Below are 1089217 nucleotides of genomic sequence, written 5' to 3'. Positions count from 1 at the left end.
ACGCTACAATCAATAGGAGCAGAGTAGTGAAGGGAAATCCTTTTGTATGAAAAATCTAAACCACTCAAGTTAGACGTTTGAAATTTGGCATGCAGATACCTTAGGTACCGTAGAGGTGCACTAAGAAAGGACTTCCCGAAATTCCCACGAGAACGGGAATTAGCGGGAAAATCCTTTTGTATGAAAAATCTAAACCACTCAAGTTAGACGTTTGAAATTTGGCATGCAGGTACCTTAGATACCGTAGAGGTACACTAAGAAAGGAATTCCCGAAATTCCCACGGGACTGGAATTAGCGGGAAAATCCTTTTGTATGAAAAATCTAAACCACTCAAGTTAGACGTTTGAAATTTGGCATGCAGATACCTTAGGTACCGTAGAGGTGCACTAAGAAAGGACTTCCCGAAATTCCCACGAGAACGGGAATTAGCGGGAAAATCCTTTTGTATGAAAAATCTAAACCACTCAAGTTAGACGTTTGAAATTTGTCATGCAGGTACCTTAGGTACCGTAGAGGTGCATTAAGAAAGGAATTCCCGAAATTCCCACGAGAACGGGAATTAGCGGGAAAATCCTTTTGTATGAAAAATCTAAACCATTCAAATTAGATATTTGAAATTTGTTATGCAGGTACCTTAGATACTGTAGAGGCGTACTAAGAAAGGAATTTCCGAAATTCCCACGGGAACGGGAATTAGCGGGAAAATCCTTTTGTATGAAAAATCTAAACCACTCAAGTTAGACGTTTGAAATTTGTCATGCAGGTACCCTAGGTACCGTGGAGGTGCACTAAGAAAGGAATTCCCGAAATTCCCACGGGAACGGGAATTAACGGGAAAATCCTTTTGTATGAAAAATCTAAACCACTCAAGTTAGACGTTTGAAATTTGGCATGCAGGTACTTTAGTAAACTTAAAGCTTAGTTGCAACAGGATATTACAAAATTCCCACGGGAATGGTAGTTAGCGGGAAAAAACATTTGTATGAAAAAATCAAATCTAAATAAAAGGAGAAACTGACTGACTCAGTGACTGACATATCAACGCATAGCCTGAACGGCTAAACGTAGGCATTTGAAATTTTGAAGGGACATAGCTTAGGTACCGTAGAGGTGCACTAAGAAAGAAATTCCCGGAATTCCCACGGGAACGGAAATTAGCGGGAAAATCCTTTTGTGTGAAAAATCTAAACCGCTTAAGTTAGACGCTTGAAATTTGGCATGCAGGTACCTTAGTTAACTGAAAGCTTAGTTGCAACAGAATATTGCAAAATTCCCACGGAAACGGCAGTTTGCGGGAAAAAAACATTTGTATGAAAAAATCGAAACCGCGTAAGATAGATGTTTTCAATTCAATTCAATTAAATTATTTATTGCATTCCATGTAGTACAATGGGGTGTTACATAGGCATAGGAACTAAAACATGGACCCTGTAGGGCACAGCAACGTTGAAGGGAAGAGAGGAAGTGTGTATTAAAATTAAAACTCAATGAACAATCAATTTAAAAAAAAATCAATTCAATCAATTGATTCAATCTAGCATGCATGCATACCTTAGTAAATATAAAGTTTATTTTTGGCTGTATTTTGAAAAATGGGAGTTATTGGGAAAAAAATTGTATGAAAAAATCTAAACTGCATAAGTATGCACTCCCACACACACAAAGATCTCTCTCTTATATAAGACGCCACGCGGACGAAGTCGCGGGCAAAAGCTAGTCTAAATTAAAATTGTATATTTTCAATACCTATCGGGTCATCAGAGAAATCTTAATTATGATGATGATGGATGATAAGTAAAGTCAAGATTTTATTTTAGTTATATAAAATAAGTACATACATCTTGACTGATACTAATGATTCTCTACGATATCGAACCATGTCTATTTTTTTTATGAGAACCTCACAAATCTTCCTGTTTGTCTAGTAGTAATCACCAGAAGCAATTCTTCTCTAAATCAATAAAAAGAATGACGTTTAGGCAGTAGATCAAGTGTGATGTTAAAAATAATTTGAGATAAGTAAGTAATTAATTGAGGAGCTCGGTGGCGCAGCGGTAAACGCGCTCGGTCCGCGATTGTTGAAGTAAAGCAACTTTCGCAGAGGCCGGTCATAGGATGGGTGACCACAAAAAAAAAGTTTTCATCTCGAGCTCCTCCGTGCTTCGGAAGGCACGTTAAGCCGTTGGTCCCGGCTGCATTAGCAGTCGTTAATAACCACCAATCCGCACTGGGCCCGCGTGGTGGTTTAAGGCCCGATCTCCCTATCCATCCATAGGGAAGGCCCGTGCCCCAGCAGTGGGGACGTTAATGGGCTGATGATGATGATGATGAAGTAATTAATTAATTAATAATGCATGTAAAATTTTGTGATTGTCGAGTATACAGCTGGTAAATAATATTTTTCTATGAAAGTACTTAAATAAAAGGTAAATACACAATAACATTAAAGATGGAAATTGACTGTAACTTATTTAATAAAACAAAATTTATAAAATGTAAATTAAAGTAATATTAATAATAAGTTGAGTTTATTTCTTGTCGCTGTTTTCCTATTAGAATCAGTCGACCATTCATAACAAATATTTGACGCTTTCTCCCTTTGTTAGGTATTGTTATTGTTTAGCTAAAAGTCATAACATTTTCTCAAAGGCAGTCGGGTGAAAATAACGCGTAATTATGATGTGATCCAGTCAGTTTCGGTGACACCGACTGCTTTAACTTTGCATGCATGTGCTGGTATGTGGCTTATATAACCAATATGTTTAGGATAGAACCTCGCAATAATAAGTGCAATTAATTTGTGTAAAATGTTTTTACATGTAAACTAAATTAATAACTAATGATACAAGTGTATAAAAAAAAATGTACAAGAAAAGATACATTTACCGTGTCGTTGGTCAGAGAAATAACCCTTATATTATCTACATTATCTTACAATTCCAAAATACATCTATACAATTTAAAAAGTTTTAAAGCTGTAGTAAAATAGCGTGGATAGATATACCTCTATACTCTACACCAAGGGTGGCCAACTTGATTGGACCCAAGATCTCTTGTTCAATAACGAGACCCTGCGCGATCTACCAATTACATACCTACTTCTAGAATCTTAAATGAAACAGCATACACGATCATGTAGCATTTTTTATTTTATTAAGAGAAAAAAACATAATGAGTGTAATTTTAAATACCGTGACGGTTGAAAAATTATACAAGATGATGCGTGCAGCAGTAGGTGATTACGTGGGACAGTCTGGTTTACGTATTTATATTTTTTACCTTGCCACGATCGACTGGTCTAACAGTCGCGATCGACCGGTCGATCGCGGTCGACCTGTTGGCCACCCCTGCTCTACACTATACCCTCCCCCTGTGCCCAGCAATATGTTTAACCTATGTTATTTTTGACAAAACTTATTCCTAAGAAAGGAGTGGTAATAAAGACAGAAGTAGCTGTAGCTGTATTCATGTGTTATGTCTGATTGTTGAAATTTTAGTTTTGTGCAATAAAGGATATTTGATTTGATTTGATTTTGAAGTAGGTATAACAACTTAACATAACATAACCAGTCTATACGTACACTTTGCACGTATTAAATAAATAAAAAAATGTAATTGGGCACCTATGGTTGATAAGATACTAATACAGTAAGATTGCCTAATTATATGATAACGTTGATTTTATAAATCTTTTCGTCACGTCCGCTGTATAATCCACTGTGGCCAGACAAATATGATTGTGGATAATTAAGATAACGAGCATAATATTATTACTGAACAGGAAAAAAAAAACAAATAAATTATACTTACCTTCACTACTCTTAATCAACAGTGAACCGGGTAAGTATGCATCTTCCAAGACAATCAAATGATACGAAACCTTTTGTGATGATGAGTAACGACTGTGAACTTGAAATCAAATTCTAATGTCAATAATTAATTAATTACTTAGGTAAGTGCCTACTTATGTAGTGATCATAAACCGATATTATACTGAAAACTCAAATTACTTACACATTTAAGAACCCCCGCGCTATCATAATCAAACGGTTTGTTAATTAATTTCCCAATGTACAATTTTAATCCTACCTTGCAATATCGATGCCTTTCCCGACAGTGATGTGCCCTCCCCGGGAATGTTCCCAAATTGGGAGTTTCTCAAATTTGTGTAAAAAGTCTTTAATAGCCGTTTATTTGGCCGCGAATTTGAATGCGATCAAGGCCATTGTACGATGACCCACGCAATATATACTTGTCGTAGTTAGATATGAATTAATAAGAGAAATTGATCAAATCGGAAAATAAAATAAAGTTACAACACTTCCGTCATGAAGTTGCAACGCTCCGACGACAGGTGGCGTACGGCCAGAGCTGGGTAAAGTCGAGGCAGTCACTACAGAGTCATCGTGTCGAGCGGACGTGTAGGTACTGCCGTTCTAGTCGGTCAGTCTACTGCGAACCTTCGTTATGAACGGACGTGTCGAATAATTATGGTCCGAGAGTGGGGTGCTATATTCGCTCACCTATAACTTGTAGGCACGTCAAGAAAGTGTAATCCGAAAAGAGCACCTAGCAAGTCCACATGTCCCAATGATTCGGTTCGAATATAGGAACCGTGGGTGGTGGAGGGTCCCTTCTCGCTAACGTCCTTAGGCGCGCTAGATTACGAGAGACTGTGTAACCGTTACAAATACCGTGCTGTTCTCGCGAGTGTAGACCTGATGCTGTAACTTTATCTAATAGTGATACAAAAACTATGTGGATGTAAATAATATGATTGTGATACTAATGATGGCCATTATTGTCTTCTAACGTCCACACCGAAGATGGAAAATCATATGATAATGAATAGAGTTTAGTTAGGCCATCTTGCTAAGTATAAAATCCCTTTTACCTCCCTCATGATGATTCAACATACATATTGTTATTGGTAAGAGTAAGAGGCAAATGAATCAATGACAATTAAATTCATCGCTTACTAAATACCTATAGATACAAACGTACTAATGTAATTCGGGCTAATAAATAGCATAAAAGTACGATGCAGTTCTTGAACTTTAAAGACACTCATCCATACTAATATTACAGATGGGAAAGTTTATGTGTGTGTCTGTCTGTTTGTTTGTCCGTCACGGCATTTTTTAAGTGGAGATAGTTGAAGGGATGGAGAGTGACATAGGCTACCTTCTGTCTCTTTTTAACCGCCGAGTTCCCTAAAATGGGGGTGGGGGTTTGTATGGAGCATTTCAAAATTTCCAAGGTAGAAAACTAAAAATTGGTATGCGGACTATTTGTGATTCACAAAAAAACTTGCATATTTTTTAAAATCTGCCCCAAATTTTAATGGGACTTTTCGCAGTTTTCAAGGTAGGAAGCTAAAAACTTTATATTCTATCGCCAAATGGAAATACATATAATATCGTCTACAGTAACGTATTAAAATATTATTCTAATCCGAGTTCTCTTCTGTGTTGTAAATCAGGAAAGGGGAACCGTGTTACCCTGAATTTAATGCGAGCGATGCCGCGGGAAAGAACTAGTATATACATAAACTCACGTCATTTTACACCGAGGTTAGTAGAGAGTAAGAAAGTCTATTTCCTTATTTATTTTGAATTTATTTGATTTACTTTGTGGCAAATCTACAATAAGTCACGTCAAAAAAAAAAACAAAAAAAATATTTACTTGTCACGCCTGTTCCTTGACTGCCCGCTTAGAGTGGGCTGTGGAGAGCCGCTTTGCGACTCTAAAGACAATTGCTTACCATAGGAGACGTGAACTCCGCACTAAACTATTATAACCTGTAACACCTAGACTCCAAAGTCACAAGTACAAACTAAGAAATCTAGAACTTAATAAAAATTGTTTCCTTACTCTTAAACAATTTTCTTTTTCCTAGAACATTTTTTATTGAATTCATTTAAAACTTCTGAAGCTTTTGCAAAGCAGACGTTTGCAAGGAAATGCGTAATTTTATCAAACGTTGTTGTTGTCACGTTTTTGTATTTGTAAGTAGATAATATAAACACTGTCTTACAAAAATTACATAATATATTTGGAATTAATATTCTTTTAGGTTTTAAAAGGAAAAAAGATTGCAAGATAGGTGCATCATGAGCTATTTGAAAGAGTAATAGGACGAAGTAGAAAATGGGCGTGATGGAGCGCCGATGAACTGGTTTGGACAAAACAAGCAGAATCAGAGATTAAACACATCAATGCTATGAGTCATACAACAGGGAGGATATCGAGAAAGCACAGCATTGCAGAAAAGAACTGTTTTGATTTAAAAAATAAGTACGTATGGTGAAATATTGGAAGAGCTCCTAGTGACATCGGAACGAAAATTTTGAAGCATAATTCAGATCATGATTCTGAATTGATATCAAGAGAAATTTTCCGTCGCAAAAGTATGGAACGAAAAGTAATAAAAAAGAACATTAAAATGTTCATGAATTTTCCGGCAGAAAATTCCACCTGATGTCAACTCAGAATCATGGTCTGAATCATCTCCCTCAGTATTTGTTACGGTGTCACTGACACCCATACGTACTCGTATGGCTGCCTGTACGTACTTGTACGAGGTGTAAATAACATCATAACGTATATTCAGGGGGATGATTCAGCTCATTATTCTGAGTTAATATCAAGAGAAATTTTCCATTGCAAAAGTATCATCATTGGCCTTATACGTCTAATACGTCTATTTCTGACGATTTATGACGTTATTAGTATAGATTAGTAAAGAATAATAATAATTTTGAAAAGTCATGAATTTTGCGACGGAAAATTCCACTTGATATTAACTCAGAATACCGAGCTGAATCATCCCACTCAGTATAGCTTCCCTTATCGGATATTTCAGCAGTACCTACTAGGTTCTGGTGTAACATTACCGATTCACAGCTATTGCTATTGAACAGTGCATTGCAAAACTTAAAAGTGCTATTTACTTTAGTTACATTTTACAATAGCCCTAATTTTAACTGTCAATGGAGCGCAGCACTAAAAAGCTAATATTCTATTGTAGTTACTTACGACTTTGTAACGTAGGTAAATAGAAACACAAGACAATAGCACAAAGGAAGGTCGCTATCCGATGTAAAGTTTTATTATGCGATGTCATTGTTTCTATAACTTTGTTCCTAAGTCAAGTCTTTGTACACTACCCTATTAATCATTCTGGTATACTCCGCTAGCTCATTATAAAAACACTTAACTTTCCCATCATTTTGTTCGTGAACATGCATAATGCTCAAGAAAAATTCAAAAAAATCTCCTAATAATTAAAAGAGTCCTCTATACATTTTTTTATTTACATTTCACAACTTTACGCCAATGCGCATGCGAATAATGAGCTGAATCATCCCCCTGAATATTCGTTATGATGTTACTTACACCTCGTACAAGTACGTACAGGTAGCCATACGAGTACGTATGGGTGTTAGTGACACCGTAACAAATACTGAGGGATCCCATCCTCACGACGCAATCGGATACCTCGTGAATGTGCGATTTTACGGTTAGGATACCAGTTTACAATTGCTTGATGTTCACTCACATTACTTATATAATAGTTCCATAGAAAAATAATGGTGCGTCATCGAGTATTTGTCACTTTTCAAGAATGCTAACGTGAAAGTTAACCGAAATTCTCCAAGTATACTCACACCAGAATACTCAGCTACGATAATAAACTGAAAATATTGCGCATTGTACAAAATCTATCCGTGACGTTAAGTAACAGACAAGTAAATTCCCTGACGTTCAGTGCTTCGGAAGGTAAGTAAGTAGTCGTTTCATGAGCCATGTCAGGGGCCTTTGGCGGCTCAATAGTAACCCTGATACCAGTGTTGATGACGTTGGTACTCCACCTCACAACCCACACGATCGAAGAAGTAAACTCCCTTATAGACTAAAAACTAGTAAATTTTACAAATAAATTCAAATATTTTTTTATAAATTCAGGTGAAAAAATAGATTCATAGTCGTCATTTTGTCCTAGACTTGACTCTTTTGTCTATTTTACGTCATGCCGAAGTAGAAACATCAACATATATTCTAAGTAAGCATAAGTTTAATGTTAAACAGCCTCCGTGGTCTAGTGGTTAGAGCGTTAGGCTCACGGTCTGGAGGACCAGGTTTGATTCCCAATGGGGACATTGTCGAAATCATGAGACTGTCCTTTGTTTGGTAAAGACTTTTCAGGCTTGAATCACCTGATTGTCCGAAAAAGTGAGATGATTCCGTGCTTCGGAGGGCACGTTAAGCCGTTGGTCCCGGCTATTAGCCGTAAAAACACCTCCACCAACCCGCATTGGAGCAGCGTGATGGAGTATGCTCCATACCCCCTCCGGTTGATTGAGGGGACGCCTGTGCCCAGCAGTGGCACGTATATAGGCTGTTTATATGTGTATGTATGTATGTAGAATATAATATTAAGATTTATTATTTAGTACATTAGAACACAGGCTTGCCAACATTACAGTGATTATAATACTGTATACGAAATATGAAATTCACAATAATATCGACAAAGGCCCTCCTAGTTGTACGAGTATATTAATTTAGTAAATCATCTTTCCTTAGTAACTACTATTGAATGGAATATTTCGGGATACTATAGTAGATTATGCTTACCTTCAATAGCAGGCGTAATTTAGAAACGAATATTATCATCGTTAATGAGGAATTTTCTAATCTACGTTCCCCAATAACAATATAATGTAGATGGCGTTGTACAGATTTAACGTGACCTATTTTCTAATTGCTCGGTACAAAAACACGTAATCGCAAAGGCATATTTGATATAAAATGATTGTTGATTGATATTTGGATCAGATATGGCATAGAATTATGTTGATACCTAAATTGCTTCTCTTTATTTTGATCGGAATAATAATGGGTGCATGATTTGTTGTGGGTGACAATTTGTATCCAAAAATAAAGACAAAGATGCATATGCCTGTTATCCATGAAATTGGAAGGTTAATAGAAGGCAACTCTGTACAGCACCGACTATTTTTTTTTTTTTTTTGGGAACGTAGCCTGGAGAATCCCCCATCGACAAAGGAGATAATTCACCTAATGTAAATATTATTATTCATATCCACGTAACACAGCAAAATGAATAATGGCCTCTGGTAATAAAGTTTGTTACGTAATAAGAAAGTTGGTTATACTAAATAATGGACTGCCCGAGTCACCTCACGGACGAAAGTTGCCTTTACTTTACAATTCAGGGTTACAATGTGAACTTTGTACGTGTACTCCTGTTGGAATAGAATTTTGGCAGAAAGCAAATTACTTTTGAGAGTGTTATTGAGCGCTATTTAAACGTTTGCGAAGTACGTTATAAACTCTGACATTCCTGGAAACTAGACAAAGCCTATATCTTAATTCGTTGATGTAATCCAAGCACGAATTTCTGTGAGGCAGAGAGTGTCCCTAAGATACGAGTACCTATGTAGTTTTATTGAACTCTACGTTACGGCTTCAACGTTATGTCACCACACCCCATATAGTGGCTGATTTTACAATCTGACGTACCTGCAATATTTTTCTAAAATAATAATAATTTGTTTCTTATTAACAATAGAAGAAGGTGCAAATCAGACACTTTAAAAATTTCAGATACGTCAGTTAGCATCATGAGCAACGATATAATGTAAGGAATACTTTGATATTTGATTAAGTGATTGCTAGGTACTACCATAGAATAAAGAATAATACTAATAATACTATACGTATAGAACGGCAACTCTCCGCTGCCCACCAGCCGTCTGAGCTAGTTTTACCTCACCCCCTCTCGAACACAGTTTAGATTTGAATGTTATGGCGTCAGACGTCACACACACAGATGCGCGAGTAGGTACGGTAACGCCAATGTGAGGTGTCTATGTAAAATGAGGTTGTTTGTATGAAGTGTCCAGAGTTTGGTACTACTAATGAGTAGGACTTCTAACAGGTGAGCGGGCAAAAAGGAAAGCCATTCCAGCCCAACGTGATAAATGGAATCTACATCAATTTCTGCGGGCAGCAGACAACTTCAATGAGTCGCAGTATCACCTCTTACTTGAAGGACCAAGGTATATCGTGTACCCAGCACTGTAACCCATACACGACAAGTTTAGTTTACGTTACTACTTCAAAATTTATGCTCAAGTACCTACTACGTAACTTCGATCTTGCTTAAACATGTATGAGCCAGCCTGGGCTACTTCATATACTTCAGTTTGGTTAATAGTTTCCCGGGGTAAATAGTCAATTTTCTTCACGAGAGGTTTTTAAAAGTTTTGATTTCGTGACCGTTTTAGTTGATGTTTTATATCCTCGGAAGATTAGGATTTTTAGGTAGCTATTCGATTTTTAAAAGATATTGGGGTTTTACGCAGTTACGACTGCTCTTGAGGAATTACGACTTCACTACCGTATTGGAAATAAAATGTAGCATCGGAATAAAAAATCAACGTCTATTTCAGTGAGATGTGAAAGTACAAGTGAAAGGGGTTGCGGGGGAAGGAACATTGTGAAATTACCGCCTACTAAATAAAGTAAACAATCCGTCTTCAACCTAGCGAGATTAATAAATATGAACAGGCGTCGAAATTAATTATTACTTTTAAGTGCGTTTGAATAATTATAATATAGGTTGTCGTATTTTATGAGGAGCTCGGTGGAGCAGCGGTAAACGCGCTCGGTCTACGATTGTTGAAGTTAAGCAACTTACGCAAAGGCCGGTCATAGGATGGGTGACCACAAAAAAAAAGTTTTCATCTCGAGCTCCTCCGTGCTTCGGAAGGCACGTTAAGCCGTTGGTCCCGGCTGCATTAGCAGTCGTTAATAACCACCAATCCGCACTGGGCCCGCGTGGTGGTTTAAGGCCCGGTCTCCCTATCCATCCATAGGGGAGGCCCGTGCCCCAGCAGTAGGGACCTTAATCGGCTGGCGATGATGATGATGATTTTTATGGTATAAACGAATTATAATACGTACCATTCACAGTTAAGCATAATTCGTGGAACATTTTCATGTTGCTTATCATACTGAGATGTTGTACAGAAGTGAGAAAAATAGTGTCCTGTTGAAAGTAAGGCGAAACTGTTGAAGGTAAGGACCATAACTAACGCGAAACGCCAAGGGCACATCGCCGGCAATCTCGCCAAACAATTTATATTGAAATGTATTTGTTGCGTCGTGTCGCTAAGTGACTTACTTACCTGTCATATGTCGCCGGCGACGTGGCCATGGCGTTTCGGTAAGTTATGGCTCAGAAATGCAAGAAACCAGATCGGAAATACGTTCACATAATATAAAGTAGGGTAAGTGCTACTACTTCGTTGTAAGGACAACGCTTAATAAACAAGTAGATACATCATAATTTTATACAAATTTTAGTGGTCCAGAAACTGTGCACTTAAATTTCGAAATTAATAGGTACTTCAAGTTATCGGAACGGAATTCTACTTTAAAATTACTTCTCCCAATCCAATTTAATATTACACACCAAGATTCAATATTGTAGGTAGGTTAACAACTAGTTTAAAGATCGCGCGAAGGGTCGCCCCTATTAAATCGAGGTAAAAATATTTTCGTGATTCAATAAATTTAAAGAACACTTTTCGTCTCGAATCTCTAAAAAGCGTCTTTCTGAAATCTCAAAGAGACATTGAAAACAATTTCATTTTCATAAATATAGATGAGGCGGCTCTATTCGTACAGACATCAAAAAGTCTAAAGTGAAAGATTTTATTTCGACAAAAGTTCAATCTTGGCGCCTTCGCACTCATTCCAAGTTTTATTGAAGCGTGCATAATAGTGTTTTCAACAAAGTACTATTATTTTCGTCGACGCCTCAAGAAATCAGGCGTGAAGTTATCCTGACTTATTCGTTTGCGCTCCGATTCATTCAGTGAGGCACAATCAGTTCATATTATTTATATGCGAGAGACAAAATAAAATAATATTGTGTATCCTACAAGGCTTCTGACATAACATTCCTCGTGCCAAAAGAAACATAAAGACTAAGCAAAAAATCTACTGTTCTCATTGTAACATTGTGTAATTTATAATAAGATGCCTACATGCCTACATAGATGGTTATGTTTTTATAATTTTTTTTTTCTGTATATGTACACACATAAACTCACGCTCGTAATCCCTAATGGGGTGGGTAGAGCACAGTGGGAACTTGTAATCTTCTTACTGGATGAGCGAAGTCGTCAAAGACAATTTGCAACCACTCTGATATTAGCAACCGTCAGGCACGTGATCGACTTTCCCACCTAACTTATGCCCAGAATGGTAACTAACATGGACCTTGCTTTTATTTCCTACTTTAAAAAGTTGTAATTGTAACGAATTTGTGATTTATTTTATTGTTTATTTTGATCTAATAAAACGCCTTTCTGAAACAAATAAGCAATGAAGTCGGAAACAAGTAAATTGATATTTATTACAATTGTTTCAGGCGCAATGCCAGATTTGAAACAGACTCACGGAGTTTTCTTCATGCTCTACCAGAACTGACTCAAGAAATATTTGACGACGAATTTATTGCATGACGGCCAAAATTGGTGGTTATGGCTATCTGCATCATTCCCAACTGGGAGCTACACGAGGCAATAAGTAAATTCTAGTTTGATTGATTTAAACACATCTCCATCATAACAGCCTCCGTGGTCTAGTGGTTAGAGCGTTACGCTCACGATCTGGAGTTCCGTGTTCGATTCCCGATGGGGACATTGTCGAAATCACTTTGTGAGACTGTCCTTTGTTTGGTAAGGACTTTTCAGGCTTGAATCACCTGACTGTCCGAAAAAGTAAAATGATTCCGTGCTTCGGAGGGCACGCTAAGCCGTAGTTCCCGGCTATTAGCCATAAAAATACCTCCACCAACCCGCATTGGAGCAGCGTGGTGGAGTATGCTCCATACCTCCTCCGGTTGATTGAGGGGAGGCCTGTGCCCAGCAGTGGGACGTATATAGGCTGTTTGTATGTATGTTATGTAAACACATCTCCGGATGATCGAAAGGAAGCATGTGTCTAGTAGTGGACCGTATAAGTATAAGCTGTATTTCCACTCTCTTCTTCATCGTTCCCTCATTACTGTGGATCGCGACCTCGAATGATTTCCATCCATTCCCAGCGTTTATCAGCTCCATATTTATACATTTATTTATTTATGCAGATAATGCTACTTATGTATTTTTATCATTTTTGCCTTCCAAACTAAGACCCCGAAACCGACCCCACCGGCGTTGTCGACGATTTCCCTCAATCAGCGCTTATCGCTATCGACCCACTAGGGTCGATTAATTCTTTCAAATATCTTTCCTCTCAGACGACGCCCTGAGCCGAAGTACGCGCCCAACTGGGCACCCTCAGGCCTGTTGCCTTAAACGTTGTACCGAGTCCTTAGGGCTCCCCATTTATCCGCCCAAGTAGTTAATGCCATCTGCGGCAAATCTACAATAAGTCACGTCAAAAAAGTAAATAAGCCTTTCAAAATTATAAATAAATTTAAAAAGGAATCAAAAATTCTTAGACCACGTATATTTTTCAAATCACAGCATATTATATACTGTACAGCTCTCCACTTCATAAATGGCCAGTGATTAAATCCTGTCACAACTCCAGTCAGGTTGTCTTGTCATCCAACAAATTCCTTGTCCGTCTTGCAGTTTTCTATTTGTTGCAAGCTAGATCTAACAGAGCAGCGGCTAATGGCAGCGTGGTTATATTGTTAGAATAACTAACTTGGCGGTATTGCTCCTCTGGATGTGCCTTGAAATTTAAAAAGAAATAAATTGTTATTTTCCAAGACGCGACTGTATTCTACGCGTGAACGGTAAATACGGGGTGTTAGTGACATCGTAACGAATACTGAGGGGGATGATTCAGACCATGATTCTGAGTTGATATCAAGTGGAATTTTCAGTCGGAAAATTCATGAAAATTTTTGTTTTCTTTTAAATTATTTTCTGTTCCATACTTTTGCGACGAAAAATTCCACTTGATATCATCTCAGAATCATGGTCTCAATCATCCCTCAAAGTTTTCGTTACGATGTTACTAACACCCTGTATAGAAAAATGCTCAAAGTAACATTGTATTATTTAGTACAATAGTTACCCACGTTCCGTTAATGCAGTAGTAAAACTATTTTTCGCAGTAAATAAAAAGCTTATAGCTGCTTATCAGGCTGGGAACTGGGAATATTGGAGACTAAGAAGTCACGTCCTATCTAACATGATAATCTAATCTTATAACAGGCGGTAAGATATTATAGAATAAGAATAAAATAAATGTATTGCCAGTAACAGTTTACATTTTTCTATAAGAGCTAGGTAAGTAATTATAAATATTATGAATACGGGCAAAAGGGATAGGCTCAGCTTGTGCTGTCATGGACCCATGCATATTATATTATCTATCTTACAGGATGTCAATACAGAGTCATGTCAGGTGCTTTGGTGGCTCAATAATAAACCTGACACCAGGGTTGATGAGGTTGGTAATCCACCTCACAATCCACACGATGGAAGTATACCGAGAGTAGCTTCTTTTTCTCTTGTGTGGATTGTGGTCAATGATAAGCCTCATAACCCTGATGTCAGGGTTATTAGTGGCCACAACCAAAGGCCATTGACCCGTATTGGTCGTGGTACGCCTCGCCAGTTCACCTAGGTAGACCACAAACATTTTTTTTTTGTTAGCCACGACCAACACGGGGCCATTGAGAGTAGCTGCAAGATAACGTACCGAAATAGAAACAGTCCGGATAGGGCCAGTTCCAGTAAGAAATAAGTCAATGTTACAAGCGCAGTGGTGAGGGCATTTTTCTGCTCACGCCGCAAACGTTGATTTGTGTGCCTCGCCGCTGCACACCAGACCGACGGTAAACAATTACATCAGCTTTGTAATAACTCTTCCCCTACTTCCTTTATTTTATTTTACTTCGCCCCCGGGTATATAAAACGTTATTCCATTACTTTCCTGTTCCGCGAAGTTGGTCAAAGCCGCAATGTATAAAGCTGTTGCAAAAATGACACGCTAAAGCTCTTAAGCATGAAAGTCAGATTTCAAGAATCATAAAAGACATAAATTCCCTTTATTGTTCATGAGATCCGTGAGGCGTGGGTACCTACTTAGTTCATCTTGCGAAGGATGTACCTCTGACTACCCCATCGGAATAGAGTCGTGAGCTTATGTTATTGATCTCATAAGTGTTAATCCGTGTTAATAAATAAATAAATAATGAACAGCGGACACTTGGCTTTGGAAGAAGATAGATACTTATACAGTTAAATTCAATTCATCTTTTCGGGGTTATGTATACGTTTTTACAATAAAATACCAGATAATATATTGAATTTGTCAGTAAATTTTAAATCTCATGTAGAGCTAAATTTACGTAAAAAGCTTATTATAACATTAATGAAAAAAAAGGAATGCTATTATATAAATGTGTTCCTATAATTATTAAATAACTTGTATTTAAAAGATGTGTTGCTGTTGCAGTTTCTTGTCAAGACCTTGCGAAATGACGTACTTATATTCAAATGTTACATTGACCTACAACAACTTTATCCATGATAATTATGTTAAATAAATGATTTTGATTCTGATACACAATCATAGAAACAAGGGTGACATCAGCACTGAGTTACACGAGTCCGCACGGCGGCGCCTGTAAACTCACATCGCGATGTGAAGCGGCCTCGCATCGGGGCGGTGTCTCTTTAGTTCGGTCAACAAATGGCTAAAAAGTGGGTGCAAAGTGCGTGAGAGGGATCTTAAGATTTTTCTTCAGCAATGTGTTAAGGGTATTTAGGGAGTCAATATTGAGGAGCTCGGTGGCACAGCGGTAAACGCGCTCGGTCTGCGATTGTTCAAGTTAAGCAACTTTCGCAAAGGCCGGTCATAGAATGGGTTACCACAAAAAAAAGTTTTTATCTCGAGCTCCTCCGTGCTTCGGAAGGCACGTTAAGCCGTTGGTCCCGGCTGCATTAGCAGTCGTTAATAACTATCCATCCGCACTGGGCGCGCGTGATGGTATAAGGCCCGATCGACCTATCCATCCATAGGGAAGGCCGGTGCTCCAGCAGTGGGGACGTTAATGGGTTGATGATGATGGATGATGATGAGGGGGTCAATATACTAAAAGTCCTCAAAAATAGGAAGCGAGCCGGATGATGAATGATAATGGATGGATGATGACGGCCGGATCCCTCTCACACACCCTTCAACCCCTTTATTGACCGGAATACATCTATACCTAGAAGTAGTATAGTACTACTACTACACTACTAGTTATTACTTTTATAATTAGTAGACAGTAGTTTATTTTTTTACTTACTTCTTGCCCGTGTATAAACACGTGAACATCCCCACTAACTATTACGCCCACATCATATTATCATTATTATAATTTCCTAATCTTTCGTTAAAAACAACTTTTTTGATTTATTACATGCGCAAATCTTTCCTTTATCGCATTGTATTTATCACCCATACGCAAATCGCAATTGAATAACATCGCAATCTGTTTACTAACTAGCCTTTGATTATTTATATACTCTTGATAAAATTTGATTAACAGTGAATACCCTAAGGTACAATAAACAGGTGCAATAATAATTTTCCAAATAGTGATGTAGAGTAGAATAGAATAATAATTTTCCAAATAGTGATGTCAATGAAGGGTTTCACTTCTAACTTGCCAGGGACAGGTCCGATATTGATGTTTCGTTCTTTTGTAGGGGTAGTTTTGTATATCATTTAAAATCAGAAACCTCTTGTACTACCTATATAATGGTGATAGTTCCTGTAACATCATCATCACTAATTTAAGAGCCACGCTCTTGTCGGTGTAGCATTCTCCATGCCACTTTTTTAGGGTAAAATAGGGCAGTGGGTTCCCTCTTGCTCTCTTGCCTCGTGAGTTCTTGTAAACACCATCTAATTTTATTTTGAGTTATATCTGTCATTTTCTTATCCGCCGAAAAGGAAAGAGACGAGTAATCGACAAGCATAAAAAAATTACATTGGCCAATAACCCGACAGAATTATGTTGACAGCACACGTCAAACGGTTAGCATACCAGCGAGATACCTTTTTGATTAGCCCCATTCATTCATTTACGCATTCTTCCTAATATTAAAGGCTGTCAATCATCCGTCCCTTTCTTTTTCGACGGATAAGAAAATGACAGGTATAACTTAAAGTAAAATTAGGAGGTGTCTGCAGCAATCGGGGCCAATATATTGAATGTACACATAACACACACACACATAAACTTGGTTTAATTGAAAACTATAAGGTAAAATAACAACTAATAAAAAATTACCTAAACGACCTAAAATTACCTGAAATAATAGAAAACGACCTCCGTGACCTAGTGGTTGAGCGTTGGGCTCACGATCCGGAGGTCCCGTATTCGATTCCCGGTGGGGACATATCACAAAAAAATACTTTCTGGTCTCTAGTTTGGTTAGGACATTACAGGTTGGTCACCTGATTGTCCGACAATAAGATAATCCGTGCTTCGGGAGGCACGTTAAGCCGTTGGTCCCGGTCACTACTTACTGATGTAAGTAAGTAGTCGTTACATGAGCCATGTCAGCCCTTGGCGGCTCAATAGTGACCCTGACACCAGAATTGATGAGGTTGGTACTCCACCTCACAACCCACACGATAGAAGAAATAAAAAATAAAAAAGTTCTCAAATTACGAAGGCACGTTCACAATATTCTTACTTAGATGTTGAAATTACAAAGAAAAAGTAGCTCATTTCGAATAATAATAGTTATTTATACTATTTTCATAGAATAATTATCTACTTAACTAATATAGCTCCTTCTAACTCTGTGCATACTAGTCTCAAGCCCAATAACCTACCGTTGAGCTAACAAGGCATTATTAACTAGTGGCGAATTTAAACATTGGTTCCAAAGCTCTCAAGCAGACGTAGTCGTAGCCATAGTAAAGGAATGGTAGGTATATGATTCCGGTTTTGTGTTAGCAAGATTGTTTACATAACTTTAACTAAATCTAACCGTATGTGACGATTACAACTTTTTAAATAGTTATATCTCAGAAATGGTGGCTCTTAGTAAAAAAGTATTGCTACTTTTTTATAGACAATTTTATGATCTAAAATTTTTGCCTGAGCTAATTTTACGATAAAACTTACCGTTTTAGTGAAAATCGCGAAAAAAGCATTTGTGTCAACTTTGACCTCGATTTTTTTCTCCACGGACCGGAACATTTCGGAATTTTTAAATGTTGTCCTTAATCATGTTTTGAGCTATTTCGAGGATTTTCAGAGGGATGGCACTTTATGTATCTTTGCAAGTCTAGGTTGACCGGACTAATCGGCATTACGCATTACCGCGTGAGAGCTTTCAGCGCTCCCCATTTGTCCGGCCAAGTAGTTAATGCCATCTGCGGCAAATGTACAATAAGTCACGTCAAAGAAACACGGTGCGTTCTATACTGCAATATGTTTTTTAGACTGTGATTGACCTTTTACGCTTTGATTGTAACTAACTACTAGTCTCGTCGATCGGTTGCTACACTAAGGTGCACAAAATTTAACAGGGAACTTGCGGTTGATTCGATATAGAAATTTCAAGCGAGTATATTCATTGTAAACACATTTAAAATAATTTTAAATAAGTACACAAATTATTGGTAAATACGATGTCAAAATTAAATTGAGGCGTTATGAAAAAGCATATTTATTTCAATATTTTACCATTCATTTTCCTCTCTGAGCACATAAAAAAGATAAACAGTTTCCTCATGAAGTCCAGTGATTAAAATCTTGAAAGCACCCGAAACAGTATTTAAACAGACTTAAACTTCCGTGCATAAACTTCGTCGAATGGGAAGAATAGTTTAAAACGAAGTTACAAATCTTGCCTTGAGAATTTGAAATACTTTCTGTTTAACTTAGCCGCTTTCAACGTCGGCTTGGTGAAAAAAATCTATCAAAATATTTATTAAGTACCTTTTAAAATATTAACAAGCGCTAGACGTGTGTATAAGTATTCAGCCAAGCAAAGTTCAGTCTAGTTAATATTTAATTTAATTTTGCTTAACTGTCAAATGCTAAACACATGTTTACCGCTTATTTTTTTTATAAGTACTTAAGGCAATTATTACTACTATCCCTATTCTTCATACTATTTTTTTTTTGTTTTTCTATTCTTTCTACTATTCTATACTATCTGTTTTCTTTGTATGTTCCTTGTGTCTGTTTTATTGTGTACAAATAAATAAATAATTATTGATTTGCTGTGCTATTTTTTTTGCTTGTTGTTACTTTATGCGGGTATAGATATGTGGTTCTCTGAAGACAGTTTCGCCAATGTGTAAGTTGGTCGACAAACCGTCAAATAAATTCGAACTTGCGCTTGCGGCGGCGCGCCGGCGCAATTTGAACCTACTAGTAGTTTGATAGTTTTCGTAGAAGACAAGACTCCACCGTTGACGATTCGTGGAGAAATAAATGCTGTACACATCCATAATTAGGAAACTATATACCCATAGGATCAGCCATCTGATCTCCGGCATGACATAGAGGTTGACTACATATCATGAAAACCACGTAAGCGCGTTTCTGAAAAATCACATTGGTAATAAGGTGGTAAATATTATAATCTGCGCCAATAATTTCTATGTGAACATGTCCTACATACGCCAATAACATAATATTCTACGTGCATTGGATCGAAGTATTGCCAAAGGACTGTATTTGAATAGTTGAGCTATTCTCGAGTCAGTGAACATTTGCACATTGAAGTTTCCTACTTCGGAGCCTCCTTGGTTTGTTATGGCTAACTGCGAACTAGTGTAAGTAAATAAGAGATTCATTAACGACGCCAAAGTAAATATGCAACGCAAAAATGAAGAAAATATTCAGAAAGTATAAACACGATTAGGAGCTAAGTATTACGAGCGAGCTGGCAACGCGAAAATTCTTCTTGCTACTTGTAATTGTGTAGAAATCTCTATTAAACCAGTGAAAAATATTTATTTACCAAACGAATCATGTGTATAGGAAACTCGGGTAAATTCGGGACTAGGCTATGCCTGTTACTCTCTGAAAGATTAGAAAAATACATCACCATTTATCTGTGCAACTGAAATACAGTTTGTTAAAACATCTCCTTTTAGTAGTTATATCTACAGATAGGTATACAGGCTCCTTTATATATATAAAACCTTTATATATATATAGAGGAGCCTGGCAGGTCAATCGGTCTTACCGGCCAGGTTAATTTAGAAAATGAACTTGTCTACAAACCCGCAGTGGAGCAGTGTACTGGTAAGATTGGTTTGGTACCTCCTTAGACGAGAGAAAGCCTTTACATCGTATTAAGTACATCGTATTTCGTATCAAGTATTGTATTCTACCTTGAGCTAACATCAATCTCGTTCACTCGAACGATTCAGCAAACTTTATGGCCAATCTATTTGTCATTGAGAGTATTTAGGACCGCTGAGATCGTCCTAGACGAAGGACGCATGACGTAGGTAAACGGATCGTTAAACTTAAATGCTAGTGGACGCGATATACTTACAGTTAAACATCAGAACACATCACAATGCACGCCGGTCATCCCTGTCAGGTGATTCTCTAGTTTTACTAGAAAGGCGCAAAAAGCAACTTTATCAATAAAAATATAACTTTAAATCATCATCATCATTAATTTAAGAGCCACGCTCTTGTCGGTGCAGAATTTTCACCATGCTACTTTTTAGGGAAAAATAGGGCAGTGGTTTCCCTCTTGCCTTCCACCCCGCAGTACTCTGTCTGACGCAAGTGGGATGGCGGCCAGAGTAGTCTATTACAAAGCGATACTAGGACTCCTGTCCTCCGCCTCTGTATAGTACTGACAGTTACTGCCCTCTATCAGGTTCCAGGTTACAGTCCCTATGACTTGCCCCTTCCGTCCGTACTTCGTTTCGTCTTTAAATCAAACCACTAAAAAGTTATATTTTATACACACTAGTGCTTGTTTATACAATGTACTCGTATTTAGGACGTTAGGAATAAAAAACAGTTATTGGGGTTGGTTCCGTCACAACACCTAGAATAGATAGGTTAATTACAGATGATCAGCTCATAACTGTCTATTTTTAAGTTTGTTTGTAATTAATAGGTACTTTATATTTGCCCAACATATGTATACAAACAAATAGATTTTCTGTTCTTTGTTTACTTGTCAATCTCTATGACCCTTTTCACTCCGATTTCCCTTAGGATGCAGATTGAAGTAGGTATTATGTTCACGAAATTGAAATCGTTGATGGATGACGGATGGTAATAGAGATTAAATATCATAGAGAGAAAAATATTTACCTATCTTTTTTTGCTTTTTGCGATTATGTCGCTATCTATCAAGATAATATTGAATGTACTCGCGTAATTAACACCTATAACAGGAAATTCCACTTGATATCAACTCAGAATCATGGTCTGAATCATCCTCCTCAGTATTCGTTACGGTGTCATTAACATTCATTTATGTTCATACTTGTACGGGGTGTAAGTGACATCGTACGAAAACTGATTTTCCATCGTAAAAGTATAGAATAGAAAATAATTTAAAAAAACATGAATGTTACGACAGAAATCGTGAATCGTCCCCCTCAGTATTCGTAAAGTTGTCACTAACACCCTGTATGTAATACATACATACATACATAAACTCACGCCCGTAATCCCTAATGGGGTGGGCAGAGCCACAAGTAATCAAAGACAACTTGCAGCCACTGTTGCAAAAAAATACACTACACACACACACACACGCGCGCGCTAAAATAAAAAAAACACTAAATAGGTACACTTTATTATAAAAAACTAAAACAGTAACAAACTAATCTTGTTACATCGATGCCCGGCTATGCCGAGAGACTGAATGTATGAATGTTAAATAGCGACAACCAATCAAAAACTTTTTGAAACTCAATTTCTGTCAACTTCACGCGTCAATTGTTCTCACGACTCACGACATCATGTTTATATCATGCCCTTGTGGTTGCAGCCGCTAAAAAACTAAAACCTCGGTCCATATTTGATGGATGACCCGAATTTTTAGGTTCGATACCGTATTTATTGGGTTAACTCCTAGCAGCCGCCGAAAGCAACACGCTACAGTACAGATGATGTGGGTGACAAATATGAGAAGATCAGGGGGTTAAGCAATATTGCTCTTTGGCTTTTATTGACGTTGCGGAGTTGCTTTTAAATGCACAAATGTGTAAAAGCAATAAATATTGCTTTTTAAAATTAATTGCTTCAATGTGGCCTTTTTAACCTTAATTTTTTTATATATTTTTTTTAAAGAACGTCACTCGGCCCTGTGCCAAGGTTTTTCTTGCAGCTTCTTGTCCCCGCCTATACAGGTTGTGTGAATATGTAAAAAACGACGATTCAAACTGTAACTATGTACTTGAAAAAAGATATTTTTTTTTATTATTTTGATTGCTTGATTTGACAATACGTTAGCTAAATATCTTGATAATCACTTTGATGACGCAAAAGTAACAACTTAATTTTTGCTTTCATTGACAGTTTGATGAAAGTCACACGTGAGTTAATTATGTTTTCTTGATCACTTTCGCAAATTAAATCCTGATCTAATAGCGAGATGAAACTTCCCTAAACTTCCAAAGCTAATCTAAATTGCCGTTTCATACACATACTGATAACAGTAGGCATCTACGCATTACTCGCTATAAATTCGACCCTTCCGATAAACATAATATCTACCTAACACCTACCTACACGTATACATTCGTAGATGGGACCATATTTTACTACAAGCCTGACATTTTATTTTGATCAATGGGTGTTTCGTAACGTGTATCGCTTGTGCATTTTCACTCCAGCTTTGAGCAAAAAAGATTTATATGTTTATTGTTGTATTCATAAACATAAATACTTATAATTAAAGCACATAATAACGGGTTCTTACCGCGTTTAAATGGAGATATGAGACTCCCGATATTTCGACACTGTTGCAAGTGCCATGATCACGGGATGACTGATGAGATTTGAGTGGAGTAGGTAGATCCATAATTGTCTGCCCGCTGGCACTTGCAACAGTGTCGAAATATCGGGAGTCTCATATCTTCATTTAAACGCGGGAAGAACCCGTTATTGTGTGCTTTATTTATGATAATAACCGCGTAAACTTAAAACAATGTATACCTATATAAGTATTTTTTTAAGTATTTGAGTATCTATATACTCTAGAAGAACACCTCGTAACAGTCGTATGTCTATGTTGCCAAAATTATCATTTTTTTTTGTATTCGAAATCTCAATCCAATCGGATCATTTTCGGAAACAAAACAGCCTGACTTTTTGGTTTACAGCATGAGTGAACTTCTTGTAAGAGTGACGAGTGAGTTGCTTCTTGTGAGTGTTGGTTCGAATCGACTGGAAAACCGGACTCAGAAAATGATATTTTAGACGAGAAGTAGATATAATTCTATTCTAGCTGCGGCAGGCCGATAATTAGTATTATACCTACTAATATTAGGCTCTCGACCACTGGGTATTTTTTTACCCTATAGTCTTCATGGAAAATGCAGGTTATAAAATGACAGTGAAAATCGCATGCACAATCAGTGGTTCTCGAGATTAGCCCGAATAATACAGGAAACTGACCTTCTGTTTTATGTATGTGTGTATGCACGTCTGTTCCCACCTATCTTCTAAACCACCTGTCAAAATTTAACAAATGAGGTGTCACTAAGCGTCTTAATTGTCCGGTGGATATAGGCTGTGTGGCGTTAGGGTAAATGTGGCGCCCTCTAGAGGATATTAACTCAGGACGAAATCATTTTTTTTTACCAATGGTTTTGTGTGTAAAGGGCTTAATTTGCACATTTCGAATATATATAACCAAGTTAAACTCGATGATTTGCGTATTTACTCGATTGAATTGATAACTTCTGCTCGGATATTGTCCGGACAGGTTTTATCTGCAAATCTTGCATAAAACACATAATAAAAACACGTTAACTTAATAAATAAGACCCCAAAATAATAAATAATAATAATAGTAAAAATAAAATAATAATATAAGTTTAGGTAATAATAATATAAGTAGACTACGAAAAACAAGAAAGTATTTCTAAAGCGCGATTTTTCCGCAGTCGGATTTTAGTTTAGCAACTTACATTTTAACTAGGTATTGTAATTGATTATGATCAGAATGTCGCTAAGCTCCGGAAATCTCTATCAACGTGCCCGATCAATCGCGTTATTACGCCATTTTAATTAGGTATATTAAGTGTATGGAAACCGTGGAAGCTGTGGTAGCCCAGTTGGTACAACGTTTGCCTCGCACTTTCAAATCGCAGGTTCGAATCCAGTACAAGCCAAAACCAATGATTGTCGAATTTGTTTTCGAAATAATATTTGGATCGTAAATGTTATGAGTGCTCATATGCTCAGCGGTGAAGGAAAACATCATGAGGAAACCCACATTCCCGAGAAATGCATTTTCGGAGGTATTGGCTGGTTTTCCCTTCGCGGGTTGGAAGCCCAGACAGGCAGTCGCTTCGGTAAAAAACAGGACCTGTCAAATGTTTAGGTTAAGTAAGCAGACCCTGTAAACGTCGTGCATCGTCCCCGGACGTCGTGCCCGACGAATCGTATAATGTAATATGGCCTGAAGTCAATATCAGTCCTGTCTCCGCAAAAAATCCTAAAATCTCTTTGCAAATATCCCGTAAGAGTATCCAGTTACGTAAGTTGTTCCAACCGAATATTTGCAAAAAGGCAAATGATTTTCAAGGATAATGTTTGCGGTGACAGCAATGATATCGATTTCCAACAATAACACATAACATTGATTCACGTATTGCCTTCGAGGATACAAGACACATGGTACCTACATGGAGGTGTGTGTTTAGTGTGAGTTTCCGGTGCTATGAAATTAACTTATAACAGTGGCAGAAAAGATAAAGATTTTATGACGTCAATACATTATCTATGACGCCAGTGAGATAATGATAAGTCAATTTTATTATTGAATGTTTAATGCATATACTTAGTGATACAAATCTGGGAATTATGTTTTTGTCCTAATCCTTAATTTCTTATCACTTATACTCATAATTTAATACCATATTAGCGTATTCATATGACGTGCTGTCATAACTTGTATAACACAAACATAAACAACCTATGCCACACTGCTGGGCACAGGCCTCCCCTCAAACAACCGGAGGGGGTATATGGAGTATACTCCACCACGCTACTCCACTGCTGGTCGGTGGAGGCGATTTTTACGCTAATAGCCGAGGCCAACGGCTTAACTTGCCGTCATCATCTTACTTTTACGGACAATCAGGTGATACAAGCCTGCAATTTACAGATACAGATATTTCTGTATCTAGTTTAGGCACCAGTCTCACAAAATAATATTTTTATTGTCCTTTTTATTCAATTCAGTCATAAGAACTTTATTTTTCTGTACTTTAATTATGTTTTGTGAGATTTTTTTTAATGTCCTTTTGAAACAAAGAACACTCTCACAAAGGATTTCGACAAGTCTTGGTCGAGCCAACTGTGCTAGTTAAAATTGCACTTAAGATAACTTAAGAACTCATTGGTACAAATCCGGTACCGGTGATTGAACCGGCGCTCCCCGTTATAGAAGCAAGCAGGTGACACACAGAACCACAGTGACTCATTTCCAAACACGAGTGTAAGAAAAAACTAACTTTATTTCTGAAAACCCTTAATTACTTAGAAACTGAAGCTCTACTCAAGTACGTCACTTAATAAAACACACACACACACACACGCGCCACATACACCCACTTACACTCACTCAAATGTGTAATTGTAACACAACTCAACAATCCCATACTCTATACCAATAAATCTAAGGTTGAAGTATTATAAGGTTCCGTTATAAGTTTTCATATAAATATGTTATTTAAATATACAAATATTCAAGTTATCTCGATTCGTCGATATGTATATTCAAACACTGTGTGTTTCTTACTATTTACTTCAGATATATATAGATTTTATAGCTAGAAAATATATTTTTGCAACTAGTAACTTTTGTAACAAAATTCATCATCACTACATAATCTCACTGTTATGTTTATTTAATTTTGTTCTGTTGTATTTTTTTGTTTATAGGATAAAAAGAACAATATTTATTTTATTCGATAAAACCCTTAATCTTTATCGTGGCCCTAAAACATTTAATCCCATTTCCATTCATCTAAGCCAATAGCTTAGTGTAATCCGACCACGTTTCTATCTCCACTTTAAACTTTCTATTGTATCGTACTTTCACCGGCTAGTTACCTACAATGTTACAGAATGTTCAACTTTTCTCATATTTATTTATTTTAAAATATACAACATTTTCATCATACAGGTACTAAGCCCTAAGCAACAATGTTAGGAAATAAAGTTGAAAAGAACAAATGCAATGTTGCCGTCAATATCAATGTGCAATTCCGTGCTCTCTGCCTACCTCAGCGAGAAATAAGCGTGATCTTACATATGTATGTACTGCATTAAGCCATGCATCCTTATTGGACTGGGCTGAGCCACGGGTCATCAATAAAATTATGAGTCATGTCAGGGGCCTTTGGCGGCTCAATTGTAACCCTGACACCAGGATTGATGAGGTTGGTAACCCACCTCACAACCCACACGATAGAAGAAGATCAATAAGATAAACCGCAGCGAATTCTGACATTTGTCCCAAGACAGATACTTATGATGAACCGCAACATGACAGGTTTATATACAGGATGCTATTGAACGCTATTGGATGTTAATGGATGCTATTGGATGCTAACGAAAACTTTGAGGGATGATTCAGATCATGATTTTGAGTTGATATCTAGTGGAATTTTCCGTCGCAAAAGTATGGAACTGAAAATCTCCGACAGGAAATTATAAAAACTCAGAATCATGGTCTGAATCAGAGTCATTAACACCCATACGTACTTGTAAGTGATATTGGAACGAATACTGAGGGAGATGATTCAGCTCATTATTCTGAGTTAATATCAAGTGAAAATTTCCATCGCAAAATCATAGAATTGAAAATAATTTTAAAAAGCCCCAAAGAATTATGAAGTTTGCGATGGAAAATTCCACTTGATATTAAGTCAGTATCAAAGTCTGAATCATCTCCCTCAGTAATCGTTACGATGTCACTGACACCCTGTATGTTACACCACACCCATAATCCATTGGGCTATAAAAATACCCAGTTGTCATAAGACTGTCTACGTAGCAATTTTTTTGCCGTAAAGACCGAAGCCCGGAGAAATATAGGACAGATATACTTACAAAAAATATTGAGTGAGGATAGGCCCGAACCCAACATTGGGATGTATAACAAAGCCAAACTATTGCCTACAAATATGTACGGTCAGTACTAATATGTATACACATTGATACCATGTCACTTTAACTTTTTTGACAAATTAAAACGTTAGTCTCATTAAATGTCAAATTTAATATGATAGTACGACAGGGCTCTAAATTGGGTACATGATATTACTCATGACTGTATATGCTCATCAGTTATAACAAACAGAATACATGTATATTGATATACACGTAGTTAGCCAAACCCTCTATCTTCTGCCTAAAAACGCTTTCGTATAAAAATAGATGTTGTCTATCCAAAACGACTTCAAAAAAATTCAAAATACCATAGAAAAAAGAGATACAAATATCGCCCCATACTGCGCAAATAATCCAGGAAAATGAGAGTCGTTGCGACCAAAATTTGAAAACATTATAACAGCCTCCGTAGTCTAGTGGTTAGAGCCACGCTCTGGAGGTCCAGGTTCGATTCCCGATGGGGACATTGTCGAAACCATTGTGAGAGACCACCCTTTGTTTGGTAAGGATATTGCAGGCCGATGGTCCCAGCTGTTAGCCGTAAAAAAAACAGTAACCCGCAGTGGAGCAGCGTGGTGGAGTATGTTCCATACCCCCCTCCGGTTGGTTGAGGGAAGACCTGTGCCCAGTAGTGAGACGCAGGTATATAGGCTGTTATGTTGCTATATTTCATCACGTTAAAAGTAAATATATGTAAATAGCTATGACAATTTCTTTGCCAAACGGGGAGAATATAAAATGTGCTCTGGTTACTTGGCTCTGCCTACCCCATTAATTAAGGGCGTGAGTTTATCAATATTTATAGATAGAGCCTACAGCTGCTAACATGGATAGAGCCTATCAGTGGGAATGTAAACGAACCGTCCTTTGACACCCAATCGAACGACCGATCGAGCGGTATATTTATTATATTTACTTATATACCACGTATTTAGTTTTGGGACCATTAACGCTTAGCAATTTGGGTAAACCAATTTGTCTGATGTACTGTAATTAAAGGTAGGTCTAGGTATAAGTATATACCTATAGTATATTATTATAGCTCTCCCTCTAATGAATGTAATATATAGTCAAAGTAGAGTGAATTAGTCTAATTAACTGCAAAGTACTTACTGATAATACGATGTTGGTTTGAAATACCATTTAAAAAGAAGAAACAATATGGCTTCACGCCTGTATCCCCGAAGGAGTAGGCGGCATATATGGTCAGTCCTCGCCAGCGGTGTTTAACCGGGCAGATAGCCCGACAACCACGTGAAATAATGAAGTAAAAATTATATAAGTCAAAACCAGAAGGAACATGGTGAAAATGATATTCTAACATTTTTAGTTAGCGACATATATAAAAATGTAAACAATTATGTTATTTACTTACTTAGAAATCTTCAGCGGACAACAAAATTCAGAAAGTAAAAATCGACTACTTCTAAAACATAATAAATACTGACAACCCTTCCAAGAAAATATGATTATTGTTGATACATAAAAATATATGAGAAGTGCCTACAATGTACGTTACTTTATAGAGTTTCCACGTCGCTGAACGTAAATAAAGTCATGACAACGGGTTGACAGAGGTCAATAAAGGGTCAAAACATTTTTCATTCAAAATAATCATGAAACGGCTAGTCCCACATATAATCTATTCACTCGTAACATTATATTGTATATCAAACTATTTATCAATATTGGAATATAATGCGACCCGAATTTTTATCCTAGTACCTTATTTATTGTTACTTTGTACGTATTTCTGGCAGCATAAATTTATAACTCCCGAATGAACGCAAGAAAATTACAACCAATACAGGGAAATTCAACGTGGAACTCTCTATACAAGCAATTAGGTGTATAAATAAGGGAAAGAATATAGAATATTAAAGAGAAAAACATGTTTACCTGCATCCTTTTAGTGTAAAATTAAAAACAGAAAAGTAAAACCTGAGTTACCGATGAACCGATGTGCTTACACAAAAAATATTTTCAAACAAAACAGGCGTTGTAAAATACGTTAATTAACATTGAAATTACTAAGAGGTTTACTTTTAATATGGAGAAAAAGTATTTTATTCAAAACAAAACTGACATATTTTTATAAACAGAATTTTAGTAACTAAGTAAGAACTATTTAATTATATTTACCTCATTGTTTTCTGATATTTGTATATTTTTCACATTCATCACAAACTTTGAAGCACGTCTTCGTTTTACACTTTTGAGTATAAAAAAAGAAAAATGAACTTTATTTCGCCGAAAGAATACAATTCACTTAACTAGAGAAATACAAAATACCATAAATTAAAATTATCTTAGTGAGTAACGGATGGACGCGTAAACGCTATTAGTGGTAAATAATTAATAAGGTTACTTACAATAACTCTGAAAATCACTATGAGTCAAACAAAATGTGCTATATAATAAACCCAACATTCTAATATTTTATTTTATAATAAAGTTAACAATTTCTAATGTCGGTAGTTCCTAAACTAGCCGGTCACTATAAATTATCTACTGGCTGGGCTACATAACAACACGTTGAATTAGATATTGACTTTGACGATAGCAAACGACAGCAATCACTATCGCCATCGAAATTGATCTAAGTAAATTCAGTTAAATCGCTCTCAAAATGTGGTGTTTTAGAAGTCCTTTAAATAAATACAAGGATTTTGTTTGTTTTATTTCATTAGCAAGTTTGTTATAAAGCTGAGTCCCTCGTACGTTAGATTTTTCAAGCCGTAATTTGTTCGTGGCGGCCGTAAAAGGATATTGTTAGCCCGTCTTGTTAGGCGTTATTTGCGTATGTATTATTTTATCGAGGATTTTTCTAATAAGTAAACATGCGTTACATTTTTATAAAGTTGCAATGTAAGACGAGTTTCTTTATATATTGTGATTGTTGTAGTTAAGTAATTATAGTGAAAAAGAAGTTTTATTATTTTACTTTGGGCATTTTTTGTAAGTATGTTTTAAATTACTTTTTGCAGCAGTTCCCCACACTTCAATCAGATAGTCAAGATGGGATTTTACTAAGGAGTTGTATATTGTAAAATGGACGGACTTAGGGAAGCAACGAACTGTGCCACCAATAACTCCAATGAGAAATGACAATTTTGACTGAACCCTCTCAATGTGTGGCCTCCAAGTCAAATAGCTATCCAAAGTTAGACCGTCTACAATCGTCCACAATAATATTCTCATTTCTATCATGTCACTAATAAGTGCCTAGTATTATCAGATGTAGATTAATTACAGACAGTATATAAATGTTATTCCTTCATATAACCTCGATAATAACATTAGAAATATTATAGAGAACAGTGTTAGAACTTAATTGTATCCTAAGACATAAAGAGTCAGTGTAAAAATGCCGGAAGAGATTACTCAACGCTTAAGTAAATTGAGAATAAAAGCAGCTTATAGATATAACATAACACCGGAAAAATGTCACATTGGACATCTTGTGTTAGAAGGCATGCTGGAGCAACCTACTGTAGTGTGCCAAGTAAGTACTTACAAAAAAGAATAAAAAAAATTGGACAGGATGGAAACCCGGTGGTGTAAAGGTTAAACACGGTCGTCCCAGCGTGACAAGAGCTGCGGTTTCAAATCCGCGACAAACACGTTTACTATATTTCATATTTTTGAATTAAATTCAAATTTGATTGTGACAAAGCTTTTTAATCCTCATTTTAAAAAGGAATTACAATATAATAATAACTAATACCAGAAGTCTAACTGGGGTGTTAAAAAGCCACATCAAAGCAATTCTTCTAAGAAAGCAATTTTGCTATTTGACATTTGTCATTGCGCACTTACTTTTATATGCGCAAATGTTAATTTTCATAATTGCTTTTTAAATAAATTGTTTTAATGTGACCTGTTTAATCTCCCTAATTATACATTTATGTACACAAATACGGGATTCTCTTAAAATGCATAAATGGTTTTGTCATAATTTTAATTATCATAATCCTTTTTGCATAACATTTTTTAGCATAATAGTACTTTCCCATAATAACATCTAAGAATACTCGTTTGTTAGGTATAACTTATTTTTGAACTAATATTTATTGGCATTTTGATTCGTATATAAATAGGTATCCATAATTCTTTTTTAGAATAATAATATTTTGTCATAATTTTTACAAGGCATAACAGTAGGTTAGGGTGTTTATGTGTCCAGCATGTTTATCTTACACACGACAAGTATACTGAATGATGACCAACAGCATGAAATAGAATTAAAAAATATAAAAAGTCACAATCATGAATCAAATGCAGCCAAGGAAAAAGTAAGTTTCGGAAATGTTCAAAGTTGTGCCAAAACTTTTCTTATTCGAAGTATAGTCTTTATGCTTATAATAATTATGCTTATATATCATTATTGTCATTAATTATTATGCTTATAGTAGTTATGGTTTTCAAAATTATGCTTAAAAAGTTATGACAAATTAATACTATGCGTAACTAATAATAGGACAAGTAACATTATGCCATGGTAATTATTGCATAAAATTTTATGAGTAAAAATAGAGAACCCACAAATACTTCTACATTTAAATACTATGTATACAGATTGATGCGGCAACAAACGCCCAAGAAAGTAATTTATCAGTGGCAACGAGAAGCATGCGGCTAGCGAGTGCTATGAGGAAGTTTGGTCTAAGTCCAGGAGACCCCGTTGTCATCTCCGGACCCAACCACCTGGACCTCACCATCCCCTTTTACTCCTGCCACCTTATGGGTTACTCATCGTGCACCATTGACCCAAGTGTTATTTTATGTGAGTTTTATTATTTTTATTTTTTAATATATTATTCGTAATTTTAAAAGAGTTTCGCAACCACGGAAAGTAGAAGAAGTAAGGGGAGGCTTTTATATTTATTTATTACCTAGTAGTTACATTTTGCAGTCATAAAATGTCTAACTAAACTGCAAAGACAGTGTGTTAGCAAATATACACTCGTTATCAGGTACTAATATACACAACATAGAGCAACACGGACCTCCGCGGCACAATCGCGAGATTAAATATGCAAAAAAAGATTTATTACAACTGTCATTTTACTGGATAATTGATGCAGAAGTAGTTTTTAATAAAAATGTGCTAAAAAAGATTAATTACAACTGTCACATTTTAGATAATTGATGCAGAAGTAGTTTTTTTATGAAAAATATGCTAAATAAGATTTATTACAACTGACATTTTACTGGACATTTTACTGTTTTTAATGCAGAAACAGTTTTTTATTAAAAACATGCTAAAAAGATTTACAACTTTAATTTTACTGGATTATTGATGCAGAAGTAGTTTTTTTTATTAAAAATGTAATTTTATTTTCAGCTGATCTGAAATATTTATTCACGATCATAAAGCCTAAGTTAATAGTATGCCAAAAGGACTGTGTTGATAAGTACAGAGAAGCTCTAGAGGTCAATTCACTTCAATCACGCATTATCACTTTTGACGACAAAAGTAATGATATGGAGACCTTTATTCGCGAATATAATGGCACTGAATTTCGTTTTGAGTAAGTATTACGAACCCGATAATGAAAATATCACATCACTAATTTAAGAGCCACACTCTTGTCAGTCTTGAAACATTCTCCGTTCTTGTCTATCAAAGACCAATTCCAAAAAACACAAAACAACAACACAAACACAATACATATACCAAATACAAAAACATGATAAATAACAAACCCTTAATCGTTAAACATACCTTGCGTTTAGCGATTAACTTAGTGTACCTAACACCAAGTTATTTCAAATTTACGATATCATAAAGCTTAAGGCACTGCTAAAAACCTGAGAATATTTGTAGAAAGTAGTGATGATGAAAGACGCAGAGCTGCAATAATAAATAAGTAATTTACGCCTAAAATTCTTAGACTAAAGCTAAAAAGTCTGTCTTCAGTAAAATACCAAAAGTATACGAACTAAACTGAAGGCATCGACCCGTTTAAATTTATACGAATACATCTGATTCACATGATAGACGGCATTAGTTAGATACTATTATAATAGAATTTACATCCGAGAATCTGTGGAATTCATAATAACCCTAAATGATTACTAAAGACGGCAATACATCCGTGCATTACGGCGCCACAACGCAGCTACTTATCTCCTATTAAATGAACAATGCGGTGTAACTTTTGCGCTGCGGCGCCGCATCGCGTGTGTCTGTTACTTACCGCAATGAAACACAAATTATATCAAAATACATGTTATGTAAGAGATAAGTACAAAGATATCTTGCATGACTATTATTATAATGTACTGAGTATTGTATTAGTATGATGTGATTGTCATATCTTTGTGGCAACATGGAGGTATTTTATCTCGCAAGAGTTGATGGATATTTATGAATAGTACCTACCTAAATAATTAATTCTGCTTGTTTATTTATTTGAATGCAAATTGGAGGAGTTAATTTACTAGGCTTGGATGTACCCTCATCAATCAAAATTCAGCTGGTGTCATGCTGATGTACACTGAACTCAACCACAGTAAAAGTTTTACCGTGAATTATTGAGGACACATTTTCACATGGCCCAAAAGTCTTTGTCCAAAGTTTTGATGTAACGACTGACCTCAAATATCCAGAAAGGAGAATATAACTGTTGTCCTATATTATTTTTTTATTGCTGTATTATTAGCCCAACCAACCAACCGGAGAGGGTATGGAGCAAACTCCGCCACGCTGGAGGTGTTTTGGGCTAGTAACCCGAGACCAACGGCTTCATGCGCCTAATTAGAGTTCATTCAATTCAAATGATTCAAATAGTGTGTTTGAAAGATTACATTAGATTAATATAAATAAGTATAAACTATAGCACCACCATCACCTATCACGTTTGTGTAACAGGAACTACGCACACAGACGCGCGCTCACTTTCACACACACACGCACTCAAACGCACACAGAATCTTTACATTTACTTTACATACTTCTTTTGTGTACCACTCAATTTTTATAATTTTATGTTTTGTTTTGGCTTCACTTTTCTATAGTTCTAAGGTTATAAATTAGGAGTTCCGTAAGAGGTTGGGAGCCTGATGATCTGTCACACAGGGTCACACCTAGTATCGACACCAGTCTCTCACAAAGGCACTATAGTGTGTATCATTACCTTAGTTAAGTTTACATAATTTGTATTACCTTTGTGAAGGGAAAATAAAGATTATTTTTATTTTTTTTTATTTTAACTTCGGTGAGGTGTGGGTTAGTTCATCTTGCGATGGATGTACCTCTGACTACCCCAGTTGGGATTAGTCGTGAACTTATGTTTGTCTGGGGCCAAGAGCAAACCTGTGTGGGTTGTCAGACAAATGTCCAACCCCATCAACCCTGGTGTCAGGATTACTGCGTGGTGTCTGGTGGTAGCCATTGGTCCCGGTTACTACTTACTGATGTAAGTACGTAGTCGTTACTTGAGTCATGTCAGGGACCTATGGCGGCTATTGAGCTAAGATAAAAAAAATTGTTAAGTATAAATTACTTAATTAATTTCAGGCCTGCTACAGATTTCAATCCGTCAAAAACTATAGCATGGATGATGCTGACCAGTGGTACTACAGGGTTACCAAAAGTCGCGCTTATACCATACGACACATTATTAAATGGAATCCAAGAGTGGTGGTACGTAAAAATAAGTCACAATTATGAAAGTATCGATTCATTCTCCTTTCATTTTAATAGTCTTTCTGGCCCAGAGTAAGTAACTACTTACAGGCAACTTTCAGACACCTTTGATACAAGATGTACAAAAATATAAAATTCAGAGATACTTGTAATAATAGATCGTGGATGGGCCCCTGATAATGATACAGGTTATATTCTTTACTCGTATTGTACACATAACAAGGAAAAACAAAACAATGAAAATAGAGGTATAAAATAAAAGGTGGGCTATCTCTAAAAAAGAAGAAGAGTTGGCCAACCTGAGACGAAGTGTGACATCTCTTAAACTAGTGCCGTCCTTCACTTAAAATAAGTGCAAGAAAGAGATAAAGCTAGTTTCAGTGCTGCCAATTTAAGTTAAAATTAAGTTGGTGGTTGCCCGGATTGGTACCATTATCTATGTTTGTTAACGTTTTTACTACAAAAACGTGTGGAGCCCCTGCTTAATTTTCTACATTTACTTTTTATTTGCAGGCTTTTATCAGGATCAGACGTGATCGCCATGACTATGGTGTTGACGTCGACGCAGTGGGTGTCCTCACTCATCTTCTTCATATCGACTGCCATCAGACCCTATACCAGGCTCCAGTGCTCACAGCCAGTCACTCCGCAACTTATGGTGCACATGATCAATACTTACAAGGTAAGTTATTCATAAAAACATGCATTCATACATAAACTCACATTCAAACCCGCGCAATAATTATGATTCATAAATTCGCCAGTTTTACAGTTGGCTCGACCATTACAGACGGCGATACGGCTACTGTCTATGACGTTAGTCTAACAGAAAGCTCGTGAAGTGTGGGTACTTAGTTCATATTGCGATGGATGTACCGCTGAAAGCTTATGCCATCAAATGCCATGTCAGTTTTTTATATATTTTGCCTTATCTGTACAATTAAAATATTCAGTAAGAACGCACCGGAAATTCATTCCGTATCAGTATTATCAAGACACGCAAAAACAGTTATCTTTATTTTGAATACTAATCTCACGAGTTTATAGAGTCCAGTTTTGTTTCAAAACATACATAAATATACATACGTACATAAAAGCACACCCGTGATCGCTAAGGACGTGGAGAGCCACAAGTAACTACAGGCAACTTTCAGACACCTTTGATACATGATGTACAAAAATATAAAATACAGAGATACTTATAATAATAGATCCTGGATGGATCCTTGATGGATGATGATACAGGATGTGAGAAGCTGCAGTAGTTTTAAGCGGATGAGACGTTTTTTATGTCAAAATTGACGATTTAAAGTGTAACCATGTTACTTACTGAATAAAGATATTTTAGAAATTGAATTTGAACAGCTGATCAATGAAATGAACTTTACTACTTTACTTTACATACATTTGGTTATTTAATCTTGAGATATTAAAGCTCGTTGTGGTTATGCTCCATCGAACATAATAATAAGTATATTACGTTTCCATGCAATCGAAGTAGAATTTCTGCAAATAATAAGTATGCTACCGAGAAACCCTTTGCAAAGAATATTCAAAGAAAGTGTAGCTGAACCAGTATTATGTAAATCGTATCTTCTGCGCCTTAGACGCTTACAAAACTATACAGACGGATTTTATGAAAACTTACAGCGGCTTGAATAAAGAATATAATATATTTTACATTTCAGTAGCTATTCATATAAATTGATTTATTTAAATATTATTTGAAATTGACAATCAGTCCACAATGTAACAGAGTGGAGCAGAGTATGTACAGCTCTTGTTATTTTTTACATCAAAGCACATTTTCGATACCTAGATAAAACGATACTACTGTGACGTTATATTTTCAAATAAATCCGCTGCGTTCATATCTCATTATCTTCAGATTATAATTGTTACAGAGATAGGTGTTACGAAGGTTTATACAACATTAATCAAAGCATTATAATAATTGTAATATCTGATAGCAGCACAACTGCATAAATATCGGTTGTGACGAAGATTTTAATCCTTTCGATAATAATAATATTAATATTGTGATAATGGGCATTCTTGCCAAAACCAATGACAACTATCACCTGTATCAGATGGAAACAAATATTTTTCATAAATGAGTCATCGTTTATAAATCGCGATATGCATTACACCCGTCATGAAGTGAGTGAACCTGCACTTATAATTAACATTGCATTGATTATCAACCCAACACACTCGATAAGTCGCAACCAAAACTTCTAAGAAAATCACACAAATATTGAACGAATCATTAACGAATCAAATTCAAATATACTTTATTGAACCAAAATAAAAAGAAAAGAGTCACAAAAATCCTTCAACTTCAAAATGGATCCATGTATTCAAACTTGTATTTCTACCTTTTTATTAATAGTCCGACGAATATAGTTTGTTCTATTTAAGGCATGTTGTATGCAACGGAAGAGGGATTGTATTCTTTCTGATACGGTGGACTATTATAACTAACTATACAGACCATGAAATCAATTTTAAGAATTCGTATCAAAAGTGGCTACAAGTTATCTTTGAATTGCTTGTAGCACTGGTCGGTGAAGGAAAACTTCGCCAGGAAACCCACATTCTCGAAATACGTTTCAGACATATGTGATCTAACCTGTATTGGGCTGATTATCCCTTGGCGAGTTGGAAGGTAAGACAGGCAGTAGCTTCTGTGAAAAAACCGACCTGTTAAATCTTCAGGTTAGCTAAGCAGACATTATTAAATCAGTACATCGCTAGGAAGATGATGAATGTTACCAATAAAAGTTTAACAAGTTAAGTATGTATATATTTCAGCCACATGCGACTGGGTGGACTCCATATATAATGTGGCGTTTTATTCAGGCTGGTTCTAAGGTTGTCGACTTATCGTGTTTCAAGCATATTCTCGTCAGTGGAGCCCCTGTGGAGAAACACATCATAGAGCAATTTCAAGTAAGTATTACAATGATCTCTCCCTTTGTTTAAAAGTTCAAATTTACCGACAATAAGGTGACGTTCACCGACAGGTACTCCACCATTCATTCCAACCTACCATGGTGGAGTATGCTCTATATCCCCTCCGGTTGATAGAGAGGAGACCTGGTCCCAGCAGTGGGACGTATACAGACTGTTTATGTATGTTGTAAAGCGATTATGTTATTTCAACTTGTCATCGGAAATTTGCCGTTAAAACACTAAATTACATGTCTACACTACTTACACAGATCCAATACAATACACAGTACAAAAAAAAATGTCACGGGTTTTTCCCACTACGGGACGTCGTAATTGTATTTACGACACATATCACAATTATCTTAAACATTTGTTTATACTTAGATAGTAAGCATTTAATGAGAAATAGAATAGAATAGGATTTAAGGAGATGGATAACACAATAATAATGGGCTGATGATATTCATTATACTTAATCATAAAATGTATATGAAAAAAATTAATACACCATATTTACTCCGTTCTCGAATTAAATATACTTGTATGATATAAAATATTTTATAAGTAGATTATTTTATAAGTCTTTTTTTAGACATTTATGTACCTAATAATGTTAATTTTCTTTACAGAAAGTTTGTAACGCTCGTTTGCACTTATGTTACGGAATGACGGAGCTTCTGGTGGTAATATTTAAATATGATATGGATACGACCCCGTTCGGATCAGCAGGCAAAACTATGAGTCAATATAAATACAGAGTAAGTACTACAAAATAAATGATTACATTAGTAATGTCATCACTAATTTAAGAGTCTCGCTCTTGTCGGTGTAGCATTCTCCATTCTTGTCTGTCAAAGGTAAATTCCGTCACTTCCTTATAAGACACAACCTTCACCTTCTCTCTGATCATAAATAATGTATTAAGTATATAATACTTTAAACCTCAGAAGCTTCTGAACGACTTAATACGAGTATACGATCCTGAACGACTCGATTACTCTAGCCACAGAGGCGAATCAGCTCGTGATAACAAACACTTCAGAACCTCGATACCGACCCCTTCGTCTTGGTTGACGTTTTCCCTCTTTCAGCACTTATTGCTATCGGCCCTCCAGGGGGCGATTCTCTCAAATATAATGCTCTCAGACAACTCTATTTTGTTAATTATTTTTAGCTCATCGATGACCAGGGTGATGATGTAACAGAGCCCAACAAAAGCGGTGAATTGTGGGTCAAAGGAGACGCGTTCTTCCAGGTAATCATTACGCGTAGAATTGTCACATAAAGAAGAATAACTGCCCGTATAGGCATCGGCCATCAGTAGACTTGCAAAATCTAAAATCGGTCGATGGTGATTATGATTCCATACAAAACTAAAAGTTCTAACAGCTCGTCAGATGGAAGAATGCAGTATCTGAATAGACCATCATCCATATAGATAGTTCCTCATGTTAGAGAAAGAACACAATCTTTACGTTGAAATTCTTGGGATGATAATCACTTGAATTAATTTATATTGCTTTGTTCCCAGTCCATCGTATGAATAATTTAAGAGCCACACTCTTGTCGGTGTAGCATTCTCTATGCTACTTTTTAGGGAAAAATAGGGCAGTGGTTTCCCTCTTGCCTTCTGCCCCGTAGTACTCTGTCTGACGCGAGTGGGATGACGCCAAAAGCCGTCAAAGCCGTACTAGGACTTACTGCTGCCCTCTGTCAGGTACATACGATAAAAAGATTATAGTAAAGTAAAATGAATATTTATTTATTTATTTCAGGGATATCTAAACAATAAGGAAGAGACGAAGACAATGCTGACTGACGACGGGTGGCTCAAGACTGGAGACATCTTCTACAGAGACGAGAATGACTACTACTACTTCGTAGAGAGGAAACGACTTCTGATCAGATACCTCACATACTGGGTTGATAATATTTTCTACTACATCATACTAATACAATCTGTGGTTAAAAAAATATATCTTAAAATTCGCGACTTCGCGATTTGATAAAATGTGATATATTATGCGTGTTAAAATTTACTCATTTACTTCGAAGTACTAATATGGCGATTTTTTTTCTACAATCTAGTAATAAATAATTGTCTTTTAAAAGGTCTCACCTTTGCAACTGGAGCAAGTAATCAAGCAACATCCGTGTGTGTCGGACGCATGTGTCGTGGGTCTGCCAAACCCACAAACAATAGAGTATCCAGTCGCCGCCATATTGAAGAAAAATGGAAATACTGTCGACCCACAGGCAATCTTCGACTTAGTCAAACGTAAGTACAGTCATTTTCAGAAACAAATTGTTCCCATGAATTAAGATTTTTCCAGAAAAAAATAAGGTATCAGCAATATTCCTTGTTAGATAAAATAATAAAATTACTTACCGAGAAATTAACATTAGGATGTATGCTGTCTACTATAATGTTAATCGTAGCAGTTGCTACGCCGCGTAGGAACTTGCTACGATTACATGCGTAAAAAATTGCATTGCAAATTTTATGGTTTGGAAAACAATTATAATAGTAAAATTTATTGCACAGGTGAATTGCCAGAAGTTAAGCATCTACACGGAGGGTTGTTCTTCGTAGAGGGATTCCCGATGACGCCATCAGGGAAGGTGCACCGGACTAAAATTAAGGAGATGGCGCAAGCAGCAGAAAGAGTGTTTTCTAAGTGATGTTCATAGCTTTTTAATATTTATGCTTAACTATTTTGTATAAAAGTATCAGCTTTAACCTTGCACGAGTCGTAACTTGCGTATTTGACACTGCATTTGAAATGAAATGCAATGTAAAGACCTGGAATCAACAAAAAAATCTGCTTCTATCAAATTATAAATTCTGAATTATTAATGGTTTAATTAATTATAAGTGTATACATCGTACTAGTTTATCTATATTTTCACCACTTTTTAAATTAATGTAAGTACGTAAAGATTATTGTAATTATTTCTTTTGCCTTATCTTTATCCATATCATTTGCAGTGGGCCTGAGGTCGGATTTATTAATCGCCATAAACAATTACATTTGTTTTTTGGGTAGTATCCTAGGTCAAAGATAAATTATGCAAAAGCAATTATTTAATTCAGATAAGCCTTAACTTAGTACTTATCATTTCCTTTTTTATTTACGAATTTAAATTAACATTATTATTATTTAAATTTAAAATTATTACTCTGAACCGGTGTGCGTGTGTGAAACGATTAATGAATGTGGAAGAAGCAAGAGTGTGTCAGAATCGAGCAAATGGAATTCCATAGTCTCTGCTTACCCAGGTGGGAAATAGGCGTGTATGTGTAATATATTATTATGTTAAATTAAAATACGCAACAGAAAGTTTCATGTTATCACGTTTTCTATAACGCGTTTCTTAGCTCGCGTTTTTGTACCCTTGCATTTTCTTGTTTTTACTTTTAGTAAACAGTAACTGATTTGACTAACTATTATAATTATGTAAATATACATCAATTACTTAGTGAATATTTGAAGTTAGAATAAAATGTGTATTGTAAATATATTAAGCACAACCAGGCCTGTTTATGTTTAAAACTGCAAATGAGGAAATAAAACACTATCAATTAATAAAACATGTTTATTTTTTTATTACCTTTAGTTCCATATACATATTAGGTATACAGTTCACTTAGGTGTTCGCAAAGCTTCCACACACGGCTTCGCGGTATAACTCCGTCACCGTCACTTAACTTTATTTTGACACATCACGAAACACGACACTAGCACTGCACTAACACTGTGCTTAACACTTCACTTGACACTGTACTTAACACTGTCCTTCACTTCCACTTTTTCTTTACTTTCACTTTTCACTTCTTCTTTTTGCTCCGATCGCTTTAGAAACTGAATACGAAAGCGCTACGTAAGTATTCTATACAGACTTATTAGGGTACTGTTGGGCAAGAGCCTTAGTCTAGTTGTAAAAACAATAGTGACAATAACAAAAATATATGGCATTGACATATCACCTTGTGTCACTTTGTCTCAATCTCATATATTTTTATCACTGTCGATTTCGAAATCATTTGCAACTTGGCTATCCCTTCTGTTTATGTAGGGACAATCACGTAACAGGGACAGGCCATTTTCAGATAGGTTTGTTTTCAAGTTCCGAGAGAAAGCGTCGCGAGACGAGCATAGAAATCGAATTTGATGTGGCACTACATCTGATGAGGTGTACCTCGACCCTGTAGGGTTTAAGTGTGTAAGCTTGAATATACAAGGTGTTAGTGACATGGTAAAAAATACTGAGGGGGATGATTCAGACCATGATTGAAGTGGAATTTTAATTTAATTTAGTTCCATACTTTTGCGACGAGAAATTCTACTTGCTATCAACTCAGAATCATGGTCTGAATCATGCCTCAAAGTTTTCGTTACTATGTCACAAACACCCTGTATAGATACACCGTCATAGAGCAGGAAATCTTAACACAAAATATGTTACTATGACGTATTATTAGTGTCGTATTGTGAGATACTGAAGCCGAGTAGTGTTACATCGTAAAGTTTTACAGGTGTGTTTTTTTTACGTAACTTATTGTAGATTTTCCGAAAATGGCATTAAACTTGGCCAGTAAGAAATGTGTGAAAATGTAAGTATGAAGGAAAAAAATCATGGACAATTCATGTGACTTTTTATAGTGATTTTTTAATGTGACTTATATGATTTTTCTTTAGCACTTACCTGTGGTTAGGGAAACTCACAAAGACAAAATTTAAATTGAAAAAATTTCGACGTCGGCTTATTGACGATATGAATGATGTATGATACATAAATCGATAGAATTTCGCATGGACAAGAGAAGGACCTGGTGGTGTAATGGTTAACACGCTCGTCCCGGCTTGACAACAGCTGCGGATTCAAGTCCGGTTAAGTCAATTTTTGTTTTCAATTTAAATTTTCTCTTTATATAGATTTGCCATTATCTACTTGGCATGTATAATAATTTAATTTAAAAAAGAAAGACATACACTGTCCGTTACATAAAAACAAACCTATAGCCAAAGCCAACATCCACCCGTAGAAGGCTATAAAAGTGAGTCTTTAATGGGTCTTAATGGTGATACATAAACAACATAAACGAAGACATACGTAGTATGTTCTAATATGGTTTATAGCGTTGTTTTAAGGTTATTTTCTTCATATAAAATAGTATTCTGTTTTCGTGGCCCCTTCTTGAAGTGTTCATTATTATATTCAAACCCGAATACTATACATATATATATGCACTATACTTAAACTTTTATTAATAAGGATAAGAAACGATTCCACCAGACTGACGTACCTCTGCATCATAACATAATATAAGCTCACGGCTATATCCCAATTGGGGGTAATCAGAAGTACATCCATCGCGAGATGAATTGAGCACCCACGCCTCACCGCGCTTTCTGCTAGACCAACGTGATAGGCATCATAATCTTATGAAAACTTAAGTATGCTGAACTAAATACCAATATCAATGCTTAATTAGAAATACAGATGTCCACAAGTATAAAAAGTAACTAAAACACACATACCTACACCTATATGTTATACCTATATGTTATTAATACCTAATGGGGTCAGAGCCACAAGTAATCATAGACAACTAAAATAACGACAAACAGCATAACACATAGACACAACACTTGTTTTAGACAACTAAAATGTTAGAGTTAGACACAGAACATGTTAGACACAGAAATAACATGAGTATTTTTTGAATACCTGTAGACATTATACTTTTGATAATAATAACACTAGCTAGATAAAATATAATTTAAGATTGATTGACATAATATTTGATTATTAATAAATTAATTATTTGATTATCCACCCACTGTGTGCCGCACTAATATGATAACAATAGTGTGTGTCAATATGTATGTGGGATATAGAAATAAAACGGGATATTTTAAATATTTTTACTCCTTCTATTTTAATTAATTTTAACAAAACAAAAAATACTTCTTCCCTTATCCTCTAACCCTGACGGAGATCCCCCATCGACTCGCCTTTCTTACTTTTTTAAACTGCCTTACGTCCCATTCATTAACCATTCTCCATTCATACCATAAACCATCAAATTCCCATTCATTATCCTTCCATAATATTCTCACTTTCCTACATGTAATATAACTTTTTTTAAAGTTGCTATTTAATTTTTACTGTTTCTTGCCTCATACCATTTTTATTTATTTCATACGGTTGAATGACATGTCGACTGAAAATCAACCTCCGCCAAGCTTCGACAAGTTTATCCGTGATTGAGTATATTTTTTTAAATTGTGAAAGTATATATTTCTTTTTACAAGTACATGACAAAACATACCTTACGGCTAAAATAATATTTTTTTCCATTATTATTAATTTTACAAATAATAATAGTGGAAAAGAAACAGCACAACAATAATAAAGGGAAGAAACATTATACAAAAAATTATTAGGTACTAGTACGAGTATGTTAGCCAACATTAGACAGTATATTCTAATAAAAACTTCATCTATCTTTCTACCTAATGAAGGAATTTCAAGGCAGTATGTTTTTCACGAAGTTTTTACTAAAACCTTTTTAGGTTTACACCAGACAAATGGGAAAACACTGAACCAAATTACATCCATTCCGAATACGTGTAAATTCAAAAATGTATGTGAATATTGTGTAGTATTGCATCAGGGTTTGCCATACATACGTAGTATTAATTACTCTGAGCTAACACTAAAAGAAGACGTTAGAAGTGTCAAGAACTAGATCGTTGATTCTCCCATAAGTCAATAAAATACAAGTACTTACGCTTAATATCATGTTCTATCCCGTCTTAATTATGAACGGCAGGATAATATGAAAATGCCGCGTTCAGTATAATATATTTTCTCCAAATCACGCATAGACCGTTATATATATACTTCAGACCAATAAAATAACGTAATCATTGCATCAGACACATTTTTATTTCGAAAATATTTCTAAAACTTAGTAGGTAAGAATAACGTTTTCCAGCAAGATTTCATAGCGTGCTTTTTAGCTTATTTTCTCCATATAAAATGATACCCTTTTCTCGACGCTCCGTCGAGGAGCATACATTCAAAGTCATATTATATATCTTTGCGTTCTTTGCTTTAAGCGGATGATATAGTTGAAGTTGCATTTTGAACATTATCTCGAATAAGTTACTGCATACTTGCCAACTAGTTAAAAAACTACTTGCAGTCACTCATGGTACGCAAAAATAGATAAGTAGGAAAATTTTGTGGACAGTATAGTATCATTGTAATCATTTCATCACTGTAATCATCATCATAATAAATGTATTAATGGGTAAGATTATAGTACATATAGACTTTTTTAGTTCATTCCGTTATAACATTATTGTGACCGGCAACACGGCACTTTGTGAGTCTAAAAACATAAGTGAATTTTCATCTTAGCTTTTAGCGTAAGTATTTAAAAATAATAACAACGCAACCTGTTTAAGCTCATAAAATCATCGAGTGTTTTTCGTTTAACAATTTTTATGTGCGCTTTACCAAGCTGTCCAAAAAAAGTCAAGCATATCCAAATGTAATTACTATAATCAATGACCTGTCAATGATAGATAACAATGTAGAGCAAGTATATATACACGATACGATTAACGATAGGCATATTATTTGTTTAATAGTGTTTCTTCATCGGTTGTGTGGAAAATTAAACAAATCCATAAAAAGTGCTAATAAAAAATCTGTGAAAAATGCCTGAAAATATAGAGCAGCGTGTTAACAAATTAAGAATAAAAGCGGCCCAAAGGTACAATATTGCGCCGGAAAGATGTCACGTTGGACACCTTGCACTTGAAGGTATGCTGGAGCGACCTTCAGCTATATGTCAGGTAAGGTCATACAGGTGTTCGAGAATTTGAATTTTGTAGTAGCTGTATCTACATGTTGCCTTCAAGAAGTTGCAATGAATACCAACTCTAACGAATTAAGTACGCGAGTTGTACCTAAGGTCAAAAGGCCGTGGGAATGAAAAGGGTTGACAAAGACTGTTTTGTTACAACAAGTAACAAGAAGCACGATTCTTACTGTATTTAAAGTAATAGCTGTTATCAATTTGGATTAAATAGAGGGACCCCAACGATTCCGGGACCCTGGGGACTTGCCCGAGGTGCCCATGCCGGTATACACAAAATAATAACTGGATGATAGGTATTTACCTACGTCTCTATTTATTTTATTGCTCACTTGTCTAACGCAAGAAAATCTAAGACCTGTAAAATTTAAAAAATCGTGTTATGGTTTCGTAATATCTAGTGTAACGACTCTGTCAACTTTGTAATTCGTATTTTTTACGATTCAATAAACTTCTTTATTTAAATTACTATTTTATTTAAAGATAAATAACGAACTAACATATTTAAAACCTATGTTCAACGAATCAAAGTTCATCTTTCCCAAAATTTTAAGTCCATCCATTCTTATTTATGTTTTGAGAATTCTATGACTTTGCAGTCGTGAAACAGAATACAAAACAATTGAAATTTAAATGGACTCCAGAAGAACTTAGTTTTTCCTTCTAGAAACCGTCCCTAAAAAGTCAAATTACTCTTTAAAAAATCTCTGCAGAAACATGATTAGCAACAATACATACTTGAGGTTTTAATTATGCTATGGATTTTTTGTTTTATTAATAGATTGACGGCGCAACAAATGCACAAGAGACTAACATCTCGGTGGCGACGCGATCCATGCGGCTAGCTAGCGCAATGAAGAACGCCGGTTTCAAACCAGGGGACCCTATCATCATCTCCGGACCCAACCACCTGGACCTCGCAATCCCCTACTACGCCTGCCACTTCATGGGGTACTCTATGTGCAGTATTGACCCGAGTGCAGAGATTTGTAAGTTACAAGTTCTCATTTATTAAGTATACTATTTTGGGTGAATTTTTGAAAACGTCTATTATGTGATTTGTGGTGATGGTGGTGCAGTTTTTATCTATGAAACGACAATAATTGGTGACGTTTTTGTTGATCGAATCGAGTGACGTGTATGCTGGTCAATATTTGTAAATTGTAGAGAGACTTTAACAAAATCACCCATTTGAATTAGTTATCTTACAAAAATGACAAATTATACGACACAATTTTTTTTTTACATAATTGATCATATGGGAAAGGAATACATAGAAAAAATGTCGTATACTTACATCGAATCGAGCAATTAATTAAAATCATAAGTCAAGGACTTGTGATTGATGACCGTCAATCCCTCGAGTGATACCTATCTTTAGGGATACACCGAGCCAAAAACTGTCTCTTTTTTCATCCCTAAACATTGTACCTATGAAATAATAGTTAATACATAAAGGTACATTTTGGCTATTGATTTATCAAAAGACAAAGGCAAAGTTATAATTAAACAAGATTTTGTAATAAGATAACAAATTATAAGCAATCCAATACAATACTTCATTGTTAGAAGTTGATAACAGCCTGACGTAATTTAATCAAAGAGTTAGATCCGCAATTTCAGAGAGATAGCCAGTAATTATTTTGAGATCTGACATACTCCCGACGTATCCTGAAAATTGATAGTCAAAATGTAGTTTGCACGTGTCTAAAAACAACAGCCCTTAAAATGCATTCTATTTAATTGCATTATTTATTTTATATTTCAATCAGACAACAAGGATAATTCTATAGGTACTTAGAGGCCTTACATACGGGCAGCACTTTACTGTCGACAATGATCGACCGAGTCAGCAACAAACATTGGCGCCTCGTCGACAGCAAAATTCTGCACCCATTTTCCTTTCCTCATGTTGAACTATCCATTTTATCCATATGGAATTAGGAAGTACTTAACAGAAAAGGTTAGATTTACTCTTGTTGAGTCGTTGATTCTATCACATTTTAATTATTGTGATACAGTATACGGACCAAGGCTTCCAGAATATACTAAAAAAGCAATTCAGAGAGTACAAAATGCTTGTATGCGTTTTTGCTGCGTAATCCCGAAACGAGCGCATATCACACCTTATTTAAATAATAAGAATATTCTTAATATGCAGTCGAGAAGACAATTACATTTGGCTCTTTCAGTACGGAAACTTATCGAGTTCGAAATTCCAAAATATCTATATGAAAAGCTGAAATGGGTACGGGATGTTCAAACGCGAAGCCTGAGACGCCACCGAGAGACTAGTCTGGTAGTCCCAAAGAATAGAACGGTTAACTTCAGAGGAGGTTTCAAATTCGCCGCTACAAAAATATGGAATGACCTACCGCCTCCGCTACGGGAACCTATGTCTCTACCCTTATTTAAAAAACGTGCGCGGGAGCACTTTCTGTCTAAACAAAAAGTAAATAATTAAAAACCTCGACCTCCAGGTTATGTGCCTACCTACTTACTGATGGCTATGTCTCCTTAAAAATGTATGATTAGATTTTTTTTTTCTCCTTATTTTAATTCTAGTGTATGTATTTTGTCACAACGATAATTATTCCATGTTTTGATGTTACAAACCTAATAATAAGACAGCAGAGTGCCCTTAATGATGTTTGTACTTACTTTCCGCATGTATTGGTATTATTATTGGTGTTTTGGTTGCTTTTTATTATTTTGTCGTCGTTTATTGTACTTTATCAGTATCCTATAGATTATCGGCCTTCACCAACACAGGTGCAGGCTGAAAACCAGCGTCGAGATATTTCATCTCGGCATATGCTGAGCTTGTTACCTTTTGTGATGGAAAACTTTATTTTATAATTGTGTTATGTAAACCTGTGTATCACAATAAACATTATTTTATTTTTATTTATTTATTTTATTTTAACAAAGTCCAACCTCCTCCATTTCAAAACATACTCTCGAGCAGTTTTTCAAACCTTATAAGAAAAAGGTAGAATCACAATCCAGTTCTTTACATATTTTTGCTTTTTTCAGCGGATCTCAAATCGTTATACGGAAATATTCAACCGAAAATTGTGTTTTGTCAAAAAGAAAATTTAGAAAAAAATAAGGAAGCTCTGGAAGCCAATAGATTAGACAATGTGGAAATCGTTGCCTTTGACGATATGGAGAATTTCATACAGAAACATCGAGGCACAGAAGTCAATTTCAAGTAAGTATCAAACTGTTTAAACAATGTTTTCCTGGACATTTCTCGTCTTATTGCCATATAACTAGGTATTGCATACTCACATGTTATTAATTTAAAACATCAATTCCAGGCCATCTTCAGATTTCGACCAATCAAAGACAGCGGCATGGTATATATTGACCAGCGGTTCCACAGGATTACCAAAAGTAGCAATAATAACCTTTGACACCTTGTTGAATGGCGTCATTGAGTGGTGGTAAGTGCACTGTACAGTAATTGTTTTATTTTATTACAGTAAAAAATAGTCATTGTTAGAAAAAGAAGTTACTTACGTTTAAGTTACTTATTACCCATGCATGTTACCCAAGGTACCATTCTTGGGCCCATTTTATTCCTTCTGGAATCAAATTTGAATATAATTATGATTATAATATATTTCATTAAATTTATTGTTTATTTATATAATATTATTTATTTATTTATTTGTACACAATAAAACATACAAAGAAAACAGATAGTACAGGTAAGCTCGAAATCTCTAAACAAAGAGATTTCTTCCAGCTGACCTACGTGACGAGAAAGAGATATTCAACGTATAATATTATATAAATAGACATACCTACGCGTACAAATTATTTAGAAATTATTTATTTTAATATAAAACAAAATATAAACCTAAATCTACAAACCAAATTTAAATAAAATTTTAATTAAGTAAGTAAATAATTATATATTTATTTTTCAGGCTTCCTACAAGACAGGACGTAATACATATGAACATGCTGATGACATCGACACAATGGTTATCCTCACTCATCTATTTCATATCGTCTTCAATTAAACCATTCGTAAGGCTTCAATCCTCCCAACCAGTTTCTCCACCACTATTGGTGCACATGATTAATACTTACAAGGTAAGTTATTAAACACTATGTTAATATGTTTGCCGCTTCAAGTTTTGACACATGACAAAAAATAATATAAAAAGTGAACTTTTACAAGGTTTATACAGTTCATAATATTTGTTTACTTTGTATATTGACGTGAAGTATTTATTATTAGGTTGCTTAAATAGTTTTGTAATACACACATCAGTAAGATTTTCGGGTGCGTGCTAAGTTCGGTTCCTGATCATGATATTTTTCGGTTTTCAATTAACAATTTGACCTTAAAGAATCAACTGTCTATGATTCTCGTCATTCCTTCCTCCTTTTCCTTCTCGTTAACGAAAAAGAATTGAGTTGAGTACTTATCGCGAATATTATAATCAATCTTTAATTGCCAAAATAAAATTATAATTCGCTTTTATTATCAACGCACCTGCATTATAATAATCACAATAATAACTATAACACTTATACAATTGTATAATTATCATATTATCACGTTTACTTTTCGGAATATTTATCTATAATTATGATTACTTTTAAATTTTATCAGTTTAATTATTTCCGCAATAGACTTTTATTTAATTACTAGGTGCATAATTTACTTCATCGAGTTATAATACACTTAAGGATTAACGGCTTGAACTAACTTAGTAACATGGTTGTAGCATGATAGTTATATGATAATAATAATGTAGAACTAGTAAGGTGTGATAAGATATGACCTGTAACTATCCCCAAACAAGGTGGTTGACTTGCTTTGAGAATCTTGCAACCTATAAGACGATATAAACCCATATATTATGTTTATGTACTTACAGTCAGAAGCAAATAGTGACAATTAAGTTACACATAGTTAGCAACATCCAGAATGTCTAATAATTAGGGACGTTCAAGGTGGCCGTATAGATAGTAACACGTCTAAGTGACCAAAAACATCGGCACAAAAAGTTGGCAACAACCTAATCAATAAAAGCGTGTCATGTTGGACAGTAAATTTATTAAAAAACATCATTGATGGGAACGTGGCTCTTAAATTGGCTACTTGACAGTTGTAACAATAAAATATGAAATTTATCATTGAACGATAATAATTATCCAATAGTTCTTTTTTATTAAGATAATTTTTAAATATTACATTTTTACAAAATAAAAATGCATTTTTATCTGTGTATTACAGAACACGCCGCACGGGCGGCCATGATTGAGCTTCGTGTGACGTCACATTTCACAAAATAATCAATAACTATCTGTCAGGTTTCAAGTGATACTGTTTAACAGATTCTTTGTTTGTTGACTGTGACGTCACTGGGCAAAATGTCATGTGACCAATCGTTTTCGCGCGAAATTTAAAATAATTGAAGAAAAATTTTTTAAAGCTTTTTTTAATTATATAAAGCTTTTTCGAGAAAATTAAAATATATTAAGAGGTATAATATAAGCAACGGTATTTTTTAAAAATCACACCATCACAAATTTAAGAGCCACGCTTTTGTCGGTTTAGCATTCTCCATTCTTGTCTATCAAAAACTAATACCTTCACTTCCTTATAAGACACAACGTTCGCCTTCTCTTTAATCTGTTCCATGTAAGCTCTTCTTGGTCTTCCCCTTCCTCTCTTTCCTTGTATCTTCCCTTCTATGACGTTTTTAATAAATTCCTCGTGTCTTAATTTATAATACTTATCCGAAAACTGTCATGTAGCCAATATAGGGAAAGAGCAATTGAAAGCCTGGAGTCCGAATCAATACTGATTTATTAATGAATAACCAAGAGTATATATGGAACAATAAGATACACAATAACATATAAGTAGTAGGTACACTATATCAACGGGGAGAGGGAGAAAATAAAATGAATTAAATTAATAATTCATTTTATTTTAAAAATTAACGAGAATGGTATAATTTAGTTCTGTTTTTATGAACAATATCCTCTTTCCCGTTCTTTAAAATAATAACATTTGGATCCTTATCTTCTAATACAGGATAAGGACCTAAATAGATACTTTCTTTCTTATCACTAGATGGGTTTCTTATCAATATTAAATTACCTTTATCATAATATACAGGGTAAATAGTTTTATCATATTTTTGTTTGCGAATCACTTTACTTTTCAATAAATTGTCCCTTGCGTCTTTCTGTGACATCTGCAAGCGATACTTAAATTCTAAAGGGTAATTATCGATGTTATACAGTGGATCAACTTCTTCTTTAGTGAAATTACTTGGAACGTTACATGTTTTTCCGAAAACCAATTCATGAGGGGTATACTTTGTTTCAGTATGAACTGTATTATTGTAGGAAAAACACCAGTACGGCAACCAGCTGCTCCACGACGTTTGATGGTTGTTAGTAACTATTCTTAAATACGCACCCAGAGCCTTATGTGAGTTCTCGAGCGCACCGATGCTCTCATGATGGTAGGCGGTGGAGGATATCTGAGTAATGTTCAAAAGCTTACATACCTCAGACATGGTGCTGCTTATAAACTCACTTCCGCGATCTGTCGCTATCTCCTTCGGTATCCCGTATCTAAGAATAAAATTATCAACAAAACATCTTGCCACCGATACTGTGTCCTTCGTTTGCAATGGATAGGCTTCTGTAAATTTTGTCAACTCGCACTGTAATGTTAAAATGTAATTGTAATTACTATAATCTTTAGCTATTGGGCCTACAATGTCCAAGTATATTTTCTCAAACGACGAAGTGGCTGTTGAAGTAATTACCATTGGTTGTTTAGTTTTTACCATATGCTTTTGCGTTTGACACTTGTCACAGCTTTTGACAAAATTTTCGACATCCTTATGCATGGATGGCCAAAAGTAATATCTTTTTATATTGTTCAACATTCGTCTAATACCCGCGTGGCCACTCGTGGGTAATAGATGAAAGTCGTTCAAAATTACTCGAATATCGTCTACATTGTCAACCTTTTGCACTCCTCTAACAATACATAACCGGGGCCCCTTCCAGTTAGGAGTGTTCCTAATTTCTTGAGTTAACTCTTCTATAAATTTATAATTATTTTTATCTTTACTAATGTAGACTTCTGCGATACCAATTTGGGTACAAATGTAACTCAACTCCCTCACTAGCTCGGCTCGCGTGACTAATGCTCGAGACGTTGGGTTCACATAAAGTACTGACCTACTAGGCACGTATGACAATGATTTTGTTTCTATCTGCATTTTCCCACTTTTTCTTAATTTTTCTAATTCCACTTTTGATTCTACAGTTAACTCCACACAGTTATTTGGTTTTTTAAGCATATCGACGATTTTTGGGTGATCAGTCCAATCATCGGTCAATTGCATATCATCCAAAGAACTGGTGTCCCTTCGCTCTCTCTCTTTCTTCCTCAGACTTCGAGTCATCACACATGCTATATGTCTATTCATATCTTTCAAATCCTCTGACGTCAATACGATGCGAGATAATGCGTCTGCAGCCACATTACTCGCCCCTTTCACATATTCTATACTGTAATCGTATTCTTCTAAACTCAAACGAAATTTCATTAGTCGGCTGGACGGATTTGCCATATTAAACAAATAAACTAGTGGCCGATGATCCGTCTTTATTCTGAATTTCCGACCATATAAATATGGCCTGAAATACTTTATTGACCATACGATAGCCAGAAGCTCTTTTTCGATGGTGGGGTAATTTAATTCTGCCTTATTTAGAGCTCGGCTTGCGTATGCGATAGGCATGTCATCACTGTTACACAACATGGAACCGATCGCTACCCCAGAGGCGTCAGTGTGTAAAATAAAAGTATTTTCAGAGTCCAAATTAGGGTATTGCAATATTGGTGGTTTAACTAACATCTCTTTCAGTTTTTCAAAAGCTCGCTCACATTCTTCCGTCCATTCGAATAAAGTTCCTTTACGCAATAATTTGTTTAATGGTATACAAATTTCCGCAAATTTAGGCATAAATTTTCTATAATAGTTCGCAAACGCTACAAAGCGACGAACTTCATCCGAATTTGTAGGTTTAGGATAATTTGTCAAGGCTTTTATCTTGTTCGGGTCTGGCAAAACTCCTTTTTCAGATATTACGTGTCCCAAATACAGCAGCTCTTTTTTTAGAAACTGACATTTGGCCGGGTTTAATTTTAAATTGACTTTTCGCAATCTATTTAAAATATCAATTAAGTTTTTGTTATGTTGATCTAAATTTCGACCGAAGCAAATCAAATCATCAAGATAAACAAAACACTTCTCATAATTCAATCCAGATAAGGCAACGGTCATGATTCTACTAAACGCATTCGGACTAATTTTTAAACCCATTGGTAATCTTTTTAATTGGTATTGTTTGTTGGTAGTAAAAGCTGTGTATTTTCTGCTTTCGGGATCTAATTGAACTTGATAATAGCCTTGATTCATATCTAAATGCGTAAAATACATCGAACCAGATAATGAATCCAAAATTTCCGTAATATTGGGTAAAGGAAATTTATCATCTTTTATTCGTTCATTCGCCTTCCTATAATCAATCACCACGCGCCATTTCTTTGTTTCCTCATCATCCGACTTTTTAGGCACTAGCAGAAGTGGACTATTCCATTCACTCTCCGCTTCTTCTATTATATCGTCTTCCAGCATCTTTTTTATCTGTCTGTCTATTTCAGCTTTTTGCGAGTGTGGTAACCTATATGGTTTGGAATAAACAGGAGTTGCATTTTCTTTCAGATGTATTTTTTGTACACCTACATTAGTAAAGCCTAACTTATCGCCCGGAATATAAAATACATCTGGAAATTTTGCGCAAATTTTCTCAATTTCGCTTCTTTCATAATCCTGCAAATGACCTAGTTCCAGTAACGAAAACAACTTTTTCACTCTTTCCGCATTCACGATATCTTTTTTAAAAGTACACAACTCATACTTATCCAAACATTCCAAATCAATATTAAAATAACTTAATTTCACTTCTTCTTCCCGTGTGTTTAGAATTTTAATAGGTATCAATCCATCTCGCACTGATACTACCATTCCAGCTAGAAACACACCCTCACATAACTCTCTGCTTTCCATCACACAATCTCCCTCTTCTAAAGTTTTTACGTAATATATCTTTTCGCATCTTGGCGGTACTGATAAATAATTATTATAACCAACTCGACCCATTCGCAAAGGTATTACTATTGGCTGTCCATGATTCAAAGTTAGTGTATTTAATTCAAAATCTAATAAGCATTTATATTTGCTCAAAAAATCCTGACCTATAATACCGTTTCCGTTACAACTCAAATTTTTGAACACATAAAATTTGTGCAAAAATTCTCTGCCATTGTAATTTAGTTTTAAATAAACGTAGCCTTCCGATGTCAAGTTGCCACCTATTCCTTTTATGTCTATACGCTCTTCGTAATACGATTGACTCATTTGTTGCAATGTTTCATACTTAACAACTGAGAGCGTTGCACCCGTGTCAATTAGCCAATTAAATGTAACATTAGATATGCTGAACTGAACTGAGTTGATGTTGTTGCAATAACATAATTGGTCATGCTCGAAAAAACTGATTCAGGTTTCTATCTTCGACGTCTACTGTGAATGATTCACGTTGCTCATCTATGACGTTGACCTGATTTGACCTGCGATTCATATAAGGCTGTCCTCTGCCACGAGCATGGCTTCCACGAAACGAATTCCCTCGGGACGAATTATAATTATTATGATGTTGATAATTACCTGGTTTATGTTGGTAACCACGTCCACGTTGGTAATTCCCACGGCAGGGTCGCGCGCCGCGGCCTCGTCCTTGTGACCTACCTCTCCGGTAGTGCATCACGGCTGGCGCCGGAGAAGACATCTCCTCGTCCTGCGCCGTGCGGATGGCATCCTTCAAGGACGTGAAGTTGCGGGCCGCTATAATGGTGCTTAACCTTTGATCGCGTAGCCCGTCTGAAAACCTTTTTATAGCATTCCTCTCATTAATTGGTTTTAGGACTTTGTAGTTCTCCGAGTTGCCATCTGCCTGAGAAATCGTTAAATCGGCGAATAATCGCTCTACCTCCGCTCCGAAATCGGTAATTGAGCGATTATTCTGCCTGACACTTTGAAGACGTGTTTGCAAAGCTGTATCGGACTTTTTAGTCAAAAGATGTCTCCGCATGTCACACAGTAACGATTCTACAGACGTGTAATTTCCATTTAATCTCAACTTAGCACCATAAGATAACCTTGTTTTTAATACAAAATTGATTAAATGGGTTTTATCCTCGTTCTTTAACATAGTATCATATAATTCAATGGCATCTAATAATTGTAATGTGACGAGTTCGTCATCATTCATTACTGGCAGCAAGTTTGCCGCTGTTTTTAAATCAAATGACGCCATATTTGCAGTTCCTTCACTTCCTGACTCGTTATCCGAAGTATCACTAGTGCTAGGTTTCACACACAAATTCCTTATTTCATTATATAATGCTTTTATCTTATCTATAAGAGCCTGACCCTTAGATATATCTTCGTTACTTAATTTACCTTCAGTTATGAAACTAGAGAATATTTCCACTGATTTACTTAATTTTTCTATAATTAAATTTGCTTCATTTAACTTAGCCTCAGCTTTTCCTTTAATGTATCTACGTTTTCCTTCTTTTATTAAATATTCTCTAATTCCTTTTAACTCCTTATATATTGTACGCAATTCTATCGCCATTAATAACTAAGATGCATATTAATAATAACGGTATGATATATAGATAGCTATCTTCTTACTTATTTTGATATAAACTATATATAGGCATTAACTTTGTTTATTTTCTCCTAGCACTGGTTATACTTTTAAACTGTAATTTTATCATGATCTTAATATACCTCTAATATCCGCTCATCGTTTTAACGCATCGATGTCCCCGCGCAACGTGTCCAACTCTGCTCAATGGATACGGCACTTCACTTCTATAATTTACGCGCACTTGTCCTTTATTATTTTTATTTACCACACTTATATTTCGCACATTTATAGTTCCGCATAATGTCTCTCCTTGTGGACATCGACACCTCCTGGACTCCAACTGGACTCTCCCCTGCTGTTGTAACATCCAACTCCGCTTACACGTTTTCTGCCTCGATGTTCCTCCGTCTGAAAGTGATTGCTTGCGCTCTCTGCTCTATACGCTTATTCAGACAAGCGTTGAGGTACCGGATGAAGACGAGTAGTAATGCTATTCCAATGATTGTTACGAAGATCATGACTGAGATGTTGATTTGGCCGAGATGTCCCAAGACTAAAGTGCTGTTGACCTCCATCTTGTTCTCGTAGCCCACCTGGGTCGCGAACGTGTTGCTCCTGCTATCAGAATTGCTCTGCACCGGTTTTGACTGTTCTTTTCCCATTATGATGTTATATCCTTGATCCACAGCAGGTAAAAGTTCTAAAATATTATTGCGCTATATTTCAATAAACGATTCTATCCGTCGCGAGTTCGCGTAACATGACACTCCCCGCAACGGCGAGGCAGGGTCGCCATATAGGGAAAGAGCAATTGAAAGCCTGGAGTCCGAATCAATACTGATTTATTAATGAATAACCAAGAGTATATATGGAACAATAAGATACACAATAACATATAAGTAGTAGGTACACTATACAATTAATGAGGTGATATTGGACAGTAGGGTACGGTACACTTGGTACCTATAATTAAGACTATATAGCGATAGGTTTGTTGTGACGTTGAAGACGCATTATAGGTTTATTGTAATATACAGGGTGTTAGTGACATCGTAACGAATACTCAGAGGGATGATTCAGACCATGATTCTGAGTTAATATCAAGTGGAATTTTCCGTCGCAAAATTCATGTTATTTTTTTAGTTTTTTTAAATTATTTTCAATTCTATACTTTTGCGATGGAAAATTCCACTTGATATTAACTCAGAATAATCAGCTGAATCATCCCTCTCAGTATTCGTTACGATGTCACTTACACCCCATACAAGTACATACAGTAGCCATACAAGTAGGTATGGGTGTATGTGACACTGTAACGAATACTGAAGGGGATGATTCAGACCATGATTCTGAGACGATATCAAGTGGAATTTCCTGTCGGAGAAGTCATGAAAATTTTAGACCTTTTTTATATTATTTTCCGTTCCATACTTTTGCGACGGAAAATTCCACTTGATATCAACTCAGAATCATGGCCTGAATCATCCCTCAAAGTTTTCGTTACGATGTCACTAACACCCTGTATTTCAATGATCAACAATAACAAATCTTACCCAAAACGTTGAAAAGTGTCTGTAAATTGGCTGTCCACTCCATTAAAAAACACAGTCTTAACTTTATGCGTCTATATAATAAATTTAATTATTTGTTCCAGCCGACTTCGACAGCGTGGACGCCATATCTGCTGGCTCGCTTTGTCCAGGCGCCAGCGAAGGTGGTAGACCTGTCCTGCTTCAAGCACATTCTTGTCGGTGGAGCTCCTTCGGAGAAACACATCATAGAAGAGTTCAAAGTACGTTATCTCTTTATTATAAGCAGCCTAAATAGCCCTATTAGGTGTTACTGGCATGCGTTCATGTATGCATGTATGTATCATCATCTTAAATACTTCCAACTACTAAACACAGAACTCCTCTCAACCTGTATTGAGCATAATTATGCCGTTTCTCTGCATTCGCAAGAGTTTTAAGCCACCCGATATATTCGATAAAAGCTACAAAGTTATTTGTCTTAACACAGATTATTATTTTTGAGACTATTTATAGTAATGTAATCAATGGCCATCCCGAATAAGAAATTCCAAGTTTCATTTGTCCAAACTCTCAGTAACTGGTTGAGCTATGTCTTAAGCCTGTACCAACCATTAACGTTCAAATTCAAAATCTTATGTCACTAACAACATTGGTCTATACGAGCTAGATTTGATAAGATATACTTCTAAGTACTTAAACATATTTATATTGACTTCAAATTCCGGAAAGGGCTTGTTGAAGTATTTCTTAGGCCTACTTACTTACTTACTAAATCGTCGAAGGCTAAACCAACACATCGTCACATTAAAGTAAACATCTGTCTGTGAACAAATATTTACTCAGCCGATAAAAGATAAGCTTGGATTTTTTTTATATACCAAACCAGCAAAATTCTTACAAATAAATTAGAGAACTCAAGTAAATTAGAGAATTATTATTCCTAAATAAAAATGAATCGCGCATTACTATTTACTTATCTTTAATTTTAATCAAGAGGCGAGAGCTGTGCTTGCTGAGAGCTGGTGCGATCATCAAAAAAGCGCAAATACTTAAAAATAAAATAACTACGCAACTCAAATATAACGGCTTAATTTCAGAGTACCAGAACTCAATATCATAAGTATCACCTCAAAAATATCCTACAATCTTTGTCTTATCCTGCTAGAAATTACGGAACTTAGGAACATAAGTTCCAAACAGATATTTGCCAAAAAGACAAAGATTTTGCGGTCACACTAATGATATTGACTTCCGGTGTCGTGCTCTGAAACCTAGTCTGAAACTCGCCCAAGACTCATCAAGTTGGCAAATCCTGCTCTAGCGTGTATTTTTTGTGAACACATAAAAACCATTAATCAAGAATAGAATAGAACCTCCAGTTGGCATGATCAAGCTACAATACCGTTGAGAATATATTTTTTACTACTGCGATAAAGTATATTAAGTGCAAAATCGTTCACCATATACACCCAAATTGACTTCATTCATCGACAATCAACAAATCAATAACATGTTGGAAGTTGGCAGTATCTATTAACTGCATATCAAATGGCTACGTTAATAATGTGGTTGGGGTTGTTTGTGCCGAATCTCTACATTATTGTAGCCCTATTATGTTACTCAAACCACAAGAGTCACACAGGGTAATGTGTTCAGATAGTAAGTAGACTATCATAGAGTACAAAAACTATATAAAATATTGAATGTATTCAAATACTTACTTACATTTTTAAATTTGATTAATCGTCAAATCGGTATTAGAACGTCATTTAGTCTATTAATCTAGATAAGACAAGAAATATTGAATTTATTCAAATACTTACATTTTTAAATTTGATTAATCGTCAACCGGTATTAGAACGTCTTATAATGTATTAATCTAGATAAGACAAGTAGGATTTATTAAAGCTTTTATAAGACGTAGATATACTTTTACTTTCGAAAATATGCCCACCGATTTTATACCTACATACCTATATATTATGATTTTTCTTATCCAAATCGTGATTTCCATTCCGATATTTATTTAATTGATACACCAATAACAGTAACTTTTATTTTCAGAAACTATGCGATGCGGAATTGCACTTATGTTATGGAATGACTGAACTTTTGGTGGGATGTTTTGATTACAACGAAAAAACAACTCCATTCGGATCTTCAGGAAAGCCCTTTAGCAAATATCGGTACAGAGTAAGTAAATATATACACATCATGATATTATTCTGCGAAATGGGAAGTTAGATGTTTGCCTGCGGTTTCCTAGTGTTCTCACTACAATACCTCTAGTACCTACGAGCAAAATTCTCCACGAAAATAAACAGCACGAAAGATCAATTTAGCTCATGTTAAATTTTGAAATGTAAGACGAATTATGTTTTTATACATGAAACCAAGAGAAAATATTGGATTGAATTTGCTACAAGTTAAAATACTGCTCTTAAATTGTACATACATAAACTGCCTATATACGTCCCACTGCTGGGCACTGGCCTCCCCTCAATAAACCGGAGGGGGTATGGAGCATACTCCACCACGCTGCTCCACTGTGGGTTGGTGGAGGTGTTTTTACGGCTAATAGCCGGGACCAACGGCTTAACGTGCCCTCCGAAGCACGGAATCATCTTACTTTTTCGGACAATCAGGTGATTCAAGCCTGAAAAGTCCTTACCATACAAAGGACAGTCTCACAAAGTGATTTCGACAATGTCTCCATCGGGAATCGAACCCGCACCTCCAGATCGTGAGCCTAACGCTCTAACCACTAGACCACGGAGGCTGTTTCTTAAATTGTACTTGAATCTAATAGAGGTAAAAAAATGCAATGAAACAGCAGAATCATTAATATTTTTATATTTTTCAGCTCGTTGACGATGAAGGTCAGGAGGTTACAGAACCCCATAAAAACGGCGAACTTTGGGTAAAAGGAGACGCGTTCTTTAAGGTAAGGTTACATATAATTTTAGTGATTTCTTTTTGGGTTACATTATCAATTCAAAACAAGGTTTGCCGGGTAGGACTTGCGGCTCTCTGTTTGGGCAATTTTTACCATGATTATCTTTTCTGGTGTACTTAAAAGGTAAAATAAACGACAAGTATAAAATTTTACAATAATTTATGCATCTGTATGTTGTCGCGTTATATTTCAGTAATTCCGTTACGCTATCAAAAATTCTTTTTCGAAACATGCTTTTTTTCGCATGCCTAGTTTCTACAATATTTATATAATATAAATAAGACAATTATATATGAGATATAATACCTTATGAAATTATCTTCAGGGTTACCTAAACAATGAGAAGGAAACCAAGGAAATGCTGACTGACGACGGGTGGCTCAAGACCGGTGACATCTTCTACAGAGATGAGAATGACAACTATTTCTTTGTGGAGAGGAAACGACTTCTGATCAGATACCTCACCACCTGGGTAAGTTTCAGAATTATTGTACTATTCGATGAATCACGTGACATCGTTTCTTGTACCTGATTAGTGGGTTTCCACTGAAACGGAGCTGAGATGTGCAGGATTCGACCAATCACCGCGAGAAAGAGAGCGGCAGAGCGTCTTCTCTTTCGCTCTTACAGACGCTGTGATTGGTTCATTTTGAACGTCTTTGCTCATCTCCTCTCTTCTCCGATGTACCGATTTTTTAGTTTGCGACTCTTTAGGAATTTATTTATGTAGATTCTTACTTTTGATTTTAGACTCTTACATTCAAGTTAGAAGTACATATTTACAAATCATTTAAATTAGGATTGCATAGAGCTAATTAAATAAAGTACCTATTCCATTTTTATTTTTCCCACCACACAAAGCTTGAACAAGTTTTTATTACCTCTACCTCTTACTCAGTTTCGGAATAATATTCGTAGTTTTATTACCACCTCTGGAAAGACCAATCACTTTCTACCGGTAATTAAAGGAAAATATAGAAGCCCAGCTGTATCTACTGCTATTGCAGGATTTTCTCGTGGTTTATGTTATAGTTAAAAAAAATCTTAAGATTTATATTAATTTTACGATTACATTTTTGAGGACGTTAATTTTTTCAGTGGGGATAAATCCCCACTGTTTTACATAAAAGCTTCCAAAATCGTTATTTCAAAGGGGATCGAATCTCTCCGAAATAACTTGCGAATGTAAAACAGAGAACTGTCAGCTAACCTATTGATTATTGTCCACAGGTATCTCCTGTTCAACTGGAGCAAATAATCAGGCAGCATCCAAGTGTGTCGGAAGTGTGTGTGGTGGGTCTGTCCAACCCGCAAACGATGGAGTATCCAGTCGCCGCAATCTTGAAGAAAAATGGAAATGTTGTCGAACCACAGGAAATCTTCGACTTGGTTAAAAGTAAGCTATTCCACTTAATTTTTGAGTGTATTTTTGAAAGTGCCTCCTTACCTACGTAATTTCGCGAACGCAGTGTTCCATATTTTGCTAAAGTTTTGGGTGCACATAAGAGCCTCATAGACCGATCTACATAAACTCGGTAGGTACTGCTGCTTTAAGTATCGTTAAAACATAATTGCTCCACAGATTTTTTTTTACTTTTTCATACTTCTAAAATTATAAGAATAGCAATATCAAGTAAGAATTGTAGTTTAAATTTAAAAAATCTGATATCGTTTAAGCGAGAATTGCATTTCTTCGTAGCTAAGTACTGGCGGACCGGATCATTTCCTTGAAATGTCTACTTTCTCGTCTAATGACATTTCCGTACATTTTAGGACTAAGATAAACAAGATACTTTGATAAAGAATACGTATTTCTTGCCTAATCCTTTGTGTTTTATCTCAGACCTTCATTTATTTTATATATTACATAGCATAATATTACAGCCAATATTTATTACTTACAGAGGAAATGCCAGAAGCCAAACACCTGCACGGAGGGCTGTTCTTCGTGGAAGGATTCCCGATGACGCCGTCAGGGAAGGTGCATCGGAGTAAGGTCGCAGAGATGGCCAGACAGAGCGAAAGAGTTTTCTCTTTGAACTAAACTCATTCGAAAAAAGTCTTTTAGACAAACGAGACAAAGTGCAAGCGCTTTGGTCTGCATTGCGCATGTTTTAAGTCTCCTTCCAAGGTGCGGTCAGCGCTCTAACTGAAGCAAACTCTTGTATTAATAGTTCCTTGAAACCTGTTTACTTATGGTACTGCGATGACTGTACCTTACGTCCAGTTTATTCCTTCCTAACTCTGATTCCTGAGGTAAGAATTGTATATTACCTACCAAAATGAATACATAAAATTCCGTATAATATTTCCTTAAAAATATAAGTACCACTACTCGAGTAGGTAGTCAAAGTTACGGGATATTTGTTTCATCATAATCGTGATCTTTATGTAAAGTACTTAATTATCTAATGTGGAAAATGTTATACAATGTCTTAACCAAACATTTTATTTGTAAGTAGTTATAAGGTGTTAGGGATTAATTTTACATAAAGTTATTTTATAAATAACGTTATTGAGGTGGGAAGCATACTTTATCACATAATAATTAAGTTATATAATTGTATAGATTTAGTTTTATTAGGAACATTGTATATAATTACACCGGGGGAAACATTATAAATGGTGTCTCAATTTGTATATAAAATACATAATAAGATGACTTGTGAAAATAGGTCTTTCATTATTTTCCTTAACGCGTTTTTCTTTCCCTTTTCACAAAGTGAAAGTGTTGTTGAAAATTCAGGGGTAATATGTGTGTGCTCTATAAAGTGAAGTGGATTGATTCTGTCGACCCATGCACTCACGTGGGGCGGTTGAATATCGAGAGCGATGTGCCATCAAACATTAAATTCGCGTTGATGGAATGTGTTCCACGACTCGCATCGAATAAACGATGCATTACTTTCCCGCAACAAGGATATCAAGCTAACAACTACACTTCAAACACGAAGTTTATGTGCCTTTATGTATACTTACAAATAAAAAGCATATTTTAGAAATTGTTTTGTGTCATCTACGTTATGAAACTTTTATGTGTTTATGAACAAAACACTCACCCCACGCAAGCTATGTTTATGAAACTAGTCGATTATATGTATTATAGATGAAGACGAAGAAATAGAGTGGTTCAATTACTTCTTGATGTGTGCGAAGAGAAGAATCAAAATAAAAGATTCGCACTGCAAACAAAACATACAATCAACAAAATAAACTTTGTGAAATCTTATTTACTTACCAACTGTTCAAAGCACGTGTTGACTAAGTACTTTAGCTACATTTGTACCGTAACAAGCAAAAACTTGGCAAAAGCTGAAAAAAGTCTCGTTTCTTTGTGAAAAACTTAATCCAGTTAATCAGTCCCGGAGCAAAAAGTGGAATTGAAGTTGTCTGATGCGTCCAATTAATTACCCGCCGGTTCTAATCAATCCTGACGCTGACTCACTGCTGCAATCAATCTGTATCTGGTTTATTTGTTTATTCTTCGCTACACGACGGCTTCTTATCCCGGTGTATCTAACTCTTTTTTTATTTTAAAGATTTTGTTACCTGTGCCCGCGCGTATATGGAACGATTAATGAATGTGAAAGAAGCACGATCACTTATCACTATGGTCCTGTGGGTCACCGACTTGCTTCTCAATCGGGAAGCGCCGGTTCGGATCCCGGTACCGAACTTGCAATGAGTGATTAAATTCACTTTTATTTTAAGTGCAGTTTTCACTAATACATTTGGCTCGACCATTATAGACGGCGATACGGCTCACCACCTACCACGTTAGTCTAACAGAAAGCTCGGTGAGATGTGGGTACTTAATTCGTCTTGCATTGGATGTTTCTCTGACTAACGCAATTGGGATATAGTTGTGAGCTTATGTTACGTTATGAAACAAGACAGGAACGTCAAAATTGAAGCAAATGATAATGGATAGTCCCTGCGTACCTCGGTGGGAAATACATATACCCTTATATTTTATAACTCCGAATCGATAGAATAAACAACAATACGTAAGTCAATAATCCATCACTCTTATAAATATGGTTTATGGACGTGGTTTTGTTACTTATATTAAAATTTATATTGTATAATTGGATGAAAATGTACTCCACAAACTAAATTACATCTGTACGAGGAAAAATAAACCTTTTCAAGTGAAACGCTTTTATAAACGTGAAAATTAGATAAAGAATTAATTTAGTATAGAAGGCACTTTTTCCTTTTCTTATAAGGAAAGATGGAGAAAGATATTATTAACTTTCTAGCACAGTCAATTGAAATACACAAAATGAGACTAAGGAATTGAAATCAATTACACCTACAATGTTGGCACTGGGAAAATAAAGTGTCTTTATGAGGTGCCAACACCTACAATACCTACACAAAACTAGGACTGCCATCCGTGGGGGTGTTCCCGGATTTGTCCTAGTTTGGAAGGCGTCCGGAGAACGTCCGGCGGGGTTTTATACTCCGTTCGGTTTCCGAAATAAGCTGTACGGCGCGAGCTCGTCATCACCATAGTACGTAGAAAATTACAGTTACATCCGATTACGGCCCCATTTCGTATTGCGGAGAACAGTATTGATACGATGTATAAGTAACTTCGTAAGGAAAACCACATACCTACTACAGAAATATGCTTTCGAATGCTGGTACCTAACCTGTAATTAGGCTGGGACACTCTCCGCTCTGCAACAATACGAGCTTGGAGCGAGCTTGATTTTTACGTTTAAAAACATAAAATATAAACAGCCTATATACGTCCCACTGCTGGGCACAGGCCTCGCCTCAATCAACCGGAGGGGATATGGAGCATACACCACCACGCTGGTCCAATGCGGTTAGGTGGAGATGTTTTTACGGCTAATAGCCGGGACCAACGGCTTAATTTGCCCTCCGAAGCACGGAATCATCTTACTTTTTCGGACAATCAGGTGATTCAAGCCTGAAAAGTCCTTACCAAACAAAGGATAGTCTCACAATGTGATTTCTACAATGTGCCCATCGGGAATCGAACCCGGACCTCCAGATCGTGAGCCTAACGTTCTAACCACTAGACCACAGAGGCTGTTATGTATGATTTATACATTTAAGATATAAAAAACACACAGGCACTACTCACAGTCGTAATCCGTATCGGGGTGAGCAGAACCACAAACATTAAAACTTGAGTGATCGTGAACACCACACACTTTAGGTAAATTAAAATGCGCTGAGCAAAATTCAATGGTAATATAATGTAGACGCCAACTCCTTTCACGAGCAGACAAAAGCAAGAATAGAGAACAATACAAACGCCGTTTTCCACCGTTTTCCGAAAGGGTACGGGATTATGAACTACGTTTAGATACATTGTTAATGTTTTTGTGCAAGATCATGATCGTATTGAGTGCGTATCATTTTAAACCACTGCTGGACACTTTCCTCTACATCCTCACAGGCGCAACTAATTGTTTTATTCCATAAGCATGCAATGTAACAGGTTAAGTGGGCGTAATACCTAAATCCATGCAGAATTATAAATTCGAAAATATATAACTATTATGTCTGTCTGTTACCAGTGACGTGCTGTTGCAATAAAATGTATACAAAAGAGCCTTTTTAAATAAGATGAGAATATAAGAAAGAACAAATTGAAAAAGAGAAGCAGTCATTGTCCTTACTATTATAGAATTCCCATTTTGGGAACTTTCCCGGAAATGGCACATCCTTTCACCACTTTGGTTTCAAATTGGCACAGAGATAAAATCCCAGGGATATATATACATCGAGTGATGATAGATAGACGTATTTAGTACACATGCTGCAGTAACTGAAGTCCACGCACAAAGGCGCGAGCGAAAAGTGAATATTTTTATGCATTCATTGAAAAATTTGATTACAATCAACACAATTTTACATACGCAAAACAATTTACTCATCTTTAATGCGATTTATTTGCAAAGTACCGCGCCATAAATCATTTAATAATGAAAAAGGACATCAATCATTACATGTTTTCATATTATACATACAGTTAAAGATAATCAGATTACGTAATTATCTAAATCTCTGTTAATAATGTTAAATTAGTCCACGATAAGCACTAATCGGAAATATTACGAATGAAATCGATTGGAAAATACTTGATTACGTAAACGACGTGATAAAATATGATAAGGGAAACTACGTACATAAGTATGTGGTTAAGAATAGACAAGGACAATTTGTTCAGGTGGGGTTTCTCGGATTACTCGGACTTAAAGTGCAAGTGCGGCACTGTTCCCCAAACGATGGAACATCTTACAGCGTGTCCTGCGTGCCCGAACACCTGCACGCAGGAGGATCTAATGAGCGCTGCAGATAGCGCCATACTTGTAGCCAAGTTTTGAGCCGACATTATTTAGTTTGCCATCGACGCGATAAGAGAGAGAAGAATAGACAAAAATATAGTGAAGTTGTGAACACAATGAGGGATTTCCCAAACACACAATAGATGGCGTTGTTCACTTTTAACGTGATAATCACCTATTTTCTCATTGCTGGGTTACATAATTATTAAAAAAATGTAAGGGCAGAAGCATATATAAAACTAATTTTTGCTTGATATATACATAGTGTGATTCAAAAATCTCACTATGTATATAATAATAATAATATAATCATAATTTATTTATTTTTCATAAACTGCCACAATATAATTGTATAGAATGTATAGAATAATGTTGCTACCTATATTGCTTCTCTTTATTTTGATCAGAATAATAATAGGTGGAAGTTGTAATTGTACCTTTGTATAATGAAAGGGGTCTTTATTTATACCCAAAACCAAAGATAAAAGATGCATGTCTGTTATCCATGAAATTAGAAGTTTAAACGAAGAAAAAACTTAAGAACGCCATCTATCGGGTTTTTGGGGATCACCGATTGGAAAGTCCCTCTTTGCTGACAATCAGTAATTAATAATTCGGTATCCCGTTTACTTACAAAGATAATTTTGTAAAAAAGTTACCACGGGCCACATACACCAAAAGCAAAAACTGTATCTTGATTGCTAATTATCTAAATAGATAAGTTTTATTGTAACTATTTCCTTCTTTGGTGCAATAAAGTAAGCTTTTCCTTTTAATAAGTAGGTATACTTAAATAAGTGATTTTTAAACTAAAAGCTCATAACGATTCTTTCGATTCGTCCCGCAGTCAAAAAGTTCAGTGTACTATTATAAAATCGATTTCTGTTTTATTTAAAAAGATCTAATTATAATTTAGCGGGTCAATTTAAAACACCGGACACCCGGTGAAATCATTATTTTTTTAAATAAACAAATGAAAGTCGAGCTTATCTGTTCTGTGACACTGTATATATGAAAATGGTGACAGGCCGTACGATTCGGAAGAATCTGTATCTGCTTTCAGCACAACGGAAAGAACGCGGGCCGCATTATAGCACTGCACACATTTGGAATCTAGGGCACTACAACGAATACTTCACGAGAGAAAGTATTCTCCTTAAAACCTCTTCGCTTTTGACGGTCATAACTAGCCTCCAGTCAGTAAAGTCTACCTATTATTAATATTAAGATGTAGAATCGCAGTGGAACACCTGAGTTTTCTAGGTCAGAATATATCTAACAAGAATTTATATCAAAACATTAGCTGACTTCATGTCGGCACTGTATTTCAGAAACAGTGGTTTCTTCGGAATATGGGGCCTTATTTGATTACAGATTCGTTTTTTCGTAAACGTTTGCAACTTGGCTAAGGCCCCAAAATAGAAGCACATTTGGTTACACGTGTAAACTAAATACCCTTTGACGGTAGGTAGGCATTCTAACTAATATGAAAATATGGTTTTCCCTATTGCTTTTTAAATGTCGTCAACAGCTGGAGCCAAGCGTAGCTTTCCCGTCACATCATTATTTAGTCGTCTTGTTACACGTCAGTCCCATCTGGCACTGTAATCCATACCCACTCTGAACCGATTTAGCTTGCCGAAAAATAAACTGCAAAGTCCAACGACAAAGTTGCCCATAAAGTGCGATCGTAGCGCATTTATGATTTCGTAGCGTTTTGCTACGGGCGTAGCTCTTCTAAACAAGCTCGTAGCAATTTAAGGTTCATTATTAAATTACTTTAAAATTTGAGCGCAAGAGCATACTTACGTATAACATGAGACAAAACTTGGTGTACTAAGTGGCCCTCTCAATGGAATCACGCTTAAAAAAAATCTATAAATTAAATTGTTCATATTTGGGTGGCATGGCAGCGTCGTAGTATATAGTCCCTCCTTGTCGTATCCAACATCGGCGACCTCAGTCTCTTCTCTCGTGCGCTTGAATGTGACTGGCAAAGTCGAACTTTGTTTTGAACATCCGGTCACATTCCAGGCAGTATAGCTGTCCATAAAGATAAAGATTTTTATTGTGCATTTTAGGTACAGTTATAGATAATAGTTGCAGTTATAGTTTCAAATTACGTCTCACTAAATTCATTCGAGTTGAAGGTGTAGTTACAGATGAGTTGGGAACGATCCTTGCTTGTTTGGCGTTTTTCGTCGAGCTCTTTCAGTATATACTAGGAAAACCTTGGCCTACATTAGCTGGCAGCTCTCGTGAAAGATTTCAGCGTTATCACGGCGCCTTTATACCGCAGGTTTAAAGTGGCCGTTTGGACCGAGGCCGCCGGCATTACTACCGGTTAGTTTATCTAACTGTCCCCGCCTTGCACACTTATGAAAATAACGGCCATTCCGAAAATTACCAACTGTACAGCGAAAACGCAATGCATGTTCTTATTTTCTAATAAAAAAAGAAATGTAGGAAAAAAGTTACAAGGTATGTAATGTAAAAACTAGGTAGGTAGGTATACAAAAACACAATCACACTATATACAATAATAATAATATGTATTTACTAGTAATCGGTATTTCTGATCAGGGAGTTGAAATACGATTTACTTACTTACTTGTGGAAAAAAAAACGGAAAACGGAGATCGATATGATTGAATAAAATTAACCATCTATCAAAGTCAAATCTGAACAATTGATTAATGCTGACATTGTCCTAAACAAACATCGGGATTAACCCATCCATTATACGTAGAAAACCTGCGTACTTGTTTTCATATAAATGTAACTGAAATTTCGCTAAACCGCTCGGCAACTATTTACAACTTGCATCGTTTCCTCCGGCTTCGAATTAGCCATAATTTCAGGTGCCGACGTTTTCCTACCCTAACTAAACTAATCCCGTATTAATTTCAAACTAATGGCTTTTATGAGCGCTTTAGCCGGTCGTAGATATTGTTTTACAGTATTTTAGTTTCTTCTGCAAACTTTAATATTCTATTACCTACGATAATAAAGGCAAAGGTCTAACCGCTAACACCTAGAAATATTTTACCACCTACTCGAAAGTAAATATCGTTTGTAATAAAAATAACAATTTATCTTTATACTTGTCACGTTAAAATATAACGCAACATAACACTTGTGAAATTGTTTACATAAGCAATTTCTTTAAGTACCGAACTTGTATTAGAGCGATAGCTCTAGTGTACAATCCCTATTAAATATATTACCTACTGTCTTATTTACATTTACATATATAAAACACAACTGCCTATGTGCGTCTCAGTGCTGGACACAGGGGGGTTAAAAAGGCCACATCGAAACAATTCATCTAAAAAAGCAATATTGCAATTTGTCATTTGCGCGTATAAAAGTAAGTGCGCAATGCAAAATAATGTCAAATAGCAATAATGCTTTAGATGAATTGCTTCAATGTGGTATTTTTAACTCCCAAGTCTTTCCTTAATCAAACGGGACATGGAGCATACTCCACCACACTGATCCACAGCGAGTAGATGGAAATGTTCAAGCTAGCCTAGGTTATTAATAGACCTCATTACTACATTAACAGGCCATAAAATTTCCCAACAAAAACATGTAAGTACCCACTTTAATGGGATAGGTACACTTTTAATTGCCAACAAAAGGCTAATTGTACGGGTACTAAGCTCATGTTCAAAGCCGTAAGTAATGAAACGAAATATGAACCGTTGTTTATTAATGAAGCCTTCAAGATTAAGGTGATTAGTGAGCATAATCTTTAGGCAATCATCTGGTCTCCGAGCATGATAAATTACGAATATATTCATTAAAGACTCAATACACAATATTATACGACTAAGTAAATTTAATAAGATTTTCCTGTAAATATGATTCCATATATTTCTGTGTACAAAAAAGGGTTTTTATTATTATTATAGCAACTTTACTCGTATTATTCGCAGAAAATATTTGCGTGTTCAAAATATTATCCTTTCGGGGTAGGTAGAGCAGCAAAGTAAGTACAGGTCGATGGAGACAATGTATCAGGTAAAACTAATAATAAAATACAGTTATTTAGTGACATCGTAATGAAAACTTTGAGAGATGATTCAGATCATGTTTCTGAGTTTATATCAAGGTCTGAATCATCCCCCTGAGATTTCGTTACGTTGTCACTAACACCCTGTATATGAGCACATTGCTGTAATCTAAATTATTTTCTATCACATATCGATAATAGATTTAAGTCTACGTATATTATACCTATATGATATATATATGAGAAAACAAACAAATACGTGATAAGACGACATACCAATTTGTTTAATAAAATACTTGTCTAGCTAGGATTTCACCGAGACACAATCGAAGGCAAACATTTTGTTGGAGAAAATGTTTACGTAGGTACCTATTTCTACAGGTACTTACTTACCTAAGTACTAAAAATAAAGTCGTATCCCTACTAACCGTCTTTATTTAAAAACCCTAAAAACAGAGTTACAAAGCCGAATACAATTTTATTGGTCGATCAATTTATTTTTTTAAGCACTGTCAGTTGAAACTCAAACACATTTTTGTGACGTATCAATATTTCAATTTTAATTGCTTTGCGTGGTCAGTCGCATATTTTTTTTATTTATATCTATATTTTGATATATCGCACAGGCACAGAGAAATATTTTTTTGACTTCACGTCACTTCGTTAATGACCATTCAGGACGGAGCAATAGTCAAAATGAAAATCGACTTAAAATTACTGATAAATATAAAAATCATTATTCGATACTAATCAAACTAAAAGTACTTACATATAAGTTTTATATCTCACAACTGAACGCTGTCATTCAGTAATACAACCGAAATACTATAGACTTGTATATTCATTTCAAGATCACAATTCCAGTATCGCTTTGAAGAAAATACTTAGACCTGTTTATTATCAAATGGCGGGAAATGCAATGACATTTATACTTTTTTTATAAAGGTTATGGCCTGGAATCAAGTCCTTTGGGCACAGTGTTGCCCCATTATAGACATAAAACCAAAGGTATTACGGATTCAAATGATAACTCTGGAAGTCATGCAAGAAAAAGTGTAGAACAGAACAATATTCCATACAGGGAGTTGATGCTAGTTTTTGGACGGACGTCTAGTCCAAAGGCCAGTTTTTAAGCCGACATCTGTCCATTGGCATCGACGGTTCTACTAATCCCTCAGTAGTTCCCAATATTGCCTATGCAAGCAAAAAAGTAGTGTCAATCGGTAAAGGAGTTTTCTGTGAGAGCATATTTAAGGAGCGCTGGTCAGGTTAAAAACGAAGTTCGCCTTTAGTAAAAATATTGTAATAAAAAGACACACAAATGACGAGACAAGACAAAATATAGATAGGCCACTTTCTTACAAAACCATAGCTAACCCTATATTTCGTAACACTTTCATGATTTAAGGGTCCAATTGAGGGTCCATGCATCGGCTACTACAACTAGACTGTGTAACTTAATTTATTTAGACACTGGCCTCCTTCCCTCATATGTAGAAAGTGATAAAAAGATGACGAGTTTAGTAATTTATATACAACGAAAATAACCATCGAGAATGTACAAACAATAGTCTCAGTGAAAGCACCGAATCAAGGGCGGGAACTTGAAGTAGGGTAATAAATTAGCAGTCGCATTAGACGCTGCGGGGTGGAACCGAACTCTCGACTCAACAATGTCGCCACAGGAACGCATTCAGCTTGTGATTACCAAAACGCAACTTCAACACCGCTCTTGTCGCGAACTTGATGTGTGTCAGCTAAGAGCAGTGTTGCCAGATTTTTTTATGCCAAGTCGGGATTTTGGAACTTTTTGAGTGAAAAAAGCGGGATTCTTTCGTCGAAAGCGAGACATAGTAAAAAACAAAAACGTATATAATAAAAAAATGAATATTTATCTTTTAATTTGATTTCAAATTACGTTTCCGTGACAATAGATAGCAAAAATATCCATAGAAAATGTATTTTAATAAAGATTGTTATTGTCTATTTTATATAATGTGTATTTTTGTTTTGACTGTAATGTTTATTACGAATAAATGATTGTTTTAATAAAAATATGATATTTTTAATCAGACTCCCTATCGTTAAATAGTTGAGTCTTATTCGTCTTCTGAAAAAAAAAACGGCAATCAAAATTTCCAGTCCACACTTGTCTGTGCCATCCGCCCGCGCTTTCTCAGTACGTTGCACGCACGGTCGACTTATTCCCGAAAAGCGGGACTGAACTTGTCCAGCGCGGGACATTAAATTTTGATTTAAAAATCGGGACGTCAGGCAACGGTGCTGGCTAAGACCTACAAAAGGCGCTGTGACGTCCGCTTATGGACGACCACATGCCGTCTGTACCGAATGAACTACCATTTCAAAGCTAATTAACTATTAATAGTAGTGATGTAGGTATCAGTTTCCGCCTCCGGCTGAACTCAGCGTACTTATTCATACTTTATAATACTAATTGTGCATGTTACTTCCATCCTGTTTCTAAAGTGATATTATATATTTAAATCGCATGTATCAAACTTGCCTTGTTTTCCGAACACTATCTTATTGTTCCACCTCCAGTCACATCCCTTCTACTATAAGGTACCAGCCCTCCGTGGTCTAGTGGTTGAGCGTTCTGCTTACGATCCGGAGGCCCCGAGTTCGAATCCCGGTGGGGACATATCACAAAAATCACTTTGTGATCCTTAGTTTGGTTAGGATATTACAGGCTGATCACCTGATTGTCCGAAAGTAAGATGATCCGTGCTTCGGAAGACACGTTAAGCCGTTGGTTCCGGTTACTACTTACTGATGAAAATATGTATGTAGTCGTTACCAACCTCAGCATCCCTGGTGTCAGGGATTATTGAGCCGCCAAAGGCCTCTGACATGACTCATGTAACGACAACGTCAGTAACCGGGACCAACGGCTTCACGTGCCTTTCGAAGTACGGATCATTTTATTTTTGGACAATCAGGTGATGAACCTGTAATGTCCTAACCAAACAAGAGATCACAAAGTGATTTTTCTGATATGTCCCCACCGGAATTCGAACCCGGGGCCTTCAGACCGTGAGCACATCGCTCAACCACTGGGCCACAGAAGCCGTTAAAATAAGCAGATTATAAATAATTATTGATATCGGATATATCAGATGCATTATTATTGAAAAGCACTTGGGATTTAACTCCGCCGAACTCTGATAGTAAATGCCGCCAGAGGCAAATCTACAATAAGTAAAAAAATGCTCCGCGTAATGTAAGTAAGTACCACGATAGTACAATTTTATTAACTATGGGAGATTGGCAACGGGCAGCTATCTACAATACACGAATCCTTCTAACCACCGCATTAAGTAGAGTTAAAGTTCTCGTAGTAAGGTCTGTTACTTATTACACAAATGTTTTCAGTTTACTTCCGCAGACTAGAGGTTTAACGAATGAATAGCCTGAAAATTAAATACCTCTCAGAATTTAATTCCATCAACACTAATCTTATATTCAAAGTGCGCTTTAAATATTTTAACGAGACTGGTTAGTAGGAGCACTTCAGTTACAGACACCTGAAATAGACTTTAGGTACGCCTTAATAGAGTAAAAATATATATCGCAGCCGCAGCCTACTGAATGACACAACAAAGAGCGTTTATAAAGACAGTTATTTTCTTTATTATTTTACGTGTGTCAGGTTAGTATCTGAGTGGGATCAGAGACCTGACTGTTAACAGGTAATTTTTGGGTAAATTTTATACAAAATGGCAACACTAAATGACAATAAGATAAGGTCTTGTAATCTAACTTCTAAATAACTTATCCAAGTAAGATGTAATCGGACAGCTCGCATCGTTATTTCATTCAAGGAAAATAACCAAACTAAAGAAGCGAATGATGGCGAATGAATCCCCCGCCTGAGGAGACCTCTCCAGATCCTCCCATACGTATTAAGACATCTCCTTGAATGTCTCTATTTTGTTCTCTAAGCTCTGAGTAATAAAAAATGTAAGTATTCTTCGTTTTCTCCAAACCAAAGATCAAAATGACCTCTTTAATATTAAGCAAGAAGCCCTGTACGGACGACAAAGTTAATTACAAAGACTTTACTAGGGTCTCCGCTAAAAGGCGTCACGAAAGCCAAGAGGCTCCGACTGTCTCAACTGTAGCAAATAATTTGGTAACGTGCACTTAGAAAGACTTAAGTCATTTAAATAATTTAATTAACAAAGAATTTTGAAGCTTCACGGCACTCTTATTATTATCGAAGTCAAAACTTTGACGCACACCTAAACATTATTCCAATTAGGTTTAACTGTTAAAATTTGTAATTAATTCGGAAGGAAACATTAAATTCTTTCTGTGTAGTTACCTACGTATCTAAACAACAAGCAGCATATATTACTACTATATGTCACTGTAAAAGCCTGATAAGTCCTACGAAATATTGTACCAAATGATAATGGTAAATGTCCGAATACACCACCAAAAAGCAGAGTAAAGAAATAGACTTAATCAAACAAAATAAAGACAATCAAAAATAAAATGAAATAAAACTAAAATAATTACATAACATAAACATACAACATAAACAGCCTATATACGTCCCACTGCTGGGCACAGGCCTCCCCTCAAAAAAAAATAAAAAAATAATTACACAAAATTAAAAATAAAACAACACAACAATTAACAATTAAACTAAACCTAACTTGAAAAGCCCGCCTCCAAACCTGGAGCAAATGTACTTACGCATAATGCTTTCCGAAAACCCAAATTGTTTTTCAATAATCATTCATTTCAGACTTTTACCGGCGTACGCCTGGTTAATCTTAGGATTTACCGCTGAGCCATGGTATGGCGTACGATGACCTACGTAATCCAGTAGTTGAGCAATGGGCTCATTATCTGGAAGTGCTGGGTCCGATTCTCGGTAATTTTTATTACACGTGTTCCGTGTAATAAAAATCACTTTGTGGGTGTCTCCAAAGGCTTCGGACATGGCTTATGCAACGATGCCTTTAGGGGCTCAATAGTAACCCTTACATATATCTCTCACCTATCGGTAAGTAAGTATATAGCCTAACCTACGAACACGCTTATCAAGCACTCTAGCCTTAAAGACTTCAAAATTATTATAATATTTTGGAAAGACCGTTATGTGACCTTCATATATCCCCTTTACCATCCAGGCTGAACTTGGAAGCATCTGTGTACCGGATACTCCCAGATCGTTTCGACCTAATGCAACATTGAATGTGCATTTGGTAAACGGCGGGAGCCATTTTTCTCCAACCTAGTGATCGAAACCCCGAGTTTTACCTACAAGACTGCAATATGGCTAAGCTATTTCTAAAGTACATTGAAAGCGGTTCAGCTCTTTATAAAATTCCATTCGTCAGAGATAAGAAAGCTTAAAATATTTGATATTGCTGATCGTTCCGGGGATAAGTATAGCAATCGTGATCAATTGTGAGCAATCGTCAAAGTCACATACTTGCCCCGAAAATGCGTTTCGGAGGTATGTGACCAAACCTGTGTTAGGCTGGTCTCCTCTTCGCGGGTTAGAAAGTCGGACAGGCGGTCGCTTCGGTAAAAACCGGACCTTTTATTCTTCAGTTTATGTAAGGTAAGAACCTTATGTGAAAATGGGATAACGCTAGGAATATAACGATCCCGGATATATTGCAATTTGACATTTTCGCATTTTAAAAGTAAGTGCGCAATACAACCAAATATATTGTCACATAACAATATTTCTTTTTAGATGAATTGCTTCGATGTGGCCTTCATAACCCCCCAGTTAATGTTTTGTGACTATCGTTGGAGGTCAACAAATCAGTTTTATAAGTCTTACTCAATCCCCAAACTTGACCTGCAACAAGTTTATCCATGATAATGACGTTGAATAAATGATTCTGATTCTGATTTCTGATTAACTCAATCAGACAAATAGCTGTTTCTTTCACACTTCTGCGATTTCATCATCATTTCCTAAATTATCAATGAGACTGAGATTATAATGTCCAGAAGTCGGTCCCGGGACTCCAACAAATCTTAATACTGGAGTTTTAGTGTCTCTGCCCATGAGCATGGGCAGTAAAAGTTGGCGTACAGTAAATCACTCTGATCTTGCGATGGTAGTTAACAAACCACTAGAGTGCCGTAACCGACCGCCTAGCTACTGATAATAATGAATGTGCTACGAATTTGCACCTTTACTATGTACTCTGACCCCTGAGAACACACCCGACCCTTTTATCCAACTTGCAGCTCTTAACACTGTGTATATAGTAAAGATACAAAAGATAATATACAAGCAAAACAAAACTCTACAAAGCGTTTTACAATAACTACGTTAGTACTTTAAATACCTATCTTAATTAATACAAGGAAAATATTGTTCATTTACTTGTAAGTCAGTGTTCCCATCACGTGTTTTCTTCCAACCAAAATATGTTAAAAATACATTAGTTATTATTCTTAGTACTCTATCAGAAAGACAAAAGAATATTGTGGCCGTCTATGATAATGTAAGGCGCAAAATTATGTAACAGCAGCTGCCGTTTATATTATGAAATATTCTCAATCTATGCCGCTTTATGTGGTGTATATGGAAAAAAGGCTTGCTATCTGTTTTTGATTGGGTCGTAGAGTTGTCGTTTACCCAAATATTCTCGATAAATACATGCATCAAGACATTTTCTGGTCGTATCAACCGAGGCGAGGCCCGACAAACGACATAGCAAAATGTTAAGAAAATATTTCTTCGGGGAATAAGCGCAAATGTTATTTCTTCAATATTCCTCCATATTGTTTTATCATATATATACTTAGTCATTACTTGTTCTTTTTATCTGTGATTAACATCAACGGAATAGCAATTTTTATTTTTTTTGTAATTTTTGTTATAACTGATATTTGCGTTTACTATTGAAACTTTTGCAACACACATGGATTCTTAGAATGTTTATAAATCTTAACCACCACGAAACTGATGTTACGTAACTACATATATAATATCAATCACCCTTTACGACCAAAACTTTATAAAGTATTTCTTCACTGTGATTCAGACGGAAGTAAACAAAACAATACATTACTTACTTATACAATAATTTACCGTCTACTTATCACACTTACATGTATCTCCTATTTCGTTCACGCGCTACTTAGCGTTAATAATATAATATATATGCTGGTGTCAGGGCGCAGAAATCGCCAGCGAAATCCCCGCGAAGATATTTTGTTCTCCCCACTCGATGTGACAATACCCTCATTCTCCACACAATGTAACGCCATTGTCAGTAATGTGGGGATTATCGACGGAAAATACACTTGGCTTGGATATCGAACGATAAGTAAGCCGCGTAATTAAATGAATGAGAATGTAATAATAAAATATAATAATACATGCGTACGTCACGACAAGCATTATTTGTTCGTAAATAAAAATATTGAGATAAAGAAAATCCATGACATGAAAATAACATTTCAATATATTAAATATGAAACGTAAAATCTTCCGGTATTGCTTCAGGGTATAATAATATTATATGCCTACCTACTAACTACATGGGCCTCGTAGAATTCGTTCAGCTGTCAGTCAACTGCCGAACATAATATCTTCCTCAACTCACCGAGGAAAATAAACGATTATAGAAATTTAACAATTTCTTCAATAAAACTACTAGAACTAAGCATAATTTGTCTTGCGAAGCTTCCCAACTTAGACTCTATGTGAAGTTGGCAGGCCTTGACAGATATGAGTTTCAACTTGACGTAGGCAATAACTTGTATAAAGAACTTAGATTCTCTCTAGAGAAGGGATGTTGAAGCGAGTGATTTTTTATTTTTATTGAGACTTTGATAGACGTAGTTATTCAGTAGACTTCGAGTCTACTTGAGTACTTCTTAATAAAATGTTGCCGAGCATACGAGTGCTCGTACAGAGCATTATAACGTCAAAACAAATTGTAAGTAATGAGGAGGAAAATACATAGAAGTTGCAGAGTCGGCTCTGCTCGGCTAAATCGAGAACTCATTAGCAAGTCGAACAACAACGTCGCAAGTCATTGCGTGAACGGCGTCGGGAGCGGGGCCATGTATAGTAAATAAATTTCAGCTGTATACAGGGCGCACGCTGCGAGTTGACGCGTCTCCTGCGCTATAATCAGATTTAAGTATAATATATTTGCCAGTATGCCTCCGATCTATTTTCTTGCATTCTGTAGTACTTACCTACAAACTGATAGTGTGTGTCCAAGCAGATCCTGAATGACTAACTACGTTGCAAGAAAGACAGTTGTGTTGTGTTAGGTTAGGTTATATATGCACGACGCCTACGAAAAAAAAATCAGTAGCAGTGTCCACGATTTTTTATATAAACTTCACGATGCATCCGCTAATATGTGTGCACCCACCCTAAGTGAACACATAATAATTCTTCTCAGCAATATAAATAATACTTAACTGTAAGTAAATAGGATAGAGAAACACTTTAATAAGGCTATTAATGCAATTCCCGGGAATCGAAACTGATGTATTCCGGTTTGGCGACAGCCTAGTACAATTATAATCCAACAGCCCGTTAGAGAAACAATACAGGACTTTTATAGCCTCTAAAAACAAAATACACCGCTTCACCCTTCTTAAGCAAACCGGGTGCAAGTTTAATAGAATGCTTCTGCTTAGAAATTATATAAACATGGAAAAACTGTCGTGAGACGTCTTCAATAAAAGCGGGGGTCAAACATCGTACTTATTGTAACTGAATTACTACAATTACAATACAACGACACAACAACAACAAATAATAACAATTAATAATAATTACAATTATTTTATAGGCTACTTGACAACCTAATCAAATGAGGTACTTTTTAAAAAACGTCAAAACGAAAGTTTTCTTTGGAGTTTGTATGGAAATACTGTCCTGTGACGTCATCAATAAAAGCGGTCAAACGTCGTACTCGTTGGTAATTCATTCATAAATAAAATTCGATAATAAGTCGAAAAGTACAATGTGATTGTATTCTGATCATCTTAGACTGGTTTCTATTTGTAGATTAGCATTTTATAATTTATCTTTGACCCATACAAATAACCTATTACATAGCTGACGTCAATTTTAAGTCTGTGAATATGATATTGAAGATTTTGTTATTTAGGGGATTTTTGTTAGGAAGTCGTGTTAGCTTAGTAGAACAAAAAAAATAAAAGAGAATGAATCGTTTCCATATGAGATCCGCTCTGCTCTACTGAAAGATAAAGTGCGATCAAGAAAATTCTGATTTCATAGGATTTTCAATAAATGTTACCCATTACCCAGTCAAATACCCAATTAAGTATTTACTTACCTAATTCGTAAATAAATCAAAAAGAAAAATTACATTGTTTTTTATCACCTTAGACCGGCTTTTATATCAATATTGTCATTTTATAATGTATCTATTACACCATGAACCTTGTAGTCTCATCATCATCAGCCCATTAACGTCCCCACTGCTGGGGCACGGGCCTTATGGATGGATAGGGAGATCGGGCCTTAAACCATCACGCGGGCCCAGTGCGGATTGATGGTTATTAATGACTGCTAATGCAGTCGGGACCAACGGCTTAACGTGCTTTCCGAAGCACGGAGGAGCTCGAGATGAAAACTTTTTTTTTGCGCGTTAACCACTGCGCCACCGAGCTCCTCCTCCTTGTAGTCTAAGAATAATAAATGTTTAAATAGTAAACAACTACACCCTGTATGTTTATAGTAGGTATCCCTTATCCTAATGTAAGGGAAAAGGGACTCATTATGCATCTTTGTGCCTTTGATGCTTCTCGTTCATTAAGTAATCTATGTATGCAATGTTAATGGGTTGCTCCACAATAGCTAACTTATTATTGTATTACACGCTGTAACTCAACCACGTGTCTTAACCCCACTGTAGTCCTTTGTCCCTGTAATTAGGAATACCAGAGGCGCGGCTTAGTTGTTTCGTGGAAGAGAAAACTTAGCAAAATACAAATCAGATACGTGGGTAGCGCATAATTCCCAGTAGGTCTACAGAACTTAATCACGGACAAGTTACTTTGTACTTTAAATATTTTAAATGTAAATTCTCTTTAAATAATATCGCTAACGAAATACATTAAGTAATAAATAGCCTTATGAAATGATTTTGAATTTTCATTTCATCATCATCAATTTAAGAGCCACGCTCTTGTCGGGTTTTTCCCTAAAAAAGTAGCATGGAGAGTATTTTACAGAATTTTCATTTAAGTACGATAATTAACTTGTTCAATCAATCAATAATACTTTATTGCACAACATATACAAAGGATATAAACATACGTAGAAACATACGAATAAAAATAAGCACAAGGCCTTATTGCTAAACAGCAATTGTTATTATTACAATGAACGTATTACGACTACATACAAAACATACATACATACATAACATAAACAGCCTATATACGTCCCACTGCTGGGCACAGGCCTCCCCTCAATCAACCAGAGGGGGTATGGAGCATACTCCACCACGCTGCTCCAATGCGGGTTGGTGGAGATGTTACGACTACAGATTTATTATAAGAATAATACAGATAAAATCTAGGTCGACGCTAATTATATACGTACAAATTATTGAACAGATATAGTAACATCACCTTTGCGGTCAATAGGAGACATGAAGTGGGGACATTGAGCGTAATAGAATGTCTGATCGCCTAGATTGTATCCCTATGAAACACAATATACGTCCACAACAACGACCCGGGATAGATATTTAGGAGTCGCAGTCGCCGGATACGGTTTGGACGACGTGATGATGACGTCCTATTACTCAGATAAATCTCGTCTTACAAACCAAAGGTCTTCTATCTTCTATCATGTGGGTTGTGAGGTGGATTACCAACTCCATCAACCCTGGTGTCAGGGTTACTATTGAGCCGCCAAAGGCCCCTGACATGGCCCATGTAACGACCACTTACATCAGTAAGTAGTAACCGGGACGAATGGCTTAACGTGCCTTCCGAAGCACGGATTATCTTACTTTCGGACAATCAGGTGATCAGCCTGAAATGTCCTAACCAAACTAGGGATTACAAAGTGATTTTTGTGATATGTCCCCACCGGGATTTGAACCCGGGACCTCCGGATCGTGAGCCCAACGCTCAAACCACTGGACCGCGGAGGCCGTCCGCACCAAAGATGTGGATATAATATTACCACAATATTATACAGCAATACCCCCATACCCCCTCCGGTTGATTGAGGGGAGGCCTGTGCCCAGCAGTGGGACGTATATAGGCTGTTTATGTATGTTATGTTATATATACAGCAAATAGTCCTCTAAGCTACTCCCGAGAGGCACGATGACAGCTATACGTAGAGGCGACCAATCAGCTCGCAAGTGTTTGCGAGATCTCTAAAACTTATCCCACCGGTGAAGTTGATGTTTTGTTTTTTTTTTTACTTGTACACAATAAGACAGACAAAATAATAACATACAAATAAAACAGACAGTAGGTACAGATGTTTTGACTCTTTATTACCAGGTAAGAGTCTGTGGCCTAGGCTTGTTGATTGACACCGATAAATATAGTTTTTTAAGCAATAACGGACGCGGTATACCACTGGACGGGTGACCGTTTAGCTTTAACTCCTGAAGCGCACGTAATTTCGTCAATTTCTCAAAAACGAATAAATGTAATGATTTTAGTCCAAAACTGCAATGATATTTTTCTTATGAGACAAATATATTATGTTCATTATGCAATTTTCACTCTGCTGAAACGTAAGTAGGCTACGAGCCCCTCCTAAAAGCACTGGCTTGCAAATAAACTGGCAATAAGTACCCATAGAGCATTAACGTTTGTTGTAAATAGCTTCCCGTACGATTGTTATCAACGACTATTGAACCAAATTCGTTGCCAACAAATGCAGGATAACACATATTTTCTCGTAGACTTTCCGCACCATTCGAGCCCTCCATTCACTTCGATCGTTGTAGGCGTGAATGTCGGGAAAAACACGAATTACCTAACTGTACTTATGAAAGCAAAGTGTTGTATGTAAACATAATTATACCTTTATTGAAAGTGTGGGTACAATTTAACGCATAGTGTTGTAAAATTTTGCTCTTACGTATATTTTATAATTTAGCTCTAAATCCTATGAAATCAGAATTTTCTTGATCGCACTTTATCTTTAAGCAGAGCAGAGCGGATGTCATATGGGAACGACTCATTCTTTCTTCAATTTTTGGTTCTAAGCAATCACGGCTTCCTATCAAAAAATCCCCTAGATAGCAAAATCTCCAATATCATATTTACAGACTTAAAATTGACGTCAGCCATGTAGCCAATAGGTTATTTGTATGGGTCAAAGATAAACTATAAAATGCTTATCTAGAAATAAAAGCTAGTCTAACATGATCAAAAATCCATCTCATTTTACTTTCCGACTTATTTTGGATTTTTATTTATGAATTTAGTAACAATGAGTACGAAGTTTGACAACTTTTATTGATGACGTCACAGAACAGTATTGCAATACAAGCTCCAAAGGAAACATTCTTTTTGACTTTTCGTAAAAAGTATCTCATTTGACTAGGTTATCAAGTAGCCTATTCTAATTACATAATATGACATTCACGCATTTACATTCGAGCATATAAAAGTTAATGAGCAATGCAAACAAATGTCAAATGGCATTATTGCTTCTTTAGAAGAATTGCTTCGATGACGTGATCTTTTTAACTCCCCTGTTATGTACTTGGTTTACATAACCCCCACCTACATAGATGTTATATAAATGGTATACTATGGGTAGTATTCAGTGACTGGGCTACCGTAGGCATTCGCAAAAGTAGAAATACTCTTTATTCTTTATATGAGGAAAAAACGTATACACACACTGATAGTTTTAAAAGCTACGTCAAAAATTATTCTAAAATATTTCGAAAAGTGTGTTATACAGCCAAACAGATGCATATTAGTAGTAAAATAAAGACCGCGGATAATAAAATAAAGGCAGTTTGGCAAGTAATAAATAGCGAAACAAAGGCTTCGAAACCGCGTGAATTAGAATATAATATAGAATCGAGCACTGGGTTAGTTAAACAAGATAAAGATGTAGCTGAAGTTTTTGATAAATTCTTTACGAACATCCCTGTAAAAACTACAGAATCTCTCAGGTCCTCTCCTGTTCAAGCTGATATATTGTTGAAAAGTAATGTTACTGCTTGCACTGAATTATTTGATTTTAAGGTGATGTGTTTCAGTCAGCTAGGTAACGCTGCGTCAGTAGATGGCGTTACTTCTGCAGTTTTCGTATTTTTTTCCATTTATTCGTTTAGTGTTGAGTTCTGACCCAGTGAAATGTTAGGTGGCGAAATCTTACATACATTATCTTTAAGTTAAGCTACAATTTTGAAGTATTTACTGAAGATATCATATTGAAACATTGCATCAAAAGTTGGTGTCATTTCAATTTGTGTACAAACACGAAGCTGTCACACACACATGCGAACTAGGTTAGCTATTAAAAGAGATGCATAATTTGAAGTCTACTTCTAACTTCTAAATGGCGCATTTGGTAAAGCAGTAGCCGCCATTCTTAGGGTTCACGGTTCAAACCCAACATGCATGTTTTAATTGTTTTTACTTTTTGTATTTTTTTTTACAATTGAATTTGGCGAACCCGTCTATTTGTTACGGAATTTTCAAAAAGTATCACTTTTACCAATAATATTATAATTAAGTATACAATAATTTACTTTGCACTAAAGTACCTTCCGTAATTTCCGTATTTTTTATTTTGTAAAATTCTAATAGGCATTAATCGCATCAGTGAACATGCGGCTAACTAAAAAACTACTGAACGGATTTTCATACGGTTTTCACCAATGAGTAGAGTGATTCATGGGCGTGCTTTAGGGTTTATAATTTATACAAGTATTTTTTTTGTATAAAATGGTTCAAAAATGATGATGAATGTCAAACATAATTATCGTTACAAATATAGCTGACTTGGAGCTTTCGGCGAAAACGCTGCCTGAGCCCATTGAGATATAACAAAACAACGTATGGTTGAATTGTTCCTTTTTTGTAGGTCTACCGAAAACTCCACAATATGTCATAATAATTATATTGTGTATAAAGAATTGTGTATATGTATTGTATGATTTTACAAATAACGATCACAGTACAGTAATAATAAGGTAGATTTTTCCTAAATTGCGTAGGTTCAAACTTTGTCGCATCGCGTTTGAAAGATGTAATAGCGCTTCAGGACGTCCCGCAAGCACGGCGCTGATGTCGCAGTATCCGCATATAATTATTATGACTTGTCATTTAGTTCCAATAAAATCCGCGGGACTTCATACGTATGTCAGTGACAGCTGGTGATAGCATGCGGGACACTTAGCACCTAATCGAATTCTATGTTGTTTTCGCGCCCAGTCCAGACGACTCACAGCGCATTTCTGGACATATATTTACGCGTGGTGTTTATTGTTAGGTTAGTTAGTTCAGGTTAGGACGTCTTTTTATAACGAGGACGTTAAAAAAAGACGAGGCTGGGACGTATTGAAGTAGTATTTCCATATATACGCGGCCTGAAATGGGCTGTTTCGGGGACCTGAACTGGTTGCTGTCGAACTTATTATCACGTTTTCTTGATTAAAATTCATAAATAAGTCAAATAGAAAAAAGAAAAAAGATTTTATTTAGTTTTAGATCTGTCATGATGTCTGTGATGTTTGTTTATTATACATAAGAATTTCAAAATTTATCTTATTTTTTTTCCCAAAGGGCAAGGCAAAGGGAACTATGAACATACAGCCATGTCTTGTGTTTTTTTTCTTGATGATGATTAATGAAATGATGAAACCTAAGCCCCCACCCTCGGAGCAGACTCCTACTCCGAACCCCAAATGAAGTAAGCGGCTTGTTGGCGCAAAGCGAAAATAGATAGGTACACTTTGTTTATTGAATATTTCGATTTAATAATACTATCGGGAATGTTTTCCGACTAATGTGATCATTAACCACAAAACACCACTTCGTATTGATTATTTAGATTATTCAATGAAGAAAGCAACCTTCCCGTTCCCGTTTCCACCAAAAAGTCCGCGGCAAAGAGAATATAAATAAATCTGTATGTTGGATGGAAAAACAATTAATTATAAATGACTACTATTTAGGCCGGCAAATGCAACAACTTCTTTTTTGATTTGGTTTTCCCCGAAGGGTAAGGCAAAGGGAACTATGCCCATACAGCCATTTCATTTTATGTATTGATTTTTTATTATAATATATGTCCTCTTTTAAAACACGGTATTTACCCATTATTTAAAAATGTTTAAATAAGATACGTTATTACAAAAATATTTTTCCAATATTCCTTTTCTCAGATTGTAGTATTTTTAGTTTTTTATTTATATTTATTCTCTTCATACAAAATCTCTTTATAAATTGTCACTGACATTCTATTACACTTGTCAAGTAGTCAAAGCCTTTAGAAAAAAAAAACTATCACGCACACAAACTAACATTGACACCTCTACACGCTCAGCAAATACACTGTAATCTGCACCACTACAAATGTAGAATTGATCAAAATTGAGGGTCTGAAATATGGTACTTCTCGTATTCGGACCCTAAATTTTTGTTAGTTTGCGAAAATAATACACCAAAATATTACTATTTATCGGTTTTATAACAATATTCCTCTATCCGTTTTCCTGTAGCACTGCATCAACTTTTGTATGGAAAACGAATCACCTTAAACGCGTTGATCCGAGTAGTATTGTTAAAGTATTCAAACAGCTGAAACTTAAAACCTCGAAAGATTTATGGGGATTGTCTGTAAAATTGATGAGCTCTGTTATTGATATCTTAGCACCATATCTAGCTTACATTTTTAATATGAGTGTTGAAAATAGCACTTTTCCAAATTTAATGAAAATCAGTAAAGTTATACCTCTTTTTAAATCGGGCACAAAATCAGACCCCACGAATTATAGACCGGTTTCTATTCTACCAGTACTTAGTAAAATTTTCGAGAAAATTATTCTCGACCAACTGCTATGTCATTTTAATTTAAATAACTTACTTCACAGCCAGCAGTTTGGTTTTACTAAGGGTCGGTCTACAACAGACGCGAGTGTCACATTTGTTCGACACATTTTCGATGCTTGGGAGAAGTCGCAGAATGCCGTAGGAGTATTCTGTGACTTGTCTAAGGCATTCGACTGCGTGGATCACGAGACCTTGCTTTTGAAATTGAGGCACTATGGATTAAATAATGGAGCTCTCAGTTTGTTAAATTCATATCTAGGTGATAGGATACAAAAGGTACAAATCAATAGTACGACTTCTTCGGGCTCTCATGTTCAAATGGGAGTTCCTCAAGGATCCATTTTGGGGCCGTTCCTTTTTTTAGTGTACATAAATGATTTACCTTATGTAGTACAGAACCAAGCTGACATTGTACTGTTCGCGGATGATACTTCTCTTATATTTAAAATCGATAGAAAGTTAGAGGAACTTGACGAAGCAAACAGCGCTGTGTCGCAGGTTCTAAGCTGGTTTACAGTAAATAACCTAGTTCTAAATGCTAAGAAAACGAAGTGTATTAAATTTGTTCTACCAAACGTAAAGAAAGTAAATAATAACATTAAAATTAACGACGAGAAACTAGATTTTGTTGAACACACCGTTTTCTTAGGAATTACTGTAGATTCAAAACTTCAATGGGGCCCACATATTGTATCACTAGCGGGCAAGCTAAGTTCAGCAGCATATGCCGTCAGAAGAATCCGACAACTCACAGATGTACCCACTGCTAGACTTGTCTACTTCAGCTACTTCCACAGCATAATGTCTTACGGTATTTTATTGTGGGGTCGAGCCGCTGATGTAGAAACTATTTTCATTATTCAAAAAAGGGCAGTTCGCGCTATTTATAATCTGCGTTGTCGGGACTCTTTAAGGGAGCTGTTTAAAGAAATAAATATACTGACGGTCGCAAGTCAATATATTTATGAAAACATTATGTATGTGCGTAAAAATGTATCTCTCCTTCCGAGAAACTGTGAAAGGCATACTTACAATACAAGGAATAAAAATAAAATTGTTGTTCAAAATTCTAGATTAAGTAAATTAAATTCATCTTTTTTGGGGTTATGTATACGTTTTTACAATAAAATACCAGATAATATTTTAAATTTGTCAGAGAACAAATTTAAAGCTCACGTGAAGCTTACTTTATGTAAAAAAGCCTATTATAAGATTAATGATTACCTAAATGATAAAAATGTCTGGTATTGAATGTGTTCCTCTAGTTATTAAATAACTTGTAATGTACCCTCATTGATTTAAAAGATGTGTTGCTGTTGCAGTTTCTTGTCATTTCTTCTCCTCAGCCATAACACCTTGCGAAATGACGTAAATTCAAAAATGTTACATTGACCTTCAACAAGTTTATCCATGATAATTACGTTGAATAAATGATTCTGATTCTGATTCTGATTCTGGTAGCTGTATGTGGCGAAGCAATCAGGTGCAGAGACGCCTCGTCGTCGCTCTGTTTAACAATCTAAGTTCGACCGTCACTGTAAAGAACGTTTGTTCCCACAAAGCTAGTTCAACACTCAAGGAACGTCCAGGTACATCGTAATTTAAAACCTTGTTTGAGTTTCTCATTCTGCAAAGGTCAAAGCAAATTAAAATAACACTTCTAATAAGACAATGCAATGGTGCTAATTCCTGTAAATACCATCTAATTTTATTTTAAGTTATATCTGTCATTTTCTTATCCGCCGAAAAGGAAAGGGACGGGTAATCGACAAGCATAAAATTTATGGAACACACGTCAATTTTAAGCACAAATCTAAACCAACCGTCTAAAAATTTTACATCAGTCAATAACCCGACACAGTTAAGTAGACAGCACGTCAAACGGATTGCATACCAGGGACGTACCTTTTGATTCGCCCGGGTTATTCATTCATTCACTCATTCTTCCTAAAATTAAGAGCTGTGAATCATCCGTCCCTTTCCTTTTCGACGGATATGAAAATGACGGATATAACTTTAAATAAAATTAGGCGGTGTCTGCAGGAATCGGGGCCAATACGTATAATACTATTATGAAGTTCTTTTATTTAAATGGGATGATTCAGCACCCTCTGAAACTTAGTCAAAACTTAAATTTACTTATACTTATTTGCCATAAAATAGTATTTTCTAGACATTTTCACCAACTGTAAGCCAGAATGGACAGACGGACAAATTCGTACCATAAACGTTTTATTTTACAATTTAAAAATGGAACCTAAAGAAGTGCAATTCCTCATAATGCGTGCGCCATTTTATGACGTTCCTTAAAAAACTTGAATCAAGAATTGCGTTTTGTTTTTTTAATTAAGTGCTCACGTAAACAACATATATACCTACGTCCCACTGCTGGGCATAGGCCTCCCCTCAATTAACTGGAAGGGGTATGGAACATTCTCCACCTCGCTACACCAATTCGTGTTGGTGGTGTTTTTGCGGTTATTAGCCAGGGCAAAAGGCTTAACGTCCCCTCCGAAGCACGGATCATCTTACTTTCGAACAATCGGGTGATCGGCCTCCAATGCCCTACAAATCCAACCCGACAAGGAACAGCGTCAAAGGGATTTAAACAATGTCCACGGGAATCGAACCAGGACCTCCAGATCGTAAGCCCCACTAGACATCAGAGACTGTTACGAAGTAGTCACTGTTTTTATATCTGCAGATGTACGACATAGCACCAATATGCGATGATGCAACCGCTCGTAGCCGCAGGTGTGGGTGCGGCGTCGCGTCGCGTCGCCGCTCTATTTAACAATCTAAGTTCCACCGCCAGCTGGAGAGAACGTTTGTTCCGCAGACGCAAACAACTCTTTATGTGACGTCACGTCCTGAGCATCAGCTGAACAAAATCGATTCCCGACTTTCCCCTTCACAGCGGATTAGATTAAATTTTGCAGGAGAAATATGTATTCTCAGCAACCCACAAGAGTTACTAAACCGGTGGACTATTCAAATAACTCTTGCGTTTTATGAGAGCTCTGTATCTGGTTGCAATTATCAATGCGTTATTGCAAACCTTTTGCAAACGATACAAGTAGGTACAACTCAAATATAATTGCGAGCCAATTTCTAGTCAGAGCCAATTTCTACCTACTTACTTCAAAACTCGTTCTAGATTCGAAGTCTGCTAGATTGACTAAAAGAAACCTAAACAAATACAAGGGAACCTTAACTGGGAACTACAGAATTCGAAGCCAAAACCTCTAACACAGTAGACCGATAAACAAATAGACCCGAATAACGTCATTGGTAATAATGCTCACAGTGTTTATTTTCCTCTACTGTCAATCAAGTCAATAATAATAACAAAAATACGTTGCTTTATTTATCGAAGACAAGGAATTACGAGACTTTATTTCATACCATTACTGTTCCATAAAATAGGGATTCAAACTTGTTTCCCCCAAGAAGTTTTCTACCTCCGCCCCCTCACACAATAGCCATACTTCCATTCAACGTATTTTTATGTATAGAAAAGTCATATTAAACATGCCCCTCATGTTCTTCTTCTCGTTTATGGCCAGAGATTATCCATCTGAATTCCGTCTTATTACGTAATAAAAATGCCACAATGAATGAAGCTATGTTGCTTGCCTGTACTTTTATGTGACGTGTTTTGAGAATTTTAATTTGGTAGATTCCTTTTGGGAGATACGAAGCGAATTCATTTGGTTATATTCATTGTCATTTTTCACTGACGCGTATAAAGCTTAATTTGTTTCATACAATATATTTTTCCATGATGATTATGCCACATTGCTTGTCGTCCCGGACAGGGATTAAGCTGTCTCACACAATGGGCGTAATATAGATGACAGCGCGCAGCGGACTGGTGAATGTATCACTCTAAAATTTACTACTAGAAGTGGCTACAAGTCGATTTTTTACTCTTAGTTGCACTAGTTATTTACCCCAATATAAAATATAAGCCTGTGTTATATAAATTATAATTCAGTTGAATTTTAACACAGTATAATGAAACAAATATTAATGCAGTAACCTGCCCAGTTACCTACAAAGTGAAAATAAAGTGTATCCACTCAAAACTTGAGATGCAATACAAAATACTTAAAAGTGGAGGCGAGAGCGGCGAAATTTAGCTTCTTTCCCTGCATTTATAATATTAGCAAACTCCCACCAACTTCCTTAATTAGAGTCGCGTTAACCTAAAGTTAATGTAAAATATAGTCGACTTCTGCCTTCTAAAGTCACGTAGGTCACGGTTCCATAACTTAACTCTTTCTGAACCACTAGAGTGTGGAACTTTGATATCAGTTTCGACGCAGATAAGAGAATAATTACATTGTACTTACCTAAGTTCGGTACTTATTTTACGGGTCACTCGGTTTATGACTACTGCAATTCAAGTTAGGAAAACTCATAAAATCAAAGTTAAAAACTCGAAGACGAACTTGATAATGCACAATGAACGTGATTAATGTACGTAGCTTTTCACTTTCAACTTGTTATACATAGGTAATTAGTAGGTACTGCGCTTTTCCGGCGGGGGACTCAAACCAGGCATGTTGAAACTTGACATTCATTATTAATTACCGTGCTGACTTCACAAAGATGAAAGCCACCATAAATGAGCGTCGTTGTAGTAGCTGTTTGCATGCTTGCAACGTCGGCGCTACACGCCAGCACAAACATGATTTATACGTCTATATGCTCGCACATAGCGGCCACCCAAACATAAGTCCGAGTCAAATAACTTTCTTGTTCTATTTAAATGGACTTCGGCAGCTCTGTAGTGAACAGGCGAAATTCTAGTTTCAAGGACACAACACTTTTTTGTGCCCACGTCCCATTTCGACCGACGTCCCAATTACATCGAATAACTTCCAAACTACAACTCTGTGGGGACACAACTCACACAAGCGTAGAGGAAAACGATTTAGTTGATTAAGACATAAGTTTCAAATTAGCACAGTTTTGTGCTCGTTTAAAATAAGCTGAACAGGTTAATTAAGGGAGGCAGCGGCGTGTGAAATTGTAAAGCGTATGGGAAAACATTCGGTGGTCTCTGGAAGAGTTACGCTTGCTTACCTGGACAGGCTTTGGACGGAAATTAATACGGCAGATTAAGTACCCAGCTCTACACCATGTATCAGAATCGCCTTTGTGAACTATCACGTATATATCTTGTCTGTAGGCTCATGATTCAAGAGCTTCAAGTGTTACGCGCAGGAATGTAATACATGAGCTGATTTATTACACATTCCCTCATCGTGGAAACCACGCAGAAACTAATAAGATTCGGGTAAATATTATCGTTCTACTCGTGTATACGAATATGGAAATCAAGATTATTAGTGTTAAGCCACTGAAAGCTGCTCCGCGGGTTTCAGCACAAATTCTGAGTACCGAAATAATTTACAAGATTTGGGCTTTTTTCTTTGATAACGTATTTCAGATTCTCATTAGTTAATCTGCCCGTTGGGTATGATTAAATACAGGGTACAAGATGTGCCCTTTTAAAGCTCTTGCAAAAAGAAAAGTGGGAACTGAATTGTTGAAAAGTGAATGAATTCCATTAGCGGAAGTGGAATTAAAGCTCACTTAGAGCCGCGCACTCTGTATATTTTTTCCTAACTGTCATTCTGATCTCTTTCTCTCACTCTTTGTTAAGGTGACGGTAAATTAGGCCATGACGCAACAGAAGCAATTAATTGTTGCAGCTAAAAGTAAAAATAAACAAAAATGGACGCACGTTTGCCCAGCATCGATATCATATAATAATTATCAGTATTTATTATGACAACAGCCTCTGTGGTCAAATGGTTAGAGCGTTAGACTCACGATCTGGAGGTACGGGTTCGATTCCCGACGGGGACATTGTCGAAATACTGACTACTGAGACTGTCCTTAGTTTGGTAAGGACTTTGCAGGCTTGAATCACCTGATTGTCGGAAAAAAGTAAGATGATTCCATGCTTCGGAGGGCACATTAAGCCGTTGGTCCCAGTTAATAGCCGTAAAAACACCTCTTCCAACCCGCAGTAGAGCAGCGTGCTGGAGTATGCTCCTTATCCCCTCCGGTTGACTGACGGGAGGCCTATGCCCGGCAGTGGGACGTATATAAGCTGTTATGTTTTATTTATGAAAACAAGAGGTCCGGTTGATTGAGGGAGTAAGTAAGAGTTCAATGAGAACCTTCTAATTCGAAAATGAATAGCCTGATAATAAATTCAAAGCGGAAGAGCGACCCTAATCAGTGTCTTAGTCGAAACCAGTATAAAGGTACGTAAATTGGTTCTCTTATTTTTCGAGAACTACCTTTTAGCCCGAAAATTGATGTAACAGAAGCGACTTTTGTATTTTTGAATAAAAAAGCAATTGTGCGCCGGGCGGGCAGAGGGTGGGGCACGAATTAATCATTCCGGCAAGACTAATAGCATGCGAAACAACATCTATATTTCAATTCTTTGGGTGTCTGATACGTCTAATTACCCTGCCCTCGTGGGCTCACTTGGGTACGGTTGGATATGACTTAATTATATTTCGTGTAAATTGTGCCTACGCGAATTTAATACCTTTCACTACAAATGTGTAGAATAAGCAATTAATGCAACATATTATAATTTATGTCCATTACAACATTGGTCTATAAATTCTAATAATCTCTCGGAACTATGTCAAATGTTTAATAAGAACATAATATAGAGCAGTACAAAAAAGCTTTCCGGAAATTTAATATTAATATTCTATTAACAGCAGGAAAATGGAGTTTCTGAAATAGGTAAGTCGCTACTTGATTTAATACTTTTCTTTTAGTTAAATGCCCAGCCCACAGCGGTACCTGCCAGCAGCGTTGCAGGGAACATGAGTTTGTATTAAACCGCGTCGCATTTCTATGTGAACGGGAGCTTAATTACGTACAAAACGAAACACTACATAAAAACCCGGTACCGCCACCTCCGTGTAACTTTAAGCTCGAAAACATTCTGAGCGTGGAACTATCTTATTTATTATTTACTTATTCAAAAAACCTGCAAACCATTTTGGTAATAGAAAACCTAAGTAGAGAAAGCAACTCATGTGATAATAATTTAACATAGGGTATTTCATCATTCGGTAAGGAGCGGGCCCCAGGAAACCAGGTGTCCCAAACCCACGGCTTTATCCTCCGATGCAAAGGTATTCTTCCTCTATGGTCACCTTCTTTAGAGGTAGTCACCTCTATTCTGTTTCGAATATCTTCAACGGTTTCTATATTTGTTTCTACCCTCTACTTTAAAACTGTTCTTAAAGTTTTACCTGCCAAACATAGCCAACTTATACTTATCTCACTTACCTTACCGCCTACCTTACTTACCTTACTTTCTTATTTAATTATTAGTCCCGGACTCGATCCATAGTCTCGAGATATGAAAATGACATACTAATAAAAAGAACAACAATACAAAACAGCACAAAACACACACAACACAAAAACAAATACACCTTGTTGAATACAGTCGGTAGTATAGTACTTACTAAGAAAGTAGGACAAGTTTAATTAGAGATCTTTTTAAGCGGTTTGGTTAATATATATATACTATATATAAATATAACAAAAGACCTTAAATTAAACTTGTCCTACTTTCTTAGTAAGTATTATACTACCCACTGTGAAGTACATTGGAATACACCTCTCTCTCACCTCTCAGTCACCTCTCCCAAACCAAAATCCGGCCACAGCGTACGGTCACGAGCATTAATATGTATACACTTTGGTACCATGTCACATTAACTTTTTTGACAAATTGAACTGTACGTCTCACTAAATGTCAAATATGTTAGTGCGACAGAGTCCTAAAGTGGGTACATTATATTGCTCATGACTGTACAACGCGACGGTAAATTTACTCGCTGAAATTACATAATTCGAGTGACGAACGCCCCTCGCTTATTTATCTCCGCGTGAGAGCTGCAAATTATTGTTTTATTTTTGTATTATCGAACTTCGTTTCCTTTTCAATCAGCACAGACATTAATTGATGTTATCCCTAAGGATCTGACTGAAAATCGGTGCTGTAGCACACGCTTGCTATATTTATAGGCGTCTCTTTAACAATAGGTATAACGACTTCGGTATTCATATTTCGGTTTCTATACTCTTTATGACTTTATAATACAAAGAAAATTTTCACATAATATTAATTTATCCTTACATAAAGCATAGGCGAACTTATCCCTAATTGGGATTTCTTCCAGCCAACCATGGACTACCTGAAAGAAACTCATAACTAATTTTACTATACACATACATATATTACTTATTATGTACCTATAAGGTTGCTATACATATCAAAATACTCACACAAAAGTACATGACAACAGAAACCTATTTATCATAATTCGCTTATATTTACTGGGCAACAGTCCCAAAGTACTGGGTACATCCGGGATAAGTACAGATTTGTTCATCCGATCCCCTTGCTAACCCCAGCAGCATACTAAAACGTTCATGTTATCAGCTCTGTCAGGTCGCCTATCAGTGAAATCAGCTATACACCGCTGTGAGATTCCCTAATAGAAATATAAATCTCCAACTCGAGGCCAGGATTTATAGAGCTACCCGCCACACCCTTTTTATTAGTCACGTTTGCGACATGAAAATTCTTTGCCCTCTTCCACACTGTATCTCTGTAAGCATCCAATACATTTTACATCTAGACAATACCTGTCCGTTCCCATTAGAAGGCAAAACTTATTGCTGTCATAAAAGAAACGTAATTTTAGAACCGGCATTAAAATTTACTTTTTCTCTTTGAACTTTGATATAATGATATAACACACTAGTATTACTTATTTTATTTTTCATATAAAAGGCCAAATAGAAAATGAGATGGATATAAAAAAAGAAAAGTTGGAATCTGATTGATAAAAACGTGGTGTCACAACAATTGATTGATTCGTCCCCGTTTAATTGGTCGCAAAAAGGGACGGTTATTGTATCATTCACACACACCATTACACGTGGAATTTATTGGCAATCAGACGGTGACGGCTGCCTCTGTACAAATTAATAACCCTTCGTTCCCAGAACTCGAAACAATGGAATGTGCTGTGAATACTACCTAACGGACGTTTTAATACACCAATCAGGACGAATCAAACATAACGCAAAATTGAAGTCATATTCTACGAAAAACGGACCCTGTGAAAAACGGGATAATACTAGGGGGATAATAATATTCTGCGTAAATCAACTCCGGCCTAGATATTAACTAGCTAAATAATAAGAGTCAGATGGAGACAAACTTGAAAATATGGTTAGAGTCGCAGCAACTACAGATTCAATTAATGTTGTTAGAAAACAGGAAACAACTGTGATTCTTTACAACTAAGGCGCATTTTCTCAGGGGACACTACTACTGTAATGGCTGGTTGAAATGTTTATAGCTACGAGATCACGTCGTGCGAGGAAAACAAATCTCGCGAGACCGATTTTACAATCGCTCGAATACCTATGCAGATACCTACCTACGGGGCCTGATTTAACGGTCCAATCCAGGTAAATGCGAAGACATATTCGAGGTAAATTGTTTGCCATTTGGAAAATTATGTAAGTACCTATCATTTCCGCGTTATCCAGTTCTATACATACCCTAAGAAGACTTGCCTGATCCAGTACTTTTACAGAAGCAACTTCCAATCAGACCTTCCAACCCGCAAAAAGGAAATCCAGCCCAATACATGTTAGGTAGGTTACACGTATACTTTAAAATGCATTTCGAAAATGATAATTTCTTATAAGTAAATAAAATGATAATACGTAAGTACTTAGCTACTTATATTATAAATATAAAATAATTACTTACAATAGAGCAATATTTTTCTCTTAAACCTCATTTATTTGTATCATGTTTTATTTTTTTGCAGTATGTAGTTCAAAAGTTAGGGGAGTAAGGGGAGAACGGAAAGAACACCTATATCCGGCCCAACTGCTAACCTCACCTGCGCGCGTCGGTGCTTCGTTATGAGTCGCTGGCAGCGTGTCCACTGGGCGCCGCGGTGCTCCCTGCTAGATAACGGACGAGGCTCTGGCGACCGAGCAATGGCGGTATAACCCTACCACCGGTCGGACAACCGACCGTAGAGGCAACAGCGGCCTTGCAGTTTAAATAACTTCAAAAATGTCTGGGGCAGAAGGCAACGGGAAACCACTGCCTCTATTTTCCCAAAAGAGTCAGCATAAAGGGTCCAAGAAGCAACCCTGATGCTGACCACGATTCTCAGATATGAGAGCCAAGAGAGAGAGTTCAGAAGTTAAGGGGACTTTGACGATGGAGCTACAAGAATACAATACTGGACATAGATATTTTTCTTGTTTGTAGTCAATAGGTACCTATCCGAAGTATAAAATTCAATCTAATCTAAACTGAAATAACCAGTACCCAGATTATAAACAGTTAAGGAAGTAAGTACCTACGTAAAACTCTAGTAAAAGCTATCTAGGTAGGTAAACGGACAGATGTTAGTCAGCGAAGGCCAGCGTGTTTTCCCTGGCCGCCAACCGCCAATGTTTGCATTTAATCAGCTAGCAGCTATTATTACGTTCGATTTTCAGGAAGCTGCATCGGTCGCGTTCTTTAAAACAATAATTATTTATAAGTACCAAATATTGATACCTACCTATCTAATGAAGAACTTTCTACTACGTTCCATAAAAATACTATAGATGGTGATTTCCAAATTTAACGTGATAATTATCTATTTTCTCATTGCTCGGGTACATAATTATTCAAAAATATGGCAGAGACAACGGCCTCCGTGATCCAGTGGTTGAGCGTTCTGCTTACGATCCTGAGGTCCCGGGCTCGCATCCCGGTGGAGACAAATAACAAAAATCACTTTGTGATCCCTAGTTTGCTTAGGACATTGCAGGCTGATCAGGTGATTGTCCAGAAGTAAGATGATCCGTGCTTCGGAAGGTACTACTCCTTTTCTTCCATAGTATATGTAGTAGTTTAAGTAGTGATATTTATTTATTATAACAATTATAATTATGTGTATTATTATTATTATGTAGTTTATGTAGTCAAAAGTGTATTTATTTTTATATGCACAAGTATTCCCATGCTGCACTATCCCGCTATATTACCTAATATTCAATATCTCCTATACTTAAAGGTTGCCTGGAAGAGATTGCTACTTAGCAATAAGGCCGCCTATTGTACTAATTCTGTTTCTCTTTTGTTTTGTATTTTGTTTTTTCCTGTTTGTGCAATAAAGTATTTGTTATGTTTATGTTATGTACGTTAAGCCGTTGGTCTCGGTAATAACCCTGACACCAGGGTAGATGAGGTTGGTCATCCACCTCACAACCCACATGATAGAAGAAGATGGCAGAGGCTTATATAATAACTATATATAGTAAATAATTGTTGCTTGATGTTTGGGTCAGATATGGTATAGAATTATGTTGCTACCTATATTGCGCTTCTCTTTGTTTTAATCAGAATATATGTAATAAAAAGGGTCATCATTTATACCCAAAAAACAAACATAAAAGATGCATATGTCTGTTACCCATGAAACTAAAAAGGTTAAACGAAGGCAATTTTTTGCAGTGCTATCTATATTTTTTTGGGGTAACTTAGCCTGGAAATTTTCTTGTAAGTAGATACTTTGTTAAGCCCGCTAAAAAACTGTCTGGAAAAATATTAAGTAAATACTTTTTGTACTAATCGCCTTAAAATATTTATTTTTTAATTTCTTTTTATTACATACAATTTGTAATGCCAATTCTCGCCAGTTGTAATGCCTCGATTCAATCCAATTAACATATTCTTGGTATTTTTTTATTCACAAATTATAATAAAAAATACAAACAAGGTATTTTATATTGCTTACGAACCAAGTCGTGAAAATCGACAAGAAATCCCTTAAGGTGAACGCTTACCTAGACGCGCCGCACTACCTGCCGCATTTTGCCGCAAAATTCGATGGTTTTTGTTTCAGCGAATGTGGCTCCTACGACGCGTTCACCTTTAGCGAAAGAGGTTCTGAAAAAGCGGTTCTAATGTTATCGTATCCTATCATGCTACTGTAGGTACCAAGAGTGGCCTAAGCAGCGTGCTCTTATGTTCTCAACCTGATCCAAATGCAAGTTATCGTTTCGTCTAAGAATCTGCCCAGCCCAGTACAATCTTGTGAGAGTAACTAATGTAAGCATGATTCTTCAAACTCAATATGCGTGGGGCTAGACATAAGCACCTTTTCATTTAAAATAGCAAAGTTGAATAACAATAACATTGCGTATAATAAAATAATTTTAAATAAGACTCTTCATGTTTTGTTATTGCATTTTTTTTGTATTTCTTCCATTCTGCTAGAAAAAAAACACAACCCAAACCAAAAAAAGAAGTCGGATGTCTGACCGCTCTATTGATTTGTGTGGATTATTCTATCGAGGCTGTATGGCTATGTTCTTTTGTGTTTTGCATGTTGACACAATGTTGACATTATGGTTGACTGACATTGACACTTGACTTCACAAACTTCAAAGAAACTCAAAAGTTATCGTTATCGTATTTTTTTTTATCATTAGTTACTATTATCTTGTATTATATCATACTCGTGTTTTGTTTAATTCTTATCGGCCCTCCCAGTGAACTTCCCGATTAAAAGTGAATACTTTTAGTTTCTAACATTCAAATATGGTACGAGCCCATCCCGCAAGTTTTGGTAAGTTTTTAATTTGTTACAACTTTTATTACATGTTAATGCTACTAATATCGTGAATATAGGCAGCAATGGTCATTTTATGAACATGATAGCGAAAACAACCTCAAGACGCAGACGGAACTAAAAAGCTTTCATGTTAAAATTATAATTTTAGGTGGTGGGGGACTGAAAGTAAAAAAAAGTCGAATCTCAACATGATGTACCTACTTACCTTATTTATCTATATAAGAGACCTATCTATATAGGTAACTTGGGTAAGGTATTCATTATCATAAGATTATCTTTTGACAAAGATATCTAAAGAAGAAATTAATAAGTAAAAACAATTGTGTTATTTTATTAGATCCTGCTGTGTTGAAAAATGTCTACATAAACAAGCACAATGTAGACGAACAGGTGAAGAACATACTAATCAATAACCAGGTATGGAGCAAGGAAAATAGTTTTCCTTGGCTCGTGAAAGCTGTTACTGTTATTGACTTGACCACACTAGCCGGTGATGATACTAAATCTAATGTTACTCGGTTATGTTTAAAGGTTAGTATTCTATAATAGGTAATTGTAGATATTACATAAAATACTCATTATAATCTAGTAATTTTTATTTGCTAATTTTTTAAGAATATGTTTAAATATTCCTTATTTATACTTAAATTATTTAAAATGTCGAGTTCTTTTTATATTTTTAGGCAGCAAGTCCCTTGGCCCCAGAATTGGTAAAAAGACTAGGGTTGCCAGAAGGGAAGGTCAAAACAGCAGCAGTTTGTGTGTATCCGAGTAGAGTCCCTGATGCATACAATGCTCTGAAACGCTTGGGGTTAGTGGATGAAATCCAAATTGCTTCTGGTTAGTACCTTTACTGTTTTTTTCTAGATGTATGTTATGTAGGTACATACTTAATATTATTTATATTTATGCCATAATTATAGACTAATGTATGATGAGATTGTTGTGAGTACAGTTTTTCTTTAATACTTTTAAGTTATGGATGACAATTAAAACTAATCATTATCTCCTGACCCAAAGATTTGGCTTTTAACAGAAGCAACTCATTGTCTGACCTTTCAACTCAAAAGGAAACAAGTAAATTAATCCAAAGGGGGAAAAAAACTAATGAACATTTTCTATTCAGTTGCAACAGGTTTCCCATCAGGCCTTTATCCACTAAAAACAAGAATACACGAAATAGAATATTGCGTAAAGAATGGAGCTAATGAAATTGACGTGGTGTTGGACCGGAGCCTGGTTTTAACGGGACAATGGAATGTTTTGTTCGATGAAGTGCTTCAGATGCGTAAAGCTTGTGGAGACGCTCACCTTAAAGTCATATTGGGAGTTGGTGAACTTGGTACTTATGAAAATGTAAGTATATTATATATTTAATATTTTATTGATGATAATTCTGACAGCCTCAAACTTAATTTTATAATTTAGAACTGTCTGATTGATTATCTTTCGATGTGTACAAAAAACAGATAGGGTTAGTTTTAGAAAAGTCAGTCAAATAGAAAAATGAGATAAATTTTTAATCATCTTAGACTGGCTTTTATTTCTCGATCAACATTTTATATTTACCTTTGACCCAGTTATCTAGCTTATTTTCGCAATCTACCACCACTATTTGCGTCACCCTTAGAGCGTCAGGTATTTGAAATGTTTTAATATGTGAATGTTGGTAATTGATGAATGGTAACCCTAACACCGGGGTTGGTGAGGTTGGTAATCCACCTCACAATACACTATGGAAAGATTGAGCGAATGTTGTCGTTACAGTACTAAACTTTGCTATTATTTTATCACACGTCGTCGTAGAATATCCGCTCTAGGCAACATTACATGACGTCGCGTCTGTCGCGTCGTTTGCATAATTATTGCGAGCCTGTCACTGTCAGCCTTGCTGGAACTAGAATTATAGAGTAATATGTCTGCTAGCTTTTTACATGAGAATTCTGCGATGATTTAACTAAAACAGCTTTTTCAACTTACGAAATAATAGCATACTGTATAATACTATAAATGTGAAAGTGACTACTTACCTATCTGTTATCTTTAGACGCTTAAACCGCAAAAGTGATTTAAATAAATTTTGGAGGCCATAGGGTAGTTGTTATTCCGGAAATCAAAAAAGAAATTGATGCGCGTGCTGTAACCGAAATCCACACGGATCCGCAGGCGGAAAGTTTTTAAATGTGTTCCACACAGAAATCCGCCGCTAGTTAGTGTATAGTGTAGTAAAGTGCTGTTTGATACACATTAGCACTTCCGATAGTACACACACACACACACACACACACACACACAGCACAGCTTCTGTATTGGCACTTACAGATGGCGGCCAACCACAAACTATAATAAAATAAATATATTTCGCACGTAGGTGTACAAGGCTTCAATGGTATCGATGCTGGCCGGGGCAGACTTCATCAAGACGTCTACAGGCAAGGAGGCAGTCAACGCCACCCTGCCTATCGGACTCGTCATGTGCAGGGCCATCCGCAACTTCTACCAGATGACTGGTATCAAGGTAACTAAGAAATTACCAAGGAATTTGTATGTAAAAACTATGACGTAATAGAAAAACTTGATGAAATGTCGGACACATTATTACATTTTTCTTGATTAAAATTTTCATAAATAAGTTAAATTAGAAAAAGAAAATGATTTCGTCAGCTTTAGATCTGTCTTTATTTAGTAATCAAAATTTCATAATTTATCTTTGGCCTAGGCTACTACCTAATTAAGTATCTTACGAAATCCCAACAGATTGGGTTGAAGCCAGCGGGCGGCATAAAATCAGCCCAGGACGCGATCAACTGGCTAGTCCTGGTCCGCAGCGAGCTGGGTCCTGAGTGGTTGTCGCCGACTCTCTTCCGCATCGGGGCTTCAAGCTTGCTGGACGTCCTTGAGCAGGAGTTGGACAAAACTGCTCCTCCGATTAAGCAGTAACAGGAACAGGTGATTTTATTTATTTTTTCAAGACCTTTTTGATACAAATTTAGTGATAGCACCGCAAGCGACGATGTTAAATACCTACGTAGTTGATATTTTATAAAGTTTATTAAGAAAATAAAATGTTATTGTAATATAATTAAGTAAAAGTTGAACTGAACTGAAAAAGGTACTAAATGAACGAAACAAAACCACTGCCTATCTTAGGAGTTACTAAGTATAAATATAAAAAAACATGCTTTTATATAAAATAAGGCTTAATTTGTGCTATTAGCTAACCTAACTAACGTAAATTCCTTGCCATTTTTACACCAAAGGCCCAAAAATGATTAGTTTTATTAGTACCTATCGAATTTCTAATTAAGTGTACCTACCTTTAAATATGTATATTTTTGATATTATTATATTTTTGTAAGAAAATTATGCCAAAGTTAAAAGAAAATAAATCATAGGTACTATTGAAAAATAAATACACGTATAATATGAAGTATAATAAAAATAAATTGTTACTTTACCATATTTCTTTTATTTAATACTGTTAACAAATTATAAATACTTCTCTTTTCCGTGATAACTGGTTATATATCACAATAAAATAACACATTCCGACTTAATAATAATATCAAATAATTAACAGTAATACATGACTTAATTAATTACACATTAAATATGACACTGTTATAATATAACAAATATATGTATCTAATGTTATATATAAATGTTGAATACATCTAATTTCCAAGTTTGCCTCTACTTGGCAAGTTTGTATGCAGTACGACTGCGAAACGAGACAGCCTGATATTCTGATCATAACTATTCCATTAAAGTCTCTTCAACAATCTATTTCATATTTAATGTTTAAATATACGCTCAAATTACAACATCAGCTGTATACGATCAATTCAAATGGAATACTCACATTGTAGACTTAATAATTACCTACTCATATTTACAAACTAAAACATACCTGCTATTTAGTATCTATTTACACACGCGTCAATGCGATTAGTGCAACGCCACATACCAACGCTTGGTTTTCTCGCACATAAACACTCCTTATTTTTTTAATTCTTAGGCAATAGTACCGCAAACAAATCGAGGACGCACGTATTGAAGGTCAATAGTAAGTAGGTACTATAACTTCTTGTTAAAGAAAATCTAAACTTTTCCAAATTTTGGTTCCACGACACACGAGTTAAATAGGCTGCTTGAAACTCAAAAAGTTTTCTTCGAAGTTTGCATGGAAATACTGTCCTGGGACATCATCAATAAAAGATGTCAAACGTCGTACTCATTGTTACTTAATTCATAAATAAAATTCGAAAATAAGTCGGAAAGTAAAATGAGATTAATTTTTTTGGCCATCTTAGAATGGCTTCTATTTCTAGATTGCCATTGTCCAATTTACGCAGTCAAATAAAAAAAACTTAAATATAAATTTAGAACATTATTGTTAAGAATTAAAAGCAGTACCTACTTTTAATAAATGCTCTCTGTAAAATAACATGTATTTTTTATTCTTAATATTTGTATTTAATATTTTTCTGATGATCTTTAAAAATAAATAATAAAATAATATTTTGATAAAAATCAACTTTTGCGTATAAAAAAAATTAAACAATAAATATTTGATTTATTTATAAGCAAATGATTTATATTGAACAATTACTATAAGAATTACTTAATGATTATTTTGTTTGAAAATAAAGAAGCTGACTGATTACAATTATTTTTTTTTTATTTCCTGATATTTCCTTGTAAATATCATTTTGAGAAAAGGACATTCTGAGAAAAGGACATTTCGAGAAAGGGACATTTCGAGAAAAGAACATTTCGAGAAAAGGACATTTCGAGAAAAGGACATTTTGAGAAAGGACATTCTAAGAAAGGACATTTTGAGAATAGGACATTCTGAGAAAGGACATTTTGAGAATAGGACATTCTGCGCCCAGACGACACAAACTTAGGAGGTGTTTTGACTTTTTTGAAAACTTCACGAAGTGAAAGAAGTACGTACCAAGATTGTAAGTTAGTGGAAATCCGTGGTAAGTTATGCATGAAAACGTTGGCTCCATAAATTGACAATGTTTACGGCTATCCTCGCAATCCTGTGTGCGACCATATTGGTAAGTTGCACAACTTCCCATGCACATAATTATATCCATTAAGTTGTTCCGGTAGATATAACATTATAACCTACCCGTGATACAACTAGGTAACTATGTTGTAGTTGGTGGTGATACAATTTACGCTACAGCGAACGAACATAGCAATTTATGTGCTGCGATGTGGTGTTGATGCGGTTTTTCGGTACACGGCTCTAACCGAGGTTTAGATTATGACGCGTGTGGGTATCAACTAATTAAGTAAATTTTAAATTGGGTCATTTCAGTCTGTATTGACATATAGGTAAACTTTTTCATATATATGTCAGTTATCTGCTTTATGTACTTAATACGGCAACCAACTTTTCTTCATGCAGCCTTCGTAAAGTCGTCAGTACTAATTAGCAAGGAGCATTTGCCTTATAATCTATTGTGATGTCCCGCATTTCAAACTTTAAATAAACTGTTTTCATACTAAGCAAAAAAATAACAAAGTAGGATGCATTCGTTTTTCACACGTTGATGACTTTGGTATCTTCATTGTAGAAGTACCAACCACATAGTGTTAATAGTCTAAAACTAGTGTAACGTTGCACTATAAACTCGTATTTAGTGGCTACTGACGGTCAATACTGAAAAAATCTGTGATATAAATATATTGCAAATGAAATATTGTTGCTAATCCGTTATACGCAATAGTTCGTCTGTGTATGTACCTACCTATTTCTGGAACAATGGTTACGTCAACGATATGTCAATGACGTGTTTTAGAATTAGGCTATTTTGGTGAATTATCTGCAACTATCAATACTCGCCCGTCACCCTACCGTCGTCTAGGAACCCGTCAGTAGTTGAATGAATACGTCCTCTATGTGTGGCAAGGAAGCGTAATCCTTGTACTAATATTGTCTATCATTGAGCATCTGTGGGCGCTTCGGCGTGGAAGCCGTGCTCCGGATCAGCGTCATAGTTCACCACACGAAGCTTCCCGTTCTTATCCATATAGCCGTAATGTCCCTTCACTCGCCCGTCGTTGTCTCTCTCTTCGTAACGGAACTGGCGATTCTTTCTGCAATCAACCAAAAACACTTAGCTTAAATTGACCTTCAACAAGTTTATCCGTTATAATTACGCTGCATAAATGTACCCGTGGTAGCCCAGTTGGTAGAACGCTTGATTCTCTATTGCCAATGATTTTGATGTTTTTTTCAAATTCATGTTTTGATAATAAAATAAATGATTATCACGTGATCAGCGGTGAAGGAAAGCATCGTGAGGAAACCCACATTCCCGAGAAATATATTTCGGAGTTGAACTATGGGTAATTTACTTCTCCGTAGTACAACCAGTTGGACGTCGCAGTTGTACCACGGGTCGGGAGGGGGTATGTGACCTAGCCTATATTGAGAAGGTATATCTACTATATAGGGTATATCGGTAATATTACATCCTACCATGATTCTAAGTTCATATCAAGTGGAATTTTGCGTCGCAATATTCATGTTTATTTTTAGTATTTTTAATTATTTTCAATTCTGCGCTTTTGCGATGGAAAATTCACTTGATATTGATGTCACCAACACCCTGTATAGTAGTCAAATATGTAATCGGGCGTGATGAAACACGACGTAATCCCTTAATGGGTTTTCAGTACAAGCCCTGTATAATAAGCCGAATGGCATTGTACTGGACTTGTACCTATATTTTATCCACATACAATACCTAGTTATCATTTACCAACTTGACCGCCTCAATGAGCGCCCTCGTGCGGGAAAATCAAACTCTACTACTATTCAAAATGATGACGGGTGAGGCCGAAGGACTCAGTTGTGCACACTCGTCCTGGCTTGACATCGAGTCACTAGTTCGAATTCCGTCCGAGTCCAGAATTCGATTACGCTGTCTTCGTGAGTTACCAAAGGTAAGTGCTATTAAAATAATCAACAGTGTATATCTTAAAAAGCTGTGACATACGGCCGGACAGACAGACATGACAAATCCATAAGGGTTCCTTTTTTGCCATTTGGCTACGGGACCCTAAAAATCATTTATACTAACCCTTTTCCTGTGTCGTATCCGAACTGGTAACTATGGGGTCCCTTCATGCCATGCATACGGAATTCCGTGCGGTCGCCGGGCGGCGGCGTGGGCGCATTGGCTGCCCTCTGAGGCGAGGCGGGCGCTCGCGGGGGAGGAAGCCGCAGGGGAGCGGGGTACACGTTACCTGAACAAGGTACAAAACACTTAAAAAGACTCGGGCAAGATTCGAACCCGCAGCTCTTCCCGGAGTGGCACACTCATCCCGGCTTGACAAGAGTCAGAAGTTCAAAACCTTTTAAGAGTTTAATTAATCAATATGAATTCATACATTTTTTGTATGGTCATTTAAATACACAAGTCACAAAATTTAATAAATATTTGTGTAAATTTCTTAGAATTTACTCGTAACTATTTCTGCCCGGCAAACTGACTAAAGAACGATGCAGATATTATCTGTATTATTTCAACAAAGTTAATATACAACACTACATACGTCCAGGATGCCTGTAGTTTGTTTCAGAAGTTTCTTGCTCTGTGGGAACATTAACGCCATATGTGTCCTCTGCCGCAGCGACCGGCTGCTGTAACTGAAAAACAAATTATGCGTACTTTCAGTGGCGAAAAAATATATCCATCTTTTTCGGTAAATGAGAAAATATCAACTAACCTGGGCTTCATGCTCAGCCTTCAATTTCCGTTTCTCTTCAGCTTGTTTGTACAGGAAGACATTTTTCTCATCAGGTGTATAATATTCACTTTCGTCGCTCGATACAGGCTTAAACGGCTTTACCGGCTTAGCCCGCGGTACCTCAGTTGTGTCTTCTGCGAACTCAGCTAACGGAATCGGTATGGGCTGGAATCCCTTGGTGACCTTTTTCGGGTATAGTTTTGTGGGATTTTTATACTTCTGTGACAGAGGTTTCGGTGGAGTGAGATGCACAGATAGAGTAGGTTCAGCGGGTTTGAAGTGAGAGCTAATAATTTTCTTCGGGTTCTTTCGATGAGGTTTGACAGGCACTTGATGTTCAGGCGCAGGGATATTAAACGGCTGATTTATTTCTGTCGAAGGCAGCTCTTGTTCGTTAGACGGTCCAGTGAAAATGTAATCGTTTGGAGCATTTTCTAGTGGAGGCTCAAGTTGTCTAGACGGCACTGGAATAGCGATATGATCGCCGTAATACGCTTTACCTCCTCGCGGATTACCCAGTATCTCTAACGTCTGGTTGTTAGTTAGGAAAATTGGTATTACATCAGGTTGTCGCTGAGGTAGCAACAGATTTACTGGTGTGCTCTCATGTGGAACTTGAGCTATCGGATACCAATCAGTCTGGTCGCCGGCTTCCGTAGGCGCGTAGTAATCTATTTGTTTTTCCGGCGACGGTGGCAAGAGGTAGGTAGCAGGTGTCACGATAATATCCGGTAACACTTCTATGGGTCTGTGCGGGTCTGGAGGTATGAGGTAACTGTCCACACTCGCTTCGTCAGGTATATAGAATGTGTCCTGTTTATTATCGGCAGTGGCCGGCTCAGTTGCATTTTCTTCTTTTCCGTCAACTGGTACCCTTATCGCCAATGTAGAGAGTGCTAGCGGCAACACCTGGAATAAATTAATACTATTAACAAAAATGCACAATTCATTACGAAAAAAAATGTCGCGTTAATCAAAACGATACACATGACTAATTTTCTCAGTCTGCCTACAAACTAAAATGGTTCGTTAAAGCGCAATTGCTTAACTGCCGGTTAAATGAAACATCGATAAAAAATAGAAGAGGTTTTTCTGTTACATCAAGTCACGTAATCTCCAATTAAAGAAAACTGTGTCACAATGATAGAAAAAAGTATATTAGAAGAAAAAAGGTATTAAGGTTAGAACAGACTATAGACGAGCGCAATGAATCGCGAGACACGATTCTATCTCGCGTCGTTTTATTTGAGTTACGTGCTTACGTTCAGCTGCCTAGCTGGGAGCACCAGACCATGTGCACTTGTCTCGTTCCATGCACCGTGCAAGTTGCATGAAAAGTTAACAAATAATGCTTCTATATAAAGGCGTTCAGCTGGCTATCTTCTCCGGCATATCGTTAAAACCGACAGAAAAATTGTCTTCTCTGCACCGTGGTCCATGATAACATAGACGATGGGCTGATCACCTATCACCATACGGTTCATAATGGCGGTACATCATATTCATCACATAACATAAGCTCACAATTATATCACAATTGGGGTAGTCAGAGTTACATCCATCGCAAGGTGAACTAAGTACCTTACCGAACTGTCAATTAGAATAACGTCATCGTATTAAAAGTGGATGCAATTGATCTTTCTTATTATTTGTGCCTCTGCCAGCCCCAGTAAGTTTATGTATAAATGTTGTTAGCAAATATTACCTGGCCATGCGAATTATACATAACTTAGAAGTATACAGTTTTAGTTACGTGTCCAAACTTTTTGTGGCGCCCACTTATAGTGTGTAATATCCACTGGCTATTACGTGCGCCTCTGTCTACATAATGTTTATTACGCGAGTCAATCAAGTACGAGCACCTAATAAAACAATTATACTGCATTTTATTACATATTTAATTAGGTGCTTAATATCGTTACTTCCGCTATTTACATCAAGTCGATAGTCGATACATATTATAACATACCTACGCTTCGTAGTACAAATTGTATTGTTACATCACGGTTTGAAAGATAAATAGAGACTTTGTTAATCAAAGCGCAGTATTGAAAGTAGTTCTCTAGTACGGTCATTGCGAACATTTCGATCGAGAGTTTGCTCTCTTTGTGGTGAACAGTACCAACTAAAACTTGTATCTGCTGGTTCAAGCCCCATTTAGATGTCAAGCAGAGGACTTAACATACAATTTATTGAATAATAAAGAGTATCGTTAAATGTTAAATATTTCGCTACAAAGTAAAGTGAAATATTAATAATAAAGCTCAGGTAGGTATCTACCATATTTATTGAAATAGCAAGGATCTTCTATATTATGAACGACGAAGTAAGATCCGAAAAATTATGAGTTTCAAGAAACAATATTCAATAGCTGTAGCCGATATCTTTTTATTGCTTTCTATTTTTTGAATTATTGTCAAACATAGGTAAACATTTCTCAAACTACAATATCAACTATTAGCTGATTGCAAACACGATTAAAGTATTTTTATTGAATTGTGAAGTAGACGAGTGAACACGCAACGCCGCGGACAATAACAAGTCAACTTGTCACGGCTGCGATTTCGTTACAGGTGTCATAACTCAAGAAATATAATAGTCACGCTGCTCACGGGAAATTACATTTACTTTTCTGTAATATATCTCGTATTCGAGTCACCTTCACGCCGAAAATTGGCAAACACAAGCAAAAGTTCGTCTGTAAGTAGGTAACTTCCGCGACATAATCCTATTACAGTGTTCCAGAGTTACGGATCGCGGCTTAGCGATGATATAATCTTATCAAAAAACAGAATCTAGGTTCTAAATATAGACTACCTGTTTTCTAGCTCTTCTGGTGCGGTAAACGATATGCTTACGAGTTCACTTTCGTTTTTCTTAGATAACGGGAAGTGCAAGTAGGGTACCTACAAGTCTAGTTAATACTAGCCATACCTAAAATAATTTTGTTATATTTCTATTTTTATTTAATTAGTTTTCTATAATTTTTATTGACTTTTATTAATTTGAATTTGGTTTATGTGAATTAATTTAATGACATTTATTTAAATCTGTACAACAACTAATTTCATAATAGGACCTTTGTATTGACACTTTTATATTTTAAATTTTATAAATTTTGCATGATTTATGTAATCTAAATGCACGGTAAACTATATTTTTTTGTAACATCTGTCACACTGCATTTATGGCAAATAAATAATCTTATCTACCTAGTGACTTGATAAACGTAAAAGCTCTATTACTGGCTGTCGTTTCAGCGCAATAAAAGTTGATATATACGATTACATTCGCTGCATGACGACGTTATGTAAATTTACTATATAGTGGCGTCGTCGCCTTGGTAGCCGGGTAGCGCCGACAACATATTGAAAAACAATGAGAAACTTGATATCTCGAAAACAACAAGAATGCCGCGTTTTCCGTTTACAGCTAAACTAAACGCATGCATACATACCTGAAGAAAAGCCATTTATTAAGACAGAAAGTAGGCCTATAGTTCACACAGTTACGCAAAAACTGACCAGAACTGCCGAGAAGTCGCACAGTAAAAAAAGGTTCTGGTGATCCAAGCGTGATGAAGCGTATATATTACGGAAACAAATCTTTGTTTTTCTCCTTTTCTTCCTGTAGCTAGATGGTGCAAGACAAGTAAACAAACTTGACCTATCTTTGAAAACTTACTACTTACAACACTTTACTGCCGTTTTTAGGGTGCCGTATCTACCGTAACCCTACGCTAACTACAAATCCTACGCTCTCTGTCCGTCCGTCTGTCGTAACTTTAAGGGACTGTATCTATTAAACCATATTTGGTAGCCAGTTGAAATTTTCAGATTATTATTAATTGTAGTGGATTTACCAAGAAATAATAAAATTAACGACAAGTAAAGTATAAAGGCCGCTTTATACGAAAATGTATTTTTTTTCAAGGTGATTATAGTTTTTGTTCTACACAGCCTCCGTGGTCTAGTGGTTAGAGCGTTAGGCTTACGATCTGGAGGACCGGGTTCGATTCCCGATGGGGACATTGTCGAAATCACTTTGTGAGTGAGACTGTCCTTTGTTTGGTAAGGACTTTTCAGGCTTGAATCACCTGATTGTCCGAAAAAGTAAGATGATTCCGTGTTTCGGAGGGCACGTTAAGCCGTTGGTCCCGGCTATTAGCCGTAAAACACCTCTATCAACCCGCATTGGAGCAGCGTGGTGGAGTATGCTCCATACCCCCTCCGGTTGATTGAGGGGAGGCCTGTGCCCAGCAGTGGGACGTATATAGGCTGTTTAATTTATGTATGAATATTTTTGGTTCTATACAATTAAAGTGCAGTGTAATTAGGCAAGTTTACTCTGCGTTATTTACTCCATCGATTGAGTTCTCCTTTGTACGCTGGTACTGCACTGCCCCCTCGAATACTCTGGAATATTCTCGGGTGTGTCCTCTCGATGTGTGAGTCCAATTCTCTTTTTACAAAATTTATTATTATAAATGGATAAACGCCAAGTGAACAATACTTTATTACTTGCGCATAATTAATCCAGAAGATTTATCTACGTAAAACTCGGCCGACATTAATGGTTATTGGCGAAGAAGGGTGCGGGTAGGTATATATTTTTTTAACCCTTCATTTTCCTAAGTTAACTATATTAGAATAACGATGTTATTAGAGGTTTGTGTTACTTATTAATTTTCTTCTGTTGTTTATATAGTTTCTAGTCTTGCAACTGCTGTTGACTCAAAGTGTGTCTGAAGTAGGCCTAGCTAATAAACGTCTACTAACAAAAGCTCTTATGTTACAGTTTCATAGTTCATACTATATTTTTCTGTCAGTTTGAATGACAAAACCATTACTGGACGTTTCTGTAGGTACCACCGTAGCGCGTGATCCATAAACAGAATAAAGTTATTTTTTTATTATTATAATTTCTAATTAAAGTTTTTTTTTGTAATTTTTATTCAACTTATCTGTCAACTTCCTTGCCTTGTCCATTTCGCTAGACTTTCATAACTGAAGCCACGAGTAGGCAAGAGTGATAAATTATTAGTTACACGTGGCAGTTGCTGCGTGTCGCCAGGCGATCTTTATTGGATAGGCTTTTAAAAATACTGTTAGTCGAACGGATTTTAACCTGCCGTTGATATCGCAGAATTTTAAGATAGATTACTTATATCTAGTATATATTGATAGGTTATTTCATCGTTATCATAATCTAGAAAAACTCCCTTTACTATCGTATTCGTTATTTGTAAATAAGCGAATAGACCTGGCATTAGCAATTACTGTTTATGATAGTATTCTATATAGATTCTTTGTGCTTCGGAACGAAAGACACGTTAACCCGTTGGTCCCGATTACTACTTATCCGGTTACTGATTATAAGTACTTAGTCGTTACGTGAATCATGTAAAGGGCCTTTGGCGGCTCAATAATAATCCTGACACCAGGGTTGAGGGGTCCACACGATAGAAGAGAAGTACTACTCGTTAGATTAATCTAATCTGATCATTAGGTATCTTTGATATTGTTGAGTTTCGCCAGCTGCGGATTCCCTTATTGATTACTGGTGACTGCACCCACTCCAAAGGGATACAGAAGTGGTTTTATGTATATGATACACGTTAAGTCTTTGTGAAGAGAAGTGAAGCGTGAACAGCAATGTTTGTCTAGCTAGATAGGTACAGTCATGAGCAATATCATGTACCCACTTAAGAACCCTGTCGCACTATCATATTTGACATTTAATGAGACTTACGGTTTAATTTGTCAAAAAAGTTAATGTGACATGGTTTCTAAGTGTATACATATTAGTAGTCGTGACCGTACCTAACCGGTATCGGTATACCACCCGCCTACTGAATCTTTCACAGTAAATCGCAAATGATAATTGATATTCGCAACTTGGTTTAAATCTCCGGAATGTAGGCTAACAGTATTGTGTAGGTAGTCTTTGTGGTCAGGCCTTAATGGAGCAGGATATTTGTTATTGACTTTCTACATCTGCCCTAGAAAGCCTAGCTTTCAATAGCGCGATCGTAAGCGATACCTTTGTAACGTAGTGCTAAGATAAATCTGCGGTAGATATTAATATTCACCATCCGATACCTATAAATGTAATCAAATCTGTTAACTTTATAAAGTGCGTAGGTGACACAAATAGAAAGGTTGTTCAATTTAATAAAAGTTATAATTATATTAGTTTTCAATACTTGGCAAAGTTGGAATCTTATAGGACAGCATTATTATTATTATTATCGTCTTTCTTTGATAACTTTTCCAAGTTTTGATTAAGTTGGCAGATAGCTCATAAGATGCCTAAATAATGACAAATATATTTATGTGTCACACCCAGGATCATAAGCAGTTCGGGGCGTTATTGAGTTTGTCTTTGCTACCCCGACCATATATGTAACGTACTTAAATAATTATATAGGCGATGGTCTTCTTATCGTGTGGGTTGTGAGTGGAATACCAACCTCATCAACCCTGGTGTCAGGGTTATTACTGAGCCGAAGCCAAAGGCCCCTGACATGATTCATGTAACGACTACATACTTACATCAGTAAGTAGTAACTGGGGTCAACGGCTTAACGTCCCTTCCGAAGCACGGATCATCTTACTTTCGGACAATCAGGTGATCAGCGTGTAATGTCCTAACCAAACTAGGAATCACAGTGATTTTTGTGATATGTCCCCACCGGATTCGAACCCGGGGCCTCCGGATCGTGAGGATCGCTCTGGACCACGGAGGCGTTGAAATGGCGTTTTTTTTGTTTTTTTTTGACGTGACTTATTGTAGATTTGCCGCAGATGGCATTAACTATGGCCGGACAAGTGGGGAGCGCTGAAGGCTCTCACCCGGTAGTTGAAATAGCGATGGTAACCAGTTACTATTGAATTCCATATTTACCTAATTTTACAACAACGATAATTAAAAGTGATTGCAGACTGGAGCTAAATATATAATTTTATTTCATTTATTTAGGTGACTAACAGCTTATTACAATTACAGGTTACCCTACCATACTCAAATATAGACCAAAGAAAGCAGGATACCAGGTTTGAGTATACACATAGCTATATTAGAAAAAGAAAAGAAAAAATAATTATAACTGTCAATAGAAATAATTATAACTGTCAATAGATAGCACGTAAATTAAGTAGGTTTTTTTTAAACGTATAGATAATTTAGGTGGAGTACGCTTTTTTTTAGATACCTAAGTATATTTGTAATTAGTTGTAAGTACCTTATCTAATTATTATTGTATGTCTAAATATACTGAATGCTAAAATCATTACTGCCATCTATATACCTACCACATTTATTACAATAAATTTTCATTTCATTTCTCCATACCCCCTCCTGTCCTCCTGAGGCCTGTGCCCACCAGTGAACCTTTTTTTCTGACGTGACTTATTGTAGATTTGCCGCAGATGGCATTAACTACTTCGCCGGACAAAGACCAGTGAACCGTATGTAAGTAATTTGTTTGGAATTGATTACAAATAGTAAGAGAGTCTATCTACGCGATGCACAAATTGTGATCGATGAAATAGAAAATTACCTGGATCTAATTACATGACAAATGTAATCGCCGTATCGTGTGACCAATTCTAGTTCAATGAAATGATCGCCGGCTTTCCACCTTAGATTGATCGCAATCGAGTGACATCTACCTGTTACCTTCAGTTTGACGTAAAATAAACAATAATAGATAGTAATCGATTCTAACTAACTTTAGATCAAGAGGTCATACCTACCAATCCCAAATCGTTGGTTATATACAGGGTGTTAGTGACATCGTAACGAAAACTTTGGGGGATGATTCAGACCATGTTTCTGAGTTGGTAATAGTGGTATATCCTGTCGGAAAAATCATGAAAATTTTTGTGTTTTCTTTTTTATTATTTTCAATTCCATAATTTTGTGACGGGGAATTCCACTTGATATCAACTCAGAATCATGGTCTGAATCATCCCCCAAAATTTTCGTTACGATGTCACTAACACTTTTTTAATCAATTTTGATAATGTAATGTGTCAAATTAATCGCTTATTTGCCAGAATATGTTATTATATTATATACAGATGTTATTTCTGTTTGAGGTCAACATAAGCTGCAGTTATGTCGGCTTGCAAATGTTTTACTTGTACATTACAAACATTAACTGAGCATTAACTTTACTCTTTACATTTTACAGTCTTCTAGACGTTATTTTTGTTAGTAGGGCTTGGGTGGAGGTCATTCGCCTTGGCTAAAAAAAAAACTAAGCTCCAGCTACAAATAATAAACGACGGAATAGTAGTTTTATGTTGTCGTCTTTCGAATCTGTAGTTTCTAACAAAATATGGACTAGTTTCCGAAATAAATAATTTGAATATGAGTACCAACCTAGCTAATGTTGTGGGCTGGGTAAATACCGGAGCGGGTATATTCGTAATATATCTTAATACCTTCTCGTAACAACTAAATGCTAACAGCCTATCTGCCTATTTTCCTATAGAGGTAACTTACTTACCGAAAATAGGTAAAGGCCTACTGCGGCTAAATAAATAAGCAGAGGTGTTACCGAAGGTACACATTAGGACGGACACCTGTGTACGTTTAAATCCCTTTCAACGGTAAATATCAGTTAATTTACAGTAAGTATGTTATCGACGGGTCTCTATCTCAATAGTGTAATTTTCAAACCAGATAATTCGCAGCTACCACTATCACTTTTGAGTCTATTTTACGGACTTCTGTAATCTAATAAGGTGTAGAAATTCGAGCGATAGCAGAGACAGTGAATAGATGTTTAAATGAAAGTGAAACTAATAAGGTTTGTCTAAGAAACCGATCGCAAATGGCAACGCCCTTCAATAAGCGAAACTTTTTACCTTACTTATAATGTAAATACTACTTCAAACTTTAGTTCAAATACTGATCAGTGTTACTAAATAATGAGCCATGTAATAGAAAGCATTTTTTTGGAAAGTCTAATTTCACGCAACCGACAAATCGATCTCAGTTTCCTATTATAAATATCATTGTATTATGTTAATACTGGTGATTGAACTACATAAAACTAAAATAAATTTTAAAGCTTTTGAAATAATAAGTAGGAAGGTACCTAAATCCGTTAAAATTCGGTGAAAGAAAGTTGAACTAATGCATTAAGTAATTTTTATGTTGTCAAAGATTACTTAATAAAATAAAAGTTTGATATTACCACAATCAACGAAAATTTTCTTTCTAGGTAATTAAAAGTAGGCTTAATAGGTATTTTAAATGATAACTTACGTAAAACAATGGCTGCCACATCATAGATTTTTTTCAAATAATTTACACTGTTACATCAACGTTCAGTCTTCCGGGTTTCCGTTAAATGGGGCACAACACTAATTATTATTTTTTATTGTAAAGTGTAGTCGCTATAGATTCCGACAGCACCGCGCCTGCGCTCTACCGTTCATAATAATGGCCGCGACGCGGGCGCGCTCGCATTTTATATAAGATCGCCAATTCGCCGCAAAGGTCTCCTCCGGCACATTATTCCACCGACAACGTTGTTTTATTTTAACGTTAGATAAGTATTATTAGGCACCCTGAACATTATTTGCAGCATTGGTGATGCGTGAAACTATCTGCCTATTGCCACAAACGTAATTAAACAAACAAGAAACGAAAAAGAACAATAGACGCAGCGAAGCAAAAAGTATAGTGATAAACTATTAGTAAATAAGCAATATCTTTATTGGACTAAGAACTCAATCTCCGAAGTTTGAAGCTGTAATCAAGAAATGTGTGCCACAGTGCGACTGTATTCAAACGACCATAATACCTACTTACTTGTGTCGAGCTTGTGTCATAATTTTATTACTGGTATACCATAACATTACCAGAACGAAATTTCAATTAAAAGTTACTTAAGCAAAATCGAATATAATTGTACTCGCATGTAGAAAGTTTAACTTACGTATTTGAATGTTTTACCATAACAATGGCCCCGATTCCTGCAGACACCGCCTAATTTTATTTTAAGTTATATCCGTCAGTTTCATATCCGTCGAAAAGGAAAGGGACGGATGATTCACAGCTCTTAATTTTAGGAAGAATGAGTAAATGAATGAATAACCCGATCGAATCAAAAAGGTACGTCACTGGTATTCAATCCGTTTGACATGCTGTCTACTAACTGTGTCGGGTTATTGACTGATGTAAAATTTTTAGACGGTTGTTTTAGATTTGTGCTTAAAATTGACGTGTGTTCCATAAATTTTATGCTTGTCGATTACCCGTCCCTTTTCTTTTCGGCGGATAAGAAAATGACAGATATAACTTAAAATAAAATTAGATGGTATTTACAGGAATTAGCACCATTACCAATTTAAATACTTTTGTATGTATTGTGTATGTAGTAGCTTATAGTATCAATGTAAGAAATCAATTCTTTCTCGATTAACTCGGTTTTATTTATTTCATAATGACCCCATAGGAGAACAGCATGATCTCCATCATAAGCTGGGCACAGGCCTCCGTCTGTTCCTAGCTGTTGTGGGACGTACTTGATCTTCTTCTTATCGTGTGGGTTGTGAGGTGAATTACCAACCTGGTGACACTACATTGCAATCTGTAGGTAAGTATATTTGCGGGTAGTTGGTTTCCTGCACCAAGTGTTGTCCAGAAGAGTAGTCACTATTTTTAAACATAACATAGCTTTACTCCTGTATCCCCGAGAAGGAATACATGTAAGAGGGGGTGTACACTCCTCGCCAGCTCTGTTAAGTCCCATGTAATAGGGGGAGAGCCTATTGCCATTAACCGGTCACAAATCCTGGGACATAACATCATCTCAACTGTGAATTCGATTTAGGAGTTTGAATTCATTCATAAAAGCCCGGGATCGAACCCATGATACAATAATGTAAGTCACTTGTTCTGCAAACAGGGCTATCACGGATTTATTGACTTATCTTTAAGTTTCCTCATTTACCACATACTTATTCGCACGTCCTGTCCCATTAGCACTAGACAGGTCCGTCCTATAATTTTATCCTGTAATTATTATAATAATAAGCAATAAAGTATTAAGAAATACATCTATATATAAACGGAAGTCCGACAATTTGTACACGTTTAGGCACGGATACATAACAATTAGCTAATTACTTCCCTACAAACCCGTGGAGATTGTTATCTGACGGCGCGCATTCATGCGACCGTATGTATGATGTAAAGCGACCCTCAGTGGTCACTGGCCCCAACTAGACGTGGGTTTCAGTACATTATCTTCAGATTTAGTTCCCACAACGCCAAAGGGTAGGATGAGAATAATGCTCGGAAGTACCTAAATATCTGATAAGTAAAAATATGACCCTCGAAGTTTACCTACCTATTCATAAACGAAATGTTTGTCTGAATACCCAGGTAGATATAACACATAACATAGCTGACGACTATATTCACAACTGGAGTAGTCAGAGGTACCTATCGATCTATCTATATCAGCCTAAATTGATATCCAATTTTGGACGTAGGCCTCTTCCATGTTTTTCCACTTCCGACGATCTTGGGTACATTCATCGCATAATGAACTAAGTACCCATGGCTCACCGGGCTTTCTGTGAGAACATCGTGATAACTGTGAACTGTATCCCCGTCTATATTGTCAAGCCAACTGCGTTAGTGAAAATATAGGTATATATTTTAAAACGTTTTGTGCTCAGGTAGTATTACGTTATCAGTCGGCGATAAAATGGAGTTTATGTGTTCCCGTCTGATCTGGGACTAAAAGAGAAACTCAAATAGATAGTTATGAATTTTATAATTGTTAAGAAACGGAATTATAACCGAGTTATATTAGGCATCTACTTCACGAAAAGACACGATGGCGGGTTTACCTTCCTTACACAGCAAATTTTTGGTAAAGTAACGAAATAAACCATTTCTTAACTTGTGACTTTGTTTTTTATGTTTTAATAGAATGGAGGAAACTGAAACGTGTTTTTCGCGGAAAAAAGAAATCTAGACTTTGAAATGTCTTAATTCTATTTCAAAATACTAACCGGTTTATGATATTTGATAGGCGTTATAATTCTATTATGTACTTGCCAACCTACTAGAGGCGTGACTGTGCAACGTTGGTTAATTTACGATAAAAGCGTTTGAAATGTAAGACAGCTCCCAGCCCGCGACTTCACCCACATGGATTTCGGTTATCTATACCATAGAATAAGGAATAATACTACGTATAGAACGGAAACTCCCCGCTCCCCACCAGCGATTGAGCTAAGTTCCTCGCCCCCGCTCGGTCCCACTTTAGTCTTCAATCGTATGGGCGTCAGACGTCACACACACAGATGCGCGTGTACAATAGCGTCAATGTGTAGTGTCTGTGTAAAACGAGGTTTTTTTGTTCCTATGAGGTGTCCGGATGTGTTATCTCACTACCCACTGCATGTCCCTAGAAAACACCCTATCGTTGGTTTTCGATCTTCTTCGGCCAAGTAAGTCATGTCAAAAAAGTTTTCGTTCTCTGCCAATTTTTATCCAATAGTTTATGCATGAAGAGGTAGACAGACAGAGTTACTTTTGCATTGTTAATTTCTAAATAGATATATCTAAATATTGCGAGTTAGATGACAGCAATAGATAATTGCTAAATCTGACATTCTCGATTGCGGGTTAGGCGCTAGCAATAGACAATTAGTAAATCTGTCGTTCTCGATGCCTTTGGACTGTTAAGTTCGTTAATTAAAGAAAAGTAATTGAAAAAAATTAAGCCGTCTTCAAAATCTGTCTAATAAAACGTAAGATATTGTGTTGAATACAATGTAACGCAACCAACTACATTCTATGAGGTTATTTTATCTATGACAGCGAGTGGAACATGCAGTTCGACAGTCTTTCAATTTGCACCGACTTCCGAAATTAGATTCCAACATTTTTTTCAACAAAATAATGTTATTTGTTTTTTATTATTACTTTTTTTATGACACGTAATTCAAAAATACATACTTTAAATGACCTTCAACGACTTTATGTTGCTCACTAACAATGATAGGAGTTTCCTTCATACAAAAGACATCAACGAGATCATTGTCATTGTTCCATAATAATGTTTTTGACCATAACTTTAAAACTTCTAAACCGATTTTGATGGAACTGCACAATTTCCTAAGTTTCGGGATACTTAATCTATCTTTTATGATTTATTTAATTTATCTTTGACTCAGTCAAATACTCTAATGGTAGTCAATTGATTTTCTGGTCGACTTGAGTGAATTTCAAGGCGAAAATATTCAACTTTACCAGAGTATTATTAAACCGTTAATTGACTTACAATTCGTCACCCGAATAGTTATAATAATGGATCCATGGTCAATGCCCTCGCTTAAAGTAAGTACGGATGATTCAAGACTACAAACCATTTATATCCATTTATCTTTTCTTCTTCTCTAACTTTTGTTCTCGTGAATGGAGTCTATACGTCAACATTAGGTATGTGTGCGGGTAATTTATGTACGGACACAACGAAGAGTTTTGAGGAGATCGCAGATTTACAAAACTATGGGTATACGGTACTTGAGCTAGGTATATCTGGCGCCTAAGCCAAATACATAACAAATACTTTGTAGCACACACGAGAAAACAAAAAAACACAACAAAAGAGACCCAAGAGAAGAGGCCGCCTATTGTAGGTACATAGAAAGAGTACCCTTAACCTAACCTTTGAGAACAGGAGATATTTTAGCACACCGAACATCGTATTTAGAAATGCCAGTTCAATACGTCCCCGCCGGCCGAGACGAACTAGATTAGGATTTCTAAGCAAAAACGGCCGGAATCCCTACTCCAATATTTCCCAGACAGTGGTCTGGAGTGGTATTAATTAGACGTAATAACTTAAAAGAAAATGCGTCTGGGACGTATTGAATCCTACTCCAGTTCGTCGTATTGAAGCACTTCTAAATACGCCACCGGGCACACCACATACTGCCACATTTCTAGATATTTATTTTTTCAGAACATTCCAATTTCGAACCCCAAGATTTTCTTCATTTTTATAACGCAACATGTTTTATGGTACCTAAGTACTACCAACGCTTACAAACATACAACATAACGTAACGCAACAACGCGAGCCATAGAATACATTGTAGCATTCAACAGACATGACAACCTACTTACATCACAAAAGTAATTAAACATCTCACGGGTAACGCCGCACGTCCAGCTATTTTCTCAGGTTTATAATATCCACGTAATCTGCTAGTAATAACAAAGCAAATTCCAATAACAAGGAAAACAAGTTTAATTAGACTTTAGTTCGTGACTGATTGTCCTTTTTGCGTTGTAGTCCTTAAGCAGTAATAACGTTAGGTTAACATTAATGATATATCATCATCACACTTGGAAACAACAGCTAGCACCAATCAATCAAGAGATGCGCCTCATATCACAAATCGCATAATTGCGCCTATGTTAATAAACGCATAAATCGTTGAATCAACATAATAAATATTTCAACAGATTCACGACCGTACAACGGATTTAGTACGATCAGGAAATTACTCACATGGTTAAATAACATTGGGTCGACAAAAAATTATCGAAATTGTCTTCGAAGAATCGTAGAAAACGTCGAAGCATTTTAAATTAGCATAATAAAAATAGTCGAGGATAATATTTTTTATCCCTATTTTACAGACACAAATAGTAAACCATTCAACGAAGAAACAAACTCTTTGACAAAGTAATGAATACGAACGTTTGTAAACTTGTATAGAACTATCTTCAATTGTAAAGTTTAGCGGTCAAGCAATACCGTTTTTTTTTTTCACAACATCACGACAAGAATTTAGTAATATTTTTCTCTATTCAAATTCGAGGCAAGGTCATCTGTTTTTTATGAGATTCATTTGAACTCAATAGTTGATAGAAAATGTTACATAAACGCGTAAAGGCAAAAATATAAACGAATTTTAAGATTATTGACATCTTGGGAAGTAATTTAAATAGTGAGCCTACCTATTGTGAAATATAATTTACATATTTATTTCAACTATGAAATTAAATGCAATAAATATTGCAGGTTGGTGAGGACAGGTCTTATTAATGCGTAGTTTAACATGTATCTAAAAATAAACTACCCTTACATTCAAGGGCGGATCTAGAGAGGGGGTCATGGGGGTCAAGACGCCCCCCCCCCCCCCCCCCCCCCAGGCGGCAGGTTGGGTCTTGAGTGGCCACTGTAAATTTTATCTAATTACACACTGATGATGATGATGACACACTGTCATGTCTAGTAATAACACCTATCTGAACTAGTCTACGGAGATAAGCTGTCTACGACCTGGAGAGCTCCCCTGACATAAAAGCTGGATGCGCCCTTGCTTACATTGCAGACAGATTAACCCTTACACGTCTACAAATGTTTCTTAGACGAGTTCAACATTAAAGGAAACTGGACCTAATATAATGATATTTAAAATAAAATACGGTAATACTGCTTATTGTTTTCTTTATTAGATATCGTCAGTGAGTACTATTTGACCAATTAAAAATGCAATGTTTATGTATCACTTCGAACGATAAGTCGAATGCTATTTTGTACACAGGACAACATACAAAACTGAAATAATACACAAAATAATTTCTACTTTTCATCTGGTGTGCAAAGGGTATTATTACAATTATTTCTATATCATACAAAATAAATCAAGCTATTATAAAATTATACACAGTAAAAACACTTTTCAAATTCCTAACACATTTTTCAGTTTGTAACTAATGCAACTTATAAACTATAGATTATAATCTCTACAATAGGGCTAACTCCGTATACACAAGCAAAGTAATACTGGCAAAGAAATATTCGATTGTGACGTGCACAAAACCATATTTTAAAGTAGTTACTTATACCGTTTTTTACTAAAACTTTATGCAAGAAAAGTCACATTACTATTGATTGACGTTAAATCACATTGCGCAGAATAAATTACTACGGTATATTGCGATACAAGATTTCTCTTAATTTTTGTAGGCCACGGACTTCGTGCGACTTCAACTCAAATAAATCAAATGTAAATAGTAGTAACGCAAAAACTGCTTAAACTAAACTGTGAAAATCGGTGTTCAGAGAGTAATTAGTACAAGACTTTGTCAAGCTATACTTTTAAAGCAACCTAACTAACTAGACGCAAAGTTACACAATGCAAATGAAAATTATACAGGGTGTAACGGAACGGGGGTATCAACCCGAAGTGTGCCTACTCTGTCACTATCTACAAATCACATGCGAGAGTATTGGCCGCCTAAATTCATATTTGCATTAGTTATGAGCAATTGAATTCCAGGTCTTCATGTAATAAATTCAAATTTGCACAACACTACGTAGCAATCAGCTGTTCAAGGTATTTAACTTTTGAGTGAACAGCTACCACCTCTTTTATTTATGCCTGCCCTAGTAAAGGGTAAACGTGCCAGTGATGGCCATATTAATCAATATTTTTTAAATTGTTTTGTTTCATCCTTGTGAGGCCAAGATTTCCAGACACAATAGTTAAAAAAACAATGGGCATTGGTCCCGGTTACTGCTTACTGATGTAATAAGTAGTCGTTACATGAGCCATGTCAGGGGCATTTGGCGGCTCAATAATAACCCTCGCACCAGGATTGACGAGGTTGGTTATCCACCTCACAACCAATAGGATAGAACAAGATGTGAACATACATAAATCACGGCTTTATCCCTAATGGACCAGACAGAGCTACAAGTAATTACACATATCTAATATCACACTTACTGCGCTACTGAGATGGGCAGAGTCACTTTGTTGTACAAGTTTTGTCCAAAAATGTAGTCGATTACCTACATTAATAGTTGATAAAGAAATGTACTTTACAATGCATCTCGTCTCCTTGTGTAGTATGCTTTATTTTATGATTACGTAATATCAGGCTCCCTTAACACCGTCATCCAGGTCAAATGGGCATCACACTAGCGGCGAATGCGTTCATGGCTAGCTAGGTACGGGACAGTTTCATTAGAATACTTTCAGAGTTTTGCAGGCCCTAAACAACTACTACTACTCATACACAGTTACCACCAATCACTGACTAAGGTGTGCAAATACTAACACCTCACTTTACAATGGATCAAAGGACACAGTGATTCAAGAGGTAACGACGCGGCGGACGAGTTGGCCAGAAGGGGAACGGGAGGTAACAGCCATCGGTCCGGAACCGATATTGCCGATCTCATTCGGACAGGTCCGCTCGCTGCTACGAACGAGAGCAGCCAACAAACACACCTTTTTTTGACGTGACTTATCGAAGTTTTGCCGCAAATGACATTAACTACTTGGCCGGACAAATGGGGAGCGCTGAAGGCTCTCACCCGGTACAACGTTTAAGACAACAGGCCTGAGGGTGCCCAGTTGGGCGCGAACCTCGGCTCAGGGCGTCGTCTGAGAGGAAAAATATTTGAAAGAATTAAACGACCCTAGTAAGTCGATAGCGATAAGCGCTGATTGAGGGAAGTCGTCGACCACGCCGGCGGTGTCGGTATCGGGGTCCTGAAATGTTTGTTGTCGCGAGCTGATTGGCTGATTCTATGGCTAGAGTAATCGGGTCGTCGGGATCGTATTACATACTTCGGACGCCGATGGTATTCAGTACCGTTCCTAAGCGGGATGTATTCGGAAGCCGCAACTACCAGGGGATTTGGTTGGTGCGGAGCAGAATCAAAAAAACTAATTTGAGCCATTGGGCAATGGTTGGCAGACTTAGGTCAATGTGCAGATTTTCATTGCGATGGAACCACGAACGATTTTGTATTTCCTGTAGACGGTGGATTTGAGAGAGACTCGCGTGAGCGAAAACTACCCCTGCATAGGTCATGATCGGACGGATGCAAGTCGTGTAGATTCCAAAGGGATAATTTACTACGCTTGTTAAGGAGACAATGAACACGGCCCATTACAAACGTGGCGCGATCGCGCACACGTTTGATATGGGCCTTGAAAGTAAGACGTCTATCTAAGACTACGCCGAGATATTTGACTTGCTCCTCCCAAGGGATCGGCTTGCCAGACATCTTGATGACTTAAGTTGACAGCGTGACCGTGACGTATTATAATAGCCCTTTGAAAAGTACACCGCTGCACTTTTCTCCGGGTTTACCTTGATTCTCCATTTGCGAAACTACTTGCCCAAGGCATTGGCGCGTTGGAGAATTCCGGTCATCATAACTCGACCACGGCACGAAGAATAGATGGCTGTATCATCCGCAAATAAAGCTAGTTCGGTATTAGGGTATTTGGGAATGAACAAACACACCAGGCTATGAACCACCGTAAATAAATGCAGGCAGGCTAAGTTGGCACTACCCAACATCAATAGTTGTCTCTCCAAAAGAATTCTAAATGTGAAGAGGTCTCCACTAATACAGGTAACAGCTGCAGGTAGCAGGTGTAGCTGTGTGGTCACGGTGATATCAACAAACATCTGTTTACACTAGGTGTCACCGACAAGCCCCTGTGCAGAACCTGCATGGACGAGACAGCGGCCCATGTGCTACTGGAGTGTGAAGGAGCCGCCAACTACCGGGTCCGGCACCTTGGCCAGACGGGGTGCCTCCCTGAGGCGACCGGCAACGTCAGAGGCTTCTTAGAATTCCTTGGGGATTTACAACATAGTAAAAGCAAAATAAATTTCTCAAGTACAGTTGTGACTGCCTACCCCTTAGTGATACGGGCGTGATATTATGTTAGTATGTTCTGATTACTTATGGCTCTGCCCACCCCATTAGGGATACGAGCAGCTGCAAGTGATTGTGTATCTTATTAACGAGACATTAATGTTACGTTTACAACATAGTAAAGACAAAATCAATTTCTCAAGTAAAGTACCTACCTAACATAACTTTACTTTTACTATGACATGGTAAAAGTAATCTTAAAATAAGTACTTTCGTACAATACAATAATACTTTATTGCGTACAAGGAATTAAAAACACATAACAGTATTTTTTTAAATCTTTCTATCGTGTGGGTTGTGAGGTGGATTACCAACCTCATCAACCCTGGTGTCAGGGTAACTATTGAGCCGCCAGAGGCCCCTGACATGACTCATGTAATAACTACTTTCTTACATGAGTAAGTAGTCACCGGGACCAACCGTGCCTTCCGAAGCACGGAATTGCAAATTGCATTGGGACAGTTAATGGGATTTATACCCTGTACCAGGATGCCAGGGCTCGCGAATAGAAAAAGGCACGCTAGTGTTTCAAACTATCGATAGTTCAGTATCGATTATCGATCATAATCATTTTCAACTACGATTTTGATTGGTAGAAATAAAAAAATAGCTTTTCAAAAAATCTAAATCCATGGACTTTTGAGTTATTGAAATTCAGTTTAGACAATCAGCCCACTCAAAATAACCATACTATCGGAGTGTAGCAATACTACTGACTGAGGGCAAAATTATCGATAGTTTGTTATTAATCCGCAACGATACTATCGATTGTATTGCACTTAGGTAATAAAATCGAAAATGTTCCCACTTTCCGAGTTATCAATAGTCTTGCTATCGATCGACTCTCGGTCGGGATAGATTATCGATAGACATTTTTTGATCGGCAAGCCCTAGTGCACCCGAAATTCAAAATGGCGGTGCTGTTAAGGGGAAGTTATCATTAACCATGATAAAAAATATTTTTTTTTTTTTGTATTTTTTTTCCTTCCTAAATTGTAGTCGTGTATTATCCAACAGTGAACAATAACATCACGCCTTTTTCCCATTGGAGTAGGCAGAGACTGCGGAATTTCACTTACCACTACACGCTCGTATCGCTACATGCCCGTACCAAACATACATACATAATATCACGCCTTTATCTCTTATGGGGCAGACAGAGCCACAAGTAATCATAACATAGGTACATAAATAATTATCATGCTCGTACCGCTAATGGGATGTTCTTGTGACTCTGCCCACCCCATTAGGGATACGGGCAGAGTGATAGTATGTCTTATTATTGACAGATTAATTTCGCCTTCTGCTATTGCGCGGGATATTTGCGAAGAAACGTGGCAATTCTGTGTTAGTGCCAGAGTGTGAGCGCGGGTGATCCTTATTAGATAAACGACTTTTTTACTTTTCTAGGTTCAAAGTAAAATACGTACCTACTTTCATAAAATACAATACATTCATTCATTCATTCAAACAATACCATAAAAATATTTTATTGCGCACAAAGAAATAACACACCCTTAAGTACCAGGATACTAGCATTCCAAAAGAGATAGAAACATGCACACGAAAGTAAACTGTCAAATTATTTGTCAGTGCTTGTTTACTATCTGTGGAGTGAAGTTCGAAATTTGGATTTGTTGTGATAACTGTGATCAGTGATAGTTCGAGGTGTCTTTGAGTAATGTAGGTTATTATGAAATGATGATGTGTGTGGGTGCCGGCGATGGCAACTTAAGTGAAGCACGGAACTTGTATCAGCGATTCATAGAAGGTAGACCAGCTGATGAAGCCAGGCAACTGCCTTCACTGCATTGCTTCAGGAAAATGGTCAATCGCCTACTGCATTTAACGGGCTCTTTCCACGCGTCATCCGAGACTGGCCGCTCGGCGACCCGTGATCCGGAGTTTGAAGAAGCCGTACTAGCCGTGCAGCCAACCCAAGGACTACCACGCGAACCTTACCACATGCAACGTACGCCCGAGCTAATTCCTGCTGATTATTTACCTCGTGTGGCATTCTGAGAATGGTACCGAGTTCAAGTGGAAAGCTCACCAGACTTTGCTTCGAAAGTGTTGTGGACAGATGAAGCGGCAGGTCTGTGCATCGAACGGGGATGACGACATTTCGAACCTTTCTTGTAAAACGTAAGTCTAATTATTAATTACCTACCTACTTACCCACACTTTCACACTTTTTTTCCTATTTACTATTAAATTAAATACCTTACCTAAACAAGTAGGTAATTTTAACTTATTTTACACGTCATAAAATAATGTGAGAATAGTTGTCAAAGCAAAATGACTCCAATTATTAGATGCTTTAGTGTCATTCTTGTTTGTTACAGTCGCCGACGTGCCGCCGACTCGGATTGTTCCAATCGGCCGCCGACTCCTTTTGACGTTGCCGCCAAAGCCGCCGCCCGCTCGAATTTCGTACCTATCGCGGCCGTGCGAGCGCCGCGAGTACCAGGCGACCAGGACGCGCTAGGAGATTTGTGTAGTGCCAATATTTGAGTGGATTAAGAACAGTGACCTCAATAGTGCTGTGCCGTGTTTTTTACATGCTGGAAATATTAAAATATTTTTTTAACTGAAATTGAAAAAAATATCAAAAGTGTTTTTTTTTAATTGAAATTTTGCAGATAAGATCTACATAAGGTATAGTTTTGTCCCCTTTCGGCTTGATACCCCCCTTCCGTTACACCCTGTATAAAGTTACTTATCCGAAAACACACCAAAGAAAAAATAGAAATCCAGTTAAATACATACTTATATGTAAACTTTCGCACTCAGATCATATTATGTTAAAACACATATCTAGGATTAGATAAATATTTCTCTATGCGTTATGTATACATAGCTACAAAAAGGTCATAAATCGAAAAGTTAGCAGCAAACCTCATGCCAATAATGAGCAGGAAATATTATCCATGGCCAAACTTAGTAAAGTATAATTCAATAGTATATGCGTAGAATTTTATACATTTAAGTTTCGATACTTCATGAATCGATAAATACATTGGGCGATGTTTTCGACAGCGTCTCCGCTAACTAATCGACCTATAACATATATCACGGGCTTGTTGAACGATTAAATGAGACCTAAATTCCTAAAACCTATTATAGGCGCCTATCTAAGCTAAAGTACACTGATAAATACTCCATACACGCAATACTCATCTTAAGACTAATTTTTCAACGTATCACATCCATCGACCGGTCCATAGCCATTGTCATCGAGTGACTGCAAACGATTAACGACACATATTACCGTCGGTGTAACTGACGACCACCACGTCACGCTTATCTAATGGTTTAAGAACACTATGAGAACTCTTCAAATAGGAAACCTTCATTTATTTGATAGGTTCGCAGATTAGAAGAGTATGTACTTATTATTTTTCTACATTCACTGGGTATTTATTGATATTACATCCTAAAACTAACAGCCATACCAAAGAATCATATTCGCGAAAATGTAATTTGTTCAAAGAATTTTTGTGATATAGTATTATTAAAAGTCAATACTAATTAAGTAAGTACTAAGAATATAGCTGCGCTAAAAATGTATAATAATGCATTTTAAGCCAGTAGTATTTGATTGATTTGTACACTTCGTACATTTAAATTAATTGTCCATAAAATACTATAGTAAAAAACATTTGACTTTCAAATTCCAATAAATAATTAAAAAATAGGTATCTACACTTTTAGAAGAATTCTCGAAAATTATAATTCAAAAAAGGAATAGAATCACTGTAAACTGTAAATACAATACACACTGAAGGTAAAAACAAGGAAATCACAACTAAAATTTAAAGCCACTGTCGTTTCTACTTACTCAAAAAAACGTTTGAATCGTTAAATCTTAAGTAAAACGACACACATTCACTTCGCACGTAATCTCCCAAAAATAATATCTAAAAAATTATTCACTTTATAATTGAAGTCGGAAGGTGGACACTAGTCTTGTTACCACTGCGGGTTAGGATAACCTTCTGGTGCCGGCGCGGGCATGTTGCCGGGAGCGGGCGCCACGGGGGCGAACGGTGTTAACGGCGCAGCCCCGCCGTACGGAGGATAATACGGCGCACCACCATAACCTCCATAATATGGCGCATTAGGATAACCCCCATAACCCATTCCATAACCTATAACAACAAAAAAACATAAATCACTCACTCTTCTTCAATGATGTCTTTTTTTTTTTTTCAAAGAAAAAATATAAATTGAGTTTCTTACCTGGATATTGCCCATAAGGTCCTTCTGGCGGTGGGTGGCCGGCGGGATACCCAGGACTGGACCCTATAGGATTCATGGGCATCGCACCGGGAACAGTAGGCGGAAGAGATTTGGTCACGTCGGGGATCGCTGGTGAACTTGGACCCATCATGTGAGCTAGTGGTTTAGCAGGCACCATGTGCCCGTGTGGATGTTGCATAGCACTCATATCGTGAGACATTCCAGGCACCATTCTTGGAGCAGGCGTCTGACCTATCGGCGCCACAGGAGCTGTATTTAGTGCAGTCTTTTCATGTATCCGAGGCTTAGAACTGCTGCTCCCCAATAAACTTGACACACTGTGCGACATCCCCGAACTGGACGCTTGTTTATCATTTGTTTGAGATTCACATACATCAGTTTTGTTCGGGGATCGTTTCTTCTTTGACTTTCCACTGGATTTTTCATCGGAGCCCGGCGAATACGACTGCGTAATGTCGTCAAGATTTTTACGGAAGTCTGGCATTCCTTCTTTATTAAGCACACTGGCAGTTCTTTCCAGTTGACTAAGGCTAGATTCGTTTGGCGTTCGACCGGTGGGCCTTTGATGTCTGTAATTTTTCAACAAATTGATTTTCTTTTCAGTCGCTTCTCTTTCACAGTCAGGCATCTGCGCTTTTAAAGTCTCTTGTGACATTTGCGGTCCAGCTGAGTGTTCTTCAGCGTTTGTACTATCTAAAGCCTCATCGGAGGGCAACTTTTCATCAGTTGTTAATACTATAGGTTCAGTTTCTCGCTTTGGCTGTTCCTCAACGTCCATTCTGTTTTCTTCTGTATTAGTAGAAGATTGAGGGTTTTCGGCATTATTTCCAGTTTTATCTTCCGGTTTTTTATCCGATTCTTTTTCCGTGTTAGAATTTTTATTTGTGTCTTCATCATCACTGTCTAAAACCTGAGTTTCAGTTTCCGAATCTAAATCTACTTTAGGTTTTGCATCGGCACTATTGTCATTGTCAGTTTTCTTTGGATCTTTCGTTATCTTAGTTATGCTAACGGAACCCGGTAAGTTTGGCCTTAATAATCTACCTTGTTGGCCGGATAATTTAGGACGCAAACCATACGATCTCATTTCGCCTAATCTATTTCTAATTTCAGCCATCTTTTGGCCAGGTAGCATAGGGCGGGTTATTTTGTTATGACCCATTAGGTTAGGCCGAGTCATTATTCTGTGATATCCTGGCCTAGGAGCAGTTTTGGAGGTGATTGTTATTGCGGAATTATTTTTAAGTGATCCGGGTATATTCGCTGAAGTCGGACGGCTCCCTAAAACTGAAAGAAAACCATAAGTTAATAATATTCATATTAATCGATGATTATCAATAATTTATCAGTTACGAACATTTTACTGGACTTACCTTTTTTGCCAACAGGGCTGTCTTTGTTGTCCCCCTTCTGTCCAGCTAAGCCCTTGAAAGACGTTTTGATAGCGATGATCTTGCCAGACTCCAACTGCATGTAGATTCCTTTCGGCGACTTCAGCACCATGACTCGTTGGCCCGCCTTCAGAACTATGTTAGTTTTCTCCGCGGAATTCGTTGGGATAACAACATCTGTAAAGGATACGAATTATTTAAGTTGAATTTCCATCGTAAAAATCATATTTTTTATTTTAAATATATTTTCTATTATATACTTTTGCGATGAAAACTGCTACTTGATATCAACTCAAAATTATGGAATTATTCCTCATAGTTTTCGGTACGATCTCACTAACACCCTGAATATTTACTTTGTATACAGTTAAGATTTTATCTCGAAAGTAAGTAATAAAGACAATATAAACAAATTGGTGAATTGTGATTACGTACGACATCGAAAAAGCTCTTTTCTACAGACTGTTTACTAGTAAGGAGCTATTTGAACATAACAATAATAGATCCTCTAAGGACACGATAGCGTCTCGTAATTGATGCAGTTTTCCTCACCATTGTTTTATATTTTGTAAGTGTATTTATCTACACCTATTTAGATTGACATTCATGCCGTAATTACATCTATCATCGTTTTAATTATACGACTCACGCCGAGGTGTAACAGAGTATAATGAGTCAACCATCTTGACGGCAACTGTGACGATGAAAAAGTTTGAATGTCGTGTTATCCTCAGATTTGTGTTACAGTTATCTATCGTAGACGATTCTTGTGGCAAAAGCCTTCCGCACATGCGGTATTTGGTATGCATATCCTGTGCGCAACTTGTGAGTCGCCGCCATACAATTCCACACACCACACACACTGACAGTGGGCACCCATCACACCGTGTGCAGACTCACGACTGACACTGCGTAACATTGAAGATGTTTACTTCAGCGAATCTAACTCAAAATCAACTAAGCCTGAACAATGTATGATAGCAAACACGCTGACATAATCCTGCTCTATTAGTCGCTGCCGCCACCACCCCGCTGCCTAATGTCATCTAGTTAGCAGCCTAAGCACCTCAACATAACATATCATAGCATCACGCCTGTATTCATGAAGGGGTAGGCAGAGGTGTATAATATAGGCACCCACTCGCCATCTATGTTTAAACCCCATATAATAGGGGCGAGCAAGTGATATCAATTATCAATGCATCCACAAATGAATTCAAACATCATAAAGTCGACATCAGTGGTTTAAAGCCCGAGCCGGGATTCGAACCAGTGACACTACGATGTAAGCCACGCATTCTCCGAATAAGGATATCACACATCACCTCGCTTGTACACAACCCTTAACGCGAGGCCTTTCATAGTAGAAGCTGTATCTCGCGACATTAGCAACAATCAGCGTGGTAAAAACAAGAGATTTTTTGTCATTTCTTCTCCTCGTTCGTAAATCGTTGCGAAATGACGTAGGTACAAAAAATGTTAAAGTGACCTTCAAGAAGTTTAGCCATGATAATTACGTGGAATAAATGATTCTGATTTCTGGGTGTAATCGATACATACCTAGCGGCAAGGTCATCTCCTGCGCCGTCATGCCCTGCCGCCGCCACACGTCGGCGGGGATCCACCGGGCGCCGTGCTGCATGGGCCGCACGGAGGCCACAGGCCGCTGCACCAAGCTGCCGTCGGCCGCGCGCACCGTGCGGTACGCCGTCGTCGGCTTCGGCGCTAGTGCTGCTTTCTTCTCCAACTCATAGCTGATGGTAGATTTTATCATATGAATAGCTGTAACCCTTATCCACAACCATAGAATAAGAAATAATACTACGTATAGAACAGCAACTCTTCGCTCCCCACCAGCGGTTGAGCTAGGTTTACCCTCCCCTCGGTCTTACTTTAGTCTTCAATCGTATGGGCGTCAGACGTCTCACATACACACAGATGCGCGTGTACGATAACGTCAATGTGTAATGTCGACCTCTTTTTGCCCCCTTAGGGTTTGAATTTCATAAAACGCCGTCTTAGTGAGCACCTACGTCCTAAGTTTACGTCCTAGTAGTCCTGTAGTTTCTGAGATTTGGCGATGTAAGTGTTTTAGACATGATGTAATAAAAAGAAAAAAAATACCAAGTAAATAAGCAATCCACTTATTACTCACCCTCTTTGCGCAAGTCTTTTCTCAGCGCTAGACAATTTCTTCTCCTTCCTATCAACGAGCAAGGATTCGTGTTGGAATGGTTCTTTGCTTAGCTTCTGGCCGTAGTGCGTCAAAATACCTTGCATCAACACGTCTATGTACTTGTCCTTGTGTTCTGAGAGATCTTTGGCTTCTGATTCCTGTGAAGAATAATTTACATTATAGGTTTCGACGAAGCTGTGAATGACATTTGCGCAGGACGAGGAAGGATGGTGTAAAATGGAAGCCTATACCTGACAGTGGGAGTAAACGGATAAGTAATAAAACAATCAACTTATTTTTGGGAGGATTTTACATATATGGGTCTATTTGTAAGAGAATTTCTCTTAAACGAAGTCCTATCGTTATGTAAAGTTGCCAGCTACTCTTTATAGCTCACAACACAAGAAACTATTATTCAAGAAAGATTACATTGGCTGCAAATTGTCCACACTCACCTTTTCATCGTTATCAAAACAGAGGTTAGTGATCTCTTTCATGGAGAGAACAGCGTCGGGGTTGCATTCGTCGACGACACGGTCCGCCATGCCTTGCTTGTTGATCTGTCGGTCGTAGATCTTCTTCTCAAGGCACCAGTCCATCACGAAACGGTACACAAAACACGGCTTCCTTTGACCGTATCTGTGATAAGTTTGAGAATTTCAAAGACTGTAAGAAATGCTGCCAGACGTCACGGTATTATGGTTGACTAGACGTAGATTTAATTGCTCGATATTGTCTTTACGTACTTCGAATGAGTGTATGTAGTAGTAATTTCAGATTTCTGGTATTAGGTACATAATAATAAGGAAAAGTATAATTCATTTTCAATTATTACAATCATAGGTAGGTAGTTTTAAAAGGTCAGTCAGAATTTGGTTATTTAAAAAGAGAAAACATCGAATAAATTTTCAATGTGTGTTACTTTATCGACTTTACCTGTAAACCCTGCATACAGCCTGCGTGTCGTGACAAGGGTTCCAGCTAGCATCGAAGACGATCACTCTGTTAGCCCCGACCAAGTTGATGCCGAGCGAACCAGCGCGAGTCGACACCAGAAACAGGTAAATTTGCGGATTTGCGTTGAACTCGTTTATCAGTTTTTCGCGTTCCAAAGCGTGAGTCGATCCATCCAGACCTAGAAAAAAAAATACTATGAGCATAAATGTCGTAAAGAAAAATAACCGTATTAATTGAGATATACATACGGTAATAGTTGGTGTTCCTCTCCCAAAGACAATTTGTTCCCGGAATGTAATTCCTCTCTAAAAAGTCTTCAATAAGATTCAAAGTAAATAAACTCTGGCTGAAAAGCAACAGCCTATCGCCCATTTTGATACTTTCGTTTAGAATGTAGAAAAACAATTCCATTTTCGCAGAATTTTCTATAATTCCTGGTATGTAGTCCTTCAGTAACTCTGTGGCCCAGTCGTAAGTCATTTCTTCCGCTTTTTTCGTCAACGCTATTTCTTCCTCTCTCGATAACTTCTCCTCTTTCTCACTTTCTTCGGATTCCGAATCCTTATCATCTTTATCTTTATTCTTATCTTTAGAAGTTTTCCTATCTTTCCGTCCTCGAGGCTTTGCTTTAGTCTTACCCTTAGATTTATCGTCTTTTTTGCTATCTTTGGGTCTACCTCTGGGTCGCCCTCGTCTAGGAACCTCGTCCTCAGTTTCCGATCCATCACTTTTAGTAGGTTCTTTATCCTTAGATTCGTTATCCTTTTTAAACGTAGAATCTTTCTTGTTAGGATCAGTTTTTATGTCATTTGCTGCTTCTGCTTTAAGTTCTTTTTTGGTTTCATCTTTGACGATCTTCTTTGTGTCCAAGTCTTCAATTTTAACTTCGCCATCTGATTCGGACTTGATTTCCTTTTCCTCTGCCTTTAACTTGCTAACTTCTGTTTTTAAAGTTTCTGTGATGGGCCATGATGTTACAGGGCTGCCAGAACCGGCGCTGTCCAAAGGCGGCTTAGTTTCAAGGTGCGGTGGGAATGGATATTGGCAAGAATAGTTGCCGTTTGTACTGTTGGGCTGTACTGGTTGATCTGGATAGGCAGACGTATTAGGCTGATTGTAATTGTAACCGGGTGCACTGTAAGGTGTCACTGCTGTTTCCTGAGGTGTATTTATATTGGGTTTAACATCATTCGATTGATAATTAGGAGGAATATTTGGTTCTGCTTTAATTTGCGGTTGAGTTGGCATATTATTAACAGGCGGTTGAGAAGGCGGCATATTGTTCGAATAGCCAGGATAGTTAGGAGTCTGATTTTCGTATTGATTGTAAGATGTTGGTTGATTGACGGGCCCATACGATGTGCTACCTACGTATGATGATGAAGGATAATTTTGGTTTGGATATTCCGAAGGTGGTTGGTTGTTAGAGAAGGGTGGCACGGGTGCATTTGCGTTGTATTCTGGATACGTCGACGGATTGTGATAAGAGCCTTGTTGGTAAGGCGGTCTTTGTTGATTGGGGTATCCATCTTGATTAGCCGGATAAGGTTGCATAGCGTTTCCAGGATACGCTTGTTCGCCAGATGGTGTGTTGTAGTTTGGGGGATATTGCTGAGGATGGTTGAAGTCTGCTGGAGGATTGCCCCTGAAGTCCTGCGGGGGCTGGCCATTAGGGTACTGTGGATTATTGTAGTAACCACTACTGTTGCCATAGTAATTACCATTTCCCCAGTTGTTTTGGCTGTACCCTGCCTGATTCCATTCAGGTTGGTTTTGTGGGTACTGGTTAGGATAGTTGTTGCCATAAGACTGTTGCTGTTGGTAGTAGTTTTGATCAAAGTTTTGGTTAGGATAACCTTGGTTAGGTGGGTAGTATCCCGGTGGTTGCTGATAGTTAGGATAGGAATATGGGGCTCCGGGTTGATCTGGTCTTTGATACGAATTTGATGAATGTCCGTAAGGGCCGTTCGGTGGAAATGGTGCACTTCCATACGAAGGTTCTTGGCGCGGCATTCCTGAGCCCATGGTTGTATTAGGAGGAATAGTGGCCGCTGGCTTCTTAGCCGCGCGCGGCTTAGGCCCTCTTTTAGCAGGCGTCTTGCCGTTCCTTGCACGTCCAGCTTTAGTTACTCCTCTTAGCTCTTCCAAATCCAAATCCTCCTCAATAGCCGCGTTTGCTTCGCTTCTTTTTCTTAAGAAATTGTATAAGACATCAGGATGATTCCATATCTGAAAAGGATAAAATAGATTAAAGGACTGGCTATTTCAATACTACCTACGGAATCGGCATTCCATTTTTGTCCTCTGCTGGCAGCTGTGGGCATGAGTCTCTCCATGAACGCCCCGAGTATAATCTTCTTTGCGGGTCATCAATTTAACCACAGGATGCTTTTCACCGCTTTTTGCACGTCCTCATTCGAAAACGACTTTACTTCAACAGTTATTTTTACTACGATGGATGTAACTACCTTATACCTTGCTAATAAAAATGCCAGTTACAAATATAAGCAAATATCTCTTACCTTACAACAAATAGCGAACGCCTTCAATGGATTAGGTACCGAAGTAGATCTAACGACTTCATTCATGAAACGATCATACAGTTTTCGTTGTAATGGTGTCATACGTACTAACAGCACATATTCTTCTTTCTGAGGCAGTGTTGTTTGTAGCACAGCGTGGGAGCGTCTGAGTAGCAGAAGAAACTTCGTTAGAAATATAATTCAATTCATACTCACATAAGATTACGCCAACTTCATTCATTATGATAGACAGAGATCACGGAATTCCACTTGCTCCATTGTTGGCACACCACATTCGCGTCTTCTCGCCGGTTTAGAGTACCCTCAAAAGTAAGGGAGAGGAGGTAAGAGTAAGGGACCACGTCAACCAAAGTGAATAAACTTTACCTCTGCACAAAACCAACGAGCAAAGAATGCAGCACATGTGCTCTGTATCTCATAAGCCGTATGTCCTGCGGCGTAGAGTCGATACACTGGCCGTTCTGAATCGGCCGCTCGAACATATTGCAGAATTCTGTCTTACTACCTAGGTAGTTAGGTCGCACGAAATCCACCATACACCAGTATTCTAGCAAATTGTTCTGGAGGGGATAACCTGGAACAAATATAATAAATAGTACAGTTGGCTTCTTGTAACATAATGCATCGAGACTCTTACACAATCAATGCTTCTATTCTGGATTGGGAGTGAATAAAAAACAGGACTCGTTCAGCTGCTTATCGCTCTTATCCAAGCTTGTCATAAAAACGGACAGGTATTTTAACCATTGCAACAAGACGGCCAATATATGGATATGGTTCATATTATGATCCGTCTTAGGATTTCTTATCAAGAGATTTTTTTTTGTCTTCGTCTTACACAGGTGTAAGTTTATGTATGAGCGTCCCTATGTATCTTACCAGTAAGTACTATACGGCGTTTAGTCCTCATCTGCTTCAAGGCATAAGATATGTTCGAATGTGAGTTCTTAATGCGGTGGCCCTCATCGCAAATGACTAGATCTGGTCCCGGCTTCACCAGTGCTTCGTACATTTCTGAAAAAAAGTCATATTATTTAGTGTAAACTCTGTACAAATAAAAAAAAAAACATTGTATTCTACAGGAGAGTAAACTAGTCTTCTAAAGTCAAAGGCTGGAGAAAGGCGACTTACTTTAACATTACAATGCAATTCGAAATTTTATAGAGTCATCTTGAATTATTCTACCTAGCATTGTCATATGATGAATTTGTCTTATTAGTAATAACGAATATAGCGTCCAAAAAATATTATATTATTGCAATGCTGCACCCAACAGATATTGTAATTAGTTGCTGAAGTGAACGCGAACTAAAATTTGTAACCCACCATCTAAGAGTCTCTTCTCTTCGTCGACAGGAGTTTCTTCTTTTTTCTCCTCTTTCTTTTCGTCTTTCCCGTCACCATCAGTCTTCTGCGCTGACGGCGACCCGTCTTCTTTGTCAGCTTTCGACAACTCTGACAGTTCTGACACTTTTGACATCATTGTGTTGTCGGATCCCTGCAATAAAGTGTGGTTTTACGCGCAATTATCAAACCTCTCTTAAATTAATTATATTTTTAAGCCAATACTTACTCAAATCGATCAAATTTGGTGTGAAAAAGTAACTCTTAGAAAGTTCTTTTCTTTCACATTTTCCAATATTGTTATGGATGTCTGTCCACCAGACAATCAATCAATTAATCAACCAATTGTGTTTACCAACCTGAGTGTCCTCATTCCCAGTCTCTGGTTTATCCAGCTTTTTCTCCTTTTCTTCCTTCTCCTTCTCCTTCTCAACTTCCTGCTTCGCGTCTTTCCTTTTCTTACGAGGTTTCTTATCTTTTTTCATACTGAGAAGTCGATACAATTCGTAACCTATCATTAAAACGCCTCCCGTAGTATTCCAATCCTGTAATATGTAAATTATGAGATAACAAAATTACATTTTAAATTATCAAAAAGACTGTATTTTCGGGCTTTGGCATGACAACCTGAATGGATTTGCCTGCGGTTTTTTTATGATCAGCATTTCTTACAAAGACTATAGAATTGTACCCAGACGAAGCCGAGAGAAATAATTAAAAAATAGTATACCTTGACAACTTTGGCGCGCATTTGAAGCGTTTTGTGACTGTCGTTGAGCACGTAAATAGGAAACTGCCTGGGCCGCACTTCTCCGTGAGCCGCGAGGGGGCTGGTGGACGCGTCCAGTGGCAACCACATGTTGAATTCTGCCACCTGAAATTAATATTTTATTGAACCAATGTAGAGTATACATTAGTTAGGGAATGCAATCCCGACTTGACGTCGTAAATTCGAGATCCCGCAGCATTGGAAATATCAATCCCGCGAGATCCCGATATTATCGAGATCTCGTCTAGTTCATAAAAAAATGTCTGAAAACGATGAAATCTGCTTGTTTGTGATAGTGAGGTTTCGAAAGAAAACAAAATCTTTTATTCTTCATAATCAAATTTCAAGATTCGCCCAATATCGAATTGATCTGGGATTGATCCCGAAAAATTAGACGAGATCTCGCGAAATCCCTAACATTAGTATTACATTTTAGAGTATATAAAATACGCATAGCTTACAATCCTGTTAATATAGAAGTAAAGTGAGTTTATAAATTAATTGAAATGTATAGGGCTTTTGCAAATTTATATGTCCCGTATTTGGTTCCTTCACCATAAGGCATAAAATAATTAGAAATATGGTTTAGAAATTACATTTGTTAGCTTTAATAAGTACTTTTGTCTGGTATGGTAGATGCTTGTTTCAACTTTTAATCGGTTTCTTGATCATTTAAAACACACTTACCCAGTTCTGCAAAGTATTTATAGGCATAATACAGAGCACAGTCTTCGAGGTGGTGTGTCGTAAGAAAATGTCTGTAAAGCAGACAATCTGCAACGTCTTCCCGAGGCCCATAGAATGTGCCAGGATGCAGCCGAAGCCTGTCGATGTCGAGAATCGCTCCACGGATTCTATTATATTGTCGAACAGGAATCTTACACCGCCAATCTAAAAAGGAAAAGAAAACGTGTTTAAGTGAGTGTTTATTGAATTCAATACATAATACATAACATATTTAGCTATTTCTTAACATAACAAATGAATCATAGTCTTTATTTAGTTGTATTGTGTATGACACACTTAATGGTTTGATGCTTTTGTTATATTTTATTACTTTTAAAGAGAGAACAGCAGCAGGATTATGTTCGAGTGGCGCTATTTGAACTACACAAGCGTAGATATTTCCGGGCATCTTAAAAAGGCTGACAATACGAATTAATTTTAAAGCATATTGCAGACCTCAAAAATGGTATAAAATACAGATTATTAGTATTACCTGGTGAGGTTTGATGATTCTGGCTATTTGTGGGGCCAAGAAAATGTCCTCCTCATTCTCGGGATGACCAATGTTTATTTGAACACGACCTTGCTCATCAGGCACATTGTACGTGTCGTTCACATGAAGCCCTGGAAATAAGATACAAAGTTAAATAACATAATACCATCCTGATTTGAAATGAAATTTCTGGATTGCAATTATTCAATAGTACAAGACAGGTTTAAAATGATGAAACATTGGTGCTAATTCCTGTAAATACCATCTAATTTTATTTTAAGTTATATCTGTCATTTTCTTATCCGCCGAAAAGGAAAGGGACGGGTAATCGACAAGCATAAAATTTATGGAACACACGTCAATTTTAAGCACAAATCTAAACCAACCGTCTAAAAATTTTACATCCGTCAATAACCCGACACAGTTAAGTAGATAGCACGTCAAACGGATTGCATACCAGCGACGTACCTTTTGATTCGCCCGGGTTATTCATTCATTTACTTATTCTTCCTAAAATTAAGAACTGTGAATCATCCGTCCCTTTCCTTTTCGACGGATATGAAAATGACGGATATAACTTAAAATAAAATTAGGCGGTGTCTGCAGGAATCGGGGCCAGTGCCAAACTAACTAAATTAACGGTAAATGACTAGTATCATATTACTGTTTATCATCCATATTTGTTGAGCGGATAGAAATAAGTATTCTGTAATCTGTGGCATTACAAATGGCAACATTGTTCGGCCATTTTTAATTTTGTTTTTGACAGCTTCCTTCTTCCGGTTTTTGTACGCTCGATGTATGGCAGGTCTTTTTACTAACTAAACCATTTATTCAGTATTTTCCGTCTTTTCATCGTTAGCTACCCGTACACCTTAACAATATTATTAAGGATGCAAATGGGTGGATCTTGTACACCGGCAAATCAACATCAATAACCGTGAACGCAAAAATATGCTACAACATTTTGTGATTTTGGAAATAACCAACTAGAACTTACTTATCGTAAGTTGACGACATAAGATAATAAGATTCCTGATGTTTTTGGAGGTCTTAAAAGAAGAGGAAAGTACAAACAGGAACCTTGTAAGGGCACTAAAATGGCAAACTTAAAATTATACACAATGAAAATAGAAAACCAGGAATAAAAATAATAAAGATTAAGTTAAAAAGAATTACGTACATTTACAATAATCAGTACCTAACAGATTCGGTTCTATTCAGATAAGTTCTAACTGGATAAATAAAAAAAAGTTGCTTTCAATATGGACATTGACTTCCGGTGTAAGAAGAATCCACCCAAATACTAAGAATGGACGCAAGTCGATTCTGCAACTTATGGTTTCACCCAACCTAACATAGTTACTGGGTTCAGGAGCGGATCCAGCTTTTATGTCAGGGGGACCCCCCTCCAGATTGCAAACAACCTATGGGTTTTGATATATCTTTATGCCAATTTTCATCAAAATCAGTTGTGTGACTAATTATCATCATCTCCCTAGCATTATCCCGTTTTTTCACGGGGTCCGCTTACCTAACCTGAAGATTTCACAGGTCCGGTTTTTTTCAGAAGCGACCTTCCAACCCACGTAGGGAAAACAAGCCCAATACAGGTTAGGTCACATACCTCCAAAACGCATTTCTCGGGAATGTGGATTTCCTCACGATGTTTTCTTTCACTGCTGAGCACATAATAATCATCCAAACATGAATTCGAAAACAAAATTCCACAATCATTGGTGCAAAGAGCCTGTGCTGGCTTCGAACATGCGCCTCAAAGTGAGAGGCAAGCATTTTACCAACTGGGCTACAACAGCTCCATGAAATTTAAGTTCAGTGACTGATGATATACACGTGAAAGGGTAAAAGACATACAGTTACTTTCGCATTTATAAGATCATTAGTAGAGTAGTTTGGATGCTTGTTACCTGAGTTTCCAGGGTCCTCTTCGGCTTCAGGGCTGGGCGGGACTTCCGAGTCAGAGAGCATGATGCAATCATCAGAATCTGACGACGACGAGGAAGACTCGTCGCCACTGCTGCTATCTACTATCTCTACAACCTGCAACCATGTAATTTGAGAAGTGAGTATTTTGTAATGTAAAAAATACAGTTCCACAATAACACAGTTACAGGTTATTATTTACAGAACTAAAATAGTTAAATCCCTGGTAAATCTGAAGAAAATAAAGCTTTGAATATCTACAATCAACTTTGGGATAGAGGTTTGACTATAAAAACAAACAATATTAAAAATGAACCAGAAAAAAATTTACATGACTATTCGAAGTACATTAAAATCAACAACAACATGTATACTTGGCAATTTTTATGATTTAATCCAACCCCTTATATGAATGTATGTCACATTTGTAACATAGGTTTTACATTTAACACATACGTGGAGTAGGAGTAGCTAAGTCAGTAAAGTCATGGTGTCTAGACCTTTATTATGCATAAAATGAGATAAAACTTAAACTCACTTCTTTTTTGTCAGTCTTTTGGTCAGGTTTAGTAAGTTTCTGTGCAGCCGAGCCGGAGGTGGTGGGTTTGGGTATCTTTGTGACCTCCACTTGCCCTTGCTTCACTGTAGTTTTCTTCATCTCACCTGATGGCAGCTTCACTAGCACTGTGTTTGGCAAACTGAAATTGAAGGCATATTTTTAACAATGTTAGTTCATGGTTTTAGTTCAGTGGTAACTCAGTTCACCAACATATAATGCAATGAAATACTCACTTCAGTTTGCTAGAGGACTGTTTTAAAATAGAAGAACCACCTTGTAGTAAAGATAATGTTTTTTGATGTATCTTGTTTTGTCTATTTAGTGCTATTTGTCTTTGTACCTGAAAATTGCACAAATTTTGATTCAAAACTAATAAGAAATAGTCTAATTTATGATATAAACCTTACTTTGAAAGAAAATTATAATGTCGAAATGTAAAATATACTTATAAAACAACATTGTTAACTTTCAACTGAACCAAATAAAATGCTTATCTAAATACTAGGAATTATCATTAGTATATAGTAAATAAATAATATGTGGTACATACCTCCCTAATAATTCTTTGTTGCTCCTGAACTCTAGCTAAACGCTCAGATTCCTGTCTTTGGGCAGCCAATGTTGATGCATCCAGATTCTTCTCATCCATTACCTCTCTGATGTTACGACGCACATTTATTGCACTTGTATTTAATGCTTTTTTCTGAAAATGTAAGCATGTAAGTATTCATACAACTAGAATGAGTAATTTTAGAATAGCTTAGCATAGAACATATTTTCCCAATCCATAAAAATTAATCTAACAATTACCTCATCTTCATTTTCTGGTTTCTTTTCTTCTTCATCCTTGGATGTTTCATCATCTTCATCTTCTTTCTTTAAAGGTTTAACGCTAATCTCTCCCATCTCTTTCAATTTCTCAGTTATGTCAAAGTCTTGACTACCATCCTCTCCCTCTTCCCCAATTTCACTTCCCTCTTGCTTGATGTTGAGCAGTTCTTCTGCAGATTTTTCTGTACATAACTCTCCTTCATCTAATTCGGCTATCTCCACATTCTTACTTAAGTCCAACTCACCATCATTTATAATATCACTGATAGAAAGTGTTTTTGGCTCTTCGGGTGGTTCCAAAAGTTGAGGTTCAGGCTCGGGATCAGGTTCAGATGTTGTCGGTGGGGGTGTTGGATACCGCACTTTCTGTGCCTCCTTCTTAGCTTCCACTATATCACCTGTCTCAGGATCAATGTAGCTCTCATTTTCTTCATTCAATTCCTGTACTGCACTCGGATTGACCACAAATTCCTCCTCTGACAAACCATCACTATCTGTTTTACTCTCTTCATCTGAGAAATCGCTTAATTCTAATATGTTATTACCAACTAAACTGCGGATGGTTATACCTGTGTCTTTTTTTAGTTTCTTAGTAAAGTCATGAAAGCTTTTGACAGCTTCCATTTTTCGTTTCGCGCTCATGGGTCGGGATCGAGGTGCTGAGCGGCGACGGGAGCTCATCGCAGCTGCCTGAGCGAAGTGTGCGCGCTGAATCCGGGCGATGGTTTCGTCATCATCGTCGCTGTCTAACATTTCCTCGTCAGACACCTCCTCCTCATCCGCGACCCCCTTCACATTGCTCTTCGCGGTGCCGCCGGTATCACTCATTTTCACAATGTATTCTGCTCCGTTCCGAAAACCTCACCACCTCACCTCTGGTACATATCCGTAGATCTATAACAAGCCATCACATTTCCACTGCCACTTACAACAAAAAACACAACTAAGTAGTTTTAGATAATTATTGTAAGACGTAACGACATTATCTGGTTACAGAAGTCCTAATTTCAGACACAAATAAAACCTTTTATTGGATATTTCTTTGTGGAAAATTCACAGGACGCGGCATCAAATATGCAAAGAAAGACGCCGGATGACACGAATATTCACCTATTGAATTTGTTAAAACCTTATATCATCACATGGATATCTTTTTCTATTTATTAATTAACGTTGACACAATAATATCTGCAATTAAATTTTAGGAAGCCATTACTTCCGCAATAAATAGCTTTTATTCGACTATTCTATAGAATTTGTGTATTCGACAAGCGTGTTTACAAAAATTGTAGAAGACGTCACAAGAAACACAACGTGAGGACTTTATGCACAACAAACAATAAGACATTTAATTGTTTGTCAGTTTTTGTGCATAAATACGAGGTTGTCAATATATCAAATAATGTTTGTCATAGAAAAGTAATCCTTATTGCAGGTTAACAAAATGATAAAATATACGTGAGCTAAAGACTTTTCCCTGGCAACATTGTGGTTCAGGGTTGTCATTTCAACATTTACTCTATGGGTAGATATCGAGTGATGAGATGAAATCTGAAAGAAATTGTACATACAAATCGATTTGAATCTGTATTTTGAAGCAATTGAAGACATAATAATCATCTCAGAAAAAATATTGAATACATATCAATGAAGTATTTCTACTGTTCAGGCTATGGTTACCACTCTTCAACTTGCCTGCACAAACATTTAAAGAAGTTTGTTGAACAGAAGAGACGGATCGTAAAAAATACACACATTTCCCTGTAGGTAGTTTATCATAGCATGCTCACCAAAGACCAAGTGGTCTTAATGCTGACCCTCTGGAGGTCGGTATTGCTCTATGCTATGTTGCAGATAAATACCTGGGAAAGGGGCGCCGTGATCAATCACAGTTGTATCTTTCTTTTAAGTTCTCAGTGTGCCACTGTCTTTGGTCTTTGCACTGTCTTTATAACACTTCGAAGTGCCTCGAACTCGCAATAGTCCGCAATGCTCGTAGGTAGATCAACGAAAGCGTGCTCCTAGCTCAGTGCTAAGTTTGTACCTATCTCTGAGCCCGGTCTAGGGTCGGCGGCGTTAAATAAAAATACATTAATAATTTTATTCCTCACTTTATTTACCTACTTTGAAATGGATAAATCCATTAAAAACAAAGGCTTTATTTACGTAGTGTTTTCAGTTTTTAACACAGGTACCTAATATATAGATGCAGACACTGGATAAAAGCGAGTTGTCGAGCAGATTTATTATCAATTAAAAAGACTGGAATTACTCCAGAAGTCGTTCGGAATAAGTACAAACCTATGATGTTTAGACACGTCTAAGTCTACCCAGACTACAGGAGATTGCAGTTTAGACAAATCATTGCTATGAAGCTGAAGTTTAAAAGCGAAAGGTTTTAGAAAACGAAGACAATTATAACAACAGGCTCAGTATCGTGTGCGTCAAGCTAGCGGCCTCAAAAAAAAATGGGCACGAAAAAATAATTTGACCATACCAAAAAATAGTACTCTTATTGAAAAAAATAGTACCTGTTGTAAAAAAATTAGTACCTTCACGGTTCTGGATTTATAGCCATGTTTTATTGCACTTGCTAGCTTGACGGTGAGCGAAATTTGGCGAGAGTTAACGACAAGGTCTTTCGCTTTGATTTAAACGCCAAAAAATAGTACCGAAATAGTACTTACCCCCTGCAAAATACCGAAATGAGTACTTCAACGGTTCCAAAGTTATAAAGGCAGTTCTTTGATCCCGCTGGCTTGACGTTTTGAAAATACCTATTATCTAGGGAACGCTTGCATACTTCAGTTTGTAACTAATGTCAATAAACTCGTATGAAATAGTACTCCCTACCATCATAATTTGGACCTGATTCTCTTTGTAGAAATATGTCAAAAAGTCATTATAACCTATGTCATACATTTATCAAGACAGGTACAGTCGCGAACAAAATTATTACACATGCTCAAGAAGAATGTTGTCAGATTTTAGTTATTTTTCCCCATTTTTGGGTAAAAATTGGTGAAGTGCCAGGGTTGTCAGATGAAAGTAATATCATTGTTGAAACTCTTTGAGTTATTCTACAAATACTGCAAATTGTTTATTAACAAACACTTCGATCCGTAACAAATTGAACATGAAGGTATAAATTATAAAATAAAACAGCAGATTAAAAATGTATTATGATGTATTAAAATCACAGATTGTTTTCAATAAGAACTAGACCCATGCAGCCATTTTCTATTAAAATTATTGCATATGGGTGTATGCAATAGCAATTTTTTGTAATAGCAACACTCTGAAGTGCAAAGAAATGGTAGGGTAGACCTCCAAAATGGCAATACTGGCGATGGCAATACTTACGAATAAATTGTGAGGTTATGTAATTGTCTACGTGACTGTATCAACAACAAATGTATGGCATAGGTTATGATGATTTTTTAACTTATTTCTAGAAAGAGAATCGGATCAAAATTATGATGGTAGGAAGTACTATTTCATACGAGTTTATTGAAATTAGTTACATACTGAAGTATGCAAGCGTTCCCTAGATAATAGGTATTTTCAAAACGTCAAGCCAGCGGGATCAAAGAACTGCCTTTATAACTTTGGAACCGTTGAAGTACTCATTTCGGTATTTTGCAGGGGGTAAGTACTATTTCGGTACTATTTTTTGGCGTTTAAATCAAAGCGAAAGACCTTGTCGTTAACTCTCGCCAAATTTCGCTCACCGTCAAGCTAGCAAGTGCAATAAAACATGGCTATAAATCCAGAACCGTGATGGTACAAATTTTTTTACAACAGGTACTATTTTTTTCAATAAGAGTACTATTTTTTGGTATGGTCAAATTATTTTTTCGTGCCCATTTTTTTTTTGAGGCCGCTAGCTTGACGCACACCTCAGTATCTACAACTTTATCAGAATTAATTTGGTAAAAAGGGTGCAAGATTGCCACTGATGATGAGATTAACTACTTGGCACTGAACCTGAATTTGTAAAATAGCGTGACACTTATAAATGTAGAATAATATTTTTTAATCTTTATTTTCTATTTACATTTACATAAATTATGTAGAAACAAATCAGTTCCTATTAGGTATTTAATTCAATTTATTTATGCAGCAGTTCCAACAAGACGATTTTCTCGAATTCTGAGGCGACGTTCACGCTCAAACTCCTTCATACGCAGAACATAACTGGAAAAAAGAATTAATAAGAATCACTTAAAATCTCCTTGTTAATTGATGGCTTGTCTAATTCCTGGTTGACATAAAAAAAGCAAGATAAAGCAATTTCAGAATATAGGTGAATAATATTTAACTACACGTTTCTTATAATTTAAGAGGTAAATATTAACATTATTAAATTGGGGATATTCTTAAATTGTTACACAAGTTGGTATCTGGTAGAGATAATCAACATTAGCATCTCTGCCTGTTATAAATCTATGTTATTTCATACCTTTGTTGCTTAGGCAGCCTATAGGTACATAGGTATACATTATAGAATAGCATAGAAATAATTTATTTTAGATATACGTAGGTGTAGGTACACAGTAGGAGTAAACATAATAATTAAACCTTATCTCTAAAAAGGGACAACAGCTCAGCAAAATGTGTGACACTCCGACATTGAGGGAGTCCCGTAATGCTGACTTGTAGCTGTGCTCCAAATATATAAAAACTTAATGTTAGCATTAGCAGCCTCCACCAACCCGCAACATTGGAGCAGCGTGGTGGAGTATGCTCCATACCCCCTCCGGTTGATTGAGGGGAGGCCTGTGCCCAGCAGTGGGACGTATATAGGCTGTTTATGTTATGTTATGTTATGTGTAGCATTAGCAATATATCATAAAATTAATAGTAAATCAGTACTGACTCTTGGTGTTCGCAGTTCAAATAATTGTGTCTCTCATGGGCACACTTGTACAACATGGGCATGTTCTTGTACCGACAGACTTGATAGTCCAATAAGTAATGTGCGCAGTAGTCCCTCTTCTCTGGTGGAATACGAGCCGATACCAAGTCATCGTCCTTAGCTATCATCACTGTAAGAATAAATGGTAGGCAAAATAATAATAAAAGGCTAAACTTTATTGAAGAATTTTGGCTTGACAGAATGGAAAATATTTAAATAAATTAGATAAAAGATGCAGAGTTTGTAATTTTGACTATGTTTTGAATGTTTCCTAACCTTAACCTAATCAAAATATTATGTAACAACAACATAATGATAATAGGTTCCAGTGTTAGATATGTTAGGTACTTAATGTTTTCTATATACATTATATAAGGTCATACATTGAAAGAATATCTAGGAAATTAACGGAATACCTCTTTGTTTTCGTTCGAAATCAAATCCAACTTGTGGGTCAAAAGTGGGTTTGTCATCTTGATGGAGATCCAAGTGACGGGTGGTGAGAGTTCCCGCAATTTGACCCATATTTGATACAAGTTTCTCTACGTTGGCCCCGAACAGTAGAGGGTTAAAAAATTAATGCACAACAATTATTAAAAATTTTCAGGAATCTACTGTGCTGCTATTTTTTGTTACGAATTTGGCGCTAATAAAATTAGAAAAGAAGATGAAACAACGACGTATTCGTTGCGTGTTCGCTCAGAACAATAACTAAAGCATAGAAGGAAGGCTAAAATAAGAATTCAGAAACTATAAACCGGCTCTCTTCTAGCTTACGACACAAACTATGAGTGAGAAAAGGACAAATGATTCGCTCTTTGCTTCATTTTTTCCGAGGTTGTCACAACATGAAATGTCATTTGGACCTATTGGACTCATTTTAACTCGGCCAAATACATAGTAACATACATAAGAAGATTTTACTTATATTTACCGAACTATTTGACACGGTCGCGTCAACTGTGTTTACGAGTGTCTTGTGTTCAGATTGTTTTAAGTGATAATTTAACAATATTTTTCCAAATAAATGGAAAGAAACTTTTATTTATATCAAATAATTGAGTGTCTCGACTGTGTGACATTATGTCTTGTGTGGTATGGGGCTGCAGCTCACATTCAGGAAGAAAAGAAAATAGCCAACAACTTCTGTCGTTTCATCGGTAAGTTTTTTGTAATTTTCTAGTGAAATGTGAACTGCTGAACAATTTTAGGAAAGTAATATGTTTTGCTGAATAGATTTGTAGCATAAAATATTTGAGATATCCATTATATTATACGTTTCATCGATGAATACGGAATTGATTTGAGGTTATGTTGATTGTCCATAGTGATGTACTAAAATTATCGATACTTTTAATTTTTAGATTTCCTGTAGACGATAACAAAGAGAAAGAATGGATAATTCTATTTAGTTAAAATAAGTATAAGTTAATTAAAATAAGTACAGCCGTATTTGCTCGAAACATTTTACTGCGGATTCATTTATGTGTGTTCCTAATTCAAAGTGGAGGCGTCTTCGAGACGATGCTATTCCTACATTGAACATTATAGATCAGACAGATGAAATGGTGTTTAAATTTAAATTTCAGCCTAGCCTGCATCATCTCACTGCTGGATAGATAGATAAGATATTTGTATCATGTTATCACAACACGTTTATACTATCTATCATTCAACTACATATTATTATGTACTTAATAAACTTAGTATATATACTAAGTCTGTAGTTGTTTTATGTCTAAACAATTATGAATTGTACACGTTTTATATAAGTAAATTATTATTATCTTTGATTTCAGATATTAAATCCAAAAGTGTCGACTGGATTTACATGAAAAGGTATATCAAATAATTTTCTTTTTTTATATTTTTAACATGATATACATATATAGAGTGTATAATTCAACCAGCTGCACAATGCACTTAAATCAGATATATTTTACTTTTATTTTTATAGATTATTTTGTACATATACTATTTTAACATTATTATTAAACTTTATTTCAGTCAGTTCAAGAAGACGAGATGAAAAATTTAAAAGAAAAGCTGAACAAGTCCCGCCTCAAGATCAAACGACTTAATGAAAAAAAAAAACAATGTGACAGGGTGTCACAAAGACAGTTTCTAAGCAAATTGACACTGTTTAGAAATTAATAAATTTGTATTTATTGTAAATATAATGTACATAATTAATAACGTGTGAAATAAATACTTGCTAATGAACAGATTTACGATCTAATTTATATTTCATTTTACCTCCTTTTCTTATTTACTCCTACTCCAACACTCCAGGTTGATACGAACTGCGCCCAATAAAGAATGTAATGAATGTTATAGATTTGTGTAAGCGACTTAGATAAATCTTGACTAAACCTTCCTTTACAAATACAAATATACTTTATTGCACACAACATACAATACTTACAAGTTTTGCACGAAAGATACAGTACACCACCTACCTACCTTTTACTTTCCCTTTCTGTTCTCTTATGAATACTTGTATGCCGTATTTTTTTAAGTATAATGCTATATCTAGTAGGTACGAGTATGGTAATCCTAGTATTGAAACAGCTTGTAGCCCTAGTAAAGACCGCCATTTTATGTTTACAGAGTGGCACGTTTTTTCTGTAGGTATTTCCAGTCCATACTCTTTTCTATGTCTATGGCGTGACCCCATCGGGTCTCTTACCGTCTGTGCGGCTTAGACCCGGCGGCGGCGGTTCCAATTTGCACGGCACGTCGATCGACACCAGTGCACGGCGGATGACATCATAAATAAATTCGAATATTACAAAATACTTACCGATGAAACGATAACAGTTGGCTATTTTCTTTCCTTCCTGAATGTGAGATGCAGCTCCAAACTAATATAAACCAGACAATATAATCCAAAAATGGTTAGATACTTACCTATCAGAGACAGAGTCTCCTTTCATCAAGAAGAAGATAATTGCATCCTACAAAAAGAAATCTTGTAAAAAAAAATTATCGACATTAATTGTAAGTAAATTTAATTTTATCGACATATTACTAAAGTGAAACCCAACACTAGGCAATGAAAAACTTGTGACAACCTACGAAATTACGAAACAATTTTTGTATATGCGTCTTTGTCTAACATTACGCCGGTCCCGTAAGATAAAGTAGAGCAGAATTATAGAGTTCTGTTGCTATTTTAGCCTTCCTTCTATGCTTTAGTTATTGTTCTGAGCGTGTTCGCGTATAGCGCTAGTTCGCTTATACACACTTTCGAACGCTTTTAGTTCAAAATAATATTGTTAGAGCGAGATAGTTTAGCGTCAATTTTTGTAAGAGTGACAAGTACAGTATGAGGTCTTGCATATTTCGCTTTCTAAATCAAAGTGGAAAACTGGAACAAGCTTTCTTAAAAATAATTTATAAAACTACCCCCATTTAATTAAGACCGAATCCAATATCAATTAATCCAAAATTGTGATAAACTAACTTGATTCATTAATATTTTCGTGCGTGATGGATGTGGCTAAAAGATTTACCAACTATAATTTAACTCTTTTAAAAATAATTGGAAAAGGCACATACGGGTAAGAAGATAATAGGTATCTAATGAATAGCTAGTAATATTTCTTTGAATTAATGTAATATGCATTATATTTACTACGTACCCGAAGTTAATAAAAATATTGTCCGCATACACGGAATACATACGAAACTCTACATCGTGCCTACGTAGAATCATGCCCGTATAGATTATAGTCACATAATCAGAAGTTAACTTATAGCAGCTTTCATAGGGAATCAAATGCCAATATGGATATGATGAACTGCATGGTGACTAGTGATCGATCTATCCATCCACTACATGCCCGGAATGATAAGAACTCTGTTTTTCTTTTGTTTCTTCTCACCTTCAGTTCAGCGGTGCGGTGTAATGTCAAAAAATAAAATTGGAAGTAATTTTTGTTTCAGGAATGTATATTTATGCGAGAAACCCAAAAATGACAATCAACTAACAATAGTGAAAGACATACAGCTCAACATAAAAATTCAAGATCATAAGCTGGTAAGTACTTAGTAGTTTCTTCGATTTTTTTATAATTATTATAATCAGATAGTGACCACCTTTGTTTGGCATCTGAAAGTGTAACTACCCACAAGTGTTTACAAGCGTCAACACGAACCAACATCTAAAAAACAGCATGTCCTGCTTAGTTATGCACCATTTCAATTCGTATTATTTGTCTTTTTTCAGGATATTGCAAATGAAGTTAAAATCTTGTCTTCAATGAACCATCCAAATATTATAAAATTTTACGATTGCTACTATACCGACAATAATGTAATGATATCTATGGAATACGCCACAAGCGGCAATTTGGCTGAGTACATGTATCAAAAATATCCTAAACTAATAAAGCAAGAGGTACCTTGTCCGATTTTGTTTTACTTAACTATATCTTGTAGGGCCTGCTGTTATGATTGTTGAAACGTCAGCAAGCATGAAATCCCACAAGGATTGATTAAAGATAGTTATTTAAGTAATTCTAGCTTGGTAATGTTTCTAATATTGGAATTAATTTTTAATATAGATTTAGTATGACCTACTAGTATTTAAAATTTCCTCACTTTGTTACTTACCTAAACACTTTTGACTAGTTTATAGAGAATGTGAATACATATCGACTTTTTATTTCAGGAAGTTCTATTCTACTTTTGTCAGGTTTTGCTGGGAGTTAATTACATGCATACTATGAATATTATTCATAGAGATTTAAAAGCAGAAAATATCCTATTGACTGGTAAACACGGCCTTATAGTCAAGATAGGTGATTTTGGGATCTCTAAAATGTTGGCCAGGTAAGAATTATTTTGTTCAGTCTGCATTTTTAATTACATGGACTGAAGGTATACTTAATAATATTGTGGATTTCAGCGCAAAGAAAACCTGTACAGTCATTGGCACTCCATATTATTTGGCTCCAGAACTTTGCGAAGGTCAACCATATGATAGTAAAAGTGATATATGGGCTCTGGGTTGCTTGTTATACGAAATGTGTACACATAAGAGGGCTTTTGATTCCGAGGTAAGTTAAAAATACAGGGTATTAGTGACATCGTAACGAATACTATACTAAGAGGAATTCGCTATGATGTCACTTACACCCCGTGCAAGTACATACTGATAGCCATACAAGTAGGTATGGGTGTTAGTGACACCGTAACGAATACTGAGGGGGATGATTTTATTCTGAGTTGATATGAAGTGGAATTTTTCTCGAAAAATTTTTGCTTTTTTAAATTATTTTCAGTTCCATACTCTGGCCACGGAAAATTCCACGTCTAGGTCATCCCTAAGTTTTCGTTACGATGTCACTAACACCCTATATGTGTGCTGCTAGTGGTGCCACATAAAATACGAAAATTGACAGAATTGGAGGTAGACTGCAAGTGAACATTGCGCTTAACTTTATTTGTATTTTCAGACACTAGTTGGGCTGGTAAAAGCAATAACGAGCGGAAGTGTGCATCCCATAGATCTAAACGTTTATGACAGAGGCATACAGGAACTTATAGACGCCATGTTGTCCATTCTTCCTGACAAAAGACCAACAATAAAGGATTTAATGGGTCGAATGGTTGTGCTGCCTGTTATTTATACTGTTTTTTTAGATGCTGGAAATGATGAGCTGCTGCTCTTAAAAGCCAATGAGTTTCTGAACGTAAAAAGTATTGTATAAGTGTATAAGAAAATAAAAAATGACATGTTGGATAATACCTGAATGATTAATTTGATATAGGATTTAATAAATGAAATAATTGACTTAAGGAATATAGTTTTATTGCAAGAAAGAAATGTAACATTCATGATTTTGTAGTATGTGTTCTTCCCATGTAATACTCTGAAGTTAAATTACTTCTCTATAATTGAGTAAGATCCTGTTCAATCTGTCTTTTCAGTTAATAAACTAAGTGTAGTATCCACCTTACAAGCAAAATACCAATATGTACCATTCTGTTCTTACCAGCTCAAAACAATGAGATATTGTAATCATTTCTTATGATATCTGTTCTTTCCTTACATTTTTAAAATAAAAAGAAAATCTTATTCTTCTAATCGATCAAAGATCGCATTCACTGGCCGTTTGCATCGGTTTCCATCTCCTCCTCTTCTTCTTCTGAAATCATACAAAATGCAAATTTTGTTAGTGTTTAGGAAATGGGAAATAATGGTCTTGAAAATGTTGAAGTCTCCATGTCACAGCCATCTGAAAAATATTTTTGTAAGTGATTCATAAAATTATTTCACTGCTAGACATAGGCTTATCTAACATTTTGGGTTTCAACATCCCGATTCTTTCCATTTCACTGGGCAGATTGTCAGCCATCCAGTCAGTGGTGCCACTTGTAAAATAAAAATTGTGGTTATATCAAAATCAAATAATTATAAAAATCCCGAGGATGGCAGTTCTCTGAAATCAAAGTGACAACTTCATTGACTTCACAGTTATGTTCACAAATAATATAATAATATCAACATACACATACACTCATAATTGCTTTTTTTAAACTGATATAATAAGTTAGCTCAGTACACAAATACAAGAGAGAACAGTACAAATAATTCCAAAATTATTGTTTTGAATGGGAATCAAACCCATCACCAATGGTTTAGAATCAACTTAAAACTTTATGAAAAAGAGTATCTTGTAACATAAACCATTTTTTCATTTTTTTACCCAACTACAGCAAAGCAAAAAGGATGGTAATGTTTTTGACTGTTGGAAAGAATCTTACGTTGTCCATTGCTGGCTTGGGTTTGTGGTTGTAAAGGTTTCTGTCCAGGAATCTGGCCCGCCTGCAACATCCTTGTTAGCCTCTCCACCTCATGCAGTGACGAAGCATTTTTGATGGCCTCTCTAATTTTGTGGATTTCTTGGGGTGTGAGATCTGAAAATGACAGTGAAAGTATCAACTATAATGGATTACTTTATTTACATAGTCATTTCAAACATCAACATGCTTTGGCATGTGAGTGTAAACGTAACATAAACATAACATAAACAGCCTATATACGTCCCACTGCTGGGCACAGGCCTCCCCTCAATCAACTGGAGGGGGTATGGAGCATACTCCACCACGCTGCTCTACTGCGGGTTGGTGGAGGTGTTTTTACGGCTAATAGCCGGGACCAACGGCTTAACGTGCCCTCCGAAGCACGGAATCATCTTACTTTTCGGACAATCAGGTGATTCAAGCCTGAAAAGTCCTTACCAAACAAAGGACAGTCTCATAAAGTGATTTCGACAATGTCCCCATCGGGAATCGAACCCAGACCTCCAGATCGTGAGCCTAACGCTCTACTAACCACTAGACTACAAGTAAAAGTAAACTGAAGAAAAAGCAGAAGAGTTTGAAAGAACATTTTATGGTGGTGCTTGGCACAAAAAATAATAATATTTATTAAATTTTAACAATACATACAATCAAAATTCTGTCAAATACTCCAGACACTAAGTCCTGAATTTGTACGAGCAAACTTACTAGTAACTTTGGCATCAGGCATGTTTCCTCCAGGAACAAATGTCTTTGCTTTCCTGGTGATCTCTTTCTGCATCTCTTTCCCTTTCTTGCTCTTGAACAGAGTGTTGGCCTCATCTCTTTCCTTTTGTTTGATCTTTCGGAAGTCCAATAATCTTAATTCTGGTAATTTGTATGCAACATACGCTCTGTGAAACCGTAAATAAAAATAATTGAGTTATAGGTAAATTATTCTCCTTTAACAACATTTAATGCTTTATGTGTTTATTACAATTATAAAGAATGAAGGTTTAGTAACAAAAAAATTAAGGTCTTGGTAGGATGAGAGTGATAACAATTAAACCACTGGATCATCCTTCTGGCGATGTGAATTTTCAATCTAGGTAACATTAACCTATGTCAGGTAAGATTTTTTAGATCTCATTTTCACTTTGTGAATCGCCCTGAGCATGGGCGAGTTCTATAAAAACATTCCTTTACTACAAAATATGATAAGAAGCATAACTGTAATGTTACCTGTAATGTTGCTTGTTAGCTACAGGATTGTGCATAAGGGAGAGGGTCTTCAATTTTGGTAAAGTTGAAAGGACATCCAAATCACCAAGCTCTGTGATATTATTGTTGGTCAATATCATGGATTCTAAATTGGGTAAATATTGTTCTAGACCATCAGAAATTCTCCTGGAATGTGACAAATACATATTAATAATCAAATTATTACATGACACTATATGCAATTTACAACTTGTCAAATATTATAATAATATTTACTTACACAATTCTGTTATTGTTCAACAACAGGCACTTGAGCCTTTTCAGAAGAGGAAATCCATCTAATTTTCTGATATCATTGTCTGAGAAATCAATGGTATCAAATTGATCTAAGGTAGCGCCCAAATTTTCAATCTGAGTGATTTTGTAACCTGAAAATAAATACATAATAAGAGCGAAAAGATAACATCTGTGATATTATTTAGGTTAAACTTACAACAAAATCTTCAAGGATTCATAACCTCCAAAATATAGAAATAGGTATTGCCTTCAATTTGCTTAGTTTTGAATATATCGATAGAGAACCACGATTTATGATTGTAATACGTATATAATGTTTGATAAAATTGCTTAAAAATATACGTATTTACCTCTCAAATCCAATTCGCGGTCTTTGCAAGGGTTCATGTATTGCATAGAATTCTGAATCAGCTCCGTTGTTAGTTTCACCATTGTGTGGTCTTATCCTTTACGGCTCTGCTTACATAAGTTTTAGAAGTATGTTCCACAGACTGTGTCTTTACATTTAAATTAGCAGTGTATGAAAATTACGGAAAATCGCTACAAACAACGCATCACATCACGGACCGTCACGGACGCTCACACGCCGCCGCGTCGATGTCGAGGTGACATTGACAGATAGTAGTTTTTATTTTTTTTAGGTTTGATTTTTTTTTTTGGTTTGGTCTTCCCAAAGTTTAATCCATTTTGTTTTTATTTTCACGAAGAAAAGGCAAAGACATTTGGCCCATACTGGCTTTTATGACGTTTACAAAGTTTATTCTAAGGTTAATTTAGGCCGTTGGAGGCATGTTTCAAAATGTTTAGGTATTATTGTATTATCTACTAATGCTCATTGAAATAACTCCATTAAAATCATGCGTTCTAGGAAAGCGAGGGACGCCCTCTGGCGCGCGCCGTTTAACTTTTTTAACATAATGAGACCGCGTATTTTGCCATAGCCATACCATATACGCTTTTGCATAGGTACTATTATTATATTTTAACATTATAGCTGAATTTACCGCACGAATCCCAGATAAGTTTAAAGCTACACGGGCTTCCGATGGACCCCGAGGGCGGACCGCTGCTGGTAAGTTTGTGATGTTACAACACACTTTTCAGTAAAATAATCCCACCTAGTCTATGCTCAACGGCTACCAGGTGAAGAAGCTGTAATCGGAGCTAGCTATTACGATGTGTTCGTCATGTTACAAAATATCTGACCATTAGCTGATTTAGCTGCCATCACGATATTATGTTGATATCTCGATAATGGACAGTTTTTTTGTCGTAACTTATTGTAGATGTGCCGGACTTTGTTATACCTACCTACGCTGACTGCTCACGAGCTACGAAACAAGTTTGGCGGCGACACGTGTTCAAATCACGTCGGGGTCACCAGTGTGGCGGCGAGGCTGTGCTAAAGGATGTTTTCGGGGTGCATAGTACCTCTCTAGCCACAAGTTGGTAGCGTGACTAGAGATCGACGATCCACTAGTGTCATGTTGGAAGTTGTGTAAATTGCAACATCGCGTTTCAGAACTGCATTATTGAATCTAGCGCCATCTGTTGCATGTAGACGGAACTAGCTGATTAACTAGTTAGGTCCGCCATACAAGCAAATTTTGAACTACCCGCATTTTAAAGAACTTTCTAATCTGGTATTTACAATCCCGGCATATTAAAACGATTTTTTTTTATTATGGTCGGGATTCGACAGCAACAACCTATTTCCAACAAGTCCAACAAAGTGTTATCTTGTTTTAGGTAAGTAGAATGACTTTTTTCTACCTTGCCCTGTTCAGCAGAGATATAAATATATTATGGTAATCCCGTATTCTACTTTTGATTCTGTAAAACCTTCTAGTAAACACCTTCAGACCCATCTACTTGGTTCCACTACGGCCAGTGTCGTGTAGGTAGCTCTTATAGAAAATTAGGTTAAGTACTGTTAAAGGTGACGTCGGCGTCATTGGAAGAACTGAATTTTTATAGTCCCGTAATATTTACGATTCCCTCAGACTACGATATGTAGGTAGGTACAATAAAATACTCATCTACCCACTCTATGGAACGTGTAAGTAGTTTCACAGAATACCATAATAAGTAGGTAGATCCATTGACATGTTATGTATCATAATAGGTACTAAATAGATCTGGCGGCTGGCGCTTAGAGCAAAACGGGCTTCCGGCGTCTGGCGCTTATTTTGTCGCGATACCTATTATGTACCTATTGTATATGCCTAGCTACCTATATTGTAGATTTGCCTTGAATGGCATTCATTACTTGGCTGAAAAATAGGGAGAGCCGAGGGGCTCTCACCTGGTTTTTATCTAGTAGAGGCTTGTCTGTAAGTCTACAGTCCACACCTACTAGCTTGTTGCTTGTAATATTGCAGTACATATATAAGTAGGTGTATAGTTACCTACTTATTGGTGTAGAAATAATAACTAAATATTTTGAATAGGCTAGTTTTCAACTAGTCAAATCAGTTACTTTTTATTAAGCAACCTGTGACGTCATAGAGAAACGCAACAAAATGTCGCTCTTACCATTACATTTTTCTTTTTTAAAATTCATAAATAAATTACTTAAATACAAACTGTAATAAATAAAAATTGATTTAATAATAAGAATTTCATAATTTATCTTTGACCTAGGTAAATTAAGGTGTGTTAAGGTTTGATTCTTTAACCTTAGGAAATAAGTAACAGGGAAAGTAATTATTTTAGGACTACGAGTAGAAATAAAATGCGTTATTTTTTCTCCCATATCTTTTATTCTAAATACATTAATATTCTTTAATTCAACTCAAATATTTATTTAAACTATTACAAGCTATTTTATTATTTTAAACATAAATAATAATCAGTAATGCAAATGACCAGCATTGCACACTTCAACTCGGTTTAATAAATTTATCTAGGTATTATCCAATCTTAGCGAAAGTTCTTCATACTGACGAAACATATACACAACACTGAAACCACTTTGGCCAAAATAATTTGATATTTTTTTATAAGTAATTCTAAATATATGACTATGGAAATGACATGCCAGTTGCTCACCTACGATTAACATGCCAAGCAGCGAGTTACACAATCAGACTGCTTCTATAGGTATACGTACACGTAGAATCTAATCCAGATATATTACACGGCGATTATGAACATTGATATTGAATATTTGTCAAAGGGACTCTCTTGTCCCGGAGCGCGGAGTATAGTGCTGGTTGCGTGTAACTCACCTCACTCCTGAAGTACATCAGGTCGGAACAATATATAGTCGCTAGTTAGAACAGCTATATGACATGTCATCGGTACATATTTAATTAACGGTTTAATATTAATTCAAAATGTATTGCATTAATTAGGTATTTCTATTTATTGAAATGAGATTGAACAACGAGCATATTTATAAATCTAGTTATACAATTTGGTATAGGTTTTACCGGTACAGTCGAGCGCAAAAAGATTTGAACACAGTTTAGGGTTCTAAGAAGATCTAGATTAACATTTAAATGTTTGTTTATTATTTTTTTATACTGTTAATATAGTGCCCTTAAATAGGCTTACACTTCGACGGTGTAATATATAATTAGTTTTGAGCGAGAAGACTGTACATAATATATTAGAACCGCTAAGTGTTTAAATACTTTTGCTTTGACTGTAAATTACTTGATATAAGAAGCTAGACTGCCGGAGTTCACGTACAGGTAACATTTTGTTCAATTTATTGTGAACTACGAAAGATTGGGTACGTTCGAGTACATTATAGGTACACAGATCTACTGTAGTACGCACATATATAACACAATTTAGTTACAAATACATATACATTACAAAACAAATGATTCTAAGCGTAATGTTTCTATTAACACACAAATTGTAGTTATAAGCGTTTTAAATTTTTCATGTCAACTTTACAAAATCCGACGTTTGAAGACATCTCGGCGACACAGATGGTCACTCACAGGGTGTCAGTAGGGCCAGACCAGCCTCCCAGTAGGGTCAAGGCAACTACGATAGTTGCGACGGTATAATCGGTCAGAAACAAACAAACCTACTAACACCTTGCCAGTCGGCCGCCAACTCAACTCTTACATTACCTACGAAAATAATGTACATTGGACCTTCATTCTTGACTTGACACTGATGAATGAGACAGGATGACTTAGAATACTTCAGTAATAATACTCACAGATGACAGGAGAAAAATTAATATAAAACAAATGAAGGGCGAGGAACTAAATCGTTTAATCGAAACAAGTAAATATCTTTTGAGTACATGAAAACATAGAGACCAGCTCATAAGTAATAAAATCTTTATATTAAATACGATGGATACAATGAAATGCAAACATAATACAATAATTAAGTAGGTATTAACCTCCTCGTAACATACACTTGTTTGTGCCGTTTGTGATCGTAAGCTTCAATTGACGAGGCATGTGAGAATAATCAGAAATCAGATCTGTAGTGAAATTAATTGATACAGTAATGTGTGAAGTATTTGGGCGCGATGAAATTGTAAAAGTAAATCGAACTGAATGTGGTATGAAAGAAGATTGAATGAAACGTTGTGCGCAGAGTGCCTAGACAGGGTAGACACTGGCTACTTAGAACGAACTAGGTATTGCAAGACCCGGCCCTTATGGCGATATAGTTTGGACCTTACTAATTACTTCTGAAAATATTTCAACTCACTGATCGAGAGAAAACTTAGTTGCAAACCACTCATTGTTAGTATGCCTACAATATATTATTTAATCAACACTTCAAGCTGTTAGTTGCGTTCACAAAAAACTTAAAATTCATGACTAATGTTTTTTGATAAAGAGAATTAGAGTAGGTAATACGTAATTTACAAAAATAATACATTATTCTAAAGAGAAAAGTAAGAGGATCGCCAGCGATCCTTCATAAGAAATGAGGTGCTGTTAGGTTCACCAACGCAAGTAAAGCTATGATAACAGATGAACTAAGGAGAGTCTTCACAGTAAGAGGCTGGCCGAATATTAAATATTCAGAAAAAAGACACAATAACAACTCCGAAAGGCAATTTTTAAAATTTACCTTAAAATAGTTTTTATATTTAGGATACCTATTATGTTAATATATTTTGGTGAATAACATCATTATCGCAAACCCGTATTAAATATGAGAAACGTGGATGATATGACAATATAAATTACCCTTTCATACCAATTAATAAGCGTTTTCAATGTCCTTACTTAGTCGAACCGGTATAGCGGTGTCGACGACTATAACTACTTACACGACTTTAACTTTAAGAACCGAAGACTAACTACTTACAGGGATATCGAACGATTCTGTCAACTTAATAACCGAATTCTTCATATCTTTGGTTAGATAAAACGAAACAATAGTAAAACACTAGACAATCGAATGTTACACAGTCATTGGAGGGACATAATTATTTAGTCGTTAGGTAACTCTAAACAACATTGCGTAATAATCACATATAAATAATCATAATCGAAATGTCACGATACACCCACAGATCGTTCCATTTCGACGTAAGCGTCAACAAGTGTTATTATTATTATCCAACAAGAGGTCGACCGCGGGGCGCAGCGCGGGCGCGGCGCGGCTCACGCGTGGTGCGGGCGCGCCGCCGCCGGCCCGCCCGTGCCGCTCTACTGCCAGAGCTTCCACCACACTTGCATCTTCTCTGAGAGTTTCTTGCAGATTCCCAGTAGTTTCCGTCACATCCCACCATCGCCCTCACCTTCACACTCTTCTGAGCCTTCCCCTTCCTCTAATGTGACCTGTGAGACAAACAGATGATTTGTTAGAGATATGTAAGTAATCGATGAGTATGTTAATACTTTTATGAACACTGACCAGGCAGTGACCTGTCAGTGACCAGTCAGACCAGTCATTGACCAGTCAGTGATCAGTCAATGACCATTAATTAGAGGACCTATAAATACTTGGGATCGGGACGATGGCTACAGAAGTCCTGTTCTTGAATGAGTAAAGATGTATGATTGTCCAGAAGAAATGTTTGTATACTCACTTGGAAGCGTATTTGTTCAGGGCGGTCGTCATCGGAGGAGTGCGGCTGAGCGGGTGCCGGCGGCGGCGACGGTGGGATCATGCTTTGGTAATAGTCGCGGTTCTCCTCCAGGGTGTCGAGGATGTCCTGCGCGTCGGGGTGTACCAGGTCCGCCCACGTCTCCCACAGAGGGTGCACGATGTAATCGATGAAACCGACTTGAGATTTTTCTATTGTAGCATTGTGCCTGTCGCACATCGGACTTATGTCCATTCCTTGCTCTCTTTCGCGATCTCCTTGCTGGAAGAATTCCTCCATAAGCAACGCCACCCATCGCTTATAGAGAGGCAGGGGCTTAGTGGGGTTGCTGAGATCGGCACAATGTACGAGATTTTCTAACACCTGTATTCTGTCCGTGTAGTTATCCAGTAGTAGGACACCACTGCCGGCGACTTTCTTTGTTTCCACCATAGTCTTGAGGTCTGCAAGTAGACTCATGTGTTTCGACATGTCTGTTGAAAGCACCATGTCTATGACCATTTTACGGAGCGTTTGTCGCTGCTTCTTGTGCAGATTGACAAATATATCGCAACCGTCATTCTGTAGTAGTTTGAACGCTACGGCGAGATGATGGTTCTCCAATACTGATTCATCATTATACATGAGAGCTAGTTCCGAGCTAGAGTTAACGAGAAACTGGTTGGTAAGGCCCGGGTGGTCGACGTCGTGCACGCAGGCGGCAAACAGCGCGGCGCACACCTCTAGCGGGGTGAACACCGCGTCCAGCGCGGGCGTATTGAGCAGCACGTTCGTGGACTGGGTCACGTCGGCCGCGTGCAGCGAATTGTGGAAGGGGTTATCGCGCACGTAGTGTTCTTCCAAAGTGAGCGCGAACGCCAGGAAAGTGCGGGCAGGTATCTGTAGCGTGGACAGCAGTTCCCGCGAGGAGAAGGCGGCGTACGCAACGGCTGTGAGCGGGCGGCCGCAGGATAGGTCACCGATCCGGAAGATGTCGACGCCCCAGCGGTCGATCTCGCCCAGCAGCCTGCCGAGCTCCTCCTCGTGAGGTGTCTCTACTCCATATCGCGGCACGCGCTCTCCAGTGAAGCTGTTGGTATGTGTCAGTGTCCGTTTCACACCGGTGATCTGTGTAAAACAATCCTAGCGTTAATCGAATTTGTTTATGTCGCTTGTTATCAGTAAATAGTATTGGGTTTGATATTCGAGTGATATACTAACTTGAGACATGGTAGTAGCTGGGCCTCCATGACGTGGTTTTTCCTTTTTCTTGGTGCGCTCCGCAACGCTCTCCTCAACTTGCAACGAGGGCAGATCGAGTTCCTGTTGTTTGTCTGAAGAAGAGAAAGTTTTATTTAGTTTCTGATCGTTTAAGTGCGTTACATTTTGTCTGATGACCTAAAACGTTCTTAAAAATGTACCTACTTGAAAAGTTGCGTAAATAGTATTGATTACCGAATTTCTCGTATTTTTCGAAATTGTGTTATTGCGTTCCGAAAATAAAAGAAAGTAGGTGAGCATGTGAAGTAGATATCCATTTATTATTACGTGTGATCGGTGCTATTCTAGGTCACTGTATCTGTGTCATTTATTATGGCGATTAGTGATCAATCAGCCGGTATTTAAATTATATCACTGTACAAACTATGTCGCGGCCGGTTAACTAAACACGCAGTTGGTAATATTACATAAAATAATATTCACAGATCTGGTTTGGAAACAAAAAACTTACTTGAAGCCAGGTAAACAAATTTATATTTAAATTGAAACGGCGTCCGTGTGCGACAAATACGAGTTTATAATTGGCTCGTTATCACCACCCATGAGGCGATTAAAGTTGATGAAATAATCCTAGATACTTATAGACGTACAAAGGATTACGGCGACCGCTATCTGGTTAATGTAGTACTACGCACCTATCTACTTCATATCTAATCGTCGATAAAAATGAGGCGCGGAAAAAGCAGAGGTAAAAATAACTAATACCTACACCCACTTTCGTCGTAATAATAGAGCTAATTCCAATTGTCTCAATAAATTTAGCTTGACTCCGGAATAATAGTATTTGTTTTGTTTGGCAATCGGGAAATGAAGCTGTGTTTTTGTATGTGCTTTCTCTATATTTATCAAAAAATTCCGACCGCGACTTCAATCCATATATAGACGGAAAAAGGTAACAGAACAGACAGACAAACATTTCGTTTTTCTTTCATATTAGTATGGAGAATGTTGAAAACAAAAATTTGCCTTTTTTATTAAAATACTTCCAGTGTTTTCAGCCTGAGCGTTCAGCTGTATTGACAATTGTTTATTCGTTTGTTTAAGGACGATTGTACGCTTCAGTACTTCACTACTAAACAGGACTAGATACATAGGTCCGCATTGTCGACGTCAATGAGCATAGGAAGCTTAGAATACTACAAATGAATGTATGAAATAGAACGCTAGACAAATAATTAAACCAAGTAACATTATACAAAGCTGTAATTTTAGCGCAACTGGAATTTGCATAGAATTTACAATAGCAGAAATCTGTTTTATCTCGAAACAATAATGAATCTACTTATTAAATTTCAGGAGGAATGCAAGTGCATTTGTTCTGCATAATAATTATGGATATTGGCAGTCAGATATTTGGCTCGAGCTGGGCGTCAGATCAGAGCAAACAAATTAATTACGGGCCCATTGCCCGCTCGGCCGCCAATTGCCTCAATGACTGACTCATTGAGTTGCTCATGCTTATTTTACGGACCCTATAAATTCCACTTGAATATTCATAGAGTGTAAAAATTCTGGCCTCAACCTCGCTGTATCGATGTTGTCGCACGCGTGCGCAAAGGGTCATCTCAGATAATTATGTTATTATTTCTAGATAGTAAACCGTTTATTTATGTTCATCATCTCCCTAGTATTATTCTGTTTTTTGACAGGGTCCGCTTACCTACCTGAAGTTTGGCTGGTCCGGAACCTGGTTACGAATTACGATTATAAAATAATTCAAAACAGTCTGCACTTATAGTTGACAATTACGAGCGTATGTATCCAAGCTTATTACTGTTATTTCATTCGAGTATATTGCTTATTAAATTACTGTTATGTCCTTAGCCTAGATCTACACTAATGTTATAAAATGTTACTATTGTTTGAAGGAAACAGATTTTGAAAATACTTTCATCAGTAGAAAGCTACATTATTTTGTGGATGTTATATTTGATATTCAAAGTCTTGTGTACTTATAAGAAATGAATATGTTTAAAAAAAAGTTAGGTAATTAGAGGTTTTACGACAATATTGAGCTAGAGAACAAGGGCGGGCGGGCCGTGCGTAAGCAGGCTTGTCTCGAGGGCGGGCGGCGCGACCAACATGCCGCCGCGCATACGTCACGCTTTCTCACTTTTTGATGAGAACTTATTTTAGACTTAATTTAGTATGACGCATTGATGAAAGTAGCTTCATATTCCATTGTTTCAGTGACTCATAGAAAATACTACGTCTTTTAAGAGAAAGCACTTTGTTATTTTACAGTCTCTAAGATTATGTTGGCAACAACAAAGTTGTTTACTAGTATTTCTGGTAGATAACAAATTAAAATGAGTTGTAGTTTCCTAACATGATCACGGAATGCTATAATAGTCACTAATAAACTGTAAGTAATGATTATTTTACAGAATATGTAGTAATAACTACCGGTATATTATGTAAAGGAATAGAATTTATGTAATGGTTACAGGCCAGTGAGTTTAAATGAAATTTATCCAAACGACGTTACTTTGCGTTAAGATTTTTTTACAGAACTTGACTTCTAAGTAAACTTTTGAAAGTTTTCTTGATGTAAGTTGATAATTAACCAGTTAAATTTTCATTTTTAATTAATTTTCCATACAATGCATTATTAAAAATATTATTTTCTTAACTAGGCCGTTTTCAACTTGTCATAAGAACTAGTTCATGGACTTAAGCGTACGACGTAACTAAGTGTGCAACTCACCCAAGAATGTGGAGCAGATGTACTCTGAGATCTGGTTGCCGGACTTGCTGGACTCCGAGAAGTGGCTGAGCTCCTTGTTCAGCATACGTTTGAACTGAAAATGCAACAATTCCACTGAGTTTGCCATCCTGGCGGCGCGACGCTTCAGCCAACGGGCCGGCGCACAACGAACGCACTGTCTCTCGGCGCACACGCGCATTTCACAAAATAATTTTTTTTAAAAAGAAATCAAATGCAAAACTTTCAATTGAATTTCGAAAGTAGCCGCTAGTATTTATCAGTGCTATCAAGCTTATTACGTGTGGCAGCTATGAGCGCTATCGGTATACTGAAACTCGGCGCGGCGGGCGCTGCGGCGCGGCCTCGTGGCTCGCGACGTCGCGTCACTACTACCTTACGTTACAGAAATACCGCCTTCCAAGTATCTTCACTTACTAGTACTAATCGTGAATGTATTAGACTTTCCTCTTAGGTCAGACTACGTAATTAATTACTTATTCACCTTTTCCTGCATGACTCTGTGGTATATGACTACATCTGGGGTGGTTGCGGTAAGCTCTATCCGCCTTAAGTATCATCAGGCTGAAAGCGCGCCCAGAATGGGTCGCTTCGATCTAGATGTAATTTAAAAGCGTAAAAGTGTTTGCCTTAAACCAATTGTTTTCAATCACTCTTTTTAATTATGCTCGACTAGCGTTGTTACAATCTATCTACACGTTGTATTAGATACGACTATAGTGGAAAATAGCGATAAAGTCTGTCGAAAACGGGAAAACAGATGATTCTCCGGTTGGCAACGTGATAAAGTCTAAAATCTGAAATAGGATATCGATGAGCTTGTGACTAATTGACATATTCGTTGATCAGTGGTGCGTACGTCAATCGGCGGGCCATGGTGTGACATCCAACAGGAGTGATAATTTTAGAAATGTTCTTGACACACTTGGTTATCGCCTCGCAGTGTTATCCCTGAACGTTGCTTGCCATGCTTAGTGTAGGAAGTAAACGTGTGGAGGTTTCGCCGTTGATTACGACACTAATCTTGTTAGTTAACGTTTTACTATGACATAAAATTGTGTCATTAAGTTTGGAATAATTACATCTTAAAAGTTAAGACGCAATGTTTTGGTGTTGTAAACTAAAGCAGGGTAAATATAGTTTCCTTTAACGGACGTGAGTTAGGTACACGTGACCTTACAGAAATCGAAGCGAGGTGTATCGGCCGACGACAAAAACGATTGTAGGTACGTAGTTTTTGTTGGAATGCCGACGTTCGAGTGGTTTGCTCTCAGGTCCTGATAATATCTATTAAGTGATGTCAGTGGAAGTGTCTGCTCCAACAATTGTCAGTTGGGTAGTTTCCTAGCTCAAAGATAAGTCATGAATTAGGTACTTTTTAGGTACCAAATAAAGATTGTTCTAATTAGGTCCTAAATAAAGACAGATGTAAGAGGAGCTCGGTGGCGCAGCGGTAAACGCGCTCGGTCTGCGATTGTTGAAGTTAAGCAACTTTCGCAAAGGCCATAGTGACCACAAAAAAAAAGTTTTCATCTCGAGCTCCTCCGTGCTTCGGAAAGCACGTTAAACCGTTGGTCCCGGCTGCATTAGCAGTCGTTAATAACCACCAATCCGCACTGGGCCCGCGTGGTGGTTTAAGGCCCGATCTCCCTATTCATCCATAGGGAAGGCCCGTGCCCCAGCAGTGGGGACGTTAATGGGCTGGTGATGATGTATAGGTGACAAAAAAAAATTTCTTTTTTCAATTTAACTTACTTACCTATTTATGAATTTTAATAAAGACAAAAAAAAATAAGTGCGACATTTTGTCACGTTTTTCTATAACGTTACAGGTTGCTCTTTCATACAAATTCCGTAGTAATTTCGTGTTTTGACGTTTAGTGAAAAGTAACTGATTTGACTAGCTTAATTATCGCTTTGCCGTGATAACCCGCGCGGCATTTTCTTACTCTGATTTGTGAAAGCCACAGCTATTTTCGGACATAGATCTATTGGCGTGAGGTACCAATTTGTTACCACGGTTTTTTACGACGTCAACCGATCACCTTGTATTCAGTAAGTATCTAATAGTAGGTACGTAAGTCGTATTTATAAACTAAATGGTTTTTGTTGACATTGTGCCGGAATTAAGACCGAAATAGTAGTTGAGATGCAGATAAACTTTAACTGGTTCAAAAAGTTATCATACCGTTTTTTGAAGGTTATTATTTTTGTAGTATTTACATATCTTTAAAAAAAACATAGAATATGTTATATTATATATTTTTTTCACGGAATAAGAAATTACTTTCTTTAAAAATTGTAAACAAAACTAACAACGTGACGCTGGTCGCATACGCAGCGAAGATATAATACTTAATAATATTTTTTTCACATTATTTATGTCACAGATAAAGTCACGACGGGGTGAGTAAGAAAACAATCTAGGCGCATGTCTAAATATCAGATAAATTCACAGAATATTACTGTAAGATCACTCAAGGTACCTAGTAGGAAAAACACATAAATTTGTATAAGTGCCTACAACAGTATACTTCAGAAGTTTTGAGAATTAGAAATAACAATGAGACAGTTCCTTGGAAACGAAAATATGTAAATTAAATAATCTGCAATGAATAGTCCGGTCTGGAAAGATTCCAAGACAAAGGAGCGAAATGGAGTAACGGCCATTCGGTCATCGGATATAATCGCTTGAAAAATATACACTTCAGAAGTTCCCCTTCACTGCCTCCGTTTACTAAGAATGATTCACTTTTCGTCGAATTGCTTTCTGTTGACTAATTTCCATAAGCACTAATTCACACTTATTTTCGTTAAAGTAAACTTCAAGTCGAGAATGGGTCATTCACAGCCACTTTCTAAAATCTCGAAATGACAAAAAGAAAATACATATTTTGAAATAAAACCATATATGTGCTCTCGAGTGGAGATGCGTCAATACCCAGTCGAAAACCACATCTGATCCTACTCAACTGAAGAAAAGACTATCTTTTACTGTCTTTAGGCAAGCAAAGGTTGAAGTAAGGTTTAAGTAAACTAGCTTTACGTAAACTAATAGTTCACTAGTCGTGACTATCGTCACTAGACTCAGAATCTAATAAATAATAACTAGAAATGATTCATGTAGTTATTGTATGTACCTATGACGTAGAGTCGTGCGATCCGCAATGAACACAAAGGACGTATGCAGTTAACCCGTATTCTTCATTCCTGTTTTAAATGTGATGTGTCAGTCATAGTGTGAACAGTTACGTGGTTTCTTTTTACACGCTTTTTTATGTAATAAGTGTTTAGACGTAGTTTTACATTTGTGTACTTAACAGTATTTTATTAAAAAGCCGTATTAACCTAGCTGGGAGAACGCGCAGGCGTAAGGCAGAGATTCCAAGTCAGCTTTAGTATTCTGTATCGGTACTCTAGCTTGTCGAAATAGTGTAGGGATAACGATGTAAGGTAGATAGGCACAGAAATTAAATCATTCGCAGTATGAGGCTCTTGTATGTATTTACTTTTATTAATGCATCATTAATGCCTATCTATTCTATTTAGTCTTTGTGCAGTGACTTTTTAAACTTATTTATAGGTATGTATAGGTATTTTGCTATGTTACAGAGTACTACGTAGAAGTACATACAACTTAGGTTTGCAAATTCAGCAAAACCAGGCGGCAAGGACGACTGTGGGATAGACATTCGACCGAAAATCGATTGTGGTTTCGTGGTTCTGTTTTGCAGTCACACAAATTATGACGAACGGAATATGCAGATTCGTATAAAGGTTAATTAAAATATCTGGGCTAGGCAACTGAATATCAGCAATTTTCATATTATGCTTCAATTTAGGTTTATAGGTACCACTGCTGAAAGCGTGGTTTCAATGACTGAAGTGGTTGGCCGTGTTCGTTTTACGACTGAACAAAATACGAACTATTTTTCTCGTTAACCCATATTTAAATTTCTCAGAAGCTTTCTGGAAGCAGCCAGTGATCCCGATGTAGATTAAGATTTATGACGTAGAGTTTGATGTTACCCACTTTCGTGATCCAGAATCATTTATCCAAAGCCAAGTTACGAACTAAATATAACTTGTTTATTAAGATTGACAGTAATCAGTGTAAAAACGATCGATCATTTCAGAAGGGATAAATCTTGAGGTGGAACTCAAAAAGAATGAAGAATGAAGGCCAGTTTGAGATAAAACGTTGAACGGTGTAATACGGATAATTAAATTACCTAGATCAAATATAGACGTGATTATGATGCTGATAAGATACAGTTTACGGCTTCTGTGCACCTGAACCATGTGTGTTCAGTTGTTTACGATAGTCGCAATCGCGGCCGGCCGTGACCTACATAATAATATTAATACGCATAAATAAACTTTTATTCAAAAATACCATAATGTTTAAGTAGATACGGCTTTGACGTCGTGTTTTGGCGATAGGTATACCTATCTATAAACCACCGTACCATACAATCTCCCTAACGTCGCGCGATGCGGTTGATAATATAACGTTACACAGCTTCTGTGTGCTGAAATGTGAGAATCCAATTAGGTAACCGCATCATTTTTAATCCGTTGATTGATGAGAAAAGGCACACGCTCGCGTACTGCTTTATGTCACCGAATACTGAACGAAGTGGCTTTGAGCTAGAAAATATTAGTTGAGATGGACGAGTTTGTTCTAGTTTGTCTACGAAATGTGATCAAGGCGAATATGCGATGCGGCCATTATTCACAGGGCGAAACGAGAGAAGTTTTAGTAAAAGTAAAAAGCTGGCGCTTTTCCTGGTAAATGTATCTGGTGAGAGATCGCTAATGACACTAATCGTTCTTAAGACGAAAAATCGCGAGTGAAACTACCAGTAAAAGCTTTTTGTCAGACGTAACTTTCTTGTTTTTCGTACCCTTATTTTTCTTACCAAAGATAACGTTGTCTAATTTAAACTTATACTGACAGAGTGAGAATTTAAAAAAGAAAAACCCTAATCGGATATTAAATTAGAAACGAAGTTATGAATTTAAACGTAAACAAGTAAGATAAAATACGTTACTATCATAGCGTTTCAAGATAATAAAAAATAATAGTGGTCAGCACGGCATTGGTTTATTCGTGTGGTAGAGCCAACGTGACAGCAGGCACGATACACGGTGTAATTCCATAAATCTTCTACGTTAGACTTAGCGAGTCTAGTAGATTGATATGACCTTACTAGTGTGCATTGTTTTAGCGTAGATACTGTTAGTGATTACTGGGCTGGCCCTTACCAGGGCGTCATTTCATTGTGCAATGCTGACGTGTTACGACGTCACAAATACCAGAACTGAAACAAAGGGCGCTACGTATGTTGCCATATAATAACATTAATGTCGTCACATTTTCCTTATTGGCACTTGTCTATATCTAGTAATAAATTCTGATACTAACTGTTCTTGAATTGCATTTTATGGCGATACAATATTCTTGTTTACTAACAAAGAATCCTGCGTCGCGCTAGATATGTGCGCAGAAAAAATAGTTATCTATTAACCAATTATCTTAGATTAGTTTTCATTGAACCAAGAACGATGCAACTGTTCTGGAAAGGAGACCTAGAATTTATGAATAGTTTATTGTAACAGCTGGTATAAAATAGGTGCTTTTTTTAACTATTATGCCCGCATTTGTACTGAAATATTGAAAGAAAAATAGGTAGCTATTTAAGTGGCTTATTGTGTTCTTTTTGAACTGTACAAACGAGCATTGTAATGTATTGTAAACTGTTTATGTGCGCACCAAATAATACCAACACCCTTATCAACGAGAACAGTATACCATCCAACCATAGCTTTATCGATTGCCTTTCCAAAATTTGAACACGGGGGCGCTCATATTACGATACACAAAAAGTTGAGTTTGTCTATGTTGTGTATGAGTGTAGAATGTTTTATTGTGGCGGGAAACTCTTGTCAGCCTTCGTCTGGTAGCCGACGGTGGGTTGAGGTCACCACAGACGTCACACTCTAACCAGGTCAGTCTAACCCCTCGCACTGCCAATGAAAAATGTAACTACTTGCACCAATGTCATCCAATGTATTCTTCAGGTTAAAAATAGCCGTCGCATTTATAAATTATGTGTGAATGACGCGTGCGGCCAGTTTGGGCGTTTAGTTGCTACTATTTTTAGTTGCGGTTATTTTCGGCTGTTGATGGGAAGGATAGTAGAATAAATTACCATATAAATATTTATGGGAATGTTGAATACTTACGCTAAATGATAAAATGTAATGCCATGAAATAGTACATTTTATGTCGGTATTAGGATTTCAACATTTACCAAGAGTACCTACACGTAATTGCCTAATTGACGTTGGACTGATTGGAATATAAATAGGCACCTAAATATATTTTGATTGGTTTCCATAAAGATGTTAACCGAAATTGAAGGTATTCGAAAATGTAGAGTGACGGGAAGTTTGCTTATTGGACTGTTCAGAGAATATAACAAGGGTAGGCTAGGGATGGTCTTATTGAAATAATGGAGATTGTATTCCTAAGGGTAAAAAACGAGGATTTGTAATATTCGGAACCGCTTCTTCACATTGTTAGTGTAGGGCAAGAAAAAGTAAAAAATCACCGATACCTACTTGAAGGTGTATATCTATTTGTTACAGTTAATTTCCAATCTAGTTATGGGCAAGTACCTACGACCTGTATAATGAATTATGTTTAAAAATTATGTTTGATTTATTTGAAAGGTTGATTTTAATATTCACATTCTGCTAAGACATCTACTTAATTTAATTTAAACAAGAATACTGCGCAGGTACGTAGGCAGAATTTGATTAAGTAACTAGCTGAAAATTGTGTTTGTTTTAATCACTTAAAGCGATTGTTCAAACGTCTGTAGTGATATTGAACACAAAGGAGTCAGCATTGGTATTTGTACCGGAATAATTGGAAGACATTCGACTACTCAATTTGTACTTGTACGTATAAAATGTTACAGACACTGTAGATAATATTACATGTCACTTACATCTGTAGCTTGTTTTGGCAACAATATCATGAACCAATTTCTGAGGCCACCCACGTTCCAAATCCAGTTCTTAACAGTTATGTTTCATATTTCGCTCTTTATTACTTATTCTTACTGATCCTTCTTAATGGATTAAGTTCAGTTATTATAAAACTCACAGCACAAGTCAACCCCGACAGCAATCAATAAGGCGACGCCAACTTTATCCCAATACTCTCATATTTTGAGAAAACTTAACGAGTTTTGTAATGAAAACTGAATGTTTGGAATCTGGCGAAATTTACCAACGTTTATGTTCCGAAAATAAATGTTTACTTTCAAAGAAGGTACGCTAATGACGACGGGTGCCTCAAACGTCAATACAATTTGTGAATATTCAAAGATGAGATCGATAAGGATAAAGGTACAGAGTACAGAGTTGTAGGTAAGTTTATCTGGGAAATGAGTGTAGTCAGCCAGCACTGTGCGCCATTGTGCACCAGTATTTTATGGAGGACGAATATCAAATGTGGGTAAGTAAGTAGTTGAGATGAAAGGTATGCTTTTGTGTTAGGGCGGCGGGGGGAGATCGCAACAAGTTTTCAAGGCGACCGTTGGCTGGGCGGCGCGCGGCGGCGGCGCGGAGCGTACGTGACTAGCGCGGCGTAAGGGCGCCGCTTCCGATTTCCGCGGCCGTGGACCTTTGCCCAACCACATGCACACTACATATATAAATCTCATGATATCTCGACAGTTACACAACTGATCTTACGTAATCTAACGTCACTGGGAAGGGCAGACGTATAACGTGTGTAGATGTGTGATTAGCTGCGTGATTTTTATATCTTCAATCGCTAGATACTCAAAAAGCGGGATATCCTGTTGATGTTCACGAAATTAATATATTTCCTTAAATCAAATATACAATTTATACAATGTTTTCACTAGAAAATCAACCAGTCAGTTTGGAGAATGCTACCGACGTCAAATTCCCGAAACACGTGGTTTGAAGGCAAGTGTTTGCTTGCATAATATAACTCGCTACTGTTTGGGTACTTATGGTGGCCAGAAATAGAATAGTGACATTGAATTGTGAATATAAGCATATCTACTGGTACATATAATACTTATCATGGTAGGACTTCCGTCAGTCATCGAAGGTACATTTGTGTTTGTGCCCTTCAGTTTTAACGAGGGGACGTCACGCACAGGTCGCTGCCTAGAAGGACCATCTCCGGATGACTATTGCATCAAAACCTTGGAAAATGTTCCCTTCAATGAGTTCCATCCACGCAGCTGGAGCGCTCTGCCACGGACTTAACCTTGAGAATTTCTCCTTACACAAGTTGTGGGTCGATATTCTAAGCTGATCCTTTTGTTTGTGTTTAGTACCTTCTACTACTTATGCCATAACTTTGTTTAAAAACCAAGCATGACAAACTACATATTCCAAGAAACGTATACCTATTTATTCATTAATTGTGTATCTGCCTAAATCATACATACAATATAACTTGCGAATACATTTAATTGGATCTAAAACAAAAACAATTATCCCAAAGCCGTCCAAACAGATATATACCTACGGTCGAAAAGTACAGAAGGTAGATTGCGGTTCTGTCATAGAGATTTAGCTTCTAGGCAACCTAATTAAACATAGGTATGCCGAAATGCTAATTAAAAGCACACACCAGCTGTGTAATTAGCAAGATGCTTAGTTTCCACCTTAGGGACACAAATTAGGATTGAAACAGTCATCCGCGGGGTTTAATTATGGATTCAGAATATTTTGTCTAAGATAAGGTAAAACTAACATTACACTCAGCTTTCAATTCTCTTAACAAACGCAATCTCATTAAGTGAATTACTTGCGGGTTAAAATTCTAGAATGCTTTTAGAAGTGGTTTGAATTGTCAGAAAGCGTTTTAACGCAAGTAGGACGTCTCTAGCATCATTGTTCACGCTGAAAGCACAAAGCAACAAAAGAATCGGCGGGATAAAGCTCGATGCTTTGCGGCGCTGAACACTAATTCCATGCTATTGAAAAATATCCTATCAATACGACATTGAACTGACGTCAAACGAGATATCGACGTCGAAAGGATGTAATATGCGATTCCGACTCGATGACTCTAGCTGTAGAGGCGACTAATCAGCTTGAAACGGCAAACACAGCCCCGGATATCGACCTTAGAGTAGACATTTCTTTCCACCGGGACTCATATTTATCGTTTGCGTTCTCTCCGATTCAACCTCCTCAGGTTTCCACAGACCCGGGGCCCCTGGGGCAAGTTGTCCTTTACCTGTTGAGAGCACTCATTTATTTTCTTCGGTCACTAAGTACCTACCGTCTCAGACAAATCGATAACAAATAAAGTTAAAAAGACGAGGCACAAATATAATTAATAGCTATGAGAGTTTTGCAATGGATAATTTCGGTTATACAAAAAGTAAGATGTAGGAGTGCTACGCTATGAAATACTCGTGTTGATACGAGTCGATCGTCGTGACGTCGTTGCAATCGATCCGTATACAATAAGCTGCAAAGCTTTGAGGCGCGCGTGCAGTGCGGCAGCGGCGGCGATACCGTTCGTTAGCCAGCTGTTATAAAAGTGAACGCTTTCATCCCATTTACGTACACAATTTACCAATACTACTCCCACGTTCATATGCCAGAAATTCTTTATATATTGCGCCGAATGTACCCGTTAATATACTGCAGTTTAAAACATATTATATAGAAATATTTACACTTGCTACTTTTTTTGCTTGCTTAATTATTATTTTGCTGGTTGGATATGAATTTAGCAATATTTTTAATCAATATCGGATGTACGTAGCGTAGTGGGTGCTTTTTCAGGTTTTCTTTTACGAAAAAGTTATCTTTGCTTAGATTGTTATTTATGCATGAAAATATGCGAGGAAGTTATTCAGTAGCAACTTAATTACCTATACCATTACTTGGAGCTTTGCAGTTTCGAGAGCTTATTAAGAAACACACTCAACTTGAGTAGAGTACTCGTAGAATATACATCGTCCGTAGCAGAATCATTAAAACTTTTTATGGGCCAAATTCTAAAGCGGAATACCTTGCCGTATGTTCGTTTGGCCTCGATACAGGTGCAAAAAGTTGTGCTACATCAAGTTGTTTTTGTCCCGAACAAAGCACCACCCCATTTCTTTGTTTGCAGGTATTTTCTTGGTGTACTTGAGACGGCGATCTCTGAGGGATTCACTCTTTGTGTAGGAACAAAGTAAGATAGTCTAACAAAAGAGTTGCATGATAACAGGGTTTCTTTCCTTAGGTTAAATATATATTTGTTCCAGTAAAACTCTAAGATTTATTAAAAAAGGAATCTGTGAATAGCGTCTGGATATTGAAAGAAACTCAAATAAGTTACCTAGGTAAGTACATACGGACTTTATAAGTAGCACTTTACTTCAAAAAGTCTTTGAAGCGCCTGTACTGACGCGAAAAAAAACTTACTTTCTTAATGATACTGGGTTGCACTTGTTAAAGTCGACTTATAGTCAGATTCAAAGTTCAAACGAATTTTTCTTTTTTTGACTTATCGAATTAATTTTTTTATCTGTGTGTGATTTTTTATATAAATATATTTCTTTTAGACAGATTAGTTACTTATTTTTAAGCAGATTATCTTATCGAGTAAGTATATGTTTTAAGTATATTTACGAAAAAATTATTTTTTTTATCTGTGTGTGATTTTTTATATAAATATATTTCTTTTAGACAGACTAGTTACTTATTTTTAAGCAGATTATCTTATCGAGTAAGTATATGTTTTAAGTATATTTACGAAAAAATCTATTGATATATGAGATTGTGGTATTTCGCGTGTGATTTAAAAGGTCTGAGCTATTTATCAAGAGAAGTTTGGACAAATATTATCGAAAGATTTTCTTCACATTACAGTTGATGCAATTAGAAATAGCATGTGACCTTTGAAGATAAGACCGTTTGCTGCATAATAATCCATGTCCACATCACCTATATGAGAAATGATTTTATCTATAGACTCGATAATGACTATTTATCGTACTTGGTGTGAGAATAAACTGAATGTAATACGGAATGCGAGTAGGTGCTAACAGCTTAACCCAGTTCGTGTGCTCAGATTGGAAAATTTCCATTATTATAGTGTACTTGGACAATCACACAGCAAATAGATCACATTAAGCCGCAGTAATACCTGTAATAGTACGTATAATCCACTCTTTACACGAATATTTACAGTGCAATTCGGCGGTTCGGTAAAGAGTTAGAATATTATGTACGTATGTATATTTTATTACAGTTTATGTGAGCCCATTGTACTTAAAGAAAAAAATATAAATTCTATTAATAATATTATTGATGAAACAATGTTTTCCGTTGTGTAATTGCCTGAAGTTTAGATTGTTAGAACTTACAGAGAATTATTTATCATACAGTACAGAAATCAATAAACAATCGCTTTGAAACGTCTGACAAGCATCAAACTTCCTCGAACTATCTATCAAGGTTGTTGGTACTTCGAAAATTACTCATAATTTTCAAGCAAAATATTTGTTCACATGAAGTTTAAAAACAAATCAATCATATTTTGACTTTCAAATGTGTAACTGTAAAAATTTCACGAAGAAGATTCCAAGTTCCATCTTCAATTTTCAAGAACATCTTACGCTACGCTTCTTGAAGTTTGGTCTTCCGCAAAGGAAAATAAATTCAGCGAATATAATACTAAGGGCGTTGATTCATTTAATGACGTCGTAGTTCTCAGACTTTCTCATTTAGCTAACAACCTACAGCTGCCATACTAGCTCTCTGACTTCGTTTGTCACGCGAACAGAGCGAGGATTTGGATCTGTATCATTTCCGTGAGACATGTACGAAAATAAACATACATCTACGTATAAGAAATGATTACCTCGAGGTATCGACCGGTTATTTACTATCGGGTATCGAGTCTTGACTAATGTTACGATATCCTGTTACCGCAAACTGTTACGTGTACTGGTGAACGAGGTACTTAACTTTTTACGTAGCACTTGATGAAGGTAATATAATCTACTGTTGTCGTGTTATCATGCTTTCCGCACAGATGCGAATAAAGGAAACACAAAGCCATAAATTAATATTACGTTTCTTTGTAATTGGTACGTGGAGAGACAGTGACGAATTTTGTGAACCAAAATAGAGTAATTAATTACAGTAATATCATGAAAGTTGCGTAATCTCCTTAGAGATAACGACATTATCTATGTAGCTGGAGTGAGTGTCCGATGATGAGATCGTGTAATTCTATTCATTGAACTGTCTTTTTTTCTATGCGTTATTTTCTACTCTCGATATATTGTTAACACGCCTAACTCCGGCACACTTTCTTCGACTACATAGTATGTAGTAGGTACGGAGAGGTACTTACGGCGTAGTACGTGAACCACACAGAGATGTAGTACAAAGAGAATCCGTAGTACTTGCTTAGTGGAGCGTAGTGAAGTGAACAGTGAACTCACCTTGAGCGAAGCCATATCGGACACGGAGCGGTGTGTTTGTATGGTCTCGAGCTGGTCGAGGCACCAGTCCAGCTCCTCCACAGTCTCCAGCGCTAACTTCATGTAGGCTTCGTCTGCAACAAACGAAACATTGTTCAGAAACAAGACAATATAAAATACCTAAGACTTTGGATAACATGATGAACGGACTAGAAGAAAAATCCCCTGCACAACACAGATGTTATATTGACTGTTCTCGTTTTAAGGGGATGATTTTCTAACTGCCTACTTATTTCTTGTCTATGAATTAAGATGTATAAATCGAAATCGTTGAGTGTAGTTTTAGAACGAGATATTTGATACACTACCTGTCTTAGCACCAATTTATAAGCGAAGGTTTGCATATTTAGATGTAGCCGGAATTAAAAGCTCTCTAATACTGAGTGGTAAAAGCGACAGGTTCGACTAGAAGGCAGATAAGTCGTGTATTACGTACTTAGGTAGGTAGACACTGCGAGACGTTATACCCTAAAGCTGGAGCATAATTAAAGCGAACGGACAGAATGGAGTGTAGGCATTTGCGTATAGAAATGACACTGCTCCCCTATGAATGGCTGGAAATACGACGTATGATTGCAAAAATATAGAACATCGCACTCAGAGGCCGTCTCTACGTTATAATATGACTTTTCAATCCAATAGTCCCGCGGCGTACTTCAAAAATATGCTGTTATTGCAGTCATTCATGTAGTCCGGAGCTCCGTTGGTGCGGTTAACTGGTTTAAGTTAACAAGCACGTATGTCGACTCTGCGAAAATATATTCATGCTCTATGTATTATATATGTATTTTTCTCACAGTGATAAGGACAGATGTTATAAAATACACGAGGGAAATAATGTGAAAAAATTATACATTATGATCACAGTAAATGTACTCAGGAATTTAGGTAGGAAACATCATGGGAAAATCCAACTATTTACACATACAATACATGTAAAGGTTAAAAAATGCACCTACTTACTTATATATCTATGATACTGCTCTACGTAAAACCCAACGTGCATTTCAATTAAGTGCCAAAGATCGAGTCGGGTATTGGTATCATCTTCTTTGGTTAGAAGATGCGAGAAATACTAAACTCTTTGTATAAGTAAGTAATGAGATTTAGTAAAAAACTAAGTATAAAAAGCAGATTAGATGTATTTACGTGGTACGCATCAATGCTTAATAAAACTCAAAACCGATATTACCCAGGAATGGATTAAAACCAATTCTTGGAAAAGTCAAAAGGAAAAAGGTTTCACTGAATTTCGCCGGTTATTGACCCAAGATTTTCCAGAGTTTATTGTAAAACGGTAAGTAATTCCATGAAATGTATTTCATTGGAATAACTTTGTGTACTGTCAACAAAGTAGATTCTTGAACATAACCATTCAATTCACGTAATTGCGACTTTATGTCATCTTGAACTAAAGTATTGAACAACTGTTATCTTAGAACTAATGTCGAAACATTAACATGTAAGTGCAATCATACTGATTGAACGAACCTCACTGACAGCTATAGAGGTATCTAAGGGTGATATTAATAAACTAATACACAGCAGCTTCGAGACTGCCCTCAAGATCCTGTCAAAGTGACAGTTCTTATATAAAAACAGGGACTTGAGCATGATCTTGAGGGCAGTCTCAGCTGAGAGTAGTTTATTAATACCACCCTAAAAATGTACTCTAGGTGACGCGTGACGTCACAAACTACTTCCCGAATGACTTGACTATTATTACTATAGCAAGTGACAATTATCCTCAATCGATATCTAATAATGGTTAATTATAGCTTGAACACTTGAACAGGTAATAGCGAGGTCACAATAAATACATCCTATCCCATTACAAGACTAAGAAAAATATCATATCACAGAATAAATAAGAAAATACGCGTTCTGGTCCCTTTGCTTGTAGTCTTATTGTACGTATTGAAAGAACATACCAATACCATCCCGGTGAACAATAGTGAACGCCCACGTCCACGTACTCTAACAAGATCAATGCACAATGCGAGGAATACAGTACAATTATATTATTATGAAGGGCGATGTTATGTGAAACTGTGGTGGAGACTTAGGTACAGGCATCACTGTCAATTTCAGTAAGATTTAAATATGTGTCGCGGCATTGGACGTTATCTACTGCTATTCCGGCATTACCGGGGAATCAGATACACGTCCTATCTTTACATTATCGACATTGCAAGTCAAAGATACACGCGAGGTCCTTGATAGCGCGACCTCCTTTCGATTCACATGTTTACTCAGCTCGTCATAACAATTAGCACGGGCTCGGATCGTGCGTCTTGACGTCACACATACCTTATCCTGATAACCGGACGGGTCCTGACCCTACATTAGTCAACGTAGTCAACAAAGATAAAGCTTTGCGTCTGGGATGAATGACATTCGCAGTCTGGATGATATTTGTAATTATTGTGAGAAAAAAACAAGTTATCAGTCAATATTATGAAATCTTCTGACCATTGGAAACTCCTGTATGATTGCCCTCAGACAATATCGACTTCACTTGTTTACGTCATTACACATTAATTTATTAATAGAGCTACCGGTATTGGTAGATTACATATCGTTGTGTGTAATTGAATCGATCCTTTAACTTTATTAATGTTTCGTTCCTTCGAATATCACCTTATCGATTGTTATATATACTACAATTGATACTAGAGGATTACTTAAGTAAATATTCAACACGTTACTTTCCACAATATTATATTTACAGTTTATTATGAGCCGAGTGAAAATTATATTTTAATTTTCGCACTAGAGCGGAGCGCGTTGACTTGTGCAAATATCTTTTTTCACGTGAAATCTGAAGATATATAGATCATGGTTGCGTCCTCGGGTTGGTTAAGTATTTAGAGCAATCTAAATTAGTTAGCACTATACTCACTCCATTAAAGCAATTATCTCCTTTACTCAGGATGAAAATTATAAGAGTTAACGCACACTGCAGACTTTTGATCGGCTGATAGTTTGAACGGAATTGCGATTTATTTTTCGATAAGGGGATGAGATATTTTGAGGAAGACTAAGAGCTTAAGAATTTCTATAGTCTAGTAGTTATAATCAGTATGAAGATACAAAATCGATTATAGTACGCGTACATGCATTTTCAAACCGCTGATGAGCCCGACCAAACTATTGGCCGATAGAAAGTCTGTGGCATGCGGGGACTATAAGACATTTGTTTTCAGTCGTGAAGATAACTTCCTTAGATCTATACAATTTGCCATTTCGATCAAACTTTCCACCAACTATAGGTAACTAGCCATAGCCTCTACAATTTAAATGTTTAAAGCTTAATTTTACTATTTAAAGCTGTAGGCACCAAATGTATTACTTAAGTACGTGATAATTAATTAAAAATGCAGCAACAAAAATATAAGTAGCAGAAAATCATTGTCAACATTACCTTTTTAAATATTCTAGAATATTATATTAGGTACATTATTAAGCTGCCGCCGTAAGATATTTTCTATTACCTACCTCATAATGAAGGTGTATCAAACTTTGGTAAACATCAAAGAAGTAAACTGATTAATCTCCGAATGGTTTAGGAGAGTTATATTTTTCGTGATTTCCTAGGTGTGTTATGATCACCTCAGCCATAATCTGTTACGTAATAGGCTAGTTTCCAACTAGTCAAATCAGTTACTTTTTACTAAACGTCAAAACACGAAATTACTATGGAATTTGTATGAAAAAGTACTCTGTGACGTCATAGAAAAACGTGACAAAATGTCGGACTTATTATTACGTTTTTCTTGATTAAAATTCATAAATAAGTTTAATAGAAAAAAGAAAATGTTTTTCGTTAGTTTTAGATGTGTCTTTATTTAGTAATCAGAATTTCCTAATTTATCTTTAACCTAGTACCGCACAAATTTATATATGGCGCGTGCACTCGGTTAAATCCCTCACTATCAGGAAAATTGTATAATATGATGTTTTGGTAGTTTAGGATTATTTTACTTTATATGTAGGTTATATATATTTTATTATATAGGTATGAAAACATATTGTGACGACGCATTAGTGACACAGGCATGATGCTATGTTATGTAAACCTTTAGCGTATGGTGCGGGACAAAAGCAAATAACTTTTGTCACAGACATTTGTATACCACATAATACTTGATAATTAGCCCATTACGTCGAAAAAGAAAGAGGAATTACGTTGTGAAATTGATAAACATTTTACAGAAACTACCCACATGCTCACTTACCGTCACTCACCCACAGTCTTTCTTCATCACATGCGTACCTGGGTCGTTCTTCTTTTTTATCGACAATAAAAAGACATTTTCCCAATTAATCGGACTTAACATCTTAAAAATTATAACGGCAATAAATATTTTAAAACATCATATAAAGATCTGTCCGTAAAGGACTATTTAGTGGTTCTCTTTATCTCGGTAACATACTTTTCTTTGCAGGCGTATTCCAAAAAATATTGTGACAGAGTGGCCCTTTTCATCGGAGACAGCATTTCAATATACCACTCTGTCACAAAATTTTGTGAAAAACAATGAAGCTACGTTAATACCTAATTGAGGAACCGATTAGTATTTTGCTTCTATTTTGAGTATAATAAGATAACTATATTTTTGGACAATGGAAACATGAAATAAAATTCTAAAACAACTTATCAAAAGCAGAACGTAAGACCATTGTCGAAGATCATTGTCGATAAAAAAGAAGAACGACCCACCTATACCTGTATAAGGTATATAAGGACCTAACGACCTAACGATCCCCGTGGTCCAGTAGTTGAGCGTTGGGCTCACGATCCGGAGGTCCTGGGTTCGATTTCCGGTGGGGACATATCACAAAAATTACTTTGTGGTCCCTAGTTTGGTTAGGAAATTACAGGCTGATCACCTGATTGTCCGAAAGTAAGATGATCCGTACTTCGGAAGGCACGGTAAGCCGTTGGTCCTGGTTACTACATACCGATGTAAGTAGTCGTTACATGAGCCATGTTAGGGGCTTTTGGCAGCTCAATAGTAACCCTGACACTTGGTACTCCACCTTACAACCTACACAATAGAAGAAGATGATGATCTCATAGTTAATTAACGAACATTACATTATTATTTTTTAACATTTCTAGTAAGTACTTCACCATTTACTTTTGATCTAAATGGAGTCTTATAGAGTGTATTTTATCCTTCGTTACTTATTTTAATTATATTTTGTTCATTTCAATTTAGTTTTAACTTTATCAGTTGTTCACCATTTTTTGCCCAGAGCGTAGTCTTAGATAGTATGTACTCGTACAGTCATAAGCAATATAATGTACCCACTTTAAGACTCTGTCGCACTAACATATTTGACAGTTAGTGAGACTTACAGTTCAATTTATAAAAAAAGTTAATGTGACATGGTAACAAAGTGTATACATATTAATGTTCGTGACCGTACTAATCTGTTGTTAATAAACGTAATCATAGATATTGTCTCAGAAAAACGTAAACAGAACTCAGTCAGAAATGTAAACTGACACTACAAATTTAATGCTGATTATGTAAATAATTGTATTATTTTTTCTGAATAAATATTATTATTATTTAAATGTATTTATTTAACACCGAAGTTTGTAACTCCGAAGTGCATCATATTTTATTATGAGGTAGAAATGGTTGTCATTTCACTCCAGCACGAGAACGTCCAGTATGGCTTCCGGGGATGATTTTATCTATGTAATGTATGAGGATATATATCTCTTGGAGTCGTGGCCTACATCCGTTTTCCTGGAAACGGGAGACAGCGTTGCCCTGGATTCAATTCATGCGGTACGCCGGAGCGTGGTCATTAGTACCTGTCACGCTCCAAATCCACATTGTTTTCAAGGAATTTTAAATGTCCCACAACTAGGTCATCTTGAGATGAGTTAATTAATATTGTCTCAGTGCAAAACAAAATGTTTATACGAACGTAAGCTTCCGCCTCCGTGGTCTAGTGGTTAGAGCGTTAGGCTCACGATCTGGGGGTCCGGGTTTGATTCCCGATGGGGACATTGTCGAAATCACTTTGTGAGACTGTCCTTTGTTTGGTAAGGACTTTTCAGGCTTGAATCACCTGATTGTTCGAAAAAGTAAGATGATTCTGTGCTTCGGAGGTCACGTTAAGCCGTTGGTCCCGGATATTATCCATAAAAACACCTCCACCAACCCGCAGCGGAGCAGCGTGGTGGAGTATGCTCCATACGCCCTCCGGTTGATTGAGGGGAGGCCTGTGCCCAGCAGTGGGACGTATATAGGCTGTTTATGTATGAACGTAAGCTTAACAAGTTTTCATTTATTTGTTTGACAAGCAACACACATCCAGGAATGTAATAAGTTAGTGAATAACTGAAACTGACCAGTATGACTAACATGCGCAACGTGATAAAATTATCGATCGATTAAATAACTTTTGTCGAAATCGATAAGTTATTTATAGGCACATGCGTGCCACGTGATTTTGTTCGTATTTTGACAGAACGACATGACTTATTTGGGTTCACATATTAGCACCAATCGACAAAACGACATAATTATATTGTCAGAATCGATAAAATGACCGTGACAAAATTTTATCACGTTGCGCATGTTAGTTTGCTGGTCAGGTTCAGTTATTCACTAACTTAGATACTGTTAGATGTTTGTTGTTTGTCAAACAAAAAAAATGAAAACATGTTAAGATAGATAGATAAAATACTTTATTGAGCACAATGGACACAAAATCAGCTGCTTCTCTTCCCGGGCATGTCGTAAAAACCGACAGAGAGATTGTGTCCTCTAACATGATGGACTAATGTTATGGGCGATAGGCTGATCCCTTATCACCATAAGGTTAATCATATCCATCTTTGGACTTCGTATCAACAGTGGCTGCAAGTTGTCTTTGATTACTTGTGGCTCTGCCCACCCCATTAGGGATTACGGGCGTGAGTTTATGTATGTATGTATGTATGTGGACACAAAATATAGAGATAAGGACAACATATACAGAAAAGCACAACAGGCAAAGCATGGCAGGTTAAGCTTACGTTCGTATAAACATTTTAGCATATTCTTGGCAAACATTAGAAGAAACATACCTATACAATTATATATCTGGACAGGTGTCGTTCACGCAAATACACAGACACAAATGAAATGGTAGTCACATTTTCGTGGAAGCCTTTATGCGCATAGTAACCACACAGTTTGATGTTAGTGAACAACATCTCAAGAGTGATGGCAACACAGAGGCACTAACACTTGGAACGCCTGTCACAGGCGACAGGTGGAATACCATTGCCTCGTCAGTCACACCGACACTAAAACTGCGGCCGTTAATTCGACGTGACAATTGTTTCGTCACGAACCATGAATATTTTTCCGATAAAACACTGATTCTTAAAGTTTCCAATAATACCCTGCAATGAATGAAATCTATTTACTTGTGTTAGTGTTTAAAATATAATAAATAAACTAAAATCGTTGTTTAAAATTGAGACATTTCACGACAGGGTAACCATACCGGGGCAAAGACACAAGCGTTAGAAGGTGACGTGTGAAAAAAAAAACAAAATTCCCCTATGTAGTAAGTCACGGTCACCCGAGAATATAAGGTACATAAGGAGTGGTGGCTTAGTTTTCATCTCACCCTCGATTCCAACTCAAAACCACCACTGGTTCTTTACTTCCAGTTTCCGAAGACATTATAAGTTGCTTGAAAATGTCACAAAGAAATCATAAAGCCTAGAGGCTTGCTGTTGAACACTATCTTTGAAAGGCTATAAAGTCAAAAAGTTACATGTTACAACTTACAAAGCGGCACGAAATTCAAATTTACTTTTAGATTCGGAATTGTTGTCCATTTTTCTACTGTCAATAATAAATTCTGTACCGTCGGTGAAAAGTAATACAACTCGAGTTGTATCACTTTTGAGTTATTAGCACACACTTCATGTTCAAAAAATTCTCTTTCTTTCTGTCTAATTCTCGTAACTGTAGCTATTATAAATACGGAGATAATTTTTGTGTCTAGTGATATAAGTACTGTTTGTGAAGGATTCATGCTGTTATAACACGTGTAACATAATTCATCTTAACTTGCATTAAAGTGAAATGAAGATTTTCACTAAATATTTTGGTGTAAGTAAATGCAACTCAACATATATTAAAATACACGCAATCCTTGAATTCTCACAGTCCGTGTTTAATGATATAATTTTAGTTGTAACATCAAACACCAAATTTTTTTTTTGTGAAAAGTAATATAAATTAATATATATCAAAATATTTCTGAAAATACGATCTTAGATATCAATAACGTGTCGTGTATAATGATACATACAAGTTCGATTCCATGCGCCACCAGTGTGTATCCTAGGGTGACCTCCGCATAAACCTGTCTATGGGAAGACATTTTGTCTAGAGCCACAGCAAACCATATCTGATCCGCATTGCGAATGGGTATAGGTTAAGTTAGTACTTCAGACCAAACCGTGTTTTTTCTCTTTCTGCTATAGCCACCTTGTAGTACTTAATTACAGTACCTCAATAAGTTGTGGGTCCTGATCATGGCGTCGTTATCACCATGGCAGGGTTAGTCAAGAGGTATTTGAGATTTGTCATAACTGTCGTTAGTCTTCTTCCCTTAGCTCGAAGCATAGCTGTTTTACATAGTTTTCTTGATTACATGTAGGTTAAGCGGTGGCAGATTGAACGCTGCCTTCATTGCTAAGGAGGTTGTAGACATGAAATAATGGCTCCAAATATTATCGAGCTCCAATTAATATGCAAGCCATTCAATACACGCTGGTTAGATCTTTGATGCGAGCGCCGGTAGTGGTATTTTTGAACCTACATGGCCGTAGATGACAGCTCGGCATCGGCAGCATCGAGATCTGCCACATTTTCTCAAGAGAAGATTACTAGTTTCTCAAACACGTTGAATGGTGTAAATTTGTCGAGCTTCCTCATTTTTATAAAGGGAATAACTGCTCTGAACTCTTGAGCACCAGTAATATTTTTTTTTCTGTATTTTGATTACATAGGAGAGAATTACGCACAGGACTGTGAAAAATGGAAAGAGGAAGGGGAGGCCTTTGCCCAGCAGTGGGATCTTGTAGGATAGATTAGATTAGAATAAATAATTGGCAACACCACGGGCACAACCCCTTAATTAAACCAGGTCACAAAGTTTGTAAAAATCCCAGGCGGTATTTGAGCTTCTGAAAGGACTTAGTTGGCTTGCATAGTCAATAAAAGCACGTATAATGGACCACTTGCGTTTATGCGGAAAACTGAGCCCATTAAAATAACATTACATATGGGACATTCGAGTATTCATTGAGTCAAGTCAGGGGCCTATGGCGGCTCAGTTATAACCCTGACACCAGGGTTGATGGGGTTGGCAATTCACCTCACAATCCACACGATAGAAGAAGAAGAAGATGGGACATTTGGCAGGAGGATGATGATGATATAGTGGAAAGTTTGCCCACTTCACAATAGTGGTCCATACGCGAGGATACGCGGAAAGTCCCCCACGTGTGCTTACGTGTAGAGTTTTGCGGAAACGAGCTCATTTAGCTTAACCATAACAGACCATGGTCCATGGTGGTCATGGTCATGGTCTGAGGATAGCCCTGTGTAACCTATAGGTTTGGAGGTGAACCAATGATCTTCATTTTCACTACCTATTCTCATCGTCAACATTGATTCGACTCCGTTTATCGTTCTGTCAATGTTGCGGGCTACCATTAGACCGGGAATTTTGATAATTCGAAATATCGAATTTTACTTTAGGGGATTTTGATTGTGGAATGAGTTGTGATCTTTTAAATAGTTTCAGCAAGAAAGAAGTAACACTTACCGGTTTGTGTGATTTTGGTTTAAAAGTACGTAGGTACATCAACTTTATCTCCAGGCTATACTGCCAGGCTAGCCCGAAACATTCCTAATGACTAGTCTTAATATGATTCCTCTTACCTTCATTTGTTAGGGGTGGAAATATTATCATAATTGAATTTGTAAGATTTTGACTGCAAAAATGAACCAAAAGTGGTTTTGATTAGGGGCGTAGTGTAGTGGACAAAATGTGTTTGTAGTGGGCAGCAGTGGTGGTTTTGACCGGTTATTTATGAGTTTTGAGAGTAAAATCATAACAAAAATATCTTATTATCGTCACCTTACACTATATATACGTGTACCATCTTTATATGTATTTATTATTAGAAATTCGTAAAGACATGTATCATTTTACACAATAAAACCGAAAAAATAAGTCATGTTAAACCACTTGACACAAATTCGTTATAGTTTATCGTTTGTGTCAATTGATATAAGTTACGTTTCTTTACTTTTTAAAGAAAATAAATAGAATTTTGCCTTTCTACAACATTATGAAATAAACTTTCTTCCAAGACATTTTGTTTTTTGTAGAATAAGACTGTAAAATTAATAATTGAAATATGATATATCAACGATGACTTTTTTATAGTTATGTGTGTAAAAAGGTATAAGTAGACTTGTATCAATTTACACAATATAAAAGTTTGTGTCAACTGATACATGTAATTTATTTTGATCCTCTACCATTTCTGTTTAGGTTCTAAATATAACTAAATATTAGAAAAGAAACCTTCCATCATCACCTATCGACACATCTAACTTCTGTTCCATTATTCCTTATAAGTCGCGAGCTAGAATATTTTTAACTTTAAACTCGATTTTCTCAAAACTTGAATTTTGGACTTGTATTACTTTTCACCGACGGTACAGAATTAATATCTAAATTAAGGTATTGTATTGTAGTTTTAAGAGAAGGTAATTTTTTTGACGTGACTTATCGTTACTTATTGCCGCAGATGGCATTAACTACTTGACCGGACAAATGGGGAGCGCGCTAAAGGCTCTCACCCGGTAGGAAGATAATTTGAAAGCTATTGTTATTAAGTAATACCTATTTGTTATACTGAAGAAATAAGACTGTTCATGTACTGTGAAATTATAAAAATAAAATGCATATAAATTATAATTTCATTATTCGTCTCTAAAATATATTTTTATATTATATAATGGTAGGTATTTATTTTAGATATTCTCTTGCTTTTATAACATGAAAATATAATAACTGTATCCTCAGATTTACGTAAGAATTTCAATAAGGTTCTGGTGCCGTATCGGAAACATTCAAAAGTTATTTTTTGTTTTATTATCGTAAACTTGTATGAAAGCTTTTTTTTTTGTCTTTAATTTACTTAAGGGCTTTTAACAAAATTTGTTATGCCAGCCCCATCGATCAAGACTGACTAAAACTGATAAAAAATCATATTTAATTCATGCCCCCCCACCCACAACAGCCTAAGATGTGATGCTGTTGTGAATGAAAGCATAAATATCCGCTTCATAGATAAATTAAATACTCGTATGTATGTATACCCGCTCTTTGAATAAACAATGCTAAAATGATAGTGTATTAAGATTTTATTTAAATACTAGTCTCCTACAGGTGATAATGGCTCCGGTTGCTGCAGACACCACATTAATTTTATTTTAAGTTATACCCGTCATTTTCTTATCCGCTGACAAGGAAAAGGACGGATGGTTGACAATTATTAATTATAAAATGAATTAATAACCCGGGCGAACAAAATAGGCATCTCACCAATATTCAACCCGTTTGACGTGTGCTATCAACAACTAAAATTGATGTGTGTTCCATAAATTTTATGCCTGTTGATTACTCGTTCCTTTTCTTTTCAGTGGATAAAAAATGGCAAATATAACTTAAAATAAAATCAGATGGTGTGTATAGTCACATGAACAATATCATGGGTAAATGGGTACATATCACTTTAAAACTCTGTCGCACTATCATATTTGACATTTAATGAGACTTACGGTTTAATTTGTCAAAAAAGTTAATGTGACTTGGTTTCAAAGTGTATAGATATATGGTGTAGTGTATAGACTCGGACCGTACAGGAATTAACACCAGTATTATTATATTTAAAAAATATAAAGACTGCACTTTGGATAAAACAGGCTAAAGTTTAAAACAGCGCCGGTATTCATTATATGAGTACTTTTATTAATAAATTATATTATATAAGAGATAGATTAGCATCTGTATGCGCTAATAAAAAAAAAGTGTTATCTGTGTCTTTAAATACTTCGAAAAGCTTCTAGGCGAACGTTATCATTAAAATATCATTAAAATTGTGTAGATAGGATGGAGAAGTTTAAAGTTCATCAGTAATTTTGACAAGGTTTTATTTCTAATTTCAATACAGGTCAGGTAGAACTTTGCTGAATAGACAGTCAGCTGTAAGATTGCAATACATTTTAAACTACCTATAAGTCTTTCATGTCTGGAACACTTAACGTTAGAAACCCATCTTAGTGGAACGGAACTTTATTGGCCCGATGCCTTCTTCGTTGGAATGTAGGTATCTCTCTAACACCTATATCATAATTTGTCTACATAGGTATTTAACTGCAATAAATTTGTAAAGTTTTCGTTTTAAATTCCTACATAAATCTTGTTTTTTTGTTATAAAGAACCTTGCTACACGTTACTCTCTTTTCAAAGTATTGAGTAGAGCTTTCATCTTTCAACCTCACTTATATTAGCAAAAACATTCTAGTGGGATAGAATCCTATTGTTCAGTTGCCTTCCAATACCTTCTTTAATCAATATTTATTGAGGAATGTATATGTCTGTACCCCTATCTTCTCATGTGGTGATCAGTTTTTCAGATTGTGTTACATTTCCCGCGCATTTCCTCCCTATAACTTTATCTACATCCGCAATCTTATGCGGCGGGGGCGCTAAAGGGACACACATAAACAGCCTGTATACGTCCCATCGATGGGAACAGGCCTCCCCTCAATCAACTGGAGGGGGAATGGAGCATACTCCCCCACGCTGCTCCATTGCAAGTTCGAGGAGGCGCTTTTTACGGCTAATAGCCGGGACCAACGGCTTAACGTGCCCTCCGAAGCACGGAAACATCTTACTTTTTCGGACAATTAGGTGATTCAAGTCTGCAATTCCTTACCTAACAAAGGACAGTCTCACAAAGTGATTTCGACAACGTCCCCATCAGGAATCAAACCCGGAGCCCCAGATCGTGAGCTCTACGCCCTAACCATTGGATCACAGAGGCTATTAAAGAGATGATTTTGGAAAACTCAATGTCAATTTCATCTGTTTACGTCGTTACAGTTGCGAATATGTTATCTAAATATTACATTAGCACTTATGGAAGTTTGATGCGTTATTACATGAAGTATCATCAGCAAGTAAATAAGGAAAGAACGTACCTAACCTATTTACAAATTTACCGTCAAAACATCCGGAGGTTTTAGATAAGAGAGATAATCTGTGACAACTACCAATCAGATATATGGCTGAGTGAAATTATTCGAGGAAATACTGCGAATCGATTGGATTGTACCTATATATACGTATTCAGTTAAAAAGTTACTCCGGAAAAGCTTTCAAACAATATTGATTGCCCACATTATGTTAAAGGTCATTCTATTTTAGAGCAGTAGTTGCCAAAGTAAAATTTGTGTTTTCCGCTTCCATTTCAAACGGGACATTTCATTTTAGTTTAAAAATGTAGGTATTCGTAGCGAAATTAAAAGCTGCGAGAAACTTATTTCAACGTTCACATAGGGGAGGTATAACATTTACTTATTCACATTTAAAAGTATACTTTGCCCACCGCTGCGAGAGAAGTGGCTCGCAAAAAGCTTCGCAAATTTATGTTTCAATAAGAAATTGCGTGTGTGAATAGCGTTTATTTTTTCCGCTCCAGGATTTCGGGGGCGAAATGAAATCGTGTCTGGTTGCCCAAACATTTCTGCCTAAATTAAAGCCGCCGAACAATCCAATCGCAGGGGATCGCACCTTCTTGTCTGATTTATTACGAATCGGGTTACTTGATACCGCCGTCAGCGATGCGTGTAAGTTGATATTATAATCAATATCATCATCATCATCATTGGCCTTATACGTCTGTTTCAATATAGAACAATAATAATTGCTCAAATGCATTTTCAGAATTATTTTGAGTGAAACCGTAGACGTAGCAGATTTAACTGTTTATTAATTTAGAAATGGCTTTTTAATGGTCCTATCGGCCGATACTATTACGTACTTACCTAAGCAGTAATTTAATAAATTATATTATTATCTATCTATTTTATTACGTATATTTATTGTGTATTATATAACTTATAAGTATTTAGATTTCCGCATAATTTTAATCTTAGTTGTGAATTGTAAACATTTGGTTGATTTCAGTGATAAAGTATGAGCATATCATTTTCCTGGTAGATTGAAACAGATTACAGGCTCGTAACATGTCTCACATGATATGTTTACCTTGTGATGTAAATTCTTCGAAGGATATCATCGCCAAAACTAATCAACTAATGCGATAAAAATGGTAAACATCGGATGATTGTACAGGGGTGCTAGCGGTCCCTACTATAATAATAGTTAACCTGAAAATTGTAAAATCAACACTCAAGCCTAGATAAATTTATATGATGGCTGTGAAGATATACACTGTGGCTCTTACTACTTGATAAGTCTATTTTGAAATCAGATTTTACTAGCCACAGGTAAATAATAGACGTCTGTAGCCTAAAAGAGTATCCGAAACCCACACTTGAACAGTATCAGGTATCACAGTCAGGTAAATGGTATCTCAACTCTGCAGATCTTGAAGCAATTAGTACTTTGAGGGTCGTCTTACCTCCAGGGTTGAAGTTTTTCGGCTGGGGCGTAACTGCTGTGGCGGCGCCTGAAGATCTTCGGGATCTGAAATCATACAAACGTTATTATTAGAACTTAATTTGAAATTTGAAACGTTATGCCGTACAACTGCTTTAATATATTTAATAAACTCAATCTTTCATACATTCCACTTTACTTAACTCAGAGACATTAACTAATGGAATAAAGAAGCCTATTTTCTAAGAGAGAATATAGTGCTTAAGTATAATACTTTGAAGCATTGTCACGACTTAGATTGTTCTCGACAACAATAACGGAATCCACTAAATTCAGAATTTAGAATACCTATCTTTAAAGATTAAACATCCATATTTAAGGCTGCGAGACTCCATCTATATATATGCTTTAATATTTGAATTTATTAGGAGAAAGCGCTTTATCTTTGACGATATTAAATTTTTGTTCGCATATTCAAGTCTTTGATACAGTATGAGTGGGGACCGGGAGAGTGCTTGTGCTGGGTGTTTCAGTAATCTTATATTTCAAGAATAATTTGTTAACCTTGGTTAGCTCTTCTTGACTGTGACTTGGATTTGGTTGATTGGATATGAGGATTTCTTTGTGGTACTGTATACGTTGGCAGCAACATTATGACTGTATCATTGATCCTGAACATACCAGTGTGTTTTATCTATAAACAGTTCAATCTGCCAATCGAATGCTAATATTATTGACGAATGATAAACACGATCACAATCGATCCACGTGCTAATAATAGTCTACAATATTCTATGTTGTTGTTGATTTGTTCGCATTGCATAAGCTAAAAATAGTAATCAGAACGACTGCAGATAATCAGTACTGTCTAGATCCTACGGTCAGGGTTCACGTAATGCCTTGCAGATGTTTGCTGTACATACGTGAGAAAAACATGAATGAATTGAACTCTGTACTTAGATATTTGCATAATTTCATCAAGTGCTTATTCTTTTCAAATCTTTATGAGACTCCATAACATTACAAGTGGGGAAAACCTGGTTGTCTTTTTTGATAGGTAATTCACTATGCTCATAAATGATGGAAATGTTTGAGTATTTTGGTAAATAGTGACGCGAGTCATAAAAGTACCCGGGCACAATAAAATATTTTCTCATTTTGGTTTGGTGAGTCTTCATATTAGTGCTTAATTGCATTTTCTGATCGCATGAAGTTAATCTAGAAAGCGCTTAAGGGTTTCATTAGTGGAGACGATGCCTCTTGGGACCGCTATATCAATCCGTCCGTCCGTCGACGTATAAATATTTGTCCGTCTCCGAATACATGGACGAATAGAAACATTGCGCATTTAAACACTTTCTTTTGCAGTGACTGAAATATTACAAGTATTGCATGCGATTGTGAATTTATACGAAGGTATCGAATGTTGAAGTGTCGCTTACCCAAGCACGAATTCTTTTGTCTCAAATAAGTACGTTAACAGCCTCAAATAGCAAAATAAATTATGTTTCATTTATCACCACATTTCACTCTTATATGCATTGAATAGTAATTCAAAAAGGTTAAAGGGTTCTGTAGCTCTGACGCGACATATAACCTTTTCAACTGTTTCACGGGGAAAGTTTATATTACATTTAATGACGCGGTACTCGTAATAACATGAGAATCAAAATACAATAATATTCTGAAAACAATATTAAATTATATCTGTAATAAGGTTAATGTCTTGATTATGAGACTTTAATTTTAGTGTTTTATTGATATTAAAGGGATTACGAAATGAATTGCATTATGGTAAGAAGTAATCTTGTGGTTACTTACTTACGTCATTTTACTAATTGGGTTTTCCCTCACCAATCTCTATGACATATTTATGACCCTCGTCATTGTTAATAGTAATATTATAGATTAACTCAGCTACAAATGAATTAAAAAAGTGGACTTTAAATTTAGTACAAAATATATATTTTTATCGATAACATATTTTGACCAGTCTGGCAGTGAAAGGTGATACTTATTTTGTATATAGAAATGGGAGAGTCTTTCGTCTTGCCTGGTATAAAAGTGATAGACAGTGAAGCTTAATATTTCCTATTATATATAATTATGCATTGAAGTATTCCTTTCAATTGAGTATGTAAGGTATTTTTTTATATTTTTAAATGAAACGTTATGCTTTTATAAAAAAAACTAATTTGAATATTTTTGCTTTACATGCAAATGTTAATTTTATCAATTTTAACAAGAAGTAGTAGGCTGCATGACATTTATACCTTTGCCTTTGCTTAGTTTGTATTAAAAGTTTTGTTAGGGTGTCCAAACTGTGGGCGGTCCCTAAGAGTACTCAGGCCCAATAAGATAGATACAAATAACATTTTGTTCATTTTTTATTTCTTTAATTAGGTTTTATAGTTTGTCCTTCTAATAAACATGATGGGGTTTGTGATCCTCATTATTAATGAATTTATTTCGCTAAAAATTGAGAAATAATATATTTTTTAATTAAAAATAAGTACCTAAATTGTAACATGTGCGCGCGCACGTATGCTTTAGAAACGGAGATAGGCGACAATTTACTAGATATGCGTTTAAGAAGACCAGATAAGTGGGTCCCCTATGACGCGAGATTGCGGCTAATCCGTCAAGACGTGACAGTATGGTCACGAGCCGGGGTGGGCGACAGAGGGCGCGGGCGTGACGTCGTCGTCAGGCCGTCGACTCGCGTCGCGCATGTGCGCGACCATTTTGCCATAGGTCGACGCGGTCGCTACGTCATCAACGCGTCACTACACGGATGAATAAATATTCCGATGCGCTTGTTACGACTGTGCTCAAATGTGTTTACCTATATTTATAATAGTTAATTTTAAACGAGTTTTGTGCTTCGTTTGAATAGGGAGACTAATAAATACTTTGGTTTGTAATGTAAGTAATTTAAATAGACACATTTTAATTTCATTTCATCCCACTACTTTTATTTGATTTAATTAAATTAGATCTAGACAGATCTATGTAGGTTTTTCTACATTTAAGAATAAAACCTCTATTTATCCTAAGATCCGTTTAACATTTAAACACATTCTGCTGTCAAAAGGGAAGTAGGAGTGATTCACAGAGAGTCAAATAGGGAAAGGAATAACATTGCTGAAGTGTAGTAGATAAACAATAAAGGACCTAAAATGAGGGTCCCACAAAGGGATGGTTGGGTTTATGAAGACATACCCAAAAAAAATCATAAATGAAAATACGCACCTATTTAAAAGTTAGGGGAAGGCTGGGCAAAGTGAATACCCCGGGCAAAGCGAATACTCCCCACTACTCCTAAAATATTAGATGTTAATTCAACACACCACTACTGTTACGTCGGGCCATCTTGGTTTAATACGCGGCAAACATCGAAGCGAGGGGCCGCGTCGTGTCCCGTCCGCGGAGTGGAGATTTGTGTTTTCGTAAATAAAAGATTGATTTTATGCGGTAAGTACATTGATTAATTCTCCTATATTTCTAGTTCTTGATTCTTAGGAATGTCTTAATTCAGTAGCATACCAAAATAGGTTTTTATGGTATATTTAACAGAAAGTCAGAATTATTAGTTTTTGCATGAAATGTGTTAACCTCAAAATTTACCTAGTGGGGCAAAGTGAGTAGGGCAAAGTGGATACCATATCCACTGATGACTTATTATCTAAAAAGGTCTTTTACTTGTTTCAGATGATGAATAAATATAAAAAAGAAACTGTTTTCACCGAAGATTAGGAAAATATATATAAAAGAAGATGGTAAACTAATTAAAAATTGGATTCGATGTGACATTTGTCAACAATGGTGTCACGAAGATTGTTCTGCTTTTGATGGCACTTAAGGGTATACCTGTGACAATTGCCAATCTTAATTTTATTATTTTATGGTCAATAAAAGTTATTGTTTCAGTTTATCAAAGTTATTTCTATATTTTCAGAGACTGATTATGGGTATTCACTTTGCCCAAGTGCTGTATCCGCTTTACCCGGGGTACCGGGCAAAGCGAATACAATCGTACTTTTTTTTATTTTAACTGCAGTTGATTATTGTTTAAATATTCTTGGTTACTGATGTTGGTATTTGTAAGAGCAATAAATAAAGACTAATTTGTGATAATTATTTTGTTTTTGTATTGTAAACCTTTTCTGCTATAACCTTAAATACCTAAAGGTATCCACTATGCCCGGCCTTCCCCTATCTGTTATATAATCATAATGTTATTTCAATAAGGTTAGGGTATCAAATTCTGATTTTTAATAAGTGACAGTTTAAGGTATATGAAAGTCACATTTTCGACTACGAAAAAAATGAGCGTACTCATTGCCACATCTGCCTTTTTATATATCACAGAGTATCGACCTTGCTCTTGCTCACGCGCATGTTGTGACGTAGCGATCAGTTAGTCGAGTTCCAACCGCCGACGTCAATGTACGCTTCTGTCGCTACCCGACATTATAACAGTACATAATTGATTTTTTATCGATCGTTCCGAACATATGCCTTCTTTACACACATGTTGTCCGATTATAATAAAAATAGAATCATTTTTAATGCTGAAGCTGAATATGAAATATTTCGGCGTTGCATATTTCGTTGCCACAATATGATTCATTGAGATTGGTGAATTATTCATGAAATTCGTCATGTTTCGAACACGGTTTAAAATATTTCACGGCATTGTTTGGAAGATATGTTTTATAATACCTAGATGCCTGCGTAGCTACTATGGATTTTTGAGTAGTTCTGTCCCTTTTTACATTTTCCTGAAAATTTCCCGAGCCGGCCGTTAGGGCGGATCTCTATCGCTCAATTAGACAACTGGTATAACGTAGAAAGGACTATGTCTATAATTTGGGGGCTATTTCACGCTCTAAGACTCATCAAAGGTTCACTACTTAGTTCTCGTCCCTTCGCCACTTTCTTCGGTTTGGAAGATTTGGATGGATACTCTGCAAAAGAGCCACAACCTTCTTAATTTCAGTTTAGTTCTGTAATATTTATTTGGTTATATTTATTGAGTACTTATTTGAATATTATCATTTTTATCACTAACACGAAACGAGCGAAATTTATGTCTAACGAAAACGTATTACCCAAATTAAAAATTTGATATCAATATACGAAAATGAATGAATAACAAAGAAATATAATATTCCTTACATCTGAAATCTCCAGTATTGTAGTCTGATTTTGTTCCTATATCATGAGAAGGAAAATTGTGATTCCTTAAAGGTTAAGGTTATGGGTTCCACATTCGGCCTTATTCGTAATCGAAGCCACCTTTCCTTAGGTTCTGTATTCAGAAGGTTCCGCGAAAGGGCCTTATTGAACGCCCTTTTGTGTTTATTGATGCGATTATACGAGCACAACAAAGAGCATTTTCCGCCTTTCCTTATTTCTTTTTTGCGTAAATCTTGCGTATAATGCAATATTGAGCTTATAGTGTCAGCACTGTATTTAATTAGACTGATACCCAATTATATACCAGTAATTTTCATCCAATTAATCCGCTATTAATTGTTTGACTTGAAATGGATTGAGTTATTATCTCGTGACGCAAAAGCCCTTATTTATATATTTCAATATCAGTCAATATTTGAGCTGTTCGAAGAATCTTTATAATTACTACGGGGGCTGTATTTGACGGCTTGCTTTACGACTTTGTATTCTGACACTATCCAATTTAGTTTTCTTTTTTACACTTTTGACGACGGAGCGCCGAGACGCAATACAGCGATTGACAGAAGCCGATGAACTTACAAACTAATCTTTCGTCTAGCGCACAGCCACGTCAGCCACCGAGCAATAATGTACTTACAAAGAAATAGCATCAATATCATACACAATTTTGAGATTGTGTTGGTAGAGTAAATAGATAGAAATAAACAAGTACTTAAATAAGCAATCCGCAACTCATTATTTGTTTTATATCCATGTAGATGTTATTACGAAGAGAACTAAGCTTTGATCATAAAATATCTGCTGAGAACATAAAATCTCGTACGTGACTTTCGATTTGCATTCATAAAATGGAAAATTATTGTTTAATGCAAGGAATGTGACTTTTACTACGTACTTACACATTTAAAGAATCGGTTTCCGAATACAGTGATTCGTAAAATATTATTTTACCTACAGTACAAGACTCCTCATTGTGTATCCCATCTTTATCATTGAAAGCACTCGATTAGGTTAGAACACAACATAAACAAGTCTGTCTATATAATATTTAAGTACGCCCCACTGCTGAGCGCATGCACTACGCGTATATTTGTTATTTGTATTTTATTTGTTACTGTGGTGTCCCTTTATAATAAACGTTTCTTTCTTTCTTTCACTCTGAACTCCGCTGCGGGTTGCTTAAACAATGTAAACAGTAAATTGGGTATATTACTTACTTGGCGACTGGCACATTTGTGAGGCATAGGAAGTTGTTTCGAACACTACGGAGGCTTGCTAGGACCTGCGCGAAGGGCGTCACGATCAAGTCTTCGCCATGACTGTAAACAAAAACAAAAACATATTAATACACAAGAAAAATTTACACGAGTAGGTACATAGCGTAAAACCTGCCTGCTAAAGACAAGGACGGAAAATAAAATGTAAAACAGCTTTCTCGGAATATATTTCAAGCTGGACTAAGCACGTTTTAGCTTTAGCTTGCCGACTAATATTCAAGAAGCTCACAAGCTTAAAGCCTTATACTTCTAGGTAACTTATTTTGTGAATCAAACATGTGCAATGGAATCGGCTTAAGGGTGATTTATTCCGTCCTCGAGAGCGTGAAAGGTTGGTCGCAATTTTGGATTCTTTACGCGTACCTATCAGGGTCAAAAACTTTCATATTTCAAGAGTCTATACAATGGAGAGCGACCTTCACGTCACTTAAGAGGGTGAGGTAACTGGCTTCACCGTATACCTACTGAACATAATACCTCGTGAAATGTAAAAATTGAGGTATTACTTCGTAAGAAAAACCTGTTTATTTGTTAAGTACACCTATCTTCTAATTAAGTAATACATTACATAGTATAATTAATTATGTTTTATGTAGACCGTTTTGTGTTAATTTACCTTATTGCATTATTTACCTAAACCTGTATTGCACTGTCCCCGACTCCAATATTTAGCAAGTTCTTCCACCCTAAGGTTGCCTGGAAGAAATTGCTACTTAGCAATAATGTCGCCAATTGTGCTTCTCTTGTCACTTTTGCAATTATTTTTAATGTTGTGTTTATAAGTGCATTAAAGCGTTTTTGTATTGTATTGTACATTACCTACCTTTCTACTTAAGCTTGTTTTGCTAAGCTAAAAGCTTTCTGAATAAAGCTATAAATAAATAAATAAAATCAATTTATTTCAGGCATGTAACCCATATTTACATTAGCAATTATAAAATTAAAATTCCAAAATGAATAAAATAGTAAAATTAAAATTAAGTCAAATCACAGAAATATTTATAATAGTACATATTCAGTCAGTCACTACTAATAACATCATTATAGGCTTAGCCTATTGCCCTACTGCTCCGACCGTACATAACACCAGACTATCTAATATATATATCTAGCTATCTAGTATACATTTAATAAACACTAACTTTCTATGATAATCACAGAACAATCACTGGTGTCATGATCATGAGCATAATCTATTTTGTTTGAAAAAAGACTACGAAGAAAGGAAAAGATAACATGTGTGATAAGTTGAAATATTTTAATGTTTAATAAGGGTAGGTAGGTGGATATTAGGGTGGAGGTCGCAAATTATGTAGGAGACAAGGAGCCGTGCGGATTAGGGTGGCTACCGTTAGCACACGCGTAATGAAGGTAGGTCGTAATCGGCGACAGATAGGGAAAATGAGGTCAGAATAATAATTAGACTGACAAAATGCCCGGATAAACCTTCCTGCTTTTCTACATTCATGTAAATATTTAGCTTCATTAAAACTCTTCGGAAATACGTGCGTTTCCGTATCAAAGTTTAAAACAAATCTGATGAAAAAGCCCGCTGATCCTGTTGCAAACAACAGCGTGGTATTGATTCCAACTGGAAAGATGCATTTATGTCATGGTTATTTATCAAGAGTCTCAAGGCAGATATGGTTTAGAAGAAATAATATTAGATTTAGAAAGAGTCTATCGAGTTCTGTACGGAGTATATCATAAAGTAACCTGAGAGATCATTCTGGATATAATATCATGATATTACGTGCTGATAGCCTACCACTGGCTCACTGAACAGTGCATTATGATGTTTCTTGAGATATGAAACGGTAAAGATTGTTTTTGCTGTCTGACGACTTATGATTTTACTACCTATACACGGTGTGTGAAATCGTAACGAAAACTTTGAGGGATAATTCATGAACATTTTAGTATTTTTTTATTTTCAGTTCCATACATTTGCGACGAAAAAATCCACTTGATATTAACTCAGAATCATGGTCTGAATCATCTCCCTCAGTATTCGTTACGATGTCACTAACATCCCGTATAGAATTGGTCATTGTATCAAAACTACAAAAGTCCGAGTCTAAATACGCTTTTTCTAATCATGTGGGTTATGAGGCGGAATACCAGCCTCATCAACCCTGATGTCAGGGTTATGATTGAGCTTCTAAAGGCCCCTGATAGCCATGTTAGGGTGTCAGGGTGTCGTTACATGTGCCAACATGTAACGATTACTAACTTACATCAGTAAATAGTAACCGGGATCAACGGCCAGTATAAATACTACTACAACTTTACTAATCTACGACAAAACAGGAAGTACTATTACGTATTATGTGGTACTATTTGTTTGTGATAGCCGTATTACGTTGTGAACCGTCACAATCTATTTTGGCTATACTTACTTTATCAACAAATATTTGTCATCGATAGTTTGTGGTGTGTACTCGGCCATTTGAACCTAATTCATTAGAGTGGATCAAACCACAAAACCACATTCGGCAATAAAAGTATATTTCCTATACGTAGGTATAAGTGTACTTAAGCTATTATCATTATTAAGTTTTACGACGCGTCATATAGACCGAAGTGAAAGGGAAGTCTAGGAAAGCAGACCCTAGGAGAGCAGACCCTAGTGCCATGTACACATAATACAAAGAGAGTGAGGCAAATCATAATTTTATAGTAAAATATTTTAATAAACGACAACGGTGCTAATTCCTATAAATGCCATCTAATTTTATTTTAAGTTATATCTGTAATTTTCTTATCCGCCGAAAAGGAAAGGGACTGGTAAACGACAAGCATAAAATGTATGGATCACACGTCAATTTTAAGCACAAATCTAATACAACTTAAACAACCGTCTAAAAATTTTAAATTGCCCAATAAAGTTGACGGCACACGTCAAACGGTTTGCATACCAGTGAGGTACCTTTTTGATTCGCCCGGGTTATCCATTAATTTACTCATTCTTCCTAAAATTAAGAGCCGTCAGTCATCCGTCCCTTTCCTTTTCGGCGGATAAGAAAATGACAGGTAATACTTAAAGTAAAATTCGGAGGTGTCTGCAGGAATCGGGGCCATTATTTACTCAAAACTGAAGAGAATAAATACTAATAATTTAAATATTTGAAATAAAAAACATATTTATTTAAACAAGAATTTAAATTAACCGTGACTTTAGCTAAATAAACATTTATATTATTATCTTTATTACAACTTTAATGATGATGACTAGAACGTGAATCAAGATTAAAGAAAAGTTGAATCATGCAAAATGCAAGTTCATGCGTGTAATCACTATCTGAATAAAGCTGAGTCACACGCTATAAAAAGATAACTTGCTACTTTGATATGGGGACCCTCAGGCATGTCCTCATATATTTTTTCTCTGTGAAAGCCTTCAGACTTCACCAGCCGTCTTGCCAAAAACTGACTTTCGTCCGGCGCATCCTTTTTGACTGATAAATAAAATTATACTACTTACAATAAGTCATAATATCAAAGAAAAGTCAGTTTGATTGTACTACACTAGAATACTGGGATGAATATATTTTTAGTTTCACAACATTCGTAGAAATAAAGATATCATAACATAAACAGCCGATTTACGTCCCAATATTGAGTACAGGCCTCCCCTTAATAAACCGGAGGGGGTATGGAGCATACTCCACCACACTGCTCCACTGGTTGTTGGCAGAGGTGTTTTACGGCTAATAACCGGGACCAGCGGCTTAACGTACCCTTCGAAGATTCCGTAATCATCTTACTATTTCTGACAATCAGGTAATTCGAGCCTGCAATGTCCATATCAAACAAAGGACTTATAAAGTGATTTCGACAATGTCCCCATCGGCAATCGAGGTCGTGAGCCTAACGCTCCAACCACTAGACCACAGAGGCTGTTAAAGTATTATAAAAATCTTGTATCTATACCGTGTACGTTCAATAATCACACCTACATAGGTTCGTAGGTATGTTTATATGTAGTTAATTAATATGAATTGAGTTTGACAACAAAGTGTCTGTCTGTTTGAGAAATGACAAGTACAAGTGGCTTCAGCTCATCAGCCAGGGAAATGTCTCTGCGTAAATAACACGATAAGGAGAAGAAGTGTCGACTGGAAGTGGCACTCCTGGCCTAAAAATCTGAGAGATTGGTTTGGCTGCAACACTACGTAGCATTTTAGAGCTACAGCCTCACAAATAAGAGTAACAGGAACAGGAAGGAGCAACGGCTTAACGTGCCTTCCGAAGCGGAGGAGCTCGAGATGAAAACCTTTTTTTTTGTGGTCACCCATCCTACGACCGGCCTTTGCGAAAGTTGCTTTACTTCAACAATCGCAGACCGAGCGTGTTACCCGCTGCGCCACCGAGCTCCTCAGGTGTTAGTTATCTTGTTCTTACTACCGATAAAGTAAAAGTAAAGAAACGAATTGCATCTTTAGTTATGTTGTGACTTCAGAAATAAAAATAGGTATTGTTCATAAGTGTAACTATTCTAAGTTTACACAAGATAAGGTACGGTTATAAATTGTAAATCACATACTATCAAGTCGTTCAGAAAAATTGTTAAAATAATTTCTTATAAGCAGTATTTTTTACTAAGGATTGTAAATAAGGTATGTGTGTCTTTTCTTTGACTGTGTCGAGAAAACAACTTCTGTAACAAATTGCATTGAACAAAGAACTTTAGAAATCAATCTTACTACTGATAATAACCCAAGTCTAACACAGCCATTACTTTATTATCTCTATTATTGGAAATATTTCCCTATTGGTGTGCAAACGTTACGTCACATGCGGACCACGTTAGTAGGTCCCAAGGGCATCGCTAAGTTAAATTGGTATTCTACGAGAACCATAAGCCGTGTTCATAAGAGTACTTACTTAGTACTTTGTGGCGTGTTTGTGTGTTCATCGTATAATGCGATATTTCAGTCAACGAAGTTTGCCGCCAGTGAGATGAAGAACAATGCTCAAATACAACCCAGAAACGTAATCGACTGACAGGAAAGTTGTGCCAATTATTGTGTCATTAAATCGGTAGCAGCAACATTTATTGAATCCATGGGGTTTCAACTCATTATAATGCGTCAATTGGCAGTTTAGTACAGTCACTTTAGTACTCACTTTAGAACCCTGTCGCACTATCACATTTGACATTTAATGAGACTTACGGTTTAATTTGTCAGGAAAGTTAATGTGACATGGTTTCAAAGTGTGCACATGTTAGTACTCGTGATCGTACCTACTGCCGTGATCGATGATCATTTGGGTATATCATAACGCTCACGACTATATCGTCCTCAATGGTCCAGTGGTTGAGCGTTGTGCTCACGATCAAGGTGCTGGTGCCGAAGGTGCCGGGTTCGAATCCCGGTGGGACATATCACAAAAGTCACTTTGTGATCCCTATTTTCTTAGGACATTACAGGCTGGTCACCTAATTGTCCGAAAGTAAGACGATCCGTGCTTCGGAAGGCACGTTTAGCCGTTCATCACGGTTACTACTTGTTGATGTAAGTACGTAGTCGTTACATGAGTCATGTCAGGGTCCTTTGGTGGCTCAATAGTAACTGACACCATAATTGAGGAGGTTGGTAATCCACCTCACAACACACACGATTGAAGAAGACGACTAACGACTATATCCCAATTGGGGTTGTCAGAAGTACATCGATTACAAGATGAACTGAGAACCCAAACTTCACCAAGCTCTCTGTTACCCCAACGTAATAGATGGTGTGCCGTATCGCCATACACCGAGATCGTGTTCGTTCGTGTTGGGTATAGCGTCCATACATACCGAGTAAAATCGATTTTAGGATTTTCGCCCACACATTTTGAGCATTGTTCTTTCCATAGTGCGCATGTGTACAACTTTAGGACTCTGTCGCACTAACATATTTGACATTTAGTGAGCCTTACAGTGCAATTTGTCAGAAAACATCATGTGACGTGGTACCACAGTGTATGCATATATGCTCGTGACCGTACAAGGCCCGCACATATACAAGCTGTGTTCCATACCGGTATAAGAGAATAGATGACTATTGACTGTACCATGTAGTTAGTCGCTCCCAGAGGTATCACCAAGTTTAATTGGCGTACTTACTACGAACCCAGTTATCCTATTTCAGAGGGGCTATTACAAGTTACCCATTGTCTGTCTTCTAACGGCCTCAGTGGTCCAGTGGTTGAGCGTTGTGCTCACAATCCGGAGGCCCCGGGTTCGAATCTCGGTATGGACATATCACAAAAATCACTTTGTGATCCCTAGTTTGGTTAGGACATTACTGGCTGATCACCAGATTGTCCGAAAGTAAGATGATCCGTGCTTCGGGAAGCACGTTAAGCCGTTGGTCCCGGTTACTACTTACTGATTTAAGTAAATAGTCGTTACATGAGCCATGTCAGGGGCCTTTGGCGGCTCAATAATAACTCTGTCACCAGGGTTGATGAGGTTGGTAATTCAGCTCACAACCCACACGATAGAAGAAGAAGTCTGTCTTCTTGGGAATGAAAATACGGTCGTCAATATTATTACATTCCGGATTAGGTGTAACTAGAAAGTATTGAGGAACTTTGTGAATATGAGAAGTGAAGGATTACACCAGTAGGTCCCGAGAGAAGTGTCTGAATTAAATGACTTACTTCGATCAACGTATGATACAACAAGAGTGGTTCAGTGGTGGAGCGTTATGTTCACGTAAGAGTTACGGTTAGGGGTTCGAATAGCAGCGGGGACATAATTACATAATAGTATTTTATGCAACAGTTGTATAAGAAGGGTCAAAAAATGCGAGTGGCGTGAGTTGCGATGTGAGCCTTGGCGAACATCGCAATAAGAGACGCCACGAGCATTTTTTGACCTAGTTATACAACGTTGCATACAATACTTTTTCTACGACGACGTAATTTTAAATGAAACAAAAATTTTCCAATTTATTTTAAAGGTGCCAGTTTCCAGGTCAAAAAAAAAAAAAACAACAACAATGCTTTTTTGGCGACATTATAGTACAGTTACACTTTGTAAACAATGCTTTTATAGGCCATAGAGCGTACACTTTTTCAAAGAGTTTAATTATGTATGTACTTATATTAGACTTTTTGGTTATTTAAATGCCAGATTAAAGTAGAGGAGTAGAAAAAAATACTTTTTGATTGGTCTGTACTTTCTCATAAAGACGCTAGAAAAGCGATGAACGTAAGATATGAATTATTTCGCAGTACAGTGATTTGGCAAAGGAGAATTATAGGGCTAAGAAACGTGGGAGGGTGACACGTGACATTCCGTGTGGGTGTGGTATAATAAAAAATATACCTAGCAATGAATGAACCTCCTATGAATGAAGAATGATAAGTAAATATCATAATAAGATCAAAGATGTATTTAAAGGTTAATCCTTTCATGTAACGTAAACTTAGATAAAGAACTTTTGTAGTCTGCCTTTTAGTTTTGTTTTGAGGTAGTACCGAATTAGATCCATTGATCTCTTGGTTTACATTTTCTGGTTTATTGGATTTTTGAATGTGAAAAATTGATTTCTTATTGAGGCGGCTTAGAGAGGAGTGGGTATTGTGTGGGTCAAATCATCTCTTTTTTATTAAACATCAAACATGAAATCCCTATATGAGGGTGAAAATAAAATCTGTGACGTCACAGAAATAAAATATGGAACTTATTTTTACATGTAAATAAGTAAAACAAAGATTTTTTCTTTTTTATATAAATATTGTTTTCCTTTGTGACAAACATTGCTTAATTTATCTTTGTCGTCGATAAATAGCCAACACTGTAGGTTTGTGAAGTAGCTTCAAGGCTTGACTTCGTGTAATTCAGCATAGCCCGAACTAACAATTTCATGTGCCTTCCGAAGCAGACAGGATGTTGCAACGCATGCTACTAAACAGTTATAATTTTCCTGACTGAATGATCGTTATTTTTATTATTTCCGTTCCTTTAACGCAGTAATCTTTTCCTGGATTTATTTCAGTAAGTCGACTTAAGAAAATTAATTTGTCTGTGGTCGTTATTCAAAAGCAAATTCAATTCAAAATTCAAATATATTCAGTTGTTAACTCATATTATATATTAATATGACGTCATCTATTGTTATTCGTATTGTTATGTACTTATCGATAAGTACTAGGATAGTGATTATTGTTGCTTGGCAAATGTATTGCCAGACTGTATATCAGACGGAATGATTCAATTCAAACTTGATTGCTAACGACCCGATGTAGGCTCGTGTAATTAAGCAAATAAACCAATTTGTCAGATATTGTTGTTAGAGTTCAATATCAGTTAGCGTTGCTATCGGATACGCACAAAGGCGTCGTCATTCGAGTAGTTCTGTTAACAGAAATAGTGGGAGTAAATCGTCATACCTACAAGCTAGTTTACGTAACTTATAGCTTCTTTCACCTCCTGCTGGTGTCTGATAACGTATTTAGAACTTATCTGGAAGATAATATAGACGCTCACAACTATATTCCGAATTGGGCTGGTAGTAATATATCCATAGCGAGATAAATTGAGCACACACGCTTCACCTGAGCTTTCCGTTAGACCAACGTGATTGTTTGTGAGCTGTATCGTTTTATCAGGAAGATAATAGTACTAATATCCCGAATAAATCTGGTAGTTAGCCTAACAGGCAGTGGTGAAACATAACCTTTACTCCACCACGTAGGTACATATATTATTTGTAAAGGGCTAACACTGCTAAGTTCACACCACACCTTGCAGAATAAATTGAGTTAAGTTTGTTCAAAACAGATTTCAGTATATTAGTTTTTGCTAATAACTTCAATAAGTAGCGTTTCAATTGAATCCATGAATCAGCTGTTTACGGTTTACCTATAGTAGCTGCAATAACACAACTCAATTTAGCGCTACAATATAAAAGCAAAGACGACTCTCTTCTATAAACGACGTTCTATTCAGTTAATCACGTTTAATGATTATTACTTTGGCCGTCTACGAAGTAATTTACCTAGTTCAGAAACTACCTGAAAGTTATAACTTAGGTAGGCACTTATTTCACAAGTTTCTTAACAAAGAAAGCAAATTGGCTTATACAGCTGACGTTCTGAACAAAGTTAGCATAACATTTTAAATGGTGAAATCTTGTCGTATCTATATTGTAAAGAGTGACGTTAGAGACATGTCTATAACGTTCGTCACTGTTATAGTATTTTTTATTACGCAAGTTCGTGAAACGTAAAAGGTATCTATGACGTCAGCATTCGCGTAATGAGACGCGCTCTACGCATAAAAGTGCTATTACAACTGTGGGCATTGCAACATGAGAGACTACGTATGTGTTTGTGCACCAAACCTCTAGAGTGCAGTACATTTTGTGTAGTTGCCAAAATAGAGTTACACAAGCTTTATAGCTCAGTCGCCACTTTCTCATTTCGAGTATTGAGCAGTTTACAAGTAAGTTTTACGGCATTTTTATGGGCTTCGAGTCGCGGTTGATCCTCAGCCGTAAAGAAACTGAGTAGCGCGTAAATGGACGGCATCCTTCAGATTTTACGATCTTTATTTAGCGCAACACTTTGACTGTATTTATAAATCATGGGTTTACGACAATGTTTGACCATTTCATTAATTGGTTTTTAGATAATTCGACTTCGAACCATTTTCCCGTACGATATCCGCGTTTATCTTGTTTGAAGTACACAGTTTAACGTCTAGTTCTATATGATGAAAATTGATATGTTATGCCATGAAACTTGTGTATCTATATGTTCTTTATGTACAAATAATTTATGAACACAGCTAATTTATTTGTATTTGTCATGAAAAATATCCAATATTTATTCATGAGAGTAAAATATGTATGAAGATACTTGTCGGGGACATTATGTAGATATGCCGATGCCGGACCGAAGCTTTGTTTTCATTGAGGAACACGAAGGCTGGGCTAAGCGACGTTTATGTAGGGATTATGAAAATGAGATTACGCTGGGACAGTTTGTTTAATTAACAATAAACGTTGCAGCTACAAGCGCCTTGTCAATAGCCGGTGCCACTAAGATTACAGCGGCGTCTGAACCTAAATGATAATTTAAAAAAAATACAAATTTACTTAATGCCTATTTTTTCAAACTTTGATTAGAAGGGACTTTATCTTATTCGCGGATAACAAAAACGCAGGATAAGATTATTCATGGATATCCTAACCTCATTTGTTTTGCTTGCGTATGAAATATCAATATAGATGTTGTTCAAATCATCATAATGTCATTGCGGTGGGCAGTGCTCAAAGATATAACATAAATAATTACAAAAAAACTGGCGTGTATCTTTGTTTAGCCGACCTCGAGTGGCTGATGAACGACACAACTACGCAGCTTCTGTTATGTTTCATGCTGTTATTTTGAGCTTGTTAAAAAATTGATGGGCGATGATAGCGAACGTGCCGCTCCAGGCGTATTTATGTAACTTTATACTTGTTATTTAACGATAAAAGCAGAATTTCGCATGTATTTTTCTTAGAAATACAAAGTGCTTTTCTTAAGGTATACAACAAAACATTATAATCGTTAAACCAATTAGAGAAAATGTGTTTAACCTTTGCCGAAACTGCCGTTATTAGATACTTAGATTTGATATGATTTAAAACTACACATATGTATATTTCATCGTATAGTGACAGATAACGATTTTGGCCCTCGAAGCTGGAGCTGTGCCCAGTCGATCATGTGAACGATACCAGTCTCACGTACGCACAAACACCTATTCTTGTATTACATATATATCACTTGACAAGGGCTCATGTAATCTTGAAAAAGTTACAGAACAACGATCAATACAAAGTCGTTTACAAGCAGTTTTATGAGAAACCTGGTCGATGCGCGTTAAAAGGAATTGCTGGAGTCAGACTATTGTAATTCCATACATACGAATTAAGGCGTACCTACATCGTGCAAAAACTATGCAAATCATGCATAATATGAACGTTTTCAATTTGCAGCTGGAAATGCCTGGGTACGTCGACGATTTATGAAATTTACATTACTGAATAGCGGATTTTTCTCTGCATCAGAAAATAAAAATGTTTTTTCTTTTTGCTTTTCATTCTGGATTATGAATGCCAGTGGATTTTCATTAGCGCAAGAGGATTGCGAGATATGACATTAATATTCACTGTTTTAGAAAGCTTTAAGTATAAACATTTTATGATGAGAAAACTTAAATGGTTTGCTATGGTTTTAAAGTAAGAGTAAACAATTAGTAAACTTTGTTAAAGAAATGAACACTAGAAGTAATCTCGAGAAGTTCCGCCGATTATATCTATCTTCTTTACTAAGGATTCACTTTCAATCTTAAAAGTTACTTGTCAACTTTTAGATTATATTTTGGCGACGGAAATAAGTAAAAAACGTGATAAGAACTTAAAAAAGGTAATTTAATATTAATGAGTCTACGATAAAAGTAGACAGAGTGGTGTAGAATTTCAGATTATGAAACTAACTTTTGATCGATTTATGTTTATGAAACCAGTCGTTGGTAAAAGTAGAATTTATTATTATTCATAAATATCTAGTTTTGTTTCGTCTTTCCTTTATACTTGTTTAGATATGTACGTATGTTTCCCATGCGCTTGTATGAACCTGCTGTTATATTTTTATTAGAAGACAACTAATAGCTATACGCCGTTTTAAAATTCGAAGTTATGATGGATATAATGTACCGTGTCGAGCCAGGTTACTAGCGCATTACACATGTATAGTAGAGTTTTATGAAATGTTCGGGATGAACAGCATGAAATATACAAGTTTTTGTCCCTGGCCATTCAATAGAAACAAATAGGTATATGTTATTAGTTTAATGAACATTGAGTGCGTAGGCCACTTTTCTTATTTAGCCGTCGTCCTGTCGTAGAGAAGTAACCCAATTACGTCTAGTTAAGACAAGTTTAATAATACATACGGGTATTTGCGTTGGAAGAGCGAGGGATTCCCAACACAAGTGTCTTAGATTACTTTTAGGGAAGCATCATTTACAAATTGTAAAAGATTTCCAGAAATAAAAGTATTTAATAAATAATAGTACTAGAATACTAGAGACTTTTATTATAAAAATAGGAGCAGAATCTAACGTACCTAGTTTGAATTCTTATTATCCTAGATGCAAAAGTCTACTCAATCGTCATTTTGTGTCTGACATGAAGACTATAATAATTATACGGTTCGCGTACTTCAGTATTTAAGTTCTTTATAAGTGATTATACATATTCTATTATACTTAGGTGCAGGTCGTGTCGTATCAGGAGGTGAAGGTTTTGGCGGGAAGAAGAAAGGACTGGCGATTACTCTACCGACAAGAGCACAGCTCTTAAATAAAGAGAGAGAAGAGAGAGAGAGATAGAGAGAGAGAGAGATGTACTTAGGTATACTTTTGTGAGCTTATCTATCTCTCTGTGAGGAAACGCCTGCCTATTGGCCTCGTCTTCTTACCTAGGGATAAGGGAATACCCAATACAAACGTTCACCGTTCAATTTCCTGTGTCAACATACATAAGTACTTATACAAACGTACATCTATAATTTCCTATCCCTATCGAGATCGCCATATGTCGTCATAAAATATTACGTAGCAGCGTGTAGATAGATATATTGATAGTCTATAATAGTGACAGGTGACTAACCCAGACACCCATGTCAAGTTCGTGTTACACGTCACCTACGCATCCATAAGATTACTTAAAATAAGACGATTTTTATACCAAGTAGACTAAGCTTATCTCGTGTAGTCTTAAGTAAGGGGAACTGGAGTATTGACCTCAATACGGTGAGTAATGAGTACATTTATTCGTGTATATTATGTACAAGTGCGGAATGTTAAGCAGGCAATAATCCACTTAGACCGAGTAAACAAACTTCTCCATGAAATTATACTGCATAGAGAATGTCTGTGATGCTGTTAGACTAATGGACTTTGAACATAAAGCCGAGTTTGGGGATGTTAATGTGGTGCAAATTGGTATTGGCATGACGCTAAATTATGAGTTACATTGAATGTTCGAATGGATGATGTTGGATGAAAGGAACACTACCCTCATTATAGATAATGCAATCGGGTTAAAAAGGCATAGGTATGACATGCTTTGTAACATGAATGTGTAACTTAACAATGGTTCTTTAATTTGGTCGATTAACGTAACATAAACTTAAACAGCCTATATACGTTCCACTGCAGGGTACAGACCTGTCAATCAACGTCGAACGATATATTAATATCTGTGCTTTATTTTTGAAAATTATAACGCCTGAAGTAAAATTACCTTGCATAACATTATGTAAGTTGATATTAGGAACAGTATTATCTTACGCAGTGCTGATGCAATCAAGAACATCAAAGCGTAACAGCGAACTCGAAGAGAGGGTCGGGACTCGGGCAGCAGACAGAAGTTGCAAGCACTTAATTGGGGAAAATTCTATATGCGGCAAAATATAACTACAAATATGTTCTTTTTACAGGGACTTCCCTCGGCGCTTCCGAATATCGTATGAATATGCAATTTTAGGTGTGACCATCTATATCGTGTGAGTCGTAAAGACGATGATTAACCTTACCAACCCTGATGTCAGGGTTATTATTGAGTGGCCAAAGTTTCGAAATGGCTCATGTATTTAGATCGCTTGATCTGCTTTAAAAGCATATAGATAGTCAGATGTTGAACATAATATGTAGTACATAATATGGATATAGGTATACGTAATATATATTTTATTTTCAAATTTAACATATGAATGAAAGCAAAGTAAACAATTGTTCAAAATGTTCATTATAGTAGTTAAAATTAGGTGTTTTTAAGTTAAGGGTAAAACATTTGAAAAACATGCCCGAGTAATTTAAAAAAACTTTTTACAGGACATCATTTTTCGGGTGAGCTAAAGTGTTTTAAAATTATGTAATCTAATCAGCCTTCGCTTTAATAAAAGCGACATTACTCTTCTTCTATTATGTAGGTTGTGCGGTGAATTCCCAATCTCATCAACCCTGGTGTCAGGGTTATTATTGAGCCGCCAAAGCCCCTGACATGGCTCAGAAATAACCAGAACAACATTACTAACAACCACAGATTTTGTCACCATTCCTACCTGCCTGCCTATCGTATCGTCTAGAATCTCTCTGATAATGGATATAGTAGCTAAGTCATAAATTAAAAACAATATTGAAATTGAAATCAAACATGTATTACACCGATTACGTACAACAGATACAGATGACAGTAGGAAACAGATCAAATGACCGATAACGCGTCATTCTTATCTCTCATGACTTGGATGTTATCTGTTGATATTTTGGCTGAAACTCTACGTAGCCAGGCTATTTATATCAAAATAAAGCTAAATGTACACAGGCGCACAGGAGGCGGGAACTTTTGCAAATTTCTTTTTCCTCTCCTGTGGGTTGTGCAATTAATAACCGACCTCCTTAACCCTAGTGTCAAGCTTACTATTGGCTCATATGGCAATGTACAAGTACAAGTTAAGCACACGTGTACAGCATGTTGCTTTTTCGTAAAAACTCCCGGTTTCCGAGCCCAAATGTTCCCGGCAACTCCTCCGTGTACATTCAGATTAAATACTATTTAAAGTCTCTTGTAATGGGGTTAATGAATGAATGTGTTGCCTAAAATAGTAACCATTGAGACTAATAAAACGTCTCGGAATGGCTACAACGTGAGCGATGTTGTAGTAGTTAAGCTACTAATCCTATTAGATCTTATGATAGCGAAGTATTTTGCCCTTGATCATTGCTCTTTGGTCTCTTTAATTTAACACACAAGTGAGCGTATCGTCATAGAATAAGGAATAACACTACGTGTAGAACGGCAACTCTCCGTCCCCACCAGCGGCTGAGCTAGGTTTACCTGACCCCCCTCGGTCTTACTTTAGTCTTCAATCGTGAGACGTCAGACGACACACACACAGATGCACGTGTACGATAACGTCAATGTGTAGTGTCTGTGTAAAAACAAGAGGTGTTTTGTATGAAATATCCGGGGTGCGATAAGTAAAACAATTTCCCAAAGCATTTCCCGCCATTTTGTAATAACTCTGAGGAACGGCAAATAAAATATTATTTATCACGTACTACGGGGCAGCTACGGGTTGTTTACACGTAATATGTTGCTTTCCTGCAATATCATTCATAAACAAATTTACTGTACAGTCGTATCCTTCAAATTATGGGGAATCAGATACACCAAATTCATTTTAGAAGAACTCTTATAAGAAAGTATTACTATTTATTACTTGTGTAAGAATAAAGCAATATGTATATAAAAGGATACCGCAAAACGTTGGTTGGAATTGAATCAGCTACGCTGCGCAAATCGTACCGTATTTCATTGGCAGCTTGGGGGGAAAGAAGCTATGAAGTATGCAGGTTCGGAAATGTAATACTATTGCGATGGAAATAAATAATATTGGCAAGACGTGAGGCGAACCTCAATCCAAAGTGGAAACAGAAAAATAAGGATTTTAAAAGGGTGTGTTGCCTACTATTGCAGTTGCCTATATCAGGACATCAAATAACGCGACGGACGGTGACTAGGCTTATTTGGATACGAAAAATAAAATAAATAAATAAATAAAATACGATATTCTTCTCTTGAAGAATTTGTGCAAATTGTAATTTGTATGAAGTTTCTAATTTAGGTCGGGGTTTCGGTTGAGGGACGTGCGACCGTCGCCAAATCACGTACAGGCGCTGAAACGAATAAAATCTCATTTCGAGATTACGATGCCGTACCGCTTATTGAGTTTCACGCAATTCCCCATGTAAACAGTTTTATTGGCGCTTTTCAGTTTCAAGCCTGAAGGTCGACGCCTCGACGGCACCGCGGCAAAGAATCCGCTTGTATGTAAACAAAGTAATAGTAAACTACAGTGATTAGTGTATGCGTGCGCGCAGACAACGTGCGCACCAGTTCTAAACAAGTCTGTTACCATAGTCGTAAAATATAAAGTGTGTAGGTTGGAGAATAGTGTCGTAAATTTTTGACGTGTTCATTACTCTTGTACCATCTGCACTAGCAAGAAGGTAGCTGAAACTTATATAGCACACAATGTATTTACGTGAAAGGCCGTTGTAAAGTTATGAAGATAACATTCAACGCTTCAAACTTTTGTTGTTCTTAAAGCTTTAGTGGATCAGTTAAGCTTTTAAGGGATTTAAAATTTATATTTCGATGCTACGTATGAAACGAAGGATTAATAGAAACAATTTTAGTGGTTTGAGTAGTACAAAATATTATTTGAAATTCTCCATACCTTTCCTGGTCGATGGATGCAGCGAGTCAAGTACTTAACGTATATATTGTATATATATTAACTTTAAATAGTATACCTTGTCACATTTTCGCAATTTATGTCAATCAAAGTGCCAAGTAATTCTTCTTCTACTCCACTTTTCGTAATATCCATTTTGAACAATCAACTAAATCACATTTACATCCCTGTCGTCAAACTGTCGTTTACACCCTCTTTACACCAGTGATTATTTTCTCTTTGGTTAACACTTTCATATAAAATGTCACCCGTGGGCGGCGCATAGATATTTGTATATATTTTTTAAATTTTACGGCGCGTAGAAAGTTATTTCCCCAGAGATCCATGTTGCTGTATGTTTTAATAAGTATATACACAAAGCGGCTCTTTAAAAAAAGATTCTATATATCATTAATTTTAAGTCCAAGTAAAGAGGATTTTCTAAATACGTGAACAATAACAATATAAATTAGTTCTCCCATAGAATAGAGACATACAATCATTGATGTATAGATGTTATTATAATAACATACAATGATTTGGCATTACTCCTTTGTATTGTGTTATTTCTTTGTACTTGTGGATTAGTTTTATGACCACTCAGCGAACTAGCCCTATAAGACCAATAATATACACTTAGTCTGACTTTGTATAAGACATGGGAAAATATTGCAAAAGGTATACAAATTGTATATGTATAATACGTAATTAGAAATTGTGTACTGAGTAGTGGTCCGGCCAGGGAGCAATACACTTAATATTCGCTATTGTATCCTAAAAACATGTTTATTTCTAAATTTGTAGCAGTTCGCTATCAAATATAAATTACACGAAATTAGTTCTAATTTGGGACACTGCCGGCTATTATTCAAGGTAATAATGTTTTAATTTACCAAGAATATCGTGTTTGAAGTAAAACCGGGATAAACGAACTTTGGAAAACGTACAAATGACGAGTAATTCTTTTCGGGAAATATTTATGGGAGATAAACAATGATAAGGTAGCTATCTACTTACTTCTTTTATTAATATTATAACTTTGACCTTTTCAGTGAATTAATTAATTTTGTAATTTACGTAGTAGGTAAGTTTAAAGTTTTCCCGTAGGTAGTATCGTATACTTTGTGTAGGTTACAATTCTGTACCGTCGGTGAAAAGTAATACAACTCGAGTTGTATCACTTTTGAGTTATTAGCACACACTTCATGTTCAAAAAATTCTCTTTCTTTCTGTCTAATTCTCGTAACTGTAGCTATTATAAATACGGAGATAATTTTTGTGTTTAGTGATATAAGTACTGTTTGTGAAGGATTCACGCTGTTATAACACGTGTAACATAATTCATCTTAACTTGCATTAAAGTGAAATGAAGATTTTCATTAAATATTTTGGTGTAAGTAAATGCAACTCAACATATATTAAAATACACGCAATCTTTGAATTCTCACGGTCCGTGTTTAATGATATAATTTTAGTTGTAACATCAAACACCAAATTTATTTTTTCGTGAAAAGTAATATAAATTAATACATATCAAAATATTTCAGAAAATACGATCTTGGATATCAATAACGTGTCGTGTATAATGATACATACAAGTTCGATTTTATGCGCCACTGGTGTGTATCCTAGGGTGACCTCCGCATAAACCTGTCCCCGATACCGACCCCGCCGGCGTGGTCGACGATTTCCCTCATTCAGCGCTTATCGCTATCGACCCACTAGGGTCGATTAATTCTTTCAAATATTTTTCCTCTCAGACGACGCCCTGAGCCGAGGTTCGCGCCCAACTGGGCACCCTCAGGCCTGTTGTCTTAAACGTTGTACCGGGTGAGAGCCTTCAGCGCTCCCCATTTGTCCGGCCAAGTAGTTAATGCCATCTGCGGCAAATCTACAATAAGTCACGTCAAAAAAAAAAAGCATAAACCTGTCTATGGTAAGCCATTTTGTCTAGAGCCACAGGAAACCATATCTGATCCGCATTGCGAATGGGTATAGGTTAAGTTAGTACTTCAGACCAAAGCGTGTTTTTTATCTTTCTGCTATAACCACCTTGTAGTAAGTACTTAATTATAGTACCTCAATAAGTTGCGGGTCTTGATCATGGCGTCGTTATCACCATGGCAGTTAGTCAAGAGGTATTTGAGATTTGTCATTACTGTCGTTAGTCTCCTTCCCTTAGCTCGAAGCATAGCTGTTTTACATAGTTTTCTTGATTACATACAGGTTAAGCAGTGGCAGATTGAACGCTGCTTTGATTGCTAAGGAGGTTGCAGACTTGAAATAATGGCTCCAAATATTATCAAGCTCCAATTAATATGCAAGCCATTAAATACACGCTGGTTAGATCTTTGATGCAAGCGCTGGTTGTGGTATTTTTGAACCTACACAGCCGTAGATGATCGTACATACTTTTGGGTTTAAGGTCCCACTGGGATCCAACTCGGCATCAGCAGCATCGGGATCTGCCACATCTTCTCAAGAGAAGATTACCAGTTTCTCAAACACGTTAAATGGTGTAAATTTGTCGAGCTTCCTCATCTTTATAAAGGGAATAACTACTCTGAACTCTGAGCACCACCGTTAATATTTTTTTTCTGTATTTTGAATACATAAGAGAGAATTACGCACGTGAAAAATGGAAAGAGGAAGGGGAGGCCTTTGCCCAGCAGTGGGATCTTGTAGGATAGATTAGATTAGAAGCAATAATTGGCAACACCACGGGCACAACCCCTTAATTAAACCAGATCACAAAGTTTGTAAAAATCCCAGGAGGTATTTGAGCTTCTGAAAGGTGTTAGTTGGCTTACTACTACTTTCAAGAAAAGCACGCATAATGGACCACTTGCGTTTATGCGGAAAACTGAGCCCATGTAAATAACATTACATATGGGATATTTGCCCATACATGTTGTCCCGACCCCACCTAGAGTTGGATAAGGGCAGGAGGATGATGATGATATAGTGGGATGTTTGCCCACTTCACAATAGTGGTCTATACGCGAGGATACGCGGAAAGTCCCCCACGTGTGCTTACGTGTAGAGTTTTGCGGAAACGAGCTCGTTTAGCTTAACCATAACAGACCATGGTAAACGTGATAAGACCTACCCTGAGGATAGCCCTGTGTAACGTATAGGTTTGGAGGTGAACCAATGATCTTCATTTTCACTACCTATTCTTATCGTCAACATTGATTCGACTCCGTTTGTCGTTCTGTCAATCGAATTATCAAAACCTCTGTGGAAATACGCCCTTCGATCGCCGGGCAAGATTTGCTCATTTTCTTCGTGTTACATGACTGTATACTTTACTTTAGGGGATTTTGATTGTGGAATGAGTTGTAATCTTTTAAATAGTTTCAGCAGGAAAGAAGTAACACTTATCGGTTTGTGTGATTTTGGTTTAAAATTACGTAGGTACATCACCTTTATCTCCAGGCCATGCTGCCAGGCTAGCCCGACACATTCCTAATGAGCAGTCTTAATATGATTTCTCTTACCTTCATTTGTTAGGGGTGGAAATATTATCATAATTGAATTCGTAAGATTATGAATGCATAAATGAACCAAAAGTGGTTTTGACTAGGGGTGTAGTGTAGTGGAAAAATTGTGTTTGTAGCGGGCAGCAGTGGTGGTTTTGACCGGTTTTTTATGAGTTTTGAGAGTAAAATCATAACAAAAATATTTTATTATCGCCACCTTACACTATATATACTTGTACCATCTTTATATGTATTTATTACTAGAGATTCGTAGCAACATGTATCACTTTACACAATAAAACCGAAAAAATAAATCAAGTTATACCACTTGACATAAATTCGTTATAGTTTATCGTTTGTGTCAATTGATATAAGTTAAATTTCTTTACTTTTTAAAGAAAATAAATAGAATTTTGCCTTTCTACAACTTTATAAAATAAACTTTCTTCCAAGACATTTTGTTTTTTGTACAATAAGACTGTAAAATTATTAATTGAAATATGATATATCAACAATGACTTTTGTAAAGTTATGTGTGTAAAAAGGTATAAGTAGACTTGTATCAATTTACACATTATAAAAGTTGGTGTCAACTGATACATGTAATTTATTTTGATCCTCTACCATTACTGTTTAGGTTCTAAATATAACTAAATATTAGAAAAGAAACCTTCCATCATCACCTATCAACACATCAAACTTCTGTTCCATTATTCCTTATAAGTCGCGAGCTAGAATTTTTTTAACTTTAAACTCGATTTTCTCAAAACTTGAATTTTGGACTTGTATTACTTTTCACCGACGGTACAGAATTGTGTTATATGTATATAAATGTTTCATAGAGATGCGCTTGAATAGTTGCGCAACAAGTTCGAAAACTATTAAACAACTCGTGCGATAAATTATTCAAGAGCTTATTTCGCAGACTCAAAAATTAAGCCCTCAAAAATGTCTGTGAGCAGAATGTAGAGTCGAACCAACTTCAGCTTATTAGTTTTAGGTAAATTAACTTTGTGTAGCGTGCTTTCACTGCGTTTGCTGGTAAGTTAAATTAAATTCACAGGTAAAAGAGGATATACTGCAACATGGTTAGTTTGAATTTTGGTTTTATTTTCCTTTGCACTACGCGTTGTTTGCAACAAAACAGAATATAGTTTTTTTATTCAACGTACTTATATACTAAACTTAACTTACCAAACTTGTCTAAGGTAGTGTCTAAGGTAGGTCGAAATCTGACAATAGTATCAACGGAGAATACAAACGATAGTAACGATACTATAAACGCTTATAGTATAAACTACGTACCACCACGTGTATGTACTTGTAGTCTTAAACCTAAATAAAGATTCTATCTATCTATAGAGACAAAACTATCGATTGTTTTGGACAATCGATAATTTGATATTATAGTTTTACCTACCTTATAACTACTAACAAACTATTTGTAGTCCAAAACAATCTATGGTATCTATAGTATTGCTTCTATCAATACTATGAAATTCTTACTACCGGCCAACTATCGATAGTCGACTGTCGATCAGTAACACCGGTCTAAGGCATTTTTACTGTAATGCAGGACAGGCATAACGTTACTTGTTATGACCATCGTACAATGTTAGTATCATCATCATCAGCCCATTAACGTCCCCACTGCTGGGGCACGGGCCTCCCCTATGGATGGATAGGGAGATTGGGCCTTAAACCATCACGCGGACCCAGTGCGGATTGATGGTTATTAACGACTGCTAATGCAACGGCTTAACGTGCCTTCCGAAGCACGGAGGAGCTCGAGATGAAAACTTTTTTTTGTGGTCACCCATCCTATGACCGGCCTTTCGAAAGTTGCTTTACTTCAATAATCGCAGACCGACCGCGTTAACCGCTGCACCACCGAGCTCCTCTAATGTTAGTTTACTGCACCTAATTATAGCTAGTAACTGAGAAATTCACTAAATAATTCATCGGACGCTAAAAGCAAAGTGGTTGCTGGTTATACTTACAAGTTATGAACTTTTGAGTCACTTTTAAAGACCATACCGTGAGTTTATTTATAATATAATTAAGAATGAGCCGTGGTAGAGATACAAGAGAAGAAGTCACTCAGCGGTAAAGGAAAACATCTTGAGATAATTCACATTCCCGAGAAACGCGTTTCGGAGGTATGTGACCTAATCTGTATTGGGCTGCTTTTTCCCGTTGCGTGTCGGAAGGTCAGACACGTAGTCTCTTTTGTGAAAAATCGTACCTGTCAAATCTTCAGGTTAAGTAAGGAAACTATGTGAAAACGGGACAACGCTAGGGAGATGATGATGAAGGCTCAATGAAAGTAGACCTTGCCTGTGTCTATTACCGTCCTCTGAAGATCATAAAGAACAATTTACATGAAGATTATTTTATAATTTAATTTAATGATAAATTATCAAGCCCTCCCTTTGTCACAATAAATTACAATCAAAAGTATACGAAACAAGTCCGATAAACAATTGGATTAGCTGATAAATTACAGAAGTCGACGCTCGGAGAATTGCTCTCAATTTTATTGCTTCGCTTATTTGAATTTCACGTCAAGTGGCAAATATAAAAAAGCCAATATCAATTATCTAAAGTGACTGATTTATTGCATTTCGATATTATTACAATGTTTGATTCCATTGCTTTCCGTTCATTACAAAATATTTTGTAGTAATTATTGTTCGAATAACATTATTATACCAAATATTGGACGGTTTCATGCCAAAGGCAAATATCCATAGGTTTGGAAATGTAACTGGTATTACAATTTGCGGCTGAATTTAAGTGTGATTGCAACCAGTATTCACATCTGATAAAGAGAGTGGATTATCGTAGAAATTAGCTGCTTCAGTATTTATGAGAATTCAGTTCTTTAGTTCTCGCACTAATGATGTATTAATTCATCAGAGCAATTTGCACTAGCACATTTGGCACGACTGTTATAGACGGCGATACGGCTCACCCCCAATCACAGTCAAACAGAAAGCTGAGGTGAAGCGCGATTCAGTTCTCCTTGCGATGGATGGATGTACTCTGACTAATCAAATTAGGACTATAGTCGTGAACTTTATGTCGTTCACCTGAGAACTTAGTTGCAAAATTATTTTCACTTTTACTTTTTGTAACGTTTTCTACCGCCGAATGCACAATACTTGTTTTTGATGATCATGTGTCCAGGGTTTATCGACCGACCGTTATTCTATTTTCAAACACCATAAATATGTCTGCGTTATCATCAATCACTGTTAAGAATCGAATTTAAAATGAATCGAATGGCTAGACTTGCCATGCTGCTTATAATAACATTTTTGGACATGAACAAAAGTAGATGGAAGTTGTCTTTTAAAAATGCTAAGCACTCTTACTGTTATTTATATTAAGTGGCAGACACAAAAAGAGAAGGTGTTCTATCTATTTTATCTTCGTAGAATGTAATTGATTAATTTCGCTACAGTCAAGTGTGACCACTGAACGGTTAGTAGCAAGTTGTTTAGTCCATTACCTGATTGATCTATCCTCAATTTGATTAATTGCTTGCTGATCTGACTTCCTGTGTCCAGGGTTCTAATACCCAAGTGGCGAAAATCCGGGTATTAATTGGCTGACAAAGAGAAAAGCGGCTTTTTTCCCATGCATGGTCTGGGATAAATAGAATAGTTAAGAATGTTTATAAATACCAGGTTAGTGTTGCCGGTCGATAGTCTACATTGATAGATAGTTTATCGATAAGTTACTTATTCTATCGTCACACCGTACGCGCGAAAAAGTCGAAGTAATACAGTATCGATAGGATGCTCTGTTTTAGATGAAAACTATTGATTATCTGACAACAGAAAGTATATAAAAACCGATCAAAGAGAATAAACGTAGAATCTGTACCTAGACAAATAGTACTTTGTTATTTTTACTTCTGAATTTGTGAAGAAAATTAAAAATTTGTGTTGGAAATTTATTATAGCGGGCTGGGCGAAGGTTTACGCACCCTAATACGCATTACACTAAAACTGCGGAAAATGAAGTTTGGGATGCCTTAAAACCCTTCACCCATGGAAAGGGGAATGCAGAGTCAAATATTATACTATTATTAAACCTTTTAGGTAGTTTCGAGTTTAATGGCGCGGTCATATGCCAAAGGTCAATCAATTTACACGAGTTTGAGAAATTTCTTTTTACTTATTATATATGTGTGTTAAATACTAACGGTCTTTATATACTACTGTTTTATTCAAAGTGTTAACAGTTTTGCCCGTGTTATGTAAAATTTCAAATACAACTATTTATTATTGTCAGTCAAAATCAAGAAAAGCAAGAAAATCAAGGGGCGGAAGGCAAGAGGGAAACCACTGCCCTATTTTTCCCTAAAAAGAAGCATGGAAAATGCTGCACTGACAAGAGCGTGGCTCTTAAATTGAGCATGAGTCAAAATCAACGTTGCGCTACCTACATACATTTTTAGGTACTGTTATAACCCGCCTACACGGTTGAAGAGTCGCATTTTCTAAGTTTAGGGAGATTATTAAATATTTATCTTGAAATTTCACATAATTCTAAAGACCTTAAAGCGAAAAGCTAAAAATAAACGATAAGATAGGATGAAGCTAGTCGGCACAGGTATGGGGGAGTTGACTTTATGAGACAAGCTGAGCGGAAACGGAAATAGTTGCATCCACCGTGAGCCACGTCACAACCTACTGCAGAAATATTAGCTTGTTGACTGGCTCTGCAAACTCACAGTACTAGTCTGTCGCACAGGATATTGAATCTGAACGTCTACTTTAAGATCGAGTTTCAAACTAAATTCAGTAACTAAATATATGACAAAAGCAATCTGATAACTAAAACGTCGAGTGCACGTGCTTCATACTTTTCAAATTTATTGGAAGGTAAGGCAAAGGGCAAAGCGTCGAAAATGCGTGGGTATCTTTGCCAACGCTAGGAGTCATTGATGTATAATAATAATATTATGTTATTATCAGATAAATCTTTTGACGAGAAGTGCTGATCAGTAAAATGATTGTACCTATATATAATATATATATTGTTTATGTAAGTATATGAAATTCAACAAAATATGGATCATAATTTATTATGAAAAATCAAACAATAGAAATTCTGTAACCGATACATTTTCTTGGCAAGAGATATTTTGTTTCCGGACGAGGTGAACGTATTTTATTGATGTAAGGTAAAACGATCCGTTATTAGTACGATAATTAACAATAATTTGAATAATTCCTGTAGCAAGAACATACAAGTGTTGTTAGCTTAGTTAGTTATTTCATGCGTAGGAGTCGCTGTAAGACTCATTGAAATTCAAACCGTGTATTGCGGTTGATCAACCCGCATTCGCTTATCTTGTATCACACACAGCTTTAACACAGAAACAACTTAGTCTACAAACTTTTCACATGTTCGTTAACGTCTGTTACTTTCAGACATGTTCTCATTACTAGAACTCTCTTAATTGCTCAATCTAAGCATGACAACGTTGCAAACAATTTACCACGTCCATCCAGGACAAGAATTTCATTTCAGTCTTATAACGAAGGACTTTGAGGAATATAGGAAGTTGATTCACGAAACTACGGAGGTCGTTTTCGTTATTGAATTACGAAAAGTTGTCGAGAAGTAAATTCTATCATTTTTCAAAGTACTTTCACCCGCACCCTTTCAATATGTATTGAGTTCATTCTTTTACCTTGTAGGGAATAAAACTCAAGGTTCTTTGCGGTGTTCGAAGCAGGTGATCGATTTCAAATCGCCATGTCGTTCGTTATTCGCGACATGTATCGATGTCGACGACACTGGATACAACTCATATACAATGAACATTTTATTGTTGTACTTTTTAGAAAATAAGGAGAACGCCGTAGTGGTTTACCTAAAGGTAAAGGTCGGTTCGTTTGCAACAAGAGATAGCTTTAATTGTATTGGTTTCGGAAAAGGGCCCAGGTAAATCGAAATTTTGTAATAGGATACCTCTTGGTATGTGACCGGATTACATTAAAAAGAGTACCAAAATACCTAAATTGTTGCAGGGACAGAAGAATACCTTCTATGATGATAAACGAAAGAGTTAATAGAGTAATCAATTGAACATATTTATTTATTTGTTTTGATATAGTCAAGCAGAAAACGAATAACATACGCGGGTATTGAAATACTCCTCAATCAAATTCCTTGAGAAGAAATTTGCATTGAATGCAGAAAAAAATGAAACCCCAAAGGAAATCGCGAGCCAATTTGCAATGCGTAGTCGTTTTATCTTATATTTAGCCAGGTAAAGTTCCAAGGGCGGTCTTATTTCCCCCGGCGTTTTATGACAAGCTTGTTGCCAACTTTCATAATAATGTTATGTTATTTATCAAACTTATTTATTGGAAAACAGAATACAGATGTGATGGACGCAAGGTAAACAAGGTTAGTTCTACTGGGATGTGCGCAGGACGCAAGGCAGCAATAATTCTAGGGATTGTTGTTCAAAATCAAAAGTGATTCGTATTTAAAATTAAAATTCCGGTTGGAATCCGGACTTGTACCAACGAGTTATTAATTTATTATAAGTACTTACAGTTTTAACTAACACAGTTGGCTCGACCATTATAGACGTCAATACGGCTCACCACCTATCACGTTGTTCTAATAGAAAGCTCGGTTAGGTTAGGTTATGGATGGATAGACGGATGGATTACTCATCATCATCAGTCCATTTACGTCCCCACTGCAGGGGAACGGGCCTTCCCTATGGATGGATACGAGTAGGGAGAACGGGCCTTAAACCATCACGCGGGCTAATGCAGTCGGGACAAACGGCTTAACGTGCCTTCCGAAACACGGAGGAGCTCGAGCTGAAAACTTTTTTTTTGTGGTCACCCATCCTTTGCGAAAGTTGCTTAACTTCAACAATCGCACACCAAGCGCGTTTACCGCTGCGCCACCGAGCTCCTCCGATGCTCCGATGGATTACTACCCCTTACAGTTCACGACTATATCCCATAAAATTAAATATAACATCACACGAACTTTAGAAAGAACAGCTTTTTACTGAGATGTTCCATATTATTTTTAATAGGCTTGGTCATAACTTGAATTTGGACCTATTTGCTAGCAGCATTCAAGGTGCTAAAAAAGCACTTGTTAGAGACTTCGTTTCCTCTATTGTTTAGATATTTCTATTTTTAAGGTTTTTACCATATGGTCTTAGAAACGTAATGTAAATTGTGTTTTCTTTCAATCTGTGGAAGCTTTTTAATGGCTTTTAGATATTAAGTTAATATGTAACTTTGTAAATTTAGCTGTAAGCTCCCCAAATAAAATAAAATTATAACTGTTAAAATTTCATTGTAGTTCTTGTAGTTATATTACCACCCGTTCAGAAAGTGATATATTGTATGACTGACGAGAAGCAGCGGTGTTAGTGCCAAAAGAACATTTTGTTTAAATTCAACCTTAGTTTGTGTACGTTACCATTGTATTGATGCGTGTGTAGAGCCAAGGAAGATAAGTAAACAAATTCTGGTCCCTTTTACATTACAATACAATACAAAAACTCTTTTAGCTTTTGTGTATGGCAAAACGTCGCGAATAAGTCTTATTTTGTGTTAATTAATATTTTGCGTTACTTTTAGTGAGAATATAATACAAATACGAATACGATCATAATATTTTAATAACATACTTCTTCCCAAAATAAAATGTACAGTTATTCAACTGTATTACATTAAATTACGAGGAAATGTCTTCCAAAATCAAGGACTATAATATTCGTCCATGAGTTGATAACTTGTAATATAATGCTGTTTATCATGACCATCTCAGAGCATTTTAAGTGGATGTATTATATGGACTTCTTCTGCGTTTTCTAATAGTAAAAATCGCGATATCTATATACTTATACTATATAGCTACTGCTAGATTGTCTCCAAGTCTCAAAGTGTCCAGAAGTAAGTTGTTTTGTTTCGATATCTGTATGTAGTTGTTCGTCGCGTCTCCTACTTTAGTAACTATAATTTGGAACTACGCCAGATAGTGGGACTACACAAACATTATTTACAACCACTTACAACTGATACATGCTGATTACATTTCGTAGAAGTCAATTAAGTTTCCTTAACTGTCCGTCTTAATCCGTCTAGCTAGAGATATTATTTCGTTGGCGAATAGCTGGTAACTCATTCCTTTTATATTTGACTTATAATTACCTAACACCCTATTACTAAGAAAGACTGCTAGTTGTCTTATGTGTGACGACCTGTCTCGCTATCCATCCAAGTTTATGTAGATAATAAAACCCGTGTTAATATTATTATACGTAATGATTCCTCACTAATTTAGTAGGCACACGTAGTTATTATGATTCATCAATAATTATACACATGTAAGGGATTACATGTCTGTAATTGTAATTATGGGAATAAAGCTGTGAGATAAGATTATCGATTACGAATTGTTGTAAACAATAAAAGTTTAAAAACTAAGAATCTGCCTAAGGAAAAATCACGCCTAAAAAAAGTATAAAACAAGAAAATATGTGTATTTCTCTAAAATTCTTCCGAATGTTGATGTTTTGGAGATAGCCGTGGTCGTAAACCAATCTGTCCTAAAAGTTTGAATTGAATTTAGCGTGATTTCAAGACGCTTAAGACGAAGACAATCAAGACGCTTCTAGTGACACCTCATTCGTTAAATTCTAACAGGTGGTTTAGAAGTTAGGTTGGCACTGACGTGCATACCTATGCACATACATACATACATAGCGGTCAAACACATAACTCTCCTCTTTGTTTCGCCGAAGTCGGGTAAAAACAACGACTATTCAAATAGAAGTGTCTCATAATGTCGATTTTTTAACATACTTCTTTATAAGCAAGACAATATCATTGTTACGTGAGTGTCGTGCGTCTGACGACTGCACTGGTCCGGTACGGACTATTTATATCATAAAGTATAATTACCGCTGACATACTTAGTTGGTTATGAAATAATAAACTATTTCTATTGACTTATTCATACATATAGAATTATAAATTTGTAATTTTCTGACTTTCCCCTTTACTGAATCTATTACCTACCTAGTAATTTGAAGGGGCGTTTTCCAATTATAGGTTTTATATATAAGTACGTATTATGTTTTCTACTTTATTATGATAAAACGTTTTGAATTACAAATCTTTTTATTGTATTGTGTTTTTTTTTTTCAGGACAATGAAGCCATTGATCTTATTATTTGATAAGATTTTCCACGTGATGCCTTCAGCCGCTCCGATACAATAAAATATATACAAACAGGACTTTACAGGACGTTGTCCTAAGCGTCTCTAATGTTTTCTTCGGAGGCAGATCGGAATTCTAAGAACAACATCATTTTCTCGGAGTCCACGCGACTAGGAAAGAAAAATCTAGCGAAGACAGGTTTTCCAGAGGAAAGTCCGTTCTTATTTATGTTTGAAAGGTGCTTAGTGCTATTTTTAACTAGAGAGGAGAGCATGTTAGTATTGTTCCATCGCTGGAAGCTGCAAAAGCTGACTCGTGCCGAGAATTCCGCCCACGTCATTTTATTTAAATTTACTTAACTTCTGCTGCTCCTTCATTTTATTATAAAGTTAAGCCGTATTCATTGCCCAGCTTTAAAAGTCATTAATTTTACAATAATAATATTAATACGTATTGTGTTTTGTTGTATAACATTGTCTAAATATATCAATCTTTCATTCTATCTTTAGAAAGAGCACTGATTTTAATCTAACAGCGAAGTAACATTTAAATGTTACGTTATTTAATTAGAGCTTTAAAGACCTCATTTATTAGCAACGAAGGTAGTTTCACAAAGGAGGATGCTGCGATCCATCACACTGCTATATTCATTGTCTTCATTTTCATTTATTTCAATAGTATTCCGATAATCTAATCGTGGAAACGTTATAGATCATGTTTCAAATAAGTATTTCATTTGTTTTCTTACATGTGTTGTATAGTACATAACCCTGTGTTTTTATCCTCAAAGTATTTTAATGTTAATTTTTGTGGCCAATTTAGAACCCAAGTTTTCTCGTAAAATATCCCAGCTGCGCATGTAAGAACCGGGGGTTTCTGTTAGGTAACTTAGCTGCTCTGTGTTTTATGTCGTTTGTTAATCGACCAGATCAATACTGTGCGCAATTTTTAAAGTAAATTACATATCTTTCTTTGTACTCTACCCTCCTGTTGTTTGTACTGGCTTTGCTATTTTCCGTATTGTTCAGTCACGTGGATGCAAAAAAATCGCAGAAAACTCTCTCAACGTCTAAAGAGACGAGCACTTATCAATTTATTCCTGAAAACGGAGGAAAACATTTTTGTTACAATCGCATCCATAATTGTTTTCTTTCTACTCTCAAGTGCTTCACGTCATAATAAGCTGAAGATTCTTTTAGACTCTACTGGTTCAATTTTACTCTTAGTAGAACAAGCATTTACCTAGCATAAACAAATTCAATTTTGCTTCTCGCAGTTTTACCTGGAAATATCGAATTATTTTGCGACTAAACCTCATAGTGACCTTTGACAGTGAAGTTCAAAGGACGGCTTTCAGCTTTGTTTTAGCACAGTTAATCAAATAAATCCACAAAATTGTACAAATTTAGATTAAAATTTATCGGGAAAGGAAAGTTAGGTTAGATTAGGTAAATAAATACGTAAGGTAGATCTTAATTTGAAAACTTTAAATGGACGTGTTTAGTTTGGGAACAAATAGTAGTAGGGCAGTGGAGTGGGAGGAACAAGTAACTTTTGTTTGCGTTCAGGAGTATAAACGAAACGTACTTCAAACGGTTGCATTTATTAACTATACGTACATAGAACGACGACTCTATTCAGAAACCGACAAAGCACAGTTGGAAATCGCTGCGATTAGACTTAAATAGTACATGTGAATACGTACGACTGTCGCTGCATGCGTCGCCCACATACTCAAACACACTCGTACACTGATGCGACATACACAAGGACAGAGGAACTCGCAGACAACAAATACGAATTTATTTGTGTCATAATCCCTAAGCCATATCACACGAGGAACCTTTCATCTTTTGATCCAGAAATATGTTTTAGAACTGTAATCTCATAACATCATAAACAGACCATCCCATAAATTAAACCAAACGGACGTGTTGAGATTTACGACAAAAAAGTTGTTTTACATACCAAGGATTCTTGCATATGCGATTAACTCATAATGATTCATTGCGATTTGCATGTACTCGTTACGCTTTATAATATTCATTTATTAGCCTTGTGTGTAGCGTCTATTGTTCAAAGCAAACCATTTGAATAGATTTAAACATTACACAACAATACTCAATTCATTGTCATAGGTTTTCAGATAACGTGTTACGTTTGTGAGTTTTTATGTAAAGGTAAAGTAACGAACGACCTACAGATGTCGTAGGGCTTATAGTAGTCATATTTATTAAATTAGTTTTACGTTTAACAAGCTACTAGCTCCACTTGATATTAACTCAGAATAATCAGCCGAATCATCCCCCTCAGTATTCGTTACGATGTCACTTACACCCCGTACAAGTTAATACGGTAGCCACACAAGTATCATAGAAATACTGAGGGGGATGATTCAGACCATGATTCTGAGTTGATATCAAGTGGAATTTTCTCTCAGAAAATTCATGAAAATTTTAGTATTTTTTAAATTATTTTCCGTTTCATACTTTTGCGACGGAAAAAATCAGTTGATATCAACTCAGAATCATGGCCTGAATCATCCCTCAAAGTTTTCGTTACGACGTCACTAACACCCTGTATTATTCGAGCGACTATAGAAAGTCCGGCCCGGGACGACATTTCTATTTATATTGCTCGTGATACCGTCACCAGTTATCGGTCCTTGCTAGTTATGTTCCCTTGTATGCAAATTGAAACAGGATCCTGTATTCCAGCAAAATATCAAGTACGCTTTAAGTACTACATAAAACGCTTATAAACTCTACACATAGAGGCGTGGCATTACCATTTTAGATGTGAGTTACAAACTTCGTGTTCAATTTGAGCAAGTTTAGCCGTAATACATTAATGTTTGCGAAATAACGACGTCACTAATTTCTTATTAGTTTTGCGGTATAATTATTTTAATTTATATTTAATAGCCTTTAAAGAACGTTTCTTGCGTGCTGATTGACGTATTTAGTCGTCCAGTCTGTAATTATTAAATACATTGTTGGGAATCGAGAACAAACGTAATGAAAAAGTTTGATTGACGGTTTGAGTGTGAGAGTAGTAGGTAGGTACAAGGATCTATTCTCTTCTATTCTTGGAGACAAGTTTCCAAGTAAATGTTAGTAATTAAAGTAACTGCAGGGCTCGAGCCCCGATTGATCCCAGCGATATTGTGTTAACCGGTCCTAATTGATCTCTGTTGCCTTCCCTTTAATCGATGCTATCTAACCGTGGGCAATTCAAATTGTATAAGAAACCTATGCTCGTATTTTGATAAGAAGTATTGGTTATGTCGTCGTACCATCAAAGCAGCTGAAAAGACACTCGTCTATTTTTAAGTTTATAAGTACTTACTAAAGAATTACTTATTACAAAATATTTTATAGAAATTATTTTTTATGTAAGTATTCTTGTTTTCCCCTGTCGAATAAATGGATAGAGATAAATTAAGAAGGCCGAACTAGGTACCTATTATTATAATGTTCCAATTAAATCTCTCTTGAAGGTCATGAGTCATACTGAGCCTACGGCGGAGTTTGTAGACAATTGTGTGCTCAATTTATCTCACACATGAAGTCACTTGAGCCCGACTTGTTGTACAAAAACAGTTATTGATATTGACATTTTAATTCCAATCCCAAAGTCTGAATTTCAATTTTCTCTTTGATGAGAAGGTACACAGAATGGCTCGCTGGCTTTTTAATTAAAACGTCAATAAGATGGAAAAAGGTACACTTGAGGTTTGACCTTGTGCGATAAAAAAAGGAATGGTGGCAGTACCTAATCAAGATGTAGGTGAATCCGTTCGGTTTAGAGGCGGAGTGCAATCTAATTAAGGGAGTTGGGAGGTTAAAACAAATAATAACGGGTTCTTACCGCGTTTAAAATAGGGATATGAGACTCCCGATATTAAACGCAGTAAGAACCCGTTATTATGTGTTTTAAGTATGTATGTTTCTCTACTACGATTAAGTGGTAAAAACAAATCCGATATTCGGGGCTCAATACAACAGTTAGTCAACAGCAACAACAACAGGAAGGTTAATAGGGCCACATCGAAGCAATTCATCTAAAAAAGCAATATTGCCATTTGACATGTGTTTGCCTTGCGCACTTACTTTTATATGCGCAAATGTCAAATTGTAATATTGCTTTTTTAAGATGAATTGCTTCGATGTGGCCTTCATAAACCCTCTTATGGCTTCTACAGTTACAAGAACCACAAAGGTAAATGTTAGTTTTCAGAAATGTACGCCATTGATCGATACTATCAACTTGCACTCATCACCTCCCTACCGTTATCTCTTTTTTCACAGGGTCCACTTGCCTAACCTGAAGATCAAGTCCAGTTTTTTTATAGATTCGACTGCCTGTCTGACCTTCAAACCCGCAAAGAAAAACTAGCCCATTGCAGATTAGGTCACATACTTCCGAACGCAGTTCTCGTCAATTTGGGATTCCTTTCGATGTTTTCCTTCGCTGCTGAGCACGTAATAATTTATGATGCAAACATGAATTCGAAAACAAATTTATTGGTTTAGACCCGTGTTAGGGACTAGGAGGGTTAAGCTTTCTTCCAATTGAGCTACCACGGTTGCTTCTAATTGTTGGTACAAGCGGTATATTTTTGTAAGTATGATTTTAAATCGTAGCATATTCATAAAAGGACGAACCGCAAAAATAATGATGCTAAAGGGAAATAAAAACAGTCATAACAGTATGAAACCATTGTTTTTAATATAACCATTGTTTCTTTTCAGGGACAAGTCATTTATACGTGATCCATAACATTAGAAATATTTTATGCATGTCACATAAGTAATAATTTCCATTTTGAAGTTCGAATAGGGTACGGTTATAAATGTGAACATTATTCCGTAAGCCTAGACCCTTTTATTTTATGTATGTAAAGTAATATGTAGAAAGATACGAGACTTTGCCGTGGGAATTGTCTGGAGGAGCAGTAATGTTGGTAAAACATGAAACGAATTTTGTTTCCCCAAGTACTTGTGTTAGACTTTTTTATTGACGACTACGTGTTACGCAACTGGAGGGTGAGGAAGACTCCTTCGAAAAATGCGCGAAATATGACATTTAGACGAATATCCCTTTCAACATGGCAAACGATATTAAGGAAATACTTCGTAAAGAACATATCCTTGGGACTGCGATTGCGATGTTAATGTACAGGAACGTAAACGTAATTTTATATCTTTCAATTTACCTCTTTATAAACTTTCAGAGCTATATTATATATACGTATATATATTGTTTGCCAACTACCTATTGTAAACAGAACGTTAACCAGCGCATAAATACCGAGAGGTGCAATAAGTGAGTATAACCCAAAGTTATGAGCAATAGCAGCCAAACGGTGAAAAAACGGTATTTGGTTTGCTCTTCATCAATTTTAAAATACAGAAAAACGTTAAACTGAAAGTAAACCTTCTCATAACTCGTCATCGCATGCTTATTAAGTTCGGGCATTTCAATTTCCCGTCGAAATATTGCTAGTAACTAAAGTGTCAGTGCACCTGGCAGGTGATGAGGACGTAATAAATGGTTGTTTTTGGTTTTCAGTTGGTAGGTACTCACGCATCGCGGCGGGTGCGTTCGTCCCAGAATTTCTCCCAGAAAGTGGATCTGTTTTTGATGCGGAGGACGCTGGTGCTGAGCGTGCGGGGGAGGGTGCCGCCGCTACTGCTGCCTGAGATTCCGGTGGCCATGCTGTGCTCCGACGCCGAGCTCTTCGGGATGAAGCTGACTCCGGGCTGGCCGAGCCGCTCAGACTGCGACTCCGACCGCTGCATCTCGCTACTTGCTCCACGCACTCTATGTGATATAACTACGTGCGACTGTAAATGCCAACGCGCACCACGATGTTGTCGTCATCGTCACGAGCTCACCACCTGCTCACCTACGCTCACCACTCTTCCGTACTCACACGACACTGAACTTTCTCAATATTTTTTTCAACGTACTATGCGAATTTATTCAGGAAACAAGTTTAACATGTCAATACAATCACTTCGACAAATGTAGAGATTGATGTACTGCGCGACAGGTATTCTGTTTGATAACTTTATCACTTGTATATTCTTATCAATGAAAATACTGTAAATGAAAAATGTAACTATAACACGCGTAAAATATCGATGCCTACGTCGTACTATTAATAATATAGTTAAATTGGAATATATGATTAGAAGAGACAATTGTTTGTTAGGCTGGGTTTGATGAGAGACATCCTTGGCACCAATTAGCTAAGTGACTGCGGACACCACCAGCAGCGGCCGGTCAGCCGACCAGCGCCCGACCAGTAGGACCAGTGAACGACCTCGACACCGCCAACCTCAGCTTCAACCACACTCTGTATTTGCACGATTTTTTAATTTTACATGACTTTACTAGTCACTGCGCGTAACCGAAGCGAATACGTGAACCACTTCACGCTTTAATAGAAACTGGATAAAGAACAGTCACATTTTAAGCGAAGTTACACGCTTTATAAGGGGGTTTTAACCGGCAGAGAAGAAAGAGTGCATCGCGTGTCGTCGGGCATGGAGTGGCGTCTCGCCGTCAGCCCGCGCGGACTATCAATGGAGGCAGGCGCGCCGCTCGCCGCCGCCGCCGCCACACCGCCCGGACGACGCCGAGAGCGCGCGACTCCGCCCGAGGATAAATTTGGCGCTAATGGAAACTGGCAGCGGTGAGCGCCGGTAATCAATGTTCGACGTGGAAACGTGGACCACACGACATCATCGCAGCTGACGGGCGATTCTGTTCAGGTGCACTGATAGCAATAGTAGGTACTGCTACTGTCCAAGTGTAATCGTGCACTCGTCTGATATTATCGACTCGTATTTCAAAGTGTATAAAGATTTTAGGTCCTGATAAAATAGCTGTCACGTTAAATTGACACGAAGGTGGAAAACGTGAAGGGTCCCGAGTAAATGAATATTTAATCACGTGCGAGGCAGATAGATGTTACCGTGCTCGACAGGAATGACGTAAAAGTCTGTCAAATTAAGTGTCGTTAGCTTAATTGTGCGATGTAAAGGAAAAAAAAAATATTAGTATTAATAATATTCTGCTGCTGTATACTTTTCTCCGATGGGATAGAGCTCAATAAACTGTTAATTGAGTGAAGAGAACCAGTATTTTCACTTAAAGCTGATGTAAAATTCGAGAGACTATGAATAGCGCTTAAATTGAACTAAAGGTGGTGAAGCAAGGTAGGAACCCGTGTCAAAGTGGGTTACAAGAAAATAGTAGAACAGAATAAAGCAGAATGTCATGACTTTTTATTGTAGCATACTTTGAGTACAGACTCGTAATGGCAAAGGAATACTCCATCTGGCTTAGTAATTATTCTCTAGAGTCCTCGAGACAAAGATACTCGGCCTGAGTAGTATAGAATCGGAGTCACGTATTTGTGTTCAATTTATAATAATACCTAACGGCTAGTTCGTGTTTAATGAAGACATTAGCATTAGAGCCAGCTATTGTGATGTTTCAGTATGGTTATACGTTGGGTGGTCTTTATATTTATTCTGTATTCACGCTGTGAATGTAAACTAAAGCATATTTGATACAAATTTCAACTATTTCACTTTATCTCAACTCACTACTACTTTATTTTTTATATTTCTTTATTATTTTGTGATTTTTTTTCTCATGTAAGCGAATGTAAATCTTTATCAGGAAAATAAAGTTCTTAAACCCGAATTTACCTCTAAATCAATAAAGACAACATATATTATTTGACCTAGAATGGGGCATAACCAGCTCATAAAGTATCCATGTATATTAGGAAAGGGCACAATATTGATTTTATTAGTTGTGGGGATATGATAATATTGAATTATTAAACCGCATCTTCTTAAGTTTAATAATAGTTAAGTGTTATTGGACCATTGGTTATAGAAAACGTTAACAGGAACAGTTAAATAGTCAATTCCAGTCAAATGTCAATTTCGCCCAGTTTTCTGCATGCATACAGCAGATATGTCCTGCCCACTTCAGCTTTGTTGATATTTCGTTAACATCTGCTAGTGGAGATCTGGAGCGCAGTGTCGTGTTTCTAATGTTTAACACCCAACATGCTGCGTTCCATAGCCCTCTCTCTATACAATGCCCTCCATGTTGAGGCAGACCACGACGATGATGGAGGGACGAGTTAGATGCCTTCCGGAACGTTTGACTTCTTGTCTGCCGGAACGCGGATCTCGATTACACGCAATGTAAAATATATTGTGTCTGGTATCTCGGTAGATTAGGGGTTAATACAACCCCAACAAAAACATTTTCATGTAAAATGATGCCAAGACGAGATCAAATGATCGCAATGTAGCAAAGTTCTAACTCTACACGCCCTAACTACCTATACAAACTTTCCAAACTCTACACGATAGGCAAAATATGGCCTTGCCCGTTTCGTTACTACAAGAACTATGTAACAGAATGACAATGAACAGTCAATATTTTTTTTGCCTTACTTACGTAGTTTCGTCCATGGTGATAGATAGCGAAATAGTTTTTTCACCTTCATATATTATATGGTAGCAAAACGGCCAAGCCACATATTTTGCCTAACGTGTAGAATTTGGGAACTTAGGGTTTGTATAGTTATGGCGTGTGGAGATCTGATAAGTTTTTGACATTGCGATCGTAAACGAGATCATACGATCGAAATACCTTATAATTATGATGATCGTTAGTGAGTCAGTCAGTGAGTGTCAAAATCGGGGTTTTTTTACATATCAATAAAACGTAAAGTATAATAGCTATGCATTTGAAACTTAATAACAATATAATTATTATCCTGAGAATTTGGTTTATCTGGTATTATCCAAACCTGAGTTATAAGGGCTCAAAAAATTGGCGAAAGGTTTCGAGAAAAGGTAGGTAGGGCTCTGCCCTTACGCTTTGCTTTGCTCGTATTGGCGGGGGCACTACCGTGCCTCGAGATGATGCAGGACAGGGATGCTCAGAAAGAGAAGGGGCCCTTGCCCAGCAGTCGGACATAACAATACGCTACTAAAAAAAATTTTGGATAATTCATTTTTATTAAGAAGATGTCGTTTAAACTATCTATTTGAATATTGTTGTTTCATGTTATATCGTGGTCAGATATAAAATAATATAGGTACTTAGTTGTTCCAAAAAACCAAAAGTAAAGCAAGGTATTTTCCTATAGGTCATTTGAAAGAGTTTACATATGGCAATAAATAATTTGATAAAAAATACATCATCGCATGAATATGCGAAGAGCAAGATTGGAAAAAGAAAAAATAAATATGTTTTTGAGATTACCCACACGCATCTAAAATCTAAAAATAGTCAATTCTGTGACGTTTAAGTAAGTACCATTTTATTCGAATGGATTATTCCGTTTTTTACTCCTAAATCTTGTGTGGGCGTGTTCATAATGGAGTTTCAGATTGCTTTTATCTTTGCTAAGTGTACTTACTTGCTTGTCCATATGTTTTCTGATGTACTTAAAGGTTAAACGTAATTTTGTACATGCATTCATTTTCACTAGCAATACCGAATTATTTTTATTTTACGTGACTTAATGTTGCTAGTTTAGTTTCCCGCTGCTTTGTTTGGCCGGACAATAGGGGAGCGCTCACTCGGTAGAATTGAATGCTTCTTATTCTTTTGAATTAAATTCCCTTCTATTTCTAACTGCATTTACAAATTTTAAATATACCATTTAAAATTAACGAGAACGAAACTTTATCGTATGGGATACCTAAAACCCACGCTCTTGAGACTTTTTAATTAATATTCGTTATACAGCCTTTTTAATTATATTTTAAAATATTATTTTCTTTATTGAAATTGGATGAGTTATTTTCATCATACTTCAATCAATCAATCAATAATACATACTTCATACACACTTACACACTCATACTCATACAAACCACTACACACACACACACACACACACACACACTACACACACTGCACACATACTACACACACTACATACACACACATACACACTACATACTTACTACATACTTTTTTTATATCAACAGCAAATAAACAAGAATCATTATTAATTGACCCATAACAATTAGGAACATCTGCAGCTAAATAGATATCTCGTTGATGTCTTTTATATACTTATGTAAAGGTAACAAATTATTTATGATATCACATTTATAGCTTTATATATTATATTTATAAAATAAATGTAAGGATAAGTAAGATTTATGCAATAAATCTACCTAAGGTTACTGAGAAGCGGTTTAAATTATGCAGCATTTAATCTGATATACGTGTGTTCGAAGTTTTTCAATGACATTGAGATTAAAAAGTCACTGGCCTTTGATCGTAACCACAAACAATTGATTTTGTAAAGAGCATATTAACGAAATCTGAACAACTTGCTGGATAAGCGGTATTTAAGTCCTATGATAGAAAATCACAGATTACCAGCCAGTGCGTATAATAAGTTCGTCACGGTAGACTGGATTCGGTCCCTTTATCGACTTCTGTAAGACTCCTAGCTTAGAATACTGCATTCCGTTCCCTATACCAAAGTTTCTTGTATGACTGATTACTAGTTTAGCCTCTGTGACAGAGAAAATGTTTTATGCATACTTCTTTATTTAATATTACTAAATATAATGATAAGTCTATATACTTATATACCAGAGTTTATAAACCAATTATGTCCTGCCATACAAAATATGTCGACTGGTAGTAAGTACCTAGATATTATTGGAAATGCGAGTCACTTTAAGCGGAATAACAGCTCCGACTACAAATTAAGTATTGTTTATTTTTTCGTTAATAACTAAAAAAAACCGAGCACATTATAACAGTAGCTAAAAATAGCAATCGTGTCTTTTATAAGACAAAATAAACTTAAGTATTATAATTGTTCCTTTTTTTGTCAACGTCACTGTCAAAATAAAAAATGGTTAAGACACTAAGGGGAATAAGCACCCACCTGGTTACCTAGAACGAGCAAGATTAATTGAGGATTGTGGCTTGTGTAAGAAGTACATCACTAAACAACTATTAGTCAACGAGTAGGTGAGAACATCAATAAGCTTTATAAAGAGTGCAAGCGACACAAAGAAGGATAACAAAATAATTGCTAGTACAAAGCTAGGCGTGCTATGTTAAGACCGTGCGTAGGTACAAATACATACGCTCTGTCCAGCTGTGCCGCCTCCGACTCCTTGAATCTGCAAGCAATTAAAAAATAAGGAGAAGAAGAAAGGGCTAAGGCCTCAGAGTACACGTACTATTTGCCATCTGAGGGAGGTCTCTGACGAGTTACATTTATATGCGGGGGTCAGCGTCACACCAAGTACTGTGCGAGAGTTGTGTAGTGACAGAATGGCAATAGCATGAACTCTACAATACTAGATCGGCCGGCAAATGCGGTCGTATCGTGCACTCAATTATACCGAATACTCTCGCTCGTGCTTGCGATAGCAAAAGCAACGGACACAATTTGGTTGATTTAATTACACATACAACAGGGATTTGCATGCTATCGCCAAATTATGTGGGCTGTTTGTGAGTAAGCTTACTACTGAACGTTAGTTGTACAACATTGATATTATACACGGCAATATTCATAACTGAAGCTTACTTTATTGTTCCGTCAGATGCACTGTCCTGCGGGTAATCAGTGCCTTATACGTGTTTGTCTTTGTATGTCCAGTTGAGCACTTTGTTACAATGTAATTTTTCAGTAAGTATAGTGTTACAATTACCGCCTTACCAATAAAAATAAGTATTTTACAGCCAAGCAAAGTTTGTTCGAATTATTTGATTATTAGATTTAAGTTTGCTTGGTTGCCTAGCATTTATACACACGTTCACTGTTTGTTTGCTTTTTTATTGGTAAAGCGGTCAATATTTGTCACAATGTGCCGTTGTGGGAACATACTCGGGACGGTATGTCTAAAACTATTTTAATCATCGATTATGTCAGTTACATGTGTTTACTGTTGAATACAGTCATGTCATTGAGTTAGGAGAGTTTGAACGTTCCAGTGGCTTGCAAGTCGATGTATACGTGTACAAACAACCGCAAATTGGACACTCGAATGCGGATTTATATCTCTAAAGTAAATACAGATAAGTTCAGAAGTACACATACACACTCACACACATAGAAATGCGCACGGCGTGAGAATTAGAGCCACATGTGTTGTGTACACACTGTTTCTATCACGTAGTATAATAGTAGTAGCATAAAAAAGTTTGGTTTCGGAGCTTTCTCTCTCATGTGTAGTTATATCAAAATGTCTGTTGGAAGCAGAAAGCGTGGCTTTGACATCACCTCTATGTAGTTAATTAAATTCTGAGTATCACGTGTTTATCTAAAGGTCGATTAAATTAAATTGATCCTGTGCGGTTGTTACGGCTTTCCCAAGGTTTCGTTCTGTCTAATTGCAGTAGGTATAATGTAGTAATAGTAATGATGACATATTATTAATACATATATAGATAAATTTTGATAGTATTTATGTAGCAAGTAATGTTTGAAATGCGGTTTATACAAGAATTTAGAAACTGAGACCTGACATTTCAGAATATTATAGCTAAATGCATAATATTATATTGGTGTATTATACTTAGGATTACATCAACCCTTATCCAGAGCTTGTGCATCCTATAACGATTTGAACGCGAAATCTCTTCAACTAGATATATTTTCCGATTCACAGCGAGCTCTGAAGAGCAAACTGACAAGATACTATCTCCATTAAAAATTAGTTAAATTAGTATAGTTTATTTATTTTTTGTACCAACTAGTGCAATAATATGATATAATTGATGTTATTAATAGTGAGATTTTAGCTGCTGAGAAGTTAGCCTCAACAGACTAGATGTTATTTTCTTTTTATAATGAATGTTGTGTTCACTTGTAATTGGCTTACACATAAGTACTGTTTTACTTTTACTAAATGTTATAATGTGCATAGCTGTAAGTGATCTATTAATAAATAAATAAATAAATAATAAATTGGTGGTTTCACATGAGCCAATATAAGTCGCGCGTAGGCCATACGGTTGCGGCAATGTATACGTATATAACAGGTAATATCGTCTCGTATGAAAATAATACTAACATGCGACGTTATTAAAAAAAAAACGATTATCTGTGTAGATTGTACGTAGAGATATTTCTATAAAGTTTCTTCAGTATTCTAGACAATTACTGGACTTTTTCTATGATTTCCAAGATTATCGTCTAGCATGAATTAAATAATTTGTAACTCAAATAATATATAACATCATGATGTGGCCAACAACAACAATATGACCATTCATGAAATGATCAATTCTAAGATTTGGCTACGACATATAGTTATGAAAAAGCATACATAACATAAACATAAACAGCCTATATACGTCCCACTGCTGGGCGCAGGCCTCCCCTCAATCAACCGGAGGGTGTATGGAGCATACTCCACGACGCTGCTCCACTGCGGGTTGGTGGAGGTGTTTTTACGGTTAATAGCCGGGACCAACGGCTTAACGTGCCCTCCGAAGCACGGAATCATCTTACTTTTTCGGACAATCAGGTGATTCAAGCCTGAAAAGTCCTTACCAAACAAAGGACAGTCTCACAAAGTGATTTCGACAATGTCCCCATCGGGAATCGAACCCGGACCTCCAGATCATGAGCCTAACTTTCTAACCACTAGACCACGGAGGCTGTTGAAAAAGCATACGGATATAATAATTACGGTGCTTCTATTGTCTTCTCTTCTTAATGTCCCATCGCATTTCTGAAAATGTTGTGAATTATATTCTCTTTGTTTCCGAATACACACGAATGCTAATTTCCTTGTATTAGATTTATCGTGTATCAAAATTTTAATTCAGAACAAAGTACTTTATTGTTGTTTTGTTTCCCTCACGAACTCAAATTCTAATACACGATAATTCCAATAACTGATGAACATGGAGATTCCTATTCGTTTGTGTGTTGCATTCAAAGGTGATTTCTGAGAGACATTAAAAAAGTAGAAAGACTGCAAATAATGTATTTTAACTTATGACATAGTTTATTTAAATACATTTTCACCGGAGTCTAAAAGTAAATCTTCGCCAAAGTCGCCAATGCAGTTTTTACAAACAACTTCCTTCGTATTTTCATTTCTAACAGTCGCCTCTGCTCCTTAAGCTTTTGCATTTTATATGCGCTTCAAAAGCGACTCAAAGCTTTGAAATCAATTTAGTGTAACTTCTTTTACTGGGCTTATTTTATCTCCGCATATTAAAAAAACAACTTTGTATTCAGCTAAAAGCCTTTAGTAAAGTCACTGAATGAACAAGACTAATAGTGTGGATGTCTATATCGTTGTAACGCAGTGACTATATTGTGCGTGTTATAGTGTTACTAGTATTATTACACGGAATAGAAGATAGTCGTTGAAACGGCCAAGTGAGCGCGAAACTTTTTTTTTTGACGTGACTTATTGTAGATTTGCCGCAGATGGCATTAACTACTTGGCCGGACAAAAGAGCGCGAAACGCGCGCCACACAATTATGAGCAAATAGTTCATATTTCAACTTTACACTCCTCTCGTCCGCAAACTTAGCGACTCTCGGAACTCCGCGAAACTATATTAAATGGTCATGTTTTAAACCTGCAAGGCAATATATCAAATATCGACTATCATGCAAGGAGATCCTTTCTTATCACAGGAAAGCTAAACATCTTAGTAAGATCGGCTATTTACCAAGAAAATACTTTTATATTTATGTAGTATCTTACGAAAAGTAATGATAAAATTGCGTCCTGTCTCATAAATATACATTGCCGGTAAAGTGGCTATGGAATTTGAGAAGCCGTAGAGCAATCGCAGTTACCTGTTTGCAGGAGTAGGTAGTAAAAGAGAGTGGGTTTGAACAGGTGACAGTCATACAAAATGCGCGTTAGTGCCTTTTCAACATCTTTCTTTTATTCCGTGTATTATCACCATAATATAGCTTATAATAAAATCTATTAATTACTTATAGATTGACATATTATGGTTGATATAAAAATCAATTATTTATAAAATCTGACTGAAGAATTTTTAATAGTCATTGATATTTGAATTACTTAAATAAGCGACTTGTATTTAGACAGTATTGTCATATCCCACATTTCAGGATGTTTTTGATTTCATGTTAACCATAGGAATACTGTCCATAGGAAGTTTGTCAATATGGAATGCACCTTATACAAGTAGTTTTGTTTATTATGTATAGCATATAGCCTGCAATATTGATGGTTATGGTTTATTCCCTTGTTATTAAATAACTTTCAGAAAGCTTCATGTTTGTGAAGCTATCTGATCAAATAAGTGTTTGTTCAAACTTGTTGTAGGTTGTACCCGTACGCAAGTTTAGATTAATTGAATTGACATGATGTGATTATGTTAGACGGTCAGTAGTTTTTAAAATAATTTGTTTGGTTACGAGGTATTTGACAGTATTTTAAGACACGGCAAATAGAAAACAGTAGACAATCTTTATATTAGCGTTGAATAACTTTGTAAGTAAGTAGTTAATACATTTAGATCTACGTCGTAATATGTACTTGTGCTATAAGAGCTAGTACGAAGGATTACTAATCATTAGCGATTGCGATGACTGTAAACACTTATTCGTAAAACTGAACTGTATTGAAACAAAGTAGCTTATTAGAATACGATAGACCTCCTGTTCTCCTTTTACTGTGTTATAGGCCTACGTATATATAGAGGCTGGTATACGTATAAACAGATGTTGACGGTAAGACTCATTTGTACAGTAATCACAACTTACCTTTCGCTGGCAATGGAGCTGTTCCGGGACATGGACTTGGGCGACATCTCGAAGTCGGAGTCGGACCGGTAGAGGAAGGACTCGCGGCGCTGCGGCATGGCTTGCAGGACCAGCGCGGCGGATGGAGACCCGCCCTCGAGCGGCGAGCGCGCGCCCCCCGCGCCGCCCGCGGCGCCCCCGTTCTCCACATCGAAACTGAAACAAAAAATAGCACAAAATTAATCTCAGATCAAAAAATTCTAAGACCTGGAAATACTAAAGAAGAAAACCGTCGAATAAAACATAAACACCTTATACTTTTATTGACTTTATACTTTTATTGACTTATTGTAGATTTGTCGCACATGGCATTAACTACTTGGCCGGACAAATGGGGAGCGCTGAAGGCTCTCACCCGGTACAACGTTTAAGACAACAGGCCTGAGGGTGCCCAGTTGGGCGCGAACCTCGGCTCAGGGCGTCGTCTGAGAGGAAAAATATTTGAAAGAATTAATCAACCCTAGTGGGTCGATAGCGATAAGCGCTGAATGAGGGAAATAGTCGACCACGCCGGCGGGGTCGGTATCGAGGCCCTGAAGTGTTTAGTGTCGCGAGCTGATTGGCTGCCTCTATGGCTAGAGTATAAACACCAAGAACAGGGAGAGAGAGATTAATCTCCACTCACGATAATTGACTCATTATTATTATTGATTATTGTTTATTGCACCGGCCCGTGCTCCAATGAATAACTTTCTTTCACCCTAAGGTTGCCTGGTAGAAATTGCTGTTTAGCAATAAGGCCGCCTATTTTGCTTATGTTTTATTCGTATGTTTGTGTCCTTTGTATATGTTGTTGTGCAATAAAGTATTATTGATTGATAATTGACTCATTTTATCTTTTTCTTTTCGTGTGGGTTCTAAGGTCAGTGACGGACCCGACCAACCTTGTCACTTTGATTTGCACAGTAAGTACAGTTAGTGCACTAACATAATATAACATAAGCTCACGACTATTTGTTGAACAGGAGGGTTGACATTTGCGCATATAAAAAGTAAGTGCGCAATGCAAACAAATGTCAAATACGAGTAGCAATATTGCTTTTTAAATGAATTGCTTCGATGTGGCCTTATTAACATTCTTGTTGTTGTTGCTGTTGACTAACTGTTGTATTGAGCCCCGAATATCGGATTTGTTTTTACCACTTAATCGTAGTAGAGAAACTTACATAATACTTAAAACACATAATAACGGGTTCTTACTGCGTTTAATATCGGGAGTCTCATATCCCTATTTTAAACGCGGTAAGAACCCGTTATTATTTGTTTTAATTATGATAATAACCGCGTAAACTTAAAACAATGTATAAACATACATACTGTGTATATTTACAGTACTTAAGAATGTTTACAGTTGTGACATGTATCAAATTTCTCATCAAAGACTTCGTGCGTGCTCGACGGTTTAGTGCCTGGTTCAGATTTGATACCAATCACTAATCTGACGAGAATGCACCAAGTTTTTGATGAGAGTGGAAAAAGCGAAAGTGGTGTGTCAGGATTAGTGATGAGCCGTTGCCAGGAATGTTCCCGTTTTAAAAACCCTTTAATTGTAAGGAAACTGACTGTAGTTCTTTTTCAAATCGTTGTTTCTTGTACTCTGGTCTTATCTGCCTAAAAGTTACGTAATAAAGCTCTTTTTACATAAGCTTTGCGTCTTTATACTGTCGGGACCGTTCCCGAAGTGGGAACATTCCCACGAAAGGCACGTCTCTGGCCAGGATTAAGCGGAATTCCGTGGTCTCTGCCTACCCTAACGGGAAATAGGCGTGATCTTAAGTACTGCTGACGACAGGTCGACATGGCAATCGGGGCATGAGGTGAGCCGCGGAGGCGGGGTCGCCCCGCACACCCGCACAGTCCCCGCGGCGTCTTAGTCTTAGTGTCGCACGAGTCCGTATCGACCGCGTTTATCGATTATAATCTCGCTCACATAATTTATTGAATTAGAAATTAACATTAACACAAAAGAAAAACAATAGATTTAAAAGAAATCTAATCTAAATATTTATGGTCAATCAAAATTATAAATATAGCAAGTATATTTTACATAAACTTGCTAAGAAATTATTGAAAACTAAGAATAATATTTTAGAAATAAAATTAATGCAAGATGATTCAGACGAATAAATATTAACTGAAATGAAAACGTGATATTATTTTATTCACATTTTGTTACATACATAATAAAAATATATCGATATTGAAAACGTCACGTCACTAGAGAATTGCCATGTCGACCTGTCGTCTACATTATGTATGTTTCTAACGTCTAGGATGTCAAAAGCGTTAGTTATAATAATCACAACATAACATAAGCTCACGACTATATTCCGAAGTGGGGTAGTCAGAGGTACATCCATCTCAAGATCTTCTTCTATCGTGTGGGTTGTGAGGTGAATTACCAACCTCAACAACCCTGGTCATAATCACAGCTAGCACAGCTTAAGTATATTGAATTAAATGACAATATTATTTTGATACTCGTAGTGATAATACCTCTTATAGACTACTTAGTTACACAACACGGAAGTAGGTATTCAGTTGATTGAATAGCAGTTTTAATCAAAAGATTTAAAATGTTAAAGATTAAATTCTGCGAGTCAATTTTTTTATATATAAGGCTTATATAAGTACTAGATGACAAACCACATATATAAAAACCACATATAAATAAAAACCGTCAAATAAATTCTGTCTACAGGGTAATTAAAATACGTCGTTTTCAATAAGAGTGAATCCAAATTACAGACGTTATAAAGAACGACCCGAGGGATCCGAGTTTTAATTTACAATTTTATTCAAAGGCTAACATTCCAGAGAATTATACACATAGTCGAAATTAAATCTAAGAGATGGCATCAACCACGTGGTCAACGTATCGGTCATTTACCTCGACATCGCTACAGGCATTGTCTAGACCTTAACGGATATAACACCTTTTCACAAATGGCAATTATTTACCCTTAAAGTCACATTTTTTCTCACTGTTCTTAAACAATTCGTTTACTTATTTATTATGCTACTTTAATCACATAACACTAGAACTACGCACGGCCACCCACTAATGCGGTACAATTGAATTTAATCGAATAATATCTGATGACGTCTCCAGAAGACAACCCGGTAATGATCGATACCTACACTATTAGTAATGATAATAGGGATTACATGTCATATGAAGATTATGACGTACGTTATTAATTACTAACTTTCAACACAGGAACTGATTAAGTAAATAAGTATGTATGATTAATAAGATTTATTGATTTTCCATTAGGTCAGCCTAGATGGTCTGCAAAGAAAGAATGAGGTGGTGCTTTTGATTGAAAGATTTGAGGATGTTGAGCGATACTTGTGTAAATATTATAGGTAAATACTATTTTTTATTAGTTATGATTAACCTTCTTGTTAAGGTGGATTGGTATTAGATCTGTAATTATAAAATTGCATTTATCGATCATCAGCATGATTTATCATCAGGAACATAACAAATTAATTATCGTTAAACATGTCCTTTGAGTCGTCAAAACATATTTAATCATTATTTATAATTATGATGACGTCAATATCGTTAAGTAGCTGTAAATTGTCCTCGCGTACTCTGATATCGATTAATAATGTTTAGTTCCGGTATAGGTGTTAAAATGTACCATTAAATGTATGAGATATAGAATTATAATGAAATAAGACATTTTTGGCTGAATCATCTCACTTGGTATTCGTTACGGTGTCACTAACAAATACAGGTATGTATTTGTTACAAAAAAATGCAGCCAAACATACTATGAATTTAAAAAAGACGAAGAAAAAAGAAGAAGAGGAATAATAAAATAAAAAACAATAATTACGAAAGAAAACTGTCAATTAATCAAACTAACAAAGGGCAACCATCACACGTGTCATCCTCAAAATTAATTATTGTGCTTTAATATGCGTATACAGAGTTACCGACCCATGTTGGGTGTTTTTCCATTAGCTGGAAAAGTATCGCTGCCTAATTGGACAAGCTTTATTCTGGGCAATAATGTGGATTTTATAGTATAAAACTGGTATTTAAAAGTCTGTATTGCCCGGCATTGTAAGTACTTGACCTGCCCGATATGAATATAAAAAAGGCTTTACAACGAATAAATCAATAATCGGGGGTGCTGCTGCTGTGCTATGGCTTTTAAATAATACTTTGTGAGTACACACAGCGACATCTGGGAGCAAGATTGCGAACACCTGTGGATGTGAGCATGGCATGTTTTCAGAGTAGATTCAGCTTTGCGTTTTCCTCAGTGGCCGCGAGAGGTCTCTGTACATATATTTTGTTTTATTATAGCGGATGACATTGGCATAACAGTCAGACTTTTATTTAAGTACCTTAATCGAAATTAATGACTGTCATAAAATTGCTAACTTAGATTGATATATTTAATTGAGGAACAGAACATGGATATTATTATATACGATCTCAGTACGTACAGGAGGTATACATACGTAAGAAGGAGGGTTTGAACAATTACAATCAATAAACTCTGTTAAAGCTGGTATAGTTAGCGTGTCTGGAATTTCATCTATGTTTTTTAAAACATTCTTTATGTACTTACTTATTATTTGTAAACACTGATCTAATTTGATTCGAAATGGAATATAAAAGTTGTGTGATGTATTATCAATATTTAAAAAAAATAAATATAATTATGCTATCTGGTTTATAATATCTACGAAATACTTGACTTCTTCAATAGATACTATATGAAATACAATATTAAAATATTGAATAACATGTTAATTTCATTTTAAACACGTAAGTAAATATATGTTATAATTGAACACATAATAGTATTAAATATTTGTGCGTGGAACGACGGCATACCTATCGAATGAACCATGAAATGTGGTGTGCTGTCGCCTGTCCAGCATTGAAAGGGTACTAGTGACATTTCTTTGAGGTTTCTATGGGGCGCGTTGTCAATACAAATAGCAACTGTCACAGAAATAGAATAATACTGAGAATATAGCATATCTAATTATCTGCTTGGGAAGATATGTGTTTTGTGATTTTTGTTTGGACTAGTCCAGCTTAGAAACAAAATATGAATGTCATGCCAAATTTAATACCATGTGGTGGTACTTGATTTCTTCGAGATATAAGAAAAAAGGATAGAATACTTAAAACTTGAAATGGCGATCCTGTCAAAGCATGCCAAGTTAACATAAGCAACAAATATCTGAAATCAGCCCTACGCCGAAAGATTTTTTTGTATACTGATCAGACATGTGCACGATCATAATATTTAAACTCATGCCCGGAATCCTGCGTAGAGTGAGCTCCACATATGAAAAAGAGCCACTCATAGTATTGGCGGCATATGATTGATTATGATAAGTAAGGTATCGTAAATAGATATATTATGTTTGACAAGATTTGATCCCATAGTCGACTTGACCGAGATGATAAAGTCGCATTGAAATAATAAGGTTGGACTTTGGAAAATAGTATTAGATTTATATTCCTAAAAAAAGTTTGTAATTTTGTTGCTTATAATGGAACAGGCAGGTCAAATAAAAACGTCGGGTAAACGTTGATACTAAACGTGTTGGGTAAACGTTCAACATGAAATGGCTAGCCTATTCGCCTCTACCTAGCCCAATTGAAAACATTTTAATGAGCTTCCTTTATAATGGAGAACATCTGAGTGTATTGTAAATTCTAACACTAGAAATTTCAAAAGAAAAATGCAGAAGATAAATAGTCTTTACTCGATAAATAGGCATTATTTTACTTTTAGGGTTTCACTTCTAATTTGCCATATCCAGGTCCGATTTTGATGATATTCTCTTTTGTAGTTATAGTTTTTATATCAGTTAAAATCAGAAATATTTATTTGCGCCACTCAAGATATTTCTGATTTTAAATGATATAAAAACTGTCCCTATAAAAGGAAAAACACATCAAAATAGGACCTATTCCTGGCAAATTAGAAGTTAGTTAGGACGCTCCGGCTTTATATACTCCACTTTTTAGGATAAGTAGGTACCTAAATTTATGATTCAGTCGACAATACAAACCAAACTAAAAGGAAACCATTCAGTAAGAATAGAACCAAGAACCTTAATTCTAAGTTGAAGGCTTTGACCGCTAGACCACCTATAATTATTATAATCATATTTATTTTTAGTGTTACTCTATTTTTGTTACATTCTGTTGTATAAATCTGATATACCTATTACTAAATGCCACGACTGAGCAGCATTATGATATACAGCGTTTAAGTTAAGATTTCACGAAGCACCTAGAATCCTTCTACACAGACTAGTCTTTGTACACACGGTAATGGAATACGCTCCAAATCCCTCGGGGTACTAGCAGAACTAGATATATGAAACGTGTGCAAGGAGAATAGTATCAATGGAGTAAAAGGTGGTAGGTATCATGTTTTTGAAACAATATGTTGGTAGTCTTCGTTGAGTAAGACGATGAAAATTAATTAGACGAAAAATCGTGAACGTCAGAACCACGTATGTTTTATGTAGTATCGCATACCATAATGAAATATATGCAGAAAAAAAACGTAAATTAAATTATGTACTTAACTCTATTAAAATTTGATGACCAATCATTTCATTGGAATTTGAAATTCATCATTTCATTGGATTGGAATTTGGGGCCTTTGGCGGCTCAATAATAACCCTGACACCAGGGTTGATGAGGTTGGTAATTCACCTCACAACCCACACGATAGAAGAAGATTTCATTGAATTGAAACCTGGCTGCCCAATGCTACCCACAATTCATAGAAAACATAAAACATTGCGACCATTAAACAAATAAGTAACGATTTGAATAAAGGACATGACATGTCAAACGTAATGATAAATCGCGTGAAATTGTGATGTGGAACTATAATTGGAATTTGGGTGGATTTATTCGAGTCAGCAACTAGCGGCACGTCACGATACGGGTCTGCTTAACTCTCTTCGGGCGGAAAATGTGATTTTCAAAGTTGCGGAATGTGACCCGGGTATGCCCTTTGATATCTTGTCACTGCGACCAGCCCTTGACTTCGGAAGCACGTCCGGTTGAGCCTGCCCTCATGCCCTTCCCAACTATCCATTTCTTCGCCAAGAATGCTCGCAATTATAAGTACTTCAACTGCTACACGAACTCCACTTCGAATTCTCCAATAAAGATCCAATCACACGCGACCTTTCCTTTAAAGCCAAGACTTATTAAAATGTCAAGAGCATTCATACTCGTATATCATACGAGTACTAAGTTCTTTATCCGAGGATTATATTATATTGAATAAATTGCGGTTTACGAGCGGTAATGTCTGGATGTAAATAAAATAGATGCGTTACGTAAAACTCGTGACGTTTTATTGGCAACGGTTCATGAACAATAATCGTTAGTATTGTATAGGTGTAGATATTGGCCTATGTGCAATAAAGAATGTCTCACTTGCTATTGGAGAGGTAATGTGAGAATAGTACCGTCTTTTGTCCATGTCTGCAGACACTAGTCCCAGGGCGGTACAAATCTGGTTTACAAGTAGTATGAAAGACTCATGCAAACATCGACGACAGCTACAAAATCCTGTGGGACGAACCAGGTGCGCGTGCGAGTTATATAGGTCATCCGCAAACGTTACGCTTTGCTTTAGGTAACGGATACTCCGCTTTCCTCCTTGTTTGGTTTGGTGTGAAACGTAAATAGCCTACGAATATCGGATATTGATCTGTTGATACGACATATCGGTAAGAAACGTTATTGATACGTTCCGTAATTCTGTTACGTAAGTTGCGAACGAGTAAGAATAGAGTCGCAGGATGGTTTGATGAAGACGATTTTGTATTGCAATGCAATGTTGGGAACTTATTTTAAAAATCATAGTACAATAGCATGGGGTAAGAGAAAATATAGATTTCCTTCAGTGACATACAGATAGTAGCATGTTCAACTCCAAGTGGAGACTATAGATGGTCAATACCTTCCGGTGGTTCTTCTTCTTGCGCCCACCAGTGGTCTTCGCAGTGGTCGACGTGCCGCCCCCCGCGCGCTCCAACGCCGCGGCGCCTCGCTCCACCTGAGCAGTCTCTCGTCAGCACCACTAACTCCATACCACGCCAAAACCATAGCCAGGAGGAAAGGATTTAGACAGTTCAAAGCGATCCCGAGAAACTTAGATGTTAATTAAAAATACGACGTTTCGAAAAAGTAATAAATTAATATCACTGTACTACGCAGGTAGTGTAACTCCAGAGGTTATGAAATGCGACTGATATTAAAATAACCTCCTCCTAGTTACGGTATGCTTCAGATGTTCCCACTCAGAGGCACGTAGTGACGACTAACGAGTCTACGATGACGTATACGCGTATACATTCATAAATATAATCGAGAAATCTTTGCCCTACTTCGCATTGCATCATTATTGTCATTAATTTAAACATTTCATGCCGCTTTTCGATAATCGCGGAGCATTCAATTTTAATAATGAATGCCGATTAATTCAAGTTGGATTCATTATAATAATGAATTATTTGCATTTTTCGTTAAAAGCACATTCGAAGGTTTTTTTTTTGAAAAACCCATTCAGTGCTAAAGTCTCAAGTAAGTACAAAGGTTGTATAAAAAGCACTGCTTAACTAGCTTGAATATCGCGCGAAAGGACCGCGAATGAATGCGACTTCATTAATTTTCTCCGAATAAAAACATTCAGTACTTAAGCTACATTTTTGTAAAAACATGTTTTTGACTCGTCACTACATGTAGACACACAATAGCCGTAAACGACGTTTCAATTTATTTGACGTGACTTGACCATTGCAATAAATCCTTCTATAACTCGATTGTGGATATCCTTTCCATAAAATTTTCATTTGAATCCGAGATAAGCGTAATCATAGCGCAACGCTAATAACACTCCACTTTTATTGCCGAGATTCCGCTGTATACCTTCCAAACGAAATGAGAAAGAAAAAATATAATAAAAGGAAAGTCTCTGTCGTGTTATTCTGGTCCATTGCGTCTTTTGACTCCACACGTCACGTACTTATACATATCTGCGAGGTCGTACCTCGTTCCAGTCTAGATAGTCGGGTGAAAAGAATGCTGCCTGCTCGGTTGTGGGTGCTTCACTACCCCGAGTAATTAAATCTGCCAATAGATATCTCTGTTAGGCCCTATCTATTTGTGCACATGCCACTTATTCCCATGAATTACTCCCCCTGCCTCCATTAATTATCGCAGGTGCACGGACACGTTTCCCATTTATCCCGATTCGTGTCCGTATTACAAAAAATAGAGATTAAATTTCGGATCGTTAGCACGAACTTCTCTTATTTGTAACAAAAAAGTCGGCTTTTACTTTATGAAATTGGATATTTTAATTCCTCTCAGGTCCAGAGTTGTTTTCCCATCATCCGTCAAACTTTGGTCACTAATAGGAAAAACAAATTTGGCTGTAGGTAAATCTCATCGGAAAGTTGCGAGATCGAATATGATTGCCGACGAAGCTTCGGACTTGCTCGTGGAAATATCCAGAGTTCCTTTGATGTTGCGTTCAAAATCGAATCTCTTGACAGGTAACACAATTTCCTTATTAACCTGCCTCATGCAAATAAAAAGCACTTTGAGGTTAACAGCAGGTTTAGATAATAGTAACCGAATTATTTTGCCTTATTTTTAATTATTATGTTACTCATAGAGGCATAAGTAGTTTCAAAAATGATGACCTTGACACTACAACAACGTCTGAAGTAAATGTATTTTTCATAATAAATCCCATGTAGAGTCTATGATGGTCATCAAGTGGATGTACAATGTAAATGTTAAAATGTCAGTTATTTATAGTGCAGACAGAAGAAAATGACTATCGATCGAAACAGTTGTGTTTGTTTCTGCTGGGTGCTTTAAAACACATGAGTGGAAATGCACTGCCAATGTATCCATTGACTCTCAGTGAGGACGTAATTTATATTTGTCACGTGATCATTGGCATGTTGACTGTGGCAACGAGATATATTTTATATTTCGATTGTGGATAACATTCCAGTTATATCTCCACATAGGTACGTCATTACAAAATATAGTTAATTGTTTTTCGTCTCATGATAATACATTATAATTTTAAATTATGAAAGGTTCCCTATAATTCAGTTTTCGGGTAGGTATATGCTTGTTCTAAGAGCATTACACTTTTAAAATTGTGCAGACTTAAAAGTCTGTCATTCGTTCATGCAGTGTAAAGAACGCTATTTTGCATAAGATACCTATTTCTGCTATTATGTACTAAGAACAAGAAACATATTGAGAACACATTTATTACTAACGAGAAGGTAGGTACCAGGTAAGTCTCATTTAAGTATGCTTGCAAGCGTGGTTATTTTATTTAATAAATGATTTTTTGCTTAATTACGACGAAAACAAACTTCAGTTATGTGTTGTTCATTTACATGGCTGTTTTATTCGGTTTCTATTAAGAAGTATGCAACCCCGATGGCGTGTGGCACGCAACGCATGCACTCGGAGGTGTTGCAGCTCTACGCAGAGCACACATACGGAAATTAACGGAAAGCTACGGGAAATGTACGATCTAGATAAACTAGGTAATGAATTACCAAGTTAAACGTTACATTCAATAAGTTACCGCCTAATAAGTGTAAAACTGTTTTAAAACGCCAGTGATAGTGAACTAGTGGCGATTCTTACCAAACCCTGACCTTCTCAACTGTTTATAACTACGAGCCAAGTACCTACACTTGCAGGCTCAAAATCGCTTTTATCTCTGAGAACTTAATGCTCTTATTCCATACACTATTCGTTGAGATAGAAGTGACAATTTCAGTGAATATATCAGCCAGTTCTTAAACGTCCTCAATTCATAATTATCATCACATATCTCGTGACTGCAAGTGTTTATACTTGTGTGTTATGCAATGAAACTGCATTGATTGGACGTATGTGGTAATACTGGTTGAAAGTCGTGACGAAACCATGGCATTCTGCTCTGGCCTTGATTTAAATAGTTTCACGCAAGTTTCAGGTCACGTGTGTTGAGAAATACAAAAAAAAAACAAATCAAAACTGAACCTTGAACTATAAAGATAAGGAGACCGACCTCGGCTTTGACTGCTAAAATCCACGAAACATTGTAACTTGCAAAGAGATGAAAATAATTACCAAAACAATGAAGTGTTATTGAGTTGGGGTTGGCCTAAACCACCTCAATCGCAAACAATATTGCTCCAATAGTAATAGTATATCGTTTAGAAGATTACTGTTTTGATAGGATAATAGTTATCGGCACACGTACCCATCCCGGGTGTTCCCATCATCGACGGTAAATTAATATTAGTACGGTCTAATAACTAATATAGGGGTTTGTTTACGACTATTGTGTGTCAGTGGGTTGGTGGGTTGTCGGGATGGTGTGAGTCGTGGACCTCTTGGTGTCGCTGCTGCTGGTCTGACTGGAACTGGTGGTGGTGGTGCTGAGCGTGGAAAGGTCGCTGGAGGCGCGCGCCGAGCGCAAGCGTGGCAGCACCGGCGTGTCCTCCACCTCGGGGGACACCGGCGCCACATCGCACGCCCAGCCCAGCGCGCGCGCCGCCGACCACACCGCAAACACGAACGTGAGCATCGCGCGGCTACCGAGCCACTCGTCTCACGCGTCTCCGCACCGCTCGCCACAAACACTCCCGTATCGCATACATCGGTCCAATCACAGGGTCGAGTCCTGCTCAGTCAGTCGCGGGAGTAGTACCGGCTCCGGACCGGCGAGCGCATCGTGCCGCGGCTGCACGTGTGGCGCGACGTTCAGGGTGCGCGACCACTACTGTACTGAAGTCGGCGCCACGCGCGCTCCGCGTTCCACTCGTTTTATCGTCATATCGACGGTTATTAGCCGGCTTCGTCGGACATCATTAACCAGCTTCATTACACAACAGTTTAAAAATCATGAATGAACTATGGAATTATTATATCACGAACACGATATTTCGATAGATTAGTCACTGTCTAGTCACCGTAGAATTTAAAAAGGCCGCCAATGGACGGGTATGCGTGTGTGTTGATATTATTTATGTGAGCGGAGACCGGCGGCGTGACGCGGCACTGTTGACGTTGCGCGGCGCGGGGAACGTGAGCGGCCGACGTCACTCACTGCTTGGCTCACCCGCGCCGCCACTCACCAAAAGGGCACGTTCTATATTTATATCCGACCCACAGTCACATCACAGCAAGAAAACAATGCCGATGTGTCAAGAATTCGTCCAAGTTTTTAAAATGTTATCACTTGTTGCACGCGCGAGTCGTAGCGGCAGCGGTGTCGGCTCACTGGTAGCGACAAATCGATCACAGTGGCGGTTTCTGTGCGGATGTGCGTGTCAAGGTGTGCAGTCGCCGGGGAAGCGTGTCAACGTCGTGTCGGACAGGAGCAACGTCGCGGAGCATCCTGCGGCTGTCCGTCGGCCATGTTGGCACCGCCATTTTGCCGGGGGTCGAAAGGGGCGAGCCGCATGCGTACGCCGGTACGCTACCCGCGCGAACTAAACGACTCAAGTCTGTGACCTGCTAGGCGGATCCAGTCCTTATACCTTTATCACTAGGACCTCTTTACCGTATTGTGCAAAGTGCGTCCGTTAGTAGGTCAAACGAAACTTCCAATGTATCCACTGAAGCTTGCCGCGGATCACGAAGACTGATTTCAGTTTGATAGATTTAGGTTATAAGCGTGTTCGATTACCTAAGTGATGAATCGGGAAAAGGAAATTGCTGCGTTGTTACTTGAGAGATGTATGTTTCGCTAGTTCATCCGATATAAATATTTCCAGTAAATATTTTAAATAATATCTATAGAATAGACACGGTAATAAAATGTTTTAAGTAGGTATATTGTGTGAGGATACGGCGTGACTTGTTTACGTCAATAGGATATAATTAACCGCAAGACGTTTTCCTTCCTTAGCGCTGGAGGGGTTGTGCAGTGGCGGCAGGAATATGGGATTGGTTTGGTATCAGGCTGGTTGCGAGGCACGTGGCGCGTGAACTTGACCGGTGACGTCACTGCCCTTCGGACTCGGCTACCTCACTACACCTTCATTCCCGACAGATGGAAATAAAAAAAATCAAAGAGCTACACCTACAAGAGGCTAAACGGCGTATCATATCACAAACACTCCATATCAGACATTTTTAGAGATATCGAAGAAAATTATATTTATTGAAAGATATCCAGAGTATATACAATTCAATTCTGTTATGCACATTATTACATATTTCCTTACAGTTTGTTTTTAAATAACAGAAATCCAGAAGATAGTTTCTAGACTTGTTATGCGCTTATAAACAGTGATTTACGACGAACCTCGGTACTTTAGTTATATTATGTTAAATTTTTAAGTATCCGTGTTAAAACCCATTTATGATTAAGTCTATTTGAAAACATGTCATGCGGTCGTGGTCGTATAATAGGCGACCATACAGTTGAGATTGGAAACAATAAAATATTTTAAAATAGAATCTCGTACGGTCCAACGCGTTTCTGGGTGATATTGATATTAGTAGAAGTCTAAAATGGGATGGTCCTAATTTATTAAGATTGTATTGGAGTAATTAAGACGTATCCTGAGAACCTTTGTTATTTTTTCTATATTCTGCAGCAGATAAGTTTCATAATAAAATGAGCATGATGATGATATGTTTCATTATGATGAATAAGTATGATTTTCAATAATTTTCTTTGCAATGTACCTTTACTTTTTTTATGTATATTTGTACGCTTGCATGCAGGCCAAACACATCACAACATTGTTATCTGAATAATTTTACCACCTTTTTTATTTTATGAGTTCTCGCAAATAAATTGATTTAATTTGAGCCCTAGTTGCAAAAGAGCAGCTCCCAGCCACTTTTTATAAGTGTCAGGCTACCGACCTATTGCCATAATTAATAATTAGTCCACATTTTTTAAATTGAAATCCTTTTAACGAACATATATTTTGGTTCATCATCTCTCTAGCATTATCCCGTTTTTCACAGGATCCGCTTACCTAACCTAAAGATTTGACAGGTTCGGTTTTTTTACAGAAGCGACTGCCTGTCTGACCTTTCAACCCGCGAAGGGAATACCAGCCCAATACAGATAATACAAAACAATACAGGTAGGTATTTTGTTTCCTGATATAGTATTTTTGTTAAGTATGTTTAATTCAATTCAATTAATTTATTTGCAAATAACCAATCGTATACATCAGATGCAAATTAATATAAGATAATTAAGGTAACAATAGGTACATTATTCAATTATTTAATTTTTACTTAAAGTGTAAAATACAAATTCTGGAAACATTGTGATATCAATTATCTACGATTCAAACATGAATCAAAACGATCAATGAAGTCGAATTCAGTGGTGTACAGCCCGAGCTGATATAAGAACCCGTGACAGAACAATGTCAGTCACGCTTTCTCCGAACAGGTGTATACCCCTGCCCACCCCTTCAGGGATATAGGTTTGATACTATGTATATCATCATCATCATCATCAGCCGTACGACGCCCACTGCTGGGCATAGGCCTCCCCCAAGGATCTCCACGACGATCGGTCCCGCGCTACCCGCATCCAACAGCTTCCCGCGACCTTTACCAGATCGTCGGTCCACCTTGTAGCGGACCTACCCACTGAGCGTCGTCCGACACGTGGTCGTCATTCCAGAACCCTTCCGCCCCAGCGGCCATCGGTTCTCCTCGCTATGTGTCCTGCCCACTGCCACTTCAGCTTTGCAATTCTCCGAGCTATGTCGGTGACTTTAGTTCTCCTGCGGATCTCCTCATTTCTGATTCGATCCAGCAGGGAAATACCGAGCATAGCTCTCTCCATTGCCCGCTGAGCGACACCGAGCCTCCTCACGAGACCCATAGTAAGCGGCCACGTCTCACTGCCGTAGGTCATCACTGGCAACACGCACTGGTCAAAGACTTTCGTCTTGAGACCCTGAGGTATTTTGGACGAGAAGACCTATGTATATAAAGCTGTAAAAAGTATAAATTGGGTTGTCGTTTCAATTCTTCACTATCTAAACATCCCAAAACACAGGGAGCACACAGGGTTATATACAGTGTGTTAGTGACATCGTAACGAAAACTTTTGATTCAAACCATGATTCTGAGTAGATATTAAGTGGAATTTTCCGTCGCAAAACTATGCAACTGAAAATAATTTAAAAAACACAAAAACTTTCATGATTTATCCGACAGGAAATTCCACTTGATATCAACTCAGAATCATGGTCTGAACCATCCCGCTCAATATTCGTTACGGTGTCACTAACACCCTAGTATCTACTTGTATGGCTGTATGTATTTGTACGCGGTGTAGGTAAGTAACATCGTAACATCTGAGAGGTATGATTCAGCTCATTATTCTGAGTTAATATCAAGTGGAATTTGCCATCGCAAAAGTATAGAATTGGAAATAATTTTAAAAAACTAAAAAACAAATCATGAATTTTGCGACGGAAAATTCCACTTGATATTAACTCAGAATCATGGTCTGAAACATCCCCCTCAGTATTCGTTACGATGTCACGTAACACTCTGTATATATATTCAGAAAGTCCCGGTTCGTGTCGGAGCAGACACGGCGAGCGTAGCCTTCGACCGTAGCCTACAATCTCGGCGTAGAATAGTAGTATGTATGTCATGTAGCCGTAGAGAACAATGTTCGTTACCTTGAATGTAATGGCTGTGTCTCTGCCCACCATATTATTACGCTTGTGGCCAAAGATAATTAGTGCGGAATTGCACGTAGATGCAATTACGGAACACGTCTACGGGTGGAATTGCACTATGTATATAATGAATACTACTTATACATGTTATTATTATACGTCATAATTGTCTAATGCACAATTAGCAGAATGTCGCCAACGTTTCAAGGCTGACTCGAGGAAAATATCAGCTGCTTTTCGAAGGCGGTATATTAGGTGTCTCTGACATTGATTTTTTTCATAAAGAACAGATATCGGGGCTGACTTCTTGGAGAAAAGATTTGCTATTAAGTTTTGTAAATTGCTTCTTGGTAGATCGAGAATGTATGAAAGAAAGTAAATATACTTTGTCCCTTACTTATATTCAGTGGCAGCCCTAGCAAAATGTTTAGGTGGTGCGAGACCTCACAGTGGCGCCCCTCAAAATAGATACAGTTTTTTTCCGATTAGTTTACGGCTACTGAAATATACCTTAATATATTTTTTAAAAATGTCGTTTACGGCTATCAATTAAATGTATGGTTTTTTTGCGGTTGCTAAGAGGTCTAGGGTAGGTGTACCCAATCCTTCACCCCCCTCTGCTTATATTTTGATGTATTTTTCACGCATAAAGCAAGTTTTACTCAGGCGGTGGTTACGAGATGTATCTAATATTATATTTTGCCCTTTACTTTTTTTAATGTATCTAAATGAAAGATCACAAAACAAAGATACTACTGCGAGGTCAGCCAAGAATATTAAATAATTTTGCTACGCGTTACATAACAATAACATATGAATAAACTAAGTAGAAGTGTATCTAGTGGTGTAAATATTGTGGGATATTATAATCTCATTTTACATTCGTTACAAAGAGGATATAATCACTACCATTTAATTATAGTAGGCAGTCAAGATTTCATATAGGTATTTAAGATATCCTTATCAGTAACACCACAGTTGGCTCGACCATTAAAGACGACGATAAGACACACCGCCTTGATAGGTAGTCAGAGGTACATTCATCGCAAGATGAACTAAGTACCAGCTCACCGAGCTTTCTGTTAGAACAACGTATCGTGACTGTTGTTGATCGTTGCGATGGATGTACCAAAATTCAAAATTCAAAAATATCTTTATTCAGTAGGTAACATAGTTACACTTTGAATCGTCAATTTTTACATAACGAACGTCTCATCCGCCTAAAACTACTGCAGCTTCTCACAACCTGTATAGCCGGGGAAAAGAAGCTGCAAGAAAAACCTCGGCACAGGGCCCTAGACGTTCTTTAAAAAAATAAACATAAAATATTGATATACAATTGAGTAATTTAGCTGCCTAATATCAGTTCTCAGACAGTTAATCCCATGCATTCATATCTTCTAAATAATCACTAACTTTATAATAACCTTTTTTGGAAAGTTTTTGTTTAACTACTGTCTTAAAGCAGTTGAAAGGCAAATTCTGAATGTCAATGGGAACCTCTGACTACCCTATTGGGAAATAGTCATGAACTTATGTAGGTTTGTATCTTTATCACTAATAAATAGTAATAGGACAGGTATGTATTTAATACCACTTTGAACCGGCGTATGTGTAAGAAACGATTGATGAATGTGGCGGAAGCAAGAGAAGTGTGTCAGGAGCGTAGCAAATGGAATTCCATAGTCTCTGCTTACCCCGGTGAGAAATAGGGAATTCTTAATTCCAGCATGCGTCACTAATTGACCAGACTTATAAATTTTAGATCACACCAATCGACATCCGCGCCATGCGTCATCTGGATGTAACGAAGCGGTTTCGTCTATGAATACTTCCAAATTGACGTCACATATGCCGTGAAGCTAAAATTATATTACGTAAGTACAGGAATATTTTCAAAAATAATTTAATTTATATTCCGTGGAACAACGTTATTCCCGCTCCATATCCGAGATATCGGTGGAGTTGAATAAGGTACATGACAAAAAGACAAATCAATCGATAATGGTGCCTATTCGGGCGCACGCAAACATTTTAGTCTGACAACTTTTAAATTAATACCGTCTTTCACTTACAATACGTGCAAGAAAGAGATGCAGCTAGTTTTAATCAGAGATCATTCGAGATAAAAATACACATGGGAGCTGGCGTTGTCGCCACCAATAGTAATCCATCAATGAATATCGTGCAGTAGTAAACAATAGTATCGTGCAAGAGTAACAGCTTTGTCTCAAAGTTTGAATGCATTTATGGTTTGAACATATCCTATTAAAGCCTACGTAGTGGAGGAGGTGTCAAAATTTATTTTTTTCCTTACCTATACTATAAGGAAATGTCGTGAAACTAGGTTTTCGTTTTTGTCCTCCATTATAGGATTGATTTGTTCTTAACAGTGCCAAAGAGAATAAGATGTTAGTAGGTAATAGATAAGGGCTCTTTTCTTCAGTCGGATACAAGCCGTTCTAGTGTCCGTTTGTATTTTTATCTTCTACTCCCACCGCAAAAAGTGACTTAACATTTTACCAGCGAATGAATAATAACTAAAGGTAACATAGGTTACGATCGTGAGACATCACGTATGCGCGGCCTACATATTATGCGGTCACGTCTTAAAGTCTTCCAGAGCATGTAAGTATGTTCGCACGAGGGTCCCTCACCACATTATGCGGTTAGGTCTAGGCAGTTTCAAACTTTGCCACTTTGGGCTGGATATTAACCTAGCTGGGTCTTCTAACTTGGGCGAGGTCAATGGGTGCGACTATTAAAAGACCTTAACAATTCCTAGAAAAGCGAAGCACGAAACGTAAAATTAAGTTAGTTACATGTATAGGCTTATCTTAGGACCCGACTAAATGATCATTTATACTATTTTATTGACAAATTTATAGTCAATGGACCGGTAATTGGTGATTTCAGCAAGGGTTAGTCTTACACGATGTTATTTGTCAAAAATGTATCCACACCTGAAATCGTATCCAAGTTCCGAGCACAACGCGTACGTTGTATGTTTCTTGTGTCTGTTTTATTGTGTCATCATCATCATCATCATCAGCCGTACGACGCCCACTGCTGGGCATAGGCCTCCCCCAAGGATCTCCACGACGATCGGTCCTGCGCTGCCCGCATCCAGCGGCTTCCCGCGACCTTCACCAGATCGTCGGTCCACCTTGTAGCGGGCCTACCCACTGAGCGTCGTCGTTTTATTGTGTACAAATAAATAAATAAATAAACGCTCAACCACTATACCACTAAGGCCGTCGTGTTACTGATAGATCAAGTGGATGCAAATCCAGGGTCCATCACAATTAGCATGTTCACACGTATGTCGGAGAATGCCTTATGGATAGCCTTACCTGTGAGTGTGACGTGGGCATGTTGGTGGCAAGTGGATAATTGCATCGTTACAACGCCGGCCTTCACGCTACAATCTGATTAACCCGACTAGTGTCGGCAGCCGCACTCGATATGTATAGACAGGTATTATCAGTGTCTGGTTAGCTGGTTGATAAAATATCAATCAATCAATATTTCCCTTTATTGCACAAAAACATATACTTAGGACATGTCCGTTTGTACATGAATAAGCACAACAGGCGGCCTTATTGCTAAATAGGATTTTTTTCCAGGCAACCTTAGGGTGAAAGAAGCGCTTAGGTGTCAGCTTAATGAGTGTGTTATGTGATATTTTTTCCAGACAATAAATTGTACATAAGCATTGTTTATGGAAATCTATCCCTAAGATTTGTATGCGACATTATAAACAATCAGAGTGGAAAAAACCATGCACATCTGCGCGAGTTGAGCATGAAAAGGTTTCTTTATAGAGACATATTGCTAAAACCATAAAACTAGAAAAGTCTTCGCTATAAAATGCAAGTCAGCCACTATAAAATGCATCCGTGTACGATTTCATAGAATTGTTACCTATTGATGCTCTTCAATGTTCCGTTCTTAGAAGTCAACGCAATATTCTCTACATTGTATCTTATCGTTTGTTCAATACTCGGTACAACACTACACCCTATCTCTGTGAGATAATGATAACTTGACGTTCTCGCTAGAGTATCGTTTACTTGATTACCAAAATGAAGTTACGCGTAATAATGGCTGCATCCGACAATAAGGTTACAGCTGGGATACGTTCTTACTACATTCACACTAAGGCCTCAAACTGGATGACAGCGGCAGCGGCGCGGCGGCGGTGGCGGTGCGAGGAACTGGAAATTGAAGACGTATTGCATTCGAAAATAATAAAAAAAATGATTTGATACATGCAAGTTTTCCCCCCATTTCTTGTGACCTACAAACTTAAAACAGTATAATAACTAAAATGATTCGTATGAGTACCAATGTATTCATATAGTGACCCAGTACTGTATTGTCACACTTAATAAGGAAAAGTTATAAAGTTAATTATGTACCAGGTAAATAATAAAAGATATCATTGTAAAACTTTAACGTTGGGTTTTCCATTTTTATCATTGTACTTACCTATTTTGAATACTTATTTGAATGAATGTGTGGTGGCTACATAATTATAATTATGTCGTTTTCTCTCTTAAGTGCAGGTAGATACAACCACATCATGGTATAAGGGTTACCATTCGTTAATAATAAATTATTGTGAATAATTTTTTTTATTTTAAAATATGTAAGTAGTATACGTAGTAGTCGTTATAATCTGGGAGTCTTCAAGGCTGAAGTGAATAGGTATTTGTCACTTACCACTAAGTGAGATTGTGGGCAAACGCGAGCCTATTTTATTTTAAAAAAAAGCTTTTCCTCAGAATTATTTTCGTCGGTTAAAGTGCTGAATGAACTACGCCTCTTTACGACTAAAACCCGCGCCACCCGCGCTTAGATAGGTATTATGGATTTTTATATTATAGCAGGTACCAAAGTAATAATGGTTTTCTGATAAAATATTCAAGTCGAAGGTTCGAATAGATTTCGAACGAGCGTTAAGTTGAAAGCACATCAGGAAGCGGGAATTTTAAGCAGTCAATACTTGAGCGTGTCCGTTCTCAACCTCGCCGGCGTGGTCGAAGTTTTCTCTTCTTCAGTGCTCTGACTATTGAAATGAATATTGACTTTAAATTAAATAGTGTTAACGAGTGTGAACTCTTAGCGCTCTCCATTTGTCCGGCCAATTAAAGAATACCTCATACGCAATCTGCAATAAGTGACGTCATAAAAACGAAACACTTCTTGCCTTTCACTTTGAGGTCGCTGGTTCGAAACCAGCACAGGCTTAAACCAATGATTGTCGAATTTGTTTTCGAATTCATATTTGGATCATAAATGATTATCACGTGCTCAGACATCGTGAGGAAACCCACACTCCTGAGAAATGCATTCGGAGGTATGTGTGTGACCTAACCTGTATTGGGCTGGTTTTCCCTTCGCGGGTTGGAAGGTCAGACAGGCAGTCGCTTCTGTGAAAAACCGGACCTCTCAAATCTTCCGGTTAGGTAAGTGGACCCTGTGAAAAACGGGATAACGCTAGGGAGATGATGATATAAACGAAAAACTTTCTTTCAAAACAATGAATTTATAAACTCTACATACTCATCGCCCTGTCAAATGCTCACGAACGGAATGCGTATTTAGACGTTTTGTTTCATATTACTTATACAAAACACTATTCTACACCTAAACGCCCCCCCCATCATCACTCTTATCGTAAAACTCCCAAGAGCAGGAAAGTTTCTTTCAGCAGTAATGCTACCCTGTTAATACACTAGCCTAATCCAATAATGGTTATGTAGGAATAAAGTAATTTGCGTCAATCTGGCCAGGAGAAGTTAATGGTCCGCGCGAATTTCGGACAAAACCTCGGAACTTCCGAGTTTCTTCTTATTGTTACTCAAATACTCAGCTAAATTGTTTCCATTCGTTGTGCCGAAATGTGTAACGTTTTTGTGTCAACCCAAAGTTATGATTGATTTACCTTTGAAGTTGTTTATTATTTTGAGTTGGAATTATGAATTAATGTGCCGCGTTCGTAGTACTACTGTATCTCAGGTCGCGCACGCGCTTCCTGGGTTGAGTAGGCTCTAACCTATATTAGGTACGGATACCCGGTATTCGATTTTACGTCCGCAGTTTGGAGAAGGAAATAATCATTGATAATTATGGCTTTACACCAGACAAGAATTAGACAACTTTAAATATACCGTAATTGTTTCTTTTTACAAAGTAATTAATGCGATTTTGTAAAAAAAATCAGCCAGGTACTCAATGCAATTAACAGAAGAGAAACGCAAATCACTCAATTTTATGTTGTATAATTTTACCTATCGAATTTTGCAAGTTGAAATCGCCAATTCATTTATTCCCAAATCAGTATTTCACGTACAAATGTCGTACAGAGATATAACCTAAACCATATTTTGGTACTGGAGTATTCATATTCATATATTCATATTCATATATTTTTCATATATTTATTTGTATTTATCATACATTGTCATTATTTATCTATCATACATTATTAACATTAAGTTTAGTTGAACATCATTATTTTATAAAAAAAAAACAATTTAAATTATATACTTAATTCAAGATATTTTGTGTAACAATAAGTAGTTAATATTTAATAAGAACTAGATCAGAACACTTTACTATTCATTCATCAATGAACTCCTTAACGCTATACGTAGTAAGCTTTTTGTGTGAGTAGCACTTTTAATTTACCAATGAAACTTGCATCAGTAGGTACATCCTTCAGATCCTTCGGTAACTTACTAAGATACATTGTATAATTTGTACGATTACTTCCCTGCTAAACTCTGAAAAAATACAAGACATAAATTGCATAAAGCCGCCTACCCCGAGCATAATAAATGTCGCAAGTAGGTACCTAAAAGTTGACTTATGGATTATGCCTTGATTATGTCCTGTCTAGTGCGCTGGGTAGGTAACCATCACTGCGGTTCACAAAACACAAATGTTTATATAGGGAGATACTGTCTTTGTGTGTGAAAACTAACAACCGAACTATTGTCGACGCAGGTATCATATAGCAAGGTAGGTGGATGGAAGGTAAGGGAAACAATGAACTATTCACACAAGAGCCACGGCTTTGTTTATCGGCAGCAATCCCTCGAGATGCTCGTTTACATGGGATCGTATCTTGATCTACTTCACACGGCTCATTTTGAACAGCTCTCAAATTAATACTAGTTGTCGCGTCTATCGATAAATTGTGGATAGCGTTTCAAACTTGAAAGTTTTAGTTTGGATTGAAATATCTCTTTTGGAATATAGTTTGTAAGTTATTGGAATAGAAGATGTAAGTATCGATATTAGTTATTCCACGATAGAAGACGTAATTAGTTTACATTCTTAAAAAGCAAAACATTGAACTTTAGGTAAGTATAATCAATAGTAAAAAGAAGTAGAATTTGTGTGATTTAACATAACCATATACCTAGCCAAGATGATGGCCGATATGCCAAGACGATGGTAACTTCCTATTTTTGTTATGATTTGCAGCTTAATAGCTGTAAAAGAGCATTTTCGTTATTTTTACAGAAAAGAAAACTCCATCGACTCCATTCATTCTCAGCTCTAGTTAAAGGGGAAGATGAAATTTTGAAGTCCCATTTGAGCGTACCCTACAGTTTTGCGACTTTGTAACCGGAGCGCTTGGGGTCCGATGTGGCGATGTAATATATCATTGCGGGCACGACCTTGACGCCCAATTCTCCCCACAAGACCCTTTTAATTATTTATTGTCTAGAGCAATACTTCGAGTCAGTGCGTTGTTTTCGGATGTTTTCTTAGTCTAAAGAAAATGGACTCGGGCGGTTTTTGTTCGTCTTATAACAATTTTTTTTTCTTGCAAATCCTATTAGATTTTTATTGACGTGACCTTTTCAGTAATCTCCTGGTATTAAAAAGCTAATTAATTAAGCCGAGGATTAAAAGCTTTTAAAATGGATTTGCTACTTATTGGTTTCGCTTTAGTATTATATGCCTGTTCAGCTTTCTGAAGATTAAATAAGGTTTCATATGGATAGTTTTATACTCAGTAGGTATTTTAATTCGAATCTGGTATATATCACAGGAAAGACTGAAAGTAAATTGCACTGTCTGTATGTTATCTGTGAATGATGTAGTTGGCAGTACCTGCACTAGTTTTAGGACCTTATTGTAATAAGTTTTGTACAGCTGTTTTTCGTCCCTAATAAAAAAAATAAAACCTTGATCTTCGCGTTTTGGTTTACGCAGGCAAAGACGCGAGGAAGACCTAAGACCGGATATGGGAAGACGAAATTGTTGAATATACATACCGGGCATGGTAGGGCTGGTCGTCGTCCTGTCCGCTGCTGCGCTTCCTCTTGCGTCGGAAGCACCAGTCCTGACCCATGGCATGGCAGCCGGCGCGCCGCGAGCTGCCCGCACCCAGGGCGCGCCGACTCTCTCACTCGTGGCCCATGCTCTTACTGCCGCGCCCTCATCACAAGCCCCAGCACACCGCAAAACAATCCACTATCGCTGACATGTTCCAACAGCCTCGAAGCCTCCACTCTAAGTCTTCTATTTACAGGATTTTTGGGTAATTTACTATTTGGCACTTCTTTGCACTGTTCTATGTTCGGGTGGTACGAATATAAGGTTCGAATATCAAGTCACTCGTGTAAGATGTTCAGACTTTTTTGCAGTCACTTGTATTTTAATTTAGTCGATAACAGTTTCCGTGTTTATTCTTCAACTTATAATTAAAGTAATAAATATTTGCAACTTTGTTGTGGTTTCAAATACTTTCAGAAATGAGCTTCCGTGAAAATTCTTCCACTTAAAACAGGAAAATGGTAATGATAGTAATATTTGTTTTATACGCGAGGTCACGCATAGGCAGTTTCGTTACTTAACGAAAATAAAGGAAGATAAAAGGGACCAATTGTTTCAGCGCTTAGGGAATTACGCACAAACGACCGTTTAACTTTGTCGCGAGTAATGAATTGCGTAAGTTCTGGATACTGCTGAGCCAGGATAGTGGCTCACAGTATGTGTCTAAGCCCCCGGCGGTGACACACTTCCGTCTTACTACGGATTTCCATTAACTTACAACTCTGCAAAGTATTCATTTCCGAAACAATCTATGTCAGTCCTATTCAATAATGGATAAAAGACTAGAAGCCGGTTTTGTTATAAAGAAAATTGTGTATTTTCTCAGCGGTTGATTAAAGCTTTTTCATGAGTAAGATTAATTTCTTTGTTTTATCTTTTAATTTTGTAGGTACGTACTTACGCTCCAAGCTTTTAAGTGCGTCAGAGTACTCGGAATTCGGCTTTAAAATTTTAAGGAAATCCTGTAAATAAAATAAGCTGAGAATTTTATAGGAAAGGGAAACTTGTTCATTGCGTGATAGCAACTCTTTTTCTAAATAATTGCTGCTCTAATTACGGGCTAACTAACGACTATCTGAGTGAAGTTGTTACGAGAGAATTGTGAAAGGTTTACAGAAAAACTTGATATTATCTTGTTTACATCGTAGCCAGAGATATAATTTGTATGACATAGTTGCATTAGGAAATTAAAAAAAAAATGTTTATAATGAATATGTTGTGTCAAAAACCAACAAACACAAACACACTATAATGGGTTACACAGTAAAAAATGTGTATTTTGGAAAATTACAGGCTCTCACACAAATGGATGCTGATTACATTCGTTCCCAACAAATCTCTCACTGACCCGAGTTGAAACTCGTTTAGCCTTTTTCGGATCGATTACAGGTGTGTCAAAAAGTGACAGTCAGATGGAAAAGGGTTTCGTCCAAATCACGGATTGGCGCTCGCGATCCCAAACACGAATAAATTTTTGCTACTTCCACGTAAAACATGACTTTCATTACCAGCCGTGAAATAAAAAAGATGGGCTCCGGTCTTTGAATACGGCTGTTTTCTTTTATAGTTCAAAACATCACGTACACGCGAATACTCATGGACCACGTTTTATAAATATACTGCACGTTGTATACAACAAATATTGGAAGAAAATGGTGGAAATAAATTTTTCAGACCAGCGAGCGCAAAGGACAGCACAGCGGCGGGAATAGCCGCTCTGAGATAAATTTGTGAGGCTTCTTGTCGACGGTAAATTTAGTGCCATATTTGTAAAAGGCCTTTTTTCTACTGAAATAGGTCACTAGTAACAGAAAAAAAACTAACGTTAGCTATAACTTTCAAGATAAAAAAAAATACTTGACTGAGGAGTACCAAGGGTCAATAGTCGAAGCGAACTGTCAAGGTCAATGGCAGGACAATGGTTTCAATAGTAAACCATTTTCTAATAAAATTTGTGAAATATAAAATGTTTAAAACATGGTTGCGGCAATATTGGGATTTTGTAAAAAGGTTTTACGGATTGCCTACGCACGCACCGAATAGGACACATTCCCGACTTGTGTCGCGTAATAGGCCCAAGGGCACGGAAGGAGCAAAATTGGATAGAGTGATGAAACGAAAGTCTGTGTACCTGCAGAGCAAAAATATATTCATATTTATCGACGCCATTGAGGAAGTTCATAGCGTATCGGATAAAGCGTGACATCGAAGAGGAATAAAGGAAACGTGCAGAAGATTATGGTGTAAGAGCAAGGTAGTGCTTCCTAAGTAAATAGGTACTAAGCACTAGGTTGATTACTACTAAGCAAGTAGGTAAATGGTTAAGAAGTAAGTAGGTAAATGGGTTGGGTTACAGCCTGAATTTGTATTTTTGACTAATCCGAATTGATGCGGCAATATGCATTAACATTGATATTAATATTACGCAGCGAATGTTTTTACAACTCTATATTTAGTACGATATTATAGTCGAATATTATTTAAAAAAGAGCAGGGAAGGGCCAATCTGAATACTAAACGATTTCTTAATCAGAATTTTGGGTAAAATAATATGAATATTAAATCAAAGAAGAAGCCTTAAGAGCTTAATTTAAATAAGACACTGAGTGAACATGAATAATACAGCAGTTTGAGAATATCCGCGAAAATCGATCTTCGGGGGCATAATTGTGTTCTGGTTTTTCATTATATTTTTATTTTACAGAAAGCTGTTTACTGGTTCATACGTTGAAGATAGACCTTTAGTAATGTATAATGAAGTGTATAGTTCTAGATAACTGAACAAGATTAACATTTCTTGAAATAGAAAAATAATTATACATGATTGTTTTAAAAGTGAAAATTAGTAGTAAGTAACTCAAATAATTCAAAAGTGAAAAATAGTAATTTAAAAAATGAAAAAACCAACACTACGTAAAGGCTTGATTGATGGTCTTTCTTTTAATTCGAAGGTGAGGTAAAATTAATCTTTTGTGTCAAGTGGAAATAATTTCAGTAGTCGTCGTGTTTAGTTCGAGGGTAGCTAATTTATGCAAAGTAATTCAATCAATAGTATTTTGAAAGATCATAACGGTTCAACGACTCAGCCTACTGAACCAGAATATAGATTATGGGAATTAGAAAACACCTCACGTGTCTATAATAATGTTTTGAGAGGTGTCATGACCCAAGCAACTGACACTTTTTAAGTACGTAATAATTGATTTGTATTTGTACAATTTTAGTTAAAATACATTCAGTTTATAACTATTTTGGAAATTCATAAAATTCTAGCTGTCTCCCAGGTCAAAATGATAATGGTATGACTAAAAGCATATTGTTATAGCACGTTTTGACATAAAGACAACATTGACATACAGGAGCCTCGATGTTTCAAAGTTGCAAACCGCTCTACAGAACTCAAGCTAAACAGATGGGTTGAAGACTTTGTTAGCTGCCTTCGCGACCTCTACGTACAACTACTTTTATAGTTATGATACTCATAATAAGGCATGTGAGATGAGCGTCGTCTGCACACTGCAACGTCACTTCACGTCAGTTCACGTGGAGTCATGCCGGCGCCTGACATGCCCTGTGGTAGTGTCTGACCGGCGTTATCGGCCCTGATAGAGAATTAACATCGGAAGCTCGTGTTTAGATAATTTAGGGCGGGAGTCGCGCGTCACTGGTCGCGCGGTCGCGAGGCACTGGCGCGTCGCCCCGGGCGCGACGTGTGACGTCAGCGCGTGCCCCCGCCCGCGCATGCGTCCCCGCCGACCTCCAGCATACTCAAAAACTCTCCACGAGAGCCCTCCACCTCGAGACTTCAACTCCGCTTTGGGACTTAATCGATTTTTGAGCTGCAGTTTCGCGGGATCAAGTACTAGGTGAGCCGGCTTATGCAAGCCACAATCAATAAACAATATTGGACGCCCACGTAGGCTCAAAGTGCTGACGCTTGCCCAGGCGTTCTTTTTCTGAGTCACAATAATAAACTATCCAAGTGTCCTAACCATTTTATAATTAAAATGAGTCACTGTTTAATAATTAGTTTAAGGCGGAGTCTCAAGTCAACTACGTAGCAAGCAAGTTATAAAGTGCGTGCTACGCGACCGGGTCGGCCGGCTACGACACTACGCACGTAGCAGTCGATGTAAATGGCCCACATTCCGATGTGTAGACAAATGAATATGCGGCGGGATTGCTTTTATCCCCATTCTTGTACTAATTTGCATATAAATACAAAAGCGTATTTATCATGGGGATTGACCTCATATTTCGTAGCATCATAGTTTTAGGCGTGTAGGTAATATAATATTCTTAGCATAATTGTATTGTTCATACACACGGGTTTGCGAAGTTCATGTGTAAGTCTACGTAACTAAGTTCATTGTGTTGTGGAATTTTGTAGCGACGCATGAGAGAGCTAAATCAGATTACAGTGCGCGGTGGTGAAATCTGTGAAAGTAGGAACATACGCTCGCGAGTCGACATTAGCTAACTAGGTACCTCTGTGGAATCAAACAATCGTACTGTAGACGTTTAATTAATACAGTCGTGTAGTTAAGGGTGAATATTACGCGCTCTGCTACCCCTTCACTAATTTATTACGTTACGAGACGAGCTACCTCCACACGCGATAATACTGAGGGAAATTACTTATAATGTTAATTTATCTTAGAACCATGTACTAGTTACCACAAACTATTGCTCATGAGCTCAAGTAACTTCATGTGCATTTTATTATATTTTAAGGTAGATTTTATTTGTTAAATAACGAATATAAGTATAAAGTAGCCGAAGTTTTGATCATTATTTGAATTATTTCAAATTATGGAAGTTATTCATGCTGCAACGTGTTTTATGTTTAAAACACAATCAACAGCGGCGCAAAAAATGGCAACGCCGCGAGGCAACAACAAATTTAATTCTTTCATCAAAAGCTGGGTTTTTCTCTTTAAAAATTACGTTTTCTTTTTCTGTTGCTGAGAAGGGAAAAGTATCACTTCGTTTTATACTGTATGAAAGATAGAGTTTTGTCTAATGACATCAAAATTGTAATTTTCGCTCACGTAAACGAATAAATGTATTTCTCAGACAAAGGAATCTCCGCGGAACAGTAAATAAGGCGGCTAATAAATAAGAACGAAGAGCGAATAATGAAAGAGCTATGCTTTAGCTTTTCCTCTTCGAGTCTAAATATCATATTTATGTCTATGGCTGGCCAGTTACACGTATATCTAACATAGTAGTAAGTAACGGTTTATATGGGATACTTAGTCGAAATATCATAACATGAAGTTATTATCAAATATAATCCCGAGAATTGTGTTTTGTATATGTAAAATACTTATCTACTTATTTGAATTTCACAAATTTTCGATTCGATTTTACAGTTTCGATGGTCTTTTTTAAAGGATAAGGTTTCCTGGAAAAATACGCAGTATAGGTAAAACCGCCTATTTTGTCTTCTTTTATTAATGTTTCAGTGTTGTAATATTTATCCAGCGAAGATTGGTATAAAAATTCTGCGCTAGTAACCACAAATATAAATTGAGTTTCCAAGTCAGCACTACTGAAGGTAACTTACTAGTAGGTACGTGTAGGTGTCAATTGCGGATTGGATAGTTTAGTTATCCGAAGAATGCAGCTCAAATCGAAACTTGATAAACGGTCGCTTATCTACTGATTAACTGTGCGTGTAAATGGCCAAACCACCAGCTTTAAGTCCGTAAACCTTTAAACCCGGTGGTTGGGTGCTTAAACCCGATAAATTCCCAATGGCTGGGTTCTTATATTTTTTATCGGATAGTTATCGGGTACCCAAGTAACTGGTAATACGCCAGTAGATTGTTCAACCGTGCTGGACTTGTGGTGTAGTTTTATTACCCACTTCTCTACTATACACTACATACATATCATATACGTACAATTTGTTAGTAGTGACATCGTAACGAAAACTTTAGGGAAGATTTAGGCTACGATTCTGAGTTGATATCAAATGGAATTTTCCGTCGCAAGTGTATGGAACGGAAAATAATTAAAAAAGAAACAAAATTTTCATAAATTTTTCGACAGGTTATTCCACTTGATATCTACTCAGAATCATGGTCTGAATCATCCCCCTCACTATTCGTTACAATATCACTAACACCCATAACCGTATATACTTGTACGGGGTGTTAGTGACATCGTAACGAATACTGAGGGGGATGATTCAGCTGATTATTCTGAATTAATATCAAGTGGAATTTTCCATCGCAAAAGTATAGAATTGAAAATAATTTAAAAAACTAAAAAATCACGAATTATTCTTTACGATGTGACTAACACCTGTATATAGAAATCAGAAAGTAGTAGACATAAAAACATAACATAAGCTTTATTATATTCCCTATTGGGCTAGTTAGAGGTACATCCCTCGCAAGATGATTTGAATATCCACGCTTCACCGAGCATTATGTTAGTGTTAGACCAACGTTATAGGAGGTCAGTGGTATCGCCGTCTATAATGGTTGAGCCAACTGTGTTAGTGTAAATTGCACTTTAAGTAAACATAATATAATAGTCTGAAATACATATTATATCGGTCACATTGGACGACCAAAAACAAGATGGGCGGATGTGGTCAAAAAGGACCTGTGTATGTGCAATGTCTCCGAGAACGACACGTCCGATAGAGCGAAGTGGAAGAGAAGTACGAAGAAGGCAGACCCCACCATCAGATGGGAATAATAAATGCCAAGAAGAGAGAGAGAGAGAGAGAGAGATTATATCGGTCACATTATCACATCATTTCAATTCGAAGTCAGATTGAAGATAACCGAACATATTTCACTTTATAAATCATTTCCTCTATGTACTTCGTAGGTACTGCCTTTTTCAGGGACTTAGTGCGGGCGTTCTGAAAGTTTGAACACAAAGCCTTTTATGAAATATTTTTGTAGGTTAGTAAACTAAATTATACTTGTAGAGATGATAATTTAGCAAGAAATAGGTACCTATTATATTTTAGTAGAGAAGCCATGATAAAGCAAGTACTATAACGCTCCTCAATGCACATATGCGATCAGTGCTTAAACGTTTTTAATCTAGACAATAAAAGCTACACTGTTATAATAGTAACATTGTTACGAATACTGAAGGGGATGATTCAGACCATGATTCTAAGTTGGTATCAAATGGAATTTCCTGACGGGAAATTCATGAATTTTTTTTTAAATTATTTTCAGTTCCATACTTTTGCGATGGAAAATGCCACTTGATAACTACTCAGAACAATGGTCTGAATCATCCCTCAAAGATTTCGTTACGATGTCACTAACACTCTTTGTATCAACTGGAACATTTTCACAAAACTGTTCGGTCTAAATCGCGTTACTACTTCAACCCTCGCTCAGATTTCCAAACAAGCAATCTCTGAATTCCTTTATATACCCAAAAGTAAGTATATACAACTAGTATAGATTGGTCCGATAGAATCCTAGCGTTAGTTGGCAAATAGCCCTTTTAGCCTCTCGACGTGCGCTGACCCGAAGGCCCACTTCAATCTGGCCCACTACGTCCCACTATTATGTGATTCAATTCCTATCTGAAATAGGCTGGCGACTCCTGTTAAGGATCTTTAAAGGATTTTGTAAGGATCGAGGAGCTCGTGCCCTAGTAGCGCTTGTCGATTGGGAACGGTTCAAAAATTTAAGCAATGTTCGACACTCAGAACGGTCTATTTAGATTATTCAGTGATTTTTCTGGCAGATTTTTAGTCTACTTTGGCGAATACATGAAACGAGGTCCTTGTAATTATTCATAAAAGTAGGTTAAAAAAAACTACTTAACTAAAATGTTAACATTACATAATTAGTTTAGTAATTAATAAGGCATACAGTTCTACCATGCAAAGGCCTGTCTTTGTAAGTAACTAAGTAGCATACCTACGTATTAAAAGTCAAATATTCATCCTGAGTTACATAATCCTTTTGCGAATTCATCTTAGCAATTTATGTACTATTTTTATTTTAAAATGACGCCGTTCCTCCGATACCGACCCCACCGGCGTGACCGACGATTTCCCTCATTCAGCGCTTATCGGTATCGACCCACTAGGGTCGATTAATTCTTTCAATTATTTTTGCTCTCAGACGACGCCCTGAGCCGAGGTTCGCGCCCAACTGGGCACCCTCAGGCCTGTTGTCTTAAAGGTTGTACCGGATGAGAGCCTTCAGCGCTCCCCATTTGTCCGGCCAAGTAGTTAATGCCATCTGCGGCAAATCTACAATAAGTCACGTCAAAAAAATAAATAAAATGACACCGTTCGTAGCGTAACGTATCTCTACATGGTGAACCAAAGCTTGAGGTCCAAAACGAAAAACTAGATAGAGGAACTCATTGACTACCTGAATCATCCCCATGCAACTGTGCATGCTCAGCAATTATATTTTTGACATTTTAAAAAGTATTTTTATATATTACGGTCCTGCTTTTATAATATAACATTTATGTGATAGTATTCGCATTTATAACACCATAAAGAAATTAGAAAAAAAGAAAAAGAAAGAAGAAGAGAGGAGGCCTATATCCAGCAGTGGGTGGATACAGGCTGAGTAGATACATAGATAAAAAGAAATTAGATACTTTTTGAGATTTCATCTCATTAAGCTTTACGACTTAATTTTATCAAATACCTTAGTCTGGAATGATGTACGTATCTCTATAATCAACTAAAATAAAATTCGTAATGAGAAAATGCGAAAAAACTTCAATTAGCAGGTGTCACAATCGTAAATCCTTAGCCTATAGGGAGGTGAAGAGAAAATTTCTTCCGACAGATGGCGTCTGGTACCTAAAATCGATGTCAGGACGTAGAGTAGTAAAAGGACAGAAACCACGAATAAATTCCTAGCAGAAAAGACACAAATGCCACTTTGCAGTCTCAATGTAAAAAAAGATGTCCATCAATTTCCTACCATAAGTAATTTAATTTACTAAGTATCGTAGAAGAAGACAATGAATGGTCCTTTTTTTACCCGCCTAAATAGAAATAGATTTCTAGTATTGTAATAGATATCAACAAAATAATAAATGTATATCTATAACGGCTTCTTACTTTCTCCACTACCTACGTATATATTAGCCGATTAAGCAAGCGAATAATAATAAATATATTAGGTAACAAATATTGGCACACCGCCCTTACGTGTGTGATCAATATTGTCATTTTCATAAATATGTTAATAAACTCTTGATAGCGATTTACTTAGTTGCTTAAAAATCTCCGAGATGCCACGTACATACCTGCACGACAGGTTAACTGGTATTATAGATAAAAATAATACCTACCTACTAGCATACAAGTATATTATTTCCTTCTATCGGTTGAAGCATCTAAACAAAGCTTATATAAATATGTTACGTGTGCTTGCTTGCATTGTTCTTAAGTCAACGTTTCATAAAGTAAAATAACGAGCTTTTTGAATATCCTGTTTACATAAATAATAATGATAGATCACTGCTATTGATGAATAATTCTGAATAATCAGTGTTATTATTGTTAGAGTCGCTAAAAAGGCACCCTCTCCTCTCACCAGCAGCTTAACGTGCGTTCCAAAGTACGCATCATCTTAATTAAGGATAATTGGGTGGTCAGCCTGTTATGTCCTAACCTGACTGGAGATCACAAACTTGAGGTTATAATATTATCTTTACGGTATATCTACGAGGTCGGTCATTGATCTCACAACTCACAAGAATAAGCTAAATATATCAAGGTAAGCCAAGTTTTAATGGGAGCAGACAGCAATATCAACAAATTAACCTCGCGATTACTTATGAGTATCTGATTATGTTTAATAAAATTACCTAAAAGCTATTTGCCGTAACATTTCTAAACAGATTTCAAAATATTTCATTACCAAATTGAGGTGGATGATGAAATAAATTAACCGAGCTAAAGCCCCGGGTAGCGCGGGAGTGGTGTGAGATGCGCGGGCGGGAGGGGGTGGTACTCTGACGTCACACGCATGACGTCAACGGTGGAGGCGGGGCACGCGGCCGACGACCGCTCCTCACGGCCAAACCCTCGCCGACCACGCCGAACAAGACCCTCACGTACCTCGATAAGGTTCACAACTATAAAATATTCTTCCCCGTGTACGGGTTTACGTCAAAAGTTGTTAGAACCTACGAGCAGATAAGAATCCGAGTATATAGGTTGAAGTCTTAAAAAGGCTCCCAAGACTTATTGTTACTGGAATAAAGATATATTGCGTATTGGATTTCAGCGTGCCCCTAGGCGGAGCGCGGTGTTCTACTTTTCTAGTGCGTTTTATTTTGATCGATACTACTTACTTATCCTAAAATGACCGGATATTTTTCTTAATCTAGCCATTACATTTTATAAGTTTAAATAACAACTTTTATCTCTATCCAAAATTATTAACGCTCCAGCATAGGGCTACCCATTCAAGTAAGTTAGGAATAGATGTTTACAATTGATAATTTGTTTTAATTTTTTTTTAATATATTCGTTTAAATTCCTTGATGAAATATTAAATACAAAGTTGAGTATACAAAGACAAATATAATAATAATGAAAACTCATATTATATACCATGGTAGCAGCGAAATAATTATTGACACAGGTGCCATCTAGTGGCAAGCTCGAGAACTATAATAAGCGAACAGTAACTGAAAAGCAGCCAACGTACCGTGTTGGCAATTTTCCACTGTAAACGTCGTAGTTCTTGGAAAAAGTCAGATTTTCATAGATGGCGCTATAGACGTGCAAAGTTACAGCAAATTGGGATAATGTTTCATATTCACTTCATATCACGTACTAAATAATAATTTTACTTAATAATATGCCTATAAAATTACTGTCAAATAATGAATAAATGGTATATACTAGTTTTTTTATTTCGTATAATCATGTCCGTGGAAAGTAGGTATGTTAAAAGCACAGTTATACAGTTCCGGGTTTCTATCTATAAGTAACTTTTCATCCAAATCGGTTCAGATTTTAGGCATGAAAAGGTAACAAACAGACAGACAAACAGTTATTGTTATTTTTATAATATTAGTATACATATATTGTAAATTCACGTAGGTAGGTTACTTTGCTAGATTTATTCGAGAAACACATCGAATTTCGAATTCATTGATTTCCTTGATGTTATTTTTAGCGGTTTTAATATCTTTAGGAAAAGTAAACGAAACAGCTTTACAGGTAATATTCTGACAAATAATAGTAATAAATATTAATGGTTTTCGGCAGTAGGTATCAATTTCTTTTTCATACTTAGAAGGCTGTAATTTTTATATTAAAATAATATTAAAAGGGAAATCTTAAAGCGGATAACAACGTAGACCTTAAATGAAATATTAACCACTACTGCTTAAAAGCACTTGATGAATATAAATTATTCATTACTATTGCCCTAATTTGAAGAACTTTTTTTCTACAAGAATTATATCGCAACATATAAATAAATGAGTCTAAGAGTAAATACATCTCAGTCAATAGCCGCTTTAATTTATAATAACAAAAAAAAACAAAATGACTAGGCATCCACCACAGGCTTAGTCAAAAATGTAATTAAAATCCAAACAAGCTTCGTCTATATTTTAAGTTTATTTTTTGATTCAGTTTCTTATCTGTAGAATTGATAAAATATTTATACAGGTGAGCTTAATAAAGTTCACTTTTCTTTCTGACGATGATGGAATCTAATAGTAGGTACCAAAATATTGTGACTATAATAAACCTATGCTGTGAAATATACTGTCTATATTTACCTATAATTTGTGATGCCCACTACAATAGTAAAAAAATCCCTGAAATAGTCTCGGTCTTTACGTTGTATTACATGAATAAGAAATCAGGGACGGATTCGCCGAGGTAGGTACAAAAATAAGTGACATTAATACATAATTAGGTTTCCCGAGAAACTTGCAATCGTACAGATTTCTTTGAACATTCTAGTATATAATAACGTAGACTTTTTGTCTACGTGAGCTTTGGTTTTGTAAAATATAATTATTATTGAAATAAACATCATAAACAAGGTACTTAGCCTTAAGCTCATATAATTTAATATGATATTTGAATTTGAAAGAACTAAACTCAGTTAAGTTTATAAATAACCCTCCTTTTTGCTTCACTGAGATTTTTAAAACGCTTTCAGAAACAAATAGAAATCCTAGACGAAGAAGAAAACTAAAGAAAAAATTACTTTCTTATGTAAAATGCTGCATTCTAGTTTTGCGCAACATGCAATGGGTTATTTTGTTTTGCATTCAGTTTTCCTACTTGTATTACAGCGAATATTGGTTTTTCCGAGAGGTTTAACAGACCGAATGCAATGTCTTATTCTACTTCCGTACCGTGCGATCTTTACGTACAAGGCATACAATCAACAAATCATGTGTTACAATACTCCCGGCTCTACGCAAATGATTATATCCAACACAATATACAATACTTTATTGCACAGAAGGAACATACATACAACACAAGAGTACAAATATAAAAGGATACAAAATCCTTATTGCTAAGGTACCAATTTATTTCAGTCAATTTTTAGGATAATTATCAAATAATAATAACGAGGCAAGCAGTGAAAAATGAAAAATAAAAGCTACGTACGTTAACTACTTATTTGTCATATGGTTTTCTTTTATTATGTCTACTGCAGTACGCTAGCGTCAAGAGCGGCTGATACCATATAGCATCTACTGGTCTGATAAATTTATGTCTAGTGCAGTACGCTAGCGTCAAGAGTGGCTGATACCATATAGCATATACTAGTCTGATAAATTTATGTCTACTGCAGCACGCTAGCGTTAAGAGTGACTGATACCGTATAGCATATACTAGTCTGATAAATTAATGTCTACTGCAGAACGCTAGGGTCAAGAGTGGCTGATACCATATAGCATATTCTCATAAATTTATGTCTAGTGCAGTACGCTAGCGTCAAGAGTGGCTGATACCATATATCATATACTAGTCTGATAAATTTATGTCTACTGCAGAACGCTAGCGTCAAGAGTGGCTGTATTTTGTAAATTTCTGCCGCTCTGTGACTGATTGACGTAGACGTGACCGTATGAGATGCCACACGAGTGTAGGTACATAATATTAAATTACGACACGCCGGCGCCGCCGCAGACCTCAGATTGAATTTGACAGACAGTTCCGATAACACTGCTGAGCCGCAATATTGGCATCTCGCTTAGTTTGCATAACATATTTCATGCAAACTAAGCGAGTTGTAATAAGTGTATGCTACTTAGGCTATTCCCACTAATCATAGTCTATTTTACCTCATTCCTAAAATATAATAAAATAGGGAGGTAGCTGGTACTTATAGCATAGGTTTTACCCATTGTAAGCACTAGCAGTGCTTTATATCTATTGATCCTGTTACTATCACAACTGTACCCTTAGTTATTAAGGTGATTGGTCCGATAAATACTCTTCTTCTCTTCCTAAGCCTTGTCCCCCTTATACAGGGTCGGCTCTCCTTATCCTACTTCTATATGTTGGTCGGTTTTGGGCCAGTTTAGCGTCCAGGTCTAATTGTTTCAGGTCATTTTGGTCCGATAAATACATTCTACTTTATTGTTTTCAACATATTACAGCATTTTTGAGATTGAAACTGATAAGGAGCAACCCGAGAGGGTAAACCCTCGCAATTTCCAGAAAGGCTTTTGTTACAGATCCTTTTTAAGCAGACCCACCGTGATACCGATCGTGCGGTTGAACCAGAATAATTCAAGGCCTGTTTCATACTGATAAATGCCGTGTCTTAGCATAATAGCTTATCCGCCAGATAAGTTATGGATAGGCTAGTTTTTGTAGTTTTTACTGTCTTTAAATTCAGTGGTAAAACTGTGGTAAATGTTAATCCGCCAATGAGGTAGGGAAGCTATCACCACAAATTACCAGGCGTCCTATTAAGATAGACACGATAAACTCCTTAGTTATTTTTTCCTATCGTGTTCATTTTGGGATATAAAATAGAAAGTGGATATTTCATAATTGAAGCTTTGGTAGAATGTCCCATGAATCTTTTCGTCTTTGCATATTTGCGGAAAAGCTGAAAGAAAAAAAGTCAATACCACCGTTCGGAGTTCACACAATCGAGCGAGTAAAAAGTTTTTAATTAGATTTTAAAATGAATTGAGTCTTTTTGGTGTGTTTCCCCAGGTTTATTAACAGAAATATAAAAGTTTGTTATTTTCATGCATGTTTTCGCATACATCAGAACAGCCGTTAAGACAAATTATTGGAGTGTGAACCGTGAAACCTATTGATGCTTAAGACGATGGATCTAATACCCTTCAAGCTACGAGTCTCAGGGGCGTACAAGATTTATGCCCGTTGCGCTTCCATGCATAAATCCCACATACTAGCATAGAAGAGGTATTCTGTGATACATCAGCAAGACTATTAGACCACCAAACTAGAAACCCGAGTTTGAATTCAGATTCGGTTAAGGAGACGCTTTTTTGATCGTATAAACTCTTTATAGCTCTATGCATAGATGTCGTTTTTCTTTGCGTTGCTGACTTTCTGTGCTTGGAAATATAAATAATTTAAGTATATAATGACCAGGAGACAGATAATTATTTCATCTAGATTTCAGGGGGTAGGGAATGGGGGGCCGCTGGTAGGTTTTGTACTTCGCTCGCTTTCTTTTAACGTCAGCGCTACATTAAAAAATATATTTTAGTAGTTGAACTATGACATGCTTCTAACACAATTATAATGATATAAAATGTAATAAACGTGTATACAGCTATATACATTGACAGTAAACATACAAACATGTAATAGTTTATAGTTGCATGCATGCATAAGTATGTATTATTATGACGTGTGGTCTGACGCAGACAGGGGATGGACTGTAAATTGGACACAGTTGTACAATGTAACGTTATGTTACACATACCTAACTGACACACGACCGTGCGGTATGTATCTTGTTATCAAATGATACTAGGACTTAGATATGTATAAGGGCTATTATTTTATTCTGGGCGCCATGGTTAACTTATTCGCCAAAAAAAATTTTTTTTATTTATGCTATTGTTTGTTAGTATTTCTTACTATTATAACAATAATAATATTTAAATTACATTTTACAGGAATTTGCAGCGATGTTTACCAATTATTTTTCACTTATTTTTATATTTATACTAGGGAGGGTGCAGAAAAACAACAACTGTGTTACTTTGTTACATTATGTAGTTTTATTATTGGGAACGTTCACATTAAATTCAAACCTTTTCTTTTTTAAATTAAGATAAAAGATTTTTGACCTTATATTATTAAATCACGAAACATTTCAGTCTAATACATCTTTTTATGGTTAGGTTTACCACTTCGTTACCTAATTTTGATTTTATGAGATAAACTTTTGCAATAAAATGGAAAACAATAGCAGTTCAAGCATTTTATTTATGGAGGCCATTTATATATTAAAAATTATCAAAAAAAGTTAAAAATTTTAAAACATACTTAGATAGTTTTAGTTCTAAGTCTGAAAATGTCTCCATAAAAATGGGGGACAAAAAAGTAACGCAGTAGTTTAGTAAGTAACATAATGGTAAACTTTCCGCATCTATGGTGTTTAACTTACTAAAAACAATTAAAAACAGAATACAGTTAAATTGAAACCATAACAAATTAAACAAAACTCTCTTAGAATAAAATAAAATCAAAACTTCTCAAAAAAACAATATTAAACATACATTAGTTTCTGTCTGAGTCAAATATATTTAATGGGACATCAAATTCATTCAATTCGTTTTCAGCAAATGGAATTCTATAGTCTCTGCTTACCCCGGTGGGAAATAGGCATGAGTTTATGTATGTATGTATGTCATCATCGTCATCAGCCTTACGACGTCCACTGCTGGGCATAGGCCTCCCCCAAGGATCTCCACGACGATCGGTCCTGCGCTGCCCGCATCCAGTGGCTTCCCGCGACCTTCACCAGATCGTCGGTCTACTTTGTAGCGGGCCTATACTGAGCGTCGTCCGACACGTGGTCGCCATTCTAGAACCTTTCCGTCCCAGCGGCCATCGGTTCTCCTCGCTATGTGTCCTGCCCACTGCCACTTCAGCTTTGCAATTCGCCGAGCTATGTCGGTGACTTTAGTTCTCCTGTGGATCTCCTCATTTCTGATTTGATCGAGCAGGGAAATACCGAGCATAGCTCTCTCCATTGCCCGCTGAGCGACACCGAGCCTCCTCACGAGACCCATAATAAGCGGCCACGTCTCACTGCCGTAGGTCATCACTGGCAACACGCACTGGTCAAAGACTTTCCTCTTGAGACACTGATATATTTTGGACGAGAAGATTTTCCGCAGCTTCCCGAACGCTGCCCATCCGAGTTGGATCCGACGAGAGATCTCTTTCTCGAAGTTGGACTTACCTAACTGGATTATTTGTCCTAGGTAAATGTACTGGTCTACAACTTCGAGTGTAACGTTCCCAACCTGAACTGGAGTGGGTGCGACATGGTCGTTGGACATAATTTTTGTCTTTGTCATGTTCGTGCTAAGACCCACTCATTGGAATGCGTTACTGAGATGCTCGAGCATGGTGTTCAGGTCTTCCAGGGTCTCAGCCATTAGGACTATATCATCAGCAAATCGAAGGTGCGTCAGGTACTCGCCGTTGATGTTGATGCCAAATCCTTTCCAGTCCAGAAGCTTAAAAATATCCTCCAATGCAGCAGTGAACAGTTTCGGAGAGATGCCATCTCCCTGTCTCACTCCTCGCTGCAGTTGGATCGGATTAGAGCTCTGGTTCTGTTCTCGAACTGACATAGTGGCATTTTGGTAGAGGTCCCTTAGCAATTCGATGTACCTATGGTCCACTTGGCACCTCTGAAGAGACTGCAACACCGCCCAGGTCTCGATCGAATCAAAGGCTTTCTCATAGTCCACAAACGCCAAGCAAAGTGGCATATTATATTCTTCGGTCTTCTGTATAACCTGCCGCAGTGTATGGATGTGGTCTATGGTGCTAAAGCCTTTTCGGAAACCCGTTCGTTCGCTTCCCGTCTTAACGGCATTGATCACAGAGACATCATGGAATATGTGCTTTTTCGTCGACATGATAAAATCGATCTCGTTTTTATAATTTCCACTGGGACTTATCCAGGTCCATTTGCGGGTGCGGGCTTTCTGAAGAAGGAGTTCTTCATATAGAGGTTCTCCTTTTCCATAAAGTCCGCCAGAATCCGGCCTCTGGTGTTCCGGACCCCAAATCCAAATTGCCCTACTCTCAGCTCGTTACCACAACGCTTCCCCGACTGTGCATTAAAGTCCCCCATCACAATCGTGTAGTGGCTTTTATGGCTATGCATGGCTTTAGAAATCTCCTCATACATAGTCTCCACTTCGTCATCGTGGTGTCCCGAGGTCGGAGCGTATACCTGGATGACAGTCGGCGAATATCGAGATGATATTCTGAGTATCAGGCACGCTACCCTGCTCGAAACACTACCGATGGTCAACACGTTGTTGACTAGGGACTTGTGGATGATAAACTCGACACTCTGTAACGAAATAATTATAAATTAAATTATTAAAACTATTAAATTTGTAAATATTGAGCAAAAACTTTGAGTATTTCCACTGCGTTACAATGGCTACAACTGCGTTACATTTCGCAGTAACACAGTGCATCGGTAACTCAGTTGTAGAAACCACGTGTATTCTAAAATAGCACTCATATGGTAATTCATTTTATAAAACAGATCGTATACAATAAATATTTGCTCCTTTTTTTAAAGATATAACGGAAAAGATTATTCAATATTCAAAAAACTCACCTATCACAGCGGTCACGCAGCGGTCTCCCAATTAATACACGCACCTATCCCGCCGGCGTCCTCGCGACTGACTCGGCGAATTTCCAAGCCACGCACTCCCCCCGCGCCCCAATAATATTTGATTATATGTTATACGACTTTTGGCGCAAATGCATACAAAATTCTAATTTTAAGACTCAGTTTCGTATGGTAACATAGTGTTCGTAATTTTTTGGTTTGCCGCGGGGACACAATAAATATTTTGGAATAATTAAAAACTGATAAAGGAAAATAATATTTAGTATTGTTAAAGTAAAGATTAAATTACGTGTTATTACCGCAAATATTACATTTTAATAGCGTCTTGAAGAATTTTTAAGTAATGTGTGTTTATATGGAGTAAATATATGAGAGGGACAGTGGAATTTTGTAGGGAAACAACTGCGTTACTCAAAAGTACAACTTAGTTACCGTGTTTTTGGTTAAATTCAAATAATTTTGATAAAAACGTGGAACATAAAAGTACGAGTATAACATCAGAAATATACCAATAGTGTAATTATTGAAAAAATAAATGTTTGCTTTATAAAAATCGTGTTTGAACGTGAGAGACAGGTTATGGGACCCAAAATAAAATAATAGCCCATAAGTATTTACACTGGAGCTCGGTGGCGCAACGGTTAACGCGCTCGGTCTGCGATTGTTGAAGTAAAGCAACTTTCGCAAAGGCCGGTCATTGGATGGGTGACCACAAAAAAAAAAGTTTTTATCTCGAGCTCCTCCGTGCCTCGGAAGGCACGGTAAGCCGTTGGGCCCGGCTGCATTAGCAGTCGTTAATAACCATCAATCCGCACTGGGCCCGCGTGATGGTTTAAGGCCCGATTTCCCTACCCGTCCATAGGGAAGGCCCGTGCCCCAGCAGTGGGGACGTTAATGGGCTGATGATAATGAATTATGTACACTTACGGATGTATTCTAATGAATGGAGACAAAACCAAGGCGTATGCTCCATACCCCCTCCGGTTGATTGAGATGAGGCTTGCGTGAGGCGTCCCAGCAGTAGCAAACCATACATTTCTTTTGACATTTAGAACTCATAGGTAAGAACAAACCTAGAATGCGTCCAGCTGCTTATCCTGGCCATGTCGTCAAACCCGACTGAGGGATTGTGTCCTTGCTAACACTTTACATGAGTAATGAGCTAATTTCCTGTCTCCATACGGTTCATCATTCCTCCCGATTACTTTTATCTTTGTCCACCGCCTTAGGTACTTACTACGCGCGTGAGTTTATTATATAATGTATGTACAGTGCGATGCCAATTCGATTTAAAGGGTAATAAAATGCGTATGTACCTATAGCTTCGTTTTATGACTAATACTTTAATGTGGCATTATATAAGTCGAAGCGATACTTTCGAGTAAAAGTAAATGACACACAAATCATATGAATCTCTGTTGGCATTCCTTTCTTAGGACTTCAGCATAATTAATAATCTGTGCCCGAGAATTTCGACTTGATGACTAATCGTCAGTTACATACACACTTATTATGATAATAACTTGTAAAATATATCATGTCTGGCTGAACGCATTCCATTTTTAACTCAGCAGACACGCATTGATAGTTACTCAAGAGAAATTCCTTAACAACTATGTAGTTAAATGCGAGAACTTAATGTCAGAGGAGGAAATAAACCTTTCGATAAAAAAGTTTTAAAAAAGGTATCGATTGTGCAACAAGAACTACCTAGACAGCTGTACTTGAGAAATCGTATGTTTCGGGTACAATCTAGAACATATTAATGATAATTATTTTAAATATAATTTATAATTTGATTTGTATGTTTGAGGCCTTTATGAAATATCTTCCAAGGTTAGACGTTTGAAAATGACTACCAATCAAAAAAAAACTTGCCCGTGTTTTATTAGTAATTTCCTTTTTTCCCTTTTAAATAGCTGATGCAAATGTGATTTTTGAATTACGAAAATTTCGACCCTATTTCGGGGTATAAATAATAATTTTATTGTTAATATAACCTTTCTTGAAATATAAAATAAATTATTTTCTTATTTTATAAGAAATTCATGTCGTATACTTATTTAAGCGATAAAAATCTACTAAATGAGAAAATATCACACCATAATTTCGTATTAATGTTGCAGATTTATGTCTATATCAAAAAGAGTAGGACGGAATAAAGTAAGTGTGTGATACTATCACATTATAGTGCAAAATTTTCGAACGATATAAGTACGTACCTCACCTTACGTACCTACGTATATTAAAGCCGTGGTAGCCCAGTTGATAGATCGCTTGCCTCTCAATTTGAGGTCGCTGTTTCGAATCCAGCGGAGGCCTAAACCAATGATTGTCGAATTTGTTTTCAAATTCATGTTTGGATCATCACGTGCTCTGTGGTGAAGGAAAACATCGTAAGGCAACCACATTCTTGACAAATGCATTTTCGGAAGTATGTGACCTAACCTGTATTAGGCAGGTTTTCCCTTCGTGGGTTGGAAGGTCAGACAGGCAGTCGTTTCTGTAAAAATTCGGACCTGTCAAATCTTTAGGTTAGGTAAGCAAACCCCGTGAAAAATGGGATGCTGCTGGTGGGGATGGATATGATGATAAGTACCTACTTATATTAGAAGTGGAATGAATATATTATATATGTGTTGCGTCGTCAATTGCTTGCGGCGGTTTAATTATTCAGCAAGCGTTGGCGGTATAATATCATTGTTTTGTTAAAAGTGTCACTGTGGTGATGCGCCGGTTCGATCCCCGGAATCGGATTTGCATCAATAAGCTATTTTACCTTACGAGCAATTTTCACTAACATATTTCTCCCATGTATCAGACGGCGGTACGGCTCACCACATATACGAGTAAGTACTTAGTTCATCGTGCGATTAATATACCTCTGACCACTCAAATTTTTACTAATAGTCGTAAGTTTAAGTTTTGTTTTGTTGTTGTTTATTCCGAGATCAACAAAACGAATATCTCAAGCCAACAATGTATTTAAAGTTTTAATTTACGGGTAATGGATTTTACTCAATGACAAGTTAATTCAATAAAGTTTTCCAGATTGTCCCTTTTCGATCTCGGGGCAGATTTCCACTTTTGACGAATATCATTTACTTAGTCCAGATTGAGATCAAATAAGTAAAGCTTTTTCGTTACTTTGATATCCACTTTTTACACTGAGCATACTTTTACGAAGATATTTCAAACCCCTAACCTAATCTATAATGATAATAATATACCTAGTATACCTGAAATGACTGCATGTAATCTTCTGACAACTTTGGATCTGCCGACCTCGGGAGATTGCGGCAGTAATTTACGTATATATGTACGTTTATACAATGTCATCTCATCACATCTCAGGCCTTTACATCTTAATCAGATGATTCAAACAGCATTTCTGTGGTAGCTTTTAAAATGTATATCGGCCGCACGACTGACATTGTAGTTGAGGGTTATTAGATGGTGCAGGTGGTAAATCGGCCCTGTCACTTCTGCGTCGCCTCTCGCGCTTGTCGGCTAGAATCTGGAACCAGGTTTTATCGTGTGCTTTGCACTCATCGGCCAAAGACGTCCTCCACTTATTCCGGTCACTGGCCAGGTCCTCCCATTTATCGGGGCTGATCTCAAAAGCAAGCATGTCACGCTTAATATATAACTATAACTCAAAGAACTTTTCACTCAATATAACTTTAACTTACATATAGAGCGAAACCTACGACCATGTCAAACTCACTCGACGAGCTCAAAGCACGCTGTGTACATGCGTCGGAATATTCTCAGCGGTTGATTACATAATCCAGAATAGGATGCCCGCCCCTTCCTATGGAGTATGGAGTTCATAACACGTTGCATAAAAATGTTATATGCTTTCTCCTAATAGTCTTTATTTATAATTGTTAACAACAAAAAACAATAAATCAAAACAACAATAATTGATTATTTGTGTATTAATTTGTGTTGTTATGTGTGTTAAAATTGTTTATAATAAGGTGTGTTTTGTTACAATTATAGTTGACTCCAGTCGGTCAAACGAAAATGCGGTGGCCAATACCTGCGTTACAAGGATGGAATTGAAAAGACACATGAAACGGTGCCACATCGAGCCTTCATGCTGGGAGGCGCAAGCAAGCCAGCACCCGGAGTGGAGACGCCTTTTCAATGAAAAGGTGTCCGACTTCGAAGAAGAACGAAGGTCAGATCTCGACAGATAACGTGATGATCTTAAAGCCCGACCACCTGCGGCAATTACCTATAATTACGGCATAGGTTTCGCATAAAATTGGCTATACGAACCATCACAGAGCACACCAGAGAGCAGACTTTCCAAGCTTTTGAATGACAACCGACAATGAGTCCACCAGCTGCTGTCGCTGTAAAACATCATCATCATCATCAGTGACGACCTCCGTGGTCCAGTGGTTGAGCGTTGGGCTCACGATCCGGAGGTCCCGGGTTCGAATCCCGGTGGGGACATATCACAAAAATCACTTTGTGATCCCTAGTTTGGTTAGGACATTACAGGCTGATCACCTGATTGTCCAAAAAGTAAGATGATCCGTGCTTCGGAAGGCACGTTAAGCCGTTGGTCCCGGTTACTACTTAATGATGTAAGTAAGTAGTCGTTACATGAGCCATGTCAGGGGCCTTTGGCGGCTCAATAATAACCCTGACACCAGGTTTGATGAGGTTGGTAATGTACCTCTCAATCCACACGATAGAAGAAGAAGATCGTCATCAGTGGAATGGAATGTATTTGTTGATGTATTTTTAATTTGTGTCTAAAACTATGATTTCCTACGTTTCCTCTTTAAATATTTCTACGTCAGCACTTATACCAAACAATAATATAATGAAGAAACATTTTATGTCATCCATTTTAGCCCTCAAGAACAACATGGTATGGTAGTATAATGTAGCTGGTACAATGTATACGTGACAATAATTTAGTCCGGTATAGCCATAGCAATCCGATTGCGACCGTTCGTATTCACGGGAGGCGAGAGGGCGCTCAATCGGAGAAATTCCTCGTTGCCGCACGGATAGATCCGATATTTTACAACGAACAAACCGTATGGATACCCAGCGTAAACGTCTGTATATGACATCTGCAGCGAGCTGTACGTTGCCCAAGCTGTAGATGAGTGATTATTTAGAAGATATGAATGCATGGGATTAACTCTCTGGGAATTTAGGCAGCCAAATTACTAAATGGTATAACATTTTTTTTTAAAGGGCCCTGTGACGAGGTTTTTCTTGCAGCTTCTTTTACCCGGCTATACAGATTGTGAGAAGCTTCAGGGGGGTTAAAATGGCCACATCGAAGAAATTCATCTAAGAAAGCTTTATTGCTGTTTGACATTTATTTACATTGCGCACTTACTTTTATATGCGCAAATGTCAAATTGCAATATTGCTTTCTTAGATGAATTGTTTCGATGTGGCCATTTTAACCCCCTAGTAGTTTTATGCAGATGAGACATTCGTTATGTAAAAAATTGACGGGACAAACTGTAACTATGTTACCTACTGAATAAAGATATTTTTGAATTTTAATTATCGTAGATAATGGTTTGATAGTATGACGTGTGGAATATTGACCATCCTGTACTGTAGTTTCATGACATGTGTATACTCGTATATCGTTAAAATGAAATCAGATTGTTTCCAAGAGAGGGTAGTATATGTGAAAAGCGTAGAACTGCATATTCGACTTCTAGAATTTGCCATTTACGTTCGAATGATAATAAGGTATGACGGTCATATTATGCCACCATATAACCTAAAGCCATTAGCAACCCCCTAGATAACCAAGCAGCATAAAACTTTCACGAATAAAATTATTTTTACTATTTTTATTTTCATTGTTATCAGTTTACATGTTTACATTGTAAGTATACTTTAAGTATACGTCTACTTGCGTGGAGCTGATGGTGACAGTTCTAAAACTCTAAACTTCTACTCGTAAAATTACTTATTTACTTACATACATTGCAAAATAACACAAAGTTTAATTTCACGCGTCTTTACGCTTATGTTTGTAAATCGGTAGTCGACCTTTTTGGAGACATTCAAAATAAGGTGCCACTAAAGTGGTCGTATAACTGGCAATGGATTTACTTTTTGTACGACTTTTAAATACAAATATATGAAGAAACTCTGCAATGTGGACTGCCTGAGAATTTTAAGTGATATGCAAATATTAGGCCAGTAGTATGCAGAGCAGCGCGGGTCCTGCTATATTCATTCTCTTTTTAAAGCACTTGATAAAGATTTTGATATAAATTGTTAAAATTTGATACATTTTGTCCTTTTATATTATATGTTTATTTTTTAAGATTTTATACTCTATGTTCAGAATCAAATCAAATTTTGAAGTTCGTATTTCAGACATGTCTGTTGGAGTTATTCGAGTTTCTTGTAACTTCTTCTCCTAAGAAAAATTACGTAATGATGTATCATATATAAAAATGTAAAATTGACCATTATTTTTAATAAATCTGTGCATTAGCACAGCTAGTTGTACCACATTGTCTTTCCTTTATCCTTTATGAATATTAATTAACTCTCGCTGTAATGAACTTATTCCAAACACAGCATCGAGAGACATCATTTCCAAATTGCAACTCTAAATATATTTCTCTTTGCTTTAATTTGACTATAAAATGTTAATGAAATTGAAACATACTGTGGAGTTTATTTTATTTCGTTTAATGCTATAAGTATGGTCGTGATATTGACAATAAAGCAAGTACCGAAATCTGAAAGAACTCAAAATTGCTATTACGATCCGTGGATAACAGGGTAGTTTCCAACTAATCAAATAAGTTACTTTTTACTAAATGTCAAAACACGAAATTACTATGGGATTTGCATGAAAAAATTGTGACGTCATAAAAAACGTTCAAAATGTCGCACATTATACTAAACAAAATAAAAAGCTTTTTGTTTAGTATTTTTTTTTATTTTTGTTTTTATTTAGTAATCAGAATTTCATAATTTATCTTTGACCTAGGAAACTATCCAATCGTATCTAAAATGTATATAGAGGCTTTGACAAAAATTATAGCACCTGCTAAGATTGTAATACTAATTACTAAAACATCTTGGATTTCTCAGATTTCGTTTCAAGTGGACTGAGAATATTCTTCGTCTGTATTTGACGTACCTGATTGAATTTTCCAGGGCACCACTTTGCGAGTTTAGCGAGCGCGCTACTTAAATGCTGGGAGGTTACTATTCTTGGTATTACTTGGTGAACTTAGTTTGCTAGGACAAGTCTTCGTTTGCCAAGTTTAAGGCACTCTGTTAACTAACTACACCGTCCACAATCTATGAAAGTTATGTAAAATTTTAACTTATTTTATTCTGTGCTGTAAAACTGAGCGAGTGAATTTTATCGGTATGACAAAATTGCATCAACATATAGCTTCTCTTTTCAATCATGGCAATTCTGATGAAATCGTTTTATGTCCAATATTATTAATTACCTAAAAAGGCTTTCATACTGCCTTCAGTAACCTAACCTACAGGCTTGTGAAATTTCTGCTACCACCACTATTGTGTCACGTCTCTTTGTAGGTATATTTTTTTTTATTTTCTATTGTGTAGAAATAAATAAAAATAAACTGTAGGTACCATTGATTTCATCATCACTAATTTAAGAGAATTCCACTTTCCTGTAAAAAAGCTTTCCATGCAGTAAATAAGGCAATAGTTTCTATTGATTTACTATACCTATAATATATACAACATAAACTACCTGAATGCGTTTTTATAGGTCTCTTTTCACACGAGATACTCCACTACGTTGCTCCAATTTGAGTAAATGGAGATACTCGACTCACGAAAATGTGTTCGATATAAAAAGGCTTAACTTAATGAATGGTTACGAAACACTTAAAAAACAGTCGATGCTATTGCATCGGTTCGAGTAATCGAGAATTTATTTCAGATATTAAGTTTCATTTCCCATTTTATTATATTCCCGTTTCATTTTCGAACTCAAATTATCAAAGGTTGAGCTCAGAAAATTCGATGTGTGAGCCAAGTTATGATTATAATAGTTATTAGAGATCATCCGTAGGTTGAAATTCGACCATAACTCATCATCATTAATCTTTCTTTAAAGTATTTAAACACAAATTACCGTATCGCGTTCCAAGAGTGAATTCGCAAAAATAGCAATGAGTGTGATCTGTTATACTTAATTAAGGAATTCGTAAAGGTACTGTACTAGTAAAAAATAATTAATTATTAATCTTAAATATGTATAAATAAGTCCCCAACTCTCTCGCATTAGGTTAGCCTGTAAAGATAGTTGTAGTGAATGAAATAAATAAATAAATAAACCTATTAAACAAAAAAAGTATAGCCTTCTGGATTATTTCTCCATTAAACTTTAACTATGGTCGTCCGTGAACGTAATACCTAATTATGAAATGGGACCTAAAGTTTTCACTTCATATACTTATATAAATATCTATATATATACTGTAATCCCTATGGATTACGATGAAACGGTTAGGTATCTAAATTGTCATTGAAAATAAACGTAAGGTAACAGAAAACGCTGTAAACTTTGAAACATTTTCAGAGGATACCACTGTGAACCCAAAAGTTTTCATTGAACCGCCATGCGCCAGAGCGAAATGGATCTACTTCCTTCCCTAACGTTGAATTTTGCCGTAAGTAATCTTATAGAAGAGAGGTAAAGTAGGTAGCCAAATCGGAAGGCCCTCAGCTTGGTGCCTGGTCGAGTCAATTTAGTAAACACTCTCAATTTATCACGTGGCTTGGTTTATCTTCACTAATTATTGAGATTTTTCAACGTTATGTTCTTCTTCTATCGTGTAGGTTGTGAGGTCGATTACCAACCCCATCAACCCTGGTGTCAGGGTTACTATTGAACCTCCAAAGGCCCTGAAATGGCGCATGAAACGACTACTAACTTGCATCAGTAGGTAGTAACCGGCTCCAACGGCTTAACGTGCCTTCCGAAGCACGGATCATCTTACGTATCGTTATGTTACTACGTACTGACTAATCGCATGCTGAAAATGCATATGGAAGGTCATTAAAGTTTGAAGCAATATTTTGGTGAAAACATCGCATATACCAAATAGCCTTTTAACGGACGATGTAATTACACTCCGGGTGACAGCGTTAGGCCTATCTGTAGCCATAGTAGTATGGTAGTTTTCCGTAGGTCATAATAGCCAACGCTGTAATTCAACTACACCGGAAAAACCGGGTGAGATTAAAAGTGCCGTAGTTTTTAATTAGCTTGTCAATTTAAAGCGTTTTCAAGCTAGAGCGAACTTTTAAAAGTCCTACCTACCCGTTTACCTCTGGGAGAGAGTTCCGTTTTGAACGTTCGCTTTTCCGATTCAAGTGACGGGAAGCTATCTCTTGTGAGCACCGACAACTTACCTGAAAAAGAAAAAAGATACATTAATCCAAAGAAAAGATAAACGACCGGCATGGTCTTCGGACGAGACTGAGACTTTTGTGGTGGGTAACGTACACATAATAAGCTCTCGCTTTCAATAAATTCTTATGAAGGTAAACAGAATCAAAAAGTTAACCAGCATCTTGTTTTGGTATTTGTATCCGCACCTAATTAATAATATTATTATAAATAGGTACAGACAAAAACTAAAATTGTCAAATTATCTGTTCCTCTCTGACTATCTATACAATGGTCAAACATCTCCCTAGTATTATCACGTTTTTCACAGGGTCCGCTTACCTAACCTGAAGATTTGACAGGCAGGTTTTTACAGAAGCGACTGCCCATCTAACTTTCCGACCCTCGAAGGGAAAACCTTCCCAATACAGGTTAGGTCACATAGCTCCAAAAATGCATTTCCCGGTAATGTTGGTTTCCTCACGATCTATACAATGGCCAATATAAGGGTTAATCGATAATGAATTATTCGCATTTTTGCTCATGTATATGTATAAATATTATCTCACAAAGGTTGCCTAGGAGAAATTACTACCGCAGGAATAAGAAAAACCACCTTTCTTTCGTACTTTCTTTTGATTGTTATTTTGCCTTAAAGCATTGATATAATTATTGTATTTGATTGTATTTATCTAAAGGGTTACCAACGTAGACACTGCGTAATCGAGAACGTTATATATTCCGAATTATGTTGACATACTTATAATGTAAAATACTATGTAAACAGACTTGAACTGGGCGGGTTATAAAAAGGATGGTAAATCTTCCCTAACCCCTTTCTAAATGAACTTTTCGACCGAGATTGTTTGACAAACTTCTTCCAAGAAGAAATCGTTTTAGAATATCTCCGATCTGTGGATAGACAGCGCTCAGACTCAGGCTTAGTTTCAAGCGCAGATTCCACTGACAAACTTTCGATAATTTTAATTTATGAAGTGGGATATTCTCGCGACCTTTTTAGCACGCTTTTCTTAAATCCAGTGACCCTGTTAAAAGGTTTTTAAAACCTTTTAAACGAATATATCAATACATACCAATAAAAGATCCAAATGAAGCCAAAATGCGTCGCTTATATAATCTAAATAGCCTTCACAGAAAGTTCATCCAAGCAAATTGTTGAACCTACTTATTTGTTGTTGTTACACAAAGTAAACCATGTTACAAATTCGCCATGAATATTGAAAGAAACAATATTTGCTTTCTTTTATTCGCAGACTTCTGTTTCGATGGCATAACAACGCCACATAAATTTCGATAATAACATAAGGAATCTATTAGTATAATAAGTAAGCACCTTATCATATACTTCTTTATCATAATATAATATAACATAAAGAGAATCACCAAGTATGATGATTTTACTTAATTTTATAGCATGACAAATTGATGAGAATGAGAAGTTTATTAATAGTTATATTTTTATACAAATCTTTTATATGGAAATTCTTGAAATAGTCTATTTTGTATATAATCATGATTTCGATAGTACGATCACGAGCACTAATATGTATATGTCGTGGCCAGATCATAGAATTGATTATAGTTTGGCCAGATCAATGAACACAAAACGTTTAACGATATGATCAACTAAATGCATGATTACTTCATATGGCCAAACGTTGGCAATCATATTGTAAAATTAGTAACATTATCCACCGATAGTGGCGCTGGTGTCGATTAAATTTAAAACTTGATTGATATTATAATCGGTGAATCAATGTAATTGTTCAATTTTCCATATCGAATATGTACATAATTTTGATCCAAAGAAATTAACCGACTATTCGCATTTTTATTACACCACATAACATGAACACCGCCTACATTAACGATATGGCCAAACGTTGATTGATATATCATTAAACGTTGACGTTTCAACGATATGGTCAACTTAAGTTGGCCATTTCATGAAATATGACCATTTCATGAAATATGTCCATTTCATGAAATGGTCGAACAGATCATGAAATGATCAATTTTACGATATGGCCACGACATAATATACACTTTAGTACCATGTCACATTCACTTTTTTAACAAATGGAACTATAAGTCTTACTAAAATAAATGTCAATAAATGTTGGTGCGGGTTCTAAGGTTGATATGGTATATGATATTGCTCATGACTGTACGAGATAATAAACGAAATTGTGTTTGACTTTCAATTGTCAGTTTTGGGATATAAATTATTTACGACTTCTAAAGGTCGAGATCCAGTAGTTCCCGTATTAAATGTATTTACGATGTAGTTTATCAATAATTAAGTCCTTGGGGGTTAATGGATGGCTCATCCCAAATACTTATTTGATAGATAGGCTTAGGTAACTCGAGCTTCCGTGATTATCCTTATCCAATTAAAGTTGTTTTCCCAGATTTAACACAAATACGCTTTTGCCTGGGGGTTAACATCTACCTTGCAACAAAAAAAATAGCTAGGTAAGTATACCTAGCTATTTTTTCTAAATGAGTACTGTTATATTTAGTAATAAAGTCCGTCCTCGTTTGTTTAAAACAATGTTTTATAAACAAAGTATGCATGAGTTTATATTTTTTTTATTAATTTTGTGACGCGGAAGTGTAACAGTAAGACACACAGCGCCAGTATTCATTACATTATTAATTAATTAAATTACCCACCTTATACTATACGTTAATGTATGGCTTGCATACTTAGAGGTATTGATTTCTGTAGACAGAATTCAGACCAATGAGGCACTATGCAGACCAGGTACGTTGCCCAAAAACAATAAAAATGGCGCCGTTCAAATTTAACGTGATAATTACCTATTTTCTTATCGCTCGGGGTACTTATGTACATCAATTTATTCAAAAATATAATGGAACGGCAGAGATAATTGTTGCTTGATGTTTGGATCAGATACGTATACGGTCACGAGCATTAATATGTATACAGTTTGGTACCATGTCACATTAACTTTTTTGACAAATTGAACTGTAAGTCTTACTAAATGCTAAATATGTTAGTGCGACAGAGTCCTAAAGTGGGTACATTAAATTGCTCATGGTTGTACATAGAATTATGTTGCTACCTCTATTGCTTCAGTTTATTTTGATCAGAATAGTAATGGATAGAAGATGTGTTGTGCCTGGATGTAATAACAAGGGTCATTATTTATACAATAAAGAATACAAATTCATAAATAAGCTGTTACAATGTTAAGGAAAGTCTTAGATACATTGAAATTGCGTTGCTATTTTGTTAACCTTGCCTGGTCTCTTTAATATATATTTCATTGTTACGATTTATACCTAGGTTATACGCCTATTTCAAGCGTTCAGTTGCGACTCATAAATTGGTTCAGTTTGGCCAACGTTTGACAGCGCCGGCACTGCTGCTTGAAATTGGAGCATTTTTCACAAAATTTCACGCCAAGTGTGCAAGCACATGTTTCGAAATGAAATACCTTTTTGGAGGAGAAGATGAGATTTCCGAAAGAGTCATCACACCACTATATAACGAACTAACGAAGTTATTGACAGCTCTGGTTGTTACAGAAACGGCTGCAAGTTGACTCGGTGTCCAATTACAGGTTAAATCAGAATAATCAATCTTTTAATTTTTTTTACACATTTAATCAGGTTCAATAAACCTACCCACGGTTTATTTATCCAGGTTAGGTAAGCGGACCCTGTAAAAACAGGATAATGCTAAGGAGATGACATATTTCCTCGCTTTATTGTTGTCTGGAAGAAATCGCTTTAAGCGATAAGGCCGCCATTTGCCATGTACCTAGTTAAGTCTCTTTTGTAAATATTTTATTTTATTTTGGTGCAATAAAGTATATTTGTATTTGATAGCGTACTTAAGTAAGCAACCATAAGAAATATGGCAAAAATTGTTTTAGCACGGAAGCATCTTTGTTTTTGGGAAATCAAGATTCTAACAAACGGGGAAGAAAATACGCTATATTGAACGAGTCTGTGAGTAGGTAAGGATTTCATATCCATCATCTGATAAGTAAAAATATTTTTGCTGTACGACGCGTTTACATCAAAATTATTTTGCGTAATGTTTACATACGGCGTACAATTTCGTAGTAGGATATTATTCAGAATTAAACTTTTGGGTTACTACATAAAAGTTTTAAAGCAGCGCATGGAATACGATCCCTGTAGAAGTTAGTTTATAAACTCATTAGTACTTGCGATTTTTCAAAATCCAGTTGTATTGCTAGTTTAGTTCCGGCTAGTTAGCTAAAAATCATCCCTAAATGAACATAGTAATGTTTGAGAGCCATGGAATACATTTACGAAAAAACAGCTGAGATAATTTTGTACGGTGCTCAGTACGTTGAAGTGGAAAATCCCATTTAAATACTCAACTTAAAAGTTATTTCATGGCAATGCAAAACGAAAATCGTAATTTCGAAATGCGTAATTAACTCTATTTCACCCAAAATGTTAGATAATTAGTAAGTAATATGACGCCATTGTTTAATTGTTTCATACCCCGGATACTTACAAAACACTTCGTTTTACACAGACACTACATTGACATTGACATTATCGTATACGTGCATCTGTGTGTGTGTGTGTGTGTGTGTGTGTGTGTGTGTGTGTGTGTGTGTGTGTGTGTGTGTGTGTGTGTGTGTGTGTGTCTGAGGCCCACACGATTGAAGACTAAAACCGACCGTGTGTAAGACTGTGGGGGTGAGGTGAACCTAGCTCAGCCGCTGGTGGGGAGCGGAGAGTTGCCGATCAATACGTAGTACTATTCCTTATTTAGTGCTTGTGTAGTGTTGGATTACCTGCCCATCAACGACAAAATGCGTCAATCACGAGTGAAACATTACACGATAGGGGTTAAAGGAGCAACCTGTGTGACGTATTGTCAGTTCGATATACTATGTTCTCCTGTGGTTATGTACTTTAATAGGCGAACAAGTAGTGTAAGTGTACCAGAAACCTCGGTGAGGTGTGTGGTACTTAGTTCATCTTTCGATTAAAGTACTTGTGCCTACCCCATTTGCGATATAGTCGTGAGCTTATGTATGTATGTATATAGTGTATGTCATAATAGGCATTTTTCTACTCCATTACTTCAATCTTGCTTTATAGTTGTAGGTATAGAATCGCGCGAGGTAGCGAAACCCATGTGGACCCCGCTATCATAACCCGGACGCGTAGACCGGACACTTCATACAAAATTCTTATTCTTACCGTGCGCCACCTAACACGTAAGTATCAGAGACACAGACAGTTCGCGCGTTCCTTACTCTTTAGCCAGTTTACGGCCATTTAAGACTGAAGTAAGACCCAGAAAGAGTGTGGTCGCACCCGATATAAATTGGTGCGGAGAGGAGAGTTACCGTTCTACAAGTACGTCTATTCTATGCCGCTACGCCAAATCCGGACGGCGAGCCTTGAGTATACAGACAGGTAATAGATCTATGTAGATACTATGTATACGCTGATTGCAATATGCCGTTACCACGACAGCTAGTTAAATCTCGAAGGATATTAACAGTCGATAGAGACCTGGTAACAAATAGAAACACTAAACAGTACATATACCTAGTTGTGAGCGTGGTAAAGTATGACAGTTTTCATGTGGCATATCTCACTGTCCCCAGTTGTATTTCAAATAGGTTGGACCTTTTGAAACCGCAGAGGTCCATCTAGTATGGGTATAATAAGTACACGGCTAGTACTGAAAACACCACAGGGTCGAAGCATTGTTCACAGTGATAAATGGTGCCATAGCTGTCTTTTGAATTCGAAACCGACGAAGGCCACAAATTCCCTCCCAATGTGACATTTTAGAGGACGAAGCAGATAATGTCAGTATATCTGGCAGTTTGATATTTCTTATGCGCTTTTTGTTATTTTCACGCAAATAGATCTTTACCTACTCTTACGGTGTCAATAAATAGGTAGCTTATTGTATTTGAATAAAAGTAATCTTAAACTCATAACAGCACGTGTTTTTTTTTTCGCCTACTTGTATAACTTTTCTCGAACTAGCACAAAATCCTGGCGAAAATGTAAACGTAAATAACTGGCGTGGTGCCAAAGTTGGAAAAGTCAAAAGCAGGTTGGGAGAGTTTCCCTGCGGCCGAATGCTACGTGAAGTGCGAGTATAAACGTGCCCGAGAATGTTCCTCCCTCGGGAACACTTTCCAGAATGTTCCGTATTTGGTAAAACGCGCAATCTGCGTTCCTATCAGTAATATCAGTCGAAGCGGTCACGTTCTATTGTCACTTGTCTTTGGGCTCGAGGGTGAAGGTTATTGACGAATAGCAAGGAATTCCTTAGAAATGTTAAAGTTACAGCATATTTAATTCAGGAGACAATAAATAAGTCCCGTTGCTTGAGTTTTCGGTAATGGCGAAATTCCCAACGGTAAGTACATCAATGGCCACGTCAAGCTTCCCTCAGCGGCGAGAGGGTGGCATGGTGGTTAAATATTCACAAGGTTTGCTCCGGCCTTCAAGGGAGATGGTAAGCCGGTGTTCCTTTGGTATTCCGCCTGAAGGTAAATGTTTTTATATTGCTTTTTAAACGTCTCAGTTTTTCCGACATGACCAGGTATAATAATATATTTCTTATTTTCAAAGAAATTGCATCACGTTTTAGTTTTTGGATAAAACACGTCAGCCTTAAACAAACTATCCAATACTACTTCATTAGTATCATCATCATCATACAGCTTATAAGTCTATTTCAGACGCTTAATGACTATATTTTTTGATCGAAGTAGTAAGATGATTCAATAATTATATCGGCAATAAAGTGGAATTGCTTGACCGAATAGAGCACGACACAAACCAGTTGATACTTAAGAAAACTCTAATTTAATTCTCTGGGTTAACATACCGTCTTTCTACGAGTCTTATTTCCAAGGATAAATTATTTTCGAAGAAAAATCGGAACGCTGCACCTTCTGAGAAGATCGTACCGCACACCGCAACGCCCCAGTCCAAAGTTCAGTTACCTACAAGTTTCAAACTCGTTTCGGCATAGAACATATTGTACTACATACTTTCATGGTCGTATATTCTTACATACTGTAAAATTTCTTATCCGACCAGATTACAGACCTTGTTTTACAGTTTGCCTTTAATCTCAATTTTCCTCGAATTTCCGTCGTGAACATTATTAAGAAGAGAAACTAATAGAGTTACATTACGACTCACGCGAGGAATAGAGACGATGATTCCCAGTTTATTTATTTTTTTCATTTTAGATAATTTATTTTTAATACAAGTAAGATTTGTCGTGCTGTATAGTTTCGACTGTTGAGTAACCAAAGAGATGGGTGAAAGAAGAGTACAAGTAGCAGATAGATATAGAAGAGGAAGTCTGAAAGTAGCATCGGTTACTGAGAAAAAGAAACAACAGGTTAGCGTGGTAAGGACATGTGATGAGGACGGATGAAAGTCTATTACGAGGGAAGTGATGAGCATAAATTTGGGTGGAAATAGAGATAGGAGTGACCGAAGAAAGCGTGGATGGATTATGTGCAGAAAGATACGCGTGAGTACTGAAATGTACGACTGACAGAGATCAATGGAAGAAGAATACATGTTGTGCCGACCGCATTAGGATGGATTCAGGCAAGAGGATGATGACACTTAATATGGTCAGATAACTGAACAAAGTAATTTAATAATATTATTCTTTCTTGCCCTGAAAGCATTTGCTTGGAAAAATACTAATCCGTAAAAATATGTTTAGCCCTCTTTGTACTGCTAACATAGTTCAGCACTGTAGGCATATTTATACCAGATTAAATGTACACAAACAGCTCTATTGAATGCACCCATTATACTGGCGAAAATACTGTAACGGTTCCAATATTTTAATCTGACAAGTGAAATGAAAATATTTATTTACACAGAATTGCGTAGAGCTTTGTTGAGTAAAACAGATATTCTGGTCAGAAACATGAATTCCGAAATGGAATGAAAAAGGTTATTTGTAATCTTAAATAGGTATGTAAATACTACAACAGATTTGATCCTGCGACCGATAATCAATCTTCTTCTATCGTGCGGATTGTGAGGTGGATTACCAACCCTATCAACCCTGGTGTCAGGGTAATTACTGAGCCGCCATAGGCTCCTGACATGACTCATGTAACGACTACTAACTTACATCGGAAAGTAAGTTACCTGAACCAACGGCTAAAGTGCCTAATCAATGTAATATGTTTAGCGATGAATTATACTAAAAATCAGGGCAAAAAGGATTTGAACTTTATTATGAAATGGCAATTAAGTATAATATATTATTACTGTTCATTAACAGGATCACAGATAAACCCAATCAAAACCTGTCATTGAAGCCAATATCGTTCTAGACAAATGTATAATTAGCAAAGCTGATATGTCGTTAAAATTTAATGTTTATAGACTTTGAACTGAGTTATTTATAGTAGTGCAGTGGACTGCAAATTTTGTTATAACGCGTCGCGCTCGGGCAACTGAGGAGTGCAGCTGTCTCTAGTCTTTAAACCCCAATGTAGAGTGTTCTGACATTCATTAGCTTCCAAACTTCATGGAATATTGTTTTTAAGAGACATTTTCCAGGTAAAACAATCAGAATCAATATGGAAAGCATTTACAGTAACCATTCTAGCTTTGCCGGTGCTGCGGTGTACGGCTTTCGCAGTGATTTAACTTGAACTATTTTGCGGAACCGGGCATTTCATGTTACAGCGAATTTAATCGCAACTACGAAAGGTCACCTTTGTACTGCCAAACTGATAGATTGGCCTCGTAAAGATGACCCCAAACTGCTACAAATGAAACTCAATTCTCTATTATACAAATGGTAGACAATAACAGTTAAGTGCCTTCTGTATAATTACGTATAATATAAGATTATATTCGATACGTGATAAAGTCGTTTTAGCGATCAGCAAATGATAATTCACTTGAAGTTTCTAAACTTCAAAAACCTTTTGTAATTGCACTTACATTAGCTGTTTTTCTTAAATATAAACATAAATCCAGAAAAACAAAGGTCACCAGAGTAATAGAAAGGGTCATGGAAGGTAAAGTCTGGTACCTACCTATGAGGCATATTGCAACGGAACTTCGTATGATTAGTATTCCGTATGACCTGATAACCTCAGTCCCTGTTGGATTTGTCAGACGTCCTCGCATAACTTTATCTATAGAAGTTGTAAACATAACATAAGCGCAAGCTTATGTTATAATTGGGGTAGTCAGAGATACATCCATCGCAAGATGAACTAAATACCCACACCTCACCGAGCTTTCTGTTAGAGCAACATGATAGGTGGTGAGTCGTATCGCCGTCTATAATGGTCGAGACAACTGTATTAGTGAAAGATATAAAATTATATATACAAATTGTAATGGTTCTAATTATCTATTTCCTTTATTAATGTTACATTGCAAATACAACATTGATTTTCTGATAATCATGGTAATTATTGTTTTTTTTTAATATAATTCTTTCATTTAAATGTCTCGTAATACAACTAAATTCTCGTCATTAAACTATAACTTTAATATGATAATCAATCTACATGTCTTTTTTTGTATACTTACGAAAATATATAAAAAAATCTTTACGGAGTGTAATCTTAAGTGAATGATGTAATTATTTACAGAAAGTCTTTGATGAAAACGACCCTCTAAATTAATATTTATCTGCAACATGTTTTTTTAAGGAGTTCATTATTTTCCACGAATTATTCCAAAACTGCTCTTCGTCATTAAAATGTTTCATAAAATGCCGCAATCTACCAAAGGACAAGCACAAATTTTAATTGCATTCTGATTTTACTTTTTTTATGTACTGTGTCATTGCCACCTTAATAAAGTCTGAAAAGGTCGAGTATTAATATGAAGCAACATTTTATGAGTAAGTCTACTCAGTATACTTAGTAGCAGACCGAGTGAGAAATACATATCATGTGGTTTCCAGGATTTGTGCCCGATTAATGGCAACAGGGTCGCCTCTTCTCGTCTTTGTGTATGAAAACGACAGACCTACTGTAGACGACAGGTCGACATGGCAATTCTCTAGTGACGTGACGTTTTCAATATCGATATATTTTTATTATGTATGTAACAAAATGTGAATAAAATAATACCACGTTTTCATTTAAGTTAATATTTATTCATCTGAATCATCATCCGTTTTTTGGGTGATTTCAACTTTTCCTCTGCTCCCACTGATTTTTATTCTTATTTTATCCTAGACATAGTTCTTTTCGATAGACCGGTATAAAACACAGCCCTGTCTAATGTCCGATTGACAGAAAATTTGTAACAATTATTTTTCCGTTCAATGTCACAATTTTCTAACACTTTTCTAGCTAGTTCTCGAGCTTGAGAGTGAATTATTGGTTTTTTTGCTTGAACACGCGACGAAGATGCAACCGTAGCCATTTTTAAAACACAATAGTAATAAATTATGTGAGCGAGATTATAATCGATAAACGCGGTCGATACGGACTCGTGCGACACTAAGACTAAGACGCCGCGGGGACTGTGCGGGTTTGCGGGGCGACCCCGCCTCCGCGGCTCACCTCATGCCCCGATTGCCATGTCGACCTGTCGTCAACATTAACATTTAGATTTTCATCGATATGAGTCCTACCGGACGGCTACCGGCTCGTGCTTCGGAGGGCACGTTAAGCCGTTGGTCCCGGCTATTAGCCGTAAAAACACCTCCACCAACTCGCAGTGGAGCAGCGTGGTGAAGTATGCTCCATACCCCCTCCGGTTGATTGAGGAGTGGCCTGAATGGAGCATATATACGTATATAGGCAGTTTATGTTATGTATGAGTCCTACCTGGTTTGAAGAGCCGTATGAGCGGCAGGTCTGTTTGATTTAATATTATCGTTGAAGCATATATAATAGCATCTATTCAATCGTACATAGATGTATAATATAGAATCGTTTTCAGTGACCGGGTTACCTGGAGTTGAAGCGTCACTTGCTCCTCACCTCACTGATTACAAATACATGAACGGAGCTGATAGACTACCTTATCTAGATTTCATACCGAAACACCAAGCCTGTTGTTCCTATCAACCCACCCGTAATTAATGTGAGTGCAGACACAATAGCGCATAGTTGTGAGATTACGACATCACCACATTCATGTCCAGTGTATTGCTGGCTGTTTACTAGAGTAGCACCTGAGTACACACAGTAGTTAGGCCGCACACAGTCTATCATACAAGCCACATCTCTCGCCACCGTACTCAATGGAATACAGAATTACCACAGGTTCACATTTCTATGTATTATATAACTGTCATTTCAGTCCACACGCCTAAAACGCCACGCCACTTTAAAACGGATCGTCCCGTTCGGGCACTCTAAAGTGATCTCAGCTTCAATTTCACTAATGAAAAACACAACATTAACTAAAAGCTTTGAAGTCTTACAAAATAAAATTCATCTCAAATAAATTACAACGTTTTCATTATCAAGTTTATGATTTCATGAAGTTTTTCATTTTTGTATTGAATTACTAAGTTTGATAAGTACATCAAAACTTTAAGTAGATAACATCGGTAAGGCGATCAAATCAATCGACAGAAAACTAAATTAACTTTGATTATGACGTCATTATGATGAAATTCGAGGATTTATTAAGCTGTATAATATTTATGTACATTCATAAAATCGCACATGAAAACAACATACAATATCTTGATATGAGAATAAATCTTCGAAATAACATAATATTCACTTGAATAGACCATACCTACTATTAAACTTTTGTGTAATTTTCCTTGTAGGTATCTAGTAGTTATGCGGGAAAGTTGGAATGTAATACGTCGTGGCGCAGAATAAGTAGCTCATATCTTGATATGTAACATTACTTTTCGTGATATGTTTAAACATATAATAAGGAATAATAAATAATACGTATAGAACGGCAACTCTCCGCTCCCCTTCAGCGGCTGAGTTAGGTTTACCTCACCCCCCTTGATCTTACTTTAGTCTTCAATCGTATGGGCATCAGACGTTACACACAGATGCCCGTGTACGATGACGTCAGTGTGTAGTGTCTGTGTACAACAAGGTGTTCTGTATGAAGTGTATCAAAAGTGTGCTGTAGATGCATCCGTACACAACATCTAATCAAAGTCTACGACAGCCATCGATATGGTAACATAAATTGAACTGGAGAGGTGACAAAGTCGACAAACGGATGAATTAACATAACACAGGGATATGGAAATATCCGGCTGGGAGCGAATGGCATTCATGCAAGAAGTGAAAATAAACTCCTTATTTTTTGTGACGAAGGAAATGTTTTTAATACAGATTTCCTTAAGGTAGCAACTTCATTGTCCGTCATTCTTCATTTTTGTCAAACAGGGTTGCGTAATTTAACGAAATTAAATACCAGGGTACTGTTTTTAAAACGCAAATATTTCGTCTTGTTTGGGGATTCCCGTCTCCCTGGGTGATCTAACAAACCATCTTATATTAGCAAGACTAATATTCGCTCATCATCAAACAAGAAACAAGAAACATTTATTGAGAAGCTCATCTTCTTTAAAACATCATATTTGCAAAAAAAAATACATATTCTACTAAAATAAATAGACTAATGTAACTGTAGGTAAGTATGTGTAAAACCTTTTAAAATTTATTTCCAAAGTAAAGAGCATCGTAATAAATAGAAAGGATCCCCGAAGGTCCAAAAACAAACCTTAAGGTAATCAGCACTGTTAAACTTACTGGAGATTTTAACATGATATTCGCAAGGGAGAGCGGCGTATCGCGCCCTTTATTGTAGAGGTCGAATCAAATAAGATTCAGTGATGCGATTATTATCCAACGTTTTGAAGGGTGTACTGTGATGAAAAGTACATATTTTCGTTAAGCCGGTCAACTATACGATCCCGACGACCCGATTACTCTAGCCATAGAGGCGGCCAATCAGCTCGCGACACCAAACACTTCAGGACCCCGATACCGACCCCGCCGGCGTGGTCGACGATTTGCCTCAATCAGCGCTTACAGCTATCGACACCCTAGGGTCGATTAATTCTTTCAAATATTTTTTCCTCTAAGACGACGCCCTGAGCCGAGGTTCGCGCCCAAATGGGCACTCTCAGGCCTGTTGTCTTAAACGTTGTACCGGGTGAGAGCCTTCAGCGCTCCCCATGTGTCCGGCCAAGTAGTTAATGCCATCTGCGGCAAATCTACAATAAGCCAAAAAAAGCCGGTCAACTAGAAACAATAAAAAAATAATGTATCATTCAAGTCAAATGGTAGTCGGAGCTATTCGGAAAACTTAAGGATTCTGCTTACATAGCTAATAACTCATAAACTGCCGATTGAAGGGTTGTGAGGGTGTTTGTTGTACTTAATGTGTTTATTTTAGACCAAAATTCTGATATGATACTAAGAGAAGAATTGGCTTGATGAACCAGCTTATTATATAGGGCTTTCCTATAGTTGTTTTGTTTTATAAAGGAAAAGAAAACCTATTGATGTCGGGAGTCTCATATCCCCATTTAAACGCGGTAAGAACCCGTTATTATGTGCTTTAATTAACCTATTGGTGAGACTAGAGAGAAAGAGAAAGCAGGATTTTTATTATTTTCAAATTATTTTCATATGAGATAAAACTATTGCACCACGAGTCCACGAGTGCTGAAAGATTCTGTTCACTGTAGGTATAGTCGGTGCCAAGATAATAAGAGTTTGCTAGAAAATGTTAGACATCGCTGTTACTAGGCTGACGAATGTTGTTCATTATTATCTCGGGTAGAGACCGATCACTGTAATAATGAGAAATGAACAAGTTTAACAGATCATGTAAAGTAATGGATGACGCACGTGACGCTAAAAGAAGACTGCTTTACGCGAGGGTGATGAACTTTCAAAGAGTAGGTGGATAGAAATCAATTGTTTTGTTTCCAAGCGCAAGATCTAAAACTTTTTAAAAAATATAACAGAATTTAAAAAAAAGAAAAAGAACATAATGTAGTCAATAAAAATCAAAGGATTTTAAATTGTGTATCTCAATAATCAATATCTTAAAAAATAACATTTGAAAAGAGAATAAATGTACATTAGGGTATGAAAGTGAAGTTGATGCTTTGAAAAAGTTACTAGGTTTGGTATTCAATTCCGATATAGAGTACCTACCTATTGTTTACTAAATTGCTAAAACATTAACATTTTTCTTTCAGATAGAATCGTACTTAGTTTGTTATTGTTTTCGAGGTTACACTAAAGTGGTAGGTAAGGTTGATCTTTTCTGTACGGAGTAATACCGAGATACTCAAATGATATTGGAATTCGTTCTTTGTATGTGACTTCAGATAGCTAAAAGCAAACAAGCAATGAACAAGAAGTCTGTCTTTGTGAAACAGGAACCGCTAAAATTGCAAAATACCTGGTATCAAATGTACGTACCGTACTTACATTTACAAAATACGCCAAAATAAGCACCATCTCGTACGGTTTCAAGTTGATAAAAGTGAAAATTGTTTCTACCTGTTACTTGAAAGTTGTTTAATGTTAATTAATTATTAGGTACTCCAATATACCTACTCGAAACAAGGTAATTTTCATTGGGACTTTGTAAAAATATTCAACTTGGGTAGAATATCAAGAGTGGTAGCAGGTTACCTACATTAACGACTTGTCTCTACCCATCTTGATAGGACTATGGACGCTACTTTATGTACCTACCTACTTTATTGCACAATAACAGAAACATATAAAATTTATCGTCATAGAAGTAAAGCTACAAGGAAACAGATTGGCTTTTGATAGACAAGAATGGAGAATGCTACGCCGACAACAGCGTGGCTTTTAAATTAGTGATGATGATAAAATTTATATAACACGTGAATGCAGTGCGTCTAAATACGGCTTTGTTGCTCTACAGTCATTTCTTTTAGGCCATCACTACCAGGAATCAACCTAAAATAAACTTGGATTACGGGATTTTGTACTAAGTGCCAAACCAGTTTCAACTGCATGAAAACCAAATTAATATATCTAATCCCTTTCGGCGTTGTAGCGTTACGCTTTAGTTTAGCGGACCGATCGATCAGCGAAGTAAGCATTATGTTTGAATAGCTCAACTGAGACGAGTATAAGTTTCAGGAGGCAGTGCCCTACTCCTGCACCAGCCTTAAGTCCCTTCCGAAATGATTACAGCCACAATTGGCGAGTAGCCAGCTGCAACAGCCAAGATACGGCTTTTAAAAACTAAGAGAGAGTAATCTGAGAACGTAAGTGTTAACGAAGTAAACTTGGCTCTAGATGATATCTTTTATTTTTAAGATTACTTATCTTTGTATTTATTTATCTACTCAGCTTGTATCCACCCACTGCCGGGTATAGGCCTCCTTTCGTTTACGCTATCCTTTCCGGTTCTGTGCAAGTCTCATCCACTGCTTTCCGGCGTACCTCTCAATGCAGACCACCGGGCTGGTGGTCTGCCTCGATATCGCATATCATACTTTGGCCACTATTCAGTAACATCTAAGTCCATGTGTTACCTTCCGGTCTCTGGTGGCTATAAATAAAAATTGCACTCAAGGTTTAAGCCAGTTCACAAAAAAAAAGTATAAGGTAAAGGTACATAATATATTTTTAAAGAGAAAGATATCAAGACCCACATAATGAAAGAATACAATATGACAAAGTTAATAAGTAATATTTATAAAGCAGAGTATTTTCAAATGTTCGGTAACAAATATTGAGTCGATTTTTTTCCCCAGTGTTGTTATTAATAGTGAGTACCTACGTATCTCCGATAAAGAAAAATGTTGGCTTATTTTTTGTTAATTTTGGTAGTAGATAATACGTATATTATTCTATTCTATTTTCAGTAATTAGGCCTAAACAACTTCAGCAAGTAGCCCTTCAGAAACAACACACACATCACACGTGTAGTACTCGTATATGATAAAATGATAAACATTATCTCTTCAATTTAGGATCACCAATACCATTATCAGGAAGTCCCACTGTGGTAACTCCGAAATTGATAAATTCTACTCATAATGATAAAATATCGTGCATCACTGATACGCTTCCTATCAACTTTATTACACATTAACATGTCGTTATTTTTATTAAAAAATGTTGTAACAATGCGTTGTAATTTGGTAAGTACCTAGTTGATTTGAAAATAAACGATGAGATAAAATTTTATAACGCAGAATGCAAATATTATAATATGTCATGCAATAAATAGCAAGCAATAGGCTATTTGTTTTATTCGACAAAACAACTAAACCTATACCAATGCGTTTCATGAAATCTGGGGGGTTAAAATGGCCACATCGAAGCAATTCATCTAAGAAAGTAATATTGCTATTTGACATTGTTTGCATTGCGCACTTACTTTTATATACGCAAATGTCAAATAGCAATATTGCTTACTTAGATGAATAGCTACGATGTGGCCATTTTAAGCCCCCTGCTGTGGATTATTTGTTTGATGATTTTGGGCTCTGCTCATACCGATAAAGAGACCAGCGTTACTCTACGTGTATAGCATAGAAACAACTAGAAGTAGTGAACATACATGTATGTGAGGTAACCATTGCATCTTCCTAAGTTGGTACGATTATGAATATCAGAAAACCTTGAAGGTAAGTAGTGGAATTTGTGTTAAAAAAGCTGAAGTACTTGTCTGATTCCATTCACGTGTGTGAGTCACGAGCAAACCCATCAAAAACCTTATCCAAGACAAAAAAAAACATATGTGCTTAAACTCTTACAAATTACATTCGTATTGCAGGATTTTACAAGGCATGACTGTGTATTTATACCTTTATTTGTTGACATCAATTGCAACTTACAACGCGTTCAAATTCTGGATCGGCCTTCAAATAATTGAATCTTTCTTTATGTTTTTGGGTTAAAGGAAGGAAAACATCGCGAAGTAACCTTTATGCCCGAAAATATGTTCAGAGGCATGTGACCTAATTTGTAAATGGGATAGTTTTCCTTTCAGGTTGAAGGGTCAGATGGCAGTCGCTTCTGTGAAAAACTAGACGTATCAATAAAATAAGAGGGTCGGAAATAAAAACTAGGAAGAAGATAATTGCAAAATTAATACATAGCTATCTTTAAATCCACATTTTTACTATTATTCATTAAAATATTTCATCCGATGGGCAACAAAATATTTTTTTACATTAATCCCCTCGGAGAACTTGGATTAAAGTGTACAGATTATCTCGATTTGACCTGTTATTTGTTCTTCGACCTCAGGTGGGTACCTTTACCTTCTACATTAAACTTCATTACGTAGGGATTTATAACATGGATAAGTTTTATTTAGCCAACGTACTAATAAAAGAGTAAATACGGCAACGACTTAAATTACTTTGGAAGATGTAAAGGAATTCTAATTTTAAAGTCCAATAGGTAGATAAATTGTATTCTCGTAAGATGAAGAAAGAACAAAGGTAACTATTTCGGTCAAAGTTCGTTAATTAATCATTGTTAAAGAGAACTCTGTTGATCTGGCCGGTGTCCAAGTCTCTCCTCGTCTGCGTGATATGTACTGGAATGTGGGAACAGCCCCACTGTGCTCGATTTATTCTAGAATTTTCTATTACCAAAGGTCCACTATTAAATTGTGCTTGTTATATGGTTAATCTATTTAACGCTTTGATATGTAAATTTTTCAAATTATAGTAAAGGGTACATTCACACTCGCAATCAACTGCAAACGAGTTTTAACACAATGAAGACATTATGCTCAAAGAAAACATATAAACAACACAGTTGTAAAAGTTTTACTTTTGCGATTGACGCAAGCACAGCTATCGTTTATTTTTCTTGGCATCTTGCATCTCCTACAGATAAAACGTAATTCGCAGAAATCCAGTTATTAAGCTTTTAACGAAATAAAACTAGTTTTCTTCATTTCAAACAGACATTATTAAACGACTCGGCGTTTCAGTTATTTCATTATTTAAACAAGTTCTCGTCAGAGCTTTTTAGCTTCATAGAACTATGCTAATTAGATACTGTATTACTGCAGTAATCTACTGACGCAATTATTTTATTTAACACTATTTAAACCTGATTGGGTCTCGAACCCTGAAATAAAGGCTTAAGTTCGAAGTTTCACCTGTAATGAGTATATTATAAGCCTTATTAAATTATAAACAAAGATAAGCACCTTTCAAAAAATACTTCTGAGCCGTCCGAGTCGCTGCGAGGCAATATAAGTTTGGGTAGCACCATGCCTTTCTTTCTCCTGCCACGTATGCCGGGCGGGGAGGGCCACTGCAGCTCGGTCACAGCCATGGGACTGTGTGGACTGAGGATCGTCAGCCGACGCTCCGGCGGCGGCAGGCTCAGCTGTTGCAGAGCACGACGCTCCGTCGCAAACAACCCTCGTCTCTTCTCAGCGTTGCCCATATCTTCCCCGGACAACGCCCGCCTTGCCAGGCCGGCGCCCCTAACATCCCGCACATCTCGCTCGCTCGCGGTCAAGAACGAGCTGCGGTGGGTGCGCACAGACATGCAGGAGCTAGCGGGCCGCCCCGGCGAAGGCGAATCTTTACTTGGACGGAGACTTTCCATGGAGCGCGCGGTCTCGACTCGAGCCGCTGCTAAGTACTGGCCACTCGTGACAGTTGTCTGAGCAACCTCGCATTCCTCTTGACTCGAGCTCGAGGTGCCGCTTCTTGAGAATGTACTAGTTTTAGATACGAAACTTCTGTCACTGTACTGAGTCGTTGAAATGCTAGAACAGGTGTTCACATCGGCCGACTCGGAGGAGGCTTGCTGACGGACGGTGCCCTCCTCTAACGACTGCACCGCCCGCGCGTTCAGAGAACTGAACGCCGCAAGGTTCGGACGCGGTCGCTCCTTTCTATCTTCTTCCTCCTCCTCCATTTTAAAAAACCCTCTCTTTATATTATCACCTCTATTAACACATTTATACACGGCACTATTCAATACACCATTTTACTTTTTTCAATTGATTTATTGCATTTTTTGTAATATATTACTTATAAGTAATTAATTATAGATAATTTAACATAAGGAACACTGGGCACAGTCTTTATCACTCTTTGAAACCACCACACGCGCTTTTAAGGGCACCTGAAACAAACAGGGGGACGTTAGCGATAAAGATATTGTTGTTTTATCTGATTAAGTTGTTTTATATCTCAGGAGAGGTTGGTTAGAGGGAGAAAATATAAGTAAAAGGACGTTAGGTTGGTAATATGAGTTGCTCGAACAACAAATATGTAAAGAATAAGTTAAGAATTAATCCTTGCGTAGTGATATGTTAACCTCGTTTGTTTCTGTGTTGGCTTTCCACATAATTATGTTTTAAATAGCATTAACAACGAAGCAAGGCTGTACCACGTATATGTATGGTTTGGCTGCATTGAGAACATAGTGCAAATCAACAGAACTTATTTATCTGCATTAAAAGTAATATCCTTTTGTTATACGTTAGTAGGCGTCATAACGTAATGTGGTCTAATTACATGGTTTAGTTGGCTGCCTTGGAGTCAAGTGCTAGTTGCCCCGCCTGACTGGCGCAGTCGGTCAATGCCTTCATCTGCTCTGCGTTCAGTCCTGATGCCTTCACCCTGACGTCTGCGCTCTTGGAGTGCTCTTTGCTCTCACTGCTCGACTCGACCCTCTTCGTGGTTTCATTTCCGTGCTCATCAATAAAAGTCTCCTCTTCGAATTCTTCTTCGTAGCTCTCTTGGTATTGTTCGCGGAACTCTTGCCTCGCTTGGATGGAGACCTTCTCTGTGGTTTGTCTCTGTTCCACCAGCGAGTCCATGGTCTTTTTGACAAGCTGTTGTCCGGCCTCCAGTTGAGTAGTTTTCTCAGACATTGTGATGTGATGAGTTTATGTCTATAAATATTATAAAGTTACCATTACAAAATGTTTGATGAAATTGTGTCAGATGTTCTAAGTTAGTCGGAAATTATTGCGCCAGATTAGATTCACTGACTACACTGAGCTAATTTTGTAAACTCTTTAGTGTTTCCTACATAACAAAAAAAAAATAGTTTACAGTTAAATAAAGCCAGCTGTCTAATAAATACTTCATTATGGTGCACCAGTATAATCAGAATTCCTGTTTCGATAGAAATTGATAGTCAGACCTGGCATGACGCCAAGAGAAATGTTTGTATCGCATTTATATTTACGATGTATAAGATCTCGATGCTTCGTAATCGTACTGTTTCGATATTCAGCGAAATAGAAGAGACCCTTACGCCAGGAAAAAGTGAGTGAGATTTCATCACACGGCCGCTTTAACGACAGAATGGGGTCGGGAGTATAATTTCATAGCGGTGGCAATGGTACAAGCTCCAGAGGAATGCGGCAACAATGCCGCGACCACCGACACAATAATAGGAATGCGAGTCTATTAAAAACTTGCGAATACCTGGCCACTGTCGCGGCCTAATTCACAAGAAGCCACCTTGCCCTGTCGCAGTTTCTTTTATTTCGGGGAACTTGTTACCAAGTAATTTATATTAATGGGATTAAACCTTAAGTGAAATATTTTATTTACCGTTGCGGGAAAAGAAAAGAAATATCAACGCTATGTTTGTTTCAAAATTCATAGTATTTGAAGTATCAAAAACTCTGCTAGGGATAATATCACATTTTGGGAACCAATTCATTTAAGGAAGGACGAAATGATGTAGGTATAATACAAAATACACATTAACTGAGAAGGAAAATTTAAAAGTAAAATTAGGAAGCTTTGAAAGAGAAAACTTGAATAAATAAATACCTTGATATGAATCACGAAATAAAATCCTTGTTTAGATGTGCACTTGGAAAATTTGAATATTTAATGAGGGTGTTGTTTCCTAACGGAAGCTTGCGCGTGACTGAGCGGCGTCTGTAACTACAGCGCGCTTTGTTTCAGCTGAGCTTCGCGTGGGCGGCGGCGCGCGCGCATCTCCGCACTCTCCTCGCCATCACGACGCCGAACCGAACGTGAACATTCGTTACATCTGTCTTGGCAAATTAAGCACTTGGTTAATTAATTTTGACAACTAAAACATTGTTTTCTCTATAAATAATACATGTAACGTCTGTTCGACTTTGCTTGACATGCCATCAATCATCATTTGCTTTAGGGATATGTCGAGGCAAAGTGCATGTATATGTCAACGTACGACAAATGTATGGGTGTAGTTGTCGTTTTTGAGATAAATTGTGCTGATTCAAGAAGCGCTTCGGTTAAAAATAGCTGTAAGCGTCAGAAGACCGGGAGGCGATGACTCCTCGGGAGACGGAGGCGATAAACATACTGCGAGATATGAATAATTGGCAACACTCTACGTGACTCACAGCATCGCCCTGCAACGTCGATCGCAGCCCACGTGATTTCGAGAAATGCAAGGAAATAACTAAATGGTGTCATTGTTTTCGCAAATCATTGCTACAGTCACGATTAAATAAATTGTCAAATGACGCATCCTGAAAACGTTACAACTTTATTTTGGTGAATGCCGTCGTTCGATTGCTATTTAAGTACATACCTACGTATTTGTTTGAGGATTATCATGTTTACTTGTTTGTGTTTCACTGTTTCCGTGACAGATTTACTTAGGAAAGTTTCCGGTTGAGTAAATTAAGAGAGTAAAGCTGTTTAGGCTAGTTAAGATTAGCAGAATGTTAAACAGCCAACATTCGAAGAGAAAGTTATATTATACACTTTAAAATCGTTTTTTATATTACCCCAGTATTTTATTTCCTGGTAAGTAAAAACTTACAACCTCATTTCGTTGTTTTGGCTACTATGTTAGTGATTGCAGTAAGATTAAAATAATGTTTCATCTCCACACTTATGAAATATGAATGATACAGACGTCAGATGGAAACATTTGCTGTTAATGTACAACAAAATGAATTGTATCTTCACTAAGAGTTACGAGTAAGTATTACCTGCGCGAATTTACGTGTTATTATGAAGATAAGTAAATAAAATTATTTATTACAGTTGTAAGAGATTTAGAGGTTCTTATGTATATTTGTTGAAAACATTTGTAATTTAGCATTCAGTGTAACTATTAAGTAGTCTGTGGCACAAATAAATTGAAACTTCTTATTTTAGATTTAGATACTTATATCTGTCAATGCAGAAGCAGTAAATTGCGCTGTATATTTATTCATTAATGCATGCATGAGATTAGTTCATGCTATCTACCGTCACATGTTAGTAGGCAGGCCAATTAAGTTCATATACGAAGACTTAGTTACCCATTACACATTGGATAGTCATGAAAATGCACTACCTCTTCTTTACTGAGTATGAAATTATAATGCTTCCAGGCACAATTTAATCAATCGTTGAAAGCTAACGTTATATTAAATTTAGCTAAGCTAGTCTCTTCATATGGGGATTATACGCTTTCCTTGGCTGAGCAGATGATTTTATTCAGAAGCTTATTCTAAAGTTAGCTCTACGTATAACCTCATAATAACACGTTGTAACCAAAGCTATGAAATAACCAAATCATCTTACTTCATTTAAGTTCAAAGCTGAGCAATTTGTGTATGCTTATTAAACGAGAATGTTAATTTTGTCGTAAAAGTAATTTTAACATTTTATTGTATAGCTGCTTTATATATAACAGATATTATATTGTGTATTTAAACGTATTTTGCACTATGATCTTTGTGTTATAATATTGATAAGGTCGGGTTAACAATTTTTGAACCAAGACTACACTGTTGGATGAGTAATCCTGTTTTATTTATAACACTTAATTCAGAAAATACAAGTGGTTAGATGAGTATACTTATACACAACATAGCAATCCATAATAAAAATATTGGTTGAACTTGTCTGATTTCTATCAACCTTAATTGGAGAGACTGTAATCAATTCTATTTCAATTCAAGGAGTGAGGGTTACGTTTGTGTATTTCTGCCTGTCCTTTAGTGTAAGTACAAACAAGTCAGTTAATTCACTGCATTTATTGGCCGTCTTTCTATCAGACGAAAGGCTCAATGAATTTTACATCGAGCAAATGATAAGAATACTTATTTATACTGTGGTTAGTTGAACTTCGCTTAACGAGCGCACGACGTTGAAACGCGACATGAAAAACCAACGTTTTTCAACGTTTTTGTTGTAGTTCAACATCGGCAATATTTAATGATGCATATTTTGAAAATAGTTTTCTATTTAAAATTCGCTTGCTTTATGTGTGCAACAACTTGACATGATTGCAAAAGTGTGTTGGTACAATCAAAGAGCAAAATTTCAGTCACTGAGCCCAGCGAATTATTTGTAAACAGTGGAGAACTTATGAACCATTAGTTGTCATAGTTATAAAATGTATGTTTTTGTAGGTGTTTTCGGTCTATTACAGAAATGACATGTAACCAGGAGGCCTTAAGTGCAACCAGTTAATTTATTACTTTGCAAGAAACTGATTGGACTTTTGCAGCTTATCGTACATACTCACGCCTCTTTCACATTGATTTCTTTTTATACGATGTCCTGAGATGGATATGGTTACCATAGGGTGACATATTCAAACCCATCGCCCATATGGTCCTTGATGTTAAAAAGAACATAATTCCTTGGCCAGCTTTTACTACATGCACGGAAAGATAAGGAACTCAATTCTATTTGATTGCATGTAAAAATACTGCTAAAATAAACTCCCTTTTATAACAAGTGCAAACAACTGACCGATAACGGTCCATTCTCTTTAAACTGCGCCATTAATAGTGCAAAATAGGCAGACTCAGACCTACGTACGTATTGTATTGTAGCTCTATTCAAGCGGAGCATAGTGCAGCTAATTTCATTAATCGAGCGCTTTAGTCCTGTGTTTCAACATGCACGTTACGAATTCAGAGATAAATTACTAGCATCAAAGTTGTTTGTTGTATGCACATGTTACGCATACGTGACCCAGCGATTTAGTAATATAGAAGCGAAGCGGTGAACAAATCTCAAAACCGTCCTGTTGTAATTTCTCTTTGTTACATAATTGACACAAGTAATAGGGTAGCTAATACATTCAATCCCTAATACAAGCGGCGTTGTTAATTTAAAACGGGAATATTTGATGCTGCCGGAAGCCGCTTTAGAGCTTTGCATTTACCTGCTATCTAAATCGCGTCATGACTATCATTCATTACATGATGAAATGTGACCCATATTCTTTTATTAAAATCATGACGTGATAATTGACATTTGTTTATTAACTTAACTTTATTACATGAAATTACGTGACGTGGTTTCGGCAATAATTCGTGCTAATTACTTCAATATATCGACCTACGTCTGACCTATCAGCTGATTACTACAGATGATAACCTAGCGAACTTTCGTATAATTATCGAAGGTTACAATTTACAAGCCGCTCGCTTACTACTGTTAACAATCTGATTTATTTACGTAACTTGACCTTTCGCGGCGACCTTAGTATAACGAAATGCATTATGGCATAGCACTGCAACACGCGAAGCCGCTTCCGTCCTTTGATACCTATCTATTCAAACGTTCCCAACTATACACTAAGCGGGTCAACTCGTAAGCCGCTGCAAACTCTACCGCGAAAGAAGCAACTTTTGACACGGCCTTTTAGAATACGCATCAAAAACATTCTGAAACTGATAAAATATGTCGTGAACTTCCTCATTCCCAATGAATTCTATCAAAGTCGAAAGCTTCATACAGTGTCAGCAACTGTCTGTAGACTTCACCAATTTGTGCGTGACTATCTTTCACTATCTTTCCGGCGTAAAAAAGGATTTGACCTTAGTCATGGAGTCTGATTAGATTGATGAACGACCTCATTTTGGATTGGGCGTATCATGAAAGGTCAGGCGATTAATTCAATGTGGTTTTATTACAAAGTTTTTCATTACCTTCTAGCTTCCAGCGTTTAAAATGTAGCTTCAATAAATGAAGGTAAGAACATTATTTTTACGTAGCTATCGAGGAGTGGGTGGGTGTATAAATTACTATATACTATGCAGGTGTAATGAGATGTTATGTTGTTACATTATTTTTTAATTCAGCGCTAAGGCTAAAGATATAGGGTAGGTTACCTAGTTATCGTTTAGATATGCCTATTGAAATACTAAAGTAATTCATCACGATAGGTTAAAAATGATCGGTAAGTACCGATATTTCAAGTCATTACAATTCGCAAAATAATTATGAATTTTGCGTGATGCCCGAAACAATCATAAAATTCCCTATCAATAATTAAGTATAATTTTTATTAACGACATTTTATGCTTGAGCCTTCGCTTAGTCAACATTCAAGGTTAAGGTTTTCGTGCTAAGTGTACAGCACATTTTCCCGTTTACTTATGAGAGAACTTTCTCCAAAGCAATAAAGAAGTCCGAATAATATTGTGGCATATGGCATGATTTGGCCTTAACGCACGCACGTAGACGATTTTGGCTGAATGGGGTTCATTTGAAAACCGTTTCAAAGCATTATTAGTTTTATCGACGATCAGGCGACCTTCACCATAACTTGAGATTGGCATCGAGGTCGTGGTGGTCATGAAATATATATTTCAAGCAAAATAATAATTCGGTAAAACTTTATTTGTTGACAAAAATCTCTTCCTGTTATAAATAAAATAAGGAGATAGCGTCGACTGAAACTCTATTTGAAATTTAAATTACTTTTAAGAAGATGATTTGAAATAACGTCTGAAGCAAAGATCTTCATTAAACGTGACGTGAATCGCTCAGTACCTACTCTAGGGACTCATCTATCACCATTGCCTAAAATAATTTACCCGCAACTAATGCCAAAATTAATTGAATAATAAAGTTCTTGTTACTGAATCAAAATTGCGATAGAAATATGCCAAATTTCTTGTATCTTTCAAAGTTTCACTTTTAACTTTAAACAACTACTTCTGATAAAAGGAAAATATGATTCGTTATTGATATCCCACATACTTAAAAGGTTTTCTTTATCATAAAACACACTTTGGTTGTATAATAATAGTTTATTTTTTTTAACGTAGATACGATATGGAATTGTGTGTAAGAAATTATTAAATTCACACGTATTATTGAACTTATAGTATTATATTTATGACAATCAACTTTACTGTCTTCGAAGTACACTTACCATCAGTTTCAAATTGTTCATATTATGTTTATGTAATATGGAAAGTTAAAAAACGCTTCAAAAGTTTTCCGCTTTCCTCAATTAAACAAACGATAAGAAAATTTCTTCCGGGGTTAACAAAACGCTTTTGTAAAAGGAAAACTACTCTACAGACAGATTATCTTCACTGAGCGTATTCGAATAAAAACCTTGAAATTGCGACCAAAGTTTGTTTCTTAGCATGAAACTGATAATTTTCACGAGCCCCTTTTCATAGCTTGGCTGACGTTGACCTTATTAAGGCTTAAGGCCCGTTTGTACCGGCGGCGATACCTAGCCCCGACCCAACCTCGTATACACTTGAAAATTACGATTTGAAATAGATTTATTCCCATCAGATATTTTATTCTCAATTTCATTAAAATGTTTGCATAGCAAAACCTTTTAAGAAAATAAGGAAAACGAGAGAATTTCGTTATATTTGGTATCCTATTTACGTATATATTACAGCTGGTATATATTGATTTTGCCTAATTTGATTGTTTTGTCCAAACATTCGACCAAGATTGATTGACAGCCTGTCATCGCTTCAAACATTATATTAAGGCTTACCTTTGTTATGATAAACCATTTCTGTTAAAATTTAAATTGACGTGACTCGTTTTGCTAGAAATACCAACCACAATACTTTAAGGTGTAGAAATTTTCCACGCCTACTTGCAAATATTAAATTTGTGGTTAACATTAAATATTAATTATACTGTTTGAATTGATTTCATTGAAGAAGTTGCTGCTAGTATTTGGTAAAATTTTGGCGCTATCTTTACTTATTGATTCGGCCTTACAACACATATTATCGACCACGATTTTGAAACGCATAAATTGAACCGTATTATTGTTATTTTGTGTACACAGCCTTTCATGTAAACTGATTCCATATCACAAGGTCATGGAATGAGTATTAGACTTGACGTTTTGATTGATGCGCTAGATTCCTCTTGACCAGGCTACACCATGCCAAGACAAATTGATTCAACGTCTGCCCTAATGACACATAATAACTGCTGTTAAAGCTCCATTAATTATAAACTACTATATAAATGGAGGGAGCAGAGGCAAACGCCATTGGGATTTAGTCATAACTACGTGTGAACTATTAGACGGTCATTAAAAGTTATAACTTCTAACATAGTAACGCCGTAACGTGACGAGAGAGTTATTAAAATTTAATATATCCTCCGCTTATTTTACTAAGAACGAAGATTTAAAAAAATAATAATATGCGATGGAAAACAAATTGTAAGTAGTTAAAATTATGCTATTATTGTTTTGAGGAGTTTACGTAATACGTGTTTTTCAGTCACCGAGTATGTTTTGTCGGCCGAGAATTGTAAAACAGGCATTCGACATTGCATGCATAAACTTACTACGGGTAGACACTGATGGGCAGAACCAGAAGTAAATATAACACTTTTCTAGTAGGACATTATTTAAAGGAATAAAATTGTAGCATAAGACGCATCAAAAGTTCAAAACGCAAACCAAAAACAAAATTCGCGAGATAAAACTGAATTGAGATCAAAATGCCTCTGCCCACGAATGTACTTCGTATCGATTTATGAGCTTCACTGCCTACTCGATTGCATCCAATTATATGGTATTTCCAGCACTATCCTGTAGATATTTACATTTGATATTAAATAATTTTAATTAAACCGGCGACAGCTTGATGGAAGATTGGCATAAGTAAGTACCTAATTGAATCATCAGATTCGGATCCTGATTCAAAGTTTATATTATGTATGTTACAGTTATAAGCCGTTTTTGGTTGGTTCGCGTTTTCCCTAGTGAAAACTACTTTTTTTCTAAGGGCCTTTGTGTGTTCTAGTGCCTGGCCGGAATTCTAGTTTTAACTAAAGCAATAGTAAAAACTAGTTTCAATTATTCCACTGTCACTGGCAACATTTATTTTATTCTTATTCTAAAAACGTTTTCATTAAAAACGGGGTTTGACTGTAACATGTACCTACACGTGTATATACGTCGTGAATTCATGATAAGTACCGCACGTGAATAGGACCGATTACCGGTTTAACTGGGACTGGGACAAAAGAACTCCGGGAATACATAGTATCACGCTTTTTACTTCATTTATCATCTCGACTCTTCTAGAAGTCAATTTTAAAGCGCACTTGTCTATCAAGGAGAATTTATTGTGAGCGTTTCCATGTTTATCACCATATTTATCTTTGTTTTATAAGATTCGGGGTTTTAAGCCCTTGGAAGACCCGTTGTGAAATTAACGGGTGAGTATAGTCATAAATATATTTATATACTTACTTTTATGAGTCAGAGTTTATTTATATGCGTGTCTACGACGTATGCAGTGTAGTCATACTAACGAAGTGGGCGACTATTTATAAACGACATCAAAGTAGAAATTATAATATAGACTTTTCAGGCGCTCAGTCGCTCGGAGACAAAAGATGCGGCATAAAAGAGGGTTTTGGATAAATCTTTGGAACCATTAGGTGACCTTAATTATTAATTTTGACGGAAATTGATTACTTTTAAGAGATTAGGCTTGGAAGCTCTTGGTTGTTACACTTGATTTTTATCCCAAAGTTTTATCTAAATATTTTAATATTAGTTTTACTTCTTTTTGCTACTAATTGTAGCTTTATAAAAAGGAACCATGATAGAGTATTTTTTATGTTCGTTCATTCACCTTAGTAACCAGTTTGCTCTTCCGTAAGTAATGATGCAGCCTTCCGTAATAAATACCTGTTGGATTTGCAAAATAAGACACAAGAGTGAATTACCACCCTCCATACAAAACCCTATAAATTATTCGTATGTCTTTGCGCAGAATAAAATAGAATAGAGTCGGTAAGTTATTTTCATTTGTCACTTTCATTTGCGGTTGAATTTCGTAGAAACGTGTTAGTAATATCGAGAACTGTGGTCGACTATATACACATGTTTTGTCTCTGTGTATGTCGATCTGTAACTGAATGTTGTTATTGATATGTGCTGGAGAAAATAGACAATATTCCCGAACCACCGCAAAGCCTGTAATTTTGGTTATTCCGCGAACTGAGCTTGGATTGTATATAAATATTAGATTTGACATAGGCATGTTATATACGTATTTATGAGATAAATCATTCGTTCAAGTGGGTACTTAGCTATGGTAAATGTTTGTCTATGCGGCATAAGTAAAGACAATAAGGTTATAAGTCATTTGTTTAAGTTAAATGTAGTTACTTATGTAGTATTAGAGAGGGTGGCATTAAAAGAAACCGTCTAGAAATAAAACAGTATTTAAAAAAATCAAAATTAAGTTATTTAAACAAAATTTTATGATAATTTTCCTTTACTTTATCCCAGTCCGGCAGAGAAGTAGCAAAGGTATTGTTATGGCAGGTAACACGTATAATGTAGCAAATCTTCATAATACTATTTCTAAGAATCATCTTGTTTTATAAATTATAAATATAATATATGTTGATAAGAGCAACACGTGCTGGCACAAAAACCTCATTACTTTATTTACAAGGATCCTTTTCGGATTTATATTGTCACATAAGGGGAAGGGAAGTGAAAATGGAATAAAATTACATATGTAGCTAATCCATGCTAGTAGGTATGACTTCTGTAACTTAAAAGCTTCTATGAATAGAATCCCTTCTGTGGATAGTCTGGTACTCAATTAGCGAGATAATCCGTTTTCCGTGCGTGCTGTGATAAAATCATTTTCATATGGGGAACTGGGACACTGCGCAATTGAAAACTGTTGAAAAAATTAAATAATGTGACGACGATTATAATATTGTACCGAGTAGGGAATACACAAATTGCAAATATGTTTGTTCATTTGTTTTAGCACTATGTAAAACCAAATTACAGGGCAACCACAGGATACAAAAGTGAAAATTGCGTTCGAATGTTGAATTTACGCTATTTATAATAACTTCAAGAAAGAGATAGAGCTGAACTGTCAAAATAATAATACAAATATTAACAATTAGCCAGAATTAATACGGTATTATTAATCAGTAGTGTAGTAGGCTGAGCTGTAGGCCATCTACGGGGTCCACAGGTGGCGGATAGTGGACCAGCCATCAGATATGATGGTTAGCTGCGAATATAAAAATAAGCAGTCCCCGACCAAACAGCGGCAGGATTTGCAGAACGTAGTGGGTAGCTCATTGGGACGGGCTAACCTATAAAATGCTACTTAGGTTCTATGACGCTCTTGTGATGTAGCGAGTAGGCGCCGCTACTTCAAAAGCGCACCCCTGATGCCCTGGTTGGAGGCCGAGGAAATGGATTCTGGTAGGGTGCTAGCTAGAACATCACCGATTGAGAAATTGGTCGGTGTACTGCGGAACGGAAGGCGATTAGGGCAACCACCGTTCTACACGCCCTATCTATGGAGTAATAAAAATGGAGGCGATTACTCCACCAACAAGAGCGCAGCTCTTAAATAAAGAGAGAGAGATTAATCAGTAATTTTAACGCTATAACCGTTATAACGCGTTAGTATTTTCAGACGGTAGAAGAAGAACGGTATAAAATAAATATGCCTTGCACCCACGTCTCTTATGCTGGAAGCATGGCTGGGCTTTCATCAACCTACAGAGGCATTCGCCAGTTTATTATGAACCGTGGTTAACGTTGGTACTTTCATCCGTTCATTTGTTCTGATGACCGCCCCCATTCATTAGCGCTGCTAGATAGATGTGGCTACAAGAGTAAAAGTTAGCAGGTTGCAATTGCAAGCCGTCTGGAAGCGATAACGGTGAAAAATTTTCTACTCATCCGGTTATCTAACTAATAATTAAATTTTGCTAAAGAAAAAGCCATGCCCAGTACAACTACGCCCCTCAGAGACCAACAAAAATTGTTCAGCTCTTGTGTGTGTGGACTGTAGGTGTAGTAGATGGTGAGAGGTCGAGGGAACTAATTCCAAATTCAAAACACCAGTTTGTTCCTTGTCACTATTTAATTATGTTATAATAATTGTTAAAATACACTTTCGCGGGAGGCATCGGCCATTCTATTCGATACAATATTGCCATGTAAAAAATATTATTTATTATTTTATACTTTTGTTGCCAGCAACAAAAATAACGCAATTTATACTATATGACGAGGACATATATAATAAAATGTTCTAGTAAGTAAACAAAGAGGGTCAGATAAATTATATACGTATCATTACCGCACCACCATTCCTCAAATTAATTCAGTGCGCTAGCGCTATTCATGCGCGATCAAAGACAGAAAATGATATGGACAAAAGTTGCCGGAATGAGGAAGTTTGACATTACTGCCAGGCATACTATGTATTCTGTACTATTACGTAAAATACGTAAAAGCAAAATTGCTTTACTGTATGTTTTTCTGTGGACATAAGGTCCAGGACATAAGGTAGGTTACTATGAAATGCGTTCAGCTGTTTAGGTATCTTTTCGGGCATGTCGTAAACCCTAACAGAGGGATTATGCCCTCTTCAAGACTTCGGACAATTCAATTACGATCCATGGACTGATTACCGCCAATAGAAACTACCGGCATGAGTTTATATATCCACTATCCATTCCAAAATAAATAAAATCCAATAGTTACTTACAGACCTAACTCACATCCCGTACGATCTGACACGAAAGCTGCAAGTCACTCTATCTCTTATATGGATGTTCCATTACTTTATGAATACTTAGTTGAACTGTATGTCATGCTTTCTTTATTTCTCTCAATCCAGCAGCGAATTGTCTAAAACTTGAACAAATAAAACCTTCCTTTAACAATAAGGCCACCTTTTATACGATTAATTTGTATTGTATATTACATTGTTTACACAATAAAAGTGTGAATAATGTGATCTCTGTGTAATGGCGCGTGGGTTGGATTCTAACATTACGTTGAACACTCGAAAGTGCACTTTCTGTGAGTGCTTATGTTTACCGTTACCCGTTACCGTTAAATCGAAGAAAACTTCATATTTTCGTTTTTTTATTATAAAATACCACAACATCACCTTGGTAAGTGAAGATTGAGTGTAAGATGGTACACGCTTAGCTAGTAAATGCCCATTCACTCACGTAAATATCAACCAGACTCGGCCGGCGGAATCCGAACGGTCAACACATTCTGATTATATATATAGAGGTAAGTATACGATAAATACTATTAAGAATACCGATTTTATGTAGAAAATTAAATAACGAAGTAATTCAATTTGTTTGTATATACTATATCTCCCTCGCTACTTACAGGAGACACGAAAGCATTAGTCACTTAAGTGTTAATGTGTGTACGCACTCTCAGAGATACTAGATGTCAATACTAAACTGACATTAAATAGTCATATTTCACTCTACTACTAGAAAGTCATTAATCATTATTGTGTCAAAGTACATATAATTAGTGTCACCTAACACCCTGCGTATTTACGAGCACTGCAGTGGTTTATATAATAATATATATACTACGATGTATGAAGAGCTAAGCATTGGTTATAGATTCAATTTGATTTTTTTTGTAGAAAGCGGGATAAATATAGGGTTTGGAAGGTCGCTACGTTTTTGTCCCGTTTGCCGTTGAGACGACGGGTTGTTGGGGTAGCGATGCTAAGAAATTTATAAGTAGCGGAGAGTGGAGATGACCCCCGTGCCGGGTTTTTCTTGGCGCAAATGTTGTCCATTGCTGTGCAGCAAGGAAATGCGTCTAGTGTAATACTACCTTTGCGCCCGGATTAATCAAGGGCGGACTTTTTGGCGAGAGCAGTATATAGCACAATGTAGTGTCAAATAATTTATTGTGCTTTTTTTGACGTGACTTTTGTAGATTTGCCGCTCATTAGCGGCAAATCAAAAACCAAATCAAATGCCATTGCATTAAAAAAATATATTGAGCAAATTGTTTATTAATATATTGTATTGTTCATTTTGTTTATTAATTTGCATTATAGTTTCATAACGTGGCATTTAAATTTAAAGTTCAGGAATTGAAAGAAATACGACATGAAGTATTTACCATATCCCCAGAATCCACGGAAAGGTACAGCTAATTTTAAACTTTGAGTACGTCTTTTGCTTGAGTAAACATACTGTTAGATATTTTACAGAGAGTATTAATTCATTATAATACGCGGGCATGAGTTTATATATCCACTATACATTCCAAAATAAATTAAATCCAATAGTTACATACAAACCTAACTCTCGCCCGTACGATTTGGTAATAAATATATTTATTTCTTTCTAACTATACAGAAAAACGAAAAAGAAATAAATAAAGCACTTAATTTAAAATTCAAATCCATTAGTCACCTTTTGACAATGCTTCTTTTCTACAAATACTTTATTTTGGCTGTGCCCAATCCCTATGTGTTACTCACCTTATATTACCAACCTCCTACCATGTGGAACGCAATGAATGATATGATTATGATTATTAATAGTGGTAAATCAACATTGTCGATTTGCGTTTATTTTAAACAAAATACAAATATTCCCATTGGCACCGTAGTACAATGACACATTTAACTTTGGCTTGGGATTCAGTAAATAGCCAATGTATTATGCCAAAAATGCCGAACTGTCAAGGTCGTCCTGAACCCAAGCAAGACAAAAGTTCACCCATTTCGAAGATAACACTAAAATTACATTTTACGTTTCGGTATAATTAAATAAGATGAATGGTTTTCGTATGAAATCAGTTAAATAATTAAAATTGTTCACTATAGTTTCAGTACGAGTTTCCAGAGTTGTATAAACATTTGTTTTAGATTAGTTTACCTAGCTAAATAGGGTCTTATGTGCGGTAGCCACTGTATTGTAGTACTTAAGTTTATTATTTAAGTATATTACATACATACGCAAACTCACGTCTATCATCCCTAATGGGGTCCACCCCATTAGCATTAGCAGAGCTATATACAAACTGCAGTCATTTTTTCTTCTATCGTGTGGGTTGTGGAGTAGATTACCAACGCCATCAACCCTGGTATCAGGGTTATTATTGAGCCGCCATAGGCCCCCCCGCCCATGACTCATGTATCGACTAATAGGGATGAGACTGGCACAGGACCGGAAAGGATGGCGTGAAAGAGAGGAGGCCTATACCCAGCAGTGGGTGGATACAGGCAGAGTAGATAGAGATACATAGAACGAATACTACTTACATCAGTAAGTAATAACCGGGACCAACGGCTTAACGTGTCTTCCGAAGCACGGATCATCTTACTTTTGGACCATCAGGTGATTAGCCTGTAATGTCCTAACCAAACTAGGGATTACAAAGTGATTTTTGAGATTTTTCCCTACCGGGATTCGGCAGTCACTTTTTATAGAAATTCCTAAAATGGATGTGTTGAACCGTATGGTGACAACTTGATAAATGGTCAGCCTATCATCCGTTAATGCTCCATCATGGTAGAGCGGAGATAATTCCTATGACGGTTTTTATGGCAAGTAGCTCCTTGGCCAGCTACTTGTATAATAATATACTTCTCTACCTCTTCGGGGATACAGGCGTGATGCTATTCAGCAGGGTGTTAGTGACATCGTAACGAAAACTTTAAGGGATGATTGAGACCATGATTCTGAGTTGACATCAAGTGGAATTTTCCGTCGCAAAAGTAATGAAACTGAAGATAATTAAAAAACACAAAAAAAAAAAATCCAACTGAAAATTCCACTTGATAGCAACTCAGAATCATGGTCTGAACCATCCCCCTAACGCCCTGTGTATTTTTATCCCAACATCGAAGTAATGTAAGTTAGTGTATTGTATTCTATTATGCTGTATGTAGGTATTTTATAAACGAATTAGGTTTCCTAGCTACATTGCTACGAGTGCTGCTAATTTGTATCTGACGATTTAGTAACAGATACTAAAACACGCCATTAGCATATTGCGGTAAATCGAATGGAAACTTGGTTATTTATGGCGAAGGTTTAAGAGCTTTCCTAAGCGCTTTCAAATATATTTGGATTTTGTGTTCTAAAATGAAAAATAGTATATTTAAATAAAACTACGTATACCACAAAACAGAAACAATTATAACGTAACTAAGCTAACTCCATCTACTATGACTAAATTATAAACAACAGAGATTGAATGATAAATCAAATTATTCAATTAATTATTTCTCTAGAATAGAAAATCATTCAAACTTTTATTATCCGATTATGTAGATTAAGTAATTGCTTGTTAGGCTAGGTAATGTACATACACATTACGAATAAATTGCTTTTTATTAATACTGTAATATCTGCCTACTACAACATCGTGTTATCAATGATTGATAACTTTTTTGATATATGTTGTTATGTCTTTAATAAAACGCCGAAATTAATTAATCCGCTTTTATTATTCAGATAAACATAACAACATAGTTGGGAGACAAAAATATGGAGAGACCGAAAGGCAACATATATTATAAATATTTATGATTCGGATACAGAACATATCTAATCTGAATCTAATACTGAACGCTTACAACACATTTTTTTTGCAACGTGAATGTTTATTTCATTTGACCTGATGGACATAACGAATCCCTATCAATTATTATTTTGTTTAACAACTTCCACACATAACGTAGTATCAAGGATATATCGTAGACTTCGACGACGGGGTCATAATCATGTCCAAAGTACTTAATAGAATATAACTAAACAGGTAATTATGATTAAAATATACTCATTAATACATCTAGGCAAATAACTAGTCATCTCGCAAGTTCGCACGAGTTATACGTGCCTTCCGAAGCACGATCCTATGACCGGCCTCTGCGAAGGTTGCTTTACTTCAACAATCGCAGACCAAGCGCGTTAATCGCTGCGCCACCGAGCTCCTCATATCTATGAGTATTAGTCTATAAAAAAGTAGGTCATCAAAGGAAACGTTTATCAATAAAGGATAAACAATCAGCAAACAACCCAAAACCAACAGTGACAAATCGCTAGTCGTTGATTTAGAAAATACGTTTCAAAAGTCATCGCGAGACCTTGTGGTCACATTACATTGTGCTATTGTATTCAATATTACACATTATACCTACGTCGAGACCGACTTTCATGCATTGTGCAACAGATGTAAACACCAAAGTCACGAATAGCAAAGATACTATACCTATACCTTCTATTTGAAAGACATGCGCTCGATACATATTTAGAAAGCGTTGTTTTGTTTTAGAGATATGTAACGTTTGCTTCTACGCTTCTCTCTTATTGTGAAATAATAAATACTTTATTATTCATATTCGTTCAGGCTCATAATCCATGTAGAGGTATTTTGGTAACACGATTTGCTGTACTCTTAGTTAGTAACAAGATATCAACCTCAACCTCAACCATTTCATGTTTATTCTAACCGCTACTATGTGATCCTTAGAGTGGTATTAATAAACGAACCTCAACTTCGAGACTGCCCTCGAAATCAAGTCAATGTGACAGTTCTTATATAAAATCAGGGACTTGAGCATGATCTTGAGAGCAGTCTCAGCTGAGATTAGTTTATTAATACCACCCTTAGACAACTAGTGGGACACGCACGGGATGATTAATATACATATAGGAATGCATGGTATATTATACCATCATCATCGTCATCCCGTGTCGTCCTCAAATCTAGTGTCGGTCCAATAATCAAAAAGTAAAGAACGGTCTCTGTGGTCCAGTGGTTGAGCGTTGGACTCACGATCCGGAGGCCCCGGGTTCGAATCCCGGTGGGGACATATCATAAAAATCACTTTGGGATCCCTAGTTTGGTGAAGACATTACAGGCTGATTCACCTGATTGTCCGAAAGTAAGATGATCCATGCTTCGGAAGGCACATTAAGCCGTTGGTCTCGGTTACTATTTACCGATGTAAGTGAGTAATCGTTACGTGAGCCATGTCAGGGGCCTTTGGCGGCTCAATCATAACCCTGACACCAGGGTTGATGAGGCTGGTATTCCACTTCACAACCCACACGATAAGAAGAAGATCAAAAAGTTCATCATAATATAATATATTAAATAAAATACTATAAAAAGAAGCATAACATGATTTGACAAACTATATTCAGGAGACAGCCAACCTTCTCAGCCATTTAATTATGCATGTTTAGGTTTTCGTTTGCTAAAGTACGGCTCTATACATTTTTCACTTCGCCCGTGGGAAATATCCAATCTAAGCAGAGCGCACGAAGCGAAATAAAAGACTGGAGGGTCTTCAATTTCATTTCTAAACTGTTCTCTTAATTGCGTATATGATAAATTAATTAGGAGAACAAATTTGGATAAAATAAAATGAAAATATTTTCAGGAATAACAGAGATTTGAACATTATAAGAAACCAGCTTTCCGTTCGTGGGTTCATCCGCTTAAACATCCGTTATAGCGGTAGACGGTAGGTAAGTGCACAAAGTCGCTCGCTGGAATGTGTTATAAGTTCGTTAGATCCATACCTGTATATCGATCCGCTAAATCAGTCCAGCGACTTAAGAATTATAATCGTAACGGAGTGGTATACATGGACGTTACTTCCGCAATTATAATATTTGTATGAAGCATGAATGGATATAACTAGAAATGCGCAAAAATCAACAATAACAATATGTAAATAGGTAAATATAGTATTATCAAAGTTATGTAATGTTTATTATAAACTGTCACAAAGCTGTTTTGGATTATATTTCCTGTTACTATTTACACAAAATAAATTACTTTTTAGTAAATTCATATTTTGCTAATCATAATTTAAATGAGTAAGGATGTTGGAGCAGCTTATGTCATTATGTCTAATACTACTATTAGTCAGCGCTTTGAAATTATTAAATGTGATTTCATATTTCGATTAATAAGTACCTATATAATTTTATAAGATATTGTGGTTTGATACGTAAAACACATTAAGTATGCATTCCCAGCTGAGCAACAATAGAACGTGTTTATACTTTTAAGTGATATAAAAGGCTTTTTTGAATAATAAATCACATATTTCTGGTAGAAATTGTTCCAATTGTGATCACGCGGGCGGTGAGATTTTAACGGTTCAAAGGCTTATTTCAGGCTCTGACAAATGTGCCATTACATTACTTGCAGGCTTTACAAACACCTGAACAAAGCTGAAAACAGCTGCTGCTGGTCGTGCCTTCAAAACATCGACAAACTAAACTGTACCTATACTATTTAAGCGTAGTAATTTAAGTTAATATTGTAATAACTACTTGTGAAGTACTTCTGTCAGTAGTTTAAATTTGAGATTTTTTTCTTTTTTTTTTGCTGTGCTCAGCAGTGGGACGTATATAGGCTGTTTATGTTATGTATGTTATATAGATATTAAAAATATACCAAATGCATTTGTAGGTACGCCACTTAATATTATAAACAGGTTTGCCAACATGTTTATAATATTAAGTGTTAACAATGAAATGGCAGTTTAAGGAAACATGGTTATTTTATAACTAGCAATATAATAACTAGAATGATATTTTTGTTATAGGATCTAACCTGCTTCCCAACAGTAAATTATGTTTGAATACAATATTACATAATTTGAATAAAATGGTAAAGGTACGTAGCTTGTTAGTTAATTGGAAGTACTTTTTATATATCAATATATTTTATATCAAGCTTTATAACAAATGTGCTTAGAATTTTCTTTCATATATTGTTAAGTAGGTACCTAAAACCCGATATTTTAAGATGTAAGTACCAATTAATAATTTTAAATGAAAATATTAAATATTGCCTAATGTGAAGCTATTATTAAAAAAATAATATAAAGATTTTCATATGCAACGTGACCTTTTTCAGATGCAAAGCGTGATCAACTAAAATATAGCAATGTAAAATATCAATAATAAAATGTATGTAAAATAAAATAATACCGCACTAGACCAGACCATGAGGCAAATAACAAATTTCAGCTCGAAATTGGCACGGTGAAGGCTAAAGCTATTATGTAAGATTTGTATGAAAAATACCCATACACAGAGCAGTGAATATCTGAACAAAAAAAAAACAGTTAATGGTGGATTTTACAGTCTCAATTCGAATAATCAGTGGAAAGCAATTAATTATAACCACAACCAAATTAATGAAGCGATTGGTAATCACTGAAAGCGGATATAATCAATGAAACTGGTCGTGCAAATTGTCGTTTTTTTTTTCTCTACGTAGAACGAGTAGCATTTCATTCTACATGGAGAATAAGAATATACTTACATACATACATACATAAACTCACGCCTATTTCCCACCGGGGTAAGCAGAGACTATAGAATTCCATTTGCTTCGATCCTGACACACTTCTCTTGCTTCCTCCACATTCATCAATCGCTTCATACACGCACGTCGGTTCAGAGTAGATCGTATTGAACCTTTTCTAAGGACATCTCCAATTTGATCATCGTAAGTCCTTCTCGGTCTTCCTCTGCCAGCCCTACCATCAACTTTCGCTTTATATACCGCTTTTGCAATTCTATTATCCTTCATCCGCTCAACGAACGAACGAACGAATATACTTATTTATTAATTTATAAAGTAAATGCTTAGACGCTCACTAAATAAAACCATCGCGCTTAGCCAGAAAACACATACATATTTAAGTAACTAGGTATACGCTTACTTCACTTGCCTTTGTACAAAAAGGTCAAGTAATTTATGTAGCCGAGACTAAGGAAGAAATTCAAAAAACTCGCCTGCTTGATACACTCGCTGCTTTTAAATTAACGTGTCTTTCTCGAAGATCACATATGTATCTCACAGGTTTATTCAATCCGTCTGTAAAGGAAAATGAATGCTAATTTTGTTGAGACCTCTGTCCCTGTGCCCAGCCAGGCAGGCTCAATTTATTCTGTGTTTACGAAAATTGAAAATTATACACAGTCGTGTCTTACTTATATATTAACTTTACATACCAGTCCTTCGCCCAAAGATTATTCACGCACTTTGTAAACTCACTTCTTAACAACACTATGGGAAAAACAAATTAAACAATTTAAACATATTTGGCAATGAGGGTCGCCGAAAATGAGCATGTGCTTCTGTCGAAGTTGATTAAAAACTTGTATAAACAAAATATTACAGACATTATTTGCACTGAATTTGACTCGTTCTTTAATTGTACCGGAATTTAATAATATTTATTTCTTTTTCGCATATTTCTGACTCATAACGAAGTTTAATTGACTATTGGTTAGCGACACCTTGGGCACATTCATGACCCGTTTGGGGTATTGAGGTAATCCCTTATGGACGTGAACAGTAACCATCCATTACACAGCCAACGAAACTTCTAACGTGTTCGAATAATGCCCTTATATCGCGCCTATGAGAAAACTTTGGATAACTTAATATATCTTAACATCAAACTCTTTGCTATAACTACTGACATATTTTGATATTCGGTTACGACACAAGGTAAACCTCGAACCTAAACTTGCCATCATGTAATATACCTAACAAATAATCAATTTTACAGGCCGTTTCACTTCGGTTTACGGACCATAAACACAGCCTATAGTGACATATTAAGTGTTTATGTTATAACCAGCAAATACGATCAATTGGCTTAAAAAGAACTTAATTGCTGCGACGCAATTGATGATTATTTGATCAATTAATCATTGGCTCTATTTTTTATTTACTTAAGGCACTGTCGACAATTTACAGGTCACTAACCATTTTGTACGTGGTGTTGGAAAAGGAGGTCCACTCAACGTTGTATTCGAGTCTCATAAGAGATAATAGGTTACGTGCTTAGATTTTGATATTGTTCGTATATGAAGCAGTTTCAGTTTATACCAAAACCTAGCTTCTGTTTTCAATAGAATTAAAGTCGAACTCGTTAGGGCATATGCGGCAGGTTATGCAACACAATTTATCACAGTCTGACATCGATAAAACAAACAACACAACATGTGGTCATAATTTGTTTTCTTTCCGACACTACAATGACTAACTACAACATTACACGCGAAAGTATCTAATCCTGAAAATTGCAAGAGTTTAAAATATTTGACTTACTTTTCGCTGATAACATGTGCTAGAAATTTTATAAAGCACTGTTTCGTAAAATTTACGAGGGGTTTAGCGCGATGAACCCAAGCGACTTCTCGCTAGTGATTTACTTTTTAATTAAGTTTATATATTAGGCTATAAACTCAAAATTATTGTTGGTAAATCTTCTAGCTCGAAGTCACCTGTTCGTCTTGTCTATCGGCCACAAATTTGCATGTTCTCGTAAGTTAAGTAGAACCTTTGAACTCGGATTAGGCGTCTGCTGAGACATTGATAAGTAAGTAAATGCTGCCGTACAATAATGTTACATGTAGATGTATATGTACTACGACTTCGTATCAACAGTGGCTGCAAGTTGTCTTTGATTACTTGTGGCTCTGCCCACCCCATTAGGAATTACGGGCGTGAGTTTATGTATGTATGTATGTATGTATATGTACTATTGACTAAAATTTATATACGAAAATTAAGAAACTGTCAACTGAAGTATAGACAAAACTAAAACTGTGGCATTGATAAAAGAGATCTGCCAACGCTGAGTGAAATTCGATAGGAGCTATTTGAATAGCCTTCCAGTAAGCTAAAATCTAGATTGGTTTTAAACTTGTCATACGAGTAGTCAAAGAAAATTATCCTTTCGAGTCTTTTTTGTTTGTTCTGTTTTGGTATTAGCATGTCCTGTATAATATGACAGATTGTAGACAAATTAGGTGTTTGGTATCTGATTCAGCAGTAGTAATGTCGCACTAATGAAGTATACAATGTATCATTAATCTTGATAAGCAGATGGGATTGGGCTCAACTCAAGGTCTTTAGATAAGACGGGTGTCTCGAGCGGTAAAAAAACTAATATCAGCTTTAGCTTAACGTCTTGCTTTTTCTTTTTCCTTTGTAGAGAGCTGTTCTCTAATTCCTTCCTCTTTATTGTAACGCCTTTTACGTTGGAACAATTTCTTCTTCCAATTCACTTGCAGGGGTTTTCAGGTAGTAGGTATAGAATATCGCTGTCTTCTTGTTTTCAAATAAAATTCCATTTCTTTAAGAAATTGCGATTTGCATCTGCTATAAACCGTAACCTATGATTGTTGGTGTGGTAAATAGTATTATCTTGATCAATAAGTCACGACGTTAAGACTGACAATACCAGGTGTCAACGGCGCGTCTGTCTTCATTACAAAAATAAGCACTGATACATGCTCTTAAATTTTTGTTTGTTGTCCAAATGGTCGAGCGTTCGGAAGAGTTAATTTTAGATGTAATTAATATAAATGATAAAGATAGTTTGCGGAAAAGCTATTGCTTTATTTTGGGATGTTGTTCGAGCAGTGGGGATGGGAGGGGAGACTAGTGGAGTATTGGTTGTTGGTTTGTTTACCTTAAGGTGTGTGTCGGTGTTGCGCGGTCGCGGAAGCGGAGGCGGGGGCGTCAGCGCGAGACGCGTGTGTCCGCGCGAGCCAGCCGACTATGACTGCCGCCCGGCCGCCGCGGTGCCGCGTCGCTTATCGGCCGCGGCAACACTATGCACTCCACCGTGCGATAACGATTTCAAATCTTTTAATTCGCCATCATATTAATCGGAATCAAACTCTGGTCTGTTTACAGATTTGTGAACGTACATACCGGGGGTGGCAGCCAAGTCATAAATTCATAGCCACTTTTGGCATAGCCACCTACTATTCTTATGAATCAAACATAATGTCAAATATTTACGTAGATATATATACAGCAGTGACATGTTACCAACCTAATCATTTATAGGCGTGTAATACATTCATCATGTTAAAACGACACTTAATTCCGTAGTTTCTCGTAGTAACTTTAATTTGGTTAGCCTATCTGGTTTGGCAAACTGATTTTACCAATCTACTACTTAATCACATGTGCTACCTAATATCCGTGAGTAGTGCAACGAACAATTTCTGAACGGATACGATTCCCTGAAGATTTTGGTGCATTCGAGAGATCTGCTATAAGTAGGTAATGATAACTTTCTCTTAAGTATCAGAGTGGGAAATGTTTATAGATAGTGATTTACCTTTAGCCCAGACGAAATGAAGAAATTATCTATAGACAATTTTAAAATAGCTAGGTTTAAATATCGCCTACTATCTGAGCTTAAAATATTTGTACTCCCAGCACGACCTTTTCTAAGTTCTCGATCTTATTATCAAAATGAAGTAAGAAATAGAATGGTACTTTCCAAATTCAATTTTAAAATGGTTGGCCATTTTTATCCAAATAAAAATACAAGTGTCCAAGGGTTGAAGGGTCGTTGTTAGTGTTTGCTTATCGGTTTTCGAGGAGGTCTGGGTTCGGTACAACGTATGTACAAACAGCCGAGGACAAACACTGAATGCTTTACTCATATAAGGTACATTTACTAACCTAACTTTGTCGGTCTATCGCCCAAACATAAATTGCTACTTATATAAGTAAATACATTGAATTTCAAAGTTTCAGTTGAGCAATATAGATACTTACCCTTACATAAAATACCCACACCACATTCCCGTGAAATGCACTTTCGGAGGTATGTGACAACCTGTATTGGGCTGGTTTTCCCTTCGCGGGTTGGAAGTCAGTCGGGTAGTCGCTTCTGTAAAAAACCGGACCTGTCAAATCTTCAGGTTATCTGTGAGAAATAGGATAATGCTAGGGAGATGATGATCTATACATAAAATGTTACGAATGAACCATTAAACTCTAACGCATGTTTCACAGCGCAAAGTTTATTCAATTAATAGTAACAAATAATAGTAGTTTTAATACTGTATTTCAAGCAATTTTATCTTATTCCTGGCATGATCGATCAAATGGAAAAAGATCACCTTTTACATATATTGATGCTAAATATATGTAAACAATATGAGAAGGATCACTGAGCCACGATGGACAAACCTGATATACATATCTATACAACACCTGGGCCGAGTTTATCTCCATAGGAATGGATAAATCACCCAGAGCAGAGAATACAGACACAGAATACAGATATTCCCTTTAATGTATGTAAAGACTGAGTTGGGTTGGTATCTCTGTAATGTTCTATTCCAAGAATATAAAGTCCAAGTTGAAGTAGCATAAAGTTATAAATAATGGCACTTGGAGGAATAGTGTGATGATTACATTTTTATTTATGATGAGGTATAAACGTCGTCTAGAACGTAAAGTACAGAAACTCGTGTAAAAAGCCATTTAAATAGCTATAACAGACACAACGCTAACGATTCAAGTGATCTATTCTTCACAACAACAATATTTTAAAGCAAAAAATGGCAAGTACTCGTAATACCTTTTGTCGAATTGTAGCGTGGACAGCGATTCCCGGAACGGCGACTGCTTGACATCATATCTGTCATTTACATGTACAGTTCAAAACACAATTTTAATCACGCTACATACAATATTTTTTTTCCACTGAAATAATTGCATTTTTGGTTCATTTTTGTTTCATAATATTGAAAACCTTCCAGCCTGTTTTATAAATGCAGTAATCTTATGGGATTAAATATGTGATACAAAGCTACTAGGTATATATACTTACATCTTATCTCGATATTTTTTTTAATATATACTTATATCTTTTCGGATGGCAGGTTACTGGCACCTACTCTCAATTATCAATACAATCTTGTCTAATCTAGCCTACAAGATTCGACTGCTGAGCAAAGGCCTCCTCTTCCTCTTCCCATCATCGCGATCCTGAGCGCATTCCAGCCAGTCCCTCCGGCAAGCGTCCATGTCGTTGCGCCATCATAAGACACAACGCGTGACGATCCGTGCGTACCGCTCAGCGTGCATGCGACAAGCATGTCCGGCCCAACCTCATTTAAGTCTGTCATCAATACAATACAAAGTGCTTATTGGATACTGAAGAAACACATTATTTAAACAATCTCAGAGTAATAGTTGTTACAAAAGCGGCCTTATTGCGTAGCTAGAACTTTATGCTGTTAGGTATAGGATATAATTAAGTTTATCAATTAATATATAAATGATAGTTTTAGTAGCAGCAATGATGGATGATGATGTGATAACTTTTAAGAACCGATGTGGAGAGGTTTAAATTAATAAAACACATTGTCATCAATAGACTCTTATTTATATATATAACGTTTATATTTTTAATAATTCTAGATCAGGCGCACACACATAAGCTTCGACGTCCTTTCGTGTTCTTCTCGTACACTGTGTGGCGTATTCTCATTATCTCTCTAGTACTCGAAGAACCTATGAACTCTGCAGCGGGTTCGCTGGGAGAGCATCACCTCGTCAATTACTTATAAACGTAAAAATAGATGAATCCCACCTGATGTACTTTCAAGCAGCCGTAACTTTACCGTACTTGTTAGGCGCTTGCTGCTATAGGTCCACTCCGGCCTGCTATCGCTTCAACATCATCCTGCGCCCACGTGGTTACTCTCAGGCATTGCCTAAATTCTTATCCCGGACTAAGACTTTTCACCTCATCACCTCAGCATACAAGTAAGTTCGCACTCAGTTGGATCATGAGCAATCTTGGTGGCTTTTAACAGATCAATAGCAACTTCTGTTCCCAGGGAAGAGTGACACTCTTTATGATACATAACGATGATAAGCAGCAATGATTCGATTATTTCGATTATTCGAGTATTTTTATGTAAAAATAAATAAAGTGGATACCTAGGTATTTACATATATTTTAATAGCAAAGGTAAGTATAGCCGAATTACCTTATTGACAAACCTTTCCTTCAACTCTGAAATTGGTAAACGGATGCATTCGTTGTCTTCCAACTTTTTGAAAAACTGGTGACTTTCACATCAGAGAGTAACGTTCAATGAATTTCGTCCAACCTTAGCATATACTTAGGTAACTCGACCAGTCCAGTATCGACCATTCTTTTTCTTGATTATTTGGCAAAATTTATCAACGAATAATTCCAAACACTGATAACCACACAATAGGAGTACTTTGTTTCATCCTTGTTTCACAATTTTTTGATACTTTTATTGAATTTTTACAATGAAATTGAAATTTATTCTATAAAAATAACAATAGACATGACAAATGCTTGACATGACAGGAACATTATTTATTATTTGTAATTTTATTACTTATAATATACTAAACAGTCAAAACATACATACCAAAAACTGTAAATTAGATTGAAAGAAGATTACATGCTATGATAATTTATTAAAATTGTTCAATTTTATTTGATCCTAACTAATAAATAGAACAGAATAAATTCGAATGTGAGTTTGATTGTGTGTTACGTTACAGCACAGCAATAACTAATAAAATAGTACTACCTATAGAAAACACTCTCCACGCGTTTGGAGCCAGGTACAAATATTTTAGGTACTTATTAGGTATTACTTATCTAAATCAAAATTCATTTTATATTATTCAGGCAACGGGTTTAATGATTATAATCATGGTACCTACTTAAACATAATAGTTATGTTTGGTATTCTTGTAACACCTGTTTTTAGACTTCCGACAAGGCTGAATCGCATGTGAGTTTTTTTTTTGACGTGACTTATTGTAGATTTGCCGCAGATGGCATTAACTACTTGGCCGAACAAATGGGGAGCGCTGAAGGCTCTCACCCGGTAATCGCATGCGAGTGTGTGCCTCCGCGCTTGGAAAAAGTTGTGTCAAATTAACATTTATCGAATGACGATGGCAACTTAAAAAAGATTAAGATGACCAAAGACTAGGCTGTATGGGTTAAGCTCCCTTTGCATGCCTTATTTTTAAAGTGGTGTGCCACGTCAATGATGTTGAAATGATGTTAAAATCTTTTGGTGAGTTTTTTGTGATTATTATACTCGCTCCTTGTTCGAGAGGTTTTAAACAGTGTAGTCTACGTCTTATGCTCCAGCATCGTCACAATTTTCAAAGCTCATATCCAAAGCTAAAAAAAAAAGTTAGTTTCCCGCTTCCTGAACGCAGCTGTCAACTAATGTCATTACGGTTTTTGTGCACCGGCGCGTCACTTCGCCTCCGTAAATAAACTAATTGAAAACTAATATTTAATACAAAAACATGATTGATATAGTGCGAAAAATCTGTTACTTACATAATCAAGTGCTTTTTTCTCTAAAAAAGCTAGAAACAGTACCAAAGAAAAAATGTGGATGACGACGAGCGTAAGTTCTTTTTGATAAAACAAAACGTGGATTATACTGGTAAGTCTTAACATTATCCATCTACTAAAACAAGAGAAGATATAATTATGATCAATTTAATTTAATTCCTTTTATTGTCGAAAACAAATTACTTTTTTTTGAGGTTATAATTTTATAATCCTAACATTCGAAGAAGTAACTTAAGTTGGTACTTATTACTAATAAAAGTAACTAGTTTTATTAACAGAAATAATAATAATATTAAAATTGTATCGTGTTCGTGTTATAACAGTGATTTAAAAGTTATACTTTATTCCGATGTTGATGTTGTTTAAATTCGCCTTATATAAGGCAGGCAAAGATCTCAGGACTATACAGTCTTGACTTTAGTAATTTAATATTCGAAAATCACGATCAAAATAGGCCTAAGCCTTGTCTTCAGTCCCTGATTGCCGCGTTTTTATTTTCATCTGTCAAAAAAAAAAAAAAATTTTGTTTCTTTTTGTAATTGTGTTCTTGGCTTATGTTGCGGTTGATAACTTACTATCAGCGAATGAAATGAGCAGTTTTTTTTATAAAACAAAGAGAACCAGTGAAATATAACCGCAGAATGGCATAGAAAAGTAAATAATTAACTCGGAAATAATTTGACAAGTTCAGATAATTAGATGACAGAAGCACTTCATGTTTACCCTGTTCATCAAGAAGTACCTATGACACAGTAGTACTCAATATCACAGAGGTCATCTACACCATTGGTAGACAAGATACATAACTTATTCAAGATAACACTTAAAACATTTAGAGGATTATAATTGGTTTACTACAAGATAACCATACTTAAAAATGATATTATATATATTATAACAGTACATAATCCCTTCTCACAGTCCCTGTTAAGTGGTGTTAATAATGTTATCTTCTCCGAATGATACTTACAATATAAGATGATGATAATATACCCTAACAATAAAAACAGAAAGAGTGTTAAGAGAGTACAGGCAAAAGATAGCCTTATTATAGTAAGCAATCTCTTCCAAATTACTCTAATCTTATTATAATTCAAGCTTCCAACGTATGGGTGATGATTATTGGTACCAACCTAACCAACAAGAGAACACCACTTGGAGAGTCACCTAGTTAAGCACTAGTAGTGAACTGTCTGACTAGAGAATAGACAGACTATTTGTTTCCCTTTAGAGCTATCACAATAGAGGATAGACAATGGACTTGATGTATCAACCCTATTAACATAAAAATCAACCACTAAGACCATTGCTAAGCGCTAATATACCTATTATACATTTCCATACCTAGAGCTATCACTTAGAGGATAGACAATGGACTTAAAGGCACAATGCACATAAGAGCTACCATTAAGAAGGTCGCCATTGATAAGCGATAATATACCTATTTGTCATTTCCATACCTAGAGCTATCACTTAGAGGATAGACAATAGACTTGAAGGTATCAATGCAATGAATGTAAGAGCTACCACTAAGAAAGTCGCCATTGACAAGCGCTAACATATCTATTTCTCATTTCCATACCTAGAGCTATCACTTAGAGGATAGACAATAGACTTGAAGGTATCAATGCAATGAACATAAGAGCTACCACTAGGAAGGTCGCCACTGACAAGCGCTAACATACCTATTTCTCATTTCCATACTTAGAGCTATCACTTAGAGGATAGACAATGGACTTGATGGTATCAACCTAATTAACAAAAGATCTACCACCAGGAAGGTCGCCATTGCCAAGCGCTAATATACCTATTTATCATTTCCATGCCTAGAGCTATCACTTAGAGGATAGACAATGGACTTGAAGGTATCAACACAATGAATGTAAGAGCTACCACTAAGAAAGTCGCCATTGACAAGCGCTAACATACCTATTTCTCATTTCCATACTTAGAGCTATCACTTAGAGGATAGACAATGGACTTGATGGTATGAACCATATTAACATAAGAGCTACCACGATTATGGTCGGCATTGGCAAGCGCTATATACCTATTTCTCATTTCCATACCTAGAGCTATCACTTAGAGGATAGACAATGGACTTGATGGTATCAACTCAAATAACATAAAGCTACCACTACAAGTATCGCCTTTTGCTAAACGCTAGTAGATAGCTAGAACATAGACCAACTATTTTTTATACTTTTATTTCCATGTTTGGTTTGTCACTTGAGGAATCGAAGATAAACCATTGAATTGTCGGGGCTTACCTACCCATGTTGAAACTCAAGATTAGACTAATGCTGAGAAACAATAGACTATTATGTCAAATTGATTATTATAAAATAATGAGAGTACAAATTCTGAAGAAATAACCGACAATTCAAAACCTAAAAGCCTCTGTTCTATTAATCAACCTCAACTGTGCTAGAAATCAAAGTATGTAATGTCAGAGATTACTTTCAAAAGAGATAACTGTACACAAGACATGGTTAGAGAATACTGCTATTAAATTCTTTCAACCAACATCATAAAATTCATATAGCACATAAATAATAATGAATAACATTGCCCGAAGAGTGAGTAAACGAGATAGCAACAGGATCTGTGGAACAGAGACAACAGTATCAGCAGGCAGCCCCACAGCCAACAGCATGAACAGAAAGCCCACAAGGAACAGTATCAGCAGGCCGCCCCACAGCCAGCAATAAAAGCAGTGATGCAACCAGTCATGATCAGCAGTGCTATAACCAGCAGTACCAGCAGCCCTACAGCCAGCAGTAGTAGCAGAGCTACAACCAGATGTATTAGCAGTCTCACAGCCATTAGTATCAACAGTGGCCCAGGCAGCAAGGCCGTTTAAGAATAGTACCTCATGAGGAGGAAGAATTCCCTATAAAGTTATAATGGGAAAATTTGCACAAGCAAATATATTTTTCAAAATTCTGGTAAAATTAATTCCGAATGTCTATCACTAAAAGTTTTAGCATTATCATTAAGACATGGGATTCAAATCCTGTCTTTGTTAATCAGGAATAACAATACTAATCTCAGTATAAATTGGGGTACCTACCTGATAATATTATAACTTCAATGAAAATTTCCTTCAAGTATTACATTCGAAATTGTAAAATATTGATACCTAGTTCGGTTAGATAGAATAGTTGCCCTTTTTATTATTAACTCATAGGTGAAAAGGAAGGAAAAATAGTTCATTAGTAACATATAACTTACATCACCATTAGCGTTTTCTCTAAATTATGTTGTTGTAGATTTATTATGTTGTTGCTGATCAGCCCAAAACACAGTTTACAATTAATATAAAAATTACAACAATAATGTCCCTCCACTTAATCAATCGGAACCAAACTGCAGTGGAGAAGTAACAATAATATTTTCATGATAAATATATGTTTATCTTATTTTTCGGTTAGTGTTGTAACGTAAATCAGGCAGGTCCCTTCACTAAATAACCTGACATATTAAATCTTCAGGATGGGTACGAGAAGTGAATCCCTGTGCAAACAACAGGATCATGTTAAGTTAGGTTAAAGGAAAGGATGATTTTTACGAACGATGATAATATACCTACACGACCGATAATTAATAAATTAATGTTATCCTTATATGTAACTGCACACCTAAGGGTAAAATATGTTTTATTCATTTATTTATTTTTTCCAGTAAATAATAGGACGTCATTATTACTGTCCTAAAAACAAATTCAATAATTATTACACTAAAGAGATAGCTGCGTAAACAATGTTACGTGTGTTAATGTGTTGTGTGTACGTTGTTCTATCATCTGATTGGTGGGTGAAAGGTTGCATAGAGGAATAGGAAAAAAATCCACAACAAGTTATATTTATTATTACCACATAAAAAAAAAATATACTAAATATTATTACCAAGCCCATATGGTCGATATTAGGTAATACACAATAACGTGGGCTCAGGTAATCTATTTTAATAAAAACAAAACCTTAATTATTACGAAGATAATTATCACACAAGTACATAATGTAAATGCACTTCCCCTCTTTATACTTTCAGCCTCATTTAACAATATCTTATAATAAAGAGGAAAGTTTAGTTCAGTGGTTCTGAATATTTTAATGAAAAAGGTCATTTGAATAAATGTATCGAAATTCTTACTTGCACTTATATTTGTATTTTCTCTAATCAATTTGACATGTTGTCTTAGGATTCATTTAACTACTCAATGTCGACAACAATTGCCAACTTAGCACAGGATGTTACAATCAATCTTGTGTCTGGGTGCCCTCGTCATTACCCGTTCTTCTTTATGTATTTCTTCTTCTTTTATGTATGTAAACAAATAATGTGTAACTTTGATAATTATTGTAGCCCTTGGTATGCCAATGAAAAATTAGTGTTATACTATATGATGAAGTCTCACAGTCCTTTCGACTATAACTATCGTTGTTGTTCAAGAGCTTCGGAAATGTGCTCTATGGTGAGGTCCCTGTGAGGCTCTTATAGCCAATCTTGATGTTGAGCTCATTCAGAAATTTGTTCTTGTGTAGTTCTTTTGTTGTGAAATTGATAGTAATGTGAAATAGGTATTTAATGTACTCGCTCAACTTCAACTTAATTATTTAGAACTATGTATCTATTCTAGTACAGTATAGTATAACCATATATTATATGTTCGCGATGATTGACTTTTTATTATTTTTTGTGAAAGACATTATGGTGTAATTTATGTGAATAAACAATTAAAAGTGAAAATTTGTTAGGAAATCTTGATATCTTCATTTAGTATGTGTTAGAGCGAGACGCAATGCGAAATAAGGACAAAGAATTGTGATAAAAAAGGACTTAAAGAGCAGGACAGACTATAGAACTTGTGATTGGAGGAAAATGATTTTGATTAAGTTTTGTTTTTGGGCTATTTTTGTATCATTTTCACTTAGAGTTGTAAGGTTTTTGTTTGATAATTATTGTTTTTTATATTTTATCACTTGAAATAATGTTGTTACGTGTAGTTTTAAGTATGTACCTTCTAATAAAACTTATTTTGTTCATGTTTTTTATTAACCCAGAGAGAAACATAGGAAAAATGATCCATTTTTAAGGGACTTTGCCCCAAATAGCAATGAAAATTCTAGATTACTGAAATAATTTTAAAGAGAAACGCTATTTATGATGTATATAGATTAGAAAAGATTAGGATCATTGAATTAATATAGTTTTTGCTTGCCTATTCTTATAAGAAAAATAATTATAAGAGAAAATGTGTCTAACTTATAGTGAAAATAAAGAATCGGAGAAGTGAGGCACACCCAGGAGTGGAATAGGTACGTCATTTGTATAAAAGGAAGTCATTTCCAAGCAATCGGGTCAGTTGGTTCCTATCGCGCGCGCATACTCGACGTCTCCGGGCTCTCCTGCGGTGCCTCGCTCCTCATTAGTCTCAAGATTTGTAAGAAGCATTTTTATTTCCCTGTTGCGGCGACCAGCACCCCCTCGGTGTAGGGCGTTCATGGGCCTTGGTCAACTTCAGGTTGGCCATCTAGTCCATACGTCCAGCACATTATATAACATACATAATATCGATTCCATTCTTGAGAACTGGTGAAACTTGTTTAGCGAACAGTTATTATTCTTATTGTTTTTTACATGATAATATCAAAACGTTTGGTGGAACGCCGCGCTGAGTTTATCAGGCGACGGCTGTGCCTCTCACTGCCTTTATTGGGATTAAAGTCATGGGCAGCTTAATTAGCTTTCGCGATAACAATGTACTTTATTCACTAATGAATAATCATATTATTGGTACTCGTTTCAATTTAAATGTTTCATTCCCAACTAAACTTTGAACATCTACACTGTTTAAAACCTCTCGAACAAGGAGCGAGTATAATTATGAGATTAAACGAACTTACCTGTAAGTGAAGTTCTATCTCAATTATACGAAGCTCCTTGTTCGAGAGGACTCCCTCCCTTCAATTTTAATATCCCGCCCTAAAGCTTCCACAGGTGATGGAGTTGTCCATGAAACATGCTTTAAACATAATGACATTAGTTGACAGCTGCGTTCAGGAAGCGGGAAACTAACTTTTTTTTTTAGCTTTGGATATGAGCTTTGAAAATTGTGACGATGCTGGAGCATAAGACGTAGACTACACTGTTTAAAACCTCTCGAACAAGGAGCTTCGTATAATTGACAACATTTCATTTTTACTAAGGTGCCTTAAATCGAAAACCATTTCGAGATATTTCTATGATTTACACAAAACACATTTTTTCAGATTTTTTAATTCAGTAATAATAGAAATATATTGAAAAATCTACGAGGTCAGAAGAGGAAGGCATAATAAGTTCAGACCTTTACATAAAAATTATAAAAAAAGTAAATGTCATACATAACATGACACTTTGATTGCGACTTGTTTTAAATACGCATGCAAAGGTACATTACATTATACTGCCTTCATTCTATCAATGGCAGAATCCAATTTTCAAAAAATATTTTTTGTAACTTCTAGTGGAAAAATCTTGAAAAGAAAAAATACGTGTCTTCTATTTAAACAAGTACTTTCGAAATAGCACAAAAAAACCACGGCTTAAAAATTTGAAATGTTGTCAATTGAGATAGAACTTCACTTACAGGTAAGTTCGTTTAATCTCATAATTATCTCTGAACTTTGGCTAAAATAAGTTCCACATGTGGCTTAATCTCACTATCTTTCTTTCAGTGTAAAACCCTCAGAATAATAATAACTGTAAAACCACCTAAAAATCATTGGCTTAGTACATTGACTATCGATTATGCTGTTATACCGTCACACGTAATGTGGTTTACCTATGTTTCCGCATCTTAACGGGGTAGGCAGACCTGTAATATGTCGTTTTGTTGCAGGGTTCAAAGTCCAACTTGGATGTCTATCTTTAAGGGCTACCTGGGGAGTTCCCCATTAAGATAATGTAGTGCTTACACTCGGAGTAATTGTCTTCTACATCTACATCATGCTTTTCGTATAGAACCTGCTATCCAGCGGTTTGCTTCATGATTTTGCCTAAGACCTGCCGTCCAGGAACTTAATATATCATTTTTTGGGTGAAACTTTAGCGTTTAAGTGGTTTGACTAAGCTTTGCTTGATTGTAATAACAGGATTATTCCTAAATTTGTGTTATCATGAAATAACCTAGACATGCTAAACTATTTGCTGTATAAGAAGAAGTAATGTTAATATACATTTTTTAAAAGTGAAATTTTTAATTCCATCCCCTTTGCTTTGCTTGCAATAGGAGAGTATCATGTTCAAGGCGCCCAATCCTACTCTCTATTTTTTGCACTCTATTAAGATCCCTTTTATTCTCTGAGTTCGGCAACTAACACCTATGCCCTGGGACCAACCCTTTCTCAATGCCCTGCCGACGGCGTCCTAGAGGTAGGGTGGGCTCATCCCCACACAGAGGCTGCGCAGGAAGTTTCATCCTTCGAAATATCCATTACAAGATTTTTAAAGCAGAATTTAACTTAACGAGGCCTATGTTTGCGCCAGCCTGTATTTACATGATAAATGTACTTAATTATTTTTTTCAATATTCTACCCCTTCGAGGATACAGACGTGATGCTATGTTATGTCCTTTATTCCCTGTAGTTCTAACTGATCAGTTCTACCGTAGAACTATTGTATTATTTCACAATATAAAGAAGGTAGTGGTGGTGTAAAGGTGGTGGTTTTTTGGTATAGGTCTTTTTAAAACAATGTTTATAAAAATATATTGTTATATCAAAATGGAGTTTCATTAGTTGCAGCCATTTTCTCCACATAAGTACCAATAATTATTATGTTTCTTAAAAGGTAAGTAGCTAGGAAAATAATAAGAGGAAAATTAATTGTAAGTATTTGTCTATTTAAACCAAATCATAAATAAAAAGAATAGGTCTAATACTACTACTTATATAAAATCAACGAACTGAAAAGTATAAGAAAACAGCAAAACAGTTTTTACCATAACTGTACAATAACGTCAAAACTCGCTCGACGTAAAGGGAAAATAAGGCCACTCGCCGTAAAGAGAGTCGCCGTAGCGCGGGTCGCCGTTCGGAAAGTCGCTGTCAACGCTACAATTCCTTTTGTCTTACCTTTGCCGTCTGTTGAATGTGGAATTAATTAAAATATAATGGCGAAATCGCGCTTTGCGGAATAAAAGCTTTTTACAAAATGGCGGCATTCGAATATAAGATACCTTTGAAATATGCACAAATCGAAAATAAAACTCAACAATAAACATGGGTATTGTAACAAAAAAGCGTGCGTTAAGGCTAACGCAGTATAAAAAAACATTATAACAAATGACAACTGCACTATTTCAACGCGACAGATAGGTATCATGCAACCTTATCAGGGATCTCTTGAGAGCAAAAGGTCAACTGCACGTAGAGTACTAAGAAAATATAATAAGTACTTATCCAAGATGAATCCACCGTCTTCGAAGGTATACGTAGTGGATTCTTTATAGAAGAATATTTGTTCAATTTGATGCAACTGGGTGCAGCGGATAATGTCCTCCTTTCGCGAATAATGTACTTTGCATGGTGGCTTTTAGCGTAATCTTCATTTTATTTTGTATTCAAGATCTTTTTAACCAAGCAATACATTAGATGGAAGAATAATGAACCCGTTTCTAGACGTTGAGTCTAGAATGTTCTCCACAATTTTGTGCTTCTGCTGTAGTAATTTCTAAAATATTATTATTTTATCTCACTGTTTTATGAATTCGTTGACTTACGTTTAACCGAATTCCACAGGTAAATCAGTTAAAATAACTTCAAAACTGAAATAACAAAAATATAAAAAAGTACCTATTTACACTTTATCATTATTTCTCTGTATACGTTGGTACTTAATATTTTTTTCATATTTGGACGCGGAAATAATTTGTTTTGAGGAAATATTACTGTGCTACTTAAAAATATACTTAAGCAACAATTCACGCTATTTACAGACGTGGCATTGTTTTTTTTATACCACGGGAGTTAAAAGGCCACATTGAAACCACTCACCATTCTTCTAAAAAAGCAAAATTGCTATTTGACATTGTGGTCATTGCGCACTTACTTTCATATGTGCCTACCTAATACCAAACCACAGTCCAAAATATACTGTCAGTAAAAAGTTATGGCTGTATGAAGAATCGTGTTTTTTATGGGGAAATATTTTCTTAATTATTTGCTCCAAGCCCTTGATTTTTAATTTAGCCATAACTTTTTATTGGCAGCTTATTTTTTGACTGCGGTTTGGTATTTGTTACCCAGTATTTAGTGATCTATTTCAATAAATAGATATTTGGACTAAGTCCCATACAACTTTGGTCAATTTAATTTCAATACCTAATGCTTTTTACATGAATTTCTTCGATGTGGCCTCTTTAGACCCGAATATCATAAGCTTCGGTCTTTATATAAGTTTGCTTCTATTTATAGTACGGTAATTTGACGCAAAGTACCCGTGTCACATTTTTTCTCCTACTTTTTTAGTCAAAGAAAATTGTTGAGGTCACGCTCATAATATACCTTGCCTTACCTCACGTATTTTTACTAAGTATACGTATATTAGTATTCTTCATCTACTTACCCGTTCACCGCATACTGGCAATTTGTTTCTCAAGCCACTTACCTGAAACAAAAGAAGAATTATTACTAAGGAGCCGTATTACTTTAAATTACAAGTCTCGTGTATGAAATACACGTAGAATTTAGTTCGAAATATAACATTACCTAATATTTAGAGACAAAATACTTTTTTGATATTGCAAATTTGTCATCTGCTTTTTTGAAATAATATTTAGAATTATAAATTAGAATATTCGTTAAATACTTAAATGAAAATAAAAAGGTTTTCTTATATTAAGTACGCTGAAGAACAAAGGCTGTGACGTTTCCTTCTAGCCCTCAGGTAAGTAGTTTTACACTCCCTTTAGTTACTGATAAGATCCAACTTCAGAACACGCGTAAGCTATAAAGTATATTTTTGACTGAAAACGTGTAAAATATTTTTATAACACGATATTTTTATTATGAACGAAAACATGATGATGTGATATTATCATAAGCGTGTTCCCGCATAATTTGGTACCTTACAAATCGATTTGGTAGATTCTTATTACACTACCATTTTTCTCTGATGGTACACCCGGTTATACGCTCAGAGTAAGAGCATTGAAAATCACTGACCTGATTAATAATGTCGTGGGATTTAACCAAATTAAACATTCGATTCAACGCCACCTATGACATCTTATTCTTTTCTCTTTTATGTCTAATAGAAAAAGGTGATGCATTTACAAATTAGAGGTACTTACGTACAGCATAGAATAAGGAATAATATTACGTATATAAAGGCAACTCTCCATTCCCCACCAGCGGCTGAAATATGTCCCCCCCCCCCTACTGCAGTCTTAAACCGAATGGGCGTCAGACGTTACACACAGAGATGCGCGTGTACGATAACGTCAATGTGTAGTCTGCGTAAAACGATGTTTTTTGTATGAAGTGTCCGGGATGTGCCTAAAGTCCGTCCCTACCATTGTCACGTGAGGTACAGCACAATTAAGCAGCAGGATACAACAAGAAGCCAATACACGAAATACCTAAGTATTATGTTTAAGGGTATATTCAGGATGATGAAAGTGACGAAACGATGTAAATCGCATGACGAATACACAAAGAATAAAAAAGTCTCAAAGAATGTCGAATTCGCGCACTTACATTAAAAGTAGAACAGAGGGGACAGAGTCAGACGTATTTATATACAATGACCATTATGTGTTTATATATAGAAGGTGCTCTAGTGTATTGTTAGGAGATAAACGAAATTTACAGCGATCTTAGTCGAAGCATTCCTCTGAGAGTGAATGGAGCGCGACCCAAGATAAAGATAATATACGACAAAATTCCAGAATATCACATATAATAAAGTTTTGTGCGCTTTATTCACGATTTAAAAAGGGTTATAATATTTCTAAAAGGCGCTTACTTGTTCCATTAAGAAAGTTTAAAGTCAGTGGCGTGTCGAATGAAACCAAGAAAGTGACCGAAACGACGAAGAGGAAACCGCTCACCGCTCACATAAAAAGTAACTTCAGTTTAAACTTTCAAACTTATGATAAAGACAGTTGAGAAATTACCTTGAAGAAAATTAATGAGTCTACAAGAGAAAAAGCTCATAGAGTCGCATCGAAGGAAAGGTCCATTTTTGGCATTTCTGTAAAAGTACGACTAGTAGCAAGTATACGTAACTTTGTTATTTAATTTTGGTTTTCTTATTGTGGATGTCAAACAAGATAAAACGGCTGTCACAGGCGATAGTAGTTGATATTACCGCTGGTAAAGACAGAAGTTTCTATAGAGATTTTTCCGTCAAATTGTCTGCCTTAAGAAAATGTTAGTTGCAAAGCGTAGGTAGTGATAATAGGCTTATGTCCAGGTACGGCTTAGAAATTGTATTCTGTCTACTGAATACAAAGTCTTGGAGTAGAAACTGGTTTGTTATTTTATACGGGATTATTTCGAACTTTTACTGCAAAACTAAGCAATAACACGGAACTCTGGACAAGGATCTTGATAACAAAGCAAACTGCAAGAACTTTAATAACATTAAAAAATAAATTTATAAGTACTTAAAAAACTGCCTCGTGTATTAAGTTTTAATATGATTACGAAACCATTCAGAACAAATATCAGAATCCGGAAGATATAACAATTGAAATCAAGAGGTGTATTTCCGGGTATGTATGTTCAATAGGTACAAGTATGCAGTATAAATTATATCGTCTTATATCGTGTTGGTTGTGAGGTCAGTGACCAACTCATCAACCTCATTGTCAGGATTACTACTGAGCCTCGAAAAGGTCCTGACAAGGCTAAAAAACATTTAGGTATAGTAGTTAACTAGGCTACAAAATTATAAACGTTTACCAATGATTGATTGCTGTTCAAAGAAATTGGTGATTAATTTTCATGTCTGTTCCAACATTGATAATTACGTTCTTGTTCTTGCTGGCTGCCAGTAACAGAACAGAACCTATTACAGGGAGCCTGTAGTGTAATTCAATTAAACACGCGCTGAATGTGCACTAAATATTGAACTTCTGACATTCTACTCTGAATGATAGATATACCTTCGACCTAAATTCTGTTAAACTGAATACAAGCAATGATTACAGTTGTTTCCACCACACAACCTTGGTTTATGTGATGCACATTAACTTGATTTGATTCCGCGAAAAGGGAACTTGCAGGTAAGTTGTTAGCACGAAAGTTGTTTATTGCATTTCATCTGTTTCGCTGTTAAGGTTCATTCGACAACTCTAAGCTGAACTCTGGCATAGCTGATGATCGAAAATTATATAATGCTAATAGATATAAAAAAGTACGAGTCCGACTCACGCAGTGAAGGGTTCCGTAAAATCTGTGTAGATTACTAAAGAGATATACCTAAAGCAGCCTTTGCCTTTGCTGTTGAAAAAATATTCTCTCCAATGTCGGTCTCGGATTTGACCGACTTTTTTAATCTGTTAACATAGTGGGTACCACGCATTCCCAAGTAAAATAATCTTGACAGACAGACGTACGAACGGACGGGCAACAAAGTGATAAGGGTTCCGTTTTACTTTTGAGGTTTGGTACCCTAAAAATGAACAGAAAGTTGCGTATGTGCTACCAACTTCACGGTTCATTATAAAGTTGTTGGTGGTGGTCTTACAAATTAGTATGTTGACCTTTAGACTCCGATCGTGAGTATTACTTCTGCTTCCATAAACGCGATATCACAATTAACACTAAACTTTGACTGTTTCGGCATTCAATAAGAACAATAAATATCGTATAAGGTTTTTTTCGGGTCTTGACTCTATGTTAGTGTGGAAGTCAGAATCTTTAATCTTTTTTTTTTCTTTTTCTTTTTTATTTTGTTTAGAAATATTGTAATAAGATTAATTTTGACAATTTTAATGATAACATTAATCTTTAATATTATAATAAAATAGTTAATTAAGCACTAAGTAAAATAATTAATTTATTCATAAATAATAAAAAAACAGAATGTAAATCCACCACAGGCTTCGTCAGTACCAACATTCATATTAAAAAAAAAATTAAAATAAGGGATAGCATATTCAATTCATACATAATAAAATCCGCACAAGCTTCGTCAAAATACGTACAAAAACAAAACCACAATTGGCTTCGTCCAAAACTACCTACTCCAGAAAGCCACCCTGGACTGCTTCCGGCTCAAAGCACTTAAGTTAAATATTAATTGTTATAATCACGAAATCTCCAGTAACATATTTGCGAATTTATGGGTTCAAATTAATATTTATTTTATATTCGTTGCGATTTCTACGTATTTTATATTGGTACTGAACGGCCTCAGTGGTCCAGTGGTTGGTTAGGCTTACAATCCGGAGCCTCCGGGTTCGAATCCCGGTGGGGATAATCACAGAAAAACTACTTTAGGATCTCTAGTTGGTTAGGACAATATATACCGATCACTAGATTGTTCGAAAGTAAGATGATGTGTGCTTAGGAGGACTCGTTAAGCAGTCGGTCCCGGTTACTATTTAAAGAAAGAAAGACACATTTATTACTTCCGGACACCACAGACATAAACAGTCAGGTACATTACATTCAACACAGGACAGAAACCACACGGAAATCAATACACAGAGAAAAAAAAATCCAAAACAAAAAGAAAAGCAAACCAAAATCATAAAAACAATAATAATAAAAGTAAGCATCCTAAATGCAACGCATTACGTCAGCCACGTCAGAGGCCTTTGGCGGCTCAATAATAACCCTGACACCAGAATTGATGAGATCGATCATTGATCTCAGAACCCACATGAGAAAGGAGTGGTACTGACCATATTTGGTCATTTTTTAAAGAAAGTTTTCTTTCGTACAGATGGTAACAACAACTGAGCCTCATATTATGTTCGCATAAATTACATAAACAAGTTTCACCCTAGAGGCACCGTATGTTCAATTTCCGCTCAGCTCCCAGAGGTTAAACTGTACGAAAGGCCCTTTACAATCTATCCCTATATCAATCAATAGACACCTTCAGTTTCCAAGTACGAAGCGCCGGGTTTTATGAAAAGGAAACGTGTTTACTCACAAATATTAGAGAAAAATGTTTTCCCTTTACGTTTATTTGCACGTTTTTGTTTACTGAATTTGTATCAAGCTGTTTTAAAAGCGTAGATAATGTTTGGTTTGATATTACTACGTAAATCGTAATTTAAAGCAACCGACAGAAACATAATGTAAACCTATAAATGTTAAATCCCTCCTCTTGTACACTAACTCCCCTTTAATTAGACTAATTTGTAAATATATATGTAAATACAATATTAAACTGTGATAAACGTTTTGTGACGTCCTGTTTTGTCTTGTTGCAGGTTAACTCGAGGTTTAGCTCTCTACCTACAGTTTAAAATTATTCAACCTGTCAATTTTTTTCAGTTTGTTTTCTGATCACTTTGACACTGGCAGAATGGTCATATTCCTAAGCGACCCATTGCCATAACCAAAAAAAAAACATAATGTTACAATCCGACAGCATGTAATGTAGTTCCCGCTCTGCATAATGTAATATCATTCATATTAAAAGTCTATGTGGTCCTGTGTGTCGGTGCCGGCTCGACCTCCGGTACCGGACTTGCACTAATGAGTTATTAATTTATCGTACGTGCAATTTTCTCTAACAGAGTTCGCTCAACCATTGTAAACGGTGATACGGCGACCTATCACGTTGGTCAAACAGAAAACTGGGTGAGGTGTGGGTCATCATCATCAATTTAAGAGCCACGCTCTTGTCGGTGCAGCATTTTCTATTCCAGTCTATCAAAGGCCAATTCCTTGACTTCCCTATAAGACAAGAGGTTAACCTTTTCTTTAATCTGTTCCATGTAAGCTCTTCTTGGTCTTCCCCTTCCTCTCTTTCCTTCTAGCTTTCCTTCTATGATGTTTATTATGATGTGTGTTTGTTTGGTTATGAGGTGTGGGTACTTAGTTCATAATGCGATGAATGTGCCTCTGACCCCAATTGAGTATATAGTCGTGAGCTTATGTTGCGTAATATCAGTACTCCTATTTATTATATAACATACATACATGCATAAACTCACGCCTATTTCCCACCGGGGTAAGCAGAGACTATTGAATTCCATTTGTTTCGATCCTGACACATTCGCTTTTGCTTCCTCCACATTCATCAATCGCTTCATACACGCACGCCGGTTCAGGGTGGATCGTACTAAACCATTTCTAAGGATATCTCCAATTTGGTCAATGTAAGTCCTTCTAGGTCTTCCTCTGCCAGCCCAACCATTGTTTATTAAACAAGCCAAGTTTAAAACAGAAAATCTACATCTATATCTACATCGTATGCACCCTGGTGATTTAAAAATCGATCGAGCTCTGTGGTCGGCACCTGCGGGCAGGTAGGCCATCACATCACAATTTAGAATGAAAAACCTACGTGTTTTGCCAATTTTCATTTTTCTGTTTAACATTTACGATTTTATACACGAAACGCTGAGTTTTCAAGTAAATATGCTTACATTATTGTTATTTTAACAGCAACGTGATTCATTTGCATAATAAACAGAGATTGAAGTATTCTAAGAATGTTAGTCTTTGTAAGCATTGGTTTGTTTATACGTAATATATGAACGCGGAACAAGTTTCTGACTACAGAAATACTTTAATCTAATGTGAAACAAGAGTTATGAAATACCTATTGACGAGACAAGCCTGGATGAAATAACCGTACATTAACAGAACAAAAGATTCAATCCTACTGTGAATTAATAAAGCTTAATTGAAAATCGTAATTTAAAACGGTTCCGGAACGTTCAAAACTTGACAGGTGGAGTAGCTCACTCAACTGGGAAAGTAGCTGTCATATAACATTAGCGGAGCGTTTTAAGGTGAAAGCATACCTAAATTCTTCTGCATCGTACACGCTGTCACAATTTAAATTTTTCAGTTTTATGTAGAATTATAATCACTATTACAGAACAGATAATGGCCCCGATTCCTGCAGACACCGCCTAATTTTATTTTAAGTTATATCCGTCATTTTCATATCCGTCGAAAAGGAAAGGGACGGATGATTCACAGCTCCTAATTTTAGGAAGAATGAGAAAAACCCGGGCGAATCAAAAGGTACGTCGCTGGTATGCAATCCGTTTGACGTGCTGTCTACTTAACTGTGTCGGGTTATTGACGGATGTAAAATTTTTAGACGGTTGGTTTAGATTTGTGCTTAAAATTTGACGTGTGTTCCATAAATTTTATGCTTGTCCATTACCCGTCCCTTTCCTTTTCGGCGGATAAGAAAATGACAGATATAACTTAAAATAAAATTAGTTGGTATTTACAGGAATTAGCACCAATGTTACATTTTATTTTTTTAATTTTAAAATTCTGATAACGTCATCATAAGAATTGGGCGCGTAATGTCAATCGATGGCATGCAAATTTTTCAAAATAACAAAACAAACATTACAATGCGGAGTAATTTTGATCTGCTTTCAGTATTACACGTATTTTTGCAAGTATTGTTTATTGTTTCTTAGAGCTACACAATAAGGAGCCTGGACTAAAGAAAACAATGAAATAAAATGGTGCACCGGAGTTACGTCTAACTGTAACAATTACAGTTGTCAGCTATTAAATTTTATTATAAACACACGTAAGGTTATTTCTCTGTTTTTATTTTCAAATAGTTTTCTTTCAAGCCAAGAATTTCTAGTCTATTTGTTCATTATAGATAAGTAGTTAAGAGGATTTTCCGTTTCCGCTACGTTTGTCACGGTAATAGCTACTTAAGCCAAACGATTCGTCGCAGTGTCCCCGGCTATATCTGTAAGGGCAGAATGCCAGGAGTCCGACTTATCAGCGTCACCTGAAAAACTTGCGTCACGTCACAAACGCATTCCACAAATACTTCCAATGGCCAGACAAATTAAAATCTCCAGACTGATTCAGAACAGATTCGTCACGACGAATTTTTGTCTCTGTAGTTTTCTGAAATGTATTCCTATTTTTCTTCCGATTGTTGATTAGTAGTCACGACAATCTTCATCTTGGAACGTTTTCAGGATTTTGACATTTGAACGCAACCGCTATCTGTTTATTTTTCGCTCATTCCGAAGTAGACACTATAATCCTAATTGCCGAACTCAGTATGTTCTCAATAGTGCTGTTAGTACTGCACGCAAAGTTAGATGAAACGTCAAAATGCTTTCAAGGATTTCCAACTACGTTGAAAATAATTCGTAGGAGCATTTTACCGGTAAATACTAGTCAAAGCGAAAGAGGGGCTTTCAATTGAATTGAATTTCAAGTAAGACTTGTAAAGACAGGCTTTCAGGATGTATTTTAAAACCTGTACGAATGTTGATTAATAGTGAGCTGTGTTGCTGAGCCGTTCTTTATGAAATTCTTTATCTATATTTTTGCAAAATCCGTTTAATGAACGAGGGAGAGAAAAGCGTGCACTTCAGTATGAAAATAAAGACATATTCATTCCTCTTTCGTTGGAGCCGAGCTTCAGATATGAATGAGTAAAAGTCTCCTCATTCAAGTTTTTCTTTACACGGTCTTATGTCATCTGGTATTTAGGCATTTTGGTAAACCGAACCTTGGAATCTCTTGGATCCCCTCTGTAAGTCTCTAAAAATTTAATGCGCTTCTTCGCAACTATTAAATACATAATTATTATATTGTAGAAAGAAAGCTGTAATAGATATACGGGTACCAATTCAAACTCAAACTAATGTTTCTTCCACCTATTCACTCAACCATTTTATTGGGTTATATCTCACCTTCACTCCTACTTATATCTTCTATCTCATCTCCGCTTCAACCAGGCGGTTTTTAGAGCAACGTCCGTTTTATAAGTCCGCGCTGCGATGGATAACTACCCCCAGTTATATTTAATGCGCTAAGGATTTGGCCGTAATAACTTAGGATTTTGCTTCCATCAAATCTGGATTTCCTTCCTTTATAACAATTTTACCTTGCGATGTAACAGATGTTGTATAGTGGTTATTTAAAAGTTTCTAGTTAGATTATATCAGATTATATCAACTTTTTTCCTACGTACTACAACACTAAATATTTATTACCTAATGTAGCTCGGTTATAGACTGATGGGATTTCAATACAACGTTAGTAATAGTTTGTGGTCGACATCCCACCTCTGGATTAATGGAGTAACGCTTACAAACTAGAAACTTGATACGTTTCGACTATTTAGATTACGGTGAGTGCTGTACGGAAGCCTTGGAAGCAAATTCATGTACAAACTATTCCAACTTATGTCGTTAGATACAGGAATTGCTGCGAGTTTGAGGTGCATAATGAATTTTGGAAAACTACTCAGACCCACTAGCTAGCAACGTATATTATACCGAATTAATATTGCACATTTAATAACCATGCATTAACCAAAACACGCAAAATAATGATGCAACAGAAGGCTATAATTATAATATAACTGTTTGCAAGCATTATTATTTTATAGAGTCCAATTATTGAGAAAACAATGCAATGTTCGTTCGCTATTAACATCAAAAACAAAAGCAATATAACAAGTTCAATTTGCCGTTGTGATCTTTGTTTAATTGTTTGCTGGTTTGAAAAAAAAACAGGTGAATTTAATACAAGAAGTTGGCAAAAAAATTTCATGTGTTCGAAAAGCAACAATATATGATGCATGTAAATTGTGAAGCGGTCAGGTACGCAGGATGTATATTATTAAGGTGCGCAGACGTTCGCGCAAAACGTAGGCGCACACACTCGTCTTACCCCTCCTTGCTTCAGTGGAACGGAAAACGCATGTAAATTCTACCACTTTTATGCGAAAGAAGAAAGGTTGTGGAATTTACTTCATCCCCTTTTAAAGAGACAGACGCAACAACGCAAATACTTTGTGTACACAGGAAACTCAGACTTTATTTACATTTGTACATTTTCTTGACTTCCAACACATAAAAATCGGCCATAGTAAAAGCAAATATGGACATCTTGACTTTTATTTTGGTATCGATTTACGTTAAAACTAGAATAGATGTAATAGAAAAATGTCGTAATATGTCGCATGAGTTTTCAATACTGTCGATTTTTATGCTTCAGTGGTTTAGCTAAAAATAGGTGGACTTAGATCCTTTATACGCTACCCGCACTAACTTACTACCCGTCGGCCATTTTTTACAACAGCAATTTAGTGTGTAATGGGTAGAAAAAGTAAACATCTGCTTCAACAAACCTTTTCCAATGAAAAGGCAAGAATACATAAAAAAAGGTTGCAAAAATTCTGTTTTTAGAAATAGAAAGGTTAATCCTGAATATAACACATATAGAATCACACATTTAATATGCACACACACACACATTTTTTTTTATTTGTTTTTATATTTACTTAAAATAATTTTCAACGAAATAAGAGGGACGAACAACTAGGGGACCCGTGGTAGCCCAGTTGGTAGAACGCTTACCCCTTACTTTGAGGTCGCAGGTTCGAATCTAACACAGGCCTAAACTATGATTGTCGAATTTGTTTTCGAATTCACGTTTGGATCATAAATGATTATCACGTGCTCAGCGATGAAGAAAAACATCGTGAGGAAACCCACATTCCCGAGAAATGCATTTTCGGAGGTATGTGACGTATCCTGTATTGAACTGGTTTTCCCTTTGCGGGTTGTAAGGCAAGACAGGCAGTCGCTTCTGTAAATAACCGGACCTGTCCAATTTTCAGGTTAAGTAAGCTTACCCTGAGAAAGACAGGATAATGCTGGGGAGATGATGAAAAGTGACGAACATGTAATATTGTAGTACAGATACAGAGAAAGTGTTTTCAGCCCCCGCTGCCTGGGTTACGATATCTATTTAGGCGCGACGAATATCGCCTGCTACGAGTAATAGACGTAGCAGACGTTGTCTACGTAGCTAAACGCTGGGTGTCTATTTACCGAGTTTGTTGAGTCGTGTGCGATGCGTAAACAATGCTCGGTTAAAGCGTGTTTCACGTACCGCAAGCATACACTGATTTCCATACAAGTTTAGTGAAGGATCAATATTAATGGGCGGTGTAGGCTGATCGCTTGTTAAATTGTTTCCTACCACTGCATGGTTTATCGTTATCAGAACCGTCTTAGGTTGAAACTACAACTGAACCGCATCGTATTAGCTAACAGTTTTATTTGGAATTAAATCACTTAATAAGAACTGATAAGGACGATTTTTCTGTTGTTAATTTTAAAATTTCTGTAAACGTCATCAGAAGAATACATCGCGTAATGACACTGGCTTTAAAATAACAAAACAAAATCGATCTTACCTATCGATACTTTAATCTTTTTCTATAGTGAGGGTTGTGAGGTGAATTACCAACCTCAGCAACCCTGGTGTTAGGGTTATTATTGAGCCGCCAAAGGTCCCTCACATGGTTCATGTAACGACTACTTCCTTACATCAGTAAGTAGTAACCGGGACCAACGGCTTAACGTGCCTTCCGAAGCACGGATCATCTTACTTTTTGAACAATCAGGTGATCAGCCTGTATTGTCCTAACCAAACTAGGGATCACAAAGTGATTTTTGTGATTAGTCCTCATCGGGATTCGAACCCGGAACCTTCGGATCGTGAGCACAAATCTCTACCACTGGACCACGGAGGCCGTAATGACACTGGCTTTGAATTAACAAAACAAAATCGATCTTATCTATACTGTAATAGTGATGTGGGATAGGGCATGAGGAAACGATTATTATTTCTTTATCTTTGTTTATTATAAACGTTTTATGATTTTCTACGTATTCCTCTTTAAAAACAACCGTCCGCCTTTTTCCTGTCATTCCACAATTCTCTCTTCTCTCTCGCTCACTCCTCGCTCTCTCTTTCACACACCTTTACGTTACGTTTCATTCAACCTACCATTCCTACAGTGATATAATTCTTTACAATTCAGTTTTGTATAGAATTATATCACTATTAAACAGTTTAACTCTGACAGCGCGTACGATGCGGAATAATCCTATTTTGCTTACTTTAGGTCTTCAAATTAACATGGCAAATTAAAATTACTATTCCTACGTAGTAGATATGAGTCAGTATATGTATGTTCGTAGAATAATAACATTTACTGCAGGTTACATAATACATTATTAGCAAAGCTAACACATAGTCGGTTACTACAGTAACATGTGCATGTCAATTGAGGTCAATATGCAAAGCTGATTCATTTAATCACGGATTTAGCTACAAGTTGTACTTGGTATTATTGGATATCGATTTTGCCAGTAATTGTTTATGATTATAGAGCTGAAAATGTATGTTGCCTACAGGCGTCGCCGCTTTATTGAACTAAGGGTGTATGTAATGTGAATTTTGTGACCGAAATGTGTTGGATTACAATATGAAGCTAGAGAGGTACTTAATGCCGTAAACAAAGAAAAGTGCCTAATTTATTTGAAATTATAGAATGTTTCAAAACGACTAGCTTTTGCCCGCGGCTTCACTCGCGTTAAATACGATTCACCTTTTCTAAAGCATCACCTTCAAAACAGCGAAACGTCCCATATATTTCACCCCACTCATTGAAGGCTGAGGGCAGATTTAAAAAAAAAATACGCTCGATTTTATTGTGAGTCACAACAGTCCGCGTACCAATTTTTAGCTTTCTACCATGAAAATAGCCGAATGCTCCATACAAACTTCCACCCCCCCATTTTAGGGAAGTGGAGGGTTAGAAAGAGACAAAAAGCGGCATATTATGTCACTTTCCATCTCCTCAACTATTTCCAATTAAAAAATGGCGTCAATTTGTCGCTCCGTTTTGCCGTGAAAGACGGACAAACAAACAGACACACACACGCTTTCCCATTTATAATATTAGTATGGATTAATTTATGTGCATGGAAAAAACAATACGAAGGACATATCTTTACATGGGTAAATCAAACAGCTGCTATAAATTGAACTTTAATCCTTCCCTCGCAACACAAAAAAGATAAACCAATATACCTCAATTATAATAAGATAATAGACGAGCTCGGTGGCGCAGCGGTAAACGCGCTCGGTCTGCGATTGTTGAAGTTAAGCAACTTTCGCAAAGGCCGGTCATAGGATGGGTGACCACAAAAAAAAGTTTTCATCTCGAGCTTCTCCGTGCTTCGGAAGGCACGTTAAGCCGTTGGTCCCGGCTGCATTAGCAGTCGTTAATAACCATCAATCCGCACTGGGCCCGCGTGATGGTTTAAGGCCCGATCTCCCTATCCATCCATAGGGAAGGCCCGTGCCCCAGCAGTGGGGACGTTAATGGGCTGATGACGACGACGATGACGACGGATTACTTTATGTGCATGGAAAAAACAATACGAAGGACATATCTTTACATGGGTAAATCAAACAGCTGCTATAAATTGAACTTTGATCCTTCCCTCGCAACACAAAAAAGATAAACCTTTAAATAAACCGTAAAAGAGAAACATAAATAAATCCGTCGTTACCAGCGCACGCTGCGCTCTAAAAACCTTTTAATCCTTTTCACCTGATACACAAAAGGGCCATCAACTGCGCTCATTAGATTGACGAGGGTGGATACAATAACTAGGACATAGCAAAAGGTGTGATAGGAATACAGTTGTTACTAAATGTATATCTTCACACTTGTCTCTAAAGGTCGGTAAAGGTTTCTGTTCATTGAAAGGTTAAGTCTTGTTGGTAGATTCTAATTAAGAGGGTTGCATTGCAAGGTTAGTAATTTCAGAATTAGTTTTATTGCCATACATACATGTATATTTACCCGAGAAATATGTTTATAGGCTAATTTCCAACTAGTCAAAACAGTTAGTTTTTACTAAACGTCAAAACACGAAATTACAATGGAATTTGCATGAAAAGGCACACTGTGACGTCATAGAAAAAGTGGTAAATGTCGGACTTATTAAATAAGTATAAATATTACTTACTAAATATTAAATAAGTTATATAGAAAAAAGAAGTTATCGTTGGTTTTAGACCTGGCTTTATTTAGTAATCAGACTTTTATAATTTATCTTGAACCTAGTACACGTCCCAATTGGGCTCGTTTTTCCCTCCGAATCGGAAAGTCGGGCAGTTGCTTGTGTAAAATACCGGACCTGCCAAACTTTAAGGTTACGTGAGATAATTATGTCGTTCATACATGATTTGTATAATTTTTAGTCTAAATTAGTCTTGTTCTAGTAAACACTTTTACTAACTGCTAGTAAGAAAAATATATCCTAAAGCTATATATATTATAATTATACATTGTAGTTATGTGACTCACAGCCAGTGGTATCTCAAGGTTATAGTAATGCTAAATCAATATCTAATCCTGTAAAAGATATCCGTCATTTTCGGGTGTAATTCATAGAACATTATTACGACATCATCTGACCGTATTGGTTTTCCGTTCCACTGAAGCAAGAAGGGGTTAGAGGAGTGTGTGCGCCTGCGTTTTGCGCGAACGTCTGCGCACCTTAATATATCATGCGTACCTGACCGCTTCCGATCACCCACATTACGACATGCATTTATAACAAATAGTACTGTTAGATAGAAAAATCGATTCAGTGTGCTAATGATGGTCAGAACACTGCACTGGCTTCGGCACTTTGACAGATGTAATATATTCTTTGCCGCGTATTGAAGCTATCGTAAAATGTTATATTGAAATACCTACCTAGACCTAGATATATTAAAATATAATCACAATTGTATTAACCTATAAACTTTATTTATTTACTTAATCCAGTTCCAAACGATTAATTCTCCAGCTTTATTCATGTACGGTCACGAGTACTAATATGTATACACTTTGAAACCATGTCATATTAACTTTTTTGACAAATGAAACCGTAAGTCTCATTAAATGTCAAATATGATAGTGCGACAGGGTTCTAAAGTGGGTACATGATATTTCTCATGACTGTACATAAAGCAAACATTTAATACTTAACATAAATGTAAGCGTTTATGGAATATTTTACATCCAGAGGAATTGGAAATGTTCCTGGAACGGAGTCTATTTTGGTTTTGTAAAGCTTTATTTATGCTAATGGGCTTGGGTAAAATTACTAATGAATATGAAAGTGTAATACGGAAGTGTAGTATTCGTAATCGTAACCTTTACACCAGTTTCATATTACCATACATTCCTAACTACACACGTAACGCGAGAGCATCCTCATGTCATTGTTTGAAACAGTTACAGACGGTTCTGCGTTGTACGGTCACGAGTACTAATATGTATACACTTTGAAACCATGTCACATTAAGTTTTTTGACAAATTAAACCGTAAGTCTCATTAAATTTCAAATATGATAGTGCGACAGGGTTCTAAAGTGGTTACATAATATTGCTCATGACTGTACTCCGCCCGCCCCAACATGTCATAAAACTATAATAGTAACTGACTTACAATAATTTACATTAAATGATTATATTGAATATTTTATATTGCGTATATCTTATAATGACGATCCAAACAAGTCATTACATATTTAATTTGTTTCAGTAAACGCTTCATATGTCAAAAATACAATTTCTTTTTTGCCCTGATAATTTCTCATTTCTACGCCTGGATTATCTCCGGCTTTTCCAAGCCGAGTTCAATTTACGGCAAACGACTAAGAGGTTTTCCCATGACTTTTGCGAAGGGGAAATAAAAATAATTTCTTGGAACCGGAACCCTCGAGGTGCATACTGAATGGAAATACTTAAATCGTATTTTTTATGTAATTATGAGCATGTGCAAGTTAAGGTCTATTACTTCTTGAAGTGAAATATGACTTATTTGATCTACATACATCTATCTTGTAAAGATCTGTACACAGCGAGGGAAAAAACAACCTAAACACAACCTTCGTAGAAAATTAAGATCATGAGTTACAATATTTCTTTTTTCTCTAAACTGTTGAATCAACTTTGCAGCACACTAAAGTTTACTACAGTTACAGTAACATTTGGTTCATAGCATTTAGTAAGGGTTGGAATCTCCTTTTAAGCAGGCATATTATGTATTGGGAGACTCCGCTCTACTGTAACAATTTTGTATTTGTACCTATCACAGAATGAATCAACATTAGTACCATATTTGGCAAGTGAATCGAAAACAATTGTACCGGCAATTATAACTTTTGCAAATATAACACGTTCTAAAACGGAACATTTGATTGTAATAGCGCAGTTGTCACTTGCTTGTACAATTATGTACACTCTGGTTGGGCCAATGTGGCTTAATTTTGGGACGCGCCGCGTTATTGATGTTTTGTGTCAGTTTAACGTCATTCGTCGTCACGTAATATTGGATCTATAATTGTGTAACAGTTGTATGGCGTGCATTGAAATAAGTTATAAAGATGAAGATATTTTGATTACCGAAGCCGAATGCTTAGTCATCAAGGAAGATCTTGGAGAAGACCTGATGGAGAAAGAAGAGTTCCACAAAACATAGACTACTTAAAAAACGGGGACAAATTAACAACATTTCTAAGACATAACATACATAATGAGGATAAACACTCAAAACCCACGCTAAGGTTGCCTGGCAGAAATTGCTGTTTAGCAATAAGGCCACCTATTGTGCTTATGTTTTATTCGTATGTTTATGTCCTTTGTATATGTTGTTGTGCAATAAAGTATTATTGATTGATTGATTGAAACGCTCAATGTAGGCGGCAGCATGGTTGAGTGTTCCTAAATTTTGACAGTTACCCATACAGTCCAGTGAAATACGTAATAAATTACTATAAAATGTGGAGCAATTTTTAGTGTATCCTGTCCGAAGGATAAGTTAGGAATAAGAAAAGCAGCCAGTTGGAAAAAGCAGTTTATTTAGATTGAAAATAAGTATTTCTAAGTTTTCTTCTCACCGATCTTTAGGTAATAAATATAAGATTATGATTTTGCACAAAGCGTTATATTGTAAAAATATAACCAAGACAATATGTTTGTTTACTCACGTAGTATGGGGAACTGTCAAAATTCAAGAACACTCAACAGTAGCGACACGTGGGAGAAATAGGAGTTTTATACCCCATTATGTCACTATGACAACACAAGTCACTCTTACAAGGAAATATTATTACTGGTGGTGCAGCTAGCCAACAACTAGAAGAGGAAGAAAGTGCTTGTAAGTTTTAGATACTTAGCAATATTTCATAGAAAATTTTATTTAAGGTTTTATAATCGTTCTTTAATATTATTTAAGCAAAAAATCAGCAGTATTCGTAATAGAATTTCGGCAAGTACCTACCTACGTAAGGGGCGGACCATAAGTAATTTTCCATAACCCAGTTACAGACATATTTTGGGTAATAAATAATATCCACGTAAGACTTGACCTAATTTATAGTGGTTATTTAAGTTACTCCCGTAAATAACACTCCTGCTTTGAACTTGCTGTGCCAAAGTTCGTCTTCAGTTACGAAGACTCTCAAAGTAGCTTTAAGTCATTAAGCTACTATCAAGGAAAGGATGAAACCCTTAAATCATTTTGATGTTAATACTTTACCCACAAAATTGAATAATTGAAAAAGACAACGGAAAATACATTTTATTTTAAATTTAATCGAACAGCAAACGCGGCGGAAGCAGTAAAAATTAATATTCAACGGGTCTTTAGATAAAGTCTGCAATAAAATGGAAGACAGTAAAAAAATGCTTGCAGCTTTGGTCTTGCAGTCGTAAAAGCAGTCCTGATATTATGATTTCCAACGCTTTTATCTTGCGATTCATTTGACATTATGTTTAAATTAAATTTTGATGTCATCTTTCATATTTGTACTAGTCTATCATCGCTTTCGACCGGGGAACTTTGTATAACCCTTTTCATATTTTCTCGCCGTTTAAACTTTCCCTGGACTATGACAAACATCAGCCAAATCAGCTCAGCCGTTCTCTAGTTTTAAGGGCGGGTGGTTACTATGGTTACACTCCACGAATTCGCTCGAGATCGTGGTTACCATGGTTACGACCCGCCGATTTGGTATTAGACTACACGATCTGATCGGGAAACGGGAGTTGGTGGGTAATAATCATGGCAACCACCGTGACCTTGACGCATCTAGCCTGTCGGACAGGTAGATGTAATAAGCCCTTTAGCGAGATTAATGAACAGGAATTAATAAGAAGAAGAATAAGATGACCAACGTAGGTATTCCATACTGATAGAAGTATGAATTGCATCCTAGCAACTTTTATCTCTTCCCACCGTGATAGGAATTAATTGTTCCTAGAAAATATTACTTTCAAGAGCGTGCCAATCAACACACGTCTTTCTAAATAAAGATTGTACAGTCTGGCGTTGTAGGTATGGTTGTGTATTAGCATAAAATACAATTTACTTTGAATTGCTTTCTTTGAATTGGTAAGAAAATACTCGCTTTGCTGTTATAATTCACATAATGTAAGTATAGAAATAATAAAAAACTTTCAAAGAAGGGAAAATAGATAACGTTTAGGTATAAGTATTCTAAATTCGACGAACTTTTTTTCTCAATAACATCAATCGATCTAATTTATGTTTTAGAAGTATGTTTTTATTGGCAGAGTCAGGTCGGAACAAGATGGACTATTCATAATATGGACGATGAGCAGGTAATATTTTACCATAATTACCTAGCGTATCTATATTAACGACTTCGATACCAATTGTTGCCGTAAGTTATTTCCTGGCGAATTGTCTCTCTGCTCAAAGCGAAAGTGACTTATATATCAATGTACCTTTAACAGAGCGTTTTCATTCTCGCAGTAATGTGAGGGCGGTAAAGATACAGCGTAGCATCTCGTACGTACACGTTTAGTTACATTGCACCAATTAACTAAGGAGAAGCTTGGCTGCGTCCATGCTGGACATAATACTTACAATAAAATATAGTTTAGCCAGAAACTATATTTTATTGTAAGTACTATGTCCAGCAGTAGGAACTGCTGAGCAAACGCCCTCCCTTCACCTTTCCATTTTGGCGGTCCTTTACGTAATCCAGCCTCTGACAAACACACGGTTAATGAAGTAATAAAAAATCGTACTCTAGAATTCCGTGTTGTCGCTTCGATTACAAACGTTTTAAATTGTCTTGTTATTAATTGTAGCACATTCATAAAGCCACGCCCGTGTCCTAAAAGTCATGGCGAAGCGCGCGCACCTGTAGATACACGCGCTTCTGACATTTATCCTATTTGTTTTGTACGTTGTATATTCATGTGTATCTCCTTTTGTAAGGCGCATCTTGGAAAATCTGCTAAATCTACTCACGCGGACTGGTCCAACCTTTTACTGCGATTGCAAGTCAAAGTTTCAAAGGGTGCTTTCAAGAAACTTCACATTATTTATGTACCGTAGTTTGTCTAACTCTACTACAGTCGGTGACAAGAAATTATGCATTTCGTGTTGAGACGAATAAAAACTAGAAAACAAGTATTATGCAATCATCATCTTCCTAGTTATCCCGTTATCCCGTTTTTCACGGGATCCGCTTACCTAACCTGAAGATTTGACAGGTCCGGTTTTTTACAGAAGCAACTGCCTGTTTGACCTTTCAACCCGCGAATAAAGGTCACATAGGTACCTCAGAAATACATTTCTCGGGAATGTGGGTTTCCTCACGACGTTTTCCTTCACCAAAACAAGTATTTTAGTGCAGATGCTTAGTGAGGTGACCTATTAGTCTCGGCAGATGAAAAGAAGAATTAAACCGCAAAACTAGAAGAGATTAACTTTACTGATTTCGCTTTATGCGTGTAGTACGTACTTTATCTAAAGTTATATAGGTAGGTAAATCTGGGAAAACATCACAAAGATATTTTTTTTATAATACTAACAAAACCTGATGATTAAGTTGTAATTACTTCATGAGCAAATTCTCTTCACAAAAATACCGGACCAAAGTCGGTACGATCATCTCCTAAAAAAATAATTTATTTTTAAATTAAAACAGCGCAATTTGGCAACGGACTGTGTTCCTTAATTCCTCTGAAACATCGCGTTTCTTCCGAGCAGAGGAAATTATTGAATTAAACTCAGCAAGTTAAACTTGTCTTTTATTTTCGTTGTGTCTTTACAGTAAACATTTTCTTGCCTTATAACACGAAATTCAGTCTAGAAACAATGTTTTATATTTATTTTCTTGTTACCTATCTATAAAACCGTGGGGTTTTCCTTCAGAATATCGAAGAAATAACGTTTCGACAATCTATTAATTACTTAGGAGGAATACAAACATCGTTTTTACTGATATTAACAAGGTCCGTTAAAAAATATTGGATTTTTTTATACATTGCAGTGGTTTCAGATATTGGCTTGTGTGGTGCTATCAAGGATAGTGGGCTAATTGGCAATTAAGGTAGTCGAACAGCCTGCAGATAAGGTGGAGCACTTTCATTTTATAACTGAATAGACCTCGATCGTATCAGATGCCCTGGAGCTACAGAGAATTTCTTATATTATTTTCTTTGCTGTGCGCCGCGCCAGCGTTGAAGAAAGTATAAGAAACTTGACTTCTCCGCCAAATCCGATACAAATGATAATATCAATTAATAATTAGGTAAGTAGCTACGTACCTACCTTATTAATATTAAGTAAGTACCTAGCTAAATAATTTTATTAATGCCCGTGTATTTTTTTCGCAAAACTTGTCTGTAAAGGTTCCTTTGATAACGTGTAAGGTTGATTATTGTATTTGAATGAAATCAAGGAAAATCTTCGGAAAAGCAGTCACGAATACCGCTATCTAGCGGGGAAAGCTTGACTCACCTGGTCTCCGATCCTACTACAGTCCACCCCCGCCTGCGGCGCACGGCTCTAGTTTCAGCTGTAACCACGCGGTCCCGCACTCGCCGGTACCGACTGGCGCTAGCAGACACCTGGGCGGTGGCGCCCTCTTCACTCGCCTCGGCGATTGGCAACATCTCCACAGATCCTCTTCGACGAAAAACTTCTTTAAACAGCTACTAGATGGCGCGTGTAACCTTTATGTTCACTACAAGCAGCGCTTCAGCTGTTTCATTACATTTTTACGCGTGTTTTCACTCCATTTCAAGTGTAGTAATTTTAGGAATATTTTTCGTCTTTGGCAAAGCAACAAATACACCAATAATCAACATTATTTATTACCTACGGAATATAACTTATAAATAAGGAATATCTAACAAAATGAAGAAATTACCTACCTGCTTAAACAGAAAACGAAAATTGCTTTAAACTCGATTAGAAAGTCTATCAAATTAGAAGTCTAGACCAGTAGGGATTTCCTTTGTAACGCTTTTTTTCGGTAATTACCTACCTAAGTATTTAGCGACGACAAATAAATTAAACTAAAATTAAGGACGCTTTAGAATACTTTAGATTAACTTTTGAAAATAGAATAAATACAAATTAAAATTAATTTCCATTTTGACGGCTCGTGTTATCTATAGTATTCCCTGATGGTCAGAAAACTCTATAGACGTCGGATGAATATGAAACACCGGAATTTCGGTCCATGAAAGCCCGGATTTTTTTTCGACGAACAGCGAGACAGGTCGGATTACTTTACATATGCATTGTGTATGATAATAGCAATGGACCCGAAAGTGCAGATTTTTCGTCCGGAATTCCTGTGACGTACAGAGTCGAACCCTTAGGGACTACGTTATCTTAACGGGTCATTGAAACTGAAGGGCTTTTTACACAATACGGCTCAATTCATCTTATTTTACTACATTTTTTTTTTGTTTATAACACTTCATAAATTACACATAGATTGTTTTACAAACATCGCTAAACCTAAACAGGTTTGTCTCGATGCCTTCTTCTTCGGCATTCGCCACGCTTTCACATTATTACATTTAAAGAACTACACATGTAGAGCAATTGGAAGTGGAATAAACATTTTCATTTAAATCTATATACTTACTATTGGAAGTATAAAAAGAAGTAATCTCGAGAACCATTGAAATGGTTCGTATAAGATACAATTTAAACCATCTGAAACCGTGCGTAACATTAAGTCAAGAGAAATAAAATTAATTGTTCTATACGTATATATGGAAGATAAAATTGGCCTAATAAGATAATGTACAGCTGAGCATATCACACCAAGTACCTAAATTAGTGAAAACGCGTTTATGAAAATATATATAATTAAAAGGAAAATTAACCTTAAACCTAAACCCTTATTACATGATAGAGTAAACTATGCGATCCAGATTCAAATTCAAAAATATCTCTATTCAATAGGTAACATAGTTACACTTCGTATCCTTATTATTTATGTAAGGAACGTCTCGTCCACCTAAAATTACTGCGGCTTTTCACAACCTGTACAGCCGGAGAAAAGAAGCTGCAAGAAAAACTTAGGCACAGGGCACTAGACGTTCTTTTTAATTTAAAAATAAAACATAAAATATTATACAATTTAGTAATTTGGCTGCCTAATATTTTCACTAACATTATGATAACCGAATTTATAAAGTTTCTGTTTAACTACTGTCTTAATACTGTTCAAAGGTTATCTCTACATATAAATGTTTCAAGTAGATAAAAGACGTCAACGTTTGTCTAACTCTATTTTGTGCCTAACAGACTCACGCTATTATTCTATTTGAGATCACTGGCGACACAAAATCAAATCATACTAGAGAGTAAGTAAAGCAAGACATGTTTGAAATATCACAAAAGACCCTAAGACCAAAGAGATATAAGTTATTTCAAAATAATATGAATTATAAAAGTGTGGTGTGCTGCCGCAGGATCTAACCAAATAAGGCCCAAAATAGGAAGCGACACTGGTCGCTTACCTAAAATGACACCTATACACCACAAGAAGTGCTTATTATCCAAGGGTGATAGATTGCGCGCAAAAGGGAAGAAAAAAAATAAAAATATAAATAAAAGTGTGAAAAGATTGTATTGCATCCACAGATATTAAAATGTACCTAACAAATATATAGAGTTCCAGTTGAAGTTGGAAGCTGGTAAATTACTAAACCGCTATGTGTGCTTGCTAGCCGCCAGGTGAATTGCTCCAAGTCCCGGGAATGTTCGCCAGATATTCCAGAAGCGTGCCCACTCACCGGGTTCCAGAACAAAACAAACTTACTAAGAAACAAGTGAAACCACTTAAATTGTTATGTCACTTCGGTCTATTTCAGATTAACCTAAATCTAAACTAACCTAATAACTTAATGGAATATAAATGTCGACTTTTTGCACCGTCTATTTATCACCTAAAGCTGAACTGTAGAGATATTTGCATGAGATTTGTATAAATTGAAATATAATTTGTTATACACAAAGGGTAGGTAAGTTAAGGGTGAAGTAATCTGTATTTGTTTTATTTAACAGGCGGCCGGTAGGCGAGGGAATTCCCAAATCGTATTATTGTTGACATGGAGACAAAACGGGTCATTTCGAGATAGATGACTGCTTTTGTTCGAAATTGTGTCACCAACTATATACAGTATAAAATATTGGTGCTTCAAAATTTTCGCTACATAAATAATGACCATTTATTGTGCGCGTGGAATCTACATAATTTATAGTGGAATCTTGTAATAAAGCGTTACTTTTTCCTTATCGGTATTCAAGATACGCTGTTGAATTAATTCTTATGTCATTTTAAATAGTTTTCTTCTGAAGAGTAGACGAGTAACCGGATTATGGCTTTCAACTTCTTTGGGTTCAAGTGTAGCGTGTGTGTCTTGATCTCTCGTTTTTTTTTTTCATGTAATTTTTTGATCTGCACACGCTAACAGGAAAAGTATTGAGTGCTTTTTTGGTTCCTAGTCATAAATAGGTAAACATATATTTGTATTATTTGCAAGTATTTTACGAGCAAGAAGTGAGAAGTGAATGTGTGTGTTTGTGAGAAGGTGCAGGTCATGTCGTATCAGGAGGTGAAGGTTTTGGCGGGAAGAAGAGGGGAATGGCGATTACTCCACCGACAAGAGCGCAGCTCTTTAATAGAGTGTGTGTGAGAGAGAGAGAGAGAGAGAGAGAGAGAGAGAGATTGTAACAAATTACAAATGAATTACTTAAAGGTTTTTCAAAAATAATTACATGGGTAAAGTTTGCCAATCTTATTTGAAATCCTGCGTAGCAGAAAAAGCTCGGACGCATTAATCATCGCAAGGAGGTTTGACTGTACTAGATAAATAAATACAATGGAATCATAAATTTTGATACAAAATTAATCATTTAAATTTATTTCGAAACAATCCATTTTCACAGTTGGATACTTTGGATAGTCATTACAATCCAGGGATATCATAAATATACAAATAGTTTTTATAAGTGATTGATTACATCATGTCATTGGCGACCCTTCTATAGATTAATTATCAATATAAATTAGCTATTTCGAAGTAAGATGAACCGTGCTTCAGAAGGCACGTTAAGCCGTTGGTCCTGGTAATTACTTACTGATGTAAGTATGTAGTCGTTACATGAGTTCCGGCTAAGTCGTTAATGCCATCTGCGGCAAATCTACAATAAGTCACATCAAAAAAAAGTTACTTGAGTCAGGGGTCCTTGTCGGCTCAATAATTACCCTGACACCAGGGTCGATGAGGTTGATATTCCATCTCACAACCCACACGACAAGAAGAAGAAGCTATTTCGAAAACATTCTGTAACGTTAACTCGCCAACATTTTTCTCCGTCATTACGGATTTAAAACTTGAATGAGGATGGGGAAACGTGGAAATGTCGTGGAAAGTTTCAGATTAAGGAAATCCAAGTGCAAATAAGAAAACTTTTTTGCTCACAGTATTAAATTAGCAGGAGTATTGGATTAAACTGAATGATAAAATGCCAAGAGCAAGTCACGGTGCGGTGGGTGTGTTATACCTACTTCATTACGAACGTATTTTCTGTTTTGTTCTATATTTGACACTTGACATGCGTAATCTATAAACGTATTATACGTAAACACAGTTTGATACAATGTAACTCCTCAGGACGCATTAACTATTACCACATGTTAAGCTTAACGAGATGTCCTAGATTTTCCCTCAGGAGCTCTTCTGAAGCCCAGATTCAATTAGACAATGATTTTCCTATGTCTTATTAAATGCTTAGAATTGAAAGTGGTGTAGTATGCCTAAATATCTTATTTGCTACTTTACCATAGACTACATAACACTTATTTATCACATCACTGATACCGTCACATAACATTACACGATCGTTTTTGAGAGCATCGCCACATATAAATTCGTTTTATCACTTTTCTTCAACACGACTGAACACTGAATTTTAACCGCACTTATCTTTTACACAGGACAGAGTTTCATACTTCTCGGTATATTGTAATGTCGATCGACGTTTATATTGGACGAAGCGTGGTTTCGACTGCGCGTGCGACTTGGCGCGTAAAGAAAGCGTCGTGGCTAACGCCGGGACCATACAGTAGCTGTTGTCACGTATTCTACTACACTCCGCCATGAAAAAATATTACCGTTCATAACTCACTGTCTAAGCCTGCTACACCTCGATGACGAAAGTGACTCACTGAAGAGCAAATGGCTTCTACAAAAATTTTCCTACGTCTTTGTTTACCTCTCCGTGCATATACAAACGAATTGCTAAATGTAAGTGCGAATATTTTACACGCTCCCGTAAGAACTCGATGACAGGTCGGAAAAGGCGCATTGAAAATAGCAAAAGTAAAAATTTATTACGCAGTAGCAGGTAATGTGCAATATGCACGTTGCTGTTGGTGATTGAATTGACAAATTGTAGATAATTGCAGATACTTAAATCCCAGTTGCCAAGTATATTACAACGTTCGGGAATGTGGGGTTAGTACGTCGTCTCATGTTCGAAATAAATAATTTTGCTCCACGTCTTGTGAGTGCTTACTACGTTTAGTTACAGTAATTGAGAGTAGATTGCCGATAGATACGACGCTCTCACCCAGGAACATACAGTGAAATGTTCAGATACCATCGGAGTGACGTTCGACCATCTTCGCTAAGGGGCACTCTCACCTTACTTAAGGAGCTTGGCTTACAAATTGCTACACTCTAGTAGGATTAGATCTCGAGATGGAAATCGTACGTGAACACAAATCGATAGCGACCTCGGCTCTGTTGGACTAACACGTCTACAAAAGTAATAGGAAACGCGCCCATCCAGACGCGGCTTTACAATTATTTTTCGCTTCATTCATAGCTCAAGAGCAAATTAATGGTTTCGCCTGAGTATCGCCTGTTGCAGATGGAAATATAGTGAATTGGATCGGATTAACACAATTACAGTGATTTCAAACTCTCTCCTTGATGCAGTTCTTATGACGTGTGTCGTATGATATGATCGTGCATCCAAGTGTATTAATATAGTGAGATATAATAATATCTGTGCGGTGTTTACGCGGGACCGCGACGAGAATAACTCGTGGCAGAGTTTCAAATATGTCGCTCGTGCTAACCCTTTCTCACGGTTTCTTCTACTGTCACAACCGTTTAAGATTATTCGGTAATGTGTATGAGTGTCCTTACTGTGAAATGTACCAGCAAAATATCGTCCTTAGTATTGTGGGAGATACTTAGTTAGGCTGCTAATCTCTCTGGCGTCTTTTTTGGGTCAATGCCAATAATAAAATAAGTATAAAGGGCTTTAATTAGATAGTTTTACGGAATTTTGACGTGTCTTCATTTCTTATCATATACTAATCTTAACTATAAATCTTATCTTTTAAATTTTTTTGCGCACTATTGCCACCTTTCTTTAGAGGTAATTGCCAAGAATACGCAGCAGCAACACTTTTCCGAACAAGTTTCGATGAATAAATCAACGAGACTAACAGGTGACGAAAACGTCTCTCATTTTGACAAATGAGTAAAAATAATACGTTGATGAATCACTCTAGTGGCGTCAAATAAGAACGTTTACCCATGCAAATATTTTCATGAGTATAGGAAATACTATTAATAAGTAGATTGGCTTTTAAAAACGCTGTTTTGCTACTCGGGACTCTACTTGAGACTTAAGGAAATGTCAAGTAAGTATCCGATAACGTTTTCGCAGTAATGAGTATATTTAAATTCCCAGTAAAAATATATTAAATAAGTTTTACCATATTTAAGCATCCGCTAAGAAATGTGCAAGATTTAATTTTAAATCTCTAGATCCCGTGGGAGATTTTCAATTTGAATATTACGTAACTGCACCTGTAGCGACCGAGAGTTCGGAAGAGACGCAGTCAAAGAGCGTCTACCACATTAACAATTCTAATGAAACAGCATACCTTTTTATACTTAAAAATAATGTTTGTTTTAGAAATATGGAATCACTGTTTAGTCCCACGTGTCGCGAAGTCTTTAGTTGGGCAGCGACTGACTGGTCTCCGGCCTGTCATGAAATGACATTTTTATTTTATCTTTAGATACGTTTTTTGTTTTCTGGTTGACTTTCTGCGGTGTTCCCTTACTGTTATTTTTACATTATATTTTGGCTTTTCTCTTATTAAGTATTTCGTTTTATTACCCATCATCACGAGCCGCCGGGCATTAAGTCCGTTACACCATGTAATAGAGGGCGACATAGCTGGCGAGGAGTGGGTTTGTACACTATATATCTCTGCCTACCCCCTCGGGGATACAGGCGTGACACTGTGTTTATGGAATCTCTAAAAGATTACTAAATAAGAGGAGTGAGTCGCGTAACATAACATAAGTACACGGCTATATTTCCAATTGGGCTAGCCAGAGGTACATACATCGTAAGATGAACTGAGTCACTATAAAAAAGTTATTTTTGCACATTCCAGAGCCATCCATTGCAATTTCAGTAAACTCATTGTAAAGTTCTCTCGTAATTTTCTTTCCCTGAACAGTCCGCCCTTTAAATCACTAGTGACCTTTAAGAGAGTCTTATTATTTTCTTTCAGTTTGTACCTAGACCATTATAGATATAAAGTTCATTAAGCCACGAACAATAAGTCTCTCTCTTGATTGATAGACTAGACTCCGCCGCGCCCTACAAAAAGTCCGCCTTAAGAAATCCCGGTCGCAGTCCGACGCAATTATATCTCCTAACGAAATCCTATCGAAATTTGCATTCACTATAAACGGATAAAAATCTGGAAAGGAACGTTAAAGTGTAGATAAAAATAGAAGTCTTAATACTTTAAATAAAATTCCTTTTGTGAAAAATTTACTACAAACATAATCATAAACATCATGCCTGTATCCTCAAAGGGGTAGGCAGAGGTGTAAAGTATATACACTCACTCGTCGCCAGCTAAGCTTTAAGTCCCACGTAATAGGGGGCTACTTGTCTACTTTTACAAGCGAACTTTGACATTCCGCATACCATCCGAAAAGTAGAGTAACCACCGTGCTTTTCAGCCATCAAATTGTACTGTATAAATATTAAGACCATTTGTTGGCCCCATAAAATGCGGCTGCTACACTATGAACATTAAATTTAACTTAGCTCTGCTGAAAACAACAGCGGCAGGTAAAGTATACCGGAACAATAAAGGCGCGTGTTTTGGCATTAACCAGGCTCTCTACTCGAAAACTCGTTAAATACAACCTACGCGCATAACCCTTACAATCATTACCTTTAATAATTTCCACCCTTTGTAAGCGTCGTTGTATTTTGTTTTCATAAGTTTGATAGTGATAGTCCCGGCGAAATTAGGTTAGCATAAATTATCTAGTATTCTAAAAACTGACTAAGTAGTTATAAAATGAACGTGTCATATCTGCCGTAATCATGGTCAGAGATATATTATTGGCGAAAATGTTATTAGGCAGTTTTCCTCCTTTTTGATCCGACATAATTTAGGTTAGACAAAACTTACGTATATGTTTTTATTGTAAATATAGTTACCTACCTATTTGGATAGCGCATAGCGTTTCCTAAGGAAGCTTGTTCAAATAGTGCAAGCGAGGCGAATCAGCGGTTACAAATTGATACTCTGATACACTTCGTGTCTACCCGTATTTGCATTTTACGCTCTGAAGACCTACGTGGCTTGGGTTACTTTACTTGACTTGTATGGGCAAAAAGAAAAGAGAATTTTAAATGATGCCCTTTCAAACTGTTGCGACTGCTAATGTATGTAGGAACTCTAGCTAGTGAGCTTTTAGGATGGCTTCTTTTCGTTTTATACTGACGTCAATACTCTTTCTAGTTCGTTACGAATAATAACGAGCCAATCTAAAATGTCGACCCACATTAAGGCCTAAAAGGTAGGGTTATATATAAAACAGACAAAGATAAAATATTAGAAAAGTAAGTAAGTACTAAACATGTTTTTTTAAATCTCTATAACGCAGAGAAGGAAAATCTCTGAGTCATGCAAAGCGAGTAGTATTGATGTCAAGCTCATGGTAGTGGCACTGCGTTCCTACTCCATTTTTTTATGTCATAACGTTGAGTGCAGAAGCCTAATTGCACTTTCAGTAAAGAGTACAAAACAATACGTCAGTAAATCAATTAAAAAACACATGTCTACAGTTTTATACAAGCTCGCTTTTGATGAAACTGGATTACATTTTTTTATTCACTTACTTACGTTGAAACTTCTCTTCCGTTAAAAGCTTTACAGTACAAATTATATCATTGACCCTTTTTTAATGCCTACTGGAGACTACTCGTTTAATGTTGTTTTCTTTTAACGTTTAAAACGGAGGTTTGTTTTACTACCGCTTATATTCAGGGGAGTTAAAATTGGCCACATCCAAGCAATTCATCTAAAAAAGGAATACCAGGGTTGATGAGGCTGGTATTCCACCTCACAATCACAATTTGACATTTGCACATATAAAAGTAAGCGCGCAATGAACGCGCAACGATGAATTGCTTTTATATGGCCTTTCAAACCCCCCAGTTGAAACCTGAACAATGTAATCTGGAGGCAAGCAAAAAACTGTATAAAATTAAACAACACGTCATGAGCGTACTTTCCATTTCTAGAAGAAGACTCAATCAAGCTGACAAGGTAAGAAAATGAGGAACCTATATTTTTATACTTGTTTATTTTGTTTTTCAAAACTTTGTAACACTTTATAAGATCATCAAACGATTCCCAACCTTGTGATATATCAATGGTGATCACACTGACATTAGTGCACCAGGGTACGACCGACTGGTAACTGTAAACGCTGCTCCACCGCAGAGATTGATTTTACATGCAAGTATCTTCGAGCAAAACACTGACGATCTAAATGCTTGTTTAAATATGACTTAATTATAAAATAGCATTCAGCTGCTACAAAATCAAATTTACCAGCATTCTAACATGCCGAGCTCAGGTATAACTTTATCAAGTTGGTAGACTCTACCTAATTGAATCACTCAACTTCGACATCAATACCAGAGTTTATGTATACCGGTAACAGCCTAAGTCGTACTCTATTAATGAAATACTTAGTTTAATTTACATCTGTAACTCCCCTTAAGTGTACGCAGCTGAAACGTAACCGTTAGCACAAAGAATTTTCAAATTTGCCCATAACATTTTAATACCATCACTCCGTACGTACTCTTGACTCTAATTATGTTCCAGCTTATGTTCTTCAAAAGTTAATTCGAAGGTGGAATGTTTATCTTCAAGCGAATTTTCTTTAATATACATGTATAATTCCATTTATATCCCTCGAGCTACGTTTTTATAATTATTTTTGCGCAAATCGGGCAATTTAGCAAAAGGAGCTTCATTTTTAGGTTTGTAATGAAAGCCGGGAAGTTTATGGGTTGGTATGGGTTGCTTACTAAATTTTAAACTTGCGTATTTTTATTATTTTACTTTGTTGTTTTGAAAGAATTTTGTAGCAGGTCGCACATCACTTGTGACTCTTTCTCTGCTATTTCAACAAATGCTTCAGGCTGAGTCCGTTGATATGACATACCTTTGAGAAAGCGGCTTGTGCTTATATCAGACATAAACATAAAAAGCTTATTTAAATACATCCCATTGCTAGGCACAGGTCTTCTCTATCAGTTTGATTGGTATACTTAAATTAAATATAAATAGATGAAGTTCGTAAGAAATAATAAAGAGAATGCTGCTAGACGCCCAACTGAGCACTCTCAGGCCTGTTGTCGAAATGTACTGGGCGCTCCTATTTGTCCGGCCAAGTAGTCAATACCATCTAAGGGGGTTAAATTATAATAAATCACGCCAAAAAACATGCTGCTAGACTTTTTTATTTAAAGAACGGGAATTCTGCAATCCAATCTAGCAAGTTATTTTTACTGTAAACACCAAATTATGATTGTAAACGAGTCCAACTTAGTTTTATGATATATTGCAATGCTCTAGAGGATTCATGTACTGTTCCACCTATGTAAAACATAGTATTTAAGATCTGTATAAGTAATGTACATGATGGCAATAAATAAAATAAAAATAATAGAGATTCAATTCACTTACTATAAATATTTCAAAAGCTACTTGTGTATTCCAGACATATTGTCTTGATTAATTTAAATTGTAGCTTTCAGTATTCATATTCATAAGCAAGAAGCTATAATTCATATACAATTACATGATGGAATAGTCGATCAATACTTATTATAATATTCTATAAGTAATATCGAAGTCGAGGGACTGTATGAGATTGATTACTAGTGAGGGTATGAAAGGAATACGACGGTAAAGCATTAAGTATTATATGTATTTATATTCCCCCAAACATCGATGAACATTATTGTGATGACGTCCTCTTTAGGAAAACGTAATAAAAAATAAAAAGCATTCATTTCGGGGCGATACCCATAAAGAAGTTAAGTTACAATACAATTTCAATACACAGACCAGTGAAAGTACAATGCTGGTACAATTTGTTTTATTTAATACTCGCTTACCAACGTTCCGTATAAGCGAAAACTGAAGACGATCCTTTGTACTTTACTGGAAACTGTCCTGACCACATCTTGACTTAGCTTTTGACAAATTAGCCTCGGAGAGCCCTTTAAAATGTGCAACTGACAAGTGCTATCAAATTAAACTTACGTCTCGACGCGCTGACATGCATTCGTGGACATTTTTAAGAAGAATTTTGTATTGTATTTATGTTTCTATAAATAACGATGATATGAGTATGCTTTACCACGTCTTTTAAGCCTTGAGTTGCAAAAAGTTGGCCAAGTAACTTGAGGCTGCGCTTTAACAAGTTGGTCAAAGAAACTGGATGTGCTCTTGAGACTTCATGCAGCTTGTTAATTGACATTTAAGTAATTATACAATTTTATATTTACCAATGATTTTAGAATTTGTTTTTAAATTAATCATTGAATTATAAATGATCACGTGCTCAGCAATGAAGGAAAAAATCGTGAGGAAACCCACATTCCCAAGAAATACGTTTCGGAGATATGTGACCTAACCTGTATTGGGCTGGTTTTCCCTTCGCGGGTTAGAAGGTCAGACAGGCAGTCGCTTCTGTAAAACACCGGCCTCAATCAAATCTTCAGGTTGGGTAAGCGGACCCCGTGAAAACGGGATATCGCTAGGGAGATGATGATAAAATTTAACATTTTGTAAAGTAGGCTGTACGCTCCCCTAATTAAATAAATATGTAGCTCATCGGAATAAACATTTATAATATGATAAAGCAAGAATACATATATGCACCAATTATGCCACAAAGCTACTAACTTTATATACTTACCAATTTTACAATCTTCCAGAAATGTCCTGCCTATCCACTTTTATTACCTATTTCATAGCCCTCGCTAGGTTATAATGTGGAACAAAGAGAAAATAGTTCTTGATGTTACTGAAATGAGAATACTGGTCAGCAAAACTACCTGACTTCGCTTCCCATGCTTTCTCACAAAACTAATTTTCCCTTGTCCCCACGTGAAGTAGTTAGCCGACGCGGCACAAAACGTAAGTGGGACATCAAATCTGTAATTGGCCCCAAATGGCAATTTCCTCCTTCACAGATTGATCTATTTCCCGTCTATCATGTTCGCTTAGTTTTCTTCCTTACTAGATAAGGATTCGTTAACGACATTTTATTAGAACTTCCCTCGGTGATTTCGAGATTTCCACAACTCGACTTCATCGACACTTATATGACGTATGATTAGCACGATATACGATGTCAATGACAGATTAATGGCTTTCCTCTGGCAGCTAATGTCGTGACATACGAGTATAATTGCGGCTCCGCAAAAACTTTCCGTGCCCCAAAGACGTTACTATAATCCCTAATATATATCATACACAAAGTCTGTATTTTATTGTCCGTATTTCAATAAAACAGCGATGTGTGTCGTGTGAACGATAAACGTAATGTGGCTATAAAAACTCAGTCGAGCATTATTCACAGTCAAAGAAGGGAAAGTGTGCTTAAAATATTATCACTTGTAAAATCGCCACATTACTCTAAAGATCTCATGTGCTTGGGACATATCTATAAAAACACGCAGTAATATAATACTGTTTATCATTCCTAGCACGTCATAGAAGTTTACTAATGTGATCACGTCAATGATAACACACCACCACCGCGATGTGCTCATTAAAGGCTACGGGGTGAGTATCTGTTTCTACACCGTTTATCATATTTTTGTTTTTTATTTATATTTATTTATTTGAAGAGAAGCGTTTACAAGATATTGACGCAAAGTGCCAAATACGGAAGACTCGACCGAAACCCTCCTATAACTACACACTCAATTCGTCAGGCCAGCATGTGACCGGATCTTCAAGTCCAAGTTCGGTTTCGCCAGCCACATCAGAGCCCACCACAACAACAACCCAGGATACATTATTTAGGACTCGCCGGATACGGTTTGGACGACATGATGATGATGATGATGATCATATTTATATCTACGGAAACCATAAGTGGCTGCAAGTTGACTTGTAAAAACTACTGGCGTTAGGCCAGTATCTCAATGGGGTGGATAACTATATACGTGTGAAACGTATAAGTAACGTGAGATGTGAGCATCTCTGGAATATGTTGCAAAGATTGTAATAACGGTGAGACAAAAAGTGCGGAGACAGTGATCTGAGTACAATGGTCGAGGTCATTTGAGATGAGCGAGCGTGGTCGCCCATTGTTGTGCTAATGTTCGGGGGCCGTTGTTAGAGCAGTCTCTCATGAATATTAACTGGTATTTGTCTTGGACGGCAGCACACACCGCTGAAAACGTCTATTCAATTACAGACACGAGTCAACTCTTTAAAAATACTTGAAAACATTTTACACCAACAATGACATCCCAACACTATACAAAAACTACATACCTAATTAAGTACGATATTTTCCTTGCCTTTTAATTTGCAGTTTTTTTGTTGCAAACATTTTGTAAACGTGAACTAATTAGTAAGTACATTTCTATATTTTCTTACAAAGAATGCAGTGCTTTTTATTTGATTACAGAGTAAATGTGTATATACGTGAGTTACTTAATCATAAAAATAATTATTTCATTAAAAACAAAAAGGAAACGTCGCAAGAAAATCTTTTCTTTCATCACCTTTGGTCTTGTATTTTTCATGAGCCATAGAATGTGTAAGCTTGTGTTTTTTGCGAGTATGAGGGGCCAATATCCGTCGTAAAATGACAATCTATCCATCGTTGCGCGAACCGTTCAAATACAACCGTCTCTATATCAAAACGAACAAAAAGTAACTCAGAAGTTGCTTGTGTCCATTCCACATAAACATTCCATGTTTAGTTTCTAACCTGGGAAATGTTTGTAAAGGCAATATTTGCTCTAAGTTTAGTATTAGATTCCAGGGGGGTTAAAATACCACATCAAAGCAATTCATCTAATAACATTAAATTAAAAAAATTAAATACCCCCGACCAAAAAAAGTACTCAATTATTATGACACAAAAGGTTAAAAATGCTAAACCATATAAAAAGCAAAAAATAACTTATCCCACATATGCTTGTAAGCAAACTGAGCGTGTAACATTCTTATCACACTTAACAAACGACATGATGATCTTGAAGAGCTGAACCGATTTCCACCAAACATAGCTAAGAACACTCTCGACTGATATACCTTTCAAAGAAATAAGCGGCACTAAAATCGGATCATCCGTTTGGGAGCTACGATGCCACAGGCAGACACATACACATTTACACAGACTTGTCATACTTATAACACCCCGTCGTTTTTGCGTCAGGGGTTAAAAAATAACTATTGCAATTTGACATTTGCGCATATAAAAATAAGTGCGCAATGCAAACTAATTACAAACAGCAATATTACCTTTTTAGATGAAATGCTTCGATGTGGCCTTTTTAACCCCCTGTTGTATCATCTCCAAAATAATTGCTGTTTCCTTGTTATCCTATGATATATACATAAATTAGAGCGTAATCCCTTGTGAGAAGGGGTATGCAAACACGCAAGGCGTAAGAAGACAATTTGCAACCAATCTTGCTATTGACCTACTGTTAGAGAAATAAAGACTACAATCTCAAAAGTTAGTAGAAATTTGCGCAATATAAATACGCCAAATAACGACCTCCGTGTCGAGTAGTTGAGCGTTAAGCTCACGATCCGGAGGTCCCGGATTCGAATCCCGGTGGGGAAATATCACAAAAATTACTTTGTGATCCCTAGTTTGGTCGGGACATTACAGGCTGATCACCTGATTGTCCGAAAGTAAGATGATCCGTGCTTCGGAAGGCACGTAAAGCCGTTGGCCCCGGTTACTACTTACTGATGTAAGTACATAGTCGTTACATGAGTCATGCCTTTGGCGGCTCAATAGTAACCCTGACACCAGGATTTTTGAGGTTGGTAATCCACCTCTAAACCCACACGAGAGAAGAAGAATAAGCCAATGCAAGAATACTTTAAAAAAAACAAAACCATCATTCTTACGACAAATGCCTTGTCGCAATATAAATAGTGAGAGTACCTAAAATAAATAAGTAAATTACAATAGGCTTATTTGTAGAAGTAAGGGCCGGATACCCTTCTTACGGCGAACAACTTATCATACTGCCGAAACACTTAGTCTGGGTCAAATGAGGCAGCTTAATTACAGCTGTCACTTTTGGATGATTTAACCGGTAATGAGTGTGTGAGGGTGTATCCCCAACACCATTGTGGTGTAACTGGGTGTGTTTAAGATGGACTGGGGGGTTAAAATGGCCACATCTAAGCAATTCATCTAAGAAAGAAATATTGCTATATGAAATTTGTAAATGTTATCCTAGGTCTACCCCTTCCTCGGCGGAGGGGGAGGCGCTTGACGCGCTCCCATGGGCGCTGGGCCCCAAAGGGCATCCGCCGGCGGGGACGCGGTTGTGTGCAAATGCGTTCCCGTATCCCCGCCACACGGCGGCAAGGAGGAACACCGTTGGGTTTTAGTGGGTATACCGGGTGGCGACACCCGGAGAGTCCCACATAACCACGTTGCCCCCCCGGACGGCGTGGTATGCGTAACGCATTTCCCAACGTTAAAAAAAAAAAAAAAAAGGTCTACCCCTTCCTCTCAATAAAAGACAAGGTGCAGGTCGTGTCGTATCGGGAGGTGAAGGTTTTGGCGGGAAGAAGAGAGGAATGGCTGTTACTCCACCGACAAGAGCGCAGCTCTTAAATAGAGAGAGAGAGAGAAATTTGTAAGCATTGCGCACTTATTTTTATATGCGCAAATGTCAAATTGCAATATTGCTTTTGAAGATGAATTGTGCTTATATGTGGCCTTTTTAACCCCTCTGAATTTAATTTTACAATGGTTGAATTTAGCAATCTCAATCGCAAGTCGTTAACATCAATCAATTTATTCCTCCGATGTGTCACCTCTTGTCTTGTAGGTAGAGCAGCATATTCTGCGTTTCATGTTTTCTTTCGTTGATAAGGAGACGCCCGTACTGTAGGTACACTAGTGCAACATGGCTACGTGTAGTTTATTCTATATTATTAAATAAACTTACAATATTTTTAATATTTCTCAATATAAACTGCCCCCGTGGTCCAGTGGTTGAGTGTTGTGCTCACGATCCGGAGGCCCCGGGTTCACTTACTGATGTAAGTACATAGTAGTTACATGAGTCATGTCGGGGGCCTTTGGCGACTCAATAATAACCCTGATACCAAGGTTGATGAGGTTGGTAATCCACTTCACCACCCACACGATAGAAGAAGAATATAAAAATGACATGAGCTTTGCTAAGTAAACCCCCAAATCCCCCGTATTAAGAATATGTATTGTGCGTTAAAAAGGCCGCATTGAAATAATTCATCTGAAAAGCAAGATTGCTATTTGACATTTTCCCATATAAAAGTAAGTGCACAATGTTAACAAATGTCGAATATCAATATTGCTTTTTTAGATGAATTGCTTCGATTTGGCCTTTTAGACCCCCCCCCCCCCTGTATTTAGGTGTTTTCAGACTTACCCGCATATCCAGGAGTGTCTGCGCCGCGGGATCGACGCGAGGGTAAGCGCAAACGGCGGCAGCGCGGTGGGCGGGTCGTCTGACTCCTCCTGGGCCGGAGCACCGCTCACGCGCACCTCTGGCACGCGCAAGTGGCGACTCATTCCGTCACAGGCCAGTCTTCGTCATATCCTCAATCGGCTTCCTCTTATTCGTTTTCAAGTGTATTCGATTCGTTCTTCAATTTTATTTTAACAATAATATTAACAGTTCAACAATCACATAACAATGATGTAGATACTCCAAAATTTAAAGCTTCCTTGGTTTGCCTCGAAGACCTGTATAAGAACACTGTTTAAACTACGTCGTATTTTGCACTTTAATGAGAATGGAATGTGTTGTTAAAAAAATCTAGACGAATAGTTGTACTGAAAAGTCATCCCTTTTTCTTGCGCGTTATAAGCCAATAAAGATGAGAAATACTGTCTCTGATACAATCTTTATGAACGTTTTCCTTTGACAACGTGCGTATGGCGGCTTTGTGAAACCTTGCAGCTACATCCGCTTACGGCGACTGGTGTTAAACGTAAAGAGATTTGTTTTAATGTTCCCAACCTTTAGAAATGTTCAGTCTTCAAGTATTTCACCTATTGTGACGCAAATATTCTCCCTTTTTGTTTGTAACATTACCCGACGTAGGGCGTGCCGAGATCAGTGTGCATTTTATACAATTATTTTTGTTTTATCACTACACTTTGATATACTTACTTACATGTGAAATAAAGTAATTTTAGAAGAAAAAAATACACCTACTTACTTACCTATATTTTTCACATAACAATAGATAAATTATGATTATTATAGAAATGAAGGAAATAGTTTTCTGTCTATCCAGCTGATTTATGCTACATCAATCCGGGATAGATTATCAAGGAAAAAAGTGTTGCGGTAAGAAATCAATTTGGCGGCGAACAGCGCTATAAAACTGAAATATGACGGGGGAAGGGAATAAAAGAAATAGTCGGAGATAATCCGAGCAACATTTGACCGGACCACCGTACCAGCTGTTGGCTACGCGCCTAATACCTGCAACCATGACGTCACGTACTATCGAAAAAGTAAAGACTGTTTATCGATACCTTAAATTTTAAAAAAGATCTTTATTATACCTTATTTATAAAATAAAAAATCCTTACATTAAATAAAAAAGACCCCCGATTAAGTGGGCAATGTTACAGCCAATCTAAATATACCAGGGCTTAGATCAAGAGGACGACCAAAAACAAGATGGGCGGATGTGGTCAAAAAGGACCTGTGCATGTGCAATGTCTCCGAGAACGACACGTCCGATAGAGCGAAGTGGAAGAGAAGTACGAAGAAGGCAGACCCCACCATCAGATGGGATTAATAAAAATGCCGAGGAGAGAGAGAGAGAATGAGAAAGAGAGAGAGAGATTGTACTACCTTAATAAACTAGCTCCTCATAAAGTCTTTAGACAACGAAAATCGACAGGCAAACAAGTTACTCCACACCCTGCTTAACACATTAATAAGTTTGTATACCTTAAAGGCAAATTTTGCCAACTAAACTGTTACCACGAACTGGCAGACCTGATTTAAGCAACATGTTGTTCGTATCGATTCAACTCGACCTCGGAGTTTAGCCATTCGGAATCGTTTCCTTCCCAAATCCACTCCCGAACCTCTTAATAAAATCTAATCGCCACATTTCCGCGGCCTTAAACTCTAAAGTTCTTTACAGCTGTTGTTAACACCGATAACAAAATTTTATTATTTTATAATGTAAATAAGCCTCTGGCCATTCCTTAATGACATTGTTTAGAATTAATTTTCATTAGTATTTAGTTGGTACTTGAATGAATTAAACGTAGAAGCCTAGGGCGTGCTGAGGCATTAAAACCGCGCAGTTGATACGTAATACAAAAGTTATTATTGCTACATGTAAGTATTATTATACACGATAAAAACGCCGTTAAACTTTACTCGCTTTTGCACCATTATTTGTAACAAATTCGCTTGCCTAAAAGTTAGGTACCTAAATTGGCTTACAATATTTGACAAATTGGCTGTATCCAGTCATCCAATGAAATTTGTTTCCCGATCGATCGATGCGGCCTCCAGCGCGACTTCGCAGATTTTTCATCCCCGTCACGTCCTATACCAAGCTGTCGCAATAACCTAACTATCGAGAGACTTCTATTCTTATAAAGGGATGCATTGTTATTATAATGATAAAATGGCAATTCTTTATGTTAGTATACTCGCTCACAGCAATACTTTAGTTTATTTTTGTGAAGAGGTCTCATAGCTGAATATCAGAAAATTCATCACACACATAAGAAAATTCTTCCTCGCAGCTGCTAATGTAAATCTCCGTTATTTCCCTCGTTTATTTTCGCTGCCATAAATTCCGAAAGGGATGGTATGGTACCTAACAATTTTCTTGATGTGAAATGTTAAAAGGCGAGAACGCTTCAGACTCTCCTACAATTAGAGGTCACATTATGCCTAATTACATGTCCCTGCTCCGGTATTCAGAGCAACCCGAGACACAGTCAGTGTAAGTAGTTCAAACAAATTCTTTCTTTCTCTTCGGCGACGGGATGCTTCGAATTGCCAATCTGACATCACCTTTATCAAATATTCCACTTAAATTTTACGAGGGGTTCTATCAAAAGCCTCTACATTTAGGTCGATCAGAAACGAGATATTTCATAAAAAATCTAGGCACGTAACACCGCAGGGCGAATGTGGGGAGAATATTTTGTTGCGTTTTAAGTCGCCTAAAGTTAGAATTAGTTTGAAATTTAAAGATTTATTTCTGAAATGGAAGGAAAGGAAGTACGTTTATAGCCCCTCTTGACCTTAACACTGCTCGATAGTGTTTCAAGCCGCTTGGGGAGGGTAAAGAGGCAATAAAGCGCAGGTGGGGCAGGCTTGTTGTGCGATTAATCGAAGATCGCGACCTTTGCGTGCGAGCCGCGCCTGACGGACACATGGCACGCACACAACCGAAACATTGCTCTTCTAGGTCGGCAGGCGCTTGACTCGACCCTGATTTTCAATAGCACAGCTACACTCTAATAAATAGAAATTATAACTATTTTACAGTCTCAAAACATAACATTTATTCCGAGTACTTCAATGATTATCGTATCGTAAATCATTAAGTAGGTTACCGTAATCATTGGTAGAATTTTTCGGTGGTTTAATCACTTTTCAGTGGTATAATTAGCTGAATTAAACTCTCACACGATGCATACTAAAAAGGTACAGACCTACTACTGAGCGAGGGTAGCCGTAACTCAATGTTTCATTAATGGTAAAAGTTGGTCGGAAACAATTTCCATATAACGATTGTGGAAATAAATTAAACACAAAGAGATTTTAATTAAATACTTGCTAAAAAGACATTGGCGAAACATTAAACGTATGTATTTCTATAATTATCTCATTTCATATTTGTAATTATTTGAGTTGGAATGCGGGTGTTTTCGAGACTCCGCAGTATGTTCCGTAGTATAATTAATGTAGTAAAATAGCAATTATGAATTCAGCGTGGCTTCTACGCGGCGCTGGAGTGGGTGCTAGCTGCTACCTAATGATAATGTAAACAATGGATTGTGCGGAAGCCGCCGATAAATTAGGCAGCCGCCCGTGGCATTGCCAATGAGTCGCCATAACAATATACAATAATAAACTTTATATCTTGCTGACGTCACCACTGTTTACGAGCCTCCAGTACGCCCAGTGCAATTGATTACATGAAATAAACTGTTTTAAATATTTTTTGTTGCGCTTTTTCCCGTCAATGATACAAAATTAAATTAGTACTTAGCTTAGAATGTGAATTGTTAATGAAATCAACGTTGGGATCGCTTATCAACAGAAAATACATTAATGGGAAATGGACTGTTTAACTGTAACACTGTTTATACATAAATCGAAATTGCTTACAATATGTTTTCTCACTTGTGTTATATCTACCCGAGTATGGATTACTGGAATTACTCTCAGTACCTAATAATTATACATAATTATAGGCAGTAAACATAGTAGGTATTAATATAATATGTTATAACTTCTTTACACTCAATGCTATTGATAACATAGAATAAAACTATTAATTTATTTGCGGTTTATGTTGTTTAATGTGCGTTTATTAGGTAAGTACGCTGCATTATATTGTACGATGCTTTTGTAAAACACCATTATCAAAAGGAATGATTTTCCGTGAGTGGAACAGTAGAAATAAACCTGTAATGTAATGTCTGTCTGTGTCTGTGGTGTTCGGGAGTAGTAAATGTTTCTTTATTTAAATAATATATAATAAAATTTTGATAAGTAGATGTTTTTGGATATGATTTTGTATAAAGTCCGCGAGAGAGACAAAGATGAAAATCTTAGGTTGGTAATAGTCCCAAATCGCCGAAGATAAAGTGCCACTATTAGGTACAACAAAACGTCACAATAAGTAGTCACAGTCCATTTGAACCTCTACGCTATACAATTAGGGTACCGGGAATCCTATTGTGCCCACAAATCGTCGCAGACGTCGCTAACTGCCGTATCTGAAATTCTTGGCGAATCTGATTTGCACCTTTTGCCATTGTCAATAAGACACAAATTATTTTAGAAAATGCAGATACGTCAGTTTGCAAAATCAGCCACGAAATGTACGATATTTGTTATTGCTAAACGACGCGCGTCTATCAAATGATTGACTGTGCAGGAAGAAGTAAGAAGAGCGGAAATTCGTATATATCTTAGACCGCACATTTACATAACATAACATATAACATAGGACTACATTCCAATTGGGCTCGCCGAGGATACAACCAACACGAGATGAACTATGTACCCAAGCTTCACCTCAGAAAGCTCGCTTTCTGTTAGACCAACGCAAGATAACGACTTGGGGTAAGCCGTATCGCTTTCTATAATCAAACCAACAGTGTTGGCGAAATTGTACTTAAGATAAATTAATAACTCATTAGTGCAAGTTTTAGAAGCAAGACGGTGACATACAATACCGTATATTTAACAATAGCTTTGACTCGAACTGCATGCTCTAATAAATTGGACAAAAATAAGGCGGAATAGAAGGGTGACCAAAGGGGGCGCAAATTATGTACAAGGAAAGCGGTCAGAGAAGTGGACCAAAACGGGCTGATAGCGATAAGCGTATCATAAATCGTTGACAACGAACGTTCAGTATAGTGGTCCGTATCGGATAGATTTGGCATAATATAATTTATGCTATCACAAACTGATTTCCTACGGCTTATATAGCAACTGGGTACTACTCCGAGTACATAGCATAAACAATCTAGTGTACAACCAAATCGATAATTCAATGGCGTAATTTAATTAAGTAGGTAGCAAAGGCTACCTAAAGAGTCAACATTATAATTTTGTTCCGGTAAAGTCGAATGTGCCGTGTGGTCAACTTAAGATTTAACCTTTAATTCTAAAATTGCCTGGCGTTTCTATAATACACATAGACTAAAAAATAAAGACTAAATACGAAAGTTTTAGTAGAACGGTCTATGGTGGAACATACATCATCATCATCAGCCCATTAACGTCCCCACTGCTGGGGCACGGGCCTTCCCTATGGATGGATAGGGAGATCGGGCCTTAAACCACCACGCGGGCCCAGTGCGGATTGATGGTTATTAACGACTGCTAATGCAGCCGGGACCAACGGCTTAACGTGCCTTCCGAAGCACGGAACATACATATTAGGTAGCTATTTTAGTAAATACCTAAATCTCTTTTGGGATGCGAGATTTGTAGTTATCTGCTAGGTACTTCTCATGACGTCTTGCCCGAAAAAATAAATGCCGATGCTGAGTACTAATATTTAAAGCTAAAAATAAAAGACATAATTATCATATCATAAAACATAACCAGCCTATATATTGCTATATATTGTCCCACTGCTGGGCACAGGCCTGGAGCATACTCCACCACGCTGCTCTACACTGCGGGTTGGTGGTGTTTACGGCCTGGATCAACGGCTTAACTTGCACTCCGAAGCACGGAATCATTTTACTTTTTCGGGCAATCAGGTTATTCAAACCTGCAAAGTTCTTACCAAAAAGGACTGTCTCACAAAGTGATTTCGACAATATCCCAATCGGAAATTGAACCCGGACCTCCAGATCGTGAGCTTAACCCTCTAACCACTCGACCACGGAGACTATTATATCATCAAAGAGTAAATTATAATAGATTGGAGAGTTAAATTATAGTTTATCATAGAATATTTTATGTTATACCTATACCTAAGTGAATGGTAAAGATTTGTTTTGTGTAAGTAAGTACTTTAAATGTAATAATGAGAAAGCGCGGCATATGCCGAAGAAGAAGGCATCGAGAAAAACTTGTTTAGGTTTAGCGATGTTTGTAATCCAATTTATGTGTAATTTATGAAGTGTTATAAATAAAAAAAATCTAAGCTAGAGTACTTATATGGGTGAATATCAAAATGTCAAGTTTGGTGGCGAACTTTCATATTATTTATTAGTGAAAAATTGGGTTCCGACATGAAAAAGGATCCAAAACGGTTCGCCACCAAACTTGGCACATTTTGATATTCACCCATATCAGAAGTACATGCGGGTTATGACTGACTTGTGACCAACTTGTCAGAGACACGGGCATGACATAAGCTACGTATAAAAAAGTAATCCCTCATTGATGCGTAGAAAATCGTTACGATCAACACAACTAGTTAACTCGATAACAGCATCGATATGAATTCTGATAATGAAATACAACACACGAGATAAGATAACAGTAACAGCTGATTAACAGAGTAAATAGGGAAGTGGTAATTCTATTAATAACAGATCTACTTAGTGGTGAATAGAATCTCTCAGTGATCTACTCACTTAGTCACATATATAGAGCTAATAGAGATCTTTGTTTGAGTCTGACTTTGTAAATGGATTAGGTACCGGCGTGAGCGATAATATACTCGTATGGACGCAATTATATGAACGATTAGCATTCGCCAGTGCAAACGCTGAAACGTAGGTCTACTTCATTAGCTTCGATGGAGGAATTTACTAAGTGTGTTTAATAGGAAAAATGGGATGTTAAAGAACGCCATCTCAGGAATAATTATGACGCAGTGATGTAGCAAACCTAAAAAAACTAAGTTGACAGCTTTTTACTTGAATAGAAGTCGGTTAAAACTACTCTCTTCAGAGCTTCAAAAACCAGTTACGGATATCATTAGTATGTATGATGTATTTTATTTGTTTCAATACTAGTTTTGTATGTGTGTGTGTGTATAGTCTTTTATTTATAATTATAGTTTCTTTAAATTATGGTTAGGTATATTTTTAATAAATATGTATTATATTATACTGAGTAATACATATTTACTAAAAATATACCTGACCATAATCATAAGGAACTATAATAATATAAAAAAAAAATATAGGCTTTACACACAGACAAAACAAGTATTCAAATGAATAAAATACACCAGACTTAATATATCCGCATAAGGATTCAAAATGAGCTCGTAACTGATGTAAATGCTATAAATCTTTCTAAAATGTATTGTGCAAGGCACTATAGTAGCTAGTGACAAAAGGATAAACCACTAAGGGTTACGTTATCACGTTTGTGTTATGACGTCACACTGCGTGGCATTCCTCTAATTATAACCAGGCAGACGCACCATAAGTGTGCCAGTCATCTTCAAGCAAAAAACAATTGCTTCTAAGCGCCCATACAGAGCGTCTTCTAACCACGTGTAGGTGTGTAGGCGCAATAATCCGTTGAGTGCTGGCCCACCTATAGTGACGTCACGTCTCAGTACGATTCACACGACACACGGAGTGTACGGACACTAGTTACACATTCGCTGTCATCTAAAACTGGAATAAAAATAAACTTGCTTTACAAATCAGTCGATTACATATAAGATCACTAAATCTTTTAAGGGGCAATGTATACGTTTTTACAATAAGATTCCCATTGACATTCAGAATTTGCCTTTCAACTGTTTTAAGACAGTAGTTAACCAAAAACTTTACAAAAAAGGTTATTATAAATTTAGTGATTATTTAGAATATATTAATGCATGGGATTAACTGTCTGACAACTGATATCAGGCAGCTAAATTACTCAATTGTATAACAATATTTCATGTTTTTTTTTAAAGAACGTCTAGGACCCTGTGCCGAGGTTTTTCTTGCAGCTTCTTTTCCCCAGCTATACAAGTTATAAGAAGCTGCAGTAGTTTTAGGCGGATGAGACGTTCGTTATGTAAAAATTGACGATTCAAAGTGTAACTATGTTACCTACTGAATAAAGATATTTTTGAATTTGAATTTGAATTTAATAGTTGTAGTTTTATAAACACGACTACAACTTTGCCTTTCCCCAAGGGGATAAACAAGTTAACAAATTCGTTTTATAAACAATTCTATAGTAAAGTAAACGTTACGGAATCGTTGGTAAAGAAACATTTCATCAATCTGACGTATGGAATTTACGATATTATTAAACTATATTATTTGTATTAAAATACCACGGTTAGAATAAAAACCCAACGTTAAGCCGTTGGTCCCGGTTACTACTTACTGATGTAAGTACGTAGTCGTTACATGATTCATGTCAGGGGCCTTTTGGCGGCTCAATAGTAACCCTGACACCGGGGTTGATGAGGTTGATAATCCACCAAACAACCCACACGAGAGAAGAAGAATAAAAACTGCTGTACTGACTATAAACAGTTCATTTTTATCTATCTATGACGTCACAAAAATGTCTGCAATTGTTTTCTGATTACAAGCGCTTCTGCCCACTCCATTACGGACAAGGGGTTGGTTTATGTTCGTCCATAGCTTTATGACGAGAGCGATTAGAGCGTTAATTTTCGCCAAGCCTACATTCCATCACGCCGCAACCCAAAGGCGAATATATATGTGCGTCTGTTATTTGGATGATTACCTACTTATCTCATGTTTAAGTTACTGGAAGAATTAAGATAAATACAGTGCTGTAAGAACATTTTATTTCAATACTAGCTTTTGCCCGCGGCTTCGTTTGCTTTAAATTCGGAGTAACACGGCAGAGGGGTCTCCATATGTACTTACCTATCAGTTTTTACCTTCCTACCTTGAAAACTGCGAAAAGTCCCATATAAAATTTCACCCCCTCTTTGAAGGCGTTGGGGGCAGATTTCAAAAAAATTATGTACTATTTTTTTGTTACTCACAAATTAATAGTGCACCTACCAATTTTTAGATTTCTACCTTGAAAATTGCAAAATTCTCCATACAAACGTCCACCTCCATTTTAGGAAACTGAGGGGGTTAGAAAAAGACAAAAATAGCCTATGTCACTCTACATCAATCAACAATCTCCACTTGAAAATCACGTTAATTCGTTGTAGCTCCGTTTTGCCGTGAAATACGCACAAACATACACACTTTCGCATTTATAATATAAGTATGGATTACGAGAGGAAACGAAACAATGGGGAGTGCCTACGCAGATACATCGCCGTCTTTATTGACGTAACAATATACTAACGACATCAAGTTTTTGTTTTATAATGCCTACTGATTTTTAATCAACTTCAAAAAGGAGGTTGTCAATTTAACCCATATTATTGGAATTGCTATTAATTATGTGGGCTTCTATGGTATTAAATGTTTAACCACGCATTTCTCGGAAACTACAAATATTGCAATATTAATTTCTTTATTTTATTGGGTTCCAACTTTGAAACATCGCAAGTTTCATCACAATCGGGTTAATAGTTTTAAAATGATGGTCCAAACACATATTATTATTTACCAGAACCTTAAAACAAAATATTATGTATGGAGCAAAAACAAAAATCTCGTTGATGTCTTTTGTATGAAGGAAGCCTTTATCTAACATGAAACCTTTATCAGTCGTCAAGATATAGTACTAGTGCCACAGAAATAACGTCGATTTACATACAAATTACTGATTACAGGGGTCAATAACTTTTATACATGGGGGTTAAAATGGCAGCAATGTTGCAATTTGACATTTGCGCATATAAAAGCAAGTGCACAATGCAAACAAATGTCCAATAGCAATATGTGGTCATTTTAATCCCCCTTAAACTTTATTTTACTTAATTACTTTTACTCAATTTTTTTGGGCTCAAATATAGAGTTACAAAAATCTAGATTTATTAGTCTGTAACTTCAAATAGGTAAAAGATAATGGTGCTGATTCCTGTAGACACCATCTAATTTTATTTTAAGTTATATCTGTCATTTTCTTATCTGCTGAAAAAGAAAGGGACGGATAATCGACATTTATGGAACACGCGTCAATTTTAGGCAGAAATTTAAAACACCCTTCCAATATTAAAATTTAATATTGGCCAATATTGGCAGAATTAAGTTGACAGCACACGTCAAACGGGTTGCATATGAGCAAGATGCCTATTTTATTCGCCTGGGTTATCCATTGATATTAAAATTAAAAGTTGTCAATAATCCGTCGCTCTCCTCTTCTACGGATACAAAAATGGCAATAATTTACTATAAAATAAGGATGTGTCTGCAGGAATCGGGGCCATTAAGTATTTAAAAAGTATTATGAGATCTATGATAGCGTTTGAATTCCTTGAACTTAAAAAAATATGCGTTGGACGTTTATATATTATGTTTTGAACCTTCTTAAGCATTTTCGACTCGGGATGTTTGGAATGGTAATATTTCAAGGAGTTAAACAATTAATGTAGCTTACTACGAAGCATATCCATTATTGTGGATATCTAGGTCTTAGTACTTTGACGCCGTTTAAATATGACGTCACCAGATATTTCTCACGATAGATAAAGAGCTCATGATTTACTGCTTTATATCCTCCCACCGTTTAATTAAATAAATTATGCAATTAGCATTCCGATTGAGCATTGTTATATGTTTGTATTAAGTTATTTATTCAAATAGGTATTAATTCCTGCGCATATTTTAATTTATTACCTACTTAATGAAGTTGCAAATTACATAAATAGAACAATAAAGATAGCTAATGATAATGTATTCAGATCTGATCAATCGGAAGGGGCACTTCAACCGTTAAGTTTATTTGTGTATTTTCTATAACAAAATGAATATGTACGTATACAGGGTGATGATTCAGCCAATAATTCTGAGTTGATATAAAGTGGAATTTTCCGTCGAAAAAGTATGAAACTGGAAATGACTAAAAAGACACTAATATTGTCATGAATTTTCCGACAGGTTTCCACTTGATATCAACTCAGAATCATGGTCCGTATCGTCCCCTTCAGTACTAATTACGGTGCCACTAACACCCATACGTGTTACCCGTACTGGATTAATATAATGTGGTATTTTCCATCGAAAAAGTATAGAATTGAAAATAATTAAAAAAAAACACAAAAAAAACTATGAATTTTAGATATAGGAAATTCTACTTGATATTAACTCAGAATTATAAGCTGAATCGTCCCTAGTATTCGTAATTCCCTATAATTCGGAGAATCCAATTAAAAAGAGAATAAAGTTTTTTAACCAAAAAGAGATGAACATTAGACGAAGGTTTTTTAGTGATGTAAATTAGATTTTGACGTCACTTTCAGATCAGTACTATTAATGGTTATAAGATTATAAGGGGTTCAATATGATAACATGTCACAATACTTAGTCGCAATGCGCGAAAAGAATTAGATCTGTCAAAATACGTAAGCTAGTGTTGTGATGTTCATTACCTTAGTGATGTACCTATCAGTCGAGATTAGGTCCATCTATTATTTTCTATCTAACACCATTAAACATAAATAGAGGACATGTAAAGACGAATAAAATAATCACAATAGGCGGCCTTATTGGTAAACTGCAATTTCTGCCTGGCACTTTAGGGTATTTAGGGTTTCCTATACTTAAATGGTTGTCTGAAATGAATTGTCGTAATAAATAAATATCTTATAAGGCTTCACTCTCACCAATCACTGACGACAGACCCAAGATTTAGGAGTGATTGATCGATGATAATGAATGACGCAATTGCTTGACCCATACAGAATCTGTTAGATTTTGCTTATATTAACATTATTTGCACATGTGTCATGTGTAAAGCAAGTATTCTTTATTGCACCAAAATAAAAAGGAAATACATATTATATACATTTAACTCTGTTTAGTAAAGATTTTATATGTAAAAAATACTTTGTGGGCCTGTCCATGATCTGGTCGTATTGTAGACTAAAACGACCTGATTTTCCGAAAATTAAGATGTCGTGTCTTTCGAAGGTCACGTTAATATTGTAAGAAATAAAATTGTACTTAAAAAAAAGAGATTTTCTATATAGCAAAATACTGTGTGGGACTTTCCCTGATTTGTTCAGGATATTGTAGGTTGAAATCACCTGATTTTCCGAAAAATAAGATGATTCCGTCCTTCCGAGGGCGCGTTAAGCAGTAAGTACCAGCTATTATTTACTTAAGTAGGTACGTAGTTATTACATGAACCATGTCAGGGGCCTTTCGCCTCAATAACAATCCTGACACTATTGTTTATGAGGTTGGTCATTGACCTCAAAACTGACACGTGAATAAAGCTTAGCTCCTACAGTGTTGAAGCCAGCTGACGTTACTGCTCGTATACCGAGAGTCCTTCAGCTGATATAAACCCTCGGGCGCCTCGTGGCCAATTGAATAAATTATGCACACATTTGCACTTTACCGGACAAAGTTACCGCCTCGCTCCCTAGATACTCATTAAGTTTTCGAATATTTATAGTTACAAACATTATATCATCGCCATACAGTGAAACCACGTAAGCGCCTTTTTATCGGATGTAATTTTTTTAACAAAACCTCAACCTGCTAGTTTCAATTCAGATCAATGGTCTCAATTTTTTACCCAAAATTCATGATCATCTATCTCCCTAGGCATTATCCCGTTTTTCAAAGAGTCCGCTTACCTAACCCGAAGATTTGACAGGTCTGGTTTTTTACAGAAGCGATTGCCTGTCTGACCTTCCAACCCGAAGTGAAAACCAGCCCAATACAGGTTAGGTCACATACTTCCGAAAATGCATTTCTCGGGAATGTGGATTTCCTCACGATGTTTTCCTTCAGCGCTGAGCACGTAATAAACATTTATGATTCAAAGATGAATTCGAAAACAAATACCTGAATTTTTACCCGAAATTAATTGAAAGAAATTGAGGGTATTTTTAAATAAAATTACATCCGGGACTTTTCAAAAATATGCTTACGAGGTTTCCATTTTAAGGAGACGCTATGCTGGTTGTTAAACACGATGAAGAAATAACTACCTTTGTAATTATGTATTAATATCAATCCGACATTTTAAATATAATGGTAGTTAATTCAATAATTTTATATGGGTAGAATGCTTTATCAATCGGATGTATTACCAAACATAAACACAGTCGAAGCCTTTCAGTTGGCTGGTATATTTTACAACAGACTTGATAATAAGAACACCGCCGTTATAAACTCATTTTATGTTATGTGTTTTTATGCCCCGGATCTTTTTTGGCTATTTTCTATATTTTAAACTCACGCCTATTTCCCACCGGGGCAAGCAGAGACTATGGAATTCCATTTGCTTCGATCATGACACACTTCTCTTGCTTCCTCCACATTCATCAATCGCTTCATACACTCACGCCGGTTCAGAGTAGATCGAGTGGGTTTATGTATGTATTTTCTCTAATTTCAATAAAAAAAAAGTTTACAAATAGTTAAACAGCAGTTAATACACAATACGTACAACACGTTAATATATTTTTCCTCTTGTGTGAGGAGTTCATGTCAGCCTTTTGAATGCTTAGATATTTTCTCTGACATGCAGGATATAAAATCTAATATATTATATAAAATAAAACCTAATTTCAAGCAATCTAACATCCTTTTGGAATGGTGACGGTGTTGCGCAGTATTCCATAATTTATTTTCCGTCAATATTCATTTGGAACATTTTATCACATGGATACAAAACAGGCGCCGTGGTAAATTTTATATAGATACGATCACAAATATTTATAAATCATAATCTCTACTTTGTCACTGAATAATATATTATTAATATCTTGTGTTGTGTTCTTAAGTGTGTGTGTTGAGGTCAGTGGGTAGACCAGAGGCGGCGGCGACGGCGGGAACGTTTAGATGAAGTTAGCTCAGGACCGGAAAGGGTTGTGCAAATTGGAGGGCCTATACCCAACAGTGGGATGATGACTTTCGTGTTATTATTCTAGGTATATTATATTTTTGCCAAATGAATCCAACTGAAATTCGTGTGGTGATTTTTTGGTAACAAAAACGTAATCTTCTTCTATCGTGTGGATTGTAAGGTGGATTACATCAACCCTGGTGTCAGGGTATTGAGCCGCCAAAGGCCCCTGACATGGCTCATGTAACGACTACTTACTCTTCTCTTCTTCTTCTAATCGTGTGGGTTGTGAGGTGGAATACCAACCTCATCTACCCTGGTGTCAGGGTTATTACTGAGCCGCCAAAGGCCCCTGACATGGCTCATGTGACGACTACACACTTACATTGTCAGTAAGTAGTAACCGGGACCAACGGCTAAACGTACCTACTACTTACTTACGTCAGTAAGTAGTACCCGGATACAACGGTTAAATGTGCCTTCCGGAGCACGAATCATCTTACTTTTTGGCAATCAGGTGATCATCCTGTAATGTCGTAACCAAACCAGGGATCACAAAGTGATTTTTGTGATTTGTCCCTATCGGGATTCGAACTCGGGACCTCAAGATTGTGAACCACTGGACCAAGGAGGGCGTTACACAAAAACATAATGTATATTCCTTATACCAAAGGTCATCCTTAATCTCCTATGCCCTCCCACGTCTACTCTCCCAAATGGGTACGATTCCTTTCCTATCTTTAGTCAGTACTAATACCTACGTAAGTACTATACCTGCCTACGTATACCTATATATATACACACCACCTGTTTCCACGCAATACATTTCCCAATGTCGGTAAGGATTTAGTTCTAGTCTCCTGATCCGAAGCAGATCCTTACGTAGAACTTATTTACGAGCCTGGTACGGGTTGTAAATTCTGTCAACTTGATTTGAACTTATTCAGACGCATCACTACTATGAACCTCCTACACTAACAAATACAACATAGATAAGTGAATTATACATAGGTATTTCTTTACTTTTATTTCTTTATATTTATGTTCGTTCACTATTGAGTATAAATAAGGTGATTTTTATGAATAAGACGTTGTACAATATCCGTTGAATTAACGCAATGCTCCTACAAGGTGCTGATCAATTCTAAATTTCAACATCCAAGGTCCCATTTGATGGAAATAGGTAACATTTGAATCACATAAACGTCAACAGAAATCTATATCAAGTCACTACGCAGCTACTACGTACAAGTACAGACAAGAAAAAACTTTAACGACCTCCGGTTGAGCGTTGGGCTCATGATCCGGAGGTCCCGGGTTGGAATCCCGGTGGGGACATATCACCAAAATTACTTTGTGATCTCTAATTAATCACCTGATTGTCCAAAAAGTAAGATGATCCGTGCTTCGTTAAGCCGTTGTTCCCGGTTACTATTTACTGATGTAAGTAAGTAGTCGTTACATGAGCCATGTCAGGGGCCTTTGGCGGCTCAATAATAACCCTGACACCAGGGTTGATGATGTTGGTAACCTCACAACCCACACGATAGAAGAACAAGAAAAAGTTCTATATATGCTTCTGCCATTATATTAAATTTTTGAATAATGATGTACTCCAACAATGAGAAAATAGGTAATTATCACGTTAAAAGAGAACAACGCCATCTATCGTATTTTTGGGGAACGCCAATTGGAAAGGCCCTCACTAACATTTAAGTTTTTTTTTCATATTTCGGCAAAGTAAGTAGTTCACTTATCGTTATTAAAAAGAGTAACTGAAAGTGGTTATTACGATCTCTTCCGCGATTAACTACAGCTGACAGTAAACTGTCAGAAAATAGCCACCTGCTGAATAAAGATATATTTGAATTTTAATTTTAATTCGTATCGTGTTCCCGATGGGGACATTGTCGAAATCACTTTGTGAGACTGTCCTTTGTTTGGTAAGGACTTTTCAGGCTTGAATCACCTGATTATCTGACAAAGTAAGATAATTCCTTGCTTCGGAGGGCAACCGGCAGTGAAGCAGCGTGGTGGAGTATGCTCGATACCCCCTCCGGTTGATTGAGGGGAGGCTTGTGCCCAGCAGTGGGAAGTATATAGGCTGTTTATGTATTGTGTCCACAACGGTCCGCAACGTCTAATACTAGACTGATGTGAAACGCAACACTGCCAAACATCTCACGGTACATAAACAGTGACATAAACAAATGCTTAGTATAATATCGCGTCTGCCCGTGCGGTCCGGAATATTAGTGAGGTATAGACGAATAAACAAACACCACTACCTTGAAACTCTTCCACCGACAAACATTACAGATTTCAGACATACTATCATAAATTAAACCCGCAATATCCCTTTAGGGGTGGGCACAGCCACAAGTCGTCAAAGGGTAACATTCAGTCACACCTACTGGTATGGAACTCCTGACATAGAAGAATAATACGATGTATAGAACGGTAACTCTCCGCCCCGCACCGATTCAATCATCATCATCACCAGCCCATTAACGTCCCCACTGCTGGAGCGCGGGCCTTCCCTATGGATGGATAGGGAGATCGGGTCTTAAACCACCACGCGGGCCCAGTGCGGATTGGTGGTTATTAACGACTGCTAATGCAGCCGGGACCAACGACTTAACGTGCCTTCCGAAGCACGGAGGAGCTCGAGATGAAAACTTTTTTTTTGTGGTCACCCATCCTATGACCGGCCTTTGCGTTAGTTGCTTAACTTCAACAATCGCAGACCAAGCGCGTTTACCGCTGCGCCATCGAGCTCCTCGATTTAATCAATCAATCAATAATGCTTTGCACAACAACATATACAAAGGACATAAACATACGAATAAAAACATAAGCACAATAGGCGGCTTCGTATGGGACGTCGAGCTACATTTTCTTCACCTCCTCCGGGGCTTGCTTTTTAGTCATAGAATAAAAATCTAGTCTGCAATGATCGTATGCCGCTGTCTCGCTCACGCTTACGTGGTAAGGTGGGACACGTAAAATATGACGTTTTTGCATGGAGTGACCACGGTTTGCTCTTGAATAACATGATGAACCAGGTTACCCGCCTTTCCCCCGTATAACTATAGTCTATCATTGAAGAGGACGTAAGCACTCATTGGACCTTTCGAGTTTAAACTACTTACAACTAGGTAATTAAACTTGAATAGCTAAGCCTGAGAATCTTAAGGCTTTTGAAGCACCGTCTTTGTACAAATTCTATAGAACGTTCACCTTTGCGTCTCTCATGCAACGTGGCTTCCATGATGGTTTACTTTGTTGGTAGTTTCTCATCGACACTCGCAATTAAGGTGTGAGTTCCTCGTTAATAATATTATGCAACAATTTGTAGTGGTGTCGCAGATACGTCGTGTCCATTTAAATGGCGACTGGCACGCGACGGGCAAATAATTATCTCTTAGGAGGATCCCCGCGCCGTCACAATTACAAGGAAAAATTCACGGCGGCCATTAAAAGAAGACTCAGCCTCGGGTTCCGTTGCGATTTTAAACTGAGATTAAAGTATTTTATAGCTCCACGGCTATTTCGGAAACTTTTTGCCACCCACCGAATAGATCAAGATCTAAAACCACATCTCGGGAAGTAAATGTAATTTGTGAAATACGTAATGGAAATAGGTAAATGAAATATATCACGGTCAAATCACTCTTTCAGGAGTTAATAGCGTTCAGTTTACGTGGCGTTGTAATTACTCATCTACTTTTATGTGCACAGTATATATAAAATACAAAGTCTGCTTCAAAAGAACTTTTAATTTTCCATTTTCCATGATCACGTTTTTACTTGGGTGCGCGGGAAAACAATTTTTCTTGATCAGAACCACTAATCGCAAGCTTGACTCGAGAATGAATCGAACGCTGGAACTCACGAAACAAAGCAGTTTATCAACTAACTTTGAATGTATTTTTGACATTGTTTTGTTTGCCATAGTAACATGTTTAATCGATAAAGCCAAACATATTTTGAAGTGTTCGATTTGGTCATAAGGTCGTAAAACTGCTATGAGACAGAAGGGGCCATTGCCCTCAGATGTAAGTCAAAGAAACCATTATTAAGTAAACGTAGGCTTTATTGTGAATGTTATGCTTTATACATGACGTTTCCACGCAGCATTCTCACGGTTTTTACAACCTTTGTTGAAAAAATATCCAGTTTGCATTTTTACGGAGATCACTATAAAAAGCCTTTAGAAACGATGGGCCGAAGAGAGAATTCAAAATCCGTGATGAGGTTCGCGAAAACTCAAAGGATATAACGTGTCAAGTACTAATATCACGTATGAGCAACTCAAATAGCTTGACTTGTGATTTCTGATCACTAAAGGTGTCATTGTTATGTCAGTAACTGTGTTCTTTATAGCAATAAAAATGACAATATTTGTTGAGCTGGAATAAATAGTAATAAAAGCTTGTATTTTACTCTGATATACAAATATTAGGAATAGGTAATTTTGTTTGAAAAGAAAGGTTCGAATAAAAACGGAATATATGTCGTGTGAAAGTTATTTGATAAGAAGGCAACCGAAAACAGGCTGCCATGTCGTATTTGAAGCTCTTGTTCAGTTACAGTTTATTTGTCCTAAAAGTCCACATACATATTCACTGAATATGTTATCGTAACAACGCAACGGGGAAGAGAGCAAACGTGTAAGATATATTATGTTGGCTAAATAAAAGTAAATATTTGTTTAGGATTACGTCGAATCGATTATCAACTTTGATGATACCATGTTGGTTTGGAAGCCGGGAAGACCCATTAAAACACCTACAGTGTGTGTAAAATTTACCGTATACTCCGTGAATATTATGCTAAAGTGTGATGTTTTTAACAACTGCAGCAGATTTTACCTGCGTAGGTATATCTGCTGATATTATTATCGTCAACACATTCTTTATAATACAACTGAGTGGGCACATTATGGAGTTGTACGTCAAGCAACTTGATGCATTATGTAGACAAATTCAGAATACACAAAAACATGTTACTTACGCGAAAGAAATATTATCTTCAGTGTGAACACTGGAAAGTTTCAGAGCGACATATGAGTGCAAGGGAGCACCTCTGCTATTCACATTAATCTGTTAGTCGGGATCCCTTTGCGAAATGGAACCATCTTGCCTAAAAGTAGAGACGGCCATATTACTCTGTGAGACTGTGCCACTTACGTAACCGAGTATTACGTGTTGCGAATCACACCAAATGGGACCTTATGAAGAACAATAATTCATAGGGGAAGCTTATAGAGTATGTGACAAGAACGATACCATAGAGTGTTTTCTTTATTTACTCCGTCTCTGTCGCACGCAAGGGGTAAAGCGGCATACGGTAATAACGAGATTTTCGCATGGAACGTTCGAGCTGTGACGATACATCACTAGAATGGGCCACGTGTCGAGAACAAACCGACTCGTTGTCCGATGATTTGATAAATGTCAGACACACCGTCTTGTCCTGTGGGTCACGCTAATTACTCCCTGTTTGCACGTGATAGGGGTTTGAGGGTTCGTATTTGCGACGCTTCCAAAATAACCCAGCTCGTGACGCGACACGGATATGCACACTCATTTAGTCGCGTAAAATTAACACTCACTGCGACAGCGAAAATATTGATCTTTCAGTCGGTTCAAAAATATCAATTAAATGACAGATAAGGTTACCATACTTACCTACATCGCTAGCTAAACCACTATTTACTGAGACCTTCAAGTTGTGGTAGGTATCGGTTACCATTAAATTAACAATTTTTTGTTTATTTGGACATCGTAGTAGGTAAATGCAATTATGTAAGCGTGGATACCGAACGAACGGCTGAGTCGGTCATACGTGCCGTTACAGCGATTTCTGTGTTTACAAACAAACACGTCCGGCCGCGAAGGACGAACGACATAATATACATAACCTATGCCAATCAATTGTTACCCTTTAATCTACCTACACTATATAACATTACACGCGCCACCAAGACCGACTTAAGTGCATTGAATACTTATTTAAAAGGAGCCTTCGTATTAAAATGCTAATCATACAAATATACGACCAGATTTCCCTCGGGTGACTCGCAATACGGAATCCGAAAAAGCAAATAGGTACTACTAAAGTGCACTTCACGAGTTGGTAAGATAGATGTCCAACGAAACTTATATTGAGTTTCGAACTGTGTATACAATTTCAGCAACTAAAATAGCGCCAAGTTCGATTCTGCGGCTGTTAAGATTTCTTCAACAATTATGTACCTTTAAAATTGCATTTACTGAAGTAACCACTTCATAACTACTTATAAATATTACTTATCACAATATTACTTGTAAGTTATCGTTCTAATCCATATCGTTGATTGTAAAGTAAACAAGGTTTACATTCGCAAGTCGTAATAAATTCCAGAAGCTATTTTAAAACGTGTTTTTCATAAACCAGAACAAAGCATAATATAATTACATTATACAGCGTTGACATACCTCCCGCTTTTGAGCACGAGATAAATCTCGAGATTAATCATCAACTGATTGTGGTAGTTGTGACTTTAATTATCAACGAATGTGGTTACTGTACTATCTATAACATTCCTAATTTCGTTATGTCCGGCCTATACATACCAACGTAAATTTGCCACGGAGATAATTTTACAACGACGGCGAGTCAAAATTCATCATGACGAAGACCTTTGCCAAGAAAGGGATCCACATTTTTACGTGAACATAACATATTTACGTGTTATTGATTACGTGCACATTCGGTTCTTGGAAACAAATGGCTAGTGAATTGTAAATTGATTGTCCACTTTAAGTAAACCTTTTACCAACAAATTACTTATAAGTATCGTATTCTACAAAGGTATATAGGGAAAGATTTTCGTGTGCAATTTCGTATTGTTGTTTCAGTACGACGCCATCTTCGTATTGTAAGCTCGAAAATTCCATCTGTAATTAAACCTGCGCGCAGAGTTGAACATTAAGGTTCACAAGAAAATCCTTTCATTCGCGGGATTTCGGTTAAACTTTAAATTAAAACACATCGTTACGTTTAATTATAAATATAATTCAATATCATGCAATGAGCATAATGAATACCGATATTAATTTCAACAAGACATGTTATTTTTACAGCAATTGATGGCAAATAATAACTGTCACGCACAGCAAATTGGATTTCTGAAACCCTAATATTTCATCCGTTTTATAATTAAATACAATCAAATGTCTACAAAAATTTGGTTATAAATTGGCTTCGAAGAGGAACGAAGATGTCATCGCGGCTCATTTAAATATAATTTAGAAATGGACGCGGTAATGGCTAACAAAATCATTTACTTGAAGAAGAAAGTAGACATTAAAGAACTCAAAAATAATAACATTGTCGAATAAAACGAAAAATCGCAGTAGGCATCAGAATCAAAAAGATTTTATTTCATTTGTGTTATTTTATCCACTTATTTTCTCAATAAAATTACGGAGATTAAAAGTAAGCCTGAAGACCAAATATAGAAACGAAGTAAATTTATCGGGAATACATTATCGATATTAGCATTGACACTTTAGAAAAAAGCAATATCCGAATGGAGTATTGTTCAAAAGAAAATGAAAAGAATACCCATTTCAATAATTCTTGTCGACGCTCCTACAGTCGAAATAATGTTGTCGGGTAGTTTGATTCATTCTATTTAAAACACGAACTCATAAAGTGCTTTCTTTTCGCATAATAAGGTACATAACAAATAACAACCGAGTTTTACACCTCTCGACAAATTTAAACGCCTATCATAATTCCCTGTACCAGACTGCAAGCATCTCAGTGTGGACTTGGTTATATTTTATGTGTTTATAACAGATGATATAAAAAAGTTGAAAGAAGTCTTGGAAGCTCAGAACAGCTTGGAAGATACAAGGAATACAACTTTATGCCTACGTACAGGGAAGCACCGTCATGAATAATAAAACACGTATCTGTTATGCATGCCTACATTGGATTTGTTTATCTTGTCGAATTTCCTACAAATGTCTTGTTTTCGTTTTGAAAGCAATTATTTATTTTATCTTCAACACATGTTATCGTTAGTACAGGAAGGGTCCGATGGATACAAGTCGATGTCGCAAGTCTGTCTCAATCATTGTCCACGTATTGCGGCGCTATTCGCACGATATCAAATAACATTTATTGTAATACACTCGCGAGGGTATTGAATCGCATGATAAGTATAATATAAATATAAATGTATTTTTATGAGTTACTACGTGAGTAAATAAAAATAAGTCCGACACTCACTGCTACGTCTATATGTCAATAAAAGAGCGATGAATATCCTGGATATTCAGGGATCAAATGCGTACAATATAAGGAAATCACTTATAGAAATCAATTCATATTAACTTTTCTGTTGTTGTATGCTATGTTGTGATAGGACCAGCATGATAATTTATACTCCAGAATTATAATGTGGTTGTGTAATAATAATACTCAGTTGATAAACGAATAGGTAGATAAATGCGCGTCAAATAATTGATTGATTAATAATTGACAGATTTATTAATATTTTATGTCATATTACTACAATATTAGAAATGTGGAAAATCTACAAGAATTGACAGAAAAACAAATGGCTTACTTGTAACGTACCGACCATTTTCATCGACAGATTCAGACCATCAGACAACAGATTTTTTGAGTGCTTGACCAAAAGGTTTTTTTTAGTTTAGTCGTTGGTGGATGACCAACCAATCAACCCTGGTGTCAGGGTTATTATTGAACCGCTAAAGACCCCTGACGTGAACCAATCAATGACTACGTACTTATATCAGTAAGTAGTAACCGGGACCAACGGCTTAACGTGCCTCAGAGAAGACATCTGCTAAAAGGTGTAAATGTAAAAATCTATTACTAAGTCCATTTATATTTTTTTGGGAACCTCGAATGCTATGCGCTATTCTCCGACTACATAAACTTTTCAATAAAAAATATTTCATAGACGTATTTTTTTTCTAATCATTACCAATCAAACGTGACATTTGAATTCTACTAATCTAACGAAATATATATATATATAAATATATATATATATATATATATATATATAAGTATGAGTAGTACGATTTTATTATTAGATAGGTAGGCTTTTTCAAGTTTTTTTTTTTAAACATTTGAACGTCAGTCTGATGATGATTTATGAAGACGTGTTTACGTAAACGTCTTGTACCTCTACCATAAAACAGACGCAGATCTTCATTTATAATTCTGGTGAAACATTTTATAATTAATAACAAATCGACGGATGTTCCATGTTTGTTACAAATATTTAAACATATATATTCAGGTTGTTAGTGACATCGTAACAAATACTGAGGGGGATGTTTACTGATGATCTGAACTCCTGTAAAATTAAGCAAGGGTAAAAATTATAGCTTGTCTCGGCCGGATTGTGTCGCTAATTCAATAAAAAGTCGCTCGAGACAAAACATTTCGGTTAAGTGTAACAGTTGGAATAATAAATGTGAAACTTTATGTATGAACGTGTAATTCACCTAATTGTGTAGTCAAACTTTTGACAGCCGGCTTACGTGCCTTTAAACAGTAATGACGCGTACCTATCTGAAATTTTTCCCACAATTGAGTACCTATACTTTTTCGCATAAGAGTCACCTAAACGTACATTATACATAACTTCCACTTACTAACCATTTCGGAAATTATGTGACACACTGCCGCTATCGACATAATTTATACTTGCGTATTGTACCTAGTGCTAGCTAGCGTTAAACAACCACGTGATTACCAAATACAATTACAAACCTAAAAGCGTTTAAGTCATTTTTGTTAGAGTTACAGGCATCCCAGACGAGAAGCTAGTAGAAAATGGACAACGTGAATATAGAACCTGAAACAACCCAGGAGTCGGCAGCCCTGGTTTCAAATATGTCGGCCATTTCGAGTAAATAAGAATAAACCACAGAAGAGAAGAATTTCGCAGTAGTTTTTGCCCTTTAACCGCTCAGTTGGCAGATCTTTCGGATATTAACATTACTCGCATGTACGAAGCCAAACGAATGCCACACTTTTTAAAGCCGGGCTTAGCCCTCCGTCTACCTTTCGGCTTATCGCTGCGACAAAATGCTAGCAAGGCAGATGTTCTGTATCGCAGGAGCTCAGCGATTTTGCTTTCATGAGCCTTGAGTAGGCCGACTAGCAGAGGCGCTGTTAGGTTTCCCGTTCAATCAATTGAAACATATTCACGTCACTACTATATTTTGATATTCAAATTGAACTCATAAATGCTTCACAAATGAAAATTGTATTGTATTAAAGAAAATATATAAAGTCTTTATTTATAAAAAAAATCATTATTTATTAGGGAGTCTCGTCTTTATCTAGAAGAGATTGGTTGATATGCAAATTAGGATCCGAGTTTATGCAAGGAAGCGAGAAAGTGAGGTCGCGACTTTTGGTCCTAGTTACGTGCCTGAGTGGAGATTATCTCGGTAGTATATCTTGGCTGGTGGCGCCCGAGGGATTACTCCAGTGAAGACACTTGCTCGGCCCGATCCACGTTCGAGTACCCATCGACCATTTCAGTACACGTCATTGCGTCTTCAACCCGGGATTAACGTGGAGATTTCGTTCATTTTGGATACTCGGGATTTCGAGTTTAGGTACGACATTACATTCATCGATATCGATAGATGCTGAAATATTTTCATTTACTCGTGTGGTTGTAAAATGAATGCTTTTGAAAATGTTAATAACGCTCAATATAAAACATTGTATACACGTTATTTCGGGTCTTACTGCTTACGAAAACCTATAAAAGACTCGCGTGAAATACACTCATCCGTCACTATTGTTTTCATAGCCCAAGTTTCACGATAGAGCTTGTTCTGAATATATTTATTGACGAAAGTAAAATCATAAACATGGCCGGGGCCCGCAAAGGCGACCTCTCGGGACTCGTCATCATAGCAATTCATGAATATCATTATTCCGGTTGGTTGGTATAAATATTTGAGCAATATCAAGAATATTCCAAGGCTATACAACTTCCTCCTGACTCTAATCCTTAAAAAATAAACAGATGATTGGAATTTGTAGACATATAAGTAAGCAGAACAGCCATAATATTAAATTCAGCAGTCTGAATGACTTTGAGAAGGGTCACTCGTCGTAATGCATGGACGTTTTCCCCTCAAAAAGCGCGTGTGATTCAAATTTATGGGTATCGAGACCCTTGTGATCAGCAGATTCCTGCCCGACCTGTAGCTCTGACCGAATTAATCCGAGAAAATAAATTCAAGTTAATATACCCCCATAAATATCTAAAGAACCTGCAATAAATTCGCAACAAGCGCGGATAACAATACAAGCGAGTATTGTTAACTTTTTACCTCTTTACATAATTCTTAACGACAGCACGTCAGATAAAAATGTAAATGAAGTTCAAACTGTGGAGTTTCTTTGGATCTGAGCGTGTTGTTAGACACTGTGTTGCTAGGGTATAAGCATTTGAGTTATTAAAACAATCTTATTGGCGTCATTTAGTAAAACCAGTGGACATGAGGACGCCTGTAACATATGTCGAATGAAACTGTTATCGCATTCGACACCATCAAAGTATCTCGGCGGATTTACGACGTGACGTGGAACGAATTCCCTCATATTTTATGTCCTCGTCTGTTTCCTAACGAATATTTCCAGAGACATTACTACCCACATACTCACAAACACGACTGAGGAAACTCACATGTTTTAGTAACATTGATATTGAAGTTCTCTTGATAAGGAATTTGATTTGTGTAGGTATGCGTTTCCAATAACCTAATAATACCATAATGCGTACTTGATCTTCATCAATACAGACATCAAACAACCCAATAAGGTTAGGTAGGTTCTATTATTATGTGAATAATGTACTCGCATTTTTAATATTTTAACATTCATATTTTTGCCAAAGAAATAAATGCTTATTTTTTATATACAAGCAACAATGTGAAAAAATATGAGGCAAAAGATTTATTTTAAGTTATAGGAAAGCGACGAGGGAAGAAAACTTTCCTCATCAAAAGAAACTCGCATAAATTAAATTAACGCCATTCAAAGTTCAGAAAATCTAAACGAGTTCAAAATCGATTCATTTATTAGGCGTGAAAGCAGAAGTTGATGGCATTGAATTATTTTTGCGAAAATTCACTTATCAGTAGCAATAGTTTTTAGGACGGCGTCTGGCGTCTCGTGAGAAAAGGCTGGTTGATACAAAGAATCGAGTCATTATATCATTTTTTGTTTGTTACTCCGTGTGAATATACGTAGTAGTAGCGGATAATAGTCGGGGTGCGAGATCGTACGTCTCGTGTTTATCTGTAGTTCTACTGCAGTTCAGCTTATTTTGCCAACTAGTATTTGTGTGAAATGAAATAAGGGACCAATCCCGCATTTAATGTCAACAAAAGTTAAAGAAATAGTAGTAGTATAAAGTTTGACGCTCAGAAGATACTTAGGTAAAAGTTAACAAGAAAAAATATCCGTTCTCACACTCGTAATTACCCCGAAAAAATACGTCTCTACATTTCAACGGAAACTTTTATCCACCTTCTTAATGTTTTCGTCGGATGAAGAAAGGATTATGGCATTAGAGAAAGTTTTGTGAAAAAAGTCGTGTCGAGATAAATAGAGTCGAATGTTTTGCCAGGCTCAAGTTTAGCTCTCAAGAACCTGCGCCCGAGGGCTCTGTGTGTAACAAAATGTTGTTGATGGCAAAATTTCAAGATTTAGGATCTTTCTAATTTAAATTTAAAGTAGGCGCGTGTAAATCTGGATTAACTGGATTAAACATTATATATAATGTGAAGCAAGTTTTCTTGTGCTTAATTAAATGCAATGCTAATTAGTAGGTAACGTATATAACTGCAAATAATAATATTGGTACTAGGAATCAATGTATCCAATAACTCAATAATACTACAATAAGTTATCACTAGTAGCTTTGAAATTGAAAGGTATTGCATGGATTTCCTTGCTACAAAGGGGTGTATTTCAAAGAGTGTCAGATACGAAGCTTGCAACTTACAAGCTGAATCAACGCGGATTGGATGTCGCCAACCTAGCGGCGCAAACTATAACATTATAACAAACTCGTCCCTCGGTCCAGGTGCTCCTAGCGACATTCTTTCTAAATCTCTTCCAACTTGCAACACTGCTGACCAACTTTTGCTCGGCCGAAATAAAGATTGTTTTCCTTCGTAACTACTACAGCTTGGAACGCAATGCCAAAACGTTTTCAATGAAATAATATAGATACTCGTTTTGATGGAACAAAGATCTAATCAGCTTTATAACGCTTTAAAGTACTTACCTAATATTCAACCAATCCAATATTACGTTCGATTCTGCTGATGACTCGGATATTAATGCATCATTGTGTAAAAGGAAAAAATACTTGAGAAGAGAAGAAGAGTTTAAGTATTTTTTCCTTTTGCCCTAACAAAAAAATTTTTGTGCAAATTCATTAATAAATTTCGTCAACATCGACCTCGCTTGGGTAACCTATTAAGACTACAAAGCCCTTCGTCTAAATTATGCGCCACATTTAAAACCATATACAATTTATGATCGTCATAAAATATAATTATTTATTTTATGACGAGAAGTACTGTTCTGGAGTAGAAAATGAGATATGAAGGTAATACGTCACGAGGAGGAAAAATTATATTGCTGAGTTCCTATGTATATTATAGGTATAGCAATATTTCTTAATTTAACATTTTATGACCGAATATAGGCGAATGATAACCTTTAGGAAAGCATTGTAATTGCAAAACCAACTCTTTGTTTAAGAACATATTAAAACAAGTACTTACTGATATTTTACAAAATATAATTATTTGTAAAGCATAATTTTGTAGCCCCGATATTTAAATCAGGAGTGTTCTCTATTTGAATAGAAATATCTTAATGTTTGCTATAGAACGTCGCAAGTCGAATCCGGCGAAGTGGTATATGCTATCTGAGAGAAATTTGAACTAAGTCATGTCAAAAATTTAACTTGAAGTAGGTACGTATAGGATTAGGGATGGAAGGGGACCGATATAATGAGAACGTGATTCATCATCAGCCCATAAACGTCCCCACTGCTGGGGCACGGGCCTTCCCTATGGATGGATAGGGAGATCGGGCCTTAAACCATCACGCGGGCCCAGTGCGGATTGATGGTAATAACGACTGCTAATGTAGCCAGGACCAACGGCTTAACGTGCCTTCCGAAGCACGGAGGAGCTCGAGATGAAAGCTTTTTTTGTGGTCACCTATCCTATGACCGGCTTTTGCAAGAGTTGCTTAACTTCAACAATCGCAGACCGAGCGCGTTTACCGCTGCGCCACCGAGCTCCTCCCGAGAAGGTGATATATCGTATACTTATTACAGTGAGTTATTAATTTACCTTAAGTGCAGTTTTTACAAACAGTTGTCTCGACCATTATAGACGGCGATACGACACCACCTTATCACGTTGGCCTAACATTTCTGTTAGGCTCGATGAGGTTTGGATACTCAGTTCGTCTAGCGACAGATGTACCTCTGTCTAACCCAATTGGGATATAATGTGCTTATGTTATGCTATTCTGATCTACAAAAATTACCTAACCTGTTTTGGCCTGGTTTTCCCTTCGGGTTAAAAAGTCAGACTCGTTCCTGTAAAAAACCGGACCTGTCAAATCTTCAGATTAGGTAAACGGACCCTGTGAGAAACGCGATAACGCTAGAGATATGATGATATAATTCGGATCTATTATTAATGTGAATAATGACTATTATTATGTGTGTTTCACACGAGTGAGAAATTATGATTAGAAAAGGACCATCAGTAACAATGGTTCCCACGAGAGTAATATGGAGGATACATTCCTTAGAAATTCATCGAATTATATTAAATTTATTAAACGGTGTAGATTAACAGTACGAAACCTACGCGCAGAATATGTAAACAACTCGAACAATAAGTATTACTTATTAAATTACAAGCTTCCTTAAATATCAGCAATGTTCTATTAAATAATAAATGACAGGTAAGACTATTCAAAATATCTTGAACGTCAGCTAATTTATGATGCTCATCTCAGTCAATTAGTTACATACTGTCGAAATTGTGACATCTTGACATAGATTGACGTGGTAACGATGGCTTTGTTGCGATGTGTGCGTAATGTAAAGTACATACAAACTTATACTTTAACTACTACGTCTTTAGTTGTTTACATACTTTAACATAACATAACAAATAGTTTATTGCACAAACATGAAATACAAAATACGTAACAAAAGAGAAATAGGAAGACTACAATAGTTAACCTTATTTTATTTCTAAGTAGCAATCTCTTCCAGGTAACCTTTAAGTATAGGAGATATTCAATATTATATAATATAGCGGGTTAGTGCTGCATGGGAATACAAATATAGATACACTTACGAGTATATAAACTACATAATAATAAGACACTGAAACTATTACATATACCATGGAAGAAAAGGAGTAGATAGATTGAGAAGATTTAATAGAACTAAGGGAATGCTCCTTGATGTCTGGCCCTTTACATTCACATTAAACCCAAAGACAAAGTACATTACTTAGATAAAATTATACTTCCTCATCAAACAACCGAAACACTTCCGAAATTTGCTCAATAAAAAACGAGTGTAATTAAATTTTAAATTTGAATTTGGAACGTTAATATTAACAGTTATGTATTACCGGTATTTGATATTTTTCAAATAATCTTTACGACACAATCTTGTGAAGTGTTTCCATTTTTGAACAGAGCGACAGTAGTAGACAGAATATAACTTGAAATCAGGAATCCTAGGAAGGATGTCTAACTATAAGGTAGTATTTATTTATATGTGCATTTCTTTTTTGCAAAATTTCAACTTAAATGCTATTTGTTTTACCGCTGCGTCGCGGTCAGTCAACATTTTAACTGAACATTAAAACTGAAATGTCCAAAATTACTTTGACGATCGGAAATTTTGTAAAGCTAATTTTCTTATCTCCGGATTTACTGGACCTAAAAGTCACAGAAGTTGCACCTAATTTAGACTACACAACTTACACCTAACTGACTAACACCACCTAGAGTACCTACTACCTAGTCTCAGTACTCCTTTCAGAAAGTAAGATCCACTTTGCACCGTGGAGTTAACAAAGCAAGTTACTTAGCCCACATAATCCACGACTTCATTACTTTAGAGTTTTTACTTTTTAAAATACTTCTTTGACTAAACGTGTATTCCGAGCTCTGCTTACTTAACCATAAGTGCTATGCGACTTTACAACCCGAAGGGAAAACCAGGTCAATTACAGATTCAACCCCTAAATATTTGGTCTCCACAGGCATATAAGTTTCCTCTCAAAGATAACTTTAATTTATAGCACATGCTATCGCTTAGAGATCCATACACAGAAATTTGAAAACAAATTCGACAGTCTAGGGGACAACCCAGGTTAAGTACGTTTTTCTTCTAGAGGCGTAATAGAAGATGCAACGTGTAGACACGTGTTCACTGACTTCATTGTCAGCTGTCAAAGTAAATAGACGATTATTTTATCTAGTTTATACCAGCGTGAGAAAGTAGTTTTTCAAATTTTTTTCCTGTTTTATACTAGGCTGTAAGTTTTCAGATGCTCACTGTATATCTGCTGTTTTAATATAAAAAGCAATTTATAATTTATAAGCTGTTGTTGCCTAAGGTTGCCTGGCAGAAATTGCTGTTTAGCAATAAGGCCGCCTATTGTGCTTATGTTTTATTCGTATGTTTATGTCCTTTGTATATGTTGTTGTGCAATAAAGTATTATTGATTGATTGATTGATTGATTGTTTGGAAGTTTCCATGAACCGCTTATTTCCTGTAAGTTGTTTGTTGCTTTTAATATAACAAAAAGCTTTATGCCAGCTAAGCGGCTGATGTTAAGTGAAGGAATGCAGATGGTTCAATCACGTTGATGAAATATATATTATAGTAGATAAATTGCAGCGCCTAGTGAAACGTATACGCACTCTTTATGTTAAGTAGTAAATCAAATTAATTATAAAGAGGTAAAGTGTTCATTGGAGAAGTGACCGCCGACACTATTCTTCTGAATTCAATAATTCTTTCTCCGACAGGTATTTAAAATAGACCGGCAGAGTGAAGATAGTCCGTCTATCCCAAATTAAACGCGAGCGCCCATAATTATTACTAAGGTGGATAAAACCACAACAGACAAAGGAGAAGAAGCCCATTGAACACACACAAGATAATCCAAAAATAATACAACCTCAATTTTATCTACTAGCGTGTATTAAATGTTTCTTACAGATGTTAAAAAATATTACCTACAATAGAAACGGAAGATCATAATATTGCCGGAGAATCTTGACACCGCGATGCAGAAAATTTTGTAATCGGTATAGCGACATCTAGCGGATTTTAAAAACAAAAATACCATACATTGCACCGAGTAGGTATACGCGTATAATGCGGTTAAACACCCATGTTATAAATTTCTGGCCCCAGGAGTAAACAAGATGATAAATTTGAAAAAAGATTATGTTATCAAAATACCCTCGAAAATTTCTAGATTTTTGGCAATATAGAAGGGGTTATTTTATACATAACTACACTTATTATAAATCGAAATAATCGCATTTAAGAGTTATTACATAGTCTAAATATCTAGATTGTAAATTAATTTAAGTTTTTGTATTTGACAACCCAAAAATGTAATTAACTCATTTTTTGAAATCTCCGTTAGGTAGTAGGTATACAAAATAATGTTGTTTGAAATATTTTGTCAATGTTATGCTCTAGATTACTTATTAGCCTGCTTACATTACACTAAACCCCGAAATGCTCGGGATGCTAACCAGGAAGTAGGTAGATTACCTAGATAAATAAGTTTAAAAACGAAAATGAACGAGTTTCAGATAAAGTTACATTTGAAATATATTTGCCAGTAAAACTATGTCCGCGTGATGTTTAGGCCAGTGTTACGGTCTAACGCGGAATTTAAGATCGAATGATAAGGTAAGGCTCGATTGCACTTCAGCTAACTGATGCAGGATCGATTTTATAACAAGGCGTTGTTCTATAGTTCACTACCTGCATATTGACACTTAGTTGGTTTAATCTAGTAAATGGGTTTCATTACAAAATACCTACCTATATGTTTTATTAACCTGAACCTCGACAATGAAGGGCCCGTAGATAAGAGCACTTGAGTGTTCTCAACCCGGATAACGTTACCAGTGTTTTTATACCGTTCATTTCATAATGTAGGTAGGTACTAATGTACATACACATTATGATTTCATACAATATGCTACAAGTTTTTGCATCAAGGTCAGTATTAACTTGAATTCGTAAACATAAACCGGATTGAGGAGCGTACATTCAAATTCAAGTAGCAAATGAATATTTATTGACATACGACTTTTATATGAGCCGGCGTGTTGCAGTCCGCGGTGCGTTTACTGCTGGATTTCCTGCTTCGTTGGTCAAGACAAACCAAACACGTCAGACGCTAACACAACAAACACAACACGCGCCACTGATATGTAATTACGAGCGACCAGTCCAAAAATCACACATGCACACAAAAAAGGGAGGACTGTACTGTCAAGGCTATGCATTTTAACAACACATTCCATTTATGTATAATGTAAAAAGACCACTGGAATCCTACTTGAATAAACTTCACTACAAAAAATAACTTTGATTTTTGAACGATAAAAACTTAGCAACTGCGCCGTGCACGGGGCGTGCTATTTGGCGGCGCTGTAATTGCTAATCGGACGTTATCGGGAAATGTATGGTAGGTGACATTTCGTAGGCATGTGCCTGCTACAGTGTGCGGAGGGCGCGCCGCAGAGGCAGCGCGCTCGCTCGCGGTTTAGAGAGAACTGTGCGTGCGAGCGGGCCGCGGCGGATCGGACCCCGGCTCGAGCGCCAGCGGGCGCGGGAAACGCCGCACTGCTCAGCCGAGCGGAGCGGAGCCGACACGAGCCGCTCCGCTCCGCCTGGCTGGCGAGCGCACCGACCTGGATCATCCCCCACACATTAACACACTTAACATTTCTCGCTGCCCGCCATTTATCTCCTTTGTCATTTACAATGCTGACCTCGCGACCTTACTTTGTGTCGTTCGATGACGTCCCACGTTCCTCTTCATCTATGTTATCACTTAGTAAGTTTATTGGCAGCACGATAGATAATACGGAAACCTTATGATATAGAGGCTTATGGCTTATAATAAAAGTGGAACCCTGGGGTGCCAACATAGAGAAACTATGATAAGCACGATTATGACAGAGGCTTTTGCGGAGTAATGAATCCCATAATGTCATATTCCTATTTATGCATCAACTGTGTGTGAGTAATATGACGGACTTCACATATGAATGGGAAAAAAAGTAATGAATTAACCACCAACAAGTACTATTCACGTCGTTGACTTGCTAATTTGATACGTAATACTCGTCATAGTTCCGTCGCAACATAATATTCGTGTATACTTTAATTCGTGTGCAAAATCTGTGAACTGTAATTTAGTTGTTTATTTCACAACCAGAACTGTAACTGTCGCTTTTATTAGGACCATTTCGATACAGTGACGGTAATAAAAAGATCCCAGTTTATTTGTCGATATAAACGTCGAATTCAACAATGTAAGACAAGACTTTAGGAAGACGTAATTAGACGTGTTTAGATGAATTTATAAAAGCTGAAGACAGGTTGGAATGCTAACAAGAACTAAAAGAGCGCTAACAATACAAATCAGTGTTGGGTTGCCAAGTTTACGAAGTGATCGAATGATAATGACTATGACCAAGACTATGCTATAACGTTACTGCGGTGTACCGGTTATACTCTTCCTGATTTTTTTAAATATTAATAATATTAATATTACAATAAAAACACAACTTCAAATTATAGCGGTTGTATAAATATTGTGATAAAAACCAATCTTAATTACAACGAGCGAATGGCTCTTGTGATAAACGGATTTCATGCATTTCCATTTCAGGTAATTTCTTCAAAGGCCTAAAAACGGAAAGTGTCTGCGGAGGTACAACAGGTGAACCTGTCCAAATAACATTTGGGTTGTATAAAGTGGTGGATCAAGTAAACTTATAATAAAAATAAAACCTTATGTGTACTCAGTCGCTTCGCTACTTTTTTCTTTATTTTTCTTCTTATTAGGCGAATCATTTTCCCCATTTTATCTTCCGCTTTCAGCTTCTTTATTTCTATGTTCGATAAATATTATTCTTCGGCGTTTTCTCGCTGTGGTAATTAGAAATAATAATAAACAACTTTATTAAATTGCTTACGCCTTAATTACCATAATCATTAATTACTGGGTAGGTTGGATGTAAATCAAACAGATTGGCTGAATACATTTGAATAAAAAGAAGCGCAATGATACATAATTACAATAATTAGTATTATAAAACGAAGGAACCATATATATTACTTCCATAACTAGACAAAGGTACGAAGAAAATCGGAAAGTCTGTCGACATAAGCAGTTCCGCCACGATTTACTAGGGTGCATATATCGCTACACTATATGTACTTATATATAACTTTTGCCTGATGCAGAACCAATTTGACCAACATTTAACATCCTTTCCCCAGCGTCGGAGTCATGAATTCAAGTTTATTAAGTATATCGGGAGTGTAGGCCAAACTCAAATCTGTTCTGTTCAGCCTAATCGCCAGATAAACACTTCAGCTAAACTTGATTAATGTTCAACAATGATCGTAATTGTTCTAGCCATTAATCAAATTTGACATCGAGTGTCATTCGAGAGCATCCAAATATTCGAAGACTGTCTCGCAAAGTCATGGATATTTGAGCAAGGGGCTAGTAATCCAGTCGAAAACCTTCATTATTAAGACGCAATAATAATAGGGTTGCTGAGATTGGTAATCCACCTCACAGCCCACACGATAGAAGACCTTTACTATAAGGAACAATTATCTAACATGATTATTGATGTTTTAGAAGAGATCAGTTCATCATCACTAATTTAAGAGCCATGCTCTTGTCGGTGTAACATTATCCATGCTACTTTTTTCCTTTTTAAGAGATCAGTTAATCAACTGATCTCACAAAATCAGACATCAAGTCTGATTCGAAAATATCGAAATATTCATAGGCAAGGCCTTGAATATATTTTGTTCGAGACCCAGACAGGCAAGCTAGCAAATTCTTATTTTTATTAACGTTTCCTATGGCTGGAGACTGTATTTGGCATGAATTAAGACAATATTTATTACATGAGTTATTTAAGGTCAAATTGTACTAGATATTATAGCAGATAATTATTTTCGCATATCTTTTGACGTACCTATCGTTTGTAGTAGGATTTGACTTTGATCTGAAGAGTACGAGTGGCTGCCAGGACAAAAATATTTCATGATAAATTAGTGTTCATTATTTATATACCTACACTCGTAATATATTTGCGCACTTTATTTAACTTTATACTAAACGCCAGCTCGGTTTCGCGACTGGAGTAGGCATGCGTCAATTTCTTATAAAACTTCGTACAACAACATCGGTATGGCTCTGCCTATGTGTATATCGCTATATTCAACTATAAAGTATAGTAACATAACTAACTTTAGTAGTCTTTGATGAGAGTGGAAGAAGCGAAAGTGGTGTGTCAGGTTCGTAGTAAGTGAAATTCCGTGGTGAAATTCTTTGCTTACCCCAACGGGAAATGGGCGTGATCTTATATACAAGAGATCGAAGAGAGTGTGTACCTGTAATTGGTGCACATATACAAAAACTAATTTAAGACTTGCATTTTATAACTTTACAATATGTGTACAGTCATGAGCAATATAATGTACCCACTTTAGGACTCTGTCGCACTAACATATTTGACATTTAGTGAGACTTACAGTTCAAATTTGTCAAAAAAATTAATGTGACATAGTACCAAAGTGTATACATATTAATGCTCGTGACCGTCTATCGTCGATCTAAATAAATAAAATAAGATATTAGTGACATCGTAACGAAAACTTTAAGGGATGATTCAGACCATGATTCTGAGTTGATATCAAGTGGGATTTTCGTCGCAAAAGTATGGAACGGAAAATAATTTTCAAAAACACTAAAATTTTAAGGAATTTTGCGACGGAAAATTCCACTTGATATCAACTCAGAATCAACACCCTGTATGTAAGTGTAATAACATCCGATCGGCATCGCCTATCACTTGGACATAACACGAACTGTACGACATGTCGTGGATGATAAGCAGCACACAAAGTCACACAATACATACTCAAATATATCTTCTTCGATCTATACCGTGCGTGTAACGAATACTGAAGCTTTCATAAAAATGTTACAATTAACTACAGGAAAAATCTCATGTAAGTTTTGGCAGGAGCTACATATTTTTTGCTTTAACTTATACTTTTCTTTAGTGAAACACTTGAAATGCGCATGTTAGCTAATTTATTAGAAAAAAATTCAATAAAAAGTTAATACTGGGAATAGGTCTGTGTAGTAGTAGAGGCGCCTTTTTTATTCACTCTCCAAAAAGGCAGCTAATATGGCATTTAAAAATAGCTAGAGTGCGGCAGTCTAAAAAGTTGAAGCAACAGGAGTGCTGACGTCATCAGAACTCTAACTTACACAAATCCAATGAGAAAAATATAAAAGTTATAAATATGAAAGAACATTTTTTTATTACGTACGTCCTGAACAGAAACGAAAGTACAAAGTTTTAGAAGCCCTGCAGCAGAAAATATCAAAGCATGTACGAATTACGGGTAACTTTACCAGTGAATAAGAAGCTAACGCTACGATGTAACAAATGTAGCCTCTGTTTGTGATTCCATTTTCAGATGATATTTCTTAAAACAATAAAGTAGTCCAACCACAGACGTAGACTAATATAAACAAATAGACTCACAATCGCTAAGATTTTTTTCTAAGAAAGCTTCCGAACCGTATTGTAAATACGTATACATTAAGTTATATATAAGTTCGTTCCCTCAAATTAAGATGTTATGTTTGTTCAAATAAAGTGCAATATCGGCTGTGCAATATCGTCGTCGTGTCAGACGCTTTTTACAGAGATTGATTGTATAATTGTTTTACGAGGTCTCTGCTACCAACGGCATAATTTACATTCTGGAAGGCTGTGTTGATTAATATCCAAACATAAACATCCAAGTTGTAGAATCACTCCCAACAAAATTTGCCACAGACCAGTATCTTCGAAAGAAATGCTACATTAACAACGGATTTTTTTTTGTTGCTAAAGCTAAAGATACTTAAAGGGCCGTTGTGATTTAGTACGACCGAATTTAACAAAATTCACAGCAGATTTATTAAAAAACCTACATGAATATGTTTAATATGAGTCGTTCGTAACACTTGTGTCAAAAACGGCAATGTACCTAAAAATCCCTGGTTTCATCAGGGTCGAGAATTTGTTACCATTGTCACACATAGGCCCACAAAATCCCTCGACAGGGGCCGACCGAAATCCCGCAAATTATTCTTGTTTATCTAACCGAATAACGTCAACTTACCAAACGTGCATATTATGTCACGTACTGCGTTGGAGGACGCACTTACCTGAAAGAATAAATAAACACGTATTAATACAAATGTGTGTACCACAGAATTTTGACGTCATATGGAAGGAGAAATTTCATGGATTGCAGAAAAGATTATTATAAGTACAAAAATAGCAAATTTCTTTATACGAGTATTTACATCTATTGCTGTTCGATCAAATCCTGGGTATTTTAAAGAAAGGCCAGGTCAAACCCACGAGCATGCGTAAAGACTGATAAAATAGAATCGCAAGTGATGTGTCAGGATCGAAGTAAGTAGAATTCCGTGGTCTCTGCCTACCCCAACGGGAAATAGGCGTGATCTTATGTATGTACATGTATGTGTTCATATTGCATCAGAGGGAAACTTTTATGAACTGGAAAGGCCCCTAAAAGCCTTCATAAGAATATATCGCCCTTGAAATGAGCTTCCCAGTGGTGACTTTTTGTTACATCTACTCGTACTTGCTGTCTGTTAACGTATTTCATGTCAAATGAAGCTTAAGTGTTCATTCGGTTTCAAACGTTCCAATTTACAGCAAAAAACGATTTTTATTGTTACGAGATCAATTAATGTAAACATTTATTCGTTCGATATAGGTAATTCTGAAGTTTACAACAAAGTAAAAGCGTTTGTACTGACCAAGTTGACGGTTCAAATTTATGCAACCACAAATGCGATTAGGTATGCGGCTGGGAGAAGCCGATAGCAAGAAGTCCTAGTAACAAAGCTGAGTAGTAACAAAGTATTAAAAAGTTGTCGAATTTGTCGTGTCGGAGCTGGGTGCGGCGGCGAGCGTATCGACCGAGTGACGTAACACGGACCGAACCCGGACCACGACCCTGCTGTAGGTCCGGATTTAGGAATGTCTATGACACCCGCCCGGAAAACGCGCATATGTCGTAAGTACTGTTCGAACCAAATGAATAAGATTCTCTATTTTAACGCATAAAAGTTTATGTAATAATTTACCATGGCATAATGTTACTTGTCGTATTATTAGTTACGCATAGTATTAATTTGTCATAACTTTTTAAGCATAAATTTGAAACTCATAACTACTATAAGCATAATAATTAATGGCAATAATGATATATAAGCATAATTATTATAAGCATAAAAACTATACTCCGAATGAGAAAAGCTTTGGCACAACTTTTAACATTTCCGAAACTTATTTTTTCCTAGGCTGCATTTGGTTCTTGATTGTGACTTTTTATATTTTTTGACTCTATTTCATGCTGTTGGTCATCATTCAGTATACTTTTTGTGTGTAAGACCACCCCCGCCGCACCCTAACCTACTGTTATGCCTTGTAAAAATTATGACAAAACACTATCATTCTAAAAAAGAATTATGGATACCTATTTATATGCGAATCAAATTTTATACCATCAAATATTAGTCCAAAAATAAGTTATACCTAACAAACCAGTATGCTTAGATGTTATTATGGGAAAGTACTATTACGCTTAAAAACGTTATGCAAAAAGGATTATGATAATTAAAATTATGACAAAACCATTTATGCATTTTAAGAGAATCCCAATGAATAATACAAAGTAAAAGGTATCTTCTCGTACTCGTATGAGTATAATTCAACAAAGTCAGTCTAAAACGTAAGCTAAGCATATTACACTTCTTAATCTTCAAAACGGATTTAGATATTTGACCACATCTAACAATTTCTGATCAAAAAGTTAACAATATTCGATAAGAAACCCTAACGTAATATTTATCAAAATAAACTAAAACTTTAAATTTATATTTAAGGTCAACTTGAGAAGCATGACTTCATTTGATTAGATTTGAAGGAAAGTTTCGTATAATAATCAATAGTACAATATAACAAGCTTTATCACGCTATGCTTTAGGTCCCACCACTCGACAAAACATGCAACGTTCTGAGAGAAAATGCTCGTAATCGTAAATATGTTATGACCACAAAGAACTTTATTCTCTCCATCAAGTCTTGAAACAGACATTGTATTCGCACAAATCAGTTGTATGAAAGTAGGCGTATGGCACAGATTTTTGCTGTGGGCACAGGCGACACCGCTTAAATATTAACACCGAGGCCCTTAATATTACATTTAAACCCGAATTTGGCGTAAATCATACGATTCACCAGATACTATGGTGGAAAATCCCAAATAAAGCTGCGGGGATTGCTCATGATGAAGTGCTTTATAACTCGCTAGATGTACCTCCCGACAATGATAAATGGTTGTCAAAGTCAAAAAGATTTACTTTGCATACAACGAAACACTTGAATAGATTGAATAGGAAATCTGAGCTCGCTCGACACCTTTTTTATACATTTCACTCTATCATACAGCAATATCGCTTGTCTCTTTCTTTTTGAAACAAAATAGAAGATCGGGATAAAAATAAAATTCACTTATACAATCATGAGTATGTATTAATTTTTAATTGAATATTATATCCTTGCATTCAAAGTAAACGTGGAAACAAAACAATGGTTTAGATTAGAAAACTAATCAGCAAAACAAACATCAACACAATTAAATGTTGACTTTCTAGAACATTGAATTTAATTTCAGCTTTTAATTAGTTTTGTGCAGACCTATATTTTCCTTAGAGTTTTTATTCAAACTAACACACATTTGATGTTATTGAAAGAATCTCAATCATCAAATTAAACATTTGTATTTCTATTCAGAATTCTTACTTATAGAACCATTGACACAACAACGTCAACAACAGAAATACCTATTTTGATTTTTGTTCGCAATACAGAGCTAATTTTATACATTGACCCGCGGAAAATAACGTAATTCCATTCCAGCGACCTACCCTGTATGTGTTATATTCCTCCCATTCGTATAAACCAACCGTTCCCATAATCCATTCGCATTCGAGAGGCGCAAATAAAGCAGCCGAAGTATCACATGAAAAGACGCTTCGCAAATCAGTATACAATCTTGCCCGTAATAACATGAGAATAACCGTTTATCGCTTCGGAAAACTCGGCGAGAAATGGATATTTGGAATCACATGACAATTTGAATCAGTCAACCATAATTTGGTAGTTCTATTCTGTCCCTTCACAACGCTAAGCTATTACGTTCGCCTCCATTGCAGTAACTCACGCAATCCCTTGAGGACAAGCTCTGTCTATTTGGCATTACAATGTATCAATAATTTAGCATTGACCATCCACATAACAAACAGGGAACATAGACAACTTTCCATTTCAATTATTCATAACAGTGGCCCTGATCCCTGACACCACACAATTTTAATTTAAGTTATACCTGTCACTTTTTTTTCAGCCGAAAAGGAAAGGGACGAATGACTAACAGTTGTTAATTTTAAAATGAACGAGTGAACGAATAACCCAGGCGAATTAAATAGGCATCTCGCTGATATGTAACCCGTTTGAAGTGTCCTGTCAACTCAATTCTAACGGATTGTATTCCCTAAATTTTATGCCTGTCGTTTACCCGTCCTTTTCCTTTTCGGCGACTAAGAAAAGGTATAACTTAAACTAAAATTAATGGAGGCCTCATTTTCTCCTTTTGTCGGGCGAAGTAGTCTGGGCCATCTGAGACAAATGTACAATAAGTCACAAAAGTAAAAAAAAAAATCATAAAAATATCATTTAAAGTGCATGATCACCATATCGACGAGCAAATTTTGAACTTTTGATATTATATTTTGAATATTACAATGATAGTAAATAACAGTTGAGCGTTGCGTGTAATTTCAAATTGATACGTTTCTGAAACAGTACCTATACTATTACAATTGTCGTAACTCCAGTCAGAGTGACTTCTAAGTAAAGTTTTACATACTAAACAAACGCTGGCGCTGACTCAAATCACAAAGCGAATGAGCCGTGTCGCCAATGAATACATTTGTCAAATTCAAAACACACACACGCTATGTTTTAAATTAGAAGCCATTTACTATTGTTCGAGAGTAGACCACAGTCTTCACAATTATTCAAATGTATTCAGAATGCGATCATTTCCTATTCATAGTCGAAAATTGGGAAAACCATGACTGTCAATATTTCCAACATTTCAGTTCGAATTTAAAATGATAAATTTGAAAAATGGAACACGAATAATCTCCTTTACGCTGCTGATTCTCGGAGCGATACATTGAATGTTATATTTAACAATGGTATAATACACGTCAGCAGAATATTTTGTAACACAATGGATATTTGATGTAGAATTACAAACGCATCTTGTGACGTCATGCAAACGTTACTCCGACCCATAAAACAGGTCCGGCATGAAAGTGTAGTTTCACCATTCATTCCCGGAAATACATTAGTACCCAACAAGCAAGAGGAAATCTGTTTGTTGATTAAACAAACGAGTATGTTGCGTAGTAAGGCACACTCGTTTTCAGCTTGGCAGTCGTGGCGAAAAAGTGCAAGTAACGGGTACAATTTGGGGCCTTGCGAGACGAGCGGAGTCAGGTCCCGAGGGAGTCTCGCTTAATTGCTTGGCGCTCGGCCACGCCACCGCCACCGTGTCACTGGAAGCCTACATTTGTTTATCTACAAATTATCTCAGAATACCCACAAACCGTCCGCGACCCCGCCTGTTGTCATTTCCAACCTGCGCGAACCAGGTCTAATTAAACTGCGTCAAAATTATAAAGTTATGTTTATAACTTCAATTCATTTATTGGAACGTGACTGTAATGAAATAACTTTACAAACGTAAACAACACTCTCTAAGCCATTTTCACCCAACGAATACCTACTGGGCAAGGATCTCATCCCTTTCATCAAAGGAAGCATACCTAACCACGCATTTTCACTGCATACCTACTACAACAGGCAGATAATACTCAGTGATGTGCCGTTCCCGCGAATGTTCCCACTTTTGGAGACATTCCCGGTAGTAAAAAGACGCAAAACTTATGTAAAACAGCTGTATTATCTAATCTTTAGGCAGATAAGACCAGAGTACAAGAAAGAACAATGTGAAAAAGAAACGCAGCCAATGAATGTTCTTAAAGAATTTTTACAACGGGAAAATTCACACTTTGGAACATTCGCGGGGCCGGCACATCACGATCAAGTACTCAATTTCAAATGCTTGAAGATGTATCATATAATTATGTTTCAATATTGTACACTCTTGGCTAATACCAAAAATTTTACGCAGCTCCTGATATATAAGATTTGAAAATACTACTCTTGATAACCCACATAATAACCGTCGCGACTGCTATACGTTCCCTGACTTAGGATAGCGTTTCCATTTGCCATTCTACAAGCGTATCTGTGCCACGAGCATCTACAAGAAAACTGCTTTCTTTAGTACATACCTACTTCTGTATAAGGCAAATAGAACAGAGGGTATGTTTCAGCGAGCGAGCTATTATAAATGTATGCCGCCCGTTGTCTCTTCCATTCGATTATGTCCTGAACACGTGCTTACCAACGAGCGAACTCTCCCTTCACCTACTCGCTAAACTTTTGCACTTACACTTTGCACGGTTGTAGAAAGATATCTTGCATTAAGCAATTTATATAATGTTCTTCACTTTGTACAATTGTAATTTTTAGTCAAATTTATACGGCTCAAATCATATGAGACTCATCGTCAGCCCATTAACGCCCCCACTGTTGGGGCACGCGCCTTCCCTATAGATGGATAGGGAGATCGGGCCTTAAACCATCACGCGGGCCCAGTGCGGATTGATGGTTATTAACGACTAATGCAGCCGGGACCAACGGCTTAACGTGCCTTCCAAAGCACGGAGACTAATATGAGACTTTTCTTGCGTTGAAAACAAACTCAGAGTAGAATACCGAATGAAACTATCCAATAAGTTTTTTTTATAAGTAATCCAGTCTTCTTCTTTGCGAGTCGATGGCGATCGAAGCTAAATTTTTGCTGACCAATAATTGGCCACGCTTACGGCATTAGTATCATTATTAGTAATCCAGTGTGACTATGTTTAACGTAAAAATATTTTGTAGAAGCTATAACTGCATCCACGAGAGTTGTGAAGGGAATAAAAAAAGCCAATTTAAAATCTGTCGTATGGATAATAGACATAATACGTTTATTAGATACTAACGACCTCCGTGGTCCAGTGTCTGAGTGGTTTGTGATCCCTAGTTTGGTTAGGACATTACAGGCTAATCACCTGATTGTAAGATAATCTTGAATTGCAGAAGCCACGTTAGGCCGTTGATCCCGGTTACTTTTTACTGATGTAAGTGAGTAATCGTTACATGAACCATTTTAGGGGCCTTTGGCAGCTCCATCATAACCCTGACACCAGGGTGATGAGGCTGGTATTCCACTTCACAACCCATACGATAAGAAGAAGAATGTAGGTACTTAATATAATAATTATGATCTGTGTTAATACTTAAATATTACATATACTTCAAATAGATAATTACGTCTACTTTATCTGCTTTATTTAATTACGTAATAAACATTATGAGAAACGCAGTGATTTCAGCCTCGCGTACGGAAGCGCTCAAACAAACACTGATTTTCATACAAATGTTGTTTCCAAATGGTTCATTACAGTTAGGAATTTAAATACTAAAGTGCGGGTGCGTGTTGTTATCAGATAACCCATGGCTCTGCCCACCCTATAAGGAATTAACTAGGTAACGTATCTGTAAGAAAGTGTAGACCTAATAATCTTTATGTTCTGATTAATGTACTTATGCGCACATGTGCGCAAGTGAATACTTGTCGTGACGGCATTAGAGGAAATTGCTACGATATTGATATTTTCGAGATAAGTACATCCCTACACTCATATTAGTTACCTATTACTTCGCAATACGTCTTGCCCAAACTTCGCCATTCGCCGCACGATATTCCATTTCGGGAAACAATAAAACTGTGGGCTTAAGCAGATTACTAGGCCATTTTTGTAGTATTTGGTAAGTTTATTTATACACTAGAGCGCAATGGTGCTGATTTTAGGATACACCTCCGAATTTTATTTTAAGTTTTCTCGTCATTTTCTTATCTGCCGAAAAGTAATGTGACGGGTAGTTGCTAGGCTATAAATTTTTAAATCGCGTCAATTTTAGGCTGAGTTATTAAATAAAAAATACTTATCAAAATTTCAACAATGCCGTATTCACGACAGAATTAAGTGGACAGCACACGTGAAACGGGTTGCATACCACCGAGATACCTATTGGATTCTTCCGGGTTATTAGTCATTATTTCACTGTCCCTTTCCTTTTCGGCGTAATAAAATAAGGAGGTGTTTTCTGAAATCAGCACCAATGTAAATAGGTAAGTATTTTACTTATTTTAGAGCACGGCTTATTTACATTATACAGGGTGTTAGTGACATCGTAACGAAAACCTTGAGGGATGATTCAGACCATGATTCTGAATTATATCTAGTGGAATTTTCCCTCGCAAAAGTATGGAACTGAAAATAGTAAACACTCAAATTTTTCTGAATTTTCCGAACGGGAATTCCAATTGTTATCAACTCAGAATCATGGTCTGAATCATCCCCCACAGTATACGTTACGATGCCACTAACACCCAGTATTGTTTCTCTTGAGGGTAAGAAAAGCCAGTCATCGCGATCTTCGCGTATTACTTTCACCTCATCTAAATTCAACATTCCATCCACATATTCACGTGATAGAAGAATACGAATGCGATATTTCTAACCCTCTTTTGGCATTATATTTACAAATATCGTACAAGTACGTATCGATGCCGATTGCGCATTTGTAAGTAACATCATACATTAAGTAATATTGTTTGTTTTTATTGAAAGAAAAAGCCTCTTTACCAGTTATAAAATACTTTATCTAATTCACTCTAGTACTCTCGTTAACAAAATAATGTCTGTTGAACTCCCTTGTTGTAATTTTTTTTTCTCCATCGCCCCTTTCTCCGCTAATGACAACTGCTTAATGCTCCTTTGCGACAAAAAGCCACAGGATGGCGCCACAGTCGCACGATTTGTTTTTTTTTTTAAATACGATCTGATTTACGCAATCGCTAACATGATGGACATGTGAGAATACATAGAATGCTTTTACCTGCTTATATTCCCGAGCATGTTACAAAACCGACAGATAGATCGTGCCCTTTCTTATATGATATTATTACAGGTTGGACTGATCACTTGCCACCATATAGTCCATCATAGGCGTCATTGGATCTCTTATCAATTATGGCTGCAAGTTGTCTCCTAAGTACTTGTTGCTCTGGCCACTCCATTGCGCATAAAATGCTTGTATTCCCTAGGTTGGGCAGAGCCACAAGGCCGTAAGCAATTAATCAAATTAAATCAAATATTCTTTACTACACACTCGAAACATTTAAAAACATACACAAGAAAGATTAAAAACAATAAATACTGAATAAGTGCTCGTCTAGTTTGCATTACATGCAGCTTCACGGGATTTCATTGCGCGGCCGCTATCGACCGCGGTTACGTAACTGCACAATCGCGAGGTTTGCTCTCCCGCTGCCTCTCGCATTTGCAATGCAATGCAACGCCCCGAGTAGGCAGCGCCTGCACCATCTATTCACAGGAAAAGTTCCTAACAATCAAGCGCTTTTATTTCACACCTCGTTTAGTAACTATTTACATCATAAACCCAAGATCATAAAAGTATGACGACAACTGTATTTCAGTACCTACGAAAATATTATTCAAGGTAGCATGACACCCTAAAACCGGACAGTAAATGTAAAACCCCACATAACGACCGTTAAAAATATACAAATAGTAGGGATTATTTACGCAGCGTTAACCGTAACGGAGGGAAAGACGGACGTAAGCCCGCAATCAATGTTGCCGGCTCTGGGTAAATACGGTTTATGACGAGACATGATGGAATTGTTATTTGGCCTGAACAAAGCCACAGGGTGTGACTCTGTAGGGGGTCAGTACAACTTTACAATGCGCAATTTGACTGTAACTCGATTACACTTAGAACAACTCAAACCGAGACGGGCAAAGATAATCGATTTTTGCCCTCGGCTCTGCATTTCGAACATCTGTTCTCGACAACTTTAAAGAGTATGCAACAGTTTCGCCAACCCTCTTTCCTGTCAGTTTTTATTTTGCTTCCATTTGACACGGACGTGTAGTTTTTTCCAAACTCGCCTGTAAATGTCGTTCCTGCCTCCTGAAATGACACGTAAAACTGCGCTGCTTCCGAGTTTTTATGTGACGTAAAACCATAATGTGCTCTGTACAAAAAAAACTATTTCAAAATTCTGCTCGTCCCAGATTCATCGCGTTGCTTTATTATGAAAATTCCAAATAAAGGCGACAATGATCTCAGCCCCGAGCGAAACCAATTTAAGCCTTATTCCTCTTTTACTTTAATTTGAATTTTCGAGTGGCACTACGAAAATAGTTCAACACTTTCTCAGCTGAATAATAATATGATAAGGCAGAATGATATTGTGTTTCTTTCGATCCGTAAAATACTTATCGTGAATCTTGATTCATTATTCCTTTCAGATAGATCCGGACCTTCAGATACTATGGATATAATTTTACCTGGATTTTATTACCTTTGTATATCAATATCAACCTCATTAGGATCAAATTATAGCTCTGTCAGTTTGTATTAAGACCAATTATAATTTATATAATATAATCGTAGGTAACGCTTTAGTTAGTTACAATCTGGAAACCACATATTTTCTTACGGCGTTAATATTATGATGCACTATTTAATAATAAATAAGGAAATAAAACAATATAATATGTTTATAAGACAAAAGCTTCATCCTAAATGAGTGCTTCCAAAATTGCTAGACCTTCTTGGCTTTATTAGGGCAATACATAGTCCCACCTGCACTGTAATGTCATCAACCGTGACCTTATGTTCGAAGGCCGACCTCCGCCGAACATGGCCTTTGTTTATACTGCCACATAACTTTCTTCCTAATTTAGCTAAAATGTGAGCACAACTATTTATAAACAGCCTGGTGATTTTGGTACATTTCACACAAGTCAGGGGCGAAAAGAAAAAGGAGAATGTTTTATAATTTCATAATATCATCTCGAGGAAGTATATCGTGGAAGTCGTATGTATCATGTTTTGTCTATCGTGATAGACTTTTTATTTATTTTTTATTTATTTATTTTTTATTTTTTTTATTTATTTACTATTAGCTAAAAACACCATCATTACAGGTTTCACTTAACCTAATGCGATAATGATAGCGATATTATAAAGAAAGAACAATTATCATAAAAAACAATCACAACAACAACAATCAATCACAACAATCTTACTTGCGACATAGTAGTTCAAACGCTACTCTCTGGAACTCAGTCAATGAGCATGTGAAAAAATCTAGATTATGTGATATTTCATTTAGTATTTCAATGGCCCTTGTTAATGAACTAAACTTAAGCATGTTAGCTACTTATGTGACGAGGTAACTTATCATAGCTCATCAGCCTCCTCAAATCTCAAACGTGCATGCATCAGAAACAAGTATCAGAAGTGGTAAAAGTATTGTTGTGTCTTTTTAATGACGCTTCCGAATGCAAGTTTTTATAGGTTGTAGTAGTATACCTGCCATATGTGGCACGTTTTCAAACAGAGCAGACTCGAAAAGTGTCTACAATTTCTACAAAGAGGAACTGCCTAGTGCAGCTGTTATGTAACCTGAACGCGTTTGAGATGCAACGGGTGGAAATTCACCCAGGATACGGAAGGAGACAAAAGCCAAAGACATTTCATACATTGTTACATAGTTTTTAAGTAGAATGTAACTCCAGTGAGCCTGAGTTTCACAAATAAATAAATATGATTATTTGTATGTTATTTCGATATCTCGGGACTATGGAGTCCCGGACTTTTAGAAGGCGTGCGTGGGAGGAGCCGAATCTAACACGTAGCAGCATCTAAGCGACACCAACCGGTGATTATCCCAATTTGCTCTATAGAATTGCACCCAAAGACAATCCTAGCTAGCAGATATAATAGTATGTACCTCCATGAAATCACCCTACTTCGATGTGTGAAGATGGACCACGCTCCATATGCAGTAACCGACATTAGCTTGGATCAAATATTTTACTGGCGTCCCTTATTATTGCACAATTTACTCAAAGGGTACAATTTTCTTACCAATATTTGACGCGATATGATTGATCAAAGTAAAATGACACCCAGCACTAGAATCGCTTTTATTTAATTCTGTTCACGCAGGAGCACCAAGAAAACGCACAAGCACGTAAACGTATTTTGCTTTGAACTTTCGGCTCATCTGGTCTTCAAATATGTACCGAAACACGTCTTTACCTACTTCGACTTGTGTTTATGTTATGTTTTTTGGTAAAAATAAACCATGTGTGAAGTAGGCAGGCGATAAACTCCGGATTACCGCGCCCGGGCGGTAAAAGCTTAGTATTCGGGACGCGTTTTCAGGAGATAATTACAAGGCGTGTTTATTACCACGACGGACTACCAAATGTTTATTAAGCAACGAAGTACGCCAGGACTATAAGTATATATGAGTATGTACGTATATAATTTGTATTCGTCCTTCTTATTATAAGCAATAGAGGCTTGTTGCCTACTCGCGCTTGTTGACTGAACTAAGTATTTATTTCTGTTGAGCCACAAAACTTAATATACAATTTGCAACCATTCCTGAGATTGAAGCTTTAAGTTTGAATATGTCATGTACTAGCTAATCCGATATACATTGTCCTATCAAAAAGCTTTTTCATATTTTTTACCAATTTTCTGATTTTTCCGGCAACTTTTCCAATATTTGTTCTGTACGGGCTTATACGGGCTATAATGAATAAAACCTTTTAAATTATATATTTTTCCAATTTAATGTTACTGTTTATAAATGAGTGGCTTACTCATGACCTTGCTGCCTTTATCCCACTCTAGATGGGGCTTACTCAAACTCAAAAATATCTTTATTCAATTGTAACAATTTTTGAAAATTTCTTCGCAACAAAGAAAGGTTTTTTAAGTGTACCAACGAATTGTATCTATTTATTTATACAAAATAGATAATAAACTTAATTCTGATAGGTATCTGAACTATTATCAAAGGTATTAAATGTATTTTATAAATTAGTTTAATACAGTTAATTTAAAATTATTTTAATAAGAAATAGGTAATGACTTCTGCGGCATAAATGGCCAGCACGATAAACAACATCAAACATTTAGGTACCTTTTCGTAATGGGCAAAAAAGAATCAAATTAGTTTAGACAGATTAGCGAAGATAAAAAGGTGTAATTCAAGACCTTAATTTTGTATATATTGGTGCTAATTCCTGCAGACACCATCTAATTTTATTTTAAGTTATATATACCTGTCATTTTCTTATCCGTTAAAATAGAAAGGGATGGGTAATCGACAGGCATAAAATTTATGAAATACACGTCAATTTTAACCAGAAATCTAAAACAACCGTCTAAAAATTTTACATCGACCAATAACCCGACAAAATTAAGTAGACAGCACGTCAAACGGATTGTACACCAGCGAGATGCCTATTTTATTCGCCCAGTTTATTCATTCGTTTTAAAATTAACTTGTTGGCAATCATCTGTTCCTTTCCTTTTCGGCGGATAAGACTGTGACGGGTTTAACTTAAAATAAAATTAAGAGGTGTCTGCAGGAATCGGGCCATTAAGTGTTTAAAACATAATACTTGTTTTTGACCTAAATATATTTAAGTGTGTAATACTTGTTTTGTGTAATAATAAAGCATTTTGTATTGTTGTCAAATAATCTTATTTAATTACATAATAATAAACTCGTATACCCAATGTCATGATTTTCCAGCTTTTATTAAGCAACGTGTAATTCTAATTACCTACTTATAAAAACATTTAATCAATTAAGAGATAAAATTAAAAGCTTCTTACCGTGCGAGGAAAATTTACTATGTAAATCCGCTGAATGTCTGTAGAAAATTTTAATTTCGCACATGAAGTTATTGTAGCGTTTTCATTTGATCTAAATTGTGTCTATTCAGCCTTCTATTTAAGTTCAGTTCCTTAGTTATTTTCCTACTTGAAAGTACTGATAATAATTGTAATAAATATTAATTTCTTGACTTTGTCTTTAGTTAGTCCAGGATTCTAAATACTTTTGTGCCAAAATAAGCAATTGCTCTGTTTAAATAAATATAATAATTAAATAAATCTATATAAAAAATGTAGTAGATAACGAAGCTGATACCAAAAACAGGGCCAGCAAAGCCCTCACAAAAACGGGCCTAGGGGACTCTTATTAAATTCTAACTGGCCTTGCCAAATATATTTTTCACAATAAATTGGGGACAGGATGTGTGTCTTATGTTTTCATTGAGCAGGAATGTAGGTAATATACCTTAACAATCTCTGCCACATAGTAATGAAGAAATATTAAACTGGTGGCGACTTAAACAACCTCTAGGTTCTTGAAAGATATCGGTTGGTCGAAGCAATAAATATACATTATATTTATATGATGATGATGATGATGATGATTTATATATCAAAAAGTCGAAGATATAAAAGTTAATAATGTACTTTTCCAACCTAAATACATTCTGTTGTAAAAACTACAATTGTATATAGTAGCTATTATAATTTATGGCTGTACCTACTATTATAACTCGGAAATTATTGGTAAATCGATGAACTAGATGTTATTCTAAGAGAAAACGCAGGTGAACCTTGGGTACTAAGTTCATCTTAGTTGTGATCTTTTGTTATGTAGTTATGAACGAGATGGAAAAATGAATGGATGGTTAAATGGTGTGCTCACATGCCCGCTATGTGCGAGGGTCTTTTCCAATAAGAGTGCCTATATAAGCCATATGCGAACACATGAACGTCGGAGTTGAAGCGAGCGCCGTAGCCGAAATCGGCTGGCTCACATTATCATCATCATGAACGAGATACTTAAATCATTTATTTTGTTGTTTCCTTCTCTTTTTAACTTAGATAAATGTAAAATACCACACCTGTCAAATGTTCATGTTACGTATATACCTTGTGAAAAACGGGATAACACTAGGAGGATCTGATGAGCGCTGCAGATAGCGCCATACTTGTTGAAGAAGACTAGGGAAATAATGGTCTAAATGTTTGTTCCACTGTTTGTACCTGCGATTGCTGTACCACAGAGTCACAAACTTATGTTATGTTATCTTCTTTCTGCTATCGTGTGGGTTGTGAGGTGGATTACCAACCCCATCAACCCTGGTGTCAGGGTTATTATTGAGCCGCCATAGGCCCCTGACATAACTCATGTAACGACTATGTACTTATATCAGTAAGTCGTAACCGGGACCAACGGCTTAACGTGCCTTCCGCAGCACGGATCATCTTACTTTTGGACAATCAGGTGATCAGCCTGTAATGACCTAACCAAACTAGGGATCACAAGGTGATTTTTGTGATTTGTCCCCACCGGGATTCGAACCCGGGACCTCCGGATCGTGAGCACAACGTTCAACCACCGGACCACGAAGGCCGTTGATGTTTTGCTTGTTTGGTATTCCATTAGAAGCCCTAGTGATAAAAACGTACAAAAACTCGTTCCCCATTGTTATAGAACTTAAGAATTTCCCATAATTATCTACGTCATACTCGTAATAACTCAATATCTTAGTACAAAGCCATCAAATCAAGTTGAACGGAGAGTGTGTATCATAACAATACATTATAAATTGTCATCATCATCGGAAGTATAATATTTATATCAACGTAAGTTATAATCTATACCAATATTATAAATCACGTCGAACGTCGTGTCTTATAAGGAGGTGAAGGAATTGGTCTTTGATAGACAAGAATGGAGAACGCTACACCAACAAGAGCGTGGCTCTTAAATTAGTGATGAAGAATATTATGAATGCGAAAGTGTATATGTGGGTCTATTTGTTTGTCCATCTTTCACGGCAAAACGGAGCGAAAAATTGACGTATTTTTTTAAGTGTAGATAGCTGAAGGAATGGAGAGTGACATAGGCTGCTTTTTGTCTCTTTCTAACTCCCCACTTCCCTAAAATGGGGGGTGGAAGTTTGTATGGAGCATACTGTAATTTTAAAGGTAGATAGCTAAAAATTTAAAATTGGTATGCGAAGTATATGTGATTCACGAAAAAAAATTGCGCCAACTCTTTCAAAAAAGGGATTAATATGGTACTTTTCACAGTTTTCAAGGTAGGAAGCTAAAAAGTAAACATTAAGAAAGGGGAACCGTGTTACACTGAATTTAACGCGAGGGAAGCCGCGGGCAAAAGCTAGTGAGTAATAAAAACCTACTGAAGGCTTTTCATACTCACAATCAGTTATTAATATGCATAATCTACATCTTCATTTTGACGTCAAAGTACCTAATTGGTAATCACAATGTTATTCTGATTTTGTTTATTTATATCACATCACGTAAACATAATTAAAACACATAATAACGGGTTCTTACCGCGTTTAAATGGGGATATCTATCCCCATTTGAACCCGTTATTATGTGTTTTAATTATGACAATAATCGCGTAAACTATAAATTACGTAAACATTATGCAAACTGTTATAACGCTACATCTAACCGTTGTAATTAGAATTTTATAAGTTCCTGCGAATGCGCTTTTCCCAAGAGTCCTTAGCTTTCCACCCGTGCGTGGGCCTATAGCGCTCACGAACAATGGAGCTTTCTACTATGATGGAGTCAATAAAACCGGAGCTTCCTAACTTCTAATTTGCCAGGGACAGGTCCGATACTGGTTGCCTGGAAGAAATTGCTGCTTAACAATAACACCGCCAGATTGTACTGTATCTTTCGTCCATGTGTGTAAAACTTGTTTTGTTTGTTTCGTACACACATATGTGCGTATGTGTATACGTTCCAACCTAACTTCTAAACTAGTTGTCAGAATTTGACAAATGAGGTGTCACTTAAAGCGTCTTGATTGTCCGATGGTTATTAGTTATGTGGTGCCCTCTAGAGGACAGTAACGGAGGATGAAAAAAAATATTTTCGTATTTTATATGTGATTTCAAATAAAATGGCTTATTTGCACATTTCAAATATATATATATTAACTAGCTTTGATCTGCGGGTTTTTTTTAAGATAATTATGTCGAATTAATAACATGGCTCAGGCATGTTGAAAGCATTTTATCTTAATAAATACGATAATAATATTTAAGAAAATAATATAAATATACGGAAAAAACACGCTCTGAAAAGTTTGAAACAAGAAAATATATATACTATATTTCGGTACTATAATATTTCTCTGAAATTCTTCCTAATAGTGTGATGTTTAGAAGATAATTATGCATATTCTGTGCACAATATCAAATATGGTTCGAAAGATGCTGTGTCTCTTTTGACACCTTCTGACAGACATACGAACAGTTGCAAAACCGGTTTAGGCTTTTTTTTATTGAATTTATTGTTAAATTGCTAAGTACAAGGTGTACAGTCATGAGCAATATAATGTACCCACTTTAGGACACTGTCGCACTAACATATTTGACATATTTAGTGAGACTTTCAGTTCAATTTGTCAAAAAAGTTAATGTGGCATGGTACCAAAGTGTATATACATATTAATGCTCGTGACCATACTAATCGGAAGTCGTCTCTGTACAGTAAGTACCAGAAAAGAACTTTAAATTCATTTTTTGTTTGAACAAAAAAGAAAATATCGAACATTTTTTTTTTATATGATCGAAATATTTATTTGCCCCACTCAAGATATTTTTGATTTTAAATGATATACAACACAACCTCTACAAAAGAAAACATCATCAAAATCGGACCTGTCCCTGGCAAGTTAGAAATGAAACCGTTCATTGACTCCACTATACAATTAATTAAATTAATCGGTTCGGTAGTCCCAGACAATAGTTCCTACATACAAACTTACAAAACTACTTCTTTATAATGTTAATTGTAAGTAGATGTAGATAATATTACTGTCACCTTCAAGATTTTACGTTTATTAACTAAAACTGAAGTTACTACATTTTTTGTATTCTTTGGTAAATCGGGAAATATATTTTATCTCTGTGATTATAATAATAGTAGAGCCATCTAGCGGTAACCTACTGAAGCTCAGAAAAGAGTGCCTTAGTAGAGTTGTGATTATGAAGTGAGGAAAATTCACAAGCAAACTGTAACGTAGTAGTAGTACAAGGAAATTCGAATAGATGGCGTTGAACAGTATAGTTTGAAAATAGTATCGTTTTCAGGATTTTTGAGTAATCTGGAATATTTATCACGTGAATGGAGCAAATTAACCTGTACAGCGAGGAGCTGTTATATTACATTATTGTTTAATCTATTTTATAGGGTACATGCCGTCGATACACTAATTATTAAGTGTGCAAGCATATTAGGGCGCCATTACGGTAGGTCGTTGCTTATATTGGGGCACTGACTGCACTAAAATTACAAATATTCCAATACAATAACTAGTATAGGCTACGGTCGCATTCAGTAAAGCAACACAAAACAGTCCTTGTTCGGGAGATACTACATTATTAATAACGAGAAAATGCATTTCCACCAACACAGAATGTGGGTGAGAGTGGTTTTACCAAAACAAAACGAGTAACAATACAGCGTACCTACTCAAATACTTTTCTCTAGGAGAATGTACGAGTATAAAGCTTTCGCTTTTTCAGTTTACAGTTTTATTTTCCCCGAAACGGAAGTTCTAAAATAACGTACGCTATTTATTGTGTGACATACAAAATTATTTGTGAAATGCTTCTGTCTGTGGCATTTCCGCAATCACCCTAAATAACACAATTTTGTTATATTTTGAAACGTAGATTTTTTGCTACCTATGCAAGGTAGGTAAAGTAGGAAATGGTGTTAAAATACTGATATGTTTCAGAAATTTATAAAGTGGTGTTTACCTGAAGGGCACAGCTAGATGTTATAGACCGGTGAGCATGAGACAAAGAAAACTCCCTTGAATTTGTACAATGTATATTTTTAAATCTACAAATTTCATTAACCATAGGTAGGTCAAAAACCCTATGGAGGGAGACAGGTCGCGCTTTGGTCCGTCAGGTTAATTGTCACTCCGTAACAACCATGGGATATCACTATGTTTAAAACACTGTCCGTACACCTGTAGGTACCTCACTTACTCGAGGACCTCCGACTATCAGGCCTACCTGAGGCGTTCCGGAATACCGTACAGGTGATGAGTTGAGGCCGGCTCAGGCCAGGGCGTGCTGGACGATGGCGGCGCAGCGGGCCAACTGTTACGCAGCTGGCGGGCTGCACGTCCACCGGTCAACCTCGCAGACCTTCACCGGGCCTTATCCGGTGTGTTGACAAAAGGAGAGGCGCGGCACATCCACATGCGCGCCGCACAAAGGAAAGCTTCGACGCGCAAACAACCAAGGCAAGCTCCGCCGAAATGAAGCTTGAAATAACTTGCAAACGCAGAAGAAAACAGTAGCAATCTTCATTTACAAAATCATTGTTGAAATCATCTGATCCAATCATAAACTTCTTCTTAGATTAAAACTTGCAAAACGTTCGAAAATTAAAACGTTAAAACTTTAAAGAAAACACAAGAAACCCATCTGCAACAAGGAATGGCAATGATTAGCATGTGGTTCAGCTGACAGCGTGGCAATGCAACTCACGAGTGTAAAACAAAGAAAATAACTTACAGGTTCATCCGGGATAGTTGGGCATCGCTCGGATGAAACCTAAACCCACCCACTGGACCTTAGGCGATGGGATTTCAGTGATGTTGCTGAAAACAAGGACCTCGAGGTTATCACAAAGTTGGTGCAAAAATATGCACGAAGAATTGCGAGGACTCACCATCTCGGTTAAGTTGTTTATTTAAATCGAGACATCGGCTCTTGATGTCGCCGATAAATCGTGGCTTTTAATTTGCCCACATTATTGTTACGGCAGTGGAGTCTCCGGCGCTCTCGCGACGTCCCCACTTTCCATAACCTGTCTCTCAGCTCAGCCAGCTGTCAGTCTGACACAAGAACCACGAACAAAGTTGCCAAACTAGAAAAAATCTCCCAAACCATAAATTCGCCGAATCAACGACAACAATCGATCGACTTGTTTGATCAAAACTAATCCAAAACTAAATCTTTAAATAAATGTTGCAGATAATTTAATATACCAAATTTTGAAGAAAATAAAAATAATTAAAAATATTCGGGCCCATCGATAACCCTGCAGCGCCATCTGTGTTCTGTGAAACAACATTATATCGCCAGAAACCACAAGATGTCGCTACAAGGCTCGTTGGTCCGAAATGCTTCGTTACAATACCCCCCTACCCACGAGAGGTTTCGAACTGGGTGAGAAACACGGCTGCCCTCAGCCATAGAGCCTGGAGCGCACCACCAGTCTAAATTAAAAAAAAAAACTGTCTCTAAAGACGAGACGACAAAACAAATCATAAAAAAAAACGTAACGAAGCACAAACACCAACATCTAAACAGCACAACCCTAAGCACAACAATTACCCCGACCTGTTATTCATCACCATTCATTGATCACCTTTCACTTCTTTCATAGAGTAGCACCCAATATCCATTTCACTGGGTGTTACCCACATTCATAACCCTGTTGAGCTGACGACTCTCAAAGTGTCACTCCATACCCCAATTCTAAAGACAAAGACAAAAAACAAAACAACAGTTGCTAGAGGCTTATTTAAGGAGTCACTACCCGCTCCGTCGAAAAGGAAAAAAACAATGAGTAACCTAAAGAGGTTTCTAATCTTAATTTAATTTAAAATAATGGCTACCATAAAGCCTAAAAAATGTTGTCACGAGCAACATGAATAAACTATATTAAATAGTTGGCTATAACCGCCTAAACAAAAAATATGGAACGCTAAAGTGGGCGTTCATAAAAACGCTGCGTTGCAGACGCTAGTGTGCATGGGCCTTTATCAGCGCACACATAAACACACTAAAAACAAAAAACATAAAACATAAACAAACATAAAACATCTATTGGTAAATGTACCTAGTTATTTTAAAATCAAAAGACTAATTAATAGTCTTTAACTACATAAAAAGATATGTGTTTGTTATAAATAGGTTGTTACTAGGTCCTAATGACACAAGTAACCCCAAAATTGTTTTCTAAATGTTATTGAATGCTAACCATGAAAAGGAAAAATTCTCCAATGAGTGACCGCAAGCATTAAGATTCCCAATTTGCTTCGATTGGATGTCCCTATCGACAAACTCCGTGCATACTACACGCTCAAGACGGTGATGAAGATGATTATACAAAGCCCTAGCACGCATAAGGTGATGACGGTCCCTAGACTTCGCTGCTAAATCAAGTTTTGCCTGCAGCTCCTTCAGCTTTTCGGTGATAATTGGGAATTCGGCCTGTGGCTTCCGCTCATCGTCCAGTATTTCATCCGGAGAGAAACCTGTGATCAACTCCCTAAGCTGTTTCTTCATTTTGAGAACAGTATCAGCTGGTGCTTCAGCACGAATACTCACTCCATAAACCAACTCATCACGGAGCAGTGATTGTAAACAAACAGTTTGGATATCCATGGTTGTGTCTTAGTTATAATCTCAAGTTTGAAAAGAGGTTTGAAGTAAACTGAAGTAAATCTATGTTTCAAAATGTAACTGTCTGCCTCCAAAACTTACTCTCTATACAATATGTACAAAACTTTCATAAAATATAAACCAAATAACTGTAATTATCACACAACATCGATACTTTATATCCCTGTATTTAATTTTCACAATAATAAAAGAAACAAGTGTTTTTAATTAAATTTTGTTTGTTGAAGGTTATGTTTACTTTTAATTGTTATTGTCAAGTTGTAATATGTTGTGAATATATATTATTATGAATATGCAAAGATGGTAAAGTAATTTACTACTGAATTCTCAATAAAGTTGATGATGAAAGACAGTTCTATAATTATTTTTATAAAACAAATAAGAAAAATGTTTGCCAAGCAGCGGCACAACTCTCAATATAATGATGATGAAACAAAGTTACTTAATATCAATTTTTAACCAATGTCCTGTTACAAATGTGATAATAAAAACTTCCTTTATATGTTTTAAGAAAGTATTATTAATTGATTTAAAAAATTAAAGTTGATATCTTTATGTTTACAAATTTTAATTATTGGAAAATATGAAAAAGCAGTGCCTACTATGGATATTATTTGTCCAAATTTTAACAAAAAAAACTCAATATTGTGATAAAAAATATAGCAAGTATCAAAAAAATGTTAGCAATTGTTTTAAACCCTAGTTTACCTATATAAAAAGGTTAATAAAGAAAACACACAAATGCAGTAATAATATTATCAATAAGCCCTAGACCAGTTTGGTCTTAAATTTGGGTTTAAAACTTATTGTACAAAAAAAAGTATTTAAGTTAGGTCTCTGTATGAGGCCTAGAACCTTACTTATGCTAAGACAAACACAACTTAACCTAAGATGCAAACAAAACACAAACAATTCACACAAAATCCCATCACTTTTAATAAATAAAAAAAAAAATACACTGTTTTCTCAAAATTTAATCTTAAAGTTTATGCCAACACCTCTTATATACTAAAATGGTTGAACAGAGCGACAATTTCACCAAGAAGGGCGCCACTGAAACGTAGATTTTTTGCTACCTATGCAAGGTAGGTAAAGTAGGAAATGGTGTTAAAATACTGATATGTTTCAGAAATTTATAAAGTGGTGTTTACCTGAAGGGCACAGCTAGATGTTATAGACCGGTGAGCATGAGACAAAGAAAACTCCCTTGAATTTGTACAATGTATATTTTTAAATCTACAAATTTCATTAACCATAGGTAGGTCAAAAACCCTATGGAGGGAGACAGGTCGCGCTTTGGTCCGTCAGGTTAATTGTCACTCCGTAACAACCATGGGATATCACTATGTTTAAAACACTGTCCGTACACCTGTAGGTACCTCACTTACTCGAGGACCTCCGACTATCAGGCCTACCTGAGGCGTTCCGGAATACCGTACAGGTGATGAGTTGAGGCCGGCTCAGGCCAGGGCGTGCTGGACGATGGCGGCGCAGCGGGCCAACTGTTACGCAGCTGGCGGGCTGCACGTCCACCGGTCAACCTCGCAGACCTTCACCGGGCCTTATCCGGTGTGTTGACAAAAGGAGAGGCGCGGCACATCCACATGCGCGCCGCACAAAGGAAAGCTTCGACGCGCAAACAACCAAGGCAAGCTCCGCCGAAATGAAGCTTGAAATAACTTGCAAACGCAGAAGAAAACAGTAGCAATCTTCATTTACAAAATCATTGTTGAAATCATCTGATCCAATCATAAACTTCTTCTTAGATTAAAACTTGCAAAACGTTCGAAAATTAAAACGTTAAAACTTTAAAGAAAACACAAGAAACCCATCTGCAACAAGGAATGGCAATGATTAGCATGTGGTTCAGCTGACAGCGTGGCAATGCAACTCACGAGTGTAAAACAAAGAAAATAACTTACAGGTTCATCCGGGATAGTTGGGCATCGCTCGGATGAAACCTAAACCCACCCACTGGACCTTAGGCGATGGGATTTCAGTGATGTTGCTGAAAACAAGGACCTCGAGGTTATCACAAAGTTGGTGCAAAAATATGCACGAAGAATTGCGAGGACTCACCATCTCGGTTAAGTTGTTTATTTAAATCGAGACATCGGCTCTTGATGTCGCCGATAAATCGTGGCTTTTAATTTGCCCACATTATTGTTACGGCAGTGGAGTCTCCGGCGCTCTCGCGACGTCCCCACTTTCCATAACCTGTCTCTCAGCTCAGCCAGCTGTCAGTCTGACACAAGAACCACGAACAAAGTTGCCAAACTAGAAAAAATCTCCCAAACCATAAATTCGCCGAATCAACGACAACAATCGATCGACTTGTTTGATCAAAACTAATCCAAAACTAAATCTTTAAATAAATGTTGCAGATAATTTAATATACCAAATTTTGAAGAAAATAAAAATAATTAAAAATATTCGGGCCCATCGATAACCCTGCAGCGCCATCTGTGTTCTGTGAAACAACATTATATCGCCAGAAACCACAAGATGTCGCTACAAGGCTCGTTGGTCCGAAATGCTTCGTTACAATTTTATCGTTTGTAAACGCACTTACTTGATATTTATATGTTCAAAAAAGTAGGTAAGTATGTAAAATATTTTTCAACACAGTACCTAAGTAGTTTAGGGACCTAAAACAATTTGCTGAATAACTTTAAAATATAACGACCTTCTCGTTTAAGGTCAATGGGTCTCTAGAAAGTAATAAAACAAATTAGAGCAGTATTACGAAAATTCTTTTCGTTGGGAAGAAATTTTATAAGAATCGTTTACGCTACGATATAATTGATGAGCCGTAGGTATTTGTAGGGATCATTTGCCCTGACGATGATGTCTAGATGTCAGTCTGACGCTGCAGGGCTCGTAACAAAATAAAATACTGTTATGAGCCTCGCCACAAACTATCTGCTATAAATTCGGTGCGAATGGCCGGGTGCGAGACAATTTTTTATATTTCAGTATAACATTTATGACGGCACGTGAGAGAATTAATTTTAGCTGCAAGAATGTGATGGGAGCACCTTAGCGACTCTGGAAGTGCGTCATTCAGAATGGCTCGCGACTGATATTGCCCAAGGTCAAATGCTCAATTGGTAGGCAATTACCCGATTTTTGGATGACATATATGCTAGTAAGGTGCCAAATCGGGCAAATTCGGCTAAATTACTGAGCAGACTCCTACAGCCATAGCCATAGCGCTGTCACGATATCGTTACTGGCATAAACCTGTTGAATCCAGTTTAGAGACGTCTTGTTCTATAACTTCGATACCTTGCTAGACAAACCCCTTTATCGATCGCACCACTACAATACTCGTCCTGCGTTCTCGCCCTTCACGATGTAATCTTCTTATTGCCTTCTGTCGACCCATCTCAAACTAATAATAAAATAAATAGAATCGCTGCAGGGTACTGCAAATCATTCTCTCTGGTGGTCGCTTTTGCCGTTTGGTGGGAAAATAACAAAATATTGTGTCTTTGGATCAGCTCCAGATTAGATATGTCTCAGAGAGATCAATCCATATTGTGTGGATGTTACGTATCGTATTGTTTAGAAACTAGAACAGTAAACGTACAAAATGTACATTGGCAACCACGCTTGGCGTCTGTTTCCTACAAAACGATTATGCGCTTTTCGGAACGCTGTATTCTATGCATCTAGGGAACAAATTGTTAACTTCAACAGTTTTAGCGACTATAGGGGAAAGAAAAAGAAATGGGTTACTGCGGCTTTGTTTTGGACGAATGTTGCATAATTGGGACAATTTTTTACAAGACACACTCTTTATCTATATCATTAACTTTGAATTCTATGCATATTCTTTTTAAGCAAAATGTTCCATTCTTTATAGATCGACATACTTAATTTAGTTTTTTACCTGACTGCAACATCCATTAAAGTTAAAATACCACCGGATCATTGAAATGAGAATGCATCCAATAAATCGATTTCCCTATGAAAGTAGCGCTGAGCCATATAAAACGGCTTTATTTGAATAGTCTGTAGGAAAACAGAGACGGAGCAAGGCAGATATGCCGGTAATGGAAAAATTGTGATTGGATGGCTTCACCGTGAAAATGGAATATTTTATACACGCAATAATAAATTCGACTTATTTAATACCACTACGACCATTGTGTTTGCTTTCTTCTAAAATAATTCTGAAAATACATGCAATCCTACATAACGTACATAATATTGCAGACTCAATTTCTAAAGTCCCTTGTGCAAAACAACTTCCAAAAATAAGATTTTTTTTCGTGAATATGCGGACATTAGAGGACATCATGTCGATCAAAATATATTTTGACTTTCTAGGGGTTAAAGGTACAAAACAGATTTCAGTTGAGCATTATTAAGTCGATAACAAGGTTATTGCTGATGATAATACAAGAGGCCGATCTCAATGCGTAGTTATGAAATTATTATAAGAAAAACATTCTCCGAACCGTCCACTTCTCTTATTTTAATATTATTACACTGCGTAAAACACGCTATTCATAGAACTGTAAAATTAAATAAATGTAAATATAATAAGTTAACATCTTTGAACCGCAGCCAAGTGAACTGGAAATTTTGAGCGATTTCCCCCCCGGTTTTGAGCTGTAATGAGAAATTCGCCATACTATGGTACAAAATTAATGAAAGCTGGGAGACGAGACATTTTGGCTATGCTGTTCCTTTGGTCCCAGCACATACCTACATAAATTTATCAAGAAAGGGTCCAGAGGAAATTGACCCGCAAAGGCATTGAATACTCGCCCATAATTCAAACCCACATAGACATGCCATACAATATATTGGAACTTAAACGGACCGAAGTTGAAACATTCGTTTTCCATCAAAAGTTCTCACAACGAACCCATTTAAGTGTGTCCCACCCGGGTATATGGAGACCCTTTTACATAAAGATAAGGTTAAAGTTGTTTCTAACTTCGAGGAAGGTGTTCAACTTTGATATTAGGTAGGTATTGCAGATTAGCCTGTACCGACGCACCTTTGATGTACTCCAGGTAAATAAATAACATTTTATTATTTACGCATCTACGTTCAAACTCCGGCTCAATCCTCAAAATATTCACGGGACGTTGGCGGGGCGTAATATTTAGCAACAAATATCTAAGCGGGACACAAAGTAATTACATTCAATAATGATGAAAAATCTGAGCATAAATATAAACCGCCTTTTGTTATATTCGATCAAAGTGACACACAAACATTCGAATAACGAATACGCAAATAATGAATTCCGCTTCAATACTCTCCAATTTAGATCAATTCAGTAACATTAAACATAACAAGACCATAGACAGTAATATTTTTATGAAAAGTTAAACTATCCACCGTTTTATTTGACAATCAAACTGTTTTATAAAATGTTCATCCAATGCGTAGGTATGAACAAAATACCTATCAATATATTCCATTTTCTTTTAGGAAGTAACATAAAACTCAAATTATCCAGGAACATTTCCAGGTAATGATTTATGCGTATATAATAATGATGTATATAAAGTCGATTATAATTTTTGTCGAACTTGGTGGAAGTTTGACTGTTTTCTAAGAAAAAATAATAATATATTGTGCACAGTAAATACGTGCGGCTTCGTTTCCTGGGTGGAACGAGCCCGTTGTGAGCAAATCAATTTTGTGGTAACACCACACCACAGTCTGGGTAACATGATCCAATCTTTTAGGTGAATCGCGATGAAAACTTTGTTAGCCTGGATTTTAGACGTGACTTGACTCCGTCGCTTAGGTAGATTACATGTAATTTACTGTTTGGTAGAGGAAGCATTGGCTTCTCAGTAAATAGACGCGGCAAAGGCAAGATAAGTACATTTCTCTCGTCCATTATGCGGTAAACTTGCTAAAGGTTGGCTGAGAATAAACCGGAGGCAGAAGCCGCGGGCACTCAGTCAGGACGTGTTCGTTTGACTCTACTGAGCACACTCATAATTAACTTACTACCGATTTACTTCAATCAAAGTTCACGCTTTTTCTGTTAGTTATTCGATAACTTCGACATTGGCAGATATGTTTGCAAGAATAAGCGAGCCATTGCCATAACCTAACAAAAAACTTCACGCGGGAAACAAACAATAAAGTATAAAGTATATTTGATTTGATTTTTTGATTTGATTTAATAAAGCTATTTAGGTACTTAGATACCACTTAGTTCTGAATTCAAATTCAGGAAGGTTAAAATGGCCACATCTAAGCAATTCATCTAAGAAAGCAATATTGCAATTTGACATTTGCGCATATAAAAGTAAGTGTGCAATTATGTCAAATAGCAATATTGCATTCTTAGATGAATTGCTTCGATGTGGCCATTTTAACCCGCCTGATACATGATAAAATAATTCATGGACTTGGCAACTACCATTTGTTTGCACTTATTCGGAAATACAAATATTGTCGCGTGACATTAAGAAAATAGCAACACCGTTAAATATTTAGGTAAAAATCGACTAACTTGTCTACAGAGGAACACGTTTAAGTTTCGAATAGAAGTTAAATATATACACACATTAAAATATGCGTCATTATTTATAAAATTCACTGAATGTATTCATAAAAAATGCAAAAGCTACCAATTTAAATTAAAGAACAACCTCGTCTGAGTATTTAAAAAAGTTGGACGTATTAATTGCAATATTATGTCGGATGGTAACCCTGACTGTGGCAAAATTTAGGAATCAGCGAGACGGAAATGGTTGACTTTTCAATTTCCCAGGTAAGCTGGTTATCGTTGCCAAATATTCACACTTTTCCTGCATATGTTATTGGGAGAATAACTCGTGTCACAGTATCGATCTGTATTTGTACCAGTAGTGTGTGCAATATATCCTCTTAAGACCGAGATTTCCAGACACAATAGTTAAACAATGGGGTTTGGATTTATAAAGAACATTCGGTCTTAGGAGGATAAAGACAATACTATCTTGCACACACTGGTAATATTTGTTGTATGTGCAATAAACTAGAAGGATATACTACTACCCTTATATTCAACATTGCTGTGGATACACGTGCCCCAGTATTAGAACATTATTTTGATTTTGTTTTGTTTTTAATTTATTAGTCGTTTCCATTAGGATACATAATACTGATCATCGTGATATAAATGAGTCTTGTTGCTTCAATAAATAAATTTAAAGCACTTTTTGTGTTATATTGTTATGAATACAAACATTTAAAAAAAAAAAATATTGTAATAAAAAGATCCGAGATTTTTTGGAGGGCAAAACACATATTGATATGTATCCGTTGTGTGTATCCTAATATATACAGGGTGTTAGTGACATCGTAACGAATACTGAAGGGGATGATTCAGACCATGATTCTGCGTTAATATCAAGTGGAATCTTCTGATGCAAAATTCATGATATTTTTTGTGTCTTTCTTTAATTCGTTTCAATTCTATACTTGTGCGATGGAAAATTTCACTTGATGTTAACTCAAAATAATGAGCATCATCCCCCTTAGTATTCGTTACGATATCACTGATACCTCATACAAGTACGTACAGGAAGCCATGGAAGTACATAATAATATGGTTGTTAGTGACACCGTAACGAATACTGATGGGGATGATTCATGGAATGATTCAGTGGAATTTCTTATCGGAATATTCAAGAAAATTTTAGTGTGTTTTATCGTTTCAAGTGGAATTTTTCGTCGCAAAAGTACTATCAACTCAGAATCATGGTCTGAATCATCTCACAAAGTTAAATAAAAATAAAAAACAACAATAAATAACAACAATAATAAAAATAAAATATTTTTTATTATTGTTAATAAAGTACTCTTTGTGTTATGTTGTTCATCCCCCTAGCATTATCCCGTTTTTCACAGGGTCCGCTTACCTAACCTGAAGATTTGACAGGTCCGGTTTTTTTACAGAAGCGACTGCCTGTCTGACTATGTGATGATCCAAACATGAATCCGAAAACAAATTCGACAATCATTGGTTTAGGTCTGTGCTGGATTCGAACCTGTGACCTCAAAGTGAGAGGCAAGCGTTCTACCAACTGGGCTACAACAGCTCCTGTTTGGGTTATGTTGTTATGAATACAAATTGTTAAATGAATAATTAATATGGTAGGTAATTTAAAAATAATCGGCGGTCAACCTACCTACTGGGGATGGGGATGGGGACACGTGTGTGTGGTCTGGCCTATGTACCGCCTACATGTGCTAGTAAATGAGTCGTGGGCGAAAATAGCAAAATTTACAATTAATTAAAGGAAATAGCTGAATATACAAACTCACCCAACAAATTAATGAAACAAACAAAATCCAGGAAAAATGTTTGGATACTCCGCACAGAGCAAAAATATAGGTAAGAAACCGAGAGAAAACAGGGATATTTACTTTTCTCACAATCTTTTTTGTTCAGACAAACAGCTCAACAGATACTTATAATTCACTAGAAATATGTACGAACACAATTTACAGACATGGCGAAAACTTGAAACATCAAGTCAAACTCTTGGGAAACGCTTCTGAACAACTTGAGACGCGTCATTCCTACATAAAATCGCCATGGGAAATCATCTCCTTACACCCGTCAACTGGAGATTGATGAACCGTATAAACATGCTCCATTCATCAAACTTAATAAAGCAATAAAAGTAAATATAAAAGTCATCTTATTGAATTTTCGTCTGTCCACTATATATACCAACAACGTATCCTTTCTTATTTCGGCCACCCGATGCACAGAGGTTATTATTATTGCAAACAAAAATAAAATATCCTGGGTGGATCATATATCCAGCTCAAGCTCCCTTATTCAAGCCTCTGCCGCATCCGTCACACAATGTGACTCGGCTATGCCACCTGGGAACCGGTGCGCAGAGGTGATGAGAATTTACAAAAACTGATTGTGGTTGGAAACACTGAAAGCAAAAGATCGCGTGGTCGTTCACCAACTAGATGACGATCAAGCGAAAGACTCGTCGTCATCAAATCTCTACACGTCGTCATACAAGGAAAGCGCTGGACAGAAACCGGTGGAGGCAGATCATCCGCTCCAGATGCAACCCTGATGCTGACCACGATCCTCAGATATGAGGTTCCGGTGATTTCCGGTGGGGACATATCGTAAAAGTCACTTTGTGATCCCCAGTTTGGTTCGGACATTACAGGCTGATCAACTGATTGTCCGAAAGTAAAACGACCCGGTTACTACTTACTGATGTAATTACGTAGCTGTTACATGAGCCATGTCAGGGGCCTTTGGCGACTCAATAGTAACCCTGTCGTTGGTAATCCACCTCATAGCCCACAGGATAGAAAAAGAAGGGACCGACCGACCGACCGACTCAAGAGAGAGATTGAATTTTCACCTAAAAACATGCCTTATTGTGGTTTTTCCAGACGTTAAGGTAATAAACAAAATATAACATAAGGTCACTACGACATTCTTAATTAAGCTAGTCAAGTAATCAAGTAATAGTCAATAATACCTACAAACATAATAACTAATAGGTAATCATTCCTCAACAGTATTCAATTATCATGTTTTAGACACCAGTAAAGTAGGTAATAATACCATAGGTACTTGATTTCCAGCGGCGGACCTAGGGCGGTGCGAACGGTGCGACCGCACCGGACGCTTAAATAGGGGGGCGCCAAAATCAACAAGACTGGTCCACCCTGGCCAGCAGCCCCGTATCTAGAGGGGAGCAACTGGGTTTTGTATTTTAAGGGCCCCTCTCGCACCACCTAAATATTTTGCTAAGGCCACCACTGTTATTTCTAACTTAATTTACAAATATTACTTACAGGTAGAATAGATACAAGGTATAGATACAAGATATAACAGTTGGTAGGTAAGAAAAGCCTTAACTCTACGTACGTACAATCTTTGTGAAGCCTAATTAATCCAAATTACGTACTTATTGTACGTAGCGCGAATGTTAGGATTACGGTGTGATGTTCCTAGCGATTGTAGAGGGCTGGTTTTCTAAGGATGAGGACGTCAGGTAAAAACGTCCAGAGTGCCAAAACTAACTGAATTTAATTTAAATTCGTACAAACAGTTAGATACAGCAGTTCAATGGAGCCCAAGAAAAAAGTGGCGCGAGAAATGTTGTCATAGTAATAAAAATAAAAATTTAATGTTGGGGTTGCCAACAGTGTATATATAAATATTGAAATGGATGCTCAGGTGTAATAAATTAAATGTGTTTTGTATGCATTTTTATTTATATTAGGCTTTAACCTCTCGTCTGCCGGAACGCAGATCTCAACCGGACACAATGTAAAATATATTGTGTCTGGTATCTCGGCAGATTCACCATCACTAAGCAGTGACTGCTCCACGTCTCTCTTAACTAGAATTACCATAAACCCGTAACGAAAAGACGAACACTTTTAATGAAATATCCTAAGAATAAATAATAAGTCAAATATCACATTTCGTAAACAGTGCACGTTTAACAGGAATAATAGAGCACCAAAACGATTATTATAGAAAAAATCCCCGCTGTAAAAATTTCGGAGAAATTCCTGCTGAAAGTCTGGGTAAATCCGGAGGGATAGTAATGTAACCGAAGTAGGGGATAGTAAAACCCTATTTTTGGCTCTTTTCATCCTTTCTAATGCTAGCAGCCATCTAACACAGCTGGTGCACGCTTGCATAATTCTTGTCCTAGCATATTTGAATACTTAACTACTAGATTCAGCCGAATACTTTCTGTAAAGTGTTGAGAAAAACGTAGCATAGAGACGCAAGTTTTTTTTTTTTTTGACGTGACTTATTGTAGATTTGCCGCAGATGGCATTAACTACTTGACCGGACAAATGGGGAGCGCTGAAGGACCGACCCGGTACAACGTTTAAGACAACAGGCCTGAGGGAAAAGGGAAATCGTCGACCACGCCGGCGGGGTCGGTATCAGGGTCCTGAAGTGTTTGGTGTCGCGAGCTGATTGACTGCCTCTATGGCTAGAGTAATCGGGTCGTCGGGATCGTATATTACGTCCTTCGGACGCCGATACTTTTCAGTACTGTCCCTAAGCGGGATGTATTCGGAAGCCGCAACTACCAGGGGATTTGGGTGGTGCGGAGCAGAATCGAAAAAACGTTCGGAAGCTAATTTGAGCCATTGGGCAATGGTTGGCAGAAGAGACGCATGTCAAATAATGTTTATAGTAATAAAAATAGTAGTAATTCCTGAATATGAATACCTAACTGCAGTTTGCCTCTAAAATTATCAATACACGTATTGATCCGTGCGGTAAACCTCTATGTCAGATTAATTGGAATTTGCTTTTAGTGTGTATTGCATTCTTCAATAAAACACGGTAGTTAAACCGCTGATGTCCCACAAAATGTCTTTTTATTTTGTTCCATTTTTAAATAATATTCACGGGATTCATTTTTATTACTTTCCAATCCGTGAGTCGACGATTTTTTAATAAAAGCAAACCAGTATTTTTTAAATCGACATAAATGTTGATACGGAAACTGGCGAATGGCAAGATAGTTTTCAATGGCGATAAAAATAACGCAAAATGTCATTCAATCGGATGGTTATGGGTTTTAAAATAACAGCAAAAACGGTACCAAGCATCTGCAAGTTCTCCTGAGGACTAGCGACTCATAACATAATACTCGACCTTTTTTAACAATACAGTCTGTCACACAAATTAATTATCTTAAAATATTTGTCGATAGGTACTTCTTAAAAATCACTTAAAAACTAAAAATCCCTGTTCTTTAACTTTCCTTAGGCACGTAGCGTTTAGGGAAGAAATCAAAATTATTTAGCAATACATACAGCTATCCTTTCCCAATCTTATTAAAGAAGAGTTTAACAAGTTTTCAGCAAGTTTTCGAGCTTGTCGGATGGAAGTTTTTCGTGGAAGCGATACGGTTTCCGGTTTAATCTACCAGTTTACTGTAAGTGTTACCGACTTGTAGACGATCTACCGAACACCTTTAAAGTAATAAGTTATTCTCAATCTCTCTTTAATCTTAATGCACTGTGTTTTCACCTCAGTAGCGATCTCGCGATGTAACCTATCTAGGTTACATTCTCATACATAAAATACCTGGAATTTTATGCGCACCACATTTATCTAGATACCACAAGAAGATAGATATGGTTCACGCATTCTAAGGTTTCCTTTACTCCCAGTTTAGTAGATAAATATATATAACATAAAATAAACTGCCATACTCCACCACGCTGCTCCACTGCGGGTTGGTGGAGGTGTTTTTACGGCTAATAGCCGGGACCAACGGCTTAACGTGCCCTCCAAAGCACGGAATCATCTTACTTTTTCGGACAATCAGGTGATTCAAGCCTGAAAAGTCCTTACCAAACAAAGGACAGTCTCACAAAGTGGTTTCGACAATGTCCCCATCGGGAATCGAACCCGGACCTCCAGATAATAAGCCTAATACTCTAACCACTAGACCACGGAGGCTGTTGATAAATATATAGTTAGGTATCAAAAAAACATCGTGCATATTGAATTCAACTGAAAAGAAAAACTGGAGATGGACTTCTTTGTTAACCAGTACACGTCCCAGTCTTCTATTCCTAAAGTTATTATGTATTATGATAGTAACAGTATTAAATTGCATGCAAATAATCTTTATATTTTTAAGATTCAGCATGTAACCTTAAAATGTACCTAATTTTTATTTTGAAATAAACAGTTTAATTTTTTTTACCCACGACGGAACGGAGCAGGTAGGCGTTTAGGGTGAGAGATGTTTGTGTGTGCGTTTGCGCAAAGTAAAGTTCCCACCTATCTTCTAACCTAATGATCCGATTTTGATGCGGTTTTCAATAACAGGTTTGTGATTGATGAGTGTTCACAGGTTTGTGATGAGGTGTCATGGCCTAAGAATATGAATTCTTAGGCCATGACACCTGGCTGTAACTTACTAGGGGGCGCCACAATATTAGTGCAAAACAATGTTGCAATATAATCAAAACGAAATGTCCGATTACAATTCTGTTTTCAGCAATGTGTACGTCTCACTAGAGGGCGCTACAATATTAGTGAAAAATAGTATTGCAATAATACTAAAACGAATTGTCTGAACATAAAATACAGTACGCACAGTATATGCAGCAAAATTAATGCTTATTTCTAAGAAAAATCCGACGGCAACAAAAACACTGTAACAGCGAGAAATAATTGCTTATTAATTGTTTTCCTATAGCTTATCTCTCTGATTAATATATAAATAGCCTTTTAATTAAAAACATAACATAAATCTCGCCATCCCGGTTCAGTGAGAAAATCCTTCGTTGCAAATTGAAATACGCGGATTACACTGCTTCCCTATTCCCACTACGAACCGTTTGATGTATTACCTATTAAATGTTAACGTTTGGTTTCCCTTTACACCTGTTACCTGTAGTTACGCTTTAAGGCGACTCACACGGTTTTCACTTCTTTTTATTCTTAGGATGCTTCTATGCTGTTCTGGGAGCAAAAATAAAAAACATAGAACACGTTTAGTTGCTTGTCTTCCCGGGCATTTCGTAAAAACCGACAGAGGGGTTGTGTCCTCTAACATGATGGACTAATGCTATGGGCGATAGGCTGATCCCTTATCACCAAAAGGTTTATCATATCTAGCTTACGACATCGTATCAACAGTGGCTGCAAGTTGTCTTTGATTACTGGCTCTGCCCACCCCATTAGGGATTACGGGCATGAGTTCATGTATGTATGTTATTCTTAGAAAAATTTGGAGATGCGCAGGTATTATTAAAATATGTATAATACATATTTCGGTAAGTACAGTCATGAGCAATATAATGTACCCACTTTAGGACTCTGTCGCACTAACATATTTGACATTTAGTGAGACTTTCAGTTCAATTTGTCAAAAAAGCTAATGTGACATGGTACCAAAGTGTATACATATTAATGCTCGTGACCGTACATTTAAGAGTTATATTTCCGCGAACTAAGAAATAATTCTCGTATTATTTATATACCTGCTTTAACAGTAATACGATTATGATTTATTCATAAAGTACTTAGTAAGGCCGCCTGTTGTGCTTTTCTGTATATGTTGTCCTTATCTCTGTATTTTGTGTCCATTGTGCTCAATAAAGTATTTTATCTATCTATCTATCTACTTACTTAAGTATATAAATATCGTTAATTAGATTTATCAGACACAACAGGTTATTATGTTAGGATAGGATTTTATCTATATATTTTTATGAACAGACAAGTTGTCTGGATAAGTTTGTTTAGAAAGTTGTAAAAGCTTTTAACGATTTCATAAAAGTTCGTCGTCAAAATTATTCTTATTGAAGCACAACACATTTTACCCTACAATTTGAATAGGTACTCACTTGTATTATTTGAATCAATTTTAACTTTTTTCACATACATAAATAAAATTTACCTTTACCGCTGTGCTGGTCGAAACGCAGTCATGACGTTATTTTTTCCATCTACTTACCTTGATAATTAAATATAAAACCGTGGTAGCCTAGTGGAAATAACGCTTGACTCGTATTGTGTGGTAGTCGCAGCTTCAAACTCAGCGCGGGCCTAAATGATTTTCGAATTTGTTTTCAAATTCATGTTTGGAACTTGAATCATTATGATGTGCTCAGCAGAGAAATATGTTTTTGGAGGTATATATGTATAATATTGCTACTGGACCTGTAATTGGGCTAAACTTTCTCTTTTTCGGGTTGGAAGGTCGAACAGGCAGTCGCTTCTGCATAAAACTCGACCTGTTAAATCGTAAGATTAGGTAAACGGACCCTCTGAAAAACAGGATAACGCTAGGGATATGTTGATCTTGATAATTATAAACAAGCAGTCACCCGTCTGTTATTCGACTCCAATCAACAAACACCTCTACACAAAGAGATCATTACAACATCCGAATATAAATCATTAAAACCCATTGAGATTATACACGCCATTAGAATATAAACACGTAAACACGACCAGGTTCAATAAGATGTAAATTGAGGCAATCCATTTAGCTAATTGGACAGTAGGAATAAACATACTTCACATACTACTCACGCCCAAGCAGTTAAATACACATTTTATGTAATAAACACGCCTGCAATAATTTCCGTGAAACTATAGACCTTAGCTTATTAATTATATACGTAAATGAAGATGAAAGTTTGACGTCACATTCAAAAGACTTTACAAAAGTAAATTATCGCACCCACGACTTAAATTAAGATATTATTTAACCGATACGACGGCCTATAAATAATTTGTTAAGTATTTTAATCGCGATTTTGTGCCCAAATAAAGTTAGTCTAGAAAGTGTTTTAGTTAGTTGTAGCTGTTGTACGAACTGTATTGAGAGACATGAAAAGAACCGGTGACAGCCAAGTCGTTAATGCCATTTGCGGCAAATCTATAATATAAAACATACACACATACATAAACTCACACCTTTTTCCCACCGGGGTAAGCAGAGACTTTGGAATTCCATTTTCACGTTAATCAATCGTTTCATACACGCACGCGCGTTTAGAGTACATCGTACTAGACCTCTAAGGACATCTCCAATTTGGTCAATGTACCACTACCACCAACACTACTTTTACAATCCTATTATACTACTTTTGTAATCCTATTATCCTTCATCCACTCTACGTGTCCAAACCAACTTAACATTCCCTTCTCAACAGTAACAATCACTATATCGTCTTTGACACCACATCATTCTCTTAATAAAAAAATCTCAGTAAATTGAGATTGTTTACTTTCTATATTAGTACTGATATAGATCAAACTCTACGAGTTCACATAGATTTTCTAATTAACATCCTATCCAACGTTTGCCCAAAGCTGCCCAAAGCCTTTGACTTAGTATGAACGACGTGTCAGTAACCGATATCGACCGTGTTAAGTGACCACCAGAGCATGGTAGGAGAACGATCACTGAGCTACTGACAGCCCGCTCTGAATATTTCGTAAAGCCATCAAGATTTCGGGTGACATACATGCAACCTCTAACGATTAAGTTGGTACTAGCCCAGGTACTGCCATAACCCACAATGATAAGACCTATGAAGTAATGGAACATAAGTAATAAACATTCCTTTGATTTAAAGAGAAGTTTTGTGCTTAAGTCAGACACTAGATTTATCCATTGGCGGGAACGGGAACGGGACGACGGTTGCTTTCTTCATTGAATACTTAATCTCAAAAATTAATACGAAGTGGTATTAAGTTAGTCGGAAAACTTTCGCGATAGTGTCATTATATCGGAATATTCAATAAACAAGGTGGACCTGTCTATTGTTCCTTCGTGCCAAGAAGCCGTTTCATAACTCGAAAGTCTATGCGGATTTTTGAGCCAATTCGTTTGGGGTTCGGAGTAGGAGTCTGCTCCGAGAGTGGGGGCTTAGGTTTCATCATTCATCATCATCACTTTTCATCATTTAATTAATCATCACCAGGAAAAATTACACAAGACATGCATTTCCCCTTGCCCTTCGGTGAAAGTCAAGTTAACCAAAAAATAATACAACTCAATAGAAAAAAGGTTCAAAGCTTTAGCAAGATTTTACAGCGAGTCCGTCGGCGTTATAAACCGGGGGATTTGCGAAGCATAATAATATACAGTGAATTGCACCTGTACAATCTCCTGGCAAGTTGCGGACATTTAAATTGAGATAAAGTATACATTATTGCAGTATTAGCATTAATTCGATAGCAATTTGAAAGTACGTGAAACACGACTTTGCAATTCAGTCGAAGTCAATTTGAAGTTTTCGTTGGAGGGTTTCTTTGTACCTGCTGTACCATGTTTAGGGTTTTTAGGTCAACCTTTTACCTACTAAAGTACAGTGGAATCTATGTTTAATGTACGTGCTCCTAAAAGTGTGGAAATAAGGAACATCTGCCTGTGAATACCCGGGGACTGTGTGTTTATGACGCTTTCTTACTAGTTCAAAACTAACACAATTGTCGTTCTCTATATAAACTAAATTAGCCGCTTAGATCTGTTTTTTATGACTGTCTAAATTCATTTTTGCCGATTTTAAATGGGACTTTCTTGTAGCGGTTTTATCACTTTAGCGCTACAGAGCCTACCTACTTCAGTGTACTACTTCACTCCTCTTCAACATACCTTTTCCTACCTAACGTTCTCTTCAAACAAATAAGATAAGCCTTTCTCCTTCTATTTTTGTCTTTTTCATACTCCGGCCAGCTCTTGTGGTATATGTCTTTAGATACTTTTACCCGAAAACAACTAATCTCTATGCAATGATCCACAAGGATCATAGCATAGAATAAGGAATAATACTACGTATAGAACGGTTAGCTAGATTTACCCAAACTACCAAGGTAAGTACTTTAATGTTCAATAGTATGGCGTCAGATTTTTCCTCTCAGACGACGCCCTGAGCCGAGGTTCGCGCCCAACTGGGCACCCTCAGGCCTGTTGTCTTAAACGTTGTACCGGGTGGGAGCCTTCAGCGCTCCACATTTGTCCGGCCAAGTAGTTAATGCCATCTGCGGCAAATCTACAATAAGTCACGTCAAAAAAAATAGTATGGCGTCAGACGTCAAACACCTAGATGCGCGTGTACGATAACGTCAATGTGTACTGTTCGTAAAAGGAAGTGTTTTTATGAAATGTGCAGGGTGTGACCATAGTGTGTTTAAGATAATTAACACTCTGCGGCAATTCCGTTAAAAGATAGTTTCTAAAACGCCAGTTGATGCACAACTTGTTACACGAAATGAGAATAAAGCATTTGAGTCTTAAACAATGCTAACTCTTAATTCGCCGTAATTACAATTTACATTGCAAATTACTGTTGGGTAATGCAGAAACTTCCATACAATAGAAATGTTCTTTTCGTTGTGCCCTAAAACGGGAATATGATTATTTTATTTTTATAATTTTGTATGTTAATATATAAGAATCATGAAACAATGTTTTATATTCTTACTTACTAATTTAAAACTACTCAGTTAAGATCCAAGTTCATTTTATACAACCCATTACCACACTATTCATATTTTTAATTTATCACATGAAGCAAACTGTTTTCCTATGTCATTTTTAGGTATTTATTAGGCATAAGGCATTTTTTTAGGCATTTTTAGGTGTTTTTAGGTTTTACCTCAAACATAATTTCAGTCACTTATGTTCTTGTAATTGAATGTATGTGTATTTTGTCTATAAAAATTACAGAATAAATTCCATATTTAGAATATGTTCTACACTTTATTTATTATACATAGAGCTTAGATTAATTGCCGTAACCGGCCTTTATAACTGAAATATAATTTTATTATTTAACGACTGCCATCAAAAGTAATGAGGGGCGATTCTGTTCCGCTGTCATGTTATGAAGAAAGCTTAATGCTTTTGGAAAAGTAATTAAATGATGTAGCACAGTTAATATATCAATACTATCATCATTGTGATATACAATACCAGCGGCCACCCGAGACTTTGTGCGCGTGGATTTCGGTTTCCGCGGTAAGAATTTCCGTTTTTTTTTTTAAATTGTTAAAGCCTGTGTGTTATTCTGGTGTATAAGCTACATTATTGTAAAGTTTCATTAAAAACTATTCAGTAGTTTTTGCGTGAAAGAGTAAAAAACATCCCTACTCACAAACTGTCACATTTATTATATTAGTAAGATTAGTAAGATAATAAAATATTATAAATATTCGTCATTGTACCCAGCAATGGGACGTATGTACGCTGTTCATGTTTATGATGTAATTTTATGAGCACACCATACGTAATAGCAACAATAAAACAACAGACAGGCCCAACAAGCACTTTGCTCGGGCAGCAATTTAGGGGGGTAATCATCTTATATTTTATTATTTTATCTTATTTTTATTATCATTTGTCTCCTGGCCTTATCTTTTTCGGAATTACTAGCGAAGATTTGCAGTGTTACTACAAAACAAAGACTAAAAGATAAACTATGTTTAAAATATAATCCGTAAGTATACGAAAGAAATCCCGAACGCCGCGGCGCTACTGTCGCAGATCCTGCATAGAATTATTATGACTTGTCAAGTTAGTTTCATTAAAATCCGCCGACTTCTTTCATGGCGCGAAATACTATTTCAAACCTAGTTTATTTTTAGTTTGTGTTTTGTAGTAACACTGGTAGTGTTTATTCTTCGCATGGCATGCAGTATTCCACTTTTCTTCTTCTGTCACACAGTAGAAGAAAAAGCGGTTAGAGAGGTTGATAATCCATCTTATAACCCTCACGAACCTCTACGACCCTGGTGTCAGGGTTCGTATTCCATTGTTAAACGTATATCCGTTAGCAGAAAGCAATGCCGCCCTACACAATTTACCATGCACCGTTGAATTTTAACAACCGATTAGTTCAGTTAGCAAACATTCTGCAACCTGTTGTAAAAAAAGTCCTGGGTTCTACAAGCAATTATTTAAACGTCGATTCGTTATTATTTAAGTCTGTGACTGTTTTCGTTACATTTGACCCATTGACTGTTCTAAGATTTGTTAAGAATATTGAGCTTTTAGGTGTGAGAAACAACGTCAGTTTACTAGTAATTTACTAGTAGTAATTTACTCATACAATGGTGTTGATTCCAGTACATACCATCTAATTTTATTTCAAGTTATACCTGTCATTTTCTTATCCGGCCAAAAGGAAAGAGACGGGCAATCGACAGAAAAAATATAAATGGAACACACTTCAATTTTAGGCAGTTTAATAACCCCTCCCAAAATTTTATACTAGCCAATAACCCGACAGAATTAAGTTGCTGTCAACACATGTCAGACAGGTTGAATATCAGCGGGATGCTCATTTTATTCGCCCGGGTTATTCATTCATTTTAAAATAAACAGTTGTCAATCGTCCATGCCTTTCCTTTTCGGCGGATAGGAAACTAACGGGTATAACATAAAATAAAATTAGGAGGTGTCTGCAGGACTGAGTCGTAGCCATTAGCTTACTTCCTCTACCAAAAGTGGTTGCTACTACAAATGTTTGCGCCTATCCCAGTAGCGATGACGGGTTTATAATATATTATGTACGGCGTCGGTCATTTTTCACATAAGTACCTAGTTTCACTAAAATGGCTGCAACGGTTTGAAAGATTTATATCTTCCCAAAACCTCATTAATATAAGAGAAGATTCCACTTTCGACTCCTGGAGTTGTTGTAAAGTTATTATGTAAAATGGCTTTAAGCAACATAGATATACAACAGTGGAAACAACGTACATAATATACCTACTCCTAGCACAGGTTGTCCAACATGCGAAAATAAACAACAGGGATACCACGTTGGTAGGTTAACATCCGAAGGATATTAGGTACAAACAGAACAAACTTTCTCTTATCAATCGAATGAAGCATATTCTACCGCACTTACTTCTTTGGATTTGTTGGTTGATACACTTCATATAAGTAACATTATAAAGTAAACTGTATAGAAAGCTAATGTCTCCGGACAATAATAAAATAGAGTACCATTATACGTACATAATTAATTTGAGGAAAATATAAATTATTACTATGAAGGGTGATGACGTCAACAGAGGAACAACTTATTTTCAGGTTGACATTGTGAATAACACTGGTCAAGGTCTTGAAAAACTTTATTCGAAACAAAAGTAGTTTTGTCCTATTTGATTTATGACTCACAATTTTATTGTAACTTGTTTACTACCAGGAGGATTATTAAAATGGGTGTCTTTTTTTTCTTTTTTCCAGTTATTTGATACCAATTTTAAATTTTTGAGCTAACACTAAGTCCTTACATTGTCATCATTCAATGGAAACCAAACGACGTCAACGTAAGAGAACAGGGGCCTTATTGTTGAATCGCTCGCCTTCAACTCGCGTGCGAAAATATATACCTGTCTCATCTTACAAATAACAAGTTCTGATGAGCTACGTGAAAAGGGTATATATGTATTTTCGAACGTGACTTGACGGCGAGCGATTCAAAAATAACGCACCAAAAAGGATTTCAGCCAAAACAACAAACAAGAAGTTTTAATTTATACGAATACGAATATATTCAAATATTATTATACGAGTAATCTTCCGACTCCGAAGTTTTGTCATATTACGGTGAAAGGAATTTAATTATCCTTAAAGAACTTTGAGAAAATTATTTATTTGACGAGTGGAAACGCTGGATTTTCTTCATTAATTTGATAGAGAATAATTACAGATTTTTGAATTAATACTTATAACAAATTATACCGACGCAAATGGATACGGTATTATAATCAATAAAATATCGCTAGTGCTGGGGAACACCGAACTATTATGTGAATAACACGAGCAACATAAGTCGCGAAATATTGCCCTACTGAATCAACTACTTCCACCTCTTGGCTACGAATGCTCTTGACTTTAGCATCTGAATAGCATAGTTAAGCTACACACTAAGCAACATTCGGTTAAAACTGTAGTGTACATACACACATACATACATAAACTCACGCCTATTTCCCACCGGGGTAAGCAGAGACTATAGAATTCCATTTGCTTCGATCCTGACACACTTCTCTTGCCTCCTCCACACTCATCAATCGCTTCATACACGCACGCCGGTTCAGAGTAGATCGTATTGAACCTTTTCTAAGGACATCTCCAATTTGATCATCGTAAGTCCTTCTCGGTCTTCCTCTGCCAGCCCTACCATCAACTTTCGCTTTATATACCGCTTTTGCAATTCTATTATCCTTCATCCGCTCAACGTGTCCACACCAACCTAACATTCCCTTCTCAATCCTAGTCACTATATCGTCTTTTACACCACATCTCTGTCTTATCACACTGTTTCTCACTCTATCACTCAACTTCACACCGCAGATGCTACGCAAAGACCTCATTTCTACGGCATTGATCCTACTTTCATGCTTCTTCTGCCATACCCAACATTCACTACCGTACTTCAGCGTAGGGACAAGCACTGCATTGTGAACAGCCATCCTCGCATCTTGCGAGATACATTGGCTACTAACAACTGCATGCATTGCCCCATTCACTGAATTACCCAATCTCACTCTCCTTTCTATATCTTCATCACATTTACCACACATAACATTTTTTACATTTACTGTAGTGTACCGTTATATAAAGTAACCAATCGCTTCCTAAGCTAAACTAGAACAAAATGATTTACCTTCCATTTATAATTAATTGTTGTAAAATATCGTGAGGAGTGGAAATCTCTTGTTTGAGCCCTGAACAGGAGATAATAGGAAGGATTAGAAGAAGAAGATCATTGACGATTGCTTCCGCACAATATCTCAGGAAGAGGAAATGACTGAAAACCAGCGCTGGATGGCGCCATAACATGGCTCCATGGCAGCACAAGCTGAGCCATTTCCTTTTGCCCGTATTCGCAATATTCATAATTAAGTACTTAGTTTATATAGCAAATGTACATTGTTACTGGCAATAAATTTATTTTATTCTTATTCTTATATTCTTATTCATTACTGTGATTTACGATCTTATACGATATATGTATTTGTACTAAGAGTCAATTTAATGAGAGACCTTCCAGGCTACGTTCACCAAAAACAATATATGTTGTACAGCTTTTTTTTTTGGCGTGACTTATTGTAGATTTGCCGCAGATGGCATTAACTACTTGGCCGGACAAATGGGGAGCGCTGAAGGCTCTCACCCGGATGTTGTACAGCTTTAACGTGATAATTACCTATTTTCTCATTACTCTGGTAAGTACATAATTATTCCAAAAGACAATGTAACAACAAAAGCGTACTTATACAAAAATAATTGTTCCTTAATATTTGGATCACATTATGTATAGAATTACGTTGCTACCTATATTGCTTCTCGTTATTTTGATCAGAATAATGATGGGTGGAAGATGTAATTGTGCCTGGTGTGATAAAAAGGGTTATTATTTATACTCAAAAACAAAGATAAAAGATGCATATGTATGCTATTCATGAAATTAGAAGGTTAAACGAAGAAAAATATATACAGCGCCATATATGTTGTGTTTGAAGAACATAGCCCGGAATGACCCTCATTCAAAGACTAGAGCTACCAGAGCGTAAAACACCACGCGCATACATTTAGACGTCTCCTGTAACTACCATAGTACATTCAAACTATTCAAAATATTCCAGTCTTATTCCAAAGTACATATTCCATAAATGAAGGCATACACGAGGGGACGTAATGGGCTGAGCAATTAGGCACCAGATGATAATTGCTTACAGCTGAACTGCACACTTTGCTCGCTCAGTTTTTTAATTAACACTGCTCTTATATGGCTCTTATGGTGCTTATTTTATCTTCTGATACGTTGTTTGTTATTATTAGTACTGCTTAATTACTATGACCATGTGTGATTAGCTCTTCATCATCATCATCAGCCCATTAACGTCCCCACTGCTGGGGCACGGGCCTTCCCTATGGATGGATAGGGAGATCGGGCCTTAAACCACCACGCGGGCCCAGTGCGGATTGGTGGTTATTAACGACTGCTAATGCAGCCGGGACCAACGGCTTAACGTGCCTTCCGAAGCACGGAGGAGCTCGAGATGAAAACTTTTTTTTTGTGGTCACCCATCCTATGGCCGGTGAGGAGCTCGGTGGCGCAGCGGTAAACGCGCTCGGTCTGCGATTGTTGAAGTTAAGCAACTTTCGCAAAGGCCGGTCATAGGATTAGCTCTTCACTACAGTATAATTAAGGAAATATGATATAATCATAATCAATCATTTATATGAAAACCAAAAAACAATATTGATTATTTACGTACAACATTTGCATTGCATTATATTTAAAAATACAATAACATAAAATCACAATACATGCTGTGTGGATAAATGAATTCATTAAACACACTCGCATGACAATATATACAGAGAACACACGCATTGTATTACAAGAAAAAATCCATACATAATGAATACGCACCTAATAATATATAAACATTTTATAGTACACACTAATATTTATGTTTTGTTTTATGACAACACCGCGTTTTTCTTTTCTTCTACCCTTTTAACATCATGGCGACGGGTGTTGCTTTTTCTCCTTTTGTTAATTTACTTAAATAATTTTAAAATAACAGTCCATTTCTAAATTCAAGCACGTGTTTTCATTTACATAACACCAGGGACGCATAGACATATTGTACCAAAATACAGGGTGTTAGTGACATCGTAACAAAAACTTTGAGGGGTGATTGAGGCCATGATTCTGAGATGATATCAAGTGGAATTTTCCGTCACCAAAGTATGGAATTGAAAATAATTAAAAAAACACAAAAATTTTCAGGAATATTCAGACTGATAATTCCACTTGATATTAACTCAGAATCATGGTCTGAATCATACCCCTGAGTATTCGTTACGATGTTACTAACACCCTGTATATCCTAAAATACATCATTTCCATTTGAAGTGCTAAGCGTAATTGATTGTAAACAAATAAAGGCGTTTACGAACTCGCAGCTAATTGCTGGCTCGATGGCGAGGCTCGGTGAACATTATTAGTAAACAATGCGTGAGCTTTTGACGTATACTACTGTCTGCAAATACAACAAGGCTAATCATGTTTAACCAGGCAATTACTCTAAATTCAGCCAGTGCGTAAATGGTCGCCTTGGGATCAGTACTAATCATCCAGAACACGTCAACGCCCCGCCACGTAGTGAAATCTCTATGTAGGACAGACAAATACACTGTGGTGACGTTTAAAGACTAATATAACGATAATAAAACATTTTAAATTAGATGTTGGGTATTACATTGTTGCAGAATCAGAATTATATACAAGTGGAATTTTCCATATTCCATAGCAAAAGTATAGAATTGAAAATAAATAAAAAAATACAAAACAATCATGAATTAACAACGGAAAATTCCACTTGATATTAACTAAGAATCACTAACACCCTATATATTAGGTACTATAGGTACCTAGTTCCAATAATACAATCTTTATCCAGTTGGTGATCATGAAGCAAAAATTACCAAAAGTGGCCTCGCTTTTATATTAAGTTATTATTACTTCATATCGTCTCTTGTTGCGTGTGTAATTGACTCTTATCTGCAAATAAAGTTACCAAACTTGCAATCACGTGACCCGCCGCCGTAAAATGAGCAACTCTTCAACTCAGCATTAAGGACCCAAGACGTCGAAGCAACTCAAGCAATAAATACAGAAAGTTTAGTTATTCCGATGCACTTTAATACTCTAGATTCTATTACGCGAGAGTAATTAAACTTTTGCCGTGGCAGCGACGGATAAATTTTTAAAAAGCTTTGCAGTTCATAAAGTATAAGAAAACTGAAGCATGAAATAAAAGAACGGGGCACAGCATTGGTTTGTGTCTTGACTAACAATTGTTTAACAGAAAGCTAAATTAATTATGCGACAACAAAACCGGCTTGCTTTGATTCTAATTCTACAGAAACATTCACCGTTATAAATTTATACGCCGCGGAAAATCCAGCCCTGTTCTCAACAGTATTGTACTACGCTTAAAACGACACTGGAAAGTTTAACGCGTATTTTACGAGTAGTGTAGTGAACGCGAAGGTTCCTCGCAGGGAAATGTTTTATCACTCACGTACCAAGTAAGCCCCGGGTCGTAACTCGGCCAGTTCGACGCTATGTTTAAATCACTTAGTGAAACTAATAAATTTCAATCATGCACGGAGCTCACGTTATCTTCAGTATCTCAACCAACGCCTCCGAAACCATTTATCAGGGCCGATCAGACAGATTTAATGTCCCTACGCGCTGATATACAAATTCTTATTTCTTTCACCGTACAAGGAGCCGGACAGGATACTTATATTAAAAGAAGGTACATCTAATCTTTATATTCTAAATATTTAATTATTAATAAATTTCAGTTCACACCGAAAGCTCGGTTAGGTGTTACTTAGTTCATCTTGAGATGGATGTAACTCTGACTACCCCAATTGGGATATAGTCGTCAGCATATGTATTATGTTATGTGTATTATGTTATCCCACATGTGGAGATTTCAGTCAAAAGCTTAAAAAAAACTCGTTGCTATATAAAATGCTATTCGTACCTTATCATCCGCCTAGCATTATCCCGTTTTTCACAGAGTCCGCTTGCCTAACCTGAAGATTCGACAGGTCCGGTTTTTCTGGTCTAGAAGCGGCTGCCCATAACCCACCCGTATCCTAACCTTATAATAACAGAAAACTTAAGATTAATTTCACTTCCCGTCTGATATCGTGGCTATTTGAACGAAAAAAGAAAGGCGACGAAGTGGTAATAATGAGATAAAATTTTGTTGTGGGGAAACGATAAGCGAAGAAACTTGATAGCTCTTAGCCGACGCCATTCATCTTGCCAGTGTTCGTTATTCATCAGATATCCCTCTTTAAAGTAGATCACGTGACGTCAGCCGATCTGGCTCCAACCAACTTTGTTGCTGTCGAGACTAGTGATTATGTGTAATGTATAGTGTCAAATTACCTGTCACCAGAGACACATTAAGCCCTTGCGTATCAGTCACTGGACTTGACGTCAGGAGCCTTAGCTAAGTTGCTAACACATAAGGTGACATAAGGTGACCTGTCAATTCCATAACATACCTCTATATTTTTAACACTATCACTGTCGATTAGAATAATCGTTTGCAATTTAGCTAAAGTCCCATGTTTCTTATCTATAAAAAACTTATTTAAGGATCGCATTACTCCGTCTATTATGATATGCTTAATATATAATGCGAATACTTCATCTTCAGTAAACAGTGATCACATTTGACATCCACATCGCGTGGTTGTGAGTCGTTAGCAACCACAGAACGGAGATAATAAGGTCGATTATGTTATCAACTAATCATCCAATCAGTCGGTTTTTGGCGGTACAAACGTATTATACAATGTATCTACAATTTAGAGTGACCTACACTGGATCACGAAATACAACATAGGATGAAGAGAGTGTAAATTTTGTACCAAATTGGCAATTGTGAACCTCGAGATATAAAAGCATGCAATTTGCAAGGAAGAAATAAATATGCAGTTTGGGATTACTGTCACAATAATAAGCTTAACGAGGAAACCTAAATACCTTCAGTGGCATGTGAAACTCCACCAATTGATAGAGTTTTCAACACTCCTTTCGGTTGAGTTCAGGCCCATGTGTGTTTTTTTATCTTTTTTTTTTGATCAAAAAGCGTGGTTTCAGTTGTTTTGCGAGCGTATAAATCCGAATCCATCGGCATCGTTGGCGCTCTGATTGCGTATAACATAGGTAGTATAACTATGTAAACACTGTCTATCGATACCTACCTACATGATGTAACGTTCATATATATATTTTTTTTGCACTAGAGCAGTGACCGAGAAAAAGGACGCAAAGAACACTGGAAATGTCACAGCGAAATATAATAATACATTTATAACACATTTTCTGATGTTTATCTCGTTACGAATGACACCGTTTAACGCTCTCACGTCAAAAAGACTGTTCAGTGAGTCAGCAAACTTTATGATATTATGCGTAAAACATGAAAATACGTTACGCCGATTTTTTCGTCCCTATTTACGATTGCGCGTGGATAAAAAATGCAATATTTATGAACAGAAAGAAACAAAATTTCAGTAAGTATGAAAAAGAAAATCATAGAACCAGTATTAGCTGGATAGGAACCAAAAACGTTCTTCGTAATTTGAAACAATAAACTCAATCCGTAATTGTATCTAAGTTTGTTCATTACGAAGACGGTCGTCGAGTTATATTCGAGATCTGCAATATGCCTCCCTAGTCACAACGATATTCCCAGGGACCCCACCCTAGGTCTCCCACAAGGGTTGCTCATTGTACTTCTCCAAAAGGGTCGGCTGAACTTTCTTCCAATTTATTATAACAAAATTAAGGTTTTGGTATGAACATATTTTATTCCAGTTTTCTGTTCAGCGAGAGAGAGAATATTATTGCATTAATGTTTCATAGATACCTAGGTTTATTAGGCAACACCTTTTCCAAGAGGATACCATTTCAGAACAAAAAGTTGTAAAGAAATTTTGAAAAGAAAAATTAATCTATTTATTAAAAGATAAACGGATAATATGGTACTATTTACGGATTATGTTGGTACGTATATATGGTATATAAGTACGGTTTAATATACTTAACAAGTTTCAACACGATACAAGTGCACATTAAGATGTGCGACTGCCAAGAAGGAACACAATTATCAAACAAGACAAAAGTGTATTCGTACTGCCATGGCGCGGTGGGCGTCCCAAACTTGAAACACCAACATTTAAACGAAATAATGACTTGAGTTGTTTCTAGCAAAATCGAATACAATTTGAATCCAGTAGTGTAATTAATTAATGCAATAAGCTCCTTACCGACACTTGCGCCGGCAGTTGCGGAATGTGCGGGTAAATTAATTATTGGGCTGCAGTAAGGGAAGCGACCTCCCAAGCATATTGTACCCTCTGTGTACCCGCTGTGCCGTGTCGCTCTATTGAACACCAACCACATTACATAGTGTTGAACATCGCGCGTGTGGTGACCTTTCAAACCCAGTTACGTGGAAACTCCTGAGGATTAAATTCCCCGAAAACTAACCCGTCATTTACATTACAAAATATCTACTGCATGACAGTACCAATTCCTAAAACCGATGTCTCTCAAATAACAAATTTGAGATAACAATACGCAGGTATTTCCTGAACGACAATTACTGTCATATAAGTATGTGGGAATTTCAAAACGAATTATCTATCTGCCTCTGGGACGGTTCGCATAACTCAGATTCTTTGCGTACTTTATGTACGCAAAGACGCACTTGATGTATGTATGAAAAAAAGCAAAGTTATACCTATATGAAATGAGTTGTTAAAATGCGTTAAGTTCCTCAAACATGTTTATTATAATTGTTAACTGCTATTATTATGTTACGACTGTTGCGTAATAAATTTTCTGTAATTGTAAAATAGTAGTTCCTAAGTGTTAATATAATTTTTATCATATTTTCGTCTGAGTGTAGGTAAACAAGCGGTTTACATAAACCTATATGGAAGATTAGCAGCAGCAAGACAACTAGATGTTAAAAAGACGAAGAAAATATGAGTTTCGTATGTAACCAATTTAAAAAATCACGCATATTAGAATTATAGTCCCGCTACGGTGAGTCTACGGCAAGTGACTCTACGTCGCGTCTGCCATTTGTTTGCACAGTTCAAAACTCAATTATAATCACTTTACATACAATACATTTTAACAATGAAATAATTACATCTTTGTGTCATTTTAATTTCATAAAATTCGGGTGGAAACGGTAATGTATGTTATATAAAATTACTTATTCGATGTCGAGCGTATTCAAATTATTTGTCGTTAAGTCCAAACTTACACTGAATGTAATCATCATCATCTCCCTAGCATTATCCTGTTTTGCACAGGGTTTCAGGACATTTCTCGGGAATGTGGGTTTCCCCACTATGTTTTCTTTCACTACTGAACACGTGATAATCATTTATGATCCAATCATGACTTCTGTGCTGGATTCGAACCTGCGTCCTCAAAGTACGAGGCAAGCGTTTTACCAACTGGGCTACCACGACTATAACACAGTGAACGTAATTATGGACACTTATTTTCTGCTTAGCACCGATAGCATGTTATATGGAGTTACTGCGTCAAGTATTTTATTATTCTTTTAGATAAATAAACCTGGAATACAATCAAATATTAACCTACCATCTTCAAAGTGAAGAAAACCTGTCTGTGATACAAGGTTGGTTTCCTTTTTGTTTCTTCCTTATGTAATTTGCTTATTATTAGTATCACATTGTTTTGAAGTTCCTTGTTTATATTATACTTTTTTATATCATATTTTTTCTAATATCTTGCCGTGTAGCGTTTTGGAAGCATCCGTAATATTTAATATGTTTCATGAATAAATAAATATGACATATAAATCGATAAGAATAACATAAACAAGATTTTAGCAACGAGACAAACCATTCCTGGTTTAGCGATGCTATGCGTCAAAACTGTATACTCAAAGTTTATCAAATAAATAAATTAAAAAAAAACGAAATATTAAAGAATAATACAAATCAAGTCAGGGCGACGTATAGAATTCCATTTCCTGCGACAAATATTCAATCGGCGTGAAGCTTTCCTGCACCCGGCGCTAATCTGACGTTGTCTGTGGATGATCAGATGAGATAAGCGTACTTGCGGGTTATTACTCGTACGTTACGACTCTTACGCTGGTGCTCAAGCGTTACTTGACTGCCTGCGACATCTCTACAGAGTGTTGGGAGCAGCTTGCAAAGATGGGGCCGGAATGGTAATCTAAAGTCCCTAAAAGTGCAAAAAACTTCGAAGAATCTCGACTTGTACCCCTGGATGAGAAGCGTCACATACGGAAGACTCATCCCTTCTTACACCTACACGTACAAAAGTGACGGACAACTTTACTGCGCTCGATGCGATCGTGTGTTTAAAGCAAAGTTTGCTTACACCAGTCACATAAGAGCACGTGGCTCAAGTGACGACAACAACATCTTATTTACATACATACATACATAAACTCACGCCTTTTTCCCGCCGGGGTACGCAGAGGCTGTTGAATTCCATTTGCTTCGATCCTGATACACTTCTGTTGCTTCCTCCACATTCATCAATCGCTTCATACACGCACGCCGCACACACACAGCACAACACAGCACCTTATTTAGGTAACTAGTAACCGGTACCGGCTGCTTAACGTGCTCCGGAAAGCACGGGTCATCTTACATCTTAGTTATGATAATTAAATTTTAGTTATGATATTTTTTTTTAAGATACATTTCATTTAACTCGCAGGTAAAAAATATATGAATTATAACTTCTATATTATATGTTACTGCCAACCTGTTACTTACTCGAAAGTTCGCACTGACTACCTATATTCCAATTGGATACAATATTCATCAGATTTTTTCACTTCAGTGAATATAATAATGCAAAACAATTTGTAAATCCCAATAAAAATAATTCCTGTCTTCATGAGAGACGTAAACATTTGGGTGGAATTTCAGAAATTCACATACTGCAACATTAATACTTTGTAATGTGCCAGAGATGTATTAATATGTTACAGTCATAGACCTCGTATAACAAATAGACAACCAATCTCTGTAAAAAAGTTACTGCGACGCATCTTGTCACAAGCGACGGCGTGTAACAAGTTGTACAACTGATATTGCACTTTATTTGAACAGCCATAGAACGAACTTTAACTGTTTACATGACTTAATGATTATAGTGATAAACATTTTCATCCCAGTGTGTTCAATAAACTGGCACCGACTAATCCGACCACCGCCTGCCATAACTCACGCCCATACTCGGTTTTTGGTTTCGGGGTTAGGTAACCCACGAACTGCAATGGTAGTTGTCATGTATCGGTATAAAATGACAATACGCTCAAGATACTTATAATAATAACTAGAAAACCTATACATCTATATGTACCTATATGGTCGTAAGGCCCAGATGCCTTTTAAAATCCAAATCCCATTGTTTAACTGTTGTGTCTGGAAATCCTGGCCTTCGAGGTTAAACAGGGTGTTAGTGACATCGTAACGAATACTGAGGGGGATGATTCAGACCATGATTCTGAGTTAATATCAAGTGGAATTTTCCGTCGCAAAAGTATGGAACGGAAAATAATAAAAAAAAAAACATTAAAATAAATCATAAATTTCATAAATTTATCATAAATCAAAAGTTTTCATTACGATGTCTCTAGCACCCTGTATACTTAGCTGAGATGATAAACAGACAAGAGTTTTCATTTTTTGTCCTATTTTTCGGAAAACAGTTTAATTATGTACGTACTATATTATTAATTGTGATAAACAAATTGGGCTCTGTCTATCGACGACCACAGAATGAGTTATTGGGTGTTAATATCGGCCGACACATCGAATTGAGGCCACTACACGACTATTTATAGTGGTCCTACTACTTTGAGACGTGAGAATTTACCAAATTCCTCGCGAGATATACAAACTCTCGATTAAAACTCACTGGCGTTCCGGATTAGTAGATATTAAATGTTTTCTAATTTCAAATGTTTATGTAAAATTTTATTAAATACGAAGCTCAAAATGAACAAAAAACGCTGTAAACAGATTGACGTTCTGTAGGTAAAATACTGTTAAGCTTTTACTTCTACAGCATCTAACATTTATCTTAAGACATCAATCAACTGTGGTTTCAAATTGTATTATACAATATATATTTTTTACCCACGACGGAACGGAGCAGGTATATGCGTTTAGGGGCTGCCATTAACCCAGCTAAAGTTTTTCTAGTGACGTGAATACAATTATTGAAGAATTGTAGATGTTTAACGACGACATAAAATACACTTATGAGTATGATTAAATTTCTGTTGAAATTTCATATAGAAAAGGCAGCCCCCGACGGATATTCCTCGGTTATGTATTATGGTAAAATTATTATCGCTACATTTAAGTATATCTTCGAGAAACAGACACGTTAGGAAAAAACTGTAAACATCCATATTCATTGTTTAGGTACTTAAGTATATCTATTACCGATGTCTCGAGATATCAACTCTTTTTTAGAAAGTATTTTTAAGTCTAATATAATATTTCGTTACATAATAATTGGGTTAAGTCGGGGGTTTTGAGTTATTTTATTCTTTTTCGATGATATTTTTACCGTCGTGGGTTTTTCCAAAATTTTTAATTTTGCTTAATTAAACTTTTTACGTTCGCTGAGCTTGCCTGTAACAATAGGATTGTTGGAAATTGTGGGTCCGTTTAACAGTAGAAGAAGCCATAGTAATAAGTAATATCCAACTTACAACAACATCCGCTTCTACCTAATCTTGATGAATGAATGAACTGTACCATGACCGACACAAATCGTAACAATAGATATCTTCAAACAACTAATTAATAGTCGAACAAAGCCTCTTTATGTTCAAATACATTTCAGTTTCCGTCAAGTCATCAACTAATTAGTAATAAGTGCCAAAAGATAATTAGCACTGAAAGATTAAGGCGATGTGACGAATGGTTGTCATCCATAACTCGCAGTAAACGGGATTCTGGATACGTTGCCAGGGACAAGCGCCAATTAATATTTAGATTCCATTCGCCTATAATTCATTCAACGTGGAGATCGTAAAATAGTGGAATTTGTTCGTTGAAAAAAAAGTTATAGAGTAGTTCGGCGATTGAAAGCGACAAAACAATAAATCCGCCTATAATTATTTTGTCGGCGAATATTTCGACACGGAAAACCAATAATATACATTTGCGACCTTTTCATTATTGTTTTACTTGACAATAAATAAGCGGACAAAATTTCTATACTTAACAGACAAATAAACATGCTAATCTTAGGATTAGCATGTTTATTTGTCTGTTGACGAACCCTTAGGGGTTCGTGTGATTTACTGAACACAATTTTAACTATGAAAATATAAATTAACCAGTCGTAAGTGTATAGACTTACAATACACACTAATACACTTTTCATACTAATTTCACCGATGTAATTATTGTGGGATAGGGCAAGATGGAAGAGATTATATTTCTTCAATCCTTGGTTATTAAAAATGTTTTATTAATTTAGTACATTTTCCCTTTAAAAAACAACCGACAACAACAAAACATTCGGCAATCATCTCTTCTCTCTCGCTCAGTCCTCGCTCTCTCATCTTTTAATATAGAGCCGACCACTTCAGCCGATCAAGGTTACTTTGCCTCCGTTTTCCATATAATAATTTGTTCATTTGACAATCAACGAGTGAGAAAATTTTCAGTAACAAACAGACAAACATGCCGATACTAAGGGATAGCGAAACCTTAAAAAAATATTACGCATGGCACTATTTTAACAGTGAAAAAAGAAATTAAATTGAAAATACCTATGTATTGATTTCTTGAGCCACGCAACAAAACTTTTGATTAGTCGATTATCTAACGAGTTGCAAAACTTTGTTCTTTCTATTTTTCTTACCAGTCATGTTCCCTTTGTTGTTCACGTATAATTGGTTTACTTAATGTATAACTTAACAATACCAAGTTTTATATTCAATTTAACCCACGCCTTTTTTCATTCATTTCATTTTATTCAATTTAACCTTTTTTAATCGAAACTACAGTTTAGTTGTACGCACTTACAATTTAAGTCGTGCCAGTCTACGTAACGTTGAACGTTCATTAAAATGATTGCATATTCAACTTTTGTTGAGTTATTTACGAGTATCTGTTATTTAAATCTCATCACGTAGAGAACGTGTTACTCGTAAAGTATGTTTCATTTTTTTTTTTTTCACTGAAAAATAACTTTTTTTTTTGTCGTGACTTATTGTAGATTTGCCGGAGATGGCATTAACTACTTGGCCGGACAAATGGGGAGCCCTGAAAGCTCTCACTCAGTACAACGTTTAAGACAACAGGCCTGAGGGTGCCCAGTTGGGCGCGAACCTCGGCTCAGGGCGTCGTCTGAGAGGAAGAATATTTGAAAGGATTAATCGACCCTAGTGCATCGATAGCAATAAGCGCTGAATGAGGGAAATCGTACCACGCCGGCGGGGTCGTTATTGGGGTTCTGAAGTGTTTGGTGTCGCGAGCTGATTGGCCGCCTCTATCGCTAGAGTAATCGGGTCGTCGAGATCGTATATTACGTCCTTCGGACGCCGATACTTTTGAGTACCATCCCTGAGCGGTATGTATTCAGTGTACAAATGTTCCATTTTGGTCTATGTCAAAAATTAAACTTCTTTGGAACATGAAAAAGTCAATTTCTACTCTTCTCTTACCTACTTCTCTTACTTACTCTTAATCTTCTCTTATCCTAGTCCTAGCTTAAACAATGACACCTACCATCGATCACAAACAGAAAAAAACATAATTAGTTAATTATAAAGAAGTCTCTAATTACTCTCACTTAGTCTGCCTTTTATTATTAGTATTTATACATATTATAGTGTAGCGTGGAGCCGTGGTAGCCCAGTTGGTAGAACACTTGACTCTCATTGTAAGGTCGCAGGTTCGAATCCAACACGGGCCTAAACCAATGATTTTCTAAATTGTGTTCGAATTCATGTTTGGATCAGGAATGATTATTACGTGCTCAGCGGTGAAGAAAATCATCGTGCGGAATCCTACATTCCCGAGAAATGCGTTTGGTATGACCTAACCTGTATGGGGCTGGTTTTCCCTTAGCAGATTTTCTAATCTGCTAAGGGAAAACCAGCCCCATACCTTCTGGTCAGACAGGCAGTCGCTTCTGTAAAATAGTTGGACCTGTCAAATCTTCGGCTTAGGTAATCGCGGATCGTGTGACAACGGGATAACGCTAGGGAGGTGATGACATATTACTTATAATGTGATAGCGACCTTGTGAATAAGAGGGTGATAAAACTAACATCTACCTAGACTTATCTCAAGTTTATGTTGTGTCGACGATGCGTAGTTCATATTATTTGAAGAGGTTTATTACTTTATCTAGTTTATCCCGTTATTACAAACATAATAAAACCGTAACGACCGTCTGCCACACGATGGTACGAAGGGCGGGTCGTGGCGTCACTGGTATATGCAGTACAAGACGAGCACCATTAATATTCAAAGCAAACAATATACAGGGTGTAACGGAACGGGGGTATCAACCCGAAGTGTGCCTACTCTGTCACTATCTACAAATCACATGCGAGAGTATTGGCCGCCTAAATTCATATTTGCATTAGTTATGAGCAATTGAATTCCAGGTCTTCATGTAATAAATTCAAATTTGCACAACACTACGTAGCAATCAGCTGTTCAAGGTATTTAACTTTTGAGTGAATAGCTACCACCTCTTTTATTTATGCCTGCCCTAGTAAAGGGTAAACGTGCCAGTGATGGCCATATTAATCAATATTTTTTAAATTGTTTTGTTTCATCCTTGTGAGGCCAAGATTTCCAGACACAATAGTTAAAAAAACAATGGGCATGGTCCCGGTTACTGCTTACTGATGTAATAAGTAGTCGTTACATGAGCCATGTCAGGGGCATTTGGCGGCTCAATAATAACCCTCGCACCAGGATTGACGAGGTTGGTTATCCACCTCACAACCAATAGGATAGAACAAGATGTGAACATACATAAATCACGGCTTTATCCCTAATGGACCAGACAGAGCTACAAGTAATTACACATATCTAATATCACACTTACTGCGCTACTGAGATGGGCAGAGTCACTTTGTTGTACAAGTTTTGTCCAAAAATGTAGTCGATTACCTACATTAATAGTTGATAAAGAAATGTACTTTACAATGCATCTCGTCTCCTTGTGTAGTATGCTTTATTTTATGATTACGTAATATCAGGCTCCCTTAACACCGTCATCCAGGTCAAATGGGCATCACACTAGCGGCGAATGCGTTCATGGCTAGCTAGGTACGGGACAGTTTCATTAGAATACTTTCAGAGTTTTGCAGGCCCTAAACAACTACTACTACTCATACACAGTTACCACCAATCACTGACTAAGGTGTGCAAATACTAACACCTCACTTTACAATGGATCAAAGGACACAGTGATTCAAGAGGTAACGACGCGGCGGACGAGTTGGCCAGAAGGGGAACGGGAGGTAACAGCCATCGGTCCGGAACCGATATTGCCGATCTCATTCGGACAGGTCCGCTCGCTGCTACGAACGAGAGCAGCCAACAAACACACCTTTTTTTGACGTGACTTATCGAAGTTTTGCCGAAAATGACATTAACTACTTGGCCGGACAAATGGGGAGCGCTGAAGGCTCTCACCCGGTACAACGTTTAAGACAACAGGCCTGAGGGTGCCCAGTTGGGCGCGAACCTCGGCTCAGGGCGTCGTCTGAGAGGAAAAATATTTGAAAGAATTAAACGACCCTAGTAAGTCGATAGCGATAAGCGCTGATTGAGGGAAGTCGTCGACCACGCCGGCGGTGTCGGTATCGGGGTCCTGAAATGTTTGTTGTCGCGAGCTGATTGGCTGATTCTATGGCTAGAGTAATCGGGTCGTCGGGATCGTATTACATACTTCGGACGCCGATGCTATTCAGTACCGTTCCTAAGCGGGATGTATTCGGAAGCCGCAACTACCAGGGGATTTGGTTGGTGCGGAGCAGAATCAAAAAAACTAATTTGAGCCATTGGGCAATGGTTGGCAGACTTAGGTCAATGTGCAGATTTTCATTGCGATGGAACCACGAACGATTTTGTATTTCCTGTAGACGGTGGATTTGAGAGAGACTCGCGTGAGCGAAAACTACCCCTGCATAGGTCATGATCGGACGGATGCAAGTCGTGTAGATTCCAAAGGGATAATTTACTACGCTTGTTAAGGAGACAATGAACACGGCCCATTACGAACGTGGCGCGATCGCGCACACGTTTGATATGGGCCTTAAAAGTAAGACGTCTATCTAAGACTACGCCGAGATATTTGACTTGCTCCTCCCAAGGGATCGGCTTGCCAGACATCTTGATGACTTAAGTTGACAGCGTGACCGTGACGTATTATAATAGCCCTTTGAAAAGTACACCGCTGCACTTTTCTCCGGGTTTACCTTGATTCTCCATTTGCGAAACTACTTGCCCAAGGCATTGGCGCGTTGGAGAATTCCGGTCGTCATAACTCGACCACGGCACGATGAATAGATGGCTGTATCATCCGCAAATAAAGCTAGTTCGGTATTAGGGTATTTGGGAATGAACAAACACACCAGACTATGAACCACCGTAAATAAATGCAGGCAGGCTAAGATGGCACTACCCAACATCAATAGTTGTCTCTCCAAAAGAATTCTAAATGTGAAGAGGTCTCCACTAATACAGGTAACAGCTGCAGGTAGCAGGTGTAGCTGTGTGGTCACGGTGATATCAACAAACATCTGTTTACACTAGGTGTCACCGACAAGCCCCTGTGCAGAACCTGCATGGACGAGACAGCGGCCCATGTGCTACTGGAGTGTGAAGGAGCCGCCAACTACCGGGTCCGGCACCTTGGCCAGACGGGGTGCCTCCCTGAGGCGACCGGCAACGTCAGAGGCTTCTTAGAATTCCTTGGGGATTTACAACATAGTAAAAGCAAAATAAATTTCTCAAGTACCGTTGTGACTGCCTACCCCTTAGTGATACGGGCGTGATATTATGTTAGTATGTTCTGATTACTTATGGCTCTGCCCACCCCATTAGGGATACGAGCAGCTGCAAGTGATTGTGTATCTTATTAACGAGACATTAATGTTACGTTTACAACATAGTAAAGACAAAATCAATTTCTCAAGTAAAGTACCTACCTAACATAACTTTACTTTTACTATGACATGGTAAAAGTAATCTTAAAATAAGTACTTTCGTACAATACAATAATACTTTATTGCGTACAAGGAATTAAAAACACATAACAGTATTTTTTTAAATCTTTCTATCGTGTGGGTTGTGAGGTGGATTACCAACCTCATCAACCCTGGTGTCAGGGTAACTATTGAGCCGCCAGAGGCCCCTGACATGACTCATGTAATAACTACTTTCTTACATGAGTAAGTAGTCACCGGGACCAACCGTGCCTTCCGAAGCACGGAATTGCAAATTGCATTGGGACAGTTAATGGGATTTATACCCTGTACCAGGATGCCAGGGCTCGCGAATAGAAAAAGGCACGCTAGTGTTTCAAACTATCGATAGTTCAGTATCGATTATCGATCATAATCATTTTCAACTACGATTTTGATTGGTAGAAATAAAAAAATAGCTTTTCAAAAAATCTAAATCCATGGACTTTTGAGTTATTGAAATTCAGTTTAGACAATCAGCCCACTCAAAATAACCATACTATCGGAGTGTAGCAATACTACTGACTGAGGGCAAAATTATCGATAGTTTGTTATTAATCCGCAACGATACTATCGATTGTATTGCACTTAGGTAATAAAATCGAAAATGTTCCCACTTTCCGAGTTATCAATAGTCTTGCTATCGATCGACTCTCGGTCGGGATAGATTATCGATAGACATTTTTTGATCGGCAAGCCCTAGTGCACCCGAAATTCAAAATGGCGGTGCTGTTAAGGGAAAGTTATCATTAACCATGATAAAAAATATTTTTTTTTTTTTGTATTTTTTTTCCTTCCTAAATTGTAGTCGTGTATTATCCAACAGTGAACAATAACATCACGCCTTTTTCCCATTGGAGTAGGCAGAGACTGCGGAATTTCACTTACCACTACACGCTCGTATCGCTACATGCCCGTACCAAACATACATACATAATATCACGCCTTTATCTCTTATGGGGCAGACAGAGCCACAAGTAATCATAACATAGGTACATAAATAATTATCATGCTCGTACCGCTAATGGGATGTTCTTGTGACTCTGCCCACCCCATTAGCGATACGGGCAGAGTGATAGTATGTCTTATTATTGACAGATTAATTTCGCCTTCTGCTATTGCGCGGGATATTTGCGAAGAAACGTGGCAATTCTGTGTTAGTGCCAGAGTGTGAGCGCGGGTGATCCTTATTAGATAAACGACTTTTTTACTTTTCTAGGTTCAAAGTAAAATACGTACCTACTTTCATAAAATACAATACATTCATTCATTCAAACAATACCATAAAAATATTTTATTGCGCACAAAGAAATAACACACCCTTAAGTACCAGGATACTAGCATTCGAAAGAGATAGAAACATGCACACGAAAGTAAACTGTCAAATTATTTGTCAGTGCTTGTTTACTATCTGTGGAGTGAAGTTCGAAATTTGGATTTGTTGTGATAACTGTGATCAGTGATAGTTCGAGGTGTCTTTGAGTAATGTAGGTTATTATGAAATGATGATGTGTGTGGGTGCCGGCGATGGCAACTTAAGTGAAGCACGGAACTTGTATCAGCGATTCATAGAAGGTAGACCAGCTGATGAAGCCAGGCAACTGCCTTCACTGCATTGCTTCAGGAAAATGGTCAATCGCCTACTGCATTTAACGGGCTCTTTCCACGCGTCATCCGAGACTGGCCGCTCGGCGACCCGTGATCCGGAGTTTGAAGAAGCCGTACTAGCCGTGCAGCCAACCCAAGGACTACCACGCGAACCTTACCACATGCAACGTACGCCCGAGCTAATTCCTGCTGATTATTTACCTCGTGTGGCATTCTGAGAATGGTACCGAGTTCAAGTGGAAAGCTCACCAGACTTTGCTTCGAAAGTGTTGTGGACAGATGAAGCGGCAGGTCTGTGCATCGAACGGGGATGACGACATTTCGAACCTTTCTTGTAAAACGTAAGTCTAATTATTAATTACCTACCTACTTACCCACACTTTCACACTTTTTTTCCTATTTACTATTAAATTAAATACCTTACCTAAACAAGTAGGTAATTTTAACTTATTTTACACGTCATAAAATAATGTGAGAATAGTTGTCAAAGCAAAATGACTCCAATTATTAGATGCTTTAGTGTCATTCTTGTTTGTTACAGTCGCCGACGTGCCGCCGACTCGGATTGTTCCAATCGGCCGCCGACTCCTTTTGACGTTGCCGCCAAAGCCGCCGCCCGCTCGAATTTCGTACCTATCGCGGCCGTGCGAGCGCCGCGAGTACCAGGCGACCAGGACGCGCTAGGAGATTTGTGTAGTGCCAATATTTGAGTGGATTAAGAACAGTGACCTCAATAGTGCTGTGCCGTGTTTTTTACATGCTGGAAATATTAAAATATTTTTTTAACTGAAATTGAAAAAAATATCAAAAGTGTTTTTTTTTAATTGAAATTTTGCAGATAAGATCTACATAAGGTATAGTTTTGTCCCCTTTCGGCTTGATACCCCCCTTCCGTTACACCCTGTATAAACATGAAATATAAACAGATTGAAATAGACTGTAATATTATGTAGTACTCGTGTATACTGGGAAGACTGTCTGATTTAACCTACCAGGAGCGTATTTTCCAACTATAGATTCCAAACAGCCAAATCTTAGCCAGCATTATGGGTACATATGCACCAGGTACGATTCGAGGCGGGCTTTTTAATTAAGGTTTAGTTTAAATGTTTATTGTATATAAATTATTTTATTTTGAGTTCTGTTTATTTGTTTTAGTTTTATTTAATATTATTTTTGTTTTTGTTTCATATTTTTGTTCTGTAACAGCCAAATTCAAAGTAACTAAAGTATAGTTTGGAAATAAAGAAAAAAGTAGAATTTGTTTTTAAAACTGCCCCGGTTAGATATACAGCTTTTAAAATAGATTTTGGAAACTGGAAGCCCGGTTCACTTACGTATATACTTACGGATATAAATCCTGTACAACTTTGATTTGGCGATAGACACCTACTAATAGTAGTCGACAAAAAAAAACTAAATTAATAATAACAACTAGCCATGTGTGTTTCAGACACAGTAGCTTACACTAATACTTACTACATAATAGCTTACTACTCGTATACTAATTTCGCCGATGTAATTAAATATAATATAAGTGTATAATTATCCTTTAATATAGAACCAACCACTTCAACCGACCAACTGAACATAGCGTCCGTTTACCATACAACTTGTTCCGGTATTTTAAGTATTCTGTAACCAAAATAGTGAATGTGCAGTAAAATAGTTTTTCCTCCACTATAAAAAATAATTTCAAACAACACGTGGAAAGAATGTTATAAAATATGAATGTGCCACACTGGACAGAGGTGACGTGATAATTTAATAGGACCGAGGGATATAGTTTAATAGAAATGTCACCATCATCCTCCTGCTCTTATCCAACACTAAGTGGGGTCGGCAGAACATGTATTCCTCTTCTATCCATTTCTGCCAGTCGTCATCTTGGTACACACACCTCAGATTTGTAGAAATATATTTAATGATTAAACGAACTTACCTAAGTGAAGTTCTATCACAATTATACGAATGCTTCGTCCGAAGAGATTGGTACCTAGGATAAAGTAAGAATATTCACACATGTAGTAACGCCTAGTTTCTACCACTCTGATGCACTTAGTTGAGAGGGTGGAATGTTGTTTACATTTCCACATTTTTATAATTTGTTTGAGGGTATTTCTCTCTCCGTGCCGCTGGCTCGATCGTCGCGTCGGGCGGTCGTCATTCGTTTGGAGTGATTTCCCTGAGATTTGATGTTTCCAAACCTTCCAGCTGGGTATCCAGGGAGGGTGGGTGGTACCAATCTCTTCGGACGAAGCATTCGTATAATTATGAGATTAAACGAACTTACCTGTAAGTGAAGTTCTATCTCAATTATACGAAGCTCCTTGTTCGAGAGGTTTTAAACAGTGTAGTCTACGTCTTATGCTCCAGCATCGTCACAATTTTCAAAGCTCATATCCAAAGCTAAAAAAAAAAGTTAGTTTCCCGCTTCCTGAACGCAGCTGTCAACTAATGTCATTATGTTTAAAGCATGTTTCATGGACAACTCCATCACCTGTGGAAGCTTTAGGGCGGGATATTAAAATTGAAGGGAGGGAGTCCTCTCGAACAAGGAGCTTCGTATAATTGAGATAGAACTTCACTTACAGGTAAGTTCGTTTAATCTCATAATTATACTCGCTCCTTGTTCGAGAGGTTTTAAACAGTGTAGATGTTCAAAGTTTAGTTGGGAATGAAACATTTAAATTGAAACGAGTACCAATAATATGATTATTCATTAGTGAATAAAGTACATTGTTATCACGAAAGCTAATTAAGCTGCCCATGACTTTAATCCCAATAAAGGCAGTGAGAGGCACAGCCGTCGCCTGATAAACTCAGCGCGGCGTTCCACCAAACGTTTTGATATTATCATGTAAAAAACAATAAGAATAATAACTGTTCGCTAAACAAGTTTCACCAGTTCTCAAGAATGGAATCGATATTATGTATGTTATATAATATATGGTTATACTATACTGTACTAGAATAGATACATAGTTCTAAATAATTAAGTTGAAGTTGAGCAAGTACATTAAATACCTATTTCACATTACTATCAATTTCACAACAAAAGAACTACACAAGAACAAATTTCTGAATGAGCTCAACATCAAGATTGGCTATAAGAGCCTCACAGGGACCTCACCATAGAGCACATTTCCGAAGCTCTTGAACAACAACGATAGTTATAGTCGAAAGGACTGTGAGACTTCATCATATAGTATAACACTCATTTTTCATTGGCATACCAAGGGCTACAATAATTATCAAAGTTACACATTATTTGTTTACATACATAAAAGAAGAAGAAATACATAAAGAAGAACGGGTAATGACGAGGGCACCCAGACACAAGATTGATTGTAACATCCTGTGCTAAGTTGGCAATTGTTGTCGACATTGAGTAGTTAAATGAATCCTAAGACAACATGTCAAATTGATTAGAGAAAATACAAATATAAGTGCAAGTAAGAATTTCGATACATTTATTCAAATGACCTTTTTCATTAAAATATTCAGAACCACTGAACTAAACTTTCCTCTTTATTATAAGATATTGTTAAATGAGGCTGAAAGTATAAAGAGAGGAAGTGCATTTACATTATGTACTTGTGTGATAATTATCTTCGTAATAATTAAGATTTTGTTTTTATTAAAATAGATTACCTGAGCCCAAGTTATTGTGTATTACCTAATATCGACCATATGGGCTTGGTAATAATATTTAGTATATTTCTTTTATGTGGTAATAATAAATATAACTTGTTGTGGATTTTTTTCCTATTCCTCTATGCAACCTTTCACCCACCAATCAGATGATAGAACAACGTACACACAACACATTAACACACGTAACATTGTTTACGCAGCTATCTCTTTAGTGTAATAATTATTGAATTTGCTTTTAGGACAGTAATAGTGACGTCCTATTATTTACTGGAAAAAATAAATAAATGAATAAAACATATTTTACCCTTAGGTGTGCAGTTACATATAAGGATAACATTGATTTATTAATTATCGGTCGTGTAGGTATATTATCATCGTTCGTAAAAATCATCCTTTCCTTTAACCTAACTTAACATGATCCTGTTGTTTGCACAGGGATTCACTTCTCGTACCCATCCTGAAGATTTAATATGTCAGGTTATTTAGTGAAGGGACCTGCCTGATTTACGTTACAACACTAACCGAAAAATAAGATAAACATATATTTATCATGAAAATATTATTGTTACTTCTCCACTGCAGTTTGGTTCCGATTGATTAAGTGGAGGGACATTATTGTTGTAATTTTTATATTAATTGTAAACTGTGTTTTGGGCTGATCAGCAACAACATAATAAATCTACAACAACATAATTTAGAGAAAACGCTAATGGTGATGTAAGTTATATGTTACTAATGAACTATTTTTCCTTCCTTTTCACCTATGAGTTAATAATAAAAAGGGCAACTATTCTATCTAACCGAACTAGGTATCAATATTTTACAATTTCGAATGTAATACTTGAAGGAAATTTTCATTGAAGTTATAATATTATCAGGTAGGTACCCCAATTTATACTGAGATTAGTATTGTTATTCCTGATTAACAAAGACAGGATTTGAATCCCATGTCTTAATGATAATGCTAAAACTTTTAGTGATAGACATTCGGAATTAATTTTACCAGAATTTTGAAAAATATATTTGCTTGTGCAAATTTTCCCATTATAACTTTATAGGGAATTCTTCCTCCTCATGAGGTACTATTCTTAAACGGCCTTGCTGCCTGGGCCACTGTTGATACTAATGGCTGTGAGACTGCTAATACATCTGGTTGTAGCTCTGCTACTACTGCTGGCTGTAGGGCTGCTGGTACTGCTGGTTATAGCACTGCTGATCATGACTGGTTGCATCACTGCTTTTATTGCTGGCTGTGGGGCGGCCTGCTGATACTGTTCCTTGTGGGCTTTCTGTTCATGCTGTTGGCTGTGGGGCTGCCTGCTGATACTGTTGTCTCTGTTCCAAAGATCCTGTTGCTATCTCGTTTACTCACTCTTCGGGCAATGTTATTCATTATTATTTATGTGCTATTTGAATTTTATGATGTTGGTTGAAAGAATTTAATAGCAGTATTCTCTAACCATGTCTTGTGTACAGTTATCTCTTTTGAAAGTAATCTCTGACATTACATACTTTGATTTCTAGCACAGTTGAGGTTGATTAATAGAACAGAGGCTTTTAGGTTTTGAATTGTCGGTTATTTCTTCAGAATTTGTACTCTCATTATTTTATAATAATCAATTTGACATAATAGTCTATTGTTTCTCAGCATTAGTCTAATCTTGAGTTTCAACATGGGTAGGTAAGCCCCGACAATTCAATGGTTTATCTTCGATTCCTCAAGTGACAAACCAAACATGGAAATAAAAGTATAAAAAATAGTTGGTCTATGTTCTAGCTATCTACTAGCGTTTAGCAAAAGGCGATACTTGTAGTGGTAGCTTTATGTTATTTGAGTTGATACCATCAAGTCCATTGTCTATCCTCTAAGTGATAGCTCTAGGTATGGAAATGAGAAATAGGTATATAGCGCTTGCTAATGCCGACCATAATCGTGGTAGCTCTTATATTAATAGGGTTCATACCATAAAGTCCATTGTCTATCCTCTAAGTGATAGCTCTAAGTATGGAAATGAGAAATAGGTATATAGCGCTTGCCAATGCCGACCATAATCGTGGTAGCTCTTATGTTAATATGGTTCATACCATCAAGTCCATTGTCTATCCTCTAAGTGATAGCTCTAAGTATGGAAATGAGAAATAGGTATGTTAGCGCTTGTCAATGGCGACTTTCTTAGTGGTAGCTCTTACATTCATTGTGTTGATACCTTCAAGTCCATTGTCTATCCTCTAAGTGATAGCTCTAGGCATGGAAATGATGAATAGGTATATTAGCGCTTGGCAATGGCGACCTTCCTGGTGGTAGATCTTTTGTTAATTAGGTTGATACCATCAAGTCCATTGTCTATCCTCTAAGTGATAGCTCTAAGTATGGAAATGAGAAATAGGTATGTTAGCGCTTGTCAGTGGCGACCTTCCTAGTGGTAGCTCTTATGTTCATTGCATTGATACCTTCAAGTCTATTGTCTATCCTCTAAGTGATAGCTCTAGGTATGGAAATGAGAAATAGATATGTTAGCGCTTGTCAATGGCGACTTTCTTAGTGGTAGCTCTTACATTCATTGCATTGATACCTTCAAGTCTATTGTCTATCCTCTAAGTGATAGCTCTAGGTATGGAAATGACAAATAGGTATATTATCGCTTATCAATGGCGACCTTCCTAATGGTAGCTCTTATGTGCATTGTGCCTTTAAGTCCATTGTCTATCCTCTAAGTGATAGCTCTAGGTATGGAAATGTAAAATAGGTATATTAGCGCTTAGCAATGGTCTTAGTGGTTGATTTTTATGTTAATAGGGTTGATACATCGAGTCCATTGTCTATCCTCTATTGTGATAGCTCTAAAGGGAAACAAATAGTCTGTCTATTCTCTAGTCAGACAGTTCACTACTAGTGCTTAACTAGGTGACTCTCCAAGTGGTGTTCTCTTGTTGGTTAGGTTGGTACCAATAATCATCACCCATACGTTGGAAGCTTGAATTATAATAAGATTAGAGTAATTTGGAAGAAATTGCTTACTATAATAAGGCTATCTTTTGCCTGTACTCTCTTAACACTCTTTCTGTTTTTATTGTTAGGGTATATTATCATCATCTTATATTGTAAGTATCATTCGGAGAAGATAACATTATTAACACCACTTAACAGAGACTGTGAGAAGGGATTATGTACTGTTATAATATATATAATATCATTTTTAAGTATGGTTATCTTGTAGTAAACCAATTATAATCCTCTAAATGTTTTAAGTGTTATCTTGAATAAGTTATGTATCTTGTCTACCAATGGTGTAGATGACCTCTGTGATATTGAGTACTACTGTGTCATAGGTACTTCTTGATGAACAGGGTAAACATGAAGTGCTTCTGTCATCTAATTATCTGAACTTGTCAAATTATTTCCGAGTTAATTATTTACTTTTCTATGCCATTCTGCGGTTATATTTCACTGGTTCTCTTTGTTTTATAAAAAAACTGCTCATTTCATTCGCTGATAGTAAGTTATCAACCGCAACATAAGCCAAGAACACAATTACAAAAAGAAACAAAAATTTTTTTTTTTGACAGATGAAAATAAAAACGCGGCAATCAGGGACTGAAGACAAGGCTTAGGCCTATTTTGATCGTGATTTTCGAATATTAAATTACTAAAGTCAAGACTGTATAGTCCTGAGATCTTTGCCTGCCTTATATAAGGCGAATTTAAACAACATCAACATCGGAATAAAGTATAACTTTTAAATCACTGTTATAACACGAACACGATACAATTTTAATATTATTATTATTTCTGTTAATAAAACTAGTTACTTTTATTAGTAATAAGAACCAACTTAAGTTACTTCTTCGAATGTTAGGATTATAAAATTATAACCTCAAAAAAAAGTAATTTGTTTTCGACAATAAAAGGAATTAAATTGAATTGATCATAATTATATCTTCTCTTGTTTTAGTAGATGGATAATGTTAAGACTTACCAGTATAATCCACGTTTTGTTTTATCAAAAAGAACTTACGCTCGTCGTCATCCACATTTTTTCTTTGGTACTGTTTCTAGCTTTTTTAGAGAAAAAAGCACTTGATTATGTAAGTAACAGATTTTTCGCACTATATCAATCATGTTTTTGTATTAAATATTAGTTTTCAATTAGTTTATTTACGGAGGCGAAGTGACGCGCCGGTGCACAAAAACCGTAATGACATTAGTTGACAGCTGCGTTCAGGAAGCGGGAAACTAACTTTTTTTTTTAGCTTTGGATATGAGCTTTGAAAATTGTGACGATGCTGGAGCATAAGACGTAGACTACACTGTTTAAAACCTCTCGAACAAGGAGCGAGTATAATTGTGATAGAACTTCACTTAGGTAAGTTCGTTTAATCATTAATTATACTTCATGCTTCGTCCTCGAGATTGGTACCTAGGATAAAGTAAGAATATTCACACATGTAGACCTTGAGAGTGTTTTGGAAACATCACATTTTGCTGTTAAGAAAATAAGTTTAATAAAATAAACCTTTTTTGTATCTGAATCAACTTATTGTTTATTTCGGCAATTACTTAGCAACTTATACGTTTACAAGTACAAGAATTTTCCTATATAATTATGCAATTCGTTATTAAATGATGACATTATGAAAAAAAAGTTTCATAGATTAACAATAGCCCTCGCCAGCGCCCCATCGTCCGTGCTCACAATGTGCCGGTTGTAAAACCTTGCGAACGTGGCGGAGTTGTTACTCCAGCCAGCAGTCTGTCGTATCTGGTCAACGCTTACCCCTTGTTGTAGAGCGCGGGACGTTGAGGCGTGGCGGGTGCTATGAGCTGTGAAGATAGAGACGTCAATTCCTGCATCTTTGAGTGTGGTCTTAATCCACCGACTCAATGTTTGAGTTGTTACTGCTTTATGGGGCTTTTTGAAGCTTACAAAAAGTCTACTAGATTTACGTATGGGTGATGTTTTATTCAAGTAAGAAATTATAGTGTTTGCGGGGCAAATCTCAATTTTTTCCTGAAAGAAGGGTAAATGCAAAACTGGTTGCTTGGTTCCAATCCGGGAAGTTTTTATTAATTCTGGAATTTTAATTCTAATTTGCGTGGGTAAGATTTCGATATTCTTTATGTCAATCATGGATAAAGTTTGCACTCTATGTGCTGTAACAAGGGCAAGTAAGGTACAACACTTCCTAGAAAGTTTTTCTAGCGGAAGTTCTTCGTTAGCGTACCAGGAGGCTAGCATTGTAAGGACTTGATTACAGTCCCAAGTAACGTCATATTTTGGCGCCGGTGGCCGGAGCCTAAATGCTCCTTTAAAAAATCTTTTAACGCGGTCATCTTCCGCGATTGCACAACCTAATATTAATGCTAAAGCTGATCTACAGCTATTTAACGAACCGTACTGTGCGCCGCTGTGAAAAATTGTTGTCAAAAACTCAATAATTTTAGGAAGTGGCGCCTCGTACACATTAATACAATTCTGAGTACAATAATCGTACCATTTCCTAAAATAAGTATCGTACTGTTTAAATGACGTACGCGAAATAGAGGCCAACATTATTTCTATTGAAGATTGCGGAACCTTTCGTTGCAGCAGCGCTGCCCTGATAATATCCCTGCCACCAGGGTAAGGTTGCGATGGATGTTCTCGTGGCTGGAATGAGAAATTAACGCATGGTCATTGGGGGCGAAGGTTACGCAGTCTGATATTAATAGTTTCCTAAAGACAGGATACCATGGTTGTGTCGGCCAAGCGGGCACAACCACGATACCTGTAGCTTTGTCCAGTATTATTTTTCTAAGAGTTTTCAAAATAATAGCGAAGGGAGGAAAGGCATAGAAAAAATAACTTGTCCACGTTATGGTGAATGCATTGACTGTGTATGCATCGGGATCCCTATGCCACGACACGTATGTATTACATTTCTTATTTAACCTGCTGGCAAATAGGTCAATATTGGGTTCACCGAACCTTTCAACAATGGTGTTGTATGCGGAGTCCGAGAGCTCCCATTCGATGTCAGGGTGATTCCGTCTAGACTCGGCATCTGCAATTTGATTGTCGCTTGATTTTATATAGCAAGCGAATATGAATATTTTTCTAAACTCGCACCATTGCCAAATACTTCTACTGATATTGGTGAGGTGTGGAAACTGAATCCCACCCATTCGATTGATGTATGCGATGGCGGTCGAATTGTCAATCCGTAGTAATATTTGGCAATTGGAGTAAGTTTTGGCAAAAACTTTTATCGCGAAGAAAGCAGCCAAGAGTTCTAAGACATTGATGTGCTGCTGTCGTTCGGCCTGCGACCACTGGCCACTAGCTGTCTGTCCGTTACAGGCTGCGCCCCATCCCGTCGTTGAGGCGTCAGAATAGATTTCTAGAGCATAAGAGTCGTCTCTAATTCTGTGTGACGGTCTCGCCAATGCTCGCAGCCACCATTGAAGGTCTGGCAGCAGCGAACTAGGAATATTCATCAACCTCTCATAGTCGTCATCGGCTTTGAGATTGAGGAACTTGCACCGTTCCAGTTCTTTTGTGTATAGCAGCCCGTACTCTACTGCTGGACACGCTGAAATCAGTAGTCCGAGCAGGCGAGCAAAGCGCCTAATCTTGCAACGTCTGATACGTGTAAACTCCTCAACCTCCTTTGTTATGTTCATCTGCTTGTCCGCTGGTAAGCTGATAGTCATGGAATGAGAATTAATTATGTAGCCTAGAAACTTACATGTCGTGGCAGGGGTTAAAATGCTTTTCTCAAGATTTATTTTAAAACCCAGTGCTAATAATAACTTCTCTGAAGTGGTTATGTTGTCAAGACATTCATCATAGGACTGGCCTAGTAAAAATAAGTCATCAAGATAAATTGTGGACAAATAGCCGCAAAGTCGCAATAATTTGGACACTGGCTTCATAATTTTAGTGAAGACATACGGCGCGGTGTTTAAACCGAATGGCAAGACATTAAATTCAAAAATCTTCCCAGCCCAACGGAACCTTAAGTATTTTTTCGAATCTTCATGTATTTTAACTAAGAAGTAGGCGTCTTTTAAATCCATTGTACACATGAAACAATCTCTAGTTAATAGTTTGATCGCTGTGCGGAGATCTTCAAGCTTGAAGTGATCTGTTTCAATAAATTTGTTCAGATTTTTTAAGTTCAATATGAACCGAAACTTGCCATTGGGTTTAGGCCGCAAAAATATACCAGATAAAAACTGGTCTTCGTGCGCTTCACATTCAGAAATAGCGCCAATATTAAGTAAATCGCGTATGGCGATCTCGAAATGTTGTATTTCAGATTTATTATACGTAGGTGGATCAGGTACATGGTTTTGGACAACTGGTTTTGAAAACCTTATTTTGTATCCATTTATCCAATCAATGATTGTTCGGTCGTTTGTAATACGAGCCCATTGTTTAGAAAATAGAGCTAGTTGACCGGCGTATCTTACCGTGTCTACCGGCGGCGGGTCGTCTTCGACGGAGGCGGCGATCTCTTCGACGAGGCGGTGTGCTGCCCGCGCTGAGAGGTCGTCTCTCGGCTCCTCTGCTGCGTTTGCTGCCGGCGACTTTGCGCCGGCTGTTTCCAGTTTTTTGACGTCTGCGGCTTTGACGCTTGAGGTTGGTTTTTCTTGGGAGTTTTAGTTGGAATTTTAAGGTCTGAACCGGATTTATTGACTGCTTTTGCAGCTTTTAATGCTTCTGAAAGATTTTCGCCGAACAAATATTTGTCTATGCTGGTATGTGCCAAGTGGTCCTTCATTTCCTTTTTAACGGAATATATGGCGAAGTTTCGTCTAGCTATTGACTCTGCGTGTTGCACATCGCATAGAAGACGTCCCATATCCATCAATTTCTGAAGAAGGTCGTGATTTTTTTCTTTTTGATTTATTTGTTCAGTGATGGTGCTAGATAAACACGATATTATCGTTGCAAGTTGTTGTTGCTTAGCTTGGAGTATTTTGTCTCTTTTGATGACACTCTCCGGCAAGGCAGCTCGAATTTCGTCGTTAAGCATGGGTGCTCCCGTCCGGACACAATTGTCCGGGGTCAGGTACTTCTTATTCAATTCTTTACGAAGCTCTCTGTCTATACCTGAGACGGCGAAATGTTCTAATCGATTTGCGATTTCTTTGTGGATTGAAGGACCATATTCAATTTTGGCTGTGGGATCTTCGCCTAGGATTTCCATTGTGGCGCTATCCAGACAGTCCATAAGATCAAGAGGCTCAGCTTGAGTAGCCGAGGTGGTTTCCTCGTGTGGCGCGGCGGGCGGCTGCTCGCAGATCAAGGCGGCGCCGGCGGTACCGGTGGCGGTGTCCGGCAACGCTGCAGCAGTAGGAACCTCCCTGTCCGGGGGGTTGCAGCCGACCCAGGCGGCGTCGAGGATATTCCGAAGGTCATTATTAATCATCTCGGTCTGATCGTCTGACGACGAGAGCTCTCCTGAAAGGAGTAGGGAGTAGTTAGGTATTTGTGGTGACTTGGAGCGTAGGCGGCAAGATAATATTCCCAGAGAATAAGACGCAAGCCGACTTTATAGCTCTGTTCGGTGAAGTAGAATTCGCAAAGAATTAACCACAACCCGGTTGATGTAATAAGTGGGTATTGCAAAATTACAAGTAAATTCCTTGTATTTTATCGGTAAGGTAGAACTCACACAGAATAAAACTCGAACCGATATTAAAAAACGTGGCGAGATAGCCTCGCAGGCTTCCCTGTCCGTTTAATGCAATTTTACTTATTACGTCGTTACCTTGTATTTCTTGAACTCGTTCAGGTGAAGATTCCCTCGACGATGATGATGATGAAGACTCGATGACCCGATGTCGCCGTTTACTGGTACTACGATGTTCACGAACTTGTTTTTCTAGTAGTTTAATTTTTTTGTAAATACAATCCAAATCGGGGGATTTGGCACGTTTTCTTTTCGGCATTTTTTATGCGGAATCACAAAATACACTATTAATGTCACGTGGTATACACTAGAATACTAAACGCGTAAAACTTTAACGTTTTTATTACTTTTGTTAAGTAAGTATTACGTAGTATCACGAGTGGTCGAGCACTAGAAAGCGAATGACGACCGCCCGACGCGACGATCGAGCCAGCGGCACGGAGAGAGAAATACCCTCAAACAAATTATAAAAATGTGGAAATGTAAACAACATTCCACCCTCTCAACTAAGTGCATCAGAGTGGTAGAAACTAGGCGTTACTACATGTGTGAATATTCTTACTTTATCCTAGGTACCAATCTCGAGGACGAAGCATGAAGTATAATTTTATTTATTAAATACATTGTGAGTAATCTAAAATAATAACAGTCTATATACGTCTCACTGCTGAGCACAGGCATCCCCTCATTCAATTGGAGGGATATGGAGCATACTCCACCACGCTGCATCACTGCGGGTTGGTATTTAGTCTATAATCGACAAATTGAAAACGGAAGTAGGTAGGTAAGTAATTATTTAAAACAGCACCAAAGACTGTTAAATATTTAGAAACTATACTGTACAAACTTGGGACGCTTTAAACGAAACAACTACGAAATTGATAGCGGTAATCCGTGACCCTTTTTAGGAAATTTGATCACTCGATCTATCTACTATATAGCAACTACGTACCGTGAAAAGGTTCAGTACATCCCGTTCTTCATAAGTACTCAGGAATAAAATTCGTTTAACGTTTTGTAAGCAAAACATTTTCGGATGATGTCACGCGCATCGTGTCACAGGGAATTTGACTTTACAGATAAGTAATAAAGATATGATAAAAGAATGAAACAGGGAAAACAAAAGTCACTGTTTGAATTATTTTCTGCTCATCCATAGTAATGCTACACGTGTGTCGGTTTATATCACAGATGGTTTGAGGAATTTCTTCGAAATTCAGTGTTGTTTTAATATTAATTGTATGATCGAAAGCACCAATCCATCCGCATGCGCAAGACTGTTTCATATTTGAAAGGCGTACTCGAACTGCATGAGAGTGGAGCAAACAAATAAAAAGTAAGTTGTTTATTTATTTACAGCGAACAGTAAGCTGATACTTTTATTGGAATCGATAGAAGCTGCCAACAGATTGATTGCCACTGCGTACCGACTGATAGCCTCTCGTTTTGAATTACATTTGTGCAAAAATGTTATCTGTAATTGTACAATACAATACAATACAAATACACTTTATTGCACCAAAATAAAAAGAAATAATTACAAAAAGTCTCTTAACTAAGTACATGGCAAATGGCGGCCTTATCGCTTAAAGCGATTTCTTCCAGACAACCATAAGGTGAGGGAAAAAGGTAAAAAAAAAATTGAAAGATTGTATTACGTTCGCCAGTCAATTAACAGCGCCTTCGGGAAAATTCTTTCTAAATTACAATTTTTCAAAACAATCTGCTTTTATTTTTTCATAAAATACGTATTCTTTCCGTATTTTTTTTTACTGGACTAATATATTTTTTTTAATATTAAAAACAAGCTTTAGTAACTATAAAAATATAAGTTTAACAACTAAAACCCGACTACGGAAAAATGACGCTCTAAAAGGTATAAAACAAGAAAATAGGTATACCTATTTCTCAGAAATTATTCCGAATAGTGATGTTTAGTGGACAGACTGGCATACGACCACGGCTATCTTCTAAACATCGCTATTCGGAAGAATTTCAGAGAAATAGGTATAACTATTTTCTTGTTTTTGTTGTTTTGTGTAAGGCGTCATTTTTCCGTATTCGGATTTTAGTATTTAAACTTGTATTTTGGGGTTTTATTTAATAACATGCTTCTAATACGTGTTTTATACAAGATTTGGAGATATAACCTTTCCCTAGAATATGTCTGAGCAGTCATGTTATCAATTCAACATAATTATCGAGTAAATACAAGTAAACCCGCTAGTAAAGGCTAGTAATGCGTACGTTTTTAAATTTACAAATCAGCCCTTTCATATGATACCCAACACACTACCATTCTAAAAAAAAATTCTTTATGTCCTCTAAAGGGCGCCCTATAATTTTTGCTTCGCCGCAGTCGAATAAAAATAGGTAACAAGTGCGCTAGACTCTTGCCTCAAAAACAAATAATTAATTTCGCCATCGTAAAGAACAGATACGTTACGATTTACATTCCTAAGAACGTTTATTCTGTTCAATCTATGAGCAACGTACGCATTTCATCAAAATTCATTTTTAGTAAAAAAAATATAAGTAGGTAAGTGAGTACAATATAAGCATCTTACACATATTATATTTGTTTTTCAGGGCAATCCATACTGCTTATGATAATTATAAGTGTCTTTCAAATGGGATCGTTTCGTTTGTTGTTTTACTCCGTCGTAATATTAAGGACAAACAGTTAGTAAGTTTGTTTGTGATGCGGATGGGTACGACTAATGGAGATAGCAAAGTCGCCTCGTACATTACGCCGCACGGCTACATGGAGATGGATAACATGGAGGTGGACGCACGGTGAGGCCTGCGGCACATGACGGAGCACATGCCTCGCCACAAACATGGAGGTGGACGCACAGTGAGGTTTGCGGCACATGACGGTGCACATGCCTCGCCACAAACATGGAGGTGGACGCACGGTGAGGCCTGCGGCACATGACGGAGCACATGCCTCGCCACAAACATGGAGATGGACGCACAGTGAGGCCTGCGGCACATGACGGAGCACATGCCTCGCCACAAACATGGAGGTGGACGCACAGTGAGGCCTGCGGCACATGACGGTGCACATGCCTCGCCACAAACATGGAGGTGGACGCACGGTGAGGCCTGCGGCACATGACGGAGCACATGCCTCGCCACAAACATGGAGGTGGACGCACGGTGAGGCCTGCGGCACATGACGGTGCATATGCCTCGCAATGTTCGTATCCACCTTTTTATTGGCTTACGTATTAACCGGGATATGTAGGGCTCAAGCCTGGGAATAGACGCTTGCGGGTTAGTACCTCGTAAATCTGTCGAACAAGGGATACGAAAAACGGCCATTAGCTAGAAACGTCGTCTATTAAACGTGTAACTTGTACCAGACGCTATCTTATCTCGTTGTATTAAATTGGATACTTAATAGATTTTTAACACATTTTTTTTATGTAAGTACTTCATCTGTACACTCCCAAAACTTACGCAGTTTTATTGTAAGGACATAATGGATCAGGCCCGCCCACCGTTACCGTCATTCTATGAATGTGATAGCTTTAGTAAGTCATGCAATATCATTATTCGAACATAAAAACCAAATTCTATGTCCGTTATAAAAGATATTCAAGACGCTAATGTTTGCCTTCCGGAATCACATTTTCGTGCCTTCAGATTTTCATGGTTTTCATTTTCGTAAGCGACACAATGTAATATGATGGGGACTACTAACGTCTTATATGGGAGCGCCCAGAAATGGCATGGTATGGTAATGAGATTTTTTCCGTCTTATATAAGGAGTCAAGGTCGCTGTAAATCCAGTAAATTGTTCATAAAATATAATTGAATGTCTCGGCTTCGCGCTTTCAATTCGCGGGGCGGGCGGTGTAATAAAACCGGTACCGCTCGGCAGTGTGAGACGTGCTCCCGATTCCGATTGCGCCACTCTATTGTTAATTCTACCCAATACCCATATATCTTCCTTTATTTATCTCCATACTCTTACAGCCAACAACGACAGTTACAAAATGGTCACAGCAAGTTTTATTTTTAGTAGAGCGTAATTAGAACAAAGTCTAATTAGGTCCATTCATTACTGCAACACGAGATCGTATTAGTTTATTTATAAATTTCATATGACTATTACTGAAGCGGCTCAGTTTGTAAGTGTTACTCGTAGCACGTTAAGCGCACAAAGCGGGTAGTGTTGACAGCAATTTTCAGCACCCTGCAACTGTTAGTTGCTCTGAAACGATTTAATTTCCTCGTGCAGTTCCAAACGCTTTTCACGAAATTAATTCCCGACTCCAAGCCCTTTTACGCGTTCACATACACTTATGTTGTTATTTGCTTATGAAAAGACTCTTAAAACACTTTACTGAGAGACACCTTACATGAAAATCCTAAAGGATAAAAGGTCGCTTCCCCTCCGTCCTGGCACGCACAATTAAACTTTGACCCATTTTTCGCGTAATTTTCGTTTCCTAAATACAATTTACTTTTAAACCTTCGATTCTCCTTTCCTTATCTGTCACTACGTTGCGGTCATTTGCTTTTATGTTTCCGGGAAAAGTTTCACAACTTCCTAAACCTATTTTTCTTTTATCTGTAATTCGTTGAGCATCTGTCTGCAAGAAAGTGAAGGAATCTTAACGTAAGCTACGCGTAATCCAATAAGAGTCCAATATCCTTGGGACGAAGGTCCTGCATTCCCAGCAACAAATCCTTTTTCGCAAAAACGAACAAGGTACCAATATAAGGTAAACCTCTCCTGGAATGTTGCTACGGTCCAACAAATTGGTGTAAAGTCACACTGACAGCATTGATCGCGAAATCTGTGATTAGCCCATTTCCATCTGATTTACACTATTGACGTAACCGCTGGATAAATATTTGTTAAAAGACAGATGTTTGTTCCAGCTTATAACACGGGAATGTTTATAAATATATGCACTGTCACAAAACATATTTAAATACAAATAAATTGAATAACCTACTTACGTAGGTATATGTATATAGCTTTATAAGGAACCGAGCCGAAATAAATTGGTTTTCATTATCAATATTACAAACCACTCTATCGTTTATTTGTACGAACGTATGCGAATTCCTTTTACGGCATAAAGAACTTGGAGTTTCCTATTGTTGTGCACCTTTATCTATAGATACTTTTCCTCATTTACGAAATCTGTTTGAAAAGAAACATCAAAGGATCATAACACGCTTAGCCATCCTTATTGTAGCAATAAACAAAACGTTCCAGGGTCGAGTAACTAAATGTAATTACTTATTTAAAAAACAATAAAGCAACAGCTGGCAGAATTAATGTATAAATTCAAACTTAAGTAAACCATTTGTATGAGTATTTAGGTTACTATTCGGATAAACTCGCTGACTTGTATAATGACAGGTCGGCTTTTACACGTCTGAAACGATGAATAGCATGAGTAATGTTTTATGTCAGTGTTTTTTTGCCCAAAATCACACGTAAAACGGATCTAGTGCTATGAATATAATACCATAATGTAGTCAAGAAGCATAACAAGTGGTTTGTTGTATCATTTGTAAACAGTTAAAGTCTTTGATAATGATGACAGATAAAACAAATGAAACACGAAACACAAAAATATTCTCAACAGATTATTACAATAGCACTTTAGTTCAGCGACATTAATAGTAGACAATTAAATTAACTATATCAAAAGACTATATTTAACAGTGATGACAAGTAAATGAACAATAAACGTATCAGATATACCTATCTAAATGTTTCTGAGACTTGTGGTGATGTCATATTAATGTATGAACATTATTTGTTCTGAAAATTATCCAGTACATTTTCGGTATTAACTTCTAACGCGTTCGTTTAATGGCCTACTACTCATATTCAGAATTCTAATGCACAAGGACGTTGTACAAAACACGCACGAAAATCAATGTGGATTTCAACATTATTTTTAATTGCATATCTATTGGATTCCTTCATAGTAACACATTATATAATATAATTGTTTAAGCCACGCCACGTCCCTTTTAGGTTTGATAGAATATTTATAGGCAACGTTATGATAATTAGGTACTCTAATAACCTCTTTAACCATGGTACCTTTAGATACTGCCATTGATGGTACTGCCTAATGGTACATTTATTTTTTGCATTACATATTACATGACTAACACCCTGTCCAGATGGGGCGTTTTACGCGCGTTATCATACCACAGAGTACTTAACATCTTACGGATACAGACGCACATCTCCAAGCATGCAGGAATCTGTAAAGTAATCAAATTACTCTGTGGTATGAAAACGCGAGTAAATCGCGCCTTCTGAACAAGGACTAAGGCACAGGAAATATATAATCCGTAACTAAGATTAACAATATTTAGCCATAATATTTGTCAGGATAATTAGCTTTGACGTGCTCTGATTCTATAACGTCAACGTTTATTGGCTTAGCTAATGTAAATTTTATCACTGAAACAAACACGGATTATATGTATATCTGAAGATATAAGATATAATTGCTTGGTAACCAAAGGCTTAATGTGCCTTCAAAAGCACAGAATCGTAATCAGTTGTTCGGATAGTCAGTTGATGCAATGTCCTCACGAAACAAGGGACAATCCGAAAGGGGTTTCAACAATATGCCATCAGGAATTTGATTTTCCAGAAATCTCCATATTGAAAGCCGACCGTCATAACCGCTGTATCATGAAACCTTGTAGAATGATGACCAACTATCATCATCATCATGTCCCTAGTTATCCCGTTTCTCACGGAGTGCGCTTGGGAATAGGGGGAAGATAAGATTGACCTCACAGGGCTGGCTTTTTACAAAAGCGACTGCCTGTCTGATCTTTCAGCCCGCGCAGAGAAAATCAGCGCAATAGAGGTTATGTACCTCCGAAACGCATTTGTCGGAAATGAGGAAGAATGTGTGTGGGAATAATGACCAACTATATACGTATATATTACTCTAACAGCATTCTATTACGTGTCCACGAGATTAATTGCATGAGGGTCCCACAGAATGCACTCGGATTCATTCGGTTCACATTTGCATTCCGCAATCAAAGACAGTTAAGCTGGTTCTACACATCATGGAATCCCTAATTGCAATGGCGGAGCAGTAATATCGTGCAGTGGGGACGGTGAATTTAGACTCTGGGATTAACTTCGCTACTGCGAGAGATATAGCGACTTACTATTGTAAGTACTTACCGCGTAATATATTTACTTGAAATGAGATTGACAGCTAAAGTGAACACTGTTTATTTTGTAGTGCAGTAGTATTACGTTATATTTTCTCTTTCATGACAATGCGTTATCCAGTGGTGCATAGAACAGTAGTGAAAATAAACCATTTTGAATTTAAAACTTTGTTGGGAATAGTCGGAGGCAGCCAGGAGCTCTTCAATGAAGCGTTTGATTATAAATTTAAAATACGTTTATTGAATTAAGTCGAAAATATGTTAATTACAAAACGTATGATCGTATGTCGATACAGAGGTCGAATGTCAAGGGCAAATAATGAAACGATTATTTTTCAAAAATTGACAGCTGATTTACGGAGACCGGTGTGAAGCGAGGCGCAAGAGCAGTCGGAGGCTCGAACGGAACGTGTTGCGGCGCGATCTTCGTTTAGCTTCATGCTGTATGAGTTGGTTCGTTAGTGAGCCGATAGATGGCGCTCAAACTTTTATTTAGGTATTATTCATTATTGTTATGCGCTCACTACACCGACCACGTTGGTCTAACAGAAAGCTCGGTGAGGTGTGGGTACTTAGTTCATCTTGCGATGGATGTACTTCTGACTACCCCAATTGGGATATAGTCGTGAACTTATGTTATGTTGTTATTCGCTATTTTTATGGTTTGCTTCTCATTGTCCGTCTACAATCGGACACTTTGGCGGCTCAATAGTAACCCTGACACCAGGGTTGATGAGGGTGGTAATTCACCTCATAACCGATAGAAGAAGATCGGACACTCCTCTAAGCATAAATTCAGCTCACTCAAGTAACTGCTTCAAGAAGCTTCGCCGGTTTCAAAACCGATTAGTTTCCTTCTACTCCTTTGATGCCGTTCTATGCGCGCAATGATTGATTTTTCTCTCGAAGCATACCCTTATAAAAATTTAATGAAAAACGACTTCCGTTAATATTAAATAGATATCCAGTACGAGCTATAATCGGATTTTTTCTGGACTTTAGGGCGGCAAACGTAACTCGCACTACAAATTATTTTATTTAAGCCTACATCTCTGAACGGAGACTTAGATAGTATGTACTAACCTGTTGTTAAGAAACGTAATGCATATCGTAGATACCTATTGTCTCTGAAAAACGTAAACTCAGTAAAAAATTTAAACTTATACTAAAAATGTAAGTAATTCTGATTTTGTAAAAAAGTGTACCTTTTTCTGAATAAATTATATTAATTAAATGGTACGCAGATTTTTTAAGTCTTTATGTATTTGTCTAGTTATCATTACATGGGTCTTAGACCTAGCTGGCGAAAAAGGCGAAGTGGGTGTATACTATACACGTCTGCCTACCCTTTTTGGGGATACAAGAGTGATGCAATCTAATGTGTTACCTAGTAGGGCCCGTTATTTGAGAAATATATGCAAATAACCGAGCCCCTCGCAATGTAACTCTCTCGTGGTTCTAATTCAGTTACAAATAAATTTATGAAAGCCGTATGAGTAGATTTTCACTTAGGTATTGTTTTATTCATCTCCCACGTTTTCCTCCCGAAAGGTCAGACAATATATCTATAATGCAAAAGCAGGTCGCATTGAGTAGGACACCGACGTACATTTTAAAGGATACAGGTACCAAGTCTGCAGAGACCCGCGCCAAGACACTTCGAAAGCTTATATTTTATAAAAAGTTCAACCGAACGTTAATGGAAAGTAGTTGGAGGTATTTTTCTTGCATTTCTTGGACATTTTATAAGTACACTGTCAAGTATGAATTGTTACTAGGAAAGGCTCTGAGACGTCTTGGGAAGGAGCTCTACGCGGCGGTAAAATGGGATAAAGATATTCCTATAAAACATTGGATGAAACGAAAAGAGTGCAAACAAATCCTATGACAATAGCCTCCTATCCTTTGTTTGAATACTCATTGCAGGAATGTTGAACAGTGACTAGTCTATAAATGTAACACAGAGCAAATACCAAGCTGCTTATTTAAGTTTTTCAATAAGTAATTAATCTCTATGGCGAGCTCTGGCAAACAGATATTAATATCTCGATAAATATAATGAGAACGATTACAAACGTTGATGGGGTCCGTAATTGACAATACACAAGAGAAAATTACTAAGAAGATTATTAAGTATATCAATGTAACATGGAAACAACTTTTTAAATTAATCGCACTGTATTATCTTCCTCACGTCATCATTTTAACCGACTTCAATAAAAGGAGGAGGTTCTCAATTCGTCAGGATCTTTTTTATGTATATATCCCGATTACTCGAAGACATCTGGACCGATTTAGTATTCAAAGTCTTACATTTCTCCTATACATCACACAGCACAACAAAGTTATTAAAACTTTGTCATTATATTTTGTACTTCCATCGTGAGATAGTCGATCAACCTCAGCAACCCTAATGTAAGGGTTATTAATGACATGACTCATGCAACGACTACGTACCTACATCAGTAAGTAGTAACAGGGACCAATGGCTTAACGTACCTGCCGAAATACGGATTATCTTACCTTTGGACAATAGAATGATCATCCCGTAATGTCCTAACCAAACTAAGGATCACAAAGTGAATTGTGTGATATGTTCCCACTGGGATTTGAACCCGAGACCCCGATCGTGAGCGCACCGCTCGACCACTGGACCCTAGAGGCCATATCCTATTATACATTTAGCACACACGTATTTGGTTGTTGTTTGTTTTTGTTTGTTTTTGTTTTTGTTGTTAAGAAATATGAATATTTCCCGTAATGTGCGGAGACATGTCAACCAAGAACGTGACGGGCATATAATTTGATTATTTATCTCACGAACAGCGATACATGACACCCGCATTCGAATGAGTGTATGTACCATCCTACGCACTCTGTACAGGCTAACAAATCCAAATTTATTCACACCGCACTCTATTTCTGAACGAATCCCATCAGTCGGCGATCGTTCGAAAACATCATCTGGTCCAGTACTCGCTTCGGCGAAACCATAAGTAATGAACGTGTTTTCATTACTATGGGTTTGGCGGAGCATCAATGCGCACCGTATTATCCCGCTCCACCCACCAGAAACGCGAGCTAGGATGGTTACAAGACATGGATAGATCGCTGACTTTATTATTTAGGTAACTTATTAAAATAGTAGGTACCTTAGTCGGTAAGCCGCGTCATAATATGACATATTTAATTAAAAACAGCTTTAACAGAACGACCTTTAGAAGATCATTTACATACCTACTTTACTTATCTATTCTACTTTTGAATATGATAGCGAGTACTAAGAATACATATTATTATTTTTAAACGAAGTCCCACTTGTCTCTCGCATTGTATTCTTAGATTGCTTACTATCTTATGCCTATCAACAAGTTTTTTTCCATACAATAATCAATAGATGGGTAATAATGTATCAGTCACGAACATTTTCAATTATGTATCGATTACCTCGTCTACAATGAGCACAAAGGCCTACTCACTCGTTGCAGTGAGCGCCCTAGAACCGGAGATACGGCACAAGAGAGTGCAGATACAACTCGATACATCCATAGTGCACTCCTCATTCCTTTTGGGAGGCAGCCACAGACATCCCCCACTTTAGTCCCACCTACGACGTGCGTTTCATTAAAAGCGAGGATTTTAAGGAAAAAGAACAAAAGCCATTTTAAAAAGCAGCTCTAACTATGAAAAAATAATGAGCACGTTTGTTTCGGCCTCCAACTTTGTACAGCTAGCCCATTTAGTTATTAGTGGGGACACGTAAGTAAATAACCAATGGCATTACTGTTTTTTTATTGAAATGAACAAACACTTAGTGTCGGCCAATTTTCCATGAGGGCCCTCGACACCACCCCTCACGTAACACTAAAACAATATTACTATCGGAAAGGCAAAATGTTCTCTTTACAATCGAATCATCTTTAACTTATTAATCGTTGTTGTATGGAGTACTGCTGTAACCTTTGACAAGGCTCTGCCTGCTGTCAGTTGGCCGCCCTCGACTCGGTGGAGCGACGAGCAATAAAGCTCATAGACAACGACTCGTTAGTAAAGACTCGACTCCAAAGTCTACATCACAGACGAAGGGAAGCTTGTCTGTCGGTCTGTTATAGGATACACTTCGGTGAGTGTGCACAGGAACTTCAAGAGTTATTTCCACCCACTACAGTCCATCTACGGACAACTAAGCGTCGGCGAGCATTTCATGCTTATGTTGTGGATATACCACTAATCCACAATAAACGTTTCGTCTCTTCCTTTTTTGATGCGAACAGCGAAGGATTGAAACTGTCTGTCGTCCGCTTTTCCAACTCGTTTATAATCTGGGAGTATATTCAAGGCTAAAGTAAATATGCATTTGCTAGGTAAAAGTGACCACATCGTCACTTACCATCAGATGAGATTGTGGTCAAACGCGAGCCTATATTATTAAAAATTAATATTTCGAGATAAGTGCTCCGAAAAATTAAATGAGATCAACTTTACTAATTGAATAAACTATTGATAAAATTATAACTCATATGCAACACTTCGTAATTATTTTTACAAATAGTAAATTAACTTCTGCAAATATGATACGTTCTCGCTCAAGGGAGGCAGATTATCAACTGATGCAGACGATATGACATGCTTTGCTTTGAAGGAGCCACTTTTCTATCATTTTCCTCAGATCAAACGGCTTGTAATTACCCCGTGGAAAGTAGGCTCGCTTTGAGGAACGTCGGCAGTCGTTGTTACGGTCATTCATATAAAATGCAAGCAAGCACTTTGAGCGGCGAGGACGCCTCGAGCGCGCCTGCGAGCCGCGAGGGTCGTACGTGCATTAACGGAACTCATTTCATGTCACTCCCACAATCTTCTTCATAAGTCCTTGCCATCCTTGACATTTGCCTTAAAGACCCGCTAAAAGATGCCTTCTGTTTCCTTTGTCGTCTTGTTAAAGACTGAACAGAAATGTAGGCAATTTATAGTCGGTAATCACGGACCGACATTGAATATAGAGATCCTCTGTGTTTAATCCTCAAAGGTGAGGGATAAACTTTCACTCTACTACTTACTCAATCGATAGCCTGTCAGTCCAACAATGATAAACGGAGGATCAATGTAAAGTCGTAAAGCTTTTTACCATCAACTGTAACTTAGTCAAATGCTAATAAATACGTAACTTACTATGTGTTTTAACAGAGTTATAAAATTTGAAAGGTGAGTAAAATAAACAAACGAAATATCAATACCACAGCTGCTCCACAGGATTTACGTAAGTATATACGTCTCCATGTGACACTATGGAATCCATCATCCCTGTCAACGATCAATCACTGTGTATTGTGAATGGGTTGCGTATGGTAGCAAATAGATAACACTTTTACGCTTTACGGTACATCACTGCCGTCTTACAACAGACAAGGGATAAATTGGCCGCGCCATCAATATTTTAAAAAGTTTATTCAGCAAAAAAACAACAATACACGTTTTAAAGACGCGGGTCCCCGCGGTTAAACACCACTGCCGCTCCCAGGTAGAAGGAGGCGAATGTGAACGTTACGAGAATTTTAAAGACAATTTATTTTATTTTGCCTCATATTTTAACGCCCGAGCTGACGCTAATCTAATAAATTGTGCGAAAATAATTGCCGCATCAATATTAAGGGTAGCGCTTTAATATAGTCGGAATCTACGCCGCCGCCGCCGCCGCGGATATTCTGGACGCTAATATAAGTGGAAATTAGAATTTTGATCTAGATAAAGCGACGATATTTTATTGACAACGTAATGGAAATTCCCGGAAGTTAATAAACGCATTTCCGTACGAAACACCCCGCTTCGAAATTTCGATTTAAGTAACCATCAAATATTCGTGTAGGTATAATGTTTAGCATCTATCGAAAACTTTGTTAAGTGTTTTAATGAGAATCGTAATTTATTACCCAAAAAAGGTGCAACCGACCAGTAATCTGTCTGGCTTGGAAATGAGTTTGAATAATTAATTGCGGCAAAAAATGTTCTTTCTGAGCAGGTGTCTTCTTGGAGAAGAACTGAGAATTTCCCTAACAGAAATAAATAAAAATCTCTTCTATATCAAAAAATAATGTTATTATATGATTTATTTTATCCGATACTGGTGGTAAAGCCATCGGTAGTCGTAGTAGCCCAGTTACAAGAACACTTAACTTTCACTGTAAGGTCGCAGGTTTGAATCCAGCACGGGCCTAAACCTAAATTTTCGAATTCATGTTTGGATCATAAATGATTATCAAGGTGCTCAGCCGTGAAGGAAAACATCGCGACTAACCCACATTCCCGAGAAATGCATTTTCAGAGGTATGTGACCTAACCTAACCTGTATTGGGCTGATTTTCCCTTCGCGCGTTGGAAGGTCAGACAGGCAGTCGCTTCTGTAAAAAGCGGGACCGGCCAAATCTTTAGGTTAGGTAAGCGGACCCTGTAAAAACGGGACAACGTTAGGGGGATGATGATTACTGGTAAAGCCATCGATAAGTTGTTATCTACAGCAATATTTCTTGAAACGGTTTTATATTTTATAACAAGACACGTTGAGTGAGAGCCTATTCATAAATTCAACTTATCGACAGTTCAACTTTACCTCGCCGCGCCGCACCAACTGTGGAAGAAGCGCGTCGCATCTAAATATATCTCAGACCCACTTCTATTAATAAACATACATAAAAGGATTAAGGTAGACACACACCTATCTATAGTATATCTATAGTGAGGTGAACTGTTCACATTATAGAAGAACGTCGAATGAGCATCCCAAAGGAATGTTATTAAACTAAAATATAGAACCTTAATATAACACTTGATTTCTTTCTTCTGTTTTTGTGTAACAAAGGACTTCTACATTGTATTGTTTTCTTACTAAAAAACCCATATAACGGAAACACATAACAAAGTTCGTTGAACACCATTTAAAAAAAAAACTGTCTTATAATTGTGCTTGTGCTTACCTCGACAGAACTGGCATATTATTGTACCTCCATACTATTAGTGCCGGAAGAAGTTCATCTGACTAGAGACTACTAACGGCCTCGGTGGTCCAGTGGTTGAGCGTTCTCACGATCCGGAGGTCCCGGGTTCGAATCCCGGTGGAGACAAATTACAAAAATCACTTTGTGATCCCTAGTTTGGTTAGGACATTACAGACTGATAACCTGATTGTCCAAAAGTAAGACGATCCGTGCTTCGGAAGGCATGTTAAGCCGTTGGTCCCGGTTACTACTTACTGATGTAAATAAGTAGTCGTTACATGAGTCATGTCAGGGGCATATGGCGGCACAATAATAACCCTGACACTAGGGTTGATGGGGTTGGTAATCCACCCCACAACCCACACGATAGAAGAAGAAGACTAGGGACTTATTTAATTTGAGGTGTAAAGTATTCGAAAGGGTCAATCCGATACACACAAAACGTAGTGTAGCATCACACCGGTACCCCCGAAGGTAATATTTATAGTATACACATTCAATCCTCGCCAGACAGGTTTAAGTCCCATATAATAGAGAATCCCATATATACACCATTCATATATTTCAATAATTTTTCCCCCATTTATTCATACATCATATTTTGTGAGGTGAACCGTAAACCGAACATTTACCATCAATGGCTTACTGCCCTCACAAGCCAGCACACATCAATTCGTATTACGACGATACGCTTGATTTATGGCTCTAACTTATTATTTGCAGCGCAACTTTTCCTCCAGAGATACAAATATAACATCGTTTTTATTAGCCCAAGAGATTTTTCCTGTAGAACCATAAAACTCTACGAAGATATATAAACCGTCCAGTGAAGATCATCTATCACTAAATGACGGTAAATTATGATGAACGACCTCCAAAAATGCGTGTGACTTTTTCAAATTAGTATAATTACGTTACGCCGCTCTGTTTTTATTCAATTTCTCACATAAAACAGAAACCAGGTCCATGGAATAACAAGCGGCCGTCGACGCCAGGTTAATATATCTGCACATAGCTAAACAAGTCTATTTATAACTGTTTTTCTCTCTTGTTGTCACAATGAAACCCGTGAGACTATTTTTTTACACCAAACAATAATTTAATAATTAGCTAGGTACCGAGTAATTAGGTGCCTATTATTTCCCGTAATTAAGACGGCGGACCCTCCACACGCTACGTGTACGGAATGCGACATCTCCACGACACATTGGTTTAACACGTCAGTATTAATTAATAATGCTACATACAAACTCTATTGTTGTTTGGACCAAACCCAAAGATTTTCATTTCGATGATGACTCGTCATTGCTTCTAATTATAAAACAAAAATAAATAAATATATATATACTCTAGTAGGTACTAACCTACAAAAGTTTTATAAATATAATATTAAATTATTAAATCTTCACAGATTTAATGCAATTAACTGGACTGGACTGTTAAATTCGTTTTATGAACGGCAATTAGTCAATCATTAAAATTCGTTACGAGCCAAAAGTTGTAAAAGTTTCTGAATAATATTTGAAGAATGAATATCTTGTGGATGGGTCCTGTGGTGTTGAGAGATAAGACTCACCGAACATTGGCGAGGGTGTGGCGGCGGCTCTTGAGATACCGGCCGTGGTACTTCTGCAGCTCGCCGATGCTGCCCTGCTCAGCCTGCATCTTGCCGTGCGGCAGGAGCGCGTGCGCCGGCGCGGCGTCCTCGCCCGCCTGCGCGGACGGTGACGCGCCAACCGCGCTCGAGCCACGCTTACGCGCTTTATTCGACTTTCGCGCCGCTGCAGATATGCATATCTTCACTGACGATGGACTGCCAAAACTTCTCTTCTTTCCGGAACTTCTGGACGAAGTATAAGCGGTGTCTGTACTACTTCTAGTACTTTTATAAGAAGGGGTGATGGTAGCGTCGGTGGCGTCCTCTAGCGGCCAATCGGAATCGTCCTCCTCCTCAATTCCAGGCAATGGAGACTGTTGACCGAGTGGACGAGGTGAGCTTATTACAGGCTCCGGGGCGACTGCAAACAACAATAAAAGCACTCAACAAACCCGCTCCAGGGTACATTGAACGTGGAATCTTAACGACGGCAAACATAAGACAAACTCATTAGAAGTCTTTCGTAAATGGGCGCTGAATCGATAAAGATAAGGAATATATTAGAAGCAATTATTATATTATTCGCAATCCATAGCGGTCCTTTTATAGGCCTTTAAGAAGTATTAAGAGTATTAAAATTACATATTCACCGCACGTTGTGAATCTCGGGGGATACGGTTTTAACATCCAATTTCTATTTTGTAGAAATGCCAGAGAAGAATCTTAATAATTTTATATCGATTATGATTCGGTTGAAGTGAAATTATGAGGAGGAAGAAACGGTATACCGTCGCAATAATATATTCCGTTTCAATAATAGCATTATGGCAGGTCCATTAGGTGCCTTTCGTGAGACTGGCTTCAGCGGAATTTATTATGTAAATTACCTCGTATACCTTCTGAAAAACAGAACGCCCAAATGACAACAGGCTGCGACAAAATATACCCACTGGCTACTGAGCGAGCTCTCAGCTCCTTGATATGACCCTCTGGCTTGGGGTGGACACCGTCATAACAATAACAACCAAAGGCAGGCTTTACATTATTATACTTTCTCTATACCCTGCTTCTATTGAATTCCTCAACTTTTGTAATGAGAATAAATTCCAATTAGATACCTTCACAATTGTTTCCAAGGGCGTATTAAAGTTCCCTTACATTTCCATTCTCTACTCCAAGAATGTTTGTTCTTTTGTATTACCTAGATATTATCGATTTTTTATTGAACTTGCCTTTGTGGATAAAAATAAAGTTGTTCGTATAATCCCTGGATTACTACAGGCTGAATCTACATACCGTAAGCTATACCTACACAGATCCTCACCTACGTTACTGGAGCGATAAATATGTGCGTAGGGTTGTGGTCCCCAAAGTATTAATGCCACATTCTAACTAACCTATCACCTTGTTTTCACGTCAGTAACGGTTCCGAAAATATATTACTTTTCGCAACAACGGAAATTATATTTAGGTACGCAGATGTTGAATAGAAAGTATATAAAATATATTATTCAGCTATAATTTAAATATTTTACTCTAGTAATAACAATTAATTTGGTTCAAATATTTGCTTCACAGAACATGTAACGCGGTAAAGTAGGTATATGTAATGATGTTTGTGAGTATAGTGAGTATAAAGGTAAAATACTAACACTAAAAATAACTACACATCTAAGTCAGTCACTAGCTTTCACATGGATAACTGTGGAAATTTGGAGCTAAATTACATCATGGTCTACTAAATGATAGCTCTGTATAGTGTGGGTACGCAAGTAAACGGTTCAGAGTTAATCGACTGAGAAATTAGAGGTCAGCCCACCGAGTTCCAAATGTACGACGAATGTATGTTTAATTTATTCATGCTGAAGGCACGAGCAAATCGATACCAAATAGATGCGTTGCAATCGCCGTATGCTTTACGATACATAAGCAGGAACACGCCGAAACATACCGAAACAATAGCAACCTCTTGTTTTACTATCCCGTTGTTTATAACAACATCAGTCACAGTCTGTACGAAGCACAGACTAACATAGATGTTAACAAAACCCTGTAAGTATAGCTATAAAGTGAAAACAAGGTTACTAAATGTAAAGCAATTAATTCCAACACATTGAGTGCAAATGATGCAATACTCAATGCAACACTATTGGAAATTGCATGAACTATTGGCTGGTTTTTTATAGAGGATTATTTTCCTTGGAAAATGATAAAACGCAAGGAGTAAAATAACATTAATACGAGTATTATCTACTACGAAATAAACAATTACCTTTATACTGTAAAATATACTTACTACTAAATATAGACTACAAGATCTTGAATACTTACAAAAGGTAGTTGGTATCAATAAAATAAATAATATATCACTGAACATTTTTCCGCATCATAAAACCTAATATCGGTGTGATTCATTTACTATGAATACTTTATCAATACCACAAAGGTTTCTATTTATTGACAGATCCTCCCGTGAACTTTCACATGCAGATAATTGCTATCCACGTTCCTTCGAGTAATTGCCCACTTAAGCATGTAATAAGGATCGATAGCAGTGCTATTCCTACATCACATACCTACCTACATCACATATGTAGACTACAGAAACGATGTATTGATAATTATTAGATAAAAGGCAATATTTATTATTTACTCTATGAAAACGCGATGTTGTGTGTTAAAGATATATTTAAATTAATGGATAGTAGTCGCTAACCGACCTTTATAATGAACTTGGTGTATAGTTTCTCATCGCTTTTTGATCGACTATAGCGATCTAAGTTTCGATACTCCTAAATAGAATTCCTGTTTGGTTCAAACTTGCGGCTTAAGCAATCTGAAGTTGCTTTCCTGGTTCCATCCATACCTTGCTTTGTGCTCTATCCTCGCTCTATACCGTAATCCTCTTAAATTTGGCTTAGTCTACTGAAACGTAGCGTAGCTAATTCATGTAAATGTGTCGGTATCTGTGTCGGCATGTTCCACGCTTCTAGTATAAAGCTTCAACAAGAATTCAAAATTATTTTGCAACTTTACCTTAACGTTTACTTTAGACTACAAAATATGTTTTGCCGCTTATAAAATATAACCTTTACTGAATGATCTTTCATATCTTTCATCTTATTTTGTCCGTATAATATACCAATACAACTATTCAAAAATATTAGCTTCATCGCCCATTCCAAAGAACTATTCTTTCACTTACTTAACTGTAAAATGGTAGATGACAGTTTAATGCATTGTATAATCATAGCACGAAAGTAGACAGAACTTTGTTTTTAGCTTGACTTTTTATAAAAGTATACCTACCTTAGTTTGTAAGTGAAATGCTAAAGTTCATATTGAACTTGCAGGGACGATGGCAAATGGAAAGATTCAAAATGCAAGCTATGGGTTCGGCGAGGCACGCCGCCATTACTGGATTAAATTCTATTATTTCTTTCTACTTTTCTAAATAAGTTCCCTTAGAGCATAAAGCCATCTCTATACTGAATTTTGCACATATTAGCGATAAAGTAATATATATAGTCCTCCTTGTCGTATCCGACAACGGCGACCTCAGTCTCTTCTCTCGTGCGCTCGAATGTGACTGGCAAAGCCAAACTTTGTTCTGAAAACCCGGTCACATTGGAGGCAGAATAGCTGTCCATCCGAGTTAAAGGTGTAGCTATAGGTGGGTTTGGGACGATCTTTGCGTTTTTGGCGTTTTTCGTCGAGCTCTTTCAGACGATTTTGTTCAAAGTTGGCCACCCCTGTTTTGACACAGTGACGCCAATCAGGTCTTAAAACAGCAAGGTCCTCCCAGCGTTCAGTGGAAATATCGCAGGCGGTCAGGTTACGTTTCAAGACGTCCTTGTACCGCAGATATTGTCCCCCGCGTTTACGCTTCCCACTCACTAGTTCGGAGTAGAAGACGAACTTTGGGAGTCTACAGTCATTCATACGGCGGACGTGACCGCACCATCTTAACTGACTGTTCATCAGCAGTGCCTCCATGCCAACCATGCCCGAACGGCGCAATACTTCAGTGTTAGACACGCGATCTTGCCATGTGATCCGTAGGATATTACGGAGACACCGCATGTGGAAGGTGTCCAACTTTCTAATGTCGGTTTTGTACAGGCACCAAGTTTCCGAAGCATACGTCAGTATAGGAAGCACCAGGGCCTTATACACAGAAAGCTTGGTGTGCAGCTTAAGGTCGTGAGATTTCCAGACTCTCTGTGTTAGCTTCCCGAAAGTTGCAGCAGCTTTGGCTATTCGGGTGGGAATTTCAGATGATAAGCGATTGTCACTCCGAATCTGGCTACCGAGGTATTTGAAAGTAGAAACTTCTTCTAAAATCGAGTCACCCAGAGTGACATTCGACTGGTCAGCGCTACAGCCTCTAGGTGGTTGCTTGAGTACTTGGGTCTTAGATACGCTAATAACCAAGCCAAATTTGGAGCACGATTCGCTGAGAGAGTCTAAATAATGCTGCAGGGCTTCAAGTGTATTGGTCATCAGGCATACGTCGTCGGCATAGAGGACGTCCACTACAGAACTGCGCGTTACTTTATTTCTGGCTTTGAAGCGAGAAAGGTCAAAGACACCTTTGTCCGTGCGAACATTTAGATGGATTTGTCCATTGCAGCGAGCAAGTGCGTCGCTCATAACCGCGGCGAAGTACAACGCAAATAAGGTCGGGGCCATTACGCAACCTTGCTTTACGCCTGCCGTGACTGGGAAGTAGTCCGAAAATTCGTTGTTGTGGTGCACCTTAGCCATCATGTTGTCATGGAATTGCCTTATGAGGTTTACGAATTTTGCGGGACAACCAGACTTTGCCAGTACCGTCCAGAGAGCTTGACGTGGAACTCGGTCGAAAGCTTTCTCCAGATCTACGAAGCACATGAACAGCGGTTGATGCTGTTCAAGGCTTTTTTCTTGGATTTGCCTGACGACAAATATTGCGTCCACTGTACCCCTGGATGGCCTAAACCCACACTGGGTCTCTGGCAAAACTTGTTCAGCGAGATGCGATAAGCGTGCGTTGATAATGTGTGCTAAGATTTTACTAGCAGAAGAGAGAAGAGAGATACCTCTGTAGGACCCACAATCTGATATATTGCCCTTTCCTTTATAGAGTGAGATGCCTCTATTTGTAAAGTAATATCATAATGTACCTAATAACAGAATCTTATAAAGCAAGTGTATTATTTAAGATGTTCATTAATGTCATTTATTCATTCATTTATTGTTGTCATTGGTTCGATTGTACTCATGAATTGAATCCTCCGATAAACATTCAATATAGCTTCTAATTAAATAAATATTTCAATACAATGAAGATTATCCGTGATAGAAAACAAGAATTAACCCGATTACCTGAACAGCAAAGTGTTTTCTGAGAACTCTAATTATATTTTAATATAGTTTGCCCCTTAAGCGGATAAATGATCCTCCTTTGAAAGTTTAAGTAAGAAAGGGGTCTTATGTTTAGGCACTTTAAGAAGCCAACGCGGATTAGCGCCGGATTTGTATACGGAAAATAATGATAGGGAAATATTTACTTAGTGGGTTCAATTAGTTTGGTTACGGTTATATAGCGACATTAAAGTAAACACGGGCTGGGGCTGCGCGATCGAGTTCACCAATATTAATTGTATAAATAAGTCCCTAACGTTGTTCCCAATCAACATACTCGTAATTACACAGGTGAAACAAACCAGAAAAAAAGCAAAAAGAAGAAGTGGAATATTTTGAAAGGATTTCTCACTTTCATTTGGGATCAAATGCAGTTGCAATCCTACAATTATGTAATTACTTACATACTTATATTTTTTTATTTTACTGTAAAATGTTAAGTATCTACTGTGAAAAATATATTCATTATAATTACATCAATCACAATGTAAATAGTAGTCTCAGATAGCCGTCTAATTTTCAAGGCACATATCAAACGTGTGCGTGATCGCGCCGCGTTTGTAATGGGCCGTCTTCATTGTCTCCTTAACAAGCGTAGTAAATTATCCCTTAGGAATAAGGTGAAAATCTACACGACTTGCATCCGTCCGATCATGACCTATGCAGGGGTAGTTTTCGCTCACACGAGTCCCTCTCAAATTCATCGTCTACAGGTAATACAAAATCGTTTCATGCGGAAAGCCACGCGAGCTCCGTGGTTCCTTCGCAATGAAAATCTGCACATTGACCTAGATCTGCCAAACATTGCCCAATGGCTCAAATTAGCTTAAAAACATTTTTTCAATTCTGCTCCGTACCACCCAAATCCCCTGGTAGTTGCGGCTTCTGAATACATCCCGCTCAGGGATGGTACTCGAAAGTATCGGCGTCCGAAGGATGTAATATACGATCTCGACGACCCGATTACTCTAGCGATAGAGGCGGCCAATCAGCTCGCGACACCAAACACTTCAGGACCCTGATACCGACCCCGCCGGCGTGGTCGACGATTTCCCTCATTCAGCGCTTATCGCTATCGACCCACTAGAGTCGATTAATTCTTTCAAATATTCTTCCTCTCAGACAATGCCCTGAACCGAGGTTCGCGCCCAACTGGGCACCCTCAGGCCTGTTGTCTTAAATTTTGAACCGGGCGAGCGCCCTCAGCGCTCCCCATTTGTCCGGCCAAGTAGTTAATGCCATCTGCGGCAAATCTAGAATAGATCACGTCAAAAAAAGTGTACTTAGTTATATTACTTACTCGTGCTTAAACTATTACAGTATTTTCATTACGGTTTAATATGAATGCATATCACTTACTACAACCAATAATTAATTGCATTTAAATATTATAATTTTACAATTGAATCTGGAAATGTTCCGAATACATTATACTCCAATTGTACATGCATATGAGTAGGAGCAATTTCTGAACAAGCTACTGCAGGGACACGGAACGTAGTAATTTCTTACCTGCCTCTCTTAGCTCGCTATCGAACCAGGCTCACATACATAATCAATACACATTGACATTTTCTATCTGTGTCATTTCTTATGAAGGAAGAAGGTACCTGTATTCCATACTGTAAACGCAAACTCGAGCTATTTGTGGGATAATGCTAGGGAGACAATGATGATGACAGTAATCTTAAGTTAACAATCAGTTGTGACGATTAATAACTTCTAAATTGATTTAAGTTTATACTAAAGTAACCGCTGAAGGCCCCAACCACGCGTCTTTAGTTATCACACCATAAGTTTCATCTTGGGTTTTATATCTACCAATCCTTGTTTGAGTTTCCCTCTATACAGTGTAACCCCTTTCATTTGACCGAGTTTACATTGCTCTACGTTTTCCATCCCACTATTTGTTTATATCTATTGTTAAAGAGAACCTATGAAGAAGACAATGTATGAAAAGCAAAGTCAATTAAACGCGCCCAATGAATCGTGAATGTCCGTTGCGCATTGAAATTATGTTAGCTGTCGAATAGCAGTGAATTTCGCAATCCAGCAAATGCAGGTACTTGGAATTAACATATTCAGTAATTACTGCGATACTAGAATATCGTTTTAAATTATAAAATAATTGACCTAAGTATATTTACCTTAATTGATTTAAAATACTGAAATGACCTCGTCTTAAGAGTCTGAGCAGATGATTATAATGAAAACAAAAACGATATCATAACGATTGAATGCTATAGGTACCAAAAACATTTAGCAAACCGAAAGATTCGCAACGCGCGAATACGAAACGACTTCATGTAATTTAATGGTCTGATTATCAGTTAAACAATAGGCCGTATCTAGTGGACCGCCAGGATATGCGTTGGATGGTACCATAATTAACTCGGCGAACACTTCATTACAATAATACTGCACCATTATCATCGCAGATTAATGGCTCATACTGTTTGTTGAGTGTTTCGGATATTCCCAAAAGCCTCCGAACCGAGCCTATCGGTAAAACATGTGGCAGTAAGTTGTTTTTATGGTAAAATGCAAATGGAAAACAATCCAACATGCGCTTAGCTCATCAACACGCGACTTTAAAGGCCGCTGTGTACATATGAATGTTTAGATGAACAACTGGCATTCCCCAAATCCTCTGACACCACCTTTCGTTTAGGAATGCGTGTTGAAAATCCGTGGAACATTTTTAGACCCTTCCCCAAACGACTGACTTTATGAAATGGCGGACTCCAAAAGGTCTACCGAGATTTATGTGGAGTCAGTGCTTGAAAATGTTTTATATTTTGTTTCGATCCAGAGAATCATTAATAATTAACATAATAATATTCAGTAGTCCGGAAAAGACATAATTTTAACAAATATTACCTCAAATGATAACAAGATAATCCCTCCTTTCCTTGAACAAAAGTCATAATAAAATTACTACACAACTATAAAACTTGAATACTTAAAGGATACTCACCAAATTCTCTGTGTGAGGGTTGTGGGCTGCCCTCTCTTAGGACATAACTGGCGTCGTCGACGGGCGCCGCCCCGCGCGCCCCGCACCAGGGCACGCAGCAACGGAACACCCCGCCTCCGACCACCTTGGAGCCGTGTGCGCAATCCGAGCCAATGCGCCGCCGCACTCAACACCAGCACAACATCCGACACTCAACCCCAACACTAAAACCACCATTCGTGACGCACTTCTTCAACCACCACACCCTTGTAACACGCTTCCAATGAACACAATTCTTTTTTTTTATTATTTTTGGCACTTTTCTTCAAATATCAGAAATAAAGAATAATGTTCTAGTTCAGCCTTGATAGTTAGCTTAGAAGATAAGTAGAAGATATGTCAGTCGAATATAAAAAACTCGAAAGATCACTCTTGGGTCTTGGGTATTATAGACCTAAACCTTGGAGAAGGAAAGGAAGAGGGATATAGGATAGAGGAAATAGTCAACAGTGCGGAAATCCTTTTCACTGATATAGTCACTATCTAAGAACGACGATAACATCAATATTCATTTAAAAATCCTCCGATTTAACCCATTTTACACCGTAAATGGTAACCTAAAACAAGAGTAAGCACATAGTAATAATTGCGCATGCTATCGATTCACTCTTTTGTTCATTTGAAACGGCATGGTACTAGTAAACAAACGTTGAATTTAGATATTGGAATTTCATTCCACGTGAATTTAAGAGTAGATCAAAGTGCATATATAAAATGACGTTTGATAAGCAGTCTGTTGGAAAACTGCCAAAATAGTACAATCGTGGTTCACAGATTATCGCTGCTCGTCAAATACACTTCCTTTTCAGTGACATCGAAAAGAATTTCGAGAGGCCTCATTTTATAATCTAATAGACTTCTCATGTGTCAAGTAGTAAAGTAAACACGTGTACAGACGTGGCAGAAATCGTCCACCTTGATAGATTTATCGAAATCAGGGCATAAGAAACTAAGTAATAGATATTACGTATAAGAATATAAGCCGTCATCGTTTCTATTTCGTCACTTATAATCCTATTTTCTTCCAGTAATCCGAATGCGACGTCTAAATCCACTTATGTGTTATATGTAGTAAGCCGGAATTTATCCAATGAAAGACTTTTATTAAGAGTCATCAGACGCTTCAGTCTCGGAATAAACCAATGTGTCCACACAAATGGTTAATTATGAACAACATTTTGTGTTCAACGTATGTATTTACGAAGGACAGAAAAAGGTTTTTGACCAGTATATCAATGTTCTCATCGCTGTCCGCTCCAGCTTGACCGATCACGAGGAAGTAAATTTCATAATAAGATTTATTTCAATCCTTTCCATTATCTTACCCTGTTGTTTTTTCTGGGTTGAATTAAATTATCAGATAGGCTTTTATTAAATTTACCGACCCGACCCACTGACCAAACGTTTTTGTTAACGAAACGTTACTTTAGTTTCATGTTCAACATCCAAAAATACCATAACAGCTAAGGTATACACAATTAAGATATACATAGGCAATACGAATACTGACAATATACTAACAAGAAATCGCTTGACAAGTCAAATCTTTCACGTCACAATACTTTTGTAAAATAATTATCTTCAGGCTTCAGGCTACAAAGAATGACACTTTTCGCGCCAATATTAAAATACTAATCAAAATTAATGAAAATATCGAGATAAACATGTTTTCTAAAGTACCCATTGGGTTTTTTAAAGAAATCAATTAATTGTATACAGAATCTAAGCAGTACCTACATTGCACACGCAACTTGCGGCATCAGCACATCACACACAATACGTAAACCGCTTGATTGTTTACAGGCCTTGTCCTCTTGTAAAATAAAAGCATCTAAATACATAATAAAGGACGGCACACAGATTAGTGGCGTAATCCAATGCAGGGACCGCCCAAAACAAATATAAGAGATAAAAATATAATCCTGACGACCGACGCTATGGGCTACTGTTACTAACATCTCAAATTTAGTTTTTGCAGCAGTTCATAATCAGGTGTTAATTGTTAAATAGTCATCTGGTGTGTTTTTATCCGACGAGCGATTTCATATTACATATGATATGACGTCAAATTATCTTTTGTTTTTGAATTAATTGCTTGATAGTTTTCATGGAATATTTTCATTACGGCGGCGACCAGTAATTTGAAACAAATAAGTTACTATCCAAACAAATCATTAAAATTTAATCTACAGGGATTGAATCTAAAGAGAAAGAATTATGATTCACGTTTGTTTTGGTGGAAATAATGGGATGGTATTTGTTAATTGTTGCTGTCCGATCAATATAGTTTGTAAAATAACTTCCTTGTCGCTGTTAATGGCTACCGAAAACATGACCAACACTTCCCGACCGTTGATTGAACGCACGTTTTCATTTATTCAACGTCTTATGAACAAGGCGAAAGAATAATTTATTATTAGTATGTGTTATGTAAGGATTTGATTCGCCAATAGCGATAGGCGCAATTACTACTCGTTGAGCGGTCGGTGGGTTCAATTGTCGAGTCATTTTTGTACCCGTCACGGCTAACTAGGTAATGGTACATGCTTGCATGCTCCCATTATGAGCTCTGACGTCACGACTTGCGAACATCGTTAGCATTCCCGTACTCTTTATTAAACATTCTATCATTCACGTCCTCATTGTCAGCCTGGTCACGAACTGTGATTTTGCATTTACAAAATGAACCTTCCCAAAAGGGCTTTCTGTTGTCTCCTTCAAAATCCCTTGATCTTGAAGCTAAGAGGGTGAAGATCTAATGATATTTTTATATCCGATGGCTCTTTTGAAATTTCGTCGCTGTTATGACTACTTTACTGTCTATATTAGAATATATTTACGATGATTGAACAGTCGTCTAACTGAATTGAAATCAATTGTTCTGCTATTGTTTCGTCTGTGCTACAGCTACTATGTGTGCCGTACCACGCCGCGTTTGTTCACAATTTGCAAGATGTGTTGGTCTGTCGGTTTGTATTACGCTGTTGTTGAGCCACGAGTGTTGTCTGTGTGTGATGGTCATAAACAATTCACGTCTGCTACGTTTCGCTCCTGACGTTAACAGATTCTCTAAGTTCACGCTGTTTCATACAACAGTTTTACAACCGCGTGATTTAATAGTTTATTTTCAATTTGCATAAAATTAAAATTTAACATTTTTAATTCTCCTTCCAGTGAGGTTAACGCGTTTTATCTAATCTGCTCAGTCATCTCAGGATAAAAATAAAATGTTGTTTTAATAATGATAAGGCCAACAGTAAATCTCATTGTTGCATTTAATCCTACTTTCTTATACTAAGGTCAATTAACTACTAAGGCTTTTATAAACATTAATTATATCTTTTGATTAATCATTGCATCATAGTATCTACAGACTGTGCAAAGACAAAGACTTTCATTTTATTTTGTTTATCTACTTTATTGACACGCTTTGATACGTCAAGCTCTATCGTTAAAACAGTTTATTTGATATTCATTCTTCTATGCATGTTTGTAACGATGTATCTAGCAAACATTCAACAGGTTGCCCATAAATCAATAAAACCCATCGCATCCTTTATAGTAAATAGGATTATGACAATTTATTTGTTTTTGTTTTTTCTGCGATTCATTCTTAGTAGGAAAACCATTTTTATGTAAATAAGGACCTTGACATACATTAAATTACGATGTAGTTACTATAACGCGGCACAAAGCGCTAATGCATGTTTTTTACCGCGTGATATTCAGATTAAACTGTTATCTAATGTGTCGTAATAATGATCGCGGCGCGCGAATCTTTAACGGAGTTGTAACCTCAACTCTATCAATAGAGTGATTCGATAGCATAACACGACCTAGTCACACGACCATTTTCAGTCGTTATACAGAAAATTTCAGGTCAAACCGACGACTGTAAAAGTGGCAAATGAGTATAGATTTAGAAAAACAGATCCCGAGAGCGGTACAAACACAAAACAATGGTCCAGTGGCACAGTGCACTAGTTGTGGCGCGTCAATGACAGGAGGGCGAGAGACGTCGGCACGAGACCGAGGTGTCCGGCGGCACCGGAGGAGCAGGCACTCAGCAGTGCATGGCGGAATGGGACGCGCGTGGCGGCGCGTGGCGGCGCGGCGGCGAGCGGCCCCGAGCGTCGCGACGGCCGGCAGACCGCGACTGGAGCGCCGCGCGCTGCAGCCTAGGGCGCCGCGCCGTGGCGAGAGCGGGACGCCTGTATCGCCCGTTTGCACTCCGCCTACGATTCTAGCCCTTGAACCTTCTGACTTGATTTCCATTTACCTTGCTCGGGGGTGAGTCTCTTATGTTTTTGTGGGACCGCAAAAGGCTTTTCACCCCACAGGCGTCCGTTTGTTACGTAGGCACTAGAGATAGAGATGCAGATGCTGCGTGGCCGCTTCTATGAGCTGTTTTGATGTTATGTCACTATCGAACGTGCCTAGCCCTCGTTGTGTGTCCGTGAAAGTGTTTTAACCGGCCTCTTATTCCGCCTATTATAATGAATCTGTCGGGATTCACGTGACGTACGCAGTTAATAATCAAAGCGATTCATTACAAACTTTCTGCAAATATGCTCGAATAAATGTGAAGTAATGCAGATTTGATACTTCAATTCTCACCAGAGTAAACTTTAGGTGTGAACTTTATAAGTACGACTACATTGTGTGTTGAATAACTTTACAGAGGACAACCACATCGCGGTTTAAATAAAACATTCCAGGAATACCCGTCACGAGTCACCTTCATCATTCGAGTCATTTCGGTGACAGGGTCTAAATATCTGGTCATTACTTGATGGCAGGAATGAATACCTACGCTACGTTAATAACAGAGCTAATACTTATGAAAATATGTAAATCTACTCAGCCCTACATCGCGTACTTTCACACTCCCCTTCTCTCATTTCCATACATTTCACGTCTCTCGTTTTCTTTAATTTTAAAGATTACGTTTAAGTAAAGTTTTGTTAATGCCAGAAGTAGCCCCCGAAGAAGTCAGAGTAGATACGAATAGAGGTCGACCATAATATCTAGTGGAGATGAATATTAGTGAACAATCGAGACAAGAATGAATCGATTTAATCTTTTCAGGACAATTCGTAGCGAACGATGATAATACCTAGAAAATTGCTTTTGTTGATTTATGGCGTAATTCACACTTTATATGTGTGTTCATAGCAACGTATTTTCAGCGCCAAAAATGCGAATGTTTCGTGTTTATGAGCTATTAACAGGCGGTTTGATTGATTTCGCGTAACGTCAACGTTTTCCTCATTTTTCGAGCCATAACGTACACATCAATCGATTATATCGCAAGATTGACTCTACGAGTAATTTAAATAATCCGACTTGAAAAGTTACTACGCGACCTAAAACATTAACTGCCGAAAGTACCGTACTTCGGCCAGAAATAAAATGTGCCAACAAAAGCTTGATATTTTTCACGGCGCAATGAAAATGATGGGCTACTGTTTTACGTATTTATATAACTACGCTTTTGTTCAGTGTCTTAGTAATAAAAAACAGTTTTATTATAGGGTAATCATAATCAAATCAGCTTATATATCTTTATAGAAGTATTATAGAATTATAGGCTACTTACGATCACAATTATTACTTATATATAAAATATGCTAATTATCTTCCCATACTTACGTATAAGATAAATAATATCATAGTGAAAACAACGAAGAATAAATGTAATTAGATAAACATTCAATGTTTCATTGTCTACGTCGTTTCATTCACATACTGCATATTATTTCATGCTCCATTACACTAAAACGGTTCTGCACATACAAATAAACAACGATCTTTGGATTATATTTTAGCATCGACATTTTTATACACTTCTCATCAAAAAAATCGAAACACTTCCGTTTTCATTGTTTCTGTCCGAATTTAACACAAAAAAGAATTCATACGATGAAAAAAAATACATAAATGTATAGCTGGCAGTTTGGCCATTACAGTAATAAGCGAAAATTCTAAATTCAAAATTAGAATTTCATTTGTTTATCTTATAAACGAAATGAATCACTGTTTTGAGACAAATGTGTGTTTAGGGTTGGAGTACATTTAGCGTTTAAAAACTAAAAATTGGCGCCTATCCTTAAACTTTTTGTTTTTTATTTCAATACTGTGACTTTGGGACGTCTGAAAAAAGGTTTTTTTTCTAAAACGTATGGATACTTCGCCCACAGAAGCCGCCCAAGTTGTGGCATTGCTGGATTCTGGCCTTAGTCAGCGTGTTGTGGCTGCAAGACTGCATCTAAGCCTGTCATCTGTTCATAGAGTCTATAAACGTTATCGGGAGACTGGTTTGTTCACGCGCCGTTCAGGATCTGGCAGGAATCGGGTCACTTCTGAGCGAGATGATCGATTTATTGTAACAACTTCTTTAAGAAATCGACGCCTTAACGCTTTTCAACTGCAGCAGCGGCTTCGTGTTGTACGAAGGGTGGCTGTAAGTGACTCTACAATTAGAAGAAGGTTGAAGGATCGTGGACTGGTACCGCATAAGCCAGCAAATGGGCCGAAATTAACTGCAGACCATCGAAGAGCGCGCCTTAACTTTGCACGTGAGCACCTAAATTGGTCATACCTACAGTGGAGCAAAGTTCTCTTTTCTGATGAGTGTAAAATTATGCTGTATGGTAACGACGGAAGGAACAAGGTCTACAGAAGAGACGGAGAACGCTATGCACAATGCTGCATTGAAGAAAAGGTCAGCTATGGTGGCGGTTCGTGGACGGTTTGGGGAGGAATCAGCGCCGACGGTAAGACAGAGCTTGCTTTCGTGTCTGGGCCACGTCTGCCTGCACTAAACTGTCATCGGTACGTCGAAGAGTGTCTCGAGCCTCATGTGATGCCCTATGCACATTTTATTGGCAACGGCTTCATATTCATGCACGACAATGCTAGGGCTCACACCGCGGGCGTCGTACGAGATTATCTTAACGAAGTCGATATCTCTATTATGGAATGGCCAGCAAGAAGCCCGGACATGAATCCCATTGAACATCTGTGGGATGAATTAAAGAGACGAATTCGAGCAAGAGATCCTGCCCCAGAAACACTTAGCCAGCTGCAAGATGCAATCCAAGAGGAATGGGACAATATACCACAGCATGTGATCGTGACTCTCATCCGATCGATGAAGAACCGTATGGAAGCAGTAATTAGAGCTCGGGGAGGGAATACAAGTTATTAAATAAACGTTTTTTAGCTTTTTTTTTCATTTACGTGTGTTGTTTTATCCATTTCCTTTATACTCCATACGGAATAAAAATGACTCATTTAACAAAATACGAAACCTATGAAAAATTCATTTAAATTTAGAACATTAACATTAAGATTTGATAAGCTCATATTACTCACTATTAAACGAAATTTAACATTTATTCCTAAATGTACACATTTTTCTGATAATCCTGACAAAACGTAAACTTGCAAGGTGTTTCGATTTTTTTGATGAGAAGTGTAGTTGTGGGCTAATAATGATTGTGCGCTACAAACTGAAATGTATCAACAGCGGCTCATAGCGTGCGGTCAATAGTACGCCAAATCGATCACTATTTATACCTCACGTCGAGTGCTGGCAACAGATTCAGAAGAACTTCTGTTTTTTTAACTCCCGATTTCGCTCGCTGTATAACCTCCGCTCATTCTGATTGGGGTTTAACTTCCAACGCCGTTTTGCGATGCGGAAAAGTCACGTCCGGCAAAAGCGATCGATGTTTAAGTGAGTGTATTTCCCTATTTGTCTCTCTTTATTGATTTTGCACTCTCTAGTGCATCAAGTCAAATGTTTAATTTACTTTCGAAGTAAAATTTGGAGTTCTTGTTTCGAAAACTTTTTATTCCAAATAGGACTAACGCGTGTGTGAGCATTAGGGCCGTATCTCACTAGGACACCATAGTTACGCCACCAGCGGAAAATTATACGGGGTTTGTTTGCCGGCAACAAATTGGTTACGCGACCAAGTAAGTTACCCCTTATACGACTGCATTTTATTGGTGGTGCAAACGTGGTCGCGCCACCTTGGTGCCTTAGTAAGATAGGGCCGATATAACTGACTTTGCTAAGTAAGTACATCAAAGTCAATAAGTGCTCAAGGCACATCAAAAACGACATAAACCGTTCAAATCAGAGCTCGTTCATGGAGAACAGTAAATATTTCACGACCGCATCCATTACACTGTAGCGTGACAGGTGTGAATTTTTTACACAGTTTGAAATATTGCTCTTGAGTGAATTCTGTGGTTTGACAGTTGTCACGAGTGTTTTGTTATCAACTTTTGTGTTTTCGCATAATTTACAAGTTATCTTGCCGTAGGGCTCAAAATTCTTATCAAAGGTACATACACTACCAATAAATTAATTATGAATAGAAATACGCATTAATATGCTCTTTATCGAACTATTGTTATTCACATAACAAAAGAATCGTGAAAGATTGATGGATAAGTACGAGGCACTCAACACAATATAGACATTCATGTTATGGCCATCTATCAGCGTAATACTTGTAAAATACATCATCCTCGTTCATTTACGGCTTCCATAAACGAATTAAAAAGCATTTCGCGCAGGCTTAGAATATAATAAAAACACACTTTTGTATTTACGTTTGGCACTGGTGTGCGGTAAATAAATAACTGTCCCACCTGTGCATCCTGACAACGCACATAAATAATAATACCATACACACATTACATTTTACGAGCGTTTATTTTCGGCCTGTACATTGCCACCTACATGTTGTATATTGACGTCGGATACTTTGCATCTGTTTCTTGAAATTAGAATTAACTAATTTGTATGCGTCCAGACCAGAAAAAGTTCGCTCGAGTAAGGCCATTAACTAAGGCAATAAACACGCGAATTGGTAGTGAATAAACGTTTTTTTTACGTCGACAGATGTTGTGGGATGGCAATAGCGATCTAACGATCTGAAACTGTCCAAAGGGTGCCTCTCTAAAACAATAAAGGAAAATAATCGTGTCGAACGAAATCGGCGGGTTCCCCTTTTACAGAGCAACTAAAATAATAACGATGACAGAGTTTTCAAGACGGAGAATTCTATTCAGTTTCTGAATCTTGTTTGAAGTCTCGGGTGCAAGCGGTAGAAAACCAAAGGGTGAATCTTAATGCTCTGTAACAATTTGTAAACATAGACAAGATTATCCGGTTTATCCAATGGAAGAACTGTGGAATTTACGTAAGTTTTACTTCATGTCAAATAACCCACTTTAAATTAGAACAATAATGTGTTTTCTAATTCCAAATCTTCCACTCAAGTTCGTAGCTTGGGTTCCTCAAAGGAACCTGGACTACTCTGATAAGGCGGAAACTACCTCACTCAACAAGTGTCACGTATTCGAAAAAGTAACTACTTACCTTTTTATTTACACACGACCAAGGGAAATTAAATTCCTTTCTTATAGTTCAGAAGAGAGACTGTCGAAGGTATTTTATCGTTCAACTTTGCAATATAGAATCTGGAAGATAAACAAAAGTTCTTCTCAACTCGACACCCATTTAGATACTGAGAAAAACACCACACAATAGAAGAGAAGACTGAGAAAAACAGCCATTTTTTTAAGATAGCCTGAGATGTTTTCACAACAACATCGTCACACCCGCTTTACCTACTTAAGGGTATTTTATAAGTGAAATGTTTATCCGATGAAAGTTTTACAGGAAACTTTGCACCAGTGCACGACCTCGCTAAAGCATACTCCGTAATATTGTTGCGTTGGAACAGTCCATTATTTTTTTGCATCGGTTTACATATTTTTTCCTCACTCTCGTCTCATTGTTTTGCCAACCATTGTGACCGCACGCGATCGCTTGTATGGATACGCAATCAACGCTTGTAACCGATACTAAAGATATAAAATCTTTCCGCATCGCCATCAGTATTACGAGATTATGTTAACAACTGTAAAATATATTCAAATAGAAAATAGTAACTCTTCATTTTGTATAACAATGATCAAAACGTTTCTTTTATAACATAATGCAACATTTTCCCGTAATATTTAATAAAATCAAAAACGCTCAAGTTTATTAAAAACTAAGAAACTACCCCTCCCGCTGCTTTACTTAGTTAACGGTGAAAGAGCAAATACATTTATCTTCATGATTAACAGTACGCGAGGGCAACATAAAGTCCTAATGCGGCCAGTAGCCGACAGCTAATAAATGGTACTGCTATCCTTATGCACATAATAATGCCAAATCAAGACCTTCTACGTTCGCGATGTTTCCACGCCTAACCCAAACACGCAACTTCTAAAGCAAGAAATATTCGTTCCTATCCTACTTTATTTAGCCGAAATGTAATGCGAAAACGTGACGGATCAACAGCGCAAAGTACACAAAAAAGGTCGCTTATGAAAACCTACCACGAACCAGACTTAATATCAACTAAAATGCGGCAACACAGCTTCTAAAAATACGGCGCAAAGCTTAAAACTGTAGATTTTGGTAAACTGTGTACCGGAAAAATGTCACAGTTTTATCATGAAAATTACTCGCGGATATTTTTCGTTATGCGCTGAAAATACTAAAAAAAGATAGTTACTGAAAATATATCTCATTTTATATTCGAACTTTAAAACGTGAAGATAATAAATCTATCGGCTGAAAAGTAAAACGATTTAAAGTTTTCCTGCCATAAATAAGTTAGCTGAAAAATGTTGCTCTGGAATATTAATTTAAAATGGCGTCGATTTAAAAGGCTAGCAAACAAGCGGCAATAAAGACTGATCGCATTGCGGAGCATCCGGGCTGCAACCTATGTGGTATAATACCTATTGTGGTATAATAGATGTGGTATAAAACCTATTCGATAACCAATACTTTATTGCTTTCTTGAATTTCTTTACACTTCAATCATTGCTACGATAAGCAATAAGTACTTAATTTCACTCCTATGTTTAGTTTCAAGTTTTAACGGAGCATAAACGAAACTTTTTGGTGGTAAAGTCCTGTCGTTAATAAACAGTAGAATATATTTTTTGTAGTCGAGATAAGAGAAACCAAAATACAAACACGTAAATGCTTCACTATTGCAGATGGGAATACGGCTCACCACCTATCCCCTCGAATAAACAAAAAGAATGCGCTATTAAACATAATTAATCTCTTTGCACAAATATTATGCCTTATGGCAAATATCGATATATTTTTTATCATAGGGATATTCTCCGTACTAACAATGGTGTGATAAAAGGTGTAGTATTGTTAGCGGTGTGACAAACAAGAAAAAAATTCCTGTTTGTCATACTGGTGTGACAACCTGGTGTGACCACGAGTCCGGAACGCACCTATCCACCTATCACGTTCGTCTAGCAGAAAGGGCGGTGAAGTGTGGGTACTAAGTTCAACTTGCGATGGATGTACCTCTGACTAATCCAGTTGGAATACAGTTCTGAGTTTATAATTATGTGTCATTATTAAGAAGAGATAACGAATACCTCGGGCTCTATTATTACATCATTAAGTCACAGCAGCGTAGTACCAAATTAAAATCACAATTACTTACATTTTATTTGCTAATAATTCCTACTTGTTCCATTAACAAGACGAATATAAAATACAAATGGTATATCAATTGATACGAAATATAGTTTTACGAGTGTCGTTCAACTTCTTTCTTCTGAGATTGTGAGCTCCGTCGGTTCGTATCGATTCACTTCCTTACCTGAAACAATAATATATCATTATTATCAAGAATAACCTCATAACTCATTCAGTCACTCTTTACAGTATATTAAAGGAATGTGATAAGAATAATTTAATAAAATATCCTAATGGGAGTGTTGTCTAAATAACTCTCTAATTTACGACACTTTCGTCGTTTGCAATCCCTCCATTTCCTTAAATTAATGTCGGGAAATTTATTCAAATGCTCGAGAGTTTAAGGCTAAAACACTCCACGCGCGTTAAAAGACGCAACGATAAAATCTAGAACAAATATACGTAGATTCCTGGGGAGCATCGTATTGCGAGTTATATGAAACAAACAAACTACGTATTTTAAAATCACCAACAAATTGAAATCAAACCTCAACGTAACCTAATTGTAATTAAGGAAACCGAAATCCAAGCCAACAAAATTTGGTCAATTTGGTATGAACTTCTTATAAAAATTCAAAAGATTCCGTTCCGGGAAAGATTTGGTGTTGTTTTCATAATTTATTTCAGAGATAATTTTTAATTTTCAGTAAGTAATAACATAACTTTGCGTATCATAACAGTTTTAGGCTTATTTTAAATATTATAAAATGTAACTTACTTCTTCTTCGAGTTTAATCTAATCACTATTTACCAGGCAGGTTAGATAGATAAACTGAACTCTAGAAGAATCAGAAGAAAAGTTAAGTAAGTACGTACTTTATTTATCGCAATTCAAATATATTCAAAAAAGTTTTTTGCAAAATAGAATATTTTTTTTGCTTGACATTCAGTAATGTATATTCAGAGTAAATCCTAAATAAGTCCTGCGACCGAATTTTCGCCTGAAGGTAACTTTCGCCGCTGATTTAACTTCGGAGATAAATATAAAATAATTGTCTTTTTTCCCGCTGGCTGTCTGGCGACATCGGAGAGTGAGCAAATATGAGATTTTTCAAACTCCCGTCGCTCTGCAAACACGGTAACATCGTTTGTCTCTAAATTCCCGATTCCCGAGAGTGCAGTCGTTTCCTTTCCTATTAGAAGATTGAATACGTCTGAGAACTCCGGGAATATTGACAGTCCGTGATTGCGAAGTGACTGACACAAAGTTGCTTCTATTGCCCTCTTACAATAAACGGTGTGATAGCTTCCAACAAAACTTTCCTGTGGCGTATTTGTAGTTTTTATGTCCTTTAAGTTAATAATACATTAGTTGCTACGACCCGCACGAAAGCCGTAAAAATACAATGTGAGAAAATACAAGTGTTTCACTTTAACATTTAATGTCCTTTGTCCGACAGAAATTGCTAAAGGAAGCAAGTATTTTCAAAGGACCCTTACTAATAATTTACACTTTCTAATGTACCCAAATACTTATCAGCATTCTATAGTGTAATTAAGGACTTTAAGATAGTAAATCACGATCCTGAATGTTGTTCTTAATTAAGGATGATCGTAAAATTATTTTTTAGTTGTGAACTGTATAAGTATTTATGTGTTATATGTATCCATCTTAGAACTTCGCAACAACAGTGGGTGTAGGTTGTGTTAGATTACTAACTTGTCGCTCTGTCCACCCCATTAGGAATTTCGGGCGTGAGTGTATGTATGTACGTATAAGTATGTTTCTTGTAAAAAATAATCTTTGAAGGAATGATTCATGGTTCGCAGCAACTCGTAATTTAAGGCCTGCAATCAATGTGAATACGGCGACAAGTCTCAATGAGTCTAAATATTATTATTTATTTATTTATTACTTGCATGGAGGACAGTTGGACACCATATATCATTTACGATGTCGATACTAGGGCACCAAAAACGGAAAGAATATGGAAAAAGGCATGAAACGATATTATACACTCATTATTTATAAACCCATGGCGTGTAAAGAAACTAACCTCACTTATTGATTTCGAAGATATTTACTTAGCAATTACCTAAGTATATTAAAAGACTGTCAGCCACCATCGTTCATTGCTCAAGGCTTTCTCACGCGACCGCTTGCAGCTGACGTTATTATTTGGACTATCAACACACCACTTCAGGTCGTCCTAGACTGAAATTCTATAAATCGATAGAATAAACGAACTAGGTCCAATTACAAAATCCAATTCTTTAAACAACCTCCCATTAAGCGGTTAAATAAATACAGCTTACCTTCAACTTTATGGAACTAAAACACTCGTGGAAAACATCTGGTATTTCTAGGCAGATTCTACTTAAATGTGGCCTTTGATAGTGTACACTACATATATCGATACATGGACGAAAAAATGTTTATCTACTTATCCTTTTACAAAAAACAAATGAAGTCATATGATAGCTTTAGGATTATTTCGGAATCTGGAGAAACCGTGTAAGGAGTCTAAGGAGCGAAGTAGCAGTCAACATTGTTAAACACATTTCCTTCTATAATAGACCGAAACGGGTATCGAACGGCCGCAAAGTACACAATAAGGGAATATCATATTTTTACCATACTTTTATGACTAGATCCAACTGTTTATGCATTCACGAACTAATTTCACGCTTGACCGCAGTTTCATTTTCTTTACAAACCGAAAGACGTATATATCTCCCCCACAGATGTATACATAAGTGTACTATTGCTACGCTCGCAAAGAATTCACTTTGAAATAAACATACTTAGGTCTGTTTCTACAATGGTAATGATGTTTGGGATTACGGAGTTCATAAAATGTAAGCCGTAGCAGATGTAATTGCAGAAGCATTTCTCAAAGAAAACAAAATGAAAGCAACCTGAATAATTTTCGTAATGAGCGGAGAAGAAATTAATAAACATAATCCAGATATTCTTGGCCAGACATTATGAGTAAGTAATTGTAACATTTTTTTACATTGCAAAATGTTTGTGTTATGTCATTTTTTAACCAATTTTAACCATTTGGTGATAATAAATGTTCTGCAACTTATTTGGGAGAAGACTATCAGTGTTTTGAGAGGCCCTTACTATTTTCTACCGCGTGAATGGTTGGTAATAGTGGCAACAAAGTCCAGTCAAAGTCAAGTGACAATAATTGCTTTTATGTCGCCACAACATTTTTCCTGCAAACGCTAAGGGGTGGTGAGAGTCGCTTCGTTTTATGGAATTGGCCAATATCCTCGCCACTTTATGACACGTATTGCTGTTCACTTAGGTTGAATTTCCTTTTGTTGAAGTACAAAAGATAATCCTATGATCTCCGGTTTTTTACTACTTCTCTGGTCTACGTATTTAACACTTATGATAGAATTGGATTATAATTCCGGTTATAGGTACTATTATATATTAAGATAGAATACGATAGCATTTCTGATAAGAATAAAAAGTAAAATGGAAATAAACGCCTATTAAGATACATAATACCGTTCTAATTTACCAAATAAACGAGTGAAATATTAAATCTCATTTCTTACTAAAAGCGAACTCTACTGCCAAAGGAGTTTGAGATTCAATCTCCGAGTCTGAGATGATTAAAAAATGGCTCCTTGGAATACGTTAGCCTTATAACTTTAATTAAAGCCACAGAGGGATGAAATCATGAGCAATATTCAAGAGCGGGACAAGTGGGTTTGTGTCATTCGCACCCACTAGGGTAAGTTTCAATCAAATCAAGATTGTTCCGCACGTCATCGGCAGTCCTGGTCGGGTTGATTAAGGCGTCGTGCCACAGTTCCACACAAATTAACGTCACCCGCTTGCAACCGGAATAGTGCGGCGCAAACTACTTACTCCCGCATCACACATTCCGGTAAATCGATCTCACACGCTGTCCATTACGGTTTGCAATCCCACCGTCAACCCAATCCCCCTACTCACAAGTCAATGGATAACGAAGCGATTTCAATTTGCTGCTATGCTACAGGAAAATTGCTGTTTATCAAACTCAGCGCGACTGTATCGAACAATTTCTATTTGCGTCAAAACTATGTCCTACGGAAGTTTTTGATTTTCAACGTTTCGTATTTATTATTTAACATTCACATAAGTAGTAGGAAAGTAAGAGTAAGAATTTAGTTCTCATAAAATATTGATAATATTTTTAATGAAATCTAAATGACTATTTTTTAAGCTTTTCGTCTCTAGAGAAATCATTATTCGATATTCGAATGAAATGAGCAGATTTTTGTATTTAGTTAAGTACGCCTCGTTATCTGTGTGTGTCATTTATGTACAATAAAGTAAGTAATAATATATCTATCCATTCACATAATGTTTTTGTGTTATTAAGTATAAAAAATACATTATCATAATACACATTATTATACGGTACGTTGGTTACTTACATTATAATTATATTACTATGACGTTTACCCGAGGTGCAAATACGAAAACTATATATAAGAAAACTGATAAAACAACCCTGTAAACAATAAAGGATTCATTAAATTATCGACTTGAAACGTATCGATAGTCCGAGCTATTTCCTTTTGAATCTTTTGAATGAATTAATCAATGAATTGGTAGAACCTTTCGTGTCTGTTACTATTCAAATTAGAATTCAGCAGCTAGACTAAAAACAGGCAAACACTTTCAGTTGCGTAAAATCGGCTCCAGAATATTCAATCAGATGGAATAAATATTTTCCTGCTGTTAGCTTATGAAACAAATCCAATATGCCTGAGAGTTGATTCTGTATACAAACTCCAAATTATAAAATACATAAGACGTCTTTTAGCCTTTATAGACTTCAAAAGAAATAAAAAATAAATATTTTAAATACAAAAAAACAGTGAGAGAGTATTTACTTTTCATTGGCTATCACTAATAAAGATTACCTTATAAATGAATCTATTACAATATCTTAAACTACTATTATTGAATACATTATTCATTGTTATTTGTATTGGTTGTCGCAAGTTTAGATACTTTTGAGACGTTCAAAGACAATTTTTCCTTGAGAGGTAGCCGAAATGAGGGACCGTCAGTATAAAATGTTACTTATTGGTTGCTCCCAAAGGAAAAGAACCCAAAAGAAATTCCTGAGACTTACATCGAAAAAACAACATACATCTTGGACCTACATATAGAAGTAGGTACGCCTTTTAGTAAACTCAGTAAGTAATTAAGTTCACAGAATGAAGGCAGCAAAATTGGATTTTTAAATCAAAAGACTTTGTCAGGCACGGGATTAAATGAATTAAAGGAAAACGCGTCCCGACGTACAGAATTATAAGTTGCTTCGCGTTAATTTAAACTGAGCCGCGATTTCACTAAATGAATTCATAAAGCATACAATACAGCCTGAAAAGACGGCCCGCTGTGATATATAACAGTAAAGCTGCGTTTAAAACATTACCATCTGACCATTCTAATACCATTGGCTCACTGTAAAACTATTTATAGTTATTTTTCTGACCTAAAATAAACTCGCTATAAACATCGAAACTAATGGCTTGATCGAAAACGCAGTTGAACATACATAAACTTCACACATATTTCCTGTCGGACTAAGCAGAGACTATGGAATTCCATTTGCTTCGATCCTGACACACTTCTCTTGCTTCCTCCACATTTATCAATCGTTTCATACACGCACGCCAGTTCAAAGTAGATCGTACTGAATCTTTTGTATGCAGTCGAACATGTATCATATACAATTCATTCTTTGCACTAACTTGTATTCGGCCTCCGATACTATTTCTCGATAACACTAAATGCCCAATAAGTCCGTAATGAGGATCATGTTGAGGAAAGGAAAAGTCAAGAGGAAAAGTTTCCTTTTACCCAGGGACAACGGCAAAAAAAGTTACGCCATAGATTTTCTCACGTTTACTTTCGAGAATTTGTAGGCCATACAAACTTAGACTTATGGCGTTGGAACGCCTAATACTTTTCCAAATTTGAATTGATAGAATAGAACCAACGCTTACGTTAAGCGTAAGCTATCACCGAGGTCGCAGGTTCAAATCCCAGCACGGGCCTAAACCGTTTGTTTTTGAATTCATGTTTGGATCATAAATGATTATCGCGTGCTCAGCGGTGAAGGAAAACATCGTGAGAAAACCCACAAATGCGGAGATATGTGACCTAACCTGTATTGGGCTGGGTTTCCCTTCGTGGGTTGGAAGGTGAGGCAGGCAGTCGCTTGAAGCCAGACCTGTCAAATTTTCAGGTTAGGTACGCGGACCATGTGACAAACGAGGCAAAACGAGATGACGATGAGGAGAATAGAACCAATGAACTCTAAATTCAGTCGTAATACCAACGAATAACACACTCACTGCCTTTTCATAGCAGAATGCAAAAAATAATCAGCATTTTTTTTACTCATAGTTTATTTAAAACAAATTGAATGTTATTTCTTATTCCGTACAACAATATCTGTTGTGTGGAGTGTGCACTCAGGGCGCTCCATACAGCTACCTACTTGGAAGTGCTCTCTGAATTTTTATTGTAAAAACTAACTTGCTACTCACAAGACCCTAGTGAAACTTCCCGAAGGCATATTGCTGAATATCAAACTACTGGAACCACTCGCATGCATACACAAACATAATTTACGGTAACGTTTCAAAAGCCTTTTGTTTAGCGTGTGCTTTAACTTCTCTACTCTATCTACTCAGCCTGTATCCACCCACTGGGTATAGGCCTCCTCTCATTCACGCCATCCTTTCCGGCCCTGTGCAAGTCATCCATTGCTTCACTTCTCCATTATTAATGATAAAAAATATGTAGCATGATTAAAAAGAACCATGGTTTACTTAACCTTTTTCTGTAAAGTTAATGAAAACAAAACCCCCCATGCGGACCCTTGACTTTTTGTAGATTTACCCTAGACAAAAGACAATAGTTGTCCTCATAATCCCTGCTGAGTTGAACATATCGAAAAATCCACAGAAAATTGCAAAACAATCAATAGGCATTAAGATTTCTGCTCACTATTTATTGTTCACTTCAGTTTCCCAAAGGTTCCAGTAATTTGCTTTTATAGATTTTATGCTAAGGTAGTACAATAAGAGGCAGGTTGGAGCTCTATTTATTTTCCATTTGCAAAATCCATTGTGTGGTATTTTAGAGCCCCGTGAGCGTACTACCCATTTGTTTACCTAGACAAATTGACGGGGATTTTGACTAAAATACTTAAAAATGAGTATAAATTGAAATAAAAATATCATTATCTACGCAAAGTACTGTTGAATAACGTAGAAAAATGTACGCCATTCCTTACTCTTTCCTTTACATTTTCTTGTGGGGCCGATATAAATGGAAAACAGCGAAATATTAATATTGCAGTGGGATATTACGTATAATTTGAGTCTCACTCAGTAAGATCTTGTCACCGTGCCAGCGCCTTTTTATAATTATATACCTAGGTATGTCGTGACAAGCCAGAGAAAGAATTTTATTATTTACCTGATTGCGTCAAAGTTACATGAAGGGTTTGTGTGTTTTTCTACGCCGAAGTTAAACAGAGGGTAATCTTTTATTGTTAAGTAGCCCTGAGCAAAATACAGGGTGGATGGTGTTTCTTTTACCCAGCCTGCTACAAAAGCTGTTTAAAAATACGAGTTATTTATCATACCGGGAAAACGACTAAGGAACACTTCTTTGGGCTGCTTTCCAGTCACTGTTCGGTATAATATTAAAATTGGTACTTACTAAACGTAACCATACATTACCCTAAAAGGTATGATTTTATGGCTGTTTTATTAGTTCACGTTTGTATGTAGATAATACAAACATCTAACTAAACGAATAATTACGAATTTCCCTCGATATGAAGCTGATAAAACCACATCTAGCTAGGTTTGTGGTCACACGTGAACATTGTTACGTCTAATCTAATCACATAATAACTCGCTTGTCACATAACTCTATTATTGATCGTATTAGATCTGCCACAGTGTCATACGCGATCACGATATAATGGAATTACTGGGCTAACTGCGGTTTCCGCTTTGTGAACCTGTGACATTTTAATTGTCTATGTAAATCGTCTATCGTGATTATGAAGTTTGCGGTAGCTCATTTAGGAAAAAGAAAATAAAAATATTGATAAGTACATGAATAAAAACTGTTTTGTTTCTACAAAATCTTTCTGTTAGTTCCGTAGCCAGATACTAAGTTTTCCATAACTCAAATTCAATTTTACCAATCTTTCGCTATAAATAGCACTTGCATAACTTTCCTATATTGTAGGTAGGCATCGGAAATTCTATCAAAACTATTAATCAAATCAGACCGCACAAGAAACTAATGTAGGTAGTGTCCCTAGTCGCACTTGGCCGGTAAATGGGGAACGCTGAGGGCTATCACCCGGTACAACATTTACGACAACAGGCCTGAAAGTGCTCACTCGAGCGCGGACCTTGGCTCAGGGGGTCGTCTGGGAGGATAATATTTGAAAGAATTAATCGACCCTAGCGCGTCGGTAGCGATAAGCGTGGAATGAGGGAAATCGTCGACTACGCCGGCGGGGTCGGTATCGCGGTTCTGAAGTATTTGTTGTCGCGAGCTGATTGCGCGCCTCTATAGCTAAAGTATTCAGGTCGTCGGTAGCTCATTACCTGTTGTCAGTTTATACTCGGCAAATGGGAGCAGTTTGCACAGGGAGCACAAAGCATATGCTTATTACAATTTGACATTAAAAGTAATAACGGAGGAGAAAGATAAACAAAAACATAAAGTGGTTTCCATTACCTTTATTAAAATTGCGGCCTATATTGCACCATGAAAGAATAAAATATATTACAGATATATGTGTTCTACATACGCGAGGTGACAACCTCTGAATTCAGTTTGTTCATTTAATCTCTCCCGAGCGCGTTTTCCTTTCTCACCAGACAATGTTGAAAAGAAATCGCTTTTAAAAACTCTACCTTATGTTCAATTTATATTGTCCCCAATCATTCTTTTCATACACGGACCTTTTATGATTTCCTCAATTTCATCAACGTATATCCATCTAGATCTTCCTACATGTACACCTATAATATATACCTATATAACAGTAAGGATTACTATAGAAACTTCTCGCTTCTTTTAAACAATACTTGCCACTCTAAAGGCGTGCTAATGTAACAGGTTCGTCTTGGTCCCTCCCTCCTCATTATGCTAGCACCGTCATTAAAGTCCCTGCAAACTTTCTTTATTCCGCTAGAAACTTACCCTCATCTCTTATCAAATAACTCAATCTTGAGGTCATCACTCGGATAGTTACAACTTTTTCGTTCCTTTTAGTTTGCTCTACTTTGGAATACTTTGCGTCTCCAACGAAATGTCCGTGGAATTTGCATAATGTGAAAAGAATGTCTTCAAGCTTGGGCTTGCTAATTATCTCTTTAACTTTGTGGTTATCAATGATAGCAGCTGCTTTAGTTGGATAATAAATAGTTCGCTATTTTCAGTGTAAATTTATACCGCAAATGCTTTATAAATTCTAGTTCAATATTCATGTAGAAACACAGAATGGCTTGTTGACGACTATCGAAATACATGCTAATAATGTTCACTTAATAGGATGATTGATAATTTCAATTGATAGCGTGCCTGCTTACTATGCAACAAGTCATTAGTTCTAATATGTGACATTTTACACTGTCCCTGGGTGAGTTTGTGGTCTCCTTTTGTGTAAAGCCAAGGGTATCCATGACGCAAGACACCCATTACAACTACTATTATTGATTAAGCTATTGTCGTTTATTGCTAATATAATCATTACAATATCATTTGTAATAAATAACATAACACATAATATAAGCTCACGACTATATCCCGATTGGGGTAATCAGAGGGACATCCATCGCAAGATAAACTAAGTACCCACACCTTACGGAGCTTTCTGTTAGATCCAACGTGATAGGTGGTGAGCCGTATCGCCATCTATAATGGTCGAATCAAATGTGTTATTGAAAACTGCAGTTAAGATAAATTAATAATTCATTGGTGCAAGTTCGGTACCGGGGTTAGAACCAGCGCTCCCCGATTGAGAAACGAGCCGCATAACAAATAGATTATAAATAGGAAATATTTTAGTGTTAAGTATGCTACAGCTGCTGTATGCTGCTCCGTGGTCTAGTGGTTAGAGCGTTAGGCTCACGATCTGGAGATCCGGGTTCGATTCCCGATGGTGACATTGTCGAAATCACTTTGTGAGACTGTCCTTTGTTTGGTAAGGACTTTTCAGGCTTGAATCACCTGATTGTCCGAAAAAGTAAGATGATTCCGTGCTTCGGAGGGCACGTTAAGCCGTTGGTCCCGGCTATTAGCCGTAAAAACACCTCCACCAACCCGCACTGGAGCAGCGTGGTGGAGTATGCTCCATACCCCCTCCGGTTGATTGAGGGGAGGCCTGTGCCCAGCAGTGGGACGTATATAGGCAGTTTATGTTTATGTTATGCTACAGCCCGTCAAATACTAGGTACTGCTTCGGAACGTGTTATGTCTGAGGAAAATCAGCGCTATAAATTCCTCTATATAAAAGCTTAACACGATTACATAGATTTTTATTTTGTAAATTATTAGCCAACCTACAGTAAAGCTAAAATATATTATTTTGTCTATTACTATAATAAAATATAAGAGAGCGCGAGCGATAAGTGAAATTCTTGAGGCAAACTTCCTTGCGATCGGTAGTTCGAGTCTGTAAGTAGTTTCGCATAATTTACATTGCGATGCAAAGCAATTAAACATCTAAAATCGAAGACTAAGTGGTTGTTTATAGTACAATGCTAGCTGTTCGTCCAGGACTTCGATTATCGCGGTAAGTGTACTTAGTGAAGTATTCGGTTCCTGAGAAATACCCTGTGCCCATCTCTGGGTTTCAATCTATCTTTGTTTCAATGTTCATCCAAATCGGTCGTGTCTATTAAGCATGAAGAGATAACAGACAGATACAATTATTTTCACATTTAGAATATCAAACATTGGATATAGGTAAATATAACGAATAAATAATTTAGTTCAATAACCACAGGATATACCGCGGTTCGTTAAATTGTAAACAGAAACGCGTTGACGGCATTATAAGCAAATATTTCCTAATAGAAATATTTTGATATTATTATTTAGAGTTTTGTACAAACCAGAAATCCCGGATTTGACTTCTGATCGAGTCTACTTAGGAAATGAACTTTTCGAATCTTAATGTTTTTCCTCCAACCCGCACTGAAGCAGCGTTGTACGCTTAGAATACGTTGCGTTGTCGCTCCAATCGATTAGAGAAGGTCTATACCCAACAATCGGATGAACATCTATGACTGTTTACCTACCAATATACATGTGAAAAACGTCTTATTAGATATATGTGAATATATCTGCTCTGGAAATATAAAAACTATTTTTACATAAATATCAAAGCACAGCGCAACTGCGAGTTGTTCAATTTAATTTATTTTTATTTATTTAAATAGGTATACAAACAGTACACATTAAAAAGTACAAATATAAAATTATTTTTTGTTTATGTGTCCCATTTACAGGTACACACGGCATTCACAATTACAAGTGTTCCGAGAATCATTTCATTATTCAGGATTGTTTAAACTAACTACACATCAAATGAACATATAGAAAAAATGTTTGCCTCAAAATCAATTATTCAGAGAAGCTTAACACAATCTTCCCGTTTCGTTGGGCATGCGAAAAGATAAAAGGGTCATGTGGCTTTAAAGGATGTTTATAGCATACTCGAAGGTCGATCGACCGCCGCCAGTGGGAACTCTCCTGAAATGAGACACCCTACTTTCTGTTTCGTGTCTGAATAAAATATCTTGCCAAGTACCTTCAACTTTTACAATCAATTGTCTATTTTAAGTTCATGTTATGTCCTGTCATGAGTAATATTACGTGAAGCTAACGCACTCACAGTTCAATTTGATAATTTAGGCGGTTTATAGGCCATATATACCATATTTTCCTGGTTCAATATTTAGCTATCCAAGGTCTGCTACAAGTGTACCGTACCTACTAGATATAAAATGTTTTCTATTTTGTCCGTCATGCCTATAGTCAATTTGTCTTTGTGTACTATCTCATCAAGAAGCCATTTTTCAGCACCACAAGAATTAATTAAGTCGCGCCTATTCATCGCATTATGTAGTAAAACATCGGATAAAGTTTATGTTGGCAGCTTAATATAATATTATGTCACGGAAATGAAGCGGTTTCAGTATCTACTGATAGGTAGGTAACAAAGTTAAAGATATAATTAATATTTTTATTTATTTACGATAATAAGCATCATGGCACAAGTCTTTTCTTTTTCTTTTTGTCAAATGTCAATCGGTCTATTAGTTATGTCTCACGCACATGTCTGAAAGACATTATGAATATTGTGATAAAGGTCCGACCTTCCTCCAAACATACATTTATGTCAAACACCAAACGATCCGTAAGGTATGGTCCGGCGACGAAACGGACAAAAGAATATTTTACAAAGGCCCTTCAAACAGACTGTGCACTCAAAACTCATAATAAAACGCTAAACAATTTTACGGTTACAAGTGGAGGAGACTTCACAAGATATAAATCTTCCGCAATGGAATAAACAAACCGATTCGCAGATAATTGATTCTAAATCCCCGAGAGATTCCGTAAATTTTGAGCAGGGAAATCAATTAGACTGAATATGGAACCCCAACGATATTATCAATGCAAAAAATATAGCACGGTATATCGATTGTACCGAGCATAAACAGGATGTTAGTGATATCATAACGAAAACTTTGAGCGATGTTTCAGACCATGATTCTGAGTTGATATCAAGTGAAATTTTCCGTCGCAAAAACATGGAACTGAAAATAATTAAAAAAAATACCAAAATTATCATGAATTTTCCGACAGGAAATTCCACTTGATATAAACTCAGAATCATGGCTTAAGTCATCCCCCTCAGTACTCGACACAGTGTCACTAACACCCGTACGTAGGTAGGTACTTGTATGGCTACCTGTACGTACTCGTTCGGGGTGTTAGTGACATCGTAACGAATACAGCGAGAAGGATAATCCAGCTCATTATTCTGAGTTAATATCAAGTGAAAATTTCCATCGCAAAAGTATAGAATTGAAAATATTAATAAAGCAAAAAAAAAACATGAATTTCACGACGGAAAAAATCACTTGACATTAACTCAGAATCGTGGTCTAAATCATCCCTTTCAGTATTCGGTGCGATGTCTCTTACACCCTGTATACTAAACATCTTTCATCGTAAACATCTGTCAGTTAGAAAGAAGTCTCCACCTTCAGTTCCAGGTGACGGCGACGAGTAAGCAAGGCACAACGAGTACTCGTATCTCTGCAAGTTTACAACTGTGGCAGGCACTCCTCAACCATTATGTCCCGACAACTATTCACGTTACAATCTCACTGCGAATACGAGTGAGCAAATCACCGTCTTAGCTAATCCAGACACCTTTAACACGCTTGTAGACGCTAAGCTATATCTTCTATAGTAAAATTACCTCATTTCTATTCATTTAAGTCAAACAGATACAAATAGCCGTTCGTATCATTTCGATCCGAACATTAATCTAAATATTTTCTCGTGAAGCGTTTACAAGACGTAGTAATATTGACTACGCTTACTACGCTTAGTACGTAGTCGAACCAAGTAAAACGTAACCAATCAACCATTTTATTAATTTAGTTTATAAGTACGAGCTACACCGCCTATACTCGCTACTGTGAAGTTTTGACGATAACCAGCTATTGATCAGGCGGGAGCGGCGCCCCAGGCAAGCTAATAATTATTGGAGGCCCTTTCACGTTGTGGTATAATTAGCAGGCTGAGAGCGACCCGGGAACCCATGTGTTAGGCGCGCAGTTTACGTCTCCCGCCTCGTCTGTGGTGCCAAACTTAGCTACGATAAGGTTCTCGTTCTCCGGGGCGTCGCTACAATCTTAAGCTTTAAATCTGCAAGCAGCATCAACGTAGGAACCACACTGCACTTCTCCCTTTAATATTGCGGTCGCACCACGCTGATAAAACGAAACATTAATTTCGAAATGGATTTCATAAAATAAAATCCGGGCGCCCATAAACTCCAAAGTGAATTTGAAATGTTTATTTCCTTGAAATAAAAATGTTACAATTTTGCACGTTGGATAGTTTCTGACAGGGTTTGATGTTCATAGGAATGAAAAAAACGACGGAGAAAGTAAGGCTATAAAATGTCTAATACCCTTCGAGTTTAATGGCTCTTCATAAACCATCAGGTGTTTCGAGAATTACACATTTATCAAATTTCATTTCGTACGTGAGTTACGTAGCCTCATTACTGCCAGCTTAGCGTTTTTATTTAGGGTGATTTTTAAAACATCCACTGTTACTCAAAGGAATTATCTGGAAGTAATCCCATCAAAGGCCTTTGTTGCCATGACCGCGCATCCCTGTTTGTTGGAATGTCGGACACAACCCCTTTTTAAATATTGTATCATACAATCAAAAAGTTATAGCTTGTTCGGTAACCTTTAGGAATTAAAAACGGTAATTGAAAGAAAACTTGCTAAATCAGGTTACAGTGTTGTTTCGACTGATCCACAATGCAAAACTCGTGTCGCGGAGCGGAGAAGTACTTATAATGCCCCAGGCTACACCAAAACGCGCTGTAAACACCTAGCAACGCGTTTTGATAGCGACACAATGAAGCAAAATTCGTGTTAAGCTTAGATATGTTAAATAGTTCGTACAGCTGATTTTGTTGCAGCAATCCGTTACGGGCAACGAAAATTATTTTTTTACCTATTTACCGAATCAAGTTTTGGTCTTAATTTTATGTAATAATGTGAATGACATTGAGATCAAGTAAATTACATGTAATAAACTCAATTACATTATTAATTAAAACAGTAAATTAATTTATCAACTTCGTAATTATATCGGAAAGCTAACGATATTATCCACTTAATGAGAATAATCGATATTTCAGCTTCAATGCTGGACTGGGAGCGTATGAAAAACAGACAATACGTTCTGTTTGTCGTAAAAACCGACAGAGGAATTGTGTGCTATCTAACATGATGGACAATTGTTATGGGCGATAGGCTGATCCCTTATCACCATAAGGTTAAACATATCCACTTAGAACTTCTTGCTTGTGGCTCTAACCACCCTGAATTTATGTGTGTGTTGCCATAAATTCGAATATAGCTTTCAAAACTCTTTTCTGGTAAGAAGAGATACAGTACAGAGTCAACGTTTCTTGTTTCGCCAGTTAACGATGGACACTTAACCGGTTCTCCCATCTGGAAGGATCGTAAAAGGCGGCTATAACGCCTACTAGCCTTAGATATGGCATGAAGTATGTCCAAAAACAATGGACGTGTTGTGTTGTGGCGTGACGTGTCAGGTGCCGCGTACCGCTGGAGAGACGTAGTGTCGGAGTGGCTGCGCCGCGGCGCCGGCCGTATCGACCCGCCGCCGCCTGTTGAATGCCGACGGCCCCCTTGCCACCCCTGCACCCCAAGACCTTACCCCACCCCTTCTACTTTTCACGTGCTTAAAATAGAAGCGTGCAATGTCGATGTTTGAAACATTAGCCCTCCACAGGACACTAAGCACAAAGTGAACAGCCCTCGCAGCGGATATGTATCGGCTCCCTTTGTTCACTCGTTGGACATTTTATATATATCGTAATTTAGAGTGAGTGCGCTCAGACAGAAAAAGGGTTGGAACTTGTTATTTTTTTTTTATATATAAATCGAAATTATCCTTAACTATGTGGTATTGGAACCCTATATCTATCATAAAAATCTACTAGTTATCTCGAAAATCTAAATTGCCTCTCAGTATTTATAAGTTAGGTTACGTGATATGAGAAATTACCGTACAAAACGTAATAAACATTACATTTCCATGCTGTTATCGACTTTCTGCCTACATACAAACTCTACACGAAGGTCATCTTGAGTTTACCTCAGTTATATGTTATGTTTGGCGACTTATGTTTGTTGGTAAACATTGAAGTTAAATTCGAAGTAGAAGTTCGCTCCCTGTGGTTTTCAGGCATTTTGTGTTGGTCAAGTGTCAGCTTTCCCTGTTATAGGGTCACCCCGAGGGAATAACTACGCCAATTAGCGCCACATTAGGTACATTTGAACGAAATATATATTTATTTATTTCATGATAATAATATATGTTTGTTGAGTTTTTTAAATTATACATAAATTTCATAATAAATATTACTTATCGATTTTACGAATATAAATAAAATGGTTTATAAAAAAATTCAAGACATTTTTGTTAAATAAACTGTCACCTCATAAAATTTACCTTTTTATAAATATTAGAATAGACTAGATATATAAGTATAGATAAGCTGCTTAATTTATATTGGGTGTTTAAGCTCGCCAACAAACTGTTTTGCAGTTTGGCGAAACATAATTTTTGTAAAACTGCAGTGTATATTTAAAAAAAAACGTGGTTTCCAGAATTTGAGCCGCCCCTATTACATGGGGATTAAAAACATCTATTTAGGAGTGGACGCATATAATATTATACCTCTGCCTACCCCTTCAGGGATACAAGCGTGATACTACGATGGTGTATAGCGTCCGCTGTGATAAAGTATCTACGAAACATCTTTTATAATTACTAATGGGAATCTCAGAGATATAGTTAAATGAGCAATTCTAAATAAAAAGGGTATAAATACCTACCAAATTGCAAATTGGCTTACTAAAGTTCACCAACAGCCTAATACAATAAATCTATTGAATTAATGAATATTTTTACGGTCGTTATCGATTTAGCAATTCTAACTCGGCTCGGGAAATAATAAAGTAGGATCATTTAATATTCAGTAGCACCAGAGTTTATATAATCTGTCGTTTGTGTATTGTGGGAGGAAGCCGCCGTTTTCGAGAGATCGTAAAGTGTCTTTAAATTGTTCCTTTTACAACTAAAAGTAATTAGCGAGATAACAACGACATCGAAATTAATGACTCTTCAGAATTTCACTAAATAACTTCGAAATATTATCACAAACCATCACGACGACGCCTCGACAAACCAGCTTACAATACGGCAGAATATGATATTTGTTAATTGCTTCCACTCCGTACGTTACTAAGTCTATAAGTAAAGGTAGTTGTCAAAGTAACGGTAGTTGTCAAACAGTTAACATATTCGGGTGGGTAAGTAACTTGGGAATATAGGCTTTAATCTGTTTGTCTCAGAGTTCACGAAATCAAGAGTAAACCGCCTCTACCGCAAATTTCATTAATAATGTCCGCTGAAGCCATTCGGGCTAATAAGTATTACCTCGGGGACATATATTAGGTAATTATTACTAATACAATTTTAATTATTACACGCGGAATAACTGAATTAACATCCAGTTTACAACGAGGCTGAACTCTTAAACGATAGGACGTCGTAGGCCCTGTTAACATTAATGTTTCCTTTCCACAGGTTGCCTGGAAGAAATTGCTGCTTAGCAAAAAGGCCGCCAGATTGTACTGTATCCATCATGCATTTGTGTAAATTTGTTTTGTATGTTGTGTGCAATAAAGTATATTTGAATTGAATTGAATTAATTATTCTTTGCTTTCAGCGACTGTTTAGTAGATAGTTTCACCTTCCTCTCCGAAGGTGACAAAGGCGTAATGTAGGGGTCGAACTTACACTTCCTATATCAGGGGTACATGTTTACGTCACGCGTTACCATCTATAGGATACAATTCAGTGAGTGTGCGCAGGAACTTCACGAGTTAATTCCACCCACTCCATTCCATCTACGGACAACTAGACGTCGCCAGGCATTTCATCCTTATGTTGCGGATATTCCTCCAATCCGCACTAAACTTTTTGCGTCTTCCCTTTTGATGCAAACAGGAAAGGACTGGAACAGTCCGCCGTCGTCTGTTTTTCAACTCGTTATAATCTGAGAGTCTTCAAGGCTAGAGTGAATACGCATTTGCTAGGTAAGCGTGACCCACTCTAGACCACATCTTCAGTTACCATCAGCTGGGATTGAGGACAAACGCGAGCCTATTTTATTAAGAAAATACCTACTGATGAATATGTTTTAAAATTCATCATATTCAGAATTAATATCACGAGTTTATTAACTGGTAAAGGAAAACATCGTGAGTATTCGTAAGGAAACATGCATGTTTTGAAAAGCGAGTGTAACTTGAGACGAACATTTATGATACACAAACACTTGCAAAAGCTTTACATCTAATTTACTTAAACAAACCCAGTGATAGGGGCAAATTTCAAAGTCAGATGTACAAACCAGATACTGTACTTAATAGGGCCTCGTTATATTACTAGTCGTATGAACCAGGAGTCTATTTAACGGTCTCAATATATCAGTCACCAGGCAAGTGGGTACATACGTGACCTAAGGCTTATCAAGTATTGACAATGCTGCACGGTTCCTCATGTACCTCCAGGGCAATACTTCCAATGTCGATTGGCAAATTGAAACCCTGCCATTAGATATCTGAGTCACGCTCAAGGAGCTACCAGGAGTCCCATAAGTATACATATTTTATTGATACTAATACCAATGTGGCGTCCAGCGAACTTTAGGTGTCCAAACGTATATCGGATTGAAACGGTATTAATTTCGAAAATATCACAATTTTGATGATTCGTACTTAATAGGTTGTTTGGAAGAGATTGCTACTTAATATTAAGGTCGCCTATTGCACTCTTCTATTTATCTTTTGTTTGTAATTTTGTATTTGTTTAGGTAAACTTTATATGGGTGATAGACTCGTCACCTGTACGGTCATGAGCATTTAATATGTGTACACTTTGGTACCATGTCACATTAACTTTTTGACAAATTGAACTGTAAGTCTCACTAAATGTCAAATATGTTAGTGCGACAGAGTCCTAAAGTGGGTACATTATATTGGTCATCATGACTGTACAGTACTCCATAACCTAACATAATAAGACTTCGTTTCACACAAATTTGCTGTAAATTATCATCGCAAAATTTGTACCTCTGCTCACTCCCTTAGGGATTGTAAGGGTGAATTTGTATACGTATGAATGTTATGGTACAAAACGAGAAGAAGTCAGCATCGCACATTTATCATTAGCATTGACGGAGAAAGTGCTACGTAACGCCGCTCTGTTTCGTTCGCGAAACAAAACGGCTGAATCCCGCTGAGTATTAAATGTATTAAGAGGAAGATTAATGGTGGAGTTTCAGCCACCTGACGCTAGCAATTGCTAAGCCTTTCTCCAGATAAAATCGCTGATGTCTGCTGTCTCGCGATACAAAAAGTGTCAAGAGTAATTGAGCACGTTTCTTACTTTTATCGTCTTATAAAAGAAGTGTCGTAACCAAAAACAAAGCTTCTGAAAATGAAAGCAGAAACATCGGGCTGGCCTTCGGGTTATAAAATACGATTGGCAGTCGCTTCTTTTACCTTCACTTCAGGTTAGGTAATGGAAACAGGTCTATTCTAATGTATAGCATCAAACATATTATACCATATTATTCAGTTTTTATTTTTTGTATTATATTATGAGTTTTGTTTATGAGATTGAATATATATTTCGATTGTAGATAATTGATATCCCGTGGTTTCCAGGATTTACCAATAAGGAATAAGCTCAGCAACAAAACCTCAAAAATAATATAGTTGGCGTTGTTTTAAGTTTACGCGGTTATTATCATAATTAAAGCACATAATAACGGGTTCTTACCGATGACTGACAGTCATCCTCTGATCATGGCACTTACAACAGTGTCGAAATGTCGGGAGTCTCATATCCCCATTTGAACGCGGTAAGAACCCGTTATTATGTGGTTTAATTAGTTGGCGTTGTAAAGATTTCCCCTCGTTTTAACTTCCAATTTCATGGATAACAGACATATTCATCTTTTATTTATCTTTGTTTTTAGGTAAGAAGCAATATACAACACAATTCATAAATCAAGCAACAACTATTTTTATATCGTGCTACTGCCATTAGTAGCATAGCTCGCCCCTTTTACAAGGGACTTAAACAGCTGGCGAGAAGTGGGTGTATACACCTCTGCCTACCCTTTCGGGGATGCAGGCGTGATGCCAGGTTATATTGTGTATTATATTACCTATGTGTAAAGTGCGTGAACCTTTAAAGTAAACTCTAGGATAATTGATTCTTGACATTATTATTATAACTTGTCATAAAAAACTTAGAGCTCTTCTTAGTGACTAATCGTGTGTTTAGAGAAAATTAAGAGCTCTATACTCAAACAACCTAAACACCACTTACAAATTTGCACCGTAAAGTAACGGCCTCCGCCGTCTAGTAGTTGAGTGTTCGGCTCTAGAAGCGGAGGTCCCGGGTTCCAATCCCCGTGAGGACATCATATCACAAAAATCACTTTGTGGGCCCAGGTTTGCTTAGGACATTGCAGGCTGATCACCCGTTTGTCCGAAAATAAGATAATCCGTGCTTTGGAAGGCACGTTGAGACTTTGGTCCCGGTTACTACTTACTGATGCAAGGTCGTAGTCATTACATGAGTCACGGCAGAGGTCTTTGGCGGCTCAGTAATAACCCTTACATCAGGGTTGCTGAGGTTGGTAATCCGCCTCATAAACCACACGATAGAAGAAGACCGTAAAGTAAGCAGAAGTTCCTAAATACAGGTATATCCGAGGTTTATATCGCTAAGCCTTCAAATGAACAGCTGACAGAGGCTAAAATTGAGATAATGAACTCCTCAGGTAAACGCTTACGGGACCTCTGCTCCTTTAAAGACCAAAGAGACCCTTACAAATAATTAATTATACCTGCGTGTATTACACAAGAACTGCTTTTGTGCGCGTCCTGGTCTTACTAGAAACATGATGCTGGCTACAAATGAAGCATGTTTTCTAACATTTTGATCATTAATTTGTTTCTATGCTTTTCAGTTCAGGCGTACCTTCTCACATGATGGATTATGATGACAGTTATAGTAATAAAACATCTTTTTAAAAGGTAAAAAAAACAATATAGTTTATCGTCCAACAGAAGGATTTTATCATTTCTAATATGAATATTTATAATATGGACAATTATTATGGATGAAAAGCGCTTTGCCACCATAAGGTTCATCGTCTTAGGACTTCGTATCAACAGTGGCTGCTCTCTTTTTAGATGACTTGTGGCACTGCCCCATTAGAAATTACAGGCGTGAGTCTATGTACAGTCATGAGCAATATAAAATACCCACTTTAGGAGTCTGTCGCACTAACAATTTTGACATTTAGTGAGACTTACAGTTCAATTTGTCAAAAAAGTTAATGTGACATGGTACCAAAGTGTATAGGTACATATTAATTCTCGTGACCGTATATATGCAATAAGATTCTGGAAGTTACTTTAAGGTTACGAGTAAGTATACAGAACCACAAGCCTTCAGCCAGAACATAAATAAGTACCAGCTATTTTGGGTACTTACTGGTGTTAGAATATAAACAAAATCCTTCACGTTAATTGGGATTGATCCCTAAATCAACTGGATACTAAAGAAAGCGAAATCGTACCAAGTAAATAGTGAAGGGATGAGTATTGTTATCCTGTGTTCAGTAGAGCTCACTATCCCCGGGGCTTTCTACGTAGCGTCATCCAAATTGCCTAAGCACGTCCTTTTCTAAAATAGGTCACGAAAATGTAACATAAGAAGTGACTGAATGGTACCTTACTAAAACGATTTGCATTTTGTAAGGGAGTAGTAGTAAGAAAGAACAATTTGGAGCAGGTCAAATTAACTAAAAGAATTAAGATTGATACGTCAGTTTTTATGAAATATATCGAGACGTAATCAATATGCAAATATTTACGCAATTATGACCAGGTGGGTTAAAAAAACCACATCGGGGCAATTCATCTACAAAAGCAATAATGTTATTTGACATTTGTTTGCATTGCGCACTTACTTTTATAAGCGCAATGTCAAATTTCAATAATGCTTTTCTAGATGAATTGTTTCGATGTAGCCTTTTTAACCCCCCAAGTTCAGTAAACAGCAAACTTCCTTACCAAGCTAAGTAACGTTAGCATAGAGTTCTACCGCGACCATCGTAACGCCACTACTGCACGACTTTACATACCACTTTGAATTTCCACACGAGGAAGGAAGTTTGCTCACGACGCGTTCGCCCGAAAAGTAGGACTTGGTCTAAATTAGATTTCTTTTCAATTCAACGTTGAACGTTGCAATATAAGTTTAGGTAGGTATTTCTTACCGAACAAAGTGCCGTACTTGTTGCGTATATTAATTCTTGTTTAATGAACTGTCTAAAGAGCATCTTGATCCTAGAAAAACATATCGATATCCAACTAAGATATCGAAGTATTCTCCAAAACTGTAGTCTCCAAATAACTCAACTATTTATATATTTTTCCCAAAAAACTAAAACCACGTATATCGTCAACATCGTTAACAATTTCAAACTCTACCGACATCTATACTTTTTATTTGCAAACACGTTAACAACCATGTTACTGACACAGAAACATAAAGCGACATCTGTTGGAATTTTGTTAAACTACTTTAATTGCATTTTCACAGAGGAAAAGCGCTTTTCTTTAAGTAAAAGGTGCATATACTAGATGGCGTTGACTGTCTGAATGAAAACATTTTCACTTCATTTTATGTTTTACTTTATCAGGGTAAAATAAAATGTACTTCGATATTATATTACAGTTTCTGAGGAGTGTTAATAACAATTTATGCGAAAAGATGACTTGATTAAATAAAATTTCATGAATATTGAATGGTGAATATAAGGAAATTATATCATGTGCTCACATATTCTTACAACTTATTTGAAGTCGGCCTTGAACCCTACACGCTTCACAATAGTGGTAAGTATAGGTTCTGTTCCGTAATTCGGTTCTAAGAATTGTGAAGGGCAAACCCAGACCTAGAATCCATAATCGTATAGGCCTTTTATAAATCAGGCTCTGAGAAACTTCGCACACATATTGAGTCAATATTTCAAAACTTTCTAGGTAATTTATAATAGTCTCTCTATTACTCCCTACATACGCGGATTAGTGTTTGAAGCATCCCGAAACTAACTGCTATATGCCTTTATCCCTTCTGCGATAGAGGGCTATTCCTCACACTTCAAAAACCTATCCATCGTTGTACAAAAGCTAATTCACTTCACTTACCTAGTAAACTTTTTACTCCGGCGAAAGTTATTAATTAAATATATTGAAAAAGGAATTTATAAATGTTATAAAAAAACACAAATAAAGTCCGTATGAGCATTCGGTAGCCTCTATATAACACGATACCTTCTTTATAATATTATCTCACAGAATTAGTAACATCTGCTGCCAACGATACCCTACACGCCCTTTATTTCCTGTATATTTTTGCTGTACCTACAAAACTATTTGTAGAAGTAATTTTCAGCAACAATATGGACCAATTTATTTTCTATTTTCCCTAAATAAATAACACATCACATCCTGATTTTGTGTATTCTGATTACTTGTGGCTCTGCCCAACAACAGATTAGGGTTTTCGGCCGAGAGTTTATTTATGTAAGTATATATTTTCATAAATAACATGTATCCGTTTACCCAATATACATAATACTTAGTAAGTACTTGGTTAGTATTACACAGTTACAATAGTATGAAACATTTTGCAATCAATGCTTATTATACCATTCCGTTCGGAGCACGCGTGACTTACATTCATTGTGTCGGGTTCAAATCCCGGCCCGGGTTCTAAACCACTGATTTCCGCCATATTACAAAAAAAAAGTATGAGTTCATGAATTCATGTTTGGAGCACAGACAATTATCTAATATCATGTAGTTCTCAGGATTTAAGCCTGGTTAATGGCAATAGGCTCGCCCTCTATTACTGGGGACGTAAACATAGCTATATACGTAGAGCTGGGTTGTATACACTTTATGTGGGATATAGAAATAACACGAGATTTTAAATATCTTTACTCCTTACATTTTAACAAAATCTAACCCAACCGTCATCGCACCATAGAATCCTTTTCTTATTTTTAAAAACTGCCTTACGTCCCATTCATTAACCATTCTACATTCATACCATAAACAATCAAATTCCCATTAATTACCTTACATAGTATACTCATTCTCCTACATTTATACGTCTGCATACCTCTTCGGAGATACAGGCGTGATGCTTTGGCGCTTACATACCTCAGAAGACTCGTTTACATTTACTTAAGTACTGTCAAAGAAAACAAGCACATACCTTCCGTAATTCTGTTCATTCAATCGATATACACCTAATGTGCGGTGAAAGATTTCTGCGAATTGATCGAATGGTAGTTCGACGTTGGTCTGTTAACTCGACTATCGTCGAATAATTCGCATTGTTGAGGGATTCGCAACCGTCGGATAACAGTAAATACATTAGCACACAATAAACACTTACACGCACTATTCCAACAATCAAAACATTGAACCCTTTGAGCCTGAACACTACAATAGAATGTCGTAGCGAGATTATCAGTAGGTAGCCTTAGAATTGATAACGAAATAGACTTAGAGAAATATCATGTGGGCTTTGTTGGACCCAAACAATTATTAGTATTATGTGCTGAATTGTGTAGAAGGTATCAGATTACGAGCCCAATAATCTATATAATCATAACATATCCATCACCCATATCGTTAGTATTTATTGCGCGCAATCGATCACAAAGTCAAAACATAAAACTGAAAAGGGACACTCAGAGAAAGGACACTCAGAGAAAGGACACTCAGAGAAAGGACACTCAGAGAAAGGACACTCAGGGAAGGGACACTCAAGGAAGATACAGTCAGGGAAGGGACACTCAGGTATGAGACACGAAAGTATTAACTACTTACATTGAACGAACATTTATTTTTAGCATAGATAATTTATTTTCCTTTAAATTAATCTTGATAAACACAGAACTGATATAAAAACCCAACTTGATTACGTAGCTTATGCCGGTGAATTAAGCAAATAAGTAATTCAATACAACTCGGATATTCGGAGAGTTCGGGACAAGTTATGAATTTCTCGGAAGTTAGATACCTGAGCCACTCGTAGCTTGCAAACTTCTCCCAAGATATCGCTTCAAATTAATATTACTGTGTAGTACTTTATTTTCGTATGATATCACTAAAAATATTCACATAGTGATCATGTGATTCTTAATATTTATTAAAACCCTGAAAGTATGGCTGCAGGGTTTGTTATTTATAAATACCATTGTGAAAAATAATAACGCAATAAACAGATGCAAAACGATTCCGAAACGTGAAAACAAATTAATAACTAACTTTTATTACGCTTCATTAACTCAGTAAATACAGGAAACGTTTTCCGTCAGCTATCCCTATCATTTCCAATATGTAAAGGTACACTGTAGTGAGTTATTGTTTCAAATAAAATAATTAATATTGTTCCAAATATTTTACACAATTGTTTGCTGGGATCAATGAAAAATGGTAAGCGTACCAAAACGATCGATCACGGTGACTAGGGCACAAACAAACAAAGGCGAATAATGAGTGAGGAAGTACATTTAGCGGTCGATGAAACATAGCCCAAGCAGTTCGCGCTCTTCTAGTGATTTATGCCTTCCCCACATGTTATATCTCTCCACGCCACTAAGAAAACTTTCAAGGTCCACTCTCAACAACAAATGATGCAGGTCTCAGTTCTATTCCGCCCGCTTCAACTTTTCGCATAAAATATAATTCAGAAATCCAAATGACAAATAACCGGAAGGTAAGAAAGGTAAAATTCGTCTTGTTGTTTCTGTTCTTTGTTTGGCATCTCACCCCTTCTCCCTAAAGATGTATATCTTCATTTTATATAATATTTAAGAGTGCACATTTGTCTTATTCTTTGTAAGAAATTCCGGGGCGTTTTTTAAGTACTTACATACGTAATTTGTAAAATCTTCATAAAAATCTTTAGCAGTTTCTTTATTAGCTGTTTACTTTTAATGTTATATTGGTACGGGCTCTGTGAATATGAACTAGGACGTTTGTTGCGAGAGCGCCCAGGGTTCAGCGTGTAATAACAAGGAAAGCCGCACTGCAGCAAAGACTTTAAAGGCGTAATGCGGAATTAATGAAGGAACCCAGATAGACGAAGAGAGTTTCTATACCTTATTTCCCTAAATTCCGGAGTGTATCTGAAATTTAAATTGTAAATGCGTTGTTTGTAATTTGCTCAATACTTTAAAGTCAAGTACTAATTATTTTCGGGGATGAATATTACACTATCTGGATATTTTTATTTTGATAAACATCTAACATTATAGGTACGTAGTACGTACCTATAAATAGACTCAAACGATGCTAGGTAAATACCTTTTTAGCGAGGAGATAGCCTGCTACAACCCGTATTTGGGATTAAATGAAACAAAGTTTCCCGAATAAACTTTCATCTTACGAACAAAATGTCAATATTACTTGTTCGTTAACATGACGTAGACTTTGCGGAGACTTTGAAATTACTTGTCGAGGGGAAGGTGCACTATGCTTACCACATTTTATAGACATTCGTTATGAATTATAAAAGAAACCAATTCCACTTCGATGTGACTTTAATGGTACTCTAAAAGGGAACTACTTCCATCCCACACACAACACCTTTTTGGTGCGGGAAGTGAAATAATTTAAGTGTGGAAGCGTTCATAGAGTTTCCTTTCAACCCACACTCGATTTATTGCGTCAGAATATACATATTTGAGTATACATACAGTATCGAGAAATATTATGGTAAACAATAGAGTTAGAGCGGCACGTGAAGTATGTACCTATAGGAATCCTTCAAAATAGTTTTCTACACTTGGTCCCAGAAATAAATAACACCTGTACATACGCAAACACTTTACCTATACATTGTGGATTCACTGTGATGAGTGGACCCCATAACTTAATATTGCAAGTTGGACGGATAATCCAGGTACCGGGATCGTACATACGTTTCCTCTTTGCATCTGTTTACAAAGAGATAGATGAACGGTCAAAGGCTAACAGCCAGTTAGGAAAACGCTACGTATGGACAGATTTATTTTGTTACGTTGACTAGAACGAGACCTTGACGGCCTTGAGTCGGCTTTGTAGAATAAATTGATATTTTCACAAGCCTCGTATATCCGAAATGTTCCGTATTTAAACTTTTTCAATAAGCTCTTTGAAATGATCTCGCGGTCACTTTTAGTTAAGATAAATGTTGAGGAATTGTATAATGTATGACAGTGTCTCAAGTATCAAGTCACATTTCACATATGTAACATATCAGCCACTGATATGAAAAGCAACTTGGAAAAGTCAAAGTTCTTTTGGTCCCATGCTTTGAAGGATTTCAAAAAGCGGTCTAATGCAACTTATTTTACGAGTATAACCTATAAGTACAATGAATTCTAGTAAATATTTATTTAATGTATGGAATGTTTTATTATTACTGCATAAACTAATTACTTACTCGAACATCAAAATTCCATAACACTTAAATCAATTAATTAATTAAGTACCTTTCGATGCAATACACGATAAAGTGTCCTATAGATAATGAATACTTATTGTTTATTTTTAAATTTATAGGTTACTAGAAGATTAATCATTGTCATTGGCAACCTTACCTACAAATAGTATTAGTTACACATATAATTGCGTTAACATAACATAATTTTAAATTACAAATCCATTACAATCGGCATTAATAACATAAGCTCACAACTGTATCCCAATTGGGTAGTAGAGTAAGATAATAATTGGAATTCATTTCTGTTTTGATCATACAATAAATTAGCATTTGTTGATTGCCTGCACAATGAATTCCTTTCGTTCGTAGCTAAAACTTTAGTATTAAAAGGACCATATCCTCAACACACATATTTCAAATCTAATAAAAGTAGATATTTGAAATAACGTACATAGTCGATGTGGGAAGTAGACATTTTGGGAAAGTGGCCGATTTGGGAGAGTGGTCATTTTGGGAGTTGCCGTTTTGTGAAGTAGACGATTTGGAACTGTGGTCCTTATGGGAAGTAGACCTTTTGGACCGAAAGGGTCTTAAATACTCTATTTTCACGAACGACTTGTTAAACAAGTATTTAAAAATGTTGTCACGATATAGTTCTTAGCATTTAATAATGTCTGCAAGTTACATAAATTACTTACCGAAGATATCCCACAGACTTAGAATTGAATCAATTGGAATCACACAATACATGTGTGTTTAGAATAATTATACGAATTGTGGCGTTGACTGCGACCCTCTGAACGGCGATTCCCGCTACGTGGCTTGACATCGCGTCTGTCATTTACATGTACAGTTAATCACACTACATACTATGTATTTCATACAGAACACTGAAAATATCACTATGTACATTTTCTACCTCTTTGTGGATTACCTAATTACATATTCACAATGCTATTACAAGTCCACTTACAATTTATTGAATATACTTACGTAATCCTTTGTAGGGATCAGCTTGGCGTGCTACTGACGTTCTGATAATGTTTATTACAAACATAACTAACTGTACATACTGTAGTGTTATTAATGGTTTTGAAATGTTAGCAAAAGTTACAAGTACAATAAACATACTCTTTATTGGACTCGATGAAACAGAATTACTACATCAATTTACTTCAAATAACTTAAATACTCTGAATATATTATGGGACGTAATAGCTTAGAATTAAGAATAATACTATGTAGCAATAAGAGATAAAAAAACTGGTCAAGTGCAAGTCCGACTTGCGAACCGAGTGTTCCGAGGCTTTGATTTTGCCGTTGAAAAACTATTATCTCCATGCTTCGAGATAGGTGTCGATTAGTTTACCAACTGTAAAATAGTTTGCAATCTGTCACTCTCTGGACTGTCTGTCTATTGTGTGATGGACAGACGGACAGATAAATAACCGGACGGGCAACAAAGTGATCCTATAAGGGTTTCGTTTTTCCTTTTGAGGTTCGGAATCCTAAAAAACACTACAGTCATCAAAGCAGGTGGCTACTGAACTGTTTCTGTTTACTTAACAAATAATAAAATATTGCACATATAACACTTACGTTACTTAGCGATACAAAATTCAGTAGTCACTCTGTTTTATAAACATATTAACAAAAGGTATGCTGAACATTTTTTCACTGTACTGACATCAAAAATTTACATGGTTATTATTAATACCTAGTCAATTTTTTGGGTATTATTAATACCTAGTCAAATTATCGCGTATTCCTTCTCCTCCTCATTAGGGAATGGTGGACAAATTATGTAAATTGGTGGTAGGCAGGAACATTATTCCAAAAACGATTGTTTCATTAATATAAGAAAGATATTCTTTCAAATAAAACAGAATAAGAATAGCCAATGAAATGTTAGCTGTCACTTTTGAGCATACCTTGTTTTATTTTACCATAAAATACATGAGGAAGCAACTGTACCTTATTTAACATAGTATGATTAGAATGCTAGCAGGACAGATATAGTATCGCCCAGCGTGACAGAGACGAGAAACATTTCTCTTTCGCTCTAAAAGTACACAGCTTTGTACGAAAGATATGTCACTCCAATCATGTTGCGTTGAATCGGGTTAAAAATATATTTTATGAAACATACTCAGATAACAAACTTACGCAGATATTTTCATAAAGTGAAAGCCAGTGTGAGAATGCCCATAATTGTACCCGTCGCTGAAAATTTTCTCACGACAATTTGTGGTTCTGTCTATCGAGATAGGAATTACGGGTCTGATGAGCTCAGAAGGTAAAGCGTGCCTCAATTCCCAGGTCGGTTAACCACAGAGTTAGAATTACGTTTTGACTTAAAGTTACGTAGATATTATTTGTTCTAAAACTAGGCAAATATAAAGTTCGCCTTTGGTTTGAACCTTAGTGACCTCTGGTCAACTGGTCTGCACACTCCAGGGATCTTAGAGTGATTTATTTTATTGCAAGGAATAAACTAGATACGTATGAGCTGAAATATAAATAGTAAATAATAGAAAGAATAGTTAAACGCTTTTGTAAGATATCGTTGAAAGAATAATTGTCGGAGTGTATTTCTTCTTATCGGGGTATCAGCTTTCAACATAAAGTATACTTATCTCGAAGATGAAATATTGAGCACTATATTATTATTATTACTACTCGGCATCCCACTGCAGGTATGTACATAATATAAGCACAAATTCTTTAAAAAAATGAGCTGGAGTTATTAAAATATACCTACACTCATACTATACAAAGTATATTGTATATTTTGGGAGTAAGTATATCGGACCTTTGATTAAACGCTGATCCTGATAAGTAGGTATTTCTCACGTAACTCCGCACGAATAAAGCCGTAGTTAATCTATACAACGTAAGGCACTTTCGCATATGTACTTTGAAGATATATATTGTATTATAGATACAATCGTAGACAACATATCTACTGCTCACTCCAGATTTATTCGCATTAGGGTCAAAAAGGCAATCATTATTGAGATTGAGCCTATAACACGTCTCGAGCGTGTCATCTGATCACCACTCCCCTATAGACATTACATTCGCGAGTTGAAATACTTAAGTTTCAATTACAATTTATAAACCGTGAATGTTCAATTTACAAAATTGCAGGAGAGCGGAGAACTAAAAGCAATTGAAATATGTAATGGAAATTGAATTTACAAACACATATCTGAACATGAGATGTTTTGCAACGCAAAACGAGTTCTGCGTAGTTCCATTAGATTCTAGACGAGCATTGTAACTACTTTCACAATGCTATCTCCTCGTGATTGCAGAGAAGTAGGTAATCCTCTCTCAGGCGTATATAGATAGAAATTGTAAGTTCACTAGAATTAGTATTGTGCCGATTCCAGTAGACGCTTCCAAATTTGATTTTAAGTTATGCCTACCCTCGCCTACGAGTATTTTTTTATCCGCCGAAAAAGACAGGTGTACATTTAAGTGACAGCTGTACTTCTCTAAAGAAAAATACAATATATTTTTTACACCTCCATGCATTGATGTATATGTGACTGTATCAAAGCTTTTCTGAATTATCAACATTGACAAACTAACCAAAGCCGACAAAGACAAACACTGGAGATACACTATTCTGTAAAAATATCAAAAAATTAGACCCTGTGTAAGTAAATCCTAAATCGTCAGAAATGCTTGCTGTGACTTGATACGACACTTGAATATTTGTTCGACGCTGACACGATGGGAAACTCCTCGAGCGACGAGATTTTCATCCATCCTACATAATAATAGATTTCGTATTGTCTACTTGTACGTATATTCTTATTCAGTACCTAGCAAGCGAATATAATATTTAATTAAGAAACCGTAAGACATGAAGCGTGTCTTATTAGAGTGGATATACTGTTAGCGTGGGTACTTAGTTCATCTTGCGGTAGATGCACCTCTGACTAGCCCAGTAGTGAATATAGTCGTGGCTTTATGTTGTTATAATAAAATAAGTTTATTCAACTGTTACTACATTGGGGTACGAGTATCTAAAAAAAAATACATCAAAAACCACTTCAATAAATGAATAAATAATGTTCTGAGACAGACGGATAGTTTTCTTTGCCAAGAATTTTAGTAAGAGCCATTCTTCTAAGACATTTTGTAAGTTTAATAAGTGCAGAAAGTAATATATTGCCGTAGAAAGAAACAACCAATCACCATGTCGCGAATCCTGCGCAATTCTTCCGACTCATTTAAGTTTTGAAGTATTACTTATGACTATGACCTTTGGTACTGTTCCCGAATACTTGGAACACTCAAACTTTTATCTTTTATAGGAAAAGTACTGCTCACGTCATTACGTGTTTTAAAACTAAAAGAATATTAAAGTCGACGTAAACTATGAAATAGGTACGTAAAAAAGTTGAATATAGTTCATACTTTCTAAACCATAAATAATTGCTGAATATATAGGTGCATTAGATATATTATGTTATGCAAAGAGTACTTCTACTCAAGTTTATATTAAAAACTTAAACCTTTACGTCACCCCGTATACCTATATAGGCAATATATATTTCTACAGAAATATGTTTTTACTTTGTTCGTTATTATCCATTATTTGTAACTGTGTAGTGGTTATATAATGTTTTAAAATTTTTGTAACATCAGATTTGAGCGAGCCAAATAAAAATAGTTCTCTGTTGAAATATTATACATATATAATTTATTTATTTTGTAACGGCCTCCGTGTCCCAGTGTTGAACGCTGGGCTCACGATCCGGAGGCTCCGGGTTCGAATCCCGGTGGGGACATATCACAAAACTCACTTTGTGATCCCTAGTGTGGTTAGAACCGTTTAAGTTTAAGCCGTTGGTTCCGGTTACTACTTACTGATGTAAGTATGTAGTCGTTACATGAGCCATGTCAGGGGCCTTTGGCGGCTCAGTAATAACCCTGATACCAGGGTTGATGAGGTTGGTATTCCACCTCATAACCCACACGACAAGAAGATTTATTTTTTAACGTGACTTATTGCAGGTTTGCTAAAATGTCATTAACTACTGGGCTGCACAAACAAATGGGAAGCTAGCCTCAGAGTGCTCAGTATAATTGTATACAAAAGGCGTAGAATAGACAATCAAAAAATCTTAACCAAAAATCTTAATTGGTATTGTGGATTAGAAATAAAATTGACTGACGCATTTTTTATTGTTAGTTCATTGTCTAAAAATACCTATAGATAAGTATACGTTAATCTTTTTCAATAAACCATTATCTTTGCAGTGATTATTTTCAGCGTGGAAGCAACATAAATTCAAATCAAGCAAGTGCCTAAGTGACCTAGGCATACAATTATTTCTAGTAACTATATCTAGTACAAAATATCCAGAGTCAAGTAAAAAATAGAAAAAGAAGTATGTTCATTTTATGATAAGATGCTCGCGAGTTAGAACATTATTATTGCCTATTCCTATTCTAATGTTGTATGGAACCTCCCATGAGATATACCTAAGCAAGAAAAAGATTCTAACACAATGTTGCTACTTTCGGTACATATTTTGTCTGTATAGCCAAAGAAACAAAAACTGTATATTGGCGAATTGAAGTTGTAAGTAAGTAATCGTTTAGTCGATTACTAGGGTTAGGTTAATTTTAATTCATTTTATGAATACATAATCGTTACTCGCTTTAAAGAATGAAGATGAAATACTTTTAAACATGTTACAGCTGAATTATTCCCGTGCCATAATAATAAAATATAACTCATTTTATTACAACATCATACAAGAGATACAAAATGAAAGGTTTTTCGTATCAATAACTTCTAATTTTCCGCGGCCGCTCTCAATTGTCGTCGTATTACAATAATACGTATAACTTTTGCTATCAATCATATCTGACGATAATGAAAACCCCAGGTGGTCCATTTAAATGCTCTTTTCTGTGAAGCGTAATCTGAATCCGTACAAGTACTCTTAGAATAGGTATTCAACAATAGAAACACCCTTGGAATGAACTCGTCTGATTGTATACTGCCTGAAACGTCCTCGAGCGCAGATTTTTACAAATTTGATAAACGTTATTGTACTTCTATGTCGTACTGGGAGTAAGAAATAGACTAAGTAAAAATATATAGCAGCGTTGAACTATCCAATTCTAACCATATATAAACAACGATTATTGCAATTCCTTCTTCTTCTTTGCGAGTCGATGGCGATCGATACTATTTTTTTCCTGACCAATAACAATACGATACAGTTTACATCAAAGTACGTCATCGACTAACTTTTATATTCATTATAAATATGTGTAATTTCCGTAGCTACTAGCCAGTTCCTTTATTAATTATATTTAAATTGATTTTACAGTTGCTCAACGAAAATACTACATAATTAAACACCTAAATTGGCTACATGTAAAACGTAGATCGTAGCGTACAAATGGAAATGTGATTGAGTTAATTATCATCAAAAGGAATGTATAATTAATACTAATTTTCGCAAAGCGTATCTACACTACGGTAGTAAAGTTAATAAGCTGTTGGTTTAGGACTCAGATATTCGATATTACACTCAAATCTCTCTCTTGGTGTTAATCTACCTTATAAACATACATATTTGAATATAACGATCAATTCTCGAATACGGACCGAGCGTATGTTATCACCGCAATAAAGATGACGAGATTGCAGATAACGTTTTATCACCTTATAAAATTTGTCACTAGAATATGGGAGGAAACGCCATAACGGCGGAAATTTAAAATTTATACCACCCGGATCCTATCAAATGGTTATCAAGGTAAATCAGGTCGAAATGGCCACGGACGGTAGTGGGAGAGAAGACGTCTAGATAATATCTAGCTAGCTGGAGCCTAGGAATTGCTTTCCGATCGCCGGCACACATCCGTGCGAAGCTTTTCTCGCATCCACAAAGTATCGGTTGACACGGAAAAACATTTCGTGGATCTTGCAATATTTTTATTCTAAAATATTAGAAATTTATTCTGCACTGCGAGAGGATAAATAAATAAATAACTTTTCACTTCCCACTGGACACTTTTACGGTGAGATGGCAAACGTGACTCTAACTCGTGAAAAAGAAAAAGCTTTTTCCCGTGGAAAGAATAATAGCACCACAGTTGTATTTCATAAAAAATCCATTAACGTACAGGTGCTCGATGGAATATCGATGACAACATTGTGTCTGCAAAATGTTTCACATAATTTTGTGCAAAGTGCTTAATCTACGATGATGTCTGCATTACTTCCACTAAGTATATGGAAAAGATATTACTTTTGTTTCCCACTTCGACTTCTCTTGGGACATTACTTTTGTTAGGTACTGTTTCCTCTTCTAAAAGCTTTTCCGATCTATACCAACATATTCGAGCATCACTAATTCATACTTCAGGCTGTAACAATATTTTACACCCATAATACTTCAAAGAGCAAAACTGTGTCAGAACTAAATGCTATGAATTCTCAATAACAAATTCATATGCTTTCAACTTAAATGACGTTATGCATTTAGACTACTGCAACAGCTAAATAGCAGAATGTTTAAAATAAACTTGTATATGTCGTAAAATAGCACTTAATCGATATTGGCTAAGTGACGCAACTAAGTTTAATTAATTAGTTGGTTATGAGCCGTCACACCCTGTAAAATGCTTCATGTGGGATTAATTATAAGGTCTAGTCTCCAGTGGTTTGATAAGGAATGGAATTTATCACCTGACAAGCCTGACACGTTTTACAGCCCGCCTTCGTCAATGCTACATACGGTGCTACGCCGTAGCAAGTGGCTACGAAAGTTACGCATATTTATTATGAATAAATAAAAAAGGTACTCGATGACGTACTTTGATGTATAAGTTTTGTACGTAGGCATGAACAAAAACCTATGTGGCATTGTAGGCCTCAGATGTTTCGTGTAGTTTGTTTTGCCTTCAAAACTAATGTAGATTTTAATCTTTTAACATTTAATTACATTTTAAACTTTTGTAACACTAAATTGTTCCAGAAATAGACTAGTTTCATTAATGTAAATCCTGCCTAAAAAGTTTGCCTTCCACTCAGTATATAAAGTTCAACATGTTTAGACGCGTGTGGATATCTATGTGTCTCTAACGTGATGTAAACAACAAACACTGAACTATACAGCAGTAAACTTAACATATATATTAATATAATCCGCTTAAACTATCATAAACAAGACGTGATACGAAAAATATTTCATAATAAGTATTTCACAGTTAGCTTTCTTTGACGTGACTTATTGTAAGTTTGCCTTTGATGGCATTAATTATTTGACCGGACAAAGTAACATTAGCGCTAAGCTGTGCTAACTATGCTATGAATGATGCGAATTGGACTTTATAACCCTTAATACCAAACCTTTCTTTTAACCTTTCTTATTGAATTGCACATAAAAATAATAAAGATTATCATGTACTCAACATCATTAATTTAATAATGCTCTTCTCGGTGTAGCATTCTCCATTCTTGTCTATCAAAGGCCAATTGTTTCACTTCCTTATAAGACACGACGATCACCTTCTCTTTAATCTGTTCCATGTAAGCTCTTCTTGGTCGTCCTCTTCCTCTCTTTCCTTGTAACTTCACTTGTATGGTGTTTGTAATAAATTCGTCGTGTCTAATTAAGTATCCAATCATCTTGCCGCTTCTGTCCTCAATAACTCTCAATATTTGCCTCTTTTACCTTACGGTTACCACAGATCATATAATACTAACGTACTCTTACTTATGAGGAAGCGCTAGTGCACTTCCTCATTATAGTAACTCTTTCTGTCCAACTCATTATTTTCAATCTCCTCCAACACCACCTACAGCTAGTACTAACGCTGTCAAATCATTTTTAATTTATTTAAAAAACTTTTGTCTTACTATAAAATAATGTCACTTCTTTGATTTCGCAGACGACAACTCCCATATAGTAAAAAAGTATCACCTTCCGTGATGGCCAACCATTAACAGTTGTGTATACCGCTTTTAGCTTCCCCCGTCATAGGAAAACATAAAGCACTATTACAAGCCCCGACCTGATAAATATCTCTGCAACTATACAAGCTGCATCCTTATTTCGTCGTTCCGTACACACGCCAACATTATGTGGTAGGCATCCGCAATAACTCCACACTTTTACCAGTTTGAGGATAAGGTTTCACCCATTATAAACGCCAACTTATTTATGTAATTTGTTCTTAACGAAGTTTAAATGATGTAACAAATGCTTTCTCATCAAACCAAAGTATGTTTTTCATTTTCAATTAAAATTTTAAGGAATATTCTTTACCCAATGTAAGCTGACAAGTTGCTTCGACTTTTAACCCAGTGTAAAGTAATATATAGTTCTTTACACGGGCAGCGTCTAGGTATACTTATTTACATCAAACATACGTCAAACGAGTATATATGTAGGTATGTTGCTTGTAGTTTATCACCATCCTAGATTACCTTCAGTGCAGTAGGTTAGAGTTGATAAACTATTCAACGTTTGACCACCACGTTCTAGTGACGGATATAGTCTTATCGCATGCGACAAACATTATTGAACTTAGAAACTACCAGACTAGCTGGGTTTATTGCTTTTTCACTGGGTTATTTTCAACTTAAGCCCCGCACCAGCGGTCTTGCCTGTGGAACATTTTTCACGTGTCTCTTACTATAACAAATTGACTTCTTTATAAGACATTCAGATAGTTTTTATTTTATTCCAATGTTCACTTTAAACCGCTTGATGCAACATATAGAGTTGAGTATAATTAATCAATTCTTTCGGTGATTGTTTGCAATAGATTATGATTGTCCCTAAAATATTTCTATAAAAATAAACAGAATGCTCGGTATACTGATTAGCGCAAAAGGCGTGTACTTACTATAAATAATATAAATATGACATATGATTCCTTCAATTGCCCCTTAGATAAACCTAAACATAACATAAGCTCACAATTATAATAATAAGTGAGCCATATTTCCGTCTATATTGGTCGAGCTAACTGTGTCAGTGAAAATTTCAACCCGTTGAGTTGGGTTACCCAGTAAATCCACAACAGAATACAAAAGTGTATTATGTAAGAGTCCACAAAGACGAACGTAGAGCCGCTGATCGAGCCATACCTAATTTTTTAAATATTTCGTCCAGTAAATCCAAATTTATTTTAAAGGCATACACCTACCTACTGAAATTATTAAGCTGTAGCATTTTGAACTGAAATAACCACATATTATAAGTAGGTAAATAATTCCATTTATATATCACCCATGGAGCAACACGAACCTCCGCTTTAATATCACCACGTGTCTCTGGTACTGAGAAGTCATGTAGTAACTTGGAATAAGTACTTGAAGTTGATTTTCTCGTATATCTACTTACAGATATACATAACATAATATAAACAGCCTATACCTATATGTCCAACTGCTGGGCACAGGCCTCCCTTCAACTCAATCATCCGGATAGTCTCCGGACACAGGTTGGCCGCTGCAAGGATAATCTCTGCAGGTGGGGATATCTGGTTGATGGTTGCGATGATTGCGAGTGTGGAGTATCACCACAAACTATGGCTCACCTTTTGTGCTGTCCTAAGTGCCCTAACACCTGCACTATTAAAGACCTTTACGAAGCCACTGACAATGCCGTAAGCGTGGCCAATTATTGGTCAGCAAAAATTTAGTATCGATCGCCATCGACTCGCAAAGAAGAAGAATCAACCGGAGGGGGTATGGAGCATACTCCAGCACGCTTCTCCAATACGGGTTGGTAGAGGTGTTTTTACGGCTAATAGCCGGGACCAACGGCTTAACGTGCTATACGAAGCACGGAATCATCTTACTTTTTCGGACAATCAGGTGTTTCAAGCCTGGAAAGTCCTTACCAAACAAAGGACAGTCTCTCAAAGTGATTTCGACAATATCGCCATCGGGAATCAAACTTGGACCTCCAGATCGTGAGCCTAACGCTCTAACCACTAGACCACGGAGGCTGTGTGACTTACTATAAGCAAAATTATTGAATTTATTTTCCGCGGGGCATTTTACTACCCACCAGGGTTTAAAATATATTTGATCAAGGATTAAGCATGTTCAGCGTGACTTAAAATAACACATATTAATGATACTTCTATCCTTTCCTCCCACACATTTGAATAGGTACGTTTGTGTGTTCGTTATATTTATAACATTAAACATAAATACTATTTATTTAAGAAAATTACTCTACTCCCACTTAAAAAGGTTTCAAATTAATGTATCTACTTATACACAAATACGCACTTGTGCTTGTTAAAAGATAGCTAACCTAAAATGATTAGAATAGAATAGAATAGAATAACTTTATTCCCAAAACAGTGCAGTACAATAGTAGAGAAGATAAAGATAAGTATACAAATCAAAAAAAAAATACACTGCCAGGGAAAAGGGACTGACTCAGCATGTTGTTGCGAAGAATAGTGGAAATACCACTCTTAGCAACACTGATATTCTGCCAGTACCTAAGTTACGCTTATAAATACTTTGAACTATCGTGCCAACAAAAAGTGTCGGGATTTACTTACAATAAATAAGAAAATAAGCAAATATAATTATGAAGAAAATATATGAATTAAGGGATTACGAAAAATATGAAAGTATTAGTCAAAGGTAGATAGTATGCCAAGGGGTTAAAGTATACATAATAGATACGACAAATAAACAGATGTGTAAAATAAAAGCCACAGATAAACAGATAACGAGAGAGATTCATTAACAATATATGACAAGTAGATGTGTATAACATAATTATGAAATAAGTATAAAGTTCAGTTACCGGCGTTTTTCTGAATATTAAGAAGATATTCCTTATATTTCACCTTAAAAGTAATTTTGGAAGTAAGCTTCCGAAGGGGCGGTGGAATATCGTTCCAACATTTATTAGATCGGTAACTGAAGCCTCCACGAAAAGCGGCAGTCCTATGTCGCGGCAGATGCATCACTATTGAGCAAGACCTCGCAGATTTGCGCCACAAGAGTTTTTTAAAGAGGTATTGAGGTTCTTGAAACTTAATAATATCGTGCAGTTGACAAGCAAAATATAAACTTAAACGATGATGCATATTTAGCAAATTAGAATTGTTGAGAAAAGGCGTTATATGAGTACGAGGAGGAATCGGAAAACAAAAACGTGCACAGGCATTCTGAACACGCTGAATGATTTTTTCAGATTTTCCATATAAACAAGGCCCGTATACAGTGAAACCGAAGTTCAACTTTGACAAAATCAGTGTTTCACAGAGCATAATTCTTATATCCGTGTTGACAAATGGTCTGATTTGGTACAAAACTTTTAGCCTATAAAAACAATTTCGTGCCACTTCGACCACATGACTATGAAATCTCAACTGTGAATCGAAATTTAAACCGAGATTGCGTGCTTCGGATACGTGATCAAGAGATGTACCCTTTATTGATACATTAGGCTTTGCAGCGTGTGATGCTCTGTCGCGGAGCCACCACCTCCAATTCAGTTGAAAACGATATAGATTACTGTACGTACCATGTACATAGTGTACGTGAAAAGATTTTATGTGTACGTGCTATAATTAGAAAGAAAACAACAAATTAAAGTGGCTTCGCTGGAGAGCATACTCCCCAGCGGAGCCACTCAGTTTGCATACTTCGAGATGTTTTCTTCCTGTAAATTGAAGTATAGTTTGATGTACGTACTACGTACATAGTGTACGTGAAAAGATTTTATGTGTACGTGCTATAATTAGAAAGAAAACAACAAATTAAAGTGGCTTCGCTGGAGAGCATACTCCCCAGCGGAGCCACTCAGTTTGCATACTTCGAGATGTTTTCTTCCTGTAAATTGTAGTATAGTTTGATGTACGTACTACGTACATAGTGTACGTGAAAAGATTTTATGTGTACGTGATATAATTAGAAAGAAAACAACAAATTAAAGTGTATATGACGGCATGAACAAAACGTGAAGCGCTGAAGATTTTAAGAAACAATCTCCTTGCGAGAACTTTTTATTTATGCACAGACTACTAAGAGAACCTAGTTCAGACAAACGTCTCTCATTCAAAACAAAGAGCCTCAGAATTTAGAGTATGACACTTGATTTGACATATAAAATTATATTGCCACACGCATAAATAATTGTGGGGTTGCCATGGTAATGAAAGTTTGCCATTAATGCAAAAAGGCATATTTAAAATAATAATAATAAAGCTTTATTTCAGAAAAAAAATCCATAAAATATAAAACAAAATTAAAAAATAAAATGTTATACAAGTAAACTGCAGTCTTTTTTTTATAAACCTTGTCATCAAAATTTTAAGTAATCTAAATAATTTTAAGCTATCACTACTGCCACGCCGTGCCATATCATTACCATGGCAACCCCACAATTATTTATGCGTGTGGCAATATAATTTTATATGTCAAATCAAGTGTCATACTCTAAATTCTGAGGCTCTTTGTTTTGTATGAGAGACGTTCGTCTGAACTAGGTTCTCTTAGTAGTCTGTGCATAGATAAAAAGTTCTCGCAAGGAGATTGTTTCTTAAAATCTTCAGCGCTTCACGTTTTGTTCATGCCGTCATATACACTTTAATTTGTTGTTTTCTTTCTAATTATAGCACGTACACATAAAATCTTTTCACGTACACTATGTACGTAGTACGTACATCAAACTATACTACAATTTACAGGAAGAAAACATCTCGAAGTATGCAAACTGAGTGGCTCCGCTGGGGAGTATGCTCTCCAGCGAAGCCACTTTAATTTGTTGTTTTCTTTCTAATTATAGCACGTACACATAAAATCTTTTCACGTACACTATGTACGTAGTACGTACATCAAACTATACTTCAATTTACAGGAAGAAAACATCTCGAAGTATGCAAACTGAGTGGCTCCGCTGGGGAGTATGCTCTCCAGCGAAGCCACTTTAATTTGTTGTTTTCTTTCTAATTATAGCACGTACACATAAAATCTTTTCACGTACACTATGTACGTAGTACGTACATCAAACTATACTTCAATTTACAGGAAGAAAACATCTCGAAGTATACAAACTGAGTGGCTCCGCTGGGGAGTATGCTCTCCAGCGAAGCCACTTTAATTTGTTGTTTTCTTTCTAATTATAGCACGTACACATAAAATCTTTTCACGTACACTATGTACATGGTACGTACAGTAATCTATATCGTTTTCAACTGAATTGGAGGTGGTGGCCCCGCGACAGAGCATCACACTTTGCAGCTTCTATAATACTAGTTTGTTGCTTTGTACCTATAATCATTTATGATTAAAATCTGAATTAAAAATATTAAAATTTAAAACTCACTTCATTCGTCTTCCTCAAATTCAATTGGGACAAAGTTGAAAGTTCTCAACGCTCGCCACAATCAGAGCGACTTACGATTGACTTTCTTGGACAAATCGCAGTCGATTTAAAAAGCCAATTCACAATCCCCTAGCATTTCCAAGTTAGGTTATCTACCATAAAAGTGGAAAAAGAAATGTAATAAGCGATATACAGATAAACCTAAATATTTTACAATGTCGTTTATCCAGCTTAACTAAGCCATGTAGTTAGGAGATGATCCAAATGCCCGGAATGGATTGGAGAAAACTGAGTACCAGCAGTTTCAGTATATTTGAACGTTTAAGACCATGTCGTTTTGCAAAAAAAAAAAAACATCTGAAACTAACCTTCTGTACGACTGCGGCGCGACAGGCCAGCTTCTGCGCGAGCGCAGCACGAGCGCGACGCGCGGTGTGCTGCCGTGCGGGTTGCTCATCTGCGGCGCTGACGTACGCTTGCGACTCCACCCGCGACGTCCACTGTTCGCGCCCCACAGGTGCGCTGTACCGTGTTCTGGAAAAAACAGTCTACGTTACAATATGCTTTCCATGTCCATGACTAATCTGAATGTCCTAGGTTCGACTCCCGGAGGAGAAACCACTTAGCCGATGTGTACTCTTGCTATCTGCTTTATGAAAGTTTGTATGTACATTAATACTTTAATTTGACGACCTCCGTGGTCCAGTGGATGAGCGTTGGGCTTACGATCCGGAGGTCCTGGGTTCGATTCCCGGTGGGGAAATTTCACAAAAAATACTTTGTGGTCCCTAGTTTGGTTAGGACATTACAGGCTGATCACCTGATTGTTCGAAAGTAAGATGATCCGTGCTTAGGAAGGCACGTTAAGCTGTTGGTCCCGGTTACTACTTACTGATGTAAGTAAGTAGTCGTTACATGAGCCATGTCAGGGGCCTTTGGCGGCTCAATAGTAACCCTGACACCAGGGATAGAAGAGAAAAGAATCTTCTCTTCTTCTTCTATCGTGTGGGTTGTGAGGTGAATTACCAACCTCATCAACCCTGGTGTCAGGGTTACTATTGAGCCGCCAAAGGCCCCTGATATGACTCATATAACGACTACGTACTTATATCAGTAAGTAGTAACCGGGACCAACGGCTTAACGTGCCTTCCGAAGCACGGATCGTCTTACTTTCGGACAATCAGGTGATCAGCCTGTAACGTCCTAACCAAACTAGGGACCACAAAGTAATTTTTGTGATATGTCCCCACCGGGAATCGAACTCAGGACCTCCGGATCGTGAGCCCAACGCTCAACCACTGGACCACGGAGGCCGTTAAAAGAATATTGATAATAAAGACGTTGTGATTCCTAGTTAGAACATTGCTAGCTGATCACCCGCTTGTCGGAAAGTAAGATGATCCGTGGCTCGGCCCGGCTACTGTTTACTTTGTAAGTGCGTAGTCATTACATGAGTTGAGTAGTGTCAGGACGCCATCGCCTGCTGGTAGCTCAATAAAAACCCTGACACTAGGATCTAGTAAGAGATTTAAAGTTAGGAATATCGTCGTGTTTAGATATATCGCTTTTATATTATTTTTGTTATTTAAGATTAGCGCATTTTACACAATGACATAGGCCCTATAATCGGGTCGATAAGTGATATAAAACATGAGGTAAATACAATTAGTGAGTACCTTATTGTTATTTTCGAAGTTCCAGGCACGTTTGCATCGACCGTGGTCAAAGGATAACTGACCAGGTGTGTGAGTAGGTTCATCGAATCTGATGTGAATGTAACTACCCTCACTTTACTATTATAATATTTTTTATTTTTACTTGTTTTGAATCAGGAACTGACTTAATTGTAATAATTGCCGTAACCAACCAATGAAGAGTCGTGAAAGAAATAAAGTTAAGTATATTTATTTCTTTTAAACACCGTCCTAATACAAAAGTTAATAAAATAATGTATTTTCCTACTGAAATATAAACTTGAAACACGACGCTTACAATAAATTAAAGATGGACAAGGGCGAGAAGGACTCGTACCCTGAGGCACGAATCGAATCCTTGACGACGAAATATTAAAGTGATTCAAATTTAGAACTTCGTGATATTTCGATTTTTAACTTACAATTTGAAGTTAAAGAAGAATTAAGTATTAAGATCTTCTTTCGCCCCTTTTTAAGATTACAATGGTCTAAAATTAGTCGTAGCGTACTTTCTACATCAACGAACATAAATTTTGTAGCAAGTCGAGTTCAGCTCAGAAAATATCTCAACCAAATTATCGAAACAAATGGACGAAAAACTAGTAACATAAGCGGTAACATAACTGAATTAACATACCTATAAGTAGGTATATTTCTTACACTTGGCTAGTTTTAACTACTCAAATCAGTTACTTTTTACTAAACGTCAAAACACGAAATTACTGCGAAAATTGTACGAAAAATCACACTGTGACGTCATAGGAAAACGTGGTAAAATGTCGGTCTTATTAAGTTAAATAGAAAAAAGAAAATATTTTTCGATAATTTTAGATCTGTGTTTATTTAGAAAAAATCAGAATTTCATAATTTATCTTGAACCCAATTATTCGCGATGCATTGGAAACAATTCCACCCTGGCACTGTTTTTTTTTTAATTTAACGTTGTAGAGTTTCAAAGTCTACAGGTACATCAATAATGACAAAATGTCTTTGAAAAAATGTAGTGTAGAAACACAGCAACACGGACCTCTGCGGAGTAGAAACCATTGACGAAAAGCAAATAATAAAATAACAGTAAGTGGCACGAAGCTTTGAATGACTCTCTCTTCAGATTATTCAAAAATCCCAGCAGGCAATAGTAATTCGATATAGCAATGAAGCAAAATAAAACACAAGAGTGATTTTTATCTGTCATTCACATAACCAATATTGTAATAAGACTTCTACAACGAAACTTGTATGCACTACCATTCGTATAAATCTGATAAAAACGACCTCTTTATACTTTGAAGAGTACCGTTTAGGCATAAATCAAAGAAAATTTATTCTTCCGCAGATTTGTGCGAATACACAGTGATAGAAGATCTGCGTTTGAAATTACGATCATCAAATCGCGGCCTGTTTACGGTGTATTGATCTCTGCCCGGCTTTCCTCGGCAGCCGTTTACATGCAAATAGACCATGTTGCGCTAAAAGACTTGGCAGACGGAAACTGGCTGCGGAAACGCATTTACGTAGAAAGAGGGTCCACGAGGTACAAAAATATTGAAATTTACGTAACTATAACTACATAAATTCATGCCCATAACTTAAACCATACCTATAGGCTACGAAACTGTAAAATCTCTCATTCCTAAAAACATTCATATTGTTAGTTTACAAAGTTAATATGATTATGTAATAACCTAGGTTATTAGTGTAGAGTTGCCGCAGATGGCAGTAAGTATTTGGCCAAACAAATGGTGAGCACTGAGGGCTCTCAGTCGGTACAAAAAGATAACCGAGTGTATGCAAATGTTTTCAGTAACGTGAAGGAAAATCACGATTTGTCAAAGACAGACAACTAGGCGTCGGCGGGCATTTCATCCTTATGTTGTGGAAATCCGCACTAAACGTTTCGCCTCTTCCTTTTTGATGCAAACAGCGAAGGATTGAAATTGCGTGCCGTCGTCTGTTTTTCTAACTCGTTATAATCTGGGAGTCTTCAAGGCTAGAGTGAATAGGACTTTTTCTAGGTAAGCGTAATCCACCCTAGACCACATCGTCACTTACCATCTGGTGAGATTTTGGTCCCACGCGAGCCTATATTATTTAAAAAAAGACGGAGCGCAGCGATGCCCTGTGATGTTACAAGGAAACAAACTCCGATCGTTGCAACTGAAAAAAAACTACTGGAGTGGAACGCGCGGTTTACGGTGATGATGGTGAAATAAAGAAAGAAAAAAAGAAACATTTATTACTTCTTTCTTAAATATATGTATTCAGAATTTGTTTTTTTTTTTTTAATTAACTGAACAAAGAATGTAAACTTCGTGGTCCTTGTAACTGACACTTACACAAAGCTGATAACACACACAGCAGCCCTGCCATTAATGTATAAATTATGTTGCTATGGTAAGCCCAACTGATATCAAAAACGTTCTGTAATCTGTCAGTAACGGCCTCTGTAGTCCAGTGGTTTGAGCGTTGGACTCACGATCCGAAGATCCCGGGTTTGAATCCCGGTGGGGACGTATCACAAAAATCGCTTTGTGATCCCTAGTTTGGTTAGGACATTACAGGCTTATCACCTGATTGTCCGAAAGTAAGATGATCCGTGCTTCGGAAGGACGTTAAGCCGGTGGTCCCGGTTACCACTTATTGATGTAAGTGAGTAGTCGTTACATGGGCCATGTCAGGGGCCTTTGGCGGCTCAATAACAACCCTGACACCAGGGGTGATGGATTGGTAATTCACCTCATACTAATCCATACGATAGAAGAAGAAGATCTGTCAGTATTTTACATATGTATCAAAAGGAGTACTTGCTTATATGTTCGGTCTAATTTAGAGGATCAAACCAAAGTAAGATGATCCGTGCTTCGGAAAGAACGTTAAGTCTTTTGTCCCCCTTTACTACTTACTGATGTAAGTACGTAGTCAAGACATGAGCCATATCAGGAGCCTTTGGCGGTTCAATAATAACCCTAACACCAGGGTTAATAAGGTTGGTAATCAGAATCACCCTCACAACCCACACGGAATTGTTCTATACATTTAAAAGACAATTGAATGGACTTGCATAAAGTTGTAATTGTTATAATCTGCATTTTTGTAAGAATAAGATAAAGCGAAAAGTTGTACCAAAGCGAAGTCGAGTCGCTAGGGATAAATATTTATCATTTAGCTCAGTATAGAAACTAAGGTAAATTCCCGTCTCGCTAAAGTTATTCAAGTCTTAGATGGAGAAAAACAGTATTGTGTGACTGCATTAATTAAGAAAGGAACAACAATTAAGCCCGCGTTGATCGCGAGAATAAATTTCAACGGTGTTTCCATGGCAACGCTTAATTATTTTACATAACTAACTAAATTGGTGAATATTTTTCCGAGTTTATTGAAACATTCCTTATTTGAATTTAGTTTCTCAAACAGGTTAACAAACCAAATTACTTTTACTTTGACTTAACACTGAGTAACGAGAAAATAGGTAATTAATTATCACTTTAACACTGTACTACGCCATCTATGTTGTGTTTGGTGAACGTAGCTTAGAAAGTCCCTCAATGCTCTTCTTCAGAGTCATTTAATTTTACTTCCTATTATAAACTTATGTGGCCAAGGACATAAAAGATAAAAAAAAAAAAAAAGGGTTTTATTTCTGTAAATCTATAACAAACAAGTTACAGGGGCTTCTCTAAAAGTAGTCAGATGACACTTGTGATGGGAATGCCTCATCACTATTATTATCGTACTTCAGAAACTTGCTCAAGTGCATCTCACGGGATGATGGTAACTAAAACAATATTTAGGGACGCCTGACATTAGGCGAAGTTTCACGAAGAGCAAATCAGCAAATCGTTACATGTAATCTATAGGTAGATAGTTCTAGTTTCGGTCATAGTCACGCTGCTAAGGGACACGATCGTGTCCCCATGTGATGGGAAGAGAATATATTTTCAAAGACAATTGGGTAATGTCAAAGATAAATTATGAAATTCTGTTTACTAACTAGAAACAGATCTAAAACTGACCAAAACATTTTTTTATATTTAACTAATTCATGAATAGAACAGTGTTATAATAAGTTCGATATTTTATTACGTTTTGCTATGATATCACAGTGTGCTTTTTCATATAGAATCAATAATAATTTCGTGTTTAACGTTTAGTAAAAACTAACTGATTTGACTAGTTAGAAATCTCCAAGTGAGAAACCTACAAAAGTTGGAAACTAACCTATTGCATTGACAATATATACTTCATTTTAGAATTAAAGTTCACTCAAATAACAAGAAAGAATGTTTCCACGTAGGCCGTGTCACCAAATCTATCAGATGTATCTGAATTCCATGTACATATACTGAACAATTTATATGACCTGAGAAAGCATGAAAAAGGTAAATATAAAACCAAGGCACTATGCTACGTCGTCGCGTAGCAGCTACGAAAAAGTATTAAATGCATACTTTGTCGACAAGCTAAGTAAAGTTTTGACTACGTCGTAGGCCAGTGTCGATTACTTTTCAAATGGGGTAATTTTATAAAAAATATTCTTCATTCATATTCATGACCATGAAGTAACGGAACCTTACAGTTCCGTTACATATATGTAAGACCATAATGGTACAGAAATAAAGGAACTCTAGGGTTCCGTTACTTTATATATAAACGAGCGCTGGTCAGGTCGGAAGATAAATATATTCGAATTTAATAAAATCTTGTAATAAAAATAAGACAGATGACAAGAAGAATAACAGTAATACTTTTATAAAAAGATCATAGTTTTAAACACATTTTTGTTTTATTGCTATTGTAGTGTGGAAATTAAGGGTTGGAACAAGAACATTTTGAAATATGACTATTATACAGTCGTACATAAAAAAAGCAATTTCATTGTAGATACATGCAAACAAACATGATAATTAAGTGCCTATATACATTAAGTATTACACAACGATAGGCGAATCAAAAACGAGCAAAAAGAGAATGACATTTACCACAACCCAGACAGCCAGACATAAAGACGGATAGACATGCCGAATCTGTAAATTGAATATAGGTTTGGGCCCTTTAAAAGTTACTTACTTTGCTTTATACAAATCCTGTAAAGCCGGGATCCGTAGTCTTTAGACCATTATTGAAATCTAATGTTACACGTGTATAGCTGTACGTACTCGTATTTACGAAAATTTGTCAAAATCAATTTAAGCTGTGGAGGAACTTGTCGAAGTCCTTGGTAACATAAACCGCAATCTTGTTGATAAAGCATCTGAAGTGTCATGGCAGCCGAATTAAATTGCTCGTCGTAGAAGTGGTAGAAGTGCTCTTGTGTTATAACTCTTAATTTTGTTATGAAATCTGTTATGTGAATAAACAGATTTAATTATATTCGAGGATATTTGTGTAAGCGTAACAGAAAGCTCGGTGACGTGTGGGTACTTAGTTCATCTTGCGATGGATTTACCTCTGACTATCCCAAACGGCGAATTAGTCGTGAACCTAATGTTATATTATGTGTGAGCGTAGAGAAGTGATACCGGAAATAAAACATCAAAAACAATCGTGTTCTAACATTTATTGGTCCCTCATCAATCACTCACATTATACTTTATTGCACAAAAACAGAACATAAAAACTTACACAATAGAAAAGGGCGGTTTTGCAAAGCACCATATCCACATGCATAACAAGTAAGAGCTCACCTCGAACGTGTAGTGTGGGGTGTGGTCCCTGCTCAGAGCACGCGCGGCGGCCACGTGCACTCAGCAGCACTTCTCTGCGCGCACGCTCGTGCACCTCTCCTCCCCCACTGAAGCCACTGCCGCTCGCCTCACCCCCGCATGCGCCCGCGCCACCACCCTCATCCCTTCCTTCTTCCAACACACACGCAGACATCACTATTGTCACTCTATTTCCTTTCCGTATTAACAAAACTTTTCCTCTGAATGTCACTCACACTACAACAACACTGCACGTTTGTTTATACACCAATTATTCTGTTTGAATAGAACAGAACACATCCATTACCGATACGTTTAGGCACAATAATTCACCGATTCAATCTGAAACAAAAGAACGAAACATGACATCATGTTTTCAGGTAATTCGACGATTGGGCCGATCAATACAAAACAATTTATGAAATTAAAAGGTTTCCTCAAATGACATTTTACTCGACATTTTTAACAAAATGAAATAAAAATCCGGCCAAGTGCGAGATTTGTGGGCAGGTTCCGTATCACCTTGCGACAGTATTTTTTAAAATGTCAATCATTCAGTCCACTCTTCGTATCCTCATTCCTTAAAGGTACGACAAAGGAATGGAGTGACTTGCCGCAGTCTATGTTTCTCCCTCATTGTAATCTTGGAATCTTCGAAACTAAACTGAATAAACATTTACCAAGTATGCAGATACCACTTTAGACCACATCTACACTTAACAGGTGAGATTGTGGTCAAACGGAAACCTATTTCTAATAACATTTTTAAAAAATACAATTATGTAAATGGAGCGCTTTTATACATAATTATAATTTGCCCCACTTAATCTAGTTTAAAATTTGGGTACTTTTCTAAAAAGTATATTTTTATGAACGAACACGTAAATGTAATTATTTGTTAAAAAATCTCTTTAAAAATAAGTTTCGATGAGGAAATCGTGTCTTTGCAAACCAGAGGCGAATGCGGGGGGAGGCATGTTTTAGGAGTTATTCGTCCGTTTCGGAAAACACGTTAAAACAGTTTAGGCCGCACTCGAATTGGTTATTAAAACTTGTTAGGAGTTTTCAAAACATGAAAACGTTGTGCTACGGATTCAGCTTAAGCACGCCTCGGACACTTTGTATAAACATCCTCGTTTTACACAGATATTACACATTGACTTTATCGTACACGCGCAACTGTGTATGTGACGTCTGAGGGCCTTCATTACTTAGGTAGGTAGTATTTATTTACAATGGAAATTCACATTATAAAACAGTAGGCTTACAAATCACTGAACTAATTGTGTTTAAATAAAGTGTGCGAGTGGGTGAGTGGGAGTGTGATGTGTGTGTGTGTGTGTCTTTGTGTTAAATACTTAGCCTAGGTTCAATTTTATTGCAAATTATTAGCATGTTTTGATGAACAATCACCACGGAAAACAAATATTTATAGGCGCCACACAGGCACGCCGGTACGGGCAATTACTGATAGATCAGATATTCAAAACAGACGAATAACGTCGGCGTCCAATTTCGAAATTCAAACATAAACTAGACAGATAAAAAATAAATATAACGACCCGCGCGCAGTCCTCACGATTTGAGGCTAAACTATATCCACGGGGGGGGTGAGGTAAACCTAGCTCAGGCGCTGGATGGGACCTCAGAGTTGCCGTTGTACGTATATGTTCCTTATTCTATGGCTTAAGGGTTCCCTTTTTTACCATTTAGATCCGGAACCCTGACTGACTTTTGAATAATAGAGTCTGGTTAATGTCGAGTTTTTAATAACCAATTAAAATTATTCCCAACTCGTTTACAAATTCAATCAAATATTATTTCTGTTATAATTAAAATGTCTATGATTTAGTAGGTAGGTTAGTTTAGGTTAAATGTTAGCAAAACATAATTAAAGCAATATAACATGTATACAAATTGCCTTAAAATAATGGCTTCAGTCTTTTGTATTTACATTAATTACATGAAACTCATTTTCATTAATACACTCCAAGGAAAACGAAAGTAGAACCAATTAAAATGAGGTAGGGTAAATGCGGAGCTGGTGGCGCAGCGGTAAACGCGCTCGGTCTGCGATTGTTGAAGTTAAGCAACTTTCGCAAAGGCCGGTCATAGGATGAATGACCACAAAAAAAAAGTTCCTCCGTGCTTCGGAAGGCACGTTAAGCCGTTGGCCCCGGCTGCATTAGCAGTCGTTAATAACCATCAATCCGCACTGGGCCCGCGTGATGGTTTAAGGCCCGATCTCCCTATCCATCCATAGGGAAGGCCCGTGCCCCAGTAGTGGGGACGTTAATGGGCTGATGATGATGAGGGTAAATGCATTAACGACGAAGGGACAAGTTAATCGTTTCATTCCGTTATTAACAACTTATATTTTTATGTCAAGACAGACAGAAATTTTAGAATCCCCCGGCTTCCGACAACTCCATAAATACAAAATGTGATTGACAGCAAAAGCCGATGTCTCTAGCTTTTCAATTTATTCCTAGGCGTGTGAAGGAGTTTTCACGATTTCTTCAATATCAGTTCGATTTCTTTTATAGCGACCTCTGCAATAGAGGACTTCCGTCTTTCTTTATAGAACACACAAAATAAATCAAGTCTCTACAAATCTGGTTATCAAACTACGAGAGCAACAATATTGTCCGAGATGGGTACCAGACATGGCTGTTTTTTTTTTTGACGTGACTTATTGTAAATTTCCCGCAGGTAGTATTAACTACTTGGCCGGACAAATGGGGAGCGCTGAAGGCTCTCACCCGGTATAACGTTTAAGACAACAGGCCTGAGGGTGCCCAGTTGGGCGCGATCCTCGGCTCAGGGCGTCGTCTGAGAGGAAAAAAAAAATTGAAGTAATTAATCGACCCTAGCGGGTCGATAGCGATAAGCGCTGATTGAGGGAAGTCGTCGACCACGCCGGCGGGGTCGGTATCGGGGTCCTGAAGTGTTTGGTGTCGCGAGCGGATTGGGTGCCTCTATAGCTAGGGTAATCGGGTCGTCAGGAACCACACATGGCGTGACACCGATGTATCTATAAAATGGATCTGTAAAATTTTAATGGAACGCTGCTCTTTTAATTGGGCCGATGAACCAACATAAATTAATTCTCTCGGAAGCAAGTGATGGTAACGAGAGTCATTGTAAATATTTACCCACCTCGCTAACAGGTCGTAGTAGAACAACAAGCCGAAAATACTTTAATTGAGTAATCCCCGCGCATATAGACGTTATTCAATTATGCGCCATATTTCAATTGGTATATTTGCCAATTCCATTATTTTAAGCACGTACTTACATCGCAAAATAATAGTGAGGATAAGCCTTCCATTATTGTTACCGTGTCACCGTGTCCTGATAGACTCGTTTGTTGGGTTTTAGTTAGAGCAAAGGCCAGTGCCACCCGGCACTGAAAAAAAAATCGTGTTCTTTTATTTACCAGAAACCCCTCTGACTAAAATAACACGATTTTTTTATTTTTTATGCTATACTTAAGTGAAATTGAATTAATCTTCGTGTATGTATAGCCAAGATAATAAATAATATTAAAACAAGAAACTTTTTTAAGTTTATCGAAAAGTATAGGACTAGTGATGGTACTTACTATATTTATTGCCGTGTTAGTAGGTATATTGCTCTAAATATTTTGTCACAAGGATCATAAATCTTAATATCAAAAATGTTTTCTAACTATAAATCCTTGCAAAGCTTACAATGTTTTCAATATTCCTGCTTTCCTTTTATAGAACACCCTTTCCTCATCAACAATTTTAGATTCACGTAAAATAGGAATTACCCACTTATTTCCTTAAATATTTATTTTTGGAACCGAAAAAAAATATTACTATAATCAGAAGATTAAAAAAAAATGCCTTTGAGTTTTATTTAAATGTGGTAGGTGTTTGAATGTATTACGTACATTCAAACACAAAGTTGCCCCTAATCCCTATTCGGGTGGGCAGAGTCACAAGTTATGACTAAGACAAAGTCTTGATGTTCATCCTAAGATTTCGGCAACTTCATTTGCAGTTCTAAGGTGCTATTAGGAAGTTATAATAAGTTGGTGATCAGGAACTTGGCCGTCAATGTCAAAAGTTGGGGTAAATCCAGGGGCGATCGATTCCGGGGTAAATGCAGTGAGGCCACCGACCGTCTGTAGCGTCGCCACGATTCTACCGTTCACCATCGACCATCGACCGTCGTCTGTTCACGCGAACACGCTCAATATCCGACCCATTTTCCGTAAGTAAGGAATGGACTCGTCTACAGAAATATATAAATAAATATATAATATATACCTCATACGTCTCGCAAACAACAGGTATTATTGTTACAAAGCCGACGTCCCGTTGTGAATACAATACAAGTATTGAGTGGAGTTCCTGTAAATAAACTCTTACTCTTTGTTGCTTGCTAACTAATGAATGGATGAGCGAAGCTTCGTTTATATTTATTCAGTAAGTGATCACCATTTACATGCACAGTTCTATGCAAAAATCATACAATATATTGTCCCCTCCAATTTTGATGTGTAGCATTTCCAGTATTACGAAAAAGTCCTAAAGTGCGGTACGATTTACCCTAACAATGGTGCTGGTGCTGGTGGTGATTCCAATATCTGTCATTTTCTTATCCACCGAAAAGGAAAGGGACGGGTAAACGAAAAGCAAATGTAAAATTTATAAAACAAACGTCAATTTTAGGCAGAAATTGGAACAACCCACTCAAAAATTTACATTGTCGAATAAATCGACCAAATTAAATTGACAACACACATTGCTGTTGCATACTAGCGAGATGCCTATATGATTCGCCCGGGTTATTCTTTCATTTTAAAATTAACACATGTCAATCATTCGTTCTTTTCCTTTTCAGCGGATAAGAAAACGACAGGTATAACTTAAAATAAAATTAGGAGGTGTCTGCAGGAATCAGGGTCAGAAAATGAATAGTTAACCTTGGACGTCTCATCTCAACTAATGTTTTCTGCATATCTTTGGTTAGGTTAGGTTAGGTTAGTTGTTTGTCCGGCCAAGTAGTTAATGCCATCTGCGGCAAATCTACAATAAGTCACGTCAAAAAAAAAAAAAAGTTAGGTTAGTTATCAATACGGAGGATGTGGTCTGCTGTGTGTTCCCAGCAGACCACATAGATACGGAGGGTTCAGGGTGGACAGCTCCTCCCACCCTGAATTCAGGGAGTGTCCGAATCGGACAGCGCCGACGGGTGCACGGAAGAGTGTGCCAACGTCCCCGGACACCCGCCAATTGGCGAAGGTAGTGGAACACCGAGGAGTTTTAGTGAGTAGGAGTCTCACATAACCCAGTCGCTTTCCCCGGGCGGCTGGGTATCCATGATGGATTTCTCCTCGTAAAAAAAACCTAATTCAGTACAATTATCAGTACGATTATATTTCAATAAAGATAACATTTTACTATAGCATCAATATACGGCAAGAATGAGTGACTTTCCAGGCTAAGTTCCTCAAAAAAATATAGATAGTGCTGTAAATATTATCCTTCGCTTAACCTTCTAATTTCATGGATAACAGACACATGCAATTGCATCTTTTATCTTTATTTTTGGGTGTTTACGATGAACCTTTCTATTACACCCAGGCCCAATTACATCTCCCACCCATTATTATTCTGCTCAAAATAAAGAGAAGCAATATAATTCTATACGTAAGGAATGTGATCGTGTGAATTATTTTTATGCTTCTGTCATTACATTGTATATTTGAATAATTGTGTAGCCTAGCATTGTATATTTGAAAAAAGGTAATTATCACGTTCTCGACAGCGCCATCTATATTATTTTTGGGGTACGTAGCCTGAAAAGCCCCTCATTAGATCTGTCATACATCAGTCATTGTTGTGACGTTTATTAGCATAGTGATGTGTCAGCCGATATTAGGTCAATCGATTCCTTTCATAGTAAATTAATAAGTAACTTATTGACATGAAACGATTATATGAAATGAAATGAAAATGAAAAATGAAAATATTGTTTATTGTATCCGATATAGGACTTAATTAGGTACATTCATTTAATTATAAATACAGAGATATATTCAAACTTAGACCCAAATAAATCCATCTCTTAAAAACTGAGCAGAGGTCCCCAAACTAGGCACAGCCTGTATCTTGGGGAACCAAATTACAATTAGGTTGCTGAGTTTGTACGAATAAGGTAAAATGAAATGTAGGTATACTAAAATTTAGGTTTACAAAGTTTCCCAAAATTATCACTAAAATTAACATATATAACTTATATTAGCCAAATTAACTTACTGCCGCCATAGGCCCCTGACATGACTCATGTAACGACTACGTACTTACATCAGTAAGTAGTAACCGGGACCAACGGCTCAACGTGCCTTCCGAAGCACGGATCATCTTACTTTTGGACAACCAGGTGATCAATCTATAATGTTCTAACCAAACTAGGAATCACAAAGTGATTTTTGTGATTTGTCCCCACCGGGATTCGAACCCATCGCTCAAGCACTGGACCACAGAGGTCGTCGAACTATTATTTACTGGGACTACTTATTAAGACAATATTTTTTTCTAAAACCTAAACAAAAGTGGTTATTGAGTAAAGCCCTATTTAGAACAACATTTTATCCTTAATAAATGATCATCCTTAAGGTAATTCCAAGATCTTACTGAAGACCCTGTAAACCATTTTAGAGCTTGATAATTTCATAAGTGCTAACGTTACTTCCGAAATAAAACCGAAATTTACTACCAACCAAATGTCAAATAAAGTCACAGTTCCACACACACTTCTCTACATTATATATTACATACTTACTTGTAATAATTATTAAAGTAATTTATCTTTAAAAATCCCGTTCAGATATCAACCCCAACTTCTAGAAAACTTTTATTACTTATTTTTGCTGCATTAGAAAAAGTTAAAGGACGACACACACTCATATTTATCAGAACGTCATCATTTTTTCTTTGTAAACAATATTATATTACCACAACAAAGCATTAGGTTAATTATTCATTGAAAGCATGTTCATACTGAGTCGATCCAGGGATTTTAGAACGTAGATTAAACCACTAAACCATGACGGTATTGTTCCATACTAAATCACTTATTATTTTTACGTAGTAGTCCTTTTCCAGACAGGAATACGAGACTTATTAGATTAGGAAACGGCAAACACTTTCGTGATGAATGTATTTCTGACAAGTTTTAACCTTCAGAATTCGTTTTTGGACATCATTTGTCACGTGTCTCGAATCCCTCGCCAAGTCCTTCACTTGTCTTATTTATGTAGTTTCTTACCCTAAAGGAAACTAAAATATATTATGTTGTAAATAGGTCACAGTCAATATGGGTAAGGATAGTTTTATCACAGTAACCAAGTTATTAGCCTTATTTATTAGAGCCAGTCCAACTTCTGTTTGTCTAGCGGGAGCGTGACTGTCATATTCGACGCGACGCCGGGAAAACATCACAAAACTTCTCTAATAATAACATTGCAGGAAATACTTTTCGAACCCGACTACCTCTAATGAATATTTCACATTTTCCAACTAAAGTTTCAAATATACCATCATACAATTCAATTATTTCTTTAATTGGCTGCCCACTCAAAATTGAAGTGATTTCCAATAAAATAACCGAGATTTAATTCGAAATTATTATTTTTATGTGACTTACAGTGATTGTAGATTTGCCTCAAATGGCGTTAGATATTCAATAAGAACCTCTAAAATCTAACTTCTTGTACTAGTATAAAGTTTGAACGGAAATCGACCGGCAATATTACTCTTAAATCCATAAGTATGTGTACTTATTAAACATTAAACTAAAACAGGTATCTAAGCATGTCTAGGTAGGTACTTAGATTAATTATATTATATCTTAATAACGAATTGGTACAGGCTTAATTTAAACTTGTTACGTTCGGTACATCTTTAGTCTGTGGTTTTTATTAGAAAGACTGTTGATTGGCTTTTACTATTCTTATGGCAGGCAATTGTATGAAAATAATATAGGTACTTAGACTTTTAATAGCGAAATTGAACAGAATAAGAACTATATCTACTTTTGTTGAATTTTCAATATACAAAGAGGTTTTATATGTTGTACGTTCATGTCAGTTTAAAAAAAAAGCAGAGCACGGTCAGTGAAAAACTACTGCGTTTATTTTAATGGAATGAGGGACTTTCCAGGCTGCTTTCCTCAACATTAATATAGATGGCGCTGTACACATTTTCCTTCGTTTAACCTTCTACTTTCATGGATAACAGGCATATTCATCATATATCTTTGTTTTTGGGTATAAATGATGACCCTTTTTATTACATCCAGATACATTTCCATCTTCCACCCATTATTATTCTGATCAAAATAAAAAGAAGCAGTATAAATAGCAACATTATTATATACATAATGTGATCTAAATGGTTCTCTATTGTAACTCATAAAATTTTATGTAATAATTTAACTTGGCATACTGTTACTTGTCCTCTTATTAGTTACGCATAGTATTAATTTGTCATAACCTTTTAAGCATAATTTTGAAACTCATAACTACTATAAGCATAATAATTATTGACAATAATGATATATTTATTTTATTTTATTTATTTAAAAAAGTACAACCACATCACACATATTGAGCTTATTCCATAACTTAACTAGGTATTCTGACTGATATGTGTAACAATAACGGTGTACATAGCACTCACAATGTATAAACTAATTTACATAAACTAATATAATTATAAACTAATTAGCAGAAAGGTTATTAAACTTAATGAAACTAAACTAAATCAAAACATACAACTTTGGTGGTAGACTCAAAATCTTAACTCAAAAAGTGTCGAATAATTTTAGACCTGAAACTGTGTAACTTGTCATGAAATATGTCCACATCAATTCCAGCATTAATATGATTATACTCCTTAAGCATCCTGACAGTTGGTGACTGTTGGCCCAAATTTGTTCTACAAAAGGGCGTGTAAAATAACCTACTAATTTTATTCCGGGGATATCTTGAGGGAACAGAAAGGGAGGAACACTCCGGAAGACCACCGCACTGTATATGACCATTAAGAATTTTATGCAAGAAACATAGATCAAGTAGACGTCTACGATCGTATAAGGAAATCATACCAAACTTCTTAAGACGGTTTGGATAGGGTTGTCTGTGAGAAAAATTAGTGGTGCAAAATGCTAAGTGTCTGGTAAAGGCTCTTTGCACACTCTCAACGCGTTGGGAAGGTGCCATATATATAGGGTTCCAACTAACACTAGCATACTCGAGATGGCTGCGGACTAATGAATTATAAAGAAGTATTTTGGTTTTTGGATTTTTAAAGTCCTTGGTATTTCTTTTCAAGAAACCCAGCATCCGAGCGCCTTTCTTAGCTGAGGTCTCAATATGCGGATTGAAGCTGAGCTTCAATATATAAGCATATATAAGCATAATTATTATAAGCATAAAAACTATACTCCGAATAAGAAAAGTTTTGGCACAACTTTAAACATTTTCGAAACTTACTTTTCCTTAGCTGTATTTGGTTCACGATTGTGACTTTTTATATTTTTTGACACTATTTCATGCTGTTGGTCATCATTCAGTATACTTTTGGTGTGTAAGATAAACATGCTGGCGGCGTAGGGGTGGCCCGAGAAAAAGAAATTATGACAAAACACTATTATTCTAAAAAAGAATTATGGAAAGCTATTTATATGCGAATCAAATTTATGCCAACAAATATTAGTCCAAAAATAAGTTATACCTAAAAAACCAGTATTCCTAGATGTTATTATGGGAAAGTACTATTATGCTAAAAAACCTTATGCAAAAAGGATTATGATAATTAAAATTATGACAAAAACATTTATGCATTTTAAGAGAAACCCGATCCAAATATCAAGCAACAATTATTTTTATAATGCTTCTGCCATTATTATGTATTTTGAAATCATTATGTGCCCGAGTAATGACAAAATAGGTAATTATCGCGTTAAAGCTGGACAACGCCATCTATATTGTTTTCGGTGAACATAGCCTGGAAATTCCCTCATTGAAATAGTTTGGTTAGAAAGGGCATGATTGCACTCTCTAAAGTACGTACGGTCACGAGCATTAATATGTATACACTTTGGTACCATGTCACATTAACTTTTTTGCCAAATTCAACTGTAAGTCTTACTAATTGTCAAATATGTTAGTGCGACAGAGTCCTAAAGTTACATTATATTGCTCATGATATGTACAAGTATATAATTGCCTCGGTTTCGGCCTATGCGAATCTATATATCCGTAGTATTAGGTAGGTTTGTTTATTTGTGATTGACAAATTCGTTGACGAAATTAACGGCCAGGTACTGGGTGATTGAATGAATTCACATCCCTTTTCCAACATCTGAAGTGGATGAGAGTCCAATTTCCTGCGAGCTCGGAATTATTTATTTGTAAAAGCAAAAAAGGGAAAGAAAATGAGTAAGTACTTAACTTATTTCGCAAAATATTGATAATCAGTTTTTTTTTCCATGCTTAATGTATAAGAAATGCGTAAGGTACACATTAGTGAAAAGAATATATTTTTAAATTTTGATAATAACAAAAGGCTAACTTATGTTCTTAATTCAAAAATAATTGTACTAAATAATTAATGAAATTAAAAAGCAAAGTAGAGAATTTTACACTCTGCAACTTATTTTATCGTACCGTGTCGTGATTTTTCTATTTTATGTTGACTTTTCAGCCACCTCATAGCCAACCACAACATAGAAAATTTCAAAACAAAGGTATAAACCCGCTAATTGGCTTTCATCTCTTAACGCACTTAATTTGACTGGGTTAATAATAGATGCTGCCAAATTCGAAACTAGTAATTATTTTGATTCAATCATTTACACAAGAATTTCCACTTCATATCACCGATCAATCAAATCAGTGACTCATTCAAGCTTTACTAATAAATCCTTTATAGTTGAATTTGTCTTTATAATATCCAATTCGAGTCTTACCTTACTCAAACTAATTTAATTTTAGCGTTAATTGACTTTTATCCTTGGATAAAGGCCCATTTGTGTTTTATATAATGAACCAGAATGAGATAACAAGAATCTCTATATCTGTTCACGATTATTACATTGAATCAAATCGGAAATTTGCACAGACTGACAAATCCAATCAGATACCTACTAAACGCCAATACAAAAATACACTACGGAAGTAAAAAAAACAATCTGAGACGTCATAAAAATTTTGATTATTCTTGATTCTAATTCGTAAAAGAAATATGATTTTCAATAGTTTTAGACCAGTCTTTATTTTAATGATTATCATTTCATAATTTAACATTTGAAATTATTATTTAACTACTTAGTAATCGTTTTAATATATTTGCTTCTTCGAAAATTATTACACGCGGGAGTGGTCGTAATTTCCCCTGCTCTAACGTCACGTAAATACGTTTAAAACGCGGACCATATCTCATGCCCTATCGGCATAACAAATAAAATGTGAATAATTTACCTACACTTGGCTAGAGCACTTCAGTCAGTGGTGAGGGCCTAGTTTATGCTGACTAATGCCAAATTTCTTGTTGATTTTTGGATTAAGCACTTTTCGACAACTTTTCCTGACATAAAAAATAAGCTGGCGTGATCGTAATAGAATAATTAGCAATGTTCGATAAGTATAAAAATGTTTCCTTTTTCAATTTCTTAGCGAAATATAAAGCTAATTCAAACAGAATAAAGTTCTTTTAACATTTTTCTAAATAATCTTAATATATATTCCACTCTGGTTAGAAGGTGAAAGATGTAAAGTACTCACACCTTAATGGACTAGGTGCGCTTCATTCGATTCTCTGAGAATACCTTCAACAACCTATTATTTCACCTTAGTACCATTTACCAAATGGGTAAATTATTGGGAAATTTACCTACCTTTCACGAAAGTAGTTATTGTTGTTTAAAACTATTGATTAGTCGCTAAACTAGTTATTAACCGTATTTCTTATTCAATGCTGGGATTTCTAACACAATCAAGAATCGCAAGACTGAAATATTCTACCGAAATATAATATATGAAATAATCCGATAGGGGTTTCGCTAATAATAAGCACGTTCTTCGCGATATATGAAGCGTATAATGGTTATAAGCGATGTGAGAAATATGCATGGCCCGTATGCCGCATATCGCTCGACTTCTCCCAATAGCTGCTTGTAGTATTACAATCAACGCGTATGGGATGGTGGTCTTCTTCTTCTGTCGTGTGAATTTTTTCCAACTGGTATTATTAGAATATTTTCAGAGATCATTTAGGGACCTAATTTCTGGACCTATAAAAAGGTAAATATCAAAAATAATCCAACAGTATCTTCTTCTTCTATCGTGTGGGTTATGAGGTGGATTACCAACCCCATCAACCCTGGTGTCAGGGTTATTACTAAGCCGCCATAGGCACCTGGCATGACTCATGTAATGACTACGTACTTACATCAGTAAGTAATAACCGGGACCAACGGCTTAACATGCCTTCCGAAGCACGGATCATTTTACTTTTTGGACAATCAGGTGATCGACCTGTAATGTCCTAACCAAACTAGGGATCAGAAAGTGATTTTTGTGATTTGTCCCCACCGGGATTCACACACACAACGCTCAACCACTGACCCACGGAGGCCGTTAGGCACGGGGTGGTGGTATTATGGTACCATAAATAGCTCGACGCCAACACGGGACACTACCCCGAGCATAACATCGGTAAGTATTTATAGTGTGACCATTAATATCCCACCGCCATACCCATATACGCATGTTTTTATTACACACTAACATTCGCTTGATCAACCACGTCACATTTTATCATGGTCGAAATTTATACTTTCCTGGTCCGAAAAATATCGCTATAAGCAGTATTGGATACAGCTTGTAAACGACGTAGGATAAATGCTTTATTTATAAATACCAAAAATATATATTAAATGTGCCCAATATATTTATTAATATTACTCCCTAGAGTACCTACGCATTCCCAAACGATCAGTGCAAATGGAATTCAATTTAAAAATTAATTAAAAGTTAAGTATATCGTACGAATATTGCTAGGTGCATAATTTCAATCACAAATAACAATGGAGATAAAACTGGTGAAACCAGACTCTAAAATAGATAGATAGATAATATACTTAATGTACTTACTTAATGTTTTGTTTCATAAAATTTAGGTACTTACTTTAAAACGGGTTTATCCAAACCATAAGGGTGTTATTGCGTAAAAGCCCCCATTTCACTGCTAGGGCATTAAAAGCAAGTTTCACCGTTAAATCTTGGTTTGTTGGGTAGGTTTACTTCTGTAAATTTTATGTCATTTCTAAAATAGAATTTCGTCAAATGTTTAGTGGAAACGGAGTGGAAAATTATTTACTTAGATCTGAATCACAATAATATTATGACATAGTAGGCGTATTACCGTTAACGAGAATCGTAATTTGGGTATACTTACCGGTAGCTTTTTGTACAAACTGTCTGTATTATTGTGTAAGTGCGTACTTAGGTTCTGTTATAGTTAGGTATTGTTTGGTAGAAAAACAGTCACCGTTTTATCCGCCGTAGGCGGCATTATTGAAATTTGTGAATGATGAATAATCTTCCACTTCTATCGTGTGGGTTGTGAGGTGGATTACCAAGCCCATCAACCCTAGTGTCAGGGTTACTATTGAACCGCCAAAAACCTCCGACATGGCTCATGTAACGACTACTTACATCAGTAAGTAGTAACCGGGACCAACAGATAAACGTGCCTTCCGAAGCACGGATCATCTTACTTTCGGACAATCAGGTGATCAGCCTGTAATGTTCTAACCAATCTAGCGATCACAAAGTGATTTTTGTGATATGTCCCCACCGTAATTTGAACCCGGGACCTCGGGATCGTGAGCCCAATGCTCAAACCACTGGACTACGGAGGTCGTAATGAATAATAACATCATAAGAAACCAATTTGACCAGGTATTACATTATAAATAAACTCCCGGACCCGGCGCATGTGTAAGATTTCCTCATTTAATGTAAAGCCCTCCAAGACTCTTCCTGTCCTTCACAATTGAATTAGAATTTAATGTAATAATTTGAGAGGAAACGGGACCGTGAGAGACTCTTCCCTTAGTGGATCCTCACTAAAAGCCTGTTAACTTGGGATTGCATGTTGAAAAACTCATCCACAATGAGAAGCCGTCACGCGCCATCCTCGTAAAATTTAAAAGGTGCCTCATAAAATTTAATCTTTGCCTTTTTATTTTACCAGTGAACCTTCTAATACACTCTGCTCTTTTCTGAGATAGGTATCGCGTTAAAACTGTATAAGAACCTGAATGGATTTACGCCGAGTTTTACGAGATGGTTTATCTAAGTAGGTAACAAAGATTAAGCATCTCCCTGAAACCGATTGAACTTATACAATCATAATCATGTTTTTACACAATAAACAATAAACACAAAAAACATTGAAATTGTTGGACCAACGCGTATTTAAAATATAATCATAAAAAAAGCACAATAATTCACGTTATAATGCAAACAGATTATGAACGAAAAAGTTTTTTTGTATTATCAAAGTTTATTTTGATGTTTATTGTCCGATTTCCCTTGAATTTGCAGCAGTAAATTCTATCAACAGTTTTTAGATTCAAACCTACTACGAAAACCTGTAAAACACTTTAATATAAACTGAAATCAAACTCTACTTCATCATTCACTGAACATGATTCTCTTGCCTGTTCATCTAAATAGTTGATATTAACATGACATATGTAAAAGAGCCGAGAGATAGCTGCGTATTATTAATATTCACATCCTCATCCTTTACATCAACGTTTCATATCTAGCGGGTAATTGTGCCTGACGTTATAATTAATTTAATCAAGTTAAAACCATCACGCAATTCCCCTTATAACCCAAAATGTTGCGAATTCACTCAAAATTCCACATGACCATACTTTAAACAAAGTGTACTTAACAGAATACTCTTATTGATTAAACCAATCAAACCTTCATCTAGCCATCCTATTATCGGTACTATAGCTGCTACTTGACCTAACAGGTAATTTGAATGCTAAAATATCTAATGGATTCAAGATTGCGTACACATGATACAAATTTGCATATTGAACGAATTCAATTGAAATTTTTGAAAGCTTGTAAATATTGAAATTGGCGCACTTCATCTTCGTTACGCGATCGCGTGGTAAAAAATGAAGGTGACTTTATGGAAATCGAATCAAATAGGGTGTAATCACATGGCCACGTACGACAAATCCACTTTACTGGACTATTACATAGAGTATTGTGCACGGGGACAGCAGTGCTATAAAGCGAATTGCATCGACGCTGATTGCCGCCAAGCGTGCAATACCGCTTACGTGACACATAGGTACATACATGCACAACGCCACGCATCGATCGCTATCTAACCAGATGTCCTTTCATGAAAGTTTACAGCTTGTCTAATGTCTTAATTTTATAGCAAAAAAATTATAACTTTTATTAATTATAACAAAAATAAAATGTTGAACATGCATGCTAAAGCCATAGGTACTGCAAATTAAATCTCTCTTCCAAGAACGTATAAATACATTTTAAGTAAGTACCATAAAGCTTAAAGCAAAGCCATTTAACAAAATTTTATGTACTGTTTCGCAAAAGATTACAGTTAATGTTTTGTCTCTGAATTGTCTTGAGAAGAAAAATCCCTACGGTGAACAAAAAATGAGGTGAAGCCGGGCTTAATTTATCTAAATCTTTTCAAAAATAGGCCTTCTCGCTCACTAGCTATTCTCTTCGGATACGGGTACACCTCATTAAAAAATCGTCTACATTTTCCGGGTTTCTCGGTTCCCGGTGGAGTGCCTCACAGCAATAAGCAGGTATTTCCAATAAAGTAAAAAGTATCAAAATCACATTTATCAACGAGCGCGCGTAAGCAATAATTCAAGGAAAAGAAAAGCAATGCATTTTGTTCACAGCCAGAGAGACAGCTCACAGCTTATTCTTATTTTTGTAGCGAGCGATACAAACGATCCGTTGCTACTCGTAAAGGGTACCTCGGGATGTCACACAGCTCTTAGCACGATTGCTAGCGTCTGAAGTAGGCATATCATTATCGAAGTTAAAACTGGAGCTTTGAGAAGCGAACCTCTCTCCTTTTGTACTCTCAAAACACTTACCACCCCACTTTAAAGCAAGTCGTACTTATAAATACGTATCTACTTATAAAAACGTTGAACGCAAAGAGAGAAATCATGAAAAGAAAATCGTTTTCACAGCCCGAGCAATTTGTACGTTACCTCTCTTTTTAATACGCACATAATTTAACATACTAAAGGGATATTAAGGCAATCCTTACTTCTCGTACGGTTGGAAAAGTTAAAATCAAACTCAGCATAGACTGACAAATCTTCCAGATATCTAAAATGCTAGATAGGCAGGCTACCGCAGCTTAGTTTTGTCTGGTTTTTTTTTACTGTTTAGTGGGTGGGGCCCCAAAGAGCCATCTAATCGTATTGGTGGCCTGTCCTTCATAATCTATAGATTAGGTATGATTTTATATCTATCACGCTTTCTCACATAACGTTAAGGTGCTAACAAGCTTCGTAGGCGGATGGATCATGTCATGTTCGTCCACAGACCCGCGTACTCACACAAACTAACTACACTAAACTTCTAAAGTGGGTGCGTGCCTAATACGCATTGAGTTGGAGAACGAACTTTAATCTTGGAGAGCGTACCAAATAGTACTATCTAATTATGTAACCAAATAGTACTATCTAGATATAGAATTATGTAAAATAAATAAATGTTTTCTGTATAGAGTATATGATACCATAAATATATTAGAATATCATAAGATTTCAAAGGCATTTCAGCTAAAACCTTACATCAAGTGTTAAACCCAATAAATCTATTTGAGAATAATCGAACCCTTTGTAACTTAACCTCTGAAATCTGACTACAAACAGATTAACATCTGCCAGGGTCGGAGTAGTACCTAACCCTTTGGTTTTGTTAATACGCTATGTGGGTCTTGAACTGAACATGTCATTCAAAGGTCGAGCGGGTGGAATCTTAGTTCGAATATACGTTGCTATAAATTATCACATCTAGCTAAGCGTACTTTAGCTTCATTCTGATTAAACCCTAAACACACAAATCCATTCGTAAATATCGGGGTCGGTGTTGACAGCTCGGAATAGTTGGCCTAAGTAAACACGACGCCACCATTATGAAGCCCTTTAGATTCTGCGCCTGTGATTAGTAAACACTTCAGGATATTAAAATTCATTAATAATACCTAAAACCTTGCCATAAAAGCCAAGTTTCTTTAACGTTTAGTATTGTGTACTATGGAACTAACTTAGATAGGATTTCAGCCTGAGGAGACACACGGATTCACACAAAAGGTCAAAATTAAATGACAGAACTGGAACTCCCATTTGTCACGATACGTCCTAATTGCTATTTACATCCACGCTTGGATTAGTATTTCTTAATTAGAAATGGAAATTAAACTGTGATGTGATGATGAGTACAATCCTTCCTCGCGTCTCTAGCTAATTACTTTGTCATTATCTGGAAAACAAAGTAATAAATAAACGTTCTTTTACGACGTACATGCCAGACTCGCTAGTAAAGTTTATGACTTTATTTATGGAAGCACTGCGCAGGGGCAAGTGTCAGAAGGACAATGGTGCAATATACAGTCCGGCTTCAAAGACACAAAAACATGTGGATTTTTTATACTTTACAGCCTTCAAAAGGACATAAGAGCAAGTTACATTAAATATAAGTTTATGGCATACAGAAAGTGACTGTCTGCCTATCTATTTGCTTCGATGATGCTTGTTCATATCATCACATTAATACGAATGCAGGGTACGGTTTTGCCCTTCTAATGATGTAAATGGGTTTGCAGTTGCAATTTTCATAATAAGTGGTCTTGCAAATGGCAGCCCGTATGAATCGATGAATGAACCAGAGAGTATGACAGTCGCATTATCAAGAAGACTGTAAAATCGTTCATCGAGTAGCGAACGAGCAGATGATTCGTATACCTATATGGCAATCTGCTTGAAGTATTTATGCCGGTTACTCAGAAATAAGTACTGCCGGGCTTAACTAAGTACTATGTTATATTTTCGTACAGTTTCTCTCTCGGAAAGCCTCCTTTATACCCTAGTCAAACAGTGAAAAGCCAATATAATAAAATGCGCTGAGCGCCGCCGAGTGAGTGTACATCAAGTAATATGATTCTGTCTGGAGATTCGTCGTTTTCCCACAGGTCGTTTTCGAGTTTATTAAGTTTCTATAGGTGGCTTCAGTGAGAAACTAGATTTATCTCTTTACTATTTAAGTACTGACTCAAATAAAATAGCAGAGTCGAATTCTGTCACTCGTGTACTGAGTGGGATCACACAGATTGGGAACATATTTTTTTGGATTATCAACTAGATTTTAGATATTGAATAAAACCTGCAAATATTCAATAAAACAAATACCACATAACGGCTAAAGATTCATTGAAATACAGTTGAGTTATTTGTTACATAACTATTTGAGACCACCTACTTAAAAACGTATCTGTAATTTTTTTCTTAACAAATTGTGGATGTGTCTGGTCGCGTAACCACGTGAATTAGTAAAATTAACTTGCCGGTTAGTCCATCTATTGCTTCAAAAAAATATCCCAGAAGTAATTATTATATCCATATTAGTACCTATACTTCTACTACCTTATCCAAAAACCCTTATACATAAAATATATTGAACGGTACTAGCGGTAATAAATAGATATTGGAATAATTATTTACTACTTAGTAACCGACTAACATACATAACATAAATAGCCAATGTACGTCCGACTGCTGGGCACAGGCCTCCCCTCAATCAACCGGAGGGGGTGGTATGGAGCATAGTCCACCACGCTGCTCCACTGCGACCGACTAATAAGTTATTAATTTATCTTAAATGCAGTTTTCACTAACACAGTTGATTCGATCATTATAGACGGCGATACGGCTCGCTAACTATCACGTTGGTCCACAATTGTGATATAGTCGTGAGCTTATTATTATTAGACTAGCCGCTCGTTACTTAACAACTCGGTCGTCACCAAGTCTACTAACTGCGTGACTAGTCTACTCCGAGACTCGCTGTCAGAGGAGCGCCTCGCGGCCAACACGAGCGTCCTCATCCCCTGTCACTCGCAAGGCGCTCCGACCACTTGAGCACAAACTTTCGTCTTACCTCCACTTTACATACTTACATAAGATCACGCCTCACTCCCATTAAGGTTAGGTAGAGAATACCACTTACAACAATCCTAACATACTAATTTCGCTTCCACTCTACGAAGTACAAACCATTACTCCACGCCATGATAGTTCAGAGAAATCATCCGCATATCTTCGCCTTATAGTGGAAATCAATAAATCGAAACGGGAACGCTACTATCATGTCAGGTAAAACCGTCAAAGACTATTTTTTTACCTCAATTGAAACTTGCATGTCTGTTGCGAGCTCTGCGAGGTTTTGTTAACAAAAATGACAACAGAATGTGATTTTTCAGAAAGACGTAAAATCCACGTGGATTTCACTAAAGAGCGGCGATATCCAATCAACGCAATCACAATGCAGCCGAAGATAAATCTTAGAAATAAAACAACGATAGAATAGACTCTGCGTCGGCAACCCTTTATTCAGCAAATTGCTGATTTTCACAATACCCTTTATTCAGTGCTCAGACAATACGAATATATTAGTAAGCTACCTAATGAATTTTTGACTTATCTTAAAACGATTCACTTCAAAATTGCCAAGCAAAATACAAAACTCGTCTGAAGTATTGTGCTTTCGGCTACCGCGGCTATATTAGGAATTGAATTAGAAGATATTTATAAATTGACGCGACGCCCGCATTTCCTATTCAGCTAAAGAAATTAATTTGAAATGGGCTCGTCAGTCGTCGTATTTACTTTAACTTGGTTGGAAATCTGCTTGGTAGTGTTAGATAGAAAAGAATCGATCGACCTAATATCGACTGATACATCACTATGCTAATGAACGTCACAACACTAGCTTACGTACTTTGATCGATCTAATTATGTTATCATTTTTTTAATTTAATATTTTGTATTTTATTAAGGTAATACCCCTATACAAAATTTTTGCACACTTTACAAGACATTAAAAAAACTATGTGTATGCTATTATGTTATCTTATTGAAATATAATCACTAATTGTGTTGAACTGGTCGTTCTTATTAATAGTAGAAACATAGTCCGAAAGAAGTTAACGTAAATTCAAATTATTCAATAATAACGGTTACAAATAAAACTCAGCAAATATTTATTAGGGCAAAACCATCGGGAAAAGCTTGTGTAAAATAAAAAGCAGGACCTATATTAGGCAGGCATGGGTCAATGGTTTATCGATTGCGGCCGTTGCGTGAGGAAATGTAACTAGCGGTAGGTATATGTTGTGCACGTAGGTATAGCATAAGGACTTTGCCGATTAGGTACAGTATTTTGCAAAAAGACTTAAGTGTACTTATAATAAAATCTGACAGAGGGATTGTATCCTTAGGCTGAACCCTTGTCACCATACGTTTCAACATATCTGTCTTAGGAATTCGTGTCAAGTTATCTATGATTACTTGTGTCCACCCTATTAGGGTATACGGGCTTCGGTTATATATGTATGTATGCTTGTATTTATAGTAACATCTACGGATGTACAGTCTATATACTACAAATTGTGTAGACACAACACACACACACACACACACACGCACAAATACAGATTGATGGTGACATCGTATCTATGTGAGTTAATATCAAGTCAAATTTAATGTGGGTTTTTAAATTTTCAAATATATACTTTTGCGATCAAAAATTGTACTTGATATTATGTCAGAATAATGAACTGAATTATCCCCCTCAGTATTTTATTTACGACGTCACTTACACCCCGTACAAGTACGTACAGGTAACCATACAAGTATGTATGGATGTTAGTAGTAACTAATACTGAGGGGGATGATTCAGACCATGATTCTGAATTGATATCAAGTGGAATTTCCTGTCAGAAATTGTTTTTTTTTATTTATATTCAGTACCATCCTTTTTTGCGACGGAAAATTCTACTTGATATTAACTCAAAATCATGGTCTAATCTATCCTCAAAGTTTTCATTACGTTATCTAACAACTTATATACTTACTTACCTATAACCTTCCCCTAAAATCAGGGGTTAACATAATGTGCGTTCTAAATACTTGCTTTTATTATATTATTTCATTATAATACTACAATAAAATTGTTATAAAACTGGACTTTATACTGGTGTCCGACCTGAGGGTGAGAGAAACATGCTATGTCGCTCCCTAGACTCCCATTGTACCTGCCCCTGAGACGCTCTTATTTATCACCCACCATTTGTACTTCTTAGGTACGTGTTATGAATGAAAATTATTTATTTCACGTCACACAATAGATAAACGCCGCCAAACCCCGTATCCCGCTTAGCACGTTCATTAAACGGCGTTTTATACTTGTTGGCACGCTTTATTTCTTTAAAGATAGCGATGTTGATAAGACTGTAACTCTTACTATTTAAATATTGAAAATAAACAAACTCTTCCGTAGAAGTCCTTGTCTCCTAAGCATACAACCAACAATACTAATCTTGTTCAAGTTCCTACGTCTGACAACATCTGAATTTGACTCCAAATTCCAACAAACCCATAACCACCTTAATTAGTATTACCCACGTAATTACACAAGTTCTAAATACTTTCCAAGTTTACAAGTAGGACAACTAAACATTGAAATAGGCTTACTAAGCTTATTTACTGTGCTAGTTACCATCGAGAAATCTTCGCGAGAACTTTATATAGTCGCAATTGAGACTTTATGTTATTAAAAGCGGATTAGCTTTAAACAACTTTGTTACCAGCGCAGTGGCAACTAATTAAAAGTAGATTTAAAGCTCGGGTGATTTTCTTACAGATGTTTTTGATAAAGAAATGTACACATTTAATTGACAGAACACACTTTTTCTGTAAGAAACATCATTTATTTATGTTAATGTTCAAAAGAAAATATTTTTATATGACCCTCAAAGTTTTTAATTATATTTGAACGCCCTATACAGTCCATCTACTAAGGCTTAAGTACCTTATAATGTCACTCAAACTTGTCTGATATTAACTGACAGATTCCTCAAAAACACTTTGAGTGGAGTTAGGAATTCAGAAAAACATTAAAAACTTGCAAGAACTGTTTCTTGAGGTATTATTACATCCTGCCTACTAACTTTAAGTGTGATGATGATGAGTCGAGTGTACTTAGGCGATAATTCTATTTGTTTTTTTTTTGGTGTTCGTACACAGGAACTATTACAATGTCTACAGATATATTGGCTATAATTTCATAAGTGTTCCATCCATAGACACTTGACCTTGAACTTGAAATATAGACTTAAAGAAAAAAGATAAGTAAGTAAATAAAAAGCATAAGCACTTATTTTTACTTTATACGCTGTACTTTCACAGGTTCCATCACTCACACCACAGGCCCAGCCATTTCCTTGTGCTCGTATTAATAATAAGTAAGTATTATTAGTTTTTAAAGAAAAATATAAACTGTTACTGGCCACAAATTTATTTTATTCTTATTCTTACTATATCCTACAAGGACCAAAAGTAATCTCGATATAAAGTTTACTTACTAAGTAGACTACAACGATAATTGTTTTCCAAGTTCCACACCTATAAAATATAATGACAGAAATATTCTTCCTTAATCAACATACTTTTAATTGTTCTTTGAAAAACACAAAAATGTTAAGTTCGTCCTAAATTAAAAGATGTCAATCCGACAGCCACATTTTTCATAAGTAGGTACTTATAATTTTTTTCCTAGTCTCAAGGGTTCGTTGAACACCTTAACTTTTGAGTTATAATTTTGAGAGATGTCTCGCATTTATAGCTGGCATTTACTGACTTCGAAATAATTACTTTGACAGCATAAAGAATTTTTCGTTTTTCTAGCATGTTTAATTAAATTAAAATTTATAAGAAGTAGATGTAAGCAGTGTGCGGTGCCCCTGAGCGATTGTTTTTGGGGAACATTATATACCTATCAGAAAATATTGACTTATCTTATAAACAAAATTGTATCCAACAAATAGAAAACAAATAACCCGACATTCGAAGAAAATCCTTTCCAGATGTAAACACACATACACAATGAACAGAGAAACAAAATAAGGCTCTTATGTAACCAAAACAAACAACTGTGTCTGTGGATTAAATGTACCTACAGTGTGTATTCTGTTCTATACGGTCTTATATATACTATACTGTAGAATGTTAATACACATGTGCCAACTTCGTGTTTAGGTGTGCCCTCGCCAAGTAGAGGCTGTCTTAGTTGCCGCCAATCCAAACATGATGCGTCAGTACATGATTCTAAGAAGTCAAATGTAGACTTCTGTTATCTAACATAGTCTATTATAATTTTCGTGAAAAATTATCGATACATTTTCCGTACCCCCAACACCTGGTCTTTCTAATACCTGATATGTATATCCTTTTAGAAAGTGGCAATTTAGCACGCCATCGTGTAGGAAATAAAGTAATAAATAATATTTTCATATTAAAAAAAAAAAAAATAAAAAAATAAAAAGTCATTTATTTCTGAAAGTACATACTTAACAGTTGTTCGTGGATAGGACTTCCCAGTAAGTAATGAGGATACTTGAGTTGGGAATGTCCCGCTACTTCCCTTAGGTCTTACTAAAAATATTACAAGTTTGTAGGTAAATATAAATGGTCTTAAGCTATGTATGTGTGAGATTCAACAAAAAAATAAAAAACAAAAATAACAATAAAATAAAAAGTAGTAAAGTAATTGTGGTGATGAAGAGTCCTTACGTTAAGGTGGATGAAAAGGAGAAATGCTTGTGTGTGCGTGCCTGTGCGTGTTCGTGTGCGTGTTCGTGGGCGTGTGCGTGTGCGTGTGCGAGTGCGAGTGCGTGTTCGTGTGCGTGTGCGTGTGCGTATGCGTATGCGTATGCGTGTGCGTGTATGTGTGTGTGTGTGTGTGTGTGTGTGTGTGTGACAGAGAGTGTTTGTACATTGTGAATGACAGTGATCGCCCAGCCCTACGATTCTCATCTTGGGGTCGGATGTAGAGAGTCCACTAGATGATCACTATCACACGTGTAATATGCCATACCCAGTCTATAAAGTGCCTACGACTAGAATGAAGATTTATTTATACTAGCCTATTTAAGAGGTGTTCCACTTCACAGTAGGAGAGTGTGGTTAGCCATTTTTTAATAGCTGTCTTACAGTTGTAAGACTGCATCGGATATATGTTTAGAATTTTATTGACTTTATTGTAAATAAAGGGCGATTGACAGGCGTATTGGCGTTGGGCAAAGGTAGTGCGAACTAGGTGTGAACGAGCGACGTTATGATTTCTACGTTTACTTTGTGAAGCTGGGTCATATCACTTTACCTATAGTAAATTAACAAATCGACAAATCTTAATAAGAAAAGAAAAATAAAATTAACCCTATTTACCAACCTACTGGTAGATTCTAGTGTAGATATATGTTCCCAGAAAGATTTATCTTTTCATAACATTTTTATATCCTTTATCAACATCTACCCACAGAAACACTCGAGTATTTACAAAGTTTATTTTCAGTATTCAGCTACTTTCGTTCGGAATTTTGAAACAATATATAAAAGAATACAGTGGACCAAAAAGGTTTCCCTTAGGTTAATATTATTGTGTGGGTTATCATTTAACTTATATGGATGTTTGTAATCACAGTTGTTGGTTTGTTGAGAATTAGAGATGAAAAATTCGACCATCCAGCGGAGTCCCTTGGGCGGTGAAGTCATTCTTCACGGTTCTTTTACAAAATAGCAGTCATTCATTTATATTTACTTACAACTATAATGACGGCCGAGTTGATCAAGTCCGAAAAACAAATTTTCTCATGGATGCTATCAATTACGTATTAAGCGATAAAGAAATTTTTGCATCTATGAAGTTGACAAAAAGGCATTGCGCATTCGAAATTAAAGTACTTAATTTGAGTCAACTTCGGTCTACTTTCTTTGGTCAACTCTCTTAATGCTATACTCGTTAAATGTATAAATAATAATTAATAATAACGGAGTTTAAAACCACACAGACATCATATTTATCTATTCATCTTCTTCCACGCTTACTTACAAGTTTTAATAAGCTTTCATTTTGCACACAAACATCAATTTATAAACTACGACCCACGAGGAATGAAAGAAAAAATGAAACTTCTTTTCGAGGTTGTGGAACTAAGCGGCAGATATTATGCGGGAATGGAGCAGTAATCTAATTTACTTTAATATCCACAAAAGGTGTTTTCTTAAGGGTTAATATAAATGCTAATGGGTCGTGTCACCTCGCCGCCGCCGGCCCCGAAGTATAATGTATATTATCAACGCAACGGGCGTAGGTACCCCATGGTGGTTCACTGCATGTTGTATATACACATCCTGATTTGCGAGATTTGATGCAACCTATCTATTCCTTTGTGTCATTACTTTATGGTATAACTTCCATGTTTTTCTCAACGGACAAATATAACGAAATGCATAGCATAGGTACTTAATGCCTATTGTACGATGATTGCCTGAATTCGATTAGTAAAAGAAAAATCCGAGATATTTTTTATGAATTGTAGCGTGGACAGCGACTCCCATAACGGCGACTGCTTGACATCACATCTGTCATTTACATGTACAGTTCAAAACACAATTTTAATCACGCTACATACAATATTTTTTTCCACTGAAGTAATTGCATTTTTGGTTCATTTTTGTTTCATAATATTTTTTGAAACCTTCCAGCCTGTTTCATAAATGCAGTAATCTTATGGGATTAAATATGTGATACAAAGCTACTAGGTATATATACTTACATCTTATCTCGATATTTTTTTCGGATGGCTGGTTACTGGCGCCTAATTTCAATTATCAATACAATCTAATCTAATCTAGCCTACAAGATCCGACTGCTGCGCAAAGGCCTCCTCTTCCTCTTCCCATCATTGCAATCCTGAGCGCACTCCGGCCAGTCCCTCCGGTAAGCGTCCATGTCGTCGCGCTATCATAAGACACAACGCGTGACGATCCGTGCGTACCGCTCAGCGTGCATGCGACAAACATGTCCGGCCCAACCTCATTTAAGTCTGTCATCAATACAATACAAAGTCCTTATTGGATACTGAAGAAACACATTATTTAAACTATTTCAGAGTAATAGTTGTTACAAAAGCGGCCTTATTGCGTAGGTAGAACTTTATACTGTTAGGTATAGGATATAATTAAGTTTATCAATTAATATATAAATGATAGTTTTAGTAGCAGCAATGATGGATGATGATGTGATAACTTTTAAGAACCGATGTGGAGAGGTTTAAACTAATAAAACACATTGTCACCAATAGACTCTTATTTATACATATAACTTTTTATGTTTTTAATAATTCTTAGTACAATATCTGTGCCTATAGAACAGGCGCACACACATAAGCTTCGACGTCCTTTCGTGTTCTTCTCGTACACTGTGTGGCGTATTCTCATTATCTCTCTAGTACTCGAAGAACCTATGAACTCTGCAGCGGGTTCGCTGGGAGAGCATCACCTCGTCAATTACTTATAAACGTAAAAATAGATGAATCCCACCTGATGAACTCTTCAAACAGCCGTAGGTTTACCGTACTTGTTAGGCGCTTGCTGCTATAGGTCTACTCTCAGGCATTGCCTAAATTCTTATCCCGGACTAAGACTTTTCACCTCACCACCTCAGCATACAAGTAAGTTCGCACTAAGTTGAATCATGAGCAATCTTGGTAGCTTTTAACAGATCAATAGCAACTTGTGTTACCAGGGAAGAGTGACACTCTTTATGATACATAACGATGATAAGCAGCAATGATTCGATTATTCGAGTATTTTTATGTAAAAATGAATGAAAGTGGATACCTAGGTATTTACATATATTTTCATAGCAAAGGTAAGTATAGCCGAATTACCTTGTTGACAAACCTTTCCTTCTGATCAATTCTGAAATTGGTAAACGGTATTCGTTGTCTTCCAACTTTCGAAAATTTTTGAAAAACTGTTTTATGTATAGGTAACTTTCACATCAGAGAGTAACGTTCAATGAATTTCGTCCAACCTTAGCATATAGGTAACTCGACCAGTCCAGTATCGACCATTCTTTTTCTTGATTATTTGGTAAAATTTATCAACGAATAATTCCAAACACTGATAACCACACAATAGGAGTACTTTGTTTCATCCTTGTTTCACAATTTTTTGACACTTTTATTGAATTTTTACAATGAAATTGAAATTTATTCTATAAAAATAACAATAGACATGACAAATGCTTGACATGACTTGGACATGACAGGAACATTATTTATTATTTGTAATTTTATTACTTATAATATACTAAACAGTCAAAACATACATACCAAAAACTGTAAATTAGATTGAAAGAAGATTACATGCTATGATAATTTATTAAAATTGTTCAATTTTATTTGATCCTAACTAATAAATATAACAGAATAAATTCGAAAGTGAGTTTGATTGTGTGTTACGTTACAGCACAGCAATAACTAATAAATAGTACTGCCTATAGATGAAACACTCTCCACGCGTTTGGAGCCAGGGACAAATATTTTAGGTAGTTATTAGGTATTACTTATCTAAATCAAAATTCATTTTATATTATTCAGGCAACGGGTTTAATGATTATAATCACGGTACCTATTTAAACATAATAGTTATGTTTGGTATTCTTGTAACACCTGTTTTTAGATTTCCGACAAGGCTGAATCGCATGCGAGTGTGTGCCTCCGCGCTTGGAAAAAGTTGTGTCAAATTAACATTATCGAATGACGATGGCAACTTAAAAAAGATTAAGATGACTAAAGACTAGGCTGTATGGGTTAAGTTCCCTTTGCATGCCTTATTTTTTAAAGTGGTGTATAGGCCACGTCAATGATATTGAAATGATGATATTGATGTTAATGATCTTCTGGTGAGTTTTTTTGTGGTTATTATCTCTGAACTTTGGCTAAAAATAAGTTCCACATGTCCATGACAATGGCTTAACCTCACTATCTTTCTTTCAGTGTAAAACCCTCAGAATAATAACTGTAAAACCACCTAAAAACAATAGCTTTGACTATCGATTATGCTGTTATACCGTCACACGTAATGTGGTTTACCTATGTTTCCGCGTCTTAACGGGGTAGACAGACCTGTAATATGTCGTTTTGTTGCAGGATTCAAAGTCTAACTTGGATGTCTATCTTCAAGGGCTACCTGGGGATTTCCCCATTAAGATAATGTTGTGCTTACACTCGGAGTAATTGTCTTCTACATCTACATCATGCTTTTCATTTAGGACCTGCTATCCAGCGGTTTGCTTCGTGATTTTGCCTAAGACCTGCCGTCCAGGCACTTAATATATCACTTTTTGGGTGAAACTTTAGCGTTTAAGTGGTTTGACTAAGCTTTTCTTGATTGTAATAACAGGATTACTCCTAAATTTGTGTTATCATGAAATAACCTAGACGTGCTAAACTCTTTGCTATATAAGAAGAAGTAAAGTTAATATACATTTTTTAAAAGTGAAATTTTTAATACCATCACCTTTGCTTTGCTTGCAATAGGAGAGTATCCTGTTCAAGGCGCCCAATCCTACTCTCTATTTTTTTGCACTCTATTAAGATCCCTTTTATTCTCTGAGTTCGGCAACTAACACCCATGCCCTGGGACCAACCCTTTCTCAATGCCCTGCCGACGGCGTCCTAGAGGTAGGGTGGGCTCATCCCCACACAGAGGCTACGCAGGAAGTTTCATCCTTCAAAATATCCATTACAAGATTTTTAAAGCAGAATTTAACTTAACGAGGCCTATGTTTGCGCCAGCCTGTATTTACATGATAAATGTACTTAATTATTTTTTTCAATATTCTACCCCTTCGAGGATACAGACGTGATGCTATGTTATGTCCTTTATTCCCAGTAGTTCTAACTGATCAGTTCTACCGTAGAACTATTGTATTATTTCACAATATAAAGAAGGTATTGGTCTTTTTAAAACAATGTTTATAAAAATATATTATTATATCAAAATGGAGTTTCATTAGTTGCAGCCATTTTCTCCACATACCTATAATTATTTTGTTTCTTAAAAGGTAAGTAACTAGGAAAATAATAAGAGGAAAATTAATTGTAAGTATTTGTCTATTTAAACCAAATCATAAATAAAAAGAATAGGTCTAACACTACTACTTATATAAAAACAACGAACTGAAAAGTATAAGAAAACAGCAAAACAGTTTTTACCATAACTGTACAATAACGTCAAAACTCGCTCGACGTAAAGGGAAAATAAGGCCACTCGCCGTAAAGAGAGTCGCTGTTGCGCGGGTCGCCGTTCGGAAAGTCGCTGTCAACGCACCAATTCTTTTTTATTTTCTTAGTGTTCCCAACTAGATAGCCACGATAAAGTAGCAAAAATTATGAAGTTTTTCGAGTTTGTATGTATGTTTCTGGGGCAATTTACTAATCGTTTTATCCAGTCATCATCGAAATAGGTTACGTAAGGTTGAATCAGCTTTCAAGCGCACGCTTTCAATAACTTTCATTACATTCGCGTTTCTGTTTCAATATGCGATCCATGTATCTATTGTATTGTAGGTATCTATTGTATGTTATAGCGAGCCTCGGGCCGACCATTGAACGCTTTCAAAACGACCACACACAATAATATCGGCGAAGTAATCAAGGAAACGAACCCAATGTGACTGTTTTGAAACCTCCTCTTACTTACAACTTAATATGTCATAATAAAGTAAATTATAAGTTCCTTGCCTACGAAACGAACAAAAACAGATTAAATAGAAAACTGTCTATCATTCCGTTCCAATCGACTATGGGTTCACAGTTCACGCCCTCTCTAAACTGTAAAAAACTGTGTCTTAATCTGATTCTTCGCTCTCCAGAACCAAAAGACGGTTGAATTTGTCTTCTACCGGGGTAGGCAGTACCCCGACACGTAATAACATAAAATAACATCACACCTGTATCCTCGAAGGGATTGGCAAAGTAAATAGTATATACACCCACTCTTCGCTAGATATATTTAGGTGCCATGTAATAGGGGCGAACCTATTGCTATCCATGACAAATCATGGAAACCACGTGATAGTCTAGAGTCACCATTATGTATTCCTAGGAGTCACCCGTATAAGCAAAACGTACAGTATGTCCTTCCATTTAAAATTATTGGTTTATTTAATTAAGAAGTTGGTTCCTACAATAATAAATAAGTTAGATAAGTAATTAAAAGTTTCTTATTTGGTTGCGTACGCAGTTTTATTCCCTTGTCTGTTGTCATGTCATTCATCTTTTCAGTGCCTTTAGAAATACTTACCTCAAATTACAAAAAGTTATCTTTGATAATTATGTCGACTTTGATTTCATATTAATTTGTCATGTTATGGCTTACAAAAATTACAAAATTTGTTTAAAAAATAATCTTAAGAATAATAATTTAAAATCGAATATGCCTATTATCTTGTAAAAAAGCTTCGCCTTTTGACATCGTTCGTCACGAGACTGGCTTTAAGAGCCTCTTGGAATGTGTATCTTGATTCACAACTTTGAACTCATGGGACTCTCATCCTTAAATACATACCTTGGGGTATAAATTTACGTACTACACATTGTTAAACACAGTACGTATAAACATTAAAATCCTTTTAGGCAGATGGGCCCATTCTGTCTCTCAGTGGCGCACCACGGACACTTCTTACAAACAACCTCGTTTTACACAGACACTACACATCACATTGACATTATCAATACGCGCAACTGTATATGTGACGTATAAGGCTGTCTGTCCATTGAAGCGGAGCGAGCTTGCGGAGCGATGAAACGGATAAATATTAACCAATAGGATTGCATAAAAACTCCGCTCAGCTGCAGTGGATAGAGATTGGTTAATCCTATTGGTTAATATTTATCCGTTTCACCGCTCCGCAAGCTCGCTCCGCTTAAATGGACAGGCAGCCTTAGGGCTGCCAATTAATTTAACAATTACTTAGGTAGGTAGTACTACTTACGAAAGATACTTTTATAATAGTCAGTCAATATTTATTTATTTAATTACCACACTAATCACAAACAATATTTTTAACAATGAAAGTTCACAATATTAATAAATAGGCTTTACACGTGACTTAAAAAACGCTGAACTAATTAATTTCATTTACATTATTTTTACATTATTAAGTACTTAACCTAGGTTCAATTTTATTGCAAATAATAGTATGTTTTGATGAACAATCACTATGACAAAAAATATTTATAGGCGTCGCGCAGGCGGCGGTCCAGCGCGGACAATTATTGTGAGAAACACTCGAATCTATTACAAATATTCAAATCAAACGAAAGAACGTCGGTGCCAAATTTCAAAATTCGAATATATAAACTATAAGGATAAAAAATATAACAACGGCCCGCGCGCATCGTTCACGATTCACGTCTAAACTATGTTCGAGGGGGGTGAAGTAAACCTAGCTCAGACACTGGTGGGGAGCGGAGATTTGCCGTTCTATACGTAGTATTATTCTATGTCAGTGTTAAGATAACAAGTTTTTGTTATGAAACAATAGGAACGAGAACTGTTTACCTAGTCACTTGTATAATTTAACTATAGTGGCAGGTTTCGCCAACTAGCCTTGTGCTCCTGTGTGGCATTTTCCTATTGTTAAGCCTAGAATGGGTCACATTTATTAAAATTGCGCAAGTCTAGGTAGGTTCATTGTAATCAAAACTAGAGCAGACATGAATGCTCTAGAATATTCTTTATTCGAATCCTGTTATCATTTAGTTAAGTTTTCATTGCCTTTTTCTTTTTGACCTGACGTAAATATATGATGTAAATACATACATACCAAATCGTGCTTACGATTCAAACAATAATGAAGTATTCAGTGTGCAAAAGTACGTAGCATAACGTTCCGTTTCTCTGCACGCGGTTCTTACAGGAACACCAAGTTAAATGTAACTAATCATAATTAAAATAAACTGCACCTTTCACGCAACACTTTCCAAGAATATTATACTTTCCATGAAATGAATACACGCTTTCACGATCCTTGTTATTATTTTTCTTGGTTTTCTTTTTGCATTATACGTGGGCCTCTGATCTCTTGCTGATAATCTGTCTGTTATTTTTGGTTTGTCTACTAGGTAGGTTTGGGTTAGGGTTCAAATCTGGATACTCAGATGCATAATATTCGCAAGTTGGGAAACTGACCTGCCCTTAAGTCAAGCTTCGTTGTCACAACTTTGTCTACAGTCTACTATCTAAGCTACTGAAACTACAACTATAATACCAAATATAAATGAGTTTTCGGTATCATCAAAATAATTATTGTCTGTGTCTGTGGCTGATCACCTGATTATCCAAAAAGTAAGATGATCCGTGCTTCGGAAGGCACGTTAAGCCGTTGGTCCCGGTTACTACTTACTGATAGAAGTAAGTAGTCTTTACATGAGCCATGTGAAGCGCCTTTGGCGGCTCAATAATAACCCTGAAACCAGGGTTGATGAGGTTGGAATTCACTTCACAACCCACACGATAGAAAAAAGATTACTGTGTCAACAAACATTCCTGACATACACAGTGGATGTGTACATTAATTTACCTTTTTTCGAAAAATATATTCCAACCTATTACTTGGACAGTATTAACAGACATTTGATTTGTATACAAACATACACGTGCTTAAATGAATAACGTAGTTTTAGTAGATAAGGGTAGGTAAATAACAACCCTATGTTGATGTCTATATCGGTCTGTTTCAAGGTAGAAGCACTAACGCCAGATCAAATTGCTTCTTGCGAGTAAGCCTATTGTTTCCTGTTAACCAGGGATGAGAGCTACACTATAGGCAATGTACCTATGCGCTATTATCCATTCTCCTTTATCCTAGCATTTATTCTGCGTACATTGTGAAATCCGAATACTTATTCTGAATAAATAGCATTAATAATAAATTCATTCAATAATAAGTGACCATACGCGCGTGGTACTGTTGTTATTCGGGCAAAGGTGTACCCCACGATGCGATGAGCTTTATTTTTCAGTGATAAATATGTGATATCAATTTATAATCCATATTTCACTACTATATACTTACGTGCTATTTCCCGCTGAGACGGGAGGGGTCTAAGATAAGTAAGTAAAATACGTAAGTGTGTATTGCACGTAAGTGTGTATACATGTCTATCTTATAGTGAAAGATTTAAGCTGCATCTCGCTTAGGTTTCAATACTCAACACCCAACAACAGGGGGGTTGAAAAGGCCACATCGAAGCAATTCATCTAAAAAAGCAATATTGCAATTTGACATTTGCGCATATAAAAGAAAGTACGCAATGCAATCAAATATCAAATAGCAATATTGATTTTTTAGGTGAATTGCTTTGATGTGTCCTTTTTAAACCCACAAGTCTTAGTCAAAGTCCAAATGAACCGACCTTTGAATAACGAATTTATGTCTTATCCTAGGAGCACCTGGCCGCCTTGCATTATTGAATCCCGCTCCCAAAACCGGATTAACACTTGAATTTTTAGCTTACATTTCTAAACGAACGTAAGATAACATGACATACCGTCACGCCTGTATTCCTGAAGCGGTAGGCAGAGGGTTCGTCACCAGCTATATTCAAATCCCATGTAATAACAGGCAAGCCTATTGCTAACTGGGCACAAATCCTAGGAACCACGTGATATCAATTATCTATGATCCAAAACCTAATAAAGTCAAATTCTCAAGACTCGAAACCGTGACACTACGATTTAAGAGGTAATAATTGAAATTGTCTTCACTCATTATTTTGTCACATTATTATGTGACAGTCATAATACAGCATTTGTATGTTAAATGCTGTATTATGACTGTTTGTTGTCCAAAATAAAATAAAGTACTTAAGTAATTCACGGGTTCTCCAAACAAGGTTATCACGGATTCAGAATGTAAGGTAAGCCCTTCAAATCCTCTCAAATATTATTTTATTATGTAAGTACTTCCTTCTTTTCTCCCCTGCTTGCACATAGATAGAGACGCGAACAAAAGCTATCTCGTTTCAGAAAGCTATAAAACTAGACAGAAAGATCTAATATAACAAATACTATAGTAAAGCTCGTAAATTGAAGCATATGATCCAGCAGTCATATAACTCCCCTTTCTCTCCAGCGTAGTTTGCACAATATTCGTTCCCCTCTCAATACTAAAGACAAAATTACTTTCCCAATTTCCCCACATCTTTTATTGGTTTGAGATTGGAAATTAAGCCCACATAATTATATTTTTGGTGATCCATAATCAAAATATAAGAAACCATATCATATATAAGCTTTGGCCTTGGATCTCGGTCATATAATATCTACTTACCTACATAACACTAGGTACTAAGTGCTTTAGGCTGACCTCTTTATGGTTCTACCTACAGGAAAATCGGACAAAAGGTTAGGTTACCTCGATGAAGTGGATCGAAAAAGGGATAAAATCATCTCATTCCATAGAAGGGCCAATGAATTGTTTTTGTGTGAATTTACTAAGTATATTAGTACCTACATTGCCTAAACGCTGTGTATTGTTTTTCAGTCAAAATAATAAATTTATAACAGTTTTATGACCTATGAATGGAAACCGGTACACCGTAGCGTATCCACCACATATTATTTCGCTGATTTTTGCAATTCTCTTACATAACGTTTTGCTTATGGTATACCAAGGTTAATCGACTTTCAACTCAATCGACGTTATTATTTCAAAAAGGTTTTATATTGCTCGAACCTCGTACTAAAGTATCGAAGATATATTGACTTTAGCACTGCTTAGGTGCAACCAGATCTAATGAGAAGATTGTTGAACCCGAATGAAATTACCTGGCACTTGCTCTTCCAAATATCATAAATAAACTTTACTAGCAGATAAACTATCAGAAAATACGGATTTCTTTCTTATGATCAAAGCAAAAAAAAATTCGTAACTTTTGTAAGCTCCTCCCAATGCGTTCATTCGCCAACAACTTGGTGTGTCGATTGGCGCAAGAGTAGCTTGTTGAAATAATTCCTAGTATAATAAGGTAGGTATAGATAGTATGGAGATCCTGATTACCAAAGACGCAATGCTGTCACTCACCTCTGAGCTATGTGTAAAGGAACCTGCACATATATTCCTCATTATAGAAATGTGAAGGATGACCGAGCGGTTACCGCGAAACGTAGACAAACCCTTAGGTGGAATACCCGATTTTTTATTTGCACAATAGACGAGTACTTGCTATGTCACAGCTAAAAACGTAAATTTTAAAGTAGGTATGTTCAGTTCTAAAATTCTCTTTGAATTACAGAAGCTTCATTCTATTACAAAAAGTGGTGACATGAGCTCGGAATTGAAATTTCTGACTTCCATGATTAATGTTTGTTGTGCAAACGGGAAATTATGCGCATTCTATAAAATACACTAGCAGGTAGAGTCTGAGTCTGACGTGTGACGTAGACAAAATTGAATATTAATAAAATAATTGTTATATAATTATATTAATTAATAATTCTAAGTCAGAGTAAGTTGAAGAGGAAAACCAAAGAAAAAAAATGTGAAAAGCATGTTTTACAAAGAAGTCAAAGAATTCAATCTTCTACTGGGTACCCTCAGGTCTGTTATTTTAAATTTTGTATCGGATGAGAGCTCTCAACCTACAATAATAACAATAATAAATAATAATGAGTCACATCAAAAAGAAAAAAAGATCTTCAAAGCTAATCTTGGAATTAGGAGAATGTAAGACCATCTCGCTCGTACATTTGTGAAATCAATGACGGACGTCATCAACACTTGTATTGTGACTCTTAAATTAATGATAATGAGGAGAATGTAAATTTTGGCGCTTTCAAAACCGTTCTAAAAGAAAATTCTCAGTAACCGGAAAATTTAAAGAAATTTCCTACTTTGCTGGGAAGTATCTACAAAAATACGAGTAAGCGAATTTAAGTTACATTATTAAAAAAAATATCAAATAAAAAAAAATTGCAATCTGTTAAAAAAGTCTCGTAAAAACCCGTAACATGTAAATTGAATTCTCCTCTATCTCTTTTACATTTTGTTTTCACAATCAGTTAACTAGGATATCGGACGTCTGGCGCAGATTGAATAGGAAATGGAAATAGAGCACGACCTTAACGCAATGAGACATGCGTTATTAGGTCACAGAAGTTGTTGTGAACGGAAGGTCAAGTCCATAACCTGCCGCGGGGCAATGAAACCCTCATCGTCACAACAGAACTCAAAGGAAAACCCGAGCCGGAAAATCACAGGCAACTTACTTTTCCGCTTTAACATACAAATATTCCAACACAACTTTTCAAATACCAAATAGAGCCAGTGAATGAAAAGGAAAGGGTACGCAGAAACCAGCTAGCTAATTTCGTGACGGACTATTCTGTAAAAAGTACATACCTCGTAAAAATCCGTAACACGAACAGAAAACTTTCTCATCGTCCATTTATGTTGTCACAGCCCATTGAAAGATTAGAACATTTTATAGCGTGTGACTGAGACAAAATAGAACAAGCCCTTAAACGCTATTCATTCCAAAAATAATAAATATACTTATCTTAATAAATCTAATTAAGCCTATGAGAATAATAAATTCTAGAATTATGGTTGCTGAGGTTAGTAATCCACCTCACACCCCACACGACAGAAGAAGAAGAGGTCTGAATACCAATTTGTGTAGCCATTACAGTAAAAACCAATTCGACTGAAATATAAACTGATGTGATGCGATAAAACCTCCTTATGACTCTTCAAAATATTACAAAAGTAGATATCCCGAGGAACCGGAAGATACCAAGAAGCCTTCTAAGTTGCTACTTCCCAGTAAGCACAAATATCAACAAAGTAGAAAATATCAAATAACAAATTATTGACTCGGTAAAGGAAAGAGCAAGCTATTGGATAAGTAGAAAACCCGTTACAACCTATTTCATCTACATTTGTAAGTAAGTACATAGAGTTTCATAACTCTCTGGAGACAAAGTAAGTATACGGTATAAGTCATAGCCTTGGTTAACTACTTGGTTGGAAAAGTTCTACCTAAATATTGAGAGCTTTCATTCAATATTAATACAACAGCTAAAAATGGCAAATTCTTACTTTATGCAATTATCCAAATAAAATAAGTACATCAAAAAATCCAAGTCTGTCCGCATCCAAGGATTTTATGGCTGTATAGTGGTTCCCTGGAAGAAATTGCTTCAGAGTAATAAGGTCGCCCATTTTGACTATTGCTAAATGTTTGTATGTTTTGTTTGTGTGCATTAAAGTATATTTGATTTGATTTTGATTTTAATTTCAGAAGATCGTGTCTGATCAATACGTACGCACACAGCCAGTAACAAACACTATCATAAATGTTTCTCATGAATGTTTTATGTCTGGCAGAAACAGCGTAGTTGCCACATATGAATTAACCACTAGCATCTCAAGATGGAAAACTGATCGACTACCTGACCCGCATCACTTAACACTTTACGTATCTCACGCGCACACAAATAAAGCACACCCCAATCCCTACAGAGTTAGTGGCATGCGCGTATCCAATCGTAAAATAAATCCTTACAGATATTTTTGTCTTAATTCAAGTATATTAAGAACAAAGGCATATCTTTTTTGCCGAGTCTTATTGTAGATTTGTCGCGAATGGCATTAACTACTTGACCGGAAAATAAAAGCATCGTGCTTTAAAAACACCATTAAAAATATAAAGCAAACTCTTAGGAATTTCAGAGAAATATACCTATTTTCTTGATTCAGATTTTTTAGAGCGTGATTTTTCCTTTTTTTGTGATTTTTCCGTAGTCAGGTTTTTAAACATACTTTTTTAAGGTCTTACTTATTAAAATAATATGCTTTCGATACGAGTTTTATGCAAAATTTGGAGATAAAACCTATCAGGAGCATGTCTGAGCAGTCACGTTATCAATTCAACGTAATTATCGAGTACATACATTTGATACCCAGCACGCATTAAATTAAGCGTGACGTCACATAGCCTATGGCCACCGGATAATCAAGACGCTTCTAGTGACACCTCATTTGTCAAATTCTGACATATGATTTAGAACATACGTGCATACGACGTAAATACATACATACATATACACGTATATAAATGCATAGCGGTCAAACAGTTAACCAAGAAGGCCTACAGTGCCCTACGAATACAATATAATAACGCATTCAGGCGGTTGTTGCGGCTGCCGCATTTCTGCCGTGCATCGGCAATGTTTGCGCTGGCGGATTTCGACAGCTTTGAAGCTATTGTACGCAAGAAATCAGCATCATTGATGCGCAGACTGCGCGGCAGCAGCAACAGCGTCCTGAGGGCGGCAGCCGACAGTGGGGATTGTCCACTGATCGGCTGTATGATTAATAAAACTTTATCGATATTTAAGATAATTTACTAACATAGTTCTTAAGTTTGTTACTTACCAAATGGATTTAGTTGTTCGATAATATATATATTATTATATTTTAACCCTTCTTTTTGCTTCGGCGCAGTCGGGTAATAAATAAAACACATCAAAGTTTTCCTTACTGAAGAACTTTTCGCACGAGTGACTTAAGTAAAAATATAAGTATCTACGACAAGCGGACAAAGTAACTAAATAGGTACTTACTGAATTCACGGGGTCCTAAAACGTAAAGTAGAAAAAACTTCGCGATGATAAATATAAAACAATATTTAAAAATCACTACGGCGCCTTTTTTCCAACTTTTATACTTGAGTGATTTATATTGACCGAAGAAGTATTATGGACAATCAATCGGGACGGACACCTTCCTAACATTGGGACCGCTTCCGGAAGTCCCGATTCTGCTGACAAATGAGATTTACCCGATACTTGTAACTACTTACGTTCACCAGAACTATAGTTATCGAAACTTTTCCTTCTAATGCGACTAAAAATTCCTGAAACTACGGCATGAAATTACTATTGCTATTGAAACGGCTTTTTAATGCGGCTGAAAATTCCTGAAACTACACACGGATACAGAAACCGTGTTAGCTACAAATGATAACTTATTTCATTATAAGTATAGAACTGGAGAGTCCAATTCCAACTTATAAAGAGCTCAGCAGATATACAGTACATTGAAATTGCACATTAATAACATAACAAGAACAACACATAATATAAGTAACATAACTACCTACAATCCCAATTCAACAGAGGTACATCCATTGGTGTATAGTGTGTTGGTAGTTCCATAGCAGAGCATCCGCGCTTCCTTCACAAGACTTACATTTAACAAAAGAAATACAATCCTCGTCCTTATACAGAACAGAAATTTCTTTCAGTCAACCTTAGAGTATTCTTTTTATGATCCGGACGATGCTAATACAGGCGTATAGGTAATAAAATAGTCATACGCTGAGGTCATACGTATTAGTTCATTTTGCAATTGGCAGTGACTCAATGTGGATAATGATTAATTAAATAGTGTTCTGTTATTTTTCAGCAATGTAATTTTAGACTTTGATAAACGGTGCGACAACAACAAAACACGATCGAAATCATAATGAAATATCTAAATACAATAACTGTACAATATTTATGCCATTTATAATTTATTGATTGAGGCCTTTGCCCGTGGTGAGACGTATTGTTTATGTAATAATTATTTATTTAATCATATGGCAGTTTATTACGTAAGGGGATATAATATTGGAATAGAAGGTATTATATCGGATAGTTATGAAGCATTAGTGTTGGGGTCAGGTCAGGGCTGACCAACCGCTTTGCAATCAAATCCCCCAGCTATTTTGAATTATAGTCTGTATTAAGTAGGTACTTACTATAAATACGAAGTGCCACCACCTTTCTAATAAAAAGTTTCCCGAAGCCAGATAAACCTGTGTCCATGGTACATCCGACAAGTTTGTTTAATATCCATGTGTCAATCTATCTGTATTTGTAGATATTTATTGGTGATGACGTATATCGGTTTGACATACAACATCGATAACAATAGGTCTGTCAATCAGTGTTTTCACTTCCACCACTATAATTATAAATATAATAGATATACAGGGTGTTAGTGACATCGTAATGAAAACTGAGGGATGATTCAGGCCATGATTCTGAGTTAATATCAAGTGGACTTTTCCGTCGCAAAAGTATGAAACAGAAAATAATAAAAACAACACTAAAATTTTCATGAATTTTCCGACAGGGAAATCCACTTGATATCAACTCAGAATCATGGTCTGAATCTTTTTTGCTTGTGTGGCTAAGTGGCTACTTGTATGTACTTGTACAGGTTGTAAGTGACATCGTAACAAATACTGATGAGTCAGCTCATTATTATTAATATCAAGTGGTATTTTCCATCGTATGGAACGGAAAATAATAAAAAACCAAAAACATATAAATTAATTTTGCGACGGAAAATGCCACATGATATTAACTCAGAATAATGATCTGAATCATGGTCCTCCAGTATTCGTTACGATGTCACTAACGCCCTATCTACTTGTGTGGCTACTTGTATGTACTTGTGAAGGGTGTAAGTGACATCGTAACGAATACTGAGGGGGATGGTTCAGTTCAATACTCTGTGTTAATATGAAGTGGAGTTTTCCATCGTCACTAACACCCTGTATATTATTCCACGTGTCACCTTTTAAATACAACTTTAACTATTTTGTGTCCGAGTACGCGTACACGGAGTTAAATATTTACTGAATTGGTTTTGGAAAGGTACCTTGAGTAAAAAATATATAATGCCTATAAGTACATGTCTTATATTTTAACATCAATAATTCTCAACTTTCACTTTAAGTACGTGATATAAGAAAATGTTCACTTGTAGGTATCAGACACAAAATACTAGACACGCTCGCTGTTGAAGTGGAGCACTAGTTTTAGGTTTCTACCTAAAACACAGACACCAGTGTCTAGCGACAAGCAGTTAACACGTTTTGTTAAACATTTCTTTTTAGATACAGGTCTCTAAGTCGTCAACTCTAAGGTCGCAGGTTCGAGCACGCGCCTAAACCCATGATTGTCGAAATCGAATTCGTGTTGGGATTATAAATGATTATCACGTGCTCAGCGGTGAAGGAAAACATACTGAGGAAACCCAAATTGAGAAATGCGTTGTCAAATCTTCAGGTTAGGTAAGCGGACCCTGTAAAAACGGAATAACGCTAAGGAAATGATTGATAACAAAGAGCGGGCTATAAAATGTGATGGCTTCCAAACACCGGCAGCTGTCGCGCCATTTGTTACTAAACGTGATTGCAGCCAGCGACAGCTATCGGTGGCTGCGTAGTCGGTGACCCGTTTGTGCCGAGCCTAAGATGGATATGATGGAGCGTACAGTACCTACAGTAACAAATTACCCGCCTGTAACCCATACAAACAGTCCATCATGTAGAAGAGGGACATAAACAATAATCAATATTAGAGCATACCTACTTATTATAAATGCATTACTTATAGGAAATAAGCTCGCTCCCTATTACATGGGACTTAAACGCAGGTGGAGTGGGTGTACTATATACCTCTGTCTAACCATTCGGAGATAAAGGCGTGATGTATGTAACGTGTCATCATCATCAATGGTCACAACATCTTGACAGATGATGGTAATAGTGGATGTGTAGCTGTCACGTTTTGTTTCTCTCTTGTGACCTATCAAGCCAATACCAGCACGGCACCTTGTATGAATCTGTAAGCAACTATAAAAACATTAACAAGTTATTTTTGAAACCCATTTAGCTTTCAGTATGTCTGTTCATTGTTAACTGTAATTATATTATTTACAGTTCAACGTGGATGTTAGCCGCGTTTTTTTAACGAACTAAAAATAATCGCATTTATACGAATGAGGAACACCAAGCCAACATAAGGTCTTGACCCCGTTTTTCTAAGATTGTAGATACCTATTCTATTCACAATAGTACAATGTAACACGTGCAAAAGAAACGTCTTGCTTATACATATGAAAATGACAAGAAATCTTCCTAGAACACAGAATAATAAAATGATTTGTGATGGGAATATGTTTACTTAAGTACCACAGTGTCAGATTTTATGTCTATAAGTCAATATCGAAAATTAACGTCTAGCTAGAAGAATACTAGAATTTGAACAAAGTAGGTGCTCGGCATAAAATGGTAGAAAGTGAAAATAAACTACTTATAGTGAATGTTTCGTAAGCGTTTCTTAAGTACCACGTAAGTGCCCCAAAATCAGGCGACTATAAGGCGACGCTATATAATTTATAGCCTTCACCCAGGAGAGACGTCAGCATCAAACATCCCATCAGACGTCCGTTTAAAGTCGAATCAAACAAAATTTGACTTGTAAATTGTCTTCTTTTTAATTGTATTCAGTTGAGGTGAAAGGGTTGCTCATTACGACAGTGCTGTCCTCGTAAAGTTTAATTTATTTTCTCTTGCTTGGTGAGAGCCGTTGACGTACAACTCTGATTTATTGCGTCTTTGTAACTTTAAACACGTCATTCTTATATATTTTTTTGATAAATCCATTTTATGATCTATGCTACAAACAAAAGGACGTCTGTATTCCATTCTGGGATGGCCAGTGAGGGATATTAAGCAACTTTTATCTTTGTTTTTGGGGATATAAATAATGACCCTTGTTATTACACCCAGGCACAACACATCTTCCACCTATTATCATTCTGATCAAAATAAATAGAAGCAATAAGTATAATTAGCAACATAATTCTATACGTATCTGATCCAAATATCAAGCAACAATTTTATTTTTATGTAACAATTGCCGTGCCGAGATCGCTGATGGCCGTATAGCTGTGGTGTGATGTGCCGATGCTGAGCTGAGCTGTGCTGTGCTGATAGAGTTTAAGCTGAGTTGAGCTATTATTTATTATCACGCAATTATTTTATTTAACAATCAGAATAATACTCCTTAGTTGGTATAAACTAGCAAGCAGGCCCAATATTAAATGATACAGGCATAATTTCAACTTGTTACGTTCGGTACATTTTTAGTCTGTGGTTGTATGAAGAAAAGAGTAGATTCTCTGTTGTTATTTTTTCATGGCGGCAATTGTGAAAAATTGTTAAAATAATAATAGCGCAATTATACACCATAAAAACTATTGTGGTATTTAATTCAGCGTCCCCTTTTACATTATGCCTCTGCTATTAAGTACATTATATTTTTGAATAATTATGTAGTCCGAGCAATGAGAAAATAGGTAATTATCACGTTAAATCTGAACAGCGCCATCTATATTTTTTAGGGAACGTAGTCTGGAAAGTCCTTCATTAAAGGGACAAGTCCAAAAAAAGAAAATCTTTCACTTTATCGGTCTTAAAAGTAATTCGTTTGAACCCAAAATAAAACCTCGGCTCTTGTTGTAGTAGTTCCAGTACAAGCTTCAGATGAAATCTAAAAAAATATTATATTTCAAAAACAGATAAGCGGGAACATGCTGCATGATATGAATTTGCTTACACGTGCGTGTATTACCTTATCAGATATCTCGAGACGAATATCCCGGTGTATGTTTGATTTGCTTGTAATAATATTTGCTAAAGTACGTATGCAACGCTAACACAAATTCTTTTTCGTATCTGGCGATTGTTTATCTCGTGTTGTTATGTGGAGATTATGAGATAAAAAAGATAAAACTTTGCATGTATTTTTGGTAAATAATTGGCCAAAAATTGTTTCCGAAAATGCCTTAAATTACAAAGTAAACCCCTTCGTTATGTATGCGGTAAGTTTAAGGTTGCTTTTTTAGATGAATTGCTTCGATGTGGTATTTTAACCCCTCACATACTACCTATACATACTATTTGCTAGTTGGAGCAGACAGGATATATGTCACACTGCTGTGCCCAGCAGTGGGACATATGAGTGGGGCGTGGGTCGTATATATAGGCTGTATATATGTTATGTTATGAAAGGAGAAGGCGCAACTCCTTCTTATTTCTGTCTTCAATCTTACGATACGAAGTCTTTACGAAACTAATTATTACTGTTGAACTTAAATACCAAACCCAAGGACGAGTATGACACGAGGCAGATCATTTTAATATTAAAACCACTTAAAGATAATTTTAACGATAATTGGCCACATCCTTAAAATTGACATTTACTTGTTACCTTTGTATAATTTTATACGCACGTGTTGTTTTTTGCCACTGAGTAGGAATTAGTATTTTTTAACCGACCACAAAAAAAGGAGGAGGGTATCATGTTGTCGTGATCTCATTTTATGTAAGTATATCCCCGATTACTCGAAGACGCCTGGACCAATTTGAATTATTTTTTTATTCAAATGGGTATGGTTCGCAAGTAGTCCCATTGTCAGCATGTCATGATCTGATGATGGGATTCTAGAGAAATTGAGGGCAACCCTCAAATTTTATATAGGCACAGGATTTTCAAAGCTACACCAGTATTTACGTCGGATCGTAATAATTTTATGTGGTTGAGCTGATGGTAGAAGGTCAAATCCTCAATGGTTAGGAGTTAAAGGATAATGTACGCACATTTAAACTGATACTTACTTATATTATTAGTAGCTAATCAGGTGTTCTGATGATGGAAGGTCATGAAGAAAAATATAGAGGCACCATACTGAACCCAAATAAACCTACCCGCCTTGGTCAGGAGATTTCTCAAGCGTTGCATTTCTGCTAATGCTCGTTCATAGTGGGGTTTACTTAATAGTTTAGAGAGTTCCAAATCAGATAAAGCTATTCCATCTAAAGTCTTGACTCTGCTGAGAGCGACGTATATTTGACCCTTAACAAAGTTTTTTTCTTGATTTTCCATGCTGGTTTACTAGGGAAAGTAGCATGCAGTGGTTTTCCGTAGCCTTCTGCATCTGGTAATTTTAGGGACTATTTAGATCCCAAGGTCTTCCGTATATATACCGCCAGAGCCTCGTCCGCTATCTAGCAGGGAGCACCGCAGCATGGTATTCGCGACGCCGCCACCATCTGGCGCGTGCAGGTGAGGTTGACATTAGGGTCAGATAAGATGTCAGTTCCGTTCTCCCCTTATTACGATTGGCAACTATTTTTTTACAAAATGGCAACACAGGGTGGGATGACGTCAGTTGGGCTAACCTTGAAATGATAGCTGTCACTTTTGATCATAAGTACCTGGTTTTCATATACCATGGTACCACCTAAAATAGAGCCTACCTACGTATCCCGGCGATCGACGGTCTATTAGGTCAAGGAAATTAAACCTGTAAACGAAGTAAGCTGACGGGACAGGGCAACTAGTCGAGTGTTGACTAAGAGCTCTTTAAACGGCGTTTAATTTACCATGAACGTTGAGCGCCGCCGCTCCACCGAATCTGAAATAACACTAAAGTTTGTACAACTCGCTCTAAGAGAATCGCAAAAAGCAAAGTTTCAACCTATTCCCTGGAAATCCAAAACTATAAATGGAGCATGACTAACATTTCTTTTGTTTTCTTGGTGCGGCACTTTTGAAATATTTAACGCTGACACATGTATACAGGGTGTTAGTGACATCGTAACGAAAACTTTGAGGGGTGGTTCAGGCCATGATTCTGAGTTGATATCAAGTAGAAATTTCCGTTGCAAAAGTATGGATTGGAAAATAATTAAAAAGAAAAGAAAAATTTTCATAAATTTTTTGACACGAAATTCCACTTGATATCAACTCAGAATCATGGTCTGAACCATCCCCCTCAGTATTCGTTACGGTGTCACTAACACCCATAAGTACCTACTTATATGGCTATTATACCGTATGTACTTGTACGGGGTGTAAGTGTCATCGTAACGAATACTGAGAGGGATGATTCATCTGATTATTCTGAGTTAATATCAAGTGGAATTTTCCATCGCAAAAGTATAGAATTGAAAATATTTAAAAAAAACTAAAAAAAAAACATGAATTTTACGACGGAAAATTCCACTTCATTTTAACTCAGAATCATGGTCTGAATCAACCCCCTCAGTATTCGTTACGATGTCACTAACACCCAGTATAAACCTCACTGGAGTAAAGAGGCATCAGGATTCCGAGGTCTGTATATCGCTGCCCTGGTAACAGAAGATGATATACAACCTCCTCTCTTTCAGACATGATTAGTGGTTTTGTGTGTGAAGCAGTAGAACAAGATTCCGAGAATAAGAGTATCTTAATATAAATAATTATAATAAGATGTATAGTGGCCATGTTGGTATGTTATATAGGTACTATATAGTGTGTTAGTGACACCATAACGAATACTGAAGGGGATAATTCAGACCATGATTCTGAGTTGATATCAAGTAGAATTATCCGTCACTAAAGTATGGAACTGAAAATAATAAAAAGACACTAAAATTTTCATGAATTTTCCGAGAGCAAAATCCACTTCATATCATATCAGTGACATCGTAACGAATACTGAGGGGGATGATTTAGCTCATTATTCTGAGTTAATATCAAGTGGACTTTTCCATCGCAAAAGTAAAGAATTGAAAATAATTAAAAAGAAAACACAAAATAAAACATGAATATATCGACGGGAAATTCCACTTGATATCAACACAGAATCATGGTCTGAATCATCCCTCTCAACATTCGTTACGATGTCACTAACAACCTGTACGTATATTATTCTAATTACAACCTTAGCCGAGATGATGATAAAAGCATGCTAAGTATATGTTTTCAATTTTATAATTCTCTACCAAACCACGAAAGACCAAACGTCCACCTTTGTGATCAAAACAAACCATTTATGAATTTATTTTGACTGACTAAAAACATTCGTCAGTGATGATTACGTTTAGGGACATTCATTAGCGTCCATGTTGTCAACTTGTCAATTTAGCTGGATTAACATTTGTGTTAAGCTCATGCAATGTCAACGAATTATCGATAAACCCGACTAATAATTCCCATAAGGATGACATAATAATCCGCTGGGTCACAATCATAAGCCACAAATACACGTGCCGTGACATAATTCCACTAAAATAAAATAATACAATACAATACTAAAATATTTTATTGCGTCAACAATGAAAACCCTTCTTTAATAAATTATAAAGATTATTTATAATCATAGCATGACATGCCTGAACGATAAAAACGATAACAAAGACAATATAATATAATGTATTTAATCTAGTACGTATACACAGACGATCAAGTTATTATACCTTTACATTACACATATAAGTCTATCACATAGAGTAATAGTGATTAGTGGACTCAAACCTACTCTACACGCAATCCCACTGCAAGTCGGTGGAAAAACACCATAATTACATTAATTTCGCCTCTCGGCGTTTCGAGACTCAGGAGTCGAACCACTAGTAAGGGCTTTATTCAAAGTCGACATTATTTCTTTCTCCGAATACTGCTTTTTTACTTTTAATGCTATTTTATTTGTAAGTAAGTACTTACCAAATTTTTGATCATTATAATTTATTGCATTTCTTTTAGATTTTTTATTTTATTTAATGTGAATAATTTATTTTTACATGTTTCTGTGGCGTTTGAAAATAATGTTATTTTTACTTCTTTCAATCAACTACTTTATTGCATAAATAACATACAGGGCAGGTACAAATGGATAAAATAAGTAGAATGCAAGCAGGGTGAAAGAAGTCGATCTGATGTTTCAATCTGTTTTGCCAATTCAATACAACTGCTGGTCTACGAAGGTCTTGCCACGTGTCTACAATAAAACCCTAACAATGTTAGCTAAGTTACTATTCAATTATAAATGGACTTCAGCCAACAAACATTGTAACTAAGTAACTAAAGTTAATATTAAATTTAATGGAATGGTTTGTTTTTCATACATTGAATAAATAGATTTAGATTCACGGTAAAATACCTGCAGTTATAGTATAGGTAAACACAAGCCTAACACTGAATATTCATAATGTGGCTGGTATGTGGTGTAAGTTTCAGTAATGCGTTGGTAACCTAGGCATAACATAGAAGTAATTATAATTGCCAAAATGGCACCAGTTTGGCGCTCTTTTTACCCCAGGTAATACTATACCTACATGGTAAGTTTGAACATGTATAATGAATTTATTACGAACTGAATATAGACCTTTGTTTTGTTGGTGAGATACCTACAAGCACTATTAAATTACAGCACAATTTACAAACAATTTATTGTCATCATTATCATTCTCCCAGATAAGATATGATATTGTCCATGTAACAATTAAAAAGAAGTAGTTTAGATATTTATATTTACAATAAAAGAACGTAAGTAGGTTTATGAAAATAGATATTGAACCTATTTAAAGCCGTCCAGACTAATTTTCTCAGTTCAATGACCCCGCCGCCGTACCTTCGTGTGCCTTCGTGTTCGAATCAGCAAGCCAATCGCTAAGCTATTATTATCTGGTGAAAACAAATTTTCGACTTAATGGGACAATGTTTCATGAGTACGGAACATAATTCACCACGATGCTGATCCGCTGGCGTTAGTAAACAGTTACTTAGGTACCTAGTCTAAAGTCGGTCAATAAATAAGTTTGCTCAATTCGTTTTTTAAAATTTAATTTTTCAGTTGTCTTTACGAGATTTTGCCGTTTTGAGAAATTGCTGTTCAGCGAGTTTGCCCTTCTGCGAAGTTGCCCTTTAGTGAACAAAGGACTGCGAGCAGGTAGGGGCTTTCCTAAAATCTAAGCTAAGTATAAAATAAAACTGTAAAATAGATAAGTTCTCATTAAGGTTTCGTTAAACGAAGTTTTATCATTATAAAACTGAAAACTCAAACTTCAAAAGGGCTCTTTCTCTAGTAGAGAAGTAAGTTATTATTTAGTAAAGAGCAATTAAAGCCTTACACAAGGTGGTGGGGTATCTACTTACTTCACACTACCACCTTAGAACTAGCAACGACAATGTTGTTAGCGGATTATTTTGTCTATCGGCTTTATTCGCAAATACAATCCAACGTCAACAAACAAAAACATTTACATGTCTGACTACTGAATAGTATATTATTGTATTATATTCTATAATTATTTCGTCTTTCTAAAAGCTTAAAAAAGATTTCGGTCCTAGTAATCATTCGCGCAGGTTATCAATTTTAATACGCCTATGCGTATTTTAATCGTACGCCTTTTACTTCATGAGCGCTCCTTACATACCAGCTTAGGCAGTTACCATTCACGAAGATTAAGCTAAATAAGAACTCAACTAATTCAATATCAAGAAAAAAAAGAATAATTAGTTTATCAAACGAAACGTTCCTGAGTGTTTTGGTAGATTCCAACAACCTGTCCTGAAAAGTCGAAGATGTTACTTAATTATTCATTTGTTTAACGCTTCCTCCGACGTCCGTGTTTTGTCCAACTTCTTTATTAAATTTCTCACGACGCTTTATATCTACCAGAACCTGGTGCTCTTCCGAGAATAATTTATGAGATCTTAGACCAAAATACAAACCTTAGATATTAATCCATAGATACGGACTTTACGTACTTACATATAGCAAGCGGGAGTAAATATTTATATGTCCGCACACACTATACAAGCACTTTTGTGAACTAACCATATAAAAATAGTATACCTGTGGACTTTCAAATTTACAATTAAGTACAGTAGCTATTCTTTAAAAAACTTTTAGTTCATATTCCAGTTGACGAGGGATGGCCTCTGCCCAGTACAGATACGCTCTGATTTTGTTACTAAGTATATTCATGATGTTTCCTTGATCGGTAGGCATTCTATCTTCGACCTCATCCTCAAGAATGAGGACGGAAAACCGCCATAAAATTTATCATTTAGCAAAAATTATTTATAAAACACTAAACACAACTGTGTAAATGACAACTAATATTTGAGGTGGGATTATTAGCAACTGTCAGTTCGTGGTCAGTTGGCTGCATCAGTACATAATACGAATTATTGATAGGATACAATAGTAACACACAAAAACAAGACAATGACAACACCTACAATTTTCACAAAACAATCAAATACAAGCAACTTGATTCTCATGGACTCATTTACCTCTCATTAAATTGGTATTTATATTAAAGGCAATCTCTGTACAAAGACACCCTAACAGGGTTTCAAAATATTCCTGCCGATAATACGCATTTCCTTTTGCGCCTCAAGAATAATGCGTTTATTTAAAGTATTTTATGTTTACAAGGTGATTTCTCGCAAACACCCAGCCGTTTGATGTACAAGATTATACGATCTTGTTATTCCGATCATAAAAGTGTGGAGCAATTTGTTTAAAATCCCGATATTCACGATCATGAGTCAGCGAGCCTGTAGGCATCAGATGACGTTGCCGTTACATTCCTAGGGACGACCTCTGTCCCTTGCCTGTGTTTGGTATGTACGTATTTATTGTATTGGGAAAACATAAAAGACAATGTACTATGCTGCTTCTTACCCCGGGTATATCACAGAATTTGTCTACTAAGTGATTACGGTTACATAATGAACATTTACGGGATGGATGGACGATAACCTGTCATTATCATGACATAATTCATTTAAATACATAAATCGGGTGAAAATAAATCTCCATTGATTTGTGGTTCTGCCAACAGAAAGATATTTTGTATAATGTAGATATGTGTGTCTGTGGTAGCTCAAAAGCTATTTTTTTTTGTTTCTATAGTCATTGACTCAACGGGTCTGAAGGTATCAGCTGCAATCACCTTCATAGGGACACCATCTGACAATTAGGTACATATTATGTTTGTAAAATAAACAAGACCTGTTGCGTGTTCATGATAATCACTTTGAGTATGTTAACTCATCATGTTTTGATTTATCTGTTTTAAATTTTTCATGTCATTATCTCTAGAATATAGTGTATTGTCGGCCAATTCCCTTCAAACCCGTAACAAACGTAGAATGACAGAGGATTTTCTTTATTATACATTTTGTTAAGAATTTCTTGGCGATAGGTACCTATTCTTGTACTATACCAAAAGGAGCGTTTTTTTAATGAAATAAACCTTTGTTTGTGAATACATTTTTCGTGTTACATGTTATATACGGCCAGAGCTACTTAAATACTTAATGTTCAGCTATTATTTCTTACTAATATATACATACAGAGTAGACAGAACATAAGTCGCCCTCAAAAATATCTCTCTCTCTCTTTATTTAAGAGCTGCGCTCTTGTCGGTGGAATAATCGCCATTCCTCTCTTCCTCCCGCCAAAACCCTCCCCAATACGACACGACCTGCACCTTCTCTTTTATTTGTTTCATAAATGTTATCCTAGGTCTACTTCCTCTCTTCCCTTAAATTTTTCCTTCTATAATGTTTGTTATAAATAAATCGTGAAAAATATATAAGTAATAAAAATAAATATATTATATATAATAAGTAAATTAATCTAACTTCATAAGTACTTATACGAATTAGGAAAAGTTACTTATGTCGTATATTAGTAAATGATCTATCATTTCTTTTGATGGATCACTATTAATTATATGAATGAACTAGGAATTATGGATTCCGGTAATAACATAACCAAATAATGTATTCGCACCTACGAGTATTAATTGTTTCACTTTACAATATTATAATAGCTTGTGACAACATATTGATAATCACTTTTAACCGACTTCAAAAAGGAGGTTATCAATGTAGAATAAACGTAAACATTATGAAATGACCTGTAGATCAGGGGGTTAAAATGACCACATCGAAGTAATTCTACTAACAATAGGTTAAGACTGCATTTTTACTAACAACTATGGATTGTAAGTCTGAAATAAATGATTATTATTATTATTAATTCATCTTAGAAAGCAATGTTGCAATTTGACTAATATGCGTATATTATAAAAGTGCGCAATGCAAACAAATGTCAAATAACAATATTGCTTTCTTAGATGAATTGATTCCATGTGGCTATTTTATACCCCCTAGAACTCCGTCAAGTATTTTTTTACCTGTGTTTTTAAAACGAGAGGGTGACTGCCCCCATATATATATAATCGTGTCTTAAAACGTATTCTTTTTTCGACAAAGATTTTCAATTTTGGGAAGGGAACGGTCGTTTGGAAGCGCCTTAAATCAGACTCCTAATGAGCGGTATCATTAGCACAGGTTGAAGGTAGGTGTGAACAGGGCGCTAGGTCAAGTTATACTACTGTAGGCACGTCAATTCTTTACCCACACAGGAAAATGATAAAATATCCATAGAATTGAGAAATGTAGAAGGAGATAGTACGGTCACGAGCTTTAATATGTATACACTTTGGTACCATGTCACATTAACTTTTTTGACAAATTGAACTGTAAGTCTCACTAAATGTCAAATATGTTAGTGCGACAAGAGTCCTAAAGTGGTTACATTATATTGCTCATGACTATATATAGGTATCTAATTAACAGGCAAGTGTGGGAGGAGAGGTAGTAAGTAAGTACATAAGTAGGTAAAATACCGGCAAGTATGGGGGCGAAAAATGGGTAATCATAGTTGTTTACAACAATTATTTTATTTGTGATTGTTGTAAACAACTATGATTACCTAATACTAATGATTGTAAAAGACTGGCAAGTATTGAAGTATAATAGGCACTTATTTATACATTCATTATAAGATCATTCATAATGATCATGTTGTGATTTGTTGAGATTCCGGCTTGCGCTACTTTACATTCTGCAATAAAACAGTTGGAAATATAGTTTAGCGCTCCCTGTCTAATTTAGTACTCATTAAACAACAGCGAATTATAGGATTTTGCCCATTAATCACACACCTACCTACATGAACTCACGCTCGTAATCTGTTATTGGGTTAGGCAGAGCTACAAGCCTTCAGTAGTCATATGGCACTGCTGGCTTCCAAAAATGAATATGATGAATTGTAACAACCTAACATTCAAACATTATAAAGAACTCAACGAGAAATTAGCAACAAAACATGTCTCTTCGCTTTTAGTACTTCCCTAAAACTAATCAAATACTCACAGAATAATTAAAGGCATGGGTATGGTATCAGGTTCCCAGGCAGACTGCAACTAAGCATAAAATTAAATGTCGTAAACAAAACAATAATTCTTCTCTGCGTCATAGAACGCAGAGTTTCAGAACTACTTACACAATAATTTAATGGTTTATTGTAGGACGAACAGAGGACAATACCTACAAAATATATATTTAGGTAATACTGAAGACTAGGCAGCATGGTCTTATGATCTTAGCCTGACCCACAAATGGGCAAAAGAAAATAACAATATTTTGGTAAGTATATATTATTATGAAAAGATTGTCAAGCACGCATAGATTAAAACTTTAAGACACGATAGTGTAGGTACTCAAAGTCTTCGGAAGAAAACCGAGAGCAGGTATCGTGTAATATTGCTTTAATGCTGAACTGGGAGCGAAAGAAAGATAACGCGTTCAGCTGCTTGCCTTCAGTTTTAATCTCTTAAAAACAAACAGGAATTGTGTCCTTTTTACATGATGGCACATTATACGTATGGGCGATCGCCAGCCCTATTACATGCGGTTCATCATACTCATCCTACCACTTCCTACTTATCAAAAGTCGCTGCAAGTTGACTTCTGATTAGTTATCCCTCCCCAATAGGGATTATAGGCATAAGTTTTTATGTATGTGTTGAAAAAATATACGAGGGTCCAATCTATGCTATACCTAACAGTCCTCGAGTAGAGCCGGCACGCGACGTTTGTTTTTATTCGGTTGCGGTTTGCCAAGTACGTCTGACATCAATCGAATGAGGGGTCGAAAATACTTTGCATGGGATATAGAATTTCATTGTTTCAGCTAAAACCACATCCCAAAAACGTTTTTAGAACTGCCATTTGTACATGCCTAACCCAACCAATCGCAACTTATTTTGAGGTAGGTAGCCTACCTAATGAGGAAATTATATGCATGTGTGGTGCAGTGATAAACACTACGCCATGGTTAAAAACAATGTAATGTCGCCTTGCAATAATAATACCCTTTCCCTCGATCTGTACTTTACTTTTCCTCCCAGATTGAAATGTTTGGAGCATCGAATTTACATATACTTAAGACGAACAACTGGAGAAGTATTGTAGGTGCCTACTCGTCTGTATGTTCTTTTCCCTCCTCGTAATAGGTACCTACCTCACTTGAGAACTCAGAGGAATTCAAACTCACTTCCATTGTTCCGTTATGTACAGAACCAGAAATAATGAACTTTTAAACTACCTACTTCAAACTTTATTTAATGGACGTAATTATTAATTATGTCGCTTTGATATAAAAGTGTGTGTTCCTCTAGTCACTATCGTCGCATGATATCAAAAATACAAACTTCAACTGTTCTAGGACCTAAATAGCGCTTCCGATAAAACCTACAAAGGAATTACAAATAGAAAAAACTTTAACACTTACCAAAGTACGTAATAATATAAGTCACTAGAGATGAATATTACACACTATAAACGTCACTTTCGTCACAATACATCACTTGATCTCACTATTTACTTAAGAATTTAGCACAGTACTGTTGCGTTTCAGTATTCTTCACAGTTTACACAAACTTGGTGAGCACAATCACATCTTTGTGGAGTAAAATATATGTCAGGAGTATATAAGTACAATTAGTAGTGCTACGAGGTTTAGGGTAATTTTATGATTTGGGAAGGGGTCCGCGTAATACAGAGTCGCGTATACGCTACGTATGTCGTAGCTCGTAGCAACTGGCTACGAGTTGCTACGGGCGCGTGACGGCCGGGTGAAGTGCAGAGCGCGACTGGCCGCGTCGCGTCGCCGAAAACCACCTATTGTAGGTATCATTCGTGCTGTAGGGCTGCCAGTGGACGCGAACTATTATTTACAATAATAAAAAAACTTTTTGATTATGTTTCACAGACAGTTTAACATTGTTTCTAACACACATATAAGTAAGTAAACTGGGACACGTCAGCCAAGGTTTTAAGTGTATATGAATTGCTTTGCGTTGCGGTCATTTCGTATTAGGTATTGTGTTTTCAGTAAGTATTACCTACGTAACAAGTGCTTTCTATTACAGGTGTCTACGATTATGTTTCTAATTAGCCGATATTAATTCATGGATTTTAAGAAATCTGAATTGTTTAAAAAATTGTCTGTTGACTGTTTACTTGTCGCATTGGTACGGGATCCTAGATGTGCAGATCAGACTCGTCAGCTAGACAGCTATTGCAACAGCCCTACAAAAATGTTGTTAAGCCGTGTTGGTAGATAGGTACGTAGTAGTGATAGATGTGTCGTTTGTAAACACACGCCGCGGCCGCGCGCTGCGCCGGGCTATCACGCGATCTCAGATGGTGACTGATAGATAACCCACATCACAATAGTAATGGCTCATACCAACCGGCATAATCTGTATTGTAGTACTACAACTGACTTGCTGTGCTTTAAGTAATAAAGCAACTAGTCACTACAATATTCTTTTTGTAATCGAGAGACAAAAGTAAGTGTAGTAAGTGTATCAATTGAATAGAACTCCAAGTCGGTTTACAGAAAACAGGTTTTCCATTTCAGTTCACAACCCTCAAGAATATAGGTAACCTTCTATGCTGGACTGGGAACGAAAAAAAAACAAAACGTATCTTCCCAGGCATGACGAAAAATCTGACAGGGGGATTATGTCCTTTCTGACATGATGGACATAATTGTTATGGGCAATAAATTGATTCCTAACATAACGTTCATTATATCCCTCTTAGGACATTTGAGTCACCGGTGGCTGCAAGTTGTCTTCTGTCCCACTTATTGCCCTGCCCACCCCTTTAGAGACTACAAGCTTGAGTTTATGTATTGTATGTTATAAGTAGGTATTTAATATTGAGTGAATTATTTGAATTGATTTGATATGCATGACCTGATCCAAACCCACATAAGTCTGAACCGAAGAAATAAGTCCCTCAAAGTACTTAATAGGAAAATTGTATTTAAACTTCCCTTTGTCAAAGAAGGATGATAGAATAACAAAGTGATTGGAGGCCACGGGAATGTTCGTTATGTCAAAACTTCTCAAAACTCTAAACTTTTGTCAGGTTCTATTTATCTGATAATAATATCTGCGACAAGAAAGTCTATTTTTGTTATCAAATTAAACCATCTTGTTTATGTTGACATACACATTGTTGTACCCAATCGATTCCATCTCGTATATAATCTAGTAAAAATAAAATAATCTATACTTATAATAAATCTGTAGAGAGTTCAATTCTGTACATTAAATATTTTTTCAAAATAACTATCAGGGGATGATAAGTGGTCGATACTGATGCCAAAAATGCAATCAGTAAAATTTTTGTCTGTCTGTCTGTCTGTCTGTCTGTCTGTCTGTCTGTCTGTCTGTATGTTCCTTATAGAAACAAAAACTACTGGACGGATTTTAATGAAACTTGGTACAATTATTCTTCACACTCTTGGACAGGTTATAGTATACTTTTCATCACGCTACAATCAATAGGAGCAGAGTAGTGAAGGGAAATCCTTTTGTATGAAAAATCTAAACCACTCAAGTTAGACGTTTGAAATTTGGCATGCAGGTACCTTAGATACCGTAGAGGTACACTAAGAAAGGAATTCCCGAAATTCCCACGGGAACGGGAATTAGCGGGAAAATACTTTTGTATGAAAAATGTAAACCACTCAAGTTAGACGTTTGAAATTTGTCATGCAGGTACCTTAGGTACCGAGGAGGTGCATTAAGACAGGAATTCCCGAAATTCCCACGAGAACGGGAATTAGCGGGAAAATCCTTTTGTATGAAAAATCTAAGCCACTCAAGTTAGACGTTTGAAATTTGTCATGCAGGTACCTTAGGTACCGTGGAGGTGCACTAAGAAAGGCATTCCCGAAATTCCCACGGGAACGGGAATTAACGGGAAAATCCTTTTGTATGAAAAATCTAAACCATTCAAGTTAGATGTTTGAAATTTGGCTCGCAGGTACCTTAGATACCGTAGAGGTGCACTAAGAAAGGAATTCCCGAAATTCTCATGGGAACGGGAATTAGCGGGAAAATTCTTTTGTATGAAAAATCTAAACCACTCAAGTTAGACGTTTGAAATTTGGCATGCAGGTACTTTAGTAAACTTAAAGCTTAGTTGCAACAGGATATTACAAAATTCCCACGGGAACGGTAGTTAGCGGGAAAAAACATTTGTATGAAAAAAATCAAATCTAAATAAAAGGAGAAACTGACTGACTCAGTGACTGACATATCAACGCACAGCCTGAACGGCTAAACGTAGGCATTTGAAATTTGGAAGGGACATAGCTTAGGTACCGTAGAGGTACACTAAGAAAGGAATTCCCGGAATTCCCACGGGAACGGAAATTAGCGGGAAAATCCTTTTGTATGAAAAATCTAAACCGCTTAAGTTAGACGCTTGAAATTTGGCATGCAGGTACCTTAGTTAACTTAAAGCTTAGTTGCAACAGGTTATTGCAAAATTCCCACGGAAACGGGAGTTAGCGGGAAAAAAACATTTGTATGAAAAAATCGAAACCGCGTAAGATAGATGTTTTCAATTCAATTAAATTATTTATTGCATTCCATGTAGTACAATGGGGTGTTACATAGGCATAGGAACTAAAACATGGACCCTGTAGGGCACAGCATAGTTGAAGGGAAGAGAGGAAGTGTGTATTAAAATTAAAACTCAATGAACAATCAATTAAAAAAAAAATCAATTCAATCAATTAATTCAATCTAGCATGCATGCATACCTTAGTAAATATAAAGTTTATTTTTGGCTGTAATATTTTGAAAAATGGGAGTTATTAGGAAAAAAATTGTATGAAAAAATCTAAACTGCATAAGTATGCACTCCCACACACACAAAGATCTCTCTCTTATATAACACGCCACGCGGACGAAGTCGCGGGCAAAAGCTAGTGTATTAATAAAAATAAAAAAGCAATTAATGAAATCAAAAAATAGAACGTTCATTTTCCAATGGTTTTTGCTTTGTTTAAAAAAAGAATACGTTCATTGTACACATGATATGCTTACAGCTAGGTTATTTTACGAAATGAACGACTAAACATTGCCCGCGGGTTCGGGCGTGTTGTTAATTGCTCTCTGTCCAATTCATATACTTAAGTAAGTACACACATACATACACTCACTCCTATCTCCCACCGGGGTAAAAGCAGAGACTATGGAATTCCACTTGATTCAATCCTGACACAGTCCTCTTGCTTCCTCCATATAACAATCTAGATGAGAATAATAGCAAATAATTATAGATAAACATTTGTTTACTATTGCTAATATTCCTAATATTGTACGTCCGTAAAGGACAAACTGTTGATACCTTATAAAATGTAACACCCATTGTACACAGTTAGACAATAAACGATTATCTTATCTTATCTTATCTCATCTTATCTTATCTTATTGTTTATTAACAAAAAAAACATTAAATCATTAATTATTATAAGTACTCGCTATTAACAGCCTCCGTGGTCTAGTGGTTAGAGCGTTAGGCTCACGATCTGGAGGTCCGGGTTCGATTCCCGATGGGGACATTGTCGAAATCACTTTGTGAGACTGTCCTTTGTTTGGTAAGGACTTTTCAGGCTTGAAACACCTAATTGTCCGAAAAAGTAAGATGATTCCGTCTTTCGGAGGACACGTTAAGCCGTTGGTCCCGGCTATTAGCCGTAAAAACACCACCACCAACCCGCATTGGAGCAACGTGGTGGAGTATGCTCCATACCCCCTCCGGTTGATTGAGGGGAGGCCTGTGCTCAGCAGTGGGACGAATATAGGCTATTTATGTTATGTACTCACTATTGGGAAAGTAATTAGAGAGTGCGGGAAGGCACTTTGCGAGTTCTTAATCCTTCCGCCGCCTAGAGGTAACTGTACGCATTGCGGGATTTTACCCTATTCTTTTCAATATTGTATCATACCGCATCAAGATAAAGTTGGAATTCTCCAATGGCGTTGACTTCCCTTTTAATTACTAATATCCGGTTTTCAAGAAGTTTATAAAGGCATTTCCTTGAAATTGATTACAAAATTCACCGCTTTGTTATTGTTTGTCAGATACCTACTCGAAAATCTTGAAATACAAAGAAAGTTTTAAACTGCTCTTTAGTTAGACTATATACCTAATTAAATCATGGAACAATAACCGCTTTGGTAAAATATACTTAATCAAGCCTTAATTCATATTTTACCCGAAATGGCAGCGTACCAGGGCTTGAATAACCGAAAAAATGTCGGTTAAAACTTATATCGGTATGACGTGATACCTTTAAAAGTAACAATACCGCTTTTTTCTGCTACCGAAAAATAAAGCTAATACCGTTATTTTTACGATACTGTTATTATAAAATAAAGGAAATAAACGTATCAGAACTGGCAACGTCGCGCATTAAGTTAGGTAGAGCAGGGTTTCCCAAACTTTCAAGATAACGAAAAATTCACCAAACACATTATATTTTATAGAACCCCACGTGAAATAATTGAATACAAATAAAACCTTACTCCAGGGGTAAATAAGCGTGAGTTTATATTTCTTATGTGTGGGTGCAATAAAGTTAAATGTTTTGTATTTGTAATAATAAAAATGCGTGATTTTGTGCAATAAAGAACTATTGATTGACTTTGTCACGGAACTCTCGAGAAAACGATTTTGGTTAGTTACTGATAAATAGAGGTACCGTTACCGTTATTTAAGTGCATTATTTTATACCGGTACCATAACCGCAAATCTTAACCGTTATGATTCTACCTTTAAAGGAACTTATTTTGTACAGGTAGCTTAACCTTATACCTTAAACTGCTTTAAAGCCCTGCTGCCTAGTACTAGCACACTGCCAAATGTGGGATAAAAAGACACCACAATAAAAGATCTAGCACATTTATTAAAGATGAACGTAGAGTGCATTGTACATTTTTAGTACGTACATTCTTTTCGTGACTTTGCAGCTTTCGTGTCCCGTCAACGACTTGTAAAGTCCCTAATAAAAGTAAAATCCCAAGTAAAATTACGCAACTCCAGAGCTTGCAAACAACTTAAGACGGAATCCGAAGATATAAACTTGTTCATATTATTCATGTCATCTGTGTACGTTGGCGTACGTTACAATCTTTTAATTCTACTTCGTGTTCCATCTCGTTCATTTTTGTACTTATAAGAAATGTGGAGAATCTTTAGAAACTTGTCAAAGTTGAGATATATGTAAGTACTTAAGTAAAGAATTGTTTTATTTGAAAAACAGTTTAAACAAGGCGCCTTCAGGCCATTTGTCCTAAATTTTTATAACGGGTACAGACCCCTCATCGCTCACCATTTGTCCGGGCAAGTAGTTAATGCCATCTGAGGCAAACCTACAAAAAAAGAACCGCGGGTTCGCCAGTGTCGTAGTCGATATAAAACACCTCACTTGAAGAAGAACCAAGCCTGAATACAATCTATCCACATTCCTGTGCATGTGTAAGAAAGTACCTATCTATTTTCAATGTATAAGGTAATTAATTCAATTAAAAACAGAAACTCAACTCATTTCAGCCCATTCAAATGACTGAAGTTTTTCCAGACAATCAAAAATATGTAAAAATTTGGAAGTGATAATAATGAAGAACCAAGAAAATTGGGTGCGAAATCGCGAAGAATTTATTTAGGTCAACGATCAACGAGAGGCTCATCTTTTGCCTAAGTGACTGAATAGAGGCAAGAGTAAGTAGGTTTTATGTAACAAGAATTGACCGCCCGCTGCCTTGCCTACTTCCGATAATGAGATATCCACATACTCGTACTAACTCTATACAAAGTCAGCGCATGTACTAAGTACTCTCCTAAATATGCCAATGGTACCATTTGCATTGGACATTGGTGCCATGCTGTACTATAATAACAGTAATAAGAGGTTAAGTCAATATTTTAGGAAGCCATTACAGGTAGTGTCATGATCACGCATATTTAAAAAAAGTTTCATTATCTGCAAATAGATATCTCAATATCTAACATGAATTTTAAGTAGGTTACAGTTAAAAGTTGCGAAACGATGGAATTTATATGGACTATTAATTTACCTGCAGTTTTATCGTCCAAGCAAATGGGCCTATAATTTAAAAGTATTTTAATGATTTAAAATATTATTAAATAGATTTCATATGAATTATTTATATTAATTGAAAATGTTATACAACTAATTAATTTATTTAAAAGTAAGAAAACAGAAAAGGCGGGAACGGAAGTGAGAATTACGCGGTGAACGAAACAAATGAAGAACTTGTTTCCCAACTTTTCCAAATGACGGTTGTGGAAAGAATTATGATGGATATTTGTAAATAGTCGATAAAGACACAGAGACAGGTAGGTCCTTTTCGAAATACACCTATGCTTTTCTTTTATATTTTATCGGATGTACCTAGATACACTGTTATGGTATTCCTTGATTTTATTTCGTTTTGTATTGTTTTCTGTTCAATGTAGGTATTTTATAATAGATTTCTTTTTGAGGTGTAAACCCGTAGTTCTAATGATAGCCATCTGACCCATTTCTATTGTATATTATGAGATCTCTTACTATTCACGAAACCGGATCTTTTTGGACAGGCGTCGAGACATGGGACCATGGTGTAGCCTTTTGACACATGTGCTACCCACTTGTACAAGAATTTTCGTACCGGATACTGTCTGATACGGCATTCGCAAATAAGTAGGTACTTACCTATATGTAGAAATTGTTATCTAACAGGACTATTGTAAAAACATTGTGTTGTGTTTGTGGCGTATTATAGTCGCATAATCATCTATCTCCCTAGAGTTATCCCGTTCTTCACTAGGTCCGTTTACCTAAACTGAAGATTTGACAGGTCCAGTTTTTTACAGAAGCGACTGCCTATCGGACCTTCCAACCCACGAAGAGAAAACCAGCCCAATATAGGTCAGATCACGTACTCCGAAATGCTTTTCTGGGGAATATGGGTTTCCTCACGATGTTCTCCTTCACCGCTGAGCATCTTCCAAACATGAATTCGAATACAAATTCTAAAATCATTGGTAGACCGATGCTGGGATTCGAACCTGCGACCTCAAAGTGAGAGTCAAGCGTTCTACCAACTGGGCTGCAATGGCTAACATAGTCGCCACATAGTCGCTGCTTGGCTTGATTTTAACCTAAATTGAAGCAGCCATGTTATTACATCTATAAATACCTCGTCATTGATTAGAAGTTTAGGTACCTACAAATTGAGAAAATATCTATAGCCCCTTTTGATAGACCAAATTAATCTGTACAATCTAATTAAACATTTCGCCATCATACTCGGATTATGTTGGAGTCGGTACGTATTATAAGTAAGATCCTTTGTGTCAAGATAACAGGTAAGTCCCTAATTGAGGATCAATTCGTCTCACTCGGTTGTGCGTTTAATAAAGGAATAGGCTATAAATAAGGTCAACATGAAAATGGTAACGCGTGCCTTGTTATATCAGCTATTGGAGAACGTCCATCTTTCCCATGCTCTAGGTGAATGTACGCAACCAGATTGTGTAGGCATAGTGTAGGTTTTGACACGAATCAAAAAAGTATGCCCAACCTCATATAGGTCTCCTATAAGCAGATTATTGTACCCCCGTCTTATGAATAGTAACGGGATATGCAGGTCTAACCATTGATGCATAATGGTGCAGATTCCAGTACACACCATCCAATTTTATTCTAAGTTATACCTTTCATTTTCTTATCCGCCCAAAAGGAAAGGGACGTGTTTACGACAGGCATATTTTAGGCAGAAATTAAAAAAATCTTCCTAAATAATTCACTCATTCATTTTAAAATTAACAGTTGGCAATAATCCGTCCCTGTCCTTTTCGTCGGATAAGAAAATGATGCAACAACTTAAAATAAAATAAGGAAGTGTCTGCAGTTACTATAGAGTCAAACCAACAAACTTTAACTAATAAACTATTATAAGTATCGGTCTTTTGAAAAGGTGAAAATCTTAACCACCTGCATCCGTCTGATTTCTGTTCAATGCTTATGGGTCGTTTGTGCTCAAGCCAGTCCCTCTCAAATCTATCGCTTACAGGTGACACAAAATCGTTGCGTGCTCCGTGGTTCCTACGTAACGAAAATCTGCACATTGGCCTAGGTTTCCCAACCATTGTCCAATGGCTTAAATTAGCTTCAAAACGTTTTTTCCATTCTACTCCGTACCACCCAAATTCCCTGGTAGTAGCGCTTAGGGACGGTACTGAAAAGTATCGGCACCCGAAGGACGTAATATACGATCCCGACGACCCGATTACTCCAACCATAGAGGCGGCCAATCTGCTCGCGACAACAAACACTTCAGACCCCCGATACCAACCCCACTGGCGTAGTCGACAATTTCCCTTATTCAGTGCTTATCGCTAGCAACCTATAAGGGTCGATTGTTTCTTTCAAATATTTTCCCTCGCCCTCAGCCAAAGTTCGTGCCCAACTAAGCACCCTCAGCCCTGTTGTCTTAAATTTTCTACCGCATGAGAACCCTCAGCGTTCCCCATTTGTCCGGCCAAGTAGTTAATGTAATTTGCGGCAAATCTACAAGAAAAGTCACGTCAAAAAAGGGTCTATTGTATTTTGACAATATTGGATAGGAAATGAATGCTTCCAACAAAGTTCAAAATTTTCCTCCCGTAGGTAGGTATCTATCTCAAAGATCCAAATGCCAATATACTTCATTCTTCGGAATATACCTATTCTTTCAAATTCCGCTGTTCCACAATATTTATAGTGCTTACTTACCTACCGTAGATTTTAAACTGTGCAATAAATTGTGTTTGATTTGATTTAATTGTAAATGTACCTACTTATGCATAAAAATATAAGTACGTTAGTATCATATTCTTTATTGTATCTACACATACGAGTATTGACAAAAAAAGCGAAAAAAAGGACTAATAAAAGATGGGTTTATCTCTAAAAGAGATCTCTTCCACCCCACATGCAATTGTACGTGGGAGTAAAATGAACAGTGTCTAATCTAAAATGTGTCTTCGTCTTAGTACCTACCTGGAACAATATTACTTATCACCGGTTCAATATATATTCACGTTTGTCTTTTTTCTTTATTGTTTTAAACTTGCCCAGCAATCTGCAACTAAGTAATAAAATCTGTTGAAATAAAGAAAAGTAGATGTAATAAATTACAATGAGCTTAGGTATCCAGCAAAACGGCGCGGGCGTGCAGGCCAGTACGACAGGATTAACGCGGGGTTTACAACTGGTGCGCCAAGGGTCGTCTGTCACTGTTAGACCCTTTTCTGCCTTATCGTACGTACTGGCGGCGTGGCATCTATATGCACTGTAACCGAAACAATAACGCATTGCTCGCATATACTCAGCAACATATTTCTCCTGAAATCAGGCGTATATTTTTTTAGATTACTACTACTGCGTCACGAATAGTCATGCACGAATCACGACGTATGGAAACAGCACGAATGCTTTCGCAAAAGAAACCAAAATCTAAGGTCGTTCTGTTGAGTTCTGGGCGGCTCAGCCATCCTGATTAATTTATCTGTAAATACTGAGTCACAACGTTTGAAGGCAAAGCTGTCACTCCAACCTGGATGTAAAAACAAGCTTGAAATCGGCACAGTTTCATGAAACGAGATAGTCGAGTAAAGCACGAACTTTGGCTGGCTGACCACGATTATTTTTATTTTTCTCAGAGAACCTCCAGATTGCCGTCACAATATCAGGACTACGTCCATAAATAAGTCCCTTATCTCTATACGTTACATGGCTCAAGACAGCCTGAGAGAGTCCTGAGACACATTTTTATATTTCGATGCCATCTGCTGTGCAAAAGCTCCTTTCCATTGCTCAGAAAAGAGAAGCATCAAGGCCAAGGAATTCATATAGGAAACTATATCATAACTGTGGTGTTTAGATAATAATTAGTAAGTAATCTATTTTAAAGCTTAGGCCATACCGCGATCAAATCCTGGATGTTCAAGAAAGGCCAGGTCAAAAGTACTCTAAACCAACGAGCCTGCCTATTAACGGGAAAAAGGCGTGAAAATATGCATGTATGTACCTAATACGCATTTTGAAACATTTTGAGCTCAGCTTCCATCGACAATTTCGCGCGGTTTTGTCATACCTTTCTAACAAGTAATGTCAATCAAGAGCGTTATCGTCGCCTCGTCGGCTCTCGGCCGTATTGTGGTGCGTTCATTTGACAATAGGTAAAAGTGCAATATCAAAACGCAGCTATATTGCATGTTCAAAAACTGAAATAATTTCGCTGGTGAATCAAATTATAAATATTTTTAAGTTAAAAATAACTAATGAAAATCTGTATACAGAAAAAATAGAATCCGTAAAAGTTAATAGAGTATTTAGTTAATAAAAACAATCCAATAATAATATTGGAGTTATTTCAATGAGCGTACATAAATACAATACAATACAACACTAACTTTCAGAACGTTTCCCGAAGTCGCATGGAAGATTTGGAATTTACGAAATTTTATTTTTGTAATTTATAATCAAAATGGCTTCAACTAAAAAAGTTGAAGAAATTGTTAATGACGACGTGGTAGAAAATGGTGACGACGAGGAAGTGGATGGCGTAGAAGAAGGAGATGCCAAGGATCCCGCCAAAAAGAAGAAAAAGAAAAAAAAGAAGAAGAAGACAGGTTAGATTTACAAATTCATCAAAATTTCTTTGTATTTTACTCAATTTACTCATTTTCCGAACCTGCTTGGTCACATAACATGGAAGCCATACAAACAATTAAATCTGATAATTGTAACGTAAAACATTGTTTGTCGTCTGTGAATGGAAAAGCAGGTATATGTAACCGCCATAAAATTCTGAATTTAATTACTCCTTAACCATCATAATATGTATTCAGATTTCATCCTAGTTTCTTTCATTTCAAAGGTCATTCAAGTGTTCCTTTTAGACTGGATGTTCAACACTTGTCAAGTTGTCCTCTATATTTTAGCTGAAGGCGAAAACCCGGCTGGTGAGGAGCCTGAAGTCACAAATGCAACAGAGAAGTTGCAGTCTTTGTCAGTAGAAACTGCAGCTGAGGGAGATGACAAGAAAAAAAAGAAGAAGAAGAACAAGAGCAAAGGAGGCAAGGGTCCTGCGGTGCAACAGACCAACCCTCCGACTATACCAATTGCTGAATTATTTCCTGATGGTGAGTTTAACAATAACTAACATAGTTGGCTGTCAACCATTATAGCCTTTTATATGGCTCACCACATATCACAGTCTAAAGCATTGTAAAGTGTGTACTTAGTTCATTATGCCATGGATGTACCTCTTACTACCCCAATTGAAAATACAGTCATGAGCTTATATTATGTGTGTAATAACCATTTGGAACTATAATTAATTAAATGCATAAAAAATTAAAGATGAGAAAAAGAGGTTCTAAATATGATATCTATAAGGCCAATGAAACAAATTATTGTATATCTACACAACTTCCAGGCAATTACCCTGAGGGACAGATTATGGACCACGGCCCAGCTGAAGGCATTGATGAGAGAACTGCTAAGGACCGCTTCTCAAGTGAAGAGAAGAGAGCTTTGGACAGGATGCAAAATGATATCTACCAGGAGATCAGGCATGCTGCTGAAGCACACAGACAGGTAGGCAGATGAGACTTATTGATATTATAGGTAAGGTTTCCGAAATTTTAAAAATATAGATTGTACTGGCTAAAATACCAACTTGTCCTGTGCTTAAAGACTTAAATTTGCTTTGCAACATTAAAATATGACATGTTTTGCATTTGATGGACTTTGAGAGGTTAATAAAGAGCAGCAGAGGATGCCCCTTGAAAGTGGTTAATGTATAACAATATTTTATGTTTATTTTTAAAAGAATGACAAGGGCCCTGTGCCAAGGTTTCCCTAGCAGTTTCTTTTCCCTGGCTACACAGGTTATGCGAAGCTGCAGTAGTTTTAGGTGGATGAGACATTTGTTATGTAAAAAATGATGATTCAAAGTGTAACTATGTTACCTACTGAATAAAGATATTTTTGAATTTGAATAAGATATGTGTTTATGCTGCTGGTATTAAATAACAGTACTGATTTCCTACTGGATAATCAAATCACTTTCAAGTCCTAGGATGATTATCATAGTATCTTTACATAATTTTTCCCCTTATTCTTGGAGTAAATCTAGATATCATCTAATTTCAGACACGCAAGTACATCCGCGACTGGATAAAACCGGGTATGACGATGATCCAAATTTGTGAAGAGCTGGAGTCGACAGCACGCCGTCTCATCGGTGAGGATGGGCTCAAGGCGGGACTGGCCTTCCCGACTGGTTGCAGCCGCAACCACTGCGCTGCACACTACACGCCCAATACCGGTAACAAGATCTTAGTACACACCTCATATTGACAATAGACTATTCAATTCATTATCATGATAACTATATTTATTAATGTATGGGCTCATTGTAATCTAATCTGTTTACTAGTTTATCTTCCTGTAATCTGGGTATTCATGTATTGTTTTATAAACTGTTTGGTAAAAGTAGGTTAAAATGTAAGAACTCGCGAAATTGGTACAATGATTTTGGGATGGGCATTTCTGCTTTCCATTTGATATCGTAGTTAGGTTAGGTTAGCTTACTAGGTACATAATAAGTTGTTAAAATATTAGGAGACACGACCGTCCTTGAATATGACGACGTGGTGAAGATCGACTTCGGCACGCACATCAACGGGCGCATCATCGACTGCGCGTTCACGCTGCACTTCAACCCGCGCTATGATCCGCTCGTGAAGGGCGTGCAGGAAGCTACGGAGGCAGGCATCAAGGCTTCAGGAGTCGACGTAAGGCTGTGCGACGTGGGATCTGCTGTGCAAGAGGTATACAAATGAAAAATAAAGAAATGTAAAAAAAAATATCCTCGAGAAAATTTTACGCTATAAAAAATCTGATAATACGTTTTTTGAACTAGCTGTCCCTGCGGCCTCGCTTGCGTTGTTATCATTGTCCGCCCTAAAGGTCCATTCTTACATTTTTTTCTTCTCTAACTTGGGATCGGTCTTCCAACCAAGCACTTTTTTGCTATGCAGTATTGGCGTGTAAGGCATGCCCGCTCATTGTTGGGATGCCTGCATGTAGATTGCTACAAGTTAACCCAAGTGTATGTGTGTGTGTATGTGTGTGAGTGCGCGTGCGTCCGTGCGCGCGTGTGCGTGTGTATGTGTGATCTCTTCAGGTTGCAGTCATCGCTTTTATCTCCTCTCGTACTGTAGGAATGTTTAAGTACTGGTGGATTTCATCCATCTTTGTGACCCAAAGGGCATTAACTATGGCTTTGAGTACACCATCCTGATATCTTTGTAAATCTCTGTGTTGGAGGTTTTAGCGGTAAGTGAATGTTTTAATTCATACACAAACTCATGCAATATTATTTTGCAGGTGATGGAATCACATGAAGTGGAACTTGATGGCACAGTGTATCAAGTGAAACCAATTCGCAATCTAAATGGTCACTCCATTGGACCATACAGTGAGTACTAATATATCAAAATTATACACAACAATATTGGTTAGTTTCATCTATTGTCTTCACAGATTGTGTCTATATGATTATTAACGATTTGTACACCTCCTCATCAGGAATCCATGCCGGTAAAACAGTACCTATCGTGAAAGGCGGCGAAACAACACGTATGGAAGAGAATGAGTTTTACGCCATCGAGACATTCGGCTCCACCGGCCGCGGGCAGGTGCACGACGATATGGATTGCTCCCACTACATGAAGAACTTTGACCAACAATTTGTACCATTGAGGTACATTATCTTTCACTTATATATATATATAATATATTTTTTTAATTTGAGCTTCTTGGCATGAAGTAAAATTCCACATCCAAATATGCTTACCATTTTCAAAATAATTTCAGACTCCAATCTTCGAAGCAGCTTCTAAACCTGATCAACAAGAACTTCGGCACGTTGGCATTCTGCAAACGTTGGTTAGAGCGCGCGGGTGCGTCGCGCTATGCGATGGCATTAAAAGATCTCTGCGACAAGGGCGTGGTGGACGCGTATCCGCCGCTCTGTGACACCAAGGGCTGTTACACTGCCCAGTTTGAACACACCATCCTGCTGAGACCCACAGTCAAGGAAGTTATATCGCGCGGCGACGACTACTAGCAAAACCCCACATACTTACCTATAAGGGTTCTAACATATTTGTTTTCTTTTTATACAGTTTGACCACCACATTAGCAGTACAAGATTAAATATAGATTCTGACACAAAAGATATTTTAATTTTTTATCAGAAACAAAAAGAAATATGAACAATCTATAAATGCAGGTCATTTTCACAAATAGATTTTATTGTGCTAAAGGATGGTGGAACTGTAGTTTTTAATGGTTTATGTGTGTATTGTTTTCCTAACCTAAGTATCTATGTTGCAAACGAGTTAATTGTTACAACGGCGGGTGCTGGCTAATTCTATGATAAAATCATGGAAATATGCAATTACACCTATGGTGTAGACAAAACATCGAGTCTTCAACCTGACAAAAATAGATAACAATTCAATGATTTTACTTTGTAAAAACACTTTATAAGTTAAGTTGACATTTTTAGGCTGTATTCCATATTACAAACTGTACAATATAATGGCAATATCTTCTTTATATTTCAGTACTAATCCTATTTTGAACACTAAGGTCGAATGTGATATGCCGATATTCTAACAATTTTGTCATTGAATCAACTTATTTGAAATAAAGTTCTATATATATTAGATTATTTTTATTTTTTAACATACTCTGTACTGTGTTGGCTACTGGAATTAACCCCCAAATCATTATACTATCGCACCAAATGCAGTTCCAGGACACCTGGTTGAGTTAATTTATGAAACAAAACTTTCCAATAAAATTTAAAAAGAAAGTACTTAAGAGTGGAGTAGCTTCATTGAATATGTTTCGATCCACGAGACCGGGACTGCATACATGAGGGACCAAACTTTTTATTTTCATATACCTACTCTCATACTTGGTAAATAAAATTACTAGTGGTTATAACTTCAAAATTTTTATTTTTTAAGAAAACGCTATTTGGATTACTAAATATCGCAAGTTTGTAAACGGTTACATTTCATAATTACGTATCTACTATGTGACATCGGTACAAAATCTTTCGCCAATAACACGAGATCATAAAAACGTATAAAATTGTAATAATGACGTAACTCGATACAAACAACTAGCGTTAGCTATATACGTATTAATTTACCAATGTTCACTACTACGCAATACTATCACTACATACTTGCATGTAATGGATACCTTCGATCCTCTGCACTTATACCATCGTTTTCAGATTTTCAGAGATAATAATATCTGTAAGTAGAATTCTCGTTCAACACAACATGAACATGAATGCAAATATAAAGAAGTACATACATAAATCTCAAACTAAACATTTGACAGGAAATTATCGAATTTTTATAAAAGTTGTAGGTGAGCATATTTGCAACTGATATTATATTTACCAAGCCTCATGATAATCGGATGACTAGACAAAATTAAATAATGTTTTAAACATAATATACAAAAGGACACAGTTAATACATATTAAGGTAAATGACAGTTTTTAAGATTGAATTCGTGTTTGTGTTATTCACTACCTTTTAAACCACTCTCACATTTTAGCCAATAAACTTATCCTAGCACTACATAATAATCTGTGTTAGTAAGTAGCACCTATTCACTAATAATATTCTATCATTTGTATGAGTAGGTACACATAATTCATTTAAAACTTTAGTATTACAAATAATGCTATCTAAATTAGTTTTAATTTTTAATAATGTATTCATCATAAAAGCAAACCTATTAAAACAAATGTCAATAAATAATTAAAAATCCCGATAGGTATTTCGTACGCCATAAATTGAACTAAATAATACACAATACCTTATACCAAACTGGTAAAGTATCACAGAAATTAACCATACCTAGCTAAATCTATCATGATGCCTTCAATGATATAGCAAAATCACTACATTTATATAGGGATTTGGTCAAACAATCTCATGAATGATTAAAGAATACACAAAATTACTTAGTTAACTTAAAGCTCCCCTAAATAATTACATAATGTAAAAGACAAGGCCCATAGTATTTTAGGCCACATTAGTATTGCTCAAAAGTATTGATACTGAACTTCATTGGGTTAAATAGTTACTCTTGTTTCACTGAGAGTACAGATTATTGATTGATCTTTACATATAATGTATTCATTGGAAGTATTTACGCCGCAAATGTTACGCTACTTAAGACTGTTTACTCCTCACCACCTCCATTGACTGCGGAAACTGCAGTGTATGGCCAGTTGTAGATGGATTGTAGTGGCACATGTAGCAACTCCACCAGATATCGGTAATTCGGTTCTGGAATAATTAATTTACAAATTTCTAGTAATGTACTAACAAACATCTGAAGTTCAGCAAATGATTAAATACACAATAGCAAATATTGACAAATTATAACCTAGTAGATATTTCAATAATTGTTAATGAGTCTTCGAGATTATCTAGCTATAGCAAAAAGTGTCCTAACTAATGTTTGCACATACCATTCTCAGGGTTGATATATCCTTTTCTAATGAGGAAGTCTATGAGCACTGGTGCACTAGTGGTCTTAAACTGGGGAGATAGGGCTCTCTGGATACATTCTTCAGCAGTCAACAGCTCAAAACTCTCAACTTCACCATCAGCATTTTTTGGAACAAAATCTAATGGCAACTCTAAGTCATAAGTATATTCTGTGTTGGGAAACAGCCCTCTTTCGCTCTCAAAATAGAAGCTGCAAAATAGGAATATTTGTTAATTTATTGTTTATTGAGATTATATATAAAATTGTAAGTAGAGTATCCCACCTAACACATCCAGCTGGTACCAGCTTTTTCACCAACTCCCCTTCAACAGAAGCCTCCTCTGCTGCTTCTTTTATGGTTGTCTCCAGAATACCATAACCCACTGCGAGACCACCACTGACAAAACAATCCCACTTGCCTGCCAAATAGGATATATAATAAAAAATGGTTAGCTGATTTTAACTACATTTTTTAAAAAGTAATAAAATGCACAGTAGACAATTTGTAAAAACAATTTACTTATAAGACAAGCCATTGCATTTAAAACTCATATTTTGTAGAATAAATAAACACACTTTATCAGGAATGTATTACCAGGCCAAGTTTGCTTAGTGAAGCTGCGTTGCTGTAACCAGATGCAAAGTCCTTTGTTTGGATGAAACAAGTAGCCAGTCACACTGACACCATAATTTCTGATGCCAAAAAGGCAAATGGCACTTCTATCCATTTCCAACAAACTTTCATTGAAGAATGGAGCACTTACTTCAAAACACTAAAAAGAAAATCAATACAGAAATTATATTTTCATTCCAAAAATTATCAATAGAGGTTCACCAAACTGGCCATATCAACAATTAGGTATGTAATAAAAGATATGAATGATAACTTGTACAAGTAATATTGCATACCAGAATTTTCTCATGATTATGAACATAGTGTGTATAATTTCTGATAAAATTCAGACTAATCACAAATATTACACCATACCTCATCTCGCCATCCTTTAAGGGCACATATCTCATTTTCTTTTCTCAGTTTCATTAATATATCTGCAACTTTCGTGGTTCTTTCTTTATAGTCCCGGAATGCTGGATTTAATTCTACAAGTTTACCTGTAATTCTAAACACCTGTAATGCAAAATGAAAAACAAAAATATTGGAATCTTATTGGAATTATATGTAAAACAACCACCGAAAAAGAGAATACCATGCAACAAAGGATCATTTTGAATGCTTCATTCGATTTTTAATTCAAAATAATAAAGGAACTGGAGTTGAAGTTGTATAAATAACACTTACCTCAGGAAACCTGTGTAGATGTTTCATGACATCAGATCGTATCAAACCCACCTGGTGGCCGGCAACTATGAATGGCTTGCATAAACCTTGATGCAGTCCTTCAAATAACATAAATAGGAACACGTAATAACTTAGATTTCTACTTTCAGCAGCATTATGCACTATGATTTAATCACTAACAAAAATGCTACATACCAGATAAATAGAAGCAGTTGAATTTCCTGGCGAGTTTCAAAAGTTCTGAAATATTCTCAGGATTCATTTCTTTCATATTTTTATGCCATATAAAGTAAAAAAATCACTTCAACAATCACGATTCATGAAGTATAATGGTATCAGCCAACCAATCTTATTGCGCGCTTAGTCTCGTGTAATTAATATCTGTGAATTTATTTTCTAGTGATATTAAAACTATTACGACACTGGAAATACAAACTAGGAATCGAAGAACATTTTTCTATTCAATATTTTTAAGAAAATCAAACAAGCGAACGACAGACAGCTGCGTCAAGAAAACGAACGAACACAGATAAAAAATCGTAAAAGCTAACTAGAAATCATAAACGGAAATGACGTCATAATCGTAGGTACACACAAATAGTAAGTATAAGAAATACTTGTTCTTTCTTTCTATTCTAATACTTGGTCCTTGTAGCTACAGCACTGTGCATGCGCTAGTGTAAGTAATGTGAAAAAAGCATAGGTGATTTACGTTTAATTTCGTAGACTGATTGATGATTCACAGTTGATCGCAGTTTTTATTTGTATAAAATGTTATAAAAAAAACAATGTGACAGATTGAGAACAGAATCTATATTTGTGTAATCAGAATTTATATTTGTTGCGTTGTGTGGACTTGTGTAAAGCTGTGTATCTATCCAGAAATACATAGAAAATCTTTGATGATTTTGTGTTTTGTGATAATCAAATATAATGGCATTGGATACATTTGGAATAATTAAGGACATTTCTCCAGTATTCCGCCCTTACGTGCAGAATGTTTATCAAGATTTGAAGCTAGGTAAGAACTTGGATACCACTTGAATGTATAGAAAAATACTGGAAAATAACATTTTAATGTTACCTACAGGTTTGTGTAAGAATAAAGTGGATATAGAAAGAGTTTCTGGGTCGTCCGACGCTGCGGAAAGTCAATTTCGATTAGTACTACCCTACTGTTCCAAGAAACTGAAATGGGAGGTAATTTTTGACGCCTCAACACCTTGGTTCGCGCCAGATTTCAGATTTGACGATGATAGTTTCCTCAACAACATTGATGAAGAGTTTCTAGAACAGAAACTGCCAAGTTTATCTAAGTGGAATGAAAATGATCCAAAAGCATTGAGTGATGTTATATCAGAGTTGATTAGTCTTTATAAAATTCATCAGGTAATTAGGCTGCTTGCCATGAAAATGTTTTCTGAATGCAATGTATGTTATAAGTAAATAGATAATTTACTTTACAGATTAAAAAGTTAAATGAAGATGATAGTTCACGGGCGTCATTTGAATACAGTGCGCTATTGGGTGATGCCCTGAGCTCAGAAGACATTGAGGTGTGGGTGGGGGGGCATGTTGTGGAGTTTCTTATTAAGCTAGATGTGGATGTATCGAGGCTGCCTGAAGTTTACAGTGATGGGTAAATAAGAACTACACACTTCAGAAACTTAAACAAATTTCTTGCTTTTGCAACTTGTTATATTCAATTTCTTAACAGAAACAAAAGTTCACGACTATATCCTAATTGAGGTAATCAGCGGAACATCCATCATAAGATGAACTAAATACCCACACCAAGCTTTCTGTTAGACCAATCATTCAATTTCTTTGTCTTATTTCAGAACTGAACAAAATCCAGGCATTGATTCTGCTTTATTACTTGTGAGGTACCCAAACTCCACAAATGCAGAGTTGATATTATCACCCGTGCTGACCAAATCATTAGGGAACATTACACTGCCATTGTAAGTATTTAAAATACACATAAAATAAAATATAAACTTCACATCTTATCGTGATTTTAACTTATTGGTGTTCTACTTATTTAATCAATGATTGTTGATAAATATTTTAAGTCATTTTTATTAAATATTTTTTCACAGAATGCATCAATCAGCAGTGCTCATGGACTATGTCCCAATGGTGACAGAATTGTTAAATAACAAGGTACCTTTTTTTGGTTTAGTAGACAAAGGACTTATTCGCAAAATGCCTGACCCCTAAAAAAGGACCTATTTGTACAATGACTTATTCTTAAAACAGTAAATTCAATTTCTATCCTGTTTAAAATATAATATAGTGAACCTTTGTTGATTAGCACTATTGAGATTGTTTTGTCCTGCAACTGCTGTATTTATATTCGTTGTTACAGATAAAAGATCTCTTGGATAACGAGAAGTTGAAGAGAGAGTTATTGGCCCAGTTGATTGTGAAATATGAAGGAGCCATATTGGAACATGACACCAACAATGCTGCCTTCCTATTTCAAATGAATGATTTCCACTGGATTTTACAAATAGATATAGGTAAAGTTACTAATGATTTAGGTCTGTGAGTTATCTAGACATAGTTATGCCTTCCTTCTGAACATTATATTGAAAAATTTACTTTTTCAGGTCTGAGATTTCCTGAAAAACCTCCTGTCTTAACCCTGAGGTCTGTTTACCACTGCATCAAGGGTAAACCTAGGATCAAAGTGCTGCCTTCCTGCCCTTATCATAACTTTGAAGGGTACATTGAACAACAGGTTGAAATATTCAAAAATGAATGTAGAGGTGCAGCTCCCAGCAACCAGATTACAAATGTTGAAAACTGATTAAATACAATTTAATAAGTAAACAACTAAGATCTTACAAAATAAAAAACAAATCTGAAGTGAAGATATTTTATTTAATCGACTTCTACATTCATAGTTAGTATATTAAGTACTTAGTTAAATATACATCAGATTCAACATTTTATTTGCAAATTTAATTTTGTCTTCCAGTAGCATTCTTAAATAATTTTGTCTACATTTAGGAATCAAACATTTCTAAACTTCTTGAAGTTGGTGGGACATGAGAAATTTTGAAAATAAAACTAAAATAACATTAACTACTAATGGTGAAATAAATTATGATTAAAATTTACATATTAGGAATATGATCACAAAGAGTATCCAAAGTGACAACCTATTGCCGACAGAAGAACCCCACACAACATTATTTTCTTACTGATATTTAAAAATAATATTATATAGGATCAACAAAACTTGATCTAATATACATAATAACAGTGTAAATGGTATTGAAGTAATACTCTTATCATATGTTTAGTTAGTCAATTTAGTATCTTTATCACCAAGTAGTTCATAGCGATATCTCATATAGAAGACTTTCATTCTGTCCCAAACATTTTCAACAGAGTCCATTGCTGGCCTGACATCAAGAAGGGCAAACTGGTAGTGGTTGTCTACTTCTCCACCATCATAATAATCAATGACATAACGGACTTCCTTCCCGCAGCGGTCTACAATCCAATCATGGCGGTCAAAAGGTAGCTCATATCTGTAAGATAAAAATCTGGTAAATAAAACATCAAGCAGAAGTATAATTAAAAAGAGAATTACAATACAATGCTTACCCCAGCCAAGAGCGAATGCGAGCTCTGGGGCTGTACTGTGTAGCCTTGCCACCAAAACTCTTCAGCCTAGGATGTCCACATTCCTTTGCATGCAAAGCTTCCCATTTCAACACCTCCTGCCAAGCCTAAAAAACAATTAAATCATACATATAATAATTTCCAAAGAATTATGATAACAGAATCAGTGTTTTCAAATAATCACCTGTTCATTGTTGGCATTGTGTATTTTGATTATATCATCCATGTCTTTTTGTTTTATATCTTCATCCTTCCAACGCCACCCCTTGCGAAGCATGGCATTCCAAAACATTTGCTGGCTAGGGTACACCCAGAACTCAGTAGTTCCATCAGGCATAGCACGAGGAATCGAGGATACTTGGCGGTTGGTGGGCAACAAGAAAGGCTGGTCAGGGGCAGGCTGTTGGTTTGCTGGGGGCATCTAAAAGAATTTCCCAAAATTCAAAATCTTGCTTAAGTCCTCTTAAGGGTGTGTCATATTTAGAACCAAACATAGTTTTACATTTTAACTTACCATATTATAGGGGTTGACATCATTCCCATCATGCTGTACAGGGCACTCTGAAGGACGTGGCTTGGTGTCACCTCCAGCATTTGCAGCTTTGTTGTGCATTGGACATTCTGATGGAGGGTTGATATTGCTCCCAGGCATGCTGGCCTCGGCTGATACTTTATTACCCATTTCTGTTTAACAAAATGTACGTTCCTCTTACGTAAGGCGTATACAGGTTATAAAGACATATTTCCCGTTATCAAGGCGGAGATCAGAAGCTTTTCACTATAATATACACAACACAACAGTATAATGCTATTTACTATAATTTCGTAACGGAAAATTGATAAAACGCGTAGGTAGATATTTTTATTTTACAGATTTTTTCTACTGAATGAAATGTGATCAAAAACGTCAAGGGGGCAGTAGGTTTTTTTTTTTTCCTTTTGCCCATTTGTGGGTCAGGCTAAGATCATAAGACCATGCTGCCTAGGGGGCAGTAGGTATGTATGCTAATGTCAAAATTGTATGTCAAATTCGTAATCGTAATGAATCGTAACTAGTGATGCGTGGCACGCAACGCAATCGATAGTAAGTAGTAGTGGTAGTAGTCTCCTTCATGAAATAGCAAAGCAACATTAATTGAATTATTCAAAAAATAACTTATTATTACTACACTGGGATCATTATTTGTATGGATCTTAGGTATTAGGGCCATATACTGATTGTAAAAAGTCCATCGTCGGTGGACAATCTTCTAACAATCTGTCCGTATACATACATACAAATAATGATCTAGACGAACAGTAACAATAATAAGGTCGATTTTTCTTTGAATGATACCTATCAGACTTCATTAACGAAAGATTGAAAGACGTAACAGCGCTCTTACCACTATAGGTACAAGCTCCGTATCTATTCCACAATATCGTGAATTGATTATTTATGTCATGCAGCATGATGCAGCATGACATGATATTGTGACGACGTAACATTATCTTATCGATAAATAAACTATCGATATATCAGCATCTCTGTTAATAATTTTGTTTTCTTTTTTTATACATGGCTTAAGCTAATTAGACTTTAAGCCATGACCGAAGCATAGTATATAATAACTCTCCTTTGTGCTTCGCCGCAGACCGGGTGAGAGCCTTCAGCGCTCCCCATTTGTCCGGCCAAGTAGTTAATGCCATCTGCGGCAAATCTACAATAAGTCACGTCAAAAAAAAAAAAAAAGCTTCGCCGCAGTCTGATAAAAACTTAAAAAGTAAATTCAATTGCACTGACTCACAAATTGAATATTAAAGCCTATCAATCCCACAAAATGTTTTTTCTTCTACCCCTCAGTAGATGAAAAGAGCTTACCTAATGGCTACGTAATAAAGTTTAACCCTGGTGTCAGGGTTATTACTGAGCCGCCATAGGCCCCTGACGACTATGTACTTACATCAGTAAGTAATAACCGGGACCAACGGCTTAACGTGCCCTCCGAAGCACGGAATCATCTTACTTTCATATTTATACACACATACATACATAAGATCACGCCTATTTCCCGTTGGGTTAGGCGTCTTTTTACCCACGACGAGCAGGTTTATGCGTTTAGGGTGAGAGATGTTTGTGTGTGCGTTTGTGTAAAGTAATGTGTTCACCGAGAATGGCACATTACTGTTTACGACTATATACCCAATTTGGCTAGTCAGAGGTACACCCAACCATCATGAAGTAGGTACCCACACCTCACTGAGCTTTTTGTTAGACCAATGTAATAGATGGTGAGCCGTATCACTGTTGTCGCTGTCTATAATAATCAAGCCAATAGAGTAAAAAACAAAGAAAAATGCACTTTACTGACACTGAATAATTTATAACTAATTTCTAGGTTTCTTCATCTATTAACATTTACTTCTTAATATATTTCAAATACTTCTTAGCATTGAAATTATCTTCAACATCTTCAGTAATTTTAACTTTCTTCTTTGGTTTTCTTTTATCTATTCTAAGTTTCCTTTCTTCAGGTGACAATTGTGATAAGTCCAAAGGTAACTGAAACATACAATTACATCATAGTTTAAGTTTTCAATAACTATTGACCAATAAAAGAAAGAATGAATACAAACAGTGCAAAACATGTACCTATATAATAATCAATAAATCAATCCAGTTCTTCGGTTGGATAGGTACAGATACAAATTGTATGTAGATATCCTAACCTGCCAGTTTTGTTAGGTCTCACAAATTAAAAAACAAAGTCAGCCAAATGTTCACACTTACCTTTATAATTTTTCGAGGTTCGTGATATCTAATATTAACAGAAGAGCCATCAGCCAAAACTACTGTAGTAGGATACATTCTTGTATAAACTTCTCGATGAATTTTAGTTACACTAGCTACATTATTATTAAGGTACCTTTTACATGTTAAATTAAAAGGAGATAAACGACATAAAACTCGCAAATTCATTTTTAATAATATATTAAAATTGAATTAATTGATGTTGTCTAATTTTTAGAGGTTAATATATTTATTTTCTCCGCGCGTGCGATTATACAAATGTATGACAAAGATAGATTTATACATTCAATGTTTCTGTTCTATCTTTTCTTTTTATAACGGTATTTGTCTGTCTCAAAAACATGCAACTTACGGGAGCCTTTGACGGAACACATGGGGTTTTTTATTTTTCAATCTTTCGTCATGCGACTTGCATATTTGCCAAAAACGAAGAGGGCAAAAACTTAGGAAACGTTGCCCATTTAGACATTTACACTACACTACAAAATAGAGATGGCGATCTGAGATCGATTAATCGAATAATCGATTTTTCGAGCCAGAAAAATCGATTTTTTAAATCGATATGTAGTACTGGATCGATTCATTGGATCGATACATCACCCTTTAAAATCGACATTCGATTTTTTTTGTTTTTGTATTAACCATACAATTAGTTGTAGGTGCCCGTATTACAAGAGTGCTGCCGGTTAATTACTCAAAAACTTACGAGATGGCTGTGTGTTTAGTTTCCTTCGCCTCACTTCTCTTCAATAGAAAAAAGTTACGTTTATAATCTGTGACTTTTTTTATCTGTTCTGTGATTGCGTCATCACATCATTCGATTAAAGATCGTTAATTATAACATTCGTCTTATTTTGAATAAAATTGATTAATACTTATATTGTAATAGAAAATTGGAAAAAAGATCGATTTTTTGGAAATCGATATTTTAGATCTCGATTTTTTTGTGGATCGATTCATCAGGTCACGATTCGAATCGATTTAAAAATCGATCTTTTTTGGAATAGATCGCCATCCCTACTACAAAAATACACGATTTTACGGGTATTCAGTATAGTGGTGAATAAGATCTCTGTCTCCGTTTCCGGTCCCTACATAATAAACGCCCTATCCCGAAAAATCGATTTATAAAAAATCGTTTTGTTTTTTCGATTTGCTACTTAGGGCATCACTACTATAGTACAAAAGTTTTTTTGTTTCATTCAAATTAAAATTAAATGTTGTTGTTTGGCTTGGGCTTGCTTGAGGGCGAGACCGGGCGCACGTTGTCTTCTAGATATATATATATTACAGTTTATTTGCTTTTCTTTCGTGATTCGAATATTTCGAAAGATATGTGCGACAGTTGTTTTTAATTAAACCTTCAATATATTTTTAATCACAATGGGTTGTGCTCAAAGTGAAATTGCCCCTCAAAATGAAACTCCTAGAAAAGGGTGCACTGATGTTCTCTGGCTGGTAATTTATATTCTATTCTGGATTCTGATGGTAAGTAAACAATAGTTTTGTTTACTATTGTACTTTGGGATGTTCGTTCGTTAAATTTGATATGTAGTACTATTCTATGGTTATAGTCTTTAGCTCATTACTTACCTAATTATTACAATACTTTCTGGAGGTACGGTTGGCCTAGATACCAAAACCAAGGCGCGGTATGCTAGATCAATAATATTCGCGTGTGGCCAGAGCAATATTGTTGAAGCTAGTCCCAAAAATACTTAGGCTAACTTGTTTTACAGATAATTGTGGCAGCTATATCATTTGTTTATGGCAATCCACAAAGGCTCATCAATGGCTATGATTCCTTTGGGAACACCTGCGGAGTGAAAAACAACAAGAAGTTTATAAACTTTCCCCTGGCCGGCATCAGCACAGAAGACAAGAGTTACTTGTTCTTCATGGACGTCAATAATCTTAGACAGTCACTAAAAATTTGTGTTAAACAATGTCCTAATAAGAAACTTGACTCATTTACTGAGATTCAGAAATTTTATAGAGACACTGGATCAAGTTTGTGCAGCTATGAAATACATTTAAACAATGTGACTAGAAATGAAAAATTGCATAACTACTATGGGCCCTGCCCCACTCTGCCCGTACCTGATACATTTCCTTTACTAAACAGATGCTTCCCAAAATCAGCAAAGGATTTAGCTGAAAAGGTTTTTACAGACTTTTATGATTTACTGAACAGCTGGGACACTATCGAGCAGATGCTCTCTGACCTCTACTCTTCATGGAAAGAAATGATAATTTGTGTTATCATAGCATTCAGTAAGTATTATTTACTTGCACTTATAGACTAATCTAGAAAAGTAAGATAGTTTATTACAACTCTTCTTTCAGCAAATAGTTATATACCTACTTTATAACTAATACATTTTTTAAAGAAAAGCTATAGCTTTAGTCAATACATCTAAATATGAAAATATTACCTTCTATATTTGGCCAAAAATCATTCATATTATTAAATATTGCAACTACTGGTGTTTATTTTTATTACATAAAATTTTATATAAATATCTACCTATTAACCAGATCATAATATATTTTAATTATATATATTTATGTACAGAGCAATTAGGTATGGTTAATTTGTAATGCTTTCATTCTCTTTGTTTTTGTGGGTAAGTAAATGGAACTGGAAATGACTATTTTTACGCCTTTAGCTGTTATACCAAGTAATTACTGTGTAGGCTGGCATTGAATGAGGACACCTGTTCTGACTCACCTTAAATGCTATGATGTCATATTAACTGACATGAAGTTTCAGAATTGTATCTACTGCCCTACTTATTTGGCACCATAAATATTTAAGTGAATCAATACTCTTAGCCTTTAATGTATTAGGCATATTATTATAAAGTTTGATTAAAATATATTCAGTAGTTTACGCGTACAAAAATATGAGATATTAAAAATACTCAATGGTTGTTCGGAAGATATTATATACCTACTCAACTGATCGATCGTAATTAAATTTTACTCACGTACCTACACTTTGTTATCCAGAGAAGAACATAGTCTACTTTCGAGGGACAGGCTTAGGATATTTGTCGCGATAACCGAATACAATCGAAAATGTTAAGTGCGAATGAAGTTTTCTCACCTTAACTACCTACTCAATCGATCAGGGTTTGCAATAAAAATACGTGGTGTGGTAAGTACCTAACCGAATTCACGCGGAGAAGTTGGGAAAATCTAATAATGTATATTTATACTACACCCACGCAAATAGTACCTATTTCCATTTTTGGACCCCTACTTCAAATAAGCGGGAAGAGAAAATGTATGAAAATATTTTCTCGCTAATTATTTTTCTGGTATACCTAGTACAATACAACATTTTATGGCTCTTTTCCTCGTAGCTGTAGTATAAAGCACCTCGTTTTTCTTTTTGACGTGACCTATTTTGATTTGCCGTAAATGGCAGCTTATGTGGCCGCAAAAACCCGATACAAAATTTAAGACAACAGGCCTGAGGGTGCCCAGTTGGGATTTGGGAGTAAAAAGCACCAACCTACCTACCTATCACTCGGGAAAAAGTACGATCCTTTACTCGGGTGTATTAAGGCCCTCAGCTTTGGTAATGGGACACTTTCACCCCTCGGTGAACAATGTACTATGTACTGTATTGATAAATTCCACAAAAATAAAATAACAATCAAGTGTTCCCTCGGTTTATTTGCACGGATTTCTGCTAAGATAACGTTATTAAAATTTTGGCTAAACACTAGTTAGGTAGTTGGTTATTCAACTTGATAACGCTTCCGTCATGAAACATAATAAAAAATTATCATTATGTTAATGAAAATAAAGCAAAATTCATTTATTATTCAAACACGTTGTAGACAAAAGTCAAAATTTCCTTCATAGCTCTATTACCCACCGCAGTAAGCAGAGAGTATGGATTCCTATTTACATGTCCAATCTAACCTACACTTACAGTATCGGTATATACCAACAGTGATATCTTACGAAGATGGCTGATCACGATGCAGTACTTGTCCCTACGCTGAAGTACGGTAGTTAATGTTGGGTATGGCAAAAGAAGCATGAAAGTACGATTAATGCCCTAGAAATGAGGTCTTTGCGTAGCATCTGCGGTGTTGAGTGATAGAATGAGAAACAGTGTGATAAGACAGATGTGGTGTAAAATACGATATAGTGACTAAGATTGAGAACGGAATGTTAGGTTGGTTTGGACACGTAGAGCGGATGAAGGATAATAGAATTGCGAAAGCGGTATATAAAGCGAAAGTTGTTGGTTGGGCTGGCAGAGGAAGACCTAGAAGGACTTACATTGACCAAATTGGACATAGAAAAGGTTTAGTACGATCTACTCTGAACCGGCGTGCGTGTATGAAGCGATTGATGAATATGGAGGAAACAAGAGAAGTGTGTCAGGTTCGAAGCAAATGGAATTCTAAAGTCTCTACTTATGTATGATATCACACGAGTTGTGGCTCTGTCCTGCCCTTTACTTGTTTTCCTTGCCCTTTTCTTACTAATATGATATTTTCAGTATGTTCCCTGATAATGGTGTCAATTCTTCACCTGCTGGCTAGTTTGGTGTCCTGGATATTCATGATCCTCGTCTCTATTGCGAGTATTGTGGGGACCGCGTTATTATGGTATACGTACCATGAGTTGAGGACTGGGAAGAAAGACTTCGCGGGAACTGCTTTTTTGGCTGTAAGTGGTTATCTGTACGTGTAAATGCTTTACCAAGCGTGTGGTACACCTTGCCGCTCCAGAATCGGTATACCTACGTTTACAGGCACGAACGAAAGAGCGTCGCGGACAGTGCTTTTTCTGTCTTTGACAGACGACTAGAAGTATGAGGCATATGGTGATGAAATCGCCTTTACTCCTGATAGGGGTACTCTATTTAGTATCTGCCTACCTACTTTCATCCCTTTTTTGTGTTTGGTATATCTAGTTTATTTCATTCATATTTTACAGGAATCCTTCAAAAATCAACAGGCTTTCTTGTGGTACTCCATTATAGCGACTATTATTACTGTAAGTACCCATGTCTACTTCATTATTTTGTTTTATTTTTCGTACAGACGTTGACAAAGCATGCGTACCTAGTAGTCAACACCTAAACAACATTAAAGTTATAATTAAATAGAGTATAATTTAAAGTAATTTTAATGAGATTTAGGTAAGAAGCGGATGTACCTAAGTGGTAGATTCGGAAGAGGAAATCCTAGGCGAACATTACCGCGATTCAATTCAGGATGTTTTAAAGAAAGGCCAAATTAAATACCTGGCTAGGTCAGGATACCTGTTGTATAGCTTGTGCAAGCGGTATATTATTTACATGTGTGTTAACTGTTACGTGAAACGTCAAAACGTGAAATGTTTTTGTATGAAATACTGCGTTATGACGTCATCATAAACGTGGTGAAATGTCGAAGTCTTTGTTACGTAGACTTCGCTCGACATCTAAGGAGAAGTAGTTGTCGGATGAAACCTGGCGACGGGACGTTCCCCGATTGAAAAGCAAGCCGGTGTACCATAGTGGCCTTATCTTAAATGCAAAACTTATTATTTATCCCTTGACCCGGTTGACTACCCAATTATAAAGTAGATGCTCCCCAGGTGATTCTCCTCCTACTGGTGTTCGTGATGCGGTCTCGCGTGTCGTTCCTGGCCGAGCTGTTTCGTGAGACGGCGCACTGTCTCGGCTCGATACCGGCGCTCTTCCTGCAGCCCATCATAACGTTCTTCGTCCTCGTGCTCTTCCTCGCCTTTTGGTCTACTGTCGTGGTGAGTTATTTTCTTTTTATAAATGCATGAATTCTATTTGTGTTCTCCATATACTCTTATTTTCTTTCTGTCTCTAGCTTTTTCTTACCGCTCATAAATCTGAGTAAACATTCGAACCGAAGGTTCAATACCCGCTCAAGTTAATAACTTGTTTGGCAATATGTAATAAATAATAATAGAGGATGTATCTACCAAGTTATACAAAACATTGACATTGACAATTACGTGAGATTCTCTGCAATGCGATTTAAATTTTGTACTTGTTTAGGTATGCCTAGCAACGGCCGAGTACCCTGGTATCCCTCACAAGTCGAACTTGGTGTTTACCTACCCAACAGACTACATCGATAAAAATGCCTTGGAAGCGCAGAACGGCTTTGGAAACGCTACTAACAAGAGTGAGTCCTATATTCTTATTGGCTTATTTTTCGGCCATATTTGCTTTTGATAGATGTGAACACAATGCATATATTACCAGATCAAACGAATGAATGTTCTCTCGGGCTTATTTATACTATTTTAAATACTATCGCAGTTGACGGTCTGATTGTTCAAAGTGATAAGAGTCATTACATTAGCAACATTATGTCCCTCATCTTTAGATCTTTCAGCGTCAGCCAACAGCTCACCCTATCTGCTTTGTGTTCCCAATTTGATCCTAATTGTTAATTAATTTAATCTTAATGCATAACAGAGAAATAAATGTTTTCATCTCGAGCTCCTCCGTGCTTGCGGAAGGCACGTTAAGCCGTTGGTCCCGGCTGCATTAGCAGTCGTTAATAACCACCAATCCGCATTGGGCCCGCGTGGTGGTTTAAGGCCCGATCTCCCTATCCATCCATAGGGAAGGCCCGTGCCCCAGCAGTGGGGACGGTAATGGGCTGGTGATGATGATGATGCATAACAGAGGCGGCACGAGAGGATTTCCGACCTGGGAATATTTTGTAATGTTCCTTTGGAATGTTCTCTAACTACTCGTTCATACATAAATTTGCCGCGGCGCACATAAACTCCCGCCTTCCAGCCCGTAATGCTAACGATAGCGTTTCTTTGAGCGAACTTTTAATAAAGAAGACGCCTTAAATGGAATAAAGAAATAAAATTCATATAAATATTTGTATGTTAACAGCGTTTTCGTTCCAAACTGTGAAGTTCGACCCGTTATGGGTGAAGAGCATGTGGTGGATCTGCCTCATTTGTCTGGTGTGGGGTAGCGAGTTCATTCTCGGCTGCCAACAGATGACCATCGCCGGCGCCGTCTCTCACTGGTATTTCAGGTAAGCTGACAACTTACTCCAAATTAAACACTTTTTACGAAACATCAAAACTTTGAAAAATGTAAGGAAATAGTTATGTTATGTTATTATAAAATGACTCAAAAAGAAAAATTTGATTATATTTTTGATGTCCTTAAACTAGCTTCTCTTTACAAAATTATAGAGAGGATCCGTCTCAACTGTTTATTTTTCTCATTTCTGCTACCGAAAAATAATGGTACCGTTATTTTAACCGGTACCATAACCGCAATTCTTAACCGTTATGGCTCTACTTTTGAATCAATTCGGTACTGTAATTTTATACCGGTAGTGTAACCTTACTCCTTAACCGGTCCAGCCCTGCTGTTGAGTACTATATAGGTAGATAAAAACTTATCTCTCGCCGTTCCCAGGTTGCCAAGCATCAAGATCGCATATCCATCCCTACGTTTACCATCAGTTTCAGATTTTTAAAAACCTCTTACTTGTAACTATAAATCAACACCAGTTACAAATTTATGTATGTTTCTTTATTTATTTTATAATAAATTATTTAATTACCGTATCTGTAGATAGTTCAATAGAATTTAATGATAGCGTAAAGCAGTATTTTGTACTATTGTCGCCTCTTAAGCAAACTGTTATCCCAGCACTTGTCAGAATTACGAGTCATACTTATTCTAAATGGTAGGTTATTATGCCATCGAGTCTAAGAAAAAATCCGTTATTTTGTTTTGTATGATAGCACTAGAAATTAGTTCATACTTATAAGTGTAAACTAACAGCAATACAAGTATTTAGTGTTCAAGTTGTTCTGAGCATCTAGCATTAAAAACTTGCGTATCGCCATTCGCCATCGATGGTAAAAAAATATGAGAATTTGAACAGCAGCCGAACCTGCGTAAATTACATTTTCAATCGAACACAGTGGAGTCGATAGGGATACGTAAGTTTTTAGGCTATGTCCAAGCTACTTCTGTTACAGAAATATTGTTTTTACATTACAGGGGACCAAACGCACATTCGCCCGTCCTGTACTCAATTGGCAAGCTCGTGAAATATCATCTAGGATCCGTTGCTAAGGGCTCGTTTCTGATCACGTTGTTCAAGATACCACGACTTATTCTCACCTATTTACATGCTAAGTAAGTATTGTACTATAATAAATATAATGCGAAATAATAGTAAATAAAAAAATCTTCAAATCATCTCTTAATCGTAACTGTTGGTTGCCTGGAAGAAGGTGTTGTAAGTTCGTAGTTACGGCCTCCGTGCTCCAATAATTGAGGAGGTTCCGGATTGGAATCCCGGTGGGGATATAATCACATCAATCTCTTTGTTATCCCTAGTTTTATTAGGACATTACAGGCTGATCACTCGAATGTCCGAAAATAAGATGTTCCGTGCTTCGGAAGGCACGTTAAACCATCGATCCCGGTTGCTACTTACTGATGTAAATGCGTAGTCGTTACATGAGTCATGTCAGAGGCCTCTGGCGGCCCAATAATAACCCCGACACCAGGGTTATGAGGTTGGTAATCCAACTCATAACCCACACGATTCAATCAATCAATCAATCAAGGAGTCATCTGCGCGTACAAGTCCATCAAGAAGTTATTAGTTCCTAGTTGTTAAAGTATTGTGTATTGTATTGTAACTAATCTTTCAGACTGTCAGCAAGAGCGGAAAAGGGCTCTGACTGCGCAAAATGCGGACTCAAGTGTGGCATATGCTGCTTTTACTGTCTCGAGAAATTCATCCGGTATTTGAATCATAACGCTTACACCATCATCACTATCGAAAGAGTCCACTTCTGTAAGGCTGCAGCTAAGGTAAGATTCGACATTTTACGTATTTTTGTGACGTTTACTATATATCTACTACAATATGCAGCACCATTGCGGGAATGGGGGAAATTTTATCTTCTGTTGAAGATCTCTATATCTTGGGCAAGCTAGTTTTGTGGTTGTGGTACGAAGTCCGCAAGTAGATCACTAATAGGCAATGCCGTAAGCGTGGCCAATTATTGGTCAGCAAAAATCTAGTATCGATCGCCATCGACTCGCAAAGAAGAAAGAATAGGCAATATAATAAAAGAGATCTTTCTTTATTGTATATCTATAATGAAAATCAGAATTTAAATATTCAGTCTTTTTTGAGCTAAAAATAAATGCTTCAAACTCGGCACTTTAAGGACAGTCATTAACATAATATAAACTCACGATGATATCCCAATGGGGTAATCAGATGTACATCCATCGCAAGATGAACTAAGTACCCATACCTCACTGAGCTTTCTGTTAGATCAACGTGACAGATGGTGATATCGCCGTATCGCCGCCTATAAGGGCAAGCCAACTGAGTATTGAAAACTGCACTTAAGATAAATTAATAACTCACTGGTGCAAGTATTCCATCGGTAACGGGGTTCGAACCGTTTGAGAAGCCACCACAGTGACTCTACCACATTAACCACGTTGACATTTCCAGGCGTTCAGCACAATAGTAAGCAACGCCCTCCAAGTGGCGACAATCAACAGTATCGGCGACTTCATCCTCTTCCTGGGCAAGTGTATCGTGACTGCCGTGACGGGCATCATCGGCCTGTTACTGCTCAAACGCAACTCCGATCTACACTTCTTCGCTGTCCCCACACTCGTCATATGCATCTTCGCCTTCTTTATCGCACACTGCATACTCTCTCTTTACGAGGTGCGTTTTGTTTCACTGTTTTTGTGCAACCTGTATATTTTTTGTTCTGGCAATATTTCTTCTAGTAATATTCCGTTATTGATTAATAAGATGTTAATTTATTTAGTAACAGATCTAGGCTTGCCAATCTACTTAAGTGTTTTTAGTTGTACCTGATATTTTATACTTAAAATGGCAGTATTCTTATAGTCATTCTAATTCAAAGAAGCAAGTTAAGTCATCCTTAATCGGCTTTGTAAAATGAGTGAGTTTCGTATACATCCTATATGAACTCGTTTAAGTTTTTTTTTTTATAAAATTGTAGTATGAAAATGGTTGAAATTGAAACATAGTGTCCAGACAGTATTGCCAATTTTGTATCAAAATAATTAAGAACAACATACTGAGAAAGTTATTATTTTCCAGATGGTGGTTGACTCCCTGTTCCTGTGCGTGTGTGAGGATAAGAATCTGAATGGCGATGAAGGAAAGTGGAAGACGTCTCGCTTGTCGGACCTCGGGGCCAAGAAGCCGGAAATTGACGAGGGCGCGGAGTTGCAAAACCTGCAGAACAAGTACTAAGAGTTGTGAGTTGCGCTTCGCAAGCTTTATACTTCTGTGATGGAGATTGATCGTACACAGGTTATTGTGTGATATTTTGATAGAAGATGTTTTTTTACTTAATTTGTCTATCTTTTTCTTGTATTTTTTTGTAAGTGAAGGATAGCACTAGTTTAAGAGCTGTAGCTACCATTATAACACCAAGGGAGGTATCTCTACTCTATTTTTTACCGATACAGAGAATTTCGACATTTGTAAGTCACAGATTATTAGCGAAATTGTAAAATCTACTTTAATTTACTTATTTTTTATAAATATTGCTGTTTATATACAATGCTTCTGCACTTATTTAATTAAATGCACATCGGTAACTACAGTGAACAAGTGAATAGAAAATTTAAAGATGTTTTTGTTTTCAGGTAATCTCAATTTGGATCTGATCTGAGGTGTGCTATTTATACATCTATTCTTTCTTATACATCTATTCATCTATTCATACAATCTAGAAGACTAATGTTATTTCTACGCTTTACTTTTTATTATAATATATCTATATAAGCACTGATTAATTCACACAAAATGTAAGATTGTGTATTAATACCTTTTTTGATATTTTTGTATACTATTGTTGCTATTCTAGATGTGATTTATTAATGTTTACAAAATATTGAGGATTACGTAAAGTTTATTGTGAAGCATCTGGCCGCAGCAGGTGTTCCAAGCCTTTAGGTATAAGTCTTTGTATTGTACACAAAATAATGGTATATTTTTGTGGTAACAATAAATGATAAATAGATTTTAGTTTTGCCTGTTCAACTGCAGACAAAGTAGTTTTAAGTTTAATTTTATATTTATTTTTATATTAAAATGTAATGAAGCACAAATCAATTTTATAATAAGTACAATTTTTATTATTTTTTACTTGTAATGATTTAAAAAAAATTATACAAGTTTTATTTTTGATAATCTCACGATTTATACGCATTTAGATGGAATAGTTGTATTGCTTTTACAAAATCAAAGTAATATAATGTCTATAATTATAACCGTCCATAAATCTTTGTTAGTGGAGGATAAATTACATCTTGTATTTTGAGTCATTGTGGAGTTTTATTATTATTAGGCTAGCTTGGTAAGCTCGACTTGTGTAAATTGTGTAATGTGTATCTATGATAGTGTCTACATTTTCATTGTACCTTACTCTCGTGATATTTTCGCTGTAGCTTTACTAAATAGTTTGAAATTGTACGTAAATCTCCTTATCGTCGTCTTATAGTGAAAACGTCGTACGCCCCGTTTTGAAAAATTCGTTTCAAATCTGGTAAAAAATCGTAGTTTTTATTTTTCCTTGAAACTATGTTTCGAGGTTTTGTTGAAGAAAATCACTAAAATTTTTCAGAAGATGCTTACGCTGTTTTTACATAAGGCGTCGTAATATTTAGGCACAAAGTGTGATGTTGAATTTCATCTCTCTACCTATATTTTCTACCTCAAATGTAGCTCTTCCTTTTGGTGGATAGGTAATCGTAATTCTGCTTTTTGAATAAATCAACTATTTGTGTGTGGAGATAATAGTTTTATTATGCTTAAAACATCCTTAGAATTATTTCTTTACAGGTTTCTTTTTAAACTGTTTCCTTTTTTTGATCTGATCAGATATGGCTTTACTCTTAGCTTTCAGCTGCTTGCGTCGGATAGTTTTATCAGGACGGCCTTTGGATATTTTCATGTTGAATACTGGTTTACTTGGTGCTTCATCTTCGCTTCCTTCTATAGATTCTTCTTCCTTAATTTCTTCTGAAAGTTAAAGAATTTTATTAAAATAATTCAATGTAGTTATTTCCTAATTAATAAGAAAACAAAGTATAAAATAGAAAGTATACCTTTGATAATGACATCCTGTGCTTTCTCGATTGGATCACCCTTGAAGAAGTCTGGCCCTTCAATATCAGGATATGCAGTCTCAGGCTTTGTAGCCTCATACACAACTTTCTTCTCAACCCTCTTCTCATATTTGTTAGCAGCTTTCTTTGACATTGCTTGTCTCAGTTTTGCTGGACTAATATACTTTGGATTCTCCCACAAGGTGCCTCCACCAAATGAACCAGAGAATATTTTGACCTGAAAATATTTTTGATTAAATCAAATAAATATTTAATTACATGCACAGTTTCTTCAAAAAGTTATTTACTTACTGGGTTGAGCACAAATCTTGGTCCGATTTCAGCCAAAGCACCATCTTCAGATAAAATCTGGTAGTTTCTGAACCAAATTCTGTTGTCTAGGATCATGAAAGTGTAGATATGATCAAAGAATGGTTGGCTTTTAGGGTGGTGGTTCGGGACTCCAAATATTTGAGTCAGCAGTTCCTTCAGAAGTGAGTAGTGTGGGTCCTTTGCAAACTGTGGGTCAAATGACAGTAGGGGTCTTGTACCCCTCAAGCAATTTCCTGTCATTTTGAGCTCTGCCATTGTGTAAACTGTAAAGAATAAGTATACAATACAATAAGAAAATTTAATTGCACAATCACACACGAAAAGAACAGTATACAAGCAGGATAGAAGACTTGAACATCACGACGTGTATGACTATTGAATTACAGCAACAGGCAGCCTTATTGCTAAAATTCAATTATTCAATGTCATTGACCTGCATAAAACTAGACTAAAATTGATTTAAAATTGTAAGTTATCATCTTTGTATTCATAACAAAACTGTACTTACTATTTTCAATTAAAAACTTGACACTAGGTCCATTAGGAATGTTGGCCATCCACAAGTATAAATCTCTCATTTTTCGCCCTTCAAACAGAATGCATTTATTGCAATTTTTCATCTCACTGATCTCATTTACTACATAAAGATTTTTGCTCCGTTCCATTTTGGACTCGGTTTTGTGGTGGGGCATCAGCTTCTTGATATCTTCCATAAGGTGACGGTGGCGATGGTTGATGCCTCGTGCAGCAAATACTAATACTCTTTGTCTGTTGATCCATTTTACCTATGAAGTAAAAATTGTTTATTGAAGCATGCATATAAATATTTTTCTACTGTGTGGATTGTGATGATGTATTATTGGCTATGTAAAAGAGCGTACATTACAATTGGGAGGTTATAATGTGTTTATAATTTGTATGAATAAGACTAGGAATGTATAAATAATTATGTTGGTTTTTAAAACAAGAAATAGACATTCGAGAAAGTTTAATTTGGACATCTTATTTATGAAACGTCTTAGCGTAAAATAATGTAATATAGAAAGTTGGTTACCTGTCTCGGTGCCGGGTCATCTGACATACGAACTGGAGGTAAAACCACCACGTTGTCATCTACTTTCTTGACCTCTTCAGGTTTCGTTTTCTTGGCTTTAGCATTTTTAACCTTCAATTTTGCCATTTTCTTTAATCAAACAACAATTATTTCACACGTGTTAAACGACGAAGATCGCAAGCCCGCAAGGTTTTTAGTGAATTATGACAGTGACACTTGCTTGACAGATATAAATAAAAGAAGTTGTATGACAAACAAAACCAACTCCATAAAATGGAACGTAATTCATAGAACGAGGAAAATAAGACAATACAAGTAAAACAAAGAACATAAAGCAACACGGGCTAGCAAGCAAACCGACAAAGAACGATCAATTGAAGAAAATACAATCACATAAATAGAGAATACCATTTAACACACGGAACCCAATATTTTCAAATAATCGACTTTGGGAATCTAATTTGCGACGATTCTACTCGACAATCTAAGCTTACAATTGACTTACAACAAGTCACAACACTATTTGACAGCAGTAACATATTTTATTTGTCTCTGTCTTATTCATCAAATATCGTATATGACTTTCCTTTTCTATCACAATCGTACGTAAGTTGTTATCAAAAATTGTCAGAAAAGTTATGAGCGAGATGAAAAGTTCTTCACTTCTTTGATAAAAGATTTCTATAGTTTGAGCTTACTTCGCTTTTTCAAATAATGATAAATATGTATAATTCTGGATTATCTATTGTAAGGTACCTAGCTAAATCTAATATAATTGTACAAGGTAGATACGCATCTCAAGCTTTGCCGCAGCTTTCTTCCGTAAGTTGACTTATTTATTAGGTACTCTTTGTTTGATAAACACTGTTATTTGACTAGATTATTCATAATTTAATATGATGTATATTTAGCGTAGTGCGCCTCCTATAGTACCTACTATCACTGATATCTCTAAATAATGGTAGTGAGGCCAGGGCATTGCTAGACATAGGCTTTCCTTATCTATGTCACTTAAAAAATTGTTTGGGAAACTTTGTAATTTTGAAAACTATCTACATGGTTAGTAGTGATAGAAAATATGGTTAACACTTTCTTTTTTAGGAGAAGTATGATGTAAAGAGGAAAAACTTTGGCACAGTGCAAGCTGCGGATATAAATTATTTTAAGTCAATACTTAGTGAACAGCGAGTTGTGACTGATGAGAGTGATGTTCTGCCTTTCAACATTGATTGGATTAAAAATTGCAGAGGTACAAATCATACAATATTATAAATAAGTTATTGTGTGTGTCACTGCATGATCAATAGTCAAAAAAATTAAAACAATATGGTTTAAATACTTTTTACATTTACATTCAACAATGTTCAATTGCAGGTCAATCAAAAGTAGTTTTAAAACCAAAAACAACTGAGGAGGTATCTAAGATACTAGCATATTGCAATGAGAAGAGACTGGCTGTATGTCCTCAGGGAGGCAACACTGGTCTAGTGGGAGGTTCAGTCCCTGTCTTTGACGAGATAGTACTCAGCTTCATGCTGATGAACAAAATCATCAGCTTAGATGAAATATCAGGTAACTTTGTTGATAGTACTGTAGGTAACAATAGAATTAGAGACTGTATTAACTACAATGATTAACTGGATGTATTATTTACGTGATTGTAGTAATAACATGAAGCAGGAGCATTTCCAGCTTTTATGTCAGGGGGGTCACCAGGTTGTAGACAGTCTGTCTACATAGAAAATGAGATAAAATTGCTATAGCCACCCAATTGTAGTACCACTGGTAGTAACACAGGCAAAAAACGGACCCAACTTGTTGCCATGGGGGAGGGGGGGGGGATGCATGACCCCTCCTCCCTGGATCCGTTGAAAATATTTAAGAAGGAAGTTTTTGATAAGGAGAAAAGTCAATGGCTTTTACACAAATCACCTAATCATAAAAGTTTTTATGTATTAACTGCAATCCCAAACTCCTTAAAATTGTTAGTATGCAGATAGATATTACAGACAGATCTTGTGCCTGAAGCAACCTATTCTATTTTGATGAGTCCTCATCAAATTCATCTAAAAAGCAATATTGATATTTGACATTTGTTTACATTGCGCACTTACTTTCAAAATTGCTTTGATGTGGCCTTTTTAACCCCCCTGAAATGATGTAACAACAGGTGCGTTAGTCTGCGAAGCGGGATGTATCCTAGAGAATGTGGACAATTATGTACGGAACCACAATCTGATAATGCCACTAGACTTGGGTGCGAAGGGCACGTGTCATGTCGGCGGCAACGTCAGCACCAACGCTGGGGGCTTGCGGCTGCTGCGGTATGGGAACCTGCACGGATCCCTCTTAGGAATAGAAGCTGTGAGTTGCATCTGCAATAATTATCCATTTTTATCATGAAACCTTTCACGAAACTTAAAAAAAAAACCAAATATTTTGTCAACATAGCTCAAAAAAATTCTACAAACCTCACTATTTGTAAGTAGTTCTAGCGTTGATCTTGCGTGTTACTTGTAGCCATAAAAATTATGAACGGTGTGGTGGATGGTACCATTTTCTACTATACTCAAAGCATAATTTAATCTAAACATAATAGCCAACCACAAGTAACTAAATCAGGCCATTTTTCGCTGCTCTACATTGTCACCTTTATTGGTTACCTACAAGTTAATAGAGAATGTTGTGAGTTCAGCTAATAATAATAATCTTAATTTTTGTTACACTTATTTTTTTTGTTATATTATTCAATAATACACACTGCACAACATAACCTAACGACTATAATTCCCAGTTGGAGTGGTGAGACATACATCTATAACCTTCGCGTGATGAACTTCTAAGTCACGCTTCACTGAACTTATAGTTAGACCAGCGTGTGAGGTGGTATGCCGTGCCGTCTATGATGCTCGGCAGCTAGTTGTTAGTGAAAATTTTACGTTAAATAATACTTATTACAGTTTCGAATTTAGACGCCTTAATAATTTCTCCAGGTGAAAGCAGACGGGACGGTGATCGACTGCCTGCGGTCACTGAAGAAGGACAACACGGGGTACCACCTGAAGCACCTGTTCGTGGGCTCCGAGGGCACTCTCGGCATCGTCACCAAGCTCGCTATACACTGCCCCGTGCTGCCCAAAGCTGTTACTTTAGGGTTCTTTGGTAAGCTGGCTGTTAGACTCCTCGTGGCGGAAATTTCCTCATCAGTTTAGTAGTTCTACTCCAGTCTCAAACCAACACTTTTGGAAGGAAGCTTATTTATGTTTTCGTTCATTTAGTTTTTTATTAATCTTCCTAAAGCGTGGTTGGTGGGGACCCAAAGGAAGTAAAACTAATTTAATATGCTTATTTTCTCGTGGAATCGATTCATCATTAATTTAACAGCCACGCCCAAGTCGGTGTACCATTCTCCATGCTACTTTTTTAGGGAAAAATAAGTGGTTTCCCTCTTGCCTTTCGCCCCGCAGTATTCGAATCGATTCGTGGAATCGATTAATCTGCTCTAAATTAATTATTAAACCAATTAAAACAATTATATTTGTAGGTGTGGAGAACTTTGACAATGTACTGAAACTGTACAGAAGCGCGAAAGCGTCTCTTGGAGAAATTTTATCAGCGTTTGAGATGGCGGACCGAGAAGCTATCACCTCCACCTCTAAGAACCTAAAGCTACCGTAAGCAGCTTGTCTGATCTTTTAATGATTATATTATATAAATTCACACAATTATTAAAAAGCAATATAAACATAAGTATGACTTATAAACAGACACCTCTTCCAACGCGTCACATCGAGGCAAGGTATCCAACAAGCTGGCAGCAAGAGTATCTGTTCTTGAAGAAATATGAATATATTTGAAAAGCATAAACGTAGGTATAACATCATATCTGAACAAAACTCGTAGCGACGCGATAACTAGATAAAGGTTTATTGTTGAATACAAAAATAATTTGGAATAGATTCAAGACTAACATTTACTTTTGTTTCAGAAATCCACTGTCGGAATATCCGTTCTACGTTCTGCTAGAAACCCACGGAAGTGACGAAGAGCACGACGCTGATAAACTAAACAGATTCTTGAACAAGGAGATGGATAGCGGACTCATATTGGATGGTACCGTCACTTCCGAGCCTGCTAAGATGCAGGTATGATGTTAAATAGGCTGTAAGCTACTTAAAAAAAAATTCAAAAGTTTAATTACGGGCGCCGTGGTAGCCCAGTTGCGCTTACGCTTGACTATCGCTGTGAGATCGCAGGTTCCAATCCCAGCACGGGCCAAATACAATGATTTTCGAATTTGCTTTTGAATTCATATTTGGATCATAAATGATGATCACGTGTTCAACGGTGAAGAAAAAAAGTGAGAATTGCATCGTGGTTTTCCCTTCGCGGGGTGGAAGGTCAGACAAGCAGTCACTTCTGTAAACAACCGAACGTATCAAATCTTCAGGTCAGGTAAGCGGATCCTGTGCTAACGGAATAACGACATGGAGATGATCCAACAATTTAATTAGATTTCTATAGAACCACATATTTAAAATTGACAATCACGTTAGCAATCCTTATTCCGACTAGTGTAAGGGTATAAATAAAACATTGCATGCAGTAGCGGCCCTAGCAAAATATGTACGTGGCAGGCGTGCCCAATCTGCCTAAGGCTGCGTAGTAGATTCCCCCCCCCCCCCCCCAAAAAAAAAAAACGGCGCCCGGTACGATCGCCGTTCGCACCGCCGTAGGGCCGCTACTGATTGCATGTGTGCCTAATACAGATGTATACTCCACAACTTACTACAAAATTCCGAAAAGCCGACGTCCCTTTAGTAACTTTGATATTATGATGAATAGCTCCAACCTTCTCTCTTCACATTTTGAAGCTTACCGGTGATAAGCCGTTAAATAATGATGAGCCGTTTCTTTATAGACCATTTGGAATCTTCGCGAAAGTATAGCAGGCGCTGGGTTGTTGGACGGCTATATTTTCAAGTACGATGTATCGATACCCATTGTGAAGTACTACGATTTGGTTCCGTTACTGCGCCAGCGACTTGGCAGTAAAGCTACAAGAGTTTATGGATATGGACATATCGGTAAGTGGATGACTTTTTACTATTTTTCCACTGCCGACTTGGGAGATGGGATGACTGGTCCATTTTATTACTCTACAAGCAGAGACGATGAGTATTTTATTTTTATTTTATCTTATTTGTTACATTGATTACCCGATTGTCCGAAGGTAATACGATCACCTATGATCGCTTCGCAAAGCATAACGTGCCGTTGGTCCCGGATACTACTTAATGGTGTAAGTTCGTAGTCGTTACATGAGCCATGCCAGGGAATTTTTGCAGCTCAACAATAACCTTGACAGGGTTGATGTGGTTGATTACCCACCTCACAACAGTCACAACCCACACAATATAATACGATTTGATAAATTTTATATATTATGTTATAAGACACCTAGAAGGACGCATATTGTCCAAATTGGATATGTCCTTAGAAATGGTTCAGTACGATCTACTCTGAACCGGCGTGCGCGTCTGAAACGACTGATAAATGTGAAGGAAGCAAGAGAAGTATGTCAGGATCGAAGCAAATAGAGTTCCATAGTCTCTGTGTTATAAGTGTGTGTTATAATTTGGCATTTGGCAGAATTCTGGATCTTGTTCTGGCAAATGATAATATAGTTACTGTCAGTGACTGTGCTAGTAACTCATTGGTTCCGATTGACGATGAGCACGGTGCTCTGTTGTTGTGTCTTGACTTTAGTTACCTTACCCCGCTCGATCGTGCCAGTACCAAGAAGTATATGTTTGATGACGGCGATTACGTTTCCATCAATAAAGAACTAGGTGAAATGGATTGGAGTAATGAATTTTCTTGCAAAAATCTCGATGAGTGCGTGGATCATTTTTACGATGTTTTTACCCACCTTAGGAATAAATATGTCCCTTGTAAGGCGATCAAAACTGATTCGTACCCAAAATGGTATTCCAAAGCTCTGAAAAAGTCAATTAGGGAAAAGTTCAAGTACCTCCGCAAGTTTAAAAAATACGGCAATCGCTCAGACCAAGCATCGTATAATATATTGAGGGACCGCGTTCGTTATCTCGAATCTGTATGCTACAACAATTATATCGAACTCGTCGAGAATTCTATCGAAACAAACCCGCGCTGCTTTTGGAGGTTCATGAACTCTAAATCGAATTCAGTGCCTTGCAGTCTTAAACTCGGGAATAATACCTATAATGATGGAAACTCAATCACCTCTGGCTTTTCAGATTATTTCCGTTCTACTTTTTTGGATTCCACAACCAGTCCAATAACATATCGCTTAAGCTTTGAGGACACAGTGTCCACTGCCAGCTCATCTACTTCTGACATTTCTTCTATCGAAGTTGATGTTGATATGGTTACTAAGCTGCTGTCTAAGCTCGATGCCAGTAAATCTGCAGGGCCTGACTACCTGCCTGCCCGTTTCTTGATTAATTGCGCTAAAACTATATCTGTTCCTCTAGCCTTGCTATTTAGGAAATCGTTCGATTCCGGCATAGTACCAACTCTCTGGAAACAGGCTTTTGTTACTCCCGTCCATAAAAAGGGCCTTAAGTTTGTGTAGTGTGACATAATTGGTTGAATAAATGATTTTTCTTTCTTTCTTTCTTTCTTTCAAAACTGACATAGCCAATTACCGACCGATATCTAAATTGTGTATTGTCTCGAAGGTGATGGAGAAGCTGGTATATGAACAGTTGTACCCGGTGCTGAAGCACTCGTTTAGTGAATCTCAGCACGGTTTCTTAAAGGGGCGGTCCACAGTATCTAACCTTATTCTGTTAAATGATGCGGTAACTGAGGCAATGGATAATGGAGATCAGGTCGATGTCATTTACACTGATTATAGCAAAGCCTTTGATCGGATCCAGCATGATTTACTTCTAGCCAAGTTGTCTAAGGTCGGCATAAGAGGAAACCTTCTACGGTGGTTCTCTTCCTACATTGATAATCGGTCACAGGCTGTAGTCGTTAACAATTACATTTCTAGCTGGATTGTTATACCCAGCGGCGTGCCTCAAGGCTCCCTTCTGGGGCCATTGCTGTTTATTATCTTTGTGAATGACATCGACCACTGCTTCCACTCCTCGCAGCTACTCTGTTTTGCTGATGACATGAAAATATTCGCCCGCATCTCATCGATTGCTGACGCTGAGGCGCTCCAGTCGGATCTTTCTCGTTTGGAGGATTACTGTTCAAATCATCTGCTCGACTTGAATCCTGTTAAGTGTAGTATAGTAACATATACTCGCAAACATAACCCAATTAATTTCCACTACACTCTTAAGGGTGAAATTCTTGAGAGAAACAAGCTAGTACGAGATCTTGGAGTGTTTCACGACAGTAAGCTGATGTTTGACGCCCACATTGAGAAAATTACTGCTAAGGCGTATAAAGCACTTGGGTTTGTGATGCGTTCATCAAAAGACTTCGTCAAAATTAAAACGTTTAAGATACTGTACTGTACCTTTGTGCGCAGTAACTTGGAGTATGCGTCGCAGATCTGGAATCCTATGTACCAAAAATACATCCATCAAATTGAGAACATACAAAAGAAGTTTGTGCGTTATGTTTGCTACCGGTTTAAACAGCGATATTCATCTAGTATGTATTTGGATATGTGCAGGAGATTTCATTTGCTCCCTCTCGAGAAACGACGGGAAATAGCAGACTTGATTTACTTGTTAAAAATAACTACTGGTGTTGTTGATTGTCCAAGCCTGCTATCAAAAATATATATTAAGCCCCCTTATAGAAGTCTGCGTCACAATAATTTGATTTTTCTTCCGCGCGCTACTACTAACTATCGGCAGAATACTTATATTTGGCGAGCCGCAAATAGTTTTAATAACCTATGCGCTACAACTGAATTAGATTTGTTCAACACTGGTTGTGAGGCAGCGAGACGTGAGATTATAGTCCGGCAATCTCGTGCGCGACCCTCCTGCGGGGCGACAGACGGTGGCGGGGACGGGGTAGCGCGTCATCCTTTTGACATTCTAGAACACGGCTGCACACGTAGAGAAGTGTGCCAGGATAAATCTTGCAATAAGTTGTACTTACTTGTGACGTAATATATGTAGGAGTGAATAAAAAGATAGAACTATTTTATTTTATTTTTATTATTATGCTTGAGGACCAATTATTAGGAAAACTAAAATATTAATAGATTGTTTTATTATAAATCAATTTCCATATCGCTTTCATTTTCACTCTCCGTTTGATATTCTTCGTCACTTCTCTTTGATTTCTCCGTGTTTTGCTCATTAATTATTTATGTACAACCTCCTTAAGTTGTCTTGAGATAGCCTTATTCATCCTCAGATATTAATCTCGTGTGCGTCGCCCTCAAAGTAGTACAAATTATCAAGCACGTGTTGCCGCTTCGGCTGCGCGGCCGAGACTGCCGTACTTGACGCGCAGATGCACGCGTTTCCCTTCCCCGCTACACCACCTGCTACCCGCTGACATCTTAGCTACCCCGTCCCCGCCACCGTCTGTCGCCCCGCAGGAGGGTCGCGCACGAGATTGCCGGACTATAGCAAGCAATTCTTTAACCTGTAGCATAGAATAAATAGTAGTGTATCTAGGTTGAATGACGCGTGCATTGTGAGTGTAGCCTTTTTGTACATTTTGTGTTTTTGAGACAGTAATGGTTAACTGCTGACTGTGTTATTATGCCTAGTGTAATGTGCATTAGTGCAAACCTTTTTGTTTGTTTTTTTTTTTTCAATTTGCTATCTGCGAGGAACTATAATTGGCTTTCTGTTTTTACCATAAGTTGCTACTAAATTAATTATAGCTGTTGTTTCTCCGAACATTAAATAAATAAATAAATAAATAAATAAATAAGACAATAAAAAAGTTAAAAATGTAATCATTCGAATATAAGGCTACAATTATGTATTTTCCGTTTTACTTTCCATTTACCCCTCCGGTTGATTGAAGACAGGCCTGTGTCCAGCAATAGGATGTATTTAAGGGCTATTTATGTTATGAATACTTTCCGTAATTAGAATCTACACATAACATAAACAGCCTATATACGTCCCACTGCTGGGCAAAGAATTAGAATCTAATAATAAATTATGTAGCGTGCGCCATCAGGATAAATAATAGACATAGTTTTCACCCAGGCGACGGCAACATTCACATCAACGTGACGGTACCAGAGTACAACAAGGAGGTTTCATCTCTCTTGGAGCCGTTTATATTCGAGGAGGTATCCAAGCTGCAGGGCTCGGTGTCGGCGGAGCACGGCATCGGGTTCCGCAAGCCGCAGTACATCCACTACAGCAAGGACCGCAGCGCGCTAGGACTGATGCGCGACCTCAAGACGCTCATGGACCCCAACGGAATACTCAACCCGTACAAAGTCTTACCCGACGTTTAAGTAATAGTTTTTTATTATTATAACTTTTTGCTCATAGCATTATAATGGAGAGGATATTTTGTACAATATGTTTTTAGTGTATTTTTTATATATTATTTATATATTCGAAAAATCTGTCAATTTCCTGTAAATATTGGCTACATCCACGCTATGATCCACCAACCTAGCCGCAAAACACCTCCACCAACCCGCTGTGGAGCAGGGTGGTGGAGATACCTCCTCCGATTGTTTAAGGGGAGGCCTGTGCCAACGGTGGGACGTACATAGGCTGTTAATGTTTTGTTATTGGCTACATGTATACATAATTAAAACACATAATAACGGGTTCTTACCGCGTTTAAAGCAGATATTAGACACCCGATATTTTTACACTGTTGCAAGTGCCATGATTGTTATTATGTGTTTTAATTATGATAATAACCGCGTAAACTTAAAACAATACATGTATACAGTTGTAGTTACCATCGAATAACCAATATAATTATAATAATTATTATTTTTTATAAAATTTGTTAACTATTTTTAAAGTTTAAATGTACATATTCAATTAAAAACTAAAAATAAGACGCTGGAGTATTGTTTTTATACGCCACTGTGATAGATAAGTGATAAGGTAACCTTTAATACCCCATCTTGTTTGGCGTTTGTTTATCTATAAACGATAAACACACAAGTCAAGCTGCAGCGGCCGGTCAGTGATACATTGTTACTAAAGTTGTCTCAGACAAGATATGGCTACATAACGAATACTTCTATACTTGATCAAATAGGTAAGGGATTCAATAATGAAATTGTTAAGTACATGTTTATTTAGTGGGTTTTTTTATTAATATAAAAAGGCATACAAAATATGAAATTTTATAGTTTTCAATAAATGCATCAACTTTTTGAATTTCAATTTTATAGTACTCGTTCGGTAGATCTCGTGTAAATAACGTATCATCTGATAAAACAGATAACTAATTACACTACAAATGAAATGACAAATAGTGAATGATACTAATTAAACGAAATTTATTTCAGTTGACTGTGTTATTTCGTCGTTAAATGATGTTAAAATCTGCTCTGTTGTTAGTAAGATGTGCAAAGAAACATGTTTGGGATCAAGTTAGATTCTCATCACAAGCATTGTCACAGCTTTCTTCGGTAAGAACTTACTTTTTTAAGCACTTTCCATTTACTATTTACACTAGGAGAGTCAGGAAAAAAAGGAGACCTTTGCCAAGCTGTGGGACACTTCAGACTAGAAAAGTCAAAATTAGAAAGTAAAATTAAGCCACTAGCCAAAACACCGTAGAAAAGTTCTATTAGAATATTATTTACCAATTTATATATAGATACCTATTATGCCACGCTTCAAGGAAAATAACAGTAATTTGCTTATATACATATATCCGTCGAATTATATTAATTAATTCATAGAATAGAATCGCTTCTAAAGAAACGCTTGATTTTATCTGTACGATGTTCAAAGTCGTTAGTTTGGGCATCTACATAATGACTGAGTCTCTTAAGTATGTTTATCTCTCATAAATTCATAAAGTGATAATTATGGTGGTTATTTTCAGGAAAAGTACAATGTCACTAGGAAAGATTTTGCAACGTTGCAGTCGACAGACGTGAACTTCTTTAAATCCGTACTCAGTGATGATAGAGTGTTAACGGATGAGAACGATGTGTTGCCCTTCAACATCGATTGGTTGAAGAACTGTAGAGGTAGAGCTTTTGTTGAGTTTCGAAAAACTTTCCTTTTTGAACTTTGACTCCCTAAAATACATGACATGTATACGACGTGTGTCGCGAGTTTCGAGAGAGTATAAAAAATGAAAGCGGTATATAAAGCGAAGGTTCATGGTAGGGCTGGCGGAGGAAGACCTAGAAGGACGTACATTGACCAAATTGGAGATGTCCTTAGAAAAGGTTTAGTACGATCTACCCTGAACCGGCGTAGGTGAATGAAACTATTTATAAATTTGGAGGGAGCAAAAGAAGTGTCAGGATCGAAGCAAATGGAATCTCTGGTTACCCCGGTGGGATGGGAAATAGACGTGAGTTTATGTATGTATGTTCAGAGAGTATTGAAAAGCGGGAATAGTCGATCGCGGCGTGGGATTTTGAACGAACTTAGCAATCTAAGGAAACTGTAAACATAATCCCACCACTGCTTTCCCGACTCTGTCTGCATCAAACTTAAGAGTTATTGTACCGTACAATTAAAACTCCTTCAAGTATCCTTAAAGAAAATGTATTTTGGTTATTTCTACCATAAATTACATTCATCATTAAGTTACGGCAGTCCAGAAAGAATCTATCATTCGAATAGAATAAAAATAAAACTCATCGGGCTCCCTACTTAACAATCTTTACCCAAAATATACAAGGCTTATCTACTTTACTTCTTCACCAAGACCAACATTTTAGGCCAATCGAAGATGGTGTTAAAGCCGAAAACCACTCGGGAAGTGTCTCAGATCCTTTCATACTGCAACAAGCGGCGCCTGGCGATATGTCCGCAGGGAGGCAACACCGGCGTCGTCGGCGCTTCTGTCCCTGTCTTCGACGAGATCATACTCAACATGGGACTCATGAATAAAATCATCAGTTTGGATGATATATCTGGTAAGCTTGCCTGTTGAATAGCAACATTTGGAGTGGTCCCATCCCGCGTAACTGGATGTTTATGACTGGTTGTCGACTTCGTGTCAGAGTGGGTGCAAGTTGTCCCTATGGTTCTACTCACCTCAATAGGAATCATAGGTGTGACTTATTCTTATCTATTCTGGATTTCTGCCAGGCGGTGTCCTGTCCCTACCCGATCGCGACGCCACCTATGGGTCCAATTATGAAAAAAACTATCTAAGCTATCGAGGGACCCACTATACGTACAAACACGTAAAAAACACACTCAAATTGAACTTAATTAAGGAAGAAGACTCAATAATTATTTTTTTATAAACAGGTGCTTTAGTCTGTGAAACCGGGTGTATCCTGGAGGTGTTAGATAAGCATGTCCAGGAACATGGCCTCATCATGCCTCTGGATCTGGGTGCTAAAGGCTCGTGCCACATCGGGGGCAACATCAACACCAACGCCGGTGGTCAACGACTGATCCGCTACGGCAACTTGCACGGGTCGCTTTTGGGAATTGAAGCTGTGAGTTTTGAATGCAATTCTATGTTTACACTAGCCCAAACATCCGCATTACCACTCTCTAAAAGAAACAGGGTTTGCAAAAGACACTTATTTGTTTGGTTCTATGTTGGACTGTGAATAAAGAGCATAGATCGTGGTCAAATGCTTATCTTCCAGAGTATGTCCTAAAAGTTTTACAGAGAGATTATGTCTTCTCTGAAGACCAGACGGTTCATTCATTCATATCAAGTGATCGCTAATGAGAAAGATTACAGTCGTGAGTTTATGATTGCGTGTAGGATTACTGATCTGGTGTCTTACTGGTAATGGCTAGGTGAAAGCAGACGGGACGGTGATCGACTGCCTGCGGTCACTGAAGAAGGACAACACGGGGTACCACCTGAAGCACCTGTTCGTGGGCTCCGAGGGCACTCTCGGCATCGTCACCAAGCTCGCTATACACTGTCCCGTGCTGCCCAAAGCTGTCACTGTTGGATTCTTCGGTACGGTTTCAGTTTGAAAAATTATTTTCTTTCAATATGCCTTAAGGCGCCCATATTTAGGTTGGTCCACAACCGGTTGGTTGGTTGGCTATTTGGTCCACATGAACAGCTTTTTTAGTCCATCGAAATTATTTTTGTTGTACTTTGAGTACCATTTTCAAATATCTCCCAAATAGGTAACTACATCGTATATCTTCTTATACCATTCACGCAGTGATCACTCTTTGATTGTAGACACAAAACAAAGGATAAACGATCGAGTCAATTTCAGGCTTAGAAAACTTCGACAATGTTTTGAAACTTTTCAAGAGTGCGAAATCATCACTTGGCGAAATATTATCAGCTTATGAAATGATGGATAACGAGTCGATTAGAGGCACCTTGAGGAATATGAAACTAACGTAAGTACAAGCATAAAGAAAAATACTACACTACAAGTAAATTTTCAGAAAATATTGCTACCTAACTGAGAAGACCGAAACAGATGGAGTAAGATCGTATGAGAGATTCAGAAGGGAGGTAACGGAACAACTGATAAGAAAAACATTATAATCATGACGATTGATTAGAATACTCAACATTGGAAACAAAATTGTAAATGTTACAGGAGTCCAATCCCTGAGTATCCATTCTACGTACTAATGGAGACACACGGCAGCGATGCGGACCACGACACCGAGAAAGTGAACAGATTCCTCTCTAAGGAAATGGATACCGGCTTGATACTCAACGGTACCGTCGCCACTGAACCCGGTAAAATCCAGGTAAATGCTAACTTAGTACCAACTACATAGACAACGATTACACACGTGGGATTTACCATTTTTGTGGTAGCACTAATGCTTGCTGCGCGGGTTCTAATTCGGTCTCATGAGGGTTGAAGTGCGCGTTCTCATCTCGTCGATTCTGCCGCGTGCGGTAACTCTTTCCCGCTCTAGCAAATGACAGTTGTGAGTAAAAGAAAAGGATAGAAATAAAGAAAAGTACGATGTGGTGAGGTCAGATGTAGTTCAAAGCCTAACTGTAAACAAAATCCCTCGTCCGCTTTCGAGTAAAAAACGTACAGATACTTTATATTAAAATCCCACATTGACGTGGACGTACGTTTTTCGTATTTGACCTACAGGCAGGATTATCGCCAAAATAATTCATAGTCATCCTACCGTGCTATTTAATATATTAACACAAAGGACAATTAGTTTATGCATATTTACTATGCACTTACCACGTACGATAGGATAATATATCTAATTTGCAGGCAATTTGGAAAATTCGAGAAAGTATACCCGCGGCGTGTATGATGGACGGCTACGTGTTTTGCTACGACGTGTCTCTGCCGTTGGCTAACTACTACCAGCTGGTGCCTATGTTACGAGAACGGCTCGGCTCCAACGCCTCTGTTATTGGGTTTGGACATATTGGTGAGTATTGCGACAAGTTGTCATCACTGGTCGTATTTCAGTGTTGCTATGTCTTCGTTTTTAGTATTGGCATCTAGCGGATAGCTAATTATAGGTGGATGTGTCATGTTTGCTTTTCTCTTCAATTTCCAAATTATATGATTCTCGTATATTCCCGCGCAAGTTTACTAAATTATGCTTATGCTGCTGCACATTTAATTTTTTTAGGAGACGGCAATATCCATATCAACGTCACTATCTCTGATTTCGACAAGGAAGTTCTAGGTGTTTTGGAGCCGTTTATATTCGAGGAGGTGTCCAAGCTGCAGGGCTCGGTGTCGGCGGAGCACGGCATCGGGTTCCGCAAGCCGCAGTACATCCACTACAGCAAGGACCGCAGCGCGCTAGGACTGATGCGCGACCTCAAGACGCTCATGGACCCCAACGGAATACTCAACCCGTACAAAGTCCTACCGGATGATGTTTAAATCTATCTCGAGTCTCATCCGTCATTTCAGGCTATAATTGCTTTGTACCTAACAATATCAAATGATGTGATTATCATTACCAGAGAGAAGGAAAAATGGCAGGTGATCATGTTTAAAATAAAACAATAATTTATTTAAATGACTTTTATTAAAATATCCATTTATTCTTATAACATTCATAATATCACTGCAACAAAAATACAATGAAATATTACAAACATTTTCCTAATTGCTTTGAAAATAAATTAATCCAGTATTGCATAAATATAATTCAAAAATGGTGTTCAGTTATTAGCACATTATTAACAGTTTGAATATCTTAATATATAACCTGTAAATATATCTTATTATTGCTTGTGTGTGAAACATTCTGGCCGAATTATATTATTCAGCAATTAGGTCACTGATTAAAATCCTTCTTTCACTCAAGGCAACGATCATTCCCACTCATTTCAGATAGGCAAAAATCACATAACAAAGTTCAACATAAATGTAACAAATTTGGCATTTTAATCTTACAAGATTATGGATAGTAATTGCAAAAACGAACAAACAATGTAAAACGACATTTGTGTGTATGAAAATGTGATTGAATGTATCCAAATTTGTGCAGAAGAAAACTAACACGTAAACTACACAAATCTCCATAGCTTGTTCGAAGGAATCTTGCTTATTTGTAGCAGGTTATTGCCAGAAAAAGGATGATATCAAATTATTCATTATATCATTAAAATATATTTATCAGCCTTCTAATAATGCATTTAGAATGATCGATATATATTTTGTAAATGGAATGGATTTTTATTGTATTTTTGTTTCATAATCCAAGAAAAAAGAAAGATCCACAGGAAAGATTAAAAAAGTAGATGTTGTCAAGAATAAAAAGAGAGAATTAATGGAGAAATCCTGAGATCACTAAACATTATTATTACATTGACGAAATGTAAACAAGAAGCAATGGCTCCTAGTATGGCCTTCAATTTAACAGTGGTGGGAGCTACTACTAAACTACATATACACAAAAACTAATAGACATCAAAACTAATTTCATCGATATTTTTACAACAGTCTAATATAACTAAGGGCGCAGCCGCATGGATTAAACAAAACAAACCCCTTAGTTACTTTAACCTTGTTTACATTTAGTCCATGGAGTTGTTTCGGATGCTTGTGCTATTCAGAAACGTAAAGAGCGTGTAGCGTTGTAGCTTTCATGGCTGTCTGTTTCTCACGTTCCATGAGAAAGAGACAAACATAAGACAAGTAATTATGTTTTTGAATACCACAGCGTGTTTACGTATAAACATAGAAATGTTAACACTGGCAAATTTATACATAAAACGAGCTGACCCACCGTAAACACGCGTCAATTTATCCTCCCGGAGCAACAGACCAATTATAATTCATAAATAGACAAATCATAAAAGTCAAATAATTATACTGAGAAGTATCTCATTAACCTTATGGACCTTAGCAGAATAATTATGTAAAATTAAAAAGCTCTTAATTTATAAATGTTCCAGAATTGAACCACTCTAAAAGAGCACCTTGTAGTGTGGTAGGCGTAAAATATTTGTCAAAATGGCCGCAACACGGTCAGCAGTGGAAGCAACTGTGAACTACCGCTCAAAAGAGTAATACTGACCTCACCAACGTTCTTCGGGCACCATTCATTTGAACTAGAAATCTCTAGAGTGATTGCAAAGTTGGTCGCATCCGAATAAATCTTTTTATCGTTTTATAATATTTTATATTTTTTTTGTATTTCATTGTCCTAAGTAGTAGAGTAGGCGAGTGGTCTGTCCCCCGCGAGGCGCCGCATGCGCGGTTATCGCTTGATCTGGTTGGACATGCGCAGGAACTCGAGGAAGCCGGCCTGCATCTCCGCGTCCATGTCCGTCTCCCAGGCGTCGTTCTCAAGTTCCTCCCTACCGAGAAAGCATATATTAGCATCACATCTGTAAGACATTATGATAGACGTAACGCCGTAATTCTTAATGCCGTAGGCGGAACTCCAACTAATCGGAAGACAACTTGCAGGTATTTTTAATTCGGAGTCATAAGATGGATATGACAAACCGTATACAGCAGATTGCGCAGATCCATCAAGTTATAAAAAACACGTTCTGGAAGATAACATGATTGTGTGTCCACCTCTAAGATACAATAGACGCAACGAGGTGAAAGATAAGGCGATGCTCACAAGATGTCGTCTTCGAGCGCCGTGTTCTTGCCGGGCGGCAGGTTGCTAGACAAGAAGGCCTGCTCCTCGGCCGTCAGCGTGTTGCCGTCCGCCAAGTAGCCCGCCTCGCCGCCGCCCTCCATGGCGCCGTTCACTGGGAAATCACAAACACAATGTCATGCGAGGTATAGGTAATACCGTAATGCCCATAACAAGGTAATGCATTGATCAAATTTTGACTCTGTTGTAACGAAACGCACCGAAAAGTAATATTGTATAAAAAATATGCTTCTTAATACTAAAAAAAAATTAAAGGCCAAGGTTCATATTTCTTCGTCCTTAACATGCTACTCGCAAATCGCGTGAGACGCGATAAATAAACCACGCTATTGGCTACGAGAGAATTAGACCGTTTCCATTAGCTCATTTGTATGCAGGAATGAGTATCTGGTAGTTATTTGTATATCACAATATAGTGTATAATGTTATAGTAGGCAACCCACCGGCTTGGTTCCTGCGGCGGTTGTCGGGCGGCTGCTGCGCGCGCGTCATGGGGTCAGGCTCGGCCATGCCCCAGCGCGCGGCTCGCAGCTGCACCACGTTGCGCACGCACGCGAGGTGCGAGCGCCGCTTCAGACGCTCGAACGCCGCGTGCATGCCCGCCGGGCAGTCCGCGTCCAGAGCTATCCCGGATAGCTGCAATGTTACAACCCGTATTAACAACTTACTATAGTAACATATTTACAGGGTATTAGTGACACCGCACCATATTCTGAGGGGATGATTCAGCTCATGATTCCGAATTAATATCAAGTAGAATTTTCACTCGCAAAAGTATGGAATTAAAAATAATTAAAAAAACAATAAAATAATTTTGCTGTGTATTCGGTAATTCGGTACTGAGTCACTAACATCCTGTATACATCAAGTGTTAACTGCACTCGTCTACACAAATCTGAGGTAAATTTAGTCGTTCACGTCTCGGACATTTAGTGAGACTTAACAGTTCAATTTGTCAAAAAAGTTAATGTGACATGGTACCAAAGTGTATACATATTAATTAATGCTCGTGACCGTACAATAAGTAACAATAAGTTACAAAATTAAACAATACAGTTTGACGGTGTTGGGACCAAGTACCGTTGAGCAGAGCAAATACATTAATGACGTGTCCTGTTCTGTAATTTTCCTGCTTCAATGTGTACCTAACGGCAACTTATCGATACTCTTACACTCGGTTCTCACGGCTTCTATTTGTATGGCGATTACGTAATTATTTGCGAGCACAATAGAAGGGCATTGCGAAATATACTACAAACCCTCTCCAATTGTATTAATTAGCCTATATTGGTCCCAATTGTTACAGACACTTCAGACCTAATTTTATTTTAAGTTATACCCGTCACTTTCATATTCGCCGAAAAGGAAAAGGACGGATGATTGACAACCGATAATTTTAAAATGAATGAATAGACCGGGCGAATAAAATAGCCATCTCGCTCATATGCAATCCGTTTGACGTGTACTGTCAACTTAAATCTGTCGGATTATTGGCCGATATAAAAATTTGGAAAAGCTTTTTAAATTTCTGCCTAACTTTGACGTGCGTTCCATAAATTTTATGCCTGTCGATTACCCGTCTCTTACCTTTTCGAAGGATAAGAAAATGATAGGTATAACTTAAAATAAACTTAAATGGTGTGTACCGGAATCAGCACCATTGTATAACTATATAAATGTTTTGCATTATACCTATAAATTTAATCACAGTTCTTTGTCGTAATCTACAAAATCTTCGAATAAACATGCGACTGTTGTTGATACGAAAATAACATCAACAAAGATACGAGTGATTATGTAATGAGTTGTTTTGATTACGTTATAGTGAGTATATTACCTTGAGAAGTTGACAGACTGCTTTGATGTTGGTTTCCTTGTCGGTGTCCAGAAGGTGGAGTAGCACTTTGCAAAGACTCTCCCCTAGGGTACGGATTCTTCCCCCCTGCAGGAAACAACAATTATATAACAATATATAGCTAATATATTGTTGTGTACATACCACCTTTTACGTTGGTCTAACAGAAAGCTCAGCGAGGTGAGCGTAATACCTAAAGACGAAAAACAAAACTGCGATTATCTTCAGTGCGAATGTTCATCACCGCTATGCACGTTACAGCTAAGAAATAAATCATCGATACACTTAGATCATCTTACGTTGGATGGACTGATTACCCCATGGGGATACAGTCGTAAGCTTATGTTATGTATGTTACATACTAAGGAATGGGTGCACATACTGTACATCTCTGCCTACACCTTCAGGGATACATGCGCGATGCATTTCGTGCACCAATAATAATAAAAGTCAAGATGTAGTTGTTTATGAGTGAAGCAGGCCGCCAAATGTGTACTTTCCTTTTCGGTTTGAGTATAATCATACAAACTTACAACTGTTCATACAAGCATACAAAAACAACTTCACTGAGTATTCAGTACATTGAATAGCTCTAGTGTTCCTCAAACCTAACAGCAATCATGCACGACATCCCTGAATATCTTCGGAATAAGCACTTTACCGAATGTTAACACAATTTTAATGAATATTTGCTCATACTCATAACGTTTGACAATAATGTTACATAGAAGTACTCTTGTGTGTATGCACCATTGAAGCTCAGTGCACAGTTTTGTTCAAGTTTGTATGCACAATTGCTCACACAAAAAACTTGCAAGTTCGGCGCAGTTTACGGCCTTATTACATTACACGATTCAACGGGCACCAAGTGTTGGGTATATTTTTTTTTTACACTACCCGATTCTGACGCATGGGAGCCGAGGACGGGTCGCGTACTGCAATAAGACCTTTAATTCAGCTTCCCGCTTCCCAGACTGGTAAAGCCTCTGTGTGCTTTCTGCTAATAGTTGAATTATAAGAACCCCAAATGTTTGGTGACATAGGTGTGTATATAGTTACATTTAATGCATTTGAAAAACAATCTCATAACTTGAGAGTCGAGACAAACTTCACGACTTCGTCATGACGTAACCTAATTGGATGTTATATGACAAATAATCAAAGTAGTAGGTAAAGATGTCGTGTAGCAATTTGTACCGATACCAATAACGACATTAAATAATAGCAGAACAGAATTTGAAATTGAGATGGTTTCTACCCGGACATGTTGTTCTGAAATAACATGCTGTACCGAAAAATGACACGTCTTAGAAATACCGCAGCTGAAAAACATTGGTTTCCATCACGCGTTGTTAAGCAGGAACCTACTATTTACATCAAAGAAAACGCATAATAAAAATAATCATCAAAATAAACATAATCATAATAAAAAAACAAAATAACATAATCATCATTTCAACCACCATCATTGTTTTTTTTTAAATGTTTTGTAACTTTTAATTCTGGTGCTTTTGTAATAACAATAACTTCTTCCTACCATTTTCTATATTTTTTTTTCTTTCATTTTTATCTTCTGACCTGATTATCCTCCAGTTGCGTGTAAATCTCGGCGAGGAACATGGCGAAGCCGCGCATGTTCTCCTCGGAAGTCTCGATGCCGCTGATGATCTTGTTCTCCTCGGCAGAGCAGCGCTCCAGCAGGCACGCGCGGAACGTAGACTCCTCCGGCGGCGCCACCGAGTCGTACATCGAGCACAGCCGCGCACCGTTGTAGCGGAAGTTGGACTCCCCGATCGACTGAACACAGAGAAAGCATGCATTCAATGTCTCTTATACACAAAACTACTAGGTACCTAAGTACCAACAAACTTATACCTCATTAAAAGTATCATTAATAATGTAAAGATAGGCATATAGTGTGAAAAGTTATTAAGTTTATTGAGGACAAAAATAACACAACAATAGTTTACAGTAGCAATTTAATAAATAGGTGTCCTATTGTACAAATAATAAACAAATCATTCTAATTTGAGAACTATGTTACATTTTGTAAAGAATTACCACACAACTCAAATGGTGAATGTACTCTATTATTTAAAAAAAAATTGTTCCGTCTACCCACTGCTCAGCATAAGCTTCTTTTTGTACCATTTACTCTGCACTTGTATGCACAAGTGCCACCACCCTTTTGTCCTACCCATTGTTATCAAAAACTTTTTTTTACTTTTTATGTTCTGTACAATGAATAACAATCAAATTCTTACCTGATTAACAATTGCTTCCACCAAGGGCCTGGTATAGCTGGCATCATGCAGTGTGGTGGCAAAAGAGTCCACCAATGGCCCGCACAGGGTATCGAACTTGCCAGGGTCGAAGGTTATCTCACACATCACCGTTATCAAGTTCGCAATGTTCTCCTATGAATGAAATAATATTTATTAACTTGTGTACTCCAACACTTGCATTGTTTTTCATAAAACATTTTCAAGGTTATTTGTTGTATTTAAATACAATACCTATCACAAATAAAACAAATATTCAATATGCTTACAAAAGACAATGTGCTAACTTCTGTGGTGTTAAATTATTGGTTAATTTATTCAATTGGAGACAACCCTACAGTTTCAGAGAGATTTTTAAAGTAACACTAGCCAGCAACACATAAGGAGAAATAACTAACCCGCATGTCCATATTCTCTGCCTCCTCCAGCGAGTACGACATGCCCTGGAAATTGTACGGGTTTTGATCCTGCGCCTGTCGGAGGCGATCTTGCACGGAGAATCTTTGAGGCCTGTATGACCCCTGATCTTGGTTGTAGGCTGGGGCAGCCTGAGGAGTGTAGTTAGGCGGGTACCATTCCTTGGCCTCCGCCGACAGAGTCGACTTAGAAGCGTCGGCTGAAAAACAAAGAAATTTGTTATCCATGCACATAAAAATTAAAGCATAAGCACACTGAGATGACCTAAAAACCTACTAAATATCTTTGGTTGCAAAATCCACCCGCGGCTCGGCCGGCTGCTTTCTGTCAAACTACGCCGACGTCATTAAAAATGAAAATCCAAACTTTCACCTGAAGACTTAATAGGAACGCAGTATAAAACTGGCCAAGTATGACGACGTCAAAGCGTGCCGGATCGGTTTCGTGAAAGTGTAGCACTGAAAACATAATCAAACAAGTGTTACCCTTTGCATCATCGCCGACGATCCTTGGCCGGCGAAGCTCCCGTGGCTGATTCTCGGGCTGCTGCCAACCGCGGCCTCTGCCCCTGGACCCCCCGACCTCTCCGTTATTCATTTCACTCTTATAGTCCTCGATAAATTATTTATGTGTGGGTTTCTTTGAATAAATTCCATAAACCGCAAGACACGCGTCCCGTGGTGGGCTACAATCGTTTTTCAGAAGAACGTCGACACGTAAACAAAGAAAAATATACTTCGGTAGCGATTTCACAGCACAACCTCCATGTTTTTGAGCGAACGAGATAGAAGTATATTTCGAAGAAGATAGGTTATGTAGGTTATAAAAAAAGGTATTTTAACGTACAACATCTCATGACGTATTCAAAAGTACCTGTTACTTTGTAATACCATAGTAGCTAGTATTTATTTTTAAATCTTGTTAAAATACGAAAGTCACATAAAAATCGAGGACTCTCTAGCAGGCAAAAATAACGACCAAGTGCGAGTCGGGCTTGTACATCGAGAGTTCCGTATCGAAAAATATCCATGTAGATCTCTAGAATCTTCGGTTTTAGAATCCTACTTTAAAATATTATCTTGTAGCATTTATTCAACTTCAATTTACCTGTTAATCGTAAACAGTAATTAGAACGACAACAGGACAGAAATACAATACATCACTGGTATCATTGGTATAGAGCTTAGTTCGAAAGAGACCAGTAGACACAGCAAATTCTAATTACGTGGATAAACGGTCGTACAGTTATCAAAGCCCTCGATATATACTGCGGGGACTAGTTATGTTTCATGCTGTACTCTTGACTATCCCAGTTGAGAACTCCGGCCAAATATTTTGTGCCATTTGTGGTAAATCTACAATAAGTCAATCAGTTAAATCTAGAATAATAAAGTTTTGGTTTTGTGCTTAATATTTGTACTCCAATAAACTAAGCTAGAAAAATAATTTAATAGATATACTACACGATAAATTTGACATGAGTGTTAAAAAAATCAAATCGTTTGCTGCTTTACACTGCCGACTTACACTGGAGAAACATGATTTGGGGCTGTGTGTCATTAGATACAAAATTCTAAAAATAAAATAAACCACATATTCAGTAATATGTACACCTCTAATTTTTATTCATCTAAAATTTAAGCACTGACTTTAACAAATTATATAGGTACTATGTACAACATAACAATCAATCTGCACTACTTAAATATGGTTATTTTTTTGCTTCTATATACAAGAATTTCCACATTTTGTTATAAAAAAGCTATTAGAATTGCAGAACAATGGCTATAATGCTATTTTGTTTTCAATTTGTTATATTCTTGTTCGACATTATCTGTAATAAAATAATAGCATAACCAGACAATGATGATTATAAGATCACACATGATTACAAGCTGTACCCACTTAGCTACAAAAACTGATTTCATAAATGTTGTTCTAGGCACATACTTAGTTGTACTTTACTACTATAAAACATATTATAATAATAAAAGCTAGCTAAGATCATAATTTCTCTCTATATACTAAATGATTCCCCACAGCCACAGGTTCCTTTTATATTTGGATTATTGAATACAAATTCTGATGACAGTTTGTTTTCTACATAGTCCATTTCAGTGCCTGAAACAAAACATTTATATTTAAAATATATAATTATGTAAGCAGATATACAGTGTCTCAAAGGCTTTGTATAGTTACAGAAATTGCAATTATTGTAAGCCACAGTATAATTTTTGTAAAAGAAATGGAGAGTAAAACTGTAATATTGGGATGATAATATTAAGGAAATACTAAAACTTAAACCATGGAATATACATGTTAGAAAAGGGGTGCACCAGTAAATTACACCACTTTTTAAGTTTCTGTACCACCGTTTTACAAAATTAGTTACTTGGTAACTACCAAAGGGAGGAATTAGCAGTATGAAATCTACCAAAAGAAATAAAGTCAACAATGCATGGGTTTTCAAATTAAGTTGTGATACTAAGGAAGAGTATTAAGTATGTATAAAAAAAATGAATTTGTACATACCTAGTAATGTTAACTGAGCTTTTTTATCTATGATTATGGTGACACCGTCTTGTTTTACTTCTTCATCCAATTTATCTTTAGTTCTTGCATAGTCCAGAATGTATGACAAGCCGTTACATCCCCGCTGTTTGACACCAACCTTGAGCCCGATGCAGCCATTTGCCTCTTCTTTAGCCATGATCTCTTTAACTTTTTTTACTGCTGTTGGTGTTAGAACTAAAGCTGCACGTGATGGTAGAATTCGCTTCTTCACCGCTCTTACCGTCGCACTGGCAATAGATTTGGTCGCCATCTAAAATTTACAAATTTACATTCTCACTAAACTGAAAAAGTTATGAAATGCGACGTACTTTTTTTGGTAACACACTGAAAAACACTAAAGTCTGGCTCTTTCCTCAAAAGTATCGAAGAGTATTCATATATAAAAACTTATGTGTCTTAAAACTGTTAGTGAACTTAAAATTATAATCTAAAAGTCATGTATACCTGGTTATTCTATGTTTATTTTAGATTTTAAATAATTATTTCAATTTCATAACACGAATTTTGCTGTCAATAATTATGTCAAACGAAGGTTTTTTATAAATGACAGATTTGAAAGAGTTGCTTTCACTGCTACATAGAGTAACTAGTATATACGATATTAATACTTACTCCAAAAAAAAATAATATTTGCGTGTATCCGAAGTTCTTGTAATTTTGCGTCAATTTCGGAATGACACGTCTCTTGTCGCACTCGTGTTGCGCGTAGCAATTTTCTTTTCGATAAATGTAATAAATTTACAATGGGTGGACAAAAATTTGAATACGATGAGAGTGGGTCCACATTCTTTTATTTTGTCCTTTCATTCCTTGCTCTAATTCTTGTGCCAGCTACGTTTTATTATTGGCCGAGGAAAAGGAAAGAAGGTAAGCTAAATTCTACTTGTTTTAGAGTATTTATCAATTACAGTGCGCTCAAACTTTCTTTAGACGGTATTTTTGTTACTAAAAAAGGGTTGTCGGTCATTTCCGTCGATACAAATAGGCGTAGCTTTCGTTTACCGTTAGCTGTCTCCATATGATGTACGCAGCTGTGTCACGGGCGCGGACTAATTATTATACACACACCCATTTAAAGTTTTGTTTTAATTTATACTCTACCAAAAGTATTCGGAAAAATAAAACTATCTACGTTTATTACATTGCTTAGAGTTTTCTTAGAGAAACATGTGACTAAGGAATGTGTATTACTCACCTTTAGTTAATGAACGAAACTTCCTTCAAATGAGGATATACATCATTCAGTAATAATAATAATTTCTTTCAGATCCAGCCAAGAAAGCAGAACTATGTCAATGTCCAGGTTGTTTAAAGAAACAGATAATCATAGAACAATCACAACCTTACAAGGGAGTTAAAAATTTCTTTATAAAGCTTGCCATCATATCAGGATGGGTGTTGCTTGGCTTTCTGGCATATAAGGTGTCCCAGTTTGATTATGAAATGTCAAACTTTGATCCCTATGAGATACTGGGGCTTCCACCTGGTTCCACTCAAGCTGAAATCAAGAAGTCTTATAGGAAACAATCTCTGATTCTCCATCCAGACAAAGAAACTGGTGATGAAAAAGCATTTATGAGACTAACAAAAGCTTATCAGGTAAGTTAATTTAGTAGAATAATTAATTTAATTCTTATTTCAAAGTCTGTTATCATTATGAAAATAACTAGGTATTTTGCAAGTCATTCATGATTGGAAGGTAATTTAAATAATATGATGTAATTTAGCCACTCTTTGATTTTGTTTATAAATATTGTTTGTCAATTTTGTTCAGGCTCTAACAGATGATGAAGCTCGGCGGAATTGGGAGAAATATGGCAACCCTGACGGACCAGGGGCTATGAGCTTTGGTATAGCTCTGCCCAGTTGGATTGTGGAGAAAGAAAACAGTGTGTGGGTGCTCGGGCTCTATGCTCTAGTTTTTATGGTCGCCTTACCTACAGCTGTAAGTATTCTATTAAATAGTTTGATCAAGTTTTAATACAAATGTTATAAGACCAACACTAATGAAATAACTTAAATTCTTTATATTTATCAAGATTTCCAGACACAATAGTTAAACAATCGGGATTGGATTTTGAAAGGACATTTGGTCTTACAACTTCAAAGGAATATTTGATATTGAAAAAGAAAAGCTAGATACATTTGCACAATTTAAAAGCCTAAAATATGATCATATTCCATATTTATGGGTAATTTTGGTTTTCGAAATAAAGAACTTCATTGCTTTTTAAGTTAGTAGCCATAGATATATTTTATACATAATTATCTGTATATTTTCAGGTGGGTACATGGTGGTATAGATCAATTCGCTTCTCAGGAGAACAAGTGTTGCTGTACACAACACAGACCTACTTCTACTTCTGTCACAAAACACCCTCCATGCCTCTGAAGAGGGCTCTCATGATTCTGGCCGCGTCCTGTGAGTTTGACAAGAGGCACAACTCTGAAATTGTTGAGAGGGTCACTGATAATGAAGAAGTGCCTGCAGTAAGTTTTTTTTCTTTTATTCTTCTAACATGCGATCGGTCCCTCGACCATAAGCAGTTATGTTATATTGCCAGTGGGATGTTAGGCATGCCTTTCCAGTGTCAGGTTGCCTTCATTTTGTTTCTCACTGCTGAAGTTTGTCCCAGATATGTTGCCTGCAGTAAGTAATTATGTTGTTTGTAACCTTTTAATTCATCTGTACACAAATTTTATTTTAGGTAGACTGTTATCTACTACTATTTAGGGACAACCCTACTTATCTAGAGCTAGATCTGCTCTAGGATCTAGTAGAGAATAGATGTTACCTATTTGTATGTAAGCAGCATTTGGAATTATAAAAATGATGATTATTTTATTAAAATATTTTAGGCCAGAAATCTACATATTTTTTGAAACAGAAAACATGTTCTTTTACCTAACCTACCCCTTCGGTATACAGGCGTGAAGCTATGTTTGTTGTTGTAATTGTAATTGAATGTAATATAATATGTCTAAGTGATATATATTTAAATGCCATAATTTCCTGCCAGCTTCTCCGCGAGCTACCCAACCTGGGCGAGAAGAACAAGGAGCAGCCGCTGTGCCGGCCGTACAGCATCAAGGCGCGCGCCCTCCTCCACGCGCACCTGTCGCGCATGCGCCTGCCGCCCGACACGCTCGAGCTCGACCGCCGCTACATCGTGTCGCGCTGCCCCGATCTTATCGTCGAGATGGTCAACTGTGTCAACCAACTGATCGCCCTCGCTTACGCTAGGAGAAGTAAGTGACTTGTATTTGTGACCAATATTGCTGCGATAACGACTATTGATAGTATCGAATTGTGAACTGTGATAGTCGCTATAGCAACAACACAGGTTGTGATAATATGCATTCTAAAATTAGAAAAATACTAGAGTCATAAATATATCAACAATATCAGTTTCTAAGGATTAATAAAATAATATATTTTTTAAGTGTGTGTGTGTGTGTGTGTTATTGCTTTTTTAGATGAATTGCTTCGTCGTGGCATTTTTAACCCCTCAGGACCCAGTTATGCAATGGTGCTAATTCATTTTATTTTATTTTAAGTTGTACCTGTCATTTTCTTATCCGCCGCAAAGGAAAGGGACGAGTTATCGACAGATACAAAAGTTTATGGAACACACGTAAATTTTAGGCAGAAATCTAAAACAACTCTAAAAATTTTACATTGGCCAATAATCCGATTGAATTAAATTGACAGCACACGTCAAGCGGGTTGCATACCAGCGAGATACTTATTTGATTTGCTCGGGTGGCTTATTCATTTTAAAACAGCTATCAATCATCCGTCGCTTTCCTTTTCGGAGGATAAGAAAATCACAGGTGTAACTTAAAATCAGATGTTGTGTTCAGGAATTAGCAACTATGTCACGTTAACGTATCTACGTCAATTTAAAACACCAGTTACTAATAAAATGTGTTATGGTTGTGACGAAGCAGAACCATTACTGTAACTAATTTACTACAATGCATATGCCTTATTACAGGTACAATACGATAACGAAAATTGGTACAATAATAACCTTATACTGTTGGAATGTTACTAAATAGCCAAAAATCGTGGAGCTCGGTGGCGCAGCGGTTAACACGCTCGGTCTGCGATTGTTGAAGTAAAGCAACTTTCGCAAAGGCCGGTCATAGGATGGGTGACAACAAAAAAAAAAAGTTTTCATCTCGAGCTCCTCCGTGCTTCGGAAGGCACATTAAGCCGTTGGTCCCGGCTGCATTAGCAGTCGTTAATAACCATCAATCCGCACTGGGCCCGCGTGATGGTTTAAGACCCGAACTCTCTATCCATCCATAGGGAAGGCCCGTTCCCCAGCAGTGGGGACATTAATGGGCTGATGATGATGAGCCAAAAATCCATAACTTCAATGTTGATTAGACTATAATCAATGATATTACATAACACGTCATTGAATAATCTTATGCCACTTTCCCCAATAGCAAAATAAGAGGAAGACTTTATTAATTGAGGAAGGTTTCATTGGCTATAAAAAGTTTCCCTTTACTGCTTTTGAATTAAAGTCAGTAAAGGATGAATATAATTTGACGGGTGTCGCGGTAACCGTGTTCCAGCCAAGTGGTTAATGCCGTATGCGGCAAACTTATAAACTTATAATCACGTCAAAAAAAAAAGCGAAAGCCACACGCATGTTGCGGCACATCCTCATCCTCTATCCTCATAGAGGATTCCTTTTCTAAAAATTACCTTATTGATTATTTATCAACCTGTGAATCGGTTTGCGTAATCAACTCAAATTATGCAGAACCTTGCCATTATTAAGCAGATCCAAATTAATGAATTTGTAGTACAATAACGTCATCGAGTAATGATTGTTAATGGTGCTGGTACCAGTACACACCATCTAAGTTTATCTTAAGTTATACCTGTCATTTTCTTATCCACCGAAAACGAAAGGGACGGGTAATCGACAGACATAAAATATATGGAAAACACGACAATTTAGGCAGAAATTTAAAAATCTTCCTTAATTTTATATTGGCCAATCGTCATCATTATCAGCCCATTAACGTCCCCACTGCTGGGTTAAGGGCCTTCCTTATGGATGGATAGGGAGATCGGGCCTTAAACCATCACGCGGGCCCTGTGCGGGTTGATGATTATTAACGACTGCTAATGCAGCCGGGACCAACGTCTTAACTTGGCTTCCGAGGCACGGAGGAGCTCGAGATGAAAACATTTTTTTTGTGGTCACACATTAGGATGTATGACCTAATTCTGTCTGGTTATTGGCCAATAGAGGAGCTCGGTGGCGCAGCGGTAAACGCGCTCGGTCTACGATTGTGTTGGCCGGTCACCTATGACCGGCCTTTGCGAAAGTTGCTTCACTTCAACAATCGCAGACCGAGCGCGTTTACCGCTGCGCCACTGAGCTCCTCTATTGGCCAATAACCAGACAGAATTAAGTTGATAGCAAACGTCAAACGGATCCCATATAAGCGAGATGCCTATTTTATTCGCCGGGATTATTCATTAAGGTGATGTGTTTCAGTCAGCTAGGTAACGCTGCGTCAGTAGATGGCGTTACTTCTGCAGTTTTCGTATTTTTTTCCATTTATTCGTTTAGTGTTGAGTTCTGACCCAGTGAAATGTTAGGTGGCGAAATCTTACATACATTATCTTTAAGTTAAGCTACAATTTTGAAGTATTTACTGAAGATATCATATTGAAACATTGCATCAAAAGTTGGTGTCATTTCAATTTGTGTACAAACACGAAGCTGTCACACACACATGCGAACTAGGTTAGCTATTAAAAGAGATGCATAATTTGAAGTCTACTTCTAACTTCTAAATGGCGCATTTGGTAAAGCAGTAGCCGCCATTCTTAAGGTTCACGGTTCAAACCCAACTGCATGTTTTAATTGTTTTTACTTTTTGTATTTTTTTTACAATTGAATTTGGCGAACCCGTCTATTTGTTACGGAATTTTCAAAAAGTATCACTTTTACCAATAATATTATAATTAAGTATACAATAATTTACTTTGCACTAAAGTACCTTCCGTAATTTCCGTATTTTTTATTTTGTAAAATTCTAACAGGCATTAATCGCATCAGTGAACATGCGGCTAACTAAAAAACTACTGAACGGATTTTCATACGGTTTTCACCAATGAGTAGAGTGATTCATGGGCGTGCTTTAGGGTTTATAATTTATACAAGTATTTTTTTTTGTATAAAATGGTTCAAAAATGATGATGAATGTCAAACATAATTATCGTTACAAATATAGCCGACTTGGAGCTTTCGGCGAAAACGCTGCCTGAGCCCATTGAGATATAACAAAACATCGTATGGTTGAATTGTTCCTTTTTTGTAGGTATACCGAAAAGTCCACAATATGTCATAATAATTATATTGTGTATAAAGAATTGTGTATATGTATTGTATGATTTTACAAATAACGATCACAGTACAGTAATAATAAGGTAGATTTTTCCTAAATTGCGTAGGTTCAAACTTTGTCGCATCGCGTTTGAAAGATGTAATAGCGCTTCAGGACGTCCCGCAAGCACGGCGCTGATGTCGCAGTATCCGCATATAATTATTATGACTTGTCATTTAGTTCCAATAAAATCCGCGGGACTTCATACGTATGTCAGTGACAGCTGGTGATAGCATGCGGGACACTTAGCACCTAATCGAATTCTATGTTGTTTTCGCGCCCAGTCCAGACGACTCACAGCGCATTTCTGGACATATATTTACGCGTGGTGTTTATTGTTAGGTTAGTTAGTTCAGGTTAGGACGTCTTTTTATAACGAGGACGTTAAAAAAGACGAGGCTGGGACGTATTGAAGTAGTATTTCCATATATACGCGGCCTGAAATGGGCTGTTTCGGGGACCTGAACTGGTTGCTGTCGAACTTATTATCACGTTTTCTTGATTAAAATTCATAAATAAGTCAAATAGAAAAAAGAAAAAAGATTTTATTTAGTTTTAGATCTGTCATGATGTCTTTTTTTTTTTTTAGTTTTGGTTTTCCCCGAAGGGTAAGGCAAAGGGAACTATGCCCATACAGCCATGTCTGACGTATTTTTTTTCTTGATGATTAATGAAATGATGAAAGGTGATGATGATGAAACCTAAGCCCCCACCCTCGGAGTAGACTCCTACTCCGAACCCCAAACGAATTAACTCAAAAGTCCGCATAAACTTTTGAGTTATGAAGCGGCTTCCCGGCACGAAGCGAAAATAGGCAGATACACTTTGTTTATTGAATACTCCAATATAATAACACTCGCGAATGTCTTCCGACTAACTTAATGCGATCATTAACCACAAAACACCACTTCGTATTAATTATTTAGATTACTCAATGAAGAAAGCAACTGTCCCGTTCCCGTTTCCCGCCGAAAAAGCCTGTCATGATGTCTGTGATGTTTGTTTATTATACATAAGAATTTCAAAATTTATCTTATTTTTTTCCCAAAGGGCAAGGCAAAGGGAACTATGAACATACAGCCATGTCTTGTGTTTTTTTTTCTTGATGATGATTAATGAAATGATGAAACCTAAGCCCCCACCCTCGGAGCAGACTCCTACTCCGAACCCCAAACGAAGTAAGCGGCTTGTTGGCGCAAAGCGAAAATAGATAGGTACACTTTGTTTATTGAATATTCCGATTTAATTAATACTATCGGGAATGTTTTCCGACTAATGTGATCATTAACCACAAAACACCACTTCGTATTGATTATTTAGATTATTCAATGAAGAAAGCAACCTTCCCGTTCCCGGTCCCACCAAAAAGTCCGCGGCAAAGAGAATATAAATAAATCTGTATGTTGGATGGAAAAACAATTAATTATGAATGACTACTATTTAGGCCGGCAAATGCAACAACTTCTTTTTTGATTTGGTTTTCCCCGAAGGGTAAGGCAAAGGGAACTATGCCCATACAGCCATTTCATTTTATGTATTGATTTTTTATTATAATATATGTCCTCTTTTAAAACACGGTATTTACCCATTATTTAAAAAATGTTTAAATAAGATACGTTATTACAAAAATATTTTTCCAATATTCCTTTTCTCAGATTGTAGTATTTTTAGTTTTTTATTTATATTTATTCTCTTCATACAAAATCTCTTTATAAATTGTCACTGACATTCTATTACACTTGTCAAGTAGTCAAAGCCTTTAGAAAAGAAAAAACTATCACGCACACAAACTAACATTGACACCTCTACACGCTCAGCAAATACACTGTAATCTGCACCACTACAAATGTAGAATTGATCAAAATTGAGGGTCTGAAATATGGTACTTCTCGTATTCGGACCCTAAATTTTTGTTAGTTTGCGAAAATAATACACCAAAATATTACTATTTATCGGTTTTATAACAATATTCCTCTATCCGTTTTCCTGTAGCACTGCATCAACTTTTGTATGGAAAACGAATCACCTTAATTTTAAAATTAACAGTTGTCAATCATCCGTCCCTTTCCTTTTCGGCGGATAAGAAAATGACGGGTATAACTTAAAATAAAATTAGAATGTGTCTGCAGGAATCGGGGCCATTGTAGTATATTTCATAAAAAAAAATGAGTAGGAGATTATTCCAACACTGACTGTAACCTCGTAACCGATAAAATAGTTAAACAATGGGGTTAGGATTGTAAGAGAAAATTCGGTTTTGCGGCTTTAAAAAAACTACCTACATAAATAAAACCCAATAAATATATAAAAACTTATATAAAGCTGCTAATGAAATGTACTAGCAATCAATCTATAACACCAGTTATTTAACTTATATAATATTTACGCACTCTTTTCTTCCAGTACCACGTCTTCCGACGATAGAGACGATAGAAAACTGTATGAAGCTGTCTCCGATGGTAGTCCAAGGTCTTTGGGAGTACAAGTCCCCTCTCCTCCAGTTGCCATACATCACAGAAGACCACCTCAAATACTTCACCAACCGCAAGAAGCACATCAAGTCGCTGCTCCAGCTCGCCCAGTTACCAGGGGAGGAGAGGCGGCAGGTTCTACGATTCCTGAATGATAAGCAGTATGACGACCTCATGAAAGTACTTGGGAACATGCCCTATATACACTTCCAAGTTAATACAGAAGGTGAGTGGGAGGGTGACAGTCTACGCGCCCTTGGAACATCATCATCATCAGCCCATTAACGTCCCCACTGCTGGGGTACGGGCCTTCCCTATGGATGGATAGGGAGAACGGGCCTTAAACCATCACGCGGGCCCAGTGCGGATTGATGGTTATTAACGACTGCTAATGCAGCCGGGACCACCGGCTTAACGTGCCTTCCGAAGCACGGAGGAGCTCGAGATGTTTTTTTTTTGTGGTCACCCATCCTATGAACGGCCTTTGCGAAAGTTGCTTAACTTCAACAATCGCAGACCGAGCACGTTAACCGCTGCGCCACCGAGCTCCTCATGAGCTCTTGGAACACCAGTGGTCTATATCATTACCGTGAACGCAAAAATATCCTAAAATCTTTTGCCTTTTTGCAAATATCCAGTTAGGACTTGGGTAAGTATGCGACATACATGAGTTCTAAATCTAAATGGATATTTTCAAAAAGGTAAAAGATTGTGGGATATTTTTGCGTTTACGGTAATGATTGACTTCCTTTAGCACGGCGCGTATGATGGCAAGACAGAAATATATAGTTCAGCCTAGTGCGAAAGAAACAAAAAATACTACTCTCAAAATGCACTCTCAAAAACACTTGCAAACTACCTACTTATTATCACCGTGTTATTAACACGCAAAACACGATACAATGCGCCAAAAGTATTCGCTAAAAGAGTTTGAGTTATTTTGCTTCCTCGTACACGAGTGCATCATTCGAATATAAGGCAATCCTAGAAGATATTCGTTCACGTCTGATGTTAATATGATATGTTTTAGTAATCGACGACGAGAACTCTACAGTGGTAACGGCGGGGGCCATAGTCACAGTAACAGTGTTCCTGCGAAGGACGAACATGAGGGAACTATTTGGGGATACTACTATAAAAGAAAAGGAAATTAAGTGAGTATACAGTACTTTTTTTAATAACCACAGTCACCCTGTGGTACATCGGATTGCTTCTCAAAAGGGGAGAACACCAGTACCGGACTTGCACCAATGAGTTATTAACTTATCTAAGTGCAGTTTTCAGTAACCCAGTTGGCTCGACCGTTATAGACGGCGAAAAGGCGCACCTATCACCTTCGTCCCACAGAAAGCTCGGTGAGGTATGGCCACTTAGTTCATCTTGCGATGGATGTATCTCTGATTACCCCAATCGGGATATAATCGTGAGGTCTTCTTCTTCTATCGTGTGGGTTGTGAGGCGAATTACCAACCTCATCAACCCTGGTGTCAGGGTTACTATTGAGCCGCCAAAGGCCCCTGACATGACTCATTTATAACGACTACGTACTTACACAGTAAGTAGTAACCGGGACCAACGGCTTAACGTGCCTTCCGAAGCACGGATCGTCTTACTTTCGGACAATCAGGTGATCAGCCTGTAATGTCCTAACCAAACTAGGGACCACAAAGTAATTTTTGTGATATGTCCCCACTGGGAATCGAACCCAGGACCTCCAGATCGTGAGCACAACGCTCAACCACTGGACCACGGAGGCCGTTATCGTGAGGTTGTGTTATGTTATAATAGGTTAAAGTTAATGTCAGTCGCTTCTGGAATACAAATGGTGACTGTCAATTTCTTCAGGATAAAATCTATTATATCTGTGCTTTTTAAAACTTATTATTTAAAAATACATTTATTTTCTTATCCTTATTACAAGTCATACCTATATGTTACTAAGGTACAACATGTTCTTCACAGAGAAGAAGAAGAGGGCGGCGAGAATGCAGAAAAGGGAGACAACGATAAAGCAGAGAAGAATGACAAGAACGACAAGAAGGAGACGTTCAAGCGGCCAGTGTGGATGAAGCAGGCCAAGCGGCCCGCGAAGAAGGGAAAGGCGAAGGTAAAAATACATAGTGTGTGTTTCTTCATAAATGAAAATATATTAGAAAGAAAGAAACATTTATTATTTTAGGACATCACAGACACGGATTACAATAATACAGGACAGACATAAAACTAACAACTAAATGGCTAACCATAGGTGATATAAATACATCGTAACATTAGTTAGTGACATCGTAACGAATACTCAGGGGGATGATTCAGACCCTGATTCTGGGTTAATATCAAGTGGAATTTTCTGTCGCAAAATTCATGTTTTTTTTTTAGTTTTTGTTAATTATTTCCAATTCTATACTTTTGCGATGAAAAATTCCACTTGATATTAACTCAGAATAATCAGCTGAATCATCCCTCTCAGTATTCGCTACGATGTCACTTACACCCCGTACAAGTACATACGGTAGCCATACAAGTAGGTATGGGTGTTAGTGACACCGTAACGAATACTGAGGGGGATGATTCGGACCATGATTCTGAGTTGATATCAAGTGGAATTTCCTGTCAAAAAATTCATGATTATTTTTGTGTTTTTTTTATTTATTTTCCGATCCATACTTTTGCGACGGAATATTCCACTTTATATCAACTCGGAATCATGGTCTGAATCATCCTTCAAAGTTTATTTACGATGTCACTAACACCCTCTATATATAAGGTATAAATAATAATAATAAAAAAACAAAAACTTATTCCTAAATGTTATGTCGGCTTACTCGTCTGTAGTGGGTGGTGTCTCGAGTAAAAGGACCACTCAGCGTTATTCTGTGAGACCTACTGACCATATTGTATACCTCATTCATCAAAAGATATGTTGCTGTTTCACCTCTTCGGCAGTCATAACACCGTGCGTTATGGCGTAGACTAAAAACAATGAAAAATTTACCTTCAACAAGTTTATCCTTGATAATTACATTAAATAAATGATTCTAATTTTATAGGCGCCCGCTAAGCAAGTGGCGAAGCCCGCACCCGCCAACGCCACGCCGCCGCCGCCCGCCAACGATACCAAGAAAACAAAAGAACCAAAGAAGAAAGAAAATGATAAAGAAGAGGGTAAGCTTAACGATTGTCTTTATGGCAAGTTTATAAGACTATTATATAAACTACAATGCATCTGCGGTGTTTGCACAGTTACTTCATCGCGTGTGGCGCGATAAATACCGCGAGCTTCGACCAGTAGCCGTACGTCGTTCTACGTGGACGGCATTCGCTGCGTCTTTTGGATGGAATTACTTGGACTTTCTTTTATTTTTAAGACCTCTGTAAAACATCAGGAATGCAATAAATATCTTATCTTAATCCGCAGCTGAAATTTATCGCGCCGGGGTCGATAGCGAAATTGTGCAAACGCCGTTGGGTTGATTTAGGATCTTAACATTATCTTTAACGATCCTTCTATACAATTATTGACTGTCTTAACCAACAATATAAATAAATAAATAAATAAATAAATGGCAATATTAATAGGTGAGGACTCAGATGTGGAGTCAGAGTCGTCGGGGTCACACAGCTCGGGGTCGGAGGACGAGTCGCGCGACAAGTCGTCGGCGGCGGACGACGACGACGACCAGTGGGACAAGTTCCAAAAGCGGCTGCAGAAGCGCGAGAGGCTTGAGGGACGGTCCAAGAGCTCACACCCCGTGCATTGTCCGTACTTCCCACTTGTAAGTGCTTTGTTTCGTATACTTTTTGAAAGCCTATGTGTGTTTATGTCGTCTCTCTTATGTTATTTTTCATTTTCATTTCTTTTAAAGTAAACCTACATAACATACATAAACTGCCTATATACGTCCCACTGCTGGGCACAGGCCTCCCCTCAATCAACCGGAGGGGGTATGGAGCATACCACCACGCTGCTCCACTGCGGGTTGGTGGACGTGTTTTTACGGCTAATAGCCGGGACCAACGGCTTAACGTGCCTTCCGAAGCACGGAATCATCTTACTTTTTCGGACAATCAGGTGATTCAAGCCTGAAAAGCCCTTACCAAACAAAGGACAGTCTCACAAAGTGATTTCGACAATGTCCCCATCAGGAATCGAACCCGGACCTCCAGATCTTGAGCCTAACGCTCTAACCACTAGACCACAGAGGCTGTTCACCAAAGTAAACCTATGCCGTGTGTATGTACACGACTCTTGAGTTATCAACGTTAGTTACGTATTTTAAAGTTGTGTTGCGCGGGATTGATGGACACATTCTTTAGCAGAAAATGATACACTAAATTACAACGAATACCGTGCCGATAAATGATCTAGTTATAAAAAAATATACTGATTTACTTTTATAAATGACAGTGATTGATTAGTAATCACATATATCGCCGCTGCATGGGACGCGATTGATTGATACACGCGACATGAATGAATCTGTTTATCCGATTATTTTTCCGTTTTTTTTTTTAAATTATTTTTGATAGTCACGATAACTTACTATACTAGTACTTATCAACACACGTGTGCGTAGTAGTGGTGATAGTTCACGCTCATGCGTTGCGTAAGACCATTTGGTGCGTGACAAACAACAACTATGTTAGTTTGGCTATCAGTAATAAGAAAGTACCTACAGTGGTGTAGGTTGAGCGTTGGGCTCGCGATCCGAAGGTCCCGGGTACGAATCCCGGTGGGGACATCATTATTACAAAAGACACTTTATAATGCATAGTTTGGTTAGAAAATTGCAGGCTGTTTACCCGATTGTCCGAAAGTAAGAGGAGGCACGCATGTTAAGCAGTCGGTCCCGGCTTCTATTTACTGAAGTACCGTCGGTTATTTATCTCACAACTTCATACACAACCCATACGAGAGAAGTACTTAGTACTATAAAAAAGTACCATAAGGCCCGTGAGTGCGAAAGGGAGCGAAGCTCTCGCGGGACCGTTCCCACGTTTTATGGCCGAGTCTGCAGCGAGGTATGGCGCACGGTATAACAGTTTTTATTTGTATATGTGTACGTTGTGTTTTATTATTCTGTACGTTGTATTTATTGTTTTCGCCCGAATTAAATGATTGTTATAATGACGTAGGAGAAGCAAGAGTACTGGTGGTGCTACATCTGCGACCGCAAGTCGCACACGCTGCTGACTGCGCCGGCGCATGTGACAGCGCTGGTGGACTCGCACGAGCTGCAGCTGCGGTTCACGGCGCCGCGCTGGCCCGGCCTTTACACCCTCGCCTGCTGCTTGCGATCAGGTAAATATATTATATTTTTTATATCCTGTTCTGTGTACAATAAACTGTTAAATAAATAGATAAATATACCTACATGCCTATGAATTGAAAATAATATTAAAAAATACAAAAAAAATAAGAATTTTGCGACGGAAAATTCCATTTGATATTAACTCAAAATCGTTGTCTGAATCATTCCCATCAGTATTAGTTACGGTGTTACTAACACCCTGTATTGCCAAAAGGCGAAGTAAAGGTGTAATTCATCTAAAAAAGCAATATTGCAATTTGACATTTGCGCGTATAAAAATAAGTGTGCAATGCCAACAAATTTCAAAAATAAATGGGTGAATATCAAAATGTGTCAAGTTTGGTGGCGAATTTTCATATTATGTTTTCGTGAAAAATTGGGTTCCGACATGATAAAGGATAGTTCTAGCAGCGAGGTAACTTGTTCCTCGTAGGTAGAACTATCCTTTTTTTCCAATTCTTCACGAAAACATCCACCACCAAACTTGGCACATTTTGATATTCACCCAAATATTGTTTTTTTAGATGAATTGCTTCGATGTAGTGAATCTTGGCATCACCGCGTTTCATCGAGCTTTATCCGAATTAAACTGTTGGTGTTGGGCTGTAAAATTATTATTATTCTTTAGACTCGTACATCGGCATGGACCAGCAGCAAGACATGAAGCTGGACGTGAAGGAGGCGGCGGCAGTACCGGCCGAGCACCCGCAGTGGGACCTCAGCGACTCCGACTCCGACAACAATGACCAGGTCAGTCACATTTCCTATCAATTACCCTTTTTCAACACGTTTTTGATAGGTTGAGTAAGACAATTGATGAATGTAGAGAAAACAAGAGAAGTGTTGTGAGTTCTAGGCTACGTTCCCCAAAAAATAAAAGCGGCCAAGTTCGAGTCTGACTCGCCTATGAAGGGTTCCGTAGCAGCAAGTAACATAATATAAAAGTTGTTGTAGTTCGTTGTAACTTTGATCGATGTTTTAATGTAAATTGCGGTTTACGATTTACGATGTATTAAAAAAAAGTACTTTATTAAGTTCTCTCGTTCAGACCAATTTTAAAGACAAATTTTCGGTGGAAGTTTGCATGGTAATGTATATTGTAATAATACACATACAAATATACTTTATTGCACCAAAATAAAAAGAAATAATTATAGACTCTTAACTAGGTACATGGCAAATGGCGGCCAAAAAATTTTGAGTTTCAGTTCTAAGTATGGGCAACCCCCAAAATTGATTGTCTTTTTTTTCTATTTTTGTGTGAAAATATTAATGCGGTTCACAGAAAACATCTACTTACCAAGTTTCAACAGTATAGCTCTTCAAAAATGTGACTGTAACATACGGACGGACAGACAGACATGACGAATCCATAAGGGTTCCGTTTTTGCCATTTGGCTACGGAACCCTAAAAAAAATACAAATAACGCTGTACAGATTTGCCTTCGTTTAACCTTCTAATTTCATGGATAACAGACATAAGTAACTTCTATCTTTGTTGTTGGGTATAAAATGATGACCCTTGTTATTACACCCAGGCACAACACATCTTCCGCCGATTATCATTCTGATCAAAATAAAGTGAAGCAATATAGGTAGCAACATGTTTCTATACGTATCTGATACAAATATTAAGCAAAAAATATTTTTTATATATGCCTCTGCTATTACATAATATTTTTGAACAATTATGTACCCCGAGCAATGAGGTTGGTATTTAAAAATTATTATAGCTAAGTAAGCTAGCTATTGGCCCCGATTCCTGCAGACACCGCCTAATTTTATTTTAAGTTATATCCGTCATTTTCATATCCGTCGAAAAGGAAAGGGACGGATGATTCACAGCTCTTAATTTTAGGAAGAATGAGTAAATGAATGAATAACCCGGGCGAATCAAAAAGGTACCCGGGCGAATTAAAATCCGTTTGACGTGCTGTCTACTTAACTGTGTCGGGTTATTGACTGATGTAAAATTTTTAGACGGTTGGTTTAGATTTGTGATTAAAATTGACGTGTGTTCCATAAATTTTATGCTTGTCGATTACCCGTCCCTTTCCTTTTCGGCGGATAAGAAAATGACAGATATAACTTAAAATAAAATTGGTTGGTATTTACAGGAATTAGCACCATTAAGTTTTCTTTCATTAAACGTATTTGAATTTGAAAATAGGTAATTATCACGTTAAATCTGAACAGCGCCATCTATATTTCTTTGGGAATGTAACCTGGAAAGTTCCTCATTATCACCGATAATCTATAAAAAAAAATTGTGTCAACGAAAGTTGACTGTCCTTGATAATCCGATCAAAAATGTTCTATGCGTGGGAGTTATTTGCAAATATAGTTTTATTAAAGAGGAAGGAGTTATAAGTCACGCTGAAGCGGGCCAATAAATATTGATGTGTGTCTGGCGTTATCTAATTATACTATGTTGTTCCGCAGGGAGGCAACGAGAGTGAGTTCACGACAGACGACGAGGTCGATGAAGAGTAAATTATCCAGGATTAAGTTATTTTTGTAGAGTTTATTACGAGAAGTAAGCGGGATATGTTGTTGTATGGTTTGAGAGCGAGTGAATATAAATGTTTTATATTCTAATTTTGTTGTATTATTTACTTCCTTAACGCGTAATAAGAAGAGAAACATTAGAAAAATCATTATCCGTTTCATATTTTGTGGAACAGTGTCTTCCCGTGTGGTAATTGTATTATGTAGGTACATCTGCCGCGTCGTCGCGACGACGCTGTCCTGTGATTTGTCCGGTTGTGAAGAACAGCTCATAGATATACCCAGTGGTAAATATTCACATTGTCTTGGCTTGGCCTACATATTTAATTTTATATAAGAAATAATTGTTAACTGGGTGATTCAAGAAAATTTTAACAGCTGTTGTTTTGTATTTATTTAGAGATTTCTCTTATGATTCTTATGTTTTTAAGGTACATCTACAAACATACACATGAACATAAAGAGAAACATAAATCGAACTTGATTTTGATCAGAAATAAATAATAAGGGTAAGTGTTTCATCCTCTTATCACCCCTCCAGGTACCTAAAGGTGGCCGAACTGGCCCAGCTGATCTAAGCACGGGCGAAATTAAGTTTTTGCATCGAGAACAGGTTCTGGCAGGAGGTTGGTGTTCATTAATTTCGCTGTGTACAGGCAGTGTGTCACGGTACACAAAGGGTTGTTAGTGCGGCTCCGGGCGGAGGGTATCGTCCTCGCAGGCTGCGCGGGGGGGGCGCGCGCGGCCCGGCTCACTCGCGCGCCGCGCCTCGCCCCAGCACCACGACCGAACGACCGACGCCTGCGCCCGGTGTCGTATTACCGCTCTAAAAATATCCCGCGAGCGCGATCGCCTATTTCGAAACGGTCGCGCGGCGTGTTTTGAACCAGTGATTGACAGTGTCGAGTGAAGAAGACCAACCCCGGCCCCCAGAACCGACCCCGACGTGAGTATCCTCCTCCAGCCTGCGAGCTGCGGGAGCGCACCCTGCAGATTGTGTTACCGCATCGCGGTTTTAAAATAAACAGCTGTTTCTCGGAATCGATAGCGCTGTTACACGCTAAATTAGGACGATGCTTACAGTAAGATTTTTAGGAAATTCGAGATGGATTAATTCCTAAGTAGTCGCTCAAGATGCCGCTGAACTTTGTAATTTTGCACGCAAAAGTTGAGGGAGAAGGTGGTGAGGAGATACTCGTATGCTAATAAGTATCTATCTTCCAATAACTGCCAGGCCCAAAAAGATTCTACATAGGTTATGCAAATTAGAATGCTCTATAAAGTGCTTATTCACATATTCTTATTGGGGTTATGAAATACGTATCAAATTCCGCAAATTGGCAAAGAAATCGAATGAGCTTGAAATTAGTTTCATGAAAATGTTTTTTATAGGCACGTGCCGGGAGGAATTAAAAAAAAATACGCCTTGGGTTGTATTTAGTGTTAGAATTCAAACAGGAAAATATTAATTTCCTATAAGTGTACCTTTTGCTGACGTTGAATTTACATAAGTCTCCGATAATACTCTAAATTGGGGTACTGATACAAGCCGGCGGTGATTGAAACTTGTTTATTTAGTAAACATTCCAGCAAGTACCTTGTCATTTACATAAAACCAGGTAGGTAGGCTAATGTGAGACTAGATGATATAGATTTTCTTAATGAATGAACAGCAAGACAATTCTCTAAGCTATCCCAGTCAGGAACCTGGTCAATTGCATAAGAGTAACTAGTTGGCCAGGTGACGCGGGTCAAGTCATAGACGTTCACGAATTACCGATAAACCTTATGTTTTGGCAGTTTTGCGGAGTAAATTGGCAATTAGATGCACTCAGACGCGGAAAATGTTTCAGCCCTTGGGAAAATCGTGCTCGCGCGGACGAACCTTGAAGACGTTATCGCATTCCTACCTCGTCAAGCGTTGCGCAGTTTTCTTATTATATTCTGTCGTCGGGGTGTAGTTATTTTTCTCTATTTAAACAATAACAGGAAAACGTACTTCAGTAGTCAGCCGTTACAGTCATACTTCAGGAAAATTAATATAAACAATACACGATAATGTATCATTGTCATTGGTTAGGCGTTCGGTCATCAATAGAATTATAATACGCCGCGACTGTGCACATAATTATTATTATTATGTTTGCAATATACCTGCGTTATCGTCTACTACATACAATTTATTGCAGGACATTTGTAGGGTAGCTGTCTGGCTTAAACAGTCAGAGGATAGCAATTAGGTACGTACTGTAGCCTGCAGAGTACTATTTATCTCTCGTTTACTGCTTATCGGATAATCATTCAATAGGTAATGATAAATTCATCACGCATGCATTCCCATACGTGAGCGATCATCAACCCAACTTGCTACATCCACGAATATTATGTACCTCATAATTACATATCTAGTCAGCTACTCATGTCTACAGCTGTTTGTTTCAACCTTGGAGAGGTATTTTTATATTGCCGTGGCAGCTGTAGCTACAATTTTATAGAAATGCCGTAGTTAAAAAGTTTCACGCATAATGTTACGCGCAGCCGTAGGTCCTATGTACCAAAACATTAGCCTTCGGCGTTGGCTTTCCGCGTTATCAGCTTGGTAGATGTAGTTGCGTAGCCGCCAGCCGGACGGTTTCCATGGTAGTGGTTGTGGATATGGCCTGTAGTTACGATTGGTGATATCCCAGCCATTGGGCACGGGCGGGCGCGATGAATCCGACCGCGGACTGATAGCGGGCCGGTTAGACAAGTCTCAGCAAGAGTGCAACCAGTGATGTGCCGTTCCCGGGAATTTTCCCAAAGTGGGAATGTCCCGTTGTAGAAACTCTTCAATAGTTAGGACACTGGCTGCTTTTCTTTTCCAAGTTGTTCTTTATTGTAATCCGGTCTTATCTTCGTAAATGTTAAGTATTAAAGCTCTTTTTCACAAGTTTTGCGTCTTTTTACTACCAGGAACGTTCCTAAAGCGGGAACATTCCCGGGAACGGCACACCACTGAGTGCAACGGCCCAAACTAAAGGGAATTTTAAAACGTTCATGCAGCCAGCCCTTTGATTTTATAATGTTACGGCTTCACGGAGATTCAATAGCGTATCGGAATATGTGCAATAAATCCACGGTAGTTTTATATAAATCTTTCGGGCTCCTTGTACATAGGACTTGTACCTTGGACTTCTATGTCCATAATACTTATTGCCTTGAACTTGCTGAGTAATAAAGGAAAATTTTAACTCTTTCTTTGTAATAATTTAATGAGCGCCTTACTTGACAAACAAAAGATGAACAAGGAACAGGAAATGCAAATTTTAACAGACGCTACATAAAATACCGTGTAATACTGTGTTGTTTGTAGTCGCTACATAGCCTTATGTGCCTGTAGGTAAACTTTGCATGATAATTACGAGTATTTAGTTGTGTTTACATACTTGCACCTCTTTACTGCGATGTTACTTCTACAAATGAGACGATACATTCACGTGGATAGCTAATGTGCGTTATTAATCCGTATAGGTATTCTAATCTTTGCATTGAGTTTGCTGTAATTTGTAATAAAATCCCTATAACTAGGTACTTATATATATTTTTCACTGGTGTCTAAGTGAAAAACGTTACTTACGTTATTTTATTATATCTTGTGTTCTCAAAGAGACCCAACATACCTACAATGTTGTTGCACATATCATGCGGGCGGACTAACACTACAAACTTTTTCCTATAAAAACAATGACATCATCGGTTAAAACCGAAGTTATTTACGGTTTATGTAAGTATATTAAAAGTATAGCAGCGTACTAATAAACGTAGAAAAACTTTTTGAAAGGAACTCTGAGAGACAAGAAATCAGTGGGTAACTTAATATACTTTATCTAACGCCGATAATATGCTCGAATCATTGTAATCAATCAATCGATCAAACTTTAGTTTCAATATATTTATCACGTTTTCTTATGTCATTTGTTAGATTATAACCATTTTAAGGTACTACACACATGACTCATACCGTTCTGTTTCCTCTTCGATTTGCATATAATCACTAAATACGCTTATCGATACGTTGAATTTACTACGTTCGCGTTATAAGCAATGGATCCTTTGTCATCGGAAAAGCATATCAACTACCTAGTTCAAGGAATAAGTATAAAAGGAATGTAAAGACAAATATTTTTCTCAAGATAAGTAACGAACAGTAATAATAGTTAGCAGTAGGCAGAGTTACAATGACACAAGTCTAAAAGCATTGATAACTAAGTTAGGTAATTGGTGTATACATATAATAAATAAACAGGACGCTATTGAGAACATAACGATAGTCAAAGGTAGGTAGGTACGTTTCATATTTAAATATTTGTTCTATCGTGTTCCATTTATTAATTTTAAGTAGGTACCTATTTCTTAAATATCTTGGAAACGCTTTTATTTTTGAAGTCTAGACTTGTATAAGTTGGTTTAATTCGCGGATGACCGTTACCTGCTAACAAAGGGCATCGGTTTTGCGACTAATCCTGACCCCGACTAATGAGTCACTCCAGCCACTGGCTCGATTACTCATAATATAGTCCACTGTTTGTTATGGTTATAAGCTGTTTAGTATCTGTCCCTAAAAGTTACCTACACTCAAAACAATTAGACACATTGTGTTTATTAGTAAACTTTTATACTTATCTTACTACCTAAGATCATCTAAGATGCAAATCCGAAATGAAAACATATTTTTTGTAGAAACTTTTGGATGGGTGTGGTATGGGTGATGGATGGATTTAATAATATTCATAAAAGCAACGTAAACAACATCGACGTTATCAAATAACTTATAAGTTATCGTAGTTTTTATATGAGCGACTAGTTTTCACTATGGTACGGTTTCAAAAGAAAAGCACGAATCTAAAAAAATAATGGAAGAGAACCGGTTCCAATCGTTCTAAAATTTTGCCTAAGATTTGTAAAGAGCATTTTTAGAAACCTTGTCACATGATTTTAATCTTTCTTGGCAACTTGCTGAAAAATACTTTTTATGTCCATCACATTATGCTTATATTAGCAGTTAGAACTTCTATATTTAATATACCTAGTTCTATTGTTAGGCTAAAGACGCTCGTGTGTTGTCTGGATGTTGTGGAGTCAGTGGGTGTATGAGGACAGACACGGTTCAGTGTGTCATTCATAAACATGCCAATAAGGCATTGGGATCAATCGTGCACATCCGTTGTGTATGTACTAAGCACAACAGTGCGTCTTGGTACCGAACAATCACGTACTTATGTGTAAAATTACATTACTCACGCAGTTCAACGATGACGCAGATGTTTGACCCACGTAACTTCTAGGAACGACCTCACACTACTAAAAATATCTACTGGTACGTGGGATGGCCACTGTCCTCAAGACATGTCTTGCGTTTCTATCCCGAGTGATCCAATGCAATGCGATGCACCGTGATGTTATCTTGACCTATTTCATTACTGTAACATAAATTAATTCCGCTTTCACGGTCGCGGTGGTTGCTAATTTCGCAAGTAAGTCTTGTTAGTGATCGACTAGTCATTATTGGTGGTGTGCCAATATTTGCGTTATTCACAAGACTTACACGACGTCTAGGCAATGTGCGGAAAATAATTTCAAACTGCACATAGTATAGTGGCATCTATTCTAAAAACAAAATGGTAATGTTGTAAGATAATTTTAAGAGTGACAATCGCAATGAACTTGTCCGCGTCAATGACTGTTATTTTCGTTTACAAAAACATTCAGTGTTAATAGGTAGACCTACGTGTTATATTATGCAACAAAATTGTCGCGCCAGTTAGAGTTGTTATTCACGAAAATCTTCGCTGTTCTATTGCCTATTTTGTTAATCTAACAAGTGATGTAACAGATCGATCAAAACATCAATCAATAGGTCAATAACCAAAATCACTTTTAATTTCTACGACAAGGCTATAAGGGCCGAACCTATTGTGAGCAGTGGAAAAACTTTATCGATTCCAAATTTTTTTTTATATTAACGTGATCAAGTTGCTCTAATAAATGGGGCGGGTTTCGGTTTCTGGAACCACTATATCACGTAGGAGTTCAGTATGATCTGACGATGAGAGTTTTCAGTATAAAGCCGTCTTATCAGTGAGACGTCCGAGCGTCGCGTGGCCGGCTGCCAATTCTTTCGCAACCGTTTTATATTTAACACTCCAAGGTTCTTACATTGCATTTTGGGGGTTAATGACATTACCGAAGCGTTATACAATGTGTTATTCAATGTTGAAGTAATTCCTGACAACCTGGAACGTTTCTGGAGCGTCGCGGACGCTGACAGAAATCGTTTGCGGCAAATGTGTCAAGCAAAGCAAGTGCCAAGTTTACGCTTTGCGCACGCGCTGAGATGCCTCTCCGCACCGCCACGCCACTCAACGTGATGTCGGCAGAAATAACGTAGCTACGATTTTAATTTTCATTCGGAGTTGAAATATATAAGGCTTGCATGAAATATTGCGAGTTATTATATTCATAATATAAAATTCAACCTTCAACAGGTAAACTCGGGTTATTAACCTTCCCATATCAGGAAGTCGTGTACCAATATTTACAGAGAGCCCTCCGAAATGCAAAAGTTATGCTGACAAGATAACAAACTGAAAAAGGTCGGTGTGTTATTTGTGGATTCCGAAATTTGTGTGCGAAGCTGCAGTATTGTAATTCTTTAGAATATACGTCATTTACTAAGTAAATAAATTACGCGTTGCGATGCAACTAGCAAAAAAATTCAAATAAGACCTACTCTAATAGAAGTACCTAGCTCTCTATTACAGAATATTCGATTGGTATCTATCACAGACAGACTGAATTCCACCGTGCAATGATTTATCCCTAGCCGGGTTGTGGTTGTAGACCCAAGATTAATGACTGGGAGATTATCAGTGTGTATTCAATTTTATATCCACGCATTAAAATGATCGATAGAGCCTGTTGAATCACCACTATTTTCGACAATTTGTTATCATATTTCAAGTCTGTGTCAATGCTTTTTAAATGTTACTACGGTAATTATTTTTCTTATGCACAAAGGAGGAAGTGCTAATGAAGCAATAAATCGTCGGAATCTGTGTTCGTGTAATGAGATTCATGAAGAATTGTTGGTGATTAGAGGGCGAGCAGCGGTTCATGGCGCCATGTCATGCTATTATATTATTGAAATAGTCGAGTGCAGCAGACGCCAACGCTTGCGACACGGCGTTCGCGCGCCGCCCGCAGCCGGACGCTGGCATGCAATATGCGTTTGTCTCGTACGCAACCAAAATGTTACGAGCCTTATAGTGTTTACAGTACTCAGAAAGAGTGAAAGCCTAGTTAACAGTCCTGTAATACGGTACGGGCAATAAAGTTTAAAGATCTCGGAGACCAACAACTGCGCGACCTCAGAAGGCCGCAGCTGGACAAATAAAAGCACAGACACGTATGTATTTTGTAATTACTACAACACTGGCAATGACATCACCTTCGAACACAATAAACAGGCATGTAGGTACATGCTTAGGTATTTCTATTGTAGCTCTGAAATAATTTGCGCGTGCATCTACGACGGTTCTTAATCTGATTGGCACAGATTATAACGGTTTCAGTTTCTGTTTAATCGTATTGTGTGAGAATCTCCCACGTACAGAACCCGATATTTCCCGCTATTTAAACTGCAAGTGTTATTATTTGATTTTTCAGTCAATAATAGGCACTATATGATACCTAGCTACCATCTTTTTTCTGCACAAGTGTTATCATTTTTTTTTTGTAACTAAAACTAAAGTAGTATACGTATAGTATTAGTTACTTATCGTTCGATAGCTTCTGCTACTTCTGCTCTCTAAAACCATTCTATCATTTGTATTTGTTTACGAAAATGATGCACTTTATTCAGAATTGATAATATCTAGCTAGACGAGTCTCCGAACGAGTTTGCGTATAGGGAATTCATAAATATTCATTAATGCGTGACACAAATACTCAAAATACTTATCTAAATGGAAAAAATATGTATGTTCACAGATATTGGTCTCTGTTATATAGGTACCTAATAAAAATAAAACTGATGCTTTCGCGTGCAGAACCACTGCATACAGATCATTTTAATATTTATCATCTGATTATCAGTAAACGATTCACGGAAGTAATTAGTCTTATAGATAGCAGTTTTAGTTATGGCTACCTTCCGTAGAGACGAACTTACCTACCGACCCGATGACGCAGATCGGCCGTGAACTGAAGTTTATAAAAACAAGTTGTGTTGTAAGACGACGAAAATGATTAATCTGTTGTGGTAAAAGCCCTGCTTTCTATTTCGTACAGCTTTTAAGCTTAATTAAAACTAATTTATACTTGAACCTGATGCATATTTATTTTAACAGTTAACGGTGCCAACGGTGCAGTCAGTTTATTCGAGTTTGAGAAAATATTTTGTTGAAATGCGGCGGCGCACCTCATGCACCCCGGTCCCTGTCAGATTATGAAGGCATTCGCATCATAAAAGAATCTCCGTCTCACCCAAATACCGCGTCGCGAGGTAATCGGTTTTGTGACCGACCCGGCGACCGCAGCCGAGACGCGGGCTCTTGCGGTTACTCATACGCGTGACGTCACCGATTAACGCATGAGTAACGATCCGGTAAAAAATCCAACCATGTAAATACACAATCCTTCCCCACCGAGGACGCTTCTCGGAACCCTCTTAAAATGTTAAGAAATCTTATAAGTCACCGTGTTACGTCGAACAGCGATTGTTCAATCTACTGATTGTAAAAAGTGATAGGCGTGCCCTGGGCCGAGGGCCGGCGACTCATCATGTTTACAGTACCTTTTTACTTTCGTCTGACGTTCAACAATTAGAGGCCGTTCTAGCCTCGTGTTTCCTAATGTTTCTTTACTATGCAATGGAAAGTGTGATGTATACGCGCTGTGTAGGTAAAGTGTCAAGCAGAATCACTGTCACTTGTTATCTTCGTGCCATTGCGATTATTTGAAGTCAATAGAGAGGAAGAATTGCCAATACGTATTATAAGTTTGAAGACTACATTTCATTTTCTAAATTAAGTACCTATAGGGAATCCAATATGATTCTGATCGATATACTTGTATTTTTTTAGGTTACTGACTCAACCAGGTCTTTAGCTCCAGCCAAATATACTTATGATCGAAGGTCTTTGGTAGGTATCTATAGGTATGATTGTTACGTGTAGACATAGAAGTCTTAAATGAGACGACTGTCGTACTCTGTGAGTTGTTGTAAGTTAAGAGACGTTAGCCGCCCACCCTGCCAAAATTACCAAATTACCAACGGACAGCTCACTACGTAATACATTGAATAAAAATACAACGGGACCAACGAGAGAGAATTCCGCTTTAAAGTAACTGCTTACAACAATTATCATACATTACATTCTTAAGATAAGACGGTAAATGTAAATGACGTTCAATCTCGAACAAAGCATGACAAATACGCTTCAGTCTGTGATGCTACCATCTAAAATCAATAAACATCTAAGATAAAAGCTAGTCTTATTAGGCTAGATTCCTACATAAGTATGCAATAAAGGAAATTATCATTGGTATACCATCTATTACTTTAAAACAACTTTTATATGATAATGTTAATTATCATATTCAGCATTAATACACGTCTGAATGAATCGTAATAGCATAATTATCTCTAATAGATTAATTTGTTTATTAATTATACCTGCCTAGCTACTGCAAAAATAAAGAAATATAACCGCGAGAGCTATTTATCTGCAAACATACAGTTTCAAACAAATATGTAAGTAACTATAACATAACTCCATAAAAGTAAATTTTAAATCCAGGTTTTAGGAATGTAAGTACCTAAGTACTTAAACAAAAAGTTTACAATCAGAAACGAGTTGTGAAATGTGCGAATGAATAGAACCTAACCACTTGTACGGTTCGTGGAATATTTTGTAGCGAATTGAAAAGAATTGATGAAGATGTGAAGTGTCAGTTGGACAGTGTCACGACCTGCTGATTGGCGCCAATGCATCGGCCAAGGTTGTGGAATGCCGCTGTGATTTCAATACAAAATGCAACAAGGGCAAAACACCAACCAACCAGCTGCATATAAGTAATGCAAGTGCACTTTATAATTATGGTTTTGAAGAAGTGCTCGCCACAAAATGTATCTACAATCTTCCCCTCCTCGATTTCGTAGTGTAATGATTGTTGCCCACATAATTACCTGCGAGGCTGTGGCTGACTGCCCGTAGATAACTATTCGAAGTTTTAAACTAGTTTTAAATCATTAATAAATCGCTCAAGAATTCGTTCGTACCCGTCTTCTTTCATTTTTTGCACTAACTATACAGATCATTGAAGAATTATTCCAAGTATTAAAGTACCTATTAATTCCTACCTAATACTGATTTCTGCTTCGTGATTAGGCACGATTTTTGCGTTACGAAATCCATTTAAGATTATCGCTAGATGATGTTTTCTTCACTATTTCTAGTTTGGTTATTCTTTTTCGATAACAAAAACTCAGATAAGTAAGAAATTTATTTAGGATTCAGAAGAGAAGTAGTATAAGTACTCGTATGTCCTGGTCTATTTACCTAATGCATATGTAAGTATATGAGCGTTATTTGGCACTACCTCTTGAAACAAATCATCTAGAACATAAGTAGATCTACATTTATGTGGGTGACAGTAGCTAATACGATTATGTATTTCTAATACGTAGATAATAAGTAAGTAATATGTTTTTAATATGCCCAACAAGTTTCATAATAAGTACCCAGACTTATATAGATAAATCATTAGGTAGTTATAGTTCACCGGCCAGATAATTGTACTTGAGTAGAAAAAAATGAGAATAGAATAGATACCAAAACGAATGGCCTTCGTTTATTTATTGTGTTAGTTCGTGCAACTTTGTTGACGTGGAGACTGAAGAGAAGACGGCACCCGAGATTGTATCAATAAATTACTTAATCAAATTTGGAATATCACGGAGTGAAATCTCTGGTCGCCGAAAATTGATAAATGAATTTGGTTATTGTTTGTTCCCTGTACATATAAACGAAAGTATTGCTCTCAGCCTCCTTTCACTGATGTCTTTCGGTTCGCACTTAGATGTTGATGTAAGATAAAATAGATCGCACGATGTCTGAATAGTTACCGCGGACCGCGGTCAGCGAGGCTGCAGAGAGAAAATAAATCTTCAATTGGGTCGATCAAATGCCAGGCTTAATGCTTTGGCGTAATACTTAATCGCGCTTTTATTCGGAACCACTTTCCACTTTCATTATTTAGGGAATGATAATTAGTTTTATCTCAGTTTTAAATCAAAAAAGATTAAAATCTTTAAATTGTGCAGCTCGATTGACCGCAGTTCAATGCGATGCGGTTTGATTTATGCCACCGAGTGGTTTTAGGTCAAAGTGAATAAATCGATCGGAGTTGGGTTGGGTAATGTTTGTGTAATATATTTGTGGTGTATTTGATGTGTGAATGATTGTTGCAGATGGCACAGTTGATGACTGTGCGGCTGAACAAGTCGAACCAGGAGCCGCTCGGCTTCCGGCTCCAGGGCGGCAAGGACTTCGGCACACCACTTGTAGTACAGAAGGTAAGTGGCAAACATATAGACACACTAATAAAGGTCTTTGGATGACGCAGCTAAAGTAAGTAATTAGTGGATATTTTATTTGATGGTGTATTCGTGCTAAGCTCGACTGAAATAATCAAAAGAATATCTTTAGAATGTAAGACAACTCAATTCCTGATGTAGGTGTTAGTTAACGGTGTATCATAACAAATGTACTGGATCCATCCTTAGTGACCGTTTGCTATAAAAATATTCATACAATAAATAATGTTGGACTCGTTTTAAAATTAACAAAACGAACGAGTATCTATAGGCCGGCCGCCCACGCGCCGGCCACCGCACGAGCGCGACCGGCCCGATGCGACAAAAAGCCGACAACTGCGATAGCACACACGACCACATACAGTCACTGACACTGCTCTACCCGAATGGAAAATACAATATAAAACCCGATACAGTCCGTACTCAAATACGAACCCACGTAGAAAAGAAAGATCCGGTGTCTAATCCGAAATTTAATGCATCGTTCAATAGCAATTAAAACTAATAATCATGAACACTAACAAAACTCCAATCTCTAGTCATAAATTATCCTCATGCACACCTTTTATTGCTGTCTACATAATAATATTTACGTCTAAGCTTTTCCGGTACATCGCGGAGTGCGGTCGCGCCGCTCGCAGTCGTGTTTTTTTTTGTTGACTACATCACACGACAAGTATTCAATATGAGAACATGATTGGTTATCCAAAGGAGCTTTTACCTCTCATTAACTGTTATTTGTCCTCGTTAATGTAGCTTAGACGTAAGTAAGTACCATAAAAAAACTATGACGAAAATAGATAAGTACCACCTCATCAATCAAAACGTTAGGAGACATAATATTAGGTTCATTCCTGTTAGAATTTATGTAGTAGGTAATTCTAATGATTAAATTGAGTATAATTAAGAAAGACGGTGCTTTTTTGTACTCAGTTGGAGTGGTCCTAGTTTGAAGTAGGTAGGTAATTCTTCAAATTACTTACTTAAGTATAGAAAGTATTTTTTTCAAATACTTTGCCTACTTTTTGATTGGATTTGATCGGCCGTGCACGTATTCAGCGTGACGTTACAATGTCAATAGCAACCCATAATGATCGTAATGATGATGGTTCTAACAGCATCAACGGTACTCTTGCTTGAATTGCCGATACGTCGAGACGATCGGTAATTGAACTAGATAGATAGGATACAAATCATTTTTGGCAGTTCACAGCGTGGTGAATCCCGGATCTATTCAATGATGTTATCGATCAAAGCAGGTAGGTTTACCAATTTAAAATCAGTGCTGAAGATTTTTATGCTTTGTTTATCGTTGCGGATTATGTTTAGGCATTACGTGATGGTGATTCCTCGATGTAAAGAAGTAGTGCCGCGTGCATACCATAGACTATATTATCTGCGATAAATACATCCTTGCGTAGGTACGTGTAAACATCAGACAGTTTTAAGGAAATACGTCTCGTGAAAGCTCGATCGTGGAACATGCAATTATTGCAAAAAAGCTGCAGCTGTGGCCTGAGACTGCGACGAACGAAATCGAAATGAAGCGTCTCTGTAACGATCCATAAGTGTTACAGACGTTTGAGCCTCTTTCGTTATATTGCTGTGAAAATATCCTTTTGATAATGCATAATTTTGAATCTGTTTACGACTAAGTAATTTTGCTTGCACGGAATAAAATACTCGTAATTTTATTCTCTCGGCAACGTTTTATGCCGGTTTAAAAATAATAATTTCACGGGCCTCGTATTGAATGGATATTAATTACTGACACGGCATCATTGTGGTTCGTAAAAAATACCTTCAACTTTCTTTAACATTGCGTGCTGAGGTCGAGGATAAGCTGAAGTACTTATGTTTCATTTAAATCAGACGGACAATAGTAAATAGGTACCTAGCATTAAACGTATTAATGAGTTGATTCATACAGCCGTAAGACTAGGTAATAAAATTGCAAAGTAGCCTCAATACCTGCATGAGAGCACGAGGACGATCCACTAATCGGGACAGGTTTGAGCTCAACTGCATTCCAGGAGCGATCACGTCACCAATACTTTCACTCTGGGCTCGCGTCTGCCGGGCGTGCTCCTATAAAAGTTTTTTCATCTTAATATAGATCAAAACACCAACACTAACGTGGCAGCGGCAGTGTCAATTAAGGAGCCAAATATGGCTGTAACAATGTGACTATTAAGTGCTAACGTAAATGGATTGACCATTTGTGATGTGCGCGTCGAGTGGTGGTTCGCGATAGCCTTAGAGGTGTTTTGGTAAACGTTACTTATTTGCGCTTGTTGTTTCTACTGCAGATGAGAAAGCTGGAGGTATAATAGGTGCCTATAGGTATAGTAAGTAGCTGAATGGTGGAAGCGGGTTGCGAGTGCGGGAGCCTGGTGGACGTTACGCAAGTGCTCGAGTTTGTCGGTCCAAACTCGAACACAATCTGAGTCACGTACTGGCAGGGATTTGTTTTGAAATTAGAACGCCAAGCGGCGACAACAACGCCTTCTATGGATTATAGCTATCGGCATTTTCTAATAACCTAACACCACAGGAATTCAGAGTAGCTACCTACTCTACTATCATTTAAATGTCAATTTAGACCACATTACCGAGCCGTGGTCAGGTCAACGTTCTATTTAGTTATTTAACATGCAATTAAAAGTTCATTACAGCTGATTGTAAATTAGTAGGTACCACATGTAACGTAGGCATTGCAATTATGTCCTACTACACACATTAGACGCAAAGTACTTGCGTATAAACTAACCGCATGCTAGAGATGACGTCTGTTAGGTACCTATAGCTACTTGGTCTTAGATTATAGTGTGATAACTACTAGATTTGCAATGCATATGAGAATACGGAAACGTGTGGAATATACCTTAGTTGCAGAGATATAAAATGTTAATGTAGGTACCTACTGAACGGAATCACTATACTTAGTCTATGTCGGGGCAATGCACGATCGCTGGAAAAAACGAGTAGAAGGAGCACCGGTCGTGCCATGGACTCGTGGTCCATATTTCGAGAGAATAATAGTAAACAATGAAGAAAACATAACACGGCCAGCGTCGGCCGCCTCGCATTAATATCTCGTTCTTGAATGTAGTTCTGGTGCCGTATATGGCCAACGCGTGTGGCGCCGAGATGAAGGCACTGCCATAGAATATTACTGCCCGACCAGCAGATGTATCTTTATATTATTTATCATATACTATATACCTAGCATCATCATCAGGCCTCATACACCTTTTCCAGATGATTTATACAGTGTCTAGGAGGCACTTTTTTCGTGACTATTATAAATTTCATAGGTATATTATTGTTTTAGTTGTGTTAATGTGGAATAAAGAGTTTTTGTATACGTATGAACGATTATTTATTATTTATTTATTTATTTATTTACATTTCACGACTTTACAGTGCAAAGGCGCCAATGCACCGTGAAACTTTAAATATAAACAATAATATAATTAAACATTATGAAAAATTAGGTATAAACAATATAAAACCATATTTAATTTTCACACATCATTCATCTTCTCGCAGAACCTCATACACTCGCGACACACATACGTCCACTCACTCACAAACAGATCACACTCTGGTGCTGATGCAAGGAGTGCATTAAGCATTTGGGTTTTGTTAAATAAGTAATCAAAATACTATTAGGAGTGAGTTCGTTATTTCATACAAAAGACATAAACGCATGCAAATAAGATAATATACTTTCAGTTCATTGTGCAATATCTTTATACGCAAATGTACTTAGTGTCTTGTTCATTATGCTTTAAAGATACGTATAGAACATAGTCAACCACAGCGATCTACTGCGAATTGGTTGATTGAGTGCATCTAAATACCTAGGTATTAAATAAATTTGGTATCAAACGAATTGCACGTCTGTTATCGGTTTTCCTTAGCAGGGTTGTCAACCACGAGGCCAATGTCAACCACTGAGACCGGAAGAAGGCTGTTGTCTCGGAGTATTCACTCCTGACACATAACATACGAGGGGGGAGGAACTTATAAAGCCGGCATTATAGCACGCGCGCTTAAATAATACTCGCGAGCCAACCAGTTGAGTGCTTTGTAATGCGTTCCGTCTTATCGAATGAGTTTTAAACTGTCGTAAAGCAGTTCGAATGTGCGTGTTAAGTTCCCTTGAGTGAAGAAATATTGTGAGTGCTGTTATCTGGCGGCGTAAACAACTAAGCATTTTAATGTAATGTACCTACCTACGTATATACTTATCTAGTCTTCCGTTCCTTTTGTTTTCGTAGTTTAACAAGCGGCAGGTAACTAATTGTCGTGGTAAGCTCCTCGTGTACACAAACGTGAGTGGCGTTTGGCTCACATTCAAAGTTCTTCTGGCTATTTGTAAAGGTACCGGTGATAGCCTATAACTTTTTATTGTTATTTCTGCATATAAATAAATGATTTTAGAATGCTCATTATAAGTTTTCACACTTTAACGATTTGTCTGTTTTAGTGTAACGTCATAATTTAATATGAGTTACTAAAACGTTACCTAAGCGCTCTTCTCGCCTTATAGAATTAAAGTGTTACATGGTTAAGAGAGCACAGCTAGAAGATCTTCCTAAATATAGATACGTAGCGAAATTGAAAAAAAAAAGAGAGTATTCTAATGTAACTTATTTATACCTACATCTATCACGTTGGTCTAACAGAAAGCTTGGTTAAGCGTGGGTCCTTGGTTCATCTTGCGATGGACGTACCACTGACTAGCCCAACTGGGAATATATTTAATTGCGAGCGTATGTGCTTTTATTACAAATTCCTGCTAGAATTATGAGTTATGTTATTTATCTTGCGAAAAGCTATCATTTAATAGGCCATGGTCCAGGCCAGACGGGTGCGCAAGCGCCGGTGTCCAAGTGACGTCACTCTTCCTTCCGCTCCTCCCACCCTGCTGGCCTGCATTCCGCGATTAATGTGCCGCGGTCTGCACTAGGAAACTGGAACGAACGCGATATATTTGTAATATATATAGTAGCATATACGGTTGAACATGTTAAATATCGCCATTGTCCTATTAGTTAATCGACAACTAAGCTATTTACTGCAATATTTTTAAATAAGTATTAAAGGAATTTCAGTTTAGACTGCGCTTTAGTGAGTCAGTAGGTTCAAAGGTACTGTTTATACAGTGTCCGGCTTATGGGCATTTCTACGGGAAGAGCCGATTGAGTGATTCCAGTGAAAAAAGTATCTGTAGCATCTAATTACGTACTTGGAAAAAATACTCACGTATTTATAGGACTCTTGGCTTGGTGGAGAGTAATTTAGAAGACCGCAAAATTTTTATAAAAGCGTCAAAAAAAAATCCCGAAGTTTGAAAACGGGCAGAATTTGGCTTAAAATGACGTGAAGCCATTCCAGAATTGACTCGTTATTGCTACATAACTTTTAAAATACTAGTTTCCAGAACATAATTCCAACGTTCACAGAAAAAGGGATAGTTAATAAAGCTAAATACGTAATTGTGTTTATTGTGAACCCTTTATTTTTAGTACAATAACATATTTTAATTTTGAAGCCAGCATGTGTCTCAATTCGGTGAAATTAAGTTTTTTCAACTTATATCACTAACTACGTGCAGTACTATCATCACTACCTGGTTCCCGTGGAGAGCCAGGTGCGCCCGAGTGCCCGAGATGTGTGGATGGGCGGACTGCTGCATAGAGGAGAGTTTTTCGAAGGGTCGAAATCGGTCGTTTTTTTTGGGGTAGTGTCAATTCTAAAATCGGTGGAAGATATTAATTTTCTTTATGAAGTATTTAATAATATATGTGCTAAATTAATTAAGTAGGTATTTAGGTGATATCTGACTGTATGTTTTGTATTAATTGATTTAATTGATAACTTTACTAGATAATTGATGAAATGTGATTTTTTCTCAATTCGATGGGTCTCAATTCCCTGGAAAATGGGGCACCGAATTGATAATTACTTGCACCGAATTGAGATTTGATATTGTTTACATACATAACGGTTTCATGATATATTGTGCAGGTCAGTTTCAGTCGCAGTACCAGATTCAATTCAAATTCAAAAATATCTTTATTCAGTAGATAACATAGGTACACTTTGAATCGACATTTTTTACATAACGTACGTCTCATCCGCCTAAAACTACTGCAGCTTCTCACAACCTGTATAGCCGGGGAGAAAAAACCTCGGCACAGAGCCCGAGAGTTCTTTAACAAAAAACATAATATACCTTCCTACAGTAAATATCGCATTCGTAATCATTTATTGGTAAGAATTATTACACGTCACATATTGTTTACTTATTACTTTGTTCGTGTAAAGGAACGTATGGTACCTAACTCTGACCTGTCCAGCTATATCGGTTTATAGTTAGCCGTATGCCATAAGTACATCAGTATTGTAATAATAATACCTTCCCACCATAAGATCAATTGCAATTATTTGTTTATATCAGTGAATACGAAGACGCATGGCCTTAAGTAGGTAAACAGTTGATAGGTACATCTTCCGTGATGCAGCTTGTAAGAATTCAAACTCAAAAATATCTTTATTCATTAGGTAGTTACACTTTGAATCTTCAATAATAATATAAGATCGCAAACCTTCCGCGACAAGAAGCACGATAACCGCACTTCCGCAAAAAACGCACGAGCAATGCCGTGTATATCGTACTTAATAGGTACGAGCATTTTTACGCATATCGTAACTGAAAGAGTTTGATTCTGTCCAGAAGCTAAGGTTGTTGTGTGGTGCAGGTGAACGGCGGCAGTGCGGCGGAGCGCGCAGGACTGCAGGCTGGGGACGCGTTGATTCGCGTGAACAGCACCGACGTGTATACGCTGAGACACCAGGAGGCGCAGGACACCATCCGCGCCGCCGGGCCCGTCCTCGAGCTCACTGTACAACGGTACGTCTATCCACTACATTATACAGTCATGTCTGTGTACTGGCTGTCCGCGCTGAGTGGACTTCGCTCGTACCGCTGTCTTATTCCATCCATGAAAAGTCTTCCATGTGGGTCCCTGGGTTTTGATCTAGTAGGTCTACTGTGGAAACTTTCATCAGCAGATTTACTTTACCTACGTATAGGTAAATAGCAATACTTTAGAGTATTGATAAACCTTCAAATAATGATGGTAATAATGCTCGCCCACAGTGGCGGTGGTACCTGGCGCCCCTCAGTGACCCCAACGGGCAGTCTCCCGCGGCCGGGTTCGCGGCCCCTGGGCGGCACCCCCACGCCCGTCACCAACACCTCGCTGAAGGCCACCCCTCAGCCGTCCCGCGCCTTCGGCTCCGGCCACAACAATGTCGCCAAGCCTTTCGGTTATGTAAGTACTTCAACAGTCATAATGCCTATATTTAAAATATCTAAACAAATTATGTGATTTTTATGAACAAAACCTTGTCATACATTTGTTAGTTTCACTTCGAGTGAAAATTGTAAAAAGGTCTATTTTTGTACCCGGAAAGCTAGCGCAGAGCTTTGACTTGAAATATAGTTCGAAGACATAGTTGTAAACTTAATGTAGGTACGTATTTACCTACTTAACAAGAAGCATCAATAATTTAAAGCCCATAATTTACTTCCGAAGAACTAATAAGATGGATCGACTTGTTGAATATAAACCGGGCCTAGTGAATTATTTATAACCTACCATTGTGAAACGTAAAATAGAAACCGTAATACATCAAGATACTACGAAGGTAAAAACGAGGACAGCTGCGCGTCGGGAAACCGGAAGCTCACCAAATTGGCAGGTTGACGGTCAAGCCAACCCCGCCCTTGGCCGGTTTTAACCTCGCTGAAATACCGACTGCTTGTGCCAAAAGAAATTATTTTTGAATTCTCTACAATTTATGTAAGAACTACATAACAAAAGTCGATCTCTCTATTGACGTAGGTAAGATCTGTTTTGATGCACGAACCGCATCTTCTCTTTTAGGTATTGCGAATAACGAAAGTCTGGAACACCTTGCAGCAATTTGTTACCAAAACATTAAGAGTGAAAAATATAAGCATATGCTAGGTAAGCGTGTCGCCCATAGGCCGCATTGTCACTTCACCTGCGATCCTAAATAATAATCAAGCGCTTAGTATTGTGTAACGAGGAATATGGGATGTTTCCAGATGAATGGCAGCGACAACGTCAAAAGCATAGTAAACAAGCAGTACAACACGCCTGTGAAGATGTACAGCGACCAAACCATTGCTGAGACCCTGTCTGCTCAGACAGAGGTGCTCGCTGGAGGAGTCCTCGGGTGAGTCTGAGTCTGTCTCCTTATTTCCTCCTTAGAATATCTAAGAATGTCACCCGAACAATCCCGACCCCAATTCCTACGCGGAAAACATTCACGTTTTATTAACAATACTTACAAACTGTTCGTGTACTGTGTTCGTCGTTAGTTACAACAATAGAATGCACTGCACTGGATTTCTGCTCTGTTTTATTTATAAATGTTTCGGTCATAGTTACATGTTGATTGACTTATAAAGCCTAAGTTTTAGTTAGTTTGGATTAGACAACGACGATGTGAATAAGTGTGTTTGTTTGACAGGGTTAACTTCAAGAAGAATGAGAAGACTTACGATGCGGAGAAGAGCGCCGTGTTCAAGGTGCTGCAGGAGGCGGAGAACGATCCCGAGCCAGGTACCACACATCATGACGATTACCTAAATAAAACGATATGTTTTCCATCTGCATATACCATGTCTTCATCTAATTTGGTACAACTTTCTCCTTTCATTCAACAATCATTGTGTAAATATTTCATATTCCGGCTAGTTTTCAAAATGTTTCAAAATTGTTTACCGAATTGCTTAGGTACCTACATAGGTACTGAAAAAATAAGAAAGAAGAGAACATCACTTATAACCATTCTCGATACATTATATTTTCAAATACTTACCACTTGTTTAAAGTTGCGATGATGAGTATTATCAAAATTGGCTGATAGTAGAAGTGGGAGCCCCGGGTGGCGGCGTGCCGCCGGTGAGCGGGCTCCGCCACGTGCAGGCGCCCATAACGCGGCCCGACGCGCCCATCAACAATACGGGCGGCCTACCCCCCGGACAGAACATTTGCGAGGAGTGCGAACGACTCATCACGTAAGTCGGACGACACGCGCGAGCCGGCACGGTAGCAAACGTCGTCGCTGGTCCATTCGAATGTAAAGTTCGGACTCACCAAAATTTACGTTCGCGTTCCGGATAGTATCGGCATGAGTCGTGTTTGACCCTCTCGTCGATTTCCCTAGAAACCTTCCCCATCATCTTCCGCGACAGTTTATGTCCTTTATAAATAGGTACGTGTTGATAATCTGTCTGAATGATTTCGGATCATGGTTTGTGATGCGAAATAACGATATGTTGCGGGCCGGCAGAGCCGTCTCACTTTTACTCGCGGGCGAGCGTGGCGCGCGCGGGCACGCCGTGCAGCCTGCACCGCACGCACCGCTCGCGCTCGCGCACGCCGCGCGTGGCGCCCGGCACGCCGCAGCCGGGCCCGCCGCCGCCGCCGCCCGCGGCGCGGGCCTCGGCCGGCACGCAGACGCCGGCGCCGGAGCCCGAGCAGCCGGCGGCGCCGCCACGGCCCGGCATCCCGGTGGGCTGCCACCAAGTGCTGCCCGACGGCCGCCTGGCGTTGGGCGCGCCCGTGCAGCCGCCGCCCCAGGGCACTCTGCCCGTCGTCAACGACACCCCCTACTGCTCCGAGTGTAACCGATACATTATGTAAGGCGCCCCGGAATGCCTAGACGTATTTGCGACCGTGTCGACTTGTGCTCTAGTTCTATTGTGTAGTAGATTTACATGTTGTTCGATGTTTTCATGATGCGGCTCCTTTTCGTTAGTTTCTGTAAATACCGTAATTGAAATGCAGAAGGGGCCGTATATATATTCGATTTAGTACACATATACTTACGTGGATGCAAGACCGAAAATTCCGGAGATAAATCACAATTATTGCAATACGACCTAAGTACTATATGTGTACTAGACGAGCGTTCTGCTCATCATTATCATGTATTAATAATCTTCATTCTTGTCATATTTCTTCTAGTAGTTAGGCGGAATGAACTCTATCTGTCCGTATATACTGGATTATTTTGTAAGCCAGCACTCCGCATGCCTTCACTCTGCTGCACAGCGTAGTCGTGCACTTGTGTAGCACGAGTTATTTGGTGAGCATGTGCTCGTAGTACTACGATGATGGTTCCAGTTGAATCACCAATCTATTATTTGTTTCGTGCTATTTTTCTTGAGTCTATCATAGCATCGTTTTGGCTCACATTTAGGCGTGCAATAAAAATATGTTTTATGCGTAGCGGCGTGTTCGTGCGCATCAAGGACAAGAACTTGCACGTGGAGTGCTTCAAGTGCTCGACGTGCGGCTCGTCGCTCAAGAACCAGGGCTATTACAACATTAACGGCAAGTTGTACTGCGACATCCACGCCAAGCTCGTGGCCCGCCAGAACCCACCTGCGCCCAACCTTGAGCCTGTCACCGTCCCGCCGTAAGTTACATTCTTACATTAACTTTGTTTTACATACACATGAGCTCATTAGTACGTTCTCAATAAACGGGTACGGGTAAAACAACAACTCTACGTAACATAAGCTCACGACTATATCCCGATTATTCCCGATTGGCATAGTCAAGATGAACTAAGTTCCCACACCTTACCAAGCTTTCTGTTAGACCAACGTGCGATAAGTGGCAAGCCGTATCGCCGTCTATAGATCGATAGTCAATTGGGTTGGTGAAAATTACATCTCCGGTACCGGGGATCGTACCGGCACTCACCGTTTTAGAAGCAGCAGTGAACCACAGAACCACAGTGACTATACTTTCCTTTCTATAAAGTATTTATTTATTTATATATTTTTTCTATATTTATTTAATAATATTGTTTAAAAACAGTTTGTATGAATTTATTCCAGTGGTGGACGAGTGCCGACTAACGCGTTCACGACGCCATTGCCGCCGCTTGCTACGAACAATTATACGAATGGATCATCATCCATGTTTAGCGTGAGTATAAACATAGCATATCGCTTGTATCCCCTAAGATATTATATACCCATATATATACATATACCCATGCAGAGGTTTTTAGTCACCCACCCCTCACCAACTATTTTAAATCAAATAAAATAAGTTAGAACAAGTCTATTGTCATTTACCGGGCACAAGCCCTGGAAACCACGTGATATCAATTATCTATGGTCCAAACATGAATTCGAACTCAAAGTCGAATTCAACGGTTTAGAGCCCGTGCCGGACTTCAAACCTATCATAACAGACCTAATGTCATACTCCAGATTCAGGTTTCACTATCACACGTTCAGCTAAATGTTAACATGTAATAGATTTACCTGTTTGGTAGCTATTAACTTCAATCAATATCATACCTTGTATATAACACAGCCATCGAGCAACCTGTCCGGGCCGAAGCCGTTCGGTTCATCTTTGGGCTCAGCGTACTCCCCGTCGCTGTCGCCGCGTTCGGCGCCGCTGTCGCCGGCGCGGCCCGTGGCGGCCCCCGCGGCGCCGCAGTACGCGCCCGCGCCCGCCCCGCAGTACAGTCCCGCGCCCGCCCCGCAGTACGCGCCCGCACCGCAGCCGCCCTTCGTCCCTTCCACCACGCCCGCCGCACCCTTCGCGCCCAGTAAGCGAGTCACTTTTGCTGTCTAATCAGCCCCACCTTGTTAAAACTGTCACACTATATCCTCTTCGGTCAGTAATTTAATTACACCGCTGTTCAATTGTAAAGTAAGTTTTTAAGAAAAACATTTTAATAATTGCTTTTAGAACATTTTTTTGCATTTTTATAGAGTGACAATTTTCAATAAATCATATTTATGAGTGGTGTTGTATGAAAGTGATACTTTGTCTAGTCAATTCGCAATTTAGCACTTTTTTAGAATATGTGGACACAAAATAATACCTATACATTAGAATAGTCTTAGTATTAAAAGCTTTTAGGAAAGTCGTAACGTGTCATCCCTATACATCATGTACAAAAGAAGAATGCCAAACAGATAATTTCAATAAGTATAATGTATTTTGATTTAAGACAATGGGACCTAAGATACACACGTATAAGTATATAGACACATTAACATAAGTAAAATGCATTTTCCAACTTGTACTTTGTTAAGCAATTGTTTAAACATAGGTGTATTAATGTTTTAGCTAAAATGTATTTTAATAACATAAGTAGTTAGGTACTAAACATGAAATTATTCTAGTCAAGCAAAGAACATAATTTATAAATTAACGAATTGGCTCGTATTATGGAAATTAAAATTATTTATTTTCGACAGAGGCCCCAGGTTCCATTTTTAAAGGTAAAAAGTAAACAGGATTTATAAATAGAGCTGCTGAGCTTTTAGCTACTGTATATGTGTGAACATCAACATAACGAGTATGCGCTACGCGGGCAGCCAATGTCAGTCGCAGCATTAAAATAACTACTTTCCTGGCACTGACACCAACCGACTCATACGACACCTACTACGTAGTATCTGCGACTACAACTTCATACATTTAACACAGCTTATTTTAAATGTTCTGCAACATTTGCTTTATCTATAGGCTTTTTTTACAAAATAACTAATACTTTCTTTCATTTATTTCTTCCTCCCCAACCACTCATTACCTAAAATTAATGAACTAATAGCTAAAAATGTGAAAAGCGTAGTTTGGCCTCCGCCAAATCCACCAGAAGACGAACTCCCAAAAACAAACTTTAATACAAAAATAATAGACACTAAAGTAAATGTGGCGCCAGCAATCGTCGCCCCGACAGCAACTGTCGATAACAATACAATGAAAGTGGCGAATATACAACAGCAATCTGTACAACAAACATTCTCCACGTCACAACAAATGGCAGAATTCAGTTCAAACGTTTCTTATACATCTGCTACAATGGCAACTTCTACGGCTACTTCCTCCAAATCTGAATCGATAGTGCGTAGTGAACAGTCAACGTCGGAACAACTAAAGCAAGAAACTAGTAGTTGTACTGTACAGTCTGTTTCTCAACAGTCTTCTTCTCAAAGTCAGAGTATGGCAGTTTATGAAACCCAATCAGTCCCATTAGAAGAAAAGTCAAACGCGAACGCGGCGGAGAAAACGACAGAATCTATTCAAAAGATAGAAAATATCAAAGTACAGGAAGTAATAGAATTAAAATCAAAAGAACAAATACAAATGGAACAAAGTGTGGTCGAGGAAACCCAAATAGAAGAAAATCCCAATATAAATAAACTTGAGGATAAAAAGGAAGAAGAACCAGTGACGAAAACAGACACAATAACAACAAGCAAACACGATAGCGAGATCAAACAAGCTAAATTGACCTCGCAATCTGAGACAAGAGGCTCTGAAACCATTCAACAAACGATCGTTGCAAAACAAGCTGAAAGTGTACAAACAATATCTGAGCAAACAAAAGTGACTAATACAGAAACTAAACCTATTCAAAGTCCAGAAAATATAAACGCTGCAAAAAGTGATACTTCATCAGATCAGCAAAGAATGGTTACAGAGAATATTTCCACTTCAAAACAATTTACGGAGTCATCTAAAACATCTGAAATCAGCACCATAAACGTTGAAATCCCTCCAATTAAACCATTACCTCCTACTTCTATTCCAAATACTGTACCTCGTGGTTTTGTTAGATCTATGGTTGACGCATTAACAACTGCGCCTGACAGACCCTATTCTCCTTTACCAGCTCCAACTCAACCAATAATTCCCTTTACTCAAACGAATATAACGGAGGAAAACCAAATACCTGCACCTGCAGAAATACAAAAAGAACTGCCTCCACAAGAAAAAATGCCTGAACAACCATCTCCAATGTTTGCACAACAACCTAAACGTGGAATAACTCCTATACCGGCTCTTAAGACATATAATCCACCAGAAAAAATGGAACCCACAATACCAATGCCCCAAGAAACAAAGCCATATATTCCACCTGATTTTAAAATAAATATAGAACCTAAAATATCACGAGATAAAACTTCTTCACCTATGGTGGATGCACTCACAACTGCACCCGAACGACCGTTTACGCCAGTTAGGGCTCAACCTATAGAAAGAGGATCTCTAAGAGATGCCCTTACTATTGCCCCAGACCGGTCTTACAGTCCACTTCCTCTAAATATAACTAATCAATCGAGTCATTATACTTCGACCTCAACCGTGAAGATGCAGTCTACTACTTCAGACATCGTACGTCCAATAGCAACTCAGACATTAACACAAGTGACTGATCATATGCAATCTGAGTTTTCGTCTATGCAAAATACTTGTAAATTACAGTCTTCCTCAGATATTTCAGCATTTAGACCCGTAGCAAAACAAGTGTTTCCACCACCACAGCCGGAAGAATTTTGTATGCTAGCTAGTTTCCCTCCTATAAGTACGGAATTAAAGACCAGTTTTGAAAAATCCCGTTCCGAGCATCAAACAATGGTTGCGGAATCAAAAAGTATGCAGCAATCGACTATTACAACTAGCAGCATGAGTACGCAGGGTTTCTCATCTGTTAAAACAGCTCAAAGCTTTTTTGAACAATTAGATCAAAAGGAAGCTTTATCGTCAACTTCTGTAAGATCTAAATCTGGATTACAGAAACCTGACAAAATTCCTTCATACCAGAAGCATTTCGACCAACTGCCCTCACAAAGGGGCATAACTCCAGAAGTTTGTAATGCACCTGCTGTACTTCAAAGACCCGTTACTCCAACTACAGATCCTCCAATAAAACCTCGTGACAAATCCCAAGAACCAAAGTCAGTGCCAAGTTATACTAAGGCACAAGACGTATCTACGTCTAAAATGCCTCAAATTAAAACTCCTGTTCCGCAAATACCTTCACAATTCCGTAAAGACACACCCATATCAATGACTTTCCAACCCGTGACAGATGAAAATATTATGAGAGCTTCTCCTGCTCGAAGCCGGCCTACTACGCCCAGTTTAATTAATAAACCTGCGCCCATAATTCCATATTATCAAATGAACTTAGTGACTGTTGAACATTTGGCACCAGATACTAATTTGTATCAACCTTCAAGTCCAGAAGCTAGTCGATCTCCTACACCGAAACCAAGATCACGTTCCCCAGCTCAAGGCCCCCCACCAAATCCTTTGAAAGCTCAAGCTCCGCGAATCAAAGAAAGTACCCCCCAACGACAAGCTGCTCATTCACTTTTATCACAAGCTACTTTAAATCTTAGAAAAGAACATGAAATAGCAAACAAAGGATTCCAAAGCTCCGTCGAAGTCTTCAACGCATCAGGCGCTAAAAATTGGGCTCTAGATCAACCATCAGTTATAAAAGAACAAAGACAATCGAATGTTGGATTTCAGAGTGAAAGTTATAACAAAGGTGACATGAAAATAAAGGAAGACTCAGCATTCAATCAGAATTATGGACAAAGGCAAATGCAATGTCAAAACGTTACTGAATACGGAAGCACTACGGTACAAACAACTAAAAAATCTTTTGAAGAATTTGAAAGAACGCAATCAGCGAAAGTTATAGAAATCCGAACAGGGGGTTCGTCTTCTTCTGGTTCATATCAACAAATTGAATCTAACGTTCGACCTTCCCAAGTCAGTTCTAAGCAAGTGTTCCCACCTCCCGTTATGAGTATGCCAACTCCCCAGAGTTCATCATTTAACTTTGCTAATGAAAACGTTGCCTCCGCTAGTAAAACAATAGTAAGCCCTTCGACGTCTGGTGCTAACCAAGGCCCAGTGTGTGATCCTACCCCATCAACAGGTTCTGGTGTAGGCGCTGCCGGTCGTGGCAAAACTTTTGGGGTCTCATCGGCCCCGAAACGTGGCAGAGGTGTCTTGAACAAGGCTGCACTGCCCGGCTCTCGAGTCCCTCTTTGTGCTTCCTGCAATGGAAACATTAGGTGATTCAGTAAAGAAAATGTGTGTGTGTGTGTCGCATGTTATTTGAATGATGAGTTAGTTGCAATTGCAAATTAGATTAATGTCATGATATCGATTACTTAGTAGGGATATTTGTGGGCCTGTTTACTGTTTTCTAAACAATAACAATAATAATATTTGCTTTCAATGTGTGTTCATTTGATTTTTTGATTTTCTAACAGTTAATGAATCGCAGACTCACAGCAGCTTTCTTAAGACGGAGTTCAAAAGTCCAGCTGAAGAAAGACTTATCAGAAAAATGGCTAAAATGGCTTTAAATGGATACGAAATTGGAATACAGCGTAAAATTAAGCCAGCTGATCACATTCAATCAATGGCAGACAAAATACAAGATACTGTTGTTACCAAACATCCTTTGAATACTGACAATATATCTTCCGGTGAAAGCAGCCATGAAAACACTTTGAAACGTCCATTGCACAAAAACTTTGACAGAGGATACAACACATTGGACAGTATACAGAGCATTGGCGATAAAATTAAAGATACCATAATTAGCAATCATCCTGCGACTGTCAACAATTTAAATACTAGTAACAATAGCATGCCTCCTCCACCGCCGTTGCCGACTTCTCCGATACCTACGTTTAACGTTCACAGCACACCAATTGTTCCGTCCTCGCTGAACGTAAACAATACAAAAAAACAAACTGAATTCATCACTAAAAACTTATTCAGCAACAATGCAACCGATACGCCGACAAAAAATTTCGAAAGGGGTATCAATGGTAATGGATATTCAAGCAGCGAGGACTCTCATAAAGACAAGAATGAAAATAATTACAATAATACTTTACGAAAAAGAAACGAATTGGAGAAGAATTTCTTAAACGGCATAAATACGGCGTCTCAAGATAAACCTGACTACAAATATGATAACGGGTCTTCAAACACCATGAGCAAGAGAAGTATTTTCGAAAAAAATAATGGTATAAATGGTTCCAACAATTTTGATGAAAGAATCGGTAGGAATAACGAGAAACGTAGCAATGACACTATTGATTCTAATAATCTAAAAAAACCTAGTATGTTTGAGAAATTAATTGCCGCTGACAACGGGATTAGCAACACGGGAAAAAATTATGAAACAGCTAAAAAACAAAACTTACCAAGTAACTTATACGACAACACGTTATATACATTGAAAACGAACGGGACTAAAATAAGTACGGAAATAGAAAATGCCACAAATAAAGAAATGAATGACATTAAACATTATTGCAACGATAAAGGCGCTAACGATGATACTGAAACAGAAACAGTTGTGAAACGAAGACAAAAGAAAACTGATCGAAATGATGATGGGCGCCGAGATTCGCACATTATAGCACGCCCTCTGAGCACAATGACAGCCGCTGATGTAGCTGACGGTCATTACCCTGTATGTCACAAGTGTGATAAAGCTATAACCAGGTAATGTATTTTATATTTTGAAATATGTAAAACCTACAAGGCAAGTCATAAACTACAGTAAAGTCATCAAAGTAAGTCTAGCGAGAGCATGTAAAGCACGTGTTGTTTTATGTTTAAATTAACGTATTAACAGTAGGTATTCGTATGATTTATTGTAAATTACATTGCAAAAAAATCAACAATCTTTGAAATGATAATGAAGGTTTATTAACTCAAGATTCGTTACAAACAGGGGACCTTTCATTACTGCATTGGGTCGTATCTGGTGTCCTGATCACTTCATCTGTACAAACGCGACGTGCAGGCGTCCGCTGCAAGACATCGGCTTTGTCGAAGAAAATGGCCAACTGTACTGCGAGTTCTGCTTCGAGCAGTACATCGCACCGGCTTGCGACAAGTGCCACGCCAAGATTAAAGGCGTTAGTACCTTTTACAATAAAATTAAAGCTATTTCCAACAAACGAACAACGTTTTCATAATGTGATTTAATTTTGTATTTCAGGATTGTTTAAACGCTATTGGCAAGCACTTCCACCCAGAGTGCTTCAATTGTGTATATTGTGGAAAACTTTTCGGTAACAATCCGTTCTTCTTAGAAGACGGTCTGCCATACTGTGAAGCAGGTAATTATTTTTTCCATGTCTTTCACATTATTATTTAAAAGTATGAATAGAAAGAGCAACTCATATGTATGGTATATTTTCAGACTGGAACGAGCTATTCACAACAAAATGTTTCGCCTGCGGGTTCCCCGTGGAGGCGGGCGACAGGTGGGTCGAGGCGCTCAACAATAACTACCACAGTCAGTGCTTCAACTGCACGGTGCGTATGATGCGAGCCCTACTAAATACACACTCACATACACTATGACACATTTTTGTTAATTGGTTGTTTGATCTAAGGAAATTAAAAAGAAACTGAAAATATTTAAGATATAAAAGAACAATGTTGCGTCAATAATCTCGATACCATCTACATAATAAGACGCTGTTTATTTCTCTTAAGGTGATTCGTTTTCCATACAAAAGTTGATGCAGTGCTACAGGAAAACGGATAGAGGAATATTGTTATAAAACCGATAAATAGTAATATTTTGGTGTATTATTTTCGCAAACTAACAAAAATTTAGGGTCCGAATACGAGAAGTACCATATTTCTGACCCTCAATTTTGATCAATTCTACATTTGTAGTGGTGCAGATTACAGTGTATTTGCTGAGCGTGTAGAGGTGTCAATGTTAGTTTGTGTGCGTGATAGTTTTTTATTTTTTCTAAAGGCTTTGACTACTTGACAAGTGTAATAGAATGTCAGTGACAATTTATAAAGAGATTTTGTATGAAGAGAATAAATATAAATAAAAAACTAAAAATACTACAATCTGAGAAAAGGAATATTGGAAAAATATTTTTGTAATAACGTATCTTATTTAAACATTTTTAAATAATGGGTAAATACCGTGTTTTAAAAGAGGACATATATTATAATAAAAAATCAATACATAAAATGAAATGGCTGTATGGGCATAGTTCCCTTTGCCTTACCCTTCGGGGAAAACCAAATCAAAAAAGAAGTTGTTGCATTTGCCGGCCTAAATAGTAGTCATTTATAATTAATTGTTTTTCCATCCAACATCAGATTTATTTATATTCTCTTTGCCGCGGACTTTTTGGTGGGACCGGGAACGGGAAGGTTGCTTTCTTCATTGAATAATCTAAATAATCAATACGAAGTGGTGTTTTGTGGTTAATGATCACATTAGTCGGAAAACATTCCCGATAGTATTATTAAATCGGAATATTCAATAAACAATGGCCCCGATTCCTGCAGACATCTCTTAATTTTACTTTAAGTTATACCTGTCATTTTCTTATCCGCCGAAAAGGAAAGGGACGGATGATTGACAGCTCTTAATTTTAGGAAGAATGAGTAAATAAATGAATAACCCGGGCGAATTTTTAGACGGTTGTTTTAGATTTGTGCTTAAAATTGACGTGTGTTCCATAAATTTTATGCTTGTCGATTACCCGTCCCTTTCCTTTTCGGCGGATAAGAACATGACAGATATAACCTAAAATAAAATTAGCTGGTATTTACAGGAATTAGCACCAAAGTGTACCTATCTATTTTCGCTTTGCGCCAACAAGCCGCTTACTTCGTTTGGGGTTCGGAGTAGGAGTCTGCTCCGAGGGTGGGGGCTTAGGTTTCATCATTTCATTAATCATCATCAAGAAAAAAAAACACAAGACATGGCTGTATGTTCATAGTTCCCTTTGCCTTGCCCTTTGGGAAAAAAAATAAGATAAATTTTGAAATTCTTATGTATAATAAACAAACATCACAGACATCATGACAGATCTAAAACTAAATAAAATCCTTTTTCTTTTTTCTATTTGACTTATTTATGAATTTTAATCAAGAAAACGTGATAATAAGTTCGACAGCAACCAGTTCAGGTCCCCGAAACAGCCCATTTCAGGCCGCGTATATATGGAAATACTACTTCAATACGTCCCAGCCTCGTCTTTTTTTAACGTCCTCGTTATAAAAAGACGTCCTAACCTGAACTAACTAACCTAACAATAAACACCACGCGTAAATATATGTCCAGAAATGCGCTGTGAGTTGTCTGGACTGGGCGCGAAAACACAACATAGAATTCGATTAGGTGCTAAGTGTCCCGCATGCTATCACCAGCTGTCACTGACATACGTATGAAGTCCTGCGGATTTTATTGGAACTAAATGACAAGTCATAATAATTATATGCGGATACTGCGACATCAGCGCCGTGCTTGCGGGACGTCCTGAAGCGCTATCTTTCAAACGCGATGCGACAAAGTTTGAACCTACGCAATTTAGGAAAAATCTACCTTATTATTACTGTACTGTGATCGTTATTTGTAAAATCATACAATACATATACACAATTCTTTATACACAATATAATTATTATGACATATTGTGGACTTTTCGGTATACCTACAAAAAAGGAACAATTCAACCATACGTTGTTTTGTTATATCTCAATGGGCTCAGGCAGCGTTTTCGCCGGAAGCTCCAAGTCGGCTATATTTGTAACGATAATTATGTTTGACATTCATCATCATTTTTGAACCATTTTATACAAAAAAAAATACTTGTATAAATTATAAACCCTAAAGCACGCCCATGAATCACTCTACTCATTGGTGAAAACCGTATGAAAATCCGTTCAGTAGTTTTTTAGTTAGCCGCATGTTCACTGATGCGATTAATGCCTGTTAGAATTTTACAAAATAAAAAATACGGAAATTACGGAAGGTACTTTAGTGCAAAGTACATTATTGTATAATTATAATATTATTGGTAAAAGTGATACTTTTTGAAAATTCCGTAACAAATAGACGGGTTCGCCAAATTCAATTGTAAAAAAAAATACAAAAAGTAAAAACAATTAAAACATGCAGTTGGATTTGAACCGTGAACCTTAAGAATGGCGGCTACTGCTTTACCAAATGCGCCATTTAGAAGTTAGAAGTAGTCTTCAAATTATGCATCTCTTTTAATAGCTAACCTAGTTCGCATGTGTGTGTGACAGCTTCGTGTTTGTACACAAATTGAAATGACACCAACTTTTGATGCAATGTTTCAATATGATATCTTCAGTAAATACTTCAAAATTGTAGCTTAACTTAAAGATAATGTATGTAAGATTTCGCCACCTAACATTTCACTGGGTCAGAACTCAACACTAAACGAATAAATGGAAAAAAATACGAAAACTGCAGAAGTAACGCCATCTACTGACGCAGCGTTACCTAGCTGACTGAAACACATCACTATCTACCTACGAAAAACTATCAACAACATACCTACATTTCCTGTAACATAAAATAGTCAAAACACAACTGCTTATAAAGTTGGTCAAAGAAATGTAACTTTATAAATATGTCTTGGAATTACCCTTTATAACCAACACAAAGTCTATTAAGCAAAGATAACGTCTTTTGTAACAATCCACCATCAGGTAATAATAAATAACCTACTTACTTGAAAATATATATTTCAGTTTATTCATCTCCATGAAATTTCCAGTGTTGCTTAGTCCACATTCAGTGTCATATTGGTCACACATAAAAATTTAAGACTGTAACATACTTGCAGTAGGTAAGAATTACTTACCTATTACTATTAGAACAAAGCTCGTCATACGCTGCTACACTGTGTTAAAATTCCTTTTATTAACAAGTACCCGATGTGTGCGTCCTCTAAAGTGTGCCCCTATATTATTATTAACTTATGTTTAATGTATTGTTTTTCGGATATCAACTAAAATCTTCCCAAAGTTCAGGAAGATGTTGAATTTATTCGGAGACATGCCTGTAGAAATGCTTCCCACATTATTCCGATGAGTTTGTGTGGTAATAAACAGTTGTGAAAGTAGAATTGTTTTGGCTATTTTATGTATAGTATTTTTTACATTATTATATTATTGTTTTCACATTTTATGTACCTATTTATCAACAAGTTTGTGTGTATATATTTTTTGAACAATAAGTGTTTTGAAAGAGCTCTAACTCTGTTTTGATTACAATACCCATTTTAGTCAGTTCATACAAATGCATTTCAAAACATTTTCGTTCTAGTTCTACGAGTATCAATAGCGTATTTGTTTTCATTGTTATAATTTATTGGTTTGAAAAATTAGATGTTGGTTTTGCAAAAGTAATAAAGAACCACATTAGAAAATGTAACTGTCGTTGGTTTCAGTTTTGAATAGTGCCAATTTGTCATCAATATAATCGCAATTTTCAGGTGTGCAAGAAAAACCTCGAAGGACAGAGCTTCTTCGCAAAGGGAGGCCGACCTTTCTGCAAATCGCACGCCCGCTAAGAGTCCTCATATAATGTACAACTCTGACACTGTTTACTCGACAACTACTTTCCGCCCAGTTTCTCCCTCACCTCTGACACCTCCAGCACAGAACACGCCCTCGCCGCAAAGGACGAGGAAGTTGGAAACGCCCCTCCACTTCGATGGAGGACTGTTTTCCGACATACGGAGCACTGAAGGCAAGTTATTGAGCAAAGTAACAGTAGATCGCGTTCACAGCTCCACGCGTCATGACGTAGTAGATGAACCTAGTGTTTATGAAAGTACTGGATTGTACGGAAACAAAGATTACATCGATGATTTTGTCAAAACAGAAACAATAACTAATGAGGACGTCATCAAAGTCAAGTTCACACCCGTCCCGCCCGAGCTAGATGCACCACGACTGCTTACGCCATCAGCTTTCATGCATAAGCAAACTACCCCTGTTAGACCTATAACACCTGTAGAGTACCTGAAAGATAATTACGAGGATTTGCAGAGCTACAAAATTGTGAAAACTGTTTGCAAAGAAAAATTTCTTGAACATAACAATTTTGACGCTAAAGATACCCTTAACGTCTTCGAACCTGTTAAAAGAGCACCTAGCCCATTAGCAAATTTACTTGTTTCTGAACAATTGACTAAGATAGACCACTACTTGCAAGAGAGTCTGGATGCGTGTTCAGTCAACGAAAACAAGGGGCGCGTCACTCCTATCCCAACGGTTGTGGAAGGACATACCACAACAGAATTGAAAGAATCCCAGAAGAAAAAGGATTTCTTCGAAGCAAAATCCCATCATTTCGAAAGTAGTAACAAACAATCTAACAGTGATAATCTTCAAGAAAATAAACCGAGCGATCGGAGAGAAACTGCGGCAGTAAGTTGCACAAGCATAAGAGATGATACAAGAAGGAAGTCTAAGTTACACAGTGTCAGTGAAAAACGTCAGGGAGTATTAAGTACCATATATAACATGCCAATACATTATCACGCCATGATAATATGTTTTCTATTAATTGTATATAACCTTATTTATCAATATATTAAACAGAATTGTCTTGGTAATAAGAAATAAAAATATACCATTTAATCAAAATTGCGAATTCCTCTGTAATATTAGCAAATTGTTTGCACATAAAACTAGTCATTGAATTTATTATTCAAAGAACTTATGGATTTGAAATGATGGTTTCTTATTTTTTTAATAATTTTGATGGTCCTCTCAAACAAGATGTAAATAGTTTCAGATAATAAAAATTAAAATGCATAATCATTATATAATAATATATTATTAACAATTTGGTGCTTTACATGACAATTTGCTCGCAATATTGTGATAATTCACATCTTCCTCTAATTTAAATATAAGGCTTTGTATACAGCTTCCGGAATGTTGCCGTAAACAACTACTAACATTAACAGTAGTTAGTAACAATTACATTGCAATTGATAGAGGATGAATTCAAATTGTGAATTTGAGGGTATTGGTGCACCAACTATAGTTGTGAGTATATTTTTTATCTGTTTATGTGTTTTCGTGAAGTAAGGTCCATCAAATGCTATATGTAATGTGTTTTAAGATTTTTGACAAAATTTGGATAAATTAAAATTTTATTACTTATTAGTATCGAAATTGTTAAGTTGCAATGATTTTTATTTACTGTTGATCGTAACCTTACATTAAGTCCTATTTATTTAGATTTACTGTATTGCAATTAGCATTATAACGCATAAGGTGTCACATGTCAGCTTAAATAAAGTATTTTATTTTAAGTTGTTTCTTTTTTGAGAAAGGTAAGTAAACCCTTGTGAAAGATATTAATCCAATTGACTTTAATTTATATATTTGAATAATACTACATTACTTAAACAAAACATTACTTAAATAAATAAAGGATAATAGTTGAACCTCTTAGCTGTCTTCTCTCTTAGAAGATTGTAAATCCCAGGGACTATGTACAACCCCATGATCATCTCCAAATATAAATTTTGCAATTCTGAAAAGTTAAGACAGAATTAATATTTCAACAGTTTCAGTAACAGCACAATTCTTTATGGTGGTCCAATATAGGAACACCTAAATTAAATGGTTATTACTGAATATAAAGCACAAAACTGAAATTATTTCTGCTTTATGAATAGTTAATGATTACAATTTTACAAAATATGTTGGACAAGGGAAAAGTAATATAATAACATATAATAACAAAACCCTGAACACATTTATTGATATAGGGAGGTATAGCACAGACAGTTATTCATTATTATGACAAACTTGTGCATGTACGGTCACGAGTACTAATATGTATACACTTTGAAACCGTGTCACATTAACTTATTCGACAAATTAAACTGTAAGTCTCATTAAATGTCAAATATGATAGTGCGACAAGGTTCTAAAGTGGGTACATGATATTGCTCATGACTGTACTTCTATGTAGTTTTTTATAGGTTACATCAATACTTGACGTATAAGGTGTTGGGATTGCCTAGGGAGCAAATTTGTATGATTACATAAAATCAAATGAAGCTAATGTTAGTAAACAAATAACAAAGTTCTATTACCTAGAATCTACCGAGTTTTAATTACCTACGTAATAAACAAATAGATTACTTACGTTTTCCACTCTATACCCAATCCTATGAACGTAAACGTCAGGAAACCATGCCACAGGATAGTCACACCAGGCACTGGTTGTCTTTTATGGCCAAAATTTTTAAATGTCCTACTGTTGATCATTGTAACAGATTTTATCACCCCTACTAGCACCATGTTAAAATATTTACTTCACGTAAATCCACAACCAAATTAATTCCCCTTGTCAAGGTTTTTGTTTGAATATTTTAGGAAACTTTTTAAATAAAATTTAAATTAATTTAATAAATAATAACCCTTACTTTGGGGCAATTTGGGGTTATGTAAATGTCAAAGAGTAAAGTGTTTTTTTTTTGTTTTGAAAATTGACATCTCGGTTGACCCATGGATATTAATTATGATGATCTAGAATTCTATCCATCATTCGTCAATCATGATTTAGGATTAAAACAAAGCTCGACCTTCAAAGACCTTATTATTACTGAATTATGATCGTTATTTATTTGTAGGGTCGTATGCTGATTGACGGAATACCGTGGATTACGGTAAAACCATAGACAACATTATTGCCGACGAAATTTAGAATAATCGACCTTATTATTACTTTACTGCGATCGTTATTTGTAGGATAGGATCGTATGCTGATTGACGGAATACTGTAGAAATACCATGGTAAACCACGATCACCCATCATTTATATCCAGAAACAATGATAAAAGATATATAATATGTCTGTTATAAATGAAATTAGAAGGAAGGAAAATCTGTACAGGACCATCAATATTGTTTTTGAGATACGTAGTCTGGAAAGTCCCTCATTGTCTATGGTGTGACCGTGGTTTTACCACTGCTGCGTTACCACCTGGCACACCTCACCATTGGAGTCAAGACTTGTGAGAAGACCTATGCGGACGAGAACCAACCATAACTAGGAGCAAATCTAATTAATTGCTATTTTAAATTAATATTTTTGCAAGGTCTGTAGCCTTGGTAAACTAGGACAGGACTGGTCCTCGTCTGACACACGCACTAGTCGGGTATACTGTATACTACCACTAGTGTAAGGAATTTAAGGAAAAGAATGTGGTGACCTTAATAACTTTAATATTCTTAAAGGCGGGCTTAACAAGACTTATTAACCAAAAACATTTACAATCTAAATGCATGAAGAGAAATTCACTATTGCCTTATCATAAGTTGTACCTACCATGTACAAATTTAGTGCAAGTTACACCTATTTTATGAATAATAATAATATATCAACTTATAATTATTTACATTTATAAAATAGAAAAAAAAATAGCTTATACGTCGTACATCTCTAGTGATTGGTGATATAATGGTGCTAATTCCTGTAAACACCATCTAATTTTATTTTAGGTTATATCTGTCATTTTCTTATCCGCCGAAAAGGAAAGGGACGGGTAATCGACAAGCATAAAATTTATGGAACACACGTCAATTTTAAGCACAAATCTAAACCAACCGTCTAAAAATTTTACATCTGTCAATAACCCGACACATTCTTTTACTCATTCTTCCTAAAATTAAGAGCTGTGAATCATCCGTCCCTTTCCTTTTCGACGGATATGAAAATGACGGATATAACTTTAAATAAAATTAGGCGGTGTCTGCAGGAATCGGGGCCATTATCACAAAATTGAAATATTATAATCCAAAAGCGCGTAGTCAAGTAAAATTAAGTTCCCTTATGGCAATAATAAAATATATACATACTTCAATAATTTTGCTTTATCATCAGATGAATTCATCTGTATAAAATTTTCAAATCATAAAATAATTTGGTAGATGCCAGTATTCTGATGTCAATTGTATGGTAATAATTACCAAGATAAACAAAACAACACAAAATTTAACTTTTTCCCTGAATAAAATACAAGTATATAAAAAGTTCAAAGAATTAAACCCAATGCAACTTTATCACGTATGAATAGCTGAATTTTGACTTTTAACATTACATTCAGCAGCTATTACATAATATGAAAATAATAACAATCACAGCCACACTTCCACGCACTTAATACTTGAAATGAGAATATTTGAAAATAGTATCAATGCTAATGATTACTATTGCATTGGACCTAATCATTCATAAATGAAACAAGTCATGCTTTATAGTAGAAGCGTAACAAAAAATAGTTTCACCTGAACTATGTTTTATTTAAGTAGGTACAAATTAAGTTATACTTATGTAAAACAAAATATTTTTAGTTCTTGTATAGAGCATGACAAACTGAAACAGTATATTTTATAATTAATCCTATAACAATTAAGAAAATAGTTATATTTCACCCGTCTCTTACGTTAATCTTCAAACTTGATAGAGTAGACGCCCTTGTCGATGGCACCTCCGCGGTACGAGCCCCGCTTCTTCTTGGTTTTCTCGTGTTTAAAGGACTTGCCGCGCGTGTGTTTCAAGTCCAGATTCGCGCGCTCTCCCCATGACCCGCGAGCTCCACTCTGAAAAACATAATTAGTTGTTCATTGCGGCAACTCAATAGCACACAAATTAATACAGAAAAGGTTCACTCTCTAATAGCTCACCTCATAATTTAATCAAATACTATTTTCTTGTTCTGGTTATTATCTCCTCCATCAAAACTTTTTCTATCATTGAAACCCCCTTTGTTAAATCCTCCCCGGTCTCCGCCCCAAGAGTGCCGGTCTCCGCGTCCCCCCCGACCGCGTCCTCCGCGGTCTCCTCCTCTCCCCCCACGGTTGAATCCGCCGCGCCCGCCCCTGTCGAATCCTCCGCGGCCGCCGCGTCCTCCTCTATCGAAGCCTCCGCGGCCTCCTCGGCCTCCCCGGCCTCTATCATCGCGCCCTCTGAATCCCCCGCGACCTCTATCGCCGAAACCACCCCGGCCCCTAAATCCCCCGCGCCCTCCCCAACTGCCAGATTTGTTACCCTCCTCTTCGTTCTCTTCCTCGCCGTCGTTGCCTTCGCCCTCCTGATAGAGAGATAAACTTATGAAAACCAAGACAACCCTATGTAAAGGCCGAATCACAAGTAAATGCCCGAAATCTAAAGCCACTGGGCGTGCCACCATTGTAACGTTGGGATGCTGTTTTATTAAGGCGATACATGGAGTTGGCTTGGCTTCTTATTCTTTAGGGCATTTACCTTAGCTTCGAATGAATTGTCCTTAAGTCTAGGGTCCACTTCCACTTTATCGGAGACGACGCGCCTGAACGGAACTGGTTTTTTATTTTTGTCATTTTCTTTCTCATTAGGTGTTGATGAATCTACTGGGTCCTAAAATGAGTATTAGTAAAATGTTCATTAATAAATCATAACATAATATTTTAGGTAGGAACCTAAAATAAAATAATAAAATTATATTGATTATGAGAATATATCCCACTCCTTAGTAAGTACTGTAACTCCCCATCCTTCATAAGAATGAAGTATACAACACCATAAAGGGTTGGTAATTTGACATTAAAAGTAACCAAGGTGTCAGTTTATAAATAGCTTATACTCCTTATCTTTACATATCTCACAGAAGTCAAATGACAGATATCCTTAGATATTGGGTACTAGCCTTTCATCATCCTTTTCAGTCACAAATATCACAAGAGGCTGCATTTGTCATTGTAAATTTCAGGCATAGCAACATGTAAGTAATGATAATTATGTATGCTTCATTGTTATTATTATACATGTTTCATTATGATAGATAAAAGGATATGCCAAAAATACCTTTACAAAGTTGTTATAAGGTCGCTTAGCTGGTGTTGATGAATCTCCATCTGAAGCTTTCCTTTTCTTGCCAGCTTGGAACCCATTTTCAACCTAGAAATAAAATAAGATGTAAAATTAAGTAACACAAATGGGACAACTTGTAATCGGCAATAATTCATATGGGCGGGGAGAAAGCCTAACAAGCCATTATCACATGTTGAAGAAAAAAGTTATTAACACCTTCACTGACGCCACGTCTATAGGAGGAGTCCCGATTCCATGTTGTGTTATGAATGAAAGGTTACTTAAAGGTTGAGGTTATGGACCAATGACTATAACAATCAATGAAAGTATTAAAGGATGGATGCAAGATTTCTTTTGATAACTTGTAACTCTGCATTTTCCAATATGTAGTAAGTGTAATTATGTTAAAGATGGATATTAAAAAAAACACTAATTTAAATTTTTGTACCTGATTGAATTTTTCTGCTTTCTTAGGAACTTTAGCTGCTGGAGGACCATCGTCTTCATCACTATCTTCTTCACTAGAGGATTCTTCTTTTTTTGTTTGTTTTGCAGGAGTTGCCTTTTGAACTGCTTTTTTAGGTTTTTCATCTTCACTGCTGTCATCATCGGATGAAGAGTCTTTCTTAGCAACTGGCTTGGGTTGTGTTTTTACTGGAGATTTGTGAACTGTCTTAGGTGTTTCATCGTCGCTGCTATCATCTTCCGATGAAGAGTCCTTTTTAGATGTTACTTTAGCAACTGCCTTAGCAGGAGTAGGTTTTGGTACAGCCTTCTGAGGTTTCTCATCCTCACTGTCACTTTCACTATCTTCTGAAGAATCATTTTTTGCAGGTGTAGCTTTTACTGCTGGTTTAGGAGGTTGCTTTTGTACTGGTTTCGATTTTTCATCCTCACTGCTCTCATCATCAGAAGAGGTGTCTTTCTTTTGGGGTTTTGCTTTACCTGCAGGTTTCGCTGGTGTGGGATGAAGTTTAGGAATAATCTTCTGTTTGGATTTCTCATCTTCATCATCACTGCTATCGCTATCAGACATCTCCTGCTTCTTAGGTGTTGGTTTAACAGGAGGTTTAGCTGCAGTTTTAGGCTTTTCATCTTCAGAATCATCACTATCATCCGAGGACGAGTCTTGCTTTTTACCTGGAGTAGCCTTGGCTGGGATTGCTTTCTGTTGTTTGGCCTTTGGCTCATCATCATCACTGCTGTCATCAGATGATGCTTGTTTTTTGGCTGGAGTAACTTGCGGTTTTGCAACTGGCTTTTGCTGTTTAGGTTTCTCATCTTCACTGCTATCCTCTGAAGAAGACTCATTTTTTACTGGTGGTTTTGCTGGGGTAGCCTGAGGTTTTGCAACTGGCTTTCGCTGTTTAGGTTTCTCATCTTCACTGCTATCCTCTGAAGAAGACTCATTTTTCACCGGCGGTTTCACTGGGGTAGCTTGAGGTTTAGCCACTGGCTTTCGCTGTTTAGGTTTCTCATCTTCACTACTATCCTCTGACGAAGACTCATTTTTCACTGGTGGTTTCGCTGGGGTAGCTTGAGGTTTTGCAACCGGCTTTTGCTGTTTAGGTTTCTCATCTTCGCTGCTATCCTCCGAAGAAGACTCATTTTTCACTGGTGGTTTCGCTGGGGTAGCTTGAGGTTTTGCAACTGGCTTTTGCTGTTTAGGTTTCTCATCTTCACTACTGTCAGAATCATCAGATGAATCTTGTTTTTTAACAACAGGTTTTGCTGCAGCTTTAGGAGTTCCAGGTTTTACGGGTTGTTTTGTTGGTTTAGATGTAGCATCATCACTACTATCACTGTCACTTGAAGATTCCACTTTTTTAAGAGGGGTTTGAGTTTTAGGTTTGACCTGTAATAAATATGACATTATGTAAAAAGAATTTACGGATTTTTTTCTATATAAATTGTGTTTTTTATATCAGAGGTAGTGACGAATAATTGTGCTGTAATATCACAGAGAATCATGTAACATTTTTCATCATATAATATCATTTTTAAACATATTTAGTTAAATAAATAAGTTTATTTTATTACCTGCGCAGGTTTCTTTTCATCTTCAGAGCTGTCAGAATCCGAAGATTTCGATTTTTTATTTAAGGCAGATTTGATTGGAACTTTTCCATTAACTTGAGGTGCTGCCTTCTTTGGTGGCTCTTTATCAGATTTGACATCATCAGAACTGAAATTTCAATAACATTCCATTTTAATTTAATAAACTCAGCATAGTATGATTTCATAAATAATATATACCTGAAGACTTTTAAAAACAACTTACCATTTTAATTTCTTATACCATTGTAGAATGTCTATAAATGATGGTAGGGTCTTTGCACGAGGTTTCTGTAATGAAAAATGTATGTTCTGTTTATTATACATTTAAACATGCGTCATTCTGTAAGTTTACAGCCCTAGTAGTTCACTTCACCACACTACTAAGTGTAGTCCTTCACGTGTGACTTTTGCATTGAGGTTGATATAAAAATTATATCATATTGTTATAAAACTAATTACACACACCTTATATTACTACGAAAAACGTAACTAATTCCCTTCAAAACATCTCATTTTTATACTTTGTACCTGATTGAGCACATGTGGCGAACCACACGTGGTCTTTGGTTAGCATGGTTGTGAACTTACCGCTTTGGTCTTCTTCAGTAACTCTTGAGCCAATTGTTTGTCGACTGTGAGGAGAAATTGATGAACTAACGATAGTGCTTCGGTTTGTATTTCAGGTTGATCACCCATTTTCAGGCCCTATATTTAAAAAATACTCAATAATTTTAGCGCAGCGTCGAATAAACGCCGCTTGTCGTCACACGCAACAGATTAAAAAGAAAATGATGGCGATCGGGGGCGGCGGGCGGCGGGACACAAAATGAATGATTGAGAGTCGTGAGAGTGAATGATAGTAACATAAATCGATTTTGTGGAAGTCGATTACCAATACTATACAGATGACGGGCTTTTCGGCGGGAGACGGGAACGGGACAGTTGCTTTCTTCATTGAGTAATCTAAATAATTAATACGAAGTGGTGTTTTGTGGTTAATGATCGCATTAAGTTAGTCAGAAGACATTCGCGAGTGTTATTGTATTGGAGTATTCAATGAACAAAGTGTATCTGCCTATTTTCGCTTCGTGCCGGGAAGCCGCTTCATAACTCAAAAGTTTATGCGGACTTTTGAGTTAATTCGTTTGGGGTTCGGAGTAGGAGTCTACTTCGAGGGTGGGGGCTTAGGTTTCATCATCATCATTCATCACCTTTCATCATTTCATTAATCATCAAGAAAAAAAAAATACATAAGACATGGCTGTATGGGCATAGTTCCCTATGCCTTACCCTTCGGGGAAAAACAAAAAAAAAAAAAAAAAAATATACAGATGACGTTTTTAAACTAATAAAAAATGGCGCATTCGGCTGCCTGATTCAAATCAAGCTCCCGATAGATTGGATAATGTAGTAAGCCCTTAGGTTCAACATTTACAATACAAATACACTTTATTGCACCAAAATAAAAAGAAATAATTACAAAAAGACTTCATCATTTCAACAACGTCATTATTCGTCATTTGGATGGTAGCTGGTATCCATAGCTCAGTTTTAAAAACTTTTAGGGATAACAGCCGACTCATATCAATTATGTCACAGCCTGTAACTACACATTTATAAATGTAAACAAATATTGTCATATATTTAAGGCTTTAATGGTACGAAATAAAGATATTATATATTATATTATTATTATTATTATCATTTATAATACCTTGCATTATTTATGGTATTTCATTACTCTATTTAAGCTCGAGTCGGATGAGAATCAGAGTAGGTAGTGCGAAAACGCCCTTATAGTGGCAGTCTATGGTGGCATTAGATGATAAGCAATCCGTCGATATTACACACGCTTCGAACAAGAAATACAGCTCTAAGTGTTCTACATTCAGACTAGCCTGGTAAAAACATAACATGAACAGCCTATATACGTCCCACTGCTGGACTCAGGCCTCCCCTCAATCAACCGGAGGGGGTTGGGGTTATATTTTCAGTAGAGGTCTTTGATTTTCAGTACTTGGTCTTTGTGTCAGTAAAACCGTGGTAAGACGGGTGAAACCACGATATTCCGTCAATCAGCATACGATCCACATACGACCCTATTGTAGACGTAAACGATCACATTGAAATAAAAATAAGGTCGAATTTTCTTTGAATTGTAAGTTATGATTGATGAATGATTGAAAGATGTAATACCACTCTATGGGATTTGTGTTTTTGTCTTTGTCACTGGGGTATGTATTATTGTAATTGTAATCAATCACTAGGTAGGTACGTACGTTTTTGTGTGTATCAGACAGAGCTGAGAAGAAACTGTTTTGAGTTATAATAACGTAATGCTATAAATTCGTAAGATCATTTCTGCATAAATGCAAAGTGACTGTAACGAGTGAAAATGAGCAATAGGAAGGAGAGCTTGAAGAAGTCTTTAGGGATAACGGAGTACCCTTGGAGTTCAGGTACGTTTTTATGTAGGTAGGTACTTATGTACTACCTTAGACTTATTGTACGATTTTATTATAAGTATTTGCAATCAATTATAGCAATATTTCACATAATACATTTAGTAGATTTAAAGGTCGTTGTAAATATCTTTCTTTCCTTCTAAGTATGGATGCTAAATACCTACATCTTTGTTTACATACAAGATCACTCACTAGATCTGCTTCTGTAATGTTTTTCTTCTTCTGTTGTAATGATTTTGCAATCATTAAAAGTTTCGATACCCGCTGAGTTTCTGGGACATTAATTTTGGCCTACATGAATTGTTTACACTATTTTTTTTGTGTGTACACAACTACGTTGCAATTGCGTAAACATGTGCCAATCGAGGGTCAATAAAATTTATGATTAAATCATAAATTACGTTTACCTACCAAATGTAAGGTGTATTCAAAATGCTATTACACCTAAACTAGCTTCTGCTTCAAGTTTCATATTACTTAATAACTACACTACAGGAGCAAAAACCTGTACTTTATTGGGTTCATAAATTTTTGAATTAATTTATAACAGTATATTATGAAGCAAATTGCTATACCTACTCTATAATGCCAAAACAGCCATTGTAGTGTGTCAGCATAGAGTTTTTGTATAAAGAAGCATGCTTTAGAAAATAGCTTGTAAGTATAGCGATAAACACTCATCATATAATATCATAGAGCAACACGGACCTCCGCGGACTGTAGAACTAGCTGTCCTGGGGGACATAGGTTAGCAGAGGGGAATGTCTGAATATGGCTATTGGCTACTGCCTCCCGTGGTGCTATCTATGCTATGAATAAGCAGTATTCAAATGCAACATACCTTCTTACTATTTTTTTGTCACATTATTCCAACCAGCAATCTATTAACTTTTTATAAAAAAATAATAAAGTACTTATGTATATCACAGATGATGATGAAACTGAGAGATCTCAGGCAGTTCCTGAGTTTTCTGTGAGAAGAGCTCGCAATGAACAAGAGATGTCAAATCGTGGAAATGGATCTGATGCACCTGGAACTAGTGGTAAAGTAGATTTAATTTAATTGGAAAGACTATTTTTTTTTCAATTTATTAAAAAAAAATCTTTGTTTCCATTGCTTTCAAATTAATTTATTAAAATAATGCATATGTGTTTTTCCCAGCACTCTTTCACACCTGCATCATTTGCTTTAAATACTGATAAGTGTTCTTGTTATTAATATTATATTTTACTGCAGCTCAACCTCCACCAACGTCGGCACCTTCCCAATCGTCCCCAAGGAGGAGTCAGCTCTTCTGGTCTTTGTCCCTGAGCAATCCTCACAGAATGTCAGCTATTAGTGTTCCTAGAAACAGGTAAGAACTCTTAGAAATTTCCTTTGTATTTTCATATTATTATGTTACTGTATGTAATCAAAACTACCAGTGTGCCATAGTGTGCTCAATATAATATTTTTTCTATCTACATATTCTGCGGCTATTCATCATCATCATCCCATTGCAGTCCACTGCTGGACATAGGCCCCTCCAATGCGCGCCACCAAGCCATATCCCCAGCCTTACGACTCCAGACGCTTCAAGCCACGTTCTGCAAGTCGTCCCGGCATCTTGTCTGGGGTCGGCTCACACGGCGTTTCCTTAGACGCGGCCTCCACTTCAAAACACGCTTGCACCAGCGGCTATTAACTACATAAATAATATAATACAGTTCCAGGCTAGAGGTGCCGCTGTCTTTAGTTTCGCGGCCGTCGCATTCATCGGAAGGGCGAGGCGAGCGTTCTTCCGCCTCTACCAACCGCAATAACGCAGCGTTGGACGTCCAGCGCATCTTCGCCTTCCGCCGACTCAACCGGAACCTCAACAACTACCGCGCGAGTAGAAGCGGGTCACACCTCTACGCTATCCCGCGCAGCGAGCGACGTTAGTGTAGTGTAACCCATTGCCTTGGTGAAACGGGACTACAGACTACTAAGATTCACTTTACTCAAAAATGTTATGATAGTCCTTCCCGTTTTCACTTAGGCAATATTTCCGCTTAATAAAAGTCACCCTTATCCTAACATAGTAAAACGTTGCCTTAACGCGAATTAACTTGAATAATTACTAACATTATGCAAAACTAAACAACCGACAAAATGGAGCAACAATAGTCGGTTTATTTTACTTTTTAAAAGACAAGTTACAACCACTGAACATATTTTATAGTGTGCCTGCGAGCTTCATAAAATATAAGCAAATTCTAGTAATGATACTGAAATTTCACTTTAACAGGCAGTTCAGCTCGAAATAGCAGAGACTCAATATACTCCACGCCATCAGTCGCGCTCTCAAACAACGTCACGGCGCTTATCAAAGCCAGATCGAGAAGGAATTTGCCGCGTCATTCATCACAATCTGCCAGAAATGGTACGGAATGTAGTTGCAGTATGCCAAATTTGACCAGTTGTCTTCATTAGATAGCGGTTTATTTTCATCATCAACATGCATTTTAGCAGGGATGTTCACTACACTACGTGCGGATAATGGGCTCAACTTCGGTCTGCGTGCATCTACGGTAATGAAATACGCCTTCGAATTTCTTCTCGACCATATACAGGCTTTCATGATAAAACCTTATTTCTATTAGTAATGTTGGGGTTGTACTCCGTTTTCGTCTAGGCTTCTTAAAACAAGAGCACAGTACTGACTGGGCTATTACTACTTCACGCTCAGGAACATGTGCTGTCTTGTCGTATGTGTAATTAATTGACGACTCATTATAGTGAACCCCACGCTTACTGAGGCAGTGATGGTAGACACTGAAGAGGCGAACAGAGGCATCTGGCGACCCCTGGCCGACCCCTCTCTGCCTATCAGCCCGGGATCATTAGGAGGCATCGAGTCTAACGTTCAAACTGTTAACTTAGACCAATCTGATGAATTAGATGGTGAGTGTGAAGTTACTTAACTTTTAACCTCAAACCATACAGTATTGGGAGGGTTTTTCTACAGGAATTTTTAGATTTCATGTGTGTCACCGGTTCGATCCCGGTACCGGAATTGCACCAATGAGTTATTCTCTTAAGTGCTATTTTCACCAACCATTATTAGAGAGTACCATTAGAGACCATAAAGACGGCGATATGGCTCAACGTTGGTCTAACAGAAACCTGGATACTTAGTTCAGATGGTTGTACCTCTGACTACCCTATTTGGGAATAAAGTCGAGATCTTATGTTATGTTATGTACCTTCCTACATTGTACATTATTGGTTGTTATATGAAAATAAACAGCTGTTTATTTAATTATAGAATTGGTCCTCCCAGATGAGAGCTCATTGACAGAACCTAACAACAGGAATGATACTGGCATGGAGTCAGAAACAGGCGAAGGTAAAAGAAAACCTTACATTAAAATAGTAATATATAGCAAACAAAACACAACACAAACAACAAACAACACACAACAAAACAAAACAACAACAAAACAAAACTCAACAAACAAAACAACACAACACACAAACAACAAAACACAACACAACAATTCGTAACAAAATTGAATTTAACTTCGTTATCGTGGCGAAAGCATTTGTTGGCCACCTTCGCGTCACTCAGGGAGGCTCTTCCGAATAGCCATGATTGTATTTTCAATGAGTTAATGAAAAGTAAGTAACAGTCTTGTATAACCCACTGACTGACGATGGATAAAAAATAATAATACAAATAATCATCCGTTAACTAGAGTTAATAAGGTAAATTTTTCTTTGAGTGATAATCTTCCATCAGAGTGTCGATGACGACTGATGGAATACTGATAGTGTAAGCGGATCCTAAGGTTGTAACGGAGCATTGACTGTATCAGGTGGATCGCACAACGTGTCGGGCGTATCGCTAGAGGAGGAGATAGTTGAGATCGACGTGGGGACCGACCCGCCGCCGCAGCCTAACGAGAACAACATCGTCGCCCGCTCCGATGACCACTCGCCTAATGAGGTATATAATTCTTTACTATCACTCACGCCCACGCCTATTGCCTATCACGCCTATGTCTTAAACACAATACACATCTCTTTTATCTTTGCTTCATTAGCCATAATACTATTATTTCCATACTGGCTACTGTTTCTCTCTTTATTTAAGAGCTGCGCTCTTGTCGGTGGAGTAATCGCCTTCAATACTCCATAGATAGGGATTGTAGAACGGTGGTTGCCCCAATCGCCTTCCGTTCCGCAGTTCAGTCATGAGCAATATAATGTACCCACTTTAGGACTCTGTCGCACTAACATATTTGAATTTTTGTGACACTTACAGTTCAATTTGTCAAAAAAGTTAATGTGACATGGTACCAAAGTGTATACATATTAATGCTCGTGACCGTACACCGACCAATTTTTCAATCGGTGATGTTCTAGCCAACCAGTACTGATACCGCTGCTGCCCGACATCAGGGATGCGCTTTTGAAGTAGCGGCGCCTACTCGCTACGTCACAAGATCGTCATAGTGGCTTCTGTTTACAGCTGACAAAATGGTCTACTTTTATGATTTTTACTTTAGCGCTATTAAACATAGCTTGTTTGGAATTACAGTTGTCAGGACATTTTCCTCTTTCACTGGGCTTTACACTATCTATTCTGTTGTCATTCTAATGAAGCTATTTTTAATTCGTTATAGCGGCCAAATCACAGAAAAACAAATTGGAATTCTCCGCTCCCCACCATCGTCTAAGCCAGGTTTACCTCACCCCCCACGGACATAGTTTAAACTTCAATCGCGAAGTCTGCATGCGGATCGTAACCGTATTTAATGAAATACCTATTGTATCGGCGAATATGTTCAATATATGTAAATTACCTATAATAATAAGTATTTATATTTATCCTTTATCGAAGGCTGTCTAAAAGAGATCGCGATAAGGCCGCATTTGCCCACTTTTAGTTTTTCCTTGTAGTTTTCTGTTTGTGTGTGCAATAGTGTTTATTTATTCATTCATTCAATACTTACTTATTTTTTCCTAGGAGCATGCTGTGGCAAACACGAGCTCAGCAAGTGATGACGCTCCACAACAGCAAGGAGTCAAACGTAAAAGAGAATGTAAGTATTTATTTAATGAATCATAATTTAAGAAGAAAATACTTGTCTTTTATTAAACGGTTTTACTTTTAATTATGCAAATCCTTTGCTTTCAGCTGATGAAGATAATATTGATCCCTGTACGGTGAAAGAATTCAACCAGGTCAGTAATTTTAAGTTATTCTGTATACTTCTTTATCCAAAAGTAACACGTCGTCGTCGTCGTGTGTGGCGTAGGTTTTACCTAATAAACTTTTTTTTTACGTCTAGAATTTATTAAAATTAGAACTGTGTATCGGTACTATTGTGTGTTGCACGTGGTGAAAGAAAACATCAGAGATGCGTTTCGGAGGTTTGTGACCTAATCTGTATTGGGCTGGTTTTACCTTTGCGGGTTGGAAAGTCGGACAGGCAGTCGCTTCTACAAAAACCCGTCAAATCTTCAGGCTACGTAAACGTACCCTGTGAAAAAAGGGGATAACGCTAGGGAGATGATGTTATTGTTGATGTAGAACCTGCTCCGCGTGCTGGAGTGCCCGGTGTGCCTGGAGTGGATGGAGCCGCCGATGACGCAGTGCCGCCGCGGGCACCTGGTGTGCGGCCGCTGCCGCGCGCGGCTAGCCTCCTGCCCCGTCTGCCGCACCGCCTTCTCTTCCGTCAGGAACCGCGCTATGGAGAGCGTTAGTATTAAGATCATTTTATTTTATAAGATATTGGTGCTAATTCCAGCTATCTAATTTTATTTTAAGTTGTACCTGTCATTTTCTTATCCGCCAAAAAGGAAACGGACGGATGATTGGCAGATGTTCATTTTAAAATGAATAATCCGAGCGAATTAGATAGGCATCTCGCTCATATGCAACCTGTCCAACATGTAATCCATAAATCTTACGCATGTTATTTATTCGTCCCTTTTCTTTTCGACGAATATGTACAACGATTTCAAGCGTTAAAGATATTTTTATGAAGCTTAAAGTTAGAAAACATACAAAGATAGGAAGGTACAGTATATATGTTTTGTGGCGTGTGTGTCCAGGTGGCGGAGATGCTGCGCTACCCGTGCCGGCACGGCTGCGGGCGCGACCTGCGCCTGCGCCGCCGCAACACGCACGAGGCGTCATGCGCCGCGCGCCGCTACCGCTGCGTCGCGCCCGCCTGCACCGACCGCGCCGGCATCGCCTTCCATGAGCTCTCGCATCACTTCCAGGTATACTTCTTCATATGTCTCATGAAGTTGTTATATATATTGAGTTTTTACAATATGTTTTTATTGTATTGTTTGTCATTGCAGAACAAGCACTTGTCTATGGTGAAGATTGGTCGCAAGCACAAGTTCGCAATGAAGGTGAACTCTGAACAGCATGACAACTGGATTATCATGGCGTTACACCAAATATTTCACTTGCGCGTTGACGTCGACATCCGCACGTGGGGCGTCGTTGTCTACGTCGCATACCTCGGACCCAAGTGTAATGCCAACCAGTACAATTATGAGGTAAAGTTTTCAATTTAAAAGGTCAATGTATTCACAGACTAAAAATAAAAATGTCTTTATTGAACATGGATATCGACAAATATTAATTATGATAATAACCGCGTAAACTTAAAACAATGTATGGATATCGACGCCGTAGAGAAAACCACGAAAACATCTTTTCAAACAAAACATCGATTTCTTTCAACTAATTTAAATCCGGGTCAAATTGAACCCATATTTTTTTTACATGGATTGAAACTAGCTTGTCTATTGCGAGGTTTCGGTTTAAAAAAAACACATCCAAATGTGATTTTTCGAAAAAACGCTTACGTGGTTTTTCTATAATGTGACGATATGGGGTATCAATAATTATTCAGATGGTTTTCATGATACTTTGAAAGGTACATAATTAAATTAGTTTTTATATGTTTCGCTAATTGTCACAACTCTACCCTAATTGAAATCTCATAGTGTGAACTGCCTCGTTTAGGTGACGCTCATCGGTCAACACAACTCTCGCAAGTTGATGTACACACGCACAACGCACTGCGACCTGGAGTGCTCGTCGTTAAACGTGAGCCGGCAGGACTGCTTCCACCTCACGCTGGACCAGGCGCTCAACTTCCTCCGCGTCAAGAACCGCCACTGCGAGCCGGATAAGTTCCTCTACTTCAATGTGGAGATCACCAAGAATGAGGTTTGTAGTTCATGACCATAAACAATAATATTACTTATAGAAGGGACACTCTCTGCCCCGTGCTATTTAACCCCACCCATAGAATAAGTAATTATACTACGTACCCCACTCCCGATTTGGGTCCGTAAGACGTAACGCAACATATCCATACTTCGTGACCTATTTTTTACCGCCTTCCCCCTCTAGTTCTTCATGTAGTAATACATACGGCTGTAAATAGGCCAGTATCCAATTAGTCAAATCAGTTACTTTTTACTAAACGTCAAAACACGAAATTACTATAGAATTTGTTTGAAAAAGCATAATGTGATGTCATCCAAAAACTTGATAAAATGTTTAAACGTAACATAACGTAAACGCACTTATTTTTACGTTTTTCTTGATTAAAATTCTTAAATAGAAGAGAGATAGAAAAAATAAAATGTTTTTCGTTAGTTTTAGGTCTGTCTTTATTTAGTAATGAGAAATTCATAATTTATCTTGAACCTAGTATACAACCCAATTCCTTTCTGCAAACATAAAGAGAAAAACCCGGCAGAATTAAGTTGTCAGCACACGTCGAACGGGTTGCCTATTTACCTATTTGATTCGTCCGGGTTATTATTTCATTCACTCATTCTATAAGCTGTCAATCATCCATCTCTTTCCTTTTCGCTGGACTAAGAAAATGACAAGTATAACTTAAAATAAAATTAAGAGCTAGGTGTCTGCTGGAATGAGCACCACTGTCCTAGTTATAAGATAAAAATATAAAATTGAAGCAGTAATGTAATAAACAGTGATCGGGATAGGCAGTACCATTTGCGAGATTTGTCTTAACATGGATAATGCCTCCCAAATCTTGAATCTCGAAACACAATATTCGAATTTTTATTAAACATTTACTTTTATTCTGTAAATTATTTTAGTATTTTTTTTTTTGTGTATATTTTTGTCTTAACTGTTTGTCTCGATTATCAAATCTTCACATTTATAATATTAGTAGGACTGTACTTATAATATCTCAAACAGTTTACTTTTATTTAATACAAGATGACAATATTATAACGTCATCATCATGTCGTCTATATCGAGTCGCCGTATCCGGCGACGGCGACTCCTAAATATCTATCCCAGGTCGTTGTTGTGGTGGGCTCGGAAGTGGCTGGCGAAACCGACCTTCGACTTGAAGGTCCGGTCACACGGCACACAATAAAGCTGGCCTGACGAATTCAGTGTGTAGTTATAGGAGGGTTTCGGCCGAGTCTAATAATGTAAATTATAATGTAATGTAATCTCGTAGTTATATCCATATTAACCATAACATTCAGGGTTATTGACTCCAAATGGCACTACGTATCCCGATGGCTGGTAATAAATGAGCATCGTCTGAAATTCGCCAGGTCCCCGAGGCGCGGGAGGAGTCCGACTCCTGAGACGAGTCGTACCGGTGCGAGGGCGCGGCGGGGGGCGCGGCCCGCCGACCCCGCCGAGCGCGGCCAGCCCTCGCCTGCGTCTTCTCACGCCCGTGCAGTTGCAACCGGTACTTCTAAAGACAATGTTCGTGGCCGCGTTATAGACAACGCAACCGCGCTACAACGACCGTACATACAACTCGATCGTCTTCGTTTTCTACTCGTTTTCTTTAATGAATAGGGGTACAAAAATGTTTATACATAATGAAGATTAATTTATTACATATTGTGATCTCATCGGGGAGTTTTTTATAAACAGATTTTAAAAATCGATACTTAAGGCGTCTGAATTATGCTATTATTTTTCGCTGTTATTTTTATTGTAATTTAAAAGAAAGTATAAGTTTATGAATAATTGTTTAGTGTACACAGAGACATATGTTTCACATTTAGCAATAGTAAGTAGAACTGGATGTGGGTCAGTGACAATTAGCTGACTAGTTATAATTACTCTCTTATATGCCGTAGTACCTTCATGTCTGTAGCCGATCTCTGTTGTATACTGATCTGAGTGTTAATTAACAGAATAAAATAATAAAATGTTCAATATCCAACTTTTATTTCATTTCTAAACATTGTCAAATAAGTTAAAATGCTATTTACACATGAGATGATGAGCATATTTACACTGAGTCACGTTAAATATCTAGTACCTACACTATCAGGAAATGGGGCACCACAGTTTCATAGATAAAACTAGTAAGAGAGGAGACACTATGTAATGGCAAACACAAGAATCAAATTCTTGTTATTTTCCAAACTATGAATTATTACCCTTTTTTAACCTGAACTAGTAAAAAGACAAACGAACCAAAAAGTACTATTACATTACGTTTCCTTTCGAATACAGTCAAATCAAAATTAAGTAATAATTTGGCTTCGTTTGTCACTGACATAATTATGAACAATCTGCGCGTATTTGTGTGCTATGGTTGTCTTAAATTATTTCATCACAATGTCCTTATGATGTCTTATCGTCGAGATCACGAGGTAACTGTACATTATGCGACGAGCTGCTTGGAGGCGAGGGTCTGCCGCGCGTACTCCGTGCCGATGAGCCCGCGACACACCAGTGAGAACTCTTGCACGGCCTCCAGCAACCGACGTTTGCTGCTCTTTTCCCTGAGAGCAATAAATAAATAAACATAACACTATATCCCCCAATGGTGTAATCGATACATCCGTCGCAAGATGAACTAATTACCCACACCTCATCGAGTGTGGGAATTAATAAATACATGACATTAAATATGCGGCCTTATTGTACACACGTTGGGGACATTCGATAATGTGCATAGTGTGAGAAGCATTCTCTGTGCACATTGATTGATATGACGATGGGGTCCTTCAGTCATACGTCAAGCTTGACGCCGCTCAGAGACGTTTCTCCTACATTTTAGTAGCGGCCCGTCATATCGGGTGTTGGTCTTGTCCGGAAAAGTAAGTTAGTGACGTACTTGACGACGCTAGCGATGAACTTGTGTTTGTGCGAGTCTGCGGCGTGGTGCGTGGGGAAGCCGGGCGGCGCCAGCGCGGCCCGCAGCCACGCGCCCAGGTCGCCCGACTCCGAGCGCCACTGCGCGCGGTTTAGCGCCAGCAGCAGCTCCGCCAGCGGCTCCATTTGGTTACGCGGCGTCGCTCCACCTGACCAAATAATCCGCGTTATTCTCTATGGCAACCATTTATAAATCTGTAAATAAACTACCGTTTTGCGGTGACTGATGGTGAGTGACAATGTAAAATTTACTTTGTGTTAAGTGCCTGGTGGATGTCTATATTTCATTAGAAATTAGTTAATTGTTCGTAAGTTACGGTTGATAGAATTGATTGAGGTTTGTATGAACGCGCAAGCCGTGGCGGGCGATACGGGGGATGACGCGCCATGAACCGCTGTCACGGAACTGCGCGTGTCGCTTGACGCGCCACCTCTCCATGAACGGAGAAAACTCTTGCCAGCCCGCGAGACGCACCCACTAGGCAACAATTGACGTTCAACATGCACGACAACGTTGTACAACAGCGCGCGACGTTGCCAGCTGAAACGATTAAAGAGATAATCGTTAGTTGAGCGTCAATAGTTGTCGGGTGGAGACGTGACGTGCAACAACACTAGTTCCTCTGGCAACATGTTGCCGACGTCAGACGTGTAGCAGATGCTTAGACTTTCAACATGTTGTGCAACATGTCGCGCGCCAAATGTTGCCAAGTGGAAACGCGGCTTAAGCGTCCCAAGGTTGCGTGTGTGTGTGTGTGTGTGTGTGTGTGTCACCTATGCAGCGCAGCGCGGCGGCGGCCAGCGCGGGCGCGTGCGGCTGCAGCGCGGCGGGGCGCGCGCCGCACAGCGCCGCCAGCCACGCGCACGCGGCGCGCGCGCACGCCGCCTCCCACATGCGGACGCAGTTGCAACCTGCGGCACAGGTGGCTCGTTTTATCACTACTACCACAATCAATGCGGATGCAGCAGAACAATCAAACTTTCCAAGTTAGTATATAATCGCATGAAGTCGTTCATAGTGGAAGCGCGGATGGAAAAAAAATTCAAAGGCCGCAGATTATGAATAGAGCCTTAGAGAGCGGTAGTCCTTAGACTCATTGAAGATCTTCTTTGTCGAAAATGGAACCCACGACACGCGTTTTTACACCGATTAAACAAATCCTATTTGATTTTTAACCTGTTCGTTAGTATATATATACCTAATTCAACAAGCTGCGGCAGATCTTCTAGACAGTCGATGTAGACAGGTTTCTTCTTGGTGATGGCGTGGAGGAGCGCAAACAGCGCCTCGGTGAGGTCGGGCCCGGCGCTGGGGTCGGCCGCCACGCTGCGCGCCGTGGCCGCGACGCACGCGGCCAGCAGCCGGCCCGTGTCCGACCAGTCGTCGCCCAGTATTAGCACTAGCTGTTCAAATTACACAAGCAAAACGTTTATAGATGGTCCAATCTTTAAAAGCCTTCCTGGTGGGAAGAAATGGATTTACTCCAAGATTCTTTCTCCGGCACATCCTTGTAGGAAAGCGTCTAAGTCGCGCCATCTCCGCAAACTCGGAGACCATTCCGTAGAGTTCCGTACAGTTGCAGCAGAGACTTGGTTAAGGAAGCTTAAGCTGGATATTTGATCCACGCAGGATATTTTATTTTTGTCTGCCATACGCAATAATAATAATAATTCCGTAGAGATTTTAGCCCACAAGTCGTTAGGCAAACATCCCTTAAAAAGGATAAAAAAATATACTGACCAGTTTGACGACGTCCAGTCCGGCGGCGCAGGGCCTAGTGTTGAACCCGGCGATAGTAAGGTGTGCAATCTCGCTCACTAAAGACAAACAGTCGTCCATCAGAGTGGAGACAGTTTGTTTCAACACGCTGAATAACGGCTGTAACAAAGTTCATCATTACTACGTCTTAAATGTCACTGAAGTATAGTCCCCGTAAAATGTTGCACGCATATTGGGAGGGTATAAGCGTAGAATAAGGAATAATATTACTTATAGAACCGTATCTCTCTACCCGAAGTAATTCGTATCTGGTATCAATTCGACTTCACCCTCTTTAGGTTTTGCTTTAGTCTTAAATGCCGTTAAGGAGTAAGGGGGAAAGCGCGCGGATTGCGTCTCGCTCGCGTTAGGCGGCACACGTATAAATGATACTATTTTTTAAAAACATTCGTCTATGATATGGAACAGGCTAAGGTCATTAGACCAAAGCTTATTATAAGATTAATGATTACCTAAATGATAAAAATGTCTGGTATTGAATGTGTTCTAGTTATTAAATAACTTGTAATGTACCCTCATTGATTTTAAAGATGTGTCGCTGTTGCAGTTTCTTGTCATTTCTTCTCCTCAGCCATAACACCTTGCGAAATGACGTAAATTCAAAAATGTTACATTGACCTTCAACAAGTTTATCCATGATAATTACGTTGAATAGATGATTCTGATTTCATGCTGACTGGCTGCGCCGATGTTTATATTTAGTTTTTAAACTATTATTTATATATGTATTCGAACACACAACTCAATCACTCACAAACCCTTCCTTTTCCGGCGCACGTTTAAAAAAAAAAAAAAAAGAATATACGAACTGTCACCTGTCAAATCAGTGTGTGTCGTCATCTGTGTACAAGAGGGTCAACGCGCGCGCATTTGTATTGACTTCTCAAATATAAACTCATTGAACTATAAAATACATAACGCAAAACGCAAATATAAACTGAAAAAGTGCTGTGTAAAGTGAGTGCAGTGCAAATGTAACAATTCGCTCTTGTTGGACAAGTTACCAAGGAGAAACAACCAGCGACCTAAAAATTCAAAAATTCTAAGGTAACGTGCGCCTCCAAGTGTCTGGTCCCTCTCACCGGATCCTATTTCCTTACAATTTACACGATTACTATTATCTATTTATCATATTTTCTTAAAAAACTCGTAAATAACAATTTTCTGATAGACGCCGCGTGCCGGTATAAACCTGTTTGAATCTTATTTATTTCCGCACATCACGCATTAAAACATTGTTATATCGCATTTATTTACATAACATTATACATGTAACGCAATATTTACGTAATTATTATTGTATTTCAATAATAAATACTTTCGATTCTCGCTCAATCGGTAGGTATCTACCGCCATTTCTACGCCATTAATTTGTTTACGCTCACGCTATTCTCAACCTTAACGCTATTGTATTACGCACTAAATTCGCTTTTAATATTAACTCGTTTCTCGATATTCAACCCGCGTTTTCTAATAATAATAGTTTTACTCAACGGTTTCTATCATGGCAAAATCCAAAGAAAAAATGGATATTGACGATATTCAAGATAATTTTAAAATAAAAATACTTGAAGAGAAAAAACAAAGTTTGTTTTCTATAATGCAAAATTTGTATAATCTGAGCCTAAAGGTTTCCGATCCCACTATTCAAACGCAATTTCTTGCTAGAACGCTTTCTATTGATAAAATTCGCTCCGATTTTATTGAAACAATAGATAACCTTGTAATTGAATACATGCGCGCATCTCCTGAGACAAAGCCGAATTACAATGTCTTAAACTCATTTGACGAATTATACTGTTTTATAAAACAGACAGAGAACACTCTGAGAGAAAAGTTAAACGCTAAAACTAAAGATTTTGATCGCCTCAACCCAAAGTTGCCCCCGCTTCAGTTAGCAAGTTTTGATGGTACTCCCAGTAGTTGGCCAGTGTTTTATGAAAATTTCCGCAGTCTCATACATTCCAATCGCAGGCTATCAAATGCTGAAAAAATACAATACTTAATTGGTTGTCTCTCAGGCAAAGCTCTTAATGTATGTGCAGGCATCTCCGCTACCTCTGAGAATTATGATATAATATGGCAAGCTCTCATAGATAAATACCAGGATACCAGGGTACAAGCCTCTCTCTATTTAGAACAAATGCTACAGCATAAACCCAATCAGTCAATTGATAATTTTCTAAATAACTTTTGCTCCGCTGAAGCCGCTCTCCGTCTTTTAAGCATTGATGACTTGTCAGATTTCATGATAACTCATATTGCATTAAATAAACTTGATAAAGACACTCTCACCTTGTTTGAACAAACTCACAAACAGTCAGAAATTCCTACCTTTATAGAATTAAAAAAGTTCTTAAATGAACAAAGTAAAATTCTAGCGCTTCGCTCATCCGCTCACTCTCAGCCTCAAAACTCCTTCTTCTTCCTTGCGCTATCCCACTTTAGGTGGGGTCGGCTCTCCTAATTTTGCGGCGCCATGACATTCTGTCTAGGGTTGTCGGGTCGGGTAAATTTTCATTTTTTAATAATCGGGACATGCTGGTCCACCAAGTATAAGGAGGGCGTCCTCTGCCTCTTTTGTCCTCGGGCAGGCAAAGAGCTGTGTGGACTACATGCTGCTGGTCTCTCCGCATTACGTGGCCATACCACCTCAAACGACTTTCTTTCAGCTTATCGGGTATAGGGGCTACTTTGAAGCTTCCGCGAACGTACTCGTTTCTAATTTTGTCTTGCCTAGTCACCCCTCCCGACCATCGAAGCATTTTCATCTCAGTCGTATGAAGTTTTTGTGTGTGCGCCTCTTTAAGCGGCCAGCATTCCGATCCGTACATCAGCGCAGGTCTCACGGCCGTCTTATAAATTTTGCCTTTGATGCGGACTGGCATACGCGGGTCACAATTAGTCACAAAGCACACCTGTAAGGGTTCGCCATTTTTGCCAACCAACATTGATCCTATGTGCAACATCAGCTTCTACCTCTCCGTTTGCAGCGATAACCGAGCCAAGGTATCTAAATTGTGCTACTCTTGGAACTGGTGTATTGTCGGGGTACAAAATAGTAGATGTGCAGGTACTGTTGCTGAATTGACATTCCATGTGCTCAGTTTTGGAGCGACTAACTTTAAGCCCAGCATTCTCCAAAGCGCTAAACCACGAATGTAGTGCTGCTTGTATCTGGGTGGCATCATTAGCAACCAGCGCAATATCATCCGCATACATAAGATTCCAAGGCAATGGAGTTTGGATGTCTTTTGTGAGCAGATTCATTACCAAATTAAACAGAAGGGGACTAAGCGCTGAGCCCTGATGAACTCCCACCTTCACTTCAAATTCCTCACTTAACCCCGCCGGACTCTTGACCTTCGTGCGAACATTTCGGTACATATCTTGTATCAGCTGTACGTAAGTTTCCGGTAGATGTTGTGCCCTCAGCGCTTGCCAGACAAGTCTTCGCGGCACTCGGTCAAAAGCCTTTTCCAAGTCAATAAATACGTAATGCAGATCCTGCTTATTGAGGCGGTGTTTGTCTGATAATATTCGTACTGCTTGTATTGCATCTGTTGTAGACTTTGAAGGGGTGAATCCAAACTGATTAGGGGTTATTTCGGAGAGAGATTGTATTCGCCTATTTATAATACGTTCCCAGATTTTGAGAGAATGTGCCTCAAAACTCCAACAAACAAAATAATAATAATAATAAATTCACTCCCAAAAATAAATCTACTCATACTTTTGTTGCAACACCTGAGTGTACATACACTGTCACTCAACCTCAAACTCATAATAATTTTCAACAATTAAATTCATGCAAGGTATGCAAGTCTACCTACTCTCATCCCCTATTCAAGTGTGAATCTTTCTTAAACGCAGACCCGCAAACACGCAATAATATTGTTCGTCAAAATGCTTTCTGCCAAAACTGTCTTGGTTTTCACAATATAAATATATGTAAGTCACAAAACAGATGCCTAACTTGCAACCGCAAACATCACTCATTATTGCATATAAACTTTAATAACAAAACAGCCCCATCGCATAACAACGTTGTCAATAACGCATTCCCGCGCTATTCCGACGCCGCAACCGCTAGCTACCGCGTTCCCCCTCCCGCGCACGCGCCGCAGCCGCACCCCGCGCCGGTTCAGCCGCCGCCCGCTCCCTACGCAGGCCCCTCGCACGCCTTGCCGTGTACGTCGCTAGCGCCACCGAACGCTATGACTTGCGTTGATGACAACGATTGCTCTCTTCACGCTGCTTCCGCACGCAATTCAAATACAACAGTTTTGTTACCTACCGCATCTGTTCATGTTTATAAAGATAATAAACCAAATAATATCCGCTTATTTCTCGACACAGGTTCTATGAGTAATTTTATTACGAAAGACTGTTGTGATCGCTTAAATTTAAAAATTACACCCGCTTCTTCGACCGTCAAAGGTATCGGTCAAATCGAAAGCAAGTCTCTCGGATTAACGCAATTTAAAATGTATTCGCGCTTTGATTCTCGCTGCTTTTACACGGTAAATGCACGTGTAATTGACACCATAACCGACTACTTACCTAACACTCAAATTGATGTTACGGAATTGTCTCACTTATGCGATCTGCCCTTGGCAGATGAGCAGTTCTACGCGCCCGCTGCAATCGATTGCCTGATAGGCAACGAATTGTTCCCGCTTTTACTTGGTTCTGGAAAAGTAACCGCTCCCAACTCATCGGTAGTAGGTATACAAACTACTCTCGGATATGTCGCTATGGGTAAAGCCCAATGTACTTCACATGCATCGCACACTCAAAATTCACGCACTCACGCTTCTACTACGCATAACGCACCGCTCACTCATAACGCACCGATCACGCACAACGCACCGCTGACTCACAACGCACCGTTGACTCACAACGCACCGCTCACTCATAACGCACCGCTGACGCACAACGCACCGCTCACGCACAACGCACCGCTCACGCACAACGCACCGCTCACTCATAACGCACCGCTGACGCACAACGCACCGCTCACTCATAACGCACCACTCACGCATAACGCACCGCTCACGCACAACGCACCGCTCACGCATAACGCACCACTCACGCATAACGCACCGCTCACGCACAACGCACCGCTCACGCATAACGCACCTCTCACGCTCAACGCACCGCTCACGCACAACGCACCGCTCACGCACAACGCACCGCTCACGCATAACGCACCGCTCACGCACAACGCACCGCTCACGCACAACGCACCTCTCACGCATAACGCACCGCTCACGCACAACGCACCGCTCACGCATAACGCACCGCTCACGCACAACGCACCGCTCACGCATAACGCACCTCTCACGCATAACGCACCGCTCACGCACAACGCACCCCTCACTCATAACGCACCGCTCACGCACAACGCACCGCTCACTCATAACGCACCGCTGACGCACAACGCACCGCTCACTCATAACGCACCTCTCACGCACAACGCACCGCTCACGCACAACGCACCGCTGACGCACAACGCACCGCTCACGCACAACGCACCGCTCACTCATAACGCACCGCTGACGCACAACGCACCGCTCACTCATAACGCACCACTCACGCATAACGCACCGCTCACGCACAACGCCCCGCTCACGCACAACGCACCGCTCACGCACAACGCACCGCTCACGCACAACGCACCGCTCGCGCACAACGCACCGCTCACGCACAACGCACCGCTCACTCATAACGCACCGCTGACGCACAACGCACCGCTCACTCATAACGCACCGCTCACGCACAACGCCCCGCTCACGCACAACGCACCGCTCACGCACAACGCACCGCTCACGCACAACGCACCGCTCGCGCACAACGCACCGCTCGCGCCACGTTCATCTTGTACTCTCACTCAAAACGAATCTTTAGACACATCTCCCACAAACTCGACTTGCAGTCACAACACTCCACACTCGTCTCACGTTCTAAACATGCACAACTCAGACAAAACTTTCTTCTGTAATACAGAATCTCTTTCACTCGAACGCTTAACGCAACGCTTTTGGGAAATAGAGAATGTCCCAATTAGGAAACATTTAAGTCCAGATGATGAGACTTGTGAAAATATCTTCCAGTCAACGTATACACGCGATGATACTGGTAGATATACCGTAGAACTTCCATTCAAAGAGAATCCATCTCAATTAGGGAACTCTTATGGAATCGCTAAACGCCAACTATTTTCTTTAGAAAAGAAACTCGACTCTTCTAATTTACGCAAAGATTATAACGCTACAATTCAAACTTACATTGACCAAGGCTATTTAACTAAAGTTGACCACTTAACGCAAGATTCTCACTCTTATTACATTCCGCATAGAGCTGTCTATCGCCCAGAAAAAGAAACTTCAAAAACACGCATTGTATTGAACGCAGGATGTAAAACTACTTCAGGCAAGTCACTTAACGATTTACTCTACATAGGTCCCAATTTACAAAGTAATCTTTATGACCTTCTTTTAAACTTACGCATGTTCTCTATTGCACTAATAGCTGACATCGAAAAGATGTATTTCCAAGTTCATCTTGCACTCAAACATCAACCTTATCAACGCATTCTTTTCAGATTCGATTCTGATTCTCCTATTGATGTATATCAGTTCAATAGAGTTTGTTTCGGTGTATCAAGCTCACCTTATCTCGCTATGCGTGTAGTTCGCCAACTCGCCGCAGACAGCCGCGATACTCACCCTCTCGCAGCCTATGAAGCTGAAAACCACATGTATATGGACGACTACATCTGTTCCATTGATGGTATAGATAACGCTGAAAAAACATATAAACAAATGGTAGATATGTTCAAATCTGGTGGCTTCAATTTAGTTAAATGGATCTCAAATAACCACGCTCTCATGCAACGCATTTCTTCTTCTCACAAAAGTCCGCAAACAATAAATTTAGATTCTGATCCTAACGCAGCTACAAAAGTCGTAGGTATGCAGTGGCAACCTACTGACGATCATTTTCATTTCTCAACGCATATTGAATCACAAGAAAAGTGTACGAAACGCTCAATTCTCTCAATAACCGCTCGCTTATTCGACCCGCTAGGTCTCATCAGCCCAGTTGTCGCTTTTATGAAGCTGTTAGTACAGGAATGTTGGAAGCTGCAACTCGATTGGGATGATGAAGTCCCTGATTTCATTTTCACAAAGTGGAAACAATTTCATAAAGAACTGTCTCACTTACATAAATTGAAAATACCACGCCATGTAGGTATAACTTCCTCTATGAGAGTCACACTTATCGGTTTCGCTGATGCTAGCGAAAAGTGTTATGGTGCTGTCATTTACGTACGCATTGATACTGGTGATGACTCGCACGCTAACTCTGTTAAATTACTTACCTCTAAATCCAAGGTATCTTCCCCAAATAAGACACTCGCGCGCCTAGAGCTCTGCGCAGCTCTATTACTCGCAAAGTTACTCGCCGCTGTTTGTGACGTATTAAGCAAACGTTGCAAAATAAATAATATATACGCTTTCTCTGACTCTACAGTAACGCTTACCTGGATTCACTCTCCCGCTTATAAATATCACACGTTCGTAGCAAACAGAATCTCTCAAATTAATGAATACTTACCCGCTCCGCATTGGTTTCATGTTCGTGGTGTAGAAAATCCCGCCGACATAATTTCGCGACCTGTAACGCCTTTAGGATTACTAGATAATTCTCTCTGGTTTCATGGCCCGCAGTGGTTATCCGGTCCTATCTCTAATTGGCCTGTAAAAGAATTTAAAATAAATCACAACGATGAACAGGAATCTAAAACTATCGCCGCACCTATTTACACCACAAATGACTTAGAAAACTCTGATCCTATTCTAGAACTCTCTCGACGCGTCTCCTCTTGGTCAAAGTTATTAAATTCATTAGTTTATATATTACGCTTTACAAAAATATTAAAATCAAAAGGATCTATCACAGTTAATGACTTAGAACAATCTGAACTATACATTGTACGCTATATTCAAAATAAATACTTTTCTCAAGAAATTCATTCGCTTAAAAATAATAAAATTTGCTCTAATAAAGCCATTGTAAAACTCAACCCGTTTATTGACGATAAAAATATACTTAGAGTCGGTGGTAGACTTTTTCATTCTCAACTGGAATTTGACCAGAAGCACCCTATATTACTACCGGCTAAAGACCGCATTGTTTCTTTACTGGTTGAACATTATCATAAAGTTAACTTGCATACTGGACCCGCATTATTATTGGCTCTCCTGAGACAAAAATATTGGATACTTGCTGCTAGAAATCTAGTTAGACAAACAGTACATAATTGTAACTTTTGTTTTAAACTCAAACCCCGCATAACTAATCCCCAAATGGGTGATCTCCCCGCTATTAGAGTATCTGAAGTTAAATCATTTGTTCACACAGCTGTAGATTACGCTGGACCTTTTTTCATAACGCATATTAGACGCCGCGGAATAAAAAGCCATAAGGCCTATGTGTGTTTATTCGTGTGTCTAACCACAAAAGCTCTACACTTAGAATTGGTCACAGACCTAAGTTCCGATTTATTTCTCGCCGCTTTTAAACGCTTTATCTCACGCAGAGGCCCAGTCTCCATTATTTACAGTGATGGTGGTACTAATTTCATGGGTGCCAAACGTAAGTTAGACGAAATTTATTCACTTATACAGTCCACTAATTTACACAATGATTTGTGTCAAGCTCTGTCTCAACATAAGATTCAGTTTAAACATAGCCCTCCTTATGGACCTCATTTTAATGGCCTAAGTGAGACAAATGTCAAAAGTGTTAAAACACATCTCTACAAAGCTATCGGCAAGCAAGTCCTTACTTATGAGGAATTTAATACAATTTTAATTCAAATTGAGCATTTGCTTAACAGTCGCCCAATTTGCGTACTTTCTAGCGATCCTTCGGATCTATCCGCATTAACGCCTAATCATTTCTTAAATATAACACCTTTAAAATTCTTACCCGCAGAAAGTATTGACTCAAATATCCCCGAAAACAGACTGACTCGCTATCAGCTGTTAAATAGAATAGTCCAAAGTTATTGGAATCGTTGGAGCATGGAGTATCTTACGTCTCTTCAACAGCGACATAAATGGAATAAACCATCAAAGCCTGTTACTGAAGGGACAGTTGTTGTTGTCAAAAGTGACAATTCACATCCAATGTATTGGCCTTTGGCTATTGTCTCAGAGATTTATCCCGGAAAAGACAAAATCATTCGCGCAGTTAAAGTTAAAACTGCTACTAGTAGTTATGTACGGCCTGTAACTCGACTTTGTCCACTACCGTTGCAATAATTATTTACAATAAATATTCTCAAACGCTCTTACTCTTAAAATTAGTTCATTAAATTCTTAACTTTAATTCATTAAATATTCAACTCTTTCTTGCAATGTAGAGGAAACCTCTAGGCCCCCCGAAGTTGGCTGCGCCGATGTTTATATTTAGTTTTTAAACTATTATTTATATATGTATTCGAACACACAACTCAATCACTCACAAACCCTTCCTTTTCCGGCGCACGTTTAAAAAAAAAAAAAAAAAGAATATACGAACTGTCACCTGTCAAATCAGTGTGTGTCGTCATCTGTGTACAAGAGGGTCAACGCGCGCGCATTTGTATTGACTTCTCAAATATAAACTCATTGAACTATAAAATACATAACGCAAAACGCAAATATAAACTGAAAAAGTGCTGTGTAAAGTGAGTGCAGTGCAAATGTAACAATTCGCTCTTGTTGGACAAGTTACCAAGGAGAAACAACCAGCGACCTAAAAATTCAAAAATTCTAAGGTAACGTGCGCCTCCACTGACCATAGATGTATTCTTTACTCTATGGTATCAGTGTAAAGTAGTATATTGTTTACTGTATGGTGTCAGTCAACTTTAGATAGTGATGTAATAGGCTGACTGGTGGTGTGGTGTGTGAGAGTACCGACCTCGACCAGCGAGTGGTGCTGCGCGAAGGCGGGCAGCGTGGGCAGCAGCGTGCGGAACAGCGCGGCGGCCAGCTCGGGCCGCGCCGCCAGCGCGCCCAGCAGCGACGCCGCGCACTCCGCAGACCCGCGGCATCGTTCGGGCTCCGACGCCTGTATACCACAACACAACTGTACTTTTAACCTAGCGTTCGAATCATTATTATCAAAATTGGCTCGTGTACTAGGTTCAAGTTAAATTATGAAATTCTGTTTACTAAACAAAGACAGATCTAAAACTAAAGAAAAAAAAAAAATTTTTTTCTATTTAATTTATTTGTGAATTTTAATCAAGAAAAACGTTTTTCTATGACGTCATAACTCTATGACGAAAGAAAAAAAACTCTCTTGAAAAACGGAACTTGCTTGAAATAGCACTCGCTTTTTCAAGCAAGTTCCGTGTCTCGTGATGGTAGACCGAGTGGCGCATTGTACGCACCTGTTGCCTCATGTCCTGCTCCAGCATGCGGGCCAGCTCGTGCAGCAGCGGCGTGGCGGCGTCCAGCTCGGCGGCCGACAGCGCCGCGCCCGCCGCGCCCAGCAGCTGCCGCCGCACCCACGTGTCCGACCGGCTCACTGGGCCCTGGGGGGGACAGTCAAATAATTGGGTAGTTTCCTAGGTCAAAGATAAATTAAATTAGATATAAAAATCTGATTACTAAATAAAGACAGATCTAAGGTAGACAAAAAAACATTTTCTATGTACCTTATTTATGAATTATAAAGAAATGCGACATTTTATCGGGATTTTTAATGACGTCTCAAGTTGCTTTTTCATATAAATTCCATAGTAATTTTGTGTGTTGACGTGAAGTAAAAGGAACTGATTTGACTAGTTGGAAGCTACCTTATTATAAAACATCGTACCGAACCTGTATCCTTAGAAATAAGGTCACACTAACAAAACAAACAAAACATCGTCTGCATTTGCCCCGTTCGCAGCGTCATAATCGAAATCGGGCATGATGGAAATGTTTTTTTCTAGGTCCACATGACCTAAGCTCTTGTCGGTGCAGCATTTTCCATGCTACTTTTGCATCACCGACACCGCACCGCTAAGAGTTATGCTGCACCGTCAAGAGCGTGGCTCTTAAATTGATAATGATGATGACCTAAGCTGGCGAGGATATAGGCGTATGACCTAGAATGGATGTCCAATAGTAATGGTGTATGTGTGTGCGTGCGTGTGTGCGGGCTACGTACGAGGGCGGCGCGCACGATATCGGGCGCGAGCGCGGCGGCGGGCGCGGCGCAGTCGGCGCACAGCTTGCGCAGCGCCAGCGCGGCCGTGGACGGGCAGCGGGCCAGCGCCGCGCCCACGGCGCGCACGCACGCTGCGCCCACCTCCTCGCCGCGCCCCGCGCCCATCGAGCTCACCCACGACGCGTAGCTCCCTGCAACAACAAAGCGACCTTATGACGTCTGCCTCACCCTCTGTGTTACCCATATAAAAGTCAACTCTTCTAATTGGCTATGCAAATCTCTTCTTTGGATGGTATTGAAATAAAAAGCCATTTGAAGATAATTTTAAAAAATGATGATATTTTCAACTCAAAATACACAATATAGATACGTAAATAAGGCTTTAGTTATTACTGACCGAGACAATCGAGCGCAGTATTGAGCGTGCGCTTGTCCTGGGCGTCGTGCGCGGCCTGTACGGCGTGCAGCAGCATGGCGGTGAGCGGCGCAGGCGCGCGTTGGTGCGGCGCCGAGTCCGCTAGAGCCAGAAACACGTGTAGAGCAGCCTCGCGCCGCGTCTCTGTTGTAGCTGACGAATATGCCGCTTCTACAGTCGCCCAGCACCACTCGCCGAGGATGCCGTAGCAGTACATCTGTCATACAGAACAATTATATTTTTATTTGCGGACGCCACAATCGACAAAATTTTTTTGGCTGATTATAGACACTGGCACGGTTTTCAAATACAATCTATAGTATAAAATATTAGTAACGACAGTAACAGCGCAGCAGCTCGTATTTGTACTTTTAGAGCGCACTCTCCGACTTGGTGGATCTTACAAGAACCTTCCAGAAGTATAAAGCATCAGTTCTAACGACAGTATCGGCGATGTCCTGCCGATAGCAGCGCAGCAACTCGACATCATACCCTTAGAGGGCACTCTCGTGCGTCTCCGACTTGGTGCATCTTACGAGAACCTTCCAGAAGGTTCTAGTCTAAGTGTAAAGTATCAGTACTAACGACAGTATCGGCGATGTCCTGCTGATAGCAGCGCAGCAACTCGAGATCGTACCATTAAAGCGCACCCTCGTGCGTCTCCGACATGGTACATCTTACGAGAACCTTCCAGAAGGTTTAGTCTTAAGTACAAAGTATCGGTACTAACGACGGTATCGGCGATGTCCTGGCGGTAGCAGCGCAACAATTCGAGATCGTCTCTTGAGAGCGCGCTCTCGTGTGCCTCCGACTTGGCCACCAGCGCCGTCAGCAGCCGCGAGAACAGGTCGCGCCACACCTCGTGGATCTTGCGAGAACCTTCCAGAATGTTTAGTACTTCGTCCTGGGGAATGAAAAATTATAATAGATTATTGAAGGTATTGGAGGCAAAGAGTCTTTATGTTGGTAATGAATGCGGGAGTTCGTCAATAAAACATCAAATTTGTACTGCGACATATGTTATTGGCGGTCTATTGTGGACAATGCAAGCAGCTTATCCTTGCCTTGCTCTGGCGATTTGAAGAGTGATGTTTAAAGCAATGTTTATGATCTTAATTTTTTAACATAGGATTAAACTCGCAATATATGCTCTGGCATATAGAGTCTGCTCTAAATACCAGATTGGACTCGGTCTTGTAGAGAATACTGTTCAGGGCCGGCCTGGCTTGTACAACTAGTTATAACACCAGCAGTTGCCGCGTCCCGGAGAGGGGTTGGACGTAGTTGTGTTTCTTCACAATGGATACATCAGATTTGTTTAAATCTCACCTGCAATGTATACCAGGCTCCAAAGACCAGGTTGGACCGGGTCTCGTGCAGCGGGTAGTGTCCAGGCGCGGCCTGCCCCGCGAGCAACAACTCGAGCAGTTGCCGCGCCCCGGCGTGGGGCGGCTCGCGCTCCGCCGCCGCCACCACCGCGTGGGAGTGCCACTCTACTATGCTCACGCAGCAGGTTATGACTGCTGATACCAGTTCCTAGAAGAATAAGAAGTGTGTTGTAGGCGGCAGTCAATCTTAACACCGGACCTGTCAATTACCTAAAGGTTAGATAAGTGGTACCCGAGAAAGGACAAACAAACAGTTTAAAAGCTATTTAAATCCTATCTCCAATATTAAACTATAGTGTCTGGAACCATGTACAAGTCAACTCTATAGGTATTACATGCAATCAAAAAAGGAAGAGATTTTAAACAAAACATATTACTTTTTAAATCCCTTATCCTCAGCCTTTGTGACATGTTCAGAAAGCTATCCAGCATTCTACGTTTTTAGGGTTTACTAAAATGGTAAAAAGGAAACTTTACGATGCGACTCCGTTCTCCTAGCCCAGCACAGACAGAAATTGGCAAACAATTATACCTCATTGATGGAGTTAGGCACGTTGTCTCGCTGCATGATGGGCGTGGCGAGCGCGGCCAGCTCGTCCGCCAGCTGCAAGGCCGCCTCGGGGAACCGCGCCGCCGCCGCGCCCCCTCCCGCCGCCCGCACGCACGACAGGCACGCCTCGCACGCGTCCAGTGCCGTGTCGCTCACTGCCTCGTTCCACCTGGTAGATAACATTTCAAATATGTAGCAAAATCATACACGTAGCACAATAATACGCGGGCAGCCTATAATAGATACATAATATAAATTGATAACTTACAGGCAGGTCTAGTCGAAAAGATCGCTCCGAATCGCACCCGATGGGAAAGTGCTTATTAGGCTGGTGGTGTTTCCACTCTGGATTTCCAGCGAAATAACCTGCACTAGCCAACCAACTAGGTATAACAGTACTTCCCAAATCCGAGTAGTTTTTCCGTCAACCATTGAAGCAGGTACATTAATACAAAGTAGAAATACAGATCGCAGGTGGTCAGACATCGCCAAGCCCACCGACGCGTCTGTGCCGTCCCGCCTAGAGATGTTGTAATACTAACACACCCCGAACACTTTATACAAAAATACGTTTTACACATACACTACACAATGACGTTATCGTAATCGCGCATCTGTGTGTGTGATGTCTGACGACCATACGACTGAAGATTACAGTAAGGCCGAGGGCGGGTGAGGTAAACCTAGCTCAGCCGCTGGTGGGGAGCGGAGAGTTGCCGTTCTATACGTAGTATTATTCGTTATTCTATGCTACTAGTGTAGTGTAGTGTTTACTGACGTGAACAGGACGCGCACGACTGCTAGTAGCGCGCGGCAGAGGGGCAGGCGCTCCGGCAGCGCCACGCCGGCCGGCGCGTCAGGGTCGTCTCCGCCCAGGGACAGCCAGCTGCAGGCGCACACCGCCGCCGTCGTCCATGATGATATTACTGCTTCCGATGGCGGCTCTGCCGCGTACTCACTGGCGAACGAACATAAGTTGAAAAAAAAAAAACGTAATTGTAGGAAAGGACTCTTAGGCCGTACTGGGTACGTGTACGCATAACTCGCGTATATACGTAAGACGCATTCAAAGTAGTGTTATGTAGGCAAATAGTAATACAAGGTGTTAGTGACACCGTAACAAATACTCAGAGGGATGATTCAAACCATGATTGTAAGTTGATATAAAGTGGAATTTTCCATCTTCATTATCAATATCGTAGAAGCAATATCGATAGTTTGGGAACGCAAATTCATAAGCATTTTTTACTACATATTAATACATTCATTAATACTTTAGAATATCTGCATCAAAAACTATAAAAAAATAAAATCTTACTTGTAGACAGTCTGCAAACACCTCAGCATGTCATCCAGCACCATTGGACACGCTTGCTGCAGCGCCGTGCGGTTCCTGGACCGCAGTGACGAGCCCATTGTCATGCTGTTATACTGTGCCGGACATAATACTTATTACCTTTATGTTATTTTATACTAAAAACCGATTAGACTGAAAGCTATAGGATAAGATATCTGAAATTTTATTATGGGCAGATGACATGAAAGTATCTCTAATAAAATCTATTATATTATATTACAAATAGGTAGATACTGGCTGTAGATATTTGAAGTATAGCTTATAATAATTAGCACCTGTCAATATGTTCACGTTAGGTAAGTAGAGACCGGAATAGAAACCGTTAAAACACTAGGGAACAATAAGCTTATCAATGAAATAATTGTTACTAGATTATTTTTATTATTTTATTTATAATACTTCTAAATCTACAGACCTCCTCAGGAATCACAGTAAGTACTTCAAGCAAAAGTGATGTATTCTCTGGTGTCGACAGTGGCCGCAGGATGGTGGCTAAGTCCTGTGTGCCCTGCTGCAGGATGAAAGCTGCCAACTGTAAACAAACTCTGTTAAGTCATCCAGCAAACACTATTCAGGAAAACCAGTAACAAAAAAGGTTAAATATAAATAAAAATTACATTTAAGAAAAGCACATTAACATTAAAAATTCTTAAAAGTAAGATTAAACTCAGAATTAAACAATCTTAAACTGAATTTATAAATATATAATGCTAATGTTCTAAAGCTTTTTTGTGTGTTTAAACATTAAATCACACAAATCTAAAAATAAATAAATATTAAACTATACTAAACTGAAGGATTGAAAAAAAATAACTTACACTGATACATAATCTATTAGTGACTATTTTGGGGCCCTTAGCATAAGCATGGACAGCCTGTAAGATCTTCTCTTTGAGCTCTTCGTGGCTCTCTGGAGGCAGTTCATTCCAACATCGCAGAATCTTGGTATGGAGTGTTGTTGCAGCATAGAACTGTATTTCTGTGCCCTGGAATGTGTACTTCAAAATAGTACACAATATAATAAAGGTCAAAAACAAAGTAAACAAAATAAATTGCCAATGAGTCAAAGAAAGTTAATGATATAGAGCAAATCATTTATTGAAACAAGTCCAAGCCATAAGAAATCAATAACAAAATTTTCAATAGGAAAAGAATGTATCATAATTTATATACAAAGAAGTATAACATTTTACACTTATAAATTTAAACCTTAACTAGTTTGGTTGGGTAACATTCGTTAACATGTAATATTTCAGTATAGACTTTTCAGGGGAAGATGTTGATTCCTAGATACATACATAGAGGGAACACTTACCTTGTTGGGTTGAAGCAGTTCCCAGACAAACTTCCAGGCTTCAGGCGCCCGTTGTGCCGCCGTAAGCCAGGTGTGAGCCCTGGCTCGCTCCGATTGCTCTCCATTGTAGAAGACAGACACAGCATATTCAAGATTCTGTGCTGTATACTCCATTGGATCTCCCGCAGTATTTAACGATTTTTATTAACACATAATCACTATTTTACAATAAATACTTAAGCAAAATGTGCGCAAACTTGCACACCTATAAAACTAAAAGGAGAAAGAGTAAATGGTAATCAAAATCGTGATTTAATCAATTATTTTCACAAGCACAGTTGATTGCGGAATTTGTGTGTATTACGTGAACGTACAGAGAAGATTGTACGAGGGATTTATTTGTGAGATAACATTACCGTTACTGCAGGTGATAAAAAGAGATAGATTCAGTTTTTTTCATGAATTTTATTTAGCTGGTTTATAGTGATAAGCTTTGACATTTTTATGGGTGCGTTCTTTTATAAATTATTTTATGACGATCTCTTTAGTTGCTGGTTGTTTCATATATACACTTCTCATCAAAAAAATCGAAACACTTCCGTTTTCATTGTTTCTGTCCGAATTTAACACAAAAAAGAATTCATACGATGAAAAAAAATACATAAATGTATAGCTGGCAGTTTGGCCATTACAGTAATAAGCGAAAATTCTAAATTCAAAATTAGAATTTCATTTGTTTATCTTATAAACGAAATGAATCACTGTTTTGAGACAAATGTGTGTTTAGGGTTGGAGTACATTTAGCGTTTAACAACTAAAAATTGGCGCCTATCCTTAAACTTTTTGTTTTTTATTTCAATACTGTGACTTTGGGACGTCTGAAAAAAGGTTTTTTTTCTAAAACGTATGGATACTTCGCCCACAGAAGCCGCCCAAGTTGTGGCATTGCTGGATTCTGGCCTTAGTCAGCGTGTTGTGGCTGCAAGACTGCATCTAAGCCTGTCATCTGTTCATAGAGTCTATAAACGTTATCGGGAGACTGGTTTGTTCACGCGCCGTTCAGGATCTGGCAGGAATCGGGTCACTTCTGAGCGAGATGATCGATTTATTGTAACAACTTCTTTAAGAAATCGACGCCTTAACGCTTTTCAACTGCAGCAGCGGCTTCGTGTTGTACGAAGGGTGGCTGTAAGTGACTCTACAATTAGAAGAAGGTTGAAGGATCGTGGACTGGTACCGCATAAGCCAGCAAATGGGCCGAAATTAACTGCAGACCATCGAAGAGCGCGCCTTAACTTTGCACGTGAGCACCTAAATTGGTCATACCTACAGTGGAGCAAAGTTCTCTTTTCTGATGAGTGTAAAATTATGCTGTATGGTAACGACGGAAGGAACAAGGTCTACAGAAGAGACGGAGAACGCTATGCACAATGCTGCATTGAAGAAAAGGTCAGCTATGGTGGCGGTTCTGTAGGTATGACCAATTTAGGTGCTCACGTGCAAAGTTAAGGCGCGCTCTTCGATGGTCTGCAGTTAATTTCGGCCCATTTGCTGGCTTATGCGGTACCAGTCCACGATCCTTCAACCTTCTTCTAATTGTAGAGTCACTTACAGCCACCCTTCGTACAACACGAAGCCGCTGCTGCAGTTGAAAAGCATTAAGGCGTCGATTTCTTAAAGAAGTTGTTACAATAAATCGATCATCTCGCTCAGAAGTGACCCGATTCCTGCCAGATCCTGAACGGCGCGTGAACAAACCAGTCTCCCGATAACGTTTATAGACTCTATGAACAGATGACAGGCTTAGATGCAGTCTTGCAGCCACAACACGCTGACTAAGGCCAGAATCCAGCAATGCCACAACTTGGGCGGCTTCTGTGGGCGAAGTATCCATACGTTTTAGAAAAAAAACCTTTTTTCAGACGTCCCAAAGTCACAGTATTGAAATAAAAAACAAAAAGTTTAAGGATAGGCGCCAATTTTTAGTTTTTAAACGCTAAATGTACTCCAACCTTAAACACACATTTGTCTCAAAACAGTGATTCATTTCGTTTATAAGATAAACAAATGAAATTCTAATTTTGAATTTAGAATTTTCGCTTATTACTGTAATGGCCAAACTGCCAGCTATACATTTATGTATTTTTTTTCATCGTATGAATTCTTTTTTGTGTTAAATTCGGACAGAAACAATGAAAACGGAAGTGTTTCGATTTTTTTGATGAGAAGTGTATATATATTTAAAAAGATAAGAACATTTCTTTACAAAGACCAAGTATATAATTTAATTTGATTATCCAGCACACCGATTTACAATGGTACTACATTGGGACTACATAATCGATTAGCAAGAAATCGATTATATTTCATAAAAACGTTCATTCATTTAGCTCAGAAACTGTACAGCACTAGTAAAAAAACCATTCATTCAGCTGTCCTATCTCAGTGCGGGAAACGCATAATTTTTCCAAAGAATTTAAACACATTTTTGTTGAAGCAAAATGAAAATAGAGGAAGTAAAAAGTACTGCAAAAACACAAAGAATATCTGCTCACAGCCATATAAAGGGCCTGGGCTTAGATGAAAATGGAGTACCCATACAAATGGCTGCAGGTCTCGTGGGCCAGGAACCGGCGCGAGAGGTATTGTACATTTGAATTTATCGGATAATTAAATAATTAGTTTAAAAAATAAATAGTATGAAGTTATAGACCCTCTAAAATAATAAATTGCTGAAATGAGCAGCTAGCTCTAGTATATTGATCCAACTTTGAGGTTAGTTTGTTTGTTGCCATGGAGTTGATGCAATGTTGTTTTTGTACTCAACTCAGATTCTACACTGGTTTTATGTGGGTTTGTGCTGCAATGCAAGTGTACGATATGTTGCTTATCATAAATATACTCTACATAGGGAATATTGATAATATGCATGCACCTTTTTCATTAGAATATTGGTACCTAGTGAGTGGCTTGTGATTTTTCAGGCTGCTGGGTTGGTAGTAGATATGATTAGAAGCAAGAAGATGGCTGGACGAGCATTACTACTGGCAGGGCCCCCAGGCACCGGTAAAACAGCCATTGCATTGGCTATAGCTCAGGAATTAGGAAATAAAGTAAGTCTAATAGTAGTAGAATTTTGTGATATTTGTTACCTATATTAACTTTTAACACTTTTTTATGACTTAAGTAATATCAAGTATCAAGATTATATTGAACTGAATTATGGTATTATTTTTGTATTGTGTTATTGCTTTAAAAAAATAAGATATAAATTTTATAAAAATGAAATATTTTTTTATTACTTTCTCATTACTTTGTTTCAATGTTATGAAATTTCTATTTTAGGTGCCATTTTGTCCTATGGTGGGAAGTGAAGTATACAGTACTGAGATAAAAAAGACGGAGGTATTGATGGAGAACTTCCGTCGTGCTATTGGTCTCCGTATCCGTGAAACCAAAGAAGTGTATGAGGGTGAGGTAACTGAACTCACTCCTGTGGAGATGGAGAATCCAGCAGGAGGTAAATGATTCAAAAGCAATTTTCTCAAGAATCCTAAGTAGTTTTTGAAATTGTTTGTAATTTCCAAACTTTCAATCAATAATACTTTATTGCACAACGACATATAAAATACATACAAAGGACATAAACATACGAATAAAAACATAAGTACACTTAAGTAAACTTTCATACATATATATGTACAATAAGAGTAACACACATTTAAAATTATATGGAATCATCTTTCTTTAGTACACATAACATGAGCTCACAATTATAAGTATTCCTATTAATTGGGCTAGATAAAGGTACTTTGCATTATTACCTAATTCTTATAACTAGTTACTAGTTGTAGCATGTTTGTGAAGGATCATGGATATAATCAGATTAGCTACAGTTTTCAATACATAATTCTGTGATGACTTTGCACTTTTTTATTTATATGTAAAATAAATAAAAATAGCCTTTATTCTCTGACTTACATTGTTTTCTCTTACTATTAACTTAAATCTAATAATTAGTCGACATCAACGATATCGACACCCTCCTTGTCAGGCTGTCCTAGGACATAGGCCTACTCTAGGCTTTTCCAAATGTGGCGATCTTTGGCCGCTCTTCTCCAGCTTTTTGGGAGGTCGTCTTCCCATCTTTTTTTTTGCCTTCCTCTTCGACGTTTCCCATCTCGAGGGTACCAGTCAATTATTTGGGCTGTCCATTTATCTTTCAAGCTTCTTACCATGTGGCCCGTCCATCGCCATTTTAATGTTTTTACTTTATGGGTCACATCGACAACTCTTGTTTTCTTTCTGATGGTAGAAAGCCTCCATTTGTCTCGTAATTTTATTCCCAACATGCTCCTTTCCATTCCATGTTGGCAGATTTTTAATCTTTGGATGATGACTTTTGTTAGAGTCCATGTTGGGCATCCATAATGTAAGAACTGGAAGAATACATGTATCGTGTACTTTTTTCTTTTCTGCTATTGGTATGAATTTATTTTTCATAACTTCTTTTAATGACCAGTATCTTGCCCAGCTGTTATTTATCCTTCTTTGTATTTCCTTTATTTGTTGTTGTTTTGGTGATATTAGTTGACCCAAGTATATATATTTGTCTACATACTCAATTATATTATTATCTACAGTAATTTGGATTTTTGAGTTATTTGTCATTGCTTTAGTTTTTGACATGTTTATAGTCAGTCCAGCTTTTTTACTTTCTGTTGATAATTCTTTTAGCATGCTCTGCAGGGCTGCTGGTTCTTCTGATAATATCACCAAGTCATCCGCAAATCTTAGGTGGTTAAGTTTATTGCCGTTTATGTTTAGTCCATGTTCCCAGTTAAGGTTCCTAAAGATTTCTTCCAAGACTGCCGTGAATAGCTTTGGCGATAGTGGATCGCCTTGTCTGACTCCTTTTTCTATTTTAAATTCTTCATCTACCTTTTCTAATTGGACCTTTGAAGTGCTATTCTCGTATATTAGTTTTATTATTCGAATGTATTTGCTTGGAACTCCTTGGTTCATTAGCGTTTTGTATAAGAATTTGTGTTCCAGAGAGTCGAATGCTTTATTGTAGTCGACGAATATAATAAAGTAGAATTTCCCATATTCGTTATATTTCTCCATTCCGCCACATATCCACATATAATGGAGAAATATGTAGTGCTTACTCATTACTAAAACATTGTTTATGTAATTCAGGTTATGGAAAAACGGTCTCGCATGTGATTATTGGTCTGAAGACAGCTAAAGGTACAAAGCAACTGAAACTCGACCCAACTATATATGAATCTCTGCAGAAAGAGAAAGTGGAAGTTGGTGATGTTATTTACATCGAAGCCAATTCTGGTGCCGTGAAGCGTCAAGGCAGGAGTGATACATTTGCCACTGAGTTTGATCTTGAGGTATGTTAAATTGGTGCTTGTAATATTTCTATTAAAGTATTTTTTTTGCAACCACTAACTAACAAAATCTGGAATCTGAGTGGAACAACATTAACACTAAAACCGCTTCACCTTTACAAAAAATATTGCCTCCGAAGAGGTTACTTAGTTACCTATAAAGCCTATTGTGCTTTTTAGTTCACTTTTTTGTTTCAATATCTTTGTTTTCATATTTTATATTGCATTGTAATCAATGTTACAATATTGTGTCTATTATAACCTTGACAGGCAGAGGAATATGTGCCACTTCCCAAGGGCGATGTCCACAAGAAGAAAGAGGTGGTCCAGGATGTGACCCTGCATGACTTGGACTGTGCCAATGCCAAGCCGCAGGGTGGGCACGATATCATGTCCATGATGGGCCAGCTCATGAAACCTAAGAAGACTGAGATCACTGGTGAGTTCCACTTATAGGCCTCTATTTTTGTGCCATATTTTCTGGTGCTCTTAAACTTATCCACAACTCTCCCGTTGTTGTAATGTTGTCATCCAATTACTGACACCTACCAATGGCATTACTACAGACCTTGTTTTACACAGACACCACAGATTGACGTTATCATACACGCGTATTTGTGTGTGTGATGTCTGACGCCCATATGATTAAGGTGATGTGTTTCAGTCAGCTAGGTAACGCTGCGTCAGTAGATGGCGTTACTTCTGCAGTTTTCGTATTTTTTTCTATTTATTCGTTTAGTGTTGAGTTCTGACCCAGTGAAATGTTAGGTGGCGAAATCTTACATACATTATCTTTAAGTTAAGCTACAATTTTGAAGTATTTACTGCAGATATCATATTAAAACATTGCATCAAAAGTTGGTGTCATTTCAATTTGTGTACAAACACGAAGCTGTCACACACACATGCGAACTAGGTTAGCTATTAAAAGAGATGCATAATTTGAAGTCTACTTCTAACTTCTAAATGGCGCATTTGGTAAAGCAGTAGCCGCCATTCTTAAGGTTCACGGTTCAAACCCAACTGCATGTTTTAATTGTTTTTACTTTTTGTATTTTTTTTTACAATTGAATTTGGCGAACCCGTCTATTTGTTACGGAATTTTCAAAAAGTATCACTTTTACCAATAATATTATAATTAAGTATACAATAATTTACTTTGCACTAAAGTACCTTCCGTAATTTCCGTATTTTTTATTTTGTAAAATTCTAACAGGCATTAATCGCATCAGTGAACATGCGACTAACTAAAAAACTACTGAACGGATTTTCATACGGTTTTCACCAATGAGTAGAGTGATTCATGGGCGTGCTTTAGGGTTTATAATTTATACAAGTATTTTTTTTTGTATAAAATGGTTCAAAAATGATGATGAATGTCAAACATAATTATCGTTACAAATTAGCCGACTTGGAGCTTTCGGCGAAAACGCTGCCTGAGCCCATTGAGAATAACAAAACAACGTATGGTTGAATTGTTCCTTTTTTGTAGGTATACCGAAAAGTCCACAATATGTCATAATAATTATATTGTGTATAAAGAATTGTGTATATCGAGGGTTGAAAGGCAAATAGGTTTAAGCGACATTTTGGGCGAAATTGACTTATATATATATTCGGAATCAGCGATTTTTTCCGCGTCGACTGATCTTGGTTTCAGATCAATCGAAGCTACTTTTTGGCGCTTCAACCAATTAGCACTTTGGGTACATTTTTAAAAACCCGTGTTTTAACCGACAAAAAAATGCACAAAATTCTGGGCGGGTGGCATATCAGTCGTATTCCGGGATATGAGTCGGTCACATAAGCTGTTATGTCTTTTCATTTTCATGATTCGAAGTCTGTTAAAGCGTTTTCCCTGACAGTGTTTTGTTATAGATAAGTCGGTTCAATCATTTGTCCTTAGACGAAACGAAAATAGATTTGGCGCTTAAATCTTTTTGCTTTAATCCAGATTTTATAAATATTGTCGCTTCAACCGTTTTGCCTTCGACAGTTTAAAAGTAAAATTGGCACTTGAACTGTTTTGCCTTTACCGAAAATATTCATAGAATTTGACTTCAGCTATTTATGCTACATTTTTTTAAATTTTTTGTCGTATAAAACAACTATCATTTTCTTTTGAAAGGACTTAAAACGTTTTTCCAAAACAAAAAAGAAATAATGTTAACATTTCAGTCATCGCAATTTTGTATGAAACCTTGTGCCCGCATCACTTCAACATATCAAAATAAGTATGGGCAGGTCCTGGTTGGGCGGTTCACACAGCTAAAAATTACGATTGGGAAGACCGGGAGTGTGCGTGTCATCATGTCACCCAAGCCGTATCCGTTGATGGTGACTTCTATTTGTGTCTATCCCAAGTCGTTGTTGTGGTAGACTTTGACGTGGCTAGCGGAACCGAACTTCGAATTGAAGATCTGGTCACATGGCATACAATCAAGCTGGCCAGCCGAGTTTACCGTGTAATTGTAGGAAGGTTTCCGTTGAGTTTTCCGTATTTGGCGTCTTGGACTAAGATTTTCGAGGACTATATCACGCGCTATTCCAGGTTCAGACACACTCATCCCAACTATCAGTTGGCATGTTGAAAGCCACATGGTTGCGCTTGAGTACGTCTTTGTACCGCAGGTATTGTCCACCTTGTTTACAGTTCCTTCTAGACACCTCGAAATAGAAAACCTTTCTGTCATCCATTCGCATGACGTGACCGCACCATCGTAGGTGATGTTTTATGATGAGAGCTTCTATTCCGAATATGCCAGAACGACGTAATACTTCTGTTATTGGAAAACCATCTTGCCGCTTTATGCGAAGGATGGACCTTAGACATTTAAAGTGTTACGTATCAAGTACGCCGCTGAGACTTTGTACACTAATATTTTAAGTTTTCCAAAGGCTGCCACCGCACCTGTTATCCGGGCTGGCAACTCCGATGACTTTGGAGTCATTTCATATTTGAGAACCCAAATATTTTAATTTTGAAACTTCCTCCAGCTCAGCGCCCTTTAAAGCAACATTGGAAGAAGCTACATCCCCGGAGCATCCTCTGGATGGTTATTTTAAAAGGGTTTTGCACAAAACTATAAATATTCTGGTGTGTGACTTAATTGAATCGGCCATTCCTCGGCAAGTTTGGTTAACTGACGCATAGATGTGACACGTGAGAGATCAAAAATGATCTTATTCATTTTAGCCTTAATTTCAATTAAGCTATAAATAACAATTCCACAGAGTATCCCACTTATGCGTGATACAGAAGCGATATATAAAGAAAATAGACTAGGAACCATGGCTCCATGTGTTATGACATAGCCTTGTTTCGCGCCGTAGGTAACGACGAATAGCTCTGAAAAGTTACTTCTAAATCAAACTGTCGTCATCATGTCGTCATGATATTGTCGTATCAGGATAAGTCATAACTTTTCAGGACAATCTGTTTTCTTTAGAGCAATCCACAAGCCGCGTGAAGCCTCACGCAGCACATAACAAAGGCCGATGTTGTTCAAGCCTTTTGGCCTGAATCTGTTTAATAACAAAACCGTACCCCCATATCTCTGTCCGGACAAAATCATCATTGGGTTTCCGGAAGTACCTTTTCTGCATCACGGGATAGAATAACGTTAAGGCTAAAATTTAATATCGATCGCCATCGACTCGCAAAGAGGAAGAAGGCTAAAATCATTCCAGCAGCTGACTCCCATATCTTCAGGATGAGTTTGTATAACCAGTTATTAATGTGTAGGCATATTATACAGTTCAGATGGTATTTTTGATGTGTTGGTATTCGTCATCCTTCTTAGCGCGGTAAGAAGTTCTTCAAAGGTCGGGGGTGCCGCTAGATCTTAAGCGAAACCCCCGACCTTGTTGTAACAAACTCGACCGATATGTTGTAACAAACAAGTCAGTGGTATTACTATTGGGATTTAAGACATCGTTAAAATGTGTCCAAAGCGCTGCTAATAAGTCTTTCTGATCAGTGAGGCGTTGGGTCTTTTCCTTGTTGTAGATTGAAACTCTCTTCAAAGTTTGTGGCCGAAAACAGTCTTGAAGCTGTCGAAAATCTACCGGAACTGGATTGATAGGAATCAGCATAGAGCTGAATTTCACAAGCTTATTCCACCTGGCATTTGTTTTTGAGACATATGGTGACAGAAAAGCCCGCCTGTAGTTCCCCACGAGCTGATTTTCACGTTAGAACCATCACACCAATCTTAGTCTCTGGTTTACCAACCAATAACTTCGGTAGAGCAGAGCACAGCTATAAAAATGCTCGGCAAAGGAACACCATCTATTTATTATTATTATCATCTATATTATCTCATCGACAGTCTGCTGCGATGTCCGACATATCTCGGCTTTAAAAGCATGATCGAGTTCTGTTATTGTTTGTCAATTTCGACGGTATCTTATGGCCAGCTCGAAGTGGAGGTCTTAGGCGCAAATGTAACAGAAATTTTGATCAAACAAGTCGCTGATCTATCCACCCCTGGCTGCCTCTTAATATGAGAGCAATCAGTCCTTCACTGCTGTCTGTCCTTGTACCGCGTACCATCTAGTAGGAGCCAGTGCTTGGAACTTGCATCCAGGCACGTGGTCTTAAATTTTTCAGTAAATCGGAAACAGGTTGTGATAGTGAGATTAAACTCAGCACAGAGTATAAGCATATTAAGACTTTTTCAAAGCTATTTGTTTCTTTTATTGCCCGCATTCAGTTGGTGACAGTTATCTGTCATCCGCCATCATACGCGGTTTACCATATACTTAAAAAGTCGAATTAAGCATGTGTAACAATCTTTATGGTTATATTCTAGATCCTGTTTCTTAATGAAATCGATTTACACATTATATCCGCCGTGATTTTTCCTAATATTGTAAGGTACAAATATCTGTTAATGCCTTGCCCGACTAAAATCTCTCCCAGGAAAAACGGCTTAAGGACCGACTTTTTTTCCGATCTTACTAATATTTGGATTTCATACAATTGAAATTAGTAGCGGATGGTCACTTAAGATATTTTCCTTCCCTGTCATATAACCTTTTATGGAGGTTAAGCTGATTTGCCTCTAGTCTTCTTTTTTTAAGAAGTCGTTTAACTCATTTAGCTTTAGTCAAACTAATAAGTGAGAGGTCTCTTAAAGCATTTTGCTTTTAGCCAATATTTGGCTCTAGTGGATATCAACCGTTTTTCCTTCAACTGTAATTTAGTTCAATTGAGGCATTTTGTATTAAGCGACTTCTAAAATCTATAACTGATGTGTTTTTCGAACCAAATAAATACAGAATTGTGCAACGTTTAATTTAAGATAATTCTTAGCATTTTGAACACTTTTGATTCAGTAGTTTTTTTTATATGATTTTTTTTCGAAAAAATAAAACTTTAAATGGCTCTCCTGTAAAGTTCACAAAATGTCGCTTAAACCCATTTGCCTTTCAACCCTCGATATGTATTGTATGATTTTACAAATAACGATCACAGTACAGTAATAATAAGGTAGATTTTTCCTAAATTGCGTAGGTTCAAACTTTGTCGCATCGCGTTTGAAAGATGTAATAGCGCTTCAGGACGTCCCGCAAGCACGGCGCTGATGTCGTAGTATCCGCATATAATTATTATGACTTGTCATTTAGTTCCAATAAAATCCGCGGGACTTCATACGTATGTCAGTGACAGCTGGTGATAGCATGCGGGACACTTAGCACCTAATCGAATTCTATGTTGTTTTCGCGCCCAGTCCAGACGACTCACAGCGCATTTCTGGACATATATTTACGCGTGGTGTTTATTGTTAGGTTAGTTAGTTCAGGTTAGGACGTCTTTTTATAACGAGGACGTTAAAAAAAGACGAGGCTGGGACGTATTGAAGTAGTATTTCCATATATACGCGGCCTGAAATGGGCTGTTTCGGGGACCTGAACTGGTTGCTGTCGAACTTATTATCACGTTTTCTTGATTAAAATTCATAAATAAGTCAAATAGAAAAAAGAAAAAAGATTTTATTTAGTTTTAGATCTGTCATGATGTCTGTGATGTTTGTTTATTATACATAAGAATTTCAAAATTTATCTTATTTTTTTTCCCAAAGGGCAAGGCAAAGGGAACTATGAACATACAGCCATGTCTTGTGTTTTTTTTTTCTTGATGATGATTAATGAAATGATGAAACCTAAGCCCCCACCCTCGGAGCAGACTCCTACTCCGAACCCCAAACGAAGTAAGCGGCTTGTTGGCGCAAAGCGAAAATAGATAGGTACACTTTGTTTATTGAATATTCCGATTTATGTATACTATCGGGAATGTTTTCCGACTAATGTGATCATTAACCACAAAACACCACTTCGTATTGATTATTTAGATTATTCAATGAAGAAAGCAACCTTCCCGTTCCCGGTCCCACCAAAAAGTCCGCGGCAAAGAGAATATAAATAAATCTGTATGTTGGATGGAAAAACAATTAATTATAAATGACTACTATTTAGGCCGGCAAATGCAACAACTTCTTTTTTGATTTGGTTTTCCCCGAAGGGTAAGGCAAAGGGAACTATGCCCATACAGCCATTTCATTTTATGTATTGATTTTTTATTATAATATATGTCCTCTTTTAAAACACGGTATTTACCCATTATTTAAAAAATGTTTAAATAAGATACGTTATTACAAAAATATTTTTCCAATATTCCTTTTCTCAGATTGTAGTATTTTTAGTTTTTTATTTATATTTATTCTCTTCATACAAAATCTCTTTATAAATTGTCACTGACATTCTATTACACTTGTCAAGTAGTCAAAGCCTTTAGAAAAGAAAAAACTATCACGCACACAAACTAACATTGACACCTCTACACGCTCAGCAAATACACTGTAATCTGCACCACTACAAATGTAGAATTGATCAAAATTGAGGGTCTGAAATATGGTACTTCTCGTATTCGGACCCTAAATTTTTGTTAGTTTGCGAAAATAATACACCAAAATATTACTATTTATCGGTTTTATAACAATATTCCTCTATCCGTTTTCCTGTAGCACTGCATCAACTTTTGTATGGAAAACGAATCACCTTAATAACTAAAGTAAGACTAAGGAGGGGTTTGGTTCAGGTAAACTTGATTATACTTTATACATTTTTTTTTATCTTATAGATAAATTGAGAAAAGAAATCAACAAAGTAGTAAACAAATATATAGACCAAGGAATCGCCGAGCTTGTGCCTGGAGTGTTGTTCATTGATGAGGTTAGTATTTTTACTACAAATGTAATAATTTTTTTACTAAGTGAATTAGACTCAGAATCAGAATCATTTATTCAACGTAATTATCATGGATAAACTTGTTGAAGGTCAATGTAACATTTTTGAATTTACGTCATTTCGCAAGGTGTTATGGCTGAGGAGAAGAAATGACAAGAAATTGCAACAGCGACACATCTTTTAAATCATTGAGGGTACATTACAAGTTATTTAATAACTAGAGGAACACATTCAATACCAGACATTTTTATCATTTAGGTAATCATTAATCTTATAATAGGCTTTTTTACATAAAGTAAGCTTCACGTGAGCTTTAAATTTGTTCTCTGACAAATTTAAAATATTATCTGGTATTTTATTGTAAAAACGTATACATAACCCCAAAAAAGATGAATTTAATTTACTTAATCTAGAATTTTTAATAACAATTTTATTTTTATTCCTTGTATTGTAAGTATGCCTTTCACAGTTTATCGGAAGGAGAGATACATTTTTACGCACATACATAATGTTTTCATAAATATATTGACTTGCGACTGTCAGTATATTTATTTCTTTAAACAGCTCCCTTAAAGAGTCCCGACAACGCAGATTATAAATAGCGCGAACTGCCCTTTTTTGAATAATGAAAATAGTTTCTACATCAGCGGCTCGATCCCACAATAAAATACCGTAAGACATTATGCTGTGGAAGTAGCTGAAGTAGACTACTGACTAGATTGGGATTTAATTTTATTACGTTCAAACCCCTAACAAACATAAATTATGTGTCTTTTAAAATAATGTATCATTTCTAGGTACACATGTTGGATATAGAAACGTTTACATATCTGCATCGCGCCTTAGAATCTGCTATCGCACCAATAGTTATTTTCGCAACCAACAGAGGGCGCTGTGTAATAAGGTACTGGTTTTGCATAAATATCATTTATTTTTAACTGTCTTCTTTTTCTGAAATGTCTTATGTAAGGTATTAAAAAAGTAAAATAATTATGTATTTTTTATTTTTTCCAGAGGAACTGAAGATGTCATCTCTCCTCATGGTATACCATTGGATCTTTTAGACAGGCTTCTTATCATTCGTACTCTGCCTTACAACAAAGCGGAACTATTACAGGTATGTTAATGACAATAGTAGCTATAAAATATATATTACAAAAAAAGAAAATACAAAAAAATATAAATACAAATATTCATATATTATTATGTATATTTGCACTGTTGCTAAATGTCTTATAAATGTTTGTTTGTGGAACAAAAAGGATATTTGCCTTGATTTGGTTTGGTAGCCCTGACTGAATACTGAAGGCTTCGACCTATAGACGCAGCGAATGCTATCTATATATATACGTGGATAGACGTCGTACGTCTATTGGTCTATTGGTTTGCATTTATTTATACAAGTATTATTTTGTAATCATAGATATTGAAACTGCGCGCCGCTACTGAAGGAATAGCTATTGAGGACGATGCTTTAGCTGCGCTTGCCGAAGTCGGATCTAACAGCACTTTGAGGTGAGTCACTTTGACCTAGTAATAACCCTGACACCAGAAGAAGACTTTTATTTGTCACACTCACACTCGTACCCGTAATGGACTGCGAGGAGCCACAAGTAATCAGAAGATAAGTTGCAGCCACTGTTGATACAAAGTTCTAACTAGGATGGATACGATAAAACATAATTATAGTGCCAGTGATAGCCCATCGCCTATATAATGATATATCATTTAGAATAGGATGAACCCTGTCGTTTTTTACGACATGCCCGGGAAGGTACGCAACTGAACGCGTTCTATGATTTACGTTCGATTACAGGCCAGCATAGAAGCAACCTTTCTCTTACACCTTATCATAATATATTTAGGCTAGTTTCCAATTAATACAAATTTCTTGTACATAATAAAACAGACAAAAGGAAACATACAGATTTCTTCTACCTGATCTATGTGACGAGAGAGATATTCAACGTATAATATTATGTAGATAGACATACATAGGCATACCTACTAATTATTTAGAAATTACTTATAGTCAAAAACTTACACTAATATCTTTGACCTTGTATAGTAACCATTTAGGACGTTTATTGTATTGTCAGGTATGCGGCGCAGCTGCTGACGCCGGCATGGCTGGCGGCGCGCGCGGACGGCGGCGGCAAGATCGCGCCGCCGCACATCGCCACCGTGCACCAGCTGTTCCTCGACGCCAAGTCCTCCGCGCGCATCCTCACGCAGCACTCCGACAAGTACATGAAGTAAACGAGCCTCGCTTACGTACATGTCATGTTATATCAACTGCGCTTTAAAATGTAACAAACATAGAAGAGTTTGTGGCTGGCACTAGGTTATCCAGGATCTTGGTTTTCGAGGTTTCTGTTACTGTACTCTGCTAAGTTTATTTACAATTTTGATTATTTGGCTAGAGAAAATTAAAATTATAGTTACTCCGATTTTTAAAAGAAGTAAATGTAAAAATCAGCATATTCGCATTCGCGAATATCGCCGGCCGATATTCGTATTCGCGAATGTCACAAAATCGATAATTCGTTTCATCACTAGGAGTGACTAATTCGTGTTTAGGTTACGTGTACTGACTTATAATTCCTTGATTCCTATCGGCAATACTATGAAATGGTGAAGTGTTACGTTTTTGAATTCAGATTATGCATCAATACGACGACTATACAAACTATACAAAATATACTTAGTTTATATAATAATTTTAGTCAATGTCAATATATGTATTGACCAATTTTGCAAATGATAAATCATCAGTATGAAATACTTCTCAATTTTCAAGCAGCTTGTCTCTTACTTTTCTATACTTGTTATATTTACTTAGAGTAGTTTGTTTACGTTAGAGTACAAGTATTTTTGTAGTTCGTCATGTAGAGTTACTGATTTATTGCGTGCGTAGCTTTATAAATTTCTTTACTTGACGGACATCTCAAATACTAGTCCACCACTGCGTAACCAAGTGTCTAAAGTACGGGTCAGTCTTGAGAGGTGTGCGCATTGTGAATTTATGAGTGATTATGCACTAGACATTATCGTAGCACCGACGTTGTGTGTGGGAGTATGGCTGCAATTTTGCTTCGTCAAATCTATATCAAGAATATATTCCAGTGGCCCATCGTATCTTTAGTTTTCTTTAGTTGCTCTATTGTGATATGTTTTAGTTTAATATTAATTAACTCGGAATGAGAAGCAGATGTATTTTCGTTTCGGAAGCGTGAGGTACGATTATTATTTTTTGTACTGACTTATTTTTTGTTTGAGTATTTGTCATCGTATTGTAATAATTAGGGACATAGATTAAAAGTGGAGTTGTACAATAAATAAGTTTTATTTTGTAAAAAAGTTTACTTATTCTAAACGTAAGACCTAAATATTTACAATTAACAATTTTGTTCTATCTAGCCGAGGCATTTTTTGTTCAACAATTGGCAGTTTGGAACATTGCACTGGTAAGACTCATTGCGGTCGAAAATAAGACTAATATTATACAAAATTAACGGTGTGCTTCAAACCACCTTTAAAACTACAGAGCTCATCTGTTCAGAGAGAATACTGAGTTTACAAAGATCCAATCGAACTAAAAACTACTACGATGACTATTTTCACGTCAATTTGGCGTCCTTACTCTGAGAATTCGGGAACGGTACGGGAATGTACCTAGCTTCACTGTGTCGAGGGGAGGCGGTGGTGGGGTCCGCGGTGGGCGGCGTGAAGGTGGGCAGGTCGACGTGCAGCGCGGCGGCGGGCGCGGCCGTGTGCCGGTACAGCGCCTCGAACTGCAGCTCCTCCGGGAACGAGTGCGAGCGGATCTTGCGCTCGTCGCGCGTGTTGAGAGGGTACACTATCACTATCTTCTCGCCGTCGCCCTTGAGCGCCACCGACGGTAGCGCCGTGCTGGCGGCGGCCGGCGCGCCCCCTGGCGGTAGCCGTGCCGTCGTCGTCGCCACCGTCGTCGTCGTGGTGGTCGTCGGCGTAGTTATCTCCGGCTCCTCAGGCGACTCCATCAGGCGCTTCTCCCCGGGCGGACCCACCGACCGTAAAGTCTCGATTTTCATCTCCAACGTCGGCGTCGGCACCGGTACTGAACTGGTGACGTTCATGTCCTCGGTGGGAATGTATCTGGCGGTAGGTTTAGGCAGCTCCCGTGAACCGAAGATGGGTAATCGGGGCGCGTACGCGGAAACTAAAGGCAAGAGAGTGTCTCTGGCGTAGCGTTCGGCCCGAGAGATGAAGGAGGCGAGCCGCGCGGGCAGAAACTGTACGGCGAAACTGGGCTCCTGTTTCTCTGCGCGCTCGCCCCACCGCGCGTCTATCGTGGGTATGGTAGACATGTCGTAATTCTTGGCTTTTCGCGAGGGTGGTAGCGTTGTGCGTGGAGATTGGGTCGGACGAAGCAGAGGCTCGGATATTTCTGGTGCGTCATCTACGGAATCCGCTCTCTGTCGGGGCGTCTTTCGCGGCCGAGGTTTCAGGATAGGTTCGGCGATTTCGATGCCTCCGCCGGGAGATATTTTGGTATTGGTCATGCCGAACGCTCGGCCGGTGCTCTCACCGCCGGTCCACTCGTACGTGTCGACAAGCTGGAAGGGTCGCTGTGGAGGCTCTTCGGGCAACTCGTTGTCGTGAGGATCCACCGAAGGACCTTTGGTAGCGTTCGCCTTACTGATGACGTAGTCTCGGTCGCTACTCGTCGAGTTCAAAGGTTCCTCGTCCTGGAAATGAAGCGAACTTTTAAAAACGTATTTATTATACACGTACCTACATAAAGTCACGCTCGAATTCCCTAACATGCTGGACAGAGTCACAATAAATCAATGCAGACATTTCTAGTATCCATATTCATTCTAGGAAGATATGAGGAACAGCTTGGTATCACAAACCATCGCTTTATAACTCCAAAATCGCTACGAAACGTAATGTGATATAATATGTATCATATGATGAAATTAATTCATTATGTAGAATGAAGTGTGTGTGTAGTGTAAATCCGTACCTCTCGAATTTGACAGTCACCGGGATACAGCGGCAGCTCGACGGATTCCTCAGAAAGCAGCTGCATACCTTTTTTGCAGAACGAGGACCTGGGAATCAGATTTACGTCAGGAATTAGATATCATTTTAAAAACTGTTATATTATAGGCTAGATGAATTCTAGTCAAATAAGATACCTACTTCTTACGAAACATCAAAACGATACATTTTCGTGAAAGTACCTATCTAATACTGAGAAAGGAATAGCAATAAACGTGGTCAAAACGTCGTACTCATTGTCAGTTTTAATTTAAATAAGAGAAGAAAAATGCGATTTATTTTTGATCATGTTGCTCTGGCTTCTGTTTGAAGAGTAATTTGTAGTTCTTCGCAATCTTCTGCACAGAAAAGGTGGGTGAAAGACGTAGTATTACTACTTATCTAGTATCTATGGCGAATGGTGAGCATTCGAGTAATTGTGGAGGGAAGATCATAATATGCACTTACGTCTTGCCGAAGCTATCAGCGATAAGTATCTTGTCGACGTGGATGTTCTTAAGGCCGGCGGTCAGCCAGCCAGAGTAGCCGGCGTAGTGGACGGTGGCGCGGAGAGGCACGCCTAGAGCCGGGTGTGGCACCAGGACGCGTGTAAACCGCACCGACGTGTTCGATAGGTCTTCACGTCTGGAAATGTTTTGCAGCCAATTTTGTATGGTGATTAGGTAAAAATGCCAGATCCACCAAAGCGGATATGTAAGGAGTAGATGCATGCGGAATAGACCAATCACGCGCGAGAGAGCAAGAGAAAACTTGCTGTGATTGGTTTCCTATTTCCTTGCTTTGGTGGACTTTGGTAGAAACCCACCAATATTCTACCATTTATCTGGAAAAATCATGTTGATGGGGTTGGTATTCCACCTCACAACCCACACGACAGAAAAAGAGACATCATCGTAGATCACGAATGAAATATGCATGGTCAAGTACAACCTTTTGTACCACAGCATGTTATTTTTTTCGGAGGCTGCACATAACGTGTTACAAATTCTCTTCGACGTAACGAGGCATAAGACACTATAATCAGTTCCTTGATTCCAACTCTTCAAAAACTTCAATAGGAGCGAGAACAACGTAAGTGCAGTTTGTGTTTGTCATTTCTTGAGCTGAGAAGTTCAAATGCCTGGCCTCCTCTATTAAAAACGATTTCAATACATACTTGTTCATAGGGAACGACTCATTAAGTCCCGAATCTCCGTGCAGAGTGAGCGTGACGCGGCCATAGTTGGGCTTCTCTCCCGGCTGGTTGCCCGCGAACACCGACACGTGGTACTGGTGCGCTGAAGACAAAATAATTCACATACTCAGCATTATGAAGGAAAAAACATAACATGAAAAGCTATTTTTTAAGGATATATGTAATCAAACACGAGTTTTAAATTAAAACTACGTTTACCACAGAAAGGTTCTTCTTCCCTGGTGAGTAGATACAGTTGTCCTCGACCCAAAGAGCGGTCGGCGTAGTAACCCATGTTGCCGCAGCGTCTGTCCGGACCGCACGGGAAGCATTTACCCTAAACATGAGAGAACTATGAAATACTGCTGGCATGGTAAATTGGAGAAATGTCTATGTCCAACTTTGAGAACACGTTTGCCGATAGAAGGAAAACCACCACAAACAACAAGAGTGCACACACAAGCAATAAAGAATGTTCAGCATCTAACAGAAAACGCTGTAGAAAAAGGTTGCCGTCTAGTGTTTGAGGAGGATTTTTCGTCGACTGGGTTTGAATATGGCTTGCAAAATCGCAAATGTTCAATAACAAGTACAAACCTCAAGGAAAGTATCGTAATCGGAGCAAGGAAAAGCGGGGAAGTGGCATTTAGGAGATACGGAGTCGGTGAAGAACTTGTAGGCTCGTCGGTGGTTGCACAGAGAACGACCTTCGGGCGACGCCGCTGCCCACGGCAGTACTAGGTCTGATACCGCACCAACGAATCTGGTGAAGATAATATGTGGGGTGATAGGTAAACAACTAGTCCATAATTGTGTACTTATATAAACTCACGGTTATAATTATAACGGGGTAAACAAATATAAGTTGCCTCTAGCCTCTTTTGATACGAAGTTCCAAGATGGATATAATCAACCGTATAGTTACAGGAGATAAGCCCATCGCCAAAGGTCCATCGTGTTAGAAAACGCACAATCTCTTTATCGGTTTGACTGCATGCCCGAGAACACACACAGCTGAACGCGATTGGTCCCAATGCAGCATACGTAGATGCTAAATTTTTCCTTTTAGTATTTTTGGTGTATCAAAAAATAAACTAAATCTATGGGTGTACCTATCTTTAGTGGACCTTTTATTCAAATAGTATAATAACCCTGACTCTAGAGTTCATAAGGTTGGTCATCCATCTCACAATCCACAAGATAAAATAAGAATACTCGTATAGTTAAGAAGTCATCCGCTTCGAACAAAATAGTGTACTTACAAGTTAGAGCATCCATGTTGCACCCTCCCTCCGTTGGGATAGAAGTCAACATGGCCCAGTGGCTGAGCGGCGCCCAGCCCGCCCAGAATGAGGGTTTCACCATTAGAATGGATCACGTCCACGAACTTCGCGTCTGTACGGTCCAGTCGCGCCCTGGGGTCTTGGAATTCAAACAGTGGTCCTGCTGGGTCTAATCCTAAAACAATCGAGGGAAAATTTGAAAAACCAAAATGATTAAATTAATTCTAGTGATTGATTGTATATTGTTAGCTTTGTTGAGGGTGTTTTGTGTTGTTTTATTTGATCTCAATTCACGATTTAAGATTTTATTTATTTTCTGGAATACCGTAAGTAACGTACTGACTTCTGACGCAAGTTTTTAGCGGTGTGATATTAAATACCATTTCTTAAAGATCAGTACTTACCTTTAACTTTAAAACTACTGAGTTATAATTCCAATGATGATCCAATCGTAAGAAAGTTCGGGAGTTGGTACTAAATTTTACCTGTAATCCGGCTGATGTTCCTAAGTTCAGAGCCCGCGAAGCCGGCCACGTGTGCTCCCAGACTGAACCCGATCAAATGGACGTCTTCGAACCGCAGGTCAATATGGTCTGCTAGACCTACAAAAACATGCATTTTAGTGTTTAAAATGCATTCGTGCCAAGCGCCACTTGAAATTTCAAACAGGACATGGAACCGTTATGGAATTTAGAGAGAATCGGTTTCTACGTAAGCGTCATTACTTATTTGGGACGTTTTTAAATACCCATTGTTAGCAGTGCGTACCTTGTAACAGCATTGCTAGCTGCTTGCCTACTAGTCTGGTGTTCGCTGCCGCTCGGAGGTAGTTCGGCATTGATGCTCCACCTTCCCAGTCTACACATACCACGTTACATTCCTCCTGGAAAGATCGGAAAAAAATAGCTTAAGACTTTTGATTTGCATATTGTTCACTGAAGACTGTGAAGCGAATCTGGGTACTTAGTTCATTGAGACATGATTTAGATATGTACGCGTGTATGTACTAATTTAAATTATGCACTTCAAATCGACATATCTCTATTGACAAGCATCGGAAAATGATGTTAAAATAATGTAAACGGGCATAGTTCGTGCGCCACAAAATGCTACCCTGTTATCGGTTTACAATTCTGATGTTGTCTTCTCCATTGTGTCCGGCGATGCCGACTGCTCTAAATGTCTTAGTCCATGTGATTGGCTCTGATGTGTGTGACTCACAGAACCGAATCTCGATTTGAAGATGCGGTTAATCGAGGAGAAACAGAGAGACAAAGAGACTCTAGTCAAAGAAAAGTGACTCACAACAGCCATAAGCGCGGATCGCATCTCGTAAACCCAGACGTTGTCACAGTTGGAACCGAACCCGTGCACGATGACGCGCGTGGGTCGCGCCGCGTCGAAGGCGCGCGCTGCCCAACTCCACGCCGCCGACATGTTGCCAGCTGACACCGCCAACAGCGGCTGGTCACCTCTGTAAGACACATGGTTACATTATATAAATGTGGATCCGGTTACAACTTAATCGCCAATCATTATTGTGTTGTGATACCTCATACTATAGTCCAAGTCAAAAGTTGGTACTTCTTCTTCTGTCGTGTGGGTTGTGAGGTGGAATACCAACCCCATCAACTAAGAGTAGGTACAGGTAGGTCAAAGAAGGTATTTTAAACCGGCGAGCATGAACATTTTGATATAAATGGAGAACGTGAAAGTAGTGTATCAGGATTGCAGTAAGAGGAGTTAAAATATGCCAAGTCAGCTATTCAAGGCACGGATAACTCATATACTATACATATTTATAACAGGAAACATCCCTGATTTGTAACGATTTCAAGTGCAACTTGCGGAGTTTTCCGCTGCGCTAGTACTTGCATCATGCAAACTTCCAAGTATATATATATAATGTATTACATGGAGGTTAAGGTTGTTTATGTTATGTTTACGTAACAATCTAGTTGCTTATTTTTTTAACAACAAACACATACCAACAAACAGTAAAAGAGAGGTTACATCAGCTCCTTTATTATGGTAGTACGAAGTAAATATACAATGTTATGTCATCGGCTAGTTATGGTCGTCAAAGGAAGATGATGCCGCAGAAACGGTTGCATAATTAGTTTAGCATACATTGTAGTAATAAAGGAACTTTCTAGCACACGGTATCTAGTTTTAAATGCTTTTAATTTACAGTAATGCATACATATTAGGTATATTAATAGGGCCGTTTTAATATTATCAGACTTTGAATTTTACTTTTTTTTTCTAGTGTTATGAAAATATTTTGTAGTTTTTTCAAACAACGTTCTGCTATCGAAAGTATAGCACAATGAAAGAATAGTCAATGAAAGATTTTGGTGTTTCAGAATGCATGTAAATCGTCGGTCTCTGCTATTGTCACGTTAATAGTCATTAAGTTGGAGGCCTCAGGCTCCGAGTATGCTTCATACTCCGTCCGGTTGATTGAGGGAAGGTTTGTGCCCAGCAATATGTAGGCTGGAGCCTGTTTTATCACATTTTACCTGCTGACAGTGGAGTAGAGAAGGAAGTGCGTGCCGACCTCCTGCGGCGGACTGGGCAGAGTTTCCAGGTAGGCGAATGGGCCCGCATCCTCGAAGCAACCGAAATCTCCGTAGCACACAGATCCTTGTGACCGCTTTGTTCTGCAACATACCGTTTTATTTCATCACTACGAACGAGGGAAATAAAATAGTAATCATATGGTAATTATAATAAAATAACAATGAAAAAATAACCAGAGACGACGGAAAACCGGCAGGTCTGTCGATGCATAATTAGGAAGACCGGCTCCTCGAGGAAGAAAGGAGGGTATAATAAAGACTAGGTACTTACGAAAAGTGTACGCTCGCGAGATATGGTCACTGTGGGACCACGCTTGGGTTAAATTTATGTTTTTCTTAATCGCATGTTATTTTATTAGGTACCAACACTTTTTATAATATACTTACTGGAAAATAACAATTGCAAAAACCGTTTGACCTGTGTATTTGAATTTGATAAATATGAATAATCGTAAACAAAATAGTTAATAAATTCTATTGTTTAAGTGGTTTTAGTTAAGTATTTGACACATTTACACAATGACAGAGGTCGACAAACACTTGTAAATTGTTTTAAATACAATAAATAAAGAATAGGTACTCTACAGTGGCTTACCTAAATCCAATGATGATGGTAGATCATATTACCTACCAAGCAATTGTCACGACGCGACGTACTTACATAAAAGCAAACTCGTCATGAATGAACACAAACTGGAGTTTCTTTTCTTTTACGTAGGTGCGATAACACCGTGGCAGTTATTTAAACAGACGCATTCAGTCGCGAAATTAATGAATTCGCGATAGAAAGTTTATGTCGGCTGAGATACGAGTGGTGAAAGCAATGTTTATTTGCTTTGCTCTTTAAAAATAACTGAAAATCCAATGAGCAATATAAGCACACCTACTGCTCATATCAAATGTAAATGTAAATAACCAGCTGTGTGACCCGAGTCCCTTTCTCTTGTATCCACGACTTTAACCCTGAATACAGGATCTTCCGATTTGACTAGTGTTAGACGGTTAAAAGTCAACTTTTTAAGTTATTTTAAAGTATACTACAAGTACTAAGTTAGCTTTTTAATTAGATAGATTAGGTTATGGAGTATATAATCGGTACTCCACCACGCTGCTCCTCTGTAGGTTAATGGTGAATATTAGCCCGGATGAGAGCCCTCAGTGGTCCCCATTTGTCCGGCCAAATAGTTAACGCCATCTGCGGCAAATCTAAAGTAAGTCACGTAAAAAACATGTAGGTACGCACCTAGTCCGCGCCCGCTTTATCTCCCACTGCCGCATGGAGGCGCGCACGGCGGCCAGCAGCTCGGCGTCGCGCCGCTCGTCCTCTGCTTCCTGCGCTTGCGTCGCCGGCCGCCCCGCGCCGCGCCATGACTCCAACTCTGCATCTGTATGGAAAATTGTTACTGGTTCATGTTGTATACAGCGTTAGCGCGATAAGCGCTGGATGAGGGAAATTGTCGACCACGCCGGCGGGGTTCTGAAGTTTTTGTTGTCGCGAGCTGATTGGTGCCGATATTTTTCCGTACCGTCTCGTCCCTAAGCGGGATGTATTCCGAAGTCTGAAACTACCAGGGGATTTGGGTGGTGAGGAGCAGAATCGAAGAAACATTTAGAATTTGAGCCATCGGGCAATGGTTGTACGAGCTACGTCATTGTGCAGATTTTCATTTCGAAGAAACGGCGTATTAGCGCAGCTACGATAAGCTAAGCGTTTTTTATCTGTTTGTAATCGTGGCTACATAACAGATTCCTTTTTTTCAGGGGTTACATCAGATAACACCGGTTTAGTGATTTGTTATTTAGTTTCAAAGTATAGCAGTAACTAATTAAAACCGCGTCATAAAACAATGCCAGGAAGCAAGGTGTTTTAGGTTCCAAGTACTTAACTAGGAATATCCATAGGAAATAGGGTAGACCGTTGAAGTGGTTTCCGGCCATAATATATCACCTAATACCATCTGCGACAAATCTACAATAAGTCACGTCAAAAAAAAAAAAGGTTTATGTAGTTGTATTTACTTCAACATACTTGTCATTCCTTTCCTGCATGCATTAAGTTTTATTATCTCCTGCGTGTTTGTTCTCTAGTCATGTCATGCTTGACTACAAAGATCGCTTTAAAGTGAAATACTGTTTTCATGAGAACGGGGTCGCGCCGTGTCCCGAGTCCATCGGAGAAAGCGTCATAATAATTACGGTAATTATTTTCTTAATTATTTTTATGGGAAACTACTGGAGATGGTTTTATTATTCATCACATTGAGTGGTAATGTGGACTGATGGCTCCAGATTTAGATTTTTAACTGTAGGTCACAACACAATAAATACATCGCTATACTTACCCCGGAAGTTTTTTGGTATCAACTTGTGTCTTATTTTAAAAATAAGTACTAAAAATAAATAACCCTTTAAAACTTGAACGACTTGAATTATAATGATAGACCTGGCGAATTGTTAGTGCAGCGATAGTTTGTAAATACGTTGTTTTGATTTGAATTTGAGTGTAGGAAACAGATAGGTACGGTACGGATGTCAATTACTTACTTCAGCATGTCTGCATGTTGTTAGTTCTAGCCCATAGCAATTAATACAAGACTTTTCAACTTGGAATCGAGCCAAGCTTTAGTGCAAAACAAACTCGTTGCCAGTTATTTACTTCTTCAAGTGGTCATCAGTTAGGTAAACTTAATGCCTTAGGCTGCGATGGTTGGTGTGATACTTATCGTTTGAACAAAAAGCCGGGAATGTAGTAAGTGGATTTTGTAGGACAGTGTGTTCGGTCGTTGGCAGGTTTTTGCTGCGTTGACCTTGATCTGTCATTATGTTGTAGGGCAGTATGTGGCGCGATGCACTGGCCTACTGGTGTTGAGGAAAGCGGGCCGCTCCCACCGTGTCAATGGTGGGAAACTGGGACCTACTTCATGGTTCAATAGCCATCATGCCTTCCAAAGGCATACGCTTCACAGAATCGCCAGCGAAAGAAAGCAATAACGATTTTTATCATACACTTCCGCATGCGAAGGTGGTTGCTCTTGCGGTCTAAATGTGCTGATCGGTATCTCATCGTGTACAATATAATGGGCGATGTATAACGCTGTAAAACATATCTCCCACATCTTTAAATTCTAATGTATTCACAGATTTCAATGCATTACAATATTCTGATTAAAGCCATGTGAAGCTAACGATCTCTATTGTATTTGTGATAATCTTTATTACTTCCACTCAAGTAAATGGCCACCTTTATTGGCATTTTGTTTGTCGTAAGTTCTTGTTGTATGACTACATACCTACTCGACCAATCGTACCTAAAGTCACCTGCATGATGTCCATAATTTTGTTTCTTTATTGCACTCGCTTTAACCTTTTCCTTATTAAGTTACATTGTTCTCATTGATAGCATTGCATTGTAGCTATCTACCAGAGGACTGGATAATTTCGTGCACTCTATTCTACAATGGAAGTGCTATTATAGAACCAATGAGCCGAGCGGATTAATCAGAGATTGCGGTTATATTCATATCAGTTTGAAATTGGTTTTTGATTGTTTGATGAGTGATGACGAACTGAGCGTTTAAGGTCGCTTCTTCTTTACTGGATAACTTACTTATAACGTAAATAACCTAATACGTCCACTTGTTGGGTACGGGCCTCCCCTTAACCAACCGACTCCGGTTGGTTCATACATACTCATGTATGAGGCATACTTCACCATGCTGCTCCATTGCAGGTTGGCGGAAGTGTTTGTTGACTTGCCAAAACCAAGCCATGGCTTAACGTGCTTTCTGAAGCTCGATGCAAAAACATCGCGCCTTGTATAGAATGCAAAAAAGGATGTTCTCGATAATAGGATCAGGCTAACTCTTGTGTAAAATCATAATCATTTGTACTTCACTCGCTAGGGACAGGAGAGGATAAATATTTAATTATATAGGTCTTCTTCTTTTTCTATCGTGTGGGTTATGAGGTGAATTACCAACCTCATTAACCCTGGTGTCAGGGTTATCATTGAGCCGCCAAAGGCCCCTGACATGGCTCATTTAACGACTACTTTACTTACATCAGTAAGTAGTAACCGGAACCAACGACTTAACGTGTCTTCCGAAGCACAGATCATCTTACTTTTTGGACAATCAGATGATCAGACTGTAATGTCCTAACCAAACTAGGGATCACAAAGTGATTTTTGTGATATTATGTCCCCACCGGGATTTGAACCCGGAACCTCCGGATCGTGAGTCCAACGCTCAACCACTGGGCCACGGAGTCCGTCATTATATAGGTAGGGTATAGGTACTATAATAAGTGGTACTTACACCTAGCTAGTGCTAGAGTGGCGACAGCAAGCAGTAGAGCGAGCGAGCGGCATGCGTGCGCCGCCATCCACGCGGCCCGGCATTCACGGCCCTGCAACAAACAAACACACGTTTACCTTCAAACTTGCTGACAATTGTACCACACTGTAAACTATCTAGATATATCACGTGTCAAAAGGCGTGGTAGCCCTTTTAGGAAGGTAAACAGGCATATGGCCGACCGCATGGTGACCTGTCTTCGCAAGTTTACCTTCGAATGTTGGCACCACGTTATCAACGACCTAGAGTCCCTAAAAATCCTTTTGGGAAGGTAAATTAAATATGTAGGCTTGCAATTGGCCGCATAGTAACTAATCAGTCGCACGTAGTCAGCTTTATTTTTCCATAAAAAAAGAATTCAGACTAGAACAACGTCTGGTTGTGTGGTTGTTGATGCGCTTCCAAATTATCTTACAAATCACTTTTCAAATCCCATAAAAATCACTATGTGTCTACACTCAGCGGGATCCCCTGTCTGGAAGACATAAGAGTGATGCAGAGAATTAGATCTGGATTTGTTCTACTGAATTATGCTGAAAACAGAATTTGTTCCGTTAAAAAAACGGAAATACAAAGTTTTCTAACCGACCTCCAGCCAGCGGGATATTTACCAAAGTTAAGTCTGATGAAGTATAAATTGGTATTAACTTTTAGATCTGTATTTATTCTGTTCAACAAAACAAAAAAAATACTTCTGACATCCTTACTTCAGCTACAATCAAGCTGCAATGAAACGTCCAGTCAGCGGACTTTTTCTCTCAATGATAATCTTTTGTAACTTTTATACTAAAATAATAAAAATTAACCTATTTACCATGGTGCCCAGTTATGGGATGTGGGTTATATACTTATATGATTATATTACATATAGCTATTTGACGTCTTGCATCTGTGTTCGAGAAATATAAGACACCAACAAGAATACTTGTTCACCTTCAGACGTGCAATTTAAGTATATCAATTGAAACCAAGTAGGTGCTTAACAGGATAATAATACATTGCGATTTAGTGTCTGCCTTCCCGGCTATTCAGGCAGTGGGACCGGATTGTATTCATCGGGATCTTGATCGGAGATTCTAAGCAAAAAAACATAACTATGCCAATAACAAATTTACTTACTTTTATTATATCAGTAATAAGATTAGTCATTGCAAAACTAAGAAGTTTAAAATAGAAGGCGCAAATTTATAGTGTCCATGACGAACTACATCTAGTACATGACCCCTAAAATAAAAAGTGTCAAGTTCGTCTCGTTTACTGGAGACCTTAGGTACACAACGGATAAGGTCTTGTTCCTTTTATTTTATCTTAGATGCTATTAAGCCTACAAGTAGTCTATTAATTAAGGTAGATCATTAGGTTAGGCTCTAAATCGGCGAGCATGCACGATGTCTTTGTTGAGAGTGGAAGAAGCGAATGTGGTGTGTCAGGATCGTAGTAAGTGGAATTCCAGCAAAGACCACTCTTTGCTTACCCCAACGTGACATAGGTGTGATCTTTTGTATGTATGTATTAATAGGTTAATGACAACAGTCGTCAATTTTACAACCCATACGAAAGAAGAGTAATAGGTAATTTTGAAAAATTACAGGGTATTAGTAGCATCGTAACGAATACTGAGGGGGATGATTCAGACCATGATTCTGAGTTAATATCAAGTGAAATTTTCGTCCTTCGCCCCCAAATAGCGATCTTGCCAATATACGAAAAGATACTAAAAATAGCGACAACGACCCAGCGAATCTCTTAAATAACAAATTGTGATCGCGAAGTTGAAACCGATATAGTTTCAAGGCAATATAAAGCAAGTACAATAATGTTGCCAATTGAAAGGGAATTCGTCGAACCCGGAATGGGTCTACATCTACCTCAAGATAATTGCATCAAACAGGTAAGTATGCGAGATGCCAAATCAAGTCTCGAGATAGGTACGCGGAAGCCACTAGCCCGGTGGACTAGTCATTAGCCTCTTAATGCCATCATAATCATAAACGACAAATTATCAATAAAAGATCAGCGTTTAAATGTCTAAGTAAAAGTTGTAAATGTGGATGTTTATTTTTATTTTTTATTGCCGTTTTCTCGGAAAGGTGGCTCACTTGGTGAAATTGTTTAGGTAACTATATGCATTTTTATTTGATAGTGTAAGGTGTTTTATGTTCTATTTGCATTGAAAGATTATGTAAATACCTACCTGCTGTTCCTCGAAATGATCTTTTGTGTTATAAATATCAGTGAATCCATATAATATATTTATATATAAATATAGGTACCTGTTTACTACACAAGTATCGTGTTAAATATACGCGGAACTCTAATTTTAAAGATGTGTTTGTGTTCCTAATGTTAATCACACCTGCCTACTTCCTAAACGCGTCACTGTCATCGAGTCCTTTGTTTGGTGTACAGTTATAAAACAATACCTGGTACTATTTATACTTATTATAAGCTGTAATTATGTCATTAATCTTTAATTTCCTGCTACCTAATCCAAGCGTTAGTGCCTGCTACAACGACGACAATAGTTAACGACTTCGTACGATAGTACGATGACGCTTGCATAAAGTGGATTTGATTGACGAATACCTAAAGACATATGTACTTACCTTTTTATAATAGAGATAGATTACAAAGAAGTAACTTTTATGCCTGTTATTTATCTATTTAACCTATACCTAACATATAATTTAAACGACTTTAGTAGGCTTCGTCTCGACATTTTAAACATAGTAATAATACTTAGTTATTTAGTATTTTTTAAGTGTTTCAAAGTAGTTTAATGGAGGTCTAGTCCCGATTCCGCATCACCGTTGCAAGTAAATAAATACATTTCAAGGTTTCATTAATAGTTTTATGGATGATGCTGTATTTAGTTTATCGGCACTACCTACTTACTTATAAATTGATACCTAATTGCTTCTGTTCACATAGATACCTACTTTGATATTCCACGAGGAAAATACTTGAAAAAACCGATTACGATATCACTAGTTTCTTTCTGATCACGATTCGGACTCGTCGTATAGTGTAACCGCACCCTAACCCTTCGCAATACATGGCGCGTGTTTCGCATGTCAATTATCGCGAAATCGCTGCACAGGCGAAAGACACTTATACCTACACATTCATTACTTTTAATATAGTGCGTTCTTAAAGTTGTTACAAGCCTTATATTAGGGTCGCCAGTAAGTACTTAGCACAACGGAACATGTGAAGATAATCGCTCAAGGATACAACCGCTCCGGTAACCCGCATTTTCTTGAGTGAACTGATTACGCAGCTTTAACTTCAATAGAAAGGACAAGAGAAAGGTATGAATCGGGTCCTTGAGACGAAGGTGCATAAAGATGATAAAAGCTGTATGAAAGTGATATAACCGGGTAAAACCACCGTTATTAGCAGTCACTACCTCGTTTGGTATACCTAGAAAACATACTCTTTCAGTAATCTTTATAATCTTTTTTTATCAAGAAAACGTAATAATAAGTACGATAATTTATCACATTTCTCTATGACGTCACAGTGTGCTTTTTCTTACATATTCCATAGTAATTGCGTGTTTTGACGTTTCGTAAAAAGTAACTGATTTGACTAGTTGGAAACTAGCCTAATGGCGTAGCGCTTTCTGAATGTGACTATTCATCGTAAAGTTATTTTTGTTTTACGTTTATTAGGAAAACTGCTTAGTTTCTCAAAATAAATAGTGATTCATGTTTGTGATGTTGATTGTTTGTTTTTAATGTGGATATTAGTATGTAATAGGTATAGTATAGTATAGTATTGTCGTTAGTAAATGCGGGGAAGATTATTCTTTTAACTATCAAGATTTCTTGATAGTAATGTTACATACCTTACTGCTATAAAGCATCAAGATATTGAAATGTAAGTTTAGCTTCAACATATTTATATTGCAAAGAAAATATATGATTTGCAAATAGTTGTACTTTTTGTTGTGTGTACGATACGGTTCACCACCTATCCACCCTGGTCTAACAGAAAGCTCGGTTCATCTAGCGATGGATGTACCTTTCACTACCCCAATTGGGATATAGCCGTGGGCTTATGTATCTAAGTACTTTTTGTGCGAATTGAATTTTTGACCTATTTTAGAATTATAAGCTCTTTGAGTGTAATATCGGTATCAAGGTGGTAGTAATTTGAGCGAAAGGTAGGCGACCAGGCTTTGCAGCGACCGAGGCCGGCGCCGGCGCACCCCGTAGGTACGTTGCACTTACTAACGGCAAACAACAGCCGGTTGTTTGTTCCTATACATTCACTGTAATAAAATCGATTTTATTATGAGTATTTATATTATGTACTTATGATAAAATGAGAGGAGCTCGGTGGCGCAGCGGTTAACGCGCTTGGTCTGCGATTGTTGAAGTTAAGCAACTTTCGCAAAGGCCGGTCATAGGATCCACATGAAAAAAAAAACACAAAAAAAAGTTTTCATCTCGAGCTCCTCCGTGCTTCGGAAGGCACGTTAAGCCGTTGGTCCCGGCTGCATTAGCAGTCGTTAATAACCATCAATCCGCACTGGGCCCGCGTGATGGTTTAAGGCCCGATCTCCCTATCCATCCATAGGGAAGGCCCGTGCCCCAGCGGTGGGGACGTTAATGGGCTGATGATGATGATAAAATGAAACGTTTTAACGTCTGACCGCAATCTCACTTGATGATAATTGAGAAGATAGAGTAGGTTAACTCTTTTCATGCAGTTTCATATTATGTTCTTTAAAATTATTTGTATGTTTTCCTCTTCACACGTAATAATGAGTGATAGAGTACATTTAAGAATAATCAAATGTGAACAGATTTTGCCATTGCTCATTTACTTTACAATCGTATTCGTAATATTACGTATGTAACAGGTATATACATATACAGGTATATTGTTTTTGTTTGTTTATGACGGTGAATTATTGTAAAATATCATCATCATCGTTGATTTAATAGCCACGCTCTTGTCGGTGTAGCATTCTCCATGCTACTGTTTTAGGGAAAACAGGGAAAAACAATGTACTCATATGTGTATATTATTGTAAAATATAATCGTTACTATTTGATTCAAGTTGAGGTAAGTACCTTTACATATTTTGATAGAATGCCTTTATACACCTTTAATACCTTTACATAATTCGATAGCTTTTCTGCGGAACACTCATCAGCTAATCTTGAAACAGACCTTTTTTTTGTAAATACATAAGTACGTAGGTATAATGAGGTACAATGGGGTTAATATATTCTTGCACAGTTCATTTCGTTATTTGTTTTTTTTTGTTAATAATATCAGTTACTTTGTTGCCATCAGAGCTATTGGCCTGAAACCACCTGCAACGTAGCCGCGTTTTCACAGTTCGTCGCATGCGCAGCCCGAGGAACTGGTATCGACTCAAATTGTTCAACTCGAGTTACTTCAATAGTCAAACGGGTCATGCGATATTTGCCAGCAATTGGCGGGTCTGATCAGGCACGTAGTTAGATGGAGAATAAGATCCTGTGAGTAAAACGGAAGATTTTATCTCCATGTATTTCCGCGACATACTTAGCTATCTCACAAGCTCCAGTTAAGTATAAGTACATTTACTTTCAGGCGTAAAATTATTATACTGACTTATCAAATCAAAAATATCATAATAGGTCAGTTGATAACATATTTAGTTAAGATTTATTTTTATTATTGGCGAAGAAGTTTGTAATATATTTTCGACGTTAATTCATAATATTAAAATATATTTGGATCTAACCTAGCTAAATTCGCAATACGCGCCTGTCTTATCTTCAGTATTTCAAAGTTGTAAAGTAAGTTTTTACCTTTCTCAAGACGATTTGATGCCTCAGACATGTTATTAAGTTATGAAATTCTTACATAAATGTAGAGTGTATAATTACACCTAATTACCTACAACGAAAAGAACTATTAGTAAGTGGATTAGACCAAAACCGTGTAGATGAAATATTTTAGATAATATTGTTAGTTTAATTGTTAATTTCTAGTGGCCTTCGGTATTCTGCTGTAGACACTGCTAAAGGCGTATGAAATACTTACGTAGATACATAGTGGAAAATACAGCATTTTAAGACATTGGATATGATTAGGCACGATACGGTTGGTTAGAGTCAGAACCGACGTAAAGAGGTAAAAACCTCAAGTAATTTGATACACAATTTGGAATATTGACTTTGACATTGACTGAGTTCATAGCGCGGTGTTACTTTAAGTTTGTTTGTCGGGAAACGACAATGAAGAAAATTGCTAGTTACGCCTCGACAAGCTCGTTCCGCTCTCTGTGCTAAGAGAATTATGTTTATTAGTCGTTTATTATTGCAATGTGATACGAGAGAATATTCTTTTTTACGTTATGAAATAATCAAATTACGCAATTAAATGGAGTAATTGATGTTTATTTATTTTATAAACAGAATATTTCACTGGGTGTGACGCAGAGATACATTGGTACATACATACTTATAGGAATAGACAAAATGTGGCATTGATTACAGGTGGTATATGTGGTGGTGGTGGCTGTAGGTTCATACAGATTATTTATTTATTAAGCCTACACGGCAACATTGCGTTAACTTATATTTGTAACAATAATGCGACGCATCATTTTGTGAGAAGTTGGGAACTTTCGAAATGTAATTTCACTTTTCATGAGCCAGTTAAAATAAGCTTAACCTGAGGTATTTTTTTAAGTTCCGGAAGTTTATGATATTTAAGGGCGTTTATTTCTTTATGACACCACCTGAATAGTCGTTGTGGTTATTTAAATCGCATTAGCGAGTTGGAGGATGGAAGCCTGCAGGCTTGATGCACACAGAAGCGGTAGCGGAGGTGATCTGGGCCCTCAGCGCGCGCCATTTGCGGCAAATCTACAATAACTCTACGTCAAAGAAAAACGATGTGGCAGCGGTATCCAGCGCCCTCACCAATTTGTCCCGCCCAGACCTAATAGTTGTGATTGCAAAGGGAAGGAAACCGCTGACAGTCGGATGTCAGCACACCTGCTGCTTCCTCAGTTATTAACTGGACATCACCTTCCGGAAACTTGCTGCACGGTATACTGCATGCGTTGTGTCTATAATTATTATCATAAAACTTCACTTTTTTAGTGAAGCACTGATTAAACACCCCTGAATCATATACTGTGTCTTAGACTCAAATCCCGAGCGGGTTTAGAAAAAACCATTGACACTGCTTCGTAACTGAGCCTTTTCTCTAGGACGAAACACCTTAAGGAAAGGCCTTTGTGTCCGGTAATAGGACGTATATATACAAATATAATAAGTACATATCCTGTTTAATATACCTAGCCTAATTACAAGTGTTTTGCTTGTGGCGATCGGTCGTACTATAGATAATGTGAGTAGGAAACGGTCCACCACATTTTTGCCGAAGGTTGGAAACTTGTACTACTTCATTTTCCAGTTAAGAATGACGAAATACGACTCTAGCCAGCTATTAAGAAACTAGAATTCTAAAATTGTCTGGCTAGAGACACACTTCCTTACAAGCTTTGATAACTATCCATAATTTGTTTTATGCATCCGTAATGAATAATATGTCCCGCATTGCTTAAGCGACGAGAAAAAAGATAGATTGCCTTAATTGATCAGATAAATTATGCCGATCTGTGCACTTTTTATAGAGAGTGATTATGAGAACTAAACCAATTTAGAGTTCACGCCAGAAGGATAATGTACCTAATGTCACAATCTCGTTACACCCATCTCGGCATATGAAGGCTTTCACAACCGCAACCTACGTTACATCACTTCCATCGAGTTGGGGTTGCAGCAATGCCATTGTTGCACCGTTGTTCTCCGCACAGAGAAGCAAGAACAAAACTTCTTTGTTTCGCCTCGTGTTTAATGAGAGAGCGGTAAGCGAGCAGTGTTTAAAATATTGCTCCGTATTATGTAAATTTTGACCAGCGGAGACTTTCTTTCGCCGCTCAATTAGCGTGCACAGCGCAGTACATAACGAAGACAATTCTTTTTTTCGAATACGTGCTATATCGACTGAGAAGCCATTGGAATCTCTCGTATGGAGAATATTTCTTGGAAATAGCTGCGTTTCCATTTTCGGTGTAAGTGTAATTGTACATGTCGTACGTTATTAAGGCTATCTTAACCGCGAAGGTCAACACGCCAGGTTTCATTGTACACTGGGACCCAGATTACTCTGTATTCTCTATTATGCCTGTCTCTTATAATGCTGAACTTTCACTAGCTAGCACATCTCACGACCTCTAGCCCTTTCAACCTGGCACTGCCGGGCACGCGATTTATAAATATAAACTTGGTCGATATGCCACGCTTATTGGAGTACCTACTTACTTTGATACTTTCACTCGAGGAGAAAAAAGTTCGGATACGGTGTTTCTTTATCCTGTGCAACAAAGCGAGTTCGGGTGTGTGCGGGAGTGACTTTCACTCGGGTCGGACCGAGCGTTCGATTCGGTTCGGGTTCGGCCGCCGCTGACCACGCGCTGCGGTGCGCGTGCGCCGCGCGACGCGACACACTGGTGAAAGCGGACTCAATGCCCTTTATGGCCATCATCAACTCATAGATTGCGGCTGATTGAACAATACTGCTCTATAAGTTACAAATCGGTACATACGTTTTAAAGCAATGTTCCGCATGTCTACTAAATGACTAGTATTGTAGGTATATTTATTTCAAACGGGTCACAGGTAACTCTATCTAAAGATATTTATACACATTTTGATTACTTAGTAGCCAGCAATCTAATAATTGTTGTTGTGTACAACGAGTAATTACAGCAATTATGTAAAAGTTATGTCACAAACTGTAACTATTTTCGAATAACACTGTTATTTACTTGAATAATAAAAGAACTATCAAATATTGTGTAATTATTATGACCATATATTAAGCAATAGGTACCTTAGTTATGTATCTGTATAACTATAAAGTATTCAGAAATATACTTTTGATTTCCTTAGTTTGCACTGAAAGAGATAGTATGAAGATACTAACTAACTTCTTTGTTGAAAGGCATAAGTTTACACGTTATTAAAATAAGCACTTGAATAAGACGGCAATAGAGTTTACACATTCAACCTTATGTTTATGCTAATGAATAACTTTCTCCCTCTGTAGTGTATGTTTAATGAATAGTTACATTATAGATAGCGTCAATAAATTATTGCACTTAATCTTCGTATTGACCTGGCTACCTCAATTCGTGACTATACAGTAACATTTACATATAGCGTGGGAATCTATATGTTACTGTATGACTAGTAAAAAATATATTATAGACTCAAATATAGAATTTACATCTATAATTCCTACAGAGGTGGGCAGAGCGCCTTAATTATTATGTCACACTGTTACGGTTCGAAAGTTATATATTTACTCATTTACGACTCTAGCGAGGGCCCCCCCCTTTCTTACTCGGTTTTTATTGAACCAGTATCCTCAACACCAATAATAGAGCGGCAAGTTACCCCTACTCATCCCAATAGAAATCACGGGTGTAAAGCTGTGCGCAAGATTACGTACGTGCATTTAATGTTTTAATTAAGTACGGATTGTTTTTTTTTTTTAATGGAACTCCGTGAATGAGTTGTGGAATGATATTATCTGATACAAACGCAACGAAACAGAGGTAGGTTATAAGTGAAGCTCTCGTCCATAAAAATAAAATTGTAATCATAATAAGCGTGAAATTATATCGATAGCAATCCGACATTGGTCGGGAACGGAAGTCATCTGCGCAGGTACATTATCGGCGATTTCCGTGAATCGCATAAAACAAGTTGCCTTTATGGGTTTTTTAGTTTTTAAAATTATATTTACCAACATTTTGACGATACCATGAGCTCTATGCTGTGGTGTGACAAATTTACCTTGACCACCAAACCACAACAACTAGTATAATACAGCTTCACGCCCGTATCCCCGAAGGGGTAGGCAATGGTATAGAGCAACCATCGAATCACAGATCTTTGTGTTTTTATTTTTTAGATTTGACTTTTTTAAAGTAAATTATACCTACAATTACTAAAGCTATTTTCTAGTCAATTCGAGTCGCCATACAAAAGACATCAACGAGCGATAGTTCTATTTAGGTACTTATTATTATAAACATTAAATGGAAAATAGCCTGTAATCGTTTTAGTGGAATATTTTAGTTCTAAAAGTATTCATATCACTTGCGGTTACTTCCAGGACAAATATATTATGCAGTCAGAAACGAAAAATGTTTCGTAATAATAAATGATTTTCGGTGAAAATATTGTTGAATAGCTCTTATGTAAAAACATTAATAGAATAATAAATTATACATGATTCATACAAAGAACCAGTTATAAATAATAACTTTCAGTGGTAAAATAAAATATATATTTTTAAATCTACTTATCCCCCTCCGGTTGAATGAGGGGAGGCCTGTGCCCAGCATTGGGACGTATATAGGCTGTTGATGATGATGATGATGACTTATATTATTTGGAATAATATAATTTATTAATAATATAATAATAATATATTTTATTGTAATAATTTTATCGAAATAAAATTATTACAATAAAATATATTCTTTGGCTGTTCGCTTCTAAAGTAATTTAAATACATATTATACATTCATACATAAACATTAAAATGTACAGCCGTTAGTACCTACACGACATTAATAAATAGCATTCAAGGGATAGGACAATAAATAACAAGCTAAGTAAGATGTCAGCAGTTACCAAGATCCAAGTTAATCGTCATTTTTATCACTCGTACGTATCGTTTTGCATTAGCCATTTATTAGGACTACTACCTAGGATTTCATAACATAACATACATAACATAAACAGTCTATATAAGTCCTACTGCTGGGCACAGGCCTCCCCTCAATCAACCGGAGGGGGTATGGAACATACTCTACCTAGGATTATTTCGCTTTTACTCATTTACCTACTTACAAATAGAAAAAACACACAGACAGCAGGACAGGAGGAGGACTCGGAGGTGCTATGATTAAAACGCTCTTCCTCGCTTGACAAGAGCGACTGGTTCAAATCCCGTCGGAGTAATTTTTTTATGATTAAATTTTATCTTTGTGAGTTTCCCTTTTCTTTGTAAGTTTCCCTAATCACCGGTGCGCGCTATAAAAACCAAAATCATTTATTACTTGGTCGGACAAATGCGTTGCAAAGACCTATCACCGGGGTACATAGGCTAAATCAATCGACGCAAACTAAAGGCGAATGTATAGGCTCACGTGACGTGATCAGTGGCAGTACGTTTTGTTTTCACTCACGAATCGCGAGATTCTGAATGAAAGTATTCTGTGTGTGTAGTGTGGTAGCGTTAACGACAACGCACAACGGGAGCGGGCACGGCCGCGGGCGCAAGAACATCAAACTTTTCATCATAAGAAAATCATAATCAAACTTTAGTTTGTCGTTGTTTGTTTGCGTTTTGTTGATAGTCGAGTTAGTGGAATTTCACGATCTCTGCCTACCCCGTCGGGAGATAGGCGTGACCTTATGTATGATATATGTACTACCAATGTTTATAGGCTGTATAATTAGGGCTGTCACCAGGTTGTCTAGATAACAGTATATCCCAGTATCGAATGGGTCTATTCCGACTTCTCATGCTTTCTCCGACGAATTGATATAAACCCAGACGTAATGCAACTGTTCTAATAAGTCCATTGTTTTATTTTGCGTTTGCCACAATCTCATCTGTTAGTGACAATGAGGACTGTAGATTGTACCATTGTTGGTACTAACATAGAATCACGCGATAATACGTATTGACTTACGTAAGTTCTAACCAAATATTAAAAATACAAATATTGTAGGGTATTTTAGCGGCTGCGCTAATGATATTGACTCTAAGACGCACCCAATTCACGCGCGATTCTATCTAGTAATGTGCCCTTCCCGGGAATGTTTCCGTCAATAAAAAGGCGCTAAAGTTATGTAACAAGGGCTTTATTACCTAGCCTTTAGGTAGATATGACCAGAGTACAAGAAATAACAGTTTGAAAAAAAGCATTCGAGTTTTCTTGGATCCTATGAGAGGGGTGCGACGCAATGAAAGCCGAGAATACTATTAAAAAAATTGGCTTTATTGCGATAACCGTCCGAACAAAAACTCAAAAAAAACTAGTTACATAGGCCAACCCACTCAAACACGATGACATTTCTGATACCGCGTTCTAATCTACTAGTAGCGCCATCTATGTCAGCAGTGGGACATTGATTAGGCTACAGAAAAAAAAAAAAAAAAAGTGTGTTTTTTTAAGAGTTTTTACAACAGGAACATTATCGAGAACGACACATCACTGATTCTATCACTAAAACGGATTTATTTTCCCGCGCACGCGCTCGCTGTCAATATGAACAGAACCTGAGGGAAATTATGTTGAAGTTTTTTATGACAGCTGGAGATGACCGATCGATCGTTGCTCGGCGAGACATCACGCCTCGACTGATGTCATATAACACTCATGCTATTATCGGTTGTATTTACGAGTGCATTTGAATTTATAATTTACTTTACACAGTAAGCACATTGTTATTTCTCATATACATAGAATTACCCGGCGTCGGCTTAATAATGATACATGGATCGAAAGAATTTCGCATGGACAGGAGGAGGACCCGGTGGTGTAATGGTTAACTAACATACACTTGACAAGAGTTGCGGGTTCAAGACCCGTCCGAGTCAGAAATCTTTTCCATTGAAATTTTCTCTTTGTAAGTACATAGAATTCCGAGCTGGCAAATAAAATATACTAATAAAATATACATGATTATTTGCGACTGAAGAAATTTTATTTCTTAAGCATACTATACGCTCCATAGTAATCTAATCAGTTAGTACGTAGCTTTATCAAACGTGCATAAACCTGAAGAATAAGTTCCATGTAAGTACCTACATCAGAGAAGTCAGTTTAAAGTAAAACCCTATGCCTCTTTTTCTTCCACGTCAGTCCATCATAACTTAAAACAGATTAAAATAATAAGTACTTACATAATACTGCATTTTTTATGGTAGGTAACTTTACGACCCACAACGTTTCAAAGATAGTTAATATCCACTTTAATTGCTAGCCTAGCATGATCGCTTTCTTTTAAGGAGAGCTTCATAAATAGCCGATAAATTAATGGGTTGTCGTGACGTTTATCGACGATTCACAAAGATGGCGTGTCGATCCGATCTTGACCCCCTGACACCCTTCTCACTGCCTTTCATACCTTTATCACATAAAAGTGTTAATAATTGCAATTTTAATACCATTTCGTCAAGGCGATTTTTTATCATAATGATTGATAGATTTCCGTTTAATTAGCTGGATAATGTTAGATAGATTTTTTTGGATTGATTGATTCGATTCGAAAGGCAGATAACAATCAAGAAAGTGAGAGTGAGCTTCATTTGTTACATTTAGTTAGATGGCATGATACGGTTAATATACTTACTACATTTGGACAAATGTACTTGCATGTATACAAACAAAGAATGACGAGACCATGGTTTATGAATATGCGTTTTGAAGGGAAACCAGAGTTATGGTTTATGAAGACCAGGTATGCTCAATCCTGTGACAAGCCGCCATTGCTATCGTATGTGTGTTACCATTAAATTGGTATCTCCAACATTCCAAGGACGTAAATTTTATTATTGAAAAGTAAGTGAATTACTAATTAATTCCTACTACTTGTCACATATTTAAAAATCATTGAAACTGTAAGTAACTCCTTTACTGAAAGTTCAAAATTTCCTTGCAAAGTAAGTAAATATAAAAACAATGGTCGTGGGTAATTTATTTTTTACGAAATGGCAACGCAGGGGGGGATGACGTCAGCTGGGCTACCCTTGAAATGTTAGCTGTCAGTTTTGAGCATACCAGGGGCCTGTTTAATAAAACTTACAATTGTAAATTACAATGACAATTTGATGTACATTGCGGAGTGTGTGATCACGAATATTTTGCAGTTTCAAATTAGCTACGTAATGAACATCAAATTGTCGTTGTAATTTACAATTGTAAGTTTTATAAAATAGGCCCCTGGTGTTTTTATTTATATCATGAACGAGACGAGAGTGGGGATAATATCGCTGAACTATCGGTTGGAAGTAACTAAGATAAAGTTATGTTAACCTGTAAACTTATGGCCGTGCACTTATTCACGTTATGTAAAAGGTGGCTGAACGCATATAGCAACGAGAGAAACAGTGCCTTACGGTTATAAAGGGAGGAAAGGTTTATGGCCTGCAGATAACGAATAAAACCTGTTATTATTTCTTTATGATGATGATCAGTTCCGGAATCGTGTTCAGTTTCCGACGTAATATAGTTACATAAAGCTAATTGCTGATCGGAATTAGCTAACTATAACTTCGTAAATAATTAAATACTAGGTAACGGTTACGTTAATAATAACGTTATTCAATACGCACCAATATGGAGCTCTGCCGTTACTCGGCCTGCCAGCGCGGGCGCGACTAGACTTTCGTAAAACTTCGCCGATTGATAAATAAATCACGTCTCTCGTTTCGACATTATTCGCGTGTGCCAGGGATGTAGCTAGACTAAACAGGGCTTCAAAGGTCCCACTTGAGATTTGTACAGGGGAAGAAACTAAGATGAAAATAAAAATAAGGATCAAATGGCTAAAAGTGCTTCGTTGCGATGCGTTGTTGGATATGGGAGGAGAACCTAAAACATGTTCAAAATTTTCTGCCTCTTCAATAAAAGCGACCAAGAACAATTGTAAAATTAACTTAAATATTCGGGTACCTACAAAATCCGCTTTTTCTTATTAAAATTATAAACTTCTATATCGAATATTTAACCTCGTAAGAACCAGATTTCCAGACACAATACTCGTACTTAGTTAAACAATGGGATTTGGATTTTAAAAGTCATCTGGGTCTTAGGAGGTTAAGGGTGGTATTAATAAACCAATCTCAGCTTCGAGACTGCTCTCAAGATCATGTCATTGTGACAGTTCTCATATAAAAACAGAGACTTGAGCATGATCTTGAGGGCAGTCTCAGCGGAGATTCGTTTATTAATACCACCCTAAGTATATAATAAAATCGCGAAGTAAATATTGCTTAGATAGCTGAGAAGATGCTGTCTACGAAACAAAACTTAGCAATAAGTAGGAGGACCTAGACTTAGTTGTCTATTTTTGAGCCCATAGTCTCAGTCCATCCCTGATCGTTTCAACGCTAGGTATTTACTGCGCCGTCAGCAATTATTGCTCGTTGCGCATGCGAATAAAACCCCAACACAATGCTGCAAGAACCGTGCATGCTGTTGCCAGTTAATGTCCCAAAAACAGCTTTAGGGTTGCCTTATCTTCATCTTAACTTCGCGAACGCAAACAAACAGTCATCTCTATCGTATGCCCAATATTTTCATTAAGTAAGTATGTCAACATTTACACTTTTTTGGGCGGAAGGCAAGAGTTAAACCACTGCCCTATTTTTCCCTAAAAAAGTTTGGAAGGCACGTTAAGCTGTTGGTCCCGGTTACTATTTACTGTAAGTGAGTAATCGTTACATGAGCCTTCGGCGGCTCAATAATTACCCTGACACCAGGATTGATGAGGCTGGTATTCCACCTCACAACCCACACAATAAGAAGACGAAGGAGAATTCTAACATCGACAAGAACATAGCTCTTAAATTGATGGTTACATCAACTTTGAAAGAAAAAACACGTAGATTAGCATACTGGAGGTTTGCTCAGTATATTGAGTGAGCGCTCTCAGCGTTCCTAATTTGTCCGGCCTAGTAATTAATGCCATCTCAGCTTTTTCTTGACGTAATGTTGTAGGTTTACCGCAGATGGCATTAACTTGCTGGACAAATGGGGAGCGCTGAGGGCTCTCACCCGGTACAGGAAAATAATTAATCAGACCTGAGGGTCCCTATGTGCCCGGCTTAGGGCATCGTCTGAAAAAGTTTATATTTGAAACAATTGATTGACCTTAGTGGACCGATAGCAACAAGTACTGAATGAGGCAAATGGTCGACCAAACCAGTGGGGTACCGAGGTAACCATACAATATGTTATGTAAAAAATACCTTCCCGTTAGGAAAGCCTGTATCCAGTTGCGACCCATATATTGGTTAATTATTATGCAGATCCCCGTTCTCTTAGTAAGTATGGCTATTTAAATCGACAACCCTAGAAACTGCATGTGTGCGGTATTAGAGTCGAGAGACCACATCGACGATTGTTTTAGGTACGTACGAAAGAAATTGAGGTGGTTTTAACACTAGTCACTAAAAGCTACAAGAAGGAAAAAAACACTCTAATACTGAATACTGGTACAATTCCTCTTTGTTCCTAAGTTTCATGTGAACGGAATTGTCGTTTTCAATCATCTAGTTCCTCTGTTTTTGTGCTGCCTTTGTTTTCTACCTTTATAAGAGAACATGTGGAGGAAGTGAATCTATTCTCGATTATAAAGTCTTTCTCACCGGTCTGAGTTCCGTTAATTTTTACTACATTCATCATTAATTGCTTTCGCTTATGAGAAAAAGTGTTTATCTTATAAACGGCGGCCGCTTTACACCTTCTTACTTTTTAAAGTTATCAATTTAACTAAGTAGGCACTTACAATAATAAATACCTAAGTATGTGAAAGTAGTATTTACACAGCTGTGTATGTTGACCGCTTTTGTAATGTATTCGAAATGTAGAGCCAATGAAGAAGTTTATTATAAAGGTAGCTTTGAAAACAATGTGGATTTATTTAACTTTATATGAATTTACTCTTGCCTATAAGTTTCTAAATGGAAAATAATAAGTGACAACTGTGCCTTAAATAATGTAGGTAGGTATACTTAATTATCGAATGGTAATTGATTACTTCGTATTTAAATATATAAACAAGACAAAAACAAATCAATAAACTTATAATGACTACTTTTTATAAGTAGGTATCATACATTATTCGATATCAGATATATAGATAATATTAAGTATTAATTGACAATAACAAACCTCACAGTTAGTCCAACGGCTCCGGTGTACAACTTGGAAAAAGTGCTTTATAAACGATTGTGCACTTTATAAACTTTCTAGAGCTTTTCAAATCACAGACACAAAGGAACTAAGTAAGTCTATATTTAAAAAAGAACTGTCACCAATCGAAACTTTGATCTTCACGGTAAGTTTAGTGTCGATATCGTAGTGTCGAGAATGAGAGACACAAACGCGCGCGTTTTCCAACGTCGCGAGCAGCACTGCGCTCGCGCACCGTACACCGTACTCGCACATCGCGGTGAAACTTACTCGGGAGAAAAGTGGCGTCCCCCTCAGACACTGCAGCCGGTTACATCAAACCCGTTGTTTGAAGACTCAGCGGTTTTTGCCAAGTGTTATGGTATTAAGAGACGCTTAGCTAAGCAACTTCCGCTTTCCAGTCGGTGGTCGCGACGTAACGCAGCAGACGTACACATAACCAATAATAATTTAACGCAACTTTAAGACAGTTACAATAACTATTTTTTTTCTTATTTAGCCGTTTTTGCTGCGGTTCTTGCGGTGTGGGTGCTTTATTAGGTACGATCACGTGGTTATCCAAGCCAGATCGAATCTACCACGAGAGTAACATCGTGGTTAGTAATGGTCAGCTGTGATTAGTCGTTTCATCGTTTTAACTACTTTGTTACCTAGAGTTCGAAAAAGTTTAACAATAGGTACCTTACGGGTGGCAGCTTGTACATAGTGGCGAAACTTATGATTATTTATAATACATAAACAGCGTAGGTAAGTATATAACATAATATATCAAATGGCCACGAATCTTTTAGCTAACTGGGGATATAGAGGATACTCCACTGGGTTACTGCGAGCGATTAAAAAGAAAAGATAGAATAGAAATACCTCTATGGCTACTCCACCAACACTCGGTGGACCTGTACGAAGGAGTAAGCTTCATACCCCTCCTGTGCCCAGCAGTGGGTCGTTTACTTATTGGCTAGGCATATTATGTTTATGGCAGAACATAACTAAGCTAACGACTGTATTCCCAATTGGGAGAATCAGAAGTACATTCATCGCTTGATGAAGTAAGTACCCACACTTCACCGAGCTTACCTGTCAGACCAGCGCGAGCGTAATAAGTAGTGGGAGCCATAACAATATGTTCAAGTTAGGTAAGTACCTGTGTACAAATACAAGCAATTACCATTCAACACATTCCATATTATTTAATAGGCTTGGTCATAACTTGAATTTGGACCTATTTGCTGGCAGCATTCAAGGTGCTAAAAAAGCACTTGTTAGAGACTTCGTTTCCTCTATTGTTTAGATATTTCTATTTTTAAGGTTTTTTTTCATATGGTCTTAGAAACTTAATGTAAATTGTGTTTTCTTTCAATCTGTGGAAGCTTGTTAATGGCTTTTAGATATTTAGTATGTAACTTTGTAAATTTAGCTGTAAGCTCCCCAAATAAAATAAAAGACATCAACCAAGAAGTCCATAATATCCAGTGCGCTGGTTAATCGATTAAAATAGACGTAATTACAAAACTTAGGCATTAGGCTGTTGCATCAGCAGTCGATGCAGTAGGTTACTAAGTAAAGGGGTTACATAAGCGCTTTTTGCTGTTCGAATAACAAACAATGTTTCATTCTGACGCCTGCCGGAAGATTGAGATGGCCGATGGGCTATCCAGTTATTATGGATGGGTTTTGCAAGCTGTCTGTGATAAACAACAACTGGTACGGATTATGAAAGAAGTGTTATACAAAGGATTTTGTCGGATGATTACGTTTATGGCTATGTAAACGAATGGTATTATAACCAAATAATTATGATAGGTACTTGATAGTTATGGTATGGCTAAGTATCTACATGACAATGATTTGCCTTGGGTAAAAAAGACATAAATAAATGGAGAGGTTCATATTCGGCAGTATGTTTCGGTTATTTACTTCTAATATAATTCTTGAAAGGACAGGCACCGAGTTTACACTGCAGTTCAGGCTGTGTTCCCTTATCTTCTCTTTCGGGAAAATCCAAGTAAGTAGGTAAAATTAAAAAAGCTTGTCTCTTGTGTGAATAAAACGCACTTTTCCTCATTGTTTTTAAGCGAGAAAAAGACCCTTTTCGTGATGGAGAGTTGAAAAGTGTATTTTTTTCGTATTTCAGGTAGTAAATAATAACGCTCATCGCGCAAATTGATAGATGATTATCCAAATTCATCATCTAGCTTGTTACATGGTATTAACATAAAGACCAGATAATAATACAATAAAATATTTATCTACCTGCCTACTTACGTGTTTTTCAGTTCTCAAAGAAGTCGAAACTATAAAATACCATTTGATGTGGTCTTCATTGTTCTTAAAACATTTGTCAATTTGCTTTAGCGGAAACACGCTATCACACCATGAAAAAACAGTCTAAGTATAATACAAGCTAGTCTTGACTTCTAGACTCTACGTTTGTGACTTTTAGTTAAAGATTTTCCTTATGTTCACAGTTGAATGGCCAAATTATGAAATTACGTTTATGTTGTATATTTAATTCTTACATAAGTACTATTTCTGTATTATAGTCAGTAGGTAGGTGCCATGATAATACCAGTGTATTATTTACGAGTCAAGAACACTGCGAGTCAGGAGTAAATAACTATGTACCTACTTGACCGGACAGATGCTGGCAATTTAAATAATCAGAACTTCCCCATTATGGTGATTTATTACCTACAATGAGTCTTTTCAGCTAGACACATCATTGCTTTACCTACAGAGTTCTAACCAGGTTTAAGTCATCATCTCCCTAGCATTATCCCGTTTTTCACAGGGTCCGCTTACCTAATCTGAAGATTTGACAGGTCCGGTTTTTTACAGAAGCGACTGCCTGTCTGACCCACCAACCCGCAAAGGGAAAACCAGCCCAATACAGGGGCTCTACCGGGTAGGACGAAGTCGATTCAGGTTAGGTCACATACTTCCGATAATACTTATCTCGGGAATGTGGGTTTCCTCACATGTTTTCCTTCACCGCTGAGCACGTGATAATCACTTATGATCCAAACAGGAATTTTAAAACAAATTCGACAATCGTTGGTTTAGGCCTTTGCTGGATTCGAACCTGCGACCTCAAAGTGAGAGCTAAGCGTTCTACCAACTGGGCTACCACGGCTCTCGGGCAGCCAGGGTATGCTGCTTAAACGACACCATTTTTGAAAATGTAATTAAGATTGCTGAATATTTCACAACAAAATCAGGTACTTACCAACCAATTTCACGCTAAATTAAGCGTTAAAATACTAGACAACAACTTAACTGAACAGTAGCCAATGGTTTGTTGTCGGAATCGGTCGATTGCTTCAATACCTAAGACTGTATCAGGCAGTGTCTACGTTGCCAGTTGCAGCTGCAATCGAGTTTGCATTATTGCGCAACCACTTTCACCAAGTCCGTCCCTCGCGCGCGCTAACCAGGGCCGCAAATACGGCTCGACTTGTTTACATAGAACCGTCACCCTTTCACACCTCATAATACAAATTTTGCAACAACAGACCAAACGGTGTACCGAAGGCAAGAGTCAAGGGTCCATGTAAACTGGACAGGTATGACGCACGCTGGGTTACGTATTGCGTATTGACAGTCGATGTTTTCGCGTGTTTGCTGGCGTTACGCCGTCTGAAATGGGGAAGTCGAAAGCTGGGTTACGTGGAAACATTCATATCTAGTTGCGGAAATGGAATATAATTTTAGGAATTAAGGAAACACAGGGAGTTGGCTTATTTTTCGATCGTAGCATAGACATAGGCCAACTTGTCAACTAGAATTTTATGGAAGAAAACCTGTGATGTGGCGTTTCCGGGAATATTCCCACTTTGGGAATGACCCCGTCAGAAAAAAGGCGCAAAACTTATGTAAAAGACCTTTATTACCCAATCCTTAAGCAGATAAGACAAGAGTACAAGAAAGAGCAATTTGAAAAAGAAAAGCAGCCAGTGTCCTTGCTATTAAAGGATTTTTACAACGGGAACATTCCCACTTTGGGAAAATTTCCGGGAACGGCACATTACTAAGACAACGCATAATGCTGTACTTGGGATTATTACCTATACTTTCGATAGGTATGATTTACTTTCGGATCCCAGATTTGCCTCATATGACATAAATTACTTGGCTAGACAAGTGCGCTGAAAGCTCTCATCGGACAAGGTACCTACCTACGTTCCTACCTACAATTACGTCATATAAGATCACCAACCTTTCGATCGAAAACCATGCAAAATTAAAATAAATTATTTTCACACACATGAAATTGCTATTTAACAATAAGCCGCCTATTGTATTCGTTATTTATCTTTTGTGTCCTATCATCCTATGTGTAAGTAACTTTGTATTTTTGTTACTTATATAGTTTTTTACGGTATGAGTCAATGCTAAATAATTAAATTAACTCTTTCATAGTGTAATGTCAGTACCACAACTAAAGATAAGTACCCACCAGATCTGCAAAATACTAATTTCTGGCGAGTAGGCAGTAAATGGCTCTACATTGGCTTGTTTGTCCGAATCATCCCCGCTTCCGACATCTGAGATTGTGAAATTGACAAAAGTGATCTCATTGATCCAGTGGCTGAAAGTAAGAGGATGTCTCGACCCGAGCTGACGTCACCCGGATTTGGCCCGCAATGTAATTCGAGATAATTTTACAATCTCCGGTCTCGAGGTGAGGGTGGAGAATATGTAGGTAGGTACTTACTTATTTTTCTGAGATACAAAAATCTGATTTTGCATGAGCTGCTTTATGTTTTAGAGATGGGCAGCGAAACTGATTTTAGTAAGTGCGAATAAATAGCTCCAATTAGGCGAGGGAATCCTTTATCAGAAGTTGCCGAAGAGAGATGACCATAATTAATGATTCTATCTCGCTCGTTAATTGATTATCTTTCCTACTTCTGACTTATTTTAACATACATAAAACAGCTTAGGTATACCATTCAACTGCTGGGCACAGTCTTCACCTTAATGAACCGGATGAGGTATGATGGATAGAGCATACTCCACCACGCTGCTCTGAACTGTGGGTTGGTAGGCCTCAAAATAGTTTTGCAAAGTTTGCCAATGAACTAAGAAAAAAGTTTTCTATAAAGTTTGGTTTGATAAGACTTCCGATGCAGTAGCGCCATCTACACTATGTCGTTATAACTAATTGATAAGTACCAACAGATGTCGCTAGTAGGATTCTAAAGCATGTCTTATAGTGTTAGTATCTAAAAATAACACCAGAGTTCGTTCAAAGCGCTATTTTTAGTTTTTTTAGACATTTGACAAAAAAGATGGCAGCGATTGCCGACTGTTGTCCTTCGGATTTATTGCGAAAATGGCGCATTATGTGATATTTTCACATAATATAATAATTATAAGTGGAAATTTGTGTAGTGCTGCTTTGTGATGGTGTGTTATTTTACATGAATGACAGTGTTAATCGTGTGTAAATAGGACTGCGACTTTCGTCTGGATATTGGATTACACATAAAATCTCAGGTATTTACACTTCCTACGCACAATTTAGTGTCTTTTTATTAATTTTTGCATGCTCACGATGTTCAACTTACTGTACACTACGTAGAATATAAGGAATTACTAGGAATATTACATAATTTAGTAGTGGTTGTCAACTTTAGCCTGAAGTACATTTTTCATGAAAAGTGCAGTAGGTATACCTATGTACTATATTTTTGATACCATATGTTATGATTATAAAGATATGAGAACTAGCTTATAAACCAATCGCTCAGCGACAGCAGTCGTAGCCACGGCACGGCGGCTGTTAGCATGACATCAGCAGGCATACTTGCTGCTGTAAACTTACCATCATGATTCATCATGCAAGACTGCCTTCACCTCTAATCCCATTGTCATAAGGTTGATATCTAGTAAAAAAAATAAAAACATTGCCTGCAAATAGGTCAGAGAAGGTAAAACAATTTTATAATAAAACAATTTTATCATTCTTATTACCTATTTTCAGGCACAGGAAAATATTTTTATTACAAGTTGATTTATAAATAGTCATAAACGGTAGGTTTTTCCTTAAACAAACTCCATTCTGGTTGGTTAGAAGCAAAACTTCTCTATACACATTTATTGCAGCATAAATTAAATATTTTACAAGTGATCTATTATTATGAAGGATTACAATGGCCTTCTGTGCTAGAAAGTGGAGTTGTGTTCTTAATGCATTGTTGTAAAGATAAAATGATTGCTAGGTTAGATTGTTAGATAATTATAAGAAAAAAAAATATAACAGCATTAAGTGAATGTTAAAATTATATTACAATTATTCTAATATCCTGTCTTCTTTAATTAATTATAAAATAAATAAGTGGAACAAATGACTTACACAAAATTATATTTAATTTTGGTTACTTGTGGCTCTACGCACCCCATTAGGGATTATGGGCATGAAAATATGCAGTTTAATTCCACAGGCATGTGTTCTAAGTGATTGCCAAGGAACCTCTGAGCCATCCTTAATATCCCAGTAGAATATTTGATATTAGGTAGGGATCTAGGTAGGTACCTTTATTGTCATTTGATAGTAAGCGTAATTTATTGTTTTTGTATTTATTTAAATGCTGGACTATCTGTATTAGCAATAATCTTCCTTCCAAGGAATTACGGGCATGTATATGTAATAATAAATATAGGTACCTTAGGTTGTAAGGCCCGTTGCCCTTTAAAATTTAAATCCCATTGTTTAAGTATTGTGTCTAAAAATCTGGGCCTTATGAGAATAAGTACCAATAAAATGATAAAATAAAAATTAACAACTTAAATTTATTACAGTATTTTCCAGTAGGTATTTGTTATTGTTTTAATAACTAATAAACTTAAATACCGATTCAAATTCTTTAAATAATTATTATTAAAATAATTTTAATAATCAATATTAAATGATTTTAATCATAGATAAAAGTAAACAAAAAATCTACCTTACTGTTATGTGATCTTAATTTATTATAGTAACCCTAAAATATTAGCCAATTGATATCATCACAGAATATAATGTGCAAAATAATTGTCTGTATTGTAACAAATATGGGGAAAATTCAATTATTTTTTTAGAGTTAGGTACCTTCAATCTGTTTACAGATGACTATCTGATGATTGTCTGACTACTGGGAATAGTTAATCAATATGTTTTGATATCATTTCATGATAATTGATATCACACAGGTTCCAAGATTCATGCCTAGACAATGGCAATTAAGATCACCCCCTGTTAATTATTTTTTATTTTATGTTTATGTGTTATATAGGACTTAAGCATTGATACACCTCTGTCTATCCCTTCGGAGTTACAGGTGTGGTGCTATAATGGAGCTGTTAGTATAATACGTTTCTATTAGAATTAAATCATTAACATAAACAAATTGTATATATTTTTACTATCATACCCCAATGCATACTTTAAGAAGTGCAAACATTACACCTTAGAAGTATGAATTTATTCATAAAACTTCCCACAAAGTGTCTGAAAATGATGAAATGTTTTCTAGTATTTCCGTCCTTGGCTAATTGGAGAGTTTTTTCTAATTATAACAAGTAAAGTAGGTCTCTAGTGTTTCTTGGTAGCACCCTAAATCTGTGAATATTACCACTGTGACACAGATAGATGACTAAGTCAAGTTAGTTAACTTTTGTTTATTTATAAATAAACTAGTATTTTGAACAACAGAAATCATATGATTTCAAAACTATTGGATTGTATAAAAAATAAAATTAGAAAAGTGGCTGGTGGAATCTAAGAGAATGAAATATTTGTGACTGATGCCCTACTTCTTAGTTCAAGTCTTTTGAAAGTTGATTTTTACAATTTTAATGTTTAAAATCTGAATGTTATTATACCATAACACACCACCCACCTATATACTATGTTGCTCTTCTAATAACAAAAGGTGTCATTAAAAAATATACATTTTCATCAATCATGCAGTTTTATCAATGTTATTTTGGTACACTGAAGTAGAATAAAACTAATCCATACTTAATATAATATTGTAAATGCTTAAAAAGTAACCTTCTCTTTGTTACCTTTTCATGGCTAAATTTTGTCGCAAGATTATGTAGATTGAAAATCGAAAACCAAATGCTAGGGTACTTTCCGAGGTCTGTGTGTATTTACCTCGATAATGTCGTTAAACTGGGTGGAAAACCAGTCCTTAAATGAAAAAGAATAACCTAAGCATGGTATGCATACCTACCTATCCCTAACTATTTTACGTAAGACTGTAAACCATTAAACATCTTGTAATTAGAGTTTTATTACTAAAAATCGGTGTCTGCGCAAACGTTTGTTTACTTGAAGCTCAGACTGATCCAATTTCTGGAGAATTTAGTTCATCCGTCGTAGTTTTAAAAGCCAATCGTCAAGGCATCTTGCAAGATATGAGAATTTTGGAGCAGTTGATATAATGGAGCCGATAGTTACGTATACAGTTTGTGCGTCAGCATTGTATTTCAACATAAGATAAACCATTAACCATTCATCGCAAGCCCGTGTGACAAGACCGGACCATAGTCGTCGCATTTACTAATAGGTGCAATTTCTGCGTCCTTCAAGGTTAAATCCTGATCACTGAATTCAGAGGTCAATTTATCTTTACAATAGTATCACAATTGGCTGTTATAACCATAGGTATTCTAGGTTGATCTTTACGTTACCAACCTTACGTATCAGCTGTATCATATAACTTGATTTAGCAGGATTCTTCTGTAGAGCACATCATTATTTGGACGTAAGTAGTTTTTCATAGGATTATCGGATTTCCGGTTTTGGCTACTATTTCGTAAAAGTTTTTTACCTTATAGGTTAAATTTTAAAGATGAAGATATATTTTACCACGTGATTCCACTTGAGCGGTTTGAAAACATATTTTAGATATTGCTACTGGCCACAGGCTATCACTTGTTGATCTGGCCATCTTCCAAACTAAAGCATTCTGTCAGTGGATTGATGGCGCACATTAGTTTACATGATTTGATGTTTAATGTTGCTAATCACGTGTTGTACATCTAAGCCTGTTATAATTCCACTGCAGTCTTGAACTTTTAATCGTTTTAATATCAACGCTGTTCCACCGACCCGGTTGATTGAGAGGAAGCCTAAACCCAGCAGTGTGAGACGTCTATGATTCAGGCTATTTGTTTTGGTTAGGTGGATGATCTCAAGACATCATTCGTAGGAGCACCAATGAAACCAGATCCTGATTGTATTGAGATCTTGCAATTCATCTGTTTCTTCTACAAATACCTATTATATTGGTAACGCGTAGTTTTATCGGGTGAGAGCCTTCAGCTCCCCCCATTTGTCCGGCCAAGTATTGGGTGAGAGCCTTCAGCGCTCCCCATTTGTCCGGCCAAGTAGTGCCATCTGCGGAAAATCTACAATAAGTCACGTCAAAAAAAAAGGTAACGCGTAGTGATGTCTCCACTGCCGCGCCGTGTCTCTAGTAGACATACATTTCATGCCAGGTTCAACGTCCTGAATAAGTGACGAAAGTTCGAAGCAGTTCATGGGTTGTTAATAAAATATTTACTTTCGAGCGAATTCAAAGTTGTGATATTCCATGTGACGATACGCAACACTTGCCTATTCTACTCACAATCATGATTTAGGGCAAAATGCAGCGTTGAGTCAGCTGTGTGGAATTATGTTCTATTTTCGTTACATTCATCGGCCCCAAACTCTAAACTCTGCCAAATTATAAGTTTTACGACAAAAATATGCAAGCTACTGCGTCATAACTACGCGCTGTTTATGATAACCGCAGGTCTAGACTAGTTACAAAATGACACGCAGTTATTCACTGCTCGATATCCTGAGAATACTGTTTTTTCTTTGGATAATAGTCCGTTTGGGTTTGATCATTCTACTGGTTCATGGCGAGTTCGTGCTAAAGTGCAGATTTGTCATGTTTGCGTAGACTACGTCTTTTGTAAAGAGTTTTTCACAACAAAGCTTTGGCGGCCAGCGGCACGGTCACGATGAGAAGTTCTCGGAAATGTTCTGATGAAAAAGTGATAATAAAGGTTTCGTAAACTTCAATAATATAGATGAGGGATTCCCTTATGGCAGTGGGAATCGTAGGCAAGTGCGAATAGTTGATTGGAGGTTATTCAACTGGTGGTGGACAGAAATAGCGCGATCGCTCGCGGCTTCTCCCGCTTGCCGAGCGGAGTGATGACGCCCCGGACCGACTATGCTTCCGGGATACACTCAGAATTGGCCCACTGTACCATCGTTAAAAGCGTACTATGACGCTCGAGCTGTCGTTATTTGTTATGTTCCTTATACTCTACCCCTGGGCCCGCCAACGTCAGTCGTCAATCGTGAAATTTATCTACGTTTAAAATATTAACCACTTTATAATATACCTTTTTGATATTTAACCAATAGCTAAAACACTTGTGAAAATACTGATTTCTCGTCCTGTAAAAGTCCGGATGTGACAGATGATTCAATCTGCTTTTTGCTAGAATACCTTTAAAATTAATCACGCTTGTTACAATAAAGCTGGCCGATGCACGTGTAGTGACGGCATGTTGTGATGTGGGGTTTAATGTGTTGCGTTTATGTGAGTGAGGTTGTGGTGCCGGGCGGAGACGGCGGCGCGGCTTCGTGCCTGCGGGCCGGTCGCCCTCGCCGGGATATTTATAGAGGCGCCGAGACGCCGGCCCCACACTATACCACATGTTAATTGGCTACTTACACCGATTTTTTCTGAACGTGACCGTTCACACTACGCCAATGCCATCCCGACCGGCCGTGGAGATTCCGACCGACAAACATTGACACCTATATAACTGGCCTAGATGTAGAAGGACTGTGAGACATTCTCTGCGTCGAGCGGCCGTCCCGAACGGTCGTTTGTTCAGAGGTCCCGAGCTGCGCCCCGCAGCTCCCCGCGCTGCGCCCCGCAGCCCCCCGCGCTGCGCCTCGCAGCCCCCCGCCGCGCGCCCCGCGCCCCGTGCCGCCATTGTCTGCCGGCTACCTGCTGGCGTGACCCTGCCGCCATTCATTGAGTCAACAATAGTTCTTCTCAGAACTTGCTGGCTTATCTAAGTTTCAAGGATAAAATAACGACTGTTATTTTACAGTTGCATCGATTTTAATTTTAAAACCACAGTTTCGTGGTCCTCAGTGGATACCTTGCGGTGTTAACTAAGCTGAGTGGGACGTGGCCCTGGGGCGTCCGCTTGCCTCACTTTGAGGCAGGCACATTACCCGGACGGGGCTAGAACCACCGGCCTTGGGGTCTACCCTAGTCGACCCTAGCTGTCACCCGGGGTAGAGTGACCAATCTCTACCCCTTATATTTTTCTCTTCGTGTTTCGGGGTGTAAAAACCCTCCGCACTTAGAGCATAGGAACCCTCTTGCACAATAAGATCGGCAAAGGGATACCAGCTTAGGGCACACCACAAGCACACATCTTCTTTGTTAACCCCAAGCAAAGAGGCAAAACTCACTCTTACACACCCTCGAGCAATCCCACTCGAGTTGCGAAAGTTAGCGAGCGATCGCCTCAGAGTTTCTTGCGCCGCTTATTCTCTGAGGAACGCTTTTGCGAAGCGGTAGTAATTATTATATAGCAGATTGGCCGTCCCTTAAAAATGGCCGACAGCTCCGAGCTGTGGGCCGAAATCGGTAAAATAATTTTGACGCATATCCTAGCGGATAAAAGCAGCGCGCTTTACGCTGAGATATGCCGATTAGTACCGCAAGTTGCGGCGTTAACCTTGCCTTCCGCGCCCCGCGTTGACAGTGCTCGTTCCGACCGCGCGTCGTCACCCTGTCTCCCCGCGACCCCCGGCCCCGCCGCGTCTCTCGCGTCGCTTCCCGGCACTGCCCGGCCTACTGCGTCTGCCCACCCCGCCGCGTCTCTTGCATTGTCCCAATCGCGCGCGTCTTCCCCTTCCCCTGCTACCCTCCTCGCCGGTGACGATGAGGAATCGTGCGATGTTCTTATGGACGTTGCCGAGTCCGATTCGTCGTCGGAGTGTGTGGAGTCGTCCTCTTCGGAGGACATATTCACGCTCGTGGAGGGCCGTAAGGGAAAACGAGCCCGCCGTCACCGCGAATCTGAGCCTGCTAAGGTCCAAAAGACGTCCTCGGGAACGTCGATTCCCTCTTCCATCCCCGAGGCCCGTAAGGCCAGCCCTAGCCCTTCCAGCCCTTCTAAGGCTCTCAATTGTAAGAGTGCCATCAGCGGCACTCAAGTACAAAAAGGTCCCACCCCTCCGCCCTTGTATATGAGGGACAAAAATAGGTGGAACGAAGTCTCCCTTCGGGCGAAAGAGGAGAACATCGTAATCACCAGCGCCCGCACGACCCAAGATGGGATCAAAATTCAAGTCCCGTCATCTTCTGAGCATAGAAAGCTCACTACAATTCTGAAAGGTAGAGGAATACAATTCCATACCTACGCCCTCCCGGAGGAACGTATCCTCCGTATCATCATAAAGGGAATCCCTAAGGAGTGGGAAACCACTCTTGTTAAGGAGGACCTTGTTAACAACGGTTTTCCGGTGCTTGAGGTGCACCGTATGCATCGCGGTCGTGGCCAGGTCCCGTATGACATGGTCACAGTCATATTAGAAAGGACAGATGAGGGCAAGAAGATCTTCAACCTGAAGACTTGTTGCGGTCTATCTAGCCTTAAAGTCGAAACTCCCCATAAGGGAGGCCCCCCAACGCAGTGTCATAGATGCCAACTTTACGGGCATTCTAGTAGGCATTGCCATGCCAAGCCTAGGTGCGTAAAGTGCCTAGGGGATCACGCTACCTCGGATTGCCTTAGAGGCAAAAACGAGGTAGAACCCCCTAGCTGTGTGCTGTGTGGTCAGCAAGGTCATCCTGCGAACTATCGCGGATGCACCAAGGCTCCACGCACCCACCACAAGGTAGCCCAACGAAGGGCAGCCCGCGCTGCAGCTTCCCAACCCGGCCCCACTAAAGCCCATATGGCCCCTTCCTCGCACTCTACTCGCGATTTCCCGGCTCTGCCACTCACGCAGACCAAACTCGCGCCGCAGCGTCCATCCGCATGGACTCGTCCCCCGGCAATCGTCCGACCCACAAATCCGCCCCGCGCCCAACCTAGTAGCAATTTAGGTATTCCTGCAGCCTCTCTCGTGCCTCGTCCGGTTCCTGCGATGGCCCCTCAGGCCTCTGCATTTCCTGTCAACCAGTTTAGGGAATTTAGTATTCTCTTTAAGTCGGCCCTTAGTCAACTTGACAGTTTATTAGACTCCCTGTCCCAATTTAAAGCCTAATAATGGATTGTACGAATAAAAGTAGAGTCAAACCGCGTTCCCTTACAATAGGTTTTTTCAATGCTGATGGCATCTTAGGTCAACGTGCAGAGATTCACGAGTTTGTAAAACATCATCAGGTAGATATTTTATTAGTGCAGGAATCTTTCCTCAAACCCTCTAACCGCGACCCCAAGATGGCAAATTATAATCTAGTGCGAAACGACAGGACCTGTGCGCCCAAAGGGGGCACTCTCATTTATTATAAAAAGTCACTTCACTGTATCCCCATAGACCCACCTGACCTCACTGACATTGAGGCTTCGATCTGTCGAGTAGGCATGACAGGACATCAGCCGATCACATTAGTGTCGGCTTATCTATCTCCTAATAACTCTAAGAGGTTACTTAGAAGTGACCTCGAAGCCCTCTTTAATCTCAGTAATTCAGTCATAATTGCAGGCGATCTTAACGCTAAACATCTTTCTTGGAGTTGCTTAACAACAAACACAAGAGGCAGGGTATTAGAAACTCTAGCCGAGCCCCTCTATTATGATATAATAACACCATTGCAGCCCACTAGATATCCCCCTGACTTGAACCACAGACCAGAAATACTCGACTTGGCGCTTCTAAAGAACATAAACTTACGTTTATGTTCTATAGAAGTACTACACGAGTTACAATCCGACCACCGACCTGTTATATTAAAACTAGGCTCCCGTTTAGACGCCCCTGATAATCCAGCACCCCCTAAGACAGTGCTGGACTGGGAGAAGGTGGCCGAAGGCCTCCAGTCTTCCAGTTCAGTGTACTTAGATAGTATCCCAGTAGAAATAACCTCCTTAGAGGAGGCCTCGACAGCTATTAACTCCCTCACGGATCACGTGAGGTCGGTTTTGAACGAAAGTTCAAAACAGGTTCCGGAGATGGAAGACCATCGCTGGAAACTGCCTACCGACATCCGTGATCTGCTAACGGAGAAAAACGCAGCCACCCGCGCATATGATTCCAATCGCACCGAGGAATGTCGCCGTCATTTGCGTCTCTTGCAGCATACTGTAAGAAAACGTATTAATGACATGCGACAGAATCGGTGGGATAATCTTTTGAGCGGCATTGAGCCCCACCACCAGGCCATCTGGCAGCTGTCTAGGTCTCTTCAAAAGGATACGGTTGTTCCTACTCCCCCTCTCAATAGGCCTAACCAACCCCCCGCTTTCGACGATGACGAAAAAGCCGAATGCCTTGCCGACAGTCTCGAAGCCCAATGCTCGCCCAGCACTCTCCCTATCGATCGTAGGCACCTCTCGACGGTGAACTCTGAAGTTCAGCGTAGGGCTTCTGTACCTCCCACAGATCCTCCTCTTCCACAGGTAACTGAGGAAGAGGTCCTAGGTATTATCAAAAGATTTCATACCCGAAAAGCCCCTGGCTCAGACGGTATCACGAATCGTGTCCTTAAAAACTTCGGTGCTCCCCTCATCTGCTTACTAACGGCAATATTCAACGTCGCCTTGAGCAACTGCGTCTTTCCACAGCAGTGGAAAGAAGCAATTGTAATTGGTATACCAAAGCCTGGGAAACCTAAAAACGAACCTTCGAGTTACCGCCCCATAAGTCTCCTCAATTCCATGGGGAAGGTTTATGAGCGGCTCATATTTGCTAGATTACGGGACTACGCCGAATCCAATAGTCTTATTCCACCAGAGCAGTTTGGTTTTAGAACCAAACACTCCTGCGTTCAACAAGTGCACCGTATTGTTGAACATATCTCTAGTAGATTAAACTTAAAAAAACCTGTCGCTACGGGAGCGCTCTTCTTCGATGTGGCGAAAGCGTTCGACAAAGTCTGGCACAACGGCTTGATCTACAAGCTTTATTCACTGGGAGTGCCAGACCGTCTCGTGCACATCATACGAGACTTCCTCTCAAATCGAACCTTTCGCTACCGCGTGGAGGGGACGCTCTCGTCACCGCACCCGATACATGCCGGAGTCCCACAAGGCTCCGTCCTCTCCCCTTTACTATTTTCATTATATACTAGTGACATTCCCAAATCCCCTAATACCGAATTAGCTTTATTTGCGGATGATACAGCCATCTATTCTTCGTGCCGTGGTCGAGTTATGATGACCGGAATCCTCCAACGCGCGGCCAATGCCTTGGGCAAGTGGTTTCGCAAATGGAGAATCGAGGTAAACCCGGAGAAAAGTGCAGCAGTGTACTTTTCAAAGGGCTATTATAACACGCCACGGTCACGCCGTCAACTTAAAATCATTAAGATGTTTGGCAAGCCGATCCCTTGGGAGGAGCAAGTCAAATATCTCGGCGTAGTCTTAGATAGACGTCTTACTTTCAAGGCCCATATCAAACGTGTGCGCGATCGCGCCGCGTTTGTAATGGGCCGTCTTCATTGTCTCCTTAACAAGCGAAGTAAATTGTCCCTTAGGAATAAGGTGAAAATCTACACGACTTGCATCCGTCCGATCATGACCTATGCAGGGGTAGTTTTCGCTCATGCGAGTCCCTCTCAAATCCACCGTCTACAGGTAATACAAAATCGTTTCATGCGGAAAGCCACGGGAGCTCCGTGGTTCCTTCGCAATGAAAATCTGCACATTGACCTAGGTCTGCCAACCATTGCCCAATGGCTCAAATTAGCTTCCAAACGTTTTTTCGATTCTGCTCCGCACCACCCAAATCCCCTGGTAGTTGCGGCTTCCGAGTACATTCCGCTTAGGGACGGTACTGAAAAGTATCGGCGTCCGAAGGACGTAATATACGATCCCGACGACCCGATTACTCTAGCCATAGAGGCAGCCAATCAGCTCGCGACACCAAACACTTCAGGTCCCCGATACCGACCCCGCCGGCGTGGTCGACGATTTCCCTCATTCAGCGCTTATCGCTATCGACCCACTAGGGTCGATTAATTCTTTCAAATATTTTTCCTCTCAGACGACGCCCTGAGCCGAGGTTCGCGCCCAACTGGGCACCCTCAGGCCTGTTGTCTTAAACGTTGTACCGGGTGAGAGCCTTCAGCGCTCCCCATTTGTCCGGCCAAGTAGTTAATGCCATCTGCGGCAAATCTACAATAAGTCACGTCAAAAAAAAAAAAAAAAAAAAAAAAAACTGTGAGACATTCCCGAGTATACGACGATATTGCATTATAAACGTCGACGATGATAAAACTGTACTGACGTTGACGAACTGCAGGACGCGTGTCTTGCTTGCGTCGTTGTCTCAGTAGTTTGCAATCTTAGTTAATTCGAAAAAGAATTCGGAATGGCTATAGGTTCTGCAGACGTGAGCGTACTAATCTAAATAGTCTGATGAGGTCGATACCCCGATTCTGACGTCCTTATATATATTTTCTTTCTCTCTGTTGTTCGACACACGAGTCAACGAAATGTTCTATTTTCTCCTTATATCTGAGCTAGAAACATGAATTTGATTCCGATAAGTAGTAACTTTTAGACCACGAGGCTCGTTGGCGTAGGGGCTATAATAAAACGCTGAAATCTAAATATATTTTAGAATTTGTCAAGGTGGACTAAAATAGCCAAAATTTCTAGATGCGACGGTGAGTCAATGTCGGGCATTTTAAACCGTTTTATTGTATTTGAGTGGCCAAGCGTTGGAAATTCCAAAAATGTATTTGGAATTGAAAAGTTGGGGACGTTCACAATTTGTTTTGTCAGCTTTGTAATTAAGAGGGGTGAAGAATATCATTAATCACTCGCTAATGAAAATTTACACGCGGCAGGGGCGTCAACCATGTCAAATATTAAAACAAGTTTGTTATGTTACGTACGCACACGCCTAATGCCGGTTGCAGACCGCGAGCTAAGTTAGTTTAGCTTAGCTCGCATAGATAAGGGCTTGTCTACATGACGCCCTCATCGCTTGGTTTGAGCATTCTAATATACTATTGTTTGTAGTAATTGCTAGATTCCAAGAAATCCGTAAATGAAAGTCTTAACAAATTATTATTTATCAAGATGGTAAAAACGAATTCTTATTGTGAGACTGTCGGTCTGTCTATTGCTGAATATTTCAGGATCTATTGCTACTAATATTAATTTTGTATACATAACATCAGCTCACACTAACTTCTTCTTGAATCATCCTTGCAGTAGAAACATTTATCTGAACTTGTATTGACGGTAAAAGTCTCGCCTACGCATAACAAATGAAAATTATTAGATTATTGGTATTTAGACACACTTTAAAATAGATTTCGGTCTAAATGTCACGTGAATCCTAGTTGTTCCGTGTATATTTGTGTAATGATCGCTTTATTACTGTACTTGTTCGTCATACTGGCAGCAGTGGGCGGCAGTGAACGACCGGCATAGTTGCTGCCCAAACTTACCAATAAGAAAAAATATTAATTTACATTTAGATTTATGTTCGTGATCGGGAACAATGTGACTCATGCTAAGTAATGTCAAAGACATACTTTTATGTTATGGAAATTCTGCTTTTGTTCAGAGTTCGTTCGGTAAGATTTGAATCTAATACAAACAGTATGTGTGTCCCTGGTTTTCTATTTTATGTAGTATGTATTAATAAGTGTGAATTCTAAGATTTTTGTAATTCTTCTTATTTTTAAAATAAGAAGAAATAAGAAAAAATAAACCCAGTAATCGGATACTGTGTATGTTTAGATATACACACGCTTGCGGTAGATTTTCTCTGATGCATCTGTCTGTGTCTAGCATGTTGCAAAACTAGATGTGCTTATAGCTCCTATTAAGAAGAACATTAGAGCATGCATCAGACCGTATGGTTACGATTCATTTTCATTAACACATTTATAAGTGTAGCTCTGATTGTGTTGTGTAGATAACAAGATCTTGTTTGAAATCATAATCTGGTAAAACATTTCTAGTGGTCTTAGCGAGTGTACGTTCCAACAAGCGTATTCGATACTATGAAACTTACGGCTAGGTAGCGAATGAATGAATCCTTAACGTTGATTTAGGATAAGATAGCCTTGCTAGAATACTTGCGCAGTAGTCGTAGATATTGATGTTTTATGTAGATACTCATAGCTGCAATATCGTAGGATGGAACGACTGTGTTGCCGTAGAATAGAGACCTTCAGCCTACGACGGTCGCGGTAGTTTGTGGGCGATTTGTCAACGTCGCTCTACCTTTCCGCCCGCAGCCCTCAAAAGGGTTTCACCAACTTGATACATTTCCTGTCGTTTACCCTAAATTAGTTTGGTTTGGGTTAAATTGCTTGGTTGCTTCAATTTTTTGCGAACATAAGCTCAGTCGTGATGGAAATGATTATCGGACCTAGGTCGCCGTCGCGGTCGGTACTGACGGATGGTTGTTTTTTAAAAGCTTCAATTTAGAGTTCCATGCTATGCAGTAGACCAGAAAGCTCCATCAATCCGTAGTAAAGTTTGTACTACTTGTAACTATACCATAGTATAGTGTACCGTCCTCAATGGTTGATGAGCGGTACCAGTGGCACATGTACTTACTATATACAGGCCGATGTTTCCATTGATTAATTCAGGCAATTCTATAACAGCCCTTAATGAGAAGGTGCATAACAGACTCATTGTTCCCCTCCGCTGTTTTTATTAATTATATCCTGTAATGTTATTTCAATGGGCTGTTATACCTACTTAATATACTTACTAAGATATTATAAAGACCACAGTAAAAGGCGTATAACGCTTTATATTTATGCCAATGTGCATTCCTTTCAAATTGAATAACGAAGTTGGTCGTATTAGGAGACGATTGATTCGTCGCTTGTAGTTCATGGAAGCGCAGCTGAGCAGAATTTCATCGGAAACGAGCCGTCGTGTCAGCCCATACGCGACCTGAGTATTTTTGCCTCACAATATGTAGGTGGAGATATGACATAGGTACACGTACGTACATAGGACACTTTAGTAATGACTGTTATTTCGTTTTGGAAAAAAACTCATTAGTAAAAATTAGGGGTGTTTTTCTGGTACTTTCCATATTTTTCAAAACTTTATGTGCCGAAGGAATCACACAGAATGTTTCCCACGCCTTACTTTACGGGACTGTGGTCTGAATAACCGCTTGACATTATTCGAATGTAGGATAGGTATCACGTTCCGTCTGCGGTTCCTTTCGCTTGGAATTCCACGCGTGATTAACAGATTAAAGAGTAGACCGACCCGTACAGGCCGTCGGTTTGTTTAATTAATAATAAGTAGGTATACATTTATTCTCTGGTTTTCAATTAATAAAGCAGACAATAAAGAAAAAAAGTTATGTTTTACAATACGTACGACAATAGTGGCTCTTAAATTCATGATGATGACGACAATATTGTCACATTTATAGAAACCACTTTGAAATGTCTTTGTTCAAGACGAAATGCGTACTAGTTCTACGTAGAAAAGATTCAATTATGCGTGACGAATAAATCTACATCCACTAATTTTATTAATGAAAGTAATGCAGTTAATAGTGCCCAGTGCTCTGCATACTTTCTCGCTTGGTCCAGTGGAAAGCTGTGTGAACGTGCGCGGAGTGAGCGATCACGCTGCGCCCGCGACGCGGCGCGATGCGCAGACGTCTCGCATGGTGGCGCCTCCTTGCCCCATCAGCATATTAACATGCACCGACTGCCAACTGAATAAATCACCCGGTCCCACTTGGCGGGAAAACTATTCAGTTTGCCAGCTTATAAACAACCGTGGCAGATAGTCGTTGACACCTACTCTCTCACTAACGACTCGCCAATCCTTTCTAATTAGTCGCAGCGCTCCGAAATGACTCTAGGGTGTTTCCCGAAATTGTCTCCCGGCATGTGCTTAGGTATACATGTGGTTGTAACAAACATTGTTTTATTTTACGGAAAAGTATAATTCAAGACGACTTACTAGAATTACAATGTGAATAAATCAATAAGTATTGTAAACATTTGTTTGTTTGTTACAGTGACAATGGTGGTTGGGGAGAGCAAGCGTGCCAACATCATGGACGGCATTGAGAACACAGGCGACGTGCGCCTGCACGACCACCGGCTACGGCTCAAACAGAGGTAAAACATTCAGCACTATTAAAAAGGAAATGATTTTGGAAAATAAAAGGAAAGACAAAGGAAAAGCATTGCGGAACCTAAAATATGAGTTCTGCAACTGTTTATCTGTTTGACTGTTTACAAAAGTCAAAACCAGGATTGTGGTACTGAACGTTTACGTCTATCCGTACTCCCACAGTCAATATCTCGGAAATGTGATTAAATTTTATGACACAACTTGTAGATAACGTCACTTCCATTTGCCAGTAAACGGAATACATACATACATACATAAACTCACGCCCGTAATCCCAAATGGGGTGGGCAGAGCCACAAGTAATCAAAGACAACTTGCAGCCACTGTTGATACGAAGTCCTAAGATGGAATAATAATAAAAATTGTGTTTTTGGAATAATGTTTCGAATAATTTCGATTCATTCATTCACCTACACTCGATTTTCCGAAGTCCATGGGCGTAAAGGTTGGCTTGCGTCACTCAACAAGCGTCATCACGTCGTGTAATTTCGATGATGATTCGATAGTTACTGTTATATTAGACAGCGAAAGTAAAATATATATGTATTTATTGGTGCTGCTTATTGATAATTCTCCACAAACAATCAAACGATATTGTAGTACTGGCTGGAGTCTGATAAAATATTGCCGTAGAATATCCGCAGTATCAAGACAAGACTTATCTAGATTTTAAATATAATTTTATGTTGACTGGAAAAGTTTATATGACTTGGGTTATAAGATATGCGACTTTCTATTCTGTGGTTATAAACAAATTCCTGTTTGATACATCTATCGTCAAAAAGTAGTGACGTAACATCTTCCTTAGGAGTATTGATTTTACGTAGACCGACCTGAATTTAAATCCAATAAAGATATCGTAAGGCGTTTTCACGCAGGCCTATAAAGTGGTATAACATTGCAGCAGTTATTTCCCAAACTGTTCGCTGTAAGGAGGTCGACATTTATGTATGCAGTTTGTATAGACTGGTTGGACTGGCATATTATGCATCAGAAGCAGAGTGATGTCACACCCTGGACCCTCCATAAAAAAAACACATTCTTACCGTGTTCCGCCTAACCCGTAAATGAGTAATAAATAATACCCTAGAGGGGGTGAGGTCGACGCCCGATACGAATTGGTGCGGCGCAGAGAATTACCATTCTATACGTAGTATTGTTCTTTATTGTATACTGATGTTTAATCGAATTATAAATGTCATTTACATTTATTTCCTTAAATATATTGCTTTGATTCAGTATAAAGTTTAGGTGCAAGCTTTGGTCTTCTTGTATTTCTGCTTATCTAAAAAAAATAAACGTTTTTTAAGTTTCAGATATTCTCGAACCTGTTGCCACTGATTTTGTAATTACATATCAAATTTTATTAGGTATTTAATGTTTATTTTATTGGCGCCGAACACGTTGGAATACGTTTCCTTTCAAATGGAACTTGGATTGTGAATGCCTTTGAAGCGAGGTCACTTCATTCAATTCCACTTCTGTATTGCCTACAGCATCGTGTACTGAGCACAAAATGCGCGTGGGCAGAGACCGATGCCTCTGACAGACTCATGTTATGAGAGACTAGATTATACGGATTCGTTAAAACAATGGGCGAGGTGTAAATATAATGTCAATTATCTCGTGCTATTTCAAAGGAACATTTTTTAATTGTCTTGCTTCTGGATGCTACTTCAACAACTCAAAAGCAGTAACCTCCATATTCCCTTCGAGTAATATCGACAAACCTGTACTGCGCAATTTAGGTGGACGCGTCTGTAGCGGTCTGTAAGTATACACGAGGGATATTATGTGTTCTCATAAAACACACAGTGTATTATGAAGAAGCTGTCTATGAATTTCACCTTTTATAAGATAGAAGAGTACAAACATACCTGAATTCTCCTTGTGTTTGTATTTTCTGTCTCTTTCTTACTCACCGCAAGGCGCTCCTGTCATTCTTCGTCAGGCGCATTACTTGTCAAATCATAGCGTTTAAGAATTTCGCCGCGAAATGCACGTTAAGTTTTTTCTGTGCGCAATTATAGTGTTTTAACAGTGTAAAACTATCAATATTTGGATTTTTTATGTTGGAATAGCGAGTGTCGGTGAGTACACTTTAATAATGAGCGAATCTGAGCTACGGGAGACTACCGGTGCTTCGGATGAAGACCGCGACTCTCGCCCCGCGGAGCGCCGGCAATCAACAGACGAAGAGAGCTCTTCCTCTTCTTCGGAGGATGAGGAAAGCTCTGCTTCGGTGCCTCCTAATAAGCGGAAAAAATTTAATAACTTCTCAGACCCGCGAATAGACTCGTTGATCCAACAAGTAGGGTTTATATCAGGTTATCTCACACAGTTACCGCAGTGTTTATCCGCTACTAATACTTCTCAGAGTTACATTGATCAACCGGGACCTAGTTCTAGTAGGTTTGAACAAAATCAAACACCGTTTCTCACAAATCCCACCACTCCATCAACATCCAATCTTTCTTTGGGATCTATCAAGCTAGATTTTGATGAAAAAAAGATAATACCAACAGCTGATAAGGATAGGCTTAGTGAACTTTCGCAACTGCAACAGTTTAATAGTCAGGGATGGAAAGGAATCAGGTACAAGAAAGCATTGCAATCCTATGTTGCCACTCCAGGTTTTATCGGCCTGAGGGTCAATGAAGAATTTTGTAATATCACTAAAACAAAAGACTATTTGGCATCTACTGACCAACTGTTAGCAGGAATGTCCAATAACATTTTAGAACAGAGACAATTATTGCAGTCGGGACTACAAGGTATTATTGACTGGGCTTCAGCAAACCGTAACGACTTAAATGCAACAACTTTATTTGATAAATTCACTGCTGTATTTGGTCCAGGCTCTCCTTCTTATAAGAATTTCGAAACACTTATGCAAATTACTTGTGGGAAAAGAGCAGAAAGTATTGAGATTCGTCGAGAACGCATACTAAAAGAAATTTCTAATCCAAATTTAAAAGCTATGCTCCAAAATATTCCACCCAGTTCTGAATACTTATTTGAAAAAGAGGCCCTCACTAATGTAATTCAATCTTTAGGAGGAGTTCGTTCATGGTTACAACCTATTGGGCAAACTAAACAAAAACCTACCACAGCTTCAACCAAATTTCATAACAATTACAAAAAACAAGACAATTTTGACAAAAAAGCTAAACATGAGAAAAAGAATAAGTTTAACAAAAAGCCAAATAACTTTCGTAAAGGCTTCAACACCAATGTTGGTGTTGGAGAGTCCAGTGGTAAACAAAAATGACTATTATCAGAAAGAATTCCAGGGGGGGTGCCTGAAAGATCATGTTTCAGCATGGATAGAGTTAGGAGCCAATCCATTTATACTAAAGTTAATAACGAAGGGTCGCATCCCTTTCTTAACACACCCTCCATTACAATATCCCAACAAAAATGTGATAAAAAACTTTACAACGAAAACAACACCGGACATGACTCTAATAATAAACGACCTAAAAAACAAAAAGGTATTGGAACAACCTATAGAGACCAATGCGGGTTTCCATTCGAAGATATTTCTGAGACCAAAGCCAGATGGAAGTGTCCGACCCATATTCGATCTGAGGGGTCTGAACAACCATGTGTTTACAAAACACTTCCAATTAATTTCCCAAGTAGATGTGAGGGAATTTCTTCAGAACAACGATTGGCTAGTGAAAATAGACCTACAACAGGCATATTTTCATTTGCCAATTGCTTCAAGTCACAGACGCTTTCTGCGCATAATTTACAATGGGGAAATACTGCAGTTAACGGCACTTCCATTTGGCCTGTCTTCAGCTCCACGGACTTTCGCAGCGGTTTCCAACTGGGTCGCGGAGACCCTTCGAAAAAAGGGGATGCGTCTTGTTGTTTATCTGGACGATTTTTTGATAGTCAACCAAGACCATCTCACACTAGTGGACCAGGTTGCGGAAACCTTAAGAGTCCTAGAGAACTTAGGCTGGCGCATAAATTATGGCAAGTCAGTTCTGAACCCACAACACAAACTAGAGTATCTGGGCCTAGTGTGGGATACGGAATTAAAAACAATTGCACTACCTTTAAAGAAAATACAAAAGATAAAGATGACAATAACAAAACTTTTAGAAAAAAACAACATAAATCAAAAAGAGACACAGTCTCTGTTGGGGCAACTAAACTTTGCAAATTTTACAATACCTCAGGGGAGGTTGAAATGTCGACGGATGCAAATTTTTCTCAAACAATTCAAAGGCAGACCAAGGCAGAGAAAAACTATACCCCAAAATGTACATCAAGACCTGACTTGGTGGCTAAAAAATATAAACAAAAGTTCCATTCCTCTACACAAGAGCAAGGTGACTCACTTCCTAACAACAGACGCAGCGGATGCGGGCTGGGGAGCTCACCTCAACAACCTACACTTAGCAGGAAATTGGTTACCTCAGCAACAAGGTTGGCACTCAAACAAAAAAGAACTGTATGCAGTGTACAGAGCCATAAAACTAGAACAAAAACAATTAATAAATGCTCATGTACTGATACAATCAGACAATCGAACCCTTGTTGCTTACATACGCAACAAAGGGGGTACCAAGTCGCTAAGTCTGCTGGAACTTACCACAAAACTAATGGAACTAACCGAGCAGCTCAATCTCATGCTGTCGGCCGCATACCTTCCGGGAAGGTTAAATGGAATCGCGGATCGCTTGTCGAGAAATCGACCAGTTCCAGAGTGGCACTTGTTACCCCAGGCCTCGGAGGCCATATTCGAAAAGTGGGGTGTGCCCGATATCGACCTGTTCGCGTCCAAAAAGACGGCAGTCGTCCCTCAATACGCTACGCTAGACTCCAGAGACGGGTCAGCAAACTTTTGCGACGCATTCACCCAAGTATGGAACTACCGGATAGCCTGGGTGTTTCCACCTCCCAACATGATACCAAGAGTGTTGGCTCATCTCAACGAGGCGAGGGGAACATATATCCTAATAGCACCAACGTGGCCACAGTGCTTTTGGATGGCGGACATCCAAGCACGGGCCCAAGAAGCACCAATGACGATCACCAACCTACAGAACAGCTTAATAGACCAAACGACAGGACTATGTCCACCTCAAGTGGACAAACTGGCTCTTCAAGCATGGAAAATTGGGGGTGGTCAGACAAAATAGGGCACTGGAGCTTAAATGAAAGAAACCTTTTAAATAGTAGCTGGCGAGCTTCTACTCTTACCACATACAGTGCACCTATAAATAGATGGCTAGTTTGGTGTAAAAGTCACAATGTTAATGAAAAATATCCTCAAGGGAATAATGTCGCTAGGTTCCTGGCCAAATTATATTTGGAGGATAAGCTGGCATATAAAACCATTTTACTGCACAAATCTGCAGTTGCAACATACTGTGCAAATAACGACCAAATATCTAAAAAACTTCTTCGTACATCAAATTTTAAAGGCCATTTCACATGCCAGGCCACAGCCACAGAAAGTACCAATTTGGAACACAGAAATATTATTTAACTGGCTTATAACTAATCCAAACTCGGGCTCCTTGTTTGATACGTCCAGAAGATCTGCAATTATTCTATTGCTTGCTTCCGGAAGGCGTATTCATGACTTGACACTGTTAGACATATCCCAAGAAAATGTGGAATTTTCTCAAGAACAACTAACCCTATGGCCTAAATTTGGGTCTAAAACAGATACAGGTCAAAGCAGACAGTCAGGCTGGATACTAAAGAAACATGAAAATGAAAAAATATGTCCTGTAAAACATATTCAACAACTAATTACGGTATCTGAAGCACGGAGGAGTAGTAATATTACAAGTCTATTTATTTCCATAACGGGGCAAGTGAAGCCAGCCACAAGGACGATGATCGCTGGTTGGATCAAAAGCATTTTTAGAGAGGCTGGTATTGATGCACCTCCAGGTAGCGTTCGGTCTGCAGTTGCCTCCAGGAGCTGGCTGGACAATCGACCAATCGAAGAAATCCTCAGGCGAGGTAATTGGAAATGTTCAGACACATTTACTAAATATTACCGTAGGGAGGTTAAAGAAAATGCAACTGTTAAAAATGTTGATTTACTTTATTCTAATTTTAACAGTGTTTAAAATGTTTACTCTAATTTTTGTTACATTTTCTAAATCTTTACTAATGTTAGTCACTTTATTAACTAAGAAGAAGGTATATTTTAATAAATACTTAAAGGATCTCATTATGATTATTCAAAAGAAATAATTTTATTAAGTTTAAAACTATAATACAAATTTAATTCATTGTTATTTTAATTATAATAAGTTAAGAATTGGATAAATTCACAGACTGATACTAAGCATTATTTTTGATTAAACTTGCTTTATAACTTTATAGAACAATAGTAAGTAAATAAATTAAAAAACAAGTGTTTTAATTAAATTGATATTCTATTTAATTCATTCACATAGCGTTTAAGCTTACTTCACCAGCAGATAACAAACACATCTTCATAATACACTGTGTGTTTTATGAGAACACATAATATAACTGTTTTGCATTCCAACAAAACAATTATTATGTGTGAAATAAAACACACAGTGTACACCAAAGTGCCTTGCTGGTGTATGAAGACTATGATTTGACAAGTAATGCGCCTGACGAAGAATGACAGGAGCGCCTTGCGGTGAGTAAGAAAGAGACAGAAAATACAAACACAAGGAGAATTCAGGTATGTTTGTACTCTTCTATCTTATAAAAGGTGAAATTCATAGACAGCTTCTTCATAATACACTGTGTGTTTTATTTCACACATAATAATTGTTTTGTTGGAATGCAAAACAGTTATAATTTAAATTAATTATTAAAGTTTGACCTGCTATTAGGAGGTTATGTAGTTAATAACTATAGAAAGTTTTTTGACTTCGAGATAAGTTTCAGTATGAGGATATTTTTTTGGTATAACAGACAAGCAAATCAAAACTGCCGTATTCGGGAAGTGTCGCTTGATACTTAACCCACAACTGTAAAAGCGTTGCTGTGACGAATCGATTTGCCTTATGAATTTGACTCTCGATGCTAAACGATCAAGCAAATTGACGGGTTTTGGCCGGTAGATGTTGACTTTATTCATAACCGTATTAATCGGTTTTCTTTGTTTCGTCGTACCATCAATTACAAAATATATAAAGTAATCTTAAACTGCTTCTGTGAAATGGCTCTCGCTACATTTATAACGATAACGACTTGATTTTTGGATCATCACCAATGTAAGAGTCACGCTCTTGTCGGTGTAGCATTCTTCACGCTGCTTTTTAGGGAAAAATAGGGCAGTGGTTTCCCTCTTACCTTCCGCCAGCTTTTTGGGTACCTACCTAATGTTTTCAAAATTTGGCAAGATTATGAAAGTAGGTAACGAACAAAACTTTTTTTAAATGTTACGAATGTAAACTAAGACTTGAAATTCTTGGAAGATCGTATCTTTGAATGTCTCATCTCTGAGTCATCATGCGTGAAGGGTCGAAACATGCAAACATTCGCTCGATATACAGGCTGTTAGTGATATCGGACCATTATTCTGAGTAGTTATCAAGTAGAATTTTTCGTCGTAAAAGTATGAAACTGAAAATAATTTAATAAAATACTAATATTTTCTTGAATTTTCCGACAGGAAATTCCACTTGATATCACCTCAGAATCGTGGTCTGAATCATCCCCCCCAGTATTTGTTACGGTGTCACTAACACCCACACGCACTTGTAAGCTACTTGACACCTGTACGTACTTGTACAGGGTGTAAGTGACATGGTAACTAATACTGAACGGTGGTGATTCAGCTCTTTATTCTGAGTTAATATCAAATGAAAATTTCCATCGCAGAAGTATATAATTGAAAAGCATGAATCATGGTCGGCATTATTCCCCTCAGTATTCGTTACGGTGTCACTAACACCTGTATACCTAATGCGTTTTTTTTTAAGAACAACGCACATTACTTATATAATAAATTGTAGCACCGAATGTAGAGTTTCTAATTTATACATAATCAAAATAAAGTTTCATATTGTAAATGTTTTCAGGTTTGACATAGTCAGAAAACTGGGTCAGGGAACGTATGGCAAGGTACAGCTGGGTATAAACAAGAAGACAGGGCAGGAGGTGGCCATCAAGACGATCAAAAAGTGCAAGATCGAGTCGGAAGCTGACCTCGTCCGCATCAGGCGTGAGGTGCAGATTATGTCCTCTGTCAGACATCCAAACATTGTACATATTTATGAAGGTGTGTTTCTGTAGTTTTATAATGTTGTATACCAGCTACCATGGCATGGCATACGCTATCTATGTAGACGCGACTAATAACGCGAGCTTTGACCAATTAACGTACGAAGTTTATGTACATAACAACATACCATGCGTTTATTGGTCGATGCTTGCTACATTTGTTGTTTCTATACACGTAGCAAGAGCCATGCCACAGGAGCAGTTTAACATTACTTTGTATGATTACTTCAAATGCCTTACGTGTCTTATCTGTCAGCTGCAGCTTTAGAGGATCAAATAATGTATATGTTAGTCATATAATTATTTTAAGACATTGTGGTCAATTGGAATTAAAGAATAATATTACATAAAATATTGTAAAGGACAATTTGGTAAACACTGCGGATTGTTGTCATATTGATACAATTCGGATTTAATCCAAAGTACCAGCTAATTCAATGAAGTACACAAAACTATACGCACAGAGTGTCACAGTTGCGAGCAAATAACAGTAAATGTACAAATAAATTAGTGAACGACGTCTGTGTAAACAAAAACAAAACGGACGACTCAGTTTGCCGACCTGACAGTCCAATCGGCATTTGGCACACGCATTTAATTGGCATTTGCATTACAATGAGACAGTAAAATGTAATATTATATATGTTTTAATGCTATTTACCTTGTATATCATTGCAACATTGTCTTATTAATGAAAGTAATTGTATAGGATAGGTCTTTCACGAAAACAACTTCAAGAGCGAAATATTTGGTTCAATGGCATGCATATAAAATGCCTACGGCTTATGGTTGTGCTAAAAGAAATATATAATGAAAAAATACATTAAATACTATGTATAATGGTAACAATAATGATGACACGATACTAAAGTTCTCTTCATTACTTTTCAGTATTCGAAAATAGTGAGAAAATGATTCTCGTTATGGAATATTGTTCCGGAGGCGAGTTGTATGACTACCTCAGCCAGAAAAAAGTATTACAAGAGGAGGAAGCGAGAAGGTCAGCAATATTTGTATTTAATTATCCTTCTAAGTAGATATTTGGCAGGAAAGTCTGTATTTACACGTGATTCATATATTTCCAGGTTGTTTCGACAAATTGCCACAGCTGTATACTATTGCCATATACACAAAATCTGCCATAGAGATTTAAAGTTAGAGAATGTTTTGCTCGACGACACTGGTAGTGCTAAGGTGAGTTTTAATGATCACACTTTTATAGAATTTCGAACTAATTAAAATTACGTTTCTTTTTCATTACTTAAATACACTTCTCATCAAAAAAATCGAAACACTTCCGTTTTCATTGTTTCTGTCCGAATTTAACACAAAAAAGAATTCATACGATGAAAAAAAATACATAAATGTATAGCTGGCAGTTTGGCCATTACAGTAATAAGCGAAAATTCTAAATTCAAAATTAGAATTTCATTTGTTTATCTTATAAACGAAATGAATCACTGTTTTGAGACAAATGTGTGTTTAGGGTTGGAGTACATTTAGCGTTTAAAAACTAAAAATTGGCGCCTATCCTTAAACTTTTTGTTTTTTATTTCAATACTGTGACTTTGGGACGTCTGAAAAAAGGTTTTTTTTCTAAAACGTATGGATACTTCGCCCACAGAAGCCGCCCAAGTTGTGGCATTGCTGGATTCTGGCCTTAGTCAGCGTGTTGTGGCTGCAAGACTGCATCTAAGCCTGTCATCTGTTCATAGAGTCTATAAACGTTATCGGGAGACTGGTTTGTTCACGCGCCGTTCAGGATCTGGCAGGAATCGGGTCACTTCTGAGCGAGATGATCGATTTATTGTAACAACTTCTTTAAGAAATCGACGCCTTAACGCTTTTCAACTGCAGCAGCGGCTTCGTGTTGTACGAAGGGTGGCTGTAAGTGACTCTACAATTAGAAGAAGGTTGAAGGATCGTGGACTGGTACCGCATAAGCCAGCAAATGGGCCGAAATTAACTGCAGACCATCGAAGAGCGCGCCTTAACTTTGCACGTGAGCACCTAAATTGGTCATACCTACAGTGGAGCAAAGTTCTCTTTTCTGATGAGTGTAAAATTATGCTGTATGGTAACGACGGAAGGAACAAGGTCTACAGAAGAGACGGAGAACGCTATGCGTGCCTGCACTAAACTGTCATCGGTACGTCGAAGAGTGTCTCGAGCCTCATGTGATGCCCTATGCACATTTTATTGGCAACGGCTTCATATTCATGCACGACAATGCTAGGGCTCACACCGCGGGCGTCGTACGAGATTATCTTAACGAAGTCGATATCTCTATTATGGAATGGCCAGCAAGAAGCCCGGACATGAATCCCATTGAACATCTGTGGGATGAATTAAAGAGACGAATTCGAGCAAGAGATCCTGCCCCAGAAACACTTAGCCAGCTGCAAGATGCAATCCAAGAGGAATGGGACAATATACCACAGCATGTGATCGTGACTCTCATCCGATCGATGAAGAACCGTATGGAAGCAGTAATTAGTGCTCGGGGAGGGAATACAAGTTATTAAATAAACGTTTTTTAGCTTTTTTTTTCATTTACGTGTGTTGTTTTATCCATTTCCTTTATACTCCATACGGAATAAAAATGACTCATTTAACAAAATACGAAACCTATGAAAAATTCATTTAAATTTAGAACATTAACATTAAGATTTGATAAGCTCATATTACTCACTATTAAACGACATTTAACATTTATTCCTAAATGTACACATTTTTCTGATAATCCTGACAAAACGTAAACTTGCAAGGTGTTTCGATTTTTTTGATGAGAAGTGTATTTACAGAATATTAGTTTCAAAATTACCTTCGAAATACCTTACAGCCACTTCAGCGCTAAAAGTTTAAATTATACGATTGAAATAATGAGCTGATGTTCAGAACTCAAAACTAATGTTGTCTAATTGTTCACAGATTGCTGATTTTGGCCTGTCAAACGTATTCAAAGAAACGTCATTACTGTCAACGTTTTGTGGGTCGCCTTTGTACGCTTCGCCTGAAATCGTCAAAGGAACACCTTATATTGGACCCGAGGTAAAAAATCTATTGAAACATGTCTATAAAATCTACAATCCGAGACGCGTGTAAATTAACTTTAACAGTTACAATAATGACGAGAGCTGTTTTGTTTTCTATTTTTGGAATTTCCAGTATTTAATACCAAAGACTTAAAACTTTTTACGTCATTAGTTTGTTGCTGTGTATTTTATGATTTGCTTCGAATTGCAACTATGTTTTATTATTCCGGATAAATCAGCATGATACGGAATTGGTCCGTACAATAGAATATAATTTATGATGATATTATTTGACTACTGTGTGTTGTGGCTTGGAATGGGATCTCAACAGCATTCATTGGGTGGTTCTTCGAAAACCGAGAGTCCATATAATTCATTTCGTTAACGAGAAAGAGATAGACCACCGGTGTTCGAAGATCTACCCCATTACCCGTTGTTCAGGGTTTGCCTTGACTATGATCAGCATGATCACGTGGGACTTAGAGATTATTATAAGATCTGTGTGTGTTCAGGAGAGTTCCTGTTACCTAATTTTTAAGAAGAGAGTCAAAGAGCACTTTTTATCCATAGAGTATTCTTAGTCTAAGTATATAGTTATATATATAATAGGTATGTATGTAGGTATAGTATATTATATATGTGTATAATATATTTATAGAGGCTTAGGCATATGTTTGTGTAAATTTATTATTTTTTTAAACGGTTTTATAAGTAGATATAATTATTATAATGTATTTAATATATTGCACCTCTTTTTATTCTTCCGCAGTTATTCTAATACTACCTCTGGGTTGGCTGGAAGAGATCTCTCTTAGAGAAAAGTCCACCCTTGTAAACGTCCATTTCTTGTTTGTGATGTAACTAGTTGTTAAGTGCAATAAAGTATATTAAACTGTATCTTCAGGTGGATTGCTGGTCCTTGGGCGTGCTTTTATACACTCTAGTCTACGGAGCTATGCCCTTTGACGGCTCCAACTTCAAGCGGCTCGTGCGGCAGATCAGCAACGGAGACTATTACGAGCCTAAAAGCCCCTCCAGTAAGTTCCATTTGCTGTTTAGTTTGTCTATCATATTTCTAGCTACTAATTTCTTCTAGATACTTACCGCCTTACCAATAAAATGTAAACAAGCGGTGAACGTGTTTAAGCATTTGACGGTCAACCAAACTTGAATCCAATTATCAAATGATTCGATTCAACTGAGCTTGGCTGTCAAATACTTATAATAATATGTACTTTTTATAGCTAAGGCATAAGGACTTTTTATTAGTCATAAGTAAGAGTAGTCAGATCCAATGACAATAGTCGATTAAGTTTGGAGGATAAACAGCCAGTTGTAAAATCTAGACAGTTTTTGTTTTGTTGAAACCAAATGAATGTGCTAGAAGCGTTAAGACTGTGTAAAAGTACTGTTGCGATTTTCATAGTCGTTTTCATATCTTGTTTACATCTATCGGTCGTTGAGGTAATTGCGCGGTAAACTGCGTTTCAGTGTAATGTTTTCTGTGAACTATTTACCGAGCGCGACGCGACGCATTATTTAAGACATTCTAGACTAGGGTAAGAAAACTAAAGGAATGTTTGAATGAAAATAGTTCTTTATGTAAAGTTAATATGTTTATCTTGCATGACACATCAGACTACATGAGTGTGCGTATGTGTGCACACTTGGAAAATACTACTAGATAGTTCTGTTTATTATCTTTAAAGGCTTTTATTACTTGTAGTTTCGGAAGTAGAATAGAATAATTATCGTGATACGTTATTATTTCGCCTACCTTCCCCTGTCGAATTCTCTATTATTCGGTTATGTTATATCACTTATCTACGCCACATCTACGCAATTGTTTATTTCTATACTAACTATTGTACGTTTTAGGCTGTTCACGTTGTTCAATTCGTAATGTATTGTTCGATTTGCAACTCAAAATCTTAATTAAACATTTCCGACAAGAAATACAGCTATCATCGTTTATAGTATAAGCGCTAAAGGAAAACATCGTAAGGAAACACCGTAAGGTTTTATTGGCTGGTTTTCCCTTCGCGGGTTGGAATGTGAGACAGTCGCTTCTGTAAAAAAACCGGACCTGTGAAATCTTCAGGTTAGGTAAACAGACCCTGTGAAAAACGGGATAATGCTAGGGAGATGATGATTATCGTATATAGTACTTACAATCAAGAGACGTTATTATTTTTTATACCGGGTGAGCCCAAAGCGCTCCCCATTTATCCGGCCAATTGATGCCATTTGCGTCAAATCTACAATAAGTCACGCCAATAAAAAAAATACATTTTCTTTAAGGTGTCCTTTTAACTATTATATGAGTGCGACCGATCGTATGTATGAAAGTTTAACATTGTTAATCATTGTTGCAGCCGCCTCGCCGCTAATCCGCGACATGCTCACAGTGGACCCACTCAAGCGCGCAGACATCGCCTACATCTGCGACCATTCGTGAGTACAACATCCTGGCTTTACATGCGAAGTTAAAATAACTTTTGCTGCTTCGGTGATTATATTGTGTATTGAAATGATGCTTTTATTATGCTAAGTTTATTTAGTCATATAAGTAAAATGTGATACTATTAGGTACAGAGATTTTAAGGCTTACGATCGCACATTGAGAAGGAAGATCTCTTTATTCTTTACGTTGTTTATTTGGTTTATTTCACAACAAATGGTTAGTAAGTCCAAAAGATGAAATAAATCTTAACCTATGTTAGTACGACATTTTAATTATAATTTTATATTTTGCCTGACCGATCACAGAGATGCTTATGATGATGGATATACAAAATAGTTTGAGAGGTATGAACCTTTATTGAGAAACACGGTATTCTGACATGACCCGTGCGAATAGGCTAGTTTCCAACTAGTCAAATCAGTTACTTTTTAATAAACGTTAAAACACGAAATTACTATGAAATTTGTATGAAAAAGCAAACTGTGACGTCATAGAAAAACGTAATAAATGACGGACTTATTATTACTTTTTTCTTGATTACAATTCATAAATAAGTTAAATATGAAAAACAAAATGTTTTTCGTTAGTTTTAGATGTGTCTTTATTTAGTTATCAGAATTTCATAATTTATCTTGAACCTAGTACACGACCCAATTGACTGGATACCTCACGTAGTCCCCTTGGTACGCGTAGAGTTACCACACACGGGATTTATATTGTGAACATTTCCCAGATGGGTGAACCTGGGCTGCGAGTCATCGTGCCTGGAGGTGGCTGAGGCGCTCGCTGCGCAGACGCCGGTGCGACTCGACCTGCTGCTGTCGCTGGCGCCCGCTGCGCCCACCAACTCCAACTCCGTCGTCGTGCCCAACGAGGTCAGTACTTCTCGTGTGAGTTCGTGCTCTACAGTGAAGGAAAACATCGTGAGGAAATACCCACATACTCGAAAAATGCATTTTCGGAAGTATGTGACCTAACCTGTATTGGGCTGGTTTTCCCTTCGCGGGTTGGAAGGTCGGACACGCATTCGCTTCTGTAAAAATCGGACCTGTCAAATCTTCAGGTTAGTTAAGCGGACCCTGTAAAAACGAGACAATATATATTTTACTTCTCTTATTTCTTGAGCAGCTAGTTACGTATCAAAATGTTTTTTTTGGTCCCTAGCAGGCAGAGTTGGGTCAGGAGGAGAGTTGCACTGACCTCACCAGCTCCGCGTCGATGGCCGTGGAGCCCAGCAACTCGGCTGAGAAGAGGATTTTGGACCTTGTCGCGGGTATGTACGATACAATTGTATATTTACAACATTGAATTGGGTTGAAGTAGAGGGAGGTTGCTGTTGAGGTGGATTACCACCCTCAGCAACCCTGGTGTCAGGGTTATTATTGAGCCGTCAAAGCTTGTGACATGGCTCATGTAACGACTATGTACTTGCAACAGTAAGTAGTAACCGGGACCAATGGCCAGCGCCTACGGAAGGACGGATCATCTTACTTTCGGACAATCGGGGGATGTCCTAACCAAGCCAAGGCTCACAGAGTGATTTTTGTGATATGTCCCCACCGATATTCGAACCCGAGACCTCTGGATCGTGATCCCAACGCTCAACCACTGGATCACGGAAGCCGTTAGTAGTGTCAATAACCCCTGTGAACTTTTCAGAGGGCGGTGAGGATGCGATCAAGCCGTCGCCGACGCGCACCATAGTGTCTGCAGGCGAGAACAAACGTAAACTGGAGCTCGCCATGTCTGCCAGCGGGTTGCAGAGGAAGAAGGAACGAGTTGGAAGGTAAGAAGAAGTAATATTAATTTAAAACGTCAGTTTCGTTACAGAGTTCGTTATGGTTCTGAGGCTCAATATACTTTTTTTACTGTTAGAAAAATAGAAAGAAAGAAAGAAACGTTTATTATAAAGGGACACCACAGTAACAAATACAAAACAAATATATAATTTAACACACAACTTAATATATATATATAATTATTTATTTACTTCGGAAAACAAAGAGTTCCATTGGTGTTAGTAGCACTTAAAATAGGTTAGTAAAATTAAACTAAACACAAAACAAATAGGATTCATAACGCGCCTATTGCCACGCGCACGAGATGCCACACAAGCGGACAGTCTGGACTGTGGGCGACCACCTGCAGGATGCTGCTGCCACTGGCGCGCACGCGCCTCAACAAGGACGCACATCGCTTGCGCAGGATCGCCGGGAAACCGTCCACACGCTCATCCGCGAACATGCCTGAGGCACTGCAGTAGCGCGGCAGCCCCAGCAGCATCCTAAAGGCGTTATTATATTGGACCCGCAGGGCATTAAACGATTTTTGGGTATACTTGCACCAGAGGCTGCTTGTATAAAAAGATTGACAATAAGCTCTAAAGAGCGTGATTTTCACTTTCTTTGTACAATGAGCAAACCTCCGGATAATCATATTTGCCCTCACCGCCAGTGCCCTGCGTTCCCGCTCTATGTCCTCGTCGTCCCCGAGGTCCTCCGTTAACACATGGCCCAAATATATAAACTTTTCAACTCTGGCAAGCTGAGTGCCGTTTATGGTCAAAGACGGAATCACATTTGGATATTTATTCCCCGATTTAAACACCATAAACTCACATTTTCCAGAGTTGTAAATCAGGCCATGCGATTGAGCGAAGCCCTCACAGATCGACAAGAGCTTTCTTAACGAACCTATTGTCGGTCCCAGCAACACCATATCATCAACTTACAATCAAACAAAACACATAATAAAAACAACATACACGAGAAATACAAATAAATGAGTGTATGGACTGGTCAACGATGGTGGTGGTGTCCTTTATAAAAGGGCCTCACTCAGCATAAGCCGCGGCGCTAGCCACGACGCTGGTATTCTGTGGACCCTTTGAAAATGAGGTTGGACGTGTGTCTAGAAAATCGATCCTCAGTAACTTAGGAAATCGTAAATAACATTTGTTTGAATAAGAAATGCTTAGCTCAAACTTATTGTCTCCTAGTTAGCTGTTCTATTCCCAAGATAATTTCCATGATAAAGAACATAAGGAAAAGAAACAAAAATCTAATTCTACATGTTTGGAAATACAATCAAATGCAGGTATCATTTACTAGGAACCGGTTTGGTTTAAGTTTCGCTATTAAGCTGTCGTATACACTGACCTTTCACAGAAACATATCAAACTCTATCACGGATGCAAGTTACGTGTAATACACGGCAGCTGTCTTCTTGCATGCCAAAATCACCCACTCAAAGATACTCATATTCTAAATATATGTAATGTTGACGCGGAGTTTATTTGCTGTTTATTTCATGTACAGTTGTGCGAGTATCGCCCCGCAAGCACCTGTGTTGGAGGAGGCGGCAGGAGATATGCCTCCGGAAGATATGCCTGCGGAACCGGTAAATATGAACTTTATTCTCCATTCCATTCTAGGGAAATGGCAATGTTTTCTCGCTAAAGCGGCTTATAAGGTGTATTCTATAGGATTATTATATGACTTCAGTTGACAGGTGTGAACCTGTAAATCATGGTACATTTTAATAAAGTGAAAGTGGTTGAATTGGGTAGTTTCCTAGGTCAAAGTTACATTATGAAATTCTGAATTCGGTGACAAATAACGTATTATTTTTCCTAATTAAGAATTTGAATAAAGAAGAACGTAATAAGTGCGACATTTTGTCACGTTTTTCTATGACGTCACAAGTTGCTTTTTCTTACAAATTCCATAGTAATTTTGTGTTTTGACGTTTAGTAAAAAATAACTGATTTGACTAGTTGGAAACTACCCTATTATATTGACAGTTTGAATACTTCTACGGAGAATTACTTTTCTTTTTTATATCCAATTTAATAATCTAAAGGCTTGTTAATGTGCGTGATACCCCATCGGATTGACGTACGAGTAAATACCCATGTGTAAACTATTTATTTTGTGTAGATTATCACGTTGGTAGTTGGGTAAACATACATCTCCGCCAACCTGTCGTATATCGAAACGCAGATCTAAACCAGACACAATACAAAATCTATTGTGTCTGCTATCTCGATAGATGAGAGGCTAAATAACAAGGTGTATTGAATGTGGCAGACCTCTCCACCAACATTGAAGTCGTCAGCAACAATCACGATCCAGCCTTCGCCCGCCCCTGCGCCCGCCGCCACGCCTAACGAACTAGTCAGAGACCTCACGAGGGACATCAAAGAGACTCCAAAAGAAACTCCCAAAGAAGACGACTTGAAAGACAAGACCGGCGCGAAGCCCCGCGTCACTGTCAAGAAAAAGGTCTCGCCACAAAAGTCAGTCGAAGAGAAGACGTCGCCGGATAAGGAAGAACCAAAAGTAAGTAACAAACGTTTGTAGCTAAACAGTAAAATGGGAAAGAAAGGCTACCATGGGTATCAAATAAAGTTACACTCTATACATTCTCATAAAGTATTCACTCTGTAGAAACATTAAAACAGCGAATTTAGTATACCTCATTAAAACGATCTTAATGGCTGAAATGATTATGAAAGGCTTCCCACGCTTACCTCTTTTATGTTTTATTTAATTTCGTGGATGTAAAAAAATAATTTCGATGATGTCTCGCAGAAATACTCAACAATATAATCCAATGCCTATATTATACTTATATTACAGCAACACGTAATTGTTTCTGTTTGACAGCCGGAAGATAAGCCAAGTTCCGTGGCTTCCGCAGCGGACAAGCTCACGTCACTGTCGCTCTCGCAGCAGCCCAACCAGGCGCCCAAGCCGAAGAAACTGTCTATTCCGGGCAAGTACCTACTTTATTTCTTCCCTCTTTACGTACCCCCTCCGGTTCATTGAGGGAAGGCATGTGCCCAGCAGTGGGACGTATATAGGCTGTTTATGTTATGTAGGTACCTACTTACTTTATTTCTCAATTAACACTTTCGTACGTATTAGTACGTATGCAGCAGTGACTTCTATCCGAATACTATTATGCAGACTCAACGGATATTGTTCTGTCCGATTGCAGTGTCACCTCGCAGGTCCAATTCTGACTCTGAACCATCCAGGAATCAACACAATCAAACACAAAAAAGTCATCAAAATCGATAGAGCAGAATTTAACGTTTGAGTTTTTGCAGGCGGTAACGTGGGCAGTTTCAAGGAACAGTTTGAGAGACGTGCGTCGCTTACCGCCGCGCCAGAGGTCAAACGCAATGTTTCCAAACCAGGTAAAAACTGCATCTAGTAATCTAATTCTTTATTTGAAAGTTTAGATTTCATAGTCACAGAACATCTCAATGATTTAATTTCTTGTCAAGTGGCTTTGGAGTTTTGTCTTGATTAACTGAGACGTGGAAAAGTAGTTTTATAATGGATTCGTACGATCGTACATAAATACATAAATATGTTATATCGCGTTAGCACTACTTTGCGACGCTTGAACCTTTTCTTGAAGAGGTAAGTGGTAGAATGTCTTTCAATAAAAGTGGGAGAGAAAAGAAACTTTAGAAGTTATTGTTGTTTACTTATTGTCATCATATCCAACTTAGGAGTTTATGTATGTAAATATAGTATCGTCTTATTTGTCCTACAGTGGTATCGAAGATCGCGAAGCCTAAAGCACAGAGTGAGGACCGCGACCTACCGTCCAAGTCGCCTGACAACGGCACCGTGCGTCTACAGCAGATCGGCATTGAACCATCTCCGGTAAGGAATTTGACTTATTTTTGTAAATCTTTCTGCTCCCGCAACTGTTTTCTATCGCTGTATATTATCTACGTAGAGGTGATACATAACCTAGGTTTTAACCAATCGACGCAGTATACGTTGTAACAGTCTGTTTTGATATTAGGCACCAATGGAGGAGCAGATGTCTCGCGGCGGCGTGAAGAAAACTGAGAGCGAGCCCTCGCACAGCAGCACCGCCGTCGATCCCTCATTCTTACTGCAAGACGCTAGGAGGTAAGCACTTGGTATAAGGCCACGAATTTATTTCAATCATGACTCACCCGTGCGTGCACTTTATAATCCCGCAGTTGTCCAAATCGCGGTCTTAGAAAACCAACTTTATATAATAGTAAAAAAGATATCAACCAAAAGATACTTTTTTTGCTAACATGAGAATAGTTATTCTTATAGTTACTTTGAAAAGATATGTGTAGTGACTATTGGTAACATGTAGGATTTAAGTCATGTGAAAACAAAACTTATTCCGTGTATTTATGTCAGCAAGAAATGTCATGAATTAAAAAGCATCTGGTAAACCACAATGTGTTGATGCGCAGGAGTCTACAAAACTCGATGGCTAAGCTAGCGGAGGAGAAAGCGGGTGAAGACCGCCGTCGCGCAGCGCGCGACATCATATCTACCGCCATCCGCACTGGTAAGTCATCTTGGATGTCATAAAATGCATTGTCACGTGTTATCTGGTTGATGGTTGCGATGATTGCGAGTGTGGAGTATCACCACAAACTATGGCTCACCTTTTGTGCTGTCCTAAGTGCCCTAACTCCTGCACTATTAAGGACCTTTACGAAGCCACTGACAATGCCGTAAGCGTGGCCAATTATTGGTCAGCAAAAATTTAGTATCGATCGCCATCGACTCGCAAAGGAGAAGACGTGTTATGTCTTGAGAAAACTTAGAACGCGTTCAGTTGTTTATCTTCCCGGCCATGTCGTATTACCCAAATATAACAATGGGCTGATATGATCACCTGTCACCCTACCCATCATATCCATTTTAAGGACTTCCATCCATTCCAAAACTACAAATTGTCTGCTTATTAGGGACTCTTCTAAGCCCATTTAGGATCACGACGTTCATGAAGTCTGTACGTGGGATCAAGAGCGTGTGAATGTTGTCTCACACGTGGAAAATGTTAAAAATAATATAAGTATTTACTTATATAATTGTCAGTGACGAACGTATTGTAATAACTTCCCTTTGAGATAATCTTAGGAAACAAAATAGATAATCTCTCTAAAATGTAATTTTTAATAAAGTATAATAAATAGCTTATTGAACTAATTGTAGGGTAACTATCCAGTCAAGCGCATTATTCCAGGTTCACACTTACATATGACAATTTATATTCTAGTTTTGTCCGAATACAGCAATAACTTGTTCAATCAAGAGACGGACGTCAAGGCCATTTTCATGTACCGTATAAACCAAACTCTTGAACTCTGGGCTTCTCCAAAGGGCGTCGTATAACCTCTCCCATTCTTTAGTTTTGAGTTTATCAATAGTATTCCGGAAATTAGAATCTTCTTTCATCTTCTGCTCAAATAGTGCTGCCAGTTTGCTTTTGGGGAAGAATCCCATAGATTCATTGATAAACGAATTCAAAGCGGAACTTTCTTTTACATTCCCGGGTGGTCTCTTCCTAAACCTGACCGGCTCGTTCATATCTGAAATGAAGTGATTCATTGTCACGTGAACATTATTTGATAGATGACTAATGGATTAAAACTTTTAACAGCTATATAGCTGAAAATCACATTAAATTATACTAACCTAACAATTCGTTTATTCTGCTCAGAGAGTACACGACGTCAATTTGCGCATCATCTAAAAAACGAATCACCTGAAATAATTTCAAAATGCGTAAATTCCATAAATAATACCATTTACCAGTTTAACACAGACAAATATAAAACAAATACATACGGCTTTAAATTCAGGCAAAGTTTGTGTTTCATGCCAAACTTCCTTGAAGTTTTCCGTTCTGAAGTATGTGACGGCATATCCGAAATCCGTGTTTTCGCCGTAGTGCCTGAGCAGTCGTTCCAGTTCCAATCCAGACTCCGCTATAATAACACCAATGAAGTCCTCGACATGCTTGGGAAATGGCTTAGTTTCATATGGCGCAGCGTAACTATAAGTCACCAGGAAGACAACTAAACACGCACCAATGACTCTCATGGTAGGGGACACTTACAAACAATAAAATAAAGTACTCTGATAACCACCTTTTTATAGTGGAACGTGCTTACAATATGATAAAATATATCATAACATGGGTCATTGATAACGTCTTCCACAATTATTCAGTGTACAGTTGATCATGTACCTATCATTCGAAATCATTAATTAATTGTGGCAATATGTCTCTAATATCTCGATTACATAAGATTACTAAATCTTTTAAGGGGCAATGTATACGTTTTTACAATAATATTCCCATTGACATTCAGAATTTGCCTTTCAACTGCTTTAAGACAGTAGTTAAACAAAAACTTTACAAAAAAGGTTATTATAAAGTTAGTGATTATTTAGAAGATATGAATGCATGGGATTAACTGTCTGAGAACTGATATTACGCAGCTAAATTACTCAATTGTATATCAATATTTTATGTTTATTTTTTTAAAGAACGTCTAGGGCCCTGTGCCGAGGTTTTTCTTGCAGCTTCTTTTCCCCGGCTATACAGGTTGTGAGAAGCTGCAGTAGTTTTAGGCGGATGAGACGTTCGTTATGTAAAAATTGACGATTCAAAGTGTAACTATGTTACCTACTGAATAAAGATATTTTTGAATTTGAATAGTAAACACAAAATAATACAATAACAGAGCTCAAAAGAAGCACAATCAGTATGCTTATTAACCTTCGCCCTTAGTGGTCTTCGTATAATGTTCTCCTAGTGGATTATATAAAGACAACTCGTTAAACCTTGGAGTGCGATGACTTTTAACATTGTGATGTGTAGTGCAAAATGCTTATGATAAGTGGAGATAAACAGGCCTATCTTTGCTGCAAGTCCAGATATGAAAATTATGTAAATAATAGATGAACTTTCTTATAGAAAATGAGGAAAGTTCCACTTATGGTCAATAATATGTAACGTGATAATAAACGTTCAAATTAGGTACTATTTTATACATCTACACCACCCTACATGGTTGACGGACAGGAGAAAGCACCAAAAGGGTAGAATTTTAAAGTCAAAATGTGTTTCTATTAAGTATACGTAACCAAGATAACACTCCTCGCCAGCTATGTTAAAATCCCATGTAATTAGGGGGTGAGCCTACTGCCATAAACCGGGCACAAATCCAGGAAAGCACGTGATTTCAATTATCTATAATGTAATGTAAGTCACGAGAACGAAAGGACTATCACGGATGTAGGTACCCCAGCTAGCATAACATACATAAACTCACGCCTATTTCCCACCGGGGTAAGCAGAGACAATGGAATTCCATTTGCTTTGATCCTGACACACTTCTCTTGTTTCTTCCATATAAAGCTACAAGCTTCAAGCTAGTAGCAATTATGAATAAACTACTATACCAGATGGAAATTTTTTGACTGTGGTATCAAGATTAGGATAACAAGATGGGATGTCGTGTGAAATATAGTTGGATACAGCTATCTATGTTATCATCAGAATTTCTAACCTTTTATAGAGTTCAAGTTTCAAACTAATAACAATCTTACGGATGTAATTTTATTTTGATTATGTCGCTTTTTTTGTAATTGTTTTTATCAGTTACCTTTCCTGTTAGGTATCAATAAATAACATAATATTTTTTTTACCCTTTGAGTACACAATAAGCTGATAACCCCATGATGGACCTATGATGTTCAATTGATTTCGTTGGACAGATATAATGTTTTGTACAATATTGTTCCACTCCGCATGCGTGTCGCACGCAAGCAATCAGATTTTCGTATCGTTTATTGCACGCGTGCCATCCACGTGGTGTTGCATGTTAGGAAATAGGCCTTAAGACGGATTTTCACAAACAGCTGAGGCACCTTTTTAGGAAAACTTATAAGTGGATGATTATTATTTCAAAAATATATTCATTTGTTCACGCAATAATTACAAACAATACAAACATGTGACTTACAAATAAAACACCTCCAATGCGCCACATCGAGTCAATCTGAATTGAAAACTTTCTGAATTCCCAAACTTACCTTTTGACAAAAATAATTGCCAGCCCTTGCATCTCCCGAAGCCCAGATGAATTGCATTGAAAGATTATTATTTCAAAATAGATTTATACTCATATTTTGATCTAATATTTTTTGTGAACAAACAAAATAAATTTTGTTTTGATCCTGTTTTTATTAATCGTCCAATCCTTTCCAGGTAAGCCCCCAGTACCGTATGGACGGTCGTCGTCTGCAGGGGTAACGTCATTAGTTTCGCCTCCAGGCACGCCGCCCACGCCCCCTGCCGGGACCACGCCGCGCGTGTTCCGCACTGAAGCGCATCACCGCGTCGAGGATCATCGTCCCTCCAACAGGTAAGTCTCTTGTACTCGGTCTACTCATTCTTGGCTTTCGTTTTTTTTAATTTGATTTTTTTTAAAACAAAGTAGGATGCAGCCTAATGAGGGACTCGTTAACTTAGCAAATGCCAATAGTCTTCAAAACCACTACTTTGATGGTTTGAGTAAACTTTACTACGGTGTTCTTGTTTGAGGAAAAATATGCACTTCATATTAATACATCAATACACAATAAATAATATCACGCCTATTTCCCGTTGGGGTAGGCAGAAACCACGGAATTCCACTTATGATCCTGACACACAACTTTCGCTTCTTCTATTTTCATCAAAGACTTCGAATGCATGCTCGCCGGTTTAGAGTACTCTTGCCCTGGGCTTTTTTTTAAACATTCTGGATCTGATCTCGGTATGTACGCTTAGACATTCCTCTTCCAACCTCACCACTTACACCCGTATCGTAAATTTTCTTCGTCTACACACATCGGTACACGTGTATAAGTTATCTGATCACATATTTACTTTGTACAATACTTAGCAGGGGCGTGTCTGTGGAGCGTATCATCCCGATCAACATAACTCCGGAAGAAGCGCCGACGTCGCCGCCACCCAAGGTTGCACCTGTCCCCGCGCCCGCTGCCGCGCCCAGGCCCGCCCAGACGCCTTTGAGGTATCTAAAACAAGCATGCATACGAATAACCAACCACTTATTTCAAAGGTTAACGTACAAGGCGGTAATCCAGAATGCCTATACGCCCGTAAATTTTTATATAGGGTCTATCTAATCAAATCAGTTACTCTTTACAGAACTTTTTTAACTTGACTTATTGTAGATTTGCGCAGATGGCATTAACTATTTGGCCGGACTAATGGGGCAGCTGAGGGCTCTCACCCGGTACAAAATTTAAGACAATAAGCGTGAAGGTGCCCAGTTGGGTGCCAACCTCGGCTCATGGCGTCGTCTGAGGTTTACAGAACGTTAAAACGATACATTTATATGGGATTTTTAGAAATATTGAAGTCATCAATAAACATCGTGAAAAATCTTACTCAATTCCGCAAGTGTTACGGAATTATTAATGAAATGAATTTGATAAATATGAAAAGAGAATTAGATTGTTTTTTGGGTTAGTCCAGAATTGCGTTCGATAATGATCTTTGACCCAGTCAACTACCCAATTCGCCATCGCACATTACTATTGCACTGGTGCACTTCCAGACGCCTAGTGTCCAACGAGTCCACAGCGTCGGAGTCGTGCGCCAGTCCGAGCGGCGAGCCGATCAAGAAGTCAGCGCGCGAGTTCATCATCCCCATCGCGGTGGAAGGCAAGGGCTACGTCACGCCGCGCCAGCGCAGCCTCGAGCCTGAGGCCTCCTCCGCTTCTAGGCTCGCGCGTACGCCGAAACCACGACGTATTAGGTACTTATCTAAAATTTTAATATAATATTAACTCAGTCATTAAATAACTCACCCCTGACTGTTTCCGGTGCAAATATGCCCATAACCCTTGCCGCATCAGCGATGCTTGTAACATTTATTTAGGTTAGCGTCTGATCATAATCTCACTTGTTAGTAAGTGATGATGTGGGCTAAAGTGTAACACGTTTTCCTAGCCTTATTATACATATACATACTTCATACATATACTCAAGCCTAATTCTCACCGGGGTAAGCAGATACTATGGAATTTACTTCGACCCTGACGTACTTCTCTTGCTTCCTCCGCATTCATCGATCGCTTTATACACGCACACTGGTTCAGAGTAGATCTTACTCTACCTTTTCTACGGACATCGCCAATTTGGTCAATGTACATCCTCCTAGGTCTTCCTCTACCAGCCCTACCACCAAACTTCGCTTTATATTGTGCTTTCGCAGCCTTATTATATTACTCACTCTATCCTTGAAAAGTCCAAGATAATTATATTATGGAAACACATTCCGGAAAGCTGTTTACACTTCTTCGCTGTTCGCATTAAAAGGAAGCGACGGAAGCGTTTTATGCCCTACCCACCCTTTATTCCTACATTTCCCTTCTAAAATACTTTTCATCGATTTTAATAAACATAATTCGCGTTTACAGTAGCCTGGTCAGCGGGGGTGAATCGGAAGAGGAAGACGACTCGCATATGCATCGACTTAGGTAAGCAGGTTTTGACTATTACACTATATAGGTAACGTGCTAACATATAATGAGCGTTTCGTACCGTAACATAATAAAAAATCGGTCAAGTGCGAGTTGGAGAAGCGCACCGAGAGGATGCATCAGCAAACAAAGGTTGAACTCAACCGACAGTGGTAAATAACGCGGCGCAATGCTACTATATAAAACCTTTAATCGTCTGTCATTTACTAATAGGGTCCTGTTACTGTGTCTTGGGAATTTACAAAATCCCCTAAAATATGGAATGCTTCCGTGAACCCCTTTGTAAGGGGTCTACTTATCAAATCCAAGATAAGGGTCAATTCATCCATTCGAGTTGATTTGTATGTATCCATATATTCAATAACCTATCAATATATTCGCAGGTCGTCGCGCGCCGCTCGCGCCGAGTCCGTCAGCTCCGGCGAAGAAGATGAAGAGGATGAGGGCTTCCACCTGCTCACTGCTGAGAACCTCTTCTCTACGTTGCTACACAGGGTAAGGGCTTAAACGACTCCTATAGTCTTCTTCTCTCGTGTGGGTTGTGAGATCAATGACCAACCTCATCAACCCTGGTGTCAGGGCTACTATTGAGCTGCCAAACGCTCTTAACATGGCTCATGTAACGACTACATACTTATTTACTTACGTAGATAGTAGCCAGGACCGAGTGCTTAACTTGCCCTCCGAAACACAGATCATCTTACTTTGGGAAATTGGGTGATCAGCCCAACGCTCAATCACTGAATGCTCATCTAAAGAGTTATATAAACCTATACTTCAATATTATGCATAGATGTCTAAAGACGTAACACGCGTATATGCATTTCGGCATGTGACCTAACCTATATCGAGCTGGTTTTCCATTCGCCAGTCGTTTGTGTAAACATCCGGATCTATAATATCTTGAGTTTAGGTAAGCGGACTCTGTGGAAATGGGATAATGCTGGGGAGAGGATGATGCTCGAAGACATAACGCGTTACGCCGTTAGGCCCGGCTACTAGCCGTAAAACTCCTCCACCAACTCGCTGTGGAGCAGCATCGCTCCTCCAGTTGATTGATGGGAGGTCTGGGGGGTTAAAAACTCTACATCTCATCGCAATTCATCTATAAATCAATATTGCTATTTGACATTTGTTTGCATTGTGCACATACTTTTATATGCGCAAGTGTCAAATTGCAATATTGCTTTTTTAGATGAATTACTTCGATGTGGTTTAACCTACCTGTATCCAGCAGTGCATATAGTCAAATTCAGTGGTTTAAAAATTCGAATCCTGATACTACGATGTCATTAATGCGTTCTCTGAACAGGGCTACTACGAATTGTTAACTGAGACGATAACCGGAATAGTGTATTGGAAATTTTTCATTTTATAATGTAACATTACAGGTCCGCGCGCTGACAAACCGTCTGAACGGCGAGGAAGGCCCGGGTTTCCCGCAGCACCCACACTCGCTCTTCAACAACCTACACCAGTCGCCATTCTTTAACAGGTAACATTCTACTCGTTTTTCATACGCGTGGCTTTACACATAGGCACTTTGGGAAATTGTTGCTGTCTGCTTTAAAAAGGGTCGACGGGACTGACCCGAGACAGACTGACGGGGCAGACTTCCCAGAACTGATTCTGGGAAGTTAAAAAGGCCACATTGTTGCAAATTCATCTTTTTAAAAAATAATATAGGCCCGCGTTTGACCACAATCTCACCTGATGGTAAGTGACGATGTTGTCTAGGGTGAATCACGTTTACCTAGCAAAAGCTTATTCCCTCTAGCCTGGAAGACTCCCCAATTATAGCGAGTTGAAAAAACAGACGACAGTTCCAATCCTTTGCTGTTCGCATCAAAAAGGAAGAGGCAAAACGTTTAGTGTGGATTGGTGGTATATCCACAACATAAGGATGAAATGCCCGCCGACGCCTAGCTGTCCGTTGGAAATAGAACTTAAAAGCCTTTTTAGACGCAGACAGCTCCAACCATCATCACATGTTACTGAATTAGATCAGAGGGTCTAAAAAGGCACATCAAAGCAATTCATCTAAAGAGCAATATTACAATTTCACATTTGCGCCTATAAAACTAAGTGCGCAATGTCAACAAATATCAATTAGTAATATTGGGTAACGACCTTCGTGGTCCAGTGGTTGAGCGTTGGGCTCACTATCCGGAGGTCCCAGGTTCGATTTCCGGTGGGGACATATCACAAAAATTACATTGTGGTCCCTAGTTTGGTTAGGTTAGGTTTGGTTACTGGCTAATAACCAGATTGTCCGAAAGTAAGATGATCCGTATTTCGGAAGGCACGTTGAGCCGTTGGTCCCGGTTACTACTTACTGATGTAAGCATGTAGTCGTTACATGAGCTATGTCAGGGGCCTTTGGCGCCTCAATAGTAAACCTGACACCAGACACACAATAGAAGAAGAAGGATTGGTAATATTGCTTTCTTGGATGAATTGCTTCAATGTGGCTTTTTATTTACCTACTGATATTCATTGAACTGTTTCTTTCTACCTTTCATCTCAAGGCACCTACTTCGTTCTAAATATTTCAGTTAAACAGAGTATCACACATACCACCATTCATTGTCCACTTGGGCCATAGGTGTAATATTTTTAACATTTAATTTCATTAAGTACATATTTTATTTTATTTATTAAATATAAACTTCTGATACTTCATATAAACTGTGCATGATATTAATTTTAAGTATTTCTTGCTGTTTTCATCCGATATTAATACATTTTAATTTTACGCATGCAGCCCTCACTTACCAAGGAGAAATCTATTGTAAGTAAATCTTTTATTATTTTTGGTACACGTTGTATATATTTGTAAATCATTTTATAATAATCCGTTTATTTCTCCGCATGCAGCACACATAGATATGTGGAGAGTAAACGAAGTGTTTCGGAAACGTGAGTGGTATTTTGTCGCAAGATTCGTTTGACAGTGACCCGTCATCCAAGCTCATCTGAATAGTGGTCATTTGTCACTGACAAGGAAACTGTTTTTTATAGATAGAAAATGCCCCATGTCAAATTGAGTAAACCTTTAATAAAGCACCTTATAATTTTAAATTATCGTAAAATATTCCTACAAATTTCGTGTCCATTATTTCATGAATATATGGGAGATGAATTTTCATTTGCAAACTGGTTTTATATTTAATCATTTTGTGTATCCATGTTTGTCTTTGTGTTCGAACATATACTTTTTTAGATATCTTTCTCTTATGTGTGGTAAGGTATAATTAAATTGTCTATAAAACAAATATATAATAAATATTCGACTAACGTGTATGTTGTATGTATAGACGCGAGGGTTGGGGCTCGCGCGACCTGCACGCGGATTTCGACTCCATGTTCAGCAAGCCGCGCGCGCCGCTGCCGCGAGGTGAGTGTCCCTGCACACTGCGGACCACCGTGGGCTCTGGGCCATTGTGGGCCACCCAGCCCCCGGGGGCTCGCACCCCGCCACTGCGCGGAAAACGTTGCCAATAGCACGCTTTCGAGGCTTCACGCATTTGTAATATACACCGGCCTGTCACTGTACACACTTTTTCATTGCCATGCGGATTATTGCAAGACAGTAGCAGCTATTTTTAGCCCATACATTACTAGGCGAAAGATGTATTTCATTAATTATATAGTAAAATAGTATTATCATTTAATTTTATATCATCCTACTGTTTAAAATGTTAAATATCAATTTACAGATCTGCGATCGCCAAAATTTAATTTTTAACGTTCCTGTAATTAAAACCTTTAGTTTAAAAAAATATATAAAACCCGTTGTTGAAAATATGATTTTTAATAGTGATAAAGCAAATGAGAAGCAAGATAATTATGAAACAAATATGCAGTCAACCCCCAAAGAGCAACGCTGGCCACCGGTGGACAGGTAGCCAAAGGGTTTTGTCCCGATGCGTTTTATTGACGTTTTATTAGAGGAAATCTGCGACTCGTCACTTTGTGATTGTAACAATTGGCGATAAATTTGACAAGTCGTTTAAATAGTAATATAGGAAAAATCAAGTTTAAAATATAACCATAAAGGCGGTTATTATCGTCAGTGTAGGATTAATTAATACTTTAAAAACTATAATTTAACAAAATAACTCAATATTTATATATATTTTATATGAGTATATCTACGAGAACCGTGACTGTATGTATATGTAGACTTGTTGGTATTTTACATTTATATCGATATTTGTCTACAAACGGGCAAAACACTGGCGCTCAGTGACATTGACACCTACCATCTCCGATACAGAGTCTGATCCGCCTAGGGCCGCGTGCGCTAACATCCTTCGGCAGAGGAGAATGTCTGCGTATGACTACTTCCCGTGTTACTCTAAGGCCGTCCCCTAAACACGCATGCGGTTCGGACCAACTTACACTGGACGTTGAACAAGTTTGTAGCATTATCCAGCATAAGTTGTCAGACCCGCGCCGTACCTGTCCGAGTTTAGCGTACGCCCTAAGAGTCGACCCATTCACAGTCGCACAAGTAGTTAGAAACACCGCACGGGCTCAACACTTACAACAAAGCTAGCTTCGACTAAACAAATCAATTAACTATCATCCATACGATAAGTCAGGGCTTTTCCAAATTAAACTTTGACGATAGCCTCGAATATTAGTGACGTTTTCCGCCGCAGCTGAGTAGTTTCCATTTAACATTGTTGCCTGACAGACTATTATTGATCTCGCAAGACGTCAAGAATAGTCCGCTAGGCACGTTTTGAGTGTCTGTAATTTTTCAGAGTTCATTAACATTCTAATAAATAATTTTAACATTTTTTGCATTGTAGTGTTATACTGTATTCAATATGCATTCTTTGTCCAGGTGTTGACTTTCTCCTACCCGCTAACACTAGCAGGAAAATGTTGCGTTGCTCTCAAGTTTCATAAAATCAGCTCAGTTTTATAGCATCAAAATTGCATGAAGTGTACAGAAAAGGCATTTCACTTATCGCATCGCCTTTGGCAATGCAGTGTTACTAGTGTAAAGTAGATACTATTATTTCTTCTCTTGGTTCTTTAATTTTTAATAAAAATGTAACGAAGGACATTATTACATTATTTCCAGAATTACAGTTAATTAATTTGTTTGGAAAGTGATAGCATAAATGTGTAGATAGTGGATGTGGTAGCACTGTATGTGAGGTAGTCGGTGGTCGCAATGCGGCCACTCTGCAGCTCCTGACAGCGTAGTGAGGTTGTGTCGGTGTGGTTGCAGTGGGCTTGCGCGTTACACTGCATGCTCCGACCAAATCTTCACTTCACAGCGGCACCAGCGCCAACCACAAATCTGCCACAAACGACACACAACAATAGGTACTAAACTATATTTATTTCTTCCTTTATGTGTTTTGTGTTCCGCACTGCGCCGCGGCTGTTTACCAGAATAGAGATGCCTTTACATTGCCGAATACATCCAGCCATTATCTAGTATGCATTCTGGTAAATTATTATCGATTCAAAAGCAACATTTTAATGCATATTCTTGTGATTTGGTTTGCATATCTAAAGCTTTCGGTTTGCCCTAATCGGATTAGTTCGTATTTAGTTCTCCTAGTATTAACTTTTTAACAGTTTGATTCGATGTTTGCATTAATCTTTAAAAATATAATCGGGTACAATCACTTCGAACGAAATTTCGGGGACCGCCGGCAATTTCGCATCGCGGCGGAGCCCGATTTTCGCATTTATAAAAAAATATATTCGAGAGTTTATAATCTTGGCCAAATTCGACACTGTAAATACACCATCCCAGCGAGCATTCTGCATGATCGAAAGTGTGTTTTTCGATTAAATTTCAGGTAATAGTAAGAAAAGCAAGCACCAAACGAAGACCTCCCAAACCCCGGAATCGACGGTCGCGAGCGGGTTAGATCTGTCGGACTTGGACCTGAGCTCGATAGAGTTCTCGGAGAAGGAGATGCGCGCGCTGTCGGGGCTGACGCCGGCGCTGTCGCGGCGCCTGCAGCAGCAGCTGCTGGCGCACCTGCCGCCCGCCGCCGCGCGCCAGCTGCGCCGCACGCTGTCGCTGCACGCGCAGCCCGCGCCGCCCGCGCCGCCGCGCGCCGCGCAGCGCCAGCTGTCGGCCGGCGCCGTCGCCGCGCCCGCGGTTACAAACAACGAGTCCACGGACTCTGGCACTGCCGCTCCGCAAGCCGAAGATAAAACTCCCGAACCAAAAGCGAAATCTCCCGAATTTAAGGCGAAATCTCCTGAACCGAAGGCGAAGTCTCCCGAGCTAAAGGCGAAATCTCCCGAACGGAAGGCGAAGTCTCCCGAGCCAAAGGCGAAATCTCCCGAACGGAAGGCGAAGTCTTCCGAGCCGAAGGTGAAATCTCCCGACCCGGAGCCGTCCGCGCCTTATCCGCTCCGGGACGAGCTTGAGCTCCCGGCGCCCCAGTTCTGCACGCTGCCCCGACTCAAGAGACATTCAACACTCTCGAGGGAGTCAACGCCGCCGATCTCGACCTCGACCGATGCTGACGATCGTTCTTTGAAGCCGAGCTCGCTCGCGAAGGAACCGGGCCAGTCTCGGGGCAGCAGCGTCCGCAGTACGCCCGACCGGCCACTGCTCAGTAAATATCTGACGCCGGAGAGAAACGTGTCGCTGGACGAGTCGTACTCGTCGGACGGCGGCAGCATCCTGTCGGAGCCGAGCTACATCGCAGCGTACGGCGCGCCCGCTGCGCTCGGGCTGCGGCGACACTCGATGCGCCTTGCCGGTGAACAGCCCCGAAAACGTATTTCCAGATTCTTGCGTTCCGATTTCTTTGATACTCCTCCCGACGAAAGTATTTACCTCAAACACAAAAAGGAGAAAGAATTGGAGACGCAGAAAATTCTCAGGGAGATTCGGGAGAAGAAAAATAAATGTTTAGAAACCTCCGGAGTGAAGAGTCCTACGGAAGCGGGAGATGTTCAATCATTGTTCAAAGATGAATCTACATACACGCGTAAATGCTTATCGCCGATCTCACCTATTAGCATTTTGACAGGAAAAGAACGTAGTAGATCAAATACGCCGTTTTTCCCGATTTTAGACAATATAAAGGAAAATACTTTAGACTCCTCCCTTACAACTGATACGAAGCGATATACACAACCTGACGAAACAAAACAAAAATATCAAAATGAAGAAAACACTTTGAATAAGGACACGAGATTAATGAGGCCAAAGAGTTATCCTGTGAAAAATATAGACTCTTTCGACGAATCCAGTGATAATACTGTAATAGACAAATCTTCTAGTAAAGATATAGAATTTAAAGATAAAACTTTACCCAGAGAATCGAAGTTAATAAGGCCAAAGAGTTATCCCACAAGTAGTCCATCTCCAGAGAAAGTATTTGTAAACCGCAATGTTAAGAATGATGAAACAAAGGCGATCACACCGAAAGAAGAAGTTGCAAGTCCTGCGACTAAAAATGACGTTGAAGTATGTTTCAGTATTACTCTACCTAAAAAAGCCACTAAAATGGCTGGGTCTAAAACTGACACCCTGAAAAATAGTGAATCTTTAGAGAAAGATGATTTAAAACTTGAAAATAGTAAAAAGTCTGCCGAAAACAGTCTTGTTGTTAAAAAATATCAAATAGTTAGCAGTACTGATGAAGATAAGTCTGATGTTAAAGAACATATGTCTGAAAATGGCTCGGCTATTACAAACGGTGTTGTCGCTGAAAATGTAGTGAAAAGTAACATTGATGACACAAAAATTAAAGCTATGAATAATTCATCTAAAAATGAAGATCTAAAATTTAAATCAACAGAAACTGAACCAACTGAGAAGAAAGGTACAATTAAGAAAAAGATTATTAAGAAAGTGACATCAAAATCAAAAACAGATGCAGGAAGCAGTCAGGAGGGAACTGACATTAAAACTACTGAGAAAAAGAAGGTCACAAAGAAAGTAAAGGAAAAGAATACAGATGACGGCACAAAAACAACAACTGTCACAAAGAAAAAATCAGTTTTACAGTCTATAGGACATAAATTAGAGAAACTAGCTTCAACCAAATCAAGTTCTCCAGAAAAAGTTTCTGAGAATAATATTACCAACCATGAAAGCAAAAAAGAAACTGCCAAAGTAAACAGGATGCAACGTGAGCAATCTGTCCCGGTGAGCGCTGAGCCACCTACGGAATCGAATCTCATTAAAAGAGCAGTCACTTTAACTGACGTTGCTGCTCTTGATACTCCAACTTCTACACCTAGTAAAACGACTGTGTCCAGAGTTCTGGGCCTTTTTAAGAAATTCGAGCCTAAAGAAAAAGCTCCTAAACCCTCTGTAGAAAAATCTCAAAGTGAAAATCTCGAAACCAGTGCCGAAGCCAAGAGTGAACCATTATCGGAATCCGTTTTAAATAATATGGAGATTGAAAAACCCAAAAGACCAACGTCTTTGCTCCTGAACGGATTAGGGCGTAAAACCAAGTACGGAAGAGCTGCCAGTGATAGTGTTTCAGCAGTAACACTAGATAATGATGACGAAATTGCAAATAAAAAAGAAAATAATTCTAAGAATATAAAGAACAGTTTAAAATTAGACTTCTCCAGGTTGCCAAGAGTAAAGAAAATAGTTCCTACTAATCCTGTGATAGAACCACAAATTATGAATGTTACCTCCGACGACAAAGATTCTGAAAAGAAAGAAATTGAACGGAATGGTACTATACTAGACGACAGTTTCAAAATTAGGGATACAGCATATACGCAAAACCGTAGTCGCTCCCGAAGTAGATCAACTTTTTCAAATTCTGAAGTCAAATCTGACAATAGTGCTGAAGTCAAATTTTTAGATAGAAATCCACTATCTCCTCCTGAGAGTATATCACATCCTGTAAGAAATCATGAATCTACCACACCAGATAAAGAGGATATAGTTGAAAGAATACGAAGAAAGAGTTTTTACTCGAGGTTTAACGAAAAGAAACAACGACGTAAAAGTAGTTTGGTTGGGCCTGGGGCTGCTGAATACGATCCAGTAGCAAGAATACACTCGCAACCGACCGAGCCTAAGTTCGATGTATCACCTACTTCGCCCGTTACTTACGATCTCTCTCCTGGATACTCGGTTGCCTCCGATTTATCTCCCTCAACAGATCGCTATAGATCTCTTTTGACTGATTTACCTACTACAACTAGAAGTAACTTAAGATTCGACAACTATGGACTGAGCGATAAAATTGATACGTACCGATCTCTGGACCGAAATGAATTTAGAAAATATCCCGGAACCAGAAGCTATCTTGATTACGATCAACCGTCATCTTACACGTCACATCGCTACGCTAGAACTAAGTCCCTGCTAGATAGTTCTGACGGTACGGAAGATCACAGCCTCGGCAGTCTGCGAGACCCGCACAAATATAATAGAACTATTTCCATGTACGCTCCAGGCAGTTACGCCACCTACAGACCGAAACGAACTCTAAACTCAGCAATTATTTTAAAAGAGAGCGAAAAGGAACCGAGTCCAGAAAACATATTGGAGAAAATCCGACAAAGGAAAAAGGTCTCGATCAGCATCACCAGAAAACCAGACCCTGAAAAGGACCCACTGTCAAGGTGTGTATATTTCTTGTACTCACATGTTAACGTAAATAATTCAAAATAACTATCCCAAATTGATACGATTTGACTCTGTGCACGCTTCACGCTTCCGATTTAAATGATATAGCACTAATGCTTTTACCGAGTTTTTGATATCCCCTAGAATTAGAAAAAGAAAGTGTTTTTTTTTCTAGTTAAATACTGTTGTAGATAGAACATGTAATTAATAATCACTTCTAATGAAAATGCAATATTATTATTGAAATTTTGATCTGCGACGCCAACTATAAAACTTAACTATCAAAATTCATCATACATTGAAAGTAGCATTAATTCACTGTGTAGTTAATCATATTTATATCATTTCGATGACACTTCACATAGTACAGACACACGACACCACATTACAATTCTGTACCCGTTCAAGATAACAACCAAACGTTGATTTCGTTTTCAGATCCGATGTCTCATCTAAAGGCGAAGGCGACGGTGCAGAATGCTCTGAGAAAGTTGACTGAGAGGCACTATTAAATACCAACCGTCGCTACGGAGGGAATAATTTGTGATTTGCATTTGTTACAAAGTCACTTGAGAGTTTATAATCATTTTACAATAGTTATTGAACAATTTAGGCTTCTAGTGTTATTGTTTTAATTGCACAGAACAATCATTGCAAAGCACAATGTTGAAATTAACGAGATATTTGCCTTTTTCGAGACTGTATCGACGATATTCTTGCCAATTACATGCATATTGAGTAGTTCTGCCGTAGTGTTCTTCACATCGAATCTCACGGATGACAGATGCTTAAGATAAGACTGTCTTTAGGTGGCAAAGTAGATATTTATGCCAAATTAACGAATCTCTGACAAAATTTACAATTTTAATGGATAAACCACATGAATTTGATTTCGGAAACTATTTTCTAGTGTTGTTCTCAAGGCTTAGATAATTGCAAGTATGTAGTCATTAATTGTGAACACTAACAGTTCTGAAATAGTTACAAATCTTGGTTAGTGTCCGACCGAAATAAGGACGACTAATTCGATCGAAGCCGAATATTTATCTTTAGCAAGGATATTTTTAACTACTGGTTAAATATTAAAATGTGATAAAGCGACATCTTGCAGACGCGTTTTATACTAAGTCCTGAGATGGATATAATGAATCGTATGGTGACAGACGATCAGCCCATTGCCTATATGATAGTGCATCAAGTTAGTGAACCCAATTGTTCAGTAGACTCTTACAGCGTGCCCAGGATATCTCCCAGCCCAGCATAATTTTTCTTTATCAAAATTAACGAAAGTAATTGTGGTAATATCTAACACAAAATTTCCTGACCTTCAGTCCTTCAGTCTCTGGCAGTAGATAAGACTTCGGCTTCGACTAACCCTGCGGCTGGCTTTTGGCTGAACCTTCGGTCGGACCCTAAGTTTGGTGTTAAGTTTTTCGTCTATTTGCAGTCACTGTCGCTGCGGTGTATATGATACTGACAGAGACAGCTTTACAAAGGCTGAACAGATTTTGTTAAACAAATATACTACAATTGAAAAATAATATTTTGCAAATATGGAATTCTTTATTACATATTTATTGTAAATTGATTCTTATGTGCCTTTAAATACAACGTAAATGACTGGATTTGATATAGTCCATACGTATATAGAAAAAAAAAATGACACGATTTAAGTGTGTTTGCACAAAATATGTTTTACTCAGTATAATTTTAATACTTTTTTAGCTATTATGTTTTTTACGTGACACTAAGTTTAAATGTTTATTATAATCGTATAGTATTGAATGCTAAGTCACGTCGTAACAGTAATCGAATAGAATGGTGCTTAGATGAAATGTCTCTATAGGAATTACTTATTTATAGATTGAACGTGTTATAGAGTCACACCAAACGTGTATATTTTAGCAATAGTATCGAGTTTCAGTTTGTAGATCTATTCATGCATAATGTTGACTGTTACTACGGTAACTCAGTATTTTTAAGTTGTTAAGGTTTCCGTTTGTTTGCCATCTTCCATTACGTTATATGCATGACACCCAAGAAACGGCTAGTTTGATAGAGGTGTTAAAATAAAGCAATAATTTTACATAAATCAGTTCATGTCATATTTATAATTTATCATCTCAATCCTATTTATTAACTTTATTAGAATTGAAATTATTTATTTGTGTGTGGTGATTTTTAATATTTTTCATGTTAGTCATAGTCGCTACACGAGTGGTGAAACTAAAACTGTGATTTTTACGATTAATATTAAAACTGCTATCACACACGTTTTGTATTGAATGTGAATAAATTAAATAGTTGAAAATGAATCTTTTATTTACACAATGCACCAAACTGTAAATCTTACTGTCAATATTATCCTGTTATCTGAAGTAAATTAAGTACGATAGAAGCTAACTTCCAAAAATACTAGAAGTATTAGAAACAAAAACAACAAGAACATTATTAAAATGCATTTATTATCAGTTCCGGACCAGTTCATACGTATTCACTTGTACGTAACGCATACACTTATGATTATTATAATTACACAAGCAGTGGCTCTAGGTCGACGAAGTGTTTTTTGTCCTCTTCAGCGAGCCGTTCGAGGATGTCATCCACGTCCGTCGAGGGGAAGCGGTCGACCAGCGACGCGACCATGCCTTCTGCACTTGCTGGGTACCGCTTCAGTTCCACAGTATCACCTGGGAAACATAACATGTTATATACTTCTGTCTTGTTTTGCCATATGTTTATCATACATGTAGTCAACAAAGGTCTATTCTAAAGATAAGTTATGTAACCTAACCTAACCTGTAAATTTGATAAGGTCCTGTTTTTTTTAGAACCGACTAATTGTCCTTCCAACCTGCGAACGGAAAACTAGGTTACATACCTCCGAAACGAAATCCTGAGGAATGTGGGTTTCCTCATGAAGTTTTCCTTCACCGTTGAGTAAGTGATAATAATTTATGATCAAAAAATTTATTCGAAAATTATAAGTTTGGGCCTGTGCTGGATACCAACTTACGACCTGACAATGATTCCAACTCCGAACTGACCGATATTTTTCCGACTATCACGGCTGCAACCGCAAAAGATAATGCTATAACGGCAATGGATGGTAGTGAGTACCTTTGCAGTTCGCATGATGAATCATGAAGGAAAAAGCTTACTATGATCACGACTCTCAGCAAACGTGATTACTGGCATGTTCTAGGAGGTTCCGTTCTAGATTATTCGAGAAAAGAGAAACAATTACCAGTGTGTTTAGTATTGGCCTGAACGAAGATGTTCCGTGGCTGTTTGTGCAAAAGCACGATGTCTCGCCAGCGCGCCCACGCTCCATCCACGCGGCTGTACGTGTCGAAGAGGCGCTCACCCGCCGCTACGTCGCCCGTCGCCTTGATAGTCTGCAGCTTTATTAGGAAGTCGCCTGCAGGTAAAAAGTTGCAATCATATAAATCAATTCAGAAATCTGGTCACGAATCGGGGATCGCCACCTTGGCTGCTTACGCGGTACGACAAAATCAGATGAATGTTCGATTTGCTCCAATCTGAATCGACTTCGTCTTACCCGGTAGGGCCTCATGACAGGTAAATTACTAGGAGATCCTTATGATTCATGGAAAAGAATGTTACGCTTACCAATAATTCGTTTGCCGTCGGTAGCAAGCCGGTCTTTCTGCAGCGTCATGAGCAGATTCTTGCCTGGTTCCACTTCAGACACTGTCAACAGACCGTCTCCTTCCAACTCTAGAAGTCGCATTAACACGAAGCGGGCTCGCGCGTGCGCCTGTTGTGATGAAATTAATAAATTGGCATTATAACAATATTTACAATAATAATTGTAAAAAAATGATCTTGAACATCGGTTTACTTCGTTGGATTCGGAAGTGATAAGTATACATCATATTATTATATAATGGCGTATGAATTTTTTTTTAGTCTAGGGCGACCTGATAAGGAAGAACTGGATTTTAGGGAAATTAAATACTGGTGCTGATTTCAGTAGAGATGATATTATCTAAGTTTATTTTAAGTTATATCACTTTATTATCCGCCGAAAAGAAAAGGGACAAGTAATCGACAGGCATAAATCGTATGGAATACACGTCAATCATATTGCCCAATAACTCGACAGAATTAAGTTCACAGCACACGTCAAATGGGTTGCATATCAGCGAGATGCCTATTTTATTCGCTCGGGTTTATTCATTTATTCACTCGTTCATTTAAAAAATTTCAATACGTCCCTTTTCGGCGGATAACAAAATGACAGGTATAACATGAAATAAAATTAGAAAGTGTCTTGTTTATGAATTTTAATAAAGAAAAATGTAATAATAAGTACATTTTGACACTTTTTCTATGACGTCTCAGGTTGCTTTTTCATACAAATTCCATAGTAATTCCGTGTTTTGACGTTTAGTAAAAAGTAACTGATTTGACTAGTTGGAAACTACCCTATTCTAAGGTTGAAGAAAAATGACAAACTGTCAAATATTACCTGCAACCAAGTCTGAGTGGAAGGCTGGTACATCTCCGTAGCCTTGGCGCATCCGTTCCACAGCAGACTGAGCCAGTTTACGTACACCACATTCTGTGCCTCCTCGCCCTCGTACCCGAAGATTCTACAAACGACAATGATAGTCAGTGCACTAACAAAAGCAACCACTAATAACAGCATTATTTTTTTATTTTTGTTCCATATCCTACTGAAGTCCTGAAGTGTCCTAGGATCTGGTGTGTCCTGTTTTGTCCTGAAGTGTGTCAGGATCGAAGCAAATGGAATTCTATAGTCTCTGCTTACCCCGGTGGGAAATAGGCGTAAGTTTATGTATGTATGTATGTCCATATCCTACTTTAGTATTTCGGCCACCAGCGAGAGTAAAATAATTTATAACAATAGTAATTTTTATCTAAAAGTAGTCAAGTATCTTACTTGAGTATCTCCGGCACCAGCGAGAGGTATAGACCGACGGCTTCCGCTCGACACTCTTCAAAGGCAGAGCCCAGGGTCGTGAACTTGCTGTCGTAGGTCTCACCTTCCGTGTACCATGACTCGATATGCTTTCCTGCAAAATTATTACGTGGACAATGTCAGTCATTGTCAAGAAGCCAGAATACCCAGATAGGTAAAAATCTCACATATTATCGTTAAACTTAAGGGTGAGGGGTGGCATCAAACGTCAGTGGTTTTACCCGACAGTCGGACGACTGCCGGGTGCAATAACTCAATAGTGCTCTTGTATGATACTTGTATTTTTGGCAATGGTCACTTCTATGAAATACCGGAATTTTATTAGTTTTGTTCAAAACTTCGATTATGTAAGGGGACCCCATAAACATGTGTTTCTTTTGTCGTGTGGGTTGATAAGGTAGGTCATAGACTTCACACCCCGGTGACAGGGTTACAGCTCTATTACACTACACGACACGATTTTCTATTACACTGCACGACAGCTATAGTTAGGATAGTTTATTAGGATGTAAGGGTCTTGATTTCGCCATACTGCAATAGCGCCGAACTGTAAACTGCGTAAATGGGATAAGCGCCAACCCTGGGGTGATGAGGAGTCAGACTTACCAGAAAGAGGATTAATGACCTTCTCCTTGTCGAAATTGAAGGAGCCGTCAGCGTTCTGCCGCAGTAGTTTACCGCTGCCGTGACCTAGCAGCTCGTGAAGACCCACTTGTACCTGTTAATGGTATGGTAATTAAATGTTTACAGGTAATATAACTATTTCGCATGATGCATAAAATATGACTTTTATGGAGAGTTAAACCTTTGTATTTAAAATCACCACTATTTCCACTTCAATTCATGGTACCCGGATGATGTTTGAGCCACTTGTTCTGTCTTTTTTATTTCTGTTAATACGCCTAGCTACCGAAGGGAAACACACCAAAAAGACTTTATAAATTAAAAACAAATAATTAAAATCTTTTTACTTGTTGTGTGTGTGAACCCCGACGGTGATGGTGACGTTTTGTTCTCCTTTTGTTTTTTCTGCTTTATCTATAATACGTATTTTTCTGCAAATATTACTAAATAAGCTAGGTATTTTTTTATTTAATATAGGCTCGCGCGACCTGATGGCAAGTGACGATGTGGCCTAGGGTGGATCACGCTTGCCTAGCAAATGCCTATTCCCTCTAGCCATGAAGATTCCCAGATTATAACGAGTTGGAAAAACAGACGACGGCAGTCAGTTCCAGTCCTACTACAACTACTACTACTTTAAACTGACTAGTTACTGAAATCTGTATATTTAGGAAAATGGAATATATCTTTAAGTGACAAGTTATCTAGGGGTGGTATTAATAAACTAATCTCAGCTGAGACTGCACTCAAGATGTTGCTCAAGTCTTTCTTTCTATATAAGAACTGTCACATTGACATGATCTTGAGAGCAGTCTCGAAGCTGAGATTAGTTTATTAATTCCACCGTAGGTTTAATTCTGTAATTGAACAAAACAGAGCAAATATATAACAGCAAAGTCTTACCTCGAAAGATGCTACCCTATATTTCTCGAGCAGTTTCTTATCAGCGTCCGAGAGGAATGGAATGACTGACTCCTTGTACGCAGCCGGGATCACGTTACCCAGCGACACATTCTTGAAGCCCTCGTTTTGGCGAATCTCATCGTCTGTTTGTATATTAATAAAAATTGTACAACGTAACTAAGAACACTCACAATTCCATAATAAAGGATAGAATATTATGGATAAACGAACGACATCTGTGGTTGAGCGTTGGGCTCACAATCCGGAGGCCCCGGGTTCGATTCCCGATGAGGACATATCACAAAAATTACTTTGTGGTCCCTAGTTTGGTTAGAAAATTACTGGCTGATCACCAGATTGTCCGAAAGTAAGATGATCCGTGCTTCGGAAGGCACGTTAAGCCGTTGTTTCCGGTTACTACTTACTGATGTAAGTAAGTAGTCGTTACATGAGTCATGACAGGGGCCTTTGGCGGCTCAAAAGTAACCCTGACACCAGGGTTGATGAGGTTGGTTCTCCACCTCACAACCCACACAATAGAAGATGGCTACACAATGGATGTTGACACTTACAGTTAGGAATGTTAATGCCAGCCGGTATGCCACTTCCAGAGAAGGTAAGCACATCCAAGCTCGTGAAGTCGGGCCGAAGGAAGGTGTCCTTCTCTAGCGCTTCACCCCAGGGCAGCAGCTTGATGAACCGCTCCGCGCCGTCCACGAGGTTCCCGAACTTCTTCGACATCTCCTTGTTCACCATAGAGACGAACCCTTCGAACTCGCCGCGCTGGCCGCTCGGGTCGCGGTAGGTTTCTATGAAGCCCTGGTAACTGCAAGGGACCAAGACTTTGTAGTGACAAAGTTCTTTTTATTCATTTTTGTGCTCAAAACTGCGTTCGGTTGACTGACGATATTAATATGACTTGGTATGCAGTTATAAAGTAATAATGAAGAATTTAAGAGTTTTGATGCTTGAAATCTTTTGGAGGGCAGGCCTTAGGCAGAAAACAGAGGATGGAAAAATAAAATTCTCCCCGGTTTTGGCCTATAACTTTAGTTAGGAGAAAAAATTTTTGAATGTTCCAAGTTGTTTTTCATGAATACTTTTTTAGAATGCATCGTTTATCTAAAAAACAAGAACCACTTACGTTTCAATTATAGGTCCCTTATCTTTTATCCAAAATCTGCTTCCTTCTTTATGTTCGTCCAAATCACCATCCTTGAAGCTGTTGATGTAATGTTTGATCATATTCTTCTCGTTGTCGTTGGCTGCGTAGTTCATCGCTGAACTGAGATGTTGGTTCACTAGTTGCAGTAGCGGAGAATAGTCGCCGCGCGTCACTTGGAAGTACGCGTTTTTGAACTTCTCCTTATCCATTGTAATAGGAGGCTTGGATGATGTCTCCACACTAGCCAGGTGGATTGTATATAGAGGCACTGAAATAATAATTAAAGTACAGGCAAACAACAAGGTATTTGTGGGTAAAATGTAACTGCAACTGCGTGGCGTGATATATGACCATATATCACACAGTTATATTATTTTTTTGGAGCTGGATTCTTTGCAGACTTATTTCATGCACTGTATCACTGCGACTAACAAGACCTATTGTGATGAATCTATCGTCTGTGGCGGCCCTAGGGTAGTATGAACGCATCGGGCGCCGTTTAGGGGGGCGCTAAAATCAATTAAGACGGGACCACCCTGGCTGACAGTACCGGATCTACAGGGGAGTAACTGGATTGGGCACAGGTACCTTACTGGTCACATAAAACTCTCATACATTTAATGGGTGGCGTAAACGATTTTTTTTTAAAGATTTAATTGTGTATATTTTGATGGCCGTAAACTAATCGAAAAAGCTGGTTTTTGAAGTCTCGCACCACCCAAATATTTTGCTAGGGACGCCATTGCCTATCGCTACTGAGAACGTGATAAATAAGCTAATTCCATTGGTTTAAAATATTGCATCGCGGGCTATATGCGCACCACATGTTATATCTACAAATACAGACAATAAAATATGCAACAACCTTGTCTCTAAAAGACTTCTGTTTGAATTGAAATTCGTATGAAAGTTCAATACTGACAAAAATATGATTTGTGAACTTACAGCCATCCTCATCATTCACCGTTTTAAAGGTCCGACAGATGTACGCCTCAATGCGTTTTGTCTTCATCCATTCATTGACTAAGTTAGAGTCGGCTTCAGTGCAGTTGCTTGAGAAATATGTTGTCACACCCTGCAAGATAACAACTTATGTATTGTGTTCGTTGAACAAAACCTTTTTTCTCAATGTATTTTTTCTTTTATTTATCTATTTAATAATTTATTGTACACAGGATATCACAGAAACACAATTGTTTCCACAGGAAGTTGTGGAATGCAATGTTTTCCATCATACTGGAAATAGACAATTACAGTTGAATACAACTTTGTTAAGTTACATTTGGAGTTGCATTTGTTAAGTTGTTGTTAGGTGATACCCAATTAGTGGAGCTTAAGCTAGATATATGATCCACGCAGGATATTTTATTTTTGTCTGCCATATGCAATACAATATATAAGTTACATTTATGTGATTTTTATTACATATTTAATTTTATATTTCATTATAATCCATCATATGAGGTGAATACAAGCGTGATTATAATTTTGTTTGTCTCAATACTGGTAAAGTGCAAATACTACTACATGGACATATCATAATTAATCTCTTACATGCAAATAAAACAATAGAGAGGCAAACAAAATGCACCTTATACAAACATTTCAATAGCAAACAACCATATGGTTGACTTACCTTATCAGCCAATCCAAGGCTAGTGAGCCTAGGAGCAAGACTGTACATGGCTTCTTTAGTATTCTGCCACAGCTTGCTAATATGGACAGTGTCATTCTGATATGCCTTAGATGCCTTTACAATCAATTCGAATGATTCCTTTGATAGATTTGGAATGAATTTAGTATCTCCCATGCCCTTATAGTTGCCGCTGTTCGCGAGCAGAGCACCAGCATACACTAAGAAAGCCTGAAAACCACAGATAAGGAATTTGAGGACACAAAAACAAAACAGTAACAGTATTTTATTTATCTTTCAATAAAGGATGTGGTTTTTTTTTATCTCTTTAGATACAATAGTCTATGGGAAAAGTTATAAGCAAATAATTAGTATAAGTCGGAAATGGGGAATGTTTACCTATACTGGTAGTCCATTATATACAGGGTGGCCCAAAGGTTCACATTCAAAATGAAAAATTAAATAGAGGGGTTCATTGACCGCCAGAAACACCCCTCATGCATGTTCAGCATTTACGGTGCATACAGATCATTACTGTTCAGTGTATGCAATTTTGACAGTTCCCCATACAATTTGAGTAAACAAACATATGGTTTTGGTTCTATTTTTAACACTATAACCTTTTGCATAGAGTTTAACACCAAAATCATAGTGCTATATTTATTCTGTAATTCAACCTTACACTCCACTTTGCTCGACATTTATATACTGTTATAGCAATTTTTATACATTGCAATTTATCACGAATTTTTGCTGGATAGTATGGTGAACTGTCAAAATTTAGGAACACTCAATAATGCTGCTGCCTACATTTGAGCTTCTTGTATTAACCCCTATTGAATTATGAAAGTGTTCAAAGCCTGATAAGAATAAGTAAAAAGAAAGAAATATGACAGCGGCTAATTATACCTCTTCCTGTACTGCGTCTTAACTCTTAAAATCTTGGTCATGTTCACTGGTGTATGTGTATTAAATAAAGTAACAAATATCTACCTGGAAATCATCTTCATTGACCCCAACTGCCAAGGTGGACTTCTTGAGATCTTCAAGCGGTTCACCGAGGAAGATCCTATGCAGTAATGAGAAGATCCTCGGTGACTCCGGACTAGTCTGCACGAGAACAATAAGTCCTCCATTCCAAGCAGCCTAAAACAAAATAAGATATGTATGATTTTATTAACAAATGGGCATGAGCATCCAATTAGTAGTGAAAGGAGTCTTACACCAGTGATGGAGATTTAAAAATGGAACTTGTTTTTTGCATGTGTTTCTATCAGTCTTGTTTTCTAGACCACACACCATAATTTTCATGTTGTAATCTGTTTAAGTATATATAGTTAAATCATCAAGAATAAACAAAAGAATATTTCATCACACTTGGAAAATAATAACATACCTACCTATCAGGAATTACTTATAAAATTACTCAAGTACCTATACCTAAAACTTTTGATAAAAGTACTTAAATATAGTACCTGGCTTAAGTAATGTGCATACAGCTTTTCTTGCGTGGTCAAATTGTTGAAGGCTTGCTCACTATCCAATTCAACAAATCTTTGATTGTTTGGCAGAAGAAAATTGGATTTGTCTACTGCCATTGCTGAAACAGAAATCATCATAGATTAATTTTTAATGATGATGAACTAAAAATCAATAAATGTAGAACTACATACACAAAGGAATAGTACTAAAAAACATGAAGACAATTTGTATAGTTGTACACATACAAATTCCAATGATTTTATAAATAATATCAATATATAAATAATATGTAAATAACGAATTACTGACCATTAACTACTTTCGTCAGGGTCGTGTGACCAGTCTGAATTGTTCCTGAAGAGTGTGAACAATATTTACTAATAAATGATTCAGCGTAATTGGTGCGCCGGCATTTTATAAGGTTAATAGTCAGCGTCCGCAACATTGAATATAATACACTGTGAGACTGGAACAGAATACTTTAAAAACACTCTACTTACTATAGATCAGCAAGTTAAGCGATGAAAATTGGAAATAAAGAAATTTCCTTTTTTTTTTTTTTTTTTTGGTTTGGTTTTCCCCGAAGGGTAAGGCAAAGGGAACTATGCCCATACAGCCATGTCTGACGTATTTTTTTTTCTTGATGATTAATGAAATGGTGAAAGGTGATGAATGATGATGATGAAACCTAAGCTCCCACCCTCGGAGTAGACTCCTACTCCGAACCCCAAACGAATTAACTCAAAAGTCCGCATAAACTTTTGAGCTATGAAGCGGCTTCCTAGCACGAAGCGAAAATAGGCAGATACACTTTGTTTATTGAATACTCCAATGTAATAACACTCGCGAATGTCTTCCGACTAACTTAATGCGATCATTAACCACAAAACACCACTTCGTATTAATTATTTAGATTATTCAATGAAGAAAGCAACTGTCCCGTTCCCGTTTCCCGCTAAAAAGCCCTAAAGAAATTTCCTTAAAACAATACTAAATTCAACAAAGAGAAAGAGGTTATTTTAATGTTTGTGAAGATAGCTACAGCATGAATATGTATGTTTCAAACTCATTCAACTTGTTCTGCTAGGCGTCGCGTCGCTTGTTATCTTAATAGTTAATCTAAACAAGATATAAATGCATTAATCTAAAACACGACATATTTTTGTTGGATTATGAAATTTATTTAAAAATAAATTATTGGACCTTATTATAATCAAAAATAAATTATCTTAGAATAACGACATTCATAAACTCAAATGATTAACCTAAAATATCTAGAAGTGACTTTTTGGATTGCTTCCAAGAAACGTAATAGGTAGGTATTTAAACTGTTACTTTCTGAGTGAGAAACTTTCCAGGCTACGCTCCACAAAAAATATAGATAGCGCTGTACAGAGTTGCCTTTGTTTAACCTTAATTTCATGGCTAACAGACATATTATGCATCTTTTATCTTTGTTTTTGGATATAAATGATGACCCTTGATATTGCAATCAGGCACAACACATCTTTCACCAATTATTATTCTGATCAAAATAAAGAGCTATACCATATCTGAGCCAAATATCAAGCAACAATTATTTTTATGTAAGCCTCTGCCATTACATTATATAAAGTGTTAGTGACATCGTAACGAAAACTTTGAAGGATGATTCAGCCAATAATTTTAAATTGATGTCAAGTGGAATTTTTCGTCGCAAAAATATGGAACGGAATATAATAAAAAAAAAACACTAGAATTGTCCTGAATTTTCCGACAGGTCTGAATCATCCTCCTCAGTATTCGTTACGATGTGATAATGATGTACCCGAGCAAAGAGAAAATAGGTAATTATCATGGTAAATCTGTGCAACGTACAACGTCATCTATACTAATTTTGGAGAACGTAACCTGGAAAGTCCCTCATTTTTTTTTATCTTTATATCTTTCTAGGAATGTTAGGATATCATTATTATAATATTAATTTAGTTTGTTTACAGGTCTAAAAATATATTTTACTTCTTATATGAGGTCGATCATGCATGTCATGCATGTACAGTAAAGTATCATTTGTCCATGCTAGTATTCAGCTAGTATAGTATACACAGTGAGTGCTGCGGCAAGGCAACTCTAGCATCAATGAAGTAAACATTCAAAATGGATGGTTTCCTAAGACATGGCTGTATGGGCATAGTTCCCTTTGCCTTACCCTTCGGGGAAAACCTAAACAAAAAAAAAAAATGGATGGTTTCCTTTCGTTCATATTTTAGGTCAAATAAATTGTTTACGATGCCTAAATAAAGTTTAGGAGTGTAGTTTTAATTTTGTGAAAATGTCTTCGGAAAGGTAATTTGGTGCTTTTGTTTTGTTTAAATTATTGACAGATTGCTTTCGATATTCGTAGCTGAAAGTTGCAAAATCAATAAAAGTACGCGGAAATCGCTAATGTCACGCCCTGAATTCACTGTAATTTGGTGCTGTGCGATAGTCTCACGCGAGGTGGAGTTAAACGTTGGCGATGTTCTATTCCAGGGTAGAATGGGTGGAAATAATCGAGCCCAAGACAAAGGAGCATATGTATGCTAACCTAACAACTGGCGAATGTGTTTGGGACCCACCTGAGGTGATTTTATTACTTTCCTATTAACCCGGTCTTTCTGATGTCATTGACTGGTCTATCTTGGAATATCTGCTATTATTATCTGGATTTAAAGCTTCAAAACTTTGATAATGTTTAGATAATCTTACACTTCTGTATTAGGAAGTTCTTTTTTTATAACAACTGATAGGTATTTCAGTTTTATTTATTGCTTAATATTCTACTTTGCAGTAGACCAGACTATTCAGATACTTTTTACGTCAATTATTTCCTTTTCCTACAAGAAAATATTTTTTGTGCTATTATTCAAGCATATGTGTATGTTTTTACATAATGGTAATGTAATGTTTTATTGATTAGTTCATAACAATATATTGCATTCCAGGGAGTGAAAGTGAAACGAACAGACTCTTCACAATGGTGGGAGCTATTTGATATTAACACTCATAGGTTTTACTATTACAATGCTTCCACACAGGTAAGTAATCTATTAATTGGCTATTTAAATACTTTATGTGCATTCTTAAGAAGAATATTTAGAAATTGTCATTTTCCCAGCGAAAGTCATACTTATGAGCTTGAGCCATTTAAGATATTTGAAACAAGTAAAGATGATTAAAGAATTTCTGTAAATATATAATTGGCTTATGTTATGACTGTGTTTTGTAAAAGTTTGTTGATGATGATACCTTCTTACTCATACTTTAAATCTCATACAAGCCAGTGACAGACTATACAATTTATATACAATATAATTTGTCATTCGGCTGGTATTAAATAAAATGTTTTGATTACAGACAACTGTGTGGCACAGGCCAACAGACTGTGACATCATCCCACTAGCTAAATTACAAACATTGAAACAAAACACAGATCCACAGAAACGAAGAGAGACATCTACTCAGACCAATCAAGCTGCACCTCAGGTAAAAATAATGTTATTGGATCTTATTAGATTATATTTTATGCATTTATTTTCAATAAATATTTTTCTATAATAGGACTTTTGTAATGCTAAAATTTTGTCAGTTTTTAGTGTAACAGTTTCAACTTTTTTCAAGAAGATTATAGCTATGTTTTGCTGTATTTATAATATTCTGATGGAACAAAAATTAAAAACTAAATGGTAATTGTTTACTTGGTGAAGGACATTCAACAAGCTAGTAGAATGTTTACGATAAGATTTTTAACATTTAAAATTATTGTTATCTAAGTATTGAAGTATGCTTCATACCGATTGAGTGGAGGCCTGTGCCCAGCAGTGGAACATATATTAGGCTATTTATGTTATGTTACCTAACAATACAACATTTTATTAATATTTGGTGTTACATATAATTGCTCCTATTTTAGGCTCCTTCAGCAATAGACCCAGTTAGTAGCAATGGCAACAGTACAGTTGCGAGTGCCAGCAAACTCTCCCCGAGCAATGCCAAGAGTATCAGCCTCACCCAGACTAGCCCCGTGCGAACAAGAAGGTCGCATTACCATCACAGGTAGGTTTTACATAATATGACATACATATTAAAATAGCCTAATTTTCCAGATCCAATAGTTAAACAATTGGGAGGGGATCTTAAAGTGTGCGTCAAGCTAGCGGCCTCAAAAAAAAATGGGCACGAAAAAATAATTTGACCATACCAAAAAATAGTACTCTTATTGAAAAAAATAGTACCTGTTGTAAAAAAAATAGTACCATCACGGTTCTGGATTTATAGCCATGCTTTATTGCACTTGCTAGCTTGACGGTGAGCGAAATTTGGCGAGAGTTAACGACAAGGTCTTTCGCTTTGATTTAAACGCCAAAAAATAGTACCGAAATAGTACTCACCCCCTGCAAAATACCGAAAGTAGTACTTCAACGGTTCCAAAGTTATAAAGGCAGTTCTTTGATCCCGCTAGCTTGACGTTTTGAAAATACCTATTATCTGGGGAATGCTTGCATACTTCAGTTTGTAACTAATGTCAATAAACTCGTATGAAATAGTACTCCCTACCATCATAATTTGGATCTGATTCTCTTTGTAGAAATATGTCAAAAGTCATTATAACCTATGTCATACATTTATCACGACAAGTACAGTCAAGAATGTTGTCAGATTTTAGTATTTTTCCCCATTTTTGGGTAAAAATTGGTGAAGTGCCAGGGTTGTCAGATGAAAGTAATATCATTGTTGAAACTCTTTGAGTTATTCTACAAATACTGCAAATTGTTTATTAACAAACACTTCGATCCGTAACAAAGGTATAAATTATAAAATAAAACAGCAGATTAAAAATGTATTATGATGTATTAAAATCACAGATTGTTTTCGATAAGAACTAGACCCATGCAGCCATTTTCTATTAAAATTAGTGCATATGGGTGTATGCAATAGGAATTTTTTGTAATAGCAGCACTCTGAAGTGCAAAGAAATGGTAGGGTAGACCTCCAAAATGGCAATACTTACGAATAAATTGTGAGGTTATGTAATTGTCTACGTGACTGAATCAACAACAAATGTATGGCATAGGTTATGATGATTTTTTAACATTTCTACAAAGAGAATCGGATCAAAATTATGATGGTAGGGAGTACTATTTCATACGAGTTTATTGACATTAGTTACATACTGAAGTATGCAAGCGTTCCCCAGATAATAGGTATTTTCAAAACGTCAAGCTAGCGGGATCAAAGAACTGCCTTTATAACTTTGGAACCGTTGAAGTACTACTTTCGGTATTTTGCAGGGGGTGAGTACTATTTCGGTACTATTTTTTGGCGTTTAAATCAAAGCGAAAGACCTTGTCGTTAACTCTCGCCAAATTTCGCTCACCGTCAAGCTAGCAAGTGCAACAAAACATGGCTATAAATCCAGAACCGTGATGGTACTATTTTTTTTACAACAGGTACTATTTTTTTCAATAAGAGTACTATTTTTTGGTATGTTCAAATTATTTTTTCGTGCCCATTTTTTTTTTGAGGCCGCTAGCTTGACGCACACATCTTAAATGGACTTGATCAAATGGAACAAAAGCACTTTTGTATCATTATGGTTATAGTTACACACATATATACATAAGATCACGCCTTTTTCCTATTGGGGTAGGCATAGATCATGAAAGGAGATCATCGGATTTCGGCCCAGAAGTCAAAGTGCCGACCAAAAAATATTTTTGCTATATTCCGTTAGATCTTATCCGTCTGAGTATTTATTACTATGGCACCAAAGCTGTAGGGTCAATATCTTCGGTTTTATTCGAATTAAAAGAACTGTATTTTTCATACATTTTTGGTGAAAATGTAAAATGCCGGCCAATTAACAAAAATGGTATATATCCTTAGAACTTATCCGTCTGAGCATTTATTACTATGGCACCAAAGCTGTAGCGTCAATATTTTCGGTTTTATTCGAATTAAAAAAAAAAAACTTGTATTTTTCATACATTTTGGTGAAAGTGTGAAGTGCCGGCCAAGAAACAATATTGGTATATCCCGTTAAAACTTATCCATTTGACCATTTATTATTATGGCACCAAACGTCTATGACCATTATTTTGACTTTTATTGGACTTTACGTTTTAGTTTCTATGTGAAAAGTGCCGGTCAGCAAAAACACATGTCAAAACTATCGAGAAGATACCTGTAAACATTGTTCACTATGACAATAAACGTGTATGACCATTAGTTTGGCTGTTGTTGGATTTTTAAAACCTCGATTTTTGATTTATTTTGTTATAAAATAAAATATGACAGGCGCGTTATTTAAAGGATCGTCAGAATGTTTATTACTATGACATTAAACGTCTATGACCACTATTTTGAACTCAATTAGATTTCTCCAAAATCTGGAGTTTTCATAGATACCTACACTTTGGCGAAAAAAGTTTTATCTGGCGATAATGCAGGTAAAGGCGTAATATCGTGGTCGTCATTGTACACATTTTTATAAATCAAAAATAGGTTTTCATTTGACCACTTTCTCACCTGATGGTGATACACGCTTTAGAAGCTTATTTTTTTTTAAGAAATGTGAGGTACTGTGCTATATCGACCAGGACATTGTGATCGGCATACATGCAAAGTATAACTGCTCGACTCCTGTCTTCCCTAACAGCTTCTTCAGACGTCATGCCAAAATACGAGTTTCGTCACTAGATGGCAAGCTTATCTTTGGAGGGTGGTAACCATCTACGATCAAGATGAATCAATACCATAAATCAACCTAAACTTAGGCCGTAACGTTGAGTTGAATGCAAAAACTACAGCCAACGTCGTATCTAAAATCAGATAGTATTAATATAGAAGTTCACCTAACAACACACAAAACAATAACAAAGTATTTAGCTGACTAATAACTAGTCATTGGGAAAGCTTTGCTTGTTGTCATTGTTAAAATGTATATAAAAAAAGATTTTTTAAAAAGTCCAATAAACGCCAAAGTCTACATTTGGTAATATAGTAAAAAAATACGTTTCAAGTAATTTACCAAAAGATTTGACTTATTTTGTTTCGCTGACTGACATTTTCCCAGTTGAACCAAAACGGAAAGAGAGACGAATAAAAGTCATAATAATGGTCAAAAATGTTTCGTGCCAGATTATTAAATGTTCTAAAGGTCCTTTGTAATCCGCCGTACCGCATTTTTTGCCCAAAGCACTTTATTTTTAAACAAAATAAATAAGAAATCAAGATTTTTAAAATAAACTAAAAGCCAAACTAATGATTGTACACGTTTGGTGCTATAGAAAAAAATGTTAATAGGCATCTACTCGATACTCTCTACATGGTATTTTTGCTGGTCGGCACTTTTCACATTTGAACTAAAACGTAAATTCCAATAAAAGTCAAAATAATGGTCATAGATGTTTGGTGTCATATTAAAAAATATTGAGAAGCAACTATTAGACAGATTCGACGTATTTTTTTCGATTGCCGGCATTTTAACATATTAACCAAAACGGAAAGTCCAATAAAAGTCAAAATAATGGTCATAGAAGTTTGGCGCCATACTAATAAATGTTCTAGCGGTCCTTTGTAATACGCCTGTATCCCTTTTTTTCCCAACGGACATAATATTTTTTTTTACAAAATGTATGAAAAATCGTGATTTTTAAAATCCAATTAAAGCCAAACTAATGGTTACACACGTTTGGTGTCATAGTAAAAAATGTTCAGAGCAATCTACTCGAAAGGTTCGACACATTTTTTTTCTCTGGCCGGCACTTTCAAATTTGGGCCGGCCAAAGTATGGAGAGCCGATGATCTCCTTTCACTTACTACGATCCTGACACCACTTACACTTTTGCTTCTTCCACTCTGATTAAAATGTTTTGAAATACTCTACTCTATATATTTGTTTCTTTAGCTATGAATTCCTAAAATAATAAATACACTTTCATAAAACGCGTTATCGGAATAAGGGCGTGCATGCATATCATTGTGTAACTGGAATTTTAATTGTGGGAACAATTTGTGTATGCTCTACTCTACAGTGGAGTAGCGTGTATGCTCCATACTCCTTCGGGTTGATTGGCCTGCCCAGAATGTATAGGCTATTAACAAAGAAAGAATGTGGTTATTGAAGCTTGTATGTATTATCTATCAGGAATAGTGGTGAGGGCAGACGCGGGCGGCTGAGTGAAGATGGCACCACGCAACTTTGTCGTCATACCGACTCTGGGCGCTCTTCTGATAGCAGCATCAGCAGTGCGCAGCACAGAAGGAAACAAGTAACATACCTTCATATTTTTTTTTAATCTGATATGAAAAGAAGACCAGAAGAATATTTCTGGATTCTTGCAAGGACTCGGGATCGCCTACCTCTAGCATTCTCCACCATGTAAAGAATGCTCCATACCTACTCCGGTTGATTGAGGGGAGGCCTCTGCCCAGCAGTGGGACGTTTATAGGCTATTTACGTACGTACGTTACAGGATGTCTGATATGTTTTATAGCAAGTTAATGACTTGATGAATTGTTATCTGAGCTGTATTCATATTAAGTGCAAATGCAGTGCACATCTGTATGTAAGCACTAGATAAAGTCGTTAGATATTTAGATTTATATGTAAAGTGCTTGTATTGTTGATGTGCCGTTATATAAAATAATATGACCTATTTCAATAATTAAGTTAGTAGTGGTGGAAGACACTTCGCCTTCAGTGCTCATCTACGGGTTTAGGCCGTCGCAGATTGGACGCGTTTTCGAACAAATCCGATGTCCCGTCCGAACACAGAAACAATTCCAATCCCAACCTTGTTACTTCCGTAGCTGTTTTTGTAGAACAGTGTTAGAAACGCATCCAAATTCTGAACGGCTGTAAAGCGAGCAAACTGACAGTTCGAAATATGTATCGTTTTCGCAAGTTTAAAATATTTCGATTACTATATTTATAAACTTATTTACATAGCCAACAACATTACCCTTTACCCTAGAGACTATTCTAAATCGGTGATGTTATCTTACTACCACCAGATTGTCCGAAAGTAAGATGATCTGTGCTTCGGAAGGCACGTTAAGCCGTTGGTCCCGGTTACTACGTACTGATGTAAGTTAGTACGTAGTGGTTACATGAGCCATGCCAGGGGCCTTTGGCGGCTCAATAGTAACCCTGACACGTTGGTAATCCACCTTTCAACCCACACGATAGAAGAAAATCTTACTACTTAATCAACAATCAAACTTAACTTTATAGGAGATGAACGCAGCTGCATCCAATCCAAATCCAGTGTGCACTCCGCAACTGAGGAAGCGAAGCAGCGCCGTTCCTACACATGAGAGCGAGAAGTGGTCTCCACATTCAGGTATTATACTCAATTATAAAAAAAGACATCTAGCCTAAACCTTTGGACCTAGAAAACTAAATTTTTGCTCAGTTTCCCATTCTCATGTAAGTTAGTCAGTAAGCAAATATTTCCTTTTCATAAAGAAACAAAATTATTTAATACAATGAAAATTCCTTAAAAATATCGGGAAACCCAGAGACCTGGAGACATTCAAAAGTGTCTATGACTGGCATTTCATAATGCTGGGCAGTGGCATGAACAGTCCAAACTTAAGATTCTTTTTAGGTACTGCTTTCTACTGGCAAATAATGAACACAATATACTCAATGAAAATCCCTTAAAAATTATAACAGTTTACTTATGCTACGTAATTAAAACAAATAATAACGGGTTCTTACTGCGTTTGAAATTGGGATATGAGACTCCCGATATAATAATTTCCCGATGTAATATCCGGGAGTCTCATATCCCTATTTCAAACGCGGTAAGAACCCGTTATTATGTGTTTTAATTATGATAATATCCGCGTTAACTTAAAACAATGTATGCTACGTAAGTTTTGAGTTCACCGACGAGACAGTGTAGCGTCAGAAAATGAAGAAGTTATACCAATAATAATTCATGCAAAATGTACGGTTTTAACTTACTACTTATTACGCAGGATTGAACCGCAGTGGCAGTTTTATTTCGCCGCGCAAGGACGCCTCCGACGATTCCATGCACGAAAAGTACTTCAAATCTGTTGAGAGCACTCCTTTGACTAGACGCAAGGTAAACAGTTCAATATCAAACTCTGTACCATAGTCTTAGCACCGTTTTACGATACAAGTACATCCAAACATAATATTTTGAACTAGGATATTGTTTTCGAATGTTGTCCTTTTGGCCTTGTAACGGCCAATTTATTACCACATAGTAGATAATCGAATTTGGTTGCTATAATTTAACTTATATTCAAACCCACCACTTACAATACAATACAATACAAATATACTTTATTTCACCAAAATAAATAAAATATTTACGAAAGAGACTTATCTATGTACATGGGAAATGGCGGCCTTATCGCTTAAAGCGATTGCATCCACACAACCATAAGGCGAGGAAGTATAAACCAAAAGGTTGCGGGTGCAAACTAAGTACAACTTAGCAATAAATACATGCAAAATAATAAAAAAATGTATAATATAGTTATATATATATATATATATAATCGTATATATATATATATATACGATTATATATATATAAGCAACTCAAGAGCTACAGAATATAAACAACGTCACAACACATTTCATTACGAAAACAGAACCATTTATATTGACTATATTATAGTACCTCAATCGTAATATAAATGATAATCATTTTATGATGTTATTAGTGTATTGTTTTTTAATGTCTATTGGTTTTGCAGCTAAAACAACAGTCTGGTGGCGGATCCTCGTGTGAGTCTGCATCTCCCCAAAGTCCAAGCAGTCCACTACAGAAACCCCAACCCACGCCATACCTACAGGTACATATACATCCTGTTTTTATCGGATAAATAAAAAGCAAATTTAGGATATAGGAGGTATGAGATATGTGACCTAACCTGTATAGGGCTGGCTTTCCCTTCGCGGGTTGGAAGGTCAACATGCAGTCGCTTCTGTAAATAACTGGACCTATCTTCAGGTTAGGTAAGCGGACCCCATGTGGGAGAACGAGATAACGCTAGGGTGATGATGATGAAGTAAATATGAAGTAACATAACATACATACATATATTATGTATATACATAAACGGTATACGCCCCACTTCTGGGCACAGGCCTTCCCTCAATCAATCGGAGGGGGGTACTCGTTGGTGGAGGTGTTTTTACCAACTGCTTCATCATAGAATCACGGAATCATTTTACTTTTTTCTTGCAAATGTCCTTAACAAACAAAGGACAGTCTCTTCGCCAGCTAGGTTTAAGTCCTATGTACCTAATAGGGGCGAGCCTGTTGGCTTAACCAGGAACAAATTCCAGAAACCACGTGATATCAATTATCTATGATCCAAACATGAATTTGGTTTGAACCATGGAAGAGATTGCAATTCCTAAAGTTGATTTTTAATTCGTTGTTTTGTTGTCAGACGACAGCGGCCCGACCGTCCTTAGTGTCTTCGATATCGCTGGCCACAGACGCGGCGGGCGGTGGCGCGCGCGTAATGCACAGCCTCGAGCGTCCGCACCAGCTCTCAAGACACGCCCGGGAGCGATACTCTGACAGGTATAGTTTATCTAACATCGTATGTGTCGGCCACAGGTATCGCTGGTGTCGTGATATCGCTGGTGTCGTCATATCGCCGGTGTCGTGATATCGCCGGTGCCGTGATATCGCCGGTGTCGTGATATCGCTGGTGCCGTGATATCGCCGGTGTCGTCATATGGCTGGTGTCTTCATATCGCTGACCCAGAACTCTCGGAAGCTATACTCTTCACAAGTAAAAATATATCTAACATCGTAGCTAACACCCGTAACACTGGTATGGTCGATATCGCTTTCCATGGACACGGCGGGCTAAATGTTACGTATATAATATATTCTAATTGGCTTATCTAAGGTCAAACTAAAACAATGTATATGGGTGAGTTTCCACAATAGCGGAGACGAGAGGGAAGTACGAAATCGACATTACGTGAGAGGAAGCGAGAGGAAAGGCGCTCTGTCATTCTTTTCTCTCAAATCAAATCAAGTCAAATCCTGCATGTGTCCGTTTGTGTCTGCTCTCCGCTTTGCTGGAAACCCGCCCAATTACAATAATGTTCGATATTTATATTGTAATTGAACGCTAGGCACCTGGATAAGGATCGTCTCGCGGAGTTAGAGCGTATGGACCGGTACCCAGAGAAGCAGGCGGTGTACAGTGTGGACAAGCCCTTCCGCCAGACCAGTCTCGACCTGCGTCACAACGCCGCTTCCTCCAACTGGCATCCGCCTAGAGAGTTCACTAGGTAAGTTGGAAGGTGTAATTTTCACACTGGCTGTTTGGAAATACTGATATTATACGTTTGTTGGTTTTTACGTTTGATGTAAAGTAAAGTTTATTATTAGAAGACGATATAGTGCCTAAGATTGAGAAGAGAATGTTAAATTGGATTGGACACGTAGAGTGGATGAAGGATAATCTGATTACGAAAGCGGTATATAAAGCGAAGGTTGATGCTAGCTGGCTGGCAGAGGAAGACCTAAAGGTTCGAGAGGGGGATGCTTCAAACCGTGATTCTGAGTTGATATCAAGTGGAATTTCCTGTCGAAAAATTTATAAAAGAATTAGTGTTTTTTTAATTGTTTTCATTTCCATACTTTTGCGAGGGAAAATTCCATATGATATCAACTCAGAATCATGGTCTGAACCATATCTCAAAGTTTTCGTTGCGATGTCATTAACACCCTGTATACAAAAAAGGGAGAGTCAGGAATGAGGGATAATAAAAATGTCGCCAGTATGTTGGTATTCTACAGACTACACTTCGGGGAGTGTGCCCGCGATGTACAGGAGCTCATCCCACAATCCCCCTTTTGTCTTCGGACTTCCAGACGTACGGCCGGGTTATATCCCTATTTGGTGGACATCCCAACTATTCGCACAAAGCGCTTCGCATCTTCCTTCATTACGCGCACTGCTAGGGAGTACAATTCTTTGCCGTCTTCTGTATTTCCGAATGCATATAACCCGGGTGCTTTCAAGGCCAAAGTGAACAGGCACCTTCTGGGCGAGCTCCATCTTAGGCCTCGTCAGTGCCTTAAGTCTGGGGCCAAGACAAACCCATCAAAGCTAAAAAAAATGACATGTGATCGCAGACGTCAGCAAGCCGAGCCGGAGCGCTGCTCGTCCAGCAAGACGTCGGTGTCGTCGGGCAGCAGCAAGCACCGCACGCCTCCGCACGACACGCACCACAACTTCATGCGGCTGTCCTCAGCCAACGAACAGGACAACGTTGCCGCTGGTATGACACATCAGTAGGGCTATCATGCGCATCTTGATAAAATTGTCACGGTCATTTTATCGATTCTGAATTTCTGACGATATAATTATGTCGTTTTGTCGATTGGTGCTAATATGCGAACCCAAATAAGTCATGTCGTTCTGTCAAAATACGAACAAAATCACTTGGCACGCATGTTAGGGAAAAAATACAAACTTATCGATTTCGAATTTTTTTTAATCGATCGATAATTTTATCACGTTGCGCATATTAGCCCTGCAGAATAATATTAGCTCATACTTATATTTTGTTTTTATTTTTATGAGTAGCCTATTGTTCTATTTTTTTTTTGGCTTTGATCCAAATTTGTTTATTTTTATATACTTTTTTGCAGGACATTGAATGTAATTTTTTATAGTTCAGGGTACATTTTTCGATGGGGACGCGTCTAACAAAAACACTTTGAAATACATAATTAAGTTGCATGAATTGGTCCTCAGTAAACTACAAGATGAAATGCGTGAGCCTTGACCCGCCGCTGACAGAGCCCAACGTTCAGAAACACAACCAGCGCCTCGAGAGGACCACTACGCCCAAGGACCGGACTAAATCTCGACGTAAGATCTATGTACTTGTATTATAATTTGTTTGAGCGGTTTCCGATTGGAGTCATTCAATATAGCTATATAATCTAATCAAAGAAAAAAATCTAAAAAAAGCTGCGAAAGAACAGCTGATATAATATTGACATACTTATGCTTATTTTTTTCTTTTTCTATTTTTTAAACTACAGACAGTTCACAAGATTATGAGTAGGTCCATTGATTGAATAAAAATGTCAGGAGCTACAACCGGTATTACACCTCCTATATTATATTTTAGTTCTTTATTTTAGTTTCTTGCAGTTATTTCTTGATTTTTGAATTGGAGATGTCGTTAGAAAAGGTTAAGTACGATCTACTCTGAACCGGCGTTCGTATATGAAACGATTGATGAATGTGGAGGAAACAAGAGAAGTGTGTCAGGATCGAAGCAAATGGAATCCCATAGTTTCTGCTTACCCCGGTGGAAAATAGGCATGAGTTTATGTATATGTATGTGTGTATATCTTGTTCTTCCTAAATCTCTATCTTCTGGGATCTGGACAGAGGTCCAGCACTGGACGTACGCAGAACTTACGTAAGTCCTTGTTCCCCTAGGTCACAAGCGGCCTGTGGAGGTAGAAGAACAGCCAGCGGACGGCGAGGAAGAAGATGAAGAGGGTCGTTCTTCCCCCCTCTACTCCAACTGGGATCTGCGCGGCATGCAGCATCTGTTACCGCTGCAGGACTACATTCTACAGCAAGCGAAACTTTCTAGTAAGTCCAATTTGTTTTACTGGCATAGAACGGACCGGCCTCTGCAGTCAGGTGCTGGAGGTCCTGGGTTCGAATCTCGGTGGGAATCTATCACAAAAATCACTTCGTTTCCCTAGTTTGCATGGTAAAGACCCATCCAACCCATCTTGATCCGTCTAAACCGCAACTTGTTGCAGGTCGAGGTCGCTACGACGGCTCCGGTTCCGACAACGAGTCCGGGTCGTCCCGTTCCCGGTCACGGTCCGGGTCCGAGTCGCGCTCGCTGTCCGGCCACGAGCCGGACAACGAGTCGTCGGACGGCGGCGCGCGCACCCCGGACGACGACGACGGCTCCGGCGTCTACCTCCCGCACTCGTACGGACATCGCCCTCAAGACGTCGAGTATATGAACCACGGCGTGGCGTACTATAATACGTTCGTCGGCTTCGATAGAGATCGGCAGGCTTCGCCCGGTATACACAGGGTAAGATTTTGGGACACTTTATATTCCACTTATGTGAGAAACAAAAGAACTTAAATCAAAGTTAAAGCAAAATTTATTTTCAACATACTTTACGTAATTCTTAAATTAGTTCTAGACTTAAGTTACCTCTTAGGAATGTGTTATGGCTACGAAGAAGCGGCAAGATAACTTCTCAAAAATATGTTTTGTAAGGTACTTTTCAATTATATTTTACGTGTCATGATTATAAGAATAAAACATAGAAATTAGACTGTTATTAAATGTGCCAATTAAATGTGCACACAACATTTGCAGTATAAGACGTAGTCGTATATTATTTATTCTGGGGTTTAGGTAAATAATGTGTCAATGTTTGACGTTATTGTCCTGTTGCCAGACGTCGTCGCTGGGCGGCGGCGGGGGCGGGGGCGGCGGCGGCGCGGGGCGCGGGGCGGGCGCGGCGCCGCCCTCGGAGCCGCCGCAGCTGTACAGCCCGCTGCCCGCGCTCCGCGCCGTGGTGCCGGGCTCGCTGCTGCTCGAGCAGGACATCGAGAACTTCGCCAAAGACAACCTCAACTTCAACAAGGGCATCTTTAGGAGGAAGGTGCGTACGTCACATCACTAGCGCCCATACACGCGGCCAATCGTCTCGCAAACATTTCGATGCTTGCGCAGTGTAGTTGATGGTTTCTCTCTATCAGCGCCTGGTTTTCTCAAATATAATCGTGTCACACGACACTTTAAGCCAAGACTCGCGTCTACTTAGGCGTCCCAGGCCTGATGTCTTAAATTTGGTACCAGAGTACCCAATTGTCCGGCCAGGTACTGAACTGTTCTTTTACAAATACGTATGAGAACAGTTCACTACTACCGACTCCTGTCTTCTGAACGTTTAAAGAAAATATAATTACTTTTGTAGGCGTCGGTACGGGACATGCTTTCTTGGACGTCATCATCAATCAGCGCGCCGATGGTGGGCGCGGACTGGGACAAGGCTCACAAGAAGGCAGCCATCGATCTGTTCCGGCTCGTCCAGATCTACATGGGCGACCGCAAGGCCCGCCCCGGGATGACGCTTAACTCTGTCGCCCAGGATATACTGCACGCCACCTTTGCTAATGAAAAGTGAGTAAACACCACTACCGTTGAAGACCAGTCCATACATTCAATTTCAATTCGCCTTAATGTTTACTGTTTATTTATTTGTACTCTCTTGTGTAAGTCCTTTTTATTGCGTGTTTTGATTGTAAGTTATATCTTATGTGTTAGGTTGAATACTGCAGATGATGTCAGTAGGAAAGTTTTTTTAAACCTATTTTAATATCAAAGGATATTTATTATATCAAAGATTTTGACATAAATTCCATAGAGAAAAAGTAACATATCAGATTTTATTACAGCTGTTATGATCTTAGCCGTGGTCACGCTTGCCTTCATTGAAGTTATGGCGCTGTAATTGTAATCTAACACAAGTGTGACCGCGCAGACTCCGCGACGAGCTGTACGTGCAGCTGTGCCGGCAGACGACGGAGAACCCGCTGCGGGACTCGCTGCTGCGCGGCTGGGAGCTGCTGGCGGTGTGCCTCGCCTTCGTGCCGCCCTCGCCCGCCTTCCAGCCCGCGCTCACCAACTACGTCAACAGGCACCGCGACCCCGCCTTCGCTGATGCCTTCCCAGAGGTCTATATTCTCATTGTATTATAAGTTTGAATAAAAGTAAAATAAGCCTGTGGCTGACATACGTCATAAAAGCGGCCAAACATCGTACTTATTGTTACTAAATTCGAAAATAAGTCAAAACGAAAAATGCTATTGTTTTTTGATCATCTTAGACTGGCTTCTATTTCTAGATATGCATTTTATACTTTATCTTTGACCCAGTCAAATACCCAACTAACTTTTGTTTGTAGGTGGGTAAATGGCCTATCCATGTGCAAGTTTCTTACTACGCCGGGGTGGCTTGTAAACGGCTGGAGAGGATCGGCTTCGGCGGGAAGAGGCAGCCTAGAAAACCTACCACCGAAGATATTGACCAAGCTAGGGTGAGTATACTTGTAAAATTCAAACACAACTATTTGCTAATACTGATAAGTTCACACATAAACATGTACAAACACATACACTCTAATTCACACCTATGCACATACGGGATCCGTCAAGTCTTCAACACAGGTATGCGGACCCTGTGAAAACGGAATAACGTTAAGGAGACGGTATACCTTTATGATTATGTTTACATACTATTATTATTATTCTTCACTTGCTCCACAAGGCAAACTATTGCGCTAATTGTAACTGTTATTTTTTTACTCATATCAGGCAGACAGGCTAGGTCTAGATTGGGAACCTTCCTCTGCTCATTAATATCATTTTTTGTATGGTTTCCCAATGTGCCTTACGTATTGCTTTGTTGTATTTCTCAAGTTGTCTCCGCAAACGACATCCTGAGGTGTCTAGTTACGTCGTTTTCAAAGCTCTGCGACTTACCACACTTTTGTTCCAGATTCAAATATTCCGCCAATCGATGTTCGGTAACACGCTATCTGAAGTTATGGCGTTACAAAAGGAGCGGTTCCCGAACAGACAGTTGCCGTGGGTACAGACTGCGCTGTCGCAGCAAGTGCTAGCGCTCAACGGACGCGACACCGAGGGCATATTCCGCGTGTCAGCTGACGTCGACGAGGTCAACGCCCTCAAAGCCAAGATCGATAATTGGGAGCTGCCTGATGCTTCTACTTTGACTGGTAATCGATATCTACTGGTTTATATATCTGTTTGATTCTTCTTCTATCTTCATTTAACACATTTTAGGTAAATTTTAACTAAACTTTCATCTGGCCAGAATTCTAAGTTTTGTGATATACTTTAATAACTTATCGTAAAGTACGGGTGAAAGGTGAGAAAGTTGGCAGTATTTATAAAGCACCCGTGCTTTGCCTAAAAACGGATTTATAAGCAATTTGCATAACGTACCAGTATTATAAATTTTTTGCCCACAATGAAAGAAATCAAATGTGCTCGTCCGTTTCTTAAAAATCTATTTTCGGGTCTTCGAAAAACAGTCGTTACCTCAATTTGCTGATGATAAATCCGTCGTGCCCCAGACGCGCACGCGCCGGCCAGCCTCCTCAAGCTGTGGTACCGCGAGCTGTACGAGCCGCTGATCCCGGACGCGCTGTACGGCGCCTGCATCGCCGCCGGCGGGGACTTCGCGGCCTGCACGCGCGCGATACAACGCCTGCCTGCCATCAACCGACTGGTATGTATATGAAGGTTGCCTGGAAGAAATTGCTACCTCCGCAATGAGGCCGCCTTTTGTATCAATTTTTTGTCTGTAATTGTTCATGTAATGTGTTTCTTTTGTGTGCAACACAGAGTTAATATATTATGAAAAGTGATTTCGACAATGTCCACATCGAGAATTGAACCCAGATCTGGAGATCATGAGCCCAATGCTCTAGCCACTAAACCACGAGACTGTTTCTATTTGTACGCATTTGAATGACGTAATATTTATTACATTTAAAGTGTCTAAGTTACGGACGTCATTAGAGAGCGTAAAGTGCGGTGTAATTTACTAACGTCAGAAAAACCAGTCCAGTCAGTATTTAACTTAGTTGACATGTTAACCTTCCTTTTAATTAATATATTTTTGTTGTTCACAGGTACTAACATACCTGATAAGCTTCCTTCAGCAGTTTACTGCGCCGGAGGTGGTAAGTCAAACCAAAATGGATTCCGCTAACCTAGCAATGGTGTTCGCACCCAACTGTTTGCGGTGCATGTCTTCAGACCCGCGGATTATTCTAGAAAACGCCCGCAAAGAAATGACATTCCTCAAAACACTTATCACTAACTTGGACACATCCCACGTTCAAGATCTGCTGTGACCGATGAATCTCAGCTGTTACAATAATAATAACATTATGGAAAGGCAGACTGAATTTTAGAAGTTCGATACGAAATTGCGCCTGATTGTGCAGCTGTTCATTATTTAATATGCTCTTTTGGCGACATGGTTTGCCACAATGTGTAAATGTGGTGATTTAATTCATATGACACGTCGCCAGACGGATATAACTTCAGCTATTTTTCTAAGGACGTCTTACGTCACCGTTCTCGTTCGTCATCTTCGGACGTGACGGAGAAGTAAGCACCACATTAAAGGGATTTTCCGTGACTTTGACAAATTATATGAGCATAAGCTTTTTATCAAAAGCAGTATTGAGGACAAAAGCAAAGAAACTTTGTTGAACGATATACTTTCATAACCAATGTGTAATGTTTTAACACTTGAATGTATACCATATGCTATCATCTCTTGCAATCTAGTCTGTGTGATTTCCATTGATGTATCTATGGAGAATAATAAATTTATAAATGTTTAGCCACTTGACAGTCCAGGCGCACTAGCAAATCTAGCCTCAACAGTCCAGGCATTTCGAACTTGCGCGGCGTTCGGTGGGCGATATCGTGGCGTGTTATAAATAGGCTTGTAACTCAAAAACTACTGTGGCTATAATAAAGAAAATTCAGAAACAGCAAGCCAGATGTGCAATGATTCTAATTAGATAAAAATAAAAAAGATCACATTATAAAATCTATCTCAAATCCAATTAGAATTGACAGAATCCGCTCATTTTTTCAGTTATCCCAGCCATGCCTGTTAATAGCATGTAAAGTATCATGTTCTAGGGACTGTAATAATTTTTATTTGAAAGCGCATTTCTTACACTTTTTACTAGTATTCAAATTATATTTTAATGTTATTTAGTTTAAACACAAGAAATATAAATATAACACCTGGTCACGACTTATTTGTAACACCGTATTCTTACCAAGATGGCCGCCCTCGCTAAGTTTCTGTTCGCACTGAGCGTTTCTGCCTTTTTAAGTCGATGGTAACTATGGTTACCAATAACGGGTAAGATTAACATAGACATTTTGTGTGTGTGATTTCAGGAATTAAAGAAAACCAGTAGAAAAATTAAGGTTTATTAATATGAACTAAAACCAATTTATAATTGAATGCTTGTTTTATTTACATTTTTTACCAAGCACTTAACATTTGGACCTTAAAAATATATATTTTTTATTAGAATTTAAAATTACAGTCTTGCAATACAATATACTTGATTGCACAAAATGACGTACCAAACAAATAAATCGAGACACTAGAGACAAAAGGCGGCCTTATTGCTAAATCTAATTGCGCCTGCCGCTTTCTGTCCGTAAGCTCCTGTCGGACATCTACTGGCAGTTTAGTAATTCGTTTTTTTTTGTAATTACTCTCTGTGTCCTCTCTATAGCTGAACTATAGCATCTCTGAAAAAAAAGTCATTGTTTAGAACTGAAGTTAAAATAACGCTAGCGCTCCGTTTGTACGAACCCTTAAACCCAGATAAGTCGATGGTAGGTTTAGTTACCATGATGAAAGTTGACCAAATTTGGTGTACCCTGTAATCAATATCCTGGGCATCTGCTGAAATAATTGTTTATTTCGGTAAATAATGTGTTTCCACGAGTAACTAATAAGTAACGTGGTATATTTAAAACATTATAAAATATAATGCGTCGTGTAATATTCCGTAATTTGCCTCCATTTTAGTGTCAAGAGACGATTTTTTTGATACGATATTTTTCTCTTAATGTTTTTGGAACAAAATCATGGCTTAAATGTTCAGGTTTTTGTAGAAAACGGTAGAGGATATATTCAAGATGTATGCTAATCAATAAAAATAATATATTTTATATACTTACGGCATATTTCTTGTCTAAAACACTCAATCGCAAACACAGTAGTTGACAGTAGACTCGACCAACACTCGTCTGACTTCGACAGTTGTTTTTTTAATGTTACCAACTCATAGGGAAGAGATGCAAATACCACCTAGTAAGGATTTTTATAGTACACAATACTAGTATAATTTTATAATCTATATGGTATATAGAATATGGTATATAGACAAGTGGAGTATTTTTCCATCATTTAAAATCATACATAACTGACATTCTTGTATATTTTTTGTATTTTTGTACGCTATAACGATATTTTTATTTGGTTGTATCCAAAGATATTTAATGAGATGTGATTTTAATTATATTAGACTTGAGCTTTACAAAAGTGTATGTGCAATGTTTCGGACGGAGTTGTTATGGAACGATTGCGTGTTTGTTATTATTAGTTAAGATTTATTACTTAGTGAAAAGTATGAATGGATTTCTTTAAGTATGAATATCATTTGAATAAAAAAATGGCACCCGAATTTGGTACACTGATGCAAAATCAACGAGGTGCTTAATCTTTGAAATTAAACGAATTTTACACATCTCAATTATTGTAGAATCTAAATAAGGCATGATTACGACTTTATTAGAAAATTGTGTATTAAAATACTTAACGCGATTGTTTATCTAACGAAAATTTGGTCACAATGGTCCTGATTCCAGCAGACACCTAATTTTATTTTAAGTTATACCCGTCATTTTCTTATCCGCGGAGAAGGAAAGGTACGGGCAAACGACTGGCATAAAAGACATGGAATACGTTAATTGTAGACAGAAATCTTAACAATTTCAAAATTTGACGTTTAGGAACGTTGACTTGTAACCCGAATTAATTAAGTTGACTCGTCCATTTCCTGTCGATGGATAAGAAAATGACAGGTATAACCTAAAATAAAATTAGGAGGTGTCTACTGAAACCAGCACCAATATGACATCAAAACTCACAAGTAACCCTTTTATGTGCGGATAGTAACGTATATTTTAGCTATTAGTAGTTACATCATAATACGACATCACATCACAAATTACTACCATTTAGTTTATGGGGGTTAATTCACCGAATTAAGTTTAACATACGCATTTATTTTCCACTAGGTTCGTAAGTTGGGTGACTATATTTTTTATAAAAGTTTTTTAACAGGAATATTATACTTTTTAAGTCGCTTAATTACTTTTCGTACGTTCGGTGAAGGCTATAATTACACAATAACAGGAGCTATTCGTATTTCACAAACGCTGGTAGACTTTTGGGGCATTGAAGTAACTACCTTTCTAGTATCAATTCAATATATGGTAACTTATACAGATATGTTAATTCTACCTAGAATCTCTGTTCCAATCTCCTTATATTATTATGTTATATATCAATTAACGAATGAAAAGTTACTATTATAGAATAGGTAAAAGAGCAGCTTAAAAAACAATTAGACATGCTTGAATTATATAGCCGTTATTCAAGATTCCTAAGGCACAATTGTAATGTTGCTATTTTTGTTCAAATCAAAATACATGTTTCTATACGGCATTCAATGTAATCATAATGTATCATACTTCGGTTTGGAGCCTTATTGTTGCAATAATTATATAATATTGAAGTACAGATAATGAAATTTATTCATAATTATTCCATTCGTACCATATGTATAAAGTTAGAAAATTCCTTAATAGAACGTTTTATCGTATTACTATAGTTAGAACTTACTTGCATTTTGTGATGCCTGTATTGAAATACCTTTCAGTTATTCGATGCTTACTATTTATTTGAATAAAATCTGCCACATGGGGCTTTTTATGACAACTGTATTTTTAACGTATGAGCCAAATTGGCAATACAATTACAGCTTTATAATTATGTATTATAGAACATTGTATTTTCCACCTAAATGTCACAAAGTACTGTAAAGATACATTCGCGTAGTTGTTAAGTCCTTACTTGGATTTTATCTTATGACGATTTTATTTCACATGGATGTATTTGAAACTGTTGAAATGTTAAGAAACTGTTTTTCCGAGGTTTTCTTATGTTATATATAATGTTACCACGCAGTATCCGTTAATAAGATTTGTGCCATATTCCGGTGATCACCGAATTGTACCTTGTGACGATTGTTCTCACACTTCTAATGGTAGTTTAGTTGTTAGGCTACGTTTAGATACTGATTCCTTTATGAGCCTCTCTGGAACGAAGTGTCGTAGCTTGGACGACGACTAGAGAGCGTTAGATGGAGGTAGATGTCGCTCTCTTATCCTGATTACTTAGATAATATTGAAGAGATGAGCACAATTTATTTTTTGTGTACATTTTATTAGGTAGCTATTTATCGAAATGAGCGGGCACTACACGATGCAGCGGCGAGGTGTTAATACAAATAGTACGCAGAAATGCTTATAATTTCACATTATGTAAAGTTGTATAGTGCTTATATATAAATACAAAATGAATTTCAACAACTGTAATTCCTTTGTATATAATATGCCTACACTTATTTGTTATTAATGACAATATAATGCCTATGATGTTCATAATGTAGGATACCACTGTAAATGTGAAAGATCACTAAAAATAAATATCTAATTATCCGGTGGATAACTGCGAATACCACAATTTTGTATCATTTATCAACATTTGATCTTAGTGTATTATTTTAACATTACCCCTTTAAAGATTATTACCAACGAAATTTGATCCATTATATTTTATGGTACAACGCCGTGCCATTACGGCTAGAACTGATTAAATTATGGCATTTCACTTTCACTTGATTCTTTTAGTCAAACAGTCGGCTAATATGTTTTACTGTTTACCAAAATTTATTAAAATGAGATTAAGAAATAATAAAAATGCCATCGAGGCGGTCCAATCGATTTCGATCATTAAAAAAATTGCTGGAGTGTGTGTGTTCACATTCGTCGACACTCCGAATAACGATGTGATTCCTAAATTTACTGTCACTGGTTTGGTATGTTTCATATTTTGGGTGTCTATATATTGTTTCTGTGCCTATCGAGCGTTTAGCGACGATCAAACAATTTTACGAAACATTTATGATACTAAGCTCCGACAGTACGGGGATATATCTGAGAGAGTAGTTAGTTCGTTGTTTTTTGTATATGGAATGTGGAAGATACCGTTTGATACAGGCTTGACCTTGAAATATATTCAAATAGTTTTTGAAATAGATCGTAAAATAGAGAAGCTGGGAGTGAAAATCGATTACGATAAGAATGCTCTAAGAATATTTGCGGGCACCATAGCTCAGGTAGTAGCAGTAGCGACTCACGTGCTGAGCGTTTGGATCACGTTATCCTATCTTGAAGTGAGCATGCCCATTGAAGTGATAATCCAGGTTTCTATGGCCGATACTCTCGCGTTGATAATCACAGCACACATATGCTACTACCTGGCGCATTTGAAAGAAAGATATGAGATACTTAACGAATTGTTGTTGGGAATAAGGGATCGAAACGCGTGGCAGCATACCGTGCATACCGTACTGATCCGTAGCAAAGCGCCGGTCAACTCTCAGATGGTGACGGACTACCAAGACAAATGCGTTTCGGAGAAGATCAGAGCATACGCGAGGATTTATGGCCTGCTGTTTAAGGCGGTTCAGACCGCTGAAGAGATGTATGGCTTTGCGTTGGGATGCACCTTGTTGTTTTGTCTCTTTTACATCGTCCTATATCTCTTTTATTTCATGGAGGCAACTGCCACTGGTTTATTCCACGACACATCGAGATACATATATTTCTTAGTCTACGTGATGTGGCAAATTGCGTACACTTTGGGAGTGATATTCCTCAATATTTTTTGCTCTGCGAACGTCGTTGCAGAGGTGAGTACCAAAGTTTTTTTATTTTAAACTGGGAAAAATTGTTTTAAATTTTCTATTATTTTTTCATAATCATCACACTACTGCTGTTGATTTGCGTTCTTTAAATTTTTGTAAGCGTGTGCATTTATTTCTTCAACCAATTTCTCCGATATCCAATAAGTAAAGAACCGACTATCACCCAAGTACCTACTTCCATTCTATACAACATGTTAAACTTTGAGTATATTATTTTTATTTCAGGCTAAAACAGCATCTTATATCGTTCATGAAATTATAAATGAGGATATCGGCCAATCAATTACGACCGAGGTATGTAATAAAACTACTTGATTGTCCGCGAAGATACTACGCTCGAGTAAAAATCCGAAGGTGTTATGAGAACTCACGCAGCAACGCATTGAGTTCCGACTTCCGACAGGCTGTATAATGCGGAAAAAATTATATACGACGATATGATAAAACTTAACACTCAAAACGAAGATTTTCATCCTGTACCATAATAGAGACTGATTCGATTGTCTAAACGCGTTCGAATCATATAGTTATTTGTTTGAACAAACACGCGTGGCGATAGTCAATTCATCCCCCTGATGGAATTATATTACTAATAATATTCGGGAAATACAGTCTGCGACAGGGTTGATGGAGGTCTAATTCTACCTCTTTATACTTTTAGTAGCTATTGAGCAGCAGTAACTGTCAGTACTATTCAGAGGCGAAGGACTGGAGTCCTAGTACGGCTTTGAAATAGACTACTCTGGGCGCCATTCCACTTGCGTCAGACAGAGTACTGCGGGGCAAAAAAGCAAGAGGGAAACCGCTGCCCTATTTTCCCTAAAAAAGCAGCATGGAGAATGCTACACCGACAAGAGCATGGCTCTTAAATTAGTGTGTGATACTTTAAGATTTAGTATACGTAGATTAAATAATTGATGTTGTTTCAGGGGGCCCGCACTATAGTGACGTTGCTGGTAATACTACTTCAGTTTGTAATGGACTAGTTGGTGGATCCCGTAGACCAAGGTTGCTCAAGGGCGACTATCAAAATGTTAATAACCTTTCGAAAACACATAATTTAATGGACAAAAAATTATTTTCATTAAATACAAAGTATAATATTATAAAGTACTTATTAAAACACATCATTAAATCCACCACAGGCTTCGTCAAAAAGGAACTAAAAACAAGAATAAACCATAAATCCACAAATGTTTCGTCAAAACCTTTGGACATGGACAAAATGTATTACTTCACAAACAGTCTATAGTTATTATATTATAGTTATATATTAATCACTGGATTTAATATAACTGTTTTGTGTCAATGATTTATTTATTTATTAAATCGTCTGAAACAGACTTATAGGCTTGTGATGATGAGTTTCTTTAGACACTAAACTGTAACTAAACACAACATACATTATAGACGGCGATACGGCTTACCACCTTGTAGTTAGTCTAACAGAAATCTCGGTGAGGTCACACCGTGGACACTTGATACAAACAACCTCGTTTTACACAGACACTATACATATTGACTTTATCAACATGCGTAACTGTGTGTATGACGACTGAGGGTTGCGAATTTCAAAATTCGAACATACAAACTAAAATGATAAAAAATAAAAAAATTACGGTCCGCGCGCAGCCTTCACGATTCAAGTCTCGAGTATGTTCGATGGTGTCGAGGTAAACCTAGCTCAGACGCTGGTGGGGAGCGGAGAGTTGCCGTTCTATACGTAGTATTATTTCTTATTCTATGGTGAGGTGTGGGTACTTAGTTCATCTTGTGATGGATGTACCTCTAACTACCCCATCGGGCTAGTCGTGAGCTTATGTTATAATTATAATACATGGTTACGCCACCGAGATATCCTAGTGAGAAATTGGTTTGAGTTCACTCAGTTTTAGGCTCTATCGACTTACAGAAATTATAGCAGCAACAGTAACTTAAGTGGATTTAATGACTGCCTGCCTATGTACCTATATTTACATATCATGTAGGCAGGCATGTAAATAAACACCAAGACAGCTTTCCGTTCATCTTCTAGACGACATGACGCAATATAGGCCAGCCAAGTAGGCAGTACCATATTTCTAATTAACTTCGATTGATAAGGGCATAGTTACGCTAAACCGCCGAGTTCCTGTATAATTGTCGAAGTAGGAACACGATTATTAGGGCTTTAGCTAGTGTGCAATAATAATTTACTTAATGCGTGATAATATCGTAACTGGAGGCGCAATCATGGCATCGACTAGGCATGGTTTCCTGGTGACGAATACTTATGACATTAATTGGCAAATGAAAAAGGCTGGTAACAAAACAAAACGGTGAACCGGTTTGATAATATCTGGCGAAGTATTTGTAAAAGCCTCACCATACCGTGTGGATCAAGCACTAATAAGAATGTATGGACACTCCGTTGGTGTTCACTACTCGGGCAGAATCTAAAAATTTCAGCCTCTAAGATGTAGAGCCGTACTTCACTTTGCGTGTCTACTACGGATTGGTGCGGATGTCTGTGTAAGTATCTAACTCAGTCAGTAGTCAGCATTTTCACAAAGACGATCTAAAAGAACGAGTTTCGGCTTGGCGACTTAAAAATCTCGGGAAAGCTCTACTCCAGCTTAAATCTATCTAATTGTATACTAACTGTAAATGTCACTGCCAAGCCGAGCTTCGTTCTTTTTGATCGTCTATAAGAAACTGCTGATAGGCATTTACCATAAGACGGGTAGTCACTAGTCAGATACCTATTCAAAAGAAAGAAAAAAATATATTGTTATGTTGGACGCTGCAGTGTGGTTAAACGTAAATACAAAGAAAAATAAATAGAATAATTATACATTGTTTTAAGTTTACGCGGTTAATATCATAATTAAAACACATAATAACGGGTTCTTACCGCGTTTAAATGGGGATATGGGGGTAAGAACCCGTTATTATGTGTTTTAATTAAAATAGAATAATTACCACAACAATTAAAAAATAACCCTATCCAGGGGGGATAGTGTTATTTTTTAATTATTTTTTTTTAATTTAATTAAAAACAATAAGAATGTTGATAAGTAACTATCGCTGGAAGCGGCAACATCCCAGAGTATAGTAATCATATCAACATCCTCCCCAATGTCTTTTCACTTCTCACGATCTGAGTTTCATGAATCTATAACTTAGATCACTTACCTATATTGGCATGCGACTCTAGTAGTTAATCTCATTCCGAGAATGCCATGTTCATAGTAGACTCGTTTCATTACTAAGTTAATTGCTACCTGCGTAAATATATTAAATAACATCATTATAACATGTATGTAACAGGGAAATCCATCTTTGACTTGCCATAGCGTGCTTTGGGAAGAATTATAAAGTCATCATCCGTGATTTGAGCCTTTTAAAAGTATGTAGGTCCTTTGTTTATTTAATTAGTATATATCCTGAACAATTTTCTACTAGGTATAATTACTACTTATAATGAACATGTTTTTTCCGTCACAACGGTTTTAAAGGCTTAATAACTGGTGTACTTACTGGAAATTAATGTGTAAAATTCAGCTTATAGTATAGTAGTATCTATTAGTACCTATACGATGCACAGCAAAGTCAAATTGTCGATAAAGTAGGAGGCTATAGTGCAAATTGCTATACTTATAAAAAAAACAATCAATAAATAAAACAAAAACAATATGAATAAGTGTCAAAAAAGGGCTAATAATATCCGCTACGACTCGTCATTTAGAACTACGTAGCAAGGACCGGATCAAAGCGAGTTCGTAGCGTTCTGAGGTAAGTTGGAGGTGAGAAGAGAATTTATAGTCAAAACGGTGCCTAATACATAAACAACTAATCGATAAGACTACATCTCCAGTCTGGTGCATCTTTAGGGTAGACTGTTTTTTGTCGTGGTCCTTATCCAGGCCACCAAAAAAATGCTTATAACTTTTGATCGGCAGACCGACAAATTCTGGTATTTGGCGACAAATTATCGACATTTTTTCTGTGTAGTCAGAATTCCGATTCGTGATAGTGGCAGTGCCAGGATAAGGGACTCTTTTCTGTCGAGTATTTTTATTAACCCGTTACGTTTATACTGGAAGTTCCTGTTATAACATTGCATCAAGCCCTATGATGGGGGTAGGCCGGGTGTATAGTATATACACTTACTCTTCGCCAGCTATGCTAATATTTATGTTGTAGGGAGTGATTACTGATTTGTGATTCGATTATCCGCGAATGTGACGCTTATTTATGCACAACGGTTTTTATTTTTACTACGAGTAGGTATGCTTCCTGATTGGAGTCATCGTATCCAATCATTTTGACATTTTATTGCGTATTTTTCACATTCGGCCGTGGTGAATTACTGCAAATTATGTCCCTTTTCCGGGTCATCCACAAGTCCACAACAAGACTCATCCGAAGGGTTTATAGCCATCATTTTTATAGAATTGCATATTAATATTATGCTTGTAATGGAGGAGCTCGGTGGCGCAGCGGTAAACGCGCTCGGTCTGCGATTGTTGAAGTTAAGCAACTTTCGCAAAGGCCGGTCATAGGATGGGTGACCACAAAAAAAAAAAAGTTTTCATCTCGAGCTCCTCCGTGCTTCGGAAGGCACGTTAAGCCGTTGGTCCCGGCTGCATTAGCAGTCGTTAATAACCATCAATCCGCACTGGGCCCGCGTGATGGTTTAAGGCCCGATCCCATGGGGACGTTAATGGGCTGATGATGATGATGCTTGTAATGAAATTATGTCCACAATGTATTTAGTATTATTGTCTTTGGTAATGATTTTTAATAACTATTTTTTAGTTTATTTATTCAATATCAGAAAAACAGTTCAATTGTTAAAAAAATAAGACGGCCTTCTAAACAAAAAAAAAAAACCCGTAAAGATTTATGCGAAGAGCGATTGAATGCGCTTAACTCGCTACACTTAATTATTATGTATGTAAGTTTAACACGCGCCCAGATAAAATAATACTTCATTAATATTATTTTACATTTTTTAGTTCCTACACTCATGTCTGTGTGTAGCCCGCTAGGCAATTTATTTAAAATATCTGGTAGTAGGTAAGTATTCGCACTTCCTCACGCTATACACATTCCGTAGATGGTATATAGGTAAATAAGACATACGTAACGTAAAACATACTTATCTACGTAATTCGCCGTGAGAGAATAAACATTTACCTGCTATACTATAGTATCATAGGATACATACATATCAATACTACTCTTGGGCAGTAATGAATGACAAAACGTCACAAAATGAACTTTAACCGATCTAGCCACTGATCTCGGAACACTTGCTCTTTGAGGCTCTGTTGTTATAGAGCATACGTAGTTATCCATATTGTCTTTTATTCTACTCAAAAGTCTAGTCTGTCTAGTCAAACAGCTAAGAAAGCTAGACAGCTAATGTTATGATGTTGGAGGAAATGACTGAAAACCAGCTCTAAATGGTGCCATTGCATGGCTCCAGCACAGCACAAGCTGAGCCATTAATAGCTCGTAATATTCATAATTAAGTACCTAGTTCTTTAGAAAAATGTAAACTGTTACTGGCAATAAATTTATTTTATTCTTGTATTTCACTTTTTCTCCTTCATGTCAATGGCTTAATAAAATCCTTTGGAACCTTGACTTGCCATCATTAGGAAAGTATTTATCAATCTACGTAGCATTCACCTATACTTTTGACAGGTTGACTAGCCTTCTAAGATTTATAGAAAATAAGGTATATATACAAAATAATACTAGTGACAGGTTGAATCTAAAATGTTGTAGGTAGTAACTTAGTAAGTACATACCTCATCATGACTAAGTTAAGAGCCACGCTCTTGTCGGTGGAGCATTCTCCATGCTACTTTTTTAGGGAAAAATAGGGCAGTGGTTCTTCATCATCTCCTCAGCGTTATCCGCTTACCTAACCTGAAGACATGTTAGTAAGCTGCCTGCCTAACTGCATGTCTGACCTTCCAACTAGCAAAGCGAAAATCAGCCCAATACAGGTTAGGTCACACACCTCCGAAATGTATTTCTCGGGTATGTGGCTTTCCTCACGATGCTTGCTTCACCGCTGAGCACGTGATGATCATTTATGATCAATAGGTTTAGGCCCGTGCTGGATTCGAACCTGTAACCTTACAGTGAGAGTCAAGCGTTCTTCCAACTGGGCACCTGGGATTGGAACTTTAACAATCTATTTACAGTAATTGTTAGCAAATACCTAGGCATGTCTTCATTAAGGTTTTTCCCGTGCCTCGTTTAACGTATCTATATCGGTTGATCTACTCTCGAAGTACAATTAGTGGTTACTACAATCATGTTACGTAATGTACCCCACTTGACCTGTGTAGATGCATAAATATGCAGTCTAATTCTACGTCACGTTTATCAAGTTACGATTTGTATAGGGTGGAAAATTTAGTAACACTTTTTTTCACTTTTTTATGGCTAAACCCTATATCACTATAAATAATGCATGAAATATATTTTTTTTTGCAATGAACGTACTATCAAGTACTTACTTATGTCTTGTGTGTGTTCTGGTATAATAATTACACCTAAACTGTTAATACTTTAATTATAATTAACTACGTGTATTAGACCAATTAATTATCGTAGATACGTTTACTTACAACAACTTTGTTAGTTTGAAACCATTAAAAGTGCGAAAATCTAATTTCGAAATATGAAATTGCACGACCTAAGTAGGTTTTATTGTGGTTTTTAGTTTTATTAGACTCATAAAGTAAAGAATGGGTACAAAGACTGGGTACAAAGACTGGGTTTGTCAAATAGTCTTTAGGAAATATTACGTACGTAATTTCCCTTGGTTTTCGTGACTCATACTTAAGTCGGCAGAGCCACATATCGTGAAAGACAATTTTCATTTGGATATACTTAGATAATTTCTAATGAATCATAGCGTAATATTATTGGAAAATAACCCGAATATGTATTTTTAGGTGGAATGGCGTATTCATCAGAATGATAAGTAATAATAACCTTGATACCAGGGTTGATGAGGTCTATCATTGTTCTCACAACCTACACGAGAGAAGAAGAAGAGTCAGAAAGAACGCTAACAAATAATTGCCAACCTATGTTTGTATCAGTAGTAAAACTTATTCCTAGAAGTTGATTAAGAAACAAGCAACATCGCTTCGCTGAAAACCTAAAACTTACACGCTTTGTTATAGTGGAGTCAATGAAGGGTTCCACTTCTAACTTGACAGGAATAGGTCCGATTATGATGTCTTTTTATGATGTATCATTTAAAATCAGAAACATCTGGAGTAGGGCAAATAAATATTTCGATCATTTAAAAAAATGATTGTTTTTTTATCCTAACGAAAATTGCATTTAAAGTAAGTACTTTTCTGTACAAAGACGACTTTCGATTAGTACCCCTAATCCGTTTTGGCGTCTGTCCGCTTGTCTGTCAGAGGGTCTCAAAGTGCAAACTTAAAAGGCTAAGCTGTATCTTGTGAACCATACTTGATACCTAGTTGAAATATGCACAGAATATGCATTATTATAGCGGATATTATATCGAATGAAAGAGGGCGCCATATATGTAACGTTGATTTCAACCTTTATTTTGGCCTCGTTCTATGAAAGAAAACGACAACACATACGAACGAAAATAGAGTTTACTTAAATCTGAAATCTATAATTAGTATTATACCCTAACCTTTTTGTAGTAACCGTTTTTGTTATCGCAACTTATTGGCTTTATTATTCCAAAAAGCAGTTAATTAGTAGAAAATACAAATGCCAAAACGGATCACGCTGTGCAAAAGTGATGTCCAAGACAAACAGACTAATTGTCACTTCCCCGTAGCGTAGCCTGAAGGTCTTGGTCTAAACGCCGTGAACTTGTCGACCTGCCATTATATCTATGGAGAATTAGTGCGTGAACCGTGGCGGTCGAAGGAAAATGTCCATATAAGAGCGCACGTTAGCCCGGCCCGCACACTTGAACATGCGCGTAAACGCCGTGACGTGACGCCGGTCAATTTGCAGTTGGAAGTTTACGTACTAAGGTATAGCTAGTCCAAAGTGCAATGTTGCTGGTATTGTTAATAGTTCTGCTGCCGCTGGCGTGGATGGCTATGTTCAAATACAGGAGGAGGCACATGTACAAGTTGGCCAGGCCTATACCAGCGCCAGAGGTGGAATTGCCCGTGATCGGTATCGCACACAAACTCATGGGAAATACTGAGGGTAAGTCTGTTTACTGCTACAGGTGCTTATGCTTACTTATGTGTTGTGAGTGAAACAAGTAAAAGTGACTGTTCAATTCAATTCTTAATCTTTCGAACGCCGGAACGCGGATCTCGACCAGACACAATGTAAAATCTATTGTGTCTGGTATCTCGGCATATGAGAGGTTAAGGAATGACTTTTGTGTGATGACAATTCTGCCACGTTCACGTTTGAAGAAAATACACAATAGGACAGGAATAAAATGTAATTGGTAGAAAATTCGATATTTATTTAGGAATGTCCTCTTGCAAGATGTTGAGCATACTCGTCATTGACACTGAAAAGTGACTGTTAGATTCTGTGGGCTGTGACTGTCTGCATATTACCTATTTTTTGGAAAAAACTGTTGTTCTTAACATTCAAACCACGCGCCTTGCGTGTTTTTGTATGCTTACGTAGTAATATTTTGATTGATAGATTACACTTAAGTAGCATTAGTTCAGGCCTTCTCGGTTGAGTGATGATACTAAGTATTAACCTGCCTTATCAGTTTTGCTTTTGGGATTCATTCATATGTATACTTACACCCGATTGTACGTAGATAGGGGCCAATATTAGGGTAGGTCGTCAAATAACATGTTGGGGCGTCTAGCTGCTTTTGCAAGTGTTTCTAAGAGTGTGGTGGTGTCCCATGGTGTCCTAGAGAGATAGGACCTTAACATGATGTCTATCTATCTATATCAGCCTAAATTCATATCCAATTTTGGATGTAGGCCTCTTCCATGTATTCCACTTCCGACGATCTTGGGCTATCGACATCCAGCCATATCCTGCGTGCCGTACGATGTCATCCTTCCATCTCATTGGTGGTCTTCCTCTCGGTCTTGTGAATGCTGGTTAACATGTTTTACTAGTTTTAAGTTTAAGTACGCGGTTATTATCATAATTAAAACACCTAATAACGGGTTCTTACCGCGTTTAAATGGGGATATGAGACTCCCGATATTTCGACACTGTTGCAAGTGCCATGATCACGGGATGACAGTCATCCCGTTATTAGGTGTTTTAATTATGTTTTACTAGGTATTAATATGGGCGATAGATCGCTCTCCGGTCAGCATAGCTACTGTTCATGATATATCCATCATTCGTCATATCGAAAGTGGCTTTAAGGTCTCTGTCAAGTTGTCCTCTACTTACGCTCTGCCCAACCCGTTAAGAATCTCAAGCGTGAGTTTTTGTTATCATGATATGTATGTAAAGAAAATGCAAAATAGTTTGCAAAGTACATATTAAATAGAGTAATAATCAATCAATGAAAAACGAAACACATAAGAGATGTTGAAATGAAATGTGCAGCTGTATAATGCCAGAGGAGAGATGGACAATTGCGATAAGCAAAGGAATCCGACTGGCCGCTGATGTAGAGGCTTATGCAGTAAAGATGCAATGATGACCTACATTTATTACGCAGACAAAGCTATTTTAACCAACTTTAAAAAAAGAAGGTTACCGATTTGACCCATATATGTATGTAATATTGTTGGAATTGCACTATATTCGTAGATATATATACGTTAGTCTATGGGGGCTTCTAAGCACGTGCATAAGTGTACGCATAGGTATGTTTGTCCAGGCATTTGTTGGATACTTGAAATCGTATTGCAAATATTCATTTTTAATGCATTATTTAACTTAGTACGTTCATATCTAATGCATGTTTCAATCGGCTATTCAAGTTATAATAAAAAAAAAACATTATTACGGAGGAAAAATAATGAACGCGTTGATGTCTTTTGTATGAAGGAACCAGTGTTAGAGTCAGTATCAGTGAACGCAAGGGGCGCGGGGGGCAAGCTCTGACTGGCATAGGTATCTATTGTACCACATTGGGAACGTAAAAGAAGCTTTATTTCCTAGCCTTTAAGCCGATCATAGGATCAGAGTAGGCACAGCACATACGACAAGTCGTGTTACCAGAAATTAAAGCTGTATGAAATAAAAATATTTTCAAGATACTTACAAGATTAAATATTTTAAAAAGTCTGACATTCAAAGCAGGAGAATACAAAATTTAATCGATGTAAATATAAACGCAAATACACTTCTCATCAAAAAAATCGAAACACTTCCGTTTTCATTGTTTCTGTCCGAATTTAACACAAAAAATAATTCATACGATGAAAAAAAATACATAAATGTATAGCTGGCAGTTTGGCCATTACAGTAATAAGCGAAAATTCTAAATTCAAAATTAGAATTTCATTTGTTTATCTTATAAACGAAATGAATCACTGCTTTGAGACAAATGTGTGTTTAGGGTTGGAGTACATTTAGCGTTTAAAAACTAAAAATTGGCGCCTATCCTTAAACTTTTTGTTTTTATTTCAATACTGTGACTTTGGGACGTCTGAAAAAAGATTTTTTTTCTAAAACGTATGGATACTTCGCCCACAGAAGCCGCCCAAGTTGTGGCATTGCTGGATTCTGGCCTTAGTCAGCGTGTTGTGGCTGCAAGACTGCATCTAAGCCTGTCATCTGTTCATAGAGTCTATAAACGTTATCGGGAGACTGGTTTGTTCACGCGCCGTTCAGGATCTGGCAGGAATCGGGTCACTTCTGAGCGAGATGATCGATTTATTGTAACAACTTCTTTAAGAAATCGACGCCTTAACGCTTTTCAACTGCAGCAGCGGCTTCGTGTTGTACGAAGGGTGGCTGTAAGTGACTCTACAATTAGAAGAAGGTTGAAGGATCGTGGACTGGTACCGCATAAGCCAGCAAATGGGCCGAAATTAACTGCAGACCATCGAAGAGCGCGCCTTAACTTTGCACGTGAGCACCTAAATTGGTCATACCTACAGTGGAGCAAAGTTCTCTTTTCTGATGAGTGTAAAATTATGCTGTATGGTAACGACGGAAGGAACAAGGTCTACAGAAGAGACGGAGAACGCTATGCACAATGCTGCATTGAAGAAAAGGTCAGCTATGGTGGCGGTTTGTGGACGGTTTGGGGAGGAATCAGCGCCGACGGTAAGACAGAGCTTGCTTTCGTGTCTGGGCCACGTCTGCCTGCACTAAACTGTCATCGGTACGTCGAAGAGTGTCTCGAGCCTCATGTGATGCCCTATGCACATTTTATTGGCAACGGCTTCATATTCATGCACGACAATGATAGGGCTCACACCGCGGGCGTCGTACGAGATTATCTTAACGAAGTCGATATCTCTATTATGGAATGGCCAGCAAGAAGCCCGGACATGAATCCCATTGAACATCTGTGGGATGAATTAAAGAGACGAATTCGAGCAAGAGATCCTGCCCCAGAAACACTTAGCCAGCTGCAAGATGCAATCCAAGAGGAATGGGACAATATACCACAGCATGTGATCGTGACTCTCATCAGATCGATGAAGAACCGTATGGAAGCAGTAATTAGAGCTCGGGGAGGGAATACAAGTTATTAAATAAACGTTTTTTAGCTTTTTTTTTCATTTACGTGTGTTGTTTTATCCATTTCCTTTATACTCCATACGGAATAAAAATGACTCATTTAACAAAATACGAAACCTATGAAAAATTCATTTAAATTTAGAACATTAACATTAAGATTTGATAAGCTCATATAACTCACTATTAAACGACATTTAACATTTATTCCTAAATGTACACATTTTTCTGATAATCCTGACAAAACGTAAACTTGCAAGGTGTTTCGATTTTTTTGATGAGAAGTGTATTTTGAATTTGTCAGAAAACAAATTTAAAGCTCATGTGAAGCTTACTTTATGTAAAAAAGCTTATTATAAGATTAATGTTTACCTAAATGATAAAAATGTCTGGTATTAAATTATGTGTTCATCTAGTTATTAAATAACTTGTAGATGTGTTGCTGTTGCAGTTTCTTGTCATTTCTTCTCCTCAGACAATGACGAAATGAAATTCGTCAGCCAAATGACGTAAATTCAAAAATGTTACATTGACCTTCAACAAGCTTATCTATGATAATTACGTTGAAATGAACGTTCTACATGTGAATGCTTTTTTTTTTAGTTTGTGTTTTTGTTCAAATACATTAATGCTAAGTTTATTTTTTATTTTATAATTGCGTAAGTTGACAATGTGGGCATTAGGGTATTTGACTGGGTAAAAGATAAATTGTAAAATGCTAATCTACAAATTAAATAGAAGCCAATTTAACGTGACCATAAATCAATCTCTTGTTTTGACTTATTTTCGTCATTTAATTATGAATTAAGTATCAAGAAGTACGGCTTTCGAATTATTTTGTTTATGACGTCACAGGCCAGTATTTCCATACAAATTGTATAGAACATTTTCGAAAAAAGTATCTCATTTGACTAAGTTATCAAATAGCCGTTTGAAATTTGATATTGCCCATTGATATTGTGTCTGGATGAAAGGACTCCAGACATAGAGATTCTGTCCTTTCTAACACGATGGACATTGTTATGACCATAAGGTTCATAATATCCATCTCAGGACTTCGCATTAACAGTAGCTGGAAGTTGCCTCTGAACACTTGTGGCTCTCCCACCCCATTAAGGATTATGGGTGTGAGTTTATGCATGTATGTAGCTAACTTAAACTTGTCTATGTAACTTGTAAATGCACAGGTTTAAATTGCGTCATACTGAAGTAATATTTAATTGTTTAAATACCTAAACTAGAACAGAACCGGTTGGAAAACTCGACAATTGTCTTATAGGTAAAATCCCATAAACAAAGAAAACAAACCATACAAACACCACAATTATCACTATATAGATCTGTAATTATTACATGGTTACGTTCCATTATTACTCACCGAACATCAGTGCATTATTGTAAGTAACTTGTCGTTTCATGAATTACGACTACTAAATACACGGTGTGTATATTTACTTTTTACCACACCCTGTCCACTACATACAAAACACCTCGTTTTACACAGACACTACACATTGACGTTATCGTGTGACGTCTGATGCCCTTACGATTGAAGACTACAGTAAGACCGAGGGGGGTGAGGTAAACCTAGCTCAGCCGCTGGTGGGGAGCGGAGAGTTGTCGTTATATACGTAGTATTAATCCTTATTCTATGATTTTACTTTGGTTTCAGATATAATGACCACACTAAGTAACTTCAGCTATGAATGCACGAAACACAATGGTATAATCAAAGGATGGTTGGGCCACATCCTGTATTTTGGTACGTAAGAAATAAATATATTACTTTGGTACACCTTGTTTCAATAATCGAGATGACGTGTGATTATTGGTTTGGTACAATATGGTTTAGTTTTGTATACTATGTCACATCTAGCCACATTTTTATGGCAAATTCAAGAAACAAGAAACATTTATTGAGAAGCTGTGTACACAATTACCACCAAAAACAATATACGTATAGATGGCGTTGACAGCTTTAACGTGATAATTGCCTATTTTCTAATTATTCAGAATGGCAGAAACATATATAAAAATAATTGTTGCTTGATATTTGGATTACATTATGTATAAAATTATGTTGCAATCTATATTGCTTCTCTTTATTTTGATCAGAATAATAATGGGTGGAAGATGTAATTGTGCCTGGCTGTAATAATAAGGGTCATCATTTATACCCAAAAACAAAGATAAAAGATGCATATGTCTGTTATCAATGATATCTTTACAGCGCCATCTGTATTGTGTTTGAGGAACGTAGGCTGGAAAGACTCTCATTTCTATAGGGTGCTTTTTTATATTTGCAGTACTGATAAACCCTGCGGATTTGGAAGTGGTGTTGAAGACTTGTTTGGAAAAGGATGACCTTCACCGGTTCCTCAGGAAAGTTATTGGATATGGAGGCATATTTGCACCAGGTTCGTATATAATAACCCTCCTCGAGAAGCTTGGTGGCGCAGCGGTTAATGCGCTCGGTCTGCGATTGTTGAAGTTAAGCAACTTTCGCAAAGGTCGGTCATAGGATGGGTGACAAAAAAAAAGTTTTCATCTCGAGCTCCTCCGTGCTTTTTTTTTTTTACGTTAAGCCGTTGGTCCCGGCTGCATTAGCAGTCGTTAATAACCATCAAACCGCACTGGGCCCGCGTGATGGCCCGATCTCCTATCCATCCATAGGGAAGGCCCATGCCCCAGCAGTGGGGACGCTAATAGGCTGATGATGATGAACCCTCCTCGAGGATTGGCAGAGGGCATGGTCAAGTGGTAAATTAATCCTGTTTCCATAATCGATAAGACTTCGCTGTCTGTCCTTCTGTCTGTCACCAGGTTTTTATCAAGCACCGCGATAGCTAGACAATTGAAATGTTCACTAATTGTGTATTTCTGTTGCCGCTAACACGACAAATACAAAAAAATAATGGGGCTCCCATGCAAATGTGATTTTTTTACCCTTAGTATTTTGCTTTATAGGAGCATTCATGGAAATCGGTAACAATGTTGAACTATACTTTTGGCACTATTGACTATTTAGTTAATGTTTATTTAGAAGCTTATGGTTTAATCATTGTGTATCCATAAATAATTAAACAATAACTTTTAAACCCGTTATAAAAATAAGGTCGGTTCCGAGGACAATATAGCAGTTGCGTAAAGTATGAAAATTATTCATTGTTCTATATCAATACCTACTGTTGTTTACTTAGTCAATGATACGGAACCCTTGGAGCGTGAGTCCGACTCGCACTTGGCCCGTTTTTATTTTCGTCGTTGATAAGGCTTTTAAATCAATATTTTTTTATTTATTTTATTTTTACAGTTTTTAAAAAAAAAAACGACTACAAATTTATAGGAATTCAGTAGATTCAGTAGAGTTATTATCCATAGACCCTAATTGTAGGACATTACTGTATTTCATATCTCAAGGCTTAGTGAATGTTATATCAATACTTAGGTACTACTACACAGAACGCATAGTTCAGTACCATTAGTAATTATATTTCGATATTCGATATTGTAACAGCCTTCGTGGTCTAGTGGTTAGAGCGTTAGGCTCACGATCTGGAGGGCGGGTTCGATTCCCGATGGGGACATTGTCGAAATCACTTTGAGACCTTTGTTTGGTAAGGACTTTGCAGGCTTGTATTACATGATTTTCCGAAAAAGTAAGATGAATCCGTGCTTCGGAGGGCACTTTAATCCGTTGGTCCCGGCTATTAGACGTAAAAACACCTCCACGACGACGCAGTGGAGCAGCGTGGTGGAGTATGCTCCATGCCCCCTCCAGTTGATTGAGGTGAGGCCTATGCCCAGCAGAGGGACGAATGTATAGGCTGTTAATGTGTATGTTATGTATCATCATCAGCCGTACGACGCCCACTGCTGGGCATAGGCCTCCCCCAAGGATCTCCACGACTATCGGTCCTGCGCTGCCCACATGTTATGCTTATAGATAATATGTAACACGTACTGCGCTAAGATCTAACAGTTAGATCTTTCAAAGTACAGAAGCCAGTGTTGTAAAGTTCGCATAGTGATGTATCAGTCGGATTAGGCCCATCGATTCTGTCTATCTAACAGTACCAAGGTGTGATCACGCACGTCGGTAGGATATACGTTCGTAAGAACTGCACTAAGCGTCGAGTTAAATATTGCTGGAGAAATTATTTTCACGAATACTCAGTTTGACTACGGGGAAGAAGGGGTCATAGCACCACCTTGCAAAGTCATACCGTGCTTGCTAAGATCGGAAAGAAAACTGTTTTGCATATCATCTTTTTTGGTACATATTACGAAACTTGTATCTTTATTTTTATAAAAGTAAGATTGAAGTCACCTGAGTTGAACCATGCCTTTTAAGTCTATTTACAATTAAGTATACATTAAAAGTTGTGAGATGATAATCGCATTTCGAGGCAAACTTTGTTGTAATCACTCTCTAGCCAAGGCACTCTCTCAAAATGCGTAAATGTCTGATTGCTATCAACAGAGCCATGACATTATTTACGAGTAATATTTCAGAGAAGGATAATTGTAATTACTTACTTATAATAAATGTAAAGAAAAAATCTAATTATCTAAATTAATTTAAATCTTCAGGTTAGGTAAGCGGACCCTGTGAAAAACTGACGCTAGGAAGATGATGATGATGACTTGTAATTAATTTCTTCCTTCCTCTCTTAATTCAACGGTCAACAACCTAATGCTTTTGTTTGCTAAAGCTCTCGTTTCGAAATTATATTTTCAAGTAACTTCAATGATAAAGTTTGTAGTTTATACCTTAATAGCAAGAATATTTTACGACTAAGTTTTTGTGATAAAACTTCTTCTTCTTCTAATCCTATCTCTGTTGGGATGTAGGGCTCGATTAACAGATTTTCACTCCTCGCTATCTTTTGCAGCCTCTGTAGCTTGCTCCCAAGACATGCCGAGAATTGTAATCATTAGTCTCGCCATGGTGATAAAACTTACTTATAAGTACTTACATTACTTTTTATTAGTACACAATCATATTTTGTTAGTAACAATTTATCTTAATAATAGTAATTAAATACATTAGTCAGTACAAACACTGCACTGCACTGTTTTTATTAGTTGCCGATAAACTGTTGGATAGGCTATATGCTGGATAACTGTTTGATAGCACTATTGACATTTACCAGATAAGTTCCGTATAGAGTATATCAGCTATCAGCGAGTATTAAAACAGACCTTTAATGTTAAAATATTGGTGCAGTATCAATATGGCGTCGTCGTCGCAAGATCCTGGTGCCGGCGTTCAGCCCGAAGATCGTGGAGAACTTCGTCGAGGTGTTCTCTGAGCAGAGTGAGCGGCTCGCCGAGCGGCTCGATGCACGCGCTGACACTGGCACCTTCAGCATATGGCCGTACCTTAGCACGTACACTCTCGACTCTGTTTGTGGTGAGTTATCTTCACGTAGTTTTTGTTTTGTTCCGCTTTCACGCTGAACGTGGAGCAAATGTTTTTTATAGGTGATCTAGGTATGTAATTGGGCTGGCGTTCCCTTCGGATTGGTAGGTCAGATTGGCAACCGCTACTGTAAAAAACACGACCAGTGTCCATAACTTATAAGTCCACAAGCTACAAGTTACAAGTACTTACGTGTAAATTACGTTTATCAAAAATAGTAGAGCGATTGGAAAATATACTTGTGAAATAAATATTGACACTTGTAACATGTAATTACATGTGTAGTTTGCTAAACACATTCTTGTAATAATGATTTTTTTTACAAGAACATTACTTGTAATGCGTGTTTATCAAAACTCTTTCGGTTAGGAACGCGGTCCCTGTGAAAGCTAGGGATAGTGCTACAGAGATCAAAAATTTAAGGGGCACGGGGGGGAGGGACGAGAGGAACTGGGAGCAACTGAAGAACCTGTTCAGCTGCTTCTCTTCCTAGGTATGAAACTGATAAAGGGATAGGGTCCCATCTAACATGATGGACCAATAATTGAGTCTTCTTCTTATAGTTTGGGTTGTAAGGTGAATTACTAACCTCATCAACCCTAGTGTCAGGGTTATGATTGAGCCGCCAAAGGCCCCTGACATGGCTCATGTAACGATTACTCACTTATATCAGTAAATAGTAACCGGGACCAACGGCTTAACGTGCCTTCCGAAGCAAGGATCATCGCACTTTCGGTTAATCAGGTGATCAGCCTGTAATGTCCTAACCAAACCAGGGATCACAAAATTATTTTTGTGATATGTTCCAACCCATTCGAACCCGGGACCTCCGGATCGTGAGCCCAACGCCACGGAGGCCGTTAATAATTGGGTAGTTTCTTAGGTCAAAGATAAATTTTAAATTCTGATTAGTAAATAAAGACTCATCTAAAGGTGACAAAAAACGTATTATTTTTTCTATTTAACTTATTTGTGAATTTTAATGAAGAAAATGCGTCATAGTGCGTGCGTAATAAGTGCGTCATTTAGTCACGTTTTTCTATGACGTCTCAGGTTGTTTGTTCATATAAATTTCATAGTTGGAAACTGTCCTATTGGACCGGTAATTGGTCCATCAATACATATACTGATGGGCTGATTATATTATCTGTCACCATACGGTTGATCTTGGACGTTTTTGTAGCTATGTGATTCTACCCACCGTGTTTTATGTATGTAAGTACATAAATGTTTTTTTTTTTGGAATTATGTTGATTATGTACATGGTTGACCGCAAATTGTTAACAAGTACTTAACTTACCTACTACACCCTGAATTTTATTACTTTAACATGTTTTTTTAAATTGTTTACAATAACAGGTGTAGCCGTGGTAGCCCAGTTGGTAGATCGCTTGACTCTCAATTTAAGGTCGCAGGTTCAAATCCCAACGTAGGCCTAAACCAATGATTTTCGAATTTGTTTTCAAATTCATGTTTGGATTATAAATGATTATCACGTGCTCAGCGGTGAAGGAAAATATCGCGGGGAAACCCACATTCCCGAGAAATGGGTATGTGACTTAACCTATATTGGGCTGAATTTCACTTCGCGGGCTGGAAGGTCAGACAGGCAGTCACAGCGCTTCTGTAAAAACCGGACCTGTCAAATCTTCAGGTTAGGTAAGTGGATCCCGTGAAAAACCTATTATTTTTTCTATTTAACTTATTTGTGAATTTTAATGAAGAAAATGTATAATAAGTGCGTCATTTAGTCACGTTTTTCTATGACGTCTCAGGTTGTTTGTTCATATAAATTTCATAGTTGGAAACTATCCTATTGGACCGGTAATTGGTCTGTCTTAGGTGCCGTCCATTAATCATGTGATGTTTTTTTTTGGCATTTTTCCGCCTTGGTGATACATGGTGAGGTTCAAGACTAACCCCCCCGGAGATGATGTTTACAATAACAACTGTTTCTGGTAAACATTAAATTAAACTATGACACTTTATCTTAGGTATATGAGTCAAGTTCAAGTACTCATTCGAAGCACGTGCATTATGTGATAATAAAATACTTATGAGGAAAAATGTTAAAAAAATTAGATCTGACGTAGATTTACGATTACGTAGTGTTGTCCATTTCACATAGCTATAAACATTATACTTCCCCAAAAAACATAAATTTAATTTACTTAGGGGCCGTCCATTAATCATGTGATTTTTTTTGGCATTTTCCCCCCTTGGTGATACATGGTGAGGTTCAAGACTAACCCCCCCCCCCCCCCCTATTCTATATCACGTGTATTTTTTAGTACATACCAAAATAATAGCACGAAACGCCGCTTTTCGGTTCAGTATCGCGCGTTTGCCGAAAAAATAAATACTCGTGATATATTACTACCCCCCCCCCCTTATGATATTTCGTGATTTTTTTCATGGACCTCTCCCCCCTCTCGAGCCTCGATTAATGGACGGCCCCAATTCATAAAGGAATTCTGTCGTCTCTGCCTAGGTACCCCAACGGGAAATAAGTGTAATCTTATTATACACATTTTATGTGATAGGTGACGACCTCCGTGGCCCAGTGGTTGAGCGTTGGGCTCCCGATCCGGAGGTCCTGGATTCGATTCCCGATGGGGACATATCACAAAAATTACTTTGTGGTCCCTAGTTTGGTTAGGACATTACAGGCTGATCACGTCATTGTCCGAAAGTAAGATGATCCGTGCTTCGGAAGACAACGTTAAGCCGTTGGTCCCGGTTACTACTTACTGATGTAAGTAGTCGTTACATGAGCCTACACGATGAGTATTTTAACGTATGAATATTTTCCTTTGTTATGTCTAGTGCAAGTCGGCCCGTGCTAGAATTCGAACCTGCGACCTTATAGTGATAGTCGAACGTTTCAACCGGGGTACCGCATGTTTACTAAAGGAAGACATTGAACATGTACTAGAGGCGACAATACACCGTGGTTTCGGCTGCGCTATAAAAGAAAGGTCGCGCGAACTACTGAGGATATCCATGTTATTAATATGTAAATATCACCTGTCTGTCTGTGTAACATTGTTTATTTGTACGTGCGTGAGAGGATTAATGATGCACAAGCGACAGAAGTAGGCCACCCGTTTCATTCGGAGTTTCATTTTGATTTATGTCTTATGTATGAGGTATGAGCTAGCCCGCGTTCAGAAACTCACGCAAACCTAGCCTTGTCTGTAATTTTACTAAATCTAGGTACTACATCGTCGTACCAAGCTGAAATAAAATTATACACGAAATCATTCTAATTTGTCAAACTAATTTTAATTCGTTATCGTTTAAACGAACAATTTCAGGTAAATTAAGTTGATTTTGTAATTTTTCCTCGGCCTTCCTCAATGTATTAAATACATTGCCGTCACAGAGCTAGGTGATTAATAAACCTTGGCCAAACTTGGTTTCCTTGAGCTTTGACACAAGTTTGAGGGGAATTACTGTTAAAACATTCCGTGAAACTGTCAACGGTCTACGACAAGTCCATTTTCTGTAAATGTGCCTTTCAAACGGATTATACCTATTATCAAATTCAAAAATATCTTTATTCAGTAGGTAACATAGTTACACTTTGAATCGTCAATTTTTACATAATGAACGTCTCATCCGCCTAAAACTACTGCAGCTACTCACAACCTGTATAGCCGGGGAAAAGAAGCTGCAAGAAAAACCTCTCTATCTATCTAATAATAGATATTTATAATATAGTAATAATATCTTTATTTCAGGCTCAGACCTATAAAATTAAAATGTAAAAAAGATTATAAATTTAAAATTGTGCACATAAAATTAAAATTGCAAATCTAAAACTAAAATACTCAATTGTAAATTTTAAAATTTCAAAATTAATTTATTTAATGGATACTTAGTTCCTCTTGCGATTAATGTACCTCTAACTACCCCATTTGGGAACACAGTCGTTAGCTTATGTTATGTTCATCGTACATCAAGGGCCCTGTGCCGAGGTATCTTGTAGCTACTTTTCCTCGGCTATACGTGAGAAGCTGCAGTAGTTTTATGCGAATGAGACGTTCAACAAAAATATATTTATGTAAAAATTGACGATTCAAAGTGTAACTTTGTTATATACCCCATGAATATAATTTTTGAGTTTGAGTTGTGACCTTCACTTTATAACATTAAAACCTTAAAACACATTATGAAGTTTACACCACTTCCTTAAGGAAATACAATTTTTAGAATAAACGTAATAAAGTCATAGACCTACCTTTTTAAAGTAGTTTGTGGTCAGCGTTTCACCTTTGCCTCGCAAACCACATTACATATTTCACTAGAACACGGATTTAGTCATTTTCCTGCAAGAAGTCCTTTACTTTTGCGATATAAAGAGATGAAAAAGTTGAAAAGTTGGTGCGAATGTTGATGGTAGGGCTGGCAGAGGAAGACCGAGAAGGACTTACGATGACCAAATTGGAGATGTCTTTAGAAAAGGTTTAATACGATCTACTCTGAACCGGCGTGCGTGTATGAAGCGATTGATGAATGTGGAGGAAGCAAGAAAAGTGTGTCAGGATCGAAGCAAATGGAATTCTATAGTCTCTGCTTACCCCGGTGGGAAATAGGCGTGAGTTTATGTATGTATATAAAGAGATCATTGTCAACAGTAGTTCTATGTTAGGAACACCATATTATAAAAGTCAAAGACAAAGAAATCGACTCAAGTTTTTGCATTTGAGCAAATCACTGTCTACAAAAATGATTATAATACCTTACGGGAAGGTATCCAGAGACAAAATAATAAAAACGACAAATAATAATTTAAGTCTGGCAACAGAACTTGCGAGGTTTTTTTCTGTCCATCAGCATAAGTCTATTATAGTTTTGGTTTAACTACGATCGATTCCTAACTCAACATCACATCATATTCATCTTGGAACGTAAATCAGGAAGGGCCGAGGGTTACCTTCTTATAGACTTGTAGCTCCCTTCCCCTCTATTAGGGATCACGGCTGTGACTTTTGTATGTATGTACCTACGAGCATGCGCCGTAAAGATACACTTAAGTTGTTTTATGTTTATTTATGGCTGTCACTCCATTAGGGATCAGGGACGTAGTTTTATGGTTATGGCCTAGTTATACGGCATTAAGCTGAGGGAGATCTTTATATTTTGGGCGCCTCCATTGTGTATTTAATGTCTGTAATTATTTGTCTTATTAAACTTTTTGTATTTGTTTTATTAAACTGTAATTTAAGTTTGTAAATGTGGCGTCCAATATGGAAATAAATATTTACTTTCTTTTCTTTCGAAGTCGAAGATGATAGTTTGATTATTATATCCGGCCAAGTAGTGAATGCCATCGGCGGCAAATCTACTATAAGTCACGTTAAATTAAAAAGTAATTATTATTGCCAACAGAAACCGCAATGGGCGTGAAAGTGAATGCACAAGGAAACCCCAACTCTCCATACCTGCTGGCGATGAACAAGGTTTTGAACTTGGTCTGCGAGAGGATCTTCCACTTGTGGCTGCAGCCAGATTGGTTGTACCGCCTATTCCCGCAGTACCCTGAACATCAGCGGTGTGTGAAGATCATGCATGACTTTACGGATGATGTGAGTCTTATGCTATTGCAGCCTGACATTTACGAGTTATCGTTTTAGGGTTTCGAAAAAACCAACCGAATCCTTATAGGATTACTTTGTTGTCCGCCCGTTCTGTTTGTCAAGACCCTTTTTCTTGGGGTGCGGTCCCTTGAAGTTGTAAAAAGAATCTAAATACGGCTATGTTATGTTTGTGTAGACTCTAAGATGGTCTTTTATGCGTGCAATGCGGCTGGCTATATTTTTAGTCTTATTTAAATTTTTTTCGCAGGGGAATAAAAACTATGAAAGGCTAAAAGCACAAGTAAAGAAATGTTTTCTCTGACTCTTTATTTAAGAGCTGCGTTTTTGACAGTGTAGTAATGACCATTCGTCTCTTCTTTCCGCTAAATCCTTCAGCTTATACGATACGACCTGCACCTTCTCTTCTATTTGTTACATAAATGTTCTCCTAGGTCTACCCCTTCCTTTCTTTCCTTCAATTATTCCTTCTATGGTGTCAAATCGACGGGGAAGAAGCAAATACTCCTATCTTACATTTTTAGGCAAATCGACTTTTTGATGTAGTTCGTTGCGAAATTTAATTTTACGTTGGCTGGCAAGATCTCCGTTGTATATTTCCTACTTTTAGGGTGATTTTCGATGAATAGAAATAGCTCTTAAAATAAAGATTTTATATGTTGCAATATTTTTTATAAAAATATCTCCTTTCTACAGAAATAAATATCTCCTATCTCATGTTTTAATCGATAATAGCTCCTATCTTCAGAATCAAGCATGAGTCTTTTTGTTTAATGGAAGATGATAGAGGTCGATGGATGATGATGGGCAATGGGCATGGCACGAAATGTGTCTTTGTTTCAAAAATAAGAGATGATGGACCCAAGATCTACTTTTTGGGGTGATTCGATCACTGACACTTTTCAATATTAAATTATTTTTTTCCTAAGCGTGTAGCTCGAAAACGGGCGAAATATCAAAAAAATATTATATTAACAAATTTGTAGACAATTTAATGTTCTTTAAATTAATATAAAGTTATTTTCTCTAGGACGCATCGTTTTTGAGATATCAGCGAAAAACTCAAAATTGGTATCTCTGACCTACACCCATTCCGCAACACAAAACATTTTTTTTAAGGACAGTTATTAATAAAAATTGTTTGACAAGTTAATTATTTGATATTGGATAACTGGGTTATTTATAATTATCTTTTTGTCAAAAAAATTCCCACAGTTTTAATTTTGGAGAGGAATTTAGAATAAAAAGTGAGAAGTAAATCGAACGACCAATACCATACAAAAATATCGATATTTTATATTTTTGTATGGTTTGGTAAACATTAAGTTACGGAATTGACACCATGTAAACGTGGGAATTTTTACTATGTTAACTCCATAAATAAGGACACATTTAAGAAAAATCATAGGATTCCTCCCACATACTCTACAACCCTTTTATTGACCGGGCTATTGATAATGATTTTAATAAGTACCTACTTGTTGATCTCAGTTGATTATTGACTTAATAAATATATAATTCGTACTATATTGATATTTTTTTTAAATGCCAATTAAAAAACAATGGTGCCTACTTTATCATGATCAATAAATAATTTGTTAAACCTTGTTTAAGATCAAAGTTTATTTTCATTAAAAATGCTAAGCGTAGCACTTTCTTTAAAAAAGCTGTCGTTTCAGTATTTTTTAAAAAAATACGATTATTTGTTATTATATTGCATGCTTTATAATAGTTTACAGTTAAATATTTACTAGTTAAATGTTGCGGCATTGCTTTATAATATCTCCTAACTTGAACATAATTTGAAATTCATTCAAAGCAATACATCCTATCTTACAAAATCATGTATAATTTACGTTAGTTTTATAGTTATTGTTTTTTTTTTAATTATTAATAGATTTTTGAAGCTACAGTGAATAGTTTACAAAGAAAAATAAGTCAAACAATAGGAATTTGAAGGATTAATTGCAAGTGGAAAAACCGTCTAACGTCAAAACTTTCGACCCAACACAGAAACTAATAGGCTCTAACTTACATTAACTTTAATTCCTCTATATATACAAAATTAATATTAGTTTAAAAAAATGTCTCTTGAAATAACAAAACTACCTTCAGAACATGACGTCGCGCTATAATTATTAACAAAAAAGTTATTCAGTTTTTTCCTCCTCCTGTAAAGTTAGGTCTGTGTAAGATAGGAGTATTTGCTTCTTCCCCGTCGAAATGAAAAAGTGGTGGAAAGAATAGAAGAAAAAAGAACCATAAATAAAGACCATAGAGAACCGGAGAGGAAATATGATTGGTCACCTGATACGACACGATTCGTTTATAAAGAAATGTTTTAAACAGCTCGAAATCTAGAGATGGACTTATTATTTTCAAGAGGCGGACTTAGAAGCGAGCTTTTAATTAAAAAGTTTTTAATTATATAAGCAGTGTATGAGTTCCATCATTAGGCAAAGCCGTGTCCTATTTAACCCCTTGATTTATTGTTGTTTTTAGGTAATAAAGAAAAAACGAGAGGAAATAAAGAATCAGGGACAAAATAAAACAAAAGACTACGGTAAGTGTCACCATAAGTATCTACTGTCTGATCGACTATCTAAAACTTATCCAGCAGATAATAGTATGTACACATATACACACACATAGTTCAACTCAGATGTGCGCGCGGCCTTATGTGTGGGTAGACTTTGTGTGCGTGACAAACACATACAGTCGGGTATGGTCACGAGCATTAATATGTATACACTTTGGTACCATGTCACATTAACTTTTTTGACAAACTGAACTGTAAGTCTCACTAAATGTCAAATATGTTAGTGCGACAGAGTCCTAAAGTGGGTACAGGGTACATTATATTGCTCATGACTGTACACATACAAATAAAGTTATTTAGGGGTTGTATACGGGTTTTAAAAAATACAGTTATTTCGTAATTTAATGTTTATTTATTGAATATTATTCTAAATCGCTACTTGAAAAATCAAGTGAATTGAACTATCTATACCAGACATGAATCTAGAGTTATTTATCCATCTTATATTGCGTTCCATTTCTAAATTGTTAACAACTTAAATGTGTTTTTTACCTTCCCCCTTACACGTCATCTTTCACAGACTTAGGCACTTATAAAAGGAAGACATTTCTGGATCTACTGATCAGTGTGTCTGGTGGAGGGGAGAAAGGGTACACTGATGTGGAACTAAGGGAAGAAGTACTAACTCTATCAGTAGCTGGTACCGATACTTCCGCCGTGGCGGTGGGGTATACTCTGAAACTGCTTGCCATGTACCCTGCTGCACAAGAGAAAGTTTATAAAGAGTGAGTACTTTAAAATATTCATTATTTATACCAGTTCGACCAAGTACAAGTAGGGTTTACATAAAATCATGCGTTTAATCATTAATAGGGTTGCGAAGCTGCACTAAGAATGAACTTGAAGTGTACAGGGAGTGGGTTCGAGTTTCATACGAAGTTCTAAGATGGATGAGTTACAAAGGACACATGACATCTCTAAATATAGGTCACTATTAGTCAGTATTATGTACTACTGAGTACATAATTCAGCAATGCACTTTCTTTTTGACGTAAATTGTATTTGGAGGTGTCCTTTGTAACATATTATATGGGCGATCATCCATCTTAGAACTTCGTGTTTAGATACTAACAATTCGTGTGTAGATACTAACAATTTTATTGAAAGAATTTATAATTCATAATACAATATTTTCGTGCAGTAAAAACTGCAGTACTTATCTATCTTTAGCATCAATCTATTCACTCAAGCGAACATGTGATTCCGAAACTGAAATGTTTATGCTAGTTATAATTGCTTGATAATGCACAAATGCGATTGCTCTGTTTGGTCTAGCGTAGTGCCGCTTATGCTAGGTATGTGGGAACAATTTTAATAGACTAAAATCTTCACGTGTAAAAATAAAAATATATATACAGGGTGTTAGGGACATCGTACCGAATATTGAGGGAAATAATTCAGCTCATAATACTGAGTTAATAATTATCAAGTTGAATTTTTCGTCGAAAATTTCAAGATATTTTTTTGTGTTTTTTAAATTATTTTCAATTTAAATACTTTTGATGAGCCGAATCATCCCCCTCACTATGTATTAAAAAATACAATAGTTTGCAATAGTACATTATGTACCTAAATGAGGTGCAATAAGTGCTATTTTACCAGGAAGTTTGTTGAAAAAGTTTGTATTGTTTACCTACTCTGAACCATCACGTGTGTTCATATTCAGCGCTTATCGCTATCGACCTACTAGGGTCGATTAATTTCAAATATTCTTCCTCTCAGACGACGTCCTGAGCCGAGGTTCACGCCCAACTGGGCACCCTCAGGTCTGTTGTCTTAAATTTTGTCCCGGGTGAGAGCTTTCAGCGCTCCCCATTTGTCCGGCCAATGCCATCTGCGGCAAATCTACAATAAGTCATGTCAAAAAAAAAGTGAATGATGATTGTGGAGGAAGCAAGAGAGGTGTGCCAAGATTTAAGAACATGGAATTACATCGTTGCTGCTTACCCGGGCTTGACTTTATCTATATGTAAACAAGTACTTACTTGGGTGTTAAAAAAGTACCACCTAAACTGCATTTTCTGAAAAGTACGAACGTAAAAGCTTACTGGTTTTTTTTTCTATTTTTACAAAAAGATAAAAAAATAACAATACCATAATTCAAGATTGCACTTTTTATATTTTCCAGGCTACATGAAGTATTTGGTGACTCAGACCGGCCTTTGACGAAAGAGGATCTGATGCAACTGAAATATTTGGAGAGAGTGGTTAAGGAGTCTCTCAGATTGTACCCGCCTGTGCCTTTTATTATAAGGAAAGTCTTAGAAGACATTAAATTACGTAAGTTACTATTTACACTGTTTTTGGATTTGCTGCTTTTGAGGATTTTCGGCTCAATGGCGCCAATAATAATTCAGGTGGACAAAACTACGTAGTATTATTCCTTATTCTATGACATAACTTAATTTAATTTTAGTTTGACAGCGCTATATAGTGCTGTCCTTCACTTATAACGAGTGCAAGACAGAGATATAGCTAGTTATAGAACTATCAAATTAAATTACAATTATTTATTATTATTATTTAATTATATTGCAAATTGGAAGCGACGATGGTGAATGTCGGTGTACGGACAAACCAAAGTTGGTTTTTGTTGCACCGTCAATTGTAAAAAAAATGTATTAAGTACTGTATTTATTTTTAATAAATAAATAATTATAATAATTAAAATTAAGTTTCTGCAGGAATCAGAACCAATTGTGTGTACGTACTTAAGTTAAAATATGTACTTTAAAATAAATTAACACAATTTCAAACAGAAACCAGACTCCTAATTTTCCATAGAGTATGGTTGGAGCTAAGCTAAAATTGTATGACATGAATCACAAATATTTCAAAACTGCGTAGGTCGTTAACTTTTTGTACTGAAAGAAAAAAATACCATATTATTTCTACAGCATCTGGTCGTATCCTTCCCGCTGGCTCTGGAGTAGTTTGCTCCATCTGGGGGACCCACCGCGACCCTAAATACTGGGGCCCCGACGCTGACAACTTCGACCCTGACCGATTCTTGCCTGAGAGGTTCAACTTGGCCAATACCTATAGCTTCATGCCCTTCAGCAGTGGCCCCAGGAATTGTGTTGGTAAGTGTTGAAAACATACTTCCGGCTAAGTTAATACCATCTGAGGCAAACCTAATAAAAAGTCATGTCAAAACAAATACATAACACAGAATCACGCACGTATCCCCGAAGGGGTAGGCAGAGCTGTATAGTATACAGGGTGTTAGTGACATCGTAACGAATACTGAGGGGGATGATTCAGACCATGATTCTGAGTTAATATCGAGTGAAATTTTCCGTCACAAGATTCATGATTCTTTTTTTTTGTGTTTTTTCTATACTTTTGCGATGGAAAATTTCACAAATTAACTCACAATAACGAGCTGAATCATCCCTCTCAGTATTCGTTACCTTGTCACTTACACCCCGTACAAGTACATACAGGTAGCCATACAAGTAGGTATGGGTGTTAATGACACCGCAACGAATACTGAGGGGGATGATTCAGACCATGATCCCGAGTTGATATCAAGTGGAATTTCCTGTCGGAAAATTCATCAAAATTTTAATGGTTTTTTTTTACTTACTTATTTCAGTTCCATATTTTTGCGACAGAAAATTCCACTTGATATCAACTCAGAATCATGGTCTGTAGTGTATACATACACCCACTCGGATCCTCGTCAGCTTGTTTGAGTCCGAGCCAGCTATGTTTCTGAGAATAGGAAACTAGAAGTATTGTCAATAATACCTATCAATTATAGCAGCGACCTATTGTGATAGCATGTTAATTATAATTGGTACCTACACTACTGCAATATTACTTACTGGTTATTACCTACTTGAGTGATAGGTAAGTAGTGGTTACAAGTATTATAATATAATTTATATAATGTTTTGTTGAATTAATTGCTATAATTTCACAGTACGATAGTATCTCCAGCCGTATCCGCAAATACCTCTAGAATCTTTTCTGGTGATATGACCAAATCGACACGCTACAAATTTTTAGGGCGTCTTAAAAGGCCACATTAAAGCAACGAGGGTCTTTTCAAGCTACGTTCCCCAAAAATAATATAGATGGCGCCGTACAGATTTAACGTGACAATTACCTATTTTCTCATTACTCGGGTACATAATTAATCAAAAATACAATGTAATGGCAGAAGCTTGAATAAAACTATTTTTTGCTTGATATTTGGATCATATTATGCATAGAATTATGTTATTATCTATATTGCTTCTCTTTATTTTGATCAGAATAATAATGGAAGATGTAATTGTGCCTGGGTGTAATAAAAATGGTCATCATTATGAGCTGATCCCTTGTCACAAAGGTTCATCATATCAATCGTTTCAAGAGTGGCTTCAATTTGTATTTGACTACGGCCGCGAGCCCGTATGTATATAGAATGTGATAATAATTATTACACATTTTACATAATCGGTTTCGCAGTCAAATCGAGATTTTTTCATATTTACTTACCTAACTAGGCAATGGCCCCGAGTCCTGCAGACGCCTCCGAATTTTACTTCAAGTTATACCTGTCATTTTCTTATCCGCCGAAAAGGAAAGGGACGGATGATTGACAACTCTTAATTTTAGGAAGAAGGAGTAAATGAATAACACGGGCGAATCAAAAAGGTATCTCGCTGGTATGCAAACCGTTTAACGTGTGCTGTCAACATAATTCTGTCGGGTTATTGACCAATGTAAAATTTTTAGACGATTGTTTCAGATTTGTGCTTAAAATTGACGTCTGTCCCATAAATTTTATTCTTGTCGATAACCCGTCCCTTTCCTTTTCGACGGATAAGAAAATGACAGATATAACTTAAAATAAAATTTGATGGTGTTTACTGGAATTTGCACCAATGAAGTGATTATTCACTGAAGATAAATGTTATTTGATTACTGCAACATTGTAACGTTATTTACTTATAATAGGTAGTGTTTCCGCAAACTCTGTTAAATATGGTACCTGACTCGGTATTTGACCCGTGTTTACCTGGTTATTAGACGGTCGTTATTATTACAATGATTAGCGCACAATAATCTATTTAGTCGTACGAGTCTGTTGATGTATACCTGTGAAAGGACTTCCTGTGTTATTAAGTTCATAATTGCTGTCGTTGGTCATAATTATCTAAGTGTTCATGTTATATTACACCATATACAGTATAGCGCCTTTTGATATTTTTATTGCAATTAAGTAGTTACATGCTGTTTATACTCAATTGATCGGAGTTGGAAAATACCTAAATATTTAGAAGTTCCTTGTGGCTTAATATCGCGGGTTTAACGTTCTTTTCTCGCATCCATAATAGGCTAATGTAATGCATTACGAATCAACTTACTTGTTACTTTATTACCAACTTTTATCGCCATAGTGTGCGAGAGGTTTTAGTACACAATGGCCGCGATTCCTGCAGACACCTCCTAATTTTATTTTAAGTTATACCAGTTATTATCTTATCCACCGAAAAGGAAAGGGACAGGTGATTGTCAACAAGCTAATTTTAAAATGAATGAATAACCCATGCGAATAAAATAGGCATCTCGCTGGTATGAATTTCGTTTGACGTGATATCTACTTAATTCTGTCGGGTTATTGGCCGATGTCAAATCTTTAGACGGTTGTTTTAGATTTCTGCCTAAAATTGACGTGTGTTCCAGAAAATTTATGGCTGTCGATTACCCGTCCCTTTTTTTCAACGGTTAAGAAAATGACAGGTATAACTTAAAATAAAATTAGATGGCGTCTGCAGGAATTAGCACCCATGTATGAGTTAGTTGTTGTTATCAACAGTGTTTTTTTTTAACGATTGCTGTTCTTAAGCTCCGCGTAATATCTAGCTGCGCTAGGTCCGGGCCAACTGAGTCTTAGGGCAAATCAGGCACTGCTAGTACTCAAAATTTTGGACCTAGGTTCAAAAGTAGATTGCAAAGGTGCAAGTTGCAAAGGCTACTGCTTACCCCAACCCAATACAGATTATGGATGTTGTGGGAGTTTATCTTTGAAAATGCATTTAAGTAACCCTTACCATTCCTCTCAGTCTTTTGCCAAAATACTCAAGTTCTCAACATTGTTTTATATTTTCAATCACTCATGTTACAGGATATCAATACGCGCTGATGTCAGTAAAGACGGCAGTATCAGCAGTTCTTCGGCGATACCGAGTAGTGGGCAAAGAAGAGACTAGTCCAGCTCCGACCATCAGGGTCAAACTGGACGTCATGATGAAGGCAGTGGACGGCTACCAACTAGCTTTGGAGAGACGGCGACCGAAACCTACAGCTAACGGCACATCTAAAATTATAAACTAGATAAATTCAGAAGCAAATGTTTAAAACATCGCATATGAAATCTAAAACTGTAACAACTAAAAAAAAGAAATTCGAAAAATACTGATTTGAAAGTTTGACAAATTCATAGTTCAGTAGAGTCTTCTAAGTATATAATTATTTCTGTTACACTACATAATATAATATTGCTTGTCAGTTTATGTATCCTGTACTGAATTTCATTTGCGATATCTCTAACAGTAGTAATGTACCTCTCAGTATACGAGTAAGTTATTAATTCTTAAGCTTTATAATAAAGATTTATATGTGATAGTAAATTAGTCTTTTGTCACTTATTTGGAATTCATAAAAAACTTATCTAAATGTCATTGGTCATACTAAATCATTAAACAAATAACTTCGTACGTAAGTACCAGATACGAAGAATTTATCTATAGGATCGTGTTGTTGGGCAAGCACTAAGAAATTACAATTTGGCTAGTTACCTACTCTGTTCAAAAAGCATATACTATAGCATCACGCCTGTATTCCCAAAGGGGTAGGCAGAGGTGTATATATGTACTTATATGTACATGGCAATCAGTGTAAGTTGATCACACGCATCGACCGTTGTTCAGACCAACTTACGCTGGACGATGAATAAGTTTGTTGAATTCTCCGCGGAGGGCCGTGTTGCTCTATGAATTATCTAGTAAATGTTATAGGTTTGCCTCAAAAGGCATTAACCACTTGAACAGAGTACTAAATACCGTCTAAGGTAAAATGTGTGAAACATTTGACACATGCACATATTTTTGAATCCGCCATATTAAATCTATTATATTACGATTTTAAAGCGATGAAGACTAATACAGCGATTCAGAAGCGTCAAAATATGATTAAGTTAGCATAAAGGCGGTACATATGCTCCTGAGAAGTCTTATGGCGCTAAACATCGCTTTTAAACAGCTCTATAACGGTAATTATAACTCGAATCTCCGGCTATTTCGAGTACATTGTAGCGCTATGAGCTGTATAATTTGTGGCCTTTTTGACACTACAAGAGCTTTATATCCGGATATAGAACTACTATATTACTTACTAATGGAGCTAAAGCTGTTTTGAAAATCTTTTGTCCGGCAACTGAACAGCTTGTTATAGCGCTTGTGTACTTAAACCTTCCGGCCAAGTAGTTAATGCCATCTGCGGCTGCGAAATCTACAATAAGTCACGTCAAAAAAAAACCTCATTAAACCTATCGTGTACTTGATTTCTATAAAAATCAATAATCAGTTAATTTAAAACAGTACACGATAACAGGGTAAGGCGGCCTTGCACTTTTCCATTGCCGTGCGTTTGGCTCGTTATGTTGCAGGTTTTAAGCATGCTTACAAATTATCTTATGGTATTTTTAAAATAACTGGTTAACCTCCGTATAACAAAAGTAAGGTAAACGTGGCTGGCATAGAATTAGAAATAATACTACGTATAGAACGGCAATTCTTAGCTCCTCGCCAGCGTCTGAGCTAGGTTTACCTCACCCCTCATCGGGCATAGTTTAGTCTTCAATCGTACGGGCGTCACACGTCACACACGCAGATGCGCGTGTACCATAACGTCAATGTGTAGTGTATGCGTAAAACGAGGTATTTTGTATGAAATGCCTGGGGTCTAAGTATAACTACCCTTAATTTTTATAAAAAGTGCGAGAATCTTCGAAAGTGACTAAACTATAAGTAATTATATACTCGTGTTTACAAATGTACAGTCTCCTTTATAAAGAAATATGATAGAGTATTCTAACTACACGTAATATTACGAAACCTCGACCTTTAATGTTTTAACTAACTGAATTCTCTTGGCATACTGGATTGCATTCTTTGAATTAAGAAATGCATTCTTTGGCTTAAGAATTTCTTAGAAGTTGAGCTACGAAATTAAAAAGTTAAGTTTATATTTTCTTGGAATATTTTAGCTTGTTGAAAGCTGGCAAATTGGTTGGCTACTAGCCGAAACACCTTCGCCGATCGGCTGTTACGGTATTACAATGTAGAGCAGCGTGGTACTATGCTCCGTATGTAACCCCCCTTTAACTGTAATATCGTATGTATATGTCGTGGCCAGATCGTAGAATTGTTCATTTCATGATGTGTTCGACCATTTCACGAAATGGTTATATTTCATGAAATAGTCAACCTATGTTGACCATATCGCTGAAACGTCAACGTTTAATGATATTTCCATGTTATGTGATAGTCCATGTTATGTGGTGTAACAAAAATGCAAATAGTCCATTAATTTCTTAGGTTCAAAATATGTACATATTCGATATGGAATTACTTTAATGTACAATTACTTTAATTCATCGATTACCTATAATATCAATTAAGTTTTAAATATAATCGATACCAGCGCCACTACCGGTGGACAATGGTACTAATTTTACGATATGATTGCTAACGTTTGGCCATATCATGCATTTAATTGCTCATATCGTTAAACGATTTGTCTTCATTGATCTGGCCAAACTACATCATGATGTGGCCAACGAATGACATTCTATTTCATGAAATATGACCATTTCATGAAATGATCGGACACATATACATTACATATGTACATGTTTTTGAAAGTAGAAACTTCGTGAAAACTTTCATTCTCTGACAAAACGTGAGCAATTCGTGCCAACAAAAAATAACATGCACATTTACATGTGATTGCGGGAGAAACGATTGTATTTTATTGTGTAATAGTTCCCTAAGGAACAACGGTAACAGTCACCGTGTGTTTTCAAGGGGTCCCCTCCGTAACGGCGGGTTATCATTGCGGACACGCAACCACGTTTTTATATAAAACTAGGTTACTAAAACACGGGAACCGGGTTCAATTAAACTTTAACAAATACCAAGAAGGGTGGAATGTGAAATGGCTGGTAATTTGATTTGTTTGAAGCACTTACTGGCGCGACTGTCTGTAGATAACATAATTAGTGTTTTGTTTTTGCAGAGTTCTCACAGGAATTATATAAACGTTTTAACTTACTTAGATATTATTATTTATATCTAGTTATTAAATTTTTCTCACTAAACTTGGAGTAAGGAAGAAGACAAAAATCGACTACGGGATTTGCACTCCATTATATTTATAATGGCCTATTTATTGTGTAGGTCTTCTTCTTCTATCTTGTGGGTTATGAGATGGATGATCAACCTCAGTAATCCTTAGCAACCTCAGCGACCACAAAAACCAAACTTTGTGATATTTGGTTTGGGACCGTTCCCACCGGGATTCAAACCCGGGACCGTGGGATCGTGAGTCCAACGTTCAACCACTGGATCATTATTATCCCGTATATGGTTCGTAATATTCACCTAAGACTCCAATACTAATAAGTGTGGCTTGTAGCAGTGTGTAGCTCTGCCTACCCCGATATTGATTACGGGGATGATATACGTCTGTCTGATATACCTATATTTAAAGAAATTTATACTATAACAATTACGTGAAAATGCATTCACGTTACATGGCTTTTAGAAGCGGGCGCGTCACGAACTATTCCCCATAAATCGGAGGAACCTTGCAACTCAGTTCGAGTCTGCTCGACTTGACTTAGTCGAGGGCGGGCGCCCGACCCGACTAGTCGCATTTACCTAATTCGACTAAAAATATACGTAAAAGTGCTACGGGCGATCTCCATTCAAAATTGCTATGGCTACGATGAGTTGACATGCAATTTACGCGTTCGTATACATCTGTTCTTTCAAAACAGCTCTGAGCTGAAATGATGGTGAGAATTGATTACTTGTTTTCAATATTCTTGTTTGACATTTTCCTTAGATTAAAAAAATATTTATTAACTAAAAAAGTTCGATGATGCTGAAAAAAATGTTTAAACTCCAAGGCCTTATGTTTATAATTGTAGAATAATAGTACGTATAATAGATGATTTTGTATAATAAAAAAAAACAAATAAAACTAAAACTTTGTTTGTCGTTTGTCGTCTAAAACTTGATTTCGAATTTTTTGCAGAGGTATTTAAATAAAGACTCTTTTTAGAGAAAATTAAATAAAATTTATTTTTAAATAAACTTTATGGCTGTCGTAAAAGTTTTGGGCTTTGACGTTTAGGTAAAGTTATGAGTTTATGAGTGAATCACTCAATTTGTCTGGCATCTGTTTGACAGTTTGATATAGCATCATGGTTGACGAGTATGATGATGATGAGCCCTTCATTTATCGACTGAACGACAATGGATCTGGTCCCAGTCTCCTTTTGAAAGTAAGTTAAAATCTTGTTAATAAATTATGTTCTATAAAATTGACCAAAAACGTAGCCTTTTGGTCACTATGAATAAACCAAACACTTTAAAAGTTATATTTTCTCTACCTTGGCATCTATACAACAATTAATATTGGTGTAATATCGGAGTATTGACATAAAAAATAATGTGCCTTTATGACTATACTAGAAAAAGTAATGATAATTGTAATAGTAAGTAATGTAATGATCATTATACATATAGTCATCTTAGTTCATCTTACGATTGATGTACCTCTGAATATTGGGATATAGTCGTGAGCTTATGTTATGTGTGTTATTTTATTTTGATGATTTTCCATCAGGTTTGTGGGGAGCGTGGTTGGCGAATGTACCAGGGTTACAACACTGGCGAGGAGAAATGGAATCTCTGGTGGAGGACGAGCGCCTTCCCCACCGCCTGCTACAAGACTCTCGGTGATTGGCAGGTTCAGACACTCCGTCCTACTCTTCAATATGATGCTTTCCCGCTTAAAGTCCATCTGTGGGGGAAGTCCGTACACCCACGAACTTGGTGCTTGTAATTCACTTAGTGTAACTAAAATGTCGACATTGTTAGGTTATTAATTTTTAATGTTTTATCGACTTTCGACTCATATATTACGTGCCAAAGTCGTGAATAAACAAACAATTTCAGTACTTAATTTAAGATTTTGTAGTAGGTAACAACAGATATGTAGGAGTAATGAATTCTTCGTGTGTACACTATGGGCGTGAATCGGAGTCGGTGCGTGCAGCCGATGAGTTTCTAGTTAGCAGACCTTTTATTCAGACTGAAACTCTAATTTATTGTTTATATAGAAATGAAATAATAGCCGAATCAGTTACAATGTTAAAAGAGCACTATCGAATTTTATTTTTGAAGTACATTAAGCATTTGTTGCCTGTTTGTTGACCGCGTTTTGTGGATTTGTGTAAAGTTAACAATTTTTTAAAACGTATTAAGTATTATATTATAAAATTTATTAAGTGCGAGTGGTCCTAAAGTTACCGGGTTCGGATCCTAGTAGGAGAAACATATTTAACATAACTATAATATTGGTTCGAACTCTACATACACTCTTTAGTGACAGTACTTACGATCCTCCTACTAATCAAATATCTATAGGAAGATGAAATCATATAGCTTTTAAACTTTTATTTCAGTTTATGAACCACATTCCTAAAGGCGGGTCCATATGTCGCAAGGATAATCTGTCAAGACTCCTGCGTTGTATGCGGAGGATCTACGGTTCTATATATGATTTCAGGTAAAAACACATCCATATCCTGGTAAAAATAAACTAAGCATAGTCTCTCTCTATGTTTTTAGTCACTGTAGAACGCATGCATTCTCTGTAACCGTAGTATTAGTAGAACATAGTAAGCTCCAGATATGTCGAGGGAGTTCTAGATGAAACATTCGTACTGAACCGAACTTTTTATATCACAACCATAATGCTCGTACATACAGTAAATTCTAATATGAAATACGTACACTAGGGACAATAGAAAGCTCCCCAATCAAAATGAATGCATGAAATGTAATGAGAATGAGTATGACTCGACATTGGAAGCGGAGGGTGCTTTAATAGGGCCGTGGCTATAGTTCTAACGGTCCCTCATTTTTGTTAATCTATCCCACAACCACAACAACACAGATATAAATAAATTGAGCAAAGAAAACAATTTATGCACAAAAGTTTCATATTACAAAGTAGGCAAGCACATAATCCTATCTATGTGAAAGAGTTTCCTCGCGGATGAAGTCTAGATATATTTCAAAATAAGCATTATTTCTGATGAAAACAAAGACGGTAATCAAAAAAGCATGTCTTGATCCTGGCTACGGGTCTGGAACTCGACACGGTGGTGAAACGAATATAATTATATTGAATTCGTGTCAGCTTTTGGTTCCGTTTACAATGAGAATAGAAACTATAGAGTCACTGCTAATTTACATGTCACTATCAGGCGTTGCCCTCCTCAATAGAGCTTTGTATTAGGCAACAGTTAACGCGCAACACGTGAAATGCAACATGTTCGGCAACATTGCGCAACTTCTCGCAACAGCGTGCGTTGTTCTGCAAGGTTGCCAACGCAACGACTCAACTTGTATCGCTCGGCGTATATACGTATGTGTGTACCTATGTGGTAAGTTGCATGTAAAATTACGATTGGGAATGAAAATGTTGAATAAGTGAAAGAGTTGGTGTATTTGGGTACTATGACGCATGCAGTTTTTTTTTAATTGTTTATAATTGTGTGTAGGCAATATATTTTGAAAGATGCAAGGATGGCTGTTCACAATGTTATACTGGTTCCTACGCTGAAGTAACTGTAGTGAGTGTTGGGTGTATTAGAAGAAGCATGAAAGTGGAAATGAGGTGTTTGAGTAGCATTTGCAGTGCTGAATACAAAAACAGTACAACAAGAGAACGATGTGGTTCAAAAGACGATGTAGTGGTTGAATAGATTGTTAAGATTGTTTGGACACGTGGAGAGGATGAAGGATAATAGGATTACGAAAGTGGTATAATAAAGCGAAAGTTGTTGGTAGGGCTGGGAGGGGATGGGCAAATTGGAGAAGTCCTTGAAAAGGTTTAGTACAATGTACTCTGAAACGGCGCGCGCGCATGTGTGTAGCAATTGATTCATGTGGAGAAAGCAAGAGAATTATGCCAGGATTGAAGCAAATAGGATTTCATAGTCTCTACTTGCCCCGTTGGGAAATAGGCGTGAGCATATGCAATATGTTGTGTGTCAATGTTGCTAGCTTTAGGATACCTATCAACGCTCTACCACAGGCTTAAATATTTTTCAAGATTTCCAAACTAGTAGTAAACCCAAAATTTGATAGAAACAGCGTGTTGGAAATTAGGCATTTTTTATGTTGTAGCTTAGATTTGAATATGCACATCTTCAATGTCACAAACATATCAAAGTTATCAATTGTTTATTCATTACCTCTGTAAGCATAACATCACAAGTTTTAAGCTTATAATAAAATACAGTGAGCGAAATTGTTGCCAAAATAACTTTCGTCGAATTTTTTGTGAAATGGGACGTACACGGGGAAATACGGGTATTTCAGGTGAACAAAACATTACTGTAACTCTGCTAGTCGTTCTTATCGTAATAATTAAGCTGCGGAGAAAAGGTTACCTTCAAAAATATCTCTTCCGTATTCGTAAATAGATAATGAAACGTTATCGTTTTTACAAATTTAATGCAATCAAAGCGTACTAAATATGAAACGTTGGACACGCGAGGCCGTGAATGCTAAATAAAGGTTGTAAATTTTAATTTTAGGTAACCGCAGATTAGCTATAGGGTAGAAAAAGTAGGTACGTTTATCAATCCTCAATAACTTTATTGCACAAAACATTACAGAAGCTGGAATTATGTGGTCTTACAAACTAAAAATATCAAGAATTGGACAGTATTTATCTTGGGGAAAATAGTCTATAAATCTAAATTATGCTCATCATTACCATAATGAATGCCAACAATGAATGAATGAATAGAATGCCTTACCTTGTAACAAAATTAGTCTTTTTAAATCTTTCTGTGATATTATATTATGACTTTTGTAGAACAACTACGTAAATGAAAGACGTCGGAAAAATAAAGTTTACTATCCTTCGAGTGAGACTAAAGACGATTTATATTATAGTCAATTTCATATCTCAGTAACAGTTTCGTTTCCCATCCCTAATGAGCACCGAGGAAGCAGTTGTTTATCAAACAGATGAATAAAATTGATTTAAAAGCAAGTCTGTAAACAACCTTGCCTGCTCCGTCTAGATTGCATATTCGTGACTCAACTCACTTTTGCCTTTTTTGAACCATTATCTTTTTAAATAAGTGCAGAGCAAATTTATGACTTGCCTTATTGATACTGGGAATGTTTACATTTCTAATTTGAATTTGTTACGGGTTGTTTCGGTAATAATGTTGGTTTTTTCATTGATCGTAATAACTGTTCAAATGTTTGTAGCAGTAAGACGCATATCGGTATTTATGCCTTTATATTTTCCTATAATGTTAACTAGTCAATCTGCATAATTAAGGTAGATGTAATTGCTTTTTTACAGTTTATTTGAAATGCTATTCGTAAGTTCCGTTGTTTTTGTTTTTTTCACATTTTTTTTCCTAATCCAGCTTCAATTCTATGACTTCATGCACCGTATTGGTTTGTGTTTTCAAACTTACAGATATATTTTGCATAACAGCTTTCAGTTTCTTGACCTCTTATGCATTTGTTGGTTGTTCGTTACCTATAGGCTCTACAGATGGATCTAGATAGATCGCGAGTCAATCGGTTCGCGTCATCAGCATTTGAATGAACCAACGTCGATTGCGTGCTACACGGCATTACCCATCCACCTCTTATTTTTATATCGATACTAATAAAAATTGCCAACTTTTTTTTGGGGTAACGTTGAAGGGAATTAGCCAACGCCATGTTTTTGGAAAGAAAGCCTACATAGATCGAGGAAAGTTTACTTGTTTAGGGGAATAATTTTAAAGGTGGCTGTAAATATTGCATGAATACCAATTGCTATTCTTCGAAGGAATGGACATTTGACAAGTTCTTGATTATGTACGGTCACGAGTACTACCATGTATACACTTTGAAACCATGTCACATTAAGTTTTTTGACAAATTAAGCCGTAAGTCTTATTAAATATCAAATATGATATTGCGACAGGGTGCTAAGGTGGGTACATGATATTGCTCATGACTGTATCTATTTAAGCACACTAAAAATCATAATCTAATTCATGGTGAAACAAATAAACTTGAGAAAGTAGGGACTAACAAATTACCCATTACCAACAAATCTTCAGCAATTACGTACCTACTCATAAGTATTACGTAGTGTTCTTGAAATTTAATGCCAACTTTTAAAGGTCGTCGTGGAGGAGTAGACAAAGAAAGTTCACGGTTTAATATTAAATTATCGCTTTGAATATTAATGTTATGCTTTCTCAGCAATTACCCCAAGTGGTACGGTCGCGTGATTGTGCAATGGGCGGCGAATGTCCTGAAATTAATCGTCTCGTTTCTATTCAGGGGAATAGTTTTACGCTAGAGAAGGATAGCTATGTTCTCATCGTGGAAGTGAAAATGAGTAGTTAATAGAATAGGTCTCGTCCTGATGGGAAGGTTGAACGGGAAACTTTTGATGGAGCTGAATTAATTGAAAGTTCAGGCGAAGCGCAAATTGGAGTAACTTTTAATGTTGTATTTTGATTTAAAATAGAACAGTTATAGAAAGGATGGAGGATTTCAAACACGAACTATTCCAAGTATGTGTAGCTAATGAAACAAAATCATTGACTCAAACAAAAGCATATGCTATCCTATCCTATGTTGCACTATTAGGTATATAATATTAAATATCTCCTATACTTAGGAGCTGCCTGGAAGAAATTGCTACTTAGCAATAAGCCCGTCTATTCTCTTTTGTATTGTATTTCCAGTTTGTGCCATAAAGTATTTTTTATGTTGTGTTCTATAGGTACTACCTATATCTATTATATTCAAACTTAATAATTGTTGATTTGAAAACCAACAACAGACTGTAAATACTATAAATGTATTAATGGAATGATGTGACTTGTTTTGATACAACTCGAACCCGCACCATAGATCACAAATCATACCTTACAAACACACAACATAACCTCACGGCATTATTCCTAATTGGGTAGTTTCCTAGGTCAAAGATAAATTATGAAGTTCTGATTACTAAATAAAGACAAATCTAAAGCTGACAAAAAACATTTTCTTGTTTCTGTTTAACTTATTTTGCAATTTTAATACTTAAATAGAAACATAATAATAAGTGCGACATTTTATCTTGGTTTTCTATGACGTCCCAGGTTGCTTTTTCATACAAATTCCATAGTAATTTCGTATTTTGACATTTAGTAAAAAGTAACTGATTTGACTAGAATAGCCTATTGGAACACAGAACAGAATAAAAGGTCGATTATCTTAGCTAGGGAGTACCCGTACCTATAAAAGTTTAATTTAAGCGAGTAATTATTATGGGTACCTAAGTTATGTGCGTTTAAGAGTGACATTAACATGATATAACGTAAAATCTAACATATAAGCTCATGACTATATCGTCGTTGATGACGCAAACTGACGTAAGAATCTGCAATTTTTGTCGAAAATGATTAGCACCTTTTACAATTGTCAATAAAACACAAATCACTTTGGCAGTAAATTACGGATTCGTCAGTTAGCAAAGTCAGCCAACTGTAAACGCCTGTTGACAAAAACCCATTTATAAAATCACAGATAAAATTCAAGCAATTTGGTAACAGTCGGCAACAGGGTTTTCGGCCTAGTTAATTCTGATGAAGGTAAAAATATGGATGTCTGGCAACCTTCCGGGGTGGGTGGGGTTGTACAGTATTGCGTATTCATTAACCCTGAGCCATTAGTTACGCTAATAATGCCTACAGCTGCGATGATACCCGTCTTTTTATTGTGATATTGCTACAACCGGCCCGTTTTCTTTTTTCAAAAGTTATTTAATAGAATTAGTTTGACTTTTTTATTTGATAGTGGCAGTTAGATACCTACAGTTTTAGATTGTACCTAAGTTTGTAAAGAAACATTACATAGACATTCATTATTAAGATCACGCCTATTTCCCGTTGGGGTAGGCAGTGACCACGGAATAAACAAAAAAATCTTATTAATTTTTCATGCTTCTTATCAACTTAATCACGTTTTGTATACTGGAATGAACGGGAGCGAGACGGTCAGTAGCCATTTTCAGATTTAACGTGATATTTTTTTTTTATTAATGGCAGAGGCATACATAAAAATAATTCTTGCCTGCTTATTATCGTGTAATAGGTTCAAAATAAATTATGAAATTCTGATTACCAAATAAAGACAGATCTAAAACTAACGAAAATAATTTATTTTTTTCTATTTAACTTATTTATGAAATTTAATCAATAAAAACGTGATAATAAATCCGACATTTAATCACGTTGTTCTATGAGGTCATAGTGTGCTTTTTCATACAATTTCTATGGTAATTTCGTGTTTGGACGTTTAGTAAAAAGTAACTGATATGACTGGTTGGAAACTAGCTTATTAAAATATAATCCTTTACTTTCAAGTGTTATCTGACGCCCTGCATTGAAAATAAATTAATTTTGATTAATTTGTTTTGTTTTAAATTTATTTTTTTGTATACGCTCATATCAGCAGGGAATATTTACATGCGGTGCCTGGAACATGTATATTTTAGTGATCACGTAACTTATTTGGGTTTTGCGTGCCGTAGTGCACATTATGGGCCAATAGTTCTTACACGAGGACGTGCAATTCTTTGAATATCTACTCGTAAATACGACGTTCTGATATTTTATGATGTACTGGCGCAGGAGTTATTTAGTGTTTAGGGGTGCCGTCAACTTTTGTTATCGGTGACTTTGTGAATAAAGCATGATTATGTAAACTTTGTTGTACTACAGATTTTCTAGATGCAATAAACGAAAAGCAACGTTACGTTAGTTAATAATGTATGTTGTTAATGACATGATAAAAATCTAGAATCATAGGTAATTCACTTCTGTTGCTTATTTTTTTCGATTCGATATTTGAAAGTCTTAAAAGTTCTTATGATGGTATTTTCGCTATCAATTCCAAGTTCCATACGATACGACTGATTAGAAAATGTATCTGCCGTTTCAAGTACTTTAAATTTTTCGACTTAATACTTAGATATTATTTTCTAATGTTGACATATAAATATATTGAAGCAGTAATGTTAAAAAGGGCACTACTTTCATGTATGTGCAAATTGGGTAGTTTCCCAGGTCAAATATAGATTTTGAAATTCTGATTACTAAATAGACAGATCTAAAGGTGACAATAAACGTTTTCTTTTAACTTTTCTATTTAACTTACTTATAAATTTGAATAAAAAAAAAATCAAATAATAAAAGCGATATTTTGACATGTTATTCTATGATGTCAGAGCCGAGCGGAGAGTTGCCGTTCTATACTTAGTATGATTCTTTATTCTATGGTTATATGGCTGTGGGCTTATTCACCTGTTTGCTCTAGCCACCTCAATAGGGATTACGAGCCTGAATTTATACAGGTATACTATGTGTCATTTCAGCCCGCCATGCTTCCACCTACCGCTGGAGTACGCGAAGCTAGTGTCGGAGTGCTCGCGACTCCGGCGCAGCGATGACGGCGCCGGCGCCAACGTGGTGTGGATACACAAGCCCGTCGCTAACAGCCAGGGCAGAGGCATCTTCCTGTTTCGGGTAAGCCATTAATTCTTGAGCTTTGGGGGCCTTAAAAGGTCACATGAAAGCAATTCGTCTAAAAAGCAATATTGTAATTTGACATTTGCGCATATAAGTGCGTAATGTCAACAAATGTCAAAGAGTAATATTGCATTTTAGGTGAATTGCTTCAATGTAGCATTTTTAACCTCCTGGTGCCAAAGAGAAGGTAAAAGGAAACGCACTAAAGACACCAGGAGTAGCAAAATAGTCAATGCTAAAGCAACCACTCGCTCTCAGTTTCCCAAATAGTCTGTATACTTATGTTACTGTCCTGACTAAACTAGCGGCACGCTATTATGGCCATTTTGACTTAATATAAAGTATTGCCGCATTTCGCTGTGTCGTACGGCTGATGATGATGATAGTAACGTCGTCAGTGCGAGGTCCTCTATCGTGTGGGTTGTGAGGTGGAGTACCAACCTCATCAACCCTGGTGTCAGGGTTACTATTGAGCCGCCAAAGGCCCCTGACATGGCTCATGTAACGACTAAGTAGTAACCGGGACCAACGGCTTAACGTGCCTTCCGAAGCACGGATCATCTTACTATCGGACAATCTGGTGATCAGCCAGTAATGAATAGAATAGAATAATTTATTTGCCAGAAAACAGTGTCCTAACCAAACTAGGGACCACAAAGTAATTTTAATTTTAGTGCGAGTTATCAAGTTGACTCGCATGCGTAATAATATTCAATATTCTTTATTTGCATACTATGATGGTGTACAAGTTTGTCATGTATGAGTTTCACATCATAGACCCTTTCGGGCACAACAAAATAGAAGTTTAAAAGAGAGGAGGAAGCTTTTCAAATGGTAACATCAGTATCATTAAGGTATTCACTGGTGCTGTAGTAACATTTATTAATGAGAAGTTCTTTTATTTTTTTAATAAAGATTAAGTACATTACAAATTTGCAGAGTATCTGCGACATGAGATGTGGGAGCGCGGCGGTGGTACAGAGGTATATCGAACGACCTCTGCTCATAGCTGGATACAAGTTCGACCTCCGGTTGTACGTGTGCGTGCCCGGGTACCGACCGCTAACTGCCTACATGTACGCCGAGGGACTTGCCAGGTTTGGTAAGTTGTTATTTACCTACGGGTAAAATATTTTCCTCTGTGTGATGAATGAATAATTCATAACCCACAGTCCCTCTTAGAAATGATAAAGCCAAAAAACTCAATGACAGAGCCTTCTTCACACCCTAAAGCCTGTTACACGGATAAAAAAGGATAATTCTATCATGTTACTTACTTCTTAGACGTGTGTACCTACTAGAAAAAGTATTTAAGGTGACTTTACCTTCGGATTGGTGAAATTGCCAATCGCTTTCGGAAATCGGACCTGGTCTGTCAATCAATTAGGATTAGATGACCAGACCTCGTGAAAACTGTGTGGTGATAATCTTTTTGGTGTTTCAGGCACCGACAAATACACGTTGTCGGACATTCACAATCCGTATCGACACTTGACGAATTCCTCTCTGAACAAATCTGGCCCGAGGTACGCTGAGTGCAAGGAGAGAATCGGCAGTGGTAACTATTTGTTTATTTCTTCTTCTCCTGCAGGTAAGATGATAACTTAGTCAAGACAACTTACTTATATACTAAACTGGGAGTGAATCAAAATGCATAATAGGTTGAGCAGCTTGTCTTCCTAGATATATTGTAAATAAGGACTGAAGGATTTTATCCTTTGGCGTCGTCCTTTCTCTCTCTTGGCGATCGGTTGGTCACCTGTCATTATACGGTCCATCATATCCATCGAAGGAATTGGTATCATAAATGTAGAATGTGTGCAACTCAAATAACATAAGTTTTATAAAACTCAACTAACTAGAATTTGGAAATGAGAGGCATATATTAATTAGTAATATGATGACGGGCGGAAGGCAAGAGGGAAACCACTGCCCTATTTTTCTCTAAAAAAGTAGCATGAAAATGCTGCACCGACAAGACCGTGGCTCTTAAATTGATGATGATGACGATGTTATCCAACCGATTTCGACTACAACTGCCGACGTTGATGTGTTCGCATGTGGCTTATATAGCCAATCTTGTTGAAAAAAATCCTAAAAAGACAATAAGTAAGTACCTACAGGCTATCAAGCTGTAAGCACACCCCGGACACTTCATTGACGTCATCGTACATGCGCGTCTATGCGTGTGACGTCTGACGCCCTTACGATTGAAGACTAAAGTAAGACCGAGGGGTTTGTGTAAACTTAGCTCAGCCGGTGGCGAGCGGAGAGTTGCCGTTCTATACGTAGTCATCATCATCATCAGCCCATTAACGTCCCCACTGTTGGGGCACGGGCCTTCCCTATGGATGGATAGGGAGATCGGGCCTTAAACCACCACGCGGGCCCAGTGCGGATTGGTGGTTAATAACGACTGCTAATGCAGCCGGGACCAACGGCTTAACGTGCCTTCCGAAGCACGGAGGAGCTCGAGATGAAAACTTTTTTTTTTGTGGTCACCCATCCTATGACCGGCCTCTGCGAAAGTTGCTTTACTTCAACAATCGCAGACCGAGCGCGTTTACCGCTGCGCCATCGAGCTCCTATACGTAGTATTACTCCTTATTCTATGCTCTAAGTCTAACTCCGTTGAAGTTCAAATGTAATAGCAATATACCCGTATCATGATACATCAGGTTGCAAGTGGACGTTGAAGCAAGTTCGGCGGGCGCTGGTGGGGCGGTGGGGCGCGGCCGAGTGGCTAGTATGGCAGCGGATACGAGCACTGGTCACGCTCACCTTATTGGCGCAGGCGGCAGGCACCCCGCCCGCCAGGAACTGCTTCGAGTTCTACGGGTTCGATGTCCTGCTCGACGACTCTTTGAAACCCTGGCTGATTGAGGTGATTTTCAACACGGTTTGATGTTGTTCGTACATAACCTATGTAGGTATGTTAGTACTTCACATAACTGTACAAAGAACTCTCTAAACCACGATAACAACGTAGTGTAGTGATAGAGAATCGGACGGGTTTTTTCTCGAAAAATAAATATTTTACTCGTAACAGTATCGGTTGTTTGCTATGCTATCAATCCACACAGTTTAGTAGTTAATAAGTAGGTAAGTACACAACTGGGGAGGGACTTCTTTGGCGCCTTTTTTAACTTAGTAAACTTAGTAGTCAAACTGCTAATTTTGTCGAATAGAAAAATTTTGGGATTTCCTTCCTAATAGTTAACCCGTGCTAAGAGAAACTCACAAAGAGAAAATGAAATAAAAAATATCTGACTCGGGCGGGACAAGAGGAGGACACGTTCGTCCCGACTTGAAAAGAGCTGCGGGTTCAAATCTGGCAGAGTTAGATTTTCGTTTTAATTTTCTCTTTGTAAGTTTCTTGCCTAAATAACGTACTAATCTATCTGCACCAAAACATCTGCAGGTGAACCTGTCCCCAGCGTTGGCGGCGGATTGCGAAGCCGACGTGGCTGTAAAGCAGCCGATGCTGCACGAGCTGTTCGACCTGCTGGGGCTGCCCATGCGCCACACGGGCCTCTCCTACTTGCAGGGGCCGCTCGTCAACCTGGTTAACAGGTAAATTAAGTTGTTATTATTAAATAGAACGACCAGTTCAATTAAATTACTTAGCGATCGATAGCGATAGCGATAATCTCCCTCGCATTATCCCGTTTTTCACAGGGTCCGCTTACCTAACCTAAAGATTTGACAGGTTCGATTTTTTACAGAAGCGACTGTCTGTCTGCTCGCGAAGAGAAAATCCATTCTATTACAGGTTAGGTCATATACCTCCGAAAATTCATTTCTCGGGAATTTGGGTTTCCTCATGCGATGTTTTCCTTCAGCGCTGAGCACGTGATAATCAATTATGACAACAATGATCCAAACATGAATTCGATAACAAATTCGACAATCATTGGTTTAGGCCTGTGCTGGATGCGACCTCAAAGTGAGAGGCAAGCGTTCTACCAACTGGGCTATCACGGCTCTAAAATTACTTAGCGATCATATTTCAATTCAGATAACATTCTACAATAGCCTCAATGCGCGGCAAGAATTAAATCGCTCAAAGTACGTCAGCTAGTGTTGTGACGTTAATTAGGATAGTGTATCAGTCGAGATTAGGTCGTTCGATTCTTTTCTAACAGTAAGTATTAGGGAAAACTCCAAAGAGAAAATTGGACCGGAAAGATTCTGACTCAGCAGCTTGCAGCGCTTGTGAATCTAGGTAAATTGCTTGGAGGAAGAATAAGATTAAAGATAGGATTTGAGGAACAAATGGTATTCAACATACATTGACTAAATTGGGGTTGCTCTTAATAAAGGATGGTCTGCTTGAAACGATTAAAGTATGCCGCAGAAGTTATAAAACATATCAGGATCGAAGCAAATGGCATTTCACAGTCTCTGCTTACACTGGCGGCAAATAAGCGTAAGGTGACCTCTAATATTCCAGCTGCAGTTCCGAGGACGAGAGCGGAGCGCCGCGCGTGGTACCGGCGCGCGCGCCGACCGCCGGGCACCGCCGCGGCACCCGCCGCCGCCGCGCCATGCCGGTCAACTGCGTCAACATACAGCCGCCGATGGTAGACAAGTTCACGGTGCCTAATGACGTTATAAAGTTCCTAGTAGATTACAGTTGAAAACCTGCCGAAGGTTACTGGCAGCCAAAAATAAATCCTAAATATAATGTCTAAAGATAGGCGATTCTCATGACACCGCAAGCAGATACGGCGAAGCGGATTTTGTAACGGTGCACCGCGCATCGACGCGGTAATCCGCGCGGATTACCGCCTAGCCGCGCGGATGGATTTCGTTCAATAGTAACGGCCTCCGTGGTCCAATGGTTAAGTGTTGGGCTCACGATCCGGAGGTCTCGGGTTCGAATCCCGGTGGGGACATATCACAAAAATCACTTGGTGGTCCCTAGTTTAGTTAGGACATTACAGGCTGATCACCTGATTGTCCGAAAGTAAGATGATCCGTGATTCAGAAGGCACGTTAAGCCGTTGGTCCCGGTTACTACTTACCGATGTAAGTACGTAGTCGTTGCATGAGTCATGTCAGGGGCCTCTGGTGGCTCTAAAGTAACCCTAACACCAGGGTTGATGAGGTTGGTAATCCACCTACTATACATATAAAGATACTGTAGCTCACAGTTATCCGCGCGGTTATGCGGTTCGTCTTATGCTAAGCATGAGTGTTCAAATTCATTAACGATAGGTACCTAATTAACACTTCTCTATCAATAGGCTTCCTTTAAACAACCGGAGTGGGTACAGAGCATACACTACCACGCTGCTTATGTTCGGGTTAGTGAAGACACACGGTTTTATTTAAAAATATACATTATTTGTGTAATATTAGATAATTCAAGTCGAAGTTCGGTTTCCAGCCACATCAGAGCCCACCACAACAACGACCCGGGATAGATATTTAGGAGTCGCCGTCGCCGGATGCGATTTGGACGACATGATGAATATTAGATATTTTCTAAATTGATTGGGAAATGATTGATGAGGGGAAGCTTCTTTTTAGTAGTGCGACGATGTTAATCTGGGGCACAGGAGTGCCCCCGCCAAGACGAGCAAAGCGAAGCGCAAGAGCAGGGCACTACCTACCTTTTCTCGAAAAGTGTCGTCCATTTTTTTATTGTTTTTGTTTTCAAAATAATCATTCACTTTACGTGGTTATAGATAAGTCAGATATTTTAAGACGGCATGTAGTTGAGCGTTGGGCTCACGATCCGAAGCTCCTGGGTTCGATACCCGCTGGCATCACGTCTACCAAAAAAATCACTTTGTGAGACTATCCCTGGTTAGATCTGGAAATTGCAGGCTGAAATCAGTTGATTGTAAAGCGTGTATTCATAGATGTCAGGGACCTTTAGCGGGTCGATATTGACCCTCTTACCAGGGTTGATGTGATCGGTCATTGATCTTATAACTCAAAACGAGAGAAGAGAAGGGGGCACTAAATATAACGGTATGTAAGCACTCAATATGAAATAGAAGAGTGATAGATGTAAAGTTTTACCATAAAGATGACATCGCGTGTGCTGCATGGTTGTGGCAACATTATTCATGAGATTTGCATATCTGGAATTTCACATGTGAGCTGTTTCCGCCCTCAATTTTTTTATAAGTAGAAATTCACAGTGGAGGTTGTACTTACAAGCGGAAATGTGCATATTTTTAAATTACGGTTGTTTTTGTACTGGCAGCAAATTACGATTTGCATTTTGTTAGCACATGACGTAATGTAACCAATTGGGTCGTGTACTAGGTTCAAGATAAATTATGAAATTCTGATTACTAAATAAGAACAGATATATAACTAACGAAAAACATTTTCCTTTTTCTATATAACTTATTTTATGAATTTAAATAAAAAAAGTAATAATAAGTCCGACATTTTATCACGTTTGTCTATGACGTCACAGTGTGCTTTTTATAGTAATTTCGTGTTTTGACGTTTAGTAAAAAGTAACTGATTTGATTAGTTTGAAACTAGTATATTGGAGTTATTCAAGGCTAAAGAGTTGAGTGTCATTTGCTAGGTAACGTGTCTCACCTTTGGCGACATTTAGGTACACTTACTAAAAGGTGAGATTGTGGTCAAATGTGCGCCGATAGTAAACAAAAAAAGACATTAAAAAAAACTGACGAGCTGTGACCTGGAAATGGAAAAAGAGCACAAAGGCGACCTGGCGACGCTCGGTTGACAGAGAATTACAAACTCTCGGCATATCATGGGAGCAAGCTAAAGAGGCTGCAGAAGATTACTAGGAGAGGACTGTTGGTATAGATTGCAACAAGCAAGTTCGAAGGTGGTATAACACTGCCTGCAGAAGTTGACCAGCATTCTTATGATGTTCTTAATCTACAAGATCCCACTGCTGGGCAAAGGCCTCCCCTTCCTCTTTCCATTTTTCGCGGTCCTGTGCGTACTCCGGCCAGTTCCTCCAGCAAGCGTCCAATTCGTCACGCCATCTCTTTCGTGGTCTGCCACGACGCCTGTACTCATCATGAGGCACCCAATGCGTGACGATCCGTGCCCACCGCTCAGGGTGCATGCGACAAACATGTCCGGCCCAATCCCATTTGAGTTTCTTAATAGAAGACATAAAACTTTAATGTTGGTAATTGTTTCTTTTCTTTTTATACAGGAATTGACTGAAAAAAATAAGGAAATGAGTAATGGCAGATCGTCTAAAGCAGCGTCAGAGATAGGCATGGACACAGATTACCAGGTAATTTAGTACTAGATATTTGTATGCGAATATTTTAATACTTCGGTTATAATTGACATAAGATCCAATAAATAATACGCAAAGTAGTAACAGCGCCCACGGAATTCCACCGACTACGATCCCTTATCCCGACACACTACTTTCGCTTATTCTACTCTAATCTTTTATCATAGATATTATTTTTTAATATAAATTACTGATTTATTCTACTTAGGTACCTACTCTTAACCTTTTTTTTTTAAAACATGCTGAATTTGATCTGAGTATATTTGCCTAGTCTCAGAGCGAGACACATTTTTTTAAATGCTTAATTGTTATTTGTTTAGTCAACGTCGGGTATGGCCACAGCGCCAGCGGAGCCGTTGGATGAGTCATGGCGCGGCGGCTACGCGACGGCGGCGACGCGGCGACGGATCATGAGCGCGTGCGCGTGGGGCAACGGCGTGCGGTGGAACCGCGCCGTCGGCCGCGTCGGACAGTGGGTGCGGATTTACCCGCATACTCTGCCGCTAGACGACACGGTAAGCTTATAACAGGCAGACACCCTACGGCCTGGCGAAACTATCACACCTGGAACTTTTTTGTTTTCACGAGACCTATTAAAGTCTTGGTCAAACGGTGACATAGTTGTTAGGTTTACTGTCTCATGCTGCAGTTTGCCAAAATATTCTTCTGCTTCTGACATATGGGATGTCAGTCGATGATCAGCCCTCCTGGCGTCGGGGTTACATTACTACAGAACCGCCAGATGCGCTAAATTATTATTATTATTATGCTATTGTCTGTCTCGATACTACATAAATCAGTAGTTATGTTTTGTCCATACCCATTGGATGCTGTGCAAATATTTCATGTTTCGGAAGTGTTTCGTACGTCTTGTCTTCAGCTTGACCTACTTTTGTATAACATTCCTAAAGTCGAATAGATAATCGAATTCATAACGGATTTTTATTTTCCTAGTTGCCAATGGAAGACGCGCGTGAAAGCGTATCGCAAGTCTCAAAATTCGTGCGATCGGCGCGTGAAGTGGCTCGCGAAGGCGCAAGAGATGCGCGTGCGCCGCGGGACGAGGAGCGAGACGCTGTTTTTGAGGCCGCATTGCGCAAGAAACTCGAGTACTCACAATTTCAAGTGTGGCTCCCACCGGCCTGATGTGTTCAATAGTTATACTAAGCAATGTAGTTAGTCGAATAAATGCTTGCTCAAATTATGTATTTGGTTTTATTTTTAAACTTAGTCTGTAACGTTGTTCTTTTTTGAATATCCTAATTTTGAGAAATAATTGATTAGGTTTAGCTACGTGGCCTGCGCTGATTCTATTCAGTAGCGAGTTATACCACAAAGGGCCTATTTCATAACCGTGAAAATTGTAAATTATATAACGGTAAGTACTTCGTAAAATGTACGTATACATTGGGGACTGATTGATTAGAAATATTTTGCAGCTGGATCAATCAGCAGATGTCATATCAGTTACGCAACGACATGGTATATATATAAATAAATAAATAAATAAATAAATGGAGCGGCGCGGCGCGGCGTAACGAGCACAAAATTTCATAGTAATTTACAATTGTCACATTTTTAGAACAGAAATTGAATAATTTCCGTAATTTATCCATCGTCATAGTTCATCTTTCTACTTACAAATTCTTAATTTATCAGGGGAATGACTACACAAAACGAAAAGGAAAAAGTGCCTATTTTACGTTGAGTTAATTATTATTGTAGTAATTACTATTATTGGTTTAAACTATGTTAATTGCAGAGGTTTCTAGGAATCAGTAGGTGTGGGTGTACTTAACGTGTACTTATACCACTGAAATTGAAAGTCATTCATTGTCTGAATGTTGTTAAGAATCTATAAAAATGAAGCCAGTAAAAAGAGCAGTGCAACCGTTCGATTCCTTCATCCAAGTCTATAAAGTGTTAATTGTTGCTGGTTTTTCAAGGCTTTTCGATCCTAAAAACCGTTATATTAAACTTTTCCACGACATATATCGACCGATGGTGATTGTATTATTGTATATTTATGCTCTACAACATACAGCTCATGTTATAATGGTAACGTTGTTCATATTTTTGAAAACTATTTAAGTACTTAAATATGTTTTATGGCAATATTTTGTTAGATTAGAATTTTGTCGCCCTTACGCATTCTTCCACTGCGCTAGGTTCAGTGAAATATAAAAATAATTAAATTATATCAGGTACGAGAACAAAAAGCAAAGTTCATCAGAGCTCTTATAGAAACAATCCCAGAAATAAGTCTGTGCGTCAAAATTATGGCAATGTATTTTAGTACAAAGAAGTTGGACAAACTTATTGGACTTATCAGAGGTAAGGTAATAAAGTAGATACGTATTACTTGTCCATTCATGACGAGGGTTCGCAGTAGAGTGCCCGATTGGAACAGCACTGCAAGACCGCTCAACACGACGACTCTGTAGTGACTGTCTCGAGGACTTCATTCAGCTTTGCCCGTACGCACCTGGCGTCGGAGTGTTGCAACTTCATGACGGAAGTGTTGTAACTTCCGATTCGATCAATTTCTCTTCTGAAATTTTCATACCCTTACCGCTTCCAGTTGACTGAAAGGTGTTTATTATAAAACTATAGAAGCTCTAATAAATTTAGATAAATTGAAATCACAGTTTGTGGTCAATTTACAGACCCAATTTTTGCCGCATATAACAAACAGGATGAAAAATATTTGGAGCACAACACCACAATGATGCGCCGTCTGACGGGTACTGCAATGGGAGGCTTAGCTTTTATTATTGTCTGTTGGATAATAGGCCCTCTCGTTGGCAGAACGAAAAATGAAGACACTGAAATATCAACTTACATGCCTTTTGATTATAAAACGACATGGCCCAGGTATTTCCAGATTCTGTAACTATAATTCTTACGCTTACGATTGCAAAAGCAACCTTCCCATATTTCCAACGTGGTCAATGGGATATGTAAACGCTTTCATCAAATATTGACAATCCGTCAACAAAATAAAAGTTGTAAAAAGAAAGTTGTGATAAAGCTTTTTCAGCGTAACAATAATTATATAAATAGGTTTTGATTTGACCAGATTATTTTTCTATGCCCTCTATTTCTCATAAAACCAAGCACCTCCAATCATCGCGTTTAGATCAGGGAGACTCCCATCTCATATCCCTGATTTTAACGCGGTAAGACCCTAGTATTATATGTTTTAATTATGACAATAACCGCGTAAACTAAAAAAAAATGCATCTATTTCTCGTTTGCAGATTCCTCTTCGCCATGTTACTCGACAAGGGTCCCTTTTTGTGGATGGGCTTTGGCCATATAGCAATAGATTGCGTCATTGCCATTTACTACGCACAAGCTCGGGTACAACTGAAGATCATCAACTTTAACTTGCAGCATATATTCGATTCGCCTAGAAATCTAGATGGGTGGATTAATAACAATAGAATTGAATATATCGACCAATCGGATAAAACTGGGCAAGAACGCTTTGTGCACTATGTTATGCGATATGAAAAAGTTGTGTGGTTAGTATTGTCCAATTGATATTTTTCTAGGTTTAATCCCACATTTGGGTGAATTGTTCCGTCTTTATAGATGCGTGCGTTATTTCTGTGGTGCTTTTAATGCATGTCTTTTTCGAGTCAGCTACAAATAAACTTCACAGATAATTCGATTCAATCGACGATCAATGTCGCTTTATCTTTAAAAATATATTTACGTCACCGAAATTGTGGATCTCGTAGAGGTACTTTCGAATATACATCTAAGTATTAGATTTTGTTATTTATTTTGTCGAATCTTAGAGCAACACGGACTTCCGCTCAACAGAGGCCCGTGTTGCCCTATCACCCGTATTCTAAGATGTTAGCTCGAAATTTCCTAGACTCCATTCTCAGTTGAGCGACCTTAAGGATGACAGTAAGTATTATTTTGGGCTGTATGATATCGACTCTCACCTCCAGTGAATAAAGTCCTCAAGTCGAGTACGTAAATATCAACTTAAAATACCAAAATTCTTAGGTGATGTTGAGTCGAGTCGACGAAGTTTCGAGTTACCATCTTAGAATATGGGTTTGTGTGTCGGATGGAAGGAAATACAAGTGACAAAAATATTGTCGCAGGCATCGATGTAAATATTACTATTGTTTGCAGGTACATAAATGAGCTGAACTCAGTATTCGGTCTACCGATTTCGTTTCAGTTACTTATGACGTCATTTTCTGTTTGCTTAGCTGTTTATCAGTTGAGCTTGGTAAGGGTTTTTCGAACACTATTGTTATTAAAATATGATAATAAAGGCGCGACCCCACCACGGTGAACGAAGAGGCTACGCAAAAGAAAATGTATATACATATTATGTATGCATGAATTGACGTCACTGATATATTGATATTGATGCTTTGCTCGAATAGGCGGTTAAATATTTGATGGGTCTCCGTTTTCACTGGAGTAAACGAATATGACCCACCAAACCATGTTTCCGTGGATTGTAGTCTTCTTCTATCGTGAGGTGGAGTACCAACCTTATCAACCCTGGTGTCAGGGTTACTATTGAGCCGCCAAAGGTCCCTGACATGGCTCATATAACGACTACTTACTTACATCAGTAAGTGGTAACCGGGACCAACAGAAAACGTGTCTTGCAAATCATCTTACATCCGAACGATCAGGTGATCAGCCTGTAATATGCTAACCAAATTAGGGATCACAAAGATGATTTTTGTGATTTGTCCTCAGCAGGATTCAAATCCGTGACCTCCTGATCGTGAGCACAACGCTGAGCCACTGGACCACGGATGTCGTTAGTGGATTGCAGTGGCAAGTGTGTAGGCTCTCCGCGCGCCGTGCTACGTTAGACCATAGTCGTGTATGGGTCTTCGTGTACTCCAATGCAAAACGTAGACCCACGTAGTCATACAAATTAACACACGCAGCTAAAATACGCCACCTAGAGCGTGCATGGGCACGTGGTGCGCCCACGCCTTAATGATAGTGAAAACCGTAATGGTAAATGTAAAGATCATAAAATAAATAAACTACAGACAGATAATGGTGCTAATTCCTGTAAATACCATCTAATTTTATTTTAAGTTATATCTGTCCTTTTCTTATCCGCCGAAAAGGAAAGGGACGGGTAATCGACAAGCATAAAATTTATGGAACACACGTCAATTTTAAGCACAAATCTAAACCAACCGTCTAAAAATTTTACGTCAGTCAATAACCCGACACATTAATTTACTCATTCTTCCTAAAATTAAGAGCTGTGAATCATCCGTCCCTTTCCTTTTCGACGGATACGAAAATGACGGATATAACCTAAAATAAAATTAGGCGGTGTCTGCAGGAATCGGGGCCATTGAAATACTATAATAATAATAATATACTAAACAAGTGGTACTATAATATTTTTTTTTTAATTTCAGGAAACGACTCTCACCGTCGATTTCGCATTTACGTTTGGATATTATTGTGTAAATCAATTTCAAATATTTATTTATTGCTATTACGGAGGAATGGTCGAATATGAGGTATGTATCTAAGTACATACTAAACAATTAAAAAAACTCCAAAGGTCTATTGAAATAGAATTTTATAATATAATATTGGGCGGAAGGCATGAGGCAAACCACTGCCCTATTTTTCCCAAAAAAGAAGCAAGGAGAATGCTACACCGACAAGAGCGTGGCTCTTAAATTAGTGATGTGATGAATATAATATTGTTAATCCCGGTTCGGGCTCTAAACTACTGCAGTGTTTCCAGGATTCGTGCTCCAATTAATGGCAATAGGCTTGCCCCATAGTACATGAGACAAACATAGCTGGCGAAGAGTAGGTGTATTATTACATAAGATCACTAAATCTTTTAAGGGGCAATGTATACGTTTTTACAATAAGATTCCCATTGACATTCAGAATTTGCCTTTCAACTGTTTTAAGACAGTAGTTAAACAAAAACTTTACAAAAAAAGGTTATTATAAAGTTAGTGATTATTTAGAAGATATGAATACATGGGATTAACTGTATTAGGCAGCTAAATTACTCAATTGTATAAAAATATTTGTTTTTTTTTTAAAGAACGTCTAGGGCCCTGTCCCGAGGTTTTTCTTGCAGCTTCTTTTCCCCGGCTATACAGGTTGTGAGAAGCTGCAGTAGTTTTAGGCGGATGAGACGTTCGTTATGTAAAAATTGACGATTCAAAGTGTAACTATGTTACCTACTGAATAAAGATATTTTTGAATTTGAATATATACCTCTGCCTACCCCTCCGGGTATACAGACGAGCTGTGTGTGTGTTTGTGTTAATTTAACTGAGCGCTCATAAAATGATTCACAGAGCAAGTTCGTGGCAGATTCCGTATACTTGGGCAACTGGGTCGCCCTGTCGCCGAGTACCCGTCGACAACTGCTGATCGCAATGACTCGCTGGACAACGCCAATTAGGCCTAAGGTTGCTGGAATAATACCTCTATCACTTATTACTTTTATAACGGTAAGTATTGGCATAGAATAAGGAATACTACGTATGGAATGGCAACTCTCCGCTCCCCACCAGCAGCTGAGCTAGGTTTACCTCACCCCCTCGATCTTATTTTATTCTTCAATAGTAGGGGCGTCAGATGTCACACACACAGATACGCGTGTACGATAATGTCAATGAGTAGGATCTGTATTAAACGATGTTTTTAATTAATTTTGTATTGCAAAAGGATTGGGCCTACCACGTCTCTCTGATGCAATACAATACACATAATTAATCATTATTATTTAAGAGCTGCATTCATGTTGATGGAGTAATTTTCTTCTTCATTAGATTATTCAGTAGATTTGACGAATATAGTATTCACTACATGACCGGATAAATGGGTAGAGCTGAGGGCTCTCATCCGATTCAAAATTTCAGACAACAGGCCTGAGGGTGCCCAGTTCACCTGTTGGAACGGAAACTGGAAATGATAAAAATGATTTTTAGATTGAAACAAGTAGCCACGTAGGTACTGTTAGATAGAAAAGAATCGATCGACCTAATATCGACCGATACATCACTGTGCTAATAAACGTCTCAACACTAGCTTACGTATTTTTAAGGGGTCCATTTCTTACCACGCATTGAGACGGTTGGAAAATGCCATCTTATTGAAATATAATCAATAATTTTACTGAACTGGTCGTTCTGTTTAATAATAACTATGTGGTAATGATTATACCTACTTCCGTTGTGTTCCAGACAACCCGCCACGCATACACTCTATACACTATAATGAAAAATCAAAACAACAAAGGCGATGGACAGCGAACTTTAGCTTTCTAAGATGCTAATGATATACCTATCTATGTGTTACCTATTATCTGTTTGTGTACCTAATAAACAAAATAAATTATATTATCATAGCCATCCAAATTATATCCTAAAAACAAAACGTTACCTTGCATTTTGAAAATAAATATACATATTTATAAATGATATTTGTTTTTTATAGCACTCACCTGTGGTTAGGGAAACTCACAAAGAGAAAATTAAATCGAAAAAAATCTGGCTTGAAAAGAGCTGGGGGTTCAAGTCCCGTCCGAGTCAGATTTTTCGATTTAACCTTCTCTTTGTAAAATATTGATTGATATTAATTAGGTAGGTACTTACCCTATTATTGCGATGGCCTCGAGGTTCTTCCTATAATAATTAAAGTAAATGATCAATTTAAATATCAGATTCGTATAATTGATTCATTTTACGATGATTCCTCTGTTTATTAGCATAATAACAATAGTTTTCTCCATCGTTGAAGCCATTCTATGTGTACATGCCGAAGAGACCACCGAAATGGATGAAAATTTTACAAGGGAAGTTCATCCCTTCGATTCTTTCAGATCAGTTTATAAATTGTTGACAGCTGCTGGTTATATCAAACTCTGCAAACCTAGAAATCGATGCACTGAAATATTGCACAAAATCTACCGGGTGATGGTCATCGGTATGCTGGCGACTCACAATGTGCAACACATAATTTACGCCGTTCAGGTAACAACTATCAATCAATCAATCAATAATACTTTATTGCACAAGAACATATATAAAGGACATAAACATACGAATAAAACATAAGCACAATAGGCGGCCTATTATAGAACTATTATCCACTGAGTTGAATACCCAGGTTTTTTTGACTGATCACCAAGGGAATACCAACATATTTTACATGTAGTAAGTACCTATTTCGCCGACGGCTAACGATTGAAGTCTACAGCGTATGATAAGAGTCAAATGACAATGGGCACTTTTGTATGAAACTTGGTCCAAGAACCTCCACTGATGAGACATATATGTAATGAAAGCTTATGCTTTCCCTATGATTCTGGCAAAGTTCTATCAGATTCTGTCCCGGGGTTCTTTTTTTACGGCCATGTTTGTCCTGGCTAAAAATGTGATAAAATACAGTGGGAGCTAAAATCGGCTCAAGATTTGTTGCTGGATAACTAAGTCTACATAAATAATTATGTATCATATTGTATATCATTTTAAAGAGGATCTTTTCCAGAATCCGAAACATAAAAAACAAAACACAAAAAAGTCTTTATGTAAGCGAATTATAGTCAATTTATATCTGCAGCGCCATTGTTTCTCGGTAGCTAAGTTCAAGTTTCATGCCTTTTACCCCTTCCAAAAGTATCTTACCGATTTTTTTTTATATTGCTTCCGGAATTTGATCTGAGTGATAATAACAAGAAAAATAAATAGACACCTCTCCGATAGAGACCGCCTAAGCTATTGCCTATTGCAAGAAATCGTCATCATTAGCAAGTCATTACGGTATTGCATATAAGCTTATCAGCAACTTGGAACTTGGTCCAAGAACCTCCACTGGTGAGACTTGCATGTAATGATAGCTTATACTTGTCCTATGATTCTGGCAAAGTTCTATTAAACTCTGTCCTAGGGTTTTTTTACGGCCATGTTTGTCCTGAGTGTACAGTAGTGGACTGCAAAATCACCTCAGGATTTGTTGTCGAAAAACTATTTAACTAAGTCTATATACATAATTATATATCATAATGTATATCAATTTTAAAGGGGAAGGTTATCAGAATCGGAAACACAAATAAAAAAATGCATTATGTAAACGACTTTTAGCCAACTCACGTCCGTAGCACCATTTTTCTCAGCAGTTACGTACGAGTTTCGCGCCTTCCAACCTTTCCAAAGGAGCCCAATCATTTTTTCCTTCTTCTGATATTGCATTCTTAACCTGACAAGTGACAACAAAAAAATAAAAAAAATAAGAAGAAATAAAATAGATACCATTCCGATAGAGGCCGCGTAAGCTATGGACCTATTGCAAGATAACGTACTCAAAGGCTAGTCATTATAATCCAACAGACGTAACATGATTAGAATGCGGCGGGACGGAAATGTAGTACATCGCCTTATGCGAAAGAGACGAAATATGTGTCTCTTTAACACTAACAGTATACAGCTTAGTACGAGAGAAACAAGAAATAAGTCATTCTAATCAAGATGCAATACAATTTGGAAAGGTTGGAAGGCGCGAAACTCGTACGTAGCTGTTGAGAAAAATGGTGCTACGGACGTGAGTTGGCTAAAAGTCGTTTACATACTTAATGCATTTTTTTTCTCCACCAGTGGAGGTTCTTGGACCAAGTTCCAAGTTGCCGATAAGCTTATAATATGCAATACCGTAATGACTTGCTAATGATGACGATTTCTTGCAATATCGATATAGCTTAGGCGGTCTCTATCGGAGAGGTGTCTATTTATTTTTCTTGTTATTATCACTCAGATCAAATTCCGGAAGCAATATAAAAAAAAATCGGTAAGATACTTTTGGAAGGGGTAAAAGGCATGAAACTTGAACTTAGCTACCGAGAAACAATGGCGCTGCAGATATAAATTGACTATAATTCGCTTACATAAAGACTTTTTTGTTTTTTGTTTTTTATGTTTCGGATTCTGGAAAAGATCCTCTTTAAAATGATATACAATATGATACATAATTATTTATGTAGACTTAGTTATCCAGCAACAAATCTTGAGCCGATTTTAGCTCCCACTGTATTTTATCACATTTTTAGCCAGGACAAACATGGCCGTAAAAAAAGAACCCCGGGACAGAATCTGATAGAACTTTGCCAGATTCATAGAGAAAGCATAAGCTTTCATTACATATAAGTCTCATCAGTGGAGGTTCTTGGACCAGATTCGCCCATTCTCCTTTCGACATCGACATAAAATCTGATGAAGCCAGTTTCGAAGAAGGGGTTTCTGAAAACGAAATAGAACAGATTAGTTTTAAAATGATTTCTTCAATGAGAAAATCAAAATGACACCTAAGATGAATAAGTAACCTAAATAATTTGTTAGGATTTTATTGTTGTTTTGACAGAATTGAATGGAAGAGGAATACATGTTGTGTCATCCTCTTAGAGGATAAGGATAGGAGATAATGATGAAGAGTTACTTAGTTATTTAAGTCTTTTTATAGGTACGCAACGACAACGAAAGATTCTTAGAAGCAGTCATGGTGGAGCTACCAGAAGCGATGTTGATTGTTAAAGTGATCATCCTATACATGGAAACGAAGACGTTGGATAAGATTAATGATATAATAAATGGTAAAGTTATCGTGATCATTGATGAAATATACCATTTCTTAACACAAATATTTTTATAAACATGCTTCTATATTTTACAGATCCCATTTTCATAGCTCTCAATGAACAAGATAAAAAGTACTTGTTCAGGAATAAGAAATTCATGCAGTGTTTTTTTAATTTTACTTTATTAGCGGTGACAATTGGGGCTGTGTTTTGGGTAATTGATCCTATATTTAGAAGAATGAGTGATGCAAACCACGAGATACCATCCTACATACCTTTTGATACGAGTACATGGAACAGGTAAACAATTATTTCTTTTTATTTCTCAGGTTGATCCAATCATTTAAGAATAGAGTTGATCATGTTTTCGTCGCTGTGTCTTCTTATCTCGTTTTTAAAGAAGACAATATTATCTTATCTTTAACTTACAAAATTACTTTAGCACTAAAGTATTGATTCGGCAAAATTATCATCATAAGTAACCAATTATCCTTTATAACAGATCAACAATTTTTTTCCTAATACCAAATTAACTTGTATTATTTAAGCTACAAGCTTTTAGGCTCTTTATGTAAGTATTGTATTTTTTGTAAGTAATATAATTTGTTTTTCAGTTTTTGTTTAGCAAATATTTTGGACAAATGCACCGTCTTTTGGATAGGATATAGCTACTTCACTATCGATGTCCTCATTGGAAACTACTATGCACTAGCTAGAGTCCAATTGAGAATTATTAACTACAACTTGGAGCGTTTATTCCACCCATATCAAAGAGATGTTCCCGGGACAAGCAACACTTTTCAATATCTTGATGCTTTGGATAAAACTTTACATAAGCGCTTTGTTCATTACGTTAAGCGTTATGACAATGTTGTTTTGTAAGTATGTATTTACATTTTATTTAAAAGAATCTATTTTTTACAAACCCACTGTAAACATTATAACTTATTACCATTATTGACACTGTAGTATAAATGGTAACATGGCTAATGTTAAAGAGCATAGACAGAGAAAATTTTTAGTACGAATAATCTAGATAATCAACACCTCATCATCATCATCTAAATCGCCACCGAAACAAGCAACCATCAGCATCATCTAATCATCATCTAAATAATGTACTGTATCCTTACACAATTTTATGAATATTTCAGATATACAAACGAAGTTACTAAACTTTTAAGCATACCTATAACAACACAATTCATTCTAACGGCTTTTACTACTTGTCTTGTGGTGACACAAATGAGTCGGGTATGAAAATGTATTTATTTTATAATCGTTATGCAAAGTTAATTGTGTGCCTCAACCACTTTCTTGTTTGTTTCAGACTGATTCCTTCTCGATGTCATTCATATATCTGATTATATTCTACTTATTTATGCAGTTTCAAATTATAGTTTATTGCTTTTTCGCCGGATTCGTCGATCATGAAGTACGAATTTATTTTTATAATTTACTTGTTGTACCTATTTTAGTTTTGCTTTTGTTTTCCGGTTTTCTTTAGATTTGAGATTAAGCAGCGGAGCAAAGTTGGCGAACTTTTACTCAATAAAAATATCTCATATTTCTAGCGTAATCTTACAAATATTCACTTGTTTACTACGGAAGAGCGTTGGCTCCTAACACAGGCTTTTATGCTTAAAAGGAGTCATCAACCCTAACTTAGAATTTACTTTGTAAAGTGAAATAAAATATTTTCATTTTTTTTTTTTTTTTTTTTTTTTTTTTTCTAGCGTACCTTTTTTTAAAAATAACAATCTAGGAGAAAGCTGTGGCGTAGTTAGCATAGTGTATAAGTAGACGCTGATAATGTAGATATCAATGTCATTGTCTTACAGAGCAGATTTGTAGCGACCTCGGTTTACATGAGCGATTGGCAGTCGCTCTCACCAAGATTCCGTCGATTACTCGCCATCGCTATGACCCGATGGATTATTCCAATCACTCCTAAGGTATCGGGCGTCATTCCTCTCTCACCAGCTACCTTCGTTACAGTAAGTTCTAAATTTTACCTTACAAAAATTTGGTCTTCTTTTCACGAGAGTTTGGGTTGTGTGGTCAACGATTCCACCCCATCAACCCTGGTGTCAAGGTTACTATTGCACCGCCAGGGCCCCTGACATGGCTTTTGTAACTACTAGCATGGATCTCTTACTTTCCTTTTCATTTTACCTTTAAATGGGGCGACTAGCTCAGCCAGAGTCTAACACTTTAACCACTAGACCACTGAGGACGATTTTGGTAGGTGGGCAGATGTAGAAGTCGTCAAAAAATTCAAAATTCTTTATTTGTTAGCAACTATATACTTACAATAAGTAATAAAGGTGATTGGAGTCTCCTTTTAAGCGTAGTGCCTGTGTCAGGAGACTCCGCTCTTCCATAAAAGCAAGTTGTACACAAATATTCTTCATTCTTATCCTTCTTATTCTTAAATATGCTAATAAGTTTATGGTGTGTTTGTGCGTGGGTGTGTGTGTGTGTGTGTGTGTGTGTCTGTGTGTGTGTGCGCGTGTGTCAGTAAATTGAACTGTAGGATTTCTTGCACACTAGCGATTTTTCCCGGTGGAGCGATATAATTCTATGAGCATTCATATATCGTTTGTATGTCAACAATAAATATGTTAATTTACCTTCCATTGTGACTTGTTTCAGGTAACTCGTGCAGCTTACACTTTGTACACGGTCTTAAAAGGCAAGAACGACGGAGATAGAACTTTGGCATTTTAAATAATTATGTCATCACCAGTGTCTGTTGTTTTTTCTTTCATAAGTATAACTTTTGTACTAACAGGCTGTGTACTAACCAAATACTAACATTAAATTTTGTGTTACTATCAGAGTAGAGATGATCAAGATAGTTGGTAAGATGCAGTGACAATAAACAGATAGACCTACATAGATGACTGATGTCGGTCAACCCTTTTGTGACATTACGAGTACAATATTATGTTATGTCAGTAAGATTTGCTCTGAACCGAAAAGTGAGAAAACTTATATTCAAGCATGGGAGCATACATACTGGAAATTAGATATATCTGTACCTATTTAACACTTTCAAGGACAGAACGTCTAATGACGTTCCGATTCCAAGGTGTCATATTACCTATTATGAACCATCAATGACCCATGATCTCTGTCCGTGAAAGGGTTAATATGAAATTAGTATGTAAGTACTCAATGTTTCTCTTGCAAATAGTAAAAAAAATAGTTATTGTGTCTTAGTAAACTTATTGTAGGTTAGCCGCAAATGACATTAACTACTTACGAAAGATTATTTTTGAGAGTAAGTCTCGTATGATGTGCACGAGACGGTCTGGCACTCCCAGAAAGCTTGTAGACCAAGGCGTTGTACCAGACTTTATCGAAAGCTTTCACTGCATCGAAGCAGAGCGCTCCCGGAGCGACAGGTTTTTTGCACTTCAATCTACTAGAGATTTATTCAACAATATGGTGCACTTGTTGAACGCAGGAGTGTCTGGTTTTGGATTTCTGATTTCTCAAACAATTTTCATTTTCGAGGCACGGGAATTCTTGAAACCAAATTCTCGAGTCTTCTCGAGTCTCGAAAACTTATAAGTTTGAAATTTAAAGAAAACATTCAAGAAATGTATGAAGTTTCATTTCTAAAACTACTTAAATAGAAACGAAACATAAGAAATCTTCTTACAAAAACATCACAATATGCTTTTTCCGTCGAGTGAATTGTGAGTTGGATGACCAACCTCAGCAACGCTGGTTATTAAAACGCCAATGGCCCCTGACATGTCTCATGTTACGATTACGTACTTACCTCAGTACTAAATAGTAACGAAAACCGACGACTTAAAATGTCTTCCGAAGCACTGATCATCTTACTTTCGGACAATGAGGTTATCAGCCTGGAATGTATACATCCATCTATGTTTTAAGTTCATTGTAATAGGGAGCGAGCAATTGCCATTAACCGACCACAAATCCTGGAAACCATGTCATATAAATTAATTATGATCCAAACATGACTTCAAACTCACAAAGTCGAATTTTGTGGTTAAGAGGCTGAATCGGGATTAGAACCCGTGATACTAAAATGTAAGTCACGTGTTCTCCAAACAGGGCTATGTCGGATTCACCACCATGACTATGGAGCTCAATAATCAAATCTTGAAATTATATTAGGAACAGATAAATAACAGCAAAATTTTAAAATCTATGTCTATCTAAGTACCTGTCTTTTTCTCTCGTGTGTGTAATAAATAATAATCCTGATTTTACTGAATAAAACCATCTAAATAACTCACCAAATCTCTAGAACGCTGACCCTTCGTCCGCCATTTTGTATCTAAATACAGCATATGTACGTTGATAGTGTAGCAGAGTACAAACTCGTCGTGCCACAGTGGTATAAGTATGTAAGTAAGTAATTACTATTTTCCACGGAGGTCAAGTATCTGCTAGTAACCATCGACCAGAAACTACGTTACCTAAGGCTACGTTATGGCCCTTTTTTACGCTTCTGTAGTTTGGTATGAGAAAGCTTTTCCATAGATTACAATACATTATGCTGCGTACTGCTGTAAATACACTCAGTGTCATGGCTCTCGAACTATGTCTGGAATATGATGCGAAACTGTGCATATTCACGGCAGGACAAAGTAGAAGTCCCAAAACATGAGATTGTAAACATGACTACTGATGTCATGGCCCCCATACAGGTATTCAATAAACTGTATGAGGTGAAGTTTCCCTCTAGAGACTTGCTTGGATTGGGCGTAATCTCGTTATCTTGCAAATATGTTCCCCATGTTATTGAGGAGACTTATGGGGCTTTTCGGGTATGATATTGTTTGATGATACCTAGTACATCTTCCTCAGTGACCTACGGAAGAGAAGGCTCGGTGGGTGGTACAGAAGCTCTACGCTGAACTTCTGAGTTCATCGTTAAGAGGTGCCTACAATCGAAAGGGAGAGTGCTGGTTGAGCATTGTGTCATAGTGTGTAGATATAATTTCAAAAACAATAACCGGTGCGTTTTAATAACTTATTGTCAGGAATTAGGTACTTATATAAACTGCCTATATACGTCCCACTGCTGGGCACAGGCCTCCCCTCAATCAACCGGAGGGGGTATGGAGCATACTCCACCACGCTGCTCCACTGCGGATTGGTGGAGGTGTTTTTTACGGCTAATAGCCGGGACCAACGGCTTAACGTGCCCTCTGAAGCACGGAATCATCTTACTTTTTCGGACAATCAGGTGATTCAAGCCTGAAAAGTCCTTACCAAACAAAGGACAGTCTCACAAAGTGATTTCGACAATGTCCCCATCGGGAATCGAACCCGGACCTCCAGATCGTGAGCCTAACGCTCTAACCACTACACCACGGAGGCTGTTAGCTAATTATAATAATTTAACCGAAGTACCTACTTAAATGAATTAATATAACATTCGTATAATTGATCCATTTATAATGTAGCCTTATCTATCGTCATTTAGCTTATTATCATAATAACTTTAATTGAACGAAAAAAAAGTAACAATTGGAAATCCTGGTTACTAATTACTAATGTAAGTACGTGGTGATCCATCTCTTAATCCACGCGATAGATGAAGAAGATTGAAAGACTAATTAAGGTTTTGGTAAAGTTTCAAGCCATTCTTAATGTAGTGGGTCTACCCAAAAAGCTACTGGCAAAATGGAAAAAGGTATTACAAGAAAAGTCCAGCCATTAGATGCTTTCAGTGCACTTCAGTGCAGTGTTTGAAGTGTCGATAATCGCCGGATATTTCAAACTATTCAAACCGAGAAACCGATTCACTGACATATTGCATATAATCAACCGGTTGTTAGACATTGTCATCAGTTACAATGCGCGGAACGTCATTTATCTCGTTCAGGTAATATTTTTTACAAACATGACATAAGCTCATGACTCTATTCCCAATTGTAAGTACATCCATCGCAAGATGAACTGGGTAACGTGGTTGACGCTTCACCGAATTTTCTGTTAGACCGACGACGTGATAGCGAGAGTGAGTCGTATCGCAGTCTACACCCATAGCTAAGGCTCGGGCTGAAATCCAGGTTCAGATCCACTTGGTTATAATGACTAATATATATCATAATGCATAATGCACTTGTACCATAATGTAGTATTTCAACATACTTGCTTATAAAGTAGCTCATATTTCACCGCTGTTAGATATATAAAGCACAGTAATGAAAACTACAACTTTTTTTAAAATCCCTCCATATTGTTCTTACATGGACCGATCGTCGTGGAGATCCTTGGGTGAGGCCTATGCCCAGCAGTGGGCGTTGTACGGCTGATGATGATGATGATAGTAGGCGCTAACAATTTAGGTAATTACCAATATCATTGTTTTACAGAGCAGATTTGAAGCCACCTCGGTTTACATGAGCGATTGGCATTCGCTCTCACCAAGGTTCCGTGGGTTATTCGACGCCATCGCTATGATCCGATGGATTATTCCAATCACGCCTAAGGTATCGGGCGTCATTCCTCTCTCACCAGCTACCTTCGTTACAGTAGGTAAGTTGCTTTACATAAATATTCTCTACTCTTCTTCTCTCGTGTTTAGTGTTACTATTGAGCCGCCAAGGCCTCTTTTTTTGTTTGACCGATGCGTGTTCATAAGTTATTTTCACAAAATAGGTACTTAGCTAATTATTATAATTTTCACGACCTTGAGACATTTATTTTTAATCATTTAAGTACTTGAATGACCAATTAAAAGATATGATTCTTCTAATTAGCCCGTTCATAATGAAGCCTCATCTATCGACATTCAGCTTATCATCATAATAAGTTTAATTGTAAGAATAATAGCTTTTGATAAAGTTTGAAGCCATTCTTAATGTGGTAGGTCTACCCAAGAGGCTACTGTCAAAATGGAAAAGGATATTACAAGAAAAGTCCAGCCCCTCGAAGCTCTCAGTATAGTGTTTAAAGTATTGACAACCGCTGGATATTACAAACTATTCAAACCCAGAAACCGATGCACTGATATATTGCATAGAATCTACCGGTTGTTAGCCATTGGTATAGTCATCAGTTACAATGCGCAGAACATCATGTATCTCGTGCAGGTAATATTTTTTTACAAACATAATGTAAGCTACCCTATTCCCGATTGACCTAGTCAGAGGTACATCCATCGCAAGATGAACTGGGTAGCGTAGTTGACACTTCACCGAGTTTTCTGTTAGACCGACGTGATAGGTGGAGTGCGCCGTATCTATAAAAGGTCCCAGTGAAACTGTGTTAGTGACAATGTTGTGTTGTGTTGAACTTTAGATAAATTTCCAATTTAGTAAGTATTTCGTCGAATGTAGTTTGTGGCATTTACATGAAGTTTTGAGACTGCCCTCTAGTCAAGCCTTTAAACGCCTGGGAAAACAATCATCATTGTAATTTAATAATACCTATCACTGTGGATATACTGAACTGACACTGAGAATTATCATAACAGAGAGGTACCGAAGTACTTTCCACAATGTAAAAAAAGTATTTTGATATTTGATACTCATCACTAATATTTTGCAATCTATGATTAAGACATTATTCTTACGAAGTTTTGTTTACAGGTTCGCCACGACAAGGAAAAATTCTTAGTAGGAGTTATGATGGAGCTACCGCAAATTGTATTGTTAGTTAAAGTGATAACTATGTACACTGAAACGAAGACTTTAGACAATATTAATGATTTACTAAAGGGTACGTTTGGTACGTACTTTGTTAAGTAGAGTGATAGAGTAAGAAACACTGTGATAAGAGAGAGATGTAGTATAAAATATGATTTTATAGTGACTAAGATTGAGAAGGGAATATTATATATAAGTTGGTTTGGACACGAAGAGCGGATGAACGAAGGATGAAGGGCTGGCGGAGGAAGATCTATTTTTGGGGATGTCCTTAGAAAAGGTTTGACGTAATTATGGTATGAAAATGATATAGGGTATGAAATCATAATGAAAATGATTGATGAATATGCAGGAAACGAGAGAATTATGTCAGGATTAAAGCAAATGGAATTCCATAGTCTGCGCTTACCCCGATGGGCAATAGGCGTATTTTTATATAATTATGTTAGTTTGTTTTTCTTTTTTTTTTTGTAATGTTATAATATACCTACTGAAGATTCTCAGTACGTGACTAGTATATAGGTACATTATGATTGTCGTATAGTAACATTATTAATATATTATTATATATAATATACATATACATCAATGGTTGCAACAGACTCGTAGAATATTTTATATTTTATCTACAGATCCCGTCTTCGCTGTTAACAATGAAGAAGATGAAAAGTTTTTGAAAAGGCATATAAAAGTTATGCATTCTTTAACAAAATGTTGTATTATAGGATTGAGTATTATAACATGTTTTTGGTTTGCTGAACCCATAATCAATAGAATGAACAGCGCCGCAAACAGTGACATACCATCTTATTTTCCTTTCGAGACTGACACTTGGACTGGGTTTGTATCTATATTTATTAAAATATATATAACTAATTGCCTGTTATGGTTGATCATAGAAATAGTGAAGCTGTCATTATTGTCATCGACTTCAAAGTCGGTTAATTTTGCAATATTTAATAAAAAATAATACTACGTGTAGAACCGTAACTCTGCGCCCCGCACCATTTCGCATCGGGGTTGACCTCACCCCTTCTGGGGTCTTATTTTATTAATGGCCGCGCTAAGGAGTAAGGGAGAGAGCACGAACTGTGTCTTGCTCACACTTGGTTAGGCAGCACAAATAAGTGTGAGTTTTTGTATGGATTATCCGGGGTGTACTACTGATCTTTCAAGCCAGTCTTCTCTATCTTTCAGACAAATCAGTCTTCTCAAATAAAGATACATTTATCAGTCCCTTTTCGTTCAATCTAGGACAAGACTACCTATCTTTTTTCATTCATTGTTTATTTTGTGTTATATTAGTTTTTATATTGTTTTTTTTTCTCGTCATGCAGGATTACACTGTAATGTTGTATGTACCTTTATAAATAAAATAAATAAATAAATCTTTACTTATCCACTTACTTACATAATATTTTCAGGTTTTTAATGGCGAATTTACTGCACAAAAGCCCCATTCTTTGGATAAGCTATGGACACATAAGTATCGATATATTCATCGCAATCTACTACGCACATGCTAGAGTCCAGCTGAGAATTATCAATAACAACTTGGAGCGTTTATTCCGTCCATATCAAGGTGGTGTTCCCGGGAGAAACGGTAGTTTTGAGTATCTTGATGTTTTGGATAGAGGTTTACATAAGCGTTTTGTCCATTATGTGAAGCGTTATGAACTGGTTGTACTGTAAGTAATTGTTTTTTTTTTTTTAATTTAATATAACAGCTGTGTAGTATTGTTGCCTTAAGTCGTTGGTGTGTGGGTTGGTTGTGGGTTACTGGCTGAAACTCATTCACCAACCGCCGCGTGGTGCTGCACACCCCCTCGGGTTGATTGAAAATAGGCCCGAGCCAACAGTGGTTACATACGATTACATATATCCTGACTACGTATATACAAACCTTTGATATACCTTAAAGAGACTTCATGATTTATACCCACAAAGGGGTTTAAAAGGCCACATCGAAGCAATTCATCTAAGACAGCAATATTGCCATTTTACATTTGTTTGCATTGCGCACTTACTTTAATGTCAAATGTCAAACCGGAATAAAGCTTTCTTAGATGAAATCAAAGATGAAATGCTTCGATATGGCCATTTTAATCCCCCTGATATCTACAGAGACCTCCTATTCTATCATTTTCTTATCCACCGAAAACGAAAGGGACGGATGATTGACAGTTGTTAATTTTAATATGAATGAGTCAATTAATGAATACCACGGGCGAATCAAATAGGCATATCGCTGTTTGTATCCCATTTGACGTGTGCTGTCAACTTAATGGCCAATGTAAAATTTTGAGACGGTTGTTTAAATTTCTGCATAAAATTGTCGTGTGTTCCACAAATTTCATGCCTGTCGACCGACCTCTCCCTTACCTTATATGCTGATAAGGATTTGACAAGTATAACTTGAAATAAAATTAGATGGTGTGTACAGGAATTAGCACCAATGAGTATTTTTTATACATTATTTCAGGTTGACAAATAAAGTGACTAAGTTATTCAGCACAACTATAACGGTTCAGTTCTTTGCAACGGCTCTTTCGACTTGTCTCGTGGTGAACCAAATGAGTTTGGTACGAAATGTTTTTTAATTAGTTGTAGTATTATTTTCTTTGAAAGACTTCTCTTTAGATTTTTACCGAAAACAGTTGAAAACTGACGAAATATAATGTTTGGGCATACGGGACAAACGGCTAGAGGAAAGCCAAGATGAAGTTACTTTGACCAGCGTTAATCTTAATTTACATTGACGTTGTGTCATGTTGTGTTATTAATGTTATGTTCCACCATGTTATGTTAGTATTTTTAATATACAGGGTGTTAGTGACATCGTAACGAATACTCAGGGGATGATTCAGAACATGATTCTGAGTTAATATCAGGTGGAATTTTTCGTCGCAAAATTCATGATTTTTTTTTAGTTTTTAAAATTATTTTCAATTCTATACTTTTGCGATGGAAAATTCCACTTGATATTAACTCAGAATAATCAGCTGAATCATCCCCCTCAGTATTCGTTACGATGTCACTTACACCCCGCACAAGTACATACGGTAGCCATACAAGTAGGTATAGGTGTTAGTGACACCGTAACGAATACTGAGGGGGATGGTTCAGACCATAATTCTGAGTTGATATCAAGTGGAATTATCAGTCTGAATATTCATGAAAATTTTTGTGTTCTTTTTAATTATTTTCAGTTCCATACTTTTGCGACGGAAAATTCCACTTGATATCATCTCAGAATCATGGCCTCAATCACCCCTCAAAGTTTTTGTTACGATGTCACTAATACCCTGTATATTCTTTACCTATTTTAATATTATTTCGTTTTCGTGCTTCGGAAGGCTCGTTGGTCCCGGTTACTACGTTTACTGATGTAGTTAAGTATCTAGTCGTTACATGAGTCATGTCAGGGGTCTTTGGCGGCTCAAGAATAACCCTGACACCAGGGTTGATGAGGTTGGAAATCCACCTCACAAACCACACGATAGAAGAAGGATTTTATTTTGTGCTTTTCAGAATGCAAACTTACTGATTTAACGTTTTCTTTTCACTTTTCAGACGGAGACCCTCTCCATGTCATTCGTGTTTCTGTTAGGTTTCTACGTCGCAACCCAGTGTCAAATTGTATTTTATTGCTTCTTCGGGGGTTTCGTCGAATATGAGGTGAGTAGGTACATATTTTGTCTTCTAAGGCCAAATTTAGGTTTCCTTTAAAGCTAGTGTTAAATTGATTAACATAAAATATATAAGTAATAAAAATAAAAGTGTGTATAATTCATAAAAAAATATAAGATTTAAATTAGTTAAATTCATATAGTATAAATAATTATAATTCAGAAATAACAAAACGTTATTAATAACTATTTTTTTGTATGTGTTTGCCTGTGTCTTTCTTCTCCTCAACTTTGTGCGTAATGGCTGTAATTTATAAAATTTAATTTGAAATACAGTCCATTAAGAATTTACACTTGCTTTTTATTTCTGCTGCTAGAACTTTAAAACCCTCTGAAAAACGAATTTTAAATAATACAAGTAAATATAAGAAGAAAATATATAAATCAGAGATGACTAAGCACTACCAGCTCTAAGTAGATAAGGTCTGAATCAGCTACTTAAGTTTTGACCTTGTTAATAAATGGTGAAACTAATTTGAAAGCATCGGCCCCATAAAACTAATGATATTGTCTTACAGAGCAGATTTGTGGCAAACGCGATCTACTCGGCAGACTGGCATGTGTTGTCGCCAAGTTTCCGTCGGCTGGTCCTCATTGCTATGGCGCGATGGACAGTCCCGTTAAACCTTAAGGTCTCCAGCGTCATTCCTCTCGCACCGTCTACCTTCCTTACCGTGAGTCGCATGATGTAGTACCCACAAATCGACGCCTCATAGTGAAAACCACATAAGCACCTTTTATAAAAATAACAATGGGACATGATTTTTGTTAACAAAACTCCGCACTAGACAAGCTAGTTTCAATACAGGTATAATCTGCGGTCACCATTTTTAAACGTACTGAAATTAATTGAAAGAAATCGAGGTATTTTTGAAGAGAATCATACCAGAATGTGATTTTTTTGCTTACTACGTGCTTTTTCACAATCAGATGACGCAATATACTGGCACTATTTTTATGCTTAACCCTTTCATGGGCAGAGACCATGGGTCATGATGGTTCATAATAGATAATATGACACCGTGGAATCGGAACGTCATTAGACGTTCCGCCCTTAAAAGTGTTAACGGTCTAGGGGCCCTGGTGTAGTTAGATGTAGTTACTAAAAATGTTAAAAAAAAAGATTTATTTTAGTTGAAATTTGGTAAGAGAAAACCTTTTTAATTTTTGTTTGATTAAAAGATAAAACGTATTACTTTTACTTTTATTTGGCAGATTGAATAAAATATAACATTGATTTGTTTGATTTTTCAAGCTTCTCGGGAACAACACTATTCTTGGTGATTAATAGTGTATTATATGTCATGCACGGACGCACCGAGCTAGGTCTGCATGGACAGTTAAAGTGTTAAAACAACGAGGTTCGTGTGACAGCGATTTATTAACAATCTTTGTGTTACTTAAATATGATCAGAGGCACAACAATACGTTCACAATAAATAATATTTGCAGATTACAGTTTCAGATTAATTATTAATTACTAATATAAATTTGGATTCGTTACAGTATTAACGTTCACCAGACAAACATGTTAACCGGAAAGTAGAAAGAGAACGGGTGACGGATGTCAATCGAATCACAGAGTGAATAGACAAAATGTTGCCATATAAAATAAGTGTTTATGAGAATAGTTACATCTAATTCAATAGTTTCTAATTATAAGTAATAAAAAGAACATTTAAATAGGAAGTTATCAATAGCTTCAGACCCAGATTAAATCTAAGGAAAATAGGAAGGGTTTATAATTATTTTTATTATTTGTAGGTTGTCTAGACCTTCAAGTAGTAGCAAAAAGGTGTAGAGCTCATTTAGCTTAGTTTATCTATGAGAAAAAAAATATTTCGATCACCGAATGGTGTGGCTATACTTACGCCATCTATTGTCGAAAATTATATAGCGAGGGCTAAACACCCTTAATTTCATTCTGCTATAGGCTTAACGTTGAAGCTAAATACACATTGATCTATATCGTCTGCATTTTAGGCTGACCAGCTAATTTTTAATAACTACGACGCCCTTGCGTAGTATTACCTAATCTGTCTGTCTGTGGTTGTTGATTATAACCCTGACACCAGGGTTGATGAGGTTGGTATTCTACCTCACAACCCACACGATAAGAAGAAGACCTAATCTGTGGCCGCTCCGTGCCCGTATTTATTCCTGGGTGCATCCGTAAATAGTATGAATTTGCGCGGGTGCACACAAACTTGAAAATTGTAGAAATGCTCGCCCTCGAAATGCTTTCAGTGTCGCTTCTGAGTGCATTGAGTTTAAAATGGAGAATTTGGCATGGTTCTAACCAATGGTTAATCCTTTCTTGAAGGAGCACTGGTAGACGGCTGTAAAGCATTACAAACTAAGGATTGTGTTTTAAGGAAAATGCCCGATAACGTATCTCATCGTTTCCCTAAAAAACATGAAAGTTTATGTACTTATTATTAAGTTTATGTGCTATACGTAACTAAAGTAATTTGTTTCAGATAACCCGTACTGCTTACACATTGTACACGGTACTAAAAGAAAAGAATAACGGAGAGAGGACTTTAGCGTTCTAAATACGATTAGTAATGTTTTCTTTGTTGTAAATTATTATGTTTATATTTAATTTGTAAGTTACTTACTTATGAATAATCCGTGAAATATGTAGAGTAGATTTTCGCAAAATATGTGTCTTGACCGTTTCGCTAACATCACATGAGCGCAAGGTGAAAAGAAGAAACGGGCGAGCATCAAATTTTGCCTAACGTGTATGATGGGTTATGAGCCAAATAAAAGAGATATTTATGATTAATACGGATTTTTAATTTTTAACTTGAAATTACAACCGGCGGCCATACAGTGCAAGGAGCAAGAGAATGAGTGAGGTTATGAATGTCAATGTCAGATTGACAATGACATTGATAGATGCGTTTAACGTTCCATTATGCTGAAGTTTATTATTCTACTAAATATATCTAAACATATATTCCAACAGTGTAGAGTTGGTTAAAATAGTCATGTACTGCGGAACGGAAGGCGATTGGGGCAACCAACATTCTACATGCCGTATTTAAAAAATAAGTACCTAATACGGTTCTCGTAAAAAGGACCATACAATAGATACTTTAGAGAACCACCATTGGCCACCTCTTATGACACGATTCAATTACAAAAAAAACATCATAGAAGGAAAAAAATAAGGAAAGAGACGAAGCGGTACAGGTCGTGTCGTATCAGGAGGTGAAGGATTTTACGGAGAGAAGAGAGGAATGGCGATTACCACACCGACAAGAGCGCAGCTTTTAAATAATGAGAGATAGAGTAGACTTTGTGAACTAATTGTTTGTAAAGTTAGGGCGTGTAGAGTTAGAAGCTTGGCTCTAACGAGATCTGATAACTTTTTAACATTGGTGGAATATTATTATATTAAAAATTTTAGATTACTTACTGCCTTTTCTTGAAAGACTACTGCAATATTATGCGCAATTACCCAGCCAGTAATTATAATAATTCATTTCTTGATTTGAATCAGAATTTGAAAACGGTAAAGCGCAGTGCAAATTCCAAAGATAATAATTTAAATAAGCACTTGTAGTTTGGTCGTGGGTTTAAATTTCTTCGCTAATTACTGCCTTTGCATGCCTGCTTATGAATATTGAACTAAATATAAAGGATGGAACAATTCTCTTTGTCATGAAAAACCTTATTTACTTGCTTAAGTAATGGGCTAAAGACTAAAAGAGTTCGGTTATTGATCTGGAGGTTCATTACCGGCGGGAAAACTATCAACAATCTAATAGTAAAATAATAAATTATAATCATTTTTTTACTAAAGGAACACAGGTACAATTTTACATAAAAAATATACAGAGTTAACAATAACAAAACGCATTAGCGGCCGTCCCTGAACTAAGAACAGCTTGTATCGCAGGGGCCATACTATATGTTATATACGGATACAATAATGGACACACGGACCTTTGCCAGATGCAACATAGTGTAGGGATTATAAAAAAATAGTATATTGAAACATTGTTGCAATCAGAATTCTGATTGTAAATAAGGTGATTCAGTGTCCTGATTTGTTAGTCCCGCCGGATGAGACCCTCAGACCTTTAGTGCTCCCCAGTTGTTCGACCAAATGCTTTAAAGTATGCTTTTAAGTCAGCCATTTTGAACACCTCCACTTTGGAGTGGAATAAATGTTAATAACTATATATAATAACTGGTTCGAGCGGATGGAAAAGTGTATTAAACTTCGTGGTGAATACTTTGAAAAACAATAAAAGGTACTATAAGGTTATAGTTGCTTTTTTTTTCTTCAAACGACAAAACTTAAAAGGCATGCCTCGTATGTTATGTGTCGTTGTTATGTAACTACGAGTATAGTCATTACGTGAGCCATGTCAGAAACTGTTCAAACTTAGGTAATTATAGTCTTCGTCGCATAACAATTTCACAAGTATAATTTTACGAAACATTCAGATACTCACGCCTATTTCCCATCGGGGTAAGTGCCTACTTACCTGCCTAGGCAGTATGGATTTCCATTTACTTCGATCCTGACATACCTCTCTTGCTTCCGAACCCCTAACAAAACCCAAGAAAATATTTTTTTTTTGTGAACATCCTAGGTAAGTACTCGTAATTACAGCGATGGCTAGGTATGTCAAGGTGAAATAGTCAATAAGCTTTCACTTTGATGAAGCTTTGATTTCCTTTTGAACATTGCATTTAATAAGTTGTATTTGAAGATTACAATGGAATTTACTCCCCAAACACAACCGTTTGATTCCTTTGCTTTGATTTTTAAAATACTGGTTTGGGCTGGATTTTACAGGCTTAGGAAGAAACCTAAACATAACTATATGGTTTATTTACATCATATATACAGTTGCATTGTGTTTTTATGGGTCCTCATTTACAACATACAGCATTTGGTTTATATTGTACAGGTAAGATATACTTAAAAAGTCTAGAAGAAATATAAAAGAAAACTAGAAATATAGGTTTAGCCAATTTTTTGTCAGTTTGCAAAACTAAATACACTTTTAAAACTATATAATAACTTTTTAAGTACACAAGATAATCTTTCGAAATAAAAAGGACTCGAAATGTTATAAATGTATAGTCACAAGGAAAGCTGATGTAATTATCTATAAAAGGTTTTTTTTACTTTGAATTTCTAAACTTCATAGTTTAGAAAAAAAATATTTAAAAGTGTAGTACTTAGTTTTGCGGGCCAGTGTATTTATTTATGATTGATATTGATTTATTAAATAAATGATGGGGCTAAAATACAATGAAGAAGAAGAATGCTCTAAATATTACGATTCTTTACGTATTTTTTTAGATTGCGTTTTACGTTTTTTTTTTGATAGTAGCCGTGTTTCGATACTGAATAGGGGTTCAGATTTTTTCCGATCTAGTATTAAATTGGGCTGAGGTATATTTTCTCCTAGAAAAAAATACAGTGTGAGAATCGCCTCAATTAGACTTGCTAAAATCTCCTATTTTTCTATTGCAAGGTTTTTGAAGATAAAGATGAATCGTTTGCAAGCTTAATGATTGAAATACCACAAATGAATCTCGTGATAAAAATGATTACTTTGAGAGTGGGAGCTTCGAAACTAGAGAAACTACATGAGCTGATGCATGGTAAGATCCCTTATTCCACTTCGATGGACTAAACGGACCAACTGTAAGATTTTATTACCACTGTTTTTCAACGTGTGGATTAGGTACGACCTCTACGGAGAGCAAGACCTTGCTCGGGAAGCGACAGTCCCAATCTACGAAAAAATTCAAGGATTGTAGTACTATTTCATCACTATGCCCCCTCTTGATAATGTAGCATTCTCCATTCTTGTCTATCAAATGCCAATTCTTTGACTTCCTCATGAAATTGTGTCCTCGTGTCTTATTACGTGTCCAATCATCTTGCCTGTTCTTTCTTCAATAACTCTCAATCCTGATAAGATTACTGTTATGAGGTACTTTTTACTCTATAATAAAATAAAAACACCGTTTCTGTGATAAGACACCATAGTATAAAGAATAATACGCAATGCGCTACCAACATTTGATTTCTTTATTCTTTTGTTAAAATCATAAACAGTTTTATTATGGTTCTCAGGGTAGCCAGATTTTTTACCTTAAAGTATTTACTTAAAAAGTTTGAAACACATTGATAAAAAAAAATGATAATTTTCTTTTACAATAAAGCCTTAACTACTGGTGGATTTATAAATAATAGATCATTTGTAATTTTATGGAAAGTAGTTCTATTTTCATACTAATTGACACAGATCCTTTATTCGGCGCAAGCGACGATGAAGATGAGAAATATTTAAAGAAAAGCAAAGATTTCTTTGTTCGTCTCATAAAGGTGTTCTTCGTTCTGGTATCTATCATCGCTGTTGTCTGGCTAACATCCACGATCCTCGGCAGAGTCAATGACCCCGACTTTACGATTGCTGCATATTTTCCTTTTCACACTAACACCTTGCAAAGGTAAAGTAAAACATTTAGCACTTACTATTAGATATATTTTCGGACGCGCCCCTGATATTAAAAAACCTTAAAAAAAACTGCGTAAGTGCTTATTTTGTTTATACAAATTTTGCTATAACCATGAAACTAAGTAAATATTCAAAATTCATAACTTTATTGTGTTTTTTTAAATTATTTTCAAGTCTACGAATACTTTTCCTATGGAAAATCCCACTTGATATTAACTCAGAATAATGAACCGAATCATTTCCCTCAGTATTCGTTACGATGTCACTTACACCCCGTACAAGGACGTACAGGTAGCCATGCCAGTACGTATGGGTGTTAGTGACACCGTAAAACCACCGTAATGATTCTGATTTGATATCAAGTGGAATTTCCTGTCGGAAAATGCATGTAAAATTCTACTTTTATTTTCAGTACCATACTTATGCGACGGAAATTTTCGCTCGATATCAACTCAGAATCATTAACACCCTGTATATTACAAAGCACGGCGGCGGTTACTCCACCGACAAGAGCGCAGCTCTTAAATAGAGAGAGAGAGATATTACAAAGCATGCCTAACAACTATCAAAATCACCTAGAGTAACTATAAGTACCTAGATAACCTAGTCATATTTTATACATTTTCAGATTTGCATTGGCAGTATTTCTGGAGCATGGCCTTGTAATATGGTTGGGATACGGTCACATATGTGTAGACATACTTGTTGCATGTTATTACTCCCAAGCTACGGTTCAATTAAAAATCCTACGGTACAACTTACGGACATTATGTCGCTCCGGCCAGACAGCGGGCTACGTGTGCGAACATAATAAACGAGCTTATCGATATTTAGACGAATTAGATCCACAAATTCATGAACGTTTTGTCCTGTGCGTTAGACGCTACGAAAAAGTTATTTGGTGAGTATTACGGGCCTTGATTTTTTACTTGACAGTTTTCGGATAAGTATTTTAAAAAGTACAGGCGCTTATTTTATACCTCTTAAAATATTTTATTTTCTCGAAAAAGCTTTATATCATAGAAAAAAAAAACATATTTTTTCGTTCTATTATTTCAAATTTCGCGCGAAAACGTTTGGTCACGTGACATTTGGTCCAGTGACGTCACATTTCAACAAACAAAGAAACTGCAAACAGTATAACTTGAAACTTGACAGATAGTTTTTGTTTATTTTGTGAAATGTGACGTCACACGAAGCTTAATCATGGCCGCCCGTGTTTCGGATCTTGTACACACAGATAAAAAGGTTGTATTTTTATTTTGTAATAATAAAATAAAGTGATCTTAATAAAAAATATTGGATAATTATCGTTAAATGGTAAACTACCAAATCCGTCATATTTCATATTTTATTGTTACAACTGTCAAGTGGCCAATTATAACTTGAATTATAACTAGAAATGTACGTAACTATAAATGTATGGAATAATTTTACAGGTTCGTCGGACAAGTGAACTCAATATTCAATAACGCTATTTCCTTTCAATCCTTCATGACGTCATGTGTCATTTGTACGGTTATTTATAGAATGAGCATTGTAAGTATCCGCTACAGTGATCAAAATAACTCCATAGCTAATATATGAAGGTATAAATAATAAAACACAAGTATTTTCATGCCAGGTGGTACCGGGGGGTTAAAATGGCCACATCGAAGCATAATAATCGAAGAATAATATTATTATTATTATATTATTATCGAAGCAATTCATCTAAGAAAGCAATATTGCTATTTTACATTTGTTTGCAGTGCGCAATTACTTTTACATGCGTAATTCAAAAAATGACAAATAGCAATATTGCTTTCTTAGATGAATTGCTTCGATGGGGTCTTTTTGCCCCTTCTGTATTATATTTTACATACTTACCTACGCTGCATACTATTACTGGGTGAATTAATTGCTTTTAGGTGTCACCGACATCCGTACCATTCCTGTTTCTTGTTGGATATTTTCTCATATTACAATTTCAAGTATTTCTTTACTGCTTCTATGGAGAACTCGTTAAATATGAGGTGAGTACTCGAGTAAAAATGTTCGTTTCACTGTGCGAGCAGCGAAAACATCACGCGCAGATAGTCAAATAAGTCACGCGCAGTTTTGCCATGATACAAAATTTTAAAGATATGATAATCTAGTGATTGGTGGATATATGTACCCTCTAACACCTGTGTTATTTGGTTATAATTTTTCAGAGTAGTTTCATAGTAGACTCGGCGTACAAGAGTGACTGGCGGCTGTTGTCTCCTTCCTTCCGTCGGCAGCTGCTTATCGCCATGGCTCGCTGGTCCATACCCATCACTCCTACTGTCTCTGGGGTTGTACGGCTCTCTCTCTCAACCTTTGTTATGGTAATATAATGTTGTTTTTACACCCCATTAATAAAAGATGTGAGTTGGTGCACGTATGTATATGTATTATGTTCATTGAAGCTCATTACATTTTGTGAAATGATAGTTAAGTGACACAATATCGTTTTTATAAACGATGAATATTATATTGTACCTACTTATGCTCTTATTCATTTATTATTTTCAGGTAATTAGAGGGGCGTTCAACTTATTCACCGTTTTGAAAACTACCAACAACGTGCAAGCATCGAATAACTAAATATCAGCTAAGTATTATACTTACAGCGTTATTAGTTTTTCTTCGCTTTATTATTAATATTATCGAGACGTTCGCAATAGGAAATTAAAATAATAAATATAATAAGTTCAAATGTAGAATAAAAAAATCTTCTTGAATTGCTTATTTTCTGAACACGGTAATTTTCTTTAAACCATAAAAACTCTTTTCTTGACATATTTCATCGCGTACTTATTTATTTAAAAGGAACCACTGCCCTCGCGGCATGGCTACTACGTCGCGCGAGACGCGAATTTTAGCTAGTACGACCAAACAGTAAGACATCTATCTATGTAGATAGTATCCGCTGCGTTTATTGGCCCTTAGCCCTCGATATGATTAGCGCCGCGCGCGGTTGTCGTGCAGTCCGTGTCGTGATTTCCAATCATTAAGTATGTGGTATTTCTACTCCAAGATATAAAATATACCAGCTGAATATACAAATATACTTTTATGTTTTTTACAATAATTCGCATCATCATCAAGCATCAATTCGAGTCTCTTTGAACTCATACCTGTGTGAAATAGCTCAGTCACTAACATTTAGCAAAAATGCATAGTGATGCCGTACATTAAGTATGAGTGGCTCAGTCCGTCGTGTCCCGCCCGCTCCACAACTGACCGTTGCCCACAGCAAAGCAGGTATTTCGGATTTCACACTCGCAGCCAAATGATATGTTTCGCTCGTTAACGCTCAGCCTTTTGTTTGCTTCTACTATTGGCTCTAGTCTGTAGATTGATAATATAACATAAAACATAAATAAATAAACAGCCTACATACGTCCTACTGCTAGGCACAGGCTAGACGATCCTTCAATCAAACGGAGGCGGTAAGGAGTATACTCCATCACATTGTTCCATTACATGATTACACAATATTGTTTTCAAAATTACGAATCTTATGATCATGAACGATAATTATATTATGTATATAATCATAATTATAATTTACTTTATGTATTGTTTATGCACTAAATTTAAAGTATTTATTATTTAAAGCACGGAATACAAGAAAGAGGTTAAAAGAGCCAAGTGAGCGCGATACAAGTATGAGCAAATAGTTCATACTTCCAACTTTACGCTCCACTCGTCCGCAAACTTTCCGACGCACGGAACTCCGCGATAGTATATTACAAGGTCGTCTTATGTATTATAACTTACAGGGCAAAAAAAAAATCATAATAATATGATTAAATGTATGTGGGATGTTTGAAAGTGTAAGTAAAAGCGTAAGATAATATAAGATGAGACAGGTACGTGAGACAAATATACAAGATACATGGTGTGAAGGAGACCTTTTCTTTTTTCATACCTCTCGCTCTTCCAAACTCAACCCTCACCATCTACCCTCATATCCTGTAAAAAAGAAAGGGACAGTAGAGGAATGGAGAGCGACCTGTGTGCGCGTCGCTGAAGGCTTTACTTTTTTCTTTAATGCGAATATTAAGGTGTTAATCCTTTTTTGTGTTGATAATTTTAAGTTAATATAGTGGGCTTCATGAAGACTTCAGTGTTTCCTCTCCCCCCCCCCCCCCCCCCCCCCCGGTATGTATAATAGTCACATCAAAATACCGTCGAGTGGCCATAGTAGTGGCGTTAGATTGGGGTGTTGTTTATTCACGGCGCCCGCATCTGCGGAATATCAGCGCGGGATACTCCATTACTATACGAATGAACCTGTGGTTAGTTCTGCCTCAATCCCAGGCTCACATGTCGCCCGTATACTAGTACGAATAAATCATAAATTCACGTACTTAGTTATCGAACTAATACATACAAACATAAACTCACGCCCGTAATCCCCAATGGGGTGGGCAGAGCCACAAGTGATCAAAGACAACTTGCAGTCACTGTTGATACGATGTCGTAAACTGGATATCATCATCAGCCCATTAACGTCCCCACTGCTGGGGCACGGGCCTTCCCTATGGATGGATAGGGAGATCGGGCCTTAAACCATCACGCGGGCCCAGTGCGGATTGATGGTAATTAACGACTGCTAATGCAGCCGGGACCAACGGCTTAACGTGCCTTCCGAAGCACGGAGGAGCTCGAGATGAAAACTTTTTTTTTGTGGTCACCCATCTTATGACCGGTCTTTGCGAAAGTTGCTTTACTTCAACAATCGCAGACCGAGCGCGTTAACCGCTGCGCCACCGAGCTCCTCAATATGTATGATAGAGGTGTAATAATAACATATTTACAATTTTTATACAAAAAAGTATTTACACTTTTTCTTTATTTTTACGAAACTTTTGTTTATAATATGCAATTAAAATAACATCTGTGACAAAAACACCCATAACCATAAGTGTCGAGAGAGGATCGAACCAGGGGCTCACGGTTATTTCATTATTATGTCCAGTTCTTCTTCTATCGTGTGGATTGTGAGGTGAATTACCAAGGGTCATTACTGAGCCGCCATAGGCCCCTGACATGACTCATGGATTATGTCCAGTTGACAACATTTTGCTTCTTACTGCTAAAAATAATAACTAATAACATCATCATCATCACCAGCCCATTAACGTCCCCACTGCTGGGGCACGGGCCTTCCCTATGGATGGATAGGGAGATCGGGCCTTAAACCACCACGCGGGCCCAGTGTGGATTGGTGGTTATTAACGACTGCTAATACAGCCGGGACCAACGGCTTAACGTGCCTTCCGAAGCACGGAGGAGTTCGAGATGAAAACTTTTTTTTTGTGGTCACCCATCCTATGACCGGCCTTTGCGAAAGAACTAATAACATTTGTTAATAATTCATGCACATCAAAATTTTATAACAAAAGTTATCAATTGCTTCAGACTCAGAGTAAACCTGATGAAAATAGGAAGGGTTAATAGTATTTTTTATGATTTGTAGGTTCTCTAGACTTTCAAGTAGTGGCAAAAACGCGTAGAGCTCGTTTAGCTTAGTTCATCAATAACAAAAATAATAATTTCGATCACCGAAAGGTATGGTTACACTCTCGTCTATTGTCTTCGAAAAGTATATAGGGAGGTTCCCAACACCCTTAAACCCTGAAACATCTCTAATAAGAAATCCTCTATCCCTTTAACACCTTACATTCGACATCGTGATCCTCAAATCCGAAACGTATTCGAGAAAAAATCAAATTCTAGATGGCGCTGTAAAATTTCCATTCTGCCTCACCGTTTAAGGCTATTGAATGGTAGTATTGTGCCCGACCTATTGTGTTTTTCTATTGAACCCCGGCTCATACGAGAAATGGCTGCACTGTACGAGATTTCAATTACTGACATTGTAACTGGAACAGTCAGATTAGTTATTTCAGAGAGCAATTGTTAGAGAATGGTACCTATTAAAGGGGAATGTGTTCAATCGGATTTCGATTGAACCCTTTGGTCTCTACTACATTGCGTCTGAGCGTGCGATTGCTTATTGAGAATGAAAATTCATATTGTGCGAGTATTTTACACTGCCCGAGTGTGCACCCTCATACCCTCAGGTATATTGTCTTAAAATGTCATATATGAGATCCCTGAGTTAGTAGTAGGGCTGGCAGCAGAATACCTAGAAGGACGCACATTGACCAAATTGGAGATGTCCTTAGAAATGGTTAGTACGATCTACTCTGAACCGGCGTGCGTTTATGAAACAATTGATGAAGGTGGAGGAAGCAAGGGAAGTGTGTCAGTATCGAAGAAAATGAAACGCCATAATCTCTGCTTACCCCGATGGGAAATAGGGGTAAGTTTAAAGCATTTAAGTATTTGGTAGTAGGGCTGGCAGCGGAAGATCTATAAGGACGTACATTATCCAAATTGGAGATGTCCTTAGAAAAGGTTTAGTACGATCTACTCTGAACAATTGATGAATGTGGAGGAAGCAAGGGAAGTATGTCAGGGTCGAAGCAACTGAAATTCTAAAGTCTCTGTGGGAAATAGGCGTCGGTATATGTATCTATGTATTTTGCCTTCAGCTCTTCCACAAATATATTTTCCATTAAGAATTGTGTTTGTATATTTACCTCTATATGCGGTCGGTAAATCTGAGGCGACGGCCGGGAAGCCAGGCTTAGATTAAGCGACGTTATTGCCCGTACATCTTGCAGCCACCCGCGGGGAACTCGTAGCTTTAAGAAACACGGTAGCAACAGTAGTCTTAGACAACGACCTTAGGTTTATTTATTTATTTATTCGTAAGGAAATTAACAATAAAATAAAACATAATATGAACAATATTCTAAAAAACTAAATGCAAATGAAGAATTTCCACATATATATATATAAGTACATTACTTGTACGGTCTCATCTTTTTTTAACGTGACTTAGTAAATTTCCCGTAGATGGCAAATGGGAAGCGCTAAGGACTCTCATCTAGTACACAATTTAAGACAATGTGCCTAAGGGTGTCCACGTATGGGCTCGAACTTCGGGTCAGGGCGTCGTTTGAGAGAATAGGGTAGTTTCCAACTAGTCAAACCAGTTACTTTTTACTTAACGTCAAAACACGATATTTCTATGGAACTTGTATGAAAGAGCATGTGACGTCATAGAAAAACGTGACAAAATGTTGCACTTATTATTACATTTCAATTTATTAAAATTCATAAATAAGATAAATAGAAAAAGAATAGAAAGTCGCGAGGTGACTGACCGCCTCTGATTTAGAATAATCGCTAGCGTATTCTTATATTATTTCCATCCCTGAGTTTCTTTTAAACACGGTTAACTACAAACAAAAATAATATATGTAAGTAAGTAAGTATACAGGGTGTTAGTGACATCGTAACGAATACTGATTGGGATGATTCAGACCGTGATTCTGAGTTGGTATCAAGTGAAATTTCTCGTCGGAAATTTCATGAAAATTCTACTGCTTTTTTAATTATTTTCTGTTCCATACTTTTGCGACGGAAAATTCCACTTGATATCAAATCAGAATCATGGTCTGAATCATTCCTCAAAGTTTTCGTTACGATGTCACTAACATCCTGTATATGTAATTATCGATTATTAAAATTAAATATTTGCATCTTAATAAACCACTACTAAGTATTTATGACATGAATGTAGTACGCGACAACAACAAAGTAAGTGTATTTATTATACAAGATAAATGAATTTGATGTATACTTAAAAAATCATAAAAGTTATCCCAAACTCCCATAAAATGGGGAGAAAATCACACACACGATCGCAGTGCACATTTGTATTGGGAGTCCCGTGAATGCATCATGATATTAGCAAACATTGACAAAACAGGTTGTCAAATATGCAAAGAAGTCCTTTGGGAGGCGTTCCACTAAGCCCGACCCGCAGTTTGACTGTCACTTCGACTCTGCATTTGAAATTCATAAACTCATACAATTTGCTGCTCATATGCATTATGAAAATATTTGGCTGGAACTACTTATGTGGCGCCTTGTATATCTATACGTAAGTACCTATATATAGTAGTTGGTATATAAATAATGCATAATGCATGTTTAGTTCTTACTGTCGACACATACAGTATACTGTAGCAAGCGCAACATATTATTTATGGATATTATAAAGTCGCCTAGTACTCTAGTACTTGTATAGCATACCTAAACAACGTGTTCATCGAAGGGATATGTTTGATAATAAGATCTAAGCGTATTTATTGATTATTGATATTAAGTAACATGTACTATTTCAAAAAACATACAAGCCGTCTATATACGTCCTACTTCAGGGCACAGACTCAATCGCATACTCATATATATATATATATACGTACGTTTATCTGGTAAAATAGTTTACACATTGAATTGGCATTTTTTTTTTGTCAAACGTCTCATACGCCTAAAACTACTGCAGCTTCTCAACCTGTATAGCCGAGGTAAAAGTAGCTATAAGAAACACCTTAATGTTCTTGAAAAATGTTAATACAATTTCAATAATTTGACTACGTAATATCATATCCGACACTTCTAAACAGTCACTAAACTTGTAGTAACTAATTTTCAAATTAATCAACCATAAAGGGTTATCTAGCAGGAGCATTATGTACAGTTAAGTACGCCACTTTGCTCTACAGATCGGGTTGGACTTACACCTCAAGCGCCATTAGAACCTGCCATCCGAAAAGATGTTAGTATATAATAAAAAAATATATATGGTAGTAGCTTATTTGTATCACATATTTAATTCCATAAGATTACTGCATTTATAAAATAGGCTGGAATGTTTCCAAAAATATTATTTACTTAAATATTATTTCAGTGGAAAAAAATATTGTATGTAGCGTGATTAAAATTGTTCGGAGAGTCGCTGTCAACGCTACAATTCCGCTAAAACATAAAATAAATGAAGTCGAGACACAACGAAACCAAAACTCACAGACGCACATGGCTGTGAAATTATAAATTCCGTTCGTAATAACACACGACACATCGACCACGTGACAATTGAATGAGCAGCGACCGGACGGGCGTTCGGCCGAGCAATCCATTATGCAGATTGGTGGCCCGATTGCTGCATTCAGAGGGCGCGGCGACAGCGACACGGCGCTGCGTGAAGCGGCTGACCCCTAAATGGACCTATTCTCCGGACTTTGGAATTGATTTTATGTGGGCATTTACAGATTGCCTTTACTGATGACCGATGAGACGGCTTAGCCAATAATGTTTTTTGATTCAAGATTCTACTTCTTATGTCGTGCTGCAAGATCGATGACCAATCTCACCAACCCTGGAGTCAGGATTATTATTGAAACGCCAGGGATAATGTATGTAATTAAGATAATAAGCGAATCACGTGACATTTCGCTAGCTGTTCATGTTCAGTCTATTAGACTGTACGTTAACGAAAGCGAAAATAATTCTAACTACTTAGGTCTTAAGTCCTATTATTATTTGGTCATTATACCGTTGAATAACTATCTTTAGGCCAGGCGCGCACTACGAGTTTTTCGCCGCGCGGCAGAAAAGAGCAGCGGCATAATGTCGCACTGTAATACTGCGCCGCTGCGGCGCGCAATACAATTTAAAACTGTTTAGTACAGAATTACAATGCGACATTTGCCGCTGCTTTTTTCTGCCGCGCGGCGAAAAACTCGTAGCGCGCGCCTGGCCTTAGTCTTTTATTTGCGTAAAATAGTAAAAATATGAAAATCCGCTAAAAAGTAATTTGTACGAACTTACGATTAGTAGTGGCTAGCTGCAAAGCTAACGTACAGCGGTATTTTCGCTTTTGTGTGTTGATCGCGCCTATTGTCCAGCACGGTTGTCAGAATTACTGCAGAACGACCCCTCGATTCATTTTATGGATATTGCATCGCTGGATTAACGATTGATTGATGACCCGTACACGAGAGCTGATTTCACATGTTTTCGGGGAAATTCTCGGGCGAATTAATCAGGAGAATTAATCCATTTTTCATAAAAAAACATCAGTGACTCGTGATTTTGTCCGTGTGACATAACATAGCATAACGCCACATAATAACGGGCTCTTACCCCTGACTGGATGACTGACTGTCATCCCGTGATCATGGCACTTGCAACAGTGTCGAAATATCGGGAGTCTCATATTTCCCTGATTTAAACGTGGTTAGAACCCGTTATTATGTGTTTTAATTATGATAATAACCGCGTAAATTTTAACAATGTATAGCATTACGCCTGCAGCAGTAGGTAGGGGTGTATAGTATATACTCCTCGCTAGCTGTTTTAGACACATGTAGGTAATAGGGGGCGAGCCTATTGCTATACCTGGGAACCACGTGAAACGAAAAAAAAAACAAATCAATTATGGGTATCTATGATCCAAACATGAATTGGAACTCATAAGTTGTCCGTGTGGACTTCGGTAGTATCGATGCAAGTATGGAAAGTTTGCCCTCAGAAAGAACCTACACAAACCTTTGAAATCAAACTAAGTATATCCGCTTAACTCCGTCTAAGCGTTTCTAATTTTCTATCTAATGTGTCAATTTTCATCCAAAAGATAAAGACATAATGCACCTGTTACCCTGCTCTACCGGAAGAACCACTCCATAATCCTCTAAGTAAATGGCAGTTCAAGAAGATGGCACAATGCAAAGTGGCCTCAATCTGGGATTTCCTCGCCCCGCGCCCGCCGCGAAAGTCATGAATATATAATTATTTCTCGACTATTAATATTTTTCCCAGCTCCCGTGGCGTTGATTGCCTCTTGAATTTATTACTAACTCCACGATAGGCCATTTTCGTATTTATTAAGACCACCTGCCTAGCTCTCAACGCAACTCTCACAGTGAATTATGAGCTAACGGATTTTCCTAATAGAATATTTTATTTCTCGCGCACTCTTAGGCTGAGGCTTTTGTTTTCGCGGAAATTGTTTGGTTGAATATTAAATGACAACTGGTTATTCAGCTTAAGAGCTTAGGGAGAAGTAATTTGCAATTGTCTAGCAAATAAAATAATCAAAATTCAAATTCGTTTGTATTAAGCAGGTAGCTGGCTGGTATGCCGTTTGGTAGCACAGTGCAGATCTCTGGAATTTTACACAACACTTAATGTAGTGTGGTCAAGCATACAAAAGTAATTTGGGAAAAATATATATTTATGTTTTCTTATAGTAACTCTTTTTACAATAGTACATTCATCATCAATTTAGGAGCCACGCTCTTGTCGGTGCAGCATTTTCCATGCTACTTTTTTTTAGGGAATAGTACATTAGGTAAAATTAATTTGATAAATGCCACATTAGATTTACATGTTCGTTATCAGACGTGGAGGCACTACCGATATATTCAGCAGGAATGATTCGAGTCCCACAATACCACATAATCAGTCCACGAAATACCCTCGAAAATGAGCTTTGCACTGAATTTTAGCATCTCTACCCCATTGGAACGGTTCCAAGCAGTTACAATTCATATTAGCGGCCACATTCAGATAATGAGAGCATCCGTATTCGACAAACATTTGCATTCGCCAATGTTTATCTACCGCTGCGAACATTTCCAATCAGGTACGATATTAGTACGATACACAAAATTGATATTGATGCCAAAACTACGTTCAGTTTGTGTTCGTTATCAATAACCGGCCGCCTGTTTAATTAAGACTGTTTAATACTGTATATTTAGGTGGGCTGTGCGAAATATTAGTATCTACCTCACGATGTATTGAAGTAAGATTTGTTGTTTAATTTTAATGTGTTATTTATTTATTCAAATAGACGAGTAACTCTGTACGAACGTTAGGGTCACGTCCCGGGATCGAATCCCGGTGGGGAAATACCACAAAAATTACATTATGATCCCTAGTTTGATTAGGACATTACAGGCTGATCACCTGATTGTCCGAAAGTAAGATGATCCGTGCTTCGGAAGGCACGTTAAGCCGATGGTCCCGGTTACTACGTCCTGATGTAAGTTAAGTAGTCGTTACATGAGTCATGTCAGGAGCCTTTGGCGGCTCAATAGTAACCCTGATACCAGGGTGATGAGGTTGGTAATCCAGCACACAACCCACACGAGAGAAGAAGAAAAAGAACAGTATACATATCGTGAAGCTATAAAGTACTATCAGATGCAAAAGTCAAATCAGTTTCTCAAAGTAATAGATTAACCGACTGGTTGTACTTAAGACCTTCTGATTACTTATCGTTTCTCTAATAGACCTCAACATCCCCAAAATATCAATTTTACAATTGTGACGACTATGGTTCAAAATTTCACGACTGATAACTCATAGCTCGCTAGCTCAATTGTTATAATCCTCGAGGAAGACGAGGTGACTAGACTGTATGATCGCAGGATCGAACCCCGCTTCCTGTTGCATTTTGTTTCTTGTTTTTGTTGTAGCAAGTTTTGTTTTATCATCATCATCAGCCGTACGACGCCCACTGCTGGGCATAGGCCTCCCCCAAGGATCTCCATTTTGTTTTATATTTCTTTTTATTATTTAATGAGTACTTCACTAACACGTAAAAATCAAAACAAAATAATTATTTATAACTAGATTAGATTATAGCCAATACGCGACCTAAACCCGAAAACACGAACAAAAATGGAAAATTAATAACCTCATCAATTATGAATTTGTAACTTACGTATATGCTTTGGAAGCTAATAAAAAGCAGCTTATAAACCGACATAACTGTGTCCTTTCTAACATGATAGACCTGGGGCCTGTTTAATAAAACTTACAATTGTAAATTACAATGACAATTTGATGTACATTGCGGAGTGTGTGATCACGAATATTTTGCAGTTTCATATTAGCTACGCAATGAACATCAAATTGCCGTTGTAATTTACAATTGTAAGTTTTATTAAACAGGCCCCAGGTATACGGGCGATGGGCTGGTCACCTGTCATCATCCATAGTATGTGATGAACCGCACAGAACACAGTTGTAGAATATCTTGTCGTAATTTCCATCCGCCTGCCAGATTAAGGATCGTAGGAGTGAGTTTATGAATGTACTAGCTTTTGCCCGCGACTTCGTCCGCGTGGCGTGTTATAAAAGACAGATCTTTGTGTGTATGGGAGAAAGGTTAAAAAATGCTTAATTTTATTATTATTAAATGAGGTTATAGTATAAGTAGCTCAGTTAAATAATTAATTGTTATTAATTTTTAGATCATAGTTTATGATAATTTGGTTTAATATAAATTTAAGAAAATACGATCAGAGGAGGCTAACCGTGAAGTAGTTATAAGCTTTCGTCTGGAATTCAGAGATGATACATTCATACAAATATTTTTTCCCGCTAATTCCCGTTCCCGTGGGAAATTCGAGAATTCCTTTCTTAGTGCACCTCTACAGTATCTAAGCTACGTCCTTTCCAAATTTCAAGTGCCTACGTTTAGCCGTTTAGGCTGTGCGTTGATATGTCAGTCAGTCAGTTTCTCCTGTTATATATTTAGATTATTCACATGAAGCAGTTCGAGTGGTATTCGTCTGTGTATTCGTACCTGCTACTTGCAGACTCCTGTTTAATTAGGCGTGAACAAACACGTACGTGCGCAAATGCCCCGCGGCGAGGCCTTTTGTCCTTTGTACTGAAATCCACAACTTTCTTGCGCCAGCGACATTGTTGGCGCGTTGCCGGGACACTGCGGGACAGTCCTGCGTTCAAAGTCCCGCTTTTAATATAGTTCGGTAACAGGACATAAACTCAATTGGGGTAGTCAGATAAGATAATCCGTTTATGGGCCCTGATTCCTGCAGACACCACTTAATTTTACTTTAAGTTATACCTGTCATTTTTGTTGGAGGCGATGGTTGCTCCGGTAAATAAAAACTCTTCGAGATGTTAAATGGATTGTATTAAATTAAAAACTAGGAAATTATTTACATATAAGTTAGCGAGAAATAAAAAAAACAAGTCTCGTCGGCAAAGTCCGTGGCGTAAGTCCCGTAATATTGCCATAGCAAAATATATTACAATAAAATATATTATTATAAGACTTTCATGTTGCCAACAATTTTCTTATCTGCCGAAAAGGAAAGGAACGGATGATTGACAGCTCTTAATTTTAGGAAGAATGAGTAAATGAATGAATAACCCGAGCGAATCAAAAGGTATCTCGCTAGTATGCAAACCGTTTGACGTGTGCTGACAACTTAATTCTGTCGGGTTATTAGCCAATGCAATTTTTTTATAAGGTTGTTTTAGATTTGTGCTTAAAATTGACGTGTGTTCCATAAATTTTATTGCCGATTACCAGACCCTTTTCTTTCTGGCGGATAAAAAGTGACATTTATAACTTAAAATAAAATTAGGTGGTGTTTACAGGAATTAGCACCATTATCTAACTGTGTGCAATGGGTGTTACATTTTAGAAGGTATCAACAGTTTGCCCTTTACGGACGTACAATATTAGGAGGTACAATAATAGATTTAGCTAGGTAATTTAAACTTAACAATAAAACTCCGACACATTCTTAGTTGATATCAAGTGGAATTTCCTGTCGGAAAATTCATGTTTTGGTGTTTTTTTTTATTATTTTCCGTTCCATAGTTTTGCGACGGAAAATTCCACTTGATATCAGAATCATGATCTGAATCATCCCTCAAAGTTTTCGTTACGATGTCACTAATACCCAATATTTTTTTTATCAAGTGGAATAATTTTGTATCAATTCATTACCAAGTGCAATTTCCTGTCTATTAAATTTATAGGTAGGTTACCTAGGTGTATATGACGTCCGCAAGCGACCGGTTATTGTAGCCTGTTATTTCATATTCAAATGAGTTACTTGATCGTATGGTAATTTAATTGGTATTTGATCAATAATGCCTTGAGTTGTTTTCGTGTATCTTAACTACAACATATATCAAAATGTAATTGAATAAATCAGATTTATTTATTTTTATTTTAAAATGAAGGTCGTGGACATTAGTCATACGATCTCGACGACCCGATTACTCTAGCCATAGCGGCAGCCAATCAGCTCGCGTCACCAAACACTTCAGGACCCCGATACCGACCCCGCCGGCATGGTCGATGATTTCCCTCTTCTTCTATCGTGTGGATTGTGAGGTGAATTACCAACCCCATCAACCCTGGTGTCAGGGTTATTACTGAGCCGCCATAGGCCCCTGACATGACTCATGTAACGACTACGTACTTACATCATGATGATTTCCCTCATTCAGCGTTTATCCCTATCGACCCACCAGGGTCGATTATTTTTTTCGAATATTTTCCTCTCAGACGACGCCCCGAGCCGAGGTTCGCGCCTAACTGGGCACCCTCAGGCCTGTTGTCTTAAACGTTGTACCGGGTGAGAGCCTTCAGCGCTCCTCATTTGTCCGGCCAAGTAGTTAATGCCATCTGCGGCAAATCTAGAATAAGTCACGTCAAAAAAAATGTGTTCATTAATGGTTTGTCCCGTAAACGTGTCCCGGTTTATCATGAGCAAGTGATTTCGAAACCTCTCTCCAAACGGTTTAATTTTAATAATTTAGTAAAGGGTGGTGGTGTGTCTTTATTTCGTCTGCACTCAAACGGAATTAAACGCACAAAGTAAACCATAATTACTATTGTATTTCCTACTGAACCCATCTTACCTTTTGGCCATTACCCATTTAGGCTCGAGTTAATATTTCATCTTCCTCACATTTTAGTTTCAATAAAAATGTAGCTAAGTATTCTAAGTTTTTGTATTCCTGTATTGTATCGTAAATCATGGTCGGGGTAATCTGGAGAAACAATGGATGTATTGCATATTTTTTTCTATTTCCTAGATCTATATTTCTCTAAGAATAACAGGGTCAAAATTATATCTAGACGAAGTCGGGGTAAAAAAGAAGGAAATATGTATACATATAATCTAACTCTATATCTGTATTTAATTATAAGTCTATATCTTAAAGTATCTATTGTGCAAGCTGTTTGTTTCCTTAATAAAGTAATATAATAAATAAATAAATAATGCGATAAGTATACAATCCAGTGCAGTAGCTGGAGCGGGATCTTGTGTTCGAGTATGATATATACGTATAGGACAATTGCTTGTATCAAAAGTGTCTGTAGATAGAGTCTTCTGATTATTTCTGGCTCAGAAACACGGGCGTAAGTTTGTGTGTACGCAATGTAGTATCACATCTATCAACCCACGTGTGGGATATGCGTCATCGCATAATCCGCGAGTATTGTTTATAGAGCTCTGTTTCATATTATTATAGGTACGATACAAAACGTCAGAACGAGGGTCAAAACTAGTTTAGTTGCGAGCTGGCTACCCGCCCGAGGCGCTACACCTCGCTTTGTGAATTTAACTTACATTTCAAAAGTAAACCTGGCTAATTGAAATACTCTATTTAAAATAACATGTTACTGACGGTTCCATTGTTATTCTAGTTAGCAGGTTCTGAAGGTTTTGTTTCAAATTTCCACCCGGTTTGATACGCTACTCGTAATTTCGTTGATTGGATAGAAAGGAAAGCCTTGTTTCGAAATTATCTCTCTGTGGTAAAGTACAGCTTTGAAAGTCTATTTCTGTGCCCGCTTTGCATTACAGTGTAGACTTATGGGTGCAGTTCATATAAGTACATTCGCAGTTCATATTTAAAATATTTAGACTTGACTCAAATTACTTTGAACTATTCACAAGATTTATTTACAAATCACACTATGATAAAAAGCAGTAGGTACATTGAAAACAGCTTTTTGTGTCTCTAGTTTTAGATCAAACTAAACTAACCCGGTTGTCTTACCATAAAAAATAAATACACGTATATTTTAAAAAATAAATTAAAATACGAAACCAATCCGCTCAACAAACATTGGTTGTATAGAAACACAAAAGGCTGGAATAACAACACGTAAACATAAAGTAGAAAGTTCAATAATGTTTTCATTTCTCAGCAATCGACGAGTTGAATAGGGAAAGTAAATAAAAAAAAACCATTCGAACAGTTTATTAGTAGGTATATCACAAACAATTGGCATATTTCTAACAATACCCGGATCGGACCGGACGGTATTTGCCGCCGGCAAACAGAGCGGCCCGCCGCCGGTCATTTCACTGATTTGCTACCCAAATTAAAATGGACACCCCGAACAATGGCCAAAAACTGAAAACGGACTTCACAGTATTTGTACAATTTTTATACCTTTCAGGTTGATTAGGAAGTTCTAGTTAGAAGCTTGTAAAGTGCCACAAGTACGATCCCACGAAGATGAAAATATTTGAGACTGCTGACATCTATATTTCGAGGTTTTTTCTAAAGCTTTTGATAAACATCGATGGGTTCAACTGCATTAACCTTTCATTATTTAATGTAAACAATTATACTATTGACTTATGCTTCATATTAATCTTTGCATTAGCACTCATTGGAATGTAAAAATCAATCACGAGAAATAATAATGTTTAACTGATACAGGTGAGAAAACACCTGCGCCGGTCTGGACATGTCTAACTAAGCCCATAGTGGTCTCAATATTTCGTCCAGCCGAGAGTCGAAAACCATGCATGGCAAATCATAATTATTCATGAAAACATATCGTCGCTTTAAAGTGAACACCACATTTATAAGCGTCTTATTGAAAAAAATCGGATGTCATTTTTGTTAACAAAACCAAGGATTTGCCAGACGAGGTTTTGCGAGGAATATACACGCTACTTTAAATAATGAATGAAATTAATTGAAAGAAATAGAGGTTTTCTTGAAGAAAATGACTTCGGAATGTGATTTTGTCAAAACGACGCTTACGTGATTTCAGTTTACCGGGACGATATCAATATATATCGTTCCCTAATAGTTACTATTCCAAACCCGGACTGGTGATAAAACATTTTTCTTTGACGTTACAAAAACGTTATAAAAACAAGAGCTTCGGTTAAAACATACGTCGCAAAAAATGAAAGATTTGTATAAAAATCAGTTCACATATTTTGTTACTTTTTGCGGTCGGCATCATGTATTTCATTTTATCCATTGATTTACAGTTCACATTACAATAGCACAGTTTGCAAAAAAAACACACACAGAAAAAAATAGTGCTGAAATTTCAGTTTGCCGTGTAAAAATATTGTGAAATATCGAAGTTTCGAACAAAATGTGACCAATGTGAGCTACCTACTAATAATTCAATGACGCCGTTTTTAAGTTATGACATTGTGTGAAATATTGTAACTGAACAATACTTACGTTTATTTACTACATAAATATGTTTTCAGGAATATATAAAATTTAATTCTTAACATGTAATTACACTTAATTATGTTCCTTGTTCTTTTTGGGCGCCATTCTACTCGCGTCAGACAGAGTACTACAGGGCGGAAGGCAAGAGGGAAATCACTGCCCTATTTTTCCCAAAACGTATATAGTTTAGCGTGGCTCTTGAATTAGTGATGATGATATATCATTTTAAAGATGCGCATTAAACTTCTGTTTACTTTCTTTCTTTATATTGTCGCCTTGCAGAGAAAACTTCGTCGGCGCCTTTTTGGAAAGTCACACTCTGGGGTAATTTTCTGGAATAAAAGTTCGAAATGCACACTCTACTTTCATTCGAGGTAAAACCTGATACATTTTTTTATCTGAATTAAAATTAGCGGGTCTGTTGCGAGGTAATAAAACCTCAGAATGAGTTTTATTAAAATTTTCGTCTACAATATAGTAAAAAGTAAACAAGTATTTTAAATAGCGAACACGATACAGGGAAATTAACCTTCCTTTTTTAAATGAGTTCAAAAAAGGAGGAGGTTATAATGTTCCACTATGTATGTAATATATTGTTTGCATTAAGTTAGTAAACTTTAATAAATATACCGTCACGTTTTGTTCATCCCTTCTACATAATATGAAATACCGTGGAATACTTTACGTGTATAAAACTATATAATTTAAGCTCAGGAAAATGTCGTTAATTTTAGTAATGCTAATAAACTCAGCAAAGCATGCATACTCGTGTAACCATAAATGCTCATAAATGCCACCAAATTTCATGTCGAAATATATTCCGATGGTAAGATTTTACGAGAGGGAAGATTTAAAACACGTTTCGTAAAGTTATACTACAATTTTAAAGATAGGTAAATGTTTTATATTATGTAGGTACTTACATGGAGTTAAGTTGGAAAAACGTCTCTCAGTCGTTTAAAAGACGATAGATAAGAATTTCAAGAAACAAATAGCTTCTTCCCTTCTCTCGTGTGGGTAAAATCAATCCCATCAAAAACATAAATGTGAAATGAGAGTCAAGTTCAATATTATAATATACCTATGCCTTGGTTGTTGACTTCAACGACAAAAGAAGTAAGATCTAAATGGGTGCCGCCAAGTTCAATGGTCAGTCTTGAAATTTATTTATAACAACATATTTTTTTTTTCTTAAGCCTAAGATCCGACTTGGCTAGTTTTTATATACGAATTATTATGTTCGATGGCTAGTTTCTATCAGGAATTCAAATTTTCGGAATAACAAAATAAGAACCGAAAATTTCTTATCGATTAGAACATGCGAAGGCTGTAATATAATTCATATATGAAAACCTATTTCACACCGGGGTAAGCAGAGACAATTCCATTTGCTTCGATCCTGACATACTTCTCTTGCTTCCTCCACATTCATCAATCGTTTCATACACGTAGGTTGATGCAGAGTAAATCTTACTGAACCTTTTCTAAGGACATCTCCAATTTGGTCAATGTACGTCCTTCTAGATCTTCCTCTGCCAGCCCTACCACCAACCTTCGCTTTATATACTGATTTCCTATTATCCTTCAACCGCTCTATGTGTACAAACCAACTTAACAATCAAAAAATGATGAGTGATGATGATGAAATCAGCTTTAAGGTAGATAGCCACGCACCTGCACTAAGCAACAAGGTTCCTTTTTGAACTCTACCATAAAACTGTTAAAAACACAAGTGATGATTCAAATCTATGGTGTTTGTACTTCGCCGGACAAATGTGTTATACTTAATGTTCTGTCCTTTTCTCTACAAATTGTCACCTATCTATTACTCTATATATTAGTTTCCCATACTACCCTCTCTCAACATTAGTATAAGTACTTGTTTTCCTCAAACATTCTGTTTGTTTACTCATAGTCATTAGAAACTTGCTGTAAATGTACTCAGATTAGCGTTACCTGGCTTATTCGGGATGATCCCAGTTTTGGAAGAAGCAATTAGGCCTACTGAATCATTGAGCAGGCACTACTTACGGCTTTAATTAAGCTCGCTTCGGCTTATGTGTAGTCACAACGTTACAAACGCAAACTTGTAATATAATAATGCACTGAATTTTTAACAGGTACCTTCCTTTCGGTAATGGGGCGTTGATTTTTAATAACAAACCCCGTAAGCTGCATTACATTTTGTTTCCATATTTATTTATTAATGTAAAGAGTTTTAAAGTAGCCGTAAAATAATAAGTGCGAATATTTTGAAGGATGGGTTTATGACAACTTCTCACAATACAATACAAATACTCTTTATTGTACTTGAATCACATTAAAAATACATTAGTATTATAATTAAATTTTAATTTTTTCTTCTTCTTCTTCTCATGTGGGTTATGAGGTGGATTACCAACCTCATCAACCCTGGTGTCAGGGTTATTATTGAGCCGCCATAGGCCCCTGACATGGCTCATGTAATGACTACATACTTACATCAGTAAGTAGTGACCGGGACCAACGGCTTAAAGTGCCTTCCGAAGCACGGATCATCTTACTTTCGGACAATCAGCTGATCAGCCTGTAATGTCCTAACCAAACTAGGGAATACAAAGTTATTTTTGTGATATGTCCCCACCGGGATTCGAAACCGAGGTCTCCGGATCGTGAGACCAACGCTCAACCACTGGACCACAGAGGCCGTTATGACAACTTATTTGATTAAGTACACATACATACATACATAAACTCACGCCCGTAATCCCTAATGAGGTGCGCAGAGCCACAAGTAAATAAGAGTAAGTGTGAGTGAGTGAGTGTGAGTGTGTATTTGATTAAGTAAGTATATCATCATTAGCCCATTAACGTCCCCACTGCTGGGGCACGCGCCTTCCCTATGGTATGGATGGATAGGGAGATCGGGCCTTAAACCATCACGCGGGCCCTGTGTGGATTGATGGTTATTTTTTTTTTTTATTATTTTAAAATGTCTTTATTGATAAAATTATAAGTGAAAAATTATTACAAAAGATCTTATTCTAATGTAAACTATCATATTATGTAAACGTTATACAAGTTAATTAACCTTTCTAAACTTATAAGATGTGTAAATAAAAGTGGGTATGTAATGAAAAATATATGTGGTTCCTATACCAGGAAAAAACTAAAACGTGTCTTGGTTTGCAGGACTAGACACTTACAAAACAACAAAAGTACCTTTAAACATAAACACAAACATAATAGCGCTTGTAATAACATAAACACAAATATAATTCCGTGTTCCGAAACAAATGAAATAGAATGACTAATCGCATTCGAGCAAAAATCAAGTTAAATCGGCGAAGCGGCGCGATGGCCAAACCGGTTGCCGTAGTTTATGCACCTATGGTTATTAACCAACGGCTTAACGTGCCTTCCGAAGCACGAAGGAGCTCGAGATGAAAACTTTTTTTGTGGTCGCCCATCCTATGACCGGCCTTTGCGAAAGTTGCTTAACTTCAACAATCGCAGACCGAGCGCGTTTACCGTTGCGCCACCGAGCTCCTCGTAAGTATATAAAATCTTGAATTAAGGCGATACTGTCTGCCGAATTGTGAATTTTGCATTGGAAGAAGTACCCGATCATCACTAATTAAAGAGCCATGCCTTTGTCGGTGTAGCATTCTGCTACTTTATTAGGGAAAAATAGGGCCGTGGTTTTCCTCTTGTCTTCCATCCATGTAAGCAAAAGAAAAGAAGTACCTAACATAGGCTAATTATCTGGTTCTTTTCTATGTAATTTTATGGATGACGGTAAGCAAAATTTTATTTAAAATAAAAAATAATCTCAAAAATGTCACATTGAAGCATTTCACCTAAAAAAGCAATATTGCTATTTGACATTTGCTGTCATTGCGCACTTACTTTTATATGTGCAAGTGTAGATGAATTGCTTTGATGTGGTTTTTTTGGACCCCCCAGACAACAGTGAAATAAAAGGATTTCAACTCCGTAGAAATTATAACTTTCAATTTGTGGTAATTTTTAAGTCACAATTCCTTTTGCGTGGTCTAGGTATAACAATGTTTCAACAGGAAAATGAAACAATATGAAATTATTTAAGCTTATTAACTGTAAAGCGATTGAACCGGTAGGCTATTTGTCGACATCTGTAAGTTCTCCGCTGCGGTAAATAAATATCAGAGACGACCCGCAAGCCTCTTATCTGACGATTGAAAAGTTCTGCGGGAAAACTACGAAGGTGCTACCATTTGAACTCGAAAGCTTAGTATGATCTGAGTGATAAAATTTCCGCGCTATGGATAAAATGAGCTTTTGAAATGTATGGTCACGTCTAAAAACATTTATTACATAAATAAGTTTCAAAAAATATTTACCTTCTTCTATCGTGTGGGTTGTGAGGTGGATTACCATCCCCATCGACTCTGATTTCAGGGTTATTATTGAGCCGCCATAGACTCATGTAACGACTACGTACTACATCAGTAAGTAGTAACCGGGACCAACGGCTTAACGTGCCTTCCGAGGCACGGATCATCTTACTTTTTGGACAATCAGGTGATCAGCTTGTAATGTCGTAACCAAACTAGGGATCACAAAGTGATTTTTGTGATTTGTCCCCACCGGGATTCGAACCAGGAGCCTCCGGATAGTTAGCATAGCGCTCAACCACTGGACCACAGACGCAAAAAAAAGACGTAAAAAAATATATTTATTGTAGGTATTGAAACCTTGTGCGTTTTTTTCTTGTAGATATTTCTTTTTCTCCCTAAAGTGCTCAGCGGTGAAGGAAAACATCGTGAGGAAACCCATATTCCCGAGAAATGAATTTTCGGAGGAATGTGACCTAACCTTTATTGGGCTGGTTTTTCCTTCGTGGTATGGATGGATACAGGCAGTCGCTTCTATAAAAAACCGGACCTGTCAAGTCTTCAGATCAGGTAAGCTTGTGAAAAACGAAATAATGCTAGGGAGATGGGCGATAATTATACCTAGTAGGGGTAACGTCGCTTAGAAGGACTGAGACGGTTGCGAGCAATCGAGTCGAACGTTTAACTAGCGACCACAGATGCTTGTGGCTTTACAAAATATTAGCACTTGTTTTGGGACTTTCTCTTCCAAAAACGATAGAATAAAAAATAATGCATTAATTATTGGTGTGTCATCATCATCATCACCAGCCCATTAACGTCCCCACTGCTGGGGCACGGGCCACCAACCAACCTCATCGACGCTGGTGTCAGGGTTTATTACTGAGCCGCCAAAGGCCCCTGAGATGGCTCATGTAGCGACTACATAGTATATGCTTACCTAGGTAAGTAATATCTGGGACCGTCTGCTTTATGTGCCCTCCGAAGGATCATCTTACTTTCAGACAATCAGATGATCAGCCTGTAATGTCCTAATCAAACTCAATATGATCCCTATCACGAAGTGATTCTTGTGATATGTCCCACCGGTATTCGAACCGGTAATAAACTCCCGGATTCTGATGTTTTGCTAAGTCTACATGGAAAGCTTAGAACGCAATAATACCTACTAAAATACTGTACTGTACTTGTTTCTACGTTAGATAAGACTACGTAGTCATTTGTATTCTAATTTCAACTTGTTTGTCAAAACTACTTGTCATAAACATAATAATCATTTTGCGTATCTCACTTGAACGCTGTACCTATCTGAATGATATTATCCTATCCTGCCAGAGGCGGATTCAAGAATCATTAGGACGCTATTATATTACGCTATCAGCTTATCTTTACATATAAATAACACGTTGACATTTTGACACGCGGACTAAATTTAAAATTAAATAGGTAACTTATTATTCCAAAAATTTAAGGGAAGAGAGGAAGGGGTAGACCTAAGATAACATTTATGAAACAAATAAAAGAGAAGGTGCAGGTCGTATCGTATCGGGAGGTGAAGGTTTTGGCGGGAAGAAGAGAGGAATGGCGGTTACTCCACCGACAAGAGCGCAGCTCTTAAATAGAGAGAGAGAGAACTTATAATTACTACGTTACATTTAACAACATTACTCCAATGAGGAACTTTCCATGTTCCCCAAAAACTATACAGATGGCGCTGTAAATTTGCCTTAATATGCATATTTTATCTTTATTTTTGGGTATAAATGATGACCGTTGTTATTACACCCAAAAAAGAGAAGCAATGTAGGTAGTAACATAATTGTATACATAGGTAATCTCATGTTGTTGCTTGATATTGGGATCAAGCAATAAATATTATTATTCATGCTTCTGCCAGTACATAATATTTTTGAATAATTGTGTACCCGAGTAATGAGAAAATAGGTAATTATGACGTTAAATCTCGACAACGCCATCTATATTATTTTCGGAATACATAGCCTGGAAGTCTGTCTTTCACTTCAGCAGATGGTTTAGATCCTTAATTGATCCTTGATTGAACTTAGCTCAGACGCTGATTTCGACCGGAGAGTTGCCGATCTGTACGTAGTATTATTCCTTAATGAGTTAATAGTAGCTATGCCCAAATACCTACGTTAAAACCACAGAGCACTTAATGTAAACACAAAGAAACGGATGCAATACTGAAGAAGTCAACTATCAAGATAACACAATTTACAACTTAAATTAAGGAAAACATTATTATAAAAACGTGAGATAAGATACATGAACAAGTAGGTGCGTATATAAACCAAATAAGTGAAAAAGAGTGCAACATACAATATAACTTACAACACCAACTTTCCGTTCACAATGTGGAAGATTCTCTTTCTCACAGTCGTCACCTTATTCGCTGTATTAACACCAGCCAGGGGTAAGTCACTAAGATATTCATAATATTTCCGTCTGCCGTGGGCAGGGAAGCAACAAAGGCCTCCCCTTAATCAACTGGAGGCTAGATTTAACCCAATGCGAGTTGATGGAGGTGTTAGGGCTAGAAGCCGTGCCTCCTGAACTACGATCATCTTACTTTCAGACAATCGGGATCTGCCTGTAATGTCCTAGCCAAATTAGAGATCACAAAGTGATTTTGTGATATGTCACCACCGGTATTTGAACCTGGGATCTCCGAACTGTGAGCCCAACGCTCAAATACTGGACCACACCACGAAGGCCATTCAAATCGCTAAATAATTGGTATCCCACGCAAATCAAGTAAACTAAACACCTACCTAATAAGAGGTTGCATACTAGCTAGGTGTATATTTAATTCGTACAAGTGATTCGTTTGGACGACTGAACTATGCCTACAGTTTTCTGACCAAGTAATGAATCCAGCTGTGGCAAATCCCCAATACTTGACTCACATCACACCCCGGACACTTCATACAAAACACCCCGTTTTACACAGACACTTCACATTGACGTTATATACACGCGCATCTGTATGTGTGACGTCTGACGATTGAAGACTAAAGTAAGACTGAGGGGGTGTGGTACCTATATCTAACTCAACCGCTTGTGGGGAGCGCAGAGTTGCCGTTCTATACGTCGTATTATTCCTTACTCAATGTTCACGTTTAAAATATAGGACCTACAGCTGTGTTTGTAGGTAGACAACCGTATTTTTTTAAAATAACTTCGATTTTTCAGCTCTTTGCAAGGGAGATCGTAACGCCACTTCCGGTTGCGGAGTGTACTGCAACCAAAGATGCCAAGATTTCTTCGGAGAACCTAAAGCTTGCATTCTACCCTGCTACCCTGACTCTTGCAGTTGCTACAATGGATACTATTACGACCAGATCTATAGAAGATGCGTACGCATTTGGGATTGCTCCTATTTTTTCGAACTCAGTGGCTAAAGAATATAAAGACAGTTCAATAATAAAGATCAAACCTGATCAAAGAAACATGCTGAATAAAATAATGTTATGAGTTTTACCATTTTTTTTTTATTACTGTACTTACTCCGAATTACAACAGCTTGAAAAAAACATTTTTAAGGCGATCTTTTTTTTGACGTGACTTATTGTAGATTTGCCGCAGATGGCATTAACTACTTGGCCGGCAAATGGGGAGCGCTGAAGGCTCTCACCCGGTACAACGTTTAAGACAACAGGCCTGAGGGTGCCCAGTTGGGCGCGAACCTCGGCTCAGGGCGTCATCTGAGCGGAAGAATATTGAAAGGATTAATCGACCCTAGTGGGTCGATAGCAATAAGCGCTGAATGAGGGAAATCGTCGACCACGCCGGCGGGGTCGGAATCGGGGTCTTTAAGGCGATCATAATCGATCGTATAATACTGAATTGTAATTCAGTAATCGTGACACAGGTACACAGTACTAGCTTCTTGTGGGACTTTCCAGGCTAAGTTCACCGAAAACAAAATGGCGTTGTACAGCTTTAACCTATTTTCTCATTACCAGGGTATAAAAATATTCCAAAATACAATGTAATGTTAGAAGCATATATAAAAGTAAATGTTGCTTGATATTTGGATCACATTATGTATGTATAATTATGTTGCTACCTATATTGCTTCTCTATTTTGATCGGAATAACAATGGGTGGAAGATGTAATTGTGACTGGGTGTAAAGAAAGTGTCATCGTTTATACCAAAAAACAAAGTTAAAAGATGCATATGTCTGTTATTCATGAAATTAGAAGGTTAAACGAACAAAAATCTGTACAGCGCCATCTATATTGTTTTGGAGGAAAGTAGCCTGGATAATCCCTCATTGCTAAGTACTAAACAATTCGCGTCTCATTCTTTTTTACTTGGGAAAGGAATTACTTGTAATATTACTGGACGAAAAAATATTTCTTTCATAACAATAAAGGCCCAGAGTTATAGCGTGAGCACATCTTTCTTAAAGAAATAATAAATATACAGGGTGTTAGTGATGTAGTAACGAAAACTTTGAGGGATGTTTCAGACCATATTTCCGAGTTGATATCAAGTGGAATTTTTGCATCGCAAAAATTTGTGACTGAAAATAATTGAAAAGAAAAACACTACTATTTTCATGAATTTTCTGATAAAAATGCCGCGTAATATAAACTCAGAATCATGGTCTGAATCATCCTTGTCCTGTATATATATACATATATATATTTAGTAATATTACATGCGTCAATAGGGTATTGTACCTATTCAAATATATCTGGTTAATTTTAAGCAGATGTGTCAATAAGAACCCAAAACACATTGCAATTTACACAATGAGGTAAAACCAAATAAGTAGTAACATAATACATCAATGAAGCTTCTTTATTTTTATAAGAATAATAATGGGTGGATGATGTAATTGTGACTGAGTGTAATATACAGTGTGATAATTTATATCTACCCAAAAACAAAGATATAAGATGAATAACTTGGTTAGCTAAAGTTTCATGGGATTCTCCTCTCCCTTCTGAATTAAATAGAATGTTTATAAAGTTTGCTCAAAACTTAAATAATATTATGATCTGTCTATTATCCATGAAATTAGAAGGTTAAACGAACAAAAATCTGTACAGCGCCATCTATATTGTTTTTGGTGAACATAGCCTGGAGAGTCCCTCATTGCTACTAGACAATTCACTTCTGCTTCTTTTTTGCTAGGGAGAGGAATTACTTGTGATATTTCTGAACGAAAAATATTTCGTTCAAAATAATAAAGGCCCAGAGTTACAGCGTAAGCACATTTTTCTTAAAAAATAATAAGTACGCCAACCTGGAATCGACGCATGACTTTGTGCCGTTTGCCGTCGAAACGGCGGGGACTTGGGGTTCTGAAGCGAAGCGCTTTATCAGAGAGGTGGGTAAGCGGCTAAGGGAGCAAGGTGGCGACTCCCGGTCCGGGCTTTACTTAGCGCAGCATATTTCCCTCGCCATCCAACGAGGTGACGTTGCAAGCGTGATGGGCACATTCGGTCGAGAGGTGATAAAAGGGAGCATTAGTTTTAGTAGTATAGTTTTAATCCTTATTTTTGCGTTTTTTCCAGTAGCTTTGTAATAAAATACAAAATAATTAATACCATAAGTATATTATTCGTCGTATTATCATTCGTTGGCCACATCATGATGTAGTTTGGCCAGATCAATGAACACAAAACGTTTAACGATATGAGCATGAGCAACTAAATGCATGATTACTTCATGATATGGCCAAACGTTGGCAATCAAATCATAAAATTAGTAACATTATCCTCCGATAGTGGCGCTGGTGTCGATTATATTTAAAACTTGATTGATATTATAATCGATGATGTTATTGTACAATTTTCCATATCGAATAGGTACATAATTTTGACCCTAAGAAATTAATCGACTATTCGCATTTTTATTACACCACATAGCATAGACACCGCCTAAATTAACGATATGGCCAAACGTTGATTGATATATCATTAAACGTTGACGTTTCAACGATATGGTCAACTTAAGTTGGCCATTTCATGAAGTATGACCATTTCATGAAATGGTGGAACACATCATGAAATGATCAATTTTACGATCTGGCCACGTCATATATATTACCCCCCTATTGACGCATAATAATTTTACATGCGTCAATAGGGTATTGTGCCTATTCAAAAATGTCTGCGCTTATTTTAAGCAGGTGTGTAAATAATGCAATTATACAATGTGGTAAAATAAAATAGTACTTAACATAATACATCAATGAAGGACTTTACAGGGTACATTCACCAAAAACAATATAGATGGCGCTGTACAGCTTTAATGTGATAAAGACCTATTTTCTCATTACTCGGAAACATAATTATTCCAAACTACCTCTACAATGTAATGGCACAAGCATATATAAAAATAATTGTTGCTTGATGTTTGAATCATATTATAATGTGTAGACTTATATTGCTACGTATATTGCTGATCTTTATATCGATCAGAATAATAATGGGTGGAAGATGTAATTTTCCTAGGTGCAATAAAAAGGGTCATCATTTATACCCAAAACGATTTTTTTTGTTATGGTTTTCCCCGAAGGGCAAGGCAAAGGAAACTATGCCCATACAGCCATGTCTTATATATTTTTTTCTTGATGATGATTAATGAAATGATGAAAGGTGATGACGATGAATGATGAAACCTAAGCCCCCACCCTCGAAGTAGACTCCTACTCTGAACACCAAACAAATTAACTCAAAAGTCCGCATAAACTTTTGAATTATGAAGTGGCTTGTTGGCAGGAAGCGAAAATAGATAGGTACACTTTGTTTATTGAATATTCCGATATAATAACACTATCGCGAATGTATTCCGACTAACTTAATGCGATCATTAAACACAAAACACCACTTCGTATTATTTATTTAGATTATTCAATGAAGAAAACGACTGTCTTGTTTCCGTTCCCGCCTAAAAGTCCACCTAAAACCATAGATAAAAGATGCATGTCTATTATCTATGAAATTAGAAGGTTAACCGAAGAAAAATCTTTACAGCGCCATCCCTATTGTTTTTGAGCAACGAAGTTTGGGAAATCCCTCATTGGTAAAACGAATAAAAGGAAAATGTATAAAAAAAGAGTTTCCATGTATAAAGTAAACAGAGTCCACGTTAGTACTAAAAAAATTAAGGTCGTCTGATTGATAGCTATTGTATTCACGTTTTCTACGTTTTTTTCTTCGTTTTTGTGTTTGCCGATGGTAAGTATATTTTTCAAAGGTACATTCACTGTAAGTAAGTACCACGTGATAGGCAGTAAGCCGTATTGAGGAGCTCGGTGGTGCAGCGGTAAACGCGCTCGGTCTGCGATTGTTGAAGTTAAGCAACTTTCGCAAAGGCCGTTCATAGGATGGGTGACCACAAAAAAAAAGTTTTCATCTCGAGCTGATCCGTGCTTCGGAAGGCACGTTAAGCCGTTGGTCCCGGCTGCATTAGCAGTCGTTAATAACCATCAATCCGCACTGGGCCCGCGTGATGGTTTAAGGCCCGATCTCCCTATCCATCCATAGGGAAGGCCCGTGCCCCAGCAGTGGGGACGTTAATGGGATGATGATGATGACTACAAACAGCAACAGTTTTAGCGACATACAAATAGGAAGGCCGACCCTAAAGGTGCTGTATGCGACGCGGCGTTAGACCGTAGACGGAACGTGGTTTAGAATAGGTGGCAGGATCTCTTCCCGTTTATGAAATGCATATGTATGAAACATTTTCTACGAACCGATACTTCCGATACCTGTTCGTTTAAAAACACGACAGCGACCTTTACTAAATGGCCCGGCAGAAGACATCTTTCCGTGATTAGCCAACTTTGCAAGGCGTTTCGATTCCTTAACATTGTACCTAAAGTAATGTGTTCATTTAATTCAGACGGATTATACGTTATTGCTTTGTGATCAAAATATTATTTCAACCTTGATAAACCCCTGGACTTGTCAATTTACCGCTGAACGTTAAATATGACTTGGGATGTTTAAGTAAGTAATCCTTAATAACTTAACTTTTAATTTTGTTAACTAAACATCACGGCCTCTGGATGTACCTACATTATATTCGTATACATTTTCCTGTTGCTATACGAGGTACAGTAAAAAATATCTACGTGTTTAAACACAATATATAAATAACATATTATAGTAACAAAACTGGTTTTGATTACAATTAGTAGCCGCCATATGGCAGGCGCGACGCGACAAATTAGTGGTTTTGAAAAATAGACACAACACAACATACGGTATACTAATCGCAGCGTCTATCACCAGATCCAGCAACCCCGGCCCACCCATAGTATGGTGTCCGCATGTCAAGCCCTACACGATGAACAAGTCAATTGAATTGGGTTATTTATCTCGTAGCCAATACAGTTGGATCATATTGCGTAGCTAAAAGAGTTGGTTTGTTTATCGCTTCAAGCGCGTCATGCAGGTAGCACAATACAGCTGTTATACTGGTACTCACTGCGTGTATTGTTTTAAGACCGCGTCAGAATTTTCCAAATCGCACCTACCATACTACCACATAGCTAAGACACCTATATATAGCGTGGATAAAAATATGGAACTTAGTTACATATTTCCTGTTGTTGAAGTGAGCACGCATTGTTCTTAAAACCAAACATAATGAAGGTTGTGTTATTCCTCGTTCTTGTTGGCGTTATTTATGCCTCGACTGCAAAAAGTAAGACTAATGTAGTTTCATATTTTTAATTATAATTGCCTTATACAGGGTAATAGTGATATTGTAATTAATACTAAGGGGGATGATTCTTACCATAACTCTGACTTAATATCAAGTAAAATTTTCCATCGCAAAATTCATCTGTTTTTTTTTTAGTTATTTTAAATTATTTTCAATTCTATACTTTTCCGATGCAAAATTTCACTTGATATTTACTCGGAATAATGAGCTGAATCAACCCCCTCAATATTTGGTACTGCAAATGGCACTTTATATCAACTCAGAATCACGGTCTGAATCATCCACTTCAGTATTCGTTACGTTGTCACCAATACCCATACGTACTCGTATAGCTTCCTGTACGTACTTGTACGGGGTGTAAGTGACATTGTGACGAATACGGAGGGGGAATATTCCGCTCATTATTCTGGGTTAATATTAAGTGTAATTTTCCATCGCAAAAGTATAGAATTGAAAATTGTTTAAAAAATCATAAACTTATGAAAAAAGTATACACCAACTCCTCGCCAGCTATGCTTTGCCTGTATGAGTATTATAAAGAGTCACAATAAAGATATTACAAGTACCTAACTTAATAGCTAAGGACTACGTATTATTACTTAGTTCCTAAGTACTAAGTTTATTATTAATAATTCCGGTAAACAGCATTGCTTCGTGCACACTAGAAACTGTTTTAAACTTTATTCATTTTAATTTTTGTTAGACTAATAAAATGTACGGTAAAATTGATGATTTCACGATGTGTTCAACCATTTCATGAAATGGACATTTTTTATGAAAATCGTTGAAACGTCAACGTTTAATGATATATCAACCAAACGTTTCGCTATATCGTTAATGTAGGCGGTGTCCATGTTATGTGGTGTAATAAAAAACAATCAAATCAAATCAAGTAATCATGAACGTTTTGTGTTCATTGATCTGACCAAAGTACATCATGATGTGGCCAACGAATGATATTCTATTTCATGAAGTATGACCATTTCATAAAATGATCGAGCACATCATGAAGTAATCAATTCTATGATCTGGCCACGACATATACACTTTGAAACCATGTCACATTAACTTTTTTGACAAATTAAACGGTGTAAGTCTCATTAAATGTCAAATATGATAGTGTGAGAGGGTTCGAAAGTGGGTAGATGATATTGCTCATGACTGTACGTGTGTTACCCAAACAGAGAATACCTACAGTCGTGAACTTATGCGTGTCGTTTATGAGTTATTTAATTTTTATGTATTATTTTAACTCGACTTTTTTTATTTCCAGTTAAGTGCTCACCACATTCGATTCCGGGTTGCAGGACTGACAACTGCGATAGACAATGTAAAGACTTCTTGAATCCTCACCCTCCTACCTGCCCAGCTGACTCTTGCAGTTCGTGGAACGGAGGATGTGACTGCGATACGACCAACGGCTACTGGTACCACCCGGGCAAAGGACAATGTGTCCCATCCAGCGAATGCTCTGATGCTTAAACCTTAAACTTCCACTACTGTGTCGTTCGAACTAGGCCAGAAATTAGCCGACTTTTCACCTGCACGACGATTGTATTAATATCTCATCTTGACGATTGATTCGTCTTTAATTTCCTGGTCTTAGTTCGTGTTTGATACAGTGCCTTAATGTGGACGAAGCAATGCTGTTTACCGGATTTATTAATAAAAAACTAAGTACTTACGGACAATATTTTCACTCTTTTATTTTTCAATCTTTGTTATGGCACTACCCTGGTTCTTCACACAAACAACCTCGTATTACACAGACACTACACATTGACGTTATCGTACACGCGCATCTGTGTGTGACTTCTGATGCCATACGATTTTAGATTAAAGTAAAACCGCTGGTGGGCAGAAGAGAGTTGCCTTTCTATATATAATATCGCGTTGTGGTATAGATTTAAAAGTAATAAACTGTTTGAATCCAAATTACTTTTATTTTTTATGTGCAGTGCCTAAGTACCTAAGTACCTACTTACACGTGGCGTCTACAGTTACATAGAAACGATTATAATCTACTGAAGTCGAAGATCAAGTCAAGTACTTAACGTTTTTATTCCCAATGCAGCCGTCAATTACATATGCTAATAAGTATGTTGAATGAGCATGTAAATAGCCGGATTTTATGATGATAATTATTGATAATTATATTTCTTTTAATTATTTAAAAAATCAACAGTACCTATGGCGCTTGCCATACTACAGCTGCATGTCTAAAATATAATACTCTAATATAATACATGTGTATGTATCCACTTTAGGACTCTGTCGCACTAACATATTTGACATTTAGTGAGACTTACAGTTCAATTTGTCAAAAAAGTTAATGTGACATGGTACCAAAGTGTATACATATTAATGCTCGTGACCGTACATTGTCAATAACATACGCCATATTCAGAATATATAGCGTAGCTTAAAAAAATACGAAACTTAGTTGAGACTTCCTGTTGGTGGAGTGAGCACAGATATCTAGTTACTAAAGCTAAACATGATGAAGATTGTGATATTCCTCATAGTCGTAGGTGTTGTTTATGCTTCGGCTGAGGGTAAGAATATGCTATTTTATACTATTTCTTACTTCACCTTTACAATTCACTTAAGGTGAATACTAGCTAAGAAAACAAGTATTTACACACCTTAAGAATAAATAACTGAATTTTCCGTCGCAAAACTCATGAAAATGTTAGTTTTTTTTTAAATTATTTTCAATTCTATACTATTGTGACGGTAAATTCCACTTGATATTAACTAGTATATTTTATAGTATATTTAACTCGATGTATCGGACTGTCTTGCAAGGCCATGGCCATATTTGCTCACGATTAGGTCCCGTAGATTTTTTAATCGTGATAATTTAAAATTACAACACGTTACGTCATATTGTTGAAGACAACAAAAATAGTTGATACCAAATGAAATTCTAACTCACGCAGCCTTGTTTGTAAAAATAGCACACTCCCTGCAAAGTGTACTTTTTTTTATTAGCGACACTTGACATGAAAGTGGATAAACAAATAATATAGGTACTTAATAAAAATTTTTTTCAGTTAAATGCCCAGAAAATTCAATTCCAAGCTGCAGAACTGACAATTGCGATAGAAAATGCTCAGACTTCTTAAATCCACACGACTTTACATGCCCACCAGAAATATGTATAGCCGAGGGGGGCCTCCCCGGATGTGACTGCGATACGAGCAACGACTTTTGGTATCACCCGGGCAAAGGAGAATGTGTTCCTTCCAGCCAGTGTCATGATGCTTAATTGACAATGTGATCCTGTGTCGTCCAAAGCTAGGCACAAGGACGCCTTCAAAGCTTTAGCGCGGCACGCGGCGGTAAGTCGCGATAAATATTTTTCGCGACATGTATCGCGCGACCTGAACTCTTCACCTGCACGTCAAGGATTTAGTTATAAATTTTTGCCGTTTAATTTGTACTTACACCTAATTATGTTTAAATGCAAAGAAATAAAAAATAATAGATAATTTGTACTTCATTTAGCATATTTTTCTGGGGCCTTGTGTCTGCGTTATGTCGATACATTGCCTTGGTACGGGCAAAAAAAAATTCTTTAATGGATAAATATATACTTATATAATAAACTAGTGTGACTCTTTTATTTTTCAGCCATTTGCAATGCTTTACATTATACCATTATTTTCCCTAGTGTGTGTGCGCCCACACTAGGGAAATGGGTTAAGCGCTTATCGCTATCGACCCACTAGGGTCGAGTAATTCTATCAAATATTTTTCCTCTCAGACGACGCCCTGAGCCGAGGTTCGCGCCCAACTGGGCACCCTCAGGCCTGTAGTTTAAACGTTGTACCGGGTGAGAGCCTTCAGCGCTCCCCATTTGTCCAGCCAAGTAGTTAATGCCATCTGCGGCAAATCTACAATAGGTAAGTCACGTCAAAAAAATAAAAACTAGGGAAATAAATCTTACTAATATATACTAATGTTACGCAGGTAGGTACTTAAGTAGTTTACCTCGATGTTTCGACCATGTTGCGTTAGCCATGGTGACTAACGACCATATTTATATCATAAGTAGCTACATCATTTTCTTCACGGTTAAGTCCCGTACCTACCTACCTTTATTAATTGTGAGAAATTGCGTCACAAGAATCGTGAAACATGATGCTTCACAGTCGATTTCGACTACAGCGACAGCAGCTGGTGGATTCATTGACGGTTGCCATCGGATGAATCGTGAAACAACTAATGTGTCCGTATAACAAAATAACAAGTGGTCTGTCAGGATCGTAGTAAGTGAAATTTCATGGTCTCAGCCTACCCCCATAGGGTGATCTTATGTATGTACGGTCACGAGCATAAATATGCATACATTCTGGTACCATGTCACAATAACTTTTTTGACAAATTGCACTTTATGTCTGACTAAATGTCAAATATGTTAGTGTGACAGAGTCCTAAAGTGGGTACATTATATTGCTCATGACTGTACATATAACAACGTATTCTATTCCTTTTCAGTAAATTGCGTAGAAAATTTAAAAGACCCCGATGAATTGAGAACCTCTTCCTTTTTTGAAATCGATTTTTTGATTTTTTTAAAATAAAATATTGGTATAGTTTCTGCGTGGCATAAAATAAAACATTAAGCGAAAACCGTTGTCTAAAATACTAGCCACAATAGCGAGAGAATAGGTAGAAGCTGGTTTGGACCATCGGTGGCGTGATCAGTCAATGTCCAAGCCACATTGTTATCCTGCCAAATGGAGTACCTACAGAACGAAGTGGACACGGAATGGAATCTTAGTTTAAAAATTTCAATCATTCTTTCGTAGCTGAAGTGGAAACTAAAATAGTTTGTTTTAGGTACTACTATAATAGTAGTAGGTACCTACTTTACCTAATAAAAATGAATTGAATGCCATTTATTGTATTTCTACTTCATTCTTTATAATTTATACACTGATTAAGTATCTAATAAAAGCGCGTTGGGCGTTGTAGCGATGGGGTTCCTATGTGAATTGTGGCTCTACTAATGCCTACCCACGCCATTAAGAATATCAGGCGTGCGCGTGTCTTTGACACACATAGAAAGTTCTACTTTTCTTACCATTACTATTGGTACCTAAGTAGATCGTCAATATTCTTATTTTACAATGGGCCCGATTCCTGTAGACACCTCTTAATTTTAAGTTATACCCTTCACTTTCTTATCTGCCGAAAAGGAAAGGGACGAATGATTCACAACTGTTAATTTTAAAATGAACGAGCGAATGAATGAATAACCCGGGCGAATAAAATAGGCATCTTGCTGATAAGCATCCCGTGCTACATCAATGGTATTTGTGCTACATACCTATTTTATTTGGGAAACCTATTTATTATTTACATGCATAACGCCATCTATGTAAAATAAGTGGAACTATCGACACGTCTGGTTGTCTCGTTGTAAGTTTAACATAAATACCAACTAGATGGCGCTAGGAGTATTTCCCTAGAGTAATTTTCAGGTAATAATTCATAAAGTTCTTTTTGTGAATATAAAAGTAACACAAGCTTTGTTAATTGTGTTAGTTATTTGTTAAGTCTTAATTAAAATGCACTAAAAACCAATAATGGATGGCTGTCATAATCCGAACATAATTATACTTAATCAATGTAAAAAAATATAGTAAATAATAATGTCTAAAAGAAACAAAAAATCATATTTTTTTAAACTAAAATACCTACTAATGGACAATCTATCAAAATGGGAATAATAAATGTCAAGGAGAGAAAGAGAGAGTAGTCACAATACAGGGGGATGTATACTGAAAAGTAAACTCAATAACGAAATCAATTTTTATGAAATACACCATTCATCTGTCAAATCATAATATACGTAGGTAATATCATCAGCAATGAGTTCTTTCTCGAAAATACAGTGACCCACTCGTTTACCCACGAAAGGTTCTTAACACTTTCAAGGACAGAACGTCTACGGACGTTCCGAGTCCAAAGTAACATACTACCTATTATGAACCACCAATCTGGTCTGGAAAACCTGGTCTCTGTCCGTGAAAGGGTTAAGCCGCCTTCGACTTGGCTTAACAACTTCTGACATTCGATTCATGACGCCTTACGTGCCCTTTCAAGCATGGGAAAAGCTTTGTTTTTAGTAGAACATAATAGATCACTGGTTCCGAACCCGAGGGTAATTACCCTTAAAAGGGGTAAAATTAACTTTTGTTGGAGGTAATCAAGGAGTGATAAATACTCAGGCTGAGATGTTTTCGTATGACCTAGCGGCGGATATTTTTGTCTTATAGTAAGTACTTAATGTACGAAAACATAAGCAAACGTTTGCTTTAAAAAAACATATCCCAAATATCGAATCACCATTTGAAAAGTAAGTAAAGCGAATTATACTAACAATTTTCTACAATGACCATATCGTATACTTAATTAAAGTTATAACTTATTAGGTATTTCATTAATGCTATTAGTACGCTGCTAGTTTTTCCGTTCATTTTATCAACTGTAAAAAATAATATATACGTATACATATTTATACTTATAAGCTTATGAATTACGTCAATTATTTCATAGTGAGCCGTAAATTCTTGTTTTGCGAAAAAATAATAATGTGCCCGACAATATTTTAAAAGAATAAAATGTGTAGTAGAAATTTTAAGTCCTTCGGGTCCCCCTGAGGATGGGGTCCTTGGTCACAGGCCCCGTGTGATCTTATGTTGAAGACTGTATCACTGGTGACGCCGGTTCATCAAAACGCTTGCGATCCGCCCATAAACAGCCTGAGTATGTTACCAGCCTTAAACAGTTGAACGTCAACGTCGCCAGCAAAAATTGCCGACATCTTGGAGATAAGGCCAGCTCGCCACAAACCCACAGCCGCAAGTAATTGAAATCCGTCAGAGCCCCACATCCGCTATGACAAATGACAAACAGACTGCCGGACACACTCCACTACTGTTGTATTTATGGCCACATAATGTTGTTATCCATAATGTTTTGCTATGTGATATATTTTTTATAAACTGACTATAAAATCCACCTTTTTATTTTTAATTTATGAAAGAAAATCTCAGATTTCATTTATTTTTATTATCTATTATTTGTTACATACATAATTATATGTTGTGTGATTAATTGTATATTATACGATATGGCGATACGGCTCACCACCTATCATGTTGGTCTAAAAACTCGGTGAGGTATTAGTAATTAGTTCATCTTACGATAATGTACTTCTGACTACCCCATTGGGATATATTCGTGATATATCCCACTTTTCTTTTATTTTGTTATGTTGTAGTTCTTTTGTTCTGTTATAATTAAGTATATAAGAAAATATGTCATCATTCAAGTGTACGTTTTTACAATAAGGTTCCCATTGACATTCAGAATTTACCTTTGAACAGTTTTAAGACAGTAATTAAACAGAAACTTTGTAAAAAGGTTATTACAAGGTTAGTGATTACTTAGAAGATATAAATGCATGGGATTAACTGTCTGGAAACTGATACTAGGCAGCCATATTATTAAACTGTATAACGATATTTTTTTTTTAAAGAACGTCTAGGTCCTTGTGCCAAGTTGTGAGAAGCTGCAGTAGTTTTAGACGGATGAGAAATTGGTTATGTAAAAAATGTCGATTCAAAGTTCAGCTATGTTACCGATGGAATAAAGATAGTTTTGAATTTGAGTGATAACTGCTAAAGCAATAAAGCTGCCTATTGTTCTTATGATGTCCGTTTGTACCTGTCCTACTTATTATGTGGCTTTGTGTGCATTAAAAAATAACTGCTTGATTGTATGATTGACAGATTATTCATCATCATCATCAGCCCATTAACGTCCCCACTGCTGAGGCACGGGCCTTCCCTATGGATGGATAAGAAGATCGGGCCTTAAACCATCACGCGGGCCCAGTGCGGATTGATGGTTATTAACGACTGCTAATGCAGCCGGGACCAACGGCTTAACGTGCCTTCCTAAGCACGGAGGAGCTCGAGATGAAAACTTTTTTTTTGTGGTCACCCATCCTATGACCGGCCTTTGCGAAAGTTGCTTATCTTCAACAATCGCAGACCGAGCGCGTTAGCCGCTGCGCCAACGAGCTCCTCATTGACGGATTATTATTACTACTTATAAGAAATCTGTAACGATAGGTGGTCGTGTACATATCTAATATTGACCTGCCGGGTCTTCATGACAACCGCGCCACGCTCAGCGCGAATTATATTTAGCGCTTCGACCAATAAACGATACGAATGCTATCTACGTAGATGGGCGTCAAACGAAGGACGTCGAAGGCCTCGATATAATTCGCGCCGCGCGCGGTGCTGTTACCATGCAGAGACATAATTACTTTTAACCACGGAATAGTATAAAGAGGTTGGGAGGGCCAAGCGAGCCCGCCTCGCGCGTAATACAAATGTGTGCAAATAGTTCATACTTCTATCTTGCACTCCAATCGACATACTCCGCGTAATTACAGTAAATAGGTCGTTTTATGCATTATAATCTGTCATGACGCCAAATATCGACTATCATGCAAGAAGATCCTTACCACAGGAAGGCTAAAAACCTCAGTATGGTCGCCTATTTATAAAAAAAATGTTTTTGTATGCAGTAATTTACGAAAAGTAATGATAAAATTGCTGCCTATCACATAAAATGCCGGTAAATGCCAGTTAGAGCTATCGTAGTTATCTATTTGCAGGAGTAGTAGTAAAAGAGAGTGGAGTTGAATCGGCGATAGACGTTCTCATACGAAATGCGCGTTAGAGCCTTTCCAACCTCTTTCTTCTATTCCGCTCTTTTAACTATTAAACAGCACTGTACAAAAAACAAATAAAAAGCGTAGAGCGTAGCGTTTCAAAAATAAGCGGAATGTCAAACAGTGTTCATTTACATAGAGTGGTTCCAAGAATTTGTTTGTGATCACACTCGCCACTCGTCAGCAATTCTGTGGGCTAATGTGTTTTTTACGAGTTGTGTAAAACAATCGTTTGATGGAATCCCAGCTGCACCCGCATTGTGTTGGGAACAGTGACGTGCCGTTCCCGGGAATTTTCCCACTTTGGGAATATTCGCGGCAGTAAAATATACGCAAAATTTTATGTAAAAAGAGCTTCATTACCTAACCTTTAGGCAGATAAGACCAGAGTATAAAAAAGAACAATTTGAAAAAGAAAAGCACTATTAAAGTGGTTTTACAACGGGAATATTCCCACTTTGGGAAAATTCTTGGGAACATCACTGGTTGGGACCGCATAATTTCTCGTTTGATTGGGATATACACTGGCACTAAACCTACATTACTTTGACGGAGGCGAGATCTTACGAAACTGAGCGCGGACTTAAAAATATTCTCGTAAGTAAGTATAGTTGTTTTCTGATCTATGTAGTTAATTGTTTGTTTCTCAGAACGTTTTTTACGACTAGGTAAAGATATCAGTTTGCCATGTATATTTATATTCAGGAAGAATATTTATTTATTTTATTTTCTTCGAAAAACCAACAGCAAAAGAAATAATAAATTATGTTATGTAACTATACAATAAGCCAATTATAGGTTTTCGCAAACAACAACTTAATATCTATATGAGATGAAAGCCAAAAAAATTCACGCTTCACCATTTGGAATAAAAAAGTGACTGAAGTTGTTTAGGAATCGGGACGATAAACTTGTTACACCTTAGCACACCCCGGACACTTTATATTTTATATTTATATTTAAAATATAAAGTGTTTACACTTGGTGATTGGCGATGGTTAGAGTAATCGGGTCGTCGGGATCGTATATTACGTCCTTCGGACGCCGATACTTTTCAGTACCAGAAGGTCGAACGCTTGCCTCTCACTTTGAGGTCGCAAGTTCAAATCCAGCACAGGCCTAAACCAATGATTGTGCTAAGCGGTGAAGAAAAACATCGTGAGGAAACCCACATTCCCGAGAAATCCATTTTCGGAGGTACGTATCCTAACTTGTATTGGGCTGGTTTTCCCTTCGCGAGTTAGAAGGTCAGACAGGCAGTCGCTTCTGTAAAAAACCGGACGTGTCAAATCTTCAGGTTAGGTTAGCGGGTCCTGTGAATAACAGAATAATGCTATTTTCAAACAATATTTTTTTTGTTTATTTATGTTGTGCTCCGAAGTGCGGAATCATCTTACTTTTTTGGACAATCAGGTGATTTGAGCTTACAATGTTTTTAATAAAGGACAGTCTCACAAAGTTACCTATGTTTTTTATGATTATTTGTGTTGTAGCGTGTGTGGGCGTTGTGTAGGAGGATCAACATAGTTCAGACTAAACAGTCTCTGTGGCTGAAATAATAATGGATTATCTGCTTCGTAGACACTGCTTAAATCTTTTTCAATAGACGTCGTAGGTGCATGATGCCTATACACATCAGTCCTGGCTCGCCCTCCACATAGAGATATGTAGACAGGCCTATACTGACACACTCGGCGACACAATCTCACGACAAATCCTTCCGTGTTATGACGTCGTAACGTGGAAACTTACGGTGCTGGCGTCGCAACGTGGATATGCAGACAGGCCCATACGCACACACTCGGCGCATCAATCTGACGACAAATCCTTGAGCGTGTGGATTATCTACCAATTATACCTCTCAGCCGGTCTCAGATCGTGGCTTTGTTGTCGACGGAGCCCGTCTTGTCACTTCCTTGTTTAAGCCACTTTTCTAATAGTCCTTCTGGTATCAAATATTCAGTGCTTCAATGGGTGGAAGTTTCTGTGGTCCTGTAGTACACGGGCTTGCTTCTCAGGGTGTGCCGGTTAGAACCCCTCACTACTGCATTTGCACCAGTGAGTTATTAATTTATTTGAAGTGCAGTATTCACTAACATAGTTGACCTATCTGTTACGTTGGTCCTGTTGGTCTAAAAAATAAAAGTCAAAAGCTCGCACACACACTGGTACATCGCTCAAACTCCCAAAGGTTGAATGAGAATGAGTGAAATTCTATTCTTACTTATACTTATAACATCTTAGCCTACCGTTCCTTCTATCGAAGCCGCCTGCATACAAAATGTAAACAAATATACATTAAGAAAATGTGTTTGTAATACAACGTTTCAGATTTACAGCATAGTAGCAGCTTTCTAATTGCAAGCTAATCCCCGTTCCACGGTAAGCCGCTGAACAAAACGAAACGCTCCAATGCAATGCGCATTTTAAATACCACTGTTTTTGTAGTCTGGCTTTCTTTGTAAGAGGAATGGGCATACCTAAATATGCTTGCACCTCAAGTATCTATGTACTTCTGTGACGTAAACGATGACTTTTCATGGCAGAGTAGTTATTTTCGATAGTTTGCCACTGGTTCAAGTCCCGGCCGTTTTTTCCACTTGGCTTGTAGATTTCCCGCAGATGGCATTAACTACTTGGCCGGATTAACTATGTGGCCGGAAACTTGGGCTCTAAACCACTGGATTCGACTTTATGAGTTTGAATTCGTGTTTCGATCATAGATAAGTTATAGCACGTGGGTTCCAGGATTTGTGACAATAGGCTCGCTCCCTATTACATAGGCCTAAACAACATATATGCTGGCCAGGGATACTATACACCGAACTGATGCTATTGTTAGTGTTCGTTAATTCCTTCAATAACCAGAGCTAGAGACTAAATCCATGGCTGGTAAGGTGGTCAGTGCAACACAAATCTATACATAATCACAGCATGAAAAAAGAAGGCCACCAACCTGACTGCTGCTACGCCGGGCTCCAAACCACGGAACCGAGATACATATACCGCCGACAGTTCCTTGTTGTATTCACCAACTTAACACTCAGCTGAGTTGAATTAAGTATTGTCCAACATTAATAACACAATTCTTCACAATTATTTTACAAGATTAAACAGTTTCTTCACAATAATGCACAGCAAACAAATTATCCGTGGCGGACCCCGTGGTCAGCGCGAACAGAGTGACGCCATATTGGTTTCGACCAATAGCGTGGAATGCCTCTCGCGTAAGTCGAGGCGGCAGATTCAAATTTCAGCCATGAGTATAGTTTGCAGGCACAGTTAGGCTTATTACCTGGTACATCTTTGCTGGAGTGAAAGAAGTAAGAACTCCTCTACTATAATGAAAGCAAACGCGTTCTTCTGCTTATCAATCCTGGCATGTCTTAAGGGCGACTTCAGGTTCGCAAAATCCAAAAACTTACATGTTAGTAAAAAAAACTGTTTAATCGAAAATTAAAAAAAAAATATTTAAAATAAAGATGCCCCGTGCCTTTAACGTATTTCAATATTAACCCTTTCACGGACAGAGACCATGGGCCATTGATGGTTCATAATAGGTAGTATGAGAGTATGATAACTTGGAATCAGAACGTCATTAGACGTTCTGTCTTTAAAGTGTTAATGTGTCTAACAATGTAGTAAAACATTATTGAAATAAAGTACTTCAATAGACCGACATACCAATATACTTAACTAGGTATAATAAGTGAAGTTGTTACATGAGCCATGTCAGTGCCATTGGCGGATCAATAATAACCCTCGCACCAGGGTTGCTAACGTTGGTAATCCACCTTATAACCCACATAATAGAAGAAGATTAGGTATAATTCAATTAGACATATCAATCTTTAATCGATTAGTTTGTGTAATTACAGGAAGGCCGATACATCTCAATGCGTATCTACTCGTATGATCGGATTCCAAGATAATTAAGACGTAATCAACCTAATGGTTGATTCCTACCTAGCACAATGTACCTAATGATTTTCATCTTCATCAACTATGATGCACTTGCATACGGCAACAGATAAGCCTATCGGAATCCCATTTAATCGTCTGTCAATTGAATAGTGAATGGACTTGTATCAATGGTTACGTATCAAAGGGCTTTCATACCGTTTCGGTAACGGTAATTACCGATGTAATTTATACCGGATTGGACAGTACCGGTAGGGCGTTACGGTATAATGGCAAATGGAATACTAGCGGTGTCTAGTTGGAGTACCTACAGCAAACATCTTCGTTGGCTTTAATCCAAGGTTTGGGGTGTAAGTGTAGAGGAATGGAAGGTGCATGGGGAAACAATTTGAAATACAGTACATTAAGGTGATCCGTTTTCCATACAAAAGTTGATTACTACAGGAAAACGGATAGAGAAATATTGTTTTAAAACCGATAATTACTAATATTTTAGTGTATTATTTTCGCGAATTGACTAAAATTAGGGTCGATAACGAGAAGTATCATATTTCAGACCCTCAATTTTGACAAATTCTATATTTGTACTAGTGTAGAATACAGTGCGTGTGCGTGATAGGTTTTTTCCTACAGCAATGCTAATGATTATTTTTATTCGGTATAAGGAATTCTCGAGAGAGAATAGACTTGGTAGCCAAGTTGAAGGAACGCTTGCCTCTCCCTTTGAGGTCGCAGGTTCGAATCCAACACAGGCCTAAACCAATGATTGTCGAATTTGTTTTCGAATTCATATTTGGATCATAAAAGGTTATCCCGTGCTCAGCGGTGAAGGAAGGAAGAAGGAAACCCACATTCCCGAGAAATCCATTTTCGGAGGTATGTGACCTAACCTGTATTGGGCTGGATTTCTTTTCGCGAGTTGGAAGGTCAGACAGGCAGTCGCTTCTGTAAAAAACCGGACTTGTCAAATCTTTAAGTTAGGTAAGCGGACCCTGTGAAAAACTGGATAATGCTAGGGAGATGATGGGATGAAGAATTCTCGAGGACAAACGAGAGACGAAGACCGCCCCTTTCTATTCAGTCGAAGTGTATAGATGGGTAAGTACTAGATTTTCATGTCTCTTTTTCTAACTAAATTCATTTGATTTTCTCAGGCCTATGTATACGAGTGAGCGTATTTCTCGGACATTCAAGAACTACATTGTACCTGCTTAAAAATAAATGAATTTCAGAATGTTTCAGTTGAATTTTTAACATTGTTACCCATTGTTGCCCATTCGCTCCGTGCGCCGTGTTTAAACCACTGTTGAATAAGTAATATAATATGTTGCCTTAAACTTACTTTATATATTTACTTAAATACAAAATAAAATCCTGTTATGTCTTGATAGGAAAGGACTTGCACTGTCATGCGTCTACTCGCCTGCATCAGCTTCGATGACGAACCACCAACGACGGATTTTTGTCTGCGTCTTTACAGAAAACTGACAACTACTGAGTAGTAGTTTTAGATCACGTACCTCGATTATCCGCGTAGGTAAGTATATGCGTTGAGAGATCATCGTCAAACGGTTAGTGATGGAAACGGATAGTGGCTTAGAGAATCACATAGCTGTTATCATATTTCTTACACAATTATTATAAATATTACATTTTCGATGTACTGTAACGGCCCCTGTGGTCCAGTGGTTGAACGTTGGGCTCGCCATCCGGAGGTCCCGGGTTCGAATCCCGGTAGGGACACATCACAAAAATCACTTTGTATTCCCTAGTTTGGTTAGGACATTACAGACTGATCACCTGATTGTCCGAAAGTAAGATGATCCGTGTTTCGGAAGGCACGTTAAGCCGTTGGTCCCGGTTACTACTTACTGATGTAAGTGAGTAATCGATACATGAGCCATGTCAGGGGCCTTTGGCGGCTCAATGATAATCCACCTACCAACCCACACGATAGAAGAAGATGAAGATGCACTATATCTATTATTTCATGACAAATTATTTAATCGAATCAAATATTAGTTTACAAATATTATGATAATTTGCATAAGTCTACTTAAACATAACGCTGGTTCTCAGAAGATGTACTGACCAAGCTGGAAATTGGTTTCCGATGAATTTCGAGAATCTAATTATTCTTAGTCTATTCCAGTGAATTTTAGCCTGTGTTTTGTGGCTCTCTTGCAATTAGTTTCTGCTCAAAGCACGTCTGGTACAGACTGGAGTCTATGATCCAGGCTAAGCCAACGGAAAACAGAATTTCGGTTAAACCAAACCATCGACAAAGTAAAGGAATCATCCATAAGTTCCGTTATCAGCTGAATAACTCAAATTATTTACTCATTTCCACTTTGGAGCGTAATTTAATACTCTAAAGATAATACCATTGGGAATCCCTCGGAAGATAAGCGCGTAAAGTAATTCTATTTAATGTTATTATTGTTTAAAATTCATTAGTTTGTGATAAATTAATAAGCAATGTCAGCTAATCATACATAAATTACATAATATAATTGTATTACCTTTTGCTTTTTACTAGAAGAGCTCAGGCGCCGCAATGGACCCAGCTAAAATAATATTTTAAGTAAGTTTACAATACTTATGTAAACAAACACATATAATCTAGGACAATTACAAATAGAAATAGAAATAAAAATGTTTTATTGCGACCATATGTTCGTACAAAATGTGGTGTTATAAAAATACAGAAGTAAGTATTATAGTATCAACATGGACCTGGTAAGGGCACTGCAACTGATAGAGGGGACAACATACTGAATTATTAGTCAGTGATACATACTTACTATACTTTAACAATATTATTGCACTTATATTTTAAGTATTGTTTTACATGTTTATTGTGATTTAATTTATAAAATATTATTAAAAATTATTCATTTTAATTTATCAACTATATATTCATTAACTGTGTAAATTCACCAAAGAACAATCGGTGGCCATTTTGTAAATGATAATTCACTATTTGTCTCATTGGTTTCAAATATGAACCATATTACGTTTTATTTATCCAAGTCAAAGAATGACGCAATATTTGTTGATCAGAACATCAATGTTGATCGCAAACAATTGTAATAAAACTTCATTAAAAGTTTTATTACATTTTTCACAAGTTGCAACATTCTCATTTATTTTCCATTAATGTTCATTGGAGTTCATTGGAATTATTGTAGCGATTGAGTTGGATATTTGCCAAATCGAAAATACTTTCGGCCTCTAACTTGTGAAAGTAATCGCTAAGGTTACTTCGATTAACAAAATAAAGATTGATTTAGTAATGAACCAAAATAATACTGAATTTTTTATTACTTATGTTTTGAAAATTTGAGCTCTAAATAAGAGTTCCAGGTCCAATTTTAGAGTATTATGCGATTGACAATACATGGAAAGGTAAAAGAAAATCTAAATAAATCCCTTTATCTACTTGCCTGTATCCGTATACAAAGTAAACAATAAGAAACAACAAGCCATTAAGATAATTCCATTTCAGAAAATCCCATAAGTACGCATGTACATTATTATATTATTCAATTATGCCTTACTTACAAGCGGGTTCAAGCTAAAGCTTCACAAAGCGCGTTGTGGTCATTATTCTCTTTAAAAGACATTTTTCTATTCTTGGTGGATATTACAGGCATTTTCCGTGAAGGGCCTCTTCACTTCGTATTATTCAGTGATATTGCTCGTGAAATTGGTAGTTTACGTGCTTTATAAAGGTACGCGCGTATCCAAATAGGTACAGCGGTATTAATCTGGCTTACGGAGGCGTAGATTGAATTCGTATGCCTTTTTGCCGCTGTGTGTTAAAAATCCTTTTTGAATGTGTGGACTAACGTCACGCATAAAGGACGTCCAATAAGGATAGTACTCTCTTTGTGCTTCATACATGCCGATGTACTTAATACAGCATCACGATTGTGTCGTCGAAGGGGTACGTAGAGTTGTATTATAGGATAAGCATAGCCAAAACTTCAGGATGGTTTTGTTAGCAATTAAGTGTATTAAATAAGTCTACAGAATGATTTACATTTAGGTACATTACGTGAGCTCGTGCTTCTTAGCCCAATGAAGTATCATATGAAGGTAACAAATGCGGAAATATGCCGACCGGAGTAAGTGCGTAGTTACCCTAACGTCATCAAGTTCCCCACGACAAATGTATTGCTGTGTATGGCAAGTGAACGCACGAGCGGATTGTGCGCAAATCATCTGTATATTCGGATTCAATGCGCGAATTGCGGTTTGAATAGAGATGTTATTTGGGTGATGTCGATTTGACGTACCTATTGCATGTATACAGTCGTCTTTTACTAAAGAGAGAATGTGGCTTCAGGTAAATAGTACATAAGTAGCTCGGAACTGTTGTTTTACCAAACACTTCAGGACCCCGATACCGACCCCGCCGGCGTGGTCGACGATTTGCCTCAATCAGCGCTTATCGCTATCGACCCACTATTTTTCCTCTCAGACGACGCCCTGAGCCGAGGTTCGCGCCCAACTGGGCCTGTAGGCCTGCTGTCTTAAACGTTGTACCGAGTGAGAGCCTTCAGCGCTCCTCATTTGTCGGGCCATGTAGTTAATGCCATCTGCAGCAAATCTACAATAAGTCACGTCAAAAAAAAAAGGAACTGTTGTTTGATGTCTTTTTGAACTTTTCGCATTTAAACCACAAAGTTAAGGTTATACTGCATACATAACATTGGCTGAGTAAGGGACATGTGTGCCTCGAAATTACTTATTTACTTCTGACCTTCAAGCTCATATTGTTATTCTCTCACATTGCTTTGCAGTCAAGGAATGCCACATTAGGTTTTTCCATCCACATAATAACTACTTAGACTAAAACCACAAATAACATGAATTGTAACCACAAATCACTATCATAAATCTGATACATAAGCGTTAGGTATATGAATAAGATAAGAACGCAAACCGGCAAGGCGCTGGTTTAAAATGCAGTACAGTCCATAACAGTGAATTGATGCCATTATTCATCTAAGTAAAGATGACGAAGATGTAAGATATCTCTAAAACGAGAGTCGGGGACTTCGCCCCTCAGAACGGCGCCCCTACCCGCGAGGCGCCCCTTCTCGCGCCGGGGGCGGCTCAGCGTTCAACAAATGGAATTATAAGCCCGTCTTACATCCGCGGTTACCTTCACTAAACTCTGGGGCGCGTTCCAATATGTATCGCAGTTGGTATATGCAGAAAATAAAATCACATCTTATAATAATATCTACTTACTTAATAGGTACTTAGCATCACTCCTGTATCCCCGAAGGGGAAGACAGTGGTGTACAGTATACCCACCCACAGGAGTGTACCCACTCCTCGCCAGCTAAGTTTAAGTCCCATGTAATACGGGGTGACCATTATCCGGGCATCAATCTTGGAAACCACGTGATATCAATTATCTATGATCTAAACATGAATATTTATGCATATTTATGCTCTAGATATTAGCTCGTAGTTTAGGCAATAAGCTTTATAACGACAGTATTAAAAGTTGCAATCTAATTTAGTCTCTAAAGATGCTCTGAGTTTAGTATCACGGCAACTTGTACTTGTAGGTATTTATATTACGATGCGATGTGTTATTGTGTAAATTCATTGTTTCGCTACATAAAATACGTGTATTGTCTAATAACATGATTAATTTGTTAAATGCTATTCATGCTGTTTGTGAATTTCGTAATTAGTTAATGCTAATGTGATGAGTCCCGTGTAGGTTTTGGTTGCGATACAAGCGTGAATTAATTCCTTTGAAATTAATCGAGCTGTTCGCATGATGTTTGTTTGTTTTCTTGTGGACACATGTTCAGTAATAGTTGATAAAGTCTAATAATCGCGTGGATAATATTTACTAGGTACAAAAATAAGTCAATTCAATGAACCAGTTACTTCTGATTTCACTACCCATTTTAGGTTTTCAGCTCGCATTTAACCAAAATTGAGTATATTTTTATCATAAAGGAACTAAATAAGTATAATATTATATTATTTCTTCCATACCAATACATAAGTAAGTACACGTATGTTGAAAATGAGTAGCGCTAAAAGAAATACAAACAACCAGCGCCATCTAACGTCAACATGTGTAAGTGTGAAGACTAATATAAGTTCAAATTACGTTATCAATTTAAATTACATGTGCAAGTCATTCCAAAAGATAATTTATTGTCCAAGGACAAGGGTCTAAAAATAGTTTCTAAAAAAAGTTGTAATGACAGGATAAAAATAATGATGTAAAAAGTATTTTCAGACAATTAAAAGGTTTTACCTAAGATATAAAAGCTGCAATATTGAAAGAGAGTATAACAAAGAAAGTCGTCCTTCTTTTCACGTTTAATTCTACGTGTAAACTCGCAAGAGAACTGTCATTACAGATAGGGGAACCTGCTAACGTTCATAAGATGAATACTTACTGCGAAAAGAAAAATAGTTTCAGTGTCTCTCCGATGCACGATGTCGCATCCGACCGCTGCTAAAGTGCGAAATAATAGAATCTCTCTTGTATCGTGTGGGTTGTGAGGTGGATTACCAACCTCAACCTGGTGTCGGGGTTACTATTGAGACGCCAAAGGCCCCTGACATGACTCAAAAAATAAAATATATATAATTAATAAGTGCCTTAACCGAGGGTGGTATTGGAACGCACCACAAGCGCTACGTTTCGGAGCGACTACGGCGTACTGATTACTAAGTCTGTCTTGTGCATTTGTTGCTAGTGCTACGTTCGTTACTACGCGCCACCGCAGCCTAAGACTCTGTTACTTTGTTAACAAGCTGTTTGCGATAAATTCGCTTGTTCCTTCGCCCATGTAGGTATTGTTATTTAACATATTATTAATACTAGCTTTTGCCCGCGACTTCGTCCGCGTGGCGTGTTATATAAGAGAGAGATCTTTGTGTGTGTGGGAGTGCATATCAAATTTCAAGCATCTAACTTATGCAGTTTAGATTTTTTCATACAATTTTTTTCCCAATAACTCCCATTTTTCAAAATACAGCCAAAAATAAACTTTATATTTACTAAGGTATGCATGCATGCTAGATTGAATCAATTGATTGAATTGATTTTTTTTTAATTGATTGTTCATTGAGTTTTAATTTTAATACACACTTCCTCTCTTCCCTTCAACGTTGCTGTGCCCTACAGGGTCCATGTTTTAGTTCCTATGCCTATGTAACACCCCATTGTACTACATGGAATGCAACAAATAATTTAATTGAATTGAATTGAAAACATCTATCTTGCGCGGTTTCAATTTTTTCATACAAATGTTTTTTTCCCGCTAACTCCCGTTTCCGTGGGAATTTTGCAATAATCTGTTGCAACTAAGCTTTAAGTTAACTAAGGTACCTGCATGCCAAATTTCAAGCGTCTAACTTAAGCGGTTTAGATTTTTCATACAAAAGGATTTTCCCGCTAATTTCCGTTCCCGTGGGAATTCCGGGAATTCCTTTCTTAGTGCACCTCTACGGTACCTAAGATATGTCCCTTCCAAATTTCAAATGCCTACATTTAGCCGTTCAGGCTATGCGTTGATATGTCAGTCACTGAGTCAGTCAGTTTCTCCTTTTATTTAGATTTGATTTTTTCATACAAATGTTTTTTCCCGCTAACTACCGTTCCCGTGGGAATTTTGTAATATCCTGTTGCAACTAAGCTTTAAGTTTACTAAAGTACCTGCATGCCAAATTTCAAACGTCTAACTTGAGTGGTTTAGATTATTCATACAAAAGGATGTTCCCGCTAATTCCCGTTCCCGTGGGAATTTCGGGAATTCCTTTCTTAGTGCACCTCTACGGTATCTAAGGTACCTGCGTGCCAAATTTCAAACATCTAACTTTTCATACAAAAGGATTTTCCCGTTAATTCCCGTTCCCGTGGGAATTTCGGGAATTCCTTTCTTAGTGCACCTCCACGGTACTTAAGGTACCTGCATGACAAATTTCAAACGTCTAACTTGAATGGTTTAGATTTTTCATACAAAAGGATTTTCCCGCTAATTCCCTTTCTCGTGAGAATTTCGGGAATTCCTTTCTTAGTGCACCTCAACGGTACCTATGGTACCTGCATGCCAAATTTCAAACGTCTAACTTGAGTGGTTTAGATTTTTCATACAAAAGGATTTTCCCGCTAATTCCCGTTCCCGTGGGAATTTCGGGAATTCCTTTCTTAGTACACCTCTACGGTATCTAAGGTACCTGCATGACAAATTTCAAACATCTAACTTGAATGGTTTAGATTTTTCATACAAAAGGATTTTTCCGCTAATTCCCGTTCCCGTGGGAATTTCGGGAATTCCTTTCTTAGTGCACCTCTACGGTATTTAAGGTACCTGCATGCCAAATTTCAAACGTCTAACTTGAGTGGTTTAGATTTTTCATACAAAAGGATTTCCCTTCACTACTCTGCTCCTATTGATTGTAGCGTGATGAAAAGTATACTATAACCTGTCTAGGAGTGTGAAGAATAATTGTACCAAGTTTCATTAAAATCCGTCCAGTTGTTTTTGTTTCTATAAGGAACATACAGACAGGCAGACAGACAGACAGACAGACAGACAAAAAATTTACTGATTGCATTTTTGGCATCAGTATCGATCACTTATCACCCCCTGATAGCTATTTTGAAAAAATATTTAATGTACAGAATTGACCTTTCTACAGATTTATTATAAGTATAGATTATGTTCCTATACTCGTACTCTATTCTTCTTCTTATCGTGTAGGTTGTAAGGTGGAATACCAACCTCATCAACCCTGGTATCAGGGTTATGATTGAGCCGCCAAAGGCCCATGACATGGCTCATGTAACGATTACTCACTTACATCAGTAAATAGTAACCAGGACCAACGGCTTAACGTGCCTTCCGAAGTACGGATCATCTTACTTCTGGACAATCAGGTGATCAGCCTGCAATGTCCTAACCAAACTAGGGATCACAAAGTGATTTGTCCCTAGCGGGATTCGAACCCGGGACCTCCGGATCTCTTTATTAGTAGTGGATGATATTTATTTTTAAAAGAAGACAACTACAGATAAATTGTTTTTAATTCACTGCATTAACACTTAATTCACTCACTACACACCATCATAAATACACACATAAATCTAAAACAATATCATTAATTAAGTTTAACCTAATTTGCAACCATAGTTATATAAGTAATCCATTTTTGTATTCTTACCCAATTCTTCAGTATTAAATTAGGATAAAACAGTACGTTGAAATCACAGCGTTGCGACTACGCAACAAATCGACTCCACCCGTGTCTCTAATAAAGTCTGAAAATATCTGGAAAACAACAGTTTTTTCCGTATTTTGTAGTCTATCCACAGGTTGTGGGTCGTCCACGTGGGAGGAACGCGGTGCTACGCCACAGTAGCTGTCGTGTTTCATTATGGATAATGGGTGAGATGAAATTATTATACAGGCTGTTAGTGACATCGTAACGAATACTAAGGGGGATGATTCAGACAATGATTTTGGGTTAATATCAAGTGGAATTTTCCGTCCCAATATTCATGTTTTTTTTTTTAGTTTTTTAAAATGATTTTCAATTCTATACTTTTATGATGGAAAATTCCACTTGATATTAACTCAGACTAATAATCTGAATTATCTCTCTCAGTATTCATTACGATGTAACTAAAACCCTCGTGCAAGTAGGTACATACAGGTAGCCGTACAAGTAGGTATGGGTGTTAGTGACACCGTAACGAATACTGAGGGGGGTGATTCAAACCATGATTCTGAGTTGATATCAAGTGGAATTTCCTGTCGGAAAATTCATGAAAATTTTGTTGTTTTTTTTTATTATATTACGACTTTTGCGATGGTAATTCCCACTTGATATCATCTCAGAATCATGGTCTGAATCATCCCTCAAAGTTTTCGTCACGATATCACTAACACCCTGTATGTATACTATTATCATAAATAATATTTCGGGGGAGCGGCGCTTATTAATTTACCCTAACACAGTTGGCTCGACCATCATAGACGCCGATACGGCTCACCACCTATCACGTTGGTCTAACAGAAAGCTCACTGGGGTGTGGGTACTTAGTTCATCTTGCAATGGATGTACCACTGACTACCCCAATTAGGATACCTATAGTCGTGATTTTATGTTATGACAGTAATATTGCAAGGTTTTAAACTTGGCAAACACGTGGGCTTGAAATTGTAGTTACATTCCGGACACTGCATACAAAAATGCCCTTCTTATACACAGACAATTCTTCTTCTTCTATCATGTGGGTTATGAGGTGGAGTACCAACCCCATCAACCCTGGTGTCAGGGTTATTATTGAGCCACCATAGGCCCCTGACATGACTCATGGAACGACTACGTACTTACATCAGTAAGTAATAACCGGGACCAGCGGTTTAACGTGCCTTCCGAGACAATCAGGTGATCAGCCTGTAATATCCCACACACACCACTATATTTCACAGACACTACTCAGATGCACTGTGTGCTGCCTTATTCCATGCGTGTGAGCGAGATAGACTGTCCGTCTCGGTTCCTTACTCCTTCAAGGCGGGGGTGAGGTAATCAAGCTCGTATCAGTGCGGGGCAGAGAGTGTCCCTTCCATAGGTAGTATAGTTTCATTCTACGTTTGAATGAAATACATTGTTCTACACTTGTAAATTAATATATTTGGAGCCGGATCAAAATTTGTTCACCTATACAATTGCATAACAATGTACAGTGCAAAAGGTAATGCTAATGGACGAAAGTGCACGCTATAGATTGCATACAAACCGCTAGAGGTAAAAGCCGGTCGGCGCTAATGGAAAATATTTTTATAATGGCGACCGGGTCGGACGCGAACGGATGCGCCCGGATAAAACCCGACACTGCCTGCGCCTCGGACGTTCATTACGGAACAAAGTTGATCTGAATAACTGTAGCGCAGCCGATACTTTTCTGCAGTTGCAATGGATATACCATACATACCCAACGAAACATAACTATACCTTACATCACACCCCGGACACTTCATACAAGACACCTCGTTTTATAGACACTCACATTAACGTTATCGTACGGTCACGAGTACTAATATATATACACTTTGAAACCATGTCACATTAACTTTTTTGACAAATTAAACTGTTAATCTCATTAAATGTCAAATATGATAGTGCGACAGGATTCTAAAGTGGTTACATGATATTGCTCATGACAGTACACGTGCTTGTGTATCTGAGTGTATGACGTCTGACGCCTGTACGATTGAAGGCTAAAGTAAGACTGAGGAGGGTGAGGTAAACCTAGCTCAGCTACTGGTGGGGAGCGGAGAGTTGCCGTTCTATACGCAGTATTATTCCTTATTCTATGTTTATTCAAATTCAAAATATTTATTTCGGAAACTAGTCCGTATTTTGTTAGTAACAAAAAGCTTAACCTAGTATTTGTAACAGATTCGAAAGACGACAACATAAAAATAAGCTACATGAGGCCGGCCCGAATCACCGAAGCCGCGGGCAGTTATGTAACTGCGTGCAATCGCACCCAGCGGTTCAGCAGCGGCGAGTCGTACCGGTCCACCAATGCGCTCATGATGGTGTTGGAGCTGGCACGCGCAGCGCGCAACAGAAACGCACAGCGTATATATAGGGATGTGAATATGTATGGTACATGTGAACCGCCATTATGGTTCGAATTCTAGCTCGAGCTCTAAACCACTGAATTCAACTTGATGAATTTAATAATTGATATCACGTGGTCTCCAAGATTTAGACAATAGACTCACTCCCATTACATGGACCTTAAACTGGCTAGGAGTGGGTGTATATACTGTGCACCTCTGCACACCTCATTCCCTGCAGTGTAATCGTTTATTGACTTGCACGTTAAGCCGTTGGTCCCGATTTCTACTTACTGATAACCACGTAGTCGTTACATGAGCCATGTCAGAAGCTTTAAATGGCTCGATAATAACCCTGACACCAGGATTAATGAGGTTGGGAATCCACTTCGCAACCCACACGATAGAAGATCTTGATTTTGAATAATAAATCTACGCTGCGCGTTAAAAAACTTTTTTATATTAAGATATTGTATCACTACGGTAGAGTACGGAAGCAGGATGGAAGAGGCGAGTCACAAGGACTGTAACCTGACAGAGGGCAGCAGTAACTTTCAGTACTATTCAGAGACAGGCGTCATAGTACGGCTTTAAAATAGACTACTCTGGGCGCCATCCCACTCGCGCCAGACAGAGTACTGCGGGCCGGAAGGCAAGAGGGAAATCACTGCCCAATTTTCCCCGAAAAAGTAGCATGGAGAATGCTACACCGACAAGAGCGTGGCTCTTAAGTTAATCTGATATACAAAGGCAAGTTTGATTTAGCGTGGCCATGGTTCATGTTTGGATCTTAAATGATTATCATGCAGCAGTGAAAGAAAACCCGCACACCCGGGAAATGTGTTTCGGAGTAATGTGACCTAACCTTTACTTGGAATGGTTTCCCCATCAGGTTGTGAGGCAAGACAGGCAGTCGCGGGCTTGTTAAAACTGTTAGTTAAACGGAACCTGTGAAAAACGAAATGACACTGGGGAGATTGATGATGACTATTGAGGGCACTCAAACAGTATGTACCCTTTCTCTAAATAATACACACACAGTTATACACGTATAGTTTTTACGCAATATGTAATGTAAATTAGTTGAGTACAGAGTAAAAATAATATTAAATATGATACTAGGATATACTTAGCGTATGTATGCGTCATTCCCAGTAGGCCCAATTTAATAGATCACAATTGATATTTCCTTGCTACTTATGCTACTTAGGTTCCATGACGATCTTTCGGCGTAGCGAGTAGGCGCAGCTACTTCAAAAGCGCACCCCTGATGTCGGGCAGCAGCGGTATCAGTACTGGTTGGAGGCCAAGGAAATGGATTCTGGTAGGACTCTAGCTAGAACATAACCGATTGAGAAATTGGTCGGTGTACTGCGGAATGGAAGGCGATTGGGGCAACCACCGTTCTACACGCCCTATCTATGAGGTAATGAAAATGGAGGCGATTACTCCACCGACAAGAGCGCAGCTCTTAAATAAAGAGAGAGATTTGATATTTCCTTAACCTCATAGTAATAAGGTTTAATTTTTCATACTGGCTCTCGTTTTTTATTTGAATCTATCGCTGTTAAATGTGTGTGTTTGTAATGTGTTTATTTATAAGTATACGAAATGAAGTTGACGGTTTCTTAAAACGTCTAATAGTTTAGTGCTATAACGTCAAAATACACACACACATATATACATATAAAAAAAAAAAAACCATATCAGGCGTCAAGAAGCCCTCCGGAAAGCGAACCCCGCCCGAACGTACCCATTATGCTTGCAGCGTTGCCTCTCTGGACCGCAAGTGAAATACGCTGCGCGAGGAAAAAGCCAGCTCGAGGGTCTCCGCCTCCATCCCTTATACGGCGACCAACATCACGCACCAAAGCTTTGGCCTCAACGCCCCAAGGTCCCGCTGTCTCCAACGCAAATGGCACGAACTCATACGCTGATTCCAAATTGGCATACTTATTGTGCTTCCTGAGCGCCGCCGCTTCAGCCGCCGAACCGGCAGACTGTTGCGTAGCGCCCCGGTGACAAAGCGAGTATGTGCTAACACATGTCGCGTCCCAAATGAGACACCGACCCCTCTGCCACGGAATCAGCGTAAGGCCATCCGGTTTTTTGCCATCTGCCCTAGACAGCCCGGGAGGCTCCAGGACACACGGGACTCCGGCAGAAATAAAAGCACGGCGGATGATGTCGTTCACCGCATGATGGCGAGGTCGACGGCCGGCGCACCGCATGCAGCTCAAAGCATGGTAACCATCTGCTTCCACCCTGGCACCGCACACACACGTATGAGGCTCGCAAACAGCGCATCCGAGACGCAACGCTGCAGCTATCCTGAGCGAGTCGTCGTCCAAAAGCGTGCCCACGTGCGGGGACGGGAAAGCCTGGAGCCAACAACCTGATTCAGGTCTTGCCGCCGCACGAAGCCGGGCCGCTTCCAACCCCGACGCCTCGTCGATGAGATCTGCCACCGAACGGGAAGACACTATTTCGTCCCAGTCTCTTTGACGTTCTGGATGGAGCGGCTGGGTGCCACCTGGGCATAAAATCGACCAAATATCCATGGCCTCTACTGCGTACGGGATACAGAGCCCATCACCATAAGAAGGTAAAATACGAGTGACGAGCTCCATGACCCCATGCGAGGGGGCCAAGAAGGCAATTGGACCTGATTCCTGCAAGCGGCGCACACCCAGCCCGCCGTGTCTAATAGGCAAACTAGCCTGGCACCATTGGGCCTCATTTAGGGCCACGTTCAGTGTCTCCTCCAGAACCTGCCTTAACGCGCCATCAAAACCAGCTACCTCAGCCGGGAATCTCCATAGTGCTATTGTTAAATTGATTACTCTCGACCTAAAGCTGGTTGAACTTGCAGCTGAATAATAGATCCGATCAATTAGCCAGCTCTGGAGTTGCCAAGTTTGTTTAATTGCAATACCTTTTAGAGTTTCTGCGAACAGTTCTCATTAAACATTCGCTCTGCCAACCATTCCAACCTTTTGGATAGCTAAGAAATGAGCATTTTGAAGGATTGTTTCATTAAGTACCTAATAGGTAAATAAAGTCCTGAATTTAAATGTTATTTCTAAAACAATGTAAATCATACGCCATATAAAAATACTTAGACCTTCCGAGTAAAATATGTCTTCTTCTTATCTAGCCCAAAGTGTCCGGCTGCTGGGCAAAGGTTTCCCTCCATTTCTTCCAAGACTTTTTCTTCAATGCTTCCTCCGGCCAGCCAACCAGGAAAGCATCCAAGTTGTCGCGCTATGTCCGCTTCGGTCTGCCACGCCTGCGTCTATCTCTATTCGAGGACCATTCTTCGGTGATCTTAGCCCACAGGTGTTTAGGCATCCGCCAGATGCCTAATCTAATCTACAAGATTAGGGCCCCGGGCTGGGTAAGGCTGCCGGGTAGATAGTCATAAGGCCGATTCAGAAGCTTCCTGATGTTTGTGTCTAAACCAAAACACGCATGCATTTGAAAAACATTACCTATAAGTAAACACATCGAAAACGAGATTAATTTTTAATGTGCCTCATATTTAATGTAACTTTCGTCAAGTGATCCCAGTTATGAGATCTTATCCGCTAGATCAGATAATACCTACTTATTGCGATTGCGGCTTAAAAAATATCTAGAAGCTCTTTCTTATGATACCAGTTGACCTAGTAATTGCAGTACCGATATTAAATTTTAATATATTTCAGTCCCTTTTTTGCAAAAAAGGTGTGCGAGCAAAAAATTTCATCGAAAAAGAATAAAATAACTCAAAACCCCCGACTTAACCAAAGTATTATGTAACGAAATATTATATTAGACATAAAAATACTTTCTAAAAATGAGTTGATATCTCGAGACATCGGTAATAGATATACTTAAGTACCTAAACAATGAATATGGATGTTTACAGTTTTTTCCTAACGTGTCTGTTTCTCGAAGATATACTTAAATGTAGCGATAATAATTTTACCATAATACATAACCGAGGAATATCCGTCGGGGGCTGCCTTCTCTATATAAAATTTCAACAAAAATTTAATCATACTCATAAGTGTATTTTATATCGTCGTTAAACATCTACAATTCTTCAATAATTGTATTCACGTCACTAGAAAAACTTTAGCTGGGTTAATGGCAGCCCCCGACGGATATTCCTCGGTTATGTATTATGGTAAAATTATTATCGCTACATTTAAGTATATCTTCGAGAAACAGACACGTTAGGAAAAAACTGTAAACATCCATATTCATTGTTTAGGTACTTAAGTATATCTATTACCGATGTCTCGAGATATCAACTCATTTTTAGAAAGTAGTTTTAAGTCTAATATAATATTTCGTTACATAATACTTTGGTTAAGTCGGGGGTTTTGAGTTATTTTATTCTTTTTCGATGAAATTTTTACCGTCGTGGGTTTTTTTTCAAAATTTTTAATTTTGCTTAATTTTATTTCAGACTTTTTAGAGAGCATAATAATACGAATTATAATCTATATATTGTGTAGGTAACATCTCGCAAAACAATAAGTGTGATTCATCCTACCACATAAAATTAAGTTTCTTATTAAATATTATACAGTTGCTTTCTGTTTAAAGTTACCTCTATAACACTCATCTTAGAACATGCACCAATCACCCACGAACTCATTTCTGAAATCCGCATTGAAATCAGACAATAAGTTTTAATTTTAATAATATTGCAATATAAACGATTCACACTAATAGAGCAGCGCCCCCTAGTGAGTTAATATCATAAGACTTATCTTAGACCATGCGCCATTCAACTACGAACCCATTGCTGAAAACCGCATTGAAATCGGACAATTCGTTTTAATATTATTGCAATACTATTTTTCACTAATATTGTAGCGCCCTCTAGTAAGGTAAAGACGTAATTTTTATTATTTGGGAACATACATTAAGCTACCACGTACACATTGCTGAAAACAGAATTGTAATCGGACATTTCGTTTTGATTATATTGCAACATTGTTTTGCACTAATATTGTGGCGCCCCCTAGTGAGTTACAGCCATGACACCTGTCTAAGAACATGAACTCAACAAACACAATCCCGTTATTTAAAACCGCCTCAAAATCGGATAATTAGTTTAAAAGATTGGTGGTAACATTACTTTGCACAAACGCACACACAAACATCTCTCACCCTAAACACATATACCTGCTCCGTTCCGTCGTGGGTAATAAATGTAATTAAAATTATACTAACCGTAATTAACAACACTTTGCTTTACTTAATACTACCTGATTATTGAGTGATAGGTTCAACTTTATGAATTAAATGAGGATTAATAGGATGAATTTGATTCACTTGACCACACAATCCACGTGCCACTTATAGTCGATCTTGATTTTTCTTTAATCTTCGCCAATCACTTCGTATTAATTTATCTACAATTTATTGTTTATGATCTTCTCTGAAATCCGGCTCGAAGGACCATGAATATGCCTGATATGACTTTTTACTGATTTTTAAGGGATTTAGGTAGCAATGAAACAGCATCGTGTTCGACGTAATTACGTGTAATCAATGGAACCGAAAAAAAAAACGCCTGTCAAAAACAATTAACTAATAAAAACTATTGCAAATAAATTGCTATTATAAATTGAAGAGGCGTTTCGAATAATATTGACTCTAAACACTAATATTGTGGCGCCCCCTAGTGAGTTACAGACATGACACCTATCTAATAACATGAACTCATCAAACACAAACCCGTTATTGAAAACCGCATCAAAATCGGATCATTAGTTTAGAAGATAAGTGATAACATTACTTTGCACAAACGCACACACAAACATCTCTCATCCTAAACGCATATACCTGCTCCGTTCCGTCGTGGGTAAAAATAATAAATACAAGAGATCGAATATTCCGTAGTCCAGTTGTTCAGTGTTGGCTCATGATCCCGGAAGTCCCAAGTTGAAATATATCATAAAAATCACTTGGTGATGCCTAATTTGATCAGAAAATTGCAGGCTGATCACCCGATTGTCCGAAAGTAAAACATTATTTTCTTCGGAGGGCACGTTAACCAGTTTGTTCCGGTTACTATTTAGTTAAGTATGTAGTCGTTACTTGAGCCATCTCAAAGGCCTTTGACGGATAAGTATGCGCGGAAAAAAGCTCGGTGAGGCGTGGGTACTTACGTAGTTCTCTTGTGATGGATGTACCTCCGACTACCCTAATTGGGATATAGTCGTGAGCTTATATTATGTGTTATGTTGTTGATGTACTGAATAATAGTCCTGTGGTCAGTCATTGAGCTCACAACACACATGAGAGAAGTAAATAGCATCGAATATTCCGCGTTTTACTACATTAATAGTACAAAGTTTCATACAAAGTTATCGTAAACCACAATTTATAATAGCTAATCTTATACAGAGTGAGGGTCAAAGCTTATGTGGTTTGAGGCCTACGAATTCGCTCTCACGTCGTACCCAAAATCTGGATTCCAAGTTTAAATATTAATAGTGTTATTCCGAACCGTAAAAGTGTTGCGGGCAAAAACTCGATGTTATTTGCTTTATATCGTACTCATTTTCTACCTGCGAATCCGTCTGTTAGGACTTTGATTATCTGGAAGTGTAATCTTACGCTGTAGCATGGTATAACAAATCCAGGTATGCTCAAAAGTGACAGCTAACATTTCAAGGTTAGCCCAGCTCACGTCATCTCACCATTGCCATTTTGTAAAAAATAAATTACCCACCATCAATGTTTTCTATTTACTTTGCAAGTTTTAATGCTTTTTATATATGTGACAAGCGGTAATAATTAAATACCTTGGTCAGTAATTCACTTAATTTACAATAATAAAATTTACGTCCTTGAGAATTTTGGAGATACCAATTTAATGGTAACACTCATGTAACACTTACGTCATCAAACGGCTAGCAATGGCGGCTTTTCATAGGATTGAGTATACCTGCCGGGTTTGCATGACAACCGCCCCGCCCGCGGCGCGATATATATTGAGCGCTTCGACCAATAAACGATACGAATGCTATCTACGTAGATGGACGTCAAACAGCTATTGGTAGAAGGCCTCGATATAATTGCGCGGTTACCGTGCAGTGCCTACTGGTATTGTTATACCATGGGCTGTACTAAGTTTAATTTAAAACGGTCCGTGGTCTAGGCGTTAAAAGTACCAAACAGATAGATAGAGTTACTTCCGGTTTTACAATAGCAAAGGAGACGGAAAACAACAAAAACGTATTTGCTAATTTATTTCTTATTATTTAATGTTTTGTTATCTATTTCTTGTTTAGCTATGTTGTTGTGTTTCTGCTATGTTATATTGAGATTCTCGTTCAATTCATGGTAATACTATAATGATCTACTCATTTACCAAACCCAAATTGTGTAGAGGTGTGTACACTCTAGAGAATAGTGGGAAGGGTAGGTAATTTATGAGGGTAGATTCAGGTAAATTTTATAACGCTGTATATTACAAGTTGATGTACCTCACAAGGTGTGATTGTTGTTTAATACTATTTGTGGACCCTTACACATACTTTGTCGAGGTTTGGACCTGTGCGATAACCGCACGGTTGTTGTATAACATTTTAATTATCTACCTACCTCCCTTTGAGATTTTATGACTCTAGGAATTTAATGGCGGATTTGGTGAATTCAATTATAATGTTCAGACCTTTCCTGTATGAGTAATTTGTTTGTTTATTAGTGTTTTTAGTATACATTTAGGAACTCAGAAATTGTATCAAAGGTTCATAATGTAACTGTTTATATAGATAACGCCGTGTACATAAATTCACGCCTGGTGTCTCTATCAGTGTGGGCAAAGCCACAAGCCGTCAATAATACGGATATAACGACCAAATAGGCCATAGTTACAGAAAGGACATTCGCTACTCTGTTTCCTAAGACGAAATACAATTTATCAGGAAAATATAAATTTAAAAATAGCAACATTTTATGCAGTCTTATTTTGTGATAAATAAAGATTTCTTCAGCCCCGTGCCCGTAAATTAGCTGGTCTCGGGTGGCACCCGCCATCGATAAAATTCGATCAGCAGATGATATGAAAAAATATTATTGAATTTCACCTTTACTTTGTCAACAAGTGGGTTTGATTCTGCCCTTTTTTAAGAATTTGTTTTGGTTATTTTTTTCTTTATCTCCCATCTTGTATCTACGATCCTATCACCAGTTTTTAGTAACTTATTGGTGCCCGATTGAATAGAATAGAAAAGAAATTGTTTATTATAAAAGGACGCTACACACAAAGACTAGAAAATAACATCACTTAAAATTGCTTTTGGACCCATGTAGGTACTTACATATTTTGTGTATAGTTTGCTGCATTCTCCCTCCATTTGGTGAAGGGAGTGTGGCCATTAGTAGGACATATACCAAAAGACCTAGACGTGAACCATCATCTCCCTAGCATTTTCCCGTTTTTCACAGGGTCCGTTTACCTAACCTGAAGATTTTCCGGTATTTTAAAGACCTATCTGGTGCAAGCGTGTTCTAGAGTGGAGACTGTGTCCAGGGAAACAAAGTGTGGATCGACCCCTGGCAAGATGGCGGGACGACTTGCAGAAGGTGGCTGGAAGCGCCTGGATACCTAAGACAGTGGATAGGACTTTGTGACGCGCCTTGGGAGAGGCCCATAGCCAACAATGGACTGTAATGGGCTGATGATGAAGATACTAAAAGGCAGAAAGAAGTGGACTCAGCTCCCGCTTCGCTCGCTCCTCTACGAGTGGTCACAGCACTAACCTAACCTATAGGTTTTGAAGGTGGGTGGTAATTTTTCTATAATTTTATGAACAGCAAAAATGTATGAGGTAGAAATATAAGAAAGAAAATAGGTCAATAACTTATTGTAGATTTGCCTCAAATAGCATAAACTAGGAGCTCCCAAAATGGGATGCCAAAAATTTATGTATGAGATCGCCGCATTGATTTCTATGCGAATAGAAACAGGTGTACATGGTCGGCTTGTAATGAAAATGTATTTTTTTTTTCAATAATCACATTTTGAATTTCTTCAAAAAAACCTTGGAACGTACACTACTCTCTTTACTACAATTTTTGATTTAGGTTGAACTAACATGTTTATTGCGAGGTTTTGGTTAGCAAAAATCACAACCGTATGTGATTTTGCAAAATTAGTTTAAAAGGCCACGATATACGAGTCGAATATTACAAAAATCTGTCCCCGGAATGCTTTCGATACGGTCTCTAATACATTAAGCTTAAAATGGAATGCAGTCACGGAGTGTTTTTTCAGTACCTAACCTATACTGTCGTTTTGTAGCGGACGAAGCTTTGCCGCTTTAGGTACATTGTTTAGACGGTTTAAAGCAGCTGAGAGCTGTTTAGAATAAAACGTGTTCAGAGTTATGGGAATTAAACTTAGTTGGCGCGGAGTGGGTGTGTGGGCGCATCTCTGCCTACCCCTTCGAGGTACAGGCGTGATGTTATGCTATGTTATGTTGTGTTCAGAGTTGCCGTACTACATATTATAAAGCACGCAAAAGTATATTAAAACGTTCTGCCAAATCACCTCTATGCAAATCAATTGTAATTTTTAGACGTTTGTAGTTTCTTTTAAAAGTCTATTTTTTTTTTCGGTGAGGTGTGGGTACTAAGATCATTTTACGATGGATATAGCTCTACCTACACCATTGGGATATTTTCGTGTGCTTAACGTTCGTTTAAAAAGGTATAGCAACCCTAGTAGCGTTAGAGGGATGACCGAAACGTAATTCGCATGACAACACAAAGTAAAGGATGAACATCCAGCAACGCGTATGTTTTTAGCGAGTAGATGGACGTATACATATATCCACTGTTCTTATGCCTATTCCATCACAACTGAGAAATGAAGTTCGTCATCACTATCTCCCGAGCATTATCCCGTTTTTCACAGGGTCCGCTTACCTAACCTGAAGATTTGACAGGTCCGGTTTTTGTACAGAAGCGTCTGCCTGTCTGACGTTCCAACCCGCGAAGGGAAAACCAGCCCAATACAGGACACATACCTCCGAAAATTCATTTCACGGCAATGTGGGTTTCGTCACGATGTTTTCCAATGGGCACGTAATAATTATTTATGACCCAAACATGAATTTGACAATTATTGATTTAGGCCTGTGCTGGATTCGAACCCGCGACCTCAAAGTGAGAGGCAAGCGTTCTACCAACTGGGCTACCACGGCTCAACTGACAAATGTAGTTACTTACTAAGTACTTAATTTTCGGAAAAGCAGACAATGGTAGGAAATTTTACATATTAAGCTATCTGCCATAAACACCTAACACTCACATGTGCTTACGAGTAACTACCGCAGTAGGCACAGCCACAAGACAAGACATCAGAAGACAACGCGTAAATAATTCGCGCAATACATTGAATTTCAGAATAGGCATGGGAAACAGGGACACATCCTATGGTTCCCACGCTCACTCTTCAAAATACAAAGTGTGAAACACTCAGCATTTCCGCCAGCACCCACTTCCACCTTGTAAGTACCTGTGTTCGAACTGTATCCTAACCTACACGAAAACAAGTGTCGTTTTCAACTACTACAGCTCTAAAGCTCTTGCCCGAGCTTCAAGCTTCCAACTGTTTTTGTTTTTTTTTTTTATGTATAGTCCGAAGCACGGCAACCTGTTGGTTTTGGTTATGAGCCGTAAAACTCCTTCATCGAACCGCAGTGGAGCAGCATGATGGAGTATTCACCATACCTCGTCCAGTTGATTGAGGGGACCCTGTGCCCAGCAGTGGCTACGTAACCGTTTATGTTTTATGTATCTTTTGGCGTCACTTTTTGTAGGTTTACCTCAGATGGCATTACTACTGAGGGTTTTCACTCGGTATAAAAAATATGATAACAGGCCTGAGGGTGCGCGGACCTCGGCTCAGGGCTTCGTTCAAAAGAGTTTATATTTGAAACAATTAGCGTAAGTCAGGGATAGTTGGTCTTAAAGAAGAGATCGCCACTGAAAAAGAACATGAAACTGTTGACTAGATATCGCCCTAAGGTATAATATAAGTAAACAATAATTTGGAAAAAAATAAAATGATAGAGTGCCCGGGGTGTGACGATGTCCCGATCGGAAATCGAACCCAGATCTCAAGATGGTAAACCAATCCCTAGACCACAGAAATTTTTATTTATTTTATTTTATTAGGCACACCAACAGTTACTACAATAATTCATGTAAAAAATCCATTTCAAAAGAGTTAAAACTAATTGCGTAACTAATTAAAGTTGGGCACCGCATAGAAAAGAATATAACAAAAACAAACGATGTTTGTCATTCCTCAAACAATAAAAAAATACTAAAAAATTAACAGACTTTGTTGAAACTTCACAAAAATATAAAAGAACATACGAGCCATAACTTATAAAAGAAAGACCGAAAATCTATGATTACAAACTGATTCGCGGGCGACCAGCGTAGCGATCAGCCAACTTCAATTTCAATCACTTTCAAAATTCCTTTGAATTTGATTGGTTGAAATTGACAACTATTGTATATGTTTTCATATTTCAGCCAATCAGAGAATATAATTTCTATTTGTCAGGAAAGAAATTGAGTTAGATGATCGCCCAGTAGTTTAGTTAAATACAAAAGCAGTTGTGCATATAAAATAATAAATGTAATACTTGTCAAAAGAAACAAAGTCCAGAAAGGATCACGAAATAAGGCAGCAGTGGAATATTGTGGGTGTAATAGATAGGCAGTGCACTAGACGGATGGGGTCGTAAGAACTATGTTTTATTCATAATTCCTCTCCGCTACTGAGTGGTACTACTTTAAACGCTCATGCGTTTTAAGTAATAGGTTTTGCTCGATGTTGTTCGGTTTTTTATCGAGGATTTTTTAGCCGATTTTTAGTTTTTCAACCGACTTTATATAAAGGAGTTTATCAATTTGATATGTATTCGATTTTGTTCGAAATACACAATATTCGTACAAGTTAGTGTATATGTGCGCCAAACGCATGTTGAATGTCATGTTTATCCACGCATTTATTAGTAATTACACATCGTATTGAAAAATTCTTTTCTTATTTCATATTATATCGTGTCACTTAAGGAATACTTAGTGCAAGTTTAATTTTAATCTATGTTTTACAATTATGATATAAGGAATCCGACATCTCTCCGCTCCCCACCAGCTGCTGAGCTAGGTTTATCCCCCCCCCCCCCTCGGTCTTACTTTAGTCTTCAATCGTATGGGCGTCAGATACATACAAAATTTTACAGTACACATTTACATTTTCGTGCTCGCGCAGATGCGTCTGTGTAAAACAAGGTTTTTTTGCTTGAAGTGTCCGGGGTATAGGTATAGTCAAAAAGCATTATACAGATCAATTCTAGTCCCTTTGGGGTAGGCAGAGATAAAAAAATTGAGTGCATCTTGATCTAAGCCTTCTCATATTCATAACAGACGCCCAGACTTGTAATATGTCGTCGTATAAAAAAATACCACAATTCACCAAGTTTTATTCTTTTCAGAATACATAAAGCGCCAAACACTCTAGCGGCCCATTTACCAACGCTTGCTCTAACACGTCGGATGATCGCACCAATTACCATAACTCTTATTATCATCGTCGTAACATTATTTTTACGTTTTATAAAAACCTGCAATAAAATACCACCCGCGGGCCTATGTGACGTTTCTCGAATTACCCCTAAATAAGTCGTATTTTCAACGGAATTGTCTGTCAACGTGGCAAGTGGAATAAAACGGAATTTACCGGGTTTTGCTGCGGCGTAGTAATTGCCTACGTGCCGTAGATAAATGTGTTTTGGAAGTAATGTCCGACAATCTGCACGGGGTCCGACCAGCGCAATCGCCGAGGGAAATCCATATAGAATGCTGTTTGCTATCATTCCTCTTTCAATAATATATTTCAATTCTGGCTACTAGGCTTGCTGTTTCGGAGTACAGGGATGTTCATTAGATGTCGACTATTACGTTCATAAAGTGGTGTTGGGCTGATTGTTTTTCAGAGCATTTCGTGTTTTATAGATAATAGTGTAACTAGTACGACATTTACAATACCTATTTGAAGATTTTATTTTCGCTCTAGGCCACGTGTGGAGCTTTATCTACGTGTATGAAGTTATCAGGCCCAAAGAGCTATACATCATATAATCATATTATGATTATTTTTTTGTTGTAAAAGACAAAGACGATGTAACACGTCACGTATAAAATATGACCTCAATGATATGTGTAGTACCTAAACAAAGAGGAATATGTTAAAAATACACATTCGCTATGTTCTCACCAACATTTTTAATGACCCTTCCGTGGCAAAGTTATAAATCGCCCGCATACCCTTCTTGACCACATTAAAAAACAGTAGAGTCGCGACATGCAAGCAAGTTATTAAAAAACGCGAAAAAATTCAAGCATTCGCACTCAATTTTTAATGAAATTTCATTTACTTACGTATACTTCCGAGGAATTTATAATGCATTACTTCGACTGTCGGATGTACCTAAATCATGGGGATAAGTAAAGGATAAACCTGAGATTCAGACCCAAACGAAAATTGGGTCTAACCCGAAGGCTATGCCTCTATCTCTAACTACCCCTCATAAAAGAATTCGGCCCTGATAAAATAACATGGGTTACGAAAATGTCAATAAATTAAGTCAAACACTTACCTATATATTTTTGATTCAGACGTGATTATTATAGGCGATTGAATTAAATAGATGTCATCAAAATATAAAAAGCTATTTAAATTGGCAAAGTATTTGCATACCAATTCCAAGGGAAATGAGAGCCTTTTGCACTATAGGATACCACATAACAGATACGCACTGATATGTGGTATCCTATAGTGCAAAAACGCTGGGGGAAGCATACTTCTCTCCTGATTTTAAAATCGAAGTAATTCACCGTTACGCCAAAAGCTCGTCGTCTATATAAGCGTTTTATGTAGTATATAATTAACACTGTCATTTAAAATTAAATGACAATGTTAAATCGGACTTGTTAGTAATATAAGCTGAGCGATCAAAAGAACAATATGTCGACAACATTTTGAACAATTCAGCGCATAACATTGGAATACTTACATTGTTTATACAAAACAATTCAGCACAATACGTTCTACGCATTGCCTTGTATCAGTGAGGCGTGCTCACATAGCCGCATCTTTGTCTTCCGACCGATGAATAAAACATGACGGCATCATGTGGATCCTTGGCTTTCACACATGGAAACCAACCAGGTAAACATGACCTTCTGTTCCTCCCACGATTACTGAAAACAAATACGTAAAAGAAGCATCTGTAGGACGGATCAAAGGCTTTGTAGAACTGGTCATAGCGAGAATCTTCCCAAATGTAAAAACCAAGGCAGTACGGCTAGAATTGGGTCCAAATTGATTGGTTTGGAATATTTTGTTTCTGTTACTAGCAAGTTTATTTCCGTTCGACGCCATTCAGTTCGTCATTATCTGGCTCCTTCCGTATTATAATGATTCCCTATTCTATCCCAGTATCATACGCTACTGCTTGCAGCCACACACTGTCGTTTTTCGTTATCGCTTGCAACTTAGCCAAGGCTCTGAAGACTTATTCGGTAGGTTATCGGATAGTTTATGAGTAACTAGTGAAATGCCCTTAATATTGTCAGTAATAGTAGGTACCACGTTTCAGTAACGTCTGGAACAGTAACAGTATCTAATGTCTCGATACAATAACACATAGTATTCTGTGCGTCCTACACAGTATACTACACAGTGTCACGTGAGTTGCACGTAATTAATTTAAGTGGCGCGTGTTGTTGTAAATTAACACACGCCACTGAATTACCGCCACCGCGGACTTTATTCAGGAAGGCGAATGTATCTTACACTTTATATGGAAGGATTCTTTTACATTGTCGTAAATGTAGAGGGTTGGCTCTTTAACATAGACGTACCTATATTATGTATGGGGTAGACAGAACCATACATTTTTGATTCGTATCGCAATATAGATATGATGAATAGTATCTGATATTGATTCTTCACGTAGAATTTATTAATAAGTGACCAATTTTTTGCATATATTCTTTAATAAAAGTTTGTTCAGTGATATTACGTGGCTAATTTCTTGCAACTAATCATGCAAATAAAAAAAACAGCGGGTTTTGGATTTTTAGCATAACGTTGTGTAAATTAAAAGTGGTACTTACTTCAATTTTGTGTCAGGCATGACTGGGCTTTGATACAAATACAAATACAAATATACTTTATTGCACACAACATACAAAACAACACAGATGATGATAGATACTGTACAATCTTGCGACCTTATTGCTAAGCAGCAATTAAACTTTGATAACTTTGACTTTGATCTGAGAGTTATATATAGACTAAACGCAAGCAGTAGTGACAGAAGAAGGCGGCCGTCGATTTAGTCAGTTGCCTTGCCACAGTCCGCAAAGCACACAATAAACTTACAGCGGCAGATTAAAAATCGAGCGAGTCCCAGACACAATGAAAATGTTTTTTCACAGACCCCTTTCAGCCGGCGCTTTGTTTGTGAAACGAAGTTCCCCGTTTTTCCCCTCCATACATACGCTTCATTGCGATTTTCTCTTCGGTGAAAATATCGCGTAATGAATACAGCCCGCTCAGATTTCGAGCGATATGTCGACTATATCGCGCTCTTTGGGTATAAATATAGTAGGTAGGTAAGCATTTACGTATCATAATACTTACAATTGTAAATGACCACGATAATTTGGTAATACCTAAAAGCTATTTTTACACTCAACATGATGGATGTAGAGTTTAGAAACTTGTAACCGTATATGTTTCATAATACAAAAAACACTTAATCCTAATTTTTGTTTCACCGTAGTCGAGTAAAAATAGACAGAGAAACTAGTAACTGTACGTAGGTACCGACATCTTAGTATATAATAAGTGATGATGATGATGATGATCGGAAGCGCAGGATATATTAAGGTGCGCAGACGTTCGCACAAAACGCAAGCGCACACACTAAGTACTAAAATATAGAACAGAGGTAGATTTGTCTTTGTTGAACATAAAGATTGTTTTATATTAATGTGCGTTCGTGTGTGTGTGTGTGTGTGTGTGTGTGTGTGTGTGTGTGTGTGTGTGTGTGTGTGTGTGTGTGTGTGTGTGTGTGTGTGTGTGTGTGTGTGTGTGTGTGTGTGTGTGTGTGTGTACAAACGTATGACGACGCTATGGTAGTAACGGATACTAATATGAATACTTAATAATACATCAGACTCAATAATTTGAACGGTCAATGAAGCGCGCCGACACTAAGTCAAACCAAAAATTATTTATTGACGTGTAACCGAGCTAAAACTTTAATAACTAAGCAGTTGGTATAAATAATTTATAGGTTCCCACACTTGTGTTCCCAGATTGTTCAACACTTTGAGAGTTGTACTCGAAACTTAACTCCGTATCGAAGTTATGGAAAACGGTAAGCCCAAATTGGTGAACTTAACACTAGAAATTGAAGTAAGTATGTAAGTTTGATATGCTTAACCTAATTTATACTCTTCGCGTATACTCGAAAATTGGTTTCGTAAGATACACTCATGAGTTAAAGTAGGTTAGTTTGGTCGTTTGTTGGAAAATAACGTCGATAATTTGTGAGATTTCTTCTTGATAACTTTTTGAATACTGTTGATAGATTATCAATACTTCTTCCTTTTTCAAATGGAATTTCGAAAATTTTACTATAAGCTTACGACTATATCCTAATAGGAATAGTCAGAGGTACAACCATCGCAAGATGAGCGAAGTAAAGTATCCACACCTCACCGAGCTTTCTGTTACACCAACGTGGTAGGTGGCGCCGTGTCGCCATCTATAATGGTTGACCCAACTGTATTAGTGAAAACTTCACTTAAGATAAATCAATAACTCATTGGTGCAACCCGGGTTTCCAACCACCGCTCCCCAATTGAGAAGCAAGGCGGTGTACCACAAAACCACGATGACCTTTACGCCGTTCTCCGAAATAATAAGCAAGCAAGCTGAATGCATAATTATTATTATGTCTCTGCTTTCAGTCTAGCCGAAAAGCAAGAAAAGGCGTTCAGCTATATAAAGTGCTGAAAAACTTATGTCTTTATCTTTACAGCCTAAGTCCTATAGAATACTTTAGCTTCAGAACACGTTGACTTCCTCAGACGCTTATTCTAAGGCGAGAAAATAAGAGAACAGTCTTGCGACATATCTTTATTCGTCAAACACGCCGCCTCCCATTAGTATGTGGCGATAAATACAAAATACAAACTGCGAAATTTTATAGTGATGGCAAGTGCCAATTTGGCTAACTCGCGACATTCGATAGGATGTCGTATCGTATTGCTAGAAGATACGATACACCCTAACGAGGATGTCGATACCGCTTTTTATATTTATGCAACTCCTGAGACGACTTTTACACTTGAGAATAGAATTTTGTATAAGAGTTATGTTAAATCTAAGACATGGAACGGGGAAAGCACTTATGGAGTAATTTTTTAGGAAAAAAGGAACAATCGTACAGTCAAACAGACCTCTTGAAGTCAATAAACTCATATATTAATGAATTATCTTTCTATTTTATTTTGAGCTAATACTGAAAATGTTGTTGTGAAAAGAAATAGGTAAAAAAGTGCTTTATCCAGAAAAGGTTGCGGGTATAGCTAATCTGGGATAGCAAAGTAAAGGATATCCCAAAAAAGGTGGATTTGATTTTGTAAAGGATCTTACAATGTATCCACCTTTTTTGCTTATGTTGTTCTGTTTCTCTAAGAAAACTCCCGCCAAGTAGTTACCTAATGCCATTTGCGGCAATTCTACTATAAGTCATACATACATAAACTCCCGCTTGTATATTGTAATATACTTACATATTACCACACCCCGGACACTTCATACAAACAAGCTCGTTATACACAGACACTACACATTGACATTCTCGAACACGCGCATCCCTGTGTGTGACGTCTGACACCATACGATTCAAGTCTAAACTATGTTCGACGGGGGGTGAGGTAAACCTAGCTTAGACGGTGGTGGGGAGCGAAGAGTTGCCGTTCTATACGTAGTATTATATATACCATAATATGATATTACCATTAGATATAAGTAAATGTTACTACAAGAGACTCATTCCTGCACATACTTAACCTGTTTAAACATTTTGCAGGGCATTGGTAAATAGTATATATTATTTAGTATTAAGATGTAATAAATAAATAAATTTAAAAAAAGTTTGCATCCATAACATGGCTTACCTAATTACTTACTTACCCAATATTTTTTCTTCATAACATTACTATTATAATAGGAGCATTTCTATTGTCAAGTTGTCAAGACAGGAAAAACAAAACAAAAAATACAATCAACAAAGCTAACTTTTTAATTAAGTTGGGGAAAGATTGTTAATATTTTCTTTTCATGTCACCGCGTGAGAGGGATGTTTTAGTTAAACTCTCATTTCAGTATTTTTTAACAATATCCTTGACATCAAGGGTAGCTAAGTTGCAAAATAATTATGACAATAGATAGTGACAGTGACAAAAAATTTATCCTCACTACTAACTAACATAAGTTCACTACTAGGTGTATTCCAATTGGGGTAGTCAGAGGTACATCCATAACAAGATGTAGGTACGGTCACAAGCATTAATACCTAACACTTTCGTACCATGTCACATTAACTTTTTTGACAAATTGAACTGTAAGTCTCACTAAATATCAAATATGTTAGTGCGACAGGGTCCTAAAATGGTTACATTATATTGCTCATGACTGTACTAAGAAACCAACACCTGACCGAGATTTCTGTTAGACCAACGTGATAGGTTGTAAGCCGTATTGCCATCTGTAATGGTCGAACCAATTGTGTTATTGAAATAATTGACATAAGGTGACATATCAATCCCATATACAGGGTGTTAGGGAGTTGATATCAAGTGCAATTTTCCGTCGCAAAAGTATGGAAAGGAAAATAATTTTTAAAAATACCAAAATTTTCATGTATTTCCGACGGGGAAATCCACTTGATATTAACTTAAAATCATGGTGTGAATAAGCCCCCTCAGTATTTGTTTTAGCTCATTATTCTGAGGTAATATCCAGTGGAATATTCCATAGCAAAAGTATAGTATTGAACATAATTTAAAAAAAATAATAAAAGAATGCATGAATTTTGCGACGGAAAATTCCACTTGATATTGACTCAGAATCATGGTTTGAATCATCCCCCTCAGTACTCGTTACGATGCCACTAACAGCCTGTATATATTTTTATAACTGTCCATATCGTTTTTGCAATCGTTTGTAACTTTGCTAAGACCTTTAGGTTGATGAGGTCGGCCATCGATCTTACCGTAATCACAAGCCTTGTTAGTTAATATACAATTTTATTAGAAATTCTGTAGTATCATGATACTCTTGTTGGAGTCATTGGCCCACAGCGTTGTGTAATGTAAATTCAGCTTAGTACCTAATTAAGTGATTAAATTTCGCAGAAATAACTTAACACTAATGTCTTTAAGAGTCAAATAACCTTTAGTAAATAGTTCATCTCCCTAACGTTATCCCGTTTTTCACAGGGACCGGTCACCTAACCCAAGGATTTGACAGGTCCGGTTTTTTACAGAAGCGACTGCATGTCTGACCTTCAGTAAATAGTTCGTTTTCTAAAAATATATTAATATTAAAGCCCTCGTTTAAGAGCTTTTTTAAAGACGTTAATATTCTTATGAAAGGTACCAATCACTAAGGTGCTAGCAATTCAAATTCTTCCGCACCGTACGATCAGATTTCTGAGTAGAAATCTGATGATAGGAGAGTCTCCTATACCCAAATCTCTATCCTAGACCCCCCAAGGTTGTCTGGAAGAGATTGTTATTTAGCAATAAGGCCGTCTCAGAATGTGACTGGTGTGAATTGATCATAAAATACATTGATGTATAATATGTTAATTACAGTATAAAAAAGATATTAAAAAAAACATTGATAATGAATCACCATACGTTATGATTAGTTTCATAAAAACATAGATTTTTATGTTACACAAGCTTTTGCTCGAGGCTTCACTCGCGTTAAATTCGAGGTAACACAGTTTTCCTTTCCTCATATGTACCTTTTTTGTTAGTCACAAATAGTCAAATTTTTAGTTTTCCATCTTGAAAATTGCGTAATGTTCCATATAAACTTCCGCTCCCCACTTTAGGGAAGTGGGGGATAGAAAAGCAATAGACAAAAAATTGTCTATGTCTAGAAGTGACATAGGCAATTTTCCTCTCAATCCCTTCAACTGTCTCCACTTAAGAAATGACGTCAATTTATGGGGTGGGTAGAGTCAACCATCCAGGTTTGCAGCCAGGTTTAACACGAAGCTCTTCGCCGACAATCCTTTTGTGGGTTTTTACGCGCGCGAAGATAAGCTTCTAGGTACTTACCCATACAGGTTTTAACGAACTTTAAAAAGGTAAGGTCTTTGGAAGTTGAAAAATTAATTATTAACTCTTTTCATGAAAATAAAATCATCAAGTGCTTTTATTTTCATGAAACGAGATAATAGATCTCTTCTCTTCTTCTATCGTGTGGATTGTGAGGTGGATTACCACCCCCATCAACCCAGTGTTATTACTGAGCCGCCATAGGCCCCTGACATGACTCATGTAACGACTACTAACTTACATCAATAAGTAATAACCGGAACCAATGGCTTAACGTGCCTTCCGAAGCACGGATCATCTTACTTTTTGGACAATCAGGTGATCACCCAAGTAGCAATCAAGAATTGTGATTAAGTCATATATGTCTAAACTTTAGCTAAAGTGAGATTTATCCAAATCAAATAGGACTTATTAGGACTTCATAAATTCATTTCCTTCTTTAATACTATATAGTTTTCAAAAAATCCTACTTTAGATAATTTAGAATACACAAAACCAAGTTAAGTATTCACAAAACTATTTAGTCTTATCTCAGCCTACTGTTAAGTCTACAAGTATTCTTTTACTTTACTCAGATTATTTAAAGGCTCACTTAACACTAAATTGATTTAGTGAAGTATCAGTTTAGTCTTGTAAAGTAAAAATTGATTGCCTAGATATACTTAAGGCAATTTTTATTACTTGTTGCTCCTATACAAGACTGTTTTATTCGTTTTTGACTACAATAAGTAAAACATAAGAAAAGTCTATTCAATGGACGATAAAATCGAAATAGAAGCAAGCAGAAAGATGGATGAAGTCCAAATAATAAAAGGATCTGGTGGTTTTCGAAGGCAGAATATTAAATACAGAAAACTAACCTGTGATAATGCACATCCCACTGTTTTTGTTAGCGATGCGATATCTTCTTCATTGCCATAATTTTTTTTATATCGATTGGTATAACACAATCATTTAATTTTGGCAAAAAAATCGTAAGTTCCTGTTTTTCAAATCCGATCCAGCGCGTGGCGGCCCAGGTACCTACGTCTCGCACAAATCTTCTCAAAAATGACTAAGCTAGTCTAACCTAGTCTAAGCGCACGGCAACACTACACTATGAAAAATCGAGTTTTATATTAAAACCTGCTAAGTTCAAATATAAAATTAGGTACCTATTAGTCTAATAATAAATAAATCCAATCAAAAACATAGACGTGAAATGAGAGCCAAGTTCAATATTATGCAATGCTTTGGTTGTTGACTTCAACGACAAAAGAAGTGAGATCTAAATGGGTGCCAAGTTCAATGGTCAGTCCTGAAATTTATTTATAAGTAACAGTATAACATATCATATCTTCTTATAACATAAGATAATATATTGTAGCCTAAGATCTGTCTTATTGTAGGTAAGTACATATCTTCGTAACGCGTGGGTCCTTTTAAAAAGACAAATTCAAAACTAAAAGTCGACTTTATAGGTAAAATAATATGCCAGTAAAATGGATGAGAGTTGTGTTGTATCGTGGGCGAAAAGCTGACAACCTATCACTGCTAAACACATGTTCCAACTTGCTTACCTACCCTTAAAGTACTTGTCAAATGTGGCATCAAGTGGTTTTATGATCACTTAGTGCTCTGCCTACCCCGATAGGGCATATAGGCGTGATTGTATGTTATGTTAAGTTAATCTACATACCTACCACAAAAAGACCGGCTGTCATGAGTTTTGATTACTTACTGATTCTTACATCTATAGTTAGGTACAGGCACTAATTAGGTATTTATGTTAAGCGTTCATGATAGAATCTAATTATTAAAAAGTTGCCAGTTTTTTTATTTTTTCCTTTATATTCATCTAATTACCTATCTGCATACCAAATTTTAACTCTCTAGGTCATCTGGAACTGGGTTAGAGTTTTGATAAAAATGAGTCAGTCAGTCAGTCAAAAAATGAGGATTTTGGACATTAATATCTAAATAACCGTTTGAGATAAGCTTATGAAATTTAGAACACTTATATGTATCTCACAAGTCTCAATATATGAGCCAAATTTGATACGTTTATGTGAAATAGTTTTTGATTTATGAGGGGGTCAAAAGTGGCTCCAAATGGTTCGTGTAATAATACACACGGTGCGGCTCGCCAGTTCTATTTCTTGAACTTGGCTTGACACGCTACCGCGTGTCTAGATACTTTTCTTTCTTCTTTCATTCTTTCTTTTAATAATTTTAAAAATGTACCTATTTTTAACTAAGCTTTATTCACAATCATAAACAAAACATATCTATTTTAAGTTTTGTGTATGGTTAAATGCATTTAAAGTGGGCATTAGATTTGATTCCTTTATTTTTTAGCTTGATAAAGACATCGGGAATTTGGCCGCCTTTTTTAACAATAATGTTTTAGGTGGGATTAGAAACTACCGCGCACACACACGACGTTAATCAAATTGCAAGGGTTCTTCGTATATACAATATTCAACGGATACTCGTTAATTTTTACAATAATCACATTGTTTCCGTTGGCAATTAGAAGCGCGGTGATCGTACCTACTTTGCGTCAGCGAACCATGTAGGTACCTATGAGAATGTATGCACGGAGACTCATTAGCAAATTGAGTTTATGTTTGTTAGTTCCAATTGTGATAAATATTAAATAATTAAGTAAATCACATTCCTATCCAAGTAAGAACTCAGCATAACAATATTTTTTTATCTTCCACGAGTCGAAAAACTTACCTCTCAAACAAACATACTTTCCATAGGTTTTAAGCTTGTTTGATTTTAATTGTTACTTGTTACATAGATGATTCTGGCACAGAATAAACAAACATGATTTTACGATATTACTTTAGTAAATCAAAATAGAGGATCACTTTAGATATAAGAGTTTTAAGTAGGAATTCACTAAATACTTTTTGTCTTAAGTTGGTATACTCCTAGACAATTGAAGTAAAATTTATCTTAACTAGTACTTGATGAAGTGCAACTTGACTTTACTTTTCTAAACTGATTCTTACGAAATCAATTGTTTCTAAAGTCTTACTTCATTTAGAAAAATATTACTTAACGCCATTTTGCATTTACAGGAAGAAAACATGTAATATTTTTTTGACAATATTATCG

General features: G+C 37.3%; 37 protein-coding genes, 3 long non-coding RNA genes and 1 other non-coding gene across 66 annotated transcripts; 22 read left to right on the top strand and 19 right to left on the bottom strand.

The window, feature by feature from the left end:
- Positions 1-30787: 30787 nt before the first annotated feature.
- On the top strand, positions 30788-40711 carry LOC126366937 (luciferin 4-monooxygenase-like). The gene is made up of 11 exons (XM_050010281.1): positions 30788-30925; positions 31999-32206; positions 32768-32954; positions 34946-35071; positions 35588-35756; positions 37889-38026; positions 38659-38787; positions 39204-39284; positions 39805-39993; positions 40142-40307; positions 40575-40711. Exons 1-11 carry the CDS (start codon positions 30788-30790, stop codon positions 40709-40711), a joined length of 1668 nt encoding a protein of 555 aa, XP_049866238.1.
- A 4992-nt stretch (positions 40712-45703) lies between these two features.
- On the top strand, positions 45704-64154 carry LOC126366736 (luciferin 4-monooxygenase-like). Its single transcript, XM_050009969.1, has 11 exons — positions 45704-45903; positions 46708-46915; positions 48963-49140; positions 49250-49375; positions 49865-50033; positions 58363-58500; positions 60305-60433; positions 61104-61184; positions 61522-61668; positions 62427-62592; positions 63101-64154. Exons 1-11 carry the CDS (start codon positions 45766-45768, stop codon positions 63238-63240), a joined length of 1620 nt encoding a protein of 539 aa, XP_049865926.1. The 5' UTR covers positions 45704-45765; the 3' UTR covers positions 63241-64154.
- A 35976-nt stretch (positions 64155-100130) lies between these two features.
- On the top strand, positions 100131-103776 carry LOC126366760 (deoxyribose-phosphate aldolase). Its single transcript, XM_050010001.1, has 6 exons — positions 100131-100312; positions 100656-100849; positions 101002-101158; positions 101445-101674; positions 102690-102836; positions 103076-103776. The coding sequence occupies exons 1-6, from the start codon at positions 100285-100287 to the stop codon at positions 103256-103258; spliced, it is 939 nt and encodes a 312-aa protein (XP_049865958.1). The 5' UTR covers positions 100131-100284; the 3' UTR covers positions 103259-103776.
- Positions 103777-105221: 1445 nt separating this feature from the next.
- LOC126366741 (uncharacterized) lies at positions 105222-117538 on the bottom strand. The gene is made up of 5 exons (XM_050009975.1): positions 117374-117538; positions 108074-109003; positions 107900-107993; positions 107425-107590; positions 105222-106435 (listed from the first exon to the last, which is right to left on the bottom strand). The coding sequence occupies exons 1-5, from the start codon at positions 117395-117397 to the stop codon at positions 106279-106281; spliced, it is 1371 nt and encodes a 456-aa protein (XP_049865932.1). The 5' UTR covers positions 117398-117538; the 3' UTR covers positions 105222-106278.
- Positions 117539-130637: 13099 nt separating this feature from the next.
- Positions 130638-146157, bottom strand: LOC126366720 (uncharacterized). 2 transcript variants are annotated; one of them, XM_050009924.1, is made up of 22 exons: positions 145943-146157; positions 144812-145726; positions 144552-144704; positions 144235-144341; positions 143981-144140; positions 143427-143559; positions 141499-141629; positions 140967-141170; positions 140241-140384; positions 139870-140055; positions 139493-139664; positions 139046-139180; positions 138533-138740; positions 138146-138311; positions 135872-137852; positions 135603-135801; positions 135122-135305; positions 134646-134824; positions 134051-134244; positions 132473-132667; positions 131079-132386; positions 130638-130987 (listed from the first exon to the last, which is right to left on the bottom strand). In XM_050009924.1, exons 2-22 carry the CDS (start codon positions 145658-145660, stop codon positions 130809-130811), a joined length of 7167 nt encoding a protein of 2388 aa, XP_049865881.1. In that variant the 5' UTR covers positions 145661-145726; positions 145943-146157; the 3' UTR covers positions 130638-130808. The 2 variants fall into 2 exon arrangements, with proteins under 2 accessions (XP_049865881.1, XP_049865879.1); XM_050009922.1 differs by having other exon boundaries at positions 144812-146157.
- A 2701-nt stretch (positions 146158-148858) lies between these two features.
- LOC126366794 (NADH dehydrogenase [ubiquinone] 1 beta subcomplex subunit 7-like) lies at positions 148859-150442 on the bottom strand. Its single transcript, XM_050010043.1, has 3 exons — positions 150167-150442; positions 149712-149880; positions 148859-149029 (listed from the first exon to the last, which is right to left on the bottom strand). Exons 1-3 carry the CDS (start codon positions 150273-150275, stop codon positions 148948-148950), a joined length of 360 nt encoding a protein of 119 aa, XP_049866000.1. The 5' UTR covers positions 150276-150442; the 3' UTR covers positions 148859-148947.
- A 225-nt stretch (positions 150443-150667) lies between these two features.
- LOC126366814 (uncharacterized) lies at positions 150668-151977 on the top strand. Its single transcript, XR_007566394.1, has 3 exons — positions 150668-150910; positions 151550-151589; positions 151758-151977. It is a non-coding gene; the product is annotated as an uncharacterized LOC126366814 (long non-coding RNA).
- Positions 151978-152989: 1012 nt separating this feature from the next.
- LOC126366762 (serine/threonine-protein kinase Nek8-like) lies at positions 152990-155555 on the top strand. Its single transcript, XM_050010003.1, has 6 exons — positions 152990-153313; positions 153699-153792; positions 153982-154152; positions 154426-154586; positions 154663-154813; positions 155213-155555. The coding sequence occupies exons 1-6, from the start codon at positions 153243-153245 to the stop codon at positions 155465-155467; spliced, it is 903 nt and encodes a 300-aa protein (XP_049865960.1). The 5' UTR covers positions 152990-153242; the 3' UTR covers positions 155468-155555.
- On the bottom strand, positions 155552-158661 carry LOC126366766 (U2 small nuclear ribonucleoprotein A'). The gene is made up of 6 exons (XM_050010007.1): positions 158411-158661; positions 158044-158191; positions 157785-157949; positions 157272-157456; positions 156525-156677; positions 155552-155905 (listed from the first exon to the last, which is right to left on the bottom strand). The coding sequence occupies exons 1-6, from the start codon at positions 158490-158492 to the stop codon at positions 155862-155864; spliced, it is 777 nt and encodes a 258-aa protein (XP_049865964.1). The 5' UTR covers positions 158493-158661; the 3' UTR covers positions 155552-155861.
- A 3619-nt stretch (positions 158662-162280) lies between these two features.
- Positions 162281-642298, bottom strand: LOC126366726 (cAMP-specific 3',5'-cyclic phosphodiesterase). Of its 9 annotated transcripts, none has more exons than XM_050009948.1 (12): positions 641951-642298; positions 587326-587685; positions 580315-580480; positions 246669-246863; positions 242038-242073; positions 201804-201905; positions 195407-195471; positions 180604-180716; positions 168071-168164; positions 165304-165416; positions 164086-165225; positions 162281-163834 (listed from the first exon to the last, which is right to left on the bottom strand). In XM_050009948.1, exons 2-12 carry the CDS (start codon positions 587516-587518, stop codon positions 163772-163774), a joined length of 2280 nt encoding a protein of 759 aa, XP_049865905.1. In that variant the 5' UTR covers positions 587519-587685; positions 641951-642298; the 3' UTR covers positions 162281-163771. The 9 variants fall into 9 exon arrangements, with proteins under 9 accessions (XP_049865905.1, XP_049865910.1, XP_049865909.1 ...); XM_050009953.1 differs by lacking the exons at positions 580315-580480; positions 587326-587685; positions 641951-642298 and adding exons at positions 518094-518535; positions 526498-527093; positions 530488-530676; XM_050009952.1 differs by lacking the exons at positions 580315-580480; positions 587326-587685; positions 641951-642298 and adding exons at positions 391673-392002; positions 424577-424792.
- Positions 317025-318991, bottom strand: LOC126366796 (uncharacterized). Its single transcript, XM_050010048.1, has 3 exons — positions 318835-318991; positions 317560-317939; positions 317025-317164 (listed from the first exon to the last, which is right to left on the bottom strand). Exon 2 carries the CDS (start codon positions 317916-317918, stop codon positions 317565-317567), a length of 354 nt encoding a protein of 117 aa, XP_049866005.1. The 5' UTR covers positions 317919-317939; positions 318835-318991; the 3' UTR covers positions 317025-317164; positions 317560-317564.
- LOC126366749 (uncharacterized) lies at positions 499194-502729 on the bottom strand. Of its 2 annotated transcripts, none has more exons than XM_050009987.1 (3): positions 502419-502727; positions 501115-502108; positions 499194-499309 (listed from the first exon to the last, which is right to left on the bottom strand). In XM_050009987.1, exons 1-2 carry the CDS (start codon positions 502597-502599, stop codon positions 501120-501122), a joined length of 1170 nt encoding a protein of 389 aa, XP_049865944.1. In that variant the 5' UTR covers positions 502600-502727; the 3' UTR covers positions 499194-499309; positions 501115-501119. The 2 variants fall into 2 exon arrangements, with proteins under 2 accessions (XP_049865944.1, XP_049865945.1); XM_050009988.1 differs by lacking the exon at positions 499194-499309 and adding an exon at positions 499680-499703 and having other exon boundaries at positions 502419-502729.
- A 10706-nt stretch (positions 642299-653004) lies between the features above and the next one.
- LOC126366859 (methionine aminopeptidase 2) lies at positions 653005-657327 on the top strand. Of its 2 annotated transcripts, none has more exons than XM_050010188.1 (8): positions 653005-653214; positions 653527-653727; positions 654024-654184; positions 654743-654917; positions 655214-655422; positions 655982-656072; positions 656183-656357; positions 656471-657327. In XM_050010188.1, the coding sequence occupies exons 1-8, from the start codon at positions 653070-653072 to the stop codon at positions 656721-656723; spliced, it is 1410 nt and encodes a 469-aa protein (XP_049866145.1). In that variant the 5' UTR covers positions 653005-653069; the 3' UTR covers positions 656724-657327. The 2 variants fall into 2 exon arrangements, with proteins under 2 accessions (XP_049866145.1, XP_049866146.1); XM_050010189.1 differs by lacking the exon at positions 653005-653214 and adding an exon at positions 653242-653369.
- Positions 657328-657604: 277 nt separating this feature from the next.
- On the bottom strand, positions 657605-660993 carry LOC126366864 (uncharacterized). The gene is made up of 7 exons (XM_050010193.1): positions 660681-660993; positions 660486-660583; positions 660174-660314; positions 659781-659958; positions 659469-659604; positions 659166-659395; positions 657605-658980 (listed from the first exon to the last, which is right to left on the bottom strand). The coding sequence occupies exons 1-7, from the start codon at positions 660754-660756 to the stop codon at positions 658874-658876; spliced, it is 966 nt and encodes a 321-aa protein (XP_049866150.1). The 5' UTR covers positions 660757-660993; the 3' UTR covers positions 657605-658873.
- Positions 660994-661120: 127 nt separating this feature from the next.
- LOC126366862 (BRISC and BRCA1-A complex member 2-like) lies at positions 661121-663359 on the top strand. The gene is made up of 7 exons (XM_050010192.1): positions 661121-661506; positions 661576-661874; positions 661952-662124; positions 662327-662449; positions 662588-662651; positions 662857-663010; positions 663101-663359. The coding sequence occupies exons 1-7, from the start codon at positions 661419-661421 to the stop codon at positions 663298-663300; spliced, it is 1101 nt and encodes a 366-aa protein (XP_049866149.1). The 5' UTR covers positions 661121-661418; the 3' UTR covers positions 663301-663359.
- On the bottom strand, positions 663356-665062 carry LOC126366865 (holocytochrome c-type synthase). The gene is made up of 4 exons (XM_050010194.1): positions 664639-665062; positions 664309-664545; positions 664107-664231; positions 663356-664030 (listed from the first exon to the last, which is right to left on the bottom strand). The coding sequence occupies exons 1-4, from the start codon at positions 664804-664806 to the stop codon at positions 663796-663798; spliced, it is 765 nt and encodes a 254-aa protein (XP_049866151.1). The 5' UTR covers positions 664807-665062; the 3' UTR covers positions 663356-663795.
- Positions 665063-666466: 1404 nt separating this feature from the next.
- LOC126366867 (39S ribosomal protein L55, mitochondrial) lies at positions 666467-667177 on the bottom strand. Its single transcript, XM_050010196.1, has 2 exons — positions 666895-667177; positions 666467-666666 (listed from the first exon to the last, which is right to left on the bottom strand). The coding sequence occupies exons 1-2, from the start codon at positions 667081-667083 to the stop codon at positions 666523-666525; spliced, it is 333 nt and encodes a 110-aa protein (XP_049866153.1). The 5' UTR covers positions 667084-667177; the 3' UTR covers positions 666467-666522.
- Positions 667178-668151: 974 nt separating this feature from the next.
- On the top strand, positions 668152-678719 carry LOC126366856 (choline transporter-like 1). Of its 3 annotated transcripts, none has more exons than XR_007566423.1 (13): positions 668152-668403; positions 668655-669189; positions 671441-671610; positions 671881-671940; positions 672526-672693; positions 672962-673091; positions 673823-673970; positions 674957-675094; positions 675619-675781; positions 676440-676661; positions 677067-677227; positions 677621-677667; positions 677707-678719. XR_007566423.1 is itself a non-coding variant. In XM_050010184.1 (13 exons), the coding sequence occupies exons 1-12, from the start codon at positions 668299-668301 to the stop codon at positions 677622-677624; spliced, it is 1992 nt and encodes a 663-aa protein (XP_049866141.1). In that variant the 5' UTR covers positions 668152-668298; the 3' UTR covers positions 677625-677667; positions 677707-678719. The 3 variants fall into 3 exon arrangements, 2 of the variants coding, with proteins under 2 accessions (XP_049866141.1, XP_049866140.1); XM_050010184.1 differs by having other exon boundaries at positions 677067-677215; XM_050010183.1 differs by lacking the exons at positions 677621-677667; positions 677707-678719 and having other exon boundaries at positions 677067-677237.
- A 37-nt stretch (positions 678720-678756) lies between these two features.
- Positions 678757-680660, bottom strand: LOC126366861 (ribosome biogenesis protein BRX1 homolog). Its single transcript, XM_050010191.1, has 5 exons — positions 680472-680660; positions 679926-680202; positions 679397-679680; positions 679085-679322; positions 678757-678998 (listed from the first exon to the last, which is right to left on the bottom strand). Exons 1-5 carry the CDS (start codon positions 680595-680597, stop codon positions 678805-678807), a joined length of 1119 nt encoding a protein of 372 aa, XP_049866148.1. The 5' UTR covers positions 680598-680660; the 3' UTR covers positions 678757-678804.
- Positions 680661-681072: 412 nt separating this feature from the next.
- Positions 681073-695581, top strand: LOC126366857 (D-2-hydroxyglutarate dehydrogenase, mitochondrial). 3 transcript variants are annotated; one of them, XM_050010185.1, is made up of 10 exons: positions 681073-681293; positions 681573-681720; positions 681846-682043; positions 682642-682835; positions 683465-683633; positions 684016-684145; positions 684460-684616; positions 685393-685558; positions 689663-689748; positions 695269-695581. In XM_050010185.1, exons 1-10 carry the CDS (start codon positions 681186-681188, stop codon positions 695440-695442), a joined length of 1530 nt encoding a protein of 509 aa, XP_049866142.1. In that variant the 5' UTR covers positions 681073-681185; the 3' UTR covers positions 695443-695581. The 3 variants fall into 3 exon arrangements, with proteins under 3 accessions (XP_049866142.1, XP_049866143.1, XP_049866144.1); XM_050010187.1 differs by lacking the exons at positions 681073-681293; positions 681573-681720; positions 681846-682043; ... (4 more) ...; positions 685393-685558; positions 689663-689748 and adding exons at positions 689929-690689; positions 690943-691065; positions 691488-691635; ... (4 more) ...; positions 694162-694318; positions 694813-694975 and having other exon boundaries at positions 695183-695581; XM_050010186.1 differs by lacking the exons at positions 683465-683633; positions 684016-684145; positions 684460-684616; positions 685393-685558; positions 689663-689748 and adding exons at positions 693386-693554; positions 693826-693955; positions 694162-694318; positions 694813-694975 and having other exon boundaries at positions 681076-681293; positions 695183-695581.
- On the bottom strand, positions 695572-703035 carry LOC126366860 (polyadenylate-binding protein-interacting protein 1). The gene is made up of 8 exons (XM_050010190.1): positions 702724-703035; positions 702220-702437; positions 701804-701956; positions 701118-701336; positions 699522-699626; positions 698128-698320; positions 697646-697778; positions 695572-697370 (listed from the first exon to the last, which is right to left on the bottom strand). Exons 1-8 carry the CDS (start codon positions 702833-702835, stop codon positions 697271-697273), a joined length of 1233 nt encoding a protein of 410 aa, XP_049866147.1. The 5' UTR covers positions 702836-703035; the 3' UTR covers positions 695572-697270.
- Positions 703036-703834: 799 nt separating this feature from the next.
- Positions 703835-705344, bottom strand: LOC126366866 (iron-sulfur cluster assembly 1 homolog, mitochondrial). The gene is made up of 3 exons (XM_050010195.1): positions 705257-705344; positions 704771-705062; positions 703835-704359 (listed from the first exon to the last, which is right to left on the bottom strand). The coding sequence occupies exons 2-3, from the start codon at positions 705060-705062 to the stop codon at positions 704256-704258; spliced, it is 396 nt and encodes a 131-aa protein (XP_049866152.1). The 5' UTR covers positions 705257-705344; the 3' UTR covers positions 703835-704255.
- Positions 705345-705461: 117 nt separating this feature from the next.
- Positions 705462-721613, top strand: LOC126366855 (translocation protein SEC63 homolog). The gene is made up of 13 exons (XM_050010182.1): positions 705462-705679; positions 706080-706411; positions 706587-706757; positions 707096-707302; positions 707833-708061; positions 713639-713932; positions 714737-714860; positions 715669-715813; positions 716754-716868; positions 717283-717479; positions 718840-719005; positions 719644-719765; positions 721458-721613. Exons 1-13 carry the CDS (start codon positions 705556-705558, stop codon positions 721506-721508), a joined length of 2277 nt encoding a protein of 758 aa, XP_049866139.1. The 5' UTR covers positions 705462-705555; the 3' UTR covers positions 721509-721613.
- A 645-nt stretch (positions 721614-722258) lies between these two features.
- LOC126366868 (PDZ and LIM domain protein Zasp) lies at positions 722259-757210 on the top strand. 5 transcript variants are annotated; one of them, XM_050010200.1, is made up of 16 exons: positions 722262-722469; positions 733036-733140; positions 739935-740086; positions 740336-740510; positions 741311-741441; positions 741739-741830; positions 742138-742288; positions 743506-743694; positions 744122-744212; positions 744609-744849; positions 745508-745531; positions 748990-749128; positions 750814-751000; positions 751084-751204; positions 751288-751403; positions 755375-757210. In XM_050010200.1, exons 2-16 carry the CDS (start codon positions 733036-733038, stop codon positions 755450-755452), a joined length of 1992 nt encoding a protein of 663 aa, XP_049866157.1. In that variant the 5' UTR covers positions 722262-722469; the 3' UTR covers positions 755453-757210. The 5 variants fall into 5 exon arrangements, with proteins under 5 accessions (XP_049866156.1, XP_049866155.1, XP_049866157.1 ...); XM_050010199.1 differs by lacking the exons at positions 745508-745531; positions 748990-749128 and adding an exon at positions 749330-750581 and having other exon boundaries at positions 722259-722469; positions 742141-742288; XM_050010198.1 differs by lacking the exons at positions 745508-745531; positions 748990-749128 and adding an exon at positions 749330-750581 and having other exon boundaries at positions 722259-722469.
- A 1910-nt stretch (positions 757211-759120) lies between these two features.
- On the bottom strand, positions 759121-764621 carry LOC126366996 (nucleolar protein dao-5). Of its 2 annotated transcripts, none has more exons than XM_050010343.1 (7): positions 764410-764620; positions 764045-764109; positions 763804-763948; positions 762212-763618; positions 761758-761850; positions 761179-761310; positions 759121-760514 (listed from the first exon to the last, which is right to left on the bottom strand). In XM_050010343.1, the coding sequence occupies exons 1-7, from the start codon at positions 764515-764517 to the stop codon at positions 760359-760361; spliced, it is 2106 nt and encodes a 701-aa protein (XP_049866300.1). In that variant the 5' UTR covers positions 764518-764620; the 3' UTR covers positions 759121-760358. The 2 variants fall into 2 exon arrangements, with proteins under 2 accessions (XP_049866300.1, XP_049866299.1); XM_050010342.1 differs by lacking the exon at positions 761179-761310 and adding an exon at positions 760599-761005 and having other exon boundaries at positions 760378-760514; positions 764410-764621.
- A 1430-nt stretch (positions 764622-766051) lies between these two features.
- On the top strand, positions 766052-775517 carry LOC126366884 (E3 ubiquitin-protein ligase siah-1-like). 3 transcript variants are annotated; one of them, XM_050010220.1, is made up of 15 exons: positions 766054-766280; positions 767216-767329; positions 767524-767641; positions 767994-768205; positions 768557-768691; positions 769048-769212; positions 769577-769657; positions 770127-770257; positions 771281-771356; positions 771452-771498; positions 771848-772015; positions 772372-772542; positions 772627-772830; positions 773303-773509; positions 774892-775517. In XM_050010220.1, the coding sequence occupies exons 1-15, from the start codon at positions 766217-766219 to the stop codon at positions 774922-774924; spliced, it is 1926 nt and encodes a 641-aa protein (XP_049866177.1). In that variant the 5' UTR covers positions 766054-766216; the 3' UTR covers positions 774925-775517. The 3 variants fall into 3 exon arrangements, with proteins under 3 accessions (XP_049866176.1, XP_049866178.1, XP_049866177.1); XM_050010219.1 differs by having other exon boundaries at positions 766052-766280; positions 772372-772830; XM_050010221.1 differs by lacking the exon at positions 768557-768691 and having other exon boundaries at positions 766053-766280; positions 772372-772830.
- LOC126366883 (importin-13) lies at positions 775504-794850 on the bottom strand. The gene is made up of 17 exons (XM_050010218.1): positions 794481-794850; positions 793984-794151; positions 793581-793697; positions 793127-793239; positions 792587-792766; positions 791791-791977; positions 791200-791406; positions 790601-790774; positions 789853-790087; positions 789456-789646; positions 788692-788835; positions 788217-788366; positions 778200-778337; positions 777658-777862; positions 777233-777370; positions 776421-776607; positions 775504-776085 (listed from the first exon to the last, which is right to left on the bottom strand). Exons 1-17 carry the CDS (start codon positions 794631-794633, stop codon positions 775965-775967), a joined length of 2808 nt encoding a protein of 935 aa, XP_049866175.1. The 5' UTR covers positions 794634-794850; the 3' UTR covers positions 775504-775964.
- Positions 794851-796901: 2051 nt separating this feature from the next.
- Positions 796902-810466, top strand: LOC126366896 (ruvB-like helicase 1). Its single transcript, XM_050010236.1, has 10 exons — positions 796902-797101; positions 797444-797572; positions 797805-797979; positions 799662-799864; positions 800132-800300; positions 807006-807097; positions 807910-808016; positions 808127-808229; positions 808536-808627; positions 809212-810466. Exons 1-10 carry the CDS (start codon positions 796961-796963, stop codon positions 809369-809371), a joined length of 1371 nt encoding a protein of 456 aa, XP_049866193.1. The 5' UTR covers positions 796902-796960; the 3' UTR covers positions 809372-810466.
- On the bottom strand, positions 810440-838812 carry LOC126366895 (uncharacterized). 2 transcript variants are annotated; one of them, XM_050010233.1, is made up of 14 exons: positions 838561-838812; positions 821517-821607; positions 818444-818585; positions 817141-817281; positions 815924-816092; positions 815387-815501; positions 815104-815220; positions 814598-814793; positions 813933-814098; positions 813555-813672; positions 813318-813438; positions 812609-812785; positions 812124-812211; positions 810440-811842 (listed from the first exon to the last, which is right to left on the bottom strand). In XM_050010233.1, exons 2-14 carry the CDS (start codon positions 821581-821583, stop codon positions 810733-810735), a joined length of 2727 nt encoding a protein of 908 aa, XP_049866190.1. In that variant the 5' UTR covers positions 821584-821607; positions 838561-838812; the 3' UTR covers positions 810440-810732. The 2 variants fall into 2 exon arrangements, with proteins under 2 accessions (XP_049866190.1, XP_049866191.1); XM_050010234.1 differs by having other exon boundaries at positions 838566-838812.
- A 5041-nt stretch (positions 838813-843853) lies between these two features.
- On the top strand, positions 843854-896941 carry LOC126366848 (serine/arginine repetitive matrix protein 2). The gene is made up of 28 exons (XM_050010179.1): positions 843854-844080; positions 858800-858902; positions 866964-867163; positions 868057-868165; positions 868251-868359; positions 870097-870216; positions 871105-871237; positions 872576-872654; positions 873398-873539; positions 873832-873937; positions 874324-874450; positions 875982-876063; positions 876753-877004; positions 877332-877440; positions 877778-877867; positions 878233-878345; positions 878491-878600; positions 878924-879021; positions 882742-882898; positions 883424-883552; positions 884102-884302; positions 884967-885026; positions 885413-885524; positions 886421-886524; positions 887794-887820; positions 888347-888426; positions 890861-894626; positions 895069-896941. The coding sequence occupies exons 2-28, from the start codon at positions 858805-858807 to the stop codon at positions 895127-895129; spliced, it is 6774 nt and encodes a 2257-aa protein (XP_049866136.1). The 5' UTR covers positions 843854-844080; positions 858800-858804; the 3' UTR covers positions 895130-896941.
- On the bottom strand, positions 879616-880616 carry LOC126366844 (uncharacterized). The gene is made up of 3 exons (XM_050010176.1): positions 880311-880616; positions 880158-880227; positions 879616-880051 (listed from the first exon to the last, which is right to left on the bottom strand). Exons 1-3 carry the CDS (start codon positions 880563-880565, stop codon positions 879735-879737), a joined length of 642 nt encoding a protein of 213 aa, XP_049866133.1. The 5' UTR covers positions 880566-880616; the 3' UTR covers positions 879616-879734.
- A 133-nt stretch (positions 896942-897074) lies between the features above and the next one.
- On the bottom strand, positions 897075-906445 carry LOC126366828 (dipeptidyl peptidase 3). 2 transcript variants are annotated; one of them, XM_050010126.1, is made up of 15 exons: positions 906388-906445; positions 905907-905956; positions 905400-905524; positions 904918-905070; positions 903928-904155; positions 903237-903366; positions 902271-902559; positions 901699-901952; positions 901127-901269; positions 900206-900317; positions 899561-899693; positions 899126-899249; positions 898264-898411; positions 897878-898051; positions 897075-897320 (listed from the first exon to the last, which is right to left on the bottom strand). In XM_050010126.1, the coding sequence occupies exons 3-15, from the start codon at positions 905520-905522 to the stop codon at positions 897163-897165; spliced, it is 2169 nt and encodes a 722-aa protein (XP_049866083.1). In that variant the 5' UTR covers positions 905523-905524; positions 905907-905956; positions 906388-906445; the 3' UTR covers positions 897075-897162. The 2 variants fall into 2 exon arrangements, with proteins under 2 accessions (XP_049866083.1, XP_049866082.1); XM_050010125.1 differs by lacking the exons at positions 905907-905956; positions 906388-906445 and adding an exon at positions 905716-905878.
- A 1177-nt stretch (positions 906446-907622) lies between these two features.
- LOC126366824 (rho GTPase-activating protein 39) lies at positions 907623-924887 on the top strand. Its single transcript, XM_050010116.1, has 22 exons — positions 907623-907731; positions 907918-908008; positions 908370-908462; positions 908782-908910; positions 909338-909480; positions 913574-913697; positions 914663-914771; positions 915415-915524; positions 916168-916266; positions 916870-917006; positions 917573-917731; positions 918582-918727; positions 919207-919323; positions 919906-920064; positions 920241-920527; positions 920904-921110; positions 921426-921631; positions 921993-922185; positions 922416-922547; positions 923009-923249; positions 923610-923764; positions 924171-924887. Exons 1-22 carry the CDS (start codon positions 907718-907720, stop codon positions 924393-924395), a joined length of 3276 nt encoding a protein of 1091 aa, XP_049866073.1. The 5' UTR covers positions 907623-907717; the 3' UTR covers positions 924396-924887.
- A 694-nt stretch (positions 924888-925581) lies between these two features.
- On the bottom strand, positions 925582-926389 carry LOC126366853 (uncharacterized). The gene is made up of 3 exons (XR_007566422.1): positions 926266-926389; positions 925932-925987; positions 925582-925830 (listed from the first exon to the last, which is right to left on the bottom strand). It is a non-coding gene; the product is annotated as an uncharacterized LOC126366853 (long non-coding RNA).
- Positions 926390-929111: 2722 nt separating this feature from the next.
- Positions 929112-931344, top strand: LOC126366936 (uncharacterized). The gene is made up of 3 exons (XM_050010280.1): positions 929112-930128; positions 930369-930437; positions 931067-931344. Exons 1-3 carry the CDS (start codon positions 929112-929114, stop codon positions 931127-931129), a joined length of 1149 nt encoding a protein of 382 aa, XP_049866237.1. The 3' UTR covers positions 931130-931344.
- Positions 931345-938099: 6755 nt separating this feature from the next.
- On the top strand, positions 938100-962048 carry LOC126366833 (cytochrome P450 4d2-like). Its single transcript, XM_050010137.1, has 10 exons — positions 938100-938366; positions 943471-943560; positions 944105-944215; positions 947029-947214; positions 952618-952814; positions 955326-955386; positions 955943-956147; positions 957551-957702; positions 958320-958505; positions 961544-962048. Exons 1-10 carry the CDS (start codon positions 938207-938209, stop codon positions 961750-961752), a joined length of 1557 nt encoding a protein of 518 aa, XP_049866094.1. The 5' UTR covers positions 938100-938206; the 3' UTR covers positions 961753-962048.
- Positions 962049-965319: 3271 nt separating this feature from the next.
- On the top strand, positions 965320-982788 carry LOC126366830 (probable tubulin polyglutamylase TTLL2). 2 transcript variants are annotated; one of them, XM_050010134.1, is made up of 13 exons: positions 965320-965497; positions 965895-965989; positions 966334-966456; positions 967175-967278; positions 974176-974326; positions 975269-975431; positions 975774-975887; positions 977008-977213; positions 977751-977902; positions 978783-978912; positions 981495-981578; positions 981905-982099; positions 982539-982788. In XM_050010134.1, the coding sequence occupies exons 2-13, from the start codon at positions 965909-965911 to the stop codon at positions 982728-982730; spliced, it is 1695 nt and encodes a 564-aa protein (XP_049866091.1). In that variant the 5' UTR covers positions 965320-965497; positions 965895-965908; the 3' UTR covers positions 982731-982788. The 2 variants fall into 2 exon arrangements, with proteins under 2 accessions (XP_049866091.1, XP_049866090.1); XM_050010133.1 differs by having other exon boundaries at positions 978783-978927.
- A 9649-nt stretch (positions 982789-992437) lies between these two features.
- LOC126366935 (putative odorant receptor 19b) lies at positions 992438-994929 on the top strand. Its single transcript, XM_050010279.1, has 5 exons — positions 992438-992499; positions 992814-992976; positions 993530-993634; positions 994041-994196; positions 994855-994929. The coding sequence occupies exons 1-5, from the start codon at positions 992438-992440 to the stop codon at positions 994927-994929; spliced, it is 561 nt and encodes a 186-aa protein (XP_049866236.1).
- A 15897-nt stretch (positions 994930-1010826) lies between these two features.
- LOC126366845 (putative odorant receptor 19b) lies at positions 1010827-1012705 on the top strand. Its single transcript, XM_050010177.1, has 5 exons — positions 1010827-1010935; positions 1011474-1011573; positions 1011945-1012049; positions 1012230-1012385; positions 1012573-1012705. The coding sequence occupies exons 2-5, from the start codon at positions 1011529-1011531 to the stop codon at positions 1012642-1012644; spliced, it is 378 nt and encodes a 125-aa protein (XP_049866134.1). The 5' UTR covers positions 1010827-1010935; positions 1011474-1011528; the 3' UTR covers positions 1012645-1012705.
- Positions 1012706-1041148: 28443 nt separating this feature from the next.
- Positions 1041149-1044738, top strand: LOC126366849 (uncharacterized). The gene is made up of 3 exons (XR_007566418.1): positions 1041149-1041304; positions 1042599-1043880; positions 1044382-1044738. It is a non-coding gene; the product is annotated as an uncharacterized LOC126366849 (long non-coding RNA).
- Positions 1044739-1055681: 10943 nt separating this feature from the next.
- On the top strand, positions 1055682-1055753 carry Trnaa-cgc (transfer RNA alanine (anticodon CGC)). The gene has a single exon. It is a non-coding gene; the product is annotated as a tRNA-Ala (tRNA).
- Positions 1055754-1089217: the final 33464 nt, after the last annotated feature.

Source organism: Pectinophora gossypiella, chromosome 5 (assembly GCF_024362695.1).
Source record: "Pectinophora gossypiella chromosome 5, ilPecGoss1.1, whole genome shotgun sequence".
Classification (NCBI taxonomy): Eukaryota; Metazoa; Arthropoda; class Insecta; order Lepidoptera; family Gelechiidae; genus Pectinophora; species Pectinophora gossypiella.
Note: the sequence above shows the minus strand (reverse complement) of the source record. Positions and strands in the feature narration are given on the sequence as shown.

Coding starts and splice junctions, on each gene's coding strand:
- LOC126366937 (XM_050010281.1), top strand. CDS start 30,788: ATGCCGGAAGAGATTACTCAACGCTTAAGTAAATTGAGAATAAAAGCA. Junction 38,788..39,203: donor TGAGTCAATATAAATACAGA/GTAAGTACTACA, acceptor AATTATTTTTAG/CTCATCGATGACCAGGGTGA. Junction 40,308..40,574: donor AATCTTCGACTTAGTCAAAC/GTAAGTACAGTC, acceptor TTTATTGCACAG/GTGAATTGCCAGAAGTTAAG.
- LOC126366736 (XM_050009969.1), top strand. CDS start 45,766: ATGCCTGAAAATATAGAGCAGCGTGTTAACAAATTAAGAATAAAAGCG. Junction 46,916..48,962: donor TGACCCGAGTGCAGAGATTT/GTAAGTTACAAG, acceptor TGCTTTTTTCAG/CGGATCTCAAATCGTTATAC. Junction 49,376..49,864: donor AATGGCGTCATTGAGTGGTG/GTAAGTGCACTG, acceptor TTTATTTTTCAG/GCTTCCTACAAGACAGGACG.
- LOC126366760 (XM_050010001.1), top strand. CDS start 100,285: ATGGTACGAGCCCATCCCGCAAGTTTTG. Junction 100,313..100,655: donor AGCCCATCCCGCAAGTTTTG/GTAAGTTTTTAA, acceptor TTATTTTATTAG/ATCCTGCTGTGTTGAAAAAT. Junction 100,850..101,001: donor TTACTCGGTTATGTTTAAAG/GTTAGTATTCTA, acceptor TTATATTTTTAG/GCAGCAAGTCCCTTGGCCCC.
- LOC126366741 (XM_050009975.1), bottom strand. CDS start 117,397: ATGATGTGGCAGCCATTGTTTTAC. Junction 107,591..107,899: donor AAACTACAGGCATCCTGGAC/GTATGTAGTGTT, acceptor TACCTTGTTCAG/GTAACGTGTACCCCGCTCCC. Junction 106,436..107,424: donor GGATACGACACAGGAAAAGG/GTTAGTATAAAT, acceptor GGTTGATTGCAG/AAAGAATCGCCAGTTCCGTT.
- LOC126366720 (XM_050009922.1), bottom strand. CDS start 145,660: ATGAGTGATACCGGCGGCACCGCGAAGAGCAATGTGAAGGGGGTCGCG. Junction 144,705..144,811: donor AACCAGAAAATGAAGATGAG/GTAATTGTTAGA, acceptor TTACATTTTCAG/AAAAAAGCATTAAATACAAG. Junction 144,342..144,551: donor AACAAAGAATTATTAGGGAG/GTATGTACCACA, acceptor TGCAATTTTCAG/GTACAAAGACAAATAGCACT.
- LOC126366794 (XM_050010043.1), bottom strand. CDS start 150,275: ATGGGTCAAATTGCGGGAACTCTCACCACCCGTCACTTGGATCTCCAT. Junction 149,881..150,166: donor TTTCGAACGAAAACAAAGAG/GTATTCCGTTAA, acceptor TTATTCTTACAG/TGATGATAGCTAAGGACGAT. Junction 149,030..149,711: donor TTGAACTGCGAACACCAAGA/GTCAGTACTGAT, acceptor TCTTTTTTCCAG/TTATGTTCTGCGTATGAAGG.
- LOC126366762 (XM_050010003.1), top strand. CDS start 153,243: ATGGATGTGGCTAAAAGATTTACCAACTATAATTTAACTCTTTTAAAA. Junction 153,793..153,981: donor AAATTCAAGATCATAAGCTG/GTAAGTACTTAG, acceptor GTCTTTTTTCAG/GATATTGCAAATGAAGTTAA. Junction 154,587..154,662: donor ATCTCTAAAATGTTGGCCAG/GTAAGAATTATT, acceptor TGTGGATTTCAG/CGCAAAGAAAACCTGTACAG.
- LOC126366766 (XM_050010007.1), bottom strand. CDS start 158,492: ATGGTGAAACTAACAACGGAGCTGATTCAGAATTCTATGCAATACATG. Junction 156,678..157,271: donor GCCTGATGCCAAAGTTACTA/GTAAGTTTGCTC, acceptor TGTCATTTTCAG/ATCTCACACCCCAAGAAATC. Junction 155,906..156,524: donor CCAAGCCAGCAATGGACAAC/GTAAGATTCTTT, acceptor GTATGATTTCAG/AAGAAGAAGAGGAGGAGATG.
- LOC126366726 (XM_050009945.1), bottom strand. CDS start 316,954: ATGGAGGAGGAGGAAGAAGATAGAAAGGAGCGACCGCGTCCGAACCTT. Junction 201,906..242,037: donor GCGGCACAGCTGGACAGAGC/GTATGTATTTGT, acceptor TTTTGTTTACAG/TCATGGCGAAGACTTGATCG. Junction 195,472..201,803: donor ACAAATGTGCCAGTCGCCAA/GTAAGTAATATA, acceptor GTATGATTTCAG/ATCCCGAAGATCTTCAGGCG.
- LOC126366796 (XM_050010048.1), bottom strand. CDS start 317,918: ATGTCTGAGAAAACTACTCAACTGGAGGCCGGACAACAGCTTGTCAAA.
- LOC126366749 (XM_050009988.1), bottom strand. CDS start 502,599: ATGCCGAAAAGAAAACGTGCCAAATCCCCCGATTTGGATTGTATTTAC. Junction 502,109..502,418: donor ACGAGTTCAAGAAATACAAG/GTAACGACGTAA, acceptor TACTCCTTTCAG/GAGAGCTCTCGTCGTCAGAC.
- LOC126366859 (XM_050010188.1), top strand. CDS start 653,070: ATGGCTTCAACTAAAAAAGTTGAAGAAATTGTTAATGACGACGTGGTA. Junction 654,918..655,213: donor ACACTACACGCCCAATACCG/GTAACAAGATCT, acceptor TTAAAATATTAG/GAGACACGACCGTCCTTGAA. Junction 656,073..656,182: donor TCACTCCATTGGACCATACA/GTGAGTACTAAT, acceptor CCTCCTCATCAG/GAATCCATGCCGGTAAAACA.
- LOC126366864 (XM_050010193.1), bottom strand. CDS start 660,756: ATGAAAGAAATGAATCCTGAGAATATTTCAGAACTTTTGAAACTCGCC. Junction 660,584..660,680: donor CAACTGCTTCTATTTATCTG/GTATGTAGCATT, acceptor TGTTATTTGAAG/GACTGCATCAAGGTTTATGC. Junction 658,981..659,165: donor ATATATCAACCCTGAGAATG/GTATGTGCAAAC, acceptor TAATTATTCCAG/AACCGAATTACCGATATCTG.
- LOC126366862 (XM_050010192.1), top strand. CDS start 661,419: ATGGCATTGGATACATTTGGAATAATTAAGGACATTTCTCCAGTATTC. Junction 661,507..661,575: donor TTATCAAGATTTGAAGCTAG/GTAAGAACTTGG, acceptor TGTTACCTACAG/GTTTGTGTAAGAATAAAGTG. Junction 662,125..662,326: donor CCTGAAGTTTACAGTGATGG/GTAAATAAGAAC, acceptor GTCTTATTTCAG/AACTGAACAAAATCCAGGCA.
- LOC126366865 (XM_050010194.1), bottom strand. CDS start 664,806: ATGGGTAATAAAGTATCAGCCGAGGCCAGCATGCCTGGGAGCAATATC. Junction 664,546..664,638: donor ATGTCAACCCCTATAATATG/GTAAGTTAAAAT, acceptor AAATTCTTTTAG/ATGCCCCCAGCAAACCAACA. Junction 664,031..664,106: donor CGCATTCGCTCTTGGCTGGG/GTAAGCATTGTA, acceptor TTTATCTTACAG/ATATGAGCTACCTTTTGACC.
- LOC126366867 (XM_050010196.1), bottom strand. CDS start 667,083: ATGAATTTGCGAGTTTTATGTCGTTTATCTCCTTTTAATTTAACATGT. Junction 666,667..666,894: donor AACCTCGAAAAATTATAAAG/GTAAGTGTGAAC, acceptor TGTATGTTTCAG/TTACCTTTGGACTTATCACA.
- LOC126366856 (XM_050010183.1), top strand. CDS start 668,299: ATGGGTTGTGCTCAAAGTGAAATTGCCCCTCAAAATGAAACTCCTAGA. Junction 671,941..672,525: donor TTATAGCGACTATTATTACT/GTAAGTACCCAT, acceptor GATGCTCCCCAG/GTGATTCTCCTCCTACTGGT. Junction 673,971..674,956: donor GTCTCTCACTGGTATTTCAG/GTAAGCTGACAA, acceptor TTTACATTACAG/GGGACCAAACGCACATTCGC.
- LOC126366861 (XM_050010191.1), bottom strand. CDS start 680,597: ATGGCAAAATTGAAGGTTAAAAATGCTAAAGCCAAGAAAACGAAACCT. Junction 679,323..679,396: donor CAAGATTTGTGCTCAACCCA/GTAAGTAAATAA, acceptor AAATATTTTCAG/GTCAAAATATTCTCTGGTTC. Junction 678,999..679,084: donor ACAGGATGTCATTATCAAAG/GTATACTTTCTA, acceptor TTTAACTTTCAG/AAGAAATTAAGGAAGAAGAA.
- LOC126366857 (XM_050010185.1), top strand. CDS start 681,186: ATGATAAATATGTATAATTCTGGATTATCTATTGTAAGGTACCTAGCT. Junction 681,294..681,572: donor CTTTGCCGCAGCTTTCTTCC/GTAAGTTGACTT, acceptor TTTCTTTTTTAG/GAGAAGTATGATGTAAAGAG. Junction 682,836..683,464: donor CCCTCTTAGGAATAGAAGCT/GTGAGTTGCATC, acceptor TAATTTCTCCAG/GTGAAAGCAGACGGGACGGT.
- LOC126366860 (XM_050010190.1), bottom strand. CDS start 702,835: ATGAATAACGGAGAGGTCGGGGGGTCCAGGGGCAGAGGCCGCGGTTGG. Junction 702,438..702,723: donor CGTCGGCGATGATGCAAAGG/GTAACACTTGTT, acceptor TTTGTTTTTCAG/CCGACGCTTCTAAGTCGACT. Junction 698,321..699,521: donor CAGTCTGTCAACTTCTCAAG/GTAATATACTCA, acceptor GTAACATTGCAG/CTATCCGGGATAGCTCTGGA.
- LOC126366866 (XM_050010195.1), bottom strand. CDS start 705,062: ATGGCGACCAAATCTATTGCCAGTGCGACGGTAAGAGCGGTGAAGAAG. Junction 704,360..704,770: donor AGCTCAGTTAACATTACTAG/GTATGTACAAAT, acceptor GTTTTGTTTCAG/GCACTGAAATGGACTATGTA.
- LOC126366855 (XM_050010182.1), top strand. CDS start 705,556: ATGGGTGGACAAAAATTTGAATACGATGAGAGTGGGTCCACATTCTTT. Junction 707,303..707,832: donor ATAATGAAGAAGTGCCTGCA/GTAAGTTTTTTT, acceptor ATTTCCTGCCAG/CTTCTCCGCGAGCTACCCAA. Junction 713,933..714,736: donor CTTCCAAGTTAATACAGAAG/GTGAGTGGGAGG, acceptor GATATGTTTTAG/TAATCGACGACGAGAACTCT.
- LOC126366868 (XM_050010197.1), top strand. CDS start 746,013: ATGAAAGTGGCGAATATACAACAGCAATCTGTACAACAAACATTCTCC. Junction 751,205..751,287: donor TCTGCCATACTGTGAAGCAG/GTAATTATTTTT, acceptor GTATATTTTCAG/ACTGGAACGAGCTATTCACA. Junction 751,404..755,374: donor GTCAGTGCTTCAACTGCACG/GTGCGTATGATG, acceptor CGCAATTTTCAG/GTGTGCAAGAAAAACCTCGA.
- LOC126366996 (XM_050010342.1), bottom strand. CDS start 764,517: ATGGGTGATCAACCTGAAATACAAACCGAAGCACTATCGTTAGTTCAT. Junction 764,110..764,409: donor TACTGAAGAAGACCAAAGCG/GTAAGTTCACAA, acceptor TTTTCATTACAG/AAACCTCGTGCAAAGACCCT. Junction 763,949..764,044: donor TGGTATAAGAAATTAAAATG/GTAAGTTGTTTT, acceptor TTGAAATTTCAG/TTCTGATGATGTCAAATCTG.
- LOC126366884 (XM_050010219.1), top strand. CDS start 766,217: ATGAGCAATAGGAAGGAGAGCTTGAAGAAGTCTTTAGGGATAACGGAG. Junction 767,330..767,523: donor TGATGCACCTGGAACTAGTG/GTAAAGTAGATT, acceptor ATTTTACTGCAG/CTCAACCTCCACCAACGTCG. Junction 769,213..769,576: donor CCAATCTGATGAATTAGATG/GTGAGTGTGAAG, acceptor ATTTAATTATAG/AATTGGTCCTCCCAGATGAG.
- LOC126366883 (XM_050010218.1), bottom strand. CDS start 794,633: ATGGAGTATACAGCACAGAATCTTGAATATGCTGTGTCTGTCTTCTAC. Junction 793,698..793,983: donor CTAATAGATTATGTATCAGT/GTAAGTTATTTT, acceptor GTTTGTTTACAG/TTGGCAGCTTTCATCCTGCA. Junction 791,407..791,790: donor TGCCTAACTCCATCAATGAG/GTATAATTGTTT, acceptor TTATTCTTCTAG/GAACTGGTATCAGCAGTCAT.
- LOC126366896 (XM_050010236.1), top strand. CDS start 796,961: ATGAAAATAGAGGAAGTAAAAAGTACTGCAAAAACACAAAGAATATCT. Junction 797,980..799,661: donor GATGGAGAATCCAGCAGGAG/GTAAATGATTCA, acceptor TATGTAATTCAG/GTTATGGAAAAACGGTCTCG. Junction 808,230..808,535: donor ACAAAGCGGAACTATTACAG/GTATGTTAATGA, acceptor TTGTAATCATAG/ATATTGAAACTGCGCGCCGC.
- LOC126366895 (XM_050010233.1), bottom strand. CDS start 821,583: ATGGCGGCGCACGCATGCCGCTCGCTCGCTCTACTGCTTGCTGTCGCC. Junction 815,221..815,386: donor GCTAGCAATGCTGTTACAAG/GTACGCACTGCT, acceptor ATGTTTTTGTAG/GTCTAGCAGACCATATTGAC. Junction 812,786..813,317: donor GAGTCGTTCCCTATGAACAA/GTATGTATTGAA, acceptor AAACATTTCCAG/ACGTGAAGACCTATCGAACA.
- LOC126366848 (XM_050010179.1), top strand. CDS start 858,805: ATGGTGGTTGGGGAGAGCAAGCGTGCCAACATCATGGACGGCATTGAG. Junction 882,899..883,423: donor GATCATCGTCCCTCCAACAG/GTAAGTCTCTTG, acceptor AATACTTAGCAG/GGGCGTGTCTGTGGAGCGTA. Junction 885,525..886,420: donor TCTCTACGTTGCTACACAGG/GTAAGGGCTTAA, acceptor GTAACATTACAG/GTCCGCGCGCTGACAAACCG.
- LOC126366844 (XM_050010176.1), bottom strand. CDS start 880,565: ATGAGAGTCATTGGTGCGTGTTTAGTTGTCTTCCTGGTGACTTATAGT. Junction 880,228..880,310: donor CTTTGCCTGAATTTAAAGCC/GTATGTATTTGT, acceptor AAATTATTTCAG/GTGATTCGTTTTTTAGATGA. Junction 880,052..880,157: donor CAGAATAAACGAATTGTTAG/GTTAGTATAATT, acceptor ACTTCATTTCAG/ATATGAACGAGCCGGTCAGG.
- LOC126366828 (XM_050010125.1), bottom strand. CDS start 905,851: ATGTTGCGGACGCTGACTATTAACCTTATAAAATGCCGGCGCACCAAT. Junction 898,412..899,125: donor CCACTCAGACTTGGTTGCAG/GTAATATTTGAC, acceptor TCATCACAACAG/GCGCACGCGCGAGCCCGCTT. Junction 897,321..897,877: donor GGCCAATACTAAACACACTG/GTAATTGTTTCT, acceptor TATGTTTCCCAG/GTGATACTGTGGAACTGAAG.
- LOC126366824 (XM_050010116.1), top strand. Junction 922,186..922,415: donor TCGCTGATGCCTTCCCAGAG/GTCTATATTCTC, acceptor TTTTGTTTGTAG/GTGGGTAAATGGCCTATCCA. Junction 923,250..923,609: donor TGATGCTTCTACTTTGACTG/GTAATCGATATC, acceptor GTCGTGCCCCAG/ACGCGCACGCGCCGGCCAGC.
- LOC126366936 (XM_050010280.1), top strand. CDS start 929,112: ATGAGATTAAGAAATAATAAAAATGCCATCGAGGCGGTCCAATCGATT. Junction 930,129..930,368: donor CTGCGAACGTCGTTGCAGAG/GTGAGTACCAAA, acceptor TTTTTATTTCAG/GCTAAAACAGCATCTTATAT. Junction 930,438..931,066: donor GCCAATCAATTACGACCGAG/GTATGTAATAAA, acceptor TAATTGATGTTG/TTTCAGGGGGCCCGCACTAT.
- LOC126366833 (XM_050010137.1), top strand. CDS start 938,207: ATGTTGCTGGTATTGTTAATAGTTCTGCTGCCGCTGGCGTGGATGGCT. Junction 938,367..943,470: donor ACTCATGGGAAATACTGAGG/GTAAGTCTGTTT, acceptor CTTTGGTTTCAG/ATATAATGACCACACTAAGT. Junction 944,216..947,028: donor TGGAGGCATATTTGCACCAG/GTTCGTATATAA, acceptor ATATTGGTGCAG/TATCAATATGGCGTCGTCGT.
- LOC126366830 (XM_050010133.1), top strand. CDS start 965,909: ATGGTTGACGAGTATGATGATGATGAGCCCTTCATTTATCGACTGAAC. Junction 975,432..975,773: donor CGAGGGACTTGCCAGGTTTG/GTAAGTTGTTAT, acceptor TTGGTGTTTCAG/GCACCGACAAATACACGTTG. Junction 977,903..978,782: donor CTCGTCAACCTGGTTAACAG/GTAAATTAAGTT, acceptor CTAATATTCCAG/CTGCAGTTCCGAGGACGAGA.
- LOC126366935 (XM_050010279.1), top strand. CDS start 992,438: ATGAGTGATGCAAACCACGAGATACCATCCTACATACCTTTTGATACG. Junction 993,635..994,040: donor CCGGATTCGTCGATCATGAA/GTACGAATTTAT, acceptor ATTGTCTTACAG/AGCAGATTTGTAGCGACCTC. Junction 994,197..994,854: donor CACCAGCTACCTTCGTTACA/GTAAGTTCTAAA, acceptor GACTTGTTTCAG/GTAACTCGTGCAGCTTACAC.
- LOC126366845 (XM_050010177.1), top strand. CDS start 1,011,529: ATGACGTCATGTGTCATTTGTACGGTTATTTATAGAATGAGCATT. Junction 1,011,574..1,011,944: donor TTATTTATAGAATGAGCATT/GTAAGTATCCGC, acceptor AATTGCTTTTAG/GTGTCACCGACATCCGTACC. Junction 1,012,386..1,012,572: donor CTCTCTCAACCTTTGTTATG/GTAATATAATGT, acceptor TATTATTTTCAG/GTAATTAGAGGGGCGTTCAA.